Below are 1,110,295 nucleotides of genomic sequence, written 5' to 3' on the forward strand. Positions count from 1 at the left end.
TATGAAGTGCATATACTTGGAAAAATTCGACCTATGCCGCTGTTCCCCGGTGGCCGAGAGGTAACAGGCACCTGTCGCGATAGCAGAGGACGCTGGTTCGATTCCAGTCTGGGGCACTAGAGGCTTGGGTCACTTTTTCTGAGTATATGACATTTATTTCAGTTTAAAATGTATGGGATCTGACATTAACCGTCAGTTTTGTAACGATTGCTGGTTAGCTTGGCCGGTTGGCCGTTAAAGGTGCACAGTTAAATGAAAATGCCCACCTACCTACATAATGTTGCAGCATGGTCTATTTGCACATAAATCACTCTAACCTTGATTACTCTGCAACGATCAATTATTAGCGCAATATTTATTCCATTAGTATATTATATTTTGTTAATCAGGTCTAAATATTATTTGTTTGAGAAAAATAGAGCTTTCTCAGCCATAACTTAAACATGTAGGTTGTCACACTGCCGTATTCGAACTTCAAGATATTCACAAGAGACGACACGTACCTACTAGATCCATTCTAGATACGTTATAGTTTAAATTTCAACTAGTTCTCTTTTGCAGCGCAATTCGGGCAACCAATGTCACTTTTACGATAGATCGTGTTAGATATCTATTAGATGTGAATTAGATCTCTAAGTAATATCTTGTGGAAATCGTTCAAGAGTATCTCCAGAATCGCGGAAATGTCAAATTTGACAGGTTAGATCTTAAACATATCGTTATCGACTATCGTATCTTGTCGATGTCTAAATGACATCTAATAGATGTCTATTACAAAATCCGAATCGGGCCCATATTCCCCAACATGAAAAATTGTTATTATACTTAGTTAAATTAGTAGCGAATTTGAATGTTCGCAGGTTCGCACGGTGTAATAAATCAGTTAAATTGACGCTCTTTAGAGCTTACTGTCAGACAGCCTGTGGGTGAAGTTTACACAACGAGCCTATAACGCATTGCGCGTTCAATATAATAACATCTTGAGGATGCTGTTGCGGCTGCCGAAGCACTGCAGTGCGTCCGGCATGTTCGCTGAGGCGCGAGTAGATGACTTTTTCGCCATTAGGCGGAAAAGAATCGCCTCCATGCTGAGACGGGTGCGCGGCAGCAGCAACAGTCTTCTCAGGGTGTTGGCCGAGCGCCTCGACTGCCCGGTTACAAAGTTTTGGGTGGAGGTGGCAATTGGGAGAACTAAATAGAGCATGGCAACCTGCGCTCCTCGTCTCGCAATGGCCACACATCTGCCAAATACGTAGCTTTTAGTTGTTAGTTATAAGTTTTTTTTATTTTATTTTTATATTATATTTTTATTTCGTTCTATTATTTTTAGTAATTATAATTAACATAGTTTTTAAGTTTATACCTACTAATAACACTATGGATCAATGATCTGAAATAAACGATTTTTATTTATTTTTTATTTTTATAAAGAAAATTTCGGGTTAATATTATTTATTGTTTTCATAATCATTTTCCTTTTTCCTTTGAAGACGACTTACGAAATGAAAATATTTATGTCGTTATAAGACAACTTCACAGAGACTTCCAAATAACTTAACATAATAACACGTCAACAATATTTTACTTCTTTTCCGAAACCTTGTAATCGACTGTAAATGTATTTCTATTTGTATGTGAAGCTCGTGTCACTCTAGTGAGCGATGGTTTTTAAATTTTCAGAGATGAAAATAGGGAAAGCGAATCGGCGTTGAAGAATACTTGGACCATTTCCAAATATAATGACAGAAAACCGCGTAAAATAGCAATAATGTGCATTGACGACGACTTGAGCGGATGAATGAAATTCTATATGGTAATTACTAGAGATGCCCCGAATAATGGTTTTGGCCGAATACCGAATACCGAATATTCGGCCCCTCTCTCGGCCGAATACCGAATATTCGGATGACATGCGAACATTTTGAGTCACAATTATTATGAAAACTGATCGCTAACAAAGCTCAATGTTAGATGACGTTAGCTAAGATATATTTTTGTTGAACAGCATTAATGTTAAACTATGGCACTCCATATCTCTACGCTGACGATACAAGTGTTATTTTAAGTGCAATGTCCGTTGAAGATTTAAATGTACACATGCAAAATCCCTGGACGCAGCTTACTAGATGGTTTGCAGCCACAGAACAAGTAGAATGGCGATCCGAGCAGGGTACGTGTCGCCGCCGGTTATGAGCAAACGCTCGCATGCTAGTACTCGCCCGCGCTGACCTAAAAACGTAAACATGCCTTTTGCGCCACAATAACGTTCAGATTAAGAAGCCAGACATCAAATCTGTCTAAAGGAGGCGTATCCATTCACCAGGCACACAAGTTTTTACTACCGTTGCGCGAGAAATGTGGAAATGTGGAAAGGAACGAGCGGCGACACCGGTTCCGATACTAACTGCGCGCGATAGCCGTTCTAACCTCTTTAATATATTCTGTGTTTGCAGCCAACGGATTGAAAATGAACTGCAGTAAAAGTTTTTATATGGCATTTCGTAGGAGCACAACAAGTCCTGATTTTGACTGTGATATCCCAATCAGTAAAGCAAAATGTGTGCAATTCCTAGGAGTAGATCTTGATCCGTACTTGAGATGGCATGATCAAATTGATAAGATTAATATAAAATTAGCGGGGGCTTGTTATGCTATGAAAGCCCTAATGAACATTGCAAGCAAAGAAGTCTTACTAACTATGTACTTTTCATACTTCGAAAGCATAATTAGATATTGCATTGAGGTCTGGGGAAACGGGACTAATACAAATTCACTTCTGCTTAAGCAAAAGAAAGCCCTAAGAATAGTCGAAGGATGTCGTACTATACCTGAGTCGCACCGTAGTATATTTATAAATAACAAAATATTGACTGTGATTTCTATATACCTATACAGGATATGTGTTTATGTGTTCAAGAACAAACACTTGTAGTGCGACCATCAATCATTACAAACTGCGAAATAGAAATAGGTTACTCTTAAATGAATCACATTATGTCAATTTTGACAAAAGCTTAAATAATACTGCTATAAGAGTTTACAATTTATTGTCCGACGAAATTAAAGATATAAAAGATTTTAAAACTTTTGACAAAACAGTTAAAGAATATTTTTTGAGGCGTCCTTTCTACTCCATAAATGAATACTATGATTAGTTTTTTGAGCAATGTACCTGACATCGTTGTAATGCTATTCTATTAATTTAATGTTTTATTATATATTTGTAATCTGATATCTTGACTCTCCCTATTGACTTATTATTATTATTTTGGACATAGTATTCATTTTTATTTTTATTACTGTTAAACCTACTTGCCTGCCTTAGTTTAAGTTATGTCGTAGAAATTGTATTTGACCCTACCTGACATTTGACTTAGTATTTTTGTTTTGTTTTTTCTGTTTGACTTAGGTATAGTTGTGTGTTTTATTATTTCTGTTTTCTGTATTGTTGCGATCTCTGTGTTTTAAAAAATTGTATTTGCATGCACTTCTGTGTTTTTTATGCAAATAAATGATTGAATATGAATATGAATATGAATGAATAGAGTCAAACAAAGCAGACTCATGATAAAAATAAAATGTTTCTTAATCGACAAATGCTCAAAAAAGGGTCTTCGTATTTAACAACTTTCCAAGAACACATTCTAAATATACCTACATAGTTTTTGGTTATTTTTATTGTGCAATTTTTCTTTTTAAGTAGGTGCAACAGATATTCGGTATTCGGCCGAATAATAGGAAACATTCGGCCGAATACCGAATATTCGGCAAAGTGGCCGAATAGGCCGAATACCGAATAGTTGCCGAATATTCGTGGCATCTCTAGTAATTACCATTGATCGTCTACATCTACAATGATCCATGTTTTATATGTAGTAAAATTCTAGTCTGTGTTGGTGCCATGTGTATCGAAATATTTATGCAATATGTCCGTCACACACTTGACCTATTTTTCATGATTTTGTATCTCAGAAATATTTCTTTTTATTACATTTTTGTTTGTGCCAGGTAAAAGTGTGTCAATATATTTATTGTCTATTTTCAAAGGGACGCTACTACTATTATTGATACTATTTTTAAATAATGCCTTACATATAAACAATCAACTATGTATACATAATTATGTAGGACTAAGTATGTAAAAACTGACAAACACATTTTCACATAAAATATTACATATTTATTCGTACTTATCTTCTTTATTCGTAGACGACCAAGATGAGTAATTTAGAGATATTTAGATCTAATAAATACCAAAATATTTACCAATTTATTTTATTAAAACAAAACTTAAGACAATAATAACAAAAAAAAATTCTGACCTACAAAAAACATTTTTTTCTATTATATTTTACTCATAGATGTAATCATCACGCTGGAGTATCGCAATAGCAGGGGCTAAAAACTCAGATGTAGAAGCAGCTTCATTTATGGGTATGACCTTCTCGTCCGTGTCTTCTATGTTATTACCCAAGGTCGTTTTTGGATGCAATTTCATGGTGGATTTCATATCGTCAATATTATATAGTTCATCATCGTTTATGTTCATTTTATGATCCAATTTATCAATTTCTGGTTTTGGAGATTTGTTTTCGATTACATATTTGTTATAATACTTGGTTCTTCTGGCTTCATCACGAGTATTATACTTGTTTCTTTTTTCTTCGTAATTATACTTTTGTTTCCTTGCCTCGTAGTCATACTTTTCGTATGGACTATTCCTTAAACGTAGAGCATAAGGTTCCTTGTCTGAAAAATATGAACCGTCTTCTGTTTCTGGGCCAAGGCTACTTTGCCCATCAACTTCATAATCTTTTATTACTTGAATATTGTCAGTAACAACTTCATCATTTATCTTCGGAGCAATAGTAGCATGGTCGTCTTTTTTCGCTTCATAGTCTTGCATTTTACCATATTGAGTCTTCTTTAAATTATAATCATAGGGTTCTTTTTTTGGACCGTAAGTATTTGTTTTATCACTTCCACCCCATTTATTTGACCCGTCGTATTCGCCTTTGTTTGCTCCACTACTATCTTTGTGTGTAATAATGATATCCTTTACTAACACATTTGGTAATGAAAAGAATTGTTTATCATCAAAGTCTAAGTCAAATGGATACCCAGGAGATAAGGTTGCAGAATTATATTCTGTTTTTGGCATAGTGTTTATTCCTGCAGCTGTTACTTTTATAAAGGGTGCTACGAAGATAAGTAATTGCATGGGTAGACCTTCTGGAGTACCTTTTGGAAGTACTAAACGTGATGGAAAACCGGATAAATTCTCAAGAGAGCTTAGTGGTTGAACATCTAATCCAAATTCTGCGTCTTCTACTAATTTGCGAAGGACTTTAAGCGAGACGAAATCTTCAGATGTTCTCTCGATTGCATTCGATGTTCGAGATATTACGTTACTCCCAATCTTTAAATTACATTCAAAGTTATCTAGTAACATATATAAATCTTTCTTCATAGCAAATTCACCGGGTAATATTTTTGGTCCCAAATAAATCTTGACTAATCCTTTCTGACTCACTAATGAATAGATGTTGAGCTTAAGAGTAAAAGGTTTATGATTCAATCTGCTTTCAACTATATTGACGTCGAACATTGGACGATCCGTTGATATTTTCAACGCATCTGTTACCTCAAACTTGAATGGTTCAAACATTGTTGTAAGTTTTTTGACTTCTACATTTACAACTTGTACTCCGGGGAAGTATAACTCATTCCTTGTGTACCCAGGAAGGGACTTAAGAGCTTCATCTACAATATCCACAATTTTTTTATTTATCTTCCAAGATACTGGGTCCCGCAACGACGTCATATAGTGCGCCAACACAGATCGACACCTTTAAATAAATAAATTATTGTACGTAAATTAAATACGTTCCAAGTTTAAAATACTGAAACTATTTTCTTTTTAATATAATAGTAATGTGAATTGAAAATAATTAATTAGGTGCAATTTGCTTTAGGTACCTACCTATTTTCGGTCGCAACACCTCCAAAGAATCTGCGAGCATCCGACTCGTAGTTTTCCACATTGGTCACCAGAAGGTTCATCAGGTTGCCGATAATTTGTGATTTAGTGAATCCATTTTGAACCTAAAAAAAAAGAGGGGTAAGCAAGAATTCTTTCAAAATTAAAAAGGTCAAATATTGTAAAGTGTGTTTATATTTTTTTACCAGCGTTGGAATCATTTTCATTACGTTGTCTTCAATGTTTTGTAATGTATTTAGGCCTGTAGTATCTAAACCACTGAGCCTCGGAGTAAATCCTTGTCCATTAGAAAACACAAGCATCGGATCATAAGAATCGACATTGCTTGTTGTCCAATCAAATTTCTCTAGTAGCGTCAGTGCATTTGAATACCGCTCTAAATTATAACGAGCGGTTAATTGTTTCAGGAAATTGTACAAGAACTCTGCGTGATTACTGTTCACATCTTCAGTATTAAACCAAGGAGCGTATTGAAGCTTTTTCAAGAAATAATATGTATTCAATCCGACATCTTCGTGGAAATATGCTAGTTTAGATTCACCACTAGCATCAATGTTGCATGTATAATTAGCATCTAATATATATGAGTTGCCTTCATTAACAATGCTCTCTGTAACTGCTACATCTTCACCAGCCAATAGAGACGACGCTTGGATAATAATATCTTGACGGATAAAGTAGTGTGGCAACAATTCGTATGGAGCAGGAACTGTTATTTTTTCTGTGTCACGTCTTTTCAAAATTGCTAAGTATATAGCATTGACAAAGAGTCCACAGTTCGCATTTTGGCGGGCCCATGCCGCTGTCTTATAAAAAGTGTCGAAAGTTTGAGCGTTGTATAGAACATCGTAAAGTAACTGGAACTCAAACATGTGATCTTGATTCAGTTCTGTAAATATTACACCTTTCTGCAGCTGGCCGTTAACAGCATATAGTTTTTTCAGATTATTGACCATTTCAGGATCCTGAAAAACAATGTACACTATATTTTTAACTGTTTTAAACTAATTTGAAACTACACTGAATGCTCGATACACTTAGTACCTAATATTGTTGGCACTTGTGCTAATTCGATCTATTTCAATAAATCAATCAATCAATTGGTCCATTTCAATAGTTGTTTAAGTATTATTTATATTGAAAATAATTAACAGGTAGTTTAGTATAAACGATACGTTTTTATGCTTACCGTATATGTATCAGCAATGGAATCTAAAGTAAACTCCTGAGCCAAGCGGACAATGGTTGGGTCGGTGCTTTCTTCACAGACATTGTCAAATAATGGCAGTAGTAACTTTTGCATATGAGTCCATCCCATAGAACCTGTAAACGTTTATACAGTTACACTTTAAAATGTTATCAATCTTACATCATTGAGGCCCACTTGCACCATTCCACTAACCCGGGGTTAAACGGTTAAACCTGGAGTTACCATGGTTACCAGTACAATTTGATACTAGGTTAACGGTTTAACCGCTCAACTCCGGGTTAGTGGGATGGTGCAAGTGGGCCTAAGAAGAGGAAGCCTGCAGTGAAGAAAAAAAGCTTATACTGTAAGTACTGTCAGCGTCAAATTGATAGTGTCGGCCAAAGTGGCCAAATATAAACGTAACACACGTAACAATGGTAACTTTTTAATGCTGACTGTACGACAGAGATAGCCTCACATATGTGACGTAATTTCAGACAAATTAATAGCTATAGTTAAGTACCTACTCTTAACTAGCCATTAGTTAAGACTTTGTATGTATAAGTATACTTTTCCATGTTTTTAAACTTTTAACGCAAGGTTCGCATCTAATAATTTTGCTGTCTGTACCTATGTAGACAGTCGTGAAGTTATACCATAAACTAGTGTTTTTACCCTGTTTCATTTAAGTAACATAACATATATTCTTTCTGAAAATTAAAACACCATCAGTACTGATTTAAGATTGTTATCAGTTTTAAAATGCTTAAAAATGAAACCTCTAAAATATGTATATTATAGTGCCATTTAACGGGTTAAAATCGAATCTAAATCTAAATCTTAAACCGTAATGGACGATTACAGTTTACGGTTCAATTTATAATGGTTAATGGCCAACATTTTCAATTGCATTAACGTTTCGGCCAACACTGGGTAGGATCCATCACTAGTCCTCTACAGAAAACAGCAACTAAACCGTCCGCACAATCAAAAACATACAAACAGTCTCTATTGCATTGTGTATAAATATGAAATAGGTAAATATACCTATTTATTATACTTACTTGTCCTTGCTGTTGGTTGCTGTATATCCGGAACCTTTATAAGGTACCCTAAACTCCCCGCGGCTAACGCCGTGACTAATATTACTGTCAACTCCTTCATATTCACTAGAACACTGTTAATTTTTGGAGATACTACTCAATATTTATAGAGTTATTTCTAAAAGTTCATAGACTCAATTTGAAGATAATTGAATAGTTGAATGGACGAGTTGTTTGTGACATGAGGTTATTAACTATTGCAACATTGGAATCGTAATTGATTAATAACTCAGTTATTCGCGTAATAGGTATTAATTAATATTATGCGAGTAAGCAATTCTCAAACAAACATGCATGGCCCAAACCAGAAACAAATAAAAACTAAAAGCAATTAAAAACATTGTATTATGTACCTATAGAGTTATAGGTGACACATAGGGTTTGCAATCCGGATCCGAAATGTATGAAATTATCCGGATCTGGATCCGGATCCGCGGATCTTCCCATACATTTCGGATCCGTCGTGCAAACCCTAGTGACACAGCTCAGTTAAGAAAGCACATCAAATATGTTATGTTGGTAATTCATAACAATCAATCAGATTTATTGTTTTTCCATTTATTTTAATAACTTTATTTTCTTTTCCTTTTGTAAGAATTTGATATATTTTCTGAAAAATCTACGTATTTGTATGATTCCATACAAATTATATTCCACCTTATGTGTATAATTACATGAATTCTATTTTTTTTTTTTTACTTATTTTCTCGTAATGCATGTTAATTATAAGATGTATTTTTTTTTTTAAAGATGTGTCCCGCCGAGTTTGTTGCCGGTCCCATATTGGGATACCCTCCTCCAATTGAGGGGGGACTTAAATCTTCTCGGGGCAGAGGTGTAGGGTTGGAGCCGGTCTACCTAGCTTTATTTGACGTTCATAAGCGCATTGTAATTATGCCTACTTGAATAAACTATCTTTTATCTTTATCTTTATATTTTATCAAAAAGTTTGTACATTTCGATCACATCTTAGATTTCTATAAAAATTGGTATGCTGGTAAAGTACATAAAGCTGAACAACTTCCACCACATTTCCCAAAATGTCCCAGAAAGTTTCTAAGATCCCCTTCCTTTTTTGTTACCAAATGTGTAAGGAAATCTGGCAACAAAAAGGGAATGTTCTTTACCAGCATACCAATTTTTATAGAAATCTAAGATGTGATCGAAATGTACAAACTTTTTGAGAATTGCTCGAATAACAAGTTTATCACAATTATCACTTAAGGGTTTCAATATATGCGTACTGAAGACTTTTTGCCACTTAATTTGGTTTATACATTATTATTTTCTATGTCAAGTGATAGTTATTAGGCCTTATAATATATAACTCTACTTAAAACTTCTTCCATATTGGCATATATATTATCTTCTGACATGTCCAATTACAGGCCAATCTCGTTAGCTACTATTCTGGCCAAGGTTCTGGACAGTTTGCTTGATAAACAACTCGCCCAGCACCTAAACTTGCACGACTCACAATTTGGTTTTAGGCCAGGGTTGTCCACGGAGAGTGCAATACTGTGTCTCAAGCTAGCTGTTCAGTACTACACTGATAAAAATACACCTGTATTTGCCTGTTTTTTGGACTTGTCAAAGGCATTCGATCTAGTAGACTATAAGGCGCTATGGAACAAGTTGCAGCATGAGACCACATTACCGCCAGAGGTAGTCTTGATGCTTCGCTACTGGTACGGCAATCAAAGGAACAGAGTAAGATGGGGTGGGTCATACTCAGATGAATATGGGTTGGAGTGTGGGGTGAGGCAGGGGGGGCTGAGCTCGCCCCGGCTCTTCAATCTTTATATGAACCGGCTAATCGGTGAGCTCAGCAGCACTAATATCGGATGTCACGTTGGAGATATCTGTTTGAATAACATTAGTTACGCAGACGATATGGTGCTTCTGAGTCCATCGATTGGCGCATTAAGAAAACTGGTCGCAATCTGTGAGTCGTACGCTGTGGCCCACGGACTCAAATATAATGCCAAAAAGAGCGAGATGATTATATTTAAGGCAGGGTCAAAGACCTACACAGACGCTCCTGGTATCTCGCTTTGTGGCACACCTCTCAATAGGGTGCAAAAAGTCAAATATTTGGGTCACTGGGTCACGGAGGATTTAAAAGATAATTGTGACGTGGAGAGGGAGCGCAGGTCGCTGGCTGTCCGATGTAATATGTTGGCTCGCAGGTTCGCAAGGTGCTCACAGCCTGTGAAAATTACTTTGTTCAAGGCATATTGCCAATCGTTTTATACTTGCGGTCTGTGGGTCAACTTTACGCAGCGGGCATATAGCGACTTGCGAGTCCAATATAACAACGCGTTTAGGGTTCTGTTGGGGTTGCCGCGGCACTGTAGTGCGTCGGGCATGTTTGCGGAGGCGCGGACCGACGATTTTGCTGCCATAATGCGCAAGCGGTGCGCCTCCCTGTTAGCCCGAGTTCGCTGCAGCACCAACGGGATCCTGAGCGCGTTCGCGGACCGCTGGGACTCCGCGCTGATGTGTCGATGGACGCAGCTCCATGTCTCGCGCTCCACGTAGGTAGGTTATAGGTTTTTAAGTTTTTATTTGTGTTAAATTTTTATTTATGTTGTGCACTAACACTATTTTTAAGTATTCATCTTGTTACTAACATACTATGGGACTTGTCCTGAAATAAATGTTATTCATTCATTATACAGTTATAAGTATGCAATGGTGACGGATAATAACGACTTGAGTTATACCAGTCTAAAGTTTTGGCCTTAAAAAATATGTAGGTACCTAATGGAATTTGTATGCAATATTTTTGTCGCTTAACTAAAGCCTACGTGTTTGTTATACATATATATTATTATATATGACTGCCGCCGAAACTTATATTGCCGGAAAAATCGTCTCGAACTGTCGTAAAATCCAATAGACATAAGGGCAGCATCAAACAATCTCTCAGACCCTGTGATAATAGCGTAAGTATTTAGTTAGGTATTATTATCATAAATTGTTTAAAAGATAAAGTGAAATATGTGTGACAAAGCAAAAAAAAGGTTATAATTTCAGCAATTTATGTAAATTAAATATGCACGAAGGTGGGTCATTTAACCTACTTTCAAAATAAATAACTACAACTAAAGAAAGGTTATTATTATACTATTCTGATGGAAGTTTTCGTACAAATACCTAATATATAACACGTTGAACTCAACGATGTACACACAATAAGGTCAGTTTAATAACAAAACTCGAGTGGTCAAGGATTCCATTCTTATCATTCGTTATTATGACTAAACAGTGAGTTCATCAACTTTTACATTTTTTTCTGAATTCATTTCGATTCTAACGGACGGTGTCGAAGACGTTAGGTTATTACAGTTTTACAGTTATCATTATTGACAGATTAAGCATGGCTCTTTAAAGATAATGTATTTTTTCTAATCAAGTAGACACTTTTATGAAAATTCTATCGAATTGCCAAAGTTGCATGCATTTGTCAGCTCCAGTGGTCTCTACGTCTCAAGGTCCTATTTATTTAAAACAGGATGCAACTATCAAGTAGACTTTGTGAATTTGACACTTGAATCTACCTGCCTTAAAGGCAATAAAGGTACCTAATTAGGACATTAACCTCAAAAGGCAAAATCGATATCTTATTCTTATACCTTTAAACGAGCAATTCTTGTATATTTATTTATTTATATATATATTTTGAGGATCTCGACTCTAACGGTTTTCAGGGGCGAAAAGTCGATCTAGCTAGGTCTTATCTGAACTTTTTCCGAACAAAACTCGGTCTCGCAGATATTTATTTATTAAGGGAAATAAAATAAAATCGTGATTTAAATTTTTGAGTTGTTGAATATATACTTAGTCAATAAGAATATGAGACAACATGAACAATGTAGGTATAGTCGGACGGATATATAACTACTAGGCCCATTATTTTCATTAAAGCCGTGAAATTAAAGTTTGCCCTTTTGGTAATACAAGGATGGTAAGATAACCTCTCTACCTAATGCACTAAATTAACCAAGGCATACGACTTCCAAATAAAAAACATGCTAGTTCTAATATGTGCTTTGTATCTCAAGTTTCTTATTACTCATTTGGCATGTCGGTATTGTAGGTAGGTTACTTATACAAGTTGCTTTTCGGTGACGGAAATCATCGTTACGAATCCTGTAATAAAATATTATGTCTAGAAATTCGAGGTAATCCAGATGTGTTTACAATCCGCATTGAATTAGCATTTAACTCTAGCCCACTCTCCTGTATAATTTGAGAATTAGAAGCGGCCACTGCCCAGCTACTAGGACGCATATAGGGCTAGTGTTTAAGCTCTCTAATATACATTAAGCTGTCTGAACAAAGCTGAAATCTATTTGAGTTATGGGATGTAGTTATGAGACTTATGAGTCACGTCGCCAATTGGGATTAAATCCCGCACATAATTACAACGTGCATGCCAGAGCGGAATTTACACGCTCAACGTTCAATGTTATTTTGTTTGTTATCGGTTGACATTGCTCCGCACCTACAGGCTTCTAGATTTTACCTATAGGATAAACATACAAAATAATTACATAGGTACAACATTAGGGAAGTCAATTTGTAATTCGCAATTAACACGTCGGTTTCGGAACTTTAAAGATTTACGCGTAAAGAAGAACCAGAGGGCTATTACGGTTTTATAACATTTAAATTAAGTACTGATTAAAAAAATATGACTGCTATGTATAAAAAATTCTTCGTACAAAAACACACATATGTACACGCTCATGGTCATAAAATATCAGTTTCAATCATAAGAGTGGTAACTCCATACATCAGTTTTCTTGCCAAAACGCGAGTTATTTTGTAGTCGACATCTAACGTCAAGTAGTGGACCTATCAGTACTGCTACTTGATACCAGATGTCACAAGTTTTGCTACTGACGAAAAATGTACTACTTAAACGATTTACAACCAATATTATGAGCAAAAGGAGTTGAAAATAGAGTTCCGGATAATCCGGTTATAATATTAGCTAAAAATTTTCGACATTAGAGTTTTTGTTTGCCGCGACACCTATTGTCAACTAGCAGTACCGGTAATGCCCGCTACTTGACGCTAGATGTTGACTACGAAATAACTTGCGTTTTGGTAAGAAAACTGATGTAAGGAGTTACCACTCTTTCTTCACTTATATTTCTTTATTATTTCAATTCATGTAATTGATGTAAGGTGAAAACGTGTCTAGTTTCAGCATAAAACATAAAGTTAGCAACAAAACAAATTAGGCTAATAGACAGATTTTAAGCTAGATAAACTTGTAATAATTTTATTTTCACCTCAGTACACATTCTCATTAGGGGTGAAATGGTAAATATACTTGGTTAAGCAGATCTTGTCAGTAGAAAAAGGCGGCAAATTTGAAAAATGTAGGCGCGAAGGGATATCGTCCCATAGAATTTTTTAATTTCTCCGGTGCGATTTCGTGGAAGCGCTGGTGGCTTAGCGGTAAGAGCGTGCGACTTGCAATCCGGAGGTCGCGGGTTCAAACCCCGGCTCGTACCAATGAGTTTTTCGGAACTTATGTACGAAATATCATTTGATATTTACCAGTCGTTTTTCGGTGAAGGAAAACATCGTGAGGAAATCGGACTAATCCCAATAAGGTCTAGTTTACCCTCTGGGTTGGAAGGTCAGATGGCAGTCGCTTTCGTAAAAACTAGTGCCTACGCCAATTCCTGGGATTAGTTGCCAAGCGGACCCCAGGCTCTCATGAGCCGTGGCAAAAAATGCCGGGACAAACGCGAGGAAGATGAGAAAATTTAAATTTCGCGCCTTTTTTTACTGACAAGATTTGCTTGACCAGCTATAATATAAATTCTAAGCGAATGAAACCGCGAGTAGGTGCTAGTGTCCACCAATGAAAATGAACAGAAAATATTTATCATTGGCGGTTGGCGGATAACTATTGGGACAGAGGTATAACGGTAGGTAATCAACTGTACGTAAATCTTGTTTATTTACTGACTTTTCACACACTTGGCAATAAAGCCGTCTTATATCTTTTAAATGAGGTGCCAACGAAGGGGAGGACTTAAACGATACTTTAAATCACGGTGTAGGGATTCCAACCTGCCAATTCTAGCACGTGGGGTTTTTGGAAACGAGCTACAATTAACATGTCGATGCAAAGTATATGTAGGTGCAGTGTAATTGTAATACACTGCTCTGTAGCAGGTTTTAGACTTTTCGACTAAAGGATGACTAACGCTAGACCGGGTCGGGGCCGGGTCGAAGCTTCCGGCGCTTCGTTTTATGAAAAGCACCCGGTGATCATCTATCAGCCGTCATAGAAAATGACATGTCGGGCGCCTCGGCAAACCATTCCTTAAAACTGGTTGATGGAAAACATGAGTGCATTGTAATGACATGCTTTATGCTAGCTTCTAAGAATATTTAGTGACATTAATAAGAACATTAAGTATGTACCTTCTTTTTCCAGTCAGTTAACGATCTTTGCAACACCCTGTAAAACTTGTTTACGCTTTTGATTGGTGGCAGTGTATTGCGTATCTACCTACTGTGCAAGTGTGCACTGTTGATAGTGTTGATATGTAACTAGGGGCACCTAATCAACATTTTCATGCGTTTATAGGTAACCTAGGCCACTAATTAAATAATCGCCATTGTCAAAGAACTCGCATGCGTTTGTGTATTGTTTTTTGTAACTAGGCAGAACACTTCAACATGAAATTTGTCGTGTGCTGTTATTAAGAAGATTGCTAATAAACAACAGAGAGGAGTTCCAAAATAATAATAAAAATATACTAATTTTAGACCTGCCACAAAGTGTCCGGGTTGAACTAAAAGAGGTAATACCTACTCTCATTTTTCTGATATAAACATTATGGGTTTGGTTAAATGGTTCTTACATACTGTAGGTACATACATATATAAAAGAAACTTTGACTTCAAATAAGTCTTCATTAGGTACAACCATCCAACTAAGTTTTGTTAGCTGTCAAAAAATAATCTAATCTAGACACGCGGTAGCGTGTCAAGCCAAGTTCAAGCAAAGGAACTGGCTAGCCAGCGCCGAGTGTAATATTACACGAACCACTTGGTGCCACTTTTGACCCTTCTATAACTCAAAACCTCTTTAACGTAAACACATAAAACTACGTGTGATTAATTATATCCATAAGGACATCTAGAAGCCCAAATTTCATGAAGCTAGCTCAAACGGTTATAAAACTTATAAAGATATGAAGGTCAAAAATTCGTAAATTTTAGCACTGATTGACTGACTGACATATAGTACCTAAATCTAACCTACTTCCAGATGACCTAGAAGGATGAAATTTGGAATCCAGCTCGGTAATTGTGTGTAAGCGTAGGAAAAAATCTAAAAATAAAAAAAAAGTTAAAAAATAGGGGGGTCCCCATACAATTTTTTTTATTGTAGTATTGTGAGATCTTAAAGTAGGTTAGATTTGACTTGGCCAGTTTTTATCAGAATTAAAAAAATATGTTGAATAACTTTATAAAATGACTGATGTAATGAAAACTGGCCAAGTCAAATCTAACCTACTTTAAGATCTCACATTTTTTTAAATAACAGCAATTGTTATAGGTATCCAATAAAGCAAAGAAATAGAGTTTAATACTTGTTCATAATGTTATTTTTTTCCTATAAATACATATTTGGATTTTGCATAAAATTTGGCACTCATTTAGATCTCCATTCTTTTTGCGGTGAAGCCCACAGCCAAGCATAATTTTTGTATTGAACTTGGCTCTCCTTTTTTACATTTATGTTTTTGGTGGGATTATTTATACCAATAACTTGCTGTGTCAATATTTTGCACTAAAGTTGACATTCGTTGACCTACGATAAGCCGCCGTGGCAACGGCCAGTGTCAGGCAAACTTTCGTACTTACATGACATTCACTGTCAATGTCGTATAGAATGTTTTGGTAGATAAAAACTTGGTATGCAAAACAATTTCACTGTACCTATAAACATGTTTATCTTAATGTTGACTAGTAATGAGACTAGAGATATGCGGTTTGCTTGCCAACAGACATAAGTACTAGAATATTCTACCTACTTAGGTAATGTTGGGCGTAATTTTGTCGCAATATAGGCTATAGCTTTTTCTGTACTTCTGCTTGGGTTTGATAATTAATTATAGTAATTTAGTCTTTGAGATTGCTGCACCGACGACATTTCCATTGAGAATATTATTACAGTTACAATCTTCAAAGTTTTCTCAAAAAATCCAAATGTAATCCAATTAATTCAGCTTTCATGATTCATTTGAAGACAAGTCACGGTTCCCGAAAGTTCAATTTAATTTGAACTTTGAATTTGATTGCTAAGGTTGAAATTCTATTTGGGCGTATGTGGTCGATAAAGTATACTATGCCTTATCCTTATCGAAAAAGGGTTAAAGAGTATCGTATAAACAAAAGTCAAAACAAACAAACAAACAGCCTGCATGTCACCCAGGGAGCCGTCCGCCCCTTCCTAGAAATAAGCCTTTAAGGGGCTGAGACGTTTATCAAATAGCCCCAACGATTGGCTTTCACTTTGAATTGCTTAAGCCTTCATTTTACTTAGCTCTGGGAAGAGGTTTCCCTTTCAGAGTTCCCGCTAAATGAAAATTATGACATCTGCGCTGTCAACACGTTAGACACCCAGTTCTTCACTAAACATAAATAAGCAATATTTGATTCTATTTTTACGAAGAGAAAGTTGAAAATATAATTAGCGTTATAATTTATAATCAGAGATCAAACAAATTTGCGACATTGCTCGCAATAATGTGGACATGACTCCAAAATTTATTAAATAATTAATCATTTAATTAATTTCTTACCTGAGGTTCAATTTTGATTCCTAATCAATAAAAAACACAAAGATTTCTTATAATGTAAATTTATTAAAGAAATTAATCGGTATGTTTTCCAAATTTTCTGTAGGTACTCATTTTTTTATATCAATAATATATTTAAGTGCTATTTATTGACGAGGGAACAAAATTAAATCTCAAGTAAAAAATTAATTAAAATAATTAAATGATTATGTATTTAATCAATTTCGGAGTCTTCTCCACATTACTGCGAGCAATGACGCCCATCTGTCCGATCTCTGTTTATAATCGATACCCCTTCAAGAGGTTAGCGCTTAAGGGACGGGTATCAGCTTACCCGTATTATGAACCCCTTAAAAAGCAAAATGAAAGGGTTTTAGTTTGCAATGGGTTTGGTAAGCAAAGCCTTACGAAATACCCTTCCAAAACCCTCAAAGGGGATACCGGGCAGGTTTATTCAGATAATAAATATTTTTTGCTTAAACAAGAATACAGAACAAGTATAGGTACAGTTATTTTATTAACACATTCACCGCTGAGCTACGGTCGTAGCGGTACGTCGTTGCCGATAACATGGATTTTCCGGTATGTAGCGGAAATGCTTTGTAGAGGCAAAATGACAACGTGTCGTGATTAGCGCTGGAGTTGGTGCATAAGTGAGTTGACTTACGAAGATTCCAGGAGTCCCCGCACTAGGCTAGGCCAGTGTCGCGGGAGACCAGTTGTGCCTACATTTATATGTATTACAATTGAAGAAAAAGAAAAGGTTTTGGTATAGGTACCAGGATTGAGATACATGCAGTTTTCAGTATTAGAACTAGGTATTTAACTATGTCTATCTATTATTAGATTGTTACAATTAACAATATTAAATTGAGAAGAAGGAAAAGAAAATATGGAAGTCGTTAAAGCTAAGTCAATTGAGGCACACATTTTGACTATTAATGGGACGTAATTTAGGGAAAAGGAAAAGGATTCCTGTTAAAAAGAACAGTCATTAATTTGAATGACAAATTTTTCAGACCTTTAGAGAAGTACAAAAATGAAATGGTCATGACGAATGAATGCAAGACATACAGTCACACTAATGTAGGTAATAATAGGTTGCGGTCAGGCGCCATCTAGTGACGAGTAGTTTAAGTATAACTAGAGGGTATAGCCGTTAGAAAGAAAAGATAGAAAAAGGAAGCTCGGTAAATGCTTTGATTTTGTTATACGGTACACTAGATGGCGTTTGCAATAAGATAATAAACAAGAAATTAATAATGTTGATAACATGTTGATTGTTAGAAAAATGTTATGTAAGGCTAGTTCGGCAAAGCGTTTTTAGGTGGGTTGACATGATGTTGGATTTTTTTTATGACGTATTCGGTAAATAGTTCTATTACTGTTTGGAACCAAGCAAGAATGGTCTCTGAAAGGGTGCTAAGTATAGGACTAGGTACCTATAACCAGGCGTGTCTCACTCCGCGATTTCGTCGCTTTGCTACAGGTAGCTAAAAGTACATCCGTTTGGCCCCAATTTTGGGGAAAGCCATAAGCCGCGCGTGGCGCTGTCGCCACCTAGCGGCCATATCTGTGCTGAATGTAACAGACGCGTTTTGTTAGAGAGTGAGTCTTCTGTACTTAGTACCTACTATTATTTATTCTGTCAAACTACCTTGCATACGGTTATCTATTAAGGGCAACACGTAATTCCATTGTCGACACAACAACAGTTCCGTAATAAAATAAGCAAGTCCAGTTTTTTTTTCATAGGTATTTAATTCTGAAAATTGCCCTGTATTATAAATTGCAACACCAGAGTACAGTCACCTGCAATAACATGTAACACAAAAAAGGCCGCAAATATATCTGACACGATCCTATTTGTAGAGCCTTAAGAGCATGTCACATATTTTTGCGGCCTTCAAAGAGTAACATATTATTGCAGGTGACTGTACTACGCAGACTACGTCATTGTACAATGACAATGAATCTACACGTTTGTGCTGTTCAATAATAATAGATTCTACAATAAACAAATCCTTGTGTTTAAAAAATACATAGGTGACATTATTGATATGTGAGGTGAGCCGATAACTTACATCGTTTTTGTTTTGAATATTTTCTGTTGCCAACTTAGGATGTTACAAAGTAAGTCGTCAAATAATAATTTGTTGTTTATCTCGAGTGAAATGCCTATTATCTAGCAGTATAAAAGGGGGTGGCACAGTGAGAGAAAGTACAGTTGAGTTCCCACTGGGTCGGCTGTACGATGAAGGCGATCGTACTATTAGTACTCGGCTTGGCCGCCATGGCCATGGCTAGAGAGATAAATGACGACCAGAAGATGGGTAAGCACTTCAAAGTTTTAATTCCTTCAACATCCCGGTTCATAAATGGGAGGAGTTTGCCGAGGACAGAGACAAGTGGCGCAAACTGGTGTTCGACGGGCGTAAAATTCACGACGACGCTTGGTTTAAGACACTCGCAAGTAAGCGAGCCAAGCGTCATCAGCCCGACACTTGTTCGCCACGGGTAAATTACACCTGCCCGGCCTGTGGTCGTGTTTGCCGCTCCCGTATTGGCTTACAATAGCCACGAAAAACGTTGTCGCCCTACCTGACATTGTTTCAATAGTTTGTAATAGACTTTAAGGCCAATGAATGAACTAGATTTCTTTAGCATAGGGTTTATTGTGTAGGTAATTGTTTTGACTTGAAATCCGCCCCAATACTACATGACTGTGAGTAACAGGGTTGGTACAGGTGGACTGCATCACCGCAGCAAATTTTATCGGAACTGCACACTGACTGCAAGCTAGTGGCATGGCTTCCGTACAACATGCTGCCGGGATGCAGTTCGTCTGGACCATCGTATTAGGATGGCTTTATCCACGTGATAAAATAAGTGTGTCTGTTTAACACCAACAATTCAAAGAGACAGTCACTGCCTATATTATCACACTGTCATGTAAACAACTATGAACATCGTATCAATAGTTTATCTTTAATTTTCTCTAATGTCGATATATATGTAGGTATCAATATTCTCTTCCCCTTTGCACTCATGGGCTTAGTTAGAAATAGCGGTAATAACTCGTGGAAAAAGGATCTCCCACTAAATAAATGTCACAACTACGTTTGCGAGTGTGCGTTCGGTCCAGTTACTTTTTATTTCATGACATATGTCTTAAGTATGAGTACATAAAACTTAATACGAAGTTAACGCATAGAATATTGTTTAATTATTTAATCACTGTTTTTCACAGTTAAATTCGACGTCAAAGAAAAACAGAAGTTGATTCTCAAGCTACTGAATCATGTTACGGAACCCTGCATGTACAAGGAAATCGTTGATATAGCCAAAAACTTCAAGATTGAGGACTGCGTAGATGTCTACACCGTAAGTGAAACACGTGTTAGAAAACCAACTTGAAGTTACCTACGTTAAAAGCTCAATAAATAATTTAATTTAATATTTTATTTCAGAAAACCGATGTACACAAACGTTTTGTGAAGATGCTTAAGTTTGGCGTGCTTCCGCGTGGTGAAGTTTTTACACTCCACATCGACCGTCAGCTTGACGAAGTGGTAACTATGTTCCACATGCTCTACTACGCCAAGGACTTTGAGACCTTCATCAAGACCGCCTGTTGGATGCGTTGTTACATGAACGAGGGCATGTTTGTTTACGCTCTTACTGTTGCTTGCAGACACCGTGAGGACTGTAAGGGCATCATTCTGCCTCCTCCCTACGAAATATATCCTTACTACTTTGTGCGTGGCGATGTTATCCAAAAGGCTTACATGATGAAGATGAAGAAGGGATTGCTCGACCACAAACTATGCGACTTCTATGGCATTAAGAAGACTGACAAGGACGTTTACATAATCGATGAAAACGTATACGACAAACGTGTGTACCTTAACGATGAAGACAAGTTGAGATACTTCACTGAAGACATTGATCTGAACACCTACTACTACTACTTCCACATCGACAATCCATTCTGGATGAAGGACGCTATTTTTGACAAATATAAGACCAGGCGTTGCGAACTGACTCTGTATATTTACCAACAAATCTTAGCTAGGTACTATCTTGAGAGATTATCAAATGGATTGGGAGAAATCAAAACTCTGTCTTGGCACAAGCCCATCAGGAAGGGCTATTGGCCTTGGCTGATACTGCACAACGGTGTGCAAATCCCCAACAGGATGAACAACTACGTCATTGTCCGTGAGGATAACGTTGATGTTGTTACTCTAGCTCAGACTTACGAGAGGATCATAAGAGAAGCTATTGTCAAAGGATATTGTGAAGTAAGTTGGATTTCATTCAGTAATTTTGTAATAATTATTTTAAGAAATTATGTTTAATTATTCCTTGTCTTCAACAGATCAACGGCAAGAGGTTTGAGCTGAAGAAGACTGAGGATATCGAAACTCTAGGAAAGCTTATCTACGGAAAAATTGACAAGGATATAGTTACAACTGACTTAATCGATAAGGACCGTGTTGAAGCTTATCGTTACCTACTCATCGTTATGAAGGCCTGCCTTGGACTCAACGTTTTTAAATCAGACAAGTAAGTTACACATTGCCATTATTTTCTATAGCACCAAACGCCAAACGCGTGTAATGCGTTGTTCTCGTGATTTGTTGTGCTTGCTTTAGTGGTAAGAAACGATAATACCAGCCATTAGCTAGCATAAAGTTCTTCAATCTTCAACAGTTCTCTGTTTGTATTATTAATAGTACATTCATTCTACTTTACATTTTTTTGAATAACCTGCGAGGCGACTCTTTGAATGAATGATTAACTAATAAAATTTGAATTTAAATTATTCATAAAAAGATCTTGTTCAATCGACACAAATATTACTAAATTTAAAATTAAATATTTTTCGATATTTGTGGCACCTCACCATGTGTACATTTATAGTGCTGGAAGTTATAAAAGTTGTAAATACTTAATTAACGTTTTTTTTTTCACAGATACTTCGTTATGCCCTCGATTTTGGATCAATATCAGACTGCCCTGCGTGACCCGGTCTTCTACAAGCTCCAGAAGCGTCTGGTAGACTTGGTTGTTTTGTTCAAGAGACGTTTGCCGTGTTACACTAAGGATGATCTTCTGTTCCCCGGTGTTAAGATCGACAACATTGTAGTAGACAAGCTGGTAACCTATTTCGACGACTACCTTATGGACATGACTAACGCCGTAACTTTGACCGATGAAGAAATGAAGAAGACAACATCAGACATTGTCTTCATGGTTCGCAAACGCCGTTTGAATCACCAACCTTTCAAAGTAACTATCGATGTCTTGTCTGACAAAACGGTCGACTGTGTTGTGAGAATCTTCTTGGGACCCAAGGAAGACAACTTACACCGACTGATTGACATCAACAAGAACCGTCTTAACATGGTTGAGCTTGATTCTTTCTTATACAAACTGAACAATGGCAAGAACACTATTGTCAGAGATTCCAAGGAGATGCACAACCTGGTGCGCGATCGTATTATGACCCGTGACTTATGGAAGAAGATCGATGGTATTACTGACATGCGTGATTTGTTAGTGAAGGACCTGAGGAATTACATGACTGGATTCCCGACTAGGCTGTTATTGCCCAAGGGTCATGTTGGAGGCATGAAGATGATGCTGTATTGCATAGTCACTCCGTTGAGGATGGTCGACAATATGGACCTGACACTCTTGGACACTAACCGCAAAGACCTCGTTATGGACTTTAGATCAACAGTCCTTCTCGACAAAATGCCGCTTGGTTTCCCCTTCGATCGTCATATTGATGTAACTAAGTTCTTTACGCCCAACATGAAGTTTGTTGATGTCATGATCTTCCACAAGAGACAGGATTGTGACATGAAGACTCGCTGGAACAGATGGGTTCTGAAGCACTATGACATGGTACACATGACCTCCATCGACGATGACAAGGTGTTCGTGGATGCCGACCTCAACACTCACATCGATCGTGATGTCAATCTTCTGAACGTTGATTTCTGAACAATATAATGATTAAGTTCTCATGTGTGATGATGAATGAAATAGGTAATGTTATTTTCTAGCAATCGAAAAAAGTAATTTAAATATATTTTCATATTTTTTATAATATCTTGTTTTCTTGAAGCTGATAGATAGGCCAATTCAGTATGGTAACATTTACTATCGTTAGATCTCTGAATGGAATAAAAAAAATTTAATGCCAAGAAAGATAAAATTACCCAGTATGTTTTATTTTACTAAGCGCCCTTGAAGTTGTGAACATACTGGGTAATTTTATCTTTCTTGGCATTAATTTTTTTTTTAATTCCATTCAAAGATCTAACGATAGTAAATGTTACCATACTGAATTGGCCTATCTATCAGCTTAGCACACAAAAAAAATCAAGCATCTACCGCAAAATCTTCCTTAAGTCCGACTGTTGTGATGGACAGACAACCACCAAACCCAACACTGAACATGGCCCGACATGCTTTTATTCGCTTTAAAATGTATACATTTACATCTCTAGCTAGAAAAGAGGGTCGGTAAAATAAATAAAAAATTACATATTAGTTCAGTATATTTTAAAAACTGCCGTATTCGAACTTCAAGATATTCACAAGAGACGACACGTACTAGATCAATTCTAAATACGTTATAATTTAGATTTCAACTAGTTCTCTTTTGCAGCGCAATTCGGGCAACCAATGTCACTCTTACGCACGGATTTAGAGTTAATAAACTGGATCGAGTACATTGACCAAAAAGTGTGTCCACATGAGAAGTCAAACTAGAGCCCTGCATCTCGTTCTAATTAGGGTGACCATAAGACATCTGTATGTGGGATATTAGGATAACATAACATGGAATATATCAGTAGGGTGTGTCATTTTCTAAATAAAGTGAAATTTTAAGTAGTCAGGTTTTTTTTTTCATTTGTAGTCGGCCTCTTTCGCACTCACTCATGGTATGTTCATAAAGGTAGGCTTCCCTTTTGTCCACTTCAGCTTTTTGAAGTGAAAATTTCTTTAGCGGCACTGGGCACTTTTTGAAGTGAGGAAAAAATGATAAACTCGAGACAGCGTAAGGCGATCACGTGACCGTAAGCCCCGTAAGGTGGCCACTCATAATTTAAATGGCATTTAAATCAATAAAGAAAAACTCAATGTTATTTGACATTTGTGTTGCGGACTCCTTTTCAAGACTCTTTACCTATGTTTAAATAATTTGACGTTGTCATGGCAGTATGTAAATAAACATGTCAATGATAAAGTGTGATCTTATTTGAGAATGATAATAATATATAATAAATAAATAGAATATACCTCCGCTAAACGTATGTATCGTGTTACCGGGCGTCGGTAACATAGTGAGGTGAGAGTCTGTAATGTTTAAGGAGTTAAGCACTTTGGTTTTAAATTTTGGCAATTTATTTTATAACAAATCTTAAATTAAACATGCCGAAATAAAGACATAATACCTATTAAGTTAAACTTACTTTTACATTACCTACGTTAATAATAAGAATTCTGTGAGACCGATTCACAACGTGCCGACATCATAGTCACCCTAATGAGTTTGACAATGTTGTCTTGTATTTTTATAGTAAAGTGTAATAATTGTGGCTTTCTTGTGAAACAATATTCCACAATTAGCAATTATTTCACTCCAACAACCTTTAACACAACATTTCTTCACAATTTTTAAGAAATTTCGCATTCACGTGTTTTGAAGAAATGTCATCAAGTTGGGGATACCAATTAATATTTAAAGTTACTACAAATTCTACCATACTAAAATTTAGGTTTTTTTTGCTGAGTATGCGCTTGGTTTAATCAGTTAATAATATTGGCATCATAATTATTTACAAATTACTTAAAAGATATCAGAACTCTAATCTGAATAAAGCACTAAAATTGTATAAGAAGGTAATTAAATTCAGTAGTTTATTGATATAATTTCTACCACAATGGTATCTTTTTAACATTGGCAACATGTGCGAGTGAGACACAGGGCTCTGGTTTTTCTATCTCAAGTGGACCGTTTTCTCTAGTCTGGTACGAACAACTTTCTGTCTCGGTGATAAGGTCCAAATTAGTATGGCAAAAAAAGTGACAACTCGCTCCAGTTTAAAAAATATAACTTCATGCTCTTACGATAGATCGTGTTAGATATCTATTAGATGTGAATTAGATCTCTAAGTAATATCTTGTGGAAATCGTTCAAAAGTATCTCCAGAATCGCGAAAATGTCTAATTTGACAGGTTAGATCTTAAACATACCGTTATCGTATCTTGGCGATGTCTAAAAGATATCTAATAGATGTCTATTACAAAATCCGAATCGGGCTCCAAGTGTTTTGAAACGATTGGTTTGTGAATAAATTAGGAATTTCAATACATAAACTTTGTAATTAATGTCATGTGACAACCACTGGTTATGATAATATTTTTTTTACATTTTAGCAATTTATTAACTCAATATTATAGAACAGTCAGCTGCAGAGAGAACCTGCAAACAGCTGACTGTACATTGGTATTTATTTAGTCTAAGTCTTCTAGAAATCTATTTTCGCTCTTCTCATTTCGGATATAGGTATGTTTGGTATCAGTGCATTCAGTATGATGACCTGACCCAAATATATGAGATGCCAAGAGCAAAAACGGTTGGGGTGGTTATTGTGATGTCATAAAATCGGCAGGACCTACAAAGTTCTTTTTATTTTTCTTTTGTATACTATATGGGGTACCAAATGAAAGGGCTTTGTGAGTAGATCACAAATATATAACATACCATAACATTTATACCAAATGACTGAGGATATCCCTTGTAGGGGTAATGTTTAAAAATAATGTACCAGATAAATCAATATGAAATATTGCAAAACACGTTTATCTAGTGTCAACTTGATATCTACCAGTGGGTTTCGATTGTCACCCAATGAAGTTGTAAATAGTTTTTCATATAATATATAACTAATAACTTATACCTAGACCTAATTATTCGAACGTACGTGACGTTTTACGTGATTGCATTTACTTACAGTCAAAAATGACGTCAAAGAGAAGCAGACGTTTATTCTCAAACTGCTGAACCACGTCACGGAACCCTGCATGTACAAGGAAATCTGGGATATCGCCAAAACTTTCAACATTGAGCAAGGTGTTGATTTATACACCGTAAGTAAAACATTTCCACAAATACTGATATCAAGCATTCATTACAGTCCTTCATATTACTTATATCATCATCCTGCTAGGCCTTGTTCCCATTTACTTGGGGTCGGCCTTCCCTGTTCTTTTCCTTCCTTCATATTACTTACTTACTTTATTTCCAGAAAACCGATGTTCACAAAAGTTTTGTAAAAATGCTCAAGTATGGCGTGCTCCCTCGAGGCGAAGTTTTCACGCTCCACATCGACCGTCAGCTTGACGAAGTGGTAACCATGTTCCACATGCTTTACTACGCCAAGGACTTTGAGACCTTCATCAAGACCGCCTGTTGGATGCGTTGTTACATGAACGAGGGCATGTTTGTCTACGCTCTTACTGTTGCTTGCAGACATCGTGTAGACTGCAAGGGAATCATTCTACCTCCTCCCTACGAAATCTATCCCTACTACTTTGTGCGCGCAGATGTTATCCAGAAGGCGTACATGCTGAAAATGAAGAAAGGACTCATTGACCACAAGCTTTGTGACTTCTATGGCATCAAGAAGACTGACAAAGACGTTTACATAATCGATGAGAACGTCTTCGACAAACGTGTGTATCTTAATGACGATGACAAACTGAGATACTTTACTGAAGACATTGACCTAAACACCTACTACTACTACTTCCACGTCGACCATCCATTCTGGATGAAGGATACTATTTTTGACAAATATAAGACTAGGCGTTGCGAGCTAACTCTGTATATTTACCAGCAAATTTTGGCTAGGTACTATCTTGAGAGATTATCCAATGGATTGGGAGAAATTAAAACTCTGTCTTGGCACAAACCCATCAGGAAGGGATACTGGCCTTGGCTGAAATTGCACAACGGTGTGTTCCTTTCAAATAGAATGAACAACTACGTCATTGTTCGCGACGATAATGTCGATATTGTAACTCTAGCTCAGACCTACGAGAGGATCATCAGAGAGGCTGTTGTTAAAGGATATATCGAAGTAAGTTTTAAAATTATGTTTTATAGAATGGAGTAATTGTCAAAAGTGATCATTAAATTAGTCTTTATTGTTGCCTTGGTTTTGTCAGTTGGTACACATTACTTAATAATTTTATTCTGTTATCAGATCAACGGCAAGAGGTTTGAACTGACGAAAACTGAGGATATTGAAACTCTGGGAAAACTTATCTACGGAAAAGTCGACAAGGACCTAACCACTAACCTAATCGATAAGGACCGCGTTGAAGCTTACCGTTACCTGCTCATCGTTATGAAGGCCTGCCTTGGACTTAACGTTTTCAAATCAGACAAGTTAGTATAGACACTCAATATATTTTTAACATTCAAAGGCACTTGTATTTTTAACCACCAGTAGGGCAGTTTGCAGCTACTATCAGTGTGTATATAACATAAATAATATGTTTTTTTTAAATAAGTTTTGTCAGAACATTCTTGACATTTTTATTTTACGTTACGTGGGTTCTATATAGCTGTTTTCTCTATTATAGGTACTTTGTCGTGCCCTCAATTTTGGACCAATACCAGACGGCTTTGCGTGATCCGGTCTTCTACAAGCTGCAAAAGCGCCTAGTGAACATCATGATTTTGTTCAAAAATCGGCTGCCTTGTTACACCAAAGAGCACCTCCTGTTCCCCGGTGTTAAAATCGACAACATCGTAGTTGACAAGCTTGTTACCTATTTCGACGACTACCTTATGGATATGACCAACGCCGTTACTTTGACTGACGAAGAAATGAAGAAAACTAAATCCGACATGATCTTCATGGTACGCAAATACCGCCTGAACCATCAACCCTTCAAAGTGACCATCGATGTCTTGTCTGACAAAACTGTCGACTGTGTTGTAAGAATCTTCTTGGGGCCGAAGGAAGACCACTTATACCGACTGATTGACATCAACAAGAACCGTCTCAACATGGTCGAGCTTGACTCTTTCTTGTACAAACTGACTACTGGTAAAAACACCATTGTCAGGGATTCTAAAGAGATGCACAACCTGGTGCGCGATCGTATTATGACCCGTGACTTATGGAAGAAGATCGATGGTATTACTGATATGCGTGATTTGTTAGTGAAGGACATGAGGAATTACATGACTGGATTCCCGACTAGGCTGTTATTGCCCAAGGGTCATGTTGGAGGCATGAAGATGATGCTGTATTGCATTGTCACTCCGTTGAGACTGGTCGACAATATGGACCTGACACTCTTGGACACTAACCGCAAAGACCTCGTTATGGACTTTCGATCAACAGTCCTTCTCGACAAAATGCCGCTTGGTTTCCCCTTCGATCGTCATATTGATGTAACTAAGTTCTTTACGCCCAACATGAAGTTTGTGGATGTCAAGATTTTCCACAAAAAAATAGAATGTGACATGAAGACTCGCTGGAACAGATGGGTTCTGAAGCACTATGACATGGTACACATGACCTCCATCGACGAGGACAAGGTGTTCGTGGATGCCGACCTCAACACTCACATCGACCATGATATGCACCTAGTTGACGTCGATTTTTGAATAAATTGTTAGCCTAGCCCTTGTACAAAATGTATGTTGAATGTAATGACGTATTTGTTTTGTGAATGTAATAGTATAGCAATTGTAAAAATGCAATTTAAAAAGAAAATAAATTACTTTATACATTTTTATATCTATATATCGTTCTCCTCAATATTACTCCACAATGTATGATGTAGGCTATCAAAAATTTTGATCTGCCAGAAAAATAGTGTTCTGCAACCAATGTAAATGCTCTAAACGTGAGAAATCATTCTAATCCCATTATGAAAACCCCAAGAGCAATCGGTTGATAGAAATACTTACCTCATAGTTACACATTTCTGGATGAATTTTACCACCGGTAGGACACCCCATGCTCGCCATAGTAGTAGAGGATCCGAAGTAAGGTCAATCTTCACTGATCTGCTTACAGGATGAAAATTATATTTGATCAAATCAAATGTGTTCTCGGTTGCTGTGAAAAATGTTCATTGTTATTTTCAATCAAAATGAAAATTTATTATTTTTATATCATTTTCGCCAAGATGTAAAAATAAATAAATAAGCAGAAAACACACAAACAATTTTTTTTGACGAATTTCATTAAAAGGCTTAAATACATTTATTTTTTGCTCCGTATGACCTCAGGAATGCGTGTTTTGATTTGTCGGGTTACTCGAGCCAAGGTGTATATTTACAACTTTTTCAGCTTTTCAATGAAATAAGTAAATATGATACCTAGTTTTATTTATGAAGCCAAAAAATATTTCTCTTCTGCCTCATCAGTCAGTCTGTCTCGGTCATTAAAGTACATCATGTAGGTATGTATACTTTTATGAGTAGAACCGAAGGTTCTCTAAGCACGAGGGTAATAGTCGTATATCAGGAGGCAATGATTCATGCGTGTGCTGCCCACTCTATGCTGTTATTTACCTTCATTGCTCCATTTCCTTTATTTTCTTTGTTTTTATCTCCCACCGTTTTAGGACGCTAATTTATTCTGACATAGTGATTAGTGATTATAAGATAAGAGTAAAAATAGGGAGTTTGTGTTATTATGCCGTCAAATAAATAATTAAAACTAACAGAAATAGCACAACAACGGGGGCTGGGGAGATCAAGGGGAGAGGACTTATACTTGACCGACAAGTTGTTTAAAGTTTTAGCGCCCGATCATAATTTTAAACTCTATTTAAAATTGACAACGTTGCCGTTGTAAGTAATATAAAGCTCGACATATATATCTCTGTAGATGGTAAAGTGCTTAGTGTGTTAAGTCGGGATTCCACCAGTGTGCGGCACTGTGCGGTACAAGCATTTTGTACAGAATATGTTTGTGACGCACGGTGTGTTGTCCCATACACTGGTGGAATCCCGTCTTTATGTCACCTACTACGCTCGTGTAGTAAGTAGCTGTGGCATGTACTGTATGTGTACTGTTTGGATTTTCAATAAGGTTTAAGGAGTTTTTTGTGTTATTTATACCTTTTAATATCGCAACATCTTAACCAGCTTTTAGAAAAAAATCCTTCAAAGCTACCAGCAGTGCTAAAACCTAAGTAACAGGCAGCAAATGCATCTAAGGTACCTATATAGGTAAAACGCTAAGAAATATCGCTTCTTTACTTTCTAAAGCTCATATGTTTATGACTGTTTTATTGGAATAGTGACCTTTTAAATATATTGAATAAAGTCTACTATCATAACAACTCTTCAATGTTATATGAGTATTGGAAAGCCAGTGAGAGAATATGGGTAATGCGCTCTCGACAGCAAGGGACCCCCTTGGGTTCTCGATGAGATGGAAGGAATAAGTAAACTGTAGTGCTACCACTTTGCATATTGAACTTACTTTATTTTCAAGTGACACGGATAAGTATCATAATTTGAATTCAATATTGATGTTCAGACATAGGAATCCGTGGGGCAAATTTTCTTGACAGGTACGGACTTCCTATATCGATAAACTCAATTATCGATGCTCGTTCTATATACTAAGCGCGGCGTTCCCAAACAGTCGAACAGTCTTTGCCACTGCCTAGTCGATAAAAACTTATTAGCGTAGACTAAAACATTATAGACGGATTTATACAATATGAACAGGTAAATAAAGAAAAAAAAATTGTTGTCGATTTTTATTTTCGTTACATTTGGATAAAATTTAGTAAGATTAAAGAGCTCCTCATTCTAGGTAGAATAAATAGGAAATCTCAATGTGTCCTAAAAAATGTATGTAGTTTTCCCGCTTGGTTATAAAAATACCATCAGTTTTCGTAATTTATAGGAAGATTTTGTAGGACATACGATGAAATTGTGCTTATATTATACAGATTAGGGAACTTTTCCATCCACCAAATGTTATCAAAGTCTGACGATAGTAAAAAATATCAACAACAAAAAAAAAAACAGAGAGGTAGGGTACTGCGAAATGTCTTACCGGCCAGGCGGCCACAGTCATTACATGAATGTCATAATAACACTACCTACTGGATGTGTTAACTATGTAATAATTTAGTGTTGTTGTAATCCTTGATGACCTCATAAGGTTTACGGTTATGCAGCATTTTTTGTTAATCATTGCCACTGTCACAGTAAAATAAAATTGCCTAGTTTTAGAGCTTCTTTCGAATTTATGTTGTCCGTACAAATACGAACAAAACGATTTATTATTATTAACAGCTCTTAGGCTCCTAGATAGAATCCATTCGCTTTTATCTACTAATAGTTCAATTACAATAGGTTCAGAAACCCTTTGACTAGCGGTTTTGGTCCGGAGCAATATATCGAGCCATAGATATCCATTACAACATGAAACGTGAGGCTCTCACTTAATTACCGAGCGAGTACAGCCTTAATCTGGGTACGTTGCCGTGTCGATGGCTTTTCATGAGGTGACCTTAATTACATTAACTGGAAGGCATCAAATACATTCTTAAATTATTTAGGGTGTAATCGCATTTGGGGATGACCTTTTTATATGTAATTAAAACTCAAATATTGTTAGTTACATCGTTCGAGCCGAAATGAAATCGGTTATTCTCATCTGTTCCATTAACTCGTTACCTACTACACTGGTACCAGCGGGGCTTTTTAGGGTTCCGTACCCAAAGGGTAAAAACGGGACCCTGGCCTATTACTAAGACTCCGCTGTCCGTCCGTCCGTCCGTCCGTCTGTCCGTCCGTCTGTCACCAGGCTGTATCTCACGAACCGTGATAGCTAGACAGTTGAAATTTTCACAGATGATGTATTTCTGTTGCCGCTATAACAACAAATACTAAAAACAGAATAAAATAAAGATTTAAGTGGGGCTCCCATACAACAAACGTGATTTTTGACCGAAGTTAAGCAACGTCGGGCGGGGTCAGTACTTGGATGGGTGACCGTTTTTTGCTTGTTTTGCTCTATTTTTTGTTGATGGTGCGGAACCCTCCGTGCGCGAGTCCGACTCGCACTTGGCCGGTTTTTTCCTTATCTGTTACCACTGGGAATAAAAATACCTAGCAGTAACTGCCATGGTTTATTTTCCAGTAGTTACCATAACATCCTTTTTAACCCCTCATTTCCCACGATATGACGTCACCCAAAAGCGTTCTGACGCGAATTCGAGCCCTTGGGAGCTGACAGGTTAATGTTCAATACCAATACAAAGTAATATAAAAAGGTTACTAGTTAAGTATAAATACATACTCGTAAATCTATATCATTATATACCTAAGCCTACACACAAAAAAACCCTCGTTTCGATGGTCGAATATTCTCCAGAGGATAAAAACGCACAAAAAGGCTAACAAAAAGGTTAATTTGAAAGATTGATCACCGAATTTTAACCGTGATTGTGGTTGGTCAGTGCCTACAAGCTGGAAAACTGTTTTGGGTACTACGTAGGTGGACAGTGTGGACGATCCATTAGCGAGTGACGTAGTGAGTGTTGTGTGCAACCCATCGTTTGACAATAATGCCATAAATGAGGGTAGTTTCTCGCCTCCCCTGCCGCCACCGGAGCCTGCGCCGAGTCATCGGGCGCGGAGAGCTGCGGCCCGCAGTCTGCGCCGGTCCGTCACCGTAAACGCAAGCTCCTGATGACACTTCTCGGTACGAAGTGAAACATGTCGAGCGTTTTTCGACTTAAAATACGTGAGTGACCCGTTTTTAATATATTTACTATTGATCACCTGATTAATTAGAAGAGCGAAAATTTCTTAGGGCGTCATAAAGAAAGGTGTGGTTCGGTAAAAAAAAAAATAAGTACTTCATATCGGTGACTAATATTAAAACATTTATTGGTCTAAGTAGGTATAAGAACTTATAACGGCAAATTCATTGACGTCTACGAAAGGATCCAATAATAAAATAAGTTTTTGGCAAAAATTTCATTTTTGGTACAAGCTTTTATCGCTAACTGTACTTTTCTTACGACAGACAACTAATACTCATTAGACAATTCTAAAAACCCCTATAACACAATTAGGTGGCGTTGTTTCATCACAGAGTTCCTATGGCCACCTCCTGTCTCCATCATCAGATCAGCTCGATGGTACCATAATAATGCATTGTCACCCGACTTACATGTGTATGCAAAATTTCAGCTCAATCGGAAACCGGGAAGTGGATCAAATTTAACTTGCATGATTTGATTACAGACAGACAATGAAAGTAAATTAAAGCTTGTAAAATAGTCCTTCTCGCCGTCTCCCACGACGGCGACTCCTCCAACTGTTCTTAATCAGGAACATGGAATGCTCTAATATGACTTGCGAAGCCAAACTTGGTTTTGAAAATGCGATTACATTAGGTACCTACCACATATCACATCAATGAATTTCCAAGGGCCAAATGAACTAACTTAGCGAGAATGGGACGACCGCTTCTAGATACAAACGTAGTCTCCATTTTCCTCTCTAAATAGTATTAAGACTTGACATGTAAAAATATTTTTTATCAATAAATGATCGTATCGTATCGTATCGTATCGTATTGACATTTATGGAAAATATTTTAAGATTGGATGAATATTAATCAAAGATAAGCCTGTTCGTTTGAGTTTTTCGTTTTTTAGGGTACCGTAGCCAAATGGCAAAAAACGGAACCCTTATAGATTCGTCATGTCTGTCTGTCCGTCTGTCCGTCTGTCCGTCTGTCCGTCCGTATGTCACAGCCACTTTTTTCCGAAACTATAAGAACTATACTGTTGAAACTTGGTAAGTAGATGTATTCTGTGAACCGCATTAAGATTTTCACACAAAAATAGAAAAAAAAAATTTTTTTTGGGGGTTCCCCATATGTTAGAACTGAAACTCAAAAAAATTTTTTTCATCAAACCCATACGTGTGGGGTATCTATGGATAGGTCTTCAAAAATGATATTGAGGTTTCTAATATCATTTTTTTCTAAACTGAATAGTTTGCGCGAGAGACAATTCCAAAGTGGTAAAATGTGTGTGTCCCCCCCCGTAACTTCTAAAATAAGAGAATGATAAAACTAAAAAAATATATGATGTACATTACCATGCAAACTTCCACCAAAAATTGGTTTGAACAAGATCTACTAAGTTGTTTTTTTTAATACGTCATAAATCCCCTAAATACGGAACCCTTCATGGGCGAGTCCGACTCGCACTTGGCCGCTTTTTTTTATTATGATAAGAATTAGGAGCGTAGAACTATTTCCATACAAATTTATAAATGTTAAATACAAATTTATAATAATAAAACTACGAATGTCGGAATCCAATCATCCACTCCAATCATGTCAAAACACAAAGCATACCTATTCATCAAACAATCTTCCAAGATATTACTCCTTTTGTGAGTGCCTATTTTCCTTTCGCCCACATTCGGCAACATTTTCCACTTTTCCTAATAATACTCGTATACGAATCTTATATGCTTTCCTTTGGTGTAAAATATAAATGTTTCATCATTGGCGAAGACTAATACAGTGACGACACTTATACGAAATTTCTGTCGCCTCCGTCTAGGCCTGTAGAAAGGGAATGTTCAAGAGGTGCGTGCTGGACAATGCGAGCAATGATATGCGTGCAAAAATTTTCTTACATATCATGCTCCTCCTAGCGTTTGTCCCGTAGGTATAGTATGGTAACGGGGTCCGCTTCCCCGCTTTTCTCCTTCCACTACGCTCTATCTTGGACATCGTTTTCCGCTAGCCCACAGGCGTATACATTTTGGAGATGACATTGCGCCACGCACCGCTGCCTTGGTTTGCCCTCGTTTGGGTCTGGTAAGGCTTATGGCTCTGTTGGTAAATTTCTTAAATAAAATTGAGAAAATTGGATAGCGTATCATCGGCTTCGAAGCAGTAGCCGGATATGTAAGGCAAAGCAACCAGAGTTCCGCTCCATAAGTAAGTACAAACCAAATATGCGAGCCTTTTGTGCTGTGAGGTTCATTTCAAAGGCTAATTCGTTTGGAGGATGACACCCCTATTCCATGCTACTTAGTCTCTGCATCGCGCTATTTCATTGTCTTGGTCATTACAAGCTTTACTATGTGTATAATTTATTTTAAGGAAGAGTTTGTATTACTCACTTTTAATTTAACATTATGAAGCATGCGCTGTTGATATTCGGTTCTTTTTCTTGATAAATTATGATGTGTGTGTACCATTTTTAAAATATTTGTATAAAATTCCCAAAATATTAAACTCATACTAGAACAAATTAAATTATTTTCAGAAAATATTTTAATTTGTTATACCTTACTGTGCTACCTTAGAGGTGGCCAGGGGGCGCCATAAGCCTTCAGTATGAAGTGCATATACTTGGAAAAATTCGACCTATGCCGCTGTCCCCCGGTGGCCGAGAGGTAACAGGCACCTGCCGCGATAGCAGAGGACGCTGGTTCGATTCCAGCCTGGGGCACTAGAGGCTTGGGTCACTTTTTCTGAGTATATGACATTTATTTCAGTTTATAATATTAAACTCACCCACGGAGATAAGCCTGAAAATATTTAGATTTTGCATTTATACAATATCATCAAAAATACACCCTGTTACGTCATCGTCAACGATAAACGTAGTACTCCTATGTTGCATGTCCTAAATTGTATCCTACCAATAAAGGTCAACTGACGCAGGCTACACCCACGTAGAGGCAACTTAATAAATTCCGATCGTAAACGCATAATTTGGTTTACCGAAATCCTATTTCAAACCCTTAAACCAAAAAGGACGGTTTTTACCGATTCCGCTACCTAATTAGTAAATGTTTCGCATGCGATTTCTAAAAGGTTCGGTTTGTTTAGCATTTAAATATATGTACGTGCAACAACTTTTGGCGGTTGGAACATGCGCAGTAGGTCTCGTCAGCAAGTTTGGCCGTGCGTTTCATTTAGTTGCTTCGCGGTACCTAGAGGTGCCGTGCGCGGTCGCCTATTATAGGGAAAAGTCCGAGCGTCTTTTTTTTCCCAAGTAAACCCACCGAGTGCTATATGTAAGCATATATGGAAAAGTAGTAAAGCATGTATATGTGTGTTTAGAGAGCTGAAACTCTATTTTCCCTCAAAGCTAGGTGTGTGCCTGTGATTCTATTGCGCGAGGTAAGTTTCTGTCCTACCTGTAGATTCTTGTAACTGCTGCGTCTATTGTTGGAAGTTCCTTGCATGGAAAACTTCCGTTATGTATGTGTAATTTCCTGAAGCGTTCTCTTCAGTGGATAATGTGTCTATTTATGTAACCTTCAGTGTACTGGAAGATTTTGCTCGTAAATGTTATGCGTTTTCAGGAAGTAATATGTGATGGCAAACAAACTTGATGGCAGATAAACATCCCAGGAAAAATAGAATAAACGTTCACTGTAGCGTTACTTAATCTCACGACAGGTTTCTGCTTTTGTTCGATAAATCACGTATTTATCACTGGCGCTTCCATTATAAGAGACATTACGGGAGGTTGAGTTTGACCGGGAAGATTATAATTAATAGCCTATATTATTAAAGTAGGTAGCAATGTTATATTATAATTAAAATCCAAATTACTGAAAATTCGCGGAGAAGCTTTGTTTGGTCGGAACACTTTTTATTAAAAATTTTATAAAAGAAGATATACATATATGTAAGTACGTACAATTGCAGATGCGTAGAAGGTAACTCGCTGTCTAAATAGGAGCTAGATGAATTATTTTTGGCGACCTTTAACTACACAGAAATGGAACGTCTAGACGTGTAAAAATACCAACAATCCGCTTGTATATTCTCATATATTCTTAGACAAGGCAAACCAGGCTGACGAAGTCCCTCTAAATGTCAGTGTTATATTTGGATACTGGATTTTCATCACCTAAAACTATGAAATGGGAGTCAGACCGACGGGAGTGTTACTAAGTGAGCTGGTTTTTAAGATACATGGGAAAAGTACGAGTAAGTAACGTCTTATAATGCGGACGAAGTCGCGGCAGAGGCTAGGCCTATGTTAGAATAAATAGAAAATATTGAAAGAGAAGCACACAATATTGTTAGTCAAGCTTAGACTTTGAAATAGTGATTTTTAATTACCCGGTAGTTTATAACCAAGGGTCTCTATTGTTTCCCAAATAGTTTTAAGCCATAATGTATTGTTTGCCCGCATTTTCGTTAGTCATAACTCATTTGTTTCAGAAACGCGTCACTTTTCAGGATTGCCATAAAACAAACCTAACCTAACCTATCTATAGGATAACCTAACGAAAATCATGAAATGTAAACGGTTTCAGTTTTATGACTAATGATAATATGACAAACGATACATTATGAATTAAAACTTTATGGGAAGCAACGGGACCCCTTATAGCCAAATATCATTCAACTCATATATACCAGTTGCTTTTCAATAAAGTAAGAACAGTACTAAGAAATATAAAAGCGATTTCACGTTGAGGTATATAGCTAAAGAACTAGTACTTATAATGAAAGGAAAAACAAATTCTAATGAAGACTTTATTCTATAGAAATTCGAGATTCGAGGTCGCTGAAACTTAACTATAAAAAGACAATATTATTTCTCGGTCCGAAATATGAGTTCAGAGATTTTGTTTTAGTAGGATTGTATTTTTATTTAGTTCTTTGGCTTTTATTTATGTAGCAAAACAAAGACACCCCAAAAAGGCGGATTTTTTCTTTGATAAAATTAATTGAGATAATTATCTGAACAATAAAGCGTAATAAGAGTCTTTGGCACCATATCTGTACCTATTTCATTCACAGAACCGTTAATAAATTGCTATACAGTCGCAATGAATTCCAGCAGCTTGACGTCATTACTAACAATAATTAAGAAAATGAATTTAAATAAAAGCTTTCATGAATAAACTTGACATTGAATATTCACTTTGAATCTTAGAACGTTCATTCTTTGTAGGATTTCACATCTCAGAAAGAGAAAAGAAACCTATATGTATGACCGAATATTTAGTTTGCTTGTCTGGCTGTCTAAACCCTTTTCCTGGAGAACGCGTAGGTAAATTTAACTTTACAATGACTTATTAATATCAAAGTTTCTATAGTCCTTTGATTAAAAAAAAAACGAACTGTAATTTTTTTTCATTACACAGTAATTTTAATTGATTTGATAAGTAAAATTGTAAATGAAAAAATCAAAAGATATGCTTATTTCTTATATGAACAAAAAAAAAAAGTTCAACTGGGATAAAATTGGTGTTAATGTGTTTTCTCTAGAATTTCAAGAAAATGGACAAGGTTGAGATGCGATTGCACCATGGACAAGTTTAAGACAGTTGTAGTAGAAGCCGCTACACCGATTGATAATTGCACCATGAACGTATTTACACCACTTTTCTAGTAATAGGTACCTAGTTACTTCGATTGATTTTATAAAAACCTACAGGGTTTTTAACAAGCTTTTATTAGGTCGACCTGTATGTAACTATGTAATGGAATCTTGCATGTTACATTTGATCCACTTCCCGGTTTCCGATTGAGCTGAAATTTTGCATACACATCTAAGTCGGGTGACAATGCAATATTATGGTACCATCGAGCTGATCTGATGATGGAGACAGGAGGTGGCCATAGGAACTCTGTGATGAAATAACGCAACCTAATTGTGTTAGGGGTTTTTAGAATTGTCTCGATGAGTATTAGTTGTTTCTCGTAAGAAAAGTACAGTCAGCGATAAAAGCTTGTACGAAAAATGAAATGTTTGCCAAAAACTTATTAGTTAATAGGACCTTGAGGGGTGTGAGTCCGACTGACTCTTGGTCATCGCCGCCACTGATTTTATTTCGTGCTTTGAATTCGGCGTTTAGAAAGGAAATATTTAAATGCAGTATGCACAAATACAAGAACTCTTACCATTTTGACAAGAATGTGAAATCATCCTGCGATTCTAACAAATTACCGAAACTGCCAGTTGAAACAAACACAAATTCATCATGATAATACGGCGCTTGAATTTTGATGAATGATGAAAGTTATTCAATTTTAGTAGCAATTTAAGGCTTAACGAGGAAGAGTGGTTGCTGCGAGGAATAAATAAATTATGTAAATGTGTATCAAGTAATGGTTAGACTCTAACTTGATTGTCAATTAAGTGCTCTAACTCCTAAATCTCTTGGCTTATCCCATGAATAGTCTTGAGTTTGTCAGAGTTAGGAAACCCGATTGAATAATAATTATGTTAGAAATTTATTAAATATCTGTTTTTTTTTTACCTAAAAAAAGTGTTTTCTAGTCTTGTTTGTCGTTTGAGTCGTTTCCGGTTTGTCGGCATATCAAACAAAAAAAACGGTACGGTACGGTTTTTGTAGACATCACAAAAAGGGTTAAAACTTTTTAAAGACTCTCCGGGAGTAGTATATATTTCCATTATTTGCTGTATGCTGCTGACTGTAGCGTTTAGATATAGCGTGGATATAGCAAACAACATAAATATTGTGCGTAAACGTGTATGTATCACTGGCACAATCTTTCTCAGAGGCTTGGACCATTACCAGTACCTATTGCTTCAGAATCAAACACAGATATTAAATAAGTATACCGTTGCAAAATTCGTTCATAATTTCTGTACAAAAGCATTTCATTGCACTTGAGGTAGGAATAAGAGGGGTGTTGTAAAGCTATGGGTATGTGGTGTAACATTTCATCTTTCAGATAACGCTATTATGTCTTATTTCTCAATATCTTCGGTTAAATTAAACTAAATTAAAATTTATTTCAGGTAAGACCCATATGTGTTAGTATACATTATTAAATCAAATTCGGTTAATACATAGGAATATAAATTAAATTAAAAATTAAATAACAGTTACAAAACAAAAAACGAATACAACATTAATATTACAAATAAATTAAATTAAATTGTCCTCTGTTTTATCACTAACTATCATAATTTACAAATCTGGAGTGCAGACCGATCCATCTACGCATCATCGGCGAGTCCCACCTCCCGGAAAATACCCTCAGTATGCTGTTCGGACTCCCCAGCAGCCTATCGAGCATGGAGGCACAGCGTTTCCTTATAATCGCATGGAAGCCATCAACGCAAATAGTACTAGATCTAAGATCCCGTTTTCTAAGGGGACCTTGCATTTTGGAGACAAAGCAAACCGCTTGGAACAGGTGTTCCTGGGGGTGATCTGAGCTAATTTCGCCCGGTTGCCGAGAGGTCCCCCCCAAGCAGGTGGGCAGGGGAGGGGGGGGAAAAGTGCCTCCGGCGCGCCTCACTCTAAATTTTATATCTGCATACATCTAGCAACTATATCAAGTTTGGTGTCTTTTTCGTATAATTTGAGGATGGAGAATTCATTTCTGTGACTAAACTTTCACTCACCCATACAAAAAAATCGAGAAATTCAAAATTCAAAAAAAATCTTTACACTTTTTTTTTTTGAAAATCCTCTACATAATTAAAACTATGAGGATCTGCTCTAAAAAAAAATACATGTGAATAGCCCAGTTATTCTACTATATAGAATAATAAACTTATCAACCATTTTTAACTAATAATTGTATTTAAAAAAATGTTTTGTGTCGCACGGCGGACCGTGCTGAAGTAGGTATACCTACACGCATTTAGTTTAGACACGCATTTACTTCAAAACATTATTCAGCATAACGCAAGTAGGTACAGAAAGTAAATATTTAAAACAATAAAGGAATTTACAATAAGTACGATATAACTGAATATTGGATTATCCTATGCAGAATGAGTTGTCTACCTACTGGATAGTTTCACGACAGATCAATTTTTTATTTAGTTATTGTGACCTTTTATCTTCTACGTCTTTTGAGATACTTATCTATGTATACATAAAAATTATACTAAATTTGCGTGTAGTGTAGGTATCTAAACGGAGGTGAATGCGGTGCAGTGCAGCGGCGCTCGCGCTCAGGGACCGTTGGTATTAGTTCCCAACATCTTTATTTAACTTCCGTTAACTTGAATCTTTTCCGCCGTCTCACTATCTGAAGGTTGTCTGGAAGAGATCGCTATTTAGCGATAAGTCCGCCTGTTGTTACCTACATTTTTGTACCTGTTCATACTTTTGTAACATTTCTTTTGTAGTGTGCAATAAAGCATTTTATTATTATTCACTTTATTTATCTTTCATCTTAAGTTAGGTTTTTTATAATATGAATATAAAAGTAAAATATAAAAACACTTACAAAACAATAAAAAATACATATAAACACATTATAAAAAACCTAACCTAGGGTGCCGCCAGCAGCGGGGCAAGGCCCAAGCTGCCGGTGGTCAGGGCCGCAGAGAGAGGAACTGGCGGACTATCCGCGCCGTTTCCAAGATCACCGCCTTCTGCATCTGGCGCCTTCTGGCCCTTGATCCAACCACCTAGCGAGAGTCTCTCAAGATGTTGGTCGAGACTCTTCGCTATTAGACCGTTCACTGAAACGACTATCGGGACAATGATCGTCGAATCAACATCCCACATGGCGGTTATCTCGTGAGCCAAGTACTTACTGGACTTGTCCTTCTCGGCCTTCACGAGATTCTCATCATGGGGGATGGTGATGTCAACGAGCACGGCCCGACATTGCGATCGATCTATTATCACAATGTCAGGCTTATTGGCTACAATAGTCCTGTCAGTGATGATAGATCGATCCCAATAGAGCGTGGCACGACCATTCTCGACAACAGGCGCAGGTAAATACTTGTAGTACGGTACTTCGCGGTCCACAAGACCATATAGAAGAGCAAGTTGCTGGTGAATAATCCTGGCTACGAGCTTGCACAGATTATGTCTGTGCAAGTACTCCCCGTTAGCAAGATGAGAACAACCGGAAATGATATGCCTGAGTGACTCTTCGGGACGGCGGCATGCCCCACAAATGTCGACCGTACCGTCCTTCAGGATATATTTCCGATAGTTGTTCGTCATCATTACTTCGTCCGCAATTGCACAGGCAAAACCCTCGGTTTCTCCGAAGAGATCCCCGAATCGTAACCAGTTCACCGACCCGAGCAGGTCCACATCGGGTCCCGTGAGGGCCTTGTAGAACCGCCCGTGTAGCACCTTACTCTCCCATGCCGCCTTGCGATCCGCAGTACTTAGTACCACAGGTTTGCGCCAGTTCTCGTTTGCCAAGGAGAGCGGCGTGAGGTTTCTGTCTACTGCCACCACAACACGATGCATCCCACACTCGTTGTTAAGGAAATAATTCCTGAGATTGTACACCTGGCGGTTGTGGAGATCCTTAGCGTTTAGGAAGCCTCGGCCTCCACACTTCCGTGGGATGTACAATCTCATAACTGACGAGCGTGGGTGTAGCATGCGATCCATGGTGAGCAGTGATCGGACCCTCCGATCTAGGGCGTCCAGTTCGGTCTGAGTCCACCTTAGTATGCCAAAGGAGTATGTGAGTAGGGGCATTACCCAGGCGTTGAAGGCACGCACTTTGTTGCCTCCTGACAAAAGACTGTTAAGGACTTTTGTGAGCCGACTGAAAAAGCGCTCCTTCACCGACCGTCTAATACCCTCGTCCTCAATACCCAGAAACTGTGACATACCAAGGTATTTATAGGTTTCTGATTCAGAGATAGATCTGAAAGCCATTGTCTCAGAGAGTTGTAAATTTGTTGAATTTACAACCCTACCCCGCTCTACATGTATAACCGCACATTTATCGACACCAAACTCCATGTTGATGGCACTACTGAAGACTTCGGTAGTTTTCAGTAGGTCCAACAAGTCTTGGCTATTTTGTGCAAATAATTTGAGGTCATCCATGTACAAAAGGTGAGAAATGACTTCACCCTTCATTCATTCCCTCACCGAAGCCGGCAACCTAGTCCCAAATCTTTCAGCAGGGTGAGGTTCATGAGGAGATTCAGAGCTAGGCAGAACCACAGGGGACTCAGACTATCACCCTGAAAGATTCCTCGCTCAATCCTTATAAAATCCTGCGGGCCAGAGCGGTCATCCCCGCCTCCTGGTTGACGAAGGACTGTGGTCCACTGCCTCATACACGCGCTTAGGAAGGCTCTCAAAGCTGCATCAACTTTATACAGCTCTAAGTCCCTCCCCAGCCATGAATGAGGCACCGAATCATAGGCCTTCTTATAGTCAATCCAAGCGGCTGAGAGGGCCCCCTTGTTCCGCCGGATTTGTTGGCATATGGTCATGTCTATGAGGAGGAGCTCTTTAGTACCACGGGACCCAACCCTACATCCATTTTGAGCGGAAGCCAAAATATTGTTTGCGACAATGTGCGCATTGATTTTTGCTCTCAAAATGGATGTAAGGAGCTTGTAGAGTGTAGGCAAGCATGTGATGGGTCTGTAGTTTTTTGCTTCCGTGGTACTACCGGACTTGAAGAGCAGGAAGGTGACACCAGTTGTTAAGGAAGGTGGGAGAGAACCAAGCTCGAGGGCTTGTTGGAATTGTGCTGCCACTTATTATTATTATTTATATATTTCATTTATATTTGCATATATATCACGTCCAGAAGTAATATATTAATGTAATCTACAAAAAGAAGCATAATAACTTATAAGAAACCATCAAAACATACTTAAAAATCCTAAAAGCTGCATACTGCTCTTACAATGCAGGTACGCCGCGCGACATAAATATTTTTTTTTACAGAGTTATAAAAGAAAAATGATTGAGAAGTTTACTATTATATATATAAGGATAACTAGGCTATTGACAGGTATTTTTTTTGTAGAGCAAATCCTTGTAGTTTTAATTTTGTAGAGGATTTTCAAAAAAAAAAGTGTAAAGATTTTTTTTGAATTTTGAATTTCTCGATTTTTTTGTATGGGTGAGTGAAAGTTTAGTCACAGAAATGAATTCTCCATCCTCGAATTATACGAAAAAGACACCAAACTTGATATAGTTGCTAGATGTATGCAGATATAAAATTTAGAGTGATGCGCGCCGGAGGCACTTTTGCCCCCCCTCCCCTGCCCACCTGCTGGGGGGGACCTCTCGGCAACCGGGGTAAATCAGCTCAGATCACCCCCAGGAACACCTGTTCCAAGCGGTTTGCTTTGTCTCCAAAATGCAAGGTGGTGGACCTTAGATCTCTTGCTAAAAAATGCCCGATGCACTACACCTCCTTCGAAAACCGAGCAACATCCTGAAGGCATCATTATATTGCACTCGAAGAGCGCTGTACGTCCTCTGCTTATAATTGACCCATAGGTTACAGGTGTAGAAGCACTGGCAGTATGCCCTGAATAGAGTTATTTAAAATTTCATACTTTAACCTTTTGAATAGGTACATATTATTATTACTATGTATATCATAATTTTTGCGAGCTTATCACAAATTTTAACGCAGATTCAACGGTTATGGAAGGACAAGACCAGTGTAACTCGGTCAAAAATCGTAAAAAAATTAAAAACAATACTTCGCGATAGACCCATTAAAAATATGATTGAATGTGGCCCTTAATTTAAGTATTTTATTGAGTTTTAGTTAAAGATTTTTATAAGGGCTACGTCATGTTTTTGCAATTTCTTTATTATATTATTGTAGTCGTTAACATTATAACCCCAAATTATTTTTTTATCATCGTTGTTTAAGCCAGGGATCGGATACCGGTATTTTTGTATGGGAATGGAAACGGTATATTTTCGTTCTTTGCTAAATATTTCATTTTTAATTGGGCAATCTAATACTACGAAGTCCTTACCTAAACACACAACTGAGTCCTAAATTTCGAAATATATGATATTCAAAAAATATTACCTACTTACTTCAAAGGTGGTCTGTATAACTTTGGTCAGAGTCGACTATTGTGTACCGACTTCAAATTTACATTTTACTTAGTCCTACATAATCCATTTAAACGTGTATCATAAATCTTAGTGAGTAGAGAAATTCTATATCCTATAAAATTAAAATTGAAATCCTAATGAAATGCAACCCTTGTACCCAAAAAGCAGGTAAATGGATTTAGTATCTATGCCTAAAGGGGTTTAACCTTTACTGTGCGAACTCTTTAAGTATTCTAGTAGGTAGGATGAGCTTACGTTTACCAAAATTAACTTTATTATGTTAAAACTTCCCTTCTACAAAGCTGGCGCAAACATATTATATTACACATTACACGTTTGAAACAAAAATTCTAGCTTTTGTGCGTAGTGTGCATTTTACAAAATAAATATAATCTTTGCATTTTTCGGTTACTAATATAGCGAAATATATGCCCGAGGCACTTAAATTAAATTTTAAATGTACCTATCATTGTATTTTTGAAGTCAATTAAAAAGTGAATTTATGTGAAATCTAACCTTCTACATATTTTCCCAAAGTTAATAAATACATACATTATTATTATATTTTGAAGACATATTTGGAAGGTATTCTATTAATAATCTTAAAACCATTATATTATTATTAGGTACATTGGATATGCATGACTTAACTAATAGGTAGTAAGAGGTAAGTTATGTATGGCTTAGTTACCTTGTCTGTCAATCAATGGTGATGTTCGTGATGTTATGTATTTATTTACACTATATTGTGATCAAAACATCGAGAGTAAATCGGACTAATCCTAACAAGGCCTATTTTCCCCTTTGGTTTGGAAGGTCAGATAACAGACACTTTCGTAAAATTTTTGAGATTAGTTGCCAAGCGGACCCCAGGCTCCCGTGAGCCGTGACAAATAGCCCGGACAACGTGAGGAAGATGAAAACTAGAAACTAGCACACAAGTCTATCTGATTAGTACCATAACTCTCAGCGTAAGGCCTGAGTGGACGCTCGAAGCGGAGCGTTCGGCGGGGCGTGCAGCGTGGCGTCGGGCTCACAAATGATTTGAGCAGCGTGTACTAAGGCCGCTCCTATACGTTTGCATTTGTTTAACATGCACGCCGTACGCCCCGCCCCGCTGCACGCTCAACTCGAGCGTCCACTCAGGCCTTACACTCAGAGCCTTTGATATCGAACATCAAATAGAATCTTGTTAAACTAATAACATGCTATGCATCCAGGCTTCCATTCTTCAAGGTTGTTAAAGTTATATTATACATACCTTAAACTGTATCCGATTATGTATAAACTATATATGATTATGTAAAGCGGACTTATTGCCAAATTTTCTACCAGTCAACCATAGATCCCAGATAAAAACCCAGATGAGATAAAATGATGTCCCAGAGAGACATGTAAATTGTTATTACGAAGACATTTTTTTCGCTGTACGAGTAACCGTAATTAGTACTCGATTATAATAAATAGCCCGGTTATTCAGATTTAGATTCAGATCCAGATTCGCTTTCGGAACATACAAGTATCATGCAAAATTGTATACAATATAAATAAACTTAAGCCTTAATCATACATAATAATATGTTCATGTTTAATCTAGATGTGAAGTTACGAGCGAAATTCACTGCAAGTAATCACAAACCAGTATCAAATAAAGTTGAAATGTTAAAGTCCGCACGGTTTAGTTTCGAGACCAACAAGGGCAATGCGGAAATCACGAACCTGTGTGTACATTACTTAAACCTTCCTTTATTTACTTTCCTTTACGTTCATTAACCTGAAGCAATTAGGTAGGGGGTAGTAGAACGTGTTTAGAACGGATATCAATAGGTATATAATTATGTACAGTCCAACATTGCATTGGACTAACAGACGTACATAAGTAGGTACAGTCATATGATGGGTCAATCAGTAGATTATTGTGAACGGGCTACACTATTTAATACAGCATAATTACCTGGTATACAATACTTAATATTAACTTTTTTGACATAAATAAATGTAAGTTTCTGATATTGTAATCATTCATAAGCTGCAATGCAAATGTGGGTGTTTCAAAAATCCTTATGTACAAAAGGATCTTTGAAAATTTTATTTTTTATCCGCTAACGAACGTTCCGCGAATAAGTGGATTTGTTTTCGATACAAAAAAGGTAGGATTTACCTATGTAAAAACATGAAATCTTAATTTTACTTCAAGTAAATAAGTCGGCGAAAGACAGGGGAGGGCTTTGCCCAGCAGTGGGACACATTATAGGCTATGTAAAAAAAATAAGTCGGTAATCCATGTTGTATACCCGTAAGCTTTTTCGGGTCTTAACAATAACGCGCCGAAATTGATCAGTAGAATTTCTAACTCATGTTATTGTAGGAGCTTGTTAATAATATATGTATAAACAAAATTGTTTTGAAGAAACTTTAAGGGCTCGAAGGGCAAAAACAGCACGAAGCAACTTAAATCTAATTAATCAGAATTGACAAAAGTTCTATATTAATCAATGTACTTTTACATCCAACATTCTTGAAAAACCGTATACGGTTGCCAATAATTTAATTTGCAATCTTGAAGCCTACCTATTGTAACTTCATCGATTTGAAACCTGATTGCTTTAATTTCGCCCGATAGAAGAGGTCACTAAAATAGGTCTAAAACACACTTTAAAAATTGTAATAATTTTAGCACAATATAGCTAAAAATATGAACATTGCTGTTAAAAATGAGCAATTTTATTTTGGATATCGATTACTTATTTTTTGTTAAAACTTACAAAAAAAAAACAAAAACATGACATCTGCGATCCCGGGCACGCACAGCCATCTCGCTCACACTTACGGTGAGACTGAAAGAAGAACCAGAACCCGTCGAAGTCGCATTTTACGCCTGGTTTTCTTCGTCTGCCTCAACGACTAAGTACCTACTCGGCCGTACATGTTTTTTTTTTATGTTGAGTAAACTACCACCCGTCTATATTATATTCTATTTATTTCTATTGATATTGATTTATTATATTGTGTCAACCAAATCTTGTCAGTAAATAGGAACAAAAAAACTATACTCATCCTTTTCTTTTGGGTGCTAGTACTAGTGTTAGACAAAGATAGTATGATTCTCTCTGTCTATGTTTGAAATCAAACAGACCTTTGACACACTATATACATTTATACAAAACCCACGTGACTTGATCATTTCAGTCCACGAGGTACAATATTTTGTATCTATAGAATTATGTCAGCATATGGAACAGACATAGCTGCGACGTGAAGCTGGAATTGACAGATAGCATTAGAGACGCCACACTATAAATAAAGTTACATGGGAGATTCACTTGGTACTGACAGGTTTATATTAAATTAGATACATTAAGCAGATTAAACTGAAAGCGGTCAGAAAAACCATATTTATATTGAGGAATTTATTTTAAAATAAAAATCCAAATGTGAAGTATTTAATATAAGAATGATAGAATAAAGAAAAGTTGAACTCTATCAACTAACGTTGAAAAGCATATGGATGAGTTTTGACATTTAATTTTGAAGTTGTGTTTGACATAATCGTTTTTCTACGAAAATATTAAATTCCTCGAAACAAACCTGTAATAGATGATCTGATCTATGAAGTCTTTCTAATTAAATAAGTAGTCGATTTTATTTCCTTTTCCTTGTATACGTACCTACTACAAATTACTAATCACATGCTTTGTATCTATTATACCAACATTTGTTTTTGCCAACATAGATTATAGTTACTTTTTCTTTCTAGATTTTATAACTCAATTTTTATTTCATCAAGTCAAATAATTCTTACTGTTGTTTTAATTTTCTTGCAACAATTTATCTCGGCCATTTCATTTCGAATCCTCAATATCTTATCACCGTCGGCCACCGACGATTTTCCTTTCATTTCTACAGAGCTTGACTAAGACAATGGCGATTATGGCGACAATCTCCGGACTGAATCGGATGAAGCGTTGGCTTTCAGTTCATGTTTATTGTCTGAATGGTACTTTTTATGGACTTACAAAAGAAGGGTCTCAAATCAAATGGTTCTTTCATATTACTAACACAGTTCTCGGTTGGATAGATAAATATAATACTCTGTATTATGCACGTAAATAAAAAAAATAACACAGAAAAACAATTGAAGCTAGAAGCAAACAGGTGGTCTTTGTAATTTATTATTCATACTTCTATGATTATATTATATTGGAAAGCTAGTAAAATTTAGCATGAGCTAGCTTATAAGCGAACTAAACGTTCTAAATTGTATACACATGCTCTTGCTCTCCGAAAATTTAAATATAAAGTACATATTATTGTAAAAACTTATGTATGAAATGAAAGTATAATAATATGTTAGGTTTTTGGAGGTTCAGTTCTTATTAATAGAATAAAAATTGTTTTGTTTGTGTATATATATTCAGGCAAGCACATACACAATTTTGCGTACTTTTTTTTATTTAGAAATATAAAACAAAAACGAAACAGTAACCTGTAGTAGAAATTTAGGTATACAATGCGAAACTAATATTAAGAGCCAACAGGAGCTGAGATTTAAATATTTTAGGTAAATATACCCGTCTCGCTAACGGAAGCGGCTCCTAAAACTAGTGCGATAAGGACAAGGCGAAAAATCCTGCGTAAAAATCTCAAAAATCGAGGTTTCGTACTCGACTGTTTCCTCCTCCAAAACTTAACCAATCGTAACCAAATTTGGAAATCTAAATGATTATGACATTATCTGTGTCGGACCGTTTTGCTTTTTTGGCTAATTGATATAAGTTTTGAATAGCGCGCCTCTCATTGCGGCATAGTCAATTAGGCCATTTTGGCCATTTTTGAAGGGCTCTAGCGCCTTAAAAAACAAAAATATCAAAAAAAGCAAAACGGTCCGACACAGATATTGACAATATTAATCTGTGTTGAAAAAATCATTGCTCTAGCTTCAAAACCCACGGAGGAAACAGTCGAGTACGTTTGTATGGAGATATGACCACTCCTGTTGGCTCTTAACATGCGCATACACATTTTGTTAAGGTGCGAACTTATTTATATAATAATAACGTAAGTAATTAACTAGATAATAAAATAAATAATTTCAATATGTATATAACGCATTCACTGTCTTCGCATTAAGCTACGGGCAATGCTAAGTAGCTGATAGCGTATTTTTTCCGCTCTGTAGCGAAAAGCGCTCTTGTACCTATACCGCCTAGCAAGTTGTTTACGAATTTCCGTAGAAATCTACATAGCAATTTAAAAAGGACACCATCTTTTTGATCATCAATATTTTACGATTATTTTAACGTACCTGACCAAGATTTTATTTCGCGTCCGCAGATTTTCAAGGTTTGAGTGAAAAAAGGTTTCGCTAACTTTTTCCAGTTCCACAAACAAGCAATTGAACTGGTGAGCGTGTTAGCCAACTCGCAAAATTAAAGCTCCCTCAATCCTCTCAGAGATAGGATCTTCCAGAAATAGAACTTCTTTATGTAGTTGGGCAAACTTAAACTCACTTAGGAAGCAAATGAGCTATGAAAGTGGGCTTTTCGACATGTGTTGTTATCGGGGAAGATTAACCTTATCGTCATTTCTGCTAGCTTTTAGGCTGCTTTTTCATGGAGCTAGGCCACGCTATGTTTACATATTTATAGGTACATATGTTTCTAATAGGTATAGCACGATAATAGCAAATATGCGTAAGGCCTGGCTGACGGTGTAGGCGTCGGTTATTTCCCAACTGGGCTGCACTCAGCAGTAGACGATGTTAACACAGGGCCCGATTCGGGATCTATTAGATACCTATTAAACATCACCAAGATACGACCACGATATTTTTAAGATCTATCCTGTCAAATTTGACATTTACGCGATTCTGGAGATACTCATCCAAGTCACATCTAATGGAAATCGTTCGTTCATACGATATTTTAACGTAAAATTGACATTGGTTGCCCGAATTGAGCTGCAAAAGAGAACTAGTTGAAATCTAAATTATAACGTATCTAGACTGGATCTAGTACCTACGTGTCGTCTCTTGTGAATATCTTGAAGTTCGAATACGGCAGACAGCATTAGAGACGTTTCTAAGCGGACAACGTGTTCAAAATGTTATATACGCATACTTTATCGTTAAGGAACTAAGAGCGTGTGCACATAATTTGACCACTATACACTTAAATAGGTAGTTCTAACTTTAAAAGTAAAGTAAGTCAGTTTATTATGTTGTAATAAGAAATAATATTAACCTTCTCTTAAATTGTTTGTTAAAACCGTTGATTGTATTCTTAGACGTAATAATATTAAAAATTCATGTGCGCACTAAAATAAATTTCTCCGTGAAAGCGTTTTCAATTCAATTCAATTCAATATATTTTATTTCGGACCATGTCCATAGTGTTAGTGTTTTCATCATCGTTTACAGTGTGTCACGTTTTCCTCTTAACAGATTTAGCCTAAAAATACTCTTTTATCCATTTATCATTACGTCTATACACTCCTCACGTGTCAACCCCACCCGGACAGGGAAACTCCGACTAATATTGATGAGATTCTATTATGACTATAAAGGTATTCAAAATTGCACCTTCATTTACATTGTTAAAGTTTAGTTTTCAACGTTATGTTCAATTTTGATATACGTGCTTGTGAAAGTGCTTTCTCAGTAGACATCATCAAACATTTGTGTATTTGGGCGAATAATCCATCTTATAATCCAAATCGGTTAATAATATGTATGAGCTTTAATTGTCGAGAGGTTTACTTTGGATAATAAGTAGGGCACGTCACCGTATATATAGGTACTGTCTCATGATTTAAATTGTGGGGGTAAGCAGGATAATGAGCAACCAGGTGGTTGTAAAATACCCGCAAATATTTATAAGCCAAAACAGGAAACAAATATGGTTTCGATTCAAAGCAAGACACCCCCAGGCCTTATTGTGGCACCTACCTATTTTCGATTGTTTTTTTAATACCGTGAAACTTTTAATTTCATCACTGTTACACGATTACATATAGTTTTATCGATAGCAGTTCTCATAACTTTGCCTTGCGTTTGGTCAGAATTCTGAAGTAAGTTTCGGATCAAAAAGGTCATTATTATTGTGATAGCTATACTTCGATAAAAGGCTTTAAGCTATAAAGCGTATGTAAATGAATTTATTGACTAAGTATATTAATAATTGAAAATGGCTTATAGCTTAACCTATTGCGTAAACAGTATTGCGTTAAATAAGGGCTCATTTAGACGGCGCGCGAACTCGTATACGATTTTAGTTACATTGCGGACCATTGAGGTTACATCAATTCAGCCGACCGATCAAACGACGCAATGTAATCAAACTCGCATGCGAGTTCTCGCCCGTCTAAATGAGCCCATAATAAGGAAACTTACATATCAAGCACAAGAAGCACATAACAATAAAACTTCTGAAAGGGTTCTGGGTTCCTCTAAAACGAATGTGTATTTACCAAGGGTGGAATCACATCTGTCAGCATCGAGCCGCATTTTATATATGAGAATTTGCTCGTTAGTATGAAGATGCGTACGCATCGGAAAGCTGAAAGCATGCGTACGCATCTTCATACTAACGAGCAATTTCTCATATATAAAATGCGGCTCGATGCTGACAGATGTGATTCCACCCCAACCCGTCGAATTGAAAGGGGAATAAGTTCACATTTTTTACTGCAAATACGACTCCATAGGCTCCAATGGACTTTAGCTGATTTGAACTTCATATACGAGTAGGTATATGAAGAAGAAGAAGTACACCGATAGATAAAAGTTAAATTCCCGAAAACAGAAAAACCCGTCGATTGTCGTTGTTTAATACATTGACTGTACCTATGCGCACTTCTTTTCCCGATCCCGAAATATTTGACGTTAATACTTAGATACTTACGCAATGAAGAAGAGGCAGCCAAAATAAAATAAAAATAAAACATTTTTCTCTCAATAAATGAGAGAACTAAACGAAGAGAACGATATTTTGTTCCTGAGTCTTGGGTGTTTTCTATGTATTTATGTATTTGTATATTATATATATCATTGTCTGAGTACCCACAACACGGCTTTGAGCTTACTGTGGGACTTAGTCAATCTGTGTAAGAAAGTCCTATAATATTTATTTATTTATTTTATTATTTAAGAGACGTTACATAATCCGCAAAGACTTAAACAATAGAACATTCATTTTTATTACACGGGCTACCTTGAAAAATTATAGTGTTTCACTTTTCGGCTGCTTTTCTGCCATATTTATAAAGGTACTTAATTTGCTTGAGACGTGAAACAAGAAACTGGTAACAAGGAAAAATAGAAGTTATTACAGAAGCTTGTTTGCAAAATAACCGCATTTAGCCTTAAAAAAAGTTGACAGATGGGTTGTACTTAGGATGAATGGATTAATTTCAAACATCGTTGGTGACGGTATTAATAAACATACTGCTGCGTAGGCCGTTTTCTAATTATGCATATTCCCCGTTCGCACAAGTTGTAGGTCAGTATAATAAAATAATAATATGAATGTAATTCGCTTTTACAGTTAGAAAAAAGACGACATAACACTGAGGGCCTACCGCGAACCACGTTCGACGTGTTGCCTCTCTGTCGCACTTGTAAATTCGTACGTAAGTGTGACAGGGAGGCAACACGCCGAACGTGTTTCACGGTAGGCCCTCTGATTATGGCAAATTCAAGGTTATTATTATTTGCAGTGTACAAAAGGGTCTGGGAGTATCAATTGTGTATCTCGGAAAATTGCTACTGCGCCCGCTTTTTTCCGACAGTATTTGTTTTTTCCTGGAATAATAACAACAAAATTTTATATTTATGACACAATGTCCGGGGTCGTATATTATGCGTTTTTTTTTCTGGAGCTTGTAAAAAATGTGGAATAAGAAATATTACCTAGGTTGATAAATTAAGCTTCATGGGAAATGTAAACACTGTAAAAGCGGAGCGGAAAATAATATAATTATTAACCCTTATCAGGGCGATTTAGCATAACAGTACCTGCATCCAACATTGAGTTCTATATTCAATGAGTAAGACTGACATTCAATGATCATATTTGAACAGTAAGCCCAGATAATAGAGGTAAATTAGATAATTATCTAAAAGTAGCCTGCAAACTTTTCGAGCATTTGATAATGCACAAACTAGCCCACACTTCGTTCCGTAATGCTCAACAAATTTGTCGGCACATACAACTCCAACGTCGAAGAAGGTAATACCTACAAACAATAGGGATGATGACACATGTTGAATTTTATAACAAAACCTAGTAAAATAGATAGCAAACGAGCAATTTATCACAATAATGTGGATATTAAAATAAAATATTGAAAAATTACAAAAATACAGGACCTGAAAGTTTCAAAATTTAAGTTTTTTTTACTTCCTAAAACGATAAAAGTAAGGGCTTACATTTCATCCAAAAAAATATTGTATAGCAACTATATACATAAACGCAATATTTCACCGACTAAAATGCAATTTTCTTGTTTTGTCCATACTACAAGATGGGCTCCCAGAGACCTTGACGTCACGTTCCCTTATCGTTTAGTTTAGGGCGTTTCGCGAGTGAAGTGCGACTGTCGGCCTTTGACTACAATTTCTGACTTTTGTGTTACTTTAATGCAATGGGTTCCATATAGACATTTGATCCTAAAAACAAACTCTATCGATTGATACCATAAATGAAAATTAGTCATGTAGCCTATTGATTTAGATTAGATCAATATATCTGGTTGTAACACGTATACATACACTAGGTAGTACAAAAGTATTTTCAGTATTTTTTTGTGCCGTTAGTCAGGGCTACCCATGCAAATTAATCTTTATCTAAAGGGAAAAACAAAAGAATAAGATACCTCGTTTTTTTACATAAGGGTGCAAATATTAACATATTATTGTTTAATTAACAAACCTAGACTCAAACTTGTCTTAAAGGTGGCCTAACACATTCCTTCTCAATCGTTGTCTTAAAAAGACAATTAAATTATAAAGGCTTTCTTATGTTGTTGACAGGTATCATCAGATGATAAGAGATGTTAAGCCTGCCACCGTCAGGCTGGAATGGTGGTGAGGTGCGGGCGGTGAACACGAAGAAGATATACTCTAGGAGGCCCTGGTATGAGCTGCCTGTTGACCCTCAAGAATCGTTGACAGACCCGGAGGAGTATAACAACAGAGGTACAGACAGCAACACTCTTAAATGTTCATCGATGGACCTTATTACAAAAGGTATAAGTCAGTTAAGAGTCTGTAAGGGACAGTTAAGAGTGTGGGCGATGGTTCTCATTCTTCATAAAACACATTTAGGTAGGTACCTACTATACCTATTCAAAAACTGAGGGCCTACCGCGAACCACGTTCGACGTGATGCCTCCCTGTCACACTTACGTACGAATTTACAGGTGCGACAGACAGGCAACGCGTCGAACGTGGTTCGCGGTAGGCCTTCTGCACTTACTCGCGTACAACGACGATACCAGTCGCTTTTTAGTGAAGGAAAACATCGCGAGGAAACCGACTAATCTACTAATCCTAATACGGCCTAGTTTCTCCTCTGGGTTGGAATGTCAGATGGCAGTCGCTTTCGTAAAAACTAGTGCCTACGTCAATTCTTGGGATAAGTTGTCAAGCGGACCCCAGGCTCCTAATATGAGCTGCGGCAAAATGCCGGGATAGCGCAAGGAAAATGATTGCAAGAGACTATGAAAATTGGAACGACTTTGCAAAGGAAAAAGATTGACCCAATTGCTCGTTTAACTATTCAAAGAAAATCCTTATTTGTAGTTGTGATTAAAATATAAAACCATATTTATTTTATGCGCAGAAGTTCCATCGCTTTTTGTAAGCTTTATGATGAGAAAACTTTTAATAAAAACCTTCAAAGCGTAGGTTAGTCTTAGGCAATTCATTCATAACCCAACAATATAAAATGTTAAATACAGTTTAATTTAAATTTATAATACCTAGGTTTGAGTTTGAGTGCTCTTTATATTTAATAATTCAGACGGCCTAGGACAAAAATATGTACCTAAGTACATAATATTACATTGTGAAATGCCTTGTTTGGTAGCCGAGATATTTAAGATACAACTAAACGGTTTTTTAACTGTGATTTTTTTTTAAACTAGTTTTTATAAAGTTCCTCGGTGAATTTCGCAAAGAACCGACTTTAAGTATTTTATATAATGTTAACTTATGTTACGTGCATCGTCTACATAAGATGGGAAATAAAACTCCAACTCTTTCCATTTTTTCTTAGAACGATAAAACTTACCTACGTCCATAATGTATTACTTACCTAAGTGGTAATAAGATATAAATCCCATCAAAAACATTACATGTAAAAAGGTGCAAGTCTCGCAATGCTTCTACTACAAAAAAGTTTTGAGATGTAATGTGAAACCAAGTCGGTTATTTTAATGAGTGCCAGGGGGTGTTAAAACTGTATCAAATATATATCTTTAATTTGTAATACGTATAATGACTTGGCCATCGCACGGCTGCATAATGACATAAGGATCATCGTCACCTATTAAAAATATTTCTAATTGAACATAACGCTAGCGCTAATTGCAGTTCGAGCATTACACATATTTACGAGTACGGTACGAGTAAAGCATTATGTGCGATTGCCAAGTCATTATTACTTACCTAAGTGGTAAGACATAAATTCATTGTAGAACAAACAGAGATTTGTGTAACCACCCGACGAAAAGTCTATGAAAAGTTAGGGGTAGACATAACAATTTCAAGGCACCCACTATAATATGTTAGATAATTATTGCCAATAGTATCACTAAGCATATATACTCGTAAAATATCTTTTATCAAGCCAAATTGATGCGGTTGTGTAACCATTTAGTAAGTAATGTTGCTAGTTCGGATGCACATAGGTACCTAGATAGAGAATAACAACTGTCACAATAAGATTCTCGAAATTTATGTCCGAAATATCCAAATCTTAGAGTAAAGTTAATCCCTATAATAAAGTTCCTTGTACATGCTTGTACCAAGCAGTTCCTTGAACGTCTTTAGGATATATGCAACAGGGAAGATGTGGAGGAGGATTTTGCAGCTATCACTACATAGTATAAAACAATGTCGCTTCCCGCTGTCTGTCTGTCCCTATGTATGCTTAGATCTTTAGAACTACGCAACGGATTTTGATGCGGTTTTTTTTTAAATAGATAGAGTGATTCAAGAGGAAGGTGTATGCATAATTTGTGAACCCGTGCGAAGCCGGGGCAGGTTTATTTATATTTACATCTGACTTCAAAATTCCAAAATGAGGAGGTTCTCAATTCTAATGTATGAATTTTTTGTGATTTGGTAAGGCATATATGTATGTATACAGTGATTTTTTGTTTTTTATCATGCATAAATTGTCATTTGATATTTGATAGAGTACGAGTCGGAAAACGTGGTGGAGCGTGCCGAGCCCGAGGTGTACTATGACCCGAGCCCACCCGAGTACGAGGACCCAGTGACGTCGCGGGTGTACCAGAGCCTGCCGTCCGCACCCAACCCGGTATCGCAGGCTACGCCCACTGCCAGTTCCGTCACCGGCTTCTCTATCGCTAATGCTGTCAATTTGAGAGGTAATTAAAGTATATATTTGTAGAAGTGGAAGGTAAACGTGCCTTTAATATACTTCAAATAATAACATTGGGAAGGAGAAAGAGCGAAAGCAAATCTAGTTGAATAAAATATTTTATATTGACAGTTAAGACCGTCCATGCGGCACGCAGCGCTTACAGCTGAATTTACAAAATTCGTTAGTATTAAAATACAAATTCATCACCACATATTTTTTACAAAGGAAGCATAAGGTCTTAAAGGCCGGTAACGTACTTACAACCTCTCTGGTGTTGCGGGTGTCTATGGGCGACAGTAATTGCTTACCAGAGGCGATTCGTCTACTCGTATGTCATAAACTGCCTGCTTCCTATGTCATAAACGCTCGTATTAGGTCAGTCAGGTGGCCATCACACCTATATGTATAAGGTAGGTACTAGAACTTTACCTTTAGTACCTACTGTCGTTTTTAGGGTTCCGTACCCAAAGGGTAAAAACGGGACCCTATTACTAAGACTCCGCTGTCCGTCCGTCCGTCTGTCACCAGGCTGTATCTCACGAACTGTGATAGCTAGACAGTTGAAATTTTCACAGATGATGTATTTCTGTTGCCGCTATAACAACAAATGCTAAAAACAGAATAAAATAAAGATTTAAGTGGGGCTCCCATACAATACAACAAACGTGATTTTTGACCGAAGTTAAGCAACATCGAGCATACGTCGGGCGGGGTCAGTACTTGGATGGGTGACCGTTTTTTTGCTTGTTTTGCTCTATTTTTTGTTGATGGTGCGGAACCCTCCGTGCGCGAGTCCGACTCGCACTTGGCCGGTTTTTATTTACTCCCACCCATTTCCAGTTTTTTTAATTACTAAAGCTCTCATTCTGAGAAGCTCTTAATTGTGGAATGAATCATTGTCGTACGATTTTTCGGCAGCAGCTAGCTAAAGAAGCGTATAGGCTAATAGTAGGCGAGATGCCTACATATGGATGCTTTAAACATGCATCTGACCAAAACTGTGGTCGGCGGTTCCACCAAACCGTCTGTCAGCGATAAAACTATCGCTATAGTGTGTTATATGGGAAGTTTTATGGTTCACTGATGCCTGCTGACGTGTGACGCTGATAAGTCATTCAATTGTGGTTGGTGGAACTAGCCCTAAATCACATCGAATAAAGCAAACTATATTGATATAATATAAGTAAGTACGTATTATTTTCTACTTACCATTTAAATGCATGACATTCAAAATGCGTAATGAAGGTGAATCTGAATCTATTATTGACTGAACCTTTTGATAGTTGACTCACCCTTAGGTATTTGTTACAAAATAATATACTATGTATTGATACGTCTGAAACCGCCCTAAACGGGTTTCATATTGAAGCGTATACTACACACAGTACAAACCACATGTGGCATGTACGGCATCGGCTAACTGTCTGAACAAACTTAAGTATATTTGTTTCTTCAAGATATACTTTAAATTTATGTTGAAAACATTTCGATGGTAATCTTTTATTTGACTTGTTCTACTCATGCAGCATACCTACATGTGTGTAATATCTATATCTTGCGATTACGTATGCATTTGTTATAATATTATATATTATCATCATCATTGGCCACATCATGTCGCCGTTGATGGCTATAAAGTCCTATAGCAGCGTGGCATTTCTTGCCAGTTCTTTATATGTGTACAGGTACCTAATACAGTGAAACCTGGATAAGTGGGACTTCAAGGGACGAGCAGATTTGTCTCACTTAAAGAGGTATTCCCCTTACCTAGTTAGCTCTCAGTTAGTCAGGTACAAATAAATTTCTGTCTCATTTACAGAGGGTCCCATTAATAGAGGTGAGAATAGAGGATATTTCAGTTATAGAGGTGGTTAAATTTCGTTATGGAGCAATTGCATTACTGGTTTCAGAGAAACGGCTTAGCCCTAAACAAAGAAAAAACCAGCTACATGACATTCAAGCTAAACGGCCATACAAGCCCAACCATGAGGGTGTGCGCCGGCGGTGCCCCTATACAGCACGTGGACGGCGCACGCCTACTCGGCTTCCATCTTGACAGCGCGCTAACATGGGAAACGCACATCGACCAACTGTGCAAGAGAATGGGAAGTGCGTGCTTCGCGCTGCGTCGGTTGACGATCACGGCCGGAAGGAGTGCAGTGCGTGAATGTTACTTCGCGACAGTGCACTCGCTCCTGACTTACGGCGTCGAGCTGTGGGGCCGCGCCTCTGACTGGAGGCGTGGGTTCTCGCAGCAAAAGCGCGCCATCCGTGCGATGGCCGGCAAAGCGGAGGATGCCCCGGCGCGTGACCTTTTCCGCGACTTAAAGATTCTCCCCCTTCCTTGCTTACTCATATACCAGGTTTCAGTTTTCACACACGAGAACCTGGATATGTTCAAGCGCAGGGGCGTTAACGCGAACTACAACCTGCGCAGTAATAAACTCCACAATAGGCTGGTCGCCGAACCTCACAGACTCGCCAAGTCAGAGCGATCTGTATACTTTTTAGGCCCCTCGATTTACAATCGCCTGCCTAGTTCGATAAGAGATGCAACTTCCACCTTAGCATTCAAGGTTCGGCTTAAGAAGTGGTTGACGCAGGAGGCATTCTACTCATACGACGAGTTTTTTAGCCAGCCGATTAGTGAGTAGGTAATTGTTAAAAAAAAAAAAATGATATAGCCGATATAAAAATTCAAATTAATAAAATTTATATTCTATTGAATACGTAATATTGTACCTACGTGACATGTAACAATTGTTATTAATAAACAAATTTCATTTCATTTCATTTCATTTCATTTCATTTCGTTAATAAAGTATTTTCTAATATATAAAATAATAATAAAATATAATAAAAATAAATAATATAATCCTTGTCCCTAAATATTTTTTTAAGTCTGTCTCAATATTTCTTTGAATTTATTTTGAATGATTCTCCAAAGGATAGATTTATTCAATTAAATTTGATACGGACTTCATTGCGTCTTAGAAATGTATTAAATGAAAATTTGTTTATTCGTGCTACTTCATCAAGATTTCAGCTTTCGCTTTAATCAAGATTTCAGCTTTCGATTCGATAGTTTTAACTACATAAAGTAACTAAATCAAACTTGAAGTCGTTTAGGCAATATTAAGCAAATGCGGAATTTGAGGACAGACTAAGAGTTAGTAAGAATACGAAAATTGATGAATGAAGTTAAAGTTAGAGAGCTAGGAGATAGAGGCTAGACTAGAAAATGTTTTAATTTTTAGGGTTCCGTAGCCAAATGGCAAAAAACGGAACCCTTATAGATTCGTCATGTCTGTCTGTCCGTCTGTCTGTCCGTCTGTCTGTCCGTCCGTATGTCACAGCCACTTTTCTCCGAAACTATAAGAACTATACTGTTGAAACTTGGTAAGTAGATGTATTCTGTGAACCGCATTAAGATTTTCACACAAAAATAGAAAAAAAACAAAAAATTTTTGGGGTTCCCCATACTTCGAACTGAAACTCAAAAAATTTTTTTTCATCAAACCCATACGTGTGGGGTATCTATGGATAGGTCTTCAAAAATGATATTGAGGTTTCTAATATCATTTTTTTCTAAACTGAATAGTTTGCGCGAGAGACACTTCCAAAGTGGTAAAATGTGTGTCCCCCCCCCCCCCCCCCTAACTTCTAAAATAAGAGAATGATAAAACTAAAAAAAATATATGATGTACATTACCATGTAAACTTCCACCGAAAATTGGTTTGAACGAGATCTAGCAAGTAGTTTTTTTTTAATACGTCATAAATCGCCTAAATACGGAACCCTTCATGGGCGAGTCCGACTCGCACTTGGCCGCTTTTTTAATTTGTAAAGGTGAAATTGGGTACCTTCTACCGGTCGTGTCAGACTTTCAAAGAAAACGTTAATCTTGGCTTGATCTAATTTATGAGTTACAAAATTAATATTAAATTTCAAGAAACCGTTCAAGGTTTTTCCACGTTTTTTATTACATTTCAATAAGTACGCGTAATATTCAACAGGGTCGTGAAGTAATAACAAGGTTAATAGGAAAACCAAATAACATCAAATTGTAACAGGTTGTAGAGAAAAATTTGCGTTTGCCCTCGTTAAATTATTACAAACCTATAAAACCTTCGTATTTAATGATGTACATAAAAATGTTCATGACGCCATATCATATTTCTAACGCCATAACAGCGCTATAAATGTTCGCCTGAAATGCTTTAGGTCGTTCTCGACTCTATTAAAGTAGAGAAAGTTGCTGATAAGTATTTTCTGTCTTTCAATTCTATGACAAAAATGGTCATAAGATGGACGAATGGCCGATTCAATTTGTTAAGACTTTCATCTTGCTTTGATACGACCTTGTGTCGTATCATTAGGCATCTCACGCGCACCAATAATAAATAAATATTATAGGACATTCTTACACAGATTGACTAATATTTAATTACACAAACGGGTCTAACGCGATATAATTTCATTGTTTTTACCTTTAATTCCGACGTTTCAGCTGAGTTGCACCAGCTGTGGTCACGGAAAGACTGACGTCTCAACAAATGTCAACGGAGATATTAATAAAACACCACTAAACTACCCGAAATTTAATAAAAATATTTGGGGTAGACAAAGAAATTGCAGCTACCCGTCAAAGTTTAATGTTTATTGTCCACGGCACGACACACAACACTCACAGCATTCGCACACTGGTCCGAAGATATATCCGCTGGTTTCAACATTTGAATCACTGGTCCCCAAGTAGACGATAATTTGTACCCGACCTCTCGATTGAAATTTTTAGGGTGTTTTTTAATTTCAATCGCCTCTCTCACGATCCGCGGATAATAGTGTCGCTCGTTGGAGAGGACTTTGGGTTTATGTAGCTCAATCTGCGCGCGATTATATCGCGTTAGACCCGTTTGTGTAATTAAATATGTGTACAAAGCGCGAGAGTTTAAAGTGTCAGATTGACTAAGTCCCACAGTAAGCTCAAGAAGGCTTGTGTTGTGGGCACTCAGACAACGTTATATATAATATACAAATACATAAATACATAATAGAAAACAACCAAGACTCAGGAACAAATATCTGTGTTCATCACACAAATAAATGCCCTTACTGGGATTCGAACCCAGGACCGCGGCTTCACAGGCAGGGTCACTACCCACTAGGCCAGACCAGTCGTCAAGCCTGCACAAGCTTAACATTTTACAATTTGCTAAAACAGTATTGGTCTCATGTAAGGGATGTCAAAATTATTGTTTTAAATATAGAAAATATTAATCACTATGATGGTAATCTTTTTTAAAGAAAAAAAAAAAGGCTGGAACATCTATTATTGCATTAATAATATATATGCTTCTCACGTCACAAAAGTTACGACCAAGGGGCTCCCTGAGCTCTCGACATTGACTGCCGTATTCGAACTTCAAGATATTCACAAGAGACGACACGTACTAGATCCATTCTAGATACGTTATAGTTTAGATTTCAACTAGTTCTCTTTTGCAGCGCAATTCGGGCAACCAATGTCACTTTTACGATAGATCGTGTTAGATATCTATTAGATGTGAATTAGATCTCTAAGTAATATCTTGCGAAAATCGTTCAAGAGTATCTCCAGAATCGCGGAAATGTCAAATTTGACAGGTTAGATCTTAAACATATCGTTATCATATCTTGGCGATGTCTAAAAGATATCTAACAGATGTCTGTTACAAAATCCGAATCGGGCCGTGAGGCCATCCTGTCAAGTCCTTGGAAACTGCGATAAGAGACGAAAGTTTGAGGGCGGCCGGGAATGGAGGATAACGACGGTTATGGGAATAGTGATGTACTTGTAATGGTTTCGGGAATGTTCCTTTGTTCCTGGAAATACTAGGTACCCAAATGAAAGAACATTAAATATGTTTATTATAAATGTTGCTAAAATATATCTGTAGGTACCCTAATACACCCTGTACCGTCTGTGGCCTTCTAATGCCTATAAACTCTACTTAGGTAAAAATGCAAGCGCCTCCTGAGCGTGTCTATGAATGATAATTAATTTACGGCAAAATTAAGAAGGTAGTACAGGCATATCAAAAACACGTTAAGTATTTACTTCTACGGGTCATAATTAAGAAAACTAAATCAAAAAAACTTTTTTCTACTCCAGCACTTAAATGTGTCAATTAAATGACTGACAGTGATATCTAAAGCAATGTCATTTGAATGCTTTGTCTATAGGCTCATAAGATGACTGCTAGCAGTCATCTTATGAGTATAATACAACTGCTTTATTTTTTTTAAAGATACAAGTTCCGATCATCTTGATTGAAAGAGGTATGTTTTCATTTACAATAATAACTCTTTTTTTTTTTAATAATAACTCAATTTTTTTTAAATAATAACTCTTTTTTTTTAATACTAACTCTTTTTTTTTTATAATAAATCTTTTTTTTTAATAATAACTCTTTTTTTTTAATAATAACTCTTTTTTTTTTTTTTTTTTGCTGCAGCTGTCATAGAAAAAGTAATGTATGCAACAGCTCATAATTGGTTCTTAAAATTCAAGGGTCTTTTTTTTTTTTTTTTTGCTGCAGCTGTCATAGAAAAAGTAATGTATGCAACAGCTCATAATTGGTTCTTAAAATTCTCGGGTCTTTTTTTACAAAACTCGACTACGTCTCGTTTTGTAACTTCGACCCTTGAATTTTAAGAACCCTTATTATATCACTGTTGCATAAACTACTATCTTTTAATTATTTTAGAGAATACTGATTGTTTCCTTTGATTTAGGTATCTAGTATATAGAACGAGCATCGATAATTGAGTTTATCGATATAGGAAGTCCCTACCTGTCAAGAAAATTTTCCCCACGAATTCCTATGTCTGGTGACAATACTTCTTATAATAAGGCACCAAAAGGCACATTCAGCTGGACTATAATTATTTACTAAACTTTAAACTTCATGTATTTCAGAGGTTTCTCAAATAGACCAATCTAGATAGAGAAATTATGCCGTGGCTTCTTTCTGAATAAAACCTATCATGCATAAGATAAACTTGAGCGTTAGCATATATTTTGAGATTGAATGTTAATTAAATGAGTACATATCTAAGTTGCTCAGTACATATCTAAAGCTTGAGTTGAATACCTTGCTACGGTTTTTTTGTGGTATTCGATTCTGATGTAGCCCAGACAGTAAAATTAAAGTTGGGTAGGTATCTATGCGATTTATCTGTATCATATAGGTACCCACATGTGGTATAAAGGGCCCCACTGATTACCAGTCCGCCGGACGATATCGGCCTGTCAGTTGTTCGGATCTGTCAACTTTTTGTTCTAACTGACAGGCCGATATCGTCCGGCGGTCTGTTAATTAGTGTGCCCCTTAAGGGATGCGCCCCAGGGAACATCTAATTAGCGTAACTCGCCCTAAGCGTGACACACAGTAATCTTAAAATCATATTTAATAAGTACTGTGTATGGGTTCTAATTTTAAGAACTCATTTGTCTTAGATAAGTACATCAGATCAACTTATAAGTTATAACTTACACACTAGAGATAAATTCTCCTTGCAAAGTTTGTTGTTTAGCATTAAGTTAAGAAATAAGCTAGCAACTAATACAGTACATTTTTGAGAAAACATAATTGTTCGTTATGTTTATTCTATAATGTTTAGCATGGAAGGTGAACTTGGAGGATAGGTATAACCAAACGGAGACGCCTTGTCTGTGATTTTCTGTACAAAACAGTCTGCCGATTTTTGCGGGGGAGGGGAACGTCAAATGTATACGTTACGTCAAAATAGCCATGTCAGATAAACGTCAGTCCATACATTATGTGTGATTGTGTATGACCATTGGCCGCCTATTTTCGACAGAGGGGAACGCCTGTTAATGTCTACTCCGTTTGGTTATATCCTCTAAGAAGCTGAATATTGTTTTTTTTATCATTATTAAAGATACGTTAGTAAGTCAGTTAATTATAATAAAGTTATGTATGTATGTTATGTTAGGTTGCCTGTCAATACTAGTTAGGCCATGTTAAATTTAACTGCATTTAACTACAAGAAAGTATATAGGATCCCATACTTCAAACAAAATTACTACCTCTAATAACCTGATCTTAACTAGTGCTTTTCTGCAGAAGCGGCCCTTGTTGCGTTGGGAGGCGCGAGCGCAGCTTTAGTGCTACTGCTGATAATGGCGGGCGTGTTCGTGGCGCGCAGACGCAAGAACAGTCCTTCGCCGACGCCGTCGCCGCCGATCCTGGTCTACCCGCCGCATAACATCGCCGGACCATGCTACATGTATGTATACACATATAACATATACATCACGATAATTATACTGTTCATAATGGCGGGCGTTTGTGGCGAGCAAACGGATACCGTGATCTAACCGTCGCATGGCATGGCGATTGCGTTAGTAAGTACTTCTTCTACACTTTACCGCAGTGGGCATCATGCACGCCGCTACCGCTGTACAAATAATGTTGTACCATAATATAAGCTGAACAGCATAGTGTAAACGACATATTACGATTAGGACAACAGGTAGTCAAGCGTCATTCGCGACTACGGTGCCGTGACAGCCAACCTTTAAAAAAGGCAACTGATTATCAGAATATATGTTGGTATCGCAGTCACGCCACGCACCCACGGTCGATGAATGAGTTTTCACGTGTTATGGACGTATTTGATGCCCAGCGCAGAAGCTATATTCAATTTTGTGTCGAAAAGGCAATAAATATTAAAGTGGTTTGAAAATTCTTTATAAAGCTGTTTTTACACGTATATAATAACTAAGAAATAAAAACCCTTTATTGTACGAAATAAAGATAGGTAATAGCGGACATACATTTTCCAAGTACAAAGGCGAATTCATCCCTATGACAGATCTCTTCCAGCAGTTCCAGCTAACCTCAAAAAACAACGAAGTATGTATGATGATGCGCGTTTTACTTGCACTGTAGCCGAAACACAAACACTATACTTATACGAGCTTTTCGTAACATACCGTGTTGGAATTTATGCATGTATGTACCTCAGTTGAGATAAGAGCCCGTACCATGAGTCACTGACAGTGTCAAAACTGACATTTACGCTATCGAGAACGTAATTTACTATCTATACATCTCGTTTGCACTAATATGCGAGTACGAGCGAGATGTATAGAAAGTAAATTACGTTCTCGACAGCGTTTATGTGCCAGTGGCGTGTACAGTGCCAAACTGATGGTAGCCGTAAAGTTATATTAGTAAATTAGTACTTTGACAGGTAAATGGAGAAACGGACCTCTATTTCACGGTTGAAGAATTCTAGTCGCAATACTTCGTTAACTTTATAACGATCAAAGTTTTAACTGAGAAATAATTTTGCAGTAGACTGCTTTACAGTTCTTTGAAATAAAACAGAGTTGATTGCGTGAAATAATGCATCAAAGAATATTTGCGCATTTATTCAAGTCACTAGGGTGACTGATGTAGTTATTGGACTTATTGACCATTTCTAAGTAATTGACCACTCTTAACAATATAAGACATCTATACTATAGGCTTGTAACTTTCTGATTTGTTAGGAGTGGCCAATTTTTTTTTTATACCACATCGGTGGCAAACAAGCATACGGGCCGCCTGATGGTAAGCAGTCACCGTAGCCTATGGACGCCTGCAACTCCAGAGGTGTTACATGCGCGTTGCCGACCTTTTTAAAAACCTGTACACTCCTTTTTTGAAGAACCCCATACTGTAGACCCTCTGGAATACCTCGGAAGGGAGTTCATTCCGCGGGAGGAAATTCCTCTTAAACCGCACAGTACGCGACCATTTAGGTTCTAGGCTGTGTGGATGAACACCCTGCCGATGGCGAGCGGTGCGGTGATAGAAAGCTGCCATTAGCATTATGTCAAACAATTCTTCAGAGCACAGCCCATTGTACAAGCGGTAGAACACACATGGAGGCAAGGTCTCTCCTCAGACTTAAAGGTTCAATACCGCTTGTGAGTTTGGGATCACCGACGATTCGTACAGCGCGCCTTTGGATTGAGTCGAAGGGTCCACGCTGGCATCCAGGTGCTCCTGCCCAAAGGTGACAGCAGTACTCCATATGGGGTCTGACTTGCGATTTATAAAGCAGCAGTCTTTGCCCCGGAGTAAAGTATCGCCTCGCTTTATTGAGCACACCGAGTTTTTTCGATGCCAGCTTAGCCTTACCTTCCAGGTGGCTACGGAATTGGACGTCACTGTGGACTGTGGAGATGTCGACACCAAGGATCCCAATACTCCCTGACATGGTAAGGGCTGTGCCTTGGAACTGTGGGACCAGAGTAAATGGGGTTTTCTTAGCGGTGAACGCGCAAACTTGTGTCTTGGTGGGGTTGAATCGGACTAAATTGTCCCGACCCCACACCGAAACTCTGTATAGAGTGTTTTCAAAGTCCGACACAAGCATTTCACGACTCAAGCTATGTAGTGTCCAAATAACTATAGCAGTCACCTTAGCATGCGATGTAATTTATTAGTTAAATTAATGTTTGCCTAAAGTCAATTTTTTTATTCGGTAGACTGAAATGACAGTTCATAGTATGAAATGACATTTTATGTTCATACTATGAACTGTCATTTCAGTCTACCGAATAAAAAAATAGACTTTAATGCTTCTAATATAATAAGCAGGGTCGTGTAATAGGTATAATAATTACAAATAGTATTTGTGGTTAAACGTAAAAGTATATTAAAAGCAAATGTTTATTTATAATGGGAGCTTAGGATGTTTCGCTCCAAATGTTTTTTTTTATTAAGATTATTTCGATTAACATTCATTTGTTAAAAGTCGGAATTCTGATAAGTAACTTAATTATAAGGATTATTTTTTTATTATTTAACAGCGTATTTTTTTATATGGATTATTTGCAAAGCAGGAAGTAGTAGTACCTACTTAAGTAGTAGGTAGTAAAAGTAGGTACGTATTTAACATAACGTAAATAATAACATAGAACGTACATTTAATTGTAACATTTTCCGTAGACTTCACTATTCAGTGTCCGTAGCAACAGTTTTCAGCCCGCACAAGTATCGAAAAAGATATGGTTACATTTTTCGCCTAATTACAATGGCATAGAGTATAAAACTGTATCTTGAACTTCGACTCCCCAAATAGCTTACTACTTGCGAGAACAAACATTTGATTGGACGGTCTTCACGGCTATATTACTTCCATAAAGTGACGTCTTCAGATACGAAAAAAAAGTCACTTAAGACCTTTTTGTAAAGCGAAGCAGTATTACTCACCGCAGTAATGGAATAAGCAACTAAAGGACGAACGTGTTTGCCAGCTCGATCCAAGAAACGACACGTATGTATTGTGCCTTTTGGCATCTTAATAGGCTACATGACTAATTTTCATTTATGGTATCAATCGATCGGGTTTTTTTAGGATCAAATGTCTATATGGGACCCACTGCATTAAAGCAATACTAAAAGTCAGAAATTATAGTCAAAGTCTGACAGTCGCACTTCACTCGCGAAACGCCCTGAACAAAAGGACAAGTGAACGTGACGTCAAGGTCCCTGAGATCCCATCTTGTAGTATGGACTGTATTGACAAAAAGAAGAAAATTGCGTTTTTGTCCGTGAAATATTGCGTTTATGTATATATGTAGTTGCTTTACAATATTTTTTTGGATAAAATGTAAGGAATCGAATGGTACCTTTACTTTTATCGTTTTTGGAAGTTAAAAAAAAAACTTAAATTTAGAAACTTTCAGGTCCTGTATTTTTGTAACATTTCCGTATTTTATTTTAATATCCACATTATTGTGATAAATTGCTCATTTACTATCTATTTTACTAGATTTTGTTATAAAATTCAACAAGTGTCATCATCCCTATTTTAACTAATATAAATAGGCTCATTATTTATATACTTAAGCAGTGTCGTTTCTATTTTACTAAGTCCCGATGTTTTTTTAAAAAAACAAAATCAAATTGAATCTTGACGACTGGTCTGGCCTAGTGGGTAGTGACCCTGCCTGTTAAGCCGCGGTCCTGGGTTCGAATCCTGGTAAGGGAATTTATTTGTGAGATTAACACAGATATTTGTTCCTGAGTCTTGGGTGTATTCTATGTATTTATGTATTTGTATATTATATATATCGTTGTCTGAGTATTATCCACAACACAAGCCTTCTTGAGCTTACTCAAGAAGAATGAAGAAGTCTGTAAGAATGTCCTATAATATTTATTTATTTAATGGAATAAAAGAATGTTAAATTCAAAACTGCAAAAGTTTCTCTGGGGCTTAAGAGGCTATGTCTTTAAGGCTACCTGCAAAGCTTTTGTACAAGTAAAGGACGGGTCGAAGTGCGCCAGGACAGAAGGGTCAGTCTACAATAAAAGGCGAATAAAATGCGTCCTACACTGTCGGGTCGCCAGTCCCAATTAAGCTTAATTTTATTGGGGCTTTCAGATCGCTTTAGAAACAGAAAACATCCGGACAAAATACTGCTACCGTTGATGAGTTAACATACGTTATTACACTGCCTATTTGATTAGCATTTCATTATGATTGGATTTGTTCACTTTGTTCCTATATGTTCTCTTAGCAGCGAGAGTATTAGGAACAAAGCAATAACAAAAATTGTTTTGTATAGACCATAACATTTAAAATATTCCGAGTAAGATGTTAAATCAACAAAAACAAACAATATTACCTACTCCGGCTATTTTAATTAAATCGCAGATGGTCACGTTGAGCCGACGTTGAAGCGATACATAACAACATCCATTCAGCAACAATTTCAATAAAACTTTTGTTGAACAGGACCAAAGAAGTGAACTTCTCGCTGCCTACGCTGCGTTCCTCGTCGCTCGGCGAGCTACGTGACGTCATCTCCGTGAGCAGCCTGGGTAGCGAGGTGCTTTGTCCGCCCATGCCTTCGCAAATACGGTCCAATTCATTCAGTAAGTATCTAGTTTTCATAAGGACTAAATATTCTCGTTCCATTCGCCGGCGCGCGGTGATCTGCATAACGTCCTATTACCTGCAAAGTAAAAGTGTTTCACCCTCCTAATCTCTCATAGCGACGGTCCTGTTCGTGCAGTACCTTGCGTGTATAGCGTAATTTCTAAGTTTATAGTTGAATTTCTCCTGACTTATTTATTGAAACACAGTATCACTACAATTAGAAAAATACACCGTGCGAGAGACGGTCAACTTTACTATTCTACTATGGGTCATGCCAAATGTGACGTGTTAAATAGATAGGAAAAAGCGTGTCTCCGGGGGGGAGGTGGTCCAAAAAATCTAAATGTTTGTGATGTAATATATGGACAACGCACACAACAAAGTTATTTAGCAGGTACCTACGAATTTAATGTTACAGACGCACAAAATGTTAAAACGTTATGGTAATGTTCTCATGTCTTCAAGGTATCAAGGTCATCAACCTGCGACCTTCAACAAATTGTAATGAAGTAGGTAGATAAACTTAAATCGATCCACAAACTAGTTACTCAGACAAACAACCTTAGAAACAACTTATTGGGCTCGAGAGCAATCACCGTATAGTACAGCGTACAAACTATACCACGTACAACAATGATTTATAACTCAAGATAAGTTATAGGCGTTCCAAAATTGAAGCGCTTACCTTGTGACAAATTGGACAAGTTGCCTTTAGACGCGGCTGGACAAGCGAGAAATGTGCACGTGCTAACGAGCTCCCGCACACAGAAAGAGAAAGAGACGAGTGACGACCTATGTTTAACACTCGTTGTTAAACGTGTGATAAAGATTGATGGAATGAGAAAATTAATCAAAAATAACAGATTTCTTCGTAGGCACAGAAATAAATATGGAAGTATTTTTTGTAAGTATGAGTATAACCTATCTATGGTTATACATATAATATCATTGACGTACAAGTACATGTTTTTTATGTTATCCGAAATTAATAATTCTTGTGATCTTTAAGTTAATTTCCAGTAAATGCCACAAGTTAGCCTAAATAAGCTAGTTCGCTGTATTCCGCCGCACTGCGATTTTTAAAAAGGTTGTTTTAAATTTGCATACCTACATAATGTATTATTCTGGTAAAGGTATGAAACGTTTCCAGCTAAAATGTGTGCTTCAGTAGGCAAGTATTTAATTCAGCTTTCGTAAGGTTTGTGTTCAATCATTTTTGAGTAACTGGCATGAAGGCGGCCAGCTTCAAGTGTTATGTGAGACGGAATGGTTGTGGGTGGGACCAACTTAGGTTTTACATTTATAGGTAAAACAGTTAACTAAAGAGAAAAGTATCTTTTCTATCATATAAATGAATATGTACTTAGTGATAATTTAATAAGTAAATTAGCCGCATAAGATGAAGATGCGGGTTCGACTCCCGCCTCTGCCACTGGTTTACTTGGTCACTTTTCTTTAGTCAAAGATATATATTTCAGTTTAAAATAAAATATCTTTTTTAATAAAAAAAATAATAAACTTTATTAGAAAATCTGACCGATTTGATATAGAAAAACAATATTACTTTATTTAATTAATATAGAAGGATAACGAGTTACCAAACATATGTAAATCGCCTTTTTCAATTTTCCATTTATTTATCATTTAATTTAAATAATGACAATTGCAAACGGCCAAGGAACTAAGTATTGATGTTTATAGATAGTTAGATAGGTAGGTACTTAAATATCCTATTGCGTCGTAAATGTTAACGGGGACAAACGCATTTCCTTCCGTATTTTCCCGGAGAGTGGCATCTAGAATACTTGTTGCTTTATTAGGCTCGTTTGGAGTTAGTTGTTTTAAGGAGAAATGGCTTACCACTTTTAACACAAATGTTTGATGTTGCATATTAAAATACATGGCGAATACAATTACAAATAACTCCACAGATTGGTATTGGATAACGAACCAGTTTATCATAGTATACAATGCTTTATTATATATTTCAAGCCTTACGAGAAAGCTTAATCCTTAAGAGAATAAACTATTTCAAAACAACCACTTCATCCAAAATATGAATATGACTATTGATCTACCACTTATCTAAAGCTTTTGGAAAAGAAGTTGCTTGGTTATTTTCTAGTAGCAGGTAGTTGAGTTTTGGGACTAAACCTAGTTTATCTATTACATTTTTACTTACCTAACGTGTCAGTAATCATTCAACCGAGCTTTTAACTAGTTTGTAACCGACTATAATAACTTCTTACCACCCGCCTCCATAAAAGGGTAAACTTATGGATTAAAAAGTTATTGGTAATTAATATGAATATGTAGTTCAGAACGTTTCAAACAAGTGTTTAATAAATTATCTCATCCGTCTGACAAAAGCCGTAAAAGCATCAGAGTTATACCATATCTTCCGTTATTTCGCCCTAGCACATTAAATAGCTGACCGACCGTTAGGCGCCGAGCTAAGCTTAAGCACTCGAATATTAATTGAATATGAGGCTGAGCCACAATACGTACCTATTGCTAAGCCGCGCTGAACTATGTAGGCCGCGCTCATGAAATTATCATTATAGTGTGAATAGAAAGCAATTCGCTTTGATCTTAATAGAGAGCTGATGTACCTATATGCCAACTGTAGTACCTACTCTATACCGTAGTGAAATAGGATATCGGATATCTCTAAAATAATAATTTTCATAACTCAACGGAGCCAAAGCCAGCTATTGATGGTGTGACAAAATATTTACATTAATTTTGTGAGAATAGAGTTACTTATTAAGTTCAGATAGACAGTGAAAATATAATTATATTTTTGTGAGAAAATACCGAAAGAAAATATATTTAGAATTATTTAGGTACAAAGTGCAAATAAGTAAAGCAACTTCGCTTCTTTAAATATTTTTATTCTTAGTGAATTTTTACCATATTTTATAACGCTTTGCCTCATTAGTATGCACTAGCTAAATACATTATGGTTATTTTACATAGTTACTTCATTTAATAAACAAACGTTTTACGAAACTTTAACCCGACTACAGACAGATTTTCAAAGTCGGTAAAAATGTAAGTTTATGGCAACGGTATTATAATATTACATCCGGTAACAATTGGCGGAAAAATGAAGGGCGAGAATCTATTAGTATATTGAAATATCTCTGCAATGGCTTTGTAAAGAAGTTTATTTATTTAAAAAAAAAAATATTTCACTGATTTAGGAGGCAACCCACTTATAATGAATATATATCCTTCTTAATGAAGGATAATTCAAAAATACATCAGATTATAACCAGAGATCGTATACCGGTATTATTTTCGGTATCACAGTTGTCAACGTATATTTTTGTGTTTTATTAAGCTTATAGATCTTTAATTTTAGTTATACCGGGTTATCCCTCCGTAATCCCTGTAATTTCTGTAATGGACGATCCCTGTAATTGCTGTAATAAAAGTTTTGGTCTAATACAGAACGTTTCTAAATTATAAAGATGTTTTATTTTTATGCCAAAGCAAATTGTCTTATTGTTTCGAATACCGGAGACATTTCGGATTAATGGTCCCTTATGCGGAGACGAGGGTTGGGTCGACTGCAATCATTAGGTGAGTTCGTGGCTCACTTCTGACATTAGGATACTTCACTGTCAGTAACAATTTAGGTGGGCTATGTCTGCCCGTCTTAACAACATTAACATTGGTTAATAAAATAAGGGTTTTTTTTATTAGTCTCTTAAGTCAAATGGTACTAGTGTCCACGCCAGTTCTTGGGATAAGTTACCAAGCAGACAATGCTTAATTAATCATCAAATATAAAAATAATCTACCTAAATTAATCATTAAATTATGTTATCTTAATCTTAACTTGTATTTTTTGGTTATTCATTATTATAGTATTCAAATAAAGAACCTAAAGAGTGCAAAATAGTAAACTACAAGTATGAAAAAGAACACCACAATCCCTTTGCATACAACGTTCGTGTTATTTCATTTAACGACAAGGCAATTAGGTACTTGTACACGCAACTAGAACCTAAACCCTAGACTTCGGGTTTCTGTGTTAGCTTTTAGGTATTGTGCAGTAAAGTGCCCTTAGAGCTGATCACGGTGTCATGCGAGACACATTTTAGAAAAAGAGATAGACTGTCGAGATGGTCTGAATTGTCTGAAACCAGTTTGTTTGCCTCCCATCAATACATCATCATTATCAATTTATCATATTGGATAGGATAAAACTTTTAGTACTATTTTTTATATACTAGGTACTTGTCTTAACATTTAATTTAAGCTGTTACATCTTTTACGTTGATTTCTTGCAGATCATTAAACTTTCTGGTATAAACAAAAAAAATCTGGTTTGCAGTGCAGATCAATTGATAATTTCTATTATAAGATTTAAAATGCAAATCAAATATTTATGTATAAATTATACAAGAAATACGATCAAGGGTATTGAAAAGGTTTTCCTACTTCAATAATATTAGGAATCACATCTAATTTATTCCTCGACAAAATAAATAATTTCAAATTGTATTGACACAAGAGTTCTCCTAGTCGAGAGTTTCAAGAGATTCGTGTTTGCTCTCAAGTGTGTCTACGACGTTAGACGTTCCTTTTTGGTTTACTTTCCCACTTGAAGAACGTTGCGTCTCATACGGTTCAACTGTAAAAATTACGTGTCTATAGTAGGGCTTCCAATACCGGGATCCCGGTATTTCGGGATCCCGGGATCCCGCCTTTTTAAACGCATTTTTCAATACCGGTATTTTTAAAGGCAATACCGGGATCCCGGTATTTAAAAAAATGAGGGAAATACGCAGTATAAACACTATAAACCCTTTAAATCCATTAAATTCGGCTGTATCAAAAAGCTTACTAAACGTCAGACGCATCTAGAGTTAAACCAAGAAAAATCTGCAACGATTTTGATAGCACGCGCAGTGCAAGTGTTATATTAAACGTCAAGGTTCTATGAAATTATGACGTACAAATAACACTTCCACTGCGTACTGGTACTGCGTATCCTATCAAAATTGTTGCAGACTTTACTTGGTCTAACTCTAACTGGTCTCTAGTCCGCATTTTATTATTGAAACAAGATCGCTGCCTAATGCGTCAGATAAATATTTGGTGGTTGGTGGTGGATGAATCCTGAAGTTATGTGAGTGATAAATATGATAATAGTGACATAATTAGTTTTTATAATTTTCTCAAAAAATAAAACGAAAGAGCAAGGATAACTGTAATAATGGCAAATCAATTTTGACGGAAATTTGAAAAAAAATTGTCTGGTTGGTTAAGTTGGACTACAAATGTGACTGGTGAGGCGAAGTCAACAAATTGGATAAAATTATTGCCAACCTGGAGTGTGAAATAAAATTATTGCAGATGGCGGCATTGATTGTTTATTGTTGTAATAGCTTTTAGGATATATCTGGTATTCCAGTGAGCCTTTCTAATTCCCCTTTTTAATAAAACTATATATTTTTAAGCGATTCATATCCAATACCGGGATCCCGGGATCCCGGTATTGATGAAGACAGTTTCGGTATTAATACCGGTATTGTGAGAAGTCCGGTATTTGGAAGCCCTAGTCTATAGACTGACGATAAGCAAAAAGTTTCTTGGGTTTAATCCTGTGTAGGTATTTAAAATGTTGATTGGTTGCATTTCATGTGATCAACTGCTTTATATGTGTGAAAATGTCCTTCCACTTTTATAATAAGCCAATTAAAATGAGTTTGAATTTAAGGACCATGGGCTGTAGGTACGTGGGATTTCATGTTCACATTCATTTTATAAATCGCTTACATCGAAATAAATTCCAGAGAGCCAGAATAAGAAATCCAGAGGTTTCCTTAAAATTTAAATCTCTTCATTTCGACGGTTAAGATGAAATGAAATTGTAGCAAAAATTATAAAATGTAAAAGAATATTAAGGACGTCCTTTTAATGTAGGTATCCAAAGGTTTAAAATACAGCATTATGGATGAAATTCCGTTAATGGAAATATTAAGACTAATTAAGAACATTTTAATTTTCTGAAAAAGTCTGCCTTTTGTGTTTTTAATTTGTATTTTATTCCAAAATAGGTGTAACACTGCGTGATACATATTTTATAACTTAAGTACTCTCATTGAAAATCTTAACCTAATATCAAGGCATTGCATCGATATAAGTATACGAGTATCGCAAGAGTTGAATTGTGGAGTGTTCTGTAAAACTAACTTTTACTTATAGTTAAGGTTTAGCTGTAGGTAAACCATAAAAGTTAATAGGGCGTTTTTTTTGTTGTCCCCTACACTTTTTTTTCAAATTTGGGATTTTTTATGTTATTTCTACTCAGAATCACGAGCTCTTTCTATCCTAATAACACAAAAAAAGTGTCCCAAAATTTCCATACATTTTTCGATCTTTCCATTCCGCGACCGCCATACAAAGTCTATGAAAAAACCGGCCAAGTGCGAGTCGGACTCGCGCACGGAGGGTTCCGCACCATCAACAAAAAATAGAGCAAAACAAGCAAAAAAACGGTCACCCATCCAAGTACTGACCCCGCCCGACGTTGCTTAACTTCGGTCAAAAATCACGTTTATTGTATGGAGCCCCACTTAAATCTTTATTTTATTCTGTTTTTAGTATTTGTTGTTCTAACGGCAACAGAAATACATCATCTGTGAAAATTTCAACTGTCTAGCTATCACGGTTCGTGAGATACAGCCTGGTGATAGACGGACGGACGGACGGACAGCGGAGTCTTAGTAATAGGGTCCCGTTTTTACCCTTTGGGTACGGAACCCTAAAGGATAAAGATAAAGATAAAAATATTTTATTGAGTTAATAAAGGTGCTTAAACTACTTACATAACTTACATTGTTTTATGGTACAAAACCAACAGGCAAGTAAGTGTCATCTGACCCCCGTACTAGTGTTCTGACCCCCGTACTAGTGTGGTAAAAATGATGACGTAATGGAAATAAAAACCTTAGGACATTTTTTTTCTCCTATTAGGATAGAAAGAGCTCGTGATACTGAGTAGAAATAACATAAAAAATCCCAAATTAAAAAAAAAAGTGTAGGGGACAACAAAAAAAACTCCCAATTGACCCGTAGTGTAATCCATTACTTTTGATGCTTACTGTACTTATAAATAAAACTTTAGTAGGTACGTAGATATTTACTTTATAACAAGGAGAAAATTTTAACATTATTGTATGTACTATATTTCTACCAAAAAAATAAAATGATGTAGGATAAACCATGGAGCTCTGGCACAGACACAGACACAGGCTTTAGATAAAAAAACATATTACCAATCATTGACTATCTACTGCGAACACTCAGGAGAGGGATACTGAATACTTTCTCGCCCAATAGAAATAAGATTAAGGGTTTTCAAACATGTTTGGAACGGAATTGGTAGGGACTGGCCCAATTGTATTGGGTACCGTCGCTTGGGATTTTTAGAAACTCCTAGGATAATTTGAAGATTCAAAAGATTTAATACTTATGCGGACCATGTAGTATACCGACTCGTGTATGTCAGCCTTTACGGCTGTCTGTCTCGCCCTTGCCCTCCAACCAAGATGGCGTCTAGTTTTTGGTAAGACAATAACGAAGGAATACAGCATTAATTAATTGTGTAACCTGCGTTTTATTTCAAGATACCACAGTGGCGACGAGATAGACGAACCAACAATAAATCACAGTTTTAATTAATAACGAAGTGTATTTACCAAGTGAAAAGTCACAATTGCAATATAGACGCCGTGAAATCGATCTGCTTTTGTCTCTGTGTAATGGCGGCCTCTTGAGGAAAATGCAAAATCTTGAGAACGCGTGCCACAATAATATTTGTTTAAAAGCGAAGAAGTTAACTTTAAATTAAATGTCGGACACCGAGCACAGTGATTCTACAGACAACAGTGATAAGAGTGTTGTAAACATAACATTTGACAAAACCGGATGGATTTACAAATTGTCAAAAATTGAATTACAAGAATACTTGAATAAGTTAAATATCACATTCAACGAAAACCAAACCGTCGACGAATTGCGGCAAATATTGGTGAAATATTGCAAAGAAAAACAAAATAAGAAAGTGAGCCAACCTAAGATGTCACACGCACACATAACCCATTTAAATCTACAACCCTTTGATGGCACTAAATGGGAATGTTTTGAACAACAATTAGAATGCTATATTACATTGAATGACGTGCCAGAAGAGAAAAAAGTGCCTCTCTTGTTAACAAAGATAACACCGCAGGTTTTCGAAATTTTGTCATCACTGTGTAACACAAAAAAACCTGCAAGTCTCTCTTATTCTGAGCTCACTACGATCTTGAAAAACAAATACGTACCAAAAAAGTCCATTGTTTTGGAACGCGCGACGTTCCGAAGTCGGAATCAGCTTCCAAATGAAAAAATAGAGGATTATATTACAGAACTTCGGAAGCTGGCTGGCAAATGTCAATTCAAGGACTCCGAGGATCAATTAAAAGAAAAGTTCATTGACGGTGTGCACTCCAAACTCATTAAATTTGAATTACTAAAGGCGGATACAAATCAGACATTAGAGGATTATATCACTTTGGCTAGAACTGTAGAAGCGGCATTAAAAGAAACAGGGCAAAAGGCAGAAGTGGAAGCCAATGTTTACTATCAGCAAACTAACAGAAATAAATCATTTCAAGGAAGACCAGCAAGAGGGAAGCCAAACATGAATAAAGGTACTAGGTGTTATTGCTGCGGTGGTGATAATCATCTGCGTTCAGAGTGTACGCTGCGCCAAAAATATTGTTCGGAATGTGGTCAACAAGGACACATTTTTAAGGTCTGTCCCAAGAAGAAAAGTTTCAAAATTAACTCTATACAGAAAGAGGAACCCGAGGATGCATCAGAAAACAAAAAAATAGATGAGTACCAAATGTACTATGTAAATGTAAGTAAAGTGCCTCCTCATATGTTAAATCTTAATGTTGAGGGTTGTATGGTGGAATTTCAGCTCGATACAGGGTCTGATGTTACTGTTATTCCATTGAAACAAAAACAGATGCTATTTCCTGATAAGGACATAAAAAAATGTAATGTTTTATTTAAAAATTTTGATCAAAAAATATCACAACCGTTAGGAATATTGGATAGCTTGACAGTAACATTGAATAATGTAACTAAACAATTAAATAGTTTCGTAACTGAGAACACACCATGTATTATTGGAAGAGACTGGTTACAGGAGTTAGGATTATGGCCGCCCAAATTTGTAATGTCAAATGAAGCAAATGTAGTAAATAAAAAATTTAATAATGTTTCAGAAGCCAGAGCTGCAATAAAGGAAAGGTTCGCAGAAGTATTTAGTGAAGGATGGGGAAATTTTAAAGGTGAAACCATCAGCCTCAAATTGAAAAAGGATGCCAAACCAAAAAGCCTGCCGGTACGCCGAGTTCCATTTGCACTTCAAGACAAGGTAAAAGCTGAAATTTCTAGACTTATTAAAAATGGTAGAATTGAACCCGTGGAAACCAGCCAGTGGGGTACACCTGTGGTTCCAATTTTAAAGGGAGATGGCTCGGTAAGGTTATGTGGAGACTACAAATTAACAGTCAACCCACACTTAGAGGTGGATCACTTTCCATTGCCTCATGTAGAAGAAATATTTAATTCCCTTAATAATGGAAAATACTTCTGCGAGCTGGACCTGAAAGAGGCATATCATCAGGCACCATTAGACGAAGCCTCAAAAGATTGTACAGTTATTGTTACTGAAGTGGGCACATACAGGTATAATTACCTTCCTTATGGTGTGAGCACAGGACCAGGCTCATTTCAGCGGCTCATGAGTAAAAAATTATCAGATATTCCAAATACTGCTGTATTTATAGATAATATTTATATTAGTGGTAAAGATCTTCAGGATACAGTAGACACTTTATCCAAGGTTTTAGAGAGGCTACAACAAAGTGAATTTAAGTTAAAGATACAAAAGTGTAAATTTTTTGAAAATAGCATTGATGTGTTTGGTTTTACAATTGACAGTAATGGTATACGGGTAAATAAAGATAATATAAAACCATTGCTGCAGGCTACACCACCCATAAATGTAACAATGTTGAGGTCATTTTTAGGCAAAGTTAACTATTATTCTCGTTTCTTAAAAGATATGGCAAGCATATTGACACCATTATATGAATGTACCAAAGAAAATAAATTCAACTGGACGCACCAATGTGATAATGCCTTTGTTATGATAAAAAATAAGCTGGCTAACATGGAAAATCTAACTCATTACGACCCAAACTTACCTTTAATTTTAAGTTGTGACGCATCAGACACAGGCTTGGCTGCAGTAATTTCAAACAGAGACAGGAACGGAGTAGTTAAACCAATTGCTTATGCAAGTAGAAAACTTAATGAGACAGAGATTAAATATTCTACTATAGACAAGGAAGCTATGGCCGTAGTGTTTGGTGTGACAAAATTCTATAATTATACATATGGTAGGAGTTTTGAGTTGGAAACTGATAGTGCAGCTTTAGTACGCATTTTTGGCCCAACTAAAGCCATTCCTAAAATGGCAGCAAAAAGGTTGCAACATTATGCAATTTTTTTGTCAGCATTCAACTACAAAATTCGACACATTAAAACTGATAAGAATCCAGCAGATTTTTTATCACGCACCCCTATGCTAATCAGTGAAAATACAGATTCTATGCATCCTATCTGTACCGATGCAGAGATAAGTAATATTTATTATATTCAAAATTGTGAAATTGAGAATTTGGACTGGAAATCTATACAAGAGGCAACCAGAAAAGATGTAACATTAGCCAAAATCATTAGATATACCATGGACGGATGGCCTGACTTAGTGACGGAGAAAGAATTGTCAACCTATGGTAATAAGAAAACTGAAATAAGTTTTGACAGAGGTTGCCTTTTCTGGGGTTATAGAATCATCATACCAGAGTCATTAAGACAGGCAATCTTATTAGAACTACATAAAAGTCATTTCGGTACTGTACGTATGAAGCAGCTGGCACGCTCTTACTTCTGGTGGCCAGGCATAGATGCAGAAATAGAAAAAATCACAAATGATTGCCTTACTTGCCTTTCAGTTCGAAATAATCCCACTAAGGGGCACCAGAAATCGTGGCCAGTGGCCCCGTCTGTATGGTACCGCATTCATGCGGATTATTGTGGACCATTTTACAATAAAATGTACTTAGTAGTGGTTGACAGTTACAGTAAGTGGCCAGAAGTTATAGAAATGAACTCGATAACCTCATCTCGTACAATCGAGGTTTTCAATAGTCTTTTTGCACGTCATGGCTACCCTGTCCACTTGGTAACTGACAACGGACCGTCCTTTACATCTTCTGAATTTAAAGATTTCTGTAAGCTGAAAGACATTAAACATACCTTTACTCCCCCATACCACCCTGCGACCAATGGAGCAGCAGAAAGATTTGTGGATATATTCAAAAAACATGTGTTAAAAATTAAAGAAAGCAGAGGAAATACAATTCAATCAGCAATTAATTTATTCCTTTTTGATTACCGAGTAACGCCACATAGTACAACAGGAGTGACGCCTGCTTCGCTCATATACAATAGAGATCTCCGGTCCCGGTTCGCTCTGCTACGACCGCCGCCGGTTATAGAAAGAGCACAACATATGCTAGAAAAGCAGAGGGAACAGGCATCGGGGAGTAGAAACATAGAATTTATGGTGGGAGAAAAGGTAATGGTTAAGGATTATAGGAAAAACAGACAACCTTGGATACAAGGAGTAATAGTGGAGGAATCGATTCCTAACACTACGTATATCATAGACGTGGAGGGGTGTAAATGGAAGCGACATGTTAATCAAATGTTGAATTGTAGCCTTAGTTTATTAGAATAAGATACTCGTAGGACATCCTAGGATGTGCACGTATGTGTGATGCCAAGAGTAAACGTAGAAATAAGTATGTTATGTGAAAAGTTAACTACAATAAATAAAGTCTGTTCTTTTAGCTAGCGAAAGAAGTTGTTAACTAAGTACAGTTCCTTAAGCTTATATTGTTTTAAGAATAAGTTCTAGTGTAAGATAGAGTGTAACATTTCACGGGACTCTTTAAAACTGTTGGGGGAGAGTGTAGTATACCGACTCGTGTATGTCAGCCTTTACGGCTGTCTGTCTCGCCCTTGCCCTCCAACCAAGATGGCGTCTAGTTTTTGGTAAGACAATAACGAAGGAATACAGCATTAATTAATTGTGTAACCTGCGTTTTATTTCAAGATACCACAGACCAGACATTATTTTCGGTGTAGTGTGTAGTGATTACTATATTTAAAAACGACTTTGATTGGATATAATATAAAAAAACGTGTTTATTTTTTATATACGTATACTGGTAATACCTTACCAGGTGATTTTAAAAGAAGTCTGACGTAGCAATTTATTTTGCCATTAAGAATTAAAAATCTGAAAAATAAAGTTGACTTGAACGTCTTAATACTCAATTAACAGAGTAAATACTTATTATTTAAACAAATTTACCCTTTCACACTCGACTAAACTTTTTAACTATTGTAGTAATTTATAAAGGGTTTAATATACGTAATGTAAATTCACAACTTTTGCGTTGCGATAAACCGTCTGCATGACGTATCTAATAATGCGAGGCCCCATGAGGCTCTTCGTACCCTGTAATGAAAATGATGTGCCTTCGTAATTACATGTTTCTCTTGATTACATTATATGGAGTAAATATAATTATGACGGTTTTATATGCCTTTTTATATATATAATGAGTTAGCTTATTTGAAGAGTCGAACAGATACCAAAAACAAAGATTCCATCCCTGAAGCATAGGTACTTGGTTGCCCATTTTTTTCTCAGTTAAATATGCCAGCTTATACCCAACATTTAAAAGTTATTTTAGCGCAATGGCCAGTTTATCATCCGTCGTACTTTTATCAAACCAAGGGCGATGAGTGTCTGAACTACTAAGTTACCACGGCTTGCATATATGTAATTATGTATTATACACACAGCACACGACATATATAAGTGTTTACCATTAATAATTATATGTAGAATGATGTTTCTGTGATACATACCTAATACACAAAACTCAGAACATATACACAAAATATTGTCTTGTGTATTGAATTTACGAGTCCATAAAATAGTTTATAACCATATGTCAATACTTACACTACACACAAAACAATTCTACTATAACATCAACAACAGAGGGACATGTCGAATCTGATAACAATGGCTTTGTCTGAAATTCCTTGTACCTAATAATTTACAAACAGACCTACGGTATTTTTCAAAAACCAAATGGATCGAAACGTACTTACCTACGTAAATATCAGATATTTTAAACAAATTCGAAAAGTCATCTCTGCCTAAAATTACCTCAGGACGAGAAAAATAAATAAGAAATTGGGAGAATGGGAAAAAGTTATTTCAAGCAAAAGTTAACATTGTGTTAGAAAATAAGGAATAAAATACCCACAGTTATTTATCCTTACAATCTGAAAACAAAAGTATTTCTAAATGCAAAACGTCATTATGTTAAAACGTCAAAGATCCAAAGGTCGTGGCAGTATTTTAAACAATAGCGCTCAGATTACTGTTTCACGTCAGTGTCCTGTCCTGTCATTTGCAAGTAATAAGCATTATTATTCAAACAGCGGAAGGCATCCGCGGAATTCATTAGATGTTCCACCATGTTAATTTTAGGATCATGGGAATTATTTTCTTTATTAATAATTGAATGTTTTCGAGAAATTTTCGAGTTGGAATACTTCCCCAGCTTTCCAATTCACCACTCACGTTCCTATGAGCGCACGCTCTGAGACAACAACTTTGAATTCGCTCGCTGGGCGTCTCGCGTCTTCAATAATATTACTATCGAAACATTTTGCATCTGCTGTTCTTTCACATATGACAAGCACTATAAGCTTCTTTTTCAATCTAAATTAGGGCTCGCGGTCGTGTCCGTGTTTCGTGTACACGTGTTCGGTACCCGTTTCCGAACTACACGTACACGGTTTTCTGACCCGTTCTACACGTGTAGTCGGGTACCCGTGTAATTAAGATCCGTGTATCCGTGTACCCGTGTACCCGTGTACACGGTGAACGGAACATAAATACACGCGGGCCTAACCCGTCTTGGCGTGTAGCGGAGATTGAAGTAATGTATAGAGCTTTAAATAAAACAAAGATTCAGAATCAGGAGCTCAGACTGGAATCGAATCCGATCAGTTTTATCGGATTTTCAATGTTATTGATATGTATTATACTAATTTAATTAATTTTGTATTGCCTTTGTCATCATTTAAGATATGGGGATATTCATAAATTACGTCATTTAAAATTGAGGGGAGGGGGGGACATCGGATGATGTAGAAGGAAACGGGGTCATTCGAAGCATGATTTTTGGATGATTTTAGGGGGAGGGGGGGTCAAAAAACGTCAAAAATCGATGACGTAATTTATGAACAGCCCCTATACAAAATAACTCGTTATTCAAGTAATAATTAGGTAGCTACACAAAAAACATGTACTTACGGTTTAGTTCTTTATCGTCGTAGACGTAGAATAACATGCATAGATAAAATAAAGACCATACCGTACGTGATGAGATACTTTATAAATCTTAGGCACAGATATTATTCATTTCTTGCTGTCTTTGTCATTAGCAAAATGCTCTTAAGTGCCGCGTTGCAACAAAACAATGAGATAATTCTACCTGAATGATTAGTTGTTGTATTTTTTGCAGACGTGTTAAGCTTGTTACAAGAGATAACACCAAAAGCACCAATTCATATTGTAAAAACAACACGGTATATTGAATGAAATACCTGCACTTTGTTTATTGCATACCATATGGCCATTTTAAATACTTAATCCCTTTTTGTGATGAACTGTATGTATGAATTCTTGTACATTTTCTTCACGCTATTCAACATTTAGATAAAACAACACAGTTTATTTATCAGCACGATTGTAAATACACTGGAGCGGCGGCGAATTGATCGATCACGCTAATCGATGTAAGAGGGCTTTTAGGTTACCTAGTACCTACTTATGTTTGTAAAAAGGTCAGAGATGCATGCTTATTGCCTTGTCTATCTTACGGTGCACAAACATGGTTCTTCACAAAGGACATAATAAAAACAAAAATACGTTTATATCAGCGAGCTATTGAACGAAGTAACCTGGGCATTAAGCTCAGTGACAGATGTAATAGCGAAAACATTCGCGAGAAAACTAAATTAATAGACGCAGGACAACACGCTCTACAGCTGAAATGAACATGGGCGAGACACGTAGCTCGCATCACAGACAGAAGAGGGACAAAACGGGTAACTGAATGGGCGGGCCCTATCGGGAAAAAAAGAGGCAAAGGGAGACCCAAAGACCGCTGGATTGACGAAATCCAAAGAATTGCTGGTAGAGACTGGAAGCTTAAAGCACAAGACAGAATAAAAAGGAAACAAATGGAGGAGGCCTTTACCCAAAGCGGGGCCATGTAAAGGAAAAAACGACTAAATGTAAATTTGCATGGAAATCAATGGCTATATTATTAGTATTATTATACTTATGTCTCGGGTCTTGATAGTATTATTATACTGGTTTGTTCAAGCATCAGAATTGCCCACCCTCGCGCTACAAAGGAAAATAATGACATATCCGTTCGTGGTAGTTTCAGTAAGCATAACTAGCTACTTTTGTATTAGATTATCATTTAGGTTTACTTTTATTATCAAAAAACTACAATGAAGAAAACGAGCTATCAATGAAATCAACGGATACTAAGATACCTATTGTTAATTTTAATATTATTTAGAGTAAAGCTAAAAATATGAATTATTGAGGTAAAACTGCAAAGTAATCGAATTTTCCAATTCAATCGTATGTCTTCAAGCACGAATCTCCCCAACACGAGAGTGAAGGGTCGAACCCGCGGGTAAATAAGATCCGTGTACACGGGTACCCGTGTACACGGGTACACGAAATACACGGGTGCACGGGTAAACGTTTCCGAATCCGGGCGGGTTCGTGTAGTTCGGGTTCTTAATACCGCCGGGCTTAAGAACACGGGTACCCGTGTCAGCGTGTAACACGTGTATCGGGAGCTCTAATCTAAATATTCAAATGCAGACTTACTCAACTATTGGAACAAGTAGAAGAGGAATAATATTCAGATATGTACATACATTAAAGCAAATTTAGATTGTAACATAAAGGTTGATGCCGATGTCAGGTGCCTCTCCTGTTTTATTAAAGTTTATCCAGCCCTGTCTGGCGTAGGTCGTCATCTAGTCCTTTCATTTATTTGACATGGAATATCTACAGTAGCGCTACGACTCGGATAATTGGCTTTAACGGGGCCCGGCGGCATTGTTTGCTTTGTGTAGAGCGGAACAAGTTAAATACATTTCGACTTTTGTGTTGGTCCGTAATAAGATTAGTTTTAAATTATATTTTATTTTGCTAATGGTTAATATATAAGCAATTTTTTTATGAAAAGAATAAGTATGTTCTACAAGTACACGTTGCATACTAGCTCAATCATTATAGTGTGGTGGGTGGTGGGTGCTAGGAAAAACCTCGAACGTTATGAGTAAGTATCATAATGAATATTTTCCTATATGTGACCAATTCCAGTTTTGTGGTTGTGTAAATGCCGAAGCCCCGAAAAATTTAATTTTAGTAATCACCTTGCCAATTTCATTATGAGACGGAAATTAAAGGTGTTAAATGCCAACGAGGTCTGTAATTTCGGCATCCATTATTACAATTAAATCGAGGAAATGAACTGTTTACATGGTGAAAACTCTGTTATTATTTGGTCGGAAATCGGCGGTTTGTACTAGGGTAGTTATTAAAACGTACGCTAGGCTAGTTATTAAGTATCAGGTATAGGGTTTTTCATGTAGCTTGGGTAGGATGATAGCTTATACAATTTATGCGTTTTAAGGTTATAAATTGTACGTAGATAAAAGCTGTCACCGCACACAAGCAATGTGAAAAATATTATAAAATATAACATATATTATTCTCAGATACGACATTTGTACCACTTCGTAATAATGGGTTTAGACCGAGAAATCTTCTACTTATACATAATATTGCTATTTGTATAAACTTGTGTAGGTATGCTTTATGTATTATAATAATTTTACTGTATAGTGTTTTAACGTCTTATATTTATTTATTTGTACATACATATAGTGCTAATTTCCCGAACTAGTGCAGGAAAGAGCACTTTCCGTGCGTATGTCGAATGTTTAAAGTGTTATATGTACTGTAAAACGTTGTACGATACACGTGCGAATAGGTAATTCGCAACTCGTGTCGATTTAAAACACACCCTTCGGTCGTGTTCACTCGTTTCGAATTTCCTCTTTTCCGCACTTATATCGTAAATAGCTATATTCTACAACATTGATAACCAGCAAAGTCATGATGGTATCTTTTGGCTGAATTATTCCGTCTTATCAATCTTGCCTACCCAAAGAAATAAAAAATACATTACTCCCGTTTCTTTACCTAATTTGGTATGAACCTGCTTAATGAAATTTTGTTATAATTTGTTTTAGCAAACACGGCCGACCTCGGAGTGTTGGACCCGTCTCTCTACAAATCGGATTGCCTCGACGAGGACCTGCTCTGGCCCGAGGGCCACGTGGTAATTCATTTATTCCTTTATGTAGCCATTCAATTAATTTCTGAAAATTCGATCAAGAATCTATAATTGGAAGGAAGTTAAAGAAATAGAACTTCGAAACATTTTCTCGCTTAAAATCTGATCCCACTCACTCACTCATATAAATAAATTTGTTTGACTAATGGCCTAAATCCACTGGTTGACTGATAAATAATGCATTGAGTCCGCCATTTGTAGTTCCATATAATGTACAATAAAAACAAAAAAAATGAACACTGATAGTATATAAATCTATGCGCTTCATTGTTCAAACAATTGAATCCCTTTCAAAAGTTTGTTTTACGAATATTTAATAAACGAAGAATTTTATTGTTTCTACTCTGTAATTGAGGAAAAGTAAAAATATAAAAAAAAACTTTAATTGTCCATATCACATTTTTGTAATCTCAAACCATAAAACAAAACATAATGTTTCCACAGCCATACGTTATGAAAGTTGCGTGCCTTATGAATATTTATACATAATGCCAACGTGACGGTTTTTATTGTTTCCTCTACGACTTTCATGTAGATAAAGCGCTCTAACAACTTTTTGTTCCAACGACGCAAAGGCAGAGTAACGTTTACTAAATAATTCATCGCACCTTTGCAGAGCTCTGCGTTTTTTTTTTCAAACAAATCTTTTCATTGACTAGGTAGGTATCTACTAAATACAGCATTTCAGAGGTCGTTATTGTTTAGTAAATGACCTGTCAGAAGCTGATTGAAATACCGATGCGTAAGCGTAAATCGTAAAACAGAATAACCTTAATCCCTCCGCGAATTCCGGTTCTCTAAATTCGTGTGTGTTTACACACGAATTTAGTTGAGTGTAAACTTGTGTGTGTGTGTAAACTGATAAACTTCCAATATATTTATGATAATAGGCCTGTAAAAAAAAGAGTTCCACACTCCAGTGCTATTTGCACTCCAATTGATTGGTGAATCAAGCGCATATTGTAACTTGTCGTGTTGCATATTGTGACAGTATTTTTATGACGCCATGTTTGGACGCGCTGTGTCAATAATTTTGCGCCATGAGTGATGTTCCCAGTCACGTGATAACCTTTCGTTTTAATTTCCCTAGGGGCGAGTGTGGTTCACGCTGAAGTACGAGTCCAGCACAGAGAGACTTCAGGTGCACATTTTGAAGGTGAAACATCTGCCATCTCGCACCCCTGCTCTTGCCAATGCCTGCGATCCGTATGTAAAGTAAGTATTATATTGAATAAGCACTGCTCTATGTGCAGTTCCGTTGTATGACGTACTCGTATGTCATACGCGAATATCAGGCGTATTCAAATTTTAATTTTTTGAAGTAAAGCAAGATAAGCAGAGAACTAGAAAGCAGTACCACAGAATAAATAATAGTACTAAGTACAGAAGACTCACTCTCTAACAAAACGCGTCTGTTACGATCAGCACAGATATGGCCGCTAGGTGGTGACAGCGCCACGCGCGGCTTATGGCTTTCCCCAAAATTGGGGCGGAACGGTTGTACTTTTAGCTACCTGTAGCAAAGCGACGAAATCGCGGAGTGAGACACGCCTGGCAGTACAGAAATAAACTATTGGTCCCAAGATGCAATTTAGAAATGTATAAAAATAGCCCACACTACAATTATATAGTAATCACTAATAAGATTCCAAATTCCATTAAACAAGAACCTCGATATGCAGTATTTAAAAACAGGCTAAAAAAATATTAATTGAAAAATGTTATTACTCTGGAAAGGATTTTATTGACGATGATAATTTATTACAAACCTAATTTAATTATACAATTGTATTTGGACTTTGATAAGTATTAGATCTAATTCATTTTTGATTGCATGAAATTATATTTGTTTTAACTTAATTTAATTGAATTTATTATTTTTAATTTGCGTTATTTCTAATTTAATTCTATTTACTGTTGTTTTAATTTAAATCATTTTGTTTTAATGTATTCGAATTTGTCTTCACGTAATTTAATTAGTTTTTTATTAGTTTTAAGTATGTTGTGTGCCCTAGCAGGGTGTCATGGACCGACATTATTTGATTTTACAATAAATAAATGAAATAATTATAGTATTATAATCACTTCATAATCTATCACATTTAATCTACTGATAATTTGATAAAATATACACCTATATGCAATAAAATAGTAGTAAAATATTATTGTTGACAGGATCCAACTGATGCCAGACGAGAGGAGAGTTCTTCAAACCAAGCAAAAGAAGAAATCATGCAACCCAATGTTTGACGAGACGTTCGTCTATCAAGTGAGTTTTAAAATTAATAAATAAATAAATATTAATGGACATTTTTACACAAATTGACTAAGCCCCACGGTAAGCTCGAGAAGGCTTGTGTTGTGGGTACTCAGACAACGATAGATATAATATACAAATTTTGTTAATACAATCATGACTCAGGAACAAATATATATCTGTGCTCATCACTCAAATAAATACCCTTACTGGGATTCGAACCCAGGACCGCGCCTTCACAGGCAGGGTCACTACCCACTAGGCCAGACCGGTCGTCAAAATTTAATTCCGTTTTTTGGAAAATATCAGACAGTTGGAACATCAAAAAAGTAGCCTACTACTCGTATAACCTAGCTTATTGTTATTGATGTATTATTGTAATTTTGTTAAAGGAGGAGGGGGGCGTTTTTTTTTGTTGTCCCCTACACTTTTTTTTTCAAATTTGGGATTTTTTAAGTTATTTTTACTCAGAATCACGAGCTCTTTCTATCCTAATAGGAGAAAAAAGTGTCCTAAGGTTTTTATTTCCATTACGTCACCATTTTTCATAGACTTTGTATGGCGGTCGCGGAATGGAAAGATCAAAAAATGTATGGAAATTTTGGGACACTTTTTTTCTCCTATTAGGATAGAAAGAGCTCGTGATTCTAAGTAGAAATAACAAAAAAAAAATCCCAAATTTTAAAAAAAAAGTGTAGGGGACAACAAAAAAAAACGCCCGGGGATGGATGACCGCTTCGCTAATATATCAAATATCAAATATCAACATTTATTCAGCAAATAGGCCACAAGGGCACTTTTACACGTCAATATGGAATTTACATACAGCAAAAATAAACACATCAATAATTATAAAATACAACTAAGCCGTAAATATCAAATCAAACTAACATAGAGATGTATAAAGCCTCTAAATGTCGAATTACAAAAAAACGCAAAAACGCAATAGTATTGAAAAAAAAAACACAAAGATACAAAAACTATAATCTTAAATTATTTAGAGATGTAAATGTCTGTAAGTGTCATCATAACTAAAAGATTATATAGTAGTTAATCAAATTATCCTTAGAGATGTATAGGGTCTCCAAGAGTCAAAATCCTGTATACCTAATTAAAACATTCATTAAATTAAAGAAAATGATAGTAAAAATAAAATAGCATACGAGAACCGAATGAGGTGTGTCCATGTACACAAACTACATGCTAACAAACGTTGTCCTCATTTGCCTCCCTATACGAGTATATTGACATTATGAAAAAAAAAACAATTTACTGTATATGTATTAACCATAGCCATGTAAATAACAATGGGGTTGTTTAACTTTTTTCGGCTTTTTTTAAAGCATTTAAGGTTTATATTCATTTAAAAATCGAATAATATCAAGCGATGGGACATAGGGGTATAGGGGGAATTGTAGTATGTATATTTACTACAATACCGTATACCATATCCCTATCCATATCAAGTTGCGTAAAAATATTATATATAATATAATTTGAATATACACAGAGGAAAATGGCGACTACGTTTACATAGAGTAGCGGTCACGTGCCTTCATCCCCTTTCGTCTTAAATCCTCAGTGCTGTCTCGTGCTACTTAAGTGATACAAAGTTAGCGACGTGCGTGTTTAATACCTATGTATTAAACTAGCCAGTAACACTATTCGCCATCTAGGTACTTTGTAACTCGGATTATTTTGTATTCTGTTTGTTTTGGAATTATAAACACTCCACAAGCGTTAATGCATGGCTGTTACCCGTATAAATAATAATACTTACTGGTTGACCAAACCAGAGTTACGCAAAAGGTTAATGTATTTTGCGATGTTGCCTTTATATCTGAGTATGGTATGACATCAAATGCATTCTTTCAACATTGTAAACACAAACGTAATATATATCAAAGGAATTAAAATGTACCGTGTAATTAAACGCCTTTGTTGGTTTGGTTGGTTTGTTTTAATAATCGTTACAAAGTGGCGACTACACACGGTCGGCTTAATATGCTGTAATTAACACCGTTACCACCACTCGCCAGGTTGACCTGTTTTTATAGTGCAGAAAGTACCAATTACGTAAGTAGGTAGGTACAAACGTGACACACGGAAATCATCATCGTCGGAATCATTAAATTAACAAAGAATGTTGATGTAACGTGATTGGCTAATCTCAGTAAATAAAAGACAAGATTACAAAAGAAAAACGCAAAACAATAGAGACCATGTTATTTACATACAATACAAGTCTAAGTTAGATATCCTACGTTTGTTTTGTCGAAGCTTAAATTGAATTTTTCTACTCGTCGACTGCAATGCTTGAATTAAGACTTCGTATACCAAAGTGAAATCGCATACTTTTTTCACTATGGGACCCCAACTCAACTATAATATTTATTTCGATACAGTTTCGTCAACTATAATATTCATTTTTTGTTGACTCGTAGAAAAAGTATTGTATACAATAGTGATATAATCAAGCTTTTCAATCTCGTACCTTTACTTAGGCAACTCAGCAAGCTTCGTTGCCTAAACACGGTACTCGACTGAAAAGCTCTCCATTATATCACGATTGTATAAAATACTATTATTCTCCCGGTGCCAATTTCCCATACTTGTGCTTTCATATGGAGGTAAAGAACCTCATTCGGTAATCTGATCACGTTTTTCCGTTTTTCTACCGTTCGATTCAAAAGAAAACGGCAAAGGTCACACTTTCATTGAGAGGGGCGATAGGTGGGAGACCTACCTGACATAAGTACATTTCATTCGTGATCTAGGTATGATTACGGATACTTCTATGGATTCATTTACGCTTTTATTGTTTTTAAGTTTACTTAAATAGTTAACTCATAATTACGCACTCGACTTGTACTTAAAACAACGCCAATTATATTTCAGTAGCAGTATTTATGTACAAGACCGTTTGTAAATTGACAAATAAAAAATAACGCAAATTATATTGAAAAAATATTGCGTCTTTGTATCACAGGATTTAGGACCTCACGTCTTCAATAAACTTTTCGGCTTATCTTATTGTGGAACGCATATTTTTGTCTAGGCTGTAGATTCTCTCATAATACATAATTGTTTCTTTTACATTAAGTGCACTTTATAAAGGCAACATGATCAATTTAAATGCGGGTTTTCATTTAATAAGAAACTTCTGCTGCAAAGTATAGATATGATTTAGGAATAAATTGTATTATTATTTTAATATCGCGTATATAATGAAAGGAAAGCTGCTTTGTCATAGCGGTTAATTAATTTATACATATTTCTATTTTAAAAGTAAATACTTATAGTTATTTATATTGATTAACTAAAAACTACGATGAGATGCGTATTTCGCATGACATAATATAATGAATTTAAACACATTTATATTAGGAGTAGCAGCTATATACACCTGCGTCAAATCACCCTTTGTGAGCAGGTATGATGCCAAAAATAAAACATTTACTTCAACCTCTCATGTCATAATTCAAAGGTTTTAGATCTGTAAAACAACGTTTACGCCCACATACAGTTCTTTCAGAAATCAAAAATCAGAAATGTATTTGCTTAAAACACGGTCAGTACAAAGGTATACAGATGTATTAAGTTCCACATGCTTTTGAATTGTTTTTAGCCAACAATATGTATATATAGAATTGAAATACGAGTTTGATAGATTGATCGAGTTGCGTGATATGACAAGCAAAATGATTGCTACGAAAGTTATACATATATTAATCACGAAATGTATTTAGAGCTATACCTGTCTGTATACCTAAATAAAATAAAACAAAATATCAATTAAGTAGTATAATATTTTAAGCTTTAAGTTTTGGTAATATTGACTAGAAAAAATGTAGATACCAACATACAATATTTGAATTATATATGTTGTATAAAAATATGTTCAAACTTAAAACTAAAAGTATCTGGGGGTCTGATCACCAAAAACATTTTCATGTAAAATGTTGCCAAGACGAAACCATAAGGCTCGCACTGACAAAAAGTTATCAGATCTCTTGTAGAGCCAAGCTTCTTACTCTACAAGCCCTAACTTCACAGACTCTACACCTTGGTCAAAATATGTGGCTTGGCCGTTTCGTTACCATAAGAACTATTTTATAATAAAAAATAATGAATAGTGAATACATTTTTCACCTCACGCCCATGGGACGAAACGGTCAAGCCACATATTTTGACTAAGGTGTAGAGTCTGTGAAGTTAGGGCTTGTAGAGTTAGAAGCTTGGCTCTACAAGAGATCTGATAACTTTTTGTCAGTGCGAGCCTTATGGTTTCGTCTTGGCAACATTTTACATGAAAATGTTTTTGGTGGGATCCATTTTACAGTATTTACTATCCAAGTAATTTTAATTATTTCTCATTAAAAGTTTAAGGTATTCGGCATTGTTTGAACAGTCAAAGTCTAATTACTCGGTTTATCAGGCTGGGTCATTAAATAACACTAACATTTACTCACTAAGAGACTATGTAATGTGATGTACAATTGTACATATAAATCTTACAAACTTCAGCTATATTTATTATTATTTAACAGGCCATGTCTACACAATGACAGATTAAATATTAATCATTAGTTCAGTACTTGAGGTGTTATCTTGGCTTATAGGCCGCAGTATACACTATACACGTGCTCTCTGAAAAATATAGGTAGGTATTATGGATGGATTTGTCCTTGTCATAAAATTTCCTAAATGCAAGCAAAACCCCCAGATCCCGCCTGGAAAACTGGACGGGCTTACACTGAAGCTGTCAGTTCTGGACTCTGGCCGAGTGGGCAAAGGAAAGCAGCTTATTGGACACGTCATCCTGCCGCTGTCTGAGCTCGAGGGCATTGCTCCTGACGAAGAACCACAGCTTTATAAAATGGATATTGAAAAGGTACAATAGGCTAGATGACAAATTTTCATTTATCGCTGGGTGAGAATACGTTTGTGCCATACGCCACTTACATTGGTTTACAGGAGAGCGAAAAGAAGCAAAAAAAATTTTTTCTCAAAAAGTTTTACATTTAGGAAATAGGTATTGAACTTATTTATCATTTAGGCACATATGTTTACTATTTATATTACTATACAAATAGTGAATATAGTGGTAATCATGAAATAAAAGCACTTGTATTATTGCCATATCCGTTTTTGATGAGTAAATGTTAAACGTACAATGTATGATATGACACAAAAGTTTTGGATATGTCACACTTTTGTGATAATTTTCTGTTAACAGAGTGTAATTATCCCATAGTAAAATGCGGATATGGCACAACATTTTTGAAAAATATGTTTTTCCAAAAACCGATTAGTGTCAATTATAGCATAATTTTTTGTTGTTTTAGAAATCATTAAAAAACGATTTTGCTCAAAAATGGATATGGCACAAACGTATTCTCACCCGGCGTTATGGTACCAATCAATCAGGTTTGTTTTTAGGATCAAATGTCTATATGGGACCTATTGCATTAAAGCAATACAAAAGTCAGAAATGATAGTTAAAGTCCGACAGTCGTACTTCACTCGCGAAACGCCCCTAACAAATCGTTATGTGAACGTGACGTCAAGGTCACTGAGAGCGCATCTTGAAGTATGAATTGCATTTTTGTGTGTGAAATATTGCGTTTATGTATATAATAGTTGCTATACTATCTTTTTTTGGATAAAATGTGAGGAATCCAATGGTATCCTTACTTATTTCGTTTTTGAAAGTAAAAAAAAAAAAAAACTTTAATTTTGAAACTTTCACTGTGCTGTATTTTTGTATTATTTCCATATATTTTTTTAATATCTACAATATTGTGATAAATTGCTCATTTGCTATCTACTTATTTTACTAGATTTTGTTATATGATTCAACATGTGTCATCATCCCTATACAATATTCAACACTTGTATCATATGATCCCCTAACAGAAAATTGATACCTTTGTACAATAATCGTGTATAAAATAATATAATTACAATCTACCTATTGTAGTAACAGTAGCTTGATAAGAACACACCTCTTTTTTGGCATGAGAATAGTCACCTGCAATAATAGATTACTCTTCAAAGGCCGCAAAAATATGTGACACGCTCTTACGGCTCCACAAATAAGATTGTGCCAGATATTTTTTGCGGCCATCGTTGTGTAACATATAATTGTAGATGACTACCAGCCTAGAGCGTACTACCCTTGGCCAAAATAGATATTTGAATGGATATTTTTTTATGTTGACGTCATTAGTCGTATTTATTCCTAAGGACAACATCATGGTACCCAACATTGTTTATCAGTTATCAAATTACCACTGCTTCCACCTAAAACATGACCTAAAACATCACATAAAATAGAGTCGGAATTTGTATAAGCTTGGAGGATTTCAACTCTAATAATTACTTCCAAAACTCTTTGGAAGTACGAGTAATCAAAGATTATTCGTGATAACAGTGTTTACTTTGAAACAGGAACTTCAAGAACCGACATCGGACTTAGGTGAAATATTGGTGTCTCTACTTTACAACGAGAATCTACATCGGCTCACAGTCACAGTCATAGAAGTCAAAGGGTTAAAGGTAAATTCATTTTAACCTTTTAAATTTTATATGCTTTAAATTTCAATTAAAACTGCCCACCTGATAATAATCTAGCTTTTAACGGATTAAAACATGAGCATTTCGAGTAAAATATGCTCCATTTTGGAGTTATAACTTGGTAGTAGGTAATGGTAGTGTTTAGGTACTAAACATATATAGTCTTTAAAGAGGAAATTTCACTTAAGGGAAAAGAGTAGGCTCAGTGGAAACGCGCCATGAGATCTACCAGTGTTTTATCGTCACTAAATCTTAGTTCACATACACATTCAGGGACGCCCAAACTTTCGTTTTAGCTTTACACCACTTACATTAAAGTTAATTTTGTTGCCTAGATAGATTAAGCAGAAAGTTTTGGTAGTATCAAGGAGGTCCCTGTTTTCGTTATCGGTTAGGTACCGGAATCTTATAAAACTGCCACGACTCTTCTTATAGGTACATTTTATTTGAAGTCGTCAGCAATTTGTTAAATCTAATTTTGGAATATTCAGAAATGTGTAGCTGTTGGGTAAAATTTGTAATGTAGGCAACCGGTAAATTTTAATTCCCTTTGTACGTGTTTTGATTACGGTATATGATGTACACGGTTATCAAACTAATGTGGATCCGCACGCCGCTTCGGTGTGTGAGCCAGGCAGCGCTATGGGCGTCAGGGATCGGATACCGGTATTTTTTGTATGGGAATGGAAACGGTATTTTTTCGTTCTTTGCTAATTACTTCATTTCTAATTGGGCAATCTAATAATACGAAGTCGTGACCTAAAAACACAACTGAGTCCTACATTTCGAGTATAAAATAATTCGAAAAATATGGTTATTTCTAAGTTTTTGCAAAAAACCGGTTCCGATCCCTGATGGGCGTATACAGCGAGGTCGCACTCGTACACCGGAGCGGTGTACGGATACAGTCAGCAGCAGAAGTTGCTATGCGGGCGAGAAGTTTGAAATTACCTTGACACGCTCTTATTCTCTTAACAATAAATTCGCGTCAAGATCATTATGAACACCTAGCACGCTTAGCAACTTCTGCTGCTGACTGTACAATTTGGAGTCCGCCCCGTAGACTTTGTCTCTTCAAAATACAATGTGTTTGGTATGCCCTAGGGAACTGTTATTTTGTCATTTATTTAATTATAACGTCTCCTGTTACTTTATAAGAATTTGTATCTACGTACCATGCAGTCTGTGCTCTTATTTGTATTTTGTTGCCTTTGGGAATATACAGACGTAGACAAATATAAATTGTTAATTAAACAATTAGGCAATTAGGTAGATCATAAATTATAATTATGACACTTTACAAGTGGCAAATTGTAGTAATAGTTATTTTCGGTACAAGTGCGAAAAAGAGGAAATTCGAAACGAGTGGCGATAAATTAAAACACGACCGAAGGGAGTGTTTTAAATCGACACGAGTTGCGAATTACCTATTCGCACGTGTATCGAACAACGTTTTACAGTACTTAAGGCACTTTAAAGTTTCGACATACGCACGAAAAGTGCTATTTTACGCACTAGTGCGGAAAAGTAGCCCCATATGTACTGTAAAAACGTTTTTAAAACTCGTTAGTATGTAACAATTATGCAATCTTCTCTCCATGAGATAAGGTAAACCGTAATTACTACCACTGAAATGAATTAACTGGTAGACACTGGTAGTGTATTTTCATGTAGTTTCAGCAGTAGTTAATTATCCCTATGTCCATTTTCTTATAGTCACTCTTATTTATTTAAATCGCGTGCAAGAGGAAGAAATGAACAATAATTATACAGGTTGTTACATTTTATTTATGTTCGCCGCTGTGCTTATTTAAAACATAAGCATTTATTTTATATTTCCACACAAAGACAAAGCATCAAATAATACCTAATGTACCTAAACTCAACCATATTTTTCTAACTTATTCTTTATTTGTCTTTGTCGTTCGTTTGTTGTGAATTGTTGAAACACACTTATTTATTGCAGAAAACTGTTGGATGAGGACAGCGAATAAACAGGATATCCTGAATAATGAATCTGAATCTAAATGAATCTTATCCAAGCAGTTGAAACCCCTTTACTCAATTTTCCCATGTTATTCAACAATATATTAAAATAATAACAATATACCTTTGTTTAGCTCGACCCATCTGCAAGCAAACGCGAAATGGTAGTCCGCGTGACGCAGGAGCGCGCATGCCGCGGCGTCCGTGCGCGGCGAACAGCGGCCGTCGAGGTCGCCGACGACGGGAGTGCGACTGTTACAGAATGCTTCCACTTCAGACTGCGCGCGGACGAGCTACATACCACGAGTGTGACCGTGCAGGCATTGCAACCACACTCAGTTTATGCCAAAGGTAAAATATTTTCTAAGATTCATAAAGTGATAAATTTACCTTTCTTATTTTGCAACTTTACTTGTTTATTTTATTTTATTTATAGCTTAAAGTTTATTCTAACAGAACACTTGCCCTAATTGGTCTCTGGCCATTGGCCATTGAGTGACCTGACCAGTAAACTGCATGAAGAGACCGAGTGCGCAAACTTAACATACATATTCATCTTAGTTATTAAATATAGTAGAAAATATTAATGAAATTGCATTGCCACGGTCACTGACAAGTCTAATGACGCTTAAAGTTGTTTTATCGGACCAAGTTTGTTTTATTTGTTGCAAATGAGATAGATTTTCATTTTAATTATTCGTTACTTACTTACATTTTGTATTTTAATTGCCAAGAATCGTTTTTCTTACTGTTTTTCTAGCGAAATTTTAAAATAAAAATGTATCATAATACTGTTTGCTCATTTAGGGGATAAAAAAACGTGAACATCCATGCTATAGGATCAAATGCTATATTATCACCAAACGGCTACCTTACTCGAAAGTCATGCAACACAATACTTGAACAAGGGAAAACCTAGATTCCACTTTTAATAACTAGACCATGCTAAACCTTACCATGCAATGGTATGCAAAGCTAAAAACAACGGTTTTTAAAATAATAAAATGCTTTTTCATGCAAATGCCGTATTTGTGCAGGACTCACTAGCATACACAACCCAAACCCAATAAAAATATTGATCTGGAATTATAACTCCTCGTTTCAAATTCAGCTCTATATGGATAGAAATACGGCTCTGTTTTAATAGAAAAGAAAGCATTCAACAAGTTACGCTGTAAAACTGACGCTGCTGTGGTCTGTACTATTTTTGTCATAGTATTAGCAAATTAAACACTAAGTCGGTGTCCCAACAAAATAAGCTCGCATTTGTGTGGTAAGCTTATACATAATTTTACGTTAACCGTATTTTTCATAATAGGTTTTAGGTATAATTATGTTAAATTTGTGGACTGGGTTTTTAGTCCATCACTTTGAAGCGTGGTTATCCTATACCTAATTTGATAGAATATCAGACAAGTATTATGACACTTTGATTAGAGACGTCATTCTGTTTACATTTTTTACTTTGTTCTAATAACTTTTTTCATCGCAAATCATCGTAAAAATGAATTATAATATTTTTCTGATTTTAAAATCTGTTAAGTTTTGATATTGATATGATAATTGAGCCGTACTGCCGTATTCGAACTTCAAGATATTCACACGAGACGACACGTACTAGATCCATTTCCATTATATATCGTATAGATCCATACGTTATAGTTTAGATTTCAACTAGTTCTCTTTTGCAGCGCAATTCGGGCAACCAATGTCACTTTTACGATAGATCGTGTTAGATCTATTAGATGTGAATTAGATCTCTAAGTAATATCTTGTGGAAATCGTTCAATAGTATCTCCAGAATCGCGGAAATGTCAAATTTGACAGGTTAGATTTTAAACATATCGTTATCGTATCTTGGCGATGTCTAAAAGATATCTAATAGATGTCTATTACAAAATCCGAATCGGGCCCGTAGAGTCGTGTCATTTAATATCTCGTTATACTTATACCAACCCAAATAAACAGTACCAAAACTTGCAAAATAAAAAATACCGCTCAAGGTTAGATTCTACTATAACCAATTCCCATTCTTTTTTATATTTATTTGCAATAAAAATACCGAATCTAACACGTATTGACATGATAACATTTTAAAACATCGCATGATTACTAAATATTTGTGCAAGATTGCATAGGTACGATACGTTGATACCTCAAAATTTCCAAAACCACCCAAAACCATAAATATCTGACTTTGTTCAATCTGAAAGTTTGCAGGTAGGTTACACATCAAATACGCCACAAAGTTTGCACAAGTATATAACAATAATACACCACATATATTCCATGAATCGGTCCCTGATAAGGGTAAATATTTACTTGACGTGCACGTGTTTGATTCACAATCCTGGTAGTTTTGTATTCATAGTAATAGGTAGTCTACATCTTCATTGTAAAGGCAGGTATTTTTGAGATAGAGTTTACTTGAACCTTACTTGAGCCGAAACAAGATTTTGTTTAATTTGCTTGTCTTCACGAATTTTTTTATAATTATATAATTGTAAAACAAATGTATGAGAATTATATGAAGACATTATTCATAGGGTAAAAATTATGCGATATTGAATACTTTTTTATAAACTTACATAATTTTAAATAAAGTTCTCTAAAATAATTTGCAAATGTAATAATCAAGAAAAGGTTTGAAAGAAGTAAGTAAAAGTTATGACCGTTTCTTTTATTTTTTGCTACTTTTGTGTTATTTCTACTCAGAATCACCAGCTCTTTCGATAATGGGATAAAAAAATGTCCCAAAGTCTTTTTTCCTATTGTGTTACTATTTCCCCATATACTTTGTATGGCGGTAACAAAAATGAAAGTTTGAAATATGTATGGAAATTTTAGGAGACTTTTTTCTCCTATAAGGATGAAAAAGGGCTCGCGGACCTGACTAGAAATAACACAAATGTGGCAAAAAAGGTCAGAATATATCAAAATGGCAAAAAATAAAAGAAACACTCTTATACACATAACATAAGTGTAATTAAATTTAGACTCAATAGAAGCGGACTACGTTTATGTGGGATTGGCCGCCATCTCTCCCGATATCGCAAACAATATAAATCAATGGACGTGCTTATCGCGCGAGCAAAATAAATTCTACCTGTCCTGTCACTAGAGGATGTGTCCATGAATTAACTAATATGCGATTATATAAAATAAATTAAAATAAAGTTGAAGGATGCCTGCATTGTTTGCAATATCATATTATTAATAAACATTACAAACATAAATATGCCCGTGGTTAGTGCCTAATAATAATATTTAATTCGTCAGGGAAAATAACTGTTCCCTGATAATTTGAATTGTCTGTACATCCCTGAGGAATTATCTGAAAGATAACTGTCAAAACCAGTGAAATTTGTGGAACATCGGCTTTGAGCATGATTTATTAACCTGGTTTGCGAACTAGGTAATAAATGTCTAGGTTAATGCCTCGGCAGAAAAATATGACGACTCAAGTAATGATGATTAAGGGTAACAATTTTTACTAAAAATTTTTAACATCTTAATGGCATTAGGTAAATGCGAAGTTGTATAAAAATCTTAATTTAAGTACTTTACTATTATAAATATTCATAAGAGATCTGTAATTTCTAAAGTACAGTACATACTTATTAGGTATTTTATTACTCAACATTATGGACTAAGGTCAAGTGAGGTAAATGCAACTATGGGTTTATTGCGTCTCTCCGTTCGTTCTCGAATACGATTGGTCGAAACACCCTCTACTATTCAACGTTTCATTTCCAAGTAGCTCAGGCATGAAACGTTGCATAGTAGAGGGCGTTTCGACCAATCGTATTCGAGAAAGAACGGAGAGACGCAATAACCCCATAGTTGCATTTACCTCGCTTGACCTATAATATATGGAGTGTAATTATGAAATAATATTATTTAAGTAGACATCGTATTTTAATGACATTATACTTCTGTATGATTGCATTAGAGTAAACACAGTTTAATTAAGTTGAACCTTGAGAACACGGCAAGTTAAACGCGATTAAAACATAAATAACCTCTTCTCTATGAAATGAACACAATACACATAGCACAGGTTCATAAATCATAAGTACACCGTTCGCATCGAATGTAGATCTCTATGTTATAATAATTAAAATTCATAGCTGTGGATCACATGCAACAAAATGTGTGAAAATATTTGCAATTGTGTTAATATACGGAGAGGAAAATAGGGATAACCTTTTTGGGCGTTTTTTTTTGTTGTCCCCTACACTTTCTTTTCAAATTTGGGATTTTTTATGTTATTTCTACTCAAAATCACGAGCTCTTTCTATCCTAATGGGAGAAAAAAAGTGTCCTAAGGTTTTTTTTTATTTCCATTACGTCACCATTTTTCATAAACTTTGTATGGCGGTCGCGGAATGGAAAGATCGAAAAATGAATGGAAATTTTGGGACACTTTTTTTCTCCTATTAGGATAGAAAGAGCTCGTGATTCTGAGTAGAAATAACATAAAAAAATCCAAATTTGAAAAAAAAAGTGTAGGGGACAACAAAAAAAAACGCCCTTTTATGGTAAGGCAGTTTCGGGGCGGTCGTTCACTTTCGTCTTAAAAAATAACTTTTACGATTTAATTTTTCTTCTGGTACCACAATGTAATAATTTGTCTCTAATGTAACAACGCTTAACTAAAGATTTTATTTCTTTCAGCCTATATTACAATAAGTTATATAGTCTCAACTACGCCTAAATTGCAAGAAATATTAAAACTTTTTTTTTATTATTTTTAGAGTCGTTTTGGGAGTTCATCGTTTTCTAATCGTTGAAGCATATTTTGACACAAACTATCATTTTGTGAAAATAAAATGTATTTTTGACATCTTGATATATTGACAAAGCGCTCCAATAAAACATTTATGGACAGTTGACAGAGGCTTTTGAGCTTAAAATCAATTTTAACGGCTTGAACTTTCGAAATAGATCGATAACTTTTAACTCTAATTGAGTTTGACAAGCCATTTATTTAACGAGTTTAGTCTTTATTTTATTGATTTTATGATTGACAGTATTCTTAAGTTTCCAAGGTAGCAAGTGTTTTCAGGAAATGATGCGGTAATGAATATATTGTTTCATAAAAACAAGAGATGGTTAATTACAATATTGCGCTCTCCCTGAACAAGATTAACTCAAATGAGATGTACAAAGTTATAAATAAAATTATATTGTTAATTTCGTGAAGTGATTGCGCGTAACTTACAAAAGAGAAATTTAAATTAATTTCACTCATTAATTAGGGTTAAAATTCATGATTTATTTAAAGCTTAAATCAGAGCCCGATTCGGATTTTGAACTAGACATCTATTAGATGTCTATTAGACATCACCAAGATACGACAACGTCGACAAGATCTTGCCTGTCAAATTTGACATTTGTGCGATTCTGGAGATACTCTTGAACGATTTCCACAAGATATTATTACGATATTTTAACGTAAAAGTGACATTTGTTGCCCGAATTGAGCTAGAGAACTAGTTGAAATCTAAACTACAACGTATCTAGTTCATATCGTATCGTTCTCTACTCTAGAACGGATCTTGTTTTCCTAATACCGCGGTCATACTTGTTTTAATTTTGTATGCATCGAGAACAATATCGATAGTAGATAAATAACAGTATAACAGTAGATAAATATATAGGATGTAAACATATCACGGATTTTTATTGAACTTTACTTGAATGTACCTACCTACAGCCTACCTGCAGCAGGTAGTTGTATGTACCTTTCAGCTTTTCGCGCCCTGTTTTCTATGTTGTTCACCGCCACGTATAGGTATAAAAACAAAAACGTATTACTTATCTACGTTAAAAAGATATATCGTAAACCTTGCGTTTCTTCTGTATCGCTTGCACTTTACAGTGTTAAGTTTCCGCCTCATGAACGTAGACGTAACGTAGCAAAGGCTACGGCATAGTGTTGCCTACGCCGTAGTAACCACAGGCAATAATTACAGTGGCTCCTAGTCCTGCGCCACACCAACGTATGTACATGCAATTACTATTGCCAAGTTAACAGAGATTGTACCTTATTCCTATAGCCTAGGAATTCTCTTTAGTCTAACACCATCTGGCCGTTTAATGTCACACTATGCAAGCATTAGCTGAACCTAATTAAGTAGAGACTTTATGAACGCCATAACTGTTTTAATGACCACAATAATAAGATAAAATGGCATTTTTCATAGCTTTAGCTAGTTGGTAAAAAAGATTGTACATGAACATGCACTTATGCCAATCATCATTACCGCTGATACCTAATCTATTCGAATGAATAGAAGACCTTTATAAAATAGTATATAGGAATACTGTGTTCTTAACCAAGAGGAAATATTTTTTTCACGTTCATGACATAAAACTGGGAAATAATATCATGTTTCGCTTTAGCGAGATACGCCAGCAATCGATTTTTATAGGACAATATTGAATATTTAGGATATTATTGGTTTTCGGGAAAAAGCCTTATTACTAAACGGCATAGCTTTACTCGCCGTTTTATATCTACCTAAATGGGCGTTTTCAAATAAATATCGAAACCTGATTCTTTCAAATCTGGACATTCTTGGGCTCATTCTACTCAGAATCGACAGCATTCTCCATCTTTCCATTAAAAAAAGATGTCCCAAAATGTCCATTCCATTACGTCACGTTTTATTATGAGAAAATTTTTCACTTGTATGGACGTGACGTAGTGGAATGTACAATTTTCATACAAATTTTTGGAACAAGTTTTTTATCATCAGGATTTAATATGCTAGTGTTTCTGAGTTGAAAGAACCCAAAAACACCAGGATCCGTGAGAATCGGGTTTTCAATATTTATTTTAGAAAACGCCCAAATAACACAATTTCTAGCTGGCGGTTCGCTATTCAGCTTTTATAGTATTTTATAGTTTAGTGCAGGATGTCCAATACATCCTCAGGGAGATACTTGCGAAGCCATAATGGGAGAAGTTCTTGCATTAGAGCGCCATTTCTTTGTACAAAGTTTATTAAAACTTAAATGATTGACTTCTCGACACTTACAAGCGTTTTTTTACTTTTTTTTTTATTAAATAAAATTGAATTTCTTTTTTTGTTTTCTTAAGCACTATGCCACTTCAAGTAGTGCTTAAAGTATCCAAATTATAGGCTGCAAATAGAAGCATTTTTTTATTTAGTTTTCCTCATTTTAATACAACTAGGTGATTAGGAAATAAATAAGGGAAAAGTCTTGTACTGAGATGTATGTACTGAAAAAATAGATTTTCGGTTTATGAAATGATGACTTAGGAAAATCCTAAGCTGCAGTATTAGTTTTTACTATAACGCAGTTGAAAGAAGACGTGCAATTTAAAATTATATTTAATAATAAATTATTTAAATTGTAATATTACTTGCAAAATTGTTATGGGTCTGCTCTTGCTGTATAATTTAATATTATGAAGCGTACATGGATGCCTCGAGCAATCTTAAAATAATTAGGTATGATCATGAATAGGACGCCGTCTTCTTTACTCGATTTGTTATATTAATGGATTGAATAATTTAATTAAAGGCTTCTGGGCCGACTTAGCGATAAAATGACTATTACGTAAGAAGGCCGGAAAGGCCCAGAATATTGACTTGATATAATTCACTTCAAAGAGGAATAGATAATTAAGCAATGTACATAGCAAATTTGTTAGTAGGTATTCTAAAAGCATTAATTTAGCTTTTATTTATAAAATTATTATATTCCCAAAAGCAAAATTGGACACTTCGCCATTTACCTCATTGCCATTGATTTTGCTTTGATGTCATTAAAACAAGAAGATTTTCCTCAAGTTCTGTTTTCAAAGACTGGTATAAATGAGACCATATACACAATTTGGGAACAAACCAAATTATTTTATTAAATATTTTGATTTGTGTTTTTTAAGTAGTCACACTACTACGAGTATATGTAAACTATATGACTATAGACTATGAGACTATTTTTGCAAGAAATAAAGTAGGTACTTCTAATTGGTTTTTATTTCCATAATTTACGTGTACACTTTATTTAAACTTGATCTATATTCATTATTTAGGATATCATTGGCTTTCATGGTAGGTTTCAAAATTGTAGTCAAGTAGAAGACATTATAAAAAATTCGTTCGTTCAAATGACGCTTTGACGTTTACCGATTTTAATATGATTACTTAGACTTCCGCTGCGCCATCGCCGGTGCAACTTTATCATTTTAGCTCAAAAGCTTATTAAATTACATTTACCGCTTCACCACACATCACCACACATCGGACCACCCTTTTCACGGTTAAAATTGACGGGATGTAAATAAAATAAAATAAATAAATAAAATAAAAATAACATATAACCAGGATGACACGAACAGTCATTAAAATTGTTCGTCAACAAATATAAGGCCAATTCGAACGTACATTGACATCACAATGATATCTAAATAACGTCATTTGGCTGTCACGGCACGAGTAAAATGCATGATATACTGGGTAGAATATTTCTAGAGACTGAGCTGAAAGGATAGTGTTATCTAAGTGATCTACAATCTATATGATTGACATCAGTTAGATGTAATTCTAATATCAGTCTACGTTCGAATTGGCCTGTTAGTTATCGTGCATTTTTCTCGTACTTGCCGGTACATGTATTGGCGCGAGCCAGACACACGACATCATAAACTGAAATAGATGTCATATATTAAATAAAATGTGACGAAGCCCTCCAGTGGTGGAGGCCGGATTCGAACCGGCGTCTTTAGCAATCCGGGCTAACGCCTTGAACCCCTTGGCCACCCCGCCACAGTGGAACACGTCCCAATTTCTCGACTATATGCCATCTTACTAAGACTAGGCGTCTTTGACCAACTCTAAGGGCAAGCAATAGGCGCTTACAGCTCCTGTACGAATTCCTTACGAAAATAAATAAATAGTAAATGACATAATTTAGATATCATTCTGTCAATGCACGTTCGAATTGGCCTGTTCCATCGGCTTGTTATTGCAAACATACCTTCAATGGCTCGCGTGTGTATACGCTCAGTTGATTGATTACCAGCCGCCATGTTTTAGCCGATAGATCAAATTGTTTATGACCTACATTTCATAAATAACGCTGAATCTTATCAGAGTTAACCTGCACAGTTAGACAAGTAGATAAATAAAACAGAAATAAGTTTTACTTAAATACAAATGCGAACTTATTCCTTATTAAAGAACTTCTTAACAAACATGTGTGAATGTATCAAGTAAAGTATCATAAAATAAATACACGTAAAGTGCTACTTTGCGGCTGAAACCTGATAAATAGATTAAAAAAATATATATTATAGTTGTAATATATTACAAAACCGTTGTATTGAATGTTGCCTGTTTATTAATTAGACAGACTGATTCAACAACCTAACCTAGAGAAAATCTTCAGCGGATAATCTAAAATCGATTAATTAGCCACCAGACAGCCAATCTCCCTTCAATCAGAACCCAGTAAAAATGTTATTACTTAATGGTAAAACAAACAAGATATATACGTAGGTACAGTGGTATTACTAAAATAAATTAAAAACTAACTTAAATCTAAAATAGACCCTTGAGGCATTGTACCAAGGATGCTGGCGACATTTCCTCGCTGTATCGCAATGCTGATACGTTGGTATGCTGGTAACTTTGAGGTAGACCATTAATTAGACAAGTATTAATACATCAGATTTTTTTTAAATATTTATTTAAATCCTAATCATGTACATACACATGATTAGGCACACACACACGTGTTAAACATCTAATCAGACTTGTTAGGAGTACCTAACACGAATCAACAGCAGAGGTTGCTAAGGGTTTCTGATTAAATTAAAATGAACAGCAACGGAGTCCGATTCAGATTTAACAATATGTTACGGTTTTGATCTTTTGCTCACGCTGATTGGTGCATGCGAAATGAAGTGAAAGTCGTGCTTGAGATGCACGCCAATCACTAATACGACCGTCAAGGTCGTATCAAAACCAGTTCATAAGTATAACAAATTATTAAAATAGAATCAACCTCACGCTTTTAATCTTGTAACAATTAAATTTCTGATGCTGACTGTACACATTCGAGGATACTAAAATTAGAAAAATAGTAAACGAGTTTCTCGCTTCAGCATTAGGTAGTATTTAACCGTACCACTAGTAAAATAATTTTATTTTCAAAATTATTTTGTTAGGTATCACTAGATATGAGCGCCGCGCCGGCGCGCCGCCGCCGCCGACAAAATTTTCGCGCCGCCGCCGCCGACGCTGCGCTATCGGCGTGGCATCGGCGTGACCTTGGTAGTTACTACTGCTTTCAGAATCAGATAATATATTTTTAATCCAGTTTAGATCATTAACGGCGCCACTTCGAATAGTTTATAGGCATTCAAAGGGTATTTTAGGCCCATATAATTCAAAAATATCGAAGGCAAATGCAAACTTATCTGTCTAGTAACCGCGCTACTAGTCTTGGGGAAACGAAATTATTTAATATCAATTTTAACATCAATATGCTTGTAACCCCCAATTTAGACTCTCGCGCGGGCCACGAGACGAGCCGCGAGCCGCGCCACGAGACGCGAGTCCACCGCTTACACTCGCGTTCGGCTTGTCATTCGGTTATAAACCTTATGCCGTGCCGTTAGTGTTTAAATTATATTAGCTCGACGAGCTTGCGAGCCACGAGACGAGCCGCGAGCCCACCGCTTACACTCGCGTCTCGTGGCGCGGCTCGCGGCTCGTCTCGTGGCTCGCGCGAGAGTCTAATCCGCCTAGAATAAACATACTGATTTCCTTCCATTTTTATTGTGGAACGTTCCACATTACAATTTATAGATTGTATATATACACTAGACATGTCAATCACAATGAAAAAATTTACTGTGATCAACTCTAGCTAACGTGAGACTCGAACCCACATCTTTGGATTACCGATCCAATGCATAACTAATTTTGCCAGCTAACCATCCGTCATTTACCGCGAATTTAACCATTGCAAGCATGGTTAAACGTTTTTAAAAGGTATAAAATGAGGTTAATTTTGAGATATTAAGCGTTTCCACGTCCAAATGTCCGGCCGTTGGCTTCACATGGAAGAGCGTCGGAATCGGGTCTCAATTAAACTTGGCCACTGTTGAAATTTCAAGCTTTGCTCTCTCGCAGCTCAATCTTTGGCCTTGCACCGCTCGCATGGAATTAAGCCGTTATCTGAACCTGCAAGTTTTTGGCCCTGTTTGGAGCTCAACTTTCGGCCTGTTTTAAAACGCTTGAGCATTGGTCCTTATGCGATCTTAGCTCCATTTCAGCTCGGCCTTTGGCGTCGCACGAATGCGCCCGCAGGAAAGCTCCAGATCTTTAACACTATGGCTTCAGTCTTTATCGGCTTGCACCCTCGCTCTGCTCTCTTGCAGCTCGGCCTCGCACAGAAGCGCGCCGCAATCGGCGCTCCAGGCGTTCAGCCGTCAGCCAAGCTTACACTTGGCGTTCGATTCTTAGCTGTATGCTTACCTGCAGCTCATCCTCTGGCCTCGCATTGGGAGGCGTCGAAATCAAGTCTTCGGTGTTACATGGAGCTCGGCGTTGGGCCTCACTTTTTGACATAAATCGGTTTTGTTGGGTCTATATTGGTTAATGACGGAGCTCGTTTTTTTTTTGGACTGTCGACAAGACGTTTCCCTGATACAGTCAATCCGCAATTTTTACCTTAGCACAAAAGATAAGGGCCTCGCTAAGATCTTCCTGCCAAAGCCTCGCCATGATTAAGACCGCCTCTGATGCCGCGCGATACCGCTTATCCACAGTTTATACGATATCAATTTTTTTCGTACCATTATTCAATAAATTATCCTTGAAAATAAAAAATGCATTTATTTAATAACTTCCTTAGAGCAAAAACATGTTTTTTCGGTAAAATTTTGGTTAAAATTCTTTTTTCATTAATCGAAGGTGTTTCAAGGCCACGCCGCCGATTCGCCGCCGCCGCCGACCAATTTTGACCGGCGCGCCGCCGCCGGCTATATGCCTATCGGCGCTCATATCTAGGTATCACTAAAGCGCTTGACAAACAGCACATTATTTACATTATATACATTTTTAAAATCACGTGTCATATAATGTAAAGAAAGTTGATACCTAGTTGTTACACTTAAATTGTATATACAGATGTCAATCACAATAAAAAAAACAACGACGATCAACTCTGGTCAACGTGTAACTCGAACCCACTTTTTTGGTTTTTTTTTTCACGATAAATAAGGAAAAATTTTAACATTTAAGTTGTTACACTTGTTAGAAATCCTGCCACATCCCTCAAGAGTACTCCTACACGACAACTTGTTGCACAATCCACATCCGAATAGCAAGTCAAATAGCAACTTGAAAATCGTCGCTATATTTACTCAACCTCATATCTGCAACAATCATTTGATGGAAATGTCGCTTTTCTTTCATTCGGAATACGGGTGTTTTTGTCATCAAATGAGTGTTGCAGATACGATGTTGAGTAAGTATAGCGGCGAAATCCAATTTAATCCAAAGCTTTGCAGCAGAAAATTGTACACTGTCTGAAATAGCTCGTGAATCTTACTTAACAAGAAGACTAGAATCTATTATATAATGCGGAGAGCAGTTTCCCTTTACTTGATAATATTATTTTTACACAAAGTTTTTAGCATTCTGCGTTCGTCTGCTCTGGAATTTGTAATTCTCTATCCAGTACATATTAAGTAGAACAAAAATTCTTACTTAAAAATAAAAAGCTTTAGCCGTTTGTTTAATGCTGGAATTGATTATTTTTTAATTTTGAGTCATTCTTATTGATAAGCTTACATTATTTATTTAAAGATATATTATGTCTTCATATAATGATGATTTCCGTGTTAAAAACTGCCCTATATCCTTCCCCGTGATTCAAAACGATAATATATCATACCCAATTTCATCTAAATCAGTTCAGTCGTTTAATTGTGAAGTCGCAACAGACAAAAAGACAATCAGAGTTACTATCACATTCATTATACATATTATAATGATAGAATACAGAATAAGTTCATATTACAAGCGAAGAATTATAATTATAACTACTTATAGGTATCTAAACCTCAATCAATTTATTCAAATCTGAAATACCGACTAATAATAACTAGGCTTTGTGACATATGCTACGGTTTCAAGATTAGTCACGTCCATGTCATATTTGCAGCAACTGGAATTTTAGTATATAAATATAGACTGTGCTAACTACGAAGTAGGTGAATGAAATTGTTAGATCAAATACCGCAATTTCTTGAACCGTCTAAATGGGGCTTAAGAAATGTTATATTTATTGTTTCCTTGACTTAAAATCTTATTCTTTGTTGCAATATAAATTATATACTTAGCTAATTAAACGTTATAATTATAATATACTCTCCTTATAGCAATAAGCGACAAACATTGTAATATAAAAGATGGAACTTTTCCTGGCACAGGGTATATATTGGTCTAATTATTTAGGTGTACGTAATGTGTCACGTGAAAGGAATAGAAGGGACTATTCACATGTCCTTTCATTTAAGCCAGTCTAGACTCGACTACACCTAGCAATGTACTTAACTATACCTATGGATCATGAACCTTAACTTATATTAATTTGCTACTCGTATGTACCTAGTATTTAATTAGTCCATGTATGGCTCGCGGCTAACTCGTCATATTCTCTTTGAATCAAGTTCAAAGATATGTACTCTTTTATCGGTCTGAGTATAGTATTATAATAAATTCAAGTACGCAATTATAATAAAAAACATTTTAACCCTCATTACAAATAGTGTAGCTACAAGGTTTTTGAATTAGTACATTTATTGCCTCAGGTAAGATCGTCGTCGATGATCTGTTCATATTTTTGTTGTTTGTTTTTGTACATTTTAAATTTAATTCGTGATTAAATAATTGCAATCAATTTATTTGAGAATTATGAGTACCTAATACCTATGTTTCAAGCTAAAATATTTTCGTTGAATAACACATTACTGTTGATTTACCTACTTACATGAAAACCTATTTCTAGTTTGGGGCTGACAATAAACTTGAGTACCCTTTGATTTTCTTTACTAAAACTTTTTTTGTACTTATTTCTTCTTCTTATTAAATGTTTTTTTTTCTTTATTTACAATACGTTGCGCTGGTTGTGTTCATTAAAATGCTTGTAAATTAAACGTCAACTTGCAATCCCGAACCAAAACGAATAGCCATATTCGAACTTTAAGATACGTCAAATATTAATATAGAAACGATATGGATCGGATAAAAAAGTGACAAAAAAAGTTGAAGTGTTTTTGTTTGAAAAAACGTCACCTTTGACACTTGACACTGACATATCCGATCCATATAGTTTCTATATCTAATATTTGAAGTATCTTAAAGTTCGAATATGGCTTCACGATACCGTTTACCTTTTAAAAACTGGAGACCAATTTTATTCAAACTTACATTTTGACATCAAACTTATATCTAAATGGTCTAGTTGTGGTCAAGGTGTACGGTCACATTGATCCCGTTATGGCTCCTCTACACGATGGGCCAGCGCCGGCCACTCCAAGGGACGCAGCCATGCGGTAGAATGAGATAGCAATATCACTTGCTCCCTCTAACGCATAACTGCGTCCCTTGGCCGGCGCTGGCCCATCGTGTAGAGGAGCCATTATAGGTATAGAAAATCAGGTAAGTATGTATAAATTAGTGACGGGTAGGACATCAATTTAAAATGAGTTTGTATGAGTACCTCATTTTCTAAAATGAGGTGTTACAATGTCTTACTTCAAATGAGGTGAGGTACTAGCATATTTTCAGCGTCGACTATTCCATTAATTCTAACGGCGACAAAAATATTTCATGTATATACATATTTATGTATTCATAACTTCCTTTATAAATAAATAAATAGTAACATTTAATTGGAGTGCAATTCTGGAGGTTAAGAATAGAACTTTTAGGAGAAAGATAATTTTAGAATCAAGTAAAATGAATAGAGGAGTGAAGTAAGACATTTTTGCGGTACGAAGTACTGCGACAAATTAACAAAATGAGTGGTACAAATGAGGTGCCTCACGAGTGAGCGACTCAACACTAGTATAAATTCTGCATTGTTCCAGACCGCCTGCTCGGCAAGTTCATGCTCGGCTCGTACATGTTCGCCCGCGGCCGCGCCCTGCAGCACTGGAACTCGGCCCTCGCCGCGCCGATGGAACAGGTCAAGCAATGGCACCCGCTCACCAATTAAACGACTCGGCCAATTATACGCGTATCCAGATTTTTTAAATATGATATAAAGTGGAGTTCAATCGAAAAGACAAATAATGTAAACAAAGCAATTTACCTTAATTTCTTCGTAATCTCGCACTTTTTGTGGACGACTATGATTTTATTAACAGTTTATATATGTACTCAAACCTTTTATTTATTACAATTACTCGTTAAATATATGTTAATTATTAATAATTCACTGAAAAGAACTACCGTAAAACTTTTAGGTTATACGTCACATGCTAACAAAAAATGTGTCATATTTGTTTGCATTATTTGTCTTTTCTTTTGAACTTGAGTGTACATATTGACCACTGATCTATAAGCGGATTGAACTTTACGATCAAAAAGTTTGACATAAAGTTTTGAAGTTAAAATACAGCATTGCATCTCGTTTTGATTACGGTATTAACAACATTTGGCAACATTTACAAAAATATCTATCTCGATATGGTAAGTTAGACACGGACCTCTGTTTGGATGTTCTGATTCGGACCGTTTTCTCTAGTACATATCCTAAGATCTATACTGTCTTGCTAGGGCTATGATTAGCCAAATAAAGTAATGGTATTAACTGGGTTGATATTAATATATCCGTGATATGGATATATTAATACAATAAATGAGTGCAAGCAAGATGCACTGACATATCAAAATATTTTTGAAATTTGAATACGCCACAAGGAATACACGATCACATTTATACATTTATTTATTTATTTATTTTATTTATTTTTCACTTACTATTTTTATTTTATGAGGTTATTGCTTGTTTTTTTTTTGCGAATGTTGAATAACTAAGAATTAATGGCGTTTTTACATATTTACTTAAAAATGTAAAATTTGGAACAAACAAACGTTGGATGCGCCCACAGAAAATTATAAGAAAGTTAACAACGGATACACGATCAATATTAAAACGATAATAAAATATGCAAAAATCTTCTTGTAATTAAATATGGAACAGATCAACATTTAATACCAACATTTTAGACATCATTAACTTGTTAATGCACTACCTGAACAACTAGCAACATTAGCAGGTATGTATTAAGTATTACCTATCAAATTCTGTGGCCTGTGAATATGGCGGTCGAAATTTGAATATTGAGCACAGGGCGCATCTGCAACTAAAATTGGTTATTGGAAAATATTCCTGTGCGATGTGGCACTTTGATACGTGAAAATGCTTTTAGTTTACACCAGTCTCGTTTTATTTTCAATGTTATAGTTGGTTTGTATGTTAGAGCTGGTTTATTAAATAAACGTAGAATCTAAAAAAATATCGTTATAAAAACTGGTCTTAAATAATGTTTTGTTTTGAGTTGTAATTCGGACATCTAACTTGTGTATACAAAGACACTAAAATGCCAGTCTGAGAAGTTTTTTATGAGAATTATGAGTTATTGTGGATTTAATCAAAGTTCCACAAAAGTAACAAATCGCCAATATAATACGCAATCAAAAACGTATACTGTAGCATTTTTTCATTATATTTAAATTTATAAAAAAATCAGGCTAAAATTTTATGAAATTTATAAAATTTTTGCACACCTCTTTCGTTTAGTGAGCGTTATGCCATTTTTTTTTAATTTCACTAACATCACGGTGTACATTTAGAAATGAAAATACTTTTTTTATCATTTGTGTAAATAAATATTTGTCATAATTTAAGCTAAATTCTCATATTTTTATAATCCTCTTTACCTAAGCTTAAGTTTTATGCTAACAAGTTATACTCCTTAGGTTATATAAACAATAACAATAGTAATAAACACCAGTATATACTCTTACGTCTTATCACTTCAAAAGTTTGTCAAAATATTTTTATTTGTAGCTTTATAAATATGCAAGGAACTTTAAGACATACATTAAACTACGCCAAAGAAATATTTTATTAAAATAATCAATACTAATTTATTGTCTACATAAAGTGATAAACAAATTTACTCCGATGGGTCATACATTTGTTAGGTTTTTTTATTATACAATACTAATAGAAGAGTGCCATATTGATAATTTTACTTAACATATGATTAAGTGAGTTATTTCTGGTCATTTAATGTGCATTTAAATCCAATTTTCATTCAGAGTTTGAAGTGTAGTTTTATCCCTGAAAGTATGATGGAATCTGATTAATTATGATTTAACAATATATGTTAATTGTGTAATATATGTTAATTTACGAATAAATTGTCCTTGAAGCGTGTTCTGATTGTAATGATAGGTTATGAATATGATTTTCTCATTCTAATTTCTTCAAGACGTTACCAGAAACGTCACTTTTGACACTAATAAATCATACCCATAACACATTTAGATCAAATGGATTGCATAACTTGTTATTGTTATTACAATCAGACTACGCCTCCTGGAATTGTGTTTATTTTCATTAACAAGTTATATTGTATGTTAGATAACGCTCAGATTATAATTGATTAGTGTAATATTTAAAAAATGTTTTAATGTATGTTTAAAATATATAGTAGGACCCATCGATAGTAATAGAGAACTATATGTTAATTATCGTGAAATATACACATATAGTAATATTATATATGTATTACGTAGTATCTTTATAATTTCAAGCAAAGTTTCAAATGAATAAATGATGTAACGCCAAATTGGCGAAAATATGTTGTTTTATTTATCAGTCGATTATAGGTAGGTACATATATCATTCACATATTCATCCCCTAGCCCTTCACCACACCAACGCGAAAAAATACTACCCAGAAAAAAATGACTAATGTAAGGAGCAGAAGGAATTTGGTATAAATTCAGCCTCAGAGCGGATTCGCACTACGTCCGATCCGAATCCGATCCAAACCCGTGAAAATATGGTCCGAAGTAGCCGTAGAACTATTTCTATTGTAATTTACGCACTAGATCCGATCTCCGTCATCCGATTTGGGAAAGAAATTAATAGTGCGTAAATTACCATAGAAATAGTTCTACAGCTACTTCGGACCATATTTTCACGGATTCGGATCGGATTCGGATCGGACGCGCTCTTAGTCATTTTAAAGTTCATCTATAAGTAGTGTAAGCGTGTTATACCTAGAATCGCGTGTGTCTAGAATTGCTGGAGAGACTCGACTTTATATAGATATTAAATGTTTTCACTAAATTTGATAAATATTTGTCTTTGGTTCATAGTTGACGACGAAATTATTCCTCGTAGCACGTAGGCGGGCTCGTTAACTTGCCTTGTAAGACTGAAAGCGACCTACGTTTGCATGGTGACCATAATACATACTCTCTTTGAGACGGGCCGGCAGCTGGCAAAGCTTCCATCAATGCAAATTGCCTGTTTGTTCATTGCGTAACGTAGACAGCTGAGACGCGGGTTTGTATAAACTTTAGGGTAGCGTACAAATATCCTTCATTAGAATCATGGTACGAAGGTAAATGTAGGTGATACAGAACAATACAATATCTGCCTTTGTAAGGCTGTTTTTCTAGACTTGGTTTCAGAAATAATTAAATTTACGTGAACACTTTTTATAGACGTTGTTTACATTTTAGTTAAAAGTCTAATTAAATTATATACCCACCCATGCAGTTACCTAAAGCCTTAATTTTGTTTTGGTTGCGTTACTTAACTTGTTTTTATTATACTTCAACAAAAAACAAACAATATTGTATGAGTTTGTTCAAGGAACTCCAACAAAGTCAATGAAACTTTACTCAAATTGAAAGCTGACAAACGAAACCTCAGAACGTTAAAATTGTAACTTTATATTGATTCAATGTTTCGTGCTTTGTTTTTAACAAGTAACGTATTCTTTTACAAATATTTTTACTGAATAAATTTTCCAAAGACGATGGTTTTATTTGAAATAGTTATACTTATGAGTTTAGAAAGGCGAAAAATCAATCTGGATCATTATTTTTCCCTCCTCTTTCATAAATTCACATGTAGCTGTATAAGTAAGTGCACTTATATGTATATTTAATATAGATCCTCATTCGTTCGGTTCAACGTTATTGAATCTAGTATTAAATACTCGTATATGAATTGACTAGACACAATATGTTAGTCAGAAAAAAAATCTATTTTATCTGTTTGCCCGCGTTAAACCTATTAAAGACTGTACAATTTAATCTGAATTTGACAATGATATAGGTATGTAATGTATTAATTTCTTTGCTATTAGGTGGCAGAAACTGTAAAGGAAGATGTCCCGTATAAGATAATAGTGATTGGAAAGCAGTATCGTATCGTGCACAGCTGAGTGTGTCCCAATGATATCATAAAAGACCACTTGGTTAATCAGTAGGTATTGACACCCGTGGTAGGTTGTGTAAATACATATTGACGATGACGTCAAAAATAAAATATATTGTTCACCTTATTACAAGACAAACAGGTGGAAATTAAAATCATATAAATGAATTTTGCTTTTAATATTTAACTAAAAAGTTAAGGATCTTATTTAGGTATCCTCATTTGTGGTGCGATATAAAAGGTGGGATTAGGTAGTAATGTTGTGTTATAAGTTTATAAGAAAGCGAATGTGGTAGTAATTTTAACTGAAGTACGACAAAATATTCAGAATTTGTGGTGGATATCATTTATAGCTCAGCGTTTATATCATTTATAAATTTGTTTAGGATAGCGTTTATATCATTTATAAATTTGTTAATGACAACTGTTTTGACGATGACTGTGTCAGGAATGTCAGGATTCATATTTTATCCCGTGACGACAAGTGAAGAACCGATATATAAATAATTTTATTTATTTATTCTCCTCTAAAAACCGTAATTGGAAAAAAGCGAGCATCTTCAGAATAAATTTGAAGGTTATTTCGTTATTATTCAAAGCTTAACAAATTGTTCCTTCAAAAAATAAAGAACGAATAATATTTTCGTATTAAACGTAAACAATATTAGGATAGGAATATTCGCAGTTTTAACGTCCCAGTACAAATGGATTGTATTAACAGTAAGTGCTTTCAATCATATATATCGCTCTTTGTTGATGAGAAGAGTAATGAAATGTCCATCAATTCTGTTCGATCTTGATTCCCCACGTGTATACGCGGTGTTTGAACTGAAAAATCAACCATGCGTGTGTCGGACTAGCTTACCGAGGTTTCCGCGTTATCACAAATATCTATGAAAGTAGTATTTAATCGCTAGTTTTATTATTATTAATACAGCGATACCAATAAATTATGAGTTAGTTGTTGTTATGCTGTAGGATTATTTTACTCTCAAATTCAGGTATCACGCTCCGCGACTGTTGCGCCATTTAGGGTCCAAGCTAAATTGGTTGCTCAGTACGTCCGGAATAACAATCCCATGTGGAGACTGTACATTTTATACCATATATAATTATCATTACAATTATCAATAATCATTATATACAATTGATTATTTTACAACAATTCAAATAAACACTAACATAATTAGTATTGGTAATGAGGTCCTTTGCGTACAGAATCCTAAAACAAAAAACCGGCCAAGTGCGAGTCGGACTGGCGCACGGAGGGTTCCGCACCATCAACAAAAAATAGAGCAAAACAAGCAAAAAAAAACAAGCCAAAAAACGGTCACCCATCCAAGTACTGACCCCGCCCCGACGTTGCTTAACTTCGGTCAAAAATCACGTTTGTTAAATCCAGTTAAATCACAACAGTTAAACAGTTGTTTGTTGCCCCAGTTAAATCTTTATTTTTAACTGTTTTTAGTATTTGTTGTTATAGCGGCAACAAAAATACATCATCTGTGAAAATTTCAACTGTCTAGCTATCACGGTTCGTGAGATACAGCCTGGTGACAGACGGACGGACGGACGGACAGCGGAGTCTTAGTAATAGGGTCCCGTTTTTACCCTTTGGGTACGGAACCCTAAAAATGTACCTAGTCATTTTTAATTCATGGACGTTTGCCAGGTTTAAATTTTAGTATTTACCCGGGTCATACACAATTCGCTGAAAAGCCTACAGCGGTTCAGTGGAAACTGAGAATCCAAGCCTAATTAACGTAGTACTGTGTACTTACCTATACGAAGTTATTGGGATAAAACGTGTTCTATTGAAAGTTGAGGCGCTTAGCTCTTCATTATATATGCAAATTACTGGAAACATTTACAATATTTGCATTGGTAATTGTAAAGATAATAATTAGGAATTAAAGATAATGAATATGCATTGAATTTAGATTCAAAATCTGACCTATCATGCTAATTTTACGGTTTATTTCACGTACCTACCTATTAACCTATCGAATCCCACGATATGACGTCACCATAAGCGTTCTGGCTCATATATGAGTCGTGGGAGCTGACAGATTAAACGTGCGAATGCCTGAAAATACTTCACATTTATTTTAGTAATTGGGAAGTTTCTGTGGTGCAAAATATAGTAAGTTTATTAGAATCATTTTGAACAATTGAATCCTACGGGAATTAAATCGATTGACATTTTTAAATATTGCATGTAGCTTAGAGCTCACAATATTTGTTCAAAGCAACCTGTTTCAATTAACTGTAGCACCTATTTATATCTCGATCGATGCAATGACGATGGGTGACGTAGGTACTAGATACACTAGTGATTTCCATTGGCACTGATTGCGTCCTACGTTGCAAACTATGACGTAGCACTGAGGCCCACGCTGCAATTCGCGACTTCACGCTTGTCAATCGCCCAAATGATACGGCAATGATGTTGCTATTCCGGGGTCGCTTTGGTAACATTGTTTTTTAAGGCTTGCACACACAACTTTGCAACAAGCAATCGTCGGCAACTATTAATGAGCATGTAGGCTCAGTTAGATGTGAAAGAACTCGGTGTGTTTAACTTTGATCGGCTAATCTTTGATCAAATTAAACATGGAGAAAACTAGAGCCGTGTGTGAAGTGTGAACATGGTCAACTTTATTTTAGGAAATCGAAACCTTGAGTTAGGAAAAATAAATCAACTCTCACTGACTCCCGTGAAAGCGAAATAGTGGATACAGCTAGTATTAAGAAAACACAAAATTACTTTAACAGGTATTGGCTGGAATTATATTTTTTAACATTACCTATGGCGCAGGCTATACCAACATCGCCTTGCCCACCCGACAAGTTATCCGACAACTAAAGTCTATTTATTCTTTCCGTAGACTAAAAAGACAACCACAAATGTCAAACGTAGAAATAATGTGGCCAGCTTAAAACAAACAGTGATGATCTTTGATTTCGGCTTGTGAATAACAGATAAATATTAAAGTAATTTTAGATTCAAAATAAACAAAAAATGAAATCTAAATGGTTCCTTTATAAAACAGGTCACGATTGTCACGAAAAGTAACCATAAGGAGTAAGGTTCTCATTTAAATAAAACTTAGTATACGTAGAGAAATAGGATGAGTAACTTGGTGCATTATGAGCTATATGATATGTAGCTTCGATGTGACTGTTAATCTTACAATAAACTCGCTTTAAAATATTAGAAATATTGTGTACCTATGGACCTGAGTACAAAATTTCTAAATACCTTAAAATGATGGCATTTTTACCTACGCTATTTCATATTTAAATACCTCTCCTAGTGTCCCCTTTTAGCACGTCACGGGTTGTCCATTAATTGTGTTACAGACACTTCATCAACAAATATAAGTACCTCCCAATAGTTTATTTTCGGTTAGTACCGGTTGTAGCACATCACAATTTATAAGACGTAAAAAACTAGCAACACATGAAATGTCATTTTAGTCTACGGAAAGAATAAATAGACTTTAGGTATCTTGTAACAGAATTTGCTTGACTTCGCGATCTGTCAGCGTGGTAATAACAAGGCAACAACGCTCGAGGCGAGGCGACAGCTGTTTCATATGCGCTTTGCATATCAATCAACATGCCAATCATCGCGTCAACCATCCGCGTCGGAGCTTTGGGACAATGAACTATGAAATAATATTACTTATGCCGAGGTAAAACTGATACATGGGCTGGACATTTGGCTAGATACAGAGACAAAACGTGGACTATTCAAACAACTGGGCAAACGAAACTCAGGAAAACAAAGAAAACGATGGGTTGACGACATCATAGCAATTGCAGGAAAGACTTGGGAGAATAATGCTACCGACAAAGAGAAATGGAAAAAGATGGAGGAGGCTTTTACCCTTAAGGAATCACACAACGTGAAAACACAACAAAAGAACAGTCAATTTTTAAAACGGATGTGCGAGAAATAAAGCTATATAATAATAATAATAACTGATACATGTAAGAGAAATAAAACTATTAAAACGGATTATATCGCGGATATTAATTTAATCCGTTTTAATAGTTTTATTTCATGAGTAACTATCGCGGTAACCGAAGACAATATTATGATACATGTAAGGACAAATTGGGTGCAGCGATGTAAATATGCAGGGTAATAAATAACTGTTTAGGAAAATGCTATTATTTCGGTACCCGTTACAATATACATTTTAAATAGGTATATAAAACGAATATTGAACAGATACGGTTGAAGTGAAGACAACAGTTACCGTTTCATGAGCGTTCGCATTTAATCCCTTCGAGATTTCGGGCCATTATACTTCTATATCCTTGTACTTAAGTATAAAAAAGATTTATTTTTGTACAGCGAGCTTTTAAATAAATAAGAAGTGTTTTTTTTTTGTTAAATCAAAAGAGTCCGTCACCATTATTATTCACTATCCAGCGAAGCTATTGAGGAATCTGACCACGTAAGTGCGATAAATCTCACCCTAACACTGGGCATAGATTTGTTCTACCCACGCAACCTTATCATCATTAAGTTGTGAAAAGGTCTTTCAGGCCATTAGTAATGCAAACTTGATAGAGAAATGATAGACGGCTTTTCAATAAGCACACATAGATAATGTACTTTCTACCATAGACATAATATGTAAACTAGACACGCTATCTCGAACAAATTCTGTCCGCCATGTGTCCGCCATTTTCGGCGTTTGACGTCTGTCTCTAAGTTGAAGAATAAGCGTATCTATCTAGGCCAGAGGCGAAACTGTTAACTGTTATGACAGCTACTCATACGTGACGTACTAAAAGCAAAGAAGTGCATGCACTTCTCTGCGGTGCGGAAACATTTTGTTCGAGATATCGTCTCTTGTTATATCTCAATGCTGTCTACAAAACTATTAGTTTGGCACCCCGATGATATTTAAGTCAAATAGGTAATAAGTATTATTATTATTGGGGTGGTATCGGGCCTTTGAGTGTCACGTCGACCAAGTATTGATCTATTGTGACGGCCCTTTAAAGTTCATTACTAATGCCCGTTGCATCCTAATAAGTAAGTACCTATAGGTATTTTAAATACATGAATCAAACTGGCGATGTGCGAAGTGCGTGGTTAAGGAAATACAAAGGACGCTGCAAGAAATGCAAGACATGCTAGGGTAGGAAAAATGTGAAAATTCATGTCAACTGTCAGGTGACTAATGTGTGCCATAGCCACATAGAGTAAAGAAACATCCATTTTATTTCCAAGCTTGAAAAGGAATGTTCTTTTACTTCAACTCCGTAAATACAAGATCCGGGAGGAACTTTTTCTTTACACTTTAGGTCATTAATCTTGATGTAGACATTTATACACAATGTACAATAAAATATTGTATATCGTGTGTATATTATATATTGTGTATATTTCATAGAATATGTTTCTAAACTATGGACAAGCTTCTTGCGTAGATTTTAACTAAGTAGTGTAACTATATAATATACAAAGGATCACATCATATGAGTTTTAACCGAGAAACTGGTGTTTTACGATAAATTGCTTTTAAAACAGAATATTCAGTATTACTTTCTTGTTCATCTAAACACAAAATAATCGGTGACAACACTTATGGCAACATATCAGGAGGGCCACAACATAACATTATCTGACTGGAATATTCGAGTACGTATGTATAACAATTTAGTATAGTGAAACGCTCCCCAGAAGTCCGATTTAAGCAATATACAGGGTGCCATTTGAGTCGTGATCATAATCTAACTCCATAAACAACGAGCAATTTAATGCCCCTACTCTTACTAAAATCAGACAAGATTTTTTTTTTTATTTTTTGTTTATTTTTTGTCATTTAAGTATTTTACTTTTATGAGTGGATTTAGGATATTACAACGGCTTATTAAGATATTTAAATTAGTAAATTGAATCGCCTCTTTGAATCGGAACTGTCATTGACATCAATTTTGTCATTTGTACCAGTTAGAAATAAAATATACTTAATTTTTTCATTTGAAATATCTTACAAAGCTGTTTAAATACCATTGCCACTTGTAAAAGTAAAATAAATGCCAAAAAATAAACAAAAAAATTAAAAAAATCTTGCCTGATTTTAGTAAGAGTTAGGGCATTAAATTGCTCGTTGTTTATGGAGTTAGAAAAACATATTACTGATCACGACTCAAATGGCACTCTGTATAGTTACCAAAGTGATTTAACAAATCGATCTTTATATAGTTCGTAGATGACGTTTTCTTGTTACAAATAGCGAAGGATCTGAAGACAAATTCGATTTCATCAAAAACCTAGGGCCTACCGCGAAAACCGAAATTCGCAAATTGCGGGGATCTTTCTCTTTTACTCCAATGAAGGCTTAATTAGAGTAACAGATAAAGATGCCCGCAATTTGCGAACTTCGATTTTCGCGGTTATAGCCCTGACACAGGATTGGAAAATCAAAGTCAATGGACGGGTCACAATTTCAAACTCCATTATAAACTCCAAAATTTGTGACTCGAAAGTTAAGTAGTACTGGAAAACCTACAAAGTGGCTCTTGAACTTCAAATGAGAGAATTTGTGTTTGTTTAATGCTTCAGCAAAAAATATTCAACACTTTGTAATAAATTTAGAATTTACATTTTTTGCTTTTATGGACGCGCCGCCACTGCTACCTAATGTAAGTTAGCATCTATACATATAATAAAGCTGAAGAGGGTCGAAAGTCTGTACATGGAAGATATTCGAAAAAAAGTTGGTTGGGGATACTTAGAATCGATAACAGAACACGTTCTAACAGTTTTTAGAATTTTTGTCTGTTTGTCTGTTTGTCTGTTTATCTGTTTATCTGTTTGTCTGTTTATTTGACCGCGCATCACGTGAAAACGGCTGAACGGATTTTGATGCAAACTTTACTAATCTGTCAAGAAACTGCCTGGCCCTATTTTAGGCTAGAAAAATTCAACCCCTAAAAGGGGGGGTGGCCACTACACTCAATTAAGTTATGTTTGCACCTGAATCTTATGGCGCTAACTTAAGAAAGTGGTGCACACTTTTTTTTTGTGAATGTACTTTGTAAAAAAAACAACATTTTTCTTAGTCAATGTCAAACGTCTTTGCAAATACATATTAAATCACATTTATAGACGGGTCTATCGCGGGTTTATTGACAATAATTAACATTATGTGAAGTGGGTGGTTTGAAAATATGATGTCTACCCCAAACTTTTTTATACACTTTTCATCGGGTAGTTGCACAAATCTCTGTTTTGAAATTTTGTTGGGACATCAGTTAGCCGCGACCATGACCAGTGAAACCTGTGTCGAAACGTCGGTAAATAAAGGTAATAAAATAAATTTCGAGATAGGCCCATCTATAAATGTGAGTTAATATGTGTTCGAAACGCGAAAGTTTTTAAATAGGTATTAAGTAATTGTAAATGTCAAACAATTTGGGACTTGCATTTTAAACGCGTTACCATACCTATCCGAAAAAAACGTATTTTTCGCGAAATTCTCGCAACGTATTGAGGTTACAAGGTAGCACGGTCTCAGGAATCTGAGGAAGAATCGGAGACGTTCACGCAGTGCGAAGAACGGTTGACCGCTCAGCGGATTCGCACGACAGACGCGCTCGACGGTAAGTACTGCGGTGCATCAGCGGGTACTGGAGAGTCCAGCACACACATTAACCTACATTAATACTATTGTTCTGTGTTTAAGCACTGACAGCCTGGACGCTTCGGGCCTTCCTCCCTACGCGGAGCTCGGCCTTCGGCCTTCGCACTTAGACAGTTATACTATTGTTCTGTGATTAAGCACTGACATCCAGGACGCTTCGGGCCTTCGGCCCTACGCGGAGCTCGGCCTTCGGCTTTCGCATTAGATATCCACACCAAAATTCAACCATTGCGGCGGTGTCCCTGACATAGCCTCTCTCAATTTTTTCCATCAAAAAAATTCGCGCTCGCTACGCTCGCGTTTTTAACTTTTAAGGTTAAGCCTACTTTGATAAAGGTGGCATTCTGGGCATCCTACCGAGCGACTACTACTACGACGGACACTTCGGGCCTTCGGCTCTAAGCGGAGCTCGGCCTTCGGCTTTCGCATTTAGACACTGATACCATTGTTCTGTGATTAAGCACTGACATCCTGGACGCTTCGGGCCTTCGGCCCTACATGGAGCTCGGCCTTCGGCTTTCGCATTAGATATCCACACCAAAATTTCACGTAAACCACTGCGACTATGTCCCTGACATAGCCTCTCTAATTTTTTTTCTATCAAAAAAAATTCGCGCTCGCTACGCTCGCGTTTTTAATACAATTTTAAAGGTTAAGCCTAATCTGATAAAGATGGCATTCTGGGCACCCTACCGAGCGACTACTACTACGACTTAAGCACTGACATCCTGGACGCTTCGGGCCTTTGGCCCTACGCGGAGCTCGGCCTTCGGCTTTCGCATTAGATATCCACACCAAAATTTCACGTAAACCACTGCGGCTATGTCCCTGACATAGCCTCTCTATTTTTTTTTCTATCAAAAAAAATTCGCGCTCGCTACGCTCGCGTTTTTAATACGATTTTAAAGGTTAAGCCTAATTTGATAAAGGTGGCATTCTGGGCACCCTATCGAGCGACTACTACTACGACTTAAACACTTACATCCTGGACGCTTCGGGCCTTTGGCCCTACGTGGAGCTCGGCCTTCGGCCTTCGCATTTAGACACTGATACTATTGTTCTGTGCTTAAGTACTGACAGCCTGGACGCTTCGGGCCTTCGGCCCTACATGGAGCTCGGCCTTCGGCTTTCGCATTAGATATCCACACCAACGTTTCACGTAAACCATTGCGGCTGTGTCCCTGACAACATTACTCCCATCTCTCAATTTTTTTTCTATAAAAAAAAATTCGCGCTCGCTGCGCTCGCGTTTTTAATACGATTTTAAGGGTTAAGCCCTACTTTAATAAAGATGGCATTCTGGGCACCCTACCAAGCGACTACGACTTAGGCCAATTTATAATTACATTTTTTTACACTGTTAAAAGTAATCCCCGGTACATACATATATGTAGATATTTAGTTGTGCATACATAAACATAACTGTAAATAAAGTGTAAATACTCGGCCTCAAGTTTTTGATATTTATAATATTCTCCTTTCCTGTAATCTTACTTCTAACTAATATAATATTAGACCTAAATTCGAAAGTTTGTTAGGAAGTATGGATTTCTATGTGTATAAATCTTAATTTTTCATGCTCAGAATGATTTGACTGGAGGACAGAATTGGATGATATTTGCTATGGACATGTTTTGGATAGGTACACTCAAGAACGTAAAAATACAAAAGTAGTACTGTATTGTCCGTTATACACCTTTTTTTTTTTTTTTTTTAAGAGGGGAAATGCTTTAAGCATACCACCCGGCGCGGGGACGGGCCGGGATGGTTATGTGGGACTCCCTGTTGTGAGCTAATGAGACCCCAGGTTTACCCACTAAAACCCCTCTGTTGCCGCCTCGCTGCTATAAGGCGAGGTCCCAGGAACGCCGAAGTACTCTTCCGCAACCTCACCAGCGGCCGTCCGGACTCGGACCCGACTCTTGGGGAAATCACCCCTTCACCTCATTGGGCGCGTTGGCTACACATCGCGCCCGCCCACGCAGGGGTCCGTTATACACCTACTATAACTCTGTGTCGTTTAAATCACGTCTAATATTGGAATAAGGGCGAAAAAAACTATTGGTTTTGGAGTGTAGTTTTGTTTAGTGGTAAGTACCTACCTAATTGTAAAATATTTTATCTGGACTTCAGTCCGCTAATCGTATCCATCTGTCAACTTTACTTCAAGTTCCGCCTCCAGGGGAGAGAAAGAGAAATTAGGGATGAATTAGCTTACTGACACAGACCGAATTCCACGCGGGCGGAGCCGCGGGCACAGCTAGTGTAAAATAAAATTCAAACACAATACTGTATTGTTAATGAAAATAAAGAATTGAATTGAATTTCGGTGTTTGACAAAACAAGAGCAAAGTAACGCAAAGGGGAAAATGATATTACATTTCAAATGATGGAATTCGTAAAAGGTTTGCGAGTATTTTTATTTTCCTTTTGACTTTAAACATAATTTATTATAATTGGAATGTGTTTAAAAATAAATAAATAAAATACAAAGGTTACGAATTCTATTCGGTTAGTATAATATTTTTGTTATCAATTTGTAATGGATATGACTGTTCATATCCATTACAAATTGATGTCACTGTTGACATCTGTCTAATAGGCCTCATGGTGCTTATCACATTTGATACAATATACAGATAGAAATATAGAGGCAAGATTATAATGATATAAATCTATATACCTACGACAAACATGAAACCCGTTTCAGGAATTACCAAGATCGCCCAACAAAAATATTACAACTGGAATGGGAGCCCCATTTAAAATACCTATAGGTACGAAAATTCTTACTACGGTAAACTGGCTATGTATATGTAGGAATAATGGTGTAGGTATGTATGTATATAATTCAGATGCAGATACATAGTTGAATTAGTTTTTTTAGGGTCGGAAACGCGCATGTAACACCTCTGGAGTTGCAGGCGTCCATAGGCTATAGTGACGGCTTACCATCAGTAGGGCCGTGCTTGTTTTCCACCGACGTTATAAAAAAAGCTCGATACAATAGTTCCCAAACATAACTATATTTTAGTTAAATGATGTTACAGATCGCTATTAGACTTAATCTCCGTGACTTTTCCGACAAAGTACTAATTTAAAAATTACCTTACTTGCCTCGTCTTGATGGCACGATGTCAATAAAAACCCTGCACCCTGGCAGGGCGGACACGCCATACATCAAAAATGATTTGCGTTTATACGTGTGCGCGGCACGTCTGTACACGCGTCATTGGGTTTCTGACGGAATCCTGACGGAATCTCAGTAGAGCGACTTACGCACACATTCATGTCGCGGCCTGTCGCGGGCGAGGTAATCCGAATCGGGGCGGGGCGGTGCGTGTCCGTTCTGTATGATAATACTATTACTTATTCTGATAATACTATTACTTATTCTGTGACGCTGGGTAAAAGCTTTCCTTCGTTAATTGAAATGTAATTACGGTTACGTCAGATTTGGCAATGAATAAAGTTAGATTAATAGTCTGGTCATAAAACATGGCTTAGTAGATTTTTGTCAGTCTCCAGGTACTTGTATGGTTCTAGCAGCAAGCAGATGGGAAAATTTCTGTACTCGCATTTCACAGTTGTCTGTAGGTAAAATGTATGAAATAAGTACAAAATAGGTACCAACATACATTCAGCCACGACAATGTTATTTTAGTATAATCTAGTGCACCATTCTAGTCGTTACTCGTAGGAAATTATTCTTAATGTGTCAGTCTTCCTTTATGGTGATCAATATAAAAATAGTACACTCATACGTTTCAAAATTGATAACTTTTCATTAATGATTTCATACAATGTTACCAATTTTCATTAAATGTAAGTAACTTTACTCGCAAATACACAATTTATAATGCATACCTATCTGTTACAAAAATTATACATCTTTTATTAAAATGTGCGCTACGTTTTATGTAAATAAAAGTACCTAGATACTTACTTCGATCATTTCAGCTGTCATTTGCAAGATTGGTATCATAGGGATAGGATGCCAGTTGTATGTCAAGTACTTACATGAATTGTATATTATGTTTTCCATTATCTCACTTTTTTAAATTTAACCAGTGGACGAATAAAAGCAACGTATAAACGTGTACCTATTACGTTTCAAAATCACGCCATTCCTTTTCTATTATGAATATTATGATAGAAAATATTGTATTGTGCTTGTGCGCGGGTAATAAAATATGCCTTCTTTAAAATTGCTACCTTGGCCATAATTCTAGAGTTCAAGGCATTAGTCTAGACTTTTGGTTCAAATCTAACATAGCCTAATGACTATATATTTTTATTTTAGTGCGTTATATGATAAGTAATGGGTGGCTGATGGATGCAAAATACGTGATAATAATGTAATATAAATGTCCTTATTTTGTTTATTATAATACCTATTTGCATCCGTCTGTGCTTACCCATTTACTAACACGGTGTGAACGAGCCTCCATCATGGGTAGGGACAGGTAGTCATTTGCATGGAATTAGCCCGGGACATGACGGACGGAATCCCTGCGAAACGATTTTGCATCGCAACAGCGAGCCTCAAACGTAAGTACCAGGGATGTTGCGGATGCCGATTTTTTGACATCCGCGGACGCGGATGCGGATACGGATTTTTAAAGGCTCACATTCGCGGATGCGGATGCGGATGTCAAGATAGGTACATAAAAAACGTCAAATATTACATTTTAGTAATTTTTATTTCAAAAAACCGGCCAAGTGCGAGTCGGGCTCGCGTTCCAAGGGTTCCGTACATTAAGTCCCACTCACGCTTGACTGCTCATTTCCAATAGGTTTTTTTGGCTAATGACTAAAATTACCTAGCAGTCTAGCACTTACGCCGATGCTGAGACGTTCCCGTACCGACCTGTTCCACATCCGCATCCGCATTAAACTCCGCATCGATTTTATGCGGATGCGGATGCAGATGCGGATGTTGAAAATAATGCGGAAGTTCCGCAGTTGCGGATGCGGATGCGGATATTCGCAACATCCCTGGTAAGTACCATCGACAATATCCGTGAGCAGAAAGGGGAAGTCGATCGTATTCGGATTCACAACAGAAAAACTTGCCAATCTTGATCTATAAGAAATAATATACCTAGTATTAAATAGTTAGGGCGAGCGAAGCGAGCCCTATCACTATTCGACAAACTATGCATTCTTGTGGTACACTTTACGGAAAAACTATCGCACTTATAGGTTTGAAATTTAGCATAGTAATTTAAATTCATGTCTAGATGTGTTATCAAACATAAAAATATAATTTTATCAACTTAATAAAATAAAATAAAGGAATAACACTTTGTATGACTACTAGCGCCATCTGTTAGAAAAATTATGAATTAAAATTCGTGTCAATGTACTATGTGTTAACAACGATGAATACAAAAAAACCGGCCAAGTGCGAGTCGAACTCGCGCACGGAGGGTTCCGCACCATCAACAAAAAATAGAGCAAAAAAATCGTGTTTGTAGTATGGGAGCCCCCCTTAAATATTTATTTTATTTTATTTTTAGTATATGTTGTTATAGCGGCAACAAAGATACATCATTTGTGAAAATTTCAACAATCTAGCTATCGCGGTTCATGAGATACAGCTTGGTGACAGACGGACGGACGGACGGACGGATGGACGGATGGACGGATGGACGGATGGACGGACGGACAGCGAAGTCTTAGTAATAGGGTCCCGTTTTTTACCTTTTGAGTACGGAACCCTAAAAAGGGTTAAAATTTTGAATTCAGACCCATTTCGCTTCGCTCGGTTTGATTCCCAATTTAGCAATTAAGTTTCTCTGAATACTGGAACAATAATCTTGCTGTATATGTCGTAGTCAGATCGTATAATCCGCCGTATTACATTACGGCTAGCCGTTTTCAAAAACAGGGGCGTTTTGAAATGCGGCGGTTTAACTATTAGCCGGATTGAATGCGGCTGAATGAGAATCCGCCGGAATGTATTCGGCGCCATACGTTCTTCAACACGGCTAGCCGTAATGTAATACAGCGAGTCATTAGCCGCCGCTTTGACAGTTTTTAGTTCCCATTTTTAAGACTCGTGGCGCTGCCTGACATAACAACAACAACTATGAAAAACGCTGGGGTGTCCATCAAATCTGGAGTTCGTCGAACTGTTTCTTTTCAAAAAACATTTCCTTCGCAACTTAACTAGATGGAGCCCGGCCTCGCGGGGCTCCCATTTCTGAGCGGTTTGCCCTTCAGACATCTGAAGCTATCTAACGAACCTAACCTACCTACCTATTGGTTTAGTGAGACGTCCGTGAAAACATTACACTTTAGGGAAAAAAGCGTAGGTAGGTAAGTAGGTTAGGTTCGTTAGGTAGCTTCAGATGCCCGAAGGGCAAACCGCCCAGAAATAGGAGCCCCGCATTTTTATAATCTAAATAGTAGATACGATGCGGCTACACGTAGGCCGCCTTATTGAAGAACGTATCGCAATGACAATCCGGCTAATCGTCGAACCGCCGCATTTCAAAACGCTCCTGTTTTTGAAAACGGCTAGCCGTAATGTAATACGGCGGATTATACGATCGGACTACGACATATTCACTGCGGAGGTCAATTTACTCGTATGTTCTGTTCTGTGACGCCGATGAACTGATCAGTCATGTTGTAATTCGACACGTCTTGATGAGCACTTGGGAGAGCAGTACGATAGAGCTGATGCTGATCCATGGCTGTACCTAGCGGAACTCAGGTTTGGTGCAACATAGACACACACTGGGTTGGACATTCGACTCGTCATGATAATAATTTGGTAGAGCAGTACCCAAGATAGCTGATGCTGAACACTGGCAGTACCTAGTGGAGCTCGGGTTTAATACAACATATGCACACGCTGTTTTGGTCATCGGACTCGTCTTGATGAGCACTTAGGAGAGTAGTACCCAAGATAGAGCTGATGCTGAACCCTGGCTGTACCTAGTGGAACTCAGGTTTGGTGCAACACAGGCAACGCTGTTTTAGACATCCGACACGTCTTGATGAGCATTTGGGAGAGCAGTACCCAAGATAGAGCTGATGTTAAACCCTGGCTGTACCTACTGGAACTGAGGTTTGGTGCAACATAGATACACGCTGTTTTGGACATCCGACTCGTCAGAATGAGCACTTGGGAGAGCAATACCCAAGATAGAGCTGATGCTGAACCCTGGCAGTACCTATTGGAAGTCAGGTTTGGTGCAACATAGGCAAACGCTGTTTTGGTCATCCGACTCGTTTTTTTTTTAGCACTTGGGAGATACCCAAAATAGAGCTGTAGCTGAACCCTGGCAGTATTTAGTGGAACTCAGGTTTGCAATATAGGCACACGATGTTTAGGACATCCGACTCGTCTTGATGAGCACTTAGGAGAGTAGTACCCAAGATAGAGCTGATGCTGAACCCTGGCAGTACCTAGTGGAACTCGGGTTTGGTGCAACATAGACACACGCTGTTTTGGACATCCGACTCGTCATGATGATCACTTGGTAGAGTAGTACCCAAGGTAGCTGATGCTGAACTCTGGCAGTAGGTACCTAGTAGAGCTCGGGTTTTATACAATATAGACTCACTCTGTTTTGGTCATCCGACTCGTCTTTTTGAGCACTTAGGAGATACTCACGATATAGCTGTAGCTGAACCCTGGCAGTATTTAATGGAACTCACGTTTGTTGCAACATAGGCACACGCTGTTTTGGTCATCTCACTCTCGTCTTGATGAGCACTTAAGAGAGCAAATTATACATAAGTTTATGTGCGGAGCAGCATGATAACCGCCAGTAGGTGTCCAGACGGGATAGTTTTACGCTCAATTGTGTGGTGTGGACGCATAAATAAATTCAAGGACATTGGCTCGCTGACCCAACATTGCGAGAAAAGAAAAGCCAGTTGGCTTCATTACAAGAAGTACTGGGCGACCGTGTAGGATGTAATAAGGGCTTATGAAATTGTATATTACGTGTGGATGATATTGGCAATTTGATTTTGTCGTCTGGACACGTTTTTAATGGACAAAGTAAAAGTTGTATCAGACAGGCGTACCGGACAGCGACCGAGGGCCAATTAGTAGGTATATTTCTTTCTTGCTCTCACTTATAGCTGCGTCCTTAACGGACTTATTACTTACCCACTCGATTGAACATGGAACAAGCCTCGGACTGGATCAAAGTCGCGGTCCGGTACGTTTAGGTAGAAAAACTCCGCGAGCCCTTACAAAGCTCTGCTTTTTGCTAGTATATATTACCTATCCGTAAGTTTTGGATCTGTGGTCAATCCACTCGAAATACGCCATTGGCTTTAAAAGATTATATTTGTTCCAACTTATTGTGTTTGTTGTGTGAGAAGGACGATTTTTGTGAGAAGGTATGGGACGTGCTCACCTATTTAGCGGTTAATGCAATTAAGAAGTCCCTTATATGTAAGTCGGCGGCCGATCGTAAGATCAGGCAGATCGTAATGTTCCTGTGTAATGTTTTGACGATAGTGACATTAAACCAATATATTAGGTAGGATAGGTTCGTTAGGTTGCTTTAGATGCCCGAAGGGCAAACTGCCCAGAAATAGGAGCCCCGGGCTCCGTCGACTTAGGGAACGGGTCAAAGATTTTCACGTTTCACGATATGCCTAGGAATTTCACGATATGCCTGATCTTGTGGTAAAAATTATTATGGAAAAAGATGTAGGAAGTACTTGATCCCAAAATTGTATAACGAAATACCGTATGATATAAGGGAATGTAAATAATTTAGGATGTTTAAATTTAAAATGAAAATGTTTCTATTAGACAAAATTAAATTAAAGTTACCGTCATAAGCAATAAGATGTACCTACTGTTAACAATTAATTAAGCAATTGCCTAAGTAGCTAAGTTTACCCATCTATGTTTTAAGGGAGTTCCCTCTGCCAACAAACTGTCCTGCAGTTTGGCAGAAGAAAAAAATATGTATGTTAGGGTTTATTTCATCTGAATAAACGATTATTTATTTATTTATTATTATTCTTACGATCGGCCGCCGACATGTACATCGCGAGGTCAACTTATATTACCTACTTGATGAGAACCCACAGTCGAAGCGTAATATTATGTGAATCGGGTAGAGATATGAATATTAAACCGCCAGACGACATAATAGGGAATATTACGCGAAAGTCTGCGTAGGGGGCGCCACTCCCACAATAAGTCACAATCTCAGGGTCTACCACAAACGAGAGAGTCGAAATTTTGTTATGTAACCTCTCTATCACTCTTGCATATTCGAGCGATAAAGAGGCAGATAGCTGAGTTTCGATTTCGCGTTTCCCAGTAGGGCCTTTCTAAACAAACCGCCTTGATGTATCAATGACATATTTAATTGTCTGTGAAAACTTGTCAAAAAACAGTTTAAGGTACAGTATGCATAAGTAACTCTATGGTATACTTACGTCGCTAGTGCTGCACTCTGGCGGCAAAACATTGCAGTAATACCTATTATCACGAAGGCAACTAACCGTAAAGGCAAAGATCGTGTTTACCTCGTCAACAGCGAAACTTCATAACCCATTCCTTTTGACTATCTCTACTTTAGTGCGAGAGTCGTGTCGTTAATTGCTTCTATCTGATTTCCTAATACGATATTACAAACATCTCGTAGATAATACTCGTAGTTATGAAACTTTGTATATTTGTAGCTTTGTACTAACCTACGTTCAGTAAAACATTAGAAGTGACGTTATTACTGGAGCAATGTGTTGAAAACATGTAGGGCTTGGCGCGATTCAGTCTTGCTCTGATTTCGAAGCATCAAAACTAGGAAAATGTCACCCAATAACAGCTATACTGCTTACCCTGCAGACAGGTAACGTGACAGCCTCATTGTTAATGGGCCAATTTGAACAAATAACTTTTAAGGGCACGACTTTCAGTAATAAAGTAGGTACCTAGTTAATAAGTAGTAGGTAGGTGTAATTCTAAGAAGGGTTCTGTGGCTAGGTAGCAAAAACGTGGCGTCCATTGAACTGAAGTGACAAAAAAAGAACTCAAATTCAGCCGTGACTTTCCCTATGAATACGAGTATGACCATGAGGTCTAGCCACAGACAAGACATCCTCTAGATTGAGCATAGTAGCGCTACCCCCTCTGCCACAAATATACTGTAGTTTTACTCCATCTTCGAGTCAAAGTGTCTTTGTGTGACGTCCGTGTCTTTGAACGGACCAATCACGGCACGGGGACTCGCTCACCTCGTCCCCCGCACCCCAGTATTTTTGGCAGCATCGGTTTCATGAAATAATTGCTCTAAACTCCGTCTAGAGGATTCCTAGTCTATGGGCCTAGCCAAGCGTTTGTCAATAAACGTTTTCATCTTAGCAACGCACCCGGTGTCACATTGAGTTCAGTAGCTAGTGGTAAAAATATAGAGTAATAATAAACTACTTACCCTAGGTAGGTATCGCCAAATCCTTGTTTTAACTGCTCCGTTAAAGCCGGTAGTGATGCAGATTTTTGTTGTTCTATTTTACCCCTCTACAAACTGCATCTGCAAAGTGTTCATATTCACCTTTACTTGTTTACAGCTTCTAATTTACGAATAACATCATACAATATATTATGTAGGTACTTACAGTTCATAAAATTGCTACCGTATACTAACAAAATAATTCTCCAATCAAAAAGTACCTGTGTATTCATTTTTTTTTAAACATAATGCCTTCCCTAATGTTTGATATTTTTGGAAGAATACGACGTAAAATTACTAGCTATATTTTATAAATTGATTAGTTTTTAACCGACTTCCAAATCTCAAAGAAGGAGGTTATCAATTCGGTTGTATGTTTTTTATTTTTTTTATTTTTTTTATGTTTGTTACTCCATATCTCCGTCATTACTGGACCGATTTTAAAAATTCTTGTTTTGATTGTATGTATATTCATACAGATTGGTCCCGTTTTTGTCAAAACCCAGTTCTGATGACGGGATCCATGAGGAATCGAGGGAACTCCTCAAATCTTAAAGGCATACATATAGTGATTTTTGTGTTTTTATCAACAAATCAAGCATATACATTCAGAAACGTGACATTTGATGAAGTGGAACTGCTGATGATGATCAGAACAGAACTCTTCAACGACGCATAGTTCACGTTTGGCGATTTGTCCTCTTCGTTATGTTTGTTAAGCAAGTTAAGTTTTTAAGCCACATTTTTGTCAAGCTCGAGTTCTGATGATGGGATCCATGAGGAATCGAGGGAACTCCTCAAATCTTAAAGGTGTGCGTATAGAGATTTTTGTATTTTCATCAGAAAATCAAGCATTTTTATTAAAAACTGTCGCATTTGATGAAGTGGAACTGCTGATGATGATCAGAACAGAACTCTTCAACGACCCATAGTTCACGTTTGGCGATTTGTCCTCTTCGTTATGTTTGTTAAGCAAGTTTAGTTTTTAAGCCACATTTCTGTCAAGCTCGAGTTCTGATGATGAGATCCATAAGGAATCGAGGGAACTCCTCAAATCTTAAAGGCATACATATAGTGATTGTTGTGTTTTAATCAACAAATCAAGCATATACATTTAAAAAGTAACATTTGAGGAAGTGTAACTGCTGATGATGACCAGAACGAAACTCTTTAACGACGCATAGCTCGCGTTTGGCGATTTTTTCTTTTCGTTATGTTTGTTAAGCAAGTTAGGTTTTTAAGCCATATTTATGTCAAGCTCAAGTTCTGAACATGGGATCCATGAGAAATCGAGGGAACTCCTCAAATCTTAAAGGCACACGTATAAAATTTTCTGTATTTTCATCATAAAATAAAGCATTAACATTAAAAACTGTCGCATTTGATGAACTGGAACTGCTGATGATGATCAGAACAGAACTCTTCAACGACGCATAGTACATGTTTGGTGATTTCAAATTTCGACTTTGACTTGGACTGGGACCCGGTCTCGGATCCAGATCCGGACTCGTACCCGGATCCGGTTCGGACCCGGACCCGGACCTGGACTCGGATTCGGACTCGGACCTGGACTAGACCCAGACTCGGACCCGGACTCGGACACAGACCCGGACCTTGACCTGGAAAACCACCATGATACCTAAACTAAGTAAACCACTATGATTACCTACCATAAAATGTAGGTATAAAGTATGATGAGGCCAAACCCCTCCCGCTCAAACCCCCGTACACCGCACCGCATGCGCCGTTAAGTGGGTTAGGTTAGGTTTGAACTGCTATCCTCACAGAACCGAACAAAAGTGGGTTAGGTTAGGTTAGAACTGCGAGCCTTACAGAAACGAAATGCTTCCTTTTCTACATAGCGCACCATCTACAATAATCTTTCACCGGGCCGCATAGAAGTCGGTTTTTTTTTCTTAAAAATTATATTCACATAAATATACAGCTCTCGTTTGACTCATTGAGCACGTGACATGTGATAGTAGACAGATAACGTACGGAGGGCGAGGAGTATCGTTTAAAAAGAGGTGTGCAGAGTGCTATAGAGTTAGAACAGGATAAGTCTGCTGCGATTTTGATAGCCCAGACTGTGCAAGTGTTGTTTTAAACGAACTCAAACTTCTATTAAAGTTCCTTTCCCATCGTATTTTCTCGCAAAAGTTCATGCTTATTCGTCACGCTGCTTTAGTGACCTTCAGTACTTTTTGTACTGACACTGGCTGATTATTCACTACATCTGTATCATATTTATGATTAAACACCGCTGCTAAGTCAGCTAGTTTGCTAGCTTGAATTAATAACGCTTCATGTCTACTGGCGTTTAAATTACCAGTCGTTTGTAACACTACACTACCTAACATCACTCTAGCCTTGATTACTACTAATCTGGCAAATTACTAAAGACAGATGTTAAATAATGAGAAAATAGGTTTCACTTATAGGATATAGGTAGCAGACTAGGCATTAAAAATGTTTTAGATAAATATTACCTTCAAAACCTCATAAATAAAACATGAAACAACAAATAAAGATCCTAAATCGATGTGTAACATGCCCATCTGTTATTTGGCGGTAGAATTTCAAATTAGGGTCGGATCTCGTGAGTATGGACCGACATACACAAAAACCTTAAATTCAAAGGTGTACGGTTTATAGTAGCTTGGTTTCTTAGAATTATAAAATGGGAGAAAGGTAAATATCGACACGGGATTTGTTTTGATGTGGCTACCTGATTGAAGCGTGGGCAATTCGAAATGAAGGCAGCGGTAACGGTTTGGGATACTGCGATTAATCTGTGAAATCAACTAGTATTGTTCGTTTGCACAAAGGTAAGATTAAAAAGGTTGTGCTACCTATATATCTATAAATCAAAATGGTAGGCGAAAATCAGAATTATAAAAAAACCGAATAGAACGGAATAGCTGCCTTATACACTTTTTTTTACTGTACAACGAATTGTATATTATTGAATCAATGGAAATAATAAGAACTTACTTATAACATACACTGTACACACTGTACTGTTTATACATACATATATAGCATTTTTTGTGGTTACGTATTGTTTTACCAGGTTTCAACAAATATGCTAAACAATGTATAAGCCATCAATCAACATAACAGATTGTCTTTTATCGATAAAGACTAATAAACATTGTTATATTATGTATAGGTATTTACTATTTTGTAATATAACTAGCGACCCGCCCCGGCTTCGCACGGGTTAACAAATTAACCATAAACCTTCCTCTTGAATCACTTTATCTATTAAAAAACCGCATTAAAATCCGTTGCGTAGTTTTAAAGATCTAAGCATACATAGGGGCCCTAGAACCTACATGGTCGCATACTGTGCGGTTTAAGAGGAATTTCCTCCCGCGGACGCTCCGGCTGTGGAATGAGCTCCCTTCCGAGGTTTTCCCGGGGGTCTACGGTATGGGGTTCTTCAAAAAAGGAGTGTACAGGTTTTTAAAAAAAAGGTCGGCAACGCGCATGTACCACCTCTGGAGTTGCAGGCGTCCATAGGCTACGGTGACTGCTTACCATCAGGCGGCCCGTATGCGTGTTTGCCACCTATGGGGTATAAAAAATAGGGACAGACAGTTTGTTTGTTTTATACTATGTAGTGATATATATGGGAACACCCAAATATTCCGAAATATGTTTTTCCGACTTTCATAACCTCGATTTTCATAATCCCGATTTTTTATATGTCCGAAATATCGAAATTACGACTTTGAAAACCACGAAAGAAGAAAATCACGACTATGCTATTACCGAAAACTTAAAATCCGATTGTCATATGCACGAAAGCTTAAAGTTCCGATTTTAAAAAAATCCGAAAATATTTTTTCCGAATTTGTCTATTCCGAAAAAATCATTGACCGATCGGAAAAAAGTAAATCGGTATTCAGAAATTCGATCTTTTGTAAACTCGGAATAATGAAATTCGTGATTTTCAAAATAAGGTTTCATCAGATTTAAACACACTTAGACTTAAAAGTCTATATGTATAACTAACGAAAATCCGAATCGGAGCACCCCACTATCCACGTGGTCTTGTCTGTCCTACCCCTAGAGTGTATGTAAAAAGCCGGAGGCGCGGAGGGGAAGCAGCCCTCGCCCGCCGTAGCAAAGCGCCTTTCGCAAAGCGCATTTGTGCCTGCGCTTTGATACGCAAGGGCGAAGGGGCTGTTTTGCCCGTAGCGCCGGAGCAGATGCGGAACACGACTCGATAAATTCGGAATTTTAAAAATGGGGATAGTTAAAATAGGAATCACGTCAAATCGGAATTTTAAATTTCGGAATAATGACAATTCGGAATTCGTGATTTCAAAAATCGAAAATGTTACATTCGGTGTTTATCACTATCGGAATTTTTATATTCGGAATTATGTGGTTCGGAATTTAAAAAAATCGGCTTTTTTGCTATTCGGAAATATATACTTACCTTCGTGATTTGCATCCTTCGTAATTACGACAGTCGGAATTTTGATGGATCGAGCATTTAAAAATCGGAATAATAAAGTTCGATATTCTAAAATTCGGCATTAAATATTTCGGAATTATGTAGTGTACCCGATATATATATATATATATATTTCACTACTATACCGCAATAGTGCGGTAATGAGCACTGTAAGCGCCTATGTCGAAAAGGGTCATATGTACCTACTGTAAAACGTTGTTCGATAGATACACGTGCGATTACAGGTAGGTAATTGACAACTTGTGTCCATTTGAAAGACTCCCTTCGGTCGTGTTATAATAAAAAAATTCACTACTCGTTGTGAATCTCCTACTTTTCGCATTTGTATCGTAATGTCACATACCAAGTAGCATAGCATAGCACGTAATCTACCTATGTCGAGAAAATGTTTCAAGTTTTAAAAAGAATACATTTTGGCGTATGAAAGGAACAATAAATTCATTCAGAAAACTCATGAAATACATGTTTTCCGTTTAACGACTCAAGAAACCTTATTTCCACCAAGAAACAAACGGATACAGTATGATTTGTTTTTCTTTTACAAACTTCCAATGAAATCCAAACGAAAATTGGATTACACAAAGTCGTGAGTAAATATTATAGTCACGTTCTCTTATAAAGTTCCGTGTTCTAATAATATATCATAACCGTACAAACCCACATTGCAAGCTTTTGTATGTATGGAGGAAGAGCAATGCGGGGTGAAACAAAGTTTTAATTAGTTCCCGCGGCGATTATACCTGCCTCATAATGTGTCCTTTGAGTACCCTGCAAGTTTGTTATACCCTTCTGCGTGACACTAAAGTACCTATAATCATAATTAATTAAACAAGTCAACGAAGAAAGCTTGTTCATTGACGTCTGCGTGCCTTTCCCATGCATGTTTATTCATTTGTGTGAATTTCCGCTGAGGAATGTTTTCCGAAACAAATCGAGGAAAATTCTCAGAATTAAATATTGTAATAGTAGTAAAAATTTTCCTGCTTTTACGAAATGTCCGTAGGCCAGAACAGTGAGAACAGTGTGGGTGTATGAAAAACTTATATCGATTAGGTACAGTCACCTGCAATAATAAGTTACTCTTCGAAGATCGCAAAATATATGTGACAACCCTGTTACATATATTTTGCGATCTTGTTGTTTGATTGTTTTTTTATACATTTTTTTCTCTATTGTTTCCCAAATAGTTTTAAGCCATAATGTATTGTTTGCCCGCATTTTCGTTAGTCATAATTCCTTTGGTTCAGAAACGCGTATAGTTTTTCAGAATTGCCATAAAACAAACCTAACCTAGGTAACCTCTATCTATAGGATAACCTAACGACAATCCTGAAATGTTAACGGTTTCAATTTTATGACTAATGATAAAATGACAAACAATACATTATGACTTAAAACTTTATGGGAAACAAAGGGACCCCATATGTGACACGATCTTTTGACTCTACAAATAAGATCATGTCAGATATTTTTGCGGCCTTCGCTGTGTAACATACTATTGCAAGTGACTACACATATCGATGTGTCACGATAATCTCAAAACAAAATACTCGCAAGAAATAAATGTAGGTCACTCACATATCACGATAACTTTGTACTTACCTACACCGAAGACAAAAGACGTGTCATTTATGTCACGGAAATAGCGAAGTATAAGAAGCTTGGATATTGTTTCTTTCTCACTCGTAATATAAGCGGACAGAGCAGGTAACGTAGATATAGGTATAGGTAGGACGGAAGAAAATGATGATAAGTGGGAAGTTATTCTTGAGTGTCACACTTTAGCGTCGGCTTCAAAATATGTATGCCTTTTCGCCTTACTGCTGTTGAATTAAGGTTCAAAAACTTTAAGTTATTTTTGATGTGACTACTGGAATGGTATGGTGTACTCTGTACTGAAACGTTACTCTACATTCGTTAGCAACTAACAAAGAAGTTTTGAAGAGTTAAGAAAGACGGACAAGATAACTAGATAGTAACTTTATTACTGCAGTTTACGTTTAATGAAAGAGCAAATATAGGTATATGTTTTATTCCTCCCTCAGGGTCAAAACAGACCCTTATAGCTTAGCTTGTTACTACGCATAACAAATTATTTCGTGAGATTATTTGTGGCATAAACGCATACGGTTTCCATGTGGGTTCCGTGATCGTGGTAGATAAGTGTATTATTTTTTGAAACTCCTATTCAATGAATGATAAAAAAAGGCTTACGGCCCGATTCGAACTTTAAGATACGTCAAATATTACGTTTAGATACGATATAGTTTAGATATGTCAGTGTCAAAAGTGATGTTTTTGTTTGAAGAAGTTAGGCGAAACATCCCTTGTCGACTCTGGAACCCTAAAACATATTATTGTACTTTGAAATACCCTTAGTAGAAAGTTTATTACAACTTCCCCGTATAAGCATAATAAAATGAAATATATTTTTTTATATATTTACCATATAATTATAAAATCCCATTATTTCGCACCATTGTTTTCACTCGAAATATTAGCTACAAGAAACAACAAAATTTTAGAAAAACAATTATACTAAATTACGTACCTACCTACACCATTTTACAATTTTCATAACTCAAACTGAAGAAACGCCCTACAGTTTTTTTGGATCCTCACCATGTTGTGGATTTTCAGTGGTAACTTTTAATTTATTTAAATACTTCTCTTAGATTAAAAGTTAACGTCAAAATAAAATCAAAAGTCAAAAGCACAGTGTAAAAAGATAAAAATTACGTACCTCTAATATCTCGTAACTGATTATGTTTATTGTAATATACTTACTCTTTCGAAGTCTTTACTAAGCTTTTTCTTTCATGACTTTTCCCATATTATTTACTAGCTGTGCCCGCGGCTCCGCCCGCGTGGAATTCGGTCTGTGTCAGTAAGCTAATTCATCCCTAATTTCTCTTTCTCTCCCCTGGAGGCGGAACTTGAAGTAAAGTTGACAGATGGATACGATTAGCGGACTGAAGTCCAGATAAAATATTTTACAATTAGGTAGGTACTTACCACTAAACAAAACTACACTCCAAAACCAATAGTTTTTTTCGCCCTTATTCCAATATTAGACGTGATTTAAACGACACAGAGTTATAGTAGGTGTATAACGGACCCCTGCGTGGGCGGGCGCGATGTGTAGCCAACGCGCCCAATGAGGTGAAGGGGTGATTTCCCCAAGAGTCGGGTCCGAGTCCGGACGGCCGCTGGTGAGGTTGCGGAAGAGTACTTCGGCGTTCCTGGGACCTCGCCTTATAGCAGCGAGGCGGCAACAGAGGGGTTTTAGTGGGTAAACCTGGGGTCTCATTAGCTCACAACAGGGAGTCCCACATAACCATCCCGGCCCGTCCCCGCGCCGGGTGGTATGCTTAAAGCATTTCCCCTCTTAAAAAAAAAAAAAAAAAAGGTGTATAACGGACAATACAGTACTACTTTTGTATTTTTACGTTCTTGAGTGTACCTATCCAAAACATGTCCATAGCAAATATCATCCAATTCTGTCCTCCAGTCAAATCATTCTGAGCATGAAAAATTAAGATTTATACACATAGAAATCCATACTTCCTAACAAACTTTCGAATTTAGGTCTAATATTATATTAGTTAGAAGTAAGATTACAGGAAAGGAGAATATTATAAATATCAAAAACTTGAGGCCGAGTATTTACACTTTATTTACAGTTATGTTTATGTATGCACAACTAAATATCTACATATATGTATGTACCGGGGATTACTTTTAACAGTGTAAAAAAATGTAATTATAAATTGGCCTAAGTCGTAGTCGCTTGGTAGGGTGCCCAGAATGCCATCTTTATTAAAGTAGGGCTTAACCCTTAAAATCGTATTAAAAACGCGAGCGCAGCGAGCGCGAATTTTTTTTTATAGAAAAAAAATTGAGAGATGGGAGTAATGTTGTCAGGGACACAGCCGCAATGGTTTACGTGAAACGTTGGTGTGGATATCTAATGCGAAAGCCGAAGGCCGAGCTCCATGTAGGGCCGAAGGCCCGAAGCGTCCAGGCTGTCAGTACTTAAGCACAGAACAATAGTATCAGTGTCTAAATGCGAAGGCCGAAGGCCGAGCTCCACGTAGGGCCAAAGGCCCGAAGCGTCCAGGATGTAAGTGTTTAAGTCGTAGTAGTAGTCGCTCGATAGGGTGCCCAGAATGCCACCTTTATCAAATTAGGCTTAACCTTTAAAATCGTATTAAAAACGCGAGCGTAGCGAGCGCGAATTTTTTTTGATAGAAAAAAAATTAGAGAGGCTATGTCAGGGACATAGCCGCAGTGGTTTACGTGAAATTTTGGTGTGGATATCTAATGCGAAAGCCGAAGGCCGAGCTCCGCGTAGGGCCAAAGGCCCGAAGCGTCCAGGATGTCAGTGCTTAAGTCGTAGTAGTAGTCGCTCGGTAGGGTGCCCAGAATGCCATCTTTATCAGATTAGGCTTAACCTTTAAAATTGTATTAAAAACGCGAGCGTAGCGAGCGCGAATTTTTTTTGATAGAAAAAAAATTAGAGAGGCTATGTCAGGGACATAGTCGCAGTGGTTTACGTGAAATTTTGGTGTGGATATCTAATGCGAAAGCCGAAGGCCGAGCTCCATGTAGGGCCGAAGGCCCGAAGCGTCCAGGATGTCAGTGCTTAATCACAGAACAATGGTATCAGTGTCTAAATGCGAAAGCCGAAGGCCGAGCTCCGCTTAGAGCCGAAGGCCCGAAGTGTCCGTCGTAGTAGTAGTCGCTCGGTAGGATGCCCAGAATGCCACCTTTATCAAAGTAGGCTTAACCTTAAAAGTTAAAAACGCGAGCGTAGCGAGCGCGAATTTTTTTGATGGAAAAAATTGAGAGAGGCTATGTCAGGGACACCGCCGCAATGGTTGAATTTTGGTGTGGATATCTAATGCGAAAGCCGAAGGCCGAGCTCCGCGTAGGGCCGAAGGCCCGAAGCGTCCTGGATGTCAGTGCTTAATCACAGAACAATAGTATAACTGTCTAAGTGCGAAGGCCGAAGGCCGAGCTCCGCGTAGGGAGGAAGGCCCGAAGCGTCCAGGCTGTCAGTGCTTAAACACAGAACAATAGTATTAATGTAGGTTAATGTGTGTGCTGGACTCTCCAGTACCCGCTGATGCACCGCAGTACTTACCGTCGAGCGCGTCTGTCGTGCGAATCCGCTGAGCGGTCAACCGTTCTTCGCACTGCGTGAACGTCTCCGATTCTTCCTCAGATTCCTGAGACCGTGCTACCTTGTAACCTCAATACGTTGCGAGAATTTCGCGAAAAATACGTTTTTTTCGGATAGGTATGGTAACGCGTTTAAAATGCAAGTCCCAAATTGTTTGACATTTACAATTACTTAATACCTATTTAAAAACTTTCGCGTTTCGAACACATATTAACTCACATTTATAGATGGGCCTATCTCGAAATTTATTTTATTACCTTTATTTACCGACGTTTCGACACAGGTTTCACTAGTCATGGTCGCGGCTAACTGATGTCCCAACAAAATTTCAAAACAGAGATTTGTGCAACTACCCGATGAAAAGTGTATAAAAAAGTTTGGGGTAGACATCATATTTTCAAACCACCCACTTCACATAATGTTAATTATTGTCAATAAACCCGCGATAGACCCGTCTATAAATGTGATTTAATATGTATTTGCAAAGACGTTTGACATTGACTAAGAAAAATGTTGTTTTTTTTACAAAGTACATTCACAAAAAAAAAGTGTGCACCACTTTCTTAAGTTAGCGCCATAAGATTCAGGTGCAAACATAACTTAATTGAGTGTAGTGGCCACCCCCCCTTTTAGGGGTTGAATTTTTCTAGCCTAAAATAGGGCCAGGCAGTTTCTTGACAGATTAGTAAAGTTTGCATCAAAATCCGTTCAGCCGTTTTCACGTGATGCGCGGTCAAATAAACAGACAAACAGATAAACAGATAAACAGACAAACAGACAAAAATTCTAAAAACTGTTAGAACGTGTTCTGTTATCGATTCTAAGTATCCCCAACCAACTTTTTTTCGAATATCTTCCATGTACAGACTTTCGACCCTCTTCAGCTTTATTATATGTATAGATTAGTATTTCCTTACGGTTCAAAAGCAGGAGGACAGATTTTTTCAATTTCACTTTATCCGTATCAACACGTAATTTTAACGCTATTTAGAAAACTATTTTCTTAGTAATATGAAAGGTTATGTCCTGTACGTGTCTGATATGCTACGAGGGTTACAGATATAGGTCAGCGCATTCTGATGAAACTTTCAGGTCATATTAGATATTAGCCAGAAATACTACTCGCGTCAGTATACAATTGTTTTGTCATCCGTGAATATAGTAAAATAATTAAGGAAAAAAATGAGTAAAATTAGATACCTATCATGAAAGTAACGAAACATTAATAATTGATGGCTAGGTTATAAAAGTATGAGTCCAAAAAATATCTTATACCTAAAGGGTGACTCACGCTAGGCCGGGTCGGGGCTGGGCCGGAGCTTCCAGCGCTTCGTTTTCTATAGAAAGCACCGTACTCACCGATCAGCCGTCATAGAAATGACATGTCGGACGCCTCGATCCTCCTTTGAAATCTCTTAAACTTTCTGGTCCCCATAAAAAAAAAGTTTGCCTACTACTGATGTAGACAGACACAGACAGTAAGTACCTATACAGTAGTAATAAATATGATGATTAATATTTACCCTAAAGAAAATAGAACTAAATAACGTGATATAATAGTTATTTTCGATACAAGTGCGAAAAAGAGGAAATTCGAAACGAGTGGCGATAAATTAAAACACGACCGAAGGGAGTGTTTTAAATCGACACGAGTTGCGAATTACCTATTCGCACGTGTATCGAACAACGTTTTACAGTACATATGGCACTTTAAAGTTTCGACATACGCACGAAAAGTGCTATTTTACGCACTAGTGCGGAAAAGTAGTAGCCCCATATGTACTGTAAATATCATTTTAATGTCAGTGTACGTACGAATTGGTCTGTATAACCAAAGCAATAGAGTCTTATATAAAGTTAGTAGAATAACACCGCAGCCTGTTAGACAATTAAGCGCTGGCTTGAAACTTGATTCTGAGACATCGGATTTCAATAAACTAGCCATTAGCGCGGTTCCAATTAAACAGTTACGGCTTTTAATTTGTGCACTGCAGGTTTCTTGGACAAGATTTCTAAGAAAATTGAGTCGAATTTGTGTTTTCAGTTTGTTTTGGTTTCTCACAGAAGTCATTAAAATTATTATGTTCAATAATAGAAACGTTTTACCTACATTTTATTTTCATTATAGTTAAAGAACATAATAAGTAGGTATGTTACATCAATACAGACGCGGCGGGGGACTTTGTTTTATAAGGTGTAATGATTAATAATATCTGGGAGACCGAGCTTTGCTCGGAAAACAAACATATAAAAACTCAAAAATGCGCGTATTCCTAGAGATGAAACCTAACTAGATCGATTTTTCGACCCCGAAAACCCCCATATCGCAAATTTTATCGAAATCGTTAGAGCCGTTCCCGAGATCCCCGAAATATACATATATACCATATAAATAAATAAATAAATATACAGGAATTGCTCGTTCAAAGGTATTAGATAGATAGATAGATACTAGGTAGGTATAATACCTACTTGTACTGTGCCTTGTCATAACAAACAAAAATAAGTACAAACATATAAACATATAATTAACGAGAGTATAATTTTACATAAAGGTTGTTTAGGACTCTGGAAAAGTATTTGTTTCATTGAACAAATACCTAAGCAATAAATTCCTCTTTACTTCGGGCATAAATACGTGTAATGGCCATTTAGTTTGATAAACTGTTATTGCTAAACTTTTAATCAGGTTAAAAACAAACATTATAGGTCTACAGAATTATTTACAATTTGTCAAACATAAAAACTTAACGAAACGATAAAATCTAGGTAAAAATATTAAAAATAAAAACACGCAGGAATTAAGATTTTATTTTCTTTTTTTTTGTACTTGTATGTAGATTTTTTGTAAACTACATACATACCTATAACATGTAGAACAACAAAAGTATTCTTGCCTGTTTTGCCTGTTCAAACAGGGAACTCAACAGTCGATAGATGAATCTATTTCATTGACCACATGAACATATTATTTACCTAGTTATGGCCGGTATCAAAATTGTGGGCAATCGTTTTAATTTTCGAGAACAAAAAAAGACAAATTAAGTCGCTGTTTGAACCAAATAAAGCCAAGAGACTCAGAAAATGCGAATGTGAACTCAATTTCTTTCCAGTTCCACCTTCTTTTTTTTCGAAAAGCAAATGCCATTGCATACATTTCCCCTCTATAGGTCCCAAGGCGCCGTTACCTACCCGTGAATGTTATCCAGCCGGCTCTCAGTTGCAGGCCTTTCCTTGGCCCTTTTTGTGGGACCTCTGGGAACGCATTTACGTTCATATATGAGCTCACATGGCTCTTGTTGCCTAAAAGTTTTACTTTCTCTGAAGTGAAATAAACGTAATTGGCCTGTAGCGTGTAATTATGTAGGTTATTTGCGGAAAATGTCAATGTATCGTCACACAGGCGCGTTTTCCGGGCGGGGCGTGAGCGGGGCGCGCCGCCTTTACATATAAAACGCTCACGCCCCGCTTACGCCCCGCTCACGCCCCGCTCACGCCCCGCCCGGAACGCGCCTGTGTGACGGAGCCTTTAGATTTTATGCGATATTCCGCGCGGTTGTATTCTTGATAAGCTCATACTTGCATTTATCACGCACTGCAATTTAACTCCTGTGACCTAGCCCATGTTAATCCACATTCACCTGCCTATGCACTTACATGTCGTAGTAGTTTTAGTAATAGGTACCTTTATAGATATCACTGATTCGCTCGTGCATACATCGTCTTTTTTCATGCATGAAGTCAAATATCGCTAGACGGTGCTAAGGTATCCTCTATCCCTTTTGATTGAATTGCAAAGTGAACATGTGAGCATCATTTCTTTTCTCTGTATTTTATATTAGCTTGGATTGACAGATTGCGCATATATTGAGGTAAATGTTAATATTTCTTGTTAAACACTGGCCACGGACCATCTCCAATATTAAATAATGGGAGTTGACCGGACAAAACCCTTTAGCTAAGGAGATACTTCTGCGGAAATAGCGCTGGATAGGTCATGTTTTACGAAGGCCAAACAACCACATATCAAGGGCTGACTTGGAAAATTCCCGGAAGAAGGGGGCCAGGTCGCCCACGTACCATCTGGAGGCGCACAGTGGAAAAGGAGGCTGCACCAGTCGGCCTCGGCTGGGCGGAGCTGGAGGAGGCCGCGCTGGACCGCGAAAAATGGAAATCCCTTCTGAGAGCCCTATGTCCCTGATGAGGGATAACAGGACACCATCATCAAACACTATAACAACGCATCCAAAGCAACTGTTAATATTACCGGAAGTGTAATAAAGAACAATTCACAATCTAGAGGTTTCGCTACTTTCGCTGGACCAACAATAAACGTTATCATAACAAAAAACTGAATGATAAATGGCCAAGCCCTAATCCCACCAGCGGGCTCAGCATGGTTCCATTTTTATCGACTATCACTAAGCCCGTCACTTTCGCACTTACATACTCGTTAGAACGTGACAGGCATGGTGACAAACGATAAAAATGCGACCGTGCTACTAGGGCTGTTCTTGCTTAGTTAATGAGTTAATGACAGATATCCGGTCTGTTCAAAAAAAACCGGCCAAGTGCGAGTCGGACTCGCGCACGGAGGGTTCCGCACCATCAACAAAAAATAGAGCAAAACAAGCAAAAAAACGGTCACCCATCCAAGTACTGACCCCGCCCGACGTTGCTTAACTTCGATCAAAAATCACGTTTGTTGTATGGGCCCCACTTAAATCTTTATTTTATTTTGTTTTTAGTATTTGTTGTTATAGCGGCAACAGAAATACATAATCTGTGAAAATTTTAACTGTCTAGCTATCACGGTTCGTGAGATACAGCCTGGTGACAGACGGACGGACGGACGGACAGCGGAGTCTTAGTAATAGGGTCCCGTTTTTACCCTTTGGATACGGAACCCTAAAAACATATTTTGCTGAAAAGTCCAATCCCACGATATTAGAAAACGCTAGGTCAGGATATTTAACGAGCTCGTCATTCCGAATTTTTAAACATATTAAACATATCGTTATCACAGTTTAAATGTGGTGGAGTACGCGAACATTCGTCGTAAATGCAGTGCCAAAACATCGAGCCGCGTCGGACGTTTTAAAATACTGTAGACTTTAAGTTGTACATTAAAGAATTGAAATCGCAATGCATTTCAGTTCTCAAGACATGGTAAATACAACCTTTTACCTTAGGAAGGAATATACGCCAAAAACCTCGCCCTATTAGAGATAAAATTTAGGTTTACGGGTGACATTTAAGAGTAATCACTCTTCGACTAAACAGGGGCTTAACTACCAGTTACAGGCTGTTTCACGCTGCGTAAAGTTTATTCAAGTAACTTCGATTTAACGTCATTTGTGAACCATTAAGCTTTTGTAATTATTTAGAGATTTTCCTTTTCGTATGGACGTCGTAAATCCTATAACGTTAAGTGCCGTACGAAATCCCGGGATTTGTCACGGCCTGATTCGAACTCAAATATACGTCGAATAAAAGGTCTAGATACGACATGGATCGGAAATGTCAGTGTTAAAAGTGACGTTTTTGTTTGAAGAAATCCATATAGTATCGTATCTAGACCTAATATTTGAGGTATATTAAAATTCGAATCAGGCCGTCGGGCTTTTAGGATACTTGTCTTGAAGTCTATTAGGGCTAAGCGATGGTTCTAGAGTGAATTAAAGAGCCGTTACACGAAGATTTTATAACATATTGGTATTCGGCGATATAAAGCTTTATCGTGTTCAAGACTCTTTTTTTAACTTAACTTTTTATAGCTAATTATAAGACTTCGGGAGAAATAATCTATTACAATACTAAGTTCAAATTAAATAGTTTATTCTATTTAAAACAAAGATAATCCATATAAATAACAAATAAAGACATTCCATCCGTAATAAATCCTCATAAGACATGACAGGTATATAAGTAGATACTCTGCATGGTTGGTAGAGTGCTTTGCGACGTTTCCGTATAAATTACAAGTTTAAGAACTTGCATCACAGTTGTTGTTCTGTACCAGAGTTTCATGTTGTTTTAGACTAGCTTCTATTAGAAGCTGCATTGCATGTATGAAGTGTTTGAGTAGTTTTGATGTCCGTTTTCAATATTGACAGAAATATTTTATAAATTATAACAACATAATAAAAACACCAGAGCACCATTTATAACAATATTTATTAGAGAATCACAAAATATGAGAGTTAGGGACTTAGGTAATACGCGACGCTGATCACGCGCAAAAACCGATCTCTCGATGACAGACGTCAAAGTGCTGTAGCATTCCCGCTTCTGGTAGTGATGTGAATACCGCTAAATGACGATGCCGCCTTTTAGCTCGGCCATCGCCTGACCCGACCGGCGCCCCGAAGGTCACTGTCATCAGCGCAGCCACTGAAGGCCGCCACAGCCAACGCAGTCGCAGCAAGCTGGGTCTTCACCAGGTGGAGATTGCCTCCACTAGTTCATTTTCTGCGAATTGAACAAGCACCTTTTACGCTCAGCCGATATACAAGCCTTGGTCCTTTTGAGTAATTCGACTCGAGTTCCGTTGAAACGGTCTATTTCGTTATTGTCAACTTACACCAAGATATTTAGTTCTATTTTAGTCGAATTGGAGTAAGGGCTTAAGCCGACTGAACCAAATGTAAGAAAGCATGACCAGGCTAGGTACCAAATAATCCGTGGTATGAGAGGTGTTAGGATATGCAAGTCTGCTCAGCACTTGCTTGAAATACACAAAAGGCTTAATTCACGTGCATATGACACCAAGAGGATATAAATACCAATTAATTAATTATGCAAAATAATAAAATATTGCGATGAGCGTGACATCTAGCGGCAGGTAGATAAACCACCCCCTTTTTTGTAACACCATCTAACATAAATTATTTTCTTGTGAATAACGTCATATAACTTTGAAGGATTTATTAGATTTTGATAAATTTCTAGCATGTATACAGCAGCCATGCAGCTAGCCCAAACCTTCCATTGAGCGGTGCGTTCATACTGACCGCTTAACGTAACAATGACTATTTGTGTCGTTTTAAAAGCAAAGACTTGGAACAAACTCACAATTGGCTTCTCCGTTGTAGGATGTAAGACTCCCTCGCATGCACGCACAAAAATGCGTACAACTCGTGAGAGGCTAACATGGGACACGTCTCATGCATGTGCGGAGCTGCCTAGGCTAGGACACCACTGCCCTTGTAGGCGCAACGACCGTAGAAGTCAGCCCTTCACGATAAGGTTGTCACGGAGCCCGGTGCACGCACTCGCTCCAACTGGGTATTTTGAACAGGCACTCCCTCCAACTCTACTGGATCCGGTACTTCGCCAGCGATCCCTAGAAGGTATAAGTGCAAGCAACCCTTTCAAGGTAACCTTGAGATCATCAGTCTTAAGGTCATTAAAATATCCTTTTGTAAACAAGGTCTCAAGCCAACCTCTCAAGGTCAACAACAAATAGTACGATACGATATAGATAAAACATTTATCGGTAGTAGAAATAATGTTCCTCTTAAGGATAATATCATATCACATGCAATGGTCCGCCTCTTAAAGCCTGCACTGCAGATACCAGGAACAAACTAGACTGTTAAAGATAGTCTTGTATCACATGCAATGGTCCGCCTCTTAAGGCCTGCACTGCAGATATACCAGTAACAAAATTAGCCTATTAAGGATAAAATAAGCTCACATGCAACGGTCCGCCTTTTAAGGCCTGCATTGCAGCAAACACCAGTAACAACCATCCTCTTAAAGATAGTCTTATGTGACATGCAATGGTCCGCCTCTTAAAGCCTACACTGCAAATACCAGTAAACAACCATCCTCTTAGGGATATTCTTATATCACATGCAATGGTCCGCCTCTTAAAGCCTACACTGCAAATACCAGTAAACAACCATCCTCTTAAGGATAGTCTTATATCACATGCAATGGTCCGCTTCTTAAAGCCTACACTGCAAATACCAGTAAACAACCATCCTCTTAAGGATAGTTTTATATCACATGCAATGGTCCGCCTCTTAAAGCCTACACTGCAAATACCAGTAACAACCATCCTCTTAAGGAAAGTCTTATATTACATGCAATGGTCCGCCTCTTAAGGCCTACACTGCAAATACCAGTAACAACCATCCTCTTAAGGATGTCTTATATCACATGCAATGGTCCGCCTCTTAAGGCCTACACCGCAAATACCAGTAACATCCATCCTATTAAGAGATGTCTTATATCACATACATATGAAACAACGAGTAATTTCTCCTTATTGTCGTTGTAACCAATATTCCAGTGTTTTTGAAAACTTGTAATCTATTTTAATTTGACTGAAAGGATAAAGTATTAAATAGCACTCATTGTTAATCATGAAAGCATAATACCACCATACATATAGCATCAATCAAGGCTAAATTTACATTACCAAACTTGTTTTATAATATGCTTTTTACTTGAATGTAAATTTCACCACAACACAAACTTTAGAAAATGTTCATAGCATTTTGTTAACATGTCATGTAGACATACTTAATCACATTATGTTATGTATCTGAAAGCACATACATTACAAAAATAACACAACATATAAGTGAGGCAGTGAATATTTACCACTATGGCCCCGGAGCACTGTTAGGTGTTGGATCAACAGACTTCTTACCTGAGTTAACTTTTACCTGAGTTACTCTGTAATCCCAAGGATTTATTTCATTCATACCAATATCAAAATTCAATTGTACCTAATGGTATCTGTCAGCTTATATCTTGTGATCTTCTGCTGTGAATATTGTAATATACATACATGCCAGCAGCCTTATTACACTGTCAATATGTATTATTTTTGACAGTCATGATCATTGATGTACATAAACTGAAATAGGTATCTGAAAGCAAACACAAAACACACAAAACACACAAAACACACGGCAAGGCTCGATACGCCAACAGCCAATAGCCGGCACAGGTTAGTTTTTAGGTTATTCTTGTAGGTATGATTTTGACACCAATCTTGGACTTTGTATATTTAAGTCCCTAACTGATGAGTGGTGTTGGTGCATTTACTCATTACAATCAGATTAACGATCAGAACAATGAAACAAGGAAGGACTACGCGCGGTAAATTTCGTAATGTCAATTTCGACAAATTATATCGTAGTAGGCGAGGAATCACTATCGCACTTCTGAAGCTGTAAGGGTAAAAACACCAGAGCACCATTTATAACAATATTTATTAGAGAATCACAAAATATGAGAGTTAGGGACTTAGGTAATACGCGACGCTGATCACGCGCAAAAACCGATCTCTCGATGACAGACGTCAAAGTGCTGTAGCATTCCCGCTTCTGGTAGTGATGTGAATACCGCTAAATGACGATGCCGCCTTTTAGATAATCCATATAAATAACAAATAAAGACATTCCATCCGTAATAAATCCTCATAAGACATGACAGGTATATAAGTAGATACTCTGCATGGTTGGTAGAGTGCTTTGCGACGTTTCCGTATAAATTACAAGTTTAAGAACTTGCATCACAGTTGTTGTTCTGTACCAGAGTTTCATGTTGTTTTAGACTAGCTTCTATTAGAAGCTGCATTGCATGTATGAAGTGTTTGAGTAGTTTTGATGTCCGTTTTCAATATTGACAGAAATATTTTATAAATTATAACAACATAATAATCCATGGGAAAATGTGCTCTCTTTAGAATATAGGCCTTAGGAATAACAGCATAAAAGGCCTGATCTAGTTGAGGAAATTCACCATGAAATTAGTAATTAGTAGTAGGTATTACATTTGTCATTCAATTGATCTGTCCCAATCTAATCAACTGGGCTAATTCAGTTAATCCAAACAGGTTTGGCCCAATTCAATTAAAGATTACCGTACCGTTCTTAACACGTTCACTGCCAGCAACACATAATAATTTAATTATGTCGAAAAAGGAAAAAGGGGCTATTGTGTGGGGTGGTGGTGGGCGTGGTACCTCTATGTATTACTTCACCGCTAAAATAGTAGGTATGCTACCAGTGCATGAAACAAACATTCGGACTCGTTAACCATACTAGTGCCTACTATATTTCAGTACTAAATAATCAAAACGACCAATCACTATTTGGATCCAAAAGGATTTTATTTAAAATAAAAAGATCACATGAAATCGTTCAAATCTTTATTTAAGTCAAACTAAACCGGCTCTAACCCTACACCTCTGACCCGAGAAGGTTTAAAAGGGTATCCCAATATGGGACCGGCAACAAACTCGGCGAGACACATCTTTTCAAAACAACACATCTTTTCTTTATTTTACAAAAATAAGCTTCTAATAACATGTAAGAAATCAAAATAACACTTGGAATAAAACACTTAGCTAAATGGTTATAGAACGTTGGAATCTATAAGCTTTCAGAATAATCCTTCAAGTATAAGCCTTCAGGAACGTAGCGAATTAGGCACGAGCTTGGCTAACGTCCGATCTCTAGCGCGGTCCGATCAAGACGAAGGAAGAAAGTCCCAGCGGCGGAGCCAACTGCTCCCGCCTCCAATTCAAGTTGGCAAACATGCCTGACCAGTCTACCAACATAACGACAAAAATGCCAACTCGTGCCTACGTTCACTCAAGATACACCTCTTGACGTTCCAAAGCCTTCTACCTGTCATCTTAGTTCAACAATACGCCAATAGATGGTGGCGTTACTCTCTACGTAACTTTATTATTCCGTTACAAGCAAATAATACGTAGCCAAATATTGCTAATCGACTTTATACAGGCGTTTAAAGCTATGAACTGTAACGCTACAGCCTACAATACGTCCTTCTGGTGTCTCGCTCTGACATATATGTGTTTACCGTCATACAAAATGACGCCCCTGACAGTGAATGTGTTAAGTTACAATGCATGAATGTTATTCAACTAATGATTAAATATTATTATTATTTGTTTATTTATTTGTTAGCCTGTTGTGTCCCACTGCTGGCCAAAGGCCTCCATCTCTTTCTTCCACGCGTCTCGTTCTAGGGCAATATTAGGCCAATCTTCCCGAAAGACGTCAAGATCGTGCCGCCATCTCCTTCGAGGTCTGCCGTTTAAATATGTATTAGGTATTACATATTAGGTGAGTGAAATCGGCTTTGAATTAAATCATTACCCTGCATAGCAGTGCTGGCTAATAATATGAATAGTGATGTATACATTTACATGTGTAAAGTGCCAATTTACATGAATATCTTCTTGCGAGTCTATTTAAAATGAGTACTAACTTTTATTTTTCCTCTCATTCGAGTTGGGAGTCTTATTTCTATTTAGTAAAGTTTCCATTTTGCTTTTTTATGGATACGTTCCAGGGCTAAGTATATTGAACAGCTTTTTGCACAAAGCTTAATTCGATTGGGTCCATATCGTTCTGTGTAAAATTGTTCTCAAATATTATAATCAGGTTTTTGATACAAGGGCAGTCGCAATAAAATAAAGGCCAATTCGTTTGAAACATCCCACAAAGTAAATCGGATTACAAAAAACAAATGAATAAACAAAGCTCCAGTCCTGCAAACGTGGCCAACATGTTTCGTTCATATTTGATTGGCGAGCAAATATGTTTACATGTTCACAATTATTTGAGCAGGTACGAAAAGATAAGATCGGATGTAAATAAATAATAGGCAAATATTAAATGGATTGAAACCAGTTATTTATGTTTAAGTTTTCACTTATTAAAATGGGTTACGTTAATTACAAAGGGGAATAATATATTAGATATTTATTTACAACATAACACAGTTCAACAGATATAAAGCAGCTTAGATAGCTGAGTGAAAGGCGTTGGAAAATATTATATTACTCTCAATGCATTTTGCTCGCGCTTACTTCTATTATATTCCAATGTTCAAAGTTTTATGTATTAAGACAGTCAGCAGCAGATAGAAGTTGCTACGCTCAAGTTGTTGTTCAAAATTACCTTGACGCCCTCTTATTCTCTTAACAATAAAGTGGCGTCAAGATCATTTTGAACACCTCGCCCGCTTAGCAACTATTGCTGCTGAGCTGACACTTAGCAAAGTAAGCGGCACTTCGTTAGTTTTAACGACGTTGCAAGAATGCAATAAGCTATAGCTGTTTATAAGTCTTTAATATAAACACGTTTAATCCTGGTCGTTTTCTAAGGAAGTTAATTAGCAATTTATATAATGTCATTTTCCATTTTCTTGGAATTAAAACTGAAAAGCTAAAGCGGGTAAGAATACCTGACGTCACGTCCCGACGCAGTGACGTCATACCATTACGGCACCTTGGCTTCGGCTTGGCTAAGGCTAAGGGCCCGATTCGGATTTTGAAATAGACGTCTGTTAGATATCTTTTAGACATCGCCAAGATACGATAACGGTATGTTTAAGATCTAACCTGTCTTTTACATTTGCTCGATTCTGGAGAGACTCTTGAACGATTTCCACAAGATATGGCTTAGATATCCAATTCACATCTAATAGATATCTAACTCTATCTAACGTAAAAGTGACATTGGTTGCTCGAATTGCACTGCAAAAGAGAACTAGTTAAAATCTAAACTAGTTATAACGTATCTAGAATGGATCTAGTACGTGTCGTCTCTTGTGAATATCTTGAAGTTCGAATACGGCAGTAGGATTGCATTGCAAGTAATAGTAAAGTACAATGTAATTTGGTTTTTCTTACATGTTTTTCTTTGTACAGCAGAAAATTGTAATTTGTAGTCTAGAGTCTGTGCGGAAAGAGAAGAGTCTTGGAATGTATGGGGCCATTTGAGCCCAATACATTCCACGACTCTTTCCGAACAGACTCTAAACATGCCTATGGCTGGTAACAAGGTCCAAGAACTATAGTAGTAGTGAAAAATAAATTAGTTTGATTGATTGATATTACTTATACAGGATAAATAAAGATTTTTATATAATTTGTACATTTTATAAATTGCCTAATACTTTCAATTTTTACACAAATAATCGTCATAAGCAATTTTTGTTTGATTCTACAAGACAGGCCGTTTAATTTAGAAAATTTTAGAATAAAAGTGAATACCAACCAAATATTGTATCGAGCAGACTCAAACACCATTCAGTCGAAGTAATTGATATTTATTTATTTATTTATTGATAATGGGATATTTCGATAAACTTATATTTCACGCTGTGAGAGTCTAGGCCTGGCATTTGTCAGTCTTCGCCTGTCCAATTACATATCGTATGCGACAGAAATAGAATAAAATGGTCCCGGATCTGATAGAGACATCAAAGCCGTAGGGAACTAAGGGCCCGATTCGGATTTTGAACTAGATATCTATTAGACATCACCAAGATACGACAACGATATTTTTAAGATCTAGCCTGTCAAATTTGACATTTCCGCGATTCTGGAGATACTCTTAAACGATTTCCACAATGTCTAAATCGTCTCGTTATGTATATTTAGATCTCAAAACGATTTTGAAACGATCTGTATATATCTTGTTTTGTAAATAAATGATTATTTACCAAACGATCTTAATACGATAATTTAACGTAAAACTGACATTGGTTGCCCGAATTGAGCTGTAAAAGATATCTAGTTGAAATATACTACCAGGTATCTAGTACATATCGTATCGTTCTCTTCTCTAGAACGGATCTTGTTTTCCGAATACCGCGGTAAGTGCCTGTTATTAAATTACTGTGTGTAGGTAATGAAATACTATAGGTACATTATTATGTTAACGACATGTCGCCATATTTCCTACGCTCCAAACTCATTTATTGTATAACAAGTGTTATAAACTGAATATAAAACTAAAATTAACTACAATTGAGATAACTAAAGCTCTATATTTCCTTATTATGTAATATCTATTTTGGACACTTAAACCTTGTGTTAAAAGGTTTTATTTTTTAACATAGTTAGCAAAGGTGTCCACGGTTAAAACTATACATATGTAGGTACAAAACTTTCTCCAAACAATATAAATTTAAGTTTAAATGTCCTCCTTATAAGGAATCATATAAAAAAAGTGCAGGAGGCCAATTCGAACGTCCATTTCCATATATCTGATACTGATGTTGTTTTGCTATGATTCTCGCGCATTTCGCTTGTACAGTCACTACACCGGACTGTTACGCCATTTAGGGTCCTAGCTAAATTGGTTTATCCATACTTACGCTATGGAATGTCCAATTTAGGTAGAACCCTAAATGGCGTAACAATCACGGAGATTCACAAAACGAATTGTACTTATACTCAGAATGTGTTAACTAGAATATCTGGGTTTATGGCAAATAACATAACAATATCTGGAAGACCGATCTTTGCTCGGAAAACATATGAATGAAAAAAATTAAAAATAAACAAAAATAAAACCAAAATAAAATAACTTAATATAATATCTTTTTAAAAAAAAGGGAACCGCCTTCAAAAAACCAACCCACTGAAAAGTACAAAATAATTTTTATATGGCACCCCTTTACGTGTCCAGTCCCTATCCCACGGCGTAAAGCAAATTTTTGCCAAAAAGTAATTAATACCTAATAATAAGAAAATTAATAATCATCCGGGTAATTACTTAGTTTTTGAAGTCGGTGCCAAACCAAAATTTTTGAGAACCGATATTTTATACAACGAAGAACGCTGCACTTACTTGCATTATAAATACATACTTAGTTTACTCATTAATTTAGTTCTTGTAGGTTAAGTACTACGTACTCGTATTGTTTTTCTGATTGGTAGTAAAGACTGTTTTTGTTGGTTTGGCACCGCCTTCAAAAACTAAGTAATTACCCGGGTGATTATTAATTTTCTTATTATTAGGTATTAATTACTTTTTGGCAAAAATTTGCTTTACGCTGTGGGATAGGGACTGGACACGTAAAGGGGTGCCATATAAAAATTATTTTGTACTTTTCAGTGGGTTGGTTTTTTGAAGGCGGTTCCCTTTTTTTAAAAAAGATATTATATTAAGTTATTTTATTTTGGTTTTATTTTTGTTTATTTTTAATTTTTTAATTATTTTTTATTTATTTTATTTTATTTTTTACTTTTTAGTGATAGGTAGGTACTTCATTTATTTTAGGTTTTGGGCTAAAATACTAGTTTGTTAGGCTCTCTATTTAGTCTACTAATGTTGGTGATGGCCTAACTCGATGATAATCGCGACACAACATAATATGACGTTTTGGTGCTAAACGATTTGTATATATATTGCTCCCACTCCCACTCCCATTCCCAGTCCCAGTCCGAGTCCGACTCCCACTCCCACTATTTTATCTAAATCGGTTTTAGCAACATAAATTTGTTGGTAGGTATACCGAATACCTATAGTACACCTACCGGGTCCAATTGGTTTTTCAAACCATCCATGTACTGTACACAATGAACCAGAAACCAGAATGTAACAAACACTTTTCTGAAAACCGCATCAAAATCGGTTCAGCCAAACGCGAGATAATCACGAACAAACATACACACATACATACGTAGTACGTATGTATGTGTGTATGTTTGTTCGTTTGACCCGTATGTATGTACGTCGTACATACGAGGGGCGTTCAAAATATTCTCGGTATTGATATCTTACAACCTCTTCTAAAATTTCTTTCGTTACTGGCCGCTAAGGTTTATTCATTGACATTAAAAAAAAGTATAATTCGAACCGAGATGTTCTTTTGTTTTTCTGCAATTGCTGAACAAACATGAACATCATGTGGGAATTGACAATGTTAACTAAATTAGAACATCGATGCGTGATAAAATTCTTGACAAAACAGGGTAAAAATCAAAAAACCATAAAAGAGGAAATGGATTGTGTTTACCGTGAGTCTGCTCCTTCTTTATCTACCATTCAAAAGTGGTCAAGCGAGTTTAAACGTGGAAGGGAGAGTGTTGAAGACGACCCTAGACCTGGCCGACCTGTAGTAGCTACTTCACAAGAAAATATTGATAAAGTGGAAAAACTTATATTGGAAGATGGTCGAGTGAAGGTAAAATCTATAGCACAAGTAACCAATCTCTCTATTGGTACCGTACATGATATTATCCATGACCATCTTAATATGTCAAAAGTAAGTGCAAGATGGGTTCCGCGAATGCTGACTCGGCTTCAAAAAGACATGCGTGTAGCTTGTTGTTCCGATTTTATTGACCTGTGCGGTGAAAATCCTGATGAGGTGCTGCAAAGAATAGTTACTGGAGATGAAACCTGGGTTCATCATTATGACCCAGAGAGTAAACAAGAGTCCATGCAGTGGCACATTAAGGGTTCAGCTCATCCCAAGAAGTTCAAGGTCATCCCTTCAGCTGGCAAGGTCATGGCCACGATATTTTGGGATTGTGAAGGAGTATTACTGATCGATTATAAAGAAAAAGGTGTAAATATCACAGGACAGTACTACGCTAACATTCTACGTCAATTAAAGGATGCAATCAAAGAAAAGAGGCGAGGAAAGTTAACCAAAGGTGTTATGCTTCTGCATGACAACGCCCCCGTCCATACTGCTCATATTGCCAAGGCAGCTATTGTTGAATGTGGGTTTGAAACTGTTACTCACCCACCGTATAGTCCGGACTTAGCCCCCAGCGACTTCTTTTTGTTCCCCAATCTTAAAAAGGATCTGCGTGGAAATAAATTTTCCGATGATGAAGCATTGAAGGCGGCAGTGGAGGAGCATTTTTACACCAAAGATAAAAAATATTTTTATGCAGGATTAAAAAAAATAATTGATCGATCTTTTAAGTGTATGAACATAGGGGGGGAGTATATTGAAAAATAAAAATATCAAACTTTTCGTACTTGTTTGTTTTCATTCTCATACCGAGAATATTTTGAACACCCCTCGTACATACGGGTCAAACTGAGAACATCCTTTTTTTAAAGGCAGTTAGAAAAAAGTTCATCGACCCACCTAGTGGACCTCTGCAACATAGGCAAACGACGACAAGTCGGTTAACCAAAACAAAGTGTGCCTATGTTGCACCAAACCTAAGTTCCACTAGGTACAGCAAGGGTTTAGCATCAGCTCTATCTTGGGTACTGCTCTGCCAAGTGCTCATCAAGATGTGACAGATTACCGAAATAGCGTGGGCCTATGTTGCACCAAACCTGAGTTCCACTAGGTACAGCAAGGGTTCAGCATCAGCTCTATCTTGGGTACTGCTCTCCCAAGTGCTCATCAAGATGTGACGGATGGCTAAAATAGCGTTGGCCTATGTTGCACCAAACCTGAGTTCCACTAAGTACAGCCAGGGTTCAGCATCAGTTCTATCTTGGGTACTGCTCTCCCAAGTGCTCATCAAGATGTGACGGATGACCAAAATAGCGTGGGCCTATGTTGCACCAAACTTGAGTTCCACTAGGTACAGCCAGGGTGAACCCTGCCAGCCAGGGTGGTTTGGTGCATCAGCTCTATCTTGGGTACTGCTCTCCCAAGTGCTCATCAAGATGAGACGGATGACCAAAACAGCGTGGGCCTATGTTGCACCAAACCTGAGTTCCACTAGGTACATCCCGAGTTCCACTAGGTACATCCAGGGTTCAGAATCAGCCCTATCTTGGGTACTGCTCTCCCAAGTGCTCATCAAGGCGTGTCGGATGACCAAAACAGCGTGAGCCTATGTTGCACCAAACCTGAGTTCCACTAGGTACAGCCAGGGTTCAGCATCAGCTCAGATCTATGTATACTAAAACCTTCTCCAGAATGTAAGAAACACTTTTCTGAAAACCGCATCAAAATCGGTTCAGCCAAACGCGAGATAATCGCGAACAAATATACATACATACATACATACATACATACATACATACGGGTCAAACTGAGAACCTCCTTTTTTTTTTGAAGGCGGTTAAAAACTCACTCGCGTTTTCCCAGAGATAAGACCTAGCTAGATCGATTTTTCGCCGCCCAAAACCCCCATATAGCAAATTTCATCGAAATCGTCAGAGCCGTTTCCGAGATCCCCGAAATACATACATATACATAAATAAATATACAAGAATTGCTCGTTTAAAGGTATTAGATTAGATAGATAAGCAAGGAGAAAAATAGCGCCCCAATTCAATATCATTCCACTCAAAATACAGCGAATTTTCAAAGGTTACAGAAGCAGTTATCAGTACATTGAACACTTTCAGCTCGTATTTCGAAACATGTTATACGGCGGTCTACCTGTCCGTCGTAAAAAACCTATAAATTGTAAATCCTCACTCAGTGCTCTGAAGAACCTATAACCTTTTCGACGCGTTTATAGCTTGTAATAAAATTAACAACGGTATGAGCGGATAGTGGTGTAATAATTAATTTTCAGTATTACTCGGGGGCACATTTTTGTAATAGACTGTGAAAAGGTAATTTTTAGTAGGTACCTAACAAATATTTTTTTTTTCTTATATTTAGGATCGCCCACGTTGGTTGCATACCACGGGGGTTAAAAGACGTTGATGGATCGTTTTCGCAGCAAACGTATGAAAAAAAAAACCCTTTTAGTATGAAATATGTCCCGGTTGACGGTTTTTTTTTTTAATTTTTGAGAAAAGTATTAAAGTTAAGAAAAAAGTGTGGAGGTAAGAAATAATCCTTAATAAATTTTAAACAAAAAAGGTTATATGCCACTTTTTGGTAACTCACCAAGTCACCATATTCATGTATTAACTTGTTGAAGTTCAATGTAACATAGTACGTGATAGTATAAGCTGACAGAAATCGTATGGCGAGAACCAGCTTGTTCAACGGTTAAATTTTGTTGAAGTTCATCTAGCTATAACATGAATATGGTACATCATATCAAAAAAATGAATATAACATTTTTTGTCAAGTATTTAATAAGAATTATTTTTTTCATGGACACTTTTTGCCTATATTATATACTTCCCCAAAAATAAAAATAAACTGTCCACCGGGACATATTTCATACTAAAAGGGGGGGTTGCGGCAGGGGGAGGGATTGGGACGCTAGTGTGCGTATGGCACCATACCCAAAGGTATCATACTACATTCATAAAAGGCTGGCTATAATTTGTTTGTCTTTCCCATACATTTGAACACAATTTAACCGAATCATGACGCTACGCCGTAATCGAGTAACGAGTATTATAGGTATCAAAAATACTCTTTTTTTCTGATGTTGGAACAATATTGAATCTTTATTTGATATGTTCATTTGGTAGTGAATAATTATATAAACGATATTTACTTACGGGGTCCCGTTGTTTCCCATAAAGTTTTAAGTCATAATGTATTGTTTGTCATATTATCATTAGTCATAAAACTGAAACCGTTAACATTTCAGGATTTTCGTTAGGTTGTCCTATAGATAGGTTAGGTTAGGTTAGGTTTGTTTTATGGCAATCCTGAAAAGTGACGCGTTTCTGAACCAAATGAATTATGACTAACGAAAATTCGGGAAAACAATACATTATGGCTTAAAACTATTTGGGAAACAATAGAGACCCATTTACTTACATTATTATGTATTGTATTGATTTTTTAACCTCTCCAAAGCTTTTTTATTCAAAAAGTGGTTCAATTGTCCCCGGTCAATCCTACATATCTAAGTTAAGACTTTTTACACTACCTATACATATCTCTTTCGAACTCGATATACTTAAGTGCACTGTTGCTTCTTTCTAAGCTGTATTCTATCTGAAAAGAAAACATCCATTTAACTTGAATTACGTAAAGAGCTACATTTAATTAGTTCTATGGAGAGCACGCCAACCCACAATCCAAATAACCTACCGTTCCCTGAGGAATATTTTAGCTTTTTTAAATAAATAAGTTTGAATTAGATTGGCTTTTGGTTTTTTCGTGGCTGAATTAGAAATCAATTCAGTGTCTTTATGGCGACGTTTGACAAAACCGCGCAATCCCTACTTTACGTGCAAAAATACCTTCTTACATATATGCTACAACGTCTCATAATTAATAACCTCTCGTCTCGTTGAGCTGTGGCATGTGGGAACTATTGGATTATGTGCGAAATTGCACTATGTGTACAATAGGTAATGAACGTTAAAACTGTTTATTACTTACTAACAGAGATAACAAAGTGTAATTAAAAGGAAACAGGCTTCAAAAAGTTTAAAATAAAATGCGTACTTACCTACTGCAACCGGGCGTTTTTTTTCTGTTGTCCCCTACCCTTTTTTTTTAAATTTGGGATTTTTTATGTTATTTCTACTCAGAATCACGAGCTCTTTCTATCCTAATAGGAGGATAAAAGTGTCCTAAGGTTTTTATTTCCATTACGTCATCATTTTTCATAGACTTTGTATGGCGGTCGCGGAATGGAAAGATCGAAAAATGTATGGAAATTTTGGGACACTTTTTTTCTCCTATTAGGATAGAAAGAGCTCGTGATTCTGAGTAGAAATAAAATAAAAAATCCCAAATTTGAAAAAAAGTGTAGGGGACAACAAAAAAAAAACGCCCAACCACATAGCAAGTCACGCGCGGTCCAAAACCGTTCCGAAAACCGAGCGTTTTTCCCGAGATCAAAATAAAGTCATATAAATGGTTAAAGATTTGGGTATTTTCATCATATCGGTTGAGAAGTAGAATGATTGAACGTGCCTATAAGGGATTAGAAATAAAGGTAGGCTTTAAAGTCCTTACCTGTGCTTTAGATGTCCACAGGGAAAACGCATGACGCTTCATAAGTGGGTAGATACTAAAAAGTGTTTGTGCACGCACAGTGACGGATTTCCCATATTAGGGGCAGCAAATTGTGACAAAAAAAGCGCCCAAGTGCGAGTCGGACTCGCCCATGAAGGGTTCCGTATTTAGGCGATTTATGACGTATTAAAAAAAACTACTTACTAGATCTCGTTCAAACCAATTTTCGGTGGAAGTTTACATGGTAATGTACATCATATATTTTTTTTAGTTTTATCATTCTGTTATTTTAGAAGTTACAGGGGGGGGGGGGGACACACATTTTACCAATTTGGAAGTGTCTCTCGCGCAAACTATTCAGTTTAGAAAAAAATGATATTAGAAACCTCAATATCATTTTTGAAGACCTATCCATAGATACCCCACACGTACGGGTTTGATGAAAAAAAATTTTTTTGAGTTTCAGTTCTAAGTATGGGGAACCCCAAAAATTTATTGTTTTCTTTTCTATTTTTGTGTGAAAATCTTAATGCGGTTCACAGAATACATCTACATACCAAGTTTCAACAGTATAGTTCTTATAGTTTCGGAGAAAAGTGACTGTGACATACGGACGGACAGACGGACAGACAGACAGACAGACAGACAGACATGACGAATCTATAAGGGTTCCGTTTTTTGCCATTTGGCTACGGAACCCTAAAAATCGCTGATGATAACAAGAAATAAATGTATTTGTGTAATTTTAAGTTCTCATATAAGTGAATTGTCAAATTCTTAATGAGAATAAAGAATTTTAAACCTAAATAACTTAAAATTAGGCCAGGCAACGAATTCTCAAAAAAAGGTATAGAGGGAAATGCTTGGAACACAATTTTTGACTTCGTAACTTTGTTTGAACTAGTTAGGAGGTGAACATATCAAAAGTCCCCGGCCGTAGCCCTTGAGCCGGGGGAAGAGGGAGGTTTGGAGGTCCTATTTTTCGGTTTTTCGCTTATATCTCGGAAACTATGCGTTCTAACGACTGATCATTGTACAAAATGAAAGCTGATTAAATTTGCTGCAAGTTTTATTTAGTACAGTTTTTCGATATCTTGAGGGCCCTCCACAGTTGTGCGCGAATCGCGGCGCGAAGCTGCGAACGCGAGTGTGGCGTCGATTTCACAGATTGTTCACGCCTTCGCGCCTTATTTCCCGTTTTTTGTCGGTTTTTCGGCCAGCGCCAAAGGAGGCGCGAAGCGCGAACTTGCAAGACTCCACAATACACACTATTTTGGCTCATCAGTTGCAAGATAAATATTAATTCTATTATATATAGCGGCTATATTTTACGGTTTTACAACAAAACAAAATGGAAAAATAGCTACAGCAAGTATGATGCCTTAGATAAATGACAGTTAAACTCGATCAGCTGATGCTTTTCAGCCATCTTGGCCCGAAGTAAACTGCGAAATCACCGAGAAGTTTGCGAGTGTGGGTCATACGTCAACGTCGCGATATGTTCGCTCGGCGAAGTCGCGCCGCGATTCACGCACAATAGTCTGGAGGGGGGCTTGTATAGGGCCCTCCATACTTGTGCGCGAATCGCGGCGCGAAGCCGCGAACGCGAGTGTGGAGTCGATTTCGCAAATCTGCTACACTGTTAAAATATTTCGGGTTCCTTTCCTCGTGAGCACCGTGAATATTATTGATGGAAATTTAATGCAAAATTATAGACATTCAAGAGCGGCTATCTCAAAAACTAAACAAGATACCTATCGAAAATCTCGACTGTATAAAACTTGTAGCAAATTTTATCAGCTTTCATTTTGTTGATCATGTCACAACGACGCATATTATAAGCGAAAAACCGAAAAATGGAACCTTCAAATCAAACCCCCCTACCCCCGCTCAATGGCTACGGCCGGGGACTTTTGATATTTTCTCCTCCTAACGAGTCCAAACAAAGTTACTAAGTTAAAAATGTGTCCCAAGCATTTCCCTCTATACCTTTTCGTTGCCTGACCTAAATGTAGTCAATATGATGGGTGCTGATGCTGAAGGGGCGGCTACAGGGTCTGAGCCTAGGGCGGCAAAGACTGCAAATCCGCCACTGTGCACGCACAACTCAGACTACGTGGGCGATATAATTATTCCAACCTTTGGCATTATTATAAAGTAATTTGTACCTTTTTTTGACAGAAAACTTTATTTATTATACAAAAGGTTAATGGTATATAAAAAATCATACAAAAAACTTAAATAATATATCTAAATATTAAAATATTTTAATCTAAAAGACCTCCGCGAGTTGTACCGGGTGCAAAGGTGCCCATGACACTTGCCGCTTTGCCACGTTGGATAGCGATGGCCAGCCTTTTCACCAGGTACTAACCCGCGCGAGCATCAGAGGTCCTCTCCCTAATTCTACGTCCCACCTCCCTTAATAAAAGCTATGGCGTCAGACCCCCAACACCCCGTTACCTCGAAGGCGAGTGGTACAAAATAATAATTCGCCTCAAGGTCAAGGTTGTACCTTTTAGTCAAACACGTTAGAATATAATTATTTTATGATATACTTACTTATCTATTGGCTACCTTCATTTACAGGCACGTCAGAAACACAGCTCAATGGAATGAAAGACTGATTTCAGGATATACCTATTAGGTACCCAACTGAACCTATATGTAGGTATACCATCTTCTTCTTCTTCTTCTTGTTAGGGGCTATATAAGGCTCCAAAGCCTATGTATCACTGCGACCATCGCTGATCTATTGTGATCGCCACCTACTACAACTCTCGATCCAAACATGCAACTTCAAATAGCTGCAGGATCTTTTTGAACTCGAGAGACTTTACCTCCTCCGGGCGCAATATGTGCCCGCCCAGGATTAAGTCACGAGTACGCATTAGGCAAGGGCACTCTGTGAGGATGTGCAAGGGCGTCTCCTCTGCCTCCATACAGAGTCTGCACCGCCCCATGTCACGTTTCCCCATGGTGTGCATGTGCTTATTTAGGCAACAGTGCCCAGTAAGCACCCTTACCAAGTTGCGCAGTTGGTTCCTAGACAGCGCTAAGGCGTTCGAGGACGCCTTTTTGCTGAAGGCCTTGATAAGCGCTTTGGAATGGTTCAAACCTGTTGTTTCCCTCCAGAGTTGAATTGTTGCGTATTGACAGTAGGTCTTTAGGGTGAGCCGCGTTAGGCTTTTGGGGATACCACAAAACGGCTCAGGACTGTAGTTTATCCCTTTAGCCCCTGCTCGCGCGAGCTCGTCGGCCTTTTCATTTCCTACGATACCCGCATGCCCTGGGACCCAACGTAGAACAACTTTGTTCCTGGCTCCAAGGTTGTTCAATAGTTGCCTGCAGTTCTCAACCAGCCTCGATGTGGTGACATCAGAGGTTAGGGCTAAGAGTGCCGCCTGGCTATCCGAATGGATATAGATTGTGTGATTACCGTAGTTGCTTTGCAGATTTATTGACGCACATTCTAGGATGGCGTATACCTCCGCCTGGAATATAGAGCAAAAACGTCCTAGGTTTAAGCTGATGCTTTTCCTAGGCGCTTCACCGTATACTCCGCAGCCTACTTCAGATCCGGATTTGGAGCCATCAGTGTACCACCTTAGGCTTCCTTCTTTCCACTTAATTTGACTGTTTGACCAGTCCTCCCTTTTGGGGAGTTCCACTGAGTAATGTTTGAGTGGACAAAATTTGGGTGCCATAGTGTCGGAAGGCATCCCAAGAACAGGGATATCATACACTGATTCCTTAAACAGTCTCAGAGTTTTCGATAACCAATTACCTCTCCTCGCGCCCGCTATTCTAAGCATACTAGATTTCGCCTCCAACTCCAGATGCAGGTGAAGGGGCGGTAGATTTAGTATGGCCTCTAGGGCTGCCGTCGGGGAGGATGACATGGCTCCAGTGACGATGACACAGGCAGTTCTTTGCAGGCTGCCAAGCTTCGTCACTGTTACCTTCTGCGTCGTTTTCCTGTACCATGCTACAGAGGCGTAAGACACTATCGGCCTCACTATAGATGTGTACAGCCATAAGGCAATTTTGGGTTTTAGACCCCATCGGTTGCCTGCTAAACGACAGCATATTGCCAAGGCTGATCTAGCCTTTTGTATAATTCCGTCCACATGCTTGTTCCAGGTCAGTTTCTGGTCCAGTGTTACCCCCAGATATTTGACCTCTGTTGAGAACGGAATACTTTTACCATTCATGACAAGCGGTTTGAGTTTGTCTATTTTCCGCTTGTTCGTGAATGGAACTATAATTGTCTTATCTGCGTTGATAGACAATTCATTCTCTCCACACCATGTATTTATGGTGTTGAGAGCCCTCTGCATAAGGTCTGATAAAGTACTTTGGCAGTTGCCCCTCACCGTCACAACAAGGTCGTCAGCGTACCCCTGTGTGTCGATTCGGAGCTCCGCCATCTTGTGCAGAAGTCCATCCACCGCAAGAGTCCAGAGCAGGGGAGATAAGACACCCCCCTGCGGGCAGCCTCTCACAGTGGCCACTTCGAGTGTGGTGTTAAGCAAGTCCAGCCTAACCATTCTGCTTGAGAGCATGCTTTGCACCCAGCGGATAGTGGTGGAGTCCACCTCTTTGGCCCTAAGCCCTTCCACCAGTGTCCGAATGGGTGTATTATCAAAAGCGCCCTCAATATCTAAGAAGGCCGATAGGGCTATTTCCTTGTCTTCCAAAGCCCTTTCCACTCTGTCAACCAGCTCCAGCAAGGCAGTCTCTGTAGATCTGCCCCTACGGTAAGCATGTTGGCTGTCGTGTATGGGTTTACTCAGAAGACAGCTCTCCCTGATGTACCTATCAATTACCTTTTCCAAGGTCTTAAGGAGGAACGAGGAGAGGCTGATGGGTCTGAAGGACTTGGCTAACGCGTAATCCTTCCTCCCAGCCTTCGGTATAAATAATACCTTGACCTTGTTCCACTGTTCTGGTAGATGTCCCCAGGCATAGCTAGCTCTGAAGATTCTAACCAAATGCGGGATTAGGACTTCAGCTCCTCGCTGCATTAGCACAGGGCTTACTCCGTCCAGGCCGCACGTCTTGTAGGGTTTAAACGAGCTTATGGCCCACCTCACTATCCCGGGTCTTATGACGAGGGCAGCCTGCCTCCAGTCCTCCGGGCAGGGCCTATGCAGGCCTCTGACCACCTGGGGCTCGTGTGACTGTCCTGCCCCTGGAAAGTGAGTTTCAGCTAAGAGCTCCAGAGTCTCCGTCTCACTAGCAGTGAAGGAGCCATCATGCCTCCTGAGAAGGCCCACTTGATTACTTCTAGCTTTGGAGAGTATCCTGTGAAGTCTCGCTCCTTGAGGCGTATTTTCAATGTCCTCGCAGAACCTCCTCCATGACGCTCTCTTAGCTTTCCTAATCTCTTTACTGTATTCATTTAGGGCTTTCCGATAGACCTCCCACTCATCTGTCCTCTTAGCCCTATTGAATAACTTGCGTGCTTTGGCCCTGAGCCTCCTGAGGTTGGAGTTCCACCATGGGACCACACGTTTAGTTGATTTGACCTTGGGAGCACAGTTTTCTTCAAAGGCATTTACAATGCCATTTGAGACCACCTCTACCGCAAGTTCTAAACTCTCCCTCGTTTTTATCACCTTCGCTGCGGATTCCAGATTACGTTCTAGGCTGCTCCTGTAGCCCTCCCAGTCCGTCCTCCGGGGATCCCTGAAGGTGACCGTTTGAACACTGAGAGAAAAACATATATTAAAACAGATGTGCTTATGATCTGACAGCGATTCCACATCACTTACCCTCCAGTTCTGTATATGCCTGGCTAGATTTGAGGATGCAAAAGTCAAGTCTAAAACCTCCTTCCTAACCCTAGTGACAAAGGTGGGTGTACATCCTATGTTTAGAATTTGGAAGTTATTGAATAGAAGAAAGTCATGTAGTAACTCACCCCTATCATTGATGTCAGTGCTTCCCCAGTTGGTGTGGTGGGCGTTAGCGTCGCATCCCACCAGAATTTCTGCGTTGTGTCTGCGGGCATAGTCGGCCACGGCTGTGAGTTCCGCAGAGGGGTCATTCCTGTCTCCAGGGAGGTATGCCGAGCAAAGTATAATCCTCTGCCCGCTCCATCCCTTGAGATTTACATACGCTGCTACCAGGTCGTCTGTGCATAACTCTGGAACAGGTAGAAAGTCAATGTTCTTGCCAAAAGCAATGCAAGCCCTAGGCTTAATTCCGTTAGTATTGTATAAAACTTTACCAACCGAGTTCAGTCCTAGTATGGTTGAGTTTCGCACCCAAGGTTCTTGAAGTAATGCGAGGTCGACGTGTCCTGCAAGCCGGCTTTCAACAATGGCCGTGGCAGCTGCCGCATGATGGATGTTCGCTTGCAGGACCCTCGCGGGTGCCATAGGGCCAACGCCTTTTATTTGGCCCTTTTGGTGACCCGTTGTGGCCCTCCCCTGCCTCTCGCACTAGGAGTCCCTTGAGGTCCTCCTGTTGCTGAGGTTGTGGGTCTGGCCCGTCCGGGTACCATGCCCCTCATCGCGCCCCTTGTGCCTCTGGCTGCCGGTTGCCCGCCCCCACGGCCACGGGAGCCCTGGGGTATAGGGTTTCGGCTGTCAGGTACCATGGTACTTGGCCCAGGAGTAGGTTCAGCGAGGGGCTGAGGTTGCTGCTTCGTCTGCTGTGCTGGGGGAGCATTTGGCCCCCCTTTTAGTCGGAACAGCACCTTCTTAAAGCCAATGGCTACTTCTCCACCATTGGCCTTAAGGGTCTCGGCAGAAGGCTCATCCAGAGCGAAAGTGACCACCCTGCCACCCTGCTCAGCCTTCTCCCCGAGAACTTTCCAGAGTTCTGTGTTCAGGCCAAAGTTCTGGACCCTGAACAGCGCCAAGGCTTCCTCCACAGAGGCCGCCTCGGACTCCGGAATGAAGGTGATAGCCGTGGCTGGTTTGGGCAATTCACCCTCAGGGATGACCGAGAGTTTCGCCTCCGGCCACGGCTTAAGGTTCGGGACTTCCTTCACAAGCCAGTCCCTGCTAACCTGGTTGACACAGGTCACAAGTATCCAGCCTGTCTTGTGAATGAAGCCCAGAAACTGCGGTGCACCGCCCTTCGCATTCGCCCATTGCTTAACCATGGCGAGATTTAGGTGCCGGTGGACCGACTTCATTTGATCCTCACTCATAGGGTCCGAATTACGGATCCCTACTCGTGAGGACCCCGCTACCTCCCGGAAGCTAGGATGCCGAAGCTCCCCTGAGGTATCAGCGCGGATTTTCGGGGCCTTTTTCGCTGATCCCTGTGGAGAATCGTCCTCAGAGCGGACCCTCTTTACAGGGCCTTTCTCCGTGGCCGGCTTCTCCACAGGGATGTCCGCCCTAGGCTTACGGGCCATTGACAGGGCTTGCTCTTTGGCTACCCCGTCGCCCATAAGCCTGCGGAACCTCTTGCGAGCAGCACCCGACAAGCGTTTGTGTTTACGCGGCTCTTTGGCAGAGGAGCTGTCGCCGGGCGTGCCAGAGACGACGACGTCTCTATCGACCACAGCTTCACTCTCCCCTCCCTGGGAGCAAACCTCGGGCGTACTGGAGGCTTCTACAGCCTCCTTCGCTCCGACACGATCATCGGCCAGGATCGACTCCAGAGCCGAGGAAATGGCGTCTAAACTATCTTCTTCTTTTTCTTTTATATTATCCATAAACGTCCCACGAGTAGCTAGGGAAAAGAGGTCACAGAACGGCAGAGCCCCGCTTGCCGACTGAAGGACTAGAATACTTCTACGATTCGTCCCGGTTTCGTAGAGACGCCGTTAACGACTGGTCTCGCCACCAGCCACGCATCCATCGGCACGGTACGTATGACACCTTGGATTGGCGGAGAGGTAATAGGGTAGGGTAGTGGAACAAAGGATGGAAGATAGGGGAGGGGGGGGGATAAGAGAGAGAATGGATTAAGATAGGAGTAGAGACGGGAAATGACTATTTGGATCACGGGATGTTAGACAGGAACAAAGGTAGGGGAAAAGGATTACCCGGCGGTTGGGACTGACACACCAGGTATGGCCCTCATACTTGGCTGCTAGTGGTCCGGGGTTGTTGGTAAATAATGCGACGCCCGTCGCGACCACTAGCATTTCCGGGGTGTACGACCCACCCAGCAGTGAACCCCGGGTGGGTTCGACCCTGATCCGCGGCGGCAGATCCAGGGTCGACGGGGACGTGTATGAAGGACTTGAGTGAGTAGACCTGTAGCTCAGCGTCGCAAACCTGAGCGTGCCTACCCCCTCCTACACCCCTAGGTATACCATAGTCGACTGACAAGGCTTTCAAGTTCATGAATTTATTATGTCAGAAGGGTCGATTCCAACTTATCAATTTGAACCAATGCATTTCGATCCCTATAGGGATTACCTTAGTCCAGAAGTGAAAACTAGTAGTTTCGCTGTGTGCATTAAATTCACGACACTTACACTGTCACTTTAAATAATTATTGCAATTTGAGGTTTACAAGAATACCTACCTTATACTTAAATCACAAGTTCACTACGGAACTGACCATTATTTATTCATTGGTCGGGACTTGAATCCTCAGTGCATATTTAAATAGAACAGATGCACTTACTAAAGTTCACAAAAGATAGACTACCTACAACTTGCTACAACGAGGGCCTATTTAGACGGGGCGAGAACTGGCATGCGAGTTCGATTACATTGCGTAGTTTGATCCGTCGGCTGAATTGATGTCACCTCAATGGTCCGCAATGTAGCTAAAATCGTATACGAGTCCGCGCGCCGTCTAAATGAGCCCTTTAAGTCACTTCACCGGTGAGTTTTGCAATCGTGACAAAGCTGACAATGACCTACAACTTACCTTCCACAAATTCATTTGTTTTGTTTTAAGTTGTTACCTAAATATTATTAGGTATGTATTTAGAAACCTAAATCAATTTTGCAAACATTAGTACGAGGGCACTAGTAAATATTATACAATAATCTTTTAATTTTTTCTTCTGTTATTTCGTGCCTCGCTGCTTCAACCAATAAACACAACACTAACGCCCTCTATTAGTAGTGAAATCAATGAATACCAGCGCCATCTATAGAACTTAACACAAACCTTTTTTATAGTTGATTATATTGCCATCTATGATTTTTGAATGTAAATAATGAGACAGGCTGTGAAGTAAACCGGTCCATTGACGAATGTTGTATATTGTTGAATCCAATAATTACTCCTAGATGGCGCTAACTTCTAATGTTAAACAGAATGACGATCACAATTTTAACCCTTATAACGCCACGCCTATCCCATCGTGTGCGGGCTGTGCGGCGCATCATCGTGAACCTTGCCCATAGACTAGGAATCCTCTAGACTGAGTTTAGAGCAATTATTTCATGAAACCGATGCTGCCAAAAATACGGGGGTGCGGGGGGACGAGGTGAGCGAATCCCGTGCCGTGATTGGTCCGTTCAAAGACACGGACCAATCACGGCACGGGATTGACTCGAAGATGGAGTAAAACTACCGTATGAGTGGCAGAGGGAGTAGCGTTACTATGCTCAGTCTAGAGGATGTCTTGTTTGTGACCTTGCCGGAATGCACGAAGGTTGATATTGCGGTGTAGTCGTGAGCGACTGTTAACCTTTTGGACGCCAATGACCGATATAGTCGCACCGTAGGTTCAACACCAAAGACCGATTAATCGGTCACAGACCCAGAGCAACATAGACCTACGTGCATATGCATAAAGTTCAATTTCAGTTTTGACACTTCGGTGACGTGGCGTCAGCGTGACAGCTTTTGTGTTTGACACGGCGTCGAAAAGGTTAACGTCTTTGGCGGTCTAAAGGTTAAATACACAAGCTTTTTTTATGCCTTTCATCTAGCTTTCATCTAGATTCTAGAGGAAGTAAGACAATTCTCTGCATTTCCTCATATGATTAGGTTTTTAATTATTTTAAAACAAAGGTTTTCATTTAAATTGGGGAATAAAACAACAATATTAATATTTAGTATTAACTATTCATATAATTCAATAGTATCTCTTATATTAAACTATTTCTTCTAACTCTCCACACTCGCGATATTTGGTTTATTAACGACAGTAGTCAGAAGACGATTCAACATTTTGTCAATTACTTATATAATCAACAATCAAACAAAAATATCAAAAGATTACATTAATTTTATGGCGAACAGGTGTTAAAATAATTCTCGATACTAAAGAAAATGCAAAATTATGTGCATTACTTCAGTGAAAGTGCCACCATACTTAGTTAAACTAATTTTAATGTAAACTCAGAAAATTATTGTTAGCGTGCTCCGTCGGTTAAATTATTTATAACATAAAGAATACTGCTGTATCATTTATAAAAGCAATAATTATACGAAATAATAATCTATACTATTTAGTGGGGAATGTTAACTTTGGTATAAAATATTAATGATAATCAACAAAACATAATCAACTCAAAGACACTCGAAACGAATCTTACGCCTATCAAGCATAAATTAAGAAAATACTGTATCAATAGTGGTCCAGTTCCTAAATATGTACAATAACTGGCTAACTTAAAGTACAAAGAACTATTAATCTAATAGAAATAAGTTTACAAATTAACATTGCACTATGCTGAATATGCAAATACGGATAAACTGGGCTCTATGACGTTCTCTAACAAATCATTTGTAGGTATCTATTTGTTTTATTTTTCAATAAAATGTTACTAACGTACCATCATTACGAATAAATAGGCTTCCTAGTAATAAAGGATATTTACCCGCTATTTAAGACAAAATTATGCCATATTTAGTCAAAAATTCTCTGATCTATGCTCAACGTACAAAATTAAGGAAATTCCACACCGTCATACGCAGCATAGACATTCGTTTAAGTATTCAAATGAAGCATTGGTGTGGTAGATCCCTAACACTGAATGAAATTAACTTTAAAAAACATTCAAATGACTCAAATATTGCATTACATTTATCTATTTCGTCACTAAATAACGAAAATCATTGGAAGGCAAACGCTACAACAGATATAAATGAATATTCAATTTCTCTATAGAATATTTCGCTAACGTGTAAATATATTTTTTGCGCGTAACGTAATTCGTAAAGGGAATACAATTTGTATTATATATACCTATGTATAAAATATATACACGTTGAAAAAAGATTTAAGGGCACTATACACGTAACATACAGTTTGGGTACAGTCATAAGCATAATCTTGGCATACAGTTTTACCACATTTCTTTAGAATAGGGTAATCAAATGAACTTATTTATGACCTTAGTTGTACCTAGCATCTAATGCAAAACTTGTTTTTTAATACAAAATATTCAAAAGAATTACAGCTTTAACGATACAGTAGTGTAGTTATTATGCGTTTCCTATGTAAAATACATATTTTTCCTTATGCCTTGATTATTAAACTATATTCCTTTTAGTGAGATTCTTTGTGTGTGCATACAAATCAATTACATATTTATCGAAAACCAGAAAGTTTAAATTAGATTAAACGTCCCAAATATACTACTTTATCACAACATTTACAAAAGCGAAGTCTATCATGCGAACATTCAAAGACCAGAGGTCAAAAGTCCATACAAAATATACGTACGACTGAACCTTGGAAATAAGATCGCATAGACAGTTCTGGTATAACAACATATAAAAGATTAGAATCATATTCTCTCTAAATTAGTCATAGAAACCTTACAATACGTGCTGTATATTATATATCAAACGACATGTAGCCATGTTTTAAATACGTATATCTAGAGTTGTACAAATAGCGACCAGAGTCCTAAACATTTCTTAAACATGGCGGGGTTAACCCAGAAAATATGTACAGAAAATGTTTGGAATCCCAGTCGTTACTCGTATCTGGATAGCAAGAGTGTTTGTAGTATAAGTACTATATTGCAGCAGAAATTATATTGCACAAGTAGAATATTAGGTAAATGTATACCTACCTACATTCACATTAAGATCCATTTAAGACAATTATTATATCTATTTTCGAGATATAATTCGTCCTAGAGAGCAAGTAGGTATATAATCTATATGCCTGCATGAAGATAAACATCAACTACACATTGAGTTTAATGAAGCCCATCAAAACATTTAAAACTGCTTTAAACTAATGCTATCCCATCTTCATCGCCAACTTATTTTTGCGGATCATAAATTCGAGAGCTCGCAGCTTTTGTATCTGGTTTACACCTTGTCAACCGTAAAAATAAGTTGGTATAACATGTAAAACAAAGTTACAAATTGCAACCGCCACGTTTCTTATTCCGTAAATGATAGGGTGCATTTTCGTTAATTTTATGTGTCTAGGCGGTGGAGTCGTGCGTCGATGGGTTGGGGATAATGGTGGAGCCTTGCTGGTCGCGGAGCCGCCTCAGTTCGCGCGCCGCGGCGTCCAGTTTAGCTTGTAGCGTCATCTCTTTCTCGCGTAGGCATTTTATTTCGTTCTGCCAACTCTGAAAAAAGGAGACATAGAATCTTAACATTTTGATAGACGCTTAATCGACCAACAAAATGGATCCGACGTAGACAGATTTCTTAAGAAGGTACGTAAGCGAGTTAATTATTGGATCTGAACAAAGATTTTTTTCAGCGCAGATCCGTTGACTATACCGAAATCATAACCTTTGGAAAACAGATAAAAAATAAAACTAGCGGAAAAAGAGTAGGTAAGTTAACCATTGTAATCTCGGTAGATCAGTTAGTTAGATTAGTTAGATTTATCAAGAAGTTACGTGTTTTAATCACCCGAGGCGACGAAAATTCGTTGAATGTAACGTAATACGAGTACATCAAAACAGACGTACAAGCAAAATAGTCTAAAGACTTTTTACATCAAATAAAAATTTAGTTAGTGTAAGGCCTGAGTGGACGCTCGAGTTGGGCGTGCAGCGGGGCGGGGCGTGCGGAGTGCATGTTAACCCTTAAAACGTTTATGTCCCTTTTTTAGTACAGGTACTAAATGCGGCCCCAAGTTTAAACACTATGTGCGGGCTAGAAAAGGAAGTACGTTGAAGAAAGTGCAAGAATTGTACTTTTTTTCTAGCTTATGGCAATATCAGGCAACATTCGGTTTATGCGCAAGCGGCAATTGAAATATGAAATTTGCTGAATTTGCGACGGAGTGTGTTCCTGACGTCATAGAATATAAAGTAACAAGCTAAAGTGCTTTCTTTGTGTTGATATTATTACTAGGTGAGTTAAACATTGTTATTACATATAAAGTTCATTAAATCATAGATTAATTATAAGTCAAAAATTGTGAAATAAATCTTGTCCCATTTTTGTGACATTGTCGATAGTACTGGTAACCAAGTACCATGCTTGGACGTCCTAAAAAACGGACCGTGCCGTCTTGTGCGCAGACACGATTGTGACAGAAAACGGACATTGCCATACTTAGGTTATATACTTTTTTTCATTTATTGCCATTTTATAGACTGGCGTTGCGTTGGGATTGTGTGATACATAAGTATATGGATACATTTTATTGTATTTTAGTTTCAGGTGGTCCACCATCTGACTCAGAGGAGTGAGATAATAAAAAAACGACGATGACGAAATTTTACTACTAGAGACAACTTGTACGTACCTTGCCCCAATCCGTTTCTCTTTCAGCCAAGTCACTTTCTCCGGAGATGTCAGATATGATGGACAAATATAGATCGGTTCATTTACGAAGACGCGTACTATTATTCTTATTGCCATGCTATTAAAGTTTAGTGCACCACAACGTGAATCTGTACTTATAGATGATTTCGAAGTCAAATGTCCTTGTGTGAAAAACGTTGTTAATAATATAATGACTCGACCTGAACACGACCTGTCCCCTAGTACTCCATCTACAAAACTTAATTCCATGTCAGCAAACTCATAATTCGCTTCAGTATCCAAATTATTGGCACGTCTTGAAATGCGCTACGGTTAAAACCTATTTCAAGTCGACGAAGAAGATGTTACAATTCCTGAGGCCTGTAAAATGTAATCCCTTCAAAATTCAGGACAGTAAATGCCTAAATTTGAATCGAGTTATATGTGGGGAAGACGTAGTAAAGGATGGGAAGGAGACGAAAGTATTTCTACTTGGGTACAGGAACATATTGTCAAGGACCGCCAACCAAAGTCTGCAGTCTGGGAGAATGACATGCATAAGCCTCTGATTCTTGCCAAGGAGGAGCGATATAATCCCAGAATGTTTCGAGATGCCATTGAGACTGAAAAACATCTAAACTTTAACAGGAACGACAGCTTTTCTCTACCACCAGCTTAGGTTCCAGATAGTTCGTGTGATAAGGAAACAAGCAAGACATAGAACTGTGAGATCATAGTGTTAAATGGTGTGGTCATTTTAGTATAGCAATGTTACTTAAAAGAATTGTAATGTATAACTAGCTTTATGAGCCTGTTTTGCATGTATAAGTAGCCTTGAAATTTATAGTTTTGGTTTAATATTTCGGTATGTGGGTCATTCTATACATTAACACTGGAAGTAAATATAGTATTATTATGTTTCACATAAGTTTTTTCTATTTTATATTGTAATTAAACGTTTTTTCAAAACATTTACTAATGTGTTATTTAAAGAATTTACAATTTTCTTGCCCTGTAATACTTTATTCATTTTAATTTTCTGAAACTGTATGACAGCGTTGTCCGTTTTTTAGGACAACCTTGGGAGCATTCAATCTATAAGGTTCATGGCAATGTCCGTTTTAACGGACGTCCTAAAAACCCTACTTTCAGAATTTTTTAATTTTTTTTTCGTAAATTATAGTACTTTTTAACTCATTACTATCCCTAAAAACATTCCATGAGATAGGTGGATACATTATTTCATGTCTTGCCGTGTTAAGGGTTAAACAAATGCAAACGTATAGTACTAGTAGCCTCAGTGCACGCTGCTTGCTAGCTTGACGCCCCGCCGCACGCCCCACCGAACGCTCCGCTTCGAGCGTCCACTCAGGCCTTACACTAAAGGGTAACCGGTTCAAGTGAACTTACAATATTCTGCTTCAACAGATCCAGCTTGTCGTTCTTGAGCTTGCAGACCTCCTGCCTGAGTAGCTCGGCGTCGGCGCGCGGAGCGGCGGGCGGTTCCCCGCGCGGGTTCGCGCCCGCTTCCGCTGATGACATGGACTCTAGCCCTGTGTCGCTGTCTACGTACACGCCGCCTGTAGAAAATTGTACATTATTTGTTAGCCATCCATTGGGATTTATAGAAACGTCTTACTAAACCATAGAGAAATATACTAAGACACTTGCTCACTCCATACCTACATCAGGTTTGGTACCAAAAATACTATTATTTTCAGTGTCGGCATCTAGTATCGAGTAGCGGAATTATCAGTACTGCTGCAGCAGTGCTACTTGACAATAGATGTAGCAGTAATGATAATTCCGCTACTCGACGCTAGATGCCGACAATGAAAATAATCGTCTTTTTGGTACCAAAACTGATGTATGGAGTGGGTAATTTTTTTTTCTCTATGACTAAACTATAGTTTTAGAGTGAAAATAAGTTTAAATAACTAATTATGTGACCCGTGGGGGACTAGAACCATAGTTTTATCACAGAGTGTTAACCAACTCGGTTTTACCGAGCTATGTCAATCGAATCTTTTAGCCTTCAGAAGGCGTTCAGAGCGACATCTACGGCAATAAGTGTCAAATTTCATTTCAAATATATAAATACGTATAGTCGACGTATCATTTATAAAAACGGTTTTATCCTAATACAGCTTTTGAAAAAGGTGTAATGGCGTTAGTTTGCCTACAGACATATTTAACAACAGGCCACTGAACGTGTAACAACATTGAAACTATCGGTATTTACACGTTGCGTAATTTTATGATAGACACTTTCACGACACATGCTTCTTTACGCAAAACGCAATGTGTAAACGCACTAATATCGACTACAAATCATTCTCAAATATACAGAAGTCACGTATTATTTAAATTAAAACTAAAATATACACAGCAAGTAAAACGAAAAGTTAAATTTCGTTGGTAGATTTTCCTAGAAAAAGTATCTTATTCATGCATTTCCTAGGCGCGATCCTAAGTCACCTTATAAGCAGACAATGAAGATTCAATAATACATGATGTATAAAGTTTTAACTCATCATGATTATTATGCAGTGTACTACAATCATGCTTGTGGACAACAGTGACTACTCTACGATGTCTATACACCTTCTACAGGACTAACCTGTTGCACTTTTACCACAACTCAGCCAGTCCTTGTCGTCTAATTGAAGAAAAATTCAATTCAATCACAAAACACGCAATAATCTCGAATAATTACTATTAAACATGTCTAATGAATTAATGTTACTTAAGGATTGAGATTATCAGTAAGCAATGATGTTAAGCATAGGGATTTTTACTTACCCTTTTATCTTTGATTTCAACTTTGAAGAATAAATCAAGAAGACCGACAACGTCTAAACAGAATCGCATTCCTCCAATTCTAGACTATTGTCAGATGGCGTCACTAACTAGCGGGTCTCAGTTCCATCCATTTTGTTCGGCGCTAAGACCTCTGGTTTCCCATTCGGGATTCGCAGCGCAATTTATTGAACGAAAGATTTTGAAGTAGGTCTCCGTTTCAGTCAATTTGTTCGACGCTTAGTGGTCAAAACAACTCCCGTTCAAGATGGCGCTGAATACTGGAGGAATGTATAGAGAATGTCTGTCTTCTTGTTATATTCATCTATTTTTTAAAACAAGCAAAACCGTTAAAATAGCGGTTTTTAACTAAGATGTAATAATAAACCTTACTTATTCTATAAGAAGATCGTTTTGAACAGCTTTCGCTATCGGTCTGAAAAAAAAAACTAGCAAAACAGCCGTTTCATCAAAGGTACCAGGAGTTCATAACTCACCAAGAGGATCCAAGTCCACCGAGTTGAGACTGGAGTCGTCGCTGTGGTCTTGCATGGGCGGGCGCGGGCCGGCGGCGCGTGACGTCACGTCGGGGCTGGACGCGTCGGAGCCGCCGGCCGAACGCACGGAAACCGCGCTCGCTGACGATGACGCTACTGACGTTTTGGAACGGCCGCTCTGTAAATAGAAGTTAGTAAACTAGTGGCTCTGTGAGCTGTAGACCTCGCGAGCAGAGCTTAAAACTGCATAAATGTATGGCAAAAATATTTATTAAAATATAGGTATAGTACATGTAATATAAACAAAAAATTAAAAACTACATAAAGCTACAAACAAAAATTAAACGAATACGCTTAACCCGCGCTTGATAAATAAAAAATACGAAATTTTTAATTTTTTCAAATTAAAAAATAAAATAAAAAACTACTATACGAAAATTAAGTATAAAAAAATACAAAAAGTCATGTAGCAGTATACAATTACTGGGGATGGAACCAGGGACCTGCCGATGCAAACAAAAAAGCGAACGTTTGCAAAATACGCCATTATAGTTCTTACTAAAGCTGACAAAATTTAGCTACTCATTCTCAAGTAAAAACTAAATATCTAAATACCGCCAAAACCAACGATACAAATTTTCTGAATTTTTGGCCATTTAATCTATAAACATATCTCAAAAAGAAAAAACTTATGATACCGATACGACTATTTGTTTAGGCGGGAGCTATCACGACTCCGCCATTTTGAAAATTTTCCAAAAACCGGATCGACAAAAATTTTTTATTTAGTCATAGAATTCGGTCACAAAATTTCACGAAAATCGGTTAAGAATTGCGACCTGTAGAGGAGAACATCCGGACATACAAAAGCAAAATGCCCGAGTCAAAATGTAGACCTTCGCTACGCTTCGGTCAATAAGATGTGGTATTATTAATTTAACACCAATGAAAAGAATGGGTACTTTTTCAAAGCACTAGGCTTTTCAACTAACTTGAAATGCTAACAATCACCAACACGTGACAAGTTTTAGCCAACTGGATGAGCCGAATTAATTAATTTACTAAAGACGGCAATATTCTAAACTCAATATCTCCTTTTATTTAATAGGCACCTACTCATATGACGAGTTTAAAAATAGACTGTATTTAAAATATTTGAAATAGGCTTACATTAGGGGTTGGTGTATCTTGCATACTGCTCATTTTCTTATTCAGAACATTCTTGCTACTGTCGCCTGAGAGATTCGTGTCTACGCTCGGTGATCTGTAACAAGCAAAAGTTAAACCTAATTTTAATTGCTTAGTTAATAGTTGGAAAAGTCTGGAAAGTTTCTAAAAACAAAACAATTAACTTTGAAGCAATCAGCTGAGACGTATTCAATCAAGGGAAACCACGAAATAACCACAGATGTAGGTACCTAATCGAAAATTCGTTAAATGGAGAGTTTGTGTCAAATCGACTACATGAGAGCGACATATACCTAGTACAGTTAGGCGGTCATGGTAAGTAGGTTTCTTTAGATGATAAACTTCGCTGTTGTCGATCTTTTAAACATGAAATTGGATCAATCAACTATTTCTTGTTGTTATTCTGTCCCATCAGCGAGGAGACAATAAGATTGTTAGAAGAACTGCTGTACCCTGTTCTACTAACATGCTCAGTAGATGTCCCATTATGGAAAGGTCTTATAACTTATAACTACCATAAAATGCAAGTTTGATTCATTTAAATGCGAAAAACCTAGAATTTTAAGAGTGACTCAGGAGACCGTAACCATAGCAATGTGTGACAATAAAAAACCGGCCAAGTGCGAGTCGGACTCGCGCACGGAGGGTTCCGCACCATCAACAAAAAATAGAGCAAAACAAGCAAAAAAACGGTCACCCATCCAAGTACTGACCTCGCCCGACGTTGCTTAACTCCGCGCGGTCAAAAATCACGTTCATCAAAAATCAGTCTTAGTATAGTACGGCTCTTCTGAGGTGAACTTTTCGCTTCAAACCGTAATCTTTCAAACAAAGGCCATTGTCTCTATTATCGCAAAAGCGCTTGCTCCCGACTTGGCACGTGCCAGTACAACATTCATATTGAAAAACAACCGGTATCGTCATAGTATTAAGGTTCAAATTTAATATCACTGATATTCTATATATTACGTTTTGGTAGTGTAGGACGATAGACCGCCCCGAAGCGATACGGGACTCATATTATTTTGATACTTAGTGTGGTGTTAAAAATGAAACACGGTTATTTATGATAAAGCGTTGTATATTTGTTATATAACAAAATCTAAGGTAACAATGTAAATTTAAGATTAATAAGTTTAACATAGGTATAATCAAAATATTTCCGTGTAGGTATATAAACAGTTATACGTACTACTAGATAAAATCGTGTCATAAAAAAAGCGGCCAAGTGCGAGTCGGACTCGCCCATGAAGGGTTCCGTATTTAGGCGATTTAAGACGTATAAAAAAAAAACTACATACTAGATCTCGTTCAAACCAATTTTCGGTGGAAGTTTACATGGTAATGTATATCATATATTTTTTTTAGTTTTATCATTCTCTTATTTTAGAAGTTACAGGGGGGGGGGACACACATTTTACCACTTTGGAAGTGTCTCTCGCGCAAACTATTCAGTTTAGAAAAAAATGATATTAGAAACCTCAATATCATTTTTGAAGACCTATCCATAGATACCCCACACGTATGGGTTTGATGAAAAAAAATTTTTTGAGTTTCAGTTCGAAGTATGGGGAACCCCAAAAATTTATTGTTTTTTTTTCTATTTTTGTGTGAAAATCTTAATGCGGTTCACAGAATACATCTACTTACCAAGTTTCAACAGTATAGTTCTTATAGTTTCGGAGAAAAGTGGCTGTGACATACGGACGGACAGACAGACGGACAGACGGACAGACGGACAGACAGACAGACATGACGAATCTATAAGGGTTCCGTTTTTTGCCATTTGGCTACGGAACCCTAAAAATCAGATATAATCAATTTCTTTCTTATATTATAACCGACCTTTCTTCTGACCGTTGACACGTGACGTTTTGTTAGAAAAGCTGTACGCTTCAAAGCTCCACGTTTGCCTTATCAGTGTTTTTATTGTTACTATGCTCGGAGTAATAATCCAATATGGAGTGGTGACACGCACTAATTTCTATGTGAAAAATTCTGCCGTTTTCGGCGCGGGGGGCGAGGAACGCACACAAATAATGTAAACACTAATGCATTTTTTGCATGCGTCGCTACACACGCACACGACAAAATTATCAAACACTAGCATAAACTATATTCACACAAATACAAGAACAAACACAGACAACCCTGTCCGTGAACGAGATGATGTCAGTTCTAAGTAAACGTAGAAGTGCGAGGGACTTGTCGATAATATTGTCGATATTTTATTGACTGAATTTTAACTGTCTTCTTTAGTCAATTATAACCATCAAAAACATTACATGTAAAAAGGTGCAAGTCTCGCAACGCTTCTACTACAAAAAAGTTTTGAGATGTAATGCTAATGTGAAACCAAGTCGGTTATTTTAATCAGTGCCAGGGGGTGTTAAAACCGTATCAATAATATATCTTTAATTTGTAATACGTATAATGACTTGGCCATCGCACGGCTGCATAATGACATAAGGATTATCGTCACCTATTAAAAATAATTCTAATTTGAACATAACGCTAGTTGCAGTTTGAGCATTACATATATTTACGAGTACGGTAAGAGTAAAGCATTATGTGCGATTGCCAAGTCATTATATGTATTACAAATTAAAGATATCTTATTGATACGGTTTTAACACCCCCTGGCACTGATTAAAATAACCGACTTGGTTTCACATTAGCATTACATGTCAAAACTTTTTTGTAGTAGAAGCGTTGCGAGACTTGCACCTTTTTACATGTAATGTTTTTGATGGGATCTCATCTCTTTTTGTAGACAGTCCTTCTTTCGGGTACTCATACCCATACTATGTATACACATATCATAACTAAACACATCTTTATTCATACTCACATCGTACATACATCGTAGTGTACCTTTACTGTACCTACTATTTGTAGGAACTGCAACAGTAACTTTGTAATAGCATATATTTATATGGAATTACAAACTTACTTATGCAGTTCTTAGATATTTAAAACGTGACTGATATTGCAATATTTTTAGGTTTTCGATGGCTTGATAAGCTGAAAACTGCTTATGTTTAAAATTTATTGCATCTTTTGGAAATCTAAAAAAAATAAATCAAAATAACAATATATTTATAATGTTCATATAGATTTTATCGATATTGGTTTTTATGGTGTCCCATCGCTAACTATGGTAGAGTGATACCAGAGTAATAAATTAAAAGTGCCTATTTATGGAAAATGACGGCAGTAAATACCTTAAAATAAATAAATTACAATACAAACATTGGACATGTCAAATAAAAAATATACGATAGAAACTAAGAAAAAATGAATTTTCAAACAGTAGTAGGGTAGGTGCGTTAGTTTTCGACCAGCTTTAGTTTTCGTCCACTTGACGAAATTGAATATAAATCTACATTGCTGCACAAATTTGGACTTAATGCAATCCTTAATGTCGAGACAATATATCTATCTACATAAAAAATGTATTTGGCAAGTAGCAAATTAAATATCAAATATGTTATTTGCTAATCTGTCATGTGGACGAAAACTAGAGACTACCTAGAGCATGGACGGAAACTGCACAATGACCCTATATCGGTAATACTTATCACGTTATTTATGATTTATACTATTTATTTCATTGAATGGATTATGTTGATATAAAAATAAGGTGTTATAGAAAAATAATGTGTTATATAAATTATATAACAATAAGCAACACAAATTAGAAGTTAGGTATACCTAATGAATATTTAGAAAGTCTTCTTTAAATTTTACCCTAAATTAGATCTAGTACCATGAAGTGGTACCTATCACTTTCAGATTGACAATGTTTTTTAGTTTTTTGCTAAATTAGTGCACTATTTCATAATATTTACATGTAATAGTACTTACATATGAAAAGAAACGTGTTTTTTAAGTACGCTAGATGTTTCCGATCGGTTTTTACAGGAGAAAACGCTACAATTCGGCATTTTCTGCTCCTAACATTCCGCTTACACTGACGTTTGCTGAATGGCGTATGACGTATGGCAACTAGTTTTATATAACCTCCTTGACCGGCGGCCGCCGACTTTTGGCAGAGGGGAACGCCTGTTAATGGCGGTTCCTGTTGGTTTATTATTCCGAGTTACTATGCGTCGGCATCACATCAGAGGTGCTAATTTCACAGTATCGTTATTTTAAAGATAAGAAAAAATAACAATGCTTGCAGCTGCACCTTTGTAAATTATTACATTTACCACCGCAAGCTAATAATTTAAATAAAACAATATAATAAATAACCGCGTTTCATTTTTAACACCACACTAAGTATCAAAATAATATGAGCGCCGTATCGCTTCGGGGCGGTTTATCGTCCTACACTACCAAAACGTAATATCTAGAATATCAGTGACATTAAATTTGAACCTTAATACTATGACGATACCGGTTGTTTTTCAATATGAATGTTGTACTGGCACGTGCCAAGTCGGGAGCAAGCGCTTTTGCGATAATAGAGACAATGGCCTTTGTTTGAAAGATTACGGTTTGAAGCGAAAAGTTCACCTCAGAAGTGCCGTACTATAATAGGGTCCCGTTTTTACCCTTTGGGTACGGAACCCTAAAAAGTTGATTAACCCAATTAGTGTTGACGCAGATATACATACCTGACTTTCGATATGAACGCCTTCTTCACAGTATCAATAAACCTCGTGCTGGGCCCCTCCTGCCGCGGCGTGCCCTCCGGCTGCGGCGACACCGCCCCGGGCTCCATCCGCGCCCCCGTACCAAGGAACTCCACCGTTTTGTTCTTCAGTTCGTCGGCCAAGTTCTGCAGCAGCGACGCCCGTGTTCTCAGCTCGAGTTGGGCGAATTTCTCGGCTTTGTAGCACGCGTTCTCGGCGTTTATGAGCTTGGTGAGGAGGAACTCTTTGAACTCGCGCCCCTTGCGGAAGTAAGCCGGCTGGGGGAGAGTCGGCCCGAAAAATGGTACGTCTCCACGAGCGGTGACGGCCACCTTGTACCTGGAAGTAGAAAATGAAAGGTAACTTCCTAATTCTCATTATGGATTCCTGACTATCTTATAAAGTCAGATGAAATTTTAGTACACCTACTATGGCGAATTGACTTTTTTTATTAAGGCGATGATGGCACAATTTTTTGAGAAATTGAGGCAAACGTATTAACGAGCAACATTACGATTATTACGAACTATGGTACCTATCCATTTGTATCAATTATAAGTTGGTATCTTAGACTTAATCGCATTATTTTAGGATAAATTGTCAATACTGTGATAGAATTTTCTAATACTATTAGTGTCCTTTACGAGTATTTATTTGAAAACACAATGTTACAAATAACAGAAGACAACCATCCCTAATTTGACACAGAAACATACCAATTAAATTCGCAGTAGTCACGGCTTACATTTTTGCTATAACAACCTTTAGACGCTACCTTTTATGCGTACATTTTTCCATAAATATGAGAAACTTTTAAAACAACACTTGAGCTCCGGTAACGAGTTACCCTGCTACATCTGAAAAAGCTTTTCCGCATTTTCTCGTAAAATTGCGTCCCTATAAATCCGTCAGAAATATTACTAATAGCACACCTAGCAGTATAACTCTTAGTAAAAAGCTTTCTAATTACAACAGTAGATTCGTTTGCATATAAATTACCAGGGAAAATTTCCATTCCCTTTTCCGAGCCATTTTCACGACTACTTCATGCAAATAATGTCTGTGCGTTGTTGCGACGCAACGCAAACTTTATGTTAAACAAGTCAGTTCACTTCAGAAGCGACAAATGTAACGTAACAAGAGAAACTTCCACCAAGTGAAATGGAAAAGAAATTGGTCTTAACTCAGGGAATACTTAATGCGAAGCTATTAGAAAATAATAAAAGAGACTTGTTATTATAATGTTGGTAATTCAATTTCGTACAAACAAAAGTTGAAGGATGATTCCGAGAAGAAAAATGATGGACATATTTAACTTTTGCGAGGTACCTGCACGGAACAATATTTGAAGTATCGAGTAATGGAGGTAAAACTTTCCATCTCAAAGGTAGAAGTAATAATGTAAGTACCTACATATGTAAATGTATAAGCAATATTTATAAGCCTACATTTTTATGGCACTCCAAAACGTATCTCAAGTATCGAAAAGTTTACTCATAAAATACAAACAAGGGCGTACCCACTCCTTGTTACATTAAAATAAGGTTGATTTTTATTCAGCACCCGTTTTAAAAATACCTGTATATTATGTTTTGAACGAGATAAGTACTTTCTTAGCCCTTTTCCTAGCTCGTAGCTGTATTTTAGGGTGAGGAATGTTACCTGGTCTCCCCGCCGGTAGTCTCCACGGGCGTGACGACGATGAAGGCGTGCAGGAAATGGGACGCGATCATGTCTGGCGTGAACGGAGTTGCCTTTTCCTGGAATCATCATATCGTTATCGTTAGACAACATACACAGATAGCGACAATAATTACTTGTTGGTATTAGATTGGAGTGATAGCATGCTAGCTTACTAGACTTGCTGCTGTAATCCCGCAATATGAACATTAAAACGTTTGCGCAGGGCTCTCTGCAAGAGAAGCACAAAGCTGCGGTATACCTAGTAGACCAACGTGCCCTCGACATATCTACTCGAATACTAAGGAGCCTAACAATTTATAACGTAACACCTATATTATGAAATAAACAAATCTAATTCAAATTGCCGGTTTTCAGGATTTTGTAGTCAACAATGTACCCTTATAGTTTAGCCGTGTCCGTCTATCTACATGTGTTCTTCCGCGACTTAGCAGCTCAGTAGCTTAACGGCCATATTCGAACTTTAAGATACGACAAATACTAGAGATTGAAACGATATGGAATGATATGTCAGTGTCAAACAAGTGTCAAAAGTGACGTTTCTTCAAACAAACGCGTTTTCTTCAAACAAAAGTGACGTTTCTTCAAACAAACGCGTCACTTTTGACACTTGTTTGACACTGACATATCCATTCCATATCGTTTCAATCTCTAGTATTTGACGTATCTTAAAGTTCGAATATGGCCGTATACATATTTAGTTCAAACGCGATAATTTGGCCTGAATATAAAATAATTCAACATGGGGAATATGATCCCGCTGTCAATATACCCCTCTTACCTCTCCATCTCCATGCCGATAACTGACAGTATCAAGGGACTTCTACTGACGCTACCTTCACCAGGGCTTCATAAAAAAGGCTTACCTGAAAAACAATCGCCACAATATCGTTCCCGACGTGCCTTTTCCTCTGCAACTGCTGCGCGTCGCCAGCCGTGTGCGGAAGGAGGGGACCAACATGGAACATGATCTCGCGGTCGAAGAATCGCTCGTATACTGCCTCGGTGCCGGTGTGGCCGTTCATGATGTCCAGACCGCCGCGATAGCCTGGGGCAAGATATTTTTGGATAAGTACTTAAATCTCTCTATTTATAGCACAGTCCTAAAAGATAACCGATGACAAAAGATTTCCTAAAAAGATGAGATTGTTATATTTATTTGTAAAACCTATTAGAAAAATCCTTTCAATATAAAAAAGGATACTTAATCACAAAGAAATCAATTTTACATTGTCTGATTTTGCGCAAGCCTATGCAAACCAAAGCACCAACCTATGAAGGAAGGGTTTCCTTATCATAAAGTTGCAAATAATTGTATGTATTGTAAAAATGAAATAATTTTCATAAAAGATGAAGCAAGATAGGTAGGTAAATACTGCCCGCAAAGATAAGGCGACCATTAATAAAAAGTCACATCGTTCGTACTTTTAATCGCCCGTAATTATTCACCAACTAAAACTTTTATATTCCACTATTACAAGAACTGTGTAATTACCGTCCATTAGCGATCTCTGGGTACCTAGAAAAACGCTTAAACTTTTTTATCAGACATCTAAAAAGTACCTTTATGGTCTTTCAACTTGATTCTCTGCCCGAGCATTTCTAGAAACTCGTCGAAAGCGGGTGACGTCTCGTTGTTCCCGAAGAGTTCTTCCTCCGTCGTCTGTCCGTACTTCTGGTACAGTACTCCGAACTTGAAGGTGGCGACCAGCACGTGCTCGTCGTAGGTTGAGATCAGCGAAGACGCGTTGAGGCACATCACCGCCATGAAGTTGTCGACGTTCACTTGGTCGTTAAGCATCTTCGCCATTTTTAACGGCGATGGCATTGCGCCTGATCCTGAAAAACAAAAGCATTATTTACTTCCCTTTTAAAATTGCTTATGGATTTTCCGGTGGGGATTTTCCTTTGCCCTCGGCGGTACTTTACTTGATTCATCTTCCTTGAGAGACAATAAAACTTATAAACAAGTCCATATTTACAGGAAGCTGCTGACTTATTGGAAATGTTATATATAAGTAAATGAGTTATTTTTTCACTCGACTACTTTCTGCACCGCTGCACTCGCGCGATTCGTGGGAGCTAAACTAGCGATTCAGACTCGCTTCTGTATCCCAACTAACGAGTAACTACATAGATGGTATACCGCTACTAACTCGCGAGTTCACTGTAATACACGCCGTATGCAATGACTTTGGCGGAAACATTATTGGAGCAACATGCGACCCAATAAATCGCGACGCTTGTAAGTCAGATAAACCTGTGACTAGATCCAACTCAACGAAATGAATATACTCGTACACCACCAATGGTGTTATCCGACGCAGCGAAGACCGTTTTCGATTAATTGTGACGCCACCCCGAGTTGGTAATAATGGCGTTTCAATTTTGAGTTTGGTCCTTTAGGGCTAATTTACTATAGGCAAATGTCACCTTGACAATGAAAAGGAACAATGGATTAAGCGTTACTTTGCCTACTTATAGGCCACTAAAACGCGCTCTTAAACAACAAGCAGTTTTCGAAAAACGCGTAGTATTTACAGTAGTAATGTATGTAAATTATTATATGTATGTTAGATATGAGCGCCGATAGGCATTTAGCCGGCGGCGGCGCGCCGGTCAAAATTGGTCGGCGGCGGCGGCGAATCGGCGGCGTGGCCTTGAAACACCTTCGATTAATGAAAAAAGAATTCAAACCAAAATTTTACCGAAAAAACATGCTTTTTCTGTAAGAAAGTTATGAATTAAATGCATTTTTAATTTTCAAGGATAATTTATTGAGTAATGGTACGAAAAAAATAGATAATATCATATAAACTGTGGATAAGAGGTATCGCGCGGCATCAGAGGCGGTCTTAATCTTGTCGAGGCTCTGGCCGGAAGGTCTTAGCGATGCCCTTATCTTTTGTGCTAAGTTAAAAATTGCGGATTGACTGTATCAGGGAAACGTCTTATCGACAGTACAAAGAAAATCGAGCCCCGTCATTAACCAATATCGATTCAACAAAACCGATTTATGTCCAAAAGTGAGGCCCAACGTCGAGCTCCATGTAACACCGAAGACTTGATTTCGACGCCTCATAATGCGAGGCCAGAGGATGAGCTGCAGGTAAGCATACAGCTAAGAATCGAACGCCAAGTGTAAGCTTGGCTGACGGCCGAACGCCTGGAGCGTCGCGCTTCTGTGCGAGGCCAAGCTGCAAGAGAGCAGAGCGAGGGCGCAGGCCGATAAAGACTGAAGCCATAGTGTTAAAGATCTGGAGCTTTCCTGCGGGCGCATTCGTGCGACGCCAAAGGCCGAGCTGCAATGGAGCTAAATCGGATAAGGACCAATGCTCAAACGTTTTAAAACAGCTCGAAAGTTGAGCTCCAAACAGGGCCAAAAACTTGCAGGTTCAGATAGCGGCTCAATTCCATGCGAGCGATGCAAGGCCAAAGATTGAGCTGCGAGAGAGCAAAGCTTGAAATCTGAACAGTGGCCAAGTTTAATTGAGACCCGATTCCGACGCCCTTCCGTGCGAAGCCAACGGCCGGACATTTGGACGTGGAAACGCTTACTATCTTTAAATTAACCCCATTTTATACCTTTTAAAGACGTTTAACCATGCTTGCAATGGTTAAATTCGCGGTAAATGACGGATGGTTAGCTGGCAAAATTAGTTATGCATTGGATCGGTAATCCAAAGATGTGGATTCGAGTCTCACGTTAGCCAGAGTTGATCACAGTTAATTTTTTCATTGTGATTAACATATGTCTAGTGTATATATACAATCTATAAATTGTAATGTGGAACGTTGCACAATAAAAACGGAAGGAAATCAGTATGATTATTACAAGCATATTGATGTTAAGCCGTGTGGTGGCCGGCTTTAGAATAGCGCCAACCCTCACATAGGATAAGGGTGTCATACGAGGTACGAGGCGACTAAGTCCACAAACGAAGCAAGAAGGTATTTCGTTACAGGGGAGATGGTCGTCCTCTTAGCATTGGTTTGCAATCCATCTAGGAGAAGGATACTCCAAAATAAAACCCGGAATGGAGTTTCCGTAAGGCGCGAGTAGGGTTCAACCTGAAATAAGCGGCAGATTCCTGCAGCTGACCTGTCTCCACACGTATTGGCTCGACTTTCCTGTGGGATAAGACAGTGAAGCCGAGAGGGTAATGCAGGTGCTGGGCATCCCTGCGTTTCCTTAATTTCGTCCCAGGCGGTGTAATAGGATATTTCTCCGGTTTTACACCATAAATCGTCTACATTAGACGCTAAGGCCAATGTATTGATGTTAAAATTGATATTAAATAATTTCGTTTCCCCAAGACTAGTAGCGCGTTCTTACTAGATAAATAAGTTTGCATTTGCCTTCGATATTTTTGAATTATAAGGGCCTAAACCACCTTTTGAATGCCTATAAACTATTCGAAGTGGCGCCGTTAATGATCTAAACCCGATTAAAAATATATTATTTGATTCCGAAAGTAGTCGTAACTACCAAGGTCACGCCGATGCCACGCCGATAGCGTAGCGTCGGCGGCGGCGGCGCGAAAATTTTGTCGGCGGCGGCGGCGCGCCGGCGCGGCGCTCATATCTAATGTATGTACATATTTATAAACTTACTAGTGGTGGGTATGAGTCCGTGCATGGTCTCTGTGCGTAATCTGAGGAGTATCCTGGTGTGGTCGTGTCCCGCCATATGTTCGTTCTTGAGGGACATCACGACAGGCCCCAAATTCTCGTCCGTTCCGACCAAATTTATGTGCTCCTGTAACAAAAATACATGGAAACATTATTCATCTGCCTTTTAGTATACTAGAGTAGTAGCGTCTAATAAAGAAATTGCAATAATAGATATTGTCGAGTAATTGGGACGGGTACCGTAGTGACGAAGTGGCCTCCCATCATGGCGTCAACGGCGATAGCTGAAGCCTCCGCCATCGCCAGTGAAAATTAGTCACTTTTTCTTTGAGTATTATGAGATCTATTTAAGTTTCTAATTAAGAAATTAAAAAAAAAACAATTGTGTAAGATTTGGCAAGACATTTTAGTACCTATACGTCACACCCACAACTGAAACTGAAACTATCTAAGTAAGTGTCTAAGAGTTGAACGTAAATCAAAACATCTCGAGAAACTGAACGAACAAATTTGACGAAGCAATTATAAAATGTCGCCACACTCGACGACAGCTTCGATTCGCCTGTCCATGAAAAAAAAAACGTCAACAGAAAAATGTTCATACCTACTGCAAGAAAAGGACTGATAAGTCAAAATTATTACATACGTATACATATGTATTTGGTACACGTACGTATCTTTAATGGAATGTATTAAGTAAAACGCAAGCTGGGCACTAACTGACTTTATTATATAACTACCCGACATATTACAATTGTTGGCATACCCTACACATCCCACCACCAAATCAAGACATAGTCCTTTAAGAATCACTAATTTAATTAACCTCTAATAATTTTTTATATAAATAACAATATTTACCCTATATACCCCTCCCATCACTGGAAGACAAATCGAATGAAAAAAAGTAGGTACATGATAATATTCATACACTTCGATTGATATACCTAGGAAAAGCCTTAAATTTCCGTGAACGTCCGTTAAATGTTGTAATTAATTACCTTATTGTACCTAACTCAAGTATTGTGTTTTAAACGTCGAACCCAGAAAATAAGGCTTGTGCTAAATATCTTAACAAAAAGAAACTTATTTGTTATAGAATTATACTGAAGACTAATGTAATGCATTTTTTTATCCTTAACTTAATTAAACCTTAAGTTCGATCAGGCTCCATTATAGTAAGCTTTTTATTAGCCCTACGTTGGGCCCGAATGCTTCGAGCGGAAGTGGCTGTGAGCCCTGCGTGGTGCTCGTCATTGTCTTCACCCGGCAACCTGTCAGTGTCTACCGCGTCCCCGTACTCGTAGTCAGACTCGGCATCTGACTCTTCGGCTGACTTGGTGAAATCAGCTGCGCTTTCCCTATTAGTCTCCTCACCAACCCCTGCAGACTCGCCAGCCACCTCCGTCACCGATCCCCCACCGGCGCCATCCGTCTCGCCAGAGTTGGCGTCCGCCGGCAACATACTCGCGCGCGACAAGGAGAACCTAGAAGTATTACTATTATCCCTTAACGGAATAATTTGGTCTTGGTGCCGCCGCCAAATCGCACCGTTTCCGACGTCCACTTTATACGATACTGGACCCGTGGTCGCCGTAATCTGGCCCTCAGACCATTTTTCGCCCCTTTTAGAATAATCACGCGCCAGCACAGGTTGCCCCACGTGAAACCGCCGGTACTGGCCGCCGGCCGCCGCGACCTGCTTGCTCTGCGCAGCGTGCGCCGCGGCCGCGGGGTCGGGGCGTAGCGCGTCGAGGCGCCCGCGCAACCGCCGCCCGAGTAGTGCCACGGCTGGTGCCACACCCGTGGTGGCATGCTCGCTGTTCCTATATTGGAACAAAAATCTACTTAAAGCCTCTATAATGTCTACCCCCTCTATAACTGCCCGTTTTACTGCTTTTTTTACTGTTTTTACCGCATTTTCTGCTTCCCCATTACCCTGCGGTCTGTATGGCGCCGATGTGGTGTGTCTTATCGAATTTCTGTTACAATACGTATTAAATTCCTCCGAAGAAAATGGCGGGCCATTGTCCGTGACTAATTGAGAGGGCAAGCCAAATCTGGCAAATACCGAACGGAAAGCTTTTATTGTCGCCCCCGCTGTCGTTCCTGACATAGGCAAAACTTCTACCCACTTAGAATGAGCGTCAATAACAATAAGGAAACGTCTATTCGCACAATCAAAAAAATCGGCGTGCAATCGCCTCCACGGGTATAAAGGAAACTCCCACGGGTGGAGCGGGGCGTGCGCGGGCGCGTCCCGGACCGCGCGGCACGCGGTACACGCGCGCGCTGTCGCCTCGATTTCTGCATCCATGTTCGGCCAATAAATATAATTACGAGCTAAGTTTTTCATTTTGTTAATGCCTAAATGACCTGCGTGGATTTCCTTTAATATCTCACTCCTTAATATAGTTGGAATCACGATTCTATATTTAAATAAAATACACCCTAAGTCCGCGTACAATTCGTCCTTACGAATAAAAAAAGGTTTTTCTTCCTCTCGATTAGGGGATAATGGCCAACCGAACATTATGTATCCTAGAATCTTACATAACAGAGGATCTTTTTTTGTTTCATTAGCCACATCCTTAAAATTAATTGGCATTGTTTCCAACATATTAAAACACGACGTCTCTGAGGCGGGGCGACGCTCGTGTGACAATGGAAGCCTAGATAGACTGTCCGCCGGGCCGTTATCCGCGGACCTAACAAATTCAACCTTATAATCATAGCCCGCCAGCCGCGCAGCCCAGCGCTGTAACCGGCTGGCAGCCGTCTGTGGAATACCTTTCTTTTCACCAAAAATATACATGAGCGGTTTGTGATCCGTGCGGAGCAAGAACTGCCTCCCAAACAAATATTGGTGATGCTTAGTCACCCCATAAAATATGGCCAAGGCCTCTTTATCGAGTTGGCTGTAGTTCTTCTCCGCGTCGTTGAGCGTGCGCGAGGCACAGCTGACGGGCCGCTCGCTGCCGTCCGCGTACCGGTGCGCCAAAATCGCGCCAACGCCATACGAACTGCTGTCCACAGATAGCACGAGCTCCCGCCCCTCCTCATAGTGCGCCAAAACGCGATCACTAACCAACATCTTTTTTGCCTTGTTGAAAGCCTGTTCGCAATCACTGTTCCATGACCAGTTGACATTTTTTTTTAAAAGCGCATGCAGTGGATGTAATAAGGTACTAAGATTCGGAATAAATTTCCCGTAATAATTTAAGAGACCTAAAAAACTTTTTAACTGCGTGACGTCAGTAGGCGTCGGTAAACTAGTGATTGCCTCAAGCTTAGTCGGGTCCGGGTGTAAACCGGTTTTATCAATGATAAATCCTAGGTAATGTACTTTTTCTTGAAGGAATTGACATTTTTCCATTTTGACAGTTAACCCCATTTCCTTAAGCCTCTCAAGTACCATCCTGAGATTGCGGAGGTGTGTATGGCGGTCCGGTCCCGTGACGCAAATATCGTCCAGAAACACCACTGTGCCCGGTACCCCCCGCAAAGTCTCCTCCATTAATTTTTGAAATTTTTCCGGCACACATGAGAGGCCATAGGGTGTGCGGCGGTAAGAAAATGTACCTATATGCGTGGTGATTGTGGTGAAACGTTGCGAACTTTCAGTTAACATCACTTGCTCGTATGCATGTCTAAGGTCGATTTTTGTGAATTCTTGCCCGTTACTTAAGTTGGCAAATAACTCCTCTATACGCGGTAGAGGGTAATAGTCCCGCTTTAGCTTAGGATTAATTGTTATTTTATAATCACCGCACAACCTAAGTTCCCCGTTTGTTTTGATCACCGGCACAATGGGAGTTCCAAAATCAGAATGACTCACCCTGTATATAGTACCGTCGCGCTCCAGGCGCGCCAGCTCGCGCTCGACGCCCGCGCGCAGCGCCAGCGGCACCGGCCGCGCCCGCATGTACACACCCTCGCAATCCGTTAGCTCTAAGTTGAGAGTTTTTTTACATGTTCCTAACTTGTCAGTAAACACTTCTGGGTAATCTTTGCACAATTGCTTCACGAATTGATCCTCCACTATCTGGTTAATTTTTATCTCTTTAATACCGAACGCTCTAAGCCAGTCTCGACCTAGCAGTGGCCTGCCACCGTTTCTAATAACATATAGATATTGGTTATACACTCTCATACCTTCAAAATACACTTCGACAGAGAGGTATCCAAGAGGTTCAATTCGTGAGCCATGATAACTACGAAATCTGGAATAATCAGTTAACAATTCTTTATTTTTAAAAAAACGTTGATAAAATTGTTCATTAATTGCTGATATTCTACTGCCGGTATCGATTTCCATTTCTACATTTAACCCATCAACTTCCATGTCAACAAAATAAGGGTCGTTACCTCGGGATTGCATCTGAATATGGTAAAACTCGTCCTCGGAATTATCACTTAAGTAATGCTGCCGCTTGTCACTATTACGCCGTTCACTTTTTGGACACATCACTTTTAAATGTCCGCGTTGGTTACACTGATCGCAATTATAATTAGCAAAACGACACTTATTTGCGCGATGCCGTTTACCGCATCTCCAGCAAGCCGTATCCTCGCCCGTCGAGTTATATGCGGCGCCGCCGCCGCCGCCGCCGCCGGATGCCCTTGCGCCGACGCCGCCGCCGCGCTCCGCACCCTCGGTCGGGCGTCGCGGCCTGGCTCCGCCGTGTCGCGCGTGCAGGGCGTGCAGGCCCTCGCCCGTCGCGCCGACGCCGCCGCCGTTCGCACCCGCCGCCGTCGAGCCCCCGCCGGTCCCGCTTAGGACCGCATGTTTCTCCGCGGCCTCCAGTGCCAGAGCTAGTTCCACTGCTTTGCTGTACTTAATATTTTTCTCTGCAAAAATCCGTGATCTCATGGCCTCACTTGCCAAACCAGAGACGAACTGATCTCGCAACTCCTCCTCTAACCTTCCTGTAAAATTACAATTGACTGCGAGATGTTTCAGACTTTGTAGGAAATCCGTCAGCGTTTCACCAGGTTGTTGCCTCCGTTGTCGGTAAATATGCCGCTCAGCGATTTCTGAGCGCTGCGGCTCGAGGTGATCGGAAACCAACTTGACGAGTTCATCAAATGTTTTTGTCTCTGGGTGGCTAGGAGCACAAAGGTCGCACATTAACGAGTAAGTCGCGTCACCAACCACGGTAATTAACGTAGGCACTTTTAAAGTGTCTTTAATTTCGTTTAGTAAAATAAACTGTTTGACACGTCGTACGTAAGCCGGCCATTGCTTAGAGCTTAGATCGAACGCTTCGATTTTACCGATTGGCATTTTACAATCCACAAAAACTTATTATGCGCGGCACACCACACTCCTATATAATCACTTAGATAATCGAAAACGCGTATATACTCGCTAATTAATTAAAAATCCCGACTGCGCCAATGGAATGTATTAAGTAAAACGCAAGCTGGGCACTAACTGACTTTATTATATAACTACCCGACATATTACAATTGTTGGCATACCCTACATTTATGATCTCATATTGCGGTTACGTGGCTTCAATTTCACCTGACTTGTGTTAAAGTGCTACAAATAATTTACTGTTTGTATTAAACAAATCAATGATCTTCGGCACCGTACTTAAACAATGCACACCACGCCTTACCAACAAGCATAAATATCTTAATGCAAGTATATTGTTGTCTACTATTCACCTTATCGTTATTTAGATCAAATTATTACACTAGCCTAATAACTAATACAACAACCAACTCTAATTTGGGTAATGACTTTATACTATAATAACATATACAAACCCGACCAGTCAATTGTCATAACATTACGCTTATATTAGGTAAGGTAGGTATGCAAACAGAAAATATCGGCCTAATTAGGAATGTAAATAACAAAAGCTAATATTTACTGGCAAACGACCGTAAAATGTCCATCAGACACGCCTCAATGTCTATAAAGCGGGATATGATAGACCATATTTATAGCGGCAAAAATGTCTGGACGCCATTCGATTCACTAATGGACTTATTCGCTTTCATAGACTACGTTACAAGAGACTTCGCATTATGAAGCATTTTGTAGGACTTGCGGGCACTACTCATATTATATCTACTCGACGAGCAGCAAACTTCAGTTACATCCTATACGATTTTATACTACAGGTACAACTCAATACTCCAACAACTCATCTTCACACCTGTTTGTTGATATTTCTGATTGATTCATCTAGGGCAAGTGACCTGTGTTAACTTTATAGGTCAGTCCCATGACGACGACTATTCTAACAAGTGAAGGTCGATTTAACAATTAGGTATGTAGGTGAAATGACATACTCGTAAAGCTGGCCTAGTAAGGTTTCGTTCCATCAAAAATCAGATCGTGATGGCTCTGGTACTTAACACTTAAGGTGATTAAAGCGATGTTCGTTACGGTATGACTCAGACCATTTTATAGACAATGAGATCATTCACTGGTTAGAGCTAGACTTGGTAATGACGTCAACTTGAAATGGCCTATTATTGGAGCATTATGGAATCAAATGGATATTGAAAATGTGGAGTGCCACTAATACCTTAATATTTCATTTATTTATTTACATGTCACAAATGTCAGAATAGCATAATAGGTAGTTACCTCGTTCTATCTATCTAGCTATTTAATGCCAATATTATTCCATACCAACATTAGAATTTAGTATACATAAAGAATAACTTTTCCCGTTAAAGTAAACTCTAATACATATCAAATAAAAGTTCAACGACAACAAATAACTGTGCTTGCTGTGCTCTGATAACTTAAATCATAAAGGTTTATTGTAATAACGGGTAACGCCAATCAGGAACGCGTAACAGCTCGTTACGACATAAAGTAACTAACTAGCGTGGTTGTTTACTAAACAGATATATTATGCATTAGTGATTTAGTGGTGATGTGATGTGATTTAGTAGTAACTGACGACCAAACATCGTAAATATTGCAGCACTTTCATTACAGCGTAACTAGTCTAAATTAAGAAAATTATTATGGCTGATTTCAGGAAACCATGACGTTTAAGAGATTTTTATTTTAATACGAAACATAATGCCACCGTAACAAGGAAATTTGCATACGCCTCAGTACAGCACTTTCGTTGCAAGAAGGCTTTTATACAACAATACTGTTTTTATATTGTCTACGGTTAAGGGTTGGTAACGTTGGAATGTATTTTAAATTCATTAATTTAATCCGTCTAAATAGTTTTATTCATTAATTCTATTTTGGTTAAAAACAGGTTTTAAAAATCCTGGTCACGGCACCGAATTGTGTCCAAGTCGAATTTCATTTACTCAAGTCTTTAGATTCCGCAATCCGAAGCCAAAGCAAAGCTAGATCCTTAAGAAGCGTACGTGATCGGCATATACAATGTGTCGCAATCCCTAATAATTGCAGTCCACTTCCTCTAGTAGTTGAGTGTGCTGCCAGGAAACCATTATTGCACTTAGGAAATGCCTATTGTCAGTGGTGTTGTGATGCGCAAAAATACTCCATCACGCATGGGAATCTGTTAACTTTCATGGGACAACATCTTCATACTAGTTGACAGCTGTCAAAAGAAGATAAGTAATGAGCCCCATACTCCCATGGCGGCGTCATATTCATGCACAGTACAAATTTCCGACCTACTGAATCTTATCCCTGTCTCGAGATAAAAAGTATGTATCCTAAATACAATACCATTTACTAACTGCAATGAACTAGGTATTATAAATGTGAATGTAGAGCAAATTTTAAAACTACCAGGTAATAATAAGATAAGTACCTAAATTGTTCTACTTATTTAGAGCATTTCAGTTCATTACGTCGGATGACGACACAGAAATTGCCTCCCATTACCACTTCAGTCTATTTACCCATTTTAGAATTTTCCCTTGCTCGTCTTTTTTCATATTTACCACAAAACGGCAAATTGAAAGCTAAAGATGGTAATTGAAGGGACGAGGGGTTAATGCCCCTTTTCGAACTCGCTTACTGATGGATGACGTCATCTGTGATAGAATCTGAGCGATTGAGTGATTTTTTGCAAGTTGGTTGAGTGAAAATTTCTCTATTCATCGCTTCGGCTGCAGAGATTGTATTTACGGAACATCTATCTTCATGATGATAAATGGTTCCATTGCTTAGAAATATGTGTCATCCGATAAATGAGATGATGGTGGCAACATTCACCCAGTTAGTAACTGATACTTCCTGTTTTATGGCACATTACATGTCAAAAGCGCAAATGTGTGTACATTTGTTTTGATTATCAATTTTTTATGCGTCGACGTTAAGATTTGTAAAGTGGAGGTCAATACAAGTCGCAAATACTGTAAACATTAACAAAGATGACAGATTTCGTTAGCCTTTGACATCTAACCTAACATTATAATTAACTTAAATTGTAACTAAAACATTGATATAAATAAGATAATTAAGTTACTTAGGTGTTTTAGTTCACTTTCGTTGTTTATAACAACGATCCCGTAGAACGACAAATGGTGTATAAAAATTACGACAGGTACTCGTAACGACTGCATTAAGATTATAACGGTGATAATTAAAACCCATAATTTTGTAGATTAGTGGCACAGTTGTGGCCCGAAACAACTTGGGTCATTCGACCCGACCAAACTCTTCAAATAATCGTTATTACTTACGAGTATGGGTCCGGGCATGGGATAATCCATATCAGTAATTAATGTTATGTTATTGTTTACAGACTATCAAATTATGCTTAAGTGATCCTTGGGGCAGTAAACGTGATCATTTACGATAAACTTACGCCCAATATTTACGTTTATATGACACACAACAAAACAATGTATGTTTATTTAGGGATCTCGACGATATTAAATTTTCACATTTTTGAATTACTCCATTAAAGAGACATGCAGAAAAAAAGCTCCATTGTCTACACCAATGTGTTTTTACATTCTCCTGAAGAGAAATCTCCATACAGGCCATAAAATCTTCGTTCGATTTATTTGTTCGAGACCTCGACTTAGTCGGTACGGGCGGCGGCACCTAAAGGGGCAATCATTTCTGAGGGCCCATCATTTCTCTGCAACGAATTGTCCTCGAAGCTCTCGAACCAATTTCGCGTTATGAAAGAAGGCATTTGCTTATTGCTCCCATTTCTCTTTTGTCAGTTGCGGCTGCGTCAGAGATTTAATCTGCGCGAATTGAAAAATGAATGTATTTGGTGCAGTGATTGATGTTATTATAATGTCACTTTTGAAATTAATTGTGAGATGACGTTGCTTGAAGTGAAATTAATCTTAACTTATTTCGTAAGACGCTGTCAATGACCCTTGAGCTCCAAGTCTTTGTTCTTTTAAATTTCGCTCTATAACCACGTTTCGCTGGATTGTGTTGTAATATTTTCACAACAAAATGCAAACTAATGGTAATCAGATACTGTAGAGCGCTGTAATGAAAACCCCTTTTCAAGGTAACAAATTGACAACGTCCGAAATCCCTTACGTGCCAACCCTAATGTATTTGCACGTCAACCCCCCAGCTATCTCGGCTTAGTGATCAGCTGCATTCATCTAGCCTAACTCTTGTCACCGCAATGACCCATCGACCTCCAGGGTTGGCACAAAACGGTCGTAATATTTTATGTAAATAGATACGCGTACATTTTCGGTGATGACATTAACCTCTTTGGATCTTATCTTTGTGCTCATAAGACTGATATTTATGGTGTTTTGATGCAAGGTACTCTCATATATTTCGAGTTATTGCAGAGTATCAATCTTTACAATTTAAGGTGAGTTACGAATAGGTACGCTATAATTTGGTCTACTATTGGTTATGTCTTCAAAATATATTTATCTACACAACATAACTTTACAGCACGAAAATGTAACGAATTATATAAGTAGTTCCTTATGGTTGTATGACTGTTCATATACATAATATGCCAATGTATATGTATATGGTGTAATTATGAATCAACAATGCATGGGCATAATCTTTACTTACGTATGCCCAATTTAAAGTTCAAAGACTGAATAACGTTCAATTTAGAGGAAGCCTTAGGGTTGTAAAAAAACGGTTTTTTTTCTGACTTGAAAAAAAAAACATGAAAAACAAAACCGGCCAAGTGCGAGTCGGACTCGCGCACGGAGGGTTCCGCACCATCAACAAAAAATAGAGCAAAACAAGCAAAAAAACGGTCACCCATCCAAGTACTGACCCCGCCCGACGTTGCTTAACTTCGGTCAAAAATCACGTTTGTTGTATGGGAGCCCCACTTAAATCTTTATTTTATTCTGTTCTTAGTATTTGTTGTTATAGCGGCAACAGAAATACATCATCTGTGAAAATTTCAACTGTCTAGCTATCACGGTTCATGAGATACAGCCTGGTGACAGACGGACGGACGGACGGACGGACGGACGGACAGCGGAGTCTTAGTAATAGGGTCCCGTTTTTACCCTTTGGGTACGAAACCCTAAAAACCGTGAAAAAAAAAACCGTTTTTTTCTGGAGTACGTTTTTTTTCAAAAGTATGAAAACTCAAAAATTGCAAGGCAGTTAATACCTACTTTTATACGGTTGTTTAACTTGTTTTAGACTATGTTAACCATTAAACCAATTTAATTTAACAACTTTGATTAATAACAACATAAATGAAATCTGTAGTGGTAGTTATCGCAATTTACTGTTGGCAACACCAACGCCTCTCGTCGCCGCATCGGGGAATTCAGGGATTCCGGATAATGTACTGATATACTTACTTTAACGTACTTAGTTTTAAGTTACTTATATAAATAAATCACGAAAAACCGTTATTGTGGCATATTTCTGTTCATCTGAAAAAAAAAACCTAATTTAGAAAAAAAACCATGGTTGGCACCATGGTTTTTTGTCATGTTTTTTTTTTCATAAATTTGAGAAAAAAAACATTTGTTTTTTTTTTCTATTTGCAACCCTAATCAGCCTGTTTATGATATTGTGCAAAGTGTGATATATATTTTAAAGATCCTTAAAAAATCCAAAATACCTATGCATATACTCGATAAAGCGTATATATAGCACACACGCCAGGTTTCGAATTACTCGATATATTTTACACACAGGCAAAAATAGCACTAATGTCCATATATGCTGACTTAAATTTCGATTCTGCCGCGTTGAATTATGATTGATTTTCGTCTGTATTTGATTCTCGATATAATGCACTTTAGTTGTGAAATGACTGTCGTAATCGAGCCAAGAAGCGCGAGAAGTTTCAGAGAGCATGAAGCCCGTTCCGCGTTGGTGGGCACAATTTTTCCCACTGTGTATTTTATTTTATTTAATGAGTGTAGTTGGACCCTTACCAGGTGCTTGGCTGCGTACGTTTTAATTGGTGAGTTTTAGTTTTAATTAATTTATCGGTCGTATACGTATACCCACTACCCATTTTCTCTGTATGTTATGTTGAGTCACGCTACAAATGGTTTGAGTAATGACCAAGGTATATTTTTCAACCTGATAAAATGCTATAATCATACTAAATATTTTTATATAATTATTATAATTCAAAATAAAATACATTTTATTAGATTTTCGGTGTTGGTGAGAATAAAACCATCTTGAGATAAGAAAAAGTTATTGTTAGTTTTATAGTTTAAGATCCATATCTCTATCTTTAATTTCGTCTGATGTCGTATAAAATGAAAGCTTTTAATATTCACACTGTCTTAAATGCATTGTACATTGTATTTCTCAGTGAAGTCGGCGCAATGTCGATCGGGAGTGTAATTCTAAACGCTTGCCGAGCGCGATTAAGCTGATGGCGCAAAATAACCAGTATAAAATGAGGTTTTTGATTATATAATTATGTTGCTACCGATCTCAAGGATATCTTACAGTGGATAGACAAATACCCCGACTCGCCTAGGTTCGCGATGCCATTGAGAATACGCAGCTCATAAGGCGGCGGACACACGGCCGAGCCTCGGGGGAAATAGAAGCCGGTCGTGATTCGCAGCAGATATATCAGTCTGTCTTGCATTATTAATATGCACTTCGTACAATCAATTTCAATCTCATCTATATATTGGTATAATTCGAAACGGGTTTTTAGCTTAAACTAGCAAGCCGGCAGTTCTTATAGGAGCTAAAAAAATATAATAATCACGAATAATCTACATTCGTAGAAAATTTTATGCTTTCTACAGTTGTGCTGTTTTTTGTGCGGTTTATCTACCACGTTACTAATTAGATGGCGAAAATTATGTGGCATTTTCGTTGCTGTCAGAAAGTTTTCTATAATGTTATACAATTATAAGTTATGTTCACAAAGTAAGCTAGGAAAAATTAAGCTATACTACAAATTGGAAGTTTTATGGAAGCGTCAAATTAATGGTATTGCTCTGTTACATTTTGTGCAATTTTATTACATATCAAACGTACATTCACCTTGCCCATGGCAATAAAGGAAACCACATAAAGCTCAAAATAAACCCATTACCTAATAAGGAAAGACCATAGGCGCCGCCTATGCGAGACCATTAGGAATTACCGAATGAAATATACTGCTCCTTTATTTATATGTACCGTCGACACTATTACCGGACCATTTATGAACCTTATCACAACAACATAAGGTCTACCGATGGTTAATAGTTAAGAATATGAAAGTATTTTATATAAAACACATGGCGGTAACGTTCTGTGCGGGTAAAAGTATGCAATATAAGTCGTGAATAATGTAATCTAAGCTTTATAACGACATCGGTGCTCAACCAACACGTGTGAACTTTCCCATACCCACGACCAATGTCTTACTTTTTCTGCTTTTTTCATGTCATTCCAAATAGATAGTAAATATAATAGCTAGTAAACATGGGACCATTTCATCGTTTCGTTGTGTTGTGGATGACTTTTGCGATATGATTTTAATGAACGCAAAATACCTAGAATACTTAGAACTAGCGATAGTGTTCAAAATCTTTCACCGCGTCGCTTAGATTAACGGTGTAGATAATTTAAAACATACCCGTATTTGTCTTTAATGAGGATGATAATTGATAAAAAGTAAGATATTATACTAATCAAAATTAATATAGAATACATACCTACTCAACTGACAAGAAAAAACAGTCAACTTGAAGTACGATGTGATGTAGTACAAAATAATAAGTAAAAAAGTAATTATAATTTACATATTGCATAAATTAAAATACATCTCAAAATGAGACTACTCAAATTTTCTGTTAACGACGGTGGAACAGAAATATCGTGCACATGTTTATAGCAGTGGCTAGTACAAAACTAGGGCTTGCAATTCGAATATTCGAATTTGTCGAATATTCGACCTGTTTTGATATTCGAATATTCGGCCGCTCAGGTTTCGAATATTCGAATATTTTTTATTACTATAAAAAAATCTATGTCATCCGCTGTAGTTACAGTTTCTGTGTGTTTTACGGGTATTTACAATGAATGAGGAACGGTAGGTACCCAAATACGAAGGAAATAATATTTTTACTGTATTCCTCTCGATAGACTTCGTGAATACAGTGAAACCTAACTCAATTTAAAAGAAAACGAAATCAAAAAGTAAGTTATTTTTACGGTGCGTAAGTTTTAAGTTAAAAGGTCATTCTGTTTATTCAGTACAAGCGTACGTTAAGCGAATTTTTGAAGTATAAACCTTGCCACATCGCAATTCTCAAATTTAATCATACCAAACCTGCCCAACTTGGTAATCTAACCATGCACCTTTAGCTGACGAATAATCCACCCAGTACTCAACTAACTTTTTCCCTTAAATATTCCAATATTATATAATTAGCCGACCATTAGGAATAATAACTTGCCAAAACCAATAAAGTCAATAAAGTTTCAAACTACAATGAAATTAAAGGCATTTTTACAGGCCTCTGAGTGATTACAATTTAATTTAAATCGGAAAATAATTACCTACTAAAAAAAATATCTTACATACCTAGGTGTTTGCATGGTTAAAGTTATATTATTTCACGCAACGACGCATTTATAATAAGTTTTATCTAGAAATATTAAATACGTCTAATTTTGGCGTTTTACTTGTTTTTATAAATGTGGGCATCTTATAAATAGTAGGATGATAAAATCTAGTCAATTAAGTGGATTTCTGCCAAATATCCTTAGTTTTAGCAATATGTGAAAAAACGATAATAAACCGATTTCTCGTTCCTTTTCTTATTTTTTATAATATTCGAATAATTATTCGAATATTCGAATACGTCGTCAGAAAAAGTCGAATATTCGAATATCTGAAAGTTTCGAATATTTGCAAGCCCTATGTAACAAAACACATAATTATAATTATTAACACATTGCATAAACAAAATGCGTCCCAAAATGTTTTGTAACAGCGTACTTTATGTGTATGCATGAACATTTTACGGTAAAGTTCGTGCCGATGCATAATGTTTGGCCGAGGAAGTTGTTGCCGCAACCTAGACGCCGGGTCTGTTGTATATACATATCGGTGTATTTGCAAACTGGATGAAATTTTCTGTGAATGACGGTGCAGCGGAAATATCGAGCGTCTTTATAGGTTCGTGGAGAAGCAGAAAGGGGAGATAGTAAATACTTATTACTGCTAGCCTCGAAAGTTTATTTTTCGATTTGCGGTTCTGATTTATTTCAATATCAGTCTAATTTCGTCTCATAGCCGTCTAACAAGTTTAAGTGCAAGAACAGTAATTATCATTAAGGGCACATGTAATAAATATTACTATCGTATTGAATTAATTGAACCAAGACATACAGAAACGATAAATCTAGAGCAGTGATATATGGCAGCGGTACTAGCAGACCTTTGACACAAGGCCCCGGCTTATAAGGAAACTATCGACGTGACAGGTCGCAGGAACTTATAAGGAATACGCACTACCTACTAATTAATATCAATTCATACTCGTTACATTCATATACATACATGTAGCATTTTAAAATGGCCGTGTGACATTTTTAAAACGAAACGCATCAAGTAACAAGTTAGGTGAAGATAATATCTTCACCTAAAACCTATCTATCTATCTATCTATCTAGCTATCTAATACCTTTAAACGAGCAATTCTTGCATATTTATTTATTTATTTATTTATTTATATATATATTTCGGGGATCTCGAAAACGGCTCTAACGATTTCGATGAAATTTGGTATATGGGGGTTTTCGGGGGCGAAAAATCGATCTAGCTAGGTCTTATCTCTGGGAAAACGCGCGTTTTCGAGTTTTCATATGTTTTCCGAGCAAATCTCGGTCTCCCAGATATTAATTGTTTATTCACAAATTGTCTTTGGTGCAAAAAATGTGGTAAGTACCAGATTATATTACTATTAAACTGGTATAAGTTTAAAATTACCTACCTACCACCTGCCTACTTACTATAAATACAAGAATAATCTCATTTAGTAACAGCCATATAATTCTTGCCAAATTGAATAAAAACAGAGACGGTTTTTTGCAGTAAAACGACCAAATCCCATAAATTAGATACTAAGAACACATAAACATAGAAAAGTGAATATAACTTAGAAACATGTTTCAGTACTATTCAGACGAAATTGAAAACTGAATTTTATATAAGTTGGATCCGTTAATACCTGGGGGTAGGAGACGGTGCAATTCTTCCAATTCCAGTTCAGTTCCTAACTTCAATACCAACGAATTAAAAATTCCTATAAAAAAGTGACGTTATTATAGTGTCTCTTCCACACGTTGTCACGCCTAAGACGGCGTTTGGCTAACTATTGGGAGTTAATTCTGAACATACCTAGTAGTAGTATAGTAGTTAGTAGTACATAAATATACAAGTAGTAACAACATGTTAGTTGCCTCTGGGAATACACCGATCAGACTGACGCAATGACATTGACGAAACGACATTGACCCTTAACGCTAACTGCCAGTGTCCCTTGGGTTCTAAGCTGAAGGTATTTTTTACACGCAGAAGTCCTAACGCTTGAACTGCACTTTAAATTGATGCATCAAAGTTTTATACCTTTCCAGTACCTACTAGACTACCGCCTCTTGTTACCTCTATCTTCATCATAGTCTTTGTTTATGTTACTGTTACTGTACGTATACAATTATTGTAAACTACGAGTATGTGAGGTGTGCAATAAAGAGTATTGTATTGTATTGTGTACCTACTATACTAGCGTATTGAATTGATTTTTTATAGGATAACTGTGTCTCTCATGTCTTTCCAAACATAAGAACTTAAAAATGTATTTATACAAATATCAAGTCTATTTTACTGGATATGCTCTTAGGAGTAAGATTAGTGTGTATTATATGAAAATCATAATTGGAAATGAGAATTTAATGTCAAGGGAAACTGGATAAAGTTCATAATTTTACATGAGTCTTTTCCGTCTTATTCGTAATGAAATGACACAGTATTGATTTACTGTTGATTACGAAACGAAAGCACCTGTAATTTGCAATTTTGATTACATACCTACTACTACTACTACTATCCCAATCATTCAAGAACATTATGAATAATCCGATTCCTTAACGTAGATTTACGGTTTGATTACTTTCTGTTCGTGCGAACCAACAATTATCACAAAATCAACTAAGAGATACCTACTGGTATCTACTAATTTATTTCCTTTCTCGTAAGCATTACTTTGGTTCTTCCGTACAAGTATTACCACATTGTTTCCGTGTGTTTTGCCCCGAAATTATGAAATACCACATAACGCACAGCCAAAAAAGCTTCGGACTTGGCATGGCAGTTGGCAACAGTCTGTTTTATTTGCTCCCCGCAGACTGCTTGGCGCGCAAATGTCAAGGCAGATGGTCCGCGTAAAACACCACCAAATTATCTTGAACGTTAAACGGCATTGACGTCCAAACATAACCAGTTCCATCATAACCTGGTTGGATGCCCGTTTCGTAATGCGTCTTTTTATTCCCGCCTGACCACTCGAAGAAAGTGCGCGTTGTTAGTCACGAAAGCAATTAAATCGTGATTTTCCGTACTTTTTATCTGATGCAATTGCGGCGTTTTGTCAAAAGATTGAACCTTTTCTGAAACGTGATTTGACGCACGATGTTTTGATCTGTTTTTTTTTACTTATTTCTTACATTCCATAGCGCCTCAAAAGTTATCAGACTTTGCTAATACGAATTTGGTAATACTGTATATTGTTACGCAAAAGAAAATAAAAAAGAAGCAGCATGACAAGTGACTATTACTGTAGGCAAGACTTGGATTTCATTGGGACCCGTGGTTGCGAGCCGACTGCGAGCGAGGCTCAAGCTGGAAACAAATTATCGGACGCGGCTGACGCGCGCGACTCACAGCCGCGACTTATAGGTATCTAGATAATGAATATACACTGAACTGTGCAAACTATCGGAGGTAAGCCGTGGACGTAACCTTGTGCTGACCTTGAGCCTTCGGACATCCGACAGAAATCTGGCGCGCTGGATGTTCCTGACTGTGCACACTTTTATCGTCGCGCGCGTCAGCCGCGTCCGATAATTTGTTTCCAGCTTCAAGCTTGACGACTTGTCCACACCTCCCAGTACCCCTGGTTAACTATACTAGACAGTTCGTTCTTACCTTGCCTAGGAAGAATCGCCTGTAGTACTTGGCGATGTCGTCGGTGTCGATGTTGTGGCGGCGGCCGGCCTGCCGCGGCGTGCCGGGCTGCGAGCGCGGCTCGTGCTCCTCGTCCGGGGTCTCGTCCACGCCGTCCACCCAGTACCCTCCATTGGGGGGCTGGACTATCGTCGGTGGGGTTCCTGAAGCAAGACGCGATTGGTAATGTTTTGTGCGTAGCAATGTGCATGTTGCAGAACTTTGTCAAAAATTCCAAAATATATGGAAACTTTGAAGAGAAAATTCTCATGCAAGTTTCCACTTAGAAATTTCCCGTTTAGATTAGGGATGACTATTCATTACGCAATGTTCTTAACTGTTGACGGCTCATTGCTGTTTGTGCGACCTATCTGTCGACAGTCATAGATCAAGACTACTTTGACGTAGGTAAATACGTAGGTAATAATCGTTCCACGATAAAAATGCTTTTATGAAATCGCTGAGAACAAAATATTCGTCATTCTTGCCTTGCCTTAGTGCTTAATAATATACTGATAATATATACTTAGTACTTACAAATCTTTAGTGGTTTATAAATAGCCAAAATACCATCCATAATTCGGCCTTAATCCATCAGCATTAACTAAGTAAGTAGGTTTAGAAATCAAGTTGCCGAGTAACTTAAGGTGACGGTAGAGGTGGGTAAATTTTCAGATTCTGTCAATTTACCCCATTTCACACACAAGCGCACTTCACGCACACTACCTCACTTTACTAGGACAGGTCACTGACCCATCAAGTTTTTTTTAAGATAGCGTTTTGAGTTTAGTGGCCTCCTTTTAGGAAAAGCGTTCCATTGAAAGAAGAAAGAGAAACAATACATTTAATCTTGCTTTCCTTGTCTGTTCATGTCACACGTGACGTATTTAAATTCTAATAATTCATTTGGTTGTTGACAATGTTCTACATTATGGCTTTGTCGAGATACGCGTTTTCTAAAGTTAAACCGAATAAAACCAGATGTCATTAAGTCAGATGTAAAATTTTATTTACTACTCTATACTACTTTTCATAAGGCTCAAAATCAATTAAATGAGAATTTAAATAAATAAAGTTCCGGCAGGGTGCAAAATTTAATTAAGGCGGACAAAATAAAATTTGAAAATATATGGAAACAGTGTTGGCTAATGTACCCCTAATATCTTTACCGATTTACTTTTATGTGGTATATTCGCCTTTTGTTTCACTATTAAATTAATACAATTAAAATAAAAAATATTATACCGGTATTCCACCGGTATTATTTCAGTGCTGAAGCGATTATCTTCGATCGTAGCCTTGATAATGTAGGTGTTGATAGTTACTTACGGCGGTAGGAGCGGCAATGAACCCCGTGCAGAGTAGAACGTGAGGTGCGTTGGGATAAGTGCATATATCTACTTATAATTCTTTGGCTGGTTGGTAACCCTCTATATTTTATTTTTTGTTTTACTGTTATTAGGTTAAGGGAGTTTTAGGGAGTGAAAAAAAAATGATTTTCGTTTTATGCGCTCGCGTGATTGCCGATGGATTATAATTAGACAAAAGAACTTGTTTTCCACGCATCGAATGTAGATCCCTATGACACTTCCTCCAAGTCTTCTCCAATAATGTTTATACCGTATTTTAATTACCTACCTTAAATGTTACATTTCTAAATATTTTTTTTGTGCTATACATACTTCAAAAAAATCGCTGGAGGCCTAGCGGTAAGAGCGTGCGAATTGCAATTCCGGCTCGGACCAATGAGTTTTTCGGAACTTATGTACGAAATATCATTTGATATTTACCAGTCGCTTTTCGGTGAAGGAAAACATCGTGAGAAAACCGGACTAATCCCAATAAGAGCCTAGTTTACCCCCTATGGGTTGGAAGGTCAGATGGCAGTCGCTTTCATAAAAATTAGTGCCCACGCCAATTTATGGGATTAATTGCCAAGCGGACCCCAGGCTCCCATGAGCCGTGTCAAAATGCCGGGACAACGCGAGGAAGATGATGATGATGTGACACATACTTCCAAAAAAATCTACAAATATTTTACGTGACAACTGCTTATAAGTAAATATTATGTAGGTACACTTATAAAGTATAAAGTAGAAAATATCTTATAGGTACATAATATAAAAACCGATCATGTACGAGTAGGATTCACTATGGGTTCCACAGTTACACATTTTTATTGCATATTTTTTGTAGTGTCCGACCGAAGGTTCGGTTTCGGTTTCGGTTTCGGCCAGTTTCGGCCAAAAAATCATGTTTCGGCTGTAGTTTCGGTTTCGGCCAAAATACGGCCGAACCTTTCGGCCGGGCCGAAACTTACGAAATGGTACTTCGGACAAAGACCAAAAGTTGGGGAATAAGTACGACAACAATATTAATACCTACATATACTGATTCATGTATAGGTACAGAAATTAATTGGTTTATTATAAAACACAATTCCACTAATGAGGGCGCCACTGGACGGTTGACGCAGTCTTAAGAGGCTGTCAATACCTATAAGTGAATGAGATAGCACTTTCACATGTTACTGGGCCCTGGGCAAGAGAATAATAAGAAAACTAGCCTCACTTTTTACCTCAATTTACCATTGGTTTGTGTTCCACATGTCCTCTACTTCGGCTTAGCCTTTGGTCTCGCTGCGCCATCCTCGGCCTGCGGTCTCGCTTTTTAATACAATGGACGCTGGTTGTAGTCTGTGCTCAACTACTTATCCTGAAGCACGGCTTTGACTTCGCATGAAAGTTCGCCTCAATGGGGCACTTCAGACTTTTAGGCCCAGGTGAAGATCGGCCTTGCGATATTGTTAACAAAAAATTTCGCGCTCGCTGCGCTCGCGTTTTTGGTTGACCCTGTATCTACATGTTAGCTTGACTGGTGAATGAATAGAGTTAGACCAAGAAAATTCTGCAATGATTTTGATAGCATACGCAGTGCAACTAGTGCAAATGTTATTTATACGTCATCATTTCATAGAAGTTTTGACGTTTAAAATAACACTTGCACTGCGTGTGTTATCAACTTATCAAAATCGTTGCAGAATTATATTGGTCTAACTCTAGTAATTTTCATAAAAAACTGCTTAAGTAACATCAATTTCAAGGACATTGGGTGTTGACAGCCCCATAATGTGTGTAAAAGCGGTTTTATGACATTTTTTCAACGATTTTAACAAGTCTACAAAAGTTTCGGTTTCGGTTTCGGTTTCGGCCGAAACTAGAGCAAAAGCCGAACATTCGGTTTCGGTTTCGGCAAAAAAACATGTTTCGGTCGGACACTAATTTTTTGTTTAAGACCAACTCACCTATTATAGGACATAGGTCTTCCATTAATCTTTTGGCGTTGAACTATTTTTTGTATATGTATTTATGTAATACAATTCTGAGTTAGGTTATGGTACATTTTTGCTCACCTACTTATAATTATGTATTATATCTGATATGTCACATGATACCAAAAATCGCCGCAAAGTTAAAAGTTCATTTATTTACGTTACTCATCTTCGGATCACCGACTTACTACTTCCTTACTTGACATATGTGTACTAAATTTCAATTGAACTAGTCCAGTAGTTACGGTGAAAATTGGCTTTAACAAAATGGCAGACACACGAGTGATCTTATAAGGGAGATTATTTTCCTTGAGTGAATGGTATGCATTTACCCCAATGCACCTCACGTTCCACGCGGCGCGGCGTAATTTGGCCCCTATTTCACCACGGTGACAGGTACGACAAAAACATCACTGTTATTGACGCCATAGGCATCCATGGACTATAGTTACCGCTAACACTGATTTAAACTTTCACGATTTTTACACATTATTAAATTGTACAACGGAACCGCAAAACGTTCAAGCGGATAAACAAGACCAAGTGCGGGTAGTTCGAAAAACTCACGCGGTTAGAAGATGCTGATGTCAACTTAAGCCAGTCTTCTCCGAGACCACGGGGACAACGCCGTCCTCGAAACATCGGAGGTAAATCTTAAAACTTAGATACGCGATTAAGTCCCGTTGTACAATTTAATAATACAGTTACCGCTTACCATCGGGCGGGCCGTATTCGTGTTTGCCACCGTCATTGTACCTATTATTAAAAAAATACTTTATTATATCGGATAAAACAGACATTTCTCTCGCAAAAAAATCTTGTGACAATTGTCACAAGATTTTTCAAAGAATTTTCGGTAAGTCTTGACGGGAAATGAGTTCTGTGTCGCAATTTCGATACAGTTGCCGTGTTTCTTGTGACAATTGTCATTAGTTTCGCAAAATAAGAATTTTTTAGTGGCAATATAATGGAGTTTATTTATTTATTAAAATGTTGGTGGCAAACAAGCACATCGCCCGTCCGATGGTAAGCGGTTACCGTAGCCTATGGAGGCCTGTGACGTCAGCAACAGTGATGTCGACAACTGTCGCACCTGTCACCGTGGTCGTGGTGAAATAGGGGCCAGTAAGTACCTAATAATCGCAGAATTTCTGCCTATTTTAAATTGTTCAAAAAAAAAAGAAACCGAATAATTATATCGGACTACCGAATTTTCACGAGAATCAGTTGAGAAATGTGATATGCAAAGGAGAAGAATTCGGACATACGAAAGCATTTTTGCCCAAGTTGAAACGGAGACCTTCGCCAACGCTCGGTCAATGATGGTTTAGGTAGAGCTAGCTGCAGAGAAAAGGTACCACCCCTGCATACAATTATCTATCTGGTCGTACCTTTTCTCTGCAGCTGACTGTACACCTATAAAAATGGTTGTCCCTGCTGTAATTTTATACCGGTACCGTACTTTGTATTTCAACCGGTATAGTTTTACCTTCAAAACGAACCGGTATTGATAAATAATAACGGTACCATACCGCTTATACCGTAAAGAAAGCATGATGCAGTCTCTGCTTTGCACAATTATTGTGTGGACAAAATTCTTATAATCACCGAAACATACATACCTACGCACATAATGTCATTGAAATAAAACATTGTTATTTTATAGTAAATTTATATAAGACTCGATATATACACATAACAATAACCAGACCGCAGCGGTATTAGCCTGTAAGCTTCATCTCTTGTCTCCAAATCCGCAAAAACTAGTTAGTACTAAATGCTGGTCTTGCTGTTATTTTATTCTTGAAGATTATGGCTTGTTTCTTGATTATTGAGAACAGCACGTAATCGCACACATATAGACGGAACGAACGGCAACAAAGTAGGTGTAGACACTAAGACTTTCAGGTATTAAACGAATTACGCTTCGTATTAATAGGTAAGTAATATTTAAATGAATATATAATATTCTCTAACGTAAATACAAGATTACAATTGACATCAAATGTCATTGACGTACAGAAGTCATATACTTTTTTTTAATGACGCAAATTTGATACCAGCATAATGAAAATCAATCCCAATCAGTAAAACGAGTCTTTAAACTTTTTTCATTTTAAGCGGGTTTTGAAGGAACAAGTTACTTAAATTCAATTGTAATCGTATTGTTTTAGGATAGTTTACTGCTGTTTTCGATCGTTACGACCTGTAAATAACAACAAATCAAATTTTAAATAAATTTATTTACCCTATTTTTTGAAATACAATTTATCTACTGGTATACATTTTCGTATGCGTATATGATGAAATGTCTAAATAATGTCAAAAACGAGCTACGACGAAGTACACGTCTGCTTCGATCCAAGGCCAGCGGCCATCTGACTCGAAGAAGAATTTTGAGTGATGTCGTCAATGTATGGAAATTGTACGAAAGTTTACATTTGGGATTGAATTTCTGTGTTGTATTTGTGAGTAAAAATATAAGTAGATAATAATTTGCTAGTTTAGTTATCTAGCTTTCAAAATCACACAACAACTCAATTACTGTTAAAGGCAAAACTGTAATGCGTGTTGCTCAAACGGAACTCCATATTTTGATTTTTGGATACTTTTAGTGTCGATTTGTAGAGAATTACAGCAAATAAAAAATATTATGCCGTGAAGAGCCGGTACACGGCTTCTTCGCGAACAAATTTACGTATAATTTAATGCAGTTATTAAACATTTCTTGAACAAATTGATTGCACAAAGTGAGCTCTAAATCGAAAACGTCATATACCGTCCCCTTAACGAATATTCTTTCCTACCAAAAGTAAGTACATTTATTACAAATATGTTCACAAAATACGTACACCTACGGTTATTTAGGTTTTAAAGTAAAAAGATCCTTCTCAACGAGGAAGTCACGATGGCTATTAGTTTTTTGCATCTTCACACATTGTAGGCGCAAACGTCAGAAAACAAACTATGTTTTCTGACCAAGGTTGCCATTGCCACTGTCTCTTTTTAGAAGAAGCTAATTGATGTTATTCATTTTAAAGGTTCTATCGTATAAAACGAAGGTCGAATTTTTAATCACCTTCCCCTTAATTTGTTGATATTGTTTTTCTAAACACAATTATAAGTTTTGAGAAGGATATACATACATACTTTTTTACGATTTGCATTTATTTCGTACTAAAAGTAGAGAACAAACTGTATTGAAAGCTACTTCAGAGACCTTTTTCTCTTTATTTAAATTTATTATATCCCGATCAAGAAAGCCGATAAAGACAGGACCTTGAAACCGAAATTCTTTTCAAAAATATGCTTACGTGAAATAAGGTATGTTAAAACTAGAGAGACGGCTCAAACAGTCTCATTGTCCAGGATATTTTTACAGGCTCTCCATAATGGTCCGCCCCGGCCATTGTTCCATGTCCACTTTCATAAAGGGGATGCATAGCCTCGCAGCAGGAGTTTCTAAAGCTAAATGTTTGTTATTTTGTATGATGAAGCTATTGTTCAGCTTAGACGAGATGTAGGGATTATGTATTAGGGTGGAATCAGGTTTTGCTTAGGTAATATCAAGTTAGAGCAAATATGTTTACAAAGTATGAACTTATGAGTATTTTCTTTCAAAATGATATACAACAATGCTCTTTTACAAGTTAGATTTTTAAAGGCGCTAAAGAAAGTATTAAAATTGTGAGATTAAGTGCATTCGGAAAACACATTTTGCTTTAAATGTAAGCAAGAATTCATACAGCAAAAAATATAGTACATAGGGTTCCTTACTCTGTCTGCGCTTTAGTCTAGCCTAGCGTGATGCAACACTGAGATGTAGATAAACAAACGGCAAGACACTCAAACAAAACCAGACAAACGTTTGCATTTGTTCCGGGCATTCTTAAATGCTTAGACGTCTCAAAAGCATTGTATTCGCGAGCACGCTCCTAAGCGGCCCATTTTTAAATTGAATTCCCTGCCGCACCGACTCTTTAGTGCACCTAAGTTTAGTCTAAAATACAGTTTGAACAGTATCAAATAAGCTGCTGAATCTAAACTACGGTTAAAACTTAGCCATGCATGCCTAGGCTACACCGTCAGTGGTGAGGCTAGCTCGAATTCGAGAGCAAAAGCACGCCATGATTTCCCAAGATATGCTCTTAATTAAATTAATGTATTACTTAATCAGCTAACTAGCGTCGCTAGCTAGGGACCTGGATCTTTTTAAACATCTACTAAATTAGCATTTACTTTGTCTCTGACGGTGGCAATGCCACTGGAGATTTGTTTTCATCTTTGACGTCGGATTCTTTTTGCGGCGAGTGAAAATAACTCCAAGAACGCATTGGAGGTATTCTATATTTAGTTATATTAAGTTTGTTCAACTCTAGGATGCTACATCAAACAAACGTAATTGGTAACATTTGAACTATGACTCTTTTGAATGAATTACAGTTTCGATTTGTCATATCATAATATACGTAACTTATGAGTTCAATATCAATATTTCACAACTTTAATTGTTGCAGGAACGATATCTTATAGTGAATGGTCTTGACGCTTCTATTATGCGTTTTAACGTTTTTTTAAGTCTGAAGGAAAATGTAGGTACCTACCTAGAACTAAAATTAGGACTCTCATATACCTAAATTAGCCTTTTGGGACAGGAGCGGTCGGCAGGTATTATTTTATTATTTCGTCGCTTTGCTCTGGACGTTTATTCTATGAATTTTAATTAGATCTCATCTTTATTCAAATAGTGGACGCCATACCCATGCAGTTTATTCGTTAAAAGTTGAAATAAATGATTCTAATCATAATTATTCCCTTTTAGATCAATCTAGAGATATGTTAATTTAATATTTAATAAAGCATGTGGCTGGATTTAAATTAAAGATATATTTTGTTAGCGGGGCGGGCATTAGGTATTCTTTTAAAACTTGTATCAGAAAAATACACTACATTGCTTAAAGTTTAAAAATACCCTTTAGAAAAGAGCAACAAAGACTACACAAACGTGCCAGCAATTTGTCGTAAAAAGATCTTTGACTTGGTATTAGCCTTGACTCTGAGATTAGTCATTTACCTGTTCCTAACTGTAATGATACCTACAGTCATATGTTTGAGCAAGGTTGATTTACCACGAAATCTTTTAATGGTTTACATTTGCTAAGCACCCAAAAGTTAATAAAAAAAATCTAGTGTGATCGTTTTATAAATAACTATTTAATTATGGTAAGATATATTTTTATTATTTAAATACTATCAAACTATCACAATTACAAAGTGGCTAAAGTAGGTAGGTATACTTATGTACCTAAATATACCTAACGAATATTTATGTCGTAAATGATATAAATAATATAACGGGAATAATAACGGGAATAAAATTCAAAATAATACTCTTAAAATGTTTAAAGAACAAATTATTTTATAAACAACTTTACATTATCTTAATTTGCTCGGACAAAACCTCTCACGAGAGAATTGCGAAATGAGAGCAATATCTCATAACAAGCGTTTTACCACGTTTTACTTGGAATTCCATTAGTAGCCAAATGTCGTAGTCTAAATTAACAAGGGCGAAGTCCCGAGTTACTTGTATAAGACTTAAACCCTTTTCAAAGTGATAGCCGTACCTGGGTCAAGGCTCCCTTTATGTGTAATAAGTTTTCAAAGAATTTAAATAAGACACATTCTCGTTGTTATTACGAGTTAGTGTAAGGCCTGAGTGGACGCTCGAGTTGGGCGTGCAGCGGGGCGTTGTTAAACAAATGCAAGCGTATAGGAGCGGCCTTAGTGCACGCTGCTCAAATTACTCCTGACGCCGACGCTACGCTGCACGCCCCGCCGAACGCTCCGCTTTGAGCGTCCACTCAGGCCTTACACTTAAGTGGGAGTTACATAATTGTGTTTTTCTTAAATTAGTTCTTAATTGCCAAATGACTATCATTTGGAAATTTTAAGTATAACTATTTTTTAAATACATGACCTAGTACCTGTTGTTCAAAGCCGATTTTTAATTCAAGAAAGGGTTTAATTAAAATTTAAGAAAGGGTAGACAAAATTGAGAGAGAAAATATACTAAGGAATTGAGATGTAATAAAGATAAATTACGAGTTGAAAGAGAAAACTAGAAAAAAAACAACGGGTTGCACTCAGGGAGTGCCGGCAGAAGTGAAATCTCAATGACTAGTGCAAAATGCACTATGTACTTATAATTGAGGTTAACGCCATCTAGCGTTAGTGTTAATTACTTGAAACCCCTAAACACATCACTGTTACATGTAACAGTTTTTCATGTAATGTCATTGAGTTTTTCTTTATTGATTTAAATGCCATCTAAATGAGTGGCCATCTAAATCTTACGGCCACGCACGGTGGGCTGAAAATCGGCCTCCATAGAAATAGAAACCGAAGTCTTAAATTTGAACTTTTTTTATTGGAATAGCTTTTGTTAGGTTTTATTATGTCCCAAAATTAATCTTAGCTAATTTGGTTGGAAAAATAATTAATTATAATTTTTTTTCAAAATCTTTGTATGGCGCGTATCAGAAAAAACGAGTTTTCTCCGAAAATAAAAAGTTAACCGTAATATCCTGACAGATGATTTTAAAACCAATTATTCTTGATTTTTCCACATAATTAGAATTTTCCTACGGGGTGCACTTTTTTTTTAAATCGATATATATTTTTTATTTTTATTATTTTTTTTTTTTTATTTTTATACGGTTATACTCGTTATTTTGACTACAAAAAATGAATTTGAGTTTGATCGAACCAATAACTTACATGTAGTGAATTTTTGTTCTAAGCAAATGTATGGAGCGTACGAGTAAAACGGATTTTTTTTCAAAAATTAAAGGTATACCGTAATATCCTTGCAGATGATTTAAGTACCAATTATTAATGATATTTTGACATAACGCGAACTTTTCTACCGTATGCACTTATTTAACAAAAAATAAAAAACTTATTTTTTCATGCTGAAATAACTTTTTCTCATTGTTTTAATCAAATAAATAATAAACATACAAGAGTTACAAGTAGAAAATTGAAAATAAAACCATTACATCCTTTACATTATTACCTTTGTATCCTCTTTATTACATTATCTTTGTACTTAATGAAACAATATTTAACAAATTTGACATATTGACAACTGATGAGTCTAAAATTAATGATCGTTAATAAGGTCCGATTACAATCATTAGTAGATACTACGAATTTACTTAATTAAATAAATATCAGTAACATTATCAATAATTGGTTTACATAAAAACAGAAATAAGTATATGTAATGCTATCCTAATTAAAAGTATTCTAATGCTAATATTGGAATCCTGAAAGTTTAGTTTTCCTGGTCGCTTACTTCCGAATCCGTGTCCATTTCAGAATCAGGGTACACATTTGAGGTATCTGTCACTTCTTCTTCTTGAGGTTCCAGACAAATGAATAATTCTAAAGTTTCAGGGAAGAAAGCCTGTTTCTTTTTTCCACTTATTGTTGGCCTCATTGAAGAAAGGACAGGATCGGAAGACAAAAGTAACATATTAAAAACATCCCTGTTCGAATCTTGTCTCGTTTTTTTTTGTGAGTGATGCTCTCTGAACATTCTTAAGTCTTTGTTACGTGCCTCGGATGCTTCTTCAGAGAGATGACCAATCGGTACAATATCATTTTGTGCAATGATATCTGTGCCATGGATCAGCAATTTATGCACTGTTGGGGGCATCTTATACCAACTGTAAAATTTAATATAGTCGTCCGCTGTATCTTTACAATAGGCTTTAAACTTTTCAGTGTCAATTACTTCACCTGATGTGACAGCTTGCAGAATTACAGCAAATCTCCGAATCAGTTGTTTGTCCAGTCCAGTGATATTAGCTGTTTTTTCGGGATCTTCGAAAAATTTTCGTGCTGTGTTTCCATCATTCGTTGTTCCAGAACCTTGTTTTACTACATCGACTAAAAGATTTAGTTCGTCTTTGAAGCGATCTTGAATAATCTTCTTCCGTAGTTCCATCTTCTGTTTAAGGCCCCTCTTTTCAGTTGCATAAAATTCTTTAAAGTCCAATCGACATGCTATATGAAGAAGGCATTCCATGGTATTGATCCGGGCATGTAAAGATGATAGTCCAAATTCATATAAGGTAGTATCAGGCACTGTTTTTTTCGAAACTTTGTCTATATTATTCATTTCATTAGGCTTAGCTAAACATAAAACGCATGTTGCACTTGACTTAGCCTGTGAAAGATATGTGCAGATTTTGCCATCTACCATCGTCATCTTCAGCTTATGTGTCACTTTGTTGTTCCTATGTTCTGTGGGCACTAGGTCTTTGATTTCATCGTCCATTTTTTTCTTTTGAGCTAGAACAAAGTTTTTGTTCTCTTTAGTAAATGTAAATTGCTTTGGACGACAATATGAAGCAGAACATGGTTTTGGATTTGTCCAAATTGTCTTGTCGCCAGAGATAAGCTTTAGTGGCACTAAAGTCGTCATAAAAATGCTTGAGTCATCTTGTTCACTGCCACCAATTTTCTGCTTGTACCGGCTTTGCTGTAAATTAAACTTAACTGCATGTCTTCTACTTGTTCCTGTAAACTATTCAAAATTCGTGTAACTGTTAAATCCAGCAAAGCTTGCAATGTTATCTCACACGAAAAATCCGTTACAGTAACAGATTGCGTTGGTGGATAACAATCTAATTTAGCCTTCTGCACCTTATAATACGATGGCTATAAATTTGAAGCACCCTCTCTGATGGCTGTCTCTCGTAAAGTTATGTATTGCCATTTACTTAACTTCAAAGAAATCAGTAGACCTAATGCCTTCTCTGCTGTAAGTGACGCGGTAGAACCAGGCTTCTTGATGATTGCAGTGAATTTCTGGACTGCTTCTGGGTTCTTTAACATATATTCTATCAATGATGCAATTTCACCCCGACCATCTTCTTTTAAAAGCTTTACAGCTGAAAACACCACTTCGTCTGTGTTTTCAACGCTTAGATCGCTGCATCTGTTTATTTTCTGCTTCGTTCCGAGGTCTTCGAATGGTTTACGTTTCAATCGCGTCATGGTTCCAGTTGATGATGTGCTTAGTGTATGAGGAATGAGATCACTGCTGGTTGATGCGTGGGCTAACTGAAGATCCAACTGAAGATAAAAGCAACTTGGCCAGTCAATATTTGCTTCTAACCAAGATCCATACATTGTTCTAAATTTTTCTGTGTTCCGTTGGCTTTTCTTCCATCTGTCAGTAGCAGCTCTTGTAAATCTTCGGCAAAATTCTTTCAAGGTGTCACGATCTTCTTCTGATAGGTTAAGGTTTGATTTAGTTAGCACTATTTCAAACAAAGCTTCGTGATTTAAACTAGATCCTTGAGATTTTAGGATAACAAACAAGTCCAAGTTCGTAATAAGACTGTCCATGGTTTATGGTCGTGTAAGTTAGCGGTTAAGAAGCTCAAGATGAACTAAAATATAAAATGTACCCCTTACCTATTTATTGCTAGTACTAATGAACACCACCATTCTACGAGTATATCATTGCTATTATAATTAGTTTTACGTCTAATTATAAGCATAATGATTAAAACCTTAATGATTAAACTGCATTCATAATATCTACTAACGATTGTAACCGGACCTCATTAATGATCATTAATTTTAGACTCATAAGTTGTCAATGTGTCATTTGTTAAATACTGTTTCATTAAGTACAAAGATAATGTAATAAAGAGGATACAATGGTAATAATGTAAAGGATGTAATGGTTTTATTTTCAATTTTCTACTTGTAACTGTTGTATGTTTATTATTTATTTGATTAAAACAATGAGAAAAAGCTATTTCAGCATGAAAAAATAAGTTTTTTATTTTTTATTAAATAAGTGCACACGGTAGAAAAGTTCGCGTCATGTCAAAATATCATTAATAATTGGTACTTAAATCATCTGCAAGGATATTACGGTATACCTTTAATTTTTGAAAAAAAATCCGTTTTACTCGTACGCTCCATACATTTGCTTAGAACAAAAATTCACTACGCGTAAGTTATTGGTTCGATCAAACTCAAATTCATTTTTTGTAGTCAAAATAACGAGTATAACCGTATTAAAATAAAAAAATAAGATAATAAAAATAAAAAAATATATCGATTTTTAAAAAAAAAGTGCACCCCGTAGGAAAATTCTAATTATGTGGAAAAATCAAGAATAATTGGTTTTAAAATCATCTGTCAGGATATTACGGTTAACTTTTTATTTTCGGAGAAAACTCGTTTTTTCTGATACGCGCCATACAAAGATTTTGAAAAAAAAATTATAATTAATTATTTTTCCAACCAAATTAGCTAAGATTAATTTTGGGACATAATAAAACCTAACAAAAGCTATTCCAATAAAAAAAAGTTCAAATTTAAGACTTCGGTTTCTATTTCTATGGAGGCCGATTTTCAGCCCACCGTGCCACGTGATCGTCTTACGCTGTCTCGAGATTAACATTTTTTCCCCACCTCAAAAAGTGCACAGCGCCGCTAAAGAAGTTTTCACTTCAAAAAATCTGTCAAAATTAAAAGGAAACCTACGAGAACATTACGATTTTGTCATGAAATTAAACTGTTTAACTGGATTAAGCCTCCAATGATGTCAGCATAACATTCGTAGAATGAAGCCGATTAAATGCGTTATAGGTAAATGCTTTTGTTTCATTTACCATTGACTGGTTTTCCTATATGGTAAAACTAACGACACCCTTTATATGTAATGATTTTAGTTGAATCTATGTTCGTTCTATTAGGTAACTACTTGATTTTAGGAGATTCTCGGAGACCGGTATTTTCGGAGACCGGTGACCAGAGCTCCACATGTTTGACACAATATCCATTAAATCTTGTGTCATTGACAAAGTTTTGAGATCATCTCTAACATTTGTACAAGTACCTACGTTTTGTTTTTCTTTATCGTAAACTGTATTGCACTAAATAATCGAAGACACTTCTTACCAGGCTTAGCGAGCGTATCCTCCAGCAACCTCCTGCTGGCCTGACATGCGAGAGCGACTTTCCGCTGCGCCGCCGCCGCTCTGGGCGACGCGGGCGCCACCGTGCCGTGCGCCGGCGGCACGCGCGGGTCCGCGCCGTACGGCAGCCGGTCGCCGAGTGACACGGTACGGCGGTTCTCGATCCGCGACACCTGGGGAAGAAGAAAATAGGATTAAGAACGTGTTGTGAAACTTGCAAACGTGGAAGGATTTTGAGAATAATGGCAACGGTGGAAAACATCATTAGGCGGAGACCCTGTGAAGCATGTGGCACCGTCCGCCGCGACGGCGGTAATCCGCCTAGACCGCACACATGACGCCGCGCCTCCGCCGTTTCGCGGCGGGCGGTACCACACCGCTACGTGTGTTTTTCTCCTAACACGAACAGTGGCTAAGTGTGAGAATTACGAATTAGGGAGTAAGTTAGAAAAAAAACCACACGAGGAAGATAGGAAAACGTCCTAGCTTATTAGCGGTTTTTCAAGACATCAATCACTCGCTCCTTCCGCATTTTTATTTGACTGATAGACCCAAAAAGAGGGTGTAAATGAGAGGACTAGACTGCTTCAATCACCATCGTACAGTTTTTGAAATAAATACTGACTTGAGCCATTATTCTTCGCACTTTCTGTACAATGTTGCCTCGTTTCGCCTAAGCTGCGAGTGTGAATCGCATGCAGCTATCGAATGAATAAATCGTAACGTAAATCTCTCACATTGTTCCAACGTCTCGTTGTGTAGGAAAAGAAGCAATCTAATCTCAAAGTACAGTCGGCGACGCAAGTAACCGTGACGGCGCATGGTCCGTTGACCTCAAACCGTGGGATCCCATTATTGTTGCTTTTCATTCTAACTGTACCGGGCTATTGAAAACTACCGCGAAACTGCCGCCATACTTCAATTTGTAGGTACGAGAATTGGATACAACCATTCGATAGCGTTCAAAACGATCGCGAAGCCACAAGTAAATTGAAATTCGTCGCAGTTTCATTCACGTAATTTTAAAACAAAACAATTTTCATCACTCGGCCGACAAAATTGTTTCAAATTTTAGAGTAATTTCCCGCTTGAGTGAGCAAAGAAGAGGTGGAGTAAATGAACTAGATAGGTACTAATATAGCTTAAATCGGGTGCTATATTGACTTCCATAAATCGATAAATTTAGCGCGCCCATAAACACCATCAAAAGTTCAAAATTGGAATCCGACGGAAGCATTAGTCGAGCTGTTGACAGCGCGCCGAAACAAGTGCCGTCGAAAACGCTCAAGCCGTTTTAACTTTGATCAAATTAATCTGATGTTAGAAGCATGTCTACCCCTCCCACGGAACCACTGAAATCAAATATCTCACGTAAACATAAGCCTCGTAAACATTTGAGCTTGGAAGTTAATTTAAAAATGTTTTAAAAGCAATACACTTTCATTACGGAGGAAATGGATCGATTGATTCCGGATCGATAGAGTTGAAAGAACTTTTCAACGGTTCGAATGACAATCGATGTTTTACGGAAAATTGTCGCGAGTTCGAAGAATCAAATAGGACAGTGATCGATTGTTGGTACATGTATTCAGCTAGGCTGAGAAGGCGTAACGGCCAGTCATAACGGTATATTAAAAGTCTATTTTGCAATAGGGTAGTATTCATCGGACGATGAAAAGAAGCTCGATAAGCTTCAAGCGCGACACCATTCTGAACGGAAATATCACACCAATAAAAAAACTAATCTCTGAGGACTAGTTCGTTCTGCTCTGATAAACTTTTGAAAGCAAAAATATTAAACTAGGGCTGTTTGATCACTGCATGGCATAATGATGACATAAAACTAATTTATACAGAACACAGAAGCTTGTCAACCGTCCATAATTTCATAAATGACAGTTTTGATAACGTTTATATTTCCGGGAATATTTAATATTAATTTTATATATCTGGGAGAGTTAACGTCGCACTCTAATTCGGTTATAAAACAGGTACCTATACCTACAGGATAAGCTAAAGTTAATTTTAATTTAATATTCCTAAAAATTCAAAGCATGTAAAGAATAAATTTGTGTCTAATAATGAATGTAGGAGAATAACAATTACATACACGTCTCGTAAATCTAATTCTAAATTTGCTCCTGTAAAGTCTTATTTCAGTAACCAAATACGGTTTGTTAAATATTCATTTATTCAAACATCAGCATTTTGAAACAAGCGATCAATTAATTGAGGTTACGCAAAACTGATTACTTAAATCATTACGAAGTACACACATCCGTAAAGTAGGATTTTCAAACACCTATCGAGTGTCAGTTGTTTGTGCGGCTTCAGTAATACTTTGTGCGTACAGCATTAATCTGATTCCACTGCTTAGTTGTTGTTTCAATACAGGAAATAACATCAACATTGCTTTTGCTAGCAAAAAATGAAATGATAAATTCTGGCTGGCTAAAAATATTTACTGACAAATCAAAGGAAATAAAAGAAAATTATAACAACAGAGAAGGGATAAAGCTCGCGATGACTGTTTATTAACTAAAAATATACACCGATATCAGATCCGACGGTTAATACAAACCCACATTTGGCTGCCGAAGAGGAAAAAAATGCTCCAAATAGTTTATCTTAGAAATTCTAATTAAAACATAACCCCCTCATTTTCGTTACTGAAAACAAAAGCAATCAAATCGATCCGTCAAACAACGGTTCTATAAATACATTCCCAAAACACGCCTCTCGCATTAACGGCTCATCAAGACACCACAACTTTTAATAGCCGCTGTAAGCGACACGAAATTATTTCGCTGCGTCCTCATTAGAATGGTAAGACAGAGCGGATCAATGGTTCAGGCGGAGTATGTCACTTTCTTAGGACGTCACATTCTGAGTTCGTCACTTTCTGACTTTGTCACTTTCTGAGATCGTCACATTCTGAGTTCGTCACTTTCTGACTTTGTCACTTTCTGAGATCGTCACATTCTGAGTACGACACTTTCTGAGGACGTCACTTTCTGAGTACGTCACATTCTGAGAACGCCACTTTCTGAGTTCGTCACTTTCTGAGTTCGTCACTTTTTAGCATAGGTACGATTTAACAGTATAATATACCTGCACGAAAGATGTATACTGCCAGCAACCAGATTAGCTGTTCGACATACGGTCGCTTTTATGTCCTACATACCAATACCAATCTCTGTTTCCCTTACACCTGACTGGTAGAGAATTCCATTTGGCAAAACGTCCTATGTTTCGTGCAATAAAGTGAAAATAGAGAAATAAATAATAATAATAAAACAATCTAATTATGTTTCAATCAGAGTATTTAATTCAGAATAAGTACTTAGAAACTACAGGCACCAAAACATTTAGCCACAGATTGGAGTTAGGCCGGCAACAGCTTCGATTCAATACACATAAATGTTTCGCACAGTAGGAACCATGATTTTGTCATTCGCCGATGTGATTAGCTCGTGAAGGTATCACGGCAAGCTCGCTGACACCAGTAGAAGGTCATTCCAACATATTTACATTTAAACGGACTGCCGCTCCTTTCGTGACAACATATTCTTCAGCATCTTCTGTCATGTCTCCATAAACTCAAACGTCTTTTGTTTCTGATGGTAGTGTAAATTTTGGATACCTATCTGCGTATAAATAAAAAATAAAATAAATAAATAAATTGATTTTATTTCAGGCAAGCACCCATATAAAAACACACAAAGCGAAATACAAAAATACAAAAATTACCTGTAAAAAGACAAAAAATGTAAAAAGTAAAATTACAATTTAGAATAGAACTTAAAACTACTTCCGGTTCGCATCTTGGTGCAGAGACAGCCAAAACCTACAAATTGGATTGTGCAAATCCTCACTAATCATGGCAAGGATACAGTTCTCAGAGCTGCGCAGCCTACTCCAAAAGGACGCCACTCTAGACCGAATTACGGCAAAGAAATCGGGGACACGAGCCTCCGCAAACATACTCGATGCACTACACCACCTTGGCAACTTCATCAGGATTCTGAAGGCATCGTTATATTGAACCCTTAGGGTGTTAATTGCTTTCCTGGTGAAGTTGGTCCAAAGTTGCCCTGTGTAGAAGCTTTGACAGTATGCTCTAAAAAGCGTCACTTTGACCTCGTCGGAGCATCTGCCAAACTTGCGCGCGAGCATGTTGCACCTCACTGATAGGGCTCTTCTTTCACGCTCGATGTCTTTGTCGTCCTTCAGGTTTTCGGTTAGTATATGTCCGAGGTATTTAAACTGCTGCACCCTTCGAACAGGTAACCCGTTTAAAAATACATCAAGTATCCTCTCCGGACCCTTTCCTGCCCTAAATATAAGGTATTCAGTTTTATCGCATAAAATCGTATAAAATCAGCATTGCAGTTTTGTTTCAGACAATATTTCTTCTCGTGTCATCTGTGGAGAATAGGCGTCAATGGATTTTTTCTTCAAAGCGTTGCCGAATTTCAGAATATACGTATATGTTCAGCCTCAGCCATCAATCACTTCTGCGTATGGAGTGATCCATATTCTCATAGTTCTCATGTTCTTTATTTGTTTGTTTTCTTCCTATATGTATAGGTTACACGATGAATTTTTAAATTATTATTACATTATACTTTTAGCCTGACAATAAAAATCTAGCATGTCGCCGATTTGACATCGCTGATTTTTTTTCTATTTAAAATGCGAAACTACAAAAGAGTTATATATAAGTAGTTTGTCAAAGGACTCTCTCATTTCAAACATAGACAGAGATAATCATACTATCTTTGTCTTACTCTAGTACTAGCACCCAAAAGAAAAGGATAAGTACAGTTTGTATTGTTCTTATTTAATGACAAATTGGTTTGACCAACTATACTTACAGTCCGTTAACTCTCAGAATGAAATTCGTTTTTCGGGTAAAATCGGACGTAATCGCGTAATAGAAAATAGAAAATATATTTTTTAATATATTTTTTATTTTCTATTACGCGATTACGTCCGATTTTACCCGAAAAACGAATTTCATTCTGAGAGTTAACGGACTGTATTATATAACGGATCTGTATTATATATAGGTTCAACCTAGCGAAAAAAAGTACCATTTATTTTATAAGAAATCTCAAATAGATTATTTACGTAAAAGATAATTTTTTGCTGTGGGCTACCGTTTACGAGTTATTTACGAAAAACTAAAAAATAACAACCTTAGAATAAATTATACGTGACTTTCCCACTTTAATATATTTTAAAACATTGATCCTAGCGAAAAAGTGTACTGAATCTTTTTTATAGGAAATTTTATATGGATTACTTATGTAGTAGAACATTTTTTGCTACGGGCCACCGTTCAAGAGTTATTTACGAAAAACTCTAAAAAGGGACCTTAACACCATAATAACATCATAATTTGACAGAGTTGCCGGTCAAAGGAACCGAGGTGGAAAGTTCCCAAATTAGTAATCTGATAGCCCACGTAGTGAAGAATCTAAAAAAAATTTTTGGACATCGAGGTTTGTACCACCTTGTATAGAGTAGTTTATACCACCATAACTAGTAGGTAAGTAAATATTTAAATTCATTAAAATATGTGACTTTTAAGTACTTACTGTATATTTACAAATTAAATTTAAAATTAATGTTTTAATTTATTCTTTTATTTTAAAGTAAATTTGAATTAAAACTAGAGATAAAATAAAAAACACAAACTATAAAATATACTTACTTACCTACAAAAAAAATGTGACTGTTATTACCACTCTATATAATTTCAGCCAGAAGTAGTAAATGACGGTGTGACGTTCTGCTTTCAAATTCTGATTCTATTTTATATAGAATATGACAAAAAGTCAAATAGCAATATAGTCATCAACCAAATATTAAGCATAACGTCATTAAATTAGGGCTTATTTTACATTGAGACAATAGGTATCCCTAACTTTTTGCGGTAAGTTTAAAACTTTTTGTGAGTGAGTAAGAAAGCAGAATAGCAGTATCACCTTCGCGTGTTACCGCCGATACCCGATGTAAGTTCTTTCTAAAATCCGAAGGTCATTAGAGTTAACGGACTGTAGATAATATGTTGCGCTAGCTTCGACCCGCGACTTCATCTGCGTGGAAATATAATGATGATGATTTATAAACAATAATTAGGTCCTTCGCGTCGTAGCGCAAAAACAATCAAATTTTCGTTCCCCTTTGAAACCCCTTGTAATATTTAAAAAACACGAAAAAAAAAGAAAGAAAAATGTTTATATGGTTGTATCTTCTAAACCGAGCGCAAAAATATTAAAATGTTCATTCCTCTGTAAGAAACCCCTAATTAATATTTAAAAATAAAACACAAAAAAAATAAAAAAAAAACAAAATAAAAACTTTATAATGCTGTATCTCCTAAACCGTGCGTCGTAGCGCAAAAATAATCAAATTTACGTTCCCCTTTGAAACCCCTAAGTGATGTTTAAAAAACACGAAAAACAAGAAAAAAATAAAAAAGAAAGAAAAAGGTTTATGGGTTGTATCTCCTAAACCGTGCGTCGTAGTGCAAAAATAATAAAATTTTCATTCCTCTGTAAGAAACCCCTAATTAATATAAAAAAAAAACAAAAAAGAAATAAAAAAAACAAAATAAAAAATTATAATGCTGTATCTCCTAAACCGTACGTCGTAGCGCAAAAATAATCAAATTTTCGTTCCCCAAGATTTGAGGCCCGGGGAAGGACATATACTTGGTCAACCAGATCTTGACAGTAGAAAAAGGCGGCAAATTTGAAAAATGTAGGCGCGAAGGGATATCGTCCCATAGAAAATTTGAATTTCGCGCCTTTGTTTACTGACAAGATTTGGTTGACCAGCTATAATTATTATCACCATATTTCCACGCAGATGAAGTCACGGGTCGAAGCTAGCGCACCATATTATCAAATTATAGTTGGTTAAACCAATTTGTCATTAAATAAGAACAATACAAACTATACGCATCCTTTTCTTTTGGGTGCTAGTACTAGAGTAAGACAAAGATAGTATGATTATCTCTGTCTATGTTTGAAATGAGACAGTCCTCAAACTATATATAACCTTTTTGTAGTTTCGCATTTTAAATAGAAAAAAAATCAGCGTTGTCAAATCGGCGACATGCTAGATTTCTATTGTCAGGCTAAAAGTATAATGTATAATAATTTAAAAATTCATCGTGTAACCTATATAGGAAGAAAACAAACAAATAAAGAACATGAGAACTATGAGAGTATGGATCACTCCATACACAGAAGTGATTGATGGCTGAACATATATTCTGAAATTCGGCAACGCTTTGAAGAAAAAATCCATTGACGCCTATTCTCCACAGATGACACGAGAAGAAATATTGTCTGAAACAAAACTGCAATGCTGATTTTATACGCAGATAGGTATCCAAAATTTACACTATCATCAGAAAAAAAGACGTTTGAGTTTATGGAGACATGACAGAAGATGCGGTATGCTGAAGAATATGTTGTCACGAAAGGAGCGGCAGTCCGTTTAAATGTAAATATGTTGGAATTATGACCTTCTACTGGTGTCAGCGAGCTTGCCGTGATACCTTCACGAGCTAATCACAGCGGAGAATGATAAAATCATGGTTCCTACTGTGCGATACATTTATTTGTATTGAATCGAAGCTGTTGCCGGCCTAACTCCAATTTGTGGCTAAATGTTTTGGTGCTTGTAGTTTCTAAGTACTTATTCTGAATTAAATACTCTGATTGAAACATAATTAGATTGTTTTTTATTATTATTTATTTCTCTATTTTCACTTTATTGCACGACACATAGGACGTTTTGCCAAATGGAATTCTCTACGAGTCAGGCGTAAGGCAAACAGAGATTGGTATTGATATGTAGGATATAAAAGCGACCGTATGTCAAACAGCTATTGATCTGGTTGCTGGCAGTATACATCTTTCGTGCAGGTATATTATACTGTTAAATTAAGGGGACGGACTGAAAATCAGCGCTGCGCAGGCAATTTGTAATGAAATGACTGACGCAGCGTATGCTGAGCCCGTTCCTTTTGCCGCACAATTATTCTTATTTTTTCAATCCTTATGTTTTGTAACCTGTATGCTTTTTGTGTTGCAATAAATGGTTTCTTATTCTTATTCTTATTCTTATTCTAAATCGTACCTATGCTAAAAAAGTGACGAACTCAGAAAGTGACGAACTCAGAAAGTGACGTCCTCAGAAAGTGGCGTTCTCAGAAAGTGACGTCCTCAGAAAGTGTCGTACTCAGAATGTGACGATCTCAGAAAGTGACAAAATCAGAAAGTGACGAACTCAGAATGTGACGATCTCAGAAAGTGACAAAGTCAGAAAGTGACGAACTCAGAATGTGACGTCCTAAGAAAGTGACATACTCCGCCTGAACCGAATTGTACCCTAAAAACAAACACAAATGTCACGTAAATGTACTTAAATAACGCGCGTAAAAAACTATTGACGTCAAAGTTCAAATACCCATTCGAGCGTTTTCACCTCTTTTCACATGCTTCCAGAAAGGAAACATTTATCGAGTAAACACTTCCATTTGCAATTAGGTGAAATTAGTGCCAGTTAGTTAGATGAACGGTAAAACGGGGTAGTTTAGATTCTTAATTGGATTTATTTACTTATGAAAGCTATAAAGTTAATTTGTTTATACCAAACTAGGCTCTTTCTTGATTCATTTTCAACAATATACAATTATGTACTCGGTGTTGCAATTTTCTACGTAAAAAAAATTAAATATTGCCAGATACTTATTAATTTTATTTCATATTATGATTTTATTTCGCGACGAGCGATGTTCGCTTGCATAATTCGATTTTAAACAACCATGCCCACATTTACACCAAGGCATTTTAAGTTAGCATATGTTTGAACTTATCCTTATAATATCCTATTTAGAACAATGATATATATTGTCTCTTAATGCACATGGATGCACACAACACGAGAATTTCAGGAAATGTATATTTGGCCCAACGGATATCTATTCCGAGTTTATTATTACAATGTAACGTTTACAAAAAGCATCGGGCCGTTTTTAAATAAATATTGGAAAATGAATGGTCACATCAAAGCGAAATTACGATGTGCCGGATGGTGAATGGCTTTTGAATTTATTGAGTCCATTCAAAATATATTTATTTTTAGGTTTGATAAATAAAATATGATTCTGAAATAATGAATTGCTCTTTGTGAAGGTTTAATCAAATTGTATTGAACTTTGATTTTCTCCATTTATAGGAGTCTTGAGGCGATTCGGGTTTTATTTGACCAAATATTTGGCAAGCTATCGAATGTGGAGGGGCTCGACGTAGCTGCACCGGTGATTAGTTTGTGATGGAAAGTAAATTGCATCGATGTGCTGCGCGGCGGTCATATTGCACTAGCGAATCTCAGACTTAATTTATTTTTATGCTAAAGTAAAAATAATTACTTGGATTAGTTTGTTCAGAAATGCTGGTATGTTGTTTTTTATAAGGTTTATTACACTGGGTAGTTTAAATAATTTGTGAAGTATTAACTACAATGTTAATACGAGTTACAACATGATATTTGCATTTACAAGGAGGCTTTACCTCAAAAAAAAAATAAGTATGTACATATTTATTTCCATATCCATGCATAAAGCCGACATAAGGTATACCATTAACAAATAACAATGCGAGACTAAATGAAGATTAATATTTAGTGTGAACACCTGTAACAGTATCTCGCTACGTATGTACACTTTAGCCCTGAAAACTGTATTGTAACAGCTTTATCTGCTTACAAACAATATGGGATAAGAGATAAGCTTTATCTACATGTACTTGTACAATCGCAAAGACGCGTATGTCACTGCGTTCATAAAGCCTCGGAAGACTACGCAGTTCATCTGCACATAAAAATTCGAAGTGTTGAGTCTTTAGATCAGTTATATGTAACCTTAATTATAATAATTGATAGTGTGTTGGTCGCCTGGCTTGACAACTAAAGGGACGGTACCAAGTTTTCCGACTTTACGTAATAGGGACTTTCATTTACACTATCATACCATAGTTCATATCATATCATATCATAGTTCTACAAAGAGTGATATTTGGAAGCCGAATAATGTATTAGGAATTTAAACGCTTATGAATGAATTGTTGACAATTTGATAAACATATTCATATTTGTTGTACACTATTTACAAGTTATTGAAACTAGGTTACAAACAAGCAAATGCTATTCATAAATGAAACTAAAGAATTACGCCACCACACTGACAAATGGCAACGATTCTAAAAAGGTAGCGACGAATTCCAAAAGTTTGAAAGTGTTTAAAATATTTCAAGGGACTGTGCCTAAACCAATATAGAGAATAGTATTTAATAAACTCAAGCTTTCAAAAGACATGCAAATGAAGTCGCGAAGCATTCAAACGAAGTAAAACAAAGGTCGCTTTCATCTGTCATCGGTTGGCATGGCACGCGCGTAAACCTTTCGGTTTTGAATGTCCTGAAACTAGGTGAGGTTGTTGACAGCGGGGCATTATTAGCATAAGGTACAGTGAAAACGTTTACTGGTTGCTGATAGTGTCAGTCACTGGTAACTTTGTTCCGTGTCCCTTTTAAGTGTAAGTGATATATTGTTTGCCTTGGAAATTTAGGAATTTTGAATTTTCCTGGTCATAAGCACGAACTACCTTGATTAAAACAATCCCTAAATTTATAATAACAGCCATTTATAAAACAAGATAAGTAAATTCTTACGATTGACATGCTGCTGTAAACAAACGGAATTAATTTGTATGAAATGCAAACGACAAAGCTTACTGGTGATACAATTTAAAAATTCTTATAACAAGAGCTGGCGAATAGATTCTTTAACGGTTTTTTGAAGTCCATTAAATGTTCGTACACTGAGTCTCTTTAGACAAAGTCGTAAGTGACGGAAATATACCAAAGAAATATGTTTTTTTTTTAACAGAATAGTATTGTTCATTGGTTGTAACGACGCGGTGTTTACTCGTTTCAGAGATGAAGGTGTCGGTGGAGTGGGGCACGGAGTTTAAAGCGTTTAAACCCATGTTTAGGAATTATTAGCTATATTAAGAATAAGCAAACCTTTAAAAGAGCGCAAAATACAAGTAAGCCTTCTTACGCCTTTTTCAAAATAATATGTAGTTGTATCCACAGGCCGTGAGTTCATCACCCAAGACACAAATTTTTCCTCTTTTAAATTTATTCTAAGCTTAATAGCATCGTTCGCAGGCATTTCACCTTGTTAAAAATTAAAATTAATATGTAGTTAACTATAATAATTATGATAAAGTATGGTGTAGAGCAGTAGTAAACGGTTGTAAAAGTAGGTACCTATTAAATTTTACTCTGAATGTGCTCAATTTTCCTGTCTCCTCGGCAGCGACTTCTAGTTTGAATTGTAACATTTATTTCAGCAACAAAGACGGAATGAAGGGAGCAAATGAAGCAACGTTCCGGATTTATCTGGGCTTGTTTATTTGTCTTCAAATTAGGATTATCTTAACGTTTTGTCGGGGAAATGTTATTATTTCACTGAACATTGTCTGATAACTAGCCGCGATGAAAGAGATAAATAAAAATAAAAAAAGTTTTGGTTCACAATTATTACTTTCACTTGGGCCCGCTTTCCTGAAAGTTAAAAGACACTGAAACCCAATATCCGGTAATATCTAAGTAATTTTTGAAACATAGCCACACATCAATGTGTTAATTTAGTACATGTACCGATTTTTTACGTCTTTTTTATATTCGAAACAGGAAAAATAAAATATCACCTAAACCCTAATTCATATTTCTCGATATTTTGACTGGAAATACATTATATCCCGGCGTCGGATTTGATTGAAGAACAAAATTTCCAAAGGTGTTGTAAATACGAGAACTCGAGCTTTTTCTAGATCCCGCCGTGATTGCGTTTATCGAAGCGTTAAATGAGCGTTGCAACCTTAATCAGCTCGCTCTCTTTTTTAAATTCCACTCCAGTATCACTGTTTACTTGCTTATCAAACAAATCTTTAAGCAGTAAAAGATTCATTCTCAAATGCTTTAGATTCACCAACGTTATTGTTTCAACACTTACAAGATCATCTATCAAGTTTCAAAATACTTGAACTGTACAAATATTGTAACGCGTTTTATCTCGGTGTGTTATTATTAACAAAAAGTCATTGTTTACAAACCGGGCTAATTAGTAGTTAGGAGGAAATTGGCTATTGTTTGGCGCCGACGCGAAAATATGTTCTATTCTCTATGCTGGAGCCACTCCTCCTCAAGATGCTATCGAAATATTCAACGATACACGTGATGGTGGTATACTAGTACAGTACCCTTACTTTATATCCAGGCCGCCCACCTAAGGTACTTGCTTAATATTTATGCCTGTTTACTAAAAACAGGGAGCAGAATATATTATTAGTAGAGAAAAAAAATCATATTCATATTAATGTCAGTTATCTTTGGTCTCAAGTGTATTTGTTGGTACTGCTGTATTTAATAAGTATGAGTGGAAAACAAGGCCAGGTTGAAGTTAAATTCGTCACTGAAATTGAGGGAAGCACGCAAGCGGGCGGATGCATGAAATATCGACTAGTTACGGACTAGTGGTTTAATTAGGAATTACATATACTTGTACAAATATTTACCCTTACCATTAGTTTTAATGTAAATAAATTTGATAGTTTGTTATCAAAGAAATGCTCAAATACACATTTGACTTAATTTGAAACTCTTTTACAATGATGATGCCTACAACCGAAATATAAATGACAAAACATACAAATAATTCATTTACATTATTACTAGAATTTACAATATTACCGAAGACCAAAATGATCAGAACAAATTAGATAATCTTTAGAATGTCACTTACAATGCGCCCACGTTTCCCGCCCGGGCGCCACTTAATTTACGACTTCCAAGGAATGTAGTACTTAATGTACACGAAACTACTCAATATAAATTCACGCTAAGTATAACGACTGTTCTTAACACACTGATATATCATATCCAAAACAAATCCAGATCTAATTCATAACCTGTTACCACAGTAAGAATACGCCTCTTGCGGATGGCATCTCACTCTATTACAAAAACTATGCCTAATCTGAACTTTAACCAGTCGGCGTCAAAGTCAAACAATACTTATAAAAATTCCCATGAAAGGTCTTTAACGAATTCTTGCGCAACACAACAAATGCGTTCGCATTACGCTCTTGCGTCAGTTTATCCTTAGCGCAATGTACCGTGTGATCCTCTTTGTTTGTTTGTTTTCTACGAACTTCGAATGCAGTAAACGTTTACGAAACTTCCAAAACAAAGGCACCATATGGATAGCAAGGGGTTTCAGCAACGCAATCAAATATTAAACGGCGGTAGCCGTGTGGTTCCGGTGTGCGACTTCTAAACCGGAGGTTGTGGGTATACTGGCTTGTTCAGATGAACTTCAGAACTCCCACTCGAGCTGAGCACCGCGTGGCGTAAACCCCTTTTTAGGGCTCCGTAGCCAAATGGCAAAAAACAGAACCCTTATGGATTCGTCATATCTGTCCGTCCGTATGTCACAGCCACTTTTTTCCGAAACTATAAGAACTATACTGTTGAAACTTGGTAAGTAGATGTTTTCTGTGAACCGCATTAGGATTTTCACACAAAAATCTGAAACTCAATTTTTTTTTATCAAACCCATACGTGTGGGGTATCTATGGATAGGTCTTCAAAAATGATATTGAGGTTTCTAATATCATTTTTTTCTAAACTGAATAGTTTGCGCGAGAGACACTTCCAAAATGGTAAAAATGTGTCCCCCCCCCCTGTAACTTCTAAAATAAGAGAATGATAAAACTAAAAAAAATATATGATGTACATTACCATGCAAACTTCCACCGAAAATTGGTTTGAATAACGAGATCTAGTAAGTAGTTTTTTTAATATGTCATAAATTACGGAACCCTTCATGGGCGAGTCCGACTCGCACTTGGCCGCTTTTGAATAATTATATGAGGCCTGTATCCAGACCAAGGCCCATAATTTGGCCGAAAAGTCGAGAAAATTTAATTAGATATATTCCCGACCAATGAATCCATACTGAATAAATTTAAAACCCCTTGAACACGTTTTATCATATTTGAAACTATCGTTCTAGTTTGTGGTGCAAGTGCATTATCATGTTGAGTGAATGCATAATCAGGAAAGGCTTTACTATATCGATTGTGGCCCGAAAACTCAAGCACCTTAACAAGCGTTTTCAAACCACAGAGAGGCGAATTTAATACCCTTATCACCGAAAATATATTGCCAGTAGATATAGACAAGTAGATAGTCTGAACGTGAATTGCTTTAACAAGCTAGACTTCATATTACAGTAATGCTGCCAAGATACTGGATCGTTCTGGTGGGTTTATTAATTCATAACGTCGACGGTAACCCCCCAGTACGAGCTTCAATCGTGCGATACTACACTTATACGTAGTTATAAGATTGCGTTGTTTTACTGTACATATAAGTAATTAGTATTAAGTACATAAGCACTCCTGAATATGCATTTAGTTTTAGGAGTTCAGAGACAGACATTTGTCACGCGCTTAGTAATTTTTATCATGTTTACATTAAACTTGGATTAGAATCACTCTTTTAATATGTTTTATGCGCTATTTCATAACAAGTGCAATTTCATGTCTAGATAACGGGTAAGCCAACAATCTCATAATGTTACGGCTTGATTAGCTCGTGCTAACAAAGGCGCATCAACCTCATTATGCGTTGAATGGAGCCACAACACACGTTTGCTCTCAGTGCTTATTATTTCCTAATTACTACGCTTTGTACCACAATGTACGCGGACATGGCCGAATTAGACGCATCATTTCTTACGCAGGTTGTACTTTCTCCGCACCATTACCATTCGCTTACTCGTAGGATACCTGGCACGTTGGCGGTGGTCGCTTTCCCATTTGTATTTTATATAGCAAATACTAAACGCTTAAATTGCGGTGGCAATTTGTAAAGCATTTTATAAACATTATTATATAACATCTTCAGGTAGAAAAACTATGAACTTACTTACTTAACTAATTACGAATTTCTAAATGATCAACCGTGTAATTCATTTTCAAGTTTCCACTCTGTGTGCCGTTTCAAGGAGTTCACCGAATAAGTTACAGAGAAATGAAAACATTAAGAAATTGTTAGCTCCATTGTACTATGTAGGTACTTTTTTTTTGAGGTCAAACCGTTTTACAAGTTATTTGTATTAAAAATTTGTGTGGCTTTGGAAACCCAGGAAAAACAACAAGTCTTTATAAATTTCCAACAAAGCTCAAAAAACGAGTAACGAAATAAAAAGAAACAAAAACTTATTTAGATCAGAATCTACCTCGTTTACTTACGTTCTCATATGCTCCCATTATCCCCTTTATCACGATATGCACATTTGTTGCATAAGGCTAGGAGCAAAACAAAACGGTGTTGCAACTGCGCCCTGCATTCAAGTGGTATCAAAGTGAGCATGAGCGCATCTGCCTTGCGTAGGCCTCGTATTTCGTTTGCATAATGTGCATGAAAGTTGTAAGACGTCGCACGTGTTACTTGTATCCAATTTGTATAAAAGCTGCAAGCTAAACATAAATATACCATAGCATACATAAATATAGCTAAACATAAGTAAATGGTATATTTATGTTGCAGGAATAAAATAGTGCAGGTAGGTAACTAGATAGTAGGTATGAGTGTCTAATATCTATGTATAATAGATGTACTAATTTGTATCAAGCCTAAATGTTACTACCCTTTATATGACACTTGAAATTGAGATCACAGAAACAGAAAAAGGCAGCGATGGCCATGGTGCAGAGCTGTGTTATTTAGGACTCAAAAAGTTATTCTGTAAAGAAAGTGTCATCCGAAGATAATGGATATTACATAATAATAATTGGCTTTATTCTGCTTTATTACAAAGGAATACGTATGTAACGCAATATATGTAATTTTAAAAATATAATCTTGCCACCAGAGGAATTTAAAAGATTTCATCTACTCGGTCAACAATGTGTGTCACATAACTGTATCTGTCGTGGACAACCTGTTACTGTGGCTTTTTTCTGTTACAAACATTTTGTACACATTATGTTAATCTGCATAATGCGTTTGTAGAGCTATAAACACCATTTAACAAATTTAATACATTTCAAATTTACACCTGTCGGTTTCTTGTTAAACGGGGTTTACTGTTTTAAAAATGTAGACCGATCTCTTCTGAGATACACAGAGTACATCTTTAGCTCAGGCATCATAAATCGTACATCCCTAGACTTTCCTACATTCATAATGGTATTTACGAGTAGCACGGTGCATGCGAAATTAGCACCGCTGCATTTTTGTGCAGTACAATGATGCAATCCCGGAGTCGGGCTTTGTGTAGGCACCCTCATTCACGGTCGGGAACTTTTTGAATAAAGCCAGATTCGCTTGTAGACGTGTCTCGAAAGTGGTTCATTGCATGACGTAACATACGTCGGAATTTCAGAACTAATTATAAACAAACATGTGAAATAATGACGGGAAAATTCCCGTACATGTTTTACTGAATGAAACAATCCTGAAAAGAATTTCTATTTGAAGGATGTATTTACTTTTGTACAGGGTAAAACAAAACCAGTAGGTAATTGTGAAGCGAAACCTTCTGCGGAATCTCGCATTAACTGTACTCGAAAACTCCACAATAGGATAAGGATCATCTTGAAATATGAAATGCACATTATGACTTAATTTCATCCGAGCCCTGTAGTTTCTTTCATTAAAATTATTTTGATGTTTTGAAGAGTTTTCTACGTCGAATTTGAACGCGAGTATTATCAAGCGATTCAATTTCCAATACTGAAATGGAAAATTGGTGGTATGGTATGTAAAAACAAAAGCGTGGCAATCATCCGACATCAATCTGCCGCTGAAATTGTTGAAAACCAATCTAAAACTAACAGACTAAATCAAAAATCCAATATTGTCTGGTTTTCATCTCTGAAATTAACAGCTCGCTCAATAATAGAGCCTAGCAGTAAAACTTAATTGAGTCGATTGTTTTAACAAGAGAGCTAGTTTCTAATTTCAGTTTGTATTGCAAAATAAAATAAAGCCAATGGAAAGGAGAAATTACGAAGACAATAGAAAACAACAACATTAGCGTTAAATATTTTAAATACCGGCGCGTGCTTTCTCTCTTAGCATGTTGGATGTCTGTTGAAAATGTCGCCGTTCGTTTAGCTTAAAACGAAACAAGTGTAAATGTATTTAAAGATTCAGAGCATTTTGTAATCAACAACTAAATATTTTCGTACCTAAATGTACGCAAATTGCCAACTTTCAAGTAAATCGAGTCGAAAGTATTATTATGTACGACAGAAATAAATTACAATAAATACCGGTGTAAGTCAAAAATGTACGTTTTAACGATGTATTTCACGGACATGCAAATTGCACAAGTAGCAAAACATGAATATTTACTTAATTCACTTAATCGCGCATTAAGCTACCGTTAAAATGCTGCCTGTGCGCATAATGCTGTCGATTTGTCAAAATTCTCCACAATCGCATGCTTTTACGCGCTGCATTTCCACACTCAACAACAGAAACGTCGTATCTGACATTACCACATTTAGTAATACTAACATTACTCTAGTGCTGCCCTGATTTTGCTTCGGAATCGACCATACAAATTGGCTTTGACTGCCGGAGGCGTTTGCGTGAGAAACAAATGCTTTTCACAGTAGTGTGGAATCGCCGTTCGCCCAACTCATTTACATTTCAAATTTCTAAACCCTAATGGGCTGAATTGTTCCCATGGTTTTTGTTACCTACTTTAATGACCATAATTTATCATAATTATGTTATTTAATGTGGTGCAATTATTATGTAAGACGAGTTAATCTATTGGAAAATTATTCATATTCGCATAACTCCAGTGTTTCCGCGAAGGTTGATCATAGTTTTATATATTCATTATTTTAGATACCTACTCTAGAAAGTCTAGAACTTTTAATTCTAAGAAAACTAGTTGAAAGCATTAGTAAGTGCAAAACGTTCATATAGAAATTAGTGCTTAATATTCAATTACAGATATCTCGTATTTCTCCAGAGATAAACTTTAAATCGATTAATTTTAAAATATATAATTTTCTCTTCGACAGTAGGAAGCGCAAATCTATGCTTTACGTAGTTCTGATCTTTAAGCCAAGCGAGATAATGGCTAAGATTGCGTGTACATAGTGGAAATAATTCTGCTTTGCTCGGGGCAGGCAAGTATTGGGATTGAATTGCAGACTATGCCGAATCAAAACCTGGAAAGTGACAAAACCTACGATCATCATGCCAAGTAATTTACACATATTTTTGGTTTATTTATCATAAAAAAGTACAAAAGTTTCGTAATTGAAATTGGAGTAGCTTAAACTTCCAGTAGGAAAAGGAAAAACTGCAGAGGCACATTTTTTAGTAAATTACCTATTCAACTTTAAATGGGTTCTAAATGGATCAGTTATATATGTACACACTATAGTAAACACTGGTATACAAAATGTTTTTATACCAGTGTTTACTATATTTTATGCTTAAGATTAGCATTTTTACATATGAAAACAAATTCCAAGAAACTGCAGCCTCACTGTTACAGTATACGTGCAGTATACGATAAAACCCCCTTTCCAAGACTAGAAAACTTGAATGCCAGTTACCAGGTTTTGATCCACAGAGACACGGATTGCGGGTATATCTAGGTCGTGGGATTGGATCTCGGAGACACACGGCTCGGCCTCACGAGACATGCAAATGTATGGGATAGTTCCCGCCATGTTATACGCCATGCTCTAATGGGTGCGTGTCCATTATGCTTATTATTCCTAATTGAGACATGCGAATAAAGAAACCTAGTCTCACGAGTCCAGTAAAAATTACGCGCAACTTTCTAAATAGTTCTGAAATGGAAACAGTAATTTGAAAATGTAACAGGAAATCGTAGCCAGGTACTGTATCTAACTTGGTATTTCTTTGGATTGATAAAAAATAAAGAGAAGAGAGAAGAGTAATAAAATGACTACAAGTTTTATTAAATGTACTTTATTTTGTTTTTAAACAATGAATCTAAGTAGGTACCTATGTGTTTGATTTGTATCTGTGAGCTCTATTCGTTGCTTTAAAAATCATTTTATTGCCGTTTATAATCTAAGAAAACAGAATAAAAGTGAGTCCACCATTCCGTACGTTTTCAATCCCGACAATAGGTTCAATCCGATGCCGGATTCATTATGCAAGTGTAGTACCCAGAAGCGGCATTCTAACTTACAAGTTAATATCAATTCTGTTTCAATTTGACATCGCTCGCAGTGCATCTTGCTCATACTTGTATGTTAGTGCAAGCGAGATGCGTTGGAAGTGGTGCCCCATGAAATAAGTTTGTTAAGTTCGAATGAATCTCCAGGGCAACTGTTCTCAATGGAGTTTAAGGAGCAGGTTTAGTGCAGTTTCATTAAGCTCTCGATTATTCATCGAGACGGAACGGCGTCTCCTGGTAGCTGGATAATATGGAAAGCGGTGCATAAAGATTAACTTCTACCAGAGACCAGAGTGTCGCTAACCTAACGCTCCTGTTTTATTGCTTCTGAAAATAAAGACATTGATGGAATGCGTACAAATATTCTCTCATGAATATCACATTATTCTTAGAGTGAAGTAGAAATGTAAACAAAACTTACACCAAGGATTATTATGAAAATTAGTTAATAATATTATTAAAACAATAAAAAGTTGTATTAGTAATAAAATTACATATCCGTGTCTTTATCTGCAAAGGAACTTCTACTCTGCAAGGAGAATCCAACGCGTGACGTAAGTAATTATTCAAAAAGTTGCTTGATTCTATCTCTCAAAAAAAATCTTTCCGGCAATGTTGTTAACAACTGTCTAGACATCTAAGCTGTTTTACTAAACATGAAAGACTTTGTAGTATCTTTCTTATGACAAAGTTTCTCAAATATCCTTACGAATGTGTGTACAAAATTTCAATTTGCCGTCAACTGTTTGGCTTTTAAACTGTTGACAATATGTACTTCAAAGCAAACTTCTTTTATAATAGCGGTATCAAAGCTAGTCCGGAGGCTGTGTGCAAAAATTCGACAGGTTGTAGTTACAAAGCGATTTGACAGGAGACATCGAGGCTTTGAGCTTCGGATAGGAATCACCATTGGGTCGGTAAAAGAGACAGTGGGTACAGTCAGCAGCTAAAGTAGCTTTATGAATAATATGTTTGAAAAAAAAAACCTTTAGCTCAAAATTACCAAATCTCAACGTTGAAACATTAGGTATTTCCCTCCCTTAGAATTCTAATTTAGTACGCAGGAAAAATATGTCTACTCAGTTAGTAACCCTAAACTCAATAAATTACGATGGTTTTTAAATTACCAGCGGAAGGTGCCGCAGAATGTCGCCGTCTAGCGATTATCAAGTTACCGGCGAGAAACGCCCAGTCTACGGCGCTTGCTACACGAATAAGGTATTTATATCAATGAGAATAAGCATACAATGTTTAGAAGCTTTTAAGAAAGGTTCATAAACATTTAAACATTACAGTTAATAAGATGGAGAAATGAAATGACAATGTTTCACTAAGAAAATATTATTATGAATGCAAAAGAAAACTGTGAAATGTACAGTTTTACCTAATGCCATTCTTCAAACACATCGCTAACCTAACCTAACGCAAAAAATGCGTCATTAGTTTAATAACATTCGATATTAATTACGTATACCTAATAGGTAATGCATGGCTTTTATTTTCATATGAATTTCCTATTTTAAGACTACCGTATATCGTGACATGCCTGACAAACAAAGGCTAAGTTTCGTAGTTTTGTGAAATTCTAAAGACAAACCTTTATTTTGTCTGTTTTTCTTATATTTTTTAATTCGATCTTGATTATAACTTTCTACTATGGGCTTGGCTTTGGGATTCGGATTTTGAAATAGACATCTATAAGATATCTTTTAGAAATCACCAAGATACGATAACGATATGTTTAAGATCTAACCTGTCAAATTTGACATTTGCGCGATTCTGGAGATACTCTTGAACGATTTCCACAAGATATGGCTTAGAGATCCAATTCACATCTATTAGATATCTAACTCTATCTAACGTAAAAGTGACATTGGTTACCCGAATTGCGCTGCAAATAGAACTAGTTGAAATCTAAACTATAACGTATCTAGAATGGATCTAGTACGTGTCGTCTCTTGTGAATATCTTGAAGTTCGAATACGGCAGTAAGTTTCATAGTTTTGTGAAATTCTAAAGACAAACCTTTCTTTTGTGTATTTTTCTTTTATTTTTTTTGTTCGACTTGATTATAACTTTCTACTTTCTACTATATCTCTATGGTGCAAGGCAGCCTAGTCTATGCTAACGACTCGTTTGCAGGTAACCGGAAGTTATTAGCGGGTTCGCCGACCCCGCCCGCCCAAGCGCCGCCCAAACAATGTTGGTACTCGCCTTTATTTATTCCCTGCATTTAAAAATCTAAACGATTAAGGAAAAGTTTAAAAACTTCCCACATTTATCTTAAAATCCTTTACATTGGAGACATTATACTTGTGGAAGTAAATATAAAATATTCACAATTGTCTTCATCATCTCCCTAATAAATACCTATGAATAGCTAATACACCTATGTACATACTACCATCTACGTTCCGTTGCAGATAAAAATATTAAACACATGAAAACTTTTTATGAATTAAATTAAAAAACCCACTCCTTGTGCCTAATGTGATCACAAGGACGACTTGTCACTCGTGGATTATACATAATACATATAATAATATGATCGATTATACAGTCATAATATATAGTATATTTAGGCACATAGCTTCATCCTATCAGAAGAGCTACTGAACCGCGACAAATGCATTAATAATGCGGGACCAAGATGCTGATACACGTACACATACCTACACGTCTAAATTTCAACGACATAACGTACATCTAGATTACAAATTCAACGTTAGAGCTTATCCTTAACGTACACACATCGTAGAGTTAACAGCGCAAATATTAAGTTGCCTGAGCTCGAGCACGTGAGAACTCGGGCCAACTCAGGCTTTTCTCGAGCACCGCACTAATTGACGAGGCTATCGAGCCCTCAAGTTTCGAGCCGGAGAACTTTAGGCTTTCAAATTCCAATTTTAAACTAGAAGCGCCATAGGCGCTGCGAAGTTTCATAATATAAGGTTCGTACGTGAATGTTTATTCAAATTGTGCTGGTATTTCAGCTCATACGGCTTTAGAATTATTGAGAAAATAGTTTTATTTTGACAATACAAACCTAGCGATTTTTTTTCGTTTAACGTCAAATATAAAGTTAACAAAACCATAGAGAAAAAAATACATAGATTGCTCACTCCATACATCAGTTTTGGTACCAAAAATACTATTATTTTCATAGTCTACATCTAGCATCAAGTAGCGGAACTATCAGTACTGCTACTTGACAATAGATGTAGCACCGACCGGAAAGTCTTATGTTGTTGGGCATGCTCGATTTACTCGATGCTAGATGTAGACTATGAAAATAATAGTCTTTTTGGTACCAAAACTGATGTATGGAGTGAGCACTCTTGTCTTACTATATTTCTCTATGACAAAACGTAAACGGTCGTACACCGCCAGTAATAAAAAGTCACTGAAGTAATATATACGACAAAATAGTTACAAAAGAAAGAAGCGTTAGGAAAACATTTTTGGGCACGCAAAATCCTACTTATATTTTGTACAAGAATAGGTTTAATTGACTAAATTAGGATTTTATGTAGTCATTTCAAAAATAATCTTCATTGCATGTATACCGGTAGAAGGAGCCACTAAATACGAACAAACATTCTAAGCTTGTTTTAATACCACGTTTAATTCTCTAATATAGAGAAACACTAATTTATCTAAATTGCATGACTTATATTAGCCACATGATAGTGCAATTATGCAGCCCGCGGATATAGGTCAGCAGGGTCAAACTGTGTGTTTCGGCTAACTAGTTTATTTATGACCTCATTAGGCTGGCCACAGACCTACGATTTAGTGTACGACCCTCGAGAGCTCTGCGGGTGGCCTAATGAAACGCAATGTCCCTCATATGTTTTTGAATGGATTAGTCCTTGTGCTAGTGGAACTGGTGATAGTCACATTTGCGAACACAAATGCCTAGTAGCGATCATGTACAATTTACGTAGGTATGTTATTAAAAGTTTTTTTTGGTAGCTGACTAATATTTGGCAGCAAATGTTGTTTGCCATTGAATAAGTAATAGACTTATCAAATAGGTAGTGATGTAACCGATAATAACGCAATGTTTGTTTAATGGTCAAATCAATGAAGCGACCGCCAAAAGAAATATGCTGGATATTGAGACAACGGAGCAGCGCTCTTAGAGCGAGAGCGCTCTTCGGTATTTCGTGATTAGTCACGAAATACCGAAGTTCAAATAATTATACATTGTATTGAGTGATAGGTATTTAATAATGCATTATGCAATACCTAATTTCAATGAATAAGTGTAGATTAAACAAAACACCAATTGATTTATAAACAAAGATGCCAAAATGAATAAGTATTCACAAATAAAGAACACCAGATATGTCTTCGACTGTCGCCAGCGAAACAATCATGAAAATTTCGTATATATTTTGCATTAAGTTCATACCCCGTCGATTAGACTACGGCAGACAAACTTCTTATCCCACGACCTTTAGTAAAATTGCTTTTAGAAGGGAAAGGTTAATATAGAGGCTAGTAGTACAAGCCTAGGAAGTGCGTCACAATGCGTTGTAGAACAATGGGGCGGCCTTGATTGATCGGGACACTTTTTGTGAAATTCACAGAAGCTGTTTGGTGTCAGTTGTTGGGAATTGAAAATAGGACCGGTACACTGGCGCCAACGGGAGTCACGACAAAAAAAAACAATGTTAGGAGCCACATTTAAACAAATATCAACTTGATATTAAATTCATTTGACATTTAGACAACTTAGGTATGCTATGCGTATATAAAGGCACGAGTAAAATATGAAAACTAAAATTTGTTTACCGGCATTACACGCTCATATTGCTCATGTAGTTAAAACAAGCGTCCTTCGAATGAATGGGAAAGCGAGCAGAAAAATGAATGAATGGGTGTAATAAAATAGGAATGAAAATCGGCGTCGTTTTTGCCGCAATATCACGCCCTCCCCCGCTGTGCTGTATAATCTGAGATAACGTAACGTCTACGTCAAAATTATGTGCACACTTTTGCGCCTTATTTCTATAGGAATATGGCGAAAATTGTATACATAAATGTGACGTCTGCTGTATCTACTGCCCTATAGCCTGGAGAAAATCTTATGATTATAATGAAAATGTACGTTGATCTTTGGTTGGTGTTATAGACGACTCATTGTTTTATAAAGGAGTCAGAATAAAATTGGCGACGCTTTACAACTGAAAAATATTAAATTACCTAATTTCATAAGGTTTATGCCTGCGCACTACTAATAATTTAATCATGTAACTTTAAAGGATTGAGAGTACAGTTGATAAGTTTTTCTATTGCTTAATTCTGATTATAAATTTCTGAAACTAAATAGCGTTAATTAGTTCTAATTAAGAAGCTACGTTAAGGGGATCTTCGCGAAATTAAAAATAATACATATGAAAAGGCGTCGGGCTTTAAATATAACCGAAACAGATCGTCATCTCGATGCTTTAATCATAAAAATTTATAAAAGGCCTAGTTTTTGTCAACAGAATATATCGAGCATTTATATAATGACACGGAAAACAAATGAATCGCGCTGTATAGGTATTAATATAATGCGTTCCAATAAAATGCGTTCGATTGAAGCGTTCGAATAGACGCTGTCGCATGAATGCCCCGCGCCGCCAGGTTTTCGATGAAAAATGCAATGCGCGGCGTTGAATGAGACCTCGGTATATACTAGGGAGAAATTGGATCATTTATGGACAGCAAATAGTCTAAGCGTACAAAAATTTCGCGCAACGCGATTATGCAGGTCGGTATTCATGTTCTGCGATAATTTTTAACCGCTTAGGATAATTGCTACGAAATACCTTCATGAAATATCGGATTTATCTTCAACAAGTTACATGGGATACATTATTTTTATATTTTTAAAAGGCTTTGTCATTTAGACACATTTAACAATTTAATTAAGGCAGACAAATAAAGAATATTGTATTAAAGAAAACTTCGGTGTTTCAATGTATCAAAATTTGTTTAATAAACTTCAGCAAGCTGCGACTTCGAGCGCGAGTTAAATCTACAATTCTATTTGAATTTCAACGGTCGTTTTAAATTCAACGAGCCTTTTATGATAATTTAGAAATTTGGATCCTGCTTTAAGTTACCTCTTTCACCGTCTCGTGGCACGTGAAAAATACCTGCAACAAATAAATTGTATAACATTTAGTTTAGGAACATACGTGTCAATTATTTTAAAAAAATCACTCCTCGTAAAATCCAATTTAAAAATTAAGTAATAATGGCACTTGAAAAATTATGTTATTCTGCTAACTAAAATATAAGTAATCTAAAAATCTTAGTGCTTCACACTATCCAAATAATACAATTGATACCTAAACTATTTAGCTTAGGTATTAGAAGAGGTTCTCAAACATTCGTTTTAATATTTCTTTTAAGTGCAATTTGACAGCGCGCTCCGTTGTCCATAAAGAAACAAAATTTTAAATCCTCTCATAAAAACTTTCATAATAGAACTGTAACAAAATTCCAAAGAATACAAAAATAACTAGTGCAATGAATAATTTTGATGGACACAATAAAGCATTTTAAATCCGCGGACGGCGGGGAATCTAGCCGGATTATGCGGAACCGCAGACTGCGACTCGAGGTTTAAAATCAGCCAGTTTAAATGTTAATTTATTTGTAACGTTTATCTCACAACAACTATTCTGTAACTATAACTGCAATGTAGCTATCCGATCACTTGACTATTACTGTTACTTTAATAGTCTGTTAGTTGAAAGTACTTTCCGGGCTTGGAGGATACAACTAAACGGAGTAGCCATTTCCCCTCTAGCTTTCCCCTCTGTCGAAAATAGGCGGCCAACGGTCATACACAATGTATGGACTGACGTTTATCTGACATGGCTATTTTTACGTTACGCATACATTTGACGTTCCCCTCCCCCGCAAAAATCGGCAGACTGTTTTGTACAGAAAATTACAGACATGGCGTCTCCGTTTGATTATATCCTCCAAGTTTCCGGGCTACCGTGTTTATTAAGACCTCATAGGGATTAATATCTAAGCTTTCAACTTTTTTTGCATGGGTGCCGTATCCCGTCCAAAGATATTAATACACAAAGTTAAGGTGGCAAATCTTGTACTTATGTTCTAAAACATTCACTTAAAAATATTGAACTTACACAAAAATCTGCGAATTACTAGGAAAGTATGATGTCAACCTATCTTTCTTTTGTATCTTTTGATGTTTACATTATGAACCTCCAGGTCTTTTAAAAAAAAAACGGTCTACGAATGAGCTTAATAAAAAACTTGAGACCAAAAGTAATAAAGAAAATCATGATAATAATCTGAGTAAGACACCTGAAAACAGTATGTGTAGTTCACCCTTTCAAGTAATAGAGTTAAGGAAAAGGTTATTTCTCGTAGATTCTTTATCGTTACCTAATTTATGCCAAGACATGAATAAATCGAAGAAAATAAAGGTGTTGGGGGAGCTTATCTGGAGAGATATTGGTACTATAAAACACCTAAAGCGCGTTCGCGGCATTTGTGTTTGAAGATAAGTGAAAAAATCTCTACGTTTATTTTATTGCACTGGGTTTTATACCCTAGAGAGGGATAAAAAGTAGGTAAAATATAACCACTTCTAAGTAACAGCTTCTTTTTAAACCAGAATAATATATTTACATATAGTGGAACACTACTAGTCGATTTCGCCTAGAATAAATAAATAATTGTCCAAAAAGTAGAAGTAGATTCACAGCAAAAGCATTTTGAGACTGACAAGTCCAGAAAAGACCACTTAAATTAATATTCATTCATTTATTTCATATACTCACTAGAGATAAGAAAATTTGCTGCACTTATGTATGCGAACTCCTATTTATAACAATGACCGATGAGTTAGATACAAACAAAGCTATTATTGAATATTCGAACCTATTTCCAACTTTCTCCAAAAATGGAATAGAACCTGTAATATATTCAGTTTCGGAATAGGACAATAAACATCGTATTCAGTGGACTGTATTTGGAATCCGTTCAAAAGCCTGTTCTCGCCAAGAAAATAGATTTAACATATTCGGAAAAATACTGGAACGTCCAGCACAGGTGCCCATGAGAGCTTTATGGAGCAATTTTGTAGAAAATTAGGAAACTATATTTTAAATTTCTGTTTTACTATGGGAAAATCTTAGGTTATGAAGTAAGAAATCAGAATATTATATACCCAAGACAGTTTTTCATGATCGGTTAATTAACCGAAAGCATATTTGATTTGTGGAGACTTTTGCAATCATATTAGTACTTCTTAATACAAACGTATTTAAAGTGATTAGCGTAATTAGTTTGTGGCAGGCGTGGGTCCGCGGTCTATGAATGTGTTACAACATTTACTAATCTAATAAACGAAAACCTTATTGCGTCTCTTATGTGTTCAATGCTAAAAAAATCCACCATTTACATATTTATGTAAGAAAAAAAAAGCATCATAATACATTTGAACAACTGAAAATTTTAAGCATCCTGAAGTAAAAAATATATAAATCCATGGAATAATAACTTAAGACCTTACGCAGACCTTACTACCAGATAATCTTATGTCTCTTTGTAAAGGGGCCCACTGATTACCAGTCCGCCGGACGTTATCAGCCTGTCAGTTGTTCGGAACTGTCAACTTTTTGTTCTATCGAACAGGCCCATATCGTCCGGTGGACTGTTAATCAGTGGGCCCCTTAATTAAGACTGTTTAAGTATTATGTGGCTAGATTTCTTATTTGGATCGTTTTCTTTACTGACTGACAATAAAGCGGGCACCACACTAAGGGCTATCTTAGTAATCGCTAAAGTCGCTAAACAATCGATTGTTGGTATTGAAAACGCTCCCAAAGGCAAATCGGGTCCGTCATTAAGATAACAAGGGCTGGCAATTATACCAAACGGAACACGGATTAGGTTGCCAATTCGTTGTCGTAATTCGCTTGATTTTTCTTAGAGTTGTTTTGATCGTTGGCTTTAATAGGTACTGCCAGCCTATTATGGATAGTTTTATCCATCTTTATCCACGTGATAAAATAACTGTCACTGTTTAACACCGTGGGAAAGAAAGTGACGGACACCGTTTTATCACGCTGTCACGTAGACAAGAACGACCATCATATCCGTACTGAAGTTGTGAGGGATCCTATTGAAAATATTAATTTCTTTAAAGGTTGACAAAGGAATTCTAAAGCCATAAGATAAAACATAACTGATACAGAACTGTGTAATTTAATAAAGTTTAATTGGAAATAATTGCTAGTCGGTAGCAGGCGGATAAAAACGGACGTATTTGTCGTACCTAAACTAATATTAAGAACTGGTATTATTTAAAGTAAAACAAATATAAAATAGACAACACGGAAAGCTAACACTTTCCGAAAATTTTAGTAAGATGCAAACGTCTACATAAACACTAGCGAAAGTAACGTTTACCATAATTGAAAAGCCACAATGAAAGTGAAATTAGATATACGTAATGTTACGCCATTTATGACGCCTCAAACGACTATGTTCCTTTTGCGCCTGGAAGTAGAGGCAATAAAGAATTCACATCACGTCACATCCGAAATAAAATGGCGATGGTGTGCCAAACTGGACAAACAGCCGGGTTGAATTAAAATTAACGCTGTGACTGCATAGTGCACGTCAACATGGTAGGATGGACTACGATTTCAGTAATGTTTGGTTAGTTAAATCAATACGATACAGCCGTAAACATATAAAAGTATTATTATCATTAACAAGTAATAATAAGCACTAGAAAAGACACTTAAAATACCGACCACATTAACACATTGAGTGCCGGGAACTTGCTCGGAGGGTTCTCTGTTCGAAGTCGCTTTCCTCTACAATGCGGGAAAACGCTGGATCGGCTACGTAGCGCTACGAAAATGTTGGCAGTGAATTAAAGTACGAGACCTAACGGACAAAACTACATATTTTTTTTTACATACACCAAAATAGACTCAAAGTTTGGAACCACAGAACATATTAAAGAGGTTAGAATGGCTATCGCGCACAGTTAGTATCGGAACCGGTGTCGCCCCTCGTTCCTCTCCACATTAGTAACACTCGCGCAACGGTAGTAAAAACTAGCTAGCGCCTTGTGTGCGTGGTGAATGGATACGCCTCCTTTAAACAGATTTGACGTCTGGCTTCTTAATCTGAACGTTATTGTGGCAAAAAGGCATGTTTACTTCATTTTCGGTCAGCGCGGGCGAGTAGCATGCAAGCGTTTGCTCAAAACCCCGCGGCGACACGTACCCTGCTCGCATCGCCATTCTACTTGTTCTGTGTTTGGAACGCATGATTTGTCACAATTGTCACAAAACACTCTTAAATGTGTGGAAAACAACAATACTAGAATTCAAAAGTTCAACAAATACGTAGACCAAACAAAGCCTTTGTTGCGAAAGTGTGAAACTATGTTATCTGATCTAAGTTTAAACGAGCAATATCTTGCATTGCAAGAAGCAAACATTGATAATGATAACCATAACGCGGCAGACATGGCTGTTCTCATTATGGAACATACAAACAACTTTCAGGCGAGTTCAAGGCATGGGAACACAGAGGAAGAACCGAAGAGTAAGTATAAGGCAATCTAAAAACTAAATGACTTTGTAGAGTAGACATTAAACTTTTGACTTACTTTCATGTAGTTTAATGGACTTACATTAACATATACATATATATTTACATACATATGCATTGGCCAAATGTAAAAGAGCAAATGACAGTCTAAAACTTTTCAAGAGATAGTAATGTAATTAAATTCGAACGAAATTTAATCGCTTTAAGCAAATCAGTACGGATATGATGGTCGTTCTTGTCTACGTGACAGCGTGATAAAACGGTGTCCGTCACTTTCTTTCCCACGGTGTTAAACAGTGACAGTTATTTTATCACGTGGATAAAGATGGATAAAGCTATCCATAATAGGCTGGCTGATAAAGGGTGATTGGCGGTTAATTAGATATAATTTCGATGAAAGTGTAATTTGAACTTAGAATACGACAAGTTGACAATTAAACATTTTCATTGCGGTTCTAAAGATGTAGTTGATCGTAATTGAAATCGGCCGCTTCATTCTAAAACTTGAACCGCTTAACTAGATCGGCGAACTCGGCTTCAGAAAAATGAAATAAAACTTTTCTATTTCCAAGGCTGCACCTGGAGACGAGAAAATAGGAAAATCTTAGCAGGCTTTGGAGTAAGCCGGCTTATATTCGGCCGTGCGGTAAATAAGATATAGCTTGGTCTTGGGGAGAATCTTTCATTAATTCCTGGTAATCTTATTGTAGGGTCATTTTTTTAATATGTTCAAAAGAGGCTTTTGTTTAAACTGCAGTTAAGTGTATGGTTGCAGATAATTTATATTATATGAAATGAAATATGTACAGTGAGTTGGAAAAGTTTATACCTATTAGCTACCTACTTTATGAATTGATTTTGTTCATTAAGTGGATATGGACTTTTGCAGCTATGTGTTATGTACACACACACTTATGTTTACATTAACATTAACAAAACTGGATTAATTAGAATTATACTAGCATACAACCTACGGAGTTTAATGGTAAACATATTTCTGTTGAAATGCAGGAGCATTTAAGTCAGTATTATTTCATAGAACACCATATTTTAAAGATATTGACAAAAACACCCGCACACAAAACTATTTTACGTTACAGGTCTTTGAAAAAAAATGTTAACAAATCAGAAGTAAACACTATTTTACGAGTGCTGCCAACTTTAAAGGCGTAAAAATGTTCGGTGAAACAGGTAAATACGAAAGCATACCCATTACGTACATACTGAAACTCTTAAAAAACGTTACGCGGCAATGACAAGTGAACATGACTTCGTACGAAATAAGGTTGTTTTTTCGGTAACATTACAAAACGACATACGAGGTAGTGTAATTATAGCATTCGAGATGCATAGGCACACGAGTGCATTCATTAAGGTCGCCCGCAAGCCTGAACATTCAGCCCGGAAAAATGCTGGCGGGAACTAAACCATAATTTATTTTTCACCCCTTTTTAGCTTTCGCGACACAAACTTTAAGTAACACAACGAATTTACGGACTTCAGCAAAGTTTAAAATGAACTGGTTTAATACTGTTGTAAAATTAACCTCGATATGTGCGTACGCCGCTGAAAATAGTTTATTAGGGAGTTAAAATAATAGTTTATGATTTCCTTGATAGAAATCAGGGATTTTGCTAACGAAAGAATGTCATGAAATACCTAAGAAGATTATTCTGATTTATATGTGGGGTATGAACCAAAAATATCGCTCGTAAAGTCACCTAAATATATTGTCGCTATATTTAAAGGATTGATCCCGGAAACAGCTGCAAATCAGAACGGTTCTCGTTCAAGAACCGCTCATTCATTCGCCGATAGCAATGAATCGCGTCGTTCAGTTGCTCAGTTAACTCCGTCTCGAAAGCGAGCAGTTTCACTCGACTGCATTCAGTATCTACTTGGCGATAACAAACTTAGAAGTCGAAAGCTAGGTTTTATTTAGATTTAAGTAGAAGACATTCGTATCATATAAAATACACACTTAAAGATAGTGAAGCCACGAAAGAAACCGAAGCATCGGCATCTGCTAGTATATGATTTTTAATGATAATGAGATAGCGATACATATAACTGTGCCTACTCAAGAGCAATACCAGCTTTACGAAACTTTCATACTTACAAATCTTACAATAGTAATCATTAATGACTTTGACTATATATTAGTTTCCTAGATATTATGCAAAAGGCCTAAAGATGCATTTTATACTTTGACAACTCTCTAAAATACATTGCGTTGCAAAATTTGTATGTTACGATGGGTTCACCCTTTTTACACTTAAGGGAATTCCCTAGGTATTAATATCAGACGTCAAATTTAGGACCTTTAAAATAGATAAATAAATCAAATATATTTCAGCAAACACAACACGCAATGTTTCATATGAACACGGAAATTAAAACTCGTAATGAACTTGTTATCTGAGCATCGCGTCCCTCGTCACACTTGTCACAACTATGTCGATATGTATCAAAACTCGAGTCAAAATTGGACATTGGAATTTGACATTTATTCCCTTGAATAAGAAGTCAAACTCGTTTAGATTTCTGCATGGACTTGCGGAATTTCGATATGCTATGTATGAATCGAAACAACTTTTGTTACGTGCCAATTGACACGTCAACAACAAAAGAACGTGACGATTTTACACCCGCCGCTGTTTGTCGAGCCTCACTCCAGATAACGCTAAATGAATTCGGTTCTGATTGGGCCCTGATTACGTCGGTACTCTATTTAATCAAACTTGGGATAAAATAATTATAGCAATCGACTACGGGAGAAATACCTTCGTGGAATGTTATTACTCTGGATTAGTTTAACGGCTTTGCTTGAATTGCAACATTTGCAACGCTGTTTGCTCTTAGCAAATTTTAATTCGTAACAAGTGAAAGTAAGACAAGAATAATTAAAAAAACAAACTAGTCAAAAAACAACGCTAAAACTTTTTAAGTGGCGCGTTCACGCCACACAAAGAAGATGGTGAGTGCTTTCCAAATTTTGGATTTGCAATTGCTTTGTTTTGAACTTAAATATTAATTTAAATAAAAAGTTACGCGGCTTAGTAATAGTAAGTTTGAAAATATTTAAAATGTTAGTTTACAAAGCATTTATAAGGCGTTATAACTTCACCTGTGCATGTTTTAGACAATGGTTGTAGCATCCGGGAACAAACCTTGAGTTTGTAGGTCAAAGGAATAAAGCATATAGTTAATTGGCGTGTCCCAATTACCTTAATACCTTGCGCATAGCTAAGGTAACTTTAGTTGCCGTTGCCGTTCTGCGACTCCTGAATGGACTGGGTCTATAGGGACTCTCTGCAGCAATCGCCTTGCGCTTGAATTTATTTGAAGAATTTATAATTATCTTTACTTCATTTAGTGCCATTGCCAGGTTAGATCTGTTTGTAACGTCTAAATTCTTGATGATCTCAATCAATACTTAGGTAGAGTAAGTAGGTAGGTATATTTTACATTATACTCTTTATTTGTATGTATTTTATAATGTTATGTTTTTAAAACTGAACTCCCATTAATACATTTAACAAGTGTCTTGCAAACTTGTACCTCATTATGAAATTAAGGGACTTTTTCTCTCGACAGTGCATCAAATTTCACTGATTATCACAATGCACTTCGTCATTGTTCATACAGTTTCACCTTAGATGAATTTTAAACAATATGCTCCCACGTTTCAAGCAAAAACAGACTGACGTGCGACGTTAGTAAAGTTGCAATAGTAATGAGTTTGAGATCAAGCATTTGTTCATAAAAACATTTTATAAAAAGTAACAAGACAATAGGTAATAACATCATGACACGTAGATATTGAAAATATTTGAAACTAAAATAAGAAACGTTTCACATTCAAAAACTCAGACACTGAATCAAAATTATTCTTACACATACAAGATAATATAGTTTATCAAAGTAAAAAATAATAATTAATTTCTTGTGAGTAATATATGCATACAAAACTAAAATTAATTTTATCTTCAAATATAGGTACGCCACAAGAATATTTCGCTTTGGTAAAATTTTACATGATATTACGTACAAGTCCACCCGTGAGTTGTTTAGAACTTAAGAAACCTTGTAAAATAGGAGTCTATTTTAATCATTCATAAGAAAAGTTACTTGGAAGAGCTATAAAGTACGAAAAGTCCATCCCAATTGCATGAGCAATTTCTTCGGAATTTACACTCTTTCAGTTGGCTGTTAGGTAACCTAGTCACAGCCGTAATTATAATTTATTTATTAGCCGTTGTGCAATCCGAAGTGCGCTCGCGGCTCGAGTGGCCATCGCGTGCGATGATGTCAATCTTTTGTCTGACCGTCTCGTTTCGAGGGAACCGATTAGTACGACTACGACGTTATTCGCGGTTAATAAATACAGATGATTTGAGGGAAATTCCAAATGCTTCGTTTTCCCCAAATTTCTACTACATTCAAGTATGTGTTGATGTGTCCTTTTATTACTACTTGTAAAATCAAATTGATTCGGAAAACGGCGTAGGCGAAGAATGTAGAGGAAATTTAGTAATGATCAGCAGCTCATTAAGAAGATCAGACTTTGAAGAAAATAATGAAGTAACAATATCTAGTATTAAACTATGTAGATGCAAAAGTTGGTTTCGGGTTATAACCGATCTATACTTGAGGCTAGAATCAAATTATGATATGTTTAGGATAACGCCTATTATGAGTTCGACTATTATGCCCACACAAATTTCTACACAATACGAGAACATAGCGAACACCAGATTGCACTACGAGTACAATAACAACTTCATTATATGCAAAACTCTTATTATCAAAATGATCGCCTTGCATAATAGCGCACATAGGTACAATAAATGCATTGGAAAGTTGTACGCCACAAGAAAGTAAATTTCACGCGCAGTTTCTTTTTTATAAATTGAGTAAAAACCACTACATCACACTTATAGGCATTAAGATAATCTGTGTAATTGTGTAGACTTTCGATTAAGCGATCATAATATATTCATAAAGTACTAAAAATAGTAGGTTTTTTATGACGTTCCCATAACCCCAACAATGGAGAAAATCTCGACAGAGCAAACAAAGTCCAAAATGTTAAATAAATGAAATCATAAAAATGTGTAATACGTGCATCTTGATTACTGATTCTGATTAGGTACCTACGTACGTCGTTTCCTTGATTCGATTATAGTATACGTAGAAAATAGAATATTCTGATCGTCTTTAGTAGGTCACGAAAGGCCTATATTTTTAGCGTAGTCTCGGCCGATCGATCCATAGGATTAGAGATGGGTAACTCTACCCGGGTAAATACCCGAGAGCGGGTATTTACCCGGTATATACCCGATATTTACCTACCCGCGGGTAAATACGCGGGTATTTTCGTTTTTCTTCTAAATTTGATGTGTTTAATGGTATGTGAGTATAAATAAGATTAATTTAAGTATTTTTTTATAATGTTACATAAAATGATATGTTCAAACTAATTACGAAAAGGTTGCTATGAGGTGAAGTTCGATTTTAACATATAAGTCAAATTATGAATATCGTGTAAAATCATTCCCTGGCTTCCGGAAATGTTTTATAATGCTTTTGATATACATTAGAAAGATGAAAATAAAGACTACTTATGAATGATAAGAAAAAATAATTTTGCAGTGTCACAACTTGGGAAGCTCATAAGTCAAATACAGTTAGTTTTAGGACAAAAATGTATATAACCTTTTTTGTAGGAAATTCTGTGTACTTTAGTTTGTACATACAACACTTTACGATATTAATAACAGATTCCAAGAAATATGAAAAAGTTAACTTTTACCCCCCTCCCCCCAACCACACCCCCCGCCGACTGAAGTTCGAATGTGTATTATCAACGTATAAGTATGATAATTTACTAAAATCTAAAAAAAAATACTCTTATGACGGTCTTTTTTTAATATTTATCAAAAGTGTACTAAAAATCCTTAGTTACAACTGCAGGTTTCACTAAACCTTTTCATTTTAAATGACAGACATTAATTACAACCATTAACTCGGTTTATATCTCCACTTTAACACAACTCGACATGTGCAATAAGAAATGAATCTACCCGTCCATTTGGGTAGATACGGGTAAATACCGGGTAGATGGGTATTTACCGGGTATTTACCTGGGTGGGTAAATTGGGTAAATTAAATACCCACGACCCATCTCTACATAGGATGCAGTTACGAAAATAAACTTAAAAGTCTTTGTACGGCACGGAACAGTTTTATGACATTTGCTCTAGATAAGCAGTTTAGTTGAACAAGGAAACATACGGTTTTACTGGAATATAGAATTATGATCGAGACTATAATGACACAATTTCAAGTTGGTACATACCGCTCAATTCGAGAGGTTAAATATAAGACGTATTCTTATTAGAAGTCGATCAAATCGTGCAACAGTCCCACCGCTGTCGATAATCGAGAAACAACGAGCGACATTTTTCTTTGCAAGCTAGTGTTTTCTTTTAGAAAACACTCGCAGATCAGAGGGGTATCTTAAATTACGCGGAGACGTAGAGACACGCGTCATGCGTTTTCGTCATACATTTTATAAACAATGGAGTTTAGGAACAAGTTTTTTAACACTCATTCAAAAAACGCTTATGTCATGTGTCAGAATTAAGGAAAACAAGATTTAAGACGTGAAAAGAAATTCAACTCGTCGTTAGCATATTATGTATTATGTAGTAAACTAAACTTACACTAAAATCTCGAAACACGACTAATTCCTGAGCTTCCATTAGTACTTTACACAATCATTCCGAATATCACAAAATTTCACAACACTAAAATAAGAAACCAAAAATATTAAATTTCAACGCAAACACAGCGTTCGCACGGCAGTTGTCGCGTCACTGAATCTTGCGCATTCAAACTCGCAGTTTTTGTATTACAATTATTATGTCAATAACTACGTGGTTACTTGAACGAAATTACGTAGTTCAATGTATATGGTAATGTTCGTGCCTCAAATCAGTTTTTATTAAAACACAGTTAATAATTTCAAGAGAATTGTGTCCAGTAGGATGTTCTAACATGGAATAATTGATTAACAGAGCAGTTTCCATACTTGTTTTGTTCGATTGGTTATCAATGTGGTTTTCCTTTAACTATAATAATATTAATTAAAGGAAAATAAGTATCAATGTTCAGACAGCATACATGCTTTTAAAAGTCAATTTAGTTTGTTACCTAAATACACAGACCAATCAGCTAACTATAATTTACTTGCTAAAACGGCATAACATAGCATAGAGAAAATATTTCAAAACAGGTATAATACATACCTAATACCATAGAGAAATAAAGACAAGAGTGCTCACTCCATACATCAGTTCAGACTATTAATTTCAGTGTCTACATCTAGCATCGAGTAGCGGAACTATCAGTACTGCTACTTGACAATAGATGTAGCACCGACCGGAAAGTCTTATCTCAACAGCATAAGACTTTCCGGTCGGTGCTACATCTATTGTCAAATAGCAGTACTGATAGTTCCGCTACTCGATGCTAGATGCTAATAGTTTTTTTGGTACTAAAACTGATGTATGGAGTGAGCACTCTATGTATTTTTTTCTCTATGCTAATACCTAAGCCCGTTTTCCTGAAGCGTAGGGAAAATTTATGGATTTCAAAACACCAATCTAAAATGACTATGTTAAAAATATGAATGATTGTTAAAGCACTATTAACAATAATTGTTATGGTAGACCGGTACAGAATGCCATGAGGCATTAAGTCCCCCTTTTGTATCTTTATGTGTTAAGTTCTATAATGCTCAAAATAAATAAATACTCCGCATTTTAAGTATGTGTTGTACCCATGGACCTAGAATATACGGACGGACTCTCACCTAAGACAAACTGTGACACTGCAATGGCCGACGGTTTGAATGTGTGCGTGTAGACGAGTGTTACCATGTAACACAAATTCTCCCCTAATGGTGAAACAATTATTTTTAATATCGTCCTTGTTTTCAAATAAAAAAATTAGGACAGTTTTACGTTAGACAATAAAAAAGGTGTGTACGTATCTGATTTTATAGGTCTTGAAAATGCGCAATATTGCACAATTAGGTACTTTGTGCAAACATTATTTTCAATACCTACCTAACTAATGATATTTAGCATCGTAATGAAATCAGTTCGTCATGTTTTTTTAATTTATACATTTAACTTGAAACATCTGGTTTTCAACAAAAAAATTATAATACATAACAAAGAAACGTTAAGTATCGCTCCTTAGTATCGGGAAATTACCATACCGACCTAGTTTGAAATGTACAATCAATAATTTAACCATTTACCTAAATGATCTCTTAATACATAATGATTTAATAAGAAGGATATCAATTACCCTACTTTCGGGAAATTACCCTATTCATGTTACTGGTCACACTCCTGTTTTGCAGTTTGATAATTTATAAACAACTAATTATCGTGATTTTACGTACTAATTGATAAACTTAAGTATAAAAGTTATTCCGTGACTTTTTTTCTTTCGATCGGTACAATTCTAGCAGGGTTTAACTACGCATGCCGGCATATTTTATATTTTTCTTCGACATGTTTACTTCAATCACGTTTCGATTCGTCTGACGGCAAACTGGTGGATGTGGGCTGTCAATGAGTGTGTGTCACGCGTAAATACTTAGAAACTGGTGGATGTTGGAATCACAGTTGTGTTGTAAGCCAAACTCTGTCCGTAATATTATAGGTTCATGGTTGTACCTATGTTATGCAATTGGCTCTAACTGCAGGCGAAGTATTTCTTGTAAAAACTTCTGACAAGGTCGACCCCGTATACACAGCAGTGTATTAACAGGTGCACTAATATCCCCATTTATTTACAAACGCGACTAGATATCGTCGAAAACAGTTTACATCTTGGAAAGTGTAAACTTTGCATTCGGAACGGATCAACGATCGGTTCTAATTCTAGTCACAGAATAAGTTCAGTAATAGTATTATCATACAGAACGGACACGCACCGCCCCGCCCCGACTCGGATTACCTCGCCCCGCGACTGGCCGCGACATGAATGTGTGCGTAAGTCGCTCTACTGAGAGCATGTCAGGATTCCGTCAGATACTCAATGACGCGTGTACAACTGTACAGACGTGCCGCGCACACATATAAACGCAAATCATTTTTGATGTATGGCGTGTCCGCCCTGTGTTCTAGTGCAGTGGACGTCAGAGGCACGAGTTGTTTGCTTTTTTTACAATGGATTATGGTACACCGATTACGGTCAAACACATTTCAAATAAAGGTCTCTTCTGTGGACAATAGACGTAATAAAATAAAAGTTAACGACCCACGACCAATATATAAAAAAATCTTATTTGAGTCGCAAGTACTGAAAAAAAGTATCCCGAATGAAAGGGAAAAATAACTTTTGATTCTCTTTTCGATGTCTACAGGAAAGACGCGAACGAGTTAAGCTTAGCTGTACAATAAAATGTGTATGATCCATGAGTACTTATACAAGAAAGCTTAGCCTCAACTAGACGGGAAAAGAGTTAAAAAAATGCAGCTAATAATTTCTAAATAGAAAAAGTATGTTGGCGAAGTTTCAGGAATCTGATCAAGTGCGAATTTCCCGGAACGCTTAAAATATATAATATAATGCTTCTGGTACATTTCTCTTGAACATTTTCAATTTATTAATTGCTATCACATTTACATAAATATATCAAGGAATAGCGAGACTAATATGCGGAAAACATTTACACAACTTTTGACGCAACTACGACTTTACTTTACAAGCCTCAACTTGGCAGACGTCCAAACTACCAAACGGATTGGCAACAGACAAAACTTGTAATGTTGCATGCTTGCATGTAATAAAATTTCTGAGTTTTGCCAGAGATGTGGAATATCAGTCAACACTCGTCTTTGGAATCGCTCATATGAAATTTATTATGGAAATATTATAGGTATATTTATTTACCTCCTCATCCTTAAAATAATATTTCACGGGCTAAAAGGAATGATTTTTTGGATCAAAGGTAAGAAATTAAGTGACTAACTAAAGAACATGACATTTCAAATAAATCAAACCGGTGTTAGTGGATATTTTAAGATGTTCCTGCGAAAAACGTCCGGAAATACTTTAGAGTTCTTAATGAGATGTGATAATGAAAATAAGCAGCTACTATTTATGAGATTTGCAAAGTACCAGACCCACAATATATAATCAAATCATGGAGATGAGGTGGGTCATAGAGAATGTTCATAAAAATGCTTGTAGGCAAGTTGTATAACACTTTAAATTCTCGCGTTTTGGATTAATGGTAAATATAATGAAATTAGATTAGACAAACTTGCATACTGCTTAATAAAGTCTACCATTAAGGTAACAAGAGAAAGACTACCCTTCTAATATTAGAGTATTAATAGTGTGTGTGGTGGTAAAATCCTCGTTTTATACCATTATGAGCGTGAAACGGTTAAAAGTCACACTATCAACATTGAAAAATATTAAATAATAATCAGATCAGACCCTATGGGCCGTGACGTAACCATAACCAAGTTACGGCTCGTCTCAAGGTTGTCTATTGTACAGGCGAGAATAAATGTCAATCGTAAAGGGAACAGTAAATGCTAACATAAGGTCAGCGACTTTGTGTACTTTGTATGGAAACAGCATGTAGTCAGAACCTCAGGTACTGTCGCCAACTCGCGATCAGATATATCGGAGCGGCCGAGGTGATCAAAAATATCTGTACACGCACTCTAACGCCTTGACAATAGAGGCATGTTCAGATATCTGTGAGCGCCTTTGTCGCTCCGATATATCTGCTGGCGACTGTACAATGTGCTAAAGAATATGAATGTGTACATACAACCAAGAAAATCAACTCGTCAGTTATAGGTACGTACATGTTAATTTTCTTGGGGGCGAGAATAACTAGGTCACATGTATAATGTCTGGCCCATTTCCCCCAACGTAATAATTGAAGGGATGTTTACAAAAACAACATAACTGACTACACTGGTTGACACCTGAAACGATTAACAATGTTCTTAAAAAAGTGTCAACCGCTTTAAGCAGTTATGTTGTTTTTGTAAACATACCTTCAATTGTCATCTGACATTGACAATAGGTACGTCGTACTGTCTGGGTCAAACATGGGTACCTAACGAGCAATAGTCGGGCCGTCTCGACCCAGAAAATTATGAGTTAGGTACTTTAAGTCATGTTATGTTTATTACATTACAATCAATATTTTTGAAGTGAAAACTTCTTTAGCGGCGCTGTGCACTTTTTGAGGTGGGGAAAAAATGTTAAAACTCGCGACAGATGACCGTAAGACGGACACGTGACCTGATCGAACAATGTCATTGAGTGTTTCTTTATTGATTTAAATGCCATCTAGCGAGTTTCGCTCTAACTGGTATTAATATAACTCGAGTACTAGCAGTGATGTGCTTAGGGGTTTCAAGTAATGCGATAATAATAGCGCGCGGCGGCGGAGCGGCGTTAATAATAGCGTAAGCGCCAACGGCCATAAGTTACCTTTACCCGTGGGACGTCACATATTTGCAAACTTTGCTTTAGAGAAGCGAAAGGGCACAGATAAATGGTTGACTGGTAGTGAATGCCTTAAGGCGTTAAATCCGCCAGTAGTAATCTATTTTGTTAAATTGTGCAATAAAGTCTAAATGAATAATTCATTTAATCAGATGACGTGTAATTTTAAGATGCAATAACAACATTTTATTAGGTACTAAAGACACTTCAAACCTCAAGACACTTGGAAAGCCTATTTAAATTCAATAGGAACAGCGGATACGGCGGCAAATTGCATCGCTGTAAAAACAGTAGCAAAAAAAAAAGGATTTTTAAAGGTTCTGGGTTCCGTGATGATTAACTACGTAATTTTTTTTTCTCCATTTTTTAATACACTCAATGCATGTAATAACTACTAGGCACAAGTATTTGTAAAATCAAAACATAATATATTTTCAATAGGTACCCAAAAAAAGAGGTACACAAAATTTTATTATATTTAATATTTATCAACGGATCAAATTGTAAGATTGTAACAATGTCTAAAAAGCATTGGTTAGATAATTTTGTTTAATTAAATAGGTACTTATATTTTTATACAAGAACAGCAATATTAACATAGTAATTACAAAGTGTGTGTAATAAACCCGCCCTATACGACGACCAAGTTATTTACGGTTAACTGTGGAACATTATGTTTGCAACTTAATTTATTTTGTGTTCGCGTCCACACGTTAACGTAAACAAGCAAATATAATTATGGTTTAATGCTGTGACGTTTGTACCTACTAGTTACTAGAACAATTACTATATTATAATTTTATTATTACTTATTTATAACTACTTACGTGTCATGTCAAATAGGCTACATGACTAATTTTCATTTATGGTATCAATCGATCGGGTTTGTTTTTAGGATCGAATGTCTATATGGGACAGTGGTTCCTAACATTTTCAGTCCGGTTACCCTTATAATTAGGGAACCTGATTTTACCCCTTCTCCCAATGGTAATAAAAAATAAAACGTGTACGTTTGTTGTATTGTCATATTAGGTCAGCTTATTACCCCCGCAAAATACCAGTTTTACCCCCACGGGGGTAATTACCCCCGGGTTAGGAACCACTGCCCTAATGGGACCCATTGCATTAAAGTAACACAAAAGTCAGAAATTGTAGTCAAGTCAAAGGCCGACGACAGTCGCACTTCACTCGCGAAACGCCCTATACAAAACGGCAAGGGAACGTGACGTCAAGGTCTCTGGGAGCCCATCTTGTAGAATGGACAAAACAAGAAAATTGCGTTATTGTCGGTGAAATATTGCGTTTATGTATATAAATGCTATACAATATTTTTTTGGATGAAATGTAAGGAATCGAATGGTACCCTTACTTTTATTGTTTTTGGAAGTTAAAAAAAAAACTTAAATTTTGAAACTTTCAGGTCCTGTATTTTTGTAATTTTTCAATATTTTATTTTAATATCCACATTATTGTGATAAATTGCTCGTTTGCTATCTATTTTACTAGATTTTGTTATAAAATTCAACATTTGTCATCATCCCTATTAGTCCTAATACCTTATTCCCACGGATGTCACTTAGGTTTCGGATTATAAACGTTAAACGTAATACATATTCCCTTTTGTGTGTTATTTAGTCAATGTAATACCTAGTACCTTTAAAACGGGTCTGGCAGCAAAAGTTGCACATTAACGCCTATAAAAAACAAAACATAGTTAATATAATGATTGTATGAACTTGATGTCTCCTTTTGTTCGATAGAGTCTGTGCGGAAACATAAGAGTCGTGGAATGTATTGGGCCCCGTACATTCCACGACTCTTCTCTTTCCGCACAGACTATATGGGACAATATTTGTCAAAGATACGCATGTATGTGTTAGTCGCACGCTGCATCTAATCCTCAAGGTTTTCGTTTCAACGAACCCTAACTGTGTACTGCACGTTTCATTGCATATTCTATTTACACACAACGTTCACGCCTGTCTAAAGCTGTTACAACATGCGATTATTCCGAATGCAAGACGATTACGTTGCGGACACTAATAATACAGTTCGGAAACAATTTGCCACCGGAATCTGTATCTTATAGCGATATAAATAGGGTACTTGAGATGATGGGGTATGTGCAAAATGCATTGTTTTGGTTTCAATGTTGGCATTGATACAAAAAGACATCTATGCGTCAGCACGAGCCAGTGAGCGGTCCCAACTGTACCTGATTTCATGGTTTGAACCATTCCACTATGCTCTCAATTAAAAACAAATTGCGTACATAAATCATTTTGCTATATTACTGATTCTACACCTGTCACTAAATACTACGAACAAGAATACACGGATCTTCCTAAATTTAAAAGAGGAAGATTTAATTAGATGCTTAAGTAAAGCAAACATCAGTACCCGAGTACGAGTAGTATACGACTTTCACTATGAGGATACTAATACAATTCCACTTTAGCTTGGGTGACAGATAGGCTGATAAAAAGCTTATCGAGTACAAAGTGCGGAACAGTAAAGAACGAATTAGTAATTTTACCACAGGATCATTCCATCAGGGTATATTTGAATTTTATCAAACTGAGCGATCTGGTTCCATTAGAAGGGATCCCGTGATCTGACTCACAATTTGACTCACCGAATTTGTGGATTCGTATATACGTCAATCGTAATCTGAAGGTAACGAGATTGTTGGAAGATGTTAATTACTCGCTGTTAATTGACGAACATTTGTTTGTAAATTAATAGATTTGTCTGCGTAATACAAGCAGGGGAGGCTTGAGCGGTATAGTTTCTGGATAGTGTATGATTTGATGACTTAATATGCGTATTTTATGCGTGAACGTGAGTTTCTGAGGCTAAGATACGTTCTTAGATACTTAAGTGCTGGTTACGTGCTTATTAAGATTTTAAACTAATTTTCTGTATAGGATATAGGTAATTTAAGTCTAGTAGGCTGTGTAGGTAATGCTGCCTTAACTTGTTTCTATTGAATGCTTAATGTTTCTATATGTAGGCAGATCATAATATTTTGAGACGTAATTTGAACCTTGAACTTAAAATGTCTTCAATTGATAATTTTATAGGTTCTAGGACAAAGTTATACAAAACAGTACTATTGACGTCTTATGACGTCACTGCAATTTTAAGGTTACACATGTTACCAAACAAACATACGTCACGCCATGCAGCTATAAATAAAAGGCGTATAACCTTAGTACGGTTTAAGCCATCAGTCACCCGCCCGTAATACTGGCTCCAGACTGATTCCGTATTCCCCTACATCATAAAACTGCATATATCGTTTTATTTTCTCCCTTAAAGGAACACGAATTGGCATAAGCCGTACAGGGCCAGTAAAGTCGATTCTCGTTTCGAAAAGCGCCTCTGGTGCAGCGGAGATGTAAGCCGCGTCGGAATATATCAGGATATCTTCGACTTATCTCGTAGCTGCTGTACGGATATCTCTATAGACAGATTTATTCACAGCTGATTTGCTGATATGGCACTGAAACTTTGAAGTGAACATTTCTTCCCTAGTATTCAGTTAAAAGAATTTCATTGGCACTTGTTCAGAGACGAATCTAACAAAGCCTTACGCAGTAATCTGTCAAGTCATTTGGGTTGCAAAATAAAAGTAAGCCCTTTTTTTTGTCAAAGGTGTAAAAACAGCGAGATATTATCAGTCCCTATAAGAAATGTCTTTACGTTGAAAGCTTTAACAGTCTTTGCTTTATTATAGTGTTTCTGACCGGGTTACATTACACTGCACCGATTTCGCGTCACTCTTTCATTAGCCGAGCAAATTGGTTCCAATGGCTGCCAGTGCCAATGAACTAATCAGACCAATCAGTGGCATATTGTGGTGATTTTATAATAACATGAGTGCTACTCGTTAATCATCGGGTGTTGGCCTGCTTATTAAAATTATCAACGTTTGTTACACGCAGAACGGTACGGTACGGTATTGTAGGATTTAATTAACTTGGAGGAATTGTATGTATCGTGAAACGACAAAAAGCATTGATCATAGGGCCACAATTTGGGTATAAGGGCCTTACTTTATCAATTTAAGCCGTGTGTCAAGATTTTTCTGTGTAAATATTACTGATGTCATCATTTTAAATTTGAAAACGAATTCGCCTTTATACGAGTACCTATCTACATTTTTGTGTCGAAATTGTAGGTTTCAACGAGAATCACTCACATATTATATTTAATGAAACTGGCCATAGCATGTTTATTTATGTTTATAAATCCGGTATGTAGCACATTTCAATGACACCGAACGCGAAGTTTCATCAAGGTTTCGCCATCCATTGTTTTGTCATGTAACGGTTAGATTCCCAGGCAAAAACTAACCTATTGATGAGCTTGCACGTAAAGCGTATTGCCATGGTATTGTGTTAAGAATGTATGTGAGAACAATTAAGTTAAGGTCGTGGATTTATCTTGAGTGTGGTAATGAAACCTAAAGCGGCCATTGTTTTAACATTAAGCTTATAATGCCTTTATTAAACCTCTAATGTTGATGGTACACATTTAGAGGTCGCTATGGCCCTGATGCGTGGCCCTAAAAGTTGGAGCTTTGAAGCATAAAATGAATAACATTGTTTCTGATTTCTGACTGCTTTATCATAATTATACATGAATATTAAATTATGATGTACCCAATGCTTATATATGTAGAACTGAGGCATAAATGAAATATTTAAGTGAAAATTGCTTAGAATGTTGCAAAAATCTGACTGAAAAGTAATAGTAGGTGTATTAATATTACTATAATAGATCATAATGTCTGCCGTCGCCTTGCGTGATTCGTCATGTGTGGTGTCGAACAATGGTTAGCCAAGTTCCTGGTGCATTGTTGCATTAATGTGTCCATTAATGTCTTCGACGCCATTGTAGGTACATTGTAATAAGGGTGCGATTACCATACGTCAATTTGCATGCCGATTAGGTTGAGTGTTGATTGTAATAGTGGACTAATTTGCTACTTGTTCGATTCTGGTGGTCGTGGTGCGGAGCACATACATTCACTTGTTATGTTCCTTATAAGATGATTCTGGATTACTAATGTATAATCAAATAAATTCATCGATCTTATTACAACTGGATGCATTTTTTGTACCTATTGAGTATTAGAGTTGTCTATAAGAAAAATAAGGTCTGTGTTGCCTCTGTAAATAAACCACTTATCTTTATCCTGAATATTATATACGACCTGGTTAAATAGCACATAAATGCCACCCCATTGAGGTTTCATTTATCTAGGTTCCACCGTATAAATTGCATACTCCATGCAATTAAGCATTACAAAGTATTTAACTCGATTGTTACGCACCTTAATACGCAGTTAAAATAACGTTAAGCGAGAAAACACACGCTTAACACACTTGCGTTTCTCACGTCATAACTAAAACAAACACAATAGATATCTCTTACGATCAAAACCATTAAATGTTAAAAAGATCAACAAAAACGGCCAATTTTGAGTCCGAGACACAATTATCGACACGAACGCATCTTCGTTTTTAGGTCGTTATAAGTAGAGATGCCACGAATATTCGGCAACTATTCGGCCTATTCAGCTACTTTGCCGAATATTCGGTATTCGGCCGAATGTTGCCTACTATTCGGCCGAATACCGAATATCTGTTACACCTACTTAAAAAGAAAAATTGCACAATAAAAATAACCAAAAACTATGTAGGTATATTTAGAATGTGTTCTTGGAAAGTTGTTAAATACGGAGACCCTTTTTTGAACATTTGTTGATTAAAAAACATTTTATTTTTATCATGAGTATGTTTTGTTTGACTCTATTCATTTATGCTGTTCAACAAAAATATAATTATCTTAGCTAACGTCATCTAACGTTGAGCTTTGTTAGCGATCAGTTTTCATAATAATTGTGACTCAAAATGTTCGCATGTCATGCCGAATATTCGGTCGCCGAATATTCGGTATTCGGTATTCGGCCAAAACCACTATTCGGGGCATCTCTAGTTATAAGCGTATACGCACGCGATGTCAATATTAACGTTAACACTACGAAGAGTTATTGACACAAATATATAATAAGGTGCAAACAACTGGCCCCTATTTCACCAAGCTGACAGGTACGACAATTGTCAAAAAAATGACAGACCTTTGTTTCACCACGCCGACATTTGTCAGTGACATATGTCGAGTGACAATTGTCAAGTGACAGGTGACAGATGACAATTTCGTAAATTGTTTTGTATAAAGTCTATTTTTTTATTCGGTAGACTGAAATGACAGTTAATAGTATGAAATGACATTTCATGTTCATACTATTAACTGTCATTTCAGTCTACGGAATTAAAAAATAGACTTTAGAACTTCATATAAACATGACAGGTAGTTTAGTACTATTGTCCATCTTAAATTTAATGACAATTATTTTGTGAAACAAGGGTAATGTTTACTAGGCGACATATTTGTCAATTCTTCACAAGAGATCGTTAATTGTTTTCGATGTGCCGTGTTGTCATCACTAACATGATATTGATTGAGATCCCATCTGTGTCCCGAAGTCGCGACCCCATTTAATGCAGCGTATACCTACATTATTTGTTGACAAGGCGTCAAAGCATTATTTTTTTGTTTGTTTTAAGTAATTTTTTCTGCAAATGCAAAGTCAGTGACGTCAAAGTAGGAATCTATTCTTACTTTATCTATTCCCTTGTATAAGAATATCACCACTATTGCTTTCGCGGAGATTCATTTTCTAACTAACCAAAACCCTAACTTTACTGTTAGTGCCCAACATCGCCCATGTAAATTATTAAAAAAACAATACCTACCTAAACATACCTAATTTCTCTACCGGTCCCCAACTTCGCATTATAATTTTTTTTAATTATGAAAACTATACTGAGACTTATTCCAAATCCTAAATGTTGAATTACTAAACGCCTTCATAGGTAACAATTACAATTTATAATGGAATTATGATTTAATGCTAGTTAAGAAGAATTTAAAAGTGATTTAAAGCGATTTTTATTTGTACCCTAAAGGCGAATTTAGGGTACACAGTTTTGCCAACGTTTATTTTCAATGAACTGCAACAATGATAACGGGGTTTGCTAACAAACACTACAATTGTCACCCAAGCCTGACACACCTCCGATCTCATGTCAAGAATTACCGACAAATTGACAAATATGTCGACTTATAAAAACTACTCTTGTTTCACCAAATCATTGTCATTAAATGAAAGATGGACAATTGTAACTAAATGCCTGTCATGTTTATAAGCACTTCTATACAAAAACAGTTTACGAAGTTGTCACTTGTCACCTATCACTTGACAATTGTCACTCGACATATGTCACTGACAAATGTCGGCGTGGTGAAATAGGGGCCAGGTAACGGTGTCAAAGGACCTTTAAGTAATTTTTTTTTAATCCGTACGGGACTTTGTCGCCATGAAAATATTAAGTATATTTGTCACCGAATATACAATTTGCTTAACTTTTCGTACGCCACGTACAGTCAATTATAAAAATATGAGTGCACACATCTTACTCAAAAATATGTCCCAGGTCTTTATCTCGACGAATTAAGAACTATGTTCCATATTTCTGAGTAAGTTATAATATAATATGCACCCATATTTTTATTTACACTTGACTGTACGTGTCCGTAACGATACTGTATTTAATCAGTCTGTAAAATTGTATAAAACAATATTTAACTTGCTTTAATATTGCGTAACATAGTCTAACAGTAAAACTTCACCATCAAAAACAATGCCAAGTAAGTGGGCTATGAAATATGATTGTTGAGACAGATATTGATGGTCAAATTGGTTCCATATCGTGAATAATGAACAGACAACAGTTTGGCCTTTGGCTAGCCTATTATATGTGTCATTATCATAAAGGCCAATTTAGCCAGCAATAGGTCAATATGATTGGATAATTGAATGAATTGAATAGTATCTAAGAACGGACAGGTATGGTGCGTTTGTCGCGATATGGAATCAAAAAGCAATTATTAGAAATAATTTAGTATTGATGTTAGAACATAATCATAATCAATTTAATTCATAAAAGTTTACTAGCTTTAATTAGTTAATTTATGTATTATCCCTTTCTTACAGTAGTAGAAATGGCAGATTAAGACAAACGGTTAATACTAATTGAGGCTTGTAGCGCGTTTATGAACAACACCATTAATCTTTTTTGAGGCAAACTATACACCTAATATAACCTAACAAGCGATACAAACAGTTTTTCACATAAAACGTTATTGTTCGCAATACTTACCAGCTTTAATAATAAACAAATCATGTATTTTCCGGAATACATAAGGTAAATTTGCGAGACCAATACATATGCGAAGTTATTATCAATAAATAATTAAGTCAAAACATAATTAAGCAATATTATATACTAGCATTGCGACCCACTAAAAATTAAATATATTGTTTTTAAGTGTATTACTGTAATTAAATTACGTATGAATGTATTGAGTCCTTAATTGGCTTATAAACACATGATATGAATAATCCCGAATAACAATTCTTATTTCTGTTACTTTAACACCTAAACCGTCACGCTTTATACGTCTACTTTTTAAACCTAAAGTCTATTTTTTTATTCGGTAGACTAAAATGACATTTCATAGTATGAACATCATGTGTCATTTCATACTATGAAATGTCATTTTAGTCTACCGATTAAAAAATAGACTGTAGGTGTACATGTATAGAAACAGACAGGTAGTTTACTCATTATATTCCATAGAAGGTAGCATCAGCATCCTATAGAAGTGGTCTACGCGTGCCTCCGCGATGAGGGACAAAACATACGCAATGCGACGCTATGATTGGTCGAATTTATTTGTTATGGTGGGCAACAAATAAATTCGACCAATCATCCACACTAATTATGGTGGGGAATAAAAAAAAAAGTGAGACTGTGACAAGGACAAACAATAATAGCGCTTTCGCTGCTACTCCTACTGAAAGATACATAAGACTATCCCGTTCTGTCAGTTATCCCCACCACTCATGCCCATCCAGTTTAATACTAGATTCATGTCATATTACTCATATTCAAACTTTGCTAGGGCACCCACGCAGAATTTGTACAATTTTGAGTGACAGTTGGGACTGGGACTGTTGGGCAGGAACAGCTGTCGAAACACCTGCGCGCGCAACTGTCGTTATGGCAACGAAACACAAAACACACCATATGGTCGTGTGCGAAATCAACTTTTGAAAGTACTAATAAGAACCACTAAATTAAAAAATAATCGACATTCATTAAGCAGCATACTTAAGGCTAAGACTTAAGTGCCCCTTTATACCTATATTAGGATAGATGTATTGATATAAATAGGTACATACATAAGTTGAAATTCCATATTTGAGGTTATGACACAAATTTCATATGAGTACCCAACGACCCAAAGCAATAAATAAAAACAAAAATTAGTGTATTTTTTTATATGAACTACTAAATGGTTATATTTTTGTAATTGAAGGTACAATAAAATTATCCCTGCAACTCAGCTGACTGTACAAATTAACGACACTTCTTTTTACCTACTTAAAATACTAACTAGCAGGAACGCTTGCCATAAACGGACAAGAAAGTTCCTTTTATCGTACAAAACGAAGGTCATACAACCTTGTACCACTTGAACCATATCAGCATGATGAACTCCCCGTTTTGTCAGCTCTTATCGATCGCACCTTTGTACTATCTACTACAAATGCCTATTGAAAATGGTTATAGCGTCAGACTTGGTTGAAAGGATCGAGGCACTGATCCCGATCAGAACTAAGATGTACTGTAGATACGGGTGCAGACGAATTCTGATATTGCTAGTAAGTATATACCTATTATACATATATGGCGGCTTTATACATATCGGCGGTGTTCATTTCTCTTGCTTTTGGCATATCGAGGTTGGACATAAAATATGGCTGTATGATACTGGGATAAAATTAAAGCTGAATAGAATTGTTATTGCTGAAGCACTGGCTCTTTAGAATAAAATTAAGTTTACATTACACTTTAAAGTAAAGCATGATAATATAGTAATTTCCATTCTGGACTTGTGGTTTTGAGAGGTGAGGGGATTTCCTGTGTTGCCAATAGTTGCCATAAATCGGTTTATTTTCCGTATGAGGCCAGATTTCATTGACGTCAAATTCATACTCTATTTATAGGTACCGCAGAAGTAGTAAAGTTTGTGGAATACTTAGGTACTAATATTTAAATACCTACATTATCCAAACCGAAAATGAATACCAGGATTCGGAAACACACGAAAACGAGATATGAAAGTGCACTTAGTTTAAAAGATTTAAATACCATATAAGAGAAGACAGAATGTCAAATGGCCTAGTGTAAAAGAAAATACTAATATTTTCACTTGTAAGTGAAATTAAAGATTTCACACCTAAGTTACGGTGCGCGTTAATTACATTGCCGTAAAAATGCACTCAAGGAGCGATAAGGCGCGCAATTGTAACCAGTTTCAACGTTCTCACGCACTTATTAAAAAAGTTCGTTCCTACATTTTGCCCGCGAAAACATGTTCTTTAGGTATTTGAGGAAAATGCGTCGCTAACCATATAATGTTATTACATACACTGAAGTGAGGCTCCTCGTGTAAAATTAAACTGAGCTATACGTATTGTTACCGCTTGATGTCCGTTATTTATCTAGTAAAAACAAAGTGTGAAAATAGCACAAGTTTTGGTTTATAAACTCAGAAATTATTATTATTCAATTGCGTAATGTCATATCATAGTTATGTCTCTGTACAAACAACAAAGTTATCTAATTCATTTAATTTTTAACAAGCAGAAACGTCTGCGAACGATGCTATTAAGCTTAGAATAAATTTAAAAGTGGAAAAATTACTGTCTTGGGTGTAACTTAAATTCACGGCCTCTGGATCTGGACGAGTTCAAGTCTCACCCAATTAATCCTATTTCAACGGTTACCTATTTTCAAATGTTTACGAATATTCGTTACATAAACTCGATAGCTGTTAAGAATATTGCTTATGAAAAATGGTACCCACAAGACAAGATTAGAATAAGAAAGAACTTGAACGGAAGGATTGTCCGATCATACCACTAAATCCCAACCAAAATAAATGCCGTAATCAGTTAGTCCACACTTCCATAGATAAGATTCGATCAATTTCAAGGGCGCACGGACACCGTTTTTGCGCGTCATTTTACTGCTACGAATGGTACTATCACACTATTACATTCAGCCAAAATAAAATAAAAATAACGTAAACATACAAACGGAACATTACGGAAAATTAAAATACAAATAAAAAACTTACATCTTCTTTCGAACCAGAACTTTCTGACAAAGGAGGTGAAAGAGGGGAATCGCTAGATGAAGTAGTTGAATTCCTTTTCTTCTTCTGTAACTTCTTCATTATACCCTCCACAATCGTCGGCAAGGACTGCCTCCGTGGATAATTCCCTACGTCCATTTTAGCGCAAAAACGTCCGGTCCGCTCAAACAACCACCATGACTAGCTTATCAATGCACTACACTGGTTGTTATCAATAAAAATAATACATAGCCGTACGTGTGTTCAGGTCGGTTTGTCAAAAGAGAATGATGGGCTGAAAACAGCAATGTGCTCGCTCGCCAGCCGCCAAAGCATACCAACAGGAAAAAGAGGTGATGATAACAGGAAATTTACATATTTATTGCTGAACTACGGTGTCAAGAAGCTAAATTTACTTAAAAAGAATTGAACTACTTTAGGTTTTTTGTTTGTGATTTTTTATGTCGATATTGACTATACTTACTCGTAATATTACCTATGAGATTAGAATCAATTTTCCAAAACTGGTGTCAATTGTATTTGTTCAATATTTTAATGATTTTAGTAATAACAAATTCAATGCACAATCGTGAAAAACGCGATAAGCACTAACAGAACAGTGAGAAACCTAATATTTAGTAACACGAAAATTAGGTCGTTTTAAATAACGCAGCAAAAACAAATACAAAGTTACAAAACTTTAGAAATAACCCACTAATCTAAATTCTAAGTTTATACTCGTATACGGAAAGCGAAAAGGAACTCATTATCTATCTAATCTAAACATTCCCGACACCTTACTAAAATTAAAGGGTTTAAGTAAAACCCGGGAAGGAAATAAAAATAGAGCATAATTATATTGGTGCAAAGCTTAAAATTGCTTGAGTGTCGTTAGCCGCCTCGAATTTAAAAGCAAAGCAAAGTCTACACACGGATTTCCACTTGTCTCCGCAAGGAAAGTTAATGAATAGGGGAAAAGTCCGAGACCGCGATGTTATTTGAAACAAAAGACTAATGTTCAGCGTTGAAAAACAAACAACAGAGTAACGCGGAATGACCTCCCGGAGAGTGCCCGAGTGAGGGCAAAAAATAAACCTAAGTTTTTGGTTGAAGAAGAAAATTTGTAGCCAGAAAATATTTGTAGTATGTGTAAACAGGGGAGCGATTCATGGCTGCTAACCTAAATTCGAAAGTAAACATTGAATACCGACGGTTTGTACAACTTCAATTACAATGCCAGTGACCTCCATTTTTGATTCAGAACAGATGGATCATACAAAGGTTGTCATAAACACTGTATTAAGTATCATCAAAAGAACCTGTGAAACAAGATATCATAATTTTTGTATCTATAGAATCACGGAGAACCTTTAATAATCATATAACATAATTGCGTCAAGCAGGATCGTTGAATAAGTAATCTATCTTTACGAAAGTTACACAGTTTCATTATTTTCACCTAAATTACAGTCCCCACGGGTTTCTGAGTAATAGATCGAACTTGAGGTAGCTCGCTGAATATTATATTAGCAACATCCATATGGGAGTTTCAGGGCTGAATTAATATAGCGGCTGCAAGAATTAACAAAGTTTCCGAAATTTCACGCCTCTTAAGAAAGATCTCTCCTTGAAAGATGAAATAAAAGCCAGATTTGATTATGCGAGGAAATCAAAGTTGACTTGAAGGAAACTTTAACGACAAGAAGTTAGAAATAAATATTTAAAAAATACAATAAAAGACTAACAGTTACAAAGTCTTATTAAAATTATACAATAACAAACATTGCTTCTACGGGTCAAAGCTTTGTAAAACCATAGTATATTTCGTTGAATTTGGTTACCAAAATAGGGGCGAGTGTACAAAGACTCAAAGGATAAAGTTGCTCCTCGGCAAAGTGGTCCGATTGAAAAGTTTGCCGAGTGGAAGCCCTTATGGCCGTGAAGTTGGCTACGTTGTACTTATGTTCTTTACAGTTCCGGTAAAACGGAGACAGGAGGGAATGGTATTATCGAACGCTCAACCGCACTCTTTGTCCAACGTCTGAGCATGTTTTATTAGTTTTTTAATTGTATCGGAAAACTTGGCGTAAGAAAATTCAGCTACTCCGCTCGACTCGCCTTATAAAGATGCATAAAGTATTTTATAGATAAACATGTAATACAAAAAGGCACGTGTTTGAAGATTTTTACATCGCCTTTATTTTCTAGATGCCTTACCAATCTAACCATGGCCAGAAATTACTTCACAATAAGTTCTGCTTCAATAATCTTGGCAAAAGAGCTATGTATATACGATTCAATATCACGATTTTCACGCTGATCTAGGATTTCAAGTCATTGTACTGAGAACACTTATCCTAACCTCTGGCAGCATGACAATTGCTGACGTTAATAATATTTCGTAAAAAGTTAAGTGTGGGTCTACAAATAAAGGCGCGTTGTAATTTGTAAATACTTAAGTATATACACAGAAACGTACGACAAATTGTCAGTCTCAGATGATATTAATCATGTTCATGAACTAGGAGCCTGATATAGGCTAGATATTACAACATGTTTCCCAAATGAATCCCCACTAGTCTTGGCAGACAGCACCTCAATATCGTGCAATGTTTACGCCCGTGTCCTGACCCCTGAAATATTACACCGGCGTGCGTGAGGTGCTTCTCTAATTTTTAGACCTTACATATAAATAAGGAAAGGGAATTCGAGAGGATTCAGCGGTTTACGGTAATGATCGATCCTCAAATATAGGTCAGTATTTTGATCTGGCCTGCTTTAAAAACAAGATTAACATTGCCACTCAAGTCAGGCGAATTGCATAATTAACTTGATTAAAACTGAGTCCATCTTAAATTTTACCCCTTCATTTTTAACTTCAAACAAGGAAACATCTGTTTTAATCTGAAGTCTGTCACAACGTCCAAGTTTCCCGCTCGTATCTTATCAAGAATACCAACCTATGATTTGACGTGATTTAGCAGGTACATAATTTTTATTGTTACAGGTTTCTCGCAAAATCTGGTAAATATGATGTTCGAAATAAATTACCAAGTTCAGTTAGCCAGGTTACTGGGCAACATAAATGATTTTATCAACGTAGGTTTGTTAATGATATTTCAATTTCCTCGTAATATTTCAAGAATTCAATCCCCCGGGTTTCCCGAACTGTCACAACGCCTATAAATAGCTAGACCGCAGCTCGGTTCCTTCTTTTGTCTTACCTCATAAATATTAATAAGCTTCTCGCCTTTCGCAAACACACCTCCAGAGACCTAACTAGGGTCTCAGAATTTATGTCTGGGTACAAGCCTGATGTGCAGAAAAATTGAACTGAGCGCCATCTATATTTCCTGGGACGCCATTTGCTGACAAGGGTCAGCTGTTATAGCAAACAAATCGCGGCGTCCGCCTGACTTCACATCTTGCTTGTCTTATACATATTTATAAGGGGCACGCGTCCGGCAAACTACAAGAATTGGATGGAACATCTCAATGTTCAGTTTATGCGTGATCAAGATGAAAAAGTAAGAGAAGAATGATGGCAGGAGTTCTGAGTTGAACGACAAATTGAGTCAGTCGAAATACAGATTTAAGCTAAAACATTGACTACTTGTAAGACGGATGAAGATATTGTAAACAGAGCATATCTGCCGACCGATATCTTTCTCGATATGATTACGCTATTACTGTAAAGATACATTATCATTACAGTTATTCATTGACATCCGTTTCTTATGTCACGCTTGAACACTCATCCACTGCTTAACTATTGTAGGCATGAGGAATACATACGGGTCAAACTGAGAACCTCCTTTTTTTTGAAGGCTGTTAATAATACAGTTTAGGTTGTGTCTGAACTTGAGCATCTGCATGCTTAGACCATATTCCTATGATAGACTGGTATGTAATTTTTAATTTTTAATTTTTAGACGGACGGACGGACGGACGGACAGCGGAGTCTTAGTAATAGGGTCCAGTTTTTACCCTTTGGGTACGGAACCCTAAAAATAAATAGATAAAAGTCTTTCTCGGTTTATTATATTCCTTAGAATACGCGCAATCCGCGCAAAAGATGCAATGCTTCAGTGAATGTCTATCGAAGGACAAAAGGCATAGCCTGCAGAAACGCAAAACCATCCTTCCGGGAAAATGATTTCAAAAATACGTTTTAAAAATATTTCAGATATAAACAAGCTTTACTGAATTTAACTCTGGTAAATATTTTGTTGCAATTTACAGTCTCTTACGCATAAATAAATGTCTATGTAATTTGTGTCACATTTTATCATCCATGTCTGTCTTGTGTAATTTAAATACATAATCATCTCGATGTTTATAATCACGAATTTCGACGCAATAACTTCCCAACAATTAAATGTGAATCATGCGTTCACTTTCATCCACAATCTCGCGTAAGTTCGGTATAAACTTGACCGAACGCGTCATTATATATAGCGATAGCTATACTTTAGTTTACTTTCTAATAATCTGCACTTTCGCTTTTACGTCTCAGTACATAATGCAGAGAGAAAACTTAGAAAATGTAACACGTTTATCGCGAACTCGGGCGTCCGATCAAATCATCGTCAGCTATCAAGAATCTTGATATTATAATGGGATGGAGACATTTCTGCACCAGACTGTTTGACAGGCACAATTTGAAGTGGCATTTGAATAACGAATCTTTGATGAAGGCACGGTAGTGTGTGCTTTAGAAGACAAAAAAGCGGCCAAGTGCGAGTCGGACTCGCCCATGAAGGGTTCCGTATTTAGGGGATTTATGACGTATTAAAAAAAACTACTTACTTAGATCTCGTTCAAACCAATTTTCGGTGGAAGTTTACATGGTAATGTACATCATATATTTTTTTTAGTTTTATCATTCTCTTATTTTAGAAGTTACAGGGGGGGGGGACACACATTTTACCACTTTGGAAGTGTCTCTCGCGCAAACTATTCAGTTTAGAAAAAAATGATATTAGAAACCTCAATATCATTTTTGAAGACCTATCCATAGATACCCCACACGTATGGGTTCGATGAAAAAAAAATTTTTGAGTTTCAGTTCGAAGTATGGGGAACCCCAAAAATTTATTGTTTTTTTTCTATTTTCGTGTGAAAATCTTAATGCGGTTCACAGAATACATCTACTTACCAAGTTTCAACAGTATAGTTCTTATAGTTTCGGAGAAAAGTGGCTGTGACATACGGACGGACAGACAGACGGACAGACGGACAGACGGACAGACAGACAGACATGACGAATCTATAAGGGTTCCGTTTTTTGCCATTTGGCTACGGAACCCTAAAAATGACTGATCATGATGTGGATAAGATCTGATGCAGCAAAAAGGAATAAGTGGAAAGGAAAAACTAACATAGGTAACTAACCTAAACTGACTTGTAACAATAAAAATGAGCGACCGTTTGAACTGTTTTGAGTGTAAATTATAAAATATATTCATAACAAATAGACTACACATTGGACAACATATTGACATACATTTACATACCGTTAATTAACGTTCCATATATATGTCGTGAATATCACCTGGCTCCGTAAAATATAGCCGGATCGTACACAAGCGCCCGTAGAATTAAGACTGTCACCGTAAAGCATCGAAACAATGTTGGCCCGCTGGGAATGAGCCCTTTTAGCAAAATTTATTTATCGCTCTTTTAAGCCCTTTGTAAAAGTGAAATGTTTGTATCCACGTTGTAAAAGCGCGTTTTGCACCTATTCAGACACAAAGCGATTGAGTTGTTGATTGTTTTTGCGGTGACAGATTACTTTCTACGTCGGTCATTTCGAATACCGACGGATAATAAATAACGTTTCTACTATGACAGATTGTTAGTCTTAGTGAAATTGACGTAACGATGGTCGCTAAATACCATGATTACTTATAGACAGTATTACACTGAGAAAAGTTTTCAAAAAACATAAGTCAAATTAATGAAGACGCAATTAACAGTAGTAGAGGCAAGTAGTGGAATCAAGAGGCCGGAGTAGATAAACAAGAAAAAGTTGTAGCAAATCTAGGTAAGTGGTCTAATCCAATTGGACTTTTCTTAGCCATACTTAAGGTTATCAAAAAGCTGGAAGAGTTAACCCAGTTATAGTTTCGGGATCTAAAGTTATATCTCTATCCACGTCGTAACGGTGCAGAGAATTGTACGTTTTAACTACATTCAATTAGTCAACAGCAAGGTTAATAGTGCACACGTAAAGCAATGCTTTACTGTCTTTGTACAGCAAAATCCTCACCAATTAGGATCTCAGGATCAAGTAAGACGTAAAACCTAGTTTAATTACAACTGACGCAAAGCGACCTTCACCTAGCTTGCGTGAGTTGGTTCACGAATTTCTTACATATATTAACTACAAAGTACATGTAGGTTCATAACACGTGCTTTTATAATCGAAACATTATTACTGGTCATTTCTTTCTACACGCGTTTATGCAATTTATGGAATGATAAGGATTAATGTATTGCGTGATTTGGCTTTTTCATTTTCGTATAAAAGAAAATCATCATTTTGGGTTAAATTAATAAATTTTCACCACACCTGCTCGGAAAGGCTTACTTGCACTTCAAAAACTGGTAGCAAAGTTGCATTTTATTCACATGTGAGGCAAAGTAATCAAATGCAAATTTTGAGTTATTTTCTTATGTTTGCTGGTAGAATTGACTTTTAAATGATGATTTTGGATGATAAATATTTAATATCATTCATTTGGATTTGATTTGGTTTGATTTTGTTTGATATTATATATTTAATATTTGCTCCGGGTTGGTGTGGTGAAAACAACAACAACTTTGCCCCCTTGTAAAACAAATACCTATTTTCACGCAGGAACAGATATCGTATTTTATGTTATCTAAAAAAAATAAAAACATAATTTCAAATGAACTAAATTACTAGATTTTTACAAATATAATACGAGCTTAATACAAATTTAATATTAAATTAAATTAATTAATCTTGACTCGGGTTTTAAACAAGAGTTGTATAATTATTGCAAATGATTTAGTGCCCATTTTATAATTTTTGACGCAGATTCGTAAAATAATATGTGTAAAAAAGACCGCTTAAACAATTTTACTCGGAAGAAACCAACTATTATAGTAGAAACTCTATGGATATTATAAAATTACTTAAATGGCAATATCTTAATACGAGTAATCTGTACAGAATTATGGAAGACGGTGGCACGTTAGTTCGCGTGCTATAGTGACCATGTTACAGAAAATTATTAAATTACTAGCTTAATTTAGTTTCAGTTTTCTACAAACATTTTTTGAAAAAATTGTCTTAATTTTTTTAGCCTTTATACATTTACTAAATTGCTGTAACACTTAGGTACTCTACCGCAATAGTTTTTAGATAAGTAAATAAAGAAGCATTAAGGTAATAGGTACATACCTTGTGTGACTCCAACTAATGAGAGTAATGAGGTCGAGCAAGAATTCATTATTACCTGTAACAAACAAATTAATACTGGGTTAGATAATAAGCTAAAAAATTTACAGTGAAAAGTTCACATCGTAAACTTACATATTCTCATGATAAAAAAAACGTAGATACATTTCATGGCGTATTTTTACGTTACTTGGAAGATATAGATTATTATAGATGTTCTGAAAACTGCGTATAGTTGGACAATTCCATGAACCGAACCTTTGAAAATATTCTAAAAATGCTTTCCACGCGACAATTGAATACTTAAACATGTTTACAATTATGTTCGTTGAATCAATAATAAACTTTGTGGGTCGTACTGAGCCCTTCCCACATTCCCCATTATACTTATTCTATAAATATAACAATATAACCAAAACGGCACTTTCAAACTTTTTATAGTCGCTCCAAGTGCATTCTTTATAAATTTTATAATAAACAATATTTTAGGACCATGTAAAGTACTCCAAGTGTAGTTTCAGTAAACATTGCACAGGCTTCTATCGTGATGGATAACGAAAGTGTTCCTCGCCGCCTGTTTTATTAAATTTGTTTTCGTTACTTTGAAGTTGGGATTATATAAGTATTATGGCAGTTTTTTACACGACTTAATATTACATTTTGAGGAAACTGGAAGTCTGCAGATATTCCCGATATAAATAACTGACAATATTGGTAATGTCATTCTTACTGTCTGGTCCAATTTATTGTAAATTTTGCAACTCACTTTACTATTCAACTATGCTATGAGGGCGAACATTTTCAATATAATATCAGTATACAAAAATGTAAACCAAAAAGCAATAAGAATGGGTTACTACTTACTATCAATCCCATGTCATAGAATCGGATCCAATCCAATAAGCCGATCGAAGGTAATGTCCTACTGGATAACACCTTCCGCGGGCTGATTTGCAAATAAAAACAATAAAATTAAGCCTATGAATCGCCGCATTCAATCCTATACTTAGTTCCCACCTATTCCGAAAGAGCAAGTGCATTTTTACCGACACTTTTTAGGGTTCCGTAGCCAAATGGCAAAAAACGGAACCCTTATAGATTCGTCATGTCTGTCTGTCTGTCTGTCCGTCTGTCCGTCTGTCCGTCTGTCTGTCCGTCCGTATGTCACAGCCACTTTTCTCCGAAACTATAAGAACTATACTGTTGAAACTTGGTAAGTAGATGTGTTCTGTGAACCGCATTAAGATTTTTACACAAAAATAGAAAAAAAACAATAAATTTTTGGGGTTCCCCATACTTCGAACTGAAACTCAAAAAATTTTTTTTCATCAAACCCATACGTGTGGGGTATCTATGGATAGGTCTTCAAAAATGATATTGAGGTTTCTAATATCATTTTTTTCTAAACTGAATAGTTTGCGCGAGAGACACTTCCAAAGTGGTAAAATGTGTGTCCCCCCCCCTGTAACTTCTAAAATAAGAGAATGATAAAACTAAAAAAAATATATGATGTACATTACCATGTAAACTTCCACCAAAAATTGGTTTGAACGAGATCTAGTAAGTAGTTTTTTTTTATACGTCTTAAATCGCCTAAATACGGAACCCTTCATGGGCGAGTCCGACTCGCACTTGGCCGCTTTTTTGTCGTTAAAGCCGACATTTCGCCCTGATTTCTTCCCCGCCACGCACCGTTGCGCACCCTAGCGGTTTTATTAGCATTAGCTGACTAAGCAAGTGCATCCACCGTGCTGGTATCTGACGTCTATCATATGTAGGTATAAGAATTGAAGGGGAGGATGGGGGTAGCTTTAACAGTCGGTTTCAAATGTCGTGTGAAATAACTCAATGGTTTAAATAATTTCTGGTAGGTGAACATTATAGACTAGGAATCCTCTAGACGGAGTTTAGAGCAATTATTTCATGAAACCGATGCTGCCAAAAATACAGGGGTGCGGGGGGACGAGGTGAGCGAATCCCGTGCTGTGATCGGTCCGTTCAAAGACACGGACCAATCACGGCACGGGATTGACTCGAAGATGGAGTAAAACTACCGTATAAGTGGCAGAGGGGGTAGCGTTACTATGCTCAGTCTAGAGGATGTCTTGTCTGAGGCGAACACAATTTTGGACAAGCAAAATCAATCCCAAAATGATCGCTGGAGGAGCGTTTTACGCACACATTTAAATGTGTTGATTACATTATTAAGATGTTTTTTTAATGCGACTTACAATTTTCTACTTGTCATATTCTCAAAATTAATCAACATTTTACATGAGACTTATTCAAGTGCATTTAACATAGTAGTCATCTTTGTTTTTATTCCACGTTATTTTAAATTACAATAACCTACAATTGGAAATACTATAAAGTATAAAATATTAGGTACAAACATAACATAGGTATTCGTACCGTTTATGTTGTATCATTGTTAAGACGTTCTGCTGTATGTACATTGTACACCATTAACTAAGAAACTACATATCTTGTACCTATATTGAAAGTTGAAACTCGTCGTAGTCGTACAAATGGTAATGAACGAGGGCTTGAATTACTTATTAACTCTAATAGTGGATCGAATGTGTATCGATCTCCCATTCTAATGTATGTGGTAGGTTTAGAAATGGCTCAATCAAATGGAGGATAACCAAATTACTTAGATAGTATGGAAGATATAAGATGTATAAATATTTAACCAGATTATTTATTACTTATTATAAATTAAAACTAAGCAAGTTAACATGAAAAGTAACTCCTAAATGAAATTTATAAACTTCAGGTTTAAAGAAATAAAAAAAACAACGGGTTGCACTCCGGGAGTGCTCGCAGAAGTGAAAACTCAATCACTATTGCAAAAGGTCTGCAGCACTGTCTAATTGAGGATAACGCCATCTAGCGTTATTTAGTCGCATTACTTGAAATCCCTAAGCACATCACCAGGGGTCGGACAAAAAGTGCGGATGACGTCAAACCACTTATAGGATGATTTCAAATAGTATTTTTGATTTTCATAAACAATTATCACTTATCATTTATCAACCTCTTTATTAAACGATATCGCCACTTGAAATGAGTAAGTACGTTTTTCACTGACACATTGTCAATCAGATGAACAATAAATTGACTTCGTTATTGTTTAGCTATTGTATCTTCACGATTATATTTAGCTAAAATGTATATTTACTAATGTATAAGAAAACGCTCTAAAATGTCATCTGTACTCGAATATTGTGGCAATTTTCCGTTTTTGGAGGTACGTGACAAACACGTATACTGCTCTTGCTGTAATCAAGATATACCAACGAAGAAATTTATTTTATTCACTACATCACCCTACCACCTGTATTATTAATTCCATGGATTTATTTACGATTATTTTGTTACTTCATTAATACTACTTTGTTACTACATGTCACATGGAAGTTTAAATACAAACTCAAACATCATCCTGTGTGCAAGATTACGTCATTTTTACGTCATCGGCACTTTTTGTCCGACCCCTGCACATCACTGTTAGTACTCGAGTTATATTAAGACTAGTTAAAGCGAAACACACTAGATGGCATTTAAATCAATAAAGAAAAACTCAATGACATTGAAGTAACAGTTTTTCGATCAGGTCACGTGTCCGTCTTACGGTTACGTGACACCTCTCGCGAGTTTAACATTTTTTCCCCATCACAAAAAGTGCACAGCGCCGCTAAAGAAGTTTTCACTTCAAAAATCATCCACATTAAAGGTACCTATAATCTCCAGTGTTATCTGAGCAGTTTAAAAGTAAACGGTAATTTTATGTATGGAGACGTGTCTTAAGGGCCAAGATAAGCGCAATTTCGGCAATGTCGTTGGTGGAAATGAACTAAACATGTCACAAAAACCACAATTTCACGAGTTGTTAGTACAAGTGAAATCTACCTATTTTATGAATCGACATTGAACGTTTTAATGTTAACAAGAAAATAAATTGTGATTTCATTATCATTCCACAAATTTCTTTACTAGTCATGAGACTTACTATATAAACATGTCCACATCATACTCGTATGGCCATGTGTGTGTACTGTATAAGATGAATTGAAAAGATAATTTTTACTATCCCACGATAGTTTTCACAACACGGCACTCGTCATTAGCGTATTCCGTAATTAGTTTTGCATGACTAAGATAGTGAGTAGAGAATAAAAAGCATTTTAGTTTCACATTGGAAAGTGTGCTGGCATGTACAGGTGTGAGGTGCGACACTAATGGCCGGTGTGAAAACGCGGTTTTACAATATTCCGCGCGTAGGAAAAACTTTGAGGAAATATATCAACAACCGCACATTACGCTGCTGTTTTATTTAAACATACAATAAAGTGTCAGTCTATGGAACTTGCTAATTGTGTAAACAAAAGTCAGTAGTAAATTGCCATTCAGAGATGATGGCGGTTTGTTTACATAGTTAGCAAGTTCCATAGAATGACACTTTAGTAATCATCTTTAGTGTAATATTCTACAAAGGAACTTAAAAAATGTTGTATTAAGTACTGGTAAGTATTTAATGCGATATTAATCACCATTTTGAATGGACAAAGAAATAACTCAATTAATCTATGCTTTCTAGCGTTAAAATGTTCATTACATAGCATGTTTCAACGGCTATTAATTATTATTGAGGCGATAAAGTACTCGTTAAAAAAGGCTTTAATAAAGAAAATTATTGGACCATTTAAACTACCAGAGACTGCAAACTGCAACACATGAGATACCCCAGTTACCATAACATTGTACTGTACACTTCGGTTATTTGTAAAATTGAATGCCGACTGCACGCGAATAAAATACAGACATTAATTGGTTGCGTTTAAAAAAAACAATAAAATTGAATACGAATATCATGCACCGTGGACAGTGTGGCCGCAAGCAATCCGTTCCAAAACAAACATTGCACCACGTATTGTGCGAAAATAATAAAACTACAACTGAATTTTTAATTGGAACCAATTATACTTTTAAAGGCTTGTTTTATCATTACATAACTGTTAACAATTTTGCGTAACATTAATACGGTAGAAAATCTCATCCATTTGCCCATAATAGCCAATCTGTATTGTTTTTACGCATTGGGATGACAACTTAATCACAGTTGAATAAAATATTATAATCTGAATTAAACATACTATTAAAATCTGTTACATGGTCAAAATTAAAATGGAATTCAATATTAAAACCATTAACATTAATATACTCTATCTTTCCACCTCAAGGAAAGTAGTACAAATCGTAAAACCAAATGATTCCTAATTGCCTACATTTCGTTGGGGCATTCCAAAGTTATTTTCGATGGGAAACTTTTGCAACAATCAGGGAACGTCAAAAGTTGTCTAATACCCTCGGAAAGCGTCGCTTTATTGTGACAGTACAAAAGACTTAGTGAATTCGAGATCTAAAACTTGTATTGCTTTTAGTTTAAAATTTTACTCCGAGCGATTTCTAAGTTCAAACACCATTCTAAACTTTTAAGATGTCATCATGTCAGTGTCAATAGGTTGCTGGCTCATGGCAGTTAGATTCTTACATTATTAATGATAATGTTTGGCTTAACGGCTCAACGGTGAGTTTAGTACTGGATAGTAGAACCAAAATCAGCTTTTTGTTTTACGTAAGTTAATAAATACTATCAGCCCCAGCCATTATTTTAAATTTTAATGCCTCGAAGGTGGAAGAAGGCAATTTCAAAATTATTTCAACATTGGTGGAGGCAGAGATTTGGTAAAATGTAGACTTATTCGCCGACCAGCGGCTCGATAATCCGTAGGTAAAGTGCCAACTGAATAGTAGTACCTATGTAGTACCTACCTATCACGATGGGATAAAATCGATGGCACGAACTTGTCTGTTTAAAGCTAGGATTTACTTGAAAATTTTTGATTTGTCAAAGGTCTCATTATTCTGAATGAAAACGATGATTGCTATCTACTATAAAATGATTAATGACAATATAGACGCTTTGCATCTCAATGCGACAACATCCGTTTCAATCAAATACGCTGATGCCATGCTAATGGCTGTCTTGTCTTGTAATTCCTTAACACGGGAGTGTGAGCACGAAAATCGTGACGGCGAATATCAGAGCATGTTTTCAGAGTAAGGCGTGCACGGCATACTTAAGGTAGCAAGCTGGACATGCATGTTGTCTCATGAGGTCAATTAAATGGAAATAAGTACCACGCGTATATCGAACCAGGATTTACCACAATTTGCAAGTTTAAATCTTATGGGTAACAAGGATTCGTACATATTTAAAATGCATTTACATTATCAAACTGAAATGGAAACGAAATCTTCGGAAGAGTTGTATCGTTTTTAATTCATGAAGCGAAAAGCATTCGCGCCTGGCCACCATTTGCGGAATGAGTATTAAAAAATGTATTTTTTGTAATTTGTTCAGATAAACTCTATTTTGTTAAAAAATACTTTTTAAATACACATACATACATGGTCTGACATGTTTTTAATGTATGACCGACGTGAGGTATCGATAGGTCAGTTTAAAAACACCATTAGCTACCGTTAAGTGACACGAGATAAACAAAACCTTTTAAAAAGAACGGTTTGTGGTAAAGTTCCCATTTCACCCAATCACGGGTGTCACAGTGGGACGCGCTGTGTTCTACAAGCGTAGAAATGAATTCGTCCCACTTTCCCGGAGTAAGGACGGAACTTCATTCGCGAGAATTCACATTTAAAAGTGCTTTCATTCCGTGCGAATTTACTGGAAAGGATTTTAAATTTAGTTTATATATATAATATTTACATTTAATGAAAACCTTTATGTAGGCATGAACGCTGCATAATTCTATTGATTTATATAACGCATAAAACAAACTTAATAATCATAATCACAAAGCCCATAACAATTAATAGTGAAACTTGCTGAACGTTAGCCATGTTATTGCTTGAAAAAATTTGAAAGTTTTGCTAAAGATTTAAGAAACCAGAGTTATCGTTGGAAAAAAGCTATTGAACTGTTTGTAAATAATAAAAAAGATTACCAATTGTGTGTGCATAATTTCAAAAGAGTCTTAAGGTTCCTCTTCCACGCCATTAACTATTATTCAAATCCGTAACTGTTACATTACTTTAGCCCACATTACGAGTAATTTTGTGGTGTTTATACGTTAACATTATTCACGTCTCTGACAGAGTCGTTATGTGGTACATTTAACCTGATGGCTGCGTTACTTGCATTAACGTTTTTTGAACACACAACATCGAATGTGAACACGACGTGTTACGGTTTAGTGGCTTTAGTGGTCAACCTTAAAGGGAAGATAATATAAGCACGTCATTCAGAAAAAGGTTACGTTTACGATTACGTGAAGGTAATCATTGTAATGATTAACTTTTTGCAATACAACTGGCTAATTGTACAGTAATTCAGGTAACTAGATAATCAAGAAATAAAAACGGTTTGTCATAATTTTATGATCAGGTAATAAAAAAAAAATCTCAACTAAGAGAATATTTGCGCTCTTTAATTTACCAGTGACAGGCGATTCGATCACAAAAAAATACATAATCGTTGAAATATCATTTAGGTACAAGAAACATTTAATAACATGTTTTTCACCCCTAGTGGCAATCGTAGAATTTATTTGATGGTCTATCTATTTATTACCTATACCTATATCCCAAAATGTACACTACCTGCTAATAGGCTAGTTATTTACTTCAAAATATTAATACATCTGATCTCGTGGTGTTAAATATGGCCCAATTCTTATTGGGCACGCGTGCGCCGCCGGCTGGTCACATAACTCTTCTGCTAAAGATCGTCTCGCACATAAGCGGAATCCCTTGTTACAACACTTCATTCATTAATATACGTATACGCGGAGTAGGCAGATACCGACAGACAATGCAAACCCAAACCATTAAATGTATGCCCTTGTAATTTGAAGCACCTTATCGACCACCTGATCGATAAGGTGCGTGTGCGCCGACCCTAAATGACGCAAAACGTAAAACCGGCGCGAGTCAGCGACCGCGTTGACACTAGCAAAATGCCGCGGATACTTGTCAAAATGCCAACTTGCATCGTTTACACTGCGTCGGCGAAATTGAAGTGCATCGATTGACCCAGTTAGCAAACTGCCAGTAACATAATGCGGTATAAATACTTTTTTTAATAAAATAAAATAAAATAACCTATTTCATTTGGAATTACTTCGATTTTTTCGTGCTTTCTAAAATATTTCGACACCAGCCGCTAAATATGACTTAACTTTTGTATGTTGGAATACTTGGAATGCAAGATTAAGCATTAAACATTTTTGTTATAAAAACACAACATAAAGAATATCATTTTATTATAGAAGAAGCGTAACAGTACCGGAACTAAATACAATGTTAGAAGGAATGATCTTGATCATTCTAACGATGCAGACGAACCTCGTCCAAGTTTCTACTACCCGCATTTGCACATTGCGAAGATACTGCTACCTATCCTTGATCTTCAATATATCTGACAATGACAACTGTAGAGAGAACAAAATATACAGAATCATTCGATTATGTATTAGGTACTTACTAGAAGTTTCATGAAAAATCGCCTGTGTAATGTTTGGCAATCTAAGGTTGGATTGGAATAAAACGACCATGCGGTCGATCACTAAGATGTCAAATATAATTTAATCAACTTAAAAAAACATGTTGACCAAATTAAGCACAATGGTACTGGTACTCAGTGGTGTGGCCTGAGTGGGATACGTCTGGTGGTGAGGTGTCTGGTCCAGCCGACGCGGCATCGGCAGGCGCGAGTGTTGCTCGCTAAGTAGTAGAATGTAAAAACGTTATTATAACTTAAAATTGATGTTCCTTTTTAATAATCGTTAAGCATAACGTGTTTAGTATTCATTTAATCATCATGTTAAACTTATATATTTAGCCGTGGTTTCACCCTAATTTAGTGTCTAAAATTACCGATGATTTAAGCGGTGAATGGCACAAAATGCTAAATATATTATGGAATATCGTTAGTTTAAGTATTTATCCGTTCAACTAAGATTTGGCGTCATTGTTGAACACAGAGGCCAAAAATGAGGAACAAAATGGAAGCAGTGATTACACAATAACTACAGTGACAATATAAATATAAAGCAGATTCTGCGAAGTTGTCGGCGACTCTTTAATGGGTTAATGTGCTGTCCGCGCGCAATAAATCTACGAACAAAGATATATGGCCGCGTGAAACTGAGAAGTCAGCACACTCGAAGGCATAACGGCGTATATTACATACTACCTAAAGCCAAAAGGTAGATAAGACGTTATGTTGCCAAAGAAGTGAATTCAGCACAGGACAACTCTAGTAAGTAATTGCGATAAGGTTTACGATGTAATTCATTGAGACTGATATGAAGTACGAGTAATTTTACTAATGATGATTTTCTGTTAAGCAGTAGGATAAGTATGATAGCATCTATGCAGAAATGATGATGATGATGAATAAAACTTAGTGACAGTAAGTGGTAACGTAAGTGTTCTTTACTAAATATGTACTACAAATATACTGTAATACAAACTTTCCTTTCTTTATTCTATTCGAATGTCACATTCACAGATAATTTAATTTATTATTAAAATCAGACAGACACGTACAAGTGGGCTCACTGAGTCTATTTCACGAGTATACATTTCTTACAAGTATTTTTTTTTTCTATGAGTTGATGCAACTAAATTATTTCCGAAGCAGTTTGATAACGCATACTATGTTTATTTTTATCACCACATCAATAGATAAGTTGTTATGTCACCGACGTCTTGCTGAAAGTTGATTACCTGCTATTATCTTATTCTTAGGACAATTATCTTTTTTTATTACATGACGGACTGATTTTATCTTGAGTTGCATGATTACACGTTTTAATTTGTTGATTTCATCAGCAAATCTCGCGACAGCAGCACGCGAGGGGTCAACGAGACATGTTGCAGGTATTATCATAGGATTTTAACCTTGCAACAACAATCTAAGATGCGTCGGCCGTTAACAAGGTTTTATCTGGCTCGGTAGAATCAGTTATGGCCACAGATTTTAGATGCAACTTTTTGAAATTGATGTATTTTATGTATATAGTAATTTATGGATGCCGGTAGAGGGACGTGGACGGGGCAGGCCCAAACGGAGATGGCGGGATGACCTGAACAACTTCCTGAATAACTGGCCTGAGGAAAAAACACCAAATCGGGTCGTGGAAATCAAAGGGAGAGGCCTTTGCCCTGCAGTGGGACACTCATATAGGGCTATAGGCTAATAAAAAAATGTATAAATAGTACATTGGTATTGGAGATGTCGGAAAACAATATTAATAAATTTATCCACTTAGTACCTATAACAAGAATATAAGAATAAAGGTAGGTAAACCACCTTCATAGCTTTAGTTGATATTTACGATTTTTTTTATAATCGTCGTTAATAAATGAGCCTTGAAATACAGACATCATTTACATATTTACAAGTAATAATTAATGTAATAATAATCACAGAGCGGCATTGTAAACAGGATGTCTTCATATTATTATTTAATCGAAATAAATACCTACTTAAACAAAGTGTTTAATCGGATTATAAAACCTTACATAGGTAATTATGAAGTTTAATTGTTTTTATATATATCATGTTTTTTTTACCATCTAAAAATCTCAGCCGAAATAACAAAAATTGACTTCCAAATTGAACTAAATTACATACAATGTTAAGTTTTTACAATACCAGACTTAATTACAGGAAAAAAATAGCAGAAATGGTATGTTCTACGATTCTTTTATCAATATGTAATTAGTATTGGCTTGACTTCCAAGTTAATTCGCAAACAACGTTAATTTGCAATTAACTCATTAATAGTAGAAACTATATCATGTAATTGTTATCCAACCCCTTGTACCACTGAGTGCCCAGTTGCAACTGTTATAGAATACCGGTAATTCGGTAATCTACTACATTTATTCATTTTATGTTATGTAAAATGAGAACAAGTATGGTAAGAAACGAACCGTTATAGTTTAACTATGGTTGATAAGAAGTTATTAATGTTATTATGGTCTACTAAAGACTGTTTGATTGCCAGGCTGCATGAAACAGATTTGTATTATGTTAAGTAACTAAAAATATAATACATATATATATAGACCATACTTCGTTTATTTTTAGCATCAGAAAGAAGATCATTAACGTGTCTTATTACTGAAAAACACTTATGAAAAATAAATTGGATCTAATAATATGTAACAATAATTACATTCTTTTAGTTTCACACGAAATAGTCAGTTACTATTGTTTTTACTGCATTTTTCAATCAAAAGACACATCAAAATGGCATACCATTTTTCTAATGCTAAAAAAACTATAGTACTTATATATAGTTTTAGTCCCAAAACTTGGCTTTCTACTAGAAAACCACCGCGCAACTTCTTTACCAACCGCCAAAGATTAATGTTAGACCTATATCGCTTTCTTGAGTAAATATACAAAGTTTATGAAAAATACGCAAACTTTCCTTGCAAAAAGAAGGATTAAGATTTCAATTTCGTTAAGAGCGAGAATTTGGGTCTTTGGAACGAGTATCGGAATAATCGAAAGTGGCAATTTTGTTCTGCATTCGAAACGTAATGTGAAAACTTTTGAATTATGAGCGGTCGGAATTTAGCCCGCGCGGCATTTGACACTCATGATTTTAAATAGGTACTGTATGAATACAGTCCGTATTCCTTGATTTTAAATCTAAATAGAACATCAGACAATCTAGCGAGGTTTAGTAACTACCTATATTATGGTGTTGTTTCTAATTTTTAGGACATTGACATCAGATGGCGTGGCGTGAACCTTGTAGTCTTCTTGTGGTAGTTAATATAATAAAATAAATATTTTAACTGTTTTTAAATAGACGTCCATAGGCTAGGGAGATTGCTTTGCATCAGGCATACGGTCCATGCTTGTTAGCCATCGATATAGTATAAAATTAAAAAAAAACATTGAGACGTAGAGGTGGCAATTTTTGCCGGTAAGTACTGTTTAAAGTACGTAATCGTGACTAAATGTTTAGATAATAGTTATGAATATGAAAATAAATAGGTTATCCGTTACACTTAAACCAAGTTTTCTAACGTGTAAATAAGTTTGCGACGTGACACGACACTAGAATTTTCTCCGTACACAATGTGATTCATAAGATTCAGGGTCGAATACTTTCGCGACTCCGATGCCGATGGCGCAACGAAGACTAAACTCGGAACCGAGCCGGAAATATAATGTCATAATCGTATATTTTGGCCAGTAAAGACAGAAAAAATCCTTTGTTGGGCAAAGGTATTCCTCCTTTAATCTCATATTCCGTTATTTGAAAATAAGTTTTTCGGTACCTATGTAAAATATCATCTAAATATTATGATTCACAATATCGTCTTTGATAACTCGCGACATCAAATCTTATCTCACGGCAGATATGTCATAAAATTTGTCACATATCCGCTACAAATTCGATAACTTTTTGAATAACAATTATATTTAAAGTCACCTTACCAGTTGTCTCATAACAATAACGTTTCGCGCCCCTGTCAATCATACACTTCTGGCCTCATTGGTGTTGTGGTAGTTGTTAGTAAACATCGCACGCGCACAAACAAGGATTTTTTCTCAAAAATGGACGCAAAGTCGACGTTGCCGGTTAAAAAATTGGTCGCGAAATGCATAGTTTATGGTCAGTCAAAAAATTAATTGCAATGTTGCATACAAATTACATTATTTAACGAGTTCCAAACTTTTTAATAGTTGAAATGGCCATATCAAATGAAGGCATAGAGGTAGGTCCAATTAAACAGCAAAACAGATGATCAGCACTTATTATTATAATGTTGGTACCGCGACTATTTAGGTGTCTCAAATAGGTTGGCGTATTTTCAGCAGAAAAATACACTTCTTTTTTTTTAAAGGCGGGAAAGCAAATATTTTCAATGATTTTACTTTTTATGTGATGATTAGACCGTTGCTCCGGTAAATAATTTCTATTTCTTGCACCATTTTTGAGAAAAGCACTATATATGACTCGGCTGGAAGGCTACTTGCTGGCTTCGGATTCAATTAAACGGACTCCCAAGGTCGTCCGTTTAAAACGAATCCTCAGCCACAGCAAGCAGCTACTTCCGAACCTCGACAATAATGTACTAATGTTTACTACCTCTGATTCATATTACAGCGTCTTAAAGTCTAGCCCACTTAATGATAAGATCATCAATGACGTAACCGACAACATTGACGTCCGGTAACCGGATTGATGTCGGAACGTTGTGTGACATATTATTAATGAACGAGTTGGCTAAACTATTTAGCTAAGCCTGCAAACCCGACCCAGAATAATGCCAGTTACGTACAATTCATAAATGATGATTGTATAAATAAGCAAACTTATAGCGTCAGATAAATTAGTTATGGTAGGTAATCTAGACAATCTAGTCTCTTGCACCTATGTAGGTAGGTATTTGCGAGAGTGACGCACTACCTCTAGGCCATAATGCAGAAACTGTTATACAAGTCTAAACAAGTCATGCACTTCATCTCAACTATTGTCTAACCAGTCAATAAAAACTGCAACAGTGATTAGAGTAAGCCAGTATTCTTGAGTAGGTTGGCATGACACCCACATGATTCAGTAGATTAATACTCCTAGGTAGTTATTTTCATTTCATTGTTTTCAGGATGGCAGTCAAACATACTACTTTAGTAAAGAAAACCCACCTACCTCTTTCGGTTCAGTTGGCGTGCTGGTTCTGACGCCTGTCAAATCCTTCCACCGCAGCACCCCCATGACTGCGGTCCGCACCCACGAGCCCCGCCTGCTCCTCCCGTTCGACAGTTCATCAACCACACCACAGATCACAGAGTTCACCACCAACCCTTTCCCGGTTCCATTCTTATCACTCTTCAACGCCACGTCGCTGCTTATCGGAAAAGACCGCCTTTCCCTCATAAAGAACGCCAAAAACTTCTCAACGCCAAAAAAAACTTGCTCAACGGCAAAAGAGCATCCTCAAAAATCCCTCGTCATACAAGTTATTAATCATCCTAAGATATCGAACTTCAACCTGAAGATAAATCTTGCGGAATCGTTTATTTTTATAACAGTTTTCGGGTCACACAGCTGCGAATTTTCCCATAAGTGTACCGGAACTTTTCCAATTATTTTTCAGTCCTTAAGAGAGATTCTCCTAAACAACCGTTTGCACGACAAAAGGCGGTTCTAAATGGCTTTTGTTAAATCCAACTATGACTGTAGAAGAACAGCCAAGTTTTTAAACTTTCACTTAGCACCGGCGTCGCTCCGTCAATGTAGGTTAGACAAATTTCTTTCGTTCCGAGTTGTTCACGAAAACGTCAACACGGGTAGTCTTTAGGACTTAATTCACACTTACTCTCAAAGAGTTCGAAAACTTTCTCGCACTTTTTAACACAGTCAACACACTTTTAATTATTCAGCTGAGAATAATTTCTGTTATAAATTACTAATTAGATACCGGACAAGAGATCGGAGTAATCAAAACACGATCGCAGCGCGAAAATCGAGGACGACGCAACGTCTACGCCGGTTTACGTTCGGAAACCGAATGCAGTGGAGGCGCGTCGCGTGCCACATGCTTCCAGTTTCCACGCTTGGAACACCGACGCTTGTCCCTTTCTCTGCCTTTATCTTGATACGAGACAGATAAGGACAAGTAGACGTTGCAGCGTTCACAAACAGAAGCAATGGTTACAAGACAGGTGAATGTAACTGATGGAGAAGACAACAAAAAAGTTTTCCAACCGTTTCTAGTGCGATTCCATTGTCAGAGCAAGATTGATACAGTTGAATGGTAGCTAACCGACAAGAAAATAATTATGTTAATAATGAAACGACAAGAACGCCGATAAGATTGAAATTGGGTTTCTCAATGGTGTTAATTCAAGATAAGTAATTCAATTTAAGCACTTTCGTTTCTTTCAATCTTGGTAAGTATAATAAATATAGGTACTTTGCATATATAGATAGCAAGAAAGTTAAGCGACTTTTAAGTACAAATGCATGTTATTTAACTGTAAATGTAAATTATTTACATTGATAAGATAATCAATTTTGACACGCTAAATTATCCGTTAGTGTCAATGCTGATTTCTTCTATATCGCTTTTGAAATATTTTAAACTCGTGCATAACGTGGTAAAAGTACCTACATTAATTTGCTAAACACATTAAAAACCACTTATTGTTCTATTCGACCACCCACTAGGACAATCACCAAGGCCACAGAAAGTAAGTAAACATGTAAGTATGTAAATGTTTTTCTTTGGACGTGCCTAGCATACACTATGAATCTAGGAAAATGTCAAAGGTCATTTACAATTATCATAATTAGAAACACAGTGTCAACAAATTACGTCATGGAAAGGAAACTTCGAGTATAAAAACAGACGTTGTCCTGATATGGGAGCCTATGGGACTACTGCAATTATAGATGAAGAATTTTATTATCATTTTAATTTGTAATTTTAAATATAAATATTATACAGTTATTTTTTTCTCTTAATTAAGGTTTTAATTAGGTATACAGGATTTTGACTCTTGGAGACCCTATACATCTCTAAGGATAATTAGATTAACGATATTATTGTAATCTTTTAGTTATGACACTTAGAGACATTTACACCTCTAAATAATTTTAGATTATAGTTTTTGTATCTTTGTTTTTTTTCCATACTATTATTGTAGATTTTTTTGTAATTCGACATCTAGAGACTTTATACATCTCTATGTAATACTTTAGTTTGATTTGATATTTGCGGCTTAGTTGTATTTTATGATGTGTTTTTTTTTTGCTGTATGTAAATTCCATTGTTGACGTGTAAAAGTGCCCTTGTGGCCTATTTGCTGAATAAATGTTGATGTTGATGTTTGATGACACATAAATACGTTGCTTGTTATGAGGTTTCCTATGAACCATAGGGATCTTGAATACATGACAATTTTCTTATTAGCTTTTTTCTACTCCAGCACTTAAATGTGTCAATTAAATGACTGACAGTGATATCTAAAGCAATGTCATTTGAATGATTTGTCTATAGGCTCATAAGATGACTGCTAGCAGTCATCTTATGAGTATAATACAACTGCTTTATTTTTTTTAAAGATACAAGTTCCGATCATCTTGATTGATCTTGATGATGAAAGAGGTATGTTTTCATTTACAATAATAACTCTTTTTTTTTTAATAATAACTCAATTTTTTTTAAATAATAACTTTTTTTTTTATAATAACTCTTTTTTTTAATAATAACTCTTTTTTTTTTTTTTGCTGCAGCTGTCATAGAAAAAGTAATGTATGCAACAGCTCATAATTGGTTCTTAAAATTCTCGGGTCTTTTTTTACAAAACTCGACTACGTCTCGTTTTGTAACTTCGACCCTTGAATTTTAAGAACCCTTATTATATCACTGTTGCATAAACTACTATTATGTACCTATACCTATTCCTAAATATATTCCTTGTTGTTATTTGTTTTTCTACTCCAGCACTTAAATGTGTCAATTAAATGACTGACAGTGATATCTAAAGCAATGTCATTTGAATGATTTGTCTATAGGCTCATAAGATGACTGCTAGCAGTCATCTTATGAGTATAATACAACTGCTTTATTTTTTTTAAAGATACAAGTTCCGATCATCTTGATTGAAAGAGGTATGTTTTCATTTACAATAATAACTCTTTTTTTTTTTTAAATAATAACTCAATTTTTTTTAAATAATAACTCTTTTTTTTTAATAATAACTCTTTTTTTTTGCTACAGCTGTCATAGAAAAAGTAATGTATGCAACAGCTCATAATTGGTTCTTAAAATTCAAGGGTCGAAGTTACAAAACGAGACGTAGTCGAGTTTTGTAAAAAAAGACCCTTGAATTTTAAGAACCCTTATTATATCACTGTTGCATAAACTACTATAATGTCGTTTTCAAAAATAACATTTCTTTAGGACGTCAGAGATACGATTTTCAGAGGTCGAATTTCGGCCGCGTTTCTAAAAATATTTTTGGCAAATTTATGATTATTTTATTTACCATCGTAGCATTCTTAGGTATTAGTCGACAACTATTTTGCAGGTAGGTACCGAAGAAAATTTTAAATGTAAGTAGATGTCTATTTAGGTAGATAATAATTTCCATGAACACTGTAGGTACTACTTTTTAAGGACGGCGAAGTCAGATCAGGATCACCCATAATTAGGATTATTTGCATTACATTACAAAGAAAGGACAATGTCTAACATACAATTTCGCGAGCACTGCACCGAATGCAGAGGCGTAGTGCATCGTGGGAACATCCGGCTCCACCCGACCATATCGATACAGTAGTTCGAAAGAAAAAAGCATTTAAGTGTTTCAATTTAATATAAACTTACTGTCTTTTTGATCCTGCCCCATATTCCTTTCCCTTGACGAGTTCGCCTCAGTAGAACCAGAACAATAACTAGTAGACAAGGCTCAACTATGGTGACAAGTCCAATCAAATTTGCAAAGAATATTCAAGTCCCTCATTCCTTCCACCACTCTTCAAAGGATACGGCAATTACAGTTGTTAGTAACGTAGGTAGGTACAGAAGGGCCGCGCTCTCTGACACAGCTGATGTTTCAAGCACGTCTTCACATCACAATCACTCGCATAATCACAAAATCTCTTAATTCTCTAGATGAGTCTAGATGGTTCGTATTTAAGTTGTTGGCATTAATAACGCGCAAATAGTAAATTGACTTTCAGAAGTTAACCCGACAGCGGAACATACGTAAGTGTTTGTTTTTACTGATATATAGCATATCCCGAAGAAATGTAGGTAATAGATCATGCATAAACATAGTTTCGCCTGAGTGTACCCTAGTCTGCATTACGCTGGTTCGTGTAACTAAGCGATCGCTAAGCTATCGGCATAACACCCGAGACTACTTGCAGTCTGCACTTCCCACAGGACAATGCACAGGTGGCCTTGAGCGCAGCTGCTTCCGAAGCCGAAAGAAGCTTATTGGATAGAATATTAGGGAATTCGTAGAAAACGCGAGAAGCCAAGAACTGCAATACCTACATAATAAGGAAGGATGCGGTTTGGAAGAGTGAAAAGATCTTTACTCGTAAGGTATTGATGACCAGGAAGTAACAAAATTTGCGCGGGTATTTAGTATACATTTAAAGTACATATTATTCGGTATATTTAAAAGCCTTGAAAAATAAGTCCATCCACTCATCCATCTACTCATACATAGTACAAACTTTTCAGAAGTCAACAAGTTACCTTTAGATAACACAGGAGAATACCTCGATATTGAGTTCCATATTATTCAATGTACCTACTTAAAACAGGAAAGATTAAATAGGTAAAGCACAATTTGTTTAAAACAACATTGACTTTCAACAGCATTCTTAACTGACCAGTAGTAGATCTTAAATCTTTACCATAAAGTTACGATTTGTAGACGGTGGTAACTCTCACACTTGAGACGAATCTAACGACACCTCAACCATACACGTTAAAATCCGTGAAGCAGTTTGAGCCACTTTGGGCGTACCAAAGAAACGTAGCGTAGAAATAGAAAATAAAGATGACTATAGAAAACCGGCCAAGTGCGAGTCGGACTCGCGCACGGAGGGTTCCGCACCATAAACAAAAAATAGAGCAAAACAAGCAAAAAAACGGTCACCCATCCAAGTACTGACCCCGCCCGACGTTGCTTAACTTCGGTCAAAAATCAAGTTTGTTGTATGGGAGCCCCACTTAAATCTTTATTTTATTCTGTTTTTAGTATTTGTTGTTATAGCGGCAACAGAAATACATCATCTGTGAAAATTTCAACTGTCTAGCTATCACGGTTCGTGAGATACAGCCTGGTGACAGACGGACGGACGGACAGCGGAGTCTTAGTAATAGGGTCCCGTTTTTACCCTTTGGGTACGGAACCCTAAAAACTATACAAACATAGTACAAAAGTCAATATAAAAAAAATTGTCTTCGTTATGACTTATGCGACCTTTCTAGCAAAAAGGACCGTAATGCTTTTCATGAACAATAGTTCCCGGAACACCAAAAAAAGCTCCCAAAACAAAGCCCCACAAATACACGCGCCTATTGAGCCCGTAATGAGCGACCCAAATGACACGTCATGTACCAATTACAAACATCGCAGTTGTGCAACCTCAAACAAACGCCGCAAATTGCATATCCGTGTCGTTTCAGCGAAACAACGGGGGATGATTCAATATGTCACAATGATGGCTTGTGACATTGCTGAACAACGCCTTATGGACTTGTAAAATTTTGAGTCATCTTGTCACACTCGACAAATATACGTACATTTGACACTTTCGACATGTCAAATATATAATTCCTATGATAAAATCAGTGACGAATGAAAGTAATATCGCGGCGGTAATGCGGCGGCAAATGTCACTTATTTTATCAGGTAAATTGACAGATACAGCACCCATGTCAAGACCTCAGCAGTAATGCCGCAACAGTAATGCAGCTACAGTTGCCATCCGAACGTCACTTTTCCACAAACAAGCTGTTGTTTAAATTTACCTGCATTTTTTTCTTCAAATGGAGCTATGACATGGTAATAACGTATTAAACATATGTGACGATCATGTCACTACTGCATAATGTCCTATATAACTGTCAAAAAGCAATCTTGAAGTTCAACGCAGCGGGGCGTCGTCCAAACTAAATACGGGTCCCAATTTAATATCAAATTACAATGAGCGTACACAAAAAAGAACTTTTGTCGGTAAACATGAGTCGCTTTCATGTGGGAGGTCGTGCACTCGCAAATCTACTGTTTACCCGCACTTGTTCAAATTCTACCCTGTCATATATCATTTCAAAATATACCTTGTTTCGTAAACCACTAGGTTCAATTCAGTATTCAAAGGTTAAAAATACGAGTATTTGGTAAGGAATATTCAAGCTGACCCCCGTATAATCCGAGAAGGCAAAGGGCAGGGTTTTATCAGGTATTTTGCGACCGTATTTAAAATTATGACGTTATCTTTTGCCACTTAATTAAGGCATTTCCGTACTACGTTAATATTATTTTCCCCGGTGGATTAACCATCAGGAAAAAGTAGAATTTTCTACCTGATTCAGAAGACTAAAATTGACTGAAACCGATATTGCCATTATCATGAATTACTCGTACCTACGTCCCAAAAGTCGGGTAATTCCGCAAATTGACTTTGACAATGCATAACTTAGGTGACTTTAGGAATTACCCAACATTTCATTTAGAACAGTCGTGTTTCACAAATTGTAATGCCGATTGATTCATTTACATCAAACAACTTACGAATCAGAAACAAACTACCACATGTTCAAGATTGTACTGTGTACTTATGCATAAACAATAACACTAATAAATAGGACTTTGACTGATAAGATAAGTTCACTGCCCTCTCCTCAGATAGTCACAATGGTCGATTTCAATCGCGATAATCAAATGTAATATTCACGATATAGAGATATTGCTTTGCAATGTTTACACTCCTTTTGTAAACGAGTTTTATTAGTTTTAGATTTAGTATCGTTAATAAATGAACTTTAAGCCACCCACGTCGAAATCAGAGAGATAAATATTTTACAGTACATATGGGGCTACTTTTCCGCACTAGTGCGTAAAATAGCACTTTTCGTGCGTATGTCGAAACTTTAAAGTGCCATATGTACTGTAAAACGTTGTTCGATACACGTGCGAATAGGTAATTCGCAACTCGTGTCGATTTAAAACACTCCCTTCGGTCGTGTTTTAATTTATCGCCGCTCGTTTCGAATTTCCTCTTTTTCGCACTTGTATCGAAAATAACTATTACAATTAGATGATAAATAATTAAATAGCCACCGGTTATTTGATTAACGCCACAATTAACAAAGTTAATGAGATCGATGGGTAAGTTTCCACAGATACTTGAGCAAAGAAAGGAATCTTTTACAATGGAACTGTCAAAAGAGCTTAATCATAAACTTTCTGAACAAAGGTTAAACGCATCGTACTTTTTGGGGACTATGACTAGAGAAAGACTGAAACATGAAATCCATTTTAGTAAGTTTTGAGCTTTAGCAGTAAGTAGGTATCAGTAGTCCTACGAGAAACGTACAAAACAAAGGCGGGTCAAACACATTTCAGAAGAATGTCCTGCCTTTGAACATTCGTATCACGCCTTTCTTATTTGAGTCTCAACTGTCTCAAGTAGGAACAGAAAAAATGTATCCCGCCTGTAAGGGTCCAGCGTAAAAATAAGCTTTACCTAGATTATTTTAACTTTGCTACGTCTACAGGAAAGACGTTAACTAGTTAACCATACAATAAAATGTCTATGATCCAGGCAGAAAACCCGTTAATAAATTTCTGTTCATTCGAGGATACGTTTGACAAATTATTGAAATTGTGTATTCTGTGTCATGTGTGTATTGTTTTCTTGTATTCTGTGCCATTTTCGCCTTTTCGGCTTTCGCAAACCTACAGTGGCTTTATTAGTCACTGTTGATAAAGATTGTTTGTTTGTAGACTTCAAAACAAGATTAAATTTTAAACATAAACATCATCGTTAGGGCTCGTTACTAAATCGGTAGGACCTAGCACCCGTAGGTATGTATTTTGACATAGATTAGATAATAAATGAGACTTTATCGAATTTACTGAGACAAAAACTTAGTGACCGTTTCCTTTTCGACCTGTCTTCGCTGTATAAAATATCTTCAGTATTCAATAGTCATTCCCAGATTGCCGATTTTGAGAATGGCTCGTAAGGCAATATATTTAGCTGAAATATTTCTCTTTCGGAGATTTATAAAGGTAAGAAAAATACATTGGATTTTATTTAAATATTTATTATCTTAATTATAAGACAGTGATTTCAAAGGTAATAGACAAAACACAATAACGATAATCATTCGATCATACACACACATACATACATACATTGTAACATGTATTTTTACATTTCCTTGTACCTATAGGTAGTTTGTATCGAGACATTAATAGTTATTTGTTTTACACTTAGCGCCACTTGCACCATCCCACTAACCCGAGTTAACCGGTTAAACCTAGAGTTACCATGGTTACCAGTAGAATTTGACACTGGGTTACCGGTTTAACCACTTAACCCCGGGTTAGTGGATGGTGCAAGTGGCACTTAGATAAGTTAAGTTAAATTCAACATAAGAAAGACTAATGTATCGTTTGCATTTAACGAGATCACTTTTTATTTCCAAGGTTCCATGTCTCATAAATATCTGAAGTCTGATCAACAAAAAATCCTGAATATCAACGTATATCTCTATCCATATATTAGTCTATTCTGTTCTGACGGTCGTACATTTACTTGAATCATGTTAGACCGAAACTGAACCGAACAAGCTACCCCTGTATTACCACCGCCAAATGAGGCTGCAGTTGCATAAGCGATGCACCGCCTACGTAATGACTGCGCTAGTGAGGTCCTCATACAGACACATACGAGATTCTTTTTGATGTTCACACTTAAGGCTGAAAACCTTGCGACACATCAAAAGGGATATGATGTTGTTCATTACGTGATGTGTTTGTGCTACTACGAATGTTTTGTCTTGTCCATAGGTCGTCATTATATTTAAGAAAAGACCTCCACCTTTGGACATAGGCTAAAGAATGCCACAAACTTCGAGTATTTTTGTTGTTGCTTTTCAGATCGTAGATGCTGCATCTTCCAATTTCGGCTATACCAGGGGGGCTACCGCGAAAACCGAAATTAGCCAATTGCGGGGATCTTTCCCTTTTACTCCAATGAAGGCGTAATTAGAGTGACAGAGACAGATGCCCGCAATTTGCGAACTTCGATTTTCGCCGTTATAGCTCAGTATGTTCCTAACATGGCAAGTAATGTTTGTAATTACCACGGCTGTGATAATAGGTATATGATATTTACCTAAATAGTTGTCTCATTTCAACCAAACACGTTTTTTTTACATAATTTTGAAAACTCAAGCGGTTAATTTAAAACTTAAGGGTAACTGCACCAGTGATGGACATTTTAAAGTGACAAACATCAGCTAGGTATAGACACGTGACGTGTTTGTTACAAATTACAGTCATCATTGAGTTTTCATCCACTACTGCTGCCGTCACACTAAGCAGCCAAATTTGGCACCCGCAGTTGTATAAGCAATGCAGTGATTACGTAATCACTACGCTACGATGCGACCGATAACGTACGACCTCGTGTGTTCATTCATTTTTTATTGTGAATGGCTTTTGTCAATGCTTAACGGATATTACATTATCACTGCATTCCATTAGGATTATTACTGTTAGGTTTTAATGAGGTTTTAACTGGTTTTTAAGGAGGTATTGATAAAAAAGTATTAAGGCTTAAAATAACGAGATATAAGTACCTACCTACTTCATAAATTTACTATTACCTACATGTTACATGCTCAAGTACTGACCTATCTGCAATCTTATTACATTCTTGCGATAAAATGCTATATTGAGATGATTAGATTTGATACTGAAATGAAATGACAATATAGGTATTTATTTACATTGTAACGCGTGATATTCAATCAGGTCGAAATGAGATTTGTAGTTCGAATGACGGCCTAATAATTAAGATACTAATACAGATTGTCCTAAAAAAATATTAACATTTAGAAATGCTAAGGGAGGTAATGCTACTTTTGTACCTTTAGGTATTTTGGGAACCTAAGTACATTCTCAAAATAAGTTCTTATAATCATCGATATACCGGAACACATTAATCACTAGTCGAACGTGATCTTGAGTATGCAAAATTGCATCCCGCCGCGGCGCCCAATCAGTCACGTTTGCCGCGCGTGCATACAATGTGGGACCCCGACGTATACAGATTCAAGAAATAGTAGTAGTATTTTGCATTGCTCCCATCTATACTATGTCTCCCGGAATAAATGTTTGTTTTTTTTTACGCTCGCGGTATCGCGACGGATTTTACGTAATCGGTGTGCGCAGCGCGCTGTAAATCCTCCGATCTGCGCTGCGCTCCGCCGGTTTGCGCAGGCCTTAAAGCGAATGTATCCATTTCAGCTTGGGCAAAAAAATGCTTTTCTTTTCTATGATATAGATAGGAGGCAAACCTGATAGTAACCCGCAACACCCAAGGGGTTGTAATTGCGTAGCCGAACATTAAGATGCGAGTAGGTACGCTCTTTTCTTGATGAAGTTGTTTTCGTATGTCCTTCTGTTCTCGTCTACATGTTACTTTTCTCAACTGGTTGTCGTGGAATTTGGTGAGCGGAATCTATAATTCTATGGATTTTTTTGTCGATTCAGATTATGAAAATTATTCAAAATAGCAGAAATTTCTTCCATAACGATAAACATTAAGCGATTTTAATTAATAAGTTTGTTATTTGTTTCACATTAGAAAATGTTGTAATGATTAGAACATTCGTTTGTTACTTATTTGTTTTAGAAGGAATGTATCATCCTGTCAATAGATACCTAAATGGTTTCTTGGAAAAATGTATTCCTTCCTTAATATTTATTTATATACATTGTATATTCAGATAATCCACATAATAAGGATAATGTTTCGCACAAGTATAGGTAACTATTTAACATTCCGTAACAGTTGAATTTAATATTTTTACAAGCCTTTACTTAAAAACTAATGTCCGACTGAAGATTCGGTTTCGGTTTCGCCCAGTTTCGGCCATAAAATCATGTTTTGGCCGGTGTTTCGGTTACGGCCAAAAAACGGCCGAACCTCTCGTTACGAAATGGTACTTCCTACTATGAAACTAAACTATGTGACAAAGGCCAAAAGTTGAGGAGCAAGCAGGACAACAATATTTATGTATACAGAAATTAATTGGTTTATTAGAAAACACAATTCCCCTAATGAGCGACGGTCGACGCAGTCTTAATATGTGTATAAAAGCGGTTTAATGACATTTTTTTAACGATTTTAAGAAGTTTACAATAGTTTCGCCTTCGGTTTCGGCCGAAACTAGAGCCAAAACCGAAGTTTCGGTTTCGGCAAAAAAACATGTTTCGATCGGACACTATTAAAAACTTGACCTTAATTTTTATGTTATGTAATTCATAACTAATTGAAACGATATTATTTGTCGTTTCCAGTCCGAGTGACGTTTGTTATTGTTCTAGGTTAGATATTTAAAAAAAAATGTCTATCGGAAGCTTCAAGTACAATCCAAAAGTGCCCAGCTTCTTTTACCACGAACATTTAACTCAAACATTCTTCTTACTATCTGCTTACATTTTTGATTAGTTGATTTAATTGTAAAATGATTAAAAGCTACCTTGACCCGTACAAAATAAAGTTCATTTTTCAAAACCAAGTATAACTAAGATACGAGGTTCATAAAGTAACCAGTTTCCTAACCAAGCTTAAATCATTTTGAATTTGGCACACGTCTCGGGCAAACTAGTCGGCTCAACTTTTTTAATCTGATAAGGAGTAAATTACTTAGAGATAATTCACGGACAAAATCACGATTTATTACTAATGTCGAATGTGAGGTAATCGTTGTTATAAATTACTGTGGCAGTTAGTTGTCAGTTTTAATAATTATGAGTGTTTATATATATTAAAAAAATTGGAGCTGTTAATTTTTTTTTATGCAGAGGTTTCTTATTTTCTACTGCTTATTGTTTCTTTCCTAGATTTTAAATGTTGTTTTTTTTGTATAAATATCTAGTGTACCTACCTATGTATAAAACCTTACTTGTATAAAAATAAAGTCATTTATCTTGATTCTTCTGTAAAAATCAAAGGATTTAAAAAAGTGTTCTTAATACAAAATAGGGAAAGGGAGAAGTGAGGAAAGGCCTTTGCCCAGCAGTGGGACACACACATAGGCTAATAAAATAAAAAATAGTCCCATTAATTAATTAAAAGCACTACCTAATTAGGTATTACACGACCATAAAAAGAGTTAGCAAACCGAAAATCACGACATGTATCGATGATCATGTTCGTGCATTGTGAACTCTACAGCTACAGACATAAAGCTCGAATTTGCTATCCTTGTTACATTATACTTATAGGTGTTTCGGTATCATTACAGAGTTGTGAACCGGGCTTATTGACCTAACCTCTATTTGAAGGCCGGGCCGTATCTCTTTATGCGACCACAACGATCGGATAGCGAATGTTACCTTGCTTGAAACACGATTACGACGGTAGTTTCTTTTTCAAATGGGAAATTTTTTTGGTAGTAATGTCTTTCATTTCATTGGTATTACTTTTACAACCTTATTGTTTTTACTGGATTCTGGAAGACAAAAATAAGTAAGCATTTCATTCATCTGTATTCGATCGATGCATCGAGGAAGAACATGAGATTGCAAAACACAATGGTTTATGATAATTACGTAATAATATTACCTCTTTTTATGTTGATTATTGCGTTATTATTATTATTATAACAATCAAATAAAATCGATTTAGCAAGGCCAATGATATTATTATAATGAGTTCAGAAATAAAACGGGTGAACGCATCGGCAGATTACGCTAAAACTTCTTGTCGAGGTTAATTTTGTTAAACATAAACAGAAATAATTGAATTAAAGAAAATGTCGTAGATTGATTATTAAAAGTGTAGTTACTTAACTAGGTACTGACTCAGAACAATAGTTATTTTCTTATACAGACAATAGCTGAGCACAGTTTTTTGTTTCGGACTTTCTCGATCACGACTTTAATATAGTTTACACTGTTGATTCCACAATATAAATAAGGTATAATATTGGTATTCACATCATTGATCGTACAAAAGAAAGACTAAATGACTGATAACTTTTGGTGATGACTATCACCAATCAATCAACTATGTATGTACCTATATATGAAAATATGTTTTTGTCAATACAAAATTGTTTATTGCACACACGTCAACTAAAGAGACGATGTTAATTTTCTAGTCCTCTCCTTTAGTGATTGTAAAATTGGGTATGAATGCCAAACCCATAATCGTAATATCACATTAGGAACTGAGATTAAGCAAAATAAATATTTTAATACGATTATACAATTTCAAAAAAAGGTCACCGGAGCATCTCGCCATTTACTTATAGCAATAAAAACCAGGGCTGAGTTCAAATGAGTATATAAAACTACTTCGTTAAGAGTTTAAGTACTTACTCGTAAATGAATTCGATAGTAAAATGAATAAAGTTATGCAATATTTTAAAGTGACATTGTTTTCAAAAGTTCGAGCGTTACTATACATTTAGTTAATCAAGTGCCCGAGCTAACTTGCACAGACTTTGAACTGGCTATATGTGGAAATACGACTAATATTTCCATAGGAATTGGATGTTCACGGTGGTACTTCCACACTTCGGACTTAACTTGGTCGGACTCTAACTAGAAAATGCATAAGAATGCACCAAAAGTCGTTCTAAAAAGCAATTTCGGACAGGTAGGCCCCCAACCGTGACGCCATGCTTGGCTTGCCACCCCGCATCCGCACTTGTCTTCTAAGTGTTAACGAACTTCGTGTTTGGTGACCCTTTAAATCGTTTCAAAGTAAATAGAAATGAGTTTAAAGTTATAAAACTTATACATTGCGAACCTTTTGTTTTTAATGCCTCTTTGTCCTTTTCTTTTTTGGGTTCTGTAATAAATAGAGGAAATCTTAGCTCAGAACCCCTACGCGTCTATACATGTACTTATCATCATTTACTTAAAGTGTCATTCTATGGAACTTGCTAACTATGTAAACAAACGGCCATATTAAAATTGTCTCTCAATGTCAATTTAGTAGTGACTTTTGTTTTCATAGTTAGCAAGTTTCATAGAAAATGACACTATACGTGTTTTTTGCTAATTCATATTTATATATTTATGTCATTATAATAATGAAACGTTTGGCATTGTCATTCGTCAACTAAATAGGTGTATTCATTATCTTCGATTATGAGACTGCATTCCGAAATCCCCTATTGACGTTTTGTTTGAAGGGGAAACCCGGGCAATACGCATAATGTGGGTAAGAAGAATATCCGATTTTTCTAAAAAACGGTAATAGATAGCGCTTTTGACACTTGCCACCATGATTCGGCATGTAGTCAGCGACGCCATGACAGTTTGACCAAAACAATGTAAGCTCCCGTTTGTTGTAAGGAGGAAAAAAAATAATTTGTACTGTTTCGTTACGATTTTCGCAAACGTTTGTGCATCAACTTTTTTACAGTGTATGTAGTGTATAATTATAAGTTTTATTTGTTCAATGGCATATTTATTTAAATATAATTTGTGGTAGTAGTTTTTTTCATAATCTACAAATAACATTTTAATTTTGTTTATCGATCTAATATTGGTATTTTGGGCAAAACGAATATGGGCAAGACGGATAATTATTACAGACGGTTTTATTACAGATGTTTTTTTATGGTTTTAAATTACAAAAGAAAGCGTGAGAGGGCATCGTGGTCAGAAAAATCTTTAGAGCGAGGGGTAAAATCAGTAAAAGAAGAAGGAAAATCTATAAATTCTGCCGCGAGATCGTTTCGGATTCCATTAATTACCTTGCAACGTTACTTAAAATTAGGAAGTATCTCGAATGCCAAAATTGGGCGTATGAAAATTGTACGTCATAAGCAGTTGTAGGTGCTTGGCTTTTGTGCCTAATGCCAAGGCTGACTGTGTTGTTTTTGAGTTATCCTTTTTGCCCTAGTGGCATATCCGTTTTGCCCGACCCCGGCGGGCAAAAAGGATAATCGACACTTTTTGATTTTAGTGGTTTTAATAGAAGAAATTGGTCAAGTTTTTATTTTTTTAATGGCTGTTTCCAAAGTTTATGAAACAGTGTACGAATTAAAAGTAAAAAGAATAATATTTATTACATACTTTTATTTTATTATGTCACTTTCCCTTAACATATGCGTTTTACCTGGGCCTCCACTACCTACGGCTTTTCTTGCATACTTATACTTACATTACACTTAAGTACTTATGAAGTTTAAAAACTGAACACACAGGTATAAATAAAACTTATTAAACGGATTATATCGCGTATAATGAATTTAAAATACATCCCGACGTCTCGTCACAATAGGTAATTAAAAAAAAGTGAACAAAAGAAAAATATGCTAATGAATCTGATGATTATAAATTAGAAATACATCTCGTAAGTACCTACCTATCAATAAATTTGCTCTTAGTTATACGGGTTCAGACGACAGGAGTCAATGAGTACAAACACCCACCTCAATGTCGTTGGCAAATTAAAATCTAGATGAAACTGACCCACCTACTTACTTACAATTGGGTATTTAATCTAACGACTGCTTGTCTACTTTATTCGTAGCGATTACTAATGTGTCAAAAGTCATAATTATGTACCGTAAGGTCAAAGTAATTTAGCCCTTATAAAGTTACTTTTTCCACCCATGAAAACCCATTTATTGAAATAATACATTCTTAAGAATTACACTAAACGCTTGACACAAAAACAGATTATCACATAATGTCGTTTTTAAGAATTTACCAATTCAATAAAATAGGTTTTCATGGGTGAACAACCCTAAAAATGAACCTGCCAAACCCTAAATTTTTTTTTTCCTAAATTAATTGCCTTTTCTACATTTTCAAAACAACTCGACGTTCAATTCAACTTATTATCAAACTCAACTAACTACAACTAAGTAAACTCGACTTACCTGAGAAAAGTACGGTGGCAGCACCGCCCTCTGGTCGTCCAAACGCGAACATTGCACCCGCTCTAGCAGTTCGAATAGCTCGTGTTGAGCGCGAGCGCCCCCTGTCGTTGTCGAGCTCCATGGCGCCGCCACGTGCTGCCGCCTGTTGGCAAGTAGAGGATCCCGTTAGTCAAGATTACACTGAAGCGTACTGTGGTACGGTAGCGGTACGGAAGTGTCAATAGGCGGCGTTGTACTCATGTTGGGTTGGTAGTTTACAACGTTGACGTTAGATGGCAGCACGGAAACTTATTGTAATTTCGTTGCTAAAAACTTTGTTTTTACACGACTGCCCAAACAAAAAGAGTGTATTGTTTTCAGCGTTCATGTTTGTATTGTATGTATATATTTAAGTATTTATTATAATTGGCTAAGCAAATGTTGTCAGTAAAAAAAGGCGTGAAATTCAATTGCCGCCTTTTTCTACTGACAAAATCTGCTTGACCAGCTAAGTATACTTAGTTATTGAAAAAATGCTGACAAAAAAAATTATAATGTTAATAAAAAAACCTATGTAAGTATCGTACTTACATTACATGTCTTATAAGTTCCATTATGCAATTTATGCATGACCTAATTTCGTTCCTACTTAGTCATATGCATAGTGTTACCATTATTACTACAAAATAGAACAGTGTATTGAATTAAAAATCAAACGCTAAAAATATCACCACGAAAAATGCGCAACGTTTCTACGCTATGTTAAAATAGTTATTTGTACAACAAGAGATCAAAGTTTGATATTTCTTCGAGTGCTTATTTTGAGTCCCGTGCAAGCGAAAGATTCTATACTACTCACTGCTCACTGCTGATTTTTCTCACTGTTTTTAAGTAGCAAAGCACCCTTGTTCGATCTGCTGAGGTGAAAATAAAATAGTTTTATTTACTTATTTTCAAACTTGACAGAGGCACAAGGCACAATGTACCTGCATAAGTCATCTCTCGATAAATATTTCCTCTGTTCTGTTTGCTATTCAAACCGCTTCAAATACTTCAAAGTAAGTATAATCTGAACCTCTATAGCCGGTAGTTGTTACGAATGTAAGGGCCATGTTATGCTAGAAACTTGCTTTTACTTTATAAATAAGTAAATGTGTTTTATGGATAGACCTGAGCCGTAAAGACCGTAAGAAGCACAATAGGCCTCGTTACTTGACACTGTACAAGTCCAGATGGAGCTTTTATAATTCTTTTCCTAAAAGAGTTATAAAGATATTATTTTTTGTTCTGAAGCTGATTGCAACATTTGCGACGTGTCAAGTTTTTTTTTTCAATTACAGAATACCTACCTACCTATACTAAAATCCCCCGCGATACCGCGAGCGCCCGCCAGCCCCGGCGCTGACGGCCGGCGCACTCGGGAGGCCTCGGCGCATGCCGGGGGATGCCGTGGCATGCCGGCGCCTACCGCCGCGGTATCCTCTAGTGTGCTCCTCGATGCCGCGGAGTAACAATCCTCCGTGATGCTTCGAGGTCGGTCTCAAAGCATTTAAATTTATGCCTGAAGGTAATTGAAATAGGGAAGAAAATACATTGATAATTTTAAAGTGATCTGCGTTGCGCTCCGCCGGTTTGCGCAGGCCTTCAAACTAATAAACAATCGGCACGCGTTTATCAAATCGAACAATACTCCAATTGCAGCCATTTAACAGCATGAGATGAAAATATTTTACGAAGTCAAAAACTCAATGGGTTATACGTAATATAATAAACAAAACATAAAAAAAACCGGTTCCCAACTCGATAACTATGGAAATAGTAAACAAAAACGCGTGACCCTAACGACCGGACACTAGATGCATATAAAATTTGCACAACTGTGACGTGCTTACGGAAAAGGGTCTTTACTGCGATAGGCGCTTGGGTCGACAAGCTTAATTTTTGTTTATAATATAGTTAAAAATGACGTAAGCGCTAGCCGCAATAAAACTTATTTTTTTACGCGACCCAATTGAATAACGTAGGATGCCAATATTCACTTCAGAGACACATACACTCTTCTTCCACTAAAACAAGAACTTGAATAATAGCGCATGCTGTGATTTATGAGTCAATTAACTGACCATTCTTTGGTCCCTCGGTCCTAAACGCTATGACCATGTTTAATAGGTTTTCGAATTAAAGGGGGAACCAAATTGATCCTCCAACCGGTTTTCAGCGACTCAATTTACTCAATCAAGGTCTGTTTGTTTTACGGATAAGGTTAATTTACTTGTGTCGAAGGGATTCCTTTGTGATTGCTTGTAAATTTGATAGCAGATGTTAGTGATCCTGTTTGTTGTGTTTCAATTATGATAATCTCCGGGGCTACAAGCTATCATGTCATGTATCCATTGTTGAGTGAAAACTAATATCGCTTATGACATGACTAGCAGATAAGCCCTAAAAGCAGATGCGGCTTAATTACTTTAGGCTCTAAATAGAAACAAATCCTTTAAAATTTGTAGGTTTATCTATACTGGCCTTGCAATAATTTCATCTAATACTAGATTATGAGAAAGACGGACCGGATAGTATGCTTGTAGTGTAGCAACATTCGTAGTTGTAAAGAGTTGTTCTAGTAGAGTATGCCCGATTAGGTACATCAAAACTTACTAAGTTTTAAAGTAATCGGCCCTCCATACAAAATTCTATGAGAAAGCAGATTGCTTTACTCTCTACTTTTAACTACCAAAATATAGCGACTTTGAGGATTCAATGAACCTGTTTGCTTTTGTTTTTTTTTTTAATCTGATAGCGCACATTTTAAATATGTACATTCATATAGGTAATATATTTGACTCACACATGATTTTATATTCTGTAAATGCTGACCTCAGTAACTGCTTTTAAATTTTAAAAGTTTATAATGGTTTCCAAAGCCAAACCGAATATGTGGGCGATTCGTCTTTGTCCGTCATGATTCAGCAGGCCAGATGTCGCTCGCGAAATTGCAATAGCGTGCAACGCTGAATATTTTACTGCCCTCGCCCACTGTCCTATATCAACTATACTGGAATAAAGGATCGCGCCACAAAATAGGACAAGGACGCCAAATATTTGTGCGGAAATACATGGCGAATTTAAGTCTATTGTTTATAGTTACAGCATTTCATTAAGATGTGTCGAGTATGCTATTTCTGGAATCTTTTTGTTTCTAATGTTTCTATCTGTGTTTTGTGTTATAGACTGAGAATACTGTGATAGACTGTGTAAACAAGTAGCATCAGTAAGTGTAAGTGTAAGGCCTGAGTGGACTCTCGAGTTTGGCGTGCAGCGGGGCGGGGCGTGCGGCGTGCATGTTAAACAAATGCAAACGTATAGGAGCGGCCTTAGTGCACGCTGCTCAAATCACTTGTGACCCCGACGCCACGCTGCACGCCCCGCCGAACGCTCCGCTTCGAGCGTCCACTCAGGCCTTACACTAAGATTAACCTTTTACGAGTATATCTTGAATCAACATTGACAATCTTTATCTACTACTGCGCTTTAGTACCAGCATGAACGAAACAGTATCAAGTCATAAAACATTTTATAATTTAGTGTCAGTTTTAGTGTATTCTAAGATAAGTCTATAAAATTTTCATGTCTCATTTAAGATTCAGTCCTTATTCTATTTTAAACAAATCACACGAGTGTCACTAAATATAACTGTGACGATACAATATCACGTCCATATTATTAGGTAAGTAAAACACCAACACTCTTAGCTGTCCACCGGTGGACCTTATGCCTTTTGTAATAAGGTTTACCGATGGACAGTTAACAGTATGGGCGACGGTACTACATAAAAAAAAGCGGCCAAGTGCGAGTCGGACTCGCCCATGAAGGGTTCCGTATTTAGGCGATTTATGACGTATAAAAAAAAACTACTTACTAGATCTCGTTCAAACCAATTTTCGGTGGAAGTTTACATGGTAATGTACATCATATATTTTTTTTAGTTTTATCATTCTCTTATTTTAGAAGTTACAGGGGGGGGGACACACATTTTACCACTTTGGAAGTGTCTCTCGCGCAAACTATCCAGTTTAGAAAAAAATGATATTAGAAACCTCAATATCATTTTTGAAGACCTATCCATAGATACCCCACACGTATGGGTTTGATGAAAAAAAAATTTTTGAGTTTCAGTTCGAAGTATGGGGAACCCCAAAAATGTATTGTTTGTTTTCTATTTTTGTGTGAAAATCTTAATGCGGTTCACAGAATACATCTACTTACCAAGTTTCAACAGTATAGTTCTTATAGTTTCGGAGAAAAGTGGCTGTGACATACGGACGGACAGACAGACGGACAGACGGACAGACAGACAGACAGACATGACGAATCTATAAGGGTTCCGTTTTTTGCCATTTGGCTACGGAACCCTAAAAACCGGCCAAGTGCGAGTCGGACTCGCGCACGGAGGGTTCCGCACCATCAACAAAAAATAGAGCAAAAAAAATCGTGTTTGTTGTATGGGAGCCCCCCTTAAATATTTATTTTATTTTATTTTTAGTGTTTGTTGTTATAGCGGCAACAGAGATACATAATTTGTGAAAATTTCAACTGTCTAGCTATCGCGGTTCATGAGATACAGCCTGGTGACAGACGGACGGACGGACAGCGAAGTTTTAGTAATAGGGTCCCGTTTTTTACCCTTTGGGTACGGAACCCTAAAAATAAGTATTTCAATTATGAATCTCAATCAGTGGATTCAGCTCGCTCTTTTCACCTCCGTTTTTAACATTTTCCTACATTCGTTATCTGATCTAAAAATGCTGACTTTTAAGCCTACTAACGAACTGGTGCCCTGATTTTAGGCCTAATACATTTTAGCTTTCCTAAAATAGTGGACTGAGCTGCAATACCCAATTAGTCTACAGTTCTACACTATTAAGAGCGTAATCCGTTACATTTTGCGTAATGCATACCAATTCACAAGCTAAGTACCTAATTTAGCGTTGGGCGGGTAACTTATCGTGGATCACACATGGCTTTTAGGAGTCTAGGGGTAAGTGTACGCACTTTGCTGAGATGTCGTGGAGTCATACTGCCCTTGGAGGGTTGGGAGCCTATCCAAGATGACAATCGTTGATAGAAAACGAAACGATAATCCTTAATGTATAGAAATAGTCACGTGACTTTTCGCAGCATTTGTAGTCCCGGTACATTTTTTGTTTTCGCTTGGCGTTTGTCGATGGACGATTTGGCATCGTGGCTAAGCCGTGCATGGCTAGTACAGATTTTCGAAACAAACCATCCTGGATTAAGAACAATGAGGATTTTAACAATAATGCATGCATTAACCATAACATACCTCGTTTTCGTACCCCATCAATATTTGTGAAACATAGCTTATCTTTTTCTTTTGAATACCACACATAATCCGCTTAGTGCAACTATAGATCTGTACCAGGGATGTTGCGAATATCCGCATCCGCAACCGCGGAACTTCCGCATTATTTTCAACATCCGCATCTGCATCCGCATCCGCATAAAATCGACGCGGAGCTTATTCTTGCTCAAATACTAAACGTTTCGTTTTTTTTTTTAAATAAAAAAATACTAAAAATGTAATATTTGACGTTTTCTAAGTACCTAATCTTGACATCCGCATCCGCATCCGCGGATGTGAGTCTTTAAATATCCGCATCCGCATCCGCATCCGCGGATGTCAAAAAATCTGCATCCGCAACATCCCTGATCTGTACTTAGTCTTACTGGTTATGAAGCTTTTTTGCCCGAAAGCTGCATTTTGAGAGGAAAGCAAGCCGCTTTGCACGATGATAGTGGAGGCTCAATAAAACGATTTTTTTCGAAGAACCGGTAATTTCGTCCCTTAGGAGCCGAGGTGAAGCGAGGTCTGTTATAAACAGAAAAAAAAACCTACAAATTTTACAGATCATCCGATTTCGTTAAATTTGGTATCAATTGTAAGAAAATGACTTTCTTTATCGTAAAAAAAATTAAAACAAAATATGTCAATACAAAAATAATGTATAAAAAATTGAAAACTTATTTTTTCCTTTTACACTTTATTTTTGCAAATAGTGTGTTTCGTATAGAAAAAAGTCTACAAAAAGCACTAAATGATAAAATCAAACATATTTCTTATCGTATATTGAAAACCGCATCAAAATCGGTTAAGCCGTTTATGAGATTCAAGTTTTAAAATTTGGCTAAGTTTTATTTACATGGCGATTTTTAGTACTATCATATTCTTGAGTTGGAACTATTATTGGGCTTCTGTTAATGACCAAGTTTATGCGCTGTAGGTTGTTAGGATAAGCAAGGATACACATGTTGAAGTGTTTGTGTTTTGATGCCAGTGGAAGATGGCCCTTCGTGGACCAGAAGGTCTTCCAGGCGTTTTCGATGCGTCGATCGATTTCCTTGGACTGCATATTATCGAATGATTCTATCTGGCCCATGCAGGTGTATTCGTCAACAAAATTGTATATCCTGCCCATCTACCGTGACCCTACGTTTCACTCCATTGACCATTAACTGGGTTTTTGTCGTGTTCATTTCGAATCCGACTTCAAGACTTGCTGGTCTAAGGTCTAACATTTTCTCTAAATGAGGTGCAGTGTGGTAAAACAAAACTATGCCGTCGGAAGAACGCAGGTTTTTCAACCTTATTTCGCCGACGTCAATGCCCATTGTTTCCCATTTAGCCACCAGCTTCTGGACGATTTCCTGTAGGCAAGAGGTAAACAGCTTTGGAGATAGCGGGTCGATCATCCTGTTCGACTCCTTTTTGGATGCAGAATTAGGGCCGGGAACTTGCAGTACTTTTGCGGTAGATGGTTCCGATGAGCTTGTGCCTATAACGCTGCTCGCGTTGCTTCGCTGTGTGGCTAACGACGTGTCTTACACTAAATATGCGCCGGACCTGGGGTCGCCCCTTTTTCACGTAGGCATCATTGTCCTAACTTATTGATAGTTTTTTTTCCTCAGCACACTAAGAGCCGCTTGTCTCTACGGCTACTGGTACCTATGTACAAATTCGTAGGCAGGCTCCAAATTAGAATGATTAGAATATTTCGCTCGTTTAAGTTTTGCTGTATTTTCGGCGGCTGCTCCGACGCGCCCTGTGGTAGGTGTGAAGGGGCAAGTGTGCTTACACACGTCGCATCCCAAACGGGGCTGCGTTTTCAGCAGTGTCAAACAATCTGGCCTTTTTCCGTCAGCCCTATTTAGGCCCTGAGACTGCAACACGTCCAGCGTCCAGTAGCATTCTGAAGTACCTCCTGCCTTTATACCTAAGTAAGCTTATTTGGTTCCCTAGAAACCATTTTATTAAATTGTATTATGCACATGCAGAGCACAGAACGGTTTTTTACAGTACTTAAAGAACAAACTTGTAACTAACCTTCCCTCAACTCAAGCTGCACTTCACAAACATACGTTGCGTGCAGCGTACCATGTGAGCTAAGTACGAATGAAGGCGAATAGACCTTTTCAGGGTTCCGTACTCAAAGGGTAAAAACGGGACCCTATTACTAAGACTCCGCTGTCCGTCTGTCCAAACGGAACATAACTGGTAAACATCCGACTGTATCTCATGAACCGTGATAGCTAGGCAGTTGAAATTTTCACAGATGATGTATTTCTGTTGCCGCTATAACAACAACTACTAAAAATAGAATAAAATAAATATTTAAGTGGGGCTCCCATACAACAAACGTACATTTTTTGCCGTTTTTTGCGTAATGGTACGGAACCTATCGTGCGCGAGTCCGACTCGCACTTGTCCAGTTTTTTGTGAATATATACACATATTTTTAAAATAAATAAAGTAAATACCCACAAAATACTTAAAATTTACTATGATTTACGCATGTATGATGACATGATTTTTTGGTCTATAAAATAAATAAATAAAACTAAGCCAACTTCTGAAACATGGATCTCATAAACTGCTTAACCGATTTTGATGCGGTTTTCAGTATATGATGAAAAATGTGTTTAATTTTATGGTACAGTACTTTTTTCTAAACATTATTCAATGTGGAAGACACTGTTTGCACAAATAAACCGTTAACCGTTAAAAAAAGTAAAAAATAGGTTTTCAATCTTTTCACACTATTTTTCTTTAATAATATTTTGTTATTATTTTTTGTATAATTAAGAACGTAATTTTATTTCAATTGGCACCAAATTTAAGGAAATTGGATGATCCGTGAAACTTGTAGGATTTTTTTTCTGTTTTTAACAGACCTCGCTTCACCTCGGCCTCTAAGGGACGAAATTACGGGTTCCTCGAAAAAAAATGTTTTAATGGGCCTACACTATCATCGTGCAAAGCGGCTTGCTTTCCTCCAAAAGTGCAGCTTTTTTTTCATAACAAGCATGACTAGCGTGGCCAGCTTATTAAACGCCCTTTAATCATGATTAGTGGTGCTACATCTTAGTTAAACACCGTGAAATTATGTTAGGATTGAATTCTATTCAAACAAATAACCAACACGATAAAAAAATCAAAGAAGCGTAGTAAAAAAGTCTTCAAACGACTTAAAAAATGTGGGTAAATCTTTTCATCCTCGCGTTTATTCAGTAAGCTTACACTGTTTTTCAAATACGGAATGCAATAATAATTATATGGATAGCCAGCATATGCAATTATAGGATTCACCTCAAAATCCAGTTGTGCAGAAATGTGTGACTGCGAAACAAGCTCGTCAGATCGATCCCAGCTCAGACCCACGGGCAGAACCCATCACGGCCTTAATGTCCAACTATTAGTCCTCTGCCGTATCATTACAAGTACTAAACGTTCTGACGTTTTAACGAGTTCGAAACCATTTTATCACGGTACACCTGCACATACCACTGGCTTGAGGCAATGCTGTTGAACTTTGACCATCCTCAAGGGATTATAAGCTTTACTGGATCGAGATAAAGTTGTTTACATTCAGCATTATGTTTTACGGAGAATGGTTATCTTATCGCTTGATGCGCGGGCACATTGGGATAGGTCGCTGTACTAATGGGCTTACGTTTCGTGTGATATTAACCGCATTAGAGAGTGGTGAGAGGTAGGACATTAATGTTAATAGTTTTTAAGAAAAACGAGATTTATATTATTGTAATAGTCAAAAAGTAATAGGTTCTTAAACGTTGCTCGGAAGACGAAGAAGCAGGTTTATTAAAGATAAAGATAAACTAAAAATAATAAACTAAAGATAAAGATAAAATTATTGTCCATCTATGTCTATCACTACATTTTTGCAAATAAATATATCTTTATCTTTATTACCGCTATTGAGTTAGTTGTATTAACTAGATGACCACATACATAAAGTCCACAATAAGTCTACTAACCAGTATCTATTTATGAAACGTCAAAACTATTTGTTGCTATGATGGGTAACGCATTCTGTGACGTCACAATGAATGAACCGCCTTTTAATGAGTTTGTAGATTTTAAAATATCAATTGAAATCAGCGTTATTTTGTTTATCCAGTGTCTTTCCGCAAATTTGATTTCATGACATGAATAATGTTGTGAAACAATTTAATTTATCTAGGTAGGATAAGGAACAACGCTATTAAAATGGATTGATAAAGGGTCAAATCTACTCTAATGAAAAAACGCCACACCTTTGCCCAGCTAGCAGCTGATTTGAAAAGGGTTTACATTTAACAAATTCGCTTAGAATTTCAAACAACCAAAGACATGAAACAAACAAAACCCTTTGAATAATGGATGTCGTTCTAAACCTTTCTCTAAAACTAACTCGCCAAGTTGCTTCCTACGCATATACAACATTTTAATTGCTAATCAAACTTTGGCAGAAGTCAAAGCAGTTTCTCACGATAAAACATGTCAGACCAACCCCCACGTACATTTGTCTGGGTAATGATACTGGTTCACATGTGGCATCCGCCCCGGAGAACAAAAAGATACTCTGAAATTACAAAAACACAGACATCCCTGACAAATATGGACTGAGAATAATGACTATATACAGTGTTTCATTGTTCCCAAATTAATCTATAAAACATGGTAAAAACTTAGGAGCAGTCTCGTACACGTTCCTGCAGATAATTATTTTCTTTGAGACTACATATATCATTAACAAGATACTAAACATTTGTTCTAAAATGGTAATAACACATTCGTTTTAATTTCGAGTAGCGTGTATTACTGCTCGTGACTAATTCGAAGGACCCGACAAATACATATATTTTAGACGGAATTTTCGTTGATTGTACTGTCTCCTCAAGCGAAAATAATATCGTCTGTAACTTCTACCTTTTATCTTTTCATAGACGGGTGTGATAATAACTTTCAACTTCAATAATAGGCAGAGAAACAAAAATTCTAAGTGCATTACGAATTACGAAATGGAGTCAACTCAGTATAATGCAGATCCAAATAGATGCTGGCTTTCATATCATATCAGCTCTGGACTTCCGTAGGGCCCAAACGCATAGTAAAACTTTTCATTTTATTGAAATGAATAGTGGGAGCTCAAAATATAACTTTTCTTATGAAACATCAGCCGTTATTTCCTCTTAAGACTTTCTTAGCTCGGAAGGAAGAACTTGTTCTGTAGCAGTGGAAGGCCGGTATCAAGTGTCAGTCATGCGCGCGCGCGTGTGACCGACATCGATCCCGCAACTGGATCTCTGGGGTGCGGCGCGCAAATCTGCATGCATTGATGACATGTTTGTATAATCAATCGGATATTTAGTAGTAGAATAAAATATATTAATCATAAAATATAAGTTTAAGTAAAATCATAAATCGAAGTTCATTTTAATCATTTCTGATCTAGACGGAAGATTAGATAGAAGATTACATAAAAAAAGTACCTACGAAGTACCGGAATGAAATGCTCTCAGACAGAACAGAAGCATAGGCAGAATATGAGTAATAGACATAGGTAGTAGTAAATCTTGCGTAAGAAAAAAAGCAAAAGGAAACACTTAAAACACACTAATATTACCGTGCGTATATCACTATTGTCATATTTCTAAACGGGCGTATCTGCATGTTAAAGCCGTATCTACAGACAACATTTTGGTACGCCACAATATGACAGTGACAGTCGCACTTGACGTGCCACAAAAGCCTTTTAAAAGTGTCTGGCGAACGTGTGAATCACAACAAAGACTCGCTTCCTGGTAACTGCGGAAACTTTAAAGGGTTAAAATCATATACAAAGTTTGTTGACTTAGTATGTTTCGTTTCTAGATAGGATATACGACCTGGATCTTAGGCTGTGGTGATAGAAACTACATTGCAGTGGCAAGAGAGATGTGAATTTGGAGTGAAATCTTCTGGAAGTTTACGACACAACGCAGGTCCGTATTAGGGCTTAATGTCAGCATAATTTAGGTTATAAAAATATCACTGCTAGGTTTTTATAAACCTAGTTTTATTTGCCACGATTAAAGATCTAAAAAGCTTCTCAACCTTTTTTTATTACATAGGTAGTACAAAGACTTAAGGCACCTCAAAGGGGCCACACTGTAATTAGGAGAACATTGATCTCAAAATAGAAAATTCAAGGTCCTTAATTATTCAAACTTGATTGCAAAACCTTTAACGAAGAGCAATCATAAGCTATATTTAATTATGATGTAATCAAATTATTCTTCGATCTTAGCGGTGATTCTGAGAACTAGATATCTTTTTAATGACATAGACAAGACAAAGTGTAAAAAATGTTGGTACAAGTATGATTGTGCAAATATGTGTAGTTTAATTTGGAAGATGTATAGAGTAAGATAATATTTAGACAAGTAGATACTAAATTAAAATAATGTTGCTGAAAGTATACATAATTAAGTTAAAGCAAAAACAGAAGATATACAACTAATAATTGAATTGTGGAAGGGATATGTATGTATCTATATGTATGTATAAAGGATAGGCTAAAAAAAAAAATTGAATTGTGCGATAAATTATGTTCATCGTTGTAAATTCAATTGGAATAGCTGTTTCCTTGGTTTCATTGTATTTTAATGGTTTTCTTTTAATATTACCAAGTAAAAACTCACAATCTTGAGAAAGGTGACTGTTTATAATTTAATATCGCTGTCACGACATTTACTACCAAATTATGTTTATTAATAATAAATATAGAAATTACACGCTATAACTTCACATATTTATTAGTCATTAAACGTAGTTCAACATTATCAACAGCATTTATTTTGCAGGAGTTGCGGATAGCAGCTAGATTTCAAGTAAAAAAATACAAAACCAGTATCATTACAAAGGCAATTTTACCTTTAACGCCGAGCCACGTTTTAAACGGAAAATATCCCTTTGTTCGGTAATTACAGGGTAAGTAGTTAATAATTACTCGTACAGCAGCGACCGCGGCTCAAAACGACTTCCAACTTAACGCTCAAACTATAACATAGCTATAGATAAATTACGCAGAAATACGTCCGAGTGTTTTGATTTATGACATGAAGTTCTACATATTAGGTTATACATTACATACACGTTGCTCTACTCGGCGGTAGCACGGTCGCATTTTTAGCATTTGTCACCGGTGTCACGTTCTAACAAGTATGTAATGGTCCACGAGCCAGGCGCAAATTTCGTCAGTCATCGCCTCCCGGGTGAAAACTCGTATACTGGTTAACGGCCATATATGATGAACCCTCGTGGACGTCAGCTGCCGCTACGTTGGTGGGTTGAGGAATGGCAGCCACCGAAACACGTAAAAAAAAAAATTTTTTTCAGTCATCGCCTCCCGTTTGATACTTAGTCAGATGAAAGTTTAGGTGCTATTGTTAATAAAAACAATCGTCAGCCGGTTGTATCGCGGTGGAATCACCGTCAGCTGTACACATGAACATGTAAAAAAATTTTTTTTTTCAGTCATCGCCTCCCGCTTGATACTTTGTCAGATGATAGTTTAGGTGCTATTGTTAATAAAAAAACTCGTCAGCCGGTTGTATCGCGGTGGAATCGCCGTCAGCTGGTCACATGAACATGTAAAAAAAAAATTTTATTTCAGTCATCGCCTCCCGCTTGATATTTTGTCAGATGATAGTTTAGGTGCTATTGTTAATAAAACAAATCGTCAGCCGGTTGTATCGCGGTGGAATCACCGTCAGCTGGTCACATGAACATGTAAAAAAAAATATTTTTTCAGTCATCGCCTCCCGCTTGATACTTTGTCAGATGATAGTTTAGGTGATATTGTTAATAAAAAAAATCGTCAGCCGGTTGTATCGCGGTGGAATCACCGTCAGCTGGTCACATGAATTTATAAAGCAAATAAATAAATACAATCTAAAATTTAAAATAATTGGTTTCAGTCATCGCCTCCCGTTTGATACTTTGCCAGATGATAGTTTAGGTGCTATTATTAATAAAAAGAATCGTCAGCCGGTTGTATCGCGGTGGAATCACCGTCAGCTGGTCACATGAACATGTAAAAAAAATTTTTTTTTTCAGTCATCGCCTCCCGCTTGATACTTTGTCAGATGATAGTTTAGGTGCTATTGTTAATAAAACAAATCGTCAGCCGGTTGTATCGCGGTGGAATCACCGTCAGCTGGTCACATGAACATGTAAAAAAAAAATATTATTTCAGTCATCGCCTCCCGCTTGATACTTTGTCAGATGATAGTTTAGGTGCTATTATTAATAAAAAGAATCGTCAGCTGGTTGTATCGCGGTGGAATCACCGTCAGCTGGTCACATGAACATGTAAAAAAAATATATTTTTTCAGTCATCGCCTCCCGCTTGATACTTTGTCGGATGATAGTTTACGTGCTATTGTTAATAAAAGAGATCGTCAGCCGGTTGTATCGCGGTGGAATCACCGTCAGCTGGTCACATGAACATGTAAAAAAAAATATTTTTTCAGTCATCGCCTCCCGCTTGATACTTTGTCAGATGATAGTTTAGGTGCTATTGTTAATAAAAAACATCGTCAGCCGGTTGTATCGCGGTGGAATCATCGTCAGCTGGTCACATGAACATATCAAGCAAATAAATAAATAAAATCTAATATATGTTCATATGACCAGCTGACGGTGATTCCACCGCGATACAACCGGCTGACGATGTTTTTTATTAACAATAGCACCTAAACTATCATCTGACAAAGTATCAAGCGGGAGGCGATGACTGAAAAAAAAAATTTTTTTTACATGTTCATGTGACCAGCTGACGGTGATTCCACCGCGATACAACCGGCTGACGATTATTTTTATTAACAATAGCACCTAAACTATCATCTGACAAAGTATCAAGCGGGAGGCGATGACTGAAAAAAAAAATTTTTTTTACATGTTCATGTGACCAGCTGACGGTGATTCCACCGCGATACAACCGGCTGACGATTATTTTTATTAACAATAGCACCTAAACTATCATCTGACAAAGTATCAAGCGGGAGGCGATGACTGAAAAAAAAATTTTTTTTTACATGTTCATGTGACCAGCTGACGGTGATTCCACCGCGATACAACCGGCTGACGATGTTTTTTATTAACAATAGCACCTAAACTATCATCTGACAAAGTATCAAGCGGGAGGCGATGACTGAAAAAGAATTTTTTTTTTACATGTTCATGTGACCAGCTGACGGTGTTTCCACCGCGATACAACCGGCTGACGATTTTTTTTATTAACAATAGCACCTAAACTATCATCTGGCAAAGTATCAAACGGGAGGCGATGACTGAAAATATTTTTTTTTTTACGTGTTTCGGATGCTGCCATTCCTCAACCCACCAACGGAGCGGCAGCTGACGTCCACGAGGATTCATCATACGTAGCCGTTAACCACTATAGGAGTTATCGCCTGGGAGGCGATTGGTCATGCAAACCTGTTCGTGGCTCGCGGTCTATAAGTGCGTAAGTGACGGGCATAGTGACACGCGATAAAAATGCTGATGATGTTACTTATTTTCATTACAATATCTTTCCATTATAAAGGGCTTGTTTGCTCGTTTGCCACTTTTTCATTGAAATATGGCAAACTTATCACAAAATATGTATGGAGTCTAGGAAGCCATGATCAAATCAGTACCTACCTACCTACATTTATGTCTCATTATTTTAAAATGCTTGATGATTTGCTGAACATGTTCCTCTTTCAAACCTCTTGTAGTTATATTTATTTTATAAACTACCCAATTATTAAAACCAGTAATTATCGCACCTATAAACCAAACAAATTCCTTCACCACAGACGTTGTTTCTACTAAACATCGATAATAACATCCACGATGTTGTTTTTGCTATAATCCACACCTAGCACGTTAAACCCATCCTGATTTTCTTCAATCTTCCTTTGTCCGTTCTTTAAATTAGAATCACATAAAGATATTAACAACAGTTAGGCGTCAAATTATAATAAATATTTAGTGAAAATCTTAAATGGATCGAAATTACCCAAACTGAGTAACACTTCGTTTCTTTATTTCGTCATAGCTTTCGTTATTTCACTATAAGTAAATATTTTACTAAATCAATCATGCGCCACTGAGCACTCATCAGCTTTATTGACGCTCCGCCACTGATGACTATTAACATAATATCATCGTAGTTTCGAATCATTTTCATCAAGATGAATGTCAAGGTCAAAAGATTCGAGTTTCATCATTGATTATTCTTGATATGACATACAACAAAAAGGAAAGTTTATTTTATTTTACTTTATTTTAATAGGTACAATAACATAATGCAGGCAAACAACATTGTAACATATTTCAACATAAGCAATTTATACATTACTTACATTACGATTATAATTGTACACAACATTATCATGGAATAATTATTAGGCTAAATACAAATCTTGACTAAAAAAATCTTCTGTTAGTACAATAAATAGTTAGCACGATAAGATAATAAGTATTTACTTACAATTTTGGGTCAACAAAACATTTTTGATCTTATCTACGTGTGAGCTAGTGTAACATGGCGTGAAGTTTACTCGAGAGAAATTATTTGACTTTGGTGACTCATTTATAAAGAACGAATCTAATGACATCAGTGTTCTTGAATATATCTTGATCTAATGAAAATCTATACCCAAATAGAGTTTTCGCTTTTAACAAACACTTCCAAGACGAACACGGTACCCATATAAAGTAAAACACATTGAATAAAGATGTAACCCTTTGACATTTACATCTACATATATTCAACACTAAAGGTATTTTATTTTTAAATTTAAATGTCTTGCATAGGCCGACCGGCACAAGACTAGTAAAACACAATGTTGCGGGACAATGCATCACGTCAAGAAAGTGTCGAGTAAGCGTCGGGAGCGCTAACTTAACTTACGTTCGAAATTTAAAATGTAGATCCATCTCTGTCACTCCAATTACACAAGACTAGGGTTTGCTCCCGGGAAATACCGGTACCGAAAGTACCGGGAATTCCCGGGATTTAGAGCCAAGCAAAGAACCGGGATTTCAAAATTAAAATCCCGGTACTCCCGGGATTTTCGGGACTAAAATTTCCGGTACAATATTTGGCTGCTTTCTGTTACTTAGCATGAAATATCATGTTTTATAAGGAAAATAAATATATTTTATCAATCTAAGGCTGATGGTAATACTTTTACGGCTGACCACTACATTAAAATAAATTAAAAAAAAGTCAATGGGTTTGACAAACCCGACAATATAAAATTGCGTAATTTCATACTTTAAGGGCATAAATGTTTGTACGATAAATAATTTTATACGAACAATTAGTTATTTCATATTTGTATACTAACTAGAAGCAAAAATAGAGACAATTTTGTAACTAATAAAATACTACTTTTAATTGATATTCAAACACGGTATAAGAAACTCACATATGATAATGATATTGTAAATGAATTAATAATTCTGGCTGCATAACTTCTTGATTTGTCGTATTGATAGTTCTGTTATTATATGTTCGAAGGTCCACAGCCCATTTTGAACGCTTGCGAAAATTATCAATTTTTTATCCTTTTTCACAAAACGTCTTACATATTCAAATTTTCTATGGGACGATATCTATTCGCGCCTACATTTTTCAAATTTGCCGCCTTTTTCAGTAGAAAACAGTACAGACAGTAGTCAAGATCTGGTTGACCAAGTATATTTAAAAATATCATGTAGTTTAGGAAAAAAAAAACAAATTATATTAATGATTGTGTGACTTAAAGACACATATTATGGTACAAAAGAAGTGTGTACCTTCACTGTGCTACTTTTTTATTGTTTTAAGAAATATTCGTGGTAGTTTTACGCTTTTTTTTACTGAAAATTGATGTGAAAACTGATTTTTGAAGGCAGTCCCGAAAGTACCGAAAATACCGGCAAATCCCGGTTCCATTTTTGCCCGGTACCGAAAATCCCGGTTCTTTTAAACAGTACCGGTTCTGCAATCCCTACACAAGACTGACAAAGTCAGACGCGTAGGCACTTCGAATTTCGACGTTCGCAGTAGACCCCAATGATCGATTTACCAAATTCGCCGTAAATGGAAATAAGTGAAATAACTCAACGATGACGATCTGTGGTTATGTGAGTGACGTTGTCATATCAATTTGTAGATAAAAGCGTTTTGACGTACACAAACAGTTATGTGCACGCGTTTATTCATTCACGGATTTCATGGTGTTTTGATCAACCTTTCAGTTTAGTTAGAGTTTAAAGTGATTCTGTTTTGTTCTTTTCCTATTGATTATATTTGATCTAAGTATGACACCCTTAATTATTCTCCTGGAGCTTCAGAGAATAACCAGTTTAAATAACTTCACTGGATATCTGTTTAGTTCGAGGGCTGAAGCGAGTTGTGTCCATGTAGGCGATCTACACTTGGTCTCAGGTAATTCTACTAATGTTATTCTAAACTTCGTTGAAACTTTGAGAAGGCGCAGACTTTTTCTGGGAGGTTGCAACAAGCGTATTACCTGCTGATATGGAATACAACTGGCATCAGAGAAAGTTCCTCTTTAAATATGGTAGCTCTTTTGGATGAGTCAATGTTAGTAAGAGAGAAATCTTAATTTGGGTGACTCATTTACCCCTACTCATCCAATACGAGTTATACGAGTAGTGACGTCAACACCTACATTTTACCTATATACCGATAATATAATTTAGGTCACATTGAATTGAATCATACCAATTGTGTAGTGTAATTCATGCATAATCAAACCAGAGAGACGTAGATAGCATAAATACATTTAGTTACATGATTTCCCATTCTGCATAATTTTATTATTGTTCGTAATAAATCAGTTAAAATATTTATTCATCCGAGTTACACGGAGAATAACAAATTTCGTACAAAAATAATAGGCAGGGAGGCACAATGTTAAGAAAATACCTACTAAAAGTGACTTGCAAGCATGCAATGTACAGATAGGAAAACAAACAGGAAAGTGAACTCTGAAAAAATGTGCTATGCTAGGTGAAGAAGAATGTTACGAAAAAGTAAAAATATACTTGCAGACTAAATCCTGAGTTTAGATCTTGCTTGTTTGCCTGATATCTTAGCAAAAAAAAAATCTTTCCGAGAAAAATACTAAAAGGGGGTGTAAAATTATGTAACTTGTAAGAATTTATTTTTGTCTATGAATCACGATGACCAGTCAAGTGCAGATCTTAAGAACCGTATTACGTCACGTGAAGTTTCGTATTAACCTTGAATGAAGATTTGTTTATTTCGGAGATACATCATCCAAAATACTCGAACATAATATAACTTTTACTCTAAAGGGGATGCCACTAATTTTGAATCGGAGCTACCTGGGAATATACCTAAACTAAAATTAAGTAAACTTAGAATAGTATTTACCAGTCAAAAGAGTGTGTAATTTACAGTCAAAAATGATTAAGCAAAAGGCAAACTTTAATAGGTACCTAATATGAATATGCAGTTAATGACATGAAATTAAATGAATTTAACGGGTTCAGGTTTAGAAATGCTTTTACAAAAGCATATTTATGAAATTTAGAATACAAATTTTTAGCACACGTTAACTGATCCGATCCAATGTATTGATACAATTATACAAATAAAAAAATGTTCGATGCATAATATGTATTTACAATACACCAGCCAGTCATTATATTTCTTCTCGTTGTAGTAGTACTGGATACTGTCTGTGAGATGCTACTCCTTACCATGTAACATTTATAATTAACTTTCTTAACCTAATTAAAATAACTAGATACTTTATAAAGCCAACGATACCTACTCAGAGTAGATAGACGATTTAGATAAGACTTTCCAGAAGCGACCAACATTTTAAGCGGCAAGGACAAAAAAAGGTCTGTCATTACATTTTAATATTGTACTCAAAGTGTACATTTTAAATTATCCGGAGGCTGGGCAAGCTTGCAGCAGTAAATTAGTGATCGTTGAACCGAGAGCTCTGCCAAAAACACACAGTGAACAGATTAAATACAGCACTGCCGAATAGGCGAAACACGACCGGGCCGTCCTGTCTGAAACCCTCAAAACCTCGGAAACCACCGAGAGCGTCTATTGTGACAGACTTTGTTTATACGCATATCAAGCATTTGTTTATACGCTATGGGGACATTGGGGACGACGTCGCTATATTGCTGTTTCGTTTGTTTATTTTCCAAACTTAAACATCATCAACTTCGGCGATGATGTTAGACTATACGAGTATGTGTACATAGGCAACACTGAAAGTTCTTAGAAAGGGCCACTTAGAGACTATGCTTCATGTGCATAAGGAAGGACTAAAATGTTTGACATATATGTCATTTATATTAGGTTGTCATTTGTATTCGGAGAAAAAAAAACGATTAATTGAATGTGAATAGTCTTAGCAATGATCATACTGTTACATTATAGATTGAATACGGCACCGACAGGTAGCCGGCTGAGCGGAGTTCCCAACAGTTTCCAAGTTTTGCGACAGCGGTTAAGTTTCACTTGAGACCAATTTACCGGCGTATTGTCAAGACTGGAAACTTCGCAAACTGTCGTTTTAAACTAAAAAGACGACTAAAAGCTGCTTAATTATTAAATTTTATACAAAGTTCACTGCATTCGAAATTACTTTGTTCGGTGGCCTACTTTTCTCTCATATTATTCTCTAGATGAAGAATTTCCAAGTTTTTTGAAATATTATTTTGAAAAGATGTAGAAATCATTTTAAGTATCATAATTAATTCCTAGATCAGTCAATTTTTAGTTTTCCTGAGCGCAAGCGAGATCGCAAACAAAATCAAGTCAAATCTAATTTATGTAAACAACACTGAAAGGTCAATTAGAAAATGCCACTTAGAAATCAAACAGTATTTCTTTAAATTGAGGACCCAATATTGGCATACTATAAAAGCATTGGGAGAATGAGCTGTGTGCTATTCAGTGTGATCCTATCCTAATAAAAAAATATACACATCATTCGAAAGAGTTAAAGCATGCATTAACATTAAGAGTGACGGTGACGTTACTACAGTTTTCTCAATTCTAAGAACTTTCAGTTTGCCCCTCGTAAATCTCGTAATACATTCTGGCCAAATAAAGATCAGCTTTATAGGTTTCAATAAAATGTAGTTTTATTTATTTGCAACATGAACGGACGGTTCCGTTATTTAATTAAAACTAGGCATGTACCTACTACTAGTAGATATGTTGTTTAGTGATATTTACGTAAATAAACATAATAACTTCTTTATTACTTGAACGAAAACCTATAGGCAATGTGTTTATTTGTTACAACATCCTTGTGTTTCTGTTATTGTTTACCGATATGAAATATGAGTTTTCAGGGAATAATACTCGCTATTCCCTGAACTCGTAATGCGACTATTACTATAATGGGACTATTCCTTGAAATTAAATAGGTGGTTACTGAGTTTTATACTGATACGTAAAAGTACATTAAGTATATATAGTTACATTATAGTTACATATGTAGTCAACTAGCGTAAACGCGCACGTAAGCAAACGTAAAGCGCAACATAGAAAAAGTTGATTCCTTCACCTAAATTGTATTTAATAAAGGTTTATACATATTTAGTATCTTCTAACCAATCTAGGCCCTTTGCTTGTGCAGCCGCAGGCATATCAAGTCAGTATTTCTTGACCTCAAACCCTTAATAAATGCGCATAATCCTTATAACCTCTTATAATGGTTACGTCGAGCAACAAACTCGCTCTAACTCAGCAAGCGATTGGAACTACATATGTGACGTTATCTATTAAAAGGGACCTTTTTTAAAAGGGACCTTATTGTCGATGGCGCTTACGCCATTATTAACGATGCTCCGATATAAATACAATGCCGCGCGACGCTGTGCGGCGTAAGCGCCATCGACAATAAGGTCCCTTTTCATAGATAATGCCCCATATAGAGGGCAAGGTGCAAGTCGTGGCTATTCTTCAGAAATTCTTTTCGAGACCTGTTGAAATGTCAGGAGCGCCGGGTTCGGAGAGGAACACACTAACTTTATCTCTTTAATGGACTCTAGGTGTGCTATTTCTGCTTAGGGCAGGAAATTGCGCATCCAGGGTAACTGGGAATTTTGTTAAACAGTTTATATAGACAATATACATATTATCCTTAACTTATAAACAGTAAATTTTATTTTATATATATATAACAGTTAAGGTTTGTTTGTAATATGACATGTAATATGAATTATTATTAATAAATAACTTAATAAAGTCGGGACAGTTAAGGATAATTTATACCTATCCATATTTATTTTATTATCAACCTAATATAATTACGCGGGTGGTTTTGCCAGGGAAAATTGCCACAACTTAAATCCGTATTATACTTACATAGATTAAGATTTTTCGTCACTCGCCGGTTTGGATTTAAGACCCTGTGTAAGACTGAACTACGGAATACGGAGTCCGTAAAATATAATTTGAAAGATTTTTTGGTCCAACGTATGTAAACTTAATCTGAATTGAAGATAAGTATAATCTTCAACTCAGCTTTTTTTTCCGTTTCGAGGCGAAAGCTAGTCATTCTAATAAAGCCGCTATTTCGTGCCTAAGGCCAGTCGTTTAGATATTTATAACCCCTTTTGTAAGAGCTGTTCCAAAGGGCATACAAAAAAGCGTCTAAGAACGAGCGTCTGTTAAAAACATTATATAAGTAGCCAAACACCGAAGACTTCTACGTCTTGTCTGTATACAATTTAGACCAATGAAAGCGGGTCACTTTATATGTAAATTGCCATACACAATTATACGTTATTCATCGCTTTTTCGTGATACCTACATATAAATGTGATTATGTTATTTTTAAATTACTGTCAAAGGAACCCAAAGTCCTCACAAAATGTAATTAAAATATAAAGGTTCCGTAATTGGAATTAACGAGGTAAATTTAAATACGTTAGGAGGCAGTGCGGCGAAAAACATCACCAGTTCAGAGATCAACACAAACACACACACACACACACACACACACCCTTCCACAGGCACACACTTCCTTGTGACGCTGGTATTGCATATTCCGACCCCTTACTTTGCTGCTAAATCTAAATATTTCGCTTCAGTAATGTACGGGTTAATTTTACTCATTACTATATTATAAACGTGAGAGCGTGAGAGTTTGCAAAATTTGATTTTAAGGGTATAAACCGGAATAATAATAAATGGGGTTAATGGAGTGAAAAGAGGGTTCAAATTTAGCGAAAGAAGCTACGAGCATGTGCCTGAATTTGTTACATACATAGTTACAAAATAATGTATTTATCAATAATAGTGCGACTAAATTCGAACTCATTCAACATTAACTGTTTCTAAGATTATAAGTACAGATAGTTCATAGAATATACATAATATTGCCTGATAAACCCACAAGAGCGAAGAGTATGTGTGATCTTGAACTTGACTTGATACAGCGTTCTGAATAGTTTAAAGTTTAAACTTTAATTAAACCAAACTAATTATTCACAAACTATCTTTACCAATTTTACCATAATTGCTCGCATGCGTCAACTACTTACCTATACTATACATTGTTTATGACACAAACTATTCTCTGCGTACTTTGCAGGAAAGTTCCTGCAAGAATTTGTATTGTGACACATCTACTGCTAGTCTAACTTTGAACCTTGTTCCCTAGTATTAAGTTCTAAATTTAATAGAATTATTGAATGTGACCGTACACATAACTTATGACATAATGCACCATTGCCTTTTGAAAGAAATTCCGAGATGTTCCGAGGAAAAATACTTTGCCCTGGATTTCGGATTGAAAATATTATACCTTAATGCAATTCACAGGTGTGTGATGCATCGGTTCTAAAATATTTTAGCCAAGTGTGAGAATCGGCTTGTTAAGAAATTTAATTGAAATAACTATCTTTGAATGCAGAGATACTAATATTTCTCAAAATGTAAGTTACAATAATCGTAAACTTAACGTAAAATGATCTAAGCACGATTTTAATATTCCCCGTATTAAATCACCTTACAAATACTTAAAACCTATAAATATTGATTGAGAACCCTATTAGCTGTAACGGCGTTCGTGCACCACCTATAATAATAATGAAACTCGGTAATTTATAGTGAACTGCGGGTACAGATGACCACAAAGAAGTCCCACGACTGTTGGAGTTGTGGTAGAAAAAACAAATGACAGTCTCACAAATTAAAAAGTAGTATACTGCCAGAGAGTTCCTTTTTCAAACCCTATAATTGTTTTTTTTTAATTTTCGTTCTAAGTGGCCAGTTCCAGGAATTATCAGTATGCCCTAACTACTAAACACCATGACAAGTTAGAGAAGGCGAACTGCAGTCAAATGAGTTACTTTTAACGAAATGTCAAAACGATTAGTTAGTATAAAGTTTGTATGAATTAGCAACACATGACATCATCTTATAGGCGAAAAGGTTTGAAATAGACCATTGACGAAAATCCGTTACCAACCAGAATCACATTTTAGCGGTTGCGTTTATTATTTTCGTCACATAAATAATTATCTAGTTAAAGAAAACCAGAATGCAATTTCAATTGCAAAAAGGAACAAACAATAACAGTTGTCTCATCGTCGCTACTCATTCGGAAATTCAAACGATTTGCAAAGGAAGGCAACATTAAAATACCTAAAACAAAGCAGTGTTCGTGCTTGGAGGCTTGGCTTATTCAGTAAAAAGGCTGATGTTTTTTAAGCATTCATTATATGCTCGGAAAATGCACAATTATCGTCGTTTCTTGAATACCTATTTGCTAAAGAAAATTACTTTTGTGAAGAGAATTAAACGAAGTATTGAAAATCTTTTGTTGTTTTAAATTTAATTGCTATCTTATTCCAAAAACACCGTTAAACGTACACTGTTAAAAATCACTATATTTAGTTCCTGGGTCGTTTAAAAAATTGGCTTTAGGTAATGGGTAGGTACCAATCAGCATCAAATAGATAGTGACGACCAAAGCAGCCAAATATATCGGAACATATTCTTATTTCTATGGTAACAAAGGTGTGCTACGAATGCTACGATATACATTATCAATCACTCACTCGCATTGGTCAATTGGTCATCACTATCTACTATATTCTGACAGTACGTAGATATGTAACCACATTTTTATACAACCCTACATAATATAATAAACGTCCATAAAATTACCTACGCAATACATCATCCAATGATCGCAGTTAACAAAGTATTTGTGAAAAGGGTGGCGGTTAGATGGATTACATAAAAACAATAATCGGTCACAAGTACAAAGAATGTAAGTAATTACTATCCGCCAACAAACACCTTGAATTATGCGATTATGATCGCGTATAATCGTGAATAATCGCGTATAATTGACAATAATCGCAGGTGGCCCACGACGGCCCACGCGCGCGATGCCATTTCGATACAAGCACATTGCTAATTGATGGTTTCCTATGACCTGCATTTAATTGTAATTACTTATCGTTGAACTAGGGGTAAATTAAAGGTGCTATAGCACTTCTAATAATAAAATACGAGTAGATTATAAACGTAGGTTATACGACTGTCATTTTTGAACCCTTTGAAATAATATTGTTTAAGCTCTACTCACTTTCGGTTTGTTCCTGGTTCGTCGTATTCCTGTTTCGTCGGATTCCTGATTCGTCGTATTCTTGTTTCGTGGGAATTATATACATATAATTAAATATGTCGTGCAGTAAACCAGTATTTACTACCTAAATATGAAGATTTAATGTAATCACCAGTGATCGTACTTTTTCTAGCATTTTTAGCACATTTCGACGAATCAGGAATACAACGAAACAGGAATACGACGAACCAGGAACAAACCTCACTTTCTGCGTCAATTAATTTTTATATTGTACCACCAGTAGGCCTAGCACATGATTGCCGCGACAGTATCTCGCGGCGAGATAGACTACCCGTCTTTTTCTATGTTAATTAAATAGGGACGCGCCAATCATGTGCTAGCCCCGCTCATATGGCTGGTATCTTTTAAATATGCAAACAAAAAAATCAAAAGTTCATCGCCTACGGTAGGAATTACTACTAAGAAAAGAACTTTGTAAAAATACTTACGAGTTTTACCAATGGAGTATCAATCAACATTAACCACGGGTATTATTAATGCTTTCACGGCCAAGATCTATCAAAGTAGTACAAAATGTGCTATAATTGGTGTAAGGTGCCCAAGGCTCTTAAAAGCCGCAATTACTGAAGCGGTCATAGTGAGCTACCAAAGGTGGTGTCATAATTTACTTTAAATAATATTAGCCTTAGGCACGAAATATGATAAATTTTTTTTCTACTCCCGTACTTTTATTTGTCATTTAAAGGGTCGTGCGCACACCTTTAAACCCCTATCTTATAGTTGTCAAGACAAGTCTTTAGTCTATTCCCCAAAAAAGAATTTGTGCATACACGCAGTATCTTTTTGGCGATTTTACGATACTTCGTGTAATGACCACTTAAAAAATATTGAATGAAATACAGTGTTGCCAACCTTATTTTAAATGTCATCTCTGACAAATAAGTGAACCATAGACATGTTTTTTTTTTATTTCATTCATTCATTCATTCTTTTCCCGCCCGTACCCTCCATTTTTGCTACTTCTTGAATTAAAAATATTTGTTAAATTTACAATTTTAGTTCAAAGTAAGTGCTTGGTCGTAGAATAAGTATTGTATGCAACGTTGTTTAACTGAGTCAAAAAATACTCGTGGCGTCCTTAATAACAATTTTCGGCTTCGCCTCAAATTGTTACTCACGCCACTCGCCTTTTTTGACCTCTCTTAAACAACGGTTGCTTAAAAGTATTATTTTTGTTGAATGAAAAATATGTGTTTAATTTACAATTTTTTTTTCAAAGTAAGTGCTTGGTTGTAGAAAAAGTATTGTATAATCTTTATACTGTATTCCCAACAAATCCAGGCAGTAATCAAACAGATTTTACTCCAGATAAATCTGAATTGCTCAAGTATGTTGTTAAGCTATTGTCGACTTACAAGACATAACATACAGGTACGACTGCATCATTCGATCTACAAACAACCAGGAATCATCCGTCATGATTAGACATCTCGCAATAACGGTAGCCAACTTTTACAATCCTCGTAAACTTCAATTCTCTATCTTACGCCACAGAAATAGAATTGATTTTGGATATCGATGATTTATTAGCTCCGACTATTGTAATGTTACTATTGTGCTGTAGCAAAACGATAATCAGTTGAAATACGGTTGAAACAGTTCTATTGATCAAGCTGTACGGGGAAATACAATAGTTCTCGTGTTAAGACGTAATGCGGCTACCGTTATATAAATAACAAGCTTTAGGACTTGACCCGAGTGGAATCGGTCCAAGTCACTGTAATGGTAATGAAAAAGCCACAGATCTGGTTTACAAATCTTTTAAGGAAAAATGCATTAATTATTAAGTAGTTTTAACCGCAAAATAATGTTTCTGCAGCTACAAAACAATATTTTGATAATATTTGTTTAACAACTTTGACGGTAGTTAACTATATATATAACAGACGATAACGCTACAGAAGATGTCTTCCACAATAAACTTCCAACTTGCGTTAGGTGCCAGTTTGCGTGAAATTGCAAAATACCTATTATGTTAAAAGTGAGAAATAAGAAAAAAAAATTGGTAATTTTACCAAAATTTGATGATTAAATTGCACATTAAATGTATCGTACAATTCGTACAACACATGTTGACATTATTGTGATATATACATAAGTAAGTACGTACCTCCTCTATACAGTATATACCTATTTGGCAAATTTCGAAGCAAAATGAGTTATGTACTCAATTGAAGATTTTTTATGAGTTTCGTTTTCGGTAATTGTATGTCATGTAAGTATGTAATTCAAGTATTAATATTCATCGAAGTACATGTTGTGTTAATAAATACCTATGCCTTATCATAATATTACCTACATTTTCCTGTGTCATAAAGTAAACATAATTAAAGCTATGCTTACATGTTTTTAAGGTAAATTAATTGGCATGAGATTAATTAAACTTCAGTTAACAAACATTTTAAACAAGAATATAATGGGTCATGTGTATACCTAAACTAAACAATTAAAGATTACTCCCTGTGAACAATGTTCGTACTTTGAAGTATGTAATTAGTAATTACGCAGTAAGTACCTACCTAACTGCGGGCAGAATAGGCAGATACCAGACTTAATGGCTCTCTGTCGCACTTGTAAATTCGTACGTAAGTGTGACATGGAGGTAACATGTCGAACGTGGTTCACAGTAGGCCCTTAGACACTACTAGTACTAGTGCGTAGTACGACTCGTACGAGAAGCATGTATTTTTAAATTTTAATAAAATGTTGGAACAATATGCTTACTTTACTCTATCAAAACAATAACTAATTAAGGACCTTAATCTGATTACGACATAAACGGCAAAATCATACTTGTGAAGAAAAATCCGTTGAATAGGTGGGTAAAAAAAAACTCCTATAAAATATTTGTTAGAAGCAACTCTTTCACTCTTTTCAAAACCGTTAGTCAGACAGAAATACCCGCGTGTTGTCCTGTTGGGCTAAAATAAATTTCCTTGACGTCCAGTATGTGCAAGGAAAAATATATTTGACTAGCTGTTGCCCGCGACTTCGTACGCGTGGATTTGTATATTGGTGGTTATTCTACATTAGCTTAGAACATTATGCAGCAAAATATTGCAGTAGGACGGTTAATCATTTGTTAATTATTAATATTATACAACGCATGAGACTTGTCTTTCACAACCTACGAAGTTTCTAGCCCCTAACTAAATAAAATTGTTCTCGACATAATCCCTCTCAACCCCCTTAGAAGATTTTCATGTCCTCTATTCAATAAAACCTACTACCTAACTACCTATTTACGAAGTTTGAAGTAAATAAAATTTGAACTTTTTAACCATTTTAGAGGATGAATTTTTAAAACGCTGAAATGGCTTTTCTTGTATTCTAATAATATGCCTCTGTACAAAGATTCAAGCCCCGTTCTCACAAAAATATTTGATCTCCATACAAACTTTCAACCCCTTTTTCACCACCTTGGGGGATGAATTTTCAAAAACGCTGAAATTAGTTTTCTTGTTTTTTAATATAATACATTTTTACAAAGTTTCAAATTCCTAGCTTAAAATAAAACTTGTACCCCATACAACCTTTCATCCCCTTTTTAACCCCCTTAGGGGTTGAATTTTTCAAAATAGCTTCTTATCTCTTGTACACTTTATAAATGCAACCTAGTGTGCAAATTTCAACTTTCTAGCTTTTGTAGTTTCGGCTCTGCGTTGATGAATCAGTCAGTCAGTCAGGACACTTGCATTTATATATATAGATAGATTAAGTCTTACACAAATCCAACCAGGATATATGTCGGAAAACGATGACAAAGTACCTAACGAAAATAAATTATTACTACGAAACAAGCAGAAAGGTTCAAAAGGTGCATGCAATAGATAGTGAAAGAAGTACGTACATTAATTTCTTCATATATCTCCTTCTCGCCGTGACTAACACATACGATTCCTTTTGCCCGCCCGTGGGCAAGTACTTTTTTCCAACTTTCGACTTCATTCGGCGATCCCCTCCCAGTCACTTCAACTTTTCGATTGACTAAAAATCAAAGCAAAATCCTCGATATCACTTTTTACTCTCGAAATGTCTTCGGTCCGTTGCGGCTCCTATAAATGAAGAGAAAGGAGGTTGAAGATATATACAGACAGGACTACACGACCGGAAGATTGGAAACTAACTAACAGGCAAGCGAGAAATAAATACAAAAAATTATGAGTCAGTCATGCACACGGTTAGTAATAAGCTATAAAATCAACTAAACTTCCTCGTAATAAGGTAATCCTATTAAAATATGTTTTATACGGTCCATTAATTATAACGAGTGAAAACTGTCTCAACACGCATTGGTTGCACGCCCCGACGTTCAATCTTGATTGTCAAACAAAAGCAAATTAAATAACGCCATGGACATTTGCATCAATCGTACTTTTATCAGAACGATTGATGCAATTTCAATTTTCTTCTGCATAGCTGTCAAATTGAAAATAGGAAAACGAGAAACAATAAAAAAATATTGTCAATGACTTTCCATCGGTAGCATCAGTCAAAATTCTGTCAATCTCGATTCCTCGTCTAAAGATACCGCTTTAAACTGATGTACATCAATGGGTGTTTATTCATGATGCGCAAAAATAATCACAGAATAGCTTTTAACGGTTATCTTTGGTAACGGATGACCGATCGGTCACTGAAAGAAAATTATTGATTTTGTACTCGCAGATCCACCGATTATCACCAACCCAGTTATCGTCAGTACCCACGGCCCATATTATTTCGTAACGGTACTTTTCTTTACAAACAATGGTCGATATCTTAGTACGAAACTTATCAGGGCCTCGTCAAATCAATGCTGTTACAACGAAATTATAGACGTCGAAGTAGGTTCCCAATAATTAACTTTCCATCTCAGATTCGAATAAGCTTTCAGAGTGTTTCTTTAATAAACAGTGAAATTTAGAGCAGCTTTGCTAGTTCCAAACGCCAATTAAGTTCTAATTTAAATTTAATGTTAATTGAGAGCGGATATCGCACACATATCTCAAAATTTAGATCATGTTGAAGGTGGCGACGGTTCCAACTTATAATAAAATTTTATCTTTATCTTAAGATGTTGAAATTTGTATTCAAATCTGATGTAAGTAACAATAATAAAACATAGATAATGAGGCAAAATTAACATATAGCGGTCAACGGAAGTAAGAGGCTTATCTGCTAGATCTTATGTTCGTGAGATAAAAAAGAAGTAAAACAATTATTGTGAGCAGACCACCTAGAAATGGGCGGCATGCTTGCAGAAGCATTCGCGTCAAAAAAATACTTAAACAACATGAGATATAACAACAATGTGTAAGATACCGTTTGTGTTAATATTAAGACGTACCAAAACATCGAAAGGCAAAGACGTTGAATTGTTGAAAGCAAATTAGTAGTCTGCTATTGTGATGAGATAGATATACCGCTATTAAAACATGAAACTTAGTATGCGAATGAGGCGTGGTACTTAAACCTCACCGTTACCATAAACAAAAAGATAATTGAAAACGTGGGAGCAACTGCATTGTGTTAGACTAAATTTTACCTCAAATACCTACGTCTTAGGATTAAATTGAATAAGAGCTGATGAAGTGGCCGGCTCACGGAAACACAATTTTCTCTGAGATAGCCATGAGGCGTTTTATAGGCTCCTCGACAATAGGCATGGAAAACTCGGCGAGGTTTCATCATAATCTTGCGGAGATGACCGTTCTCCACTTTCCTATAGTTGTAATTTTAATAAAAAGAATTGGCATTTGTGTATTTTTTACATTTATAAAACATAACAACTTGCAAAGACTTTCATTTTAATAAAAATAGCGTAAATAACACAGGCACCTCACACATCATTGACTAAGCATTAAAATGTTGAATCTATTTTGATTTATCGAACGAGCGAGCGAAGCGAAGTGAAGTTCTTACATTCAACTTGGAGCACACGGCTGGCTAGGGGCACGTCCCGGCATTTCGATGTTTTTAAGCTGAACTATCAGAGGATAGTTTGATACACAATAACTTAAGTAAATTTGTTATAATTTAAATTAAATTGGGTAAACGTGTAGTTGAGGACATTATATTTTAGTCATTAAATTATGAGCAGGCTCGATCAAGGGGTTATTGAGCTAGAAGAGCTTAGAAGGCTAAAAAGCTATTTGTGAGGGGTCTTGCTATTCTGGTCATCTTTTTTGCAAGAAAGTATGGTCGAATTTGGTATCAAATGAAAGTGCTCGGCTTACACATTTATAATAGGTACCTATAGTTTTTAAATTTACAATTTTAAAATAATGATCTAACATTTTATCGAACCGCGAGTTCTCAGTTCGGGGCGAACTACTAGTTAACAAAACGATACTAAAGTACGAATACAAAAATATCACCAAGGATTCCAGCATTGTACAGGAGGATTTATTTAAGTTGCTTTTGCTTATCTCAGTTTAACTAGCCGTAAAATGCGGCGAGCGACGTCTGCGGGCAACTTGTTCACACGTAGCTGACACGCCGCGTGTCATAAACACGACGTAAAACCGGGAGCATGCATGTGCAGCTAAACTTTAGCGCACGTTCACACGCAATTTCGCTCTCGCGAGTTTGTTCGTGAAACTTTGGTGACATAAAATCTTATCACAGGAAACAGAATGCTACGTCAAAGCTACAAAGTGCAGTACCAGCCAAATATAAAACTTTTGTCTTTAAATAGGTTTTACTATACTTGCTGAAATATTTTATTATTAAATGCTCGGTCTATGACAAACATTTTTAAATCAAAATTAACAGCATTAAACTGTGTCTCAATACATTTTTATCTAACTATGTATATTGCTATGTGGACATTTGTTACGAAGATTTTGGTAGTTTTCCCGGCATCTGGGGGCACGGCAGTGCCCCCGCCAAGTCGAGCGCGAAGCAAACACTGCCGTACCATCCTTTACTGGAACCATTTCGCCGCATTTTCAGGCCCCTATTTGAGAACCTCTAGATAAGACCAGCCAGCCTATTATGGATAGCTTTATCCATCTTTATCCACGTGATAAAATAACTGTCACTGTTTAACACCGTGGGAGAGAAAGTGACGGACACCGTTTTATTACGCTGTCACGTAGACAAGAACGACCATCATATCCGTACAGAACGCAAAAATTTTCGTCATCCAGTAAGCTATAATCACATACTTAAAATCCAAAATTTCAAGTCTGTAGGTCAGTTAGTTCCGAAGTTAAGCGAAAGCAAAGTTTCGCATTTATGACACTCATGATCATCAGCATAGAACTAGTACTTCCCATAAACTCAGAGAGCTGAAATTTGGTACAGAGTTAGGGTTTAATGGCCACATAAATAAGTCGAGCGCGAAGCAAACACTGCCGTACCATCCTTTACTGGAACCATTTCGCCGCATTTTCAGGCCCCTATTTGAGAACCTCTGGATAAGACCAGAACGCAGAAATTGTCGTCATCCAGTAAGCTATAATCACATACTTAAAATCCAAAATTTCAAGTCTGTAGGTCATTTAGTTCCGAAGTTAAGCGAAAGCAAAGTTTCGCATTTATGACACTCATTCACTCATGATCATCAGCATAGAACTAGTACTTCCCATAAACTCAGAGAGCTGAAATTTGGTACAGAGTTAGGGTTTAATGGCCACATAAATCTGGGGGCACGGCAGTGCCCCCGCCAAGTCGAGCGCGAAGCAAACACTGCCGTACCATCCTTTACTGGAACCATTTCGCCGCATTTTCAGGCCCCTATTTGAGAACCTCTGGATAAGACCAGAATGCAGAAACTTTCGTCATCCAGTAAGCTATAATCACATACTTAAAATCCAAAATTTCAAGTCTGTAGGTCATTTAGTTCCGAAGTTAAGCGAAAGCAAAGTTTCGCATTTATGACACTCATTCACTCATGATCATCAGCATATAACTAGTACTTCCCATAAACTCAGAGAGCTGAAATTTGGTACAGAGTTAGGGTTTAATGGCCACATAAAGGGAAAACCTAAAAATATTGCAATATCAGTCACGTTTTAAAGATCTAGGAACTGCATAAGTAAGTTTGTAATCGCATATAAATATATGATATTACAAAGTTACTGTTGCAGTTCCTACAAATAGTAGGTAAAGTAAAGGTACACTACGATGTACGATGTGAGTATGAATGAAGATATGTTTAGTTATGATATGTGTATACATAGTATGGGTATGGGTACCCGAAAAGAAGGACTGCTTACAAAAAGAGATGAGATCCCATCAAAAACATTACATGTAAAAAGGTGCAAGTCTCGCAACGCTTTTACTACAAAAAAGTTTTGAGATGTAATGTGAAACCAAGTCGGTTATTTTAATCAGTGCCAGGGGGTGCTAAAAGTGTTAAAACCGTATCAATAAGATATCTTTAATTTGTAATACATATAATGACTTGGCAATCGTACATAATGCTTTACTCGTACCGTACTCGTAAATATGTGTAATACTCAAACTGCAATTAGCGCTAGCGTTATGTTCAATTAGAATTATTTTTAATAGGTGACGATGATCCTTTTGTCATTACGCAGCCGTGCGATGGCCAAGTCATTATACGTATTACAAATTAAAGATATCTTATTGATACGGTTATAACACCCCCTGGCACTGATTAAAATAACCGACTTGGTTTCACATTACATCTCAAAACTTTTTTGTAGTAAAAGCGTTGCGAGACTTGCACCTTTTTACATGTAATGTTTTTGATGGTTTAATTTTCACTAGAATCTCCCCCCTTTACGACTGTCTAACTCTAATTTCTTTACAATTACGTAAAGGTAATATCATGCAGTATTCACATAGTAAACTATGCCGTAAGGCACTATTATGGTCCAAACATTCGCTATTGTTCGTGTTGCAATGTCGAGTTTCGACGTCTCAATCAAATGCATCAGTCAGTTCAAAAACAACAAATTAAACTAAAGAACATATGGTGACTTAAGTTGTTGTTGCAATAGATAAACCATAAGCCGGACTAAGTTATCGATCAAATTGATCGCACCCACACATAACGCAACGCAACGAACTAACAGAAAAAGAGTGATTAATTATTGAATCAAATACCACTCAATCTAAGAAGTCTTGCACGAGCAGTCGAGCAAGGTCTTGAGATTAAGGTCTCATTTGAGCACTAAACACTTTGTCAATGGGACCAGTTTTTTATGAGCTAGAAATATGTCACGAAGTAGAAGATTGATCACAAAATATAAACTTTTACAACTAGGTTAATTAACTTAAAGAAGACGCTAAACATAGAATGAAACGAAACGAGATGAACAACCAATTATCGCGTTAGTAAGATACAAGATCATAATATAAGACGAGTAACTATATAAAAATTGCTATGTTTAACAACTATGAGGTCTAAAATAACGCAACAAGGACCATCAAGATCCGAAGAACCCTAACGAAGATTAAGAGTAACAAATGACATAGGATTAAGTAGACGAGACACCGAGGACACCACTCGATCAAACCCACGGGCATTGCTTGTGAAAAGGCAACTAGCACAAAAACTCCTTTTTTAAGTATGAACATGAGCCCTATTCGATCAAATTAAACCACAATGACAAGTGATGGATGTCGCAGCATTAAACTGACGGGTCGAGCGGGTCATTCGTTCGACCGAAGATAATATAATAAATAATAGAAATAGCTCTTAACTTATACAAAGCACTTTAACCAAAGATGTGTATACCTACCAAGAGAAACTTAAGAATATAAAGATTTAAAATTTTATTTTTGACATTCCCATTTAAGTGACGGTTTCAATGACGGTGTAGCCCTACCCAACCCGTTTAACTCTAGTCTACCCTGCACTAGCGTCATGTTCTTGTTGTTGCTCATTTCTGTTTTTTTATAATGTAGGTAACGAATAGGTCCCGATATATATAAACAAATTTCTACTTTACTTACTAATAACGTCTTATATAAATTAAGTACTTATTCCTAACAAGGTTTTTCCAAATTAATACGAAAGAGAAACTTGAAAATTGGACTCGCCGCAAAAGCTTTTCTAATTACAGCACCTATATCGAAGGCTCATTAAAAGCTCTTCAGAGCACGTTGCATATTTCATAAAGCGCATTTTGTACCAGCTTTCCCAACAAGCAGTACAAGCACTTGCAAACTTTGCACAACAAACATAGCTGATGCAAATGTTGGACAAACATCGGCTTAAAATTTAGTTTCGCTCGAACCACGGTTTCGGTACCAAAATAAATACAGCTACTAGTTTGTCACAGTATTTTTTTGCGTACTATTTTTACACAAACGCTTGTGGCAAATCGATATGTAGAACATGGTCACATGTACATTTTCGGGTGTAAAAACATTTGGAATTAAGTTTCAATGTTACTAAGTCCTGGACTCAACACCGGTTAATTTACCGGTATTGGTATAAATGTCCTTTCCTTTGAGGACAACCCTAGCTAAATACACTACTACTCTTTCAAGCGTTAAATTATGTACTTACTTAATGGCCGCTTCTGCTCTCGTTTATTTTGCAAGATGTTTTAAAGAACGTAAATGAAAATGTTTTACTGAAACTATATGAGACTGCGTAAGGAAATAGAAATATAAATATACTAGCTGTTGCCAGCGACTTCGTCCGCGTGGATTTGTATGTTGGTGGTAAAATACTTATATTCTACATGAGCATAGAGCATTAATGCGGCAAAATATAGTAGTCTTCTTCTTCTTTAATTGCCATGCCCTAATGGATGTCGGCGACCACATAAAGAAGATAGCAGTAGGGACTGTTAATATTTTTTTAATAATTATACAAAGCATGAGATTTGTCTGTCACAAACTACTCATGAAGTTTCAAGCCCCTAACTGAAAAAAAAATTGCGTGGCCTTTAGAAGATTTTCAAGTACACTATTTAAAAAAAATCGCACCCGATGCATACTTTCAACCTTCTTTCACCACCTTGAGGGATGAATTTTCAAAAACGCTGAAATGAGTTTTCTTCTCTTTGAATAAAATACATTTTTACGAAGTTTCAAGTTCCTGGCTAAAAATTAAAAATTCAAATGAACGCCATACAAACTTTCAACCCCTTTTTAACCCTTTTAACGCTGGAATTACTTTACTTGTATTCTAATAATATGCTTTCGTACAAAGACTCATGACCCGCACTCACAAAAATGTTTGTTCTCCATACAAAGTTTCAACCCCTTTTTCACCACCTTCAGAGATGAATTTTCAAAAACTCTGAAATTAATTTTCTTGTATTCTAATAATATGCCTTTATACAAAGATTCAAGTCCCGCACTCAAAAAAAATTTTTGATCTCCATACAAACTTTCAACCCCTTTTAAGGGGTGAATTTTTAAAAACGCTCAAATTACTTTTCTTGTCTTCTTATAATATGCCTTTATACAAAGATTCAAGTCCCGCACTCGAAAAAATATTTGATGTACATACAAACTTTCAACCCCTTTTTCACCACCTTGGGGGATGAATTTTCAATAACGCTGAAATTAATTTTCTTCTCTTTTAATATAATACCTTTTTACAACGTTTCAAGTTCCTAGCCTAAAATAAAATGTAACCCCCTTAGGGGTTGATATTCCAAAAACGTCTCAATTACTTTTTTGGTATCGGCTATTATGCCTTTCTAAGAAGTTTCAAAGCATTTGTAATGTATTCAAACTTTCAACCCCTTTTTATCCCTTTTAGGGGATGAATTTTTGAAAACGCAGAAATTACTTTTCCTGTATTCTAATAATATGCCCTTATACAAAGATTCAAGTACCACACTCAAAAAATATTTGGTCTCCATACAAAATTTCAACCCCTTTTTCACCACCTTGGGGGATGAATTTTCAAAAACGCTGAAATTAGTTTCCTTGTTTTTTAATAGTATACCTTTTTACGAAGTTTCAAATTCCTAGCTTAAAATAAAACTTGTACCCCATACAACCTTTCATCCCCTTTTTAACCCCCTTAGGGATTGAATTTTTCAAAATCGCTTCTTATCTCTTGTAAACTTTATAAATGCAACCTAGTGTGCAAATTTAAACTTTCTATCTTTTGTAGTTTCGGCTCTGCGTTGATGAATCAGTCAGTCAGTCAGTCAGGACACTTGCATTTATATATATAGATTTAGTGTGATATTTTATCCATATATGGATACAGTAATGAATGAACTTTTGAATGATAGGTAGAGGAACGAAAAGTTTTAATTTAAAACAAGTTTTTGATGTGAGGTTGGATAAACGCGATGCTGTCATCATACGAGCTTCATCATACTCGTATACCTACAAAAGTTAGTTACGTGACGTATGATCAAAGATCAAGATCAAAGTCGTTATAAAACTGTAATGAAATTGAAGACTAAACAAACAACAGTTGAGTGGTAAATTTTACGACGCTATATTTTGATAAATAAATTAATCTTTTCGCATGTTTATATTAATCTGCATCTCACAAGCCAAATTAACCTGTTTTCTAGCAATAAATTAATTATAACTGTGATATTACCGCTGGGTTAACTGCCGCTCTTATGTCGGCATAAAAGAGCACATTAAATGTATGTATTACTGAAGACGAAAACCACATACTATGCTACTACGGAGAAAATCAAGGTCTATATGGAGTCGGTTTTCTTTTGAAAAATAAATACAAACACAACATTGAAAGTTTTATTGGAATATCCGAAAAAATATGTATTTTAAATTTAAAATTTGAAGAAACTTTACTATCCATCATTCAAGTGCACGCACCTACTATTAAAGCTAGCGACTCTGATGTTGAAAACTTCTATAATCAACTTCAAAATGCACAAAATCAATGTCACCAACACTTAATAATACTCGGCGACTTTAACGCTCGCGTCGGCCAGCGGATACACGGCGAAGAAAAAATATTAGGAAGCTATTGTTTTGGAAAACGTGACAAACGAGGTGAAAGATTACTACAATTTTGTTGGGAACACAACCTATACATAACTAACAGTTTATTTAAAAAGAAAATTAAAAACTTATGGACCTGGCTATCGCCTAAGAAATCTAAAAGCCAGATTGACTATATTTTGACCAATAAAAAACAAACAGTAACAAACATCGAAATAATAAGCAACCTTTCGTACCCCAGTGATCATCGTATGATAAGAAGTACGATTCTACTAACACAACCCAAGAAAAGCAGAGCCAAATATAAAACCAATATCTCAAAATTAAGATCGACGGAAGAAAAACAAAATTACTTACAAATTCTAAAAGAAAAAATAGATAAAATAAAATTAAACGATAATGATGATATAGAGTCGTATTACCATAACATTAAAAAATCAATACAAGAAAGTCTTAACTCTACTAAAACGTCGAAATCAACTGAAAAACCTGAAACAACCGACTCATCGCAATATATTAAAAATCTTGTATCAAGGAGAAACGAGTTAATACATAAAAAACACCTAACAGCTGAAGAGAAAAAGGAACGCAGTTACTTATTTAAAACTGTTTACAAGCTGATTAAAAGAGAAAACAATGAAAAACGAATAAAAATAATTGAAAACCATTTAAATACAACAGGAAGTTTAAAAAGAGGCTTAAAAGCTCTTACCAAAACTAGACAATGGATCCCATGTCTAAATGTCAGCTCTACAAATGACAAAACATTCTCTAGATCAAAAATAATAGAAACAGCTACAACCTTTTATAGGAAACTATATACATTACAAGACAATAACCAAGTTAAGTTCAAATACAAACCGAACGATGGAACACTAAAAAGGTTTTCAACTCACGACGTCATGAAAAGACTAGAAGCCCTAAAAACTGAAAAAAGCTGTGGTCCTGATGGTATCCCCAACGAAGCTATAAAAACAGGCAAATATATACTAGCAACACATTTAACGACTTTGTTTAATAAAATACTGGACGATAGAAAAATACCTATAGAATGGGCACTATCAGATATCATTCTTATATATAAAAAGGGCAACCCAGCGGACATTGGAAATTACCGTCCAATTAGTTTACAATCAAATATATACAAAATATTCGCTTCCTGTCTTGAAGAACGACTCACACCTTTTATTGAACAAAGCCAACCACCGGAGCAAGCGGGTTTTAGAAGGAATTTCTCAACCTTAGACCACATTCACACTCTTGATCAAATTATAGAGAAATGCGAAGAGTTTAAATGCCCTATCTACCTGGCTTTCATTGACTATTCTAAAGCCTTCGACTCCATCTCCCATAATAGCATGTGGAATGCCCTACAAGAATGTAACGTACCGTCTGAAACAATAGAGCTTATTAGAGACATTTACAGCAAAAGTATAAGCCACGTAAAGCTAGAAACAAAAGGTGCGGATATAAACATATGTAGAGGCGTCCGGCAGGGAGATCCCTTATCGCCAAGAATTTTTATCACCGTCCTACAAAGTATAATGAAAAACCTGAACTGGAAAAATAAAGGAATAAACATAAATGGACACTATCTAAATAACCTCAGATTTGCTGACGACATCATTATCTTCTCAAAAACTGCCTTTGAACTGGAAGAAATGATTAATGACTTATGCACTGTAAGCAGCGAGGTCGGCTTAGAACTAAACAGGTCAAAAACAAAGGTTATGACTAACAGCATACCAACTCCCATCAAATTAGGAAACACTACCACCTTAGACTACGTAACAAACTACATATATCTAGGAAAACAAATATCATTAAGTAAGACCAGACATATCGAGGAGATAAATAGAAGGATAAACATATCGTGGAACAAATTCTGGAGCAATAAAGAAGTGCTTAAATCAAACCTTCCTATCAACCTTAAAAAGAAAGTTCTCGATACCTGCATTCTACCTTGCCTTTCGTACGCTAGCCAGACATGGATATTCAACCAATGCACAAGGAAGAAAATACAAACATGCCAAAGATCAATGGAACGGAGTATTCTAAAGCTAAAACGACTAGATAAGAAACGAAACACTGATATAAGAAAAATCACAAAGTTGCAGGATGCTCTACAACACTGCAAGAGGCAAAAATGGAAGTGGGCAGGTCATGTGGCTCGCATGCAGGAGGACAGATGGACAAAACGAGTCACGACCTGGAAAGGACCGCCTGGCAAAAGACAACAAGGGAAACCTGTGGAAAGATGGATAGATGAAATAAAGAAAATAACAGGCAATAACTGGATGACCACGGCAAACAACAGAACTACATGGAGACAAATGGAGGAGGCCTTCACTCGCTGAGAGGTCCTTGATAATCCCTACACGTTTAATTTGCATGTAATTTTTATTTATGTTAACCTATATTATTAAGGAATTAAAAGGCTAAAATAAATAAATAAAATAAATGTATTTATTAGGTTTCACTGGTGCTTATTCACCGACCGACGCCCGCACAGGTTTCACTGATAATCGGCCTTTGGCGATAATTCAGCGCGGTCTAGTTTGTTTCATACGCCTCCAGGATTATATGGGGATTGTGCCCAGTAATCACCAAGTTTTAAATCAATGATCGCTATTTGGGATAGTTAAGTTAGTTTAGCAACGCCTGGTAAGTAGGTAGGATAAAAAAATCGAGTTTTAATTACCATTAGCTACATTCATTAAATTGTGTAATGTGTAGGCACGTCTAAATTCCAATTTAAAACAGATAATCTATGCCCAATTTTTTGTTACTAGATAGTTGTCTAAATCACTTATATCAAATTAAAAATAAAAATATTATATTTCATTTTTGGTACAAGCTTTTATCTCTAACTGTACTTTTCTTTCCACAGGCAACTAATATTTCTAAAAACCCCAAACACAATTAGGTTGCGTTGTTTTATCACAGAGTTCCTATGGCCACCTCCTGTCTCCATCATCAGATCAGCTCGATGGTACCTTAATATTGCATTGTCACCCGACTTACATATGTATGCAAATTTTCAGCTTCATCGGAAACCGGGAAGTGGATCAAATTTAACTTGCAAGATTTGATTACAGACAGACAACGGGACAGGTAAAACTAAATAAAAGCTTGTAATAAAACAAGCAAATAAGAATAAAATTATAGTCGGATTATTTGGAAAGTATGAATCAGATGTGATATGAAATATTATTTATTGATTGTTAATGGGAATTGAGTACCTAATTGAGTTTTCTTTTACCTTAAAATGTACCTATTTTCTGGACAACTATTAATATATAAGTATTTGTATACATATTTTATTTGTTTGTTTGTTGTGTTGTGTCAGTCGCTATGGTTGATTCTTTTTATCAAATACGCAGGAAAATTTGCTCGTACATTTCAATACAAAATCAAAACTATTCTCCTTGAGAAATATCTGATATTTGAATATTCTAGACAGGCGTGTTGGCTCAATTTTATGACACCCAGATATACCACCCGCAGAAATCAATGACAATAGATTTACTAGGTTTGTAGGTTAGACATGGTTTAGGTCTTATGTAAATCTACGTCTTTGCGGTTTAGTATTTGCTACAAAATTGTCTACCTCCACTTAAAAGCTATACTTATTCTTCAAGAAACGATAAGGTATCATTAAATATACATAAATTGTTGTCGGTGATTTATTTATCATAGTGCAAGTCAACAAGTCATAATATTGCTGGTATTTAGACAGATAATTTTGACTAATAAGTAATTTTCCAATACGTTAAACTTCAATCGCTCGGACAATGGAGATCATTTGTCAAAATTGCCAGTTGCAGCCTTTATAGGCTAATTTAGAATTCAAGTGGGAAGTGTTTTAGGTAAATACAGAGATAAGTACATAATGTATCAATAGACTATCAATTTGGACATAAAATTAGATGCTGTCACACGTTCAAATACTATACAGGTATCTACTCTCATTTAATGTGATAAAAGTAGATGGTATACCTCGAAAATAAAAGCGCCAAAAATAATAGGTACAAATAGGACTGAGGCCAAGCTAATATAACATCATCTAAATATCTACAATAATGATGACGAAAGCGCCTTTGCATTAAGACTTTCTTAGACAGTCTTTATTACTTAGTTGTCTTTATTATTATGTAAAGGTAAACGGCACCCACGTGGCCTTAATATCGTAAATCTGGTAGCCTACAGCCTAGGTCTAGACGGAATTATCGAGCTGATCAGATCCAATTGCCAAATTAGAACCGGTGTTGCCTTACAGTGAGCGCGAAAGAACAAAAAACAATCAATCAAATAAAACGTGTGATTAGACAACAAGCAATTATGCTGACGTTGCTGACTAACTGCGTTAATTAGCATTTTCTTTTTTATGTTGCATGCCAGAGCAACGCGTAAGAATGCTCTTGTTGAGTGCGATATTGCTTGATAGCAATGAAAATGGAGTCGATGAAAAAGGACTTTTTTCCTTGTTCTAAGTACATTTAATTTCAAAAAGGTTTGCCAAAGTGGCTACATCAGCTAGCGACATCTAGAAGGTGTTAAAGGACTCAGGATCGTGCCTTAAACGTATACTCCAATTTAAATAGGTAATTTTCAAAGTGCACGTAAAATATATATAAATCAAGTGTTCTAATTTTAAAGTGGCGCACCGAACCATTTATTAACTGGAAAGTACAAATAGGAACAAGGTAAAGTACAAAGTTAAAGGAAAACTCAAGGATCTAAAGATAGACGAAGACGCAAGAAAGAGGGTAAGTAGAGGCACAAATATATGAACAGACGTTTTAATCCTTTCGCCACACCGGAACCGCTGGAACTCAAACGCTGGAAAATATCTATTGCGCATTTCTATAGTAAAATGCGCAGTTGGAGTAAAACTATTCTGCATGCATTTAAAGTTTGGACGAAATCGTTATACAGAATTTAAAAAAGCAGTACATATTTCTTTTGCACAGAAAGAAAATGTAGTTTTTCCAAACTTTGTAATCAATTTTTCTACGTACCTACCGTAAAATGGGGTGAGTAGGGTTCGCGGGGAGAGTTGGGTTATGAATGGGGAGAGAAGGGATGAAAGGGGGGTGAGATGGATTTTTAAGCCTACTGCTACAAAAATAATGTATTCCAATTTAAAATGGAGCTATAGTAATACTCATAATAAAAAAAAATCGATCCAACAATCTTCCAAAATCACCTTTGTATGAAAACCCAACTCACCCCAAATACGAGGGACTACGGGGTGAGGTGGGATTTCCTGTTTATCGTCAAAGTTATGAAATTGAACTACCCAAAATAAAATAAAAACTAAAATACAAACGTCCGGAACACTTATTATATACAGTTACACCATTCAGTTTGCATATGTAAAAATAAAATGTTATCGAGGTTTGAATGTCTGTTTTGCACCTACTCACCCCATTTTACGGTAATAAGGTTTATTCGTTCAATCAAGAACAGAGTTTGTTCAACTTCATCTCAAATTGAGTCGTTATCCCAATTTCGTAAAATCAAGCCGCCAAATACCATAAAAACGCGACCATGATACGTTAACTGCACCGGATACCTAACCTTAATATAAATAATTAAACAGCAATAAAAAGGTACGGCACAATATGTGTGTCACAAAGTATCAAGAAAAACAAGATGACTGTTTTATTTCATCCGAGCTTCCTGTGAAAGTCGACCTGCCGGTTCTAGGCAATAGTAATAGAAAGCAGTAAAGCACCAGCCCCGATCTTAACCGTGAGACAAAAACTCGTAAACCTATGTATAAAAAAACTCACACTGATATGTAGTGAAAAAGCGGCGAGATAGTCTAGATGTGTTGGATCCAATACATTTCACGACTCTTCTCTTTCCGCACAGACAGACTATAGAACTTTTTCTCAGCAAGCAAAGTACAAGGAACTAATAATACATTTAACTAAATTAGCAATAAAAAAAAAACAATTAGCAATTTTTTATAAAACGAAAAATAGATTTGTTACGAAATTACATAGTAAAGGGAAATGGTATTGACGTCAGAACACGTAGTGTTCTTTGTGGGGGTCCCGTTGTTTCCCATAAAGTTTTAAGTCATAATGTATTGTTTGTCATATTATCATTATTCATAAAACTGAAACCGTTAACATTTCAGGATTTTCGTTAAGTTATCCTATAGATAGGTTAGGTTAGGTTAGGTTTGTTCTATGGCAATCCTGAAAAGTGACGCGTTTCTGAATTAAATGAATTATGACTAACGAAAATTCGGGCAAACAATACATTATGGCTTAAAACTATTTGGGAAACAATAGAGACACGTTCTTTGTGAGTTTGAATTTTACTAAGTATTTTTTTCTGGATGCAGCTTAAACAATTTTGCTTAATACTCGAGGGCTAAAACAGTCACTAATGCTACCAACCAAATGAAATCAGGGGTCCTGGTGGACCTCGAAAATGGCGAGATGAGCTTGTCACCTATCATAATATAGACTGATGGGAAACTGCTCACGACGGGAAGCGTGAAAGAAGGAGGCTTTCAACTTGACCCGAACACGAACACTTTCGATTCAATATACTTAATAAATTCAATATGACTTCCACCCAATTGAATAGGTAACCTCTATAAATAATACAAGCACGTTGTGCAATAAACGGGAAATAGAATTAACACCACGTCCAAACATTTCCTTAAACAGCTGTAAAATTTCCAACACTTCACTGCCATTTTACGAGCGATAAAATTAGAATTCTGACGTTTCGATGGCTCTGCTCATTAACAGAAGTGTGAAATATAGTTGTATTGCTTGGGAGTAATTGCCCGATTAATATTCAGTTAGACATGGAATTTCATGGTTATGAATATTTGAAGTGGAAATTAATTACGACGCGCTAGTACGCCACTTAAAGCGCCAACAGCCACTGTAATGGGCTAATTTCAAATTGTTAAGAGCATTACACGTAGTAAACAGCGCAATGGATATCATTACGAATTTTCATTCTATTTTACGATGAATTGGTTTGTCAATCGATAACTACAAAATTGATGTTGATGTCGCAAAATATCGCTAAGTTACGAGTAGTAAGTAAGACCTAGTAAGTAATATTTCGGCAGTTATCTTACTTTTACGTCACCCTAGGCCCGTAAGTGGCATTTTCTCCCCGCTACGTGAGGAGAAAATCTCACTTCCTGGCCAAGGCAAAACGTAAAACTTTAGACAAACCACGGGCGGTAATTCGTAAAGCCCCAGAAAGCATATTTATGGCCCTCACCTTCGGTTCGGGCCACAAACACCTGCGATCTAGAGCATTCACGAATTCACCTCCCTAGTCTATACTAGTATATATACCTATGTATATATGTAATGTACTATAGTTTTTGGTCTGTTAATGTTGTTTTACATAGTAATTATATAAAAGTAAATTTTAAACCCATCAACAACAAAGCGTTAATTAAGGACATATGATCCCCTACTACGAAAATTACGCAAATCACTTCAACATAATATTATATGAAACGTCAACTCTAATGTTTCAAAGCATTTCATGTCATATTAGTTCGCAAATCTGTTGACAAGCCCAAAGCCAAATAGAGGACATGTTTTTGCTTAAGTTTTTTAGTGAACTTAATCTGTGATGACATATAGGGTGACTACCATATTAGCACCACAATCCGGTATGACATCTCTTCGGAACTATATTGACTAATTCGCTTATACGTTTTTATAGTATACAAAACGGGCTTTTGTATATCTGCTTAAGTCGTATTTGTTACACAACTGATATAAGTTAGGATGTTGTATAAGCAAAGAAATCAAGAAGATAGCAAATCTGGCTTGGCTTTAATAAACCGCAATGACGTCCATAATTCTTAATTGCTATTAATCAGACTTTTTAAATTACTCTGTGAGGCTTTTTTATATACAAAAGGAACGTAAGGAGAGAATTTATAAGCCTGTTATGGTAATTTCTTAGCCTACTTTGAATCACATTTGTTTCGTTTGTAATTTTTGGATTTTAGTTATATTCTTATAGCATGTTAACCGGCCAATGTTGTGAAGAAAGCTTACTAATAAGATGATAGGTATCTTAGGTATCTAACAAATTTGAAAATCTGCAATACAATATTCATCCCCAGTAAACATGATGTGATTATAATTATTAAAACCGAATTAGTAAACTACTTACCTATACGAATTCGTATTCGTAAACGGCGCTGGTACCTATATAAATTTATGTAATTGCAGTCCTAGCGTGCTAGAAGTATCATTTAAAAAGCCATACTTTAAAGGCTAAAACTGTCTAACGTTACAACCTGAAATATGCTATCGCATTTTTCTGAAAACTCTGCACATTAAGCCGGTAATCCTAGTAGCGCAATAACAAAGAAACATACGTCTTTGTGGCGAGATCGCACTTAACAGAAACTTACTGTTGCCATAGGATTTCTGTGTCGATAAATCCAACTAAGCCCGGACATCCAATCTATTACCTACCTGGGTCTAGGGCTGTAACAGTAAGAATACTATTACCTACAATGTAATTGTTGCTCGGAGAATACTAAATAAAGTAACTTTAGGCAAGTGTAAAAAGACTAGTTTCGTTTCCTCAAATTCTAAATGAAATAGGACAGGTTTGAAGAAAGATCGAATGTCTAATAAAGTAGTGTACTTACTTATTATTTATTTATGAAAGATTTTAATCTATTTTTGCAGCGCAGTTTATCTTTACTTACTATATTTATTCCGTAACTATAATAACATTACAAACACATGTTACCACCCAAGACCTTAAAGAAAATATCACTTTCAATAACGCTGTTACACTCCATTATATGATTTCCTGGAAGGTTTTTATAAATAACTCCTGGCTATTCTAGTAACTTTCATTCAGACTTAATCAGGCTTCTAACATAATACCTAACAGTCTTCCTGATAACGGAATATAAAAGTGAGCGTACTTTGCTAAAGAAGAATAGCCCAAGAGAATACGGCAATGCAGTTTAATATTTTCAGTTCTATGAATCTATCATGTAAGAATACAATATTTTACAGTTTCAGGGAGCAAGGTTAGAGAAGCTTGCGCAAGGAATGTGTGACAGCGTGAGAGTAAATCCCCGTCTTATCTTGCTCAGTTGGCTGTTCGGGAATGCTCAGCGTGTTGCCTTTGAAGTCCGACACGTAACTTTTACACATGTAAAACAGCTTTTTCAGCTGTCTAGTGTCTACCCAGTATACCCACCGGGATGCTGAAATGCTGTGATATACCGAGGCACGTTGAATAATGTTGAATATGAATTATTAAAGTTATGAGATGTTCTGTTTATCATGCAATGCACTTTTTCAAATATTTATTCGGTAGGTGGGCCATTTTATTTAAAGTTGTCCCCTTTTTTTTCAAAATTAGGATTTTTTATGTTATTTCTACTCAGAATCATGAGCTCTTTTGATCCTAATAGGAGAAAAAAAAGTGTCCCAAGATTTCCATACATTTTTCGATCTTTCCATTCCAAAACCGCCATACAAAGTCTATGAAAAAATGGTAACGGAATGGGAAAAAAACCTTGGGACACTTTTTTTCTCCTATTAGGATAGAAAGAGCTCGTGATTCTGAGTAGAAATAACATAAAATAATTTCCTCAAAGATTAAAAGCTAAATCTTTGTCTCACGAGAATTTAATTTACTTACCATATCAAAGGTAAGAGACATGATTACTGATAATAGGTGCTAGGAACAACACTAGGTAACCTGGTGGCTAACAAATGCATTCCACCTGGATCAAAGCCGGGCTCGGGGCGTTTATGTAGGAGCAATTACCTCCCCGTTAATCTACTTTTGATTGCAGTTACTATTTGTTTTGCAACGATTAGTACAAAACTACTGCCTGGATAAACATTAGTCGTGTAACCCGTTTTATCTTTATTTTCTTAGCTTTATGTAGATTACCTGGATGGGCACGGGAACTATGTATTTACAAGGTCGAGTCAAAAATTAGTTTGTTCATATAATTGTTTTGACGTTTCGATAAAATTTGACTTTGAAATCTGTCTTTAATATATGTACTATGTATTTTTCCCGGTATGAAAGTAAAAAAAATATTTTTACTACTCAGGAACACTTCATTCTACAGGTAGCTACGTATATTAGGTATAAGTATGCCTTCAATTGTATGGTTATGTAGATATTCTATGGTATGGTAAATTTTGAATCGTATATGACACGTGATGTGCAATATATGTTTTTATACAGCGTCATCATCAGATGTAAACAATTTAACAACTCTTGGTTTAATTTTGTGTTTTATAAAACTTTTATGAGACATTTAAAAAAAATTGTAGTTGATATTAGGGCTAAATTTAAAACAGCCCAGCAAATTCATTTAGGCGAAAACTTTGATGTTGTAAAAGAGACCACAACGTCGTTTAGGTATTAAATTTAGAAGCATAATAAAAACCAAGAGCTCGGTAGACTTTTGTGGAAAATTTAATTTGATAATCAGTTTTGGTATTTAACTACAAGTTATAAAAGCTAATATTTATAGGTACCTACAATAATAATATATTATACAAATGGCGTGAAATGGCGCAAAAGAGGGCTGAGTAGCAATTTCAAGTATTAGAGACCAAAATCCTCTTACTGCAAGTAATCCTGAAAGTTAAAAAACCTTTATGATATTTAGCTAGTGTATAATTTCACAAGTTAGTTACTCGACATCATTGCCATTATAAGATTTACAAGTCCTCGACAAACCGCGTGGGCTAATCGTTTAGCGCATACAAAGACAATTATATGTAAATTTTGATTTAGATCATAATAAGATGCGGAACAACGGCGCCAAGCGACCGGTTTTTAAACGATAGGTGCCAAATATGGATAAACGGCGAATTACGATTATGTACACTAATTGCTTTTGTACTAACATGCACGTTTTACAGACTTCCTTCCTTGTTCACGGCTGAAGAGCAATTTGACTTTTATGAGTAATCAGAACTGAAAACCAACAGGAGTTAATATTGGTAAAAGTTAGACGATTGTAAATTATAAAAAAAAACGCTAGACAATTATAGAATGACAGCGGAAGCGTATATCTCAATACAATTTACATCAGCATTGCAGTTGTCGTATCTATTCTTATTACCTAAAGTGTCATTCAATAGAACTTGGTAACTATGTAAATGTAAACAAAAGTTACTAGTAAATTGGCATTCAGTGTCAATTTTAGTATGGCGGTTTGTTTACATAGTTAGCAAGTTCTATTGAATGACACTTTAATGATCACTATTATATTTAACTTTCATTTGCGCATAAATAACAAATGAAAACATGTTTTGTCTGGTCGTCGTATTATCACCATCACATCACAACTGTCGTTCTTACACTTTTTACATAACAAAAATCTAGATGCCGCTTTGTATGGAAGCGAAGCCAAGTAGCATTCTCTTAATGAACTATAGTCATATAATTGAGCACTTAGCAATAAAACACAATCATAGCCTTTTACGGCGTCGTGCAACAAAAAAGATTACTTATTAGTATTATCTAATGGGAGTACAAATGGAGCTACTAACATTACAAGTTTCCTTACACGGGCGCCATCGCTCAACCTCAGGTGTGGGCCGTTTAGTATATTTACACATATTACAAACACAACACATTTTGCCTGCGGCTTAGGTCTGAAATTGGGTTTATCACGCTTCAAGTTTTCGGGGGAAAAGTAGCTATCACCCATAATTCAAACTATTTTCATCCAAAATTCAGTAAAATTGGTTTGACGCACGATGTTCTTGAAAATAGTGCGGTGCGGGTTGCGTTTATAGCATTCAATAAAATAGCTAGGGTATCCGCTTTTTCTATCAAGTGATACTGGAGAACGACGAATGCTGTCATAATTTTATCATACTACAAAAATTTTATATCAATTTTAGTACGAACCTAGTTTGGTGAAATCTAATTATGCTAGTCCCAATAGCTAAATGCCATAACCAATTATATAAAGAAATTCTCTGCTTAGAAATCAAAGTTAGGGTACCGCCTTTAAAGTGGGTTCGTTTCTTAACAGTCTTCCCATCGTATTAACTCTTTACAATGCTCCCAACCGTGCTCACTTCAAAGCAATTTGAATTTTTAAAGTATCATCTATAATTTTATTCCAGTTTCCCTCGTAAATTACACCTAGAGTGAATTGTGGCCCATCCTAGTATTGTGGTCGTGAGACAAGGAGGCGTATTCTGATTGGAATAAGAGACTATTAATTTGATCTGGATTTGTTATATCCAGGATCGTTACTTTTGACACTGACGGATCATGTTCATACATAACAAATCTAGATCAAATTCATAACCTGTTATTACAATCAGTATTTTCTAAAAGGTGATACCTTAAAGAATTTTTTTGTTTTTACCTTTTCTTGTTCGGGGTTTGATCGATTGATCGACTTTTCTTTTTTTTTATCAGTCTAAATTCAACAGGTCGCATATCTACTCTTAGACACCGCGCGATAGTAGGATAAGCGGTCTATTTTGTCGTTATCGATGCGATAAACGGGACCTTAATATGTTCCCTACATAGTATATTTGAAGTTGTCTTGCGTTGCGCCTACATTAAGGCCTGGTTTGACTGAATTTACTAAACGACTTTGATATTATAGGTACACTGATATTCAAAGATCTAAATCTGTTCATGGCTAGTCCAATTGGCACTTAAAAGGTTACAGTTCTAAGACATTCTATTTATTAAAATAACCCTGGCTGACCCTTACTCTGGAGACCTCTCCAGCGTTATATAAGTGTTATTCGTAAAGAGACCGACGTCAGAATGATTGGAAAGATTTTGTTTACCATGTTCCAATTACGATCGGACAACGGATCGAGAAAACAGGTCAACCGGAATAAATAAGGTTGCCATTATTTGTTTATGGTACCTATGTAAACGGATCACTCAACCTGCAATTGTGACTCCATTCGATATGTTTACAAAGGTCTTAAGACGCTCAGCGGCAATGTTGTGACTTCTTGAACACATTGAGTTCTGATAAGTATCTCATTATTTTATTAGGGAACCAGTTACCTATAACTAACTGAATAAAATTATTTTGACCTAACAGGTAGAGAATCCTCTATAACATTAAATCACACCTTGTACCATGCAATACCTGTAATAGAATTGTGTGCAATAAATAACTTAAGCTGTAAGACAGGTATATGAGCTACACAGCTGATAAAAAAATTAGCTTGCGTAGTGTGTGGTAGTATCTTTCAAATTCTACCCGATACAACCCTGTTTGTAAACTCAGACGAGAGAAATGCAATAGGAATAAAATAATGTAATACCCATTTTGTAGCCTCACCTCTGACACGTCAAACACAGGTCACGAAATAACGGGAAAACCGTGACATATGACAAAACGAGCCTTTGTATGCATGTTTGTCATTTGACGATAATCCTACTTGTAACTTTAGAACATGGAAGTGCTCGTTTCTCTTATTCTCTCCTTATTCCTGATGCTGTTTCAATATTTCATAACACGGGATAAAGAACTATACTCTGTTCTGTGTTTCATAATGTTACCTATTTGAAAAGACGACAGAGAATATCACTAGGAAAGGTTACCCCACGCGTTGGGCATACCGAGATAAAACTGGGATGTCAATCTTCAATCCGTAAATAAACATCGCAAAAAATTACGTGTTGTCGAATTCGAACTTTTATTATTTGATCTCTGGTTGATCGTACTTGATGTGTTTGGCTTTACTACGGGAGTGCGACACACGCTTGTGCGAAGTATTATTAGTGCGACGTATGATTAGGCGATGTACCTACGATTGTACGACATGTCATTTTTGGGAACTATTGTTCGTGCGAAACATTATTAGGCGATGCACGACTATACGATGTGCCGCGAATCATCGTGTGTGCGAAATATAAATCAATAGGTAGGTTAGGTTCGTTAGGTAGCTTCAGATGCCCGAACGGCAAAGCGCCCAGAAATAGGAGCCCCGCGAAGCGGGGCTCCGTCTAGTTCAGTTGTAAAGAAATGTTTTTTGAGAAGAAACAGTGTAAGTAGCTGAGACCATGTTAAAAATAAATTTCCCGTAGACCCACAAATACTGTCGTGCACTAGAAGTATTGTCGAGCCGTAATATGTCGCACAATTTAACTTCGATCAAAAATACTGCCGGACTATAGTTTGGTCGAATAGTGATATGTCGCACAATATCACTTCGCAGAATTGCAGTGTCGTTAAAAAAAATATGTCGCACAATCGTGCATCGCACACTTGGGGTCGCACTTACGTAATAATCCCGATTTGTTTGGCATACTTAATTCGTAGTGCTTAACGGTTGTAGGTCCTTAATTAAGTACTCAAGTGCGCAGCGAGTGCAGTCATAAGTGCAGTCTATTTTAAATTTCGAATGCGGCCTCCCACGGGCGATTCTCTACTAAACGTTTTAATCTTGTTATGACGTGAGCTTGACGATCGCTCACGCATTCATGCGCCCGAAATCGTGTCAAAGTCATATCATCAACATCAACAGAAGCTCTCCTGTTTTTGCCAAGATTAGACTCCCCGTTAAATCCCATTTCCGTTCATCCAAACATGCCATATTTGTAAACAGTATCGACTCACCGGTCAATAAAATAAAATCGATCCGTGAAGGGATTATAAATGATCGATTATCCACATCACATCGATTAGGTATGTGCGTAGGCTCACTGTGAAATTGCAAAACTGCTTAACTTCTTCCGGATCTAATCGACCATAACTCCTTATGGCATTACGGTAATAAGTTATATATCTACATGTATATCTCGTAACACAAAGTTATAAAAGCAAACAATTTACGGAATCAAATATTATTATTTCAGCATTCAATACATCCAATGACACTTGATAATCTTGACATCATTCCGATTTTGGTCGCATTTTTGATATTTGACAGGCATGAAATCATCATTAACTTAAGAGTTTATTCTCTTGTCGATGGAGTATCTTCCAGCATTCCCTATCTTGCGCCAGCTCTTTGGCCAGGCATTAAATACCTATTGTATATTCTAGACCTGTACACTTACAGTGAAACTGAAATCCGTTTTAAATAAGAAGATTAGAACAGAGACAGGTGTACTTTACATGAAGTATTTAAATTAAACTGCCACTGCCATTAAACTGAAAGCTTTTAGGAAGGTTCAGAATCCAGAATACGTATTCAAACCGAATCTAAATTAAGCTGTAATGAATTCAGTGGCGACACCTATTATTTATTATATGCCATTAGTTCAAATACCAACTCTAATAGATATTTAAGCCAGCTATGCGGTTTCAATTATATTCAAGCTTTTAGCTATGAGCTCCCATACATTTTGGTTGGCTGATGGTGATATTTTGTATGGGAGAGTCAATTTTTTTCGCGAAAGTTGCTAAGTATGACCCATAAGTATATTTATCCCGTATATTATTACAGGTGACTATACATTAGTGTCCGACCGAAGGTTCGGTTTCGGTTTCGGTTTCGGCCAGTTTCGGCCAAAAAATCATGTTTCGGCTGTAGTTTCGGTTTCGGCCAAAAAACGGCCGAACCTTTCGGCCGGGCCGAAACTTACGAAATGGTACTTCGGACAAAGACCAAAAGTTGGGGAATAAGTAGGACAACAATATTAATACCTACATATACTGATTCATGTATATTAGGTAATTAATTATTAGGTATTAATTGGTTTATTATAAAACACAATTCCACTAATGAGGGCGCCACTGGACGGTTGACGCAGTCTTAAGAGGCTGTCAATACCTATAAGTGAATGAGATAGCACTGTCGCATGTTACTGGGCCCTGGGCAAGATAATAATAAGAAAACTAGCCTCACTTTTTACCTCAATTTACCATTGGTTTGTGTTCCACATGTCCTCTACTTCAGCTTAGCCTTTGGCCTCGCTGCGCCATGCTCGGCTTGCGGTCTCGCTTTTGAATACAATTGACATTGGTTGGAGTCTGTGCTCAACTACTTATCCTGAAGCCTTAAGCACGGCTTTGACTTCGCATGAAAGTTCGCCTCAATGGGGCACTTCGGACTTTTCGGCCCAGGTGAAGATCGGTACCCGGCCTTGCGATATTGTTAACAAAAAATTTCGCGCTCGCTGCGCTCGCGTTTTTGGTTGACCCTGTATCTACATGTTAACTTGACTGGTGAATGAATAGAGTTAGACCAAGAAAATTCTGCAATGATTTTGATATCATACGCAGTGCAATTAGTGCAAATGTTATTTATACGTCATAATTTCATAAAAGTTTTGACGTTTAAAATAACACTTGCACTGCGTGTGTTATCAACTTATCAAAATCGTTGCAGAATTATCTTGGTCTAACTCTAGTAATTTTCATAAAAAACTACTTAAGTAACATCAATTTCAAGGACATTGGGTGTTGACAGCCCCATAATATGTGTGTAAAAGCGGTTTTATGACATTTTTTCAACGATTTTAACAAGTCTACAAAAGTTTCGGTTTCGGTTTCGGTTTCGGCCGAAACTAGAGCCAAAGCCGAACATTCGGTTTCGGTTTCGGTTTCGGCAAAAAAACATGTTTCGGTCGGACACTACTATACATTAAGTCAAAGTCAAATATTTTATTGCATTTCATGTGTACATTTGATGCTTATATATAGCTTAAAGCTAAATAAAGTCTCAACATGAACCCTGAGAGAGTATAGCAACATTAAATATGAATAAACAATATCAACTTATTAAAATTACAATAATTATATTAACCCCCTGTGTTTAGTTTTTAATGGTATTAAGTATATCACCTCATTCATTTTCCACCTCTTTGTATATATTATGTCGTTTGGGTAAAAACAAGAAGAAGAAAACAGAAGAAGAAAATCTAGCTGTCAATTGAGAAAACGTGCGGTGCGGACAATTTTTCACGAAAAGAAAGATAATATTAGTTTTTGAGGAACTGCGGAGTTTGTGACCAAGTTTGTGGCTGAATATTGCGGAAAGATATTGCGGATACCTGCACCACGATACTGGGGGTGAGTAGGGACCATATCTACTTATTTTATATTTTTCTGTTTTTACATCTTTCATACGAAAAGGGTGTTGATTTGCCATTTGAGGCCATTTGAACCAGCGCAACTTTAGTTAGGTCAAAATCCACGCCGAACCGGCTGGAAGGCCTTTCTTTTACACCCTGTATAATTGAAATTTGGTATGGAGATAGTCTATCGCCCCGAGAAGGACATAGGATAGTTTTTCAATTATGATCGTCATCCCAGGCAGACAAAGTCGGGCAGAATCTCTTTCCAATCTATTCTCAATTAAGAGGCAAACTCTGTGGAATAAGATTCTGAGTTGTACTTATGTTGTAAAACGAAACATGATGGCACAGGGCGTGTCAGTGTGTCCATAACATAACAATAAATCGCGCATGTCTTACTAACTGTCAAAAAGATAACATCCAAAGGTCTATCATGCCATAGAAACAATTTCGACATCCTTTTCGCTCTACAATGTAGCAGAATCGGTCGAAGGAGACGGAATGATGCGCACATAGTTTTGATTTTCGCGCCTCGAATTGACCCCTTTGACACAGCCAGGAAATGCATTGCATTCAAAGTTGCACGAATCGTTCCTAGTGGTAACTTTAGCGAACTCGTATTTATTAAACGAAATCTCTAATTTGATCCTTAACCTCTAGAAAAAGAGTTTAAATTTGAACGTAGCGAGTGTAACATGCGAGTTTGCGACGGTAATATGAGTTGTATCTATTGCTATTGTGCTCGTTTTGGAGGCAAGAATACTCAACATGCCAAAACCTGACTGCTTTAAATAACAATCGTTCTTTAAGTATTGGAATTCAAATCGCTCATCCTCGCAATGCGGAAGGAATCTAGGAAGCGTATATTTTATACAATATATTTTAATGAACATAAAATATCTGTATAAATCTTTGTGAAATTACGCCGTTCTTCGAACCTTTTAGAAACCAGCATAGGAATCATTTGGAGCTTTTTTGAAACACTCCCAAAAGTAGATATTTACTTTTTTTTTTACTTGTTCCAGGCAGACACTTTTTCGTAGGCTCTCATTCTAAAAGCATCTAGCTACAAATTCTGGACTTGGTTAACACTGCGATAAAAACAACAGCATAAGTAATGTATTCTGTGTCTACATGTATCTTAATCGCCTCTAATAAAGCGCACCATAAAATTCTGCTGTAAATTAATGGACGCACACAAACGTCCAATCTATTCCACCCTATTACAACTGTTATACGACTATGTGAACAGTCAAGGTTCCCCCGGTTCTATCCGTCTGGCATCGGCGACACCCACGCTGCACCGCATTGTGCCCTTATATCACACTATGTAAGCAAAGCCAGGACAAGATCAACTGCCGTATTCGAACTTCAAGATATACACAAGAGACGATACGTACTAGATCCATTCTAGATACGTTATAGTTTAGATTTCAACTAGTTCTCTTTTGCAGCTCAATTCGGGCAACCAATGTCACTTTTACGTTAGATAGAGTTAGATATCTATTAGATGTGAATTGGATCTCTAAGTCATATCTTGTGGAAATCGTTCAAGAGTATCTCCAGAATCGCGGGAATGTCATATTTGACAGGTTAGATCTTAATAATATCGTTATCGTATCTTGGTGATGTCTAAAAGATATCTAATAGATGTCTATTTCAAAATCAGAATCGGGCCCCTACTCATAAAAGTCATAAAACGATACGTTAGGACGTAAAGTAGTCGAGTAAGATGTTGCATGATTGGATAGTGTTAAGAGGGGGCTAATTACTAATTCCATACCACAGCAGTACAATTTAATTATATGATAAAGCCGAGGACGAGACGAGTACCTAATATTTTAAAGAGTAATTGGAATAAAGTGTTTAACCCGTGCGATGGCCGTATCTTTTTTAGGGTTCCGTACCCAAAGGGTAAAAACGGGACCCTATTACTAAGACTCCGCTGTCCGTCCGTCCGTCCGTCCGTCTGTCACCAGGCTGTATCTCACGAACCGTGATAGCTAGACAGTTGAAATTTTCACAGATGGTGTATTTCTGTTGCCGCTATAACAACAAATACTAAAAACAGAATAAAATAAAGATTTACGTGGGGCTCCCATACAACAAACGTGATTTTTGACCGAAGTTAAGCAACGTCGAGCGCGGTCAGTACTTGGATGGGTGACCGTTTTTTTGCTTGTTTTGCTCTATTTTTTGTTGATGGTGCGGAACCCTCCGTGCGCGAGTCCGACTCGCACTTGGCCGGTTTTTTTTCCATTTAAGCCTTTACTGGTGATTAAATGTTGCAGTCAAATGCAATTGGTTGGTTGGTTGGCAGAGCCGTTGGTTGTTAGATATTTAATTTTCTCTTTAATGATTGATGTGAAATGTGTGTGATTGATTTAAAAGCGTTCCCTTTATCTTCTGACAAGTGCTGTCTCCTTCTACGTAGGTGATTTCCAAATATAGACAATGATATTGTAAAGAATATCAACCAACCAGTAAGGGATCGCATACATTAAGTAAGACAACGATGTGATTATAGAAGATTTTTTTTTTTAATTTAGTAAAATAGAGTAATTAATAATTATGAATGAATGAATGAGCCAGTTCCTTTAAATTGAATTTTTCTTTTGGCTGTATTCGCCATTATCTGTCAGCAGTAAATAAGTTTTACCGCGTATTAAACTAGGTTGTAAATATTGGCAATTAAAAAAGCTATTGCAGTTTGCTATTGTTCAATTCAATGAACAATAACGCTTCTTGTCCGAGTACACCTTGAATTATTTCTTCCGTCTCGTTGAAATTTATTTAGTGTAAGAACATTTTCATATCTCATATGCTCTGAAAGAGGGTCATTATTGTTCTAAAAGGTGTGCAGAAAATGATACGTTTCTGCACTAGAGCATTTTAAGTTCCAAGTACGATTTTATGAAGTTTTTTACGATAAGCACCTGAAATTTCAGTTTAAATGGATTTGTTATACAATTTCCATTCTGATATTTAACTCCTCATTCCATAAATAACGATACTATTGCCTAAATTGTTCAAGATTTACATATGTACTATTAAATTTTATAAAAGTAAAATGCATGCGTTTTATTAAAAACATGACTAATCATGTTTTTTAATAAAACGCATGCATTTTACTTTCTTCGTATTCGAAATGAAAAGTAGAGTTTTTAACTCGGGTGAAAAGCATCATTTCAGCCTCGTACTATTGGCGCTCTCACTGCGTTCGAGCACCAAACTACCTCGGCAGAAATGAGTGCCTTTCATCCCTTGGTTAACAATCTACTATGTATTTGAATAGAAACAAGTTATGGTAATAATTACTCATTTGTTTCTATTTCTGCTTTAAAGCTTTTGACTGTAAGGGCCTGTACACTATACACTGTACGGCTGTCACGGAGCGTTAGATCTTATATGGAAAACTTGGTGGACAGCCGGAGAGACTCCAGTGTACAGTCGCCATCAGATATATCAGAGCGGCCAAGGTGTTCACAATATCTGAACACGCACTCTAACGCCCTGACAATAGAGGCGTGTTCAGATATTTGTGAGCCTTAGCCGCTCCGATATATCTGATGGTGACTGTACAATACAATACAATACAAATCCTCTTTATGGGACAACCTCAAAATATCATTTACAGAGAGACACTCATAATACCTAAAGACAGAGGTAACAACAGACGGTCTTATCGCTAAAGAGCTAAATGCTAATGCCTTGAATAAATTTGGTTGTAGAAGAAATCTCAACTGGTGATGGTGTAGGCTAGTATTTCTATTCAGCATTAGCGATATTTTCGATTGCTGAATAAAATCAATTTAATAACTCTTGTTCAATCACTTCCCAAATTATTGCAAAGGGCCAATTGTATTGGAGCAGGGCTTCAATCAGGAGTATTACGTTCAAAATCATTAATCAATTTTACCATTAAATGCATGCAGATTTTTGGACGACTCTAATAGTTAGCACTTTTTAGGGTTCCGTACCCAAAGGGTAAAAACGGGACCCTATTACTAAGACTCCGCTGTCCGTCCGTCCGTCCGTCTGTCAGTCCGTCTATCTCGCACGAACCGTGATAACTAGGCAGTTGAAATTTTCACAGATGATGTATTTCTGTTGCCGCTATAACAACAAATACTAAAAACAGAACAAAATAAAGATTTAAGTGGGGCTCCCATACAACAAACGTGATTTTTGACTGAAGTTAAGCAACGTCGGGCGGGGTCAGTACTTGGATGGGTGACCGTTTTTTTGCTTGTTTTTTTTGTATTGCTCTATTTTTTGTTGATGGTGCGGAACCCTCCGTGCGCGAGTCCGACTCGCACTTGGCCGATTTTTTAAAGTTGCGTTTTCGTTTAGCTATTATTTTGAAAGAAAGAAAGAAAGAAAGAAAATACATTTATTTATGACACACATATGACAAAAACTTGTGGACACATATACAATGTATATATTATATGATGATGATGATGATGATGATCCTTCCGGCCGATTTCGGCCATGGCGACCACTACGACTCCTAGTTTGCTCGGCGCTCGTGCGCCCGAAGATGGCTGACGTAGCCGATCTTCGAGGTGAACTCCCGCGCACATTGAGGGCACGTGAGGACACCAGCCACGTAGTGGTAGTTAATGGGAGCAGGCTGGCGCGTTTTCAGCTCGTCGCGATTAGCGTCGAGGTCAACTTTACGTTGCTCCTCGAAATCGCGCACTTTGTCCTGCACCAGCCTGCGCCACTCAGGACGCTGTGCTGCCAAACCTTCCCACTGAGAGGGCTCGATGTTGCACCTTTTCATGTGTCGCTTCTGAACATCTTTGTATCGGAGGAGTTGTCCGCCAAGTTTCCGCTTACCCTCCTCTAGTTCAGAATAAAAGATGCGCTTCGCCACTCTCTCTTCCGCCATACGTGATACGTGACCGCACCACCGAAGTTGCCGACGCATTAGGTAAGCCTCTATTCCACCGACCTGGGCTCGTCGCAGAACTTCGGTATTTCGCACTCGGTCAGACCATCTGATGTTCATGATCTTACGCAAGCATTTGAGGTGGAACCGGTCTAAAGTACGAATGTGATGACGGTACACGCACCACGTCTCGGAAGAGTATAAGAGGTTTGGCAGCACGATCGCCATGTAAACAGAAATTTTGGTGGCCAGTTTTAGGTCATGCGAGCAGAAAACCTTGGAACACAGTTTCCCAAACGCTGCAGCTGCAGCACCGATCCTGCTGTTGATCTCAGCGTCAAGGTCACACTTCGAAGTTATAGTGCTATATATATATTAGTGTTATATATATTATATAACATAAAGTGCAAATGCCATAAAAGGGTCACAACTCAGCATGTAGCTGGCAAAGCAAGCGCTGTTCTTCCGTTGTGACCCAGGTGTACGCCGTTCGACGACGAGGCGGCTATGCTTCAATTAACTAATTAATAACTAGATCTATAACTATACCTAAAACATAAAAATTAAACTAAACTATTACATAAAAATTAAACTAAACTATTAATACACTGCAACATTGCGGCAATTGCCGTATCTACAACAGCCCTGACAGCTGTCACTTGGCGTTGACAGCTGTCAGCTGGCCACACGTCACGGCCACGTCACACAGCACGGTACCAGAACGGCCATATTTAATTTTGTGCTATGACACAGCAAGCCACGTGTACATTTTGTGCAGAAAACTTAAAAACTTCCAGTCGTAAAAGTTTTTAACAAACCAAACTATACCTAAATTAATTATTTGGAAATGACTAACAATAATTAAAATAAAGTGACAAAATATAGCGCAGAAATTTTGTCATCCAAACCCGTAGTTTTGATCCAATCAATGATCAATGTATTTTTAACTAAACTCCTGTCTATATCCATCTACAGCTGTATATATGTATACCAACATTCCCGTTCCCGAGCCCACGTCTCCGGTCCCGGCTCTGAGATTAGCCGGGTCAAACGGTCAGGTGGGCCGGCCGGTGATTCTTGACGGATATGTTGCCAACTACGCATTATGCTCAGCTGAATCAAGTTCTATCTCCTCACTAATCATGGTAGCCTGGTACTGGTATGAAACCATGCTGGGTGACGCGATTTTTGTCAAAACAGGACTAGCCAATAACAGGATGTAAAGTCGGTGTACGGTTGATGGTATGTGGGACATAAGGTAATTCTAGCATAGAATCTCATTTCCCTAAGTGAGCAACAAGTAACTGTTATTTAACTTTCTATAGTTGTCTCGCATTTACTTACTGTCTTCAAAGTTGTGTTTTTAAGCATTGATGTACAAATATATAACTTATCATCATTTAAAATATTACAAAATCTTAAAACAAACTTGCTTCATCCACGTTTTCATCGTTAAGCACCTAAAAAGCGCTTATTAAGCTATCGCAAAGATGTCTTTTAAACTTTCCAAAGTTATCAACTGCAATAAAATAAAGTCGTAAAACTCGTGACTCCAGACTATATCACCTTACGTTCAAGCAAATATACAGGGTGGTCTTCAGGGTTCTGTCTTTTTTAATAGCTAGCACCATACTTCAAATTTAGAAAAGTTCGATTATCTCGAAAACCACGAAACTTTTACTAGACCTATAAGTGCATTTTCTGGACCAGCCTAAGGTGCCCTGTCGGTGGTTAGAAGGTTATCCATTAATTACTGGGCACCCTGTATAATTAACTTTTACTTCCAATCCAAATGTAAGAGAGCTTATAAGACATTGAAATTAAAAAGTTATCAAGCCTGTCTTCTTTTTCGGTTATATCAAAGAATTGGAGACAAATAAAGACATTAACCTGCTTGAATACCGATATAGTCGTTTTAAAAATTCTGAATAAGAAACGGGTACTTATTCCATGCGCTCAATATAAAAACCTAAATACCATGTACAATATCGTTTCTGTAACTGTATTAAAGAATCGAGAGGTTAAATTTTTAACATGGTATCTGAATTGAAAGATAAAAATAACTGGAATGGACATTGCAACTGTTAAGAAAAAAAGCGGCCAAGTGCGAGTCGGACTCGCCCATGAAGGGTTCCGTATGTAGGCGATTTATGACGTATTAAAAAAAAACTACTTGCTAGATCTTGTTCAAACCAATTTTCGGTGGAAGTTTACATGGTAATGTACATCATATATTTTTTTTAATTTTATCATTCTCTTATTTTAGAAGTTAGGGGGGGGGGGGGGGACACACACATTTTACCACTTTGGAAGTGTCTCTCGCGCAAACTATTCAGTTTAGAAAAAAATGATATTAGGAACCTCAATATCATTTTTGAAGACCTATCCATAGATACCCCACACGTATGGGTTTGATGAAAAAAAAATTTTTGAGTTTCAGTTCGAAGTATGGGGAACCCCAAAAATTAATTGTTTTTTTTTCTATTTTTGTGTGAAAATCTTAATGCGGTTCACAGAATACATCTACTTACCAAGTTTCAACAGTATAGTTCTTATAGTTTCGGAGAAAAGTGGCTGTGACATACGGACGGACAGACAGACGGACAGACAGACATGACGAATCTATAAGGGTTCCGTTTTTTGCCATTTGGCTACGGAACCCTAAAAACGGTTAATGTTATCAAGTGGTCTCAGCCAATTTCAAAAATTTTAATTGTCGTGGTAATTTCATATACAGTCGACGTCAAAGAAATGTTGACACTTTTGCACCTTACTCCTTTGTAATATGGCGAGAAGTTAGCATATCTTTGACATCGACTGTACATTGGTTAATTTTAACGGACGAATAATACAAACGAAAGAGACAGTATAGAAGTTGACGCTTAAGGCTTCGTCACACAGGCGCGTTTGCCGGGCGGGGTGTGAGTGGGGCGCGCCGCTGTTACATATAAAACGCTCACGCCCCGCCCGGAAAACGCGCCTGTGTGACGAAGCCTTTAAACCCTTCTTCGTCAAGTTAACGGCGTCGTCGGTTACGGTTGGTGTAGGTAGATATCCATCCATACAAATAGAGCAAGTTAAATTAAGTTAGCGTAATAGTTTAATAATATTATCGGAGTTAAATGCCTGTTTAAATGAGAGCACACTGTACATAATAACATAGAATTATTCAACATAACGACATTGAAATTACATTAAAAACTATAATCTGCACAGAAACAAGGAGTCATTCATGTACCGCAACATTGTAGATAATACGCTATTTTCCCATTATATCTAGACCTATCCTCTAATATGGCAGTCAACCTACCTGTGTACTTCGAAGGGTTCAAGTTACTTTGGGCGGGATATTATTTATTGCTCGGAAGCATCGCGATTCGTGCTGACCTTTCCGTTTTGATAAGATAATAACAGCATTACGCAATTACCTAGTGACAAATTCGAGTTTTAGTCTTGATGTCAATTAACAAATTTTGTTTGCGCTTTTGTAAAATATTTTGTTGCGTAAACGTATGACTTTTAACTGTTTTTAGGGTTCCATACCCAAAGGCTAATAATTGGACCCCTTTTACTAAGACTTCGCTGTCCGTCCGTCCGTCCGTCCGTCCGTCCGTCCGTCTGTCACCAGGCTGTATCTCACGAACCGTGATAGCTAGACAGTTGAAATTTTCACAGATGATATATCTCTGTTGCCGCTATAACAACAAATACTAAAAACAGAATAAAATAAAGATTTAAGTGGGGCTCCCATACAACAAACATGATTTTTGACCGAAGTTAAGCAACGTCGGGCGGGGTCAGTACTTGGATGGGTGACCGTTTTTTTGCTTGTATTGCTCTATTTTTTGTTGATGGTGCGGAACCCTTCGTGCGCGAGTCCGACTCGCACTTGGCCGGTTTTTTATTATTTCACGTTTCTAATTTATAACGTTTTTTTTACACCAATTATAATTATCATGAATTCATGATACATATATTACTTAGAGATAGTCCCTTGATAAATTGTACCCGGTCTGTTTTTTGCGAGCGGTAGTACCTACTTTATAAATAACTCTCGCCCCTCGCAATGATGTTTATGATTATGGTATCTTTTTAATAAACGTGCCTCTATTATTTAGCCATGCTCTAAACCTCATAAAAAACGGCTTTTTATTCGATTACTTCACAAAACAAACCGATCAAGCGTATATAAAACACACAATACAAATCTACTTGAACATGTTTGTTCGAATACTAATTCAATGACCGCAAATACGCTTCCGATTTTTACAAACAATCGTTAAACAGATTTAGGGTTCCACATGAAAAGGAGCTCGCTTACGAATTAAGCTATACAATATTTATACGCGGAACTCGTCACGCTAGAGTTGACGTTTCCAATGGACCCCATAGTCATTACTTAAATGTACATTGTACTACATCTACAAATATTTTACAGGGTGTGCTGGTATTAGAAAATTGTCAATGAATAAATTGTCAATGAATAAATTCAAGTCATTGTGAAATGACAGCTTTTACAAAAAGCTTATTATACTGTCAAGGAATTCGTAGAAGATAAGGATGCATTTATGTTGAAATAGATGATGATGATTTGTTTATACATATATATGTACAAAAATATAGTTAGGTATAATTATAAATTGACGTGTAAAAGACCTAGCTTAAGCCTATTTACAGAATAAACATTTTGATTTTGATTTTAATTTTGAAAATTATTCCAAAATATACATAATACTAGCTGAGACATGCATAAACACAATTTCCTATATATTTTAAATGAATAAGCTTCTCAATTATCATCATGTAACTTTTATGATGTTGACTCTTGCAGTATGGGGAATGCCTTAACAAAAATCGCGCGCGATATACAAATGGTTTCTTAACAAATTTAATTATGTCTTATCACTTCACAGCAGGAATAATAATTAATTACTACCTAATTCGGAGTAACAGACGAATTAAATCTTTTATGTCACCCTGTAGCTGTACGTAATACCTATGCTATTTATATTATACGACCAAAATATAATGACTTATTTGAGATCAAAAACTCTACATTGTTTGGAATAATTATGTCATAAACTCTAGGTATACTTATATACCTTGTTAATGTAAATAAGCAATTATGGATTTCAATTGATTGAGTTATCAATTCATATTAAATGACGATCAATCGCGTTCCATCAATTCACATTGCGCGACCAAGTATCACGATAGGTTTAATTTACTGTCGGTAATTTCGGCTAATTACAATAAAAGTGTATTATGGAGATTGCACCGGTGCCGGCGAAATTCTGAGATTTAAAATGAATATTTTAAGTTGTATGATTGATTGACAGGGAACAAAGAACGAAGACAATCGTAGTGTTTTATGATAAAAAATCGAAGATGAAATATATCGAAATCTCTTTGCTATACGCATACCTACCTACTTATCGAGGGATTGACGTCGGGGGCAAAGGGCATAACCCCTATTTTTTCCGTAGGTACGATCCGAGTCGAATCGAGTCAAGCCAAGTTCGGCTCCCGATTTTTTACAGCGGTTTATCGCAATCCGATTATCGAGAATATACCGTAAGACGAAGGAATTTCGATTTATCCGATTTTTAAATCAGCGTTAAGAACAGTTACGAATTCATCTTATCAATATAAAGGCTTTTTATAGGGTCCATTATGTCTTGTTGATTGATAACGAATGTCTTCTTAAATGACCGTAGCATAAAGTCTTAACTCGTTTTGTTCGATTTATTGGTAGTCACGATATCTTAAATACATTTACGGTTCATTTATTACGAGAGATCGATAAATTCTATCATATCGATTTCTACCCGGTAGTAGAACCGGACTACCTGTATAAGATTTCATGCTATGTTGTATCTCATCTAACATTTCTAAATATAAATAAAATATGCCCCTACTTCCAGCGCTTATGAGTTGTCAAATGATCAGATAACACACATATCCAATTAATTAATCATTTTATGAAACAAAATTAAGTAGAAACTACTATTATTGAAATCCGCAAAAAATAGACATGAAAATAAGCGTTACACTCAAATTAACATATATTTAGATTGTTCATATAACATTGAATACGCAATTCCGAGCAAAAGTGGTCAAGAATATGATGCGCAATTTACTCTGTATAGGGAATCATTCGCCTAACAAGCTATCGAGTCCAGATGACCGGACACACCCTGCCCTCGTCTAATCTAACAATACACATTCATATTACTAGCGGCTAAGCCATTTAATATTCATAATTCATAACAATGAAATCACACGAATCAATACCCCCTGCATAAAAATAATGCGTTAAGTATTGTCAAAATTATAGCCCTCGAATTATTATGCACGGGATAGCTGGTATTATTCATATTTGTGTGGGCAATGGTACCTAATAACATCGTAATTTGGATCAAAACTACGGGTTTGGATGACAAAATAATAGCTAAACGAAAACGCAACTTTAAAAAAGATTATCTAGCTCAAAACGGCTTTGTAAAAACGTACGAAATTAAATTTACAAATTATTAGTAATAAAAAGCGATCTACCTAAGTCTTTATTAATGTCTAGAATAAAGACGAAATACAGATTGAATAGCCAGTAGTAGGTATTGGTTTGTCTAATACCAAAATCTCTATTTAAATAAGTATCTATCACAAATCTTTTGCAAAGCTAAGTTAACAAGCATCCAACATAGACGTTGACTGACAACAGACAGATCTCTAATCTCTAACAAAATAAACTGGAATACAATGTGGACCCCAATAATGATTTTATTACTTGGCCAATAAATAATCTCTCTATTATGGGACTCGATAAAAATAAGAACAAGTATTACCAATTTCAGGATGCTGCTGAAATGTTATTTACGGAAATCTAAAAATTATTCTGCATTAAGGCTCTAGTAAAAATTATATTCAAGAATATAGGTAGAGTTCAGTTTACAGTGTAAATTATAAGAATGTAAAGCAGAATTCAGACGAATAAGCGGCAAAAACACAATGGTTATTGAAACATGTCTTTCTAAAAGACTACTTTGTCACCCACCCACACTTACAGTGTATACTCGAAACGGCTTGGCGGTGTAAGTTTGTATTGCTCTATTATCTTAAACAGTATTCAACTCGTTTTGTTTCAAACAAACAATGTCCGAGGAAAGGGAAATGTATACGAAATATCAATCAATATCCAAGACAATAAACAGAGGGTGTGGTTAATTTACTATCTTGTTTTGACGCCAAGAAGCTTTCTCAAAGAACAAGTCAGTTTGAAAGGAGTTAATGCAAGGGATTTAGATGATTGCCATTTGCGATCGGTCCGTCCGATCCAAAATTAGTACAGCCGACCGCCGTCGGACGCAAATGCGATTATCGAGTACGATCGAACCCCAATGACAGATGGCATACACAATGGAGACAGTAGAATGTGCCATTGTTAAGGCAATTCCGATTGATTCTAGTTTTAGGGGCAATTCTGCGTATTCATGCTGAGATCCATCGGCTTAAAATCGATTTTTCATCGCCTAATGATGACAGTTTCGGATTACGTTCATATCGGTTGCACAATGGTGTCTAAATTGGTGGTTGTTGAAAAATTGCCGTTTCGGAACGGAATTATGATGGAGTGTATTGATTTTTGCTTAGTCACTGCGTGATTAGTTGATAGACATTGAAATAAATACTTTTATTTAACAATCCCCTAACAAATTGTTACTTAGCAAGTAGCAAACTCAACGATTGCGTAGCTATAATTTTTCATTCAAAGGTTTTTAGGGTTCCGTAGCCAAATGGCAAAAAACGGAACCCTTATAGATTCGTCATGTCTGTCTGTCTGTCCGTCTGTCCGTCTGTCCGTCCGTATGTCACAGCCACTTTTCTCCGAAACTATAAGAACTATACTGTTGAAACTTGGTAAGTAGATGTATTCTGTGAACCGCATTAAGATTTTCACACAAAAATAGAAAAAAAACAATAAATTTTTGGGGTTCCCCATACTTCGAACTGAAACTCAAAAATTTTTTTTTCATCAAACCCATACGTGTGGGGTATCTATGGATAGGTCTTCAAAAATGATATTGAGGTTTCTAATATCATTTTTTTCTAAACTGAATAGTTTGCGCGAGAGACACTTCCAAAGTGGTAAAATGTGTGTCCCCCCCCCTGTAACTTCTAAAATAAGAGAATGATAAAACTAAAAAAAATATATGATGTACATTACCATGTAAACTTCCACCGAAAATTGGTTTGAACGAGATCTAGTAAGTAGTTTTTTTTTTATACGTCATAAATCGCCTAAATACGGAACCCTTCATGGGCGAGTCCGACTCGCACTTGGCCGCTTTTTTTTTAGAAATTTTGTATTTATCACGTCGCGTGGTAAGGAGTTATATCATATAAAATATATATAATCATGTGTAAATATAGTCTACGAAGTAAAATAAATCTATTCTAGTTAGCGCATGGATGTATTGTATGTGTTATATGATGCGGAAAGTTTACTACCTGTTCTTAAGGTGATACTAAGTGAGCATGCACCTGTCAAGTGTAAATATAGTCGCGTGTTATTCTTACAACACCAGAGTATGCAAATTGAGCCCGGGATATACTTATGTAAATCATTCTTCTTAATCGTCCTATTTTTTGTTGTAGCGTTGTCGTCTAGTAGAAAGTTTTTTAATTTATTGTTAGGTACGCTTAGGGTTTGCAATCCGGATCCGAAATGTATGAAATTATCCGGATCTGGATCCGGATCCACGGATATTTCCATACATTTCGGATCCGTCGTGCAAACCCTAGGTACGCTGAAATAAATAAATATATTACTTTATCAGACACAGATATTGCTCTTTCTCTGTAAATTACACCCATGGACAAATTTAGAGGAACGCAAAAAAAAGTTTAATTACTCATTTTGAAATTACTTTAGGTGCTAGTGCTGTAATCCAGTAATTAAACCTTTTTTGCGTTCCTCTAAATTTTTCCATTAGTATATTTTTCGCAATATGTCCATATTGGCAATTATCACGATCCACTCTTTTCTTAATATTCCTGTATACATCATACCATCAGCATCACACACGTGTGCAGCCAATCAAAATTTTCAGTTACTTAATTATCCGAAATTGGTAATTACATTGTACACTTTGGAGGTCATTGACTTGAACAATACCTATTAAATTTGCAACGGCCTGATTTTATTCCTCATTACCAGGCATTAAAATTCTACTTGATTTTGATTTCCAAATCGTTAATGATCATGACGGCTCGGTCATTATCTCCAGTATCACGCAATAGATTCAATCTAATTAGTGTTTAGCTAACGACCAATTAGAGCATTAGACTTTTTACTTCAGTAAAGATGTGCTGTTTATACTTTCGCCACCTAGGTATATTATACTGATGCTTGATTTTTTTTCTTCATAAATACGTCATACGTGCCTAAAGTCTACCAAGTTAACTTTGTCAACCTTGGTTAAGTAATTTAGGATATGAACTCTAACGACAACTTCGAGCCATCCACGTACGGTCACATTTTGAAATGATACAATACATACAACAAATCGTTTAAAGAATGCGCTACTGCATCGTTTTCGAATAGACACTGACATTACCGACCCCTAAACCCCCTAACTTTGCCCCTCTAAAAGACTATGAGTGACCGCCATACATCACAAACACAGTGTCATCAGCTGTCTTTTTTATGTCTGTTGCGTTGTCGGGTCTGTTGCTTCTGTTAGGACAATGCCGTCATGCCAAGGTTTCAACCGACCGTAAAGGATGCACTGCACTGGGTTAAATTGGCAACTGCATTGCAGCTGTAGGTATCGACTGTGTTGCGACGGTTCTCGGGTACCTCTGGCGGCGTTAATGTCCCTCATTACGTATGCCGATGAAAGTAGATAAGCGAGAACAGTCAAACTCCGTCACCATAATGTTCTGCGGTTATAACAGTACTAAGTATCGAACCGCTTTGTGGTGGATTGCGACAAATTGCACAATTGTCGCAAGTAAAATTCTAATAAAAGCGTGCAAATTTTTCCAAAGGTTACGAACATAATTGTGTCCATCAATTTATTTTTAATCTGCATACTGCACTGTTGAAAATAAAGGAGACGAGCGGAGAAATTTGGAGGAACCTTCATTAATTTCGAATTAGTTATCCATCTTAAACTCGGTAGCCAGAGGTAGGAGAGGCGCCTATAACGAGCGCATTTCTGAGAACGCATTTTTAACAAAATTGAGGTACACTATTAGCGAATTGCTCCAGGGATTTCCGTGGAATATAGTCTTTGAAATCAACTTAGGGGTTGGCGACTGGAGTTATTATTGTGGCCTCTCAAAGCCATTCTAGGCCATGTAAATTCTAATTGGAGACAATTCGCAAAGTGGAACAGAGGTGACTTTCTTGTTCGAGGTGTGAGTCCCAGTGGATGCTTATGCATAAGACTTCACTTATTAAGCATGTGACCTAATTGGCCCCGATTTCTACGTGAATAATTAACAAAAGCATACCTAGAGTGTGCGACGACGGAAAATATTATTGTGCAGAACGGCGGACCAATCGAGCAGAAAGTTATACTTTCAAGAGTTTAATTGTACGTGCAGCGATTATTGAATCATTCAATGTTTATTCATTCAATCATCTGCAAGAGTGGCAAGCAATAAGTATATTATGACGATGACGTTGAATAATGGAAAATAAAATGACGAAAGAAAGAGCTTTGTTCGCCAAATTCTTGGCTGAGATGTTTACATAAAAAGTAAATTTGAATAATTGATGTGTGATAAGAATGAACTCCAAGCGACAAATATTGTCTCTCTCTATCAAGACATCATGAATCAAAGTCTTTTAAGTGGGTGCAGTGAACTACCTCGCAGTAAATACGGTCCTGCAGATTACCTGTGCGTGTGCATGCACCTTATTACGAAGACAAAAAGGTTAATTATTGAATGCCTTCTGGCCTTGTAAATCAAGAGCAGTTCGAGAGGTAAATACGCCTGTGGGCGAAGACGTGGTGATTCATTGCGGATGGACGGAGCGCTTTTGGATTTATGAAGTTCTAAACCCATTACCTCGTTTAGGTGCAGCGTAATTGGACAAACGAATAGGGCAAAAACTAGTTAACAAATGGAGCCTCGTCCTTCGATGCCAGCTTGCCACTAGGTGCCTATTTGCGCCAGCAATATAAAATTTAGTAGGTAGGTATATACTTTTATTGATCGATACAAAGAACAAAACGACTTAGATTGGATATGAACTACTATCGACTGTTGTAACTCGTTATGTACCTAATGACAGTGTCAGATTTTCCTACTAATTTGCATTGCACTTGCATGCAATTCAGTAATTTTTTTAAACCAGTATTTAACACAATCTGAGCAACAATTAGAATAGCCCAATGATGAAGTTCACTCGTTCAATAGCCTATTTGAATAACGTTCACCGTAGCACGCCTAGAGAGAACTTGTAGGGTAAGTTCACTTTCGCTGCCCCGTTTCCAGGTAGATCGGCTACTTTGACGTTTTTGTTTATACTGACCCAAGGGGAAGGTTAGAAATGTTAGAATGCGTTCTTTTCTCGTTGCTTAACTAACTTTGAGATATTGTCGGAGCAAGATTTTGTCAGTAAAAGTAATTTGAGATTTTAAATAGGTTGGACCTAGCATATTAACTCAAATATCGTTATTTTCATGCAATTAAGATGTACGAAAAGTCACGTATATATTTATTTCCATTCATTATTTAAGTTTTGATTGGCGTTTTCTATCAACAATTGTCTTTTTGCCTAGGCCCCCAGGTGTAAGTATGTAAGTACTATGATCGGCACTGTCATTGTTATCCAACTTCTATCCATTCAAACCAAGAAATATTCACATGATACCATGAATTGTTAGTAAGTGAATAATTGCTATACGACATAATTACATTAGCATTTCTGGTTTCCCAAATCCTGTTTAACAAATTTATCTTTTGTTTGATACAATTTTAATGTTTCTGTTCTTCACAACTAAATCTTAGGAGATAAAAATTTGATAAAAATTTTGATAAATGGCCTGAATTCTGAATACCTACATACCGTAAGCAAACCTTGTTAATCCTATAATTATGGGAAACTCGCGTCAGTGTTTTTGTTTTAATTAAGGAACATTTTAAATATACATATCTTTATTTGTTTTTGAACCTGTCACGTCACTTTAACTTTGGAAATGATAGAGTAGGATAATACACCCATTAATTGGCACTCAGTACGAGATGATCATAATTATAACCTAACGGGTTCACAATCTTACGGTGTCATATATAAGAATTAAGACTGTTATTTGAACCAATGTCGGGAATAGCTAACTTTACCCTAACACTAGTATTGAGTCTTCCAATGAATTAATTTACAATACTTAGCATAGCTAGGTATTGCGTAATTTGTATAATTATTCAGAATAAATTAACGATTGAGAACCGTTTCTCTACCATTAATCGCTGGTATTTTAATGCAATGCAAAGCGTTTTTTGCTTCACGCCAAATTACGTTTAAGAACATTGGTTTCCTCTTAAGATTCAGAGGAAACATGTAAACGAGGCGGCACTCCTTTTGTGTTCAGCCAAGTGTACAATATGTATACGTATGCGTATTTTACATACCTGCTATATTGTCTAGACAAGGTGTTAAATTAGCCCGTATAACCGTTGTCTCATAATAGTCTGGCGTTAAATTAAACACAAGTCGTCTCCTTCACGATTTTCGTAGACATCTCTTCTAAATACCTAAAACTGGTATGGATGTGTTCCTCGTGGTCTCTAGAATACGAATTGACTGGTTTTAGTTTATGGAGAGGGGGACGTGTCGATAAAAAGGGGGGGAATGTGGGCGGCCGACCAGCATTGATATTTGTTCACATCTTGAGTCCTATGGGACCGATCGGTTCGTTTCAGGTGTCGTTTGAAAGAGTATTAAACGTGCTATTATTGCTTCATAATAACTGTAGTCATAACTGTAGTCGTTTAGAAAATATTTTAAAATATATGATTTTTTACCGTGCATGGATGGCATAAGTACTGACAAAACATGCGTCTTACTCAATAAATTATAACTTTACCGCAATTAATGTTATTACAAAATATACGAGAAATTTCATTAGCTTTCTAAAAACATAAGGTTTATTGGTGTATGGTATTATATAACCATGTAATGATGAATTTTGTTCAGCATGGGTCACTACGCACCGTCACGTAAATGGCGGGCGACCGACCACAACTGTTCATTGTTTCTCGGGTTCTATTTTACTGATCAATTGGTGATGGATACCATTAGAAAGAATGTTAAATGTACAATAATTGGTTTCTAATAACCGTAGTCATAACTGTAGTCATTTACAAAATAATTGAAAATATATGATTTTTACCGTGCATGGACATAAGTACTGGTAAAACATGCTTCTAACTCAATAGATTATAACATTACCGCAATAAATATTTTCAAAATATACGGGAAATTTTATGAGCTATCCAAAAATATAAGTTTTATTGCTTTATAATGTTGTATAACTAAGTAATCATGAATTTTGTTCAGCATGGGTACTGTGCACCGTCACGTAAATGGAGCCCGGCCATCGTTGAGTTTTCATTATATTTCAGGTTCTATTTTTCTGATACATGGTGGATACCATTTGCAAGCATATTAAATTTTCTGTGAATACTCGATTGTTTGAAATCTGAGGCCCAAAATAACCATTTTAAAAATATTAAAGAAAATGTTTAATTTTTACCTTAGAGGTTTGCTTAGTGACTGAAATAATTTGAGAAAGAGATAATGTAGTAAATATAGCGTGAAATTTTTAGAGTAAAATCAGCAAACTATTTATTAACTTTCCAAAAATATTGTTTAGTTACCGTACAACTATAAACATATATGTAGGTATGCCAGGACCAATTTCGCCAAGCAAGCAAACACACGGCGCGGCGAGCGCCTGGTAGACCAGCAGCATTCTATTATTGTTTGACAGTACATTTTATAATGTAGGTATCCAAAATGATAAAATATCGATATAAATGATGGTTTGTTTGTTTTGTTTTTTTATCACAGGAAACTTAAGTATAGTTTGACTCTTTTGACAAAAGCCCAGTTCTAGGTTCATAACATCGTTAAGTTCGTAGCTTTCATGATTGCAAAACCACTGCATATGAAGTACTTAATATCTGTGTTGTTATTTGACTCACGCGTCTACACGTAAAACGTTTTCAAACCCACTCCGTAGTTAATAATTTAAAATCACCTTTTTAGTGAGATCTGAGGCTTGTGGCGTTAAAGAGATATTTGTCGCCGCACGCTCCAGGATGCAAAATAAGTGACTACTATTTGAGTAGCAGCGTATGTCCACATAATAACTATCCGTGAAGTCCGGTTTTAAGTATAGTAATAGTAAGATAAGGTCAATATTGAGTAAACTATCTATATTATATTTATTTACTATTTTATTTTACGGTCTAATTTATAGTTTTTGCTTACCTATTGATTCATTGGCGTTTGGCATTGTAGTTTTAGCTTGTAAGTATGACTCTATTGACAGTTATAAGATGTACTACGGTATTTAAATAACGCTCGTCTGTAACTACATGATCTTAGATCTATAATAGCGACTCATAACTTCTCTGTTCGACTGTAAGTCATACAAGAGAGTTAAGTAGCGATTGCGATATAAAAAGCTATAAGTAGAAGGCTTTATCACACGTTTAGAAACTTAAGTGCAAATTGCAGATTATTACTCATATAGATGTTAAGGTTGTTCAATTCACTTTGAGCTATAAGCTATAATACTAGCAGCTTAACATGCAATATAGCGCCCAAAACAGCTACTGTAGATCTTAAATCTTTAGATGAACCTTTTAAACACTTTTATCTCACCAGAGCCTGTAAACTGTAAACTAAGACTATAGATGTAGCTATTCTAGAGCCAGGCTGTCTTTAGGTAAGAAAATAGGTGCTAAGTGTCGCCTAATTGTTTGTTGGGATTTATATGACGGTGCGCAGTGACCCATGCTGAACAAAATTCATTATTACTTGGTTATATAATATCTTACACCAATAAATCTTATGTTTTTGGAAAGATAATGAAATGTCTCGTATATTTTGTAAATACATTAATTGCGATAAAGTTATAATTTATTAAGTTAGAACCATGTTTTAGCAGTACTTATGTGCATGCACGGTAAAAAATAATGTTTTCAATTATTTTGAAAATGACTAAAGTTATGACTACAGTTATTGAAAACCAATTATAGTACGTTTAATATTCTTTCAAATGGTATCTATCACGAACTGATCAATAAAATAAAACCCGAGAAATAATGAAAAGTTGACACCGATCTCCTGCCATTTACGTGACGGCGCTTAGTGACCCATGTTGAACAAAATTCGTAATTACTTGGTTATATAATATCATACACCAATAAAACTTATATTTTTGGAAAGCTAATGAAATTTCACGTACATTTTGTAAGAATATTATTGGAGTAAAGTTATAATTTATTGAGTTAGACGCATATTTTATCAGTACTTATGCCATCCATGCACGGTAAAAAAATCAAATATTTTAAAATATTTTGTAAATTACTAAAGTTATGACTACGGCTATTAGAAACCATTTATTGTACGTTTAATAACCTTTCAAATGGTACCTATCAGCAATTGATCAATAAAATAGAACCCGAGAAATAATGAAAAGTTTACGTCGGTCGCCCGCCATTTACGTGACGGTGCGTAGTGACCCATGCTGAACAAAGTTAGTTATTAATTGGTTATATAATATCATACGCCAATAAAACTTATGTTTTTTGTAAGCTAATGAAATGTCTCGTATATTTTGTAATAAAATAATTGCGGTATTGTTGTAATTTATTGAGTTAGGCGCATATTTAATCAGTACTTATGCCATCCATGCACGGTATAAAATCAAATATTTTAAAATATTTTGTAAACGACTACAGTTATGACTACGGTTATTATGAAACAATAATAGCACGTTTAATACTCTTTCAAACGACACCTCACACGAACCGATCGGTCCCATAGGACTCAAGATGTGAACAAATATCAATAATGGTCGGCCGCCATCTTTGCCCCCCTTTTTTTCGACCCGTCCCCCACTCCATAAACTAAAACCGGTCATTTCGTATTCTAGAGATCACGAGGAACACATCCATACCAGTTTTAGGTATTTAGAAGAGATGTCGACGACTTTTCTCGAAACAGGCCGATTTCCACCTGTCTATAAATTGCCACCATACATTAGTACGAGCACAATCAATTTAGCAATTGCAAATTACCCAATAGAGATTATCGGTTGCGGGAGTTGAATTTAAATAGCGATTAAGTAATGCCAATGAAAGTCTACCTGAAACGGTACCCTAATTAATAAGCCTGAATTAGGAGCAATTTCGTTCCATTTGCCAGGATATCCCTCTATCTATTAACCGCATTTTCTAAATTTCCTCAGATATAGAGTTACGCGGCCTACTAAATAGGAACGGAACTAGATAGCGCAATATCAAATTAAATAGGTAGTTGAAAATCACCCAGAAGGAGCAATCAATCATTCTCTGATTGTTTATTTATCATTTAACGAAGGTACTTGAAATTTCGATAAGGTTGGGAACGGTGTCGGACTATCTAAACAGTCGGCCGAATGAGTTTATGTTTGCGTCTTGGGGCATTAGTTCGGTTTGTGGGCAGCCAGGGGGCAGCGTTAGCCTAGTCAAGCGAGTCGAGTTAGATTAGGTCGGTGTTTGATGCAAGAAGCATTAGAAGCAACGGTGCAGTTAGGTAGACAAGCCTCGATCTCATACTGGAGATGGCAGCGAAGTTTAAACACAAAATTCCAAAGATGACATTAAGGTTTTGGTTTTCTTGAACTAAAATCGAATGTTTCGTTGTAGATACGGTAATACCAGTACATAAATAAATACTGTACAAATAAAAACAATAACATCGGGTAGTCTAATTGCTCACTATAATTGCCTTGCAATGCAGCGATTGTGATCGAGGTAGGTAAATGCATTCTTAATAGGAATATTAGTATTTTATTTGTCTACAAAAAACCCGCAACAGAAAAAACGAAGTAAGTTTTGGTGCGTGCCTGTGCAAAATGGGTTTGTAGAAATGAGAAAAACCGTAGTTTTCGTTTTTTCTACATTTGTTTGATGTTTTTGCGATTCGGTTCCTGTTTTCGGACCGTGTGCAACACGTCTTTGTGGAAGTTCGCAGCTGCAGAGCGTCATGCGTGCACATGCATATTCAAAGATCAGTCGGTTTCCATTTCGCGCGCGTAATCGGAAACAAAACGTTGCTAAGCAAATAACAACCCTAATGCTAGTGTAAATACGTAATTACCATTTAATTACGTTGATAATGATTTATTCATTTCTAAATTACTCCAAAGAGGAAGAGTTTGCGGATGAAAAAAGGGACAGAAAAAACGAAACAGTATCGTACGCGGCAAAGTGTGTCGGCGATATGCCGATTGCTTAACGGAAGAAAGTGATGGGTGCTCGTCACGAACGTATTGACAGGTGGTACGAAATGTTGGTTACTGAGCTACCGTGTCAAATTGGTGGGTAGGAAGTCGTTGATTATGATTAGTCATGGGAACCGGGAAGAAAGGGGTAAGGAATCTAACTATCGATTACTTGCCATACGTATGTACTTAATTTGATTCTGATGGAACTTGCAAAAGGGAACTTGCATTGCCGTTAATTTTCTGTTGTTATATGATCACAATGCTAGTGTTAACCTATGGATGTTGGTTACCTACTTAAGTCGAGGTCACAGATGTATAAAAGCAATTAAAATTATATAAGTTACATCATGTAACTACATCATTTTCATGTTTTTGTTACCTTTGGTGGGCTGAATACAGTATCTATGTGTAAGTTTAATATAACACCATAGGTAACGTAAGTTAGGTATAAAAATAGGAATGTATCTTTAACTTAACATTTATTAACGGTTTTAAATAAATTGTGAGGTAGAAACCTACTTTTAAAACAATAGAATTTTACCTGGAGGGAAAGCTGTTCCCGACTTTCCCGAGGATCTCGAAACAAATTAATTTAACTTAACTTTGCCGTTAAACTGTCACTTGGTAAGCAATTAAGAAAAGTGTCTAATTAGGTGCATCCAAATTAATTTATTGAGACGGACACTTTTTACAGCAAAAAACAGCAGCTGTAGTCACGATTATTTTATAGTCTATTTATTTAGAAAGTAAATCATATCATTAAATCTATATATTATAGCCTCCTGACACCTGGCGTCCTTTACAAAGTGCTAAATAAATCGTACTCTAAAGGCCGACCATTTTTGAACTTCTTATATCGACAATGGACGACCGACCTACAGGTAGCCTCAATTCCCGAGTGTTTGTTTTTTCCCGCTAAAAAATTATTTATCACGTGATTGCTCGCAGCCAATGAAATTTAAGCAATGGCGATAGTTTTTCCTTGAAGTTCGATAGAGATATCCTACCTATTGGCCGCCATTCTTGTAACGCGTGCTCAGGAGTTTGGAACAATGGCGGCACGTGGCCGACGCAGTAAGTAAAACTTAAAATGTTTTTGTTAAATTCACTTGTTTTAATGTAGGGTTGTTATAGAATAGCAAATTAGTAAATATTTTTTTGAAATTACGTACTTTTGTGTGGTAATAAAGAATAATAAAGTAAATAAATCGTCGTAAAAATATTAAACCTATAGAAAGGCACATCGTTCGTAGTTTATGTTTTAAGTTTGTGAAATTGATCTTACGTAAATCACTTTCGGCACTTATACCTAAAGTAGTGAATATATTATTTTCAGCGTTACGAGACCGCAGAACTTCTTAATAACTCCGAATTAGAAGATTCGAGTGAAGATGAAGATTTCACTGAGGAGGTACACACTTTCATAAATGAATCTCGATCTTCAGCTGAGGAAGACTCGAGCGACAGCGATAGTTACGACAGCGATGATGGCAATGTACCAAGAGGTCGAGGTCGTTCTCGTAGCCTCGGTAGAGCTACTGGTCGTCGAGGTCGGGGCAGACGACGTTCTGGATGTCGGGTTCGTACACGTGGTGGCACTCGCAGTCAAGGTCCAAGTCGCCCAGAAGATGTTGCTTCATGGAAACGAGATAAGTTCGACGTTGATTTGCCAGGTTTGTCCTCACCATCTTACTTGCCATCCATTCAAGATCCATCAAACATCAACGAGTATGTGGAAGAATACCTGGATGATGATTTAATTACAAACATATTTTATTTACTGAAAATGTTAATTATAGTAAGGCACTTGCACATTACATTGCTCTTGTTCGCAAATAAAGATTTCAGCTAGATACCTACTTAGAGATGTTACGTTTTTGACTGACTATATTCATAAAAATAAAAAATATGATTGTTTAGTACTTAATGTGTAACATTACATTAAATTTTCTTAAAATGTTAAATAATTTGTTTCATTTTATACACGTAACCTACTTATGCCTTAATGACCTAAAGTCCTTTATAAAGGACAAAAAATACCAAAACAAAAATATGCTCAATGTCTTAATCCAATAATATTAAAACGCCTTTGTTTTAGTGAAAACTCAGGAAACACATTAGTTAAGGTTTTATTCAACATGCGAGGTCTCGGACTTTCCAACAGAAATAGTTTAATGCCTTGTAAAGTACATTCGGTCATAGTGACAAGTTATTTCAGTTAAATGCTCGGTGTCAGGAGGATAGGGTAGGTGCGTTAGTTTTCGTCCACTTGACGAAATTTGAATATAAACCTATATTGGTCACAAGTTTGTACTTAATGTCAAAACAATATATCTATCTACAATTCTACATAAAAAATATATTTCGCAAGTAGAAAATTAAAAATCAAATATATTATGTATTGTCTTTCTTCACGGAATGTTTTTTTATGTAGGGATGACGAGGCAATGTTGCCTTATTAGCTATATTATGTGGGCAGAATCGTAACACATTACATGGTTATCCACAGGGACTGATCAGACGGAACGATTACACCGATGGGCTGGTACAGAATGCGTTATATCTTATTAGATAATCTTTTAAGTGGGCTCTACACTTAACCTAAAGGCTTCGTCACACAGGCGCGTTTTCCAGGCGCGGCGTGAGCGGGGCGTGAGCGTTTTATATTTAAAAGCGGCGCACCCCGCTTACGTCCCGCCCGGAAAACGCACCTGTGTGACGAAGCCTTAAGAATTCTGATTTTGTCTGGTATACTTAGGGTTGCCATACTTTAGGATTTCCCCTGACATGCTTCGGTTTTTTATCACAATTGCGGGGAGACTTGCGAGTGTCAGGGTTTTTTTACAAACTACTTTTTTTACAACTAACCACGTTGGGCAGAGATAGGGAGAAAGAGAGGTGAAGATGTGTATTTCAATTATTTGATCGTTCAGAAAATGTCAGGATTAAAAATCCGGGTGATGTCCGGACTTTTGTCAGGATATTCCATTTTGTGTGATTTTGTTCATAAGGCAACCCTAGGTACACTTGAACAATAGTCAATATGCTGTTGTGAGTCTAGTAAGGGACCTACATTTTGTACCTATACATGAATAGTAACTACATAATATGTATACTTGACAGGTAAATACCTACATGTTGCTTCCAATTCACACAGCTTTCGAGAAAACTTGCCTTAAAAATACGGCGCGTAGCGTAGGCACATGATGATTCTTCTATGATTTCTATGTACTACCTAATGACTAATGAACTGTTGTTATACCACAAATTGACGTCAAATTGTGTATTGAAATGACAAACTGGCATCTAGAAGTGAGCAGCAGATTTCACTTGACCAAAATCAACATTTTTGTGGGCTTTTATTATTTGATTCACACGTAGACTAAAATAAACCTCTAATGATTGGGATTAGGGTTTGCACGACGGATCCGAAATGTATGGGAACATCTGCGGATCCGGATCCAGATCCGGATAATTTCATACATTCCGGATCCGGATTACAAACCCTAATTGGGATGGGAATTGGGAACCTCTAATACCTACGTTCATCCTTATTCAAAGCAGGTGCAAGTGGTGGTTTTCAGGTGCCAATCATTGGGTGTTGTACCCTAATAATGTTTGAACATGTGCAGTAATCCAGGTATTCTAAGTTCGTATTCCTACGCTAACCTACTCTTAACTACATCTAAATTTGTAAAATATGATAAAAACAAACAATTTAGGTTACCTAACTCAAAAGACGTTAACAATTAAAAAAAAACATGTTTGTTTATTGTCTATCGAGTCTCGATTGCTGTACATATTTTAAATGTTACCAATATAATACGAATAAACAAATGATAGGTACATGCAAATACACAAAACAAGAAAACAAACAATACCTGTTGAAAACGCCAACAATCACCATGGTAGTAAAATCCAAATATTTCGAGTTTAGAGATACAACACAAACGTCATTTATCAAAAATCCGTTAACACCATACAGAGATGATAAACAACAATCCCACAAGCATTCACATTGTCACTAATCGATTCGTAATTCAAATTCGGAATGTCGGCGCGTACGATGTTCGAACATCGCGAGTCCGCGACCGACACATGCGCACTCGACGGCGGTTGAGAAGCTACTAGGGCTCTGATTGGTCGATACTCGATCCGTGCGTCGCCGGTTGCGCTCGCGTCCCGAAGATGCAACGCGCGTCCAAATCAAAAAGCGGCCAAGTGCGAGTCGGACTCGCCCATGAAGGGTTCCGTATTTAGGCGATTTATTATGACGTATTAAAAAAAAACTACTTACTAGATCTCGTTCAAACCAATTTTCGGTGGGAGTTTGCATGGTAATGTACATTATATATTTTTTTTAGTTTTATCATTCCCTTATTTTAGAAGTTACAGGGGGGGGGGGACACACATTTTACCACTTTGGAAGTGTCTCTCGCGCAATCTATTCAGTTTAGAAAAAAATGATATTAGAAACCTCAATATCATTTTTGAAGACCTATCCATAGATGCCCCACACGTATGGGTTTGATGAAAAAAATTTTTTTGAGTTTCAGTTCTAAGTATGGGGAACCCCCAAAATTTATTGTTTTTTTTTTCTATTTTTGTGTGAAAATCTTAATGCGGTTCACAAAATACATCTACTTACCAAGTTTCAACAATAGTTCTTATAGTTTCGAAAAAAAGTGGGTGTGACATACGGACGGACAGACAGACGGACAGACAGACAGACAGACAGATATGACGAATCCATAAGGGTTCCGTTTTTTGCCATTTGGCTACGGAACCCTAAAAACTGACAAGGGATCGCATAATGCGATGCGCATGCATTTGAATGCGATAATGATAATTGAATTGATTGTAGCTGTAGGCTTTGTAAATAATTGTATTGACAAGGCGGGGTCAGTGAACTTATCTTTATTAAACATAAGTAAGTACCTACGTCGAATCACAGTTACGTACGTTTGTTAAGGTAAGTATGTTGGTGTACATTGTATTGCATACTTTACAACATCAGCTTACTTTTTAAATAATTCTGTACAGACAGACGTAGTTATGGCTCCTCTACACGATGGGCCAACGCCGGTCACTCCAAGGGACGCATTTATGCGTTAGAGGGAGCAAGTGTTATTGCTATCTCATTCTACCGCATGTCTGCGTCCCTTGGAGTGGCCGGCGTTGGCCTATCGTGTAGAGGAGCCATTAGGTAGATGTAGGTAAGGACCATGGTAAGTAGCTTACCTTTAAATAATTTTAAAATCAGGATCAATTTACAAATTTGGATTGAACAAATTTGGAAAACCACCCAGACAAGACTGGTGAGGGTAGTTTGGGATTTACCTCACAAGTCTGTAGGTTATGTAGGTGCTAAGTTAATCAGCTGATATAGTTAGCAGCCGTTTATGAATTTTAACGTCTAATATCTGCAGCACAGATTAAATATCCGTGATCTGCTGTGTCAAGAAGAATGTGGGTATTACCTGCCAAGAGCAACACTAGTCGATGGACCAGTACCTATGTAATATTTGGTCTCCAAAGGGTCAGCTCCATTCTTATTGTTACCTACCTAAATACCTAAGTGAATACGTAGGCAAAATGTAATAGCACAGAGCAGGTAGGTGCTCCGGTATAGGTACTAACCGAACCGTCTACAGTTCAAAACCGCAATCCGGACGCGACATACTTAGCAATAAGCACTGCCCTAGGCACCCTGGGTACTAATTTGCCCCATCCCTTTTCCGTTTCCATAGATCCTGGCACGTATGGAGCGTCCGGGTCCGAGCCCATAATATAATCGGTCCAATGATTACGCACATTGCTATCTATGTATTTGAATAATAGGTAAGGTAAACGTACTAGTGCTCGACATGCTAATGCCCAATAGATGACACCCTGCTGTCACCTCTATTGACAATGACTTAAGTGTCAAGATGACATGTAATGGGACCGCGTCGAGCACCAGTACGTTTACCTTACCTACCTACTAAATTTTTAACGGAGTTTTAGGATTTGTAAAAAAATAGGCGTCGTAAACAAAATTAGGTTTGTATTGTCCGATTGTCACATCTTAAGGGGCCCACTGATTATCAGTTATCACTATCAGTTCGCCGGATGATATCGGCCTGTCAGTTAGAACAAAAAGTTGACAACTGAACAACTGACAGGCGGAATGATAATCAGTGGGCCCCTTTAAGGTAAGCAGGTAGGTAGGCTTAAAAACATACACTCCAAGACCTAAGCAAATTTAAAATAAGCCCCTTGAGATGATGTTCTTATTCTAATTTTGATTGATCGATCCTTAGGATCACAGTAGGTACCTACCTATGCATTATGATTAAAGCAATCAGTACAACTTTTGGTACATACATTTGTACTTATAGGTCCTAATATAAGTTAGGTCGGTATCTCATATATTATTTTACCTGTCGACAGCTTAAGAGACCCAAACTCGCAAATTATAAGCTCAAATAATCCTGAACAATAATTATGAACCTAAAATTTGATTAAAACTTTGTCGTGAAACTTCGCCAATTTAATTTAATATAACGTTTCATGAAGTGTAAACAACGTAAGTAAATTATTTTACGTCATCCTAGGCCCGTCGTCCTGGCCAAGGCAAGACGTAAAACTGTAGACAAACCACGGGCGGTAATTCGTAAAGCCCCAGATCGCATATTTATTACACAAACACCTGCAATCTGGAGCGCTCACGAATTCACCTCCCTAGGTATGTAATGTACTATACCTGATATTTCAGATGATGATTCCTGTCTAAATTGTAAATCAAATTGATAATTAGCTCACGCAAGCATGAGAAACATCAGATACGTGTAAATCGAACGAATTGCTGCTAGTGTTCAGAGGGCCTACCGACGTCTTCGACGTCTTGCCTCTCTGTTGCACTTGTAAATTCGTACGTAAGTGTGACAGGGAGACAACACGTCAAACGTGGTTCGCGGTAGGCCCTCTGTTTATAATCTTGTTTGTGTTGAACACGAACGGTGAACACTAAGTACGTATGGAAAAGATGATGACAATCATTGATAGAAAACGCAGATTGAAACTTAAATTATGTATGAAAATAGTCATGTTACTTTTTGTAGCATCTGTCATCCCTATACATTTTTTATTTTCATTGGCGTATGTCGATTTACGATTGTCATCTCATCTAGGTAGCCGAAGGTCGAACAAATATCGGACAAGTGGACTTTCCTACTCTCCTCAGAAAGGAAAAAAAACGTACGAACTGTTTCAAGAAAGGATGTAACTGAACTTTAAGTAGGTATCTAGGTACCTACTTAAGGGAACCTACCAACGGATGTTTTATACCACCAAAACAAAAACATGCCATAATTTTTTGGCCTTTTTTTACCATCATACTTAAGTTCCGTTTCACCATAATGATGGTTTCCGAAAGCCACATTAGGTAGATAGGTGCCTACTCTATTTACTACAGGCACAGTATAATAAAGAGTACTAGCGTACAGTATGGACGCTCCCTGCCTCCCGTTAAAAACGCCGCCCACCCGCTCTCGGTTACCTCACTGTTACCTTACAATGTCTTATCTCACTCACACAAGCATGGTACGCGTTCACCTACACGAGCTTAGGCTGTGTGCGTAGGAACGCGTTTGTTTCATACATTTGATCGCCGTATCCGAGGTGTGCTACAGGGTCTACAGGCCTGCCTAGTATATTTGAAGAGCTCCCTTGATTTCATCAGGAATCTGACATCATAAGTCATAGGTGGCGAAGATAGACACACGGTTGGCGGCTTGGAATCCTGATCAAATAGAACATTGTTTCAAGGAACTCCAATAGGTTTATTCGCGTCATGCGGACTGCATTCGTGCGACGAGAGCAATAGCATCGAAAGTATTCGCAGGTCCGTCATGCGATGAAATACGAGTTCATTTTATACGAGATCCCATTTGAATAACGTACGGTCTCTTATTTATAAAACAAATGAGTTTTACTTTACATTTGCATTGTTAACGAGACCGTGGATGATGTTTTCCTGATCGTTCTAAGCCACAATACTTAGGTACAATAGGTACCTACACTTGGATTGAAACAAAGGCAGAAATAGTAGATTGTTAACCACGGGGTGAAAGGCACTCGCTTCTGCCGAGGTATAGTTTGGCGCTCGAACGCAGTGAGAGCGCCAATAGTCCGAGGCTGAAATGATGCCTTTCACCCGAGTTAAACACTCTACTCTCATTTCGAATCCGAGGAAAGTAAAATGCATTTGTTTGTTTTTTAAACAAGACTAAGAATAAAGTTTTATAGTAATTCTTGAGGGTACTTTCAATTAACAATTTAGGCAAAAGTATCGTTATTTATGGAATGGGAAGTTAAATATCAGAATGGAAATTGTATGACAAATCCATTTAACCCAAATTTCAATTAATTATCATAAAAAAATCAAATAAATCGTAGTTGGAACGTAAAATGCTCTAGTGCAGAACGTATCGTTTTCTGCACACTTTTTAGAACAACAATGACCCTCTTTCAGAGCATGAGAAATGAAAAATATATTGCAGCATCATAATAACCTATCCTATATCCTACAAAAATGAAACTAAGCGAACTAAATAATTAATGACTTGGGAGACTAATCGCGGAGTTCTTATCGTATTTTAACTGCTAAGTTAATATTCGGTTGCTTGGATTAATATACCTAATTATTATCTTATAAATTTTTTTTGTTGACACTTTGTTACAGTCGGTAGGTAGCGTAATTAGCTAAGTGGACGAGTTGTTCAAGATTTCTACTTCAAGCTGTGTTCTGATACGGCTAATTACAACCTTGACAACCTTAATTGTTATAAGCGTGTGTTATTACCAAAATACATACCTATTTACATTATTACTTGCAGTACATAATTACCTACGCAGTTATCGAAGAAGTAGATAACTATGTAATTGAATATTAATCGAATAGGTACCTACCTAATCTACCTATTCTGTTGCTTGAAAATTAGACCATACAAATAATAATTACGCAAATTACTGCCAACAAGCACAAAGCTACTTGTTTTTATTCGTATGTCCCACATGTCACAACAAATGTACGTCAACGATCAAAGCAGACCACAAACCGAACAATGAGAGACAACTGAGATTATTGCTGACTGACGCTTCAGTGGTGATTGGTGAAGTACTTATGATTCAAGTGTTTCGACTAGCATTTAGTCGCTCAGAACTGGCGCCAATAGTCAAAAGGCAAAAAAGCCAAGTAAAATATTAAATTATGTTTAATATTGTTTGTGTAAGATATAAGTTCTAAATGTACCTACGTAGCTATAGACGTGCCTCGAAAACTACAATCACCCGATGTAGAGTAGCGGCAAATAATCTATCATATTTTTTCAGACACATTTGCATACATTTTTTAATAATTTGTCACGGCTCTAGCGATATCTATAAAATTTACAATACATACGAAAACGACAATTTGATCAAAGTAGGGTTCATGTTTAAAATGATTAATGTGCCCGAGTTTGAGTAGTTTTTACTTTATTTTTTTTATTGAGAGAGTTATTAAATAAAACGTAAGCAAATTTATTCCGCCTTGCCAAAATACTTGTCATCCCACGTTTCTTCTATCATCGTCCCCAATATTTCCCTATTCTTGCAGCGACTCAAGCAAGAAATTTATTCCAAACACTAGTAGTGCGCGCGCAAGCCAGTTTGCAGTGTTTTCCAATCAAGCATTATAGTTGTTACAGATCTCTAGCTCACATTACACTAGCTCTCCCAAGTGGACTCGCCCAAGTAGTGGGAACGCACGACCAACTTACCTGAGCACTACACGCCTCCTCACTCTGTTTCGCGACGCATACAAATGCCCCCTTATCACTCCGAACGAAACAAATGCATCACCGTAAACCGGCCGCAATCACTTCTGCTGTTTTTACTACAATCTACTGTTCCATTTTGGACTTTACCTCAAGGAACGCACAGTGGTTTTTGCATCAAAGTTTCAAAGATAATTTCGCATCTGAACGTATAGAAGCATAAATTACAGCGGTATTCTTGGCCTAATGCTGAAGAATCGTCATCGTTCGTCCATGAAATGTGCTTTAGATTAAATGGCGCAGCGTGTACTCTTGACGTTGTGTTTAATTATCATCATTTATTTATAGGAATTTTAGGGATACATTCTATATGTATAATGACTTCATTTAACGACAAGCCTTCTTGCCGTTCTTGGTGTTGTTAGTACCAGATGAGTTTTGACATATGATTATGGCGGTATTAAAGGCTCACTTAAGTTCTAAACAAATCAAAATCAACATAACTTAGTGTAAGTAACGCAAATTTTCTTGAATGCTCCCAAGTATCAAAACAACTTAGGAAAGCCAAGTTAGCACTTTAATCAGATTATGACCCAAATATCAATCACTTCTATTTATACGTAACGGTGAGACAAACTGTAGGTATACAATACAATATATAACCCAATACCGTGCCCCTTTAAATCTAAAACAACCGTTATTACGCCATCACACCTTATTACTTACACCTCGCCGAACAAAAGCTAACGCAACATCGTATTTATTACATCGATGGCAGCCCTAGCGTTATCAAGATCAGCCAGCCTCCTAATTGGGACCGAGATGGCGTGATTATCGGCAATCGCTAGGGGTGGCGACGCCCCGTGGTGATACAACGGGGTCACTGTGCTAGTACGCAGACACCTGTGTTTTTAGGAGTGGCTGCTGGTTATTCACATTGTAACGCAAATTGTCTAACTTAGATGAACCAGTGTAATTTTTTTCTTATTATGTCAAGGAGGGGAGTCGGAACTCATGAATGTATAACTGTTATTGGACATCTGTTATGTAACCACTCATATGTAAAACTTTTAATTACGGCTGTTGTTGTCCTAAATATAGATAAATAAATAAAATAATAAGTATCATATCATATCATATCATATTATCATATCATTTATTCAGTAATAGTCATACATTGTCATTTATTATTTACAATTCACTTAGTGAGCTAAGAATAATATTATTAGGTAATAGAAATTAGAAATAAATAAAAAAATATTTTTAAATTTGCATTGAGATGGAATTTTCATATTTTTGTCTTATTGTTCTCATTAATAAACTCATTTACGGATAATACTGCATAATAAATGACTGATCTACTAGTAAAGGCTTACATATACAGGTATTATATACTGGTTTGCCTGAGAGTCGATTGTTCGTAGGCAATAGGATTAAAGGCCAAGCCACACCGGATGCGTGTGCGTGACGTGCACGTACACGTACGCGTCCCGCTGCGTTGTAGAATACGAAAACACATAAGAGAGGACACACCGCTTGCGTGACGTGTGCGTGACGTGCGCGTACGCGTGACTTGCACGCAACGCAGCTCCGACGAGACAAACCGGCTGCGTACTGCGTGCACGCGTCCACGCAGCGGAGCGGCAACGTCGCTTCGTTGCGTGCAGTGATGACGTTGTGTTTAACTGCGATCCCTATGAGAGGGCGAACCGAGCAGGTTCGGACACGCACAGCTCGGTGCTGCATAGGTGCTGTGCGTGTACACGCACAGCTCGCTTGTATTTATTTACAACTCGGTCGGTGCGCGTGCTGGTTTTTAATATGGATTCAGTGATAAAAGAAAAACTAATTAAAATCTTTCGTCAATACGAATGTATATTTACAACATAGCACAAAGATTACAAAAAAATACGTCTTATATAAATAATTTGGCCTGTGGGAACAAATCGATGTTAGGTATTAACCAGGCATGTTATATGTGTAATAATTGCAATGGCGGCATTAGTGAGCTGCTTCCATTTGCAACGGGAGTCACATGATGTAGGTACTGTCGCAGGAGTATTTTATTTTACTGCACGCATGACTGAGCTGCAGCGTGCACCTGCGTGGCGTGTGCAGCACACTGCGTGGCGTGCGCTGCGTGACGTGCGCGTCACCCGGTGTGACAGGGGTGCTGCGCACGTCACGCAGCGCACGCCACGCAGGGTGCTGCACACGCAGCCGGTGTGGCTCGGCCTTAATGTGGGACCTGGGGCCCGTTTCTCAAAAGCTTGTAACTTGTAATACAAGCGGCACTTTTTGACAGCTTTTGTTAGAAAGGGACTTCCACTTTTATTACAAGCTACAAGCTTTTGAGAAACGGGCCTGTAATTTTATTTTTACATCTTACATTTGGATTTACTTAAAGAAAAATATCACAAGAATTTATAATCGCCGATAGTCAGACGGTAATTTATTCTATTGAAGGAGTAAATTGAATCAATTTATTAAATAAACGAGTTCCTAATGCTAAGTACGAACATTTAGTAGTTTAATAAATGCTAATAATGTTTACTAAATTGTGGTTTACGTCTATTTTGGCAGATTCGAATCTATAAAAATATATTAAGTATTAAGTTGACTTGGCTTGCAGCGATTGCTTACATTTTGTTTCAAGTTATTTAATTTCGTCTTTTAAAACATTTTATTAGAAACGTCTTAGGCATGTGGGATCTGCTCAAATATAATATACATATAATGTGCGTTACGCACAGTATTTCCTATGCGGAGGCGAAATAAAAACAAAACTGTGTTGCTCTGAAAAGAGAATAGGTTTTTTTTATTAACAATTCTGCCCTGCTAAGCCGAAAAGCGCTATCTCAAAAGAAAATTCATTGCTAACTTGTACTTTAGTTTCTATAGCTGAGAGTTCCATTTTCAAAATCATTTGTTTTTGAGATAGCGCTACTCGGCTTAGGAGGGCAGAATTACTTATTCCTAGCTTAGTACATTGACTACAGTTGAACTTAACTAAATATCTTAGGTACTCACCTGAAAAGAGAAACAACATTAAAGCTATTATTCCACCAAGTATTTATTTCTAATTTTCTATTGAATTATATTAATCTTATATACGATCGTTACAATGCACATTTTATGAACTCCGTTATGCTTCATTTACATACACAAAAAGTAATTAGGTATATTCCCTGTGCATTGCAGACGTGTCAAAATGTTTCATTTGTTTATGAATACTTATTTAAATCTGTCATCTGGAGTTACATCAACGCTGTACAGTAATTTTCATCAACCTTCTCATGTAGCAAAATATTATTTAAGTACCTATTACTTACCTAGCTTTTTGTAATAAAATACGCAGTGCTTTATTTATTTATCGTATGGCATTTATTTTACACTCTTCATTCATTTTATAATCTAAATGTACATTTTTCCAAGTAAGTAATGGCTGCTCTCGTTACGGTCTTAAAATCTTCCACTGATGGGCCATCGTACTTTGTTAGTGGGCACTCGAAAACGAAAAGCAGTAGCAGTAGGCAGGCAGGTAGGCAGTGCTTTGAAAATATAATATGTAGTTTTATCTTACTGCTTTAACATTACCTCCTTTCGATTCGATTGTTACTGATAAATAGGTTTTATGTCGCCCTTGTTATTATATAAATAGATCCATTTCATAACACAAACAATTTAAATAAATAAATATACCTAGAACTACACGCATCATTATGTAGGCACCTGAAATAGAAATACGATAGAATATATTATGATATTCCTCCCCGGTTTGGCCTACTGCTACCAGCGCGGCATTAGCAATAATAAACGATATGTGTAGCTGCACAAGTGTACAATACAATCTGCACATTGCTATGCGTGTACGCATCTCTGAGTCACACGTTATCAGACATGCAGCTACGTGCTGATTCCAGATTCAAACCTCGCACAGACCTTCTCAAGTCATCTTGTATTAGTTTGATTGTGACTTGACCTATAGTGTCCTACTAAGTGTGCGTAAATTTAGATCCTACTATGTTGGATTTGGATGTGTCCAATAAGCTTGTTGAATTAAGCACCTGCTCCGGAAGACTGTTAATTAATACCTAGGTACTTCAAAAGGAACTTTAGTGTGTAATACTAACTTATTAGAATGGGTAATGTTTTCCAAATTATTTTTATTTACAGTTCCACAGTTAGATGTCAATTAAACACCGTTAGCTAAATCCTCCCTTCTGCTCTGCGGTAAAATTCGGTGAATGATAATCAATGGTCAAAATGCAAGTCTTTTGACGTTATTTTAAGCAGCTATGACTGTTGATGAGTCCATTTCTGTTTTATGTAAAACATACATCAATCAGCCAAAAGAAATCCTTGAATTTATACTTAGACGAAGTTTTCACAACCGGTACGCGTTGCACCATATTTTGCTGTCACATCCCACGCTGCAGATTTCTGTTGGTCTGTATTTGATGTATTTTCATTTTAACCCTGTAACACAATTAAAACGCTAACAAACTTACTAAATTGTAATTAAATTGTCTTACCAACAAATAGGTATTTCGTAATTTTTGTCGTTTTTTGAACCTGTCAAAAACAACCATAAAAGTCAAATTAATGTCATCAATATAAAATATTTTGTCAAAAACATAAATATCCTAAGCACGTTTAACACAAAATACTTTCAAAACACGTAGTTTCTTTCCCTTTGGAGAAAGGGCGAAGTCCTCTGTATTATATTACTTAAACAACTTGGGCTGTTTCTTTACAAAGGCCTTACTTATCCACAGTAATCACGCTCAAGGGAGTAACGAGGTAAGGGCGTACCACGCTTAAATATACTTATAACCTTATAATTTTGACTGATAAAAAGGGTCACAGTCCTACAGTCCAGTTTGACCTATAATTAACTACACATGGAACTTCTAACGTTTTGAACCGTACAAAGAAATAATTGTTCAAGTGACCGTTTAGGAGGTTTTCAGTTGGGAAATCTCTCTAATGTTTATGCCGTAATACTTGCCCGTTTAATGATAGGTTCTATGCCTCGGAACGGCCTGGGAATTCGCTGGGATCTTACCTGTAATGAAAAGGGAATATTTAAAACATTAAGAAGAAAAACAAAATTTACAGGTTATTAAATTGTAGCTCCCATTAGAAATTCTCTCATATCTGACCGGTTTTCGCGATTCGCGGTCATCTCACCAATTCAATTGTTATCTCGGTAACAAGTTTTTTTTCAGATCCTGTTTACGATTAACCTTTCCGATGAGAGCGTCATCAAGTCTGACCCGCTTGAGCTTGACCAAATATTTGCATCGGCCATTTGTCATTTCGGAAAGGTTGATTCAATTTACGAAATTGTATTTTAAATTGAATTATACAGTCAAGTAGATACTTTACTCGAATGCGGATTAGATCTGTAATCGCTTCAATCTCTCTCAGCTCGTGTTTTATTAGTCGTTTGGCAAAATGCTTTCGGATGTAATTTTGACTAATATAAAATTCTTGTAGGCAATTAGGTAAGTAGTATTCATTAATTGAATTATCAGTTATTACACTATTTTTACGTTTACGTTTTTTACGCACACGGCTTTCAATTATTTTAATAATATATTATGTAGGATACCAAAATACTAGTATTTGACTAAATTAGACGCGTTTTACCTGAAATAAAACGCATATTAAAATACTTACCTCACTGGAAGCTTTATAATTGAGATAGCATATCTGTTTCCGTCGAATTATCACCAGTCTAGTGCTTTATTTGACTTCGGTTTCCGGCGACAGTGGCGACACCTGGCGGACCGCGCCATCTTTACACCAGGTAAAAGATGTCCGGTGAGCTGTTTGTCATTGGCTCAATTTCACCAGGCAGAAATGAAATGAAAGCTTCCAGTGAGGTAAGTATTTTAATATGCGTTTTATTTCAGGTAAAACGCGTCTATTAAATTACTTGACCGTCACTGGAAGCTTTATAATTGAGACCTGTTTGTTATCGCCTGGTGTCGCCCCTTATTAAATTAATTTTAATGTAATATAGCGCCAATGTGACTGATTAGTAGGTATCTGAATGAATGATGAATTAAAATACTGAAATATCGATTTCAATTATTTTATTATTTTAATAGATAATTTTACACTTAGTAAATAAGATTTAATGATTTATAGTTATTTACTATAATTTATTTATGTACTAATATTAATTGTACAATGTTGGCCGAATAATTAGCTACAATGATCACAACCAGGCACAGTGCCAGAAAAAACAATTTTAGTTTAAATCTATTTAATTATTATAATACCTATACAGGATTAAACAATCGTGTTACATTTGTAGAAGAAGTACTTGTTCTTGCTACCTCTCTCCTATAAAATCGTTGGAAAGTGTTAGCTGATTGCCAGTTTCCACGCGCCATAATATCATCGAGGGAATGATTTTCCCACCAACTTTTTGAAGCTACAGCTGACCTAATGCTACCTGGAGCGGCTGCTATGTTCGCTTCTTTAAACAAAGTTTTTATCCAATTAGCAATGACCGTCCGTGAGGCTGGCTGCGGCCGACCTTTAAGTGTCATGAACAAATTAAAAGACTTAGCAGTATTACGTCTGTCATTTAGAAGTGATATAGTTCGTTCTATCCAAAAAAGAGGATTTAGCTTACTATTACTGGTATTTGCTAATAGTTTCCAACCGGACTGCCTGTAATTACTAGAGTCTGTCTTTGAGCCAAACTGGGGCCAAAAAATTATACATTCATCTGATCTTATACAATTGTCATGGTCAATCGTAAGCAAAGTTAAATCATGTATACGCCTACCAGAGCAAAGAAGCAGTAAGGTGGCAGTATGACGCGTTGTTTGGAAAACATTGTTCTGATCTACTGTATAATCGGATAAAAATTTGATAAGTTGATCAACATCCCAAACTGGGGGTTTAACCGTTTTTGGACGTGTTAAGGAAATCGACTTAAGAATGTGTTTCACCAGAACATGTGAACTCAAACAACTTGATGTTTCAGTGTTACACAACGTAGAAACGACTGACTTGTGTAAAAGTATGGTATTATAAGATAATTTATTTATTAAATGTAAATCCGATAAAAACTGTGCTAGTTGAGCTCCTGTCGGATTTTTTGGGTTTATATTTTTTGTACTTGCCCAAGAAATCCAACGTTGCCAAGCTGTTTTGTACGTTCTTAAAGTCGATTTTCTCCAAGAATTTTTAAGCAATAATAATTGATCTGAACTCCACGATTCTAGCGCCTCAGACCACCCCCACACTTCCAAACCTCGAGAATCATTTCCTCGACTTGGGCAGGTGGTAGTCCTGTCGTCGTGTCGACGAGATTCTTCCGCAGGTTCCTCAGAGTAAGTGGCGCTGCTAGCGCTCGGGCTTTGAGATCTGCCCGCCAGAACACTTTGTCCCAGCGAGGCACCACTACCAGAAATATCCCGGTCGATTGGTTCAAGTGAGAGAGGACTTTGGGCATCAGAAAAGGTGGTGGGAACACCCACGCGAGCGGGTAGTTCCACGGAGTACTGAATGCGTCGTGGTACATCGCTTGAGGGTCTCTCAGGTCTCGTGATACATAATTGTGTACCACATGGGCTGTTGCCGAGGCAAATAGATCCACCACCGGTGTTCCCCACTTCGCAAAAACTGTCTCTACGCAAGCCGGTAGTAAGTGCCATTCCGGCGGTAAGCGACGACGCGATAGGTGATCGGCTTGACAATTGTACTTGCCTGGTAGGTAGTGTACGCTGAGGTGTATTTGATTTTGATCTAGAAGATCTAAAATCCGATGAGTTATGTTTACCAGGGCTAGCGATTTCGATCCCCCTTCTTTCCTGAGATGGGCTACGGCTGTCCTGTTGTCGCATTGTATCAGCATCGAACTGTGATGCAACAGGTGAGCGTAACCTTGAAGGACATGAAGGATGGCTAACATTTCCTTCTGATTGCAATGAAGGTTCTGTTCTTCTCGTGACCAAGCTCCTGACAGAGCTAGGTCGTTCAACTGCGCCCCCCAGGCTTGGTCTGACGCATCGGTTGTTAGAAAATTGGTGGGGGGAGGATGATGTAGAGCTGTTGACGCCTGGCAATTTTGTACCCACCAATTTAGTTCGCTCGACACACTTTGCGGTATCGGGAATGACGTGGTCGATGGGTTTGGCAGGGAGTTTAGAAACATTAGAAGTCGTCGATGATTGAGCCGACCCCTTGGAACGACAAAACTTGCGAAATTCAGAGATCCTACTATTCTCTGAGTGTTTTTCAAGGTCAGTTTTCCTTGAATAAGAACTTCTTCTAGTTTTTGACGCAATGAAGTTACTTTTTCTTCTGGTAAGGATTTTAAGTTGTCCCAAGTTCGCCAAAATATCCCTAAGTAAACTATACTTTTTTGTGGATACAGAATCGATTTTTCGAAATTCACCTTCCATCCGAGACTTATGAGGGTTCGAATAGTGATTTTGACATGATCTCGTAATATGGCTGCATTTTGATGGACAATTAGAAAATCGTCCAAGTAAACTACAATTCTGACGTTCCATTGTTGCCGCAAGGTTTGAGCTACCCAATTTGTTAGTATTGAGAACGTTTTCGGAGATGTGCTTAGCCCGAACGGCAGGCACGTCATTTCTAACAATTCTCCGTTGTAAACTAGGCGCAGGAATCGTCTGTGTGCCTCGGCTACTTTCACGTGAAAGTACGCTTGACATATATCGACCTTGCACATCCAGTCGTTTGGTTGGAGGAAGTCTGGAATCCGATGCATGTTTATGAGGTGAAACGGTTCGGCCAGTATATAATCGTTTAGCGCTTTCAAGTTGAAAATTGGTCGAGCTGATCCGTCCGGTTTTGGCACAAGGAAAAGAGGAGAAATGAAGCTTGGTGACGGCTGTGCTACACTTAGAACACCTTGAGCTTTCATTTTGTGCACAATTGCAGACATTTCCTTTGACACAGGAGTGTGAAAGGGGCCCGATTTTAAATTGGGATACACCAGAGGAGGTTTTGCAAGGAATGGTATGCGATACCCTCGGATTAACTTTAATGCTATTTCTGGTGCTCCCATTTTCTTCCATTGTGTAAGGAAGTGCGCTAACTGGCCTGCTTGAAACGGTTCCGAGTCATGGTTTCTGCCGTTTCTGGTTACCTCTGTAACCTCTACCGGCATTCCCTCTTCCTCTGGTACCTCCACGATCGGGCCGCGAGCCTCGATTTTGAAACGACCCTCTTCCACTTGTGTGGTAAGCAGGATGATTGTTTGAAGGTTGAGTTACCCAAGGGTAATTCGGTTGTTGACAATTTTGACAATGACATACACCCCGCGAGGGTGCGTTGTTACAGGTTTGCATATGCATATTTTGCGAGGGAAAGTACCCTGAGCTAGCATTGCACTGAATTCCACGCGATGGAATTGTATGTTTTCGTATGCCTTGCCCCCGCGAGGGGCGGCTGTTAGGCTGATTCGCCTTGTTTAGAGCATTTTGTTTAAGAGGCCAAAATGTTTTTCGAACACCTCCTGCCTTTTCAAGAGCTGATGTAAAAGAATCAGCATCGAAAATGTTAGTTGTGGAAGGGGGAATTTTGTTTACAAATGCCTTGACAAGGGGTTCTTTAATTTGGCTGGTAATGGCCTCTCTACGCATTTCGATAGCTTCGGCGCGGTGCCCACAAACTAATTGTAAAAGATCAGAGGAAATCTTTTGTAAATCGCCTTTTTGGAAAAGCTCATCGACTTTAGTATTTAATTCGTCATAAGAAAAATTCATATTTTTAGCCCACGACAAAAGACTACGAATACTATCCTGAATAGCCTGTTTTTGTTTCAATATGCAGTAGGTAATAGCTGCATATGATTTATCAGCATAGGTTAGATGGCGCAAAGTATCATACATTTTTACCTCTTCGTTTGTTTCCAGGTCTACGAAACCTGGAGTATGATTGTAAAGTTTTTGTGTATCAGAGTATCTAACCTCTGACCATGCCGCGTTTCCCAAGCGCTGAACATCAAGAAGCATTTTCAGAAAATGTTCTGGAGTCTTAGGGACCGAAGGTTCCTTTAGTTTTGTTTCAATGTCAAAAGTGAACGGCAAATTTGAATTTGCTTCTTGACTCTCAGCGTTTGAGCACGGAGCATCATTCACATCGTTAACTTCATATAATTCACCACTAACCTCTGAGAGAATTGACTCGTTATCAGGGAAAGCAACGTTTGAATTTTCGAGGCAACGATTATTTTCAAAACAATTAGTATCGTGGCACACATTGTTGTCATTACCAGCTGTAATATGTTTGCGAAGCTCACCCATTTCTTTGAACAGTTTGTCCATCAAGCGTGCGGAGCGCCGTGATCGCTTGCTTTTCTTGTGACGGTGACGGCGCGACCGCTTTTGACCGCTTGAGGATGACGAGCTTGACGTGCTGCTGCTCGAACTGCTGCTCGATGAACTTCGACTTCTAGCTCGTTTATGTGACATCCCACTCGGACCAGGTTGCGGCTCTGTCGAGCCTTTTTGACCACTATCCATTCTGAAATAGTAATTATATTAATTCTAGTTCCAAAACTGCAAGCGATTGTATAATTTCTCACAAAAATTACAATCGGATAGAAAAGTCTGCAAATAAAACACTATAATAAACTGGTTACTTATTTAGCACAATAATTTAAAATGTAGGTAGTGGTCCGAACAGAAAAACTGTTAAAAATATATGACCACATACTTATTGTGAAATTATTAGAAATTGGGTACTTACGTGATCACTTTTTGTATTTAAAACACTCTATTACACTAACGTATTGGTTTAAGTAATCACGCGTAACAATTTCTATTTTTTAAAATAAATTTGTAACGGTTGCAGGGTCAGTGAACCTGACTCGCTGCGCACATGTTGCTTCGACGGGAAACTGAACGCCAATGACAAACAGCTCACCGGACATCTTTTACCTGGTGTAAAGATGGCGCGGTCCGCCAGGTGTCGCCACTGTCGCCGGAAACCGAAGTTAAATAAAGCACTAGACTGGTGATAATTCGACGGAAACAGATATGCTATCTCAATTATAAAGCTTCCAGTGACGGTCAAGTAATTTAATAATTGTATAAATATAGACGACTAGTCTTCATTTAGCGTTTCTTTCGGATATTTGTGCTAATGACAACGTTGCACGAATGGAACGATATATTTAATTTAGTATCGCCAGAATGGGTCATTCGGCTCCCCCTGGGAAAAGTAACGTATGCTTATGATTACCGTGACAGCACCATGCTAGCGTCGGCTTAATTTGAAGTTATGGCGGAGCCGTAAGGTATACCTATTGATAAAAGCTTCGAGTTGATGTTCACGCTTTCCTATACAGCAGCGGTCGGCAACCTTTTAGCAGCCAAGGGCCACATAGTAGGTAACGAAGTTGACGCGGGCCGCACTTTGTTAATATTTATGACTTTATCAGACATTGTCGTTTGTCAAAATTACATACAAAATAGCCAGGGAGGCTCGCGGGCCGCAAGTGACATGTTCACGGGCCGCATGCGGCCCGCGGGCCGCGGGTTTCCGACCGCTGCTATACAGTCTAGGATTTAATGGTTATGACCAAGAAAACATTTGTATGAAAAGTGTGTAGGTACGGTACAAACCAGTTTTATTCCACTAGAGCAAAAATGCAGGTAATTGTATTTATAAGCTTTTTAGGGTTCCGTACCTCAAAAGCAAAAAACGAAACCCTTATAGGATCACTTGTGGGTCTGTCTGTCTGTCTGTCACAGCCTATTTTCTCCGAAACTACTGGACGAATTAAGTTGAAATTTGGTACACATATGTAAGTTTGTGACCCAAAGACGTTGTTACTGTTGTTAGTAATAGTTGCCGTTGACCTTGTCGCTGTTAATAAAACGCTTAGGTATTTATTTCTACTACCTATAGAATACTTTAATGAACAGACTGACATTGACTACCTACTTACTAGGTTGGTACTAAAAATTAAATTGACTTTCAAACAGGTCAAAAAGTAGTTACTCTAGGCATATACTGTACCTACCTTAGCTAGTCACTTTTTACATGTAGGTACATTAAAATATTTCCAAGGAAAATGTGCCTTCCTTTCCTTATTCTTTCATATAGCATACCCTATACAATTGCGAATGAATGGCCAATTTTCCGAAGTATCCTGTTCTAAAATTCTTAGAATGGGTCCCGGTTCCTGCAAAGGGTAAATTTATCCATGTCAATGTACTTTTTTCTTACACGTGCCTTGCAAACAAATATTGATAACAAAGAAGATTTGATTGAAATACTGAAACATGTTTTTGTCAGATAGGTAAGTATTATATAAAATGAGTACGGTAAAACAGGGTTAACCTAAATCCTAATCTGAATGGATATGTTAAAATAAGTAACAAATCTCGTAGGAAGTCTTTTGTTTATGTTAAGAGTCACACAAATTCGCCGCCACAAAAGTTGTGCCATACAGTCCAGGTTACGCTCTTATTTTAAAACGGCATGCTTAAATGACTTACCTACATGATACTTGGCAAATAAAGAATTTCTTTGTATTACAATTTCTAGTAACGTAAACTAGTACCAGACATAGGTAAGTAGATATTAATTTATGTTACTTGATTGTTCATATCATATTTCCTGTTATTTCAGAAGAGCGAAACTTCGATTAGGTATATTAGGTACCTATATGGCGGCGGCGGTTAGGTACGTGTGACTCTTAAGTCATACATAAAACGGTTAAAGATTACGAGTAAGGTAAAATCCTATTAGATCAACCAGTGCTTAGTAAACCACGAATAATTTTAACAAACCTACTTAAGAAATTCTATCAAAAAGTACCATAAACACATAAAGTTTGTTATTTATACGCTTCTCATAGCGGGGTGAATCTCGGACAATATGGACAATGGGTCTTTATCTCACATAGTGACCCAGTCTTAGATGTTCCCAGGCCACAATGGAGAATAAAGGGATGCTGTTATTCACACAGTTAACTCTTTATTATATTACTCTAGTTAATCTCGATGCAGGTTTGGATGGACAGTGTTAAATGATGTACAGGGTGTCATCAGAGTTCGTGTCATTTTAGGCAAAAAATAGGTGTTTATTATGCGAATGATGATTACTTACAAACATTAACACATGCTTAAAATATCCGATAACATAAATTAATTCATTATTAACATTATGTAATTTGTTTAAGAAAAATGTGAATGGGTGTGAACGTATATATCGGCTATACGATTACCATTTACTAACAGGCAGACTTGTTTGCCATCGAAATGCAATTAATTTATTCCAGCAACTAAAAATCAACGCACTTTTAATACAACATTGGGTCACTATTGCTTTAAACTTGAGACAGTAATTAGTGAGGTTAGTTTGGATGTTCTTATTCCAGTTCTATCCTTTATTTAAGTTCTCTACTCTTCTCTTCTCTTTTTACTCCATAAAACCTTATAAGTATCTAAATTAAATATTGCTTCAATTTTATTGCGATTATCATTTAAACATCAACACCCTGTAACCTTTGAACGTCTCACAATGCAAGGTGAAGCGAAGACAAGTGTTTAACAATACCAACAAAGAGTACAATACCAAAACAACAGACCATGCACCCTTATTCTCCAGAGGGCGACGACCTTTCTTCATCCCCTGTGAATGAATTCTATTGTCACCATTGTGGTTTGAATATTGATCGAGACTATTAAGATTTCACTCCACGTCTTACCGTTGATGAAGACAATTGTTTTGTGATTTGCCTAAATGGACGTAGTTACGCGAAAACGTTCCAACCCACAAGTCACTCGAAAATGAGTTACCATAACCAGGGTACTATTTTTGACATATTACATCATGTGCACACAAAGATGCAAGTATTTTTAGGTTAGTTTCATCAATAAAATTTGACCCAAATGTTCCAACCCACCATTATGCCAAGGACGTGTACTCAAAATAAAGTAAAAACATTACATGCATACTGAAACATATTGTTAAAAACTCTTAATAGAATAACATATCGTTATAATGTTCCACTTGTCTTGGAACATTATACTAAATTCATAAAACGCACATTTAATTGTTTCTTAAATGATCCATGTGGGTTGGAACGTTTTTGCAAAATCTTTATACATTTTTTATTTCTGCAAAAATGTTCCATGTAATTTGAAACCTTTTAGATTAATCCATACTGTTTTTTTAAGCTGCGAAGACTGTTCTAAATAAAGTGGAACGTTTTATTATAATATATTATTTTCCAATTTTTTGCTATAAACGATCCACATATACTTGATCCATTTTTGCTATTAAATATGTTCGAGAGAAAAAACTATTTTTTACCAAAATATATATATATATTTTTTTAATAGCCTATATTGTGTCCCACTGCTGGGCAAAGGCCTCCCCTGTCTTTCGCCACTCGTCACGGCTTTGTGCATGTTCCCGCCAGTCGCCACAGAATGAGTCCAGGTCGTTTCGCCATCTCATTTTTGGTCTGCCTCTGCCTCGGGTGATCTGTGGTGCCCAGTCGGTCGCTATTTTGGCCCATCTGTCCGGGTGCATCCGACAGATATGTCCCGCCCAATCCCACTTGAGCTTGGCGGCCTTCACACCCACATCTGCGATACCAGTTTTGGAGCGCAGCTCTGTGTTCCTTATCCGATCGGTTCTACGGACTCCGAGTATACTGCGCTCCATTGCTCGCTGGCAAATCTTGAGTCGGGACTTTTGGGCTTCTGTTAATGACCAAGTTTGGGCGCCATAGGTTAGGATAGGCAGAATACACATGTCGACGAGTTTGCGTTTTAGTGCTAGTGGAAGGTTGCCCTTCATTAACGCCTTCATGGACCAGAAGCTCTTCCAGGCGTTTTCGATGCGTCGATCGATTTCCTTGGACTGCCTGTTATCGAACGATGCTATCTGGCCCAGATAGATGTATATCCTGCCCATCTACCTTGACCCCATGTTTCGCGCCATTGGTCATTAACTGGGTTTTCAACCTGTTCATTTCCGACTTCAAGACTTGCCACGGCACGCTAAGATCTTGTAGCATTTTCTGTAGATGGGGTGCAGTGTGGGAGAATAGCACAATGTCGTCGGCGAAACGTAGGTTTGTCAACCTTTTTTCGCCGACGCCAATGCCCATTGTTTCCCACTTGGTCGCCAGCTTCTGGAAGATTTCCTGTAGGCAAGAGGTAAATAACTTTGGAGATAGCGGATCACCTTGTTTGACTCCTTTTTGGATGCGGAATTTAGGGCCGGGAACATGCAGTTTGATACTTGCAGTACTATTGCGGTATATGGTCTCAATAAGCTCAACATAAGTGTTGTCGATTTGTTGTTCACGCATAGCAGAAAATACGGCAGAGTGTTTAACACTGTCAAACGCCTTACTGTAATCCACAAATGCAAGGTAGAGTGGTATTTTGAACTCATTGGACTTCTCTATTATTTGATTGACGGTTTGCAGGTGGTCAGTTGTCGAGAAGCTGGGTCGGAAGCCAGCTTGTTCTGGGGGTTGGTGTTTATCCAACAGTGAGGCGATGCGGTTTTCGATGACTTTGATAAATAATTTATAAATGTGTGAAATTAAACCAATTGGTCTATAGTTTCCAATGTCGGATTTGTCGCCTTTTTTATGGAGAAGGATAATATTAGAGTGACAGAAATCTTGAGGAAATTCGCCGGTGTGCAAAATTGTTCCGTAGCCAAATGGCAAAAAACGGAACCCTTATAGATTCGTGATGTCTGTCTGTCTGTCTGTCCGTCTGTCCGTGTATGTCACAGTCACTTTTCTCCGAAACTATAAGAACTATACTGTTGAAACTTGGTAAGTAGATGTATTCTGTGAACCGCATTAAGATTTTCACACAAAAATAGAAAAATAACAATAAATTTTTGGGGTTCCCTATACTTAGAACTGAAACTCAAAAATTTTTTTTTCATCAAACCTATACGTGTGGGGTCTTCAAAAATGATATTGAGGTTTCTAATATCATTTTTTTCTAAACTGAATAGTTTGCGCGAGATACACTTCCAAAGTGGTAAAATGTGTGTCCCCCCCCCTGTAACTTCTAAAATAACAGAATGATAAAACTAAAAAAAATATATGATGTACATTACCGTGTAAACTTCCACCGAAAATTGGTTTGAACGAGATCTAGTAAGTAGTTTTTTTTTAATACGTCATAAATCGCCTAAATACGGAACCCTTCATGGGCGAGTCCGACTCGCACTTGGCCGCTTTTTGTTTATTTTGGCCTAATGGCAAACCGATTGCTCCAGCGAAATTAGTGGACTTACAAATCTTACAATCCATGTACCACTACATACCTGAGGATTGCCTTCAATTTTATAGAACGCTTCAAAGTTCTGAAGAAGCTACTGATGATGTTGATGGGTTTGGTGGAGTTCCGGACTTCGAGATTATAGAATACGATGATGATTGAATGTTTAATATAAGTTTTTGATAACTTTTGGAACCATATCAGCAAATTTTTGACATAGGTTCTAAGCAGGGATGTTGCGGATGCCGATTTTTTGACATCCGCGGATGCGGATGCGGATGCGGATTTTTAAAGGCTCACATCCGCGGATGCGGATGCGGATGCGGATGTCAAGATTAGGTACTTAGAAAACGTCAAATATTACATTTTTAGTTTTTTTTTATTTAAAAAAAACGAAACGTTTAGTATTTGAACAAGAATATAGGTGCGTTATATAAACAGAATAGAATAGAATAGAATAGAGTGAATAGAGAGGAGTCTGTGCGGAAAGAGAAGAGTCGCGGAATGTATGGGGCCCAATACATTCCACGACTCTTCTCTTTCCGAACAGACTACTATCAGAGAGAAAAATACATAGATTTCTCACTCCATACATCAGTTTTAGTACCAAAAAGACTATTAGCATCTAGCATCGAGTAGCGGAACTCTCAGTAATGCTACTTGATAATAGATGTAGCACCGACCGGAAAGTCTTATGTTGTTGAGATAAGTAAGACTTTCCGGTCGGTGCTACATCTATTGTCAAGTAGCAGTACTGATAGTTCCGCTACTCGATGCTAGACGTAGACACTGAAATTAATAGTCTAACTGATGTATGGAGTGAGCACTCTTGTCGCCGCCGCTAAGACGTTCCTGTACCGACTTGTTCGACATCCGCATCCGCATAAGCTCCGCATCGATTTTATGCGGATGCGGATGCGGATGCGGATGTTGAAAATAATGCGGAAGTTCCGCGGTTGCGGATGCGGATGCGGATGTTCGCAACATCCCTGGTTCTAAGCTCAAAATATCACGTCCTATTTTTTTTGTAATACATTTTCAAGTTTTTTTTTGTTGTTTTAGTATGTTCCTCATTGTTATTTATTATTTTACATATTAAATTTATTTTAGATATATTTATAAAAATAAATAATACACATAAATTCGTTTTGGAACGTTTATGCATAATTGCTATTTAACAAGGTTCATACAAAATTAAATTTAGCAAAAACGTTTCAAACTCGTTTTACCTATTTATATGCCCCTTGTATTATGTATTTACAAAAAATATGCATATCATTCAATAACCAGTTTGGCATTCCACAGTAAAACCAATAGTATTTGCCTGAAATAATTACAGGGAAAAAGTGTACCGCTAAAACACAAAACTGCGTTTATCTCAAAATGGGGTCGCTGTGGGTTGGAACGTTTTCGCGTAACTACGTCCAAATAATAAATAAATTCAATGATGTAACAAGGAAAGGAAAATTGAAAAAGGGTGGACGTGGACTGTGTGACTGATGATATTATTGATATTAATCGAACATAAGTGAATTATGAGAAGACGGGCGACAAAGAAGTATGGAAGAAAAAGACATGCTGCGCCGACCCCAAGCGAATGGTGATGGTAGCAACAAAATCATTTTTGTTTTCCCAGTACTTATCTAATGATGTTAGGATACTTTTTACTTGAAACAATATTACATATGTACCTACCTAATTCAGATTATTATCATCCGTATTCAATGCCTACCTTCGAATGTAATTTGAACCAAAAATACTTGTACCTACATATTAAATTAAATTATAATTTATTTCGACCATCTGGGAATATTATTATTGGGAGCCTATAACGTCCCACTGCTGGGCACAGGCCTCCCCCCGCATTTTCCAGTCTTCCCGATCCTATGGGATCACACAACGTATAAAGAGGTTCTAAACTTCTAAAGCAGTGGTTTCTAACCTTTTCATTCCGGTAACCCCTATGACTAACTTTTTTACCCCTCCTCCCAATGGTAATAAAAAATAAAACGTGTACGTTGTATTGTTATATTAGGTTAGCTTATTACCCCCGTAAAATACCAGTTTTACCCCCACGGGGGTAATTACCCCCAGGTTAGGAACCACTGTTCTAAAGCGTTGAACAAAATCAATATTAGGTATCGGAAATGAAACTGTAAGAAACGGATTCAAGCGCCAATAGAAATCACAATCTTTGCATTTGATCGCGGATTTTCTGTGACTTGAAAAACGTTAAATTTTATCTTCCACGTTCAATTTGCATATTTCAATGTGTTCTATTCAAACAAATTCTTAAGGTGGTTCGATTTTCATACAAAATTCAATCGACTTTCATTAAGTAACTACACATTATTACTACATAAATATATCCGCATTTATCTTCTTTCGAATATTCATTTTCTCTAAATGAATAGGAAAACAATGTTTCATACAGAAATCATGCAAAAATCATAGTTAACTTTTCATCAATTTTACGTATGTGTGCGTCACAAATGTCGTGTACGGATACATTTGCGACGTTGCCATACCATTTCCGACGTTGCCGGGCTGACCACGGCGTGAATTTGAAGTGCCGTCATGTTTAGTGCAATTTTGTTGACCTACCCGATTTTGTTGAATGAGTACCCGAATTTCGTCAGCTTAGCTAAGAACTATCATGGTGCGTTTTGTAAACAGTCGCTTTTTTGCTTACAAACAGAAGGTTCCCGGTTCAATCCCCAGTCATTGTATGCTGGGACATAACTTTTTGTATTTTTTTTTACACCTAAATTTCGTATTGTTTTTTTTTTATATTTTTATTTAATTTTTCTTATTTTCAAAAATGTATGGGCTAAGCGTATTCGTTTAATTTTTACAAAGATAATTAGAAATTATACTTTACCTAATCTCTTTGATTTTTACAATCAGGACATCCTCACAGCAATAAAAAAGAAATGTATAAAATTTCCTGTGGTTGAAAATAATGGAATTTTGTCTATGAATGAAAAACACAATTATTACCTACTAGTTACTACCAAGTAAGTAAATTATAACTTGATTATAACTTTATTAGAATCCATATTGTTGCATCATCTTTCTTCCTATTACATTAGAGATTTCAGTCGGAGATTCGGTCATTACGTCAGGTTTTAGTATCAAAAATGTTTCCCAGCCTGCGTGACGTAGCGGAAACTAAAACTTCTATACAAATACTTGGGACATAGTTTTTATATTAGCTTCAGGATTCAACAAGAATATGCTAGTGATTCTGAGTTGGAAGAACCCAAAAAGATCATAATCTGTGAAAATCAGGTATTGAATTATTTTTTTTGAAAACGTTGATAAAGTAATTTATTGATAATAGCGACCCGCCCCGGCTTCGCACGGGTTAACAAATTATACATAAACCATCCTCTTGAATCACTCTATCTATTAAAAAAATCGCATCAAAATCCGTTGCGTACTTTTAAAGACCTAAGCATACAGAAAGACAGGAAAGCGACTTTGTTTTATACTATGTAGTGATAGTGATAGCGATGATGATGATACTGAATATCTGGGGGAAGCGCTGGTGGCCTAGCGGAAAGAGCGTGCGACTTGCAATCCGGAGGTCGCGGGTTCTAACCCCGGCTCGTACCGTCGTACCAATGATTTTTCGGAGCTTTTGTACGAAATATCATTTGATACCTATTTACCGGAACCTATTTATATACCGATACCTATTTTTCGGTGAAAGAAACCAATGTGAGGAAACCGGACTAATCCCAATAAGTTTACTCTCTGGGTTGGAAGGTCAGGGCAGTCGCTTTCGTAAAACTAGTGCCCATGCCAATTCTGGGATTAGTTGCCAAGCGGACCCCACGCGAGGAAGAAGAGATTAAATAACTGGGAGACCGACCAAAGCTCAGAAAACATATAAAAACCCAAAAATGCGCGTTTTCTCACAGATCAGACCTAGCTACGAGATCAAACCCCTTATAGCAAATTTCATCGAAATCGTTAGAGCCGTTTCTGATATCATCCAAATATATAAATAAATATATATATATAATAATTTCTCGTTAAGATCCTCTTGCACGTATTTCCACGAACATACCGTAACGCTATTGCAGCATATTTACGTTGTGTGAAATTGTCTACTACAAGCATCACTGAAACACTGTTTGCATGTGTGAGTTATAGTAGGAAAAAGCATGACAGCAACACTCCATCGACTTTAAAGGGTGGTTTCTGTACAATGAAGTATTCAATGTCTATTTTAATAGTTCAATATTTACTTAAAGAGTTCGCTAAACATACTTTTAAGTATACAAATACCAAGACCATTCCACAAAAAAATAAAACATGAAATTTTGCGAAAGTAGCGCCATCTAGCGAGGGTTAAGCTTTGAGTAACCTAGTCGAACCACCTTAAAATAAAGTAGATTAGATACCTAATTTTATAAATTACAATAAAAAGGACTTTTTTTTAATTGACAACCACAAAAACTCTAACTATTTAATGATTCCAATATAACATATATTACCCTTTTTGTAATCTTATTATTTATTTTGATATGGCATATTTTTACATGTCACTGCGTTATAAAATTAAAATTTAAAACTAGAGTTCTTGATTCTTTGTAATCTATAGGAAAAGTAGGCGTTGAACTATAATATGTAAATACATACAATTGTCAATAAAATTTGTCACAGGAAAGCAACGAAACCTTGAATTCTAATTGAACCTTTAGATTTCTGACAATCTCAGCGACAGAAGAAGGTGAAAAGAGCATTCAGGGTGGCTTTACAATGGCTCTTTTGACTCTTTGTCCGCTTCTTTAATGTGACACATTTCACACATTCCTTCTAAATGAACTGTAAGTTATGTCACTTAGTTAAAATTGGTCATAAAAGGTGTCGTGGCGCTTGTTGTTTCTTATGAGAGAAACGTAGACGCATGCCATTCAATTTTGATTGGTAATTAAATACACAAGTGTAAATACACAAATGGGAATATACCTATTTTTGAAAGAGAAAATTGTCAGCATTCTCCGACTGACCTTTAATCTTTTTTACCTTGTATTGTAATGTTTCTAAAGTTTTAACCTTGAGACAATTTTTAACAATACAATACAAAAAATCAATAAAATGTCAAACTAAATATTTTTGTAATTTGAGAGTGAATAAAGCAAAAAGGATAATATGTAAAAAAAAAACACTGATTTCTACTTGCGGGAAACCAGAATAAGTATTTGTATGTACATATATTGTATGCATCTTTACATTCTTTACTCAAAGCACAAGGAAAACGAAAGCTTTTATAAGTAAGTAGGTACCTGCCAAAAAATCTCTTTGGAAATTAAAGTGCCCCGTACAAGAGACGAATAAAATATTTTCAAATCGCGCAAAACGCTTTCCTGCAATTCCGTATTTCCCTCACCTTGCCCCAACGTATTTGCATTAAGCTTAACAGTTGACTCTTAAATGGGTTTTCCTTCTGCGAGGTTTAAACTGGGTCAGAAAAATTGAATGTCAGGGGGGAGTTTATTTCAAGGTCACTTGTTGAATGCACTCCGGGTTAATGCGGAAGCTTTCCAGATTTTGTTGACTATCAAGCTAAATTTAAAAATGTTTTACTTCTGCATTAGAGAAGCGGGAACTTTCGCGAAAAAAGTTGCTCAGGGGACAGATTTCATCCCTTTGACATTTTTCGTAGGTACAGTCAGCGGTTAGCGTTAAATTGATTATACCAATCATAGGTATAATAGATTATTACGTAATTTTAAGGTTTATTATTTTTTAAATAATTAAATGAAAATGCAAAATATTCATTACATCAGCATCACTTGTGATAAATAAATCTCCGGGTTTCCCGGGACGATGATTCAAAATACCTACATTATCTACTCGTGTTTAAAATACTGGTGGCTATTTACAGACTATATAGTTATTGAATAGAACACGTTTCTAAATCACAAAGTAAAGTATAGTTTCATAGATGAACAGTGAAGTGTCAAATTACGCTGACCACCGTTACTTCTAATTTTGAGGGTCCTTCATTCAAATTTGGAATTAAAATTCAAATTCACCCCTTTCATTGTGACGTAGCTTGACAGTGTTGCATTACAATGCACCAAAAGGGGATTACAAGATTTTATACAATAAACTAAAGGAATAACTGGAACCAGCATAGTAAATGCAATGTTGATTTGCACTGCAAACTGCAACTCATTTGAATAAAACACTGTTAGAACCAAATAATGTTATATTAGTTTGGAATATAGTTCTGTTTTCATTCTTATTTCCATTACTTTAGGACTATGTTAGACCTGGTTTCAGATTTATCATAAGTCGCTTTTAGTTGATAAAAAATAGTATTAATCCTTAAATTCGAGAGCTTTTGGTTTGAATAACTATTAGTTAGTGTTACTAATAAAGACTAACATATATATAAAAAAAATTAAGCTTTTACTGTTTAAATTTGATGATACTTCATCAGAAAACAGCGGTTCATATCGGTATAATTAACGTTAAAAATATCATCCGTATTCTCAAAATTTAACCCACGTTTGGTTATTATCTTTTATTTATAAATTTAAAGATGACGCCAAAAACGCCACCTACATTCTACAAAACACTACGTATAAAATCGGTTCTAATTAATTCATTACCCGCCTTTTTCTAAACTAATCTAAAGCACAGGGCGGACACGCCATACATCAAAAGCGGCCAAGTGCGAGTCGGACTCGCCCATGAAGGGTTCCGTATTTAGGCGATTTATGACGTATAAAAAAAAACTACTTACTAGATCTCGTTCAAACCAATTTTCGGTGGAAGTTTACATGGTAATGTACATCATATATTTTTTTTAGTTTTATCATTCTCATATTTTAGAAGTTACAGGGGGGGGACACACATTTTACCACTTTGGAAGTGTCTCTCGCGCAAACTATTCAGTTTAGAAAAAAATGATATTAGAAACCTCAATATCATTTTTGAAGACCTATCCATAGATACCCCACACGTATGGGTATGATGAAAAAAAAATTTTTGAGTTTCAGTTCGAAGTATGGGGAACCCCAAAAATTTATTGTTTTTTTACTATTTTTGTGTGAAAATCTTAATGCGGTTTACAGAATACATCTACTTACCAAGTTTCAACAGTATAGTTCTTATAGTTTCGGAGAAAAGTGGCTGTGACATACGGACGGACAGACAGACGGACAGACGGACAGACGGACAGACGGACAGACAGACAGACAGACATGACGAATCTATAAGGGTTCCGTTTTTTGCCATTTGGCTACGGAACCCTAAAAATGATTTGCGTTTATATGTGTGCGCGGCACGTCTGTAGTGTACACGCGTCATTGAGTTTCTGACGGAATCCTGACGGAATCTGAGTAGAGCGACTTACGCACACATTCATGTCTCGGCCTGTCGCGGGCGAGGTAATCCGAATCGGGGCGGGGCGGTGCGTGTCCGTTCTGTATGATAATAATACTATTACTTACTCTGTGTCTAAAGTCTAATGTATACACGATGCGGCACATTAGCATTACATGGTTTCATTTATCTTTCTGTATTTTTTTGTGTCCACATGAATTCGAAATCGGATATCCGTTCTGTGACGAATGTTTAATTTATACAACAATGGGTCAGTTCTAATGCAAAAAATCTTTTTCTTTTATTAAAACTTCTAAATTCACTAATGGTTACACCGTTTCTTTGTAGCATTCAACGCATTTCAGGGGTTTAATCATAATCAAACATTATCGATTTGAAACTCAATTTAATATAGTACTTATGTAATGGAGTTAAAGTCCTCATGGTTATTTTATTCTTAATAGTGTGGATGTGTTAATTTAAGACTTGCGTATAAAAATTACCATAATCGAAGCAACCAACCATGAAAACATTGTTAAGGACATCGTAGGGTGCTGCAAATGGGGTAACTGCCCATTCAACCAAAAAATTAACATTTACGAAATTCACCCCTATATGTTTAATAAATAAAGTATAAATTCCGTTGAATAAATTTAAGTTAATTTGTCAGAAAGATGTATGTTCCTAAGGTCGATGCCCCCGTATCGCGATTAAATTAAATTTACCTCGTGGGATGAATTTTATCAGTAGATTTGATCAAAGTCAAGTTCTACAGTCAATAGTATTTTGTGTAGTGCCTTATGAAACATTCGCGAAGTTATATTAATCCCCAAACATCATGTCACGCTAGATTCACAGAAACACGCTTCGAATAAAATAAAAAAGAATTAGCAATAAACTGCCAATTTAACCCTCCATTCTCCAGCAATCCAGCAAAAGTTGGAATCAGGTCACGCACAACTTTGTTTACGTTTCATATCGATAATTAGTTGGCGATAACAACGTGAATGTCTTAGACCGTACACCTAATTCTCGCAAGGAGCACGCCGGCACGTATGATTGACAGACTAATAAATATGCAAATTTATATTGACTTGGGAAATTTCAAATGAGATAGGTACATAAATCGAAATTGGCGAGTGCAGAGTGGTATTATGTTAGACAATTTTGACGTTAACATGGAAACAGACTAACTTGGCGTATTTTTTTAAGTTAATTTGAATGGTAAAATATGGATTAAATCATATCATCATCTTCAGCTTCATTCACATGAGATTTTTTCCACGGGATTTCCTCGACAATCTAATCCCAAGAATCGGCACAGGCACTAGTTTCCACGAAAGCGTCTGACCTTCTAATCCAGATGGCCTAATGGGTACTTTTTCATTGGAAATCTATCAAAAAATATAAAATTTTAATAGCAAACGACAAATTGTTTAGAATAGTACTTAAAAAGTGCAATTTCTTTATCCAATTAAACATTTTATGAGCGTGTCAGGCGCACAATAACAAGACAAGTCCATATTACAAAACATCAAATGAACCGTCTTTATAATTTTATATCGTTCTCCAAATTAACTGCCTAAAGCTAAAAATTATTGACGCACGTAAAAAAAACTGATATCGTTAAGCCATAGTCAGGCAATAAAAATTATGTCCTAAAATGGCGAGTGCAAGTCGTTAAATGAGTCATAATTTCGGCAATAAAACGACACTCGTCATACAATAGAAGCAGAAATACAGTAGGAAAGTTGATTTTCGCCTACTGTGTCCAGAATGAAATTCGTTCACTATAGTCTCTCCTGAACTTTTAAACTGAATAGTTTAAATTATTATTATCCTCTTTCAGCGCCATCCTGTTGTTACGAATAATTTATTATGGCAAGAAATTATTAAGTATTTATGTTGATTTGTTGAGTGTGTACCTATGGCTACTTAACAAAACTAGAATCGTAGAACTAAACAATAATACAACAATGCACCTTTATTCTTACGCTAAATATTTGTTCTGTTTTCTTGTGTAAAAAGATCAAAGTAGAAACATAAGTAAGAGGCGAAAATTACATTTAATGTTGCAAAAGCTTCGTATTATAAAACGTTTTCTTTTCATTAATACATTTTTTATTATATTATTATTGATTTTTGTATTTGTGACGACATATCAAACAAACTAAACAACTACATATACAGGGTGATTCAGAAGACGTGAGCAGGATCAAGCCCACGCATACAGTAAGTTATAAACAACTGGTTCGTACTAGCATTTGTACGATTAACTTTAATTTATTTTACACTGTTTAAAAAAAAGTTGAAAATTTATTTACGACATTTATGGTCACCCTCTTTGTTTTATCCATAACAAGTGCCATGTCATCGGAGTCTGGTTACTTTTTAAAAATCGTATGTCACTCAAGTGTGACATTTTTATTTTCTTCATACTCAAAGTGCTGTCATAACGGTTAAAAAGGTTTTATCTTTGTCAATTAAATGTTGTAGGGTATCCATGATTGTAGATAATTAAATTTGTCCTTACCAAAAAATATAACAACAGAAAAAAAGCGTGATTGTTTTACTTATATATTGTGGTGAACGATTCTTTTACATTTACTGATTGTGTAGGCTTAGTCCTGCTCACGTCTCATGAATCACCCTGTATTAGCATTGTCAGCTCCTCATACGCTGCCTAAATTGAATGAACGATATTTTTATTGGTGATAAAATATGGGCGTCGGACGTAACGCAATTCGCCGCAAGGGCGGTAGGCACTTCTGAAATTACAATGCCTTATGATGTGATTTTAAATTCCTGAACGAATGTGACATTAGTCGTAATAGATATAATAATTCTGGCCTTTTTCCCGTTTGGAGAAGGGAGATATCAAAAGGCATAAAAGAAGGAGTTTTAGTCTTCGTTACATTTGGCGCTCATATATAAATGGGATATCGAAGGTGAGTTAATGTGTAATTTACTTTGAAATAAAACTTTCTTCAGTTGTAAAACAAAGTTCAATTGTCAAAACTTTATATTTTTTAGTTCCTTTATAATTACAGGTCACTACGAGCTTTTTGCTGGAGAGAGAGAAGTACCTAGTAGGTAGACTGAATCTGTTGTCTGTTAAAATATAATAAATTGAATAATAATATCTTGTCAAATAATTTAAAACCCAAGGTAGCTATTGTTAGCGCGAACGATAGCTTATCAAGAAGTCATTCAAAAGATTTATCTAAATAAAAAACGAGATCATGAAAATTATTCTCTTTATTTGATATTTGCGGGCCTCAGAGAGTAATAATTACTTACGTTTGTTTTTTTTTTTGGTTTTGGTATCAGATTTATTAGGGTAACAAACAAATTACAATAGGGATGATGACACATGTTGAATTTTATAACAAAATCTAGTAAAATAGATAGCAAACGAGCAATTTATCACAATAATGTGGATATTAAAATAAAATATTGAAAAATTACAAAATTACAGGACCTGAAAGTTTCAAAATTTAAGTTTTCTTTAACTTCCAAAAACGATAAAAGAAAGGGTACCATTCGATTTCTTACATTTCATCCAAAAAAATATTGTATGGCAACTATATACATAAACGCAATATTTCACCGACAAAAACGCAATTTTCTTGTTTTGTCCATACTACAAGATGGGCGATGACGTCACGGCCTCTGGCCGTTTTGTATAGGGCGTTTCGCGAGTGAAGTGCGACTGTCGGACTTTGACTACAATTTCTGACTTTTGTGTTACTTTAATGCAATGGGTCCCATGTAGACATTTGATCCTAAAAACAAACCCGATCGATTGATACCATAAAATTAGTCATGTAGCCTATTATAAGATAACTAGAAATTGATACGTTTGTTGATAGCGCTCCATTGGCTTCATGCACAATTATAATATCTTTGTAAGTTATTAAAACGAGCGCTTTGTGGTGATATCAGCAGTTTAGTAGAAAAGTGAGCAATACTTTTAGGACATGTTTTTTTTATAGATTCTCTGTTGTGTTTTTTTTTTTAATATTTATATGGTGGTATCAAATTAATTGCCGAAGGCGAGTAACATTATATTATTATGCAAATATTATATTTGTCACGCGGATTTTTTATAGGTTTCCATTAAAAACTGCAATTAATTAGAATGATATACAGACAGGTATAATATGCAATAGATAATAGTTAATATAACTGTATACCGGAATAGGTAAACCGGAAGTACAAAATATGTACAAAACCTAAGATTAAACCAACTCATCTATAATATCAATCATTATTTTTTTTATAAAGGACAAAGGGATATAAGTCACGAGCCCACAAACTAAATGTGGATCTGTACTCGAGTGCCCTACTTCAATCGCAAACTCTATTGTGTTTATCCTTTTTTGCGCTTATAAAAACAAACTTTTGTAGTTTATGCGTTTGCAACCAGCTGTAAACCGGTATCGCAAAAAACAAAACTTACATTATGAACCTTATACACCAAATATAAAGTTTATTTATTTCACAGCAATGTTTGTTATTTTAGTTTTATTTTTGTGCTGTTAGTTATGGGTCATATCTATAACTGAACTAACAAAATTGACACCCCTTGAGAACAGATGGTGCCCAGCAGGATAGTTTATCTAATCACTATTAACGAGTCCATTATCAATAAATGGTTCTCAGTTCTAATTGATACCGACATAAATGTCTAGTTCTTTTAACGGAGTAGATAAGGTGAAAGAGGAAATGGTTTAATGGATTATTTTTACCAATCAATACTATATTTAAAAGCTTGCTGACATTAATGGTGTTAATTGATTTTGAACTGTCCATTCATAATTTTAAAATAGAGATAATATTAATGTCCCATTCATTTAAAAATTAAAGCTTAACCAGCCTGTTCAAAACTGGTTGAAGTGTTATGGATTTGACACCACTTTACGCGGCAGTTATAATGTTGAAGTGAGTGTTGAAATTCGTGTCGAGAGGCCTTTTAATTTCACTATTATTTGTAATAATTATCGCTCCATCTATATTGAGTTCAATAACGCCTTCACAATAATTTATAAATGAACGGATATAAAGAACAACATAAATGACTATGTAATTGGTATTAACTTACGTCGTTCTGTACAAGTTTGACGCGGTTAATACCAGCTGCTTCCTTGCACTGAATGCAAATAAATATCAAAACGTAATCTAAGTTACCGCTTGCCGCAAACTAGTTCACTCTGAATGAACGAATGGCCGGAATGACCGGATGAATCGTATCATGGAGTTATAATTAGGTATACAATTTCTTGTCAAACTTGAAAAAGTAATGCCTATTAGGCTTATCCAGATCTGTAACAGGTTTAAAAGTTTTTATTTACAGCGAATGATTTATAGCAATATTAAATTATTACTTCATATGTTGTATTTAATTTCATACTTCCATTAAATGAATGAATACAAGAACACAAGATGCAAGAGTACAGAGGTAGATAAATAGGTAATAGGTAGGCACCTACCTCCATATTTCAAAAATTATAACTTGGTCACTCGTTGTAATTATGTTATGAAAATACTAACGGTAGTTACGACATTTTTTAGAATCACACCCTTAAGTTTTCAATATCGTCTCAAGAAAGCATAGATACTTAATATAATTCCTCAAAACTTGCACTTATAGACCTGGACATATAAAACTGATTGAGTTTGTTACTAGATTGCTGAGCCACTTGTTGAATTTATGACTATGGTTATCAAAAACTCTTCAACAAACATGTTTTAACTAGGAAAAATTTATTAATTTTAAGACAAGTCAAAGATAAGATAAGATAAAAGATAAAAGATAGTTTATTCAAGTAGGCATAATTACAATGCGCTTATGAACTTCAAATAAAGCTAGGTAGACCGGCTCCAACCCTACACCTCTGCCCCGAGAAGATTTAAATCCCCCCTCAATTGGAGGAGGGTATCCCAATATGGGACCGGCAACAAACTCGGCGGGACACATCTTTTCAAAAATAATTACATCTTATAATTAACATGCATTACGAGAAAATAAGGGAAAAAAATACAATTTAAATTACTATAGAATTCATGCAATTATACACATAAGGTGTAATAGAAATTTGATTCAGAAAATATACATATGTACATGGAACCATACAAAATCGTAGCTCTTTCAGAAAACATATCAAATTCTTACAAAAGGAAAAGAAAATAAAGTTATTAAAAGAAATGGGAAAACATATTATATAAATCTGATTGATTATTATTAATTACCAACATATAATATTTGATGTGCTTTCCTGCTTACCTGAGCTGTGTCACCTATAACTCTATACATAATACAATGTTTTTAATTGCTACTACTTTTTATTAGTTAGTTTCTGGTTTGGACCATGCATGTTTGTCTGTCAAGTAGTCCTCGACTCTGTAATAAGCTTTTAACATCAATGACTTTTTTAAGTAATTCTTAAGAGCTGGAAAGGGTAATCTTAAAGCATCCTCAGGTAACTTGTTAAAAAAATGAATGCACTGCCCAACGAATGACTTTTGTACTTTACGGACACGAAACTTTCTGATAGCAAGCTTATTTCTATTTCTAGTGTTAAAGTTATGGACATCAGAATTCTTAGTGAAGGAGTCTAGATTCTTAATAACATAAATAATACTATCATATATGTATTGGGAAGCTACAGTTAAAATATTAATTTCTTTGAAAAGTTCTCTTAATGATTCACGCGCTCTTAAGTTATATATAGAACGAATGGCTCTCTTTTGTAAGACAAATATAGTCTGTATGTCAGCTGCTTTGCCCCAAACCAGAATACCATATGACATTACACTATGAAAATAACTATAATAAACAAGGCGAGCTGTTTCAACATTAGTCAGTTGTCTAATTCTCCTCACGGCGTAAGCGGCCGAACTTAATTTGTTAGCTAGTGTTCCGATATGAGGACTCCATTGTAGATTTTTGTCCAATGTTAAACCAAGAAACAGAGCTTTATCTACCATCTCTAAGCATTCATTATTCAAAAGTATTTTAGTATCGACTGGTTTAACATTCGGCAAAGAAAATCTAATACATTTGGTTTTCTTAGCATTAAGAAGCAAATTGTTCATAGTAAACCAGTTAAGTACATTAACGAGTGTGCTGTTAATTACACTATAATCGGTAGATTTCCGATCAACCTTAAAAAGTAATGATGTGTCATCAGCAAAAAGAACTATTTCACAAAGATTTTCTACTATACATGGCAAATCATTTATATAAACCAAAAACAGGAATGGACCCAAAATAGAACCTTGCGGCACTCCTAATTGGACTACAGCTCCGCTAGACTGGGTTTTGTTTACAACAACTGTTTGTGTTCTATTGCTAAGGTAAGAAGACATAAAGTTTAGGGCATTTTCTGACAGACCATAGTGTTCTAATTTCAAAATGAGCGTTCCATGATCCACACAATCAAATGCTTTAGAAAGATCACAAAATATGCCAATTGCATCACAAGAATTTTCCCAAATATTATAAATATGTTTAATGAGTACCGAAGCAGCATCGGTCGTGGAACGGCCCTTTGTGAAACCAAACTGATTGCTTGTAAGTAAAGTATGTCTGTTGAAGTGACCCAGTAGATCATTTAACATTAATTTTTCAAAAACTTTACTTAGTACAGGAAGTATTGATATTGGTCGGAAATTAGCCATATTACTCGAGTCACCAGATTTAAAAAGAGGAATGACTTTACTATATTTCAAAAAATAATAATATAGAATTTGTAATTTATCACACCATAAGCAAGAGTTAGTTCCGCTCAAAAGAAACTAATTTCTTTGCCGACTCAAGCAAGCAATATCAGACATGTGTGCATCCCACTCAGAATGCAGAATACCATAACGCCCAAATAACCAATAAAGTAAATTAAGTAAAAAGCCATAAATAACAACTAACTACTAATAAAGTCAACCCTTGTTTCTTAAGATAAATGAGGCGGGAAGAAACGGTTTTTCATTAGGAACATAATAATAGGGCGACTTAAGAATCCTTCGTAATATGTAAGTATTAGTTCTGAAGCTCACGGTAGTTATAGTTATAAATCGATTTTGACAGGAACAAACTACATGTACGTATATAAGTACGGCTACCATCAGTTTGGCACTGACATAAACGCCGTCGAGAACGTAATTTACTTTCTATACATCTCGCTCGTATAATTATACTCGCATATTAGTGCAAACGAGATGTATAGACAGTAAATTACGTTCTCGATAGCGTAAATGTCAGTTTTGACACTGTCAGTAACTCATGGTAAGGGCTCAGGAGACAAGAATAACTTCGAGCTATTTAACCAAACTGCGACTAATGGGTGCTATGATTAATCCAAATAGATGAAATTGAAAATTCCTCGTGGTTCCTATTATGGGAAATTATAAATAAATACCTAAGTACTTTTTTAAGTCCATAATCTTCTTTGGCACGCTTTACAACTTAGAAACATTTTAGAAGATTTTAATCCGTTAAGCGGCGTTACAATCATTTTGATTATGGAACATTGATCTGTATATGCAATTTGGGAAATCAGTTTTATTCATTTATTTTAACTTAATCTCCCATGGATACGTGATACATGGATACGACTGTCACGTGCTGTACTAATTATAACAAAAGTGACATAATAATATTGCGTAAGATAAAGCTTGTACGAAATGATCAAGAGGTAATTAACGCATGTCTTCTTCTTCCGTCGGAAATAATTAAGAATATTAAAAAAGTCGTTGGCGTTAATTAAATCAAAGGCACAGCGTAACGAACCGTGTTCGGGCTGATTTAGATGACGCGCGAACTCGTATGCGATTTTAGTTACATTGCGGACTGTTGGTTACGTCCAATTCAACCGACCGATCAAAACCCGCAATGTAATGAAACTCGCATGCGAGTTCTTGCATCGTCTAAATGGGCCCTTAGTCACGCGTCGCCGTCGCTCGCCCTCTGTACGTCGGAGTGTAGTACAGTTACTTCGCAATTGCGATAATTATCAATTTCATTGATAATTATCAAAGAAATTGACGAATCAGTGCCCGAGTCAGCGCTGTGTCAGTAACGTTCCATATATTTTATAGTAATTTTTATATTTCTTAATTAAAAGGTATAAAATACCCAATTAAAAACAATAACTTCAGTAGTCAAACCCGTGTTTTATAATATTTACTTTGTATAATTATAAAACCACCCAAATAGCTATTTACTAGAATCTGTTAATATGTATAGTTTTCTTTTTTATATATGTTTACCCAGAGATCCTCGTTAACGCATTAAGAACATTAGTAAGGATTTTCATATATAGGTACATTATGTAATGTATGTGTATTATGATCCCGCAAGTGCTTTTATGTAAATCCAATGTCGTTCCACCTTGCCGAGCACGCGATACTTGAACTCCCCAACGGACCATTATAAAAACGTTATTTGATTACAGGGAGTTATTATGCAATCGGAAGTCACGTTACATTGGTCCAAATAGGATTTGACTCTCTAGTACTCGCGTAAATGATGGTAATAACGCTCACAGCAAAAATGCTAATAAGTCACTTTATATGAATGAAAACGCACGATCACTTTTAGCGAAGAGAGGTGGATTGAAATTGCAGTAGGAGTGTAAAGGGTGATGTTTCCTGATTCAATATTTATGGGGCAACTCGACCGGGATTCAGTGAATTATAAGGATGATGTAATTTGAGATACAGAATCTATTAATATTTAAAATCAAGGAAGACACTTTCCGTTTGGAAGACACTGTTATTATATTATTTACAATCGGAATATGCCTCCTGTGCACTGGAGACCTTGATCACATTTTTTCTTTCGTTTATAATTCAGTTTATAATTTAAATAATCGAAATACCAGTGTGACTACTTAAAACAGGTGGCGGTGTTTGGTATGGGACGCTACGTGCGTCAGCACCTTCGCCGCCTCCCATGTCAGCCGTACCTCACGCGTGGCCGGAGCGGCAGCGGAAACACAAGCGGATGTGAAGCGTCGTAAATATGATCCCCTCTCCCCTGCCTACATAATCGTCCCTTTCGCAGTTGAAACGGCGGGTTGCTGGGGAGCCGACGCGAAACGCTTCACACGCGACTTAGGACGTCGACTCAGACAGAAAGGGGAAGGCCCCCGCTCCGAGTCGTTCCTCGTGCAAAGGCTGTCCCTGGTGATCCAGCGTGGCAATGCTGCGAGCATCATGGGCACCTTTGCGCCGGGAACGACTTGAAGCGTTGTCTTTTTTTTAAATTTATAATTTTAATTTGTAATTTTAGATATAAATATTGTACAGGGTATAGTACATGTAATATAAACAAAAAATTAAAAACTACACAAAGCTACAAACAAAAATTAAACGAATACGCTTAACTTAAAACAAAAACAAATCAACAATATATTAAATAAAAACATTTTTTTCCCTATTTATATTACGGTCTAGAGGTTTATCGTTTTTAAAGTATTGTCATTTTAACCGTTCTCGTTTGTCGTTTTTCTTAACACGTTTATTTATAACCTTTTTCACAAAACGCGAGTTTTCTTACGTGACAGCGAACCTGAACACCAGAACCAAGTGCATCTCCGAACTTTTCCAATCATTCATTCCAAGTTCCAACTTTCTATCTCGACCGGCGCTTTAGAGGAGTGTCACGAAGTTTTTTCATAAGGATAATAATTATTTTCCGGAGGAGAGACACATTTAATTGTTTTTATTACTTGCGATATTATGTACCTATAACATAAAATCAAACGGGGAATCATTTTAATTTAGTGATATTGATCATGTCTCCATTTTGGATCTATAGAGAATGATTGAGATAGATGAAGCTGATAATCCAGTTGAATTTTACAAAACAATATAGTTTGTATTTAACGTCTAACGTATAAAATACAGGAACCATTTTAGCAGTGTCATCTCCTTGAACGTTGTGACTCATTTTCTTTCCTTAAGAAGTAGCACAAATGGTGACATATTGTGTCGTCGTCTGGAACGCCCTAAAAAGATGACCCTCATTCGGACGCCCTACTGCCTTAACTTTAGCGAGGAGGAAGGTTACTAATGCGTTGTTTTAGCACCTTGATTTTAGTCGCTATGATTCTAGGTAATTAGACAATATTCTCGTGCCTATTAAACTAACAAAAAAGTGTAAAATGCTCTTAACACTTTTGCCGAACTAAATACGCAAAATTCATATTTCTTTACCAAATATAAATTAATACCATTCGTTACTTGACTAAAATATTTAACAAAATCCATAATAAACCAGGAATCTAATGCAGATCTACTCGAACAACTTAAAAGGCAGATGCTGTTCAAAATGCAATCGACGTAAGCAACAATGGACATTACCCAGAATATTTTGCACCAAATCGAAGCGTATGCGCATCGAAATTTAAAAAGCAATCCATTGTCGACGCAATCCTTTACAAAAACATAGTTTTTCAATTTCAAATTCAAGTAGTTCAGGACACGCGTACGACAAAATTAATTAGTCACATCAATCATGACATGAATGGTGTCAGTTCGAACGCCGGCCCACTGCGTTTGAAATATACCAAATACCAGACAATGCTGTCAAAAAATAAACGTAACGTGATTCGTGTATTGTGCACCAACCCTTCCTTTATTAAAAAGTTGATAAAGCGTCAAAATGCATCGACCTATTCAAACTCCAGCAAAATTGTTGCCGTCACCTTTCTCTCTCGCACTTTAATGAATTATGGACGATGGACAGAGAAGACATGTTCGTTTTTGAAGTCGAAATGGATTTGAATATACAATCATCAACTGCGTGATGTGTCGCTGGCGCCCGGGCGTGTAAAGTTTGGGCGGAGAAATATGGCGACAATATTTTGAATACGCTCCGATGTGATAAGTGAAGATTTACGGGTTCATTTGGTAGCTTAACACTAAAAGGCCACATGTGCCATAATTATTAACAACACATTCCTATGTGTGGACCTTGTCTAAATTGTGGCTTTTTGAATTTCAACGTTGTTGCATGTGGATACGCAAATTAATTGGTGCGTAGAATTTACACGCGGTGTTAAAAAAAGATAAAATTTACCGAATCCACTTCGACGTTTATTACAATACTGAATCGCGCATCTGGCCTTTTATTATGAGGGCTAGGGCATAAGATTAAATAGTAAACTTGGAACCGTATTTCTTTTTAATAGTCGCGCTCCGTAAAGGCGAAGGTTTTTAATCTATCTTTGATTAAGAAATAGTACTGAAATTAAAATTGCAGGAAACGGACCTTCATAAAGCGGACTATCTACGAATTTACGGCATTGTCATAGAATATGAAATTGTATAAAAAAAAACCAATATCTAAGAAAAACTTGTGAACGCTTTTCGACGGTTCAGATAAATATTATCTAAGTACATATTTCGCTATTTCAATATTAAAGTGTATTTTAAAAATAATTCAATTTTGCAGTCTTTTCATATTGTGAGATTGTGTCAAAAACAGTATTCTATCAAAAAACTTGCAATACTAAACGGATAAAACACAAACTGACAATACAAGCGCCACGGCCCCCTTGGTTTTTAATTTTTTTGTTGACATTAACACACGACGAGTCGCACAGACATTCATCACAAACGTAGAAAAATTTACATAACTATAGGCAATACTTTGAATTTGACAGCAATCTATCATGCGGTGACAATAAGCGCGTGCCCCCTTATAACGAAAGGTATATTTTTTAATGGCTCCTCTACACGATGGGCCAACGCCGGCCACTCCAAGGGACGCAGCCATGCGGTAGAATGAGATAGCAGTATCACTTCCTCCCTCTCTAACGCATAAATGCGTCCCTTGGAGTGGCCGGTGTTGGCGCATCGTGTAGAGGAGCCATAAAAGAACGACATGACAGTGGTGCCATCGTCGTCCACACAGCTGACTGACAGGTCGTGAGCCTTATTGCAAGGATAAAAGGTCCATCCATGGTTAGAAGAGTGTTGCTGTCAGTACGAATAACTGACACATTGCGACATAGCGACAAAATAAAAAGATTTTTTAGCAAAAGTTCCATTTTTGGTACAAGCGTTTATCGCTGACTGTACTTTTCTTTATACAAGCAACTAATACTGTGTCAAATTCAACTTGCAAGATTCGACTATAGACAACGGGACAGCTGAAAGTAAATAAACTCTTGTAATAAAGAAATTTAGAGATAAAAAGTACCTAAATCAAATGACTTATTTCAAAGTCTTACATCAGCATACTGCTATTTTAGTAGGTATAATACTTATATGTAGGTAGTTGTTTTTTGTCTAATTGAAGATTTTACACACACCTTTGAATTTACCTCGGAGATGTTAATAAAACATGCATATATTTTCTCGCGATTTGTTATTATAAGGATAACATTTAGTACTTTAAGAGTACATCGCAAAATTACATTCACTTAATTAATAAACCTGCATCAAAATCAGTGTGTAACAGACTATAAAATACGGACTATAAAAAGCGGACAAAAGCCCCAAGCTTGAATTTACCGATTTACTTACCTATCTTATCCGCCCGCCATACAAAATTATAGGTATGTAACTGCATTTATTAGATAAATTATTAGGATATAATCAATCAGGACGCAATAATCAGCAATCATGTTGACCGCTATGACGTAAATAAGGTTTAATTACGTAAGTTACAGATAACCGATATTTCCACGGCCAGGAAGGTATTTTATTTATTATTTACTGAAAGCTCGTTCGGGCACTCTATTGTGCACTCGACATTTCAGAACTTGGCCGGTTGTTAATCATCGAAACATAGTCAATTCGAAAGTAATCTAACACTTTATCGGGTGTACTGATAGTCTGATACTGATACTGATACTAGGGGTAACTCCAGCCAGCAGATCCTGCAGCAAGGACTAGGAAGAGGAGACTACAAGAGGGGGAGGCGAAGTTGAGGCAAATAGCCCTGTAAGCTCGTATGACTCTGCTGATTCAACCTAAATTAATTAACCTAAGTTATTTTTAAGATCGGGTGTAGAATACAAATTAAGACCCATCATGTCTAATCGAAAAAAATGTCACCCTAATTTTCGAAATGTCGGTCGTTTCGTTAGAGACATCGAACTTAGCATTTTTAGGGTTCCGTAGCCAAATGGCAAAAAACGGAACCCTTATAGATTCGTCATGTCTGTCTGTCTGTCTGTCTGTCTGTCTGTCTGTCCGTCTGTCCGTCTGTCCGTCTGTCCGTCTGTCTGTCCGTCCGTATGTCACAGCCACTTTTCTCCGAAACTATAAGAACTATACTGTTGAAACTTGGTAAGTAGATGTATTCTGTGAACCGCATTAAGATTTTCACACAAAAATAGAAAAAAAACAATAAATTTTTGGGGTTCCCCATACTTCGAACTGAAACTCAAAAAAATTTTTTTCATCAAACCCATACGTGTGGGGTATCTATGGATAGGTCTTCAAAAATGATATTGAGGTTTCTAATATCATTTTTTTCTAAACTGAATAGTTTGCGCGAGAGACACTTCCAAAGTGGTAAAATGTGTGTCCCCCCCCCCCGTAACTTCTAAAATAAGAGAATGATAAAACTAAAAAAAATATATGATGTACATTACCATGTAAACTTCCACCGAAAATTGGTTTGAACGAGATCTAGTAAGTAGTTTTTTTTTATACGTCATTAATCGCCTAAATACGGAACCCTTCATGGGCGAGTCCGACTCGCACTTGGCCGCTTTTTTATTAATAGTTTCTATGTTGTAGGGAATTTCCGATATATATTTATTGGCATTTGTAGGTACGTTGTCACAAAATTTCTTTGTCCCCTCTTCTGAGAGAATTCATATATGCAAATAAAGAATATATGAACGATTTATTATTTATTTTCATCATCATTTTGCAGTTACATCATTAACAAACGGAATCGGGGGGTTTGGCGTATTGTCATTCCTATTTTTGTCATTTGGCATAACAATATGTCCCTGCGCATCTTCTTATTGAAAAGTGTTTGTAAATTTACATGTCCAATAAAAAAAAAAATATATGCATGTCGTTTTGCCGGCTGTCTACAGCAATAAATGGTGATGTTTAATGCGCTAATAAATTGCAAAGTGCTGGTACTTTTTTAATTCAAGGAAGGAGAAAATAGTAGAATAATCTGTTTAAAAACAAATAGTATAACAAAAACTCTGTGGTCCTTAAAATCTGTAATCTGTAAAAAAATGTGTGGCAATCCAAATTAAGAAAAAAAATGCGACGTGATCTAATATTAATAAGTGTAATAGTAGTAAGACAGTAGAACTATAACAATATACCTTGTATTGTTTTTCGAACGTTATTTTACATCAACAAATCACCTGAGCAAATTGCAGTGAGAACAGTTACGTTCACCTATTTGCATAAGAATCACATCCCTTCTTTGGCTTCAACAATTAGTGACCTGTTAATTATGAGCAGTTAACAATCGACTTTACTAATTGTATGAAAACCACTAACGGCACCAGTTAATATATAAATGCGCTCTCAAACAATGCGCCAGTTAACTTTTGTTTAGATTGTGAGAAAAAATAACCCTAAATTATTAAGGACTTTGTTATTGTAAATTTGCCTGCAGCTATTTTATTATGTATAACAAGTTAAAACTAACAAAACGGGTTGAAGTTTTCCACCCTTTGATTTTTTACTTGTAAATATAATCAGAAACACTGCATGAAGTAATAATTAAAAAGATAAAGAATGTATTTATACGCGAATAAAGGACGCTCCAAAAACTGCAAACGTTGTGAATATTTCGAAATTGTTATTCTTTCATTACTCTGAACGAATATAGCATAGCGGAGCACTTTTTCTTCTATACATAAGAACTATTTATGTTTTATGCACTGTTTTTTGGTGTTTCGATTTACATTAGATGGATAAAGAAGTTTGAGGAATTGTTTAGGTATATTTTAAATGATTGTGGCTGAGAATATGATAATAAAATACCATTTCTCTCTTCTCAATAATGTAAGGGCATAGTCTCAAGCGTTATTAGTACAAGAACTTGTGCTAATGCGAACCAAAGGATCTAATCTCAGACCCTTTAGAGAGATAATGTACATTACAATTAACATTTTTAAATTTAATCACTATTAATTTACCTACTTGGTTGTGTTACTGTCACACCCTAAACAATCAAACATGAGTAACTTTCACACTAATACACAACCCGTAAAGGATATTTTTTTTTCACACTCATTCCTGGAATCCATTTAAAAACTTTGACACGGTCCATTTCAACAACACCGGAACGCCACGCGTCTGCTTGCTATAAAATTTATTACATTTAATTCAGAGCGCAAAGGGTGTGATTTCAAAATGTTCGTCATTGTTGACTCTTCCGATCTCATTGTGCGACACAATGCGATCAGTTTATTTACGATAATGCTGAATTTTCACAGGCCATTTAATTTTTAAGCTTCAGTTTTAGGAGAAATGGTATATGTATGGTTATGTTGCACTTATAATAACGTTCTACATAGTTATCTTTATGTTTTCAGCTACGCGTGCAAGATTGAAATGAGTTTTTATTCGATTAGAGATAAAATGCAAGATTAAATAGAATTGCCGAAAGTAAGAAATTTCTCGCTCTATCTCGTCTCGCACCGTTAAACTCAAGCCGTATATATGTTCCAATATTGATTCAGTATTTTATCCGTTTCCTTTTTATAGCAAGAAAAACTAAAGTGCTATACACATGTATTAATTATTATAAGTTCGTCGACTGTATTGTCGAAATGGCGTAACTGGCAAAAAATCAATATAAATAGAAACCGAATACCACTAAAACTATTTCTCAATTTTGTTCATTTTCCTATTTAGGGGCAGTTCCTAAAGGGCCCTGTTTCGACTTTTTAGGAATATGTGTAAACTCCTTATAACGTCCCTCGATATAACGTTTCACTCCCTATAAAGTCGACATGTTTGCCTCTAGTTGGTTTACTTTAATATAAATTTCTCTCTCTTTAACGAAAACTCTCTATAACGTCAAAAAGTCCGGTCCCTTGAGTGTTGCTATATAGAGTTTACACTGTATTATAGTCTTTTACATTTAATGGAACCATAGGTTTATAAAAATGATATAATCATATCCAAAACACACAGTGTGATTCCTTTTGACTGAGAATGCCACATCAGCCCAACCCCTAACCAAAAGCCGGCTATGTATTAAATATTAATAGGTAATTAAAATTAATATTCAATGCGCTGCGCACGATATCGCATTTTTGCAGATTTGTTACTGTTAATTTATTCAATCTCATGTAGTATGATGAGCATGTTTGTTTGGATAAACAAGGAAAACTGAAAGGGGCACCGATGAAAAAACAAGCAACAACGGTTGCACTCCGGGAGTGCCGATAGAAGTGAAAACTCACAGACGCCCGGTAACACGATACATACGTTTAGCGGAGGTATATATTCTATTATTTATTATACACTTTATTTACTTGAACTCTCTAGGCTAGGTGATTTATAATATGAATTGTAAGGGTAAAAACACCAGAGCACCATTTTAAACAATATTTATTAGGGAATCACAATAATAATCAGAGTTTTGGACTTAGGTAATACGCGACGCCGATCACGCGCAAAAACCGATCTCTAGATGACAGACGTCATAGTGTTGCTCTATCCCCGGTTCTCGTAGTGATGTCAAGACCGCTGTTTGACGATGCCGCCTTTTAGCTCGGCCATCGCCTGACCCGACCAGCGCCCCGCAGGTCACTGTCATCAGTGCAGCCACTGAAGTCTGCCACAGCCAACGCAGTCGCAGCAAGCTGGGTCTTCACCAGGTGGATGTAGCCTCCACCAGTTCAATATTCTGCGAATTGAACAAGCACCTTTTACGCTCAGCCGATATACAAGCCTTGGTCCTTTTGAGTAATTCGACTCTAGTTCCGTTGAAACGGTCTATTTCGTTATTGTCAACTTACACCAAGATATTTAGTTCTATTTCAGTCGAATTGGAGTAAGGGCTTAAGCCGACTGAACCAAATGTAAGAAAGCATGACCAGGCTAGGTACCAAATAATCCGTGGTATGAGAGGTGTTAGGATATGCAAGTCTGCTCAGCACTTGCTTGAAATACACAAAAGGCTTAATTCACGTGCATATGACACCAAGAGGATATAAATACCAATTAATTAATTATGCAAAATAATAAAATATTGCGATGAGCGTGACATCTAGCGGCAGGTAGATAAACCACCCCCTTTTTTTTGTAACACCATCTAACATAAATTATTTTCTTGTGAATAACGTCATATAACTTTGAAGGATTTATTAGATTTTGATAAATTTCTAGCATGTATACCCATGCAGCTAACCCAAACCTTCCATTGAGCGGTGCGTTCATACTGACCGCTTAACGTAACAATGACTATTTGTGTCGTTTTAAAAGCAAAGACTTGGAACAAACTCACAATTGGCTTCTCCGTTGTAGGATGTAAGACTCCCTCGCATGCACGCACAAAAATGCGTACAACCCGTGAGAGGCTAACATGGGACACGTCTCATGCATGTGCGGAGCTGCCTAGGCTAGGACACCACTGCCCTTGTAGGCGCAACGACCGTAGAAGTCGGCCCTTCACGATAAGGTTGTCACGGAGCCCGGTGCACGCACTCGCTCCAACTGGGTATTTCGAACAGGCACTCCCTCCAACTCTACAGGATCCGGTACTTCGCCAGCGATCCCTAGAAGGTATAAGTGCAAGCAACCCTTTCAAGGTAACCTTGAGATCATCAGTCTTAAGGTCATTAAAATATCCTTTTGTAAACAAGGTCTCAAGCCAACCTCTCAAGGTCAACAACAAATAGTACGATACGATATAGATAAAACATTTATCGGTAGTAGAATAATGGTCCTCTTAAGGATAATATCATATCGCATGCAATGGTCCGCCTCTTAAAGCCTGCACTGCAGATACCAGGAACAAACTAGCCTGTTAAAGATAGTTTTGTATCACATGCAATGGTCCGCCTCTTAAGGCCTGCACTGCAGATATACCAGTAACAAAATTAGCCTATTAAGGATAATCTAAGCTCACATGCAACGGACCGCCTTTTAAGGCCTGCATTGCAGCAAATACCAGTAACAACCATCCTCTTAAAGATAGTCTTATATGACATGCAATGGTCCGCCTCTTAAAGCCTACACTGCAAATACCAGTAAACAACCATCCTCTTAAGGAATGCAATGGTCCGCCTCTTAAAGCCTACACTGCAAATACCAGTAAACAACCATCCTCTTAAGGATAGTCTTATATCACATGCAATGGTCCGCTTCTTAAAGCCTACACTGCAAATACCAGTAAACAACCATCCTCTTAAGGATAGTCTTATATCACATGCAATGGTCCGCCTCTTAAAGCCTACACTGCAAATACCAGTAACAACCATCCTCCCAAGGATAGTCTATATCACATGCAATGGTCCGCCTCTTAAAGCCTACACTGCAAATACCAGTAACAACCATCCTCTTAAGGAAAGTCTTATATCACATGCAATGGTCCGCCTCTTAAGGCCTACACTGCAAATACCAGTAACAACCGTCCTCTGAAGGATAGTCTTATATCACATGCAATGGTCCGCTTCTTAAAGCCTACACTGCAAATATCAGCAACAACCACCCTCTCAAGGATAGTGACAAGCAACAGGCCGCTCCTTAAAGCCTCTGTTGCGATTACCGGCGCCAGGAAGTAGCCTATTAAGGATAGCATCCCTTGCCAAGACTAAAGTAACAGCCCTTCTTAAAGAGCACATAATAATTAAAGCTCTATAGCAGACATTGAAGAGAGTAAGTAATATAAATAAAATAATCACTCAGTTCTCAATCCGAGTGTCTAATAAAATTAATCAAGCACAATGTGTTTATTTTAGTCGGCAAACCCGTTAACAAAACACATAAGTATGACAACAGTAACCCAGTTCTAAATCTGGGATAAAACAAAATCACAACTCGATTCCAAACTCGAGAGTAAGTAATATAAATAAAATAATCACTCAGTTCTCAATCCGAGTGTCTAATAAAATTAATCAAGCACAACGTGTTTATTTTAGTCGCCAAACCTGTTAACAAAACACATAAGTATGACAACAGTAACCCAGTTCTAAATCTGGGATAAACAAAATCACAACTCGATTCCAAACTCGAGAGTAAGTAATATAAATAAAATAATCACTCAGTTCTCAATCCGAGTGCCTAATAAAATTAATCAAGCACAATGTGTTTATTTTAGTCGGCAAACCTGTTAACAAAACACATAAGTATGACAACAGTAACCCAGTTCTAAATCTGGGATAAAACAAAATCACAACTCGATTCCAAACTCGAGAGTAAGTCATATAAATAAAATAATCACTCAGTTCTCAATCCGAGCGTCTAATAAAATTAATCAAGCACAACGTGTTTATTTTAGTCGGCAAACCTGTTAACAAAACACATAAGTATGACAACAGTAACCCAGTTCTAAATCTGGGATAAAACAAAATCACAACTCGATTCCGAACTCGAGAGTAAGTAATATAAATAAAATAATCACTCAGTTCTCAATCCGAGTGTCTCATAAAATTATATCTCAGTTCCTAATCTGAGAATATACTCGTAGTCAGTTCTTAATCTGAAAACGGTACCTGAAATAACAGCATTTGCCCTTAACATGGGAAATATAAAATAATAAGTAGTTGCTACTATGCAACCAATTGTAAATGATCATGTGCAACTTGGCTTGCCTCTTCCGTGCCCCTAAATAAAGGCAACACTCTTACTATACCACATTGAACTACAGTAGAGCCTGAACAGAAGTTCATGTTATCGAGGTTCCTCTCTTACCCAGGTTCGCCTTATCGAGGTTTCACAAATTGTATTTTTCAACCATCATGAAGTGTATATTGATAATGACCAATCAGTCAAATCATGGCACATATGCTTAAACCATAAAGCTTCCAATCCCAAGACACACATGGTTGATTTTCTCCAGCTGTGCATGTGCATTTTATGTGTAGATAACTCAACACATCATCATCCAGGTTAACTTATACCTGCACAAAACTAAATAATTTTGTTAAATGCCATGCAAGCACACATTGTAAGATAAATGAGTTCATAACATAATAAACCACAATTTATGCATTTTTCAAAACAATGAAATACATACTTAGTGAACCCACAAAATTTGTGAAACATATTATTATTTATAACTTCTGATTTATGAAACCCAGAAGTAATAAAAGTGTACTGTTTTATATGCAAACAGTACCATAACACACTACAAGTTCAGACGAAAACCGTCAATAACTTCAAACAGTAGCTCATGACATGATAATCTTCGGTCAATGTTCATTAGCAGTGAATGGGTTAAAATAATTATTTGGAAAGCTTTAACCAAGCTATTTACCTTCGTTTAATATTCATCCATTTAACACTTAACTGACCGGTACGTTTAGAGTCCAGTAGCACTTGTATGTAAAGACATGTATATCATATAGACCGTCAATATTCATATTGACTCCTGAAAGTATTCACCTCGCTTACCATTAGCAACAACCTGCTTTACCAGTGTCATACTCAGCTCAGTAAATATCTTGTTCAATATGTCCATCTCTTTGACAAGATTTTAACCTTGGAAATTCATCAAACTTCATCAGTAATAAAGTTTTGTTATAATGAAATGCATCTGAAACATACTGTTAGAACACAAATGATTATCATTGTCAATAACTCAAACACTTGACAATGTCATGCCAATAAAACTTTCATTAGTTTGGTAAGTCTGTTTAAATATATGTCTTTGGTTCATTTTATAACATGACATTTTGTGAAAAATATTTGCAATGCAAACTTTAACCAACATCCCAATGAACAAAACAACAACCACAACATACTATAAGCTGTATGCAATTAATTTGTATAAACATTCATAAGATTTTTCATACATAGAACCAATCAATAATATGTACAGACAGAAATTTTCTCAACATCTCAAATGATTTACTGCCTTATTAATCAGTATGTCTGCAGCTTAATGTTAATTGCAAAGATGCAGGAGGTTATATGTGAAATGAACTGTCTTTTAAAATATTCAGTCCGAGGAGGCTCCGGATACATGGAGTGACTACATTTGTCACAGACACTACTAACCAGCTTGAAATAAATGTCACCTTTCGCTTATTCACAAAGCGCATTTTACTAACCACACACAGTCAATGTAACACATACTGACCGTTAGTATACATGTACAACATGAACAAGCATTTTATTTCTAAATAAATACCTCATTCTCCATGACATCAGAGATTAAGTATCAACATATTTTCTCCATATAATGAATTAGTTGAACACTTGGACATATTATACCTGGCATCCATAACCAACTAACTTTGAAATATTATCCATGTCCATCCAGGCACATTATAGAGGCCTGACCCGATAGCCACTCTAGTACCTTCAACGACGGTATGGTCGTTCAATTCAAGAATCATTGCTGTTAAATTTCTGGAAATTACACAAACCAAAAACACACCAACAAAGCATTATTTCAGTTGCAATAAGCATGTGTAATATCACACACACACACACATATGAAACAACGAGTAATTTCTCCTTATTGTTGTTGTAACCAATATTCCAGTGTTTTTGAAAACTTGTAATCTATTTTAATTTGACTGAAAGGATAAAGTATTAAATAGCACTCATTGTTAATCATGAAAGCATAATACCACCATACATATAGCATCAATCAAGGCTAAATTTACATTACCAAACTTGTTCTATAATATGCTTTTTACTTGAACGTAAATTTCACCACGACACAAACTTTAGAAAATGTTCATATCATTTTGTTAATATGTCATATAGACATACTTAATTACATTATGTTACGTATCTGAAAGCACATGAATTACCAAAATAACACAACATATAAGTGAGGCAGTGAATATTTACCACTTTGGCCCCGGAGCACTGTTAGGTGTTGGATCAACACAGACTTCTTACCTGAGTTAACTTTTACCTGAGTTACTCTGTAATCCCAAGGATTTATTTCATTCATACCAATATCAAAATTCAAGAGTACCTAATGGTATCTGTCAGCTTATGTCTTGTGATCTTCTGCTGTGAATATTGTAATACATACATGCCAGCAGCTTTATTACACTGTCAATATGTATTATTTTTGACAGTCATGATCACTGATGTACATAAAATGAAATAGGTATCTGAAATCAAACACAAAACAAGACAAAGGCACGATAACGCCAGCAGCAAATAACCGGCACAGGTTAATTTTGTAGGTTATTCTTGTAGATATAATTTTGACACCAATCTTGGACTTTGTATATTTAAGTCCCTAACTGATGAGTGGTGTTGGTGCATTTACTCATTACAATCAGATTAACGATCAGAACAATGAAACAAGGAAGGACTACGCGCGGTAAATTTCGTAATGTCAATTTCGACAAATTATATCGTAGTAGGCGAGGAATCACTATCGCACTTCTGAAGCTGTAAGGGTAAAAACACCAGAGCACCATTTTAAACAATATTTATTAGGGAATCACAATAATAATCAGAGTTTTGGACTTAGGTAATACGCGACGCCGATCACGCGCAAAAACCGATCTCTAGATGACAGACGTCATAGTGTTGCTCTATCCCCGGTTCTCGTAGTGATGTCAAGACCGCTGTTTGACGATGCCGCCTTTTAGAATATAAAAGTGAAATATAAAAACACTTACAAAACAATAAAAAAATACATATAAACACATTATAAAAAACCTAACCTAGGGTGCCGCCAGCAGCGGGGCAAGGCTCAAGCTGCCGGTGGTCAGGGCCGCAGAGAGAGGAACCGGCGGACTATCCGCGCCGTGTCCAAGATCACCGCCTTGCATTATACATATTATTATCATTCTCAAATAAGATCACACTTTTTCATTGACATGTTTATTTACATACTGCCATGACAAGGTCAAATTATTTGAACATAGGTAAAGAGTCTTGAAAAGGAGTCCTCAACATAAATGTCAAATAACATTGAGTTTTTCTTTATTGATTTAAATGCCATTTAAATGATGAGTGGCCACCTTACGGGGCTTACGGTCACGTGATCGCCTTACGCCCCTTACAGTCACGTGATCGCCTTACGCTGCCGCTGTCTCGAGTTCTGTGTTATCATTTTTTCCCCACCTCAAAAAGTGCCCAGCGCCGCTAAAGAAGTTTTCACTTCAAAAAGCAAATGTTGTGGTGAGAGCGGCAACGTTCTGGTGAGGTGAATTTGCATTTTTTATCTAATTGTGTGACACTTTTGCAAGTCGTCTTATATTAAAGTATTCGGTGGTGTTATTGCCTAAGAACTGTCGTTCACTGTTCAGCTTTATTTATTGTAACCTCTATTTAGTTATTAACCGCGTGCTAAATTAAAGTTCCAAGTATTTTTTTTATACTTAAATATAAGTACATCAGAGTTTAGAAAAAGTAGGTATTCAAAAGACACCCATTTGAAAATAAAAACATTCACGTAGTTACAAAGTAAAGATTACATCGTAACTGTTTAATGTTCACTTAAAGTCTTAGGATAAATTTATTGACCGCGGATTAGCCTAGCGTGCAATCTTGCTTAACATCCCACAGGCTAATTGCTATTGCGTACCCGAACTTATTCCAACCCGTTGATGTATAATTTATTCCTTTTAATTTTAAGTTTTTGACACCATCGTGTTTTTTGCAGACTTAGGTATATTATACCAATTCGTATGTAGGTTTGATTTGTTGTCTTAGATCAGGTGTCCGCAAATCGCAGCTGTCGAGACGCATGACACACACAAATATACTCAATCGCAATCTTTCGATTTAGCACATGGTTGATTGGTAGAGAATGTCTTCTGGCATTAAGCTTTAACGTCACTTTCTCCCACATGTTAGCTTGGTTTTGTTTCATTTTATTTTTATTGTGTTTTCCCTGGGTGCCCTGAAAACCAACGCCATGGCTATAGGTAAGTACCTTAGACATCGGCATATGCTGAGTGGCATCCATTTTGGTGTTAGAATATATTAGAATAAGATGTATTAGGTTAAGTTTTATGTTTTACAGTAAATAAAGTATTTATATTCTATTTCTATTCTAATCTATTAAGTCCGCCACACAAAAGCAACCTAATCGAATTTAAAAGCAACCTATTTTCTTTTTATGAAGGAGCAGTTTTATTAATAATACTATCCATTTTTTACTTATGCCAAAAAACCGACCGAATGAATTAGCTGTTTATAAAAGCAGCTTCTTGTTACCACATTGAGATATTGCAAAAACGTCAGCAAACAAAGGGTGTGTAAAATTAACTAGTGTTTATTATGAACCGCAAAACACACTATAGGATAAAAATGCGCAAATAGTGGGCCGTGGACGTGGATAGGCAAACTTGTGCAAATATAGAGCTTAAGCAAGTAAAATAAATGACAAAAATAAACAAAAAATAAAAAAAATCTTGACTGATTTTAGTAAGAGTAGGGGCATAAAAAAAAAATGAAATGGCGGTGGGCAGGCCACGTAGCCCGTATGAGCGACGGTCGCTGGACAACGGTGCTAACTAAATGGCCAGGACCGCTCGGCAAAAGAAAGCGAGGAAAACCAAGAGCCAGGTGGGAAGACGACATCACACACGCGGCTGGCAAACAATGGATGACACAAGCCAACGATAGAGACCATTGGTCATCTCTGGAGGAGGCCTTTACCCTCAGCTAAGAGGGGTTCTCGCCTGACATTGCTTCACTTTATTATTATATTATATTACCATTGACTATTGACATTTAAATTACTATCTGCATTTTGATGACTGTATTATCTTTTTTTTTTTATATTTTTTATTATTCTAGTATGAAATGACATGAAAATATTCAATTTAGTTAAATGTATTAAACTTAATGAGTAATTATAAATAAAAAAATGCATGATAGAATAGGGACCTATAGAAATGTACTGTGACTTTCTACGAAGCATGTCTTTATGTGATAATTAATACTATGTTATGTGACTGTATATTTTATATTCGCGAGAAATAAAAGGCTTTTTTATTTTATTTTATTTATTTTATTTATTAGGGGCATTAAATTGCTCGTTGTTTATGGAGTTAGAAAAACATATTATTACGCGCAAAGTTAACTTTGTATTATGAAAGAAAAATTATAAACTAAAATTAAAAACTATATAAAGCTACAACTAAAACATAAACTAAAATTATAAATAAAAAAGTGGCTCCAGCTCTGTGCCTTTGGGCAGGGTGCCAAGAAGGCTGGCGGCATTGCCGCGCTGGACGGCAATACCAATGCGTTGCGCCAGGTAGGAGCCAGCCCTCTTGTCACCCGTCGCCTCCACGAGGCGCTTCGCCAGCTCGGTGAATATGCCGTGGGCGCCAGTCATGAAGGTACCTTCATTAAAATAAAATGAATATACATCTATAAATTTTAGACTAAAACAATAGATAGATCAATAGCCTTTTCTTTTTGACAAGTTAAACTATTTAAGATCAATAGTTTATTGTGTTAAATTAAACATGAGATAGGGTAATAGGCATCTTCTGTTTATAACATTGTATTAGAAGTTTACTTAAATGTAATTTACACGAATAGTGCCCTGTTGTTGGTAGTTTTCAAGGCAAAGTAATTATTTAGTTGCTGATTTGGGTAGGCTAAGTACTTGTTGTTGTAAATGCAAACTAAATAACAACATCCAACTCCTCCGTGATTTGTTACTTGCTTTAACAACCTACAAAACTTGTTTAGTTTTACATTAAACGCGATTAACTTGAAGTAATTTATTTGCGTATCCATCATTATCATAATTAACAAGAAACTTTTCCTTTCTATTATAATGTAGGTAAGTATACCTACTACAAAAATGTGTCTTCAATATAATAAGATCAGGTATAGTTCTATGAGTATACAGAAATTATAGCGAGCTGAAGAAATATATACCTATATTTTATTTTGTGCTTCATATACTTTATTGTAAAAACTGCCGACGCGATGACTGTTCAAGGGCGTTTTTATTTTTCGTTGTAGGTGACGTTAGCGGAGTTCCACTTTAAAATGTCTCCTTGATTACTGTAAAATATACCTTAATGGATAGTATATTAAATAAAGTACGTAGAAATACTAAATTCATCAAGAAATAATTTCTGTATTAGTAGATAATCTCATTTTAATTTCGCATATGCTGGGAAGAGGTTCCATTGCGCCACTATTTTGGAAGGCATTAAAGAAAAAGTAGAGAAAATTAGAAATTTATTCTCTTTATTAATCACACAAAAGCAAATCAAACTACTAAATAAAATATAATTGGTCGTATTTGTTACTACAACAATAAAGTTATAGTATAAAAAGTATTCATAACGCTACTTTCTTGTACTTCTTACATTATATTGTTTTCTCCTGTGTGAAAAATACGGAATATTTTTTAATAATATTTATTTAGCTAAGACAACGAATTAAAGACGATGTATTTAACAAAAATATCTTCTATGTATCTTTTAGATGTCATCATTAATTTTAGGAATTGTATCACAGAAATAATAGGACAGTGGCGTTACATAGAACTCGAAGTGGCGCTTAAGAACTATAAGGCAACGATCATATAGCGAGGTATTTATAAACGATTAGTCAATGCTACACATTACTCGACCATGATTATGAGATAATGACAGCCGTTTCAGTATGTTATTCAGTACTCAGATATTATTCATTAGAAACCAAACCTAAACAACAATCAAATAATATAAGTTTCCACATTTCACACTTGGTTTTTTTTTTAATCAGTCTTCAATCTCTTCACATTCATGTCTCATCATACCTAAACCTAAGACTTTTGAGATTTATAAATTCAAACGTACCTAATCTATATAGGTATAAGATATACAATAAAATAATATTATTTAAATGTTAAACCAATAATGGTCGATCATAAATGGAAAATAAATTTCTGAAAAAAGTTTTATAAATTTTCTCTGTAAGATACACGTAAACAACGTAATCAAAAAACCGGCCAAGTGCGAGTCGGACTCGCGCACGGAGGGTTCCGCACCATCAACAAAAAATAGAGCAAAACAAGCAAAAAAACGGTCACCCATCCAAGTACTGACCCCGCCCGACGTTGCTTAACTTCGGTCAAAAATCACGTTTGTTGTATGGGAGCCCCACTTAAATCTTTATTTTATTCTGTTTTTAGTATTTGTTGTTATAGCGGCAACAGAAATACATCATCTGTGAAAATTTCAACTGTCTAGCTATCACGGTTCGTGAGATACAGCCTGGTGACAGACGGACGGACGGACGGACGGACGGACGGGCGGACGGACAGCGAAGTCTTAGTAATAGGGTCCCGTTTTTACCCTTTGGGTACGGAACCCTAAAAATACTTAATATTAAGCCCTAGTCCAGATTATACACTAAGTAGAAGCGCAAAACAGTTATAAAAAAATCCTTCAGTCTCCATTAAATAACTCTAAGTATAACAGTGTATGTATTACAAATACACACCAAAATTATCATAAACAACAATCGCTTTGATCCCGCTTAAACTAATAATTATTGTTTAACTCTCAAGACAAACTGTAATAAAAACATGTAAAGTTACTATTACTACATCCTGTGCAAACCGTCATGATATTTTTACACTATAGTCTGTATCTTTAGGTATTTAAATACAATAAAAACAATCATTTTTTACATTTTCGGGTAGTTATAAGATTTATTAGTTAACCAAACAAATACAAAACCGCCTGGATCTGTCACTGAACGACCTGACTTTAACCTACATTATTTGATCGTGTTATCATCTACCCTCAACTAAGTACCTCAAGTAAGTAGTTTATTGATCAAGATGCGCGCGACCACAATAAGATGCATTTACTGACTAACTACCATCATTTTCAACAAAATAGTGTTTACCAGAGACTAAAAATGTTCTATTATTCAAAATGTTGAATGAATTTATTCAATATTTTGTTGCCAAGTCGTAGAAAATGCGGTGTCGTTAAGCGGAAATTCCGCCTGACGCTGATTCGCGGGACACGATAAAATCTATTTTTGTCAAATAAATTTATATTAAAATACCCTTGTTTTTAGGTATAAAATTACAGCTCACTCAATAACTCACCACCGATATACCCACCACTTTAAATTGATCAAATGTAGTATTCATTTTTGAATACCAAACTTTACTCAGAGGGTATGGGACACGTTAAAATATGACTTTTTTTTTTACTTATTTGGATCTTGCTTAAAATTTAACATACCTAATTGCATTATTTTCGTGTGAACACAAAGTTAATAAGCTATGCATTGATAAAATGCTTACAATTTAATACAAATCTTAGTGTAATCAGAGTAATTGACTATGAAAGTGGCGGGACAACGATTTTTTCGACTTACAACGAAAAATAAAAACGCCCTCAACCTCAAACAGGCCGCGCGCGGACCGCGCTCTCAACACGCCCTCATCGCGCGCGCGAACGCGGCGCGGCCGAGCGGGAACGCGGCGCGGCCGCGCGCCACCGCTCGCTGCCTAACGTCCGATCCGACTTATGTGACAAAGCGCGACGCGGCGGCCCGCCGCGTCCCGCCGCGTCCGCGCGGCGCAGCGCTGCGCGGACGCAAGGGGCCGCGCGGCGCGGGGCGCGACAGAAGCGGGGCGTGATACCGGCGGGACGCAGTCTGTTTGACGTCGGTAACCTGTTAGCATGTGCCGCGGTCGCGCGGCGCGGACGCGGTGCTGCGTCGCGCTCTGTGTCTGGCCAAGCCTTAAGAGAAGCATGAAGATAAAATTCTCATTCACAAAAGTTGGGTATAATATTTCAATAATAATTATATACCTATTCGAAAACTTCAGTTCATAAGCTAAACTTGGTCAAGCAGATCTTGTCAGTAGAAAAAGGCGGCAAATTTGAAAAATGTAGGTGCGAAGGGATATCGTCCCATAGAAAATTTAAATTTCGCGCCTTTTTTACTGACAAGATTTGCTTGACCAAGTTTAGTAAGGTTCACCTGATATGAGCTCACATAAGTCAAAGATTCCTATTCCGGTTGTTAAAACAAAATACTTTAAGGAAGGACACGTTTTATTTGTAACTATGTAACTATAAGCACATCGTATCTGAATAGTTATAAGTAGGGTTTGCAATCCGGATCCGAAATTATCCGGATCTGGATCCGGATCCGCAGATATTCCCATACATTTCGGATCCGTCGTGCAAACCCTAGTTATAAGTCTTTGTCAATAATGGTAACACTCCAGCGATAAATAAGAGGGTACTGAAACAAAGCTCTATTTGATTTGCAAGCACACGTACCGTTCCTATAGGCTGTTGGTGTGTTCCACATTGCTCCATATTGGCCTATTAAATTAATTTCGCGTTGATTCATTTTTGTCACTTTTACAAATACCTACCAAGATTTGTCTTTTTTGAACTTTGATATAAAGGTGAAAAGTAAAAAGGTTTGCTTTATTATTGAAAATGTGAAAATTAGGTTTAAAACTGTTTTATGGTAGTTAAAAATATTAAAAATCTAATGCGAGATTTTCTCTAGACGTTTACTCAATAGAACATAAAGAAACTCAATAGTAGGAAACAACCTAATTGGGTACTTTCCTCTACTTAAAATAAATTATTTCACACCGTGCACGAAATAAAGCACCAGATAATTATGAGATTGGATTGAAACATAAAAAGTAGGTGAGTTGACCGTGACGGCACTACACACGTTTTCATATAAATTCCATATTAGAAAATCGTTTTGATAGTTCTAAAAAAGAAGCTGATTTGATAGTAGGTATTTGATTAGGTGCATTGATGTAAAACCATAATCCGGGTCTTTCAATGCCAGACACGTATTTAAAGAATAATTTACTCGTTGCGTGTTTGTTTTGTTGTTGTTTTATTGGTACAATAAGAAACATACCAGTTATAAAAGGGAGTTATTGGTATCATCGCAATAAAAAATATTTGGCGGGTCGGTTTTTGCCACCCGATAAATCCTCGGACGGAACCCATTGTTATCAGTTGTATTGTGGAGTGGATTTGTTTCGATATTTCCGAACATTTTTTTTATTAATTGAAAAGCGGGTTTACGCGGTTCTGATTCCATACTACGTTGGATACTAAATAAATATCTGGGGGTTATTCGTCGACCGCCATTTTGGTAACATAGCCTCGTCATTAATTTCTTTGTTTTTGCTTATTCATATTGTTTAAAGTGTAATATTGATAGCGTATTATGCAGTAAACTAATGTGGAACCCGGGTTCTTGTAAAGTCTAGCTATCGCCTTACAAGAACTGAGAACCAGACTACCGAACAACGTCGTGCTCTAGAGCATTTATTTTGGTATTTCTACCTCTAACCGTGGCTGGCTAGAGCCCTAGAGGCCATAATTTTATACTTTTATACCGTACACTGGCTGAATTTTATTACAAATAATATTAATTCGATCCCACGTGGGATCCACTTTGACGTTGGCGAAATCATCGACAGTATCGATGGAGCCATATTACCCAAAGATTGATTGATTGTAATAAATATCTTGTTTAAAAGTTGACAACCTATTATATATGTTTGTACCGTGTGTGCCGAAGCTTCGAAACTATAGCTCATTGTTACTTCAAAATACAAAAACTCATAACCCCCCCTGGTTTATTTCACACTATTTTTCTTAGCCAGCAATTTGAAAAGGAACAACAAGCCACACGCGACTGCGTAGCTTAACGACGCCTCCGACAACCCGCCGCTTCCTGCGCCTTATTAAATTAGAAATCGACCAGCCGTGAATCCGGCTTCGTATGTTAGTGCGTAACTGCGGGCTAGACACTCATCTTACCCCAAACCTAGTAACGGCAACAGCCGCTAATAGCCTTGTTGGCAGTGCCTGCCACTTCACACCAGCTAATTCGAGGTGCGCTTGCGGCGGCCGCTGCTGGAAACCATCAGGAGCGCGGACTTCTGGCCGAAGGGTGTGGTATTTCGCCGGTTCCGTGACGTGACGTGACGTGACGCAGCAAAGGCTTTTATGTCACAAAAATTATTTAGGGGTCATCCATTAATTACGTCACACGAATTTCTAGGTTTTTTGACCCCTCCCCGTCCTTGTCACACTTGGTCACATTTGGCAAACCCCTCCCCCGTAGTGTGACGTCACATTTTTTCTACGAAATCGCCAAATCGAATTAAGTAAGTACCTAAGTATTATTAATATTTTATCAAAATATTTTTGACGATATAAATATTAGTAATTTTATAACCCAAAACTGCTTAGGAAAGAAAATTAAACTAATAAAAACGATTATAGTTTTAAAAACTTGTTATTTAAATGTACAGCGAATAAAATAAATAAATTTTCGGTTACTGATGAAGTTAAAGTGACGTTACAAGTTTGTCTCCCCCCTCCCCCATGTCACAATATGTCACATTTTCTTGACCTCCTCCCTCCCCCTAAACGTGTGATGTAATTAATGGATGACCCCTTATGGTTTGCATGATGATTATTGCTCTTTTATTACCTACTCCTATAATTTACAAATGTATCTGACATTGATAGGTCGTCATTCAAATTGGTATTGGTATCAAAATTGTTTCAGACAAAGAGCGTTCGAGTGACATTTCTCTTATTTAAATTATTGAGAAATAAAATAATGTAAATCTAATCAACACTACTTACTACTAAAGTAAAGGCAGCACAGTGCAGACTAATTAGATTTATCTAATTCGTATTCTTTGCTATTCTTTCTTTTAGTATTCTTGTAAGACGAATGATTTTATTAAGGCGTGCGACTATTACAAACATTATTTCTTGGGAAATTAGTTAGTATTTTAGTTAGAAGTTAGCCCTTACAGTTACTTACTTAATTAACAAATTGCTACGAAGCCTAGAGTAAATTAGGTAGTTGTTGAGCATGAGCAATCCGAAATATTAAGGAAATTCTAATAAAGCTAATTGAAATAAACCTTTTTGATGTTCCCGTGGAAATAGATAAATAAACCTTCTGTAGCATGCTTAGAATTGACATGGATTTTTGTTGATTCACTAGGTAAATCTACATGACTATAGTTATAATTTTGTCAGACCGTGTTTATGTATTTACGTATTTGTATAACATTACATTGGCAATTTAATGCAATGTATAAGTACTCATGTTAATCTTTTTTGTAAGAGATACAAATTCACATAGACTGGTCCCTCACTTTTGATGCTGACATCAGATCACACTATACAAGTTTGTTTAAGCCCAGATGCCAGTGTCCCAGCTTTTATGGCTCACTACTACTCACTAACGAGTAAAAACCCTCTGCACTCCATCGCCATAAGAAACCAATAAAAACGTAACTTAGGTGAAACATTTATAACCCCCATCCCAATTTCACGATCACATTTTCTGGCAACACATATACAAAAATAAACTTCACTGCATTCAGAATAAGACTGATAAATCATTGGCAAAAACTTACACGTAAGGGCAAATCGGAATGCGGTCGCATTATTGTCTTCGTCCTTAGTTGATATCTGTACTTCGTTATACAAAAACGGCACGTATGTCTATTCATTTAAGGTCGCTTTCAGGAGCGTGTACGATTGTTTTGAGCGAAGGGTTTTGCGAGGGGATTGCACCGGAAGGAAGCTCTTTGATTGCCACGTGCCGTTCCAGATGTGGGATTTTTTGCGGCGAGGGCGAAATTACTTTATTTCAATGTTTGTTTAACTTTGCGACTTTCACGTGCAGATTGTGTTGCTTTTCCGTGGATTACGACGATGTAAAGTTCTACTTTATTAAATTAGTCCTACTACAGTATACAAACTTCTGCTTCTACCTATCTAGGATGTAATATGTCTTAACAACTTGCGAGATGGGAAAGAAGCAGCACACGAGGTGGTCAAAATTATCTATATCTGAACATTTTTTTAAAGATATAACTCGTATAAGTATGTAGATCATATTGAACACCTAGCACGCTTAAATGCTTCTGCTGTTTAGATACTTCTTCACTAACAACATCAGCTAACGATTATTTATAAAAAAAAAATGAAAATGAAAGTTTATTGGTAACAATGGTTACAAGTCTGTTTAGTTACGTCTATTTTAAAGTAATAGTAGTAGTATAATAAATCTATCTCAAAGTTTACCTCAATTCTATTTTTATAGCTAAGCTAAAAAGAATTTGTTGAAATTATTTTTAATTTTGGCAATACATACGATTAATAGGATGTGAGGTAATATAGTTCGTTTTTTTTAGCATTAAAAATAAGGTAAACAATCTTGATGTGTTTTTTAACTGAAAAACACATTTTAAAAATAAGTTACGGCAAATTTGTAACAATTATGAGCAGGCCTCGGAGTTTTTTTAGCACGGTAAGACTAAGGAGAGCTATGGAGTCTTTGTTAACATTAAAATTAAGTTCATACTCATACTCATCCTCATTAATTAAGTACAAGTAAATTATGTACAACTCTAGACCTAATAAATATCAGCGATCATCACAATAACGAAATACGTAACTATATATTCATGACATAATGTGACATCTGATTTACTCATACACATATTTAGGTAAAGAGGTTTAATCATAAGTGGCCTATCACTTAAAAAAGTACTTAAGACATGCAACCTATGATTATAAACATTGGTAATACGTATTCGACATATTAAAACGATATTCCATAGATATTAAAACTGTTTATTATTCATTAAGGTTGATATAGAGCTACAATATTTTAGAATAGTTATGCGTTACTCTTCCTTACGTCTACAAAACAGTTCGTTCATACATAATGGGCAGTATAAACGTCGTAAGTCGCATTCATGGGCATCATTTTCAAGACACCAATATCAATATCTTAACAGTAATTATAGTATGTAGGTACGTTAAGTACTTAAATAAAATATTGGAGCGATGACACTGCAATATGGGTAATATAATAATATTAACATACACATATACATATTATTACTTTTTTATAATATAACATTTAATTAAATATATGTAAACAGAATTAATTACATATAAGTAGTCTAAGTATTTATAAAACGATTCGGACGAACTTAATTAATGAGGATGAGTATGAGTATGAATTTAATTTTAATGTTAACAAAGACTCCATAGCTCTCCTTAGTCTTACCGTGCTAAAAAAACTCCGAGGCCTGATTATGAGTCTAATACGATCATTTATATTCTTCTGTTTTCATAAGTAATAGTTTTTGATTTTTAAAAAGCGTTTTTCAATTAAAAGACATGTCAAGATCGCTTATTATCATGCCGCGATCAGAAAGGGAATAGAAATAACAGATTTCTATACACTTACGTCTAAATCAATATGGATTGACAGCTATCTCAATCCCTTTTTAATTGCGGTTCAGTAATACCTTCTTGCAAGTTTTTTCTAATGCTAAAAAAAATGAACTATAGGTACTTAACTTACTGAACTGATGTTTAATGTTCCTTAAAGAAATTACTTTCTTAGAAAATAAGACACGTGTTCAAATATTTTACTGCAATTTAATGAGGCGTGCACTCCTGTGACGTGGAATGTTATCAATGTTATGACGTTCATATGCTTCACTATTTTGTTAAGGAGTGTTTTCTTTTGTTCCTTATTATTGTAAAAACCCTAAGAAAATAAAATGAATAGGTTATAAATTGTCATAATGACACGAAACACGTTGTTGGCATATGGATGGAAAGTAACGTTACAATACAAAAGGGAATACATGTAGGAACTTGACATTATTAATGACAATCAACTTCAATAATAATTCAAATTCATCATTTGAAAAAGATAAAAGTGTTATACAGTTATCCTCTTGTATTTTGTAAAATATATACCTTATAGATGGTCAAGCAAATCTTGTCAGTAGAAAAAGGCGCGAAATTCAAATTTTCTATGGGACGATATCCTTTCGAGCCTACATTTTTCAAATTTGCCGCCTTTTTCTACTGTCAAGATCTGGTTGACCAAATATATATTGTTATATTAAACTGATGTCGATTGTTACGCCATCTAGTTACTAACTAGATTATTATTGAACGCAATCCATTCGTTGTCAAACTGGTTCTTTACAATTACAACAGATGGCATTACATTAACGTTCGAAACAACAAATTTCTTGTGAGTGGAAATTTTGACGTAACTATCTCTTTTCTATTTTTGTATTTTTGCCTAAAATACATTTTCCATAAAATAATCCTGCACACTGTAATAAACACAATAGAGACGGGCTCAGTTTGTCCCTACCTTAACTGTTTCCGATACTCAACATTACCCTAAACTCTGAAAGGTAAATTACGTGCTTGATGGAAAATACGTTTTATTACAGTATCTATATTTTTACTAGAACAGTAATCATGCAATTCCTAATTGATTATTATCAATAGTAGGTAAATAATTTTAAATTGTATACAATAGTAACCACAATACTTTTTTAGTAATTATCCCCGGTTTAGCTATAAGCGGGGCGCGTTGTTTAATCCCAGGAACGAGATTAATTTTGAATCGTCTATTCGCAAAACGTGTACACGACTGCGAACTTGTACCAGCATAAAGCTGCTCCAACAATTGTGGAAACCATACGTTATCAGGGGTAGGAATAAACTGGTTTGACTTTATCGATATGATCAGTAAGCAAAATGAATTACAAACCTAAACCAGGGATTTGATAGCGCTCAAACTTTCCAGCGTCGAATTTCGTGGTTTCGGTGAAGTGTCGCTGGGGTCCCGTTTCTATAATCTAAAGCTCCTAAATTGCTGCAGTTAAAATTGAGATAGTTCGGTTGTTCGGTAAAGTATGCTCCATGTTATTCTGATTATGCTTTGTTTGATGACAGGTTTAACTTTTTGCATCCGAATCGTATTCTATGAAGTCATACAATGTGGTACTATGTACAATCTGTAGAATCTGATCGAGCTATAAGACGGCCAAGATTAAATTCTCCTAGGGTAGAAATCCATTTCCTAACAATGCCATCTTCCCTACACACTCTCCCCGTCTATTTTTTTATACAGCGGTAAATGGATAGAAAAGTTGGAACTTTTAATGGCGCCTGAGTCTCAATTCGTGACGCATTTGGAATAACATCTGGCTCGGTCGTTCGGTCCTAGGTAAACACTACCGTTTGGGCTGTTTATTTATTCTTAGAACCGTACATTGGACATAAAATAAGGGTAAATAGTGTGTATGTATTTGTATTCGTTACTTATTAAAATGGGTTTTTAATTCTTATACTCCAGTCAATTTACCTTTCGCTCATACTAGTTATTCATATAATAATAGCTGAATGGGCATAATATAATCCTACAAAATACCATTATGTGTTCAAGGTCATAAATATGTACACACGCAGTAAAAACGTTTTTTACATTATGTATATTATGATTCTTATAAAAATGTATTTCTAAGTAGGTACTTAATGAGCGTCTAATCAAAATAGCTACTTACTTTTTACAGAATTTTATTATTGTGAATAGAAAACAATGGGCGCTTATAAATAATGCCGATAAACTGAATTCCAGATGAAAAGTTTGGAGGATTCCTGCATACATTATCTAAAAATCTTAGGTAGGTATTGGATCCTAAGTGTAAGGCCTGAGTGGACGCTCGAAGCGGAGCGTTCGGCGGGGCGTGCAGCGTGGCGTCGGGCTCACAAGTAATTTGAGCAGCGTGCACTAAGGCCGCTCCTATACGTTTGCATTTGTTTAACATGCACGCCGCACGCCCCGCCCCGCTGCACGCCCAACTCGAGCGTCCACTCAGGCCTTACACCCTTACACTAAGAATGAAAAAAAAACAGTCTATTGCGTGTCGCAACCGTATATTTACTGGGTTATTGCATAAACTTTAACGAGAAAATCTATTATTGGACATGCAGACTTGCCGAAAATGATGTCCTTGCGTGGGTGGTACATTACGAAGATTAAGTACGAGTTTATAAGTAGGTAAGAAGGAATTCTGCTCATCCAACCAAACTTTTGGAAAACAAAATTAATAACGAACAAAATCTATACTTTTAATTGGTAACAAAAATAGCGTCCTTTACTGAACTTTTAATTAAAACTTCAAAAGTTATGAAGTTATAACAAATCAAAAACTGCACAAACGAGGAATTTATCTACAGAAAATAGAAAATTTTATAATTTATATTTTGAGTCTTGAACCCGACTTTTCTTAACAGAATTAAGAAGGCAGGTAAGGAGTGGCTCTGCCAGAGATATTTTACGATAATTTGGATGGTCTGTTTACCGTCATATTATGAATGAGTAGTAAGTACTTAGTATTTTACCCAGTCTCAATTACTCAATAAGACGATACTAAGAAACTTGTAAAGGTCGCTTTTTTTTAGTTGTAATTCTTACGAGCATTAAATTCTATTCTTTCTTTACTAGCCAGCTTGATGGTACACTTACTTACCCAATAGCAACATGGTAACTAGGTAGTTGGAACATATTTCCAACTTTTTGCGAACAAACATTGAAAGTTTCTGTTTTAAAGGTAAACCACACTTTCAGCCAAGCCCAAGGCCAAGCAGATAACTTAACCACATATCAGTATCAAATACGCAAAGTTAGCTCGTTAGACGCACCCACTTTGACAAGATCTCCACCTCCCACACCTGCTACAACTAGCAGTACGGAAAACAATGAAATCTTTCGACACTCGGTTATAATTCAACCGAGCACAAGTGATGATTTTTAGGCGAGTTTTAAAGGGCTTATTATTAACCGGGCAACTAAAATATTAAACAGGAACTTTAATTGGGCATATAATAATATAATTTGGCTGTGCATTAATATTTTAGCGCCAAAAAAAATATATTAGCTTCAAATATAAGCCTCATATTATTAAAAAAACTGGCAGCAAAATCAAGCCACCCAAAAAAATTATAGGGAACTTAAAGTGATAGGTTGGCGTCTAAAATAAAAAATTGGCAACTAATATCATAAAATTTAGTTGTCATCTAGTTGTTCACACCTAAGTAATCAACTAATCATAACTGAGCATATCGTTTCAGCTAGGTAGTATTTTAACACGAAAGCAGTTAAATTTAATGAATATTGGTCACTTGTTACACAAAACACCTCAAATTAATTTACCAATACGCAATGGTCAGTATACTTATAGTCGAAATTTCTAATCATGAAACGCCAAATGGCCATTATACCATCAGATCATTAAATTTTTAATTACTAATTTCAATAGTTACCACTGTGTTCTGCTAAAGTCAACAGATAGGTGCGACGACGAGCGAAGCGAGGAGGAGCGTGTTAGGTTGACCGTGTAATGACCAAACAAAATATTTTAAAAGAACTTCATTTTTAAATTAATAGATAGCCGTTTTCTTTTTAAAATGTGCTTCATAAATGGTCCCCAATATAATAATTCAGTTGCCACATAAATACTTGGTACCTGCCTAAAAATAATCAAAAGCTGTAACGGCATTAAAATACAACTCATATTGACATATTTTAAGGCTCTGTTTTTGTTGCCAAACTATTAATTTTAGTAGCCATTTCTATTTCTTTAAACTACCCAAATTCGATTAATTAGTTGACCGGTTAAATACGTGCCGTTTTAAAGTAGCTTTGGAACTCTGAAATAAGAACGTGAACATAAGCATGGTGATTTTTTGTAGGAGAAAAAATTTGTTCAAAGTACGCCAGTTTTTACTGGCTTAATTGTTTTCAGGAATTCCGTATTGTACAGCTATAAGTAAAAACACATTTGTCATGTAAAACAAATAAAAACAAGCAACAACGGTTGCACTCCGGGAATGCCGATAGAAGTGAAAACTCACCTCACTATGTTACCGACGCCCGGTAACACGATACATACGTTTAGCGGGGGTATTCTATTTATTTATATATTATTATCATTCTCAAATAAGATCACACTTTTTCATTGACATGTTTATTTACATACTGCCATGACAACGTCAAATTATTTGACCAGGTAAAGAGTCTTGAAAAGGAGTCCGCAACATAAATGTCAAATAACATTGAGTTTTTCTTTATTGATTTAAATGCCATTTAAATTATGAGTGGCCACCTTACGGGGCTTACGGTCACGTGATCGCCTTACGCTGTCTCGAGTTTATCATTTTTTCCCCACCTCAAAAAGTGCCCAGCGCCGCCGCTAAAGAAGTTTTCACTTCAAAAAGTCTGTCCGTAGTGTGTCTTGTTGTCAAATACCAGAATAAGATGATGCCTCCTCAAAAACTTTTAAACTTTAACAAAACAACATTCACCCTGGTCACGTTTACTATGTCTTCAGTTACCCGTGAACGAGATGCATGTACTTAACTGCGTCGAAATATCGGGAGCTCGAAAACAATAATTACGGTTCATATCCCGGTCTATATAAGTCTAATAGTGATATTACACATAGTTGTTAAGACAAAACTTGATATCAAGTTACTTTTGTTAGTCTTAGCTTAGAACACAATTGGCTCGCTCCCGAAGATTCAACGGGAATACACACCAGAGCTCGTTTTACACTAGTCGTTTTAAAGATACATTTTCTTCTACACGATATTTTCTTACGGCCTTCGGGGGTAAAGTGACGCTGTAACGAGGCGATGCCTTTGACAGCTTATACCTTTGTCACGGATGACGGGGGAAAATTATAGGTGTCGATACATTTGCATTAATATCATAAAAATACCTGAAAGGGCTTGTCATTGACACGTTATTAAGGGCATTTTGGACACAACCTAGGCCAAGGTTTAGGTTAAGTAAATACCTAAGGTTGACATCGTACGCTGCGTAAAATGTCACATTGTATGGAATAAAATTAACATATCTACGGAAATCGGAGCCTTATAACTATGTATAAAAATGTACTGGTAAAATAACTACCTAACTTCCTCTATTCATCCTCTGATGAGCACAAGCTTTTGAGTACGTACACAAAATACACATATGCATTTCAAAGAAAGGATACCTACAGCTGATACCATCTGGCTTAAACCTGGAAAATGCTAGTAGATTCTTTAAGTATTTAAAGTGTCTTGACTAGACAGAAATAAGTTGCTCGTTAACCAGCTCATTAATTAACAACGAGTATACTTTGCTAACTGATATTATTACAAGATACCTAATTAAACCGTTGTTATCGCTCGAACAATCTATTTTCATGAAATAGGTAAATTCATAAGAGCCGGCACGAGTACTGAACTGTCAACATTTTCATAGAAAATACGTGCCAGATTTCATGAAATGACATATCGTCGCAATACTTATTCAACCTCATATCTGCAATAATCATTTTATGGAAATGTCGCTTTTCTTTCATTCGGAATACGAGTGTTTTTGTCATCAAATGAGTGTTGAAGATACGAGGTTGAGTAAGTATAGCGGCCATATACGTTCATGTTTGTTTCACCAATTTTCCTTCCGTTTACTGAATGTGACGTAAACGTCGTTCGTCCATTTGTACACTGACCAATTGCAAAATAACACTGTATTTTCACTAACGCATTCGGACGTCCGGATACATTCCCGGAACCGTATTGAGTTAACAGTTAAACCTGGACGCGTGTACACAAGAGTAAATTAATTTTTAAAAGTAAATATCAGTTATATTTGCCTCCTATCCTAGAACAGTAGTGACCCTGATTAGAAGCAGGAGGTGAATTACAATAATAATTACAAAAAAACAATAATTCGCGAGGGCTAGGGTACCACGCTTATCTATATAAAACAAGCAACAACGGTTGCACTCCGGGAGTGCCGATAGAAGTGAAAACTCACCTCACTATGTTACCGACGCCCGGTAACACGATATATAAGTAAGTTTAACGGAGGTATTCTATTTATTTATTATATATTATTATCATTCTCAAATAAGATCACACTTTTTCATTGACATGTTTATTTACATACTGCCATGACAACGTCAAATTATTTGAACATAGGTAAAGAGTCTTGAAAAGGAGTCCGCAACATAAATGTCAAATAACATTGAATTTTTCTTTATTGATTTAAATGCCATTTAAATTATGAGTGGCCTCCTTACGGTCACGTGATCGCCTTACGCCCCTTACGGTCACGTGATCGCCTTACGCTGTCTCGAGTTTATCATTTTTTCCCCACCTCAAAAAGTGCACAGCGCCGCTAAAGAAGTTTTCACTTCAAAAACTATTCCTAACATTAGAGTTGAGCGCTCTTGTACTGGTTTGAGCTATCAACTTGTTTGTAAGCAAATGGAATGGCCCCCGGACGGTTTTTAGGGTTCCGTACCCAAAGGGTAAAAACGGGACCCTATTACTAAGACTCCGCTGTCCGTCCGTCCGTCCGTCTGTCACCAGGCTGTATCTCACGAACCGTGATAGCTAGACAGTTGAAATATTCACAGATGATGTATTTCTGTTGCCGCTATAACAACAAATACTAAAAACAGAATAAAATAAAGATTTAAGTGGGGCTGCCATACAACAAACGTGATTTTTGACCGAAGTTAAGCAACGTCGGGCGGGGTCAGTACTTGGATGGGTGACCGTTTTTTAGGGTTCCGTACCCAAAGGGTAAAAACGGGACCCTATTACTAAGACTCCTCTGTCCGTCCGTCCGTCCGTCCGTCTGTCACGAGGCTGTATCTCACGAACCGTGATAGCTAGACAGTTGAAATTTTCACACATGATGTATTTTTGTTGCCGCTATAACAATAAATAGGTACTAAAAACAGAATAAAATAAAGATTTAAGTGGGGCTCCCATACAACAAACGTGATTTTTGACCGAAGTTAAGCAACGTCGGGCGGGGTGAGTACTTGGATGGGTGACCGCTTTTTTGCTTGTTTTGCTCTATTTTTTGTTGATGGTGCGGAACCCTCCGTGCGCGAGTCCGACTCGCACTTGGCCGGTTTTTCGCATTTGTTTTGGCGGCGGCGTCGTCTCGGCGGGAGCGTCGCCCTCGAAGTCATTTCATTCAGTTTACGAGCACAAGCAATACCATGTTTGACCGTGTTTATGTTTACGTTACGCAAAAGATTTCATAATAAATGTGTTTTTTAGATAAAGAAATCTAACCTAGGGCTCTCGGTACCTGCCTACATTCAATAACTAGTATATATTTTATAATAGAAAAACAAATAGATTACGTCAAGATGTTCATTCTCAAGATTTACCGCAGAAACTTTTTAAGATTAGCATGTACGAGTAGGTATGTACTAGGTACCTATCTACATACGTGATACCTATTATTATTTATTTACATATATTAATTAATATTACATGTCGTGCCGACAAATTGAAATTACTATCATAACCCTCCCTTTGCGTTGCCGTAGTCGGGTAAAAATTAAGCACGTCCATGTTGTTCTGTAATGTATAGTACCTACATTTACCGTTAGTGTGACGCTCTGTTCTTCTGTTTGGTTTCTCTACTCCTGAGCCGGTCTTGTGTTATGTGGAAGGCCAGGAAGTAATATTTGCTAACACTGTTTTTGTGGTTGGACAGACCGAGAGTTCTATTGGGAAATTGGTTATTTAACTATAGTGTGCGAGTCTAGGTTGGGATTTGGTGAGTGGAACGCGATTTCTACGGCGGTAGCATGGTTGTGTTTTTCTTACCTGTCGTAATATGTTATGCGTCTCAATCGCACTTGAGCGTTTTCCAAAAAAAGTGTACATTTCATTCATGTCTTCAAAATATTGACTTCTTGGGCTCATTTTACTCAGAATCATTTGTTTACACTCACGCCTCATACATAAAAAAATGTGTCCAAAAATTTACTTTCCTGATCATCACATTCTTGTATGAATTTTTTTTATTTGTATGAACGTGACGCACTGGAAAAAAAAATTTCATACAAAATTTTGGGACACATTTTTTCATGTATGAGGCGTGAATGTACAAATGATTCTGAGTAAAATGAGCCCAAGAAGTCAATATTTTGAAGACATGAATGACATGTACACTTTTTTTGGAAAACGCTCACTTACATACCTACTTGTTAGAACGTGACAAGTATGGTGACTTGGTGACAGGCAATAAAAACGCGTCCATGCTACCGCCGGGAGGCGTGTCTTAATAGCGTCCAAAAGTGTCTATCGCTCGTGATATGAGATGATCACTTGAGCATACGTAAAATTTTGACCACAGTATATTTAAGTCTGTGATTTTGACACTATAATTTGGTTGGATAGGTAAAGAGATACAAACACAAGTATTAATCAGATGATTAAGATTACTGTAATTCCAACAATACCCTAACAAAATTAACAGACCGAATCCAACAAACACTCTAATAGAAAATATGACTAGGTTTTAGTAAACAAGACTATTTCAGCCCGACTGACATACACTTAGTACAAATCGTCGGGTGACAAGTAAAAGTCACTAACTAACACCATTGAAATTATTGGACAATAAACCGTGTTACAAGTGTAATAAAGTGCATTGTTACTTTAATTTTTTGATAGTACTTAGTGACTTTTACTTGTTACCCGACGAAATGGAGTCTATAAAAAGTTATAGGTACGGCGATGGCGACGCGGCGTCTGTTATTTTGCGGACAATCAATAGGATAGAAAATAGAATGTAGGTGAATTCAAGTTACGTCTGCATGCGGTATGAAAGCAAGCGGAGATGTTAGCCTACAGTTATAGCACAGCACAAATTATACTAGAAACACTAACACTAGAAACACCAACACTAGAAAACTCTCAGAGCCTGGTGCAAGATAAGGCAGAGACATCAGAAGAAGAGCCTACTGTATTAGATAATTAGACATTTAGTGAGAATTGTGAGTATTAAAAATATTTTTTTGATATTGATTTTATCTGTTTGAAACTAGTTTGAGTGTTTTAGAATGTATGTAAAAAGTTGCATCATGAGAAAATTGAAGTAATCCCAATAAATTCATCTCTATAATAGAGGTAAAATTTATTCAGGCTCACAGCACAAAAAAGATGGAACGGCGCCAGGAAGATGATGGTTAAAGTAGTCCAAACTAAGTCTGAAATGGGTGTACCTACTTAGTCTAAATAAAATTCCTTAACATTTTAATTTTGCTTTTCCGCTCGTGGATATTTTTATGCTCCGTGTGTTCTCTTTCACTGGTGTTGTCTCCGTAAGTGATATTTAAGCACCCCGGGGAAGTTAATTACCTATTTTGGACCACGGACCTTCTTTGTTTAATGGCCAATATATTTCTTTAATGGTTTCTTATGTCTTTGTATTTGTCGACGGCTGACGTTTTTATCAAACTGTGTTCGGCTTTGCCCTTGCTTATCTTTGGATTGATACTTATTGTGAGCTAAAGTTTAGGTACGAAGTAGCTTACTATTATTAGGACATAACAGAGGGGCTACCGCGAAAACCGATATTCGCAAATTGCGGGGATCTCTCTTTTACTCCAATGAAGGAGTAATTAGGGTGACAGAGAAAAATGCCCGCAATTTGCGAACTTAGATTTTTGCGGTTATAGCCCAGGATGTAACAAAAATAGTGGGGATCCGTTTAAGGGCATATTCGGTATCGTGTTCCGATTAGGAAATGACAAAGAAAAAAATTTTTGACGCGAAAAAATTTAGTGACTCAAGTGAGTGAGTAAGAAAACGGATAAACGAAAAATTTATGATATTTTGGGGACACTTTTTTACTTTTTTAAATATTAGGTTTCGATCCTAATCTGATCTCGTGATTCTGAGTCGAAAAATTCCTAAATCTAAAATTGAAATTTGGGAGTACCTAACTGATAGGTAATAAAAATGCCCATCTTTGAAATATTGTTGTATACCATAAATTATCTGTGGTAACTCGACTGTCAAATGTCAGCGCTTGGCAACCTTGTTAGTTACCTCATAATGGAGGTTGTACAGAGTTGTGCCTATTAACCCTTCGTACGCTTAAACACGGATCCGTGCGTGAGAATTTAAATCTATTGTTTTAAATGTCAAGGTCACTTTTTCAATTATCAAATTTGACAGGCCGCATATGAGGGGTTAAGTATTAGGTACCGACTTTAAAACGGTTGTCAAAACTGCCTATACAATATTTTACATTGTTTTACTCGCCTTTAGTATTCCTACATACTTAGCAAGGCCACAAGAACATCGTCAACTTATGCGAATAGTGTTTAACCCGATAAGTCTATAATAGTATCTATGTGTATAATTAATATTCCCTTCACAGTGATAGGTATGAGAAGCTTTGTCGTCAAATTAATCCACGTAGAAAACGTACTTATATAACTATATCATATGCCTTCTATTGCAAATATAATTAATAATCACGAGTAAAGTATGATATGTATATTCTATTTTATCCGCATGTAAGCATAGTAGATTGACTTACAAATGAATTTAGTTGATGAATTGTCGTACCTTCTGAATAAGACTGAGGTGCTGTTAAATTACGAATGAATTTATAATATGTAACTGGTGTTCATTTGACAGCCTTTTTAATGAGTTGGCAGTAAAATAAATTTCATTTCTGTCATGAACTTTCGGTAAAAGGTGGCGGTTAGGCCGCCTTTACACCTGTAAGTTTTACTTACGTAAGTAGGGACACAGCTATACCACAGAATGAGAGATGAATATCGTTATCTCATTCTAACAAATAGATTTGTCCCTACTTACGTAAGTAAAACTTACAGGTGTAAAGGCGGCCTTAGGTTACCTTATACTCCTTAGCCCGTTTCTACACTTGTAAGTTTTACTTACGTAAGTAGGGACACAGCTATACTAGAGAATGAGAGATGAATATCGTTATCTCATTCTAACAAATAGCTTTGTCCCTACTTACGTAAGTAAAACTTACAAGTGTAGAAACGGGCTTATAGCATTTCATAGCCATGAAGTTAATGCTAATACATAGTAGATGGCGCTCTCAACCATGGTTCCTTTTTTATGAAGTGTAATAATTCGACAGTCACTTTGACTGATGCTTTACTAATATGTACTGGGAAGTATTGTTTTTTTTTTCAGTATTATATAGCAAATCTTAGATAACTTTGAGGCCGTGTACATATTTATTTAATCCAATTGGGCGATCCATGTACGATGAAATACTATAAGCTTTGTACCTATGACCATTGATGCATTTAAGTATTATCTAGCATACCTAAGCATACTTACCTGTATTTTGTTAAATGCTTGTTCTTACTGAATAAATCGTTTTTCATTTTCATTTTCGGTGTCCGACTAACATTAAAACAGTTGAAATTCGCGTAGCCATTACGCCCGAAATGAGGCAACATTTGAACAGAACTCGCAAATTAATTGCTAACCAGCCATTAAACTATCTCAACCGACTTCACTCGTAATAGCCGCTACACTCTTAATTGCCTTGATAGCGATAATTATACGGTGTAGATTCTTATCTCAAAATCTACTTTAATTATGATATCTTTTGCACGTTGCATTAAAAGATAGTGGTGAACTTATTGACTGGTAATAGTCCATTAATTAGCTTTGTGTTAATTAGCACGTGTCATGTTAGGTATACATTGCGATTGCATATACGAGTACAGCGTGTCTCTAAGCCTCTGGCAATTTTAAATATAGTAGGCACACGTTGAGGAATTTGTCAATAACATACAAAGTATTATGGCAATTGGAACAACAATTGCGGAGAAATAATCGTATCTCAGATGTTATGTTTTATGCCTGGGATGAAAAAACAACGTTTTGTAAAACGTAACCAAATATATTGGAGCGATAGGGAATAGGTTATTGTAACCTATTCCCTATTGCTCCGAATCTCATGGACTGAACGCCGTACAAATGCATCTATTTGATCTATTCTTGACGAACGGAACATAAGACCGAGATTCTCCACTGTTTCTCCCAACGTGTACTTGGCATCCTCGGCCATCTGAGCAGGACAGGGCCAGATAGCTTGGAAAAGCTCATTATGACTGGCCGCATGGCAAGGAAGCGTAGGGATGGACGTATGTGACGTATGTCCACACGTAGGGCGGACAGAATAACGTTGGTGACAAACGCCACACTGCAGGCTAGCATGCACGGGGCCCAGGACAGAGCGGCCTGGAGAGCACTGGTGAAGAGTGCCCACAATCGTCACGTCCCTCAGCCATGAGGTTACGACAAGGAAGATTCCCTATCGCTCCAATATGTTTGGTTGCTGTCCCGGATAGTTTAATCCCTGCTCTTCTTTCCGTCATCTAGTCCCATCCTAAATATCGGCAACGTACTTGCAACCCCTCTGGTGTTGCAAGTGCCCATGGGCGACGGTAATTGCTTACCATCAGGCGACACGTCTGCTCGTTTGCCTCCTATATAAAAAACCGGCCAAGTGCGAGTCGGACTCGCCCATGAAGGGTTCCGTATTTAGGCGATTTATGACGTATAAAAAAAACTACTTACTAGATCTCGTTCAAACCAATTTTCGGTGGAAGTTTACATGGTAATGTACATCATATATTTTTTTTAGTTTTATCATTCTCTTATTTTAGAAGTTACAGGGGGGGGGGACACACATTTTACCACTTTGAAAGTGTCTCTCGCGCAAACTATTCAGTTTAGAAAAAAATGATATTAGAAACCTCAATATCATTTTTGTAGACCTTTCCATAGATACCCCACACGTATGGGTTTGATGAAAAAAAAATTTTTGAGTTTCAGTTCGAAGTATGGGGAACCCCAAAAATTTATTGTTTTTTTTTCTATTTTTGTGTGAAAATCTTAATGCGGTTTACAGAATACATCTACTTACCAAGTTTCAAGAGTATAGTTCTTATAGTTTCGGAGAAAAGTGGCTGTGACATACGGACGGACAGACAGACGGACAGACGGACAGACAGACAGACATGACGAATCTATAAGGGTTCCGTTTTTTGCCATTTGGCTACGGAACCCTAAAAAGGGGTATCTTTGTTTCCCAACATAATGTTCATAATTCATTGTTTGTCATATTATCATTAGTCATAAAACTGAAACCGTTAACTTTTCAAGCTTTTCGTAAGGTTATCCCTATAGATAGGTTAGATTTGTTTTATGGCAATCCTGAAAAGTGACGCGTTTCTAAACCAAATAAATTTTGACTAACGAAAATGCGGACAAACATTACATTAAGTATGACATAAAACTTTTTGGGAAACAATAGAGACCCAAAAAAAATCTACTCACCATCGTCCCAATATTTTTGTGGTAAAAATCCAGGATGGTAAAAATCTAATCATACACAGTCTACTTAGGTAAGTACTTACCCGTTTTGCTGCGGCTCTTGGTTTTCATCCGCCTCATTACTGACGATGGAATCTAGCATTTGTATCTTCAACATTTTAGATCGTCACATGACAACTTCTCACTTTGGCACTGGCACATTAGCACTTTTAATTAAGTACGCACTATTTACACTGAGCAATATTTTTCTATTTTAAATACACTTATAAAACTGGAGGGTGGTTTCTCTGGTGAATAACCTGAAACAATACAATGACTAAGTTAATGTGTGTACTACATAATTTAATTTAAACCAACATCTTTGAACTGTACTTCAAGTATTGGCGACCATAATCATTAGCAACTTTGATAAATTAACAATTAATCAACTCGGAGAACTTTGGTATAAAGCGAATCATGAACTTTAAACCCTTTTGATCTCAACATCTCTAGAAAGGATCACTATAGAATAGTTTCCATTGTTTTAGTTAGAGACAATTTTCATTATATGCCAATTGGGCTAGTTTGGGGCTATTGAAATTGTTTCATCATTGTTTATAAATCTCATTGGAGCATTAGACTAGACTTACAAGACTGACTTAGAGTTAGACATTTAAATTGTTGTTCGTTTCATCTTGTTCGTTTAAATGTCACAATCGCTAAGCCTAATTAATATGTATCACGTATAACGAATTAAACACCTTAAGTTATCAGCACAAGATATATAATTGAATGATTTTTCAAAACTTAAGCGTAGCTTAGAAATAACCTGCCGTATAATTTGTAATGTAAGGCCCCATACGCACTAGCGGCTGGCCGCTTAGGCGGTTCGTTTGAGCGGCCAGCCGCCTGACGCGGTTGATATAGCGGCTGGCCGCTATGGCGGCCAGCCGCGATGAAACCGCGATGCAACCGCGTTAAGCGGCTGGACCGCTCGGCATCTTGGGTATATTAACAAAATGGAAGCCGTTGAAGTAGCTTGTGTTATATAGGTATTTGTACTACCTAAAACAACGACAGAAAAATAAAAAAAGATACTGCATGGATTCATCCTTTACTAGAAACACGCAACGAATTTGGCCAGCCAGAAAGGTTCGATAAATAAAGATAAGTTTAACTGATGTATAGTAGGCAAACTGAAGAACGTGAGACGATGCAGTTAGGTATTACAAATTACTGCTATGTGTTTAGGTTAGCTTTAAAGTCAATTTTTTTATTCGGTAGACTAAAATGACATTTCATAGTATGAAATGACATTTTATGTTCATACTATGAAATGTCATTTTAGTCTACCGAATAAAAAAATAAGACTTTAGGTACATTGATAGTAGACCTTTTGTTTTGATGTGAGTAACTTTGTTAATTCTATTTGAAAAGAGACAGAAAATAATAAACTAAAGGGGTTTCTTCGGCGGTTCTTCCTCTTTACAGTGTCCATCCCTCCGAATCGCTGGTAATAAATACCTATAAATTTGATCTGCTTTTAATTTAGTGTTATCTTTTATACTAGACCTAGGCCTTAAGCCTTCATAGTCATCTTACATGTAGTTCAGACTTTTTTCATATGAAATGAATTACATTCAATTTCGGTTGTTCAATCATGATGGTATATTTAATCAACCCCAATACCATCACACGCATAAAAAATATGGCTAGGCAATCGGGTCCGAGTTACTAGACAATAACTGTTATTTTCTTGCTTTACTATAAAAAATAATTACGTAATTTATTTTTAATTATTAATAAATTATTCTATATCTACATGGTAAATAATATTGTAGTGGACGGATACGTTGGCTACAAACTCATCGGCGGCTCGCCGCACCCTCAACCGCCAGTGCCGGGCCGCAGCTCTCCATTCAACCGCCGCGGTTGAAATTTTGTGGCGGTTAAGTGCGTACGATTACAAGCGGTTGCATATTAAATTGGAAAAGCGGCTGGCCGCGCGGCAAGCCGCCCCCGCGGTTAACCGCTAGTGCGTAAGGGCCCTATGGGTAGCGCGTGCGCACAAATAGATTAGGGCGGGCGTCACGGTTTTTCTAAACATCACCCAAACTTCACTTTTTTTGTCCAACTACCTGGGTCCCTTGGCGTCATAGAAAAAGTGTTTTTTTCTCTATGATTCCTGCATCGCACTTTTGGAATTTTTAAATTTCTATTTATATATACAAATTGGGTTGTTTTTAGTTGAGGGAGTCCGTTTCTACGCTGGAAGTGCAGACTGAGGATTTATCAGTTGCATATCTTATTGGCTAGGGCGTGAAGTACTTGGAAGTATGGAGCGTACATCGGAGGGCATGTTGCTATTTGATGAGAAAGGGATGTGCTTAGCACTCAACACCACTGACGTAGAAATTTTGACTCCTTTTTAAGCGTAATCCATGTCCAAACCCGCCCCTTAAAGTGTAGTAGACTCTAGTCTCCATACCAAATTTTGCCAAATAAAAGTGTTAAATCAAATGGATCTTAGCCAATCCACAGTACGGCAGTTTTTTATTCGTAAATAAAATACGACATATACATATCATAAGCATTTGATTGGTATAGTATAGAGAGTAATGAGACAGCTTAATTTCAAAAACTGTTTGATTTTTATGTTTATACATTTTATACATATATTGTATTACTGCATGTTTTTCTAAGTCAAAACCTAAACAAAATAATTGTTTGTTTGGTCGCTCAAAGATACACATAACCTACCTGATATTTATAGCCCATGCGAGTACACGGTTACGCTTACCGCAAGATTTAAATGAGCGGAGGTTTATGTTATGATATATGCACAGTAAGTTTAATATCTGCGTATGTAATTAACGACTAAAGTTATACGCATGCCAGCTTGTAACAATTTTAACTTGAAAATTACTCTAGCTAATTGTACAGACAGACGCCTTGTCATTGAAAATTGTCACATTGGGCGTTTAGCACAAAACTGATAAACGATCCGAAATAGTATAAATTGTGATTTAAAAAAATGACAGCAATTAATATTAAATAAATGTATGCTTCGAAAAATTCGAAACGCCAGTGCACTTAACTCGAATTCCACAATCATGGACTCAGGCTCAGGAAAGCTACGAAATACATAGGTCCGTACCTACATAGTTCTGTAGACGATGTTTCGAGTAGGTACAACAACTTTTTGCACGAACCAAGGGGACAAGGACATTAAAGAGCTCGACTACAGTCGTATTTCGTCGTTGTATTTAAAATATAAATATCTCGGAGTTTGTAGGATAAATCAGAAAGTTCATGTGGCGCAGGTGGCTCAGGCTTGCTTGTTTAGTATTATCGCGGTTAGGCTTTGCGTGTTTGATCGTTGGTGTAAAACGTTGCGTACGTTGTCTTAGGGATATGAAAATGTGTATTGAGCTTAAAACAGCTGCTTAAGCATTGCTTATCTATTTGTATTTGTACCTGAGCATTTCTCAAAAAAATAGTATATTTGTCTTTTGCCTTTGACCTTTTTAGTTTTAGGCCTGAAATTAATTTTGACTTCATCACAAATTTTTCATAACTTGGTGAAACCTTTTGTTCACAATATTTTGTATATTAGGAATGATTTATCTTAGGAATTAATGATGTAATGGATTGATTCTATTTTATTAATAAATATATTTTAATTTTGTCCTTAAATATTTTTCTATTTTGATTCCAGTTTTTGTTACCGTATTTTCGTATATAAAAAGGATTTTTTTCCTAAATGTAATAGAAGCTTTTAATGGAAGCTGGTAAAATTAGCGCTGTGGCAGGCATTTATTTTGTTTTATCAGTTATTTAAATCGAGCTATCATCGACCGACGCATGTGGCTAGTGATCGACCGAAATTAAATTCCAGTTTTGTTACCGAAAAACTCGGGTAAATACCGTTATTTGTTTTGTATTGCTTGAATTTTATACTTAAGCCTTTTTGTGAAACTGATACAATCAAACTATTTAATGAGATTAGTAATTAAATTTGCTTACAGTATTTTTTTTAAGTAGTGAAGAAGAAGAAGAATCATATCGTTACTTCCTTTTTTGTTACTTTTGAATAGTTACGTATAGCTAGGAAGTCAGGGTAACAATAACAATAATATTGAGGTTTCTAATATCATTTTTTTCTAAACTGAATAGTTTGCGCGAGAGACACTTCCAAAGTGGTAAAATGTGTCCCCCCCCCTGTAACTTCTAAAATAAAAGAATGATAAAACTAAAAAAAATATATGATGTACATTACCAATAATTACCATGTAGACTTGCACCGAAAATTGGTTTGAACAAGATCTAGTAAGTAGTTTTTTTTTAATACGTCATAAATCCCCTAAATACGGAACCCTTCATGGGCGAGTCCGACTCGCACTTGTTTTGTTATTAATATTCGCGTATTTGTTAATACTATCCTATTTAATTAATAATACCATATAAATTCGAGTGTAGTTATTATAATTCCTACTTAAGCTATGGTAACAAAAAAGGAAATTGTGTTTGCCCCAACTCAATTAAATACACTTTACACATAAAATTACACTTCAAATCCCGAAATAATTTATATATCCTGAATTATAAGAAACTTTTTAATAATATGTAATAAAAAAAGTCATGAAATTATTTTTTATTTTTTTGTTACCGCTATCTACAAAATGTACAAACTTTTTGAGAAATGCTCACCTAATGACTTGAAATTTGGAAGTAAATCTTAACTTCCTTGCGATAAATCACGTCAGGGATCACGTTTTAAATATATCTTATATTTGAATTTATCAAGTTATTTAAACGAATTAATTTAAATAAATATGATATGTAACTTAGTTTAATATTGCATACGTGTAACAAACGCGATTTTAGGTTGAATGATAAATACCTGCACAGAGTAAACTAAACCCTGAGCTAACCATAATAAAACCCAGGTTTGCCCAGAATAATTTACTATCGTACCTATCGCAAAGTTTTCAAATCAATGAGAAAAGTTTGACTTGGGCGTGTGCCGTTAAATGAAAACTCCTAAACTAACGCTCACGAACAACTTGTTCCAATCTAAGTCATGACAGAACTACTATTTTGAAGCTAATTGTGAAGTGAAGCTATAGAAATCTTGCATGCATTTCGGTTTAAAGTTTAGAGCACAGCAGCACAGCGAAACGTGTGCGCGACAAGATTAATTAACGCCTGATGTAATTTAATAGCAATGACGCAGAGCAGCTTGAGCGTGCTAGACGTAGGCGCTATGACGTTACCTGAAAGCAAAAATAAAAATGTAATTTACCTACCTACAAGAACTACGAGTATATTCTACTGTTTTAAAGGGCTTAATTGTATTTTGTCTAACGTTTTAATGAACTAAATTAATGAAGTTAATCCCATAATAACATTTTGCTGCCAAACTTTTTTTGTAGTTTTGTTTTATTCTATATTATTACAAATATGTAATTAAGACAATACCTTAAAAAAGGTACACAGATATATAGGTATTACTGGTATTACTTTTGGTACTTGTAGGTAAATTAGATTCCTGCAAACCTGTAGGGATTTTAAGGGAAGGAAAAGGAAACCAGTTTATGTAACATATAATAAACTCTCTAAATATAAGCTTGTTAAAATTTTCATAAAAAAAGGTGTCAAATTAGCTCTCCTTCGGTGAGGGCGAGAACAGTAGACTGAACATCGACCACAGGAGTGAGGGAGAAAGTACGGCGCTTACCTCTCCCTCAGGCCCACGAAATCTGCCTTTCAGCAGCTCAATGAATTTGGAACCGCGCTGGAAAGGCACAGTTAAATTTCGGAAAGGTTAGCAATCATTTTACACATCTCAGGTCACTCTAGGTGACTTCCCGAGGAGAACTGGACACCCAACTGCGGTTTTTGGGAAGTTCTATCTGTTCTGGCGTGTTAAAAAATGTCAATAGCGCGATGCAGGTCGTTGGTTAAACGACCTTTTAAAATTATCGAAGTTAAACGATGCTTACTTGAAATGAAATCAAATTGTGTTTTTATTATAACGTCTTTCAAATTAATCTAAGCATCTTACTGTGTACAAGGAAAAATGTTATAAATAAATAACAGATCAAATCACAACAAAAGCATTTTTATTTTTAAGCTAATATGGTGGGTAGGTCCAGTGAATTACAAAATTATATTGATAATGAGGCAGGTCGTGAGTTTTTTTCTAAATGGAATGCTATGTGTGGAATAATATCGATTATAATAGGTATTATTTTAATGGGCTACCTACTCGTAGTTGTCATCATTAGAAGTTAAATAATGTGTACTTATTCGTATTGGGAGAAGTGATTTTGGTGGTAGGTATTCAAGTGATGTGTTTAACGAAGAAAACAAATAAGGTAAATAAATAAATTACATATCCTCCTGAGTCCCGCTTGTCATTTTTGCAGTTTTGAATTTGGAACCTTGTACCTATTTTATTTTATCCAAAATTCGATTTGGATTAAAGCCTTTATAAAGGCCTCAGGGACTCAGGAGGGTATAAAAACATCCGATTTAAATCTAGTTTCAAGCATTCTAGATCGCATATCTTTCCATTTTAGAAGCAAAATAAAACGTTAACACCAATCATCGTTAGTAGAAACTTGGCGTTTTACCAAATACCGATGTCCTTTTCAATTGAATTGCCATGTAACTAACACCTTTGCTTTGATCCAGATCGTTTTCGAATAGTACCTAATTGATAGTTTTAGTCGCATTTTTGTAGTAACTATGTCGCACTATAACTAGCAAGATAACATTTATACATTTCCAATATATTTAACCTATAGGTAAATACATGATGTCATTCTGGTGCAATGAAAACGTCATAGTCAACCAAAAAAAAATATAATCCAACGTACAAACGTCCTGCTATGCATTCAAATAGCACCGTGTGTTTTGACCTTAAATGGTTTTATATTCAAAACAATACGTATGCATGATGTTGGAATGCCTAAAGATTTCTCATGAACGGTGGATTTTTAATGATTAGTTATACTTAGAAATAAATCAAGTTCATTTTTACAGTAGAATCTTAGTCTGACTCCAAATACTTAGCCAAAGTCATGTCAATGTTATATTCTTTTACAAATTTAATAGGTATTATACGTTTAACCAAATAAAATGTAACTTGTAGACATTTAAAAAAAAACAAGTACACAATGTTCTAAGCTTTTAAATATCGTTTCTCTTTTGCTTACAACTCCTTCCAAACGAAGTAAACTTTCTTTAATTAAGGTCTAATGTACAAAACTTTTCAACTTTAGGTTCTATATTACAGATTTAGAAATATAATTCTACGTAAAATGGAGTTTTGCGACAAGAACGCTTAAAACAACAATTGAAGTAAAATACGTTCAAGTAATCACAGAAACCATTCAAACTGAAGGTTTCAAAACTGAATTATTTCACTTATTTCTGTTAAAAAAAACTTCGCAATTGACAGAAACAAGTGTTATTTCTGCGCCATTTCGTTCGCTACCATCGAAAATGTATGTACGTGTAAGTAGTTTAAACTTTATAATTTTAGAAAATGAAATTGTGCAATCTATGCAAGACTATATATTATTGTCTTTGTGTTTTTACGTAGGCAGGTTATTAGTTACTGTGTTGTTGATCCTATATTATTATGGTATTGTCTTTAATGTTTTTGATACAAAATCCATATAGAGTTCACAAAAACAAGTAACCAATGAACACTTGTTTGATATAGACTCAATCTCAACATCTGTCCTTTTATAATTATATTACAACCAAAATGTCCAAATTTACAGATTTACACATCAAAGTAACTTAAAAAAAACATACGATCTAAACTAACTAAAGATACAAGAAAACTTAAAAAATTAAACACAAATTACACTTTTTTCAGACTAAATTTAACTAGCCGATAAAATCGCTCCGCGACCCCCCCGATGCAAAAGTGCCCATCACGCTCGCTGCGTTGCCACGTTGAACCGCGATGGATAACCTTTGCATCAGGAAGAACCCAGAGCGAGGATCCAAACCCCTCTCCCGCATGCGTCTCCCCACCTCCCCCAAAAAGGCCTTGGCCTCAACACACCAGCACCCTGTGGTTTCCACTGCAAGCGGGACAAATAAATAGTTCGCCAGGACCTCATATTTCTCCCGCTTGCGAACTGCAGCCCACTCGGCTGCTGCCCCCGCCGATCTCACGGTACGGCCAATATGCGACGCCGCGAAAGTGCTGACACACGTTGCGTCCCACACTAAACATTAAATGTCCAAAATGTACTAAATTGACAGGATTAACTTTTTTATCTGCCAGTTACTGTAGGAAGTCAAAGGTCGACGTTAACATATTTTATTCGAGATTAGCGACTTACAGGAGAGCAAAAAAGCACATGTTTTTTAAAGAAAATAAGAATCTGAGTGTAGGATCAAAAGACTTAGGAAGATAAATGGGATTTGACAAAAGGACCTCTCAACCTCTCAGCTGCGTGACGACTGTAGCGTCACGCTCTCCCATGGGTGTCGTAAGAGAAGGTCTAATGTGTTGAGTTGAGATATAGAATAAAGGTACCTAAATGCAGAATCGATATAGGTTACGAAATACGTCTTATACGTAACGAAATTGAAAACACATAAATAATAATGTACTTAGGCATAAATAGAAATGCAGAAGAGATGATGCATAACGAAATCGCTCGGAACCTTATAAACTGAAATAGTAACAAAATTGAGAATTGCATGATTATAGCTATTTACGATACAAGTGTGAAAAGTAGGAAATTCGCAACGAGTGGTGATAAATTAATAGGTACACGACGGAAGGGAATGTTTTAAATCGACACGAGTTCGCACGCGTATCGTGCGACTTTTTACAGTACATATTAATTATGGTCCTTTTGATTTTCGGCATAGGCACGTAATGTGTTAAGAGCCAACAGGAGCTAAGATTTAAATATTTTAGGTAAATATACCCGTCTGGCTAACGGAAGCGGCTCCTAACACTAGTGCGATAAGGACAAGGCGAAAAATCCTGCGTAAAAATATCAAAAATCGAGGTTTCGTACTCGACTGTTTCCTCCTCCAAAACTTAACCAATCGTAACCAAATTTGGAAATCTAAATGATTATGACATTATCTGTGTCGGACCGTTTTGCTTTTTTGACTAATTGATGTCAGTTTTGAATAGCACGCCTCTCATTGCGGCATAGTCAATTAGGCCATTTTGGCCATTTTTGAAGGGCTCTAGCGCCTTAAAAAACAAAAATATCAAAAAAAGCAAAACGGTCCGACACAGATATTGACAATATTAATCTGTGTTGAAAAAATCATTGCTCTAGCTTCAAAACCCACGGAGGAAACAGTCGAGTACGTTTGTATGGAGAAATGACCACTCCTAGCTGTTGGCTCTTAATTACCGCACTAGAGCAAAAGTTGGCCGCGATTGATTGACGGTGATAACTGATTGGTTTTGTAGTTAATAAACTTTTACTTACCCGGATGAAAGTTCATGTATCCCACATATATGTATTATTATACGTACGTGATGCTATCATCAGTATCACTGTGTGGGTGACCCGTTCCGTTCGGCCTCGCGCCGATTTTCATTTTTAGGGTTCCGTACCCAAAGGGTAAAAACGGGACCCTATTACTAAGACTCCGCTGTCCGTCCGTCCGTCCGTCCGTCCGTCTGTCACCAGGCTGTATCTCACGAACCGTGATAGCTAGACAGTTGAAATTTTCACAGATGATGTATTTCTGTTGCCGCTATAACAACAAATACTAAAAACAGAATAAAATAAAGATTTAAGTGGGGCTCCCATACAACAAACGTGATTTTTGACCGAAGTTAAGCAACGTCGGGCGGGGTCAGTACTTGGATGGGTGACCGTTTTTTGCTTGTTTTGCTCTATTTTTTGTTGATGGTGCGGAACCCTCCGTGCGCGAGTCCGACTCGCACTTGGCCGGTTTTAATCATCGATACCGACCGACCGTGAATTAGAAACACGCAGCTATTATGAACAATCAGTGAGAATCATTCATATTTTTTGACTAATTAGCGAAACATTTGTTACGTTTTATTCGTACCTATGTCAATGTAGCGAAAACAAGTTGGAAAGTATTTGCGAGTGAAATGTGCGTCGATATTTTTTTTATATACTGGTTGTGTTTTGATCCCTTAGCTATATTTTGCTATACAATAATAGGTCATAGGTAGATAGGTACGTACTGGGCAAATATTTCTATGGGGCCAACCACGAAATCGTGAAAAAACAATTGCCTGTTTCATATAAATATATTAATATTTTGGCTGATTAGATGTCGAATGTTTTCAGAGCCAAAATTTGTTCCCTGTGTAATGAGTAAATTGCATAAGTGCCTAATTATTTTGCGAGCGCAATAGTAGGTAATTTATGAACTGCATGCCAATAGTTGGAGTCCTTCTGTTCCTCCCTTTACTACATTAATTGATTAGGTTGTAATTGAGTTGCGGTCGCGTAATTGAGGCGCACCACCCAATATTGATCTTATCGAAAATATTATACGATCTCGATGTTATAAAACACAAGAACCGTTCGAGAGTAAGTACACTTCATTATCAATATATGCTACTGAATTGAATGCCGCAAAAGCCACTCCATTTCCTCCACTCAACATAGCTTATACTTATTAACTTTTAAGAGATCTTAGATACTCCTATATTTTATGACTATTTATATTCCATTTCCCTATAAAGAGCCGGCAGTAGTTCATTTAAAATTCAATCGATAAGATGAAGCGTTTAGAGATATAATCTAATAAAAAGCGGCCAAGTGCGAGTCGTACTCGCCCATGAAGGGTTCCGTATTTAGGCGATTTATGACGTATTAAAAAAAAACTACTTACTAAATCTCGTCCAAACCAATTTTCGGTGGAAGTTTACATGGTAATGTACATCATATATTTTTTTTAGTTTTATCATTCTGTTATTTTAGAAGTTACAGGGGGGGGACACACATTTTACCACTTTGGAAGTCTCTCTCGCGCAAACTATTCAGTTTAGAAAAAAATGATATTAGAAACCTCAATATCATTTTTGAAGACCTATCCATAAATACCCCACACGTATGGGTTTGGTGAAAAAAAAAATTTTGAGTTTCAGTTCTAAGTATGGGGAACCCCAAAAATTTATTGTTTTTTTTCTATTTTTGTGTGAAAATCTTAATGCGGTTCACAGAATACATCTACTTACCAAGTTTCAACAGTTTAGTTCTTATAGTTTCGGAGAAAAGTGACTGTGACATACGGACGGACAGACGGACAGACAGACAGACATGACGAATCTATAAGGGTTCCGTTTTCTGCCATTTGGCTACGGAACCCTAAAAAGGTCTGGAACTATATTCGATCGGTCCGATCTTGGCAGTCCAAACTGGGCAGATTTTTTTTTTCACATAACTTCATGTCTGATAGTATCCATAGCCTGTTTCATAGCTTCGTAATGGATCGATAAGTTCATTCACATACGACGTCATTCAATAGTTAATGTTTTCATTCGACGCCTGAATGAGTTATATTCGGCTTCATTAATTCCAATCAGCATTTGTGAAAATAAATTGTACAATGCATCAGATTTTGTTACTTAATATTCAGGCATACATTTACTTATTCTTTTGCTTAAACATTACAATGTATTCACATGAATACAGTCATGTGTCTTTATTATTTTGCGAAACATTGTTTTTTTTTTTACATCTGATCTGTGAAGGTGGCAAGGTTAGTATTGAAGGAACCATAGCAGAGTGATATGTCACATCTTCACTAATTATAGTTAGAAATGAACGTCTTTTGCCTAATAAGATGATGAAAATTATGTACCTAGTGTACCTGGTCTACAGCGTGCCGCAAAATTGCATGGACGCAATAATTAATGTATTTATTCATAAAGTGTCCATGCGATTGTGCAGCTAGGTGTACCCAAGTCACCAAATACATATCTATTTGATGCTGGACTGAACTAGTAAAACAGTGTCCTATATTTTGTAGTCCTGGTATCCGTAGATCGATAGTGTCACAGCCACCGCGGGAGTTGTAAACTACAAGCAAAGTCCATTTAGAGTATTTACAGCCCGTGGCTACTAAACTGCATTTTATCCGGCAACTATGTATTTGGCGTTGACCAGACTTACATTTGAAGTACATTTTTACGGACCACCCAAGTTATTTAGAATCTTGATACCTACCTTTTCTTTTAGCGGCGTTTAATGGAGGTTAATTGCATAGTAGGTACCTATACAGTTCACATTTGTGTATGCACTTTATGTTTTGCATTAAATTACGTTGGTATATTGTTATAAAATCATAGTTTTATCATCATCATCATCTTCGTTGTCCCGGCTGTTTCATTCGGCTGATGGGAGCCTGGGGTCCGCTCGGCAACTAATCCCATTAGTATAAATTCACTCTCGTACCGAATGCGGTGACGGATCGGATCGGCAGTATGATAACATTTTTAGGTAGTATACCTAAGTATTGCATTTCGCTCGATAACATTGTTTCAATTTACTTAGCTCGGCCTATTGACAACACAAAGTAGGTACCTACGTAGCGTGAATCGTTAGGAAACGAATCGGAATATACATTTGACCCTTGTAAAATATTACCCCCAATTATGGGCGAGTTGAAAATTTTCAATTTGCCTCGCCGCCGCCGGCGTTCGGATAACTGAGTTATCTATGAAGCCTTTCATATTTTTTCACTCCTAGTCTCCTACCCTGTCCATCGTAACCCTAAGTAATAAAGGCTTGTACCTAATAAAACTACACGACGCTCAGTTCGGTTTTCGGGCTGGGTTGTCAACAGAGATGGCCATTCTCAGTTTAAAGCACACTATCATTACGATCAGATTTAATTTGTTTTACTCGATGAGGCGAGTAAATAAAGTAAAAATAAGTAAGTAAATAAGTAAAAAAAGTAGTAGTTTATAGTTGTTTGTATCGCTTTATATCTAATTGCGGTCTACGATTACATCTAGTCTTTACATATCACGAGATCACGTTACAATGGCACATTAGAACGTGACTCGCTCGCTTTGGTAATACTAACGTCTTCAGTCTAAAGTGATCACTTCTAAGCCGTATTGCAACGAGATAAGACCCTACCATTGATCAGTTAAATCGGTTTCTAGAACGGCCATAGTACGGCCTGGACGACGCTCGGGACATAAACGACCTTTTATTTCTCATCTCTCTGCAATAACACCGTTATGGGGTAATATTTCACAACAAGGTTTACTTTGTGTTTAAAGTTAAATCAAGGGCTAGTTGTTGGAATTATTAAGCATGATTGAACAGAAATTACTTACCCCAAGTGTGTACCCACCAGTCAACCTTAAGCAAAGCGGAATAGATTAATTGTTTGGAGCCGTAAACTAATAGTAAAACATTTGAAAAACTATAACCCGACTACGAATTTCTGTCGTATAAAACCTCCTTCCTTAAGCAGTCGATTAAAAATGTATCCTATGATACTCGGGCTATACACATTCAGACTCATTTCTCAAATTAATAGCTTCGACGCTACAGTTGAACAAACCTACCTGCTAAAATCATAACCCAGTCATAAACAGTTGGGTAAAAATAATAAAATACAATACCGCTTTTGCACCATAAAAGACCTGTAGCGTAAATCACGTAGGTTTAATATTTATTCAACAGAACATTAAGAAACACTGGAAAATCTTTTCCCCTAGTATATTAAGTAGCCGGAGAAATTGCGTAGAATAGAATACAAAAGGCTGTGATAACAACAGCGTCAGATAAGGAATGTGGCGTGAAATATTTAATCAGGCAACCTGTATTTATGACGGGCTGTTCATTTTCTTTGTTTTGTGTTTCGTACACAAATGTTACATATAGCCTATGGCCACTTTGTCTGATGCAAAGATCGCCAAATTAAGTTACGGCTCTTGAAGGTACCCAGAAAATAACATTTAAATTTCTTAGACTACTTTTATCAATATTTGTGTCTTTGAGCTTTTGTCATTTGTGTCAACAGGAGAGGATAATTAATAGATTCAAAGAAATACTTAATGTGCTTAGACTAACAAAAATAGTATACCTACTTATGTTACATGTTAGTAGCATATTCCTGTAAAAAATCACTCTCTTTTCAGGAATAAAAATCCAAACTGGACACATGATTATGTGTGAGATATTTGACGACAATATTTAAATAAGATAGAATTTATCGCGGTTGTATTGGCGCCGGTTCCGGTAAGGGCATTTTTTGTGTGATGAGCACAGATATTTGTTCCTGAATCTTGGGTGTTTTCTATGTAGGTATTTATGTATTTGTATGTTATATATGTCGGAGCGAGACACCAGAAAGACGTAGTGCAGCATTACAGTTCATAGTTAGACGCCCGTATAAAGTCGATTAGCAATGTTTGGCTACGTATTATTTGCTTGTAACGAAATAATGAAGCTGCGTAGTGAGTAACGCCACCTATTGGCGTATTGTTGAACTAAAATGACAGGTAGAAGGCTTTGGAACGTCAAGATGTGTATCTTGAGTGAACGTAGGCACGAGCAGGCATTTTTGTCGTTATGTTGGTAGACTGGTCAGGCAGGTTTACCAACTTGAATTGGAGGCGGGAGCGGTTGGCTCCGCCGCTGGGACTGGCTTCCTTCTTCTTGATCGGATCGCGCTAGAGATCGGACGTTATCGTTAGCCATACCTCGTGCCTAATTCGCTACGTTCCTGAAGGCTTACACCTGAAGGATTATTCTGAAAGCTTATAGATTCTCACGTTCTTTGACCGTTTAGCTAAGTGTTTTACTCCAAGTGTTATTTTGATTTCTTATGTGCCATTAGAAGCTTACTTTTGTAAAATAAAGATTTGAACGATTTCATGTGATCTTTTTATTTTAAATCAAAAATAGTGATTGGTCATTTTGATTATTTAGTACTGAAATATAGTAGGCACTAGTATGGTTAACGGGTCTGAATGTTTATTTCATGCGTTGGTAGCATACCTACTGTTTTGGCTGTGAAGTAATACATCGAGGTACCATGCCCACCACCCGCTATAATAATAAATCATTTAGCCCTCTCCCTCTTCGACATCGGAAGTTGGGATTTAGAATATTTCGATATCTCATGTATTGCTTGTACAGCCACGTGGGAGCGCAGGTGTATTTCCGGTCTGTATTCGGTGACCTACATTCCATAATCTGGACACGTGGTAAATGGTAAGCTCACGTGTCTAACCTTCATTGAAAGGTGAGTGCAATTCATTGTTATTTGGTGAGAATTATTGTGAAATTGTGAATTATGATTGGGGCTGTCGAACAGACTGGTCGTGACGTGTTATCTCTGGTATCGCCATGTTTCTTTATAATTAATTTTTGTAATCCATTTAAATCAAAGCGATCTTGAGTTATTTTGATTTGAAATCCATACTGTTAATTAAAACCAAGTATTAGCTATCACGACGTGATATTATTCCATCGCTCACTTGTGAATCTACCCTCAATAATTGATTTGAACATACAATTAATTTTTAAAATCCATTTAAATCTAAGCGATCTTGAGTTATTTTGATTTGAAATCCATACTGTTAATTAAAACCAAGTATTAGCTATCACGACGTGATATTATTCCATCGCTCACTTGTGAATCTACCCTCAATAATTGATTTGAACATACAATTAATTTTTAAAATCCATTTAAATCTAAGTGATCTTAAGTTATTTTGGTATGAAATCCATGTTGTTAATTAAATTCAAATATTGGCTGTCGCGACGTGATATTATTTCATCGCTCACTTGTGCATCTACCCTCAAAAAATATTTTTTTCATGAAAATACAATGCACCGTTAGAAATTGATCCTGCTGATTTGCGAATGCATAGGATTATGTAATCTTTACCCTGTAACGTTTAGTAATTAATAAAATTGCAACAAATTATTGCTCGTAATGCCGTGATAGATCACAAATCGAGTATACTATGAAAACATGAGCTACGCATATGAAAATTAATGTTACAGTGTCCTGCATCCAGAGCCGAGCGAACTTGCAGACACCATTACGCCCGTGACATAGAAGCAGCTGTGCATCTTCTGTGCTGGAGATTTGGAAATAAAAGGACAGGTTTCGTTCTAATTGTTTATTAGTGAATTTTATTGAGTGTAATGGCGAAGCATAACAGTCGAACGTAACTAATAAGCTGTCACTTTTCGTATTGGCCCATTTTACCGTGTTACTTATTTTTGGAACACGTGTTTGTTCATAGAATGAAATAAAACGCACTCATTGAAGTTTAAATTTTATTCTGAGATTTTTGAAGTCCCGTATACATTGAAAACATGTTTTTTGTGTCTGCCACCTTGCATTTCATAAACCTTTTGAGTTTAGCCTGCATACATGATAAACCAGATACCGTGTAAATGATGATTTCAGTAACAGCCAGCTATGTTGAACCACATCGTGTCTCTCGCAATCTGCCGTAGCAACGGCAACGGCAAGCAGAAAGGATCATCCTCCGTGCTTGGGTTGGACCTCATCACCACCTTTGACTTGGTCGCGTGCATCATACTTTATTAAGCTGGTGAGCAGTTCCCATTCCGTTGGGATTATTTTGAGATGTTTTACTTCTGCATAGAAGTCTTGAGCGAATTTCTGTTGTTAAAGCTAAAGAAGAAAGCTATCTTTAGTGATTTTTGATCAGTAATGTTCAGTTTCAGTTGATCAGTTGACGCTGATAGTACCAATGGTTCTGAGTAACATGATTTAAAGACCTGTTTTTATTTTCTGTTTTTGGAATTCACTGTTAACATTGTTTTGCTTTCGATGGACTGAAAGCTTGTACTTTCGTAGGACTGAAATTACGCCCGATGGACTGGGCACTACTGTTTTGTTTTCGATAGACTGAAGGCACGCCCGATGGACTGGGCAATACTGTCATGCTTTCGATGGACTGAAGGCACGCCCGATGGACTGGGCAATACTGTTTTGCTTTAGATGGACTGAAAGTATGCCCGATGGACTGGGTATTGTTTAGTGACCGCATCAGAAGTGCCGGAGCATGTAAGAGGTGCACGTGGTCTGCTTTTTATGTGCAGAATGCTCTTTGCGAGGAGTAGCACTTACGCGGCTGAGATGGTTACTTCTGACGAGGGTCTGGTATCTGCCGAAGGACTGGCAATGGACCGAAGGACTGGTGTTGTTAAGTTAAAAATGAATTCCTGTTTATGTACTGTGTTCATATGAGTAAAATTGGAACTATCAATTCAGAATGTTATTTATTTTAAGATGTCTTACAAAAATTTAAATCACATGACGATTTTTTTTTATGCCAGATAATTTCCCCGTAAATTGATATTGACGACAATAGTAGTGATACTGTCGAGCAATGAATTAGAGCTGTTGTGATTTGTGTTTTTGATGTTTGGGATTGTTCTGTTTTCACATGAACAATTTTTTTTTCTGGTTTGATTGATAACAAAGTTTGATTTTAATAGTAATTTGAGTGAGATCCAAATTGTTGGTCAGGAATGACCGAGCGATGAGATACTGTGCTGTATGTTTTGTTTCAGTATCAAATGCATACACCCACACACGAGGACGTGTGTAGCGCAGGACGGCCGTGTCGGAGCGAGACACCAGAAAGACGTATTGCAGCATTACAGTTCATAGTTAGACGCCCGTATAAAGTCGATTAGCAATGTTTGGCTACGTATTATTTGCTTGTAACGAAATAATGAAGCTGCGTAGTGAGTAACGAAACCTATTGGCGTATTGTTGAACTAAAATGACAGGTAGAACGCTTTGGAACGACAAGATGTGTATCTTGAGTGAACGTAGGCAAGAGCAGGCATTTTTGTCGTTATGTTGGTAGACTGGTCAGGCAGGTTTACCAACTTGAATTGGAGGCGGGAGCGGTTGGCTCCGCCGCTGGGACTGGCTTCCTTCTTCTTGATCGGATCGCGCTAGAGATCGGACGTTATCGTTAGCCATACCTCGTGCCTAATTCGCTACGTTCCTGAAGGCTTACATCTGAAGGATTATTCTGAAAGCTTATAGATTCTCACGTTCTTTGACCGTTTAGCTAAGTGTTTTACTCCAAGTGTTATTTTGATTTCTTATGTGCCATTAGAAGCTTACTTTTGTAAAATAAAGATTTGAACGATTTCATGTGATCTTTTTATTTTAAATCAAAAATAGTGATTGGTCATTTTGATTATTTAGTACTGAAATATAGTAGGCACTAGTACGGTTAACGGGTCTGAATGTTTATTTCATGCGTTGGTAGCATATCTACTGTTTTGGCTGTGAAGTAATACATCGAGGTACCATGCCCACCACCCGCTATCAACAGCCCCACACATTTAGCCCTCTCCCTCTTCGACATATATATTGTTGTCTGAGTACCCACTATACAAGCCCTTCTTGAGTTTACCGTGGGACTTAGTCAATCTGTGTAAGAATGTCCTATAATATTTTTATTTACTTACTATATTGTTTAGCAGTTAGTCTAGTACAGGGTGGCCAAATAAGAGGCACTTTGAAATTTTATTCTATAAAACATAAAAAATATTAAGTATTCCTTGTTAAATATAATATGTAGGGTCAGCAATTACACATGGAAAATAATGTCAGACAAATATCCACCTCTAGCAGCATGGCAGATGCGAACCCTTTTCATCGCGTTTTTCATCACCTTTTCACACATTTCTGGCGTTATCTCAGCGACGACGGTGTTTCGAATATTTTGTTTTAATTGCTGAAGGTTCGTTGGCCTATTAGCATAGACACGTCCCTTTAGATAGCCCCACAGAAAAAAGTCAGGAGCTGTTAAATCAGGCGATCTTGGGGGCCAGTCAATGTCACCGTTTCTCGAAATAATTTACCGGGAAACGTTATTTTTAATGTTTCTATTGTTTTTAATGATTAAAACACGTTGTTCCGTCGTAAAACGCTCCATAATAAATTTTCCGTATCTACACAAACTAATTTTCATGCAATAACTGTCATATTTACCGCCAAAATAAAATGGCGGCAAATAAAAGTTGTATACCTCTAAGTCGGCCACCCAGTATTATAACGATGCTAGGTAATACATTTCTTACTTTAAAAAAATACTATTACTTACAGCCTTATTTAGAGGCGAGATAGACTTTCGGTGTGACGCTGAAAGCTTATAGCGAGGAAGGAAGGCGTGGCGTAGTTCCCAACAACGCCTATCGGGTACGGAACTCTATAAAAACGGGCACAATAGAGGACCCTTCGATCTATTGTGCGTAAACTAGACAAATAGACGCAGGTAGATGTTCTACATCGCGCTATCAACATTTTTAAACTTCTTCCCATATATACAGTTTTTGGGAGTCTAAAATGGGGTGTCTGTTTCTTCGTGTTAAACCAGTGTGTGGGAGCTGGTCTAAGTCCTCATATCGTAGGTCCCTGGCCTATTCCTGGTGACCTCTACATCCCAGTTACTACCTCTTGTGAAGTTCGACCTAGTATATGGCACTAAGTGCATGCTAAGGCCGGGCTCGACACCAACTTGAAGATATTTTGACACCCCTTTTGAAATAATAATGATTATGCTAGAAATAAATTATGATTATATTCGTATGGTAGAAGCATATAACTCTAATCCAATAACAATAAGTAATCTAACTAAATACCAAAATCGTATCATCCATAGCTAATATCGTTGGATTTTCAGTATTCCCCAATTTGCATATACCGATACCAATAACTAAAAACAGTACACTTGCTAAAACAAATATACACTAAAGTTTGTAAAACTCATTCGTTATTTTTAACCGACTTCAATTTCATAGAAGGAGGAGGTTCTGTATTCGGGTTAGGCAATTTTTTTTTTATGTACGTTCACCGATTACTCCGACATCCGTAGTCCGATTTGAGTAATTCTTTTTTTATTTGGAAGAAGCTACCTCCAAGTTGGTTCCATATTAATTTGGTTCTGTTCTGATGATGGGATCCATAAGGAATTGAGGGAACTCCTCAATTTTTAAAGGCACATGCATAGTGATTTGGGTGTTTTCTTAAGCAACTCGACCATTTTCTTCCGAAAACTACCAATTTGATGAAGTAGACCTGATTATGATGATTGTTTTGGTGATAATGATGATGATTTTTTTAAATGTAGTATGTTCAGCGGTTAATCCGGCATCTGTGATCCGATTTGAGTAATTCTTTTTTTGTTTGGAAGAAGTTACCTCCAAGGTGTTTCCGTATTATTTTTGGTTCTGGTCTGATGATGGAATCCATGAGGAATTCAGGGAACTCCTTAATTTTAAAAGGCACGTGTAAAGTGATTTCGGTGTTTCCTAAAGTAACTCGAGCCCTTGCTTCGGAAAACCACCAATTTGATGTAGTGTGACTGTAGCCTTACCACGACTTCGACACTACCCCTGATCTGTAGCCATATCACATGTTTGGCATTGACATATTCGCTATTAACGTCTTCGTAACTTACTTTTTATGCATCTCGCTCGCACTAATATGCCAGTACGAGCGAGATGCAAAGAAAGTAAGTTACACACACGCTAGCGAATATATCAATGTCAAACTCGTGGTAAGCTGGTAAGGCTACTGATCGGGGGTTAGGGTTAGGGATTAAGGGGTCGGGGAATGGCGGTGGAAGGGCTGTTGCTTCAGGGTCGAGGGGTTCCTGGATCAGGGGTTGATGCGCTATGAGGTTGAGTGATCGGGGGGGGGGGGGGGGGTTGAGGGATTGGGTCAGTGGCGGGGCGGAAGATGGATTTAGTGTTTAGGAATTATAATTTCCCAGACGGACTCGAGAAAATTCCTGATTACATATTTATTAAAGTACCTAATCGAATTTAATGTTAAACGTGATCTTGTTTTTCATTCATGCGTCGCGCTCTTAACAATGCGTTAAAAGTAAAAATGGAAAAATAAAAACTTTTTACAAAAAAAAGAAAACCGACTTCAAATGCATTGGATTTACACTATGTGCCGACAAACATGGTACGGACTGCGCCAAGAAGGTTTGATCGTGTGTTCTGAAGTGTGTTCTTAGGTACAGTCGACGTCAAAGATATGTTTACACTTTTGCACCTTACTCCTTTGTAATAAGGCGAAAAGTGTAAACATATTTTTAACGTCGACTGTACCTACATAAAGTACGTTCATTGTCGTCGTGTAAGACAATCCAACGTACATCCTTATTGAATCGCACCAAAATCATGGTATGCTTCAAAATTTGGCTTGGCACCGACTTCAAACATATCAGTTGGTAACGCATAGACTTCAAAAAGGATAATATTTTATTTCATCCTTTTTGAAGTCGGTTTTCTTTTTTTTTATAAAAATTTTTTATAATACTTACGAGTAGGTATTACAGGATTGTAATGCAAAGTGTCATTAGTTTTTATAGGCGCCTAGCCTAGCTTACCTATTTATTACCTTGATATCTAAAATATTATGTCATTGTCATATGTAATATCTCTTCAGTTAACAAGCTTTATCACACCATAAATAATTATTCAAGTCATTCTTTATAAAAGTAAACATTACAAATCAAAAGAAACTATTTCGTATAAAGAAAGTAATATTAGATAAATAAAATAACTCAAGAGCAAAAATAAGTCCAGTGCTCCCGTAATTTGTTAAATTCTTACTACTACTCTGTTAAAAGGCAAATAATACATTGTAGAAAGGAACCGACGTACTATACGTGCCGTGTCCAAAATTACTGCCTTCTGCATCTGACCCTTGATCCAACCACCCAGCGAGAGTATCTAGTAGGTAAGTACGTCGGTTCCTCACTCCGCGGCCCTGACCAACGTTAGGTTTTTTATAATGTGTTTATGTGTACATATTATGTATTGTTTTGTAAGTGTTATTACATATTACTTTTATATTCATATTATATTATAAATGACCTAGCCTAATATGAAAAATTAATTGGTATACCAGATAAACAATTTATTTCCATCCAAAACCAAATCCAAACCCAAATTATGAGGGTTCAAAAAAAAAACTGGCCAAGTGCAAGTCGGACTCGCGCACGGAGGGTTCCGCACCATCAACAAAAAATAGAGCAAAGCAAGCAAAATAATCTTTAATAGAAAAAAACCGACTTCTCTAACTACTAGCCTGGACCCACTTAACGGCGCTTATACTTTATTTGGTAATATGTATACATTTTATGGTAATCATAGTGGTTTGTTTAGTTTAGGTATCATAGTGGTTTTCCGGATCAAGGTCCGGGTCCGTGTCCGGATCCGGGTCCGAGTCCGAGTACGGGTCCGAGTCCGAGTACGGGTCCGAGTCCGGAGTCCGGGGCCCAGTCCAAGTCAAAATCGAAATTCAGAATCACAAAACGTGTACTATGCGTCGTTGAAGAGTTCTGTTCTGATCATCATCAGCAGTTCCGTTTCATCAAATGCCACAGTGTGTAATGTAAATGCTTGACTTTCTGATGAAAATATATAAAATTCTATACGTATGCCTTTAAGATTTGAGGAGTTCCCTCGATTCCTCATGGATCCCATGTTCAGGACTTGAGATTGACATAAATGTGCCTAAAAACCTAACTTGCTTAACAAACATAACGAAAAGGACAAATCGCCAAATGCGAGCTATGCGTCGTTGAAGAGTTCCGTTATGATCATCATCAGCAGTTCCACTGCATCAAATGCGACAGTTTTTAATGAAAATGCTTAATTTTTTGATGAAAATACAAAAATCTCTATATGCATGCCTTTAAGATTTGAGGAGTTCCCTCGATTCCTCATGGATCCCATCATCAGAACTCGAGCTTGACAAAAATGTGGCTTAAAAACTTAACTTGCTTAACAAACATAACGAAGAGGACAAATCGTCAAACGTGTACTATGCGTCGTTGAAGAGTTCCGTTCTGATCATCATCAGCAGTTCCACTTCATCAAATGTCACTTTTTTAAATATATATGCTTGATTTGTTGATAAAAACACAAAAATCACTATATGTATGCCTTTAAGATTTGAGGAGTTCCCTCGATTACTCATGGATCCCATCATCAGAACTGGGTTTTGACAAAAACGGGACCAATCTGTATGCATATACATACAATCAAAAAAAAATTTTTCAAAATCGGTCCAGTAATGACGGAGATATGGAGTCCTTTTAGATTTGGAAGTCGGTTAATAATAATTTTTAAGAAAAAAAAAACCGACTTCTATGCGGCCCGGTGAAAGATTATTGTAGATGGTGCGCTATGTAGAAAAGGAAGCATTTCGTTTCTGTAAGGCTCGCAGTTCTAACCTAACCTAACCCACTTTTGTTCGGTTCTGTGAGGATAGCAGTTCAAACCTAACCTAACCCACTTAACGGCGCATGCGCACTGCGGTGTACGGGGGTTTGAGCGGAAGGGGTTTGGCCTCATCATACTTTATACCTACATTTTATGGTAGGTAATCATAGTGGTTTATTTAGTTTAGGTGTCATAGTGGTTTTCCGGGTCAAGGTCCGGGTCTGTGTCCGAGTCCGGGTCTAGTCCAGGTCCGAGTCCGAATCCGAGTCCAGGTCCGGGTCCGGGTCCGAACCGGATCCGGGTACGAGTCCGGATCTGGATCCGAGTCCGGGTCCCAGTCCAAGTCAAAGTCGAAATTCAAAATCACCAAACATGTACTATGCGTCGTTGAAGAGTTCTGTTCTGATCATCATCAGCAGTTCCAGTTCATCAAATGCGACAGTTTTTAATGTTAATGCTTTATTTTATGATGAAAATACAGAAAATTCTATACGTGTGCCTTTAAGATTTGAGGAGTTCCCTCAATTTCTCATGGATCCCATGTTCAGAACTTGAGCTTGACATAAATATGGCTTAAAAACCTAACTTGCTTAACAAACATAACGAAAAGAAAAAATCGCCAAACGCGAGCTATGCGTCGTTAAAGAGTTTCGTTCTGGTCATCATCAGCAGTTACACTTCCTCAAATGTTACTTTTTAAATGTATATGCTTGATTTGTTGATTAAAACACAACAATCACTATATGTATGCCTTTAAGATTTGAGGAGTTCCCTAGATTCCTTATGGAACTCGTCATCAGAACTCGAGCTTGGCAGAAATGTGCCTTAAAAACTAAACTTGCTTAACAAACATAACGAAGAGGACAAATCGCCAAACGTGAACTATGGGTCGTTGAAGAGTTCTGTTCTGATATCATCAGCAGTTCCACTTCATCAAATGCGACAGTTTTTAATAAAAATGCTTGATTTTCTGATGAAAATACAAAAATCTCTATACGCACACCTTTAAGATTTGAGGAGTTCCCTCGATTCCTCATGGATCCCATCATCAGAACTCGAGCTTGACAAAAATGTGGCTTAAAAACTTAACTTGCTTAACAAACATAACGAAGAGGACAAATCGCCAAACGTGAACTATGCGTCGTTGAAGAGTTCTGTGCTGATCATCATCAGCAGTTCCACTTCATCAAATGTCACGTTTCTGAATGTATATGCTTGATTTGTTGATAAAAACACAAAAATCACTATATGTATGCCTTTAAGATTTGAGGAGTTCCCTCGATTCCTCATGGATCCCATCATCAGAACTGGGTTTTGACAAAAACAGGACCAATCTGTATGCATATACATACAATCAAAAAAAGAATTTTCAAAATCGGTCCAGTAATGACGGAGACATGGAGTAACAAACATAAAAAAAAAAAAAAAAAAAAAAAACACACAACCGAATTGATAACCTCCTCCTTTTAGATTTGAAAGTCGGTTAAAAAACAAGCAAAAATACGGTCACCCATCCAAGTACTGACCCCGCCCGACGTTGCTTAACTTCGGTCAAAAATCACGTTTGTTGTATGGGAGCCCCACTTAAATCTTTATTTTATTCTGTTTTTAGTATTTGTTGTTATAGCGGCAACAGAAATACATCATCTGTGAAAATTTCAACTGTCTAGCTATTACGGTTCGTGAGATACAGCCTGGTGACAGACGGACGGACGGACGGACGGACAGAGGAGTCTTAGTAATAGGGTCCCGTTTTTACCCTTTGGGTACGGAACCCTAAAAACGACGAAGCGCTTCGAGAAAATAAGGTAGGTAGCCCTAGGTAGGTAGGTAGTAAGGTAGGTAGGTAGGCCCTTGCGCTTCGCTTTGCTCGTCTTGGCGTGCCCCCAGATAAGGACAATAATAATATTAATAATTGTGGTAAGGAACCTGTCGGTATACATAATTTTAAACAGCCCGAAATAAATTATCGGGGCCTGTCTATATTTTTATTGTGTGTATATGTGTGCATATCTTTGACGTCACCGGTGATGTTGATCTGTCGGCACTAGGCATTAGTTTAACTAGTTAACGGGTCAATCAATAAAGCTAATGTGCTTTTAGCTCGGAGTAATATCCGGACTGCGATAATTTGTCTAGCCAGTCGTACTTCCAGGCTATTATCGTTAGGGTACCTATTCAAAGTGATGATTAAGATTCCTTGAATAGAATCTAGTATGTATTTCTAAAAATAATCATTGTCGTGCTTTATATTTTTGAAACCTAAAATTGTAAACAATTTTTAAAATGTGTCATTGGTTTAAAATCAAACATCATGTTCGTCTGATAATTCGTTAATTTTGGGTTGTAAATATACAATTAATTTTTTGTTTTACAATTTAGGAAAATATCTCTTACCGCATTAATCGAGCAATGTTTGAATAAATGGAAAACTTTTCATTTCAAGAAATAAGACGGATAATCATAATGATTGATAGGCAGGAAGAAAGCTCTGAAGATGTATTTCTGCATTTTATACCGAGGAAGCATTCAATTACGCGTTTATTAACCAGACAAACAGTTTCTGGCAACTGTTAAAGCGCAAAGTTTATATCAACAGCATTAAAAGGCAACCCTTCTCAGCTTAGAACAGCTGAGCCTTTTGTTCCTTCAAGGAAAAACCAAACAGTGAAATATGTATTACATTTAAGTAATTGCGTAAATTAATCGAACTGTTAATTATCTTGAGAGGTAAGGCTGTGGGCTGATCGCTCGCGTACTTTACCTGCTTAGGCTATGGTCTGCATAAACGGCGGTGCCCCCGACGGACAGCGCGCTGTGATATTAAAGCTGGAAACAAATTATCGGACGCGGCTGACGGACGCGGCTGACGCGCGCGACATAAAAGTGTGCACAGTCAGGAACATCCAGCGCGCCAGATTTCTGTCGGATGTCCGAAGGCTCAAGGTTACGTCCACGGCTTACCTCCGATAGTTTGCACAGTTCAGTGTATATTCATTATCTAGATACCTATAAGTCGCGGCTGTGAGCCGCGTCCGTCAGCCGCGTCCGATAATTTGTTTCCAGCTTAACACGACTTACAACAAGTCTCACAAAAGGCGCTGCCTTCCGCAGATAGCGTCTGGTCAAGCAGACCGCAGCCCTTAAGTGTAATATGCAATGTGCGCGGATTGATAACATGCTAAAATCGCATAAGTCGCATGCTAGTATAAACGCACTATAATATGTAGTATCACTAATTTTGCCAATTAAATTAGTGATACTACATCACTAATTTGATTGGCAAATTATAGGCACTTGTGTACTTTGTGTAGACGTATCGAGTTCCTTGCCCTGAGCAAACGACTATAGTAACAGCTGAGATACGAGTAAAGGATAAAACGGCCAGTCTAGCGTGAGTCATCCTTAACCCGTATCTACTTTTATAAATTGGCAATAGTTAACAAATCAATTTATTCGTTTTGCGGAAATGTTGTTCCGGCCCCGCTGTTTTCAGCGCTGTGCACATACCGAATCAATCTTACGAGTACCATATTGAATTACTGATTCATTTGTCTTGGGGTTCGTTAACAACATCTGGGTTATTTATTAGAGCAGGATCGATTTGTATGAGGGTTATTGCTTAGCCCGAGTCTCGCCTCGATTGGGCTTGAACGTTAAATTACCTACTTTGTACGCTTTCCTTATCTTTTTCTTTCGGCGAGTAAGAATAAGGAGATTTCTAAGGCTAAGGAATACGACCGCATAGCGTAAGTTCTGAACTGTTTCTTTGCGAGAAAGTATAGCTAAAATGTACCTCATTTTGCACGCATAGCACGTGTGAACTTAGCATATCATATATTATAATTACAAAAATAGATAAAAAAATTAGTGAATGTTCTCAGAGATGCCTTTTTTGTGTCAGGAACTCTTTGTTACCACGTGTCGAGGCTAGGATATTTTTTTTATCCCATTAGTAACAAAATGATATTATTATGCTAGTGTGTGAACTTAGCATATCATTTTGTGAAATTCCATAGTATTGGTGTTTACGATAAAAACGCCAGAATTATTGCTAAAAAGTATCAGGAACTCTAGAACTATTAGTCCATGCTAATAGAACTCCAAATAAAACGTGATCTGCTAGAATTTGATACCTATGCCAACTTCACATACATATTTTTTGATAGGTATCAACAGTTTTACGCTTCACTGTTACTGCTGATAGTTTTTCAGCGAGCTCTGAAAACTGACCGATTTCAGTCCAATTGAAACTTGCTCGATTAACATGAACTCTTAAGTAACACTCGAAAATGCTGGAGCGGGGATGATCATGAAAAATTCAGCGCGAGAACCGCCGCCTTTTCACTTTTGCGAAGAAGTTTATCCGATAAATAAGTTAGGGGAACTTCGACGTGTATTATCCCTAGATTCTACCTTCGTGCAAAGTCTAGTTACTTTGTTATAACCTACTTAAAATAAGTTTTAATCTTGCAGGTAAACTTTATAGATGGGTCTTCAATATTATTTATGTTAGTGTAGACAGGGTAGGTTATCAGAATAAGATAGTGTTAACTGACGTTTACGGTCGTATTTTAGTGACATATAACAAATTTACGATAATTATCATCACAATTTCTTTGAGGCAAAAGTATAGCTAGGTTGTGGCGAATGTAGGTACCCTTTGTGGCTATTTATTAATGTAATATATGCAATAAATATATTAATTACATACCATTGCAACTCGATTCGTTAAAATTGTCACAAGTAAAGAAACTTCCGACACTTTTCAATTTAACATTCAAAAAAATACGTAGCATTCCTGGGATGTCATTCCAAAAGCTTGCCTCCTGCAGGCGAGTTGAGAACTCCAACAGAACTAGTTAATCCTGAAACATAGCAGATGGCCAATTCACTTTCAAGTTGTGCACCATTGGTGCAAGTTGCAAGCGAGACGCACGAACGAATGATAACAAATTGTCATCATATTGATACCAAAATATAAGTTAGAATTGGCTCCACCTTTTGGGCTGCGAACACACTCACGACATCGTAATGTTTATTAAATTGTACAACGGGACTTAATCGCGTATCTAAGTTTTAAGATTTACCTCCGACGTTTCGAGGGCGGCGTTGTCCCCGGGTCTCGGAGAAGAGTGGCTTAAGTTGACATCAGCATCTTCTAACCGCGCGAGTTTTTCGAACTACCCGCACTTGGTCTTGTTTATCAGCTTGAACGTTTTGCGCACTAGGGATGTCACTCATTCGACACAGTTTAAATCAGTGTTATCGTAATGTTTTATGCTTGGAATAATCAGCTGTGACATAGCATGTGTAGCGTGAGATCGAACCATATCAATTTAAAAAACCTAACACGTTTTTAAATCGGAATGAAAGATTTTGCATACTTCTACATAAATCTAGAGACAGTGGTCAACCTAAGAACTTGCCGTTCACATCGTTGAGGCAACCACGTCAACATTTTTACTAGATCATGGACTTATCAAGTTAACAAAATTCCATGAATATCCCTTTGTATATTTAGCCCAACGCCCAACCCAACAAATTCGTTAGTTCCTCACATTATGTCGCATTTATTTCCAGCAAAGCACATTCGCAGTTGTGGTTTCTTTGTTCTAACATTTAATACTTCCACTGAAAAGGAATTTCTACCGTTTCTTTTTTAAGTAGGTAACATTAATATACCTATGTAAATGTCCGACTCTGTAGTACGTGTAAAAAAAAACTCCGAGCCAGTCCATAAAATGTTACCGGTAAGGAGAGTGAAAGAATTTTATTAGTTCGCGTTGAATTAATTAACCGGTGCTTGAATGAACGAAATAAAATATCTGTATTAACACAGCACCACAGGTATTTCAATGCTGGTTCTGAGCCATGGTACGTTCAGAATCTTCTTAAGCGGGTTTATTAAAGTTGTGATGGTTCTCAAGGTCACACTAGGTACATAGGTTTGCAACCTTGACTGGTCCCCGCTCGTGTAACCACTGGGACCGCCCGCGATTCCACGCGGGTGAGTTGAGGCTCTTTGATCAGTGCGTCCTAGATGACATGCGTACCTTTGGCAAGGTTGAGGCAAGATACCTTACAAAATACTAAAGGTTGCACGTGAGACAGGCGAGGACTTGTGACCTTGAATTATGGCACGCATAAGCACTCTTTCTTAAGGAAACACGGCATCCTTAATATGTATAATAATAAGCCAATTCGCTAAGCAAGGGAATCACCCCGAAAGTAAATTAACTTTAGCTTCAAAATTGATTTCGTGCAACCTCTAGTGCTACAGTACTGCTTAGGTAGCGGTGTGTTCAGCATCGCCTTTATTTGATATAGGCCAAAGTAATATATTGGTGGAAAGATTTGCTGGCTATGGATGAGGTCTTGGTGACTCGGATGGTGGAGCGCTGGAGTATCGATACAGAGGCCGTGAGTTCAAGTTTCACACAAGACAGTAATTTTTCCACTTTTATTTTTATTCTGGGCTTAAAAGTAATATCATTACGTAGCTTGGGATGGGTGAGTATTTTCTTAACCTCTGTATGAAAGAACTGCGCTGGAGGAAATTAGTGAATACCTCATGTACAGGATGTAACAAAAATAGTAGGGATCCGCTTAGGATTTAGGATATCGGTATCGTCTTATGATTAGGATAAAGTAGAAGAAAGATTCCCTTCGGTTTTACTATTATGAGACAATTTGGCACTATATTCTACATGCTATTGAATAAATAGTATGCCAACGCCTAGCTGGTGGTGGTACACTATTAATATTAATACATTCCTATTTATTTGAAATGTGTGCTTATACATTCTGTATCATTCACATTCTGTATCAATCTCTACAACTCTTAATTAACTTCAAGAAAATGTTTGTATTTGAAAAATAAATGTTGTGGCATATCACACAAAAGGACGAACCTTTTAATATTAGGTACAATATTGTTCATCGCTACAATTTTTTGATCAAATTTTCTTAAACCTAAGATTGAAAGTCACCTCCAAGACACAAATAATCTCTTTTAAATCTAGCTGAAGCGAGATTTGATCATATTATACGTGAGCGAAGTCTGATATTGTTTAAATTTACGTAGCTTTTTTGTGGAGATTCGTGAAACGGATTGTTACAGCCAATTCATAAAAAATGGTAACCGATCTCTATGAGATTCAAGGGGGATCAAGCATTGAAATAAACAAATGACATAGACTTTATATTGTTTATGTTATTTTATAAAAGTGTCAGTGCGTCTTACTTCTCCGACTGCATATTGTGGCGAGAGTAGTGTACTTAGCCTGAGACTATTTAATATCAAGTCATGTAGTATAGTGCCATATTATTTCAAATCTGAATGCGAAATACATTTATTAATATTACATTAACATGAGCTTCGATCAACACGGGCTTCCGACACGCCGGAAGCCCGTGTTGCTATAAGAACATGAGTGTGCTATTTAAACGAACAATATTTTACTTGCATTAAATTCAGAATAGAAACAATTGTTATACACTACACCACTTGTCACTTTTATTCAATTAGCAGAAAAATTATAATCTGGCACAAACAACGTGATCTCCATATTGGCGGAACAACGTTAGTGTTATTTTAATTCGTATAAGCTAAATGAACCCATGACAAATCGCCAAAAGCGAAAGAATTCCGTTGTGGTCATCATCAGCAGTTCCCCTTCATCAAATGGCATTTTTTTAATGCTAATGCATGATTTTTTTCATGAAAATACAAATGTATGCCTGTAAGATATGAAAAAAATCCTCGATTCCTCATAGATACCATCATTAAAATTGGATTTTGACAAAAAAGGGATCAATCTGGATTACCATACATTACTTAATATGTATAAATAAATAAAAAATCCAAAGCTGTCCATAAATGCTCCTAGCCCAGTCTGTTATCAAAGCAATATTTACTTGTTTGTTTATTTTTTATAGCAAGTACCTATTAGTAGTGAATTTAACATCTTATGGCATTTTCTATTATTATATCAAACATTCTTTACATTCGTTGGAGCACATTCCAAATACAAAATAGATTTATAGGTAAGTATTCATTAACTTCTGCAGAAAAAAAAACAATGCTGACAGAAATATAACCATATTATGTATTATATTTCTATTAAAATAACGTCAAGGTTATATTTAATGACTGTACCTTTAATTGGCTCAGTAGGAATGGATTTAAGTACTTACGCCGACCTTTCCTTAAGGGCTCCCTTAAAATTAAGTTAGTACGCCTGGAATAGGTACTTACTTGTCCTTCCAGCCATTGCCAATATACTAAGGGCAAGGCATTCTATATTTAGCTACATCTTCCTATTTATAGTTGGTGGAACTTGAGTTTTATGGGTCTAAATTGAAGGAACTTATATATATAGGTACCTATCATTTTTACCGGAAAGACTTATTTACTAAGACGTTTTTAGTCGTCAGAATAATACTTTTATTATATTTTCCCCCATTCCTTTTTGTGTAATATATGTATGTTTTTCCTATAAATTTTGTATGTATTTATATCCTTTATCTTTTTGGTACCTTGTTGTACATTTTGCTGCATTCGTCACCCTCTTTTCACTTTCTTTTCTCATCTACTCAAAGGTTAACTGGAAGAGATCCCTCATAGGGATAAGTTCGCCTTTGTACTTCTCACTATTTGTATGTTATTTTTAATATGTCTTTTTGTACAATAAAGAGTTTACTAGTACTACTACTACTACTTTTTCTAACTCTTTTTGAAGCATGTAAAAAATGTTTCGAGTCCCATAACAAATTCTAAACAGCCCTAGTAGCACGGTCGCATTTTTATCGTTTATCACCATGCCTGTCACGTTCTAACAAGTATGTAAGTGCGAAAGTGACGGGCATAGTGATAGTCGATAAAAATTGAACCGTGCTGAGCCCGGAGAAGTGAAGAAGATGTCGTTGTGGAAACACATTGTGCATAAGTTATTACTTTTTAAATCTTTACAATCAAATAATCTTTATCAATTTTTTTTTTTGTTTTTTTTTTACCAGCCACTGAAGGGCTTTGTCACTTTTTCTTCAATATATGACATCTATGTATTTCAGTTTTTTAATCATCTCTAAAAACTTGAGTCTCTAAGTGTAAGACCTGAGTGGACGCTAGAGTTGGGCGTGCGGCGTGCATGTTAAACAAATGCAAACGTATAGGAGTGGCCTTAGTGCACGCTACTCAAATCACTTGTGAGCCCGACGCCACGCTGCACGCCCCGCCGAACGCTCCGCTTCGAGCGTCCACTCAGGTCTTACACTAATAGAAAACTCAAGAAGGTTAGGTACAGCTTTTTACTTTTCTTATGTTCGCTGTGTCATCTCCTATCGAAGGCGCTATTTAGTTACTATACTCGTATAGTCTGTGAAACAACATTTTCAGTAGTGGCGTGTAATTCCAATTTTCTATGGGACGATAACCCTTCGCGCCTTATTTTTTTACTTTTGCCGCTTTTTTCTACCGAAGGAAATGGCTTGTCAGACTATAGTTTGAATACTTAGTATAATATAAGGATACTTATTTGAGTCTAAACAATAAATTCCTCAAATATCGAGCTTTTACCAACACTAGTTAGATCCCCTTTGCGTATGTACTAAACTAAAGGACTAAAGTGAGACTTTCAGGTCTAACGATGTGGAAAACTATCTTTGAGTAATTGGATAGATATATGGAAGCTCCTGTTACAGGGCTTATTTCTGTGGATAGTGAATAAATTTGAATAGGGCTACTTGATAACTTGTCGCAAAAGAAAATAGTGTATGATCTTTCACGGCATTAGTAGTGCACTGCCTTATGGGAATATAGTTCAGATCCGGAAACCGCTACCAACTTTTAGTATGTTGTTGGGCATGGTATTTAGTCTCCAAAACTGCCGGGAGACAGCGGCGCCGGCCATCTACTTCAGCGGAATGACGTCATCAGAATGACTCCCGCCTTGATGCGAATATTGCATATTGCACCCAAAATATGCATTGCACATACACGTGTGGGGTATTAAATGAAAGCCAATTAAATATTCTATATTTAATTTATACACTGTGTACCAAAATATTTAACAGTTTAAGAGCAATTCACAAAGAAATCAAAATGATGTAAAAAAATATTCGATTATTTTGGTTTCACAACCAAACCAAAAGTCGGACGTTAAAGCAAATGTACTATAACATTAAAGATGACGTCTCAAGCCTTACATATATACTAAAAAACAATTAAAATCTGATCAAAATTGTGGAAATTATGCATCAAAATGTAGGTATTCGCTAGAACAAATGCCTTAAAGTTAAAAAAATCGAAATTGGTCATTTTTAAGACAATCCTTATAAGCTTCTAGTATGTTATTAGCAATATAAATATAATCATAAAACTGCTGGGAGACAATCTCTATAGTGCCGGACAATATGTAGTGATAAATACATATTTCCGTATTAAACCCGTTTTTGTACTATGAGTGTAAGGCCTGAGTGGACGCTCGAGTTGGGCGTGCAGCGGGGCGGGGCGTGCGGCGTGCATGTTAAACAAATGCAAGCGTATAGGAGCGGCCTTAGTACTCTGCTCTGCTCTGCTGCTCAAATTACTTGTGAGCCCGACGCTACGCTGCACGCCCCGCCGAACGCTCCGCTTCGAGCGTCCACTCAGGCCTTACACTTAAACCAAAGTATGTTAATCCTGAATATCAACGTCATCAGAAATTCTCACTGAGAACCGAATGTTTATTGATGATTTCGTATTCACATGCAGACATTCGTGATTTGAAGACGTGCGTAGTGGAAATTATGTTAACATAATTTTGGTCGTCGTCTTTCGCGTTTCGCGTATTTCATATTTTCATCTTTACTTGTATCGGGCGTCTACTGTGTTATTAAATTTTGTGCCGTATGTTACATAGCCTAAGCTTTTGTTAAATCATAAGATTCATTCATAACAACAAATTGAGGAAAAATATTTAGTTAATTTAAATAATACTAGTAAAAATCGAAACTAAACTAATATACAAGAATAAGGAATGTTAAGTTAAACTAAGCCAATAATTTGTTATACATTCTAATTCACTGTATACTGTATGTATTTGAGTTGTTAATTATACCTAAATATTAGGAAATTCGCAATTAGAAAATTTGACCTTTAAATTTTCCAGACGATCGCAGAATTTATGAATTTGCAAATTAGGTTACCTAGGTTCCTGAATTGAATTATTTCCTTCTTTAGCTGACATTTCGCACACGAGGCCATACCAAATAAATCCGCAATCAGTCTATTTATAGAGCCCTCAGAATTGATAAACGAAATAATACATTAATGTTTACTTACATTAGGTTTTTAATCTCTTTTCGTCTAGACTCTAGACTTTCGAAATTCGCCTGAAGTAGGTATTAATAGTACCCGTACCATGAGTCACTAAACAGTGTCAAAGTCAAAACTGACATATACCCTAACGTCTACGTAAGTACCTACGAGCGAGATGCATAAAATGTAAGTTACGTTTATTCTGTGGTTACGTTCTCGATATCGTTAATCTCAGTAGAGACTTTATACATCTCTATGTAATACTTTAGTTTGATTTGATATTTGCGGCTTTGGTGTATTTTATAATTGCTGATGTGTTTTCTTTTGCTTGTATGTAAATTCCATGTTGACGTGTAAAAGTGCCCTTTTGGCCTATTTGCTGAATAAATGTTGATGTTTGATGATGTTTGATGAGTGCCAAACTGGTGCTGCCACACTCGTCTGACAACTTCGGAGTTCGCTCAAAACTTACAGTTTGATTTCTAAGTCACAAAATAACCATAACGAACAACGTACGTCTAACATTAATGATTATTTCACAAGTTACTAGGACTAATCAACTAGGGATAGACTGGAAGTACTCGGCAGGATGGACGTTTATTCAATTGTATGCATTGTCGACGTAAATTGTGAAGGTTGAGGTCAAATCGAATAGTTTATATTCAATCGAATTCTTTATAAATTTTGTTTGCACTCCATTTTGAATAATTTAATTTAATGTTTCGAATTGGTCCGTTATTGTGGATGGTTTTGCCTTTACAAAGCATTATATACCTACGCGAACAGAGGCTGCATGGTATTAAATTTATTGCTACACGTATCTAAGATATGAGCCCCCTTTTTCATCTTAGGCTTATTCATTTTCTACCAGTTAATTATAAACCAGATGGTATAACACTGATTTAAACTTTCACGATTTTTACACATTATTAAATTATACAACGGGACTTAATCGCATATCTAAGTTTAAAGATTTATCTCCGACGTTTCGGGGACGGCGTTGTCCCCGTGGTCTCGGAGAAGACTGGCTTAAGTTGACATCAGCATCGTCTAACCGCGCGAGTTTTTCGAACTACCCGCACTTGGTCTTGTTTATCCGCTTGAACGTTTTGCGCACTAGGGATGTCATTCTGTCGACACACAACACTAACGATATTCGATTTATCGACTGTCGATATTCGTTTACGCTTACATTTACTAATGACTGGATTCCATGTGGATGAGATCTTGAAACCCTCGTCCCGGTTGAAATTACTATGTTTTTTGATTTCAATGGCTTCCCGTACTTTCCTGCTGTAGAAATGACGATCCGTGGACAGGATTTTAGGGTTATGCAGCTCAATCCAGTGGTTTGGTCCTGACTCCAGTAAATGCTCAGCCACGGCAGACTTGTTCACCTGACGATTTTTGACAGCTGTAAGTCCCGTTGTATAATTTAATAACCAGATGGTATACAATTTAATTAGCAATTGTTGGCAAATATTCTAGTCTTAGATTTGTACAGTTTATGGGCTGAATACGCGTACCTATAATCAATTAGGTATAGAGTCTGTGCGGAAAGAGAAGAGTCGTGGAATGTATGGGGCCCAATAATTCCATGACTCTTAATTCTCTTTCCGAACAGACTCTAGTGACTTTGACCTTTTTGAATGTTTGTATTTTTGCTATAATATGTGTATGTATGTATCTAAAAAGCCATTATAGGGAACATAATATATCAAACCCGCACGATATAGGTACACTTTGTATAAAATATGAGAAGCTAAGGTAAGCTTTGTAACACCACATGCCACCGTTCAAAGGGCAAACCTCTCCAAGCCCCAAAAGCCGGGTTTCTACGCATGTAAAATGTATACAGACCCAAAAATCTGCACAGCGCTCCATATTCAAGTAACACGAAGGGTAAACTCGGGCAGTTACGTGATTCGTATAAATTCGAGTTACCTACAAAGTTGTTAAACTACTGGCTTTGTGGAACTTTTCAATCACTTAAGTGCAACAAAATGGGATTATATATATTTAATGAATATAAGGTCATGTGGGGTAAAATAAACAGTTTATTTTGCTCGGGACATCTAACCGTAGTTCGTGAAAAATTATTATAACGCCTGGTAACGAGTAGGGTGAATTCTAAACAGTTAATAAGTTTGTTGGGTAACTTACCGACATTACGAAATAATATTTCACCCGTAGTTCAATTCAGCGAGTTACGAAATATATATATTTAATAGCTAACACGTGTCAGAAACTAATTATTTTTTAATATTATAAATAGGGTATACCTCTTATGACATCGAGAGCCTGATTTATTCCTTGATAAATAACAAGTTGTACGTTCACTGTTCTAGCCCCGTTTATGGGTCACGGTAAATCTCTATTACAAACCCGTAGGGCTAACCAATCAGATTAAGGCAGTCAACGACTTAAAATAAAATAAACTGTAGATAATTAAATAATCGTTTTCTTAGAAAAATGTATTTTTAACGTAATTATCCAAGTGCACCCTACCCTACCTCTACTTCGCGAGGCTGAATACGGTGAGCGCAAGTGTCCATTGATGTGGGGGTGGAAAAGATCCCGCAATTTCTCTAGAGTCCTCCAGCCCGCCCGCAATTGGCCCTTCAGAGATAAAATTTTAAGAGAAGGATTTTTTTAAGTTAACTTATGCTGTGTAATTTAAGTACTATCTGTACGGCTACCATAAGTTTGGCACTGACTTAAACGCCATCGAGAACGTAATTAACTTTCTATACATCTCGCTCGTACTCGCATATTAGTGCGAACGAGATGTATAGAAAGTAAATTACATTCTCGATAGCGTATATTATGTCAGTTTTGACACTATCAGTGACTCATGGTACGGGCTCTGTTCAAACATTAAGATAAATTGTTGAATTACTAATGTTCAAATAGTAAATATTTCCACCGATGGAAAGCACAATATTTTCTGATGTTTAAATCATTCCCATATTCGCTACGAAACAAACTCAATTTCATTTCTTATTTAGTTATAAGTACATTTCAGCGGCGTAGCTACCTAGGGGCTAGGCGGGGCAGTGCCCCGGGGCCCTCAAGCTCAGGGGGCCCTCGAATCATTACCAGAAATCTCGATCGAACTGAACTTTTGGAAATTTCTCCCATTTTCAGAATAAATATGACAGGTTGCAACCCCACTTTAATCATGGCAACTCAGTTGAGAGAAATTCAAAAGTTATGCCTAGGGAATTCCCCTAAATTCTTTCTGTAGGTTGGCAGTGTTGTCAATTTGACGGATAGTGATATGTGCGTTTTATTATCCATCGATGTGCGTTTTATTGTGAATTCGAGTTAAGGCCATAACACACTATCGCACCGCACCAAGGTCATTGTGCGACGCACCGATAAGAGCGAGAAAGAGATATCGCTTTCTCGCTCTTACTTATGGGTGCGTCGCACAATGACCTTGGTGCGGTGCGATAGTCTGTTACCACTATTAAGATTTTTTTTTCGAGAACGGTTAAAAAATTAATTCTGTATCAGGAGTAACCCCGGCTACACACGTAACGATAAATGGTAGCTTTAAAACTGTGCAGTCCTAACTGCGCAGTTTTATCAGCCGTGTGTATGACAAATCGTTGTCGATTATCGTAACGATTTGTCATACACACGGCAGATAAAACTGCGCAGTTCGGACTGCACAGTTTTATCGCTACGATTTATCGTTACGTATGTAGCCGGCATTAGTAAGCTAATGTCAATAAACTTTTTTGTACTGGTCAATATAGTGGTTCAATTTTATTTGATTTTACCACTCATATCTTGGAGGATATAAACGGAGACGCCATGTCTAAAATTTTCGGTACAAAATAGTCTGCCGTTTTTTGCGGGGGAGGGGCACATCAAATGTATAGGTACTACGTCATGTCAGATAAAAGTCAGTCCATACATATGGTTGACATGAGGTTGACCATTGGCCGCCTATTTTCGACAGAGGGGTACGCCTGTTAATGGCGGCTCCATTGTTAATTACTCCGAGACTCATATTGATGTCCGTTAAGTCAATAAATCGTGTCAAATCTATAGATTTCGGCTACAGCTCATTGTATTATTGTATTTGTATAACGCGAAATATCGTGAAAAAATGTAAGTCAGTCAGTGGCTGCAGTTGGTACATTGATTCAGGTCCGCGGGCAGGAGATCGTTCATGGTCTTCACCGTTAAATGTGGTAACACTAACGGTGATAAATTTTTTTTCCGGGGATTCCCCAACGACACTTGTAGCGTATGATTGTGTTTCTCTTTCCTTTTATTTTACTTTTAACGTCGTCAGTGAACAGTGAGTACCTACCTACTCGAGCACAATCTAACATTGTATTGTTTAATTAAATTAGAAAACTAAAATTATGGATAAAAATAAGAAACCCAGTGGTGCATTTAAACGCAAACAACGCCAAGAAAGAGAAGATAGTAAACAAAAATTGCCCAAAATTGACAAGTTTTTTAGTCAGCCTTCTGCAAGTACATCTGGCCAAAATATTTCTATTGATAGTGACTCAAATAATGTGGTAACTGCAGTGTTGGTTGAGAAGCCTACTGAAGAAAATTCGACAATTATTGCAGTTGGAGATACCTCCGCCGCCGATCATGTGAACGTGGATGATGTTTGCATGACACACATAAGAGCGGAGGGTTTGGAGGAACCACAGACCTCTACATTTTTCGAAAATGTGTACGACAAATCTTCTTATGACTTGGGAAACTTCACGAACAAAATATTAAGTGATAACGAAAAACGTCAAATTATTGATATGGGGCCTTTACAGCCTTCAGGACCTTTTCCAACAGACATCAACCAGAACAATAGGTGTTTTTCAAAATCGTACTACGTTTCATGTTCTAAATATGGGCCAGTTAATCGTTTTTGGTTGTGTTATTCCAAAATACTAGACGCTGCCTATTGTCAACCCTGCTGGTTATTTGCTTCACAAAGGAATAATGTTTGGTGTACGGGAATTCGAGATTGGAAGCATTTATCAGAAAGAATTAAACAACACAGTTGTTCGAGTGGCCATTCAGAAGCATGTGCTGTGTATGAATTTTGGAAAAAAAATGATACTAATACTATCGACAAGGAACTTGAAAATGAAATTCGCAAAGAAGCATCATTTTGGAGAATGGTTCTTCAAAGGTTATTCGATATCATACTTACCCTAGCAAAGGGTTCTTTGGCTTTGAGAGGACATCAAGAAGACTTAAGTCAGGAAGGATACCACGGAAATTTTCTATCCGTTGTAGAGCTTGTCGCCCGATATGATCACATTTTGCGGCAAGTATTGGATATGCCCAAAGGTAATAATAATTATTTCTAAGTTTTTTTATCGTTTTATTTTGTTTATAATAATTAACTGTTTATCAGGACTTTTTTGAAATTGTGTTTTTTTATGTTTTTAGGATCTACAAGATATCTGAGTGCAACAATTCAAAATGAAATGATTGAGACCTTGGGGACCAAACTCGAAACCCATCTACTAGAACAAATTAGAGCGTCACCGTTTTTTGCCATCATAATGGATACGACACAGGACGTATCGAAGGTAGATCAGCTAAGCATTGTTGTGAGGTATGCAGTAATAACCAGATCGGAAAATGGACAGCCAATTGATATAGAAGTAAAAGAAGTGTTTCTAGGCTTTTATGCAGCCATCAAACATGGCGCAGTAGATTTAGTCAACCAAGTGACAACATTATTTATCGACAAAAATATTGATTTAAAAAAATGTGTGGGGCAAGGCTATGATGGAGCCAGTGTGATGAGTGGTGTGTATAATGGTGTACAAAAACATATTAAGGATATCCAGCCTAACGCAGAGTACGTACATTGTGCCACTCATAATTTAAATTTGGTGATAAATGATGCCGTTAGAAGTTGTGTGGGAATACAGATTTTTTTCGCAACGTTGCAAGATTTGTATAACTTTTTCGGAAACAGCATCAAACGTTGGGATCTACTGTCAAAATTCACTGGTGAATCGGACACCACTCTAAAAAAACTAAATCCGACTAGATGGTCCAGTAGGGTCAATACGATATCTGCAATAAAACTTCGTTATTTTGATATTATCAAAGCATTATCAGAAATAGTTCTAAAGAGCCCTAATAAAGATGAGCGTAGTGAAGCAGAGAGTATTAAAACAAAAATGCTAAATTTCGAGTTCGTGTTGCTTTGCGAATTCATGCACAGTGTATTGAACGACATCAATTATGCATCCAAAACTTTACAAAAATGCGACATTAATTTGGGCGAGGCGAGTAAAGTTTTAGCAGAGACCAAAGCAAAGTTGCAAATTTATAGAAATGATTTCGAATTATTCAAGTGCAAAGCCAGTGAAACTGCAAGAAAATATGGTATTGATACCCATTTTCAAGAAAAAAGGCAAAGAAAAGTTAAAAAACATTTTGATGAATTAGCTGCTGATCACCGATTTCCAAACCGAGAAAAAATATTTGAAATTGAGATTTTCAATAATGTACTAGACACAGTAATATCTCAATTAGATACACGTTTTATTGGTATGAGTGCAGTCTGTCATATATTCGATTTTCTAACACCAACTATTTTATTACATGTTGATGAAGCAACTTTATTACAAAAGTGTGACGAATTCCAAAGAAAATATTCAGATATAATAGGCCCTAGTTTTTCACTTCAATTTATTAATATTTACCACCTAGTTTTACCTCAACTAACTCAAGCATGGACTGTTCACCAATTATGTAAGGAAATAATGAGCAAATATGGAGTGCTAGAATGCGACCTAACAGAAGTATTTACAGCAATGTTATTATTCTTTACAATTCCTGTCACTTCTGCAGCAGCTGAAAGGTCATTTAGCAAATTAAAAATAATAAAAAATTATTTAAGAAATAATATGGGCCAAACTCGACTCCGACATTTATCGCTAATAGCAATTGAAAACAAAACCGCATCAAGCCTGGATTTAAACGAAGTCATTGATACTTTTGCGAAAACTAAAGCTAGGAAAAAATTGTAAATATAATTGTTATTTAGTCAGTTGTTAGGCCCGACCATTATATAATAAACCCTTGAATCTTCTCTATTTCGTTTTATTAGCCAAACCAAACCTACACCCAGTATTAATTGTAATTTATGTTGTTACTGTTTAATACTATTATTACCTGCCCTGCAGTGCACAAAAAAGAAAGCTCTTTTTTGTGCACTGCAGGGCAGGGCAGGGCAAGGCAGGGCAAGTAGCTTAGCATTTTTGAAGTATTTGTATATTTCATATTTTTATTTGATAAAACTTAATCAGTTTACATAGCAGTGGGGCCCCATTTTTTTATTTGCCCCAGGGCCCTTGGCTACCTAGCTACGCTACTGTACATATACTATTCTATTATATTATACGTTCTTTCGTTACATAAGTCGTTTCGTTTATTACTTTGCGATTATTGGCTCCCCCAAATCGAGTTTCAATCGAGCTCCATACTCATATTTTATTAGAAATATCTCCTTTATAAGTTTTTTCACTTCGACGTCCCATGTTATCTCATAAAATATTTCAATATCACGCCTCTGTCACATTAATATGGCAAAAGTGTCAATTTTATCCAATATCCTATTATTACAAGGCCAATATTATGCGGCTACCCAATATCAGAGAATCCTATGACAATAAAACAGGCCTATAGTCCTTGGTTTTGATTTATTTTGCATACTACTTGGGTTTTTTTGGTGCTCGGAATTAACACTTCATAATGTATTCATATATTTTATTATACCTAGTACCTGTAAGTAAAAAAATAGAACGATTTCTGTTTCAGTAATGTCTAAATAACACCTCGTCATAGTTAACTACCCAATCGTAGAACGTCGCCAATAGCGACTAAAAATTCAAGTGAGTGAAACCGTTGTCGTCTAAACAGTTCTAAATACGAATGTCTCACGAAAGTTTAATATCGATCGTAGAACGTATTACAACCCGATACGATCTGCCTAGTCAGACTAGTGTCTTTCTTTAAAAATGTATGTTCTTTGTGTATTGTGTCCTATCCTTTTATTTTTTATTTTAAAATAAATAACTTAAAGCATCTATTGTTATCGTGTGTAGAACTAGAATAGTCACGATAGTCTCTTGTTCTGTAAATAAATAAAAATTTAACATCATCTAGGTCCATTTGCTTTATGTAACATTAATATTTAGTTTACCTTTCCTAGTAATATTTAGGTTAAGATTTTTTCTTATTTATTATAAGTAGTTTTATATTGTTTTCTTATAGGGTATAAGTTGAAACTCACTTTTAGTACACCTTTTCGAAAAACTACTCGCATCTTTTCAAATAAAGATGAACAGGCATTATAACGAACAATCTTTGCCCGCACTTCGCCCTTATAGTGCCTATTAAATTCCATGTGATTGTGGATTGTGGTTACACACAAATATAAAGATTAAAAAAACATTGTCTAATATGTATCAACAATAATAATCGGTCATCAAAGCCGCAAGTGATACTTAAAACAATAAAATACAATTGTATTGTTAGGTGCGCTCCTAAATATGGAGACCACGTATGCCTAACCTAAAACATAGTTCCAGCCCATTCATTCCTATAATGAATATTCTATGCGCAAACGCACTGAATATTTTGTTAGAAAGTCTCCACGGGTTTGTCGGTGACGTGTGAACATAAACATAACACTGTTTTCGTTTTGTCTGTGGTCGTAAAAGGGCCGTAAATGAACAGGATTTAGACATCGGTTTCGAATTTACGATTATAAATAAAGCTCAATTATATGCCTCCAAAAGTTTTAAACAGGCGAACTGGGATCATAATAATATTCATGTTTTATAAACAGTAGGGATATTTTGGGTAATATTTACCTACAAAACTCTGGGCTATTAAAAACTTGAACTGACTATGTGGGTCATGTAATGTGAAATAAGTAATAAACTGAAGCTCAAGAAAAACAGAAAGAAAATATGACATCACTTTAAGATAAAATATCTTTGGCTATTGTCCAAGAGAGTTTATTACGCTTAGTCCTACATTCCGTACCTATAGTCCTTAATAGGCGATCTAGCGATAGGAGGCGACAGGCGATATAAGAAAATAGGCAATCCTAAACTTGTGAAAGTCGTGAAATTAAGAACAAAGACACAAACGAGCGAAAATTTTCTGAAAGCAACTTTATTTATTAAACATTTTCGTAGTTACTCAGTAAGGAGCCACATTGATACCTATATTAAAACGTAACTTTTTGTGTTATAATGTGTGAAACGCGTCATCTTCCAAATACTCGCAATTTACACGCTATAATTAACCTTCTAGCGCAATATTGCACAAGTCCATTACATTCATATCAAAATTTAATACATGACAGTTGCACAACACATCCACCTTGTCCATAAAGATAAACAAAAATATACCATAATATCATCAAGATAAGAACTTTGCCAACGCATTAAAAAGTTTGTGAAATTGTGGTAACAGTAGCAGTAACGTTTTAAGAAAACACCGGTTGTACATTCCCGCCTTTGTTTGGTTTGTTGAAGAGTTCCCACGTTCTAGAAGAAATGAGCCATTGTCGAAGGTCGATCGGTACATATAAGGCGACGATATCGCTTTCCAATGTTATCGAATTAACGGTAATGATACGATACTATCTGTTCAACTATTGTTGAATTGTTGTGTCTAATCAATCGCGCAGTACAGAGTAGCATTTTGTATACATTCGAAATTATAGTGACTGGTTTTTTCCCTGTCTGCGCGGAAGCCAAATTAGGAAGGTTATGTTTATGCCAGTTATGTTGTGTGTAAAACTAGATATTAATGCAGTAATAGTACACTAGTCATTAGGTTCCTATAATAAAATTATTTTAACGAGCTGCTCGACTTGTTTCGATCCTTTTTGAGAATCTTCGACAGGAGCACTATGTATCTAGCAAGCGAGCTATATGGCGGATCAAGTGAGTTATTTTATTAAAATAAAGAGTTTCATTCAACGTAACTTAACAACCAAAATAAAAAAAATCAATACAAGTATGAAAAGTTCTAAAATAAATTATAAAATAAAAAAGAGAAACAAATAAAAACAACACAAAAGCCTTGAAACTCTCTTACGTTACATGGTTTCGGCTAATACGGCCTTCACGTGAAGCACCCTGAAGTCCTTAAAATAGCCTCACGGTCGGCAGCACCTGGCTAATATTATGTCGCCAGGAATAGCCAACCTACAGGAATAAAATTAAACTGTCATGCGCAGGCTCGGCGCGATGTAATCTATGTACCAAATGTTTGGGCACGTAAAGGGTGCCCAAGCGTTTGAAATATTTAAGGCCGTGCATCGAAAAATAACAGGATCTTAGAAAGGTGGCAGTGGCTAGCCCCGGAAACAAACAGTAGTGATTTTCGGATATATGTTTCTTGACTATATGATAAGAGATTTCGTAGTAGTCGAAACACGAATGCTTAAAATTTTCTCGATAGAAAATAAATCCAAACTTACGTGTTCATTTTTCGGTTTTAGCTTCGTGCAACTAGAAAACACATCCATATCCAGCACAATCCACCTTACAGCAAAGGTTTTCATCTCGTCTTAACTTTCAAAGAACTAAATATTAACTTATTATCCTTTACCGATGGATTTATTATCGATTTTTGATTTTATGAATTCAACAGCAAACGCCCATTTTACGCAGTTCGGTTTCTCTTTCTGTCATGCGTCAAAGTCATAAATGCATCCTTTATGCCAGTAATGTTAGATGGCCGTCGTGCCTCAAAGAGGTAAGACCTATGTCACTTCGCGCAGCGCTCCGAATTACGTAAAATTTTAATATCCAATAAACGTTGAGTCGTAACTCCATTGAGTAGTAACGGAATCGGAGGTAAACCTATGATGGTGCCTTCTTACAGGCCTATACGTTACGCATGTGTGCGTGTTTGCTTAGCTACGTCATGCTACGTCGAAATCTATACTCTTTGTCAGTTACAACGGGTTAGGAAATTTCGACAGATATTGAAATGTATCGGTAGCTGTTTGGTATTTAGCCATCAGAATCTAACCGTAACTTTTTGCTTTATTTTTGTTTAAAAATAAAATATCTATAAGAATATATTTTTTGCTTTTTTTCTATTGTAATGATAAAAATAAATCTAGTATGTTTCATGCTCAAATAATTTAAAATAATTGAATAAATATTGAAAACTAATTGATATTATTCGTTTTAATTATTATATTATTAAGTTTGTTTGAATAAAATATTTTATTTCAATAATACGAAAAGTTATTATATTTAAGTACCACTAAAAAAGGTCCCTACTTACAAAAACTCACTTGCACGGGCCGGGGTTCGAACCCGTGACCTCCGGTTTGAAAGTCGCACGCCACTACAATTTCACATAAGTAATTTACAATGACATGATACCGTGGAAAAAGTGAATATTACAATGTACTTGTGTTACTATCATTTTATAGTTTATTTTGGCTTGACAAGGAGGAATGAGAAAAACGTGCAGAGCGAGAGGATTAAATCTCTCTGTCCCTTTCTTAAAGTAGCCAATCCTAATTATGACATCTGTTTTGATATTAATTCTTTGAACATAATTTGTCGATGTTCTTTTTTAGGGTTCCGTAGCCAAATGGCAAAAAACGGAACCCTTATAGATTCGTCATGTCTGTCTGTCTGTCTGTCTGTCCGTCTGTCTGTCCGTCTGTCTGTCCGTCCGTAGGTCACAGCCACTTTTCTCCGAAACTATAAGAACTATACTGTTGAAACTTGGTAAGTAGATGTATTCTGTGAACCGCATTAAGATTTTCACACAAAAATAGAAAAAAAACAATAAATTTTTGGGGTTCCCCATACTTCAAACTGAAACTCAAAAAATTTTTTTTCATCAAACCCATACGTGTGGGGTGTCTATGGATAGGTCTTCAAAAATGATATTGAGGTTTCTAATATCATTTTTTTCTAAACTGAATAGTTTGCGCGAGAGACACTTTCAAAGTGGTAAAATGTGTGTCCCCCCCCTGTAACTTCTAAAATAAGAGAATGATAAAACTAAAAAAAATATATGATGTACATTACCATGTGAACTTCCACCGAAAATTGGTTTGAACGAGATCTAGTAAGTAGTTTTTTTTTTAATACGTCATAAATCGCCTAAATACGGAACCCTTCATGGGCGAGTCCGACTCGCACTTGGCCGCTTTTATATCATCGAGAAAGATTTTTATTTAAAAAATGTGTTGAATTTATATGTTTTATTTATGTTTTTTTGGCATAAATTTCATTACTTTGACAAACGTTTTGATGTGATGTGTGAAACGAACCATGTGATCAACGATTTATCTAATAAAACTTCATTTAGTCGAAAAAAATAGTTGTCTACTACCGGGTGGAAAAAAATTATGGGCCCTGGAGGGAAAGTGCCTTAAAACCTTAAGTTTGCTCATTTTACTTAAATGAAACATTATTGTTTTTTAAAGAAACAACTGCATTCAAAGATTTTTGAAGTGAAAACTTCTTTAGCGGCGCTAGGCACTTTTTGAGGTGGGGAAAAAATGATAAACTCGAGACAGCGTAAGGCGATCATGTGACCGTAAGGTTTAGATGGCATTTAAATCAATAAAGAAAAACTCAATGACATTACATGAAAAAGGTTATAATCTTGTACGGGCTGAAATACGAGGATCTCACAGTATTATAACTTTATACCACTCAAATATAATTCAATAAAGCTACATCTTGATGAAATCGCTAATAAAAGTGAACTCTAGTACTGGTGAATAAAACTCAAAATATCATGACCAATAGTTATTTGTACAACAAGTGATCAAAGTTTGATATTTCTTCGAGTGCTTATTTTGAGTCCCGTGCAAGCGAAAGATTCTATAATAGATTCACGAGCGTAGCGAGTGAATCTAATTTAGAATCTTGAGCGTAGTAAGGGACTCAAAAGCGCATTAAGTTTAATTACCGCAATGGAACACAAAAACATAACGTAATAATAAATTCCAGTAAAATAATATAGAAATAACAAACATTAACTGACACTTCAATCGCCAACTTTGACAACAAAAAAAATCTTTGTAAGATACGGTCCGAATTGCGGATACGTACTATTTGTCAACTATGGTAAAAATTCTTAAAAGTAAAATAATTAATTTTGCGTGATGATCTGTGTATTTTTTGAGTTCGTTATTTTAATTGTACAATAAAATACCTAAAATATAGTATTCTATCAGTTTTTATGAAATCTTAAACTTTATTTTTATTTATTAATTATTAAGAATTCATACTCGTACGTGGTTTGGAACGATGCGGTCTGAAGTTTTTCGGGGGTCTATTATAAACCGTGAATATACTGTTGAATGTCGTTTTAACTTTTTTTTGTCTGTTTCTTTTTGCTAACAGTGTGAAAGGGACAGAGATAATAGAACCCAAGTATTTCGAACTTTTATTAGACCCCGCATGTTGAAATGACATTTGACTATAAAGGTCACTTGAATGTCATTTTGTCTCACTCAGTGAGCAAAATCGCATTTTGCTCACTGTTTTTAAGAATCAAAGTACCCTTGTTCGAGCTGCTGAGGTGAAAATATATTTAGATGCGAGGTCTGCAAGGTAACTTTACAATTTCTATTCGAATTTTAAACAATTAACGCTATAAATTTGAATTTCGAATTTTAAACAAGCTCACTGACCAGCAATTTCGGAACCAAAAGTTTTCAATAGAAAGGAGGATGGGTCAATTATACATAGTGCTGCAGACATTTTGGACTAGTCATTGAGTTTTAACTTCTGTCGGCACTCCCGGAATGCAACACGTTGTTTTTTTTAAATTCGCTTAGTCGCGCCCGGGAATCGAACCTACTTTTTCCACACTGTATAAAATAACAAAATGCTTTTCTTCTGGTAACTTAAATGTTCTATCTATCTTGGTGATATGTCAATGCAATCAAATAATCTGAAAAAATAATAATAACCCAATTTATGAATTCCGTTCCTTCAGAAAAATGCGAAATGTACGTACAATTTTTAGGGATATCGTACTTTTCCCAGAGACAAATTTAGTTGGCTAAGAGACATTTTCACTGATCCAAATCTGTACTAAAAATCTAACATACAATGATAAGGACTTAATCGTTTTAAGCTCAAGAGTGAGTTTTCCTAAAGCATTTTCTAAAAATTATGTCTTTATTAACGTTAGGAGTGCACTGCAGCATGTCAAATGTATGCCAAAATGTCAAGGGAGAGAACAATAAATTAAGTTTCAATTCCACTTCCACTCATCAGCAAAGTGATATAAGTATATCAGCAGTTTAAAGTTATTTTAGATAACAAAATTAGCGCATCAAAAAAATCAAAGTGCATAGAAAAAAAGTCTCCTGAGTCATAATAAAATTGATGTCTCTTGGGTCACCAGAAAAGTCACCAGGGAGAACGATGACCCAAATCACATTTAAAAGAAAAGGTAAATTTTGTGTACTACCTACGAACATTTTTCAAAAAACTATGTTTTTATAACATATTAGACCCAGGATAGATCTAATACCTCTTTTCGTACCCCGGATAAAAGTAACTGAAACGTTACGTTATTAGGTTCACGATGCCGCGTTGTGCCCTTGCCTTCGTTGCGATATGTTTGGTAAGTCAGGAGACTTAAAAAATGAGCCATGATTTTGGGACATATTAACAAATATTTTTTTGAATAGGTATATATTAATTTTAGCGGACTTTAATAATTTACCAGTTAAATTAGATGTAAATACCTTTTTAGTTAATCGTTAATATGATATATTAGTAGCAGTAAAACACTTTATTGTACAAAAAGACACATAAAACATGAAAAAACACATCCTTCGTATATGGTAGAATATATTTTTCACACTTATAGGTAAAAACCAAAACCGATACGCGATTGGGATACGCTCTTTTCGTATGGGATACAAAAAAAAATTCTCCTGGGTCACCAAGAAAAATCGACATATTAAAATAATTCAGTTCGTTTTTAAGTTCTAGTCAGATTGACTTTTTGGTTATTTGAGATAAATTACAATAACGCTTAGATTTGAAAAACATGATTTTCTATTTTGTTGCGATCGACCCGGGTAATAAAAATACGGCGAATTTGAACTTTTGTTTGTTGTCGTTGTAAAATGTATTAAAAAATAATGTAGGCACCCCTGACAATTGAAATTCAAAATTATCCAGAAAAAGCGGCCAAGTGCGAGTCGGACTCGCCCATGAAGGGTTCCGTATTTAGGGGATTTATGACGTATTAAAAAACAACTACTTACTAGATCTTGTTCAAACCAATTTTCGGTGGAAGTTTGCATGGTAATGTACATCATATATTTTTTTTAGTTTTATCATTCTCTTATTTTAGAAGTTACAGGGGGGGGGGGGGACACACATTTTACCACTTTGGAAGTGTCTCTCGCGCAAACTATTCAGTTTAGAAAAAAATGATGTTAGAAACCTCAATATCATTTTTGAAGACCTATCCATAGATACCCCACACGTAGGGGTTTGATGAAAAAACATTTTTTGAGTTTCAGTTCTAAGTATGGGGAACCCCCAAAAAAAATTTTTTTTTTTCTATTTTTGTATGAAAATCTTAATGCGGTTCACAGAATACATCTACTTACCAAGTTTCAACAGTATAGTTCTTATAGTTTCGGAAAAAAGTGGCTGTGACATACGGACGGACAGACGGACAGACAGACAGACATGACGAATCTATAAGGGTTCCGTTTTTTGCCATTTGGCTACGGAACCCTAAAAATGAGTGTTTCAAAAAGGCACCCTGTATTCCTTACATACCTAAATAATCTCTTATTCAATAAAACATATAATTACTAAACACTGTGATTTATTTCAAATAAATGCAAATCGATCGGATAAAAGATATTAATACCTACCTATACAACAATGAATACGAGTACAGTCAGCTGCAATAATATGTTACACACCGAAGGCCGTTTTGCGGTAGATAGATGTTAGATCTTATTTGTAGAGCCATAAGAGCGTGTCACATATTTTTGCGGCCGTCGAAGAGTAACATATTATTGCAGTACCTATGAAAAATTCGAGGGTTAAAAAGCATTTCAACCAAAGCATTTATAATAATAACGACTATGGACGCCTGCAACCCCAGGGGTATTGTAACCCCATAACAATAAGGTTGAAATTTGCATTTAGTGACCGCAAAGTCAGGTGAGCGTAATCAAGTAAATCTCTTTTCATCATATTTTATCAAAAATAATCTCTTTTCTGTTCTTGTGCTATTTTCTTATTATCAATACTCTTAACTTATATGCTATATACGCTGCTGCTTCTATGCTGTTAACATCTTCCAAAACAACAATAAATATTCAGGTTTATTAATTAATTATTTTATTGTTTGCTATTATGAACAAGTAACAACGCCATCTGTTTCAATTTTTTCCGAATTTAAGTTTATGGCCGACCGCAGCGACCGCGTATAATGGTAGTTAACTTCTGTAACGTTAGATGGTGCTAAAAGGTCACACAAACTTCACGTGCGGCGCGAAGCGTTTCCATGTGTGCGTGTTAGCGGGGAGGGAAGAACTAGCGGGCGTGGTTTACGAAGCGCCAGACGCGGCTGCAGTAGGCCCTTAAGATACAGTAAAATACCTGTTTCATAGTTATTTCAGCTTTAACTTGGCTTATTGAACAAAAAGGTCTTGCCAAGATTTTGCTGGCAATCTGTCTTTTTTTAATTGCTTATCCCTTACCTACCAGGCTAGCACACGATTGGCGCGACAGTATCTCGCGGCGAGATAGACTACCTACTCGTCCCTCTTTTATTAACATAGAAAAAGACGGGTAGTCAGTCTATCTCGCCGTGAGATACTTTCGCGCCAATCATGTGCTAGGGATGATGGTAAAAAATAACCCCGCCTGTGAGATTCTCTATTTAAGTAGAGGGAGAAATACTCCGATAAACTCTGGGTATCATCTCCCGGTACTGCTTCTGTACTGACTAACAAAAAGTACTTAAATAGGTACTAAGTTTATATTAAAACGCAATATCATGATTATGAAAATTAGATTAATTTAGTTTTTTCGTTTAAATAGAATAGGTTAAAATCGCTGAACTATCCCTAATATCGTTAACGTAATGTACAGCTACACTAGCTTCCATTATTTATGTAATAAAATGACGTAGGTACATAAAGAGATTGTGATATAACTTTTATGTAATTCAATTTTAATTAACTAGTTTATTGCACATTTTATAACCAACTCATTTGTAAATGCAAACAATCGATCCACGTTTAGAGTCTGTGCGGAAAGAGAAGAGTCATGGAATGTAAGGGAGCCCATACATTCTACGACTCTACTCTTTCCGCACAGACTACGCAAAACTATACTTTATAACTACATATTATTTACTTTACTTGTGCAATGAAACAAGATTGATTGAAAATAACCTCAAAAGTCGGTCGGTTATAATATCACATGTTAAAACCGTATTTTAATTTACTAAATTACAATTTACCTTAATTTAATAGGGGGAGGAGGGAAGAAGTCTTCATGGAAAGATATATTTCTTGAGCTTACCTGTGAACAAAGCAAAATTAATTAGTAGGTAGTGCGCTATTATTAAGAAATGTTATGAAAAGTAAATATAGTAAAAGATGTAGGTTATACTTGTTATGCTAGAACACCAATATTAAAGTATAAAACTCTGTTTATTTATTGCACACATATCTCAGAAGGCTATTAAAATATTGTTACCTCGTAATTCAAAAAGCGGCCAAGTGCGAGTCGGACTCGCCCATGAAGGGTTCCGTATTTAGGCGATTTATGACGTATTAAAAAAAAACTACTTACTAGATCTCGTTCAAACCAATTTTCGGTGGAAGTTTACATGGTAATGTACATCATATATTTTTTTTAGTTTTATCATTCTCTTATTTTAGAAGTTACAGAGGGGGGGACACACATTTTACCACTTTGGAAGTGTCTCTCGCGCAAACTATTCAGTTTAGAAAAAAATGATATTAGAAACCTCAATATCATTTTTGAAGACCTATCCATAGATACCCCACACGTATGGGTTTGATGAAAAAAAATTTTTTGAGTTTCAGTTCGAAGTATGGGGAACCCCAAAAATTTATTGTTTTTTTTCTATTTTTGTGTGAAAATCTTAATGCGGTTCACAGAATACATCTACTTACCAAGTTTCAACAGTATAGTTCTTATAGTTTCGGAGAAAAGTGGCTGTGACATACGGACGGACAGACAGACGGACAGACAGACAGACATGACGAATCTATAAGGGTTCCGTTTTTTGCCATTTGGCTACGGAACCCTAAAAATGAAGTAGTTTTTACAAACTTTTTATGATCCGTACTCAATTTCATATAATATTTTTTATGTCATTTTTATTAATGTTTTTAAAAGTTAACTATGAAATCCTTACATTAGATTTCATACTTACTATATTTAGGTAACTTTCTCCTTTCTATTTCATCATGGTAGGTATTTTAATACAGGTATTAAATATATTCACAAGAGATTAATGTTCTTGGCCAGGGGTTGACAAACGGCGGTTCGCTAACAGAATTTAGAACAGTTAAATCAAATTTTGTGGCCCTTCGAAATTTCAAAAAATGATGTTTTCTACCATTTTTACCATCCTACTAATATAATAAATGTTTGTTTTGTTGAACGGTTCTTTTAGATATTAGGTACTCAAACACTCAGATGGTCAAAAAAGAGCAACATACCTTAGCTTGTATATATTCATGACTGTAGGATATTTTTTATCTCAGAAGTCATAGCCTAGCATTTGAAGTAGGGGATTGAAATTTGTATGTAGGTATGTATTATTATTTCACGCGGACGAAGTCACGAGCACTTGCTAGTAACATACTAAAATAACTCGGGCATTATATGTAAATTCGAGTAAGTCTATTCGTAAAAGCACTTTGTTTTTCCATGTACCTCTTAGACCCTTCGGACCCTTCTCGATTCTTCTAGGCTTTAGTCACAGACCACGTTATAGCAATATTATGATGCAAAGTCACATTTAATTAGGTACATTCTTTAGGTTTTAAGTTCTTTAATTATTTAATGGTTGAAAAACTAAAATACCATCAACGTAGGAAAATATATATCGTCAACATTGTTGTTAGAGTTCTATAGTGTTTTGAAATTTTTGACTATTATTGAGATTGAATTAAAATTGACAGTAAAAAGCAAAGTTCTCGATTTCCTAAACCCTGTTCTCGATAGATTCAATCGGTTAAGTTTCTTTACGGGATTTATTAAAATAATATAATACCGTTCTTAAAGACATATTCACGATGATCAAGTTGAAATCGAGAACGAGCTTGATGTTGATCAGCAATACACACACACATCACTACAACGTCGCTTCCCGCTGTGTGTCTGTCTGTCTGTATGCTTAGATCTTTAAAACTACGCAACGGATTTTGATGCGGTTTTTTTTATTAGATAAAGTTATTCAAGAGGAAAGTTTATGTATAATTTGTTAACCCGTGCGAAGCCGGGGCGGGTCGCTAGTAGACCTATATACAGTGATTGGTTACACCAATTTATATTTTAATAGCTGGCCTACTCTTTTTTTAACTTGAACTCTGCGTAGGAAGGGATGTAAATAAATAAGGGATGTACTTGATAAATACTAAATTACACGCTAAAGCTAAATTCTGTAACATTGTCAAGCAGTCATAAAAAAACAACGAAGTTTTATTTTTTCATTAAAATGTTTCGCAAGAAAATGGAGGGCTGTTTATTGAAAGTTCAATTTGTTTTGAGATTTTTTAAATTAATCAAGCAATATACAAGTTTATTATTTTGACAACGAAAGGAGGAAGCTAGCACCTTTCAATTCGATGTTTGTTATTTTCGTAGGTGTATTTCTTTTCCATACTTTACCCGTTGGTTAACCATGACGGATGTACTAATATTTGTCTACGATAACCTTTGTATTAGGCTCTACGTGTATGGTTCCGATTTTGACGTCCAATATAGACGTCATACAGTCAGCAGCAGAAATTTCTAAGCGGGCCAGGTGTTCAAAATAAGCTTGACGCGACTTTATTGTTAAGAGAATAAGAGCGTGTCAACTGTCAACGTAATTTTGAACACCTCGCCCGCTTAGCAACTTCTGCTGCTGACTGTACGTCAGCATCATGCAGTCCGGCAACAGATATAAGTGGTTATTTATTCGATACTACCGTCACACCTAAGTATTATGTATATTGTCTGGTAAACAAGTTTTTTCAGTAACACTAGAACAAAAGAAATACATGTCCTACTAATCCCTTTTTTGGGGTTGTAATACCAACAGAAAAAGACGGTAAGAAGACAGTATGATTCTCACTGCCTATTAGTGCCTATATATGCTCAACCAACAAGTGATTTATTGCCAAACTATAGCAATATTAGTGTCCAACTACCAACGGATTTCTAATTTAAAATAAAAAATACTCACACATTTGAAAATGTGCTTATATAATCTTATTTTTTGTATAAATTTACTAAACATTCCTTTCCTTTTGGACATCAACATTCCTTTTTAATAAAATCGCACGGTTATTGACAATCTTTGTTTTTGTAAACACTAACCAGCCCTTGAAGGTACACAAATCAATGAAAAACCTCTTGCCGATAGGCACAGGTAACCCAACTCACAACCTTTCAAGCTTTCAAAGCTCTAAAAATAATCCACTAATGGAAGGTAACATTTGGGTTATTTGCCTACCTACAGTAAATAGTGCATTTCATTATAAGAGTTTCGACGCAGTTTTACATGAAAGGTGATCCAACTGTACTATTGAAGTTCATACTACAGAATATTATTTCATATGAAAAGGCCAATACTTTAATAGGACTGCTGTGCTGATTTATAAACAGACGAGAACTTTTCAGACCAAAAGACAAATTATTTACAGGATTCCGCAGTTAACCCTATAAATATGTCAAGTCTGTTATTCTGACTGTCCGTTTTTGTTTTTGCTCAGTGATAGAATTAGATACTCTACCTACTCTAACAACAAAACAATTGTAAGTACAATAAACTAAACTATAGTAAGTTAATTTAGCCTATACTATTCAAATATGAAATACTAACAATCCAGTACAAATTAAATTACATTTACACTAGAGAAGAATTTAACATTTTCAAGCAAAGCGAGCTCAGATAAGCGTGAAAATTTAATTTTATTGCCCTATTAAGTCTGAAAATTCTCGGAAGAAACACAAAGTGGTTTGATAATTTTGTCGTGCGCTGAAACTAACCGACCGACCCAGTTATTTTACAGGCTATTAATTAGTATGACTAATTGGAAATTATTTACAATCGCTGATTTTTAGGGTTCCGTAGCCAAATGGCAAAAAACGGAACCCTTATAGATTCGTCATGTCTGTCTGTCTGTCTGTCCGTCTGTCTGTCCGTCCGTATGTCACAGCCACTTTTCTCCGAAACTATAAGAACTATACTGTTGAAACTTGGTAAGTAGATGTATTCTGTGAACCGCATTAATATTTTGACACAAAAATAGAAAAAAAACAATAAATTTTTGGGGTTCCCCATACTTCGAACTGAAACTCAAAAATTTTTTTTTCATCAAACCCATACGTGTGGGGTATCTATGGATAGGTCTTCAAAAATGATATTGAAGTTTCTAATATCATTTTTTTCTAAACTGAATAGTTTGCGCGAGAGACACTTCCAAAGTGGTAAAATGTGTGTCCCCCCCCCTGTAACTTCTAAAATAAGAGAATGATAAAACTAAAAAAAATATATGATGTACATTACCATGTAAACTTCCACCGAAAATTGGTTTGAACGAGATCTAGTAAGTAGTTTTTTTTTATACGTCATAAATCGCCTAAATACGGAACCCTTCATGGGCGAGTCCGACTCGCACTTGTTTAAATATTAATATCGACCAATATAACGATGAAAAAATCGACCTATCGGTAGCTTTTTGAAATAAAAAACTAAAAATCTTTATTTTCAGGCCAATACATAAATACCATAAAACTGGCATACATATTATTTATTGAATATATATATTTGAAAACTTCTGTTATAAATCATCGTACCTATCATAAACTTTCTGAAATATTATAAGAAGTTTCAAATCACCTAATGTTTAGAACTCGTGAATTCCTCATTGTTTCAGACAAGCTACGCAACGTAATCTAATATGGACATAGACAACCTCCAATAGAATTTGCAATGAAACTCAAGCTCAAAATATTCTTCATTCAAGTACTTAGGCCTAGAGGGCGATTCTAACTTTATAATCTTCCTTTTCATAAAACAACACAAGCCTTATTGAGCTTACTGTGGGACTAGGTCAAGATATAGACGCAATTTCTACTCAGAATCACGAGCTCTTTCTATCCTAATAGGAGAAAAATGTGTCCTAAGGTTTTTATTTCCATTCCGTCACCATTTTTCATAGACTTTGTATGGCGGTCGCGGAATGGAAAGATCGAAAAATGTAGGTATGGAAATTTTGGGACACTTTTTTTCTACTATTAGGATCAAAAGAGCTCATGATTCTGAGTAGAAATAACATAAAAAATCCCAAATTTGAAAGAAAAGTGTAGGGGACAACTTTAAAGCAAAAGGCCCGACAACACCCCTGGCACATCATTGGCGCGGCGGTATCTCGCGGCGAGATAGCTAGACTACGCGTCTTTTTCTATGTTAATAACAGAGGGACGGGTAGTCTATCTCGCCGCGAGATACTGTCGCGCCAATCATGTGCTAGCCCGGCTGGAAACGTAAAACGTCAAATATAACATTAATGTCTGGATAAAATATCTTTTTGATATTTCCTCTCACCCGAGTCATCCATGCTCCATCTAGGGGCTAAGTGCTTTGTGAATAAAAGTGGAAGGAATCTCATTAGACCAGACACGGCCGAAGCTTGGCATGGATTTATTATAACGTCATAATAATATCCACTCGGAAATCCAACAATTTGCGTGGGGCACGAGATTTCCTCTGTGATTTTTTGTGAAATTAATGTTGATGTTCATACCTTTGTAGTGACAGGGATGTATCAAATAAGACGACGGGAGAGGCGGGAGTGTTTACGAAACACGTTGGATGTTAATCCTGTATGAAGCGGGCGATATATGTATTTAGAAAAAAAACATTTTATATAATGTCATTACATTATACAAGAGAGGGAAACACATGTTTGCATAGAGAAGCGCTCGTCCAATATCCTCTTAAAATATTTTCAGTTTGTTTTTAATGAAGACAAATTATTATGATGTTTTAATTACCATGAGGCACGGGTTTGGCAAACAACGGTATCGAGGCTATCGAGTTGAGGGCCTTCCTCCGTTCGTTTTGTCTATCTGCTTCTCTATCGCTTGAATTTGCAAGTGCGATAGAGAGGTAGATAACGTTCAATGTTCGTGACAGGCCCTTTGAACTTACTATACCGACGACACGCACAGCATGTCTTGTCCATCTAAAGAGATAAGCTTTGATGTATATATCACGGGATAGAATTAGGGCTCATTTAGACAGTGCGAGAACACGCATGCGAGTTTCATTACATTCATTCATTACATTGCGTATACGATTTTAGTTACATTGCGGACCATTGAGGTAACGTCAATTCAGCTGACCGATCAAATGACGCAATGTAATGAAACTCGCATGCGAGTTCTCGCACCGTCTAAATGAGCCCTTTGGGACGACGTGATTTGGGAGAGAGCCAGTGTGATCGACGGTAGCTTAACGGATTAGTCATTTGAAATGGCAGTGGGCTGGACATATCTGTCGCTGAACTGACACAGTGGGGAAAACGGGATTTAAGTTGCCACGAGTCTTAATGTGACGGTATAGCTACTATAGATAAGAGGATATTGGAAGAGTCTGACGCTAGTGGGAGAGATTAAGTACGAATACAAAACGATACTAATGACATAGGTAATTATATTTTTTTGCCAGTTAACCAACTGGCTAACCATAAAGACCATAAGTACCTTGCAGGATAGCTTTTAAAACTAACACAAATATTGTCTTGTGTAAATATTAAACTAATCTACTTACATTTAACAGAAAACCTTTGTATTTTGATCTGCCGAAACATTTAACACGAAAGTTTAAACTTTAGTCTTAATTACATAGGTACTTATACAACTCGTCCTAAAAGCTCAATTTCCATAAAATTATAGTAAGCATTTAAAACGTACCTACAACGTTTATTTGAATACATTTACATAATTCTGTCATTAGCAAAAAGTAAAAGTTATAATTAGTCGAAAGGAATGCAAAAACTTAGGCATTTTGTTTCTAATTCATAATACATACATGCAAAGCGAATATTTACATACCGGAAAAAATGCGAATTAGTGATAAGGAAATGTACTGATTCTGCTATTATTACTATTCATATTTTCTTGAGATTACTTCAAATGTTGTTGAATCGTTTATCCGCTTGGGTGTACATAATTTCAATTATTCGGAGTGCGAAAATGTTCTTCATTCAACATTACATCATCAGGTTAAATTATATACGACTAGATACTTTTTTATATAACAATTTCTACTAATATAATATATGACAAATTTTCATTTATGGTATCAATCAATCAGGTTTGTTTTTAGGATCAAATGTCTATATGGGACTCATTGCATTAAAGCAATACAAAAGTCAGAAATGATAGTCAAATTCCGACAGTCGTACTTCACTCGCGAAACGCCCCTAACAAATCGCTATGTGAACGTGACGTCACTGGGATCGCATCTTGAAGTATGAACAAAACAAGAAAATTGCATTGTTGTCGGTGAAATATTGCGTTTATTAATATAGTTGCTATACAATCTTTTTTTGGTTTAAATGCGAGGAATCGAATGGTATCCTTACTTATTTCGTTTTTGATAGTAAAAAAAAAAAACTTAAATTTTGAAACTTTCAGGTGCTGTATTTTTGTATTATTTCCGTATATTTTTTTAATATCTACAATATTGTGATAAATTGCTCGTTTGCTATCTATTTTAATAGATTTTGTTATAAAATTCAACATGTGTCATCATCCCTATTAGCCCATCTTGTAGTATGGACAAAACAAGAAAATTGCGTTTTTGTCGGTGAAATATTGCGTTTATGTATATAGTTGCCATACAGTATTTTTTTGGATGAAATTTAAGGAAACGAATGGTACCCTTACTTTTATCGTTTTTGGAAGTTAAAAAAACTTAAATTTTGAAACTTTCAGGTCCTGTATTTTTGTAATTTTTCAATATTTTATTTTAATATCCACATTATTGTGATAAATTGCTCATTTGCTATCTATTTTACTAGATTTTTTTATAAAATTCAACTTGTGTCATCATCCCTATTGTACTACTTTTTGAGGTAAAGAGGTAATATTATTTTTACGTAATTATGTTTTTTTTTTATATCCAGGGCTTCAAGAGTTAAAATCTTATGCCATTGCAATAAGATTTGGATTTGATTAAACTTGAAAGCGAAGACATTACGCTAAGAGTCGTTATTCCCACCGCTTTCGTAGAGTGAAACTTGAAGACTAGCCAGCTAATGTGACGATTTCAAACAAAAGAGTCAAATAAATTGGAGAAAAAAGCCTCTTCTGACAATCTGAAGATAATAAAATAAAATACTGAATAAAATGAATTCCGCCTGTAAGGGTGCAGTGTAAATATTAGCTTTGCGAACGAGTACCTAAGCATACTATTGTATGCGGCGTTTCTGTATACCAGAGATGTGCGAGGATGCGTAGCAAGAAATGCGTTCGATTCGGTTCGATTAAAGTAATGACGCCTGTTAGGGCTCCTCTACACGATGGGCCAACGCCGGCCACTCCAAAGGACGCAGCCATGCGGTAGAATGAGATAGCAATTATTATTATTATTTTATTATTATTTATTATTTCAAATAACAAATTGCACCTTACAGCTAATGCCAAAGCGGCACAAATTGGAACACATTAACAACATAAAGCGTTAACATTATTTATAATAATACAATATAGGTACAGCTAAGACACAGGTATTCATTATGGTATTGAGGTATGGTACTCTTAGGCATCTCTCTTTCTAATATCCTCTTGCATTCCATCGTCCTCGCCCCATCGCACTCACAAACAAATCGCACTGTGGCTGCGCCTCGAGCAGGGAGTTGAGCAGCGCGTGCGTGCGAGCAATATCACTTGCTCCCTCTCTTGGAGTGGCCGGCGCTGGCCCATCGTGTAGAGGAGCCATATATTACGCGGCACGCGCATAATTATATTGCTGTCTCGTCGATGACTCGGCGGTCTATGCCACTGGGTGAGCGGGACAGCAATATAGTTCTGCGCGTGCGATAGAGATAGGAACAGGCGGGTCAATGTACGAAATTCTTCGTCCTTACCGTCTTTACTTTATCAAGCGACAGCTGTCGATTCGTATCAAGGATCGTCAACTGTCGGGCTAGCACACATGATTGGCGCGACAGTATCTCGCCGCGAGCCGTCCCTCTTTAATTAATACAGTTAGAAAAGGACAGGTAGTCTATCTCGCGGAGATACTGTCGCGCCAATCATGTGCTAGGCCTACTGGAGCTACAATGCAACAGCAACCAATGCACAGTGCTAGAATTTTATAGTTAAAATATACTAGGACAATTTACCCGACTACGCCAAAGCAAACTACATCATAACCCTCATGTTGACCGATAGAACTATACTAGTTCGCTTGACGTTGGTCTCGTTGTGCCACGGGAATGTGTCAGATTTCAAGGGCACTAGAACCGAGCGTAGTGGATCCTAGTGGACGTTTGTAAACGTCTTGGGACTCGATCAATCGGCGGCTTGTCTAAACATTCTCAAGTCGATTGGGCAATACGTACAGCTCTGTGTGCGCCTAACTGTACACACTCGAAGTGTGAAAGGTGATTTACTGTAAACACTTATCTATTAACTTATGTATATAGAAAGTACCTTTTAGAATAAAGAACTTTTATGAACGCGACTGTCATATGAACTTCCAAGTGGAAACTTTATTAGGCAAATTCTAATAAATCTGATTTCCTTTTGGTACCGAATTCGACTAGTAAACATCAAATGATGTTTCGTAAGTAAGTTCTGAAATTTGCTACGAGCTTTTTTGCTACGGGATGTGAATCCGTGAACTCGAAATTGAAAGTCGCATGATTACTGATAGGCTGCCAACGCTGTCTCTCATATATTTCTAACTAGCTGAGGTACCCGGCTTCTCTCAGGGAGTAGACATGTGACTGTGTGGTAGTTGCAAAAATGGCGCCCAATATTCCAGAGTTCACAACATTCGAGAGTGTTCTGGAACATTCGACAACACTCCAGAATGTTCTTAAATGTTGTGGAATGCTCTCGAATACTCTCGAACGCTCTGGAGTGTTCTAGAAATGTCTAGAGGGCGAAATTATCTACTCTTATATCTTCAAAAGCACCACCCTTCAGGTAAAAACAGGAACCTTCTTCATGGAAATATATTCCAGAATATTCTGGGATGTTCTCGAACATTCGAACCTCACGACGGATCTTGCTTTATATACCCCTACCAATAGGTAGCTCCGCTCGGACTCTATAAAAAAGCCTTCGAATGGTCCAGAATATTCCAGAACATTCGAAAGTGTTCTGGAATGTTCCACAATGATCTAGGCTGTTCTCAAACATTTGAGAACATTCCAGAATATTCTGAAATGCTGTGGAATGCTCTCGAATTTCCCCGAATGTTCTGGACTGTTCTAGAAATGTCTAGCCTCGGAGACCCGAGACACCACCCCTTTTGGTACAAATTTTTGAAGGTATATGTTTCACGATCGATTCTGAACTTTCGTCTATTAAGTTAAGGTTCAATATTCAATAACAATATAACTGCTTCTAAGTCTGGGTGTGGGCGAAACTTTCAGCCCTTATATCTTCAAAAGCACACGCTTCAGGTAAAAACGGGAAACTTCTTCATGCACACCATATAACTTCATCGATCGTATCGGGGCTCATTTCTGAGTTTTAGCGGCACGCACATTGTACACTTTCTTTTATAATATATATTGATTTAGTCGCCTCTCGTGCTAAAAACAAACGGATCGATATTTAAATTACAAGCACACCGCTAAGTTTACACGGCGTAAAGTCACGTACACACTTAATCTAAGCAAAAGTCTGCGTGTGATTGAAACTAGGCGATTCATATATTTAACAAGAAAGCCACTATATGTAGATCTCCGAATACGCATAGTTGTTCTAGATTTAGGTATTACAGTTTAGTTGGTCTTGGCGAATGTAATAACAATCGTGGGTGTCACAAATCTCAGGTACGCCGCACCAGTTCAGCCTGTCCTGTCCTTGATAATCTTGTAACGCACAGCACGAATATAAATTGATTGGGAACTTTATTTCCTGTTCTTACACATACATTTTTCACTGTGAGAGAGCATGAGCGATGAGTAACTTGTACATTGCGGACCATTGAGGTGTCATCCATTCATCCGACCAATCAAATAACGCAATATAATGAAACTCGCATGCGAGTTCTCGCACCGTCTAAATGAGCCCTTATTTGTCTTTTATTTTCCTATTTGGAACAAATTATTGAATTTAATTAATGAATTAGGGCCCTAAACTGCTCCTAAGTGAATACTAGAACGACCTTATTTCTGGTAAATAAATACTCCACTCGGAAAATACCCAGTGAAGCTTAATGATAAACAAGGAAGGCGTGAAGTTAGCTTACTTAATGTAAGCGAAAGCTGTGTGATGGAGGTTGGGATACTTGGGATTACAGAAATCCCTGAGGTATATCGCACCGCCTCAGCCTGGGTGCGTTCCAATTGGAACTGCTGGCACAGTGTCTGAGTGAGAAAATACAAATAATTCTTAAATTTGTGAGAAAGACCAATATGAAAATAAAAGTTGGTTTATCGTCGGACATAAGACTCCATCTTCGCGCCTGTCGGTCCATTGACGTCTGTTTGCAGTTGGTTTGTAGATATCGTCCTAACATCTCAGTGGGTATATAAAAGGAATCTCCATTCGAGAGTTATAACATTTTGTTAACCCTCTCCCATCACCTAAACGTGAGACGTAATTAATGGATAAGCCCTATTTCTTCCCCACACTTTACTAATGTACTTACCGCATCTTAATTTCTTGTTGCAGATGTCCAACGACAAACATAATATTTTAAGCACTGCACTCTATTACGCATAGTAGCACTTAAAGTAAGTAAGTCAAGGAGGAAGATTTATTATATTGTCACACTCAATGTAAGCGAAAGCCGTCGTTTAATTGAAACTAGCACACAAATCCCTCAGCATGAAAGAAACAAACTGTCAACACTTATGGAAGTGTCCCACGTCAATCGCACGGAAAATCGCAAAGCGGTGCGGCGCGGCGAGTGTTCAGTGGTATTAGATGCTAAGTACGCAAAATTACCCGTAAGCACAGGGCGGACACGCCATACATCAAAAATGATTTGCGTTTATATGTGTGCGCGGCATGTCTGTACAAGTGTACACGCGTCATTGAGTTTCTGACGGAATCCTGACGGAATCTCAGTAGAGCGACTTACGCACACATTCATGTCGCGGCCAGTCGCGGGCGAGGTAATCCGAGTCGGGGCGGGGCGGTGCGTGTCCGTTCTGTATGATAATACTATTACTTATTCTGTGCCGTAAGTATAACAAATGTTGGGCGAATTATAGCATTCCGGACACCAATTGTATGATAAATTTTAGTAGCGCATTTGCTCAGAAACAAATCCCACTTAATGAATAAGAACTCAAGCAAGGCTTAATGACTTTAATTCAAGCCAAAGCTGGCGTGAGATGGAAGCTTGGTGTGAAATCTCTAGAGCACCACGTAGTAGGTCAGTCTGGGAATGCTGCAAATTGGAGCACTGATATGCACAGTGAATTAGTCTGTTGAATTATTAGCAGCATTTTCTGGTATATTTGAAAACTGGGTCGGTGTGAATGTCTTAATAAGTGGGTAAATCTGAACTGGACTTTCGATTCCGAAAGAGGAATTTATTGGTATTTGAAATGATAAGACTATAACAATTACATCATAGTGAATGGTTATTATTTGCAACGTAACATATGGCACCTTATTATAATTCAAACGGATTCTTTCTAGTTTATTTTAAACCGTAAGCAATGTTTCAGAAACAAACATTTCATCTCCCATCTGATAGTACCGTAAAAGAACAACGAGAAAGTTTATTCCCACTTTTACAACTTAACCCTTAGCTCAAACAAAACACCGCGAGTAAATCATTCGACATTACGAGTATTGACTCACATAAATCAAAGCCTACATTGGCAGGGTAAAAAATAAATGCAAAATATATGTTCAAATAATATATCACTTATCCACTAGATAGTGCAAATAGGACGCTCGCTCTTACCGCAGTTACCATAATCCCATCATACTATTTAATAAAGTAAAATAGTGCGAGCACTTATTTTATTTTTTTCTTAGTTTTAGTGTTTTGCTAACATTCTTAAATTAAGAGCATTTTCACATTATGCGATCTGCTGTCGGATGTTGGATACGACAGATAAAAGAAATAAAAATCTATAAAGCGCCTTTTTATATTTATTTATTTACTGTTTATTTATTTTCTCCAAGGATCATCCGACATCCGATACCGGATCGGACAATTTGAAACGCTTTAATTCGTATATACAATTGTGTGGGTATTAATTTAAGAATGACAGCATTAATTGGCATATTATTGTAGTGGCTATAAAAATATATGTATTAAGAGATCTAAGTATTATAACATTGTAAAGAATACAATTTATTAATTATTTATACAGATTGCGATGTGGTACTTATTAAATACATAAGTGTTTATGTATGGCTACTGCGAATATTCGTAGGTATTCGTTATAACTATAAACAACGAATTCTTAAGTATTTATTGCCCATCTCAGTAATAGTAAATACTTAGTAGTACTAATATTATTATTATTATATTATATTGTTTAATACACTAGCAGCTGAAAGCTGATGCGTGTATATCACTGCACTTGTTTTTTTTAACGATTAATGTTCATTTTTTGTTGTTTTAAGTGTTTGTCAAGTCTGTTTTTAAAACTGTTCACTGAAGGAGCACATATCACTGTTTCTGGTAACTTATTCCACTCACGTACGACGCGGTTCGATAGAAAGTGCTTCCTAGGATTGCTTGTACTGGGAACTCGAATAATCTTTGAGCTGTGGCCTCTTAAACGATGATTATTGCTCATAACAAACAGGTCCTTTAGTTCAGGTAAGTCATAATAATCATGTATGATCTTGAATGTTTCAATGAGGTCACCACGCTGTCTTCTTCGCTCTAGGGTTGTCAAACCAAGATTGGCAAGCCTTTGGTCATATGGCTTATTACGTAATCCATATACCATCTTAGTTGCTCTGCGTTGCACCTTTTCAAGTAAAGCTATATCCTTCTGAAAGTATGGACTCCAAATTTGGTAAGCATATTCAAGTAGAGGCCTTATGTACGTCTTATATAGTTTTAGAAATAGTGCCTTATCAATTGTCTTAAAGGTCTTCCGTATTAGGTATACTAGTGAGTTGGCTCTTTTTGTCAATTCCAGGATGTGCATATCCCACTTTAGGTTGCTTGTTATAGTGACTCCAAGGTCTCTTTGCGAGTTCACCTCTTCTAGGGCCTGTGTACCCATGGTATATGGAAGCTGAGGATTTGTGGGCCCAATATGAAGAATGGTACATTTATCCGAATTAAGTGACATGAGCCAGTCCTGCGTCCACCCTCTAATTCGATTCAAGTCTTCCTGAATGACATTATGCGAGATGAGAGGGTTCCCCATTATTTTCGTGTCATCAGCGAAAAGGGACAGTTTCGATTTGACAATGGACTTAAGATCGGTGACAAAAATCCCAAAAAGGATTGGACCGAGAACAGATCCTTGTGGGACACCACTAAGAACCTCAACCGGTTCAGACAGCTCCTCCCCTACTCTGATTTTCATTTTTCTCGCACATAGGAAGTCTTGAATCCAGTTTAGAAGTCGTCCCCGAATCCCGCAATGCTCCAGCTTACTAATTAGCCTTTTTATAGGTACCCGGTCGAAGGCTTTCTCGTAATCTAAGTAAACCACATCCGTTGGAAGGTGTTCGTCCCAGTTCTTAGTCCAATAATCGAGACACATCAGTAAATTAGTAACCGTTGACCGTCTGGGAATAAAACCGTGTTGCTCTTCAATTATGATTTGCTCCTCAGATAAAAAATTTCTAATATATTTAGCGATGATTTTTTCCATTACTTTACAGGCGATGCACGTTAGACTTATTGGTCTGTAATTCGCTGCAGACAGTTTGTCGCCTTTTTTGTATATGGGGGTAACGGTGGCTTCCTTCCAATCATTAGGCAATGTACCCGACTCAAAAGACAATGACATTAAATATGACAGCTGTTCACCTAATGCATGACTACATTTCTTTAAAAATATTGCCGGTATACCGTCTGGCCCCATAGCTGTTTCGTCTTTAAAGGTGTTTATCACTTTTTTCACCACCTCAGGGGAGAATTCAATTTCTTCTAAAGATTTCAGCACTCTTGGAGTACTCACTGCGGGTATTGGTACAGTATCTGGTTCCATAACAAATGATTTCCTAAACTGGTTTGCGAAAATGTTTGCAATTTCTTTACTATCATTTGTGATAACGTTTGCGCTCTCGTCGCGTAATGATGGAGGGACCGAAACCTTTGATGTTAGGCTTTGTCTTATGTAGCTGTAAAAGCGCTTAGGGCTGCTTAACACAACATTCCTTTCAAATTCCATCCTTGCTTTTCTCACTTTCTCAACAATTTGATTGTTTAATTTCCTGTAATTCTTGTAATTTTCTTCAGATTTGTCAAGTTGGTATAATTTCCATTTCATCACTTTCTGGTTAGTTAATTTTATAATGTCTGGTCCAATCCAGGGTTTATTAACATAAGATTTAAACTTTCGTTTTGACGGTACTACCTCTGTTATTATATCGTTAATTCTGTTTTTGAGTTGAGCCCAAGCAGATTGACTATTAGAACAATCCCTGGTATTAAAATTTGATTCTGTTAGTAACGAATTTATCTTATCAAAGTCAGCTTTGAAAAAGTCTTTACGTTGTTGTTTCAATGGAATGCTCTGAGAATGGTTGATCTGGAATTGTAATGTGGTTAGTAAAACCATATGGTCACTCTTACCGATCGGCGGATGATGAACTACATTGCTGCAAAGGCCTTCCTCATTGCAAAGAAATAAATCCAAAAGTGATTCTTCATTGTTTCTTTTTCGCGTAGGCTCCGTCACAAGCTGTTCAAGATTAGTATCGACTAGGATTTCTACGAACTGTTCATGTAAAACATTATAACCGTCAAATTTCCGTAATGGCCAACTAATGTCAGGTAGATTGAAGTCTCCTACTATGAGAAGCGCTCCCTTACAAGTTGTTGTAGCTTTTTTAATTGTTTCGAATAAAGTTTTATCGCTTTCCTCAAAAGTATAGTGCGTGGGACGGTAAACACCCGCAAGTAATAACTTAAAACTACCATATGTAACATTTACCCAAAGCGCTTCAACATTACTCTGGTTGTTGTATTCTGAATGTAATACTGAAAGAATCGGGGTATTATTGTGTTTGTCTGCTACATATATCAGTACTCCTCCCCACCCTCTGCCAGTACTCCTATCATGTCGAAATAAATTATGTCCTTGAATGTTTATCAGACTGCTGTGGATTGATGGTTTCAAATGTGTTTCCGTAATAATTATAAAAGTTGGTTGCAATTTGTCTATCTCTAATAAGAATAGGTCTCGTTTAGCCATTATGGATGCCAGGTTCGTGTAGAAAAGAGGTAACTGTACAAAACCATTGCCTAATAGTTTTTTCCCGTCTGGCTACCTTGATGGGCTTTAATAATGGTAGGTTTGCCATTCAAATATTTAATAATAAGGTCAGACTCACCTGCCTCAATCCTGTTTTCGAGTTCAGTGCGAAGATTCTTAAGGTACTCACGTTGATATGGGGTTAAATCGTTTTTCACTGAAATACTTTTATTTCGAAGGTTGTTTCTGTTCTTAAGAACCTTAACGGCCGCGGCCCTGTTCGCAAAAATCACCTTAAGCGGGCGTGGTTTGTCACTAGACTGAGGTTTGCCCAGCCTGACGGTAGCCAGGGGCGCTTCAGTTCCGGGTAATTCCTCCAAAATATCTTGCACAAGCCCATGGTCATGTTTTTTTCGCGCTTCAATGGGGGGGTCTCCGGTCGACGATATCTCCGGAACGCCAAACATAATGACGTTAGCACTACGTCTATTACGGTCCTCCAACTCACTAATAATGTTTTCTAAGCCAATCTGTTGCCCTTGATTCTTTTTCAAAACTTCAATTTCCTGTTTCAGCTGATCTACCTGCTTCCGTAAAGCCGGTAGCTGACGTACTCCAAGGACACAGTCGGGGCATAAATATTTCAATGTCGGCGATTGAAGAGCGATTACCCTTAATTCCGTTACAAGCAATCCACTACACTTTACACATATTAACCTATCGCATCCGCCACATACTATTTTTGGGTTTTGACTGTCCGGTTTAGGTATTTGATTTGCACACTTCATGCAAGACGCCATTTTTGAGTTAATTTTGTGAGGTTATGAAGTTAAATTTTATCTGATCAAATAAGTCCACAGAAACACAATCTGTATTGTAGATAACACTTCCACATGAAATTCAATATTCAATTTAACGAAAGTCACGGCTTTTAAGTTAAAACAAACTGATTCCCGATTATTATACGCTTTTTAAAACACCAGTAACGAAAAACACAAGTGCAGCTAAAAGTGCGGGTAGACCGAAAAAAGTAATAGTAAAAAAAACACACAATGTTCAGAACGCGCTGTCTATGGGAGGTGGTTCCAGTATGTTACTGCGGTAGGTAGGATGTACGCACATTCATCTTCGTCTCGGTACAGACAGGCCTTTGAGTCTTATATCGATACAAAGACATTATAAAATCCTCTGTTATAAAAGCATATGACTGACATGTTATACCTATGCATATCATATCTTAAACTTGTAAATCTTTATCGAACTGCGTTAACATAATACCTAACACTTGTTTTTTTGAAGTGAAAACTTATTTAGCGGGGCTGTGCACTTTTTGAGGTGGGGAAGAAATGATAAACTCGAGACAGCATAAGGCGTAAGGCGTAACCCTCTCTTTCTCCCGGGCGGCGATAATGTATGCCGGAGCCTGCTGTTTCGTTTTTATTCACCAAATAACTTTAGTCATAACGTATCATATTCAGGTCAATTATTTAAAACTGTACTTTTATTTTAAGCAATAAAGCTCAATGTTCTAATCTTGTACGGGCTGAAATACGAGGATCTCACAGTTACATTCTAACTTTATATCACTCAAAACATCTTGATGAAATCGCTAATAAAAGTGAACTCTAGTACTGGTGAATAAAACTCAAAATATCATGACCAAATATATTTAGATGCAAGGTCTGCAAGGTAACTTTACAATTTCTATTCTAATTTTAAACAATTAACGCTACAAATTTGAATTTCGAATTTTAAACAAGCTCACTGACCAGCAATTTCTGAACTAACGTTTTTCAATAGAAAGGAAGATGGGTCAATTATAAATAGTGCTGCAGACATTTTGGACTCGTCATTGAGTTTTCACTTCTGTCGGCACTCCCGGAGTGCAACCCGTTGTTTTTTTTTGCTACAAATATAATGACCACCAAAAAATACTTCGGTACCCTAAATAAAAAAATCATGCTTACCAAAAAAAATTACTGAACACCAAAAAAATAAGGCTTAAAATTACAAAAGTACCACCGTTTTAATTACGACTGCACTTTAAATTGTATTCAAAAACCAAATATATTGAATGATTACCAAAAATCATTAATGATCACCAAATCTTGAAGACCAAATTAATGCGATATTTTCACCTAAATAAACCACTGTGATTACCAAAAAATGTAAACATATTACCAAATAAAGTAAAATGATGCCAAAATTACTAGGTTTCAACTGCGACCCTTATAGAAAAGAAATGCTACTAGAAAAGTGGGTTAGATTAGGTTGGAACTGCGACCCTTGCGGAAACGAAATGTTACTAGAAAAGTGGGTTAGGTTAGGTTTGAACTGCGACCCATACAGAAACGAAATGCTACTAGAAAAGTGGGTTAGGTTAGGTTTGAACTGCGACCCTTACATTTACTATTTTTGGGTTAATAATGATTAGTTTGGTGTCATTTCCTTTAAAAGGATAGTAAAATGTAATAAAATTAGTAATCATTTCACATTAAAATGGAGTTACAATTTTGGTGATCATTCATTATTTTAGGGTGGTAAAATATATATTTTTGGTATTAAATTTGGGTTAGTCCACCTAGTTATACTACTAGTTATACGATATAACAAAATGAACAAATAAAATCCTAATAGTTATACTGAGCAGTATGACTAAACGGATTTGATTATTTTGGTTCGGGTACGTCCATTTAGTTATATTGTTAAATAAACTCAATATATATCTATACATCTATCTATCTTGATATATATATCTGTATCAATAGATTGACTTGACGTTGTTATTTTAAATGAAGTAAAATGTGTGAAAACGTAAAACATCCAAAAAATTTAATTGAGTTTATTTAACAATATAACTAAATGGACGTACCCGAACCAAAATAATCAAATCCGTTTAGTCATACTGCTCAGTATAACTATTAGGATTTTATTTGTTCATTTTGTTATATCGTATAACTAGTAGTATAACTAGGTTTATTGTTTATTGTTTATTGTTTATTAAGTTGACAATTGTACCTTAACAGCTAAAGCCACAGCGGCACAAATTGGGAGACAGTAATACTTATACATAGGGTACACAAGTATTTACATACATAACAACATTATATAATACTACTTACAGGCATCTCTCGCTCTATCACTCTCTTACACTCAATCATCAGTCGTCCAATTGCACTCGCAAACAAATCACACTCCGGGTGTGCCCCGAGCACGGAGTTGAGCAGAGCGTGCGCGCGCGCGACCGGCGCCTGCGCGTGCGCCCGCGTGCGCGCGGTGCCCTCCGCCAGCAGCGGGTGGCGCCGCGCGCGAGTGTACTGGTTAGGCACAAATAATCGCATGAAGGCCTCGACAAGGGCTACGCTATCTATTAAGTTTCTAATAATACCGATCGTGAATTTCGCCAAAGAGAGCAACCTCCGTAGTTGGAGCGAGTCGTACCCTAGATGTCCTTGCAGAAACAGAGTAGGGTACATATACGGATAATAGGTGTGTATTTTCTTGTATAATGCCCTAAGATACGACTTTTGGACTTGCTCCAGCATAAGTATATATTTGCTTTCATGCGGACTCCACACCACAGCGTTCGTTTCGAGAACGCTGCGCACGAGTGCCGCATACAACACGCGTGTGGCTTCCACAGTCAGGGGCGCTGAATTGCGCAGAACGAAACCCAGTCTTTTGTATGCAGTCTTAGCCACGGCCTGGACATGTTCGCGAAACGTTATATTTGAGTCAAAGAGAACTCCTAAGTCACGTACCTGTTCCGAGCGTGATATGTCGGCGCCGCCAATATTGTAACGAAATATTTGAGGTGTATGGGACCGGGTGAAAGACATCATTTCGCATTTACTTGCATTGAAATAGAGTTCATTTTCAACACTCCAACGATAGACCGCCTCTATGTCCCGTTGCAGCTCCTCGCAATCCCTTTGGCTTTGGATCGGTTTAATCAATTTAACATCATCAGCGAACATTAGCACTGTGCAGTGATGCACTTCGACAGGCAGATCGTTTATCAGCAGCACAAAAAGAAATGGTCCCAAGTTGGACCCCTGACTGATACCAGAGCGCGTAGGGTAGCTTTCTGAAACGTAGGGACCATACTTCACGTACTGTTTCCGATCGGATAGATAATTCGCAAAAAGATTTATAAGTCTGGGTGTAAACCCCATAGCACCTAGTTTTAAAAGAAGGACGTCATTATCTACCCGATCGAAAGCTTTTTGAAAATCTAGATAAACGACGTCCACCTGAGCTTTCTTATCCAGCTCGCGTGATAAAATATGAATCAACGTGAGCAGGTTTGTGGCCACCGATCTCCTGGGGAGAAATGCATGCTGTGTACTGGTGATGTGAGGCTGACATTGAGGGAGCAGTTTGCAATGTGTCGCCGATTCAAAAACTTTAGCCAGGGCGTTCAGAATTGCAACGGGACGATAGTTCTCGACTTTAAGTTTAGATCCCTTCTTCGGAATCGGCGTTACTCTCGACCTTTTCCAGTCAGTTGGGTATACCCCCGACTGAAGAATGAGGTTGAAAATGAACTCTATCGGACCCACAAGACTATCAATACAAGCCTTGAGCACAAAAGCCGGTATCGCATCCGGTCCAGGCGCCGACCTAGGTTTTAGTTTTTTTACTGCATTCCTTACGTCATTCTGTGTATAACCCCTGATATCAATACACCTCGCGTCAACAGGCAAGCCTGCGCTGGCTACCCGTGGGTCTAGGACAGGTTCATCGGGTAGAAAAACGGAGCTGAAGTGAGACGCGAACGCACGGGCGGTATCAGAGGGCCTACCGCGAACCACGTTCGACGTGTTACCTCCCTGTCACACTTACGTACGAATTTACAAGTGCGACAGAGAGGCAACACTTCGAACGTGGTTCGCGGTAGGCGCTCTGCGCCTGTGTGCTCTACATCTTCGCGCGTCACTCTCGGTTCTACACCTCCCTTGCAACGTAAGGAATTTACATGGGACCAAAATTGAGCCGGGTTACGAGATATATATAGGTGGATATAGATATATATATATAGGTGGACTAACCCTTAAATTTTACTAAATCTGGTGATCAGTTATAGCAGCCGTTTTATTTTTCAGGTATATCGTTGCTCAACTGTATACCATTACCTAGTTAGTAGGTATGAGTAAGTAAATTCAAGCCAAGACTGGGAACGAGACATAAATCGCCTATAAACCTAGAACCATTTAACGGGTCTAAAACTCGTAAATCAAGGTCTTCCGAGGATTCATTTGTGGCTTTACTAACACCGAGGACTTGAGTTCCCTTCAGTACAAGTAGAAACAAAAAACCGTGAAAGTCATCTACACAGTAACTACATAGGTATATAAATAATTATTTGAAAAAAAAAAACAGAGATTAAGCAATTTAAGTGCACTATTTTAATAAAAATACGCTATTGGACTATTGGACTTACGCAACGTCCAGATTTCAGACCTTGCACTTTCCGACCGTCGACACTTAGGTACTTACTTCTTTCTTACTTACTAGCTTTAGTTGGTCGTGCGCGGTAAGGTCGCCCGTCGCCCCTAACTAAAACAACAAAAAGTATCGACCCGACTCGCACTTAGCCGATTTTTTAATCTTTTCCCACAGACCATGACTAGCTACGCCATAAAGCTAATATCTTGTCAAGTGTCGCCCGCTAATACATTGCAAAAGGTCATAAGTCGCTATGAACTTCGTAGCGAGTTAAGCCGTTGTTGAAGTTAGCAAAGGTCGTTGACCGTTCTCGAGTCAGATGTCAGCGCGTCCCGGCGCTGAAGCTGCACCCTTTCGACACTGCGGTATTGGATAGTGAAGCGAGCTGTGTTTATCGATAATGCATTTTGTACTGCATCCTTATTGTGTCTATAGTCAGACAAAGATAAATTGAAATACAGGCGGATTTTCAAAGTAAATTATGTAGCCATCTTTTCGGGCGATGGCGCCATAAGATTTGGCCTACACTCGGGTAGATGGCGTTATTGGCGTTAATTTCAATATTTAACAAATTAACACATATCAGTGAAATAATAAGGGTCAAAGTCAAATGACGTTCTAACAGTTTTAATCTTTTGTCAAAAGATGGCAGTAAATGTACTGGGGCTACATAATTTACCATGACAGTAACTCTTTATTTACTTTATTCTCTTTGCTATAGATCTATCACTTAGCCGTTTTGAGCTTTATACTGTGGGACTAAGTCGTTCAGTGTAAAATTGTCGTATAATATTTATTTATTTATTATTTTGTCACTTGTCCGAGGCAGTTGACAAGAAGTTACTACAGTATATTGTGGTTTATTAGGTCGAAGATTTGGCTGCGTGCGATTGAATTGCGTGTTTTGACAAAAAACATAATTAATCTTTTATAGTGAATCTACACACCATTCTGGTTTAACGATGCTTTTGGATCTAAATTTGTATGTAATTGTGATTTATCTCTAATAAATAATAAAATAATAAATACAATCAGTTCTGATTACTAATAACTTAACATTTGTATAAATTGATCCAAAAAGCATCTAAACTTTAAAAGATGCCAAAACTGTTAAAATTATTCAATTATGTAAAAGTAGGAAAACAATTATCATTGGCATAAGTATCTTTTTCAAAAAAAAGAACAACTTATTATCACAATATATTTCCCCTTATAACTACTAACATCTCTCCTTAACATTAAACGAACGAAAACCTCTATGTTAAGCTAAAATGCTGCTATAAAACGAAAGTAGGTGAATAATACTTTACAAACAGGCCGAGCGCAACCCATAAAAAGCATTTAGGTAGGATTACCGTGGCTTAATGCTCATTATCGATATCGATAAAATCAAAGTCTTCCCTAAAAGGCCTCCTTGTTTCATCTCGCGCTATAAATGACCAGATTGTGGCTGAATGGCTACTTTGTACTGTTGATATTGCCTACTTTATGGATTATACAGACGCAGCAAAACCACTCTGGCGCAATATAAGTATCTAGGCGGTTTGTTTGCTCTTTAATTACCGGCTTTATTAAGTATTTTTATTATGAGTTTTTAAAAATCATGAAATGTATTTATTCCAAAATTGGGTTGTACAGTCGCCGTCAGATATATCAGAGCGGCTGAGGAGCTCAAATTAATTTATCTGATCATGAACTCTTAACGCACGTGGATGCCGAAATAGAGGAGTTGGTGGCCGGACCCAATATCATCGGCGAAACGAAATCCCACAGACTTCGCTGGTTCGGTCACCTATTGAGAATGGGAGAGGCTGCGAAGAGGGCGTACCTGGGAAGACCGACTGGTGGCCGCCCGGTAGGCCGGCCCAGATACCGCTGGGGAGACAGTGTGGAAGCGGATCTGCGTCAGCTTCAAGCCGATAATTGGCAGGAAACGGCGCAGGATCGGGAAAAGTGGTGTGCTCTCGTTTCGGAGGCCAAGATCGTCTTTGGGTCGCTGAGCCGTAATAGTTGGTTATAAACTCTTAACGTTTTGATCATAGAAGCGTTGTTCATACTGTTCATAGCGATTATTGCAATCACTCTTTCAAAGACTGAATCAGAATCAGAATCAGAATCAGAAAAATATTTATTGCCACGAAAAAAAATCCTTATCAACTAAGTACAATATATAAAACTTAAATACTAAAATAGGTTCAAATTAATTAAAAAGATAGGTAATTATAATAATATAAGAATGATTGGGCAATGGGCTCCAATCTCAGCATATGCCAAGCACTCCAAGCAGAGGGCCTAGCGCTGGTTTTCAGACTGGACCCTTGAGATCGGTCGGTCGCAGTTTAACAAATTACCGTGCTTTGCTAGGCTTAACAATTACAATAAAATCAACAAGAGTAGAATAAATAAGTGCAACGAATAAAATAAAATAAATGTAATTCTATGCGTACTAGTAAGTCGAACATACTCAACCAATATATATATATATATATATATATATAAAACTTGTGTGCGCGTGTATCTGTGTGTGTTATTGTGTGTGTCTGTGTCAGTGTGGTATGAGTTAAGCATGCGGATATATGTAAGTGCCAATTGTGTGCCAAATTTCGTGTCTTTAGGAGGGAGAAAAAAATTTGCTCTGCATATCAAGTAAATACATTTTGACTAGCCGCCTATATTTTAACAGTCCCATCGGTTCACGTATAGGTGGCGGCAGGTCATTCCAAATCTTTGCAGCTCCTAACAGAGATCGTATGTTTCTCCCAATTTATTCCCAATAATTACCAAGATGTTTTTCACTTCTGCAGTTTATTATGGTTTGAGGTCAAAGTTATGGTTGCGTACGACTGATTTGTATTATTGTGTGTTTTTCATACAATATTTTGTTACTACTTCAAATAGTCTTTTAGAGTGAATTTACAAGAAATTGGATTAAAAAAGTTTTTTACTGATGTACGCTGCTGCCCAGTCTTTAAGGTATGTGGCATAAATGATATATTAGTTTGTGGCATTAAGGGGCCCACAGATTACCAGTTCGCCGGCCGATATCAGCCAGTTGTTCGGAACTGACACCTTTTCCGTTTAACTGACAGGCTGATATCGTCCGGCGAACTGGTAATCTGTGGGCCCCTTTAACTTCAACGGTTCAACTTTTTTATTTATTTGTGGAACCGTATAACTTCGCTTTTTGATCCATGATAATGCCACTTTCTCCATCCATTAGATTTTATTTTAACATTTTTCTTTCTTCAACGCCGCATTTAAAATGCTTATAATTAGCATATTTAAATACATCCAGTTAGAGCCCAAGAGTTAAAATACCGCTTAAGATTGGTACAACTGTGACTCCTTAGGACGCGGAAGGATATTAAACATTCCACTCGTTAAGTGGACGTATCTTGTTTTTGCGCTGTTTAAAGGCCGTTTCGAAGCCAGTTATGGTGCTGATAACTACGCCTTAATCCATTAAAATGCTGTATCTTGACATAAATTGATGGCATTATCAATTCAGGTCAGGTTGCTCTAATAATTCTATTCTCGGGGTGGTCTGTGGTCAATGGTATAAGGCATAAACTAATGTTAAATTGTTCAGGCGTGGGGTGTAATCTAAATAATGGTTATAAATTTCATTTATTTATTTCATTTCTTTGTGGCGTTCTACAAATGTTGTTACCATGGCTTTAAAGTCATTTATTTACATAATCAGTGTAAATACCAAGTACAAACAAAGCTTGTCGAATGAACCAAATGAAATTCAGATGTCATGAAAGCAATGCCTAATTTAATTATAAATATGTATAAAGATAGATTTTGCTTAATTCATAGAACTTCCACGAGGCAGTTTTTGCTTCTGAAGTGTCATTGAAATGTGAACGACCCAATGAGCAATCTCAAACGGCACTAGAACTGGACTTTAGTCGAATTAGGCTTCATAAAGCGACCTTCCTATTCAAATTCCGTTACTAGTTAAGCCTCCGTTGGGAGAACGCGAACATTTCCCATTTCCTGGGAGACATCGCAAGATCGAACGACAAAGACAGTTAAATAACCGACTGTCGATATCCATATGTTGTCATGTTTGTCATGGACGTCATGGATATAGATAGCGCCATGGTTAGGTACTCAGGTACTGATATCATATTTTATTTTATTTTATTTTATTTTATTTATTAGGCACACAAAACAGATAACATTTGTTACATGAAATAATTATTTTCAGTACAGGTTTTGGTTGGGAATGCCATCCAAAGCATGTATGCACATCATGAAAACATATTGGAGCGAAAACTACAACTATGCTAAGGCTACAGCTAACTAACTTACTTACACAGTAAAGCAATTTTTGACACAAAACATAATAATTCACATCAAGAAAAGAGTTAAAATATATATATGTCGCTAGAAACGTTTTAAGACGGTGTCAGCAACTTGCCTTATGTACATGTGCTATTTGTCAAGTTCAAAGCGTCTTATAAAATATATATTTGTCAATTAAGTACCCAATGCGGATAATTTAAAGCAATGATTAGCAGTGAACAAAAGAATTCCTATCCAATAAAACATAGGTAGCGAACGTTTTAACCTTTTGACCACTAAATACTCCAACTGACGCGCGCGGCTAAAGCCCAATGTCAACCTTCGTGCATTCTGACAAGATTCATGATGAGGCGTTCAAAAGGTTAATGGTGATAAGTATATAATTTAAAAAGTGACACATAAATGGAACTCGGGAACATGGAACTCCCTAATTTGACGCCATCCTCAAAATCAAGTAGTCTTTATCATTTACCTGTGTCTCTCGGATCCTAAGATTTCCCCTCGCCACAGTGGAAACAAGTTTCATCTCATTGCAAAAAGCAATTCCGGATGCAGTTTTCCAGCAGCGAATTGACCTCAGCCGCCGAGTTGCCGTTATTTAGATGAGGTTATGTAAATATTGGATCTTGAAGTTTGCTTTATTGTTTTGTTTTATTGTTAAGGGGTTTATGATGAAGTTGAGCGGACATTTTAGAATGGATTCATTTGTATTGAGCGTTGGTGGTCTAAATAACTGTTTCTGTTCTGTTTTTATTTCGATACAATTAAATTATGTTCGTATTACGGAATTTACCAGAGTAAAATAAATAAATAATGTGATCAACAAAGTCTGACTCGTGTCGGGAAGATATCAATTTTCCAATCTTAGATTTCCCACATATGTATAAACATACACGAAGTGTAAGTATACATACTAATGGAGAGTTAAATAAAGATGGGATGGGATGGGAGTTAAAGTAATTGTTATCACCATTCAGGATTCCAAAAGTACCTAACCAAGTTTGGCAATCCAGTGGGGAAACGCAGCAATTAAGCGTCCTGGGGACGATGCCCCAGACAACTTTAGGTTTTTAATGTATGTATCCTGTTAATCTATCATTGTGTACCTATTTACAATCTATAAAGTAACTACATAACCTCTAACATTCACTGTTTATTATAAAATGGTATGGTATGGTATGGTATGGCCGGGTATGGAGCCAATTGAACCGCATCAGAACAGGCGTGGGAAACTGTGCCTACCATTGGCATAAATGGGGCTGGTGTGACTCCCCCCAGTGCGCCTGTGGTGACCCTGAGCAGACAGTCGAACACATTGTTCTAGAATGCCCTTTCACCAAATTCAACGGACGGATCGAAGACCTCACGAACCTCAGTGAAAGGGCCATCGAGTATCTGAAGAGTGCAAACATCAATCTCTAGGATAATATTTAAATTAAATCCAGTAACTTTAATGCCATACGATAAATAAATAAAATGGTTTCGTTGGTGCCCTGTATAAAATTAGTTGTATAGCTACTCAGCTTTCTCGTAATCTCATAACGTTATTATTCTCCAGAGCTCTATTCTCTCTAGAATTGTTTGTAAATCACCAACCATAACCTAAACTTCTGCCATAACACATACATTTAGTTCTGAAACAGCTTCGCTAACATGTCAATTTTGTAAGTTTGTATACGTGGATATCCCATTCTGAATGATTTCCCTTGGGAGTAACATCAGAATAAAATTGCCATGATATTCAACAAGTTTTTGGTAATCACATTTCAGTTATTGTTGTTGTTGCGATGTTTTTATTTGTAGTTTACGAAATTATGAGTTTAGTTATATCAGTCTGTTTGAAAAGAAACAAGTAAACATTAATAATTCCCGCGGGATAATAAATGCTACAAATCATATTTTAGACATTTACTAAAGATTCTTAGGTAATACTCGACCAACACAGCTCTATCAATCTTAATTGAGATAAAGAACAGGGTGTCAGTTATAGTATTTGCTGTTTGGGTTATAAACTTAAGGAAAGTTACGATACCAAGTTTCTATTTCAATCTAGTTGAAAGTAAAAATTTACATAGGATTGACAGTCTTCACAAGGGATGTTGCGGATGCAGATTTTTTGATATACGCGGATGCGGATGCGGATGCGGATATTTAAAGGCTCACATCCGCGGATGCGGATGCGGATGCGGATGTCAAAATTAGGTACTTAGAAAACGTCAAATATTACATTTTTAGTTTTTTTTTAAACGAAACGTTTAGTATTTGAGCAAGAATATAGGTGCGTTATATTTAATAAACAGTAACTTCGCCGACTTTTCTGGATCTAGAGTCTAGACGATTTCCTTATAGGTAATGACGAAATTACCTAGCACTTACGCCGCCGCTAAGACGTTCCTGTACCGACTTGTTCGACATCCGCATTCGCATAAGTTCCGCATCGATTTCATGCGGATGCGGATGCAGATGCGGATGTTGAAAATAATGCGTAAGTTTCGCGGTAGCGGATGCGGATGCGGATGTTCGTAACATCCCTGGTCTTCACTTAGTATATAATCTGTCTCTGTAAGTACACATCGCATCAATGTTCAAACCATTTTCATCATCTAATTATTCTCGATTGTAGAAATTGTTTGTTTCAGTGAATCACGTGGAAGCAACAAACGTAGTAATGAAATTGAAATTAATTTTTAATAAAATGTTTTAGTGTTCGTAGCTAGCGGAAATAATTAATGAGCGAGACGACGTTGCTTCCTACTTGCAATTGTTAGTAATAATTTATGAATGCGCTTGTTTGTTTGTTTATTATCTGTTACTTAATGTAATATGTACCTACTTAAAATACTTTATGGGGCAATTTGAGATAAGTGTAACCCACATAACAAGTAGAATGGCGATGCGAGCAGGGTACGTGTCGCCGCCGGTTATGAGCAAACGCTCGCATGCTAATACTCGCCCGCGCTGACCGAAAAACGTAAACATGCCTTTTGCGCCACAATAACCTTCAGATTAAGAAGCCAGACATCAAATCTGTCTAAAGGAGACGTATCCATTTACCACGCACACAAGTTTTTACTACCGTTGCGCGAGTGTTAGTAAATGTGGAGAGGAACGAGCGGCGACACCGGTTCCTATACTAACTGCGCGCGATAGCCATTCTAACCTCTTTAATATGTTCTGTGGTGTAACCCTTGTGAGGGAGTTGTTTATTCTTGTACCTATATTTATACATATATTTTGGGGATCTGGGAAACGACTCTAACGATTTCGATGAAATTTGCTATTTCGGGGTTGAAAAATCGATCTAGAACAGGTCTTATCCCTGGGAAAACGCGCATTTCGAAATATATATGTTTTCCTAGCAAAGCTCGGTCTCCCAGATTTTTAAATATAACATAAAGAACCCTATCTTATTCTTAGAGATTTTTGATCAAAACAACTTTATCAAATCTCGATCTTGAAAGTCTGATGGTCGAGATCTCGAAACACCCAATCTCGATTCAGATTTTTTGTGTGAGATCTCGAATCGCTAATCTTGGTGCGAGATTGCATTCCCTATTATCAACGGTTTGCTAGATTAAACGTTTAGGATTAATGCAAATAAAAAACATATTCAACATAGGTAACTAAATATTAACAGCATATTGACAGACCAAGTCGCAGGAAAGTAATAGTTCAGCACGTTGAACGTAAGTATGTAATTATTGCAGAGTTAAGTAGGCTATTTACATCGCTTATGCGAACTAGATTCTAGCTGGGTTTAATATTAATGCTATGCACGAAATTGCTACATGTCTTATCTAAGTTATTTTATTTTGTATTCAAAAACAATACTTATAAGTAGTCTTTAGTTGTGTTGAAGAATGTCTGAGTGTTTTGGTAATATTTTAGGTATTATCACAGAATAAATGATAGTAATAAGTACAGAAGACTCACTCTCTAACAAAACGCGTCTGTTACGATCAGCACAGATATGGCCGCCAGGTGGCGACAGCGCCACGCGCGGCTTATGGCTTTCCCCAAAATTGGGGCCGAACGGATGTACTTTTAGCTACCTGTAGCAAAGCGACGAAATCGCGGAGTGAGACACGCCTGGTATTATGGACAAAGCTGATGTATTCGTCAAATAAAAGTTTGTGCTTTCATGTGTAACATAATACTTCATACGTAGTGTATTGTCAAAGAGGATTAGTTGGAAACTTATCTCACAATATGTATTCAATATTAGTACGCGTATTTCAATGTTACCTAGTAGTTGTATAGCGTAGCTTAGGTAGTGTATATTTATTGATGATTCCATACCTATCTGTTCAAAGTAGGTACACAAATTCTTTACGGTGATGGTTTGGGAATCATAGTGGTTTGCTACCTTATTTTATTGTTTTAAACCAATTTTGTGAGTAATAGTAAAATAATAAACTTTATTCCTGCTTCTTCTTGGGATTTCTTATAAATCTTACAATATTAGAATAATGAAAATCCGGTGTAATCCTCTCTGTCTAAGCTACACTGACAAGCAACTTTAGTTAGACCAAGCTAAGTTGGCAGCGATTTTGATAGCACATGCAATTGTTATTTTAAACATCAAAACTCTATGAAATTATGACGTTTAAAATAACACTTGCACAATCTGTGCTATCAAAATCGCGGTCAACTTAGCTTGGTCTAACTCTATAATATAAGGGTCACTTTGCACCATCCCACTAACCCGGGGTTAAGCGGTTAAATCGTTAACCCAATGTCAAATTGTACTGGTAACCATGGAAAGTCCAGGTTTAACCGGTTAACCCCGGGTTAGTGGAATGGTGCAAGTGGCACTTAGTTGTACACATTTGTGTTCGATGTTGGCAGGCAAATCACTAAAATTGCACCACATTTACCCCGCCATTCACTTGAACAATTTTCATACGCGGTCATCATCCATAATGAACCGCTGGGCACTAATTAATTTTGCCCAGACGCAAAATTGACTTATGTCAGTGTGCATTTTGAATAAAACCGTCCTACATGCCACATCTCGCTGTTCAATTTTTCACTTTACTAACTTGGAGAAAGGTTGAAAATAGAACAACATGCTTGAATAATTATCGTTCAGGTTATAAGGGCTCCGTTAACAATAGTTAAGTAAGAGTTAAATAAGGTCAGAACGTCCGTTGTTGGGGCTGACGTTGAAACGTGAATTGTATTATGCGGTGGAATAGATTAAGACACTATGATTATTCAATAGAAACGAGATTAATTGTAGTTCCATGCGAGAGATAACTGCAACACCTATTACATATTATAAATAAACTAGCTGTTGCCCGCGACTTCGTACCCGTGGATTAGTATATTTTCCCCATGCAAACTTTGGATCCCCATTTCACCCCTTTAGGCCCACTTGCACCATACCACTAACCTGTGTTAACGGTTTTACCGCTTAACCCGGGGTTAGTGGGATGGTGCAAGTGGGCCTTAGGGGATGAATTTTGAAAAATCCTTTCTTAGTGGACCCCTAGACCTTATAAGGAACCTACTTGCCAAATTTGGACTTTCTAGTCCCAGCGGTTTGGGCTGTGCGTTGATTTAAGTCAGTCAGTCAGTCAGGTCTTTCACGTTTATATATATAGATAAATACTTAAGGCTAACATTTAAATATATTCAGGGAGAAAAATGGGAACTACGTATGTCTGGAGAGGTCGTCCACTTTCCTCTTAGTTACACGAGTCTATTGTACTTCAATCCAGATTCCAAAAAAGGCACAAATTTCTTGTGTGTCGAACAAAACGTTACTTTCCGGGGCGCAGAAAGACTGGCGCCACCGACGATAACTGGTATCTACTAGCACCTAAGGGCCACCCCACATCTAGCGTCTTTCGAGCGTCGGCGTCTCGTCAGCGTCTACAACTCTATGGCCCTGCTCGACGCAACGTCGACGCAACTGCGCAGCGACGTCATTTTCCATAGCGCTGACCGACGCCGACGCTCGAAAGACGCCAGATGTGGGGTGGCCCTAAATTGAGGGGCTACCGCGAAAACCGAAATTCGCAAATTGCTGGGATCTTTCTCTTTTACTCCAATGAAGGCGTAATTAGAGTGACAGAGAAATGCCCGCAATGTGCAAACTTCGATTATCGCGGTTATAGCCCTGAACTCCTATTCGGAACCTGATGAATTTCACAGTGATCCAGGTCAGTCAAGGCCGAAAGTAGATACACGGGCCTAGGTATTATGTAACAAGCTCCACGGAGCCAGATCAAGTGGTGATTGGCCACGTTTTCCATACAATTTCCTCCTCAATCCTCATCCACTTACGGGTGAAAACGAGTGATCGACTGCCGACATATGACTCAGCAGGTACTTCAACTTTCGACCTTTTATATCGTAGATTACCAACATCAGATTCTGCTTTATTTATAAAGCATATTTATGTACTATAGTATTTTTCACATAGCTTGCATACGATGACAGCTGTCATCACAATACATATTTTGCGTTAAATGTTATAATTTGTATGATGCCAGCTGTAACCGTACCCAAGCTGTGTGAAAAATACTATAAGACTCGCCATTACCACAAACCACTAGTAAACATAAAGTACAGCGCACATATGTACAATATCACATAACACATGTTTATCCTAAGAATGTTTTTGTTTATTCGATATTTTAACTTCTCCGTGCGTACAGCTCGCTAACGCTACTGCATTGTTGTGCGGTCATGCTCGATATTACTGTGGTGTATCATTGTTTACGTGCCTTTTGTAGCAAATTGCCATAAACTGCCAAGAATCAATAAATAAACAAGTACTAAATTATTATGTAACGGTATTGTACGCCATTGTTCAATGCGCGATGAGCTTACGCTCATGTACGAGTATGCCCCATCTAGAGAGCACCTAAGTGCTTCTAACTACATATCTTATTGCTTGGCCTTTACGTTCAAATCCGTGAAGCAACAAATTGTATTAAAAGCGGTGTGCATAGGCTACTATTTATAATAAATTCGTTCCAAGTTCAACCATGTATGGTGACCTGAAAAGGGATGAAAGGAATTTTCGTAACCTTGCATATATCCTTGTACCGTACAAATCCATTTCTCTTATTAGAATGCCTAAATCTTGTACAGTCAGCAGCAGAAGTTGCTAAGCGGGCCAGGTGTTCAAAATGATCTCGACGCGACTTTATTGTTAAGATAATAAGAGCGTGTCAAAGTAATTTTGAACACCTGGCTCGGCGCCTGCTTAGCAACTTCTGCTGCTGACTGTACCTACACATAATTATTTATAGATTTGGAGACCAAAAATAATAATTCAGCCTTTATACGTCCCACTGCTGGGCACAGGCCTCCTCTCATGCGCGAGAGGGCTCGGGCTATAGTCCCCACGCTAGCCCAATGCGGATTGGGCGACCAAATGGTTATTTATTTAATTATGGTTATTTTCTTGTGGCAAAACGTCCTAAAACAAGTGTAGCTTTTTAAAATAAAATCTGCACAAATTCGATTAATAAAAACAAATTAGGTACAAGAAAAACATAATCTCTATTCCTCACATAAGTAGCGACGTAAAATAGTACTTAAGTTGGGGCACTAACTTTAAGTAGGTACTTACTAGTTTTTTTTATGATCATTTCTTTTAAATATCATTCAACCGGTAAATATAATTCACTGTTAAGTCTATAAAAACGCAGTCTTATCCTTGTAAGGCAGAAGCAGAATAAGCTGCTGATTCTGTTTCAATAACTTGATATGGTTTTCATCTCATTTAAATTCGACCTTGAATCGTGTTATCAAGTATCTCAGGCGCACAAATAAGTGCAAGCGAAAGCCCTTATGAGCCATGAGACGATTCTCTTCAGCATCAACGAAATGCAATCAAGATTTAAAAGCCGTTAGAGCTGATTGGACCTCACGGTCTAGATCATATCAAAATACATATAACATGAAACCAAGAAGAAGAAAAAAAGAGTAGGTATTTAAATTTTCCTTACTCTTGTTTTCATGTTATTTTGATGAAATCCATATCAAATTATTAAAATAGAATCGGCCCCTAAACCCTAGGGTCTAATTCATGAGAAACCTGATTTATATCTCCGCAAGACGAATGGCCGGTATTGGTTTACGGTATCTGCTCTATTTATTGGACCTGTGGAAAATATAACCTGGACATGCGAAGGATAATGAAATAAAATGTCCTGGGACGTGTAGCTGTAAGTTTGTTTAAGATTCCTCGTAGAAGAGATATCATGACAATCATGACATGATAGTATTTTCATGAAGACTATTCTTTTATATTGTCTGATTTTCATTTCCTGCCTTTTTTGGGTTTGAAACTCTGTTCAGTGCCCGAAATCTGTGCCACAGGGCGGACACGCCATACATCAAAAATCATTTGCGTTTATATGTGTGCACGGCACGTCTGTACACTCTTCATTATGTATGTGTGTTTACTGAGAGTACGTGAGAAGTCCGCCAGATTCATGTCGCGGGGCGAGGTAATGCGAGTCGGGACGGGGCGGTGCGTGGCCGTTCTGTACGATCAGTGCCCCCGCCAAGTCGAGCAAAACAAAGAGGCACGGCCGTACCATCCTTTTCTCGAAGTGATTCAGGCCATTTTCGACGTCCTGTAATTTTGTGCTTAATACTATTACTTATTCTGTGACCAAGCTTCCGAGGAAGACGGTTAAAGCAGGCACTTGTTCAATGGAAGGAACATTTCACAAGGCACGGAGACAACAAACGCTCCGCTGAACGCAAAGTTTACAGCTCTGTAAATTCACAACTTTGAGAACTGGAATAACTAATATTGTTATTATCAGGATATTGTTTAACTTTCACTGTCTGGCAGAAATGGCACACAGGCAATCGACATTTATAAATTAGAATATTTAAATATAGGTAGAGTTCCATCATGAAATCAATAGGGTAGTGTCAGCACAGCACAGATAACTTGTAATGAAAATTTAGAATAAATCCATCTCCAGTTATTGAGTTGGGTTTAAAATGCAAAAAACAAATGTTGGGCAAAAACATGTTTCATTAGAATGATTAGTTATATCACTGTATTGGCATTCTTATTACCGATTTACACATTCTTTTCCTGAGTCGGACTTGCTATGAGAGTATGGAGATTTCACACACTTTTAAATTTTGTCACAATGTCGTGTAAGTACCTATTTATAAAACTTTCTGCACTATGCATTTCTTCATCCATCTGGTCCTATAAATTGTTGATGTTCCGCATGCTTAGATATCAGAACTTTTAAAATATTACTTGAGTCAGTTCCTGAAAATTTTAGTATGCCCACGTTAGACTTATAATATAGACCTTAAGTATACTTAATAGATACATATATGCTTATTTCGCAACTACTTACAATTAACTTACACATAGGAATATAAGGTATCAGGTGTTAGTTGCGTTAATTAAGATAAAGCGAGCCGCACCTCATGTATCAAAACCCGATAACTGACGGCAAGGCGAAAATAGATGGACTAGTTACCTACATGACGTAACTATAAACTTATAAGCCGTAGCATGCATTAAAACATTTAAAACATGAAGATTGATAATGACCACACAAAATTGCGTTCTTCCAGTATTTAGGCTATTGCTAGATGGCGTCACTAAGGCGGATTCCCAGCGAAAGTTGAGTTATTTTGACCGAATGTCAAAGCGCCGAACAAAACAAGCGCTGGTGGCCTAGCGGTAAGAGCGTGCGACTTGCAATCCGGAGGTCGCGGGTTCGAACCCCGGCTCGTACCAATGAGTTTTTCGGAACTTATGTACGAAATATCATTTGATATTTACCAGTCGCTTTTCGGTGAAGGAAAACATCGTGAGGAAACCGGACTAATCCCGATACGGGCCTAGTTTACCCTCTGGGTTGGAAGGTCAGATGGCAGTCGCTTTCGTAAAACTAGTGCCCACGCCAATTACTGGGATTAGTTGCCAAGCGGACCCCAAGCTCCCATGAGTCGTGGCAAAATACCGGGACAACGCGAGGAAGATGATGATGATGGGGCTACTTTTCCGCACTAGTGCGTAAAATAGGACTTTTCGTGGGTATGTCGAAACTTTAAAGTGTCATATGTACTGTAAAACGTTGTTCGATACACGTGCGAATAGGTAATTCGCAACTCGTGTCGATTTCATCAACTTCCTTCGGTCGTGTTTTAATTTATCGCCACTCGTTTCGAATTTCCTCTTTTTCGCACTTGTATCGAAAATAACTATTTTGCGTTCATCCAATGGTTTGGCTTTAACGTTGTTATATTTAAAGTGATGCTGTATACTTGTATACTCTTACCTCCAAAGTAGGTATACACATCAAGTGTAACAAAGTTGTACTTATGTTATTACGAAACATTTATTATGTAATTAGACCAAATGTAACTTCTTAAACTGTGTGTTTAAAATTTTCAACAAGACATTTGTTATTTGTACGTACGTATCTGATTTTACCCTGTAAACCGACTCATTTAGTTTCTAATGGCCGCTTAATTGGAACCGCAAACGTACAATATACATTCATGAAATTACTGTATCATTACAGTGTAAGCCAGTTACATTAAGGGTTCAAACAATAGGGAATATTATTACGCGAAACTGCGTAGGTAGCGGCACTCCCAGAATACGTCAGAATCTAAGGGTCTAACGCAAACGAGAGAGTCGAAATTTTGTTATCTAACCTCTCTATCACTCTTGCATATTCGAGCGATAAAGAGGCAGATAGCTGAGTTTCGATTTCGCGTTTCCCGGTAGGCCCTTTGTAAACAAACCGCCTTGATGTATCAATGTCATATTTGATTGTCTGTGAAAACTTGTCAAAAAACAGTTTAAGGTACAGTATGTATAAGTTACTCTATGGTATACATACGTCGCTAGTACTGCACTCTGGCGGCAAAACATTGCAGTAATAATCCCTATTCCCACAAAAAAAATTACCTTTATTTTTTTCGAGAACCTTGACAGTGGCTTTCGATCTACTCCATCCACAACTCCATCCTATTTAGTCCCTACCTTTAATCTCCAATTCCCCTGATTTATGGATTGACATAAATCGTCGCCCCAAAAGGTGTCCAGCGCAAAAGTGATAAATGTTCCAAGTATGTTGACTTCTTGCCCTTGACTACTTCAGAGTATCTGGCCATTCCAAATATTTGAAGAGAAAGGTCTTAACTACCGTGGATCACATAAATAAATATTATTGGACATTATTACACAAATTGACTAAGCCCCACGGTAAGCTCAAGAAAACTTGTGTTGTGGGTACTCAGACAATGATATATATAATATACAAATACTTAAATACATAGAAAACAACCATGACTCAGGAACAAATATCTGTGCTCATCGCACAAATAAATGCCCTTACTGGGATTCGAACCCAGGACCGCGGCTTCACAGGCAGGGTCACTACCCACTAGGCCAGACCGGTCGGCCACATAGCCACTTTAGTCAATATTCTCCTAAACAAAAACGTCTAAATTTCGTCCGGCGATATAGTCACATACCTCATTTTTCTGGTCAGGTTTTTTTCTTCGATTTACTCGATGATGATTAGTAAAAATCGACCATTGGTAATAAATTGGTGTAACAAGAAAAATGATACGATACAGCTACACTATACATTGCTTTTTCATTGTTTTCCTGTTATTCAGGTTCATAATAACTAATATTATGCTTAAAAAGTAGGTTTAATTTGTTTAAGAAAAGATTTTTCACTTTAACGTTATTGCAAGTTGATGAATCGAAGTTTCAGTCGCATTGTATAATTTTCAAACTTGCCATATAAATAATTTTTGTGTCAAAATAACATTGTTTTTTTATGATATAGGAGGCAAAGGAGCTGACGGATTGTCAGATACTAAGCGATTACCGTCGCCTATGGATCCCCGAAACACCACAGGGTGATTCTACCAGGAAGTACCTATTTAAGGACAAATTTTTTGATGTAGTTGGAACTCAAAATCGCCTTTCTTATAAAAACGAAACACTTTTAGGGCTACGCTTGGTGTCTATTATAACTAGGTCATTTGTAACGTACATAGATTCGGCATATTATAAGTACCTACCAGGGATGTTGCGAATATCCGCATCCGCATCCGCAACCGCGGAACTTCCGCATTATTTTCAACATCCGCATCCGCATCCGCATCCGCATCCGCATAAAATCGATGCGGATTTAATGCGGATGCGGATGTGGAACAGGTCGGTACAGGAACGTCTTAGCATCGGCGTAAGTGCTAGACTGCTAGGTAATTTAGTCATTAACCAAAAAAAACTATTAGAAATGAGCAGTCAAGCGTGAGTGGGACTTAATGTACGGAACCCTTGGAACGCGAGTCCGACTCGCACTTGGCCGGTTTTTTGAAATAAAAATTACTAAAATGTAATATTTGACGTTTTTTATGGTACTATCTTGACATCCGCATCCGCATCCGCATCCGCGGATGTGAGCCTCTAAAAATCCGCATCCGCGGATGTCAAAAAATCGGCATCCGCAACATCCCTGGTACCTACCGCCACTTGACAATGACATTCAATACATACCCACTTCATAATCTTGAGTGTGAGAGGTACTTCGCTAAGTACCTCTAGCTTCTTCGGTGGTCATGACGAAACGTAACTCCAATAATAGTTTCATGGCCTGTCGAACGTGCACCTAATATTCAATATTATTGTTAAAGGATGGTTCACGTTGTTTCGTTCAGTACGGTTACCATCAGTTTGTCACTGACATAAACGCCGTCGAGAACGTAATTTACTTTCTATACATCCCGTTTGCACTAATATGCGAGTGCGAGCGAGATGTATAGAAAGTAAATTACGTTCTCGACGGCGTTTATGTCAGTGACAAACTGATGGTAACCGTACTGATCTTCTTCTTCTTCCTTCCCTTAGTCCCAGTTCTATCTGGGGTCGGGCCTCCTTATACGGCGGCGCCAGGACGCAGGAGGATTTTTCGTTCAGTACTCGAGCCGTATTATTGAATATCATTTTGACATCAAAATGTAACTTAAAATTGGTCTTCTTGTGCGTACGTGTATTAGCGCGAGCGAGATGCACGGGCGAATGATTAACAAATGTAAGTTTGAACGTTCCCTCCCAGTGAACACTCCCAGCACTGATATGTACATTGAGCTGAAATATACAGTCGCCATCAGATGTATCGGAGCGGCCAAGGCACTCACAAATATCTGAACACGTCTCTATTGTCAGGGCGTTAGAGTGCGTGTTCAGATATTGTGAACACCTTGGCCGCTGCGATATATCTGATGGTGACTGTACTGTACGACGAAAGTCACTTTCTTCATACGTCACGTCTTGACGTCTCTGTGACGAACTGCCGCGTCGCGTCGCGTCGGATGACGCACGTGTCCGGACGGTGGACAGTCAGTCATCCGATTTTAGCCGAAGTAGTTGTATGTATGTCGGCGGCCGATCGTAAGATCAGGCAGATCGTAATGTTCCTGTATAATGTTTTGACGATAGTGACATTAAGAGCCAACAGGAGCTAAGATTTAAATATTTTAGGTAAATATACCCGTCTCGCTAACGGGAGCGGCTCCTAAAACTAGTGCGATAAGGACAAGGCGAAAAATCCTGCGTAAAAATCTCAAAAATCGAGGTTTCGTACTCGACTGTTTCCTCCTCCAAAACTTAACCAATCGTAACCATATTTGGAAATCTAAATGATAATGACATTATCTGTGTCGGACCGTTTTGCTTTTTTGACTAATTGATATCAGTTTTGAATAGCACGCCTCTCATTGCGGCATAGTCAATTAGGCCATTTTGGCCATTTTTGAAGGGCTCTAGCGCCTTAAAAAACAAAAATATCAAAAAAATCAAAACGGTTCGACACAGATATTGACAATATTAATCTGTGTTGAAAAAAATCATTGCTCTAGCTTCAAAACCCACGGGGGAAACAGTCGAGTACGTTTGTATGGAGAAATGACCACTCCTGTCGGCTCTTAAACCAATATATAGGTAGGATAGGTTCGTTAGATTGTTTTAGATGCCCGAAGGGCAAACTGCCCAGAAATAGGAGCCCCGCGTAGCGGGGCTCCGTCGACTCAGGGAACGGGTCAAAGATTTTCACGTTTCACGATATGCCTAGGAATTTCACGATATGCCTGATCTTACGCAGATCTTACGATCGGCCGCCGACATGTATAACACGATTACTTAATTTACTCGTAAATTATGCTTGAGCAGTTTATACCTAACTGGAATTGTGTACCTATTTAGCTACTAAATAGTAATTTGATTTATTTGCAAGACTCGCTGTCTATGAATTTAAGGTACTTAAAATATCTTGATTAATTTGCTTACTCCGAGAAATAAACAAATAGTGATAGAACTTAAGTTGTTTACAAGGCCAATAATATTAGCATGTCTTTGTTTAAGTAATTGTTTTTTACAGACTGTAATTTACCCAACCTAAGGTACCTATTTATACAATGCAATGTACGTTTGCATGTAGATAAGGTCAATCAAGCACCAGATCGTTTTGACTGCTGAAACTAAAAAAAATCGCGGCATATCAGCGAAGATGACAATATTGTACTGTTATTTTAAAAATCTCTATGTTTGCATGTTTTTTTTACATAAATTAAGGTTGAATTTATTTAATGCCAAGTGTAAATATCTTATAGAATAGAATAGAATAGAATATAATTTATTCGTAAGCACAGACAATACATAATATGAAAAAAACACAAAATAAGATTAAAGTGCCACGAAATGGCCTCATCTCAGCATGTTGCTGGTGGCTTCCAGCGCTGGTCTTCCGATGAGACCATCAAGTGAGAAGAATCACGGAGGGTAACAGACAAGAAGAAAAAGACATCAAATAACGTAAAGTGAACAATTAGTAAAATAAAAATTACACAGAAGGAAGATACAACATAATGACTATATTAAATTAAATTAAGACTAATTTATACATATAAAACAACATTAAAACAAGCATCGTGCTCGCACTCGGAGGAATAATCCAATATGGAGTGGTGACACGCACTAATTTCTATGTGAAAAATTCTGCCGTTTTCGGCGCGGGGGGCGAGGAACGCACACAAATAATGTAAACACTAATGCATTTTTTGCATGCGTCGCTACACACGCACACGACAAAATTATCAAACACTAGCATAAACTATATTCACACAAATACAAGAACAAACACAGACAACCCTGTCCGTGAACGAGATGATGTCAGTTTTAAGTAAACGTAAAAGTGCGAGGGACTTGTCGATAATATTGTCGATATTTTATTGACTGAATTTTAACTGTCTGCTTTAGTCAATTATAACCATCAAAAACATTACATGTGAAAACCGGCCAAGTGCGAGTCGGACTCGCGCACGGGGAACCCTCCGCGCACGGGGGCACCATCAACAAAAAATAGAGCAAAACAAGCAAAAAACGGTCACCCATCCAAGTACTGACCCCGCCCGACGTTGCTTAACTTCGGTCAAAAATCACGTTTGTTGTATGGGAGCCCCACTTAAATCTTTATTTTATTCTGCTTTTAGTATTTGTTGTTATAGCGGCAACAGAAATACATCATCTGTGAAAATTTCAACTGTCTAGCTATCACGGTTCGTGAGATACAGCCTGGTGACAGACGGACGGACGGACGGACGGACAGCGGAGTCTTAGTAATAGGATCCCGTTTTTACCCTTTTGGTACGGAACCCTAAAAAGGTGCAAGTCTCGCAACGCTTCTACTACAAAAAAGTTTTGAGATGTAATGCTAATGTGAAACCAAGTCGGTTATCATCGTAGTGTACCTTTACTTTACCTACTATTTGTAGGAACTGCAACAGTAACTTTGTAATAGCATATATTTATATTGAATTACAAACTTACTTATGCAGTTCTTAGAACTTTAAAACGCGACTGATATTGCAATATTTTTTAGGTTTTCGATGGCTTGGTAAGCTGAAAACTACTTATGTTTAAAATTTATTGCATCTTTTGGAAATCTATAAAAAATAAATCAAAATAACAATATATTTTACAGTACATATGGGGCTACTTTTCCGCACTAGTGCGTAAAATAGCACTTTTCGTGCGTATGTCGAAACTTTAAAGTGCCATATGTACTGTAAAACGTTGTTCGATACTCGTGCGAATAGGTAATTCGCAACTCGTGTCGATTTAAAACACTCCCTTCAGTCGTGTTTTAATTTATCGCCACTCGTTTCGAATTTCCTCTTTTTCGCACTTGTATCGAAAATAACTATATAATGTTCATATAGATTTTATCGATATTGGTTTTTATGGTGTCCCATCGCTAACTATGGTAGAGTGATACCAGAGTAATAAATTAAAAGTGCCTATTTATGGAAAATGACGGCAGTAAATACCTTAAAATAAATAAAATACAATACAAATATTGGACATGTAAAATAAAAAATATACGATAGCAACTAAGAGAAAAATGAATTTTCAAACAGTAGTAGGGCAGGTGCGTTAGTTTTCGTCCACTTGAAGAAATTGAATATAAATCTACATTGCTGCAAAAATTTGGACTTAAAGCAATCCTTAATGTCGAGACAATATACGAGTATCTATCTACATAAAAAATGTATTTGGCAAGTAGCAAATTAAATATCAAATATGTTATTTGCTAATCAGCAAATAACATATTTGATATTTAATTTGCTGCTTTGATATTTAATATGTTATTTGCTAATCAGCAAATAACATATTTGATATTTAATTTGCTATTTTTTATTTATTTTGTCATGTGGACGAAAACTAGAGACTAGAGCATGGACGGAAACTAGCACAATGACCAGATCGGTAATATCACGTTGCTTATGATTTATACTATTTATTTCTTTGAATGGATTATGTTGATATAAAAATAAGGTGTTATAGAAAAATAATTTGTTATATAAATTATATAATAATAAGCAACGCAAATTAGAAGTTAGGTATACCTAATGAATATTTAGAAAATCTTCTTTAAATATTACCCTAAATTAGATCTAGTACCATGAAGTGGTATCACTTTCAGACTGACAATGTTTTTTAGTTTTTTGCTAAATTAGTGCACTATTTGATAATATTTACATGTAATAGTACTTACATATGAAAAGAAACGTGTTCTTTAAGTACGCTAGATGTGTCCGATCGGTTTTTACAGGAGAAAACGCTACAATTCGGCATTTTCTGCTCCTAACATTCCACTTAGACTGACGTTTGCTGAATGGCGTATGACGTATGGCAACTAGTTTTATATAACCTCCTTGACCGGCGGCCGCCGACTTTTGGCAGAGGGGAACGCCTGTTAATGGCGGTTCCTGTTGGTTTATTATTCCGAGTGCTCGCAACACTGTATTGATCCGGTCCAACCATACCTTGGCTGTACATTACAGCTGCATATGCAGCTAGCGCCAACGGTGGCTACACTAACTAAAAAAAGGCAATGGCCAATGACAGACCAGACCAATATCGAGCGTTCATGAAATCAATTTTATAAGATTAGTTTAACAAGACATTATAGGTATATAAATACCGCCACATTATTAGTAAATAAATAAAAGTGATTTGGGTTTATGAAATATTTTTTGTTAGCATCCAAATTCGACATAGAGGTAGGTATTTATGTACCGTACATAATATGTATGTGGTTCGATAAGATAAGACGGAAATGGGCTAGAGTGAAGTGGACATGGATATTTCTATCCCAGTGGCCGCGTTTATACATAAATTCGTACATACAAAACTTCATTCTGAAACTAAAACTAAACGAGGTAAAAAGTAATTTCACACCACAACCAACTCTAACAAGTGGCAAGATCCACAAATCCAGGTTTTATGTAACTGTCACGTTATGGGCTTGTGTTTACAGAGTGCGGTAAACCAACATTATTGGTTCCAAGTTCCAACCGTAATATCGGCCGAAATCAATATTTTGGGACGTAGTAGCTTGTAAGTTTAGTAAGTACTTATACCTTACATTCCTTTCAGATATTTTCCAAGTCTAATGAACCTTGACCTTATCCATAGATCACTGAAATTTGACTGTATATTATAATAGGTATTTAAATGCATACAATTAAACAAATGTTTCTACAATCAATCAAAAATGGGATTGAATTTAATTTAATTGAAAACGCCCTTAATAGTCTGGTTTTATCTTTGTATAATAATAAGTAACGATCTAATTCATAACTATGAATCCTCTTGTACTACAAACAAAGTTAAAGAAGTGTTACATGGCCATTACGATTACTCAGCAAGACCTAAATTACTTCTGCCTTAGTAGTGCTTAGATTGAAAAGATGGAAGCGTAGTTTTACGTCTTTTCGGCAATTCCATTCGCTTATACGAGTACTCACATGGAGCAAACTTTCAAGAAAGATTACAATACGTCTCACCACGCCACCAATAGCGCCACATATACTGCAACTGAAACTAAAGTTTCGGTGAAGGAAAACATCGTGAGGAAACGGACTAATCCCAATAAGGCCTAGCCCCTATGGGTTGGAAGGTCAGATGGCATGGATTAGTTGCTAAGCGGACCCCTAGGCTCCCATGAGCCGTGGCAAAATGTCGGGACAACGCGAGGAAGATGATGATATACTACAACTGCTAAATTTGAAAAATATATCCGGAATATTTCGGAGACTTCTCACATTTTTGTTTGGGGGACAAAATTTACCATTTTCAAATGAAGAAAATAGTTTTCCAGGCATTTTAAATGCACATCTCTAGCCCTAGATCTATAAGGAGCTCCCATGGGGTCTATATGTATCAAAAATAGCAACAGTCAGAAAATAAATATTTAATACTAATACTGGTTCATTTAAGCCGGTGAGTGCTCGCAAACATTTAGAAATAACAACTGTTCATAGTACGTTATTCGACGGAGCGGTAGCAGAGCTCTATAAAAGCAACTTTATTGTTTTATGTTAGGTAATCCGGACTAACCCAAACTCCGAGGTTAATGGTCTGGTACCCTGGGAATTTTATGGACTACCTACACTAGACTTCGGAGTTTCAATTCGATAAGTTTCTATCAAATTCGCTCAAGCATGGCTTCTGTTATTTATGAGTTGAAGGACTAGTATAATTTTAGGATGACTTGAATATTGTTACAGCGTTTTACAATTTCAATAACAATACCTACAGCCAATAATAAATGCTGAATGAATATTTACTCCTTATTCCCTATTATTCTCGGATTTTATTGACTGCTGTCTCTGATTTATGAAAAAAAAAGTGTTTTTATGCCGAGTTGACTGTACTCTCCGATCTCCAATGACAAAAATAGTCGTTACTTACTCTTATAAGACAAATTATTAACAGAGAAAAGAAAATATTCATTTCGAATTGAAACCATCTTTCATGATATGCATAAAACAATAAGAACATGAACTCTGGTAAGAATTTAAACACCAGCAAAAATATCAGAGAAATCGTAAAGTTAAAAAAGTCCAAAATGGACTCATTTTCTAAACTTAAATATTTCCTAAAGCTCAAGTTTTTTTCTGGAAACCTCTACGATAATTCCACACCGCGAACCTATTTTAAAATATGTTCCTCCACGCTTCCAATTAGCGATATGTCCAGTAATAAACAAAATATTGCTTTGTGATGTTAGGCGACTAACCGAGCGAAAACCTCATGCTGAAACAAAACGTTTAAGTATACAAAGTTACGTTTGTTTTATTGTGAAGAAAGTGCCAGTTCATTTCATACTTGATCATGTGGTTATTGAGTGTCAAATGGTTGTGTGACTTGTGTGCGAAGTGGTGAAACTAAAAATGAAATTACGCTTGACTTGCCAAAGTTATCATTTCTATGGACAATATTTGAGATGCTCTCAAATACCGAATCACAAGCACTGCTCATATAGTTACTTTAGTGACTTGTTCAGGAAATGATCGCCATTTCGTTGCAATAGTGGTTACCTGAAACAAGTGAAATAATTTCATTAATATTCGCTAAAATTAGGCTTTTGTACAAGACACGTAGTCACAATCTATTTTTTACAAGACCAAAATCACAAAATAACTGGCCAATCTTCATAGGCGCGATTCAAAATAAGCCTTCATCCAGCATTCGCAAATAAATAAACGTGCTTAACTTCGCTCCCACTGGAAATCCGCGAACCCAAGTATCCTTTTCCTTTTTCATTAGCCTTTTTGTCCCTCATATTTCCCACAGGGTGTAAGTACGAAAAAATGGTTCACAGAACCCTAAAAACGGTTCAATTACGAACGGTGCGCGCGGACGATCGCGGTGGTACGCAAAGTGCCAATTTTAATGACGGTATATGTAAGTACTTACATATGTAGTCGATGCGATGTGACGATGTATCTATTCCCATTGATTACGCGAGAGCGGGATAATCGAGTTCTACGGCGAACTAATGTAACGTGAGCTGGAGGACCTTAACAAGTAGGTACAAAACCGAAAACCACGCTTATATTAGTTTTCCTTAGTCATTATATCGCCTGTGTTCTATAAGCGATTGGAATGTCAAGAACATTCTGCCGTATTAGGTGGGATAAAATGACATAACTGGATTGAAAAGTAGTGGCATATACGTCCCTCATAATATTGAGGCACGCGTGACAACTCCACGCTTGACGCCCTTTCGTATTCAGTTATGTGCGTAATTAATGTACATGGGTACAAAAATAAGCTCTAATAAAATTATGTAGCTGTACGAGTATGTACCTATCATTGTTTTGCTCCATTGAATACCTCAGCCATTTCGATCCCAAATGGATTTTTGATTTCAAAATTAACTTTGGGCCTTTTTGCTCCATAGTTGTTATTAATATAGCAAATATAAAACGCGTGGATTCTAAAATAAATAACGGTGTTAGGTTTTCCACCCGTAGTAACAGTGACGCAGATCACAGGATTTTTTTGTAATAATGGCCTGAGAGATGTATGAAGTGTTGAGAGATTCGTCCGAAAAATACGACGAACTTAACTGCACGCTGTCTGACACTAATGACGAGAACTCGCACAGCCAAACAGACTATCTCTACCACAATACAGTAGATACTATTGTATAATATTATAACCATAACGTGACTAATCCCTGTTAATATTGTAAATGCGAAATAACCGTCTGTCTGCTTGCTACCTGGTCTATTCACGCTTGCGCCACTGAACCGATTTAGATGGAAGAAGATAGAGACAGTTTGAGGTCCGAGGAAGGACATTAGATACTTTTGATCTATCATCATCATCAGAAGTCGTGAGCAGAAGCTAGTTGTGGATAGTCCTGAAATAAACCTAGTTTCATTAACCACAACGTTCATTAACAAAAACCGGCCAAGTGCGAGTCGGACTCGCGTCCCAAGGGTTCCGTACATTAAGTCCGACGCTTGACTGCACATTTCTAATAGGTTTTCCTGTCATCTATAGGTAAAGAACTATTTTGTGTATTTTTTTTCAAAATTTTAGACCCAGTAGTTTCGGAGATAAGGGGGGAATGGTCATTTTTTGCCTATTTTCTTGAATAACTGCTAAACTATTAATTCTAAAATTATAAAAAAATATATATTTGAGATCCTTACAATGAGCTCTTTCATTTGATATGCAACACGATATAGTTTGAAAAACTTTATTTTTTAATTTTCTCATTTACCCCCCAAAAATGGCCTCCATATTTAAAATTCATTTATTTACGTTACACGCCCATCTTTGGGTCGCAATCTTACATATGTGTGCCAAATTTCAACTTAATTGGTCCAGTAGTTTCGGAGAAAATAGGCTGTGACAGACGGACGGACAGACAGACGCACGAGTAATCCTATTAGGGTTCCGTTTTTTCCTTTTGAGGTACGGAACCCTAAAAAACATCTCCATCGCTTTTGCAATAGCCAAATGGTATTATATTGGATTAAATTCACTTAAATTCAATAATAAAGACTATTTGATTGCGTTGTTTTTTCTAGTTATTTGTTTGTTATTAACATATATATACAGTCAGCAGAAGTTGCTAAGCGGGCGAGGTGTTCAAAATTACCTTAACACGCTTTTATTTCCTTAACAATAAAGTCGCGTCAAGATCATTTTGAACACCTGGCCCGCTTAGCAACTTCTGCTGCTGACTGTACATGAAATATTTACCGCTGCATTAATTTTTAATGCGCAGGTACCAACCTCTTTTTATTATCTTCCGTTCATTACCTCGTAAACTACATTACAATTATAACAGCGGCCTTGGTGTTTTAACTGTATTGCGAGCGTGTTGTGTTTCATCCTCTTCATACGTCATAGACTAGGAATCCTCTAGACTGAGCATAGTAACGCTACCACCTCTGCCACTTATACCGGTAGTTTTACTCCATCTTCGAGTCAATCACGGCACGGGATTCGCTCACCTCGTCCCCCCGCACCCCCGTATTTTTGGCAGCATCGGTTTCATGAAATAATTGCTCTAAACTCAGTCTAGAGGATTCCTAGTCTATGTCATACGTAAACCTCCATCTTGCGTATTTTAAATAGTTATTAGTTATTACACCAATATTTTTTATATTAGCCCTTTTCAACAAAGCTTAATTGAGGCAATGTAAGTAAATGAGGTATATAATTAATAAAGTAAAAAGTATATATATGTATTGAAGCGTGCTACTTTGTTAAGTGACTTAAATTCCGGAACATTTCATGTCGGAACAGACTACGTGACGAGCATGCAAACGACATAAAAGATTATACAGAAAATATATTAAATTGATTGGATTAACTTTTTCAGTGCCCGTCATTGATTACTGCAAAAAAACGCTTTCAAATTGGCCTCTTAAATGAATTTGCTCGCACGTTCGGAATAAAATTCAAATTTTTGAAGCTCGCTAATCAAGTTAACTTTTCATTAATGTTTGGAGTCGTTGAATATTTTACTGCATTTTATTTTCAGACGTTATGAAAGCTTGGTGCAAATTGTGATTTTATGAGTGTCACCGAAAAAAATATAGTTAAATAATGACAAGGTCAGACCAATGCCAATTTTCTTGTTTACGATGAAAGTTTATAAACAAATAGATTGGATTTTTTTATGTGACTACACAAGATTACGATAAAGATAATATTGTGAACGAGTTTGAGAGAGAGTGAGTGAGATTTTAGCGAGACAATAAGATATGTATCATTTGCTACAGGTAGCTAAAAATATGTACTTTTAGCTACCTGTAGCAAAGCGACGAAATCGCGGAGTGAGACACGCCTGCCCTCGCTAATTAAACCATATTACCAATCTTAAACCAATACATATGATACATATCTTATTGTCTCGCTAAAATCTCACTCACTCTCTCTCAAACTCGTTCACAATATTATCTTTATCGTAATCTTGTGTAGTCACATAAAAAAATCCAATCTATTTGTTGTGTCGTTCGGCCCCAATTTTGGGGACCGCCATAAGTCGCGCGTGGCGCTGTCGCCACCTAGCGGCCATATCTGTGCTGATCGTAACAGACGCATTTTGTTAGAGAGTGAGTCTCCTGTACTTAGTACTATTATTTATTCTGTGGCGAGGGTCAGATGGCAGCTGCTATCGTATTTCCGAACTGTGTCTCGTATTAAACTACCTAGGGTTCATTTAGACGATGCGAGAACTCGGATGCAAATTTCATTACATTTACATTGCGGGGTTTGATCGGTCGGTTGAATTGGACGTAACCAACAGTCCGCAATGTAACTAAAATCGCATGCGACTTCGCGCGCCGCCGCCATCTAAATCAGCCCTATTTAATTATAACCCAGCATGTTTTTTCCTGGACTTAAGAAATATCTTTTGATATCTAAGGGGCATTACTTAATGGTGATTTGAAACATGTATATTTACCTACATAAGTGAGACTTATACTTAAGGTGATGTTCAGTTTGTAGATGGCATCGTGCCGTGCTGCTAACATAAGGCAGCGCTGTAATTTAGACAAATAATTAAGTCCGTGACCAAATACAGTCAACACACCTACAAAGTCACCACACCTGTACTGTCATTTGTTTTTAGTTGCGTTCTGCATAATTAAGACAAAGTAAAAAAAACAACGGGTTGCACTCAGGGAGTGCCGGCAGAAGTGAAAACTCAATGACTAGTGCAAAATGCACTATGTATAATTGAGGTTAACGCCATCTAGCGTTAGCGTTAATTACTTGAAACCCCTAAGCACTGTTAGTAATCGAGTTATATTACCTAATATCAGTTAGAGCGAAATTCACTAGATGGCATTTAAATCAATAAAGAAAAACTCAATGACATGTAACAGTTTTTCATGTAATATCATTGAGTTTTTCTTTATTGATTTAAATGCCATCTAAATGAGTGGCCATCTAAATTTTACGGTCACGTGATCGTCTTACGCTGTCTCGAGTTTAACATTTTTTCCCCACCTCAAAAAGTGCACAGCGCCGCTAAATAAGTTTTCACTTCAAACATCCTACACAAAATTAACATAATCTCAAAATTATAAAATCTGCCTTCAAGAAAAAAAAAATTGAAAAAAAAAAGGTATCGGCTCCGTTCCTTCGTTGGTAGAAAAGGCCGAAACCGCGAAATGAAAATGATTTCTCTAGGCAAATGAAAATGAAACCGATGTCGTCGTCGTGCGTGACATTTGCGCGTCGCCGGCGCATCCGTAATTCCGCAATTTGCCGCTACGCGCGCATTTAGAACCACTGTGGCCGTAATCTATGGCCTATTATATACTTCGCATAATATAATCGACATTAATTATTATTTTGCCGAGTTTCTTCTCATATAATATGGGTAGGTACTAATTCGTAAATGTTGCCATTCATTTTAAACCTAGGGAGAGTCCAGGAGACTTGCCCATGTGGGAAACTTGAACTTGAACCATGTTTTTAAAAAGAGCCGAAATCAAAATAGATATTACACCATACATATTCGGGAATGCAAAAGCATACCAAAATATAAATTATATATAAAATGATGTACATATATATTTTGGCACTTTTGGTAAAGGTACTATTTATATCATCATGTTTGTAGCTTTGTACCTGGAACTCAGGAACTAAGTTTTGTTAGTATTTTTACACACTCACACATTTCACATTTTGTACACACTGCGTACGCGAACCGCGTTTCTATTATTTATTAGAATAATATACTTTCCGAGTCGTTTTGGTATGCTGCATTTAGTGGATAGGTAATCTGTAACAGTGGCGTAGCACAAAAATACCAGACACTCTATATTCAATCTCATTGTATGAAGTTACGGTTCAAATTTAAACATGTTAGCTTTTGGTTGCGTGCATATTATGAGTTTTTTTACTATAACTGTGTTTTATTTCATTTTTACCGCCATCCCAGTTCAAAGTATTGTTATAAAATAGGATAAAATCATTCTCAAATACAATAATTATTGTTATAATTATCTATTTATATTCCCGGATAACGTCTTCAAGGCATCTTTATTTCAACTCTATATTACTTTTATTATTACCTATAGGAATTTCCAAAACCTGAGACAAGAATCCAATCTATTTTCCAAAAAAGTGTTGTATGAGCCTTGAATAACAACAAAACTGGCTGTATTAGGCAGTAATGCCAGTAATATAGGCCAATAGCGTGCTGCCTATAAAACGCATTTGTGCGGTGATGTGAATTATTAGCGGGGCTGGCCACAATTGATTGCCTACGCAACCGGCGTCATTCGTCTGCGATTTGCCGCCAACATGACATACAGCTGTTAAAAAATAGTAGTTTATGTGACTCCTACATAATGAGAGGCATTAAAATACGAGTGTGGGTTTAAGAAACGAACGTTAGTGAGTTTCTTAATAGGATCACAACAGTGTTTTAATGCCTAATTATGTACAGTTACATACACTGCTTTATCTAAACACATACTTAAAACTAAACTAAAAGATAAACTGTACGTCAAATGGCGGTGAATGAAAACTTTTTTCACGCATGGCACACATTCGTAGTTTTTTTAAATTCTTAGACAAAAGAATGAAGTCCCTATTCTTATGTCACTCGAGATCAAATATCGTGCGGTTTATATTAAAAAAACATACTAAATTGACGTTTCGTATCGATAACTGTTTAAATATCTATGGATACTAGAATAGAGACCCACTTGAGTTTTGACTGCTGTTCCAAATTTAAACTCATAACTTTACAAAAATCTATAACGTTATGTACATTAAAGTACAAATTTTTCTACTACCACAGATAAGAAAGTTCTCATAGTAAAATTGGTTGTAATAAAGCTTGTCATTTCCTACGGTTTCTGAACGCATTATAGAGCACTAATGACATGTGTGTAGATAAAACTTCATTGTATAATTATTATATTAAGTAACTTGTAAACAATATGATACTTTCAGTTTATTGTCATATTTTGTATGAAGTTGCCCCTGTCGTGTTGGTTAATATGTGTGGATCAAAGCTAAATTAACACATTTCTAACGTTGGATTGGGTTCTTTAATATATATAGGTACCTAGATATAATCAATGATGTGATATTATGATCTCTACAAGTTGATTTGATGATGGACACCATAGGTGACCATAAGAACCAAGTTGAATTTGGGTGTGTTAAAATCGTCTCGATGAGTTTACGACTCTCTAACTCTAAAATTTTTCAGGAGTAAGTATTTAATAAATATTAAAAATATCTTTGTTTCTTAACAACAATAGTCTTCTATTGACGTACCTATATGAAGAAATCGGTAAATGGTAGATCGTGAACTCCTTTTTCTATTGGAAAATACGTCTCTTAGCATTCCTAGAACCGTATTAATGGAACAAACAATTGAATTGATGTCGCAAGGACGTGGAAGCTCTCACGGCTACACAAATATTGTCACGAGATTGCAAGAAACAATACATTTTCCACACAAACTAGCCCTAACGTCCGAGATAACCTTGTAGGGGAAAACAAAAGAATTTAACACGTCACATGTGAAAGTCAAGTAAGTAAACATATGAAGACGTAAAGCGTTTTTGAGGAACGTGTTTAAGAGGAATAAATGCTTGTATTGTAATGTAGCGGACCAAAAAATCTGATTTTTTTTATGTATGAGTAATTGAGTCATACTCAATTTGATGTGTCTGTAAAAATGAGGTAACACGAAACTGTATACTAGATACTAGTATGCATTAAGGCCCATTTACACGATACAAGATTCTTGAACAAGAATCGGCAATAATTGTATGCAAGTTTTGCCGTTCAATAATTGAATTCAAGAATTGAATCAAAGTGTTTACACATGAGCAATAACCAAAATCTTGAATGCAATTATTGCATACAATTCTTGATAGGCAATATTCTTGACCGTATTTCGTTTACACCAAAGACATTTATTGAACGGCAATAATTGCATGCAAGTCTTGACAGGTCTAAACTTCAAGTTGAATCAAGTATGATGTATTGAAGCCATATTGAAGCAAGAATTGAACCGATTTGCATTGGCAGATTTTCATTCAATATTGAACGTTCTTTGTGGGTGGTAAAACTGATAAAATAAGCAAAAATAATTTTAAATTAGGTAGTTCGGAGATACTTAATTAAATTCATATAAATTTATAGAATTCATCAATGTTTGTGGGACACAGAGAATAAAAAATTTAAAAACCGCGAGGCTCGCGGGGCTGCTTTTGCAGCTTTTTCTAAAGAATTTGGGGTAGAAGATTTTGGTCCCAAAGAAATAACGAAGAAAGTTAAGGGCATAAGAACGCAATATCAAGCTGAAAAGAAGAAAGTGAAGGATTCAATGGGAACTGGATCTATTAGCAGTGCTGATGTTTATAAGCCATATTAATAACTTCTGTGGTACAATTTGATGGACGCATTTTTAACGCTTCTTTTGTTACGTTTTTCTAACAGTCTTTCTCGTAACACAGTTGCTAGTGTTGCTACTATAGCAGCGATAAGGAACACACCTTCGCGTACGGAATTCATGCCGAAAATAAAATATGGATTGGCACTTCTTGTATTCAATTAACTGCACTAGACTTCGTTTACACGTATGCCAGTATTGAATTCAAGTTGCTACTTGAATACAAGAATGTCACGTATGTTTAGATAGTGCAAGTTTTTTGTTGCCTCAATGTTATTGTATTGAATGTTCAAGAATATTGTATCGTGTAAATGGGCCTTTATAGTTGTCAAATAACATATATATTAATATTTATTTGTACTATTTTTCAGCTTTACCCGATACCTATTTTTACGCAGTAATTCATTTTAACACAAAAATCGATACTTCAAATCAGGGATGTTGCGAACATCCGCATCCGCAACCGCGGAACTTCCGCATTATTTTTAACATCCACATCCGCATAAAATCGATGCGGAGCTTATGCGGATGCGGATGTCGAACAAGTCGGTACAGGAACGTCTTAGCGGCGGCGTAAGTGCTAGGTAATTTCGTCATTACCTATAACGAAATCGTCTAGATCCAGAAAAGTCGGCGAAGTTAGTGTTTATTAAATATAACGCACCTATATTCTTGCTCAAATACTAAACGTTTCGTTTTTTTAAATAAAAATGTAATATTTAACATTTTCTAAGTATCTAATCTTGACATCCGCACCCACATCCGCATCCGCGGATGTGAGCCTTTAAATATCCGCATCCGCGTCCGCGGATGTCAAAAAATCTGCATCCGCAACATCCCTGCTTCAAATAGGTAATTGTATTAATTGGCTTGCAATTCGGTCAACCGCATTTGGCTGAAATCAATGCGCGAAAACCGCGCGTGTTCTCGACTAACCAATTCTAACATTTCTAACCGATTATAATTTCATGAATTTCAACCAGTGTAGATACCTAAGTATAGATATTGTTTCGTTTGCGGGTGGATTTTCGATAGCGTGCATTTTAATTAACCATTGCGGTCAAATTGCTGCAGTTATCTGCAGTTTTGACTGATTAACCTTTTGGACGCCAATGACCGATATATCCGCACCGTAGGTTAACGCCAAAGACCGATTAATCGGTCACAGACCACAGAGCGACATAGACCTACGTGCATATTGCATAAAGTTCAATTTCAGTTTTGACATTTCGGTGACGTGGCGTCGAAAAGGTTAAAGGATGACTCACGTTAGACCGGGCCGTGTCCGGGCCGGGGCTAACGGAGCTTCATTTTCTAGCTTCATTTTTACTTTTCATAGAAAAGTAAAGCTCGCTAAAGTAGGAAGCTCCGGCCCGGACACGGCCCGGTCGGCCCGGTTTAACGAGAGTCATCCTTAAAGGTTACTTATTCGCGTTTTTCAATGGTCGCCTAAATGAATTAGATCCAAGCATACCTTTAAAAGGATAACAGAACACGCGTACAAAGAGTAGCTCTCTCCACAACATTGACAACCTGTCAAACTACTTCTAGGTTCTGTTAAACTTTACAGCACTACGTTTGTATCTTAAAGCATTCGAGATGGAAATATTAAATTTTCAAAACCCTTTTCCATGGCCTCTACAAAATTATTGATGCATTCAACTGTCATAAGTATGAATATCCGAGCAGAATCTATTACGGAGCTCAGTACTGTCGTTCTCGTCACTTACCGAGGACTAGACTTTGAGATTAACATACAACTTTGTGGAATCAAAGATCATATTTTTCAATTTAACAATTGATAATGAATAGAAAAATATTGAATGTTATCGATATCAATATAAAAGACTAATTAATTTAGTCATTGTATTCCACATAGGACATCTATTTTACGTCGTAGCCAGATGCTTACGTCCGTAGGATAAATATCCGTCTGCAGCAGTTTCATCCATAGGTACTTATATCATCACTAAAATTTGAAAAAATTAAACGACAAAAATTCTCAAGGTACAATATGTATAAGTTTAGGATAGGCACTCAATAATGGCCGGCAATTCATTAAAATTCTTGATAAATAAAACATTGGGCACATATCCGGATTTTACCCTAGTTGTAACTTAGGTCACATCACAATGGTTCTCAAAGATCCGTCGCCCGTGCTCGTCGACCAATAAGAACAGGCCAGGATCATGCCGCAGAATATCGGCTCCTAGTGATTGGTCCACAGTGTGCTCATCTAAATTTCATGAGGCCGGCAGCCATCTATTTAGGCCCCATGGGTTCTTTTTGCGTTCCGATGCTAATGGAATGCCCGTAATGTATCGTAATTTTGTTTAGTGAAAAAAAACCGGCCAAGTGCGAGTCGGACTCGCGCACGGAGGGTTCCGCACCATCAACAAAAAATAGAGCAAAACAAGCAAAAAAACGGTCACCCATCCAAGTACTGACCCCGCCCGACGTTGCTTAACTTCGGTCAAAAATCACGTTTGTTGTATGGGAGCCCCACTTAAATCTTTATTTTATTCTGTTTTTAGTATTTGTTGTTATAGCGACAACAGAAATACATCATCTGTGAAAATTTCAACTGTAGACGGACGGACGGACGGACGGACAGCGGAGTCTTAGTAATGGGTCCCGTTTTTACCCTTTGGGTACGGAACCCTAAAAATGTGTACGTTGATTAAATTAGTGTAGTTTGTTGATGAAGTTTGGGTGTTTCTTGTGAAAAGTAGAGTTTGATTAATTTTTGTAGTATGTTATATAGAAATTGGGTGTTTTTCGTGCGTTAATTAAACAGATAATCTGAAACTATTAACAGAAACTATCGTGGAGCCTAATTTCGGAATTCATATGTCAGACACTACCCAAAAAACAAGTAAATTATGTATACCTACCTAATGTTTTCAACACACCAATTATTATTTTAAGCCTTTTCCAGGGATATTTAAGTTTTAGTTAAATAAATTAAAATTTGCCGCTGGGAGAGCTTCTGGAACATCAATTGAAAACTATGAAAGCAAAGTTTTTCCCACTTTTTCAATATGATATAGAAGTTAATCAAGTTTCAATTTGAAACCACGTCAAAGGGCCGTAAAAAGACGAAGTTAGCTCATTTCCTACTGCAATACGAGCGAATTAAATCGTGTTCTAGTTTCCCATGAAACTGTAAGTTTCTTATCCAAGTTCAAACGTAATTGGGTCGTTCTCGCATTTCGTGCAAATCGGTGTTTTCGGAAATTTACCAAAAATGTGGTGGCGTTTTCAAATATCTGTTAATGCAAGGTTGTAACATAGGGCCTAAAGTATATGTCTCTCCAATGAACAATTCTAAAAAGATATGTATTTTCTTTATATGTACAATTAACACCCAATTTTTTCATTCATCTCTACATGTAACGCGTGAAGATATAACTTTGACCTACATTTTAACCTTAAGATACTACAAATAGAAAATTCGTTGTTTGTTCAATAAATGACTTATTTAGTTATGTTTTAAATCGTATAATATTAGAAGCTAGAAATAAATAATAAAAACTATACAGCCTTATAAGTGTATGGTTCAAGTAATTTCTTCATTACCGACGCGAGAAATAGATTAGCTATATTTTGCTATATAGCGAGGGTATATAGCGCCTACCGCCGATGCAACACATTGTTCGTCAGTCAGTTGGCCGCGTGATCTCGTAGCGGACGCCCGTGTGCCGCTGTTAGCGAAAATATATACGATCTCTCGGGTCGGGAAGGAGTGTGGTTCTCGTTAGTCTTCATCGCCATCGCGTGATTTATACAGTAAGTAGCAAGTGTACATTATTATAATTATACGTAATGAAGTGTTTTAGTGTCCCCTTTCAGATGGTTTATTCTGCAAAATTAAGGTCTGATGCCAACTGATGTAGGCGACAAAAACTTCCAAAACTTCATTCATATCGGTTTCATTCACTTCTTTTCCTTCTAATTTTACTGGGAAAGGTAATGAATGACTTAAGAAGGTAATGATAATATATTCGAGGCAGTGCATTTAATGGAAAGAGGCTTAGTTATTATAAATATTACGTTGTTATAAACATTTAAAACTGTATATGATAATAGGGGAGCCCAACCGGGGAGCCTTTGTAGTCTAAGATGGTCGACCTTCACCGATATGTCTGACGGATGAAACTTACATATTATGAAAGAAAATATATTCCTGAACATAAATAAATAGGGTTGCTTAAAGAAATATGGTCAAAACTATGTTTAATTATTTTTTGAAAAAAAAAAATTTTTTTCTTCAAATTTCACCGATCTGTCTGACAAACGAAATAAGTTCCAATGGAAAGTATACAACTTGTACAATATAAATCAACTAGGTTGCCTATCTTTTTCCGGTCACTATTATGTGGTTATAGGGTTGCTTGCGAAAATCCGGTCACAAATAAGGTTTGCCAGGCTTTTAAATAAAATAAGAAGGGAAGACTTTTAGCGATAACTCATAAACGGCTTAACTTATCAAGTTCGCTTTAATTTTGTTTGAATGAGTTTATTAAGCACTATTTTTATGATTTTTTTCCATATTTTTTGGATCGATTTTTCAAAAGTTAGAAGGAATAACCGTTTTTTATTCTTTCTAAATTATTATTTCCGAATTGATTGACTTTATCAAAAAATGTTGTTTGCAAACTCCTATTTATTTTTAAAGACCTATCCGACGACACCCCACACTATAGGGTTAAAACGATAAAAAAAAATTACATAGGTACAAAACGCGAATGATTTAAATATATTTTGTCTATGCTAATTTTTGAAAATTTGAAGACTATGTTTTATGTGATATGGTGCGCAGATGATCAAACCGACTTAACAAACACTTGGGGTTAACAATCTCGACTTATAATGATGATAAGTAAATGGTGAATGTACCATCTAGCTTGAACATTATAAGTTGAGATTGTCAACTCCAAGTGTATGTCAAGTCGGTTTGATCATCTCCGCAGTGCTTAAGACACATGTTTTTAATATTGTTGATTTTAATTGGTGTTAATTTTCTTGAAATACAGTTTTTTATATAAATAATAAATAAATAAATAAATAAATATTGGGGGACATCTTACACAGATCAACCTAGCCCCAAACTAAGCAAAGCTTGTACTATGGGTGCTAGGCGACGATATACATACGTATATAGATAAATACATATTTATATACATAGAATATGTTCGATTTCATAAGTTTGTTTCATTACCGTCCACTGATAAAATTACCATCTCGGCCGAATTCATTACCAGCGCGTAGTTCATTACCAGTAGCCTTATTAAATGAAAAGTAATAACGTTACAAAGGTGCCTTTAGCAGAAAAATGTTAATAAATGAATCCACAAATTGACGAAACTCAAAAGTTTACCATTTAAAACAAAAATTACAAATCGAGAGAATCTCACCGATTTGCACGAAATGAGAGAATGATCCAATTGCCTTAGTCTATCAACTTTTTTATGTAACGTTCTACAGTAGAAACGCAGAGACTACTTCCTATAGAGTGTGCATTGTGAATCATGTGCAAAGACTTGTGGTCATCAGTCACTACCACACAGGTGCTCTACTAGTGATTATTAGAGCACTTTACTACAATAATAGCACTAGATACCCTTAGAATAATTAAACATTACTTAATTCCTAAGCTTTTGCCTTAACAATACCAAATGGCAACCGGTATGAAGCTATTATGATATGACAATGACTGGGAAAGAGCGATACTGCAATGCCATACAAATAGCATTCGATTATTCTACTTCTGAAAGAGATTGATAAAGTCTTATTTTAGTAATAAATGAGCGGTCGCATTCTCAGACATGGCCAATGCGTGGCGAGCGCCTCACCTTGTATGCTCCGTCTAATGAGTCAAGTGATCTGAAGCAGTACGTCATTATTACTATGCCGTGTCTTATGTTTCTTGCTAGAGTTGTTTAACATTAAAAGACAATATAGACCTCCGCATGAGCTGATATATATATCTCTTGTAGCTTGCGGCTTCGTTTGAGTGTTACTTCACATGTTTTTTGGTTGTTCAAATGATAATGTGACAGTATAAATTGGTACAAAGTGCTCCGTAAGTGGAAACGAACGAAAACTAAAATATATCACGACTACAAAAACTATACTTACTAGTATAAGAAAAGTCCTTCTAATACTCTCAGCATTTTTTGTGGTCGTACCGTGCTAGGTACTGCAAATATGGCGCTGATCGGCATTTATAAATGGGATCAATTAAAATTACAAGTGATTATTAGGTATCAATGCTTTGCGTAGGTACCTACTTATAATTGTTAAGGCTTTATAACCCAAACATACAAGGAAGAGACGAGTGGGACATATAACGGCTGTATTAACTTGTGTTGATAATGACAAAATTGTAAAATGGTACTTTCTCGTATAAAAGGTTATAAATGTGAACGTCAATGTAATCCTTTGACAGGCCGCATCATGTTGAAGATTTTCCAAAAGAATTGATAATCATCTCTTAACACATTCAGTGCCGAAAACTCGACTATCGGGTATTCGGGTTACGGATCGGGTATATTATGATTTCGTTCCCAGGCCGGATGACCCGATAGTCAGGATCGTGTTACTACAGCTTGATATGACGAAATTGTTGTGGCCTGGCGCGGATGTCTTGTTTGGCTGGGTGGCAATGAAATGAATGTGTTAAGTTTTGTTGAAGACAAGAGATTTTTTGCGAAAGTCAAAGCTAACTTGCACTAGGTATAAATCAGTTTGCTAAGGTTGAAATTATATTAACACATATGTAGTCGATAAATTGTACTATGCCAGAAAAAGGGTTAACGCTTTTAAATTATTTTTTACACATGCCCAACTGCCCAACGATAACCGTTAAAAGTGGTACCTAGCTTACAAAATTGACGTTTTCTGTTAAATAATGTATGTACCTAAGTAGGTACTTAGTGTTATGCATAATACATATAACCCACTCATATGAACCCTTTTAGAAAAACTACACATGTGACGCCTTTTATGTGAAGCTTTAAAAAACTTTATTTTATGACAAAGGCACCAAATGAGTAGTTCAACACGCTTTATACGTCATACTCATACTCATACTCATACTCATTTATTGATAATATTCTTAAAATATTACATGTCAACATCAGAAAATACATTTATATTGTTAAATCATTAAATTAAAATTACAATGGTAATAAATTGATTAGTTATTATTTTTGTCATGGTCAAAGAACTCCGTAACAGTATAAAAGGTCTTATCATTAAGCCATTTTTTTAGTTTCTTATTGAACATATTGGCACTATCTGATATTTTAATGTCATTCGGCAGTTTATTGTAGATCCTAGGGCCTAGGACATGCATAGTCTTTGAAGACTTGCTTAGTTTGTGGGGTGCTGACATTAGTCGTTCCTTGCTTCCTAAACGGGTGCGAGTAAGTTTGTTGGTAGCAAATGTGTGTTTGTGTGTGTGTACGTGTTTAGCTATGCTGTATATGTATTGTGAGGGTAATGTGAGTATTTTCATGTCTGCGAATAGGTGTTTGGCTGACGTACCTGGTGGGGCTCTGGCTATTATTCTTAGGGCACGTTTCTGTAGTACAAAAACGCGATGCCACTCTGCCGCTGTGCCCCATAGTTCCAGGCCATAGCACATTATGGAATGGAAGAGTGAGAAGTAGGTTGAGCGTAGTTCTTTATACGGTAGCACATGAGTGAGCCTTCCCAAAGCAAAGCATGCACCGGAGAGCTTTTTACAAAGAATGTCTATGTGTTGGTTCCATTTGAGGGCGGAGTCTAGGGTTAGCCCGAGGAATTTTGCGTGTTTAATTTGTTCTATTTGTGTATTGTTAATGTGAATTGATAAGGGCCTAGGTGGTCTACCACCTAAATTAATATGCATTACTTGTGTTTTTACTAGGTTAAGTACTAGGCCATTGAGGGTGAACCAGTTTTGCATTCGCTTGATGTCCTGAGTTATGAGTTCCTCTAGGTTTTGTATGGAGGGTGCTGTCAAAATGTCACAGGAGTCATCAGCGAATAGGTACATATCACCTTGGACGTTAGCAGGAAGGTCGTTAACCTGTAATAATTAACATAATTAGTGATGTACCGACTATGGTTTTGGCCGACTAGCCGACTAATCGGCGCTCGGATGGCCGATTAGTCGGCTAGTCGGCCAAGTTCATGATCGTTACTTCACAATAAAGATTACATTCGTATGGCAACTGTAGTAGCTTTATTCAAGTTCGGATGCATTATTAAAACAATTTTTTTGCTCCTTGCGTCGTCGCGCTTTCAATATCAACTGAAAGATGCTACTGCGACGATACACTTACATAAATACCTGAATTTAATATGAACACAAGCACATTTTGTACCCTAAATACTTATTTGAATTAGAATGGACATGTAACATTTGATTAATATTGCCTTTTATTTCATTTATATCCTGGTTTCTGTAATTAATAATGGGCCGACTAATCAGCCTCTCTTGCCGACTAGTCGCCGACTAATCGCCGACTACAAATGTGACCGGATAGTCGGCTTTCCCGACTAGTCGGTACATCCCTAGCCATAATGTCTATCATATCGGCACTAAAAATGAAAGTGTTACCTGCAACATTGTTCGTAATGTAATATCAAAGGAAAATGCTGGATTTTCCTTTTAAGTTTTAGCATATAAATATAGTATAATTAGATACTATTGTCTCTTTGTAGTAAACGTAAAAAGATAAAAGTTGTTCTGTCTTTTTACAATCGGGGAACTTCTGAATTCAAGAAAATTCAAGGTACGTAACTCGTTTCCGATACTTTCTAAACTTTGCTTTACGAGCATAGATGTTTGACACACTCGAAAGTTGTAGGATTGTCGAGGATAATCCAATGTGAGTTATTGCTATTGTGAAGCAACATAATACAATAAGCGGCAGTCCGTATAAACCTAATTTATCAGATACATAATGTTCCACGTAACGTAATACGATTTTCGCAGGAAAATTGTTTACTTTTCCGGGTAGTTGAAGTTAGTTAACTAACTGTAATCCTGACTAATCTATCTTTTACACGCATATTAGGTATGTCGATAATGTAGATACGAAAGGAATCAATTCAAAAACGCGTTTTCACCAGGAAAGTTGATAGCGTGTTAAAAATGTTAAAATGTATAGGTTATAGTAGATTGTACAACAAGGGCATAAAGTGACTCCCGAGTTTTCCCGAGGCAATTTTTTGGTCTGAGCGAAGCGAAGACCAAAATAGTAGACGATGGTAAAAATTGACATTTATGCCATTGTTGTACACTCTGCTTTTCACTTCGATTGCGAGGAAAGTAAAATTATATTTTTCACGGCAATTTACACCACTAAATTGTCGTAAATTGAAAGAACATAATACATAACCAATTCCCGCCAACTAACTTTTTTTTTTCAACATATGATCAGAGTTTCAGACGCTTGGTTTTCTACCAAGTCAAATATTTCGGAGCATATTTGAACGATAATCGACTCCTATTTTATGTGATTTACTAAATTTAATGACAGAAAATACGGATTTCTATACTTGGTCAAGCAGATATTGTCAGTAGAAAAAGGCGGCAAATTTGAAAACTGTAGGCGCGAAGGGATACGTCCCATAGAAAATTTGAATTTCGCGCCTTATTTTACTGACAAGATTTGCTTGACAAAACTTGTTATATAAGTTTTGTCATCTACACAATTTTATTGCTCAGTAAAATTGTGCAATATGTTTTAACTGTTTGGCTGTTGAGACCGATTATCTTAGGCTTAGAAGAAAATTTTACTTTTATGCTCTAGAGCATAAAATGCGATTTTATGTCGTCTACACACGACATAAAGGTGCACTTTTTGAGCATGAGAAGTGAAAATAATGTTTCAAAAGACCTAACAACTTGTAATTTGCAGCATTTACTCGTATTGTACCTTTTAATTTCATTATTATTAAAAATCTATAAAAGTTTACATTTCTGATGCAATAACAGTGTAAAAGCAGGACTATTTTCAAACCACTTAGTAGGAATAGTAGGTCACAATCTTGGTAAGTACTTTTGTCCATTTAATAATAAAAATATTGGAATCTCGACAGGGGTTGCCTGTAACACGAGCAAATAATTAAAACATATATTATAGGTACTCCTCAAACTATGAAACTTTTGTTAAACAACTTTTAAAAATTATGAATCCTTTAGACTTCCTCTTTTTCATACAAAATAAATATTGCCTTCAATGTACGCTGACATCTTTGTGTATTTGACGTTGGTTGTCAGCTTGTCACGCTTTAATCATAACAAAATTTGCAATACATTGCGTCTTAGAATAAACTTTAAAGTGTAATATAAATCAAAATATAAGTTATTTTTAAAAGTTACTGAATAAATGTTGGTCAGTATGAGGAGTATAGGAAACACCCTGTATACTCATTTTCCTCGCCTAAAGGTGAACCTAATAATAAAGTCAATGTTCGTAGCACAATAAACAATCAAGTGTATTAGTTTACATTAATGCCGTATTCAGGACACGTATGATATAAAAATAAATACGAAAATACGAAAGGTAGGCAAGATAATCGGTAATCGGTATCCTACATTATTAATATTATCAAAACAGATGTATTATTAGACCCAATTAAGTCTTATAGGCGTATTATTCAGGGATGCGATTTTCAGAGTATAATTCGTGGATTGTAGCTTGACTGTAGTTTTTTAGGGTTCCGTACCCAAAGGGTAAAAACGGGACCCTATTACTAAGACTCCGCTGTCCGTCCGTCCGTCCGTCCGTCCGTCTGTCACCAGGCTGTATCTCACGAACCATGATAGCTAGACAGTTGAAAATTTCACAGATGATGTATTTCTGTTGCCGCTATAACAACAAATACTAAAAACAGAATAAAATAAAGATTTAAGTGGGGCTCCCATACAACAAACGTGATTTTTGACCTACGTTAAGCAACGTCGGGCGGGGTCAGTACTTGGATGGGTGACCGTTTTTTTGCTAGTATTGCTCAATTTTTTGTTGATGATGCGGAACCCTCCGTGCGCGACTCCGACTCACACTTGGCCGGTTTTTTTTTAAGAAGCTTACGTAAGGTTATTTATCATACAAATAGCGATACGTGCGACGTCTATTTTGATATTAAATCAAGGAATTGTTCCCGTACAAACCTCAACACTGTATAATTATTATAATACCTACGCTTAACTCAACAAACCACTTTGTAATGAAAATCACGGGTGACTGAACCATAAAAATGTTTCTCAAAGAGAATACGTCATCCCATAAATTCTTAAAGTACTCGACTTTTATGTCAAGCAAATTGTCCTTAAATAATAATATAGCTGCAATTTTTGCCGCAATCAAGTAATTAGGCAAGTAGATAAAGCACGTCCCGCCTATTCAGAGGGCCCTGAGGACCTCTAAAGTAAAGTGCCATCGGATGCGGTACGATTTTGGATAAGGTGTGTTTCTACGGTTGTGCGACAGGGGATAAAATGTCAGACAAAGTGTGTATGTATAAGCTACCAGGGATGTTGCGGATGCCGATTTTTTGACATCCGCGGACGCGGATGCAGATTTTTAAAGGCTCACATTCGCGGATGCGGATGCGGATGTCAAGATAGGTACATAAAAACGTCAAATATTACATTTTAGTAATTTTTATTTAAAAAAACCGGCCAAGTGCGAGTCGGGCTCGCGTTCCAAGGGTTCCGTACATTAAGTCCCACTCACGCTTGACTGCTCATTTCCAATAGGTTTTTTTGGCTAATGACTAAATTACCTAGCAGTCTAGCACTTACGCCGATGCTAAGACGTTCCCGTACCGACTTGTTCGACATCCGCATCCGCATAAGCTCCGTATCGATTTTATGCGGATGCGGATGCAGATGCGGATGTTGAAAATAATGCGGAAGTTCCGCGGTTGCGGATGCGGATGTTCGCAACATCCCTGCTACATACACACGTTGTAGCGGGACATAAGGGGGGAGTACATGTATCCGATTACCTGGTATGAGTCATACCCGAAGCCCCGGGTCTGAAGCCGTGGTTGGCCAGTGGTTCGATCGTCCGACTTTAGAATTCAGAGGTCGCGGATTCAAATCCTGGCTCGTACCAATGTGTTTTCTGGAATTTATGCAAGGAATATCATTTGATATTTGCCACTATTAGCTTACTATTAGGCTCATATAAATACAACGCTAAGAAATTCAAACGTATATGAAATCTCCAACCCGCTTTGGGCCAGCTTAGGGAATAAAGTCCAATCCCTACTAATACTTTGAGGTGTGTGCCCAGCAGTAAGCCGTTTATAGGCTTGACATTTTTTCAGACTTTACTACAAAAACATAAAAAATAACTGCCAATGTGAGATATTCTGAAACAAAATAACTAGGTAGGTTTTCTCAACTACGAATTAATGTTTCCCCAATATTTCTCTTGGACAAATTATGAACAAAATGGCTTTTGGATTTCTTATTACAGTTTCTGTTCGTACATCAGTTCGTTTGTATGTCACAAATGTCACAATACACGAACCGTAATAGGTAAACAAACCTGGGACCGAATTGGTAATTTCTTCGAATTTAGTTTTGTGGTGGCAACTAGTGAGTTTTGGTTGTCACCTGAGCCCGTACCATGAGTCACTGACAGTGTCAAAACTGACATATACGCTATCGAGAACATAATTTACTTTCTTTACATCTCGCTCACACTAATATGCGAGTACGAGCGAGACGCATAGAAAGTAAATTACGTTCTCGATGGCGTTTATGTCAGTGCCAAACTGTAGCAACACTGACGAAACATATTATTCTTTATGCATTTTACACGAATTGATATTTTTTATTTTTACTTAACAAACTAGCGCTGGATAATCTCAATTTCGTTGAAATTTGAAAAAATACGCAATCGAAATGAGCGATTGCGCTCTCATACTAAATGAGTTTCCCTGACTAATCGATTTGATGAAAATAAATATTCTGAAATTCAGGCATTTTAACACTATTCCGTTTTAAGATTGGGTAAAACGAAATAAAGATGCATTGTAACCAAACCCTAATATTTAAGAAATTGCTAGAGAATTTCATAAAAGTAATAACTTATAAAGCTTCTTATTAAATTATTCTGTTCTCGGTAGATATTGTACATACGAGTAAAACAGAAATACGGTAAAGTGGAACCTCGATTACACGAATCTTAACGGAAGTGCTAGTAATAGCAGTTTGTGCTATATAGGCTTCGTCTTTGATACGTGTGAGGTTTTTGTATCGTTATATTTGACGTAAGTACTTAGTTAAAAAAATGACATGAGAATCAGACATGTAATAGTACCTACATTACATACCTAGGGAGGTGAATTCGTGAATGCTCCAGATCATAAATATGCGATCTGGGGCTTTACGAATTACCGCCCGTGGTTTGTCTAAAGTTTTACGTCTTGCCTTGGCCAGGAAGTGAGATTTTCTCCTCGCGTAGCGAGCGTATAAAATATGTATTGAAACAGGTGACTCACGTTTTCACGTTTAGGCTCGACGTGCATCGCTTTATAACACCCTTTCCTTTTCTTTTGGCCTTTTCGAGGCCGTATGTCAGCTAATGCGAAACTTTTCGTCTTTAAAGGGGTCTTGCTAATCAGTCCACCGGACGATATCGGCCCGCCAGTTAAACGCAATGACAGAGGGCCTACCGCGAACCACATTCGACGTGTTACCTCCCTGTCACACTTACGTACGAATTTACAAGTGCGACAGAGAGGCAACACGTCGACGTGGTCCGCGGTAGGCGCTCAGCTCCGAACAACTGACAAGCCGATAACGTTCGTCGGACTGACCATCGCACCTTATCGGCTTGTCAGTTGTTGTGACCGATAACGTCCGACGGACGGACGGAGTGAGCACCTTAATCTGTCAACTCCCAGTGGCTCATATATGCAATGATTTATAACTCAAGATAGGTTATAGGCGTTCCAAAATTGAAGCGCTTAACTTGTGACAATTTGTCACAAGTTGCCTTTAGACGCGGCTGGACAAACGAGAAATGTGCACGTGCTAACGAGCTCCTGCACACCGAAAGAGCAAGAAACGACCTTATGTTTAACAACGAATGTGACAAAGATGGATGGAATGAGAAAATTAATCAAAAATAACAGATTTCTTCGTAGGCACAGAAATAAATATGGAAGTATTTTTTGTGCTCCTCAAGTATGAGTATAACCTATCTGTGGTTATATAATATCATTGCATATATGAGCCAGAACGCTTATGGGTGACGTCATATCGTGGGATTCGACAGGTTAAGAAAGGCAAATAGGTACTCACAGCTGCAGTGGTTTTGTGACTTATAGAGAATAGCGTTGTTTATTTCGTATAAACGAGTTCGTCTTAACGAGGTTCGTCTCACCGAGTTTCAACTGTAGGTACTAGGCTTGCTACAATGTGTCGGCAAATTGAATTACCGCCCCAGCGGTGAGCCGTGTGGGAAAACATAACCTACTTATTCGCTGCAACGTAAGACAGTGGAGCAAGAGCGGTTTTACTAATAGTGGTTAAAATATAAAAATAAATAAACTTACTTAACAAACTTAAAATAATTTTAAAAAACGACTGGGTTGTGTAAAATATAGGTAGGCATAATTAAGTGATGTATCGATAAAGCAGTTCCACGTATAAATTGAAACTCTACCAACACATTAATATGTGTAAAAACGGCGCGTTTGGGCTGTGCAGCATACAAAGTTAAAGACATATAAATAGACCTACATGCACTAAAAAACACTGTCGTCTCTTTTTTTGATGAAGTGTCAATGATTTAAAAACACCGATTAATTACATAATTTTTAATTCATTTTCTTGAAAATTATTCTTTCGTAATTACCAATAAAGTATTTGAAGCCCGTAGTTTGCGATTTAATTGCTGCGTATTAAAAAAAAAGATACGTGAAATCTTAGTTACCGATCCAGTAAAAAGAATCCACCATAAATGTAAAAAAAATATAATCGCAATATCAAAATAATATCAAGTAACCATTTTTATTTCTGCAACTGGCACTGGTTTAAAGGTAACGTCTATTATTACAATAATGAAGCAACGATTTTCTGCGACCGCTTTCACTTAAAGTTGAAAACGGTTTCAGAAAATAACTGAAAGGCCGAGCAATTATCGAAACGTTCAGCCTAAAATAACTCTTCTATTTCCATCGAACGAGGAAAACCAATCAAACTGCGCCAAATAAAGGTTGCATAAACATTGATTAAAAATTTAATTGAATACAGCAACAAAGAATAAGAAATAATTAAAAGTTAGTGCCAAGCTTTTTGAGGATTCAAGATGGCTGCATAATCACGTTTAATCTGTTTAATAAATTATATTCTTCTACCACATGTGACCAGCAACGTAGCAAGGCAGCAACCAGCCAAATTTATTTTTTTAGGGTTCCGTACTCAAAGGGTAAAAACGGGACCCTATTACTAAGACTCCGCTGTCCGTCCGTCCGTCCGTCCGTCTGTCACCAGGCTGTATCTCATGAACTGCGATAGCTAGACAGTTGAAATTTTCACAAATGATGTAGGTATCTCTGTTGCCGCTATAACAACAAATACCTACTAAAAATAAAATAAAATAATTATTTAAGGGGGGCTCCCATATAACAAACACGATTTTTTTGCTCTGTTTTTTGTTGATGGTGCGGAACCCTCCGTGCGCGAGTCCGACTCGCACTTGGCCGGTTTTTTTTTGCTTGTTTTGCTCTATTTTTTGTTGATGGTGCGGAACCCTCCGTGCGCGAGTCCGACTCACACTTGGCCGGTTTTTTATATACCTATAATATCTGATACTCGTAAAATAGTTCATATTAGAATCAATTAAATCCTATAACATTCTTTAACAATAAAAAATGACAGGCAATATTCCAAGTTGAATAAAAAAGATGAATGGAAAATGATAAATCCGACGTGATTAAATACTGAAAGAAAACTCATGGTCCAAAAGCTCAGATTGATTGTGGATTGGGGCCCGATTCGGATTTTGAACTAGACATCTAGTAGATATCTCTTAGACATCACCAAGATACGACAACGATATCTTTAAGATCTAGCCTGTCAAATTTGACATTTCCGCGATTCTGGAGATACTTTTGAACGATTTCCACAATGTCTAAAACGTCTCGTTATGTATTTATAGAGCTCAAAACGATTTTGAAACGATCTTAATACGGTAATGTAACGTAAAAGTGACATTGGTTGCCCGAATTGAGCTGCAAAAAATATCTAGTCGAAATCTAAGCTACCAGGTATCTAATAGTACATATCGTATCGTTCTCTTCTCTAGAACGCATCCTGTTTTCCGAATACCGCTATTGGTCCATTCCGCTTGAACGTTCTCGATAATGAGGGTCAGTACAAAAGATATTATTAATTTCATTCTTCTAGGCTAGGGTATTGGGTTTGAAAGTCTGTGGAGAATTCAGTTTTTTGGTACTGTACACCGGAATAGTCTAATTAGGGTTCCGTACCCAAAGGGTTAAAAACGGGACCCTATTACTAAGACTTCGCCGTCCGTCCGTCCGTCCGTCCGTCCGTCCATCTGTCTGTCACCAGGCTGTATCTCATGAACCGCGATAGCTAGACAGTTGAAATTTTCACAAATGATGTACCTATCTCTGTTGCCGCTATAACACCAAATACTATAAATAAAATAAATATTTAAGGGGGGCTCCCATACAACAAACACGATTTTTTTGCTCTATTTTTTGTTGATGGTGCGGAACCCTCCGTGCGCGAGTCCGACTCGCACTTGGCCGGTCTTTTTTGTTTATGGGTAGATTAAAACACACTACCTTGATAACGCTATTCAACCGTTGGAACATACCAATAGACAAAAGTAGTCGCAAGTAATAAATATTGTATTATTTACTTAATTGCATTCTGACTTATGCTAAATAGGTTAAAAGATTATAGTTACTAAAATGTAAAGTTAGAAAATTTATTACGATAGTTTGACTACTCGTAAGTCTCGTAACATAGTTATAATTTGATATGAGTGTATAATAAGTCCCAATCCCAACTACTTCAAACTAGCTAGTATGAAATTATCAAAGTTATAATTATAACTTACAATTCAACCATTGATCTGACTTAAATTAGGGTTCCGTATGCACGTACGCCTCCAGTACGAAGACGGAGGCGTGCCCTAGTTTTGCTAACTTATTAGATTTGGAGCCGCCAGGTACGGGGGAGTCGGGATGCGTTGGCAAATGAACTATTGAAGTACGTACCTATCTAACGTGACAAATATGTCGTTCAATTTTTGATACACGTTTCTATTGCTGTCTGTAAAGATGGTGGATGTAGCTTTACAAATAACAATATAAGGTTGGTATCCAAGTACCAAAAACTCTTCAAGACTTTCGAAAGGGTCAAATTTCGACTAGTTAACATCCTGCGTAAAATCGAGGTATTAAATATCGACAGATAGACACGGACAGTGTCAAAAATTACACATTATCTTGAATTCATTATCGTGTATACATATTTTGGACATTTCGTCCGTGTTGATATTTAATATACCATAATCCACATCAAGAAGTAGGTACCTTATTGCGTGATTTTCCCCGTGGAAATAACCATAAATGGTTATTGGTATGTTGTGATGGTTGAAATCACAAAATTAATTAAAGAGCTAAATATTTAAAATGGTAATGTAAAAGGTAGACGTGATGTGATACTGAATGACGCCGGGACGCAAACGTGATTGCAATACAAAGGTTTTGAAAATGTGCCACAAAAGGGAAATATAAAAATAAGCAGAAATAGCAAGATTACCGCTGTTTTGCTCCATAGGGACATATAATGAGACTTGTACGCTGTAAATGCCTTGGTCTATACTAATATCTGGTTCGTAGTATATATTTAGATATGAACTCGGTCTTTTACTTGGTTATTTAGGAAATCATACGCCAACAATGTTACTTAGGTATTCTAATATAATTTGGAGAAATATTCGGGTGTAAATATTTGTACACAGCGAAGTGGGTTGCGTTCAATCAATTCTATTCTTTATTTTGAATATTAACTCGTGCAAATTGTTCTATTTTAGGAATTAATTATCACGTTTACAACCTCATTGAGAATATAAATTGAATAAGTACAAATAATTAAATGATTAGATCGTGTAGTTGGCAGAATGAAATCATTAGATATTTACAGAACATCCATAAGATACTAACTAGTAACTATACTCTCTTATATTATACTCTCTTATTATTATTATACTCTCTTATTTAGCACTAGGAACATATAATTTGGATGGGTTATACTCGTCAGTCATTGGTGCGGTAGTGATTATTACTGCTAAAAGAAGAGACGCTTTCCACATCGATTTACGTACAGTTACCACACGGGATTGTTACGCCATTTAGGGTCCTAGCTAAATTGGTTGTTTCATACGTACGCTATGGAATGTTAAATTTAGCTAGAATCCTAAAGTGCGTAACAATCACGGAGCGTGACTGTACATTGACCCGCATGTTGCTATCTCTATTGCTCGCGCATAATTGAATGTACGAAAATCCATGTGGAAAGCGTCTCCGCTTTACGAAGACATTCATGAAGATTGTAGCGCGTATAGACTTATTAGAATGTTTCCTATTTATAAATACAATTAATCACTAGATTGTTGAAAAAGTGAAAATTTACAGTTTGTCTACTAACAATAAAACACGAAAACAGTAGTCGGTAAGTAAAGTGGTAAATACCTAATAATAAAATAAAAAGTAGAAACTTGGAAAAATCACGAAAGCTGAGCTAAGATAAAAAATTACGTAATTCAGATCGATGCTATCGGATGATACCTAACGTATCATTATCTTAGTATCAATCTGAAATATGATAAACTGAGGAGTATGTCAGCAGATACGATGCTAACAATTTTTGAAGCCTTACGTATGATGCGTAAGGCTTTAAATACTTAGGTAATAATCACTAGAAAACTTCAAAATCGATAATTTTTTGCATAAACTTATGGCTCTATTTATATAGGGAAATACCCATATTATTTTCCATATCGACAATAAAAAATTGTTAGCATCGAATCTGCTGACATACTCCTCTGTTTATTTATGCTTGCTTTGTCAGCAGCCAATAGCGCGAGATCTAGCTGCAAATTTTAATTACAAGCAAAGCGTCTCTGTTTCAGTTCGGGCAAAAGTGCTTTCCTATCCGGCTGTCCAGTTGTTTTCGTATACAGGTCACATCTATGCTTTTAAGTAGTCGATATTTTTTTGCAGTTATCTCCTAATGAGCTGTTACATGAATTTAAACCATATAAGTAAAACTGTAAATTTGATTTTTAAAGGGGCACGTTCTCTTCCCTTGTGAGGGATTCGGTACATATAGCAGCCGCATAAAAGAAACAATTCCTTTTGTTTAACAGATTAAGGATTGAGTTGAAAAAAATCACCACATATGAATTGAAATGTTTACTGTAGTGTTATACTTAATTTTCGGTAGTTTAGTGGTAGGTAAGTATCCCTGCCTGACACGCGGGAGACCGGGGTTCGATTTCCCCCGATTATTTATAATTAATTTGGCGACTTTCAACATGTTGTCGCAGGATCTCAGTCTATATAGTTCTGTTGATTCGGGACGTCATCTGAACGTGACTGGGGGGCTTCCTATGGCACTCGTTCCGGCAATTTCCGGCGCAAACATGCCGTCACTGTACGGCAGCGTTAGACGGGTTAACATAACAACTATCTTGAATTTCTTAGTAGGTATTGTATCAAACATGTGATTGTCCAATATGCAATGCTTTCATAATCATAAGGAAGCAACAATTTACAATATGTTTGCCATACGACTAAATAAATAAGGAATTTGAATTGGACATAAGGAAGTTTCAGGAATAGGCACGAGTAAGAATTAGTTTCTGCCCGGGATTTGCTCTGCGTGGGATGATGGTGATTTATTTGAAATGATGTGCTTAATTTTGCAAATTTAAATTTCGCTAAGGTTTACTGCTAATGCTAACCAATAAACGAGGATTTTGTTAAAAAATATTTTTCCTTGAATGAAGAATAGAAAAAAAGGGAGGAAGAGGAAGGCACGTCTCGGTTTTGGACCAAGCTAAAGAGAAAATAAGTGTAGTGACGTATCCGGAGCCCAAAACAGTGACAGAGAGAAGAACGGAATGGCGATTACTCCACCACAAGAGCCAGGCTCCTAAAATTGTGATAATGATGATGTATTTTTCCGTACTACCTCTGCATTTTATATTTTTTACAGTACTGTATCAAGCTGACATCATCGACCACGCATATGTTGCGGCTCGCAATTAACCACGGCTGATTGACTTTTTTCATCCGCCGGTTGAACACGACCTTTTTAAATAACATGGGCCTAGCTCTTATCCGGTTCGCTCTAAGGAAAATGTAAAGAGTAGGTAACGGTTTTTTTGTACTTACATTTTTAACATATGAGATTGCCATGAATATACCTAGTAAAGTACTTTAATTGCAAATAAATACTCTTGAGCACAATTATTAATACATAATTATAAATTTCCATTTGTTGATGCGTGCTGCTGTGGTCGCGCGTCGATAAAGATAAGTATTATAAGCGTTATCACTTGTGGTTAGGTACGGACGAAATCGGCTTGACCATAATACAAATACCTACACCTGCAGATTTATCAATTTTATCATTTACAAAGTCGTGCGGTTTTTATCACTTAGCACTTTGTTAGTGAGCAAGTTATATTTTTTGCTGTAGCATCAGCATCTTCGGTAGTATAGTGGTAAGTATCCCCGCCTGTCACGCGGGAGACCGGGGTTCGATTCCCCGCCGGAGAGATATTTTTTTTAATGATAAGTATTATTATTTTTAAACTTTATTGCACAGTAAAAATATACAGTGACAAAAGGCGGACTTAATGCTACACGGCATTCTCTACCAGTCAACCTTTAGGCCAAACAGAGAAACAGTTGGTGCGGGGTACGTAAAGAACACTAAAACTTGATGCTTAAAATTAATAGGCACAAATATAAATGTAATGCGAAGATATAATAAATATATATACAACAATAATATATACGTATATGTATACAAGAAGTATTGTATATAATACGAACCTATTTTTCGAAAGATTTTTTTATACAATATTTATACTCGTATAATACATATCTCAGCTATAAATGAATCTGTATTTATTTGATGTATTATATTTCTACTATGGTCTAGCCTTTTAGTTTGTACATACAATTGTCTGAATCCTAGCAACGCTCCAGCTCCAATTGTGGGTAACTATCAATAGAAATAATAAGAGTCTATTGCTTTTCTATAATAGATCCAAGTGAATAGGATACCTAGTTCTCAATTGACAATCATAATAAATTGGCCTCGATATCCAATATAACAGTCAGGCTATGAAAAATATAAATAAGTAACTACTTATGCTAAAATCGGATCAACCAACCACCAACCACCACCAACCAACCAACCATCTGGCCAACGATCAACCAACCAACCAACCAACGATCCACCAACGATCAACGATCGTAGGGAACAAAATAAAAGTACAAAAGAAAAAAGAAACAGCAATTAAACATACATCGTGTAATGATGATGACAATGATAATTGCCGCCTGCGCAAGATTCGACACGATTACTCAACTGGCACCATAACAATAACAAACGCTCCCCGACACGCATTCAAAATGCGTTAGATACGCATACAATGTGTGATGAATTCGTTACTGACGATCTTACCTCTCGCGTATTGCAGTATAAGAGGCGGGCAGAGGAGAGAAGGAAGTACCTACCGAAAGTAAGGGCTCTTTTACCCGGCGCGCGAACTCGTATACGATTTTAGTTACATTGCGGGCCATTTAGGTTACAATCAGCCTGCCAGTTCTCGCCCCGTCTAAATGAGCCCTAATAATAGTGGGCTGCGGAAGTCTTTGCGAGTCCTATTTACTCCTTGCGAGGCCTACGAAATCCTGTTTGCCAAAGCTGAAACGGAGACTTCTTGTAGAAGACAACTAGACACTTAGACTACATCTTAATATAAATAATATTTTATTAGGTCTGAAAGTTTTTGATATGTTAAATATGATCTCGTTAATTAAGCGGACCACTTACCAGTCTTACACCATGGTGTCCATGGTTGTGTGATTTCAATTTTGCAATAATTTGAGTTCTCCAATTATATTTTATAAAATTAACTAACTACGGTCTACATAATTGTATATTTATTAATTTACGTAAGTACACCTTTTAACTAACTGTTGTACACGATGTAAAATAAAATAAACAATTGCACATATAACGTATATCGAACAACGTTAGACATGCAGCATATCGGTCGTAATATTATAAGTAAGTGCAAAGTAAAGAATTTAGGAATGCGGAAAGGATCGGGGAAATATGATATGAGGTCTGTTCACAAACTGAGCATATAGTCAACAACCACAGATAAACCAGTATAAGTCTAAATCTCATTCAAGCATAGTTGTTTGGGATGAAGATATCAAGTTAAATTGGAGAGGATGAAGAAATAATGTTTTATGAATTATAAGATCCCACCCTGTGACCTAGATATTGACTGGCAGGGATGTTTACAGAGTTTTAAAGTGAACTACTTTACTGAGTGCACACTATGCTAACTAACTGTACTTAGTAGTTGCTGCGTAAGCATTATAACTAACATTAGTGAGAAAACTGGGGACGAATAACATTAAGTTTTAGTTAAGATCAGCAAAATAAAGAAACCAAATGTATTTCAGTTCATAGTCTACATTCCTAAATAATTAGGTGGGCCTAATTTTCATACATGCATGCAAAACACAAATATTTAGCGAAATATTTAGCGCACGGAATTATTTTGTGCATTAATATTTAAAACGGAAGTTCTTTATTTATTTGACCTTAATTTTTCTGTGGTTCTTAGTAGATAGATAAAATATATAAGTATTTAATTTGAAAATATATCATGACATGATCAATATTATGACATTTATTACTCCCCTCCAGGACCACAAAGTTGAATTCCTAAAATGTTGAAATCCCAAAATGTTGACTTTCCCAGAATGTTGTTTTTTTTTTAGTTTCGCAATAATGTTGTATTCTTATAACGTTGAAATATTAAAAAGTTGAATTCTCAAAATGTATACTTTCAACTTACTGAGAAACTCAACATTTCGTGATTTCAACATTTTAGGAATTCAACTTTCTGTTCCTGTACGGATATGATGGTCGTTCTTGTCTACGTGACAGCGTGATAAAACGGTGTCCGTCACTTTCTTTCCCACGGTGTTAAACAGTGACAGTTATTTTATCACGTGGATAAAGATGGATAAAGCTATCCATAATAGGCTGGCTGGACGCTTTTTTTAACATTTTAGATCCGAATTCTATAAGACCAAGTCGCTGCAAGCCTATGTTCCGAAAACATTTATTGTTAAATGATGTCACGTTTTAGATTCAAAAACATTATGTAGGTGTAAAGACGAATTGACCTTCGGAACGTAAGTACAAACGGCATAGGTATTCAAAGACAATAGGACTCCCATTTTTGGCTTCACTGTCGCTTGGCACCATTGAGGTCAGACGTGATACCACAACCGATAAAAGGAAAAGTTGTACCCAATGAAAACGTCTGGGTTACTACATTAATGAAAATTATCTATAAAATAATTAATTAATGTAGGTAGGTAACTTGTAAGTACAAAAGCTACGAACGAAGCGCCGAATACTTGTTAGCCGAAAAATGTCGGCAAAAGATGTCCGTGTCATCTCTACCACATACGATATGCATGTAAAACTGATTACAATGGTAAAGTCGATAACTGTTACAAGACTCGTGTAGATTGACTAAGACGTAATACAGTACAACGGTGCATTCAGAAAGATTCTTGCCACTTTCCCTTATCGTAGTAGATAATGAACTCCGTGTAATATTTAAAACTTTCGCGTTTTGACCGACATTTTCGCAAGAAGCGTTAGCTATATCTAAATTAATGCTAATTATTATGTATTTATTTCTTACGTTGTTCCTACAATTAAGAACAAAAAAGGCATTCGAATTTGTTTAAAAAACCGGTCTTCATTTTATGATGTTTGTTTGATTTTTAGTTCGGGGCCTAGGTACAGTACAGGTTGTTTTTTCAACAATAAGTAAGTCAGCGAGCGAGAAGTACTGAGAGTTTTTAATAATAATAATTCAAATTAAATATCTAATCAAGATCAGGTTCATTAAACTCGAATACCAAGTAGGGAATGCAAATCGGTTATTTTTTGTATGGAAATAACCGCGGTTTCGGTTAATAACCGATTATTTCCATACAAAAAATAACCGAAAATAACCGATTTGCATTCCTTAATACCAAGCTGACTATATAGTTTGGAAGTCTGAGAAAATAATCTACTTTTTCGAATCTGTATGATTGTGATCTGATATGAGTCAAAATAAATAAATCAATCAATACAGTTTCATGCTTTAATTCATAATAAATACTAGACCATCAACTTATATTCACAAGAGAACACGAAAATGTATTAATAGGTACATAGTTCTTTGTCTATACCTAACTAAAGATAAAGGAAACCAATGTACTGCAATATGACGTTAACGTTCAATGTGCTTACAGGAATCTCGTTGACAAGAATTTTATATCTACCTATGTAGGTACCTATTTTATTGAAAAACCATTACTCATTATTTATTGCAAGATTATTATGACAGTCAATCAATACTCAGCAGAGATAATGCATAGTCCCAATGCCTGTCTGCACACCACCAACATATTTATACAATACTAAACATCCAAACTTCAGAGACGTAGAGTTTATTATTGCTTGTTTGGACATTAGATAAGTTGGTCAGCGAATAATTTGTCACCGGTTCGATGAGATAAGAATTCAGTCAGCAGATTGAATTACGTTTTGGTTGGACGCATATTGTAGGTATATGATTGACGTTGAAGTTAATGACAAATATAGCTTTATATTTTGTTAAGCTAATTCCAAATCGGCTGCAGATGACGTACTTAAGTAGGTAACTTTGTGCTTTCTAAAATATTTTGTAGGTCAACTTAGGGGTTGATTTTTAATATCCTTAAATCCAAACCATACTGCATACTGTTTTCTGCCTAAAGTGAAACCAAAGCGCTGTGAAAAGCTCAATTTAGACTACCTTTTATCTATGTAACATATATTTCTATATAGTTACAAGATTCTTTCTAAAATACATGTTCGCGGTACACAGTGCGTAGCCCATTTGACGCCCTTTTGAAGGATATTTTTTATTACTAAGTTTTTCCTGTACACAATTAGTGCGAAGCCTCTAAAATTGCAAAGCTGAAAATGGCGAACAAAATATTGTTACAAAGAGCCTCACTGCGAAGTCTCAAGCCTGGCTTTTAAACTTTTCCTCATACAAACTTTTAACCCCTTTTTACCTTCCTTAAAAATTACATTTCGTAAAAGCCCTTAGTGTTTGGTCACGTGTACGGTGTGTAAATGGCTCCTGAAAAACGCTCCAGCTCCTAAGCCCGTACCATGAGTCATTGACAGTGTCAAAACTGACATAATTAAACGCTTTCGAGAACGTAATCTACTTTCCATACATCTCGCTTGCACTAATATACGAGTACGAGCGAGATGCATATAAAGTAAATTACGTTCTCGATGACGTTTATGTTAGTGAGAAACTGGTGGTAGTGGTACTAGTTTCAGTATATTTGGTTCTACGTTTGTTATAAGTGTAACAGTAAGCGTACATTTCGCAGTATTTTATAATATTCATTAAATACTTTTACAGACAAGATTATTTTATTTATTTATTAAAATTTGACTGATCGAGTGCGGTTGTAAATAATAATAATAATAATTTTTTTTTAGTGTAAATAATAACTTAATGTAAATATTAGAATAAATTTAAAAGTGGAAAAATTACTGTCTTGGGTGAGACTTGAACTCACGGCCTCTGGATAAGTCAAGTCTCACCCAAGACAGTAATTTTTCCACTTTTAAATTTATTCTAAGCTTATAGCATCGGTCGCAGACGTTTCTGCTTGTAAACTTAAATTAATGTAAATATATTTGTAATCTAAAATTTTATTGTATATTTGCATGTAAGTATACTTGTATAGGTACTCATAGCAAATAAATTGTTACACTTTGACTTTTTTCTTTCGAATTTTATTAAAATTTATACTATCGGGTAAAATTATTTGAAGTGCCTGTCGAAAATGACAAAAAATCAAAACAGTTTTAATACGAATTCCGCAACAACCTGTTGCGTGTACAGAATCATATTTCAGCCAAATACCCGTCTGTCGGAAACCTCAAATACAAACTATTTTAACGAATCACATACACACGAGGAAGACATAGCCGACAATTTTAATGCAACTGCCTACCTGAAAAACTGGAAGTCAACGACCGGCAATAATTGCCACTAGTCCTAAGTCACAGACACTAATCACTAACGAAAACAAATGACACAATAGTTTAAAAACAAAATAAATATCCGAGATCACGTTATTGTTTAGCTACGTTCATGTTTTGATTCATCTTTCAGTTTGTTTATGTTTCGCGATCTCGTACAGATCGTGCGACGGCGCGGCGTGCGCTCACATCCACAGTCCGCTAGCTACTGACACAGCGTGGTGAAGAAAATCGTTCGCACCGTAGCCAACGAAGTGTGGAAAACGCTTTCGTCACTACGCATATACGGTAATACTAAGTAACGTCTTCTCGGGCTGAGGAAATCATTCGAGTATTAATTGCCGCTGCGAGGTTATTGCAATAGCGGTATTGTGCTGAAGAACAAAAGAGTACTAAGTACAACTAAGTGTATATATTGAAGCATTTAATGAATTGAAAAAAAAAACACTACTTTGCATTGGAATGGCTTTGGAAAAAGGATAGGTATTTCCGAAAAAAGGATAACAGTATAAAAGATTAGAAACACTTTGCCACTGTAATGCTTGACGGGCTGCAAACTAATGAATCGACCTTTATTCTCAGCAAAGGGCATCGTTCCCATAGGAGCTGAAAAAAGAGATTGATTACGTAGGTACTTTTGCTTTTGGCATCACCTCAGACATGTAGGTCTTAGTAGACCACACAACATCAAAACATGCATACGTCAAGTATGATATTACTCTGTATTACTTTTATTAAGTACTTTTAATTTAATATTGTACATGCAGGACTACTTACTTACTTTACTTTTATTTTAATATTCTTCTTGCAGGATCGTGACGAAAGACAATAACAAGACTTCATCTAGTACAAGTATCTGGTTTGTTTAACTAAAGTATATTTTTTTTGTTAATAAGGGGAAATAAATAAATAATTTTATCTGGAGTATCATCATCATAATTCTTATATAAGAGCCTGGCTCTTGTCGGTGGAGTAACCGCCATTCTATTCTTCTCTCTGCCACTGTTTTGAGCTCCTGATTCCTGATACGTCACTACGTTGATTTTCTCTTTGGCCTGGTCCAAAAACGCACGTCTCGGTCTTCCTCTGCCTCTTTTTTTCTATTCTTCCTTCAATTATACACTTTATGTAAGTATCTGGAGTTTAGTAGGTATTAAATACTGTCCATCTAATAAAATACCTCAGTGTCGTCACATAATTAATAATATATCGTTCATCACGGACGGTCATACTTATTTAATTGGCAGCGTGACAGTGATTGTGCCTGTCTCTATTCAATCGAGCGGTGTTAAAAAGTGATGTTTATTTTATTACGTGGATAACTTTAATTTTAATTGCAAAATACTTTCCTCTGTCGCGTGGCGTTGCTCGATTTTGGTCTCTATATTTTCTGTTCGTAACTCTATTTCATTCTGGATGTTGTCAAACTTTTTTTCGTAATTTTCAAGGCTTGTAAGCCGTTGACACATTTCGAAGTCCGATGTAATGTGTAATTGTTGTAGTTGTTGGTCTAATTTTGTATGTTGACCACGTACCGATGCCCGCAAGCGCGTAAAGCGTTCTAATTCCTCCGTCATCGTCGCCAATTTTATGTATTCATTATTCATATTAATAATAACATATGTAAATATTTACGTTATTTTATTGAATGACATTGACATGAATGGCAAGACTATTTCTTCTATGGCCATAGAGGTCTCAAAGTACAAAATAGGATAACACATAACACATTTGATACATGAGATCTCTATTTATTGTATATCTTTAGGCATTCCCAAGGAAATAAAGTGGGTAATGGGAGCTTTTCGGGTCCAGAGAGCGCACCTGCTACCACTAGGCCCTTCCTGGCTTGGCAGTGAAAAATCAGTACAACACCAAGCGATTTGATTGCAGAAAGTTTTGATTTCACAATCAAACCACTGTAAATCATTCATAAACTGTGTTAAAATATGGCCAGCATGTGGTACCTACATATTTAGTGACAATAATGAAACATATATTAAGTACTTTACCTATAGAAAACCGTGGATCGAAAATAAGTAAAAATGTATCGGGATGACAGACGCACCGAAAACGGCCGTGATCATTTCTAAACATAATTTAAGTTTTGTTTGGAGTTTTCTATAAAAGATTGTCAGTTGGCTAGACCCGCTGAAAGCAAACACACTTCCAATCTAACATCAATCGGAGGCTTATAAAGGAATCTTCCGCGATCCTCATTGACATCTATCACGCTCCCTTCAGCTGACTGACAATAGGGTCAAAGAGGCCTGTTTGAACATATACTGTTAAAACGAATGGATGTCATTTTGTTTTATCTCGCCCAAGCGTCTCGTTCGCGCCAATACAACAATACCTATGTACGAACAAGTACCAGCCCAATGCGCGCGCGAATGGTAACAAAATGAGATCATTTTGACATTATAATGTTAGTTGAATTGGTCTCATGATGTACGAAGCCTTACGGCCCGATATTCACAACTACAATAAACAGAGGAACCACTTTTTATGCAAAAGTGTAAACATATCTTTGATGTCGACAGTACCATCAGCCGTAAAAGTGCATGGCGAATTTACAATGAATTCATTCATAATTTCTCCATGCAATTTCGCATCTCACTTTACCTACAACAAACTCTTGGATCATTTAAATGCTGCCCTAACTACTGAGCCAGTGGGTACCTAATTAAGTAGAAGAGTCTAGAAGAGTGAACAAAAGGGTACCAAAAACTTTTTTTATGCTTTTACCTACATGTGGACATTATAAAATGAACTCCTTAGCCTAATTTTCTTCCTGAACCCGGTCAAATGAAAACATTTCTGCCCAACTGAAACGGAAACACTTTTCGCTTACAACATCAATAATATGAGCAAAAGTTTTCGTATGTACCCTAAATAGATATTTGAGTAAAATAGGTATAAAGCATTTGGTAAGTATTAGCTGTTTATAAATTTCTTTTTGTCATGATTTTCTGTCACTTCGACATCGGCCTATTTTGCCGACTAAATAGTCGCCGACTAATAATCTACTACAATTGAGCCCGAATACTAGTCAGTCTCGGCAAATCCCTAGTGAATAGGAAACCTCGAAGGCGAACTTAACACTTTTTGAAATCACTGGATAAGCTGTTTATGTCAAGCTGTGTTAAACAACTCCAAACGGATTTTTAGATGACAATAGATCCCTGTAACTGACATGATTGTTCTTCAAGTTTTCTTAGGAACGTTGATAGATGAAGGTGAGGTTTTGATTTTTGTAAGGCCCCTTGAAGATTGAAGGATCACTCGACATCAGAATAGCTGACACGATTAGTTTGATATCAGAATTATGCTTTAACCGAGTTAATGTTTACTTACATAAAGAATTTTATTATAAAACACGAAGTAATCATTACTTTTCGGTATTATCTATGCAGCACCTGGTGGAGTCTGTGCAGATATCCCAGAATCTTCGGGTGGTAATACATAAATATCAACAGCTGAGGGCCTACCGCGAACCACGTTCGAAGTGTTGCCTCTCTATCGCACTTGAAAATTCGTACGTAAGCGTGACAGGGAGGCAACACGTTCAACTAAGGACAGTAGCAACAAAACTTGTATCACCTACAAACACCATTTTTTTGGTATTATAAAGATTATTTTTAACCTTTTTTGGTGAATTTCAAAATAGATGATTGTTATAATTAATGACCGGCAAGGACAGTAGTAGCAAGAACACTTTTATCACCTACAAATACCATTTTTTTGGTATTATAAAGATTATTTTTAAACTTTTTTGTAGAATTTAAAAATAGATGATGTTATAATTAATGACCGGCATTTAACATATCTTGTAGTAGAAGGTTTAGAAGTGCATAAGACAAGTGTTCTAATCGAACTTAACAGCTGTTTCAGTTATAAGGTTTCACACGGACTGACCCCAATCCCCGTTGCAAGTCAGCTGTCGAGAGCATGATAGTTCTCAATTAAGATCTCGAGGAAGATTCCTTATCTATGACGCATGGTATATGTAAGTATGAGTATGTGGTTATGTTCTCGCCAAACATAAAAGCTGTTTGAGCTTTCACGTTTCTCATGAAGTAAGTAAGTAAATATTCTTTATTGCAACAATATTACATACATATAAAACTACAAAGAAATTTGAAGAAGTTTGAAGAGTTTTTTGTTGGTGAAGTAATTCCACAATATAATAAAATAAAGGAAGATTTCTGAACTGATGTAGGTATCTCGCATAATGCCAATACCTAAGCCTAAACTAAAAACACATTTTTCCAAAAGGGTTTACTAGTATTTTTTTTCCTTCATATCGACCTTACTTCTTTCATTATTTTAATTTTCCAGATCTACTTATATGTAAAAGATAGTATAAGACAACAAAACGTTAATTGCATATATTGTTAACTTCTAACGAGTGTCAAAGTCAGTGCACGCGGAATTACATGCTGCATGCATATTACACGCATAACAAAATGCACAGAATGCACACCCTCATTGTTTTCCCTCTCGCCGAACACGAACGCTAACAAACAGCGATGTTATGACAACGACATTGATTGTATGTGCATTCAATAGCAAAGCCAACAGATACACGCGTAAGGGCGGTAAAATTAAGTAGGTAATGTGCATTGGAATGACTTCAAATGCGGGCTAATTTTGATTTGCAAGTATTTACTAAACTGAAGCTATTTCTACTGTAGCAACAGGAGGCAAAATGCCTGGGTAAGCTAGCGTAAGTTTTGCCAAAGTATGATGTCCTTCTGGTTTAGTAGATATTAGCGATTTTTAAAATTATCCCGCAGTCGAAGTTATCCCAAAGCACTTTACGTGCATTTTCCTAAGAAAAATATTTAGCATATATATAATAAAAACTGCATTCATACAATCAAATATCATCATTTGTAATAAATTTTTTAAACAAAAGCAGAGAAGTTTACTGAAAAACGCTAGAATAGAAAGATGCCATCTTGACATAGCACTGGTGAGGTGCCAAACTTAAAAACATAAATGCATTAGTCGGAACAACAAAACTGCGCGTCCATACGTTTCGTTCGTCACTGTTTTCGAACGACACAATGATGTCGTGTCTGAGGATGGTCGGCAATCAGATAACTAATTGCTTTGTTAGACAATTATCACGCCAGACAATTTAAGAGATGGATTTAATGAATCGGACTCGAAGTTGTGGATTTGATCCTGGTAAGATGTCAGTGTGCTGTAATTTATGTGAATACCAAATCTTCGCAGAATAGATTTTTACATTTTCATACAAAATTCTTATCCAAAACGGCGCAAATCACTTTAGACAATCACTACTTACTTCACTAGAAGAAGAAGAAGAAATACATTTATTTTAACGCCACAAAGAAAAAAATAAAAGCATGCAGACATAAAGGACATTTGGACGCTAAAATAGGATCCCCACTCAGCATAATGCCGCGGCAAACCGTGGCGCTGGTTTTCTGTGGGGACCTGACTTAATCTAAAAAAAGTTGACGGCGACACGTACGCCAACGACACAAATAAATTTACATTGATATTAAAAACACAAACATTATTATTTATATAACAAGGAAAACAGAAAATTAATATACAAGTAAAAACCAGAATAAAAAAAATAATAAAAAAATAGAACAATCACATGACATAGACTACCGTCTTTTATAAAATTAATATAAAAACAAAAAAAATAAAAAATTGAGAGAGTAACAGTTGCACAAAGTCACAGAAAGCCAAAACTAAAACTAAAGCAACCTAAACTACAACAAATCATAGTTTTGCTACAAACAGAAATGTGTGTGAGTGAATAAAAGCGTGTGAGTGATTGATATGTTACTGGGATGTTTGTAGTGAACGCGGAAAAGGAAAGTTAAATGTATAGTTGGGATCAATAAATATATGAGTATTTTAAATGTTTATTGGTAGGGTTTAATAACTTGGAGGTTTTATTTTAGTAAAAGATATCAAGTGACGCGTCACTTCTCGATATCTCGTAGCGCTACGCCGCCGTAGCTCGCTGAAGCTATTTCTCGCTTTGTAGCAAAAATCGTCCGTAGAGATGACAACAATTTGTCGTATTTAGCAGTGAATCGGTTAAAATGATTCATGTTAGATTTTAAATTGTATAACTATAGTATTATAATATAAGTACCTAACTAAAGACTGACTAGTGTAACACCTACTCAAACGTAATTTTCATAACGCCACCCCACGCAGTTCAATGACCTCATGCAGTGTTTTTACGCTACACTCGCCAATTTATACCCGGACCGTGGTAACGTCTCAATTACTATGTCACCACAAGGCATGGCATCTCATTCTAACTCACGCAACATATGAATGGACTGACAGTGACGGCGTTCCAATTTTATTTTGACAACGTAATTTTAAAACCTCCTATCATTGCTGCTTGTTTGATAGTATAAGGAACTCTAAGTTGAGGTGTATAAAGTTGAAATTTAAATAATTTAAAAAATTGGATTTCTTGTTGTGAAAGTAAACAATAAAATATCATATTTGCCACCAACGTGGAGTAGGGTGGTTTCAGTAGGTATATGTTTTTTATTAATTAGACTTTTGTTCCTTTATACAACAAAGGTGCGACATTTTGATTAAATTAACATCGCTTTTGTACTGGAGTTGTTTTAATTTTATTTGATTAAATTAATGGGTACCTTATTCATAAAAATATCGGTATGAAACAATGAATTTATTCAATTTGAAATCTAGGATTTACGACTAAGCTGATGTGAAAATAGAATAGATTTTCAGGTATTTGGATTGAAATACCCAAATATGAATAAGTTAAATTAAATATGTCGATAAGAAATCAATTAATAAACGAAATATTTCAAATAAACAGCTATGGTATGGTATGATTTTAGTCCTTATATTTTTATTTAATTATCTCCTGTGACTGATTAGATCGTATTGATGTTATATTTACATAAGCAACATTTCTGACGCTAGCCAAACCTTGATATCTTTACCGTTGGATGGAAATTTCTGCAAGATGTTTTCTTACACCAAAATTTTATCAGTACTTCCCCACTATTTTCTTCGAAAGTTTCATAGTTTTTAAACATAAACCAGTTTAAAACTCCGCGCCCCTCCCCTTAAGTAAGCATATAGATGCCATGCAAATAAGCACGACAATAGTATTTTATACAATCGTGATATAATGGAGAGCTTTTCAGTCGAGTACCGTGTTTAGGCAACGAAGCTTGCTGAGTGGCCTAAGTAAAGGTACGAGATTGAAAAGCTTGATTATATCACTATTGTATACTTTTTCTACGAGTCAACAAAAAAAAATACTTAAAACTAGTAGAAGAATCATATTATGTAGGTAAAAAACCAAAAGTATACAGCTAAGATGCGCGAGCAGCCGCGATACATTCATACTCGTACGCGACCCGGCCCCCGCGCCCCGCGCCCCCGGCCGGTTGGTCAACGACACCTTCTCGTAACTCATGAGGCCCTGGTACTTGCTCCGCGCTTTCGATTGGTCAATTTCATTATAGTTGACTAAACGGTATCGAAATGAATATTATAGTTGACTAAACTGTATCGAAATAAATATTATAGTTGAGTTGGGGTCCCATAGAGAAAAAAGTATGCGATTTTACTTTGGTATACGAAGTCTTAATTCAAGCATTGCGGTCGACGAGTAGAAAAAAGTACTTTTTATATTTGCGATATGTACAATGTCAAGATTTCATAACTTTTTTGCAGTATTGATGGCAAATACTAATTTTGTTAATTAAAACAAGTCATAAATAAGCTTTATATTGCCTATCTACTATGAATAAGACTTGTACTTACAATTAACTACAAATCGCAAACAATGACCAGACATTTGCTTAATAAATAACTTCGTCAAATACAATTCAATCGAGAATAGAGTTTGTAACTAGAGCAATAAAGCACAAAATACAAAATGCGGTGTATTTCCCCTTGCAACAGATAAATTAATTATTTAACAGAGGGAAAATTTCAGCCTTTTCACCACCTTTACTCACCGTATATAGGCCATTCGGACAAATATCTGATGCACTCGCAAAACTAATATCCAATCCAATTGACTCGTATTGCAAGGGCAATATGGTTAATAATTTACGTAATACTGTTTTTTGGTTGTATCATTTATTTTTGTTTGTAGTATTAGGTTCATTCTATCGTATTCACACTAATAAGGGGCACGCCAGGGTTGTCCATTATAATAATAAAAACGATTAATGTTACGTGGAAAGGATTAATTGTATGAGAGTAGTGACGATCGGAAGTGTTTTTGATCCGGTTCTCTAGAAATCGTTTTTATGACAGTAATGAAAACTAATTTAGGTCTCGTTGAAGTCTAAACCTAGGTATCAATTTAAATCTTACTTAAGTTTTTTGACTATTCATGCAGCCAAAGCTATTATTGACTTTTAAATTCAATAGTTTTATTGATTGGTAAGATTCCGTCCTGTCTGATCCGAAAATGACAGGATATCCATGTGTTATAAAAAGAACTTACATTAAATCTGTAAATTTTTCACGGAACCCGTTATCAGAGAGGGAGAAAATTTAAATTTTCGTATGAACAAGTTTTCATAATAATTGACATCAAGTGTGACCTAATATGAAAATTTGCGCAAAACGGGAGCCACTCCTGTCGTGCACACCGCCAATACAATAAGTATGCTTTGTGATTGTGACTAATCGTAAGCGACAACCCTTATTAACCTTCATGCAATGTTACGTTTAAATTATTAATAATTAACTATGAACCCGTCTGGCACCCTCTGAAATGTAAATATGCTAATACTAACACGACCTAAGCTTACACATGAATTCAATTAAGAAACGTTTCGGTCCGCAGTATGGTACATTATTACTATTACTAGTACTTACCTACATAAATTTGCCGATATTTTACACACAGTAATTAATATTACATTCAGACATTATTCGCGAGAACATAAATGTATACCTATGTTCATGTTCGTATTGCATGTTATTCGTGTTCACACATCCATTGTGTTAGGTATTGATAATAATTCGGCTTTTGTTCTCCATTATAAATGATGGGATAGTTTTGAATAATCTTCATGAATGGATCATTATGGCTACTGCTTTCTATTTTCAATTAAAAACTGACAGTTTTTCAAATCACGTACCTATACATCAGCAACGTCTATGTCAGAGTCAATTAAGAGGGAAGGGCCGGTTGGTATGTAAGACCAGGGGGCGTACCCAAGTTGCTATGAAAAGTCACGTAGGTAACTATTTCGATACATTATTTAAGTTTCGGTTGGCGTTTTCTATCAGCGATTGCCTGGTTGCTTAAATTCACAAATCAGCTTAATGCAGTCAAGCCTTCAATCACTTCGCACTCTCCGCAGCTGACTATACAAACTTCTTACCAACCGCCTCAGTATTTAGGTATTATATAATAATAATAATATAGCCTCTTTATTCCTTAATAAACAAACATATCATTTCTTAATTAAATTATTATTTCATTTCATGCATTAGGTACTATACTTTACAATTACACATTATAATATTGCAAGTTTACAGTATAATTTATTTTCTTATTATTATTATTTATTTATTTTTATATCGAAAAACATATGTAGATTAATAAATTATACATAATTTATTTATTTAAATGTTTATATAAGGACCTCTCTACGAGTAAAGGCCTTCTCCATATCCTTCCAAGTATCTCTATCCATTGCCTTTGTAATCCAGTCCTTTCCAGCCGCTCTATCTATCTCGTCTGACCACCTCTCTTTCGGTTTTCCCTTAGTACGTTTACCGAGTGGTCCTGGCCAAGTAGTTACTTTATTTGCCCATTTGTCCTTGCTCATACGTGCCACATGGCCTGCCCACTTCCATTTTAGTTTTTTACAGTTATGTAAGGCGTCTATTACGTTTGTTGTCCTTCTTATGTCTGCATTACGTTGCTTGTCCCTCCTGTTTATATTCAATATACTTCGTTCCATGGCTCTTTGACATGTCTGTATCTTATTTGTTGTGTAGTTACTGTAAATCCATGTTTGGCTGCCGTATGAGAGGCATGGAAGTATACAGGAATCTAGAACCTTTTTCTTGAGCTTGACTGGGAGGTCTGACTTAAGTATTTCTTTATAACTCCAGAATTTGTTCCATGTTAAATTTATTCTTCTGTTTATTTCATCTATGTGTCTGGATTTATTGAAAGCTATTTGTTTACCTAAATAGACGTATTTTTCTACATATTCTAGCTGAGTATTATTTACATATATGGGTATTTTTGAAGCGTTAGTTTTTAGGTATTATAGACCTATAATATGTTAATAGGAAACAATGTAGGAGGGTTAATCAACTTTTTCTTGTCAAAATTCTAGGTATTTCGTATTTAAATGAACCAAACTTGCATTTTATGGTATTTATAAGACCCATCCATAATGGGACATATCTACTGAGCATGTTAGTAGAACATGGTACAGCAGTTCTTCTAACAATCTATACTATTGTCTCCTCGCTGATGGGACAGAATAACAACCAGAAATAGTTGATTGGCCCAGGAAATAATGTTCAATCTTAAGAAACACAGTTAAATCACAATGCTAAAAACCAAGCTCCTTCGAATTAAATCTTGACCCGTATTTTTTCATTTCGCCTTTTCGAATAAATTTTAATGCAGCCGTCAAATAAACTCGAAGAATAATAAAATATAAGCGACTCCGCGCTGGGGTTAGATTAATTTAGACCTCTTTCATTCCTCGGGTCTCCTTTTGAAATATATTTCGGGTTGTATTATTCTATCATGGAACTTATCTATATTATATGTGGGTCTCTATTGTTTCTCAAATAGTTTTAAGCCATAATGTATTGTTTGCCCGAATTTTCGTTAGTCATAATTCATTTGGTTCAGAAACGCGTCACTTTTCAGGATTGCCATAAAACAAACCTAACATAACCTAAACTATCTAAAGGATAGCCTAACGAAAATCCTGAAATGTTAACGGTTTCAGTTTTATGACTAATGATAATATGACAAACAATACATTATGACTTAAAACTTCATGGGAAACAACGGCACCCCATTATATGTACATAAACTGGGCGGGCGTACTAACCTTTTAAATAATATTCAAACGGGTCACTCCGTATTTTAAGTCGAAAACCCGGACATGGGAGTAACCCGTTTTGGGCCATCTCACACTAGCGTCTCCTGAGTGTCTAGTCAACTCTATGTCTGCTGCTCGACGCAAAGTTGGCGCAACTGCGCTGCGACGCCTTTCTTTTGACGCCGACGCTTGGAAAACGCTAATAGTGCCGGGTGGCTCCAAAGTTGTGCAAAATGTATGAAGTCGCAGAACAGCAATTCATGCTAGCAAGTCTGATAGGTATATTGAAGCCAGATTTGATATTAGTTTCATAATAAGCCCTATAATAATTTGATTATTTTTATTATTTCGGTAAGGTCAAGTCCCAGGCGCAACCCTTCCTTTCAGAAATGTCAGACTTTGGCGACATACAATTATGTAAGAATCCTAATACCAATAATAAACTTTCGCCATCGCCATATTCTGACTGAAGAAATAAAGTATTTGTCGACTGGATGTTCACTAAATTTATTGAATGCCAATATAACATTAATAGTCCGATCAAAATAGAGATAGTTCTGGTACAATAGTAAAAACTTATTATTCTATAAAAAAAGGCTGTATCAGTATTATGTTTGCAGTAGTAGCTAACTGTGCTTATTTTTTATAATAATATAATATCACATAGTGTCGGGACAATCGGGACTGTGGTGTAGGCTACATAGTTGGTGGTATATAGTTTGTGACACACATTGTAATGTACCTGAATTGACGAATGAGGATTTTCAAGCGCAAACACATATTATGGCCTACCTACCACACCTATTCAAGACAAACTATAAAGTAGTTACTATTGTCACCAATAATTAATCAAGAAGATCAATTTCAACATTTTATTTGCAAAGCTATTTCTGCTGCTAACTTACGTCGATGATTGGACTACCTTCGAATTCCTGCCACGGTAAAGTTGGTGAATTGCTCTCAACTTCAGAGTTCTTCATCGATATTAATGATAATCGCAAACAACCTTCGTACTAATGGATTAAACACATATGAGGTCGTCCTTTTCTACTCTGTAATGTCTAATCGTAAAACAAGACAAATTGAGCGCCTGACTCGCGTCACTTTGTGAAGCTTCTGTCGTTTATAACTAACTTAACAAGATTAAATTTTATTTTTCAGATATCATATTATTAAATTATTACTCATATAGGTATGACATCGTTTAATATTCTAAATAACATCACTCTAGATGCTTTTTCTGTTGATACCATATTTACCAACATTGACATGACTTTGTCTTCTGACATACCTAATTACCATGCGCCATCACCATTACGGTAAAAATATGAATATCTAAGGACACACCTCTTAACACCATTTTAGATACCATTAGGGTAGGTTAAGACGAAACAGGAGCTGAGATTTAAATATTTTAGGTAAATATACCCGTCTCGCTAACGGAAGCGGCTACTAGCGGAAACTAGCGCGATAAGGACAAGGCGAAAAATCCTGCGTAAAAATCTCAAAAATCGAGGTTTCGTACTCGACTGTTTCCTCCTCCAAAACTTAACCAATCGTAACCAAGTTTAGAAATCTAAATGATTATGAAATTATCTGTGTCGGACCGTTTTGCTTTTTTGGCTAATTGATATCAGTTTTGAATACCACGCCTCTCATTGCGGCATAGGGCTTTAGCGCCTTAAAAATCAAAAATATCAAAAAAAAGCAAAACGGTCCGACACAGATATTGACAATATTATTCTGTGTTGAAAAAATCATTGCTCTAGCTTCAAAACCCACAGAGGAAACAGTCGAGTACGTTTGTATGGAGAAATGACCACTCCTATTTTTATTGCAGTTACCTACAACTGCAGTTTATCCACCAAAGTCAATCACTACCATTGACATGCCAATAACTGAGGGTCGGACCCCTGGCACGGAACCAAATTATCCCATTTAACAATAGACCGAAACACTAAGACCTTCGATTCGCACGTGGTCTCATACGAGTCAGAGATCAAGTTACATTTTGCAATAGGACCACAGGAATGACGTGATCACCGCGCGAAAATGTATTGCTTCCTTGCCTCACGCTTAGGGCCGCGGCAATGAAAAGGGAAATTAATTTCTGGTTTTAGAAACTCTGTTGCAATCTTTGTAGTGGTTGATTTCGAGAAAAACGCTTTTAAAGAAATTACCTATTGAAAATCGTTATCGCCACAAAAATGAAATCGCTCAATTTTGAAAATCGTATAGGTTAACCTTTTCGACGCCGTGTCAAACACAAAAGTCACGCTGACGCCACGTCACCCAAGTGTCAAAACTGAAATTGAACTTTATGCATATGCACGTAGGTCTATGTTACTCTGTGGTCTGTGACCGATTAATCAGTCTTTGGCGTTGAACCCACGGTGCAGATATATCGGTCATTGGCGTCCAAAAGGTTAACGCTACCTACCCACATAGCTACGAACCACGACTGCGCAAAAATCACAAGCCTTCCTTTTTAGGGTTCCGTAGCCAAAAACGGAACCCTTATAGATTCGTCATGTCTGTCTGTCTGTCTGTCCGTCTGTCCGTCTGTCTGTCCGTCCGTATGTCACAGCCACTTTTCTCCGAAACTATAAGAACTATACTGTTAAAACTTGGTAAGTAGATGTATTCTGTGAACCGCATTAAGATTTTCACACAAAAATAGAAAAAAAACAATAAATTTTTGGGGTTCCCCATACTACGAACTGAAACTCAAAAAAATTTTTTTCATCAAACCCATACGTGTGGGGTATCTATGGATAGGTCTTCAAAAATGATATTGAGGTTTCTAATATAATTTTTTTCTAAACTGAATAGTTTGCGCGAGAGACACTTCCAAAGTGGTAAAATGTGTGTCCCCCCCCCCCCTGTAACTTCTAAAATAAGAGAATGATAAAACTAAAAAAAATATATGATGTACATTACCATGTAAACTTCCACCGAAAATTGGTTTGAACGAGATCTAGTAAGTAGTTTTTTTTAATATGTCATAAATCGCCTAAATACGGAACCCTTCATGGGCGAGTCCGACTCGCACTTGGCCGCTTTTTCTTTAACGAATTTGGGTAAAAAATTACTAATAACTTTACTGTATGATGAAGTGAAAAGAAAGTAGGTAGGTAAGGTACCTACTCACGTTTCTCACCTACGTTTTCTACCTGATTCAGAGTTACCTACTCCTGATTTTGAGTAGTGTTTTCCTAAAATAAATCAAAACAAACACTGACTTTTTACCCCTTTTAAGATAAACACGGTGCATACAATATACGGCATGAATACATTTTTTGTAGAGCATATAAACGCCACAATAACGTGGGAAAATCATTACATTACTACATATATGTATAAGAAGTGCCACAATATAACGCAACACAATTTACACAATATTAAGATTGGTGCAGCAGTGTCTTATTGTACAGTCAGCAGCAGAAGTTGCTAAGCGGTTCAGGTGTTCAAAATGATCTTGACGCGACTTTATTATTAAGGGAATAACAGCGTGACAAGGTAATTTTAAACACCTCGCTTGCTTAGCAACTTCTGCTGCTGACTGTACCACCCGATGGGCAAGATTTCTTGGTTTACAATAAAAACATGAGTTGTGTTCATTGGTCTGTCTGTTTCAGCCAAGACATGACAGTGACATGACATCTCGTCAACTTGTTAACAAATACTTCTTTCTGTAAGTAGTATTTTTTATTTTTCTTATAACACATGTTCAATGTCTAGAAAATGCGTTGTGAATTATACGCTCATTGATCGTAAATAAGTGACATCGGTCTAATAAATGCGAGCAGTGTTAGCCGTTATATGCGGTAAACTCATAAACTGACTTAGAATACTCGTAGCATAATCTAGGAATCTAGGTCCATTAAGCCGACGTATTAAAATGTGAAGCCAAAATTCATAATAATATTTTTCGTTACCTAATACCTTTTGTAATAGACGAGTTTTTGTAATCTATCGTCTAGTAGGTACAGACGGCAGCAGAAGTTGCTAAGCGGGCGATTTGCTCAAAATTACATTGACGCGCTCTTGTTCTCTTAACAATAAAGTCGCGTCAAGATCATTTTGAACACCTCGCCCGCTTAGCAACTATTGATGCTGACTTTATTTTAATATAGTAAGTACAGTACAAGCCTAGACTTCGACCACGCTAAGTTTGCAGTAACTTGACAGTGACAATGCATAATCTAAGAGCACCTTCCGTGAAAACATGACGAAAACTTAACGTTATCGGATCCTAGGTAGATCTGTGTCCCTAATGATCCCTATAAATTATGAAACAAAACTAACCTTAAACAAGATATATACAGTGTATTACTAAAAGAAATTAAAAACTAGCTTAAATCTAAAATAGGCCCTTGAGGCATTGTACCAAGGATGCTGGCGACATTTCCTCGCTGTATCGCAATGCTGATACGTTGTGCGAGGTAGCCGCCAGCTCTTCGGTCACCAGTTACGTCAACCAGACGCTTCACGATTTCTGCGAACAACTTATGCGCGCTGGGACCCCATGGACCTAGAGTAAGTTACCATAAACCGCTGTCGCTGTATGTTTTGACTGGTCTCGGATACTTGTTGATTTCTTCATAAATGTTCCAATGGATGGAATCCAAATACTGTAGGTACCGCTCGCTGGCTTGGTGTGTGATTCACAAACTGCAAATTTTCTTAGTTCAGTATTGTATAAGGCAAGTAAAGTTTTATATTATAATTACCTATACTCGCGGAATAAAAAAACAATATGTAATGAAATTATCTAGATAAGACGTTATTTGTAATAAACTTATATATTACTTACATTTTATTATGTTGAAAGGCGTATTTAAATGTTTAGCATACTGACGTTGACTGACAATTGCTAATGTTTCTTCTATTTGTTTTTTTTAGTTACAAAAAAGGCTGATTCGAAATAAAATTGAATTTACTTTAACCGCTATGAATGTTATTATTACTTTTCCTTTCATAAATATTCTACGAAATATGAGAAGCATCATTTATCTAGAACGTGCAATGCTAGGGAGAAGGGGGGTGGGTCGTTATAGGGGTTTCATAACACAAAGTGAAAAATATCACTTTGTATTAAGGTAAACATATTCGGCATAATATACACTTAGGTGTTAGGTGCACACAGATTTATTTATATGAAGAATGTGCATGCATTAGCTCACTCGTTCTAAATCAACATTACGATCCTGCAAAGCAAAGCATTCTGTTCAATTTAACTTTGTCTATTGTAACTGACTGTATTTACGCTTGACCCCATTATGCTGAGCAAATATACGCAAACATTTGCAAACGCAACCCACTCGATACGGAAGAGTAAAGGGGTGTTATTCCAGTTGCTTAGGCCTTGGTCTTCCGTTGATACCGTATGCCGCGCACAATAGACTTCGACCACGCTAGGCTTGCATTGCATTGGAGCGACTTTGGCATAGCATTGGCAAAAAACTTAGTATGATCCTACTCTAATTATAAGATTCAATAAGATTAACACATTCACTGCCCTAGAACCCGCTGGGTGGGCCGTTTTAAATTGGAAATGGGGCGCTTGGCACTGAAAGTGTTAATTTAATAACATAAGCTTACAGCAGGAATAATACTCTTTTATGAGTTAGTGATGTGAATATACGTACTGGGTTCTGCCCGCAACTTCTCTGCATTGAATGATTATGATGATTGTTAAAAAATATCTTTTTTAAAAAAAGGGAACCGCCTTCAAAAAACCAACCCACTGAAAAGTACAAAATAATTTTTATATGGCACCCCTTTACGTGTCCAGTCCCTATCCCGTCGTAAAGCAAATTTTTGCCAAAAAGTAATTAATATCTAATAATAAGAAAATTAATAATCATCCGGGTAATTACTTAGTTTTTGAAGTCGGTGCCAAACCAAAATTTTTGAGAACCGATATTTTAGACAACGAAGAATGCTGCACTTACTTGCATTATAAAGACATACTTAGTTTACTCATTAATTTAGTTTTTGTAGGTACTACGTACTCGTATTTTTTTTCTGATTGGTAGTAAAGATTGTTTTTGTTGGTTTGGCACCGCCTTCAAAAACTAAGTAATTACCCGGATGATTATCATTTTTCTTATTATTAGGTATTAATTACTTTTTGGCAAAAATTTGCTTTACGACGGGATAGGGACTGGACACGTAAAGGGGTGCCATATAAAAATTATTTTGTACTTTTCAGTGGGTTGGTTTTTTGAAGGCGGTTCCCTTTTTTTAAAAAAGATATTATATTAAGTTATTTTATTTTGGTTTTATTTTTGTTTATTTTTAATTTTTTAATTCTTTTTTATTTATTTTATTTTATTTTTTACTTTTTAGTGATAGGTAGGTACTTCATTTATTTTAGGTTTTGGGCTAAAATATGTTTGTTAGGCTCTCCATTTAATATTGGGCTAGTAACTACCTACTAATGTTGGTGATGACCTAACTCGACGATAATCGCGACACAACATAATATGACGTTTTGGTGCTAAACGATTTGTATGTATATTCCTCCCACTCCCATTCCCAGTCCCAGTCCGAGTCTGCCTCCCACTCCCACTCCCACTATTTTATCTAAATCGGTTTCAGCAACTTAAATTTGTTGGTAGGTATACGGATAGCATGGCCACCTACGGGGTCCAATTGGTTTTTCAAACCATCCATGTACTGTACACTAAAACCTTCTGCAGAATGTAACACTTTTCTGAAAACCGCATCAAAATCGGTTCAACCAAACGCAAGATAATCACGAACAAATATACATACATACATACATACGGGTCAAACTGAGAACGTCCTTTTTTTAAAGGCAGTTAGAAAAAAGTTTATCGACCCACCTAGTGGAACTCTGCAACATAGGCACACGACGACAAGTCGGTTAACCAAAACAAAGTGTGCCTATGATGCACCAAACCTGAGTTCCACTAGGTACAGCAAGGGTTCAGCGTCAGCTTTATCTTGGGTACTGCTCTCCCAAGTGCTCATCAAGATGTGACGGATGACCAAAATAGCGTGGGCCTATGTTGCACCAAACCTGAGTTCCACTAGGTACAGCAAGGGTTTAGCATCAGCTCTATCTTGGGTACTGCTCTCCCAAGTGCTCATCAAGATGTGACGGATGACCAAAATAGCGTGGGCCTATGTTGCACCAAACCTGAGTTCCACTAGGTACAGCCAGGGTTCAGCATCAGCTCTATTTCGGGTACTGCTCTCCCAAGTGCTCATCAAGATGTGACGGATGACCTAAATAGCGTGGGCCTATGTTGCACCAAACCTGAGTTCCACTGGGTACAGCCAGGGTTCAGCATCAGCTCTATCTTGGGTACTGCTCTCCCAAGTGCTCATCAAGATATGACGGATGACCAAAATCGCGTGGGCCTATGTTGCACCAAACCTGAGTTCCACTAGGTACAGCCAGGGTTCAGCATCAGCTCTATTTCGTGTACTGCTCTCCCAAGTGCTCATCAAGATGTGACGGATGACCTAAATAGCGTGGGCCTATGTTGTACCAAACCTGAGTTCCACTGGGTACAGCCAGGGTTCAGCATCAGCTCTATCTTGGGTACTGCTCTCCCAAGTGCTGATCAAGATGTGACGCAGGACCAAAATAGCGTGGGCCTATGTCCACCAAACCTGAGTTCCACTAGGTACAGCCAGGGTTCAGCATCAGCTCTATTTCGAGTACTGCTCTCCCAAGTGCTCATCAAGATGTGACGGATGGCCAAAATAGCGTGGGCCTATGGTGCACCAAACCTGAGTTCCACTGGGTACAGCAAGGGTTCAGCATCAGCTCTGTCTTGGATACTGCTCTCCCAAGTGCTCATCAAGATGTGACAAATGACCAAAATCGCGTGGGCCTATGTTGCACCAAACCTGAGTTCCACTAGGTACAGCCAGGGTTCAGCATCAGCTCTATCTTGGGTACTGCTCTCCCAAGTGCTCATCAAGATGTGACGTATGACCAAAATCGCGTGGGCCTATGTTGCACCAAACCTGAGTTCCACTAGGTACAGCCAGGGTTCAGCATCAGCTCTATCTTGGGTACTGCTCTCCCAAGTGCTCATCAAGGCGTGTCGGATGACCAAAACAGCGTGAGCCTATGTTGCATCAAACCTGAGTTCCACTGGGTACAGCCAGGGTTCAGCATCAGCTCAGATCTATGTATACTAAAACCTTCTCCAGAATGTAAGAAACACTTTTCCGAAAACCGCATCAAAATCGGTTCAGCCAAACGCGAGATAATCGCGAACAAATATACATACATACATACATACGGGTCAAACTGAGAACCTCCTTTTTTTTTGAAGGCGGTTAAAAATCCGATGTCCTAAAGGGCCTGAACCTATGTCCATAGCAAATTTCATCTAAATAGTCATAGGCAAAACGTCGTATCTGCTGGTACACACCTCACAATGTGTCTACATTTAAGATGCGTCCGATCCACAAAATCGAAACAAAATCAAAAACGGAAATCTTGGAATAATGACCCTATTTAGACGCATACAGACTTAGTACACTGGTTCGGACGAGCGTTTTGTTTGACTCGCCCGCGCTTGTTATGCTACAGGAATATTAGGAATAGGCCAGCAACTTTGTAGGCAGTCGGACAGGATAGGGAATGTGGTGGTGATAGGGCGCGCGGCGGAATTCCGGATTTTGATGCAGTTGGACTTTGCGGATGGTGCAGTGGAAAGGCGGCTTCGAGTCAATGAAAGGCAAAGGTGATGCTCTAAAACGCCTACTAAATCGCTCGAAAGTGGTGGCTTAGATTGTATATAAATAACATGTGACTAGAGACAAAACAAGATGCACGCTGCCTAAAATGAAAATATCATCCGCCGGTCTCTTGTCACCGTCAACGCGCCAGCTATTCTCGAACCGAATGGCGTTTCGAAAGACGATGGCAAGAGACCGAACGACATTGATCCCGGTCCCTAGGAGCCCAGCTTTCTGTCCCAGCAGCCCCAGTTGTAAGAATGCATAATATGACATCTCGTCAAAGTGACTGACTCTTTTTCTTAGTCCTCGCCTTATCCCGTTACGCCGGGGTCGGCTTTCTTGATCTTGAGGCGTCATCTATTCCGCTGTTTAGGATCGTCGACTGATAGGCCACATTCTTTTATATCCTGGACGTTGGTCATCCATGTAGTCTATGGCCTGCCTTCCTCCCCTTTTGTGTAGTCAGGGAACAATACTTTTTAACAATGGTAATTCATGTGGGGTCGGGGGTCAAATATTCCTGTAATAGGTGCAACTTTACAACTCCTCCTTAGTGAACGTACATGATATTTCTCAAAATCGCTTGAATCTGTTTACTCGCGTCTTAGCTGTTCTATTACACCGTAATATAAATTTACATGTTAACATATTATGTAAGTTTTCAGAAATTATCCGATACAGCGAATTACGTCAGTTACCTTACGTAACTCACAATTCGATAATTCATTTACGAGAAAATATAAAAGTTAATTAAAATATTTTTTTTTTATTAATTTAAGTAGTTACTGTATAATCTTGGCAAGAACTCGGAGTATGAAAAAAGTAAATCCCTCTAAAACCGTACCGTATTCAGGCTTGTTGGGTGCAGATAGTGGACTTAAGCTGCCCAGCCGTAAAAACTCGTCTCTTTAACCCTCTTACCCGTTTGAATTAGTTTCAATTTTCATTTAGTTGGACAATATACTAGCTGTTGTTACTTAAGTATAGAAGTTGGATGTATTTGGTCGAACGATGCAGATGAACGAATGAATTCATTGTACTCTGTAGTTAGCAATTTATCGAATATTGCATGCATCTCAATGGGGCTTAAGACATATTTTTACACAGGAGCTCTTTATAACTATAATTAATTAATTTAATAATAGAGTTGACACCCTTTGCACCCGGTACAACTCGCGGAGGTATTTTAGATTAAAATATTATAATATTTAGTTATACGAGTATTTAAGTTATTTTTGTAAGATTTTTTATAATACCATTAACCTTTTGTATAATAAAATAAATAAATTTTAATTTTATCTGTTGACAATACATGTTGGCTATTTGATTAGCTGCCACATCATAGATGTATTATTTTTAAAGATGAAGCCTAAGCCATCTGTCACCGTAGCCTCACACACACAGACACATTTTATGTACGATTTACAATGAGTAACCAGAGGCATGTGGCCACGTCGATAAAGTCATATCGTTAAACTATACGGCCTTTTTACAATTGAAAATTTTACTTGAAAGGATTTAAAGTAGCTAAAATTAACAGATAACCATTATAACATAACTCTATATACAGTGTGTAATATATATGTGTAAATCCAATACGGGCGATAAATTAAACCAGAGGCATGTGGCCACGTCGATAAAGTCATATCGACGAACTATACGGCCTTTTTTACAATTAAAATTTTACTTGAAAGGATTTTAATTAAGTACCTAAAATTAACAGATAACCATTATAACAAACTTTATATACAGTGTGTAAATCCAATACGGGCGATAAATTAAACCAGATATAGAATTTATCCTTGTAATCATTAATTGAGAAGTTTTTAAGTTACTCTTAATTATGACCTCGTTATTATTATTTGAATTATTGTCTAAAGGAGGCATGGAACGCCACATATAAAAGTTACATTAAAACCAAATAAAATGTTTTTCGCAATAATAGAGTTTATTATTATATTATAAAGTATTCATTATCCATTAGCATTTCCAGGTTGTTTATTTTTGGTGAAGATATCAAAGCTTCAATTTATCGCACATTTATCGCTATTCCATTCCGCTGTGTAGAGAGTATCGATATATAACATGATTAAAATCGACAAATTCACATCCCTAAAAACGTGCAATCAACTCAACATACACATTTTTACGCACACATACACAGCTTGCCCACCACCAAAATGGCTACGGCTTGACGGATAAATTTTGTACTGAGAACCGAAAACGCTGGGGCCTTGTGCCACATTCAGTCATTTTGTCAGCCGTAGTGATTTCATTCTCTTTGACTAAATCCAAACAGTTGTTGTAGGTACTATTTCTTTGAACACCATTTCTCTTGATTTATTAGGGTTCCGTACCCAAAGGGTAAAAACGGGACCCTATTACTAAGACTCCGCTGTCCGTCCGTCCGTCCGTCTGTCACCAGGCTGTATCTCACGAACCGTGATAGCTAGACAGTTGAAATTTTCACAGATGATGTATTTCTGTTGCCGCTATAACAACAAATACTAAAAATAGAATAAAATAAAGATTTAAGTGGGGCTCCCATACAACAAACGTGATTTTTGACCGAAGTTAAGCAACGTCGGGCGGGGTCAGTACTTGGATGGGTGACCGTTTTTTTGCATGTTTTGCTCTATTTTTTGTTGATGGTGCGGAACCCTCCGTGCGCGAGTCCGACTCGCACTTGGCCGGTTTTTTATTATGTACCTATCAGTACCAGTAAGGAAACAGTAAAATGTTGTTTTATTTGTAGTGACAAACAAGGACATGGCCCTTACAGCAGAACCATGCGGCAATGACAGTAAATAAGACACAATTTATTAAACTAAAGTATATTTTACATACTTTCTCAAATATTCGCATAATTACTAAACCGATTACAAAAATAGTGTTCTTATAAATAAAAAATATATTTCATAATTACAACATTATAAATTCACGTCTCAAAAACAATTTTTACTTACAAATTCATACACAAATTAATTAGGTTTAAATGTTATTTATATAACGGTATCGAATTTTACTAATAGGATATTTACAATAAAGTGAATGGAAGACTTAGAATTAGATTGACTATTTTAATTATTCCGATTTAGATTATAGTCTTAACAATCTTACAATATGTCATGTTTACGAGATAGCTACCATTAGAGAAAGCAACCTACGTTTAGTACATGACAAACTAAACTTTAATGACGTAAATGTCCCAGTACTTGCCACTAGCCCAATAGTTGCCACCTTCTAATGAAGGTTGTATAATTATAACGGTGCCAACAGTTGATGTCAAACATTAGGACATTTACCTTAGATACTTATCAAAATACTAAACAAAAGATTAGTGGACTTTTGGATATTAAAATATAATTCATAAATTATTTTACTCCTAGTAAATAACTAATATTTAATACATAATGTGGTTATGTATATTGTTAGAAATTATAAAAATAACAAACTCTTTTATACACCATTTGAGCACCATGCTGAATTAAAAATTTAAAATTATAACAAAAACACGCGGAATAAATGAAATGTTTAAAACAATGTCATTCACTGTCATTTTAAAAGCATATACATGGTTCAGCAATTGATTAAATGATTGTAGTGTATAATAAGCCTTAACACGTGGTTAACTAAGTATTAGATTCAGTTTTATAAACTGAGTATTATCATGTATTATATACAAAAATAATCGGCCTTTACATGAAAAAAGAATAAATAAAAACATACCTAACTTCATCAATACATAACAAACAAAACATGGATACAACATGGATATTCTATAGGTAATAGATATTTAGTTATTATACTATTTATGGTGACTATGGTAAAAGTTGCTGCCGTGTGGTGGCCGGCTTTAGAATAGCGCCAACCCTCACATGGGATAAGGGTGTCGTACGAGGCGACTAAGTCCACAAACGAAGCAAAAAGCTGTTTCGTCACAGGGGAGATGGACCTCTTAGCATTGGCTTGCAATCCATCTAGGAGAAGGATACTCCAAAATTAAATCCCGGTATGGAGTTACCGTAAGGCGCGAGTAGGGTCCAACCTGAAATAAGCGGCAGATTCCTGCAGCCGACCTGCCTCCACACGTATTGGCTCGCCTTTCCTGTGGGTTAAGACAGTAAAGCCGAGAGGGTAATGCAGGTGCTGGGCATCCCTGCGTTTCCTTAATTCCGTCCCAGGCGGTGTTAAGTCTGGAGAGGTCATTGTCTCTCCGATTTGCACCATAAATCGTCTGCAATAGACGCAAAGGCCAATTGGTAAAAGTTGAAGATCGGTAAAAATAAAATAAAAAAGGGAAACCAACGTCATTAAACAACTTTAGAAAATTGATATACATTCACATGTATTTTTGTTATTGGAAATATGGTAACACGATATTTTGGCATTCCGGTCACCCTGTTAAAATATAACGATAATCACTTAACTAAAGTTAATGGCAATATAACAAACTACGCCGCAACGTAGGATTGTTCCGACAATTGCAATTTAAAAGATTTAAGTTGGCAAGCTTTGAGACTACAAATTCATATTAATAAATAAACTTTAGGATTTTGCCATCTCCGAACCTAAGTCGTATTTACCCGCAGTGACGCCAAAAGCGACCTCTCGTGGCCAGCTTCGCCAGTCGCGTTCTCGAATATCGAGTCTACGACTCTTAAATTCAATTCATCCATGTCTTTTTCATAAACAAGTTTCCTGCCTCAAAATGGTCATAACCACCACAATCGGTAAAGTCAGTGTTAAGCTTGCTCTTAAAGGCTATTCGGAAAAATTTGAGGTTAGAAAGTAGTTTAGTAAAAAGCACCAGCTTATAGTTTAGAAGGTGGCGTCCCAGCCGGAAAGGTCGTCCGGTGGCGGTTCGTCGGCGTCAGGCGGGTACTGGTCGAAGTTGTGCGTGTCCACGGGGTTTTTGACGACGGGCATGATGGGTGGGTCCAGGGTGCGCTGCGCCAGGCCCTCCCAGTTGAAGCCGTCGAACCATCTGGAATGGGATTCGGGAGTTAGTTAGTTCCGTACCCAAAGGGTAAGAAACGGGACCCTAATTACTAAGACTTCGCTGTCCGTCCGTCCGTCAATCCGTCAGTCCGTCAGTCCGTCCGTCCATCCGTCCGTCTGTCACCAGGCTGTATCTCATGAATCGCGATAGCTAGACAGTTGAAATTTTCACAAATGATGTATCTCTGTTGCCGCTATAACAACAAATACTAAAAATAAAATAAGTATTTAAGGGGGCTCCCATACAACAATCACGATTTTTTTGCTCTATTATTTGTTGATGGTGCGGAACCCTCCCTGCGCGAGTCCGACTCGCACTTGGCCGGTTTTTTTTTTGTGTCTGGTTGAACTACGCTGCGTAGATATAGTATGGGGAGACAAGCAAGTTACATATAATATGACGCTGCTTCTGATAGGCGGATCAGAAGATAATGATTTATTTCACAAAATAATCGAAGGTAGTTAGATTTTTCAATTGAGAACTAAACTGTTAAGACGACAACGGTTTCACTCACTTGAATTCTTAGGCCCACTTGCACCATCCCACTAACCCGGGGTCAAGCGGTTAAACCGTTAACCCAATGTCAAATTGTACTGGTAACCATGGTAACTCAGGGTTTAACCGGTTAACCCCTGGTTAGTGGAATGGTGCAAGTGGCTCTTAGTCGCTATTGGCGACATGCGAGTGAAACCGTTGTCGCCTAAACAGTTTAAAATATGTCTCACGAAAATTTAATATCGATAATTGACAACTAGGTCAAGCCCAGTTCGTCGGTGTTAATTAAAGGCGACTGTTGGAAGTTGTTTAGTTTCATCTATCGAGCGAGAAATTTAAAAATAAGAACCATTTCATCCTATCGTCTGGTTTTCCCTTAAATAGTGAACACTTACTTGTGCTTCTGTATTTCCGTGATGCCTCCTCGTTGGTAGCCAAGCCGCTCGGCCGGGTTGTCCCTGCACAGCTTCTTGATGAGATTGGCCGCGTTCCTTGTTATGCAGCGCGGGAACTCCACGGCGTCGATGCCTTTCAGGATCTTATTATAGGTCTTCATCGGGTCGGCGCCCGTGAACGGCGGCGAGCCTGTGAGCAGCTCGAACATGAGGACACCTGGAATGTTAAGATTGAATGTCAGTAACAGCGCCATCTGTCGGTGAGTAGCCGAACTGCTAGAACAAGTCGCAAACGGGAACGCTAGCCGCTAGCGCCATCTTTTGAACAGTAAAGAATATAACTGTCTTTGTTTAGCTTGGTATTATGGAGAAAACAACAAAGGTACTTTTAAAAAAGCGGCCAAGTGCGAGTCGGACTCGCCCATGAAGGGTTCCGTATTTAGGCGATTTATGACGTATAAAAAAAAACTACTTACTAGATCTCGTTCAAACCAATTTTCGGTGGAAGTTTACATGGTAATGTACATCATATATTTTTTTTAGTTTTATCATTCTCTTATTTTAGAAGTTACAGGGGGGGGACACACATTTTACCACTTTGGAAGTGTCTCTCGCGCAAACTATTCAGTTTAGAAAAAAATGATATTAGAAACCTCAATATCATTTTTGAAGACCTATCCATAGATACCCCACACGTATGGGTTTGATGAAAAAAAAAATTTGAGTTTCAGTTCGAAGTATGGGGAACCCCAAAAATTTATTGTTTTTTTTCTATTTTTGTGTGAAAATCTTAATGCGGTTCACAGAATACATCTACTTACCAAGTTTCAACAGTATAATTCTTATAGTTTCGTAGAAAAGTGGCTGTAACATACGGACGGACAGACAGACGGACAGACGGACAGACAGACAGACAGACAGACATGACGAATCTATAAGGGTTCCGTTTTTTGCCATTTGGCTACGGAACCCTAAAAATGTCTAGTTGACGTGCATTGCAACAAAAAAAAATAAGGTGCATCTCTGTCACTACATAACACTCAATTGCACTCACTCTGTGTTACTTTGTGTTAAAGTTTCCTTAGAAAGTGTGAGTTTTATTCGCATTCAGTCATACTGTGCTGCCTTTTCTTCCCATCTCTTACCTAAGGACCAATAATCCGCGCTGATGTCGTGACCTCTATTCATGATGACCTCAGGCGCCACATATTCCGGAGTACCGCAGAACGTCCACGTCTTGCGACTGGCCTGAAGCTTCTTGGAGAAGCCGAAGTCCACCAGTTTCACGTAGCCCTTGGAGTCCAAGAGGAGATTTTCGGGTTTAAGATCCCTAGAACATAATGGTGGTGCTTGGTGATGGTTAAGTGTTCATTGAACTACGTAATTTTCAAACAAAACAACATAAGATAAAAGATAGTTTATTCAAGTAGGCATAATTACAATGCGCTTATGAACGTCAAATAAAGCTACACCGGCTCCAACCCTACACCTCTGCCCTGAGAAGATTTAAATCCCCCCTCAATTGGAGGAGGGTATCCCAATATGGGACCGGCAACAAACTCGGCGGGACACATCTTTTCAAAAAAAATTGCATCTTATAGTTTTACATAATAGATGTAAGTGAACCATACCGGTTTACATTACATTGCTGTTATTGAGCCCGGCTGCCTGTCTTCTGTTTGTCTCACAGATCTAAAATTACGCTTACGCTTAAAGTTAATTGAAGTGTTTGTTAGGTAACCGTAAAAGTATAAAACTTTGCCCTTTAACATAACTTCGCCCACCGCGTCAGAGTAACTGTACTGTGTGTGAAGGTAGTCTATCTGTAGTAACTACATACTAAGTTATTTCGCTTTTACAGAACTGTGACGGGGAAGTTATGTTAAACGGCAAAGTTTTATTATTTTATGGTTTAAAATTGTATTTGCGTATGTTTACCATGTTGCATCGTATAATCAAGAACAGTTATGCTAAGGTTATGCTAAGAATAAAAAAACCTTAAATTTCTAAATGCACATGGCGATCCTGAATACCTCTAATAAAATACCAGTTAGTAACTTTTCTGCCTCGAAAAACATGATTTTGATTGAAATAGCTTCAAGCGGCATATGACATCATCAAATCTTAAAACAGGTAAATCTAAATTTAGAACGACTCTTTAGGTTATTTACGTACGTGGATTAGCAATTCACAGACTTCTTTTGTTTTGAACAACTACTGTCGTTGTTCTATTGTGTCTGTCGTTCTGAGTTCTGAGTTATTAAAACGTTACCTACTTAATCACATTTACCTCCATTTATTAATTTGTCTTGATGTTTCGAGCATGAAGTAAAAATAATATGTCAGCAAGACTGAACACGACACGTTAACAGCCAAGGAACAGTAAGATAATAAAAGTATGTCACATTACCAAGACAAATAAAATAATGAAAGTGTATATTATAAGTCACATTACCAAGACAAATAAAATAATGAAAGTGTAAAGAAAATACTGTGGGAAATTAGTTCTTCTGAACGAACAATACCTACATGTAAGAGTAAATGAAGTTTACCTGTATATAATATTCCTAGAATGTAGATAGTGGAACGCCTCTACCACACAAGCTGTGTAGAACCTTGTTGTTGCGTCGTCAAATTGTCCTGGAACCGATAAACATTCATAATTAATTATATTTACGATAACTCTAGACAAATAAAATTGACCTAATCCCAAAATAACAGGCTTCTCCGCATACGAGTCATCTGTAACAAATATGCGTGTTCATCTCACGAACACATGCCCATACTGGGATTCGAACCCATGAACAACAATTTCATAGGTACACAACTATGGAAAAGAGGTCGTCGACTTAAATTAGACAAAAGCTTCAATGGCTTGTTGGCTATATTAAGGCCACAAAGGAATGTATTTACAATGGCCACAAGTAAGCCCTTTTCTATATTTGGTTAGAAGTTATTGCCTTCATTATACAATGTATATTCAAATATCTATAGAAACTTTGAACAGGCTTGCTTTAGACTATATAAGCCAGACTATATAATTAATATTTAGTGCATACGAAAAACCTATATTATATAGTAAAGATTGAATATACTTATAGGTAATAAAACTAATAAAATATAAGGCATTCTGTAGAACTGGAGGTACCTAATAAGGAGCGCTCAGAAAAAGCATTTGCTATATAGGTAACCTATTGTAGATGTAGATCATATGTTTTTGCTTAATTTTAACGTTTTTATTTTAAATATTTTCTCCCTATATGAGCATCAGCTCTCTTCTTCAATACACATTATGCACACTGATATATAATACGACGAATATAACAAAACCTCACCTTTATCCCTGAGTATCGTCCACAGCTCTCCGCCAAGACACGTCTCCATCAGCATATACAAGTACTTCCGATCCTTAAACGTCTTGTACAGTTTCACAATAAACTCGCAGTTCATCTCCGACATGATCTCCTTCTCCGACATGATGTGCTGCTGCTGTCTCGTTTCAACGATTTGGGCCTTCTTCATCTGTTTCAGGGCGAAGGACCTGCTCGGATCTCCCTGGATCTGGACGAGCTCCACGCGGCCGAAGCCGCCGATGCCGAGGGTCGCGATGATGCGCAGGTCTGAGAGGCGCAAGTTTGCGAATTCTTCGTTAAGTCTGGAAATATTTAGGTTATTGACATTTTCAAAATAAAAGTAATTAGGTACCTACACAGCCACACAGGTACGTAAATAGATTTGTCACTGCCACAATTTCAAACAAACTGTAGGCACGAAGTATAAGTTTATGTGGGAGCTAAAAATCTAAATTCGTCAGAGCTACCGATCCAATACCTATATCCTTATGTCCCCAACAGCATCATACACTAGTAACATTTTGTGGCTTGTATGGTCCTTTCGTCTTTCGATAGCTATTAACTTATTAAGAATAAGACTGTCGAACATTTCAATTAACATAAACGTTAAATTCTTTTCTAACAATAAGGTTGAGCAATACAGCAACGTAGACAATTTCGAAATATTTAATAGTCCTGATGCAATTGCACCTACAATTAACTCTTTTGTTATTAATTAACTTTTGTTCATTCTCAATTTCATTTCCATTATATTTGACGAAGCTATCTTCTATACAGGCGTATTGTGTTCTCAGGTGTCATTCACATCGCTTGCAGAGCTCGGACTAGTTGATGATTCGTAGGACCAATATATAAACGCCCTCAGATATCCGACGTTTATTACAGATTTAGAGGCCACGATACGCTGGTTCGCCCAAAGACTCGACGCGCCCACGCTTCGGCAAACGAAGAATTCACAGACTGTGCTTAGCACTTCACAATCGCATAAAACCGCGGGAATTGCAATTACTCCTCAATGCCGCTTGTTAAAACACGTGTTTTCCGAGCTAAGAGAAAAGTTAATAACCATCTTAAACACTGGCTTCCATCCTATAATTAAAGAGTTCTTTTAAACCTCATTGACATTGATAAGTTTCTTTAAATCATCCATCATGTTATTCATGTTGTGACACTTGTACATTATTTCAAAAAAACACAAAAAAAATAGTTTTTTTAATACTTACCACAATTTTCCTCGCAATTGTTAGCATCAAAGAAATAGAACGAATTAAAGACAGTGAAATCAACGTTCGTAAAGAACCAAAATATTGCATTGTTTTGATGAAAAATAAAAGATAAGCATCACAATAGTAGAAGACTCATTCAATTGAAATCTATTGTTTCGTCGAATCCGGTTTAGCTTCGGTCTTTATGATGAACTTGACATAGGAAACTCGGCTACTTCATTACTTTTTCAAATCTCATTAATTAGTCATCAGATACCTGGGTGATTATCATCTGAGAACCGCCATTCATGCGTCATAGCTGGGACGTGATCATCGGCAATTAGAATGTGACTGTTGATTTGGTAATTTGAACTGCAGGCAATTTATTGTTGCCTAACAACTTGGAAATTCGAAACACCTATTGGACTAACGTAGTGGCACAAGTGTCCGACGAGGAACCAGTTATCAAGGAAGCCGATTTTTCAATGTGGCAACACTGTCCAGTAGCTGCACAGTGTTGCCGTATTAGGAGATCGGTTCCCTACCCATATTTTCTTGGATACAAATTAAAGTCTCACCGGTGCCACTACTTTAGTTGGATTGGAATATAGTTTGACTTAGCTGCTGGTCTACTGCTCGTTGACAATAGGTTACACCTAAAGGAACAAAATTTTGTAGTTTAAAGAACCCTTACCTAGCTCTGCTCTCGCCTTCATCCTTATACTTGGTGCGGATCTCGTCAAGGGTGGAGATGAGCTGGTTGAAGGTCTCCCTGTCGATGACGAGACAAGTGGTGCCTTCGGGGGCGTCAGCAATTATATTCGCTGTTCGGAGGTCGTCGCTGAAATTTACAAAAGTTGTGATTAATTTTCGCTTACTCGTATTTTTAAAGAAAATAATTAGCAGAATAGTTATGCATATGTTATATTGAGAGTTCTTAGAATGGTGCACTACTAATACAGGATGTAGGGTTCAGTAGGGACGGATCAAAAGAAGGCCGCTGATAGAGAACCATGTTACCGATTAACGAATTGACCCCAATATGTTTAGCGAAAATTAGCCACCTAATGGTGAATCATGATAGGACCAAACATAACCAGGTATTGTAGCACCAGAGAGACGAGTTTGCAGAACATGTTTTGTATTACGTCTTAACATTCATCCTGCACCTATAAAAAATAATAAAAGGAGTCACAAAAATAGATCAGATTAAAATCTTACCCTTGTAACGCTTTTTCACCGAAGAAGTCTCCCTTAGTGAGGCTCCTGATGAATTTCTCGTCGTTATTAGGTAGCTTCTGGGTAACTTTGACCTGGAAAAAATAACAAACAATTTAGCCTCAATTTTCACATCACACGAACCGGCTTAGTCCATAGGCAGTCTAGTCATTATTAGAATAATTATACTTAAGAGGACAAGTTAAGCAGGTTCATTTAGAGTGGCGTGCGTGTCATTATAGAAAACAGCTCCCGACTAGGTGCCTACATATTTACTTAGTATTGTATAACCTACTTTATGAATGCAGTATGCTACGTGCGATTTACATTCATATCGCGTGCTATCACGGCATCAAATATCTAACACAATAGCTAGGTAGGTTTTATGTAGAATCATGGTATAATAATATACTCCGCCTGGTACTCTCTTCCGAGATTCGCGAATGACCTAACTGTCACTAATTGCCTACGTCATCATGCTGTTTACAGGTTCTCAAACTTTAAAATGTGGGAGAATTTTAACCAACGGTGAAAATTATTTTAACGGCATTAATTTTAAGTTATTCATGTAGAAACATAGTAAAATAAAACAAATCTATACTGCACTTTTCAATCCTACTCTTACAGTTCCGAATAGAGCAGCCAACCATTTTCGTAACAAAACATTAATTACCAAGCTTACGACGTGAAAAGTTTGGAAAACACTGCGACTGCTGACACTGAGCGAGAAGGAAATAACAATTAACACGCGTTCGACAAGGATGACGGTCAGGGACAAAATGGCGGATTGTCAAATGTGACAGGGCTATCCTGTGTTGCCAGTAGTGTAAACAGAATTACCCGAACGTTTGAAATTTCTTTCGTGAATCGGAAGATATTGTTAACGAATAATTAAAAATGACGTGTTATTGTAAAATTTAAGATAAAATACATATAAATGAAAATTATAAAATTATAAAGAAATATTTTAACTTATTAACCATAGATATAATGTACCCATGTAACATGTTATGTTGAAATAAAGTGGCAATGTTATTGTGACGTAGGCAAGTGACACTCTGGGAAGAGAAGACCATGTTTTATTAGACCATGTGTAGAATCATTAGACCGTTTTACATAAATTTTAGGTAGGTACCAACTAACAACATGAGGTGCCACGAATTTTTACACAACCCAGTATAAAGTTACGTTATATCACAAAAATTTTATAAGTATTAATTTTTAGTGTACCAATGCTTAATGGGTTGGTTAGTTATTCTGTAGCTGTTACGTAAATTAGTTTCCATAAAATGGTAAGTAAACCTTTCCGCCAACTTCAGAATCGTAACCGGTTTGACTGTTATTAGGTATATTAAAATATTGTTATTTTCATAATTCACATTATGCAATGAGGTAACGGTTAATTTAGCAAACCGCACAAAAAGTCATAAAAAGTCAGGTTCCTAATCCAACAAACTAGCAACGAACTGGATAAGATCAAAAAAGTGACTTGCTTATTCAGTGAGGTAACCGCATCATGTCAAACTAAAGAGGCTTAAGCGTATTCCATGATAACCTAACGTTTGACTCACAGATGATTTTGCATTTTCTACCTTATCACACATGAAATAAAATCCTTATTTATAACATAACCCCTAAAAGTATTATCCACATAATATACACTTTATGATCATATAACTAAGGTACAAAATCAAATGTAGCAAGACCGTCACTCCCAAACTTGACCGCGTACATAGAAAAAATTACTTAGGCCCTTTTGCAAACACGAGTATCTACGGAAGCGGATGAGATAACTATGGTTGAAGTAACAAGTTTACTTTACGTAAATACGGCCATTTCACAAGTTACCGGCCATTCTCGTTACGGATTAGTTAGTTCATCTACTTTCTTTTGGAATATTGTATTTATTGTCCGATTTGTCAGGGTTAATTGAGTGTTGTTGAGGTTACACTTTCCCTTTGCTATGCCTGAGGAGAAGTTAATGTATTTTATTATGCTTGGGTAGTTAAAATTCTAATACATTTTGGTTACGTGGACTCCAATAGCATTTTCTGACGAAATTGTCTGAGAGTGAGATGAACGGGTTGTAACAAAATAACTAATGATTCCAAAAGGCTGAGGGCTGAGATACATAGTAGGTAATGACATCTTTTCTAAACTTTGACTTCATATCCATTCTAAATATGTACTTCCAAGACGCGAAAAAAATAAAAACAATAATTTACTAGATCATCAAATTCGAAATTCTAACCCCTTCGTTAGGATAGTATAAGTATTAAATAAATAAATTAACAGGTAATTGTACATTAATAAAGAAATAAACTAACTTAACTAAATAAAACTAAAAACTAATACTAAATAAAATTAAAATAAATCTAAAAAATTGGACGTGTTTGGCATGGTGCCGAAGACGCTGGCAGCATTTCCCCGCTGTGTAGCGAGGCTAATACGCTACGCGAGAAAGCTGCCAGCTCTTCGGTCACCAAGTATTAGGATAGAAATATATTAATTTTCCCATGATCCGATATAGGTACCTATTGATAATATATAAATAATAGGTACCGTACCATAAATATATATATACACATATACATTGGGTTCTGCTCGATTAATATGAAAATTTATAGTTTTGTTTATACAATGCCCTTGGATTGACCCCAAGGTCAAGTACCTTACAGTAACCGAATGAATGAATGAGGAAACGTGCTTTGTACTTGCAGTTTAATTCTCACGGTAATAAATATTATAGCAATTCATTTTGGCAGTTAAAGTAAAACATCACGTCCTCGAAGCTCCTTTGTTATAAATCCAATATAATATAATTACCTATATACACAGTCCATACTCTTGGTATGCGTAAAAAGAAAACAATATATAACATTGATTCAAGGAAGTAAAGAGAATTTAGGATTAACTACGTTAATTAACAAAGGGTTGATGTCTGTTTTTATCTCTCACTGGCCTAACATAATTATGTAACCTATGTGACCTAACATAGGTTAAATGGTCGATTATCTCCTACGCATCACATCACACATGCAATAGTACCTAAGCTTCTCTATTCGACGCAGCTAATGTCGAAAAATTTATTTTATTTTTAATTATAGGTACTTCGAATCCGCATCAGAGTTATGTAAATGTTTGAAATAAAAGAAATATATAAAAAAGACATTAAACACTAGAGAGATGATAACCTTGCAATTTATTACATTTTAAGGAATTCTATTTGATTACAAAGCTCATATTATTGATACTGTTTCTGAAAAAATAACTTCCTACGTACTACTAAATAGGATATGTAAAAATAGTGTTTAGCAACTAAAATTCAATACATTGTCGAAGAAAAATAAAAGCTGATTAAATAAGAGACCTTACGCCGCTCATATAAGTGTCTCAAACGAATCAAAACATCTGTTATTTCTGTTAAACTAGTAGACGCCGGTGTCGAAACAACATGTGGGTATGATACAAACATTACGAACACAGGCCGTTTCATGACGCAATATGTAATAGTTTTTCAACATCATTCGTGAAAATTGGTGTCTATACTTACGACGATTCGAAAAAAGTCGATACTTACAGCTTTATTCTTAGGTTAATTGTATTGTACAATTCCTACGGATGTCACCTTCTCTACGGTTCCGCCAGACATAATTACTATTAATTACCACTACGCATAGTACAAGTAATTAGGTACATTAAGGGTACATTGCATTGTCACTAAAGTTACGTAAGTTAAGAATACTTATACTAAATATATTATATTAATTAAGTAGGTACAAAGTGATTGAAAAGTGGTATTCTAACTTGAAAACCAGCATCTTGCATACTTACGAACATTGCAAGGTAAAATATAATTTGTAAAAGTAATTACAGTGCGATTAAACAGTCAAAAATGCAGAAAATGCAATGTACCAATTCCAACTGCACTGTAAATACATTCCCACACGGGTTAAATAATCTGGCCTCAAAATACCGCACAGCATAAGCCTCACTCAGAACACTGACCTTGGAGGCACAATAGCTTGACTTTCTGTCCTCTACCACTAAAGCTATGTGCAGTTAAAAAAATCTTTAGTCACACGCCCATTCCATATACATCAAATCTCGACCTTCGATAGACCACACTGGGGGTGGATGGCGGTGTAACAATAACAAAGTTGTGGTCAGATCAGACACAAAAGAAAGCCAGCGTTTCTATTCTAATCAAAATTCTTACGACGATATATTAATCAAATTTAAATTAAGAACCACAGAGCGACATCAGACGAGAAGCATTATTTATTGCGGAAGCGAATAAAGTACTATATACTATCTAGATGCATTGAGTAATTCAAGAATCGATTAAATAATAAAAAAACCTTTTAGACATAAATTGCACCGGCTATTGTAAAATAATTACGTGATTTGACGATTACGATATCGAAAATGAGTAATAATCGAAGGCTACGTGATTATGTTTACAAAACATAGAGGCGTGGTTGAAGAAGTCACGCCGGAGCCGGTCTCTCGAAAGTTGAACCGCGGAACGAAAGTGAAATTGTTGACTTTCGTATTTGGAGAACATCTTCACACGTACGAGCCGATGTCATCCAAATAAATAGTGATAGGTCTCAAATTTAATATGACGACAACGAACTTAAAAGAAATGACTTCTTAGATGAAAAAGTTGATAAAATATGAATCATGTTGACTAATGACTCATTCAACTCTTTGTGACTAACAAAACCTCGGTCAGTGCTGTTAGCGTTACTATGACATAATTGTCCGACCCAATTAGATGTCCAAAGATTTTTAAAAGGAGTATGTACTGATAGTAATTTTCATATAATCTAGGTCATTCTAGTTAGATTTAACAATAGATTTTTCATACCTTTATAAGGTTAATTATGCTATTTTTAATACTATAAATTGACTTGATATTTACCTGTCCTTTAGAAATGATGAAGAACGTGTCACCTCGGGCCCCTTGCCTGACGATGTAATCTCCATTCTGGTAATGCGTCTCTTCTAGCACGTCCGAGATCTTAATAAGCGTGTCCTCGGGTAAGTTCTTAAAGATCGGAACGCTGAAACAAAAAAAAAAGAAGTCAGAAACTGGACCAGTAGTTACATCATCGGAAACCGGTCAAGTGCAAGTTGATGGCGGGTGTCGGTGTTTCGGAGACTGATTGGTTTTTTATCGTCTGTGTCTAATGTGAACGTACTTCATATTTATTCTGATTGACTGCATTTCAATTAGAGCAAGTTTCGTGTTGTTGCGTTTTAATGTTTGTAAATGCTTTTAAACTAGGTTTGATTTATTAACTTATGAAATGCAGTGCCATGTAGGTAAATCAATTAGAGCCGAATAGAACGAATTGATTTGTATGCACAGTTAAATAAAGAGAGTATAGATAATATAAATTTTAAATCAATATCAAGTACATGACGCTATGTGCGTAACTGATGCGATGCTTAGTACCTATATTAAATAGAACACACAAAGGTTACGATACGATGAAGATTATTACAAAACTATGGTTCAAGAACCAAGATTGGGGCATTATTTTACGCCGTCCAGTAGAAAGTAATGGACAAAAAAATACGTACACATTACGTAATTCTCGAAATAGGTGTAAGTTAAGTTATCCCCGCAAATAGAAAACGTTTTATGCAATACATTTATCTCTATCTCGGCGTATAAAACGCTCTTTACCGAGGAATTTATAACAGTAATCATGATGTAATTGCATAATTTCTTTATATTTAATTCAGACAGTTTTGCTTTAGTTAGCAATAATGGTACGACAACGTTTATCTTTTTTGCAAATTATTTGAATATTTTGTTCGAAAATAAATCTACTTGATAATCTTGAAACGTAGATGCAGGTAAATGCCGTATACTTAAATGTTACTGGTTTGTATTGAAAGTGAGCGGCACACTAGTCTAAATTTAGAGGTTGCTTTTGTGACTTGATTAGTGTAAGACTGGTTAAGTAACCAGTATGCATAAGTATGCATAATTCGTAAAATTGATCTTTTATATAATCGGTGCTGTCCGGAAATAAATACACTCTAGAGTACTGGAAACGGGACACTTTGTATGAAAATTGTGTACAAAGTGACCCGATTTCATTGCTGTTGAGAGTACTTATTAGATAAGTATCTGAAGAGTTACTTAAATTCTAATAGTTGATTAACAAACGAATTGTAGGCACTGACATATACATAATAATAGCTGTACTTTCTTTCGGCCTTTATTAATTTGGTACCTACAACGAACACAACAAAGAATGGGACAATCAGTGGATAATTTTGATGTAAAACGTATTCACACCATGGATTTATTGTACTGCCTATCCTGTGCCATATTATTATTATTCGTGTGTTAGTGTTCTGTAACAATAAAGAGTTTATACATACATACTACATAAAGGTATTCTAAAACTGTGTAATACAAGTTGTGAGCTAATGGGACCAATGTGACATAATATCATTTAACTAAAACCAACTACCAACCAACTAGGTAAATGTTTGTGAGTAAAGTATGTCGGGGGCTTAAGGGCGTGCTAGTTACGTCTCGAATAGAGGAAAATAGCTCCGACCCTCATCATGACATACCCTGAGATCAAGCTGGTTGATAAGACTAGACTAATTTATTACCTACATATGCCACATTGAGATTGCCCTAACAGTGGTCTTGTCCAGAAAAGCTGGTGGAGGGTTCAAATCCTGGTAAAATTATGTGTAGTGTAGTGTCACATAACATGAAAATGATTTCATGAGTTTTGATTTCATAAATAAATCAAAATAGTGAGCATGTAATTTTTTGTTTGTAAGAAACATTCCTTTTTGTTACCAAATGTGTAAGGAAATCTGGAAAATAAAAAAGGAATGTTTCTTAGAAACTTTCTGGGACATTTTGGGAAATGTGGTGGAAGTTGTTCAGCTTCATGTACTTTACCAGCATACCAATTTTTATAGAAATCTAAGATGTGATCGAAATGTACAAACTTTTAGAGAATTGCTCCGAAATGGGTTTTTGTCAAATTACACCCTATCAAAATACCAGCAAATCTTTACTTTGTGCACCCAAACAACCAGTTTCAAGAATGTAATTGACAAGATTTCTACTTAAAAGAAATCGATGCATTTGCAGGACTCATTGACTGTCGGACATTGAAATATCGCATCGTGTACGTGTCGTTAAATGTTTGATTCAATTTAAGTCTGATTGAATAACAAGTATAGGGTTGCCGAAATCAGAACTTATTCTGATATGTCAGTTATTTTGTACAATTATATGAAATACGGATATACCTATCAGGTGATGTTTTTGTTTTTCTATTTCGACGTCTGTAAGAGTCATTCCCGGGAGTATAAATAAGCGAAAAATGGGAAGAATCATGAATCTTGAACTAGTATATCTATACAGCCAGTACGGGATAACCTGGGCACCTTCCTTAACAACTAGCCGGAACACTAAACCGGGAGTCGTGGAAATTGTCCAGCAGTGGGACAGCTATAATCCCCAGCATTTGAGTCACGATACAAGAAAGAGGGGACCTGACGAATTAAAAACTGTTGGTGCAACCCACGAGAGCCATAATCCCCAGCATTTGAGTTACGATACAAGAAAGAGGGGCATCACGAATTAAAAACTGTTGGTGCAACCCACGAGAGCCATGATCCCCAGCATTTGAGTGACGGTACAAGAAAAAGGGGCCTGACGAATTAAAAACTGTTGGTGCAACCCTAAACAATAGTTATTGGTGAGGACGTGGATGCAGTGAAAGGATTGCGATTATTGCGAATATCATGAAGGCGAGAACGTGCCGGTGTGTCGCAAATCGCTTGGGTAACGCGGCGCGGTGACACTACGAGTCGTACTAGTTTCAAAAACAATTCCTTTGTTTTACTCTTGTTCTCATTTGATAGGTTGTATTGTACCTTTGATTGTCTTGTGTTCACAATATAATTAGTTCTGTGTCACTACAGTTTATCTGCCTGACTAACAAGCCTGATGAGTGTTCGTTTAATTTGTCTCCATTGTGTGAGTGAGTAGAATAACTAAATACTGTATCAGTCAGTTTTCTTCTAAGTTTGCTTTGGATTTACTTATTTATTATTTTATTATATACATACGTCTACATAATACCGAGTTTCACTCCACGAAAGCATTGCATTTCTAATGCGTTAAGCGTAACAATTATAACCGTCGTCGGTAACCATATACCCCACACGATAGAGACATTAATCTTTATTGTGTTAATGCCTTCTCAGAAGATGGATCGCCATAAGAGGCGAACACGAAAGGCACATAAGGATTCACTGTAGCAGCTGCTGACATTAGCATAAGTACCTCCGCACGATATCCTTGGACAATGTGCCAGGCTGTCTGTAATTACATTAAGTACTAGAGGTAGTTGAACAGGTTTCTGTAAAGGTTCTTTGGTAATGAGTGAATTTACCTAATAATAGGTGACCAATATATAGCTCTTTTCTAATACCTTATCTGCAAAGTTTAGATTTATATTTTACTTACTATTCATTCACCACGCTTCTGCCCTACCATAACAAAGCATTGGGGTTTAAGCAACACATACTATCGTATGACCTCGGTATATTGTGCGTTCAAAAATTAAGAACAGCATTTATATTATCCTCACGTCTACTAGACGAGTCACCGATCCACAGAAGTGCGCTTTTAACATTTGTGTTTGTAATGCCAAATGCCAACTAAACTACCACGAATATTATGCACAATAGTATACGAATATATTATGTATTCGTGCATGCAAATGTCCTGGTTCAAAAGCAGAAGAGTGGGCCACTGCACGGCTAATATTTGCATAAATGTCTTGCTTGAGGTCATTATCCTTTCTTTTGTCATTGGTATTGTGCCCTAGACGGAATTCTTGAACCCTTGTGTACTCCAGCAACTTTGAATGTCTTTTGTTTGTTTGTTTTAGAGTCTTATCTTGTTAATTGTTATCAACAAGATACTAGACGACATATTTACAATATATTTTGTGTCAACAATTTCAATTAGCACGGTTAATATTTATTTAAACATTCTGTCGTGGTAAACATGCGTTAAATGATAATTAGAGATAAAAATATCAGGTAAAGAACAATATAGGTAAATTAAATATGTACAACGAGTTCCTTAGGCGGACGTCAAACAAAACAAACTTTTAAATAAAGCCAAGACGAGCGGGGTTAATGGCCTCGATGTTACAAACAACGTCCCATTACAAACAAAAAACCGAAATAGCCGTTCCAGATAGAGATGTTTTCTTCATTCAAACGTAGGAACAGAAAGTATTAAAATTGAATGCGTAGGTGAATAATTCGAATTAAGAACCATATAAGTAAAAACAGTTGTGAGTAATGTTAAAATTGTTTAAAAATCATATTACAACAATTATTTCTTATATCAAGTCTATTAAACATTAAACCGGTAATGCTGATTGTTTTGTACCCCTAGAGAGATATACCCACAACACACACACACCAGAAATTTTAGTAGATATTCTTTTAATCGAAGAATAACCAGGGCCGGATTAATCCTAAGGCAGAGTAGGCAACTGCCTATGGGCCCCGCCTCGGCTAGGGGGCCCCACGCGCGCCAAATAAAAATATTTGTTCTTTATGGTCAAAATTAAAAAAAAATGTATGGTATCTAATGTCCAATATCAGTTTCTCAGACACACAATCATTTTATAGCTTTTAAAGTATGTAATGTCGAGCACGTATTTCAGGCTCCTGAGGGCCTAAAACCTCATCAATGGAACTTCGGCCCTCCGAGTAACTCTTGTACATATGACACATATTATTGTTGGGTAACATTTGACGATTGGTTCGTGTTAGAGCGCTGCACGCTGCTTTCTTACAGCTCGATCCTCGGCGTCCGCTTTTTAACAAATATCAACATTGATTTCAGAAGCTTGGCCTTTTGCCTCGCATGAAAGCTCACCTCGTTGGTTATAAGTACGCTTTGGGCTTGTTAAGTAATGTGGAGATTGCTGAGCTCGACCTTCAGCCAAAAGTGAGGCTACCTCAATTTTTGGTTTGTCTTCCAAATCTCCTCTTCTTCAGCTTAGCCTTTGGTCTCGCTGCGCCAAGCTCGGCCTGCGGTCTCGCTTTTTAATACAATGGACATTCGTTGGTATCTGTGCTCCAGCTGAGCTTGTCCTGAAGCACGGTTTTGACCTCACATGAAAGCTCGCCTCACTGGGGAACTTCGAATTTTTAGGGCCGGCCCGGCCTTTCTAACACGCTCTCACAATTTTTTTCCAAAAAAATTCGCGCTCGCTGCGCTCGCGTTTTTTGCTGGTTGGCCCTGTACATACATGGAAAATCATTATTAGTAGTTTAATTTTAATCATGTGGCTCAGCGTATGGTCTTACGGTCGGACAATCGCTGTTCAGCCTCGCAAAATATTAAACTACCTAGCGAAAAACACATCGCTCGGTTTGTTCGGATCGGCTCAACCGACACCTGAAGGTTGAAATTAAAACCGAAAACTTACTTCCCTATACTGAACATTATGTATGCAGAATTGACTATAAGGGGGCCCCGAGCATTGCACTGCCTAGGGGCCCCGACACGCTTAATCCGGCTCTGAGAATAACCATTAAAGCAATATGCCGAGTTTTTAAGCTCCTGTCAAAAAACAACTCCGTAGCTTTAATTGACAGGTTTAAAAATATCGCCTCAATTAAATCGTACGAAGAACTTCCGAAACATTTCAAGTCTGGTTGAACGTGTCTTATCAGCGACGTCATGCATTTCTGGGTCATCCTGATTGCTAGTTGGACAGAGCAGTTTTTATTCGGGTCTCAGTACGTGTTGTAACCTTAACGAGCCCTGGGTTTAAATATTTATATGATGATAAAGAGTTGTTAAACTTAAAATATACCTGTTGTACCGCTCAATTGACTATGTGGTACATTACGAGGAATCTTCATTATAGTCGGAATAACGTAAGCTAAGGCTATCAGTTAAGCGGTAGGTCTTGGCTTAATAAATAGTGTAAATTAATACTTAACTGTCAAATATAATTTCTTACGTTATGCCGACTATAGCTGTTCCCTAAGAGACATATTAGGTCAATACCTGACTTATCGGCGACCGGACAATAATTATGGAAATACTACCAACTACTACCTACTACCTAGGTCCAGTGATGTAATATCATATTCATTACATCGCTTAGCAAACTAACAAGATGCTGATGGCGAAGGCATGGAAGGCTAGAATAAATTTTCAACAATTTAGGTACATTTCTACGACGATTACAACCCAAACATTGCTGTTACCCAAATATTTTTGGTTTTCCCATAGATTCTTCGTCACATTTCGCAATTATAATGCGTCTATTTTAAACTCATTTGCGCGCTTTACGGAACCTATTGACTGAATGCGACTGGGTAATTCAGTGCACTTATTTATACCAACGAATCAAATGATGTGATTCCGGCCAACAATCGTAATGCCTGATGCCTACACACTATTGCAAACACTCACAGAAAGCGTGACGAGAACGTTACGTTTTTTACGAATTTGTTGGAGCTGCTAATACGAGTAAGTACATAACCAATATAAGGATCTCGGCATCAACATTGATGAGGTAAACTGTGTACTACGCGATAGTAAGTAATGCCCAACAGATACTTTGCAAGGTTTTTTTTTTGTTTCAAACACAGTGATCTTCAATTCTGACAATGCTGCATTAGGCTGAACTAACTTTTGAAGGCTTATTAGGCTGCTATGAAGATGATGGCCATAATGATAAAAGCATATTCTACATACCTCTTGAGGAAGTCCGTGTATTCAGCCTGTCGGATGAGACCAGTCCTCATCATGATGGTCTGGAAACACTGGCGCTCGATGGCCCATAGCCGGCAGTCAGTGGCCGCCTTGATGGTGGCCGTTCGCTTGCAGTTGTACAGGATGGCCAGCTCGCCGAACACCTTGCCGGGCGCCATGGTGCTGAGGTATTTGTTCTCTCGAGACACCTCCACTCGGCCCTCTGGAAAAAAATACGAATTACGTTTACATGTGGAAGAATAACGAAAATAATGACGTTAGACACTTCAATATTACCTGCAATATTCCTGGCCTCATCGCAATTGTTTCAATCTGAGTATCTAACAGTCTAATATTTAAAGAGCCGAGGCTCTTGGGATAACGACTATAGACGAGAAAGATAAACAACTGATAAATGGATCGATCAGGAATGTAGCCGTACAAAACCTAAGCAGATATTGAAACAAAATCAGATTTTGTGCGAGTATAATCAAAGACAAAATTTTAAAATAGCATAACATGAATTCATAGTTCATTCTTAATTATTTATTTATGTCATATTACTAATTCATACATAATTTATTGATCACCGCCTCAAAATACACTATTCCAAAACATATGAGTCACTATCACGAAGCAGTAAATAATTGGGCAATATTATCAAAATTGCACATAAATTTAACTCGTCGGTTTTTTTTAACCACTATAGATAAAAACTTCAAATTGCATGACCATTCCCATTCACAACGTTTTAAATTACCGGATCTGAGTTTGACGCAATCGGTTTCACCAAATAAGTGTTTACCGCAACCTTTCGCATTTGGCTTTAAGGCCGTGCATCGAAAAATAACAGGATCTTAGAAAGGTGGCAGTGGCTAGCCCCGGAAACAAACAGTAGTGATTTTCGGATATATGTTTCTTGACTATATGATAAGAGATTTCGTAGTAGTCGAAACACGAATGCTTAAAATTTTCTCGATAGAAAATAAATCCAAACTTACGTGTTCATTTTTCGGTTTTAGCTTCGTGCAACTAGAAAACACATCCATATCCAGCACAATCCACCTTACAGCAAAGGTTTTCATCTCGTCTTAACTTTCAAAGAACTAAATATTAACTTATTATCCTTTACCGATGGATTTATTATCGATTTTTGATTTTATGAATTCAACAGCAAACGCCCATTTTACGCAGTTCGGTTTCTCTTTCTGTCATGCGTCAAATTCATAAATGCATCCTTTATGCCAGTAATGTTAGATGGCCGTCGTGCCTCAAAGAGGTAAGACCTATGTCACTTCGCGCTGCGCTCCGAATTACGTAAAATTTTAATATCCAATAAACGTTGAGTCGTAACTCCATTGAGTAGTAACGGAATCGGAGGTAAACCTATGATGGTGCCTTCTTACAGGCCTATACGTTACGCATGTGTGCGTGTTTGCTTAGCTACGTCATGCTACGTCGAAATCTATACTCTTTGTCAGTTACAACGGGTTAGGAAATTTCGACAGATATTGAAATGTATCGGTAGCTGTTTGGTATTTAGCCATCAGAATCTAACCGTAACTTTTTGCTTTATTTTTGTTTGAAAATAAAATATGTATAAGAATATATTTTTTGCTTTTTTTCTATTGTAATGATAAAAATAAATCTAGTATGTTTCATGCTCAAATAATTTAAAATAATTGAATAAATATTGAAAACTAATTGATATTATTCGTTTTAATTATTATATTATTAAGTTTGTTTGAATAAAATATTTTATTTCAATAATACGAAAAGTACCAAGTAAGTATTTAAGTACCACTAAAAAAGGTCCCTACTTACAAAAACTCACTTGCACGGGCCGGGGTTCGAACCCGTGACCTCCGGTTTGAAAGTCGCACGCCACTACAATTTCACATAAGTAATTTACAATGACATGATACCGTGGAAAAAGTGAATATTACAATGTACTGTGTTACTATCATTTTATAGTTTATTTTGGCTTGACAAGGAGGAATGAGAAAAAGGTGCAGAGCGAGAGGATTAAATCTCTCTGTCCCTTTCTTAAAGTAGCCAATCCTAATTATGACATCTGTTTTGATATTAATTCTTTGAACATAATTTGTCGATGTTCTTTTTTATATCATCGAGAAAGATTTTTATTAAAAAAATGTGTTGAATTTATATGTTTTATTTATGTTTTTTTGGCATAAATTTCATTACTTTTGACAAATTTTGATTGTGATGACAAACGATTTGATGTGATGTGTGAAACGAACCATGTGATCAACGATTTATCTAATAAAACTTCATTTAGTCGAAAAAAATAGTTGTCTACTACCGGGTGGAAAAAAATTATGGGCCCTGGAGGGAAAGTGCCTTAAAACCTTAAGTTTGCTCATTTTACTTAAATGAAACATTATTGTTTTTTAAAGAAACAACTGCATTCAAAGATTTTTGAAGTGAAAACTTCTTTAGCGGCGCTAGGCACTTTTTGAGGTGGCGAAAAAATGATAAACTCGAGACAGCGTAAGGCGATCATGTGACCGTAAGGTTTAGATGGCATTTAAATCAATAAAGAAAAACTCAATGACATTACATGAAAAAGGTTATAATCTTGTACGGGCTGAAATACGAGGATCTCACAGTATTATAACTTTATATCACTCAAATATAATTCAATAAAGCTACATCTTGATGAAATCGTTAATAAAAGTGAACTCTAGTACTGGTGAATAAAACTCAAAATATCATGACCAAATATATTTAGATGCGAGGTCTGCAAGGTAACTTTACAATTTCTATTCGAATTTTAAACAATTAACGCTATAAATTTGAATTTCGAATTTTAAACAAGCTCACTGACCAGCAATTTCGGAACCAAAAGTTTTCAATAGAAAGGAGGATGGGTCAATTATACATAGTGCTGCAGACATTTTGGACTAGTCATTGAGTTTTCACTTCTGTCGGCACTCCCGGAATGCAACACGTTGTTTTTTTTTAAATTCGCTTAGTCGCGCCCGGGAATCGAACCTACTTTTTCCACACTGTATAAAATAACACAAATGCTTTTCTTCTGGTAACTTAAATGTTCTATCTATCTTGGTGATATTTCAATGCAATCAAATAATCTGAAAAATAATAATAACCCAATTTATGAATTCCGTTCCTTCAGAAAAATGCGAAATGTACGTACAATTTTTAGGGATATCGTACTTTTCCCAGAGACAAATTTAGTTGGCTAAGAGACATTTTCACTGATCCAAATCTGTACTAAAAATCTAACATAATATGATAAGGACTTAATCGTTTTAAGCTCAAGAGTGAGTTTTCCTAAAGCTTTTTCTAAAAATTATGTCTTTATTAACGTTAGGAGTGCACTGCAGCATGTCAAATGTATGCCAAAATGTCAAGGGAGAGAACAATAAATTAAGTTTCAATTCCACTTCCACTCATCAGCAAAGTGATATAAGTATATCAGCAGTTTAAAGTTATTTTAGATTACAAAATTAGCGCATCAAAAAAATCAAAGTGCATAGAAAAAAAGTTTCCTGAGTCATAATAAAATTGATGTCTCTTGGGTCACCAGAAAAGTCACCAGGGAGAACGATGACCCAAATCACATTTAAAAGAAAAGGTAAATTTTGTGTACTACCTACGAACATTTTTCAAAAAACTATGTTTTTATAACATATTAGACCCAGGATAGATCTAATACCTCTTTTCGTACCCTGGATAAAATGGTCGGCGACTAAAAAAGTAACTGAAACGTTACGTTATTAGATGCCGCGTTGTGCCCTTGCCTTCGTTGCGATATGTTTGGTAAGTCAGGAGACTTAAAAAATGAGCCATGATTTTGGGACATATTAACAATTTTTTTTTTGAATAGGTATATATTAATTTTAGCGGACTTTAATAATTTACCAGTTAAATTAGATGTAAATACCTTTTTAGTTAATCGTTAATATGATATATTAGTAGCAGTAAAACACTTTATTGTACAAAAAGACACATAAAACATGAAAAAACACACATCCTTCGTATATGGTAAAGTCTATTTTTTTTTTTTTTATTTTTATTTTTTTTATGAACATGAAATGTCATTTCATACTATTAACTGTCATTTCAGTCTACGGAATAAAAAAATAGACTTTAGAATATATTTTTCACACTTATAAGTAAAAACCAAAACCGATACGCGATTGAGATACGCTCTTTTTGTATGGGATACAAAAAAAAATTCTCCTGGGTCACCAAGAAAAATCGACATATTAAAATAATTCAGTTCGTTTTTAAGTTCTAGTCAGATTGACTTTTTGGTTATTTGAGATAAATTACAATAACGCTTAGATTTGAAAAACATGATTTTCTATTTTGTTGCGATCGACCCGGGTAATAAAAATACGGCGAATTTGAACTTTTGTTTGTTGTCGTTGTAAAATGTATTAAAAAATAATGTAGGCACCCCTGACAATTGAAATTCAAAATTATCCAGAAAAAGCGGCCAAGTGCGAGTCGGACTCGCCCATGAAGGGTTCCGTATTTAGGGGATTTATGACGTATTAAAAAACAACTACTTACTAGATCTTGTTCAAACCAATTTTCGGTGGAAGTTTGCATGGTAATGTACATCATATATTTTTTTTTAGTTTTATCATTCTCTTATTTTAGAAGTTACAGGGGGGGGGGACACACATTTTACCACTTTGGAAGTGTCTCTCGCGCAAACTATTCAGTTTAGAAAAAAATGATGTTAGAAACCTCAATATCATTTTTGAAGACCTATCCATAGATACCCCACACGTATGGGTTTGATGAAAAAACATTTTTTGAGTTTCAGTTCTAAGTATGGGGAACCCCCAAAAAAATTTTTTTTTTCTATTTTTGTGTGAAAATCTTAATGCGGTTCACAGAATACATCTACTTACCAAGTTTCAACAGTATAGTTCTTATAGTTTCGGAAAAAAGTGGCTGTGACATACGGACGGACAGACGGACAGACAGACAGACAGACAGACATGACGAATCTATAAGGGTTCCGTTTTTTGCCATTTGGCTACGGAACCCTAAAAATGAGTGTTTCAAAAAGGCACCCTGTATTCCTTACATACCTAAATAATCTCTTATTCAATAAAACATATAATTACTAAACACTGTGATTTATTTCAAATAAATGCAAATCGATAGGATAAAAAATATTAATACCTACCTATACAACAATGAATACGAGTACAGTCAGCTGCAATAATATGTTACACACCGAAGGCCGTTTTGCGGTAGATCATGTTAGATCTTATTTGTAGAGCCATAAGAGCGTGTCACATATTTTTGCGGCCGTCGAAGAGTAACATATTATTGCAGGTGACTGTACCTATGAAAAATTCGAGGGTTAAAAAGCATTTCAACCAAAGCATTTATAATAATAACGAATATGGACGCCTGCAACCCCAGGGGTATTGTAACCCCATAACAATAAGGTTGAAATTTGCATTTAGTGACCGCAAAGTCAGGTGAGCGTAATCAAGTAAATCTCTTTTCATCATATTTTATCAAAAATAATCTCTTTTCTGTTCTTGTGCTATTTTCTTATTATCAATACTCTTAACTTATATGCTATATACGCTGCTGCTTCTATGCTGTTAACATCTTCCAAAACAACAATAAATATTCAGGTTTATTAATTAATTATTTTATTGTTTGCTATTATGAACAAGTAACAACGCCATCTGTTTCAATTTTTTCCGAATTTAAGTTTATGGCTGACCGCAGCGACCGCGTATAATGGTAGTTAACTTCTGTAACGTTAGATGGTGCTAAAAGGTCACACAAACTTCACGTGCGGCGCGAAGCGTTTCCATGTGTGCGTGTTAGCGGGGAGGGAAGAACTAGCGGGCGTGGTTTACGAAGCGCCAGACGCGGCTGCAGTAGGCCCTTAAATAAGCTTATACACGTCCAAATACAGACTTGAAGCTAATTTCTGTAACTTGTGTAAGTCAACTTCTATAAATTATATTTACTAGGTAAATCTTATCTGAATAAGTATCTGGTACCTATCTAGTACCTGTCTATATGCGTGCTGGAAATATCACTCATCCGGGTTACAATAGTTATTTTTATTTATTTTTTATTTTAGTTATTTATTACACCAAAAATTACAACTTTTTTGTTAAGGACAAAGCTCCACAAAACTACATGTGTTTGACTGTGGAGTCTCACTATTCTATATTTAATTAAATTTGTATTATAAGCCATAATACTTAAGTAGGTATATCATGAACACTCTATGGGGCAACACATTCCCCTATAGAGTATTCAAGGTTTTTTAATTTACTTTTTTAATATTCTAATATATTATTCCTTCTTCCTTAGATAATACCAAATACAAACGCGGGCGGTTCAGTCAAATTACTGCCTAAAATAAGAACCAACAATCATATCCGCGTTTGCAATAATTAAAATTGCATAAATATTAAAACTTTTAGTAGAATCAACTCAAGTAAAAGAAACAGGGACGGGTCCCTTGGAAGTGAAGGCATTCAAATATCAAGGCCAATACTTATAATAAAATTGCCACCAAGCCACAATGACTCATTCTAGTGAATGTTAATGATAACGTACAATCATACCAATTTTAATATAATAAAAACTAGTGATATAATTGTATTTATTATTTCAAGTTATTTATACTTGTTATGAGTTTTATGATTTACATTATATTATGTAATAAAACGACTACGTCCAAGAAATAGACTTCTCAGACTGACATATCTTTTATAATGAGTGAGTAGGAAGTGTTTATGGTTCTCTTACGTTTCAAGTGGGCACATGCTTCTGGTAATGTTCAGTTAATCGCGAGCACAGTCAATGCCACCGATTGGTTCGTTTAGTGCTGAAGCCGATAACAGTGGGAACAAATAGAGAAGCGTGTGAAAATTATTGTACACCCACCATGTGTGATGTGATGTGCGCTTTTACATGTTCTTCGCGATAAAAGGGCATTTGAAATTCATCGATCCCTTACTTTACTTTAATTACAACTTTTTTTTATATCTTATTATTTCCTGTTGTTCAACTTCGTTATTGAATTATAGATTTTGCATGTTATACTATAACCGAATTGTCAAGTCAATCAGACAATTAGAAGAGTGTGAAAATTGTTTATCCAAGATTTGATGACATCGACACATTATTAGTACTTACATATGTGACGTCCCACGGGTAAAGGTACCTTATTGGCGGTTGGCGCCTACGCTATTATTAACGCCGCTCCAATACAATTGCGGTGCTATGCGACGTAAGCGCCAAGTGCCATAAGGTACCTTTTCCCGTGGAACGTCACATATTTACACCTAACACTTTACAAGCGCTTATAAGATCAGCAATGAGAATTCCGGTGACTCCAAAGTAGTTTTTTATAGCGCGAAACACCAGTTTTATTCCCCAGGCAAACGGATCTACACTTCTTTTGTTTCTTTCATTAACCTTCAGACATTTAATAGGATATAACTAAAATGAGGCAATACTGGCACGCATACAGAAGTCCTCGAGTCATTAAATCCCATTGAGAATACTAATGTTTTCAAAGGTTTTCGGGCACAGTTGAATGATCTTCCTATATCCCGCTGCACACGCGTATAGTGTCGGAACAGTATGTATCCGGATTGTTTATATGGAGGCATTGTCCTTTAACACGTACACTATTGTCTATTGAATGTGATAACTAACAGTACTATTGTAAAAGTTCCATCAGCACCAATAACTGTAAACATGCAATTCATGTTGTTTGGTATTTTATATTTATATATTTTTATTGTCCGACCGAAACATGTTTGGCGAAACCGAAGGTTCGGTTTTGGCTCTAGTTCCGGCCGAAACCTAAACCGAAACTTTTATAATTACACGTTTTAAAATTATTGAATAAAATATTAATGGGCCGTTCTTTTTAATTAAGCTTATGCACAATGAAACACCTATATTTCGCGAAGCTGGTACACGATACAACAAGTCTAGTAAAAAAACGTACAATTAAATGTATTCTGAGTATTCTGACTGAGTTTTAATTTTAAGAGATAAGAGAAAAAACAGAAAAAAAAGAGAAAATAGTGTCCGCCTTAAGTTTGGGCGGTAGTACTATTAGTTATTCTGTGGTTTAGGTTTCGGTTTCGGCAGTTTTTGTACCGCAACCTAACCTTCGGCAAAAATATTTGATTTTTATGCCGAAACCTGCCGAAACCGAAATTTCGGTCGCATACTAATATTTTCCCATCACCAGCATGATCTTCATGGACCTACAAATAATAATTACAGTCAATTAAAAGAAAAGGGAAATTGCAAAAAAAGAACCATACGGTTATCAAATCTCAACGGCAACACGGATCACAGACATCACGGAGATCGCGGCGGATGACCTCGAGTAAGATGTGAAATTAAAAAAACGCCTGTAGCAAATGAGTAAAGAGAAAGATAATCATGATCGAGTTAAATTTCTCTTTATAAAATACTGGGAAAATCGGCGATACAAATTTCACAGCCCGCATCGTACGAAACTATTGAAATGTCAAGCTAACTGATATTCTAACACGCAACTTAGTAATTTTTTACACCTTTTCCAACAAGGCAAAGAGATATCAATAACTTGTCAATAAAGAAAAATAGCACCGACATAGCGAGACGATAATTGTTTTAGCTTTCTTACAGAAGAAATTGTTTGTACATGTTTAAAATTATTATACATACAAAATCCAAGTGAGGGGGGATTTAAATCTTCTCGAAGCGAAGCAGACGCAGAAGCAGAGCAAGACGTCATAAGCGCATTGTAATATGCCTACTTGAATAAACTATCTTTTATCTCTTTATCTTTAAAAAAACTAGCTTACAGATGATGTCAAACTCGTGTTGCAATTTCGGAAAATGTTTAGTTGCTTCTATTCTCTCTAGTAATTATTGAAGTACTTAGTTATATAATTCGGATTAAATGTTGTTTCTACAGCGAACGCAGAGTAATGACGCTAAAGATCGAAAGTGTTTCAAGGCAACTTGCTAGCATTTACTGGCGCGGGTTAAAAGTTCATACACCATGTACGCACGTTTAGTTTACTTGAGTTATTTCAGAGTAAGAAGTGTATATAAATAGTAATTGAAAATCGTAAAAGAGGTATAAATTAAAACTATCATCTAGTTTCATTTTAAATGTAGATAGATGTTTTTTTTATAAAAATTCAATAGTTAAGTTTGCTTTTCTCTGCGATCAAATATTTACACTTTTTAAATTTTTCGTTTAATTTTATTGTAAATTAATTACTCGTGAATTATTGTAAAATAAAAACAAAAGTGAATAGATTTTTTAACATGTACCTGTATGCTTTAGAATGGAATCGTAGACTCGAAGATAAATCGCAACTGCAATGTTTGTTTGTTTTTTTATTGCATGATTTTTGTTGCTTACTATATGAAAAATATGTAAATCTAGATCATTAAGCAGTCTGCTATAACATATCATTGATTTGTCCCTGTTGTAAGACTGATTACTTATGTAATTACCGAGTTCGTGATGAATCAAATGTTCGCGGAATGTAATTTTCAATAGTCAACCTATGATTTAAAGGTATGTAACTAGTTGTCACTTGTGATTGTGATGTTTTCCTCATAATTAATGCATGAATTTGTAAAGGTAATGTATACAAACAAACGTCAGTAATTGATGACGACATACATAAATATGCAATTACGAGGGTAACTGATAGTGCAATACTACGTGATGACAGTAGCCACAATATTATTTCTCAACAAACGACGTCAGAATTATATAGCACATGTAATGCACGGCCCTTTATATTTTAATTTAACCTACTCGTAACCTTGTGCAGGTAAACAATTACATTCTGTCATCGATCAACATCAGTAAACAGACAAGTTCGGTGTTCGGGTGGTAACATATGATAAGTCTCTATTTTTAACCGACTTCCAAATCTAAAAGGAGGAGGTTATCAATTCGGTTGTATGTTTTTTTTTTATTTTTATTTTTTTTATTTTTTATGTTTGTTACTCCATATCTCCGTCATTACTGGACCGATTTTGAAAATTCTTTTTTTGATTGTACGTATATGCATACAGATTGGTCCCGTTTTTGTCAAAACTCAGTTCTGATGATGGAATCCATGAGGAATCGAGGGAACTCCTCAAATCTTAAAGGCATACATATAGTGATTTTTGTGTTTTTATCAACAAATCAAGCACATACATTCAAAAAAGTGACATTTGATGAAGTGGAATGGAACTGCTGATGATGATCAGAACGGAACTCTTCTACGACGCATAGTTCACGTTTGGCGATTTGTCCTCTTCGTTATGTTTGTTAAGTAAGTTAAGTTTTTAAGCCACATTTTTGTCAAACTCGAATTCTGATGATGGGATCTATGAGGAATCGAGGGAACTCCTCAAATCTTAAAGGCATGCGTATAGAGATTATTGTATTTTCATCAAAAAATCAAGCATTTTCATTCAAAACTGTCGCATTTGATGCATTGGAACTGCTGATGATGATCAGAACAGAACTCTTCAACAACGCATAGTACACGTTTGGCGATTTCGATTTCGACTTGGACTGGGACCCGAACCCGGATCCGGACTAGGGCCCGGACTCGGACCCGGCCCGGTTCGGACCCGGACCTAGACTCAAACCCGGAGCCGGACCTGGACCAAGGCCTGGACCTGGATCCAGGCTTTTATCTGGACCTGAACCTAATATTGATACCCGAGCAAGCGAAAGATTCCAAAATTGAACCACAAGCGTAGCGAGTGGTTCGAAAAATGGAATCTTGAGCGTTACGAGGGTTTCAAAGCACGAGGGTTAAACAACAAATTTGCCCCCTTGTAAAACAAATAACTATTCTTTCACCGGGGTGTCCCTCATGGAAGTCGGTTTTTTTTTCTTAAAAATTATTAGATTGTTACAAGCAAGATCATCACAAATTTAAACAAAAGAAGATGTATTACCTGGATCGCCATTAGACGAAAGATGGACTCCAGCCAGTTGGTCACTTGTATCTTCTTCCAAACGAGTAACATCCAACAAAATACCGGCATCCAAAGACGCTTCCGTGGCATTGCTGTCACGCTGACAAAGATTTCCAGTCCTCCTTTTTCTCATTCCATACGTATGCACAGGCACAATTAACTTAGGTCTAGGAATAGAAAAATCAGAATCTGAACCGCTCGAAGAACTTTTAGCACTTCTTGAGTATACACCGTTACAGTTGGTGACGCGTGATTCCGCTGAACGTTCTTTCGGAGCCTCAAAAGTTGTAATGTCATTATACCTATCGTACCTACCATCACTTTTCACTCTCACTGTATTGTATAATTTGCCATATTTATCGGGTTTAAGTTGTTTCGAAACACCGTTTGTAGTCCGATTATCACTTTCTTTAATTTTGTCAAGCGAATGATATCCATCGGACACAGGCACAGGAGTTACAGTAGGAGGGTTTTGGTTTCCGTTGTACATTTTGTACTGCATCATCATTAGCTGTTCGCTTGGCGATATGTTTCTTTTCGGTTGTGTGATAGTGACACCATTGTGAGGCTCACCGTCAGGCTGAACTACATCGAGATAAGCTCGAAGAGGTGCTCGCCCTTCGCTTTTAACTCTGAGGGATTTAGAACGAAAGCTAGGTTTAGCATCTTCGATGCGTCCGTTTCGTTCGGTCGTATGCTGTGTAGTGTTCTCAGTTAGGCGATTGCTTGCAGATGCTGAGCCGTTTATAGGTCGCATATATATGCCCAAATCTTCCGCTTCGCAATCCGTGTTCTCTTTGCCGGATTTTATTGGCGTTAAATCTAATGTTGCCATAGAGTTTATCAATTGGTACATTGTGTCGTTGCTAAAACCTCTAACAGTTCCAGTTCCGTTTTGTTTATTATCCTTACTTGGATCTTTTTGTAACTGATTAAGTTTTTGGCTATCAGTATTATTATCCTGTTGACTAACTCTTGAATAATATTCGTAGTAAGATTCTGATAACGGATCTGGAGGTACAGGACCTGGATCTGGTAGTGGATGTTTCTTGTCAATCTTTCTTTGCCGATGTGCATATTTGAGGGAATCTTTGCGTTGTGGTGGAACAGGCGGCGATTTCCCATTAGATGGAAACGATTCAATATCCCATTCCGTAAAATTTCTTCGTTTCACCCTTTTTAATGTTGATGGTCTATATCCATTGGGCATATCTTTAAAACTATAACTATGTTTTAACTTATTCTGCATGATGAGATTATTGTTCGCTCTAGCTTTTTCCTCGATGTTTTGTTGATACTTGGCTAACTGAGATATATTTTCATTAGGAACATTGTTGGAATAAGAGTATCCATTATCTTCTCTTGAGTATTCTTTATTACCATTTGGTTCGGCATTGCGGCCAATGTTTCTACATGATTCGCTTCGTGTTATAGAATTAAATTGAGATTTTGGTGGTGAATTACTATGTTCCCTGTATTCGCTGAGATTCCTTGCTCCGACCCAGTTGGCGGCGTACACAAGGTCCATCGTCCTGTCACTTATCGAAAGCCACGGGTCCTCCATGACCACTTTTCCAGGATACGGTTTTATTTTCATATTTTCGTGCTTAGATTACAATATTCCCAATTTATTCGCATCATCGAATGGGTCATATTAAAAAGTAATTTCATGTTCCCGTTTGACGGACGCAATTCAATGATTGAGTTAGCGGACTAGTGTTTCTAGGTTGAGGTCATTAAGTCATAGTGCACTACCGCAATCATGGTCATTTTCTCGTGTTAATAATTTTTTGTTCGGCTTCATTCGGCATTGACCTAAGACTGTTTAAATCATAGATATTTTATTATATGCTATAACAACCTTAGCTTGGTATTTAAACGGATGTATGGGATTAATCTGCCTACTCTATACTACCTACACGAAATTGATTGTAGTCACGCTTCTTGTAGCGATATTAAACAATTATCTCAATCCTGCCATTTAAGTTTAAGATAATAAACCAATACAAATTGCTTGTAGGTACGTTATTCTACCGATGCATGTACGTGTCGGAGTATAAATTCCTAGTAATGGTAGGTACCTTATTTAATCATCTCTAGACCTACATTAACATGCAATTGCCGGCTTCATTGTTTCAATACGTATGAAAATATTAATTTGTGAAACAATGAGCATTTGCAACATAAACGCTTGGGCGCGCAACGTAAAGAAACGACCTCTGTTTCATAAGCCAAGTTAATATTCAAAGATTCACAAACTGGCATTCTTACACGTAGCTATTGACTTGTTCATGAAGACTACAAGTGACCTGGTACAAATGGAGCAGCAGTGACGCAAGTCGTACAGATAGTAGCCTGATTACTTGACCCTCGAAATAAATTACAACACGATAACGATCTAAATAAGTATTAAAATAAACAAAATAAAGTTGTTCAAGTGAATTATGAATTAATTTATGAAAGTATCAGCGCTAAATCAGCTACGGTAAATTTCGCAAGAACGGATGCGTCACGGGACGCAAGCACGTATTGCACAAGCCGTTCTTTGGCCCAAAACCTTAATTCTATAAGGAAGCGATAACTGGGGCTTGGAGTCCATCAGATGAATGCAAATGGAATGAACTAATGAAGTTACATAATAAATTAGATAAGTGGGACTGGCCGAGTGAGCCACGCGGCATTTATTGTTATCAACTGCACTTTCACTCTGATTGTACTGCAGAAAGAAAATTTATGCGAGACATTAACGAATATAAAACAATGGTGATGCGTAATTGATTGTTGCAAATTAACTGAATAATCAGTATAAATGGATAGTGGAGTGTAACGCATAAGTTGCAATTACTGTACGCATGATCGGGCTAATAGGAAACGATTTCTAGATAGCAGCCGATAGTGGGTTGAAACCAGTTCGTTGGTCCACATATTCAGCGGACTGGCCAGAGGAGACGTGAGAATCTCTCCAGGAACGGAGAAAAACAGCTGTACCTACCGGGCTTAATGGGCTCGGGTAAACGAATACAGTATCGATTCGATACGTGATCCGTCATTATAGCTTAACCGTATTCCGTGGGATACTCCATTCAATGTTTATGGCTAAGATAAAAATAAATAAAGATATAATACTTAATGACTCGTGATTAGTTGTTAATAATGTCAAACAGGTATACAGAACAATAATAGTTTATCTAATGAGCTCAACAATATAGATAATCTGTTAGCTTGAGTGAATCTTTACCTATTGAAACCCTTTTTTTAATGAAAGATTAGTCCGTAATAAAGACAGGCTGGTTTTAAATAATGAAGTATTTTGTAGCTCTGAATAGATCAGAGGTTGAATGCCACAAATAGCACTTATAAAGGTTTATTTATATCTGTAACGGTATATTACTTAAGTCCAAGACAATGCTGTTCCTTTCACCACAATGACATAAACTCTTATTATTCCATCCATGCTCTGAATAAATGCGGCCGTTATCTTTAAATCGTAATGTCATGAATGAAATATTTGACTGTTTGCTATTTAAATATTTTTACGTTTGTTAGCTATCCCAACCTTGATCATGATCCATGTTTTGTTTATGATGACTAAAACTTTTCAACAACAGGTAGGTAAATCAGAGGTGTGCGCTGTAAACATAATTTATAAAGGTAGGTATGACAATAATAGTTACAACACATTGTCATGGTCTGATAGGCTTTCTAATGGTTCAGGTTATTATTTGTGATAAAATCATAATAACACATCCACGCCGCGTGCCGTGCCATACTGCCTTCGTGTGTACTGTGCTGTCTGTGCTGTCCAACCCGCTTACCGAATCGAAGCGATAAACATCTGACTTTCTAATCTTTCTTTGGAAGGCCGAACATGACGTTAATCTTCAAGTACGCTGGTTAAGTCATAGGTTAGACCACTACGAGTGAAGTTCAAGAAGTCAATAGTAAAAGTCATAATAATATAAATTGGCGAATCAAATATTTTTTTAAAGATTTTTAGTTAATTGAACTATTTATTACACTGAAGTTACAACTTTTTTGTTAAGGACAAAGCTCCACAAAACTACATTTGTTTGACTGTGGAATGATGTTCAGCATACCGTCGTGTGTTTGTGTATCTTTGCAAATTTTTAATACCACTGTAATAATGTAGTTGTATTTTTGTAACTTATAACGGTATAAAACCATTTTATTGTACCAACATTATGATGATACCTATAAAATGTGGATGTGTTATTTGTATGTAGGTATCCCAATTTATTCATTTTATTTACTTCGATTATTTCCAAATAAGCCTACTAAAGGATATTTTGATGAACCGTGTCCGTAATGAATTTGAGGATGTTCTCACGTTATTTTAATGGAAATGTCCTCGACATCAAAATGTTGTCAACACTAAAAAAAAGGTAAAATAATTAAATATAATCGCGTTAAACCCGTTAATGACATTAAATTCTATCTTGTCTTGCCTGTATGGGGTGGTATGGTATACTATCTTGTATTTTGTCAGTGAATATTTTGGAGGCGGAGTTGCTGCACAGTATGAATGAACCCCCGATATAAATTTTAAATTCTACTTTGTTAAGTATTGCTATGTTAAGTTTTTCTCCTTTGTATGCTATGTTGTATTTACTTTATATGTTTGCTAAAGACTTGTTTGCTAAAGAACATAAACTACATATCGAATGATCCGAGCAAAACCGGTACAATAGTAGTAACTGAAATGTAAGTGTGTGTTTGTAAAAAGTGTGAATTATTTGAAAATTTTCCACGAGGCACTAACCGATTCATGTTGAAGCAACAGTTCATTAATTATTAAACGAGTCCGTCAGTTATATGGGGCAGTACACTCAGAACAATGCAATCGAAGTCGAGGCGGGTTAATAAATACCAATTCTAACATTCAGCCTCAAGATATTCAAATAGATGTAGGTGATAAAAATGTCACGATGTGAAACTACGCAGCCTTAGAAAGTTCAGATGAGGATTAATATAAATACGTAAGCATCTATAGTGTGAAACAATGAAAAATACTTTCACGGCAAATAACATCCAGTAGTGCACGCAAACTCGAGAATGGCTGCTAGTAACCTTGGAGGAGTGTGGAGAGCCTTCGAAAATACGACTTTCAGATTTCTTATAGTTCGAAACATAACATATCATACCTATGTGCATGCGTAGTCATCAACAATTCTAATGATTCATTATTTGCTTATTTATAATTATTGTCCATCACCTAACCATGTTTGTAAACAATGAAATCAATAAATATTCTGACATATTTTACAACACAGTAAAGTTCAACTACATCATATCAGTAAATAGCAATATAACGCAAGGTTGTTATAGCATAAAGTGGGTATCCAATCCGGAAACTTCAATATCAAGATTAACACTTGAGATCCTTTGAAATTTGTCTGAGGTGACAGCTGCAACTTCCGCGAAAAAAAGCATAATAATCATCACTATTTCAGACACGACACAAACCACAGTAGCAGCACAAGTATTCACAAACCAAACTTAACATAAGCCACAGGTCTTTGTCTTTCACAGTAAACGCGATCACGACTATTTTAAATTCAGAACGCGAAGTGCCGCGACCGCAGCGACCAATCACGTCAGCGCCGCTCCGCTTACTGCCCTAGTCAAGACTCAAGAATCAACTCCGGCGCACGCACGGGTGACGCGTGCATTCGTGCAAGCGAGACCACCCCATACAGACAAGCGAGATATACCTGGATCAAAAGCTCCAGAGAACTTCGTAATAATAATACAAAAGCTAGACAAGCTGGTAGACGGGAGGGATTTTTCGGTTGACTGACCTATATTCTGACAAAAAATGCAAAATGAGAACCGGTTTCTTTCATAAAACTACTACAACACAATTATAAGGTAGGTACGTATCATCGTTGCTCGTGGTTTCATTCGAGTTCTTTCTATCGTATGTCTATTATTTTACTAAGCGTTATCAATGCACACCGAATTCAAAACAACCAATCTAGCTGGACTAATAATAAACTTCTTGAATAATGAAACAAGAACTGCGTTTGACTAGTCTAAACCAGATCAAGGTACGAAGTGACCGCCGAAGATCACCTTCAAACTGTTACCAAAAGCAAATTTTGCAATAAGGATGGAACGATTGGAACGTACCTACATTATAATCATTACATATACGCCAAATCATTGAGATGATAATGGTAAATTGGCACTTAGTGTAATACGGAATTAAACGATACTCAATATTAAAGTATCGGCGTTATCCTTGAAGACAACGTAAATAATTAAAACAGCAGTGAAAGGAAATGTTCTTATGAAACAAAAGGAACATAAGCACTTAATTACAGTGTATTGTATAATTCTTTTAGCGGACGCATGGATTAAAGAGTTGCTAAAACCTCTAGATTTTAAAGCACTTGGTTAAGTATTCACTACTTGAGTAAAAGTAAATTTATACAAACAGAAAGGCAAGAAGCAATAAAGATGTCGATAAACATTAAGAGAAATTCTAGATATTGCAAAATGCTAAGACAATTCAGCCAAGCGATGAAAATTGCAAATTGGATGATAGCGATAGAATATGCTACTTGTAACGATTTCTCTGACTGCAGGTATACTTCCATTTCTTGTAGGACAAACGATACAAACAACTAAGACAAACGATAGCCGATGGATGAGATCATCTCCACTTTAAATCATCTAGGAAAAAGAACATTAAGTCCACCAACAGTATCAATTAATTAAAATGCGTTTCATACTTGACTAGAATATTTACTTATTACTTTTAGTCGAACAGACAATAAAAAAGATACAAATGCTACCTCATCATAAATTTGCCGAGTTCAGAAAATAACCACTAAAGAGTATGTGCATTTGACATTTCGCGAACTATTGCCAATTCAGAGATCGAAAGTTCAAAGTAAAAGTAGAAATGGAATAGGATGCAAATTTATATCCGAAGCCACAGATGATGTAAATCAGACCGCGGTCAAGGCTGCAAAAATCGTGATGATTTCACTTTTACGATCTGATATTTCATTACTTCAGCTCAGCTTCTGCGCATAAAAATATTTTGATATTGCCTTACTAAGCCATTAGATGACCTGTACTTTCTTAAATATAAACCCCAAGTATTCAATTGGATGAAGGTATGTTACTAACGTTTTGCTGTGACTAATAAAATTCACATTTTATTGTTGTTGCCATAGCTACGACAATGTTGTCACGTATTTATTGTTGTCTTCGTTTGTTTTGACAATGTTTCATTAGATAGGCATTTCTGTATTATTCATCTTGACATTCATGACTACCAGTAAAATTGTGTGAAGGCCTTTTCACTTATTTTCGTATGACAATTAAAATGTACACAGTTAAGCCGTTAGTTAACCATTTTCTGTCATAATATTTTTCTTCGATGGAATTTTCTGCCTGACCGACTCATCCGAACTTTTCAGAAAGACAGGCTTGGAAAAGCAAAAAGCATAAACACCAGAAATTAGCTTAGCACCAAAAAAATAACAAAACCAACAATTAGGTACAATTCACGTTTCTGTGTCAGAAGCTGGAAATAGTAGCTTGTATTGTTTTTGCTTAGCGCGGCGGGCTTGAATAATAATCATGTATTTGCTCCTGCGGTTTACATCAGCCATACCTATTTGCGTAACTCTTTACAAACTTTCTACCTCGGCTACGTTTATAAACGTCTCCTTTTACGTATCGATAAAAACCAAATTAAAATTTCCTCGTTATAGAATTCTTCCAGATAAACTACTGAGCTTGCCACACACAGGAATTACTTACGAAAAGGAAACATAAGACTGAACATAAGATCTACATAACGGAGTAAGCAGCAAATTGTACAGTTAAGAACATCTTATTCACAATCATTCAAGTGGAACTCTGCATGATGCTTTTGATTGAACAATGCAGGAATAATGCGACATACGGGCATTCTCCCCTATTAGGTACCTCCTATTGGATCAATGGATGTTCCTACGATTAACATTCCTCAGACCACAATGAGTTAGTTAAGGGAAGGGTTCCTAATTGATATCGTCGGGATTCTAATGCGTGTAATGTCAAACACGGAACTGGTAATTTTATTTGTATGGATGACTATTTTAACTGGTGACCTTTTTCAACATGAACGTGATAATAATCATCAGAAATAATATTTAGGTCCTAAGTGCTCATTTAGTTTAAAGTGCATATTACATTGCGTTGTAAGTTGAAAACCAAAATTGAAAGTTGAGCGTCCTTGGTTGATTTTTCAAGTAATCGACAGAAAATTATCTTTAACGCACCTTGTAATTATCAACGTTTTATCCGGATTAACAATAATTTAACATTACTAAACTTATAAATCTCATATATTTGCGGTTCCTGACTGACTTAATAAAGTCTGAAACAGAAATCAGGTAAACTAAACGACTATAATATATGCATTCGCGTATCCGTATGTATCCGATTAACATTGTCGAGAAAGATCGCGTGATGTGGATAGACTAATCGTCAGAATTCGTATTTGCGTAGAAGGCGATCGGAAAGAAACGAATTATTATAAATACGTAGATGTGCAGCACGAATGGACAGAGACTTTGATAACGAGGGGACTTTTGGCCTAGACTGATTTATTTTCCGCCACTTACCTAGGAATAAGAACGTGTAATGGATACTAATTGATCTAGAAACAGTGCCAAGATTAATGATCTTTCCGGCAAAAAAGTTAAAATGCCGATGCCGAGTTATGGTCCGCTATCACGCGAAGATTTTCTCTCGTACAATGTTGACGTTTTTGATACAAGAAGAATTATTAGATTAATTTAGCATCGTTCACTGTCACCGTACTCACAGATTCGTACCCAAAATTAAGCACTAGACAAACTAGACATCCAACCATTATAAAGGAGTTTAATTAGTAGATTGAAAATAGAATACATACTAAGGAGCAATGTTTGTAAATCAGTTCTGGAAAAGCGCTCTTACAATTTCAATGAACGTAGTTAGGTAAGTACATATACAATATATATATATATAACAAGTATCGATTTAGCCAGGATTCTTTTGAGTTTTTCACCCAGATAAAAGCCATTGGCCAATTTCTGTTTAAAAACAATCTCCCAATAACAAAACACCTACTTTATAAACAGACTGGCTTCTCGTAACAGAATTTCAGACAATAAACTTAAAGCTTGGGGAACATTAAGGCCGTAGTAATATTATTTTATTGCCCAACGTTCTCGCCTCAAGCAACTGGGACTTACTTGAAAATTGCCTATTGCCCACGATTCTACAGAACACCACGTTTTGAAACACCTCTATACAATACAGATAATACAGATATAGATACCTAACATCACTTCGATTTAGAGAACAAAATTAAACGACGACAATATTCAAAACAAACAGACATGACATGCCTAAATTGTATCTATGTGGTAAGTCCAAATAACTGTACGTTATAAAACGTTGACCTATTGGATAACCTAAGCGGTAATAAATATTTTGCGTATGTAACTTAATTACACACATGTAATGATTGATACAAATAAAGACCTCGGGCCAGTTTCTCAAAAGCTTGTTGTAATACAAGCGGATGTCACTTTTTGACAACTTTTGTTAGAAAACGGACTTCCACTTGTATTAAAAGTTACAAGCTTTTGAGAAACAGGCCCCTAGACTTGCTCGGACTTTGTTAATGAAGGCAGTAAAATATAGCTGCAATATGCGAGGCAATTTTGTTATTGCTATTGCGATATACAGAATATTGGTGTATTTTCATCGCATCCCGTGATCATTGTGCACGTGTCATATTACTTTAAATTCCGATTTCTCAAAGAAAACGGATACTCTATTGGTTTCCCTAAACGTAAATAGATATCGCATTTCATTGTCAGGCCCCTATTACGTTACCGTCAGCAAAAACTTCTAGTGACAATGCGTGATTGGCCTTGCCGTCCGAGATCGAGACCTTGTCAAGTTTTTGCCGTCTAGCCGACCAACAAACTTCAACAGAAACAGAAAGGGTGACGTCATTGGATCTTGATTCTATTCCGATACTTGCATTTAAGGCCAGGTTACGCTACATAAACAAAATATTCTTTATTTAAGGGGCATTGGGATAACTTCAAACTCTTCAAAGCGGATTAATTTTGATACTTAATAGCTTATATCTCCTAATATCTGTCGCGTGCGGATAGAGGTAGCTCATAATCACCTATTACAGTCCATGATCGATTCTCAGAAGCTCAGAACTCGACACTCTAAGAACTTGGCCTTAATGGAAGGTCAGATCTCTCGTTCATAACTAAATGCAGTTGCTTAGAGACAGATAAGCTTACAATACAGATTAGCATTTTTGAATACTTTAACTGGTTTATAGCTATCCTAAGTTGGAAAATTGTAAGTGAAAGTGTAGCCATTCTGCCGATCACTTGTAATTTGTGTGTAGTCATGTTTACGATGGCCGATGGGATAATGGTCAGCTATTTGAGCTGATAATACAGCGGTTGTTTATGGCACGTGGCTGATAATTTGCGTGACTTGCCTGTGCTTAAAGTTACACATTAATGCCTAAGTGCGCTATTAACGTTCTTCTACAATACTTTTTCTAAGTTTCTTTTGAGTGAAAACGAATGACATGCATCGTTATATGTGTTTCTGTGTACTTGGAAAACCATTTATGAAGTGTCTTTTTTATTCTCGGTATACCTACCTAGGTGCTGTTCGCTAGTCAAGTAGTTAAGCACTGTTATGCCGTTTAGGCAAATTGATGATGGATTTAGAAAATCACACAATTCTAAGAAATAAGTACTTATAACAAAGCGGGCGAGTGTAGAGCCCGCATAACAGAAATCCATACTAATATTATAAATGCGAAAGTGTGTCTGTCTGTCTGTCTGTATGTTTGTTACCTCTTCACGCTTAAACCGCTGAACCGATTTAGTTGAAATTTGGTATGGAGATAGTTTGAGTCTCGGGGAAGGACATAGGATAGTTTTTATCTCAAAAATCACCCTTTAAGGGGGTGAAAAGGGGGGTGGAAGTTTGTATGGGGAATCGTTAAAAAGCAGATTGGGTTGGGTAAAAATAAGCTACCCAAATTACTAACTCCACGCAGACGAAGTCGCGGGCAAAAGCTAGTTATCTATATTATATAGGTATATACGAGTACCTATACGTATGACTAATTTTAGTCTTAAGACTTAAAGAATTAACTTTTAACTTAATTTGCCAATCATTAAATTGTTAACTTTGTGAACAACTATTTTGAAATTTACCCAACTGCAGTGATATAGGTAATCGATTATATAAAGGCACATATATTGAGTTCTGGCCTTATATTGAGTTCTTACTGCAGAAAAAACTACTTTCTTCCTGATATTAAAATAAATTAGAAAACGAAACACATTCTTAAAGATTTAACGCATTAGGGGTAAATGTGGTTACACTTATTATTTCGCTCTACATTCTACTACGAATATTCGGTGATACAGTCAAGTGTAAAAATTATGAGTGGACACATTTTGCCCAAAACTATGTCCAGCACTTAATATCGGCCAAGAAAGAAATATGGGACAGATTTTTGAGTACGATTTTTATTAGCGTTTATTTGATTGCTGCAAATAAGTACACACAATTATATGTGCACACTTGACATTTATTGTGCAAAGTTGAAACCTTATCCGCATGAAATGAGTATCCACGGAATTGCACATAGCCAAAAGCTATAGTTCGTTTTTTTTTTGCATTAGAAAGAACTTGAAAGAAGGTAAGCGATTTTGACATGTCTTTTAATTGAAAAACACTTTTTAAAAATCAATAACTATGAAAGCAGAAGACTATAAAAGATCGTATTAGATTCATAATTGTTACATATTTACCGTAACTTATTTTTGTTTAGGTTTAAAGAACTTTATTTCTCAAAGAAATTTACATTTCGCTTAATGTGAAAAATTACATAAAATACAAGTATTTATCTTGAATTACAAGAGCAGTATACCCATCATAGCTAGTATGAGTATACTCGTATACTTAAACGTTAAAAATGACATAGATTAAGTTGTTTTTGAGACATGTATGTTGTGCTTGGAGGATACAACTAAACGGAGTAGCCATTAACAGGCTTTCCCCTCTGTCGAAAATAGGCGGCCAACGGTCATACACAATGTATGGACTGACGTTTATCTGACATGGCTATTTTTACGTTACGCATACATTTGACGTTCCCCTCCCCCGCAAAAATCGGCAGACTGTTTTGTACAGAAAATTACAGACATGGCGTCTCCGTTTGATTATATCCTCCAAGATGTTGTGTATGCAATGTCGCCGTTGAGTCAGCTACATGAGCCATAGATCCTTGACTCATACAACTTCGCCTCTTTGTTTAACCTTACTGAATTTCATGTATATTGATGACTTAGACTTGAATTCATTCGGTTATGACACTTATGACATATCCGGGTTTAACAAGGACAAGTCTATTATTATTTAACATAAATATTTTGTAAATAATGGAAGCGAACAAATAGCGAACTATTGTTGTCGAACTATTGTTGTCAATCATAATAAATCATAACAATTGCCTAGGACTCGCCTTCCGCGTAAAAAAAGCAATTGATTTCAAATTATATCTATTTTGTAGGTGATTGGAAGTAGGTACTCGTAGTAAAGTAATGATATATTATTATTGTGTTTTTGTTTGTCGCATGTTTTTTTTTTATCAATACTAGCAAATACTAGTACCTAAATTAATATCACTTTTAACACTGGCAAATCGGTATACCCCTGTGATTTATTCTTATAAACATTGTTCGAATCGGGCCTTGATCATTTTGTTACCAAATGCCTTCAAATCCCTCTACAAAAAAAAACAAATAACATACATACATAATATAATCACGCCTATTTCCCGGAGGGGTAGGCATAGACCACGGATTTCCACTTGCTACGATCCGGACATACAAATAACGACAGGCAGAAGTTAACAGTAGGTAATTATTTTTATTTTAGCCTAGCTAATGTGCTAATAAATTTTTCCGGACTATAAACATTACCTATAATTTAACGAAACATTTTTTACAGTACAATAATTTGCCAAGTATTTTCCTAATAGGTGCGAAAGCATTCGGTATCGCACGGCGGAAAACTAGTTCCACTAGTTCCGAGCCGCCGCAGGAAAATCGCCTGCTTTTCCGCTTTCTCGCACACGGCTCAGGGAAAGTACCTGGTTCTTAACGTGTTCATGTTTATGTTTTCTTGGTACTTGTTGAGTTTTTATTGAATAAAATAGTCGAGAATCAAACCTACGTTGAAGTCCACAAAGTAAAAATTGCTACTTATTTAGTAGCAGTTTTTACTTTTGTATTAGTATTTTATACACAGTAATTATTATATTTTAATAACATCAGCATTATATTTTCGGGATCGTATTCATATATTTATACGTACGAATACGAGTACCTATGTCATGAAGGTATATACTTTGTTTAGTAGGTATTTGTACCTAAATATATTTTTATTAATCAATAGTTTGACCAAAGAGAATTGGCAAGTAATACGCTACTATACGCAGTATATTATTTGATTCTAAAATTTCCTTAAAAATTCCGAAAAATCAAGTGGTCTTTAATACTGACGCCATCTATACTACGCTAACAGAACTAAACATATTTTGACAAAACCGCCATCTAGCGGTGAATAGCGAAACTAGTGCCACTCTTGGTAAGCTGCGCGGCGTTATACGTTTAAGCGACAGACTAATAGATGGCAGCACGTACGTATAAGTATATTAGTTATTCTACTCGCCACTAGATGGCTTCGAAACAGTTTATATAAATTGTTATTTATTAATTTACCTTCCATAACATACACGATGCTGCCGACATCTCCTTCCTTGATGATGAGGCTTCCCGCGGCATATTCTACTGGATACATGCAGTCCACGATCTCGCGGATCTGCGTCATCTCAAGATTCTTCATGAAGTCATTGTCTAGTATCGCGCTCTTGATGAGTTCCCGAGATCTGAAATCGAAAAAGTTTGGGTTAAGAGAAATTTTCTTAGACAATACGTATAGGTTTAAGAAATAATAAAATTGAAGTATTATCATCAACAAACACTGTGGGTTTATTATTCAATTAATGAGAAAGTTTTCCCTATGTTCATTCATAATAATCATTCGGATAAATTAGTATACATATTTATCTGTCTATCCGAATCGTAATCGAGTTAAGCTTACTTTAAATATACTTACCTATAAGATTAGATAACGTATCTATGCCATAAAATGATGGGAAACTCTTTTGCAGTTTTAACACTATTTTAAACGATAAATAATAATAAGGATTTTTTCTACCAGATTATCAATAGATAATAAGTATTACATTTACCTATTTACCTACAAATTATCGCATTAATCGCAATGATTTATAACTCAAGATAGGTTATAGGCGTTCCAAAATTGAAGCGTTTACCCTGTGACAAATTGGACAAGTTGCCTTTAGACGCGGCTGGACAAGCGAGAAATGTGCACGTGCTAACGAGCTCCCGCACACCGAAAGAGAAAGAGACGACCTTATGTTTAACAACGAGTGTGACAAAGATGGATGGAATGAGTAAATTAATCAAATATAACAAATTTCTTCGGAGGCACAGAAATAAATATGGAAGTATTTTTTGTGCTCCTCAAGTATGAGTATAACCTATCTATGGTTATATATAGCCTGACCAGTAATATATGATAATTGTCAAGAGGGCGCTGTTATTCTCATGTATAGGGTGACAATTCAGTGTAGTATGAAAAAATTTGTTCCAGTGAAATTCCGCAACATGGCGCACCCTCAATAGATCCTGGTTCACCTATAATATCATTGATTAAGAGCCAACAGGAGTGCTCATTTCTCCATACAAACGTACTCGACTGTTTCCTCCGTGGGTTTTGAAGCTAGAGCAAGGATTTTTTCAACAAAGATTAATATTATCAATATCTGTGTCGGACCGTTTTGCTTTTTTTGATATTTTTGTTTTTTAAGGCGCTAGAGCCCTTCAAGTTGCCAATGGTATGGTTTCTGAATTGCTACAAACTACCTAGGTGTTAAAATATTCGATCCGGAAGCGCACCCGCTCCGTCGACGTAGGCCAGGAGGTCGCCGCAGACGTTATGCGCATTTGCTACCTCCGCCCTAGTAGACCCTTGTGGGGATTGGGGAATCACCCGCTATGGTAGTACCTACCATTGAACGGGGGGCACTAAATTACTTAATGCCCCATAGAGCCTGCAGCCCGGTTGCGGGCTGCCCGCTGGAGCGTCGCAGTTGAATGCTCACCGCGATCTTGCGCCGCTCCGTTATAGGCGGAGGTGGCACTCGTTGGGTTTTTACTAAAAACTTTTTAGACGGTAGTAGGCTCTCGCCCTTTAGTCCGTCATACCCGTCTTGCTCCCCTCGAGAAGGGATGCGTGCGCATTTTCCCAACGTAAAAAAAACAGGTGTTAAAGTATTGCGACAGTCAATTCATACTATTCATAGTCGTTGGGGTAAAAACATTTTCTCGGTTACCTAATCGATGCTAAATAATAAGGTACCTTCATACATATATAGAATGAGTAAGTACCTACCTATTTAGCACCTAATATAGGTACTCCACTTTACACTGGTTTGTAAACTAAAAGTAGACAGCAACAACGCAAACGATGTAAAATTGTTAAAGAATAATACCAGAGACTATAAATAAAATACCTATAGACTGCGATATAATTTTATTGTTTTTACCTTTAATTCCGACTGGGAATGGTTTGCTGGTGCAACTCAGCTGAAACGTCGGAATTAAAGGCAAAAACAATGAAGTTATATCGTGGTAGACCCGTTTGTGTAATTAAATATGTGTACAAAACGCGAGAGTTTAAAGTGTTATACAAAGACTGTCCATACAATTGGAAATGTCATAAACAACTTGACTGTTTCTTTTGTAAATTGCAATCACAGAGTTTTGTAAAGTGGGCTTCAGATATAACTGACCCGTCCTGTAAACAAAATGACTACCGTAGTGGCGGACCGAAACCGCAGTTTTTACCGAAACAGAAACCAAAGGTTCGGTGTTGCTCTAGTTTAGGCCGTAACCGAACCTTCGGTCTAAACATATTTTTTATGCGGAAACTGGAAATACAGATCGGCGCGGCCGAAAAATTCGGCAGTTTTTTTGGCCAAAACAGAACCTCAGGCCGAAACAGGAATTTTATGCCGAAACCTGACAAAACCGAAACTTCAGTCAGACACAAAAAATTGCAAGACTGTCATATGCCTCTGCAGCTGACAACTTAATTCTGAATTTACTACCTAGGAAAAAAATATAGTTTGAATGGTATTTGGTAAGTGCCTCGTTTTTTCTTATGCCGTTTTCTGGCAAAGCGCATTAAATAGTCTTCGATATTAGCCACGTTTTCTTGAATTCACACTCAACTTCTAGACTCCCGTAAATTATAGACTTCTGAGCAACCCGCAATTTATACAAAATATTTAATTACACTTAAAAGGTGCTAAATTTATTATACCCGGCCCCATAGTCTATCAATCAGCCAATAATTACTGGCTTACAGCAGAAAGCGGTACATACATCAGTAGTTAATGGTCAGATGTCAAACATTACATGAGACCAATAAGTTCTGAGCAACATCAGTAATAGACTTAACAAGGATAACCTTTAAGTCCCTCATAAACTAGAAGACAGATTTATGAAAAGATCAGGCTCTAATGATGGGCTGTTAGGCGTAACGACTGCTAGCTAGGCTATCCTGATTGCTGAGATAAGGTATTATGGGCTAAAATATTACTTCTCTTACATTATTCGCCTCGAGCGGGCGTGCGTTTACACCACACGACCACACGTAAGTAGGGTTAAGTATAGTCGGTCAAAGGACTGTCTCGTCTGTCTCATTTCAAACATAGACAGAGAGAATCATACTATATTTGTCTTACGCTAGTACTGGCACCCAATAGAATAGGATGAGTACCTATAGTTTTTTTTGTTCTTATTTACTGACGGTTTTACCAACTATAAGTAGCTTTATACTTCCCTAACTCCCTATGTAAAAATACTTGGTGGCCTTTTAGCGAGTCGGTGGTTTTTGTACATTTCCTCTCTTTTTTATCAGATATCGTCAATCCTCCAATAAAACATTCGTTGATACTTAAATAGCGTACCTAAAATTAAACGTAAAATACTTATCTTTTGCAAATGATAAAATAATTTTGTCATAAAAATGACGACATCATTGACAACCATTACTTGCATAAATTGAACACCTGCAATAAGTACGTATGCAATTTTTTTTTCACGATAAATTAAATTAAACTTCTTTTATTTCATTTCCAGTATCTGTGGCTCATAAATATAACACCTAAAAAAATATTTGGCGGAATACTCGGAATGATAGATATCAATTATAGTCATGATGATCACAAATGGTAGGGTACACCAGTTTCTAGACCTAACTAGAGTAGTGACCAACTTAGTAAGTCTGTCTGTATGTATATTGTATAGTCACTAGCTAGTATAGTAAATTTTGGTGTGTTTCGCTATTAGAGGTTCCGTTAAGTATATCTATAGCCGTTTATTAAGTAACTTTGGTTGCATTCTCGTCAACACAGCAAATGACTAGTTTTTTACATATTATGTTTGGTAGCTTCAATGCAACTGACTCTTGGGGTCACTTGCACCATCCCACTAACCCGGGGTTAAGCGGTTAAACCATTAACCCAGTGTAAAATTGTACTCGTAACCATGGTAACTCCAGGTTTAACCGGTTAACACCGGGTTAGTGGAATGGTGCAAGTGGCATTTTATCCCTTAAAACAAAATTAATACCATGTTTTTTGCCATCCACCAATTCAGCAAAATGTGGCGCCACTGCCACTGAACTAGACTGCAGCTTGTACGTGACAACGTTAGTTCCGATTTCAGCCACCGGAACTCTTATGTTTGCGTTGACGTGATAAGGTCAAGAACGACCGGTTGAAATACAACAATAGCAGGCATGTCTCACTCCGCGATTTCGTCGCTTTGCTACAGGTAGCTAAAAGTACATCCGTTCGGCCCCAATTTTGGGGAAAGCCATAAGCCGCGCGTGGCGCTGTCGCCACCTAGCGGCCATATCTGTGCTGATCGTAACAGACGCGTTTTCTTAGAGAGTGAGTCTTCTGTACTTAGTACTATTATTTATTCTGTGACAATAGCTTGTCATATTCGGAAGTAGATGCCATTTGGTGTGCACGGCATGGGAGCGACAAACGATACGTGGTAAGGTCGAATATTACAAATTCTGACCTAAAAATAACATTAGGAAGCTAGTGACTCATGATTGTCATCAATGTTTGTTGGTCTATTTTCCTTAACGGAAAGCGGCTGAGAACTTATTTTGACGTGATAACGTCTTATAAATCGATGAACACCGGTAGCATGCACGAACAAGTGTCACGTTGTGGACAGATCTCCATGGTAACGTATAAAAATATGCAATTTGTCTTCAATGTTTTCTTGTGACGTTATCACGCAAAATTATCGTCCGTATGCGTCCGTAAACCGACTTTACAGACAACCATATTTTTTTAATGAAAATAATGATATGTGAATGTGCCTAAAGTAAAAGCCTCCTCTGGAGGAGTCCTCAACAAATTGGCAAATAACCTTAAAAATAACTGAATAACTAACTAGGTATTTGTTTTAACGACATCTACGACAAACGATGCCACCGTATATGGCCTTTGATTTATCTCATCAATCGTGACACAGCCGATGGCGAGGACATACTTGAGGTTCGCACCGTACGCAATTATACCAAATGGGTTCAGCCAAGGTACCCCAGCTAACACATGTTGGCCTCGGACGGTCCCATTCACAGGCCTACTGTGAAATTCAATCAGTTTGATGGATGACAGTATTGACAGGGTGAACTCATGAGTAGACCAATTAAATCTACAATGGGTATGCTAATACAAACTAGCTATATCTCTAGACACTCTAGAGGTACTGAGATATGACATAATAAACTTCCTTCCGTTTGGTGAATCAAAGTCAAAATCTGTTGTTTTGTGCAACTTATAGAACTTATATCAGATAAAGGATGACCCTACCAGGTCTTACACTACTTTACAAATATCAAATTATCTTTGCAAATATGTAATTTTATATTTACCTATTAGTTACTATACTAATATATACCTACTGTAGCCTTCTTGTCTAGAATTAAAAATATATTGACTTCCAGACAATTTTTAATTTATGTGCAAATTAATAATTTGTTGTTACTCTAACGTGTTAGAAATTAACATTTGCTAAATAAACATTCAAAACACAATGGAATAGAAGACTTTTATAACGCGTCTGGGTGGCTAGAGGTTAATAGCCAACTACAGGAAATTCCATTCAATCCATGTACTTAGGTACATATGTATTACAAATAGTTATGTATCAGATAAAATTAGCCGTTGCGACACTTTCGACCTGTCAACGACCCGTCGTTTAAATTTGTTTACTTTAACACGACGATGAATCCTTATTGCAAGTACCTACCTACATACCTACATTTACCGACGAGCTAAAAATGTTTTGTAAAATTGTTTCAAAAAACGTGTCCCAAACTAGCTAGACAATTATTTTTAATAGATTAGGTTTTAAGCATACTCACTTGCTGCTTTTGGGTATCTTGACTAATTTCATCTCATTGTCTTGAGTGAGAGATGATAACGGCTCAGCTGATATGGCGGTTCTTTTGAGCCGCGGCTCAATAAGTGGCAACACTCTAGTATTTTCCACGCCCGGCGATTTCATCACAAATCCATCTTCTTCGCCATCTGTTCCATTTCTATGACTGTCTAATATCTGTCTAGTCAAAGGCTTAACAACTTGTCTGAATTTGTCAATTTCATTTTTCAAATATCTTATTGTAGCATCTCTTTCGTCTATTTCGTTTTCAAGGAGAGCGATAATTTTATCTCTACGTTTTAATTCTTCTGTCTTTTCTATCACTAGCCGCTTCATCTCGAGATATTTCTTCTCCAATTTGTAATTGTGATCCATTTTGCACTGTGTATGCGTTTGCGCCATTTTTGTCACGGTTTAATTATTTGGTCACTGTGACGCAATTTAATGTTCCGAATGTAATTTCATAATAATTTTTCACACGTTCACTGCACAAGTTTTACAAGCGCTAACTGTGTAATAAAGTGTTTTGTTATCGCTAATATGGATAATAGATAAAGATAAATATCTACTCGTCAAAAGTATTAAGCTGTCAATTTGTTACATAATATATATAAATTTATACATGTTGCCTAACACTCATGATTACGTACTTACGTCACAACTTCTAAATATGTACCACCAATTTATTTGACAGAGTTAGAAGACTCGCACAATGTAAATTTGAAAAATGAAAACTTAACCACTGTTTAGAAACAATTCCGTAGAAAACAAGTGGTGTGTTCAATGGTTAAAAGTAACCAGTGTGCCTAGAATAATCAAGAAGCTTCACTCGTTCACTCCCATTGTTCCGAAAGACATTAAACAAATGAGTATGTCGTATAGTTCAAGTCGAGCCAAGCCACTTGGAGACTGGCTCAAAGTTTAAATTAGTTGACCCTTTCAACGACAGTAAATTCGACTACATATACAATGTACATTTCGCTTAGTGTACATACGATACGATACGTTCTAATCAAACTTGATTAACTACTAACCACCCATCAAAGCTGAACTATTCAAATATAAATACAATCGTTCTTCCGTCGGCCGCCTCAAGTGAGGACTTTGCGAAGGCCCATTTGGATTTTTATGATCTCGCGTGACGGTTTAATGAAGGTCTATGCAAATTTGGCCGTAAAACAGAAAGTGCAACATTCTGAGCGCCATTTTAAAATAGGTACTGGTTAATTGAGGTTATTATCTAGTGATGACTTCATCACGTGAAGCAAGCTAATGTAAAGCGCGTGATGCTCCTGAATTCTAAAATGTTTGAAAAGCTGTTACTAAACAACTTCCAAAGAATGAATAGTATTCATAACATAAGAAATAAAACAATCACAATCGATGATTGTGTAGCACGTGTTGTTATTTTCTTAATGTCGTCCTCGACAGCTATAAATGGTAGTGACATTTTGTCTTGTTATATTTATGTCACTCATGTCACTATACTCATTATTCTCTAAATCAATAGTTGTTTTAAAAGTGGGAGTGTAAAAAGAACTAGTTGCTACATGCGTAGGTAATTTTTTAAGGTCGATCCACCGGTGTAAGCGATACCTTTCTAAGTATAGCAGAGGTGTGTTCAGGGTAAGGTCACATTGACATATTGGTAGGTAATAGTACGGTACGCTGCGTAATTGATTGATTATCGACGGTGATTTTTTGAAAATATGGCAAGATTTGCGACAAAAAAAATGAATATCATAAATAATTTACGATGAAGCTACGCAAATGATATTTAACACGGCAGCAGTGTTATCACTTAAGCACATTTTGTTGCAATCTGTGTAGCTAATAGCTGTCTTCAAGCTGACCTAGACCTGTTTCTCACGTTGGATGGAAGCCCAGATTGTATGTTGTTGTTTGATACATTAAACATTTACAACCAATCTTAAATCCCAATTTATGCCTAATCGTTTATTTTCTGCAAATCCAAGCATTCAGAAGACCTAAGTAGGTATGGAGAATGTGTAAACTTCATAATAATTATTTTGAGTAAATAGTGATAAAATTCTTATACGTGCTACCTATAGAACAGAAAATAGCTGACGTCAAAATCAAGCCGAACGCAAAGAATCACCTCTAATAAAAAGCAGATAATCTTGAAGGGATCATACATTTAACAGGTGCCTTTTAAAAGTATAAACATTCAATGCAATTAATAAATCACGTTAATGGCTACTTTAAGTACTTAATTTAAATATTTGAAGAATGATAAATGATAGCTATCAGCCTTTAGCCATATCGCGAATTACCTTTAATTTATTTTTAAACCTAATAGTCTTACAATGGGTCCAGTAATAAAATAGTCTGAATTTAATGGCATGAAAGTTTTATAGGCAATATCAAAACTGACAGACAGTTTTTATCTACTACGAATGTTTTAATACTATTATCTTTAGGTACCTACCTACGAATATAATTTGCAATTTACTTGTACATATTTATCTTATTAGTGCAATTTACTCTATCATGTTTAATTTGGCGATAATATATAAAAGCTGGATAATCTCCATGACACCACTGACGTCACTCGTCTATTTAAGCCCGTTTTAGCCAGGTTGACAGTTTGGCTATTCAGTGGATTGACGTTATCACGGCAAACGCCGGCTCCATTAGCCGAAGTATCCCATCATGACGTAAGGACATGCGAGTCTGCACGTGGTAAGGTGATGTTTACCTCAGGAAATGGTAGACACGTTATGCCTTGGATCGCAGATCAGAGGTAAATCTTGGAATTTGCTTTGGCATGGAAGCGGTATGCGGCTATAATATTCTAGATCAATCTGAGAAATATAACGTCAATTAAAATTAATTTAACACTTGCATTCAACGCTACTAATAAAAATAAAACCTTTAGCCGGGAGCCGAGTCGGTACCATTTCGTGGCTTATATGTTAAGTTGTGTTACGTTACGTGTTGTTTTCTTCTTATATGCCTTATTGCCCCGAATAAACGATCTCTATTCTATATTATTTTATTAATGCATATTCGCAATTTAGCGTTCTCCCGAACGAATTATAAAGAAGTCCTGCCTGTGACTAATGTCACTAATGTGACGAGGTGGTGGAGTACGTCCGCCGGAAGACTGGCTACACGCTGAGGGTGCACCAGCTACAGTCGCGTCACTATGTGCAGTTCAGTTCATTTGTAGTGCGCGTGCCGCGACCGCTGCAGGACACCATCGCAAGCGCAGACTTCTGGCCGAAGGGTGTGGTGTTTCGGCGGTTCCGGGGCAACCTCTCGAACCCTACGCCGAGTCAGACGACGCAACGGAGCCACGCTGTTACGTCGTCGCCCAAATCCAATGTTTAAAACTTAGTATTTTATTCTCATGTATTGTTTCTTTGTTTTGTATTTTATTTTGTAGTTTCACAGTGCCTTGGTTTTACTGTAATGCTGTTTGACTAAAAAAATAAAATAAATAAATAAATAAATGTGCACTTATTAAGTACTTACTGTAAGTAAAGAAAGTTTGGTGTCATGCAGCAAGACTACATAGATAAAAGTGATTTTGACGTAAATATTTACGTATATAAATTTGCTTACAATTAGGATGCAATCCGAAAAGACAGTGCGTCTAAGATCTCTAAGGTCTAACACTTATATTATATATTGAGATCATCAAATTGTACGAATAACTACAATTTTGCTTTTATTAAGGAAATTTATACATTTAATAAGAACAAGTGCGACAATGAACGTCATCTTCTTATTTGTTCCTAAAGAAACCACATAATTAAGCACTGTTATTTGTTGTTAATTCATGTATGGATGATTTAATGATTTAGGCGTGTATTTACAGGTACTTCACCCTGACACACATTGTGGAGAAATTCTGCACGTCCGTGGGTTTGTAAAAAATAAAAAGTTAATAGGTCGATGTCAGCTGAGGGGAAAATAGCCACTTAATGAACGAGTTATTTTCGTTAGTCACTGTAAACGTCGCGGAGATTTGACTGATGTGACTCATACGCCACTGTTGAAATCGAAAACGTATCGTTTTAAAACAACACGAATATTTCAGAACAATCTTTTAGAACATTGCTCATTATAGACGAGAGACATAGTGAGGCAGCAAAATAATGCAGTCACTGTGATACAATACAAAAGTAAGTATGTTTATGTAAGGACTGCTGAAAAAAAAGATTATTGAGGAGTCATAGACATATTAAGTTAAGATTCACAAGAAATTAGTGCCATAAAATCGAATCTAAATTACGCTCTCCTCTTAAAACGATTTGCTGAATAACATGAAACTTAGCATGAATATTAAAGCAACATAGGTACTTATATACCTCTATGGTATTATAATTAACTTTGTTAAATAATGTACTTTTTACAAAAAAATAGAACGAGTAGAATGTGAGTTTCATGTTATTTCAGCATGTCGTTTTAATATCTGAGCTTAACTTATGGCGGCGGCTAAGTTGTGAGTCTTAAGAGTCTTAATATGTGTCTTAATATGTACGTGGTGCAACTGCCGTATTCGAACTTCAAGATATTCACAAGAGACGACACGTACTAGATCCATTCTAGATACTTTAAAGTTTAGATTTCAACTAGTTCTCTTTTGCAGCGCAATTCGGGCAACCAATGTCACTTTTACGATAGATCGTGTTAGATATCTATTAGATGTGAATTAGATCTCTAAGTAATATCTTGTGGAAATCGTTCAAGAGTATCTCCAGAATCGCGGAAATGTCAAATTTGACAGGTTAGATCTTAAACATATCGTTATCGTATCTTGGCGATGTCTAAAAGATATCTTTTAGATGTCTATTACAAAATCCGAATCGGGCCCTAAGACACTAAGGGAAGAGACAAAAGTCTAAACTGATGTAACTGAAGTGTACAGTTGTACACCAAGAGCGCGGCGCGCTCATTCTTTCTTCCGTGGTACACCATCTTTAAGAATCATATCGGCTGCATAGATTTCAAAATTTTTAAACAAAGACCAAACATATATCAAAGGCACAGCGAGTTTGCATTATTTATGACCCAGATGTGCAAACTCTTTTAGAAAACAATCAAGGGCCAAAGTAAACCTATTAAGCAACAATATGACCTAACACTATTGTTCTATTCTTATTAGGGATCAACTTCTCCCTATGGACAATTATAACTACAATGGTATTCAATGCAAATGGACCGGAAACATTAGCAATTACCTGCTTATATGTGTCGTAAATAAATCAGATGATACAAAGATGAGAACTAACGGATAATCATACTTGAAACTGCTTTATAGGTTTTACAGAGAAGCAGGTTTAAAAAAAACCGGCCAAGTGCGAGTCGGACTCGCGCACGGAGGATTCCGCACCATCAACAAAAAATAGAGCAAAACAAGCAAAAAAACGGTCACCCATCCAAGTACTGACCCCGCCCGACGTTGCTTAACTTCGGTCAAAAATCACATTTGTTGTATGGGAGCCCCACTTAAATCTTTATTTTATTCTGTTTTTAGTATTTGTTGTTATAGCGGCAACAGAAATACATCATCTGTGAAAATTTCAACTGTCTAGCTATCACGGTTCGTGAGATACAGCCTGGTGACAGACGGACGGACGGACGGACGGACGGACAGCGGAGTCTTAGTAATAGGGTCCCGTTTTTACCCTTTGGGTACGGAACCCTAAAAAAAGTATCACTACGAATATCGGTATCTCTATATCCCTACTTCTATCCACATGAATATTGTACACTGACGTTGTTCCAGCAGAAGAGAGCTTCTGGGTGATTATGATTTTGCTCTGTTTTAAATGCACACTATTTTGGCTGAATGATATGTATAATGATGTAAATCTGCGTATTAAATTACTTCGTCAAATACCTAAAAGTAATATGCAACGCACAAAATGTTTGTAGATTTTCAACACATACTCTGCAGAAAATACAAACAGAAAGATTTCCATCTTTATCACACACAGATGCAGCAAGCGACGTACCTATCTCCTCCTCAGGGCAAGCCCTACTAAATCGATTTATTTATGTCAACACTGCACAAATGGTAAGACAAGACAGCCAACTGACAATTAATTGGAAAAAAATAGAATTCCGGAAGGCGTTTACGAAGGCTGCTCTTGATGTCGGAAGTCAACGATGCGAATCCAATGCGCGTGCGTCGCCGCTGTGCTGCCAAGCTGCGCGTGCGACGGGAATTCAAAGGGCTATAAAGGACAGTCGATTATGATAATGTTATTTTATTATAGTAAAGAGTTAAGGTAAACTAGCCGCAACTTTATCAGCATATAATGATGATTTCCGTGAGAAAAACTATGCTGTGTCATTCTCCAGGACTTAAACTACTTCCATAACACATTTTATCTAAAGCGGTTTAAGCGAGACAAGGTAACATACAGACAGGCAGAGTTAATTTTCATTTTATAGTAGGGATAGTTAGTGATGGATAGTCGCGCAAAATATGCGCAATATAATGACGTCGAATTGCGGAAACCAATCCCGCGAAAAATCTATAACCTAGTGATGGAGAAAACCTTACGGTAGATTTACAGATTTTCACAAACTCAATGTTGTTTTGTGTTGAAAAAAAAATATTACTGACAAACCGCCCTTGCGTTAGAATTTAATAATTTGCTGGGTAGATATGAGTTTGTAATAAGACTAATAAGACAAATGAACATAAGTGGAATAAAATTTGATCCACACTCAAAAATCACGCCGTTATGTCGCATAAATAGTGTTTAGTTTTTTAAGTTTATAAAATACATGTATGTTAGTCTGTAAGGTATTTGTAATATGGGCCTTGTTGCCTGATTATTATTTATGATAAAATAAATAAATGAAAACGTACAATTTCATGCAGTGGATATTTAAAAACATAGGTAACCACAAACAAAATTGACTTAATCTATTTTACTGACGACGTCACAAGTAGGTAGGTACATATTTAATATATATTTTAGCCAATTGTGTCAACTGTGTGTGTTGTTTAGCTCGTGACAGACAATCTTTAAAAAAAAATTGTGAACACAGGTGGAAATTTATTCAACTACATTACCTACTCTACCTACTTATAAAAGCAGTTAAATGATTTTTTACTACATATCAACTTATTTATGGAATATAGCACATATACTTGGTAAGCAGATCTTGTCAGTAGAAAAAGGCGGCAAATTTGAAAAATGTAGGCGCGAAGGGATATCGTCCCATAGAAAATTTGAATTTCGCGCCTTTTTTACTGACAAAATTTGCTTGACCAGCTATAACATGGATATGAAATTCACATTCTGAATATATAGGTCCTCTAGAAAAGGTACATTTCATCCCGAAAATTAAAGTGAAAAGGGTACAGTCCTACAGTCTTGACAACGAACGATGCCTCGAACAAAACCAGTATACTCGTAGTATTTATATAATTAGTAAATGTATCTGTAGCATTAGGAGCAAGGATAATTTGTCGTCGGTTTGTTCATATCAGCTGATCTGGCCCGACGACGTACAGACAGCCAGTTTGACAACTACGTGACAGCGGTTATTTTTTAACAAGGGCGTTATGGATTGTTGCGCTTACGAATGTAACTAATTATAAATAAGACAATTTCTAATTATAAATAGCTTAATGGCGAAAAACGGAAGAACGAATTGTATTGATTTGAGTAAACCGGATAAATTTCGAAGTGTACCTACAAACATTAAATCGTTTCTGTAGTAACCTGTAGGTATGTTAGCTAAACCAAACAGAGATGAAAATGTCTCAATGACAATCTTCCCCATTGACACTATAATGCTAAATGTCGTTATTTCTTTGTACCGATGATATCATAGCTCTATCCTCAATTCGCCCAATATTTCTATAAGTATAAATCCATTAAAAATATAAGTGCATGACCAAGTAAAGTTTTCGGTTCGGCGGCTACTTTTTATATTTCTTAATTTTATGATTGACTGGGTGGTATCCTTCTTAATTTAATCAATTTTCTTCTAGCCCAGTTGCATTATGTGTTGAATCCAAGTACAAGTAAAAAATAATAAAACCGCTCATAAAAATTTGCACATTAAACAACTTAAAAAAACATCGCCCAATTTGCACTTGATCACTGGCAGGTTACCAACTTTGAAATTAAAAATAAACAATTCGGCTATTTTTGTTTATGGTCACGTTCTCGCGTTCGATTTTTAAATCGTGGAGCGGTCGCGTGAGACCGGCGTGAGCGCCGCGCGTTGACTGCGCGCTGTCGGTGCGGCCTTCCTGAAGACTTGAGGAGTGCTTAGCTGATGCTTTTTGAGGATTTGACCTCTGCTGAAGTGGATTGCATAGCTTTTTGCCTTAATATTTGCAGAGCAATTATGCAAAAGCGGCCAAGTGCGAGTCGGACTCGCCCATGAAGGGTTCCGTATTTATGGGATTTATGAGTTTTATGACGTATTAAAAAAAACGACTTACTAGATCTCGTTCAAACCAATTTTTAGTTGAAGTTTGCATGGTAATGTACATCATATATTTTATCATTCTCTTATTTTAGAAGTTACAGGGGGGGGGGGAACACATTTTACCACTTTGGAAGTGTCTCTCGCGCAAACTATTCAGTTTAGAAAAAATGATATTAGAAACCTCAATATCATTTTTGAAGACCTATCCATAGTTACCCCACACGTATGGGTTTGATGAAAAAAAATTTTTGAGTTTCAGTTCTAAGTATGAGGAATCCCCAAAATTTATTGTTTTTTTTTCTATTTTTGTGTTCTATGTGTGTGTTTCAACAGTATAGTTCTTATAGTTTCGGAAAAAAGTGGCTGTGACATACGGACGGACAGACGGACAGACAGACAGACAGACAGACATGACGAATCCATAAGGGTTCCGTTTTTTGCCATTTGGCTACAGAACCCTAAATATTACTCACTTATTAGTTTGTTAGGTATGATAATAAGACGTTATAACCACTTGTGACACTGACAGATCGGTATCGTACCGCTGTGACTTCTTATAAGCATTTTTCGAATAGGACCGAAAATTTGGCTGTTTCAAATATGTACTAGTTATTAGTACGTAATTACCTTTATATAACTTGTGTTTTACAACACTACTCGACTTCAGTTAATTTAATTGGTGTACTTAAAAGTTAATTGATATTTATTATTCCTTGCACCAATATAAATACAGTAGAGTCCGGTTATAACGACGCCCAAGGGACCGCTGATATTACGTCGTACTAACCGGACGTCGCACTAAACGAACTGCTAATTTTAATATATTTTTTTAATCAAAATAATGACATCATTTTGTATTAATTAATACTTATGCGACAATCAACGAAAAAGAAAAACATTTTAATTAAAATATTCATTTACGTTAGTATTACAACACTTTGTCTTAAATGCAGAGACTTGTGTGTTTAGATGAAGCCACTTTTGTAGGTTCGCGTACTCACTCATCATCCGCATATTACTCGAATCCCGTAAAATAAAAAGTCTTAATTTTTAGGGATCTAATAAAGGTGACAATCGTACATCGACAATCAAAAAATAAATAAGTTTTTTGTCAAACATTTTAATTTTGACTCAAGCCTTTATCGCGGACTGTTTACTTTTGTTTCAACAAGCAACCGGCCTATACTCAATTGAGACAATTCTTACAAACCCAAACTCAATTAGGATGCGTTGTTTTATCAAAAAGTTCCCAATATGGCCACCTCCAGCTCGAAGGTACCAAAATATTGCATTGTCACCCAACTTACATAATTATGTATGTGAAGTTTAAGCTCAATTGAATAATGCGAATTGGGTTTTATTTAGTTTGCAAGATTACGAAAAGTCACAGTTTTTCATCTTGCTGCGTATAGGCAAAGGGGGGAGGGGAGTTGGGGTGCACGGGACGGAGTAAGCTTCTTACCAACAATTTATTTGTAAAAATTACGTCGCTCGTCGTTGTAACCGGACTTACCGGACCGGATTTTGTGTCAATTTCCGTCGTTAAAAGCGGTCGGTCGTTATAAGCGGAGTCGTAATAAACGGTTGTACTTTCATAGTAGCTCATACTAAAACCAAACAAGTGCCTATACTTACGTCGCTATAAGCGGTTGGTTGTTATATGCGAAGTCGTACTAATCGGACTCTACTGTACTTCAATTAAGGAGTAACAAAACAGAATTGAACTGCTAATGTCAATTGTCAATTTAATTTCTAGAGCATAGTTTTTGTTTACAAGACCATAACCTCGTGCCGCCCAATGTACATTAGGATGTAAGTACCTACACTCAGTTTCGATGGAATGTCAAATTGTCAACCTTAATTAAAAACAAAGTAGGTAGGCATTGTGGTAGCATTTCATTTTGTCTCGTAAAATATTCGAACAAATGAAATTCAACCCAATTGAAAATACAACAAGATTCAAACTTCCTTGGCCATAATTATGCATGGTGGGCGGCACGAGGTTTTGGTTCTGTGAACTGTAGACCTCGCGAGTCCAAAAACTGAATCCTAAAAAAGTTATATATATTCCTAAAAAAATATATAATTATCGAACATGCTCACAAAATTTCACGAGAATCGGTTGCGAAATGCGAAGGAGAACAGCTAAACAACGAAAGCATTTTTGCCCAAGCTTAAACGGAGACTCTTCGCGCTTTGCGCTCATTCGGTCTAAAACATTATTATTCATAACAACACATCATTATTTTTGGTTTAATTATAATCTAATACATATAATAATTATTTGGGAAGCCAAAACGAAGGAAAGCCACGAACCAAGTGGTCTAACGACATTGTAAAGATGACCTTACCGGCCGGCTAGCATATGAGTTGCGTTGATGACTTGATGTTGCAACTCATGCTAGCAGGTCTGCCGGGCTAGCACATGATTGGCGCGACAATATCTCGCGGCGAGATACATTACCCGTCCCTCTTTTATTAACATAGTTAGAAAAGACGGGTAGTCTATCTCGCCGCGAGATACTGTCGCGCCAATCATGTGCTCGGACTGCTCGGCCTACTGGTGCTAAAACAGACACATTTAAAACGACAATTCGTGAAAGAGGCATAAATGTCCAACAGTGGACGTGAATCTGCTGAGTTTCTGAGAAGAAGATAAAAAAAATTCAAGGTTTATCAATATGTAAAGATAAATAATTTCAAGTGTTTCCATAGAGCTAAAAAAATATATGTCGGGGCTTAATATAGGTTTAGGTATTCAGGAATGGCTAGATGCACTAGGTATTACATCCCTGTGGGCACAGGTATAGTACGCGAGGCACAATGTAACCAACATACGGGATACAAAAGGAGTTAAATACTAAGTTAGGACTATTAGGCGAGACGTAGTCCCACGGATGCGTGTTTCATGCGCTAAGCCGCAAATAAGAATGTCCTCACACACTCGGCTCCAGCCCTTGCCTGGCCTGGCGCCTAGGGTTAGCTTCGCCACAAAAAACCACTAACTAATTAATTACCAAACACGATCTGTGAGAACACATCCAGACGGCATAAGTGGGCCGACTGTCGCCAGCATTCAAGTGGTGTCAAGTTCACTCTCTAGTCTTGTACTTATTCGATCTTTATTATCCACGTCGCTTACAAGCTTTTATGATAAATATGTCATATAAGCGCGACCATTATTTGAATTTACTAATTATATCATCACGTCGACATATATTGATTGTTTATTTAAATAGAGATTTTATATTTTCCGCATTTTCACTCCATGCGAAGTAACTATAAAAAGCTATAACCTAAGTAGTTTCGCTAATAGTGAAAGGTAGTCAAAATTGCTAAAGATAATTATTTTTGTTACAATTTTAACATTGTAAGCGTGCCAGCAAGCAGCGGATGTGGTACTCGGGGCGAAATGTCAGTTTATTCGACGATACCTAAACATTACACTAAAAATAGCGCAAACGTTGATCTCTAGACGCCTTAGCAACCAAGGTAAGTAAATAAATGGAAAAATCCAACGATGGAGGCAGGTGTATGCAATGTTATGCGACCATATTGCATGTTCATGTCATCCAGGTGCGCACTAATATACTTACCTCACTGTTTTTTGACTCAAAGAAAATCTTGAAAGAAACCAAATGTAAATTCGGACAATACAGAAAGGGAATGACCTGAAAATATGGGTTATTATAATGCTACTACAGAAAATTTGCCAAGTTGAATGACTTGCAAATTTTTCACCAGTGACTACCTATATTGGTCACAATTGACAAGATGAGCATCTATTACCAACATAATGACCAATTCGTATGCGAGCCGCGTTCTATTTCGGGCCTGCCTGTATATTTTCAACCTTGAATCTGTTTTGCCATAAAACATCACAGAACCGCCTTCCTAATCTAAATGGGCGTATCTTCAAGTTCATAGCAGTAAATATCAAAATATCTTAAGCTATTTTGCATCTTATTCTATTGTGATAAGGCGAAACCAGTATACATAATTTTGAGGTTCTGACCTTTACAGATGTGCCTTTTTCAACAGAAAAGTTATTTTAGATTTACCTCTTTGATGAAAACTCTGTTTTATTTACAATTCATTTTTATGAAGTGTTAGCGTTAAGTTGTTATATGAAAACAGTGTTGATAAATCTGTTACAGTTTTCATCTGATTTTCTTAAGAGCGATCTTTATGTTGTCGTACTAATTATCGCGTACATATTAATGACAACACTTATACCTTAAGATGATGAGGATTTTACTTTATTTAGCTTTTACAAAAATCGACTTTATAAACCAGTAAGTATAAGCCATCATTTTTGGTCTTCCTAAGCAGTACGACGAATTTCATAAAATTCTCAAATCACCATAGGTGTGCCTATAATATTTGAAGAGTTTCGCCAGTATCCCATTATCAGATCCTGTCGTGAATGTCGTGATGACAATGCTAACTGGCGAGACAACTATCAAAAATACAAAGATTTCTTCAAATCGGTCCAGCAGTCTTAGAGAAATCGAAGGACAAGTATACGTAAGATTGATAAAAACAAAAAAAAAACTTTGTCAACACAAAAATATGTAGACTGTCGGCAAATCGTATTTAATTCAGGATGAATCGGCATCAAAATTGTCCCAGCTCTCGGTCAGTTATTTTGAAGTCGAGATAGAAAGAGTGTTCGTTTTTACCATACCACGAACTTGATAGGTACATTATTATTTATTATTACCCATTTATATATTTTATATTTAAAACATATACAAAAACATACATAAAAGCGGCGTGACACCCTGTCAATTGAAATATTGGCGATACAATAGAGAAAGTTTAACCATCAATCATATTAGAGTCCATTTTTGGAATTACTCAACATTCGGAATGACCCGAATACACCCACTTCTCCATACATATTTATTTACTCGCATAGTCACAGAACCAATAAAAGCGTATGTGACTAAATTTTTGTAATTATTTAAGCGTGATTTTTTTTTTAATTATTTAAATTTTATATCATAACTTAAAGAAATACAAAACCGCGATACGCGAGTTAATATTGTGGACTGGTAAATGTTTAGTGCTGCCATCTCCATGCTCACACTTCAAACTACTATATTTCCGCTACTCGACGGCAGATGGCGCCACTGCGCAACCATAATATACAATTTTATCTAACGTACACTCTGCAAAAAACGAATAGTGTTATCAACTTATCACGTTATTGCTAAATTTACACTGTCAAAATGTTTCTTATGGATAAAACCTACGCCTAAAGTCCAACAATGACAAAACATTTCAATGATACAAGCGACGGGCATACAACAATGCGTCTTGATGGGTCAAATTGATTGCGTGGTGGCTCGTGATGAGCGGTTCACAGTTCACATCTCGCTTATTGTACTAAAAATAGACTGCCCACTCAAATGTTGTTTAGTGTGTGTTAGTCTTATGGTAAGAATTGTCTGGTCTGATTTCTTACGTCGCAAGAATAATGGATACACTTTAGAATTTAAATTTATGTGGGCTTGGTAGAGCGCGTTTGCTGTTATAGTACGAGTATATTAAGTTGGTAGTGTGGTTATAGGAGATACAAGTATATCACGTAGAACACTTAAAAGGCATTAAATACAACAGCGTAACTGGTTCAGATATAATCAGCAACAGAAATAACTACTGAACTGAAATAATCCAAATGATCTGCATTCTGCGATATTTATTGACAAGCTTGCCAATATAATTATGATAAAGATCCAACGCGATTGCTATGCGCCAACCAAGTGACAGTAAAATCTAAGTTGTTTGCCAAATTGTAGACGCAAAATAGCCAAAATGTGTGACGTTCAGAAAATTTAATGAGAATCACACTTTTTGCCATTAACACACCGACAGAATCGTTCGTTGGTCGTTAATCCTTGTTACCCGTAATAATATCAAGTTAGCTATGGAACAGACCCCAAAGATATTAATGTCTATACCTACATCTACAATGTAAACAGTTCCATTATATAGATACTGGACGATGCTCATTGCATCCTAGCTTAAGTAGCGTAAACCATTGAAGGGAGGACCAAACAATTTGAAGAAAAGGTGTCTTTGTGGCCAAAACCCGGATAGAAAGCTTTTTTTACTTGTATGCGAGCAAAGTCGCGAACGGAGATTATTCTTATTATGTACAAAATGATTAATACATTACGCATAACACTCCGAATATACACGATCATTTTCCTAAGCTGCATATTACAAATACAACTGCATATAACATACATACATGAATAACTCTAGCACATACCTAGTATTTTACTACTTTAGCGTAATTACTCAAATGACTATAACATAACGCGCTTAGCGGACATAATTATTTTAATTACGTACTCCCCATGTCAGTAGTCGTAAGTATATAATTACACAGTGTCATTCAAGTATGACTATGCTATGTACAGTACATAATTATTACAGGTAAACTCACAGCTTGGCATAACTAGCCACATTCCTATAAACTGTAGCATTATTAAGATGATAGTTTAACGGCCGCTCCTCCATACAAACATAGTCCCCATTTTCCTCGCTAGACATTGATTTTCTGATTTTACAGAGTTTATATATTATTAACCATATTATATATTATTAACCATAATTATGCCCCTACGTTTGACTTTTTCGATTTTTTTATTATTTAAAAATTGTATGCAATTTGTTTTTCGGTTTTAACTTTAGTGATAATAAAAAAATCCATAAAAGTCAATTTGAGGTTTCCTCCATAAGAAAAGTTTTACTATAGATAGGGAAATTAAAAGTAAATAGTGTACTTATAATGTTGTGTCAGTTGATGGTTATTTTTAACATGTTTTTATTGTGGTTTCAACATATACATACATAAATAATTTGTCGAAATATGGATAGTCTGACTAATCTAACTCTGCACGGACTTTGCAAAGCTAAATTAAAACTTATGAATAAAACAAACCCCATAATAAAGAAAAAAGTCTTAACTATAGATATCTATGTATGCAGTTATGCATTATTGTGATACTTTATTTATAGGTATTTTTTATTCAATTTTGCAAGAAAACACAGTCCAACCTCATAATCAAAGTTTTACATGGGTTAATTAATTCGTACTTCCTTTTAAAATGAACCGGTTTCCGAGAAGTCATTAACTGTTTAATATAATACATCTTTCATGTAAATGCACAATCATTCATTGAAGTTCGTTATTGCGAACGTTGCCTATAAGCGGCTCTTTATTTGGTTATCTCAATTGAATTTACGATGTCGTATCAGAATTATAATTTATTAAATACACTTGCGCGCAGTTTAATTTAATTCCTAATATGTTATCAATAAGGTCTAAATTTAGATAAATAGGACAGTTTTATCTGGGCAGCGTGTGGACGCAGCCCGCATAGAAGAATCTGTGCACTAATTTAAGTGCGATGATTTCATATTTGCTGCTTAGCGTCATACTCATAACTCATATTAAAGGAATTTTAACCGTTTTGCCACGTCATAAGGTTGCTGTTGCCATTTAAACACAAAAATATCTGCCCAGAAATTTTATGAAGGAAGTTGAATTGCATTTCATTTATTAGTTAAGAATATTTAATCACTTCATAGTAGGTTCATTTACAACTTTATGATATACAAAATATAAAAGTTTTATCATTAAACATGACGTTAAGGATGTTATAAAAATAATAAGCGACGTATAATAGTTAAAGGAAAATGGTTATAATACTCGTACACGTAGGTATATACATGGCCACTAATAGACTTATTGTGTATATTTTATATTTTGTAATTGCAATACCCTTGCAGGGTAACATGTTGTAACTATTGTACCTTTAAAGTAAGACCTGTACACAAACATGTGCGCAATAAAGATTCTATTCTATTCTATTCTAGAATTCTAAATATTCATATAAGTATGTATACATAAAACATAAATTACAAGGACAACTTTTTTCTTGATAATATTAATTAGCAGCCTAGAATACCTAGCATCTAGAAGGAATAAGAACGTTGACTGATTTATAATTTTATACTTAAATTACATTATTATTGACAGTCACTAAACCGTTGAAGGTAGAAACTTGAAATTAGAAACACGTTTTCTTCAAATCTTGTAGTGCTCACTGCTCAACTAAGAAGGTGAAAATGGGGATAACATTTTCTATGCGGGCGAAGACTAGCAAGTATTTATAATTAAAAAATAAATAAAACGTAAGCAACCTCTTCAGTCCTCTATCATAATCTTAATAATTAATGAACTTACCAAGTGACTTATCAAAATAGGGCGCACTTTAATACCAATGAGCCTACTTACTCAATCAATCCAACAATTCTAACATAATATGTATCTGCAAGTATCTTTGTATAGCGGTGTCAAGTTAGTAATATGCAGTTGACAGGCCACTCGACTGGCCTAACAGACCATGTCCAGTCACTTAATCAGATTAGGTGTAGATTTATGTGAAGTTGGCACCAAACGTATTAAAACGTACATAAAATTACCACTGATCCTTAAAGTGGTAATTTTATGTGAGTTATAAATGTTATAATATATTTGGTGCCGACTCTACATAAATCTCCACCTAATCTGGTCTATTTACATGTAATGTTATGTAATGATATATGTTGTTAAGTGTAAGTGTGTTAATGATATGTTAAGTGTAAGTTTTATTTTTGTTCCTCATTTTTTATCTGTTATTTCTTTTTGCCACGAATAAACTATTTCTATTCTATTATAAAACCACGCCGGTGTTTGAAAGACGTTAAGGATCCATTAAGAAGAACCTAGGAACCAGATCGGTGAGAGGTAGTAGATATTACCATAATTGGTGCCTGTTTTTCTATTGATTAATTTATTTACAGATGGAAACGTAAAATTGCAAACACCCGTACGTTTACAATCTCGCTAGTTAAATTATAACGGTAGGAAGATTACAAAAAGAACTTATAACATGATTATTTTCCCCGTTTTGTATCAAAAAAGCGCTGAATTCTTAGAAGATATAATTTAAAATTTCTTAAAACTTGAAAGAGTGGAGATACGATTTTTCTTAGAGCGATCATTTCACACCGTTTAAGTAGTTGCTTTAAGTATCGGTGTGGTCGGTATCTAAGGCGTGAAGTGGAAATTTTGTGACAAATCGTTTACTTGTGAAGTGGTCTCGCCTCGAGGCATCTATAGGGCTCGTAACAGCTTTGTGACTTTGATTAAGGGCTTCATCAGGGCATGAGCATGAGGTTTGATTAAGTTACCGGAAATTAATGCTTAAATATTCAAGTACTGTTGCGTGAAAAAGCGCTAAGTGTACTTGTAAAGACATGTATACTATGTATAGGTACAAAACTATAAAGACTTGCAACATTCCTAATAATAGTAATTACAAGAAACAAATACAATCAAAATATTATATTAGTCTGAAAAATATGTATTATTCAAAGTATTCAGACTAAATATTCGAGCTTAACAAATAACTTTTTTTTCTGACCATAAATAAAATTATTTTGCTCTTAGGTACCTAAATGGGTAGAGTACTAAGGGTGAAATCACATCTGTCAGCATCGAGCCGCATTTTATATATGAGAAATCGCTCGTTAGTATGAAGATGCGTACGCATGCTTTCAGCTTTCCGCATGCGTACGCATCTTCATACTAACGAGCGATTTCTCATATATAAAATGCGGCTCGATGCTGACAGATGTGATTTTACCCTAAAACTTTCCACGACTATAAATAACACCCAGGTTTTCAAATACCTACCTGAAAGTTAATTTATTACACACTTTGTTAGTCGAGAAACCATGATGATTGATAGCTTGTTTACAAACTACTGGCTGAAATGTAACTATTTATTTATATTATAGCACAGAATAAATAATAGTACTAAGTACAGAAGACTCACTCTCTAACAAAACGCGTCTGTTACGATCAGCACAGATATGGCCGCTAGGTGGCGACAGCGCCACGCGCGGCTTATAGCTTTCCCCAAAATTGACTTTGTCTACTTTTACTTTTAGCTAACTGTAGCAAAGCGACGAAATCGCGGAGTGAGACACGCCTGCTTATAGGTATACGTATAGGATAGGTATTTCCCTGAATTCTGGAAACCATCACAATGCGAGAAGCATCAAAACAAATAAATCATTTATTATTTGGGTGTTTCCGTCAAAGATGAAAATATCGAAAGTTGTGCGAGCCAAAATAAACCATTGTTTCGTACATACAAACGCGAATTTTCTGAAAATTTGCAGATACGATACGAGTAGGTATAGGAGTTTCTTTTTCTGTGATAAATGGTCAAACGTATACCTATATATCTACCTAAAGAAATCATTATCGGCTTAAAAATGTGTTTGTACGGGACAGCCGGTGGAATGTTTCAGAATCACAATTTCATATTTAACACTTGTCAAAATTTGGTTTTGAAACTTGCATTAGACTTTCGAGCAACATCAATGTCCAGAGGGGCTACTGCGAAAACAGTTTTTCGCAAACTGCGGGGATCTTTCTCTTTTATTCCAATGAAGGCGTAATTAGAGTGACAGATAAAAATGCCCGCAATTTGCGAACTTCGATTTTCGCGGTTAAAGCCCTTCAGATAGAGCCGTTCCAACGTAATGCACAAACGGAGGCAAGTATGACAGCTATGATAAAAGCTCGTCATTATTAATTACATTGAAACGATTATTTTCAAGGGAAAATGTAACCACTGTTGTAAAGCAATGTACCTATGTATGAATAGTCGCGGCGGCACCCGTACCATGAGTCACTGACAGTGCAGTGTCAAAACTGACATATAGGTACTCTAACGTCTACGTAGTTTACTTTATATACCCCTCGCTCGCAGTAATATGTCAGCACGAGCGAGATGCATAGAAAGTAAGTTACGATCACCCTAGCATTTATGTCAGTACCAAACTGATGGTTGCCGTCATTTAGTCCATGGTTGCCGTACACAGCTAAAATCTACCAAAAAAGAAGTACGAACTACGAATACTACGGTATCGCTCTTCAAATGTTTGTTGATAAGTTTATTCCATCAAAAACATTACCTTTATAAAAACATTACCTTTATAAAAACATTACCTACATAAAAACATTACCTAAATGTCAAAAATGCAAGCCTCGCAACGCACTTATTCTACTGCAAAAAAGTTTAGAGATATACTGTCAACCAAGGCGGTTAATATATTCAGCACCGTCTTATTTACGGGCCCATAATTACCTAATAAATATGACCCCATCAAAATGAGAGATTATTAAAATACATAGAATGACTTGGCCAAGTGACACGAGATTATAACAATCGAAATTTAAATAATAAACAGAAATTGTCACGCGACATTTCGTTTGAATCTGTCATTTTGATATTTTACTATTAGATTGGCGCCTATAACTAATTGCTCGATAAATAATTGTCACCTTGGCTACGGCTTCAAGGGTCTGTAAACTACAGCCCGCGGGCCACTTCCACCCAAGCCCTTACGTTTGGCCCACGGAACGAAAACGACCGAGTCAAAAGCTTGCGAAAAGGAGGCGATGGAACTTCAGAATTAGATAAGCTGACTTCTGAGCTTACTTCCATGTATTCCAGGTAACGAAATTTCGTTTTTCGCGGTATGCCCCCAACTCCAATGGTTTCATTTCTAGCCGTCGCGAGCGCTGTGATCGATTCGGTTTCCCCACCACCCGCTTTGCACGCAGCGAATCGAGATTGAAGCCTGGGGAAGGATGTGGATATTTTTTTTTACTTTTAACAAACATCATCATTAATCCACGCAGACGAAGACGGGGGCAGAAGATAGCAAATCACATAATTTGTAGGAATTTAAGTAGTAGGAGGTAAGTAGGTATGTACTTAAAGTTGGTCAAACCAAATTGTCAGTAAACAAGAACAAAAAAACTATAGGTATACTCATTCTTTTCTTTTGGGTGCCAGTACTAGTGTAAGACAAAGATAGTATATGATTCTCTCTGTCTATGTTTGAAATGAGACGGTCCTTTGACAAACTATATTACGCATATGCATTCCAAGCCTACTTTTATACATTTAAGGGATTAAATTTCAAATACGGCCCTGCAGTGGCCTAGTTTACTCACGTCAATTGTGACAGACAGAGATCGTGATTAATGCACGTCAATGCAAGTTCGGGACCGATCGGAGATTAAGAGCGGCTGGTGACACGCTCGGACAAATAGGAAATACTACTTAATTAGTGGTCATTTAGACCAGCGGTCGGCAACCTTTTAGCAGCCAAGGGCCACATAGTAGTTAACGAAATTGACGCGGGCCGCGCGTTGTTAATATTTATGACTTTATCAGACATTGTCGTTTGTCAATATTACATACAAAATAGCCAGGGAGGCTCGCGGGCCCCAAGTGACAGGTTCACGGGCCACATGCGGCTCGCGGGCCGCGGGTTGCCAACCGCTGATTTAGATATATACAGGGCCATTAAGTGCATTTGACCCTTATTCCAATGTTATAAGGTATGAAAATGACTACTTACACGTGTGAAATACGCCTAAATAAAGAATGAATGCAAGTTGGTAACTCATAATCAGGTGTGACCGATCGGAGATTAGAACGTATATTAATGTTGACACACATGGACACATAGGAAATACTAATTAACGGTTACTTACTTAAGTAAGTGTAAAATGCCTAAAAGTTTGACAAATCGAGGTGAATAAATTCAACAATGTCATACAAAGACAATGTCAGAGCGTTTAATCAATTACCAAGAAGAAGGAAGTCTTCAAATTGTCTGAAGATAATTCTATTTTAATGTCACGGGAACTTCAACTTAAACGTTATGTGTGTGGTGGTCAAAAATCGTGGGTTCAAACGTCGGTTGTGCCGTATGGTTAGAGCAGACACATTCGTTCTAGACAAAAATGCAAAATAACAAACTAAATTTTTGGTCAGGATCAGGATCCTTAATAAATTGTTATCATACACAATTGAGATGAAATACACTAATGTCACTAATTTATGGACCAATAAGTTGGCGATGGTAGATTTAATGCAAGAGACCATTAAGATGTAACCCGGCGATGTCACGAGGCATTAATATCGTCCAATAAGGGCGCTGAGCTGATGACACCCCATACTTAGTTAAAATGTGAAAATAATTCAATTAGCCTGGTTTATAGTTGATACTTTAAGTGTAATTTTAAGTCGATTTTTCTTTTTCAGAGTAAATTACGTTTATTTATCGTCGTAATCGTCTCACGGTTACGCTTTTTTGGTGGTCTGTAATTAATGTAATTATCAAGTAGAGGTGTCCAAATTTAACCTTCAGACTCACAAAAAGGGTTCCCTCTTATTATCTTCACTTAAGGGCAACGATGCCGTGGCAATCAAAAATGTAACTGCAACAGCAACGCAAAAGGAAAAGTATCACCTTTGCTCTCGAATGCTATTAACGCATATTATGAAGTTGTCAGAATGCATTGCAAAAACAGCGTAGTTTATATGAATCGATTTGTCTCTGATATCTGAAATTATTCGTCATTAAACATTCTGATTCAATCTGAAACCAGTTCGATGCAATTTAATCCCAATCAGACAAGTGGGCGCCAGAATTTGCAACAAATTCTTTCCGAGAAAAGTATTATTATAGGGCTAACGCCTGCCCGCGACTTCGTCTGGCGTGGAATGATGGTTTAAGTGGTATATGTAAAAACTATCTTATATCCTTCCCATCGGCATGTCTCATATTTATCTCTATACAAAATTTTATCTAAATCGGTGCCGCGATGCTCGTCACAAGTCATCTAAATCACGGGGAGCATGTTATGTAGTTGAAAAGCGACACTTTTTGTCGGCTAAAAGCCTGTAAAGAAACTCTATGCTACGAACGGTCTCTTTATTTACATTAAATTGCATGCTTAGAAAAATAATAAGTACTTAACTCATCAAGCGCCCGTCCCAAAAGCATACGAACGAACGATGATAACCGATTTGAGCACATTGACAAAGGATTTGATGTATTTTACTACACAACTTTTAACACGTCAATTGACAAGCTATAGCCGTTTCAACATTCCTGTAAACGTTCCAGGGAAATTTATTTTTTGATGTGTACTGGGAAGACGTTTCACTATACTAAAAAAAAATGACCCATACCGTACTGTAGATTACAGTGGGCGTTTGACGTTTAAAATCGCTGATCTACTGTAATCTAATAAAGAAAACTCAGTGTACAAGCAGGAGTGAGGTCGCTTTCGTCGGCGGAAGTCGCTAGTTCGCTCCTTCCGTACTGGAACTGCTTATTATGCGCCATTTTTGCTGATAGCTGCTCGACGCAGACGCATGGTATAGAGACGAGATATACGCGCAGACGCAGAACACGGTATTTCTGAAGTAATTCTCTATTTACATTTCTTACATTTCTTTTCCATAATTTAAGAAAAAAACAAGTAAAACCAATAACATGAGACAATTCAAAAGTTAAATATTGTACCTAATGAAAATAAAAATTTATTCAGTTATTTTCAAAATCGATTTTCATTTGAATCGGTTCAGAAACCTGATCATTATTTAAAATGCAGTTATTGAACTGTATTATTATAATGTTACCTATGATTACATATAGTTTCTTCAATAAAAATATGGTCAAGCACATACTGAGGAAACTCAACTCAAGTCCATCATCACTTTTAATAACTTGTAGGTAATGAAAACTTTTCCGCACACGAGCCAAAAATGGCACTTTCTGTGTAAACGCTATAAATAATAATACGTTTCCTATCCTATTCCACTTTACATCCTACCCTATGTGTATACATACATACACGCAACATGCATTGTAATAAATAAAAGAATCTCGTTAGTACTTAACGTACGAGCTTTTTGCTGCGAATAATGTTGCCAAGAGTAATGACTTAGATTCCTTTAACTAATTAAACGTAAACTTGTCGCTCATAAGGACAAAATTAATGGCAACTGGTTTCCAAGACATAAAACTAGCCTTTTCGGACTCGATCCAGTAGATAAATAAGATATGCAGAAATCTTATCTCGGAATGGATGATGCGGAGTAAATGTTAAAAGAATGTCACCGTTTGCTAATGCGATGAAAAGACGTCATGACTAGATATTTATCGGACGGGATAGAACAAACATGCTTGTTAGTCTGTTTGCATAAACAAACGGACCTAACAAGTATTCAAGCGGGAAATTATCAGTTTCTAATAATGTGTAGTAACTAACTGAAGCCCGGGATTGGCGGCCAAGTACTTTTAAATACTTCACCTGGCCCAGATCGCCGGCCTAGGGCCAGCAATTATTGCAGGAAAATCTATTACCAGCTCGCATCGCAGAAGCGCTCGCAACTTGATGCTTTGCAAGAACATAATGACTAATGACAATATGTCCGCGCATATTATGAGAAAAACACGAAGTGTTGCTTGATGAACCTGGTTAGTGGTTAGATTATTTTAATCTAGTTATGTCCTGGAAGAATCTACTGGAAGAGTCTCGGCCCTAAAATTCGAGTAATACGCCCACGCAAATACGAAGTGACGCAATGCAAGTCCGAAAGAGTTAAAGCAAATAATTTCGTGTTAGCCAAACATGCGATGTGTACACTGACGTTATGCCCTTCACCGGCACTAAAAGGGCTTGAAAGTAGTGAATATTCTGGTACCTACATGTAATAAAGCACGTTTTCTACAATCTCCATATTTAGGACCTCACGCAACATCAATTTATTAGATGTAGGGTAATGTAGGTACGTGTAGTGATGTGCACTAAAGGAATGATTTTCTTTAGTCGACTGCGTAAGAATGCTTTTTTAATTACTTGTATTGTAAAATATCCCCAAGAAACCTAACGCTAAAATGTGCAATGAGTATAGATTAATCAGTGTAATGAGCCACGTATTAAAAGTTTTCCTTAAAGTATTACACAACAGAACATTTAGTAAGATAGAAGCTGCATCAGCGAAACTCAATTTGGCTTTAGAATAGGTCTTGGAACTAGAGAAGCTCTGCAAGCAATCCAGGTACTGGTACAAAACTGTTCGGAACACCAAAAAGACGTGTATTTGTGTTTTATCGATTTCGAAAAGGCATTCGACACCGTAAATCACTAGCTACTTATGGAAGTAATTTATCAAACCAACATTGACAGCAAAGACGCTAGAATAATTAAAAATTTGTATTGGAAACAAACTGCTCATATCAAAGTTGGAAATATAGCCACCGAAGACTTAGAAATACTAAAAGGAGTCCACCAAGGATGTATTTCATCCCCCACTTGGTGGTCAACTGGGCCCGCAGAGCACTGAGCCCACGGGCTAAGTTGACCATTTTTTTTTTGGCGGGCGACTCGACCCAAGGGTCAACCCAGCCCGCGGGTTCAGTCTACCACTACTTACCGCCCAAGAGTCAATTCAGCCCGCGGGCTCAGACTACCACTATCTACCGCCTAAGGGTCAACTCAGCCCGTGGGCCAAGCCTTTTCAACTTATATTCCGAACGTATCTTCTCAGAAGCCTTTGATTGGGTTGATTTAGGCATTAAATATAGTGAGAAGTATATTAATAATTTAAGATATGCAGAGCAAATAGTGCCGAAGAATTACAAATTCTTTTCAACCGTTTAAATTCTAAAATAGATCATTACAAGTTGAAAATTAACATTAGCAAAACTAAATTTATGGTAGTAAGCAAATCTAATACAACTCCACACATTTTAAGATTAAATAATACACCAATAGAAAAAGTACAAAAGTATAGGTATCTGGGCTGCTGGCTGAACAAGAACGAGAACGAGAAAGGAGAGTCACCTGGTTTGACAACATTAAAAAATAGACGAACGTGGATAACGCAGCCATACTGGCAAGAATAGCTAAGAGCAGGAGAGAGATGGCAAAGGTGGTCGCCGGCGTCCGTTAGGGCATGGCAAATAAAGAAGAAGATTGTAAAATAAGGAAATAGAGTGTTTAATTATCCTTTAAAAAAATGCAATGATACCTATACCTGGAAAAAATTAATAGGTACGTTAACGGAAATTTTACTATTTTTTACCGTCCCTAGAAGCTGGCAATAAGTATAATTATTTCGAAATACTATAAATTAGCAATGGAATATCATTGGTTACAAACAATATCAATTGTTATTTGCGTAATAAAAGCCTTCGAAAATAATCGAGTGTCTATTAGAAAAATGTATTAATTACTTTAGAGATACAAAAAATTATGTCATTTTTTATTGGGAATATTCTTGAACATGAGAATGATGGGATCCATCACTAAACACACTAAACTTGGCGTAAGTAATTGGTATCCATGTAGTTATCACCCTCTAGTAGCAATTTATACATACCTAAGATTTCAAGTGTTAAATAACGATACCTCAATGTAATTTAGCGCCATCTATGGGCAATTAACATGTATTATCGAGCGATTTCATGTAATGAGGGCTTCGTACAGCTTTTTTTGTCACCGGCTAGTTTTACTGTGACGTCAGACTAAGGAGTTCGCAAATGGATGTTTAGAAAACACACACTCGTTTAAATTCCTACGTAGTTTTGCACTAATCAGGTGATACAGAATATACAGATGCAGATGGATGCGCTAAAGTTCATATATTTAAACTTGTAAATGCGATTAAAAAAATTCTTCGAATCAACATTATCCAATTTTCCAAATCCAAATTTTAATTTAATTATGACATTATTTATATGAATAAAATTTGCGGAAGAATTGTCAATTAATGAACAATGTCGAAAGTACCTAAATACATTGCAAAACAAAATTATAACGAAACGAACGATGATTATGATCACGAAACGGTATTACTTATACGGAATATTCGAAGGAAAAATTGTATGTGAGCTAATATGGACCCGAAGTAGGTACTTTAACAATCGGCCCTAAACAAATGTTTTAAAAACAATACACCTATACCTTCACTATACTATGCTAATTTAAGCAAAAAACTAACACGCTAAACATCTTTAAGTATAGTCTGCATTTCGCAAATTGCAATCCTCGGGCGGGAGGTGTCCCGAACTAGTTACGATTTCTTCGACGCGGCCACTACTGGTTCGGTGCACCGATGATATATGGTCAGGCGCTTTCTGACGTAGTTTTAAAATAGCTCAGGTATTTCAACTGATCCTTATTCCTTATTCAGAAATATATTCTTACTTAACTATGAGTAAGCATATCGTTTTGTAACATGTCAACAGTTGTCCTGTTTGCTTCTTTTATGGGGAAAATCTTAGTATAAATATGTAATATATGTATTACAACTACTAGGTATACAGCCTACTTTAATACGATCATTACTCTCACTCACTCAGTTAAAGTTCCCTTCTGAAGAGTTTTCTGATGCAATTTTAAATAATTTAAGCATTCTAACTGATTCGCACCCGTAATGATTAATTACACAGCACCTAAACTAATGCTTGCTTGCCTTTACGACAGAGATAATGTAGGTAACCACTATACTCAGTCATGTTTTACCTCCGTTTTGAATGAAGTAACGAAAAACATAATTTACGTGTTATTATAATTGGCCTAATATACCTGCATACCTATTACATAAATAGAGGAAAATATTACCGTTAGTTGCCTATGCCCACATATGTAAACGATAATCTGCATAATAAAGTACCTACTCTATTATTGAAGTTATCGTTTCATATTAAACACCAACTCGACTCCCTTTAATGAATTATTGAATATAACAGGTATCAAGGAACAGGATCATTAAATCACGACTTAACCCAATTTGTCAATGCAAAATTGCCGCGCTGCAATTACCGCCCTATCACAAGCAGGTGAAGCAGGCCAACTAATTATCATACTGATATTAAACACAATTAGTAACAATAAAAGAGCAATAAAGAATTATGCTGTAGATATCCTTAGGTTTCAATTAGGAACAATACAATCCCGAGGTCCTTTCTCGACATGAACAATAAAACAAACGTGTGATAACACTCTTGAATATCTTGACACAGTTTTGTTTCATACCCTCTTGAAGCCGTTTGGAAATAAAGAAAAATATTGTGGCAAATCTGTGACAGCACACCCATACCTTATTTCACAAAACAAGGTCTACCGCCTTCTTGACCCAGTTCTTATGTATGCGTTCGCGGGAACGATGACATATTAACCACAAACGCGCCTTTTAATTGAGTAAAAATTACTATACACTGACCCTTAATGCTACCTACCTGTACATAACCGTAAAGGTTAATTTTGGAACGACATTTCTCTGAATGCTACTTTTGGGCGTGTTCTTACAATTGCATTTCCACCCCGTTTTCAATTAACTTTAAAGTGTTCGTAATTTCTCACGTCAGGAAATTGTAGTAATTCGAGAGCGCCTATCTGAAATCCAAGCAGTGCGATAGTGTCATATTTATTGGTTATAGCCACGCAACTTGTTAAAATTCAGCCGGAGTATCAAACTTACGACTAAGTGATAAATTTGCCTCCTTATCTGCTATCCTTAAAAAGTTCATGTCAAAGGTCAGTTTAATATCACGAAGTTTCATTCAGAAATGTCGGTTTGAATGAGAATATGACAATATTTTATACACTTATATCAAAATATAAACACGAAATGTAAGATGTTAAAATCACAACGCTAGTCTAAATAATGATTGAAGAAATCGTAAATGTATTAAATTATTTCGAGTACTATCACATTATCAGATTAGATAAGATCTTTTGAAAGAGGCTTGTTTAAAAGATAAATATGACGAAGGACACAGCTCTGGCTTTATTCGTAATCTTCATTTGTTTCACTAGTTCCTAAATTAGCATAGGTACGCGTGGAGGCATACCTAAGTAAACGAGATAGATGTAATGATGACAAATTAATGACAACATTTAAACTCACGTGTCTGTTTTTGGCCCTAAATTAGCCATGACTTTGGAACACAATTTGATCCATTTTCTTGATTGTGAAACACTTTTACCCCACCCCTCGAAGTCACAAGCACTTGTGAACCACCACGAGTTATTGGGATGAGTTTCGAGTCACCTGAATCAATAACGGAATATATTTCCCGCAACAAAAAGCAAGTGTTATTAAATTCGCATTGCTAACCTAAGAAACAGTAAAATATGTGTTTAATTTGTAAAACTACTAAATTTCTAAACTACATATTTAAGCAGTAGCCGTTAATAACAACATAAACGATAAAACTGATATCTCTACTGAGACCTACATAGAGAGACCCTTCAAGTTTATGATATGTATTATCATAATTGAAATCAATGTAAACCTACATATGATCTAGATAAGTCTATGTAATATTAATTTACATGGCAATGATATGATTATGATTAATAAATGCAATCAGTCAAATAAATACAATTTCTTAGTAGCTCTAAAATATAACTCAACTCGCTGGTTTCAATTCAAGACCTAAGAGCGGATTATGACTACGAAATTTCATAAGTCTGTATAAATAACTAGATAAATTGCGACGAAATTACGATAATAATCCCCAAGTCCAAGTTTATGTCAATAAATTTGAATGTTTTGACGTGACTTGGAGATAACCACTTCCTAGAGCGGTTACACAACTCCACATTTGGAGCCTCCAAAAGAGATGAGATGCGTACTATCGGAAAGGTTATCTTAGTTTCCTTGAACTAGTGTTTTTGAAATAGTACATTAACACGTACAATACATATAAACTGTTTTGATTATTATTTCCATATGTAAAAAAATTTATGTAAAAAAAATCGTAAGTCATCAATAAAGATTAAAAAAAAATAACCCACGTACCTAAATGAAAATAAACACTAACCCGTTAAATACAAAAGAATTTTATCTTTAATTATAATGAATGCAGATAGTCATGTGACCTAATTACAATTGCAAATTAGATGTATCTGCTTAATTTTCAATTTCACGCTTTTAATTGAATTTCTGCAGTACTGCAACAGTCCCACTGCATTAAGGGAAAGAAATCTTTTTTCAACATAAGTAACAGGTTTCTTACAATGTCCTTTCGAATGAAGACGTTTCTCAACACTCGTTTTATTTATTCTTATTTGAGCCTGTGATTGTGCCGTTTCGCAATGATCTTAAAATCTCCACCAGTTTTTTCCACCGAATCATTGTGTGCTTACTGATGAGTGAGATTAAAAATGGCTTTAGATTGTGATTATTCGAAATTATACTGGTGCTTACAATGAGTACATTCCGTAATTTCTGGAATATCAATTGCAAGGTCAAATCAAATTCAACTTAGGTAGTTATCGATTTCCATCGACACCTACTACTCAAAACAATTGAACGTCAGATCCACTGATAACCTGTCAGTTCTGGTTGACGTGGCCTAGAAATAACAAACGATCACATGCTCGAAGGATGCAGACAAAATTAACCAAATCAGCCTTCCCGCATGTCGCTGCGTTGCATACGAAAAACGCCAAACTTGGTTGAAATTCAGGATCAACCATGCTATTACGATTTGTTTTAAGGTGATCGCGCGTTAAGTACCGCCACGATTCGAATACTAATTGTATCAATTCTTTTTTGGCTATTACACGACCTTCTAGGCTTGTTTATGTCTATATGCGGGTAAATTGTTTACGCGGGTTATTGTTGTAATTTTCCAGTAGGACGTCGTGGTATACCTTTCATTACAATTTGGAATTATATAACTTTTTTATACGCGTTAAGAATTATTTTATAGGTGTAATAAATGTAATAATGCTATCAAAAATGCACGAAAAATATAGTCTTCAATTAAAACAAGGCGTTTTAACGTCCTCATAAAAGGAGTTTTATTACTTAACGTTCCTGATGAGATTGTGATAAGCGACCTTGAACATTCAAAAATTAACGTGTGGCATTTTGGACTTATCAGATGTTTACTTTATTATAGCATGGTACTCCGAACTTTGATAAGGGTACATAAATATACTGTACGAAGTTCAAGATTTTTGTAGGATGGTCGTAAATTTTTTGGCATTTTGGACTTATCAGGTGTTTACTTTATTATAGCATGGTTCTCCGAACTTTGATAAGGGTACATAAATATACTGTTAGCTCACCCTGTGGGCCTCGCTCTGGGGATTCGTATACTGCTTAAAAATGTAAAGACGATGTTCTTCTTGACAGGTTTATAATTAATATTCGTTGTACAAAGCTGGTTTCTCATCTAGCCGTAATTCTCTACAAGTTGACAGGCAAAGGCTAAGTGTCACAGATAACATATATCGCTCAAAGTATAGATTTGGCGGGCTTTCAATAACTGTCATTAGAACTAATATTACAAGCACCTTATGTTGGTTCACTGTATGGCCATATTGTTTTATTAAACCGTTACGTTGATAAGCTTGGAATAATACTATATAATATAAAAGTATCACAGAATATAAAAATGCTTATATTCGGCCAATCCTGGGTACAACGCGTCTCTGCGTTTTAAAGAGTTAAACATAAATAATCCACATTACACATAATGCACAACAGAACAATAGACAAAAGAATCAATATTACTCAACTTATGAACTGCATCATTACAGGCATTCCTCCAATGCCTGCAACGACTCACTCTTATAAACTACATCAATACATGCCTTCACATGTTATTGACTCACTGTTTCTTACACACTACATCAATGCATGCATTTACATGTCATTGACTCACTGTTACATCAATAACGCTTTCACATGTTATTGACTCACTGTTACATCAATACACGCATTCACATGTTATTGATTCACTGTTACTTATTTAATACATGGATTTACATCATTAACTCACTGGTATTCTCTTAATACATCAATATATGGGTTCTCATGTCATTGACTCACTGATACTTAATACATCAATACATGGATTCACATGTCATTGACTCACTGTTAATCACTTAATGCATCATGACATGGACTCACTGTTACTCATTTAATACATCAATACATCATTGATTCACTGTTACTCACTTAATACATCAATACATGGATTCACATGTCATTGACTCACTTAATACTTCAATACATGGATTTACATGTCATTGACTCGCTGTTAATCACTTAATACATCATTACATAGACTCACTATTACTCATTTAATACATGGATTTACATCATTGATTCACTGTTAATCACTTAATACATCAATACATGGATTCACGTCATTGACTCACTTAATACATCAATACATGGATTCACATGCCATTGGCTCACTGTTAATCACTTAATACATCATTACATGGACTCACTGTTACTTATTTAATACATCAATACATGGACTCACTGTTATTCACTTAATACATCAATACATGGACTTACATGTCAGTGATTCACTGGTACTCATTAACTATACTTATCAATGTATGGACTCATGTCAGTTACTCACATATATCATTAACTCACTATTACTTGTTACATCAATACATGGACTAACATGTCATTGACTCAAGATATCAATACATAGATTTACATGTCAGTGATTCACTGTTATTCATTTACTATATCAATACATGGACTCACGTCAGCTACTCATTTCATACTAAAATACATGGATTCACATATATCATTGGCTCACTATTACTTGTTACATCAATACATGGACTAACATGTCATTGACTCACTGTTGCTCACTTAATACAAAAATACATGGATTTACATATTATTGACTCACTGTTATTCATTTATTACATCATTGCAGCTCTTCATCTGCAATGCCTCACTGTTAATGTATGTACCATATAATATAGCTCACTCAACTTTAATAATTGCATGTCTTTTGTACTAAATCACTCTATTATTTTTAGACAAATATATTTATAAATTCACTCTTACAAATTATTATAAAATATTTTTCTTCGTCACAAAATTCTCTGACTCGCTTTCAGAAAATGATCATGGATACCTACATATCTCTTAATAATATCACATATTTCTCTGTTTCACTCCATAACAAATTGTATTGAGTACATCTTTTATGATTTGATTATAATTATTCTAAGATTTTCTGGCTCACTCAACAACATGTTATAATAGATATGTACATCTTTCACAAATACATTGTTTATAATATTCATATTACTGTTACTCTTGTAGTAATTCTCATCACAATTTTAACAGAAAGATAAAACAACATCTTTATCATCTTAAACAGTAACATGCAAATTTTAAGTTTTTGATTCTCTTGACTCTCTTGTATTCCAAATTATTATCACTAATATTAACTTGCTTAGAATTTAAATTTTACAACAGGTATGAATATCACTTTATAAAATTATGGTTAATAAACCTCAAATTGATCACAACTTTTCACATGTATATCATCATTATCATTTTTCCATTTAATAAAATCTTAAACATATCACTTGATTTGATAGTAAACATGTTTACCCTTTCCTTTCACTCTAAATCACTATGTATGCATACTAGTACACTTCTCTCACACTCAAGTTTTCTTGTACATCTTAATAACTTGTTGAGAACACTTGTGATTCCCGGGAATTCCCGGTTCTCTCCATACAAACTCATTACCAGGAGCAATCCCTAAATAGGAGTATCTTAGTACCCTCTCTAAATTCTACATTAGCTAGTACCGAACATAAGATTATGTCATTGCACATCTCTAGGTATGAAATCATGTTTGATGACTATGCTGCATATGGCAATACAACCAGTTACTACTTTAAATGTCAAGCAAAGTTTATATATTCTCAAATCATCCTAAAGTACTAGTCAACGGTCAGTATTTTAATAATTTGTAACATATACTTTACTTCCATAAGACCCTAACTGGCTCCATGTATAAATTTCAAGCATCAGTTTCTCTCATTGTGCTCAGATGCTCCGGCTATCAAAATCAACCTATGCCTAGTATTGTACTCTGGTGATATAAATTGACTCAAAATGGTTAGGTATCTATTTTTCCTACCTGTTACCTGAAACAACTTTATCACTGGATATCTCACACTTATTACCTAATGCCATTTTATCATAATAATAATATTCTAAGAGCTGTCCTATCCCAGCTTCAACATGTTTGTCAAAAGTTCTCCATAATATTCATAATCATAATAATCATTTATTCGTCGCAATCATTTATTTATTTTTCATTCCGGCCATGTGAAAATAACTGATGGCTGGCGTTGGTACTTGGTACCATCTATGTGAATGAGATGAATGTTACAACAATCCGTCCACTTATTTTTATGTGTGCGCCTAAACCATAGACCTACTTACTCACTTGTCTTTATGGTGTACCAGTAGGTACTAGCAATTCACTTTTATTATTTCTTCTATCACAGCTTGTACATACTACAACCATGGAATCTTTCCATACTTCACTTTTACTGTTAAAATTGACAATATAAAAACAAATCAAGTACCTACACATATAGCATGATATTTACAGCCAGTAATTCAGTGTGAAATTCATAGGTAACAATTATGAACCAGATTTTCCTTGAAAATTATTCCCATTAACAATCAATATGCTCACGAAAAGCCAAACACATATTATTAATCACTTGATACTATAACAGCTATTGCTGTTAATTCACGACACAAAAACAAATCTCGCAATGTTATCTTAGTGTAAAGTTTGTTCAAATAGGTTAATTTTCCTTATACGGATATCACTTTCTCCAACTCCCAGGTTGTTAGTAGCTAATCAATCACTCTTCTGACTGCCAAAACAGATGAAAATAACTGGAATTCTCTGACCATTGGCTCCCAATTTATAGAAATAGCGTCTTTTCCAACTGGCGGGCGTCGGTTATAAGCTTATCCCTGCTTCTGAATTGTTAGCTCACCCTGTGGGCCTCGCTCTGGGGATTCGTATACTGCTTAAAAATGTAAAGACGATGTTCTTCTTGACAGGTTTATAATTAATATTCGTTGTACAAAGCTGGTTTCTCATCTAGCCGTAATTCTCTACAAGTTGACAGGCAAAGGCTAAGTGTCACAGATAACATATATCGCTCAAAGTATAGATTTGGCGGGCTTTCAATAACTGTCATTAGAACTAATATTACAAGCACCTTATGTTGGTTCACTGTATGGCCATATTGTTTTATTAAACCGTTACGTTGATAAGCTTGGAATAATACTATATAATATAAAAGTATCACAGAATATAAAAATGCTTATAATACTGTACGAAGTTCAAGATTTTTGTAGGATGGTCGTTAATTTTTTGGTATCATGTGACTATAAAATTATCATTTATAATGGACAACAGGACTTCAGTTTAACAAACAAAGGTCAGGCCTCTGAAAAGAGTGCCAATTGGATTTGATGTGTGATATTCAACATCCCATCACGTTTTTCCAGTTCGTGAACAAAGAATGATCTTCCCACAAATTGTGATAATCATCCACAACAAACATGACATATCTTGGACGTAAATTTGACTCATTATTTCCACGTTACGAGGAAACATTACTGGAAAATGATTTTATGACGCATTGTTAAACATTTTTGTACATAGAACCGTTTACAACTCAACTACACTAGGATATCATAAACTGTGTTTGTTTTCATCAAAGTATAAACAATATTAACTGACTATGAATTGTGATTCATCCTACTCTAATCTCTATTAATAACATGCACCCGCAGCGTATCCTCGATGCATTTATCAAGAACTCAACGCATTGTCTGCAAGATTCAAATAGTTTATACTACAAGCTTAAAACTGCATAAGAATTCCACGCATTTTGCGTCAACGCGTTACGAAATATTTAGGAATTTGATAAGAATGGTACTCACGATTCGTTCTTGTCATAGACGGGGAAGGTCTGGTGCGCCAGGTCCTGCAGCGACGAGCTGGTCTGCGGCTCGGCGGAGATACCCTGGGCCCTCTTCTTGCGGGGCCCGCGGGAGCCGCGAGCGTACTGCTGGTACGGGAACACGCTCTGCAGCTTGTCCAGCTGCGAGCGCAACTCCAGCATCTCCTGGTCGCGTTGCTTCAACAACGCTTCCAGTTCCCTAATCCTTTCAACTAAAGGCTGCATATCGTTTGTCACAGTCGCGTTCGCGACACAATTCTCTGAATCGGAATTCATGCTTGGAGTCCCCATTATTCCGTTCAGTTCGATGTCTCTATAAGTCTCGTTTAACGCGCGCCTATCGCCGTTGACTGTGGGAGCCACGGTAAGAGCTCCTCCACCAGTATGCACTACAACCCTCGGCTCATCGTCAGCAGCTACTCGCTGTGACGATCCAAAGCAGAGGGTATCGAAACAGACGCGCATTCACTCGGCTACCGAGCACTTCACAGGAACACCACTGAGGTTTTCACTGGGGGGGTGAGGTTAGTTTAGTTTGGTTTCACTGACACTAGTGGACGGTGTATGAGCACAGGAAGCACGGGAAGTGAGCGACGTGCGACGCGAGCGCGGACGGGCGGTGTAGTGGAGATACGCGCACGCCGCGGGTCGGCCGTCGCGGAGTCAGGCCCACGTGCCTCGACAACGCCCTGCAAACAAATAGAAAACATCAATATTTCCAAACTATCAAAAAATTATCTAAGATTTCATTAAAATTCCATAATGGTCTTGTTTTAAAACGAGTCATTTAAGAAATTCCACGCAATCTTATATTAAAAAACTTTATCGAACACAAAAGACTGCGCTCATGGTCCCGATCAACAAGTGTTTGTTGAAATATCTGATCACCTGATCGGACGCAACCGTCCACATGACCGATATCTAATCCGACTCATCTCCTGAATTGACATTACACCGGGAGGATAACGAGTGATAAGCTGATACGACAGCTTGGTCAATGATACAACTTACACGCTAAGAATTATTTTAAAAGTACATAGTATGCTATGGATTACCATTTACATTGTGCAGAAAATACGGATGTGTAATATCTGTTACAATTACAGTTTGTTAAAATAATTACTAACATCGGTATAGTAAAAATATTTATAAAAATGTTATCAAAAGTAAAAATTAAATTACAGTCCGCAGAGTGAATTCCAAACCTAATAGGAAAAACTATTTCGAAGTAAGTATAACTATGTATGTTAGACATATGCGGTACCGCATTGGCAAGTACCTATAACCTATTCAAATCCATGTCAATAATAAATGAGGTACAAACGCCTAAAGCAATCACCAGGGATAATGAAACTTTGGTATCGACAAGTTGTTTACACCGCCCTGCCAATTCCGTTATCCCAGAGTCATATTCAGATTTCAAATGTATTATACCTTCATTTCAATTTCAGTGCTTCCCGCTCGAACTTAAATAATCGCTTGAGAGAGACGCACATACGTCCAAATCAAATTGGCAAGTTATTTTTAAACTGAATTATCGTCCCAGACGGTAAAGGCACCTGACTGCCATAAACTAAGATTAAAATGATATAACGTGATTACACATTGCAATGACAGTCTAGAGCTACAATAATAACGCATTAGATTAATTGAGAATGTCGTTAGGTGACGCTCGGATGAAACATGTATTTTAGTAGATATAGCATGATACTCATGTAACTTTCTTTAACTGTCATCAATTATAGCAGCATATTTAAGACAAATGTGGCATTAAAAATAGGCAACCTAGATTGTATGAGAATTTGAAACAAAAATCAGATACACTTTAAAGTCACTTAAACCCAACTGTAAAAACAAAACTGATATTCTTGAAGCGACAACCGCTGGGCGGAGAGCCAACGCAAATGGGTTCAGGGTATCCAAACTTTGATAACTTTTAAAAGATATTCTTAACTGAGCCGAGCTTTTTTCAATATGCTGAACACTTATTCCCCGAAGTCCCGTTGTACATATTTTCTTCTTCCCATATACAAGACATGACGCTGTACCTACGCACCGTACAGTAGGTAGGTATATCTACTGAAGACGACCAAAGCAAGACAAGACCACGGCTACAACGATTAACCTATTTAATGATTGAGTAACCCGAAAATAACAATGATACCATGTTTACAAATTAACAGAAGAAGAATAAGCGACATCAAGAAGACGGTTCGAGTATTCCAATGCTGCGCAGCATGTCATTTTAAGGTAAGTACAGGAGCATAAACTTGGTTGGGTATGAAGAGAAAATATGTCAAAGAACGTCCTACCATTGTGATAAACGACAACCTTACCCTAGTTTCATTAGTGGGTGTTCTGTTCGCTATTTAATTGTATATTTCCGGTGGGTGTGCATAAACTATGTGGACAGAATAAAGGGCTCATATACACACAATCGAACAAGGCGCATGCTGGCCGTGCATTGGTTACGCGGGCGAGTCGTATCCTTGATCGAACCAGTGAACAGAAAGTAGCCACGCGGTAGAATGAGATAGCAATATCACTTGCTCCCTCTAACGCATAAATGCGTCTCTTGGAGTGGCCGGCGTTGGCCCATCGTGTAGAGGATCCATCACTCCTAGCAAGGGTGCAAGCCTGCTTGAGTCAAATGTTTGAGGAGGGACGATTATAATCGACCGCCTATTCAGCCTCAAGCTAATAGTAGAAAAGGAAAATTAGAGATAGGTAGGGTTATAGCGAAGAGAGTCGAGCGTTGGTGACATGATTCTCATTAGATACATTGAGCTTATATATAATACTTGGACTGGTTCATTGACCAGCGCTCGATAAGTGACTGGAATAACATTCTTGAATGTCACATCAGTCACAGACACAAAGAACTCTAGATAGATTATCTCGGAAGATTTAACATCAAAATAAATAAATATGTAGGTACGGGCACAAACTCGATTACAGACAATCTACTCTAAAACTTTATTGCACTAACGAAGAAAAATATACAAATGGCGGACTTACAGAAACCATTCTCTACCAACGATTAATTAATAATTATGCTGGCTACACGAAGACCACGCTGTTACCTAAAAGAAAATCTGATGATTAATCGACATAGGGCGGACAGGCTTTAATACTATGTAGTAGGTAACCATAGTCATGTGGTATAAGAAAAAAGTTTTTACTAAAATTTACAGGAAATTTACGGCTCATCGAGTCTCCGACATTGTGTTGCAAATCTAACAAAGATTAAAATGTCATCTGTAGTAGCGAATGCGATCGGTAAATATTTAGTAGGTACATATTTTTATACTAAATATCGGTAGTTTATATACCCATTTTTTACCTGTTTGCATTCCCTAATCTGGTTGGCCATTCTGTATGCAATACAACCTAATATTTACTTATTCGGTCCCATCGTCTAGTTTTATGAACAGCCACACACTTGCACAGGCGAGTAAATCACATAATTGCGCGAGCGACAGCCAGACTGGAATTGAATCTATTGAACGTCAACTAAAAATAGACGGAAAGGAAAATTAAGATCACAGTAGTTGTCATTTATAAGGAAGGACTCTGGGCCCAATTCGGATTTTGTAATAGACATCTATTAGATATCTTTTAGACATCGCCAAGATACGATAACGATATGTTTAAGATCTAACCTGTCAAATTTGACATTTCCGCGATTCTGGAGATACTCTTGAACGATTTCCACAAGACATTACTTAGAGATTTAATTCACATCTAATAGATATCTAACACGATCTATCGTAAAAGTGACATTGGTTGTCCGAATTGCGCTGCAAAAGAGAACTAGTTGAAATCTAGTTTAGATTAACGTATCTAGAATGGATCTAGTACGCGTGTCGTCTCTTGTGAATATCTTGAAGTTCCAATACGGCAGTAAGTAGTAGTCAAGTGTCAAATAGCCGGCGCGAGTGAGTTTGAAATAAAATCACGTGAAAAAACCTGATGTACCAATATATAAATACATACCTAATATATATATTTTTAATTAATAAAGTATAAGTTATAACAGAAAATATAAAAATATTAAATATACATATCTAGATGAAAACTGGATTGACGCGGATAGATCAATTTTGATTACCTATGCCGATTCAAATTTACTCGACTTGTCGAACTTCAATTTTAAATATTGCGTGACGTGCATCTGCATATTGCATAGTTTACAATACAATACAAATCCCTTTATAAAACAACCTCAGATTAAATGTAGAAACACAATACAGTTCACATTCTGCAATCAAAGCTGTATTATCTTTTTTGATAAATTAAAAAATTATAAACAATTTATCACCATCATTTATCTTACCACTTTTTAGGGTTCCGTACCCAAAGGGTAAAAACGGGACCCTATTAAAGTACGGCTCTTCTGAGGTGAACTTTTCGCTTCAAACCGTAATCTTTTAAACAAAGGCCATTGTCTCTATTATCGCAAAAGCGCTTGCTCCCGACTTGGCACGTGCCAGTACAACATTCATACTGAAAAACAACCGGTATCGTCATAGTATTAAGGTTCAAATTTAATGTCACTGATATTCTATATATTACATTTTGGTAGTGTAGGACGATAGACCGCCCCGAAGCGATACGGCACTCATATTATTTTGATACTTAGTGTGGTGTTAAAAATGAAACACGGTTATTTATGATAAAGCGTTGTATATTTGTTATATAACAAAATCTAATGTAACAATGTAAATTTAAGATTAATAAGTTTAACATAGGTATAATCAAAATTTTTCCGTGTAGGTATATAAACAGTTATACGTACTACTAGATAAAATCGTGTCATAAAAAATCAGATATAATCAATTTCTTTCTTATATTATAACCGACCTTTCTTCTGACCGTTGACACGTGACGTTTTGTTAGAAAAGCTGTACGCTTCAAAGCTCCACGTTTGCCTTATCAGTGTTTTTATTGTTACTATGCGTCGGCATCACATCAGAGGTGCTAATTTCACAGTATCGTTATTTTAAAGATAAGAAAAAATAACAATGCTTGCAGCTGCACCTTTGTAAATTATTACATTTAACACCGCAAGCTAATAATTTAAATAAAATAATATAATAAATAACCGCGTTTCATTTTTAACACCACACTAAGTATCAAAATAATATGAGCGCCGTATCGCTTCGGGGCGGTTTATCGTCCTACACTACCAAAACGTAATATCTAGAATATCAGTGACATTAAATTTGAACCTTAATACTATGACGATACCGGTTGTTTTTCAATATGAATGTTGTACTGGCACGTGCCAAGTCGGGAGCAAGCGCTTTTGCGATAATAGAGACAATGGCCTTTGTTTGAAAGATTACGGTTTGAAGCGAAAAGTTCACCTCAGAAGAGCCGTACTATACTAAGACTCCGCTGTCCGTCCGCCCGTCCGTCCGTCCGTCTGTCACCAGGCTGTATCTCACGAACCGTGATAGCTAGACAGTTGACATTTTCACAGATGATGTATTTCTGTTGCCGCTGTAACAACAAATACTAAAAACAGAATAAAATAAAGATTTAAGTGGGGCTCCCATACAACAAACGTGATTTTTGACCGAAGTTAAGCAACGTCGGGCGCGCGGGCTCAGTACTTGGATGGGTGACCGTTTTTTTGCTTGTTTTGCTCTATTTTTTGTTGATGGTGCGTAACCCTCTGTGCGCGAGTCCGACTCGCACTTGGCCGGTTTTTTAAATACGCCTAAGTGTATATATGTAATGGTCACTTAGGTTAGGTGTAGTTCTGTAAGCGTGGTTAACGAAGATAGAGTTATGGAGCCTATTTTAGAACTGGTCGAGATTCCAGTTCTAAATAAAGTAATTTAATGGGTACTTTTTACGGCTATTCATTAATAAAGGTGACAAATACAACGACTTTACGACAGACGAGACACATAAAGTTCTATTAGTAAAGGTAATAATAATAAATAACGTAGACAGAAAAACAGTTATATTATTGCATAAGTTAGTTAAATAACTATGATATAAATAGTGTTTGGCAGTATAAATAAAGATTTATGAAATTAGTAAAAACGATAAAAAAGATTAAAGCGTTAATTGTCGGAATTATATTTCTAAAGGTTAAGATGTAAGAATACACACAATAAAACAACTAAACTGAACTAAACTGTGTGTTTCTGGTTGTTACGTCATTTCTTAGAATCACATTGTCTTTACCTTATTTGCTCACAGACGTAATTATGGTGTATCACTTAATACTTGGTGTATCTCAGGTATTATATGTATCAAATACACGTATAATATAATCAAGCATGGGACCAATGATGTATATTAATTTTGCAATAAGATTTTTTGTTTTGTAACGATACTAGCCTAATTTATTGTACCTATACTTCGTTTTTTTAGCATTAGAAATAAGGTAAACAATCTTGATGTGTCTTTTAATTGAAAAACACATATTAAAAATTAGGTAAATATGTAACAATTATGAATCTAATACGATCTTTTATAGTCTTCTGCTTTCATAAGTAATAGTTATTGATTTTTAAAAAGTGTTTTTCAATTAAAAGACATGTCAAAATCGCTTACCTTCTTTCAAGTTCTTTCTAATGCTAAAAAAAACGAACTATAAACCAACCAAATAGAATTTAGTTTGTCACTCTTTTTTTACATTATCACTATCTAAAGACATGACTGTAAACCTGTTAGTACTGTCAGTAGGAGTTAGTTGCAGTAGCAATTGGTAGATGCTTGATGTTTTTAATCCTTTAGCTAAATTAGGCCTTTAGGCTATCCAGTTAAGTTCTCTCTCCGGTTTCGTATAGGTATTTGTAGTGTCACAGAGTCACACTTACATTGGTTCAACTTGCCTGCGCTTGTCAAACACGCATTAACTTCAGATACGCTCATTGCAAAATGTATAAACCATAATGTCGTAACCGCCATTGACCGAAATGGCGTTTACGCTTTTTGAGCTTAAAGACTGGCAGGTACATATTTTATTCGTTAACGAGGTATGATTCATTTTATAAGCTACGATCATAAACTATGCTAACCACGTCCATATCGTCACTTAAACTAATTTATTGTTCAATTATTAATTCAAAACATACGTACATTAAATATATTTTATTAGTAGAAATTTAAATATAAACACAAACTAAATAAATAAAAAATAAAAACATACATTTAAATGTTAAAGGCAAAGTCAAACTTCATTTTTAGGGTTCCGTAGCCAAATGGAAAAAACGGAACCCTTATAGATTCGTCATGTCTGTCTGTCTGCCTGTCTGTCCGTCCGTATGTCACAGCCACTTTTCTCCGAAACTATAAGAACTATATTGTTGAAACTTGGTAAGTAGATGTATTCTGTGAACCGCATTAAGATTTTCACACAAAAATATAAAAAAAACAATAAATTTTGGGGGTTGAATACTTAGAACTGAAACTGAAAAATTTTTTTTTCATCAAACCCATACGTGTAGGGTATTTATGGATAGGTCTTAAAAAATGATATTGAGGTTTCTAATATCATTTTTTTCTAAACTGAATAATTTGCGCGAGAGCCACATCCAAAGTGGTAAAATGTGTCCCCCCCCCCCCCACCCCTGTAACTTCTAAAATAAGATAATGATAAAACTAAAAAAAATATATGATGTACATTACCATGCAAACTTCCACCGAAAATTGGTTTGAACGAGATCTAGTAAGTAGTTTTTTTTAATACGTCATAAATCGCCTAAATACGGAACCCTTCATGGGCGAGTTCGACTCGCACTTGGCCGCTTTTTGTACTTATTTTTGTTTATACATTTGCCAAGTTGCCAACGAATTGATTAAATGATGCATGTTATTCTATAAATAACTCTACTCTTTAGTAAATTTTGTAATAGGTATCTACCCAAACTCATAACCACATAAATATTTTTTTATGAGATAATCACGACTCCTCCGAATGATTACGAACCGCAATAAACAATAAGATAAGAAACTAAAAGCAATAAGTGAGTACCTATAGTTCGTTTTTTTTAGCATTAGAAAGAAGGTAAGCGATATTGACATGTCTTTTAATTGAAAAACGCTTTTTAAAAATCAGTAACTTAAACTTATGAATTATGAAAGCAGAAGAATATTAAAAAAAGCGGCCAAGTGCGAGTCGGACTCGCCCATGAAGGGTTCCGTATTTAGGCGATTTATGACGTATAAAAAAAAACTACTTACTAGATCTCGCTCAAACCAATTTTCGGTGGAAGTTTACATGGTAATCTACATCATATATTTTTTTTAGTTTTATCATTCTCTTATTTTAGAAGTTACAGGGGGGGGGGACACACATTTTACCACTTTGGAAGTGTCTCTCGCGCAAACTATTCAGTTTAGAAAAAAATGATATTAGAAACCTCAATATCATTTTTGAAGACCTATCCATAGATACCCCACACGTATGGGTTTGATGAAAAAAAAATTTTTGAGTTTCAGTTCGAAGTATGGGGAACCCCAAAAATTTATTGTTTTTTTTCTATTTTTGTGTGAAAATCTTAATGCGGTTCACAGAATACATCTACTTACCAAGTTTCAACAGTATAGTTCTTATAGTTTCGGAGAAAAGTGGCTGTGACATACGGATGGACAGACAGACGGACAGACGGACAGACGGACAGACAGACAGACATGACGAATCTATAAGGGTTCCGTTTTTTGCCATTTGGCTACGGAACCCTAAAAATGATCGTATTAGATTCATAATTGTTCCATATTTGCCGTGACTTATTTTTAAAATATGTTTTTCAAATAAAAGACACATCAAGATTGTTTACCTTTTTTCTAATGCTAAAAAAAATGAACTATAAGTACCGAATGGGCCCTACGGAAGACCAGCGCTGGCTTTATAGCTCTATCATTATTATCATTAATTATGCTGAGTTGGGTCCATTTCGTGATGCACACTTATTGATTTCGTCTTTTCTTGCTGTTGTTGTTGTCTGTACATGTCCGTACATGTTTTGTGATCGTCACGAATAAAATTATCTTTTCTCAAAAATGGACGGCAAAGTCGACGTTGCCGGTTAAAAAATAGGTCGCGAAGTGCGTAGTTTATGGTCATTCAAAAATTTAAAAAGTTTAAAACATTGCAGTCTCGATTTCGGGACTGCAATGTAGCATACAAATTCCATTATTTAACGAATTCCAAACTTTTTAAAACTTTAAATGGCCATATCAAAAAGGCATAGGTCCATTAAACAGCCAAACAGATGATCAGCACTTATTATTATAATGTTGGTACCGCGACTATTTAGGTGTCTCAAATACGTTGGCGTATTTTCAGCAGAAAATACACTTCTTTTTTTTTAAAGGTGGCAAGCAAATCTTTTTAATGGTTTTACTTTTTTCTGTGAAAATTAGAACGTTGCTTCTGTAAAATATTTCTATTTCTTGCACCATTTTTGAGAAAAGCACTATATATGACTCGGCTGGAAGGCTACTTGCTGGCTTCGGATTCAATTAAACGGACTCCCAAGGTAAGGTAGCTACTTCCGAACCTCGACAATAATGTACTATTATCTAAGTAACCTAAAGAATTGTAATAGCGTTCTTATATTTTCAGTGTGCATATATTTTGTTCGTGGCCATATTTGCACTTGGCAGTCCATTGAGGAATGATAAAACGTGAAGTAACGATCAAGAGTTGTGAGACAGGAAAACAAGGCTAAGCGTCCAGCGCCAAGTGATAACGAGATAGCAGATCGATGACCCTGGATTAACTGATCTGTCTGACACATCATTGATGATTCTTCTTCTACTTAATAAGATTTTTGTCGTTTTGTATGATCCATCCTGCCATCTTAGCCCTACAGTAGGACTAAGATGGCTGGCTCTTTATCATTTGTCACCATGGCTGTCACGTTTTAACAAATATGTAAGTGCGAAAGTGACGCATGGCATGACAGGTGATAAAAATGCGACCATGATAGCGGTCAGTATATGTAGCAAACAATGTAAAGAGCAAAATGCAGTAATACAACTATAATGTAAAAGGCATTCCTTGTTCCTGTTCCGTGTAAGCTCGAGTCGCGTATGTGTGCACTGTGCAGTCTCGCAGCCCAATCTAGTACCAAGAAGTAGTAACAAGTTAATATGTAAGTTGTTTATAAAAATACATTTTCAAACCTTAACAGGTGTAAGTTGTATACCATCCTATTTATGCCTGAACAAAGTATTTTATAATAGCTCAATAACTCAATAGCAGATTATACGGTCGTAAAAATTGCTGTCAGAGGTTTATGGTAAGTGATAACTAGTATTGCTTTTTATCCCGAGGTGCAATATCAGAAATCAGAAATCGTTTATTGCGAACCATAAACGATTTCTAAATCCTTATTACATGTAACGAAGTTCTATTTTCGAATGACTCTAATAGTGTTTCTGTGATGACATGTGGTGACAATGTCAAACTGATAATAGGATATAAGTGAGCTTTCGCTTATACACAAGCTTCATATCAGTACCTCGACTTCATACAAGTATAATATGTCACGATACTTTCTTTTTTGCCTCATGTATACTTATACTTATAAGTGTCTAAATGTTGTCAAATTTTGGATTATTTTTTAAATAGATAGAAATGAACGACCGTCGTGATTTTGACAGACAAACAGACATGTGATGATAGAACTGTAAGGAGTATATAGGTACCTAGTTCTGAAGAAAATGCAAAAGTATACAAGGCAGATATAATTAGAAATAGAAAATATTTATTTGGCGTAAAAAACATACATTATTTAGGTACAACAGAAAAATAATTACAGATAGCAAAACTACATTTAAGGTACAGTGTTGTAAATTCACTGTCAACTACACAATTTTTGAGGACTGAGGAATCTTAATTTGAGGCTGCTGTATATTATTAGTTTCCAAAAATATACCTAGTTACGAAAAATAGTTAAGTATAAGAGCTATTGTATTTATCCTCGGGAGTCTAGAAAGAGTATTGACAATGACACCTTTGTGCACTGTCGTCCCAAATAAACCAGTTATGTAACAATGCGTGTATGTATAAATAACACTGTACATGACTTATATTCGATACCTACCTACTTGATAATATTGACATTGAGCGACGTAACATATAGACATGTCATGTGATATAAATTTTTAATGAGAATTGTCACAGCATGTCAATTTGATACCTACTTGATCCTTAATGGATTATAATTTAAGAATGATATAAGCCTATATTATTTATTTATTTTATTGCTACTTATTCGTCAAAATAGGTGATATCAGGTTATTGTATAACTCTTTCACGCTTGCCTGATCGCAGGAAGTATAAGAGAAATAGGAATGTAGCACAGGTCATAATCTTAAGTCGACGGATAGTACCTATAGCCAGCCAGAAGTGGCCATAACCCTTTGACCGCCGTTGGCATGTATACAAGACAACGATAGAACGATACACTGGCGCCGCTGTCTTGTATACAAGACAAAAAAATTCAACGGCTCGGTAAATGTGGAAAAAATATCAATTATAATTTTTTTTACACTCATGTTAATGTTTTAGGTCCTTGTTTAAAAAAAAAGCATTTATTGCAGCTATAGAAATCCATTCTTTTATAATAAGGCTCTCAAAAAAATTGCTCCAGGTTTCAACGTTTTTCTTGTTCTTCGTCGCCGTTGTCTTGTATACAAGACAGCTAGGGATGGGAATGTTAACTCGATATGAGAATATTCAATATAAATATCAAATCGCAAATCTGGTTTTATTTAAGCATTTGAACACTTGTTAAATGCCAATTGGTGGTAACTAGTAACTAGAATACGTAAAACGAGACGAGAGAGACAGGCATTAACTATAGCTGAGTTCAGGGAGCTTCTTCAGCTGTTGATAGTAGAGTCAGACAAGTAAATGTCCTTGTGGTTTATTTGCAGAACAAAAGATTAATTTTAAGATGATAGTGTAGTGGGGAGTGATACCCTGCTGCTTCGCACAAGAATGATACAGGTGGACGCTAGGACTATATAGTCAGTGTCGCCTAACTATGAGAATGTTATATATTTGAAATTGATGAAAAATTGTCATGGTAGGGAGGATGTAATACGGGAACTGAGAAGCTCATCTAAGGAACATGTCGAATGTGAAACATGCATTCCCGAACATTTCCGATCCCCACCCTTTTCCAATATTATTGTTCTTCACTCATTGACAATTCAATTAACCCACGTGCAATTTTCCCCAATGCAGTTCCGGTACTTACATTTATATTATCGACACACGATGCGCGGCTCTAACGTTACGCTTATAAAGTTTACGTACCGACAAGCGCTTACGCCGTTGACCTAGAGACTAATATTACTTAATCCGCGCGGAAACAGTCCTTGTCGGTCTGCACTGCGGACAGTCCATGCGCGCCGTTGTCTTGTATAAACGACTTCTTGTACAGCCTAGTGCGGTGATATTACGTCATGAATCGATATTGTTTAGTGGTTGTTTCTAATGATAAAGACCTTTATTTCTAACATTGCCATTGTCGTGTGTAAAAAATATGTTAATTTTTGGCATTTTCGAAATAAATTAAAGTTGGATAAGAACAAAGCCAAATTGAGAAGATTTTTACCATAAATTGTAAATATCGATATCACTATTTGCAATCCCTATACTTTTTATTAGTTGTTTACTGAAAATTTGCTCTGGCGTGTGAGTGAGCGTCTTTGCGGACTAGGTCCGGCGGCCAAAAGGTTAAAATGTATAAACAAAGTGCAGGGACTTTATTTACGAATTTCTCAACACGATATTTTTTTATTTCTGAGGTTTTTACCAAAACTCTCGTAACTCTCGGTGCTTGGAGTATGACTGCCATGCTCAACCGGTCTTCAACGAGGTGACATAGTCAAATAATAAAGCACCAGACAGACTTAAATCAAATCAACAAAAAGCTACAACAGGCCCATGACAGTCTCACTCATAACTCAGAAATAAATGTTAAGTTAATTATGAAAACAGGCGAAAATAATTATTCTTTAAAAATCATGCCGATGTAAAGTTTAGCAACGAGTTTAAACGTAATTTAACGGTTGGCCCGCTAATGAAGGATTTCATTTAAAATTTAATAACTCTTGAAGTTAATTAACATTTTAGTACTTCGTGATCTTTAAAATAATTATATTGTTAGGTAATTTAGTCTTACAATATAAACTTTCTTAGAATTGTATTTAGGTATATGTCGAAGAAGACACATTGATGAGCAGAGAAAGATGATTTGAGGCTTGAGCTTAGACGCCAATGGGTATTGACGTCAGAAAGAATTTATAAAATGACGACCGGTCTGGCCTAGTGGGTAGTAACACTGCCTGTGAAGCCGATGGTTCTGGGTTCGAATCTCGGTATTTGTGTGATGAGCACAGATATTTGTTCCTGAGTCATGGGTGTTTTCTATGTATATAAGTATGTATTTATCTATATAAGTATGTATATCGTCGCCTAGCACCTATAGTACAAGCTTTGCTTAGTTTGGGGCTAGGTTGATCTGTGTAAGATGTCCCCTGATATAAAAAAAATGTACCTATTGCACGTGGGTCATACATACAGCAAATCCTTAAATAATCATTTTTCATCAGCTCCTCTTATTTTCAAACGAACAAAAAAGGATATATGTACCTATATTAATATTGATAGACTTATTCTAAACAGGTAATCAGTCATTAGCATATCCAGACGCTTTGTTTCAAACTTATTATTTTGTCTTATAGAGTTGATTTTAAGAGACAATATCTACTTAATCGTATTCAGCATGAAAATATAAGATGCTAGTTGGAAAGAAAATCAAACATCTATTGAAAAAAAGTGTGATATAAATAGGTAAGTAGGTATTTATACTTCTCGGCAGGTAGACTGTTATAATGTAGTAATTTGACGTTTAAGGAAAATGGTAAACTCACCGGTTTAACTGATTTTTAAATTAAATCAACCCGCATTAAAGCTTTACAATGTTCGCAAATAACAAACACAGGCCTTAAACTTATTCTTGACAGCATATAATCAACCAGAAGACTTTATTTTGAGTGACATGAAAATCGTGCGTCGAAATATTATTGAGGGCATTCTGGTAAAGGTGAGAAACATAAATACTTACTTGTAAGTTATAAGTAAATACGTTTCTCAGGGCTTGTTAAGGTAAAACCGACGTCGGATGAAAATAAAACCAAAACTGCAGAAACCAGTAAAGGTTCTTAGTTCAAGCTACGGTACGTTACCTTAAAAAAAGCGGCCAAGTGCGAGTCGGATTCGCCCATGAAGGGTTCCGTATTTAGGGGATTTATGACGTATAAAAAAACTACTTACTAGATCTCGTTCAAACCAATTTTCGGTGGAAGTTTGCATGGTAATGTATACATCATATATTTTTTTTAGTTTTATCATTCTCTTATTTTAGAAGTTACTTACAGGGGGGGGGGGCACACATTTTACCACTTTGGAAGTGTCTCTCGCGCAAACTATTTAGTTTAGAAAAAAATTATATTAGAAACCTCAATATCATTTCTGAAGACCTATCCATACCCCACACGTATGAGTTTGATGAAAAAAAAATTGTTGAGTTTCAGTTCTAAGTATGGGGAACCCCCAAAATTTTTTTTTTTTTTTATATTTTTGTGTCAAAATCTTAATGCGGTTCACAGAATATATCTACTTACCAAGTTTCAACAGTATAGTTCTTATAGTTTCGGAAAAAAGTGGCTGTGACATACACGGACAGACAGACGGACAGACATGACGAATCTATAAGGGTTCCATTTTTTGCCATTTGGCTACGGAACCCTAAAAATGGATAACAGTGAAGAAAAATGATGTTCAATTGTGAAAGACGTGGAGCCATTGCATCTCTTCTCAACCCGTGTCGCATAATCAAAGCGGATAATAACTTACATAAACCAGACCCTACCTTACCATTAATTAACATCAGCTAATTCATGATTAAATATAAGAACATATTACGACTGTTTGAAATACATACTTAAAATAAATGGGATTATTTCATTATAAACAACGTAGCCTACAAATAGCGTTCCTTAGTATCGGGTCAGGGTTTAGTTGTTAGAACAATCGTTGCGATTAACCTTACTAAGATAATAGTCAGCTTTATTAAATTATCCTATACTTGTGGTGATTTATTGCTATTTGATGTGTAGGTATAAAGGGCAAGTGTAGTTATAAAAAAAATTAAAAAATATTCATTAGTTCGATATCGACAACGTCAGGGATCGGCAACCTTTTAAGAAGGAGAGCCAACCGTAGTAATATCAAGTCTTTTATTTCAATGTACTTCCGATTTGATTTTGATCTATCAACTGTTTTTGAATAAATTGTAGAGCCGAATATTACATTAGGTAAATACGTAAGAGCCCCAAAGATGACAAGCCGCGATTTCCCGTCCCCAATGTCCCTATCCCTTGAGTTTTAGATTTCATACTAAGTGTCAGAACGTATAAATCAAAGATGAGGTATTTAATTTATGTATTTATGTACCTACCTAACGAAATTTTGACGGTTAATTGATTTTTTTTTTCAAAATAAGTGACTTTTTTCAGTTTGTACAAAAAGTTATTGCAACGATAAACAGGCTCATCGGCTATGACAGGTATAATTTCGGTGGTAATTACTTTGCTAACAAACAGTTTACTAAGCTAAATGAGACAAATATGCCACTTTCACGGTCAGACCAATTGCCAAGTTTCCAGACAGAAGTAAGTAAAGGAACAAAACGAAGGTCCTTAACGACTTAGACACTTGTTAATTCATATAGTATACATATATATATCGTATCACGAGGTTTCAATTACAGCCGGCTTGCTAAACGAACAGTCGGCGCATGCGTCAGATGCGTCACTGTTTATCTGTTCCGATCTTAATATTTATCGATATTTACTGCTTTATTGTAAAGAAATAAAGTTCAATATTGTACTTATGGGATCTTAAGCATCAATGATTAGGTTATTATACATTTCTGTTTTTTTTTCTCCCTGGAAAAATTATGGTTGGATATAAATAAATATTAAATATCGCTTATTTGTGTAAAATATATTAACTTTATGTACCTATCCCACGTAAATAAATAGAGATGCAAAGATAAAGTACAGTAATTATACACAAGGTACGTCGCATTACTATCGATATTAAATAAATTTAATCTTACGGCATTAGAAGTGAATGGTGTTGACGTAAACACAAATCAAAGTGTTACTAGCAACTTGTCCAATAAATCACGATCGACAGTGCGAGCATAATAAATTAAATGGGTAAAACAAATATTTAAATGATAAATGGTATCTAATCAATGTACCCACGGTCGACAACCTCTGGTTTTGGTTCTTTGTTTTGGTCTCTAATCATCCATAATTTGACTTTATATAAAAAAATTGAATTTATCGATGTTAGTTTTATATATTCTTGGACATCTTTCATTTAATGTTCAATTTGTTACGAGTGTACGGCGTTTTTTAACTGTGAAAAATGTATCCACTGTTTTTATTTTCTGACATTTTTTTTTCTATATTTATATGATTATTTTATGTCAAAATCATCAAATTGTCTGTTATTTGCATGTCGTGTTTTCGACTGAATACTGATAGGTACTTTACATGTAAAACCTTTTCTGTTCTCGTATTATACCATACGTATTCAGGCAAGTAAAGAAATTGTATTCTAGTCTATCTTTTTTCTTATCAACATAAACTTATTTTAGTAATTTGACAAAATTATGTTGAATTTAAAGTGGAGTTCAACAGAAATTGCGAATGCATCCGTGCATACAAATACTGTGTATGCAGGGATGTTAAGCTAATAGTTTTGCTGACTGTATTATAGAACAATACAGAGACAGACAGAGGTTTTATGCATTTTTAAAGCATTTACTAAAATTCGAATTTTAACATAAAACTTAATAAGTGATCGTTTGGATCGCATAGGAGGAGGAAATAAGAGCAAATTTACGAACTTATTGGATTGTGATTCGTTTGGTATGACATATTAAAAAACTCATTGCAAATTAAGAAATTAAGGGTAACATTCCATTTCTGACCGCAGCTGCACTACTGGTACTGAACGCGTCGCCGTTACTGTCAATTTCCATAGTAATGAACAGTAGTGCAGCTGCGGTTGGAAATGGACTGTCACCTTAATGCTCAATGCTCAGGTACCTATATAACGTTTGTAAGTAAATCATTGTCCCAAAGTCCATATACATAATAATAACAGGTTTGCAGACTCATTGTTTGACTAATGAATAATTATTATTCATAAATTTTCAAAGACGTTAATATAATCATAAATATCATAATAACATTTACAAAAAGGTGTATAGGGGTAAGTTCGAAAACGGGATAATTGTGTAAATAACAAATACTTAGCTACTAAACTAGAAGTACTTTCCGAGTTTCTGCTGTAGCAAGTGAGATGCCTTGGTAAGTGTTGCGTAGCGTAAGTGTTGCCAAAGTATTAGCTTCTGCTTCTGGTTTACCTAGATCACGCGGCAAAATTACCCAAATGTACCTTATATTAGTTAGTTATACTGGGCATTTTCCGCAAGTCGACAACCGTTGTGCCTATTTTGCGTGAAACCGAGGTAGCTCTACTCTAACCACCCCAGCTCCATGAAACATTAGCAGTTCCGTATATTATTTGCTAGTGTTATTTATTTATAAATTGACGCTCAACAAACAATTCAAAAATAGATATAGCTATCATATAAGAAAGTTGGCTTACCAAAAATACAATAACACTTCGCACCAGCACCACAACTCCGGAAATCCAGTTTATTGTAACTGAGCACTCAAAATGACTATCACAACAGTTATTTTTCGGCTTATCGATATCACGCACAGATTCCGAATTTAACACAACTGAAAATAGAGACGTCGGAAAATTTCCTCCACACTATCTGAAGAGACGAGTGAGACGAGTGCACGTGACAAAGGCGGGTGTGTAATAAATTTATATTGAGCTGGGTCATTCCGATACCGACGATTGAGTCGAGGATTTAGGCATCCAGTAAGTGCGCACTTAGTTTACGTACAGGCGTTTCGGATTTGAGATCTGGTTATATTGGTTTATTGGGGAACTACCTACTACTTAGTACTAGTCTAGTAGGTAAGGCTTAAGAAATAAGGCACGGTTGCAGAGAGCTGATTCCTAACGACTGCCGAATATCGCCTCAGAAAAATCCGTTTAAGAAGAACTGTAGGGCTAAGATGGCCTGCTCTTTATCATTTGTCACCATGGCTGTCACGTTCTAACAAATATGTAAGTGCGAAAGCGACGCATAGCATGACGGGTGATAAAAATGCGACCATGATAGCTGGTCTGGTTGCCGCGGCATAAAACTACAATTTTGAAGTTTAGTGTTCGATTTTCCTATAAAATAATAAAGAGAATAAGAAGAAAACTGTGGGTCTGCTTTGATATTACTGATAAATTGTTGCCATAAATAACTAAATTAAAAAGGTAAGTAACTCATTTTTGTCACCTCTGCCTCTACGAAGCATTTTCGCTACACGTGCGTAAAAAAACGCTACAAAGTTGAGTTGAAAAAGCTTGATTTTAGAATTATGTAGGTACGTATAATTAAATACGTTTTCAAATGCAAAAAAAGTTGATCCATCCATTAACAGATCACAGTTATATTGGTTTCACAAGACTATTCGCTCGATATAAGCTACGAATGACAATCCAGATTTGCTAGAACTACTTGAGACAGATAAGCGCCCTGCGCGGGCGCCGTACCGCAAGTGTACCGCTGACTTGGACTTGCCAGATCTTCATAGGTCCTACGTGCGTTAAAAAAAGGAAATAGATTATAGGAGGTTTGTCTTTCGAACAAGATTTAAATTATCTTATTCATTTATAATAAGAATATCTGAGTGACCGAGCTTTGCTCGGTAAACATATAAAAACTCAAAAATTAGCGTTTTCTCAGAGATAAGACCTAGCTAGACCGAGTTTTTGCCCCTGAATATATACCAAATTTCATCGAAGTCGTTAGAGCCGTTTCTGAGATCGCCGAAATATATATATATATAAATAAATAAACAAACAAGAATTGCTCGTTTAAAGCTATAAGATAATAATAATTTAGGTACAATAAATTACAAAAGGGTGAACTTTTTTGAAAAACTTCTAGTACGTAATATTAACAAAAATGTACTACTTAGGTACCTTTCTGCCTATGTCATGTGTAACTAACAACAGCATTTCAATTTATAGGTCGCCTAAAACTTTAGCTGACTTTGAGCCTATCCTAATAGTAAGCTTAAATGCATAGTTGCATATTTTAATATTTTTAATACTGAGCAGGCACCAAATAACACTTTAATAGTTATTCAACGCGTATAATTTGCTTCATTGCAGCTAAGTGGGGTATTTCTACAGCGATCTATTTTGCGCCAAGTAGGACTATTTATTTAATAGTTGCTGTCTTGTGTGTAAACGAAAGTACTACATTCAAGGACAAGAAAAATGACGTAAATTACCTATTGAGATTAAGATTTAAAAAAAATTAGAAACTATTTTATTTATTTATACAAAATTTAATATAAGAAAATATACTAAAAATCTTACCAAATAAAGTAAACAAAGTATTTCATGTTTGTATTTTTTTAAATAATATTGTTCTTTACTGCCATCTAGTGACGAGTAGCGAAATTACAACAACCTCACGCGATTCAGACAAAATGCTAGTTTTACAGTTGTTCCAATAGATGGCGATAAATTCTTAGTTTACCTACACATTGAACATTGAAGACTTGTGTCTTGATTTTTATGATATTTATATGAGCATATAATTATTATAAAAATGTAATATATACACATTATGCGTATGGTCTGACTGACAATAATTAATTCTTGTGTGTAAGACCATACTTATGTGGTTATTATAATACCATACAAGAAGACCAAGTCAATGAGTGTTTTATGTTAATATGTGTTTACTATTGTCCATCTGTTAAACCTGTTTTGTTCTTTATCTATTGTATGATAGGCTACATGACAAAAAGTAGTACCTAAATAGGGAAATCGTTAAACACGTGCCATGACAGAACTATCTTTCTGTAAGTAAATGTACCTACCTATCTACTCGTAATTATGTCTAATCATAAAAATTACGGGTTATACTGCACGCGAACATATGTTTTTTCAACTAGCCTATAACCTTGACAGTCAGTGTTTGCCAGCGGAAGATGTATTTTTTACGCGATATACTCCAATACAATCTCGGTCAGTATCATATTCATGGATCTTTTTATGGGCTTAGATAATGGTTATATGTACCTACCGAACTCTTTAACAACAAAATGGCTACGAACTTTGGACTCGCTATTCTTGCCATACCTACTATTTAAGTTACTCAGTATGTGCGACAGATAAATATTATAGGACCCATACTTATACACTTATAGATAGGTACTATAGGAGTAGGTATCTATGTGACGTTCTCGTGAAAAGGATGCTGTCAGAGATGTGATGGCGTCACTGCTATGGATGCATTAGAAATCGCCCTTAAGTAAGGTACCTTAGTACCTACTATTAGCACATGATTGTTTTTTACAAAAAAATCCGTGTGTTTTATTAAGTACTTCACCATCGTTTATTAGAGTCGGACCAATAAAAGTCTGCAGCGGATTTGATAGCCCACGCAGTGCAAGTGTTATTTATACGTCATAATTTCATAGAAGTTTGACGTTTTAAATAACACTTGCACTACGTGGGCTATCAAATCCGCTGCAGACTTTTCTTGGTCTGACTCTATGAAGTAATTCATAATAAAATCGAATTTAGCATATAAAATCCATAAAAAAATCGCAAATGCCACCTACCTATGTGCGCAGTGAATCGGTGATCCATGTACATTCCATGTGCCTTAAACTTGATCAAACCCCCTCTAACCTATAACATGTTAGTTACATCGATTATAGGCACATCACGTTCTGCAGGTTCCTAAATTAAATGGGCCTTATTCGAAAAAATATATAAGTTGTGTAATATAATACAAAACAATACAAATACCTACAAATAATTTATTGAGAAAAATATAGTACAGTGGTTGGTTGTAATGTGAATAATGTGATCCTATATATAGGTATCGTCTTTGACAGGCATCGCACTGTCTCCTAAACCGTTGCAGGTAACTGGGACCTTGAAATATTAATAATTAGAGGTATTAATTAATTTATGTTGTAGTTTCACTAAGATTTAATTTATTTTAAATTCAACCCTTAGATGAAAATAGACCAACTCGAACCCTAAGACTAACATAACATACCCATCCTTTTAACAAATAAAATATTATATAACAAACATTGATTCAAGCAATCGTCGTGCCATTAATTTAAGACGAAACAGGAGCTGAGATTTAAATATTTTAGGTAAATATACCCGTCTCGCTAACGGAAGCGGCTCCTAAAACTAGTGCGATAAGGGCAAGGCGAAAAATCCTGCGTAAAAATCTCAAAAATCGAGGTTTTGTACCCGACTGTTTCCTCCTCCAAAACTTAACCAACCGTAACCAAATTTGAAAATCTAAATGATTATGAAATTATCTGTGTCGGACCGTTTTGCTTTTTTGGCTAATTGATATCAGTTTTGAATACCACGCCTCTCATTGCGGCATAGTCAATTAGGCCATTTTGGCCATTTTTGAAGGGCTCTAGCGCCTTAAAAAACAAATATATTTAAAAAAAGCAAAACGGTCCGACACAAATATTGACAATATTAATCTGTGTTGAAAAAATCATTGCTCTAGCTTCAAAACCCACGGAGGAAACAGTCGAGTACGTTTGTATGGAGAAATGACCACTCCTGTTGGCTCTTAATAGATTAGTCTAATCTCATACATAAGAGACAAGCCTCCGAGTAGCGAAGAGTCGTCGAGCGTTAGGAAACCGGTCGGCATTCCTTCCATAATGATACAGCCAAAAGCTTGGTATTTGCTTAACTACGTAGTCTTGCCTTCATTAAGTCATTTGATTTCTATCAAACTGCCCTTTGAAGCTAAATGTGCATTTTATACAGTACCAATAATTACATTATAAGTTTGTAATTGACGGACCATAATAAAAAATATACATATCCACGCCAAATTGCAGCTTTTTAGTGCTAACGATCACTAAGCTAAACTGGACGGATGGACGGACAAATAACACATAGATGACCCTAAAAAAATCTGTTATACATAATAGCCTTTGTAATATTAAATGATGTGAAAATACATAAATCTAATAGAAAAAGAGAATTAATTATTACTTAACTAATATAATTTATCATATAAAAAGACTAATTAGCATCCGCACATCCGGAATAAATAGAATAATATTGTTATCTTCTTCTTCCTCGCGTTGTCCCGGCATTTTAGCCACGGCTCATGGGAGCCTGGGGTCCGCTTGGCAACTAATCCCAGGAATTGGCGTAGGCACTAGTTTTTACGAAAGCGACTGCCATCTGACCTTCCAACCCAGAGGGTAAACTAGGCCTTATTGGGATTAGTCCGGTTTCCTCACGATGTTTTCCTTCACCGAAAAGCGACTGGTAAATATCAAATGATATTTCGTACATAAGTTCCGAAAAACTCATTGGTACGAGCCGGGGTTTGAACCCGCGACCTCCGGATTGCAAGTCGCACGCTCTTACCGCTAGACCACCAGCGCTTATAGAATAATATTGTTATAAATAAACATAAAATTCAAATTACTATAAATGGCATATATGAACGTGATTATTAGAGTTGTTATTTATAGACTCGCAATAATGAATAATAACTGCATTTATAATTACCAGTTTATTTGTGGACTTCCTGTTTTCAAGAATGCAATAAATGGATGTACTATTCCTGTTCTGATATTAATGCGAACGTAATTAAAAGTATCAAATTATAAAACAACAATCATCAAAATGTATGCCGACATTGCCGACGGACGACGTAGACTCAAACGGTAGTGGAAAATGAGCCACAGTATAGTCGTGAAGATCGAAAGGGAATGTGCCTTTGCAGAATAAGGTATATGTTGACTAATAATTGATCAAACTATTCACTGGCACAGCATAGGAAAGTTCACAACAAGCTTGATTGACCGAACGTCATGATCACAAGGAACTGTTACTAGTAGACGAGGGCACGACATGATCTGCTGTTGGGGATCCCTTTGTTCCTGGGATTAAATTAGTATTAGATAGGTATAGGTATGGCTATGTTAAAATTATATCTTTACTTGCAATCGGAAAGTAATTTTTATTCTAAATCGTTTTTAGGCAGTTTTAAGTACAATGTATGGTGGTGGAATGTATTTTTAGAAAATATTTATGTGCATGCATGTCATCTAATATTTCTATTATTATGGAACAACATACAAAGCCAACTAGCTATTAAACACAAAAAGAAAAACGCGTATTGGAACTGAAGCGTTTGTTTGACAATACCAAAATATGGTTAAGTTTGCAAGTAAAACCACTTTATATGCAGTTAAGCACACTGTATACCATCCTGGAGTCGCTTGCATTCAAATGGCTCCATTCACGAGCCTGCACTGCTCATGTTTCCATTGCTCAACGAGCGTTAGTGACTTACTTCACTTACGAGTCAATTGAGCCAGTAAGTGAGACCATGAGCCCCGTGCCATGGTGACAACTTTCATTCAACGGAATCTATCGCACATGTGTTCTTGCCAACCAACCACCAAACCAAACGAAACGGATCAATAGCAATAAAGCAACAGAAATTTATGTGCCATTAGTTTTTCTAGCCATTTTTCCTCGTCTGCGTTCAGTTAGCCACTGGAATCGTTTCCCTTGCGTCCGTCTACATTAAAAATGGCCACGACTGACTAAACGAATCTAAAAATAGCTCCCCAGGGATGGGCATCGAGATAACTAGCTCAACTCGACTAAACTGGTCATATTTAAACCGGCCCGTACAAATATAGCTCGGGAATTAAAATAGCTGCGCAGAAATAGCTCTCGTCTTTTGTTTTATTGTATTTTTAGAAATGCGCTCGAGAGGTGAATGTATCCTGTAAGGCGGTGATAGCGTGGACTAGGGACCAGGTTATGAAGTAACAAGCTAGTGCCGCTCACAAGACAGTTCTTCTACAAAAATGTTTTAAATTCAAAGGAGATTTCACACGTTAAATGTATGTAAGTATCTGGTCGCGTGCATATTAAAGTTGACAAGTCATTTATACTGGATACTGGCGCCAGGTGCCAAGAAATCTGGTGAGTGCTACGTGGATGGAATTTTCCTGCAGTGTAACAACTTCACCTGGATTTTAGATAAAAATCGGTTAATCTAGGCAACCATGGACTAGACCAACTTTTTAATAGGGCAACCTAAATTAATTTTGCAAGATAACATACACATGTACACTTTAAAATACAATATTCACAATGCTTCTTAAATTATTTTGAGATTAAGATACCTTTTTAAACATATTTTCGATAAGTAGTGTTTAAAAGCAAAAAACTTGCTCAATTAAAATGGACTTGCTAATAAAGTTGCAAAAGGATGTCGGAGATTAAGAATTTCAACAACATTTGAGTGCGTCTGCGCATACGCCGTTATCGCGAGCTAAGCCAGTGATGTGCCGTGGGAACGTATCGGGAATGTTCCTCGAGTAATCGTCATCATATCAGCTAACATGATTCTTAAAAATCGGCACTGCTCTGACCACGGTTTCCTGTAATCTTCAGGTCAATCTCACGTGAATATGTATTATAAAAAGTAATTGAAGACCGACCTAAATCTCGTTGAAATTTAAATTTTAAATAAAGCTGTTTTTTTTTACTTAGAAATTTACTTTAAAATGTCTTAGATTACATCCATTACCGCCACGTTGAAAATCCATTTTTTCAGTTATTTAAATAGGGAAAACTTTAAATTTTGAATTTTAGGAATACTGTAACTTTACATTCAGAATTGCTCAATATTTCTGTGTAGGGAATATACCCAGGAACACTACAACACAGCTTGCCAGAAGTCATAACATAATCGACACAGTAAATTAGTTTTAATTGAAAACGAGTTGCCACTATCAGCTCGTTCTATTTGGGGCAAAATTTAAATACTTATCGCCATCGTGCCTTATTGACGTTGGTGTCAGAGACGAGCACTCAAATGAGACTGCTAATATTAATAGTTTGGTCCGTTTCTGAAATTAACAGTTTATTGTACAATGTACTTACCTAGCGCACAAAGTCTTACCATCGCGTATATTATACTTATAACTCCATCTTATATATCCTGCTAAAGGTACATGTCGACCATGTCGTAATTATTATCAGAAGTATCAGAATCATATACTCGTAAAATAACATAGGCCAATGAAGTATTAGGTACTTTAACACGCTAAGGTGCGGCGTAATACCGATCATTTTCGCAGCCCTAAAATAACTTATAATAATTTCATTATCTTTACGACGATAGGTACTAATTTTGCCGATAGAAAATTTTAAATAATGCAAAACTTTTCACTTTATTTTTGTCTTATGGTAAATAAATTTATCAGAATGGAAACTTCTAATTCCTGCGAAATTTTCCAACGACTTACATACATACTGTAACTTATACATCGGTAGTAAACTATTTAGCCCCACTTGCACCATCCCAATAGCCCGTGGTTAACCCTTTAAGCCGTTAACCCAATGTCAAATTGTACTAGTAACCATGGTAACTCCAGGGTTAACCGGTTAACCTCGGGTTAGTGACTGGTGCAAGTGACCCTTAGTGTTTACAAGTCTCTGTCATAAATAGCTTCTGCCTTCCAGTAAACGTCGCTGTCGATGCAAATTAACGCAATCAAGGCCAGAGAACGACTCTGTAATAGAAGTGTTGTTACAAAGACACTAATAATGAGTAAGGGAATATCAAGAATCCTGCCGCTGTTGTCTACCAGTACACTATAGAGAAATGAAACATTGCACTTTGAAAGATTTTGTAAAAAAGAGTCCTATTCATTGATCTTTACGGCCTTCAGGTTGGCTGAACCACGGGCGTTGTTGAAAACCATTAAAACACTCGGCAAATGTCACTAATAATTTGGTAACAGGCACTAAAAGTACTTACTAATTATTGATAGAAACAATGAATTTAATAGACTGATAAAAATGAACAATAAAAATGAGTGATCTGTGTAGCCAGATGGCATACCTACTTCATATGCTAAAGTGCAAGGGGATAACTTCAAATGCGATATAATTTTGAAAATTACTAAACTAGAAGCACTTTCTACTATAGCAACAGTAGCCAGTAACCAAGATGCCTTGGTAAAGCGCTTCACACGTCTTACTTAATTCTGTAACGTATTCATACGACTATGATATGACGAACGACAGCTAGTAAACATGCGTATCGGGAGCGCAATTAAACTGACAAGCCCATTAATTTCTTAAATAGTATCTGTGCGCATCGCCCTATAATATGTTTGTCCAATTATATGATAACAGTATATGTAATTTCGTTCATAGTAAAGATAAAGGCTCGTTTTGTTGATGGTATCTTGCTTCATTCAACTTAATCGGATCATACATGCACTACCTACCTCCTACCTACATGTACGAGTGATACATACATAGTCCCCAGCCTAGGGAGCCTACGGACCTTACTCGTTCGTTAAGTAATATTTGGTAATATACAAAGTAAAATACAAGAAGCGGAACGCTAATTATAATTATTCATATAAACAAATCTTTGGAGAAGCTTTTGAGTGTAGGAGTAATAATATAATTTTATACCATTCGGGCACGGAACTGCAGTGGAATACGTGGAATGCATTGGTTGATCTGGATTTGTGTCGGATTGTGGTCCTTCTGCAGTTTGCAGTTTGAAGTTCGGCCACGCACTTTACCCTCGGACACTACAGTTCTTCGGCCTAAGAGGGAAGGTCTCTAATTCTATCTTATGCCTCCATAAGCAAAGTACAGGTAAGCAGTTGCTTATGCATACGGACAAGATCCATCGAGTCTGGAGAGAGTGAAGAGGCGGGCACTATGGTCACACACATCAAAGCAACGCATTGGTGGCATTGGCATTGCAGTTGACATATTTTATGAGCGATCGCGCCGTAACACTTTTCGGTGCATTGCGTTATTTATGCAAGTAATTCCTTTCTGTCTTGATATTGAAAAAAAAATGTATCAAAAATTGTAGTTTTTCCTCAGTGACCCGTTGACCACGAACGCTATAAAAGGTTCGAAATGTCGGGATGTAGAAAAATTCAATATACGCGATATAATCCGTTTTAATAGTTTTATTTCATGTATCAAAACAGCACACGAAAGGTCATTTACTTACAGCGTCGACATGAAACCAAGGTCTTAAATTTTCCGACACATGGGTAGCCATTATGAACCAAGGAAATGTCTGTGGCCCTAAACCGAAAATAAATCCACCATAAGCACCTCTTCATGACGTGTATTAGAGGATCAAAAGGTTTGTAACGCCGATAGTGTAAACAATTTACGTTCATCCGTGTTTATATTATAAACAAATCGGAACTGGATGGTATATTTATGTCGAAATTATGGAGAATTTCGTGATATGTAAAATATTTCGATTTAAGCGTACGATTACCAAACCAGAGAGGATTACCTCCGATTCGAATACTTGACATGACACCTTAAGAACGATTCGTCGTTATATTTAGCGATGGGCCTAACCTTGACGGAAAAAACATTGGGAGAAACATTATAATAAATTAAAATAGCGAGAGAACTAAAGTCCAAACCCATTATAAACATACGACCTTCAAAGACTGATAATTTACGAAGACGCGAAAGAAGAATATAATGGACTCATGAGCAAGACATGTGAAGTACCTACCTACTGTTTGGAGGCTAATAATACGGAAAAACTGACTTCGGATAAATTGACATACCTACGGACATAAAAAAAAAAAAAAAAAAATCAAAAATGTTTTATTTATAAACAGTGCTTATCACATATTACAACTGAATATGACTTATTATATTTATATACATGATTACTGACACTGCACAATACAAAAAATGGAACACAAAAATTACCTGTGACCCCTACACTAGGCTAGGCCTGTATCGTAGGCTGACACAATAACGATTATCAAAAATATCTCAGTCGCTAAAGAATTAGGGAATTAAACTAAGTAAGTAAAAGAATCATTAACAGATAAGCAATTTGTAGGATAAGAAAAGCGAGTTTTAACATATATTTAAAAGATTTATGGAACGGTACTCATAGTTATAGTTATAGGTGTGTGAATGAGTGTCTAAGTGTAAATATGTGAGTTAAGAATGTAGGCCGGGATTTATTTATTTGATTATTGTTTCTGTTTCGTAATAGTTTAAAGTGCTTAACCAATTGTAGGTAATAATTTTAACTTCTCTAGCAGTGCAGGTTTTAATGTTGCAAGCGTCATTAACTTGTCTATATATGTGCATGTACATGAATGTGCCGAGTCTCTTTGCAAATTTTGAGACGACTACAGGTACAGGGACCACAAAGATACGTTTTTGTAATCGAGAATTGTAGTCCGGGAGTTTTAGAACTATATTATGAGCGATAACAGTGCACCGCAAAATGTATAGTTGACGTACGCTTAAAACTTCACACTCTCTATAAAGCTGGTATGTCGGATATCTACGAGGTTTCGAGTGCATAACTTTTAGAAGCGAACGCTGGGCTCTCTCGAGAAGTATTAAGAAGGAACTCGCAGCTCCTCCCCACGCTGGAATGCAGTAAGTTATTATGGACTGACACAGTGCTAGGTATGTGGACTTTAGGAGATGTTTGCTCATGACTCTGCGTAGTTTTTTAAAGACATATATTAGCTTTCTGACTCGATTTGCTGTGGCTAAGATGTGATCTCTGAAAGACAGTTTTTCATAAGGTCGCCGAACTCCGGGATGTAGATGTTACATTAACCTTTTCCACGCCGTGTCAAACGCAAAAGTTGTCACTCAGACGCGACATCATTGAAGTGTCAAACTCAAAACTGAAGTTGAATTTTATGTATATGCACGTAGGTCGATATTGCTCTGTGGTCTATGACCGATTAATCGGTCTTTGGCGTTGAACCTACGGTGCGGATATATCGGTCATTGGCGTCCAAAAGGTTAAACAAGAATCGCAAATTCCAATAGAAACATTTGAATTTTCGGCTAGAATTCGACACCAGGCTGTTTATCTATTCTAAAATGGGTGCAAGTCTCATAATTATCTTAACGCATGCTTTTGTTTATCGCGGAAGCTAGCGATAAATTGACAGGTTTATTTGTCACTCGGCCAAAACTCACTAATAGATAAAATTAATTGTGTATTGCTATACTGGCAAAACGCCAAAAATAGCACGTGTATTGATACTATACTATTGATTGTGCTAAAATATATTAAAATATAGCATCAAAAATGATAAAAAACTACTATGATCGTACATTTAAAGTGTTTTAAATTCGTGGGTAATAAATAAGAATATCTGGAATGGTGATAACGTAAACACATTTTGTTTATGTTATTTTCGTTTAATTGCTTTCTGCGATTTTAATGTGGCTAATACTAATATACTATTCGGTCTAAAATGTTCCTGCTCTGTTTAAAAAAAATATGGATACGCAAAAAACCTCCTTTTCATATATAAACCTATATTTGACCTATATGCATGTTGTATACCCTATTTCGTATTTCTATGAATATCAAATCAGCTTACACAGTTTTAAAAAAAGTAGATTTTTACATAATTAGTTTGTAGTTTTGAACGAATGTAAATCGAATGACCTATGCCCAGTATTGATAGTTCTTCTTAATTGTTAAGGCAAGCTTGTATTAAACTAACCAAAAAGATATGATTATATTCAGTAAAACAATTTCGCAATACCGATTTACAAGTCCGTCTGTCTGTACATAAATTGGGCCTACAAAGCGACGGCCGATTCATTCATATTGATGAAGGATTTTCCGCCGACGCTGGGTACATACATAATAATGACATTTTTTGCGGATTCGACGATTGAATGCAAATAGCCAGGCCGTATCAAATTTAAAACAGACCGAGGCCGCTGTAGACCAATCAACAAGCTAGTCGAATCCAACAACAAGTCACTCGCCTGTAATGTCTGCAACTTTACTCAGAGGAAAATTATTTCGTGGTTCTATTATTTACAGTCGCTACATCATTTTCAAATTACATATTATGGAAAGAGAGAGAGAGAGAGAGAGAAATAACAAACTACGAATTTGACTGTAAATAAAAAAAAACATGAAAATAATTTTGTCAGCATCTGCAAAACATGCCGCATTCTGTTAAGGAATTGCGACGTTACTTCTTAGAAAAACCACCTTAGCCTGTATTCGCCCAAAGACCCACCATTCCACCCATTCTATCCATTGTGAATTTTAATTTTGACGAATCAAAATTGCATTTGTCTTGGCAAAATTTGACTAAATGAGGACAGTTTTTTATTTTATTGATATCTATATTTACTTAATTTTGAGTGGATAAAACCCAAAAAAATAAAAACATTTTGGGCTACTTTTTTGTCATTCGCCTCCTTGTTGGTTGAAGTAAGGTCTATTTATTCGTCGAATGTGATAAGAATACATGTCGCGATCCCCTGCCTGTCATGGAATTGTGTAATGGAACGTAGTCGTACCACAAATGGCTACGTACGTCCATACAAACCTCGTGAATACCGAAATTGCTCATTCAGACGCATCTATTGAGTAATGAGAACCAATTCTAACGTAAGTAGAGTCTCATGAAGGAATTTATATTAAACATTGTGTTATTATTAAATTAAGGGTCCTTCCTTCAGAAAGTCTGCTCTTTATAAATTTAACACTTTCTCTGGCGGAGTTTATTAAAATTGTATCTACAGGATTCCTTTGAATAGCTTCTGAGTAGTTGTATATTTGAAAATCAATACGCATTCGCACATTATTGTCTTCGAAAAAGAAGGTATGTAGTATCCATTAATCACGAGTAGTAGCACACATTTTCATGACCTACTGACGCATTGTTTAGTCTGCGTTGGACAATCAAGCACATGTTTCCAACTGGATGGACTATTTTGTGGCATCTAAAAGAGGATAAATCTATTAGGGCCATTTTATTTACAGTTGTACCAAGTTGTACGCTTATAGTATTTTTTCTACTCCCGTACTTTTATTTGTCATTTAAAGGGTCGTGCACACACCTTTAAACCCCTATCTTATAGTTGTCAAGACAAGTCTTTAGTCTATTCCCCAAAAAAGTATTTGTACATACACGCAGTATCTTTTTGGCGATTTTACGATACTTCGTGTAATGACAACTTAAAAAAATATTGAATGAAATACAGTGTTGCCAACCTTATTTTAAATGTCATCTCTGACAAATAAGTGAACCATAGACATGTTTTTTTTTAATTTCATAATTTTCATTCATTCATTCATTCTTTTCCCGCCAGTACCCTCTATTTTTGCTACTTCTTGAATTAAAAATATTTGTTTTTAGAATTTTATATCGAAGTGGTTGGTCGTAGAAAAGTATTGTATGCAACGTTGTTTAACTGAGTCAAAAAAGGCGAGTGGCGTGAGTACGCAAAGACGCCACGAGTATTTTTTGACTCAATTAAACAACGTTGCATACAATACTTTTTCTACGACCAATCACTTACTTTGAAATAAAATTGTAAATTTAACAAATATTTTTCATTCAAGAAGTAGTAAAAATGGAGGGTAAGGTACGGACTGAAAAAGAATGAAAAAAAACATGTCTATGTTTCACTCATCTGTCAGAGATGACAATTAAAATTAGGTTGGCAACAATGTATTTCATATAATATTTTTTAAGTGGTGAATAGACGAAGTATCGTAAAAGTGCCAAAAAGATACTGCGTGTATGCACGAATACTTTTTTAGGGAATAGTAGACTAAAGACTTGTCTCTTGACAACTATAAGATAGGGTTTTAAAGGTGTGAACACGACCCTTTAAATGACAAATAAAAGTACGGGAGTAGAAACACTTGTTTATCAACCCGTGACATTGCTATTACGAAGCGTTAGAAATTAAAAATTAAATTAGGTACTTAATTATGTATCTACTTACAAAAAAATGCCAAATAAGTATTACATTTAGGAGTTCATCAATAGTATACCTAATACATACATATTAAAAAAAAACAAGAAGGCACTTATAGGCAGGCTCGCAGCGAAACAATACGTAGGTATATATGCGTGGGCATAACCGCTAGCATAAAATCGTTACAACGGGTTATTGACATTTATTTACAAAAAGTAAATTAAAAAAATCGGATGAACGAAGGAGCGCACATTCTATGAAATGATCAACGTTAGGCTTCTTTAGATCGCCCATTATTGTTAACGGCTAAACTAATTTTAATGAATAATCCACTATCAACCGACTTTAACGTTTACGGTTTTACCAAGACCAGAGGGGCCTACCGCGAAAAACGAAATTTCGCTATCTACCTCTTACTCTATCGTACAAAATGAAAGAGCAATAGAGAAGTGCCCTACAGGGTGTCATGTTGTACACGATTCTATGCAATAGGTTAAGATACAATGTGATATGCAATAAAGATTATGAGTATGAGTATGAGATAACATTCATAAGAATGAATGGCTGAAGTGGCTGAATATGTTTATTACTTACAACTTTTACCCATCGATTTTGATTTCAGTTAACGTTGTCACTTGAGACTATGCGGAGCATCATTGGTCAGTTTATGATAAAAACCGGCCAAGTGCGAGTCGGACTCGCGCATGGAGGGTTCCACACCATCAACAAAAAATAGAGCAAAACAAGCAAAAAAACGGTCACCCATCCAAGTACCGCCCGACGTTGCTTAACTTCGGTCAAAAATCACGTTTGTTGTATGGGAGCCCCACTTAAATCTTTATTTTATTCTGTTTTTAGTATTTTTTGTTATAGCGGCAACAGAAATACATCATCTGTGAAAATTTCAACTGTCTAGCTATCACGGTTCGTGAGATACAGCCTGGTGACAGACGGACGGACGGACGGACAGCGGAGTCTTAGTAATAGGGTCCCGTTTTTACCCTTTGGGTACGGAACCCTAAAAATGCTAAAAGCCATCACAACACAGAAACACAACGTCTGTTTGCCATTCGATCCACAGTCCCAGCCGATATTTACCCGAGTCACGTGTTCCGAGTTACATTACATGTTATGCATAGTTGCATTATTCATACTACTTAAAACCGGCTCTTTGCTAACATTCTTAGAAAAAGTTGCCAACTAAATTATGGAATTCTACATTGCCGCGAAAAATATTACAGCGGCTATGCCGACTTACACTCTTAAATCGAATCACTAATATCACTATCCATGGGCACACTGGATTTGCCCGCCGCTAAAGAAGTTTTCACTTCAAAAATAGGGTCATCATAACGAAATTGGGGCTATATACACAGATAAGTGCGGGCAATGACCTGTGGCACTCTACTGATATTATAATCCGTGTAACCTGTTGAAAAGTTAACAGTGCGTGTCTCTCCGGTCGCGTTACCATAAGGTTGTGCACAGGAATTTAATTTATAATTATATGTGTAATTTGTACGCTGTATACAGCTAACAAACATGTTATACGGATCCGACCTTTCACGCACGGTACGATCTCGTAGCTACTGGACCAAATCAGCTTTGTTTGACTTTAGGAACAATCGTGCCAAGCGGCATCGCCTGAGTCAAAAGTGCATACTCACTGTACTCACTTAGCTTACGAGCTCAATTTCAAAAAAATCTAAATTTTGAAAGCCTTTATCTTGGAAACTGTTCAATCTACAGAGACAGTTCTAATCTCATATTGTAGTAAATTTAGTCTTCTTTGAAAACGTCTAAGGAAGGTACTATCAAAAACTAGTCCTTTAGGGTTAAAATCGGCCAAAACTAAAAAAAAACCGAAATTTTCGCGGATTTTTCGATTTTTGACAAAGTTGCGTTCGGCGCTCGAGGTCACAAACTTGGATTATTCATTGGACCAACATCATAAATAAGTCTGCAAAAAATCAGAACTACCGGATTTGACGTAAACGCGTAATGTATAATGGGCCAGCGCCGGCCACTCCAAGGGACGCAGCCATACGGCAGAATGAGATAGCAATATCACTTGCTCCCTCTAACGCATAAATGCGTCCCTTGGAGTGGCCGGCGCTGGCCCATCGTGTAGTGGAGCCATAAAATTACTGTATTACCGTAAAATGGGGTGAGTAGGGTCAAAACTGAAATTAAAACCTCGATAACATTTTATTTTTACATGTGAAAACTGAATGGTGTATATATAGTGTTCCGGACGTTTGTATTTTAGTTTTTATTTTATTTTGGGTAGTTCCATTTCATAACTTTGACGATAAAGAGGAAAACCCACCTCACCCCGTAGTGCCTCGTATTTGGGGTGAGAGGGGTTTTCATACAAAGATGATTTTGGAAGATTGTTGGATCGATTTTTTTTAATTATGCGTATTACTATAGCTCCATTTTAAATTGGAATACATTATTTTTGTAGCAGTAGCCTTAAAATCCCTTCTCACCCCCCTCTCAAACCTTCTCTCCCCATTCATAACCCACCTCTCCCCGCGAAACCTACTCACCCCGTTTTACGGTACTAGTTAAATCTCTGCATTTAAAACTCGCACAGCGACATTGACAACCTGTCATCATGGGCGGGACAGCAATATAATTAAAATGCGCGTGCAATAGAGACAGCCAACAGGCGGGTCAATGTACGAAAATCTATCTGGAAAGCGTCTCTGCTTTTTATAACAAATATTAAGAACGGCAATTAGTGGCCTATTTTATAAAGCTACAAGCCACAATTTACAAGCGGAAGTCTCGTTCTAACACATAGGGTTAGAAAGAGACTTCCGCTTGTAAATTGTAACTTGTAGCTTTATAAAATAGGCCACATGTCTCACAATCCAAAGCGTTCCGAAAGTGGTTTGCCGGCCTTGTTCCTTTAACAACATCTTTGTTTACCTCGATCAGTGTATAATTATTTCGTTGGCACGTCTCATTTAAAGGCACCCATTGCGCCACTTTATAGCACTTTGAAATGTGCGTTTATAGGGGGCTTTATGTTTAATATTGCTCCGATTTTAATTGCCAAAGTTTGCGAATCATCATTACTTCAGCTTTACTGATTCGGAGCGTTCGATATTAATGAGCGAAAGCAATCGAATTACAATCTTTTTTTTTTGTTAGCGTGGTTTAGTGTGCCACTGCTGGGCAAAGGCCTCTCCTTTCCTCCACTCAACCCTGTCGTTTGTACTTTCCCGCCAATCCGGATAAAATGCGTCCAAGTCGTCCTCGTCCCGCCATCTCCTTTTCGGTCTGCCTGAACCCCGACCTGCACCATCGATGGTGTTCCGTGGGCCGTGGGTGCATGCGGCAGACATGTCCCGCCCAGTCCCATTTAAGCTTGGCGGTCTTGACACCTACAATCTATGCTCGCAAAATACATATTCTATGACGTAGCACTAGCAGATACCTTTAGATTAGTTTAGATTAATGAGTGGCTATCGATTTCTGTCGATACGAGTGATATTGATATGGTGGTGGGTGCGTAGAAAAATTTGGACAGATAATGCAATTTGTATTTAATTTGTACATTTGCCAATGATTTCAGAAGCCAAAACGTATGGGAGTACGGATATTTTTTGGCGATTCGGTGAAATATATGTTGTTTTGTTCGGTATGACATATTGAATATCATCAAGACCCCGAATAGGTACCCTAATAGTGAATTTAGCAAATTTAGCATCGGTTATTTTACACCACTGACACGATCAGCGTGCATTCTTATATCTCATCTAGTGCTATGTAGGCTATCTATGGTTGCCATAGGTACGTCATCATGTTCCCTGACATGTCAGGATTTTTGGTCCTTTGTCAGGATTGCGGGGGGCCTGAACGAGTGTCATTGTTTTTTAGAAACCTCAACTAATTGTGTGTATGAAAGTAGCCTTCATAACGTTTTAGTAACACCTACATAATCATAATTATTTTATTCGTAAAGCTAATTTACATGTCGGTCTGGATACAAATTTAAAATTATACGTAAAAATAAGTAATCCTTACATAGTAAGCATAATCCGATTAAATATCAATTTGTAAATGTAGTTCTATAAAGCTAGAACATACAAAATAAAAAAGTCAATTATACAAATCTAATAATAAAAATGTCAAAACTTTCAATAGAAAGTAATCAAAGTAATTTTCACAAGAATTATTGCTTGGTCATTATGAACCTACTCTTTTTTGATTAAATGTTTTGTTACCGCTACCCCAAGGTTGTCTGGAAGAGTAGGCATCGCTCTTTAGCGATAAGACCGCCTGTTGTCTGCCTCTATCTTTAATCAACCGTTTTTCTTTAAGCTGTTACAGAAGTGTGCCAATAAAGAGTATTCTATCTAAGTATCTATCTAATCACTAGAAGTCGGCTAAAAGTTTGGAGTTGGGTAAACTTATCTTATCCTACGCTGTGGTGGTGTGGTGTGGTATGTTGGCGAGTTACGGGGCTAGTGGCTCATTAATGGTATGGCATAATAAGGGATTTGTTTTGGGTGAAATGACCGTCCAGGAAATATCAGCATTATTGATGTCTGGACTTCTGTCAGGATATTTAATTTTTTCATATGGCAACCCTAGTTCTACCTGTTTCACCTAACCGCCGTGATCGTAGGCCATTCGAGAATTTCCAGAAGTAATAGTGAACACATAGAATAACTAAGCATTCAATTAGGTACTTACAACTACATAAAACAACACAGGTATGTATAAAAGGTGTGTATGTAAAATAACACATTCATTTTTCATTTCCGTTGCATATTCACGTTCAGTAGACGTTATCGCATATACCTAATCTTAATGTTTTGTGTGACATATGTGCCTCTCTTTATTCTGTGGTAAACAACCCGTTATAAAATCGAGTCATCAAATCACTAATCCTATCAGAATACGATTACTTGCCCAGGCATTTACTACCCCAGTAGGTACTTTAATTATTCAAACAGATAAGCAGCCGGCCTAGACAAAGTCACAGAATAAATAATAGTACTAGGTACAGAAGACTCACTCTCTAACAAAACGCGTCTGTCACGATCAGGACAGATATGGCCGCTAGGTGGCGACAGCGCCACGCGGCCGCGCGGCTTATGGCTAGCCACCAAAATTGGTGTGGAACGGACCATATACTTTTAGCTACCTGTGGCAAAGCGACGAAATCGCGGAGTGCCACGCCTGACAAAGTGACAATCGCTATCGCTTCAACAACGAAACGCTTTGTGTCTTTCTATCACTCTTCCATATTAGTGCGACAGTGACAGTTGCGTTTCGATCGCTACGGAGCGTAAGCTATTAGCATGTTGGCTACGCGGGCAGGTAAGTAGGTAATTTTCATTAGATTTACTAAAGTCATGGTACATTAGTAAAAGCAAATTAAATACGTATTAGTATTACGCAGGTGCAAAAGAATAAAAGGGCTGTAAATAAACACTAGGCGGTCTTCATTATGTATGTATGTATGTATGTATAAACTCTTTATTGTACAAAACACAAAACACAAATTTATGGCACAGGATTAGGATTATTTACCTATTTGTGGAGATATCATACCTACTGTTTAGATAACTATTAATTAAATATCTACTGAAGTTTTATTGTATTTTACTGTTTTCCTCGTGCGTGCGGTGCGGTAACGCCCTAGCTTTATTGGTACGTACCTGTGGTACGTACCTACTGTCTGGCCAGTCATCAACATCATCGTGAGAAATAGTAGGTACATTACATATTACATAAGTACCTAGGGAGGTAAATTCGTGAATGCTCCAGATCGCAGGTGTTTGTGGCCCGAACCGAAGGTGAGGGCCATAAATATGCGATCTGAGGCTTTACGAATTACCGCCCGTGGTTTGTCTAAAGTTTTACGTCTTGCCTTGGCCAGGAAGTGAGATTTTCTCCTCTCGTAGCGGGGAGAAAATCCCACTTACGGGCCTAGGGTGACGTAAAAAATATGTATGTAATGTATGTATTAGTAATACGTAATACCTGGCTGTAATATAATATATAGGTACCGTCAACCGGGGTGAATAGAAATGGCTGGGGTGAATAGGGACAATATTTAAAATGTGATTTCCCGGACAATTTTTTAAAAACTACCCTCACAAATTGTATATCATACAAACATTTGTGTGGGTATTTTTTAAGAAATTGTCAGGTACTTACCTAAATGACCCTATTAATTACCTAAATGAATGATGATGATGAATGATGAGTTTTGTCCCTATTCACCCCAGCCATCCCTATTCGGCACGGTTGACAGCACTTAGTTTATTCATTGAGTTAAGTGTCAACAAATAAAAAGAGTAAATAAAAAATGTTTCATGACGATGATATTGTATACCTAGCAACTCGCCGGTTAAAACGTTAGTGTTCGTAACGTAACTTACCTACCTATTCATAGTAAACGAAACCAACACGATACACTGGTATGCATGCAAGTAATAATAACTTGCGTGATACACACTTAGGTAGGTAGTTACGACAAATAGTGGAAAATGCATTGAATCAAGTTAACTGCTGATTAACTGCCGTGCCAGTGAGTTATTTATAGAAACAGAGATCACGTCTTTGTCTCTGTAATATCAATCAAGCGTTATTATCCAAAGCGTCGACCGACACCGCACCGGTCCAAACAAAATTACGTAACCTAAACCTTAACAAGTACAAGTTTACTCACCTAACTCATCTTGAAACGCCATCCACAATTTGACAAACAACATGTTTACACTAGAATATATAGATTAGTTGCACAGAGAGGTTATAAACACGACTGTCTGTTAACGTCACGTCATTTTGACAGGTCACAGGCGATGTCATCGCCACCTGTTTTGGTGGATACGCGTATTGTCAACGCTAGTGTATTTTGTGCCCGAATGCCATAGTTTTGGGAGCGAAAGAAATGGATAGAGAGGAAAGATCGCGGCGTCTGTGGCCAATGAACGGCGCGGTAGGCTGGCAAGGTCACCGCTGGCGGAGCGGCGAGCCACTAGATGGCAGCACGAGGCGCGGTCGCGACGCGAGTTGCTAGCGTGAAGCCCGCATGCCAACTAACAGAAACAGTAGATGCCCCTACGTGATGCGCCGATAAGCGGTATAAGGTATAAAATCTATAAATAAAAACGCGCGGCGTTGTGAATATGAATGAATGCTCAAGCAATTTTATTACGCTTGTTTGAGTACGTCATTATCATTACATCCCATTGCCTTAATTGTATTACAGTTTACGTAGGGTCGCATTACAATTGGGCAAACACGTACCTAGGCGGAAGTTCAGTGAGGAATAACACCAATTACTACCATTGTTAAACGCTGGTTAATCGTAAGTATATAACTGTCAATTAAACAGTAGAGTACCGACTTTTTATGTTTTTGCAATAAATATTTTAATAGGTACGAAGTCATGCTAATAATAGATTGATTACTTCGCGCTGAATGATAATCAGTGTAGGTATCGATCAAGGTTATTTTTCAAATATGTACTTGTATAACTCCGCCGTAGCAGGCGTGTCTCACTCCGCGATTTCGTCGCTTTGCTACAGGTAGCTAAAAGTACATCCATTCGGCCCCAATTTTGGGGAAAGCCATAAGCCGCGCGTGGCGCTGTCGCCACCTAGCGGCCATATCTGTGCTGATCGCAACAGACGTGAGACGCGTTTTGTTAGAGTGAGTCTTCTGTACTTAGTACTATTATTTTTATTCTGTGGCCGTAGTAACATTTTACTCAATTAAATATAGTATATACATATATATATATATATATATATACACAAGAGCGATATTGGTATGATATATCATCTTCATTTAAGTACTACTTACTATCGCTACTTGACGGTAGATGGCGCTAATTTGAATAAAAGCCAAACGATTTCCACAAGTGTCAATTTAATTGTTTCTAAAATGTTTGATATACTTGGTCAACCAGATCTTGACAGTAGAAAAAGGCGCCAAATTTGAAAAATGTAAGCGCGAAGAGTAATCGTCCCATAGAAAATTTGAATTTCGCGCCTTTTTTTACTGACAAGATTTGGTTGACCACCTATAGTTTTCTTTTTAACACGTTTCTCGTAATAATTATTCCTACCAAAGCCTCATTGGCCAGTAATTAAATAACAAATACAAAAATATAGAGTCTGTTCGGAAAGAGAAGAGTTGATGTTACATAAGGTGTATACCTAAACCACCTCCGCATATAATAAGGTATACATATATACCTTATGTCTCACTCCGCGGAGGTGGCACATTTTATTTGTATTTAGTTAATTTACGGTGTTTAGTGTAAACTTAAACAAGCAAAATTTGTACTTGGTGTCTTTATTGACTCTCATAATATAAACAATGTCATATTACTACTTATTATACTCGGTTTCGTCCTCTATATTAGCATAAGAGACACATGTAGTATCGCGTAGCGCATGCCATTTCACACTATTTTGAGAATCATAAATTACTTTTTTTTTTTTTTGTAAGGTAGTTTGCCTACCAGCTCCCGTCTACCCGTACTTCATTCGCTTTTTAGTGCCCCGCCGTTTCACATCGTGCTCCCGTGTTAAAGTGATAAAATATCAGTGATTAACGTGTTAAAAGATGCCTAAACGTAAACGTGAAAAGGATAAAGATAGTTACGATTATCTTTTAAAGAAAATCAAACGGCTCGAGAAGAAATTACGATCACCAGATCGTGACAAACATCGTGACTCGTCGAACTCGCAGGATGAATCAGGTATGCGATAGGCAACCTTATTTGAATCGTATTAAGGTTTACGTAAATAACGTTGTTTAAACTTAATTGCTTATGAATAGCAGATTAAATTGATGTTTTTTTTTTTAAAAAACACACTTTAAACCTTAAACGTTTGAGTAAATAGTTATATTACCAGTTTACATGGTACCTTATACCTACCTACTTATGTTTGAGTTGCGGGCAGTACAATGGGACTGTTTCTTCTTGAACAAAGTAGATAATTACTTCACTCGTAAATATATAGACCAGGTACGGGTATATAAATGTAAACAACAAAGTTGACGGCTACGGACAGTACTTGCTATGCATTGGGACTGTTCTGCCGATAATTTAACTTGTCAATAAAAATACCTTGCAATTTTCTTTAGGCGTGTTTATTTACTATCACGTACAATGGTCGTAGTACACTAAAAAGTGTGGAATAACAGTTCGGGGGCAGTTCTTGTTAAACAAACTTGCGACTGCCACTTACACAGTTATTATACTACACCGTGGACATAAGGCTGTGTCTCCTTTTCAGACACGGACCTTTTAGACGCATGGGCGATTCCTGAGGATGATGCCTATCATGCGTCACCGGCACAGCAATACTCGGGGTCGGACCAGTCAGATACAGGCTCCGTAACCAATGAAGTTTCTCCGCCTGTGGCCGCAAGCTCGAAGCATGCCGCCGTTGTGCCTCCAGCAGACCCGCAGCCGGCTCCCGCCGCGCCAGCTAATCCTGCTGCATCAGCTGCTCCTGCCGCGCCGTCCCTGGATTCTCCAGCTACTCCCGCCATCGAGAACATTGACAAGCCGTTACCTGAAACAGAAGAAGAGTTAGATGCTGATTTGATGGAAATACTTGGTACTGATCCCAATGCTGTAAAACAATATGGAAAAGACATACAAAAGGACCTGTCTATTAGATTAGAACATTGCGCAACAAACGGGTTAACGAAGGAGTTGCGCAAAGAATTCAAAGAGAGATATTTGACACCCGATAACTGCAGATTGATAGATCCTCCAGAAATCAACGCGGAAGTCAAGGCCGCGGTATCGGATGTGGTAATTAAACGCGACAAAGCTATTGAAAATAAACAAAAACAACTTACCTCCGCTATAAGTTGCCTAAGTGAAGCTATAACGCTCCTTATGTCAAATAAGGAGAAAAATACACCTTTACTGAAACTTTTGATAGATTCAAGTAGAATCTTATGTGATTGTCAACATGCTGATACTATTACCAGACGGAATTTCTTATTGAACACCATGAAGAAGGAAATGAAGGATCAGCTTCAAAATACTAAAATTGACAAGTTTTTATTCAGTGAAAACTTAGCCGACACTTTGAAATCGGCAAAAGCCATTACTAAATCTGGAGCAGACCTTAAGATTCCGGCGCCTAAATCTCAGGCTAAAAAGCCTAATATACCCCATACAAATAAAAATTTAAACTGGAAGCCGGGCCCAGCTCGCAGGCAGCCGGGACCGTCACGAGCGAAGGAGCCTGCGACCTCGACACGTCATCGGCCCATGCACACCTCGAGGCCATCGCAGCATCAGCACTACAGGACGAGCCACAGACATCGTTAACAACGGTAATACCAGGAGGTAGATTAGCTAAATTTTATACTCAATGGCTAATGCTCACAGATGATCCTCTAGTACTGTCTTATATCAAGGGTTATAAAATTCCATTTTCTAAACCAGTTTCACAATTAGTACCACCAAGTACAAGAAACTACTCTAATCAAGAAAGAATACATATACTTGAATCTATCTCAGATTTACTGTCAATTGGAGCAATCTCACAATGTGAAGCGCAAGACGATCAGTTTTTGTCGCCAATTTTTCTTATACCCAAACCGAATGGAAAAATGCGATTTATTTTAAATCTTAAATCTTTGAACAAATTCATAGATACATCTCATTTTAAATTGGAGGATTTGCGCACTGCTTTAAAGTTAATTTCAAAGGACTATTATCTAAGTACATTAGATTTAAAGGATGCTTATTTCCTTATTAAAATACACAATAGTGACAGGAAATACCTCCGATTCCAATTTGAAAATAATATCTTTGAATTTAATGTCCTTCCGTTCGGGTTAAACACTGCTCCTTTTGTTTTCACAAAAGTTATGAAACCAGTAGTGAAGTTGCTAAGGTCATGTGGTTACTTATCTACCATATATCTAGATGACTTATTACTTATCGGCAAAGATTATAAGGAATGCCTCACAAATATAAAAAATACAAAAAAGCTTCTTACCTCTCTCGGCTTTGTTATAAATAAAGAAAAGAGCAATCTCACCCCTTCAAAGACTTGCAAGTTTTTGGGATATATAATAAATTCTAACAAATATGAAGTTACTCTGCCAAAAGAAAAAATATTAAAAATAAAAAATGAAATTAAAAAATTCTCAGCAATTAAACGATGCAAAATAAGAGATTTCGCAAGTTTTGTAGGTCTTCTTACATCTGCATGTCCAGCCGTCGAATACGGCTGGCTTTATACGAAACTTTTCGAAAGGTGCAAATATCTAAACTTAAAAGATCATGATAATTACGATATCTTCATGACTATCCCAAACAACTTACGCACTGACTTTGAATGGTGGAAAAATAAAATAGAAAATTCTAGTTGTAAAATCAAAGACGATTATTACGCGGTAGAAATTTTCTCTGACGCCTCAACCACTGGGTGGGGGGTAGCATGTGGAGACCAGAAGGCAAGCGGTCCATGGAATGCAGACGAACGCAAAAACCATATAAATCAGCTAGAAATTATGGCTGCATTTATTGGTCTCAAAATATTCTCACGAAACAAATTCTTCTTCGCATTGATAATACCACTGCTATCTCCTACATTAATCGAATGGGAGGTATTCAGTTCCCTCATTTGACAGAAATCACAAAGCAACTTTGGCAATATTGCGAAACTAAAAAACTATTTGTATTCGCCTCGTATATTCGCTCTGCGGATAATCTTATAGCGGATCAGGAGTCGAGGCGTTCGCATCCTGATATTGAGTGGGAACTTGCTAACTACGCATTTCAAAATATTGTAAATGAATTTGGCTGTCCGAATATCGATTTATTTGCTAGTCGAATTAATAATAAATGCCCGATTTATATGTCTTGGCACAGAGACCCCGACGCGTATACGATAAATGCATTTACAGTATCCTGGTCTAACTTTTACTTCTATGCCTTTCCCCCATTCACTATGATCTTAAAATCATTAAGAAAAATCATTAACGATAAAGCTAGAGGTATAATGGTGGTTCCACAATGGCCCACGCAACCGTGGTATCCACTTTTCAAAAGTTTATTGGTGTCAAAACTTTTAGTACTGGAAGCAAATAATAATCTAATTTTGTCTGCTACTTCCAGCCGCCGGCAGGTGCGCTCACAGACTACCCTGGTGGCAGGAATATTATCCGCGAAGCGATGCTAAGAAGAGGTGTCCCACCATCTTCTACACATATCCTGTTGGATTCTTTATCTAATAATTCATACAAGCAGTATGAAGGGTGCTATAAAAAGTGGTTCGTTTATTGTATAGAGAATAAATTGAACATTTATGATGTATCAATTCCAGAAATCATACGATTTTTAACAATTTTGTTTACTAATGGTGCCCAATATGGAACATTAAATTCTTATAGATCTGCCCTCTCGTTGATTGCTAATGAAAAAATCTCAGATAACGATGATTTAAAACGATTTTTTAAAGGAGTATTTCGCTCTAGACCTCCACTTCCTAAATATAACGAAACCTGGGATCCATCAGTCGTGTTAGATTTTTTGGAAAAATGGTATCCCAATGAAGACTTATCTCTCGAGCAGATATCTAAAAAGTTAATAACACTTTTGGCTCTCATAACAGCTCATAGAGTACAAACGCTGGCTAATATTAAAACATGCAATATTGAAAATTGCTCAGATAAAATTAAAATTAAAATTCCAGACCTCATTAAAACTTCGCGAATTGGTTCTACACAACCATTACTGGTCTTGCCCTTTTTTAATGAGAAACCAGAGATTTGTCCGGCACGAACAATTAACTCATATTTACAAAAGACTAAAAATATTAGAAATCAAGCAGAATGTCTTTTTATAAGTTTTAAAAAGCCCCATAAACAAGTCGGTACGCAAACATTAAGTAGATGGGTTAAAAATATTTTAGCCTTAAGCGGAATTGATACGTCATCGTTCACTGCGCATAGTACCCGGCATGCCGCCTCTTCCGCTGCTCTGAGATCAGGTGTCAGCTTAGATAAAATACGCAAAACTGCGGGCTGGAGTTCTACCTCGCAAACATTTGCCAAATTTTATAATCGCCCTGTTATTGATCCAAATGATGATGATTGCTTTGGCTTAACAATCATGAAAAGTTAATTATATTTAAATGTCAACTAAATCTTAAAGATTATATTAAGTAGGTAATGTAGATTATCTCTTAGTCAATATATACCTACCAAAAATCAATGTATACATGTATACATCTACTTATAAAGTAAATCAATAAAAGATGATTTATGAGTACCTTAAGGTATTTCATTCCATTATTACTCATACTTTTACGATCATTGTCTCTAAAAGTCTACATGTGTCTCTTATGCTAATATAGAGGACGAAACCGAGTATAATTAGAGATTAAACGAACTTACCTGTAAGTGAAGTTCTATCCTAATTATGCGAAGGTTTCGTCCGAAGATATTAGCAACCCCCCCTCCGCATTGTGTAATAGCATACACCCCATTGATCGTAAAAATATGATAAACCTGCTGGTAGCTATACTCTCAAAGAAATGAAGTACGGGTAGACGGGAGCTGGTAGGCAAACTACCTTACAAAAAAAAAAAAAAAGTAATTTATGATTCTCAAAATAGTGTGAAATGGCATGCGCTACGCGATACTACATGTGTCTCTTATGCTAATATCTTCGGACGAAACCTTCGCATAATTAGGATAGAACTTCACTTACAGGTAAGTTCGTTTAATCTCTAATTATTATTACTTTGCATGACCCAGTATCTTTTATAATTTTATTGACTTTCCTCTAGTCTATTGTACTTAGTGCTATATTTGTCTACCGTTCTTCATCAATTCTCATCTACTCAAAGGTTAACTGGAAGAAATCCCTTAAAGGGATAAGTTCGCCTTTGTACTACCTATCCTGTGCCATAAATTTGTGTTTTGTACAATAAAGAGTAATTTTCACGTAATTTACCTTTCAAGTAATTTGAGCGAAGCGGTCAACGTTCAAGATTGCTCATGCAACAATAATGCAGAATTTACGTCGACCACTTAAAGAGCGTAGGAGTCGAATAAAATGGTCTAATAATAACAGCATCAGAATGTTGTTTGAAGCGCTTTGGACAAGTTTATTGGAGCGATCCACGATTTTTATGTTCAGTCACAGAATAAATATTAGTACTAAGTACAGAAGACTCACTCTCTAACAAAACGCGTCTGTTACGATCAGCACAGATATGGCCGCTAGGTGACGATAGTGCCACGCGCGGCTTATGGCTTTCCCCAAAATTGGGGCCGAACGGATGTACTTTTAGCTACCTGTAGCAAAGCGACGAAATCGCGGAATGAGACACGCCTGGTTCAGTCGTTCAACTCGTTTACGCCGATGAGGGGTTGTATGTAATGGATACTTTGCTGGCCGCAGAAAAGTAAGCTTTCATTGACAACATTAGATCGATATGGTTGGGTTGGTTTTGCGTGTTTTTTTACACTAAAGTAAATAAAAGTTTTATACAAGGATACCGCCACCAATGGAGCAAGACTCAAGCAATTAACCGCCACTCTGGCTGCCGCGCGCGCCAACTCGATGCGCCCGGTATCCATTGCGCGCGGCTGCCGCGCGAGAGCTCTTTTTAACCGCCTTCAAAAAAAAAGGAGGTTCTCAGTTTGACCCGTATGTATGTATGTATGCATGTATGTATGTATGTATGTATGTATGTATGTATGTATGTATGTATGTATGTATGTATGTATGTATGTATATTTGTTCGCGATTATCTCGCGTTTGGCTGAACCGATTTTGATGCGGTTTTCAGAAAAGTGTTTCTTATATTCTGGAGAAGGTTTTAGTATACATGGATCTGAGCTGATGCTGAACCCTGGCTGTACCTAGTGGAACTCGGGTTTGGTGCAACATAGGCTCACGCTGTTTTGGTCATCCGACGCGCCTTGATGAGCACTTGGGAGAGCAGTACCCAAGATAGAGCTGATGCTGAACCCTGGATGTACCTAGTGGAACACGGGATGTACCTAGTGGAACTCAGGTTTGGTGCAACATAGGCCCACGCTATTTTGGTCATCCGTCACATCTTGATGAGCACTTGGGAGAGCAGTACCCAAGATAGAGCTGATGCTGAACCCTGGCTGTACCTAGTGGAACTCAGGTTTGGTGCAACATAGGCCAACGCTATTTTGGCCATCTGTCACACCTTGATGAGCACTTGGGAGAGCAGTACCCAAGATAGAGCTGATGCTGAACCCTGGCTCTACCTAGTGGAACTCAGGTTTGGTGCAACATAGGCCCATGCTATTTTGGTCATCCTCCACATCTTGATGAGCACTTGGGAGAGCAGTACCCAAGATAGAGCTGATGCTGAACCCTGGCTGTACTTAGTGGAACTCAGGTTTGGTGCAACATAGGCCCACGCTATTTTGGTCATCTATCACATCATGATCAGCACTTGGGAGAGCAGTACCCAAAATAAAGCTGATGCTGAACCCTGGTTCTACCTAGTGGAACTCAGGTTTGGTGCAACATAGGCCAACGCTATTTTGGGCATCCGTCACATCTTGATGAGCACTTGGGAGAGCAGTACCCAAGATAGAGCTGATGCTGAACCCTGGCTGTAGGTACCTAATGGAACTCAGGGTTGGTGCAATATAGGCCCACGCTATTTAGGTCATCCGTCACATCTTGATGAGCACTCGGGAGAACAGTACCCGAAATAGAGCTGATGCTGAACCCTGGCTGTACCTAGTGGAACTCAGGTTTGGTGCAACATAGGCCAACGCTATTTTGGGCATCCGTCACATCTTGCTGAGCACTTGGGAGAGCAGTACCCAAGATAGAGCTGATGCTGAACCTTGGCTGTAGGTACCTAATGGAACTCAGGGTTGGTGCAACATAGGCCCACGCTATTTAGGTCATCCGTCACATCTTGATGAGCACTCGGGAGAACAGTACCCGAAATAGAGCTGATGCTGAACCCTGGCTGTTCCTAGTGGAACTCAGGTTTGGTGCAACATAGGCCAACGCTATTTTGGGCATCCGTCACATCTTGATGAGCACTTGGGAGAGCAGTACCCAAGATAGAGCTGATGCTGAACCTTGGCTGTAGGTACCTAATGGAACTCAGGGTTGGTGCAACATAGGCCCACGCTATTTAGGTCATCCGTCACATCTTGATGAGCACTCGGGAGAACAGTACCCGAAATAGAGCTGATGCTGAACCCTGGCTGTACCTAGTGGAACTCAGGTTTGGTGCAACATAGGCCCACGCTATTTTGGTCATCCGTCACATCTTGATGAGCACTTGGGAGAGCAGTACACAAGATAGAGCTGATGCTGAACCCTCGCAGTACCTAGTGGAACTCAGGTTTGGTGCAACATAGGCACACGATGTTTTGGTTAACCGATTTGTCGTCGTGTGCCTATGAAGCAGAGTTCCACTAGGTGGGTCGATGAACTTTTTTCTAACTGCCTTTAAAAAAAGGACGTTCTCAGTTTGACCCGTATGTACGTATGTATGTGTGGATGTTTGTTCGTGATTATCTCGCGTTTGGCTGAACCGATTTTGATGCGGTTTTCAGAAAAGTGTTTGTTACATTCCGGAGAAGGTTTTAGTGTACAGTACATGGATGGTTTGAAAAACCAATGGCACCCGGTAGGTGGCCATGCTATCGGTATACCTACCAACAAATTTATGTAGCTGAAACCGATTTAGATAAAATAGTGGGAGTGGGACTGGGAGTCGGACTCGGACTGGGACTGGGAATGGGAGTGGGCGTGGGAGCAATATACATACAAATCGTTTAGCACCAAAACGTCATATTATGTTGTGTCGCGATTATCATCGAGTTAGGCCATCACCAACATTAGTAGTTAGTTACTAGCCCAAAACTAAATGGAGAGCCTAACAAACTAGTATTTTAGCCCAAAACCTAAAATAAATGAAGTACCTACCTATAGTACCAATCACTAAAAAGTAAAAAATAAAATAAAATAAATAAAAAATAATTAAAAAATTAAAATTAAACAAAAATAAAACCAAAATAAAATAACTTAATAATAATATCTTTTTTAAAAAAAGGGAACCGCCTTCAAAAAACCAACCCACTGAAAAGTACAAAATAATTTTTATATGGCACCCCTTTACGTGTCCAGTCCCTATCCCGTCGTAAAGCAAATTTTTGCCAAAAAGTAATTAATACCGAATAATAAGAAAATTAATAATCATCCGGGTAATTACTAAGTTTTTGAAGGCGGTGCCATACCAACAAAAATAGTCAATAGTCAGAAATAAAATACGTGTACGTAGTACCTACAAGAACTAAATTAATGAGTAAACTAAGTATGTCTTCAAAAATTTTGGTTTGGCACCGACTTTAAAAACTAAGTAATTACCCGGATGATTATTAATTTTCTTATTATTCGGTATTAATTACTTTTTGGCAAAAATTTGCTTTACGACGGGATAGGGACTGGACACGTAAAGGGGTGCCATATAAAAATTATTTTGTACTTTTCAGTGGGTTGGTTTTTTGAAGGCGGTTCCCTTTTTTTAAAAAAGATATTATTATTAATTATGTAGGTACAGTCACAGTCAGTGTCAAATACCTATATGAAGTGGCCACATATATCGCAACACACCTTTTGTGACATAGGAACTGGAATAAGCCGTTTTTGTAACTTTCCCTTGTTTTAAGATCGTTAAGCCCAATAACTAACGGAACAAATTACCGAACTAACAAGGTAATCTCTTAAGTAAGTCATGGTTTTGCTGGCCTCGACTTCCACAAGGTTCTCGACATTTCTGGACATCGATGTGTTGATGTTTACTCGCACTTCCCGGCGCTTCCATCTCTCAGCACAATGTGTCACGTGTTTATTTTGAATGCGTATGGGAAAAAGTGGGTCGGGTTGATTCCACCATTAGTTCGTTATCGTAACACCTACGTTTGATTTTACGATGAGAAAATTGCGTTCATTTCTGCTCGTTGATGTCTAGTAGAGCCATTAGCAATTCATCAGCAACATAATGTGCTGTATATATTTTTCTGAAACTTAGTTATTTTTTTAAATGTTATTATTGGTGAGAGTCAGAATGGCGGGTGTATGTAAATAAAATTAAACAAAAAGCATACCATATTTTAGTACCTAATTTGTACTATTTGGTACCTCATATAAAAAAATTAGTACCTCACGGTATTTAAAGTTATCAGCAAAAAACGTTACACCCGCCAACCTGACAGTCAGAATGGCGGGTGTATTTTATTACGCTATGATCCCGCGATTATTGATAAATTCTATAAAAGCCAAATTTTAGTACCTTTTTAGTACTTTCATATTCAATTATAAATTGAGCCATTTTATTTGTGGTTTCCGAGTTATACTCATTTTACACTTTGCATTGCTATTAAAAAAATTCAGGCGCTTTAATTTTTCACCGTATCGATATCGTTTTTAAGAAAAAACGCTACGCTACAACTATTTTTATTACGCCAGGATTTAGTACCTTTCATGATTAATCTGTTACCCTTTCACGGTTAATCTGTTAGGTTCAATTAACTATGAAAATTACGTCTTACAAATGGCCAGGCGCCATGTCAAAGGATTCTTCCTAAGAAATTCCGCTCTTCATTGTGGCCTCATCTGTAGTGCGAACGATTTTAGTTTAGCTGACCGATTTTAGTCAACTAAAATACTCGCCACTCGACTAATATAGTCCGAACTAGGCTATAGTGTTTTTTTTTTCAAAAAACTGTTTAAGGCATAGTATGTAGGTACATGTACAGGCATAGGCTATCAGACTTTGGAACGTTCTCCCACTCTCTATCAGGTAAGCGCAGACCAAATTCACATTCAAGCGTACCTATGCTGCGCAAGCATTTCCTTGACAAACTTTCTTCTTCGTCAACTTAATGATTCACACTAGCTAGGTATACAGGTTGGCCAAAAAATAAGTGCATTTCCGTAGGGAGGTATATTAAGTATAGATATTAGATTAATAACCTATCGGTGTTTGACTGTTTTATATCGACTACTTTTTCAAATGTCGTTATTTTATCTAAATAAAAACGTGCAAGCCGTGTTTGTGCAAGATTTTCGTAATGTACCATTATAAATTTCATTACTGAACCCTATTAGCGCCTTTTGTGTCTTTAATTTTCCTTTAGAGCGGATGGAAATAAGTAAATATCTAAATAACGAAACTTAAAACCGAAATCAGGATCAAAATGGATGGAAATATATTTCTTATGCTCTGATAGAATGTTGTTCTAAAAGGTGTTGATGATACGTTTCTGCACTACGTACTACGTAGAGCATGTTACGTTAAGTTGCAAATAAGACTATGTTAAAGTTTTAACGATAAGCAATTGAAATTTGAGTTTAAATGGATTTGTTATAAAATTTTCATTCTGATATTTAACTCCCCATTCCATAAATAACGATACTTTTGCCTAAATTGTGAGGTAATTGTAATAAGTAAATATATAATTTTATACTTAATAAAACACGTATTTTACTTTCCTCGTATTCGAAATGAAAAGTAGAGTGTTTAACTCGAGTGAAAGGCATCATATCAGCCTCGGACTATTGGCGCTCTCACTGCGTTCGAGCACCAAACTACCTCGGCAGAAATGAGTGCCTTTCATCCCTTGGTTAACAATCTACTAGTAACACAACTTTGTTTTTATCATGAAATGGTGTTAAAAAAATACCGCTAAACATGTGCATCCTTAAAAAAGTTCAACAATAATTATTATTTTAAGTCGAGTGTGAAAATTATAATTTCTTGTAAAGATTAATAGAGTCTGTGCGGAAAGAGAAGAGTCGTGAAATGTATGGGCTGCCTTGAAAATGAAAATGAAAAAAATATTTATACTCGTATAATTATATGCCTTACATTCCACGACTCTTCTGCACAGACTCTATCGACTGGTCATATGATCAATATGATTATCATAATCCTGACTTACCATAATCATAATTGCATATAAAAGTGCCAAAACGCCGAGCATGACGTGCATGCCTATTTCTGTAAATTTAATTAATGTATAATACTTAGTGAACAAAAGCCACTAATAATTACAGCATTCGTTTATTTAATTTGATTTCAAATTGTTTAAGTATTTTCCTCGCGTTGGTGTGGAAAGAAATTGTGTTTCATTTGGTAGCAAAGTTTTTTTAAGCCTCATGCGTTGTTGTTGAAACCCTCGCAACTTTCAAGATTCCTGTACTTTAGAACCACGCGCTACGCTCATGGTTCTATTTTTGAAACTTTCACTTACTCGTGTATCAATATTAGCACGAGGATATTAAACAACAACTTTGCCCCTTGTAAAACAATTGCACATTAATGTGCCCAATAATAGGGCAGACATTAACGAAATAGAAATTGCTCAGGACGGATAGTTAGTGTATTATTATAAATATTATTATTTTTGTATCTCCTTGGATATCACGGGCCTATAATCCCGGTTTTTTGATAGGCTTGCGTGGGGACACAGATCCAACACGTAGAGGCCCCTTGGAGAGCTTTTATGTCATGTAGAACGCCTGCTGGAACCCGTTCACAGATGCAACAATAGACAGAGGCATTGGGACTATTGTAGAAAAAGAGAACAGTATACCGATCTATGGATTGAAGTTTGGGTGGACTATGAGACTGGGTTATTACAAAGACGTACGGACACCTGCCATAACAATGTGTTCACAAGTTATCGAGGCAAGTGGGGACTTGCCGCGCACTAGATGGGCCTATTATTTTTATTATTATAAGCCTATACAATTACAGTGTCCCACTGCTGGGCAAAGGCCTCCCCCCTCGATCTCCACTCTTCTTATTTGATTAATCACCATGTACCTACTTAAGAGTAGGTATTATGTACACAATTACATGCACAACGAAGAGCGGAATTTCTTCTTAGGAAGAATTCTTTGACATGGCGCCTGGCCATTTGTAAGACGTAATTTTCATAGTTAATTGAACCTAATAGATTAACCGTGAAAGGGTAACAGATTAATCATGAAAGGTACTAAATCCTGGCGTAATAAAAATAGTTGTAGCGTAGCGTTTTTTCTTAAAAACGATATCGATACGGTGAAGAATTAAAGCGCCTGAATTTTTTTAATAGCAACGCAAAGTGTAAAATGAGTATAACTCGGAAACCACAAATAAAATGGCTCAATTTATAACTGAATATGAAAGTACTAAAAAGGTACTAAAATTTGGCTTTTATAGAATTTATCAATAATCGCGGGATCATAGCGTAATAAAATACACCCGCCATTCTGACTGTCAGGTTGGCGGGTGTAACGTTTTTTGCTGATAACTTTAAATACCGTGAGGTACTAATTTTTTTATATGAGGTACCAAATAGTACAAATTAGGTACTAAAATATGGTATGCTTTTTGTTTAATTTTATTTACATACACCCGCCATTCTGACTCTCACTATTATTGCTCTATTTCATTGTACACATACTCAAATTCTTTGAATTGCTTTTAGCGGTAACCAATTGGCTTCAATTGAAATTCCAATTATAATTGCACCGCGAGTGCTTTTTTTCATAATCCAACTCTACAATACCTACTAGAGTCTGTGCGGAAAGAGAAGAGTCCTGGAATGTATTGGGCCCCATACATTCCACGACTCTTCTCTTTGCTCACAGACTATTAAGTTTATTGGAGAAATAACTAAAATGAAATCTTCATACTATAGGCACTTTATTCTTTATTACCTAATTTAATCTATACGGTTTCCCTATTAAACTGTTAATATTTTGCTACCTTTATTCACAGCTAGGGCTTTTAATTTCAAGTCGCTTACAGCCACTTTCATCTCTAGTTTTAATCTCAATCCTATCTTCTCCTAAGGTCGGATATAACCTACGTCTATTTTTATCTCGTACCTAAGGATAAAGATAATCAAATACAATTTAGTTCACGGCGACGGTCTCACGGCGTTGCGTGAATCACGATATGAAAATAGTCCTCGTGCCTACGATCGTGGGCTCTTGAGGTCGTCTGCTCTTGTCTGTTTTGTTATTGTCTTAACATTTTCTCAAACGTTCGAATATTCCCCTCCAATTGATCATGATAAAGGTACAAACCGTTAGCATTTAAAGTGAGGTAAGCCTAGGAAAAATAAATCATACCAAATAAAAACACAAAAAAATGTTATTGTACTTAGCTTGCAACAAGGTTGTACAGGTAAAAAACTTTACTAAAGGTGACAGTCCATTTCCAACCGCAGCTGCACTACTGTTCATTTTACTATGGAAATTGACTGTAACAGCGACGCGTTCAGTACCAGTAGTGCACTTGCGTTCAGAAATGGAATGTTACCCTAAATCCCCTCTTGCATGGTGAGTGAAGTATTCGAATAGACATTAAAAATTTTTTATTTGTAGGTAGAGTCTGTACGGAAAGAGAAGAGTCGTGGAATATAAGGGAACCAATACCTTATATTATGACTCTTTTTCTTCCGCGCACACTCTATAACATATGGTTTGCAAACTCATCACCTTTTTGCATATTTTTCAAGTTTGATTATTGATTATTCCTGTCCATTTATGATTCATGACAAAAAACGTTTCAATCACATAATATGGAGTCTGTTAAAAGTTTCGCGAAGGAAAAAGAAGTACGCAATGCATACAATGAAGGCTTTGAGTATATAATGAAGGAGGAGCAAAAGTATCAATGTCACAAATGGAGGCAACAGCGGAGTTTCGTTATAGGTAATTAATAAGTGTTTCCTCGGAAGATAATGACAGTGACATTGTTTCTGTACAGTCTACTGATGAAAATATGAGGATGTTGAAATCATTGATTAGTAGGTATATGTTATTACGTCGAAATGGTGAGTGATGAGGTGTGCTTACGAGTTTTTTTGCAAACTGTACACAACTACACGCAAAAAGGGTTTTAATAAAGTTTTGTACCTGTACAAATGTACATCCAGACTGCTTAGGATTGCGTTGTCGCGCGGGACTCCATACCTGAAGTCGCCAGGAAAACAATAGAATGCTAGGATGCACCGAAGGTCTCTGACGCAGTCTGACAGATCTGGTTGGCAAACTTCCATTAGGTATACCATAAGTACGAGTAGTGAAGCCTTCAACGTGTAGCTGTACGGTATGATAAAATTAAACAAGTCTAGCAGTTAGGTGGTCGGTAAAAAAGTTACGCGGTGTTTTTCTAGTAGAAGGTAGCTGAGTTTTGGGACTAAAACTAGCTTGTATATTACATCTTTACTTAATTAACATGGCCATCCATCCATCTTAGCATAAGTCCCACCATCATCGGCATCTTTTCTTAAGTCCATAGCTGACCATAATAGCTTCTTACCAACCGCCTCAGTTAAACGGTAAACTTATAGCTATACCTAAAATATTTTATATTAATTGATTATACGAGTATTTATTTTTACAGAATCCTAAAAACATTCTTTAATTCTCAGTGCAGAGACAAGATAGGTATACATTTTAACAAAAAAAAAAAGAACCGATGACTTAATAAGACGTTACATTTTCCATCATTTTATCATCATCATCGGCAGAGTTCCACTTTACTAAATGTCGCTTTCTGAGAGAAAATTCATGAGTTACCATAAAAATATATGTAATTGTTTAAGGTATTACAACCCGACCATTAAATGCTGCTTGCATGTGGGTCATCCTAAAGAAGGTATATTAAAAATAAATAAAACAAGTAATCTCGATTGCTTTTAAAATCATTAACGATTTCAACATGTCAATAACTTTATTAAGATAATAATCTTTCGGAATTCAAACTCAATTCACAATCGAAATTTAACGAGCTATAGTAAATTAAGTACCTAATTTACGATCACAGCAAAGTGAAGGGAGGAGCAAGAAAAAACGATGCAAATGATTTATATTTTTATTAAAAATAAATTATTGTAGCAACTTGCACCAATAACAACAAAATTTTGGTTTGAACAACATGAAACGCGCCCGGCGTTCCGCCCATAGCTAAACCAATCGGGTAGCATACACGATACAAAATTATACACAAAGTGCGAATATTTTGACCTACTATATATGTTCCAACACTTCAATTAGTTTAAGGAGATATACGATACGGCCAACTTCTACTTTTAAACTGTCGACTAACTTGCTTTCGAAGCCTTTTTATTTTATCTTTATGATTGTAGTTCTCTTTAGGTACAAATAATATTATACCACACCTTTTCAAAACAAGGCAGTCGGCAGTTTAATAATGATCAAACATAAAGAGATTCACCCACTAGTCACACAGTTCACTTAAATCCACTCAGCATTATTCAGAAAGAAATTTAAATTTAAAATACATCCATCGTCGTCAACACCGTCAACTGATATTTTGTTTTTTTTTTGCAATAAATATAAAAGGTCCAACGATATAGACAGTTAAGCTTGTTGCTGTTAGTATCTACATAACTGTTGCCACTTGGTTTTTTGTCAATTATTCTGTAAAAATGTCATCGTAAGTACTTTGCATCTATTTTTGTGTTTTACTACCCAGCGTTCAGGTTGTATTTTTTTTCCATAACGTACTTTTGTTCTCAAAATACGCTGACGCTGATCCATGTTATTTTATAAATATACGAATTATTCAGAGTACATACGCCGGATATAAACACAAAAATGGTTACAACGCAGTAACTTTTCATGAAGGATCCTGGTAGAAGGCACAGCTCAAAATAAGATTACTCCTTGCACTACTTTACAAGGTCATCATATGTATATCGATTTCATACACTGAAAATAAGCTATAAAACTCATGGTAAGTCACAAATAACTTTCCAAAATTGTATGTGCATAATTATGGCCTATTTAACAATTTAATAAACTTAAAGCTTCCGATATTGGGAGAAAAAATGTAAAGGTTCGGTTTGACTATTTTTCAAACAATACGTTTTGCCGGAACCTTTAAATACCATCAAGGATGTCCCCTGCTACATTTTATAGCATTTATTTTTCAGAAAAATAAAACTTCTACCTACATCATATTTAAATACCGCAAGCTAAACGCGCTGTCGAAATTAAAAATTTCTATTAAGCTTAGAATAAATTTAAAAGTGGAAAAATTACTATCTTGGGTGAGACTTGAACTCAGATCTGAGATCTTGTGAGAACTGAGGTCTTGGTGGCTCAGATGGCAGAGCGCTGGAGTATCGATCCAGAGGCCGTGAGTTCAAGTCTCACCCAAGACAGTAATTTTTCCACTTTTAAATTTATTCTAAGCTTAATAGCATCGATCGCAGACGTTTCTGCTTGTTAAAAATTAAAATTTTCTATGTAAAAATTTATTACAATTTGTATTATAAGTTGGCTCTAAGCGGTGAATATTGTTTCCAAAAATGTTACGGTTAAAATGTGGGCATTAGTCTTGTTTAATTCTTTTGAGTAAGTCGCAGTCGCAGTACATCTAACATGTATATGTAGGTATAGTGTATGTGCTCACTTTTTCCTTCAACGTTGAATTGCCACATAGACTAGGAATCCTCTAGACTGAGCATAGTAGACGCTACCCCCTCTGCCACTTATATGGTAGTTTTACTCCATCTTCGAGTCAATCCCGTGCCGTGATTGGTCTTTGAACGGACCAATCGCGGCACGGGATTCGCTCACCTCGTCCCCCCGCACCCCCGTATTTTTGTCAGCATCGGTTTCATGAAATAATTGCTCTATAATCTCAGTCTAGAGGATTCCTAGTCTATGAATTGCCACGACAATATACCCTTTATAGCTATAAAAAAGCCTACCTACAGGATAACTTTCTTTAACGATAAAATTCCACTTCAATCAAATTTGTCATGACATACAAACCTCAAAACCAAGTATGGCTTAGTTTTGGATAAGGGATATATATTTCACATCAAATTCGGTTAAAATGTTCCAAATCATTAAGCAGACTTTCGGAAACGCATGTCCTCCATCTCATACATTTAGTAACCTGTCAAAAGTATTGCTTAAGATTTTAACTAACTTTAATCTATTATTGTTAGTGAATTGCATATCACTAAAGTAATTGATTATTTATGTTCTAAGGATAGTCTTGAAAGGTAGAATGCTGAGATAAACAGATGACATTAAGATTATTAAATTGTACAACGGGACTTAATCGCGTATCTAAGTTTTTAAGATTTACCTCCGACGTTTCGAGGACGGCGTTGTCCCCGTGGTCTCGGAGAAGACTGGCTTAAGTTGACATCGGCATCTTTTAACCGCGCGAGTTTTAGAACTACCCGCACTTGGTCTTGTTTATCCGCTTGAACGTTTTGACAACCCACGTCACGGGACAACACCGTCCTCGAAACGTCGGAGGTAAATCTTAAAAACTTAGATACGCGTTTAAGTCCCGCTGTACAATTTAATAATGTGTAAAAATCGTGAAAGTTTAAATCAGTGACATTAGGATTGATATATTATAGGTGAGTACAGTTTTTAATTTTCTTTTATGTACGTGGTATATACCTATAATGATGCCTCATTGAAATTCGGACGGTTTTGCAAAACTTTTATTAATGAAATCAATTACGAGCCCGTTATCATACTGACGATAATTTTGAGTATGCACTAGTCTTTACTGGATTTGCTTGTGTTTTCAGTTCACCAGAAAAATACAAAAGCGATGAAAGACGTTAATTGACTGTCCGAGGCACAACGCTCCTCATTATTGCTATCAAAAGGAAAGCAGATGTTACGTAACTAACAAACTATCAGGACCTACATTGGCTTAAAATTTCTTAATTTTGCCTAAGTGAATTGTTTTTGACTAAGTACCTCGTGATCATTTCGAAGTAGTTTAAAAAAATTGCATTAAATACTGCCACAACACTATTCCATGACACCGCCATTCTGATTTACGCTTATCAAGAGTAAAACGATATTATTAAGAAAGTGAAAAGTGACTTAAATTATAAATTATAAAGAACACATTGTACTGTGATAGGATACTAAAGAGTATAGTGATGTTATACATCACAGTTTAGTCTAATGACCTGGACTATTTTAATAAAATAGATGTACTTAGCGGTGTGTTTACTTACGTCTAATAATATCTTTATTTTTATTTTATTATCAAACTCGTCTATTTTATTAAAACAGCCCAGTGTAGCTGCAACGTCACAAATAGTTTGTGATAAACATAATTACCTAGTGTATGCTAGTGTTATTCGAGCTGTTTGTACATGTCCTCTATCTGGGGTTTGAAGTAGTTCCTGATCTCTGGCCTCTTCGCCTTCATGGTGGGGGTCAGTAGGCCGTTTTGCACTGAGAATGGATCTGGATGCAGGTAGATGTCCTTTACCTGTAAACGAAAGACATCATGTTTGAAAAAGGCTTCAATTAAATGTTTAAGTATAAAGGATGTCAGAGTAAATTATAAAAAAATAAAACGAAACAACATTTTAAATCGATTTGTATGAGATTTTAATGTGACAATATAGTTTTATGTTCCATGAAGATTCAGACTCCATAATGTTGATTTATTCAAAACACACGGTTCTACAGATCATGGCTCATGTCCTTTTTTATAGCCAATAAAATTGTGTAATGTGCCATGATCGCCAACGCCGTCGATTTGCTAACGACCACAAGACAGTATGCTGGAAAGCAGCGAAGTGGCTCATACAGAGCAAAACATCTCGGATCTCCGAGAGATCTTTCCTCTCAGAGAGGTCCTACTCTATATAAAAGATTTGATAGGATCTCTTGAGGATTCGGGCTGGTTGGACTAGCCTACCCCTAACCCGGTGTTATGAAAACCTACCCTTGGGAAAATGCACTGACCTGCTCGAAGGTCTTGAGCGAGACGTTGGGCCTCACTGCAGCATATCGTCGAGGATCATCTTCTTGACGGTGGGGTTCTCGCACAGCGCCGAGAACACGCCCTTGATGCCGCACTCCGGTAACAACCGCTTGTCAAAAACTACATCTACACAATATCATATAAGTTCTGACCTATTCGAAGGTCTTGAGCGAGGCGTTGGGCCTCACTGCAGCATATCGTCGAGGATCATCTTGACGGTGGAGGTTCTCGCACAGCGCCGAGAACACGCCCTTGATGCCGCACTCCGGTAACAACCGTTTGTCAGGAACTACATCTACACAATATCAATGGTATAAATTCTGACCTGCTCGAAGGTCTTGACCGAGGCGTTGCGGCCCCACTGCAGCATATCGTCGAGGATCATCTTAACGGTGAGGTTTTCGCACAGCGCCGAAAACACGCCCTTGATTCCGCACTCCGGTATCAACCGCTTGTCAAATACTACATCTACAATTGTGTAAATATTGATCAATGGTATAAATTCATACCTGCTCGAAGGTCTTGAGCGAAGCGTTGCGGCCCCACTGCAGCATGTCGTCGAGGATCATCTTCTTGACGGTGGGGTTATCGCAGAGCGCCGAGAACGTGCCCTTGATGCCGCGCTCCAGCGCCCAGCACTTCACCACGTCCACGTCGGGCACCACGATCGCCACTATGCATGACTGGAAACAAGTGAAGCCAACATTATTTCTTTTCTACTAGGGATGTTGCGGATGCCGTTTTTTTAACATCCGCGGATGCGGATGCGGATATTTAAAGGCTCACATCCGCGGATGCGGATGCGGATGCGGATGTCAAGATTAGGTACTTTGAAAACGTCAAATATTACATTTTTAGTATTTTTTTATTTAAAAAAAAACGAAACGTTTAGTATTTGAGCAAGAATATAGGTGCGTTATATTTAATAAGTCAGTAACTTCGCCGACTTTTCTGGATCTAGACGATTTCGTTATAGGTAATGACGAAATTACCTAGCTATTACGCCGCCGCTAAGACGTTCCTGTACCGACTTGTGCGACATCCGCATCCGCATAAGGTCCCGATTTTATGCGGATGCGGATGCAGATGCGGATGTTGAAAATAATGCGGAAGTTCCGCGGTTGCGGGTGCGGATGCGGATGTTCGCAACATCCCTGTTTTCTGCATTCATGTGGCAAGTTTAAAAGTTGAATCCTAATAGATAATATCACATTGAACTGAGCCCTTTTATTATTTGTGCTATACATCACGACACTAACGCAATGGGAAATTGTGATGAATTACCCATTTCTTTGGAATGTATAGGTTCAGCGAGAGGTTTAACCCATAGATAGAAGATTGATTACCCGCGGACGCCATATTGCGTCGTCAGAAAATTAACCACAAACGCGATTTCATGAAAAGTCATAAATCCCAGGGACATGGAAAAGTTTGACATAGTCTATGGGCCCGATTAGGATTTTGTAATAGACATCTATTAGATGTCTTTTAGACATCGCCAAGATACGATAACGATATGTTTAAGATCTAACCTGTCAAATTTGACATTTCCGCGATTCTGGAGATACTCTTGAACGATTTCTACAAGATATTACTTGGAAATCTAATTCACATCTAATAGATATCTAACACGATCTATAGTAAAAGTGACATTGGTTGCCGGAATTGCGCTGTAGAAGAAAACTAAGTAGTTGAAATCTAAACTATAACGTATCTAGAATGGATCTAGTACGTGTCGTCTCTTGTGAATATCTTGAAGTTCGAATACGGCAGTATGGGTGCGGCACGACTAGTTAATGTTAACCCTTGATTATACTACTATGAAGATAGTAAGAATAGAAGATAATAATAAGAAATACAAATTACCTTCAATGATTCTCCATGAACAAATATTTGTTCGACATATTGACTTCTTATGTAAATATTTTCTATTTTCTCAGGAACTATGTATTCGCCTTGTGACAGTTTGAAAATGTGTTTTCTCCTGTCAATGATTTTCAAGGTGCCATTCTGAAACAAAGCAAAAAAACATACATAAATAAAAACATACACAAAAACATAAATAGACATAAGTACCTACTTAAATAAACTATTCGACGAACTTAAAATCTAACAACAGTTTTTTTTCTAAACGTTTCAAACATTTTTTCAACAGGTTAATAGTGGAGTGCGTTCAAGCCTCTTTCGAAGTATAGTAGGTAGCTATTTAATGGACAAAAATCGCTAAGTATAGTACCAACAAGATCCTAAAAGGCGTATCACCCCCGGCACACACAGACAGTAACTCCACCTCGAGCACGTCAACAACCTGGATGTTATACAAAGTGGAGTAACTCACCGGCAGCCACTTGCCGATGTCGCCGGTGTGGTGCCAGCCGTCGTGGTCGATGACCTCGCCGGTCTTCTCGGGCTCCTTGAAGTAGCCCTTGAACACGTTGGCGCCCTGCACGCACACCTCGCCGTGCCCCTGCGCCGCGTAGTACTCCATTTCGGGCACGTCCACAAGCTGTGAATAATACAATAGTAAATCTAGTAAAATAGATAGAAAATGAGCAATTTGTCACAATACATTGGAAATTTAAAAAATATGTGGGAATAAAATAATAAAAAAATATAAGACCTAAAAGTTTCAAAAAAAATTTTTTTTTTAACTTCCAAATAGGAAGAAATAATGATACCATTCGATTGCTTACATTTTATTAAAAAAAAATTGTATAGCAATCATATACATAAACGCAATATTTCACCGACAAAATCGCAATTTCCTTGTTTTCCATTCATTGAAACGGCCTCTACTACATGTTACATGTGTTACATGATGACGTCACGATGTATTGCGATTTTGTTCGAAGCGTTCCGTCTCAGTAAAGTGCGGGTGCCAGACTTTGACTATCATTTGTGACTTTTGTATTGCTTTAAGACAATGGGTCCCATACAGACATTTGATCCTCAAAACAAACCTGATCGACTGATACCATTCATAAAAAATGGTCAAATACCCTATTCTTAGATCTTACGTCGCGATCAGAGTATACTTTTTTGGAGAAACCCTGTGTGTATCTGTTACCCGCACTGCTGCACCAAACAATAGGTCAAATTATTTAAAAATAAGTAATCTAATTTACCTTCACTTTGTTACAAGCGACGGGAGGCCCAACGTGTTCAGGCACGTGGTCGCCCTGAACGGTTAGAGTCACCGGCGCGGTGCATTCTGTCTGGCCGTAGCCTTCCACGATCTGAAAAAAAAATGATGTTATAAACTCAAATACTTACAAAAAAAGCTTTCTAACAGCCGAGGCTGGATTCCAACCGACGTCTTCAGCATTCGCGGCTAACGCCACATAACCCTTTGGCCACCCGGGCATGATGGAGCCCAACGTAACTTTCTCGATTATGCACACTTAAAAACCTAGGAGTCTTTGACCATAGTCCAAAGACGAGCAGTACGAGTATCCGAATCACGTAAGGTCACAATAATTTTGCTATACAAATAAATCTTACGAGTACATTGTATTATTGAAGACTTTGTAAATAATACAAAGATACTTAATTTTCCAACTAGTTCGCAGTAGCATTCTGTTCTGGTACTCAATTCAATTCAATTCAATCAATTTATTTATTGCTTACTTTTACATAGGAGCTTAACTTAGGTACAAAAATCGGGTGTGGTACATTGCTATACATATAGATATATTTATACGAGTACTTGTATGGATGTGCAAGGTATAGCGAAAGCAAGCTACCCTCCGTACTAGTGTACACTGTATTACGGCAAGGTACCCCCTTCCCCTTCTGCCCGCGGTCCATGATGTCATAGTTGGTCACCCCATATAGGTAATGAATTTGAGTGTAGGTATACGGTAAAATAATAATAATAATAAAAAAAGGCTATGTTATAAACTTAAGTACTAGATTTACATACGATTTTTTTTTTTAATTTTAAAAGTGCTATTTAATGTATGTTGTGCGTGTGATATGTATGTGAAGTCATTGTGTGTCTGTGAGTGTGTGTGTGTGCGTGCGTGTGCTATATGTGGTATGGAAGTTTAAAGTTATAAAACAAGAAAATAAATGTGAGTATGTATATAAGCGCAAATAAATCTTAAATGGTCGGCAAAGCGTAACAATACACGGTATAGACAACAGTGCTCAAAAGGAGAACAAACTTTACTAAGTACCTACATAAAATCAATTCGAGGTCTTAGGAGGTACAGCTACATATATTGTTTCACATTATCAGGATGATATCTTGAGTAGTGATTCTGTGTCTTCATAATTTTGTTGCTTGAGATACGCACTTACAGCAATTTTGCAGTCTCTGTAGGTGTACTTCTGCAGATCTATATGTTTAGCTAAGCGGTTGTACAGGAAGGGTCCTAAGAAGAACTGAAAGTTATGAGCGAATTTTGTTTTACAGGGTGGTATGTTAAAGACTCGATCCCGTCGTCTTTGCAGAGTTTTTACACCAGAAGTGTTCTTGTGTTGTCTAGAAATCAGAGACACGATGAATAGCTGTCTAACAGTCAGAGCATCAAACTCCTTATAGATGAGAGCAGTGGGATGACTTATTTTTTTAGAAGTGGAGACCTTGATAATCGCACGCTGAGCCCGCTCAATTTTTATCATATGAGATTTCTTGGCTCCTCCCCAAGCTTCTATACCATATGTTATTATGGATTGACATAAAGCAAAATAAACAGTCTTTACCAGTGATTCGCCTAGGTGTCTAATATTTTTAAAAATATAGATAAGTTTTATAACGCGTGATGAGAGTAGATTGATCTGAGAGATCCAATTAAGATTTTGATCAATAAGTAGTCCTAGATACTTAGTTACTCTTGCAGACTCCAGCTGGTAGCAACTACAAGAAAATAGGAAGGGGTAAGCACACGAGTGGGCCTTGATACTGAAAGTGTTATCTGGCTGAGTGGGATTCCTCATGCTAAAGGTAATATATTTCGTTTTATCAAGGTTCAGAGAGAGGATGTTGGATTTGAGCCACTGAACTCAACATGGTACTGAGCTATAAAAATTCTTATGTAGGTAGAGTACCTGTTCCACAGCATGAGAAACGTTTATACTGCGCCATTATGAATGAGAAGGAATGCTTTCAAAGTCAAGTTGATTCACTGCGAGTAGGTTTCAAGATCAGAGTAAAGTCGGTATAATATATTTATTGCCAGATTATCTATTCTTAGATAAGTAGATATTACTCGTGATTCAAAATATTATGACTGTAAAGATATTCCGGATACCTATACTAAAGTAATGTTTATTTTAGCGTCTTCATGACCACGAGCGTTGAGAACTCCGCTCCGGTAGTTTTCCTTAATATAAACCGCATGGCCTTTATGTATTTAGTCAAGTATATATACGTACTTATAGGTATCGTAAAAATAATATTTATCGAAAATCTGGTCCTTAATAACCAACTGTTCGATAATATTACTGGTCATTGGATAATCAGTAATGTTAGTTTCAATCTTTCAATGTAGACTGTGATTTTCAAAAGCACTAGACTATCTAGACAGTGCTTTAGACTATCTATGTTAATATTTTGTGTAAGCATCTCACACATTATTAAAATTTAAGTTTTAAAATATGAAAGATAGGAATGAAGAGTGACGTCTTGAGTTACTAAAACATAGACGTTTTATTCCTGACAGAAACTGAGTGGGTTGCGGAGGAAGTGGCATTTTATACTGTCTGACGCTAATGTGTACAAATATTAAACAACAGACGCATTGTAGCAAGAAGCTGTCTCATGACGAATTAAAACTGACGTTAATGTAGGTATAAAAATATCACATAGCAGGCAGATCGCTTCAAACTTTTAGTGAAGTGTACATAAAAAACATTAAGGTTAACTACACAAAAGATGTCACGTAACGTGATGACGTGATATGCAGTCAAGCGGTTTCTGTGCCAGTTAGGTACCGTGATAAAATACCGGCATCTCATGTTATGTGACAAGGTACGGTATGCAGTGGCTTAAAATTTATCCTTGACCGAAGATAGGTACCAGTGGTGATAGATTTCAAATAAACGAAAAGTTTTGGGATAGCTAGTCCCCTAGAGCTGAAGAAAATAATAATGGTAGTTACCAGGCAGCCTAGGGCACAGCGCGCGAAGGTGAGCACGTTGCCTGCGAGCGGCGCCGACCCCACCACCATGATGCGCAGGCGCCCGCCCATGCCCTCGCGCACCTTGCGGAACACCAGCTTGTCCCAGATGGAGTCCCCGCGGATGATGCCCCTGGGACAAACAATGGTGAATCAGCAACATGTTTCATGCAGGCCGGGAGCGATATTCCGATTGTGTTATAATATAAGTTCGCTCGCGCTTATTGCACGCGAGATATTCATATTCATATATTCATTTTATTTTGTATTAATCATACATTGTCAGTTTTATAATTAGGTACATAGGTATGCGAGATGGGTGTCAAACATAAATACATACATTTCAAGGGTGCGTTCCTGAGCTTAAATCAAGTAACTTTCTCAAAGACACCGATATTCTAATTAAATCCATTTCGGAGATAATCAATAATTTAATTTTTTCCTATAAGGCCTCTACAAGCGTGTACACTTGCCTTAGGGCCGGTTTACATATTGATTAGTGTTTAGAATGAGTTCATACATTTGCTACTAAACTTAAGTACAATCTCGGTCGATCGATGTTCGAAATGACATTGATATGTCACAGATTTCAATTGTTTGGTTGTGTTAAATGTAATGCCCGTGTTACAACAACGCTATATGCTACATTTAATTAGTTTTTAAACTTAATTTTTTTTTGTAAAAAAAGCAAAAAAAAAATTTTTTTTTTAAATTAACTATGCCATTTAGTTCTCCTAAACGTACTTAACCATACCCCGAAGTTAACGGAATTCAATAAAAACACGGTGTATATGTAATTAGCTGACTATAATACCTCTTCAACTCTGATTCCTTCGCAGACAAAGCCATGTTGAAGAGCATCTTCTTGATCTTGGAGCTGGAGATCTCGGACTGGGCCTTGTCGTACAGGCGGTTGAGGAGGCGCGGCACCGCGGGCATCATCGTGGGCTTCAGGCACTGCAGGTCGTCGGCGAGCCGCCTGATGTCGCCGCTGTAGAAGCCTACAGCACCTCCTACCATGTATAGAGCGTTCTGAAACGAGAGTTTATGCACTTTAGTTACATAGACAAGGTATGTTTTGATCAGTCTAAGCCAAGCATTCAATTTTGTCGAGAAACCAGGAGAACCGCATTTATTGTGATAGCCGCCATTTACAGACCATTCGGTTTCCCAACCTCACCACTCTCTACTCTATCTAGGTACTCTACCAATTATGTAGGTGCTTACTTTACTTATCTCAAAACAAATGTCACTAATTCTCTTCTATTTGGGTTAAAGCTTTCATAGTCAAGGTTAGTTTTGTGTTTAAAAATTTTAAAAAATGCTTTCAAAACCATCAAATCTTGCCAAACAAATGGTGTAGGTAACTTATCAAACGTTATTCAATAACAATTAAGGTGTTCGCATCGCACTCTTTGATCGTTCCTTTTCCATATCAAACGTTCGTTATAATTTCTCAAAAGAGAAAATTAAAAACCTAAGATTTAATTCGATTCATGTTTTCTCTACACATCTGTCTTCAAGGTAGGGACGTTTGTTGACGTAGTTTCAAATAAATGGTTTATGATTAGTAACTACTAATGATTAATAAAAACTAATTAGATGACAGCTTAATGCAAACCTTGGAAAGCAAATGTTGAGAAACTGCCAAGAGTCACGGTTACGGTTCGTACGATTTGCTGAACTTGAACAATGATAGGTATTTATTTATAGCACTATGCGTTAGCCACCCATTCGCAATTGCATACACGATGATTGACAACTGTGCATTGTAATTTTACTTTCGACGATTTTCAAATTCTAATCAGGTCAGTAAGTTTATATTCATTATTTACAAACAAGATATATACAGTGGTATTACTAAAAGAAATTAAAAACTAGCTTAAATCTAAAATAGGCCCTTCAGGCAGTGTATCGCAATGCTGATACGTTGTGCGAGGTAGGCGCCAGCTCTTCGGTCACCAGAAAATGTGGCGTAAAGCCAATGAGCAAATGGACTGTATTTTTTGGTGTACCTACCGTAAAACGGGGAAAATAGGAATCGCGGGGTAAATTGGAATAAAAGTCTGCTTTTCTAAACTGGTCTGTTAGTTCCATTACAACCAGACAGGAGGTCAACTTATTAATTTCTGAACGAACATGGTATTTTTTGCTACTGGCTACACTGAGCATTTAAATCAGCCAATGGCGTTTCAGTAAGAAAAACACATTTAAAGTCAGGGTAGTCGTCAACACGTGTGCATGGTGCGTTTTAACTTCAAGTTTTAGGTAAGTAATATTGTGAAAAGTGTTGAAATTTGTGTAATATCGATCATAATAGTGTATTGTGGTTTATATAAATCAAAAAGTAAGTAAATAATTGTAATATTTCATTATAAATCTTAGTTTTTCGATAACCACTCGTTTTTAGGTTATTTTTGAGATAATAGGAACGGTGAAGGGGGAAATTGGCACGTCAACAGGTCTAATTGGAACAACGTGGGGGTTATTTGGTTTGTTAATGGGGAAAATTGGCATTGCCTAATAGGGTTGTCAAAAATTAAAATCTTAGTAAATTTAAGGAAATTTTATTTAGGTACCTACTAGGTAGGTACCTACCTACTACTGTGCCCCTACCTAGAGACCTAGGTATTATATGTCTAATGCAATGTTAATTTAGTGCCTATTGTAAAGATTTTCCGAGACTAGTTTTGAAGGTATCTGATGATGATGATGATGATGGTAGGTACCTATCTAGCTTTGAATAGATTGAGTGACAACCCTAGTGAAAATTCCAATTAACCTCACTTTCGAACCTATTTACCCCGTCAGGGGTAAATTGGAATCCGATAGGGTTTTTGTAAAATATATCAAAATATGGCAATAAGTCGGGAATTTAAGGCTACTCAGCATCTAAAAGAGCTTACCATACATGTTTATGTAGTACTATAAAATACTCTATGACTTACGGAAGATGGTTAAAATTCCAGTTGAATGTGAATATTGGACCTATTTACCCCGTTTTACGGTACTTTACTAACTTATAAGAGAGTAACTGAGGTTACCGGTGGTTTTTTCCTTCTGCTGCTGGCAGAGGCCTCTGCGGTAGATTGCTGCTTCCTGGTTACACTTAAAATAGGTTTTTTCGGTTTTATATTGCAATTAGGATATGTTACTCCTTCGCGTGATGGTGACAGTAAGTAATTTCTCCGTAAGATAGGTACCTACTGATTTTCCGAATGACCGAATTCCTAACTTATTTTTTTAATCCACAAGCAGGTGCCGTATATTGGTGCATTGAAAAACAATCTTAGCAATGACTCACCTCACAACATCGCTCCAGCATATGCGCGAGCGGCAGGAAGGAGATCATAACATCGGTCTTGGCGGGCCGGTGCTCGCCGAGCTGCATGATGACGCTGCACATGGACGCTACCACGTTCTCGTGGGTGAGCATCACGCCCTTGGGCATGCCCGTCGTGCCGGACGTGTAGCAAATCGTGCAGAGGCTCTCAGGTTTCGGCGGCTGGAAATAAAATATCTATTCTCAAACGACCTGGACTCATTCTGTGGCGACTGGCGGAAACTGCACAAAGCCGCGACGACTGGTGAAAGACAGGGGAGGCCTTTGCCCAGCAGTGGCATGGGACACAATATACGCTATTGAAAAAAATAATTCTCAAATTCCTTTTTATGGGCCCGATGTTGGGTGAAGACCTCAATCTCTACACATTCCGGTTTTAAATCTTTCACAAAGTTCGAAAACTTACAAAAATATTTCTTTGTAACCGAATATATTCTATTACTAAGCCATTGTAAAATATAGCCATGGTTCGTTTCTAGGAATGACAATCCATTGTTAGCTCTCCAGTGAAGAAATGCAGAATTGAATGTTTCATTTCTTTTTCTGTCTGGGAATGTACGAGACTAGACACACGATTCTTTAATTCCCAGCCAACTGACAGAAATGTAGATAGTTAGAATATTTTCTTTATGATGCGTTCGATGCTTATAGCTTTTATAACACACAATAGGTCAATAAAAATATTTTCAAACCGTTTAAATATAGGTATGCCAGCCTGTGACTGTAAAATAAATACAAAAACAACACATTTATGAAGTCGAACAAACTAAGAGCTGTGAAGCTTGGTTTTATTCTAGGGTACCCATATTGGTGTTCTGGTCTTTATACTCATACCTCATACACAAGCAAGAAACTTTAATTTTTATATGTGCAAATTTGGCTAAACTAGCTAAATTTGCAGGCTAAGCAACCCTCAGATCACACATGAAAAATTTGTAACACTATTAGACCCACTTGCACCATTCCACTAACCCGGGATTATAATCTGTTAAACCTGGAGTTACCATGGTTACCAGTACAATTTGACACTGGGTTAACGGTTAACCCCGGGTTAGTGAATGGTGCAATTGGGCCTTAGATAAATCACTTACGACACACGGGTGATCTTTCTGCGCCCCCTGGAACTCGACGTCGCTGAACTTGATGATCTCGACGCCGCGACTCTTGGCGCGCTGGTGGGTGGAGGGAGACACCTCCTTGATGGTGATGAGCTTCCGCAGGCACCGCGGCGCCTGGTCGAGCAGGAGGTTCGCTTTCTTGTCGTCCTCGCAAACGACGAGCGACATGTCAGCTGGAAATATTCAAATATGGTTAAAATTGAAAACACGTATTTTCCGTTATCGATACTCTAGTTTACACTCGTGCTATTTACGCGAAAATTGAGACATTAAGGCTTTTGATGTTGTGCACTATGATACCAATTACAATTAAATTTTCCTTGTCCTTTTTCTCCTTTTCTCGTTCGTTTCCTCGTTATTTGTCTTTTCCTTTTTTCGTTACAATATCTGCCTGCTTATTCGTTACAATATCTGCCTGCTTGATGAAAAAAAAAATCTCTCATATTGGAGTTTTCCTGGTTGTGCATCCTCAGAGATTATTTTGAAGCCCACAGAGTAATTTTATACTATTACTCCATGATAAATATTCCAATCACACTTTTATAGTCGTAGAGTTTGTGTAGAGTCAAGTCTATAAGCAAAGCTCGTAGTATCGTAAAATCCTTAACAACAAAATACAAAAAAAAAATTGAACCAGTAACGACATACCTAAATTATCCGGTAAACATTTAAATCGCTATATTAATCAATACATAAGTACGAGTATGTAGTAAATACTTACTCTGATTAACAATAAAGGCACATGCGTTGGCTCCTAACGTGTCGTACAGTGGCACTATGACCATTGAATAACAATAGGCACCTTGTTCTGTCATGATCCATTCTGGACAATTCTGTGAGTATATACCTGAAAAAAAAAACATTTGTCCAAATATGGTCAGTCAATAAATTACATAATGTAACATCTTATATCACTTAACGACCAAAAGTTTAAACTCCATATTAATTGATATGACTTTAATATTGATTTTTCGTTAAGTAAAATGTCCAGAAAAAATATCTCACCTATAAATGTGTTTTGTCCCGGTGTAAGACCTTGACATAAAAGTCCTGATCCAAAGTTTTTCGCTCGCAGCAGGGTCTCATTGTAGTTCTGCCACACGTAAGGCTTATTTGGACTTTCCCTCCAACCGAGGCAGTTGCCATTATCTGTTGAGTAAATTAAACAAGCTTTTAACTTAAACTGGCCACAAAACCCGTTGCCTCCATTAAAGCAACACTGTTAAATATTATCGAGTACATTTATTATCCTGTTGATCTAAAAATGCATCTCAATGCAACACTGCTAAGGAATATTCCACGGACAAACTCGCTTAATTTTTTTCCGCAAAAAGGCTCGGAGGCAATAAGATAGCAAAAACATTAATGGCTCGACTACTTCAGTAGCAATACGTTTAACTGTACCCAAGCCAGTTCGCCAATGAGGTTCACGTTAGCAATATTTTGTAATAAACGTGTATTATCGTATTTATCGTTAACGAGCGGAAACGTGGAGGGAAATGAGGTGGGCCCTAGAATTGTGCCTTGGGGCACTCCCTGCTACGCAATTGTGAATTTTGCGGCGACGGCCGCAGGCAGTGAGTCACGACTGTATATCTAATTGTAAGTATGAAGCTAAATTATAGGCCTCGTATCCGTTAAGCAGAATAGTAACTTTTTACCAAGGGAATGTCTAAAGATAACGATTGATTAACGGCGTCCAAAATAGGGTTAAAATAGAAACACTCACTTGATTCTTTAACTCCTCGGCGAAAAGTTTCGTACAGAGTACGCGTATCTTCGTGAAGGTAACGGAGATATCGACCATTTTTTGCTTCTTTGTAGAATTTTGACACTCGGACCATTTCTGGACCCTGAAACGAAAGGAAAAAGATGGGTAAAAATGCCTGACACTAAAATATTATTTATTAAACTAATTTAACTATACTATGGACAGCTGAAACTTTATTAGACGATGAAAGTTAATGTAAAAGGTCACTAGCCTGAATCCCCACGACACTAATCAGTTGTGATCTCCTTACCGCAACTTGCAGCTATAAACGGGTTATTTATAACCCCATTCACCTCGTCCAACATATGCCCATTGCAAATTTCAAACATTTTACGCTTCCATTGACCTCAAAAATGCAGCCAAACAAACTAACACTGAATGTTACACAGACTCACTAATACAACATGTAAATAACTCTCTGCTAACCCAATGACATTATGCGTTTGGCCTGGTAACTCCGTATTTTGAGTTGTAGTGTGAACTAATCTTAAACATGTTACGGTATATTACAAATAGCTATTGCTGACAATGATAAATGGAACAACGAACAGGTCAAAGTCAGTTGTGGGAATTACAAACGATTTTGGCAAGCTGTTCATTAGATTATGAATAGTACAATTACATAGTGCGTGAATTTCTTTATAGGTCATGGGTTTATTCAACTGTGATCTTGAAAGAACATTGCTTACTTTCTTATGCAATATCACAGGTTTCTATTAATGTCATGAATTCGTTCCGTTCCGTTCCGTTCAAAATGTAAACATGTTTTTCTTTAAATTAGAGACACTTCTGTAAACTAGGAATATATATCATTGCCCATTGGGTATAGTTTATATAACATACTCCTTTTACATTAGAGGGGGCTGCAATCCGATGCAATGTCGTCAAACATAATTTAGGAACGGATATAATACAATTTAATTAAGTTTGTTAGGTACAACTAGGTACACTGGCAATGGGTTGCAGATCATTTATTCATTCATATAACATTCAATATCGACCGTAAAAGTCTTACCTATCATTGTATTAGATTTCTCTTTGAAATCTTGAATAGATGGAATGACATCAAGGAGTCGGTAGGTAAATAATGTTTGAATTCATCTACTTTTCTACTACAAACTGAACTGAAGTTGAACTTTATGTATATATGCACGTAGTCGTAGGTCGATGTTGCTCTGTGGTCTGTGACCGATTAATCGGTCTTTGGCGTTGAACATATGGTGCGGATATATCGGTCATTGGCGTCCAAAAGGTTAAAAAAGGGTGTAGGTATGCTCATCATAATATTGTTACGCGTCAAGCAACTTGATCTTGGATTTGGTGCGCAAGGTTTAAAGGAAGTGATCATCGGTTGCCAAGTTAAAAAATGTGCCGACACTAGTGAGTATTTTTAGCCGGTACAGTGACATGTTGAAGCGTCTGCGTTATTTCTGGAATCATTAGGCGAACGCCACTTAAATTTATAGAGTTATAATTGAGTGAAATCTGAAATGACCTTGGATGCTGAAAGCGAGTTGCATCAAAGTCACTGCCATTTATTGCTCTTAAAACATAAAGATTAGACAATTTATAATCTAATATAAATTTTACTCCCATCTTAACATTTATCCCGGTTGAAGTACCCTCCGCTTCTACTTCTGAACACAGGGTCTGCTAGCAGTTCGTATACACTAGTGACTAGTCCTTACCACAAGATAATATTATTATTATTTATTATACATTGTAGAAATAGAATAAATGAAAAAAACATTCAATGCGAATGTCTTACAGATTTCTTCAGAACCAAAAACTATACAGTAAAGCCTACTGAAGTTATTATTTCCATAATGAGAATCTTCGGCATTCGAAGTTGTCGGAAAATGTTTTACGTATATTGCACATGGTCTCAATATGAACTCGAACAACAACTGACCACTGTGATTTCCATGTTTATCATCATTACTATTTATTAGTATTGGTTCGTTAAAAGCCCAAGAATGACACGATGTTAGTTTTTGTTCATTGTTAGAATATGTTACGGTATGGATATGGGTAATACTATTATCTTATCACTTTACAAGAAACGTTGGTCGGATGTTCTACAAAAAAAGAGGAAATTCTTGAGAATGGCATTTCTGCAGAGTTGATCTTGGCATGTAAAAATATAGTCTCACAGAAATACGTGACATTGTGGACACGTTTGGCTGGAGTTCTATTTCCGCGTTGTACGACGCTGAGGTTGAGTGTTAACACGGCGGCCCTATCCTCCGGACATTTTTATTTTATTTATCCAGATTTATCGTTGAAGTTTTAATCTTAGCGGAAATTAATATGTTTGTTACTATGTTATTCGTGTAAAAAACAAGTTGTCTTCCTTTTTTTAATGGTGGGCATTTGTGTCATAGTAATAGGTCTAGACACCAAATATTAAATAAATACGGGTTAAAGTTATACCACAGAATAAATAATAAGTAGATTAATAGTACTAGGTACAGAAGGTTTACTATCTAACAAAACGCGTCTATTACGACAGATATGACCGCTAGGTGGCGCAAGCGCGAGCAGGCGTCCGTTCCGTAGCGGTGCGCGGCAACTACTATGGCTAGACACCAAAATTGGTGTGGGCCGCATGTACTTATAGCGACGCGACGAAATCCCGGAGTGAGCCACGCCTGGTTATATGTTGAGGGTGTGATGTGATTGACATCTAGTGTTAGTCGCATAGCAACCTATTAAAGTAATTATGTATTAGGAAACTAGTATGATTGAATCATGGGACCACATTGTAAGGTACGAATTCACGTGTCAATACGAGACAGTAACATAATGAAATGATTGGCAAGGATTCAGATGTCACAAGACATCGCCCTACTAGATAATGCATTGACGTCACACTAACAATGCTCGTGATGCAGTGTTATTATTCATTTCACGTTGCAATGTAAAAAATATTTATTGCATTCGATACATGCATTTTTGAAACTGCATCCTGCATTGTATTGACCTGTTACCTACTAATATGTTTACGTTTGGAAGTTTATATTTACAAATCGACCTCTTTAATAGTTGTTTACTAAAGTTTGATAGTTTTTGTTTATTTTGCACAATTAATTGAGTACCTACAATTAATATATACCTACCGAAAATTTTAAAATCATTCAGTAGTCCGAAGTCGTTAGTGAGAATAAAGAAAACTCGGCGAGAGACTCCAAAATCAGAGCCTTCAAAGATCTGCGGCATAAAAGAGAGATACTATAATTAATTAATTAACATATTAAATTATGAAATTCAATTGTAATTTTAATAATTCCCAAATACTGTCGCCGGTTTATGTAAGAATTTGTCAACAGCTTGTCATTAGCGACTACGCCCATGATCTTCTCCAACATTCACACAAATTATTTATAGCAACTACTTTCGCGAGAATTACTCAACGGGAAGGCATTCGGAAATATTTCAGCTGACTACGAGTACAAGTCATGTGACTGTTTCGAGTCCATTGTTTAGACGAACTTCATAAACGGCTCCGGGATTAACTGGTATGTCAATGTTTGTGAGATAATCTCTGAAACACATTTACAGTAATTTATGAATGAGACATGTTTATTACGCTCGGATTTTTTACACACAAACAACTGGATTACTGTGAGTTATATAAAGTAACAAAAATAATAATAGTGTTTAAAACGTTTACGTGTGACCCAAAAATTCCTATTCGAACTAAAGGCGCCGTATACAAGCAAGCGGTTAGACCGGCTATGCTATATGGGTCCGAGTGCTGGGGAGTCAGGAAAAGTGAAAACCAGAAAATACATGTTGCCGAAATGAAAATGCTACGATGGGCAGGAGGAGTTACGAGGCTAGACAAAATTCGGAACTCATACATTCGAGGGACTTTTAAAGTAGCTGACATAACACAAAAAATGCAGGAAAGCCGTCTACGCTGGTATGGCCACGTCATGCGCAGGTCTCTGGATCATATGACCAGAAAGGTCCTGGCCATAGATGAAGTGAATAGGGGAAGAGGCCGCCCACCGACAACCTGGACAGCAAGGACTATTAACAATGATATGCTGACGATAGGCTTAACGCCAGAACTAACTCAGAATCGCCATGACTGGCGCAAATGTATTAGGAGGGCTGACCCCGAATAGGGAAAAAGCCAGGGGAATGATGATGTTTAAAACGTTTACATATTTTAATGACTTCTGGTTTCAATACATTTAATTTTCGATACGTCCCGTGACTTTCTAAGACGCTTTGCCAACAATTTCAAAATGGGCTGCTAATGATGTCTGTTATATTTTTATTTGTTAAAACACTTACAACTTTTTCGTTCTTACTACGAACGTAACATCGATCCTAAATTTTTTTACAGTCCTTTTAACTAATAATAATTATTAACAAGGGAAAATTTGTATTAGCTAAAAATTATTAGAGTCTGTGCGGAAATAGAAGAGTCGTGGAATGTATGGGGCCCCATACATTCCACGACTCTTCTCTTTCCGAGCAGACTATACAATTGAAATATTTAAAATAAATGAAACTTGAATAAAACTTTACTGAAAACATTTATTATGTGTAATTCACAGTACCTATTTAATCCATACTAATATTATAAATGCGAAAGTGTGTCTGTCTGTCTGTCTGTTACCTCTTCACGCTTAAACCGCTGAACCGATTTAGTTGAAATTTGGTATGAAGATAGTTTGTGTCCCGGGAAAGGACATAGGATACTTTTTATCTCAGAACTCACCCCTTAAGGGAGTGAAAAGGGGGGTGGACATTTGTATGGACAATCAATAACCGCTAAACCGATTTAGTTGAAATTTGGTATTGAGATAGTTTGAGTCCCGGGGAAAGACATAGGGTAGTTTTTATCCTAAAAATGTCCCTTTAAGGGGGTGAAAAGGGGGGGGGGGAGTTTGTATGGGGAATCGTTAAAAAGCAGATTGGGTAAAAATAAGCTACCCAAATTACTAACTCCACGCAGACGAAGTCGCGAGCAAAAGCTAGTATTCTATACGATTTACAAAAAAACTGTTTTATTTGTTAATGGGACATAATTCAATAAAGTTGATGTTTACGATATGTCGATATGTCAACTGTTGTAGGAACATTAAGAGATTATGTTTAATAAAATAAACATCTGTTAAAAAATCATATTCCGGTTATTACTGTTGATATATATTTTAAATAAGTTATACTTTTAAGTACTTACCTACCTAGTACCTACTTAGGGCCGCTGGAAATTGTTATGTCTAGTTCAAAGGATTCAGCAGTTAGATCATGGTTAAAAAGTTAAAAATGTATGTATGAAACGCCATACATTTGTGTTTCTAAGACCAAATCAATGCAATTTGAACGAGGTTCGTAATCACGATCAGCTTGCAAAATAATAATATTAATTTGTTTAAATTTACAAAATTTTGTTATTTTCAAAATCAAACAAGTACCTACAATAAGCATAATACGAGTAATTATTATCTAGAGTACCTATATAGTTACCTAGCGGATGTGCAAAATAAATAAAGATGTAGAGTCGTACTCACAAAACACTTTAAAGCTCATAAAAGACAATCAGATGCAACTAAGAAATATATCTAGACATCTTATAAATTGCTTAACGTATAGTCTCTCATTATTGTATAATTTCCAAAAGTGTTAATATGTAAAATCCAAATCTAAAATAAATAATTTATAAATATGGGTGAATTAACTTTTTCTTGTCACTCGTTGCCACAGTTACGTTCTTCTGGGTCACTCTTTAAAACCTGATTTTTAGGAATTTAAATTCTCTAAGCACGCTTTTTTGTGAAACGTATAAACCCTTTCCAAAGAGGGTCCTCTACCAAGCGTGTCAGAAGAAGGTGGTGGACAATGTCCTCTAACAAATTATGCTACTATTGTCTCTTGGCTGACCGGACAGAATAACAACAAGAAATAGTTGATCATGACATTAATTTATTTATCTGACAATAATTGTTAATAATAAAAAAACATAAAAACGAACTATGAATTAAAGATTTAAAAACTAAACTAAAATTTAACAGATAGCATGGATAGTTTCATCTCATTTCCGACAATCTTTTAAGTTTTAGTGTGCTAGATGATATGTAAATGGCGTCTTGGCGGGGCACGCCCGTGCCCCCAGATAATGTGAGTTTAAAAAAATACATTACTATTTGTATTCTCTAAATACTATTTAAATAAGTGAATAAACAAAATTATCTAGAAAGTATCTATTTTGATAGGGCATGAGAAAGAATTACACACATCTTCGGCAAGACGAGTGTAAACGTCCCCAGTCTCAATGTTATCAGAGCTTTGCCAATTATACTAGTGTGGATCGGCATGAGTTCTACAAAGTAGCGAGTCTAACGCCAATCACTTTTAGTATGATGTTTATTTATCAATCATCTATTACATTAAATTGTAACCATCGTCATCTAATACAATCTTATATTTATTTCAGAGAGATTTTTTATTTTTTTTATATTTGAACAAATTCAGGCTGGTTTCAAAATCGTGTAAAAAAAATAATATAATTGATTTAATAATCCTTTTAAATTTTTTGATCAATAACCTAAAACGAACAGAACTCTTCATCTATTACATTATTTATCAAAGGGTTTGAACGACTAACTTACTTTACATGATTCCGATTGATCCGCCAAGTTGATCGGAGGGCGGATGGGCATGGTCCCGATACAACAATCGCAGCACGCCATCCTGATTGTCTTATCACACGAAACGCACTAACGATATCAGGGAAACTATTACAACACTGGATTGCGCAATCAACACTGTCTTTTAAACAGAATGCGGCTTAGTCGAGACATATTTACACTTAGCACCTCGGGAAAAGTTTCTCCAAGTTTGAGTTGGTCAGTTGAAGGTTTGGCTCTCGAGTTCGGAAACGATGTACTTCCTATCACTTTCGTTAGAGAGTTGGGCAGGAGAGCAGCCAGCAGGGCTGTTCGTTGTACAATGAGTTAAAAATACCGCTCAAAGATGCGCTCTGCCAAGTCCACACGGCCCGCTTGGATTAGGACAAGTAGAGCTTCGATACCGCAGCATAAAGGAGTTCCCTTTCGTCATCATTATATTTATAATTGAATATGATTTTTATAGAACGATTGCAAGACATAATAGTTGTGCAGTTACAAAATATGATCTGTCATAGTCCACAATTACGACTAATACAGATTGTTTTATCAATTATTATTTTTATTGCGTATTGCTGGAGCTATCAGGCAAAGCTTCTAAGCGGTTATCGGTTATAATCTAGAACTTATCGGAAGTATTGACAGTATTATTACAAAACAGCTGATCTGAGCTTAGCAACACAACAGATTAGGTAATAAATGTCCAGTAAAATAAGGTGATTATTGTAATCATTCCGTAAAATGATCCGCTCTTCTTGAACCAAGGTATTTTCATGCATCATTTTGCTCCTATTCATAGTACTTTGGGTGTTTACTGTGAAAGTTTGTACTCTTACCGGTTCAAGTAGGCTCTGCTCGTGCAGCGTGACGAGGGGCTTCTCTGGCTTGGGCCGGGTGCTGAGGTAGAAGGCCGACGCGGCCGCGACGCCTGTCAGCGCCAGCGCGCCGGCTGATCCTCCAACCATCCATAGGTACTGGTCGATCTCGCTCACTGAGGACAAAAGGTGAATATTTAATGAGGAAATGAATTGCATTTTAATAAGTTAACAAACCCATCTAGAATAAACACTGTGGGAGTGTTTTGGATGAGAGCGGTAAGGGTTGAACGGCAGTGTACGTTGAAATTGTACGAGTATAGTTGATACATATCATATTGAATGATGATGATGAAATAATTAATAATTTAGGTCCCAATTTATCTTTCCTGTTTCTTATAGTTAAAGACGTGGAAGCTACATAACATTTTTAACGGTCTAAAATAATAGCATGTGCAATTTTATTCACTTAAAGCTGTTGTATAATAGCAGAAATAAATTGCTACGACGCGCAAATTACTACGTACTAAGTAATCAATTTTTGTTATTAAAGAAATATCACCTAGAACTACGCCACATATTGCGTGTAAATGATTCGATACAAAAGAAACATATGATTCACTTTAAACGTCTAAAAATGGTCCTGACATTTATCAATAATTCAATACAGTCGTGAGATTGGGTTGGTGGTAAGTTATTAAACAATATTGAAAAAGCAGTATAAATACAGTCCACGGAAGTGAGAAAGATGTCGATACCCTGCTGAGTGCATTTCGAACTGTCCGTCTGATTAATAACTCGTTAAAACCAAATAAGGTGGTATTTAATGGCGGTCACCATTAATGGTTCACAAGGTACTTGTCTGCTGCTAGGGCTTTCGATAATGACCACTTGCGCCGGCCTTCGATGTCAATCACAACCTGACTAATGACAATTGACGCGAGCCTTTAAATATAAACCCTTTTCGAGGTGACAGGGAAGCATTTTATAAAAGAAAATCGTTGAATAAAGCGTAACTTATATGATTGTAAGAATATACAAGGGAATATAAAATATAGACATAATAAATGCTGAAATGCTACAAATAAGGGTTTATGCTCTTACTAAACCCTTTGAAATTATACACAACAAAAGCACTGACATTTTCATAGAAGCAACATTGCAAATTGCACAGCGATACCGTCTGCCAAATAAGGAAATGTCAATAAGACAACTTTCATGTTCGGAGCAACAGTTCCTGAACTATAAACTGCGCAGTCTAGCCAGTTTAGAAAGTGGAAACGGGGCGCGCGCACACGCGGCGTCGTTAGCGCATAGATTTCTCGGGATTCTCTCGCGCTTTCCACTGACACACTTTAGCGTTGTTATTTAAGACATCTCGGCTTTATATGGTGAAATAAAGCGCTTTACTTTGTCAATGCGATAAATAAAAACGATTTTTAACTAACAAACTAATGATGCAGTTAAATAATATTGCTTGCATGTTACTCAACCATAACGCATTACTCAATTACGCAATAAGCAAAAGTGGTACTCAATATTAGGGACAGGGCTAATGATACGCAAAAGTCAATGCCGAAACCAATGTTTAAAACATTAGAAGGGCTCTCATACGATTTGAAGGCGACGTTTAAGGTCGCGACGTTGACCTCGTATTGGTCGATTTCAAAAGCTTTTGCTGCTCTAATTTCCCTTCATTGTAGATTCAAAGAGCGTAACAATCTTGGCCCTTGAAGGGCCTCGGCGGAAACTACGGCAGTAATCTTATGCATTTTATATCGTCAAATGACGTGGTTGGAACCAACAAGCATAAACTAGTCAGTTATTAAGTATGCCAGTCATAAATAATAAACAATTTGTACTTAAATAGATATTCAAGTAAAAGAGGGAAGGAAGACTACTGAAGGTAGTCTGTATAAACTTTAAAGAATAGCCGGTACTGTACAAAATAAAATAAAACTTACAACCACCGCATTGGTTCCACCAAATAGTCTTCTCCTTGACATGTTCAGTCTTCTGTTTTTGTTTTTCAGTCTTCTTTAATTTCTTCTGTATCTTCCGAATGCTTTCCTTAACACTAAACTCAGTCTTATTAGCCTCTTCTGCGTTCACCTTGTCCTTTTTAACATTGAAACCGAATTTCCCGCTTCCCATTTTGGTAGTTCTTATTCACAGTTGTACATAGTTTTTATTTGCAAATCATTTTCCTCGGCACTTAATACACAAGACGTAGCCTGAATTTAAAAACATTTTATGACTCGATAATGTGTGTAAATATGGACGCTTATTCTCAGTTAAGATATTCGATATCGGGTAATTTTGTTACAGAATGAATCGGAATCAATAAAACTTAAAGGTTTTATACCTAGTTATATCGAGGACGTAGTGGCCTTGTGGAGTTCATTAACTCCGGCGTTCGATATCAGGGAATAATCTAGCTTTTGATGATGTACATCTTATCAGTCTGCCGGTCATTGAACTAAACATAAACTAGATATTGTAATTGCCGTGGCAAATGTAGACCGCAAGCATAATAAAGTCTAAACTCCGATAGGCTATGGAAATGTAAACACTTGAAAAAGTCGTCGCGGTTGATGTTTCCACTTAAGTGCAAAAATTTCCGTTTACTGAAGCAGAAACAATTTAAATATTATCCGTTTACTTATTTAAAATCAAAAGTAATTACAAGAGTTGTTTTAAAACAGTGTCAGATCAAGATCTGGCTGTCTATCAACACGATATGACAACTTAACAAGCGTGGCTTTAAGCAAATGACTAAATCGATTGGAATACTAAGGTATTGCAATATTTGAAATTGTTTATTTAAAAAGGAGATTTATTTATGGTTTTGTACTTACTTATTTGAAATATTCGAGTATCTATTTGCTACCAGTAAATATACCAGCAACAGGAAGATTTCTGTTGCTCCTATGTAGAAAAGTTAGATAACTTTTTCGTAGAGTTGTTTTTACCACAAATATGTGGTGTACTAATATTAGAACTTTTAGAGAAAGTATGTTCGCGTGAGTTTTTATATTGTGGGCTCATATCCAAAACAATTCAATAATAGTGTTTTAAACTACAAATAGAAATAATAGGACCTCCGACCATCCGGTTTATAATGGGAGATTTCAAAGAGAAGGCGGTGCCGTTTTAACCTTAACTGTTATTGCCATCCGGCGTGCTTTTCTCGTGAACGAGAAATAATATATATATATATTTACTAGAATAACAATGGCACGTATTTAACCGGTCAACTAATTAATCGAATTTGGGTAGTTTAAAAAAATAGAAATGGCTACTAAAATTAATAGATTGGCAACAAAAACGGAGCCTTAAAATATATCAATATGAGTTGTATTTTAATGCCGTTACAGCTATTGGGCGTGATATATTATTTTTAGGCAGGTACCAAGTATTTATGTGGCAACTGAATTAATATATTGAAGACCATTTATGAAGCATATTTTAAAAAGAAAACGGCTATCTATTAATTAAAAAATGAAGTTCTTTTAAAATATTTTGTTTGGTAATTACACGGTCAACCTAACACGCTCCTCCTCGCTTCGCTCGTCGTCGCACCTATCTGTTGACTCTAGCAGAACACAGTGAACACAGAAATTAGTAATTAAAATTTTAAAGATCTAATGGTATAATGGCCATTAGGCGTTTCATGATTAGAAATTTCGACTATAAGTATACTGACCAATTGACCATTGCGTATTGGTAAATTAATTTGAGGTGTTTTGTGTAAAAAGTGACCAATATTCATTAAATTTAACTGCTTTCGTGTTAAAATACTACCTAGCCAAAACGATATGCTCAGTTATGATTAGTTGATTACTTAGGTGTGAACAACTAGATGACAACTAAATTTTATGATCGCTTTACAATATTAGTTGCCAATTTATTATTTTAGATGCCAACCTATCACTTTAAGATCCCTATAACTTTTTTAGGTGGCTTGATTTTGATGCCAGTTTTTTTAATAATATGATGCTTATATTTGAGGCTAAAATATTTTTTTTGGCGCTAAAATATTAATGCACAGCCAAATTATATTATTATATGCCCAATGAAAGTTCCTGTTTAATATTTTAGTTGCCCGGTTAATAATAAGCCAATAACAATAATGGTAATAGGAAACAAGGTAAGAAATTATATGTATTTCCACAAAGGTAAGGTAGCTGCCACACCGCTGACGGTAAGTAAAAATCGTGGCGTTGAGTGCGTTTCGCTAGCTTTTATGCAGATGGGTTTTGCAAGTGCACTTCCGATAAACTATAGTGTTAGTCGCACCAATATAAGTGCTCCACCAAGAAAGATGCACTTGCAAAAACAGTTCATAACGTTGAAATAGGACTCCAGCGTCCAATAACCACAATGAGGACATGCTGCCTGAGATCGATTGCGGAGATATTCATGTTTACGATACCCTTTACTGTTTCACTGCGAAAAGCGATCTGCATAGATAGCTCAATTTATGGTTGTTAAATCATCTGAGTAATTATTAGGGGTATTGTATAATTGGCCTGATTATTGGCCGAGCATCATGCCCGTCCAGTATGAAAGGAAACGCGTGATTAACGATAATAAACTGCTCCGCATGTTAAGACATTAAAAACGCATTTAACTACCGACCCGGCAGTTACCAACAGAGTGGAAATTATGGCTTTCTTTATAGTTTTATGAGATTATTTTTTATGAAATTGTAAGTTCTTAAGTTCTTAATGGCCTTTTAAAATGGAATCGAATCTAGAAGTGGACCGAGGTGATCTAATGACGAACCAAAGTTATCAGCAGTAAGCAAGTAAGCATCCTGCTAGTAAATTAACTACTATATGAAATTCCACTCAAAATTATCTCTTAAAAAGTGCAGCAATGACGCCAATAACATTAGATAATATAAACAGCCAATTAAAAGCGAGTGTTAACGAAGCCTAACCTAGTATTATGTAGTACAGTCGGCCAAAAATGTGGTCTACCACCCTACGGTTGAGGTTCGTTTGAACATCATGAGACAGCAAGGTCGATTTAATATTATGTCAGTGACAATTGTCAACCTTAGCGATCGTTAGATCTCGCAGAAACTTTTGTCAAAACTGGTAGACCACTTTCTTGGCCCACTGTACCAGCAAACACTGATTGCGAGTAGGCTGAAACGGCTTCCTACCAACAATCCTCAACACACTATATAAATCTTAAGAAGAAAGTGGACGACCACTTCTTCATACAAATAAAGGTAGTCCCCATTTTCTCTCTAGATTGACATTAAGGAGAATATTTCTACATAATTTGATGTATATTGGTCAGAGCAAAAGAAAAAAGAAGTTCAAAAGAAGGGATACTACTCTGATAGAGTAGCTATTACTTACTAGTACTTTATTTGGTGTAAAACATAAAACTTAACATATAATACAACTTATTCTAATATATTTTAACACCAAAATGGATGCCACTCAGCATATGCCGATGTCTAAGATACTTAGCCATGGCGCTGGTTTTCAGGGCAACCAGGAAAAATACAATGAATGTTGCGAACGCAACCTTTATATTTGTATAAAATCTCAATACCTATATTCCTCATGCAGTAGCTAAACGCGGCCGTCGGGCTGAGCTAGTATTCGGATTCGGAAGCTTTTTCTTAAGCACCAATAGGGGCGCTCCTAGGGTTGCCAGATGGTCGGGATTCGGCGGGATTCTCCCGATTTTTAGCATGTTGTCCCGATTCCCGACAAAGTGAAAACTGTCCCGAAAAACAGCTTCACATTATAAAACAATAATTTCAAGTTCCGAACTGTCGTCGAGCGAGCAAGCGACCCTCGTTGAGCCCGACACCGCGCGCGCGCTGCGCGCGTGGCGTGATTGGGCAGAGCAGCTGACGTAGTGCCAATAATGTAAAATATCGTTGTTTTTAATACAATTAATTTAATTTGAATGTTTTTTTTTCCGACTTAAGGCCCAGAATCCCGAAAAAAATATATTTTTCCCGATAATAGCGCCTTTCGATCTGGCAACCCTAGGCGCTCCACATACTTTGTATCGTGGCCAATTAGAGGCACCTAAATTAAACCACCTTTTGTACTGATCAAATATTGCAAATCACTCTCTCATCAGCCTCCATACAATAACTATACCACTTCTACATTTAACCGTTTTGGCAAGAACCCTTTGTAACCACAGTATCTTTGGAAGATTACATCAGTTTACTTTAAATCGAAGCTTTTTATTTGAGTCGTCGAAATCCTGACCAGGGATGTTGCGGATGCCGATTTTTTGACATCCGCGGATGCGGATGCGGATGCGGATTTTTAAAGGCTCACATCCGCGGATGCGGATGCGGATGCGGATGTCAAGATAGTACCATAAAAAACGTCAAATATTACATTTTAGTAAATTGTGTTTCAAAAAACCCGCCAAGTGCGAGTCGGACTCGCGTTCCAAGGGTTCCGTACATTAAGTCCCACTCACGCTTGACTGCTCATTTCTAATAGGGTTTTTTGGTTAATGACTAAATTACCTAGCAGTCTAGCACTTACGCCGATGCTAAGACGTTCCTGTACCGACCTGTTCCACATCCGCATCCGCATTAAATCCGCATCGATTTTATGCGGATGCGGATGCGGATGCGGATGTTGAAAATAATGCGGAAGTTCCGCGGTTGCGGATGCGGATGCGGATATTCGCAACATCCCTGATCCTGACCTGCACGGCGGCTACAATGAAAAATAAATAAAAATAAAACAAAACCAAGCTAACATGTGGGACAAAGTGAGTTTAAACTATGAATAGAAAAAAAAAACAATATACCTACATCAAATTATGTAGAAATATTCTCCCTATACCTACTATAGTACCTAGAACTATTTATCTTTGATTTGTTTTGCTTATATCGATAAGTAATAGGTTTGTTGATGTTTAATTTTGTCAAGAACTTTTTTTTCTAGAAAAAGTTCCGGGTGTAAGTAATTAACATAGCGACATAAAAATAGCAAATTTGAAGCTTCCAGCTCTTATTATAAAATTCAAACCAACGAAGGGGAATAGCCTCCTAAGCCAAGTAGCGCTATCTCAAAAACAAATAATTTTGAAAATGGAATTCTCAGCTATAGAAACTAAAGTATAAGTTAGCTGCGATTGAAAAATATTTTCTATATGTAACGTTAATATCTAGAGGAAAATAGGGCCTACGTTTGTATGGAGAAGCGGTATCGTCCAATATAAATCTTAATCCTCGCTACGAGTGCAGAGCGGCGTGTTGACCTAATAACTACAGTAACCATTGAAATGGTTTCTCAAAGGTGGCTTTTACAAGGTACTACTTAATGCGAACCAGGGCATTCGCGCAGAGTACTTTGACTGACAAATCGTGAGCTAGAATAATCTAAAATTACACACAATTTTGAATAGTCACCATTTTACAATTCCAATTTTTATATATATTACATATCAATCAAACACATAAATTTCAAAAACTGGTACTTAAACAAGTCGGAAATTGCGTTTTTCCCTCCTCTTCTTTATAAAAAAATATGATAAACTGCATCTGGGTCATTAGAGTGGGAAAGAAAGAAAGGAAAACTAATTTTTTGCTACCGTCAAAGGTTAAAGCTGGCCAAGTTCTTGCTTTCTTCAAATTTCTAAATTCACACCTCAGGCACAAGTTATTGGCATGGAATTCATTCTTGACTAGGATTTCATTTATAGAATAGAATAGAATAGAAAAACGTTTATTGCAAAAACCATCTACATACAGCACCACACATATACATTTAAGAAAGAAGATCTTATACACTAAACAGTTAAAACTATTAGTAGCTAACTATTTGATCCTTAGTTCCTTTGAGTAACGTAATCATAAATCACTCATAATATGCACGCGGCTTTTCTTAGTTTAATGTCAACAATAATTGTTTCCAAAGCCCCTGTCACATTGACCCCGATCGTAAAGCGATAAATAACGCCCAAGAGCAGTAACTAAACCAAACAGAAGTATTAAATAACGTCCAAAACAGTAAAGTTGACTAGCACTGCATCTACAATCTACGAGTAATACATCTATAAGGTCTTATGAGCCTTTGAAATGGATTGTGCTTGTGATTTCTCGGAATTCAATAGAGCTGTCGTTTATGAATTATTGTCAGAAGTCGGACGTTCAGGAGCGTATTTAAATAGATGTTAAATAAAACGTGTTATTTATTTGATACACCCTGATATCCCAGTGCATCTCGCGCAAAATTCATATCAGTCACATTCACAAACCTTGCAGAACGTAAGCCTCCCCAATTAATCACTACAAACACTGGTCTTGCGTAAACCGTATCTGTAATTTAACTATGTTATATCTATACAAACAACTTTGTGAGAAAGCGTAGTTAAGAATAAATCGAGTGATTAGTAAATGGAGTCGTTTGTTTCCCGACGGTGGTTCAATACGCCTACGCAGCAGTACATAGCGGTTTAATTGATGTACTATTAATGTACGTTTTACATCGGGTCTTTGTTGCCAATGTACAGTGTAGATATACAGGATTCTTAGCAGTCGCAGTATTTGGATGCTTAGAATTCACATGATTACCTGCTTATGTATTCTGGAAAGATGCAGCTAAAGCTTGTTTTTTCGTTTTCGTTCTTTAAATACGAAAAGAAGCAATGTAAGAAACTCACCAGTTTTCCTTTTTACCCATGTTAATATCGATTACACAAGAAGTGTACTGTCAATAGTGTTAATAGTCAGATGATAGGAAAAACTTGGCGAAAAATTAACACTACTGTTACTGCTGTTATAACCTACAGTGAATTTGACATATAAGCAAAGAACAAAAGATCCTAGCTATCAAGTTATTACTTATTACGGTAACTACATTACAAATGAATAGTCTTCTGACATAACCGAGAACACCCAAAAAACAAAAGTTTTTAAACATGTTCTCCACTTTTATTCCTAGTTCCAAAATAATCTAATCTAAACGATAAAGTTATCGTAATCCATTATCGTTAGGTTGGTACTGTAACAGCGGTACTACTGAGAACCGCTTCCGACCGCAACCGAGAGGATAAAGTTCACGTAACCGTCATCCATTGTTAGGTTGGTACTGCGATAGTACTACTGACAGTTTCCGCTATCGGCACATTCACACCTAACGGTGGTTCTGACATTTCGATCTGGTTCACGAAACAATAAAATTACACGCCTGTCATCGAAACTTGTTCTGCCGTAGGCTCGTTCGGGTGTCATCACCCTCTGCTAATAATTATAGCATTATAAAAATAAAAATATATCATTTTGCGATTATGCCAATATGCGTACGGTTTACTCACACTAATAGTGTACCCTCTACATAGTTTACGTTAAATTAAAATGAAATATATTTATTAGTGCTTACCGTAAAATGGGGTGAGTAGGGTGAAAACTGAAATTCAAACCTCGATAACATTTTATTTTTACATATGAAAACTGAATGGTGTATATAATAAGTGTTCCGGACGTTTGGTATATGGTATTCTGGTTTGGGGCAAAGCAGCTGACATACAGACTATATTTGTCTTACAAAAGAGAGCCATTCGTTCTATATATAACTTAAGAGCGCGTGAATCATTAAGAGAACTTTTCAAAGAAATTAATATTTTAACTGTAGCTTCCCAATACATATATGATAGTATTATTTATGTTATTAAGAATCTAGACTCCTTCACTAAGAATTCTGATGTCCATAACTTTAACACTAGAAATAAAAATAAGCTTGCTATCAGAGAGTTTCGTGTCCGTAAAGTACAAAAGTCATTCGTTGGGCAATGCATTCATTTTTATAACAAGTTACCTGAGGATGCTTTAAGATTACCCTTTCCAGCTCTTAAGAATTACTTAAAAAAGTCATTGATGTTAAAAGCTTATTACAGAGTCGAGGACTAAGTACTTGACAGACAAACATGCATGGTCCAAACCAGAAACTAATAAAAAGTAGTAGCAATTAAAAACATTGTATTATGTATAGAGTTATAGGTGACACAGCTCAGATAAGCCGGAAAGCACATCAAATATTATATGTTGGTAATTCATAATAATCAATCAGATTTATATAATATGTTTTCCCATTTCTTTTAATAACTTTATTTTCTTTTCCTTTTGTAAGAATTTGATATGTTTTCTGAAAGAGCTACGAATTTGTATGATTCCATGTACATATGTATATTTTCTAAATGAAGTTTCCATTACACCTTATGTGTATAATTGCATGAATTCTATAGTAATTTAAATTGTATTTTTTTTCCTTATTTTCTCGTAATGCATGTTAATTATAAGATGTAATTATTATTGAAAAGATGTGTTCCGCCGAGTTTGTTGCCGGTCCCATATTGGGATACCCTCCTCCAATTGAGGGGGGATTTAAATCTTCTCGGGGCAGAGGTGTAGGGTTGGAGCCGGTCTACCTAGCTTTATTTGACGTTCATAAGCGCATTGTAATTATGCCTACTTGAATAAACTATCTTTTATCTTATCTTATCTTATCTTTGTATTTTAGTTTTTATTTTATTTTGGGTAGTTCCATTTCATAACTTTGACGATAAAGAGGAAAACCCACCTCACCCCGTAGTGCCTCGTATTCGGGGTGAGAGGGGTTTTCATACAAAGGTGATTTTGGAAGATTGTTGGATCGATTTTTTTTTATTATGCATATTACTATAGCTCCATTTTAAATTGGAATACATTATTTTTGTAGCAGTAGCCTTAAAATCCCTTCTCACCCCCCTCTCAAACCTTCTCTCCCCATTCATAACCCACCTCTCCCCGCGAAACCTACTCACCCCGTTTTACGGTACTTGCCAAAAGCTTCGCGTCACAAGATTATAGATAAAATTAGGTATCATTTCAAAAATTCTAGAGATCTCGCTTAATAATTTTAAGAATGTGTCATAAAATACAAAATAATCCAGATTGCAATCGAGGATATGAGCTTATGAGGCTATAAAAGATCTTGATTGCTTAGTTGCAAATAGCCAACAGAGTATGCAGTTGCATGCAATGTACCTAGTTACAGTTACACGGTGCTCAATATAGCCCAGTTCGATAATCAGTGTGATTGTGTTACGAGCGGCAATAACAAACGAGAAGGTCATTGAACTGCGAAAGCAACGTGTTTTGATAAGGTCGCCAATTCGCCATCCGGCATTTTTTCTTGAGATTACAGTTAAAAAACGCTACGGACCGTTTTAATTGCTTTATAGTCATGTCGTTGTGGTGAAATTGTACCGTTGACGGCACGTGATCCGCCAGAGCAAACCGGATAGAGACCCATCCGGGCGGTTTACTCTTTATACATAGCCATATTTGACAAACTTTAACAAAACGCTAACCTGGGCTGATTGCCTGTTAGAAATATACACAAACGGCTAAAAATAGATCAACTTAATAATTAGGAAAAATCTATTAAGCAGGATATCAAATTACATAATTGTATACCTACAACAGTTTCACGAAAGTCAAATGTTCCTGCCGGGGTCCCGTTGTTTCCCGTAAAGTTTTAATATACCTAAGTCATAATGTATTGTTTGTCATATTATCATTAGTCATAAAACTGTAACCGTTAACATTTCAGGATTTTCTTTAGGTTATCCTATAGATAGGTTAGGTTAGGTTTGTTTTATGGCAATCCTGAAAAGTGACGCTATTCTGAACCAAATGAATTATGACTAACACAAATGCGGGTAAACAATACATTATGGCTTAAAACGATTTGGGAAACAATAGAGACCCGTTCCTACCCATTTTAGAATTGCTGGATCTAGGTAGGAAAGCTATAAAATTGGTAGGTAATGAGGTACCTGTAGTCAATGCAGCAATAGTAAGTGAAACGTACAATGTTTTAAGGCTGTGCTAATTAAAACGGAAATTAAATAAACCAATTTTAGGCTAAACATCAAGTGATTAAACTGTCTCGACAAGCAGGAAAATTGTTATAAAGCGGTTCCTTCAGAGGCGTACGTGACCGACGGATAATTTGCGATGAAAAACGAATGCATTTCCTAGGCGCAGCGCGAGCGCATGCGATATGAGACACCTACGGCTAACTGAGTCACGGCACAGTACAGCTAGTGGCAGCAGTACGCTCATAGCTCAACTAGGATATTTTTTGTTTTCCTTTTTTCTAATCGACCGTTTTTTCACTAACTTGCTAACAGCAACCTACTAGGATACAGGGCACTAACAGGGCAACAGGATTAGAATTAGGGCAGTCAGGGCATAATTTAGGCCATCGAATTAACGTTCACCTTTTATTTCCCTACGACAGCCATTCTCAAAGTGTGTTCCGCGGAACCCTAGGGTTCCGCGACACCCCTGCAGGGGTTCCCCAAGAATTTAGAATAATAAAATAAGCATAATTATTATGCTTATTAATAAAAAAATACACTTCTAAAAACTATTTGTTTTATTGTAGGGTTCCATCAAGTATTTCGCTTTCCAAAAGGGTTCCGTCAAAAAAAAGATTGAGAACCGATGCCCTACGAGTTCTTTGATTTCAGAGCTTTCGAACTTGCTTGAGGTAAACGTCCTGACATCTACCATTCGAATACAATACCTAGTAAAAATCTATAGTTTAAATGATATAGGTACATATTTATTATACAAGAAACTTGAATGGCCGGATTGGTCGCAGGGCCGCCAGGATGAATGTCCACAGGACATCTATATCGTGGGGTTGACATACTGTTGTTAAAATTGTCCTATGATTTTATTTACACGCGCGCTATAGGTATCTACTGACTGTATAGTTATGTAGGTACAGTATTGCGCCGAGTAAGACAATAATGATGTTTATGCGTCGTGTTGTTGGTCGCAAACGACTGGATGAACGTCCACAGAATGCCTACATTGTAAGATTTTATTCAAATTGGATGAGGATTGGATATTTATTATACTTTATCTTTGTGATGTCCTTTGTAACATTGTAGCAGCACTACGTTCAGATTAAAATTGAAAGTAACATTTTTCAAAGGAATGTTTTTAGTACATATTTAACATAATTATAAACATTTATTAAAAACATGATATATACAGTGGTATTACTAAAAGAAATTAAAAACTAGCTTAAATCTGTAATGTTGTATTATCGAATAATTACACTGGTGTAATAATTAATATGTTGTACGTAAGACTGCCCCAGAACGAAAAACCTATATTATACATCTACTTAATTTGTAGTCTAGGTACATGGTATATTCTTGAATTTCTTGATATTTTCTTTTGTACTTTACTATTCATTACTCCACTAAAGACTCTATGGCAAACCGGTATGTATTAAACCGGTACTTATTGAATGAGCGTACGAAAAGGGCCGAATAAAAAGAGAGCTCAAGGGCAACCGTTATTTAGGCTTGTAAGGCCATCTATTATGGCCAAATTCTCTTATAAGTATGTAGGTACCTATTTGATAGGTGTAGCAGTAGAATTTAATTCCTTAGAACCTATTAAAAGTTCATAATATCTAAGACCCGACGAGGCAAACTTAATCACATACTAAACTAAACAATACATTAGCTAAATTTGTAGTAGGTACTTATTTAACGGCCTCCTTTATAAATCCATCACTCAACGACATCGTTACGCAATTTTATTAAAAATCAGTAGCTAAATACCTATTTACCTATAACAAACAACGCATCTACAGATTGCAAAGCGCTGACCCACAAACACTGTATCATATGGCTATCAAATTTCTGCCCGAAACCCGAGCCGTGATCGCAGGCACGTTCGCCTATTGCCTACTAGTTATAGTAGCTATTATAATAATAAGTTTCATAACCTTTCCTAGCAATCAATTTCAATGTAAAACAAAGCATTTCAACAGTTTAGATTACTTTTCAAGTGGAATAAATGAAGTGCATCCAATCGCGTTGTCAGTGCAAGGCGGAAGTACTAAACTATAGATGCGAAGGCCGTTTTAATTAATCATTAGATAAAATACCGACGCTATAGTACTCGTACCTACAGATACCAATACCGCACGACGGCATGTTTGTATAAAGAAATTTATAATTAAAACAAACGAAGATACCTAAGTTAAAAAAAAAAAGTTTAATCTTCACTGAAATCGATACTTAGGGTCGGTTGCACCAAACAGTCTGTCACTGTTAAAGAGTTCGCTAAATTTTATTGTATGGGAATTTTCATAGTTCTCTGCTGAGTGATGTTGATCAGTCGTCAAGTGTGGTTGGTGCAACTGGTCCTTACTGAAACGACTATTAAACCTAAATATATGATACAAACCAACAACCGCAAAACTAATGTATAACAACTAAAGGTTATATAAGAAAATACAAAACACAATGTAATTTAAAAAACAAAGGAAAGCGAAGCTTCCTAAACAAACGTATTCATTCCGCACAAAAATCAATACCGAATCGATAGCGAAGGCTAAGCGGGAACGATATTTACAAACACTCGAGTATCGTAGATCACTGATCGATCGCGTATGCGCCTGCGTTCACGCGCGGCCGGTGCGGCGGCCCTTGCGACAATGCGCTCATGCCGCGCCATGTTACCCTGTCTCCTATTCACTAGCCACCTCTCTCTTTTGGTATACAAGCAACGGTAAGCCGGGTTGTTTTATCCTTTTCGTTTGGGGTCTGCTAAAGAACTGGTAAAACGTAATAGTAACAATTTTCTTTGTTTCTGTGTTATCATTTTTGTTTTCGGCCAGCATAGCCTATAAAACGTTGAAAGTTCTTAGAATGCGTCTTGACAATAATTATTCCTATTTTGTAAAACGACTGAATAAATAATTTCAACAGTATTTTTTTGTAATACGAACGTACGACCCGTCCTATGGTAAATGAACAGCACCGTAGCATTACGATTACGTGACTATTCACATCCGCGGTGCCATTTTTTCACAGGTAAACGGAAAGTTCCTATGTTGTACCTATTGTACTATCCTTAACAATCCGAAAATATTAACTTTTAAAATATTGTTAATAAACTTTCCTAAATTGTAAGCGAAACAGTCACAAGTCTTCTGTGAGATAATTGATACGGTCTGATTACTTTCTTGCCAAACGATGAGGTGAACGATCTCCCGAAATATAGGACTGGTTTCGTATTAGAAGTTCAAGGACCGATAACGAATTTATTAGGATTGATTCGACTTAACACTCGAAATTTCATTTACGTTATCTGAATTATGACTTCACTATTCTGAGGGTTTCAAACTGGAAACTAACTAACTATTACGGCTCAGCGACCCAAAGAGGATCTTGGCCTCCGAAACGAGAGCACACCAAACTGGAAAAGTATATCTAATTCCTATAAATTTCAATTTAGCAATATTTTTTTGGTGCATAACAGAAGTAGGTATCCGTTTTAGCTATACAGATGTGCAAGCTAAATTTCCTAATATGTACTTGGAAATTTTCTCGAATATTTTGATTTTCTTTAAATCTTGTGTAACTTTCCTAAATATTTAAGAACTTTTCCAAGTTCTTGGAAACTTTAGGCAGCTTGCACATAGATGCAGTCGTCAATATTTTGAAATACCTTTAAATATTAAGCACTAGTAAACCCACAACACGAGAACTGGACCGAATAAATATTAACAGTGGAACTGCAAACACTGCTGCCAAACAATACGAGACATAAACATAAATACTTCGGTTAAGATAACGTAGGGCTCTGCGTTAACATCGAAATTATCTTTATAAATAGTAACTCAAATGTCCTATCCATAAGACCTCATAATAACAGCTACCCCGCGGGGATTAGGGGTGGCAAGATATTGGCAAAATATTATCTAAATAGTTATGATCCCTTCACACGATAAGAAGAAATCATAATGGTAAAACTTATAGATAATTATAAGTTTTAAACCCGCTTAAAATTTAATACATAGGTACTTGTACATAATAATTATACAACGGGACTTAATCGCGTGTCTAAGTTTTAAGATTTACCTCCGACGTTTCGAGGACAGCGTGTGTAAAAATCGTGAAAGTTTAAATCGTTGTAATAAATAAGTTTCCGCAAAGCTTGCTTAAAATTGATTAGTAGTTAAATCTGTGAGATCGATAAAATATTGATGTTGCTCATGAAAACTACCTGTTTTCTTCATCTTGTCATTTTTTTTAGTTTAGTCTGCATAGTTGCCGCATGGCGCTAGCTGTCAGGCGCAATGTACGGCCAAGACGGGTTCGACCCAACATTGTACATAGTAATTTATAATTTATTGTGATCTTTTTGCTTGTCTTTGTCTTTTGTATGTTATATATTAATTTTGTTTTGTATTCATGTTACCTGTCGTGATTGTTTCACCGGATGGTCTCATCGGAAGATCAGCGTTGGAAGTCGCCAGCAACATGCTGAGATGAGACCATTTCGTGGCACTTTATCCTTTTATTCTTTGTTATATCTCTGTTATATCTGTTACATCTGTTTCTATTTTGTGTTTGTGCTCACGAATAAAATTATTTCTATTCTATTCTATTCTATTTAAAATGGATTTTTAACTGTGTATGATGGAGTAAGCACTCTATTAAGAGGCGATTTTCAGGCCCCAGTCATATGTGGATATGATTTATTCCATTGAGAATATGATATTATGTGTTATTCTCATAACTTAACTCGTTGGAACTTGGAATAGTTGTCGGACGAGTAAAATGGTAACTAAAAAATCGGCCCTAAGATTACTTATTTCTCTATGCTAGGACATAAAATTTATTCCTAGAGTCCTAGATTTTACGGCTGCATTCTACAACCTGTCGATTTGTGATTTAGTTTAAATTTATCTAGTTTATGTTACTCGACGATCGTTACGACGTTACATGTGCATCCGACGTCCGACACGTACTAATAAAGCTAATAAAACAGGTAATACTCATAGTACATAGGAAAAAATGCAATATGTAATGTAATGATTAAAATGACATATGTAATACCAAATCCTAACAATTTAAGTCATCCTTGACTTGCATTCAGATTTTAATGCTGACCTTATTCGAACACTTCTACATTAGTGAATACTAAAATTTAACAAAGTAGCTTTAGGAACTACAAACAGAACGCGTTGAACAATGCTTAATGCGGAATGTGACAAACGGGTAGGTACCTACGTACCTACTGATACTTTGTAATAGGTAACAGTAGGTAGATGATAACCAGAGATCGGACAGATTGGCGTCATTGCTCGCAATAATGTGGACATGACTCCAAATTTAACGAAATAATTAATCATTTAATTATTTTAGTTAATTTTTTACCTGAGATTTAATTTTGTTCCCTAGTCAATAATTAGCACTTAAATATATTTATGATAAAAAAAATGAGTACCTACAGAAAATTTGGAAAACATACTGATTTTTTTTTAATAAATTTACATTACTTATATTTCTTAAAATCTTTGTGTTATTTATTGATTAGGAATCAAAATTAAACCTCAGGTAAGAAATTAATTAAATGTTTATTTAATCAATTTTGGAGTAATGTCCACATTATTGGGAGCAATGACGCAAATTTGTCCGATCTCTGATGATAAGTGATAACGCACCTAACTATAAGAAAATCGCGTCTTTCCTTAACGATTATCGCTTCGCCTCCGGTTACGAGTAGGTATACTGAGATCGTAGACCAAACGCCACTGTGGTGAAAATTAGGAAGAAGTTTTTCTTTGTTTCCTTTTTTTATATCCTATTTTGTGTCACACTGCTAGGCAAAGGCCTTCTCCCCTTTATATTTAATATTTACAGCACAACATATGATAGTTGGTTGTCAATACTAACGGTATGAAATGTCCAATTAAAAGTAAACCCTAAATGGTTCAACAAATTAAAGTCCGCGACTGTACCCAGTTGAAATGCGGCAGTTTTCTTTTATTTTCATGTGAACCGTAAGAATTAGTTGTTTTACTTGGTAATAAACACAGCGTGCGTTAATTAAGGGATTGTGTAAGTCGCCGGTCCCTTATTTATAAGCACTTAACTCGCTCTTGTAATCTTAATTTAGGATCAGCCGTAAAAATATTTACTCATTGCACATTTTCAAAGGATAAGATAGAATAAAGTGAGGACGTTGTTTACTGTGTAAATTTAATAGCATCTAGCCGTAACATAAAATTTATTTAAAGCATCACATCTTAATTAGTTAAGTATATCGTAAAATAGTGCTACACTCACTACCTAAGCGGTAGTTGATACCTAATGTACCTACAAACGACGTAATAACATTTCCTTTCCTTTTCATAGATACGTGTATTTGGTAGGTACTTATGTTATTATATTTGTAAATTGAGATGCTGAAAAATTTTAACCAGGCTACGATTAATTTTCGTTTTGAATACTTAGAAATCAGTTAAAAATATAGGCTATATAACCGAGCCATAATAATGAATCTATTAATTATACTAGTAAATAGATTCGATGCCAGACGTGGCCACAATACAGACGTGGTACAGCGGTCAGCGAGCTGTAAAAGTCCATAGAATAGATAGATTTTTATTTGGTATTAATCATACACGGTCCATTACATAATAAAAATTGATTACAAAAATTATAATAAATTAAAATTGTACATGTTAATAAATTATTCCTATTCACCCACTTAATGAATGAATTCCATTCCACAACTGACAGACTTTTACAGCTGTGTGTGTGTACACAGACTGTTAAAATGTGACCGCTTTTGGTTTTGCTGTAGTCGGATAAAAAATATTATTTAACATGAAATGCACATTTAAAACTCACTATTGAAATTAGAATTGCTTTCGAGTTTGCACGTGCCAAGTGATTAACTTAGCACTTCGCTGTAAATAATAGACGCTATTCAGAGCAGCTACGCGGCATTTAGCGCGCCAGCGGTAGATGAATGAATTTGCAGCGGAAATGTCCACGGGTTTTCATAACTTTGACAGGCGAGTGTCGTTTGGCTTTGGGGATTGTCTAAGAATCCCAGTGGTTGGCACTTGCTGTAGGAAATAGTAGTTCGCCGCTTGGCGCCACGTTGAGGGTTATAGGGATACAGGGGCATCGTGAGCATTAAGATTCAGAGAAGGAAGGCGTAATTCGTGTGAAGTACCTGTTGAAAATCGCCTTTAATACACCTAACCATCGACATACTAGCGGACTTGTTTGGTACAATACGGAAATCAGCAGTGGATTTTAAATAAATTCTTCCTAATGTATTATTAAGAAAAACTGTAGCGTTTTATTATATATTTTATACAGTCAACTACTGCAAAAAACTTTTAACTTTGCAAAGAGGTCAAAAACTCATTAACCACGAGCATTTTTGACGTGAAAAGTTATGCGTTAACCGCGACTCGAGCTCTAGCGGAGTCTATTCACAAAAGATGCTGTATTCGACCGTAAGCTCGTTCCGAACAAAGCTTAACCGGATTCTGAAGGCCTCTGATTGGTATCACAAAGAGTATACTGGTTCGACTGTTTGCAAAGCTTTGTGAACTACACTGCAGGTGTTAGCATGAAATGAGAAATTGGTCAAGTGCGACTCGACGCGTCTCCGGCCGGTTTTGTTTTTAATTTGATAGTGGCACCGCTGTGAAAATTAATGTCTCTTATAAACATCTTGTTATCCCGTTATTACAACCACATTTTAAATATCACCTGTCCTTTTTAAAATGCTTGATATTATTTCTGTATTCTTAACCGCACCTACATATTTAACAACGAACTCTTGGTCTGACCCGTCTGCAGTCCGTTGCTTTGAAATCCTTCATTATACATAAATAGACAGCTTTCATGGAAATTTTAATATCTGTTAGAAATAGGTGCCTTCTGGCATTTAGTCCGCCTTTTATTTCTTTTTCTTCCTTTTCCTGCCTTTTTACTTATAGATTTAAGTAAATGAGCCCAACCCCCAAGGTACATCGAAGTTGCATAAGGTCCCACATCGACTGGACCCAAACCGCGGGACACCAAGCCCCAAGAACGTAATAAACGCCATACAATGGCGTCATTAATCCTTTACGAGGTTGTTGAGCCCGGTGATAGACAATGGTGGTAGTCGCGATTGTGAGCGGAATTAATGCGCGCATGCAATGGGAAGCAGAGATGACCATCCTTGAACTTCGGTGCATTCGATGAGTGCCCGCGGTAGATTCGTAGATTCTGTTGAGTCGTTTCAAAGGGATACAAAGTAAAACTAAGATAGTACTAGCACTTGACACTGCACGCAGCATACAGCCTCAACTGGATACCAATTAAGAGTATTATTACTTTACGTAATTGCAATAATACTCTCGACAGTGTATATATTGAGTGTATACTAAGTGTGTTTAAATAGAGTGCTTGCTATGCAAGATATCGCAGGTTTGCCGGGATCTTGCCCTATAGGGAGCCAAATGTGCATGCGCAAGTGACGGGAAGCGCGAGATGACCAGCCTTGAACTAAGACACATTCGATGAACAATATTGTAGATGGGTTATTTTCGCTTTCAGTTTTCTTTTGAAGTTTTCTGAAGGACAATTATGATTGGTTTCTTGTATAATAGTTATATACCTAGTATGTCAGTAATGGGACTTAATTCTTCTTCTAGAACTTTACTAATTCTCAGTCTGAATGCAGTCTGAATGTAAGTCTCTGGAGCAAAACTGAATTACATAATATAAGTAAGGTGAGGTTGTGCCATTAAGAGGATTTGTATAATTGTAGTTATTATAATTATAATACTGGCAATAAAAATGAGTTCGTTTAGATTTACACCAAATAGTTTTCAGTTGGCAAATTATTTAATTACTCTGTCCACTAAAAATGTAGCGATCGGAAATTTGCCTTATTTCAATTACGTTTTTAAAAACCAATTGATTTATATTAACCCCGAAAAATTTACTTAACTACTTTTATACTTCGTTTTTTTGCATTAGAAAAAGGGTAGGTACCTACCTAAAGAATCTTGTCTATTCCTGACGTATCTTTTTATTGAAAAACACTTTTGAAAAATAATTATATGTAGCATATATGATCATTTACATTGTTTCATGTTTTGGTTTTATGTTTTAAAACCGTTTTTCAATAAAAAAAACGTCAAAATTGTTTACGCTTTACGCTTTTTTTTTTGCTTATAAAAAAACAAAGTATAAGTGACACATGTCCGAGGAAACTAATTTACAAAACTTGGCATCAGTCGCTTCTTTGTTTTGAAAACAATCTCGCATCTACAGCTTCGGTTCGATCTAAGGTCGATGCAACGCAACGCAAGCGATGAATGCGAAAGCAGTCGCCATTTCTAGCCACGTCATATTCGTATTACGCACATGTAAAATCACACACATACATAAATACTTAGAAATTCTATTCCTATTTGGTTTTATTCGGATCCCACAAGTCAGCGTAGTTATAAATAAGGAATTTATTTTAAGTGGCTAGATTGTAGCACAGTACGATAAGCTAGAAGTACTTTGTGCAAGTTTGTTTAAGTGGTTTGAGTAAGGAAATAAATGTAGGTACTTAAACGGATCTTAAAAATTAATCAAGGTCTACCAGGCGATGATACAATATGCGTATAGGTACATATATCTACTAACTCGTAGATACTTTTGAACTGGTGAATAAAGCAGTGAGGGAAAATCAGAAACTGAAATAACCTAGGTATAATTATTTCAACTAAAAATACGGCCTCCTAGCCTAGTCGGTAGTGACCCTGCCTACGAAGCAGGAGGTCCCGGGTTCGAATCCTGGTAAGGGCATTTATTTGTGTGATGAGCACAGATATTTGTTCCTGAGTCTTGGGTGTTTTCTATTTATTTATGTATTTGTATATTATATATATCGTCGTCTAGTACCCACAACACAAGCCTTATTGAGCTTACTGTGGGACTAGGTTGATCTGTGTAAAATTGTCTTATAATATTTATATTTAAAAATAAACTGCATTAATTGATTTTCAGAAAATAGTCGTTTTTCAAGGATTCAATATTTTTCTTCATTTTATTCGGAGCATCACAAACTTGTTTAACATAATTAACGATACGATCCTTATAAATAAGACAACATAGTATGAAATTAATAGTGAAATCCGGATAAGCCGACTCGGACTCACAGAAGTTTATAAACTTTTTCGAATGCAGAAAACTAAAATTAAATTCTAATTCATAGTGAGAAAAGCGGACCTCAGTAAAGTTGTTTAGTCTCAGAACTTGTCATAACTTGGAAATTTTAAACCAGGGCTCCAAAGTGTCTGATATTTGTCGGAATATAATTATTTATCAGACTAACCGACACTTACAAAGTACGCCACGAAACAAAATATCATTCAACTTTACATTTATTATATATTAACTGCACAAATAATAATAAACAAGTCAGTGCAACCCGTTCAGGTATCAGCGATCTTTACTGCCTATTCTGCAGGCTTATCTTAATGGATGTCTAAGTAAGCCTTCATAATAACTATGGTCTGGAGAGTGGATTACGGCTAGAGGTGTTATTACAAACGCAGGCAAGTTGATCGCTGGAGAAATTCGGTATAATAGTACTCCAGGGTCTCTATAGACCTGAATATCTCGTTACTCTGGTTAGCTCAAGAACTCGATATGCTGGCGTTTAGGTGGCCAGTGAGAATATACGACTAGGTATCACAATAAAATGGCGAAATGAGCGGGCCAGGCAGCCAGTAGGTTGAGGGGTCGACGCCCTCAACCGGTCGGGCTTTTAAAGCTTGAACATGAGCGAAGCAAACTTGGCCCACTTTTGGCAGATATATCAGCAAGATTACAGTACATGTCAATTTACATAATTGTAATGCGCTGGTGATTATTTCATCGTTTATGCGGATCTTAAACTGTACATCTACATTATTGTAAGGGTGAACAGACACCTTCTGGGCAGGCTCGCTCCATCGCTCCATGAGCAAGCCCATTTATAATATTAAAAATTTGCCGGGTAATTTTGTTTTCTTTTTTCTGTAAAAAAACAAGAAGTCAGGACCACGTCTTGTTTTTTCCAATCGAAAACTTGGGATTTCACATGTTAGATAGAAGAACGGTCTATAGAGATAGTACTTTTGTAACACAAAGTAGAAACTTTAAAAGATGTTCTGTAAAATGTATATCTCGTTCCGAGGCTCCGTCTAGAAGAAAGTATATGGTGAAAAAGCATCACCCCTGCAGAAATAAGGACGGAAACATCCGATACAACATTCAAGCGTCGATTGAGAAACTTTTTACTGGACAACCCATTATAATATTCAATAAGTGAATTTTTTGACATAACTGTATAATTTATAATCGCGTTCCTATTTTTGACATTGTTTTCGTTTAATTAATGTTATTATTTGACGATCCTTCTCAGGTGATTTTTTTTCATATTATGAATTTATTTGGGTTAAGTAGGTTTGCTAGTTAGGCTTGCTATTATTTAAATGTATTTCTGACTATCACAATATAGATTCTTATAAATTGACATTAATGTAATTTGTATACTGTAATCATATATTGTGAAATAAATAAATCTAATCTAATCTAATGTAATCATAGAAGCTATCTACTATTAGCCGATTGTACTTTTTTTTGCCCAATTTTTTAAAGCCAAGTTTAAACTGTTCAAAGGCAATCTCTGCAGAAATAAATACGAAAAATGTAAAGAGCAAGGTTTTACGTCCGTATTCCAACGTCTCGGCGGTCCGTTTGTCATGATTTATTGACCAACAGAGACGTTTATGATGATTGTGAAGGTGCGACGAGACAGTTTCGTTAATCGAGTGCGATGTTTACATGACGATCAATTCTCGTACATTCCTTAGCCTGATCTTATTTATTTGACGATCAGTGTTTCAATCACGTTTCCAGTTGGATTATTTTTTATTCTTTAAACGGGAACAAATGCCTTTTGTGATGAATTTAAAAACAAACAATATTAAACTTAAAAATCAAATTCATGGCGTCGTACTCATAGTACTCACATACACCATAGGTACCTATGTGTTGAAAACACATTTACAAACTATTTGTAGCACCCGAATACACGAAGTTTTGCAGTCAATAATCAAGAAGAACAGGATGTAAGAGGAAAATGGTTCACCCAAAAGGTTTAGATTAGCTCTTACTGTTACCAATAGATAACTCAAGAAATTGAAAAATAGCGAACGACACGTCAGAGGTCGAAGAGAATTAACGGATGTTAATGGAATGTTTCACTCGAGTATTTTTTAGTAATTGTTTTGGAATAAAAAATATAAAGTAGGTATTCAATTTTTTTTTGTTTGATATGGTTTCACAGCCAGGGCTTAATTAGCGGATTCAACAGACGTTTGGTTTTCGTTCGAGTGACATAATTCACTTTGACAGTAACCAAACATTATGTGATTATGATTAATCACGTTAATATCTTCACGACTCAATTAAGTACCTCATTATTCTCATTACCTACTCATAGAGCCTCGCTAATTCAAGTTTATTTATACCGAATTATACAAATATTGCAAAACACCAAGTTTGCCAAAACAACACACATTATCTTGCTTATGAACTCGTAACCGTAGGTAACATATTATTATTTTGTGGCAACATGATTAAAATCCGCTAGTCCGCCACTAATGGCTACTTTAATTCAGTTAAGAAGTTCAATTTGTACTAAAATAAAAATCACAAAATAAAACTTAGCGCATTGTAATACCTAGTTTGTAATCAGACCCCTAAAGCTGTAGCCTACATAGGTTTGCCTAGTAAAATCAACTGGTTTTTACAACAATCGTCTGACCAACGAAAATATAGTTCATATAGAGACCATTCGTTGCCTATCCAGTCCCGAATGTGACATATAGCTGGTCAAGCATATCTTGTCAGTAGAAAAAGGTGGCAAATTGGAAAAATGTAGGCGCGAAGTGATATCGTCCCATAGATTAATTTCGCGCCTTGTTTACTGTCAAGATTTGCTTGACCATCAGCTATAGGTAATTAATGGCTGGTATTGTAGGTACTGGCTGGTCACAATACTATTGAACCATCGCCCTTACAGACGGGTCACATTAATCTCCCGCTCGGCGGTTACTGTGTCGACTAACGGTACAGCAGCAGATGGAGCCAGTTTCGCCTACTCTCGCCCAAAGAGCGGTTACTGCAGATGTAATACTGCAATTATTCATGAGGAATTAAGCTATGGGCCCGATTCGGATTTTGAAATAGATATCTATAAGATATCTTTTAGACATCACCTAGATACGATAACGATATTTTTAGGATCTAACCTGTCAAATTGACATTTCCGCGATTCTGAAGATACTTTTGAACGATTACCACAAGATATAACTTAGAGATCCAATTCACATCTAATAGATATCTAACTCTATCTAACGTAAAAGTGACATTGGTTGCCCGAATTGAGCACATTAAAACAATAGCTCCATCTAAAAAACTTTTGATCTAGAGAACGCGTTCATGGACAGTTTGAGGGTTGACATGAATGCTTGAGAACGTTTGGCTAGAGGATGTGTAGTTTTAAACCCTATTTTTGGTTCCAACCACCAAACTCGTATCCCTAACTTTTGAATCCTCGCTAACTAAAGGCAATCTCTTAAATGAATTCAGATCTTCTTACTTAAACTGTCTACCTGACATATGTAGTTCCATAAAAAATCAGTATTATATATACCTACTCAAGTTAGATACCTACTTCTCGTCAAGTTACTCGTCTAGAGGAGTTACACTAAATGAGTGAAGCCAAGCGAATGCTCGTCTCCAACTAACATAATAAATCAGCGTCATTCGGATAGTGATAAAAGACAAACACAGTCAAGACATCCTCCAGACTGAGCATAGTAGCGCTGCCCCCTCTGCCACAAATATACGGTAGTTTTACTCCATTTTCGAGTCAAAGTATCTTTGTGTGACGTCCGTGTCTTTGAACGGACCAATCACGGCACGGGACTCGCTCACCTCGTCACCCCGCACCCCAGTATTTTTGGCAGCATCAGTTTCATGAAATAATTGCTCTAAACTCCGTCTAGAGGATTCCTAGTCTATGAAGACAAACAACCCATACGTCAAGACATTAAAGAATCATGACAACATCAAGCCATGAGTCAATAGTTATCGCCACTCAACATATCAATGTTTAATTTAATTAATTGCAATGGTATTGGAGCTGTCTGCACTTAACATTCTTTGGGGCACTACTCGATGCCAACGATCTGAACCCGACTCGTATTGTGTCATGCGCAGTTATGTGATGATTTTGACCCATATCCGTGGTTAATTGTACAAAAACTGACCATTGTCCATTATGATGACGTCGTAATTAACTGTTTAATTGTTAAGTATGTTTAATTTAACAACCTGCATTTTTGCTAAATACGCTTAAATAAATTGTCCTAAAAAGGGGAAGTTTTACGTAAAATTTGAAATTATAACGAACTGAAACATATGTAGACAGCTTTACAAATACGTCAAGCGTTCGTTTCTCTCTCTATTTTTCTCTCTCTCTATTCTCTATTAATTCAAAGACATTTAAACGATACACCGGTGCTCAGTTAAGAATGTTGCTGTTGGTACATAGCAAATACCTACGGATCAAATCAATATGCTTTATCTAATGACTACAAATTATAACCAAACTGTGAATTTAACACTACTCTACTAAAGGTTTTAAAGACTTAGCCTTCCAACTAATCACAAATACCAAAAAGCTCAAATATAAAACAGTTAAACCATATAACAACCCGTCGAGTTGTTGAATAACACCGTTACAACAATCATATAAGACAGAGGTCGGCAAACCGTGGCTTTTTGGGCCTAACATTGCGGCTCTTCAAGGCACCCCAACAGTTAACACTTATATTGGACCAGTTTAGAATTACACCACTCAAATCAAAGAAGAGGTAAAGGAAGGAAGTAAAAATATTAGGGATTGGACCGGTACTAAGGACGCCGCCACTCTTTCTAGAACGGCAAAGGGTAGAGAAAACTTTCGCATGATGATCACCGACTTCCGATAGGATATGGTACTATAAGAAGTAGAAATCAACCTAAAGGGCCCACTGATTACCAGTCCGCCGGACGATATCGGCCTGTCAGGTAAACACAAAAGTTGACAGCTCCGAACAACTGACAGGCTGATATCGTCCGGCGAACTGATAATAAGTAGGCCCCTTAAAACTGATGATTTTTACTTTGGTTGGCTCTTCAACAGTTTGCCGACCCCTGACATAAGGGAACGCAAAAAACTAATCGTACGTAAACGACATGCGATTACAAGTCAAATGCATAACCTCAATTCATTGGCAATATTAAATATATATCTTTACAGTTATCTATCGAATCATAATATGATATGTTGTGCGGCAGGCCCGCGGGTCGTCGACCTCTCCTCCGCTTTTGGTTTGTCATATCGTTCGCAAAAACTAGTTGGGGTCGCAAATGTATGAATTCTTTTGCAGGTACAAGTATAACCGTTATATTCTTTTTGGAATGTGGAAATATCTACGAAAGACTTTAATATATATGTACCTTGACTGTTTTGAATATAAAATGTAAGATTGCGGAAATGTACATTAAATATAAAAGGAACAGTAAAGACATTGGGTACATTGGGTTAAAAGGTGAAGAAAAATGTGTATTTTTTGATAATTAATAAGATATTATAATATAAACTAAAACTATAAACTTCTTATCATAATGTTCATGCAACATAAACCTGTATACAGGTTTATTAATATTATAATGGCAGTGGCAATTGCCATTTTGTGTCTATATAAATTAGAACCCATAAAATGTGACTTCAACTTCAACTTCAACTTCAACATTTATTCAGCAAATAGGCCACAAGGGCACTTTTACACGTCAACATTGAATTTACATAAAAGCAAAATAATAATAATTATACATCAACAATTATTAAATACAACTACAACTACCAAATCAAACTAACGTAATACAATTACATAGAGATGTATAAGGTCTCTTAATGTCGAATTACATAAAAAAACTATAATAATAATATTAAAATAAAAACAAAACAGATACATGGAAAAAAAATCTAAACTTATTTAGAGGTGTAAATGTCTCTAAGTGTCAGAACTAAAAAATAACATAGTTTATTAAATTATCCTTAGAGATGTATAGGGTCTCCAAGAGTCACAATCCTGTATGATTAACACATTACGAGAAAAAAAAAAAACATACGAGAACCGAATGAGGCGTCTCACTGCAATTAAATTAAAAAATAAAGTTACTAAATATATTCGTGTTAGCTTAAACAGACCCGTCTCCACAAACAGCACCCGTTCACGAGTACGACGCGTATCTCAGCCATCGCCTCCCTCAACCTTCATTCGGGAAAGTGGCGACCCGATCAACGACGCCACCGTAAGCAAAGACTTTTAAGCGAGCATGACATGTTCAAGCTACCGGCCTATATTAATATTAAAATAGTGATAACACTTAGCTGTGAGACACAGCATTTTGTGCTCGTATGTTACATAAAAGACGGTATAGCTTCACATAATTACTAGCCTAAATTGACTTAGAGATGTAAAGGTCTCTAAGTGTCCGAATCATTAAAAATATAAGTATGTACAATAAAATAAAAATAATAAAATGAATAAATACTTAGGGATGTAAAGGTCTCCAAGTGTCAGAATCATTAAAAATAAAATAAATAATTACTTAGAGATGTATATGGTCTCCAAGTGTCCAAAACTAAAATTAAATTAAACAATATAATCAAGCGAGAACATGATTGTCTCATGTGTCAATTCTACTGGACACTAGCATATTTAATTTACAATGAAAAAACAATGACGTTATCTATGAAAAGGGATCTTATTGTCGATGGCGGTTACGCCATTATTAACGATGCTCCGATATAAATACAATGCCGCGCGACGCTGTGCGGCGTTAGCGCCATCGCCAATAAGGTCCCTTTTCATAGATAATGCCCCAAATGATGTATATTTTCATGTACTCAGTACCTTTATATTTATTTTGTATTTTAATGATGTCTTAATGAAATAACTTGTGTTTTGTACCACTATGTTACCTACACGTCAGTGGCGCCTATCTCTATTAATTTAGTAAATATGTATACTCGTATGTATATATTGAGTATTCTTATTAATTCAATATAAACATTGTGTTAATATGGTACAGTTAGCATTAAATATATTGTGACGCCTGAAGTTTCAAATATATGTATCGTAACATTACTACCATAGAATTACGGATGTGTTACGATATATTTCGCTACTTTAGCCATCACTATGTAGATACTATTTGATGCTGACTGTATGTATCTGTCGTAGTCAGATCGTATTATCCGCCGTATTACATTACGGATAGCCGTTTTCAAAAACAGGGGTGTTTTGAAATGCGGCGTTTCGACGATTAGCCGGATTGTCATTGCGATAGGTTCTTCAATAAGGCGGCCTACGTTTAGCCGCATCGTACTACTATTTAGATTGTAGAGTGACCAGTTCTTTCGGTCGCCTACGTAACCGGAGTTTGACAATGTTTGCAATTTAATTTATTTATTACCAATTACCATAGCCCCACCGCACTACATATACAGGCTGTAATCTAAAACGTGATACAAGATAATCAAACCTTTTACTATGGGGTCAACTTTGTAAATTAACAATAAAAAAAATCTTTGCCATACATTTTTGTCTACCTCTCCTTGACCATTTCTATGGAACAGCTAATTTTTTTTTAATATTACAAAATTGACCCCATAGTAAAAGTTGTTAAAAATCATGAAAAGATTCAGGTATGATTATCTTGTATCACGTTTTAGATTACACCCTGTATATGTTTCTTTTCCAAAACATTTCCTTCACAACTTAAATAGACGGAGCCCTTCGGGCATCTGAAGCTACCTAACGAACCTAACTTACTTACCTACCTACGCTTTTTTCCCCAAAGTGTAATGTTTTACGGACGTCTCACTAAATCAATAGGTAGGTAGGTTAGGTTCGTTAGGTAGCTTCCGATGCCCGAAGGGCAAACCGCTCAGAAATAGGAACCCCGCGAAGCGGGGCTCCGTCTCGTTAAGTTGCGAAGGAAATGTTTTTTGAAAAGAAACAGTCCGACGAACTCCAGATTTGATGGACACCCCAGCGTTTTTCATAGTTTGTTGTTGTTATGTCAGGCAGCGCTACGAGTGTTAAAAATGGGAACTAAAAACTGTCAAAGCGGCGGAGGGCTAATGACTCGCTGTATTACATTACGGCTAGCCGTGTTGAAGAACGTATGGCGCCGAATACATTACGGCGGATTCTCATTCAGCCGCATTCAATCCGGCTAATCGTTGAACCGCCGCATTTCAAAACGCCCGTTTTTGAAAACGGCTAGCCGTAATGTAGGTAATACGGCGGATTATACGGTCCGACTGCGACATATCCAAAAGATGCCAGACGAAAGCCTTTCCAAAGGATATTACCAATTAGGCATTTTTATAACTCCAGAGACGCTTATCCTTTATGAGGAACAAAATATATAGAATTATCGGGAAGCCAAATGAAAAATCGGTAAACGGACCCTGGGCTGCGCAGTAATAGCTGAGAATACAACCGAATATTAATAAGACAGAGAGAGGTAACTTTTAAGTTAGGAGGTATTTTAAATTTAGTACTCCCGGCTTAGGCATTAAGCTCGACACAGAGCCGCGGGCGGATCCGGTCGCTCTGACACAGAAACCCGGTACGCCGCACTGACCCTAAACGGCCGGGTGCATCGACCGCATCTGGTACCCTTGCACGGCTTACGTGCAATGTTACAAGTGCACAGACTGCCTCTTGTAGACCCCACGTTGTAAAGGATCCGGTCGCTGTGACACAGAAACCCGGTACGCCGCACTGACCCAAAACGGCCGGGTGCATCGACCGCATCTCGTACCCTTGCACGGCTTACGTGCAATGTTACAAGTGCAGTGCACAGACTGCCTCCTATAGACCCCGCGTTGTAAAGGATCCGGTCGCTGTGTGACACAAAAACCCGGTACGTCGCACTGACCCAAAACGGTCGGGTGCAACGACCGGATCTCGTACCCTTGCACGGCTTAGGTGCAATGTTACGAGTGCACAGACAGCCTCTTATAGACCCCGCGTTGTAAAGGATCCGGTTCATCCGGTCGCTGTGACACAGAAACCCGATACGCCGCACTGAACTAAACGGTCGAGTGCAACTAACCCTTGCGCGCCTTACGTGCAATCTTACAAGTGCATCTTTACCACGTTGTAAAGGATCACACCGGCATAGTACGCTTTGTTACTTATAGAAAAGTACTCCGCGGGTCGCGTTACTTAGTTCCATTCTACAACGTTGTATACTACAACAGTTCATAGTAGCTCATGTGTTTATAGCTCAATCTTCAATGCTTCATGAGTACGTACATGTGTATGTATATATGTATGTATATACTTTATTGTACATAGAAATAAAAACACGAGAAACAAAAGTAGATATAATACCAATAACGAGATAAGATCGCTAGTAGTTTTATATGTTCCATCTAGTATTCGTAATCTGTGAATCGGTGGTTGCAGTTTTAGGTCAGGGTGTAGTAGATTGAATAAGTAAAAAAAACGCGGTCGATGTATTTGCTATTTTTATAACATTCTGCACAATATGATATACAGGGGAAATAGTAAAAAAACTTAAGATTTTTTTTCTATTTCCCCTGTATATCATATTGTGCAGAATGTTATAAAAATAGCAAATACATCGACCGCGTTTCGTACCCTTGCACACTCTACAGGCAATGTTACAGTCATAGTCAGTGGCTCTAGTTTTAGGTCAGGATGAGCGGTAATAGTATTTTATGCAACCGTTGTTTAAGAGAGGTCAAAAAAGGCGAGTGGCGTGAGTAACAATTTGAGGCGAAGCCGAAAATTGTTAATAAAGACGCCACCAGTACTTTTTGACTCAGTTAAACAACGTTGCATACAACACTTTTTCTACGACCAAGCACATTTAAAAAATATTTTTACTTAATTCAAGAAGTAGCAAAAATGGAGGGTACGGGCCGGAAAGAATGAATGAATGAATGAAATTAAAACAAAACATGTCTATGGTTCACTTATTGGTCAGAGATGACATTTAACATAAGGTTGGCAACACTGTATTTCATTCAATATTTTTTAAGTGGTCATTACACGAAGTATCGTAAAATCGCCAAAAAGATACTGCGTGTATGCACAAATTCTTTTTTGGGACATAGACTAAATACTTGTCTTGACAACTATAAGGTAGGGTTTTAAAGGTGTGTGCACGACCCTTTAAATGACAAATAAAAGTACGGGAGTAGAAAAAGGTAATTAAACCTATCTGAAAAATAGAATAACAGTCAACAGCAAATTAGGGTACGTTAAGAGCAGGGTTAAATATGTAGCCGCTTCTATACCACCACCACCACAGATATCTTTTTAATACAAGAAAAGGCGACTAATTTCAGTTTACAGTTTCTGAAAATTGATCCCCTAAGGTGGTAAAAAAAGAGGTTGAAAGTTTATAGCAACAATTAACAACTCGAGCAACAACCAACCGATACCGATTATTTATAATTTCCATACGATATAGATAATCTGTGGACTCACCTCGCCTCACCGCCCGCAGCGGTCGTGGCTACATAAATATCACATTCAGCGCGAGACTGACATTAACAGGACAGCTGTTGCCCTCAACGACAGTATTTAATTAGTTTTTATTGATTTTTGCGCATACAATATTCAGGGCTTCTTAGCCATAAGACTGACAGACCAGTTTATTTCGGTAAAAAGCCTTACAGCACTCAGTTTGATTGTTTTGCTTTCTTTTTTTATGCGCACTGCCAAGGAATGGAATTCCTTGCCGGCGTCTATATTTCCGAGCTCATATAACCCGGCAACCTTAAAATCAAGGGTGAACAGGCACCTTCTGGGCAGGCTCGCTCCATCGTAGGCCACGTCTTCGCCTCGGCTAGTCTGTGGCCATGAGGAAGCCCATTTATGATTAAAAAAAAAATGTCTTGGATAAAACGAATTAGAGACTGATCGAAATTGACATGACATAGTATGTTAGTAGGTATGAGAGTAAGATATATTTTATTTATAATTGAAACAAACATTATTTGAAAGAAGTTTTCTTGGTATTTTCATGAATAGACCGTAATATTATATTATTTATCGTGAACAGTGAACACAATAAAATTAAGAGATGTCGGAATAAGCTAACATTAAAAAATAAGCTGGATGAGAGATCATTTTATACATACATGTATTTTAGGTTTATTTCGTAAAAGTGACCCGCCCCGGTTTCGCACGGGTTAACAAATTATACACAAACCTTCCTCTTGAATCACTCTATTTATTTTATTTAAAAAAACGTATCTAAATTAGTTGTGTAGTTTTAAAGATCTAAGCATACATAGGGATAGACAGACAGCGGGAAGCGAATTTGTTTTATACTATGTAGTTAGAGATGTTTTTTTCAAAAAGATACTACTTAGTACCGTAAGAGGATGTATTGAGCTGCATTTATTTCCTATGTGGGCAGGGTACCAGCATGTATTAATGTGATGACATTGCAATACTGTGACCTCGACCTACTTGTCTAGAAAGGAGACACTGACAACGAGTCTTTAAATATTGATTACAGAGTTACTATTGTCTTAAGGGCGTTGATCCGTTGGATATACTTATGAGATCATATAAGGTCAATGTGGCTAATTCCGTCATAGGGACTATTCCGTCCACGAACGTATATTTCTTTGATTTTCAATCGTAGAAAAAAAAAGCCATCTGCTTTAGATTGCTGAAACTAAAAGCAATCGCTGCTTTGTCGCTGAAATTATCAATTTTGTTCGTTGTTCGAGAAAAACGCTAGTAGACGGAATAGTCCCTGTGACAGAATTATCCACATTGACCTTACTTAAGACAATAAACAATTTAGAAATGCTTTTTTGTTCTTTATAATTTGATGGTGTAGAACGATATCAAATTGCGATGGTCTGAGCAATTGAGCATCCAATAAGGACAACATTATAAGGAAGTATAGTATTACTAATTCTGTAGGTATAGGTATCTGCATTGTGCGTAGTAATTTACATTTTTAACCGACTTCCAAATCTAAAAGGAGGAGGTTATCAATTCGGTTGTATGTTTTTTATTTTTTTTATTTTTTTTTTATGTTTGTTACTCCATATCTCCGTCATTACTGGACCGATTTTGAAAATTCTTTTTTTGATTGTATGTATATGCATACAGATTGGTCCCGTTTTTGTCAAAACCCAGTTCTGATGATGGGATCCATGAGGAATCGAGGGAACTCCTCAAATCTTAAAGGCATACATATAGTGATTTTTGTGTTTTTATCAACAAATCAAGCATATACATTTAGAAACGTGACATTTGATGAAGTGGAACTGCTGATGATGATCAGAACGGAACTCTTCAACGGCGCATAGTTCACGTTTGGCGATTTGTCCTCTTCGTTATGTTTGTTAAGCAAGTTAAGTTTTTAAGCCACATTTTTGTCAAGCTCGAGTTCTGATGATGGGATCCATGAGGAATCGAGGGAACTCCTCAAATCTTAAAGGCAAGCGTATAGAGATTTTTGTATTTTCATCAGAAAATCAAGCATTTTTATTAAAAACTGTCGCATTTGATGAAGTGGAACTGCTGATGATGATCAGAACAGAACTCTTCAACGACCCATAGTTCACGTTTGGCGATTTGTCCTCTTCGTTATGTTTGTTAAGCAAGTTTAGTTTTAAAGCCACATTTCTGTCAAGCTCGAGTTCTGATGATGAGATCCATAAGGAATCGAGGGAACTCCTCAAATCTTAAAGGCATACATATAGTGATTGTTGTGTTTTAATCAACAAATCAAGCATATACATTTAAAAAGTAACATTTGAGGAAGTGTAACTGCTGATGATGACCAGAGCGAAACTCTTTAACGACGCATAGCTCGCGTTTGGCGATTTTTCCTTTTCGTTATGTTTGTTAAGCAAGTTAGGTTTTTAAGCCATATTTATGTCAAGCTCAAGTTCTGAACATGGGATCCATGAGAAATCGAGGGAACTCCTCAAATCTTAAAGGCACACGTATATAATTTTCTGTATTTTCATCTTAAAATAAAGCATTAACATTAAAAACTGTCGCATTTGATGAACTGGAACTGCTGATGATGATCAGAACAGAACTCTTCAACGACGCATAGTACATGTTTGGTGATTTCGAATTTCGACTTTGACTTGGACTGGGACCCGGACTCGGATCCAGATCCGGCCTCGTACCCGGATCCGGTTCGGACCCGGACCCGGACTCGGACACAGACCCGGACCTTGACCCGGAAAACCACTATGATACCTAAACTAAACAAACTACTATGATTACCTACCATAAAATGTAGGTATAAAGTATGATGAGGCCAAACCCCTCCCGCTCAAACCCCCGTACACCGCACCGCATGCGCCGTTAAGTGGGTTAGGTTAGGTTTGAACTGCTATCCTCACAGAACCAAACAAAAGTGGGTTAGGTTAGGTTAGAACTGCGAGCCTTACAGAAACGAAATGCTACTAGAAAAGTGGGTGGTTTTACCTCCTTTTCTACATAGCGCACCATCTACAATAATCTTTCACCGGGCCGCATAGAAGTCGGTTTTTTTTTCTTAAAAATTATATAAAGGACTATTGCAGCAATTCAATGTTTTGTTATTTGCTTGCCTAAGACTCCGCTGTCCGTCCGTCCGTCCGTCCGCGTCCGTCCGTCCGTCCGTCCGTCCGTCTGTCACCAGGCTGTATCTCACGAACCGTGCTAGCTAGACAGTTGAAATTTTCACAGATGATGTATTTCTGTTGCCGCTATAACAACAAATACTAAAAGCAGAATAAAATAAAGATTTAAGTGGGGCTCCCATACAACAAACGTGATTTTTGACCGAAGTTAAGCAACGTCGGGCGGGGTCAGTACTTGGATGGGTGACCGTTTTTTTGCTTGTTTTGCTCTATTTTTTGTTGATGGTGCGGAACCCTCCGTACGCGAGTCCGACTCGCACTTGGCCGGTTTTCATATATCAAATGCGTGCAGTACCTAGGTACCTACTGAAATAGTGCATGTAAGAAACGTCTTTGTGACAGAGGCATACGATTTAATTTTGCCTAGCCTAGCTGTGTTTATTATTTATACGTTACACTTATAAAAAAATATCTTCAATAACAATACATAAATGTCCGTTTCAAATTCCAAATAGGTACTAGTATGACGTTTAATTGGCCAATTAATTATCTAATCATCCTGTTTTTGTACCAAAAATGTGCTAAAATAACTGATGGGGTGATGGGTGGAGAATTTGGGGATCTGTCACTTTATATTATCTGGAATATAAAAATAGCTTAATCTAGCCTGACTACAGTAATCAAAGCACTTTATTTTGGAATTCTTAGGTACTTACTTTATGAAAAAAACAAGTTCCTGGCCGTAAATATTCTTACACTTCGCACATTAGCAGCCATCTTTTTTTATCTTAGCTACAGCCGGTTCTGGTACACAAATGACTAGCAATTTTAACCTATTGTTCCTGTGTGAACTTTTATTACAGGCAATTAAAAACAGGATCTAATGCAAAACCTCACTCAACAAATAAACGCTACTCGCCCCTGTTCCGCGTAACACAACCCCCATTTCCCCACGCCCGGTTCGTTTTAGCTTTTACTTATACCCGCTACCCTAATTTAATAATCAATGACATTTCTGTCCCCTCGTTAGTTTGTGTGACGTCGATATTAATAGGGTCTTATTCTAAACGCTTACCAAGCGCCCTAAGGGCCCGGCCACATGTCAGCGGTGCGACGCCGTTCAGACGCAGTAATCTGCGGTGCCGCAAACCGTTCTGCGGTGTCGCCCGCCGCAACGCAAAAACGGCGTGCGGCGCCGCGTGCGATGCCGCGCTGCATAGTAAAGAATAAAATTCGACTACGCACAACGGCGTCGCACCGCTGACATGTGGCCGGGCCCTAACAGCAAGACTTACTGAACAACAATGCACTTATTGTCTTTAGGAATTGTCAGTTATGTGAACAAAAGAAATGGCTCGCTACGCAAAACTTGCGACGGAAGATATGGCCGTCGCGCAGGTTTTCTCCTTTTATCTCAATAACTCTGAAAATATATTCCTGTTAAAAAAGTGGCTCGTCAGATTCCTCAGCTATATCACTACCTAACTACATATTTTATACTTACTAAAATTATACTGCTTTAGTCTGCAGGATAACAATATATGTACAACTGGAAATAAATGAACATTAGACATGTTTTCATGATTTTTTCCATCGAGCCAAATTTTACCTTTTCAAATTTTTGCTGGAGTCTGCCCTTGCAAATATAGGTACCTAGTCTATTTTCCGTGTGAATTGTTTCATGGCATTATTCTTGATTAAAATATGTACATAATACGAGTACTGGTAATCATAATCAAAGAGCGCACTTATATTGATTCTAATTCGCCTAGCCTCTGTAAGCAATTGAAATAGTATCTACCTAAATACAGTTTCGGTGAGTAGGAGTCACGATTAAATAGCAAATACCTTCCTACCAACTAACACCGAAATAGATAACAGTATTTATCAAATACGAAAATAAATAGCTTTATTTATAGATCATTTCACACACGGATTGGTAAAATATCCGGTAGCTATTTATTCGTCCATGTTGTTACTGTACTTATACCCATTCGATCTGATAGGCGTATATTTTTCCAATTTTTAACCGGTGTTATAATAAAACATAGGTAAAACATAGTTTTATAATAATTTTATTGTCCTACCATGGAAACTCAAGATAAACTACGATAAAACTGCCGAAAGGCTCGCCATGGCCCATATATTGCCCGCATTGCACCATCATGATACGTGAGACATGTTCCACTTCCAATCAAGTACCATCGATAACAGACTAGAACACATGTGTTCCGTCGTTGGCCCAAAAAAAAAATGAAAGTCGTCTGAAATGTTATTTATTTTTATAATTATTATGTTTGTGACCCAATAAGGCCTTTACCCTCTGGGTTAGAAGGTGAAACCTTGTGCTTCTTCTAAGTCTTGGGATTAGATTGCCGAGCAGATCCCAGCCTCCTCTAGAAAGCCGTGGCAAAAATGCCGGAACCACGCTAGGAAGGTGATGATGATGATGCCGATTTGTGTTCTTGATAAATATTCTAGATTTTACTGTAAGTAGCTATATGCCTAAATAATTACCTATGGAACTAGAAACAGCAGAAACTACCGTTTTGCTTACCTAGTCAATAACAAAGGCAAAACGCAATTTATGTGAAATACCTGATATCATTTTGTGATACGATCATACGATCGGGGCGATAGCGTTGCGTACCTACCTATTGAATTTGTAGCATTCATAAACATATCAAATACCAAAGTAAATTGGATTGCAAAGCGGGTTTTAAGTTAATAATATTTTAGGTAGGTACCTATACAACTTATGTTTTTATGAAACACACTAGGGAGCCGTTTCCGGTATTACACTTTAATAATATTAAACCCCGTATCGACAATTTTTATGACGTAAATACATTCTGAAGTTATTACAAAGTTAAACTCCACGTTTAAGAATAGGTATATGGAAAAATATCTATAATGATTATTTGCGGAAATAAGGACACAAAACTAATATCCTACGATAAGACCTATCGAATAAACTGTAAGTAGGTACGAGTAGGTAATTAGTCAATTCATTGCTTGCCTTTTATATAAACAGCTATGTTAAAGTATATGTACCTATTTAAGTGAACATAAGTATAAATGTATAAGTACCTATATTTATCCATTATGCTTAGTGCTGTAGAACCAATGTCTGTACCGGTATCCTTATCACTACTGTGAGTACCATAACCTAAAAGACAGCGTCAGGCTAGACTTCTAACGGTTGCTAACGGTATTTTTAGTGGGGAAAAATCTTATAAAAGAGGTGCAGACAAGAGGATCAACAGATAGTAACAAATTAGGTAGGTACCTATTGAAGAACGCGGACGGAGTAATTAAAACGTCTCAAGGATATTTGATAACCATGTTCGCAAAGCCCTTGGAAACTTTTCCGTCGATAGAGGATGCGGAACAAGACAATGCCAATGTGCGTCAATGTAAGTCTAAACAACGGAGACATGACGCGAACATAGACGCATTATTCGAAGTGAGACCAGCACAAATGCGGGAGCATTACATGCCTGTCTTGCCTGATGCAGTAGGTACCTTTCTGGCGGCAGTGGTCGTGTTGTCCTTAAGAATTTTCTCTCCTAAGATCATTGCCAAAGTTTCAAGTGCACGTTTCCTAGTCTGGAAGGTACGAGTGAAAGACAAAGTGACCAGCGGGCTCAGCACGGTTCCATTTTTATCGAATATCACTATGCCCGTCACTTTCGCACTTACTTGTTAGAAAGTGACAGGCATGGTGACAAACGATAAAGATGCGACCGTGCTACTAGGGCAGCAGCGGTGACAGCAACAAGGTAGTTACTATAGAATACCTATGTCAAAGAGGGAAATCAGAGCACTTCCAGCACAAGGCGTCACCATGTTTAGAAAGAAAAACCCCGTAAAAATTAATAAACTTGCAATAAAAATTCACTGTCGGATCGCTTTACCTTGAAATCTGTTACAGGAAACACAAGTATTACCAAGTAAATTACTTAAGGTATGAACATTTACATAAATGCATGCAAACTTATTAAAAAGTTATTAAACACTTACATTTTGACATCATGCAGGACCGGATTCATTCACCACCGCCGCTCTCCGTACCTTTAAAAAGCAACTATGTAAACACTTCTAGTTATAAATAAAAACTAAAACCCAGTCAAAATAAACGTTCAGAGCGCGCGCACCGACTGGTTACTGAGTACGTAATACATTATCTATTGCATTATCAAGCGAATAGCATAAATGTGTGCTTAAATGAGGCCGTGTTGTCAGAAGTTACGAATTCTCATGTAAGACAACAAGTTACTATGAGTTATATACCTATAGCAACCTATAGAGATCCCTCGTAAGGCGATGAATAGCTCCAGTATTCTTTATACACACACTTTGTACATTATCGTGCTAAAATGCCTATAAAACACCACCTATTTACACGGCAAATTTCTGGTTCTGACTTAAACTAAGATCAAAAACTCCTTCAAATTACTCGACTAGTTATTTGAAGCGTTCTATGGCTAGAGATGACCAGCCGGTAGCCGAAAAGGGATCATAATATCGATATTGTTTGCAAAAAATCATCTGTTTCATCTAAAAAACATTACTTGAGGTTGGTTTGAATAAATGTAACCTATTTTAAACACTCAAAATTTTAAAATAGGTTCTTTGCTACGAATATTGTAGCAACAAAGTATCTACAAGTTATTAAAAATCTGGTGTAAAACAACAATTTTGTGTCCAACCGAGCTAAATCCTGGTGTGATATAAAGGTCAAAATAAAAAGGTTCACCTTGAAAAACGTGGTCGTTTCACATTTACACTATATGCAACTGATTGTTATTTCTGTGTATACTGTATACTTCGCAAACCCCCCACCGAGATAAGGCGCGCGGCACTACGCCATTAGTTTTGACAATAGAGCTATTGTTTTTAAATGAAATTGTTGAATTTCAGCCAGTCGACACGCTTAATTGAAAAAGGTTGGATAGTTCAAGGATTTATATTTATTCTATAGTTGGTCAAACCAATTTTTCAGTAAATAAGAACAAAAAAAACTATACTCCTCCTTTTCTTTTGGGTGCCAGTACTAGTACTGGCACCCAAAAGAAAAGTAAAATCCAGTAAAATAAGAAGTGATTCTCTCTGTCTATGTTTGAAGTAAGACAGTCCTTTGACAAACTGTAAGTAAGGTTTTATCGGTTTTATGTATTTTATTTTCACTTAGGTACCTCGCGAAAATGACAAGTCTGTGACCTAGGTACCTACTTGCAAGTTAAAAACGCTAAGCAGTGACATTTAAGTGGATAATCGGTAAATCAGGGATCAGTCCCGGCTAAAACTCCAATCTATGTTGAACCATTGACGAATATTTAATACACTAATAGAGTTAGACCACCGAGATAACTCTGCAACGATTTTAATAGCACACGCAGTGCAAGTGTTATTTTAAACCTCTATGAAATGATGTCGTGTAAATAAAACAAAGAGTCAGACCAGAGACCACCAATATAAGTCTGCAACGATTTTGATAGCACACGCAGTGTTATTTTAAACGTCAAACTTCTATGAAATTATGACGTGTAAATAACACTTGCACTGCATTGCATACAATCAAAATCGTTGCAGACTTCTCTTGGTCTAACTCTATTTGGTTGATCATACGTCTGCTTAGATGTGTAACTATGTAGGTAGATAGGTACTTACTATAAGAACTAAGTATTGCAAATAAGTAGGTATTAGTGTTTTTCCTTAACATTGCATTGTACTAATGATGTAATTACATTAGTATTTCCTGACATCTAAGTATTCTAAGTACATAATAAATAGATATATGCCTTCGACTCTATAATTTCCGTATAAAATGTCGTGTCATTCGAACATATCATCGATTTTTACGCTTTACCAAGGACTATGTCTCGTGATTTAGTGGCGTATTATATCATTGCCTAACTCAAGCACTATACTTAAACCCCTAGGTTTCTAATAAACCTAAATTTATAAACATCAGTAGGTACTTACCGAGTCACTAGAGCTGGATTCGTTCTAAAAATTCACTACACACAACCCATTTTCTCCGATAAAACTGCCTAAAACAATCTAACAAGAAATTGTTTATGTACACGTGAAATCGATTGTACTATTTTCTGTTACCATTTGAAATAAAGTCGACCTATATCTACAGCGTTACTTATTATATTTTGACTACTCTTGCTATGATCACAGTATTTTAACTATAAATAGATTGTCTATAAGTTAAGTACTTTATTGTAAAAGCACCGCAGTGAGATCGCTACTACGGTGTACACTCCGGGATCAGACCATGGCAGCCGCATCGTACGACTAAGTTTTTCATTGCGCATGCCCGCGCAGTTTTCAGGTTATCAACTTTCCCTTTCACTTCCCCCAAAACAGAAAGAGCCAGACACGTGCGGTAGTAACATGCGCAGTGTTATTGATGGAAATGTTGGCGGGAAACTGCGAGGTGTACATTTTAATAAACAATCTGTTTTAGAAAAGTAGAGCGCTTACTTGCGATCGATGCGTTAAACAGCCGACTAGTTAAATTAAAATAAAACTGTTTGATTGGCTTTTATCCAACACGCGTCGTTCCAAATTGTCATTCGGCATTGTTACTGCACCTACGCCGGTCGCGCTCCACAGCTGCTCCGTTTTAATTATTTACATTAGAAAGAGATAGAGTATTTGCGTTGGCTTCGTGAGACCATTAGAATTCCTAGAGCCCTAAAAAATTGCTATAAAAAGGTCGTGTGAGTCACGTCTACGACGCTATTCAGAAGTCAGTCAATAAATTACTGAATTATTTAGACGCACCCCGAAAACTTAAGGTTTTGGGCGTGGTACACATACAAAATCAGTTTCAGATAAATTTAAAATACGAATTTGACCGTTGGTGTTTCTTAAATAAAATATGACTATAAGTTTATTGCATTCAATAGTTTTATTGCTGTCTGTTAATTGCATCCCCAAAGTATTGGACTCAACGCGTATCATCTATCTATTATGTACCTACTCTAACCCCATAATAAGAATAGCGTCCCCCCTTCACTTAATAGCGTTCATTTTGATTGTTATGTAGTTGATTTCCTCGCTTTGATGTGGTGAATTTTTTTGTATTTCATTTGTTTTGCTTGTTTAACCCTGGTGCCTTGTAATCCTCAATATTCCATTATTCAAACCACTCGCTACGTTCGTGGTTCAATTGTCAATTGGATTCTGCAGATTCCAATTGCCACGACCAGGAGTTAAACAAGTTTGCCCCCTTATAATACAAATATTACCATTTAATATTATGATTTTATGATCATGCCATCAACTCTTGTACTTAGTGATATCATCATTGGTCATTGTTTTTTTAGTTCAAAATCATGACGATTAGGTATACCTAGTAGCAAAGCTAGTAGGTCGGGCATTATACATGTAATTTTATTTTAGTATCTTTTAACGCTATCACAAATGCGAATAAAAGTAAGTAAGTTATTTACTCCAGCTTACCAGCAAAGCAAATCAATTATTTAAGTAGGTAATCCTTCCTTCAAATAAAACGTACCTGTGGTCTGTAATTTAATAATCAAAACATAGGAAAACTTACCCATTCGCATGCATTACTTTTATTTTGGCGTCACGGCAGTGAAGTAGTTAAATTCTAAATAGTTTCTAAACTACCCGCACCGCTGTTATTCTTAGCACTCGAATCGTCACTACTTGTCCATTATACACTCGCAACAAGCTAACACTGAGTGTGATTAAATGTAGGTAATTATTCTGATTATTTGTAACGTATGAAATTAGTAAACGTTGAAAAAACTTTAATTATAACATTAATAATGATAACTGTCGGGGTTTAAGAACAGTATTTAAGTTAATTACGAAGTGGTTACCGATTCACTGGTTGGGAATAAAAGTAAAGCGCCATCTTACATTTTTCCGACGAAATACTTTCTAACTTTTGAAAGCAATATTCCTGGATACACGTGAAGGGTTTGTAGTTGCCAAGTAGTTACAGTTACCTAACGTCCCTCTTTTGTTAATATTCGGCAGATGGCGCTGATTACTGCGTTTCTCAAACGTGCCTATGCCGGTGACGTCATTGCCAAGCTTAAGTGGAGTTGGGCGGGACATGTTGCTAGGCAGAGTGATGGCAGGTGCAAGGCAGGTGGACCAAAATGTTGACGGATTGGTGGCCGCTTACGGATGAAAGAAGCGCCTGGCGTCCGATGGCTCGTTGGGTGGATGACGTTCGAAGTATCGCGGAGCACTTTTGGATGAGACTAATAGCACAGGACCGGGACAAGTGGCGTACACGAAGAGAGGCCTATGCTCAGCAGTGGGCGACCGAGGCGCGAAGGCTAAAATGATGATGATGATAATGATGCCTATGCCCAGGGCCGGATTAACCCTAAGGCAGAGTAGGCAACTGCCTATGGGCCCCGCCTCGGCTAGGGGGCCCCACGCGCGCCAAATAAAAATATTTGTTCTTTATGGTCAAAATTAAAAAAAAATGTATGGTACCTAATGTCCAATATCAGTTTCTCAGACACACAATCATTAGATGATTATGTAAATTACGTTATTTTATAGCTTTTAAAGTATGTAATGTCGAGCACGTATTTCAGGCTCCTGAGGGCCTAAAACCTCATCAATGGAACTTCGGCCCTCCGAGTAACTCTTGTACATATGACACATATTATTGTTGGGTAACATTTGACGATTGGTTCGTGTTAGAGCGCTGAACGCTGCTTTCTTACAGCTCGATCCTCGGCGTCTGCTTTTTAACAAATATCAACATTGATTTCAGAAGCTTGGCCTTTTGCCTCGCATGAAAGCTCACCTCGCTGGTTATAAGTACGCTTTGGGCTTGTTAAGTAATGTGGAGATTGCTGAGCTCGACCTTCAGTAAAAGTGAGGCTACCTCAATTTTTGGTTTGTCTTCCAAATCTCCTCTTCTTCAGCTTAGCCTTTGGTCTCGCTGCGCCAAGCTCGGCCTGCGGTCTCGCTTTTTAATACAATGGACATTCGTTGGCATCTGTGCTCCAGCTGAGCTTGTCCTGAAGCACGGTTTTGACCTCGCATGAAAGCTCGCCTCACTGGGGAACTTCGAATTTTTAGGGCCGGCCCGGCCTTTCTAACACGCTCTCACAATTTTTTTCCAAAAAAATTCGCGCTCGCTGCGCTCGCGTTTTTTGCTGGTTGGCCCTGTACATACATGGAAAATCATTATTAATAGTTTAATTTTAATCATGTGGCTCAGCGTATGGTCTTACGGTCGGACAATCGCTGTTCAACCTCGCAAAATATTAAACTACCTAGCGAAAAACACATCGCTCGGCTTGTTCGGATCGGCTCAACCGACACCTGAAGGTTGAAATTAAAACCGAAAACTTACTTCCCTATACTGAACATTATGTATGCAGAATTGACTATAAGGGGGCCCCGAGCATTGCACTGCCTAGGGGCCCCGACACGCTTAATCCGGCTCTGCCTATGCCTAGTAGGCCACTAAACGAAGGAATTACAGCGGAAATAATATGCGGTGTATAAGCAAATTTTGGCATAGTTGTACGGAATGGTGTAATTAACAAGATACTAAAAGTACCTTCGTCGGAAAAATGTTGATCCCAGCGAAAAAAATAGCATTTATTTTATAAGAAATCTCAAATAGATTATTTACGTAAAAGATAATTTTTTGCTGTGGGCTACCGTTTAGGAGTTATTTACGAAAAACTAAAAAAAAACGACCATGGAACAAATTATACGTGACTTTCCCACTTTAATATATTTTTATATATTGATCCCAGCGAAAAAGTGTACTGAATCTTTTTTGTAGAAAACTTTACGTAGATTACTTATGTAATAGAACATTCGCGGGCCACCGTTTAAGAGTTATTTACGAAAAACTATAATAAAAAGGGACCTTATAAATGATTAGTCTAGCTAGACAAACGCGTCCGATCTTGAACGTATTTCTTTATTGTTTATATTATCACTATAAAACATATTAAATGGTATAGAGGGATGTTAACTACTTATATATTTGACGCCAATGTCTGTCTGTCTGTCTGTGACATCGTAGCTCTCCAACGGTTGGACCGATTTCGATGCAGTTTTTTTTTAATGAAAGCGAGTTTTCTTTCCATAGTCCTTAGGCTGTTTGATTTAAAAAAATTACCCGTGGTCCCCTGTGGTACAAAAGCCGTGGTAGTACCACGGTTAAAACACGAAACAAATAAATAATATATCATTATGGTATGACATCAAATTGTATAATAATATTTTCCAGAATATCAATACCTATCCAGAGAGAATACTCGCTGCCCTCATCCTCATCCATCATCATCATAATCCATGACAATAATAAAACATAGTATTTAAAATTTCGTTTAATCATAAATAAATAACATTTTTGTTTGGAACCAAACAACCTCCATATTCACACACCATACAACTCTTCATTTGGGGCATTATCAATGAAAAGGGACCTTATTGTCGATGGCTTTTACGCCACCATTAACGATGCTCCGATATAAATACAATGCCGCCTGACGCTTTGCGGCGTAAGCGCCATCGACAATAAGGTCCCTTTTCATAGATAACGTACCATTTAGTGAATTACAATTATTAATTGTCTAGTTACTTCTAATAATACTTACAGCAATCTTAACATTATAGTTGTACATAGTTTATTACCACAATTAATTTGAGATTTTCTTCATGTAAAATATTTAGGGCGTTGGTATGTATTAAACACCTTCGATCATGAAATGTAGCCAATCCATGGCAAAATTCAGTTTTACCATGAAAATAAGACAATAATATGCTTACGCACGAAAAATGCACTGTCTAGTAAAATAAAATAACTCCCATGTGATAACCGCGCTCGAAAAGGGTTTAACCTCCCTCGCAAACTTTGGTGTCGCCTAAATAGGCTAAGAACCGGGCATGGCCGCTGTAATTCGCTGACATACAAATGGGGTTGGAAAGATTCTCCACTCTGCGAGTGCGGTCAGGAAAAGCAGACCACAGATCATATACTCCAACGCTGTCCCCTTAACTCGTATTCTGGACCAGCTGAAGATTTGGACTCAGTCCCGCCTGAGCTGGTTACCTGGCTTAGCGACCTCAAAGCTATACTCTGATTGTCCTTCTTTATGCATGCCATACGATTAAATATTAACCGCGCTCGAATGCATTAGCACCCCAAAAGAGGAACACATCTGAACGGTCAAATATGGTCAACAAATTTCTACGTATATTTTTCAGATGTTCCATTAAATTACAAGCGATCGAGTGTTTAATATATAAAAACGCCTAATGCTTATAGAGAGATATTCCAAATAGAAAATATTTTCTTTGCATATTTTCCTTTACGGAACAAATTGGTCAAAGTCTTGTATTGTTTAGAGGAAATAAGCCAGATTAAACTTTAAGAATTACTATTTTGACATGGAATGAGTAAGTACATTAAAGTTTTCATATAACTCGAAAACCATTTTGATTATAAGATTTATCAGGAATTACAATGACAATCATTAATTTATTTGGACAAAGCACGAAATAAATTTACAGAAAAAGTGCTAAATACATTCTAACTTGTATTAACTTTACGTTAATTGACAATTTTAATTTACTACGGGCCAATTCCACGATTTGTGTCCTCGGTACGTACGCCCTTTATTAGTAGGTCTTATATCGTTTAAAAAATCGGCCATATAGATGTCGGCGGCCGATCGTAAAATCAGGCCAATAGTAGAGTTCCTGTGTAATGTGTTGACGGTAGTCACATTAAACCAATAGATAGGTATGATAAATTCGTTAGGTTGCTTCAAATGCCCGAAGGACAAACTGTCCTGAAATAGGAGTCCCGATAGCGGGGCTCCGTCGACTCTGGGAACGAGACAATGATTTTCACGATTCACGATATGCCTAATTTCATGATCTGTCTGATTTTACGATCGGCCGCCGACATAGACAACACGAATGGTTTAAGGTAGGTACAAAGATTGGAATGGATTATAGGGTACCGTAACTGTCTAACAACTTTTAGCGATTTAAGGGCTCATTTAGACGATGCGAGAACTCGCATTCGAGTTTCATTAAGTACATTGCGGGTTTTGATTGGTCGGTTGAATTGGACGTAACCAACAGTCCGCAATGTAACTAAAATCGCTTACGAGTTTGCGCGCCGTCTAAATCACCCCTTAATGAGGTAATAAGAAAATATGCGGATTCAAACTAGAGTTGGTAATGACTCGAGTCTCACGAGTCTACGTTCACATTCACTCAGTCACAGGGACGCTACCGCGAATATTGAATATCAAAGTTTCGTCTAATTGCCTCTAATATTTAGTAAAAAAAACCGTGGCAGTGAATCGCAAGTAAAAAACAATGCGTTTTAAAAGAACATTAAGAACGCAAAAAAAAGCACTTCAAGGTCACGAGTCGTTACCAACACTGGATTCAACTAGAAATACAACTCCTTGGATGTCCTGTAACTAAACCTGCGAGGCCACTGTTCCTTAAGGACAAGATAGACAAAGTTTTCCCGGTCCCATTCAGACCCGAACATAAAAATAAGCGCTGCGGCCTTTTGTGTCAAAACTCGTCAAATGTCAAGTGGTGGTGTGCCATTTATTAGCACTTCACGATGGCTTGACTAAACCAAAGTAAGAAATTAATCGCGTCAAGCCTAATATGAAGGCAGACATATTTACGATCCAGACGCCATTTCGGCACTTTAACATTTAACGATTTTGACAAAAAATGCCCAAGCGCAAATAAGTACTCAGTGAAGATTATTTTGTTAGTAACATTCTTGATTATTATTTACATTGTGCTAGTAGATAATTTACATTTTTAAACAATCTATCGTTCGATATGCTCCATCTAAACTAAATTTTAAAACAACAGTACCGAAATTCATTCGTAATACTCAAAGATTACGGAGTGAATTCAAAAACAATAATAATAATTTAGTACAATAAGACTTTTTGGTTTCTTGGTCATTTATGTTTGACACGTTACGATACTTAAAATCTAGTAAACAATAAATGTCATTCAGTTATATTTCGACTAAAAACTCATTGGGCACCGTAAATTTCATGCAGTCGTATCTCACGATAAACCCTTCGATTTCGAAGTTTTATCATCATAAATACAATGAAATAGAAGTTATTTTGTTATCATTTCTACCGAGTAAAATTTAATACATAGTTACAGACTTCGAAGTATATTACTTTTTTATTAAAAGTTAGTAAAATGAAGTGTACAAAAATAGTGCAGCGACAGGTGACAAGTTACATTAAACGCCATGCGTTATCGGAAATTCATTTGACTATATCAACTATTTACTACATAAATATCACACATCTGTTTCTACGCCCGCCATGTGAAATATACCTCCCAGTCAGACCAATAGGAACATCGATTTACATTTAACGAATTACAGAAATCGCTGGTTGAAAGTAAAATTAAAAATACGAAAGTCTCATGCTGTGCGGGATACGGATCTTACGCTAAGCTATCTAATTGGACGATTTGGCTTCTCTATTGGCCTTCGAAACATCGAACGCGTCTCAGTTGACGTCATTCACGTTATTGAATTTACCCTGATTAGTGAGCGCGAGCGCGTTGTTGGCCAGCAGCCCTACGACTGGGTTTTCGAGGTTTTCATACTTGAAATTAGTCTCTGAAGACAAGCTGACAGCGCCGCTGCTGTCTCCCTCGTACGTATCGGTGTCCTCGACGTGGGAGCTGAGGCTGGACTTGTCTCTTTCTGGCTCCTTGTCCATGTAGTCGTTCTTGTCGTTATTGGAGAGCTCGATCCAGTGCGCTCGGTTGCTTTTGACTCGGTCTAGCATCGGCTGTAGGCTCGGCGATAGGACTGCGAACGCCTGGAAATGAGATATAAAATATTATATACTTAGTTCAAGTTCTCTTTTCAGGATTATAAAATATTTTTAGGGGTAATACAAATCATATTTATTAACCTCTAGTCGCCCAGAGGCGTTAAAAAGGTTGCATTATATTTTGAATCTTCATTTTGACTGATCAAAATTGCATTTCTCTTGGCAAGTTTTGATGTCCGAGCGGCTAGAAGTTAATAGTACATTATTGTCGAGGTTCGGAAGTAGCTACTTGCAGGCTGAGGATTCGTTTTAAACGGACGACCTTGGGAGTCCGTTTAATTGAATCCGAAGCCAGCAAGTAGCCTTCCAGCCGAGTCATATATAGTGCTTTTCTCAAAAATGGTGCAAGAAATAGAAATATTTTACAGAACTTACAGAAGCAACGTTCTAATTTTTACAGAAAAATATACAACCATTAAAAAAATTTGCTTGCCGCCTTTAAAAAAAAAAAGAAGTGTATTTTTCTGCTGAAAATACGCCAACCTATTTGAGACACCTAAATAGTCGCGGTACCAACATTAAGCCTGTAACAGACTATCGCACCGCACCGCGACCTTGGAGCGTCGCACCCATAAGTGAGAGCGAGAAAGAGATATCTGTTTCTCGCTCTCACTTATGGGTGCGACGCTCCAAGGTCGCGGTGCGGTGCGATAGTCTGTTATAGGCTTTATAATAATAAGTGCTGATCATCTGTTTGGCTGTTTAAGGGACCTATGCCTTCATTTGATATGGCCATTTAAAGTTTTAAAAAGTTTGGAACTCGTTAAATAATGGAATTTGTATGCGACATTGCAGTCCCGAAATCGAGACTGCAATGTTTTTAACTTTTTAATTTTTTGAATGACCATAAACTACGCACTTCGCGACCTATTTTTTAACCGGCAACGTCGACTTTGCCGTCCATTTTTGAGAAAAAATATTTACTGACTTGGGAAGTCGGGAACTCGGGTTCAGAGTAGAAAGAGCAAAAGAAAAAAACGCTAACATCTTAGAATGATTGGCTAGTTTATAGTTTACCTCATAAATAGGCATGCAGATTGTGTCGATAAATTTGACTTGCATGGCCGGCAGCTCATCTTCTTTATCCCGATTCATCAAATCCTGAAATGATGAGAGAGAAAAATATTATACACAAATCATATATTTTTATTATGTAAGTCACCATAACCATAAAAAGATCCTTGCGGACTGCAAGGATTTACAAAATATCGAATGATACTGCGAGTCACAGTTATAATATGTGGCCCAATGTTTTCCTCGACCCTCTCGACGGCGGGTTCAATAACGTCGACCACCATACAATAAGAGTCAAATTCATGTCTCACGACTGGCCAGGGTTTGGTGATGGTTGCCAAGTCGCAGGCGGTCATTAGCAAGGTAAAGTCGACCGTATGTCACTTACATTAGTAGACCCATATCAAGTACTCTCCAGCCACTAAAGCAGAGGGTTTGGCTATAGCTGCCAGGTGGTTATGAACATAAGGTAAAATGAACCATATTGTACTTACAATAGGAGTCAAGTTCAAGTTCTGCCGCTCAAGATCCCCCTGTCTGAAGAACTCTCCAGCCACTAGCGCCGCTACACGCCTCTCTACAGGCCAGGGCTTGGTGATGGCCGCCAGGTCGCAGGCGGTCATGAGCATGGCGCGCAGCAGGCCGCGCCTGTCTTCGCACTCGCCCCACTCCACGGTCACTGAACGCTCCTGCTCCACCAGCTCAATGAAAGACGTGCGTTTGCTGAAATATGAAATAGTTATTTGTACAACAAGAGATCAAAGTTTGATATTTCTTCGAGTGCTTATTTTGAGTCCCGTGCAAGCGAAAGATTCTATACTAGGTTCACGAGCGTAGCGAGTGAATCTAATTTAGAATCTTGAGCGTAGTAAGGGACTCAAAAGCGTACGAGATGTAAATAACTTTGATCTCGCGTAGTTCACAAAACTTTTCACCTCAGCAGTGAGAACATATTAGAGAACCCGAAAAATGTATTCCTTCTTCATCACTTACCTCTATTCACTCATGTTTTCTTAAGATATACCAACAATTACATTTTCACCTCAGCAGCTCGAACAAGGGTACTTTGCTACTTAAAAACAGTGAGCAAAATCGCATTTTGCTCACTGAGTGAGCAAAATCCCATTTTGCTCATTTTGTCTCACTCACTAGGTTTGTACAACTAAGGTAGTTCGTAAGCTATTACGCTATTTGCTACGTCTACTATTTTATTCTCTGGAACAAGATCTTATTGTTAAACGAGTTGAGAGAGAGATCAGATACTGCTCGATGGGGCGGAATATCATTGTGGATATTGTTGTTGTCCTAAGGCAGAGGCAAGAAGCACAGGGTGCAAAGGGCCTTCACAAGCTCACGCTACGCCTTCCTATCTTCAACGACCCTTCTGGCCTCGCTCCACTTCATTCAGCCCTTTCATTGTGGTGTTATATTTATACTATTACCTAAAGTCTCGGGAGAATTAAAAACCGGCCAAGTGCGAGTCGGACTCGCGCACGAAGGGTTCCGCACCATCAACAAAAAATAAAGCAAAAAAACGGTCACCCATCCAAGTACTGACCCCGCCCGACGTTGCTTAACTTCGGTCAAAAATCACGTTTGTTGTATGGGAGCCCCACTTAAATCTTTATTTTATTCTGTTTTTAGTATTTGTTGTTATAGCGGCAACAGAAATACATCATCTGTGAAAATTTCAACTGTCTAGCTATCACGGTTCGTGAGATACAGCCTGGTGACAGACGGACGGACGGACGGACGGACAGCGGAGTCTTAGTAATAGGGTCCCGTTTTTACCCTTTGGGTACGGAACCCTAAAAAATCATCCACGCACTGCTCGAAATGGTCTCCACACTTGACTCTATTGATTAAACTTTCTGCGTGGTAATTTTGAGATGTGCAATAAAGAGTATTGTATTGCGATTCTTCCACATCTCGTTAAGTCTTCCACCAATTATGAAAACAACGTATTGTCTTTCTTTTTTGTAGACTTAAAATATATAAGTAAATTACCTAAAGTATACCGCCAGGTCTGTCGACAGGATCGCGTCTTCAAGCACCTTGACGACCTTCTCATAATCATCTGAAGACAGATGGGACAGTATCTGATTGCCAGGTGAGTTGAGGATCATCAGGCACTGGTCGAAGTGATGGTGTTCCATGGTGGACGTCGAATACAGCTGCGCTAGGGGTGACGATGCTCTGGAAATAATAAGTTTACTCTTTAATAAACTTTCGCAATTTGGTTATAGAGCGATGACCAGTTTCAGTGGAATTTGTTTAATGCTTTTCGTAGAAAGAGAATCTGTCATTCATCATTGCAGTAATTTCAATGGTACGGTGAAACATATGTAATATAAAATATGTCGAGAAATCATCCTTCCTTTCGGCTTTCGCTTTAGTCGGGTAAAACTAATTAACAAAAGTGCAAAGGCATTCATTATATCGAGAAATAATATTAGGGATCTATTACAAAGAATTTAATTGATCAAAAGACAGAGAACAAAGGGGCTCGTTATTAGGTATTGATAAATTAATATTAAATCGACTAGGGGCCCGATTCGGATTTTAAAATAGATATCTTTTAGACATCACCAAGATACGATAACGATATGTTTAAGATCTAACCTGTCAAATTTGATATTTGCGCGATTCTGGAGATACTCTTGAACGATTTCCACAGGATATGACTTAGAGATCCAATTCACATCTAATAGATATCTAACTCTATCTCACGTAAAAGTGACATTGGTTGCCCGAATTGCGTTGCAAAAGAGAACTAGTTGATTGATATCTAAACTATAACGTATCTAAAATGGATCTAGTACGTCTCTTGTGAATATCTTGAAGTTCGAATACGGCAGATGATCTAATCCTGGAACGTTTCTATCTATAGATGGATGAGTGGGACGAACACTAAAAGGTTTGATAGTCTGTAATCCATAATTATTCTTGAACAATTAAGCTTTTGTTATAAAATGTTTTATAAAAACTCAACAAAGGGAAAACCTGTAAAAGGCTGTTCTCAAAAAGAACAAAATCCTCGTCCATTATACAAAATCGATAGCTGTTACACGTTTCAAATAGCAAAGTAAGCGGAATAATACGCTTCTGCACCGTGCTTATTGTATACCTACACAATAACATCATCACAAGTTTGAATAATTTTACGGTTTAGACTCACTTGTTTTTAAGTCACTCGCGCGACATGTTTCGGAGAGCCTAGGTCTCCTTTCTCAAGCACTAACAACCGTCGTGAACGCTGCTCGCACTGTTAGTGCTTGAGAAAGGAGACCAGAGCCTAGGTGAGCCACGAAACATGTCGCGCGAGTGACTTAAAATAAGTGAGTCTAAACCGTAAAATTATTCAATGTTAGTATGTCTCACAACAGTTTAAATTCGATCATCACAAGTTATTTGTTACAAGTATTTACGCATAAGGAAATTGCTCCTTGTGCGTACTTTTCATATTGATGTACAGTCGGGGTCACAAATATGTAAGTACACATATTAATGACTTCGGCCGGAATTATTGGCGTTATTCATAACTGCACTAAGCCTCAATTAGTCATTTTGACTTATATAGGTACCTACTAGTAAGAAAGAGATATAACATAAATGAACTAATTGAGGCTTGTACTCTTAAGTACAATGTTATAAATCAGTTAAAAAAAGCAATACCGCAACTCACTTGATCTGGAAAGAGTTATTGGTCCCTCGGTGATCAAGGTCGTGGCATAAGCAGCCGATGATCAGAGCCAGGCACTCCAGCTCGCCGAAAATCTTCCACCATTGGGTTTCCTGGAATTAAATGGCGCCATTGCATTAAAATTATTTATAAACGTTTGTTTATAATGTAACTCGAGAGAGAGAGAGAGAAATGAGGAGAGGCAGTGTTTACAGAAGGTTTGCATGTACTTATATAGTAGATATTATAGTAGATATATTATATATAGTAGATACTATCAACAGTAACAGTGTTTACGTCATTTAAAGTAACTCACAGTTAAAATAGCGAACATCATCTGCGCGACGTTAAAAGCGTGTCTCCAATTATGATAAGTCACGTTCCGGTAGTTCTTCTTAACGCTGAGCAGCCACCCACCGACACAGCACGCTGTAGTCGATGTGGAACCGCTCCACAAAGTCCAGGTCTAAGAGTAAGATGATAAGTCGAACCTCATATAAAAGAAAGTAACTCACAGTTAAAATAGCGAACATCATCTGCGCGACGTTAAAAGCGTGTCTCCAATTATGATAAGTCACGTTCCGGTAGTTCTTCTTAACGCTGAGTAGCCACCTGCACAGCACGCTGTAGTCGATGTGGAACCGCTCCACAAAGTCCAGGTCCAGGAACATGCGCAGACAAGCGGTTAGTGTGTCGTCATCGCTCATGTGGATATCGTCGAACTCCAGCTCGTGGAGACAGAAGTGCGCCGACGAGGCTATCCTTAGCGTCTGGAAATATAACTACGAGTAAATGATGACGCAAATGTACAGTCACGCTCCGTGATTGTTACGCCATTTAGGGTCCTAGCTAAATTTGTTGTTCCATACATACGCTATGGAATGTCCAATTTAGTTAGAACCCTAAATGGCGTAACAATCACGGAGCGTGACTGTACCTACCTAATTTAAGAAAATGACTAGTTACTACCAAATAAATCAATTTTATTCAGTTCTATTAGAATTAATATGGATTGTCCTGTAAATCGAATTCATAAGAAAAGTGGTACAATCGTTAAAACCCTGATAAATAATTTGTATAGTTGACTTAGACTTGTACCATCGCCCACACTGTTAACTGGTGTACATCTGTGGACCCATGCCTTTTGTAATAACTGTTAATAAGGTCCATCGATCATCGAAGAAAATCAGCAGCAGTACCTAGGATAAAAGGCTAAAAACTTAACAATTTCTTCGGTTGAATATACAGGTGCAGACAAAAGGTACCATCCCTGCATACACACTTATAATTAGGGGTAGTACCTTTTCTCTGCAGCTGACTCTACGATCTTAATTTAATTAGTAGCATCGCCAGTCTTTTTACATATTTAGCTATTGATAGAGCACCCAATTGATTACTGCTAATTTAAACGTAGGAAGGAGATAGGAAAGATAGAAGGAGCGATAGGTAATGGATGATCATGCCGTATTAATATTTCATACACAACTAAATTATAGTTAAAAAAAGCATGTTTTGCAAAGCGAATAAAAATGAAAAAAAAGTCAATTACATTACTTACTCGTAACCGCTGTGCATCATCTATTGTAGCGGATGCATGGTAACTTAAAACCTGAAACCAAATTTGTTGAAGTGAAAATGTGTTATTTTGTCATCTGAATTATTTTCTTAACGCACCTAAGAAGTCTGGTAAATTAGAATTTTAAAAGCATTCTATTTTAAGAACTAGCGAGCGAATTGTGAAGGAAACCGTAAAGCCTCCAACCAAGCGAAAATCGATCTTCATTTTTCTACAAAACTAATTTTAAAAATCGAGCGCAGTAGAGCTCTGCTGTCGGCAAAGCTAGATTTAGCAGAAACTTTTTTAATTACTCGTAACGCTTTGCTTCACCATCATGGCTATGATGATGTGACCTGTAGTATGTGTATCTATAACTACCTATAAAAAGGCAGAGAAAAGGCAAATTTATTCCGCGCGTAGTCAACCCTAGCGTTGAGTCGCCGGCGCGTGCGATCATCGACCCGCGTGTTCAAAGTCACCCTATTGCATTATTGAGTAGGTATTTAAAACTAAGTATCCACTTCTATAGTAAGTGTAAGGCCTGAGTGGACGCTCATTTTGGGCGTACAGCGGGGCGGGGCGTGCGGCGTGCATGTTAAATGCAAGCGTATAGGAGCGGCCTTAGTGCACGCTGCTCAAATCACTTGTGAGCCCGACGCCACGCTGCACGCCCCGCCGAACGCTCCGCTTTGAGCGTCCACTCAGGCCTTACACTAAGAGATAAGTACCTGCTATTCGTATAATCTGTGGGAAAGGGTATGAATGGAAAAAGAACTCACGTCAAGAGTAACGCTCTGCTTGGCCATGGCCGTGATGGCCTTCTCGTACATATGCGTGTTGTGGATACCCATCCCGCAGAATATCGCGAACGCCTCCACGAAGTTCTCGTCGTTCTTCGTGAACAGCAGCTCATCGAATTTATTTATTAACTGTAATCAAACAGAAATTTGGGGTTTACAAAAAAAAAGGATTATAAGTTTATAAATAATGGTCCACGTGAAGTTTTCTGGGACAAGTTTTTATCCAGCAGCAGCGGCCATTTTTTGACTATGATGTGATGATAATGGTGGATATCCACATCTGTATAACTATAAAAAGTACAGTTTTGATAGGTCACCAAGACCTAACTTTAAATCTGCTTTGTGATAATATACACATTCCATAAGCCGCGTTCACGTCATGCCAAGAATAGCTAACGATGTTCTTATAAAATATTACATTCCATTATTGTAATAGTGTTACATTAATGGAATGTATTATTAGCATAAATCTTACATGAGACTTGCTATATGAAACTTTAATCATTAGACAGATTTTAATAGCTCTCTTTAGAAGTAATATCGCAAATACTTCTCATAAACTGGACGTTAAAAGATTTCCACGTCAAAATATCGTAATGAAATGCGCTAAAGCATATTTTCTGTATGATAAATACTCAGAATCCAAGCATTTCGTTCTCCAAAGGCTTTTAGGATCTAGTGCCTAGATATTTATTACGCTGCTGTGCATATAAATTAGGTTTATTTACGACCACTCGGATCATGCCAGCAGATATGAAATGCGATCCCAAATCACAAGGCCTATCGCTTACGGTTATTTCTGAGGAGTCCTTTGCATTGCTATTTTGCTTTTATAATTATAATGTATATTAACTCACATTTAATTATAATGTAGCTTCTCTTTCCAAGAAATCGCTATGTAGATTTATCTAATCTACCGTATTGCATACTTAAATTAATCCTTTTAATTTCCTAAGAGACCGTGTAATAAGAGTTAAACAGAAATCAAGTAATGAATAAACGGTGGTCCCAGGTAGGGAGTAATGTTTTATTTCCCGTGAGACTAATTTTATAAGCACTTCCGTACGTTCAATATTTTAAGCAAGGGCACGTTTATAATTTTATCAGAGCTTACGGTTAAATTTATAGTCAGTAAAAATATATAAAGGCCATATATATTTTACTGACTATGTACCTAACAGCGCATGACTTTTTTTATCTAACGGAATCACGAACTTTTATTAATATTGTATCCATTATATATAAGACGGTTAGAAGCCGGAGCGTATAGGTAAATTATCTAATACTAAATAGTATTTAACGCTATGGCTCACATCATCTGCGAACGTGCCCTGATGCCCTTATTCAACCTAATTAAGATACGGTTGTCGTTAGGATCAATTAGGGCGAAAATCCGATGACAAGGCAGGGCGGAGTTGAATAGGCATACAAAATGGCTCAGAGATAAAGAGCCAAGTGCCCTGGACGGGAAGTTAATGATGACACAGTGAGCTTGCCAACGACACGTTTCAATTACATATACTATTCAAAGTAAATTAATGAGGCGCACTGAAAATGATTAAATTCACTTTAGAAAAATTTCTAGCCCAATTTTATTAGCAAGATGAATTTTAATCTAAATTGTAATACATATACCGGTTGAAATGTTTACCTGGTTTAAATACTTATATCGTTCAAATAAAATAATCATATGATGGGATTTATCTTGGAATTTTATGGCCCGATTTAGAAAAAGTCTTACACTAGGTCATCTCGATTTACATCGATTTAAATTGTTGGTATAAATAACGATGACACCAATATTTAAACGCCCCAAGTTCTCTAAAAATGTGGGTTAAACTCGTTTGTCTAATGCATCTAAAAGCGCTTAACTCGAAAGAAAATCCGCAATAGCTGTACCAGAAACAAATTAGGGACCAAAAAAGTGTCTCGTAAAAGCTTACTGGACAAACATTCACATTGCTCAATGCACATCGTTTCCGATGCTACCAGTTTGAGTGTGATCTAAAATACACCATTTTTATACGGAATTCGAGGTCTTGCTTTTATATAGAAGGTTTTTATATAGAAGATGTGCTGTGGTGGTCATGTAAGCGATGGTAAAATAACCCTGGTATTGCCTAGAGAACATTTTCTGCTGCATTCTAGCTCACGCGAAGCTTATTACAATTGTACTTTTTCTGCTGCATTCTAGCTCACGCGAAGCTTATTACAATTGTACTGTGACATGAAGTAGAGTTCTTGCCTAGTGTTAAAGTAGCGTTTTCCTGGTAATACACATCAGTTGTTTTTGATTACTTTTCATTTGATTAAATAAGTAGCACCTATTATGGCTATTATGTACTGTAATAGTTATTTACGATACAAGTGCGGAAAGTAGGGACTTCGCAACGAGTGGCGATAAATTAAAACACGACCGAAGAGAGTTATACTTATAACCTATTCGCACAGTCATGTATCGTAATTCATAAGTAAGTAACTATTCTTGACCATTATCGGAAAAACGAAAAGGTATCCTCGACATCACCGTTGAATTACCTTTGTTATTTTTATAGGTACCTATGTATGTTTTCTCAAACGCCGAGAAAACAACTTTGTTGATTTTGTCCAGTAAAGCGCTGCCGTATTCCCAACGGGAATCGTGAACAGAGATGTCATTCCAATCGCTTACACAGGAGACATGAGGAAACCAGGATTAGAATCTGATTGCGTATAAAAGATGTTTAGGTCACGTTACACTGGCATCATCTATGGCCACGAGTTACTCGCACTCGTCCAGCAATGAGAATAACTACTCGGTCAAGAGAGATCTAAAGTGTGGATTGTTGCAGTGTTTTACGAAAACACGTACTGAAATAAATAAAGATTGGCTGCAATTAGAATGAACGGTTTGCGCAATACGCGCTTAATACAAAAAGAAAAAACAAATTAAAGTGTCATTCAATAGAACTTGCTATGTAAACAAACCGCCATACTAAAATTGACACTGAATGTCAAATTACTAGTAACTTTTGTTTACATAGTTAGCAAGTTCTACTGAATGACACTTTAGTTATCAATATTTTCATAAAAGTAGCTTGGACCTTATGCTGTATTTTTTTTTCAGAAGTGAACCGTAACCAGTAAAAACGCCTCATGGTTTTCCTTCAATATATAGTATGCATCGTATCATTATCATATAATATTGTAAGAAGACATCACGCTCAAAACAGATAAATGTTCTAAAAGGAATCGATCAATAAAATTTTTATGTTATGTCTATTTTGTGTAAACTTGTTTAATGTGCAATAAAGTGACATACCTACAATCATATTTAGAATTCGTTCTTATTTGAACTTAAAGTAACACAGAGAATGTTTAACGAAAGTCATTTCCATAATGAACTAACCAAAAACCAGACAGCAGTTTCGAACTAGGCTAAGGTTCGTTAAGACTAACTAGACTAGAGCACCAAACTAAACTAAACAGTGAACCCTAAGACAAGCAACGACTTGAAAAACTTCAGCTTGGACCAAAAGGTTTTTAAAGAAAATTAAGAATTACAGTCGGTAGCGTTGACAAGTTGACCTCACATCCAGAACCTCGTATCTGTACTTCCAAATGTGAACTTTATTTTGCACAATACTGAGGTTGCTTTTGCGTATGAAGTAATTGCAGTATTATTGTGATAAAGCTGTTGCGCATTGCGGCCGTATGCGACAATCCCAGCGACTGCCGACCGACTTATGCGACAATCCGGCCGACTCCGGCCGACATATGCTGACACATTAACGCTTTAACCGAGTTGTTAATTAACTAGTACTGGAGCGCGGGATAAATTCATATCCGGCTTAATTTTATCGCTATAACGGTGTTAAGATGTTAGCAAGTTTATAGTTAGGTACTTCAAATTTTGCAAAAGGCTTAGAAGGAAAGTCCTTAAGAATAAACGTGCACTAGTAGACAATTTTATTTAATGCCTTGATGAAATTGCCATCCATGCCATAAATCTATTCTTACTCGAACTTGCTGCAAATGAAGCAGCAAGCACTGTTGCCAAAAAGGTTTTTATGCCGTAATCGCCGACATTTGTAACGTTAAATTCTAGGATAGGATAGGATAGGATAGGATAGGATAGGATAGGAGGATTTTACCAAAACTCGATTGATATCGACAATTTGTTCCAAAAACCTACACGTACCAAAGAATATTTGAAGTTATAAATAAATCAAACTTTGCATGATTCAACAGAACAAATAGAAGGAGTTTCATAATAAAATTCATATAAAAAAAATTAAACATAATAACATTGTCTAACGTTGTCCTAGCATTGCAAATACTGCAGACTGGTGCGACTCAGCTTTTAAAGCCCACAGATGAAACAAAAATGAAATACATGTTTTACCTGAATGACTCCGATGATCCTGCCCTCGGAGTTTTTGATGGCCATACACAGGATGGTGTTGTGCTTGAAGCCCGTGCCCTCGTCGACCGAGGGGTCGAACCGGGCGTCTAGGTACGCGTCCGCTATGTTCACAGTCTGTAAGAAACAATCATTGGTTTACATGTAAACCCAACTTATTCATATTGGACAGTCTCTAAGATTTCTAAATCAAAGGAGAATAGTCTTTTCGTGCCCTAACCTTGTTGTCAAAAATATCTTTAGTAAAAGTTTAAAAAAAGTCAAAAGTAACATTTATAAAATTGGCATAAATGGAACTGCTTTGTAATCACTAAATTGTTTGCCTCAGATGACAAAGTGAAAACCTGAAAACATAATCGGGCCTTAAGGATATAAGGGTAGAAAGGTACGAATCAGTTTTTTTTTATTATTATTGGCCTAAAAATATAAATGAGGAGAGTTATCCTGTTTTGCTATGTATATTAAAATTGTATAGTTAGAATAAACATACAAAAGAATCCTCGACATATCAAAACCAGTTCTTCTCGTTAGGCTTTTCGACTTCTACAATTAGGAATTCTACAATTTTCATATCATAAAGAACGATATTAAAATTACCTCCATCATTCCACGGAAACAAATATGTAAGAGACCGACATATTACAGCAATCCCGAAGGAAGCGTGTCCTTCCACGTGACAGATTAAGGGTTAGGGCGATTACGGGGGAGATTATGAAGCACCTATTAGTCCCGCAATTACTGGCTCGCTTAGGAGACAAATATGTGGTGGACAAGTGACATAGACCACCTGTCTCTTTCTGGGTAATATCGTTAAAAAGGGAAGTGTTCTATTTTCACTCGCGATTTGCTTCGCTGTGGAGTGAGTACTAAACTCGAGCTGCATGGCTTTCACACAAGAAAATTCCGAAGAATGGTTTGTACCAATAAAATCAACTTTATTCCAAGAATTTACGAGTATAACATCGCGAAAGCAAATTTTCTGCTTGAATAAAAATCTACAATTATGATTGAATATTATGCTCCAGTAAAAATACCCTTAGGTTCCATTTTATAGGAAAATTACGGAGCAACACAAATATCTACATCGTGTATTCGCACTTGAACCTCTAAGCTCTGGCACTTTGCACTAATGTGCGAATACCCAGTGGAGTTGCTGATGCTACTAAACTATCGACCATTTAATAGTTTCTACGTACGCTTTCAGACATCTTGTTCCACGTGTATCAAGTTGTCTAACCCATTTCTTAGTTAATTTGGACCAAATTTTAAATTTTAAAAATTATACACTTTGAATCTAATAATAATAACAAAAGTGTAAATAGCTAAAACACTTGTTCTAAAACATTACCTATTTGCGAAAGCGTTCTCATTCTAATATTACAATTTTATTGTTTGGCCCTAATGTAACTTCAAAACATAAAAGACGTTAAAAAACTATATTCCAAAGGGCAAGCTATTCAGGGAAATCTGTTTCGAACTTTTTGCTTCAAGTTTTTAGCATCGGATTGTAGTTGCTTTATCTTTCTCACTTAGTTTAAGATCTGAGCAATCGCTTTGGTAAGTGCCTAAACGGGAGCCATTTAAGTATAACTTTTATAGCTTTATTGGAAGAACAATCCAATTCAGTGTCTTTTGTGGAACAAGGTTGGAATAAAGTGGAAAACGGATGGGAATAATGTAGAAGGAAAGTGTAATCAGTTGCGATCCTTCCTGCCTTCCGGCGTTTAAGGGATTCTTTCTGTTCGAATTCTGTAAACGTAGACTTTAAGGTGGGTGGGGTGGGTACTTCTTGCAACGTCTGCAATGGAACGTAGGTATGCTATTTGTTGGCTAATTTTGCGATTTTGATATCTATTGCTCAAAGATTTCCGTGGGGCGTTCCATCTGTAGTGTGTACATGATCGGATGCAAATGTGTCGATCTACGCTTTGACACTATGCTGATTTAATTACCTGATCTATGCTCAAAGCTTTGCGTAGCCTGCGCGTTATTAAGCTTTAATTTTCACTAATTATTTAATATGACAGAGTTTTGAACTAATTTAATGTAGGTACATCCGTATGTTCCGTTCCACCGTTCCATCCGTAACACCGTTGTTACATAACGTTTGTTATTCAATAAAAAATATCGTATGAATTGATTTCAAAAAACGCGTTACCCCTAGGGGTAATTTTAAAACGTCGGTCTCCATCGGATGCCGTACGCTTCATACAACATCAAATTGTATGGCAGCAGCGGGAGACCAAAGCCTAAAAAAAGTAACTAACCCTAAGCGTGACATATTCTTCCTTCAGGCACACCAAAGTAAAACATGAACACATCATCATAAAACAAAGTTAGGGTCGTGTGACTAACCTCTCCCGTGGTGGCCACATAGCCAGTGATCCCTATGTTGATGGGGAAGCGACTCTCGTAGGGGGAAGTTCTAGGCGTGCCGGGTTCTGTCTCGTCGCCCGCCTCCAGATCGAACACGCGCGAGAAACTGCCTTTCGACGCTTCGTGGACTAGAAGGACCTGGAACAAACACCAATGATCATTAAGAGGAATGCTAGGTTATGTAAGCAGTTGGGTAAGAGAGCCATCTTGGTAACTCAAGATGAACCGAAACTAGGAAAACGATACTGTCTCAGGCTATGTCGATATAGTCGCGTTCTTTAGCAACATGTGTCAGGGGACTTAACCAAGACGACAATCGTTGATAGAAAACGCATATATTCGTAAAGTAAAATAAAATAAAAAGGTCAGAAAAAACAGGAAACGGCGCTGCACCTCTGAGTAGTATAAATCCATTCCTTAACGTAACGTTTTGTGCCCATAAATTATCGTGAAAACTTGGCACTAATGCATTCATCGATAGACTACCCAAACCTAACGCGCCCCTATAAACATGCATGTTTTATGGGTAAGGGCAATACATTCTCCTTCCGACAGATAAAATACAAGACAAAATTATAAGGGTTCTCAGTGTGACAACGGAACACTGAAAAGGTTGAGCAGATAACATTCTTGTTCATAATTCAAGGGCTTTATGTAAGTTTTCGTCCCGGGGGTATGGATGTAATAAAACATTACAGTGCCATCGCGCGGTTACAGTCGATGGAAGCGGTTTATTTTAGATGATTTGGGTTTCGGCCACAGGGAGAACTTAGAATACGACTATTACGGAATAATACATTTATCTCGATATCCCTTATCCATGAAATGTACGAAAGTAATACTAAAACTGATATATACTAACTGTTACTCGACAAATCATGACATTGTAAGTATGTATAATTTTGTAGTCGTCTTCGTCTCGAGCTCATTCCTTACTTTGCGCTAATGTTAAGAAATGTAATATTAACTTTGAGTTTAGTCAAGTAGATTCAGCAAATATTGTTAAAACATTCAAGTCACTCAATTTAAAGAAAACGGAAGATTTATGGGGAACATCAGTTCGAGTCATTAGTCATGTCATAGACGTAATAGCGCCTTACTTAGCCGTAATTTATAATATTTCAATTTCACAAGGCGTCTTTCCAGATCTTATGAAATATAGTAAAGTCATTCCTCTTTTTAAATCTGGTGACTCGAGTAATATGGCTAATTTCCGACCAATATCAATACTTCCTGTACTAAGTAAAGTTTTTGAAAAATTAATGTTAAATGATCTACTGGGTCACTTCAACAGACATACTTTACTTACAAGCAATCAGTTTGGTTTCACAAAGGGCCGTTCCACGACCGATGCTGCTTCGGTACTCATTAAACATATTTATAATATTTGGGAAAATTCTTGTGATGCAATTGGCATATTTTGTGATCTTTCTAAAGCATTTGATTGTGTGGATCATGGAACGCTCATTTTGAAATTAGAACACTATGGTCTGTCAGAAAATGCCCTAAACTTTATGTCTTCTTACCTTAGCAATAGAACACAAACAGTTGTTGTAAACAAAACCCAGTCTAGCGGAGCTGTAGTCCAATTAGGAGTGCCGCAAGGTTCTATTTTGGGTCCATTCCTGTTTTTGGTTTATATAAATGATTTGCCATGTATAGTAGAAAATCTTTGTGAAATAGTTCTTTTTGCTGATGACACATCATTACTTTTTAAGGTTGATCGGAAATCTACCGATTATAGTGTAATTAACAGCACACTCGTTAATGTACTTAACTGGTTTACTATGAACAATTTGCTTCTTAATGCTAAGAAAACCAAATGTGTTAGATTTTCTTTGCCGAATGTTAAACCAGTCGATACTAAAATACTTTTGAATAATGAATGCTTAGAGATGGTAGATAAAGCTCGGTTTCTTGGTTTAACATTGGACAAAAATCTACAATGGAGTCCTCATATCGGAACACTAGCTAACAAATTAAGTTCGGCCGCTTACGCCGTGAGGAGAATTAGACAACTGACTAATGTTGAAACAGCTCGCCTTGTTTATTATAGTTATTTTCATAGTGTAATGTCATATGGTATTCTGGTTTGGGGCAAAGCAGCTGACATACAGACTATATTTGTCTTACAAAAGAGAGCCATTCGTTCTATATATAACTTAAGAGCGCGTGAATCATTAAGAGAACTTTTCAAAGAAATTAATATTTTAACTGTAGCTTCCCAATACATATATGATAGTATTACTATACTAAGAATTCTGATGTCCATAACTTTAACACTAGAAATAGAAATAAGCTTGCTATCAGAAAGTTTCGTGTCCGTAAAGTACAAAAGTCATTCGTTGGGCAATGCATTCATTTTTATAACAAGTTACCTGAGAATGCTTTAAGATTACCCTTTCCAGCTCTTAAGAATTACTTAAAAAAGTCATTGATGTTAAAAGCTTATTACAGAGTCGAGGACTACTTGACAGACAAACATGCATGGTCCAAACCAGAAACTAACTAATAAAAAGTAGTAGCAATTAAAAACATTGTATTATGTATAGAGTTATAGGTGACACAGCTCAGGTAAGCAGGAAAGCACATCAAATATTATATGTTGGTAATTAATAATAATCAATCAGATTTATATAATATGTTTTCCCATTTCTTTTAATAACTTTATTTTCTTTTCCTTTTGTAAGAATTTGATATGTTTTCTGAAAGAGCTACGATTTTGTATGATTCCATGTACATATGTATATTTTCTAAATCAAATTTCTATTACACCTTATGTGTATAATTGCATGAATTCTATAGTAATTTAAATTGTATTTTTTCCCTTATTTTCTCGTAATGCATGTTAATTATAAGATGTAATTATTTTTGAAAAGATGTGTCCCGCCGAGTTTGTTGCCGGTCCCATATTGGGATACCCTCCTCCAATTGAGGGGGGATTTAAATCTTCTCGGGGCAGAGGTGTAGGGTTGGAGCCGGTCTACCTAGCTTTATTTGACGTTCATAAGCGCATTGTAATTATGCCTACTTGAATAAACTATCTTTTATCTTATCTTATCTTATCTTATCTAGTCACATAATTTATTTACATTCTCTTTAAAACAATCTTCTACTTTTTCCTAATCAGAACACGATACCGAAATGGATCTCCATCCCCACTATTTACGTTACACTTTGTATATGATCATAATCATCTTCCTCGCGTTGTCCCGGCATTTTGCCACGGCTCATGGGAGCCTGGGGTCCGCTTGGCAACTAATCCCAGTAATTGGCGTGGGCACTAGTTTTTACGAAAGTGACTACCATCTGACCTTCCAACCCAGAGGGTAAACTAGGCCCGTATTGGGATTAGTCCGGTTTCCTCACGATGTTTTCCTTCACCGAAAAGCGACTGGTAAATGAGCGTTTTCCAAAAAAATAAAAATAAATAAATAAATAAATAAATAAATATTATAGGACATTATTACACAAATTGACTAAGCCCCACGGTAAGCTCAAGAAAGCTTGTGTTGTGGGTACTCAGACAACGATATATATAATATACAAATACTTAAATACATAGAAAACAACCATGACTCAGGAACAAATATCTGTGCTCATCACACAAGTAAATGCCCTTACTGGGATTCGAACCCAGGACCGCGGCTTCACAGGCAGGGTCACTACCCACTAGGCTAGACCGGTCGTCAAAAAAAGTGTACATTTCATTCATGTCTTCAAAATATTGACTTCTTGGGCTCATTTTACTCAGAATCATTTGTACATTCACGCCTCATACATAAAAAATGTGTCCAAAAATTTCCTTTCCTGATCGTCACATTCTTGTATGAATTTTTTTTTATTTGTATGAACGTGACGCACTGGAAAAAAATTTTTCATACAAAATTTTGGGACACATTTTTTCATGTATGAGGCGTGAATGTACAAATGATTCTGAGTAAAATGAGCCCAAGAAGTCAATATTTTGAAGACATGAATGACATGTAGGTACACTTTTTTTGGAAAACGCTCAAATATCAAATGATATTTCGTACATAAGTTCCGAAAAACTCATTGGTACGAGCCGGGGTTCGAAACCGCGACCTTCGGATTGCAAGTCGCACGCTCTTACCGCTAGGCCACCAGCGCTCCCTGTCACTTTGTATATGATAAGAAAATAAAATTAACCTAAGTAAATATTTGGGGACGATATCGCGGAGATCGACCAAACCACACATAACATGAACGATGCTTGTATACGTGCACTCTTATAGGCAAATAAATACAGGAATATATAGAAAACATTCATGACACAAATACAAACATGTATATGCAAATCCGTATAAGCTATTACAGGGATTAGCCCCTAGAGCCTTCAACTTTATAGGGAGGGCCACTAATACAGGCCTAAATGGTCATCAACGCATCAATAAGTACATAGGTACACATAATATATACATATTATGTGTACCTATGTAAGAACAACGACATGCAACGCATGATAAATTTTACCATCGACATCCATCGACAAAGCCCGCATGTGTAGTTAACATACTTTACGGTTCCGAATGCACGCATATCGCATGAGAATAGTCTGTTTAAAGGCGCACAAGATCACACTAAAGATCTTTTGAAACGTTACTGGCGCGCATAAAACATATTTTACTCCTAACTGACCGTTAAGATCCTTTTCATTCTCTTTACGACGCTCTCAAATCACTGATATTGTCTGATTTGGTAATAAAGTACATCGGTGCGCATTATCCAGTGGCTGTATTCAGCGAGTACCAATTTAATCTTACTTTAATTCAAAGCAATTGGTTTATCAGTTTATCGCCCTCAAACAAACTTTGCGCGGTGCTTGTACAAGCGAGAGCAGGCAACCAATACATTTGCAATTCCATTCTCCATACGCAATATGTGTCCGAAAATTGATCTACAGTTGTAGTGCCAATATCACGTTTCAGACTGGCCATAGGTGATTAAAATATCTGGATTTAGAATTTGGGTTTTTGTTGTGTATTGCGGAGCGGAGTTATAACGAAATATACAATAAAAGTCCAAAAGGTCGAAATAGACGATAATAAGTAGGTACCTAAAAAAGTAGAATTATATATTTCATAAAAATAATTATATTTCGCCAAAATGACAATATTATGATCCGTCTTAAAAAAAAGCGGCCAAGTGCGAGTCGGACTCCATGAAGGGTTCCGTATTTAGGCGATTTATGACGTATAAAAAAAAACTACTTACTAGATCTCGTTCAAACCAATTTTCGGTGGAAGTTTACATGGTAATGTACATCATATATTTTTTTTAGTTTTATCATTCTCTTATTTTAGAAGTTACGGGGGGGGGGGGACACACATTTTACCACTTTGGAAGTGTCTCTCGCGCAAACTATTCAGTTTAGAAAAAAATGATATTAGAAACCTCAATATCATTTTTGAAGACCTATCCATAGATACCCCACACGTATGGGTTTGATGAAAAAAAAATTTTTGAGTTTCAGTTCGAAGTATGGGGAACCCCAAAAATTTATTGTTTTTTTTTTCTATTTTTGTGTGAAAATCTTAATGCGGTTCACAGAATACATCTACTTACCAAGTTTTCAACAGTATAGTTCTTATAGTTTCGGAGAAAAGTGGCTGTGACATACGGACGGACAGACAGACGGACAGACAGACAGACATGACGAATCTATAAGGGTTCCGTTTTTTGCCATTTGGCCACGGAACCCTAAAAACAGCTTAAATAGTAGGTAATAGGAGGAAATCTCTCAAGGTATCTTACATGCACTAACCAGGTACGAACCATTATATAATGGTAGTCTTTGCTATCTACTTTACTACAACGTTTCACGATTCAATAAATAAATACAAGACACGTTCGGAAATGAAAAGGCATTCCGCTAACGGGAAAAATTGTGGCTCTCTTTGTGCAAACACAAAACAAAAGCCATCGTATGATTTGCCACATCTTCAAACGCAAGAAACGGAAATGACTACTCTGTCGAGATGAAATATTGTTCTTTGACCAGTCGACGATTAAGCATCCTTCCATTATTGTTTTTACGACGCCCTCAAAGACTGCTATTGTCTCCGATTTGACAATAAATCACGTTGGTGTGAATTAGATGGTTTGATGGCGATATTTTTTTAACCGACGAAAAAAACCGAGGAGTTGAGAACTTCCTCGGTTTTTTATATATATTTTTTTTTAATGTATGACCACGCATAACTTTTTACAGAGTAGTTCGATTTTGATAATTATTTTTTTATTGGAAATACCCCGAAGTTGATCCCATATAAATTTGGAAAAAAAAATCCAACCTTAAGGGTAGGAAAATAGGAAACTAAAAATGGAAAAATAAAAACTTTTTACAAAAAAAAAAACCGACTTCAAAAAGGATGAAATAAAATATTATCCTTTTTGAAGTCTATGCGTGACCAACTGATATGTTTGAAGTCGGTGCCAAGTCAAGTAGTAACAATACCAGTCAAAAATAATCAGCTTTATGGCTATAAATCCCATTTTTTACGGGTATTGTTACTACTTGACTTGGCACCGACTTCAAACATATCAGTTGGTAACGCATAGACTTCAAAAAGGATAATATTTTATTTCATCCTTTTTGAAGTCGGTATTATTTTTTTGTAAAAAGTTTTTAGATGCATTTAACAGATAAGTATGAGCCGTAAAGTTTATCATTGATGTTTACCTACGAATAAAATTTTACAATCGTTTAAAATGCTAAAAGACTATAAAGAGTTTGCCTGTCACGATAAGTATTTTAATTTGCATAGTATGAAAGAGTTGACTTAAGTACCTATTTTATTTGTTTTATTTATAAACGAATACATAAACAAGGACACATAAAACTGTGTAGGTTACAATCTTCAACTATTAATTCCTTATCGTTATTTAATACAATGAAACAAGGTGATAGTTAAATATGCCCCCATATGGTTATATGTACAATATAAAACTTAGTGACATCAGTAACGGGTGATAAGCCTTCAGGCGACCTTCCTCGATTCCTATTGCTACTTGAAGTCTTAAAACCGCGCTGTGTTCAAAAGTACAATTAAAGACTTCAACAACTTCCCCTTTCTCGGGCACTTATTGGCTTCCTCTTATTCGCACTTCTGTATAATAAAGTCAGTACCTAGTCACATTCTGACCACGCATTCCGTACGCTAATCAAATTATTAGATCAGATATTTGTGAGCACGTTGTCCGATAATTCTATCGACAACTGTACCAGGGGGCCTAGCCAAGTGCCAATCGTTTATATAAAACGCCAAACTAAACTTGAATATTGTATGGGAAGGAAACTATCACGTCTTTTTGGGTTGTATCTGTCATCCCGATACATTTTAAGTTTTCGATTGGCGCTTGTCAACTTGACTAGGACCCCAGCAATCCTATCACGTGTTTAAAGCAATAACTCTATAAAATAAATAAAAGGAACAAATATATGAGAGTGCAAAGTGCACACGTGGATACATTGTTTTGAGTAATGCCTGCGCGACAGCTTGCGCGGATTGGAAGCCGGTAAGGTAATACGTTTAATTAAACGAATAAAATAAAATTGTAGTTTTCTTTCAATTTCACGATATTTTTACGGTTTCTCAGAACACTAAAATGTAATGAGGGTTGTTTATTTTATAATAGAGTCATCCTGCGGCTAGTTGTATCACGGGAAACTTACATTCACTTTAACTTATTTTGTCGTGTTCTCTGTTGGAAAATACCAAGATATAACAAAAGAACGCTAAAGAATCTCGATTCTATTAGAAACTCCTTTTTACATGTAAAATACCTAGGTAATAATTTAAAAGCGTAACATTGTTTAACAAGGACATCTAATAATACCTGTAGATCGACAAACTGTTCCCCAATTTGTCTGAAACCATTAACCACTCCCGGCGACCGCATGGGAGTTAAATTTGGACGTTTGTTAATATTCTAGCAAACAGTGTTAATTTTGGGTTCATTTCGGGCCAGCTTTACATGGGTCAACCATTCGATTTAATTTCATTTTGCGACTCGATATAAATGCAAATTTTATTGTTAACTGTATTGTTGCGGGAAGTAATTAACTACGGGCTACGTGATATTTATTTATAAAAGCCGTTTTACAGAAAATGTACAAAAGCGGGCTTTCGCCCGAACTTCTTTTCTTATTGTTGTATTTTAAATGCGGTCTGAAATTCTTATAAATTGTAAATTTTCGGGCAGAAGTTTGAAACTCAATTACTGAGTGTTTCCTCGGATTTTTTGATATGAATTACAAATTATACGAAATCAACGCAATCGTTTCAAGTTCCATAAATTATAATCCGAACTATCCGAAGTAAAGTCTTCGTATGCCTATTTCCTGTGATTATAAAGAAGAAATTTTTAGTCGTATCAGATATATATCGCCATAACACGCTTTTATTGTTGGAGTTCTAGAGGGGCTAGAGAGCGTGTTGTGATATTTTTGAGCACCTCGGCCGCTCTGATATATCTGATGGCGACTGTACCTTAAAAACTCTTAGGAGTTCATGCAGTCTCAACTCAATGTCTTTCTATGAGGTGTGTCCTGTGTACCATATACAGGATAAATGAAGTATGTAAATAATTATCCATCATCATCGCCTTATGTCATCTTCTCATGACATAAGGCGATGAGAGGCTACATGGTGAAGACTTCGCTAAGAACATGAGTGTTCCTATTATGAATAATATCGGGGTGACCGAGCTTCGCTCGGAAAACATATAAAAACTCGAAAATGCGCGTTTTCCCAGAGATAAGACCTAGCTAGAACGATTTTTCGCCCCCGAAAACCCCTATATACCAAATTTCATCGAAATCGTTAAAGAGAAATCGAGATCCCCGAAATATATATATATATAAATAAATAAACAAGAATTGCTCGTTTAAAGGTATTAGATTAAACATCTAACTTGTGGAATTTATTCATCTGTTAACACTCATTACAGTCCATAATGTAAATTTATTATCGCTTTCACATTCGCAAGAATAAACTTCCATTAAGCGACTCTCGCATCTCCTTAATATTGTTCTCCGTTCGCGATGATCGAGTTATGCTTGGAAATGATCCAATATAACATTAACCCTGGAGACTGGCTCGACTTAGATGCGAAGTACGCATACGTCAACCCGTCTTATTATCTACAAAATTAATTTCATGTGGTTTTTCTAACTATAAATCCGTTAGAGTCGATATATTTTAGTACAAAATGACTGATATACCAGCCAGCCTATTATGGATAGCTTTATCCATCTTTATCCACGTGATAAAATAACTGTCACTGTTTAACACCGTGGGAAAGAAAGTGACGGACACCGTTTTATCACGCTGTCACGTAGACAAGAACGACCATCATATCCGTACTGGTCTATTTAATTATCCGACTGATTTAAAGTACCTAAGGTTTTGAAGAATAGGTATAATTTATTTCTTACAGTCTGTAATAAATATCAAACAAATTAAAACATCACTTATATCGCGTCAGTTTATAAGTCTGTCAACATCAAAATATATGTCCCTCCTTTTATAAATTGGTTTTCATTTTTGTAATTGGTCGAGGCGCGTGAATTTTTTTATCCAATTCACCAATTTGACATCAGTTTGACATGCATCAGAGGCAGTGATTGGACAAATTAAGTGATAAATTTAATTAACACGCGGCCGCTGGCACCCATTCACATGTTTGCGTTACGTCATCTGACGGAGAGGTACCCGCAGATTTCGATTAATTTACTAGGCGTGTAACGCGTAAAGCTTTGCTCACAAAGAGGTACGTTAAATCAAAAGAAGCTTTGAATTTTGTGGTATTGGTTTATAACAAATCAGCGCGCATTTAAAGAAGAGAACTGGTTCTTTTTCGATCTACTTACATAAATACTTGCTTTTTCGATATAAAATAATGTGTAGGATGTATATAATACTACCCGCTGATGCCACTAATAGAAGGAAAAAAGGTTCCAAGATAAACATAAAAGACAAAACATTTTCTCCTTCAACGCCAAGAATCTTAAATTCAGGGCTTGCATTCTGCGACTGTAAATAAAACACTCAATTTCCTCTATTGTTTTGCTCTTATACCTAAAGTAGGGAATACCTATCGTTGTCGATTGGCGTATAAGCAAATGTGTATTAATGACGATTAATCGCAAATTTAAACATGTAAAATGAGTTAAATTTTCATGCAATAATTAACCTACCTATACTGCCCTGCTAAGCCGAAAATCATTTGTTTTTGACATAGCGCTTTTCGGCTTAGCAGGGCAGTATAGAGCATTTATACATACCTACAGAATTTTCCAGCCAAGACCAGTTAATGATTTTATAATATACGCATTAGCGCTAGCGAGCATATATACACAAACAGGTTTCCCATCCAATTATTCGCTCATTCCGTAATTCAGCTCCAATCTGTAACCCCCAAGGCGCAGCATTAGAAGGTAAGGACATGTTTTCGCAAGATAACTAAAATGAGGCCCGAGGCTGTTGAGAACATCCCAAGGGTGTCGGGTCGCGCTAAAGCCGATCGTTTTCCATTGTTATTTGAGCTTACGGCGCCCTTTTAGCACCTCCGGCCCTTCACACATTAATTTGACTACCTGAGTCGTAATTTGTTTATTAAGGATTAATTAGTCACCTAATGTGTGTGCTTGGATTTCGCAGTTCGTTGGTATTACAATGTTAAAAAAATAGTTGTCGTTTATGTAACTATGTACCTAATTATTTACTAAGGCCGGGGTCGTTTTCACCCGCCGCCCGCGGCCGACAGCGGCCCGCCGCCCGCGGCGTCTGAATGGTATGTTCGGGAATGCTCGGGAGTGGTCGTTTTCGCCCGCCGCGTGCGGCGTCCCCCCGCAAACGACCACTCCCGAGCATTCCCGAATATACCATTCAGATCAGACGCCACGGGCGGCGGGCCGCTGTCGGCCGCGGGCGGCGGGTGAAAACGAACCCGGCCTAAGATCTAATCTAATACAGGATATTTTTAATACGTTGCAATTTTGCTGCGGCATATTCTTCGTGTATTGTGTACGTTTTGTTTTAGTAAAATGATTGTAGTTTTAATTTTTAATTACATTTTGACAAAGATACAATTTTTTATCGATTCTAATATCCAGGGGCAGCAGGCGCAGTTCGACAACAGAGGGCAATAATTATATAGGTAATTAGACATTTCTGGTCACTAAAATATATATTTACATTAATATGAAATGAAAATACACAGTTAAAGAACGGAGAGTGACTGACTTGCCGTTTTTAAAGAGAAATGTTTAAATGACTTCAATTCAATCTTAATACGAAGTAAGTAGTTGTATATCATAAATAACAACACACCACCATCAAACTCATCCCTAGTAACATTTTATTCAAAGACGGTTAAATTACATAACATTGATTTAAGACGAATTATCCAAATTTTTCCCTGTCGGCATTTTCCCAAAGTCGCGCCTGACCTATGGCTGCCAAATGATCAAGACGTACGCTACTTCTCCACTTCCCGCTTACTCCGAGATAACTCGTTATCGGTGATGAATGAACTTGGGAGTTTTATGCCAAAATTTTTTTCCGAATCATTTCAGCTGTAATTTTTCGTGTCGTAATATTGAGTAAATTGATTTTTTAAGGTTTCGATATTATTTTAATATTTCTTTTAAATGTTACTCTACTCTACTTTCTCTAATCAAATAAATCTGTAATTGAAACGTTTACGCCACGTATATGCCACTTACGACCATAAAATCTACATAAATATTGTCAATTGCATCATACTCGTACATATGCTATAGAAGGCGCCTGCTCTATAAGACTGCGTCCGTCATAGCCAATGAGGGGTTTGGTGATAATTCGTAAAGATGAGCCAAGTAGACGCCACACAGTATGGTAAATTAGCTGGAGAAGAAGACACTACATAGGTAAACAATAATTCACGAGTATATACGAGTATATATGACGAAATAACATTCCATTCCATTCAAAGGCAGCTATTTCGAGCGTTCCGCGGAAACAGAATAAGATCTTCAATATTCATTCCCACCCCGGGTTACACAAAGATAATAAGTGGAATAAGCGACACTCCTTTGATAGTTGAATTAATTACACCGACAACGACGTTTTGAAAACAAACGTATTGTGGTAAACACGAGAGCGAAAACGAGGACGACGAAGGATAAATAACGTCACAATGATAAAGTCACGGTGATCCGCCATCAAAAATAACTGTGAAAACGCTGTATGAATTTAAAAACGCTGCAAAATTTCTTGGGATACTTTATAGGTTTCTGATTTCACACCAAATACCGATTTATATTTCCATTCTTTTGCAAGTTTAGACACGTAATTCCGTAGTCTTCGAGGTATCTCTGTGATATGAGTAACAAAACGTCACGGAAAGTAAGAATATCGTTAGGTATACTAGCTGCAACTGTACGTGTTTCATTGTCGGTACTAAGTCACGGTGATTTTTAGACACCGGAACGATTTTCCCGCCTCTAAACCGCCGCCCCGCTAATGGTGCCGCGACATCCACAAATGTGAAATGAAATGTGTACCCGTAATACATACGTAACAAGCATTCTCTCTGTATTTAAATATTCACTTCAACGCTTTCAACGAAAATGTACGTTTTAATTAACGTTCTACTGTTCTGAAATGTTTAGCAATTTAAACGTACTTATATATAAGGATAAGTATAAAAGAGAATGTGCCGTATTAATTCAAGATTCATTAATTCTGTTTCGATTCTCTTTTTTGTGTCACTAAAACTTGTCAGGTATACATATTTTCCCGAATTCCTTTCATACATCCATAAAACTCGCATTTCCCGTGTCCAATCTGACTGTATAATTTAATGCTTTTGACAAAATAAGTCCTCTGATTAAGAATTCCTCCAACTGGGATTAAGAGGCAGCGAAGATTTCCTGATGTCAGGAATTTTGATCATTTGTCAGACTTAATGCATCCCGTTTACAAAAATGTTAACATTTGTTGATAAAGGAATAGAATAGAACTGAACATGAATACTGATGAGAATGATTTTAGGAGATTGTGAGGGCATTTCTTGGCCACATAAATTAATTAATGTGCTTTTAGACACACACGCCATTGTCCTCCTGCAATGCCAGTTTTTACAAAAACTTACCTGGTAGTAAAAGTATAAGGAGTTCTATCTGGACTTTAGAATTTTATATCTTGGCAACCCCACCCACCGGGGTTAAAGTGAGATTACGTTTTTAAATCCACGGATGGCGTCGACGTTCCAAATGAGCGTTTGCATTAAACGTGTAGGAAGAATAATGTTTATGCTAATTCAAATACCGAAAAGAATATGTTTGCGTCGAGAATGTCAAGGGGAAAGTTCTTTTTTTATTTCATTTATTTGATTAACAATACAAGACTGTGTTTGAAAATTATATAACAACAGCACATAGCAAATATTAAACAAATTTTGTACAGACAAGTATGAAAATATCCAATGGAGAAAAATATAGCAACTATAATATTTTTCAAACTGGAAGGGTACGATGGTACATAAATGTCAATTGAATACAATTATGCGACGTTTGGCATTTTTAGGTTATAAATTGTATGGAGATGACATCTACGAATCAGCGTAGTTTCCCGTTTGAAAAACATTATAATAGCTGTTCAGTAGATATTCACTATTTTGGTCCTTAATTATCCGGTTCAGTTTTTTTATAAAATGCACATTTCAGGGTTAAGATTATAATTATAAATTAAACCGAAACCTACATCAATTATTTATTCGTCTTTTGTGTATTACTGAATCGCGATTAGAAAGGTATTGAGATAGCTGTCAATCCATATTGATTTTGACGTAAGTGTATGGAAATCTGTTATTTGTAATCCCTTTCTGATCGCGGCATGATAATAGTGTTATAGGTAAAACAATAGAAATGGGTGGAATTCTGACTTTGCAAATGCCTATAGGCAGATGTTAAACGTGAAAAAGTGGTGATATATTATTAATTTTTTTCGAGCACAAATACATGTATTGTTCTAATAGTTCGATGAGAACAGTTTTAATAAAAATCATTGAATTCAAGTGGACATTTCAGTGTACAGTACACAGTACATGTCTTTCTACTGATGCCGCTTCAAACATATGTAGCAAAGTTACACTGTTCAAATAAAACATTGCATGAAGCAAGTTACAAAGAGCAGCTAAGTGTTTCCTTTTATAATATGAAATCCGTATTTCAAATACGCAAATCCGTTTTCATTTGATTATGTCACATACATAATTTATGTGTAGGTACAAGCCTTTTATTTCGCAATGCTACATATATACATGGGATTGTTTTCATTCAGGAAGAGGGTCTGCCCCGGGGCGGCTACTCGGCTACTAATTACAGACCCATACCAGGCATGTTATGGAAAAATAAAATATCGTAAAAATGTTTCACCTGTTAGTCAATTTTCTGTCAGTCACGTTCAAACTTGAAAACTGGATGTATAAACCGGGGGTCGGAAACCGGTAAATCTTTCATATAATGAACCGGTTTTTAATTTGCGTTATTCGCTTTTTCTGTACTAAGGCTAGTAGAAAGAAATCATAAAAAATAAACCGACAAGGGTGACGTTATTAAAAAAGACCGGTTGCAATCCCGGGTAGAAGGCACATACATTTCAAGAAGTCTGCTGCTGCAATCAAATGGTAGACTCTTACCTGTACTCGTTGACACCTTATGAGGCTCTGTGTGTGTGTGAGTATCCTGAGCACCATGTGCTCGATGGTGCTCTGCTCCTCAAACACCATGCGCGCCAGGTCGAGCAGCACCTGGTCAAAAATAATATAACATTTGTGTTGAGGAAACTCTTAAAAGCAATTTGATTCCACGGATGGTATTGTATGATATAAAATATCGCAATAAACTTTGAAGGATGAAACGTCATGACCCCAAACGGACCCTGCTCAAACCGATTCGGTGATCAATTGACGCACTATGTTAGATGGCTTAATGATAGCCAGCAACGGACCGCAGAATTGGAGGTACAACGCGAACACTCTCTCGTCGTTCGCTGTGAACGGGCCGTCGTTCCGTTTGTTTATCACCTGGAGGAAACGGGACCATGCTATCTGCGCAGCAATGGACTGCGTTAGAGTAGAATATAGTTGTGCTTGTAGGGAGAACTTTACCTGGTTGCGCTTCACCTCCAGCTACGATCGCTCGTACAGCTGCGCCTTCCTCAGCCCGATGCCGCAGAACTGGAGGTACGATGCGAACACCTTTTCGTCGTTCGCTGTGAACGGGCCGTCGTTCTGTTTGTTTATCACCTGGAGGAAACGGGACCATGCTATCCGCGCAGCAATGGACTATGTTGGAGTAGACTATAGTTGTGCTTGTAGGGAGAACCTTACCTGGATGCGTTTCACCTCCAGCTGCGACCGCTCGTACAGCTGCGCGTTCCGCAGCCCGATGCCGCAGAACTGGAGGTACGATGCGAACACCTTTTCGTCGTTCGCTGTGAACGGGCCGTCGTTCTGTTTGTTTATCACCTGGAGGAAATGGGACCATGCTATCCGCGCAGCAATGGACTGTGTTGGAGTAGAATATAGTTGTGCTTGTAAGGAGAACCTTACCTGGTTGCGCTTCACCTCCAGCTGCGAACGCTCGTACAGCTGCGCGTTCCGCAGCCCGATGCCGCAGAACTGGAGGTACGATGCGAACACCTTTTCGTCGTTCGCTGTGAACGGGCCGTCGTTCTATTTGTTTATCACCTGGAGGAAACAGGACCATGCAATCCGCGCAGCAATGGACTGTGTTGGAGTAGACTATAGTTGTGCTTGTAGGGAGAACCTTACCTGGTTGCGCTTCACCTCCAGCTGCGAACGCTCGTACAGCTGCGCGTTCCGCAGCCCGATGCCGCAGAACTGGAGGTACGATGCGAACACCTTTTCGTCGTTCGCTGTGAACGGGCCGTCGTTCTGATTGTTTATCACCTGGAGGAAACGGGACCATGCTATCCGCGCAGCAATGGACTGTGTTGGAGTTGACTATAGTTGTGCTTGTAGGGAGAACCATACCTGATTGCGCTTCACCTCCAGCTGCGATCGCTCGTACAGCTGCGCGTTCCGCAGCCCGATGCCGCAGAACTGGAGGTACGATGCGAACACCTTTTCGTCGTTCGCTGTGAACGGGCCGTCGTTCTGATTGTTTATCACCTGGAGGAAACGGGACCATGCTATCCGCGCAGCAATGGACTGTGTTAGAGTAGAATATAGTCGTGCTTGTAGGGAGAACCTTACCTGGTTGCGCTTCACCTCCAGCTGCGAACGCTCGTACAGCTGCGCGTTCCGCAGCCCGATGCCGCAGAACTGGAGGTACGACGCGAACACCTTTTCGTCGTTTGCTGTGAACGGGCCGTCGTTCTGTTTGTTTATCACCTGGAGGAAACGGATACTGTTTTTAGGAAGAGATTACAACGCATAAAGCCATACTAATATTATAAAAGGAAGTCTGTCTGTCTGTCTGTTACCTCTACACGCTTAAACCGCTGAACCGATTTAGATGAAAATTGGCATAGAGATTGTTTAAGTCCCGAGGAAGGACATAGGATAGTTTTCATTCCAGAAATCATCCCTTAATGGGGTGAAATTTTGAACGGGGACTTAAAAACAACTGCATAACAAACTTTGTCGTTAAGAACTGTCCCGCTTGCGCGGTGTAGCACCGGCGCTGGTGCACGATTTAGTTGAAATTTGGCATAGAGATAGTTTAAGTCCCGGGAAAGGACATAGGATAGTTTTTATGTCGGAAGTCATCCATAAAGAGGGTGTGGAAGTGAGAAAATAAATGAATTGCCTGTTAATTGGTGTAACAATAAAACATTATTCTCAAAATTATTGCTATTAGATATTATCCAGGCGCTATACTTTAACTGCTGGAACTAATTCCACGCAGACGAAGTCGCGGGCAAAAGCTAGTATATAATAATTCAAAACGAATGCAAACTATAAATGTCATAAATTAAAATAGATCGAGAATTATATATAAGTACGTACGATATATGTAGAAAGGACAACTAGAACAAATTTCAACTTCAACACTGATTCTATGTATTTACACCTTTATGGCTCCTCTACACGATGGGCCAACGCCGGCCACTCCAAGGGACGCATTTATGCGTTAGAGGGAGCAAGTGATATTGCTATCTCATTCTACCGCATGGCTGCGTCCCTTGGAGTGGCCGGCGTTGGCCCATCGTGTAGAGGAGCCCTTAGAAATTAAATATACTTAATTTGAACAATTGCAGTATCGGTGTAGAGACAGACAAAAAAGGTTCCCTATGACTTCCACAAGTTTTAAATCTAGTTGAGAGCCGTACTACTCGTACGTAGGAATACTACTACGTATTCCTACGTACATAATTCTACACGTTCTGTTATGTTATGTTCTGTATGTTAATCACGTTGAATATTGTACTAAGTGTTGAGTTAGAGAATACAACTCAAAATGAATGAACAAAATTTAACATTTATCACAGACTTTAGGCCTCCAACTTTTCAAATTAACCTTTCTCTCTGTGAATAATTTTTTTAGGCAGTGAGTGAATATTAGAGTAACTCTGCTGTTGGGACAAATTATTTATTCCAGAAGTTATAAATGTCTTTCAATGTATTTAACTTAGAATAAAACCTAGTTCTCGTATGATTAATGACAAGATTCAATAGCAATATTATAAATGGGCTTTTTCTAAAATAAATATCGAAAACCCGATTCTTTCAAATCTGGACATTCTTGGGCTCATTCTACTCAGAATCGACAGCACTCTCCATCCTACCATTAAAAAAGATGTCCCAAAATGTCCATTCCATTACGTCACGTTTTTAGTATGAGAAAAATGTTCACTTGTATGTAACGTGACGTAGTGGAATGTACAATTTTCATACAAAATTTTGGGACAAATTTTTTTATCATCAGGATTGATTAAGCTAGTGATTCTGAGTTGAAAGAACCCAAAAACACCAGGATCTGGGAGAATCGGGTTTTCAATATTTATTTTAGAAAACGCCCAAATACCTAAGCTAAACCTTTTATTGAAAAATTACATAACCGAACATAATTTATTTCGACGTAAACATGAAAGGAACAGTAAAAGGTATTTAAAAAAATGCGAAGAAACAAAGAACTAAATAAATCGGCATTCTGATTAAATCAGTAGGTCTTCACGCAAATTACTCCTTAAAATTGTCAAGGCCCGAAAATCAATCGGTCGACATGACGTCATCGGTTATTTACGCTTGATTAAGATTTCATTTCCCGTACTGCCACCGGCAACAGGCTGAAACTGCGAATTAATTCATACTTCTGCTAACATTTTCAAGAGGCATTCGCAAATAACTTTGGAATATTTAATCTTATTACGATAAGGGCGTGGGGAACTTTTTTAATTTCATCTTTTACCGAGCTTAATTTTTTCGTCCCGTCTGTTTTGTGATCACATCATAGCTATATGGTTATCAAGCTTAATTTACTTTACGTGCGCTATGTATTTATTTATCTTGTTTATATTTTGTGCTTAGTTTATATTAATTATGTTGTTCATAAGGTGATTTTTTTTTTAAAGATGTGTCCCGCATCTCGGGGCAGAGGTGTAGGGTTGGAGCCGGTGTAGCTTTATGTGACGTTCATAAGCGCATTGTAATTATCTTTTATCTTATCTTTATCTTTAGTATACCAACCTGAGCTACCCCAATAACTTCTCCGTTGATATCCTTTATAGGCATGCATAGTAACGATCTCGTCTTGTACCCTGTCTGCTGGTCGATGTCGTGGTTAAACCGTTCATCCTGTAATAAAATACAATTTATTAATACACGAAAAACTAGCATAAAAATAAGGGTCTATATAGATGCTAAAAGTTAAGTAAGTCATAACGAACGGAATGTAGACGTAAAGTACGTAAATCATTTTACAATTTTTCGGACGAAAGTAGGTACGTTTAATGGCTTTGGTTTTCCCTAATAATACAACAACTCCTGTATACCAAGAGTTTTTGGCAGTCAGTCTCACATCAATTTTTCTCTTTATTGTAGTTAGTCGGAAATGATTGAAAATTTTGCTCACGGAAGAAAAATCTAAATGGCATTTTTTACGCAAGGTGTAATTTAGGCTCTTAGTAATGTTGGTGTTTAGCGTTGATAAGTAGTTAAAGCCTTAGAGGATATAACCAAACGGAGTAGCCATTAACAGGCGTTCCCCTCTGTCGAAAATAGGCGGCCAATGGTCATACAAAATGCATGGACTGACGTTTATCTGACATGGCTATTTTTACGTTACGTATATATACATTTGACGTGCGCCTCCCCCGCAAAAATCGGCAGACTGTTTTGTACAGAAAATTACAGACAAGGCGTCTCCGTTTGGTTATATCCTCTAAGTTCAAGCCAATCCTAATTAAGACCCTGGGCCGACGTGTTATCAAAGTTAATCCTCATAGCGCACACAATGAACGAACTATCTCTCGTTAACAGCAGTAGTTGCAAACAAAATTTCGTAATTCTAGAGTACCGATGGCTTAATAAGGATTTAAAGACCTTAGTCTTGTGGTGGAATATAGTTCCTTTTAGATAGTGAGGCAAGAATAGTAAGAGGCAATCGGACTCTGACAGTGGCGACCGCAGCCCGCAGGCCTTTTCCATGCGAACTATTCTAAGTCTTCTGGTGTTTCTATTTCCAAGTGGGAGATATTTAATTTAAAAACATCAGAAACCCAAACTTACCTGAAAGTACTAAATACTTTCCTTTCAACGGAATTACGAAATACTCCAAAAAATCTTGAAGGAAAAAATCTAGCCTTTATTTGCTGTGTATGGCATCAGTATTGGAGCTTCTCTTTTAATCTATCATTATCATCACCTTCATCATATATTTTTAAATGCTTAAAGTTGTTAACTAAATAAAATGTATCATAGTGACCTATTTCCAAAGATTTATCAACGAACACATGAAAAAGAAATGTTAACTTTACGTCGTATCGCTCAACACATGACACGATACAGTAAACTGTGAAAGAGAACGTTTATGCGGCAGCCGCATTCAGGCATATGGCCGAAAGCCAAAACGAAACCAATCAACGACAGTACACAGATTGTTGATTGAAAATACTGGTAGCTGAGTGGTAAAGCGTGGAAGTCTGATACGGAATGCACGGGGGCCAAAACTCAAAACTGATAGAGGGGAAACCTGAGAGGAGGGATATGACCAATAGTGGGATGTAGGTACGTATACTGGCGAGGATGCCACATATTGTTATTGACAATAATTTATTTAGATAACACGCTTAACAAATCAGAGCATCAGCGTGGTTCAAGTACATCGACAACGTTAAACTCATCAGCATTTTTTCTCTTTTTACAATTGACATACTGTTGGTAATCCAATACACTAGGAACATGGGAGTTGCCGTCCATTATACACGCCTGTCAACTGGCCAGACTGGGTTTAAATCGTTGACTGAACCCATGCCGCTGATACGGGGCCAATCCCAATTGGGAATATGAGTTTCAAGTGCATCGTTGTAGAAAATTATATAAGTTAGTGAATTGAACATTTTGAATGAGCATGCGATATGAGTGAATCCAGTATTCTGACATTTGACATTTGAAACACAATACTACGAAATAAAATGAATAAAGATACTTTAATAAAAATAATGTATATCATGGAATCGATATATTTGCCTTGGAGAATAAACGCCTTCATTTATTAGGGACAGTCTTGATTAATTTTGATATTTAAATGGATACCTACATACATTCATCATTATCATAACTTAAGAGCTTTGCGCTTGTCTTACCTACACACATAAACCGTCGATATTGTCGATTTGTCTGTAACTGTAATTCCGTTTTGGGGGATAAGTTACATCCCTAGCTTTATTACATTAGAAACTTCAGCTCGCTGAAAAGGACACTTAACTTGAAAAAACTATTTTCGCTTCGCGCTCAATAGCCGTAAACCACTGCATGAAATCCGATTCGACAACAGTAACTTCGCTCCGCGAGGAATTTTATTTTCTTCCAGCGGAGAGTAAAATTTACCAATGAAACTTAGCGGGTTTGTAGAAACCAAAACCAGGAATCGGAATGAAATGTGTACGATTCTGTGGTTCATTTTACGACTTGATCTTTCGAAGTATCGTAAAAGTAAAGCGTTTTGTTCGGAGAAGTTTCTCTTGAAGAAACTTTAAGTGATTTGACATATTTTATTATTAATATAGGTACGTTTAGACTGGTTTGCGGAATTATGATAAAAATTATTTATAATACTTACCCAAATGTGTGTTGTGGAATATTTACTTCAAATTATCAGTATTACGTAGTATGTAATATCAAATAATATAAGTCACAAATAAAATTGCGTATCTTATTAGATTTTAAATTACACTAACGACCATGACGACGATGACAGCCTTTGTAAAGTGTATAATATAATCTAGAAGCAAAATGAAATAATCTACTTATGAAGACAACGAAGCAAGCTAACACGCGACGTCTAAGCTCACTTGTTGAAGATTATCAAAGCGCCAGCATAAAGGAAGATGTTATCAAGACCAGATTGCAAATTTAAAGTAAACCCCAGAAAATAAAGTGACAAAATCACAAGGCCCTCCACTAAAGCCATACTGCGCGAAAGTCGCGAAACATTATCTAGTTGTTTAGTCAAATCACTGCCTCATTTACGTTATTGCTCTCTTCTCTACAACAATGTTCACACCATAAAATATACCAACATTATGATTGCACTTAACTTTGACATTACTAGCCTAAGTTCAACCTTATTTCTATGAGTTAGGTCTGACTTTGTTTTTCGCAAACGGCAATTTGTTTGGCAATCGTAAGTGTTAAACTTACGTCAGTTTTCTTCGCCCATTGGAGGCCGTTCTCCCCTTGAATCATAACATTTGGTCGTCGCGGTATTTTTGTCAGTCCCGTGACACGGCTCAGCTCTGCTTTATCCGACGTAAAAGCGGGTACTTGTCGTCTACTGTCAAATAAATCACGAGGCATATTTCTGAGAAGGATTATTGCTTTTTGTGTCATTCGCAGTTACTTGTATTACCTGCAGTTATAGTGTTAATGCTATATTTACCTGTAATTTGTATCGTTAAATGGCCCGTTGAATTGTTCCGAGTTTGTAAAATGCAGGCAGATTAAAGTAATGTGATGAGCTTCCTTAAAATTTACATAAGCGAGTAAATAAACGATTTGATTTGAATAAATACGGAAATTTGTAGAAGCTTCGCAGATATTATCATCATTATTAATATGGATATTTCCTTTGTCGAGGTAATCTAACTTAGGGTATAGAATATCCTATTAGCATAATAAGTATGAATATGGAAGTATTATGTTACGCTAAAAGAACTTTCGTTATACACGGAGATACAATGAAGAACATAGTAACAACACTAACAACATGTTATCTATATGTTGTTCGTAAGATTATCTACACGAGAGATGAGTCGAATAAATATAACTCACTTATGTTGTGATAAAAGGAAAAGCTTATGTTTTTTTGGTATACCTACCTACTCTAAATTCTACATGTATTATAAATGTGAAAGTATTTATAAAATTTGGTAATTTGATTAGAAAGAAAAATTTTGAACACAAGATTTCATAAAATGTATAAGGTATATTTTTTGACTATATAGTCTTTTAAAGTAAATGCGCCAGCAATGTACAGTACTCCTAAGTATCACCACTAGTGTATGATCAGCAAAAACAACATAAATATAAAAATACGTTATTTTTCAAACAAAATATATCAAATACCTACCGACTGCTACACTGGCTATTCTGCAGGAGTATTATGGATGGCTTTATCCACATGATAAAAAACTGTCACTTTTTCACCGCGGGATAGAAAGTGACGGACACCGTTTTATCACGCTGTCACGTAGACAAGAACGACCATCATATCCGTGCTGAATACAATATTTAGCTTCAAATATGACATCTTAGCAAAAAGGTCGAACTCCGAAAACATCGTTCTTTGACTTCCTTTTTGCTTTGGTTATATATCCTTCTGACCTTAATCGACATGTCATTCGCTTTTCGAATACGTTTTCGGTACTTGTAGGCCAGACGGAGTTCTACAATAGGTAATATATCAGTTACAGACATAGTACTCTGACATATATAGAAAAGTCTGTTTGAATTGTACCCATCTTCAAAAAAGACACATATAAGTCATCATCATCATCATCATCATGATACATATAAGTATACAGTACAGGAATACAAATTAACGATAGCAACGCTAATTTCAGAACTCGCACTGACTTTGCCGATTTTACCGCACGAAGAACTAGTACTTGAATTTATAATGATCCCATAATATTCGAAATTGTATTTTAAACGTGGTTGGCCTTGGCAATTACATTCAATAGGCCTTTGTCCAGCAGTGGACGACTGGACGTCTTTCGACCGAGATGATGATGATAAGGATATGTTAGAACATTTGGCACGTAACTCGGGCTGCCAGTTTAGCTGTTATAGCTTTTACCTACTTATTTTATTCATCTTTATGTCTCGAAAGAACATTCAATAGCAGCAAGACATTCCAACGCGCACTGCCTATACTATCAAATGCAGTAGCAATTTTCCAATGTCGTACCACAACGAAATTAAAATAAGAGCATAAGTAGAACAAAACATTACCCTACGTCTAAGAATTCCGATCATATCACAGCGCCGTAAGGTTAAATATTGCGCTGATTCGCAGAGTAGATTCACTATCTGTCTAGTGCGATCATCCAGCATTTGTATGCAAATTGTTTTTATAAAGTATGGATATGCGAGAACGCATGAACTGGTGGCAAGGCCGCAGAGTTGGAGGCGTGCCAGCGGTGACGTCACGGCTAAGATGGCAGTGGAGACAGTATATAAAAACAGAATTTCAATCCCAAACACTGTAGTTCTGCTATATAGCTATTTAATTAAACTGAAACGCCATTTAGCTCGCGCGGGACGGGATGTGATGCCATACACACAATGTGTTTAATGTTAAGGCACAGCAAGCGTGCAAGTTGCTGAAAATTTCTAAGAAGTTGTAAAAGTTCTCGGAAACTTTAGAATACAAAAGGAAGTTTGTATTTTGAAATCATACTCTTGTGTTTAACTTGTGAATTTTCAATGTGGAAGATTTTGCAATTTTGAAAACTTTCTGTAAAGACATCAAAATAATCTTACAATGGAGATTAAAACAATCTTTACTATTTACTTGTCCTTCATGTCGGGATGGCAAGGAATTAAGAGTGATGAATTGATTTTAGAGAATCATGACCTTGGCAATGGCGGGTGAATGGGGAACAAAAGGACGGCCCTTACGCCACGTTATTATTATATCGCTTTGAGACTCGATGTAGACAAATTATAGGGATTTTTCGTCCTTCCGAACCGTTTTAAAACGTTTGCACAAGTCTGATGAACGATGCGATGACTTTAGCTGCCCTTGCCGTCCAAAGGGTTAAAGTTTCTAGGCGTATAAAGGGGTTTTAAATGCTAATCCGCAAAAAATACCCCAAGTTTTATTATAAATATAAATTGCTTAATAAATTCTTGTGTTAACAGCCCGCTTTACGACATTTAAACTTTTTGTGTCCTTATTTTTTTATGACTGTATATAAAACGCATCATTAATTTTACAAGCTCATAATTAAACCACTCTCTCTCGTTAAATGTAGACAAATATTAATGAGTACATATAAAATTAGCATGTTTAATAAAAATTATAATATGTGTTTACGGCGCAATATAAAACCTACTACGATGAAATATAGTAAATATAGTAATTTAAAAAAAACGTTTATTCACAAATCTTGCATACAACTAATTACATATATTCTTCTGCCAAACCACAGGGTGGTTTGTTGGCAGACGAGCAATTATAAAGCGTTGACGTAACTAATAAATTTGGTTTGGTTTGCTTACACTAACGTATATTGTAAAATATTGCAAAAACAACCGAGATAGTCTCCTCTCTTAGACACAAGCCAGCACGATGGTTAGAAATCGGGTAAAGATCCAGTACCGCCTCCTGACGAATGGGAAACTCTCGCTCACGGATAGGTACTACATAGGTACTTACTTACCTCGTGAAATATTGATACCATGAATAAAACTCACGCCAACTTGACTGCTGACAACATTCTGGCTTGGGGCAAGCGTAGAGCTCAACGCGACAGTATATTCTGCATACTTACATGAATCGTGTTTTAAGTAGGTAGGTACTGAATAGATGCCTTGTTAAGTTTTGCACACGACACGGCTGCTATAAGTTTCCTTGTCGTCTATACACAGGGCGGACACGCCATACATCAAAAATCATTGCGTGTATTTTAAATTGAAAACTTGATTACTTATTTCTAAAATAACACACACACACACACACACACACACACACACACACACACACACAGGGTACACTCGGTACTCGTACATAGCACAATAGACCGACATTTTGAACGTTCCGTCCGTCATCGCGTCGCTAACCGAACTGAGCGCGCGGCTAAAACTCGGCTAACTGCTGTCGAGGGGCGAGGTAATCCGAGTCGGGGCGGGGCGGTGCGTGTCCGTTCTGTATGATAATACTATTACTTATTCTGTGGTCTATATGTATGGTGCCTGCAAAATGTTTTAAAGGGAGTACCTTTTTTTTTGATAAAGTGTAATCTAAATTACGAGATATGGCCGTATTGCAGGCGCCATACCGTAGTTTTTGACAGAAGCAGATGGAGCAAGAGCATAAGAAAGAAAGTGATGCAAAAGAGAGGACACAACCCTTAATATTGAGGAATACGACGCAAGGAGGAGGACCGTAGGTTTTGGTCACCTATTATTATGGTAATCAATCAAACAATCAATCAACTTTGAGTCTATTATATTTATTATAAACTACCTATACAAACAATACCTATCCTTTAGTCCCTTGGTAAAATTTGTACAGAATGACCTACTATTTACCTAGTAGAGTAAACCGAAACCTTAAAGACCACAATACATGTATAAATGTTGACGACCGGTCTGGCCTAGTGGGTAGTGACCCTGCCTGTGAAGCTGCGGTCCTGGGTTCGAATCCCAGTAAGGGCATTTATTTGTGTGATGAACACAGATATTTGTTCCTGAGTCATGGTGGTTTTCTATGTATTTAAGTATTTGTATATTATATCTATCGTTGTCTGAGTACCCACAACACAAGCCTTCTTGAGCTTACTATGGGGCTTAGTCAATTTGTGTAAAAATGTCCATTAATATTTATTATTATTATTAGGGCGAGCGAAGCGAGCCCTATCACTATTCGACAAACTATGCATTCTTGTGGTACACTTTACGGAAAAACTATCGCACTTATAGGTTTGAAATTTAACATAGTAATTTAAATTCATGTTTAGATGTGTTATCAAACATAAAAATATCATTTTATAAACCTAAAAAAATAAAATAAAGGAAAAACACTTTGTATTACTACTAGCGCCATCTGTTAGAAAAATTATGAATTAAAATTCGTGCTAATGTACTATGTGCTAACAACGATGAATACAAAATAGGGTTAAAATTTTAGATTCTGACTTTTCTGACCCATCTCGACCGCTCGGTTTGATTCCCAATTTAGCAATTAAGTTTCTCTGAATACTGGAACATTCAATCTTGCTGTATATTCACTGCGGAGGTCAATTTACTCGCATGTTTTGTGACGCCGATGAACTGATCAGTCATGTTGTGTTAGCAAACTTAAATCGGGTATTTTCAGTTCGAGAAACAGTTTTAGTGTTACTATTGCTTGGAACTGCCAAAATTATAAATAAAGATAAGCATATTAGGCCGTGATTTAGGGCCGATACAGACGGACTACAACCCGACTGCAACTTGTATGGAAACTGCACGCCGACTGCACGCCAATTGCAACGTCGGCGTGCAGTTCAACAAAATGACCCAGAACCCTGGCAGTACCTAGTGGAACTCAGGTTTGGTGCAACATAGGCACACGCTGTTTTAGTAATTCGACACGTCTTGATGAGCACTTGGGAGAGCAGTACGATAGAGCTGATGCTGAACCCTGGCTGTACCTAGCGGAACTCAAGTTCGGTGCAACATATACACACACTGGGTTGGACATCCGACTCGTCATGGTGATCACTTGGTAGAGCAGTACACAAGATAGCTGATGCTGAACCCTGGCAGTACCGAGTGGAGCTCGGGTTTAATACAACATATGCACACGCTGTTTTGGTCATCCGACTCGTCTTGATGAGCACTTAGGAGAGTAGTACCCAAGATAGAGCTGATGCTAAACCTAGTAGAACTCAGGTTTGGTGTAACATAGATACACGCTGTTTTAGACATCCGACTCGTCAGAATGAGCACTTGGGAGAGCAGTACCCAAGATAGAGCTGATGCTGAACCCTGGCAGTACCTATTGGAACTCAGGTTTGGTGCAACATAGGCAAACGCTGTTTTGGTCATCCGACTTGTTTTTTTGAGCACTTGGGAGATACCCATAATAGAGCTGTAGCTGAACCGGGCAGTATTTAGTGGAACTCAGGTTTGTCGCAATATAGGCACACGATGTTTTGGTTATCTCACTCGTCTTGATGAGCACTTAGGAGAGTAGTACCCAAGATAGAGCTGATGCTTCAGGGTTCACCCTGGCAGTACCTAGTGCAGCTCGAGTTTGGTGCAACATAGGCACACGCTGTTTTGGACATCCGACTCGTCATGATGATCACTTGGTAGGGTAGTACCCAAGGTAGCTGATGCTGAACTCTGGCAGTACCTAGTGGAGCTCGGGTTTTATACAATATAGGCACAATCTCTCACGATAGAGCTGTTTCGATACTCACGATAGAGCTGTAGCTGAACCCTGGCAGTATTTAGTGGAACTCACGTTTGTTGCAACATAGGCACACGCTGTTTTGGACATCTCACTCGTCTTGATGAGCACGTAAGAGAGCAAATTATACGTAAGTTTATCTGCGGAGCAGCATGATTACCGCCAGTAGGTGTCCAGACGGGATAGTTTTACGCTCAATTGTGTGGTGTGGACGCATAAATAAATTCAAGGACATTGGCTCGCTGACCAACATTATGTAGGAAGGCTTCCTTGCAAAAAGTACTGGGCGACCGTGTACGATGTAGTAAGCGCTAATGAAATTGTATATTACGTGTGGATGATATTGGCAATTTGATTTTGTCGTCTGCACAGGTTTCTAATGGACAATTAGAAGCGCGGAAGCGCTGGTGGCCTAGCGGTAAGAGCGTGCGACTTGCAATCCGGAGGTCGCTGGTTCGAACCCCGGCTCGTACCAATGAGTTTTTCGGAAGTTATGTACGAAATATCATTTGATATTTACCAGTCGCTTTTCGGTGAAGGAAAACATCGTGAGGAAACCGGACTAATCCCAATGCGGGCCTAGTTTACCCTCTGGGTTGGAAGGTCAGATGGCAGTCGCTTTCGTAAAACTAGTGCCCACGCCAATTACTGGGATTAGTTGCCAAGCGGACCCCAGGCTCCCATGAGCCGTGGCAAAATGCCGGGACAACGCGAGGAAGATGATGACAGGTTTCTAATGGACAAAGTAAAAGTTGTAACAGACAGGCGTACCGGACAGCGCCCGGGGTCCAAATAGTAGGTAAGTATATTTCTATTTGCTCTCACTTATCGATAGAACATGGAACAAGACTCAAACTGGATCAAAGTCGCGGTCCGGTACGTTTAGGTAGAAAAACTCCGCGAGCCCTTACAAAGCTCTGCTTTTTGCTAGTTTATAAATACCAATAGAGTTCTATCGCTATATCCTGTAAACTGAACCACTAGTAGTGTTCTTCCAGTCGGATAAAGCTCAGGTCGGCCAGCAAACGAGGGCAGCAGAATAAATGTTTATGCGGACATGATAAATTCGTTTTTAATATTCACGGGTTAATATGTACATACATACAATAAGTTCAAAGCACTGAGAATTGAGATCCTGATTTTTATGATGGTCTAGTGTTCTTAGCATGAGTTTAACGCGGCCATATTCCCCATACAGCCCATACTCTACCTACGCAAATCCAATTGATGACGGGTTTTGTACACATCTCATTTTTTTATACCACATCGGTGGCAAACAAGCATACGGGCCGCCTGATGGTAAGCAGTCACCGTAGCCTATGGACGCCTGCAGCATTACATTACATGGTTTTACATTTGCATGGTCGTAGCAAGAGTGCAACAGATGTTCATAAATTTGTACAGCTCTCACGGTTCGTTTAGTAAGCACTAGGTATTATACCTATGTAGTGTTCGTATTGAATCTAGTAATATGGCTCGTTTTGATGCTGCCAAGCTTATAATAAAATACTACGAATAATACAGTAAATACTTTATGCTTTATTATGCGTACCCTATTAACTATAGTCGCACATAATAGCACTGCTTTTGAATTGCAGACACTTATGTCTTCGTAAATAATATATCGTTCACATTCGTTTCATTTTATAGTATTTTATACAATCGTGATATAATAGAGAGCTTTTCAGTCGAGTACCGTGTTTAGGCAACGAAGCTTGCTGAGTTGCCTAAGTAAGGTACGAGGTTTGAAAGCTTGATTATATCACTATTGTATAGGTACAATACTTTTTCTACGAGTCAACAAAAAACATACTTAAAACTAGTAGAAGAATCATATATGTAGGTAAAAAAAACCAAAAGTATACAGCTAAGATGCGCGAGCAGCCGCGATACCTTCATACTCGTACGCGACCCGGCCCCCGGGCCTAGAGATGGGTCGTGGGTATTTACCCAATTTACCCACCCAGCTAAATACCCGGTAAATACCCATCTACCCGGTATTTACCCGTATCTACCCAAATGGACGGGTAGATTCAATAAGATTCAATTCAATAAGAATATTGCACATGTCGAGTTGTGTTAAAGTGGAGATATAAACCGAGTTAATGGTTGTAATTAATGTGTGTTATTTAAAATAAAAAGGTTTAGTGAAACCTGCAGTTGTAATTAGGGATTTTTTAGTACACTTTTGATAAATATTAAAAAAAGTATATTTTTTTTTATTTTAGTAAATTATCATACTTATACGTTGATAATACACATTCGAACTTCAGTCGGCGGGGGGTGTGGTTGGGGGGAGGGGGGTAAAAGTGAACTTTTTTCATATTTCTTGGAATCTGTCATTAATATCGAAAAGTGTTGTATGCACAAACTAAAGTACACAGAATTTCCTACAAAAAAGGTTATATACATTTTTGTCCTAAAACTAACTGTATTTGACTTATGAGCTTCCCAAGTTGTGACACTGCACAATTTTTTTTTCTTATCATTCATAAGTAGTCTTTATTTTCATCTTTCTAATGTATATTAAAAGCGTTATAAAACATTTCCGGAAGCCAGGGAATGATTTTACACGATATTCATAATTTGACTTATATGATAAAATCGAACTTCACCTCATAGCAACCTTTTCGTAATTAGTTTGAACATACATTTTATGTAACATTATAAAAAAATACTTAAATTAATCTTATTTATACTCACATACTATTAAACACATCAAATTTAGAAGAAAAACGAAAATACCCGCGTATTTACCCGCGGGTAGGTAAATATCGGGTATATACCGGGTAAATACCCGCTCTCGGGTATTTACCCGGGTAGTCACCCATCTCTACCCGCGCCCCGCGCCCCCGGCCGGTTGGTCAACGACACCTTCTCGTAACTCATGAGGCCCTGGTACTTGCTCCGCACTTTCGATTGGTCAATTTCATTATAGTTGACTAAACTGTATCGAAATGAATATTATAGTTGACTAAACTGTATCGAAATGAATATTATAGTTGAGTTGGGGTCCCATAGTGAAAAAAGTATGCGATTTCACTTTGGTATACGAAGTCTTAATTCAAGCATTGCAGTCGACGAGTAGAAGAATAATATATCGTTCACATTCGTTTCATTTTAATACATTTTAGGCATTTGACCGTTTAAATACCAAAGGTCAGGCTTAAATGCGCCAATACATAAAACAGCAATATTTCAGTTTATCAGTAATGAGCAGCTTGTTAACTTTTGCATGATAAAGCCTACACGATAAATCAAAACGTCGCGTTATAATGTCAGTATAATGAACGTGACGTTTTGGTAACACAGAACACTTACATTAGATGGCGCATACATAGCGGGTCACCTTGCGTAGGCGCTCCTATATTAAAGTGCGATTATTCGTAGCGAGACTATTCCGTTAAGTTGCGTCCAGCTTCTAAGATATCACTGCGATACAATAACGATTTGTCGTGTCAAAAGTGACATTTTTTTCAACCAAAAACGTCACTTTTGACACTTGACATATCGGTATCGTACCGCAGCGATCTCTTAGAAGCATTGTTAGAATCGAGCCGAACTTAGGCCTAAAATGGGGTCAAACTTGGATTGAGAGATAATAGGTATGCTTCAAATTGCGAGATCTTTGGAACACAATCTAGCATCCGCAAACATGAGTATTTCTAAGCGACTAAGTGAAAAGTTCGCTTGGCGTCATTATATTGTAATTAATGTTTGGAAATTTCCCTACCCTGAAAGCCAATATGTTTTAGCCATTAAAATTAATACAGAAACAAACGACTGGAATTTGTTTTGTTTAAAATCCAAATTATGCCAATTATGCTTATAAAATGAAAATAAAAATTGAAGATAAGCCAGCTAACTATAAAACAATTTGTAGGATCTTGTCAAGCAAATTCAAGTATATAAAAGAATACTGGCTACATTTCTAAAATAAAAATACAACCAGATAATGATGGCTAATCTCAAAAGCTTCAAATATCCAGCGTCCGCCCGGACGGAGCACATTCCAAACGCTTACAGTACAAGGGCTAGCCGAGGGCTCAGACAAGCCAGTACAAAGTGCTCTATCAAATTTAATGGATCTCAAGATCTAGTTACACTGGTAAGTCAATGAGCCCATTGTTGCCTGCTGGAGAAGGCAGTGGGGATAGTTGGCCAGGTGCGTGTAGCGAATAGCTCCGCCAGAAGGATCACAGCTAATGGCGGTCCGGCTGACATATGGACTGAAACAACAGATTTTATTGCCACTGGGCTAAAGAAACTCGAATTTATAGCAGTGCTAATAAAAGTAATAAAGCAGTAAGTTTGAATTGTACACTATACAGACAGAGATAGACACAGCAAGATCTAAGCTCATAGGGCACTATAGTCTGTCTGTATTCAAATTCAAATCTGATGTCAAATGACAAGAACTGTGATATACTTAAAACATTCAATTGAGTTACTAAATTGATAGTCGAAAAGAATCTCCAATTCTTCCGAAAGTTTGTAAAAAGATGCTTATTTTCAGCCAATCGTAACATATAACGCACGCATGTGATATGCGATATATCCCTGCTAACATATGCGCGCAAAAATGTCGGGACGAAAGTTTACGCAGCCCACATGCTTCGAAATTTTACTATAAACGTCTCGTAAAGCTCGAGACCTTTGCTTGGACAACGCGCGTTGCTAAAACACCCTATCATACTCGAGCTACGTTATATTCATGATTTAATACAAATTTTAAAAGGTAGTGATACAAACTATAATACAAAGTTAACTACTACCGCTACAAAGGACTCTCCCGTTTGTAATAAAAATATAGTTTACGACCAGACACAAAAATAATCAAAAACCAGACCTGACCTACTCGAAATATGATTCATCGCTCACAGAAATTATGTACATTTTCCTACACATTTTTGTCATAATCATATCATCTGAATTTAACGGCTTCAACATAACAAGCCAGCTATATCTCGTAAATTAACGCGTACATCACGTTTTTTGATGGCAGGCATTAATCCGATAAACGAGCTCATATATCATTAATGATACGTAATATGTTTAATGTTAACATGTGAAAAAGTTAGGCTTTCCTTTCATTAGGGAGATGATCGCAACAGTTACCGTAATAGACGGAGCAATGTAAGCTCCGTGGCTTTGTCATTGTTTAATGGCCAGTCGTAAAGAGGCATTACCGTTTCATTTTTTTCTTTCCTCGTAATATATTTCACGTCTCGAAACAGAATAAAGCCTTCGGGGCATAACATTAAGGCATCTGGGTTTCGCCAACTTTGATTCCCCGCATTTGCATAAACCTTGAACTTGGAAAAATCTCATCGGTACGACTATTCAGAGATACTGACAGAATTGGGCGTAGGGTTCATAAAAGATTATAAACAAAATGTTTTTGTACGGGGAAAATGTGAAATGTTTTTTCTGGAGTCTCTTTTGTTTCGAGCTCAAACAATACAAATGGGAAAGAAAATAATAACCTTTTTGGTATTTCGGGTGTTATCATCTAACGCGTGAAGCGGAAAAAATACAAAGTCTCGTCTGATGTCACGCGCGACCACAGATCACTTTACTTAAATGGAGCACACAAGGCGACACGCGGTCGCTACGATCAACTGAAATATAGCATGAGAGCACCACCACTCATTTCAGTTGCGTCTACGTTTTACGACTCTTGTGAAAATTGAGAACCTGATACTGAATGTTGCGTAGTATTTCACAGGAACAATAAAAGAGACCATGTGTATGGTGTTGGTGATCGCCAGCCTTCTTAAACTTTTACAATGCGGCATCTGTTAAAGGTAGTCTATGACCTGATGTCAAGCGGGACGCGCCGACAAAAACTGTCGGCCTTTGTCGACGCCTGCTGGTGTATTTATAAGCCTTTCCCTTTATGCATTTGAAGGGGAACAAATAGCACTACTGCACGGAACATCCCTTCGGGCGTTTATTTACGAAGGCTTATTCTTGATGTATTTATGGAAAGAATAAAAAACATCTGAGAAAGTACTTTGAGAAAGTACTTTGATGACCCTCCAGTACCATCGGTTCACTTTCCCAATCTGTCTACTTTACCAAAGGGTCAATTTTCGCGATCTGTGTACTTTACCAAACGGTCCACTTTCGCGATGTGTCCACTTTACCATCGGTCCACTTTCCCGGTCTGTCTACTTTGCCAAACGGTCCACTTTCCCGATCTGTCTACTTGAGCACGTTGTCTACTTTAGCCATTGGTTCACTTGTTTCGTAGCATAGTACCAACTTCGCGAACTTTCATTTGGCGATTCGCGAAATGTATTTTTTTACACACAAGCCACCAGTTTCACAGAATACCAAAAACGCTTAGTGCCAGGATAATGCCAAGTCAATATGTGTCAACCACAGAGGACCGATCAGTATTGTAACAGGTGCGAGTGAGAAACCGTCATTGTTCTGACAGTATTTAATCAAATATAACTGATTGCGTTGCAGCAAATTACCGTTTTGTGACTACAACGAACAAAATGTCTGGGATCATTCCAGTAAACAATATCCCATGAAAAACATTTCATGTAAAATGTTGCCAAGACGAAACCACAAGGCTCGGATTGTCAAAAAGTTATCAGATATCTTGTAGAGCCAAGCTTAACTCTGCAAGCCCTAACATGACAAACTCTACACCTTAGTCAACATATGTGGCTTGGCCGTTTCGCTACCGTCACATGGGCGGAAGGTGATATCTATTCATTATTTTTTATTATACAATAGTTTTTGTAGTAAAAAAAACGGCCAAGCCACGTATTTTGACTAAGGTGTAGAGTTTGTGATGTTAGAGCTTGTAGAGTTAGAAGCTTGGCTCTACAAGATATCTGATAACTTTTTGACAGTCCGAGCCTTGTGGTTTCGTCTTGGCAACATTTTACATGGGATCGGAAAAGCGGACCATTTGGTCAAGTAGACCAATGAAGAAAGTGGACCGATCGGTAATTAGACGGATCGGGAAAGTGGACCGATAGGTAATTAGACGGATTGAGAAAAGCAATTAGGCAGATCGAGAAAGTAGACCGTTTGGTAAAGTAGACAGATTGGGAAAATGGACCGATGGTACTGGAGGGTTTGATGAGTATAGATTTTCGAAGGACTTGGGGTAAAAAGTTATGGATACACTCTCGCCTACGCCGGTGTGTTGCGAATGTTGCGATTCAATCGCGGCTATCGAATGCGCATTTGTAGCACTGCGACTTCACAGTGTATAAAGGCCTTAAAAGGCGCTTCTCGCTGACAATCAGTTATAATATTTATACGATTCCTTTATTCGGAAGACGTACTGGGACCCGCACCGCACCTTCATGGGATGGTGCAAGGCTTTAACTTTTTAAAGCCTTGCACCATCCCATATGGAATATGTTATGTAAATAAATAATCTTTTAATCTTTATTAAAAGATTATTTATTTACACAACATATTCCACATTATCATACAGAGCTGGTTCCTATAATAGAACGCCTGGCTTGCCTGTAATAGAACGGAATAAAATTAAAAATGGAAACTAAAAATAAAAATATTATCAATTAAACACTTATTTACCAATCTAACACTAATTATAATACAGTTTAGTTATAAGTAGGTAGGTTCTTTTATCTTTTTAACACCATACACTACATGCAACACTTGTCTAAATAAAGTGGAGTTCAACGTCAACACATTGAGTTTAGGTTACGTAGTAACTATTTATTAATCTGTGGTTTAGGACCATCAGACTTTTCTAATTACAAAGGTCCCGTTAAGTAGATAGAAAAGAATGTTTTTGACAGTGACTTATTTACCGTATATTAAAGGAATAATACAGGAAACGATTGCTTATTTATGACCTTGACAGGACCGAAATGCAGTTTTACTGATTAGATAATTCACGTCCATTCACATATATTGATTTAGCGCCAAAAGACATCGACACAAATAGAACTAATAGAAATTCAGTCCGTGAGTATAAAACGAGATAACATTATGTCATATCACATGAAATGTTCACGACCCCCAGTGCTAGAAGCAGTTATTTTTAGTTTAGAGAAAACTTTGTGATGAAGTACTTGGAAAAACAGCTCAAGTCTACAAACCTCTCGGGATTCGTGTGCATTTGATATTGAAAGTTCTAGCAGTGTAAGAAAAACATGAGTGATATTTCCTATATGTTAAACGTAGAGCGTTTGTTACGCTTACAATGCAATTTATCAAAACATATTAGGTATGCGCAATTGCGCATGCAATCATATACTAAATATTATAACAATTTAGCTATATAATCATATACATGTTAATATATTATTAGCAGGCCTCGGAGTTTTTTTAGCACGGTAAGACTAAGGAGAGCTATGGAGTCTTTGTTAACATTAAAATTAAGTTCATACTCATACTCATCCTCATTAATTAAGTACAAGTAAATTATGTACAGCTCTAGACCTAATAAATATCAGCGATCATCACAATAACGAAATACGTAACTATATATTCATGACATAATGTGACATCTGATTTACTCATACACATATTTAGGTAAAGAGGTTTAATCATAAGTGGCCTATCACTTAAAAAAGTACTTAATTACAATCCAGTGCAAAATTTCAGATATTTGTGGATCCGTCATAATGAAATCAGCAATTTATTCCGAAATTTGCCTTAAATGAATATATTGAAGTAACAAATCATACGTCTTAATATGTTGATACATGACATATGATGTCATTAAGTGCATTATCTAAAGCGGCCAGTGACAACGTATAGTTCCTTATCTTAACAGTAATTATAGTATGTAGGTACGTTAAGTACTTAAATAAAATATTGGAGCGATGACACTGCAATATGGGTAATATAATAATATTAACATACACATATACATATTATTACTTTTTTATAATATAACATTTAATTAAATATATGTAAACAGAATTAATTACATATAAGTAGTCTAAGTATTTATAAAACGATTCGGACGAACTTAATTAATGAGGATGAGTATGAGTATGAATTTAATTTTAATGTTAACAAAGACTCCATAGCTCTCCTTAGTCTTACCGTGCTAAAAATACTCCGAGGCCTGATTATTAGTTTTATAGAGGGGTGATGTAATTTACTTGTAATAATTACGGTAGGTAATTAAATGTATATTAAAGTATAGAGAAATATAGTAAGACAAGAGTGCTCACTCCATACATCAGTTCAGACTATTAATTTCAGTGTCTACATCTAGCATCGAGTAGCGGAACTATCAGTACTGCTACTTGACAATAGATGTAGCACCGACCGGATTATCTCTTATCTCAGCAGCATAAGACTTTCCGGTCGGTGCTACATCTATTGTCAAGTAGCAGTACTGATAGTTCCGCTACTCGATGCTAGATGCTAATAGTCTTTTTGGTACTAAAACTGGTATGGAGTGAGCACTCTATGTATTTTTTTCTCTATGATTAAAGGCACGGCCACACCTTATAAGTTAGTTAGAACGTAACTGATGTATGGAGTGAGCACTCTATGTATTTTTTTCTCTATGATTAAAGGCACGGCCACACCTTATAAGTTAGTTAGAACGTAATGCACATTTTTAAGTTCACATTCTGAAGCACATTCTGAAGTCACCATTTTATGGATATATATAAATTTTATAATTCGTTTATTATTTAATACTTCATTTATAATTACCAAATTTAAGGTACTTCCACCTAACCATTTACTATATAGATTTTTTCCGACTTTCATAAATCATAAATTATTTATTTGCGTGGATAAGTACGGATATGATGGTCGTTCTTGTCTACGTGACAGCATGATAAAACGGTGTCCGTCGCTTTCTATCCCGCGGTGTTAAACAGTGACAGTTATTTTATCACGTGGATAAAGCCATTCATAATACGCCTGCGGGTGCAGATTTATCCATAGCTCGCTCAAAAGAACCAGAAAATTAAAAATATTGTTTAACCTGCATTTTATTGCCTACCTAATTTTTTGTTACCTCCTTAAAATAAAAAATAAATACCTAAATAAAAATGAAATTCTCATCTTATACTTAGGTAAAATTAGTCGGACGGCAATCTCTCAGAACGAGAAACGTCTGATCCCCTGTCGTGTTACTTGCCATTCCAGCGAGAAAATTAAATTTTAATACAATTTCTAATTAGGCAGGAAGCAGTAGCTATAGTCCGGGCCGGTAAAAGGTTGCTTATGACGTGGTTGGTTAACGAGTAAATAGCGCTCAAATTGCTTTTTCAATGGCCCTTTAGTGAGAATGCCGAGTACGAAATGTGTTTTAGACTTCGGTGATTAAAAATACTACAATGCGAGTTTCGGGTGTTTCCAGTAAGTACATACTTTTATGGAGCTTGAACTTTTTGTTGCTTTTTTATGCTCTAGTCTTACAGTTCTTTAAAACAAATGGGAGTCGTCAAGTCTCTCAAGATTAGTAAAGATCTATGTTTTCAGCAAGCTTAAAAGAGTACTTTGGGATTTCGGAAATGTTGAGCAGGAGTTTAACTTTCCAAAAATAAATTTAAATTATTCGCCACATTAAGTTACATTTAAAGTAGAATAATTAAAGTAATGTACGTGTTGGAAAATAACCCTCGAACGGCTCGAACACGCTATTACATTAGACAAATTACTCGCAGGTAATAAAACTTCATTCGAGGAAATTCTATTCATAAATTCTCTTTATCTCAATACCTTGAAGTCTTTCAGCTTAGCTTTAAGCTGCATTTCAATACTGTAAATTGAAAGAACATCAAGATACTCACCCCTAATTAGGAAACACATGGCATTCGTTAAAAAGATACTCCGAGCTTGTTTTACAGTATCTGTCTGTTAATTAAACTGAAGTGGAGGAAAATGAGAAAGGAAAATAATTAGAGCTTTCCTAAGTTAGTAGATATTTATTTACCTGTAGATATTTTTTCGATGACACGATAATAGGGGATCGTATTTCAATTTATGTTTTAATTAGAAATTTTGTTAAAAATAGCGTCCAACTCATCAACAATTTTATACTTCCTGGAAAATGTTCGATGTCGTAAACTGAGGTTGACACCGACCAGAAAACCAATGATGGTCGCATTTATATCGTTTCTAGCCTCGGTTTCTAGCTATGAATAAAACATCCCCGAATCTCGCGCTTTTATACTAGGTATTCGAACGTGACAGATAGTTTATCTACAACGGGGACTGTATACTCCAACACGAAAGTAAATATTTCGTTATTAAATTTCTCTGATTTAGACGTAAAATCTATTTTTTTATTCGGTAGACTACAATGACATTTCATAGTATGGAATGACATTTTATGTTCATACTATGAACTGTCATTTCAGTCTACCGAATAAAAAAATAGACTTTAGAAGTCGGCAATGCTAACTTGAAAACCCTTAGTTATGTATACAACAATTGATTGAACACAATGATAAATGAAATGAAATTGTACGGTCAGCAACAGAAGTTGCTAAGCGGGCCAGGTTCAAAATGATCTTGACACGACTTTATTGTTGAGAGAATAAGAGCGTTTCAAGGTAATTTTGAACACCTCGCCCGCTTAGCAACTTCTGCTGCTGACTGTACATGCTTACTCTGCTCAGGCGTGGCAAATGGTCAAAATTAAACGTCAATCGAGTGGAATTCCATTGGCAACATCAAGTACTATTATTTTGGAAAGTACTCAGCAGAGAAGTCTCCTAACGAAATGAAGAACAAATGGTTGCCTTATGAAGGCATAGGTATAATACATAACAATAAAATATAAATATATGGTGGAAATATTCGCAGCAGAAGGGTCAAAGTCTCGGCAACACCGTCGAGAGCAGCGCCCGATAACCTACTCTGAAAAATGAATTCGACACAATTTTATCGTTTGTCCTTAATAAATTATGGTAAACCACACTTACTTTATAAGCGTCGGGTATGTTGACGGGCTCGCCGCTCTCCGCGACGTAGCCGACGCTCCCGCTGCCCCAGGGGATGCGGATCTCCACCAACTGCCCCATCTGCTCGGGCAACTTGGAGCACACGAACAGCGTCGACTCGGCTGGTGCACACTTACTTTATAAGCGTCGGGTATGTTGACGGGCTCGCCGCTCTCCGCGACGTAGCCGACGCTCCCGCTGCCTCAGGGGATGCGGATCTCCACCAACTGCCCCATCTGCTCGGGCAACTTGGAGCACACGAACAGCGTCAACTCGAGGCTGGTGCCACTTTCTTTATAAGCGTCGGGTATGTTGACGGGCTCGCCGCTCTCCGCGACGTAGCCGACGATCCCGCTGCCCCAGGGGATGCGGATCTCCACCAACTGCCCCATTTGCTCGGACTACTTGGAGCACACAAACGTCGACTCGAGGCTGGTGCCACTTACTTTATAAGCGTCGGGTATGTTGACGGGCTCGCCGCTCTCCGCGACGTAGCCGACGATCCCGCTGCCCCAGGGGATGCGGATCTCCTCCAGGTGCTCCATTTGCTCGGACTACTTGGAGCACACAAACGTCGACTCGAGGCTGGTGCCACTTACTTTATAAGCGTCGGGTATGTTGACGGGCTCGCCGCTCTCCGCGACGTAGCCGACGATCCCGCTGCCCCAGGGGATGCGGATCTCCACCAACTACCCCATCAGCGTCGACTCGAGGCTGGTGTCACTTACTTTATAAGCGTCGGGTATGTTGACGGGCTCGCCGCTCTCCGCGACGTAGCCGACGATCCCGCTGCCCCAGGGGATGCGGATCTCCTCCAGGTGCTCCATCTGCTCTGGCGTGGACTTGGAGCACACGTCGAACAACTTCGACACGAGGCATCTGGTGACAATATCTATGGTTAAAATCATGATGAAAAACGATAAACATGTTGCTATTTAAGCTAAGCTTTAATTTAATTTTACGGTTTAACCCACGTACCTATTTTTAGTCAATCGCACGACATGTTTCTATTTATCGTGGAACACGTAAATTTTAAAATGACGTTTTTAATTATTCGTAGTCGGATGTTATCAAACAGAGGAAGCATGAAATCGTATGAAATCAAATTTATAAAGTTGTGCACTAATAGGTAAAAGTAATACATAGGTATATACTACATCTGCATCGGGGTATCATTTCGTATATTATTATCAATATTGTCCAAATCATACATAAGTACATACTTAACAATATCATTGTTATCCTGTTTACCGAAATTTAAAAGAAAATTGAAATCCTTTTCTTGTTTGGTCTAATGATTTCGGTATACCAGCGGGGTATGAGCGTAGAAAAGGAGAACGAACCTTGCGCAAATTGAAAATAAATCTTCTACCTGATTACATCGGCAACATTATCTAATAAAATACAGATTCTTCATAACGGGCACAAAAGGGAATTTGTAAATTCTGGAGCTATCCAAGGCAATTGTTTTTTGTTCCATCTAAATTAAATAACTCTTTATCGAATAACTTAACGAACAGTCAGGCGTGTCTCACTCCGCGATTTCGTCGCTTTGCTACAGGTACATCCGTTCGGCCCCAATTTTGGGGAAAGCCATAAGCCGCGCGTGGCGTTGTCGCCACCTAGTGGCCATATCTGTGCTGATCGTAACAGACGCGTTTTGTTAGAGAGTGAGTCTTCTGTACTACTACTATTATTTATTCTGTGGTCAGTTTCGATGTTGATATTACTTCTGCTAATTACAAAGCGAGTCGTAACTAGGCTCTAATTCAGTCGAAATATTCATGCAAATGACTCCTATAATAATCCGACTCAGACAGAAGAGAAAAGCCCCAAATTAATGACTAACGAGCAATAATCCGCAGGAATTTACCTATACCGCTCGTCGGAATATCAACCTCGGAGTGTTAACTAGAGATGCCACGAATATTCGGGAACTATTCGGTATTCGGCCTATTCGGCCACTTGGCCGAATATTCGGTATTCGGCCGAATGTTGCCTACTATTCGGCCAAATACCGAATATCTGATGCACCTACTTAAAAAGAAAAATTGCACAATAAAAATAACCAAAAACTATGTAGGTATATTTAGAATGTGTTCTTGGAAAGTTGTTAAATACGACGACCCTTTTTTGAGCATTTGTTGATTAAAAAACGTTTTATTTTTATCATGAGTCTGTTTTGTTTGACTCTATTCATTCATTAATCATTCATCATTCATTTTCTGTTCAACAGAAATATATCTTAACTAACGCCATCTAACGTTGAGCTTTGTTAGCGATCAGTTTTCATAATAATTGTGACTCAAAATGTTCGCATGCCGAATTCGGTCGCCGAATATTCGGTATTCGGCCGAGACAGGGGCCGAATATTCGGTATTCGGTATTCGGCCAAAACCACTATTCGGGGCATCTCTAGTGTTAACGATATATTTCAGCTCATTGTTAGCAGTGTAGCGGGCTCAGCACGGTTCCATTTTTATCGACTATCACTATGCCCGTCACTTTCGCACTTACATACTTGTTAGAACGTGACAGGCATGGTGACAAACGATAAAAATGCGACCGTGCTACTAGGGTAGGTAAGATTGCCAAATGAAACTTACCCTTCTAAAATAACCTATCAAATTTGTAAAATACGAGATAGGTAGACCACTGGAGGGCGTATTAGTTTTCAAAGGACCAACAACCGATAGTGTCCATTAATATATTGTGATAGGTTCGAAATAAATAAATGTAAATATACGTGGGTTTTACTTGCAATGATAATTCCCAGAATTTAATACAGTTTTGAGTTTTGTACCAATCGAGAATTATAGCGCCATTCTAGCGAAACGACAGCCTTGTGTAAAGCTTTTAGCCGACACGGGACATTCAAGTGTAACTCGCCGTGATTTTTTTTTATGATATGGGAGGCAAACGAGCAGACGGATCACCTGATGGTAAGCGATTACCGCCGCCCATGGACACCCACAACACCAGAGGCGTTGTAAGTGCGTTGCCGGCCTTTAAGATGGGAGTATACGCTCTTTTCTTGAAGGTTTGAAGGTCGTATCGGTCCGGAAATACCGCAGGCGACAGTTCATTCCACAGTTTAGCTGCCTACGTGTATGCCGAGGATTTCCTTTACCGGTCGCAAGAAGAATCGACAAAATGTTCCACAAGCTAGCTGTCCACACTGACAATCCAACCTCTAGACTGAGCTTAGGCCAATTCTTTCATGAAAGCTGCCATTAATACGGGGGTGCGGGGGGACGAGGTGAGCGAGTCCCGTGCCGTGATTGGTCCGTTCAAAGACACGGACCAATCATGGCACGGGATTGACTCGAAGATGGAGTAACGCTACCGTATGTGTGGCAGAGGGGGTAGCGTGACTATGCTATGTCTAGAGGTTGGATTGTCTGTGGCTGTCCACAGTGAAATTTGCCTATCCTTGCATGTCCCTTTGACTCGTGTCGTCGTTCGTGTTTGTGACTAAAACATAGTAGGTATATACTATGTATTATTGCGAAGAAAAAGGGCAATTGCTCTATCGTGATGTTATGTATAATATTATATGATTTTCACATTATGCGCAGGTAGATATTGAATTATTCATTCTAGGAAATTAAAAGCTTCTAAAGCTTCCGTTTTTATTGTTAAAAGCTCTGAAGCACCTATACACTCTCGTATGCTTTTAACAGTGTGTGTGTTACATTCTAAAAATACCGTTTCTTTCTTGCTAAGTGATTATGGATCGGGAATATTCACTTTCATTCCTATTTTATGAATCAGAGGGCTAAGTGTGCGTCGGCAGAATGTATAAAGATTTGTCGGCGCGCCTAATAGAGGCTTCTGATGACCAAGGGCTGGCCACTGTTTCGCACAGCGTATAAGTATCGCGTATATCCAGCGGGGAAATACGGCCAGTCTTCTGGGAACCTTGCCCGTTGACAGCGATCTGGGCCAAATACTACCTACCTATAGGTTATGTACTTTAGTTCTTAAGTTTTATTCAGTTTTTTTTTATTTCTTCTTTGTTATCACTACACCTTGTAAAAAGTCCCCCGCCGCATCTGTCTGTTTGTATGTTCGCGATAAACTCAAAAACGACTGAACGGGTTTTCATGTGGTTTTCAACTATCAATGGAGTGATTTAGATGCACAATTTGTTAACCCGTGCGAAGTCGGGGCGGGTTGATAGTTAAATAAATAATCCACACCCTCTGAAAGTCGTAAATATGCAGGATATTGTTGCCCGTATGACTGACTGCTGAATTGGTTGCAGTATCGAGTTTAATAATGGCAGCCCGTAAAGTGCCAATGCGCAATAAATCCTGGTTCCCGTGGGACTCTAATTCCAACCTGTGCGGTCAACAATGATTTACGACTGTAAATGCATTAATGCCGGTGAACTATAATTACATAAAATGTCCAGCAAGACTTATTATTATTACAGAAGTTATTTTGCGGTGCTTTATGGTACGGCGTTCTCAAATAATAGAACGCTATTGTGATGGCGTTAGAGTGCGTATTCAGATATTTGTTAACACTTTGGCCGCTCCGATATACCTGATGGAGATTGTACAAAAATATTATTTTTTATAATAAATCTGATTAAAACAGTAAATTTACTGCATTGATAAAGATTTACTTGACTAGAAAGTTATGATTAAAAGGATTCCATGTTCACCTTTTATGTTTGCATCGCGCATGAATAGCTTTATTACAATCAAAATAAATATCGGAGTAAAGCGGCAGGTGTCGCATAAACGAATTCCCAACTATCGTCAAGGGAATTTCCCCAATCGGAAAAAGCAAGAGTCCGTTTAATAAAACTTCGCCGGGCAAATAATATGAGCCGCGCGGCTGTCAGTGCCGCGTGTGGTCGGACAAATCGATGCGCCACATGATACAGCCTCGACAAATCAGGGGAATTGCTGTGAAAAAGTTCCTATTCAGTCGAGCGTACGGTACGAGATAGAACTCTGTCGAAGAAATAAGAAGTTGAAAAAAAGGCTGCGAGTTGGAATGATAAGGATATTGTTGACGGAAATCAGATGTTGTCAGCTATAGAGGGAGCAGTATCTGATGAGTGTTAATGGATTATAAAAGCAGACGTATATGGAGTCCTATTATTAACACGTCCCTTCATATTTAGTTCTAAGTGACTACCAAATGAAGTTATATGTCGCAATATGTACAGAATGTTTTGCCCATTGCGATCAACATTTAAAAAATCCTTGCAACTTTAATACCTATAAGTTATAAACAAAGAGAAACTCAATGCGATTTAAATATAAGACAGCAGCAAGCATAGAGTAAAGGACGAAACACACTACCTCTAGACGACACGTAAATATTGACTCGCTAAGACTTTAGTAAAAACTAATGAAAGAAACGCCCAGGCCCCTATTTCACCACGGCGACAGGTGCGACAATTCGACAAATGTCACTGTTGCTGACGTCATAGGCATCCACGGGCTACGGTTACCGCTTACCATCGGGCGGGCCGTATTCCTGTTTGCCACCATCATTGTATTATTTAAAAAAACTTTATTATATCGGCAAAAAACAGGTATTTCTCTTTCGAAGTTTATGATGATGATGATGACAATTGTCACACGATTTAATAGAACTTTCGGTAATTCTTGACACGAAATGAGTTCTGTGTCGGAATTTCGTGACAATTGTCCTGTTTCTTGTGACAATTGATGACAGCTTCGCAAAATAAGTAGGTACTTATTTATTGGCGATATAATGGAGTTTTTTTTTTTAATATGTTGGTGGCAAACAAGCACAGCGCCCGTCCGATGGTAAGCGGTTACCGTAGTCTATGGAGGCCTGTGACGTCAGTAACAGTGAAAACAATCTTCGCACCTGTCACCTTGGTGAAATAGGGGCCAGGTTACATGATCGTAGCATTTTGTATCGTAATCGCAAATACTGTAAGGTAAACGATCATTCGAATGTCTTCAATGGTAAATACACCACATCTAAAACCATAAGAACATGGGCTTTTAGCGTGAGAGTTCATACAAACTCGATAAAATCTCGAGGGATTGAGGCTTAAGTGACTGCTACACATGTAGTAACTTTATTCCTACAAGCATACACACGTAAGTAGCTGGATGCGACTGTAGAAATAATAAATAATATTTGTTTCGAGTTGGATTACAATATTTAGTAATATAGAAAGCGGACTAATCTCAATAATGCCTTTAATTAGGGTTCCGTATCCAAAGGGTAAAAACGGAACCCTATTACTAAGACTCCGCTGTCCGTCCGTCGGTCCGTCCGTCTGTCACCAGGCTGTATCTCACGAACCGTGATAGCTAGACAGTTGAAATTTTCACAGATGATGTATTTCTGGTGCCGCTATAACAACAAATACTAAAAACAGAATAAAATAAAGATTTAAGTGGGGCTCCCATACAACAAACGTGATTTTTGACCGAAGTTAAGCAACGTCGGGTGGGGTCAGTACTTGTATGGGTGACCGTTTTTTTGCTTTTTTTTTGCTTGGTTTGCTCTATTTTTTTGTTGATGGTGCGGAACCCTCCGTGCGTGAGTCCGACTCGCACTTGGCCGGTTTTTTTATACCTGCGTCAATGCAACCGGTTAGCTGGATAAAGATACAGAGAACACTGCATTTCTTGTTTGTAATAAAACACGTCAATGTAAAACAGCAACTGTTTATTTGACATGAATGCGGGTACCATGTACAAATAATAACTACCCACAACATCTCCCCCAAAAGGAATAAAACCCAACACCAAAGTTATACATTACAATTACAAGTACCTATTTAGTTATTACATTTTATAAACATAGGCATAAACATAAATACAATTATTATATTTTACAACTTGACTACCATCCTATCCTTCCCCTTAAAGTTTCGATACATAATCATATTTATGTTTAATACTTTTCCTTCTATTTTACACTATTTCCTATTTACATATGAGAACACTCTTAAACGATCATAATGAGACCTTATTTCATAGCAATAAGATTCACAGACCATTGAATAAGGGACATTTTATTAGCATGTTAGATCTTTGTTGTTACCCAAAGTTATGACATACTCGTACCTAACACACCTTTACATACTTTAATTTAAATAATAGGTACTCGTAGATATTGTACACAAAAAAAAAATCATCAGGTATTACAGACTTTCAGTACGGTATTACAGACTTAGGTATGTGTATGCGATCGAGACACATTAATTAGAACTTAGTTATATCTTGTACTTTATTTGTTTTCATTAAATAAACTTTTCTCTATATTTATAAATATGTACTTGCTATATATATATTTATATAGGTATATTATATATATTTTTACTTAGTCTAGCTGTATGTTTATTTTTGATTAATAAGTTTGGCTCGACTACGAGTCATTATAACAGTAGGCCTACTGCCACTATCAGCCTTATTGTCGACAGCATTAGGTTCAGTTTTACATTCGCTTGTTTGACCTACTTCCTCGCACGCGTCCTTGAACTCGTCGTGGGCATCAGCTGACGCTGGCTGCATCGAATCCGAGGACGGTGCGTTAGTACTAGTTTCGCACTTAATTAAATGGCGTCGATTGCGCCTAAACCTGCCACCTAATTTATTTTCTATTATGTATGAGCGAGGCGTCTCGGCGTTACCTACAACGGTAGCTCGAGTTCTCGTCTTTCCGTCTATACATACAACTTCATCGCCTGCCTTGAGCGAAGGAAGTGTTCTTGTATGTTTATCGTAATATTCTTTTACTTTTATTTGATTACGCAACATTGTGGAATGTTCTGATGGGTCAATTGGCCGCGGGGTCAATAGCCTAGTCTCTCGACTGCTTTTACACTGCTCGCTGCTGCTGCTGCTGCTTTTTCGACTGCTTGCTTTTTGAATGAACTTTTATCCCATGCTTGGAAGTCAAGGCACCACATGCACACTTAATAAAGCAGAATGCAACAGAAGCAGACAAAGGGAATGAAAGTACAGATTTCAGGCAATAAGGCTGAAAAATAACTTGTAACGTCGCGTTACTAATTATTCTTCTAATGAATAATACTATACCTACATTCATGTCATACTAACTTGATCTAATTGAATACAAGATATTACCTCAAGTGCAAGTTTCATTTTTTTTTCTAAACACATTACCGTCAAAATACCAGTATTTATTGGACGAGTTCTTCATTATAGCAATATTTCCTTGTTCCTTTCGCTGAACCTACGTGACCTTATCCGCGCCCTAAAAGCCTTACAACCCACACAGTAGTATTCAACGTTGATTCTTTCAATGGAATATAATTTAGAAATTTCTGTAAATAAATTGATGTAAGTAATTAAGTTATTTTCATTTTCGTTAATTTGATGTGGAAAATTTGTTTTTGCACTTAGAAACGTCCTAATCACTGTAATTATTTATTTGTGACTGACATTCAATTCTAATTATTTTTGATTTACAGTAGATTTAGAAACAGATCTCAGTCACAAATAAAAACATATCGCATTAACGACGTTCATGAGTTCAAATAGAGACCGGGGTACATATTATTCCTAGGTTTCAGTATGTTTTTGTAGTTTAAAGCAAATTTTCAAAATGCCTTCAGCTTAGCTGTTTAACAAGCAAGTTTGTACATACATTCATTATTAAGGTATAAAATAATGTTTTTTTTTTCTAAATAAATTATAATTATGCATATACATTTAGTAACTAGAAACAACAATATTTGGCGAGAAAGACAGACAGAAAAAGTACACGACCGGTAGAAAAAGAATCTCAACCTTTACGTTCTCAAAATCAAAAAATATTAGCTGCCTTCGTCTGAAGTGATGTTCAGTCCTTTACGGCAACAGGCAAAAAGGCCAATGAAAATATTCCAGGGATAATAATTCAATCGTTGACAACTACGGGCGAATAGAAAGAAAAACCAGAAAAGCTGTGCTCTCCGGTTACGAATATTTGTTAAAAATCTCTAGTCCAAAGTTTTACTAGTTCCTAATAAGCTTTTGACTCTTTAAGCGATAGTAATAGGGCCAGCCAATCGTCGAGAAGCCGTTTCAAGGGCTATGTTTGCGGGACGGCTGTGGCACGGGCGCAGAATTTGTTAAATCAGCTGCGAACTTGGATCCACTTTGATTACTCTGCCAACAGTTCGAGTTCTGTGATGGTCACTTGGCGATTGTGTTTAAAAACTAAGAACATTTACAAGCTATTGATGAAGGGATTTGCAGGTTACATTATATTCGTATTTATAAGAGGGTTCATTTGGACGGGGCGAGAACTCGTATGCGAGTTTTATTACATTGCGGTATTTGATGGGTCGGTTGAATTGTATGTAACCTCAATAAATAATATCTGGGTGACCGGCTTCGCTCGGAAAACATAAAAAAACTCGAAAATGCGCGTTTTCCCAGAGATAAGACCTAGCTAGATCGATTTTTCGCCTATAGCAAATTTCATCGAAATCGTTAGAGCCGATTGCTCGTTTAAAGGTATTAGATAGATAGATTCCCCAATGTAACTAAAACGCATGCGAGTTCGCGCGCCGTCTAATTGACCCCTATGACTCGTCCATACTATTTTAAACACAACAAACTAGATAGATGACCAATAATTATACTAAGCTAAAAATGGTGGGAATGTTGGAATCTACATATTTTGGGGCTTTTATTTAAATAGAACTTATATTTTGGCTATGCCTTAGTTGTCATCTGGTAAAATACGACAGGAATTTTCACAATGCTAAAGCCATACCGCCGCATATGCTAAAGCCGCAGCGTAAACCGTCTTGTCAGTTTGTCAGACTAAAACTTTATGTATATCTCAAAGTTGCAGTCTCAAGAAAATTAATGGTCAGAGGAGTTTCAGAAACTTATGTAATTTTCCGAGGGATTACACGCGCAACGGTCCCAAGCACGAAAACTAGTTATCTCGTTGCTTAATGTATTAAACAAGAATTAAATTCCCGGTACTTACTTAACAATTTATGAGAAATAACTTTATGACAAAAATATAATTTTATTATTGTCTGTACTTTTCATAACGAAAAAAACATTTTGTATCGATGTTCGAAGGAGTTTTGTGGTAAAAAATAAAGATTAGACTACTAAATACAAATTAAATACGTTATTCCGCAGCCATTTGTAAACTACGCTTTAATAAAGCATGGTTAAACAAGCACATTTAAAAAAAAAAGGAACAACGGTTGCACTCCGGGAGTGCCGATAGAAGTGAAAACTCACCTCACTATGTTACCGACGCCCGGTAACACGATACATACGTTTAGCGGAGGTATTCTATTTATTTATTATATATTATTATCATTCTCAAATAAGATCACACTTTTTCATTGACATGTTTATTTACATACATGACAACGTCAAATTATTTGAACATAGGTAAAGAGTCTTGAAAAGGAGTCCGCAACATAAATGTCAAATAACATTGAGTTTTTCTTTATTGATTTAAATGCCATCTAAATTATGAGTGGCCATCTAAACCTTACGCCCCCTTACGGTCACGTGATCGCCTTACACCCCTTACGGTCACGTGATCGCCTTACGCTGTCTCGAGTTTATCATTTTTTCCCCACCTCAAAAAGTGCCCAGCGCCGCTAAAGAAGTTTTCACTTCAAAAATAATAATTATAGCGTAATATATTATGTAAATGGGAACTATAAAGCGTTATATATGTCGTAGTCAGATTGTATAATCCGCCGTATTACATTACGGCTAGCCGTTTTACAAAACAGGGGCGTTTTGAAATGCAGCGGTTCGACGATTAGCCGGATTGTCATTGCGATACGTTCTTCAATAAGGCGGCCTACGTTTAGCCGCATCGTATCTACTATTTAGATTGTAGAGTGACCAGTTCTTTCGGTCGCCTACGTAACCGGAGTTTGACAATTTTTGCAATTTAATTTATTTTTACCATGGTCCCACCGCACTACATGTGTTTCTTTTCCAAAACATTTCCTTTACACTTAAATAGACGGAGCCCCGCAAGCGGGGCTCCTATTTCTGGGCGGTTTGCCCTTCGGGCATCTGAAGCTACCTAACGAACCTAACCTACTTACCTACCTACGCTTTTTTCCCCAAAGTGTAATGTTTTCACGGACGTCTCACTAAATCAATAGGTAGGCAGGTTAGGTTCGTTAGGTAGCTTCAGATGCCCGAAGGGCAAACCGCTCAGAAATAGGAGCCCCGCGAAGCGGGCCTCCGTCTAGTTAAGTTGCGAAGGAAATATTTTTTGAAAAGAAACAGTCCGACGAACTCCAGATTTGATGGACACCCCAGTGTTTTTCATAGTTTGTTGTTGTTATGTCAGGCAGCGCCACGAGTGTTAAAAATGGGAACTAAAAACTGTCAAAGCGGCGGCTAATGACTCGCTGTATTACATTACGGCTAGCAATCCGGCTAATCGTCGAACCGCCGTATTTCAAAACGCCCCTGTTTTGTAAAACGGCTAGCCGTAATGTAATACGGCGGATTATACGATCCGACTGCGACATATATACTAGTTTCTTAATCAAAATTGAGCCACGCGTTTGGTATCTAGTGCGCCACAAAGGGACAAACATACATATATAGACTGATAAACACTGTGTTAATACTAAAGCGAATCCTCAACAGGTATAATGTGTTTCCTGTACAACGCATGACTCACGACTTGATTGAGTTCAAGGGCACTATGATTTATTTACATTAAGCCTATGATTATTATTTAATCCAGGCGTATTCTCCTCGTTCCCTCTCTTTCGAACTTATTGATTCTCTCATATCGCTAAGGGAAACAAAACAAACAAGTTTACCCTTCGCAATAACCCCTCGTCCTTGCTCTTGATATTTTCTCGGCTTTTATCCAATTGCATTTGTACAATATTGTACAAATTGTTATTTACATACAAATATGCTAGGTTTATCCAATCTGTGGATTGGATAAATAACGCTTGCTCCAATATGTTGTGTTTATGTTATTTCGGGGCAAAAATCTTATCTCTCTCGTATCAGTTAATATAAATGAGACGAGTCGCTATTAAGTAAACGGAATATAATGTTTTATCAATTATTTCAGCCTTTTGCTTTATAGTTACTGCAAGGAAAAACCCTAAGGCTAAATAAAGTTACATTTAGACACTAGTCGTGCAAGTTAATATACCATTAACTTGCACTACTTTATAGATATCCAATAATTATTGATATTTAATGAAATATCTCGTAAAGAGCAAATTAAGACGTTTTGACCTTTGAAGTACAACAAGTATTCAAATTACCTGAAGATAATTCTCATAACTTTAGCAAGAGTAATAAAGATAACCTGTTGCAAAGCGGATTCGTGGGATCCGATGAATTTCAATTCAGCAAATGACATTTGCCCCCCTGGCTTGTTAGCGACATCTGGCAACCTTGTTACACAACTTCTGTAACAGGTATTGGTACGGGGACAGGTCTAGAAATACTTGGTGGTATCAATACTTTCACTAGTAATAAAATTATGGGACGGCATTACCTAATCTAATGAATTGTAAATTGTAATTGTGTACTTCAAAAAATCATCTCTCCATTAAAAATAAAGTAGTCTCACAGGAATTCTAAATAGCTCGCACGACGGTACCTACTTATTTATTGCCATAGATACAAGTAGTCCAAGGCAATTTATATAATTTATTACTATTTATTAGTCTAGACAAAAACATATAAACGAACACAATAATATAAGTAATACATTTCTTTTTGACACGTAAAATGTCTATCCACGAAATGAGGGAAATAAAATCGATGTAGTATTAAAGTAACATTAAAAACCTATGCGGGGTTCCTGAACAAACGGAATTTTTGAAGTTCCACCACTTCTTCTCGTTTAAGAAACAAATTTCTATTTAAATATGTCGTTTAGTTCAGTAATGGTAATAGGGACGAGCGGTTTTACTGCTAGTATTTCTCTAAATCGAAGGCAAAAGACCAATAGAAGACAAGGAAAAGTTTTCGTCGAATCATTGTGTGGAAGCCTTTGTCGAATTCATCTCCTGTAAAGTGCCACATGCGTAAGATCGGAAAATAAAAGCAAGTGTTTAGTATCATTTGATTCCAGTGACGTCATGAAGTATAAAAGAGTGTGGATATCACAGGTAAAGGTAAATAAATATAGAATGCTGTAGACCTCGTGAATAATTTACAAAATTTAATTTCAGCTTTTATCAGATATGCGCATGTAAATGTAAATGAGACGTGTAAATAAGTTGAAAATGGGACATGTTTACGGAATGGCTAACTAGTTTTCCCCTCACATATTTGTATCTATATAAACAAATTATTCACAGTTTACCTAAATGGGCGCAAACATTGACATTCTCAAAGATAAATTATCAAAATGTAATAAAATCCTATCAAAACTTACGATTAAAATACATATTTACAAGTACATCCCGATATTCCCGATCCCTTCGAGTTGTCAAAATATAAGAAGAAAACGTGTAATCAAGAAGACGAAATCTCCAAAGTTGCGTAATAAAGGTTTTTTAATAAAAGTCAGTAAGTTCTTGTCCGTGTCGCGAGATATTGTTTGGAGGTTCCACGACTTGTTATACTTTGTCTCGGAACTAAAAGATCTTAGGTACAAAAGATTTATGAGTATATACGAGACTTTTAACAGTAGGTCTGACAGTTTGTCTGCGTCCTGTAAAGACGTAAGAATTTCTTGTATTTATCTTCAGGAGATATTTTAAGAGAAATTTTCAGCCAACCGTCAATTTCAGTTTTCACATTAGCTGACGTGGAGCAAAAAAAAACCTTTTTAAATGAATATTGAATAAGGATGGTGACAAAGTCAAAAATGTTTTTAATAACCAATTCTAAAACACAGTCCATCTACTAAACTCGGATTTTAGTTTTACGTAGCGAAAAATATGGTACCTACTTTATTCTTCGTAATCTTGAGAGGTAAAAAGCCAACTTACTTACATTAATTTTATTTCTTTGCAACAATTATACGAGTATAAACGTCTTCCACTGAAGTGTTTCTCGTCAATGATTTATCTTTATTAATATAAATGTAATTAATTAAACGTCAGAATGAAAGCCGTTTTGGGTTTCGTTACGAATGCCTTCGCTGGTATTTATTTGATAAGCTTTGCAGTACTTGTGGTTTTTAACCACATCATTATAGCCCGGGGATGACTTAAAACACTTTCGGTGCCGGGCCTCCCGTTTCTAGTACTTGATGAACACACATACGTGTTCTCGGCAGTGAATGTGTTAAGAAAATGATTACGTAACGTACGTGAACGTAAGTATTTGATGTGGTTGGTAACTTGGTTATATGTAGTTAACTTTTTGTTTATTTGCTTGATTGACACAAAACTATAAATTCAATAAAGGTTAATGCTTAATCGCGTGAACACTGTATGGAATCTTTTCAAAAGCCTACCGCGAGTTTCAACAAGGAATTTTAGGTGAACAATGGGACCGAGCTGAAGAAAGTAATTTAAATAAAAATTCCCGTTCTTTCAAACCTTTACCGCAAAGCATTAAATGCTATAGATAACTAACTACTAGGTAGTTAATAGTTTCCGCATAATACAAAGTAATACGAGGTAAATTTATCGATTCATCTACCACTCAAGGTCAGTACGGTTACCATCAGTTTGTCACTGACATAAACGCCGTCGAGAACGTAATTTACTTTCTATACATCTCGCTCGCACTCGCATATTCGTGCAAACGGGATGTATAGAAAGTAAATTACGTTCTCGACGGCGTTTATGTCAGTGACAAACTGATGGTAACCGTACAGTTCAGTCAGGCGTGTCTCACTCCGCGATTTCGTCGCTTTGCTACAGGTAGGTAGCTAAAAGTACATCCGTTCCGGCCCCAATTTTGGGGAAAGCCATAAGCCGCGCGTGGCGCTGTCGCCACCTAGCGGCCATATATATCTACTAAAATCTGAAATGCCTTTGGCAATTCGGAATAAGTGATGGCTTGTACATGTTTTCATCAAAAAACTCAATTTCTAATCCACCACTACATTATAATGTATACCTCAAAAATCTGAACCCTTCCTTTTGGCTTTGTCGTAATCAGAAAAAATGAAACCATAAAAGAACACAATACAGGAAATCCTGACCGCGTCCACAAATGTCCAATAAAATGTAAAAGATAAATTGTCCTGAATTGCCAAAGCAATAATGCTAAATAAAGCACAGCTAATAAAACTGTCATGTCGGGATGTTTATTTGATGGAGCTGTAAGTCAGGTCGCTAGTAAAATTCATAATGGAGGCAGCTAATATATTTGTGCTGCGCTTTGCAGCTTTGGTAACAAAAGGTACATCATAGTGCCTATCAGACACATATCCCTCTAACCTTTCATAATTGTCGCAGTGACATGCTTTTAAATGGAAAATAATTGTTCTCAAAGTTTATAAACAACATTTATCTTTGTAGATGGAAGAAACTCAAGGATATTTCTATGTAATGCCTGTTCCTCGACTATATTACGTTCAATGGGCTATTTACAGATTGGAAGCACTAACATTGCAAAAGATTTGAATATTTTGATGATTGCAAATAATTTTGGTTCTCAAAATGGTCTTGAATGTGCAGAAATTAAATATTTCGAAATGCATATTTCTTTTGAAAGCATAATTAGTTGAAGAATAATTAATAAACCGAGCGTTTATTACATCGAATAAGATTTTCTAGTTATGACTAACAATAAGTAATTTATAACGTTTATAAAATTACCTTTACAGTACATATGGGGCTACTTTTCCGCACTAGTGCGTAAAATAGCACTTTTCGTGCGTATGGTAAAACTTTAAAGGGCCATAGGTAGTGTAAAACGTTGTTCGATAGACGTGCGAATAGGTAATTCGCAACTCGCGTCGATTTAAAACACTCCCTTCCGTCGTGTTTTAATTTATCGCCACTCGTTTCGAATTTCCTCTTTTTCGCACTTGTATCGAAAATATGTAACTATTTCATTGTTGAAAACAGAGCTGTTCAATTCTTCATGCCTTTGAATAGTACCTAAGAATTTTTAAATACTTATTTAAATAAAGATCCCTAATAAGTTCCAAAATCCAAATAAAAGTAACATTTTAGAACTATGCATATTGTTCCCGAGGGATGCTCATATTTATGTGTCCCCGATACACGATTTAGTGTAGCGCGGAGGTCCACTCACAACCCTTTTTGTTCCTTTTATTAGGTCGAACTTACTTGGCCGTTAAATTTGCACAAATACAGCTGCACCCCATTCGTTTCACATACTTAGATATGAGATACAACACCAACATTAAGGCCAACAGACGTGAGTTATCGAAAGGTTATTTGCGGCGTTCAATGCCCTTCACTGATGGAAAGCCACATTTGTTAGGTACCTACAAAAGACATGCCCTTGCAAAGGACGTCCAATTATGTACTTGGACCTTTTATTAAATTTGTTTCACTACATCAAAGGACAATAATAGCTAGTCTTCTTTTATTTCAGAAATTAGAAACAAGTGACCCAAGAATATAAAGTATAGTATACTATAGGTATAGTAAAGAAGTATTTCGAAAATAATCAAAATCTTGTTTTTTTTTTGTTGCCTACTTAATTATGTATTTGTAAGAATGAGATGAAAAAAAAAATGTTAATAGCTTACGTTTTTGTGCCAAAACTTCGGACTTTGTTTTTACACAAAAACTTGCTTTACCAGCAGTTGGTGCATATTAAAAAATAACTTGAAAGTAAAAATTGGTAATTATAAATTTTATCGAAGTATTTCAGAGAAGCCATTAGATGTTTTTAATATTATTTTGTATCAAATGTCAAAATAATTACCAATAACTTTGCGGTAAGTGTAACCGCAGCCTTATTTCTTGTGCACCGCTATTTAACTTTTTATAAAGTGTTCCAGTCTGGAGAGAATTTTTAAAATGGGTTAAATTTACTGTAACTTGTAAACGATCACTTGGCCGTGGCATTTTGTAATAGAAACCGCAACATGGAATATAAAAAAATATTTATGAAGGTTAAATTAAAAGTTTATTCCAGTTTTAGTACAGAATGATTAAATACCCGCTTAATACGATCACGTTCAATACATAACACACGCCTTCCACTCTTACAATTTTTACACGGTTACCACTTTTACATAAGATGCGTTTTAAAAGTGATACCTTTATAATCTTCTAATTTTCTTAATATCTATCGTATGTTACCTACTTAGTTTTCATATATTTTAGCGATCTATCCCAAGCATCCAGTACAAACTTTCACCATCCAGAAAAAAAGTCATACCTACTAAGAAAACCAATTAAGTAGTACTCTGTCGTAAATAACGACGCAGTGAAATTGTAGAAGAAGTAAAAAATAAGTTAGTAGTACTTCCGTACGGCGGTAGGAATAACCCTGTTCCGGCCATGCTGAGTGCGACATTCATCATGTCAAACGGTTCTACGTGTGTGGAATAGTGGATAAAGCTACATAAAATAGACACTAACATTAGGATAGTATTGTATAGAGTATTCTATCTTCAAATAACTTGGGCAGCAAATGATAAGCTTTACTAGGTTTGTATCTAAATAAAATAAAATTGTATACACGAGTAGTTGTTATGTTTGAGGTGGTCCAAGCGAATGCGAACACAAGGCTAATAAGGTCGCTTGTACGTCCGTTGTTTTAAACGCACAATAACGGATAGTTTTTGTGGCTACGTGCAACCAAGAAAACTAGACATCGTCGCTAAACAGGGACAATTAATAGACATAATTTACTATCATTGTTCCTTATACTGTGCTAACACTGCTAACTTAGCCTTGACGCTTTATTCGTGTGGGCGAAACTTTTCGCCTTGCACTTGGCGACCGCTGAATCCTTGAATTCTACAAAGATTTATCCTTGTACGGCAAATATCCTTTTAACACTTGGTCGGAATGAAACTTAAAGAGCATATTGGAATAAGTTTTCCCGCGGCGCTTTATTGAAATTTTCACTTCAAAAAATTATAACAAAAGGTTTTTACTTTTTAACCAAACGTGTTTTGTTTTAAAACCAGCTCAAAGAACATTAAATTGCATCAAGATTACCACCACCGGCATCAAGCTACGGATATAACACAGAATACTAATTTACAATACTTGAATGTATTATCTAAATAAAATAAAACAGCAACACATTAAAACAATATGGTAAAGTCATTAGTAAGTACTAGGTTCCTAAGTAATATTCGCCTATTATCTCGCTTGCCTTTTTCGTTGCCAAGACGAGCTAACACGCGAGTAGAATAAATACTAATATCTGGAAGACCGAGCTTTGCTCGGAGAACATATAAAATCTCAAAAATTAGCGTTTTCCCAGAGATACGACCTAGCTAGATCGATTTTTCGCCCCCGAAAACCCCCAAATAAATATAAATATACCAAATTTCATCGAAATCGTTAGAGCGTTTCTGAGATCCCGGAAATATAATATATATATATATATATATATATATAAATAAATAAACAAGAATTGCTCGTTTAAAGGTATAAGAGTACCTATGTAAGCTACACAAATCCATAAGTACTTACATGTTCTTGCATTTCATAAGGACAGAGACTATATTTTATAAATGAACATTTATTGTGTATGAAGTTCGTACTCGTAATAATATCTAATTTATGAGATGAAGCTTTTGTAGTGCCTATAAGATTCATGAAATCAAATATTTATGTGAGTTAACTATTCGATGTAGTTGGAGTCGTGTATATAAAAACAAATTGTTCATTTATCTTTATGAACTTATTAAAAGAGGAAAGGATGGCTACTAGAGAAAGGACACTCATTCAAAATGCAACCAATTATATCTCTTTTTAGGGTTCCGTACCTCAAAAGGAAAAACGGAACCCTAATAGGATCACTCGCCTGTCTGTCCGTCCGTCTGTCACAGCCAGTGAACGCATATAAACCATGGAAGTATTCTGTCCGCTCAATTATGACCCAACGTAAAGTATTCGATTGTAGGCGGTGCTTACAGAGTGTTCGATTGGCAACTTCAGTGCGGCCGAGATGACAGTCAGTGAGGGATGGCTAAATTGGTTTATAAAAACTACGTTTTTTTGTAATTAAAAATGTCTTCATGTGTCGTGAAGTGGTGCAGAAGTTGTTTTAGTTCATATCAAGGACAGTGGAATCACTTTTCACTTGTAGTAAACAGATAACTTCAGTAAAATTTGGAATAAACATGACGACATTTTTTCAATACTACCGTGCTAAGCTAAAACGTAACAACTGCATACGACTTTCATAACAACATACGACTTTTTAAATTGCGAGGATAATAGGGATGGTTTTATGCCAAATGAAGTAGACTATTTTATTAACTTATGATTGGTTTAGGTATTTTCTATATACAGTAGAATCCGCTTATAATGACATTGAAGGGAAGTAACAAACATGTCATACTAAGCGGATGTCATATAAAGCATAGTTGATAAACTTTTTATTTTATTTTTTCCAAATTAATCTCAAACAATTTTGTGAGAGATGAGTTTTATTAACCTTATACCAATTATCAACTTTCACCGAGAGTAAAAACTAAAACAATTTAAACGCCACAGACGTCCTCGCAGGGAAAGATGTGGGGCCGGCCACGAAAACCAGAGAATTTGTCAGTATAACCGGACATAATTCCATAAAAATAGTATTTATAGGTCGAAGTTATCTTATCCGACTTTGTCACAAAGAATTTCATATGAAAACCAAACTTCGCACAGTAATTGCGTCATAGTAAGCGGTTGGTCAGTATAAGCGGAGTCATAATAAACGGATTCCACTGTAATTATAAATGTAGTAATAAATTCCTTCTTACAGATTTGTATTTTCCTTTTTTATTTCATGAGATGGAGCTATAAAAAAACTACCTAGTTATTTCAAATTAATAATCAAATTTGGTATTGTCATTTTACATTACTTTCCATTCAAATTCTCACAATATGCTATTCGCAGAGAACTATGGAAAAAAGCTGTCCAATTAGAGAGACATGAAATTGAGTGGATGCCTGGCAAGATATATAATGTTCTATTCATGAGATAACCCGTGAGATAATCATATCCGGTCTCCTATATGTAGATACATTTTTTTCTATCACGCTTTCACTGAATTAATTTAACAAATACACACATTATCTCTAAATGTTGATCATTTTAATCCACCCTCTACTGTCACATACATGTAGGTTCTCTCTCAAGCCATTTCCGTCAGTAGAAAAGAGCGGCGAATTTAGAAAATGTAAGCGCGCGAACGGTTATGGTCCCATACAAAATTGTAATTATGCGCCTTTTTCTACTGACAAACTTGCTTGACCGGCTATATACATATAAAATATTTCCATTGGAACTGAAAGTGGGGATTTATTGTGACTCCGCCTGTTCAAATGTTTTTGACCCGATTCGTGTACCTACCCATGTAAATTTTGCAGGCTGTATAGCCTGTCCGATTTCTAAGATCAAGTTCGCCATACATTTACTATGGCGTACTTGATCTTAGAAAAACGGACAGACTATACCAGTACGGCTACCATCAGTTTGGCACTGACAAACGCCGTCGAGAACGTAATTTACTTTCTATACATCTCGCTCGTACTCGCATATTAGTGCAAACGAGATGTATAGAAAGTAAATTACGTTCTCGATAGCGTAAATGTCAGTTTTGACACTGTCAGTGACTCATGGTACGGGCTCTGAACGTGACTTCGCACTGCCATACAGATTGATAATAAAATATACAAAATACTTATTATAGCGGAATACATTTATACAACAATGAATATTTAATTATGTTGAGTTAGTCTGTCATTTAATTTCATAACAACATTTTAACTAAGTAGTTATCTTTTAATCTGCATTAAATTATTATACGTGAATTATTTGACTGGTTCTTCAATGTATGGCATAAACCTATCCCTGTCCAAGTCATATTCTAATCAAATATGAACCGCGAATTCTCAGCGGCCAGTACGTACAGCAAGAAGGTTATTAGCGGATTAATGTCGCTGATTGGTAGTTATTGACATTATATGCATTTCATCTACACTTAGCTGTGTACGTTAGTGTAATAGAGACGGGCTCTGTAAACGTATCGTCTTATTTAAATGTAGGCGTAATTGTGTATGTGTGCTAATTTGGCCCGGGCTCTGAACGTGACTTCGCACTGCCATACAGATTGATAATAAAATATACAAAATACTTATTATAGCGGAATACATTTATACAACAATGAATATTTAATTATGTTGAGTTAGTCTGTCATTTAATTTCATAACAACATTTTAACTAAGTAGTTATCTTTTAATCTGCATTAAATTATTATACGTGAATTATTTGACTGGTTCTTCAATGTATGGCATAAACCTATCCCTGTCCAAGTCATATTCTAATCAAATATGAACCGCGAATTCTCAGCGGCCAGTACGTACAGCAAGAAGGTTATTAGCGGATTAATGTCGCTGATTGGTAGTTATTGACATTATATGCATTTCATCTACACTTAGCTGTGTACGTTAGTGTAATAGAGACGGGCTCTGTAAACGTATCGTCTTATTTAAATGTAGGCGTAATTGTGTATGTGTGCTAATTTGGCCCGAGAATTTGAACGGTAATGTTCCCAAAGGCGGTTTCCAGTTATATGCTTTCACTGGTCACAGCCTATTTTCTCCGAAACTACTGGACCAATTATTAAGTTGAAAGATGGACGTGTAACGTAAATAATAGTACATTACTGCAGACGCCGGGAAAGAAGGGCTTGCCGGGTGAGTAGGTATAGCCGGCCGACCGTAGGGAGGCCGGATAGTGATACGAAGCCGGCAAGACCTTTTCACGGCTAGGCATGTATAGTGCTTTTCTCAAACATGCAATGAAATAAAAAAATACACCACTCAAAAAAACAAATTTATAATCTTTATAATAAAAATCCAACTTCACAACAAAAGTTTTTTTAATTTTCCTTCCAATCCCGCCATAATTGTTTTTTTTTTACGGAAGTCGTCCGTATTTCGCGTGTGTAGTGTTCGAATAGACCTTATTAGGGCCATTATACACAATCTGATAATAAGAATCTCAATTTCTATAAATAAAATAAATGCAGAGGATTTTAAATGTTGTCTATGGTCTCTGGTGACTTACGTATAGTCAAAATTTTAAATTTATTCATCAACACATTGAATCATACAGATTTGTATTCTTAATATCAGTACGTTCGTGTATAACAGGCGTTAACACGGATATTTTGGTCCGATAACCATTCATTCAACCAAAAATAAAAAATAAAAAATATATAGCTGGTCAAACCAAATTGGCAGTAAATAAGAACACAAAAAACTATACTTATCCTTTTCTTTTGGGTGCTAATACTAGTGAAAGACAAAGCTAGTATGATTCTTTCTATCTATGTTTGAAATGGGACAGTCCTTTGACAAACTATAATTCGGCTGTTTAGTCTGTTCATGGACATAGACCCCATGTTTACATTAGAATTTAAAAAAAAATTACTTCCCGGCCTAGGCCTAACTAGGACTAGGTGTTTGAGAAAATGGATTTTTCTCAAACATGCAATGAAATGTCGTCGCTCCGGGCGTTATATCAGGCTTCGAAGTATCACGTTTAGGGCGGAGCAACTCCAGAGAACTGTAAAGGAATTTCATACGAAATTGAAGGCCTAGGCCGGGAAGTAATTTTTTTTTTAAATTCTAATGTAAACATGGTGTCTACGTCTATGAACAGGCTAAACAGCCGAATTATATATATTTTTTAATATTTTTAGTGAATGAATGGTTATCGGACCAAAATATCCGTGTGTTAACGCCTGTTATACACGAACGTACTGATATTAAGAATACGAATCTGTATGATTCAATGTATTGATGAATAAATTTAAAATCTTGTCTATACGTAAGTCACCAGAGACTATAGACAATTTTAAAATCCTCTGCATTTATTTTGTTTATTGAAATTGAGATTCTTATTATCAGGTTGTGTATAATGGCCCTAATAGGGTCTTTTCGAACACTACACACGCGAAATACGGACTACTTCCGTAAAAAAAAAGTCATTATGGCAGGATTGGAAGGAAAATTAAAAAACTTTTGTCGTGTGGCTATTGGTGGTTGATATTTATAATTTGTTTTTTTGAGTGGTGATTTTTTTTATTTCATTGCATATGTTTGAGAAAAGCACTATACATGCCTAGCCGTGAAAAGGTCTTGCCGGCTTCGTATCACTATCCAGCCTCCCTACGGTCGGCCGTCTATACCTACTCACCCGGCAAGCCCTTCTTTCCCGGCGTCTGCAGTAATGTACTATTAAATATGGAGGCCATTTTTGGGGGGTTAATGAGAATATTAAAAAATGAAGTTTTTCGAACTATATCGTGTTACATATCAAATGAAAGAGCTCATTGTAAGAACTAGCTTAAATCTAAAATAGGCCCTTGAGGCATTGTACCAAGGATGCTGGCGACATTTCCTCACTGTATCGCAATGCTGATACGTTGTGCGAGGTAGCCGCCAGCTCTTCGGTCACCAGTTACGTCAACTAGACGCTTCGCGATTTCTGCGAACAACTTATGCGCGCTGGGACCAATCCTTTTCTTTGTGTCCAATCGTAAGTTTTTATAAGATCTTCCAAATTGTCAATTTACTGCCCCTTTGCTCAGCGCACTTCTTCGATTAGGAAAGAAAGTTGTGTTATATACTTCCAGTACCAAATGTCAAAATTCTTCTGGGATCGCTATGTCTTTTATATCAGAGACATATGTTTATGTGTTTAGTAGCCATAAAATGAGTAAGTATAGTTTTTAACTTACCTATAAAAAATCAATTTAAAGCTGGCACATTACAGTACATATATGTATTTTTTTACAAATCCAAAGCATCTTCGGGTTTCTAGAAACAGTGTCGCAAATATGTCCGCTTATATTTACTATGCACATGTCAGCAGCTTCCATTCCTTTCATTTTTAATACCTCTGAGTGTTCAGACGAGGCACGTACACTACACATGACATCTGCCAAGCTGGGTATGTAGTAATATTCGGAGACGGGGATGCGCGCCATTTGATGCTTTTAGGCATATTTTACAAAGGTATATTTTATGGCAAGGCGCGTAGAAATGTTACCATGAATAAAACGTAAGGCTGTCACGAATCCCGGATCAATTTCGCATGACCACTTTTTGCAGCAATAGGTTTTTGCAGAGGGTTTTTCAACTCTTTTATCAAAGGCTCCTCTTCTTAATGCTCTAAGGTATGGAGAATACGGCGCAAGTGACTTCGGGAGATATGTCGCGAGAGATACATAAATAACTTTTCGTTTCTAAACGTAACAATAAAAACGAAACGTTACTTGCGTTCATCATAGACTATCAGCGACAGCAAAGCGATTGTGCCGCAATAAGTTGCCGTGTGCGAAAATTCTAATCTACAAAATATTTCAGTTCAAGCTTTCGCTTGTAAACGGCAAATATACCGAGTCCTAAACAAACAAAGGACCTTTACTTATTATGTAAAAGCCGGGTTGAAATAATAACCTTTGTCTATCTATGACGTAATTATAAATAAGTAAGTAAGTCACTATTGTTGTAGGCCCTAGGATTTATGCTGCTCTTTCATACGTAATTATAACTTTTGTAACTCTGTTTCATTTCATAATACCTACAAGTAGTGTAACTACCTAGTACCTAACATAAGTTAACAAACTAATATGTGATAATAAAATAGCTTAACGTGAATGTTTTACGTGTTACCTTCGCATGTTTGCATACAAATGCATTTTTATTATACCGGGCCTGGCCTGTAACACTCAGTATATATTTAACGAGTCATATATATGACTCGTAAACATATGTTATCGTACTCGTATTATAATAGATAAAAACATAAACTTAAGCGGTGAAATATTGAAAACCTGCTTTTGCACCGGAGCAAAAGACTAAGCTGAAATAAACGTCATCCCGCTTTCGGTAATAAAGTAGCTAGAAACATATTGCACATATTCCATTTCACTGACATGATCTTAATTTATGGATGCACGTGCAATATACCTACTGATTTAAACTGTAGTTGCTCAGAAAACTCGTAAACACGAACCGACAATGGGGCGACGTGGTACGTAAACGAAACTATTTTACGCAATCATATTTTCTGTATACCTCTGTCTGGGATAGTTTAGGTTTGTTGGTTATTACTAATCGCCAGCTGGTGGCACGGAATTATGTTCACGGTGAAAGGCGTTCTTGAAACACTAGTGAGTATAATCCTGTTTAGAGACACTGATCAAAAATGCTTGTACTTACCTACCAAAGTAAATACAAAAACTTTAAAAACTTCGTTTCACTGTAATCATCGACTATAGTCTTCATATTTTTTGTAATAATATGAGTTTTCTCTTATATAATGAGCTTTAGTCTTCGACAAGTTATATACCTACCTTAATATTTAACATTCAATAACTAGTCTACACACTGTCGAATATTAAACATGAGGATTCTAACGAATCAAATCCTTGGTATACCCTTTATTTACAGCTACATATTGTAAACTTTTCCATCGTCATAAAAATCGATCGGCATCATAAAATATAATTAACGTGCATGTTAATTAGACTAATGGCAATTGGATAAGCGCAAAAGCTTGTTAGTACCCGGCAAACAAAGTCGTAAATAGCACACATAGCAATCATTGTCAAAGTTCGCCTGTCATTAGAAGAGTGATTTTGCGGTAAAATCTAACAATGTTCTACTTAAAACCGCAACAGTTATAAACTGATCAAAAGTAGAACTTATCTCGTTCAAATACAATTTTAAAATTGTGAGTTAAATGTGATGATGATGATTGTCACATTTTTATCTATCACTGTCGATATGATCGCTAGCAAGTGACGAGTGTATAGTTAAAAGTATTACGCGTTTATCCACTACGATAAAATATAAAATCGCGACCAAAATAAACTCACAGGAACAAACCGTTGTATTATTATTTAAGAATATTAAATCATGCTCATTTTTCAGATTAGCCGAGAAAGACAAATGCGGTGGGGGACTCTGATTTATTACCTGGATGTAGATTAAATGTAATAATGATTCCCCAGTTATGATAATGTCACTCGAGATAATATAACTTCTGCGGTTTCCCCTTTTTCCTGTTTCAATATTACGGTTTAGCAATCAGTAACTTTCTTAATAAATGGTTGGCTAGTTAATAGATTTGAAAGTATGGTAAAAATATTGTGAACGGGATTTTGCAGATAATGAAGAAGAGATTATTGTTAGGAGGGTTTAAATATCGATTCCTATTTATACATTTCTGACCACTAGTATAGTTTGAATACCAGAAAGTCCAAAGTCCATGTTGGATGTCTTCGTGGGATAATTTATAGGAAAGTAGGTACGCGTAACGTACCTAGTATATAGTAATAAATAGGTATTATAATATACTATCTTAGTAGAGGTATACTCGTAGTACACATATTGACATATGCTACGCCGTAGCGCGTAGCCAGCTTTTGTGAATTCGTCAATCTTTAATCGACGAACGGTTGCTGTTATGTGCAGCGTTCGAATAATCGAGGTTCTACTGTATTGGTCTTAGCACATTGTACGAAGTTTTTTTTTTTAATCGATGGTAGAAACAACGGGCTCATGCACTTAGACAGTACCCAAGTGGCGTGAAGTGGTGCAGAATAGGGCAGAGTGGCGTTCTCTTGTGTCAGAGGCCAAAAACCTTTTTGGTTAACCGACCTGTCTGCTCTTAGAGTATCCAACTGGCGTGAAGTGGTGAATAGGGCAGTGGCGTTCTCTTGTGTCAGAGGCAAAAAAGTCAAAGCTTTTTGGGTAACTGAGCCAGTGAAGTAAGTAATTCTTACCTGCCGTTCTGAGGTTGCGGGGACGCCGCCTTCTCCCCCTGCACCAGGAAAAGGGACCCCCGGTCCGCGTCCAGGAGTATCGACACGTTCTGCAGGATCTTGTGGCACAGCACCCGCACCTCCAGCTCGTTGCAGATGTCTTTCACCTGAGAAACAATGGGATATGTATTAGTTAGGAATATGAAGATTTTTGATGATTATTTAAATAAAATGGGAGGTGAATGTCGATTAACCTCCTAAGACCCCATGTACAAATTTTTGTAAATATTCCAAAAAATATTTTGAACTTTCATTGAGTAACTAAGGGTTCCAAATTCAAAAACAAAACAAATGCTTCTGGGTCTCAGGAGGATAAATTGAGTGCCTAGAGTAAAAGCGAATAATATTAATATAGTCGACGCGTTAGAACCAAAACTTGACAGTTATATATATTACCCTAATATATCTGGAACTAACGCTATCAGTTAAACCGCAGGACTTAGCAATCTGTGAAATGTTGGTTTGCCGATTATAATTAAGTACCCGCGTAAGTAGTTCCAAATCCGTTTAATACATTTCTGTCATGTCATTTACTTTACTCCCACTGTCTTGCACATAGCCAATATTGGACGGTACCGTATGTGGCATTCACTAAATCATTATTCAAGTCAGCACTCAGGCGCTTCGTCTCGTCCGCGGAAGGGTGTGAAGCGACCCCACGTGCAAGATCGAATTGACTGATGCATAACGTGTAAAGCTAGCAAAGTTAATTTCAACCTTGTTTCATTGGCATAGGGCTTAAAATGGATGGAACGTGTCACACATGACTGCACAGTTGAAAATCGATCACAGCCTGAAGAACCACCGGATGAATGTGAATGTATCTACTGTTTGCAATTATGTTCAAACGATATAGGTATTACGAATACGTCAGGGGTTTAGTGTTTTTAAATCTAGTTACACGTACTATATCCATTTTAATAAATAGTATGTTGAGTTTGTAAATATGAACGTCACGCACGAACGAATACAAATTCAAGCTACCTAATAATGCCTATAACCGTACCTATGAACACTTGTCACAAAACCGAAGTCGCAAGTATGTTACACGGCCCTTTACACGTTTGTTCACGGTTACGGCAGAATCGGAGACTGATGCAAGCCCCTTCTGTGTATCCTTGGGAACTCAGGCAACCTTAGTCACTATCTTCTTATTATTTTTTTAAGCGCAAAAATCAAAATCTACAAAGATGTTCCCTGTATTTTAATTTTATTTCACGATTGCGATGAATATAAATATAACTATCCAAAGAAAACCAGCCTAATAATAAGTTATAGTCAGCCTAAATCTGGCATCCACGCGTACGACCCGAACTAAACAACTAAACAAAGTTTGCCAAAGCAAATTACTGGTCAAACCCTCGGCAGCTTAGTCAGTCTAAGTTAATAGCCTGTTGACTCTTGACTGGAGTTTCGTGTTTTCTCTTGTTAAATTACACTCAAACCTACACCAGATTTTAAGGGCACTTAGTTGGTTAGCCACATTGTGCGAATATTACTAATTTTCAATACGTATGCTATTATACTATTGCTAAAATAATTTAATGTTTTGATGTTCGAATTAGCTAACGTGCTCATTGCTGGCTTACGAAACTTACTACGCTACGGTGAAAAACATAACAAGAATTGAACTACAGACGAGTGAAACTTATTTTTATTATTCACTGGTATTAATATGTACTGACATTTGATTTATGTATTTTCTATTACTAACTTTTTTTAACTTGTAAAAACAAAACAATGCTAAACTGTGATCCGTTAGGTTTGCCATAAAATGTACCTATTATGAAAACTTGGGTCATTCCTATACAAAGTTTGCTTCATGTTATGGGTGTCGGAAAACTTCATTCATGTTCCAAATGGCGGTTCTATTGTTTGAGAAACAAGCGCCATATTTTGCGAATGCTGTTAAGCACTATGCAGGTTGTTTATTGTTATTGACTAACCCTCTTGCTTCTATGCTAAAGTTAAAAGCGAGAAAAAATATAAAACGTGGTAAACACAAGCAATAATTTATCGTTAGTCACTCACGCACATCAATATTATTAGTTATTCTTTTGTGTATGTTTATAGAAATATTATTTCACTCCTCGGCCTTGTTGTCACGATATATGTGACGAGGGTTACAATTGCGTTAATTACTGTTCCATATTTATTATATTGCTATTTCTATGATTTTCGCTTCATCGGATGCTAATAGGAAAATGGAGGGTTCGAAAACAGCGTTGCCTCCACCCGTCTCATCTCATCCCGACAGGTTTAATTCACGTTCAACTCCGACTTCCGTCCAATTTCCGCAACTAAATGTTTAGATTTGGAACGGTATATTATTGAAAATGTATGTTTGTTCATAATAAAACGGGTCCCGGCAGGCGTTTTACATGACATTAAAGCTCTCCAAAGGGCCTTTACGTGTTGGATCTATACCCCCACGCAAGCCTATCAAAAGACCGAGATTTATAGGCGCGTGATTCCAAAAAAGGAGATACAAATAATAATATTTTAATCATAACTGATAATTGATATGATGAACTGATAATTTTCATGAATAGTTATATAAAAATAATATTTTTCCTACTACTTACTGTCAATTTCCATAGTAAAATGAACAGTAGTGCAGCTGCGGTTGGAAATGGACAGTCATCTTTAGAGACCAGAACATCTTAATGTGACACCTTTATGTCACCAACATTAGCAGCCCTATGTACCAACACCACGGCACCCATTGCCGTCCGCGGTCCAATGATCACACTTTGTCGCATCGCTTGCGTAACTGCGTTCAACTGGCTGACTGACCAACACGGTCCTATTCGGGCTAACTGAGGTTACTACTGCATTTGGCGCACTAGGTCCTAGCTGGGACCTTATTTATTGCGAGTCACGGTCAAAAATACGAAATAGACGGCTGTTAAATTCAAGGAACGAGGTTGGATTATAGTTATTTGTTGTATACAGTTAGATTGTGTCTTAAAATATTTTCAGTCGAAGCTACGTTATCTTCAGTAATGTATTGGTCTTTTTTATAAAATAGCAATATGACTAGGTTCAATATTAATTTATCCTAAATGTGTACGTAACGTAAAGAGAAGATATCGATACCTACTTTGAAGCCGTGCCACTTTTCTCGAAGCAGTCTAATACGCTACGATCTGTTAAAATATAATTCTGAAGAGAAATTCCATATAAATCAGAATCAGTTTCCGTACAAACAAGCGCCCTGCATTTATTTAGCGACCGTGAATATTCATAGTCCTCATTGATGGCCCATGTCGACTGAAAGCGGCATTTATCTACGAGCTTCTCACATAAACCCTAACTTCCCTAACCTCATATCTCTTGTCAACGTTTATTTTGAATATGAATATTATTAAGCCCGCGATAAAGTTCATTTTGCAATAACACGTAGGATAACATACGTGTATGGGGTAGTTATAGACAGATAAAGCTCACGACGTATCTGTTTTGCTTTACCGTATTTCGAATTGCTGTTTATTTGGTTACGAAGCGGCTCTGGTTAATTTCGATTGGTGTTTTGTTACGTTCATGAATGGTTTCACTCAATTAAGCGCAATTGTTGGGCCTATGAATTAAATGTCAAGACGTTGATCGATAATTTAGCTACGCCTGAATTCGCTTGGTAGGATAAACATCTAATGAATATACGAGTATACAATGTTGTCGTTTAATTGTCATTAACATATACAATAGATGATGTTGATGTTGACATGTAGTAGGTTTGTCATTGATACTTCATATACTTTGGATACGATTTGGTACTTACAATGTCGGGAACAATGCTGTATACTTTATATGTATACTCGTAGTAATATGCACAACAAATAATAACAACCTGAAATGAAACCTTATATATATTTTCCAATGAATTCTATACCTATACGACTACATTGTTCCATTTCAGGAACCACGTTACACCAACTACATTCACAAAATTCTTCATCGCGGTTCAGCGTGGCAACGCGGCGAGCGTGATGGGCTCCTTTGCATCTGGAGGGACTCGCGAATTTTGTGAATAGTTTTTGTTCTGTTAGTTGCTAGTTTAGGTTAGACATTAGTAATTTTTAGATTTGTATTGTATTGTATTGTATTGTAGATTGTAAGATTTGTATTGACATATAACTAATTAAACTGTTCGTCCTACTAATAAAAAAAAAATCACAAAAGAATGTTTGATGTCTTATCTCCAATATTTCTACATCAAACGACCCGGAAGAGCCAATGATTAGTTCCTGAGCAGCCGCAACAGTTTCACAACTATCGAACAATTCTTTCCATTCACTCATTCGCTCGTTCGCTTATTTGTCTGAACGTTCTGACTGATGAGATTTACTTAGCCCCATTGTTTACCGTTGAGGTATTACAATGTAATATCGGAAAACGTTATGGCAATGACATTATTTATTAGGTATAACTAGATATTACTCGACCGTAGGTATACTATAAATAGTTGTTTAAATTTTTTTAATGTAAATTACGAAAACACATGATCAGTTTGTGAATGCATATAAATAATATATTTGTTTAATGGTATTTTCTATTTAGTGGTAATTACTGTTTGCTAAATGGCTGAGTTCCACCCCAGGCCAAAAGTATGGAAACAAAGTTATTTTTCTTAATTTTTAATATTTCCATTATTATTATTGTGTATTGGTAACGCGAAAATTACTTTAGGCAGTTTTATAAGATTAAAACAGCACCCAAAGTATTAAAACATCCTAATATATGTGAAAAAAATATAAATTTGAGAGAACAAATACCAATCAACCTTCTTACTCATAATTGTCTTTCTACGAAAGGTTGAATTTACAGTTTTATTAAAGAAAATTATAAGTAATTTACTTTTAAAATGTTTTATTATCATTTTACTCTTTATATTTCTTTTTAATAAATACATTATTTATGTGAAAATTACAGTTTTTTATTGTCATATAAGTTTGTTTCCATACTTTTGGTCTGGGGTGTACATTATTTCTAAGATACTTACTACTTAGACAAAAAATAATAAATTATTCTGTAGGTACAAGACCCAAAACTTCGATACTAACTCCCCCTTACATTACTAGTAGTAGTATACCTATTAGTAGGGTGAGAAGGTTGCCAAAATTATGACAGACAGACAAACTAACAGGGGAGGCTTAGTAATAGCTAAGGTCCCGTTTGTCCTTTTCAAGCACTGAACCATAAAAAACGAAGTGCTAAATCCCTTTTAGTCCTTACAGGATTATTGGACCGGTCACGTTCGACCCAAATCGTCGATAATTAATCATTTCGTTTATCTACCGCGACAGGGATGAATTGCCATGGCGAATTAAACAAATGCCCTCCATCACGGCGTAGATTAGGTTCAGATGTGTTTGTGACCCGTGCAAATTGGACTCCAAATCTAATCTAATCTATAGGTTATCTACATGTCCTATACAGATACATAAATAAAATTGAGTTACGTATGCAAATTCACTTCGCTAAAAGATTACGTTAAAATGTAAAATATAGATATGACAGGCATATATAATTCATTAATCCATGCTTATAAACCTTTAATTCAACAAGGTAAGTACAAAATATTGAACATAACTTTTGACTCTCTATACCTTTTTTTTTTTTAGGAAAATCCGTTATGGATACCTCCGCACCGCAGGGACAGCGCGGAGGTTATGTCGGACTTTCACCGACTAAAAACCTCCCAGTTGTCCAACGCGCCAGTGCCGTCCTAGCGTTGTGCCCCTTTATGGGTCTCCTCTTTTTGCAGTCGCAGTCCCTAGCTGCGACCGTCTCCGACCCCAAGGACCCCTTTTAGTCGCCTTTTACGACAGGCAGGGGATGCCGTAGCCTTACGCCCGGGCTACAGGGCTCTCTACACCTACCTAGCAGTCGCTTGGTACTTACGTCCATTCTTCGGACTCTTACTCGCTAATACAGAACGGACATCGTAAAATACTACATAAATTGCGAACATCAATGGCACATTGTTACTACTTCATTTTATGCTAATTAAGTTCCGCTGCCATTTACGGACTGTGCTGTGTTTACTTATCCAGTACAGTAACTTATCCAGTTAAGATCTATTCTCAAGTTCAAGAACAAAATTTGCTACATAATAGTGATACCGTTCATTAGCCCAAAGTCTCAAGCCCGCTCTGTTTTCATTGAAAGTACGCGAGATATGCACGCTTTTTCGACACCTAGGGTTAGGAAAATTACGAATGTTTGACAATAAAGAATAAATATAGGAGTAAATCCTACTAATCCATATTATAAATGGCAAAGTGTGTCTGTCTGTCTGTCTATCTGTCTGTTTCCTCTTCACGCTTAAACCACTGAACCGATTTAGTTAAAATTTGGTATAGAGATTGTTTGAGTCCCGGGGAAGGACTTAGGGTAGTTTTTTTTTTTTGGAAGTTTGTACGGGAAATCGATAAAAAGCAGATTGGATAAAAATAAGCTACCCAAATTACTAACTCCACGTAGACGAAGTCGCGGGCAAAAGCTAGTAAGATTGTAAGCGTGAAGAATTGGATATTTATTGTTACTACTCCATCACCCATAATACATCGAGTGCAGGCGCGGCCCGCCTTAAGGAGCGCTTGTGCGGTGCACTCCCATATATAATCAAAATGAAATTATGGTACCTATTTAATATGTTACTATTTAAGATAGATCGTAAACAACTCAATACCAATTAAATAATAACCTTTATTCATTATATGATTAGTTTATAGACAGCTCACCACTACCTACACGGCGTACTTCTATAATTTCATAGAAATCAAAGGTAACGCGCGAAGCGGAGCGCTTTGGATTGCGCTCCTATGGATAAAGATTTAGTACATTCGATCAATAGGAAATTCAATAAGAGCGAAAGAGAAGTTTCACCATAGCTCCGCACGTGAAACAAAATATTTTCTATGAGGGAAGAGGCAAAATCGGTGCGGCGGCGCTCCGAGCCCGGTTGATCTGCGCGCGCATCCCGCGCGCCATGTTGATATTGTTGTCACTTGTTTCTAAACAGACCTTAGTCAATTTTAAAGTATGTGCGGGAATGCAATTTTGGCTTTTTTTTTTTTTCATTCTAAATAATGAAACAAGAGTTTAAACAGTTAAAGCACATAATTTGTTTGTTGTGAGGTGTTTAAAAATGAATGAATTTAACGTGAGAATGTGAAAAAGTTTACAAAATCGACTCGAGTTCAATTATGGACGACCTTGAACTTTCGTAGCAATGTTAGTCAAAAACAAAAACCTATATATTTTTAAATCACTTTTAAATCAGATCAATAAGCAAAAACACCGTGGTTGTGTTGTGTGAATGTGATAAAAGTAACTAGCTTATTTTGTTTTTCGTGTTACCTATATGTTTTGTATTTGGCGCGGGCGCGGGCGACGGCTGTGCGGTGAGTTTGTTTGGACCGAAACAGGTGTGTTAACAATTTAGCACATCTGTCCATAAAATTTAAATAAAAACATATCCATTTGTAAAATGAACTGCAGTTGGCGTCTATCGGTCGTCAAGATATTCGTAATACCGGAAATCTATGAGAGAGTTCAATGACCGGGTGGACGGAAACCGACATCTAGGTACTTTGCGACGGTTAATTGAATGTGTAGCTTTAGTTTTTGTTTTTTATTGTGAGTGAACACCCATAATACATAGCTACCAGCCGCCTCTGATCGAGTGGATGAAACGGGAGATCGAAATTCCTACGGAAGTGCAAATGCCAGTATAATATAAAACTCTTTCAAACTAATATGCGCATCACTACACTGTTTGCATAATAATCATTGAGACGTCTAAAGAAAGGCATCTAAAGCCTGCGAATGTATGAATGCTTACTGTCAAGACCCCATTCCTTGTCTCGTATTTATTGCACATTCCTTTTATTCTGATTTAATTTCCACCGAACAGCAATATCCGACCATTGTTAAAGAAAGCCATGTGTCCAGGATAGAGCGAAGTGGAAGGAGAAAAGTAGGAAAGCGGACCCCGTCACAGTACTTACGGGACAAACGCTAGGAGGATGATGATGATGTTAAAGAAAGCCATGTCAGGTGATGGCGTGTAAACACCATTCTTACTTCTCTTAAAACCGTTAGTATAACGAAAACACTCAAATAATAACTCGTTATGGTGAGTTTAACTGCGCTTGAACATACCGCCAACTATCGATCATAAATAAAGATATGAAAGACGGCAACGATTTACACAGCTATTTGTATGAACAGCTTCGTCTGTTCCCGTTATCTGTGGTTCGGTTAGGGATGTCAAATACAAATCCACATCCCCTATAGGCGCTATATAAGAATGAAATTCTATCAGCACGTAATAAACAAAAAAATATTATTAGATTTTTATTATACAAAGGCTCCATCAAGAAGAAACTAAACGTTTATTTAGACAGAAACTGAATAAAAACTTGTGGTTAAATTAAGGGACATAGTTAATTTAGCTCGTAGTTAATATGTAGATAAATACAAACAATATTTGTAGGCCAGACATGGAATAACATATTTTTCATACAAATAAATCATTCATTCGCGAAAAGAAAAACACATTAATATGGCATGAGTTGGAAAAATCCGTCCTGTCGTCTTGCTTTGGCCATAGCCCTTATTTCACCAAGTAGGTATTTCATTTGTCATGTGATAATTCACTTGAGTCAACAGGTAACAATAGTCTATACGATAGTTGCCATAATTACATGTCAATTCATAGATATACAGCGCGATGTCATTGTCAATTGTGTGAAATGGCGTGCCGACAACCCTAGTTGCGACTTGCAGAGAGCTCTCAATGAATCGGTAATGAATCATTCGGTTCAATCGCTTTCGTGTCCGATGCACCTCAATCGGTTTATACTAGACTCGGCTGCGGACTTCAATTCGCTGACGCATCTAATCACACAACATTAATTAACTGAACATTTCGAGTCAAAGCTGGGTTAGACAATGGAAGTGACTAGATCGCTTTGACGAAGCAGATACCTAGTGTGTGGGCGAATTTCGAAATCGTTCCAGTAATCAAGATTTGGTACCTTCCTATATAATAATTTGGGTTTATAAAGTTTGTAATATGGTCTATATGTTTATATAAATAATTTCTGTCATCAAGGACTGTTCAAGAGAGCGCATCCACAGTGCTTAAATTGGGACTTAATTAATACAGAAGAGGAATTAGAGCGTTAAATGTGTGTGTGTTGTGTTGTGTGCTAAATTATTAACTAAAATATAGCGGTTATTTTCAGCAAAGCACGTACAGCGCAACGAAACAAATCTACACATCACGCAACAAAGTTGCAGCAACGAGTTGGATGGCTAGTCGTAAATGTATAATAAATCTAAAGCTTTTGCAAATTTGCAAAGCAAAAAACTGCTGAAATGAATGGCCAGAGTTTTATAAATACAAGAAATTGTATGTAATTAGCAGCGGTAAGTGGTTTCAGTTCCGATGTGCAGCAAAAAGTTATGAGTACCTATCCGTCCCAAATTGGTTACCTTTCTACTAGTCAAATCAGCTTCCGTTTTTAGAACTGTCAAAACGATTTTCTAATATGGAATTTATATGAAAACGTGTGTAGTGACGTCACGGTTAGATTACCTACTTTTTATATTTCAATCCAATTTATTAAATAGAAATAGTATTTAAAAATAACTGCTATCTATGTTTTTCTAATAAATATCTGGTGCTTTATTTCGTGCACGCGCACGGTGTGAAATAATTTATTTTAAGTAGAGGAAATTACCCAATTCCCAATACCTCTACTAAAATTCCTCTCCACGGAAGATTAGGTAGCAGTCGCAGTGTCTAAGCACATTTTCAGAAAGAGTCCCGCATTTTTGATGAAATCAGTAAGTGCTAAAATGAGGAGGGCAACCGACTTAAAAGGTTTTATAGGATCTAGGATAACAAACTCGTACAATTTACGGTTTTTGGCCAGAAGCCCTAGCAGAAGTATTATAAAATCTACATATGAACTGTGATAAGTAAAACCTTTTTTCGTACGTTCGAGCAGTTCCCACAGTGTCCGCTCTTGGGATATTTTAACGCATTCTGTCGTTTCTAAACATTATTATTGTTGTACATATTATAATGAAATTCTCAGTACTGCGTTACCGTAAGTCTATTTTACGCCATTGACATTTATTTAAGTAATGGCTTTCAGCTCAAATTTATAGCTAGGAGGTGCAATCAATCAAATAAAATAAATTGCAATTAAGCCAACCATTGATTATAATTAGATTTATAATGTTTTATAAATACATCTGACAATTGAGTCACTAAACGGTCAAGGCTGTAATGAGCAAAAATATCTTATATAAGGCAGCCTTTGATATGACTGTCGTTTCAAAAAGCTGCTAATAAATACCATCGACGGAATTATTTGTGACATCGTCAACTTTATAAGAACGTATTAAGAATCGCGAATGGCCAAGTGTTACTGTCATTGCAATAAAACTGACATTTTATCAACCTTATAGTAGGGAAATATGGTCCATTAATGTTCAGATAAGCGTGTTGGTGTAGCTTTCAGTGCACGTGCACCCGCGCGCGCGCATCGTTTATCAAACGTGGCCACAGCGGCACGATGATCTGTGTACGTTATTGTTGTGTGTAAACTACCTATACGTACATATTGTATAGTCAGAGTCGAATGACATCAGTCATGTTCCGGTGCACTTAAAGAACCGTAACGATATGAGTAGGACAGTTGTCAGGCTTGTACCTTATATTCCTCAAAAAAAAAACTGGTCCTCATATTGGCCACGAAAAAGTGCGTGTCGAACCAACCGAAATTAAAGGTTTCGTGCCTTGGTACGAAATGAGACGAGACGTGCCTACAGATAAAAAGTAAAAGCAAAAAATGAACCGACAAACAAGCTTATGTTTTCGACACTTACGCTCTTTTATTAATGAGAAAATTGACAACACAATAGCGTAACATTTAATACGCTTGGTGTAACAGCTGTACGCTCAATACACTAACGTTCATCTGTTTACGCGAAATAAAAACACTTCAGACGAGATTAAGAGCACGTCCAAGCGGCCACCGACCTCGGGTAACTAACACTACTCGCTGACATCGGGGATTTTGTTTATAACTGCTTTTGACAAGTCTGGGCGCCGGAGCCAGCCCTGATTATAACTTTGACAGTTGCTGCTGAGCGACATGGACGTTCCGATCGCTTGCAAGTAGACGAGAAGGCGAATTGCAAACGAATAAAGAGCTTTCTGATTATAGTAATTATGTATTGTTGTTATTGTTATACCAGTTACGAATCTCAATATTACATGACATTGTTTTTTCTAAAACTAATCGCCCGCGCAACTTATAAACAGGGCCTGACCCACCCGACTATTGATTGACGTCAACAAAAAACGTTTTTCTACTCGTCGACTGCAATGCTTGAATTAAAACTTCGTATACCAAAGTGAAATCGCATACTTTTTTCACTATGGGACCCCAACTCAACTATAATATTCATTTCGATACAGCTTAGTCAACTATAATATTCATTTCGATACAGTTTAGTCTACTATAATGAAATTGACCAATCAAAAGCTGTCTAAAAATTGAATTTAGTGCGGAGCAAGTACCAGGGCCCTCATGAGTTACGAGAAGGTGTCGTTGACCAACCGGCCGGAGGCGCGGGGCGCGGGGGCCGGGTCGCGTACGAGTATGAAGGTATCGCGGCTGCTCGCGCATCTTAGCTATATACTTTTGGTTTTTTTACCTACATGTATGATGTTTCTATTAGTTTTAAGTATTGTTTTTGTTGACCCGTAGAAAAAGTATTGTATACAATAGTGATATAATCAAGCTTTTCAATCACGATTGTATAAAATACTATATTTTGTTCGCTATTCGCCATTTAAATGTGTGCTAGTATTAGAGTAGCAGATTCTGTTACATTCCAATCACTTATAACCTATAGCCGTCCACAAATAAAAACTTGCCCAGACATATGCAATGTTAAAATGAAGATTCATAATACACTGACCTTCTTATAGGCCTCTGGGCAACGAGAGGATAATACAAAACCGGGTATGACTCAAATCAAATGTTTACAGCAGAGCCTTCTAATAATGAAAAGTCAAATCACTAAAAGGTTAAAAATGTACCTATAAGTTTTAATTCTCATAGGCCGCCCACTCAAACATTGTTACGGTAGCGTTGTTGACATTTCATTATCAGCGGACCCGGTCTTTATCGTGACCCGGCCCGGCGGGGACTAATTTGTACACACGTAAGCCAACCGATGGCGATAGCGGGACATTTCAACGTTTATTTGACAAAACTGACTTGATGCCTTTGGCCCCTTGGGGCATAGAAGACCGTATAAAACGTATTTTAAGCAGGTCTATTTCTGTCCACTTTCGAGCAAAGCTAGCCCAGCCCACGGCAAAGTTAGCTCAAATAAAGATACCTACTGTGAATAGTAATCGCGACGGTTATTGAAACTGAAACTACAGAAAACTTTGATGCTTTTACAAGGCGCATTCAGACTCAATAGTTAATACTTACTGAATAAAATCTATTTCCAGACATGTATGTATACCTCAAATATCTTCAATAAATAGAGCTACCAATTTTATTATTAGTCCTTTTGTGACTTGCCATCTCTACGAATTAATGCAGTGACCGCAACCATTATTTACTGTAATGTAGTGAATGACTCAAAGCTTACCGCCGATAATTGTTTGTGCACTTCAGTCAATACAAACAACCTATACTCATTGAATGAATTGAGATTCAATTACTAAACTTCACAGCTGACGTTTGTATTTATATAAATAGGTCCACAATAACTTTACATTAAGTATATTGTTATACACACTTCAATTCGAACTTTAAATAGCTTGCGTATTCGCTTTACAAGCACTAATGGTTGAGGCTAGTGGCAGTTAACCTAAGTTTTACAAGGGTACAAACACTATTGAAGTTGTTATACAAAGTGCCCATAACTTATATTGAGTTCGCAACTTCATAACAAGTTTATATGGAACAACACTCAATTTTAGTTAGTTTTTTATCAAGCTTGCTTGCGAGGAATAGTTTTAAAAATTGCCACTTATCTATATGATTCATTTTACACGATTTTGTATTCTTGGGAGCCCTACAGGTTTAGTTCCATGAACAGAGTGCTAAGTTCAATCAGCTGCATAATAAACCTAATTAATACCTGTATACAAATTCCTACACGAGAAGAGCCAACATTTGAAGACCCGTTAACGTTATACTATAACTCACCAGCTCAAATATGAGTTCTTTCTCATCCAGCTGCCTCAGCTCATGTCGCGAGCGGCGCTGCGGCCGCGACGGCGCGGCATGCGGCTGGTCGCCCAAAAACGTCGGCGTGCCGTCCACCGTCGTCACCAGCGGTTTCAGCAGCCCGCCGCGCTCGAACTCGTGCGCTGATATCTTCCTGCCGAAGAAATGCGTTCTGTCTTTTAGATAACGATACTGTTTCTGGGGCGAAGTGCGAGAAATAATAATGGAGATGATATACGGTACAAACAAAAAATAATGATAAACCTATTTCGAATTGTTCCCAAAAATAATTGAAACACAATATTCTTGACAAGACGAACTCATTTCCTTTTATAACACCGTCAAAAACATTAACGGCAAGTGTTCAACTAATAATGAATAACAATTGACGACTGGTCTGGCCTAGTGGGTAGTGACCCTGCCTGTTAAGCCGCGGTCCTGGGTTCGAATCCTAGTAAGAGCATTTATTTGTGTGATTAACACAGATATTTGTTCCTGAGTCTTGGGTGTTTTCTATGTATTTGTATATTATATATATCGTTGTCTGAGTATACCCACAACACAAGCCTTCTTGAGCTTACTGCGGGACTTAGTCAATCTGTGTAAGAATGTCCTATAATATTTATTTATTTATTTATTTATTTAATGACAAAGGCGCGTAACTTGCACGTCTGAATTCACCTATGCAAAGCATAGCAAGCAAATATGAGCGAAAATTATTGAAATATTTGTGTGAACACTTTACACAATCAAATATAGCTGAAATGAATCAGTAATTTCTGAATCTAATGAAATTCCAGGAATTTATTGATTCACATTTTCATTTAACTCTTGCATATTTCCGTTATATTGCCAAACACGTGTATCAAACAAAATTAATTACGGGGTACGAATTTTCTGTTCTTGCAATGGATTTTAGTGCCAACTTTAGTGGTGACAAGTTAGACCGACATAAAGTTAATCAGCAATTAGGCGTCCTGGACTCACGCCAGGCATAATTTAATATCCGATAAGATGATAAGGAAGACTTGGCCCGCTCTGTTTACACATCGCACGATTTGGGAAAAGGTCCAAATCGCTTTGTATGTCGTTTTGGATTTATTAGACTTCAACCCATTTAACAAATGCACCAGTATTTTGAAACGAACGTTCAAATCTCAGGAATGGAAACAGTTGAATAAAAATTGGTGTGTTTGATGACACGGTTTCTAGTTAATGAAGTTAAAATTATTTTAGGTACCTTCGTTATCTAGGTAAGCTTTTATTGATGTTGAATCACCATTTCTTCGCTTTGGGAGTATTGAGTGCTTTGGGTCAAGACCGAAATGCGGAGATAACTTTAAACGTTTAGACAGGGTCTTAATTAAATAAGTGGTACTCGAACAATTTGTGCCGGCAAGAACCAATCCTCTCTTGGCAGCTGTAACTTAATTCCAAATTGGGTTAAATACTGCCATCGTTCACTTAAGCCCTCATTATCATGGAAAGCTAAATCTTCACAGGTAAGTCCATAGTAAAATAAACCGGCCAAGTGCTAGTCGGACTCCCGCACGGAGGGTTCCGCACCATCAATAAAAAATAGAGCAAAACAAGCAAAAAACGGTCACCCATCCAAGTACTGACCCCGCCCGACGTTGCTTAACTTCGGTCAAAAATTACGTTTGTTGTATGGGAGCCCCACTTAAATCTTTTATTTCATTTTATTCTGTTTTTAGTATTTGTTGTTATAGCAGCAACAGAAATACATCATCTGTGAAAATTTCAACTGTCTAGCTATCACGGTTCGTGAGATACAGCCTGGTGACAGACGGACGGACGGACGGACGGACGGACAGCGGAGTCTTAGTAATAGGGTCCCGTTTTTACCCTTTGGGTACGGAACCCTAAAAACGGTGCACTTCAATGCGAAAACTTGCCCGAAATAGTGTTTTTAGGGTTCCGTAGCCAAATGGCAAAAAACGGAACCCTTATAGATTCGTCATGTCTGTCTGTCTGTCCGTCTGTCCGTCTGTCCGTCTGTCTGTCCGTCCGTATGTCACAGCCACTTTTCTCCGAAACTATAAGAACTATACTGTTGAAACTTGGTAAGTAGATGTATTCTGTGAACCGCATTAAGATTTTCACACAAAAATAGAAAAGAAACAATAAATTTTTGGGGTTCCCCATACTTCGAACTGAAACTCAAAAATTTTTTTTTCATCAAACCCATACGTGTGGGGTATCTATGGATAGGTCTTCAAAAATGATATTGAGGTTTCTAATATCATTTTTTTCTAAACTGAATAGTTTGCGCGAGAGACACTTCCAAAGTGGTAAAATGTGTGTCCCCCCCCCTGTAACTTCTAAAATAAGAGAATGATAAAACTAAAAAAAATATATGATGTACATTACCATGTAAACTTCCACCGAAAATTGGTTTGAACGAGATCTAGTAAGTAGTTTTTTTTTTATACGTCTTAAATCGCCTAAATACGGAACCCTTCATGGGCGAGTCCGACTCGCACTTGGCCGCTTTTTTTTAACCATGGCATCCTACAACGTTGGCTTCTGTCACATGACCAATCTACGGAACGTTTTCCCAAGAGCGCTATCTTCGTTGAGTTTTTAAGTAAGTATTTTACCTTATTGACATTCCTGGTGGTTTTAATGATATTCAAATACCCAGTAACCTTCAAACAACCGAGAATTATAAAGCCGTAAAGTAGATAAAACAATCAATCGAGCTTCGATCAGAGACTTTGCGCGACTTCGACAAACATTTAAAGATAAGGAGTATCAAGATTTAAGACTCGAACTTTTCTTCCATTTTTTCACCCTTTATATTTTCAGGTTTATCAATAATCAGAAAATTACTTCTATCTTGACAAGTTATGAAAGACGATGGTTATCATAAATTTTATAGAAACTGACGCATTTTATTTAACCTTAGTCATCAATTCAAGTTAACTTTGTCAGCAAGATATCAAATGCGAAGTTGATTCCCATGTAAATTCTCATAAGTCGTTAACTATTCATATAGAGTTATGATTCTGTGCCTGGCAGATCGGAGGGAGAATATATAAGCATATATAGTTACGGACAGTGTAGCCTGGCTACCAATTACAAAAGAGAGTCTGTTTAATTAAATAATTGTTTAGGCGATCCTTATAAATGTTCTTTGTTTGTCATTAAGCCCTACAGTTTTAATTTAATAATTAAGAGTGAACTCAATACTCAAGAGTGACAAGCAGAATCCGTTTTACCCATCTCAAGCCAAATTAATAAGCGTTGTTGGTTTATAATAAATTCATGCATCAGTATATTACATTAAAATAACATGAAAATTACCAAGAGTGAGAGGATGACATAAGATTTATGAAGGTTACAAGTAACCCACCAAGGGGAAGACAAGTCCAAACATGTCTGTGGAAGTAGAACAACGGAGGGGAAAACGCTTTTGCATAAGATCAGCGCAAACCGGAAGATTGATGTGAAGTGTCTGGTGCATTTTATTGACGATCTAGCTCGGGAATTCTAATATTTTATCACTTTATAATATTTATTTAACTTGTACCTACTATGGAATACTCATACTACATACTCAGTATGGAAAAATATTTCATTTGGTATATAAGGACATCTGCAATAATATACACTTTAGAATGCATGGTGTTTTCCATATCCAGTGAGGTGAATATACGTACATTTTATTGTGATAATAAGAGACCTACCAGTCCTACCACACACAGTCTCGCGAAAAATATTGGCTGACCCATATGAAACACCGAAGTGGTGTATAAAACTATTATACCTACTCGAAGGATAAAAAAAACTTATACATATTTGAGTTAATGTAACGTAGGTGTAGATTAACATACTGGTATTTGTGCAGTAATCTATTACATACGCCTCAAGTGTAAGAGTGTGGACCTCCATGTACCATAGTAGTGTATTTATCACGAATAAAATGAGACAAACAAACCTGAACCATTCATCATATTTGCACATCTTCATAGATCAAGATCACATGAGCCAAGGTTTTGACAGAATCAAAATGGCAGTGGTTAGCATGTCACAGTCCGCAGGGGAATCTGGCACGGGGCACGGCAGGCTCGTGTATTCGAGGTAATCCCGGGAGGGTTGGCGCTCTATGAGTTCTCTCTCGACTCGTGAGTTGAATCCAATGATGGGGCTTAGCTTTGCTTATTACGGGCGGCTATTTATACCTTATTGTGGATTAACCTACTCTGACAAGCCGGATCAGAATCTTTGAGGAGAAAATCGGGTTATAGGGTGAACGAACTTGAGAACAAAAAATACCTATCTGTGTTGAAGTGTTCGCTAGTGGTGTGCATGGGGTTTTAGACCAAAGTCGGCAGACTGAAAAAATGCTCTTACTAGTCTTACTACTAAACACATGAACCTTTTTGCTAGTATCAACGCTGGCTATCAATTAGCAACAGTAGTTTCATGTTACTAATTGGATAAAGACGAAATTAATGGGTAAAATAAAATGACAGGGTTTTAAAGTATTTCAACGTAATTTACGATTGAAATACTAACTTCCATTTAGTTATTTCTGTATTTTCTCCCGCTAACAAAGTGTTTGCCTAAAGCTTGATTAGTACCAAATAGCATTAAGTTCATATATACATGACATGACTGATACCTCGTTTTTAATAATTAGGTTAGTATTTAAGTAAATAAAATGTTCATGGCCATATTATTTAGTTTCATTTTGTTTCTAAACCCACCTATATAAACTGTATTCTACACCAAAACAATAGTTTAAATAAATAATATAAGTCAAACAAAAGTATTGAAATATGAGAGAGGCGAATTGATGATCAAAGGAGCAAGTATCATACTGACCTGACAGGTGTGGTGGCGCCAGATCCTGCCCGCGACGGAGACGCGAGCTCGGCGCTGGGCGGCGTCGCGTGCGACACCAGCCATGCGTCTACCACCTGCCGCGTCGCTTTCCTGCCGAAAAAAACAATAATAAGGCTTTGGTCTTTGGTTCATGTCGTGCGCTGGGTCCTCAATAATTACAATACAACCTGAAACCAGGGCACAGGGCGGACACGCCATACATCAAAAATGATTTGCGTTTATATGTGTGCGCGGCACGTCTGTACACGCGTCATTGAGTTTCTGACGGAATCCTGAATTCCTGACATGCTCTCAGTATAGCGACTTACGCACACATTCATGTCGCGGCCTGTCGCGGGCGAGGTAATCCGAATCGGGGCGGGGCGGTGCGTGTCCGTTCTGTATGATAATACTATTACTTATTCTGTGACCTGGGCCTAAAACATCACCGTTCAAGTATCACTTATTTTCCCACCATTAAAACTCGATGCAGCGGTCACGGGCGCGGAAAACACCCGCTTGCTCCGAATGGATGCCCACTTACGCTCGCAACCACTATTTTAGTTCCCGTTTCAAATAGCATTTCAAACTCATTCTACATCGAGGTACCTCGCGTTAAATCTGCGGTCAGGTTTAAGCGGCTTTCTAAATGGCAGCACTTCATTGTTAAGGCAAGCTTTTGTATCTGATGCTACGAGTGAACGCATTTAAAATAAATTGCAGTGCAGTGCAGCGCTTGGTTGACAGATGAAGACTAACTGTCAACTATTGCATTCATGCAAACGTGTGACACGTGGGTATTGGTAATAGACATTCACATAAACCACAATCACAAAGTTGTAAACAAGCAGTCTGCACCGCTTCACCTCGGTGCGTTCCAGACGCCGTTGGTTATAACAGTGTAAATTATTAAACAAGAAAATTATCACTGTAATTTACTTGTCATCGCGTGGATCAAGACAATTCTGAGGATTGAGACAGTTAACGTTTGTTTACCAGACGACGTTTCCTTTAAGAACGCAACTGTTCATAATCATAACAGATCAGACCATAACTGTCTACCTATTTTAAGTATAACGTTTTCTTTTATGTCATCACACCTAATAAGTATAAGGAAGCGCTGGTGGCTTAGCGGTAAGAGCGTGCGACTTGCAATCCGGAGGTCGCGGGTCCGAACCCCGGCTCGTACCAATGAGTTTTTCGGAACTTATGTACGAAATATCATTGGATATTTACCAGTCGCTTTTCGGTGAAGGAAAACATCGTGAGGAAACCGGACTAATCCCAATACGGGCCTAGTTTACCCTCTGGGTTAGAAGGTCAGATGGCAGTCGCTTTCGTAAAAACTAGTGCCCACGCCAATTACTGGGATTAGTTGCCAAGCGGACCCTAGGCTCCCATGAGCCGTGGCAAAAATGCCGGGACAACGCGAGGAAGATGATGATGTATGAAAAGTACATGTATCAAAAACACACATCTGTTAATTTCAGTAACAGCGTTAGTCAATACTTCTTTTATACGCGACCCGTGACGCATGTAAAACATACTTCACAAGACTAAAATAACTTGAAACTTGTAAACACACGCCTTCAGCGTACAGTCTGAAGCGAACCCTTCAACATCAAAATGTTAAGTAATTTAAGGAAATGAGCTTAAAATAAACTTAACCGTATCTGAGCACAACGGAAGATTACGAAGTTGGCCGAAAACTGTAGGAACTGGCAAATCACGTTGGTGAACTTAGGAGCTAACGAGTGCGGAGTTCCAAACTCGATACTGGTACAAGTATGGCACTCAAGTTAAATATTCACTTTAACAAGCTGCGACACGCCTCCACTGCTCTAAAGGAGCCTAATGATGCTCACTAAAGTGTTGAGCAAGTTTCACTCAAGATGGCTGTGAAATGAAAATGTTGGTTCAACGAAACATCACACCATTCTTATTTCTATTAGTGTTACAGATATATTTCAACGTACGTGCTAGCATATTAGCTAGGTAAGAGAAGATATTAAAAATAGGATATTATTAACAAACTTTTAAATAAAGAGGCGAGAAAGAGGATATTAATTAACTTCCACCTTTGAACTCCGTTATAATAATCGATTTTGTAAAGTTGGTATTTGTTTGAAAGTTTTACACGTTCCCTGTCCATGTACACCATATAATTGGTGTTTAGGGGAACAAATAATGTGTTAAAGCACCTCCGAAGCATCATGTTTCGTAAGACCGTGATGAAGCGACTACAATTATTTATTTTTAAATAAGCTCTTTATTACTAATAACAGTAATCACTATCCAAATCGGATAGACGCCTACAATACTTATATTTATACTTAGTGTTTTATCAAATCAATAGTCGCCGAAGTCTGATGCCTTTACATAAACAAACTGTAACCACGTGCTACATCACAAAGGCTTGAGATCTCATTACGGCATGGCCTACTTCTGAACGTTGGGCTGCGGTCGAGAATAGTGCGAGGATGGAAACCATTCGGGAATGAAACATCCTCCAATTAAACGCCATGTTCACCGTTTTCGTGTCAAAACCTCGTTCTTGTTCGTATGAACCTTAAACAGAAGTATCGACGTAAGTATATGATTGAATTCACGAAAGCTGGCGTGGCGATATTTGCATACTTTGCAAATATCGCGTTAGTTCGAATCAACCTAGGTATAGGATCCAACAAATAATTATTTAATTTAATAACCTTCATTAGAAACACACCTATTTAATTAAAAAACTACATTCATTCACGAACTATTCAAATTACTACCAACGCTATTATCTCATTCCACCAAAATTACGCGTCATTAAATGTACGTGGGTGTAATTGAAGTAATTGATTGGCCATTCATTACGCTTGTGCACGTTAAGTTTGATTTATCGAATCACTCACTGCTATTGCAACTGAATGTCACTTGTTACGCAATGCAATTGTTGGGTAATCCTTTCCGGTTGATATACAAAACATTCAGTCATAATAAGTTACAGGGCTGGTTGAACCAATCACAAGTGGCACCTGTCAGCGTATTATGTAACATAGAATGTTCATCAGTGTCCACTGATCAACAGTCATACATAAAGGGACCTTTAATTTTGCGGCTAGGTGCCGAATAATTTTTGATTGATAGTTACGCCGTCGAGTAGATTCTATGTTCCAAGAATAATAGTGTCGATATCAGTAATGTTACTAATAAGGCGATTTATGGCTTAGATAACTAAGATAACACTGAGTGTGTTAAATATTCATTGGTCAGAAAATCTGTAACTGTTTTTTCGTTTGAGCTCGCAGCCGCAACCAATTGTTCAGCGCGCTCTGAATCCGCAGTTGCAGTTTTGTGGGATTAACGCGAATGGCATTTAATGATGACATGGCTCTACATACCAATATGTATGCATGTAATGAACGGCTTAACCCACAGTCGTACGGCTTGCGATTGGCTTTCCGACGTTGTCGGTGGAGAACGCTTTACACAACGATTATGATTATATGTACTTCCTATCCAAATCCAAGACAACAATATAATTTACTGAGCTTTACATTTTAGAGATATAATATTTTAAAACAATTTCGCACTGTCCCTCTCACTCGCTACGCTATCATCCCCCGCCATCCCGCTCCGACATCGCTCCTCAGATACCCGTCATTACATGTTTTTGTGTTAGTCCGAGTCACACATATTTTCGCCAAAATAGTGTTCCTCTAAATATCTGTGTGTGTATGTGTGTATGTTTCGATTGATGAAGTAGGGTGAGGTACGTTTTTGAAACAGAACCATTTTGTGAAAAAATAACAACACAACAACAAGTGTGGTGCTTTAATAATTATATTCGGCGCGGTAATAAGAATGACATGTAATTATAGGTACTTGAAAATATACGGTCAATTCAAAAAAGTGACTCAAGACTATCAGTCACTTCGTAACCTTAAAATCCTTAAATTGACAAGCAGTCAGTGATTTAATTACTTAACATGGCAGATAATTTGATTAAAAACATCCATTTCATGTTTACGAGTCTCCCCCGAGTCCTGAACTAACATAAACCGTATGATGTTTCAGCCCAAGCCAAAGTTTACACTGGTAAACCTGCAACACGGCAACAATGCAAAGTTATGTCTGCTTATCGAGTTTTAATGAGTTTTGGGAGCCCGTGTGTTTAGTATGCAAGCAATGGAAGCTCCATTATGCTCGTAGGTCACTATTCCATCTGAATACAAGTGATGCAACTTGAAAATCACTAATCCCTTAATGGTTACGGATCACATTGGCAAATTTATAAAAATTCAGTTTGTATTGCAGCCATATGCAGCTTCCACTGACGTAACTGTATTATCTGGGCCATCTGGGGTTATCTCTAAGGTTAAGTGAAGGTCAGCGTTTCTGGTCAATGTTAATTTACAAGGACTTAGTGTCCTTATTTCACAGGAAACATTATGTGTCTGTTACTTTTGAAAGGGTCAGGTTTTGAATGAAATTAACCAAAATGAAAATTACATTAAATAAATGTTCAAAACATACATAGCTATAACGAGATATATGTACTTATATCAACGCTATAGTATTTAATTAACCGACCCTCATGACAGACGCCAATCGTGCTAAGACATGTTCCAATATTGGCAAACTTAGCACACACATCTGTCCATCACAGTGACATGAGAAGTCTAATAAATAGGTCGAAATAATTCTCCCACAATAAATAATAGGATAGGTATATATAAGGGCTATACAGTGTGTAAATCCAATACGGGCGAATATTTAAACGGTGGTTAGCATAGGACCTAAAAAGTATATTGAGATAGATTTTACTTAGAAATGCATTGAAAATTATAACCATACAAAATAATTCGGCCCGCAATGTAATACACCACACACGTTACGGGATACGAGCTTTTTAAAGTAACTGTCAACGCTTGTTGGCAGTTACTATGAAAAGCTCGTATCTCGTAATGTCATTATCATCTTGTTTCTTAATGTTTACAGTACATTGCTGCTCGGTACATGTGGAAAAAATCAATCACGGGGTCATAATTAAGTGTAACTTAAAAAAACATCTTAATTAATGATAAGACGGGTAAATTCTATATCTGGTTTAATTTATTGCCCGTATTTGACTTACACACTGTATAAGGGTTCAAACCCCGGCTCGTACCAATGAGTTTTTCGGAACTTATGTACGAAATATCATTTGATATTTACCAGTCGCTTTTCGGTGAAGGAAAACATCATGAGGAAACCGGACTAATCCCAATAAGGGCCTAGTTTACCCTCTGGGTTGGAAGGTCAGATGGCAGTCGCTTTCGTAAAAACTAGTGCCCACGCCAATTCCTAGGATTAGTTGCCAAGCGGACCCCAGGCTCCCATGAGCCGTGGCAAAAATGCCGGGACAACGCGAGGAAGATGATGAAATGATGTATATACACCGTGTTTTTCTTTTTTGATTTTTGTTAATTTCAAGGGTGCATTCCTGAGCTTAAATTAAGTATCTTTCTCAAAGACACAATATTCTAATTAACTCCATTTCGGAGATAATCAATAATTTATTTTTTTCCTATAAGGCCTCTACAAGCGTGTACACTTGCCTTAGGGCCGGTTTACATATTGATTAGTGTTTAGAATGAGTTCATACATTTGCTACTAAACTTAAGTACAATCTCGGTCGATCGATGTTCGAAATGACATTGATATGTCACAGATTTCAATTGTTTGGTTGAGTTAAATGTAATGCCCGTATTACAACAACGCTATATGCTAAACGTTTTGTAAAAAAAGCAAAAAAAAAATTTTTGTTTGAAAATTAATTATGCCATTTAGTTCTCTTAAACGTACTTAACCAGTGGCGTACCTAGGGTTTTGGAGTAAGGCAAGCCGAAAGATATGTTTTCGTAATAACTGTCCAATCTTCACTCTTCGGACTCAAATGCATTCTGCTAGCCTAGCGTATCGAGGCGAGCTAATCATAACGCACTAAGGGCATACGGCATACTATTACTAGATAGAATTTATCCACGAAATTAATTTAACGACTTTACCTTGCCTTCGTTGAGTAATACGTGGACACATTTCATACCGTCACAAGCAACAACTTCATCCGTTATTAACGAATTAGACACTTATAAACACCAGTAACACCACAACAAACGAACAAACCCAACATTCACTAATTCATCTTTTGTTTCGACTAAATAATAATACACTTGAAGTCAACGCGCATCAACTCGCGCTCGTGCAAACTTATGCAGCTAACTTCACACCAAAAGCCAGGCTTAAATCGCCGAACAAAAGTGCTATATATACCAATAAATACTTACATTCATTATATGGCAGTTTGTAGAGCGCCTAAGAGCGGGACGAAAAAGCAAGCCCGGTTGCAAGCCGACGAGTGCGAGCAGGATAGCGAGCATAACCTGCGACTTATTTCTTTCGCGCGGAAGTGGCGCCACGGCAAAAATTTGCAACACGCGCCGCGGCCGGAGAGCTGTGGCTTGAATTTAATAATACGATGATACGGGTTCTTTTGGCGCGCGGTTTTTAAACTAGTAGTCCGCCCCGAACTGAGAACTCGCGGTTCGTCAAAAAGATCAATTGAAAGCAGTGCTACTTAGTCCAAGATGGGCATTTCGTAATTGAATCCTGATTCCACGATTACTTGAAATTACTTTTTAATCTGATTACCGATTCCCAGATTAGGTACTTTGTAATGTAACAATACCGAATTACTAAGTACAATTCCATTTGAGGAATCAGGAATCAATTTCTCGAATATTACAATTACTAGTAATTGGAATCAATGTCGATTCCTCATTACAGGAATGCATTACTTGATGCCTTTCAGATTACATTTCGTACTACTACTATCAAAAGTACATTTCGATAGTAGATATAGATGTTGTTGACTTACTAGGATGCATCTATATCTTATTTGAAACAGGTGCGCAGATTTCGAATATGATGACCATGACCTATAAACGACATCCATGACGACTTTTATGACATAGTGCATGGCCGCCATCTTCGATTCCAAAATAGGCATCATTTTCGAAATTTGCGCCGGGCCTAAACCTATAAAACGACATCCATGACGACTTTTATGACATAGTGCATGGCCGCCATCTTGGATTCCAAAATAGTCATCATTTTCGAAAACTGCGCCCCCTAAAACCTATAAAACGACATCCATCACGACTTTTATGACATAGTGCATGGCCGCCATCTTGGATTCCAAAATAGTCATCATTTTAGTCTTGTTATGTTAATAAGCACTTACATGATATTTATCCTTTTCACTCTTCCTTGTCTAGTCTCAAAATTGAACTTAAACGTAAATTGTTTTAGTTTAAATATTAGTTTAGATATTAAAAATTGTTTTAAATAGGTAACAAAATGTATAAACGTAACTTTCTGATTGTCCTACCTTCCAAATAGTGAAACAAATTGATGACTACTTGTCTTATCCGATAACACTAAATTAGATATTGATGTTAAACCTATTTTCCAATATTCTACGTACCTACCCTCTATATAACTTCACACAATACTGTTTGTTTTGAAGACTGGTAAATATAATTTAAGTAGGTATGGCTCATAATTTCAAATTTCTTTTTCTTTCTGCGGTTATTATGTATGTTAACATTATTTACTCATTAATGAACCTCCAGGTCTGTTTCTTAAGTATGTTAAGTACACTACATTGTACAAAAAATCCATTTGCATTATGTGACTGTTTGTGTTCTAAATAAATTAAAAAAAAAAAAAAAAAATAGTGCATGGCCGATATTTTGGAATCCAAAATGGTCATAATTTTCGAAATCTGCGCCCCCCAAAATCTATAAAACGACATCCATGACGACTTTTATGACGCAGTGCATGGCCGCCATCTTGGATTCCAAAATAGTCATCATTTTCGAAATCTGCGCCCCCTATAATCTATAAAACGACATCCATGACGACTTTTATAAAATACTGCAAGGCCGCCATCTTGGAATCCAAAATGGTCATCATTTTCGAAATCTGCGCCCCCTAAAACCTATAAAACGACATCCATGACGACTTTTATGACATACTGCATGGCCGTCATTTTGGATTGCAAAATGGTCATCATTTTCGAAATCGGGGCCCCCTAAAACCTATAAAACGACATCCATGACGACTTTTATTTCATAGTGCAAGTCCGCCATTTTGGAATCCAAAATGGTCATCATTTTCGAAATCTGCGCCCTCTATTATCTATAAAACGACATCCATGACGACTTTTATGAAATACTACATGGCCGCCATCTTGGAATCCAAAATGGTCATGATTTTCGAAATCTGCGCCCCCTAAAACCTATAAAACGACATCCATGACGACTTTTATGACATACTGCATGGCCGTCTTTTTGGATTTCAAAATGGTCATCATTTTCGAAATCGGGGCCTCCTAAAACCTATAAAACGACATCCATGACGACTTTTATGACATAGTGCATGGCCGCCATTTTGGATTCCAAAATGGTCATCATTTTCGAAACTTGCGCCCCCTATAACCTATAAAACGACATCCATGACGACTGTTATGACATACTGCATGGCAGCCATCTTGGAATTCAAAATGGTCATCATTTTCGAAATCTGCGCCCCCTAAAACCTATAAAACGCCATCCATGACGACTTTTATGACATAGTGCATGGCCAATATTTTGGAATCCAAAATGGTCATAATTTTCGAAATCTGCGCCCCCCAAAATCTATAAAACGACATCCATGACGACTTTTATGACACAGTGCATGGCCGCCATCTTGGATTCCAAAATAGTCATGATTTTCGAAATCTGCGCCCCCTATAATCTATAACGCGACATCCATGACGACTTTTATAAAATACTGGATGGCCGCCATCTTGGAATCTAAAATGGTCATCATTTTCGAAATCTGTGCCCCCTAAAACATATAAAACGACATCCATGACGACTTTTATGACATAGTGCATGGCCGCCATCTTGGAATCTAAAATGGTCATCATTTTCGAAATCTGTGCCCCCTAAAACATATAAAACGACATCCATGACGACTTTTATGACATAGTGCATGGCCGCCATTTTGGAATCCAAAATGGTCATCATTTTCGAAATCTGCGCCCCTCAAAACCTATAAAACGACATCCATGACGACTTTAATGACATACTGCATGGTCGCCATTTTGGAATCCAAAATGGTCATCATTTTCGGAATCTGCGCCCCCTAATACCTATAAAACGACATCCATGACGACTTTTATGACATACTGGATGGCCGCCATCTTGGAATCCAAAATGGTCATCATTTTCGAAATCTGCGCCTCCTAAAACCTATAAAACGATATCCATGACGACTTTTATGACATACTGCATGGAGTGCATGGCCGCCATTTTGGAATCCAAAATGATCATCATTTTCGAAATCTGCGCCCCCTAAAACCTATAAAATGATATCCATTACGATTTAATGACAGTGCATGGCCGCCATCTTGGATTCCAAAATTGTCATAATTTAAAAAAAAATCTTTAAAAAAACAATATTATAAATGTGTAAACCGAGCACTTTCATTTGATACCAAACTCGACCATACTTTCTTGCAATTAACATGACCAGAATAGCAAGACCCCTCACAAATGGCTTTTTAGCATTTTAAGCTCTTCTAGCTCAATAACCTCTTGTTCAAGCCAGCTCAAAATTTAATGACTAAAATATAATGCCCTCGACTATACGTTCACCCAATTTCATTTAAATTAGAATAAATTTACTTAAGTTATTGAGTATCAAACTATCCTTTGAAAGTTCAGCTTAAAAACATTGAAATGCCGGGACGTGCCCCTAGCCAGCCGTGTGTTCAAAGTCGAATGTAAGAACTTCGCTTCGCTTCGCTCGCTCGTTCGATAATCTATATTGATCTTATCACTACATAATTTCGGTAAGGCAACTAAGGCAAGCCCGGCTTTTGGGCTTGTATGGAAGTACCGCCACTGTCCTTAACCATACCCCGAAGTTAACGGAATTCAATAAAAATACGGTGTATAAGGATTAAAAGGGCACGATGCCTTTCTATTACTTTCATACAACCAGCGAAACATCTACAAAACCAATTGTATCTTCTCAATACAATACAATTTCTATCAGAAATTCTGCACTTTCTCAATCAATTAAATATATTACTATAAGAGGAGCCGGCGCATTGTTGTCCATAAATAGCAAATAAATTTCCATACTATCAACTTTTTACTTGATTCAAGTTTAGAAGCTTGTATATTTTAAGATATTATTTTATACCGTCAATACTGTGACTTTACGCAACATTAACGGATGATCTCGGTAGCGTCATTTCCATCAAAGCTACGTCTGATTCGAAGCGTTTTGATAGGGAAAGATACCAAAATGTAGGAGTGATAATAAGTACTTGACCCAGTCTCAAGTTCGACCGATTTTGTACTGTTTTAATTTGAGACCTTAATAAGCAACGGTTTGTCTAATGGGTTGTGCTCTTAAGAATTGTATAGAATATAGCCACGGCTAATTTTTAACCACTGGCCATCAACACGACGTTCCTCAGAAACTGGAACCTACATTGACCCGCTAACGCACCGTTTGTAGATTATTGTAGAAAGATCTCGCCGCATTCTCTCTCAGATCTCAGCAAACCAACCATTCTAACCAACCAAGTAATCATGCACAAACTCCACGTAGAGCTCAGATCCTAAACTAGATTTGCCTGCCTAGATTTTCTCTGTCAGTCATTGGATTTCTATATAGGAGCTTACGAAGTAATAATGCACAAACTCCTTAAAAATCAGACATACAGAATACTCACACACGCGCGCGTACACACACATCATAGTTTCGTATGTTTAGATTATCTTTCTTTAATTTTAATTTTAATATTGTTGAAACTTAAATATAAAATGTCTAACTTGTAACATTACTGACGCTTGTAATTCGGAAGGAACTGGCTCTTGAGACACAGGGACACCTACTTTGAGAGCCAGGAACCAATGCTATGTAACCACTCAAAGTTGCACTAAAGATTTTTTTTTTTATTCTCGTCCAGCTAGGCAATCAGTGCACGCACAATTTGCAGTGACCATGCAAGGCTGCGCGCATCCTCATCCCCTGGAACCATAAAGGTTCCGTCACACAGGCGCGTTTTCCGGGCGGGGCGTATGCGTTTTATATGTAAAAGCGGCGCGCCCCGCTCACGCCCCGCCCGAAAACGCGCCTGTGTAACGGAACCTTGAAGCTCCTGCAAAATCTGCTAAAAGAGAATTTCTCCATCATAGTATAGTATCAAACCAACCTTAAAAAGTAATCATGCACAAACTCCTGATTCTCGTCCAGCCAGGCCTCAGTGCGCGCGCATTCCGCATCGTAGCAGGTGGCCGCGGGCACACCGCCGCCCGCGCCACCTGCCGGCTCCTCTATGCTGCGCAACTGTAGACCTGTAACAATGGAAACCATAGTTTAGAACATGAGCAATTCAATTCAATTCAATCTTTGCAGACGAATATTGACTACTGCAGTCACATGAGGGCGCATGAGCGGGCGAATCAGCTTAAATAGTTCCCTCACCTAAGGAACATATTGCAGTCGCTCCATCGTCAAAGTGGGATCCACGTGAAATCGAAACAATATTTTAGTTTGTACATAAATTTAAGCCAGTGTAAAGGAGCGGTAATTTATATCAACATTAATATATAAAATGATAAATTAAATTATGGGTCTCTAGGGCCCTGCCCAGACACGGTTAGAGGAAAGTGCAATAAAACAAACATATAAATTAAACGTGAATGACCTAAAGGTCGTAAAGGAATTAAATACATCACAAATCTATATGTCCAATTCATGGTCTATAAATCCATTTCGCTACACTCGAGTTTTTCTGCGGAAGGCACATGATGGCTCTAGAATCAAAATTATTGAGTAAATTATATTGTAACATATTTTAGTACATCTCCCTATGCCTAGACAATTATGTTGTAAGAATTTAAGATCTAATAAAATATATCATTTTTATAAAATACAATAAACAGCAATGAATATAAAAACATAAGCGATGAAAAGCAGGTTATGTAGAAATAGTTAATGACCACTTTGCATGATATGACTCAAATCAATAAATCCAAACAAAACAAATAATCAAATAGAAGTGTAACACTCTTACGGTAGAAGTCGCTAGGGTCCCCTTGACCCATAATATGGTGGAAAGATTTGCTGGCTATGGATGAGGTCTTGGTGGCCCAGATGGCAGAGCGCTGGATTATCGATCCAGAGGCCGTGAGTTCAAGTCTCACCCAAGACAGTAATTTTTCCACTTTTAAATTTATTCTAAGATCAATAAATCCATTAAACGCTGATTTAGCAACCCATATTTTTACCCAACTTACATCTAAAATGTAGGTTTATCGTATTTACCTAATTTTTTCCACCAATCACAACATGAAAGTAATTTTCCAGCCATAAAAATTTGTAATATTCCGACTCAACAGAACCTACACAAAATATTGAGAAAATGACATTATTTCGTGTCCTGTCTATGTCACCGTCAAATTAAGAAATCAAGGTGGCAACGAACCTATTTGTAACCTTATTATCATGAACTTCAAATTGTAGAGAATCTGTAGAGAATAAATAGGGAGGCAGACGTAATTATTAGAAAATGTAACCGTATAAGGCAATTTTAGAAAGAATGGTTACCGAAAGTAGTAATTTGGGTGCCTATCAGTGAGAGCTTTCAATTTTTAATGCATAGTTTTACCTAAATCATAGCCAAATACTCAATATTAGGTATTTACAGCAGGAAAACTAGTGTGAAGGCAATAGTTCCTCTCCAACTTTGACGAAAACGCGTGTTTGCCTTGAACAAGTTGCAACTGCCAAGAGCGAAGTCCAAGTTGGCTGTGGTAAGTTATTTCCGTCGTTTTCCAGTAGGTATACTAAACTTGTGTTACTTCATTTTCTTTGAAAACTACTGAAATAAATTTCCAACTATGCTTAGGTATTTTTGCATAATTGGTGTCGTATTATCGCTGATACAGTTCTGTATCTGACAATATAAGGTACTTGCCATGACATTGCCCACTTTACTTTCAAGGAGCAAAAAAAATTAGCTAGAGAAGTAGAAATACTTACATTTTATCATCATTACACATAGTCACAAGCATCGATGAATATGTTTAACAGGTACTGGCAACCATTTAAGGTATGTGTCCTCCCGAAACAACTTTTTTTTGCTGATATTTAGACCACCATCGGCTAAAACAGAAACTTCGAACTCTACCAAAAATACAGTTCTGGCGTGTCCGAAAGGTTCGGCATTTTTTTGGCCGAAACTAACCTTCCGGCCGAAACATGATTTTTAGGGTTCCGCACCCAAAGGGTAAAAACGGGACCCTATTACTAAGACTCCGCTGTCCGTCCGTCCGTCCGTCCGTCTGTCACCAGGCTGTATCTCACGAACCGTGATAGCTAGACAGTTGAAATTTTCACAGATGATGTATTTCTGTTGCCGCTATAACAACAAATACTAAAAACAGAATAAAATAAAGATTTAAGTGGGGCTCCCATACAACAAACGTGATTTTTGACCGAAGTTAAGCAACGTCGGGCGGGGTCAGTACTTGGATGGGTGACCGTTTTTTTGCTTGTTTTGCTCTATTTTTTGTTGATGGTGCGGAACCCTCCGTGCGCGAGTCCGACTCGCACTTGGCCGGTTTTTAAATCAGACACCGCAACTTCGGTTGGACACTGTGTACCATCGTCCACACTGTTAAAGATTCCTATACCTAAAGCCCTTGCTACACGGTCGCCGACAAGCCTTCTAACCGTCTGACCTTGGTCTGTCCTTGGTCAGTTTTGGTCAAATTTTGTTGGAAACAACTGTCTACACGGTCCGTCCATACCAAGGCCACGCGGTCTGAGGGGCTTGTCGGCGACCGTGTAGCAAGGGCTTAAGATCATACCCGTAATAATATAATCAATACGCTATAAAGATCGTAGTAAGCATGAGTAGTAATAAAAATAAACATAAACTGAAGAAAATATCTTATAAACATCTTCTCAGATGCATATACCTAAGGGGTCAGATTAAATCTTTATTCCCATCCCGTCTAAGCTGTTCCAAGCTGCGGTGCCAAGTTTTCCCGCCGTGTTTAGCTCGAAACGGCTTAGAGCTAATCCTGTTAGACCAGCCAGTGGCGCCATGAAAATACCTTCCAGGAGCTACTTTAGTCATTTCATTTCCTATCGATCGGACCTAGTTTTTAAAATAGCACCTGTAGTAAGATATGAGTGTTATCCTTATCAGTATCACACAGACAAATTTTCACAATAATTGTCATTATCTCTAAAACAAGATCGAATTCAGACAACTTTTAATAACATTTTAGTCTCTAAATGCGGTCAGGAATACACCTTTAAAATCTGTCGGGTTAGTCGTTTCTCAACCTGTATTATTACATACGTATATATTAAACATATATTGCTTGCGTAATGTTCAAGTCAGTAATGCGTTTACAATATTTGGTAAACGTCCAAATTGACGGCGGTTGATCGGTGTTATGACGGCTGGAGCTCCGAAGCACCTTCGTCATGTGGACATATTGGACATGTGTAGTTCTGTGAGACCGTGAGACGGGCTCCTTTATACCTAGGTACTATAAAAACGGGGAAGAATTTTTAATTAAATGTTGACTTGTATAATAAATACTTGCGTTCACCTAAAATATATCGTTATGGTCTTGAAATTTAGGAATAGGCGAATAATTATCAAACGGAATCACTTATAAAAGAAATATGTTATTAGTATAGCATTCAGACAGATAGTTTCATGTTTGTACTGTTGTGGTTGCGTCAGTACTGAGACGATTTGCAATAAAAGGTGTACCTAAAAGTAAATTCTAGAACTTTTATAATGATAGGAAAGGATAGAGCAGGTCTTTTCTTTAAGGTTCCGTGACACAAGCGTGTTTTCCGAGCGGGGCGTGAGCGTTTTATATGTAAAAGCGGCGCGCCCCGCTCGCCTGAAAACGCGCCTGGGTGACGGAACCTTTAATAGAAGAATTCTCTTTAATAATAGAAGAAGTCTATAAAAAGGCCATCTATTCCATTTTCATTTGAAGCTTTATCTTGACAATTCATAATTGCCTTTGTCTTGGCCAATTTTGATTCGTGGGTAGGCTATAGGATAAAACATATGTACAGTCGCCATCAGATACGTCCAAGCGGCCAAGTTGCCCAAAAGTATCAGAACATGCAATGCATTCTGGATAAAAGTCGGCTTTGTTCAGATATTTGTAGACACCCTAGCTGTGATCTATCTGAGGGGCACTGTATAGCTATAAACTGAAGAGAAGAATGGCCTATTAGCGCAAGTCAACATTGTTGTGGTATTTCATTCAACCCAGTGAACTCACGCATCAATATCAGCATACGTGGTGTGTGATGTTGCATATTAAATCGCACGTCTACATACCACAGAACACTTGCTTACTAGACGGAGAATATGCGATGAGTAATCAAATCACAACACATTGGGGCACGCATAGCTATTTAGCATGAATGTGTGGCTGTTCATCATCATAGCTTGGATAATTTTGTCTAATAAACACTGAAAGTTTATGCTACCATTATTAAGTGAAAAGTGAATACAATGATAGACAAATGAATATTTAATTTATAAAGTTTAATTATAAGGTTACCAAACTATGCTCTTATAACCACAAATAAGAACCCAAATTGAACTCTAGGGGTAAACATAAACTGTTTTAGTTTACAATGTCGCAGAAGAAAACTGAATCCTGCGGTTCTCGGCATGGTACTATATACATATACAAGTGCCAAGTAGTTTAACTAATAAAGATATGGCAATATATATTATGTAGGACAATTCGACTGTAACCGAAGCGATACTTTCGAACGCGAACTGCAGGGATATATCTTAGTATCTCTATTTGGAAAAGTATTTCATCATTTTGACGGGTTGTTTCATCCGCTACAATTGAAGCATACTGCAGGACTGACTGTAGGTCCTATACGTACGTGTGATGAGATCGTGGTCTTACAGAACGCTCCATACCATCATTCATTTTATTTTTATAAAGCATCTGTTGGTGGTAGTCTCCACCAAATACAATACGTGTCCAGGTGTTTGACCTTTCAGCATGGCTACCACCTGTTGCTTGTTTACTAGCAGCCTTCCAGCACTTTATTCGGCGGGAACGTTCAATGAATTGAAATAACTGCTTAAGGTCACGGGTTGCGTGTCAATGGAAAGAAAAGAACGTTCGGAGGGTGTAGGTAATTAACTTTAGTTGTTTTAGGATCGTAGATGTCGCAGCTTTTACTAATAAATGGACTGCTTTTAGATTTTTTAAATCATTCTATTAATAACATTATGCCTTTAAACGAGCAATCCTTGTATATATAATTATATATATTTCGGGGATCTCGGAAACGGCTCTAACGATTTCGATGAAATTTGCTATATGAGGGTTTTCGGGGGTGAAAAATCGATCTACTCGTATTATTATCTCTGGGAAAACGCGCATTTTCGAGTTTTTATATGTTTTCACCCAGATATTTTTATTAATAACCTGCAATATTAATAAAAATATCTGGGTGAAAACATATAAAAACTCGAAAATGCGCGATTTCCCGCGCGCGCGTAAAATCACTATTTTAAAATGAATAGTTCACTGGTAGATATAGTACAAAAAACATGCTCTTCAAAATACGTGCATAAAGTCTAATTTAATATTAGCCGTCTAGCGCAAATAACTCGCAGTCATATATATTTAGGTATAATTGATTAGTAAAATTAATATATTTAGGTACTTTTTGATTGGACATGCGTTTTTGGTTGAAGAATTGTTACTTTTGTATCACATCGACATCTTATAAGCATTGTTCGAATCGGGCCGATAATCTAAACTTTCGCGTCGTGCGCATTTTGGTTCCACAAAATACTTACGTAATGCATATTGTAATGCTGAGACAATATAAATTCCTAGCTAAGACATGAATTTCGTTAGCATTAGCACAGACACTAATAAATCAAAGCAGATATGTTACAAAACACCCCTTTTATGTACGAGAGGACGTGACAAGGGTACTTAATGTTTAATAATTTTCCTGCTACGTAGCGTAGCAGTCGAAATATGCTGGGAATGAGCATCACGAGCTATAAACTTTAACGGCCTCCGTAGCCTAGTCGGTAGTGACCCTGCCTACGAAGCTGGAGGTCCCGGGTTCGAATCCCGGTAAGGGCATTTATTTTTGTGTTCATCACAAATATTTGTTCCTTAGTTATGGATGTTTTCTATGTATTTAAGTACTTATATGTATCTATATATGTATTATATATATCGTCGTCTAGTACCCACAGCACAAGCCTTATGAGCTTAGCGTCGATTTGTGTAAAATTGTCCCATAATATTTATTTATAAACGCACAGCGTATAAGATTAAATCTGGTACGAAAACTGTAGTAGCGTTTATTTAGTAATTATTCACTTAGGTATTACGGTAATATGAAGATAAGCGGTTATTGAAAAATAAAATCGTTCGTGATTTTTTTAGCTCTCGAAAATAATTAAATTTTCCTTGAAACAGAAAAATATTCCTTCAGAATGTACGTATAATTTATCTACATTAAGTTATATTTTATAACAATCCCGAATAAATAGTATTTTATGCAACCGTTGTTTAAGAGAGGTCAAAAAAGGCGAGTGGCGTCAGTAACAATTTGAGGCGAAGCCGAAAATTTTGTTACTAAAGACGTCGTGCGAGTATTTTTTGACTCAGTTAAACAACGTTGCATACAAAACTTTTTCTACGACCAAGCACTTACTTTGAAATAAAATTGTAAATTTAACAAATATTTTTCATTCAAGAAGTAGCAAAAATGGAGGGTACGGGTGGAAAAAGATTGAATGAAATTAAAAAAACATGTCTATGGTTCACTTATTTGTTAGAGATGACATTTAAAATAAGGTTGGCAACAATGTATTTCATTCAATAGTTTTAAGTGGTCATTACACGAAGTATCGAAAAAGATACTGCGTGTAGGTATGCATAAATGCTTTTTTGGGGAATAGACTAAAGACTTGTCTTGACAACTATAAGGTAGGGTTTTAATGGCGACCCTTTAAATGACAAATAAAAGTACGGGAGTAGTAAAAATACTTTTAAGGCAAAACTGCATTTCGTCTCATAAAACATTCCATTAGACCTTAATCTTACTAAATTGTGCAGAGCCAATGGAGGGAAACCCATGAAAAATATTTATTTCTATATCCTTTTGTTGAAAAGTAGACTTTTAGAGGCTTTTCCAGTTACTATTTTAGAGAGAAAGTCATCTATCATGAATTAATGGACCCTCTAAAAACGATCGCCTATTTAATACCGCCTTAAAAGTGAAATATTGAAAGAACGGTCGAAGTAACTACGTTATGAAGTGTAGGTATTCACGTTCAACTTTCGTTTGATATATGTAATAGCCCCGTCTAGACTATGCCATTATCAATCCCTTTGTAGTTTGTCGAACACGAATTAAAATTTTATGATAGTCTATTCCGACGAGTTTTTTGGTTAAGGTCTCTGCCCACTACACCGTATCATACCATGACCGTGCTATGAACGTACCAGGCACCAAATGTAACGCGACACGGACTACTATGCCCACTACACCGTGTCCACATTGTTTCATATCCATATATAACGGGTTTAGTGCCCGTAGTAACCGTGTATCATCCCCATAGCATCCGTCTATAATCCCCGTAGCATCCGCGTTTCATCCCCTTAGTACCCGCGTTTTAATCTCGAGAGCCAGACTCGTCAGAAAGAGCCAGCGAATGGTTATCATACTGGCAAGAGCGAACAAAAGATACGGCAACGCGTTTATAACGGGCTTAGAACGGTCACCATAGGCGGTAATAACCCGTATGTTCAACGTTTCGCCGCCTGCACGCACCGTTCTGGCAGCGTTGCATGCCATGCACGGAGCGTTTCGGCACCGGCAAAATATCGCCGACAATTTTTGACGGTCCGTGCATGGCACGCTACGGGTATGGTCGGTGACGGAACGGGCTAGTGGGCATAGTCTCATACTTTTTTAATACAAAGATATTTTTTTTGCCTGACACGTTCATAGCACGGTCATGGTATGATACGGTGTAGTGAGCAGAGACCTAGACTTAAATGTGAAGTTAGAATTTCAGCTGGATCATTCATAAAAATAACACAGTTGTAAAATCCTAAAGAAAAGTTAGGTTATCTAAAGGTGCATCTACATCGCAGTTTATTTTGATTTGAGTAACTTACCTAATTACAATAATGTTGAAATAGTTGTTCGACAGTTGCTGCACAACTTGACTTTACCCATTTGTAACAAAGTGTTTCCTATTAAAAGGAAGTAAATAATTGGATTTTTACTTGAATCTAATATTATCAATAAAGATTTGTAGATTCTATTTTAAAATTAAAATATGACCATACTTCCCCTTCTCATAACAATAACTACAGGTAGATCTGAAACGTCTTGAAAATATGTTCAATACCTACTCTAGAAAATAAATGACAATACTATCTCTTTAATGTTGCGCTGAAATATCTTTTAAGCTCTCCCGAAAAGTAATTGTACCTTAAACGAGCGGTATAAACGCCCTTAAGAATGTGAAGGTACCTTTACCCTAATGCCAGGAAATAAAGCCGAATGCCATTCCTTCTAGAAATTATAATGTAGCTTAACATATGTTTTAATTATTATTCAAATGTCGTGATTAAATTTAGCCGTGAGCCGTGGCCAAAATGCCGGGACACCGCGAGGAAGAAAAGGAGTCGTGATTAAATTTAAATAGCTTGATTAACCTTTTATCTTAGATACATTTATCGGCAAAAATTACCACCCAATAACAATTTTTTTTTCTTGTTCAGAATTTTCAGGACTTAAAAGAGGCGAATCGTATATATTTTTTTAATCTGGTCCGTCCCAGGCTCACACGGTTATTAATAGATGCCTGTAAAAGCCATTCCATTCCATTATAAAGGCATACATATCTAACGATTGTTGTAAATGGATTAGAAGGCTAAGCCACGCGACGGCTGTCCTACTACTCCTACTTGCTATAGACTTTTGTATGGGCTCTTAGAAACTTTACACAAGGCGAGTACCGAGTAGGTAGTTATACCTAACATCTTGTTTGCATAAGATACCAGATACCACTTTTACTCACTAACAGTTCTTTTAAGTCGATTTTTAGGGTTCCGTAGCCAAATGGCAAAAAACGGAACCCTTATAGATTCGTCATGTCTGTCTGTCTGTCTGTCCGTCTGTCTGTCCGTCCGTATGTCACAGCCACTTTTCTCCGAAACTATAAGAACTATACTATTGAAACTTGGTAAGTAGATGTATTCTGTGAACCGCATTAAGATTTTCACACAAAAATAGAAAAAAAACAATAAATTTTTGGGGTTCCCCATACTTCGAACTGAAACTCAAAAATTTTTTTTTCATCAAACCCATACGTGTGGGGTATCTATGGATAGGTCTTCAAAAATGATATTGAGGTTTCTAATATCATTTTTAGGGTTCCGTAGCCAAATGGCAAAAAACGGAACCCTTATAGATTCGTCATGTCTGTCTGTCTGTCTGTCCGTCTGTCTGTCCGTCCGTATGTCACAGCCACTTTTCTCCGAAACTATAAGAACTATACTGTTGAAACTTGGTAAGTAGATGTATTCTGTGAACCGCATTAAGATTTTCACACAAAAATAGAAAAAAAACAATAAATTTTTGGGGTTCCCCATACTTCGAACTGAAACTCAAAAAATTTTTTTTCATCAAACCCATACGTGTGGGGTATCTATGGATAGGTCTTCAAAAATGATATTGAGGTTTCTAATATCATTTTTTTCTAAACTGAATAGTTTGCGCGAGAGACACTTCCAAAGTGGTAAAATGTGTGTCCCCCCCCCCTGTAACTTCTAAAATAAGAGAATGATAAAACTAAAAAAAATATATGATGTACATTACCATGTAAACTTCCACCGAAAATTGGTTTGAACGAGATCTAGTAAGTAGTTTTTTTTTATACGTCATAAATCGCCTAAATACGGAACCCTTCATGGGCGAGTCCGACTCGCACTTGGCCGCTTTTTAGGGTTCCGTAGCCAAATGGCAAAAAACGGAACCCTTATAGATTCGTCATGTCTGTCTGTCTGTCTGTCCGTCTGTCCGTCTGTCTGTCCGTCCGTATGTCACAGCCACTTTTCTCCGAAACTATAAGAACTATACTGTTGAAACTTGGTAAGTAGATGTATTCTGTGAACCGCATTAAGATTTTCACACAAAAATAGAAAAAAAACAATAAATTTTTGGGGTTCCCCATACTTCGAACTGAAACTCAAAAAATTTTTTTTCATCAAACCCATACGTGTGGGGTATCTATGGATAGGTCTTCAAAAATGATATTGAGGTTTCTAATATCATTTTTTTCTAAACTGAATAGTTTGCGCGAGAGACACTTCCAAAGTGGTAAAATGTGTGTCCCCCCCCCTGTAACTTCTAAAATAAGAGAATGATAAAACTAAAAAAAATATATGATGTACATTACCATGTAAACTTCCACCGAAAATTGGTTTGAACGAGATCTAGTAAGTAGTTTTTTTTTATACGTCATAAATCGCCTAAATACGGAACCCTTCATGGGCGAGTCCGACTCGCACTTGGCCGCTTTTTTCTAAACTGAATAGTTTGCGCGAGAGACACTTCCAAAGTGGTAAAATGTGTGTCCCCCCCCCTGTAACTTCTAAAATAAGAGAATGATAAAACTAAAAAAAATATATGATATACATTACCATGTAAACTTCCACCGAAAATTGGTTTGAACGAGATCTAGTAAGTAGTTTTTTTTTTTATACGTCATAAATCGCCTAAATACGGAACCCTTCATGGGCGAGTCCGACTCGCACTTGGCCGCTTTTTTTTAGATCATAGTAAACCACATTTTCATGTATTAGACTATTTATCGCCATTCCAGGCTCTAGCAAAGTAGGTACCTATTAAAAATGGCAGAGTTCCTTGTTAGCACCCTTCTTAACTCACAGGCGAGTCAATAATCACTATAATCCACTAAAGATATAAAGTGTAAATTTTATTGACGTTTAATAATAATATTCTAATTAAACAGGTAGCTATTAAATACAGGCTACCCTTTACGAGGATGTAAATTCAAAAGCGTTAATCTCGTATCTCAAGCAAGTATTTTAAAAATTCAATCTTGTTCGCTACGAAATAAGGTCCACATTTTAGATGAGCTTAGATGATGATACGAGAAGTGGAAACGATCGTCGTTAACAGTGTGACAGGGGCATAATAAAACTCAATTACGGTACGTTCAATCAGCTTTGGACCACAATCAGAAAACAAAATGTAATACCAATTCAATATTCACATCAATACGTCGCGCTTGCTTTAATAAGTTGCGCCAAAGTGAGCAAGAGCAGGCAATATGTGTTCGCTATCATTTTAATTTCATTCGAAAATGACGGTCCAAGCATTGTTTTATATTGCCATATATTACAGGGTGATTCATGAGACGTGAGCAGGACTAAACCTACACAATCAGTAAATGTAAAAGAATCGTTCACCACAATATTTAAGTAAAACAATCACGTTTTTTTTCTGTTATTATACTTTTTGGTAAGGACAAATTTAATTATCTACAATCAAGCACCTACAACATTTATTTAACAAAGATAAAACCTTTTTAACCGTTATGACAGCACTTTGAGTATGAAGAAAATAAAATGTCACCCTTGAGTGAGATACGATTTTTCTTAAGTAACCAGACTCTGATCTCTGATGACATTCAATTTGGCACTTGTTATGGATAAAACAAAGAGGGTGACCATAAATGTCGTAAATAAATTAATACTTTTTTTAATCAGTACAAAATAAATTAAAGTTAATCTCACAAATACTGGTACGAAACAGTTGTTTAAGTATAACTTACTATGTGCGTAGGCTTGATCCTGCTCACGTCTCCTGAATCACCCTGTATATATACCTATATGTTATATATCGTGCTATGTACCTATTAAGTATAATGTGTCGGTGTTTGTTTATGGGCAGTATTGGATTGTTATACGCAGATCCAGTCAGATTGTTTATTTGATGGATTGCTTTATCGGTGTTTCCCTAATAACGTTGGTTGATCGTATTATATTTATACAGATATGGATTTGTGGATTAATTATTCGAAACAATCAACTGTAATGATAAAAAGTTGTGTAATATAATATTGATTAAACCATAAATAAATTGTAATATGTACCTAGTATTAGTGTTGCAAAGTATGCAGTTTTTTGTATTTGATAACAGGCAAAAACGATTATTTGACACAATGTTACATATATACCCAAATAGATTAAAACGAATTTTGGCACACAGACAGTCTGAAGTCTAACCTAACCTAACCTAACCTCTTCTAGCTATAAATAATCGCTGAATCGATTTCGATGAGGTATGGAAATCAGTTGAGTTTAGGAAGGACATTATGATAGTTTTTGTTACGGAAATCATCATTATATGCAGACAAAGTCAATTAATACATGTTTTTTTTATCCCGAAATCCCCGAAGGGGGAAACATGAGGGATGAAGAGGTCCAAATACTATGAACAACTAGTAGTTCGATAATTGTAAAATATAAAAAAAAACATAAAAAAGACGATTGCATCAAATTGTACAATTGTTTGTTATTGTCGTATGAGATCACCCCTCATGCACTACAACACATTGACAATCAATCAAATATGCATTCCGAGCGCCCATTCACTGAAACAAGCGTAGTGTATCGTAAATACAACTAGATATGTATAGTATGTTGATACAGAATTATTTATCGCCGTCATCGGAGTCGCGAATATGACTGCCGTATTCGAACTTCAAGATATTCACAAGAGACGACACGTACTAGATCCATTCTAGATACGTTATAGTTTAGATTTCAACTAGTTCTCTTTTGCAGCGCAATTCGGGCAACCAATGTCACTTTTACGATAGATCGTGTTAGATATCTATTAGATGTGAATTAGATCTCTAAGTAATATCTTGCGGAAATCGTTCAAGAGTATCTCCAGAATCGCGGAATTGTCAAATTTGACAGGTTAGATCTTAAACATATCGTTATCGTATCTTGGCGTTGTCTAAAAGATATCTAACTGATGTCTATTACAAAATCCGAATCGGGCCGTGAGTCTCGGCCGAGAGTGATATAATTTTCACTTCTCTTTTATTTCTCAACATTGCAGATGTCCTAAGGAATCGCACTGTAGAGGTCACTTACTCAATTAACATCCCGTTCTTACTCTCTTCACTCATTCATCATTTGTCACATTCACCCGTTTTTAACATACGATACTTATAACTACCACTATACTTTCTTAAGGTATGGATCCTTAGTTTGATATCAATAATTTTTTTTTTTTTCTCTAGCCTATTTTGGTGTCCCACTGCTGGGCAAAGGCCTCCCCTCGTTTTTTCCACTCAACCCTGTCATCGGCATTTACCCACCATTTGGGGTAGAATGCGTCCAAGTCGTCCCGCCATCTCCTTTTCGGTCTGCCTGAACTCCGGCCTGCACCGTCTATTGTGTTCCGTGGGTCCCACTCAGTAACCATTTTGGCCCACCTTTCTGGGTGCATGCGGCAGACATGTCCAGCCCAGTCCCACTTAAGCTTAGCGGTCTTGACGCCTACATCTACAACTCTAGTTCTGAAGCGTAGTTCCGTGTTTCTGATCCGAATAATATTTATTAGATTAATATTTTATATCATGTCATTCAGTAGTAAAGTAAGTGTCCCAGTGCTAGACATGGCAATGCCTAGTAGATGACATCCTGTTGCCTATTGTTAATGAAGTTTAAAGATGTATGTACAGTCAGCTGCAGTCTTGGTACGAAATATACGAAATTATGTAAACTATTCCAAAAAAAACCGGCCAAGTGCGAGTCGGACTCACGCACGGAGGGTTCCGCACCATCAACAAAAAATAGAGCAAAACAAGCAAAAAAAACCGGCCAAGTGCGAGTCGGACTCGCGCACGGAGGGTTCCGCACCATCAACAAAAATAGAGCAAAACAAGCAAAAAAACGGTCACCCATCCAAGTACTGACCCCGCCCGACGTTGCTTAACTTCGGTCAAAAATCACGTTTGTTGTATGGGAGCCCCACTTAAATCTTTATTTTATTCTGTTTTTAGTATTTGTTGTTATAGCGGCAACAGAAATACATCATCTGTGAACATTTCAACTGTCTAGCTATCACGGTTCGTGAGATACAGCCTGGTGACAGACGGACGGACGGACGGACGGACGGACGGACGGACGGACGGACTGACGGACGGACAGCGGAGTCTTAGTAATAGGGTCCCGTTTTTACCCTTTGGGTACGGAACCCTAAAAACGGTCACCCATCCAAGTACTGACCCCGCCCGACGTTGCTTATCTTCGGTCAAAAATCACGTTTGTTGTATGGGAGCCCCACTTAAATCTTTATTTTATTCTGTTTTTAGTATTTATTGTTATAGCGGCAACAGAAATACATCATCTGTGAAAATTTCAACTGTCTAGCTATCACGGTTCGTGAGATACAGCCTGGTGACAGACGGACGGACGGACGGACGGACGGACAGCGGAGTCTTAGTAATAGGGTCCCGTTTTTACCCTTTGGGTACGGAACCCTAATAAAACGACGCCTAACACGTTACTACCTACGTTTTTGGAACTATTTAAGTCACGTATAAGATTATAAGACATTTCGGTATTGCGCTAAAACTAGTTACGTCCCAACAAGCAAAATATAGTTTTATAATTATCCCAAGACCATCCTTTTATCAGAACTATAAGGGAATTATAAGCGGTTACAAGTCCGGAAAAGGGCCCACTTTATAAGTCTATTCGCACTTATAAGATATTTATAATGGCCCGTTGAAGTACCAATTACGCCAGTAGTACTCCTATAATAGAATTACGTTAATCCAAATAGTCCTGTAAAATCTACTTTAAGTTTTTTATAGTAGAAAGTGAGATTAATACGTTCTCAACAATGCTTTTATAATTCCAAGTATATTTGGCACTTATAAGATATTTATAATGGCCCGTTGAAATTCCAATTACGCCAATAGTACTCCTATAATAGAACTACCTTAATCTAAATACTCCTGTTAAACCTACTCTAAGTATGTTATAGTAAAAAGTGAGATTAATACGCTCTCAACAATGTTTTTTATAATTCCATATCTGAATAGTCGTGGAACGGAATCGCTTGTTGCCAAACACTTGTTCACATATTGTGTTTTTTTTTGTAATTCAAGCAAATTATAAGGTAAGTATTAATGTCTTGGTGAATTACTATTTCTAGCGTACTACATACGTAGGGGAACATGGATTTTCTGTGAAATCTATCACGTTTATGGTTAAAATTTTAACGCGCCTCTTGTATTTGGAATATTTACATATTAATATTTATCAATTTGTTTAGAAAATTGTACAGGTAGCTGCCATTTTCGCAGTAGGCATTTTGAATTGCGTTATAGTACTATAATAGGTGCACATGGTTTTATAACGGCATGTGGCAAAACCAAAGAACTCGCCATGTTCTTACCAAAGTAGGGTTAAGCAATGCAAAATTAAAATAAAAAACCCTCGACACAAAAACCTAACTATAAAAAGTAATAAAATAAAATTTCCCGGACTGATCCTTAATTAGTAGGTACCTAATATTTTGTGATTCTAAGCGTCGCCGCAAGGGTTCCGCTCGATTTTTAACCGACTTCCAAATCTCAAAAGGAGGAGGTTATCAATTCGGTTGTATGTTTTTTTTATGTTTATTACTCGATATCTCCGTCATTACTGGACCGATTTTGAAAATTCTTTCTTTGTTTGTATGTATGCATACAGATTGGTCCCGTTTTTTTTTCAAACCCAGTTATGATGATGGGCTACATGAGGAATCGAGGGAACCCCTCAAATCTTAAAGGCATATATATAGTGATTTTTGTGTTTTTGTCAACAAATCAAGCATATACATCCAAAAAAGTGACCTATGATGAAGTGGAACTGCTGATGAAGATCAGAACGGAACTCTTCAACGACGCATAGTTCACGTTTGGCGATTTGTCCTCTTCGTTATGTTTGTTAAGCAAGTTAAGTTTTTAAGACACATTTTTGTCAAGCTCGAGTTCTGATGATGGGATCCATAAGGAATCGAGGGAACTCCTCAAATCTTCCCGTCTTCCCTCAAAAGTCCCGTTGTGCAATTTAATAATGTTTAAAAATCGTGAAAGTTAAATACCAGACAGTGACCAGACATTAATTTATATGGCATTTCAAACTACTTTGAGAAGTCGGTTTTCTTCTGTAAAAGATTATTTGTTTATATTTCGTGATTAGACTTAAATTTTATACTTATTTATTCAGGTATCAACGATCAAGATAAAGTATGGTTACGTTTATGGATAACGACCGATTCTTGACCAAAAATGATTATCGGTCTCTAAAGAACTTAAAATGGCCTTGGAAAAATACACACTTCTTGTTATCTAAAAGATACGTCTCCATTTTAATTATTCATATTAGTATGCTTACTATATTATTGAATTCAACTCTGTTATTGATTTGATTAATAAATAAAAAACTCAAAAGTAAATTTCCTTTATTTGTTTTCTTTATCCTATTTATAAAGTATGTAGTAATGGCACAAAATATAAATTTGTGTCTAACAAAACGCTGACGAGCTTACACTTAATGTTTGAAACTTTATACATATTTTTAGACTTATTAGGTTTCCTGCAATCACATTTACAAATATTTAAAAAAGATGAGCTTATGGGTTCCGCAAAGGCAATTTGAGTGTTTCCAATACGATAATCGTGTATTTCTACGTCTTGCTCTTGTCTCTCATTGTTTTTGAAATCTGTTGATATAAACTCCACCACATGATTTTCGTTGGTTAAAAACCATTTACCTTGCTCCTTTGCTAGAAGTCTAAAATTCAACCAGATTTGCCGCGCTTACTTTTCTTTATTGTCAAACATTTCTTGTTTTCTCTGAGCCTGTCAATATCCACTAAAGCCATTTCATTTATTCTTCTAGCTACTTGTTGAAGTGCTTTGTTTCCTTGTCTGACCATTTTTTTTATGCAGAAAAGTTTATTTTCAAAGGGGTACGCGTTAAAGCTTTGAAGGATTCCATATTTTTTCACCTCGTCAACCAAGAGCGAGAGATTGTGCACGTTACTAGATAGTCTTTTCCATAAATACTTTTAAATCGTTCAATAAAATGTTGTAACATTCCTTCAGCTATTGTAAGTAAATGAAAATAATTCTCATTTGAACAAATTATAATCTGAAATTTCTAATTCATTATCGTTTTCAACCTCGCTCAATGATTTTTCACTAGCACAACTTTCGGAGTCTGATTCCTTTTCGTCTAAATTAAATCTACTACTATTTTGTACAGAACCCTCGCCCATTTCGACGACTCGGACTTGGCCAGGTGCATTTATAAAATCTGTATTCAATGTTGTAAACATTGCCTGGTATGTTTTTTTAACTTTTCTTTTATATGAACCACTTTTTTTAAACCGCTTCCACTTATTTAAATCCATTTTAAACGTGAATTACCTAATTGAAAAGAATAAACAACATGTCTCAAATAGCTAAAATAATATCTCATAAAAGAATATGCAAAACCCTATTAAACACATTTTTGCCTATACTGGTTAAGGTCAAGCAAAAGTGGCCTTAAAACAGTTTCGGCAGGGATCGTTTGGAATTAGTTGGACTATAATACTACTACAGCAAGCCACTATGAATGAGTTTGAGCTTATAAAGGCACATGACAAATATATATAGAGGAAAAGTTAACATAATAAATGCAGTTAATAGACTAAAATGGTCATTATATCAAGTACTTAATTTTTGCATAATTCCAATGTGAGAGAAACGTATCCACTTTTAGGCTAATGCAAAACCAAACAAGAACTGTAAATGACTTCAAGTAATTTAACTTTATATTTGCTTATAACGGACCGCAGATGTTCTCTTATAAGCGCTTATAAGTCTAAGTAACCGGAGTGATTACTCCTCAGTATATATACTCTTAATATTGGCTCTTACAGGAGTCATAAGATTATAACGGCCCGCAGATGTTCTCTTATAAGCGCTTATAAGTCTAAGTAACCGGAGTGATTACTCCTCAGTATATATACTCTTGATATTGGCTCTTACAGGAGTCATAAGATTATATCAGCCCGCAGATGTTCTCTTATAAGCGCTTATAAGTCTAAGTAACCGGAGTGATTACTCCTCAGTATATATACTCTTGATATTGGCTCTTAGAGGAGTCATAAGATTATAACAGCCCGCAGATGTTCTCTTATAAGCGCTTATAAGTCTAAGTAACCGGAGTGATTACTCCTCAGTATATATACTCTTGATATTGGCTCTTACAGGAGTCATAAGATTATAACAGCCCGCAGATGTTCTCTTATAAGCGCTTATAAGTCTAAGTAACCGGAGTGATTACTCCTCAGTATATATACTCTTGATATTGGCTCTTACAGGAGTCATAAGATTATAACAGCCCGCAGATGTTCTCTTATAAGCGCTTATAAGTCTAAGTAACCGGAGTGATTACTCCTCAGTATATATACTCTTGATATTGGCTCTTATAGGAGTCATAAGATTATAACAGCCCGCAGATGTTCTCTTATAAGCGCTTATAAGTCTAAGTAACCGGAGTGATTACTCCTCAGTATATATACTCTTGATATTGGCTCTTACAGGAGTCATAAGATTATAACAGCCCGCAGATGTTCTCTTATAAGCGCTTATAAGTCTAAGTAACCGGAGTGATTACTCCCCAGTATATATACTCTTGATATTGGCTCTTACAGGAGTCATAAGATTATAACGGCCCGCAGATGTTCTCTTATAAGCGCTTATAAGTCTAAGTAACCGGAGTGATTACTCCTAAGTGTAATCACTCTTAGTGTATGCTTTTATAAGATAAATTATGCCTATAATGGCCAGGAAATCTGTTCTTGTAAACGGTTACAAGGTGAAGTTATAGTAGTAAATGTGCTCAAGTTAAAACGGCATTTAATTATGCTCTAAAAAGCGCACTAGCCAATTTTGATGCTATAATTGGAGTTTTATAAATCCAAATAGCCTTATAAAGTATGCGTTCTGGGATAATTTTGCTTGTTGGGGTACGATTACTTTCTCACCCTAATCGTCATCATCACTTTTACGTCATTACAAATATGAACTTTATCAAATGGAGACAAGGTCGTTAAAGCAATTAAGCATTTGAGTAGATAACCGTTTGCTAAGGTTAGTTTTGGATGGCGTGTCGTTAATGAAACTCGAGCCGGTGAACGTTTGCTTTCGCCTAATTGAAAATGACACGAGGCACGTGTGAACGCGTCGTTACTTATAATTGGAACACAAACGTTTCATTTGGAAACAGAAATGTCTGGAGCACAGACAACCACCTATAGACTCTATTTAGGGGTAATACTGGTAATAGACAGCAATTAGGTTCAGGTGTCTCGTGTAGACTTGCTCAAAGCTAAGGTCTGTGAAGCCTAATTTTCTGATTGAATCTTTATCCGCGTTAATAGACGGAGAGCTAGCCCCGGGAAATGGTATGTAATGGTAATATGTGTGATAAAATAATAAATCATACTTATATGCACACAATACAAGCTTATATGTAATATTATATTACATTATATTAATAGCTGTATGATGATGATAATGTGTGATGAAGCGTTTAAAAAGATCGAGTGGTCTCAGTCCTGTATCTGCCCGTCGCACTAAATTGCTAATTAGGATTGTATGGAAGTGCGAATGTACGTACGGTGACTACAAGCCGTCGTATAGTTTTCATCTACGTGGAAGTGATCTGTGCCCTAAGAGTTTTATAACGCTAATGAATATTAGCGCTACAAGGAACTTACCAACACGAGTTTAATTATCATTGAGTTTCGTTGTACAATCAATTATTTATGAAGTAGGCAATGTTTAGACTTGATTACTTTGAAGCGCGTTCTGTAGGGGAGACTGGGGACGTATGCTCTTGCGGGAAACTTGTTCTTGACAGCTCTCGTTACCAGCAGCACCCTACACAGATCAACTTAGCCCCAAACTAGGCAAAGCTTGTACTATGGGTTACGAGTCGACGATTTACATTCTTATATAGATAAATAAACAGTTAACATCCATAACTGGAGAACAAGTAATATTGGTGATAAACACGTAAATAATGCCCCTTACTGGGATTCGAACCCAGGATTCGTAGGCAGGGTCACTACCGACTAGGTTAACTAAAATTATAAATAGGAGCAAGCTGACTATGGCGTTAAAAATAATAATATTGATAAATAAATGGGTGCGTTTAAATTCCTTATTACAAGTCTCCATGTAAGATCAAATTTGATAATGTAAATTTTCCTTATATTCCTTATTTTCTCTATAAAAAGGAAAAAATTGGCAACCGCAGTTCAAAAACATACTTAAGTAATAAAATTTGCACTATGCTATTTAAAGTCCAATGATGAAAGAGGGCATTTTCACTTAACTGTGCACCTTAAAGCGCGACTTAAGTCGTGTTTCAGTAACGTCTAACCGTTACAATCGTTACATTTCTGACAAAATGTATGGGATCTGACATTGACCGTCAGTTTTGTAACGGTTGCTAACTGTACGGCTACCATCAGTTTGTCAATGACATAAACGCCGTCGAGAACATAATTTACTTTCTATACAGCTCGCTCGTACTCGCATATTAGTGCAAACGAGATGTATAGAAAGTAAATTATGTTCTCGATAGCGTAAATGTCAGTTTTGACACTGTCAGTGACTCATGGTACGGGCTCTGGCCGTTAAACGTGCACAGTTAAGCGAAAATGCCCAAGAAAAGCTTATCGAAAACGCATTTAAACAAAAAAATATTTCAGTTTTGAGCTGGCAAACCCCTTTTATGGAGCTCTGATATTCAAATGGACGAGGATTACCATATTAATAACGATCGCATAAACTTTACTACCAATGATTGAAGTGCATAAATTTAATATGCATTTTCAGCAAAATGCATATAGTATCCATTTTACGGTTCGGTAAACCAATTCAAATAAACGAAATAGTTTATTTGACTTTGGTTTATGCCATACTTTAAATGGAACTTTACGTGAATTGTCTCGTATGTTTACGAATAAAAATATGTTTTCAACATTTAAAAAGAAAGTCTACTTCGTCTGTTATCGATATCGACCTACATATATAAACATTTCTATTCTATACAATCGCATTTCGTTGTATCAAATATAATAATAGTCAAACCAAAGAGAATATCTCTTGTGGTTAGGGTTTGCACAACGGATCTGAAATGTATGGGAAGAACCGCGGATCCGGATCCAGATCCGGATAATTTCGATACATTTCGGATCCGGATTGCAAACCCTACTTGTGGTCCCGCCAGCCAAACGTATCACGTATTCGACATTAAGAGACCTGAGCCCGTACCATGAGTCACTAAAACTGTCAAAACTGACATATACGCTATCGAGAACGTAATTTACTTTCTATACATTGACAAACTGGTGGTAGTGGTAGTTAGTTTGATTTGGAAGTTGCAGTTGCAGTTAGTCGTTGTAGTTATTGTTGATGTATTTTTTTTTGCTTGTATGTAAATTCAATGTTGACGTGTAAAAGTGCCCTTGTGGCCTATTTGCTGAATAAATGTTTAAAGTTGAAGTAGGCCATCAACTAGGCTACGGAATTGGATGTGGTGTGGACGAGCATTAATCAAGCCAGAGGACCTTGAAAGGCTAATCGTATCCGCCACCGCGAGAAATTGACTAATTAGAGCAATTAGTTACTCTCATAGTAACAGACGTAATTAACAATTAACCACAAACCGGCAAACCTTGGGATTTGAACTTGATCGAGCTAATACGATGAATCGATAATTTTGGACAGTTGTTTCAACTGCCAGTAGCTATTTGTAAACGGCAATCTCAAATATTATCATGTGATATGATCGCTTCTACTTGTGTCACACGTCACACACTAGTTATCACACACAGTAGCAGATGTTGTTCTACGCTAAAAAAAGGCAAACCAGCAAATAAATTTGTCGAACAAAGTCATGTTTTACAACGCCCTTCAGAACTGAGACCGCAGAATGATTGCAGCTCACAGTTGAAATGGTTTTTATCTTCCACCACAAAAGGAAACTCCTCGCTTATCATCGCCACTATTTCCACATAAATGTAGCTCGACTAACATTGTGTTCAAATGTAGCTGGCAACGAATGACTTCTCAAGCAATTTGAAGCGGTGCCCTCGCGTCATGTAAATGCTAACAATCGCGGCTGGGACTGCGGGTTGCATTGACATTGCGGATTGCAGATAAGAATGAGTATTTAGAAGTAATTCTAAATTTACAAAAGTACTTATAAGTCAAAGCTCGAGTCTGAGAATTAAATAGATATTAGTTATAAAACTTAGGTAGGTATATTTACATTTTTGCATAATTTCGTATCTGGCTCTGGATTAATGTTACTTCTTATACCTACCTATAGGTAGTATAGCTATTACTCTTGGGTAAATCTTCGTTTCAACTAATTGCTAATTGCGCATTTTATATTGATATTGATACAATGATTTAGATTTTAACCATCGGTCATATCAATCTCAGTTGTTGGCATCGATAATTTGGTGATTATTCTATTTCACGGTCACGATCTATTTTGATACGTTTTGTTAAACCCTTCCGTAATGTTAATGTTATTGTTACTTATGTAAATAATTATCTTTACCTCCACTGCACACTAATCAAAACAACAATTGTTAATAGGAAGGAAAACTGACACAAACACTTGACATCGCGAATGCGGATGGATATCAGCGACGTCCCTATTCGTGACCCTCAGGGACACTACTAACAATCCAAACTTTACAGCGTGTATACTCCTGCCCCCGATACATTGTGTCTAATTTGAGACATTAGCCTTATCTCACCGAGCAGCCGTCTTATTAATAGTAATAGAGGTCGCTGAATCAGAATCAACCCGCTGTTACATTACGGGAGTTTGCAAACTTTTATGAATGCGACTGGTCTTCGGGTAGACCACCATCTTGGATAACAAAATAAACGCCTGTCGTGTCTTTCAATCATTTTAGGCAGGAACTCCAGTTTATAACATTCATATATATCATTTAATTTATCAACAACAAAGGGTTTCCTTTAGTTCGTTGTATATTCTTATTTGAACATTAGGTCATTTGTTACAAGTACGCAATTTCTGCTCAAAACTCTAGAAGCAATTTTCTTTGAAAGCTAATTTAGTGTGGGAGTAAATTTAATAACATACTAACATTTTAACTCGCGACAAGTTAGTATTTTAATATTTTTTGCTAAATTACCGAAATGGCTATGTGCGAAGTTGGTGGTGGGGGAAATAAAAGCGATGCCAACGCACGACGTGGTGAAAATATAAACTTTCGTGGGACGACACCTTTATACTATTAATTTGGCAGCTGCCAACTGTCAATCAAGCATATCCGACACCCACTAGGGCGGCGCAACAGTCATGTACGAAACGAATAATGAAAAGTACAATTTCATAGTAAACAGATAATTATTTTTCTCAAAAATGGACGGCAAAGTCGACGTTGCCGGTTAAAAAATAGGTCGCGAAGTGCGTAGTTTATGGTCAGTCAAAAAATTAAAAAGTTAAAAACATTGCAGTCTCGATTTCGGGACTGCAATGTTGCTTACAAATTCCATTATTTATCGAGTTCCAAACTTTTTAAAAGTTGAAATGGTCATATCAAAATGAATGCATAGGTCCATTAAACAGCCAAACAGATGATCAGAACTTTTTATTATAATGTTGGTACCCTGACTATTTAGGTGTATTTTCAGCAGAAAAATACACTTTTGTTTTAAAGGCGGCAAAGCAAATCTTTTTAATGGTTTTACTTTTTTTTGTGAAAATTAGAACGTTGCTTCTGTAAAATATTTATATTTCTAGCACCATTTTTGAGAAAAGCACTATATATGACTCGGCTGGAAGGCTACTTGCTGGCTTCGGATTCAATTAAACGGACTCCCAAGGTCGTCCGTTTAAAGCAAGTAGCAACTTCCGAACCTCGACAATAATGTACTATTGTTATGCTTCTATTTGTATTTTTTTAATTATTATGATATTGTTGTTGATTTTATTAGATTACGGCGTCTGTTAAGTCTATCAACAGTTTCGATATAACTTGATAAAGTGTTTTACGATAACCAGTAAGATAATAGGTACAGATAAAATCAGAGTTAGGTAATATATTAATTAGCTGCACGTGTACTTTTTACATCAAATACTTCCGTTGATAATCACGTTTCGTGTAGATTATGTATCGTACGATGTTTTTTTTTTAACATTTGATTCAACCTTTCTTTGCAAATTATTATTACAGTACATATGAGGCTACTTTTCCGCACTAGTGCGTAAAATAGCACTTTTCGTGCGTATGTCGAAACTTTAAAGTGCCATATGTACTGTAAAACGTTGTTCGATACATGTGCGAATAGGTAATTCGCAACTCGTGTCGATTTAAAACACTCCCTTCGGTCGTGTTTTAATTTATCGCCACTCGTTTCGAATTTCCTCTTTTTCGCACTTGTATCGAAAATTACTATTTACACATTTTTGTTGAGCTGAGATCTTTCCGAGTGTACTATCATCTAAGATAAATCATGCGCACGCTATAGTTTTATTATATAAAGTACCTGTACGGAATTAAAACCGAAAAACTTACCACAATCATATTATGTATGATTAATGAATCGTTGTGTTATTTTTATCCATTTCAATGTACTAACCTTTTCATAATATGGGTTAGCATCAAATAATAACCCTATTAGATTTTCTCCGCAACTTCGCCCGCATTGCAAGCATGTATTGTATCCCTCGGGAATCCTGGACCTTTCCGGAGTAAAGAGTCACTCTCGGCATATAAAATATTTGTATGCATAAAGTCATGTCAGTCCCTCTCCTCGTTAGTGAAGGGACAAACGGACAAACACTGGTTCGTACAATTTCTTATTCGCCGTAACCCAAGGGACGTGACCGCCACACATAGCCTTTACAATATTTTACATAGATATGAATGTGGGGTCCAGTCTGGCCCAATATTATTTACGATGGATACCGAAGAGTCATTTCGACACAACACAACATATTTAAAATTGAAACCAAAATAAACCAGATACTTTTTGGATACATTCGAATAAGTGATTCATGTACGTACCTCAGTAAAACAAAAACGAGTAATGTATATGGACGCCAGAATTTTACTTAAGCACTCTCACAATCGCTCCTTTCTATCGTTCCAGAAAAATGCTTAATCTTTTTTTTCGTAGCCCTCACATACCTACATTTATTTACAAGACGGACAGACACGCCTTTAACTACAAGATCGCCCGAACGTGTTTAGTTTTTGGTCACCTTTTAGTGCACGCTGTAAGAACATATTAAATATATTAAAAACGGGTCACTCACGTATTTTAAGTCGAAAAACGCTCGACATGTTTCACTCCGTACCGTACTCACGGACCGGCGCAGACCGCAGTGCGCAGCTCTCCGCGCCCGATGACTCGGCGCAGGCGCCGGTGGCGGCAGGGGGGCGAGAAACTACCCTCATTTATGGCATTATTGTCAAACGATGGGACGCTGTAAGAACGTCATAGAACAATGAACTTTCGCGCCGACTGTGTCATTGAGCACTTATTGAATCGATCGTGTCGGTGACCACTAATCGATCCCGTATTTACCTAAGCCGCTGATTGAGCTCTGCTAAGTTCGCTTCATCACAATAAAATTATATCAGTAATTTAAGTTTAATGAGAATTTAAAAATCCGACTGCCGGTTGAAATAACATTGATGCCTATAACATAATCAACTTACACTAAACTAAAAAGCTTTACCTATGCTAGAGTCGTCCGGCGCTGGGTGTGAATTGAAATACGTGTAGGTAATATATGTACCTAGTGATGCATTTAATCTCTGACCATAAACAACTAACCATAAATAACTAATTTTTAGTTTTAAGTTTATAAAATACATATGTATGTTAGTCTATAAGGTATTTGTAATATGGGCCTTGTTGCCCGATTTAAATTTCTAAATAAATAAATAACAAAGCGAGTAAATAAACCAGACTAAACGGCTCGAAACAGCTATTTTACTCCCTTTTTAGGGTTCCGTAGCCAAATGGCAAAAAACGGAACCCTTATAGATTCGTCATGTCTGTCTGTCTGTCTGTCTGTCTGTCCGTCTGTCTGTCCGTCCGTATGTCACAGCCACTTTTCTCCGAAACTATAAGAACTATACTGTTGAAACTTGGTAAGTAGATGTATTCTGTGAACCGCATTAAGATTTTCACACAAAAATAGAAAAAAAACAATAAATTTTTGGGGTTCCCCATACTTCGAACTGAAACTCAAAATTTTTTTTTTTCATCAAACCCATACGTGTGGGGTATCTATGGATAGGTCTTCAAAAATGATATTGAGGTTTCTAATATCATTTTTAGGGTTCCGTAGCCAAATGGCAAAAAACGGAACCCTTATAGATTCGTCATGTCTGTCTGTCTGTCTGTCTGTCTGTCTGTCTGTCTGTCCGTCTGTCCGTCTGTCCGTCTGTCCGTCTGTCTGTCCGTCCGTATGTCACAGCCACTTTTCTCCGAAACTATAAGAACTATACTGTTGAAACTTGGTAAGTAGATGTATTCTGTGAACCGCATTAAGATTTTCACACAAAAATAGAAAAAAAACAATAAATTTTTGGGGTTCCCCATACTTCGAACTGAAACTCAAAAATTTTTTTTTCATCAAACCCATACGTGTGGGGTATCTATGGATAGGTCTTCAAAAATGATATTGAGGTTTCTAATATCATTTTTTTTTAAACTGAATAGTTTGCGCGAGAGACACTTCCAAAGTGGTAAAATGTGTGTCCCCCCCCCCCGTAACTTCTAAAATAAGAGAATGATAAAACTAAAAAAAATATATGATGTACATTACCATGTAAACTTCCACCGAAAATTGGTTTGAACGAGATATAGTAAGTAGTTTTTTTTTATACGTCATAAATCGCCTAAATACGGAACCCTTCATGGGCGAGTCCGACTCGCACTTGGCCGCTTTTTTTCTAAATTGAATAGTTTGCGCGAGAGACACTTCCAAAGTGGTAAAATGTGTGTCCCCCCCCCTGTAACTTCTAAAATAAGAGAATGATAAAACTAAAAAAAAATATATGATGTACATTACCATGTAAACTTCCACCGAAAATTGGTTTGAACGAGATCTAGTAAGTAGTTTTTTTTTATACGTCATAAATCGCCTAAATACGGAACCCTTCATGGGCGAGTTCGACTCGCACTTGGCCGCTTTTATTTCTAATTCATCAGTTTGTTTATTAACGAAACTTATGCCCAATTTCTATTAGTTATCCAGTATTAGTTATTTCTAGTAGTTGTGCAGGCCTCATTTTAAAAATCTGTGCTGTAACGTACTGCCGGTAAACTATCATGCACACACAGTTTGTAAAAATTCAGACCCACTTAATGAATTAATTTTATTCATAATATTTATGGATATGCAGCTCTCAAAAGTCGAAGTCTAAGTACTGATTAACAATTCTACTGTGCTTCACCAATGTTTAATCTCCACCAGCTCATCGGATTTGTAATCCTTCGGATCAGCAGCTAGTCTAATTTGCAATTTCAATGTTTTGCTACAACAATCGCACAATTACGTTATGTGGGTATCGTTGGTTGACTGTTGACTGACCTGAGCCCGTACCATGACACCATGAGTCACTGACAGTGTCAAAACTGACATTTACGCTATCGAGAACGTAATTTACTTTCTATACATCTCGTTTGCACTAATATGCGAGTACGAGCGAGATGTATAAAAAGTAAATTACGTTCTCGACGTCGTTTATGTCAGTGACAAACTGATGGTAGCCGTACAGTACGGCTAACACTGACATATTCGCTAGCGTGAGCGTAACTTATTTTCTATGCATCTTGCTCATACTGGCATATTAGTGCGAGCGAGATGTATAGAAAGTCAGTTACGCAGATGTTAGCGAATATGTCAGTTTTAGATTTAACTTTAACAGAGGATTTAACAAACAATCAAGCGTAACGGAGATCAATCGTTGTCCTATTCAATTATTTAGGGGCTTCAGACTAGGTATATGCATAGCAACGCAATTGCGACACAGAATAAATAATAGTACTAGGTACAGAAGACTCACTCTCTAACAAAACGCGTCTGTTACGATCAGCACAGATATGGCTGCTAGGAGTGCTAGGTGACGACAGCGCCACGCCACCAAAATTGGTGTGGAACGGATGTACTTTTAGCTACCTATAGCAAAGCGACGAAATCTCGGAGTGAGCCACGCCTGGTTGCGGTTAGGAACAATAAGAACACAGAAAGTCCGCTTTTGCTAAAGGTAAGTCTACACTACACACCATTAATTCCGGTTCAATTATCTAATAATTATAATGCAGCCCACAGTTTATCAAATGGCTTATCTAAAGTTTTATTTAAAACAGAAATATTAAAGACACCTACATCTACAAAAACAAAACATCTAAAGACATCTAGATATTATTGTCATTACCATCAGGTATTTATGTCAGCGTTCGTATGCCAAAAAACGGTGGGTTTAATGTATTGTGTTTCACCTACAGTGCGCCTTTAATTTATAACAAGTAATGACAACGGACTAAATTTTAGGGAAAATAGAAATTACCTCGCTTTGTGAAGCATAGTTAACTGAAAATTAAGGCTTTTATGTTAAAGGGAACTTCACTCTGTGATAAAGGAAAAGCCTTGGAAAGCAGATCAATGGCCTAAATAAGTTCCTTTTTCTCCATAAATGGCTTACAAAATCTGAAAGGATGGAAGAAAAGGGAATACAAATATTACTTGCAATACTTACATAATGGCGATAAACATGTGCCTTAATATTCGATACTTAATTGTTTTATAACTCTGTAAGACGGCCAAGGCCGGCTTTAGAGTCCTAGGGCCCCTAGGCCCGGGCCTAGGCAGAAATACGACCCTGAAGATGGCTTTAAATGCTCATCGAGGACGTAAAAAAAAATCAATGGAACGCTTAAATATAGATAATGAAACTACTTTATAGAGTATTCGTCATAATTTTCTTGTAAAACATTAACTAAAGTTACTTAATCTGTCAGCTCCCACGGCTCATGTATTATGAGCCAGAACGCTTATGGTGACGTCATATCGTGGGATTCGACAGGTTAATAGTAAATACTTTTAATGAGTATCGTGCCGAGTATGTATCTATGAAAATTTTAGTCCTTTAAGCATCAATTTTAAATTCATACACACACAAGGCGTTAGTCACACAGCGTGTAGCTTAAATGTATAAATGTTTAACTTGACAGTTTACAAGAAGCCACATACGATGCTTTTTATTAGGGCTCGCGGTCGAGTCCGTGTTTCGTTTACACGTTTCGAATACCCGTTTCCGAATAACACGTACACGGTTTTCTGGCCCGTTCCACACGTGTAATTAAGAAACGTGTAATTAAGATCCGTCTCTACGGATAAACGGGTATTCGAAGAAACGGATCTTATTTACCCGTGGCTCCGGACACGTCCTTGACGAGTAGCGAAGGAACGAACCGGCGTACTTAAGAGCTAAAAATGAATAGACAAAAGATTTATGACGAGTTTTTGTCATATTTAACCTTATTCCGTTGTTCATAGAGTCGAAATCCAATAAACGGTTTACAAAACCCTTTTCTGTGCAGGTAGCTTTTGCTTGCAATGTTGCAATACGAGTAGAAAATTAGAAATACAGTATACCTATGCTACTTATCAAAACAGTATTTTATAAAGACTTTATGGTTTATTATATAACTTGATAGCAATAAATATAAAGTGCTAGTAATAAAATATAAAAACAATAAAGAGTAAGTATAAAGACTGTACACGATAAAATCTGGCCATGCATTTTTAATAATCTGTAGAATATAAGTTCTATAAGTATATAGTAAAAATTCAATCGATTGTCAATCATATCACTGATATTACCTACAATGTATATATGAGTTTTCTTTCTCGAATAGGTATATTTCATCGAATATATTCTGTCAATAAGAAATGTATATTTTTTAATCTAATTATTATTTAACTTACGTAAGCCAGACATCTTAGTGTTATTATAGTAAACTATGTAAAAATTAAAGAATACACATGTTTATCTGCCAATAAGAAATGTACTTACAACTTTTAATATACATAATTAATTTAGAATTTGCGAAAAGTCGCATCTTATTATCATATAAAATGAACTTTAAGACTGTACTAATAAATATTATTTACAATATTTAGCAACATAACAAAAACTATTTTAAATTAAAGTAACTTGGAAAGACTGTATTTTATGAATTGATCGACTAAGTGGCGAACTGGAGTCATACTTAAACACAATATTTTAAAAATCATATTTATTTCTTGTTCATTCTAATTGTTTTTTCTCTCCCTCTTATCATAGAAAATGCCTTTTAGTGTGGTGCGGGCTGTGCGGCTTTAAAACAATGGGAAACATTTACTTCTTAAATGTTTGCCGCTGCATTTGTTACAATTTCTTGTGTAGACGTGTTCACCTTATTACACCGACATAAAGCTTATAATTGGCTGTGGCAGTTCTGATAATGGTTTGGGAACCTAATTGTTTTCGGCGATATCAGACAAAAGGGTATTGGAAAACAACACGTTCTATTAAATGGAATACCACCACGCCGGCCGGCATTTATTACCTGAACACTCGTGTAAAAGTGACCCACGTGAACATGAATGATTACCAATTTTGAGATCTATCTTAATGTATGTAGCAATATAATCGCAAGGTAACCAAGGTAGCGTTTCGAATGCCGCTTGCGAGTACTTTTTTTTGCGTCGTTGGCAGATTTGCTGTTTTCGCGCAGCAGTAAATTGATAAAAATAACAAATAACCACAAAGTAATTCATAATTATTTTCTAACCACAAAGTAATTTTTAACTAATATAGGTAGTATTTGTCTGCACATCTATTCTTCACGAAACTATATTACTTACACCACTATATAAAATGTGTTTCTTTGATTGAAATATAATTATGTAATGAAATTAGCTTAAAGAATAAGAATAAGAATCTTTTATTTGCGATAAACATTACCAGCAATCATAGTAAAAAAAAAATGAAGGTTTTAAACTAGGGACTGTTTAGTATTTTTAATTTTAAACCTACTCGAGGTTTAAAATTAAAAATAGTAGACAATATAGAATATAGGGACACCTACTTCTTTGATTTATATATTGTATAGTTGGCTAAATATGTTATATCAACACAGTTATAAATAATTTTAAAAAATTCGTACGCCAAACGAGTTCATCTGAAGTCAACATTCAATATTAGACCTTGCATACCCAGACTTAGAGCATTGATTGGGTCAAATTGTTTCGGATCCGTTCGGGCCGGTGTTAAGTACCCGTGTAAACGGAGATACGGATCTGAGAAACGTGTCTTGGGAACGTTTATTGGAGACGTATCCGGATCCCGGCGGTTCCGTGTAAACCGTGTTCTTAGCACCGCCGGGCTTAAGAACACGGGTATTCGTTTCGGCGTGTAACACGGATACCGGGAGCCCTACTTTTTATCGACAAAATTGGTTCAAAAAACGAATATTTTTGTCCTGTTTACGCACATTTACCCAGATGTAACTATATCGGTCGTCAGCTCGTAAAGTGCGAGCGGACTTGACACGAATTTGCTTTATGGTCGATGATGGCAGCCTGTGGGCTGAATCCCGCTCGCCCACTCCGGGTTAGTGTGCCACACATTGTTGCCTTTGTAAAACGACACTGATGGCACTATGTTGGGTATCAGATGGGAAGACACGTATCTGATCATATCTAACCAAGGGTAAATTGTTCTAATGAGCTAAATTTCCATGTCAGAAATGTAACAAGTTGCCACAAATCACCCAGTCCCGGTTGGCTTGGCTTTAATACCTAACCCATTATTTTGTTAGATATTGCAGTACCTACGATAAAAATAACCATCAGTTGCTAAGATGCTTGTACAGAGTAGACTCCAAAGTCGAGTATTTACCCAATAAAACAACTGGGCTCTGTTGGCAGTCACTACGAACAGTCGGCAACTAAGTTATTTAAAAGTCTTCCTCAAAAGCAACAAAGAGCGCGTTCCATTTTAAAAATCTCTCATTCCCATCTTGCACAATCTTAAGCGTCATAACTCAATGTTGCAGAAACTCAGTGAAGCTATTTAATTTGTGCAAGTGCACAAGAAAATTAAGTTTATGCAAGTCGAGTGGAACGGCGCTAGACGGGGGCTGCAGAACAATAATGCTTGAAATAGTATTGCGTAACAGTTCGGTGAGGTCTGCTAGATCAAAGTTTGGCCGTTAGGTCTGGATGTGCCTGTTTCCTGGTTAAAGTTCCGACCGTTATACATTCTAATGTCTTCGAATTGCATCGTTACGCGATCGCTTTGTGAAACAAATGCATTGTTATAATGCAATTAAAGTAACTACTTTATGCATCGGTTTCCTAGACTGATATATATTAAAAATAGGTAATTGGTTAGTGGACAACGACAACATAATTTAATTATTTGTCAGTGTGCGAGATCAATCTTCAAAGTATTTTAATGCAAATGACAAACTAAAGAGGATTCCTTAATTAAAACTTAGTATTGAGTTTATTCTGGCAAGTTTTAAAGAGAAAATACCAGTGTATGTGTGCCCTTTACTAACAACAACCTTTTAAGCCCATCACGGTTTACATAGGTCAGTTTTCCAAACTCCCACACATCAGACGGCTCAACAATTCCTAACCAATTCTCCGAATCCATTCAGGTTCTCCGACTCCTATTGAAGCACTTTACTATACCTATAGCAAACACATCAACTCGACGCCCCCGTAACGCTAAAATCGTAACCAATGTTCCCGGGCCCGGACGATCCGTCGTTTTCACACGAGTATTGTGGCTAGATCGATCGGCTCCATCTTCTTACAAAGGCCAGTGAACTATTATGGATTCAATAGAAGGAATATTATATAGTATATATATATATTACGTATACAGTAACATAAACAAAGACAATAGAGGTAACAATAGAGGTATTATATGAAGGGTACACGGAAAGAACATGTCTCTTAGTCACTTTTTTCGGAAAATGAGATTTTTATCTCGAAATGAAGAGCTCTTAATGAACTATTAGTTATATCTTTTGCTACCACTGTATAATAAATGTAACACAACTTTATTTTTAGTTAAATAATACCGTCACGGAATTACAATACGTTTTGACATTGTTCCAAATTTTAAAACCGCGATTACTCAAAATGTTACTGAAGTGACTAGACGTGTTCTTTCCGTGCACCCTTCATATATTAGTAGTATTAGTACTACTTTTGCTCCAATGAAAACAACGTGAATTGGAACGCAGGACGACAACAAATAGAAAGTTTCAACTCTGAATATGTAAAGGAAAAGAGCGATTGATAGTTGTTGTGTGACTTTTGCACAATAACAGACTTTTGCTTTGTACAGACGTCCACTTTCATATGCAAGCTCGAACTGGCTCCAACAAGCGAATTGGCTCATTTTACACATAGTTTTCAGACAACAGTTTTTTAAAAGCAATAAGCAAAGCAATAATAGGTACATATAACATTTTGTTGTGATATTTATGATTATCAGGTTGTTATCCATCCATCCCTAATAATTTTACGTAGCATGCGTTTTTTTTACTTCCTTTAATTGACTCTTGTCTTTAATAAATTCTTGCAGATTTTCGATAATCTAGATTACTTACTGTATAAATAGTCATGGTACATACCAATAAGCTGATCTGATGACAGACACCAAAGGCCATAAGATTTCGAAATTTCGATTTAAACAAAAAAAAATGTTGTTGTTATAACTACTAGGCTTAATAAATTTCAGAAAATAAAAATAGTTTTACTTATGTAGTTAGCTACCGAAATGTGGACAACACGAAGTAGGTACCTAAATATTAATTCAAACCTACTGTATTTCTCCTACCTCTCCACAAATGTACTTAATGGTCAATTTAGTTGGTCAGACCAAATTAATTTTTTTTTGCCTACTTTTACTTCGGCCAGAGACTAAGACTGGCCATCCAACGAGTTAACGCTGCCTGTCTTCTGGGCACCATAACGCTTGACAGCAACCTAGGGAGCATTTTATATTTATAAGATTATTTTAAGTTTTATAATGCAACTAGTTTAGTTTTATTGTTCATAGTTTGTCTTTTTATAATAAATAATTATAATTCACAAACCGTCGCGTCATTGAAAAACATTTAAAATCAAATCAGAGCAGGATTAACCCATTTAGAATAAATTAGGTTTCACAACCTTGGCCGTAAGTAGATGGTGATGGAACCGCAAAATGAGCTATCTGTGTGATTTGTTTGTTCCTAAAGTTTAAATTGGTTTGTGGCAACTCTCTCCCCGAGATAACTCAGACTGCCTATTGAACTACTGTTCTTGTAACAGCTTCCTAAATCCATTTGGAGACCACTAATGAGAATATTAGCTGAAAAGTAGCTGGTTCTCTCTAGGTAAGTATATCGTATGATTTAGGATTAGGACTTACAGCAAAACAATTTAATTTATGTAGGTGAGTAGATAGTAAAAATAGAAGTTAAAATCCAGTATAGCTACATAGTATAACTACACAACTGAAGCAAAAACTGTAAGTATTGGTATAGTTAGGTATTGATATGTCATAAGATTTCAATTATTTCAAGTTGTGTTCATGTCTAAACAATGCAATATGTATGCATCCAGCAGTGGCGGCGCGTCCATAAAAGCCGATTTCCACCGGCTTGCCTATTTTTTGACGTTTGAGCAGAGTTGTAAAGGAAATATGTATGCCAAATTAGCCCCGGCTTGCCTATGGATATGTTTGACGTGCCGCCACTGGCATCCAGTCTCCAAGAATATTCATTATATGTATTGTAAGTAATGCATAAGATCAAGTTTATAAGTCAGCTGAACTACCCACGTAAGATAATTCGAAAGATATTTCAATAAATTATAATTTTAGATTAGGTAGATTTCAAACGTGGATTGATCCATGAAATTGCAATATATACTAACTTACTATAAAAAAGGATACTGCTGATGAAAAAGGAACTGAAAGTACTGCTAAAAATGGTTTGCAGATAACGCTGTTAAATGCAAGTCGATGCACTCATCTAGCAGAGAAGTACGTTGCATCACGACTACTGACGTCACGCGAGGTTCGTTCAACTGCTAATTTTACCTAAATTGCTATGTTTACACCGAGAGCGGTGTTAATACCTACATTTTAAATTTAAACTTTGTCAAGTATAAGACCAAACATATCTATCACGCCTCATGTTTGTTGAATATATTCATTAGAAGAACATTCATTAGGTTGAAAGTCGCTTGCAGATTTCAGGCATATTAGGTATGAGGTGCATGTACTGTATAACTTTAACAACTGTTCTGAAACTTGCATGATGTGAAAGACTCTTTTGTTGGAGCCAACTCTATGCATCTATTACATGGACATAATTAGACAAATTTACTCCGTAACTCTGTACCTGACTTACTCTGTACTCTGTACTTTCATTACTGAGGTGTAATATAGTCACGCAACTGTTTCCTTATTTTTTTATAGAGGGCTTTGCAGATATCGTAATTTTCACTTACTTCACTCTGACGCACCTTTTTCGCTAATTTACTTTCGTAACGTATTTTATTCATGCTCGTCGATCTAAAATGATCTATTTATATTTCTTCGGTCGTTAAACCGCCCCATCCACTCTTCCCTTTTTTAATAAAAGGTATTACTTGAACAACAATAAAGCAAAAGCAATAACATAGAGGAAAATACACAAAATATACTGGTCTATCAATACGGAAGTGCCGGGAAACAGCTAAATGGGAAGGCAATAAACTTGAACCATTATCAATCTTGTTTTACAACGCAGTTAACCAGATCTGTCCACGTGTTCAACATATAATGTGATCGAACTGACACAAATGCTTTATGGACATGATAAGGTTACCGATGTTGTCGTGCCAACGTTTGACAACCGAATTCGAATAATTGGCACCCTGTTTGTGAATTGAAGAAGTACAGCCAATCAATAAATCAGTGGGATGTTTCAGTTTGTTTTTAACGTTAAAATACTTTTTTAAAATACTTATATCCTATACTTTGTTGTTGCGACAAATAATGACGATACTGGTGTAGCCATTTACGATGGAATCTCTCTTGAATTATAGGTTAGGTCCAAGTACTGATTGGCGAGTAGTTCATACATTTAGTTACCTATTTTAAAATAGCGATTTTTGACGCCCCGCCACTGCAAGGTAATACATATGTAGCTTTTAAGTTAACGAACTTAAGTTATCAAGGGTAACAACATGTTATATCTCTCTATGAAATTAAATTTAAAGTTTTAATATTAATAACATAGGTAAGTATTCAAACTTTCCAAATTTGATTGCAGTTGCAAAGTTCTAACTCACGAGTAATGCAAATGTAAACGTTAGAAGCCCTTAGTAATTTCTAAGCTTAATCAAATCATAGTCAATCGAATTACCATTACCAGATATGGACAAAGACGATAAATTCTGACGGGCATTGTCCTCTTGGAAGAATTTCAAAAGGATTAGACGACAATAGGCAAACAATAAAGACGAAACATCTGTCTTCAGAGTCAACGGAAACCAAAGGACCTTTAAATTATAGAAACTTCTCAACCGAATGAATTGTATAGCTCCATAAATAATTTAGATAAGATAGAGATAAAGAAAGGGTTAGATCTTCTCGATATGTCAAGCTAATATCAGACGCGCAAAATACATGCCAAAAACGAAAAATATGAAAGTGGAAGAAAACTTGAAAAGGTGCCAGTTCGTTTTGAATATGATATATTATTATGAAACTTAAATAAATTGTGAGATTCACAGCAGTAACACTCTTTACTTAAAACAAGATCCCACATTTTATGTCAAGTAGATTTATTCTCAAATCATGTAACCTTTCTTCTTTAGGTACAATGTATAATGGATAAGCATTTTATTTAAAGCCAAAGTAAGAATACGCTCGTTGAATTTCATGTAGATCCCGACCAAATTCTAAATATTCCGTTTGCTTTATCCTCGAGCGGTCCCTCTCGGTGGCTTGCAATATTTATGTAAATAAGCTTAAGAGGATGGATAAATATTTAAGTGGAACCCACTATCTTACGAGCGAAACTTTAAAGAGGTCAGGATTTCAGTGAGAAACAGCACGAAAGAAATCAAATAAGACAATTGAGTTTAATCATCCTAAAGAAACAATATAAATAAGAATAAGAATAAGAAACCATTTATTGCAACACAAAAAGCATACAGGTTACAAAACATAAGGATTGAAAAAATAAGAATAATTGTGCGGCAAAAGGAACGGGCTCAGCATACGCTGCGTCAGTCATTTCATTACAAATTGCCTGCGCAGCGCTGATTTTCAGTCCGTCCCCTTCACTGAACCACATCGACATTTATGCGGGTTAAAAAAAAATCTAAACAAAAAACAACAATAAATAAAGTTTACGCTAGGGATGCCAAGGAAATGGTTTCGCAGTGGAAAAGAAATAAATGTAATGTTCCCAAGTAACTTTGGTTTGCAATGGACAATGACGAAGTGGGGATTTGGGATGCAATTTTCAGGGCCCTAAATAAAAACTTAAATTATGTTTCTTGACATTTTGCTGCAATGGGACAAAATACATGAGGCATAATTATGCTAAGTGCCCAAGGCGAATATTATTGGGTTACCTAATGATTTGAGCTACAATTTTTAAAGGTAGTACAGAAACGAAAATGCTGATAGGAATATTAAAACAAAAGAATGTAGGTACCACTAACAAGTTGAGAAAAGAGTGATTTATTCGAATAGTACATTAAAGTTTATCATTGTAACGTACTATTCGAATTAATCTTTTTGCAGAGATTAGCAAAGATAAATTATGTTATCTACCAATAATTAATCAAAAGTGATACATGACAAAACACTTTTCTTAAGCTCATAATTATTGTACTAAACACTATTTATGTTTAGATCGCAGTTATATTAGCAGACACTTATCACATTATCGCTTTGTGATACATAATAATAGACGTTTATTTGTGCAATACATTTGAATACGAGTACAAGCACTGGAATTGCGATCTGAGTGGAGCGATTAATATAGCTTTAGCTTCTCAAAGCTGATATTTCTGAAATGCTATTTATGGAAGCTTTACTCTCAAATCTAAAGCTGAAACCCTGTTTATCGTAGTAATATCTGGGACACCGAGCTTTGCTCGGAAAACAAATAAAAACTCGAAAATGCGCGTTTTCCCAGAGATAAAACCTAGCTAGATCGATTTTTCACCCCCAAAAACCCCCATATAACAAATTTCATCGAAATCGTTAGAGCCGTTCCCGAGATCCCCGAAATATATATACATGTAAATAAATAAATATATATGTCGGAATCGTGGGCGTATCACACTATCAGGAGCACATCACGACCTTCAATCATGGATGGCGAGCCCTCGTCAATGAAATACGTTATTCAACTCACAGTCTTTACTGGATAAGACTGATTACAAATCATAGCACACGTTACACTTCTTATTCAAAGCAAACCAGTGGATTAGACCCAGGAACCGCCACAGACGTCATCTTCTCCCGTTCGTTCTCATCATGTTCCCATCTGAAGATTGATTGACAGCATCACTTCAGTTGTTCTGGATTTCATTTGTTTTAGACAGCGCACTCTATGACGCCTTGGCGGAACTGCGCCGAATGCCACTCAGTACGGATATGATGGTCGTTCTTGTCTACGTGACAGCGTGATAAAACGGTGTCCGTCACTTTCTTTCCCACGGTGTTAAACAGTGACAGTTATTTTATCACGTGGATAAAGATGGATAAAGCTATCCATAATAGGCTGGCAGGTGTACACATAACACCCTAGTTTGCTCTATTTGTCAAAGATTGCGTGATAAAACACCTCTTAAAGGCGGTAGATGGCACAATTCAGTCATTCTCCGACATATAAATAAATAAATAAGTATGCAAGAATTGCTCGTCTAAAGGTATTAGATTTATTCTAAAAACAAAAGCTAAGAGTTTACTGCGATTTTACTCTGTACACTCGCAACCAAAGTAATGTATACAATTTTCGCTTGTTACGATATCGATAGACTAAGGAAAAATCGTGTAAATATATTTTTGGTGTTTACTGTACGTTCCACTAGTATATTGATCTCTCGTATCATTGTCTCTGACGTGGAGTTCTAAGAAAGGGAGAGATAAACGTCATTCAATTGCGTCCAGAATGTAATCGGATCAGTCCCGAGCATTTAGACAACTCCCACTCGTCTTCTTGGCCTGTTTACTATTACTCACAAAGCATATCATTTTAAGATAACCATTTTAAATGTGACCCATCAAATACGTTAGCGCCCAATGAACATGAACATTCACGTTTTGTAGCAGTTTCGTCGAGTTAAAGGGTAAGGTAAAGGCAGGTAGGGTTCGTCAATTTCAATTGACGTCATGGTAGTTAAGCTAATTGGATTTACTGTAGTAAACAATTAAAACACACAGTAACCACACAGTAAGTACTATTGACACAGTTAAAACACTTTACCTACTAACATGGGGGCGATGACTATTATTTGACAAAAGTATTGAGCGATTAATATAGAAACTCCCTATCTGTCATTCAATTTTGCCCCCAAATATCCGAAATATATTGTATGGACGAATTCATTAGACCTTAAACTGTGTATTGTTTGTTAGAATATCCCGTATTTGATAATGTACTCTTGACGATCATAATATTAATTCTTATATATTAACATAATAATTTATAATGCAATGTAATATTATGAAATAAATAAATATCATATCATATTTTCGTTTGGCTTTCGTTTAGACGACGCGACCCAAAACCGATACGTATGAATTTTGAAGAAGGCATGAAACGTAATCTGATCAACTCCATAGAGCATCTCTAAATGTGTTAAAACTCTAATAACAGTAATAACACTATTAAGAAAAGAACATTAATCAACTATCTACTTTTACTCTATAAATCAACCGATGCCGAAATAATCATGTCTGCACTTTCTTATCACTCGGAAGGCTCGGGAAAGAGGGGGTGCTTTACGTCTAATCAATGTTCTGGGACAAATAAATCAGCGATGTGCTTAGGGAGATATGGCAAATACGAGTAGCAAGCCGTGACGTCACTGGGATCTCCGCCGTGCATTTATTTGTGTTTGATTAATAAGGCATGAATAAGGCCAACTGGTTATCGGCTTGGGAAAATTTAGATGATTAATCTGATATCATAGAGCCATTGCCATTAGAGATACTTGGATTTATGATCAATAAAAATACCCGCAACAGATTGTATTACCTAGAAATCAGCAAGATTAATAAGATATATAGTTATTCATATATTGTCATAGCAATCAAATCAAGTAAGTAAACACAAACTAAAAGGCCAGCCCTCGCAGAGTAAAAGTGCTTAATACAGCTTAAAACGACTTCTGAAATTGAAATCTTCCAAATGATTCACGAACAAGGCATTCGGAAATAACAAATCATGTTTATTACTTCTTGGAATATTTTCACATTTACACTACTGACGTATCTATGTCTACTTTCTCATTTTACACTAAAGTGGCCATACGGTAGCCACGTCGTGCTCGTGACTTGTCATTCTGTCGAATCAAACAGGCCAACGTGGCATGTCCATGTCTAAATTCGTACGTACAGTACAGTAGGAGGTACTCGTGTACCTCCTACTGTACTGTATCTATCTATAGCAATGTGAGTTCTTGCATTTTACTCACGAAAAGCATCATGTCTGGATCATTTATTAATTTAGTAGATGTATTTTTAGATCAAAAGAAACTCGAAAACATTACGGCGCCGTCTGTATTAATATAAAACGTAAACAAACAGAGCCTTATAAAATTAGTAGCACGTTTACTGTAATACAGTTCAGAATGGAAGTTTCCGTTTTGGTGTGACATGCAAGTGCGATTATTTAATACTGTGCTCGAACACGCGACCGCTGAGAGCAATTTATACATAAATTACGTAACGTGGTTACGGTCGCGCTCAAGTATAGGTACCTACCAACCGATACTTAGATCTTAGTGAACTAGCAAAGTGTGTTAAGAGCATTTAGGTACATTTTATCGTGGGTATAGGTACCTTTGATGGTCAGTTAGGGGTTGTTACAGAACTAATTAACAATGTCAAAAGCAAGTGTTTCGTGTTCGTGGCGAAAAGGAAAGTAAGTAAGGCGATTTGTTATTAAGTGTGTGCTTTCAAGGGTCTATTCGTTGTCGTCATAAAACGAAAATTGGTAAAAGATACTTAAGTTGGTCTAATTAAGGTCGCAAATATATATTGTATAATCATAGTCCACCACATCGTATACTAGCCAGGCCTAGTATTTGGATATATTAAGTGGAGGAAATACTATTTCTGCGATTTGCACTAGAGGAAATGGTTTTATCCGCTGTTAATATTCTCAGAACTGGTTATACATAAATATGCAAAATAATATATTTGATATAAAAACATTGTTTATTCAGTGGTGTAGGATTTTACTTTATATTGAACACAAACCTTTACTTAGTTACCGAGCCTGAGTTCCCGCCTGTAACCCGATATAACTGCCGATTGATGCCTTCTTTATTTATCTTACAGGGAAAACAACTTCCCCTTCAGTATTTACTTGTTTATTTATATCTTTAGAAGCTTAAGCTGTTATGCGAATAAAAAATGTAGGACACTATGCTATATTTTTAGACACTGCGTACCTACCTACCTAATCTTGGTCGTATTTGAGAGTTCGAAAATCCGGCAATAGGTACTATTCATAATATTCTACATTCTACTCGTATTTACAGGCTGTTTTTTCCGCTAATTAATATGATAGAAGATTAAATTAATTCGTGGAAAATCAGGATAAAGTTAGTCTATAAAACTTAGTTATACGTAACAGTAACAATAACAAGGTAAGTTAAACTTTGAAAATAAACTACTTACTGACTAATGAATCATTAGCCCGACACATTGCTCTGCTCATACATGTATATAGGTATAAGAACATCTCTTATCAAATAGCAGCCTCGCAAAAGTCAACAAACTTTACAACTAATAAGTTATAACGAGAGTAACGAGACTCCTAAAAAACGGATTCAGCTTTAAATTTCCCAAATTTCAAATAGGAAAAAACTAGGATAAAACGAATCACGTACTGTAATAAATCAAGTAGCAGACGCTGACACCCGCCTCTTCACCAATGAATTCACAGTATAGAGACAATGACAGTAACTCATCTTCAGTCATATAGGAATTATTTTGCTTTACGTTCGAGGTTCAATGTTCGGACACTACGACTGCTCGTCTCTACTCTAGCTGTGTTTTTGCAGTTTTTTCGTCACTTGTTTCATACCCTCAGCCACCAAGCGGTGGCGAGGGTATGAAGCACTCGTTTGTATATGGAATACTTTGTACTTACTTTGAAAGCTCTATAGTGGCTTGGCCAGCAGAATATTTCACTAGTTAAATTTACGAAACCTCTTTTCGCATGATGAACGACTTTTGTCCACCTACGTAACATAAACTTTGAAACTTATTCATCTTGTGGGTAGTTTCGGAGTATTTTTATTTTATTTTTGATACTGCGCTGGAGAACCAAATTTTCAACTTATGAAATCTTGCTTAGAGAACGTTTTGACTGACCTGTGACAATGTATTATTTACGTCTAAACGTTTATCCACAGATAAGATTATTGTGAGCTTAGTATATAGCTCACGAGTATTACGTACCCCTTTAAATATGAAATACTTTTTTTATAGGCATACAAGAAATAATAATAATAGTGGTTTTTGATGGAACAATTAAGGTTAAGTCGAAACCCAAGGACTGATTCAGATTTTAATTTCTTATTCTGAAAAGGTTATGGATTTGATCTTTCAGCTGCCAGATCGAAGTAGACAAATCAAATCCATAACAGTTACAGAACAAGAAATTAAATTCTGGATCAGGCTCCGAGCTAGCGTAACAATGCCACTGAGGCATTAACGTGAATCATCAGATATATGTCAATAAACAAGTTAAGCGACACTCTAGACACGAGCCCAGAGGAATCGTGGACTGAAAATCCACGGAGCTTATGCCCGAGATATTTAGTTCTACCTAGTAAAGTACATACAAGTACTTACTCTTCTTGTGGTGGAGACATGATCCGTTAAGGCGGCACATGCTCGCCGTCTGCCCCATGCGGGCGCTACGCCGCGCTGCCCGCCATCCGTCATTGGCTACATCTCGAACGTCACTTTACACTTACATCTTTCCACTTCACTGATTGGCTGAATGTTTTCAATTCACTGGTACTGGCCGAATGTTTAATTTAAACCATCACACATCAGAACCACACTGGGGGTCTACCGCGAACCTCGTTTGCAAATTTCGTCTAAATAGTTTTATCATTCGATTGTTGTAAAAGTTAAATCGGTGGTCAGAGACGAACTTCGCGGTAATAACCCCGAATCTGACAAGGTGAATGTCTGAGCAGGGACAGATTAAAAAGGATAAGCGGAAGAGGAATATTGTGAAAATTGGTGAGGGTAAGATATAGATAAAAATAGTTAGCAAAGGGAAATCAGGATGAGACGATATGTTTTCTAATTTTTTAACTGAAAACTTCTTTAGCGGCGCTGGGCACTTTTTGAGGTGGGGAAAAAATGATAAACTCGAGACAGCGTAAGGCGATCACGTGATCGTAAGGGGCGTAAGGCGATCACATGACCGTAAGGGGCGTAAGGTTTAGATGGCCACTCATAATTTAGATGGCATTTAAATCAATAAAGAAAAACTCAATGATGACATTTATGTTGCGGACTCCTTTTCAAGACTCTTTACCTGTTCAAATAATTTGACGTTGTCATGGCAGTATGTAAATAAACATGTCAATGAAAAAGTGTGATCTTATTTGAGAATGATAATAATATATAATAAATAAATAGAATACCTCTGCTAAACGTATGTATCGTGTTACCGGGCGTCGGTAACATAGTGAGGTGAGTTTTCACTTCTATCGGCACTCCCGGAGTGCAACCGTTGTTGCTTGTTTTGTTTATATCTTGATATGAACTTCATATAAATCAACAAAGTTAAAAGTTACGGGTTATCTCGTAAGTATATAAGAACCCCCCTCCCCTCCTCCTTTTTAGTTGTTTATAAAAATGTATCAGTGTCAACTAAGCTATAAATACGAATCAATTGAAAATACATTTATCGATATCATCTCAGTCCTTTCGGCGCTATGATGGATACAAATACAGATTAAAATAGTACGCCTAATACTTAGATCGATACAATTATAACCCTTCCCTTTGGCTTTGACCTAGTCGGACGAAACTAACAAGCTCGAAGACTCTTAAATACAGCATGTAAATTTAAACCAACAAAAACCGGCCAAGTGCGAGTCGGACTCGCGCACGGAGGGTTCCGCACCATCAACAAAAAATAGAGCAAAACAAGCAAAAACCCCATGGTCACCCATCCAAGTACTGACCCCGCCCGACGTTGCTTAACTTCGGTCAAAAATCACGTTTGTTATGGGAGCCCCACTTAAATCTTTATTTTATTCTGTTTTTAGTATTTGTTGTTATAGCGGCAACAGAAATACATCATCTGTGAAAATTTCAACTGTCTAGCTATCACGGTTCGTGAGATACAGCCTGGTGACAGACGGACGGACGGACGGACGGACAGCGGAGTCTTAGTAATAGGGTCCCGTTTTTACCCTTTGGGTACGGAACCCTAAAAAGGGCATTGGACTTTTGAATAATATCCATTGAAACAATATTTACAAAGTCTGACCCGTCAGAGACTCAGAGCACACACCAATGACGAGAGACGTTATCCGAATGCTGATGTGAACAGTCGCAAACTCCTATCTCATTACTTTTTATACAGGAAAAATAAGCTACTTTATCTTAAAATAAGGCTTACTATTCAAAATATTGTAAGATACACATGAGAAATTGGAAAATAAAGTACCTAGCCGATATGGACCAATGCACAGCGTGAACAAAATTTATAGCCTAGCGGTTTATTTATTACTTATACGAAATTGTTTGTAAAAATTCGAAACTGTATTTTACCAGAAATGCAGAGTCTATTGCATTTTATTGAAATACGGTTTGGTTGACTTAATTTAAACGATAAGTTATTATGCAATGTAAATTATGCATTTTTATTGTACATACCTCATCACTTTAATCTAGTAAATAACTTAAAAAAAAAAACAATCCCAACTAGTTCATCGCCTTATATTTTTCATTCGTTCTAAGTTAAAATATATCAATAAAGTAGGCAGGTACCTCATAATAAAGGAACAAAAAATATTTTGATAGAAACTCAAAGTAATGATAATCATAGTTGTTAATTGTTATCGTTACATTAAGTGGTTTCATTAGAAACCATTTGTTTATGTAAGTATATCATATAAAAGGTCTTAAATAAATATGTGAGCCATACATACGGCTTCACGTATGATGCAGTTATTTTTCTCATGAGTACACCACTATATAGCCGTTGTTTTTTTTAACTATGAAGTAGGTACTGACCATAGGAAATATGTAGTATGGAACGCTCATTTGTTTTTTGCATAGAAAATTGTATGCCGTAGTACTTTATAGTTAGAGTCTGCATAGAAAGAGAAGAGTCGTGAAATATATGGGGTCCAATACATTCTACGACTCTTCTCTTTCCGCACAGACTCTAAAAACAAACGTCACGTGGACCATACAAAAGTATTTTAACCTACCTACTCTATCACAAGAAACAGACATCTTATGCAGAATTTAATCTTCTTAAAAGCGGAAGCGGGAAACGGAGACATTTAAACGTATTGTTGTTTAAAAGTTGGTGTGCTAAATTCTGTACAATTTTAAAGGCGGTGAATTGCATAGTATTAAGAAATCTATATACAAATATTTTTCTAAAAAATGTGTAAAAAAAATAAAAAAAGTTTATCAAGTGCACACGAGACCAAACCAATTAATTCAGACTTTCATAAATCGCACAGTTAATTAAAAAAAAACTGCGACATCAATTTGTCGAGACCGAATTGTGAAACTTGTTATCACTTTTGATTTATTTACGTAGGTACGTCCAACTTGAAAAGGGCCTGTAATTTTTAACTGAAATAAATACATAAACGCCTTTTGCTAAATTAATTACAAAAATATTCGTATGCCCGCCAGGACACGACTAGTTAGTACAGAAATGAAAGTAATTAATTTTGTAAAACCCGTTTCTCTGCATTTTTGTTTGTTTTAATCAACAGGCGCTACAGAATATAAGTACCGTAACGCCTGTAACAAATAAATATGGACCGTGTATATCTGTCTGATTCGAACAATGCTTTAAGAAGTCACAGCGGTACGATACCGATCTGTCAGTGTCAAAAAAGGCGTTTCTTGGTCGAAGAAATGTCACTCTTGACTCTGATAGATGCATGATAGATCGATATCGTACCGCTGTTAATTCCTAAAGCATTTATTTATTTAATCTTTATTGCACAAAAGAAAATAAGGCGGACTTAATGGTACAAGGCATTCTCTAACAGTCAACCTTCGGGCAAAGCAGATAACTGATAGCATTTTTGAAACGGGCTGTATTTGTAGGCTGGCCACTACCGTTTTCGTATGAATCTACCTACCTAATCTAATCTACATGTAATCGTATGAACATACTACATTAACTATTTCAAGCATTTCCAAGAGTTTCCGCTTCCCATATGTCTTATTTCTTAAGACTTATTGTAGTTATGACTCAAAACGATTCCTGGAAGAAGATTTCCTGGTTGTTGATTAAAGCGGGAAACTATAACAAGAAAATTATACTAATCATTTATTTACAAACAAGATATATACAGTGGTATTACTAAAAGAAATTAAAAACTAGCTTAAATCTAAAATAGGCCCTTGAGGCATTTTACCAAGGATGCTGGCGACATTTCCACACTGTATCGCAATGCTGATACGTTGTGCGAGGTAGCCGCCAGCTCTTCGGTCGGTTATGCGCGCTGGGACCCCATGGACCTAGAGTGTCAACTCCAAATGATACAAAATGGTACTCTCTACCGAGGCTCTTATATTTGTTACGTTTTAAAATTTCGGCGCTTTACGCCGCCCCGCCCGCTTTTACATTACTTAGTCCTTTGGAGGTGGGACGGTGCCAGTGTGTTAAGAGAATTTATATTTAAACACGTTTTATTTAGATCCTCATTTAGGCTATTATTGAAAATTAAGTCAAATATGAAAACTATATACCTACAGCATGGACCGTTCTAAAATTATAAATAATAAATGTATACATACCCAAGTAAACACTTTTTATTCTCATTAGAAACAGATTACAAAGAAGAAGAACTCTATAAAGGTAACTGTAATAAAACACACGAAGCTTTTTCTCGAAATTAATTCTAAGATATCCCATGAGTATGAACTAATTCACGTAGAAAATATATTTGAACAACGAAAAAAATGTCTACGGTAAGAAATGTTGCCACTATTACCAGACGTATCCCGAAGGATATCCTAAATCAACTGTATTTTACGACTCCTACGCTATCGTGTTAAAAAATACATTTTCCCTTCATTACTGACATTTCTCAAATCTCTAAATGATGTCATCAAACGTCTGGCACGAATTAATGAGATTAGTCGGTTCACGAATTCCAAATGTCAGCTTTTACGAAATTACTGATCTTGCGTTTTTAAAGGTTCTAATAGCAAGGAAAAACTGAAAATCCTCGCCAATTAGAAGAAACGAATCTAATTACAAATTAGGAAATTCGTAATTATAATTATATGCGGAACGTTGTTTAATTTACTGCAATTTATAATTATAACAGAATGAGAATTTTCTCGTTATATAGTATCTCCGATTTCTAAGATCAATTTCGACATAGCATTATCAACTGGTTTTTATCCATTCTTTAAATACTTAATATGCGCGTTATATGTATTTAAGTGTCTCAAATTACGTGTGTCTACTGTAATATAAAATTTGTCTACTGTAGTCATTAATCGCACATATAATACAATGACGAGACTTCATGAAAATTCAGCTCCGTCATAAAGCAATGTACCTAAACAACAATCCACTTTACAAAATTAACATTCGAGAGTGGCATATGACTCATGAGTAGACGTAGACAGGAACTTGTGAAAACATTACAAATGCAAAATTATTCTTATCGCCTTTTATGACTAATTATTACCAAGCATTACACCATTTCATTACAACGATCGGGTTCTTTATCTTGGTCTGTAACCTAATTTTGCGCTTTACCGATTACATCCTAAAGAAGCCGATCTTAAAGAAGTGCCAATAACGTGTTCATTAATTGCAAAATGGCAAAATTAGCAGCATTTTACCAAATAAAAAACATTTTCAATTAATTTATCTTCGCTTTCTATTTGGTTTTGACGCAAGTGTCTGCTAACATCAACGTTTGTTTGTTTGTTTGTGTGGTTTATATTTTTTGATAAAATAACAAATGTGAACGTATGAAGTAGATTTCATCAATAAGTATATATCACTTGACTTGGCAAGAACATATATTTAGGAGGGTCATCATTATTTTCGTTGTTTTGTTTCTGACCACTCTGTCACGCACCTATTTTATTTATGTCTTTTATCAAATAAATAATAATAGCTGAGTGCTATTGCATGCAGCTGTAGATTACTATAATTCACTTGAGAAAAATTAAAAACTCAATTTCACCCCATACAAAAAGATCCATTCCGTCACATTTTTTGGGGACAATAAACAAGACATCGAAATGAATTTTGACCCAGGGAAGAGAGAGGACCCAGGTTGAGTAAAATGAATTATTTCGTACATGTATGAAACGACATTTATTTTGTAATAAGTACGTATAAGTAATTTAAGTATTTTAATTCATGAAACGCCAGATTTATTCCCAGAATTCACTTAAAGGTCTGTAAAGATTTCTCCAAGTCCCATTGTAACGTAAATCGTGATTAATGACTATTTAATACTTTTTATTAAGGAGAAGCGAGCCGAGTGATTAGTACTCTTAGTAGGTATAAGTAGCAACTCTTGGAGGATAAATATTCAAGAAAATAATATACCTACATAATAAGAGATCTTCTATATGCGCCTTGGGTCAATTACTGGAGTAAGTAAGGCTTCAGGTATTAATAATTAGTCTAAAGTAATAAAGACAGATACGCATCTATAAAGACTAGGAGCAGTCTGGTCTTATTTGACTTTCTCACCATGTCAAAATGTTATTATTTTTATAATTATACGGGGACAAATTCATATACGGGGATTAGTAAGTAAGTTAGGTATTCATATGGCACATGAGCGGCAAAATACATTATAGTCTAAAAGCTTCCGAGAAAACGGAAGAGGCTTTGCGTCACGGGCCTGTTTCGATTTCTGGAAAGAATTTACATTAATATAATAATGAATTAATATGTTGTCAGGGTTATTTATGTGAAATGGCAGCCAGTGATTACAGTTTTACGTAGCAAGTGGTTCCCAATCATTTAGAACGTGCTTCTCTTAAAAATCTAACATACACGAACAATGGTTTTCGGTTGACATGACAAGCCAAATTCACAGAATCAAATTTTATGATACGTTGTAAAATGTGTTTCCCAAAAAGTTTTGAGTCATAATATATTGTTTGCCCACATTTTCGTTAGTCATAATACATTTGGTTCAGAAACGCTTCACTTTTCAGGATTGCCATAAAAGTAACCTAACCTATCTGTAGGATAACCTTACGAAAATTGAAAAGTTAACGGTTTAAGTTTTTTGACTATTCATTAAATGACAAATAATACATTATGACTTAAAACTGTATGGGAAACAAAGTGACCCAGTAAAATATACAATTTTTCTACACTGTATATATCTTGTTTGTAAATAAATGATTATTCCTAAAAAAAAAATAATAATAATTTTTCTACATATAGATCGTGATGTAGTATGATGGTCTACGGTCTGTAGACAAAGAGAGATTCTCGATATTGTCGATTAAAATGCCCTTAAAGAACTCTATTAGCAGTTAATCTCTCGGGTGAATAGAATTAGATCCCTTTCCTACATCCGGTTAATACGAGTACATTAGACAGCAATTCTTTACTAAATATGAAATTATGTAGCTACTCGTAGATGAATGATCCTAAGACTGATAGCTCCAGATTTAAATATTGTAAACAGTACAGCACTGCCAGCCGCATTTAATTTGGGAGTATGTCCCTTGTTTTATGTTACCCCTCATACTCTCTCGAGTTATCCCGTTGACGTTACACAAAGTTGTAACGGATCTCCAGATCACGTTACTTTATTGTAGGTAAGGAATCGACTCGCCTCGTTCAACTAATACCCCGTCGGATATCGACGCAGCGTCATTTCCATATCCTCGCGAGTCCGTTACATTCAAAACCGCATCCCAACATAGCGGTATACGATTTCAGCACGTTTTCTATGATTCAGCCGCAGTTATTGCAATATGCAATGAGCCCTCAAGGCGACAAGGTAACGCAATCTGTGGCGCCCGACTTGAATACTGAACGCGATAATGTATTCATCCGGGAAAAATCGCGCCGCCGGCCCACGCGCGTCGAATGTAATATCAACCGAATTATTATAATATGCCGTATTTATGGCGGTTAGCTGTGATATTATTTGCAAAATTTGAGAATCTCTGGCTCTCGGAGCTGGACTTTTGTGGTTTTATTTGTTTTGTGAATGAACATTTGAGTTTGGGCCATAAATTTGGATAATAACGGTTCTAGGCCTGCCTCGGCTTGCAATGTACCCATATATTAGATGGTATACCTAATTGAGTAGTTTGGTAAAGATAACGAATTAATAAGTACGACTGTACTTATTAATACGTTACGTACGTTACTTACGTACGTAACGTATTAATAAGTACAGTCGTACGTACGTACGTACGTTACGTACGTTATTAGCTGCCGAGAAAAGGTACCCCCTGCATAGAAGTTTGTAATTTGTATGTAAAGGTGCTAATCTAATGCAGTTTTTTTCCTTAAACAAAATTGCCAATTGTTAATGACAACACGCTGGTTGGTCGAGATCGTTATCGATAACTTTGTTGTTAAAATAAATAATGTTGTAAAACATAATGTTATTGAAGAATATAAAGCTTGAAATCGTTTCCGCAGAAAAAATAGTGGCTATGCCTACATTGGCTACGCTAATTTTGACGTTAGCTGCAGCAATCAGGAAAGCGTCAGGGTAACATTCCATTTCTGACCGCAGCTGCACTACTGGTACTGAACGCTACTGAACGCGTCGCTGTTACTGTCAATTTCCATAGTAAAATGAACAGTAGTGCAGCTGCGGTCGGAAATGGACTGTCACCTTTAAGATGAGTAGCAGTAAAGCAAAAGAATTCTTTCATTTTGTATACTTAGGTATTTTAGTTTGCCCGTTTCCATCTGCAGTTAGCTTAGAACATGTTAGCTTCCCAGAGGATTATTGGCTTGCTACTGGAGAGAATTTTAACGAGATTTTTAATGCTTTCGCTGGGATTTATTACAGCTGGCGCCAAGAAGTGGCTACTGCGGGCGTATTCAGATTTTAAATCACTGTACTGATCTGATATTAAACTTAATGCGTCCTGTTCGTACAGATGGGTAAGTGCGAGCGGGTTGCACTGAGGTTAATGTCATGTAAGTGTCATGTTTTTAAGTTTTGAATGCGCTTCCTGGTAACTAGGAATTTGACGGCGACCTCTGACTATTAACTGTGAGATTGCAAGTACTTCATTACCAGCTTAATGCATAAAACCGTCGGGTCTCACGGAAATTTCCATCAGGTTTTTAAGGTGGCGATATAATTATTATAGACTTAGCGTTGTCGCATTAGTATTAACTATTAAAAAGTATGTAAGAATTGATGTACTTATAATGTAGACAATGTCTTTCGAGCTAAAATAACTTACTTTATGTAAAATTAACTTGGTTTAATTACTTATTTATTAGTTCATCATTTATGAACCTGTACCTACTTTGACAAAAAAGAAACGAAATATTGGTGGGATTTGCCCAGTACTTACTGATTATATTTGCCTTCACCCTGAATTCTTTGGCGTTTCATTAACTCAATTTTATCCAGCCTTTATAGTTTTGTAAGCAAGCTAATAAAAACAAATGCCTCGTATGTCAGCTGCAATAGGCCACGCAACAAGTGAGTTCGCTCAACTAATCGCTCAACTCGCTCGACAAAAACTCCGTGAGTCATTTGTCTCGGGAATCTTGTTACTCGGTCCGTCCTACATCTAATCAATTATCTTCTTTAGAACTGTTCGAACTTTTGAAACAAAACAAGAGTAAAAGCAAATGTAGGTGAAATTGCTTTAGTTTTTGCTACAAAGGCAGTAAAGTTTGAATTTGTTGTTATACTGACGGCAGATTGATACGAGCACTTTTCTGGATCAAAGAATCATGGTGCCGTTATAAGAGCGTGATCACTGGATTTTCCTAACTGCATCTTTTAATTTAGGTAAGTATATACATTTACGATGTTCATGAAAAATGTCTCTTTCGATTAGGAAGATCCTCTCTTTATTGCACATGTGGCAAATAAAAACAAACGAAATTTAATGGCTATTTATGCAGAAGTTTTTGACAGACGTAGATAGGACATTATTAGAACACGTGCAAAAGTTTGGCAACTCTTAATAAAATTGATGAAGGTTTCAAACGGGCGTCTGCGAAGTTCCTAAGTTTAGCACCCAAGTTTTAAGTTAAAATCTGACGTGCGATTTGCAGAATTCTAAAAAATGCTTCAGAGTTCCAATCTTGTTAAAAAAGGACGAAAGCGTTTGCAGCTTGGCCATTTCAACCGGTCGGCGGACCAGTCGGCCTGACGGTCCGCCGCGTACGGAATGCAAGGCAAGGTCGGGAACGTTCGTCGGCCGTCGCGATTCCACGATATGTGCGCAAGAACTTGTTTTCTGGATTACGTTATTATTACATTCCTGTAGCGCAGATGCTGAGGATAACGCGGGACGAGAAATTCATCATTGTTAACCAATATATCTCCACCGAATAGAACTATTTTAGTTTTAATACCTACCTATCTACGCATTTCCGTTTTGGACGGTGGCGTGATCGTGATTAAAATGGGAATCCGGGAGTCTTAAATCCTCGGGAGAAGTAAATTATCTTTTAAAATAAATTCAATAGGTACATAAAAATGTTTATATAAAATAAATTTACTCTGATTCAAATTGTGACTCACTTAACAATTCGAATAGGTACCTGATGAGGTATTACTCAACTCACCAGTAAATTTTGATATGCCATACAAGCAAAACAAATTTATAAAGTAAGATTATTTTCCAAACTGTGTTATATTTATATTATAGGTACACTCACGGTTAACCTTTCCATATTATTTTTGACTTGGTCGGAGAGAAATCTTAAATAAAGTTCCCGTCTGTCTGGGCCGTAAATATAACTTTTGATATCCATCCAGGCGCGAACTTTAAGCATCAAAACACCTCAATATTAACGGTTTTCCCGGTATAAATTCTCAAATCATTGTGTCTTAAACAAAGTGTTTGTTAAGTGTTATTAATAAAGTTATGAAAGTGAAATTAAATGTGTCTGAAAAACAATAAAAAACTAAAATAAAATAAAAATACCGTACCGAAACATTTCCTAACGAGTGGGCAATTCATCAAGTACTTCCAGGGCGTATGCGGCAGAGGCTTTTTCTTCTTGTAGCTCCTATGAGGGTGTCGGCACCGCTCGGGAGCCTTGCCGTTCTTTGTGAACATTCCGAGTCAACCCTGACACTTCCATAAACTGTCACATCACTGGCACTACCGGTTAAAGCACAAGCACCACTGCCTCTCACTGACACTCACAAAAACAAACCACTAATAAGGTCATCCGAAGTCATCACTTGACCGAGAGATTACAGGCGCGCGCACCACTGTAAAGAAGAAAAACAAAAAAATGTGAGACCCAGACTGGGTTAAAAAAAGCAATGAAAGTAATGCGACTTTATTACTGGTTTAATTATCGTTGTGTACCATTCTATGGCCACTTTCGCTGTCGATGTACGAAAGAACGAAAAAAAATAATTAAAACTGAAGCCGGTTGGTTTTTGTGCTGTCCCGTTAGTATATGAAAGTGGTTTCGTTACAGTCTGCCACAGCTTTTTATTACTGAGATGCGAAAAACATTGATTTACTAATTGTATGTCAAGTGTTTAAGGACAATATAATTTGTTTAAGAACCAGTCAAACGCGATACCTATTAGTTTTTATGACATGATATTAAATTACAATATAAACGACCTGATTGACTACAATAAAGATTACGTTGTCACGTAGGTATACAACATAGACTAGGAATCCTCTAGACTGAGCATAGTAACGCTACCCCCTCTGCCACTTATACGGTAGTTTTAATCCATCTTCGAGTCAATCCCGTGCCGTGATTGGTCCGTGTCTTTGAACGGACCAATCACGGCACGGGATTCGCTCACGTCGTCCCCCGCACCCCCGTATTTTTGGCAGCATCGGTTTCATGAAATAATTGCTCTAAACTCAGTCTAGAGGATTCCTAGTTTATGGTATACAATGTTCCTGGTGGGAAAAATCTGCATTTACTAACAACCTCGGCATCGTCCTCCGAAATACGTTCTACAGGGTCGTCCAAACCTCGACGTCCAAAAATTTTTTTAGATTCCTCAGATCGTGGGCTTACAGAATATATGCCATGTATGTTAGCCGATTTTTCGTAGTTTTCGAGTTAAGAATTTTTGAACTTTTAAATTTGTTAAGAAACTCCGGGATAAACCAATTAATTCATTAAAAAAAAACTATTGAACTTTTTTGAATACTTCTTTTTGTAACATAATCCTTTACAAACGGCGCAGTGGCTAAAAAAACTCAGCATCCTCACTTGACTGCGAGGTGGAAAAAAAAAGATAAAAGTCAAAGTTTTACGTTCAAGCATGTCAAGTTTAGATTTTGCCTTTCCTAAATAAAAAAAATTACAAGGTTTTTTAAAAGGTCAATAAAGTGACACTTAATAGTCATAATTTGACATGCTTGAACGTAAAACTTTGACTTTGGTCTTCTTTTTTCCAACTCGCAGCCAAGTGAGGAAAACTACGAAAAATCGGCTAACATACATGGGGTATATTCTGATAGCCCCACGATGTGAGGAATCTAAAAAAAAATTTTGGACGTCGAAGTTTGTACCACCTATATATATTTATTAAATAACTAAATGTATGATAAAACCGGTTTATTGACTTAATTATTCATAAAGAAAATGTGTTTGTACAAAGGAGCAGGTGCTTCGTAACGTGGAAAAAATAATATTAAGGTGAGACATGCTTGGGGCCCGATTCGGATTTTGAACTAGACATCTATTAGACATCACCAGGATACGACAACGATATTTTTAAGATCTAGCTTGTCAAATTTGACATTTCCGCGATTCTGGAGATACTCTTGAACGATTTCCACAATGTCTAAAACGTCTCGTTATCTATTTTTAGATCTCAAAACGATTTAGAAACGATCTTACTTAATATTATAATTTAACGTAAAAGTGACATTGGTTGCCCGAATTGAGCTGCAAAAGATATCTAGTTGAAATCTAAACTACCAGGTATCTAGTATACATATCGTATCGTCCTCTTCTTTAGAACGGATTTTGCACAGACAAGACATCCTCTAGACCAGGGATCGGAACCGGTTTTTTGCAAAAACTTAGAAATAACCATATTTTTCGAATTATTTTATACTCGAAATGTAGGACTCAGTTGTGTTTTTAGGTTACGACTTCGTATTATTAGATTGCCCAATTAGAAATGAAGTAATTAGCAAAGAACGAAAAAATACCGTTTCCGTTCCCATACAAAAAATCAAAGTTCCTGCCGAGCTAGCACATGATTGGCGAGACAGTATCTCGCGGCGAGATACCCGTCTTTTTCTAACTATAATAACAAAAGAGGGACGGGTAGTCTATCTCGCCGCGAGATACTGTCGCACCAATCATGTGCTAGCCCGGCTGTAATCATATAACTATCGAAAATACCACTTTTCGGCCTGGGAGCATATTATTATCTCGTCTCAACACGATATGGGTATGAGGTATAAATCTTACATCCAATTTTTTTTTAATGCGAATATAGTACGACATTGCAAGGTTATTTCATACTAAAGTAATTAAGTCATATGTACATAGACTATAAACGTCTCTTATTTATCATAAGGCATCTTTTAGATCTACTTAACTAAAAAACTTGTGTTTAATTTATTCCTATTCATATCAGAAAAACGTAGTGATATTACAGGTTCATTATGTGAATCATTCAATTTATGATGCCATATTTCAATATTGATCGAGTCTTGTGCAATTAATAATGAATAAGTAACTTGATGATAAAATATTGTAATCTAATTTGACATTTTAAGTGCTTCAAACGTTTAGGCGGTTTTTTATAATAAATTACCTATACGTCTTCGTAAACACCTCGTCAATAAACAAAACACAGTCATTACGTACAATGTTTTTATACAAAAGAGACCTATGAACCCAGAAAATCATGCATGAATAAATTATGAGCCGATATACGAATTATATTTTCAGGCATTACATAGAACTTTTTCCTCCTAATGTTTATTTAGACTAAGTTGTTATCAAACGCCTGGACTAAGGCCTACTCTGTCTTTGTCAATATTAATGTTTTCTCATTTCCGATGACTTTTGGAGAAAAACAGCTACTATAAAATGCTCTATGGAGTCTATGGCATCAAGTTCTTTATTATTGGATTAATTCTTTCTTTGAAAAACAAACCATAACCATAATTAAACGTAGGTAGATACGAGGGGAGGCTGATATATTCGCGGCCTAAGCTAGAAAAAAAAGAAAAAAAAAAAAACTATGCTACATTTTTCCCCGCCTCTTTGCCAGTTTAAATATTGCATCCATATTAACGATTTTACCAACGATTATTATAATTAACATTTACTTTAATACTCTCTTTCATTTTTTTTCTAAGGCCGCGAACTTTTCAGCCGCCCCTCGTATAAACAAATATAATCACGTACTTTAAAAAAAATCTTCTTTGTAGTCGTATCCGAAATCCGACATCGGATCGGACAATGCGAAAACGCTCTTACACGAGAAAAGTGTTGGTTTATATAGGTAGGTAAACGCTTTTTTACCCGTAAATATTTTTTCTAAAGGAAGAAACGATAGAAAAAAACTGTGAAGTTATTCGAGTAAGTGCCGCCAAGGTTTGTTTGGTGCGCGGTCACAGACCCGATAGGGAAGGTCAAGTGCAAATACTCGTGTATGATTCACATTCTTTTGAAACAGAGCCGTTTTTTACGCGTTTGTTATTGAAAGACTGCGACTACTGCGAGATTTGATGATTAATAAATAGTCAAATTCAAGCATGTGAATGCGACATCACATCAAACACTATAAGATTATCACCGCTGCATACATATATGAGTATTTGTATGACTTTACCCATGTTCTTTGTAGAAATGTGAATGTTATTCCGATGTGTAGGTAATATAAATGTAGAAGAAAGAAAACTTTACAAATATGTACCTATGCGAAATAAAATACATATTAAAAGTTTTTTTTACTGAAAGCTAATATGAATAAATCAGAACTAGGTAGTTAATCTTAAAAAAAAAAGTTAATAACATATCATAAATCCGCTAACCTTAAACGAACTAAGAAGATCTAAATTGCGAAGTGCAATATACAGTAGAACCCGCTTAAGACGATTCTGAGGGGACCTAGCAAAAAGAGCGTCTTAAACGAGAAATCGTATTAAGCGTGAACAAAAAAACTATAATAACGGTAATAATGAGCGAATGAAATCTAAGTGTAGGCAGGAAATCTAGGAACACTAACGATATTAGGCTCAAGTAGAAAGTCGTGGAGTAAAGTATCTAATAACTGCCTGCAAATAAATCTGAGAGCGATAGCTTGCACTCCGTGGTCCATAACGGTCAAGCAGATGGCATCGCATTCTTACGCCGATAAGGACCCGACAAAATATATTAGACAAAACCAAAAACTGTAGGTAATAAACAGAGATGCGATTTATTTGAAATACTTCTATTTAAAATGCAAATACAAAATGCAAAATACCTATTTTGTATTTTGCATTTAAATGCCTTTTAGTAAAAAACATTTTGTATTTTATTTGAAATACTTTTCGAGATGTATTTTGCATTTTTAATATTCATTTCAAAATGCAAAATACTTTGTGGTTAAGTTTAGTCAAACATTACCAGTCAAACAAAATGAAATGAATGAATGACGCTTGTATTGCAGAATTTGACCGATAGAGGCGCCTGCTAGCCATGCGCGCCCTTTTTAGGGTTCCGTACCCAAAGGGTAAAAACGGGACCCTATTACTAAGACTCCGCTGTCCGTCCGTCCGTCCGTCCGTCCGTCTGTCACCAGGCTGTATCTCACGAACCGTGATAGCTAGACAGTTGAAATTTTCACAGATGGTGTATTTCTGTTGCCGCTATAACAACAAATACTAAAAACAGAATAAAATAAAGATTTAAGTGGGGCTCCCATACAACAAACGTGATTTTTGACCGAAGTTAAGCAACGTCGGGCGGGGTCAGTACTTGGATGGGTGACCATTTTTTAGGGTTCCGTACCCAAAGGGTAAAAACGGGACCCTATTACTAAGACTCCGCTGTCCGTCCGTCCGTCCGTCCGTCTGTCACCAGGCTGTATCTCACGAACCGTGATAGCTAGACAGTTGAAATTTTCACAGATGATGTATTTCTGTTGCCGCTATAACAACAAATACTAAAAACAGAATAAAATAAAGATTTAAGTGGGGCTCCCATACAACAAACGTGATTTTTGACCGAAGTTAAGCAACGTCGGGCGGGGTCAGTACTTGGATGGGTGACCGTTTTTTTGCTTGTTTTGCTCTATTTTTTGTTGATGGTGCGGAACCCTCCGTGCGCGAGTCCGACTCGCACTTGGCCGGTTTTTTTCTTCTTTGGTCGGAGTGCGCGCCTTATAGCCGGTTTAGACTCGCGACTCGGCTCGCGGCGCGTCTCGTGGCTCGCCTCGACACACTCGCGTTCGGCTTGTCATTCGGTTATAAACCTTATGCCGTGCCGTTAGTGTTTAAATTATATTAGCTCGACGAGCTTGCGAGCTACGAGACGAGCCGCGAGCCCATTGATACGCGTATTGATAAATATGACCAAAATGTCATGCATAAGGTGCCATGTTATTAGACGTTTTTGTTCGGCTCGGCATTGTGTCACTATTTCTCATGATAAATACCTAAAATAAATAAAAATATCTGAGATTTTGTCAAAAGGTATTTTATTTTGAAAAAGTATTTTGAAAATACCTATTTTGCATTTAGCATTTGAAATACAAAACGCAAAACTATTTGGTATTTTGCATTTGAAATAGTAAATCTGAAAAGTATTTTGCATTTTGTATTTAAATGCTTTTTTAAAACCATTTTGTACATCTCTGGTAATAAACACATAAAAAATGTTGGCTAACGGCGTATTGCATAACAATACGACGGTTATGTCAAAAACACAAACGTGCACATGGTGCGTAACGGGACGGATAAGTAATATATAATTTTAGATGGCGTATTAAACGGGACGCGAGTCGTATTAACCGTGAAATAATGTATGAAAACGGGCCTAAAGTTGCAGGGACCGTCGTAAAATGGCGTATTATGCGGGAAATCGTATTAAACGTGATCGTATTACTGTAAAAGGTTTTACTGTAAAAGGTACCTATTGCATTTGGTGCATATTGCATTTCGCAAGGTTCAGAATCTGGGTATATGGTATATCGCCGCTATACTTACTCAACCTCGTATCTGCAACACTCATTTGATGACAAAAACACCCGTATTCCGAATGAAAGAAAAGCGACATTTCCATCAAATGATTGTTGCAGATATGAGGTTGAGTAAGTATAGCGACGATATGTACATAAATAATATTGGAGCAGTTAAAATGTTGAACTAGTTCGAGAAGAGTGTCTCCACTCTAGCGATGAAAATTAGGGATTCAGGTGCAATGAAATTGGCAAAATAGTTGTTCACTACACTGCACGTTTTATATTCGTAAAATAGCCACAACTGTACGGTTACCATCAGTTTGTCACTGACATAAACGCCGTCGAGAACGTAATTTACTTTCTATACATCTCGCTCGCACTCGCATATTAGCGGGATGTATAGAAAGTAAATTACGTTCTCAACGACGTTTATGTCAGTGACAAACTGATGGTAACCGTACTGAGCATTGTCAACTAAAAAAAATACTGTAAGTAAGTAAAATTATTTCGAGGAACATAACGTAGAAATAAGCCCAGTTACTATTTTCGGATTAAACAGTAACACCCTCTTCACCGTTTTATTTGCAGTCGCTAAAAGTTACAGTGGACCAATTTAAATTACTTAACTCTTACACCCGTTGGTCGGGACATATTTCGCTGTAATTTCCCTGGAGTTTGTTTGTTCGCAATTCCATTTTACCTAGCGTGGGAAGAGCAAAAAAGAGTAGTTTGTGACCGAATTCAGTTCCCGTGGATAACGACAGTGTCAACTGCGCAGGTATGATATTTGTGCAGCCAACTATGAACCGCAACGAACCAATTAATTATACGGAACTGTCGTAACTGTAAAGGTGGGATTTCACCAGCGCGACAGGCGACGTTTTGAAACGTTTCTTACTCTTCTGCACACATTCTAGACCCAGTGGTAAAAACAGTTCCGCCCGTCCCGTCAAATAGTAAATTAAATAGCGTAGCGGTTCGGAGGTTCTGGATTTTTTTTTTTCACTTTTTGACGATTCTTTGTTTCATAATTGTAAGTAAATTATAAATCGAAGTCTATAACTTTTTTCTGAAAATTATTAGCAGATTTGCAGGCCACAATTTTGCTTGTATCGCATCACGTCATAAACAATATACCCCACAGAAAATAATGGATAGTAAAATAGCGTGACAGCGAAGCGCTGGTGGCCTAGCGGTAAGAGCGTGCGACTTGCAATCCGGAGGTCGCGGGTTCGAACCCCGGCTCGTACCAATGAGTTTTTAGAAACTTATGTACGAAATATCATTTGATATTTACCAGTCGCTTTTCGGTGAAGGAAAACATCGTGAGGAAACCGGACTAATCCCAATACGGGCCTAGTTTACCCTCTGGGTTGGAAGGTCAGATGGCAGTCGCTTTCGTAAAAACTAGTGCCCACGCCAATTACTGGGATTAGTTGCCAAGCGGACCCCAGGCTCCCATGAGCCGTGGCAAAATGCCGGGACAACGCGAGGAAGATGATGATGAGTAAAATAGCGTGACAAGAAAAATGAGGCCGACAAAAAATTGTGCTGGTCCAATTACAAAGGGTAAAACTAAACTGAGATGTGCTATGAATCATGCGAATGTTTCTTTATTAGGTCAAGGTCAATTTAAACCTGGTGAATTACAGCTTCAATTATTATTTCACGAAATAAATCAACTGGATACAAAACAAAGGGCCTTGGCGGTGCTCTATCTGGATTTTAACTGGATGTTTTAAAATACTTGGCAAGATTTCATAAATAGGCGTTAAGGTCCGGTTCTTTAACATCTTGACGATTTTTAACGTTAATAATACTCTTTTATTTATGGAAAAAACATTTAAAAAATACACGTCAATACAATACATAGGTACGTGTTTTTTCTTTCATACACAATTTCACTTTGTTTTATTACCATTTGTTAAAGTAAACTACAAACAGGGTTGGGCAAAATACTGGCTTCCACGTATTTGAAATACAAATTACAAAATACATTTTTAAAAGTATTTGAAATACAAAATACAAACTACTTTGGTGACGGGTATTTGAAATACAAAATACAAATTACAGTGTTTAAAATAATGTATTTCAATTACAAAATATACCTTTATTTATTTTTTTGTTTAGCATTTAGTTTTAACGTTAACGAATATCCTTTCATATAAACTTATAGGGTCATTGCGCTAGTTTTCGTCCAGCTCTAGTTTACGTCCACTTGACGAGATTTGAATATATACCTACATTCCTGCACAAATTTGGACTGATTTCAATCCTTATGCCTAAGGCGTCTAAGCAATATATCTGTCTACATATAACAATGATATTTCGCAAAAAGGAAGCGCTGGTGGCCTAGCGGTAAGAGCGTGCGACTTGCAATCCGGAGGTCGCGAGTTCGAACCCCGGCTCGAACCAATGAGTTTTTCGGAACTATGTACGAAATATCATTTGATATTTACCAGTCGCTTTTCGGTGAAGGAAAACATCGTGAGGAAACCGGACTAATTCCAATTACGGCCCTAGTTTACCCTCTGGGTTGGAAGGTCAGATGGCAGTCGCTATCGTAAAAACTAGTGCCAACGCCAATTACTGGGATTAGTTTCCAAGCGGACCCCAGGCTCCCATGAGCCGTGGCAAAATGCCGAGACAACGCGAGGAAGATGAAGATTTCGCAAAAAGTAGTAAATTAAAAATGAAATATATATTTGATAATCCGTCAAGTCGTCGAAAACTAGTGCATGGACGGAAACTACTGCAATGACCCTATCCCCTAGATTTAAACGAAAAGTTCCACGCAGAAGTTGACCTAATATAGATCCAGTATCCAGCCAATGAAAATTGTATCTCGGCTGGATCGGAGGTTCGCGGTCGGCTCACAGCTTGTGCGAGAGATTAGACATTTTAGGATTAAAGAATTTAATAAAATGTATTTATAGAAATGTATTTTGAAGCTTGAAGTATTTGAAATACAAAATACTAAATACATGTGAGTGCAGTATTTGAAATACCAAATACAAAATACTTTTGAGGTAGTATTTGAAATACAAATACAAAATACTAATTTGTATTTCAAATACGTATTTCAAATACATGTAATTGAAATACTGCCCAACCCTGACTACAAATAAGTTAATATTTATAGTACCTAATAAAATCTGGGGGCACGGCAGTGCCCCCGCCAAGTCGAGCGCGAAGCAAACACTGCCGTACCATCCTTTACTGGAACAATTTCGCCGCATTTTCAGGCCCCTATTTGAGAACCTCTGGATAAGACCAGAACGCAGAAATTTTCGTCATCCAGTAAGCTATAATCACATACTTAAAATCCAAAATTTCAAGTCTGTAGGTCAATTAGTTCCGAAGTTAAGCGAAAGCAAAGTTTCGCATTTATGACACTCATTCATTCACTCATGATCATCAGAATAGAATTAGTACTTACCATAAACTCAGAGAGCTGAAATTTGGTACAGAGTTAGGGTTAAATGGCCACATAAAGGGTAAACCTAAAAATATTGCAATATCAGTCACGTTTTAAAGATCTAAGAACTGCATAAGTAAGTTTGTAATCCCATATAAATATATGATATTACAAAGTTACTGTTGCAGTTCCTACAAATAGTAGGTAAAGGTACACTACGATGTACGATGTGAGTATGAATGAAGATATGTTTAGTTATGATATGTGTATACATAGTATGGGTATGAGTACCCGAAAAGAAGGACTGCCTACAAAAAGAGATGAGATCCCATCAAAAACATTACATGTAAAAAGGTGCAAGTCTCGCAACGCTTTTACTACAAAAAAGTTTTGAGATGTAATGTGAAACCAAGTCGGTTATTTTAATCAGTGCCAGGGGGTGTTAAAACCGTATCAATAAGATATCTTTAATTTGTAATACATATAATGACTTGGCAATCGCACATAATGCTTTACTCGTACCGTACTCGTAAATATGTGTATGTGTAATGCTCAAACTGCAATTAGCGCTAGCGTTATGTTCAATTAGAATTATTTTTAATAGGTGACGATGATCCTTTTGTCATTATGGCCAAGTCATTATACGTATTACAAATTAAAGATATCTTATTGATACGATTTTAACACCCCCTGCCACTGATTAAAATAACCGACTTGGTTTCACATTACATCTCAAAACTTTTTTGTAGTGACTTGCACCTTTTTACATGTAATGTTTTTGATGGGATAATATTTTCTCGTGCAGGCTTACCTAATGACGTTACTTTTCACACAGAGTTTTTATACAATAATATGTACGTAGATTTTATAAAATTCAAAGAAAAATGAATTATTGCCGAAACGGTCATCTTTATTTTCCCTTTACTTTAAAAATTTGTAGGTAATATTGCAGACCGTATCTGCTTAATAAACATTAGCTAAATATTACGTAGCACAGCGATCCACGATTCACAATATATGACTAATAGGGTATTTAACTGTATTTAAAATAAATTATTTTACACCATGCAAGAAATAAAGCTCCAGAAGATTAATAGAGAAACGTAGACAGCAGTTATTTTTAGACACAATTTATATTTGACAACTCGTATTAAACTATAAAGAGTAGGTCATTTGACTGTGACGTCACATGCTAGTGTTTCATATAAATTCCATAGAAGTAAAATCGTTTTGACAGTTTGAAAAAAGAAACTGATTTGACTAGCAGTCAAATACTCTATTGACCACTTTAACCTTAAGAACCTAGCCTTAAGAATAAGACAAGCTAAGAAAATTAGTAACGGTTCATTACCAACTTTTCGTGATAATAAATCTTCCGTCTAAAAAATTGTAGGCTTCTCCAGTACAACATAAAATATGTTTCACTGTTGTGTTCGGAATTATTTATTGCCCAGATAGTAGCAATTATTTAGTGGTCCCGGGGTATTCTTCTCTTGCGAAAACACGTCTTTGTACTTAGCAAGCTTCCTTGTGGGTAAATTAGGTGAGTTTTTATAATGTTTCCTGTGTATAGGAAGGTAGGCAAATACCTTTTTTTAGGGTTCCGTAGCCAAATGGCAAAAAACGGAACCCTTATGGATTCGTCACGTCTGTCTGTCTGTCCGTCCGTATGTCACAGCCACTTTTTTCCGAAACTATAAGAACTATACTGTTGAAACTTGGTAAGTAGAAGTATTCTGTGAACCGCATTAAGATTTTCACACAAAAATAGAAAAAAAAAACATTAAATTTTGAGGGTTCCCCATACTTAATACTTAATACTTAACTGAATACTTTGCGCGAGAGACACTTCCAAAGTGGTAAAATATGTCGTCGTCCCCCCTGTAACTTCTAAAATAAGAGAATGATAAAACTAAAAAAAATATATGATGTGCATTACCATGCAAACTTCCACCGAAAATTGGTTTGAACGAGACTAGTAAGTAGTTATTTTTAATACGTCATAAATCCCCTAACTACGGATCCCTTCATGGGCGAATCCGACTCGCACTTGGCCGCTTTTTAAACCTGACGTTATTATTACTAGCTAAGTGAAAATCGCTAAATAAAAAGCGAACATCGAAACTTAAGCAATGTATAGAAATGAGGAAGTTTTTCGTTCGCTGAAGTCATTTCGATATACATATTTTTATTACAGGTAATATAATAAAATAGGTAATAAAAATATACCTTTACCTAACATATACCAAAAAATTCATAACAATGGCTAAATAGATAAATTAGATTAGTACTTTTTATTTGCATAGTAAACATTATTATGTATTAATTTCTAATACATCTTTTTTCACACTACACATTTGCAGCAAAATCAGCAAGACAGGTATCCTTTTTTATGACCCATTTTCTGTCAATAACGAGAGTTTGACAAACAAAGCATGCCTGGTTTTTAATTTCAGTAATCGTAATCAGATGTCAGCACTGACACGTTCAATGCGCGTGTAACGCAAGAGACCACCGTGTCGCCTGGACTCATGTAACGCAGCGCTGGGTAACCGGACACTATAGTGCTTCCACGAAGCTGCTTTTTAGGGCATGCGCGGCATTTTGTGACCAGAAACCTACCGTCATCTTGTAGATTATGCACTAAGCACATATTTAGATCACAGTTTGACAAACCGTGATGGCCCTTATTGGTTGACTACCTTTTGAGGTTGAGATTGTCTTATTTAAAGTGTCATTTAATAGAACTTGCTAACTATGTAAACAAAAGTTACTAGTAATTTGACATTCAGTGTCAATTTTAGTATGGCGGTTTGTTTACATAGTTAGCAAGTTCTATTGAATGACACTTTAGCTAATCGAATAAATATCACAAGTATCACAACTGAAAACATAGCTTCAAAAAAATTGTCTGTCGCTGTCATTTTAATAACGGCTTAAATAATATCCTTTAACTCGTCCTACATCTATATATGATTATTTTAAATATTAACCCCCTTATTCATAAACGCGTTACAAACCTCAATTAGCTAAATAGTTGTTTGTTCTTATCTGTCATTTTGACTTATGTATTTGTAAAAAAAGCGGCCAAGTGCGAGTCGGACTCGCCCATGAAGGGTTCCGTATTTAGGCGATTTAAGACGTATAAAAAAAAACTACTTACTAGATCTCGTTCAAACCAATTTTCGGTGGAAGTTTACATGGTAATGTACATCATCAATTTTTTTTAGTTTTATTATTCTCTTATTTTAGAAGTTACAGGGGGGCGGACACACATTTTACCACTTTGGAAGTGTCTCTCGCGCAATCTATTTAGTTTAGAAAAAAATTATATTAGAAACCTCAATATCATTTTTGAAGACCTATCCATAGATACCCCACACGTATGGGTTTGATGAAAAAAAAAATTTTTGAGTTTCAGTTCGAAGTATGGGGAACCCCAAAAATTTATTGTTTTTTTTCTATTTTTGTGTGAAAATCTTAATGCGGTTCACAGAATACATCTACTTACCAAGTTTCAACAGTATAGTTCTTATAGTTTCGGAGAAAAGTGGCTGTGACATACGGACGGACAGACAGACGGACAGACGGACAGACGGACAGACAGACAGACAGACAGACAGACATGACGAATCTATAAGGGTTCCGTTTTTTGCCATTTGGCTACGGAACCCTAAAAAGGGGTGAAACATAATTTAACTAAATCAGTTTTATGAATAAGGGGGTAAACCTTTAACAATTTGTTTTGGGTTCACCGTTTTTTGACTGGAAAACTTACTCATTTATTTTACTGGCCAAGCAATTTTTGTAACCCAAAGAAAGGCCAACACAGTAATTTAAACTGTATACATACTGTACAGAATCAATATCCTGTGTCTTATCCATGCGGGGTATGTGGGCAAGTTTCTTATTAAGGCGTATAATAGCCATCCCTTACGTGTATTTACGGTTAGACTAGCCGGAGTAAATGGACCCTTTATACCTAATCAAGCGCAATACCTGAGGCTGGAATTGGTGTTATAGATATTATTTCGCTGTGAGCTTTTCGGATGAATGTTTACCTCTAAAAATAGGACAGTTTGGTTTTGTTACAACGATACATTTGCGACTGATATCAAAATTTTGAATAAAAAATTAAGGATACCTTTTGTCTGCTATTAAAATCGATGTGCAAGAACATAATGTATATGTCGGCGGCCGATCGTAAGATCAGGCAGATCGTAATGTTCCTGTGTAATGTTTTGACAATAGTGACATTAAACCAATATATTAGGTAGGATAGGTTCGTTAGGTTGCTTTAGATGCCCGAAGGGCAAACTGCCCAGAAATAGGAGCCCGTCGACTCAGGGAACGGGTAAAAGATTTTCACGTTTCACGATATGCCTAGGAATTTCACGATATGCCTGATCTTGTGATCTTACGATCGGCCCCGATTTCCCTACTCTATGTAGTTAATTTTCAGACATTGGATATAAACAGATAAGACGGAAAGTGTAACGCTGAGATCTTTATTATAAAACCGAGCCTTAATTGACAGCGGGTCAGCAGACGGACAGAGGAGACTTAGTTACTAATTGGGTTCTGGTTGCACCATTCGGGTAAGGAACCCTGAAAAGGGTTGTTTGAATTTCCGTAGTTACAGTGTAGCAATGCAAGGAAAATTTCTAACGTTACTGAAGTTTACGGATCTCTATAAAACTGAATTAACAGCGAGTCCTCTTCAAGCGGACTGCCTACTTATACTCGCCATTGTTCCTAATTCTGAGTGAAATATTTTTTGTTAAATAAAGATTCCATTTTGAATTCCCCTTCCCTTTAAATGAGATGAAAGAAGCAAATATATATTACCTACACTATAGGGAATGCACCGGGAATATCTAAACTTAACTTGGGTCTACGGGTCTTTATAAAATCGAGCCTTAATTGACAGCGAGTCCTCTTCAAGCGGAGACTGTGTGCTTATACACGAGCGAGGGGTCTCCTCAAGGGTCTGCTCTAAACAATCATCTGTCAAGCCGCAATTTTCCCCCTGTCAGATCGGGGCCCTATTGGTTGGAGCCGTGAGGAATTTCGACGTTTAAGAGCCAACAGGAGTGGTCATTTCTCCATACAAACGTACTCGACTGTTTCCTCCGTGGGTTTTGAAGCTAGAGCAATGATTTTTTTAACACAGATTAATATTGTCAATATCTGTGTCGGACCGTTTTGCTTTTTTTGATATTTTTGTTTTTTAAGGCGCTAGAGCCCTTCAAAAATGGCCAAAATGGCCTAATTGACTATGCGGCAATGAGAGGCGTGGTATTCAAAACTGATATCAATTAGCCAAAAAAGCAAAACGGTCCGACACAGATAATTTCATAATCATTTAGATTTCCAAATTTGGTTACGATTGGTTAAGTTTTGGAGGAGGAAACAGGCGAGTACGAAACCTCGATATTTGAGATTTTTACGCAGGATTTTTCGCCTTGTCCTTATCGCACTAGTTTTAGGAGCCGCTTCCGTTAGCGAGACGGGTATATTTACCTAAAATATTTAAATCTCAGCTCCTGTTGGCTCTTAATATTGGATATTTTAAACATGAACACAATACGAAATCGAACGCTTGAGTATTTCGAAGAGCTATTGTGGTTAAAGAGATTATTCACAATAAATATACACTTTTAGAAATATTGTGTTCATTCAAGTCAAAATTAGAAGTCATACCGATTCAGTAGCTAAACCTGAATAAAAATACAGTTTTTTCAAATGGTAAAATATAAAACAATGTCATAATCATGTTCCCGAACCTGACTTCCTTCCTTCTGACTAAAGATATACTTACTCCTTAATAAACGTACTCTGGTATGTTCCGCTTCCAACCCACTTGCGACTAGCTAGTCGCATGACTCACAGCACCAAATATGGCACTGGTCTACGACCCTAGCCCATAAATGTAACGTCTAAAGCCGGATCAACAATATTAATTACAGGAGTGAACTCTTATTTAAACGAACATAAATCGTCGCGAAATCCTAACAAGTACGTGGGTTTACCATTAGAGAAATGCAGATACTTAGGACTGCGCTTTAGTCAAAATAAAGTGCGCTGCAAAGATATTATGCTTGTAAAGCTCTTGATAAATGTGCACAATGCTCGAAGAATGGAGGCGGTTTAAGTTTCTGTTAGGGATAAATGAGCATTTTCATTACAAGTTTTACGATTCAATTTAACATTATAATCTTGTATAGTACAATTCAAAGATTTGCCATTTAAGTAATGAATGCAAATGAAGTCGAAATTTAGGAGTATAAATTTCTAGAGATGGATGCTGCCCAAGTCACCCGAAAGGATCATCTGATAGTTTTTAACAGTGAACTTTAAATCCTGAACCTATATGACACCCGCTAATGGAATAATTATTAGTGAAAAACCGTAAACGTAAAGTTGTTAAAAATATGGTGAAAGCTTGTCTGGGAAAATTAGCGACAAGATCGCTATCTACTTTTGAGCTGTATGATCTATGTTTTCTTCTATTAGGTGTGCAATAAAGATTACTGTATTGTAAGACTGCTAAAAAGCATTTTGTTCCTAAAATCGTTGTCGAGCGTCGATAGTGTGGCCAGACAGAACGTCATGACTGCGATATTGGTCGTGCGAGACTGACCGCTGGGTGGGGCTCGGGGGAGTCTAAGGGTGGATGTTCATTCATCCGCGCCGTGACGTCACGGCGAGGTCGTGCCCTCGGTCGGACGACAAAAACTCTAATAATTAAACGAGAGCAACTTTAAAAAGCGCTAATGCATTTGTAATGCCCACTAACTCAGCTGGAGTCAGCTGGGATACGACCAAATTACATTTTGTAAAAAAATCTTTCGTATTTCAGATGAAGTTATTTTCCACTGAAACCGCTCTAATGAAATGCGATTAGCTGCATTAGTATCAAATAACTTATTTTTAGGGTTCCGTAGCCAAATGGCAAAAAACGGAACCCTTATAGATTCGTCATGTCTGTCTGTCTGTCCGTCTGTCCGTCTGTCTGTCCGTCCGTATGTCACAGCCACTTTTCTCCGAAACTATAAGAACTATACTGTTGAAACTTGGTAAGTAGATGTATTCTGTGAACCGCATTAAGATTTTCACACAAAAATAGAAAAAAAACAATAAATTTTTGGGGTTCCCCATACTTCGAACTGAAACTCAACATTTTTTTTTCATCAAACCCATACGTGTGGGGTATCTATGGATAGGTCTTCAAAAATGATATTGAGGTTTCTAATATCATTTTTTTCTAAACTGAATAGTTTGCGCGAGAGACATTTCCAAAGTGGTAAAATGTGTGTGTCCCCCCCCTGTAACTTCTAAAATAAGAAAATGATAAAACTAAAAAAAAAATATTATGTACATTACCATGCAAACTTCCACCGAAAATTGGTTTGAACGAGATCTAGTAAGTAGTTTTTTTTATACGTCATAAATCCCCTGAATACGGAACCCTTCATGGGCGAGTCCGACTCGCACTTGGCCGCTTTTTTTAAATAGTCTAAACAGAATTAATTGGCCATAACGTAGTTGAAAGGCCGAAAACCTAATGTAAGTGTTAACAGGGGTTCACGTTCACATCCACAACAATCTGAAACTAAAAATAGAAGATTTATTTCGTAAGAATAGAAGATCGTACGAGTATGAAAAAAATTAAACATGTACTTTGCATTCAGCACTTTAACTTTAGCTTCAATGCCCTCTGTAAGCTAAGTGACAATTGCTGAGGCGTAGCGTAAGTGCTCTTAAAGTATTACAAAAAGATTTTTATAAAAATTCAGTCCTGAAGTCTATATACATATGTATGTATCTAATACGGGAAAACTATCAAGAAATAAACAATTTCCCCTTTCATACCCCTCGGGTCAATATGTCCGTATAATTCCACATCAGGCGCAACCATCCCGACGTTGCACTTCGATACGTGTTTATTACATTTGAAATTGAAACTCCAAGGGGACGTCCATTCCGCTGTCGCTTTGACGTCGGCGAATGGCGGAGTATGGAAACGATTTGTTGCAAAAAACGGCTAATTGGTTTTGTCTTTGCTGTTTCGTTTCATTCTAAACGGCACTTTTACTGTGTAAGACATATCGTATAGGTAAATATGGAACGGTTTTATTTAACTGTTTCAATCTGATCGGTATTGTTCGGAAAAAAAAACAGACCAACATTGACAAAGTATAATTTAGAAAAAAAACGGTTGTAACGACAATATAATATAATCTCAAAAGTAAATTCGTGTTCGACACTCCGCGCCCAGGATGTGAGCTGCGTACCTCCCGCATTCTCAAACTGACCATACCTTCTCACCGTACTGGTTTCATGACTCATTCTTTCGCCGTCCAGGCTAGCCGTCTTTGGAATTCACTCCCTCTAAATATTAGGCAAGCTACTAGTAAGTTTTCTTTCAAGCTGATGTTACGTAAGCATTTGCTAAAGCAAGAGTTCGAATAATATCCATCATTATTATATTTATAGTATGTATTTTATAAATATGTGGTAGTTTATATATATTTTATTTATTTATGTAATTTATAAGTATAGTTTGCTTTTTTAACTCACTCAATATATTTTCTCTCTCTGCACCAATTGAAGGTATCTCTGTTTGGCCCTATGGTTGACTGGTAGAGAATGCCATTTGGCATTAAGTCCGCCATTTGTACATTGTTGTATATATTTTGTGCAATAAAGTTTAAATAAATAAATAATAATGTGACAACTACTTGCAATAAATGTACTCGTAATTTACCAAAGAAAACACTCATTTTAAAAAGTGGCATTTGTATCGCATCATTCTAAAATAGGATATTCTGTTGGAGACATTATAATATTCGCACTCACATATTCCAATGTCAATATCATAAAAGTTTCCTTGTAGTCTACAAGGTATTTCGTCATATGCACGCATATGTCGAACTATTTACTTTGTAAATAGCAGTTTTTTAACAATGCTGAGAAAATATATTTCTGTATTTACAGAGACTTGATCATTGTCTTACTTTACTGTTCTGTACATCTGTGTTCTCTATAGATTCAGCTGAAATTTTGCGTACTAATATAACATCAAAAGTGATATGATCAAAGTATGTATATTTAAATATATTTTTACACGAACACAACAATAGAAGATTAGATAATTCACACGATGAATTACAGCGTGACTCACTACTTCATAAAACAATTGTAGAATAAAAGACAATAAAACAACGCGTTCAATGGGACCACCGGTTGGATTAAGGCAAGCAACGTGCTAATTCAAATAGCTCCAGTGAGCACGTAATGCTTTTAGAGAGAGGCGCTTCTTAATTGAGCCGGTTGTTCCCTCAGTAATGTGATGGCTGTGTAATGTTATTGGTTTCTAGAATCGAGTTCTTGGGCAGACCAGTGTAATGTTACCTTGAGATCTGTTACAAGTATGCTTTGTTGTAGAGCGCTCTTATGCGCCTTAGACTTTGACCCGCTGCACGTAAGAGACGTTGGAATATAACAGGGGTATTATTCCTATATCTTTCCACTAGCCTCTATCCGCGACTTTTTCCTTGTAGTAATCATTAATAATATAATATTTAAAACCTTCGCGTTTTGAACACATATTAACTCACATTTATAGACGGGTCTAACGCGAAATTTATTCAATCACCTTTAATTGCCGACGTTTCGACACAGGTTTCACTGATCATGGTCGCGGCTAACTGATGTGGGACATGTCAAAACAGAGATTTGTTTGTGTTGAGAACTACCCGACGAAAAGTGTATGAAAAAGTTTGGGGTAGATAATACCATGACCAGTGAAACCTGTGTCGAAACGTCGGTAAATAAAGGTAATTGAATAAATTTCGCGTTAGACCCGTCTATAAATGTGAGTTAATATCATTAATAATATCCCATTTTAACCTACTTACTTCAAAAAAATATTTTCACCTCAGCAGCTCGAACAAGGGTACTTTGATTCTTAAAAACAGTGAGCAAAATGCGATTTTGCTCACTGAGTGAGACAAAATGACATTCAAGTGACCTTTATAGTCAAATGTCATTTCAACATGCGGAGTCTAATAAAAGTTCGAAATACTTGGGTTCTATTATCTCTTTCCCTTTCACACTGTTAGCATAAAGACACAGACAAAAAAAGTTAAAACGACATTCAACGGTATATTCACGGTTTATAATAGTCCCCCGAAAAACTTCAGACCGCATCGTTCCAAACCACGTACGAGTACCTATGAATTCTTAATAATAAAATTAAAGTTTAAGATTTGATAAAAACTGATAAAATACTATATTTTAGGTATTTTATTGTACAATTAATATAATGAACTCAAAAAATACACAGATCATCACGCAAAATTAATTATTTTACTTTTAAGAATTTCTATCATAGTTGACAAATACATATCCGCAATTCGGACCGTATTTTATAAAGATTTTTTTTACAAAAAAAAGTTGTCGATTGAAGTGTCAGTTAATGTTTGTTATTTCTATATTATTTTACTGGAATTTATTATTACGTTTTGTTTTTGTGTTCCATTACGGTAATTAAACTTAATTGTTTGTATATCTTAAGAAAACATGAGTGCAGGTATTGATGAAGATGGATTACATTTTTCAAGTTGTCTAATAGGTATGTTCTCACTGCTCAGGTGAAAACTGTTGTGTACTACACGAGATCAAAGTTATTTACATCTCGTGCGCTTTTAAGTCCCTTACTACGCTCAAGATTCTAAATTAGATTCACTCGCTACGCTCGTGAATCTATTATAGAATCTTTCGCTTGCACGGGACTCAAATAAGCACTCGAAGAAATATCAAACTTTGATCACTTGTTGTACAAATAACTATTCTTGGTGAGCTCTACAAAAATTGAAGGAAATTTGTTTCAATTCCTCCCCTTTATAGGTCTCCGGTTTACGAGCTAGTCAGGGTTTCCAATAAACCTGAGCAATAAAAAGACCCTGGAATCTGCATCTAAGCGTAAGGTAAAATGGTATATGGTATTTTGAAAACACTTTGCCAAACCGCACTCGCGTTTTAAACTGGTTCACCTCGCTCATTCTTGGCATGTGATCGGAATGATACAAAATGACACAATGTTTAGGCCACGGCGTATCGGCGGAATTAATGAGATGTGGGCTCACGTGTGGTCGCGTGTGAAGCGATTGCAAACGACCGCCTTATCCCTTCCCTCGTTTTACGGCCGTGGAAACAATCGCACCGTCTTAATGACTCCATGAGTATTGTTACCGATTAAAAGGAACACCATGTGATTTGTTTATATGGTACGGTTTTAACCCTTAAACGGACAGACATTTGATTTCGGACCGTAATTATTTCGGTATACTTACTCGTGATGTGATTTTATTTTGCACGTGTCGAAAAATATTATCTACGGAATCCGCTAAATGTTTGTGCTGTTTGGTCCGTTACAGTTGTTCGAAAATCTTGGGTCTCTCTTACTCAGAATCCTTAGAGCAATCGAGCCAGAGTACAGTTTTAGTCTCAATTCTGCCCTCCAGCAATCCTTGCAAAACACAATACATATTTCGTATGTTTGTGTAAGAACAAAAACAATGTTCCGTGGCGTAGATCACGAGCCCCAGCAAGGGCCGAGGTGTTGATTTGATGCCTTCCTAATCCCGCTGGAGATCGCCCCAGGCGAACGGACCTGTCATCGAATCGTACGCCGCGCCATCTTGTGATTCAGTTTAGTATTATTTTTGTGTTATGAACAGAGACTAGTTTATTTTAATTTGAGATGGATGGCAGGAGTTTGTTGTCTTGGATTTGGATACTCGTATAGGTATTTGTAATCAAACTTCACAGGTAAGTTCGTCTGAATTTAAAGGCTCTTTAAAATGTTTAAAGAAATGATATGTGATGTGATAAGTATTATGAGTGAAGTAGGTCTGACATTCTATTTTTAAATAATTTTAACTTAGTGTAAATATAATAGTTTTTATTTCTTGTATGTATTTGGTATTGTATTTGTATAGTAAGACCACACAATAAGTAATTGGTAAGACTCTAGCTAAAGGTTAACAAAACTATTTCTGGTCAACAAAAACTCTTTCCACGTGTAAGGTAATTTTTATCACGTTTACCTACATAATTTGGTTTCGATCAATGTTTAAATTAGATCATGTGACATGTCGCAGTAATAATAATATGAGAATGTCTATAAACCCGGAAAATATTATCATTTAAATAGCAAAATTCAAACACGTATATCGATACTTTAAATAGTAGGTAACTATGCCTACTCAAAATTATGATCAATATTTCGGCCTCCCTAATATGACGGCAGAATACCAGCCTATTGCCTAAGAACTAACTGAATTCCATTTATCCATGATAAGCATATATGTAGTCGCATAGAATTATAAAGCCTTGTAAATACTGACTTCACCTATTGAAAATAGCATTAGAACCGAGCACGTACCAAAGAAATTGTATCAGCTTTCCAGTCATCATCGTCATTGCGAAATACTTGGCGATAAGCGATGAATCGGTTCGTTCCCAGAGGCTCGTCGCGATAGCGGGGTCGCACGACCTCACAATACAGTGGCGTCTGTGTTTTACGAATATGATTTACCTACTTATGGAATGGTTCGCGTGTGGTTTTCGAATTCTTTATATGTATTTAATAAGTTGAGGCCAAGAGAATAACAAAAGTTATCTTTTTTTTATTCATTAAAAAGTCGCAGACGAATAAGTTTAATATATGTGTTTATGGTATCGAAGTAAATATTTACTTATTTATTACAATATATAATTGACGTCGTGGTGCTATCAAGAATTAAAAGCTATTATTTTCTTTCTTCGGAAAATCATCACCATTATCCCACTTCACACACCTTTACACTACATACAGCACCTAAGTAATCATTTTTTACTTATCCGCGAAGAGAACATAGAATATCCATCTAGTTCAGGGCTTTAACACCAAAGGTAATGTACCGGCAAATGTAACCATACAAATTACATCTTATTACAATGCAATAAGGTTTAAAATGTTAACTTATTTTTGACGTAGATTGTACAACGCTGGAAAGTAGTTACAAATACAACAGCTTCCAAGAAAAACAATTGATATTCTAAGCAAGACTGGTGCGTTGGAGGCTATTCAACCGCTAAAGAATTAATGGCAGACTAGATCTTACTGACTTGAACTTTGTTATTGTTTTATTTGTTTTGCGGCATTACTGTTATTCTATTATCATCCCAACATTTCAATTCATGTAAACGCATTAGGTACGGAGTTTAGGTAGAGTTCAACCGCGCTATTGAAGTATCTTATAGCAGTTTTGCATATTTTTGAAAATATGTATAAGGTCATCCATTAATTACATCACACGTTTAGGGGGAGGGAGGGGGTCAAGAAAATGTGACATATTGTGATATGGGGGAGGGGGGAGACACAAACTTTGTGACGTCACTTTAACTTCATCAGTAACCGAAAATTTATTTAAATTATTTTATTTAAATGTACAGCGAATAAAATAATTTTCTCAAACATGCAATGAAATGTCGTCGCTCCGGGCGTTATATCAGGCTTCGAAGTATCACGTTTAGGGCGGAGCAACTCCAGAGAACTGTAAAGAAATTTCATACGAAATTGAAGGCCTAGGCCGGGAAGTATTTTTTTTTTTTAATTCTAATGTAAACATGGGGTCTGTGTCCATACAGGCTAAACAGCCGAATTATATATTTTTTTTTATATTTTAGTGAATGAATGGTTATCGGACCAAAATATCCGTGTTAACGCCTGTTATACACGAACGTACTGATATTAAGAATACGAGTCTGTATGATTCAATGTGTTGATGAATAAATTTAAAATCTTGTCTATACGTAAGTCGCCAGAGACCATATTATGGATTTTATTTATTGAAATTGAGATTCTTATTATCAGGTTGTGTATAATGGCCCTAATAGGGTCTATTCGAACACTGCACACGCGAAATACGGACGATTTCCGTAAAAAAAAAGTCATTATGGCAGGATTGGAAGAAAAATTAAAAAACTTTAGTCGTGTAGCTATTTGTGGTTGATATTTATAATTTGTTTTTTTGAGTGGTGATTTTTTTTTATTTCATTGCATATTATGTTTGAGAAAAGCACTATACATGCCTAGCCGTGAAAAGGTCTTGCCGACTTCGTATCACTATCCGGCCTCCCTACGGTCGGCCGTCTATACCTACTCACCCGGCAAGCCCTTCTTTCCCGGCGTCTGCAGTAATGTACTATTAAATAAATAACAAGTTTTTAAAACCATAATCGTTTTTATTCGTTTAATTTTCTTTCCTAAGCAGTTTTGGGTTATAAAATTACTAATATTTATATCGTCAGGTACTTATTTATTTCGATTTGGCGACTTCGTAGAAAAATGTGACGTCACACTAGGGGGGAGGGGTTTGCCAAATGTGACCAAGTGTGACAAGGAGGGGGGGAGGGGTCAAAAAACCTAGAAATTCGTGTGACGTAATTAATGGATGACCCCTAAGACGTAAAGCAAAAAACGTGTTTGTTAGTTTAAAAAAATATTTCGTAAACACGGGTGCACTAATTGCCACTATTGGTTAAATGACCTTCTACGTAACAGGTGTTTATTGTCGCTGTTATATCTTTTTAGTTGTAGATTATAACATATGAAGGACGAGTAAGGTCAGCGGTTCCGCCGTCCGTAACCATTTCTATTGACATAATATGCACTTACACTACTTACAGGGTTACAATTTACAATACAGGGTATTTTTAGGATCACTTTTTGTAACGTATAATGATGATATGAGTAAAACAATAACATCTATTCTCTGAACCTTTGGGTTCAAATTGTTGATATCGTAATACATAAATGTCTTGCTTGAGACAGATGAGTTCGGTAGTTGCATGGCATTAATTTACTTTATTAACAATATAAAACGCTACCAACTGAGCATGTAGATGAGATCGCGAAAGCGCCAAGCGGAGGAAATAATTCATAACCACGATCCCAACAGCAGATAAGCATAAAGCATCGTAATTCTCATCCATCAAAGTCGAAAATGGCGTAGCGGCTGCAGTGAAACGCATAGATCAGCCATATAATTAACTAATAACCAAGTACATATTACCGCGTGACCACGCTTAGGACCCAAGCACGTGCTGTGTACACAAGTGTGCGTTTTACGTTTGTGTGAGTGTTCATGAACATGAAAAGGGGCGCGGCGCACGCGAACTGATAATTATTAGTCTGAAGGCAATTAAGAGGCGCCATAGATACGCCTCGGATGATAGCGATAGAGTAAAGAGGGTACAGAGGCCGAGACACGGTTTACGGGCCGGAGATGGTACGTCCGTTACCCGCTTTGAGATATCTGGACGACTGAGCTTGAACGGGAAACCTGGCAAGAGCGATGTTTGCCTTTGTAAGGCTTACACTGAAAAATTTATAGGATCTGATTCGGTTTAGACATGTAAAACGTGCTAAGATGGCGAACATTTGCACTTTAGACATAGGTACATAAAATTCTGTAATGTTTAAACCCATTATTTACAATAAAGGTTGGCTTCATTGTTGGTAAGAATATATTTATGTAGACATAAACACAACTACAAATTACATCGAAGGGGGGTTGCGGTCACAACACTGAGGAACAAGCGGCGCAAATAATTATGCTGTCTATCTATCTCTATTTATGGAATAATGTCATTGGAGGAACAACTAAGTAACTTAATTTTTTGTTTACATTATCCAAAGATCCATAATGGAATAGACTATAGCAAATAATTGCCAGGTAACTGATCATTATCTAACAGTTGACAAGTAGGTACGTACCTTTTCGATCCGGAAAGTTAAGTATGCCACGCAACACCGCGCGTCTAATGACCAGTAAAGAAATAGTCTTACTGCGAACTGTTTTATCGGTTCCGCAGTCAGAGTTCCAGAGATAACTGCTGCTTCATAAACAAACAATTTTCTCGCTGTGGAAAATTTGCTACTATGTATTGTTTAATAACACGACGCCACAGCACTCGATTCCATAACAGTAAGCGTTTAGATTTAGCAGGAAGATGACATCAACCGATAAGCCTTTGCTACTACTTAATTTTTCAATGATTACATTTAGTAATTGAACAATATTACGTGCTAATAAGCGAAAATAAATATCTTAAAATAGACTCAAATCCGAAAGTATAATACTTATTCAATAAGCATAATAAGGATTGTAGAATCATTGGAGACGAACTTAAACCATACGTTGTGCCGAAAGACAAAAAAATTGACGTAGATAAATGATTGGACATGGACATTTAAGACTTGACTCCAACTTTTAGAGAAGACTAATAGAAGGAACATGCGATAGGGCAAGACCCAGTCGTAGTTACAAGAAACGAGTGAAGAAAATCAAGCTTGATTAATACTGAACTTACTGAAGTATTGGTATTCTTAACGAAAGGTCAAAGAGGCGTATGCTAAATAGAGGTAATTGTAACACATCGCACAAACAGCTGTTTAATATTACCAATAGTACCAATTACCATCAATGTAATTGTTTCGTTTTAATTTATTACTTTATTAGGTACCTACCAAGTATTTTAATACAACATTTCGATATATAACTTCAATTTTAATTAATAACTTTATATTTTCTACGCCGAATGGAAAAGCATCTACGAACTACTGGGTTATTCCCACTAGTTACCACCAAGTTGTTACCAGAGGTAACTACTGGGAATTTTTTTCCCACCTTTTACCACTGGTAACTACTGGGAAAAATTATTCCCAGTAGTTACCACCAACTCGGTTTAGTGGTAACTACTGGGAATTTTTATTCCCAGTAGTTACCACCCAAAATTGTGTAAGAGTTAAATTCTAATAAAAACAGTATTTAAATAGTATAATATAAATATAGAGTGATTTAATAAATAATTATAAGTCGATTAGTGTTTTAGTAAACTGCTTTAAAAGCGACCAAAAATATTGAAACAGTTTAACCGATACTATTACAAAAACTATAATATATGGATAAATTAATTAATCCATGTAGATTATTTTTCAAGTGATTTTATTAGGTAATTCAAAATCACTACTGTATTTATACTATACAATTTATACTGTTTTTATTAGTATTTAACTCTAACAAAATTTTGGTGGTAACTACTGGGAATAAAAATTCCCAGTAGTTACCACTAAACCGAGTTGGTGGTAACTACCGGGAATAATTTTTCCCAGTAGTTACCAGTGGTAAAAGGTGGGAAAAAAATTCCCAGTAGTTACCACTGGTAACAACTTAGTGGTAACTAGTGGGAATAACCCGAACTACTTTATACATGATATCTCTTTTAAATTTTACTAAGTAATGTGATATGTTCGACAAATAAATTATCTTTTAATATTACCTACTAATACAAATTGTGTAAGATACTATCAACACTATCAATAAAATAAAATATAGGTACCATGAGTGTTATGAACACAATATATTATTTTGAATTCTACTGATGTTTTTGTTTCACCGTGACTGTAGTCTAGCTAGGTACGTTTTGCGTGACGCTATGCATTACAAGCTACTCGAAGCAGATTGTATCTCAGTTATTAGATAGAAAATGTCGTGAAACATGCACTCGTGTTCAAACAAGGGAAAGTTTAATAGCCATATTCTGAACACTTGTGTTTGAATTAAACTGGCTTTAACCGGCTATATCGCGTAATTATTGTATACTACGTACTATGTTATAAGTAGGTAGGAATGTGATAAAGTGCAGTGTCACCCCTCTTTAGGTAAGTATCTGTGGACTGTTTCAGTTCTCGCCGAAGAGAGCCCCGAGCCCGGAAAACTGATTAAAAAAAAGCGGCCAAGTGCGAGTCGGACTCGCCCATGAAGGGTTCCGTATTTAGGCGATTTATGACGTATTAAAAAAAAACTACTTGCTAGATCTCGTTCAAACCAATTTTCGGTGGAAGTTTACATGGTAATGTACATCATATATTTTTTTTTAGTTTTATCATTCTCTTATTTTAGAAGTTAGGGGGGGGGGGGGGGGGGGGACACACATTTTACCACTTTGGAAGTGTCTCTCGCGGAAACTATTCAGTTTAGAAAAAAATGATATTAGGAACCTCAATATCATTTTTGAAGACCTATCCATAGATACCTCACACGTATGGGTTTGATGAAAAAAAAATTTTGAGTTTCAGTTCGAAGTATGGGGAACCCCAAAAATTAATTGTTTTTTTTTCTATTTTTGTGTGAAAATCTTAATGCGGTTCACAGAATACATCTACTTACCAAGTTTCAACAGTATAGTTCTTATAGTTTCGGAGAAAAGTGGCTGTGACATACGGACGGACAGACAGACGGACAGACAGACATGACGAATCTATAAGGGTTCCGTTTTTTGCCATTTGGCTACGGAACCCTAAAAACCGGCCAAGTGCGAGTCGGACTCGCGCACGGAGGGTTCCGCACCATCAACAAAAAATAGAGCAAAACAACCAAAAAAACGGTTACCCATCCAAGTACTGACCCCGCCCGACGTTGCTTAACTTCGGTCAAAAATCACGTTTGTTGTATGGGAGCCCCACTTAAATCTTTATTTTATTCTGTTTTTAGTATTTGTTGTTATAGCGGCAACAGAAATACATCATCTGTGAAAATTTCAACTGTCTAGCTATCACGGTTCGTGAGATACAGCCTGGTGACAGACGGACGGACGGACGGACAGCGGAGTCTTAGTAATAGGGTCCCGTTTTTACCCTTTGGGTACGGAACCCTAAAAAAACGTCAAGCCAACCTAATAGACATACAATCAGACTTATCGACAAACACACAGACATATATCAGACTATCGAAAAACATTTCCCTTTCTTCTAAGTAGGTCTAGTTAATTATCAGATACTTATACTTGACTTATAAGATCGATCCATTACATTATTAAACTCAACTCCATAAATATTATTAATTACTCGTTAAGCTATCTATGAAAATTGTAGCCTGCGTAAATACGTAAACAAGTAATTTTCTAAGATAGGTAAGGACTAAAAGGTATAACACAAATTGTTGTTTCAATATAGATCAAAAGCCATCAGAAACCGCTTAGCACTAGAACATCATTGCGACTCGAATAGAATATATTTGTATCAATGTTTACTGTATAATAGTGTATAATACACTTAATGACTTAGGTAATTAAGGTGGTCGGTAGCTTGAATATTAGTTACATCCTCAAATATTTCAATTAAGTATTACGTGTTGGTTTAGTACACAAGTAATTTATTCAGCTATCGTTGTTTGTCGTCAACACCTACCTATAAAACTTATTATGTTGATAATATACAACTGCTTACCTATACGAAGTATTGTGTTATAGTTAAAATGCATTTATTAGTAAAATGTAGTGATATTTTTCGGAGGTCTTAAATCTTTAACCAGTATTAGGGTAAGTATACATATTGTAGATAGAAGTTTAATTAAACTAGGCGTGACATAGCATTTTTTTTCTCTTCCACTATAATATATGATATAACATGTTTAAACAAAACTATGAAACTTTTAAATTAAATTATTGCTAAATTTCTAAAACTGTAAACTAAAACAATAGGTACTAAGAGATGTTTTATCTTTGAGATATTTTGTTTTATAAATCGCACTTATATCAATGACTAATATAATTGAAGGGAAGTTTACAAAAACAACATAGGTAACTGCTTAGAGCGGTTGACACTTTTTTAAGAACATTGTTAATCGTTTCAGGTGTCAGCCAGTGTCGTCAGATATGTTGTTTTTGTAAACATCCCTTCAATTGTTTTCTAATAACTCTTGGCAATACGCCGCAAGCAATGTTGTTATCGATTTCAGCAATTTACACTTCAACTTCACACATTCGTCTTGTTGTAAGCACCATCTCATTTATCTTGTTAGAAACAGTTTTGCTTAACCCGTATGCGGAGTTACTCTATTTTTTTGGCAAAGACGTATTTTAAATTGTGCTAATATTATGTATATTTAATCCAAGGTTAGCAATGAAGTTGGCACCATAACAACTCCTTACACGCAAAAGACTAACACTAACACATACTTTCTAATTAATAAGTAGGGAAGCGGGGGGCTTGTTGTAACAGTTTTAGGAAAAAGGCCTGTATTGTCTAAAATATGTATAATTTTATGATTTTGAGTATGAGGGTTTGTAAAGTCTTTATCTAAGCACTGATTCCGATTTCAAAATAATTTTAAATGTTTACGCATCTTTTACACCAAACACTTTTTAAAAAACTGGGAGTTGTTACAACTTACCCCGTAATTGGGGCTTGTTGTAACAGTTTTAGGAAAAAGGCCTGTTTTGTCTAAAATATGTATAATTTTATGAGTATGAGGATTTGTAATCTAAGCACTAATTCCGATTACGTAATAATTTTAAATATTTACACATATTTTACACCAGACACTTTTTGAAAAACTGGGAGTTGTTACAACTTACCCCGTAATTTTTTTTCAATAGCTGGTCGAAACAGAGCTCGTATGCACGGCGGGGCAATGGCGGTGTTTACGTTATTCCTCGAGTTATAAGAAAGTCATTCAGCAAAAAAAAATTGGAATTAATTTTCAACGTACGTAACGTCAAAATTGAGCGTTACTACTTACCCCTGTTACATTAAGCCCCCGGCTCCCCTACCTACAGTAAATAACTAAATCTACTCGGTAGTCCCGTATGTCGGTGACATACAGACACAAAGGTAGAAAAAGTACCAATCTCGCAATGATCCTTTTCTGTACAACGATTTTAATCGAAGTACTTACTAGTTAAATTACCTACAGTGTCATTATTCTAAGATCACACATTTGACAGTTACAAATTGACCCTTATATATATACAGTGTGTAAGTCTAATACGGGCAATAAATTAAACCAGATATAGAATTTACCCGTCTTATCATTAATTAAAATGTTTTTTTAAGTTACACTTAATTATGACCCCGTGATTAATTTTTTCCACATGTACCGAGCAGCAATGTACTGCAAACATTAAGAAACAGAAGATGACATGACATTACTAGATACGAGCTTTTTATAGTAACTGCCAACAAGCGTTGACAGTTACTTTAAAAAGCTCGTATCCCGTAACTTGTGTGGTGTATTACATTGCGGGCCGAATTATTTTGTATGGTTAAAATTTTCAATGCATTTCTAAGTAAAATCTATCTCAATATACTTTTTAGGTCCTATGCTAACCACCGTTTAAATATTCGCCCGTATTGGATTGACACACTGTATATGACTTTAAGGCTATCCGTTAAACGGTAGATCTAGGCTCCATATCTATAAGGGTGAATTCATAACTGTCAAATATGTGATCTTAGAATAATAACACTGTAGTAGTTTGTATGTATTACCTTTGGTAGGTATATTCAGTAGGAAAGGAATGTCGAACTTTATATTATTGCATTGATTGCTTATAGATAATAATTTAAATCTCATTAATTTAAAAACAGACGTCATATTACGCAGGTAATCATTACACAATACATATGTAAAGCTGATCACGTAGCCTTGATATTCAACGAATAGATTAGTTTCGCTGTTTAAAAGAAATGCCCATCTATATATAATCCCATACCATATTATACCATGTTAGTATGACTAAGTAGGTATGGTCTTTTAGCCATTCCAAGCTCATATCATTATTTTTCAGATCTTAATCAATTTCGAACTGAATCGCAAAGCAAATAAGGATCAAATTACGAAAGCGCGTGTTATAACGGTTTTGGGTTCGTTTCCCTTGGTTTCTTAACGACGAGAAACGGGATCGGAATAAGGAATGGCGATTGATTTTCTTTTAGACTATGTTAATTCAGTACAATATCCCTAATTAAGAGGTTCGTGACCCGGCGTAATCATCCCCTTATTAGGATTTATTTCATATAGGTACTTATTAATAGACTTAATGAACTAGTATTATAAACGTTTATTTTCTATTTCTGGAAAGATAAAACTTAGTAAGTTGTTACTAAGGATAGGTACCTATATGTACCGTCGTTCGCGTGGGTATTTTTGATACTTGGGGCTACTTGGAATCACATATAATATACAACAACCATATACATGTTTGTAAAAAAGCTGTAGTCGTTAAAAAATGAAATGCTCGTGGGCTCCATATCCAACAGAATCTACTTACATTTAAAAAAGCGTAAAAAAAAGATCAGAACTTGTAGCCGTTTTGTTTATAAAAGAATCACAAATAACAAGATCTTGTTTATAAATATCAAATAATAACAGTTATTACAGTCACCTTCGACCATGTTAAAAATAATCAGAACGAATTGTAATCCGCCACTGAAACAACAACTAGGCGAATCAATTTTATTTTTAAATACTTTGTGTTGTTTCTAATAAATGTTCGAATAAATCTTCAGTTAAATTTGCTCCAATGTGTTTAGTTTACTGATCCAGCTCAATATCAACAAATAACTTTCCCTGAAATTCAACTGGTTATTCATATTTTGAATAATTTTACGGTTTAGACTCACTTGTTTTAAGTCCCTCGCGCGACATGTTTCGGAGAACCTAGACTCCTTTCTCAAACACTAACAGTGCGAGCAGCGTTCACGACGGTCGTGTATCGCGTACTACCGTAAAATTATTCAATGTTAGTATGTCTCACAACAGTTTAATTCGATGTAATTCGATGGTTATTCATATTTTTTATTTATCAGAATGACACCTAAATAAACCTTAAAAGCCTTAAAACCTTTCAACAAATATCCTTTTTCAGACCTAACCGGCTTTGTAGCCTTTAGACGCATAAAACCACAAACGCGAATCACCAACTCTACGCAAAAAACCACTTAAGCGAAACACCAACTACGCAAAACACCAACTACGCATAACGCCAACATGAAATTACGCAAAATACAAATCACGCTAAATACCATGTATGCGGAATACCACCTATCACAGTACGCGAAATGCCAACTAACACGATACGCGAAATACCAACTAGATGCATGTCCGCCTTGCCGTCTGTAGAGTAGACTACAGTTTCAAAATAGAGGCTCTGAAAATAATTAAAACTTCACAACTGTTTGTTTGTCCCTTCAATGTTGCAGTGAAGAGCTAGAACCTAGCTTAGTAAATAATTACGCGTAAACAATTACAGAACCTAGCTTACAGAACTAACAGCGCTTAGATTGGTTCCTGCAATTTAGAACAATGGGTAATGGCGTCAGAACTGCTATTATTAAGCAAACTATCGACAATAATTTTACATTATATCATTGAACATGGGTAATTGGTACTGCATTGGGTGGATATGATCGGGTATACTTTCGTCACACCTCGGACACTGGCGATCAAATGTATGAAACAAACACGTTCCTACGCACACAGCCTAAGCTCGTGTAGGTGAACGCGTACCATGCTTGTGTGAGTGACATAAGACATTGTAGGGTAACTGTGAGGTAACCGAGAGCGGGTCTCAGCGGGTGGGCGGCACTTTCAACGGGAGGCAGGGAGCGTCCATACTGTATGCTATTTAGTACTCTTTATTATACTGTGCTTTCGTGTACCTACTAATATGGTACTTAAAGTAATTTCGATCAAAACATATTGCACCAGAAAAGTTTTGTTAATTTTAGAAGCATTATTGTAACATCTACAAAGCAATTTCAGACAGACTTCTACATAAATCATAAGCCACGAAATCGCCAAATTCATAAAACAATATAGCCTACGCAAAGAACTAATTGGAAAAGTTGCGTTTTATTATCGGCTTCAATCAATTGTTGTACCGGCGTGACAACTGTTAACAGTAAACAAAGGCCGTGGCAAAACAAGCAAGAATTGCACAATTCGAGACGGACTGTTTTTAATTTTACCAATTTTGCAGTTTCTTGTAACTTTTCCAGTGTTAAATTACTGTCTCAATCACGTGCGACAAGTTTTATTTCTTTTGAATACTTGTACTGAAAGTCAGACCGTAAAACAATGAAAAAATCTTACACGCAAACCGATATCATTTTAATCGATACTCTTGCAAATTAGAAACTCAACATTTAAACAATTGCAATAAGTAAAAAGATAAAGATAAAAAGATAGTTTATCCAAGTAGGCATAATTACAATGCTCTAAGTGTTGTATATATATATATATATACAACATTTATCACATTTACAACATTTGTATACAACGGTAGATCTATGCAAAGATTTGTTTGCAAGAGGGAACTTAAGATTACCTACCGAAATAATCAACAGAATGTGGATGTACAAAATCCAAATAGCTAAATATTTAGGACAACGATGGATTACCTAATAATAGATTAGAGTGAGCTGACGAAATTAAGCGATTTGAAGCAACCTTCAATCGAATTATCCCATTTGACTCTCTGAGGGCTTTGGGTAATTTGACGGGTTTATTTGGCGGTCCTTGATCCTTTACGTGCGGTCTTGTGTCGTCATTAACTTCGTTAAGTGATATAACAATTACGATGTTAATTGATTTAAACTGCGGCAAAGTGTTTCGCGTGCAAGTTAGTTACTTTTTTTCAAACAGAGAGTTCGTAACTTCAACATACGTAATTATTAGGGATTACGTATGCTGCAAAACATAATGATTTTTTTGTTAAATTTTAACAGATGTAGGTCGTACCAAAGTCATGAGATCATGTCAAGATTTGTTACTTTGTTGTTTCTAACGGTAATTTAACTACATACGAATTTTGACTACACAATCACAAAATATAAACAAAGACATTACTAACCGTTCGCATTGTTTGGCAGACGGCGCTCGTGTCTCCAAAAATTGTGTACTTACCTACGTTTGTTATCTAAATATAAATATTAGCTTACCTTAATTTTCGGTACAGAAAAAACTAAATGCAGTAGTTCTTGACAGATGAGGTAAACTAAACAATTGATAGGGTTTTATTTTAGTGTGGCATGGCAATACTTGACTTAATCATCATACCTTCCCATAGGTACACATACACCTATTTCCAATAAAGACATTTAAAAGTTCACGTATTACACAAAAACACAAAAATATGTTGGACTCGACATGTTGTCGACTTGCAAAATCCAATAAAACGGTATCTATTGCGGGGCCAGGTATCTATAATAAACTACCCGACAACATTAAAAATATTGAAAATGACCTGACATTCTACTCTCAGTTAAAAAAATGGCTCACTAGAAATGCCTTTTATGACATGTCAGAATATAATAATATTAATAATAATGATTTAATTGTAATTTAATTTTTTAATTTATTTTATTTATTTGAATTATGTTGATTATTATAATAGTGTTTTATTTTACTGTAACTCATGAATATTATATTAATGAATTGAAATTGACTAATTATAAGTATACATTTTTGACATATAAAGTTTGTAATTTTATGAATAAAGAAATATGAAATATGAAATATGAAATATAGGTATCCAGGCGTTGTCATATCACGCTAGGATCCCTTTTGTACCCTATCTTTCCGATTGTTAAATTTTAATTATCTTTTTAGGAGCCGTGATATACCTATATCTCTAAGTAGACTCTGGCCACGCTAAATTTGCACAACATGGCAGTAAGGAAGCACACGGTTTAAGCTTCTTGACGTAGCATTTGGCATGAAAACTTACCGTGGTCCGACTCTAATAGGTATTACAATGAACAACAAGAAGCCTTTGTTCTTTACTAACACGCAAGTAGCAAGTGTTTTGGGTTGGGTTAGGTTAGTTAGCGCCACTTGCACCATCCCACTAACCCGGGGTTAACCGGCTAAACCGTTAACCCAGTGTCAAATTGTACTGGTATCCATAGTAACTCCAGATTTAACCGGTTAACACTGGGTTAGTGGGATGGTGCAAGTGGCGCTTAGGGGTTAAGGACCTATGTCGGTTTGCCTTTAGGCATACGAGTAAAGTCCGCCATGCGCCATTTGTATTAAGTATAGGTACATATTATGGATTGAGCATAAAGTATAATCTATATATATAAATGCAAGTGTCCTGACTGACTGACTGACTGACTGACTGATTCATCAACGCAGAGAAGAAACTACAAAAGCTAGAAAGTTGAAATTTGCACACTAGGTTGCATTTGTAAAGTGTACAAGAGATAAGAAGCGATTTTGATAAATTCAACCCCTAAGGGGGTTAAAAAGGGGATGAAAGGTTGTATGGGGTTCAAGTTTTAGTTTAAGCTAGAAATTTGAAACTTTGTGAAAATGTATTATATTAAAAAACAAGAAAACTAATTTCAGCGTTTTCGAAAATTCATCCCCCAAGGTGGTGAAAAAGGGGTTGAAAGTTTGTATGGAGATCAAATATTTTTGTGAGTGTGTGACTTTAAACTTTATATATGGGTATATTATTATAAGACAGGAAAAGTAATTTCAGCGTTTTTGAAAATTCATCCCCTAACAGGGTTAAAAAGGGGTTGAAAGTTTGAATCCATTACAAATGCTTTGAAACTTCTTAGAAAGGCATAATAGCCGATTACAAAAAAAAAGTAATTGCGACGTTTTAGGAAATTCAACCCCTAAGGGGGTAAAAAAGGGGATGAAACTTTGTCTTGGGGTGTAAATTTTATTTTAAGCTAGGACCTTGAAACTTTGCAAACAGGTATTAAATTAAAAAACAAGAAAACTAATTTCAGCGTTTTTAAAAATTCATCCCCCGAGGTAGTGAAAAAGGGGTTGAAAGTTTGTACGAAGATCAAATATTATTGAGAGTGCGGGACTTGAGTCTTTGTATAAAGCCATATTATTAAAACTCAAGAAAAGTAATTTCAGCGTTTTTAAAAATTCATCCCTTAAAAGGGTTAAAAGGGGGATGAAAGGTTGTATGGGGTTCAAGATTTATTTTAAGCTAGGAATTTGAAACTTTGTAAAAATGTATTATATTAAAAAATAAGAAAACTAATTTCAGCGTTTTCAAAAATTCATCCCCCAAGGTGGTGAAAAAGGGATTGAAAGTTTGTATGGAGATCAAATATTTTTGTGAGTGTGTGACTTTAAACTTTGTATATGGGTATATTATTATAAGACAGGAAAAGTAATTTCGGTGTTTTTGAAAATTCATCCTTTAACAGGGTTAAAAAGGGGTTGAAAGTTTGAATCCATTACAAATGCTTTGAAACTTCTTAGAAAGGCATAATAGCCGATTACAAAAAAAAGTAATTGCGACGTTTTAGGAAATTCAACTCCTAAAGGGGTAAAAAAGGGGATGAAACCTTGTCTTGGGGTGCAAATTTTATTTTAAGCTAGGACCTTGAAACTTTGCAAAAAGGTATTAAATTAAAAAACAAGAAAACTAATTTCAGCGTTTTTAAAAATTCATCCCCCGAGGTGGTGAAAAGGGGGTTGAAAGATTGTACGGAGATCAAATATTATTGAGAGTGCGGGACTTGAGTCTTTGTATAAAGCCATATCATTAAAACTCAAGAAAAGTAATTTCAGCGTTTTTAAAAATTCATCCCTTAAAAGGGTTAAAAAGGGGATGAAAGGTTGTATGGGGTTCAAGATTTATTTTAAGCTAGGAATTTGAAACTCCGTAAAAATGTATTATATTAAAAAATAAGAAAACTAATTTCAGCGTTTTTGAAAATTCATCCCCCAAGGTGGTGAAAAAGGGGTTGAAAGTTTGTATTGAGATCAAATATTTTTGTGAGTGTGTGACTTTAAACTTTGTATATGGGTATATTATTATAGGACAGGAAAAGTAATTTCAGCGTTTTTGAAAATTCATCCCTTAACAGGGTTAAAAAGGGGTTGAAAGTTTGAATCCATTACAAATGCTTTGAAACTTCTTAGAAACGCATAATAGCCGATTACAAAAAAAAGTAATTGCGACGTTTTAGAAAATTCAACCCTTAGGGGTTAAAAAGGGTATGAAACTTTGTCTTGGGGTGCAAATTTTATTCTAAGCTAGGACCTTGAAACTTTTGCAGAAAGGTATTAAATTAAAAAAAAAGAAAACTAATTTCAGCGTTTTAAAAAATTCATCCCCCGAGGTGGTGAAAAAGGGGTTAAAAGTTTGTACGGAGATCAAATATTATTGAGAGTGCGGGACTTGAGTCTTTGTATAAAGCCATATTTATTAAAACTCAAGAGAAGTAATTTCAGCGTTTTTAAAAATTCATCCCTTAAAAGGGTTAAAAAGGGGATGAAAGGTTGTATGGGGTTCAAGATTTATTTAAGCTAGGAATTTGAAACTCTGTAAAAATGTATTATATTAAAAAATAAGAAAACTAATTTCAGCGTTTTCGAAAATTCATCCCCCAAGGTGGTGAAAAAGGGGTTGAAAGTTTGTATGGAGATCAAATATTTTTGTGAGTGTGTGACTTTAAACTTTGTATATGGGTATATTATTATAAGACAGGAAAAGTAATTTCAGCGTTTTTAAAAATTTATCCCCTAACAGGGTTAAAAAGGGGTTGAAAGTTTGAATCCATTACAAATGCTTTGAAACTTTTTAGAAAGGCATAATATCCGATTGCAAAAAAAAGGGATTGCGACGTTTTAGGAAATTCAACTCCTAAGGGGGTAAAAAAGGGGATGAAACTTTGTCTTGGGGTGCAAATTTTATTTTAAGCTAAGACCTTGAAACTTCGTAAAAAGGTATTAAATTAAAAAACAACAAAACAAATTTCAGTGTTTTTAAAAATTCATCCCCCGAGTTGGTGAAAAAGGGGTTGAAAGTTTGTACGGAGATCAAATATTTTTTAGATTGCGGGACTTGAATCTTTGTATAAAGCCATATTATTAATTCTCAAGAAAAGTAATTTCAGCGTTTTCAAAAATTCAGCCCTTAAAAGGGTTAAAAACGGGGTTGAAAGATTGTATAGGGTTTATATTTTATTTTAACCTACGAATTTGTAACTTCGTAAAAAGTTATTTCATTAAAAGAGAAGAAAACTATTGTTAGCGTTTTTCAAAATTCAACATTTAAGGTGGTGAAAAAGGGGTTGAAAATTTGTATGGAGGTCAATATTTTTTGTAAGTACGGGACTTGAATCTTTGTATAATGACATATTATTAGAATACGAGAAAAGTAATTTCAGCGTTTTTAAAAATTCATACCCTTTAAGGGTCCAAAAGGGGTTGAAATTTTGTATAGGGTTCAAATTTTATTTAAAGCTAGGAACTTGAAACTTCGTAGAAAGGTATTTTATTAAAAAACAAAATAACCTATTCAGCGTTTTTAAAAATTCATCCCCCGAGGAGGTGAAAAAGGGGTTGAAAGTTTGTATGGAGATCAAATATTTTTGAGAGTGCGAGACTTAAATCTTTGTATAAAGCCATAGTATTAGAAGACAAGAAAACTTATTTCGGCGTTTTTAAAAATTCATCCCATAACAGGGTTAAAAAGGGGTTGAAAGATTGTATAGGTTATAATTTTATTTAAAGCTAGGAACTTGAAGCTTCGTAAAAAGGTAATTTATTAAGAGAAAAGAAAACTAATTTTAGAGTTTTTGATAATTCATCCCCCAAGGTGGTGAAGGGGGTCGAAAATTTGTATGGAACCCAAATATTTATCGGAGTGCGGGACTTTAATCGTTGTATAAAGGCATATTATTACAATACAAGAAAAGTAATTTCAGCGTTTTTAAAAATTCATCCCCTAAAAGTTTAAACAGGGGTTGAGAGTTGGTAGAGGGTTCAAATTTTATTTAAAGCTAGGAACTTCAAACTTCGTAAATAGGTAGTTAGGTAGTAGGTTTTATTAAATAGTGAACTTGAAAATCTTCTGGGGGTTGAGAGAGATTATATCGAGATTATCGAGAACAATTTTATTCAGTTAGGGGCTTGAAACTTCGTAGCCAGGTTGTGAAAGACAAATCTCATGCGTTGTATACTTAATAATTAACAAATGAATAACCGTCCCTACTGCTATCTTTTGCTGCATAATGTTCTAAGCTAATGTAGAATTTATAACCACAAATATACAAATCCACGCGTACGAAGTCGCGGGCAACAGCTAGTTACTTATAAAAAAATTACAAAAAATAAGAAAACCGACTTCAAACAGGATAAAATAAAATATTATACGTTTTTCATTATATGCGTTACCAACTGATATGTTTGAAGTCGGTGCCAAGCCAAATTTGAAGCATACCATGATTTTAGGGCGATTCGATAAGAATGTGGGTATATGTATGTATACGTTGGATTGCTTCTTACACGACACAGCAATGATCATACTTTCTGTAGATACCTTCAACACACTGTCAATCCCCCTTGGCGCAGTCCGTACCATGTTTGTCGGTACTAGTATTAAACCAATGCGATTGCCGACATGTTTTTAAAGAGCAATTTTTACTAATTTACGAACTGTCCATAGTACTCAGGTGTGGAATTGGGACTCAGTTATTTCCCGCCTCTTATCCAGAGAACTTGATTTCAAAATATAAAACAATTCAAGGACCATCTACTGGGCTTTAACTTTTTACCTGCATGGCAAATTTCACCAGTTTACATGGCAGTTGTTTAGCCGAAAAGGTGATAAAGAGACAGACAGAATTACTTTCACCATTATAATATTAGTACAGTTGTAATGTGATTTATAGACATAAAGCTGATTATTTTTGACCGGTATTGTTACTATTTGTCTTGGCACCGACTTCAAACATATTAGTTGGTAACGCATATACTGAAAAACGGATAATATTTTATTTTATCCTTTTTGAAGTCGGTTTTCTTTTTTTTGTAAAAGTTTTTATTTATCCATTTTTAGTTTTAAGGCACTGTTAAAAGCTTATGAGTTATGAGTGACGCGTGACGCATGAATGAAAAGCGTAATAATGCGGATCACTAAATTCGAAATCATTCCTGTCACTACACAAACACAAAATCCATCCACCGCACCGCCACTGACTCAATCCCTCAATCCCCATCACTCAACCTCACAGCACATCCACCCCTGATCGCGGAACGCCTCGACCCTGAATCCTGAACCACCAACCCTTCAACCGCCATTTCCGGTCTCCTCAGTAGCCTTACCATAAGTCTAACACTGACATTCGCTAGCGTGTGCGTAACTTACTTTCTATGCGCCTCGCTCGTACTGGCATCCTATTAGTGCGAGCGAGATGTATAGAATGTAATTTACGAAGACGTTAGCGAATATGTAGTGTCAAACTCGTGGTAAGGCTACAGTTGTACTTCATCAAATTGGTGATTTTCGGGAGGAAATGCTCGAGTTGCTTAAGAAAACACCCAAATCACCATACTGTACATTTAAAAATTGAGGAGTTCCCTCAATTCCTCATGGATCCCATCATCAGAACAGCACCAGATTAATGTGGGACCACCTTGGAAGTACCTTCTTTCGAATAAAAAAATAATTACTTAAATCGGCCCACTGGTCTCGGAGTAATCGGTGAACATACATAAAAAAAATATAAAAAAAACAGCCACAACCGAATACAGGACCTCCTCCTTCTATGAAATTGAAGTCGGTTAATAAATTAATAAATAAGTGAGAGAGGGATGAATGTATTATACTTATCGTATGGTAGATACTCGTAAATTCTATGGTGCATGTCACGCTGAACTGAATTTTAATAATCGTTTGCGAAGTATAACAATCAATCAACAAACGCTGGTGCAGCGGCATATGGGTTGCTGTTGTTACCGTATTGCAGTCGCGATTCGCGATCAGATCGTTCAATCTGTCATTCACTTTCTCAAGGAGATTGCAGTGACACTGCATGCCCACCCCAACGCAACGCTGTAAGAGTAACGTTGCAACAGTAGGTACCTATAGTAGATTGTTAATCAAGAGATACAAGGCACAAGGCACTCATTTCTGCCGAGGACCCGAAACTGTTTGGCGCTCGAACGTAGTGAGAGCACCAATAAATCGAGGCTGAAATGATGCATTTCACCCGACTTAACACTCTACTTTTCATTTCGAATACCAGGAAAGTAAAATGCATGTTTAAAAAAAATGACAGTATACATTTTTATACTATTTATTGTGGGTACATTCAATTAACAATTTAGGCAAATGAATCGTTATTTATGGAATGGAGGGTTAAGTATCAGAATGGAAATTGTATAACAAATCCATTTAAACCCAAATTTCAATTGCTTATAGTAAAAAAATAATAAAAAATCGTACTTGGAACGTAAAATGCTATAGTGCAGAAACGTATCATTTTCTGCACACCTTTTAGAACAACAATGGGCTTCTTTCAGAGCATGAGAAATGAAAAAAGCTGTTGCAGTCGCCACCCGAATGTCTTAAGTGTTGTACTCGTAGGTGAAAACGCTTATTGTATAATGTATATCAAAGTAAAATAGGTAAATGGTATTCTATGGAACTTGCTAACTGTGTAAACAAGTCACTAGTAAATTGACATTTAGAGACAATTTTAATATGGCGGTTTGTTTACATAGTTAGCAAGTTTAATAGAATGACACTTTGGGTACATATATAAATTTGGTTTGAACTGGTAAAACCTGTTTAATTATGATTTTGATTCGTATCTATAAGATAATTACTTATTATATTATGTTATGAATTCCATACCGCAACGCATTTCAAACTGTCTAAACATTGGTAACTACGCGAAATGTACCTATGCACATACCAATATCCTATCGTGCATGTATCTATAGTACGACCGAGTCCGAAGCGGTGGTGGGCACATTTGTTTGTATACATGTGTTGCCTCACGCATACCCACAAAGATTCACACACATGTAAAACACTGATACGTGTTCTTCGATCACATACTCTTATTTATTCCCAGTTTGTTTGTATATTTTGTAATGACAGAATAGGTAGGTACTGCGATAAACAAAGTTCTAGTTTCAAAGGGTTCTTTTAACATGTCTCTAGGGAGAAGGAATGTCATTGATGTCGAAATGAACACAGCGTAATAGATTAAACAAACAGCCAGTATCATAACCGGGGTCATACTTACAGATAACGTCTCTCAGATTGAACGGAGGTTAACAACACAAAATGTTATCCGTCAACAAAAACACTGCCGTTGCGACTGCACTGTGCAGCGGGCGTTAACCCGGTACGGGCGTTTCGAAAACTTCGCGGTGTAGCGTTTAGAGAATATTCAAAAATAGACCGACCGATACGTTTACACGTGCGAAAGTGCGTGTCTAATCGCTCAGCAAGCACGCCCGCAGCACGATACACGTAATTCGCGACGATAACGCGAAGCGAACTTCGATAACACGCGAAAATTGCTTTGAAAAGTTTCCAGTGCACAAAGTTATTGGGATCGCGGTGCGGACGAAACGCGGCTAAGCGTAGTAGCTGCGCGGCGCTTGGGAGTCAACTGGCGCCGCCGTCTAACCGCACTCCGCGTCCGCGCCGCTCAGGAACACCCACACACTCGCGCAGTTACACACTCACAGCACACTCGCTCACAACCCTCACACACAAACACAGAATGAAACTGATAAACAGCATAAAACAACCACACACGCTGCAACTGCACATGTACACTCAATAAACAGTGTATCCATAGGAGAGTCGGCAAGACGCACTACGCACTGTCCAGTCGCGAGTACTAGTTCGGTGTCACACGTTCATTTCATAGAGACATATCAGCCAGACGCGATAGGAGACACGACACGAGCATTAATGAATGAATTAATTGAAGACGCCGCAGGAAACGAAGCAATTTATGATCTACAATTAATAGTTGTTGCCATTCTCAATTAGACATCCACGCTGTTGAATAAAACAACCGTAGGACAAAATCCCTACACGACACACGAAAAAATTGGTAAAAGTTGTGTAAACAGAACAACTTTTACTATGGGACCAACTACTCCGATATTGGGAACCAACCAACCAACCAATCAACCAAATTTGGCCGTTCCATTTCCATAGACATGTGATCAGCCGAAATATTTGAAACCGTCATATTTTGAGCATAATCGGGTTTGTTTGTTTCTTCTTCTTCCATAGACATGTGATCAGCCGAAATATTTGAAACCGTCATATTTTGAGCATAATCGGCTTTGTTTGTTTGACGTGTAGAACAACAGGCTGTTTAACACGTTCACTGTCCCGTGCCCCACATATGGGTCACGGCAAGCCTCTATTAAAAGGCCGTAAGGTTGACAGTTAACAGTTGGGACAGTGAACGTGTTAATAGATACCTATTTGCGTTACCAGTTCTCAAAGAATGTCAGATTACCATATAAGACATAGCATATCAGTGGTTAAAAAAACATAAACAAACACAGCTGTACCTATACAACTTACAGGCGACCTTTTTAAAAAGTGTGTAAAACCCATTCCAGATGTGTCGACCATTTCGAATACATATATGCGCCTTTCTTCACATGGAGGCACATAAAAACTACAAACCTAACTCAAACAGCAAAGGAAAAGATAAGAAGAGCAATAACTAAAACGTTGATGTAAAATATGCAGCACCACACTTTGCATATCAGTAAACAACGAATTGTAAATATGTAAATATATATGTAGTACGTGAATACACAATATAATACTAAACAACAATGATTTCAAAAGTAAAGATAGGCCATATAAATTCGACTGAACATTCTCGTTTGGTGTGCCTGGGCCCTGAGGGCCTACCGCGAACCACGTTCGACGTGTTACCTCCCTGTCACACTTACGTACGAATTTACAAGTGCGACAGAGAGGCAACACGTCGAACGTGGTTCGCGGTAGGCGCTCTGGGCGGAATGCTACAACGCGAGATCGCCTGCCGTATTCGAACTTCAAGATATTCACAAGAAACGACACGTACTAGATCCATTCTAGATACGTTATAGTTTAGATTTCAACTAGTTCTCTTTTGCAGCGCAATTCGGGCAACCAATGTCACTTTTACGATAAATCGTGTTAGATATCTATTAGATGTGAATTAGATCTCTAAGTAATATCTTGTGGAAATCGTTAAAGAGTATCTCCAGAATCGCGGAAATGTCAAATTTGACAGGTTAGATCTTAAACATATCGTTATCGTATCTTGGCGATGTCTAAAAGATATCTAATAGATATCTATTACAAAATGCGAATCGGGCCCCGCATCACGCGCGCGATTAGTCGAAAAAATAGTTTGGCCGAGTTTAAACTGCACGATTGGCTCAAATTTGTGCGTGACACCTAAAATGAGACCGCTGAACTGGCACCATTCTTAGTCCCGTAAAGTCTTTACGAACTAATATATATAAGTAAATGCTAAACAAGCGATATATAAATTTTGATCCCAGCAGAATCTTGCACAATCTGCACAATTGAATGCGCGGAATGAAATGTTAAACTTTGTCGGTGTTATTTTTAATTTTTGGTTAGTATAATAATAACTATACAAGCAAACGGGAAAACAACAAAATATGAAAAAGTTCTAACACAAACATTTGCAAGATATCTTCCAACTAACTTTTTAGTTTATGATACCATGTGAGCACACCGTATGATGGTTTACCATATTAAGTTTCACAAACACAAACAAAGAAAAAAAATAGGGTACTCACATGAATCGAGTTCTGGTATTCTTTGGAAGTTACCTGAAATAAAAACTATAAAAAAATTAAAAGGGGATTATTGTAGGTTCTTTTTTAATAAAGAAAGCAAATTATGAGTTAATGAGTAAAAAATTGCTCTTTGAGGAGCTAAGGGAAGCTATGATAACTATATAAGTATAGTGTCATTCTATGGAACTTGCTAACTATGTAATCAAAAGTCACTAGTAAATTCATATTTTATGACAGTTTCAATATGGCGGTTTGTTTACATAGTTAGCAAGTTCCATAGAATGACACTACATATTATACTCATGGACACACTTAGAGGAACGCAAAAAAAAAAGGTTTCATTACTGTACCTAATGTAAGGGTAAAAACACCAGAGCACCATTTTAAACAATATTTATTAGGGAATCACAATAATAATCAGAGTTTTGGACTTAGGTAATACGCGACGCCGATCACGCGCAAAAAACGATCTCTAGATGACAGACGTCAAAGTGTTGTAGCATTCCCGATTCTGGTAGTGATGTGAATACCGCTAAATGACGATGCCGCCTTTTAGCTCGGCCATCGCCTGACCCGACCAGCGCCCCGCAGGTCACTGTCATCAGTGCAGCCACTGAAGTCTGCCACAGCCAACGCAGTCGCAGCAAGCTGGATCTTCACCAGGTGGATGTAGCCTCCACCAGTTCAATATTCTGCGAATTGAACAAGCACCTTTTACGCTCAGCCGATATACAAGCCTTGGTCCTTTTGAGTAATTCGACTCGAGTTCCGTTGAAACGGTCTATTTCGTTATTGTCAACTTACACCAAGATATTTAGTTCTATTTCAGTCGAATTGGAGTAAGGGCTTAAGCCGACTGAACCAAATGTAAGAAAGCATGACCAGGCTAGGTACCAAATAATCCGTGGTATGAGAGGTGTTAGGATATGCAAGTCTGCTCAGCACTTGCTTGAAATACACAAAAGGCTTAATTCACGTGCATATGACACCAAGAGGATATAAATACCAATTAATTAATTATGCAAAATAATAAAATATTGCGATGAGCGTGACATCTAGCGGCAGGTAGATAAACCACCCCCTTTTTTTGTAACACCATCTAACATAAATTATTTTCTTGTGAATAACGTCATATAACTTTGAAGGATTTATTAGATTTTGATAAATTTCTAGCATGTATACCCATGCAGCTAACCCAAACCTTCCATTGAGCGGTGCGTTCATACTGACCGCTTAACGTAACAATGACTATTTGTGTCGTTTTAAAAGCAAAGACTTGGAACAAACTCACAATTGGCTTCTCCGTTGTAGGATGTAAGACTCCCTCGCATGCACGCACAAAAATGCGTACAACTCGTGAGAGGCTAACATGGGACACGTCTCATGCATGTGCGGAGCTGCCTAGGCTAGGACACCACTGCCCTTGTAGGCGCAACGACCGTAGAAGTCGGCCCTTCACGATAAGGTTGTCACGGAGCCCGGTGCACGCACTCGCTACAACTGGGTATTTCGAACAGGCACTCCCTCCAACTCTACTGGATCCGGTACTTCGCCAGCGATCCCTAGAAGGTATAAGTGCAAGCAACCCTTTCAAGGTAACCTTGAGATCATCAGTCTTAAGGTCATTAAAATATCCTTTTGTAAACAAGGTCTCAAGCCAACCTCTCAAGGTCAACAACAAATAGTACGATACGATATAGATAAAACATTCATCGGTAGTAGAAATAATGGTCCTCTTAAGGATAATATCATATCACATGCAATGGTCCGCCTCTTAAAGCCTGCACTGCAGATACCAGGAACAAACTAGCCTGTTAAAGATAGTCTTGTATCACATGCAATGGTCCGCCTCTTAAGGCCTGCACTGCAGATATACCAGTAACAAAATTAGCCTATTAAGGATAATCTAAGCTCACATGCAACGGTCCGCCTTTTAAGGCCTGCATTGCAGCAAATACCCGTAACAACCATCCTCTTAAGGATAGTCTTATATCACATGCAATGGTCCACCTCTTAAGGCCTACACTGCAAATACCAGTAACAACCATCCTCTTAAGGAAAGTCTTATATCACATGCAATGGTCCGCCTCTTAAGGCCTACACTGCAAACACCAGTAACAACCATCCTCTTAAAGATAGTCTTATATGACATGCAATGGTCCGCCTCATAAAGCCTACACTGCAAATACCAGTAAACAACCATCCTCTTAAGGATAGTCTATATCACATGCAATGGTCCGCCTCTTAAAGCCTACACTGCAAATACCAGTAACAACCATCCTCTTAAGGAAAGTCTTATATCACATGCAATGGTCCGCCTCTTAAGGCCTACACTGCAAATACCTGTAACAACCATCCTCTGAAGGATAGTCTTATATCACATGCAATGGTCCGCTTCTTAAAGCCTACACTGCAAATACCAGTAACAACCGTCCTCTGAAGGATAGTCTTATATCACATGCAATGGTCCGCCTCTTAAGGCCTACACTGCAAATACCTGTAACAACCATCCTCTGAAGGATAGTCTTATATCACATGCAATGGTCCGCTTCTTAAAGCCTACACTGCAAATACCAGTAACAACCGTCCTCTGAAGGATAGTCTTATATCACATGCAATGGTCCGCCTCTTAAGGCCTACACTGCAAATACCTGTAACAACCATCCTCTGAAGGATAGTCTTATATCACATGCAATGGTCCGCTTCTTAAAGCCTACACTGCAAATACCAGTAACAACCGTCCTCTGAAGGATAGTCTTATATCACATGCAATGGTCCGCCTCTTAAGGCCTACACTGCAAATACCTGTAACAACCATCCTCTGAAGGATAGTCTTATATCACATGCAATGGTCCGCTTCTTAAAGCCTACACTGCAAATATCAGCAACAACCACCCTCTCAAGGATAGTGACAAGCAACAGGCCGCTCCTTAAAGCCTCTGTTGCGATTACCGGCGCCAGGAAGTAGCCTATTAAGGATAGCATCCCTTGCCAAGACTAAAGTAACAGCCCTTCTTAAAGAGCACATAATAATTAAAGCTCTATAGCAGACATTGAAGAGAGTAAGTAATATAAATAAAATAATCACTCAGTTCTCAATCAGAGTGTCTCATAAAATTATATCTCAGTTCCTAATCTGAGAATATACTCGTAGTCAGTTCTTAATCTGAAAACGGTACCTGAAATAACAGCATTTGCCCTTAACATGGGAAATATAAAATAATAAGCAGTTGCTACTATGCAACCAATTGTAAATGATCATGTGCAACTTGGCTTGCCTCTTCCGTGCCCCTAAATAAAGGCAACACTCTTACTATACCAACATTGAACTACAGTAGAGCCTGAACAGAAGTTCATGTTATCGAGGTTCCTCTCTTACCCAGGTTCGCCTTATCGAGGTTTCACAAATTGTATTTTTCAACCATCATGAAGTGTATATTGATAATGACCAATCAGTCAAATCATGGCACATATGCTTAAACCATAAAGCTTCCAATCCCAAGACACACATGGTTGATTTTCTCCAGCTGTGCATGTGCATTTTATGTGTAGATAACTCAACACATCATCATCCAGGTTAACTTATACCTGCACAAAACTAAATAATTTTGTTAAATGCCATGCAAGCACACATTGTAAGATAAATGAGTTCATAACATAATAAACCACAATTTATGCATTTTTCAAAACAATGAAATACATACTTAGTGAACCCACAAAATTTGTGAAACATATTATTATTTATAACTTCTGATTTATGAAACCCAGAAGTAATAAAAGTGTACTGTTTATTAATGCAAACGGTACCATAACACACTACAAGTTCAGACGAAAACCGTCAATAACTTCAAACAGTAGCTCATGACATGATATTCTTCGGTCAATGTTCATTAGCAGTGAATGGGTTAAAATAGTTATTTGGAAAGCTTTAACCAAGCTATTTACCTTCGTTTAATATTCACCCATAAAACACTTATCGGACTGGAACGTTTAGAGTCCAGTCGCACTTGTATGTAAAAGACATGTATCATGTAGACCGTCAATATCCATATTGACTCCTGAAAGTATTTACCTCGCTTACCATTAGCAACAACCTGCTTTACCAGTGTCATACTCAGCTCAGTAAGTATCTAGTTCAATATGTCCATCTCTTTGACAAGATTAAACCTTGGAAACACCTATAATCATACTTCATCGGTGCAAGTATTATAAAATTATGGTCAAAACTTCACCAGCAATAAAGTTTTGTTATAAGGAAATGCATCTGAAACATACTGTTAGAACACAAATGATTATCATTGTCAATAACTCAAACACTTGACAATGTCATGCCAATAAGTTTCATTGGTTTGGTAAGTCTGTTTAAATATATGTCTTTGGTTCATTTTATAACATGACATTTTGTGAAACATATTTGCAATGCAAACTTAAACCAACATCCCAATGAACAAAACAACAACCACAACATACTATAAGCTGTATGCAATTAATTTGTATAAACATTCATAAGATTTTTCATACATAGAACCAATCAATAATATATACAGACAGAAATTTTCTCAACATCTCAAATGATTTACTGCCTTATTTATCAGTATATCTGCAGCTTAATGTTAATTGCAAAGATGCAGGAGGTTATATGTGATATGAACTGTCTTTTAAAATATTCAGTCCGAGGAGGCTCCGGAAACATGGAACGACTACATTTGTCACAGACACTACTAACCAGCTTGAAATAAATGTCACCTTTCGCTTATTCACAAAGCACATTTTACCAACCACACACAGTCAATGTAACACATACTGACCGTTAGTGTACATGTAGAACATGAACAAACATTTTATTTCTAAATAAATACCTCATTTTCCATGACATCGGAGTATAGCCACTTATCAACATATTTTCTCCATATATGAATTATGAGCACTAGGACATAATATACCTGGCATCCATAACCAATTAACAAATATTACCCATGTCCATTTGGGTTCATTATAGAGGCCTGACCCGATAGTCACTCTAGTGCGTTCAACGACGGTATGGTCGTTCAATTCAAGAATCATTGCTGTCAAATTTCTGGAAATTACACAAACCAAAAACACACCAACAAAGCATTATTTCAGTTGCAATAAGCATGTGTAATATCACACACACACACATATGAAACAACAAGTAATTTCTCCTCATTGTCGTTGTAACCAATATTCCAGTGTTTTTGAAAACTTGTAATCTATTTTAATTTGACTGAAAGGATAAAGTATTAAATAGCACTCATTGTTAATCATGAAAGCATAATACCAACATACATATAGTATCAATCAAGGCTAAGTTTACATTACCAAACTTGTTTTGTATGCTTTTTACTTGAATGTAAATTTCACCACGACACAAACTTTAGAAAATGATCATAGCATTTTGTTAATATGTCATGTAGACATACTTAATCACATTATGTTATGTATCTGAAAGCACATAGATTACAAAAATAACACAACATATAAGTAAGGCAGTGAATATTTACCACTATGGCCCCGGAGCACTGTTAGGTGTTGGATCGACAGACTTCTTACCTCAGTTAACTTTTACCTGAGTTACTCTATAATCCCAAGGATTTATTTCATTCATACCAATATCAAAATTCAATTGTACCTAATGGTATCTGTCAGCTTATGTCTTGTGATCTTCTGCTGTGAATATTGTAATACCTACATGCCAGCAGCTTTATTACACTGTCAATATGTTTTATTTTTGACAGTCATGATCATTGATGTACATAAACTGAAATAGGTATCTGAAATCAAACACAAAACACACAAAACACACGGCAAAGGTACGATACGCCAGCCAATAGCCGGCACAGGTTAGTTTTGTAGGCTATTCTTGTAGGTATGATTTTGACACCAATCTTGGACTTTGTATATTTAAGTCCCTAACTGATGAGTGGTGTTGGTGCATTTACTCATTACAATCAGATTAACGATCAGAACAATGAAACAAGGAAGGACTACGCGCGGTAAATTTCGTAATGTCAATTTCGACAAATTATATCGTAGTAGGCGGGAATCCACTATCCCACTTCTGAAGCTGTAAGGGTAAAAACACCAGAGCACCATTTTAAACAATATTTATTAGGGAATCACAATAATAATCAGAGTTTTGGACTTAGGTAATACGCGACGCCGATCACGCGCAAAAAACGATCTCTAGATGACAGACGTCAAAGTGTTGTAGCATTCCCGATTCTGGTAGTGATGTGAATACCGCTAAATGACGATGCCGCCTTTTACTAATTTCAAAATTTGTAATTTAACTTTTTTTTAGAGAATACTAATGTCCATGAGTGTATTTTATTTAAACCCTGTAGTTGACTCTGTGCACCAAGCTCAAATCACCTGGGTTAATTAAGTAAGCTAAAAATACACTTAATTCACCTTTACGTCATTGTCAATTTTATTTTTAGAGAATACTAATGTCCATGAGTGTATTTTAAACCCTGTAGTTGACTCTGTGCACCCAGCTCAAATCACCTGGGTTCATTAAGAAAGCTAAATAAAATACACTTAATACACCTTACGTCATTGTCAATTTTATTTATTACTTTCAACTGATTTTAATAATTTTACTCAAGTATGTAAAACAAGATAGAAGAGGATCGGACCTATAAGTCAAAATAGCTCTTTTTAGGGTTCCGTACCCAAAGGGTAAAAACTGGACCCTATTACTAAGACTCCGCTGTCCGTCCGTCCGTCCGTCCGTCTGTCACCAGGCTGTATCTCGCGAACCGTGATAGCTAGACAGTTGTAATTTTCACAGATGATGTATTTCTGTTGCCGCTATAACAACAAATACTAAAAACAGAATAAAATAAAGATTTAAGTGGGGCTCCCATACAACAAACGTGATTTTTGACCGAAGTTAAGCAAAGTCGGGCGGGGTCAGTACTTGGATGGGTGACCGTTTTTTTGCTTGTTTTGCTCTATTTTTTGTTGATGGTGCGGAACCCTCCGTGCGCGAGTCCGACTCGCACTTGGCCGGTTTTTATTTTATAACGTCATAGCATAGCACTCATAGTATTTCAGTAAAATTAAGTAAATATAATAAGATGGTATATTATGCATTTAGAGATAATTATATCAACAATTATTACTTAAATTTAACTGTCTGTGTAAGAAATTATATTTGGCTTTTGTTATCAATTCTTCTGCCACGGCATTACTCTAGTATCTTATTATGGTGCCTTGATTAAATATGCAACTATTACTCGTGATTTTGTGTAAAGTGTTCGTACAAAATGTAACAAAGCGCTCTGCTAATAATAACACCTCACGTTTTCGAATTTCGCACTTGTTATTAAAGCTTCATGAATTTCAGAAAAGACATTTGTTAGAATGGACGCGAATTCTATTTTCAGCGCCACTATACGACTGGACCATACCATTTCCGTTCAGTGGCTTTGCTTTGTTATACCTGAAGTAAATTAAACATTCATTTCTGTATGCGGTTTTGTATTCACAATTCATTTTATAAAGGCATAAAATATAGTAGCGTAGTGTCAAACATAACTGCTTACATACATAGTATACCTACAATACAATACAATACAAATATTCTTTATTGCTCACCAGTATGACAAACCTACATATCCTAAGCAATGATTTATAACTCAAGATAGGTTATAGGCGTTCCAAAATTGAAGCGCTTACCTTGTGACAAATTGGACAAGTTGCCTTTAGACGCGGCTGGACAAGTGAGAAATGTGCACGTGCTAACGAGCTCCCGCACACCGAAAGAGAAAAAGACGACCTTATGTTTAACAACGAGTGTGACAAAGATGGATGGAATTAAAAAATTAACCAAAAATAACAGATTTGTTCGTAGGCACTGAAATAAATATGGAAGTATTTTTTGTGCTCCTCAAGTATGAGTATAACCTATTTATGGTTATATAATATCATTGATCCTAAGACTCCATGGTTTTGTTAAGTCACTAAAGTAACCATCTATGAACCTTAACGTTATTTGAATAAGGTCTACAATACGCCAGTAATTCACTATCTCTAGGCTCTGGTTCAAAAACACATTTTTTTTAAATAATGAGCAGGTCCTTATGTAACAAAATGCATCTTCTTACTGACTTACATCAACAACGTAACATGACATACTGCATACTAAGCAGACATATTGGTAGCATATTCGTCAGATATTTTAATATTTTGTTGAAACGCGCTAGTCTAGGGTCCCGGTTCGCCGGGACATGTCCCGGTTTGAAGCACGGTGTCCCGGCGTCCCGGCCGATAAGAAAATTGTCCCGGTTTAAAAATCATAGTTATTTAGTAGGGGGCTGGACTTGGTTAATAATAATATACCTACATTTCTACGTTTCATCTGGCCAAATTAAAAAAAAAATGTTTTATGGTTACCTACTTTTACAATGTCCAATATCAGTTTCTCCGAGTAACTCTTGTACATATGGCACATATTATTGTTGGGTAACATTTGACGATTAGTTCGTGTTAGAGCGCTGCTTTCTTACATCTCGACCTTCGACGTCACTTAATTTTTAACAAATATAAACATTTGTTTCAGAAGCTTGGCATTTGCCTCGCATGAAAGCTCACCGCGCTGGTTATAAGTACGCTTCGGGCTTATTAAGTAATGTAAAGATTTCTGAGCTCGACCTTCAGCCTCACTTTTTACCTAAATTTTCGGTTTGTCTTCCAAATCTCCTCTTCTTCAGCTTAGCCTTTGACCTCGCTGCGCCAAGCTCGGCCTGCGGTCTCGCTTTTTAAAACAATGGACATTGGTTGGCATCTATGCTCTAGCTGAGCTTATCCTGATGCAAATTAGGGTGGAGCGTCGTTGTATGGGAAAAAATAAAAATTTGATTATCAATGTGGAACCGGTACAAAAAGTTGCAGTTTGTTATGTAGATTATAGTAATTATATCAAGTTTCAAAATAAACACTACTTTTAGCCCTCTACCCAGCCGCTAAAGAAATTAATAAAGGTAAATTTTCATCAATTATTTTAATATACTATTTCACTAATATGTGTACATTTTATTGAAATTATATAATACTTAATAAGCGTATAATAAGTTATTACCAAAATTTTCGATCCTTTTTCAATATTTATGAAATAATAGAATATCAAACTTTCATATTAAACAGCAATTTCATGCAAAACAAGGAAAATGCTACAGTGTAAAAAAAATATATGAGTTATTTTTTTTAGACGTTCTTGTGCCAAAGTAACGGTATTATTGATTACGAAAAGTATCATTTTACTGCAAAAAATGGGTTACTTATATGTTTAAATGAGCGTCAAATTTTGCCCTTCGGCGTCGCTTACGCCCTTTTTGGGTCATGTTCACACGTATGTTAGGCATATATTTACTTTTACTAGTAGTATTTTTATTATCTTATCACGTTCAAAATAGTTTTCACGGTTCTGTAATAAGTTGTAAACTCCAATTTGTGCACAATATCCGGGTTAAAGGGCCTTTTCTATAAAAACTCTATTTACGTGGTTTTACCGAGTCATAAAAATATACGTTATAAACAAAAATAAGTATAGGAATCGAGTATATCTGTAACAAAAAGATGTTATTTAATGAATAAAACTTGTTATAAAAAAAATAAGCACAAATGAAATTTATTAAAAATATACATACATTGCTATATATAATCGAATAGTAGAAGGCTAAAAGTATATACCAATATTTTTTTATTATTTTTCCCTTAAATAATAAAAAATTAGACATGCTTTTAGAGGGGTTCCATTGCTATATTCAAGAATTTTGGATTTCGCTCCACCCTATGTTGCATGGCTTCGACCTCGCATGAAAGCTCGCTTCACTGGAGAACTTCGGATTTTTAGGCCCAGCCCGGCCTTTTTAACACGCTTTCACAATTTTGTCACAAAAAATTTCACGCTCGCTGCGATCGCGTTTTTTTTTTGCTGGTTGAGCCTGTGAATCTACATGATAGCTTGACTGGTCAATGAATAGTCATTTAAACACATGGAAAATTTATCTCCGAAACTACTGTGCTAAAATTTTGAAAAAAAAAAAACACAAAATAGTTCTTTACCTATCGATAACAGGAAAACCTATTAGAAATGTGCAGTCAAGCGTGAGTCGGACTTAATTATTTAGTTTTTGATGCTACCCCTACGGGTTTTTTATAGACATTTCACTCACGTTTCACATGAAAAAATACATTGTTAAAAATTGTGTAATGTACGGAACCCTTAGAACGCGAGTCCGACTCGCACTTGGCCGGTTTTCTTTAATGTCCCGGTCTGAGTCCCCACACATATGGCAACCCTACGCTAGTCCATTGTGAAACCTTGACGCTTGACAACACAATTACTGCACAACAAAATGCAGGAGGCAATACAACGCCATCTAACGTAACCATCAAAACTAGCCCTACGCTATCCCATCACTTTGTATCTTATAATAAAACTAATTCGTCTATGTTTGCAGCCATGAAATTTGAAGCTTGATTAACGTGTCTGTTATGTTACGATATTGGATTACCCATTACTACATGTTTTGGTGATTTGGCTATCCGTGTAACAGATTACCAGTTTAATATAATAAATGGATATTCAGTTACCTCATTAGGAATACGATACCCGACACCAGTAGTGTTAGTGATAGTCGGGGATAGAATTGCTGTGAATCGATGAGCTAGTGTAGAAGCGTGAAACAATATATCGTCACTACTTTGATAAAATCTCGTATCTCACACTGCTACTCAAAGTTAAAACACAGTAACTTTGTATGCACCCCGGACATAGTTACCAAATTTTCCTTCTATTGGGAGAACAAAGTACATAATAGTATACATTGTTTCTTGTATTAAGGAAACACAAAATGTCAAATATAATTTTGCCTAACCATTTAAGTATACATTTTCCATTCTCTCTTTCCTACAGTCGCTGATTTTATTAGACCACTAGTGTACATTTCTAATTTATAAATGCGTTATCTAACATAAGATAACATGTGAGATTAGAAATAATGAATAACGGATACGATACTATTATCTCCATCTCCAACCATCGTCAGTCGCATCCATGCAATTCTCCCCTATTTCATACTCCAAATAGGCGTCAAAATCCTTTGACGTCATTCGAGTTCCAAACGTAGAGGTGTAAAATTTTCCACGAACGCTCCGATTGAAGAGTCGTTCATTCACGAATGTATTTCTGGCTTACCTGTATCCACCGATCACTTGCATACCCACTAGATGGAATAATGGACCATATAGACAGCTTTGAATGTCCCATTCTAATTTAGTAGGTATTAGTAGAGAGCTAGAGAGTGACCGCTCGTTTCAATTGTGTTTACGTTTGCGACCTACAGGTAAATTGAAAATATCAAAATGTTTTAGAGTCAAACATGGATTGTTATCGTATAAAATAGAGTGGATGCAACTAATAGTGTCGTTGTTCAGCTCTCGGTGTAATATTTCGTACATATATTAATATTAAAGATAAAGATAATTTTTTATAAGTTGGCAATATTACAATGCCCTTATGAACGTCAAATAAAGCTAAAACTGAAAAGGAGCTGGAGACCTCGCAAACCACCATGGTTTCGGCATTTTGAATAAATTTTAATAGAATCGACAAAAAAACATAATTATTGAAATAGCTCACAAAATTTCACGAGAATCTATTGAGAAAGGCGGGCTATCGTGGAGATTGGAGAATAGCCGGAAATACGAAAGCTTTTATGCCCACGTTATATATTAAAACACCGTGCACCGTCGCCCTTGCTCGGTCAATAAGAGATACTTTTTATCCCAGGAATCATTGCCTAAAAGGGTGTGATAATGTGTGATAAGAAGTAAAGGCTTCTACGGGAGTACACAAAAGGTCAGCCTTTTGTGTACTCCCGGAGGTACGTGGACAATGTTGTTGTGATGTTTGCAATGGTTTCTAATTGCGTAGCCTATCGGTGATAATCTATATCTGTATCTGTGCTAATAATGTCATCGCCGGAGTGGGTAGCCGACCTGGCTGTGCAAACAAACAGCTGATCGATATTGCTACTTTGATATCAACTTTAAACTCCAGCGCGGCCTTGGACGTCTTTAATGTCAGCTAATTGACTGCTGTTTCAATGAAATATTAATGACGATCTCTTCTGGACATTTAGTCGATTGTTTATACGACAACGGTTTCACTCACTTGAGTTTTTAGTCGCTATTGGCGACATGTTTCGGACCCTTCGGGGGTCCTTCCTCAGGCCCGAAACATGTCGCCAATAGCGACTAAAAATTCAAGTGAGTGAAACCGTTGTCGTAAACAGTTTGAAAATATGTCTCTCGAAAGTTTAATATCGATTTAGTCGATTGAAAGAAAAGGTGATTAATAAACGTGCATGACTTTACGCACCAGCCTTCACTGATGGTACGCGTAGGAAATGCGCAAGAGTTAAAGTAAACTGTTGGGGGCAGCAGTGGGGCCTCCTCTGTTTATACTGTGTATAGTGTCAAAGTTTAGTATGTAACACGAAATATATTCAATTACCTTTATATACCGACGTTTCGACACAGGTTTCACTGGTCATGGTCGCGGCCAACTGATGTCCCAGCAAAATGTCAAAACAGATTTGTGCAACTACCCGACGAAAAGTGTATGAAAAAGTTTGGGGTAGACATCACATGACCAGTGAAACCTGTGTCGAAACGTCGGTATATAAAGGTAATTGAATAAATTTCGCGTTAGACCCGTCTATAAATGTGAGTTAATATGTGTTCAAAACGCGAAGGTTTTAAATATTATATTTAGTATGTAAGCCATAAGGTAGCATACCCTCCATCCCTCCACCGGGCAAGGGAGGGTGTGTGAATTGCAGCACCAACTCATTGGTGTGAAGTGTCAATGTCAAATTTAAATAAGCAGGAAATAAATAGGTTTTTTATTTAATTTAATTTCCATAAGGTGGCAGACCCTACAAGACGCTCGGTCCTTAATATAACAGTTACCGTTGGAATCTAAAAGCAATAATAGTTACAAGCTATTGTAAAACAAAAAAAAACTATAGTTCGTTTTTTTAGCATTAGAAAGAACTTGAAAGAAGGTAAGCGATCTTGACATGTCTTTTAATTGAAAAACGCTTTTTAAAAATCAGTAAGTATTACTTATGAAAGCAGAAGAATATAAATGATCGTATTAGATTCATAATTGTTACATATATGCCGTAACTTATTTTTAAAATGTGTTTTTCAATTAAAAGACACATCAAGATTGTTTACCTTATTTCTAATGCAAAAAAAAAAGTATAGTAATGTTATTCACCTAAATATGAATAAGTAGGTATTTGCTTTCATCAATTAGCGTGGGCCGCTAATTTCAACTTGTAATTATTATTTTTTATCCTCCCGAGACAACTTCAGGAAATAGGCTTGTCGCCAAAAGTCAAGATATTTAGCAACATAAATCGGTAACTTTAATTAAAAACATAATTGAAAATAAATTGTTCAGCTATATTTATTTGAGTTCATTTATAGATTTTTTAAAATAAATTTTTAAAGATTTTTAACGTCATGTCGTAATATCAGGCTGTCAAAGAGAAGGCAGAAGACCGCCATACATGGTAATTGCTCTACCTACAAGAGTTTTACTCTTAAATATATGAATTAATGAATGAAGAATAAGTAAGTATATAAGAACATTAACGACATTAAAGATTTTGAAATTGAAATTGAAAAAATCCCATAGCACGATGGGACTTAAATACCTATTATATTTTTTTACTAATCTTAATACTAGGATACTGTATTAGTATTACCTGAAGAAGTAATTGATTTGACTGTTACCACACTATTCTATTTCAATGACATTTCGTCCATGTAATTAGGGTTGCCAGATCGAAAGGCGCTATTATCGTGAAAAAATAAAAATTTTGAGACTTAAGTCGGGAAAAAAAAAACATTCAAATTAAAGACTGGAGACATGGACTCATTCGACCTGGTGGTGAAGGAGTGTGCTGAGGGTGTGCTGAATGTCTCTCTAAATCCGGACCAGTGGGACTTGGCTTCGTTGCCTATTCGGAGTGGCGGAATTGGCATACGGCGCGTGCGGGATGTGTGTCTTCCGGCCTTCCTGGCATCGGCGGCGGGGGCCGTGGACCTTGTCACTAGGATTTTATCCATAGATGGTGGCAAGGCGGAAATACCTTTCGCTTCCGATGCGTTGTCGGCCTGGGGGGCTCTCAACCCGGGTGTGTCAATGCCTGAACAGCCGTTCCGTCAGCGTTTGTGGGACGAAGTCGGCATTAAGCGTCTGTTTGACCGTCTTTTGGAGAAGGCTTCTGGCGCGGATAGAGCCAGGCTGAACGCGGCTTCGGCACCGGAATCTGGGGCTTGGTTGCACGCCCTTCCCTCCCCGAACTTAGGCACCCTGCTCGACACAATGACTCGCTGCGGGTGGCCGTTGCTCTTCGTCTGGGCTGCGATGTTTGTCAACCACATCTATGCATCTGCGGGTCCATGGTGGAGAGCAGCGGGCACCATGCTTTGAGCTGTTGCCGGTGCGCGGGGAGGTTCCCACGCCACCACGCGTTGAACGACATTGTTCGAAGGGCGTTGGTGTCAGCCAATGTCCCGTGTGTGCTGGAGCCGCCGGGCCTTAGTCGGTCAGATGGCAAAAGGCCGGACGGTTTAACTCTGGTGCCGTGGAAGAAAGGGAAGTGCCTTTTGTGGGACGCCACCTGCGTCAGCACATTTGCCGCCAGTCACCTTGGCCGCACTGTGCGGTCGGCAGGAGCAGCCGCTGAGCAGGCGGCGTCCCTAAAGAGGGACAAGTATTCGGGGCTAACGAATTACTTGTTCGTTCCTCTGGCTGTGGAGACATCTGGGTGCTGGTGCGCGGAGGCGAAAACCTTTCTTGGGGAGCTGGGGCGTCGCTTGCAGGAGAGAGGCCTCGACCCCCGCTCCGGGTCGTTCCTGGCGCAGAGGTTGTCCATCGCGGTTCAACGCGGAAACGCAGCAAGCGTGATGGGCACCTTTGCATCGGGGGCGATGCGGGGTGGGTTGTTTGATTAGTTTTTATGAGTAGGTTTAGTTGTATTTATAGTTAAGGTTATTTCTAGTATATTTCTTAGTTTTAAGTATTTTTGGTGATTGTGTCTATTTATTGTGTGTACCTACTTTAATGTTTTTTGATTGTAATGTTGATAATACTTATAACTTAATTAAAGTAATTGTATTAAAAACAACGATATTTTACATTATTGGCACTACGTCATGCTCTGCTGCTGCTGCTCTGCCCATAGACGTTTTTATAACGCTTACGCGCTCGACGCGGGTCGCTCGCTCGCTCGACGACAGTCGGAACTTGAAATTATTGTTTCATAACGTGCAGCTGTTTTTCGGGACAATTTCCACTTTGTCGGGAATCGGAATCACATGCTAAAGATCGGGAAAATCCCGCCAAATGCCGACCATCTGGCAACCCTACATGTAATGCAACTTGAGAAATCGGTCATAATTTGTTAAAGTAACAAGAAACGCGTGCCGGGTGCCGGGACAAATTACCTTCACATATTTTACGCCGTATTTTAAAAGAAACTTTTTAGCGTAGGAGGATCCATCATACACATAAAAAGTATTCCTTCACTAAAGAAATCTGGATATATAATTAAAAAAAACCCAATTACTACCAATGAGAGTGGAATATCTTAGTGCAGACTATTAAATATTTAGGTGTATTTCCACCAAAACATACTTAGCCAAACACACCAAGTATACGGTTATTGTTAAAAAATAAATAACAAAAATAGTTAAGCTATATGATGATGTCACTCAGCACTCAGATACTCACCCGATAGTAATTAGGTAATTATAATTATACCTGGGTAGGTATATTATTGATTATCCCTAAATATTATAAATGCGATAGTCTGTTATCTCTGTTACCTCCTCACGCTTAAACCACTGAACCGATTAAGATGAAATTTGGTATGGAGATTGGTCGAGGCACTTGAGGCCTGGGAAAGGACATAGAATAGTTTTATGAATCACTATCATTATCATTCCACGCAGACGAAGTCGCAAACAGAAGATAGTTAATTTATTAAGTATTTCTAGATCTGTACATATACGTTAACATATACATATAAGTAGTTTAATTAATTACATAAATAAAAAAAGCCTTCGAACTCTTCGAAGTCCTGGAATGTCTTAATTAATTTCTCTCGAAATGCGTACGGAATTACGGATACGGTAGATATCACTTATTCGACCACAATGTAGTATTTTAGGGCTTAAAGTTTTACAAAGTTGGTCTACAACTAGATATTTCGCCACTCGAATTTCTGCAACCGCACGTTCCGAGAAAGTTCACCTTAGTTGCGCGCGAATGCGGCGTCTCAGAATGTATTCCATTTCTACAAAGTATTTTATTGTGAATTGTTTAAGTGTCTGAAATCCCTACCACGTGGATTTTACCAATGTACGTTTGGAAACATAGTTGCTCTTGGAAATCTTGGAAAGATTGTGAGCGGTAAAACAATGTAGTGGTATTTTCTGGCTGCAACTTAGTTGTTATTTTTTTAGTTTCATCACTGATTCTTATCTTTATTTTAAGTAAGTACCTATTCATTTATTTCTCAGCTCAATATGAATCTTCCACTTACAATCGCTTCCACGGAGTTCACGTATCTTTAAATTATTTTTGGATCGTTGTGTTTAACCCATACTACCACATGTGTCGCTTTCTAATATACTAGACAGATTTTTTCAAGTGTTTATAGAAGGTGAATGTTTCTTCTTGAATTTAAAAACTGGCCAAGTGCGAGTCTTACTCGCGTTCCAAGGGTCCCGTACATTAAGTCCGACTCACGCTTCACCGCACATTTCCAATAGGTTTTCCTGTCATCTATAGGTAAAGAACTATTTTGTGTATTTTTTTTTTTCAAACTTTTAGACTCAGTAGTTTCGGAGTAAAGGGGGGGAATGGTCGGACAGACAGACAGACGCACGAGTGATCCTATAAGGGTTCCGTTTTTCCTTTTGAGCACGGAACCCTAAAAACCAGTTGCTGATATGCAGATCAGCAAACGGATTTGGCTGCAACCTAATAAATAACTTAGCTGACGCCAGCGGGGGGATGACCTGAGTGCCGTGCCGAGTCCATATCTCATGTAGATTTCTTGGCAGGCTCATTGGCACTACACTGCAGTAGAACTTAAGACAAAAAGCGAAATCACACGTTCACAAGGATGTTGCATAGAGAAAAAAATACATAGATTGCTCACTCCATACATCAGTTTTAGTACCAAAAAGACTATTAGCATGTAGCATCGAGTAGCGGAACTATCAGTACTGCTACATCTATTATCAAGTAGCAGTACTGATAGTTCCGCTACTCGATGCTAGATGTAGACACTGAATAGTCTAAGTATGGAGTGAGCACTCTTGTCTTACTATATTTCTCTATGGTCTGACCTACATTTCTTAACTCAGTTGCCTCATGTTCGACTCTTTGCCAAGGAATTTAAACAAAATTATAGAAATTGTGTCGATTCCGCTTTCTTTTACCGTCTGAAGTTTATTTAATTTCAAGCTTGTACAATATTTTTCACTGTTTTCTTACTCTTTTAGATTTATGAGAAAATATCTTAATAAACTGCCAATTTGCTCAACTTTTTCAGACTATTTGCTAAATTTATTCAATGTTCTAACTTTAGCCGTAAAACAGACACCAAACAATCCATTATAAGATTTATAATCAGAAACATGAAGCAATGTAGATTGAGAAAAAGTTTCTTATTTTTATAATTCAGCTACTTTGGACTTAAACGGATCTGAAATTGATTTAGTTAGAGGTAACTACACATCGGTAACTCGTGGCATTTAGGTAGCACTTAAAAGATTAGTGATGAGCACACATCGGTAACTCGTGGCACTTATGTAGCACTTGACAGTTTCTAACAGACTATTGATGTGACAATGTTCTTCCTATACGAGTCGAGAAAAAGAAAACACTAAAAAAATGAATTAATTAAACTAATCTTTTAAGTGCTACATAAATGCCACGAGTTACCGATGTGTAGAGGTAACTTACAAATAAAGTTAGGGGTATTCGTTGACATGAACAACCGGAATGGGTTTAGAATCCTATTTCTTTCAATTCGCAAAGTTCCGACGTCTCAGTAACTTTGTTGAGAATAATGTAATTTACCATCCGACACAGGTAGACGCTCGAAGCAGAGAGTTCGGCGGGACGTGCAGCGTGGCGTCGGGCTCACGAGTGATTTGAGCAGCGTGCACTAAGGCCGCTCCTATCGTTTGCATTTGTTATAGTTTGTAGCTTTCTAGTAGAGCCCGAAGGCTTATCCTATTGTCTATTGTTCAGTAAAACCGCACGTGCTACTTACCTGCAAAAAAGGGTCCTAATTATTCTATTTGGCACCTGAACGCGGGCTAGTCCAACGCTCAAAAAACCAGTGTAGGTGCGCTCTCCGATAACGCGCCTTTGTTACGCATCTCGATGACACATTTTAGACTGGTTCTGTAGCGCTCGACTCGCCGGTACTCAGTAACCGAAGTACCGATTTTTTATGCAGGTGGTTGTGGCACGTGGCACGAGCGGTTTTACTTAACAATAGACAATAGGATTAGCCTTCGGGCTCTATTAGAAAGCTACAAACTATAACATGCACGCCGCACCCCCCGCACGCTCAACTCGAGCGTCCACTCAGGCCTTAGTGTAAGGCCTGAGTGGACGCTCGAAGCGGAGCGTTCGGCGGGGCGTGTAGCGTGGCGTTGAGCTCCCAAGGGATTTGAGCAGCGTGCACTAAGGCCGCTACTATACGTTTGCATTTGTTTAACATGCACGCCGCACGCCCCGCCCCGCTGCACGCCCAACTCGAGCGTCCACTCAGGCCTTACACTTACATTAAAGGTTTGTCATCCAATATTGGCGTCACGGGCGTATTGCAATATTTATTTATTTAATCGTTATTGCACAAAAGAAAATACAATCGTACAAAAGGCGGACTTAATGCTATGAGGCATTCTCTACCAGTAAACCTTCGGAAAAAGCAGAGAATATGTTGTTCTTCACAACATTGCTTATTTAATTTGTATGAAAAATAGGAAGTCTAAAGACTTCATAATTTTAACCACCAACAAACATTAATAATATATAATTAAAACTAATAGTAAACTAAACGTCTAATATGCGCCTCCACCCTGCATCGTACCCGGCTCAAAAGTCCCCATGATGCCTGCAGTATTCTCTCGCTGCACTACATTGCTTGGATCGCGTTATGCGAAAAATAGTATGTAATTGCCGGGAAATAACATAATATTTTGCCATTTGTTTCCACCCAGTTTAATTGTTCATGGGATAGGTTCTTATGTACTACGTAATGAAAGCTGATAACCCAACTAATTTTGAAATCGTTATATTTCAGAATCATACTTTTAATAATGCATACCCGTGACTTCTTCTGCGTGAAACTCTCTCCGAAACAAACTTGCATTCCACCCTATCCAGGGACCTTTTTGGATAAAAAAAATCCTATGAGATTTAAATTGTTAAACGGATCCCTAAAATATTAAATAATTGACCGAAGCGTAGCGAAAGTCTACGTTTTGACTCGGGCATTTTGCTTTTGTATGTCCGGATGTTCTCCTCTACAGGTCACAATTCTCAACCGATTCTTGTGAAATTTTGTGACCAGATTCTATGAGTAAATAATTTTTTTTTGTCGATCCCATTTTTGGAAATTTTCAAAAATGGAGGAGTTGTGATACCTCGCGCTTAAACAAATAGTCGTATCGATATCATAAGAGTATTTTCTTTTTGCGACATATTTACATAGTAAATGGCAAAAAATGCAGAAAAATTGTATTGCTGGTTTAGGCGGTATTTAGATATTTAGATTGTACTCGAGAATGAGTAGCCGACTTTCGTCAACTTAGCTAAGAACTATCATGGCGCATTTTGTAAACAATCGCTTTTTTTGTTTGCACACAGAAAGTCTGGGTTCGATCCCCAGTAAGACATAGCTTTTTGTATTTTTTTTTTCACTTAAACTTCGTAATTTTCTTTAATAAATTAAAATCTTTGTATTGTTGATTGATTAAACCGCTGTGTGGCGCTGTCATCGTGCACGGTCCCAATAAGCTATGCTCGCGAGGTCTACACCTCACAGAGCCACTAGTTTAAGACGAGAGAAGTTCGCGTTACATATAGTTATAGGTACCTTTCGTGAACCAATAATTGACATCCAGCAAATTTACGCATCGGGGAAATCAAATTTTCGACACCATTTTTTCTTTTCTCGTCTGTCGAAACATAAATAGATTTAGCGAAAGCTAAATTGAATTCCTGAGAGCGACATCGTAAATGGGAACGTTTGATGAAAACACCTTTTCGATTTGCGAATAGTTCGCCTACAGAAACGTCTTAAACCGTCTTAACGTCTTAGACGGAAGACGAATTTACAAAGTATTGCCTTATTCCCTTTTGTTATTAAAATTTAAGGTGGATTTACATTCAATTTTCTATCAAACGTTGCAGTTTGGTATTTTGATTGTGTATCGAACTATTTTTATTATGTTAATTATTCATTATTGTGATATTAATAGATTAAGGGTCAATCTAGGACTGTTGGTTACAATATTGCATTTAAAAGGTTCGCATGATAGAAAATCGAATCAAAAACACCGCAAATGGGCATGTTTTCACTTCATGCTATATTAACGAATATTAGTGCTAACTAGCCTTCCTAATAGCACCAGCTTGTACAGACCATATCGGAAAGAATTACAAAAATAAATATTTCACGTGCATCATATACCTACGGAAATAATTATAAGGGTTTCCTAATGATCACGAAAGGTAGCAAGCAACATAAACACGATTATCGTAACGAGCACACGGATCAGAATGTCATCGTTCCAAAATTAGACTTATCGCTCTTTTAAAGCGAAAGTTATTGCTGGTATAAAGATACTGAAGGTATTTTTAGCGGGTCTAATTCTTGGTTGCTGTTTGATGTGAGACCCGCTGAAAAGTGAACGCAAGATCGAACTGATTATTCATATTAAATTTAGAATTCGATTTGGATTATTTTTTTGCTTGGAACATTTTGGTGTCTTCCTGGCTCGACCTATGATAAGTACTATGATTTGAAGCTCGACCACAATGGGATATAAACAGTATTTCATTGTTCCCTGCAAACCAGCATTTCACCTTATTGGAAGTGAAGACCAGTGCCCTGTTTATCAAAAGCTTGTAACTTGTAATACAAGTGGAAGTCCCTTTTTGACAGCTTTTGTTAGAAAGGGACTTCCACTTGTATTACAAGTTACAAGCTTTTGATAAACAGGGCACAGGAGGAATATGTCTTGTCTTGTAATAAACTATACCTACCTACAGTCATGCTCGTGGTTCAAAAAATGAACCGCCATCCTTTAGCAGTTCTCATCATAGAATAATAGTATATTATATAACAAAGCAAAAAATTTACTCTTACTTTTATATATGCATGTATTGTGTAAATGTATGTATAGGTACTTCAAAGATTTTCCTCGATAACGTTCCTATTTATAATATATACCTACACGTCACGCATCATTCATTACACAGAATCCATTCAGAGCAACAAATCAAATGGAAGAGAAAACGATGCGATATCTGATCTCGGCACGGGTCGGGGGCGTTGAACTTTACCTAAACTCTAGCGGAGGATAGGTGGTGCCTTTCCTCTTACAGAAACTTATATGGCTCATTGTGTATTTTTTTTGGTAACAATTTTCACAAAGGCAGTTATAATATATTTTTGATATGCTTTTATCCGACCGATTGAAGTGTACTTTCATAATATATTTGTGTCATGGTTATTACTATTAGACTATATTTTAAGTGCTTATTAACATAACCAATATTCATGAAATTCGGCAGAAATATACTTTAAGTAAGTAGGTAAATACAATTTTTTTGTCAGAATATGAGGTTAAGGAATAAGAAAGGTAAAAAATCATGTATTGCGAGGTATATTTGTTCGGGGCTAACTACAAAACTACTAGGTACTTACTAGGTACTATTTAAAAGTAAAAGTATTTTTTTGTTCTGTTTGGACTGTCCACGGGTTTTGAAACAAACCTTAACTAAATATTTAAGCATATGCTGGTATAAATTTAAGTATTAGGTTATTTTTATGCAGCAGCTCGAGAGGAACATGTCCAAAACTGCCCGAATCTCAGAAATTAATTAAAAATAGTCTGAATTAAGTGTAATTATATGCCGTCTTAGCCTGTTGTACGGTGTCTAGCCTGATATGAAATTAAGAAACAAACAAATGTATTTCTTAGCGCTAGCGGTTCGTCAAAAAACGCTGCAAATGGTGTTAAAGGTATGAAAATCGGTACGATTGATCTTTAGGACATTTGAAACGATTTGACCCGAAGCACCAACAAATAAAAAAAGCGGCCAAGTGCGAGTCGGACTCGCCCATGAAGGGTTCCGTATTTAGGCGATTTATGACGTATAAAAAAAAACTACTTACTAGATCTCGTTCAAACCAATTTTCGGTGGAAGTTTACATGGTAATGTACATCATATATTTTTTTTAGTTTTATCATTCTCTTATTTTAGAAGTTACGGGGGGGGGACACACATTTTACCACTTTGGAAGTGTCTCTCGCGCAAACTATTCAGTTTAGAAAAAAATGATATTAGAAACCTCAATATCATTTTTGAAGACCTATCCATAGATACCCCACACGTATGGGTTTGATGAAAAAAAAATTTTTGAGTTTCAGTTCGAAGTATGGGGAACCCCAAAAATTTATTGTTTTTTTTCTATTTTTGTGTGAAAATCTTAATGCGGTTCACAGAATACATCTACTTACCAAGTTTCAACAGTATAGTTCTTATAGTTTCGGAGAAAAGTGGCTGTGACATACGGACGGACAGACAGACGGACAGACGGACAGACGGACAGACGGACAGACGGACAGACAGACAGACAGACAGACAGACAGACATGACGAATCTATAAGGGTTCCGTTTTTTGCCATTTGGCTACGGAACCCTAAAAACGAGAGGAGTTATGACGTCATCTTTTTTTGTATGAAATTAAAAAAAAAATTGTTTAGAAACCTATCGTGTGTGGTATTTAACGAAAGGGCTTCCTGAGCCAATTCCAAAAATATATCACATCATTACATTTCAGTCATTTTTTTTTAACTTATAATAAAAATAATTTTCTAAACATACCAAGTTTGGGCTTCTCCAGATACAATTAGAGATGCCCCGAATAGTTGTTTTGGCCGAATACCTAATATTCGGCCCCTCTCTCGGCCGAATACCGAATATTCGGCGACCGAATATTCGGCATGACATGCGAACATTTTGAGTCACAATTATTATGAAAACCGATCGCCAACAAAGCTCAACGTTAGATGACGTTTGCTAAGATATATTTTTGTGGAACAGAATTAATGAATAGAGTCAAACCAATCAGACTCATGATAAAAATAAAATATTTTTAACCAACAAATGCTCAAAAAATGGTCTTCGTATTTTAACAACTTTCCAAGAACACATTGTAAATACACCTACATAGTTTTTGGTTATTTTTATTGTTCAATTTTTCTTGTAAGTAGGTGCAACAGATATTCGGTATTCGGCCGAATAGTAGGCAACATTCGGCCGAATACCGAATATTCGGCAAAGTGGCCGAATAGGCCGAATGATGAAGTTTCCCAGCTGAAATGCTGACATACGGTTTGGTTCAACTGGCCCTTAGGAACTCACATTCAACGTTCAAATCAGGGATGTTACGGATGCCGATTTTTTGACATCCGCGGATGCGGATGCGTATGCGGATTTTTAAAGGCTCACATCCGCGGATGCGGATGTCAAGATAGGTACATAAAAAATGTTAAGTATTACATTGTATTAATTTTTATTTAAAAAAACCGGCCAAGTCCGAGTCGGACTCGCGTTCCAAGGGTTCCGTAAATTAAGTCCCACTCACGCTTGACTGCTCATTTCTAATAGGTTTTTTTGGCTAATGACTAAATTACCTAGCAGTCTAGCACTTACGCCGATACTAAGACGTTCCTGTACCGACCTGTTCCACATCCGCATCCGCATAAGCTCCGCATCGATTTTATGCGGATGCGGATGCAGATGCGGATGTTGAAAATAATGCGGAAGTTCCGCGTTTGCGGATGCGGATGTTCGCAACATCCCTGGTTCAAATTACGGTCGCTCGTTTCTAAACCAGGTTAATCCACGGTGGCTTTGTAACATCACTTCAATCACTTGTTTTTGTCAGAAATCCCAAGGGTACACGTGTGGATGGCATCAGCATTTCGCTTTCTGTTGTCAACCGTCAACCCAGCAAGCCTCTGTTTAAGTAAAGGCGGTGGTTTGTATAGGGTTGACAATGCCCATTCGAGTTACAAACGCACAAAACGGCTCTAATTGACAACATCGACACAAAAAAGGTTCTAAAATCTACGGTTGGCAACAAACAAACAGTGCCGTAATATATTTCTCACAAATATTTTCAATCTATCTAAACCAGTTTCTAATTTGCTATTGGATTTGCTACTTGTATTACTTTCCTGGCATGTTTGTTATTCCAAGGTAATAAGGTACATTTTCGTTTAAATTTACCAAGTGGTCGAGTCGGGTCGGCGCGGCGTGTTTCCGTGAGTATTAGAGGATTTTACGATCAGTGTTTGTTTTGGTTGGATGCGTCGCCGTGTCCGGAGACGTCAGCTTGGAATAGTACCTGATGAACTCATTCCGATCGCTTTCCTACCTTTGGCGAAACTCGATGGGGCATGATCTCTAGTTATAGACCTCTAGGCCGCGTTGCCCTGGTTGATCAAAAACGTCCTTATGTCCGCGTTTTTTCAAGCAATTGAAATGAACGGCCTGGACAAACAACGTGGGTCTGACTTATTTCTGGCCTACATTTTCGACCGTGGTTTATTTTATTATTTGGATACGATTATTTTATTTGCTAGTAATCGCTTCAATCAAGAGAAATATCAAAATAACAAACAGACATTTTGGTTTTTATTTTAATAACAAACTAATCAAGTTAGTTAACTACATACATACCTACATATATTTTTTCTCGCAAAACTGCCGCAGCATTTTCGAGTAAAACGAATTGAGTCGCGCTAGCACTTAATAAATGCAAAAACGAAATGGTGCTGAGTGAAATTTTGTCAAACGGCGTCGAAGCAAAATACATAAGCAAAAATGCGATACTAAAACATTTTTCGAGACTACGAGAGATTTAACGTAGCGGGCGAAAATTCCGGCAATGATATATACCCTGTCACAGGCGACTTAACTTTTGCATCCCCCACACAAAGAAAATGATTGATATCTACAGAAATTGGTAATTTAGGGAATGACCTTTCTCGTAATAATCTAAGTGTCCACATGTTTACTTTATTCGATAGATCAATCAACTGTTCAAATGTTTTCCTTTCAAGTTCATTAATATTGACGATATTTTTTATGTCCATACCTCAGTCTGACGGGGACACAAATGCACCATGCTTGTGATTAATTAAATATCGTCTCGGTAAAGTTACCACAAAAGGTAAAGTTGCCACGTTTTACGGTACGTACCTACATAGTTTCGCATCGTATGTTTTCTGCCTCTGTTTTCTGCCTGCGTTATATTTTCAAAGGGAATTGAGTGTCGTCTCTTACTGTATCGCTACATAAGTTATATTTCGTGAAACCTCGAGATTTCAGGAAAATAGTATAATATTTTCCTCCCCACTGAGCGCTCAATTTTTACGCAAAAAGACTGCGATCGAGTAGATACTGTAAGAACAACGTGTTCTACATGTAATGCTAGGTTTATATGAGCCAGTGATTAATTTGATACTTATTTTTCCGCTATATTTAGCCATCAAATTGAAAGTGCGAGCAAATAAAATAAATGTTCACTGAGTATCAAGCGTCACCCACAACGCACATAGATAGCCCGTACCATGAGTCACTGAGTGTCAAAACTGACATTTATGCTATCGATAACGTAATTTACTTTCTATACATCTCGTTTGCACTAATATGCGAGTACGAGCGAGATGAATAGAAAGTAAATTACGTTCTCGACAGTGTTTATGTCAGTGCCAAACTGATGGTAGCCGTAGGTACTACTTGCGATTGTCGTGCGACATTTACCTAATGTTGCTTTAACTTCAGTACGGTTACCATCAGTTTGTCACTGACATAAACGCCGTCGAGAACGTAATTTACTTTCTATACATCCCGTTTGCACGAATACGCGAGTGCGAGCGAGATGTATAGAAAGTAAATTACGTTCTCGACGGCGTTTATGTCAGTGACAAACTGATGGTAACCGTACAGTAGTTAGCAGTTGCAACAAAGCATGAGTAAGTACTGTAAGCAAAACAGTAAGCGCGTTCGATGTGTTGAAAATCACATACTCATGCCCTCTGAGTAATAATTACTTGCCAAGATCATTTTGAATACCTTGTGTAAAAACTACTAGGTATACCTAGTATACTTTACTTCTAAAGTAGTACTACTTCTTCACTTGTAATTAAAGCGTAAAAGTGCTAAACTCATGTAAACCTGGTATAACGCGATATTCAACTTGAAGACAAGGCTTTCCTTCAAAATAATGAACGTAGCACAAAAAGTCTAATATTATCATTTTCTGAAAAAAAAAGGATATGATGGATGGTCCTTTGATGCTCAATAAGCATAATAACAATGTTCAAGACATACGATTTGTCTGAAACAATATCAAATCAATGACAAAACTCGCTTTCAAAAAAAGTATTTCGAATTAGAATAAGCTGAACTTATTTTTTTTTATTAAGGCCGCGTAATACGTAACTAAAGGTGACAGTCCATTTCCAACCGCAGCTGCACTACTGTTCATTTTACTATGGAAATTGACAGTAACAGCGACGCGTTCAGTACCAGGTAGTGCAACTGCGGTCAGAAATGGAATGTTACCCTAACTCTCTTTTGAAAACCAGAACAGCAAGATACAATTAATGTTATCATTAACAACAATCTACGGAAAGCTGTCGCTTACTCGCTTAGCATGTTTAGTTAGAGTTGCATTACGGGACAAATGACTTTTCTATGACATTTTACCAATACCTACTGTTGTTAATGAAATAAAAAATCTTTTCTAGGTAACATTTAAACATTCTTAGTACATATTTCGAAAGTCCCTTCTTTTCGGAAGTTTAAAAATAAGTATCTAATAATAACAACACGATGGGGATTTATTTTTAGCCAAGCGTAAAGCCTCGTTAAGTGAAAATGTACTAAGACTGACGACTAGGTAAATAAATAAATAATAAATAAATAAATATTATGAGACAATCTTACACAAATCGACCTAGTCCCACGGTAAGCTCAATAAGGCTTGTGTTGTGGGTCCTAGACGACGATGTATATAATATATAGATACATATAAGTACTTAAATACATATAAAACATCCATAACTAAGGAACAAATATTTGTGATGAACACACAAATAAATGCCCTTACCGGGACGAACCCGGGACCTCCAGCTTCGTAGGCAGGGTCACTACCGACTAGGCTACGGAGGCCGTAAGTAAGACAAGGTAAAGGAGAAAACTTTTGGTAAATCGACCTCTCTAGAACACTTAGCAAAGTCTCACTTTCAAATTAATATCAAAGGGTTCATGCCATCCCGAATTTTAGAAAATGATATTTTGTAACAATACTCAATTTTCCGTTTCAGAGGTACGCAACCACAGACAAGACATCCTCTAGACTGAGCATAGTAACGCTACCCCCTCTGCCACAAATATACGGTAGTTTTACTCCATCTTCCGAGTCAAATGTCAAAATCCCGTGCCGTGATTGGTCCGTGTCTTTGAACGGACCAATCACGGCACGGGACTCGCTTACCTCGTCCCCCGCACCCCAGTATTTTTGGCAGCATCGGTTTCATGAAATAATTGCTCTAAACTCCGTCTAGAGGATTCCTAGTCTATGTACGCAACAATGAGGCAACTCGAGTGCGCACTTTCTTTTGTTTCTCTATCTCGAAACAATAAATTGCTCGTTACAATTCCTCCAAGGGAATTAGGCAACAAAGGGGATGCGTCCATAATACCGTGAATACAATAATACTATAAATAAAATACAGCATTCGAGTTGAAATGAAAATGCTGCGTGAAATTGTTTGATTCAAAAATGATTTATTTGATGATGATAAATGAGCGAATTTTCTTACCTTGTTCGCCTCGAGGCACGTGCAAGTGTTTCAAAATCAGTTTCTAATTTTTAGATGATTTTAATACATTCAATGTTCAACTCTTCACATTATAAAGCCTTATTTCAAGAAATTTCCCCGATAGTATTATGCTAGAAGCAAGGTAGAAAAAGAAATGTCTAAAAACCGTCTAGTAGGTAGTTAATCTGTCACGTGTTACATTTACTTTGGCAACTAGCATTCGGAAAATCTTCATTATCATAACGTTTTACTGAGTAGAATTATTGTTAAATTGATTATTATTATGACGTAAAATAATCGGAATACCTACATTTAATTGCCCAGATCATTCAATTGACTGATTATTAAATTTTAGTAGGTATCTAACATAGTCTAGTCACGCAGACGAGTGTGCCCTCTGCCCTATCGTTTAAATAAGGCTGTCATATCTATAGATTCTGTTCACTAAAATAGTCTAAGTAATTGGTTTCATACTACCTAAACAAATTAAATTTAGACGACCTCTCTGAATCAAATAACCTCGGTGGGCGTAGGGCAAAATAGAATTGGCGAAACAAAACTCGACTGCAACTTTCATTCAATTCAATGCATCTATATCTAATAACGGAATTCAAATCTAAAAAATTTAATTCTATTTCATGAAATTTATTGAAAACTATACTGCATTTCTCGGTGGTGGCCGAGTGGATATGACGTCCGACTTTCAATCCGGAGGTCGCGGGTTCAAATCCTGGCTCGTACCAATGAGTTTAACTTATGTACGAAATATCATTTGATATTTGGGCTTTTTCTAAATATCGAAAACCCGATTCTTTCAAATCTGGACATTCTTGGGCTCATTCTACTCAGAATCGACAGCACTCTCCATCCTACCATTAAAAAAAGATGTCCCAAAATGTCCATTCCATTACGTCACGTTTTTAGTATGAGTAAATTTTTCACTTGTATGTAACGTGACGTAGTGGAATGTACAATTTTCATACAAAATTTTGGGACAATTTTTTTTATCATCAGGATTGAATATGCTAGTGATTCTGAGTTGAAAGAACCCAAAAACACCAGGATCTGGGAGAATCGGATTTTCAATATTTATTTTAGAAAACGCCCATTTACCACTAGCTTTTCGGTGAAGGAAAACATAGTGAGGAAACCTGCATACATCTGCGAATAAATTCAAGTGGGACGTATATAGGCTCAAATTATTACTTATTATATGTAAAAAGGTCAGCCTCTGCATACGGCAAAGTCAAATTCAAATTTTACTATTCAATTTGACTTTGAATTTTAAATTCGCTTCAGCGAGTGACCGCCTACAAATAGAAGTCCAATATAATTGCGATGCGTTAAAACTTCACTTGAAAATCTACAGACAAACCGCAAAATAAATATATCAAATATTTAACGTAAATTCATCATCTTCCTCGCGTTGTCCCGGCATTTTGCCACGGCTCATAGGAGCCTGGGGTCCGCTTGACAACTAATCCCAGTAAATGGCGTGGGCACTAGTTTTTACGAAAGCGACTGCCATCTGACCTTCCAACCCAGAGGGTAAAACTAGGCCCGTATTGGGATTAGTCCGGTTTCCTCACGATGTTTTCCTTCACCGAAAAGCGACTGGTAAATATCAAATGATATTTCGTACATAAGTTCCGAAAAACTCATTGGTACGAGCCGGGGTTCGAACCCGCGACCTCCGGATTGCAAGTCGCACGCTCTTACCGCTAGGCCACCAGCGCTTAAATATTTAACGTAAATTAATTTAAAAAAATGAAACACCGCGTGAACTTCGATAAAACCAGGCGTGTCTCACTCCGCGATTTCGTCGCTTTGCTACAGGTAGCTAAAAGTACATCCGTTCGACCCCAATTTTGGGGAAAGCCATAAGCCGCGCGTCGCGCTGTCGCCACCTAGCGGCCATATCTGTGCTGATCGTAACAGACGCGTTTTGTTAGAGAGTGAGTCTTCTGTACTTAGTACTATTATTTATTCTGTGATAAAACTGCGTAACAAAATGCAGTTACGCAATGCCCTTATCGTTATCGCACTTTTACGACGCAGTGTGTCATAATCGAGACTATTCAATAAGTAATGAAATTTGGCATGAAGGTCACTTTCTTATGCGGCACGTGTAGAATACACATAGCCACAGAATAAATAATAGTACTAAGTACAGAAGACTCACTCTCTAACAAAACGCGTCTGTTACGATCAGCACAGATATGGCCGCTAGGTGGCGACACCGCCACGCGCGGCTTATGGCTTTCCCCAAAATTGGGGCCGAACGGATGTACTTTTAGCTACCTGTAGCAAAGCGACGAAATCGCGGAGTGAGACACGCCTGACATAGCGTGGAGTGCAGTAGAGTTAGCACAAATAATAATTTAAATCATAAGTTAAATATGTATATGTAATAGTTTGCCAAAAAAACATTCAGCGCTAATCAATCACACCTCTCTACGAAGTGTCTCACGAAAGTTTAATATCGACCTCTACGAAGTATTTTTTCCACAAAGCGGAAAATACAAGCAACGGGGTAGCGAACGAACGATCCGCGATTTCTTCTTTCTATTGCATTAGGCTACGTTATGTATTTTCCTCGCTGCCGCAACACTTTTTAATAGATTATTTATTAAATAGTTATAAAAACCTAAATTTTTATTTGTGCTAATTTCCACTGATGGTGATGACGTCCATACTTGTTCTGAAGGTAACCAAGTCAAAATATTTAAATTAAAAGCCATGCCGTAAAATGGGGTGAGTAGGGACGAAAACGAAGTTCAAACCTGGATAAAAGTTTTTTTTTTATATGTGGCACATTAATTTATATATACAAAAAAAGTGTTCCGGATGTATGAATTTAATTTAATTTTAGTTTAAAACCATTATAAATAAGGAAAATATAACTTATGTTTTTCTGTTTTCAATAAGCCTCGTAAGTACAGTGCCAACCACTTAAATAGCCTCACCTATATATTGTGAGTATTATAATTATACGTGATAATTTTTATCAATATATCTTAAATTTGAATTGTACGCCCTGGCGTTTATCGAACGACACATTAACAAGTCCGAACTTGTCTGCGCGCGAAACGTCGTGGACGCAAGAGCGAATACGGGCCGTCCACATGAATAGCCTCAGTGTAACATAATCGTCCAAACCGTGCATTTAAGTTTCGCTTTCAAATTTATTTTATTATAATTAGATAATACAGATGGCATTCTATTAAGTACCTGCAGCAACGCGATAAACACAGTGTTTTTGTGACTATGGGACGTGGTAAAAAACTTACAAGTTTAGAAATTGAAAAGGTTAATTTTTATTTAACTCTAAAATTATCCCATCGTGAGATAGCTAAAAAAAATAGGTCGCAGCCCTAAAGTTATTAATAATTATGTTAAAAATAAGGAAAATTACGGCCACCAGTATAAAGGACGCACAAAAATTGCCACTACGGATCGTGAACGTCGACTTATTTTACGCTCTGCTTCAAATTCCACCAAGACCGCCAGGCAAATAGCTAGTGAAATAAATACTAGAGCATCTCTCTCTACAGTTCGACGGATTATTAAAACATCATCCCACCTCAAACGAAAAAAAATCATGAGTAAACCTCCTTTGCGCGAACAACATGTGGCGGGTCGACTGTCTTTTGCTAAAAAGTACATGTGCTGGAAAACCGAGTGGCGAAATGTGATTTTTAGTGATGAGAAAAAGTTTAATCTAGATGGTTCAGATGGATTTAAATATTATTTTCATGACCTAAGGAAAGAACCGAAAGTACTATCACGTCATCATTCAACTCTCGGATCGGTGATGGTTTGGGGAGCAATTTCTTACTATGGTACTGTTGATTTAATTGTGGTAGACGGAAGACTAAATGCTGAAAAGTATTTAAATTTATTAAAAGAAACAAAAAGTAAGATCAGAAAAGTAATAGGTAGAAAAAAAATGTTTTTTCAGCATGATAATACTCCCATACACACGTCAGCCATAGTTACAAAGTGGTTTGAAGAAAACTAGATTGAAGTTCTAGATTGGCCATCCTTGTCCCCTGATCTGAACATCATGGAAAATGCCTGGGGTTGGCTGTCTCGGCAAGTTTATTACGACGGAAGACAGTTTAGTAATAAAAAAGAACTGATCCAAGCTATTTACACTGTTTGGGATTCTGTGGACGTTAATTACATACATTCTTTATATGAATCACTACCTAATCGTATTTTCGAATTAATAAGGTCTAATGGAAGGTATACAAAATATTAAACGAAAGAATTTTAATAACTAAACAGTATATTTTAGCATGTGAGGCTATTCAAGTGGAAGGGCCAATTATTTGTTTGACGTTATTTCTCAAAACTTTGATTAGATAACAATAAATATTTTATTTACTATTACAAGGCTTCTTGTTTTATTTCATATTTAATGTTTAATATATATCTCCTTTTTATATTACTATGAGAAATATTAATTTTGGTGAGTGAGGCTATTCAAGTGGCTGGCACTGTATATAAACGATATCCGAAAGGTTGAAGAACACTTACTTTGGCAAATTTCACATAAAAAAGAAGTTAAATTCAAACAAAAATCCCCCGCTTTCGAGCATCAATTCTGACAGCGAATTTGTGTTTTAAAATTGTATGATTAGGCAACTTAGTGTTGCCAAAAGAAGAAAAAATATATCTAAAAATATATTCAAATTACTTTAAGAGAAACCTGTGCCCGAAAATTAAAGTGGGTACTAAAAAAGAAACCCCTCCCCCGCAATCCCTACTCACCCCATTTACGGTATATTCTGCTGATCACACCAGTAGGTTCTAACAAGTACATAAGTGCGAAAGTGACGCATAACGTGACAAGTGACAAAAATGCGACCATGATAGCGCCCGCTGGTCGTGTGCTCATCAAAGCAAAGATCCAAGAAAATCGTCGTACTCCATCAAAATAGACCGAGACTTTTCTGTTTTCCGTAACGTGTTCGTCGCCTAAGAACATTAACATTCCCAACAATGCAAAAGTGTGCCATCTACTGCCACTTAAGTAAAACTTCGCTTTTGTTTTCGCTTGATAGGCTTATCTATAAACCACAGGCGCAGAACTTTTTAAATCAACCCACGTTATCTCCCCCGCACCTGATGAGCCAATAGCGTCAAGTTTTGCTATTAATTGAAGTTGGAATGTCGGCATACTTGCCTGGAACAATGTGTTACCTAATTCGCATAGTTCGAGAGGGATTTTCCTGGGCGTTAATTATCAGCCATTAAGGAGTATCATTAGGAAAGTGTTAGAAAATTAGTTTGGAGTTGGCTGGTGGACTGAGTTTGTTTTTTGGGAAACTTTTAATGAATGAGTGGGAGCAGGTGCTATAAGTATTTGAGTGTTCATTTCAATGAAACTGTAAAACGATATTGAAACACAGCATATGATGCCGCACTGAAATAAGGATTTCCTGGAAAATTATAGAGCCTCTCATTCAATAAATAAACTGAAGCGAAAAATTATTCATCTCAAATTTCTCTAACGAATAAGTGTTGTAAGTTTGTTGTTAAAATAAATATAAATATGTATCACTAAACCGTCTTTCAGCGTAATGCCGTTCGCTAAAACTTGAATTTGGTAGTTCTGTGGTGTACCTAACTAACTAGAAAACCGTATCTCTTCTAATATTATAAATGCCACAATAGCATTGTGTCCTTCCAATTTATATGACATTTGGTATGGAGACAGTTTCAGTCCCGGGGAAGGACATAGGATAGTTTTAGCACGAAATTCATCATTCTATGTAGACGAAGTCGCGGGCAGATGCTAGTTGGTTATAATTTGTTAACGACGCCTCTTAAGCAATTAATCACGTAACCGCTAACATTTGCTGTTATGGAAGCGCTTGGCACGTGTAAAACATACGTCCATAAAATGTAGGCTCTTATGTAAATAGGACCTTCATTTTAATACACTTACTTATTTCCAGGGGTCGGACAAAAAGTGCGGATGACGTAAAAATGACGTAATCTTGCACACAGGATGATGTTTGAGTTTGTATTTAAACTTCCGTGTGACATGTAGTAACAAAGTAGTATTAATGAAGTAACAAAATAATCGTAAATAAATCCATGGAATTAATAATACAGGTGGTAGGGTGATGTAGTGAATAAAATAAATTTCACGAAACTCGTTACCATAAGGTATAATTATTTGAAATTAGTTAGAACACTTAGAACAAGTCTGTGGGATCCTCAGATAAATAGGTTTAATAGTCAAAAGTGGGAACAGTAGGTAAGATTAGTAAAAATAAAAAAAGATAATTTGATGTTATTATACTTTTATAGCTAAATTTTAGCTAAATATAATCGTGAAGATACAATAGCTAAACAATAACGAAGTCAATTTATTGTTCATCTGATTGATAATGTGTCAGTCAAAAACGTACTTACTCATTTCAAGTGGCGATATCGTTTAATAAAGAGGTTGATAAATGATAAGTGATAATTGTTTATGAAAATCAAAAATACTATTTGAAATCATCCTATAAGTGGTTTGACGTCATCCGCACTTTTTGTCCGACCCCTGCTTATTTCTATTATTATTAAAAATAAACATGTAATAAATTGTACAGAAACGTGCCTGACAGTACAAATATTGCTCGGAGAGAGATATTTAATTTAAGTGCGCCTTCTGACACTACGTACTTTTAGTATTTTCTTTACCCTCTTAGGTACGTAAGAATTTAATGACGACAAGTGCAAGAACTGCTAGGCGTAATAAGTAGGTGTTATTTTGTCATTTACGTACGGGTAATTTAATGTTGTGTATTTAATATTAGCACAGCTAATTTGTCCAACAATACTGTATTCACCCAGAACCGATGATAAGAATTTATTGACGAAAGCGTATGAAATAAATCACGTTATGAAATTGATGTGACAGGATCGGAGTAAGTGAAAACCAGTGATCAGAGGGCCTACCGCGAATGTCACACTTACGTTCGTATTTACAAGTGCGACAAAGAGGCAACACGTCGTACGTGGTTCGCGGTAGGACCTCTGCCTTGCCTACCCCTTCACGAAACGATTTTATGCATGTACGTATTTATGAATAAAACCGAGACCTCGAAATAATTTGTAAACTGCAATCATTAAAAGCGACAGAAAATAATTATAACCTCTGGATATGGATATGTTTACTGAACTAAGTATAATAAACTTAAGTATAAATTATTATATGTAAGTATTCATTATGAAAGGATAGGCCCATTAAAATTTATACAGGTACTTAATATAGTAGTATACCTTAAACTAAGTCCAAAAACCGGGGTATTTTTGCTGGTACCTATAAGTACTATTAATATAGCAATTGTAATAGCTGATGTTTCCAGTTCCTAAAGACTCGTAGGTATGCCAAATGAAACAGTTGCGAAACATTATAGTTGCCAAAAATTTGTTGATCCATTAGTAAGCTAGCCAAACCAAGTTTGTTGCATGCTTTTATGAAACGATACGTTCAGAAAACAAAAAAAAAACTGGTCAAGTGCGCGTTGGCTATACAATGGGGTATTCATTAATGCAGGACGTATAAGAGTATAGAAGCTAGATATGTAGTATGTAAGTTGCGTGAAAACTTTATCATGTATCTATGCGCACAATAGCGAAAGTACACTGTATTATATTAACACAATAGATTAAAACACATATTAGTTACGTACACGTTATTTTGTGTTTTAATATAATTGCTAATAAAACCAATTAAAGCTGAAGCAGTTTCCCCATGACTCATTATCACTACGAGTAATTGCTCGAATCATAAAAAAGTTTTTGATCAGAAACTTGCAGTATCTAAATAGTAATTAATAATTTTAATATTTTCAAAACATTAAAAAGTAAACTTATTTAATTTTCCCTTACTTATATTAAATAAAAAGCGGCCAAGTGCGAGTCGGACTCGCCCATGAAGGGTTCCGTATTTAGGGGATTTATGACGTAGGTATTAAAAAAACGACTTACTAGATCTCATTCAAACCAATTTTCGGTGGAAGTTTGCATGGTAATGTACATCATATATTTTTTTTTTAGTTTTATCATTCTCTTATATTAGAAGTTACATGGGGAGGGGGACACACATTTTTCCACTTTGGAAGTGTCTCTCGCGCAAACTATTCAGTTTAGAAAAAAATTATATTAGAAACCTCAATATCATTTTTGAAGACCTATCCATAGATACTCCACACGTATGGGTTTGATGAAAAAAAATTTTGAGTTTCAGTTCTAAGTATGGGGAACCCTCAAAATTTATTGTTTTTTTTTTCTATTTTTGTGTGAAAATCTTAATGCGGTTCACAGAATACATCTACTTGCCAAGTTTTAACAGTATAGTTCTTATAGTTTCGGAAAAAAGTGGCTGTGACATACGGACGGACAGACAGACAGACATGACGAATCCATAAGGGTTCCGTTTTTTGCCATTTGGCTACGGAACCCTAAAAACATCAATGTCAACTGAATATACGAGGAAGACTCCAAATAAACCCCGGCCCTGTGAATTTACGCTGTCTATATTTCAGAAGGGAAACAATTAAAGAGGATGCCAGTCTAAATTAAACTGTCAGGGCACAGCTTCGGGGGAAGGTTTCATTTACATACATTGGCAACAACAATTTCTCTTTGAATTTTATTCTTGTTTAGGCAGGTTGTTAATTACGTTTATGTTATTGAAACTAAAATATGTCACATGAAAGACAATTTTACTCTGAAAATTAATTACCGAATTACCTATGTGAGATATATACCTACGTTTTGCCGTCTTCTAACGACCTGCGATTTGCTTTAAGCGTTCCCGCTTTTTATCTATCTATCTAATAGATAGATAGAGAGACCTTTAAACGAGCAAATCTTGTTTATTTATTTATTTATATATATATATATATATATATATATATATATGTATATATATATATATATATATATGTCGGCGAAGGATGGTCCTAATGGCGGTGGGCGCGTGGGGGTAGTACCTAGATGTATTACTTCACAGCCAAAATAGTAGGTATGCTACAAACGCATGAAATAAACATTCGGACTCATTAACCATACTAGTGCCTACTATATTTCAGTACTAAATGATGAAAAGAACTAATTGCTATTAGAATGTTGACTGGTTAAATTGATAATAAAAAGATCACATGAAATCGTTCAAATCTTTATTTCAGTCAAACTAAACCGGTTCCAACCCTACACCTCTGACCCGAGAAGATTTAACCCGGCAACAAACTCGGCGGGACACATCTTTTCAAAACAACACATAGTTTCTTTATTTTACAAAAGTAAGCTTATAATGGCACATAAGAAATCAAAATAACACTTGGAATAAAACACTTAGCTAAACGGTTAAACAACGTGAGAATCTATAAGCTTTCAGAATAATCCTTCAGGTGTAAGCCTTCAGGAACGTAGCGAATTAGGCACGAGCTTGGCTAACGTCCGATCTCTAGCGCGGTCCGATCAAGAAGAAGGAAGCCAGTTCCAGCGGCGGAGCCAACCGCTCCCGCCTCCAATTCAAGTTGGTAAACCTGCCTGACCAGTCTACCAACATAACGACAAAAATGCCTGCTCGTGCCTACGTTCACTCAAGATACCCCTCTTGACGTTCCAAAGCCTTCTACCTGTCATTTTCGTTCAACAATACACCAATAGATGGCGTTATACTCTCTGCGCAATATGAACTGTAATGCTGCAATACGTCTTTCTGGTGTCTCGCTCCGACATATATATATAATATATTTCGGGGATCTCGGAAACGGCTCTAACGATTTCTATGAAATTTACTATATGACGGTTTTCGGGGGCGAAAAATCGATCTGGGAAAACGCGCATTTCTGAGTTTTTATAAGTTTTCCAAGCAAAGCTCGGTCGCCCAGATATTTTTAATTAAGCCAGGCTTTGAAACCAAAATTATCACGCCTGACTATTCTGGTTTTGTAGTTCTGTGGCGAATGAAGGTATCTTATTAATGACTAGCGACCCGTCCCGGCTTCGCACGGGTTAACAAATTATACATAAACCTTCCTCTTAAATCACTATCTATTTAAAAAACCGCATCATAATCCGTTGCGTAGTTTTAAAGATCTAAGCATACATACATACAAACAGACAGCGGGAAGCGATTTTGTTTTATACTATGTAGTGATATTACGGAAAGTCACAGCCAGATCACTAGCTTCGTGAACCCTCTAGAGGCTTTAGTTCATTTTTGTTGAGCAAAGTTGGCCCGTCTGATGTTTTGTTTGTGATGTACGGGAAACAAAAACAAAATGCAGCTTTCAAGTAGAAGTTGATAGTGCTAGTACACTTTGAGCTTGAATTAAAAAATCATATTTAGCTAGTGAGGTTGAAGTTTATAACGGGTACTCGGGACGATCCCGGAGGATTTTACCAGTGCATTCCTGGTCATATTTAGATACCTAAAATGTAATGTAAAGTTTACTTAATTTACTAGGATAAAAAGTTTTGGAGATAACGCCATTTTTATTGTTTTAGACATACCTACGTATCATTAACATGTTTAAATAAACGACAAATGGTTCATGAAATTTAAAACAAAACTTGATTTACAAAAAATCAATAGTGAGTAGACTTGCCCGATCTTCCAGTTTACTTTTCAGTGATACCTACACCCATTAGTTTCATGGAAAACTTAATTGATAATCCGAGAAATGTTACTCCAGTATGTTCACGTGCATAATATGTATGTATATTGTATACGTTATCAAAACAATTTCAATAACCAAGCTCGTTACCTCAGAAACGCAATTTATTATTGTTGGGCTTGTCAAAGGACCGTTTTACATATGAGGGACACGTTGCAATTGTATTCGAACACATCTCATTAGACTATGTTTAGTCGTTAGCGTCATGCATTATCGAAGGATTTTTTACCTTAACGACTTGGTTTAAGTCGTAATTTAGAATAACAAAACTCAATACATAGTCGTTCATCCGGTCGAGTCAAGTAAGTGTGGTTTATGTTAGAAACTGTATGTGTAAGACCAATATTGTAGGACTTGTAGGCTTTACGGACTTTATTTTTTATGGAATAAAATTAAAAATGTTGGTAGGTATGCGTGAATTTTATAAACAGAATTTTAAAGATATAATGTAGATAAACAAGTTAAAAGAAATTTAACAAATCTCAAAATGTACCTAAGCACCTAACCGTAGAGTAAAGCCTACATATACCTTTTATGTTTTGGTTAGTCACATTATTCAATGCAATTAGGGTTAAAGTAGTATATTTATACATTTAAAACATGTGCCTATAAATAAAGAGGTGGTTTTAAAATTGCGATAAAATTCCATATTACGATTATTTCAAAGTGTGATTGCCCATCTTAGATCATCAAGAGGACCCAACTAATTGGTGCATACATTCTACAATTGGTTAATTTGATGAAATGCGACATACGCATTGGAAAACCCAGTTCAAGAATATTATCTGCACCATTACTGAGAAGCGTACGGCCTTACATATAAATTTATTACTTACTGGAAACATCTCGCAAACAAATTTGTTAAGCTGCGACCTAAAAACAGAGTGCCACGGGAAATTGGGGTTTGAAAATACTTTGAAGTAAGGGAGATGATGAATTATGCTGCCTAACCTGATTCACTGTTCCATTTGCGAAACAGTGGCAGGATTAGGGCATGTTATTTTGTTACAGATAGATTATGGAAAATGTAATCTATACTAATGAGTGTCCTAGTTGAAAAACAAAAGCTTTCATCACAATTTAATCGTGAAATAATAAGGATAATTCGGGTTTTCGATTACGGTGACAAAAGACCCATTAAATAAAAATGACTGTTGCGAACGCAACCTTTATTTGTATAAAATCTCAATACCTATATTCCTAATGCAGTAGCTAAACGCGGCCGTCGGGCTCGGCTAGTATTCGGCAGCTTTTTCTTAAGCACCAATAGGAGCGCTCCACATACTATGTATCGCGGCCAATTAGAGGCACCTAAATTTAAACCACCTTTTGTACTATTGAAATTATGCAAATCACTCTCTCATCAGCCTTCATACAACAATAACTACACCACTTCTACATTTAACCGTTTAGTCAAGAACCCCTTGTAAACCAGTACTTGGAAAATTATATCAGTTCACTATAAGAATTGAAGCTTTTTATTTGAGTCGTCGAGCTCCTGACCTGCACGGCGGCTACATTTGGTCCTTCGCAGCCTTCAAGACAAGGGCAGATTTGACCAACAACGGGTTCATCGTGGAAGAGGACTTTGACCATACTTCGAAACCGTCTACGTTGTCTTCAGTTTCTTCGGCTTAGGAAGAACACGCAACGGACGTTGAAAACAAGGGGTCCCAGCGTCTACCGGCATAAGGGAGACGTTCGTTGGACATCCACCACATCAAGGACTTCAGTTCCAGTACATCGCATCACCTGAATACGTAGGACTAGACAGAGTGAGTTCGTTCCAATTTCCTTCCATTTCCCTTCTATACCTATTTATCTTGGAATTAAGAATAGCTCTGTACGTATCAGGCACAAATAATTCATTTTTCATACACATCAATTGCAAAATACGTTTAAAATCATAATTTATTTCGATAAAATAACTTAGCTTCATATAACTTCGTAGTTAAAATCTTATTACATATTAAAAAGCCGTCTCCATAGCTTATTATCATCGCCTCAGTAACATAATTTTTTTGCTAAATCATCACTTGCCGCGCGCAGCTGCTTATCTACTCCGCTTCTTTGTTCTCGTCAGTTGCATTTTAACTCGTTAGTGTTCACACTTCTCTTGCACATAGGTAATTGCATTTTTAAATTCACTTGTAAATTAAAATGGCTGACACGTTAAAGGAGTTAGTTAGGAAACGTGGCAGTTTGAAGGCTAAATTAACTTTGTTTAATACTTACATTTATGTGGCTAAAACATGTGAACAATTAAGTGATTTACAAATAACGGAGTTGCAGTGTCGCTTAGATAAAATAGAATCGGTATACCCGGAGTTTGACGCTTTACAGATGGAGATCGAAGCGTTAACTGAGAAACCCGACGAAGCATATGCGGAGCGGGAGCAGTTTGAAAGCCAGTTCTTTGTGTTGGTTTCGACTGCTCGACTTCTTTTGAGTCCTCCGGTGCAGTCGAGCGGCGGTCGGCCCGGGCCCGGGTCCACGACGGCTTTCACGTCGTGCGGCGCCGGCCGGCAGGACTTCGTTCGTCTGCCCAAGATTGACCTGCCTCACTTCGACGGAAACTATCAGCACTGGCTCGGCTTTAGAGATACGTATATTTCCCTTATTCATAATAATCCCGCTATTAATGACATAAGCAAATTTCACTATCTTCGTGCATCTTTGAAAAATAGTGCCGCCCTTGTGATTCAAAGTCTTGATTTTAGCAGTGATAACTATCATAAAGCGTGGCAGTTAGTTTCTGAGCGGTATGATAACCCGCGCCTTTTAATTAATAATCATATCCAGGCCCTGTTTAACCTTGAACCGATGCAACACGAATCGAGCAGTTTATTACGTAACATGGTGGACGTAACTAATAAAAATTTGCGTGCGCTTGGCACCTTAGGGGAGCCCACCGACCATTGGGACACGTTAGTTATCTATATAATGTCTAAGAAGTTAGATCTAGTAACTAAGCGTGAGTGGGAAGAGCACAGGAACCTTTTAACAGGTTCGCCGACGTTACAGCAATACATTACATTTTTAAATAGCAGGGCCGACTTACTTGAATCTCTTGGCAATAATAACGTCAATAATAGTGGTTACAAGACATCGAAACATAAATTGCATTCACATATCGAGCCACAAAAAACACATAATTATCTTACAGCTACAAAAAACAATGCTTATCGCAAACCTATTGTTTGCCCTTATTGTAAGCAAGATCATTTCTTATTCAATTGTGAATCCTTTCGTAAATTAGATATCGATAACAGGATAAAAAATGTGAGTAGTTACTCAGTATGTAAGAATTGTCTTCGGCCGGGACACTTAGAAAAACAATGTGTGTTATCTCATTGCAAATACTGCAAACTTAAACATAACACTCTTTTACATAAACATGTTGACAAAGCGTCTTCTAGCAGTGACGTCCCGGTGCCAGATGTTCATTTTAGCGGCAACATTCAAACAAAAGTGTTTAGCCCTACGAAGACTTCCGGACTACTGTCCACAGCGTTGGTGCACGTGAGTGACGCGAATGGAGTGCTTCGTGAGGCGCGTCTACTGCTGGACAACGGTTCTACCATCAACTTCGTGACGCAGGATCTGTGCGGGCAGCTTGGGTTAGCGACACGCAGCGTGGGAGCTACGGTCACAGGTATCAATGAACAGCTTTCACATTGTCCGGAGTCTTGTGACATTACAATTCATTCACTCCATAGTAACTATACGACGACCGTAAACTGTTACGTTGCCAACGTAATAAACACATCTATGCCGCCATGTCGCATAGATCTTACCAATATACCTATTCCTGCCGGCATCACATTGGCAGACCCATCCTTTTATGAGCCTTCCGCTATTGATATTTTAGTCGGGGCGGAAATATTTTGGGACGTCTTAGGTACCACGCGTATTAAGTTAGGTCAAAATAAACCTCAACTTCGCGAATCATCGTTAGGTTGGCTCGTGTGTGGCTCCATACCTGCCTACAACACAAACACAAACGAATCTTATTTTTGTTCGTTCCTCACACATAATGAAGAAACTAATCTTACTCGTTTTTGGGAATTAGACTCGGTGTCTTCAACACATTGCATGTCTTATGAAGAGCAAGCGTGTGAAAAAAGTTTTGTAGAAAACACTACTCGCGATCAAGATGGCCGTTTCATTGTGACGTTACCTTTAAAAGAGTCACCGGAAGTACTTGGCGACTCATATCAAATGGCCAAGCGCCGTTTCTTGGCATTGGAGAAACGGCTCGCACGCGATCATGCCTTCAAAACCTTATATTTTGATTTTATTCGCGAGTACATCGACTTAGGCCATATGAGCGAAAATCAATCATCATCATCATCATCTGAGACATCAGAAAAATCATTTTTCTTTCCTCATCACGGAATTTTGCGCGCAAGTACAAGTACACGCCTTAGAGTCGTTTATGACGGTTCGGCCACCACGACTAGTGGCAAGTCCTTCAATGACATCCAAATGGTTGGCCCGACTGTCCAGGATGACCTTCTGTCAATCTTATTACGCTTCAGACAACATAAGTATGTTGTCTCAAGTGACGTCGAAAAAATGTATCGAGCTATATTAGTACAGCCTTCTCAACGCTCGTTACAACAAATCATCTTTAGGTTCGATCCTTCTGATCCCTTAAAAACCTACAAATTGAACACCGTCACATACGGGACTGCGTGCGCACCTTACCTTGCAACCAAATGTCTTGTTTCTCTTGCCGATGAATGCCAAGACGTCCGAGTTAAACGCGCGATACAGCACGATTTTTACGTAGACGATTTTCTCAGTGGCAGTGACTCCGTAGAATCATTGGCTGAGATTAGTAAGGGTGTAGTCACAACGTTACAGTCTGCGAAATTTAATTTGCGTAAATGGCAATCAAATTGTCCTGAGCTGCTAGAATCAATTCTCGAACATAAAGAGGACCATAGTAAAGCCCTCAACCTTGATAGCACATCGCCTTGTAAAACCTTAGGTCTGTACTGGCAAACAGGAACAGACAAACTTCTCTTTTCCATCGACATCAAAATTCCAAATAAAATCACAAAAAGAAATATTTTGTCTGTCATAAGTCAAGTGTTTGACCCACTAGGTCTCGTCGGGCCGTGTATAGTGGAAGCTAAAATCATATTGCAGCGTCTTTGGCTGTTAAAGTGCGAATGGGACTCTGAGCTCCCATTAGACATAAAAAATGAATTTCTGTCTTTTGCATCGTCACTTACAAATTTAAATAAACTTAAAATTGATCGCTGGGTATTCAGTGACTCACCTATAGAAGTTCAAGTACATGTATTCACAGATGCGTCAGAGCGTGCATACGGCACCTCTGTCTATGTCAGGACTGTGGACGGTAGCGGAGCAGTTTGCGTTCGTCTTATAGCGTCAAAAAATAAGGTCTCCCCCCTTAAACCCTCCACAATCCCAAGGCTGGAGCTTTGCGGCGCGTTACTTGGCGCAAGACTCTGGACAAAGGTCATTTCATCACTGACCGTGAAGGTTGATCATAGTTACTTCTGGTCTGACTCTATGATCGTGCTGGGCTGGCTCGCAGGGCCATCTAATCGACTTAAACCGTTCGTTCGCAACCGTGTGAATGAGATCCAAGAGAGTACTCGTGAACAGACATGGAGCTATGTACCCTCAAAGCTGAACCCGGCAGATCTGGTGTCACGAGGAATGAATGCTAACGACCTCAGCGTCTCCACATTATGGTGGACCGGTCCAGACTTTTTGCATCACTCCATAATTCAATTTCCTACAACGCTTAATACAAACGCAGATAATCTGCCAGAAGTGTCACTTCATACAAACGTACAAACAAACATAAACGAAAACAACAATCTTATAACTAAACTTATCACTAACAATTCAAAACTTACAAAAATAATACGAATCGTAGCATATATTTACAGATTTATACATAATTGCAAAAATAAAAATAATAAAAATACATCAAATTTAACATACACAGAAATAAAATCATGTAAAACTAAACTTCTACAACTCGCACAGCAGGAATCATTTCCTGAAGAGTACAAACTTTTATCTTTGGGCAAGCCCTTGCAGCCGAAAAGTAGGCTACTTTCGTTAACGCCCTTTTTAGACGATCAGAAATTAATACGTGTCGGTGGTCGTCTTAATAATGCTTACTATAGTTACGACATTAAGCACCCAATCTTACTGTGTAGCAGGCATCACCTTACCCAACTGCTCTTTGATATGCAACATATGGCATTAATGCATGCCCCGCCTCAGCTCTTACTAGCAAGCATTCGGCAAACATATTATCCGCTCGGTGGAAGAAACCTGGCGCGCCACTTAGTTCATAAATGCATTCGCTGCATCAGGTTCAAGGCTAAGCCTCTTCAAATGTCAATGGGCAACTTACCTACCGATAGAACACAATTAGAATATCCCTTTTTACACACGGGAATGGATTTTGCCGGACCAGTGCTGATAGCTGACCGAAAGGGTAGGGGTAGCAAAACAATTAAATCGTATATTTTAGTTTTTGTCTGTCTTTCAGTCAAGGCTCTTCACTTGGAACTTGTCACAAGTCTAACGACAGAGTCGTTCCTTGCTGCTCTCCGCCGCTTCATGAGTCGTCGGGGAAAGCCTCAAACTCTGTATTGTGACAATGGGACTTCGTTTGTCGGGGCATCAAACGAACTTAGTAACTTTTTAAAACATAATCACGATAAGCTGCAGTCAGGTATGGCAGAAAACCTTATTAACTTCAAATTTAGCCCGGCTTACTCACCGCACTTCGGCGGTCTTTGGGAAGCCGCAGTAAAATCAACAAAATATCATCTCAAACGCATTCTATCTCTTACACATTTAACGTATGAAGAATTAAATTGTTGCCTGATTCAGATAGAAGCTATTTTAAATTCTAGACCCCTAACACCTTTATCTTCTGATCCATCTGATCTGACCTACCTATCGCCCTCTCATTTCCTTATTGGACGTTCTCTTCTGTCAGTCCCACAAGAATCGCTGACTGAAGAAAACATCTCACGGCTTGAACGGTTCCAGAGAGTTGAAAAACTCAAGCAGCATTTCTGGAGCCGCTTTTCTAATGAGTATGTTACTCTCCTCCAGCAGAAGACGAAGTGGCACACCTCGACGGACCAGCTGCAAGTTGGGACTATGGTCTTAGTCAAGGACCGCGCACTTCCTCCTCTCCTGTGGCTGCTGGGACGCGTCACGAAGCTGTACCCGGGCACGGACAACGTCACCAGAGTCGCCGACATCCGTACGAAGAAAGGAGTCATCCGTAGAGCTTATAATAACTTGTGCCCACTCCCTATTTCGTAATTTGTAATTCTAATTAACTACTTTTAAATTTCCAAACTTCCATTTTTTTTCTTTGTTTTTTGTTGAGTCTCTCAACGCCCGGGAGTATGTTGCGAACGCAACCTTTATTTGTATAAAATCTCAATACCTATATTCCTAATGCAGTAGCTAAACGCGGCCGTCGGGCTCGGCTAGTATTCGGCAGCTTTTTCTTAAGCACCAATAGGAGCGCTCCACATACTATGTATCGCGGCCAATTAGAGGCACCTAAATTTAAACCACCTTTTGTACTATTGAAATTATGCAAATCACTCTCTCATCAGCCTTCATACAACAATAACTACACCACTTCTACATTTAACCGTTTAGTCAAGAACCCCTTGTAAACCAGTACTTGGAAAATTATATCAGTTCACTATAAGAATTGAAGCTTTTTATTTGAGTCGTCGAGCTCCTGACCTGCACGGCGGCTACAATGACATCAGGTTTTTTTTTATGAACTCCTCGCCGACAGTAATTCCTATATTTATTATTATCATTTAAAAAGTAATTGTGGTGAACCCTGTAGGTATAACACTTCTGATTTGATCGAAATATCTCACCGTAAATAATGGTAATTTCGAAGATTTTTCATCCAGACATAAGGTGTTTTTGCCGGTAATGTATGTTCCATCCATCTTCTGAAACGATATTGCGACTTTTGATATGTGGCAGCCATTTCAACTTAGATGAATTGTTGGAATACCTCCGGGGCCGGAAATTCATAGCCCGGCAAACCAATTTTATCAGTAACAGTAAGACTACAGGTACTCATTCCTCTTTCTGGTGTAATAATCTTAAGGCCACAAAACATAGTATCATAACTCATAAGAAAGATACAGTATAGATATATACATTTCTCCCTGCCTAACTGCCTATGCTCTACTGACAAGCTACTCTTGCCAAACTATATAGGTACCTAGACAAAGTGTTCATTTTTGAAGTACCGCAATTAATTTGGGCATAAGATCCATTCTACAAACTGCAATCAGATAATATAAAGAACTCAAATTAAAAAATTTGTGATTTTCATCAGTTTCTTTTTATACATTATTGGCAATTGCATCAATGAGTCATTATGAATGATAAACACATTCAAGAATTGTTTGTTTAGAATGAACCTAATACAGCTAAATCACATGACATGCGATATGACATGTGATACGACGCTCGACGACGTTTCCGTGAACCCGTACATATTGACGTTATCCAATACCCTTAAACTGTTAGTATGAATTCAATAAAGACGAGTGAATAATAAATACTTGCCATAAGTAGTACATCCCCAAAAGATAGACACTACAAGTACTAAAACGAAAATGCTAAATTTCATAGACAACTGCCATCATGACTCTTTCTCGGGTGTGTTTTATTAAATACATTTTTTTTAATTCACAAGTGAGTCAGTCTACCCTCAACTGTCATATGGTCATTGTCGTCGCGAATTCATTGCAATCATAAATGAACCTCAAACTTTGTATAAAATTTTTAGTAGCGACAACTCATACCTAGTATGTAGTATACTAGGTACATTAAACTACGGTAAACTACATTTAAGGTGAAGGGGGCAATTTCGACTGCGGTGTAATTTAAACTAATCGAAATATCTTCCATGTCTTACATTATTATCAAATAGAGTCACACACAACGCACACGACACATCTTTTTCGCTATCTGGACATTAATGGCACATGGAAGATATTGCGATTAGTTTAAATTATCCCATAGTCGAAATTGTCCCCCTGCACCTTAAATAAGTTTTAGTTTCATGTATATAATTTAAGAGCGCAACATTGTAGGGGGGTGGATTTTTGACGGCAGGTTCGTGAGACTCTTACTAGAGACTGCCAGTCTTTATCAAATGCTTCTTACTGTTCTTAACTTAATTACCAAAGGATGAGCTGTATATGTTCATAGGTTTTCCTGGAAACAGCGATATGCGCCGCCAGCACGCGATGGATATTTCCAACATGTAAAAAGGGTACAAGTATATGTGACAATGGTATATCTACTGCTGTTTTTCCGTTAGATAGTGTTATATCGCTTTACCTTGGGGGATAACGATGTAATAACGATGCTATCAGAAGATGGGGTAGTTAATAACTGATGTCCATCCACTTTAACTATTACGGAATTAGTTTAAGTTCGTAGGTACGTAGAACAACAGCTATAAATAGAAAGTACAGAGCACGGTAAAAAAATTACAAGAAAAAAACCGGAGAAGTTATTATATTTCTCCTCGTATATTTAAAAGCAAATGTTTTATAATAAGTATAGGATTATAGTAGGATGCGGACTGCTTTACCAAAGAAGACCAAACCATCCACAAAACCTAATAAACCGAACTTATACATATCACTAATTATATTCGACGCTGCAAGCGTGGGCAACTTCTGGGGGCCTAGCCAAGATGACAATCGTACAAAGACAAACGCGAAACGAAAAATAAAAGTGCACCGCGAGGTGACAGATGTTACGAAAAGCCACGTGACTATTTCCATACATTATTTAAGTTTCGTTAAGTTAGTGCGTTTTATATCGAGGATAGTCATCTCGGTTAGGCCTTCTGGTGAACAGCAACTCCCCATTCGAGTGGACTTCGGTTGATTCAAGCTTGTTCATTTTGTAGTTGTGCTACGCACGTTCAGCGCTGTCGCTACGATCTCTACGCGTATGTAGCTAGCTGTAGCAGTTTAGAGCTTTAATTTTACCAAGGTTTTTCCAGTTGCGTCTGCCCGCCAAGTGCCACACCACAACGAACAGAAAAACCCATACATCGCACTTTAAAAAAAGTGTCTTACGTACTTTATGTGTCGTTGATTGTTGGGTTTTTTGGTACAAATATCGCCCGAAGCCATAGAGATGAAGCTCTGGGGAAACCCTTGCGTAATAAATACTAATATAGTAACCAAAAACAGGACGATACATTTTGATTGAGCTCCAAAATTAAGCTTATATTTTTGGAGCTCATTGTTCAAAAGGATGAAGAATTTAACCCGTATGAGGTCTTGAGAAAATGATTTATTTACAGTTACATGGAATGATTGGTTTTACATATAAGTATCTCAAAGGCTTTTATTCTATTATTGAGGTACTAATATTAGAATGTTATTCAAAGTTCCGATTGAACCTTTGAACACGCCAAGCCAAGGAATGGAATTCCTTGCCGGCGTCTATATTTCCGAGCTCATATAACCTGGCAACCTTCAAATCAAGGGTGAACATGCACCTTCTGGGCAGGCTCGCTCCTTCGTAGGCCACGTCTTCGCCTCGGCTAGTCTGTGGCCATGAGTAAGCCCATTTATAATTAAAAAAAAAAAAGTTATAACAAGAGATTTACTGAAGCAAATATCGATACAACTAAAAATAACATTGAACGTAGTAACAATTGCGAACTTTTTAGATACCTATCCTGAGGTAGGTACGTATCGAGATCTACACAAATATTATTTCAATGAAAAAAGACATTCAAGTTATTTGGAAAGGGTATTTTTTTGTGAATCGAGATTTTTATTACCTGTCGGCTATAACGCAGAATAACGTTTTACTTAAATAGACGCCAACAACGGCTTTTACTTAGACTGAGAGTAAAAATAAACCAACCAGTAAGAGTGTATTTTCGTCCGCTTGATGTCTTTGTCGGCTGGAGTGATAATTAATAAATATTATGGGATAATAACACAAATTCACCCAGCCCAATATCCATAACTCAGGTACAAACTATGATGAACACACAAATAAATGCCCTTACCAAGATTTGAACCCAGGACCTCCTGCCTCGTAGGCAGTCCTGTACTAACTTGGCTAGAAGGCTGTTATGATGACAATGATTGATAAAAACTATTCTATGTCCTTTCCCAGGCCTCAAACGATTGTCCAAACCAAATGTCATCTAAATCGGTTCAGCGGTTTAAGCGTGAAGAGGTAGCAGAAAGACAGATTTAATTTCGCATTCGTAATATTAGTAGGAATTGTACGAATAAGTTTTCATTTCACACAATCCTGAAATTAATAGTTCTGATAATCCTTAGTTAATCCTTAAAATACAATATATGTAATTCCATCAGACACTGATGCTATACCTACGTTATTATGCGCTACATACAAATATCAACAGTCTTCATACAATTATCGATATTCCTGACATTCTGTTTTTTCCCACGCATCTCTGGAGATTGAATATACGCTCCATTCAAACGCAATACGCAGGGCCCGATTCGGATTTTGTTATAGACATCTATTAGATATCGCCAAGATACGATAACGATATGTTTAAGATCTAACCTGTCAAATTTCACATTTCCGCGATTCTGAAGATACTCTTGAACGATTTCCACAAGATATTACTTAGAGATCTAATTCACATCTAATAGATATCTAACACGATCTGTCGTAAAAGTGACACTGGTTGCCCGAATTGCGCTGCAAAAGAGAACTAGTTGAAATCTAAACTATAACGTATCAAGAATGGATCTAGTACGTGTCGTCTCTTGTGAATATCTTGAAGTTCGAATACGGCAGTATGTCTATTTCCAGAATGCAAACGTATATATACTTACAGAGGCCTTCCAAGAGCGAGGTCTTTTAATGACCTTACTATGTGTATAAGGTCGGATCCCTTTGTTTGACCTAGATAAGTATTGAAAGTCATAATGTAATGCTTGTCATATTATCATTAGTCCGAATGCTGAAACCGATAACTTTTCAGGAATTTCCTTAGGTTATCTTATAGATGGGTTAGGTTAGGTTTGATTTATGGCAATCCTGAAAAGTTACGCGTTTCTGAGAAAAGCCAAATTTGGACTAACGAAAATGCGTACAAACAATACATTATGACTTAATACTTAATAAGGTTTATGAATGGTTGGTTCAACTTGAACGTCTGTAACGAAAATACTTTATACATATTATACAGTTGTTTTAAATCAGTTATTTAAATCTTAAGCTTACGAAATAGCTCTTTCTCACACCATATAAATACCGAACCTTGCAGTTTTTGCGGAACGATTATCTAGAATCGACATTAGCACACTTTATTTATTATCCAAATAATATATGATTTTCATGAGCAACGTTCGTTACGTTCCTTCGATGGTTGAAGACCTCGAGACCAAAAACGGGGTTACTTTGTTAAATTAAATGCCTTTTGTTCCACGATCATTATCAGACAAGTTCGACATTGTAAATTTTATAATACTATGTATGTATAGGCATTAAAGTGGATGTGCTTTTCCACTAAGTCGGATTCCAGAACGTAGTAGATAGACAACAGATTTAAAACAAAATTTGCTGAAGGCCAAACATATCAAGATCAAGTCGTGTAAGTTAACAAAAATATTGTAACTACTCAAATCTCCTCCAACCTCCATGAGTATGGTATAATCGACGATAGAGTGCAGCTGATTGACTTAATCTTACTGAGATATGATTTATGAATCATGAAACATACTGAGCTATCGTTGTCGTATTCCCTAAACAATCGCGTATCTTACGCTCACTTCATTTTAAAATATCAACTCTATGTCGTAGATCTCAAAGTTGATTTTGTCTTTAGACAATTTATGAGGTTTATAGGAATATATAACCTGTTTATCGCGTCAGTTTCACGGGAATCGTAAACGGGGAATTTATAGTTTTCCCTTAACGCCGTAGCTCTGAGAATCAAGACGGGATTAAACGGGATGTATTTATTAAAGATCTTGGCTCATTATCTTCTTAGAATACTTTTTTTTGTGAATGACTGTGTTGTTGACTTGACAATGACGAAATGGGTTAAATTCAATCGTTCATACGTTGCGCATTTCGTTCATCGCGAAAATGCACTTTCTTTATAATTACAACCAACTGGTCGTGTACCTAATGTAGTTATACTTTTGACATACCTACTATCCTACTGTGAAGTATATGCTAAGCTATGCCTACCGTGAAATGCGCGCTAGCCTCAAACAATTTTTTTTTGTATTTCTCAAGAACATTATCGTATCAAATCAACCAGTATCGTTTGAAATGCTATATGTATGTTTGTGAGAAATAAGTCGATTTTCGGTCTCATGATATTACGACCTTTATGACTTCTCTTACCTATATTAAAAAATTGTCATTGGGAAACCTAAACTCGAAATTACTAGAATTCTAATATAATATTAACTAAACTAATTTCGTTAAGCGGCTAACGAACAGCTCTTGTTTTTGGGACAGATTTTACTCTAACCAGACTGGGCAGACTGGATACTAGATTTTCCTCATTTTCATTTATATCATTTCTTTATTTGCATTCAACACTATTTATTATTTATTTATTTATTTAGTAGTTTAATTCAGGCAACAAGGCCCATATTACAAATACCTTACAGACTAACATACATATGTATTTTATAAACTTAAAACTAAACACTAGTTATTTAGTTTAGTTTTCATGTACTAAGTATCCAGTATAATAGTACATGAAACAATCCT

The 1,110,295-nt window shown here is 36.7% G+C and overlaps 11 protein-coding genes, 2 long non-coding RNA genes and 2 other non-coding genes across 32 annotated transcripts; 8 read left to right on the plus strand and 7 right to left on the minus strand.

Annotated features, from left to right (window-relative positions):
- Positions 1–964: 964 nt before the first annotated feature.
- On the minus strand, positions 965–8,376 carry LOC134654346 (larval serum protein 1 beta chain-like). The gene is made up of 6 exons (XM_063509811.1): positions 8,255–8,376; positions 7,191–7,324; positions 6,187–6,966; positions 5,984–6,105; positions 4,356–5,849; positions 965–1,241 (listed from the first exon to the last, which is right to left on the minus strand). The coding sequence occupies exons 1-6, from the start codon at positions 8,352–8,354 to the stop codon at positions 965–967; spliced, it is 2,907 nt and encodes a 968-aa protein (XP_063365881.1). The 5' UTR covers positions 8,355–8,376.
- Positions 8,377–19,361: 10,985 nt separating this feature from the next.
- Positions 19,362–23,259, plus strand: LOC134654080 (basic juvenile hormone-suppressible protein 2-like). Its single transcript, XM_063509496.1, has 5 exons — positions 19,362–19,472; positions 20,390–20,523; positions 20,610–21,443; positions 21,521–21,708; positions 22,119–23,259. The coding sequence occupies exons 1-5, from the start codon at positions 19,394–19,396 to the stop codon at positions 23,152–23,154; spliced, it is 2,271 nt and encodes a 756-aa protein (XP_063365566.1). The 5' UTR covers positions 19,362–19,393; the 3' UTR covers positions 23,155–23,259.
- A 2,902-nt stretch (positions 23,260–26,161) lies between these two features.
- LOC134654081 (basic juvenile hormone-suppressible protein 2-like) lies at positions 26,162–28,895 on the plus strand. Its single transcript, XM_063509497.1, has 4 exons — positions 26,162–26,313; positions 26,472–27,305; positions 27,432–27,616; positions 27,814–28,895. Exons 1-4 carry the CDS (start codon positions 26,248–26,250, stop codon positions 28,847–28,849), a joined length of 2,121 nt encoding a protein of 706 aa, XP_063365567.1. The 5' UTR covers positions 26,162–26,247; the 3' UTR covers positions 28,850–28,895.
- Positions 28,896–35,886: 6,991 nt separating this feature from the next.
- On the plus strand, positions 35,887–114,395 carry LOC134654123 (synaptotagmin-15-like). Of its 2 annotated transcripts, none has more exons than XM_063509565.1 (12): positions 35,887–36,280; positions 55,059–55,223; positions 57,449–57,643; positions 65,773–65,935; positions 70,448–70,587; positions 88,184–88,272; positions 89,378–89,502; positions 90,463–90,556; positions 95,271–95,438; positions 96,998–97,105; positions 99,244–99,460; positions 114,255–114,395. In XM_063509565.1, the coding sequence occupies exons 2-12, from the start codon at positions 55,079–55,081 to the stop codon at positions 114,380–114,382; spliced, it is 1,572 nt and encodes a 523-aa protein (XP_063365635.1). In that variant the 5' UTR covers positions 35,887–36,280; positions 55,059–55,078; the 3' UTR covers positions 114,383–114,395. The 2 variants fall into 2 exon arrangements, with proteins under 2 accessions (XP_063365635.1, XP_063365634.1); XM_063509564.1 differs by having other exon boundaries at positions 36,055–36,386.
- On the minus strand, positions 107,841–107,913 carry Trnas-gga (transfer RNA serine (anticodon GGA)). The gene has a single exon. It is a non-coding gene; the product is annotated as a tRNA-Ser (tRNA).
- Positions 114,396–177,008: 62,613 nt separating the features above from the next.
- Positions 177,009–610,555, minus strand: LOC134654117 (rap1 GTPase-activating protein 1). 10 transcript variants are annotated; one of them, XM_063509551.1, is made up of 16 exons: positions 610,329–610,555; positions 478,046–478,261; positions 318,051–318,192; positions 253,483–253,515; positions 228,006–228,195; positions 213,662–213,843; positions 196,077–196,221; positions 193,026–193,301; positions 192,329–192,510; positions 191,424–191,521; positions 189,744–190,100; positions 185,104–185,197; positions 183,934–184,111; positions 183,258–183,296; positions 182,048–182,217; positions 177,009–179,502 (listed from the first exon to the last, which is right to left on the minus strand). In XM_063509551.1, exons 2-16 carry the CDS (start codon positions 478,117–478,119, stop codon positions 179,353–179,355), a joined length of 2,310 nt encoding a protein of 769 aa, XP_063365621.1. In that variant the 5' UTR covers positions 478,120–478,261; positions 610,329–610,555; the 3' UTR covers positions 177,009–179,352. The 10 variants fall into 10 exon arrangements, with proteins under 10 accessions (XP_063365621.1, XP_063365620.1, XP_063365619.1 ...); XM_063509550.1 differs by lacking the exon at positions 610,329–610,555 and adding an exon at positions 346,954–347,158 and having other exon boundaries at positions 478,046–478,060; XM_063509549.1 differs by lacking the exons at positions 478,046–478,261; positions 610,329–610,555 and adding exons at positions 346,954–347,158; positions 399,278–399,508.
- LOC134654146 (uncharacterized) lies at positions 223,866–227,143 on the minus strand. The gene is made up of 2 exons (XR_010097313.1): positions 227,037–227,143; positions 223,866–224,074 (listed from the first exon to the last, which is right to left on the minus strand). It is a non-coding gene; the product is annotated as an uncharacterized LOC134654146 (long non-coding RNA).
- On the plus strand, positions 393,819–692,993 carry LOC134654145 (uncharacterized). Its single transcript, XR_010097312.1, has 2 exons — positions 393,819–393,982; positions 692,880–692,993. It is a non-coding gene; the product is annotated as an uncharacterized LOC134654145 (long non-coding RNA).
- LOC134653833 (uncharacterized) lies at positions 516,631–518,228 on the plus strand. Its single transcript, XM_063509196.1, has one exon. It carries the CDS (start codon positions 516,893–516,895, stop codon positions 517,856–517,858), a length of 966 nt encoding a protein of 321 aa, XP_063365266.1. The 5' UTR covers positions 516,631–516,892; the 3' UTR covers positions 517,859–518,228.
- Positions 604,689–604,760, plus strand: Trnad-guc (transfer RNA aspartic acid (anticodon GUC)). The gene has a single exon. It is a non-coding gene; the product is annotated as a tRNA-Asp (tRNA).
- On the minus strand, positions 634,952–758,652 carry LOC134654116 (cGMP-dependent protein kinase, isozyme 2 forms cD4/T1/T3A/T3B). Of its 4 annotated transcripts, none has more exons than XM_063509546.1 (12): positions 758,266–758,652; positions 719,502–720,210; positions 678,505–678,671; positions 653,657–653,876; positions 646,784–646,925; positions 641,860–641,951; positions 641,333–641,479; positions 639,416–639,735; positions 638,633–638,720; positions 637,226–637,410; positions 636,081–636,297; positions 634,952–635,175 (listed from the first exon to the last, which is right to left on the minus strand). In XM_063509546.1, the coding sequence occupies exons 2-12, from the start codon at positions 719,984–719,986 to the stop codon at positions 635,010–635,012; spliced, it is 2,229 nt and encodes a 742-aa protein (XP_063365616.1). In that variant the 5' UTR covers positions 719,987–720,210; positions 758,266–758,652; the 3' UTR covers positions 634,952–635,009. The 4 variants fall into 4 exon arrangements, with proteins under 4 accessions (XP_063365616.1, XP_063365617.1, XP_063365618.1 ...); XM_063509547.1 differs by lacking the exons at positions 719,502–720,210; positions 758,266–758,652 and adding exons at positions 684,329–684,854; positions 692,461–692,584; XM_063509548.1 differs by lacking the exons at positions 719,502–720,210; positions 758,266–758,652 and adding an exon at positions 684,329–684,861.
- Positions 758,653–759,935: 1,283 nt separating this feature from the next.
- LOC134654283 (uncharacterized) lies at positions 759,936–762,557 on the plus strand. Its single transcript, XM_063509748.1, has 2 exons — positions 759,936–760,308; positions 760,832–762,557. The coding sequence occupies exons 1-2, from the start codon at positions 760,173–760,175 to the stop codon at positions 761,902–761,904; spliced, it is 1,209 nt and encodes a 402-aa protein (XP_063365818.1). The 5' UTR covers positions 759,936–760,172; the 3' UTR covers positions 761,905–762,557.
- Positions 762,558–778,149: 15,592 nt separating this feature from the next.
- Positions 778,150–841,244, minus strand: LOC134654103 (long-chain-fatty-acid--CoA ligase 1). Of its 5 annotated transcripts, none has more exons than XM_063509527.1 (15): positions 813,649–813,748; positions 801,179–801,448; positions 799,236–799,390; positions 791,711–791,834; positions 790,987–791,130; positions 790,703–790,828; positions 789,955–790,154; positions 788,825–789,025; positions 786,335–786,552; positions 785,503–785,653; positions 782,524–782,634; positions 781,737–781,904; positions 781,265–781,408; positions 779,908–780,081; positions 778,150–778,897 (listed from the first exon to the last, which is right to left on the minus strand). In XM_063509527.1, the coding sequence occupies exons 2-15, from the start codon at positions 801,366–801,368 to the stop codon at positions 778,760–778,762; spliced, it is 2,244 nt and encodes a 747-aa protein (XP_063365597.1). In that variant the 5' UTR covers positions 801,369–801,448; positions 813,649–813,748; the 3' UTR covers positions 778,150–778,759. The 5 variants fall into 5 exon arrangements, with proteins under 5 accessions (XP_063365597.1, XP_063365598.1, XP_063365601.1 ...); XM_063509528.1 differs by having other exon boundaries at positions 813,611–813,722; XM_063509529.1 differs by lacking the exons at positions 801,179–801,448; positions 813,649–813,748 and adding exons at positions 838,885–838,935; positions 840,850–841,244 and having other exon boundaries at positions 778,151–778,897.
- A 6,901-nt stretch (positions 841,245–848,145) lies between these two features.
- LOC134654136 (dual 3',5'-cyclic-AMP and -GMP phosphodiesterase 11-like) lies at positions 848,146–1,055,435 on the minus strand. Its single transcript, XM_063509585.1, has 20 exons — positions 1,054,964–1,055,435; positions 1,012,434–1,012,721; positions 958,736–958,877; positions 947,428–947,538; positions 942,556–942,730; positions 929,255–929,400; positions 903,121–903,271; positions 881,312–881,419; positions 878,876–879,013; positions 877,295–877,405; positions 862,565–862,723; positions 860,192–860,326; positions 855,787–855,936; positions 855,008–855,058; positions 853,965–854,219; positions 853,453–853,562; positions 851,775–851,963; positions 850,262–850,490; positions 849,771–849,854; positions 848,146–848,738 (listed from the first exon to the last, which is right to left on the minus strand). The coding sequence occupies exons 2-20, from the start codon at positions 1,012,561–1,012,563 to the stop codon at positions 848,421–848,423; spliced, it is 2,892 nt and encodes a 963-aa protein (XP_063365655.1). The 5' UTR covers positions 1,012,564–1,012,721; positions 1,054,964–1,055,435; the 3' UTR covers positions 848,146–848,420.
- A 42,981-nt stretch (positions 1,055,436–1,098,416) lies between these two features.
- Positions 1,098,417–1,103,823, plus strand: LOC134654119 (uncharacterized). Its single transcript, XM_063509560.1, has 2 exons — positions 1,098,417–1,100,138; positions 1,103,031–1,103,823. The coding sequence occupies exons 1-2, from the start codon at positions 1,098,644–1,098,646 to the stop codon at positions 1,103,819–1,103,821; spliced, it is 2,286 nt and encodes a 761-aa protein (XP_063365630.1). The 5' UTR covers positions 1,098,417–1,098,643; the 3' UTR covers positions 1,103,822–1,103,823.
- Positions 1,103,824–1,110,295: the final 6,472 nt, after the last annotated feature.

Source organism: Cydia amplana, chromosome 14 (assembly GCF_948474715.1).
Source record: "Cydia amplana chromosome 14, ilCydAmpl1.1, whole genome shotgun sequence".
In the NCBI taxonomy this organism is placed as follows: domain Eukaryota; kingdom Metazoa; phylum Arthropoda; class Insecta; order Lepidoptera; family Tortricidae; genus Cydia; species Cydia amplana.

What these genes read in the sequence shown, in the direction of transcription:
- LOC134654103 (XM_063509527.1), bottom strand. Translation starts at nt 801,368, where the DNA reads ATGGGAAGCGGGAAATTCGGTTTCAATGTTAAAAAGGACAAGGTGAAC. An exon ending in TCGCTTGTAACAAAGTGAAG is followed by an intron (nt 781,905 to 782,523) that starts GTAAATTAGATT and finishes TATTATTCACAG; the next exon opens with CTTGTGGACGTGCCCGAAAT. An exon ending in TTCATGGAGAATCATTGAAG is followed by an intron (nt 780,082 to 781,264) that starts GTAATTTGTATT and finishes ACTTGTTTCCAG; the next exon opens with TCATGCATAGTGGCGATCGT.
- LOC134654081 (XM_063509497.1), top strand. Translation starts at nt 26,248, where the DNA reads ATGTACAAGGAAATCTGGGATATCGCCAAAACTTTCAACATTGAGCAA. An exon ending in AAGGTGTTGATTTATACACC is followed by an intron (nt 26,314 to 26,471) that starts GTAAGTAAAACA and finishes CTTTATTTCCAG; the next exon opens with AAAACCGATGTTCACAAAAG. An exon ending in AACGTTTTCAAATCAGACAA is followed by an intron (nt 27,617 to 27,813) that starts GTTAGTATAGAC and finishes TCTCTATTATAG; the next exon opens with GTACTTTGTCGTGCCCTCAA.
- LOC134654136 (XM_063509585.1), bottom strand. Translation starts at nt 1,012,563, where the DNA reads ATGTTCACAAAGAACGGCAAGGCTCCCGAGCGGTGCCGACACCCTCAT. An exon ending in GGCGCCACCACACCTGTCAG is followed by an intron (nt 942,731 to 947,427) that starts GTCAGTATGATA and finishes TTTCTTCGGCAG; the next exon opens with GAAGATATCAGCGCACGAGT. An exon ending in TCTGCATGCCTATTTATGAG is followed by an intron (nt 848,739 to 849,770) that starts GTAAACTATAAA and finishes TCTCATTTCCAG; the next exon opens with GCGTTCGCAGTCCTATCGCC.
- LOC134654117 (XM_063509550.1), bottom strand. Translation starts at nt 347,051, where the DNA reads ATGAAGTCGAAAGTTGGAAAAAAGTACTTGCCCACGGGCGGGCAAAAG. An exon ending in CAAGTTGAAAGACCATAAAG is followed by an intron (nt 192,511 to 193,025) that starts GTACTTTTTAGA and finishes ATCTTGCCCCAG; the next exon opens with GCTATCGCGGCGGTCTGGAC. An exon ending in ACTACCGGCGGGGAGACCAG is followed by an intron (nt 190,101 to 191,423) that starts GTAACATTCCTC and finishes TTCTACTTCCAG; the next exon opens with GTACAAGGTGGCCGTCACCG.
- LOC134654119 (XM_063509560.1), top strand. Translation starts at nt 1,098,644, where the DNA reads ATGGCTGACACGTTAAAGGAGTTAGTTAGGAAACGTGGCAGTTTGAAG. An exon ending in CGTGGGAGCTACGGTCACAG is followed by an intron (nt 1,100,139 to 1,103,030) that starts GTATCAATGAAC and finishes TCTGTCTTTCAG; the next exon opens with TCAAGGCTCTTCACTTGGAA.
- LOC134654123 (XM_063509565.1), top strand. Translation starts at nt 55,079, where the DNA reads ATGTTAAGCCTGCCACCGTCAGGCTGGAATGGTGGTGAGGTGCGGGCG. An exon ending in TAATGCTGTCAATTTGAGAG is followed by an intron (nt 57,644 to 65,772) that starts GTAATTAAAGTA and finishes GCTTTTCTGCAG; the next exon opens with AAGCGGCCCTTGTTGCGTTG. An exon ending in AATACGGTCCAATTCATTCA is followed by an intron (nt 70,588 to 88,183) that starts GTAAGTATCTAG and finishes AATTTGTTTTAG; the next exon opens with CAAACACGGCCGACCTCGGA.
- LOC134654346 (XM_063509811.1), bottom strand. Translation starts at nt 8,354, where the DNA reads ATGAAGGAGTTGACAGTAATATTAGTCACGGCGTTAGCCGCGGGGAGT. An exon ending in CCATTGCTGATACATATACG is followed by an intron (nt 6,967 to 7,190) that starts GTAAGCATAAAA and finishes ATTGTTTTTCAG; the next exon opens with GATCCTGAAATGGTCAATAA. An exon ending in CGTGATGATTACATCTATGA is followed by an intron (nt 1,242 to 4,355) that starts GTAAAATATAAT and finishes CGTATTTGGCAG; the next exon opens with ATGTGTGGCCATTGCGAGAC.
- LOC134653833 (XM_063509196.1), top strand. Translation starts at nt 516,893, where the DNA reads ATGGATAAAAATAAGAAACCCAGTGGTGCATTTAAACGCAAACAACGC.
- LOC134654116 (XM_063509545.1), bottom strand. Translation starts at nt 666,248, where the DNA reads ATGAAAATAAAACCGTATCCTGGAAAAGTGGTCATGGAGGACCCGTGG. An exon ending in GGTGAAAAAGCGTTACAAGG is followed by an intron (nt 641,480 to 641,859) that starts GTAAGATTTTAA and finishes TGTAAATTTCAG; the next exon opens with CGACGACCTCCGAACAGCGA. An exon ending in GACGATACTCAGGGATAAAG is followed by an intron (nt 638,721 to 639,415) that starts GTGAGGTTTTGT and finishes TATCGGTTCCAG; the next exon opens with GACAATTTGACGACGCAACA.
- LOC134654080 (XM_063509496.1), top strand. Translation starts at nt 19,394, where the DNA reads ATGAAGGCGATCGTACTATTAGTACTCGGCTTGGCCGCCATGGCCATG. An exon ending in AAATGACGACCAGAAGATGG is followed by an intron (nt 19,473 to 20,389) that starts GTAAGCACTTCA and finishes TGTTTTTCACAG; the next exon opens with TTAAATTCGACGTCAAAGAA. An exon ending in ACTGCGTAGATGTCTACACC is followed by an intron (nt 20,524 to 20,609) that starts GTAAGTGAAACA and finishes ATTTTATTTCAG; the next exon opens with AAAACCGATGTACACAAACG.
- LOC134654283 (XM_063509748.1), top strand. Translation starts at nt 760,173, where the DNA reads ATGCCTAAACGTAAACGTGAAAAGGATAAAGATAGTTACGATTATCTT. An exon ending in GAACTCGCAGGATGAATCAG is followed by an intron (nt 760,309 to 760,831) that starts GTATGCGATAGG and finishes CGTGGACATAAG; the next exon opens with GCTGTGTCTCCTTTTCAGAC.